The 1,046,448-nt window shown below is 41.0% G+C and overlaps 36 protein-coding genes, 2 long non-coding RNA genes, 1 other non-coding gene and 5 pseudogenes across 111 annotated transcripts; 24 read left to right on the top strand and 20 right to left on the bottom strand.

The window, feature by feature from the left end:
• Positions 1-30,507: 30,507 nt before the first annotated feature.
• Positions 30,508-113,252, bottom strand: LOC109577194 (cytidine monophosphate-N-acetylneuraminic acid hydroxylase). 5 transcript variants are annotated; one of them, XM_019986004.2, is made up of 16 exons: positions 112,980-113,252; positions 76,288-76,496; positions 75,955-76,158; positions 72,009-72,100; positions 64,320-64,429; positions 61,942-62,132; positions 58,221-58,368; positions 57,811-57,892; positions 56,927-57,064; positions 54,054-54,219; positions 46,600-46,740; positions 41,905-42,079; positions 40,104-40,220; positions 35,236-35,351; positions 32,747-32,843; positions 30,508-31,789 (listed from the first exon to the last, which is right to left on the bottom strand). In XM_019986004.2, the coding sequence occupies exons 3-15, from the start codon at positions 76,008-76,010 to the stop codon at positions 32,768-32,770; spliced, it is 1,608 nt and encodes a 535-aa protein (XP_019841563.2). In that variant the 5' UTR covers positions 76,011-76,158; positions 76,288-76,496; positions 112,980-113,252; the 3' UTR covers positions 30,508-31,789; positions 32,747-32,767. The 5 variants fall into 5 exon arrangements, with proteins under 5 accessions (XP_019841563.2, XP_019841557.2, XP_019841560.2 ...); XM_019985998.2 differs by having other exon boundaries at positions 76,398-76,496; XM_019986001.2 differs by having other exon boundaries at positions 54,054-54,189; positions 76,398-76,496; positions 112,980-113,250.
• Positions 113,253-152,211: 38,959 nt separating this feature from the next.
• LOC109576737 (vesicle-associated membrane protein-associated protein B-like) lies at positions 152,212-326,834 on the bottom strand. 4 transcript variants are annotated; one of them, XM_070777605.1, is made up of 3 exons: positions 326,717-326,834; positions 294,631-294,765; positions 152,212-174,157 (listed from the first exon to the last, which is right to left on the bottom strand). In XM_070777605.1, exon 3 carries the CDS (start codon positions 166,565-166,567, stop codon positions 165,923-165,925), a length of 645 nt encoding a protein of 214 aa, XP_070633706.1. In that variant the 5' UTR covers positions 166,568-174,157; positions 294,631-294,765; positions 326,717-326,834; the 3' UTR covers positions 152,212-165,922. The 4 variants fall into 4 exon arrangements, 1 of the variants encoding a protein (XP_070633706.1); XR_011563295.1 differs by lacking the exon at positions 152,212-174,157 and adding an exon at positions 182,988-189,420; XR_011563294.1 differs by lacking the exon at positions 152,212-174,157 and adding an exon at positions 247,146-286,008.
• Positions 211,691-518,654, top strand: CARMIL1 (capping protein regulator and myosin 1 linker 1). Of its 7 annotated transcripts, XM_070777553.1 has the most exons (40): positions 211,781-212,291; positions 215,394-215,503; positions 215,784-215,928; positions 216,359-216,456; positions 342,437-342,487; positions 347,811-347,923; positions 356,522-356,643; positions 364,438-364,535; positions 364,873-364,943; positions 365,173-365,246; positions 381,215-381,290; positions 386,928-387,016; positions 388,368-388,462; positions 399,342-399,428; positions 409,222-409,325; positions 411,729-411,806; positions 411,944-412,020; positions 414,965-415,069; positions 420,722-420,791; positions 426,725-426,806; positions 427,650-427,749; positions 427,852-427,906; positions 433,054-433,226; positions 434,801-434,869; positions 437,741-437,834; positions 444,470-444,568; positions 456,388-456,516; positions 457,401-457,532; positions 465,270-465,445; positions 468,963-469,050; positions 471,856-472,005; positions 490,082-490,148; positions 490,373-490,569; positions 498,828-498,940; positions 504,010-504,445; positions 506,134-506,215; positions 507,832-508,035; positions 509,220-509,360; positions 511,760-511,909; positions 517,613-518,654. In XM_070777553.1, exons 5-40 carry the CDS (start codon positions 342,448-342,450, stop codon positions 517,747-517,749), a joined length of 4,173 nt encoding a protein of 1,390 aa, XP_070633654.1. In that variant the 5' UTR covers positions 211,781-212,291; positions 215,394-215,503; positions 215,784-215,928; positions 216,359-216,456; positions 342,437-342,447; the 3' UTR covers positions 517,750-518,654. The 7 variants fall into 7 exon arrangements, with proteins under 7 accessions (XP_070633655.1, XP_070633654.1, XP_070633653.1 ...); XM_070777552.1 differs by lacking the exon at positions 215,784-215,928; XM_070777554.1 differs by lacking the exons at positions 211,781-212,291; positions 215,394-215,503; positions 215,784-215,928 and adding an exon at positions 211,691-211,711.
• Positions 517,083-764,358, bottom strand: SLC17A1 (solute carrier family 17 member 1). Of its 33 annotated transcripts, none has more exons than XM_070777573.1 (21): positions 764,252-764,358; positions 763,527-763,654; positions 755,658-755,830; positions 748,660-748,893; positions 747,991-748,078; positions 747,571-747,657; positions 743,079-743,197; positions 742,811-742,975; positions 741,448-741,580; positions 741,215-741,362; positions 736,053-736,143; positions 727,133-727,269; positions 567,060-567,112; positions 534,509-565,486; positions 525,972-530,669; positions 523,354-523,702; positions 522,671-522,829; positions 521,347-521,928; positions 519,577-519,688; positions 518,789-519,244; positions 517,083-517,711 (listed from the first exon to the last, which is right to left on the bottom strand). In XM_070777573.1, the coding sequence occupies exons 1-12, from the start codon at positions 764,341-764,343 to the stop codon at positions 727,135-727,137; spliced, it is 1,593 nt and encodes a 530-aa protein (XP_070633674.1). In that variant the 5' UTR covers positions 764,344-764,358; the 3' UTR covers positions 517,083-517,711; positions 518,789-519,244; positions 519,577-519,688; positions 521,347-521,928; positions 522,671-522,829; positions 523,354-523,702; positions 525,972-530,669; positions 534,509-565,486; positions 567,060-567,112; positions 727,133-727,134. The 33 variants fall into 33 exon arrangements, with proteins under 33 accessions (XP_070633674.1, XP_070633678.1, XP_070633666.1 ...); XM_070777577.1 differs by lacking the exon at positions 519,577-519,688 and having other exon boundaries at positions 518,789-518,881; positions 519,121-519,244; XM_070777565.1 differs by having other exon boundaries at positions 518,789-518,881; positions 519,121-521,928.
• On the top strand, positions 543,817-596,059 carry SCGN (secretagogin, EF-hand calcium binding protein). Of its 3 annotated transcripts, XM_019985908.2 has the most exons (11): positions 543,817-543,899; positions 544,751-544,821; positions 554,585-554,677; positions 559,526-559,615; positions 569,747-569,803; positions 570,230-570,307; positions 583,362-583,417; positions 587,993-588,038; positions 588,284-588,343; positions 589,445-589,513; positions 595,494-596,059. In XM_019985908.2, the coding sequence occupies exons 1-11, from the start codon at positions 543,818-543,820 to the stop codon at positions 595,620-595,622; spliced, it is 831 nt and encodes a 276-aa protein (XP_019841467.2). In that variant the 5' UTR covers position 543,817; the 3' UTR covers positions 595,623-596,059. The 3 variants fall into 3 exon arrangements, with proteins under 3 accessions (XP_019841467.2, XP_070633704.1, XP_070633705.1); XM_070777603.1 differs by lacking the exon at positions 589,445-589,513; XM_070777604.1 differs by lacking the exons at positions 569,747-569,803; positions 570,230-570,307.
• LOC109577130 (histone H2A type 1-A) lies at positions 616,485-629,453 on the bottom strand. The gene has a single exon (XM_070777606.1). It carries the CDS (start codon positions 629,345-629,347, stop codon positions 628,805-628,807), a length of 543 nt encoding a protein of 180 aa, XP_070633707.1. The 5' UTR covers positions 629,348-629,453; the 3' UTR covers positions 616,485-628,804.
• Positions 629,570-629,958, top strand: LOC109577132 (histone H2B type 1-A). The gene has a single exon (XM_019985906.2). The coding sequence runs from the start codon at positions 629,570-629,572 to the stop codon at positions 629,951-629,953; it is 384 nt and encodes a 127-aa protein (XP_019841465.2). The 3' UTR covers positions 629,954-629,958.
• Positions 632,656-633,150, bottom strand: LOC109577131 (histone H2B type 1-A). Its single transcript, XM_019985905.2, has one exon. It carries the CDS (start codon positions 633,094-633,096, stop codon positions 632,713-632,715), a length of 384 nt encoding a protein of 127 aa, XP_019841464.1. The 5' UTR covers positions 633,097-633,150; the 3' UTR covers positions 632,656-632,712.
• Positions 633,334-633,940, top strand: LOC109576736 (histone H2A type 1-A-like; annotated as a pseudogene).
• On the top strand, positions 644,607-651,738 carry LOC139178825 (endogenous retrovirus group PABLB member 1 Env polyprotein-like; annotated as a pseudogene).
• Positions 680,635-714,819, top strand: SLC17A4 (solute carrier family 17 member 4). 8 transcript variants are annotated; one of them, XM_070777591.1, is made up of 13 exons: positions 680,702-680,745; positions 684,337-684,523; positions 688,635-688,761; positions 696,551-696,843; positions 697,385-697,618; positions 697,700-697,787; positions 698,470-698,556; positions 700,888-701,006; positions 701,132-701,293; positions 711,379-711,511; positions 711,605-711,752; positions 712,581-712,671; positions 714,006-714,819. In XM_070777591.1, the coding sequence occupies exons 3-13, from the start codon at positions 688,671-688,673 to the stop codon at positions 714,150-714,152; spliced, it is 1,593 nt and encodes a 530-aa protein (XP_070633692.1). In that variant the 5' UTR covers positions 680,702-680,745; positions 684,337-684,523; positions 688,635-688,670; the 3' UTR covers positions 714,153-714,819. The 8 variants fall into 8 exon arrangements, with proteins under 8 accessions (XP_019841459.2, XP_070633690.1, XP_019841461.2 ...); XM_019985900.2 differs by lacking the exon at positions 684,337-684,523 and having other exon boundaries at positions 680,635-680,745; positions 696,638-696,843; XM_070777589.1 differs by lacking the exon at positions 684,337-684,523 and having other exon boundaries at positions 680,635-680,745.
• A 13,669-nt stretch (positions 764,359-778,027) lies between the features above and the next one.
• Positions 778,028-817,455, bottom strand: SLC17A3 (solute carrier family 17 member 3). Of its 2 annotated transcripts, XM_019986191.2 has the most exons (13): positions 796,396-817,455; positions 795,701-795,880; positions 791,209-791,420; positions 790,628-790,861; positions 790,460-790,547; positions 785,140-785,226; positions 781,241-781,359; positions 780,957-781,118; positions 780,549-780,678; positions 780,310-780,457; positions 779,928-780,018; positions 778,537-778,673; positions 778,028-778,419 (listed from the first exon to the last, which is right to left on the bottom strand). In XM_019986191.2, the coding sequence occupies exons 2-12, from the start codon at positions 795,774-795,776 to the stop codon at positions 778,539-778,541; spliced, it is 1,482 nt and encodes a 493-aa protein (XP_019841750.2). In that variant the 5' UTR covers positions 795,777-795,880; positions 796,396-817,455; the 3' UTR covers positions 778,028-778,419; positions 778,537-778,538. The 2 variants fall into 2 exon arrangements, with proteins under 2 accessions (XP_019841750.2, XP_070633703.1); XM_070777602.1 differs by having other exon boundaries at positions 795,701-817,455.
• LOC139178826 (uncharacterized) lies at positions 778,572-782,604 on the top strand. The gene is made up of 2 exons (XR_011563298.1): positions 778,572-778,693; positions 779,060-782,604. It is a non-coding gene; the product is annotated as an uncharacterized lncRNA (long non-coding RNA).
• Positions 817,456-817,595: 140 nt separating the features above from the next.
• On the bottom strand, positions 817,596-836,199 carry SLC17A2 (solute carrier family 17 member 2). Of its 10 annotated transcripts, none has more exons than XM_070777593.1 (12): positions 835,987-836,182; positions 835,725-835,797; positions 827,647-827,861; positions 825,410-825,643; positions 825,239-825,326; positions 823,180-823,266; positions 821,860-821,978; positions 821,577-821,738; positions 820,948-821,080; positions 820,718-820,865; positions 819,284-819,374; positions 817,596-818,071 (listed from the first exon to the last, which is right to left on the bottom strand). In XM_070777593.1, the coding sequence occupies exons 1-12, from the start codon at positions 835,993-835,995 to the stop codon at positions 817,937-817,939; spliced, it is 1,494 nt and encodes a 497-aa protein (XP_070633694.1). In that variant the 5' UTR covers positions 835,996-836,182; the 3' UTR covers positions 817,596-817,936. The 10 variants fall into 10 exon arrangements, with proteins under 10 accessions (XP_070633694.1, XP_070633696.1, XP_070633697.1 ...); XM_070777595.1 differs by adding an exon at positions 829,125-829,235 and having other exon boundaries at positions 835,647-836,172; XM_070777596.1 differs by adding an exon at positions 829,125-829,235 and having other exon boundaries at positions 835,725-836,172.
• Positions 836,200-836,335: 136 nt separating this feature from the next.
• On the top strand, positions 836,336-863,734 carry TRIM38 (tripartite motif containing 38). 2 transcript variants are annotated; one of them, XM_019986124.2, is made up of 9 exons: positions 836,336-836,354; positions 848,474-848,568; positions 848,853-848,888; positions 850,087-850,630; positions 853,674-853,769; positions 855,575-855,805; positions 856,811-856,833; positions 856,929-857,041; positions 862,787-863,734. In XM_019986124.2, exons 4-9 carry the CDS (start codon positions 850,232-850,234, stop codon positions 863,305-863,307), a joined length of 1,383 nt encoding a protein of 460 aa, XP_019841683.2. In that variant the 5' UTR covers positions 836,336-836,354; positions 848,474-848,568; positions 848,853-848,888; positions 850,087-850,231; the 3' UTR covers positions 863,308-863,734. The 2 variants fall into 2 exon arrangements, with proteins under 2 accessions (XP_019841683.2, XP_019841684.2); XM_019986125.2 differs by lacking the exon at positions 836,336-836,354 and having other exon boundaries at positions 848,436-848,568; positions 850,202-850,630.
• Positions 844,820-846,541, bottom strand: LOC109577250 (tumor susceptibility gene 101 protein-like; annotated as a pseudogene).
• Positions 863,735-870,761: 7,027 nt separating the features above from the next.
• Positions 870,762-875,076, top strand: LOC109577441 (uncharacterized). The gene is made up of 3 exons (XR_011563297.1): positions 870,762-871,020; positions 871,095-871,180; positions 874,123-875,076. It is a non-coding gene; the product is annotated as an uncharacterized lncRNA (long non-coding RNA).
• A 6,403-nt stretch (positions 875,077-881,479) lies between these two features.
• H1-1 (H1.1 linker histone, cluster member) lies at positions 881,480-883,148 on the bottom strand. The gene has a single exon (XM_019985441.2). It carries the CDS (start codon positions 883,080-883,082, stop codon positions 882,426-882,428), a length of 657 nt encoding a protein of 218 aa, XP_019841000.1. The 5' UTR covers positions 883,083-883,148; the 3' UTR covers positions 881,480-882,425.
• Positions 883,149-885,992: 2,844 nt separating this feature from the next.
• LOC109576834 (histone H3.1) lies at positions 885,993-886,484 on the top strand. Its single transcript, XM_019985469.2, has one exon. It carries the CDS (start codon positions 886,024-886,026, stop codon positions 886,432-886,434), a length of 411 nt encoding a protein of 136 aa, XP_019841028.2. The 5' UTR covers positions 885,993-886,023; the 3' UTR covers positions 886,435-886,484.
• A 644-nt stretch (positions 886,485-887,128) lies between these two features.
• On the top strand, positions 887,129-887,559 carry LOC109576917 (histone H4). Its single transcript, XM_019985559.2, has one exon. The coding sequence runs from the start codon at positions 887,191-887,193 to the stop codon at positions 887,500-887,502; it is 312 nt and encodes a 103-aa protein (XP_019841118.1). The 5' UTR covers positions 887,129-887,190; the 3' UTR covers positions 887,503-887,559.
• A 2,152-nt stretch (positions 887,560-889,711) lies between these two features.
• H4C2 (H4 clustered histone 2) lies at positions 889,712-891,617 on the bottom strand. Its single transcript, XM_019985557.2, has one exon. The coding sequence runs from the start codon at positions 891,565-891,567 to the stop codon at positions 891,256-891,258; it is 312 nt and encodes a 103-aa protein (XP_019841116.2). The 5' UTR covers positions 891,568-891,617; the 3' UTR covers positions 889,712-891,255.
• Positions 891,618-902,097: 10,480 nt separating this feature from the next.
• Positions 902,098-903,863, bottom strand: LOC109576896 (histone H3.1). Its single transcript, XM_019985538.2, has one exon. It carries the CDS (start codon positions 903,133-903,135, stop codon positions 902,725-902,727), a length of 411 nt encoding a protein of 136 aa, XP_019841097.1. The 5' UTR covers positions 903,136-903,863; the 3' UTR covers positions 902,098-902,724.
• A 131-nt stretch (positions 903,864-903,994) lies between these two features.
• H2AC4 (H2A clustered histone 4) lies at positions 903,995-904,541 on the bottom strand. The gene has a single exon (XM_019985543.2). It carries the CDS (start codon positions 904,468-904,470, stop codon positions 904,078-904,080), a length of 393 nt encoding a protein of 130 aa, XP_019841102.1. The 5' UTR covers positions 904,471-904,541; the 3' UTR covers positions 903,995-904,077.
• A 5,996-nt stretch (positions 904,542-910,537) lies between these two features.
• On the bottom strand, positions 910,538-910,994 carry LOC109576907 (histone H2B type 1-B). Its single transcript, XM_019985548.2, has one exon. The coding sequence runs from the start codon at positions 910,964-910,966 to the stop codon at positions 910,586-910,588; it is 381 nt and encodes a 126-aa protein (XP_019841107.1). The 5' UTR covers positions 910,967-910,994; the 3' UTR covers positions 910,538-910,585.
• A 25-nt stretch (positions 910,995-911,019) lies between these two features.
• H1-2 (H1.2 linker histone, cluster member) lies at positions 911,020-919,469 on the bottom strand. The gene is made up of 2 exons (XM_070778304.1): positions 917,573-919,469; positions 911,020-911,714 (listed from the first exon to the last, which is right to left on the bottom strand). Exon 1 carries the CDS (start codon positions 919,415-919,417, stop codon positions 918,776-918,778), a length of 642 nt encoding a protein of 213 aa, XP_070634405.1. The 5' UTR covers positions 919,418-919,469; the 3' UTR covers positions 911,020-911,714; positions 917,573-918,775.
• Positions 911,322-911,711, top strand: LOC109576902 (histone H2A type 1-D-like; annotated as a pseudogene).
• LOC109576895 (histone H3.1) lies at positions 912,632-913,126 on the top strand. Its single transcript, XM_019985537.2, has one exon. The coding sequence runs from the start codon at positions 912,670-912,672 to the stop codon at positions 913,078-913,080; it is 411 nt and encodes a 136-aa protein (XP_019841096.2). The 5' UTR covers positions 912,632-912,669; the 3' UTR covers positions 913,081-913,126.
• Positions 919,470-931,469: 12,000 nt separating the features above from the next.
• Positions 931,470-940,569, top strand: HFE (homeostatic iron regulator). 2 transcript variants are annotated; one of them, XR_011563451.1, is made up of 6 exons: positions 931,470-931,695; positions 935,011-935,274; positions 935,704-936,003; positions 937,102-937,377; positions 937,510-937,701; positions 938,603-940,569. XR_011563451.1 is itself a non-coding variant. In XM_070778303.1 (6 exons), the coding sequence occupies exons 1-6, from the start codon at positions 931,620-931,622 to the stop codon at positions 938,641-938,643; spliced, it is 1,071 nt and encodes a 356-aa protein (XP_070634404.1). In that variant the 5' UTR covers positions 931,471-931,619; the 3' UTR covers positions 938,644-940,569. The 2 variants fall into 2 exon arrangements, 1 of the variants encoding a protein (XP_070634404.1); XM_070778303.1 differs by having other exon boundaries at positions 931,471-931,695; positions 937,510-937,623.
• A 7,659-nt stretch (positions 940,570-948,228) lies between these two features.
• H4C3 (H4 clustered histone 3) lies at positions 948,229-948,622 on the top strand. Its single transcript, XM_019985560.2, has one exon. The coding sequence runs from the start codon at positions 948,251-948,253 to the stop codon at positions 948,560-948,562; it is 312 nt and encodes a 103-aa protein (XP_019841119.1). The 5' UTR covers positions 948,229-948,250; the 3' UTR covers positions 948,563-948,622.
• A 145-nt stretch (positions 948,623-948,767) lies between these two features.
• H1-6 (H1.6 linker histone, cluster member) lies at positions 948,768-953,340 on the bottom strand. Its single transcript, XM_019985534.2, is given in 2 exon segments — positions 948,768-950,627; positions 950,629-953,340. Coding segments are annotated over 2 exon segments (636 nt in total). The 5' UTR covers positions 951,165-953,340; the 3' UTR covers positions 948,768-950,527.
• Positions 953,341-953,514: 174 nt separating this feature from the next.
• LOC109576906 (histone H2B type 1-C/E/F/G/I) lies at positions 953,515-966,543 on the bottom strand. The gene is made up of 2 exons (XM_019985547.2): positions 966,113-966,543; positions 953,515-954,353 (listed from the first exon to the last, which is right to left on the bottom strand). Exon 1 carries the CDS (start codon positions 966,500-966,502, stop codon positions 966,122-966,124), a length of 381 nt encoding a protein of 126 aa, XP_019841106.1. The 5' UTR covers positions 966,503-966,543; the 3' UTR covers positions 953,515-954,353; positions 966,113-966,121.
• A 221-nt stretch (positions 966,544-966,764) lies between these two features.
• Positions 966,765-979,170, top strand: H2AC6 (H2A clustered histone 6). Of its 5 annotated transcripts, XM_070778301.1 has the most exons (5): positions 966,765-967,340; positions 972,302-972,378; positions 972,465-972,530; positions 972,972-973,047; positions 976,613-976,775. In XM_070778301.1, exon 1 carries the CDS (start codon positions 966,833-966,835, stop codon positions 967,223-967,225), a length of 393 nt encoding a protein of 130 aa, XP_070634402.1. In that variant the 5' UTR covers positions 966,765-966,832; the 3' UTR covers positions 967,226-967,340; positions 972,302-972,378; positions 972,465-972,530; positions 972,972-973,047; positions 976,613-976,775. The 5 variants fall into 5 exon arrangements, with proteins under 5 accessions (XP_070634402.1, XP_070634403.1, XP_019841100.1 ...); XM_070778302.1 differs by lacking the exons at positions 972,302-972,378; positions 972,465-972,530 and having other exon boundaries at positions 972,975-973,047; XM_019985541.2 differs by lacking the exons at positions 972,302-972,378; positions 972,465-972,530.
• A 5,427-nt stretch (positions 979,171-984,597) lies between these two features.
• TRNAL-AAG (transfer RNA leucine (anticodon AAG)) lies at positions 984,598-984,679 on the top strand. Its single transcript has one exon. It is a non-coding gene; the product is annotated as a tRNA-Leu (tRNA).
• A 14,104-nt stretch (positions 984,680-998,783) lies between these two features.
• On the top strand, positions 998,784-999,575 carry H1-4 (H1.4 linker histone, cluster member). Its single transcript, XM_019985532.2, has one exon. The coding sequence runs from the start codon at positions 998,838-998,840 to the stop codon at positions 999,495-999,497; it is 660 nt and encodes a 219-aa protein (XP_019841091.2). The 5' UTR covers positions 998,784-998,837; the 3' UTR covers positions 999,498-999,575.
• Positions 999,576-1,000,515: 940 nt separating this feature from the next.
• On the top strand, positions 1,000,516-1,007,864 carry LOC109576905 (histone H2B type 1-M). 3 transcript variants are annotated; one of them, XM_070778299.1, is made up of 2 exons: positions 1,000,516-1,000,963; positions 1,007,472-1,007,864. In XM_070778299.1, the coding sequence occupies exon 1, from the start codon at positions 1,000,574-1,000,576 to the stop codon at positions 1,000,952-1,000,954; it is 381 nt and encodes a 126-aa protein (XP_070634400.1). In that variant the 5' UTR covers positions 1,000,516-1,000,573; the 3' UTR covers positions 1,000,955-1,000,963; positions 1,007,472-1,007,864. The 3 variants fall into 3 exon arrangements, with proteins under 3 accessions (XP_070634400.1, XP_070634401.1, XP_019841105.1); XM_070778300.1 differs by lacking the exon at positions 1,007,472-1,007,864 and adding an exon at positions 1,007,079-1,007,340; XM_019985546.2 differs by lacking the exon at positions 1,007,472-1,007,864 and adding an exon at positions 1,001,270-1,001,860 and having other exon boundaries at positions 1,000,517-1,000,963.
• Positions 1,007,865-1,015,708: 7,844 nt separating this feature from the next.
• Positions 1,015,709-1,016,419, top strand: LOC109576909 (histone H2B type 1-C/E/F/G/I). Its single transcript, XM_019985551.2, has one exon. The coding sequence runs from the start codon at positions 1,015,811-1,015,813 to the stop codon at positions 1,016,189-1,016,191; it is 381 nt and encodes a 126-aa protein (XP_019841110.1). The 5' UTR covers positions 1,015,709-1,015,810; the 3' UTR covers positions 1,016,192-1,016,419.
• A 4,310-nt stretch (positions 1,016,420-1,020,729) lies between these two features.
• Positions 1,020,730-1,021,138, bottom strand: LOC109576913 (histone H4). The gene has a single exon (XM_019985554.2). It carries the CDS (start codon positions 1,021,099-1,021,101, stop codon positions 1,020,790-1,020,792), a length of 312 nt encoding a protein of 103 aa, XP_019841113.1. The 5' UTR covers positions 1,021,102-1,021,138; the 3' UTR covers positions 1,020,730-1,020,789.
• Positions 1,021,139-1,023,204: 2,066 nt separating this feature from the next.
• On the bottom strand, positions 1,023,205-1,025,342 carry LOC109576897 (histone H3.1). Its single transcript, XM_070778298.1, has one exon. The coding sequence runs from the start codon at positions 1,025,340-1,025,342 to the stop codon at positions 1,024,932-1,024,934; it is 411 nt and encodes a 136-aa protein (XP_070634399.1). The 3' UTR covers positions 1,023,205-1,024,931.
• Positions 1,024,071-1,025,658, top strand: LOC109576893 (histone H1.4-like). Its single transcript, XM_070778297.1, has one exon. It carries the CDS (start codon positions 1,024,071-1,024,073, stop codon positions 1,024,701-1,024,703), a length of 633 nt encoding a protein of 210 aa, XP_070634398.1. The 3' UTR covers positions 1,024,704-1,025,658.
• A 3,136-nt stretch (positions 1,025,659-1,028,794) lies between these two features.
• Positions 1,028,795-1,029,350, bottom strand: LOC109576900 (histone H2A type 1). The gene has a single exon (XM_019985544.2). It carries the CDS (start codon positions 1,029,289-1,029,291, stop codon positions 1,028,899-1,028,901), a length of 393 nt encoding a protein of 130 aa, XP_019841103.1. The 5' UTR covers positions 1,029,292-1,029,350; the 3' UTR covers positions 1,028,795-1,028,898.
• A 216-nt stretch (positions 1,029,351-1,029,566) lies between these two features.
• LOC109576908 (histone H2B type 1-C/E/F/G/I) lies at positions 1,029,567-1,030,060 on the top strand. Its single transcript, XM_019985550.2, has one exon. The coding sequence runs from the start codon at positions 1,029,614-1,029,616 to the stop codon at positions 1,029,992-1,029,994; it is 381 nt and encodes a 126-aa protein (XP_019841109.1). The 5' UTR covers positions 1,029,567-1,029,613; the 3' UTR covers positions 1,029,995-1,030,060.
• Positions 1,030,061-1,034,882: 4,822 nt separating this feature from the next.
• LOC109576911 (histone H2B type 1-C/E/F/G/I) lies at positions 1,034,883-1,036,638 on the bottom strand. Its single transcript, XM_070778296.1, is given in 2 exon segments — positions 1,034,883-1,036,413; positions 1,036,415-1,036,638. Coding segments are annotated over 2 exon segments (378 nt in total). The 5' UTR covers positions 1,036,609-1,036,638; the 3' UTR covers positions 1,034,883-1,036,229.
• Positions 1,036,639-1,036,864: 226 nt separating this feature from the next.
• Positions 1,036,865-1,037,387, top strand: LOC109576901 (histone H2A type 1-B). The gene has a single exon (XM_019985545.2). The coding sequence runs from the start codon at positions 1,036,934-1,036,936 to the stop codon at positions 1,037,324-1,037,326; it is 393 nt and encodes a 130-aa protein (XP_019841104.2). The 5' UTR covers positions 1,036,865-1,036,933; the 3' UTR covers positions 1,037,327-1,037,387.
• Positions 1,037,388-1,037,712: 325 nt separating this feature from the next.
• Positions 1,037,713-1,038,767, top strand: LOC109576735 (histone H3.1-like; annotated as a pseudogene).
• The last annotated feature ends 7,681 nt before the right edge of the window (positions 1,038,768-1,046,448 follow it).

Raw genomic sequence — 1,046,448 nt, 5'->3', positions numbered from 1 at the left:
TGTGTTAGGACTTTTGTTTGTTTGCTGGTTTGTCTTAAGGTGCATGTCCAAACAGCACATCAGCTTCTTGGTGGCAGAGACTGTGTGTTCCTCTCCTAAGCTTGCAGTGTGGTCTGCCTGGGAAACCGGTGGCACCGAGGCATGGCTGGGGCAGCTTGAGCCTGCCTCCCCAAACCTCCACCAGCCCATCCTCAAGCCACACCAAATAAACACACAGTCTAACGAAATGCATTGTATTGGCTATAATAACAGCCTCAATTTGTGACCCCTGGGTCCTGCGCCTGGCAGGGGAAGCGCTGTCTGTGATTGATCACTTACTCTGTTCAAGCTCTTCAGTGTGTGATGTCAGATTGCTCCAGAGAGCAGTTATTGATCAAAGCCTCAGGAATAGTCTTGCTAGAAGGTCAGGGCTGGAAAAAGTGATATTCAAGTTACCAAATTTAGCCCAAGATGCTCCACAAGCCTGCTGAATCAGAAACTCTGCCCTCTGTCCTTTGCGTCCCTCCTGGTGCCACTGAGGCAAAACTGCTGGGGGGATGGAGGGGCTGGGTCACGATTGCTACAAACCAGAGGTGTGCTTTGGTCCCTGGGCCTTGTTTCCTTCATCTTAAAATAGAAATAACCTGCATACCCCATGGGGTTTTCAAGATGAAACGAGATGAAGGTAAGCTAACTCTAGGGGTGGGTAGACTACGGGACTGCTCCTTGTCCAACCAGCATTACGCCTGGTGGTGAAGGGAATACGTTCCAGAGCCACACTGCCTGGGCGCAGACTCTTAGTAGCCTGCTTAGTAGCATCATGGCTTTAACCTCACTGTACCTCAGTTTCTTCATCTGTAAAATGGGGCTAAAAAGAACTGCAGCCTTAGGGTCATGCTGACGATTTAGTGAATTAATATAAGCAAAAAGCTTTAGGTTTAGCTTCGAGGAATTGCTCCATGTCATGACAGGCTGTTGGTCACTAGCCATACAAGTTTCTGAAAGTTAGCAAATTCCCTGGGTCTCCCTTGTCTTACCTGCAAAAGGAGGTGGTCTCGGATACATTCTATCAGGAGTCCTGGGTTTAATTTCCTATTGCTGCTATAACTAATTGTTGTTATTTAGTTCCTAAGTCACGTTCGACTTTTTTGTGACCCCATAGACTGTAGCCCACCAGGCTCCTCTGTCCATGGAATTCTCCAGGCAAGAATATTGGAGTGGGTTGCCATTTCCTTCTCCAGGGGATCTTCCCAACACAGGAATCGAACCCACATATCCTGCAATGGCAAATGGATTCTTTACCACTGAGCCACCTGGGAAGCCTCACTAAAACTACCACATGTTTCTTGGCATAAAACAACACAAATTTGTTTTCTTATAGTTCTCAAGGTTGAAGTCTGAAAGGAGTCCAACAGGACTAAGATTGAGATGTCCACAAGATTGCATATCTTCTTGGGGCTCTAGGAGAGGACAGTTTCTTTGCCTTGTCCAGCTTCTAGAAGATTCCTTGAGTCCATTTCCAGGTTATCTTTCTTAGTGTGAGGGACCACTACCTAAACCTTTCTACCAAGTGTAGTGACTTGGCAATTGTGGGTCATGCTGGGCTTTGCTGATCCAGACAAATCGCCACTGGACCTGAGTCCTCACTGATTTGTCTACATCCTAAGCTTCATTTTCTGAAGCAGGGGAAAGGTAGACACCAAGATGAGGACCAAGCCTGTGGAAGTTTTATTGGCTCTTGCCAACTGGACATAATTCCCTAGAGTGACACACCCAGCACAAGAGAGCCGCTTGTCTGAGAGACCTAGGATGGCTGTTCTAACAGTTCTGTTTGTTGACTCGTACAACTGCTAATTGCAACATAATTTTCTGCTCTTCACGTCACTTACCATAAATCAAATCAGGTAGCTGCCAGCTAGGCAAATTAGAGATGAGGGGAAACTTGGGGAGGCTGTTAGAGTGCTGTGGTCACACTCCCTTCTGTGACTCTCTTTCACCATTTGGCTCCTGCACGTCTGTATCCACAATGAACTTGAATATAGAGAATGTAATACAAAATGAAGCACCGCTCCTACCCCCAACCCTTTCTTTTTGCAATCAAGATCAGATCTTCTTTCCTCCTCATTAGTCCACACATTTCCCAAACTTCTGCTGCATGAGTCAATGCTTTTCCAATGTACATAATTTACAACAGCAGATGAGAGGAACAATGGACCAGAGTGGGTGGGAAGTACAATCAGGTCTAAGATGAGAGGCAGCTGAAAACTTTGCATTTCCTCATCTCTAGTGAACTGAAATACAAATTTTGCCAGTTTACTCTTTACCATCACAGTGAGACTTGGAGGTGGGAGTGAAACTAGAAACGGAAGCCTCACCTCCATCTCTTGTCATCATTCTTTCTGGTCAGATTGGCAATGCTGTAGACCCCTAGCTCTTACCATATGGTTCCCTTCCCTAACTCTTCGAGCTTTATCTGTTCTTTCATCAAGTACACACTCATAAACGCCCCGGAGTAAATGGTCTGTGAGTGTTATTCTCCCAAGCGACATTTGCATTTGTGTGAAGTATAGAATATCAATTTTTACTCTTCTCTGGGCTTTTGGTGCTATTAAATTTTCATAAGTTGCAGAATTTCATGGCAGAATCAGAGTCTGCTAGGAGCAATATGTTAAAAAGAATATGGAGAAAAGCATAATTATGTGATCCTTGCTGCTACCTTTTTCCTTTAACTTATTTTCAATAAATGCAAGCTAAGTGTTATGTTCAGGAGAAAGAGCACCAGCATTTCTAGTTCTACATTAAAACTGTCCTGGGGAGAAGCAGACCTTCAATTACTCAGTGGAGAATGGAAATTGCTAAGCCAAGGCACATTGTGCTCCTTTTAAAGAAAGCCATTAAGGAGAATTTGGTATTATTTTAAAATAAAAGCTTATTAAACACCAGGAGGAAATGACAGCACTGCACCTGATTTACTTCTCTCCTGTCACAAACATACCCAAAAGGGACATATGGTTTTGTTTATTTTTTGGAAACTGGAAAGCAATTGAGAGCCAAGTTCTAGTTATGGCTATCGGGCTGTCTATCTACCTGCACTGACTGAGTACTTACCAAGAAACAGGCGTTGGGTTGCATGCTTTAAGTGGCTATGTTATTATATTTAATTCCCCCTATATTCTTATTAATGAGTAGTTTTACTAATCCCATGTTATAGATAAATGAATGAAAGCTAAAGAGTAGTTACTCCAAATAGCAATTATCCGATACAGTATTTTACAGATATTAATTTCAGATCACTGTCACCATAATCCTGTACCCATTTCACAGATGGTGAAACTGGGGGCAGAGAGAAGTTTAATAATTTGCAGGGCTCACACAGCAGCAGGTGACTGAGATGAGATTTGAATTCAGGTAGCCTGGCTCTGTGCCTAACCACAAGCTATATTAACTCAAATTAAGCAATTAAAAAAAAAACAGTGTAACTATGCACAGTTGCTGCTGCTGCTCAGTCACTTCAGTCGTGTCCAACTCTGTACGACCCCATAGACGGCAGCCCACCAGGCTCCCCCGTCCCTGGGATTCTCCAAGCAAGAACACTGGAGTAGGTTGCCATTTCCTTCTCCAATGCATGGAAGGAAAAGTGAAAATGAAGTCGCTCAGTTGTGTCCGACCCTTAGCGACCCCATGGACTGCAGCCTACCAGGCTCCTCCATCCATGGGATTTTCCAGGCGAGAGTACTAGAGTGGGGTGCCATTGCCTTCTCCAACTATGCACTATGCTCTACATATTTTAAATTTGGCAATACTATTCTGTGTTTGAAAGATGTCCCATGCAGCCTTGGCAAAGGCAATTCCTGAATGATAATGAATTAGAACATCTGACAGCTATTAGAGAATTGTCCTAGACAACCTCACATTCAAAAGCCTCACTTTAGAGACAATGAAACCGAGGCTCAGAGAGGTCTGGGGACACATCCAAGTTTGCACAGCAGGTTGATGGATTTGGGCCAAGTCTTAACGCACCTCACCCCCAGTCTCAGTTCAGTATTCTTGCCACTGCTGCTGAGGTCAGATTTCACAGGAGTTTTTAGAGCTAGGACATTTTTTGAGGCTGGTTTTTGTGGAGGAGAGACAGACAATTGTGAGTTGGATGATGAAAGAGCACGCAGTGCCTGCATTCTATCTGCTCTCTTGCTGGCAGACACAGCCCATCCCTGCCCTCTCCCCACCCACCTTCCTCGCTCTCAAACTACTTCTCTGCATCATTTCCTGTCTCAGTGAACAGCCCGCCTCCCAGCCATTGCCCCATCAGAGGCGTAGGTGATCCTCCTAGTGCCCTAAGCTTCCTGCCCACATTCAAACCAACGGCTGATCCGAGGGAATCCACCTCCTTGTCCCCTCCCAGATCTTCCCTCTAGCTGTGCTCACAGCCACCATCCTGGCCCAGACCATCATCCTGTCACATGAGCTGCCTTGACACCCCCTCATCAGTGTCTTCCTGTTCCACTTTTGCCACCCACCCCAATCCACATGCTCATTAAAGCCAGAGTCAACTTCTGAAAATGCAGGTCTGACCATATACTGCCACCACATAAGCCCCTTTAGTAATGTACTTTCTCTCAGGATAAAATCCACTTTCCTTACTTACTTCCACACTAACTACTCCCACAGCAGTGGAGAAGAAGGGATGCCTAATGAAGATGTTAAACCAACAGAGTTGATGACTGATTTACTGGAAGAGAGAAAGAAAGAAGCCATTCAGGAGATAGCATCCAGGGTCCAAATTGAAGCACTCACCACTTGGGCACACAAGAGAGAAAGTACCCATTCACTGAGTTTAAGCTTCAGAAGGCAGAGACTCAGACATCACCCAAAGAAACAGATACAAGAAAAACTGTGAGGGATGCGGGGTGTGAGCTTGCTAATTGAGCTATGCAGTGTCTGTCCCAAGAGCCCTTGACATTTACAAACACTGTGAGGTCTCGCGGAAGAGACTTGTTTTCTTCTGTGATCAAGGGCCCAGATATTTTAAGTTGGAAAATAATTTATTATGCAGGTGGTGCCTGAGTGACGTCAGTGGAGCTGAGTTGCCTTCACGTGGACAAGAACAAGGTCCATTTTCCCCTCTGACTCCATCAGCCCAAGCAGCCTCGATTTAGGCAGAAGAAAAATGTGAGAGCAATGATCTGTGTGACCTTTGTGGTGGCTTCCTCTGGGGAGACTCAAGATGCAGATACTTCCTCATTATATTTAGTCTTAGAAAATTCAACTCTTCTTTGATCTTAATGTCATTGGATTTGGACCCTTTCCAGCCTTGTCACATGACGGGGTAGGGGGTCCGTGAAAAGTCCATGATTCAAGAGCAGCTTCTCTGCTTTTACTTTAAGAAACCATAGAGTCAGATCTAGAATCCTAGAGCTGGAGCGATCTCAGTAATCGCTGCCCCACTCTTTCAATTCACGGAAGAAACAGAGACTCAAAGGGGATATATGTCTTGTCAGTGGCAAAAAACCACTTGGTTCTTGAGGCTATATTCATACTCAGCTGTTCTGCTTCATGGGTCAGGTCTCTTTCCACATTCACAAGCCATTACAAAGACATCTTGGGATATCTGGGGTTTTCAGCAATGTTTTAAACATTGTATTTTATGTGTGATCAAGGACGATAACAAGGACTATATTTTTAAATTATGCTACAATTTTGGATTTGAAAAGTTTCATACATGTTGTTCCCAAAGGGATATTTATCTAACTGGAGTAATCTGTATTTTTATGTGCCTTTAGGCTGGAGTGGGGAGAGATTAAAGGGAGATAAAGAAAAAAAAGGGTCAGGGAATCTTCTCTCTCTAAAGTTTCTGGGTCCTAAACTTGTGGGAATCTATCTAGCCTGCTTGAGGGAGGTCTGCCAAGGAGTCTGGGGGTCTCTTCCTTACCAGGTTCATCTAATTCAGATTTTCCAATATTGCTTTTGTTTTATGTTTTGTTTTTCTGACTGTGAGGCACATGGGATCTTTGCTCCTCTACCATGGCTCAAACTTGAACCCCCTGCATTGGGAGGTGAAGTCTTATCCACTGGAGACCACCAGGGAAGCCCCTAATTTGGATTTTAAATCTGTATTAGGCACCAGGCACACAAAGATGCATAATACATGGCTTTGCCCTGGAGACTTTAAAATTCAGCCTGGACTGTAGACGGATGACAAAGAACTCTATTACCAAATCCAATGTGACTGGTTTTAGAGCAGCAGCATCAAGTCAGCTGGGGACCGGGATGCCTGAGAACTGGATCTGAAGAGGAAGCGGAAGAGGAAATTCAAGGCAGTTGAATTTCAAGCGATGCCTTGAAAGACGGGCCATATCAAGGGGCGGGGAGAGGACTGAGAATAAAGGCAACACAGGCCAAAGACTCACAGGAGCAAACTCTGTGGGAGGAGATGACAGAGATCTTGTGAATGAAGTGAAAGGAGGAGGGGAGGAGGGAGCGGAGAGCGTGGCCTGAAAAGGCAGGGCTGAGGGGAGATGCCGCAGCCAGGGAAGGACAAGCCTTCTAGTCGTGGGCAAGAAGGTGAATTTGTTCTGGCCTCCGAGGGCCTCCCTCACCAACTGGCGGATCAGCGCTGTTACCCTCAGGAGCCCTCAGTTCTCAGGCTTCCTCCCTCCGCGGGCGGCGGAAGTAGCTCACTTAGACCACAGGGCGTTGCCATGTGAGGGAGTCTGAGGAAGGCGATGCTCCAGACACCAGCAGCCGCCCCCTTGGAGCCTCAGAGAGTGTGGACCACCTCTGGTGGACTCGTCTTGTTCCTGCATGTGATGCTGAGGTTGGGAGCCGGAGAGGCCCAGGAGAAGATGTCTCCAGAAACTACTCACACTACCTAAGCAAAATCTCAACAGAAAGATGCATGCAAATCAGAGAGAAGCATGTTCAAGTACAGAGGAAGAAAAATTGCCAAGGAAATGAAACATGTAGATTATCCAGTCAGGACATACTCAAAAGTGAAATACACTTAAACTACAGAAAGATAAGCATCTACTGAGCGCTTGCTATGTACCAGACACGGTGCTAAATGTTTAGGGGGCATTATCCCCCACACTGGGGGTAAGCCAAAATCTAACCAAAATGTTGCTAGGTGAGAGTAAAATCTGAACCAAGTCCTTGAGTTAGTTGACTGATACTGATGGTTAGTGTCACCGAGTTAAGACAACCAATGCATTCTGGCTTGCCAGAGACTTTTCCAGGTGAAGCACTGAAAACTGTACATTCATCCTCCAGTCCTGAGGAAGCAAGACAGTTGACCATGCTTTGGCAGGTGACAATGGCCCAGAGCTTCTCTCTCCTCTCTTTAGAGGTTCACCTCTACAAAGGACTGGACATCTATCTCACTGGGGCACCTTCTCTCCTAGATAGTGCTGGATGAACATTAGCCAATCCCAACTGTTATATCTTAGAGTTCTTCTTGATTCTTCCATGCTTCCTTCCTGTATCTAACGCCACAGGTTCATTGTGAGATGCTGAAGCAGAACTGTAGACTGCCATCCCTCCTGCAAGGCACCTTCCTGCTGTGTAGGGTGGAAAGCTACAAGTATCCCACATCTAGAGATCCTCACATGACTTAAGAGTCGACAAGGCTGGTGCCCTGATATGAGTCTTGAAGGAGCAAGTGGGCAGAGCAAGCTGTTGGCCTTGTGGAGGGAGTGTAGACCTTTGGGCCAGTGCAGTGGCTTTAATTCTGCTAAAATCAGAAGGGGCAGGGCAGGATGAAACTCAGAAGCTTCCTGATCATGGCAGAGGCATGATGCTTCTAGGAGCCTGCTGCCTACAGCTCCCAGTTCTTGAGAAGTTCAGGCTAGACTGTGTACCTTCAGCCCCCTTAGTGATTTTATGAGCTATTATAACTCTCCTTTAGCATAAATTAGCCAGAAGATCCTGCAATTTTCAAAGGAACACAGACTGATACCGACAGTAAGATGCCATCACCAACAGCTTAATATTTGTTTCCTGGATGCTGCTCTGGAAAGAATTCTGAGGTCTTGGCCAGTCTCAGTAAGCAAGGCTGGGCTGATGGACTGGGGATCCCTGTCATGTTACCAGAGGGGGAACAACTGCCATTTTGTCGCCTGTGGTTAAGACTATTGACAAAACCAGGTCTTTTTTTCTTTTGTTTTACAACCTTACGGTCATTTTAAAGGTATCTTCTGCTAAGGTGTTGATTTTGTGAGTTTAACTCTGGAGATTAGAATTTTTAGATTTCTTTAACCTTAATTTTAGAAGTATAAGCTACAATTGTCTTTGATATCAAGGGTTGAATATTTGTTGACATAAGTTCTTTTTTTTTTGTGAAGTGGTCAGGTTCTGGATATATATATATATTTTTTATAATTTTATTTTATTTTTAAACTTTACATAATTGTATTAGTTTTGCCAAATATCAAAATGAATCCACCACAGGTAATGAACATAAATGCTCTGTTGAAAATCTCTTGCTCATCAAAGATAAAGAAGATGAAAAACCATTTATATTCTAGAGGATATTATGTATTCACCATATAGATCTCTATATATTATACTATGTATATATTACATTGAGGAGAATCAGAATGGCTAAAGAGAAGGAATGAAGATCTTACTCAAATTTAAATCTCTATTTCTTATAACCATTTACAATTTTCTTTATAATTCAGTAGTTTAGAATAAAATTTTCCTTAATCCTGCATAGAGGTTGTATACAGGATTCAAATTGCTTCAGAGAGGAAATTGTTCCCTTGGCCATAATGTGAAAGTGTTTTGTTGCTCAGTCATGTTCAACTCTTTTTGCGACCGCATGGACTGTAGTCCACCAGGCTCCTCTGTCCATGGGATTCTCCAGACAAGAATACTGGAATGGGGCAGCTGTGAGTGCAGCCAGGGGTGGAGGCTTCAGCTGTGGGAAGTGGTGACACAGAACTGATGCCATGACCGCCGAGTTGAGCAGAGTGGTAACACCATCAACAGTGGGGTTCTGCCCTTGGTTTACTGCCGGGTGCTGCTGGCCCCCTTTCTAAAGTACAATGCAAAAGGGACATTGTGTATATGCAGTGCTTGTCTGGCTGTTTTTATTTTTTTAATTTTTTTGCATCTGTTTTTCTTTGCAGTTATTAAATCTGTACGCATGGAATTTAAACCTCTGATATGTATATCCACCAATGGGCATTATTACCGTTTCGTGTAGAGGGTTGGTGGTGTCATGCAACACTCAGAATGCTGTGGTTAGCCTTGTTTTTCCAGAGTTATGTTTTTTTCAGTCATTTCTTCAGGGGAAACTAAATGATTTAGTTGGAGCGAGAAAAAAAAAGAATACTGGAGTGGGTAGCTATTCCCTTCTCCAAGAGATCAAACCCAAGTCTCCCACACTGCAGGCAGATTCTTTGCCATCTGAGCCACCAGGGAAGCCCATATGACTGCTAAAGGAAACTGGATCTTCTCACTTCAACTATAAATGAAGTTATCAGCCTTGCATTATATTCTCTTCTACTATAGACATTGTTCTCCTGTTAGTGAGCACTCTGGCTGACTCTACTTGTGTCTGTTCAGTTCAGTTCAGTTGCTCAGTCATGTCCGACTCTTTGTGACCCCATGGACTGCAGCACATCAGGTTTCCCTGTCCATCACCAAATCCCAGAGCCTGCCCAAACTCATGTTCATCAAGTTGGTGATACCATCCAACCATCTCATCCTGTCATCCCCTTCTCCTCCTACCTTCAGTATTTACCAGCATCAAGGTCTTTCCCAATGAGTCAGTTCTTCACATCAGGTGGCCAAAGTATTAGAGTTTCAGCCTCAGCATCAGTCCTTCCAATGAATATTCAGTGTTGATTTCCTTTAGGATGGACTGGTTTGATCTCTTTGAAGTTCAAGGGACTCTCAAGAGTCTTCTCCATCACCACAGTTCAAAAGCATCAATTCTTTGGCACTCAGCTTTCTTTATGGTCCAACTCTCACATCCATACATGACTACTGGAAAAACCATAGCTTTGACTCGAAGGACCTTTATTGGCAAAGTAATGTCTCTGCTTTTTAATATGCTGTCTAGGTTGGTCATTGGAGAAGGAAATGGCAACCCACTCCAGTATTCTTGCCTAGAGAATCCTGTGAACAGAGGAGCCTGGTGGGCTGCCGTCTGTAGGGTAGCACAGAGTTGGACACGACTGAAGCAACTTACTATGCATGCATGCATTGGAGAAGGAAATGGCAACCCACTCCAGTATTCTTGTCTGGAGAATCCCAGGGATGGAGGAGCCTGGTGGGCTGCTGTCTATGGGATCACATGCATGCATTGGAAAAGGAAATGGTAACCCACTCCAGTATTCTTGTCTGGAGAATCCCAGGGATGGAGGAGCCTGAAGGGCTGTCATCTATGGAGTCACACAGAGTCGGACACGACTGAAGCAACTTAGCAGCAGCAGCAGCAGCAGCAGGTTGGTCATAGCTTTTCTTCCAAGAAGCAAGCATCTTTTAATTTCATGGCTGCAGTCACTATCTGCAGTGATTTTGGAGCCCAAGAAAAGAAAGTCTGTCACTGTTTCCATTCTTTCCCTATCTTGTGTCTGTGGAGAGCAGTAATAAAGCCACTTGGATGTAATCTAATCACAACACATAGCATGATTTCTCTGACAGTTCTTAAGAGTTTGGGGTTCCTCCTTGGTTCTCACTTGTATCCCCTCCACCTGAAAAGGCTTGTCTCTCGTGGGGGAACTGTCCTTCCCAGGGAGATTTGTACTCTGACTCAGAGGACCCAGAGATGAGGCTGGAATAAGGATGTTACAGGCTGTGCAGCTGCTAGCATCACATCACCTGGCCTTTGCCTGTTCTGACCCTGGACTCTGACCCAGGTGAAACACCTGTACAACCAACCTGGGGCACAGAACCAGAAAAAGAATTTTTGGAGTTGAAAAGGCCTGGAGACAAATTTCAGTCTTTTTCTCATTTCCGCAAGAGCAGGTGTCCTCCTTCAGAGTCTCAGTTAGTTGCAAGCAATAGAAATCCACTATAAACACAATATGAGTTTGTTTTGTTTTGGTTTGAAGTGAGGGGAGAAGATTTATAAAAAGATGATACAGCAAATGCTTCGAGCAGGTATCTGAAGAGAGAACCGCCACCAGGAACCTGGACAGCCGTCAGTCAGACACTGCCTGGCCTTCGCTTGCTCTCAGGAGTCATGAACTCTCCCTGGGCTTCTGAGTGCTCAACTACCCTCCTGGGCCCATGGGCAGCGAGTGAGCCAGGAGTCAAACCAGAGGAGTGAATCCCGACTGCACCCTTTCAAGCCGTGTGACCCTGGATAAGCTACTAAACCACTTGAGACTGGAGTGTCTTGACACTGGCTGAGAACAACGACAGCTCCGATCCCACAAGGTTGCGGTGAGGATCAGATGGGCTCAGCTGTGTGAAAACAGTGCCAGCGTCTCATATTTATTAGCTATTAATCTGGTACATCCTCTGTTTTCTTTCTGTGGATTGCTTTTCTCCACTTCACTGGGCCCATGTCCAAGCTCAGTCAGCCCACATGGGGAACTCACCTCTAAGTCCACTCCATCCCTGGCCAGGCCAACAGCCAGACGTCACAGAAGCCTGTCAGTCCCCAGACCAAAGTCTCAGGAGAAAGAATCTCCCTGGCTGGACTGTGATCATGGAAACAGTGGAACTCAGATGTGGAATTGTGTGTGTGTGTGTGCGCACGCGTGCACGCCCAGGGGTGGATGGATGGGGATTGGAGGGGTGTAGTTCTCAAAGAAAGAAAGGGTCTCTTAATGGGCCAGTTAATCCTCCCCAAGAGATGAGCCCAGAAAACCTGCATTTTGTAAGCTTCTGTGATGACTCTGATACACACTGCTAGAGCCCATGTCAGATACGTGGCATCCTTTTACCATATCTGTGTGTTATCCACACCACCCAAGGCTTCTGTGTGCTTTTGCTCTTAAATGGTCATAAGTGTAAAGAGCCAGAAGGGCCTGGGAGTTCTCCCTTCCTCCACGGTGTTCCATAAACAGGAAGTGTCAACTGCTGGTGAGGGAGTCTGAAAGCCCAGCCACCTTGCCTTGGAGTGGCGACACACCCTGAGGCGTAATTCACCCCCAGAGCTCCCCTGGGGGGTCAGGCTGAGAAGGGGACTTGGCCAGAGATGGTCCTTTTCTTGGGTTCTTCCTCTCTCTGTCTGTCATCCCCAGCTTCCTGGCTTCCCTGGGAACATCTCCTTAATAAATCACTTACACATGAATCCGGCTCTCAGGGCCTGTTTCTGGAGCTCAATTTAAAACAATCCCATGGATCAAAAAATGAATCTGAACTCACTTGTGAGCCATTAATGGATGTAACTGGTGTCCATGGGAAATGCATTCTTTCCAGCCTCTGAGGTTTGGTTTTGTTTCTCACTCCTGCATTCTTCAGTGGGTCCCACCCACTGAGAGAGGCTGCTGGGGAGCCCAGTCTCTCTGCCTTCATAAAATTATCTTCTTTCAAAGCAAACAAGGAGGACAGCCACACCACTCCTTAAAAAAAAAGAAAGAAAGAAAAGGAGGTTGGTCTGGTATGTGACCTGATCTTCTTTGCTGGCCCCCTTCCCTCGCCAGCTGGGAGAGCAGTTTTAACTTTCAGAAAAATAGACTCTTCCTGCCAAGTCCAGCTGCCTGTCTGGAAGCTAAACATGGGGAGGCCAGCAACTGGAGGCAGGATAAGAGGTGACATTTCTAGGACAAGCTGCCACCTTAGCTGATTCTCACAAAGTAATACTCCTGATGCCTGTTGTGGGGGTGGCTACTGCTGGTTAGGAGGACAGGCACTGTGAGTGGATTTCAATGAGAAGTGATCTTAGGCTAAGAGATCACACAGGGCTGGCTGTGTCCTTGAAGCCAACCAAGGTACTCCTTTGGGCCAGTCTCAATGCTGGGCAGATGAGACAGTCCCTGGTGTGGCAGAACTGGGCTGTCTCTTCTTACTAACCTCACTTCAAAATATTCTGGCCCCCTCAGCTTGGCACTGAAGACTAAAATCCCTATTGCACAAATTCACCTCTTTGGGTGAAAGCCTGTCTGTGATTGAAATGTAAACCTTTTGAGAGAGAGAACACATTTCCCTGTTGCGTTTACCAGGACTTTTGGGGTTGCAAGTGACAGAAATCTGACTTGAAATGACATAAACATAAAGTAGGGTTTAATTGACTCAGGAATCTATCCTGATTACAGAGCCAATTAAACCAAGCTTTGAAGGGCTTTCCTAGTGGCTCAGGGACAAAGAATCCACTTGCCAATGCAGGGGATGTGGGTTTGATCCCTGGGTCGAGAAGATCCCCTGGAGAAGGAAATGACAACCCACTCTGGTATTCTTGCCTGAGAAAACCCATGGACAGAGGAGCCTGGAAGGTCTCAAAAGAGCCAGACACGATTCAGGGACTAAACAACAACAATCAGGGTAGACTGTAAGCACAGATGAGCCAGATGCCAAAATAATGTCCTTAGAACTCTTTTTTTCTATTTGTCAGCTTTGCTTTCCTCTGTGTTGGCTTCATTCTCAGATGGCCTCAGTAGCTCCCTCCTACTCTCTTAGCAACCCCTGTCACCCCAGCCCAAATTTCAGGACTGCTCCTTATTGTCTTAAAGTGAGTCACGTAATCCCTGAAAACCAATTGCTGTAACTCTGATGGATAAGCCTTAGCCATGTGCCGATGGCTGGGGTAGGGAAGAGGGTTCAGCCCCACTCAGAGTAGGAAAGGGTGGTTCAGTAAACTTCAGTAAACTTGATCTTACCAAGAGAACAAGAAATGGGTAATACAAAGACAAAAGCAACACCATCTACCACACTTACGATCAGTTTTCATACTTCGAGCATAACAGCAAGCAGAGAGCAGCTCCCTCCAGGATGAGACATGGCAGGGGATGTAAAGACAAGTCTAGAGTAAAGGGCACCAAGTTGGAAAACCAGACAGGCATGGGGGGCACACACTAGGGCTCCTGGAGGACACATGGGACAAACAGGGGCTCTGAGATTTTAACGGTACCCTCATAGAGGCTGAGAAAATGTCAAGACCACACGGAAAGTAGCAGTGGAAATGCAGGTAGCTTGACAGGTACATGGGCAGGCGGCCAGCACTGTAGCTCACATTTCAGACCAATAGCCTTCCCCTGAGGAACATGCTCCCCTTTATTTGCTAAAGATGATATGACTGTGGATGAAGTGAACACATGATTGATTGTCTAAACACGGACCTTTTAGAAGGAAGAGGGCACTCTTAATAATTACACCAGGAAGACTGTAATAAATTAAGACTGGCTTGGGAGAACTAGGGCACAGGGTCACCCTAACTGGAGCTACTAACAGTAGAGCTTGGCTTTATTCTAATAGTGATGATGGATATGCATGGATTCATCCACAGCCCCTCAGCCCCCTCATCGTTCTATTATGGGTTGCAGGATTACCGTGGGGGATGTATCCACTGACCTTCATCTTTGTAGCCCTGTTCTCTACCCAACCAGACACAGTACAGTGAAAGGACAAAAGACACAGTTTAAATAATTAAAATTAAAATTAAACCAGCAATTAACTAAGCAAGGCAGTATGTCAGACTGGTTAATGGATTTCACTTTGAGGTTTAGATCTCAGTTATGTGGCTTAGGCAAGATTCTGCAGGGGCTCGATTCCTGATCTGTAAAATGGAGACGAGCACACACTGAGCTTTTCTTTGTTTTTTTTTTTTTTTTTTTTTGTGGTGGCACTAATCTTTATGTGGATTATTTAATTTGGTTATCATTACAAACTTACAAGGCAGGTACTATTGTTATCTCCATTTGGCAGACCAAGGCACTGAAGCTCAGGGAGCTTAAGAACTTACTCCAGGTCACACAATTAATAAATATGTATCTGGTGGTGGTTTTGGTGATTAAATGAGACAAAGCTTATTAAAAACTTAGCATATTGATTGAATGCCAAGAGAAAGCCCTGGATAAATGTTAGCCCTTCATGATGATAATTTAATATTTCAGTGTTATTGTTATCTTACATTTGTAATTTGGAAGGCACTAATCTGGATCATATTTCTAACCAGCCATATCCTAAGAGGACATTATTGTTGATGCGAACCATCTCTGAGAGACCCAAGAATCTGAAACATCCAGGCACTTCGTGCTGCAGCTGGGAAAAGAAAATATTCGCATGTATCCTTAAATCCAGACAGTTATTTAAAAAAATAAAGCAAGTGTCCTCGGTGGACAGAAGGCAGCAGATTGGGGTGGGGAGGGAGAGAGAAGAGTTGTTTAATCATCTGTCCCATACCTCCTAAAAGGAGGCTTGTGTGCTAGGAATACATAATCAGGCATCACGGGCCATTCTGCCCCCAAGAGCTGCTCACTGTCTCCAGAAAATCCATTAGCATTGCAAAGGACCTGTTTAACAGGCACCCAGGGAGAACCTTACGTATTTGTCTCCAATCCTTGCAAAGGTCCTGCGGCCAGGTGAGATCATCTGAGCCACCTCCCTTAACCCCTGAGGCATGCCCAGGCAGAGGGCACAGGAGAAACACTCAGCCACTGAGCGATGCCACCGGCCTGTCATCCATCTACCAGAGAAGCAACACCTGGGGGGTTAGGACCAGGGCTTCATACACGGGAACATTCCTGTTCAAGTTTCTGGATCAAACGGATGGTGTGACCTTAGGCAAGTTAGTTCTCTAGCTCTTTGAGCCTTGGTTTCCAAGTTGGTAAAATAGGGATAATAGAACCTTCCTCATATCTTGAAAGAAACAATGTATTTAAATTGCTATGTTGTACATCTGAACCTAATATAATATTGTAAGTTATTGATCAGAGATCAGATCAGTCGCTCAGTCATGTCCGACTCTTTGCAACCCCATGAATCGCAGCACGCCAGGCCTCCCTGTCCATCACCAACTCCCGGAGTTCACCCAGACTCATGTCCATTGAGTCAGTGATGCCATCCAGCCATCTCATCCTCTGTCGTCCCCTTCTCCTCCTGCCCCCAATCCCTCCCAGCATCAGAGTCTTTTCCAATGAGTCAACTGTTCACATGTTGTACTGCCAAAGTACTGGAGTTTCAGCTTTAGCATCAGCCCTTCCAAAGAAATCCCAGGGCTGATCTCCTTCAGAATGGACTGGTTGGATCTCCTTGCAGTCCAAGGGACTCTCAAGAGTCTTCTCCAACACCACAGTTCAAAAGCATCAATTCTTCGGCGCTCAGCTTTCTTCACAGTCCAACTCTCACATCCATACATGACCACAGGAAAAACCATAGCCTTGACTAGATGAACCTTTGTTGGCAAAGCAATGTCTCTGCTTTTGAATATGCTATCTAGGTTGGTCATAACTTTCCTTCCAAGGAGTAAGCGTCTTTTAATTTCATGGCTGCAGTCACCATCTGTAGTGATTTTGGAGCCCCGAAAAATAAAGTCTGACACTGTTTCCACTGTTTCCCCATCTATTTCCCATGAAGTGATGGGACTGGATGCCATGATCTTCATTTTCTGAATGCTGAACTAACAGTAAGTTATTGATAGTATACCTCAAAGAAAAAGCAATGTATATTGTATGCTTAGCAGAGTGCCTGACATCTAGTAGAGTTTCATAAATGTTAACTATTGTTAATATTAAGTATTCATAGAAAACATTACTGTGTTAGGAAGTGTGAACACAGAAATATAAAGACTGTGACCTCTACAGCTTATGGACACAAACAGGGAGACAAGACTAACCACATAGGGACTTCCTTGGTGGTCCAGTGGTTAAGAATTCACCTTACAATGCAGGGGATGTGGGTTTGATACTTTGTCAGGGAACTGAGATCCCATATGCTGCAGAGCAATGAAGACAGAGCACTGCAACTACTGAAGCCTGCGTGCCCCAGAGCCCCTGTGACAACTACAGAGCCCATGGGCAGCAACGAGAAATCCCACATGATTCAATAAGGCTCCTGCATGCTGCAGCTAAGACCTGAGAAAGCTAAATAAATTTAAAACAAAAAAAACAGACTAGCCACATAAAACGATTGGCCATCCAGTGGGTGCTCAATTGTGTGGTGTGATGGGGGTTCAGAGCAGAGAGAGGTGGGTGCAGAGAGGTGTAGGCTGGACATACCTAATAGGTAAGCGATGAGGATGGTTGGAGTCTTGGCACATGTAGAGAAAGAAAAAGCTCAACGGAAGCTAGAACGGGCCTGGAAGAGAGGCATCCTGAGTAAACAGGCAGGAGGCACCCCAGAAGGAAACAGGATCTGCTGTCCCCTCATCTGACCCACCCAAGCTGAGACCCAGAACCTAGTCTCGATGGTGAGGCTGATCCCTCACAGGAGTCACACGTTCTTCAGATCATGCACTTCTAAGAACCAGCATACTCTGGGATGCCAGCCGAGTATAGGTTTCTCTACAGCAACATTGCATACAACAAACTGCAAATGACATTGCAAATTTCTGATATGAATCGCTCCTTCATTTCCAATTGATGAAATTGATGAAAACTCTTAAGTGTGATGATAAGATTGAACTGTTTGGGCTTTCACTGTTTTCTGGCTTTCCAGTTCCTACCTCCTCTGTGTCTGAAGTTATTCTACTGGGGGCTAGATTCAGCTAATTTTTAAAACTATCTAGTCACTCGTCAAAGAAAATTCTTTGTTTTAGCATTGCATTGTAAGGTCAGAGTATTTTGCAATGATATTCCTAAAGAGTTTTTGCTTTCTCTAATCAACTTTGCAAACTATCAGCCTAGGCTGAATTTTATCTGAGAAGGATTTCTTCCCTTTTTTGCCCAATTTTGCAGCACTTCTTAATCAGAGCACTCTGTCTCCCATTCGTCTCTTTTCTCTCCTAGTCAGTGATGGGAGATGAGAATGAGTTGTGGTATTTTGTCCTCTGGATGAGAAAAGTAAATTCCAGATGGGATTCAAGCTCCAAATGGTCCTCTTTTGGGGCAGGAACCCAAGTGCCATGTTTCCTCGGTGATGATATTGAATAATAAACTCTCTGGCTTCACAAATAGTTTATAAAAAGCATACAGTAATACCCTAATATTAATGATAATTATTATTGGACATGTGTCATTTTCAGAATTCACTGTAAGTTCCACAGAGTTGCAGCTGAGTTCCTGGGCACTTCAGCTGGGTAGGGTCAGGGTAGGTGGGACCCAGTGTTGCAATAAATGCTGTGGTCACCGTGTCCCAAATGTCTAGTCGAACTTTGTACTTAATAATATTTGTCTACCCAGAGCGTAGACAATCCCCTCCAGTATTCTTGCCTGGAGAATACCTTTGGACAGAGGAGCCTGGCAGGCTACAGTCCATAGTGTTGCAAAGAGTCAGACACGACTGAGCATGAATGTATGCACCCAGAGGGCAACAAAATGTTTGCTCCTGGCCCGTGAAGCCATTGATATTTTAATTTTTTTCTCAGGGAAATATTAGCCTGAGGATCTGGAACCATTGCTTCATTTCCTGGCTTTATAAGAATTTTGCTTGACCTATTTTTTCATGAAGGCAAATTAACCCTGGTCCTAGAATTTTTTCATGCAAAAGTGATAAATGAAAGTTTTTAACTGCTGCATAGTTTCCATTCGCCTCAGTCAATTATAGCTACTCAAATGACCAGCTCCGGAAATGCTAATTTGGTCCCCCTTTTTTTTTTAACCCCTGCACAGGGCTCTTAGCTCCCTGACCAGGGATCAAACCCCCTGCAGTGGAAGCACAGAGTCCTAACCACTGGACCTCCAGAGAATTCCCTGTAAATGATGTTTTAATGGATACAAGGGCTTCACAGGTCCAGCTTGTTTAGGTCCATGCCTCTGAAGGGAAAGGTTCCCTTCCTTCTTCTTTTAGCTGGATTATTGGGCAGATCCATCATTCTTTATCAGATTATCAGTAACACAGGAGGCCCTTTCAGCAGGACAGTGTTTCAGTTGTGTGATAGTTGTGATGACACAAAGCAGTACAATCCTCCCATCTTGGTGTTTAATTTTGTAAACAGAAGATTAAAACATCCTCCCAAATACTGAGGCTGAGGAGGACACTAAGAATCTAATACTTACAAGATGAGATTGCAAAGTTAAAAGAATCTACTGTTGGGTGTGCCCATTAAGGAGGAAATGGCTCAGACACAAAGTTCTTTCTTGTGCCGCTTGGCCCAAAGATGGGCAATTTGAAAAGCAGGGCTGGACAGGAATGGGCGGATGACGATATCAAAGGACAAGAAGAAACTCTGTATTAACCAATAAAGCAAAGTCTGAACTCTGCGGTTGGCAAGTTAGGACACTATGCCTTCCTTCTTATAACTTGAGACCACTTTTCCAAAACTAAACATTTGTCCCTTGATGAACAGGGCTTCCCTGGCGGCTCAGTGGTAAAGAATCCACCTGCAAGGCAGGAAACACAGGTTTGATCTCTGGGTTGGGAAGATCCCAGGGAGAAGGAATGGGCAACCCACTCCAGCAGTCTTGCCTGGGAAATCCCATGAACAGAGGAGCCAGGCGGGCTACAGTCCAAGGGGTGGCAAAACAGTCAGACAGACTTAGCAATTAAACAACAACCCTTAATAAACTGTGGGTTTGATTCAACTGTTATCCACACGTTTACCCAGAGCAGAATCTATCTCTAAGAGCAGCGGTCCCCAACCTTTTGGCACCAGGGACTGGTTTCATGGAAAATGATTCTTCCACAGACTAGGGCTGGGGCGGGGTGGGGGTGGGGTTGATGGTTCCGGGGATGATTTAAGCTCATTACACTTATCGTGCACATTATTTCTATTATTATTATATTGTGATATATAATGAAATAATTACATAACTCACCATAACGCAGAATAAGTGGGCGCCCGGAGCTTGTTTTCTTGAAACTAGAGGGTCCCACCTGGAGGCGATGGGGAGCAGTTATAAATACAAATGAAGCTTCCCTCCCTGGCCCACCGCTAACCTTCTGCTGTGCAGCCCCGTTCCTGACAGGACAGGGACCTGTATGGGTCCATGGCCCAGGGGTTGGGGACCATGGTCTAAGAGGACCAGCTAAGTCCCTGCCCTGGACACCGGGGGCCTTGAGGGCTGAGCCGCAGGGCCCCTCGGCTCAGCCAGCAGTCTGCAGGTCCCGCAGCGGTGAAAGCCGACTACACCTCGGATGCCCTTGAGGAATAACTGAGAGAAAATTTCAGACCAGAGGAAACGCACTACCTGGGAACAGGAGACCTGAGCCCCGGTCAGTTTCTGCGGGTGGAAAAGAGTCCCCTCACTGGTGGGTGAAGTATGCCTGGAGAAGCAGGCGGTTTAACCCGTCTCCTCCCTAAACAGAAGCCTGGAATTGTGTTGTTCCGCCCCTCTCCATGTCCAAGGAGCAGTGGCTGCGCGGGCGCAGGAGGGCCAAGAGGAGCTACCCCACAACCGAGGTCAGGGGCGGCGGCTGAGAGGAGCTACTCCATGTTCAAGGTCAGGAGGGGCGGCCATGAGGAGATACCCCTCGTCCAAGGTAAGGAGCAGCGGTTGTGCTTTGCTGGAGCAGCCGTGAAGAGATACCCCACGTCCAAGGTAAGAGAAACCCAAGTAAGATGGTAGGTGTTGCGAGAGGGCATCAGAGGGCAGACACACTGAAACCATAATCACAGAAAACTAGTCAGTCTAATCACACAGGACCACAGCCTTGTCTAACTCAAGGAAACTAAGCCATGCCATGTGGGGCCACCCAAGATGGGCAGGTCATGGTGGAGAGGTCTGACTGAATGTGGTCCACTGGAGAAGGGAATGGCAAACCACTTCAGTGTTCTTGCCTTGAGAACCCCATGAACAGTATGAAAAGGCAAAATGATAGGATACTGAAAGAGGAACTCCCCAGGTTGGTAGGTGCCCAATATGCTACTGGAGATCAGTGGAGAAATAACTCCAGAAAGAATGAAAGGATAGAGCCAAAGCAAAAACAATACCCAGTTGTGGATGTGACTGGTGATAGAAGCAAGGTCTGATGCTGTAAGGAGCAATGTTGCATAGGAACCTGGAATGTTAGGTCCATGAATCAAGGCAAATTGGAAGTGGTCAAACAGGAGGCGGCAAGCGTGAACGTCAACATTCTAGGAATCAGCGAACTAAAATGGACTGGAATGGGTGAATTTAACTCAGATGACGATTATATCTACTACTGTGGGCAGGAATCCCTTAGAAGAAATGGAGTAGCCATCATGGGCAACAAAAGAGTCTGAAATGCAGTACTTGGATGCAATCTCAAAAACAAGAGAATGATCTCTGTACGTTTCCAAGGCAAACCATTCAATATCACAGTAATCCAAGTCTATGCCCCAACCAGTAACGTGGAAGAAGCTGACGTTGAATGGTTCTATGAAGACCTACAAGACCTTTTAGAACTAACACCCAAAAAAGATGTCCTTTTCATTATAGGGGACTGGAATGCAAAAGTAGGAAGTCAGGAAACATCCGGAGTAACAGGCAAATTTGGCCTTGGAATACGGAATGAAGAAGGGCAAAGGCTAACAGAGTTTTGCCAAGAGAACGCACTGGTCATGGCAAACACCCTCTTCCAACAACACAAGAGAAGACTCTATACATGGACATCACCAGATGGTCAACACCAAAATCAGATTGATTATATTCTTTGCAGCCAAAGATGGAGAAGCTCTATACAGTCAGCAAAAACAAGACCAGGAGCTGACTGTGGCTCAGATCATGAACTCCTTATTGCCAAATTCAGACTTAAATTGAAGAAAGTAGGGAAAACCACAAGACCATTCAGGTATGACCCAAATCAAATTCCTTATGGTTATATGTGGAAGTGAGAAATAGATTTAAGGGACTAGATCTGATAGACAGAGTTCCTGATGAACTATGGACGGAGGTTCATGACATTGTACAGGAGACAGGGATCAAGACCATCCCCATGGAAAAGAAATGCAAAAAAGCAAAATGGCTGTCTGGGGAGGCCTTACAAATAGCTGTGAAAAGAACAGAAGCAAAAAGCAAAGGAGAAAAGGAAAGATATAAGCATCTGAATGCAGAGTTCCAAAGAATAGCAAGGAGAGATAAGAAAGCCTTCCTCAGCGATCAATGCAAAGAAAGAGGAAAACGACAGAATGGGAAAGACTAGAGATCTCTTCAAGAAAATTAAAGACACCAAGGGAACATTTCATGCAAAGATGGGCTTGATAAAGGACAGAAATGGTATGGATCTAACACAAGCAGAAGATATTAAGAAGAGGTGGCAAGAATACACAGAAGAACTATACAAAAAAGATCTTCACGACTAAGATAATCACAATGGTGCGATCACTGACCTAGAGCCAGACATCCTGGAATGTGAAGTCAAGTGGGCCTTAGAAAGCATCGCTACAAACAAATCTAGTGGAGGTGATGGAATACCAGTTGAGCTATTTCAAATCCTGAAAGATGATGCTGTGAAAGTGCTGCATTCAATATGCCAGCAAATTTGGAAAACTCAGCAGTGGCCACAGGACTGGAAAAGGTCAGTTTTCATTCCAATCCCAAAGAAAGGTAATGCCAAAGAATGCTCAAACTACCACACAATTACACTCATCTCACATGCTATTAAGTTCAGTTCAGTTCAGTAGCTCAGTTGTGTCCAACTCTTTGCGACTCCATGAATCGCAGCACGCCAGGCCTCCCTGTCCATCACCAACTCCCGGAGTTCACTCAGATTCACGTCCATCGAGTCAGTGATGCCATCCAGCCATCTCATCCTCTGTCGTCCTCTTCTCCTTCTGCCCCCAATCCCTCCCAGCATCAGAGTCTTTTCCAATGAGTCAACCCTTCGCATGAGGTGGCCAAAGTACTGGAGTTTCAGCTTCAGCATCATTCCCTCCAAAGAAATCCCAGGGCTAATCTCCTTCAGAATGGACTGGTTGGATCTCCTTGCAGTCCAAGGGACTCTCAAGAGTCTTCTCCATCACCACAGTTCAAAAGCATCAATTCTTCGGCGCTCAGCTTTCTTCACAGTCCAACTCTCACATCCATACATGACCACTGGAAAAACCATAGCCTTGACTAGACAGACCTTTGTTGGCAAAGTAATGTCTCTGCTTTTGAATATGCTATCTAGGTTGGTCATAACTTTCCTTCCAAGGAGTGAGCGTCTTTTACTTTCATGGCTGTAGTAACCATCTGCAGTGATTTTGGAGCCCCCCAAATAAAGTCTGACACTGTTTCCACTGTTTCCCCATCTATTTGCCATGAAGTGATGGGACCACATGCCATGATCTTAGTTTTCTGAACATTGAGCTTTAAGCCAACTTTTTCACTCTCCTTTTTCACTTTCATCAAGAGGCTTTTTAGTTCTTCTTCACTTTCTGCCATAAGGGTGGTGTCATCTGCATGTCTGAGGTTATTGATATTTCTCCTGGCAATCTTGATTCCAGCTTGTTCTTCTTCCAGCGTTTCTCATGATGTACCCTGAATATAAGTTAAATAAGCAGGGTGACAATATACAGCTTTGACGTACTCCTTTCCCAATTTGGAACCAGTCTGTTGTTCCATGTTCAGTTCTAACTGTTCCTTCCTGACCTGCATACAGGTTTCTCAAGAGGCAGGTCAGGTGGTCTGGTATTCCTATCTGTTTCAGAATTTTCCACAGTTTATTGTGATCCACACAGTCAAAGGCTTTGGCATAGTCAATAAAGCAGAAATAGATGTTTTTCTGGAACTCTCTTGCTTTTTCCATGATCCAGCGGATGTTGGCAATTTGGTCTCTGGTGCCTCTGCCTTTTCTAAAACCAGCTTGAACATCAGGAATTTCACGGTTCACATATTGCTGAAGCCTGGCTTGGAGAATTTTGAGCATTACTTTACTAGCATGTGAGATGAGTGCAATTGTGCGGTAGTTTGAGCATTCTTTGGCATTGCCTTGCTTTGGGATTTGAATGAAAACTGACCTTTTCCAGTCCTGTGGCCACTGCTGAGCTTTCCAAATTTGGTGGCATACTGAATGCAGCACTTTCACAGCATCATCTTTCAGGATTTGAAAGAGCTCAACTGGAATTCCATCACCTCCACTAGCTTTGTTTGTAGTGATGCTTTCTAAGGCCCACTTGACTTCACATTCCAGGATGTCTGGCTCTAGGTCAGTGATCACACCATCGTGAAGTAATGCTCAAAATTCTCCAAGCCAGGCTTCAGCCTGTGTGACTGTGACTGTGTGGATCACAATAAACTGTGGAAAATTCTGAAACAGATAGGAATACCAGACCACCTGATCTGCCTCTTGAGAAACCTGTATGCAGGTCAGGAAGGAACAGTTAGAACTGGACTTGGAACAACAGACTGGTTCCAAATTGGGAAAGGAATACGTCAAAGCTGTATATTGTCACCCTGCTTATTTAACTTATATTCAGGGTACATCATGAGAAACGCTGGAAGAAGAACAAGCTGGAATCAAGATTGCCAGGAGAAATATCAATAACCTCAGACATGCAGATGACACCACCCTTATGGCAGAAAGTGAAGAAGAACTAAAAAGCCTCTTGATGAAAGTGAAAAAGGAGAGTGAAAAAGTTGGCTTAAAGCTCAATGTTCAGAAACTAAGATCATGGCATGTGGTCCCATCACTTCATGGCAAACAGATGGGGAATCAGTGGAAACAGTGTCAGACTTTATTTGGGGGGGCTCCAAAATCACTGCAGATGGTTACTACAGCCATGAAAGTAAAAGACGCTTACTCCTTGGAGGGAAAGTTATGACCAACCTAGATAGCATATTCAAAAGCAGAGACATTACTTTGCCAACAAAGGTCCGTCTAATCAAGGTTTTCCCAGTGGTCATGTATGGATGTGAGAGTTGGACTGTGAAGAAAGCTGAGCGCCGAAGAATTGATGCTTTTGAACTGTGGTGTTGGAGAAGACTGTTGAGAGTCCCTTGGACTGCAAGGAGATCCAACCAGTCCATTCTGAAGGAGATCAGCCCTGGGATTTCTTTGGAGGGAATGATGCTAAAGCTGAAACTCCAATACTTGGGCCCCTTCATGCGAAGAGTTGACTCATTGGAAGGACTCTGATGCTGGGAGGGATTGGGGGCAGGAGGAGAAGGGGACGACAGAGGATGAGATGGCTGGATGGCATCACTGACTCGATGGACGTGAGTCTGAGTGAACTCCGGGAGTTGGTGATGGACAGGGAGGCCTGGTGTGCTGGGATTCACGGGGTCTCAAAGAGTCGGACACAACTGAGCGACTGAACTGAACTGAACTGAACCCCACCTCCCTCACCGCCCAGGGGCCTTCCTGTAAGGATTTGATGCCTCAGGTGTGTTCCCACGATACAGGGCGACGCCATGTTTCGCGCACAACTTTGCCTCCTGCTCCGCCGTTCCCTGACTTCAGTCAGCGCTGGGCTGAAGAGGCCGTACCTTCAGTCCGCCAGCCGGTGGCGTGGAGGCCGGGCGACAGGTGCCCGGTGCCCAGCGGAGGAGCCGGGGACGACGAGGGCGAGCTGCCGAGGGACGGCTGAACCCCCTCTCTTCCCACAAACACCAGAGGAAGAGGATTCTGGCAAGAGTGACAGCTTGAGGTACTCTGAAGCCGCCTCGGAGCCCGCGACGTGCAGGACTCAGGCAGCATCCAGAAACCGGCCGGAGAGAGCGGTCTCGCGCGCCGCGGGGCTTGGACGCGCTCCTCTTCCGCCACCTATCGGTGACTGCGGCTCATTGCAGTTTCCAAAGCTAACCTCGACTCCCCTGTGAAGAGGACCAATGCAGGATGAGGACCAAGCCAGGAAAACTTGAACCATTCAAGGCACATTTTTCTGCCTTCTGATTAACATCGATTTATTGAGTCCGCGGGGGAAAAAATATTCTTAAAATCTATATGGTTTATAGTGAAGTCTGTCAGTCGTGTCCGACTCTTTGTGACCCCGTGGACTGTAGCCCACCAGGCTCCTCCGTCCATGGGATTCTCCAGGCAAGAATATTGGAGTGGGTTACCATTTCCTTCTCCAGGGGATCTTCCCAACCTAGGGATCGAACCCAGGTTTCCCTCATTGCAGACAGACGCTTTAACCTCTGAGCCACCAGGGTAGCCCAATATGGTCTATGCTGCTGCTGCTGCTAAGTCGCTTCAGTCATGTCCAACTCTGTGCGACCCCAGAGACGGCAGCCCACCAGGCTCCCCCGTCCCTGGGATTCTCCAGGCAAGAACACTGGAATGGGTTGCCATTTCCTTCTCCAATGCATGAAAGTGAAAAGTGAAAGTGAAGTCGCTCAGTCGTGTCCGACTCCTAGCGACCCCATGGACTGCAGCCTACCAGGCTCCTCCGCCCATGGGATTTTCCAGGCAAGAGTATTGGAGTGGGGTGCCATTGCCTTCTCCAATATGGTCTATGATACTGGGTAAATTAACTCTGAGTTTCAGCTACCAAAATAATTATATATGGGGGTAAGAGATAGGCAGAGTTTTATCTTCTTTCTTACAATTAGGTTAATGCTTTAGAATGCTGCTGCTGCTGCCGCTGCTGGTGCTGCTGAGTCGCTTCAGTCGTGTCCAACTCTCTGCGACCCCACAGACGGCAGCCCACCAGGCTCCGCCATCCCTGGGATTCCCCAGGCAAGAATGCTGGAGAGGGTTGCCTTCTCCATGCTTTAGGGTTGTCATTTCCTTCTCCAATGCCTGAAAGTGAAGTTGCTCAGTCATGTCCGACTCTTAGCGACCCCGTGGACTGAAGCCTACCAGGCTCCTCCATCCATGGGATTTTCCAGGTAAGAATACTGGAGTGGGGTGCCTTCTCCATGCTTTAGAATACATATGTGTATTAAGTGTTATTTGTTGTTGCTCTTTTTCAGAAAAATGAAGGGATGTTAAAAAGAGAAATAGTATAATAAGACTTGCAAGCAAGAAAGTGTGTAATGTGTGCAGAATTAACGTTAGAGAGCTCCGTGGGGAACAAACTAGTGCAAACATAACATGAGAGATTGTCCATATGTTGTAGGGGTCTGTTCCTTAGCTGGAAGATTGATGAGGTGCTACCAAAAGCCAAACTGTTCATATCCTTCAAGTCAGTAATCCAACTTCAAGAATTCTATCCCAAGAAAAGAATCCAAAAATATGAAAAAAGTAAAATGGATGAGAGTCTTCATAAGATTAGATAATGTTCAGCAAGAGAAGAGTTAGTTCTTGTTCATTCAGAATATGGAGTATTGCAGACATTAAAATTATTTTAACACATAGCAAAATAAAAAATGTATACCCAAGAAAATAGAAATATTGAATAAAACCGGAAAAATATTTAAAATAGTAGAACTGAGTTAGAGGGTGGATTTAGAGTCTACAATACTATGTATACTAATGTTTGTTTTCTTAATTACATAATAAATACAGGAATGCTTTCTTGTTAATACATTTAAACTACACAAAAGTATATTAATCAAGAAATGAAGGATCCTGTTACCTGCCTTCTCCTAGCTTGTCTGCTCCCTGTTAATAGACTGATGTAAAGCTCTCTAAATCTTCGTTAGGGTCACACACACACACACACATTCATGTACACATTACACTATGTAGTGGTTTATTTTTAAGAAATTTTTTTTGGCCATGTGACTTGTGGGATCTTTGATCCCCAACCAGGGGTCAAACCCGTACCCCCTATAGTGAAGCATGGAGTTCTAACCCCTGGACAACCAGGGAATTCCCTGTAGTGCTATTTTAACATAAAACTCATAATATTGTATTCTTTGAAAGTTGATTCTTTTTAAAATCTGTATCATAAGTCTTTCTGAATCAATAATATATCTTTACCTCATTGTTTTTAATCACTCTTAGTATGATTTACTCTGATACATTTAATTATGTCACAATTGATACTTGTTTCTTCTCATTTTTAAAATGTTAAATAATTTTGCAAATGAGCCTTCTTGTAAACTTATCCTGGTACACCTTATTAATGAATTTAAGCTTCTTCTAATTCATTCATTGGCTGCTTGTATATCCTTAGAAAATTTCCTATTCATATTTCTTACAAGTTTTTCTATTTCATTGTTTACATTTTAATAATTTATTTGTTGGGGTTCTTTATGAATTTTAGATTTTTATTGGAATTTAACTGTATTTAGAGATTTGTACAACATAAAATATTTCCATCTGGAGAATAATATACTTTCCCATTTGTTCTAGTTTTCTTTTATATCCCTTGACAAAATATTACTGTTTTCTTTAGATCTTATTCACTTCTTGTTGGAATGTATATTACACAAGGAAGACATTTTCAATGGCTATAGAACTGAAATCATTTTTAGTTACTAGCTCTAGTTGAAATCACAGCAGTTTCTTAAAGCTATAATGATCTGTCAAATAACTCAAAGAAGTATAATTATTAGCCTACAATTTACTTGTAAACAAGGGACATCAATTAACAGGTTTTTTTCATGTCTTAACACACATCCTTTCTTTGGCAAGTTACTTATTACCTGGCAGTAAACAAGGAGGCCAGGTGGGTATCCAGCCTCGGGCATCAAGGAAAATAATTCTAGTTACTTAATGGTCCTTCAAAATCTTTATGTGTTTAAACTGTGACGTCTTCAGGACAGGATGTCTCTGCCACGTCTATATGTATCCTTTCTTCTGCACCTCCACCTGCAGCAGGCCAGGTCTCAGCATTCCCTCACTAGAATGTCTCAGATCCTTAACAGATGTTGAAATTAAGTTGTCGATAGTAAATTTTTTCAAAAGCAAGTTGGAGCATGATAAACTGATCTTAAAATTCTGAAGAGATGTACAAGAATAGGCTTGAATGTGTTTTTTTGGCTTATTGTTTACTTACTGAGAAGGGTGTTTTCAATTATCTTTGAGTTGAATTTATGTATTTCTTCTTTTAGTTATGTCATTCTTTTATACATTTGGAGGCTTTTATTATGTGCATATACAAATTTTTATAGCTTCCTGATTCACTAAAACTTGTAACATGATGAGGTATTCATCCTTGTCTGATGTTAAGAAACCTACGCCATCTTTTTTATGAGAATTTTCATAGTATGTATTTCCTCTGTTTTTTTCTTTCAAGCTTTTAGTATACTTATCTTTTAAGTATATGTCTTGTTAGCAGTGTTTTTTTTTTTTAATCCAGTCTGTCAATCTTTCTTTTAATGACAGCATTTAATTCATTTACATTTAATGCAATTATTGATATAATCTACTGTCTTGATTTTTGCTTTTGATTGCCCCATTTAAGCTATTTTTTCTTTAATTGATTTCTTTCACAGGTAATTTTTTAAATGATTTCATTTTTCCTTTATGACCTTTGTGGTTATGCATTCTTTTATAGTTCCTTAAGTGATTACACTAATTACCCCAGAGATAACAAAATATCTTCTTATCAGGTGCATGTCAGTTATCAATTTATTGGCTCTCAACTTCAAGTCCACTCTTTATTGCCAGCTATGCAAAAAAGAATTATTTCTCCTTTGCTAGGCTTCCCTCGTGGCTCAATGGTAAAGAATCCACCTGCCAATGCAGGATATGCAGGTTCTATCCCTGGGTCGGGAAGATACTCTAGAGAAGGAAATGGCAACCCACTCCAATAATCTTGTCTGGAAATCCCCATGGACAGAGGAACCTGGCAGGCTACAGTCCATTGGGTCACAAAAGTCTGGACGCAACTTGGCAAGGAAACAACAGCTAGTGTGAAGTTAAGCTTTGTCTGTAGAGGGCACTAGAGGAGCACTAGAGAAGGAAGTGGGTTTCAGTTCCTTCGTTTCTTCAGAGTTGGGCTCCTGAAATATGAGATGAGCAACAGCTCCCAGCTGCTAGCTTTTACCCTGGTACCCTCTAAAGTGGCTTTAGGATTGTGTAGTCTGCAAGTCACCTCCCTAAAGATGGCTTTCCCAGCATTCCCTTGAATGGCTCTGAGCTTGTTTCAAGGCATTCAGCTTGTTAGCCTTTCTTGGCAGGAACAGATGCCTATCCATTCAGTTCAGTTCAGTTCAGTCCCTCAGTCATGTCCGACTCTTTGCGACCCCATGAACCACAGCACGCCAGGCCTCCCTGTCCATCACCAACTCCCGGAGTCCACTCAAACCCATGTCCATTGAGTTGGTGATGCCATCCAACCATTTCATCTTCTGTCGTCCCTTTCTCCTCCTGCCCTCTCCATGTCATAAAGAAAACCAGCCCCTAATGCCAAGATTATCTCTGTGGGTTTCTGTTTTCTCCTGAGGTTGATAGCAGTGGAGATGGGGGAAAGTGGTTATACTCTGGGTGTATTTTGAAAGTAAAGGTGATGGGATCTGCTGATGCAGTGGATGTTAGGGCAAAGTATAAAGAATGATTTCATAGTTTGGAAGTCATGGAAATGAGATCTGAGATATGAGAGAGGGAAAGAGGGCAGGTAGGGTAGAAAAATGACAGAAGAGGGTGATGTGGACACAACTAGAAAAGAATCAAAGATGACTAAGAAGAAAAGTGAGGACATGCAGGGTCAATGGACTAAAGGTCTTATAATATCAAAGAATTGCTGGAGTCAGGGTATCAGAAGATGATAGCTAGGAAGACAGCATGAAAATAAAGATAGGCTTGGTGGAAAGAAAACATCCATATTTTAAAATAATCTTTTATTTGCTCATCATACACATTTTATCATATATTCATATACTGATATACATTACATTTATTTTCCAGTAATAATTGAATAATTTACTATATAGCGTACATCACAAAACATAGGTAGAATGTATGAAGTGAATCAGAGACATCAAATATCATATTATTATCTTTGTAAGAAGTAGATAATCATGAGATTTAAGGAGAATCTTAAATCTTAATCCTCAGAATTAAAGAGGTAGTAAACACAATTAGGAAATCAGTTTTGATGTTCAGATCAATGAGAGGTTTTTGTGTGCTGGAAACATCAATATTAAAATAGAAACGTAGTCAACAATCACATATTCCTAGAGATAGTGTGATAATCACAGGAAAATCATCAAAAACTATAGACGTTAACAGAAACAGATAAATTAGTTGTGGGTTTTAACCATTGCAACAGTGTTTTCAAGTGTTCAGAAGAGGACTTCTTAATTTTTTCAAGATATAGGTCTTGACTGTTGATTATTCTATTGACCTTGAAAGATTTTTGTCTATAGGACTCACTTTATCATTAGCTAGTGTTCATGTATTTTATTCAAAGATACCACTATTTGTTAGAATTTATAATATACATTAAGTAATAAATTTTGTCACTGAACCAAAATTATTTCAGTCCCAATGAAATTTTACATCTTGGGTAGCCTCTGCAACCTTGTTTTGGTAAATATATGATTTCAATGAAACTTTTTCAAAAACTGAAAACAGCTCATGAACGCTTCTTACTCAGTTATATTCATGGACTCTATCTGGGGAGTCAATCTATTAAGGAACAAAATGTCTATGTTTACATTCTTTTAAAGTTCCATTTTAACTTTTTATCTTTCTTATTTTCTTCTTATAGCCTTTCATTTATCTATTTCTCTCCTTTCTTCTCTTCTTCCAACCCAACATCTGCTCCCCCACCCTTTCTTTTCCTTGTCTTCTAGGAAACCTTTTCTCCTGTTCTACTTCTTCTATACTTGGATTTACATCTCCTGTTGTCTTTGTTTTCCCTAGAGAATTTGTTCCTATTGCATTCATGGGTTCTTTTACATAAAATTATGGACAGAATAATTAAAATATTAATAATCTGGTTATGTAGTGATCCAAAAACATAAGATATGTGAACATTTCACAAACACAATATTTGATTATCCATTGCTGATGTCAGTAAGGCATAGTCTCTTTGGTATAAGCTTCATGTTCAAGATACAGCATCAATGAATACTTGAATTTTTCATGTAGCTTAGTATCCCTGTGAATTAAAGATATTACTAATGAACAGCAGTATGAAACTCTTATTTTTTAAGTTTTTATTGCACTGAGGTGAATTTTTATTTTTAGTCTTTAGTTCAGGTTATATAGTCTATGATTCTTTAAGGTAAGCGAGACTCTAAAGCTGGGCAGTAAACTGAAATGACTCTCCTCCCAACTTTTTATAGATTCACCCTATGAATGGTTATAGGTCCCATAATTCTCCTGTTTCTTTCATAAGGCTGTTATGGTCAACGTTTATTGTACACTTACCGTGCGTCACTCACTCTTCTAGAAGGACCTGAGGAATATGACATAACCCCATGAGATAGGTGCTATTATTATGTTCACTTCATAGATGAAAATCTGAGACACAGATTCCCCAAAGGTCACAAAGTAGGTGACAGAATGAAGATTTTAATTCAAGTGGTCAGTTTCCAAGTCTCATGTGTTGACCACCATAGGCCTGCTTCCTTGATAAGGCAACTTGGAAATGCACGCATCAACCTCCCGACAGCTGAGATCTTCATCTCTGCTCCCTTTCATTATACAGATGTCCTTTCACCTATCTTTATTCAGATCTGCTCCATCAGCAAGACCTTGGACTTGGCAATCCCTCATTCAGCTGCCTCCTTACCTTGGACACCTCCCACTTTTTCACAACTACAGAACCTCCTCAGCATCCTCATTGAACCTCCTGACTCTTTGTTCTCCAGGGCCATTCATGCCTCATTCCTGCTTTCCCTTCCTTCTTTACCACATCAGGAGGACCTGCCATGGTTCTAATTCATCTTATATTTTACAACCTTTTAACTTTACTCACTCCTTCTGTCTGGATTATTCTATCATCTCTCCCTCCATTTCAGCATATTGAAAATATTCCCCAACCTTCAAATGCCAAAAACAAATGTGATGGGATGGAAATGTATGTGTCTCCCAGATCCACAAGCTGCTTTACCTGGGAGATCTCAGGTCCTCTCTACCCACAGTACATCAGGAAGGACTTCCAGTCAGGCGGTGTTAGGGGGAGTTTTATTTGAAAATGGTTCCAAAACCTGTGAAAGGGATAAAGCAGAAAAATATGTTTTGGAAACGTCCATGCCCATTGTTTTGCCAAGATCTGTCTGGTACCTGGTACTCTGCTCTCCCTGAGACAGCATTTGTTGTACTGTTTCAGATATTCGTGTAGTTTCACATTTCCAGTACGTTGAATGCAGTCCCTTAAAACGTGACAACTGTGTCTTATTTTTATTTGTCTGTGATAGGCCTTGCTTTAAGGAATTAGCATATGTAAAATATAGATTTGTATTCTATACACAAAAGCATTAGGACCCAGTATTGGTGAGGGTGCAGGTAAGCGGGCTGGTACACTATTTCTGGGAAGGTGAGCTGGCTTCCTCAGAACAATCTGGCAGATGCATCAAAAGTCTTCACGCTGCGTGTGTGTTGGATACTAGCAGCTCCACTTCTAGGAATTTATCCTAAGAAACCACTATGAAAGTATGCATGCCACATCAACAAGTTTATTTGCCAAAACGTCATTTCAAATAATGAAAAGTTAGAAACTTACAGGGTGCATCAAAGATTGTTCAGTAAACACGTAGGTACAAAAGTACATATAGTACTGTCCCATTTTTATTTTTTAAAAAAGTGCCTGTGACAAAAGATTATCTAGACGTGTGTGTATTAGTCATTCAGTCGTGTCTGACTGTTTGTGACCCCACGGACCATAGCCCGCCAGGCTCCTCTGTCCATGGAATTTTCCAGGCAAGAATACTGGAGCGGTTTGCCATTTCCTTTTCCAAAAGGAACTAGATACCAAAATACAAATTGCCTCTCTGGATGGTGGGGTCATTTGTTGTTTTAACTGTTTTTTGTTAAGGAGGGTTTTTATTTTTAAACATTAAAAAAAAAATTTCCTGCAGTAGATATGTATTGGTTTTATGACCAGAAAAATATTTAATAAACTCATAAATCCCATTTTGAGAACAACAAAGATAAATTGGGCTGTGACTGCTTTCCAAGATTTATTATGGAATTCTCTTACACTTACACTTCTCTTACATTTATGACCTGTGTTATCAAAACAATATAACAAAATAGTCTTCAGCATCAGTATCCTAGAAACTTCCAAGTGAAAGTGAAAGACTCTCATTCGTGTTCAACTCTTTGCAACCCCATGGACTGTATAGTCCATGGAATTCTCCAGGCCAGAATACTGGAGTGGGTAGCCTTTCCCTTCTCTAGGGGATCTTCCCAACCCAAGATGGCATTATTTTTTTAAAGAGAAGTAACCTTCAAATCTCCACCAAAGTTGCTACATTTCCTTTTTTTCCAGAACAAGAAGTATAAGTGCTGCTGAAAATGAGCAAAACTTGGAATGTTTTTTAGCAGGTAAAATGTTTGAGGTTGATCTATGTGTCCCAACACTAGGGACCCCAAAGATAAATTAATGAGTAACAATGCAAATTATATATGTACTAGGATGACATTAAAGAACAGCAGCAACAATAACCTCCCCTCCCCAACTATGTGGGACGTTTTATTGAGAACAAATGAAATTACTGAAGTGCTGATGCACTCAGAAATAGGCCTGGGATGATACACGTTGTAGTCTGATCAAGTGTTACCTGGGAGAGTGGGTGGAGGGAACAGCAGAAAACAGATACAGTTTTCGGGGAGGTGTGGGCAGGATAGGTTTATTTCTTTTTATTAAAAATCACTTCAAAACATTCAAAAAGAAATAAAAAAGAAAATTCAAGACATGCCTGTGCTTTTGAGCTCAAGGCAGAAACTAGATAGTAGGCTTTGCTTGTTTAAAATTAAATTCCTGAACTTTTCACAAGGTCAGTGGTAATGATAAGAAAGTATTCTCCCTCTTGCTGTTTATTTTTGTAAATATGAAGATAGCAAGTGGGCCTTCCTGACCCTTAGCTCAGCTAGTCCAACGACAGTCTCAAAGACATATACAGTTTTGCAGTGAGAAACTTGCACGGTTTTAAAGTGTAAGCAGGTAGAGATTCAGAGGGCCATTCCCTTAACCAACTAGCTCACCAAAGTCATGCTCAGAGCTGGGCACTGACAAAATTGTGACATGGAAAATGATTGTCTTCAATGATCAAGTCTGCACATAAACAGCCCCTCCTTGTTCCTGTCTCGGCCAGGCACACCCTTTCTCTCTTATAAAGCCCTTCCCTTTCCTGTACCAAGAACCACTTTTAAAAGAGACTGAAACATATTTGCATGAATGTAGAAACAGTGACTCTTTAAAATGTTATTTTCCTAACCAGATTAGCTTTTCAACAGATTAACAAAGAAATAAAGCGCTGATGGTGGAATCGCCCACATCCATCAAAATTTGGGGGCAGAGTCAGCCACTGACTCTGCTTATACACCCACAGCATCCTCTGCAGTGGCCTAGGGCACGGCAGGCATTTTCAGACTTACAGATGATGGTATATGTCAGGATCCCGCTGGAGCCGGGTTTGGAATCCTATATACAGGTCGTCCCAGAGCAGACCATTCTTCACCACGTGTCTGATGACGTCAACCCGGCTCCGAATCTGAAACAGATACGGAACAACTAGCAGGGGCGCCCCAGCCAGCACAGAGCATTGGTATCAACCCCTTGTGTCCCTGAAAGAGGCAGCTGTCTATAAGGCAGGGCTCTGAGAAGTCAAGGAGAAGAGCCTACTGAAGTTGACATCTCAGGCTGAGGTAGGTGGGGAGAGGACATCTGAGTGCAGCAGAAATTGAAGGAAGGAAAACAGGAAGTATATCCGGAGCTGGGGGAGCAGAGTAGGGCGGAGCAGAGTGACAGAGAGCACAGACAGAATCAGATTGCTGATTTGACCATGGCTCAAATCCATGGTCTAGCTGTGTGATCCTGGCCACCATTCTGTGCCTCAGTTTCCTCTTCTATAAAATGGAGATAATAGACCATCCCTCTCAAGGGACCGTGGTGAAGATTCACTGAGTCAATGTACATAAAATGTGTAAAACAAGGCCTGCCACTGAGCAAGAGTACCTTAATTCAGTGGCCAAGGCCCTTACCTTTCAAGAATCCCAACTCCTGACACAGGATCTGTTGACTAGTCAAAAGTGCCCAGGGTTAGGAGACAAGCAGAGATGGTTTTGAGTCTCAGCTCAGCACTTACTAATCATGTGACCTTAACCTTGCTAAGCCTTGGTCTCCTGTGTTACTGTTGTGAGAAAAAAAGAGATATTTATGAAATTAAAAAAAAAAAAAGCATGAAGTAGTGTGATGGGAAGTTACTAAGGTTGGACATGGTTTTAACACTTCATTAGCATACTTTTTCAGTATCCAGCATCACATTTTTTCTTCTGATAAATATGCTAATGCCAGTAGAGGCAACTTTATCATAAATGACAGAATGATCAGAAGACTGGTGTTTGGGTTTATTTCTCTTTCCCACACCATTTGACAAAACAGTGACATCCACTGTGAACTGAGAAGGCAAACACAGGTCAAAGGATCTCTTATTTTGCCAACAGAGACTCCGAAACATGACTGTGCAGCTTGTCAAGTTGAGGACTGCCCAGCTAAGGTGCAGTATCAAAATCGAATTCCTTGCAGTGGAGGAGAGAAGGTCTTTCATGATCTTTCAAACTAGAGACAAGCACGTGGAAGAATCAGGCAGGCTTTGAGAAATGTTTGAACTATAAAATGGAAAGGTCTTGGTGGTTTGATTAGATCTGGGGATGAGGAGAAAGGGAAAAGGTGAAAAGCTTGGCTTCTAGCTGGAGTCACTGGTGGGTTGGGGAGAGGGGGTGGAGGCACTAACATTGCCAATGATCAGACAGAAAACAAGAAAGAGCAGTTTTAAGAGAACAACGACGAGTTGAATTTTGAACAATGAGGTACAAGGATTTGGAAAACCAGGTGATATTATCCAGTAGGCAATTAACTCTAATGAATTCAAAGCTAGACAGTGTTGGTGGGAGCTGGGCAAAGTCTGGGCAGGACATACAGGTTTTTGGAGCCATTAGCAGAGAAGTGGTGGTAGCAAATGTGTTCACTCAGATACAGGCTTGAGAAGATGAGTGGGTTGAGCACAGAACCCTGATGGAAAACAGGAGATGTAAGTGGTGGCTGGAGAAAGAGACCCCCAAAGAATACAGAAGAAGAGAAGTTAGGAGGCCTAGTGTCACTGGTGCTGAGAAAGGACTTCTACTTCAAAATGATGGACAGATCCCATGCATAACCTGCCTTCCACCCACTTCTGGATGCAACTGAAGTTGGTGACAAAGCAACTGCACAGGTATGAGCCGCCACAATGAAGAAAAAGTGAAGTGAATCATTGGCAGGAGATTTCAACTAATGAATGTGAACGTGGAAAGCAGCTAGGTGAGTGGCATTAAAGAACAGGCCAGAGGCTGCAGAATCCAGGAGAGTATGAGAAAGGACATTCGGATTTGGAATGAGAAGAGGTAGGTACTGTGGATAACAGCAGGGGCACAGAGCACAAAATTAGGTACATGAAACAGTGAGCACCCACTTCCCTAGGCTTACACATGGTTCCAGGGCCAAATGCCTTCAGACAGTTCTCTGACGAAATGGAATCAACTTTACAGGAAGAATGAAGGCAGGGAGTGTATTTGTGATGCCTTATCACAAATACAAGGACCTCCACATTTTGATATTTAAGAGCCCCTCAGCCTAATAGCTGGCTCCTCACCTTCATAAACTTAAATGAGTGCTCCCTTATCCACATACAATCTGGGTTATAGTTCATAGCCTACTCCCTTTTAAAAAACCGAATTGGCCTTCCACATTTATAAATCTAGATATTTCACATGAAAATCCAGATATCCAAGTTTTCTGGAAAATGCAGAGGATCAGCTGGAGCTCAGTAGGGGCTCCTCCCTTCCCATGCTTTCCACTTGACCCAGTCCCCACTCAACTCCACCTAGTTAAAGATCTGCCTGGGGTCCATCTGTGAGCATTTAAGCATGTAACCCCCACCTTCAAGTAAAGCCTGCTGGATAATAGGTCTTACCCATATACAGAGAGCCCTGAGTCAGCTTGAAAAGGTCTTTTTTTTTTTTTTTTGGTAAATATAGACTAATCCCTTGATTCTTAAAAGTCACCACAGTGGAAGGAAGGTCAGCCTGCGATAAGCAGCAGTGCATGCAGCTAGAAGCCAAAGGAGCAATGCCTTCAGGCGTCCGTGGAAAGTGACTGCCACCCAGCATGATGTGTTCAGCAAGCTGTTGTGCAAGATCAGACAGGAAAATACTTAAAGGGTAGCTCCTGTGCAAACTTTCTTCAGCAGATACCTAAGCAGAAAATACCACAAAGGAGGAAAGCAAAGAAGTGAAGACATGGGTGGGGTCTAGAAGAGGCTGAGGGAGGTCACAGGGTGACAGATTGGCAGCAGACCTAGAGAGGAGCCCATCCAGCCGAGAGCGGGAGCTCCTGAGAGTGCTAGGAGCCGGGCATCTAGGAAAGATGGAGAGTTGGCATGATAGAAAATACATTCATGTGTTTGAAAGGCAGTGAATGCCTCCCCTCCAAAAAAGGCAATATGAGAAGGCTCCAAGTGGCAAGAGATGGAGCTCTTCCAAGGATAACCTCCTTAAACAAACCTCAACATACAGAAATATCACTAATATCCTGAGATATAAAAGCACTTGAGTCAAAATAGGGACCACCATGTATGCGGCAGGCATGACGATTTGCCCCATGGTGTGGCAAGTCTGCTCATTTGTATTACAGAGAGCTGTTGCTAGCTGTATTCAACAGAAGCAATGTGAAAAGCTGTAAAAACAAGCCTTTTTTTTTTCAATGACGTATTTTAAGTGAACTTGTGATTTTAAAAATTCCAAGGAAAAATCTTCCTGATGGTTAACAGATACCTTAATTTATAAGTTTCGTAAGTTCAGATTTAAGAAGCAATGCAGTGGCTAAATACACAGACTCTGCAGTTAGACCCCTTGCTGCTAAAGCCTTCAGCAGGATTTACAAGCTGTATGACCTTGGGCAGATTATTGAACCTCTTGGCATGGCATTTTTCTCATCTGTAGGGGAGTATAGTAATATCGATTCATATCATGGTTGTTATATTAAATGACTTAATATTTATGAAGCTGTGTTATGTATGAGTTTGGTAAAAAAAAAAAAAGGCAATAAAATATCAGGTTCATTTTGCTTAAAATCGGTGTTTCATGTAGTGTTTTCCTATGTGTGAAAACTCAGTTTTTTAAAACCCCCAAAGCAGGCAGTAGATTATCGGTTTTACCAAAGTTTCAGCATAGGATTCTCTTCAACAGCAAGTACTAAACATAAAAATACAAATCCAATTATTAAAATGTAGTTTAAGAACAGGCCTATTATACAAAGGTACATCTGCTGCTGCTGCTAAGTCACTTCAGTCATGTCCAACTCTGTGCAACCCCATAGACGGCAGCCCACCAGGCTCCCCCGTCCCTGGGATTCTCCAGGCAAGAACACTGGAGTGGGTTGCCATTTCCTTCTCCAATGAATGAAAGTAAAAAGTGAAAGTGAAGGTAACTCTATAATTAAGGCATTACACATTTATATGGCACACGTTTAATATGCTTAAGGGCAGACTATACACCCTCCTAATTTATTTAGTGATTCTTACATGTACATAGAATTTAAAATTACAATCCATGCTCATATATATTATGTCATTTGACTATCATAAAAACATTATAAAGTACGAAGAAGCCCCACAGAAGGGGGAGAAAATAAAAAAAAAAGACTTGAATGGGGATTCAAAGGCTCATAGTCAGTAATCCTAATCAGCAGGGGTAGGGAACCCATACCAGTCTTGACATTGTGTCCAAAGCCCCAGCTTTTAACATCATGCCTGACTTGGGCTAGGGATCTGCTAAAAGTTGGAACTCAAAATATGCGTTGGTTTATGTTGACAGTTTTCTGTAGAAAGCCACCAACAGGGTTTGTTTGCGGAAGGAGACATTGCTGGAGAAAAGGTAAAGGGGCAGACAAAGATCAATGCTTGCAGGTCTGCTAACAGCACAGGCGGGCCAGCTGTTTGGAAGGAAGCAGGTAGAAAAGCCAGTCTTTGCAAATGACTCAAAAAGAAGCAAGTATGGAGTTTAGTTAAAAATATTCTTTCAATACCGGCATATTAGTTGTGACAAATGTAGCATGTTAAAGTAGTATGTTAACATTCTCTGTGGTGTCCCTGCGACTTTACTGTAAATCTAAAGTTACTCCAAATTTTTTTTGGAGTAAATTAAAAAATTTATTTAGGAAGGAAGGAAAGAAGGAAGGAAGGAGCATTTCCACTGGTGTTGCTGCTTACTTCCTCAAATGGATGTTCCCGGCTTGGTCTTTCTTTTGGAAAGGATAAATCTAGAAAGTCAACCAAATAGTCATATCCTCCAGGAAAAGGGCTGAAGTCCTCATCTGTCTCAATCATCTGTGCAAATGACAACATGGTAAAGGGAAGAAGCATATCAATCTGGTTGTCAAGATCCTCAAAAAATTCTAGAATGTGCAAGCAAATGATAGCAATGAAGTGGAGTAAATATAAAAAGAGGCTTGCCTCTCTCTCTCCTGCTCTCCCTATCACTCTATGTGGCTCTCTAACTCTCTCTTCTCTTTCCTGAATTGAATTCTAATCCTACTCTTCTACACTAGCAAAACTGCTTCATGTCACTAACTTCATTCAAATTTACAGAGAAGGTTATCACTGTCTTAGATATATGTATAATTAGTATACTTAGTAATTAGTAAGTATAATTAGTAACGAGCTATCAAATACCACTGTAGTTTGCAGGCTAAAAGATAAATAAAACGTGGACTGTTTCTCACCATCACCTAGCATCCAAACATAAAGAGTGTCACTGAAAATTCCAAATATTTTCTCTTTTTCACGTTAATAACTCAACTGAAAATCTCATTTAGACCAAAGTTTGTCAGGTCTTCAGGTTTCAATTTTCTAAAAAAATATTTGGGAGCTAATAGAGGCATCAATATTTCATTTTGCTAAGTGAGGACTTAAAACAAATTTTTACATCTACTATCCTTTTATTTCATTAAAGGAAGAATGCTTTCATGCCTCAAAAATAGAAAGGACTAATCTTGGAAGCCTGGCATGCTGCAGTCTATGGGGTCGCAAAGAGTTGGACACAATTTGGCAACTGAACAACAATCTTGGAATAATGACAATTCATCCCAAGAAAAGAGAGTTGACATCTTTGTAACCATACTCACGTGCATACTCATACTTGTTTCATTACTGACCAGCAAAAAGTTTGCACAGCCTGGCACTGACCCCTGGGTAGGTTTTTAGGACTTACTGATTTTGAGAATGCTAAGTATTGTGTGCTACCAAGTATTAATGTTCAGGGGTTGAAAGGTAAACCTGAAAATAGTCCTCACCCCGAGGGTAACCAATCTTTGTTGCCAAGGGTATAATGTCGTCCATTTCCTGATGCGTTCCCTAAACTTTGCTCCCCATGCACAAATTCAGGCACTAAACATAAGTGGGATAAAATATACAGATAAGTGCTGCAGGGATTTCCAGCCCATTTCAGACCTCCTCTTTCTCTTTCACCCCCTGCTTTTTAGGACATATTTTGTTTTTGGATACATCCTCAGTTTTCTGGTGACCAGCTTACAGCATGAACCACTTGAGCCTATAAGCTCTGTGTGTACGTGTCACGGCTAATTTAAGTTCCAGGCTGACCCTGTGGTTGGTGCACCTCACTCCTTACCACCGCTGCAGATAAGAATTACCACTTCCTGCTGCTACAAGATGTCACCTCTCTGGTGACCACCTGCCAATTTCACAGTTGAAGTAGCTTTTTCCACCATACAACCAAAACACCGCAAAATATCGACAAAACAAAAGCAACTAACGCATGGTGATGGGAAGAAAAAGAATCCTCCCAAAGAGAAACTGAGCTGGACCTCAGAATGCTTCCTATGAAAACGTTTTCAAACAGGGATTGTTTAAGCACATTGTCCCATCGATTCTCTGTGAGGCAAATGGTAGGACTTAAAAAATGCTTATTGAGAAACAAATTGGAATACGAAGGGGTTTTCATATACTTCCATAATACAGGAAAGCAAAGACAAATGGCACTTCATAAGCATACCCTGACCACCAGGTTATAATCCTTAAATCCAGCCCAAGTGAAGTACTCTTTTATCCAGGATGAGTGACGAAATATTTCATCTCCTACAGCAGCATTCAAGATTTTCAAATATGGTCCAAAGTCCCAGGAATCCTTGTAAATTTTAGTCCCCTCCGGAGGCTCAATGATGCCTTTGCTTAAAGACAAAAAGATGAGAGAAGGAAAGAAGACAGCAATAAATAAGGAAGGAAGGCAAAAGTTAGCACTTCAATTTCAGCAGTCAATCAGAGGAGCAGCTTTTCGATCATTCAGGTGGTACACAGGGGTCCCACAGAAGTGCCTTGGGGGACACCTCCCCAGCCTTAACTAGAATAGCTCTTGTTAATTGTTTAGTGTGATGGCTCTCGAAGTCAATACATTTAAAGATAAAAGTCCTTGTCTTGAAAAAAAAAAGTTGGAAAGCCACTGATGTGGACCCTTTCAGCTCAAATCACTAAATTATGGGAATGTTAAATATAATATGGTCATGTTGATTTTGCAGAAGCCTGCTCACACCTGCCCTGCCCCCCCAGCTCCACTAGAATATAAGTTTGATGAGAGCAGCATCCGCGATTGGCACACAGAAAGTGTTAGTTGTGTCCACCTCTTTGCTACTCCATGGACTATAGCCTGCCAGGCTCCTCTGGCCATGGGATTTCCCAGGTAAGAATACTGGAGTGGATTGCCATTCCCTTCTCCAGGGGATCTTCCTGACCCAGGGATCGAACCCTGGTCTCCTGCTTTGCATGTAGATTCTTTATTGTCTGAGCCACCAAGGAAGCCCAGCCGTAGAAGAGGTCCCACAAACATTTGTTAAACATAGGAATGTCTTTAGCCTGTCCTAGGGATATACCCAGAATTTTGTGTCTCTAATATACGGTCATCTTTCTGTACTAATCAAAGCTGACAGGGCAACTGTACCTGGAAACCCAGTCAGCAATATGGATGACAGTTCTCTGACATTCCTAAAGCTGTCCATCCAGTGTGAGGATGGATCATTGCATGGGACATGGAAACTCGAATCCTGGCAATAGAATAGAATGTGATCGGGATGAGGGAATGGTGATAAGGAAATGGGCACCTGGATGGTAGAGATTAGGCAACTCTGTGGCATTTCTCAAAACAACACTTTTAGTCCATTGTTTGACCACAGCTAGAGATGCACTGGTTTTGGTAATAAATTACTTGTCAAATCCTAAAGTTTCTAACTTTTAAATGAATCTCAAATTTGCTTCCTCAACTCCTCGCCTCATCTCAGTTTATAGCCTCACTAATCTCTTGCTAGCTAGAGCCTCAGCCTCCCAGTTGGCCTTCCTGATTCCAGTTCTTCCCACTGTGGCCTCCTCCCCCAGGAAATGCTCCTTTGCAAAGTGAAATGGGTTTTTTAAAAAAACAATGCAGTAATGTTCCTTCCTCACTTTATAACTTTCTCAAGCTCTCCTTACTCACAGGCAAGTTCCTTGGGCTGTTTTGCAAATTCTTTCTAGCCCTGGCCAGACACGGAATTCCTGTCTCACCCTTTCCTTCCCTTTTCACTTACCGCCCCTACACTGGGGTGGATTTGACTTCATGAGGGAAGGACCTCTTCACAGCCGTTTGTCTGTACCTACTATGATGCCATGTTTACAGAAGGAGCTCAGTAAGTCCTTTCTGAATGAATGGCATACTATTCACTTACTCAAAGAAAATATATTTACTAACACAACATTGTAAATCTACTATATTTCAATAGAAACATTTTTTTAGAAAACAAACAAAAAAACAAACTATCTGTATTCACCAAACTCATGACATTATTTGCACCTCCCTTCTCCAGCACGTGCCAGAATCTCGATCTCTCTCGCTCTCTTAACTACTTTCTGAAACCTCCTCCTGATTTCTAAGGCACAAATGCCTTCCTGGACACATTTACTGTTCTCTCCTGCCCCCTCCTCCCCTCACAAGAAGGCAGAGTTAAGCACTTAGTCTCCCTATATCCCTTACTCTGTGTCTTACAATTGAGAATCCAACAATAATCAACCCTCTTGTTACCCAGGATGCTTTGGTGTAACTTGATGATACAAATGCAGATTCCTGGGCTCTGCCTCCTATCTACCCAATCAGAACCTTAGAGGGTGGAACCCAAGGAGCTGCAGTTATCCAAGTGACTGGAGTTATTCTGATGTGCTTTCAAGTTTGAGAATTATTACCATAGAATACATCTGGGGAACTGGAGAGAGAGGATGGAGAATTCTGCAAATGCCAAAAGCCAGACTCTTGAATGCCCTGCTAAAACCTGAAATAATTGAAAACTTCTCTCACCCCTGATCTAGAGAATACAAACTGCTTTTACCCTTGAGATTCTGGGGAGATTCTAAGGAATTTTAAGCAGGGAAGGGGACAGAGTTTTACATTTAAAAAAAGTATCTTTGGCAGCAAGGCAGAGTAGGGGCTTTCAAATTCCTTGCCTGTGATCCCAGTAAGAATTCTATTTTACATCAGGACTCCCACATACCATGGGCCCCTGTGAGACAAAGTTTCCTGAAATAATACTATCCCTTGTTATGTGTATTTGGGCAATGTACTCAGGTCTATTTGATTTTACTCTATTACATTTTTAAAAAATCCTGGTTGTGGTCAATGCCATTGATTTTTCAACCCACCAGTGGACTGTGACCAGCATAGGATCAGGATGTGCTGAAGAATGGATCAGAGGAGAGGTTCAGGGGCCACTGCAGGAATCTAGGTGAAAAATTGTGAGAGGCTAAAGTCACAACGGAAGAACAAGAGTGATGGATTTGTAAGAGCTTTATGCAGCGGAATTGACTAGATGTGGCAACCAGTTGGGTATGGGAGGTTACAAAAGGTCATAATCAGCTGCCGTCACCACTCGTGCCAACTTTGCAAAGGTAAGGCCCAAGAGAGGGGTGTGTTTTTGGTGTGTCCAGATTTCCAACACATTTAGTCCATTTCTACATAAAGGTGAGGAACTAACAGTTTCATTTGGCTCAAAACAAGTATTTGTAAGGGGCTTCCTAGTGGCACAGTGGTAAAGCATTCCCTGGGTTGGGAAGATCCCCTGGAGAAGGAACTAGCAACCCACTTCAGTATTCTTGCCTGGAAAATTCCATAGACAGAGGAATCTGACGGGCTACAGTCCACGGTGCTGCAAAGAGTTAGATGTGACGGAGCTACTGAGCACACATGCAAGTATTTGAAAAATCTAGGCCTGAGACATCAAGGTTCCTGAATGGCACTCCCAGTGCGCTGTTTCCTGTTCAAATGTACAGTCTATGGAATTGGCAGTTGGGTAGACTGGTTCCAAATAGGAAAAGGAACATGTCAAGGCTGCATATTGTCACCCTGCTTATTTAACTTACATGCAGAGTACATCATGAGAAACGCTGGGCTGGAAGAAGCACAAGCTGGAATCCAGATTGCCGGGAGAAATATCAATAACCTCAGATATGCAGATGACACCACCCTTATGGCAGAAAGTGAAGAAGAACTAAAGAGCCTCTTGATGAAAGTCAAAGTGGAGAGTGAAAATGTTGGCTTAAAGCTCAACATTCAGAAAACTAAGATCATGGCATCTGGTCCCATCACTTCATGGCAAATAGATGGGGAAACAGTGGAAACAGTGTCAGACTTTATTTTGGGGGGCTCCAAAATCACTGCAGATGGTGACTGCAGCCATGAAATTAAAAGACGCTTACTCCTTGGAAGGAAAGTTATGACCAACCTAGATAGCATATTGAAAAGCAGAGACATTACTTTGCCAACAAAGGTCTGTCTAGTCAAGGCTATGGTTTTTCCAGTGGTCATGTATGGATGTGAGAGTTGGACTGTGAAGAAAGCTGAGCGCCGAAGAATTGATGCTTTTGAACTGTGGTGTTGGAGAAGTCTCTTGAGAGTCCCTTGGACAGCAAGGAGATCCAACCAGTCCATTCTAAAGGAGATTAGCCCTGGGATTTCTTTGGAGGGAATGATGCTAAAGCTGAAACTCCAGTACTTTGGCCACCTCATGCGAAGGGTTGACTCATTGGAAAAGACTCTGATTCTGGGAGGGATTGGGGGCAGGAGGAGAAGGGGACGACAGAGGACGAGATGGCTGGATGGCATCACTGACTCGATGGACGTGAGTCTGAGTGAACTCCGGGAGTTGGTGATGGACAGGGAGGCCTGGCGTGCTGCGATTCATTGGGTCGCAAAGAGTCGGACACGACTGAGCGACTGAACTGAACTGAACTGAATTAATGCTCATATGAAAACTAACTCTCAGGCTCATTGTTTTTCACTTTGAGCTGTATCAATTATCTTTCAAAGAAAAAACTTCCTTACTCTTTATCTTCAAGGCAGGTTCTGAGATGAGGAAAACACTTGGGTTAACTATTATATAGGATGAGAAAATTATTTATAGTACTGAGAAAAAAATTCAATCTTTTATCCCTTAGATTTGAAAGATACTTATTTAATAGTTTTTTATTTGAATGGTAAGACTTCTATTTTAAAAAGTGATGTGTGGATATTAATTCATGACAAGTTCAGGATGCTACTCAAAAAAAAAAAAACAACCTTAATATTCCTACGAATTGGGACCTACCAAGAGGCCATAAGTATGTCCTTTATTTTCTTGTAAAATTGAAAAAAAAAAATCCCTGAATCATTTTTATTCTCTATTAAGTATTTAAGCCAAACCTGTCTGTTGGATCCTTTAGCATCCTACCCAGATCAAGAGTGGCTCCAGGTCGCGGTGTCCATGTTAACACATCAGAATTTTTCTTGATAAGATTGTTGAGTTCATCTGGGTCATTTTTGATGTTTGTTTCCTTAATGTACCTGAGAAATAAGGACATTCCCATGTCAGAAAGTTTATTCTCAGTTGAAATTCTGATTAGAACAATGACAGAATTTTTATTTGTTTCTTCTTCTTTCATACTTCCCAATCCTCCTCTACTTAGCTCAAGAAAAATAAAGACTATATTTGGGCTAATGTTCCTAATTAGGAAAGAGCTGTTAGTCAAAGAAGGTTGCACTTATAGCTTGTTTTTAAGTAATAATCACATAGTGATTGGAATTGAAGTTAGATAGAGTGAGATTATTATAAAGAGGTGGGAATAGCACACTTATATTTAATTTTTCCCAGTTTTTTTTAAATTGAGGTATAGTTATTTACTGTGGTGTTGGATAAGACTCTTGAGAGTCCCTTGGACTGCAAGGAGGTCCAATCAGTCCATTCTGAAGGAGATCAGCCCTGGGATTTCTTTGGAAGGAATGATGCTAAAGCTGAAACTCCAGTACTTTGGCCACCTCATGCGAAGAGTTGACTCATTGGAAAAGACTCTGATGCTGGGAGGGATTGGGGGCAGGAGGAGAAGGGGACGACAGAGGATGAGATGGCTGGATGGCATCACTGACTCGATGGACTGAGTCTGAGTGAACTCCGGGAGTTGGTGATGGACAGGGAGGCCTGGCGTGCTGCGATTCACTGGGTCGCAAAGAGTTGGACACGACTGAGCGACTGATCTGATCTGATAGTTGTTTATAATAGTGTGTTAGTTTCAGGTGTATAGAATATTGGCTTGTTTTATTGTATTTAATATTAATTAAATATGGTGGTGGTGGCAATTTAGTCGCTAAGTTGTGTCTGACTCTTGCAACCTCATGGACTGTAGCCTGCCAGTCTCCTCTATCTGTGGGATTCTCCAGGCAAGAATACTGGAGTGGGTTGCCATTTCCTTCTCCAGGGGATCTTCCCATCCCAGGAACTGAACCCAGGTCTCCTGCACTGCAGGCAGATTCTTTACCAGCTAAGCTATAAGGAAAGCCCTTTAATTAAATATATGGATGATTAAATATTAACTGGTATGTAAATGCTAAGCAAATAACACGAACTAACTGTTTTTATCTTTACAACCCACTAATGAGATACCTGCCTTTATTACTCTCATTTTATACGGAAAGAGACTAAGGGTCAGAGGGGCCAGGTGACTTGGCCCAGGTCAGCAGAGTCCATCCAGAGCTCTATCGCCAGAGCGGGGCTTGACCTTCCCAGGAGGCCACAAGGAGGAGCCTCTCCCCAGCTTTAGGAGAAAGTCTGACAAATCTTTCCAACCCCTTCCACCATGTCAGTTTATATTAAAAAAGATAGGCATCTATGAACCACATAGCAGGCCCTCAGTAGACACTAAGTCTGCCAGCACGTTGATCTTAGACTTTCCAGGCTTCAGATGTGTGAGAAATAAATTTCTGTGTTTTATAAACCACCCTCCCCCCAAAAAAAAGTCTTTCCAATTAAAACCATTAAAATCCACTGGTTAGAAAAGAACACACACACATCCGCGGTCATAGCCCCTCCTGAGATCTAGTTTCTCATTGTGTTATTGATCAGAGCTGAGTATCTCCCAAGTTTAATTACAAACCACAGTCTTTCTGGAAAAGTTCTAAGTCATCAATTTCAACGTTATTTGGGAAGGTAATTGTGGTGGTGCTGGAGTCAAAAAAGAGAGATTCAGAGAAACAGGCTTTGTCACTGTACTTCATCAGACATGGGTGACCCAAGCATTTTTGTTAAAGGGAATTTTACTTTCTTGTGCTACAGCTTGGCGACCTAGACTGGATAGATATTTTCAGCCAGATATACAGACATATGTAAGCACTGCAATTTCATAGCTCCAAGGTGACTTACATTATTTATGATCTTGGGATCAGTTTTGCAGACATGAGTAAAGATGTCTGTCCACCCAAAGATGTCTAACTACTTCCTTCCTGCACATGTGAATGTCCTTCCACTGGCACAGCCCTCAGTTTGAAGCAGTGTCACCTCTTTGTGTCATCTTCTTCCTACCTCTCATCTCAAAATGATTCATTACCTGGTTTCCTTGCCTCCTGAGAAACATGACACTATCAGATTACTCTTCCTAAAACACAATGTGTGGTGTTCACAAAATTCTTTAACTTCTTTGTCTCCACCTCTAAAATAATAATAAAATTAATACATACTCAGATGCCACCCTCTGAGGGGTATTTTGAGTACCAAGGGTAACATTTGCCAACCACTAATACCAGAACAATGGCTTGTAATCACTTTAAATGCCAGCATCATGTTAAGTGGTCAAGTGTCCCCAGTGGTAAGAAACCATCATATCCAGTTCTTCAAGTTCTCACAATGCAACTTCCTTGATATTTCTAGAATCTGAATTCTCTTCTCAGTCTCCCATGTTTTTCATCAATCCTTCGAGATTGTTGTATGATTTTCAGACTGGTCTCCAGGATCGACATTCCTATCTCCCTTCCCGCCATACATACAGCCTAACCTCCCTGGTGCACATCTGATCATGTCTCTGCTCATCAGACCCCTTTCCCGGGTTCCTCATTCTTAAGGATCAATCCAAGTCATGTCTGAGTGGCACATAGTGGTGTTCACTGTCTGGTTCTCTCGGTTCCCTCCTCCCCGCTTCCTCAAACACCTGCCTCCGTCCCCTACCCTGAACTGCAGTCACTCATCTCAGCATCTTTCTATCTTTCTTGGTCAGGGTTTACTCATACTTCAAAACTTTGTTTCAATCATCCCATCCATAGTTTCCAACAGTCATTTTCGGACTCCCGCCTCTATCCCACTGCCTTCAGAACATGCATGTACCACAGCATTTATCATTCTACATTATCATTGTTTTTCTCTTCCAACTCTGAAGACAATCATTTCATCCCTGGTTCTCCAGCACCAAGAACATGCTGCTCAATAGATGAATGAATGAATGATCAATAGTATTGATCAAAAGAAATTATTATTTAGCCTTAGACCAGTCTATCTGAAAACATTTGGAAGATGTGAGACAGCTACAGAATATCAACAAGAAGTAATAAAGGGAACACATCAGCAATAGGACATATTAATTGATAAGACACATGTAGATATGTCACCAGACAACATAGAACTTCAAAATGAAAGCAGTCAGGTTTTAGTGATGAGACACATGAAGCCCAGAAAAGTTAAAAAAAAAAAAATTGTCCTAATAAGTGGTAGTAGGGAAGAGCCTAAATTCCATGTACACTATTTCTCCTATTGTACTCTGAAGCCTCAGTTGATGAGAAATTATGGTCAGTACTTACAGGATTTTGCCATAAAAATGAATCTCAAGGACTATTTCTTTACTACCCGACAAATTTACAGATAAATGTACTCTGAGTAGAAATGACACATGCATTCCCTGTCTGCTTATGGGAAGTCCCTGCCCTTTGTACACAAAATGCTCTAGTTACTGATCATAATGGGGATCTTATGGCACTGGAGTTTGCTCATAAAGACACTATCATCGTTAACACCTGAGTAACTGTGTAATGAAATAAATGCTCTATATAACTGACAGAATCTTGTAAAAAAATTAAAATATAACATTTGAACATAATAATAAAGCTATGCTTCAAGATTTACTAAATGAATAAACTTTATATTTTGTTTCTTTTGAAGGGTTGTGACTCATATAAAATGTGCATATATTAAGATATGCGTTGTCTTACAAATATGATCTAAATAAACATATAGCTTTAATTAACATGGCTGAGGTGTTAAGAATAACTGTTTAGGTTTTTTAATTTTTAAGATTACTTAGATCCAATTTTTGGACTGTTTGGGGTGATCAACTCTACGAATTTTAACATATGTGTAGATTTGTGCAACTACCACTGCAGTCAGGATACAGAGCAGTTCTCTCCGCTCTATACTCTGTTCTCTTAAAATTCCCTCGTGTTGGCCCGTCAAACTCTCCCCTCAGCCCAGCCCTTGGCAACCACCAATCTGCTCTCCATCCAGTAGTTTTGCCTTTTCTGGAATGTCATGTAAGTGGAATCACACCATTCGTAATCTTTTGAGGCTGACTTCTTTCTCTTAGCATGATGCCTTTGAGATTCGTCTATGTTGTTGTATATATCAACAGCTATCTATTTTGTATTGCATTTATAGTGTGGATATACTATGGCTTGTTTATCCGTTCACCTGTTGAAGGATATTTGAGTTGATCTGGTAATTATGAATAGAACTACTATTAATATTTGTGTGTAGTTTTTGTGTTCAATAAAAGTTTAGTTTCTCTAGGGTAATTACCCATGAATGGAACTTCTGGATTGTATGATAAATGTGTATTTAAAGAAACAGTCAAACTGATTTTCAGATAGCTGTATCATTTTGAATTCTCAACAGCAGTGTCTGAGAAGTCTTATTGTTCTGTATCTTTGTCATAATTGGATAGTGGTAATCTTTCATTAAATTTTATTAATTTTCATTCTTATTTATTAATTTTAATTTTATTAATTTTAATTATATTAAAATTTTATTAATAACTTTTATTACTTTTAATTCTTATTTCACTGCAGTTTTAATCTGTATTCTCTAATGGCTGATGATATAGGCATATCATTTCTTATGCCTATTTGCATCAATATATCTTCTTTGGTGAAGAATTTATTTAAATATTTTGCCCATTTATTTTTTAGTTCTTTGCTTCCTTACACTGAATTTTGAAAGTTAATTATATATTTTAAACACAAATTGTTAATCAGATATATGACTTGCAAACATTTTCTCACAGTCTGCAGCTTGTCATTTTACTCCCTTAGTAGTGTCTTTCACAGAGTAAACATTTTAGTTTTGATAAAGCCCAATGTATTAAAATTTTCACTGAACTTATTGTGCTTTGGTGTCATATCTAAGAAGCCTTTGCTTAACCCAAGCTCATGCAGATTTTCTCCTATATCTTCCTCTGAAAGTTTCATAGTTTTATATTTACATTTTTATTTATGATCCATTTAGACTTATTTTGGGGGATACAGTGTGGGGTTTACACTGAGGTTCATTTTTTGCACATGAATGTCCAATTGTTCAAATAACATTCATTGAAAAAACTATCCTTTCCCCGTTGAATGGTTTTTGTACCTTTGTCAAAAATCAAATGGCTATATGTAGGTGGGTCTATTTTCAGGTTCTATTTCACTTACCTATGTGTTTATCCCCTCATCAATATCATGCTATCTTGATTTCTGTAGTTTTATAGTGAGTCTTACAATTGGGTAGTGTGGTTCCTCCACAAGTGTCCCTCTAGAGTCATTTTCCTTTTATCTGTATAACTTTCTTTGGCATTTCTCTTAAAGGAGCTCTTCTTGTAATGAATTGTCTTAGTTTTCCTTTCATCTGGGAATGTTTTTATCTTACCTTCATTCTTGAAGGATATTTTCACTGGATATAGAATCTGTGTTGACCGTTCTTTTTTTCCTTGCTGCTGCTGCTGCTAAGTTGCTTCAGTCGTGTCCAACTCTGTGCGACCCCAGAGACGGCAGCCCACCAGGCTCCCCCGTCCCTGGGATTCTCCAGGCAAGAACACTGGAGTGGGTTGCCATTTCCTTCTCCAATGCACGAAAGTGAAAAGTGAAAGTGAAGTTGCTCAGTCGAGTCTGACTCCTAGAGACCCCATGGACTGCAGCCTACCAGGCTCCTCTGTCCACGGGATTTTCCAGGCAAGAGTACTGGAGTGGGGTGCCATTGCCTTCTCCAGTTAGTACTTCAAAAATACTATTTTACTACCTGCTAGTCTTCATAGTTGATGACTAGAAATCCAGTTACTTGAATTCTTCCATGAATACAATGCATTCTTTTTCTCTGCCCGTATTTCTGTTTTTCCACAGATACAGACTGTCTCTCTACCTCTCTAAGCCACCTGGTCCATTCTTAACCTTTCAGGCAGAGATCCCTTTTGTGGGTCCCCTGCAAAACAATTATTTCCTTCTCACATTTTCCATAATAGATTAAAACACTTCAAATGTCTGTTATTTTATCTAATTCCAAGGTCATCCCTAAGGATGCTTAACTTATCTGCCTTCAGACTATAAGGTTTGACATGAAACGCATAACATGAAGCCAAATAAGGAAATCCTCTGGGTCTTTTTTTTTTTTTTTTTTTTTAATTCAAGCTCAGAAATACTTCCTCACTGTCCTGACTTTAATATTCTCCGGTGTCATGTGGTAAATATTTCTATCAATTTTTACTTTTCCCTTGAGTGACCCATAGCTTAGAACATGAAAGTAATAGAATGACACCCTGTTTCACCTTCTCCAGCAGACTCTCTCAGATTGATCTTGGACATACTTTCTCTTTACATCTTTTAACAGATGCTCATCACCGTTCAAGACAGTATGGAGTGCAAAATATCACCACAGTCCAGTTCCTCAGTTCTTGGGTATTTCCATATAGTGTGATGTGTGAGAGCTGTAAATGGCAGCAAAATCTTTGTGTCTGCTCCTTTTCCCATTGTTTAAAGGACAGAACTGATGCTCAGCTAGGAGGCATAATAGTTGCTAAAATATTGAAATGGTTCCATGCCATTTGGCTCAGAGCTGCCTCTCTGACTGTCCTTCTTGCTGTTCCAGTCATCTGACCCTCCCCTGGGATCTCCTGGCCCTTTCTCCTGACACCAAGCAATCAGAACAGATACCAGGTAATGCTGGATCAGGTCTAGAGACTCTGCTCCTCCAAACTTCATGTGACCATTAAAATGAATACCTTCAAACATTCTCAAAGAAAACTCACTGGCCTCCAAAAAATACACTTGAAAAACAAGATCTAGAAGTTATGCTGCTGCAAGAGAAATCCTTTCAGACACTCAAAAATGAGACTATAACTTGATAATGATACAGTCTCTATTCTGAGATATAGTGTGGTGTAGAGAAAAGAGCTCCAGAGCTAAGCATACCAGGATTCATTTCTTAACTCCAGTGTTTCCAACAGAGTGATTTGGGCAAATCTCTTAGCCCCTGAGTTTCAACCAACTTGAATAGGCATAATGATACCTACCTTACAGTGTCATTGAGAAAACTAAATGACTTGATTAAATGCCCCAGTTCAATTTCTAGTGTATACTGAATACATATAACTTGCCTTTATCCTTTCCAGGATCCTTCTGGACAAAAATCTATCTGGATTAACTCTAGCTGCCAAGCATTGCTTTCATTCATGCTCTCCGTTCTCAGGCAGCTTGTTAAATAAACTCCAGATTTCTACCAATTATTCTCTCTCATTCTGTGTTGCATTTACAACTAAATCATTCATCCCAGAATACATTAACTCGTGTGTAAATACGTTATACAAAATGTCCAGCCATACTTGTCTGAGGGGTGGGATTCCACAAAATACCCAGCAAAGGGGCAATAAATTCGGGGTTGTAGGTCCTTCACCAGCCGAGCCTTGTAGTTCAGGAGTTTCTTCCTTTCTGTTTTAATGAACTGGGCTTTCCATTCCTCTGGAATGACAGGGTTTGGATTAGTCTCCTCTGTTCAGAAATCAGAGAAAAACAAAAGCTCTAGTAGAGAAATCTTTCAGGAGATAAAAATTGACAGCTGACACTCAGATGTAGACCAAAACTCTTTGTCATTAGTGGCTTTATTATGCAAATTTCATTTGGTTACTAGGAAAACGTTCCTGAATTAGCCAAGGACACTGAACCCTCTCCTTGTTTATGGCAATTCATGTGGACCTAGCTGAATACACAGGGTGGCACGTATAGTTGTACCTTGCACGTATGTATGTTTTAAGAGCGCTGTAATTCTCATATTGCTTAATGCTCTTCTAACATGGAAATGGCTTTGCTATCTGGGTGGATTATAAATGCAAAGCACGTTTGTTACACCCTGAGGGTGTGCAGTGGTCAAGGGTCTGGATGTTGGAGTCAGTTAAGACTTAGGGTCAAAATGCAGCTCCACTACTTAAATTCTTTACGTTTGTTTTCTCCTCTGTGAAGTGGAATTGTGATGCCTACCTCACAGCTTGTTCATTTGCTCATTCATTCATTTGCTCAATATTTATTGAGCACCTACTATGAGCCCACATGGTTCAAGGCATGGAGAATACAATGATGAACAAGAAAAAGCAGTTCCTTGCTCTCATGGAGCAGTCATTCTAGTGAAAGATGCAAATAATAAATAAGTAAATAAGTTTATTTCAAATAGTGATGATCTAGGAAGGAGGTAAAATAGGATCATGGGATAGAGAGTGGCTGGGGTGAGGAGGTGGGTATTAGACAGGGCAGTTAGTGGAGATGACATTGGAGTCATAGAATACAGACAAACATAGAAGAGGCATTGGCCACTGTGCGGAGGTCAGGGGTAATAGCACTTCAGGCAGTGGAAACAGCACATGCAAAGACCAGGGCATGGATGTGCCTGGTGTATCGAGTCTAAGGAACAAAAAGCAGGCCAATATGGGCTGACATTGGTCAAGCAATGGGGATACAGACAGTAAAGGAAGTTGAGAATTTAGGCAGGGCCCAGAGCATGTGGGATACTGTGTCAGGGAACTGCTCCTCCTCCTACTGCTACGAACATCTGTTGAACACAGACAAGGAGACAGAAAAAAAAAAAAAAATTATCCATAAGCTAGACCTGATCACTATTAACATTTAATTATTAATGTTCTGGTATATTCTGGACCTTCTTAAATATATGTGCACATGCAAACACACACATACACATACTCACATAAGAATGACATTCTGGGACTTCCCTGGTGGCTCAGTGGTAAAGAATCCTGCTAACGCAGGGGACACGGGTTTGATCCCTGGTCCAGGAAGATCCCACATGCTGTGGAGCAACTAAGTCTGTGCACCATAACTACTGAGCCAGCACTCTAGAGCCCAAGAGCTACAACTACTGAGCCAAAGCACCGCAACTACTGAGGTCCCCATGCCTAGAGCCCATGCTCTGCAATAAGACAGGCCACCACAATGAGAAGCCCATGCACCGCAACTAGAGAGTAGCCCCAACTTACCGCAACTAGAGAAAGCCCATGCACAGCAATGAAGACAGTACAGCCAAAAATCAAATAAATAAATCTTTTAAAAAAGGATGGAATTCTGCTTTAGTAGGTATATGTTGCCTCCCCAGTCACATTGTTAACCCACTAAGGACAGCACCTCCCCTCTATGTCTCACGTGGTGACACATTCTGGGAAGCAATGAATACAGACTTAAGAGAAGAAAGGAAGGAACTGTACAAGGCTTTCTTCATATTGCAAGTAGGGCATTTCTGCCACATCATTAAACAGAGATCGCTTACAAAACATATGCATTTATTAAGTGAACATATATTAAGCACTTTCAATGCTAGTATTGAGCAAAAGTGTGAACAAAATGTACCACTTACACACCCTCCCCCATCCCAAACCTAGCACTACACTTAGACCCAGAGCAGAAGTGCTTCTTCCTTGGATTGCACATTTTTTCTAGCTTTGAGATAAAACTGATGTGTAATTTTAAATAAGTTTAAAGTACACACCATGGGGATTTCATTGCATGCATGCATGCCTAATGATTACACAATAAGGTTAGCTTATTACCTCCATCACCTCGTTACCATTTTCCATGTGTTAGAACACATAAGATCTGCTCTTTTAGCAACTTTCAAGTACAGAGCACAATGGTGTTAACTGTAGTCACTATGCTGTACATCACACCCCCAGAACATATTCACCTTATAACTGGAAGTTTATACTCTTTGACCACTATTTACCTATTTTCCCTGCTCCCCAGACCCCCATAACCCCATACTTTAGAGGGGCTTCCTTTGCTCCATCCCTCCCAGTATGAGCATTCCACCAAACCAAGGGCATATGCCTACCTCAAGGTGCCCACACTCTATTCTGAACCTCATACCAAGAGCATTTAAGCCTGGATTACCAATGTCAGACTCTTCCTGTTCTGCTCTATGGTCTACATCAGGAATCCAACTGATCCAAATGATTCTTTTTCTTGACTTATCCTGAGATGCTCCCTAATCCCCTTAGTGTTTCTTTCATGCCCCATTAGCACGCTTTGAGCTGGGAACCTTAGTCTGCAATCTGTGATTTGCAAGTCTGGTTTCCCAGTAAGATTGTAAGCTTCTTGCTGGGAAGAACCATGTTTTAGTTATCTTTGTATTGATTTGCAAAGCATTTAGCAAAATGCCATGCCTGCTCCCTGGCATCACTTCGAAATAAAGTATTACCAGTAAACTTTCCACCACTGAAAGTCATCGGAAAGCCTGATGCTCCTCCAGCAAAATCACTCATCATTAAATCAACCTTCATAGGCAGCCTTCCTCCATTGGGTCTGGTGCAATCCACTGTATTGAGTATCTTATGACCTGTGGAAAAATTATGTGGCATAAATACTCAAGGTGAAATCTTGAACACCATAGTTTGAAATCCTAGGCCAACAAAATCAAACTCCTCCTGACTGATTTGGTTGGTTCTGGATGAGGATAATAACCTTGATTTCCTTCAAGATCATAGACAGACTACTTTCCTTAGCCAACTATCTTCAGATGTTGAGCTCAAATGATGCAGGGAGGAAAAATAACCAAATCAACACAAATCTCTCAACCTTTTGGGAATTCTATTTAATAACTGTTGGGGTAAAGCCATCTCTTCTCACATGAAAAGCAGAAGTGTATGATTACATTGCATTATAATATGTCAATATGAAAGTAAAACACTTAATAAAGGCAGTTTTGAAGATGTTCAGTTCAGTTCAGTTCAGTTGCTCAGTTGTGTCCGACTCTTTGCGACCCCATGAATCGCAGCACACCAGGCCTCCCTGTCCATCACTTATAGGGGTAATATAGAGTATCTCTTCCCTTATGAAAAAAATCCTTGCACCTGTCACCACACAGAGTATGTTACTGCTAATTTTTTCTCTGAGTGACAGATTTTCTGAGATTATCTCAGTGACAGTCCATTTTCCTAAGACAGGGATAGAACATACTATATCTTATGGAAAATGAAGATGGAAGAAGAAGATGAAGATAGGATGGAACTTTGGATAGCTATCATTATCCTTCCTACCAAGAGTATGTTTCATTTTTCATTGCTGATGAAAATAAGAAAATACCTTTGTATTCCACGATAATGCAAGTGTCCATTTCAGGATGAATGCCATCCATCAAGATCATGAATCGGAGATTTTTGTCTACCTGGAATTTAACAATAAAACCAACCACTGTTTATGTCAGTTTGGCTTTTTGTTCAATATTTGAGTAAATGATCATCTCTTCTGGAAAGAAATCCCTTTTATTCAGAATTAGATTTATTATCCAGTAAAGTCATGCCATTGATTTATGGAGAGAAAAGCCACCTTTTATTTTAGCCCAAATAGAGATTTATACAGTAATACATACTTACATAGTACTACATATGGAAAAAGTAAGTCATTGTTTCTTCAGTATTAAAGCAACTACCTCACTTAAAATTTACCCCCAGAAAATATAACTGAAAAGTGTGGAAAAAACACTGATATCTGACCTGCTGCCATATTCCAAATGGCACTACATTGATATTAGTCAACTGGACACCACTCTGATTCAGATTCCAAAATACAGGTCTTTCTGTTTTTCCAACATAAATGGGGATATCTGGTCTTCTCCCAGCAAGCTTCTTCAGTGTGGGGTAACTAGGATCAGAAAGATGGGAAGTTTGAAAGGTGAAAAAACTGGATCATCTAGTATAAGAGACAGCTTGCCCCTCACACCAGCATGTTGACCAAGAAGCAAGGAACGGAAAAACCAGACCCTCCCGAGTCCAAAAAACAGGGTTTTCCCTCAAGGTTGACTGTAACAATGAGGGGAATTTCCTAGCAGATTCCTCTTTATTGGGAAAACATATCATATACCACAGAATATACATCAAACCAGGAGTGCAAATTCCATTTTCCATACTGATGCTGCTTTGAAAAAGGGTAGTTCTAACAGAAGGTACAAAGTGGAAAACTCCTGCTTGAAGAGGTTTCTGGTAGGTGAAGGTCTCCAGAATCTTCATTTTTTCTCACCTCTCAACCAGCAGCTCCCAATAAAAGAAAGGTCTTGGTCAGAAAACGAGGAGAACCTGTGAATTGCCTGTCATTAGGGGTGCTTTTTCAACTGTCAACAGATTGATAGCCACATGGTGGCATGTAGAATGAATGATTTGTCCTTAAGGAGAGTCAGTTACCAGCTAGGCAAGACAGTAAAATTTAGTGTAGAAGAAAATAACATTCACCATTTGGAGTAATTCCAACTCAGTATACAATTAACCATCCGAGCACTTTTGAACATCTTCACAGATTGTCAACTCTCATTTCTGAGTATTCATTATATCAAAGGATTATATGCTACTGTGGGGTGTGGCAAAACATGAATAATAAACAAAAGGCTGTTTAGGTAACTCTTATATATCAATCATGGTCTTAGGCATTTTCACTAGTATTTTATTTATGGTATTTTATTTCTTCTCACCAAAAAAAAGAGAAAAGCTCTATGTTTTTGTTTTTAATAAATGAGAACACATATTCAGAAATATATGGTTAACAAATAGTAAATTGGTATTAAAATTCAGGTTTTATGATCCTAAACTTAGTGCTTCTTCTACTAGAAGGCAATTACAACTTAAATGAATATGCTGTCTGGCTTAAGAATCAGACTTGTGCATAGAGTATAATATCAGGTGAAATAAGACATTTAATAATAAGAAAAGCATAAACAAAATCAGCATATCAGCACTTATTAACTATACTTAATAACTACTCATTAACTAATATTCAAGTTCCAGACCTATATTAAATAAGTAGAATCTGGAGGGGAAAAAACCGGTATGTTTTCTTCTTTAAAAACAAAGGCTTCAAAAAATCAAGGATTCTTTGAATAAGTCTTCAATCTCTGGGTTAACCACTTAAATCTACTTTAAGGGACTTTGGGAGTTAGGATAGGTTATTCTAAAATCAATGTTTATTGCTTTGTGATTTTTAAATTGTTGATAATTCTCACTGGCATCTATAAGTATTATTCATTATGATACTCATGTGTGCTGCTGCTAAGTGATTTCAGTTGTATCCTTCTTTTTGTGACCCTATGGACTGTGCCTGCCAGGCTCTTCTGTCCATGGGATTCTCCAAGCAAGAATACTGGAGTTGGTTGCCATGCCCTCCTCCAGGGGGTTTTCCAGACCCAGAGATCGAAACTGCATCTCTTACATCACCTACATTGGGAGGCAGGTACTGTATCACTAGCACCATCTGGGAAGCCCAATATAATACTCATGTATTTACATAACAAATCACATTTGTTTGACTAAAGACTGTTTTCTACAGCCCAGTACACTGGGCTTTCCCCCTTGCTTCTCCCTTGGTAGCTCAGACCGTAAAAAGTGCAGGGGACCGGGGTTTGATCCCTGGGAAGATCCCCTGGAGTAGGAAATAGCAAACTACTCCAGGATTCTTGCCTGGAAAATTCCATGAACAGAGGAGCCTGCTGGGCTACAGTCCATGGGGTCACAGAGTCTGACACAACTGAGCAACTGACACACAGGACCATGGACATCTTTTAACAGGTACTATAAAGCAAGCACTTAGTTTATGTGATACTGTTTTCTCTATACCACCTGCATAAAATTAGCTCCACATGCTGTTATTACACAATGCGTGAACCCAGAACTTTCATAATTCTGCAGTTGTACATCTTTGGTTCCAGAAGCTTGCATGGATCAAAGGTATCACGCAGTCCATAGCAGATTTTTAATCTTAGCACAATATCCCTGTGGGTGATGTTCAGTTTTTGTGTATTGCAGGTAATTTGTTACTAAAGCAGCTAACTACTTAAGCTTTTAGTTTCCTTAAAGAGGAGAGAGAGAACATATTCATGCCTTAGAGATCTCATATGCTTTCAATATACTTTCAATAGAAAAATCAAGGGGCCGGTCAACCAGCAAACATACTTCCCCTCATCATGGACATTTCTATCAAAGAGTCTCCTTCATGTGAACTTTGTCACCAAAAGTCACAGCAAAGAAAAGTAAGGTGAAATTGCTTCATGTTAGAACAAGTGGGCAGGGCTATATGTTTATATCAGCACCCTAGAAGCTGTGACACAAACTTCTAAATAAGGATGAAGAAGGAGGACCCTGAAATGAAACCAGGGGTTGGAAATCTGACCCCATCTCTTTTGGTAACCGTTCATTTGCAAATGGCTGTGGTTTTATAAATTCAAGCTTCTCTTTTCCCTTCCTGTTGATGATTATAAATTCAAGCTCCTCTTTCTACTTCCTGTTAATGACCTGGGTTAAGGAAGTTTCAGTTCCTATCCTTAGCATCACACAGCTGTGGTTTCAGTAAAGGATGAAGTGGACTCAGAGTTCAAAAGGTGGGAGCTCACTGTTGAAAAGCTATGAATCAAGAGTTGGCAAACCACAGCAACCTGCTGCTATAGTCTATGAATGCCTTTTACCTTTTTAAATGGTTGAGAAGGAAATCAAAAGGACAATCCTATCTGGTGATCCATGAAAACTTTATGATATTCACATGTCATTGTCCATAAATCAGATTTATTAGAAGACAATCAGGCTGACTGAGGACCATTTATGGCTGCTCTTGTACTACCACAGCTGAACTAAGTCACTGTAACACCAACCATATGGCTTGTAAAACTGAGAAGAGTTACACCTGTGTACTGGTCCCTGCCATAAAGGTTGAACTGAAAAAGGGAGTCAACATTGATGATCCTTAAACCTAGACTTTTACCAAGTAGCCTGAGGGTGGGAAGTGAGAGCGTGGAGAGTTATTAACTCCTGTCTTACTCCCACAATGGCCCCTTTTGCATTTGTAATGGTATAAAGCATGAAAATATCTTCCCTCATAGTTCAGTCGGTAAAGAATCTGCCTGCAAGGCAGGAGACCTGGGTTGGATTCCTGGGTCGGGAAGATCCCCTGGAGAAAGAAATGGCAACCCATTCCAGATTCTTGCCTGGAGAATCCCACTAACAGAGGAGCTTGACAGGGTTGCAAGAGTCGGACACGACTTAGCGAGTAAACCACCAAAGCGTGAAAACACTTTAAACATTATGCTACACAAACATACGCATTTATCCAAGTTAGTTCTCTTCTCATCAGCCCCACTGAATCGGCCTCAAATTGATCAGGGATCACAAAAGAACCTGAAAACCAGTGATGCCGTTACTGCAGCATTTCCTTCAGAGTTCAGTGCTCAGACTTCATTACCTCAGGTGGTCTGAGTGCATGTGACTGATGTAAATTAGGTCCGCTTGGCACAGCCTCTCCAGCCAATCAGATGGAGGCTCATGTAGTAACCACCATCCTCGGGCAAAAGCAGGACCCGTTAACCAAGGGTCAAACACCATCCTCTTGTCCCCCAGCTTGAGGTCCATGCAGGCATGAGTAAGGTATGTTATCTGTCAGAAGACAGTGAGAATCAGATTATTGAGTCATCGTCAGTCAGCAACAATGAACTGGGCTGGTTAGTGGACAAGTCACATTGGAGAACTTTGCTCCTGAGCATGTTCAGTGAGGTGGGGACCTTTATATAGAAAACAACTCCTGGTACACGTCACTGCTTTGTTAGGAAAGAAATACTCGTAGTGGATTTCAGGTGTCAAACCGATTCATCCAGCTCTACTCTATCTAAATTAGCTCCTAAATGCTTATTTACAGTCTGCACTGCAGAATATCTTTTGCCATCAGTCCTTCAAAGCACAATTTACAAGGAAAGGCCATTAGAGATGTGATGGTAGATACTTAGGGATTTAAATGCCAGACTGGCTGGAAATAGTCACTGAATGAATGATGAATGATTCTTGGTGGGTTTGAGGCAGGAGACAGGTGGGCCCTGGCTGGGCAGCTGGAGTCTGTCCCCTGTGGACAGATACTCCAAGACAAAGATAATAGGAGGAAGGAGAAGAAACTGTACCCTGTCCAGATAAGAGGTAAAAAGACCACATGTTCTTCATTCTTAAGGTCAAGGAGACCTTCCAACTACATGCGCAGAGAGGCTACTCAGAGGTCAAATAGGGAGGGGACACCACCACGTGGTAAGTGATGTGAACCTTCCCGTAGGCCTCCTCACTAGATCCACCTTGGCCAAGAGATGCAGGTGCACATGTGGGAGGACCCTGAGATGAACCAAACACGACTCAGAACCCAGCAAAGCAAGACGACTGGCTGAAGGAAACCCCAAAGAAATGCCCCATACAAGTGATTTAAACTACCACAAAGGCATGACTCTTTCTCTCTGAGCCCTCTATCTATTCACATGTACACCTTTCCTCCTAATAAATACTTTATCTGTTTCACTATTTTCCATCCCTTTGTTGAAATTTATTTCTACAAAGCAGACAAACCAGGGCCACTGGCCCTCGTGGTCCAGTGGCTAGGATTCGGCATTCTCACTGCTGCAGCCTGACCTCAATCTCTGGTCGGGGAACTGAGATCCTTCTTCGAGCTGCTACAGGTGGAGGCCACACGACGTGGGGCTGGCATAGCCACACAGCCTGGAGAAACAGGCTTGTGAGACTTTTCTCTTCTAACTTACCTGCTGACTCGCTCAGGGAGTCAGGGTCCTCTGAAAATGGCTATAAACAATGACTTAGAAACTGGCACAGACTCGAGGATTCTAAATTAGTGCTTCACTCCCTTCCTCTGATCTGGCACACTCATCGGATAAAGGAAAACACCCAGCAGCAGAGGGGTGGGGTAGAAACTCCAGGGTGAGAGGCCAAAAGCGAGGGTAAGGAGAAGTCAACAAATCAAATTCAGATGATTATGCCTATTCTGGATAGGGTCCCTTTTGCTTCCTCAGAAAAGTAACAGCCCATTTCCACAAGCTTCCCAGATACATCAGAAAAAATCATTTTGGATTGTTTAATTCTCTCAAACTACCAAAGCATTTTCTCTGGAGGAAACTCTTTTAAATGTAGGAAGTGCACAAGGTTTGTAAAGATCTCAGGGCAACATGCAGAGATAAGACAACTGGTCGTTTAATCTGACAGTGATTTGGAATCAAGGGAAATTTCTGAATTTCTTCCATAGTTTTGCATGACTCTCCTTTGGGACCTCTGCTAAAAGTTTTTCTGCCTTTTTTTTTTTTTTTTTCTGGATATATTACCTTGTGCTGCTGCTGCTGCTGCTAAGTCGCTCCAGTTGTGTCCGACTTTGTGCGACCCCATAGACAGCAGCCCACTAGGCTCCTCTGTCCCTGGGATTCTCCAGGCAAGAGTACTGGAGTGGGTTGCCATTTCCTTCTCCAATGCATGAAAGTGAAAAATGAAAGTGAAATTGCTCAGTCGTGCCCAACTCTTAGCAACCCCATGGACTGTAGCCTACCAGGCTCCTCGGTCCATGGGATTTTCCAGGCAAGAGTACTGGAGTGGGTTGCCATTGCCTTCTCTGATATTACCTTGTAATCCCTGCCAAATTCTGGGTGTTTCTAAAAAATTTGCTCAAGAGTTCAGGATAACTATACTATTAGTCCTAAGTAGCCACATCCAAGAATATTCAAGGTAATATAAAATATATATGTGTGTGTGTGTGTGTGTGTATCTTAGTTTTATTTTTAAGATAATTATAATTTAATGTTTCCTTACCTGAACTTCCCCAAAAGCCAAATCTTCAGGAGATCTGGGCTCTGAATCCCAGGGGTTAGGAGGATTCAGTTCTAGAAGCAAAAGTTCATTTTCTTTACTCTCTTCCACAACTAGAACCAAAGGGGAACAAATTTGAATTAATAACAACAACAAAATTATGTTTAAAAAGCATCACTGAAATAGAAATGTATGGCTCAGATACTCAGAGTACAAAAATCAAAGGAAATCAGAAAGAAAAAGCAATGCTAATTTAGGTCAAGCAATACCTACTGAGATGAGGGCTGAAGACTGACACCCATTTATTTCTTTTATTCATACTACACTTAAGGAGCTCATGGAATCTCAGGCATGTCTTAAGCTGAGTGCTGGGCACATGGTGGTTTATTATTTTTATATCTTTTAAATACTGTTTAAGAATTTAATAGAAGCACATTAATTAGCATTTTCCTAATAAGAGTTATCAACTTATTTAATAGCAAAACACAACTGGCTTTCTTAATAAAATCAGAAATACACAAAGGACATTTAATATCACCACTATTATTAAACTGTGCCCTTGAAAATGCAAGCAATACAATAAAGATACATTTTATTATTATTTTCAGGCTATATCATTGCTGGAAAACAGTGTCACGAAATAGAAAGAGTGCTGGATTTGGAAACATTAGGGTGGGGATTGTGACTGAGATGCTTATTATCAACATCCTGGGCTGCAGTTGCCTGATCATAAAATAGAGTTATGACACATACTTCATAGAGTTGTTGTAGACAGTAAACAATATAAGAGATCCAACAGTGTCTAGCACTATGCCTGGCACAAAGAAAGCATTTAATCAATAATAATATTATTATGGCAATTACTTTATCTTTCAAGAATGAAGAGTTAAAGAGAAAGCTCAGTATTGATAAGACTATATACTATTAATAACAAATATCAACTCAAAAGTACAAAGTATTATGGTAGATTCTCAGAAAACTGCATTGATAACCACTCGTAAAGATTTTCCTTCTTTAGAATTGTTCTCTCTTAAGAAAAGCAGGAAAAGAAATATGTGTGCTCAGTTGCTCAGTTGTGTCTAACTCTTTGTGACCCCATGAACTGTAGCCCACCACACTCCTGTGTCAATGGGATTTTCTAGGCAAGAATACTGGAGTGGATTGCTACTTCCTACTCCAGGGGACCTTCCCAACCCAGGAATTGAACCCATGTTTCCTGCATCTCCTGCATTGGGAGGTGGATTCTTTACCACTATTGCAACCTGGGAAACCCTAGTTATTAAGTAACAGTTATTAAACAGCTTTAATATTCTAAGAGAGGGTGGAAAAGGAAGGGCTATCTAACAATGGTGCTGTGCAACTGGTTATTTAAGTATTCTAGTTTATTATCTAGTTTATTAAAGACACAATGAGAAGCTTCCGAGTGGCTATAAATAGAATATCAAAGGGAGGACTTCTAAATTTAATAGCAATGGAAACAATTCCAGTGGAAAATCTGAATATATACAAATGTAAGATGAAAAAGTTCTACCACCAATGAAAACTGGCAAACATGTTTGGAAAATATATTAGCATCATACTTGAGAAACAAGCTTAATTTAAAACAACAGTGATGCTATTTTTTTGATTCAAATGAGAAAAGTCTGAAAAACTAAGAATGCCTCAAGCTGGTAAAGTATGAGGAGAAAGGAAAGCTTATTAACTAGTTAGTGGGAACAAAAACTGGGTCATTCTAAAAAATGGACTGTAATGCAATACATACTAAAGAATGGATGAATGAATAATGGACTCATTTATTCATTTAGGACCTCAAGTAAAGAGGACCAGGTTAACCATATTTTTTAGTTCATGACACATTATACTCAGTCCAGGCAAAGCTACTTACTTACTTATTTATTTACTTATTCCCTTTATCTGTTTCTCATTGTTATTTCTCTCTCCTCTCCTACAGGATTATCATTTAAATGCTCAGGCAAAGTATGCATTATATTTTATGTGTGCATTTTAATTCATATAAATGGTACTGGGTCTCCAGTCTGTTTCTTACTCTTTTTCACTCAATACTCTGTTTTTAAGATTCTTTCATGTTGCCACGTGTACATCTAGTCCACTTCCTCTAACTGTAAGTTAGTATTCTGTGGTTCACCACATTTTACTGATTTACCCTCCTTGACTCCATCACCACAAGATTTCTCCGGTGCATACACAGAAGTGAGACTGATGGATCACGGTGTATGGTCCATAAACCTCCTCTGACTAGTCACTGTTGGATTATTCTCTAGCATAGCTGCACCGGCCACATCTCTGCCACATGCATGAAGATTTTTATATCTTTATATCTCTGACAACATTTGGCAGTTCCTTGGTTTATTTTTACCAATAAAAAAACCCTACAGTAACATCTCATTGCTTTGGTTAGCAGTTTTCTGATAATTAACGAATTTAAGCATATTTTCATATGCTTATTGACCTTTGGGGATTCATTGGTAAAATGCTAGTTGATACCTGTTCTTCATTTTTGTATTGAGCTTCCTATCCTTTCTTGTCAATTTGCTTTACTTAAGAGAATGGCAACCCACTCCAGTATTCTTGCCTGGGAAATCCTCTGGACAGAGGAGCCTGTCGGGTTACAGTCCATGGGGTCACAAAGAATCGGACAGGACTGAGTGACTAACCCCTTTCACTTTCTTCTTATATGCTAGAACATATTCTCCTGTTGGTTGTAAATATTGAAAAATAATCACCCAAACTATTATATGTCTTTGTCTGTGTCCTCCATTTAGCAGAAATCTTTAGTACTGATGAATTCATATTTACCAGGGTTTTGTGTGTGTGTGTAGGCGGGGGGTTGCCTTTTGAGCTGTACTTTTGAAATGCTGTTTGTCAGGAAGTCACCAATCTCTAGGTCACAAAGATATTCTATACTTCTTCCATTACTTTTACGGTCTTACCTTTCTCATTTAGGTTATTAGTCCCTGTGGAGCCCATCTTTACGTTAAGGTGTACAAAATGTTAAATATGGGTAAATACATTAATTGGGTGTATGTGTGAACGGTGCTCAGTCATGTCCGACTCTTTGCAACCCCATGGACTGTAGCCCATTAGGCTCCTCTGTCCATGGAATTCTTCAGGCAATATGCTAGAGTGGGTTGCCATTTCCTTCTCCAGGGGATCTCCCTGATCCAGGAATCAAACCCAGGTCTCCCACATTGCAGGCAGACTCTTTACTGTCTGAGCCACCAGGGAAGCTCCCCCCAAAATAATTACTCATACCCTTTTGCCAGTAATGCAACTATCTTACAAAAATAACTCCAAAAACAGAGAAGTTCTTAAGCATAAAGATCACAGTTTTGGTTTTGAAGGCAAAAAAAAAAGAAAAAATCTGTGAACAGCATAAATGTCAACAGCAGAGAACTGGCTAAATAAAGTTTTAATGTAAGCATACTTAAAAGTATGTATATATAGAATCTGACATATTAACAAGACAAAAACAGGATACAAAAATAATATAGAGAGTAATTATAATTAGTTATAAAAATATGCCTAAAAAGATGACTGAAGATGGAGCTAGACTGAAAATCAACAAAGAAACAGAAGACTTGAACAACACTATAAACCAACCAGACCCAACAGATAACACTCCCCCCAAATACAGAATACACATTCTTCTCAGGTACATGTGAAATATCTCCACAAACCAGTACAAACCATATGTTAGGCCAAAAAACAAATGTCAATAAATTTAAAAGTTTCAAGTCATATAAAGTATGTTCCCTGACCACAATGAAATGAAATTAGATACCAATAAGAGAAGAAAGTTGGAAAATTCAGAAATATGTAGAAACAAACAATATACTCCTAAATACAAATAGTTTAAAGAAGAAAATCACAAGAGAAGTTAGAAAATACTTTGAGACAAATAAAAATGAAACTATAACATGCTGAAACTTATGGAATGCAGCTAAAACAGTATAGTGCATATAATGAAATTTATACCAGTACACATCTGTAATTAAAAAGATCTCAAGTAAAAAACCTAACCTTCCATCTCATGAAATTAGAAAAAGAGGCATAAACTAAACCCAAAACAAACAAAAGAAAGGAAATATTTAAAAGAGCTAAAATAAACAGAATTGATACTATAAGAAAAAATGAAAACAGGAATATGCTCTTTGAAAAGATTAACAAAATTTTCAAACCTTCAGCTAGACTAATAAAAGAGAGAAAGGGCTCAAATTACTAAAATCAAGAATGAAAAAGGGGATGTTACTATCAACTTTACAGAATAAAAAAGAATACAAGGAAATATTATGATTATTATACATCAACAAATTGATAACCCAGATGAAATGAGAAATTCTTAGGAAGAAACAAATTAACAAAACTGATGAGAAGAAATAGAATACCTGAGAAGACCCATAACAAATAACAGATTTAATTAGTAAACAAAAACCTTCACAAACATTAGTCTAAGCCTAGATAGCTTCACTGGTGAATCTGACCTAATGACTAAAGAAGAACCAACACCAATACTTCACAAGCTCTTCCAATAAATAGAAGAGGAGGGAACACTTCCCAACTTACTTTATGAGGGCAATTTTATTACCCTGATCCCAGGACCAGACAAAGACATCTCAAAATAGGAAAACTACAGACCAATGTTCCTGACAAATTTTGTTGTTGTTGTTTAGCTGCTCAGCCGTGTCTGACTCTTTGTGACCCCACGGACTGCAGCCCGCCGGGCTCCTCTTTCCTGCCTAGGAAAGAATACGGGAATAGGTTGCCATTTCCTACTCCAGGTGGTCTTCCTCACCCAGGGATCAAACACGTGTCTCCTGCATCGGCAGGCAGATTATTTACCATTGAGTCATCTGGGTGGGAGTCCTTACAAACATAGACATAAAAATCCTTAACCAAATATTAGCAAATACAGTTTAGCAATATAAAAAAGAATTGTAGCCATGGCTAAGTGGGGTTTATGCCAGCTTGGTTCAATACAGAAAAAAACCACAGAGGCATAAAATAGATTATTGATTGCCAGGGGCTGAAGGAAGAGGGGAATGGGAGTGACTGCTAATAGTTATAAGGTTTCTTTTGGGGATGATGAGAATGTTCTGGAATTAGAGAGTGGTGGTAATGGCTCAATATATGAAAATACTAAAAACCATTGAGCTGCATACTCTAAAAGGGTGAATTTTATAGTACATGAATTATATCTCTATTAAAAGAAGGAGGAGAAGGCTGGGGAGAGAGAGGAAGGGGAACTTGGTGACAACTGGAAGAAAAGATACCTAAACAGAGGTTGTCTTGAGGTGATGGGAGTTTAGGTGAGCATCTTCTTCCTTCTACTTTCCTGACTTCTACCTTTTTAATGATGATCATATCCCGTGAAAGAGAAGGACGGCTTGGTCTCATGTGAACTGAGATTATTCAGTTTTATGATTATTATAAATAACAATTTTTTGTGGTAGGGAATCACTACAGCATTGGTAGCACTGGATGAAAAGTGGACTCAGTTAAAATTTTCCACTCTCTCTGCATTTCCTCACTGGGGCAAAAGCTGAAAACTTCAGTGCATCTTGTTACCACCTGCCCTCCACTGGCCTGCTGTCACCTCTGGCCAGAAACCCTCTACATCAGTTTCCACCTTCGATCTACCTTCCATTTGATCAACTTTCTGCTGAGTGGGAAATCCCTTCCTCTTGCTCCAAAGGTCCAAGTCACAGGGGAGATATGTGGATTATTTAAGACGTACATAAAAAAAAAAAGTCTTTTTTTTTTAATTGGAGTATAATTGCTTTACAATGTCATTCTAGTTTCTGCTGTACAATGAAGTAAATCAGCTAGAGGGATATATATATACACATATACATATCTGTTGCTATATATATACATCTCCCCTCCCTCTTGGACCTCCTTCCCACCCCACCTCCAATCCACCTTTCTAGGTCATCGCAGAGCACCAAGCTGAGCTCCCTGTGCTAAAGAGTAGCTTCCCACTAGCTGTCTATTCCAAAAGACTTAGAGGTGTTGTAAAAGCCCTTAAGCAGCTATAAATTTCTGGGTTATATACTCATTAAGTTGATAGTCTATTGTCCTCTAACTTACACAGTTTAATAGTTTCAACCTTTGCTTCTAACCTGTTTTCTGCCAAATGAATTTAAGAGTATTTGTATAGTGCCTGTTACTAGCTTCTGTTAACAAGCAGTCTGCAGGTTTCCTAAGCTAGCTCAACAGACATGGAATGGAGCTTACTGGCAAAAGAAGCTAGAGGTCCAGACATCCTTTCGAGGGATGGGGAAGGATGCACTTGCCATCAAAGGAATTAGCAACTTACCCCAGAATAACCTGCTGTCACATCTCTTTGGGGTTGATTGGGAAAGGACATGCACCTCAGTGACACCTCTGCTCTGGGAACTGGGAGAATGCCTTGGCAGGCCACACCCTTCTTTAAAAAATGATTAGGAGTTGGTCTCACCAAGACATCTGGACAACAGTGGCCCTAGTATCCTATCCCATGTACAATAATTTGAGCCTGAAAAAGATGTTGAGCTGGTGTAAACACAGTTTCCAGTCTGGAGGTCCAGGCAGGAAGCCCTCCATTTAGCTCCCTTCACAGATAACCAGTGTTAAGACTGCCCTCATCCACACTGCTTATGCATATACATTTCTCATAATTGTGTCTTACTATATGTAACATTTATAATCTGCTTTTTTGCTTTATCTATCAAAAATCTCTAATTATTTAATTCCTTCAATAGTATCACTTTTAAGACACAGTGGAATTATTTTTAATGTTTTGATTGTTTTAAATCTTTCTCTTTAGACAGTATTGCTATGAATGAACATTTTCATACCTATATCTTTTGACATATCAAGGATTATCAAGACCTTAGGAAACAGCCTTGGATGTGGAATTGCCAGGTCAAAGGGATGCATATTTTTCAGTGTGTTAGGAAACCCAGTGGAGAGTTTTAAGCAGGGGAATGACATGAATTAATTTTGATTTTTAAAATATCAGCCTTGTATACCTGAAGGGCTTCCCTGGTGGCTCAGACAGTAAAGAATCCACCTGCAGTGAAGAAGACCTGGGTTTGATCTCTGAGCTGGGAAGATCCCCTGGAGGAGGGCATGCAAACCACTCCAGTATTCTCGTATAAAGAATTCCATGGACAGAGAAGCCTGGCAGGCTACAGTCCATGGCATCACAAAGAGTTGGACACGTTTGAGCAACTAAGCACAACACAGCACAGCATACCTGAAACTAACACAACATTGTAAATCAACTCTACTCCAATATAAGATAAACATTAAATTAGAAATATATACCAATCTGGGTGCTATAAGCAGAATGAACTGCAGGAAGCAAGCACAGAAGCAGGGAGTCCAGTCATGCAGACAAAAGATGACTCTTTCTTATCCATCTTTGATTCTCTTAATACCCAGGACAACGGTTTACACCTGGCATGATCTCATCAAATGCTTACTGAACAAATGAATGAATGAACGAAGGGACCTTCTGAAGAAATTCTGTTTAGAATTTTCAGTGTTAGCTATTTTTAAAAGACTTAATGTCCACAGGTTAAAATCAGAATGTAACCAAAGCTTCAAGTGAAATTGGAAACAAGTTGACAAGAAGGTCCCCAATAACAGTGACAGCAGAAAACATTGATCAATATGGAAGGTATTTACCTAGTTCATCTTGGCAGAAGCTGCCTGGAGGGTTGATATACTTCATGGTGCTCACATCCAACTTCCAGTTGTGTTTTGTGCATCTAACAGACCTGGATGAAAAATTGTCCTTAGGTTTATGAAATGGTGTAAATAAAAATTAACCTTATTGGGCTTACATGCATTATAAACAACTACAGTTGGTTGAACACAAAATTCATGAGAGGAAAACTATTAATAGCTAAAGCTCAAATATCCAAGGAAATATAGACTGATCATCAGTAGGTAATTTTAAAAGTGAAGATAACGGCTTCCCTGGTGGCTCAGTGTTAAAGAATCCGTCTGCCAATGCAGGAGACACAAGTTCGATCCCAGATCTGGGAAGATTCCACATGCTGAGGAGCAGCTAAGCCTGTGTACCGCAACTGTTGAACCTGTGCTCTAGAGCCCAGGAGCCGCAAATACTGAGCCCATGTGCAGCAACTACTGAAGTCCAAACGCTCGAGAGCCTGTGTTCCACGACAAGAGAAGCCATCACAATGAGAAGCCTGCGCAACAAGAGAGTAGCCCTACTCCCCGCAACGAGAGAAAGCTGCTCAGCAACCGAGACCCAGCATTAAAAAATGATAACGAATCAATTATTTTAAAAATTGTTTAAAAAACAGTGAAGATAAATGGCACATCACAATATAATACATGTTAGAGATCAACAGAGCCATCAGAATAAAGTCACCTTTAGGGATAGCTCTCACAAAAAAGCTAAGTTGGTTTAAAGCCAACTGAGGCCAATATGAGGATAGAATGTAGTGATAAAGACAAATCTATGATTTATGATCACTCTACAAACCTTGGTCCCTATTATAGTGTACCGAACCTAAGTTCAACTCGAATTAGTTTAAGATTTCAGAGCATGGTTGCCAAAATACAGGATGCCCAGTTAAATATGAATTTCAGATAAATAACAATTTAAAAATATGTCTCACACAATATTTGACATACACTGGAAATTCCTCATTTATCTGCAATGTAATTGAGTGTTCTGCATTTTTATTTGCTAATTCTGGCAACCCTGTTTCAGAATGACAGCTAGATTGCAGCAAAGTAGGAGGCTTAGTGATTTCTTTTCCATTTCTTATCAAACTGTGAAGGGGTTATGGTGATAGAAAATGAGGTATAAACGTTCCATTTCCTCTCTACCTTGGTGGTGTTTTTGTAGCAGTTAAAGATTTAAAAAGAAAAAACCCACAAATGTCTCAAATCAGAAACATCAGATTTCTTAAACTAACAGTGTCTATTTTAACTTCTATATCGGTAAATTACACGAATTTTCCCAAGCTTCATTATATCAAGAATTTTTCATGCCCTTTTCTAGTAACAAGGCAAAAAAATGTATTCCACGCTTCAATTTAAGGAGGATTATTCTGTAACATCTACTCTTTCATCAGTGAGTAGCCAACAACCTTTCAAAATTTGAGGACATTCCAAATCCAACTATTCAGCATGCAGGTCAATAAATGGGAAGCATGGCAGGGTCTTAATTGTCATGGGCAGCAGGCAGACAGCAGGAAGGTGACAGCTCCAGGCACTAAGAGGTTGTGAAAAGCTATTAAATTTGAAAAATGAGAACCACAACTTATGAGAGTTGCTGATCTTGGTTATGTGTGAAGAAGAAAAATGGCTGAGGTAGGGAGGGTAGAGGAGGTAGCTCATTACTCTTAAGTGTCTCCTTGTAGAGAGATTCCTCAGGCAGATTGCTGCACAGAGCACCCGGGGAGAAGCAATCAAATTTGGAGCAATGGATGCGGGACTACAGGGTGTGAGTTACTCTGAGGATGGAGTTGACAGTGCCAGCTCCAGGTTAGCCTGACAACAGTAGGGTGAAACGAGGATCAACCACCCTAAAGGCTTTGCATGGAGGAGAGAAAGGCCAGTCTGGGGCAAAGTGATCACTCTGTTAGGATAATCAAGCCAGATTCAAGAACAAGCTGAATTCCTATAAATAATCTCATTCCTAAGCTATACCAGAAGCTCAAGACAGAGTAATAATCGTAAAGGTAATTGACGTGTATTGAGTGCCTATCATATGACAGATATTGTTTTAAGTGTTTTTTGTGTTGGAAATCACTTAATCCTCTGAGCAGCCAGACAGAACAGGTAACACTCATTTTCACTCTATAAAGGAGAAGACCAAGGTCCAGAAAGGCTAAAAAACTTGTCCATGTTCACGGGGCTGATAAGTGGTAAGGCCAGGTTTCTGAAGAGGGCAGATTGTGATGAAAGATCAAGCTGCTAATTACAAAGCTACACTCCCTCCAATGGCTGGCTACGTGAGCTCCATGGTGAAAGCCCATTGAGGACAGAGGAAAAGCAAAGTCCCCAACCGCAACAGTCAGAAGACCTCAAGGTCCCAGAGTGCCCACAGAAGCTCACTAGTGACAGAAAAAGCCATGGCTGAGGTTTCCCTGGGTTAAATCCACTGAGAAGATGGAAGGGACTCAAAGCAGGGCTGTCAGCAAATAACCATGAGGGTCTCCGAGAGTAGAGTTGCTGCTCAAAGTATATCCCATACAATACTTGGAACCTATCTATGCTGAAAATATATTCATTGTTTACCTGAAATGTAGATTTCTGTTTGCCTTCTGTTTGCCTAATCTAGCAATCCCATCAGAGGAGCCAAACAGGAGACAGGTGTCAACACTGTTTCTGTCCTGAAACTAAGAATGTAGTGAAGCAAATCTGTATGCAGGTGTAAGAATATTCTAGACTTGGGTAATGGTCATCTTTACAATTCTAGCAGGGAGCTCTTAGACAACTACCCAGCTCCTCTGAATCCACCTGCATGAAACCGCCCACAGATGACCTGAGAAATCAAATCAACAACAGTAGAAGACAAGTCTGATGTGAGAGTGGCTAAAAAGCACCCAGGTCAAGTAAGGCTGAAAAGAAGCTTGGAAAAGTGGGGTCAGCCACTCATTCATTGCCAGTGTTGAGCATCAAGCTGACAGAGCATCCCCTCTCCACTACCTTCCCTGTCTCTGCCAGAGTGTGCTGCTATCTCTTCGGCTGTCACTGAAAACAAGACAAAGCAAAACAAAAATCCACAGCAATCCTGCCCTGGTATTGTCCCAGAACTGGGGAGGGAGGTCATCTACATGTAGTCTTAATCAACGGATAGGGGAGGAGGGGTAGCAGCACCAGTTTTCCAAGAAATGATCAGAAGCGCCTCTGTTCAGAGCAGGTACAGTTGGGGCTCTGCCATGTGGGGTTTTTAATTACTGCAAGGTGGTCAGGGAAAGTCTATCTGCTCCCCAGCAGAGTTTGGACTAGGGCCTGCTCCACTCATACTTCTGGGAGAGCAGGAAAGGAAACTCCAAAGAGGCTTGAGTCTTGGAACATAAAAGCTATCACGCACACCCAACCCTTCACGCACATACACAGACCCACGTACCTTAGAAATGTCACTGTTTATCAAGCTAGGAATCCATTTGCAATTAGAGTTCTTGAGAGAGAATGGGAAATTAAGTCAAGGTCAGAATGTCTTGAGATCAGAGAAATACCCTAAATGTGCACAAGCAAGTTACAAATTTGCTAGAAGAAATAATTTGTTAGTTGTTTCACTTGATTTCCACACTTCTGGCCAAATCTAATTATAAGAAGGGTCAGTGGGGGAGGGGGATGATTTGGGAGAATGGCATTAAAACATGTATAATATCATATAAGAAATGAATCACCAGTCCAGGTTCGATGCAGGATACAGGAAGCTTGGGGATGGTGCACTGGGATGGACCCAGAGGGATGGTCTGGGGAGGGAGGTGGGAGGGGGCTTCAGGATGGGGAACACGTGTACCCCTGTGGCCATTTTGATGTATGGCAAAACCAATACAATATTGTAAAGTAAAAAAATAAAATAAAATAAATAAATAAAAAAGAAGGGTCACCAGAGAAAAAGCAGAATGACTCACGGTACCTTCCATCTAAATCCTCGATATCTTTTATGAACAGGCCTCCTTGGTGCTTGCACATATTCTTGCATGCTCGCAGGAGGCTCTTACTCTTATACAAGATGTAATCTTTGCCAGTGCTCTTATTTCGAACAAAATTGATTCCTTCCTTGAGATTGGCGACTTCAGCAGGGGAGAGACACAAGAGGAGCTCAGCTGTTTGTTCGATGCTGTGAAAAGGCAAACATTTTGAGAGGAAACAGAGACATTGTTAGGTTTTAAGAGAGAACAATTTGGCAATGGCAGTCAAAACCTCTTTTTTTTCTTAAGATACTATGTAAGGCCAGCCTTCCAAGTACCTGGGCTGAGCGGCAGCTGATGGTGAACTTTCTTCCCTCCTTTAAATGCCCATCCTACTTGTCGAGGGTTGACCCCACCTTCCCAGCAAAGTAATGCCTCCCTCACTTGCCTGCCCATAGTCTGTCGTTGCCTCTCCCTGGGTATTTCAGAAGAATGGCAGCTGTCACTTCAGCTTCTGTGGCTCATTCACTCCCCCCAAGGCAGAAGTCTGCGTGGAGAAAGAGGATGTACACTCAGCTCAGTATTTCCGTTGGTGATGTCTCCTCCTGAAATAAGTTTCTTTCAGAAGCCCTCTATGTTTAGCTTCAATAACTGCTCCTCACCTTCAAGCTTTCACATCAGGACCTCCTCTCTTTGCCCACCGAGAGTCACTCTTTAGGTTCAAAAGTAACTCAATCACTGCTCCTTGGTTCACCCTTCCAAGCCCCCCACCCACCCCCAGGTCAAATCTAACGTTTCTTTCTTTTTTTACTTTCTAGAAAACATGAAATTTATTCTTTCTTTTAGGGCATAGCCATCATCTTGTATAGATACAAAATTAAAGATGTGATGAGAACTCTTAGGACTTACTCAACAACTTTCATATATAATATACAGTAGTGTTAGTTATGGGGCTTCCCAGGTGGCGCTAGTGGTAAAGAACCCACCTGCCAATGCAGGAGACATAAGAGACACAGGTTCTATTCCTGGGTCGGGAAGATCCCCCGAGGAGGGCATGGCAACCTACCCCAGTATTCTTGCCTGGAGAATCCCCGTGGATGGAAGAGCCTGACGGGCTATAGTCCATAGGGTCACAAAGAGTCAGACATGACTGAAGTGACTTAGCATGCACACACACAGTATTAGTTATGTTTATCCGATTGTACATTACATTCCCAGAACTTATCTTACAGTTGGAAGTTTGTACCTTCTGCTAACTTTCGTTCAGTTCCCCTTCCCTCCACACCCTGCCTCTGATAACCACCAATCTGATCTCTTTTTCTATGAGTTTATCTTTAAAGTATAATTGACCTCCAACAGTTATGTTAGTTCCTGGTACACAATATACTGATTGATATTTCCATACGTTTTAAATGATCACTATGATAAGCCTAGCACTGTAAGTCTAGCACTTCTTAATGTGTATTTACTGTAGAACATTATATCCTGGTACCTGTGTACCATCCTACTTACTTGTACATAGATGCTTTTAAAATCACTCTCTCTACTTTTCTCTCCCCACCACTTAGCAGACTGCCTATCTTTAACAGCTAGCTGAAGACTGAACCAACTGCACCTAATCTGAGTCATTTATAAAAAGCTCCAGCAGAAAATGAAGCATTTAATCTTTCATATTTATTCAGGGAAACTACAAATGTTACATTTCTCAAACTCCAGTCTTTAAACAAACTCTCTTTATGATGCAACTCTGAATCATAGTGGAATATAATTTTTGTGAAGAGGGACTTCAAAATAACTTAGCATATCCATGGTATGAAATCTGGATGCATGTTTAATTCTATATTCCACCCCAAACCAAAAGTGGTCAAAATTCTTTTCATATCTTAAATTAAAATTGATTTGATTTTCATGTACATTTTTGGCACTTTCATTTCTGGAAGCAAAATCTGCAGATTTCTTAAAGAGGAAATTAAATAATATTATAAAAATACCATAACAAGAAATAACAGAGAAGTTACTTCTAATTTTCAGCTAATAAGGCAGAATTCTAACTGAGAATTACCCGTTTCTTCAAAATGGATTCTCATTGTCACTTCTGTCCCAAATTCCTGGTAATTCTGTTCATAGTAGACTTGAAATGTTTCCAAATATATGTTTTAAATGTATTTGATAGAAAGGAATCCATGATAAGCCCCATGAAGCTCTTTTATCTTTATTCTTCTGAGTGCAAATATCCGACACAAGTCAAAGCAAATCCTGAGGCAATTTCTGGAATAATCAATCCACACATGTAAAAAGAAACTCTTTCTAAATATTTTGTTTTACTTGATTGAATGAACCAATTAGCCAAAGTTCTCTGCTAGATTCTAAGGGTTTCATCAACTGTGTAAGACAAGTTGAACTAACTACACCTTTATTAATTCCTTGAGAATATCTACTGGAATCTAAAGCAAAATTTTAACATGTGCACTCCTACATACATGGTTTTATATTTCTTCCTTTTTTTTTTTTTAAAGACTCTACCTCCCTTTGGTTCCTTTTTAAAAAATATTTATTTATTTTGTATTTGGCTGCATCTGGTCTAAGTTGCAGCAGGCAGGATCTTCATTGCATCATGCAGGACCCTTTGCTGTGGTGCACTGACACTCTAGTTGCAGTGAGCAGGCTCAGTAGTTGCAGCGAGCAAGCTAAGTAGTTGTGGCACTCAGGCTTAGTTGCTCTGCAGCATGGGGGACCTTAGTTCCCTGAGCAGGGATCAAACCTGTGCTCCCTGCATTGCAAGGCAGATTCTTAACCACTGGACCACCAGGGAAGTTCCCTTTTATGTATTTTTTTTAATGGTTGCTGCTGCTGCTGCTGCTGCTAAGTCGCTTCAGTCGTGTCCGACTCTGTGCGACCCCATAGACGGCAGCCCACCAGGGTCGCACGTCCCTGGGATTCTCCAGGCAAGAATACTGGAGTGGGTTGCCATTTCCTTCTCCAATGCATGAAAGTGAAAAGTGAAAGTGAAGTCACTCAGTCGTGTCTGACTCTTAGCAACCCCATGCACTGCAGCCCACCAGGCTCCTCCATCCATGGGATTTTCCAGGCAAGAGTGCTGGAATGGGGTGCCATTGCCTTCTCCTTTAATGGTTAGTTTTCCCCAAAAGTTGATTTTTAAAGCTATTATTAATGAGTTGGATTCCATTAAAGTCAGGAAAGTAAAATTATAGTAAATTCTGCTTTGGGTATAAATAAAATATTTAAATTAAGAAGATGATGGGCATTGTAGTACACCTACTTTTCAACATTTCAATATTTTTTTCAAACACTTCAACGTGTGTGAAAAATAATCACTAAACACACATAAAAACATTTATATAGGGACACACATTTTTTTCCTTTTGCTTCAAACTTGGTGGTGTGGCATCCTGCTTTTAAAATTTTGATATTTTCTTTCTCATGAAATTTTAGCTTTGGTGTTGACTTCTTAAATATTATTTTAATGATATTCATCTTGATTATATTCATCTATAAAGCCAAGAATCTTCCAGAAGGTTAAGCTCTGAGAAAAAGAGCTAGAGGAAGAAAAGGCAACTCATTCAGAACTGTCAATCTATAAATGACTTTGTTACCATAATTTTTAAATTAGATTCATATTTTTTATAATTTTATTTATTTATTTTTGGCTGTGCTGAGTTTTCATTGCTGCGTGGGATTCTTCTGTAGTTGTGGCAAGCACAGGCTGCTCTCTTGTAGCGGAAGGGCTTCTCATTGTGGGGGCTTCTCTTTTCGGACCACGGACTCTAGAGAGAGAGCTTCAGTAGCTGCAGTATCAGGGCACAGTAGCTGCAGCTCCTAGGCTCCAGAGAACAGGCTCAATAGTTGAGAAAAACCAGCTTAGCTGCTCCATGGCATGTGGAATCTTCCTGGATGGGGGATCAAACCCATGTCTCCTGTACTGGCAGGCAGATTCTCCACTGCTGAGTCACCAGGAAAGCCCTGAGCTTTGTTTTCTGTGGGAAGATGTTCAATATTCTGTTCACAGGGATGTAAACTGCATGAATGCTGAGCTATAAAATGTCTGTCACATGGTAGTAAATACCTCATGAATGAAGGAATACACTCCCAAGAAGGCACTATGTCCTCCATTTGGACAAAGAGTGTGAGATGCTTCCAAAAGTCACAGATTAAAGAAAAGATCAAATTACTGCTCACATAAGTTTTAAAAAGTAACTTGGAGTAATTCCCTGGTGGTCCAGTAGTTAGAATTCAGCATTCTCACTGCCAGGGTCCCAGGTTTGATCCCTAGTCAGGGAACTAAGATCCCACATGCTGCATGGCATGATCTAAAAAAAAGGAAGTCTCATACTCAAAATGCTTTGGGAACCAAGGACCTAGCAGAAGAATGTCAGACTGCAAGCTTCATACAGAAATCTTTTACCATTGCATTTTCTGCTAGGTACTTCATAAATATTTGTTGAACCAATAACATGAAATAGTCAAGATTGCAAATGGCCTTCAAGCTGTTCCAGAAGTCAAAATGAGAAATTGAGAGACAGTAAATTCTCATGAGGCTGTATGAGTAGACAAAATCAGACCAAATAGGAAGAAATATTAGAGAAAAATTATTCCAGTTATTTTAGAATAATGGATTCTAATCTAAGCTGTTCAATAAAGAGTCATCAGCTTACACCGTTCCCTTAAGACCCCGCATTGCATGTTTCATTACAAAAGGCCATAGAAACAGTGGGTGTTAACCAGAAAGCACACTGAAAATAAGATAAAATTTACGATCTTGCCTTTATTCAAAACCACTCAGGGTCCACAACTAGATATGCTGTGCAGTTTGGGTTCCCCACTCCATAGGGAAGACATATCAGGGTTGGGAGAGGTCCTGAGAAATGAGATCATAGTTATGAACTAGATGGAAGGGAATCAGCAATTCTGACACTTCTATACACATACACTAGAATTGCACCATTAAATACATGGATAACAATGGTGAGAGCCAGCTTTCTCATGGTTGGAGTGGGACTTACAGATAAGCAAGGGGAGGAAGCTAGAATAACCCATGTGGTAATGGAATACTTAGAGATAAACATATAGCCTTGGATGTGAACATTAAAAAAGAAAAGCTAAAAAGCATCCATCTCAAAAAACATTAAAGAACAATAAAATAATGGAAAGAAAGTACGAGAATTATAAAACAGAAGCTCTACAGAGACAGGATCAACAAAGGCAAAAGATAATGGAACCACCAAGAAAGTGAAGGGACAACACACAAACCAGGAGAAGATGTTTGCAAATTATGTATGTAATAAGGATCAGATATCACGAGTTTATTTTTTAAAAACTCTTAAAAGTCAATAACAAAACAAAGGAATTAGGAATGGTAAAGGAGTCCATATACCCAACTGATGCAGAGTTCCAGAGAATAGCAAGGAGAGATAAGAAAGCCTTCTTAAGTGAACAATGCCAAGTAACAGAGGAAAACAATAGAATGGGACAGACTATCCAATTAAAATAAATTAATTAACTTTAAAAAAAGAATGGGACAGACTAGCGATCTCTTCAAGAAAACTGGAGATATCAAGGGAACATTTCATGCAAAGATAGACACAATAAAGGACAGACATGGTAAGGACCTAATAGAAGCAGAGGAGATTAAGGAAAGGTGGCAAGAATACACAGAACTATACAAAAAAAGGTCTTAATGACCCAGATAACCATGACAGTATGGTCACTCACCTAGAGCCAGACTTCCTGGAATGTGAAGTCAAGTGGGTCTTAGAAAGCATTACTACCAACAAAGCTAATGGAGGTGATAGAATTCCAGCTAACCTATTTAAAATCCTAAAAGATGATGCTGTTAAAGTGCTGCACTCAATATGTCAGCAAATTTGGAAAACTCAGCAGTGGTCACAGGACTGGAAACAATCAGTTTTCATTTCAATCCCAAAGAAAGGCAATGCCCAAGGATGTTCAAGTGAAAGTGAAAGTCACTCAGTCAGGAATATACAGTCCACGTAATTCTCCAGGCCAGAATACTAGAGTGGGTAGCCTTTGGGATCAAACCCAGGTCTCCTGCATTGGAGGCAGATTCTTTACCAGCTGAGCCACAAGGGAAGCCCAAGAATGTTCAAACTACTATACAGTTGTGCTCATTTCACATGCTACCAAGGTAATGCTTAAAATCCTTCAAGCTAGGCTTCACCAGTACGTGAACTAAGAACTTCCAGATGAACAAGCTAGGTTTTGAAGAGGCAGAGGAACCAGAGATCAGATTGCCAACATTCGTTGAAGCATAGAGAAAGCAAGGGAATTCCAGAAAAACATCTCCTTCCGCTTCATTGACTATGCTAAAGCCTTTGACTATGTGGATCACAACAAACTGGAAAATTCTCAAAGAGATGGGAATACCAGACCACCTTACTGTCTCCTGAAAAACCTGTATGCAGGTCAAGATGCAACAGTTAGAACTAGACATGGAACAGCTGACTGGTTCAAAATGGGGAAAGCAGTATGACAAGGCTGTATATTGTCAACATGATTTTTTAACTTATATGCAGAGTACATCATGCAAAATGCTGGGCTGGATGAATCACAAGTTGGAATCAAGTTTGCCAGGAGAAATATGAACTAACATCATATACGCAGATGATGGCAGAAAGCATAGGGACTCTAATGACAGAAAGCAAAGAGGAACTAAAGAGCCTCTTGATAAAGGTGAAAAAGGAGAGTGAAAAGGCTGGCTTAAAACTCAATATTAAAAAACTAAGACCATGGCATCCAGTCCCATCATTTCATGGCAAATAGATGGAGAAAAATTGGAAGCAGTGACAGATTTTATTTTCTTGGGTTTCAAAATCGCTGTGGATGGTGATTGTCGCCATGAAATTAAAAAACACTTGCTCCTTGGAAGGAAAACTATGACAAAGCTAGACAGCATATTAAAAAGCAGACATATCACTTTGCAAACAAAGGTCCATATAGTCAAAGCTATGATTTTTCCAGTAGTCATGTATGGATGTGAGAACTCAACCATAAAGAAGGCTGAGTCTCAAAGAATTGGTGTCCTGAAATTGTGGAGATGGAGAAGACGCTTGAGAGTCTCTTGGACTGCAAGGGGATCAAACCAGTCAATCCTAAAGGAAATCAACCCTAAATATTCATTGGAAAGACTGATTCTGAAGCTGAAGTTCCAATGCTTTGGCCACCTGATACAAAGAGACAACTCACTAGAAAAGATCCTGATGCTGGGAAAGACTGAAGGCAAAAGGAGAAGATGGTGGCAGAGGATGATATAGTTAAATAGCATCACTGACTCAATGGATCTGAATTTGAACAAACCCCAGGAGATAGTAGAAGGATGGGGAAGCCTGGCAAGCTGCAGTCCATAGTGTTGCAAAGAGTCAGACATGACTTAGCAACTCAGCAACAACAAAGGATTTGAACAGACATTTCTGCAAAGAAGATATATGAATGGTCAGTAGCATTCATGAACAGAAGCTCCACACCATTAGTCAAGTCGCGCTTAGTCACTCAGTCCTGTCTGACTTGGCGACACCATGGATTGTAGCCTACTAGGCTCCTCTATCCATGGGAATTCTCCAAGCAAGAATACTGCAGTGGGTTGCCATGCCCTACTCCAGGGGATCTTCCCAACTCAGAGATTCAACCCAGGTCTCCTGCATTGCAGGCAAATTCTTTACTTGCTGAGCCAATAGGGAAGGCCATTAGTCAAGAGGCACATGCAAATCAAAACTATGATGACTTAACATTTCACATCCATTAGGATGCCTATTATAAATATAGGCAGTAATAGGTCTTCCCTGGTAGCTCAGACGGTAAAGCGTCTGCCTGCAGTGTGGGAGACCCGGGTTAGATCCCTGGGTTGGGAAGATCCCCTGGAGAAGGAAATGGCAACCCACTCCAGTACTCTTGCCTGGAAAATTCTGTGGACTGAGGAGCCTGGTAGGCTATAATCCATGGGGTCGCAAAGAGTTGGACACAACTGAGCAACTTCACTTCACTTCACTTCAGGCAGTGATAAGTGTTGGTGAAGATACAGAAAAACAGGAGGCAACATCTTTTGCTGGGTGAAACTTCTGAAAACAGTTTTGCAGATTGTCAACATGTTAAACATGTAGTGTCTGTAGGATCCAACAGTTCAACTTCCATAGGTCTCTACCCCAAAGAATTGAAAACAAGTCCACATAAAAACTTGTACATGAAAGTTCAGTTCAGAAATAACTGAATAATGAATAATAAAGTTAAATAATAATAACTGAATAATAAAGTTCAGTTCAGAAAGTTCAGAAATAACCAAAATATGAAACAACTCAAATTCCATCAACTGATTAGTGAATAAATAAAATATGCATGTCTACACAATGGAATACAGTTGACCCTTGAACAATGTGAGGGTTAGAGGTGCTGACACTCTGAGCAGTTCAAAGTCTGCACATAACTACAGACCACCTTCCATACCCACAGGTCCACAGTCAAAGATTCACCCAACCATGGAGCATTAGTACTGTTTGTACTATTTTAAAAATCTGCCTATAAATAGACTAGAGCAGTTCAAACCTATGTTGTTCAAGGATCAACTGTACCACTAGGTAATAAAAAAGGAGTGAAGGAGTGATACTTGCTACACCAGAAATAAACCTTAAAAAATCTTGCTAAGTGAAAAAAGCCAGATACAAAAACCACATATCATATAATTCCATTTACATTAAATGTCCAGAATGTGCATATCTGTAGAGATATGATGTAGTCTGATGGTTAGCAAGGATGGGTACATATGTGAATGGGAAATGGGAAGAGGCTGATAACTGGGCATTCTTTTGGGGGAGTGATGGAGAGTCAAAAATTAGATTGTGGAAAATAGCTGCACAACCCAACCAGTATACTGAAGATCACTGACAGTATAATTATATCAGGCCAATTTCATGGTACTGAAGTGAAGTGCTAGTTGCCCAGTAATGTCTGACTCTTTGCAACCCCATGGATTATAGCCCAGCAGGCTCCTCTGTCCATGGAATTCTCTAGTCAAGAATACTGAGGGTATTTCCCTCAGTGGAAATGGCTAGAGGGTAGCCATTTCCCTCTCCAGGGTATCTTCCAGAGCCAGGGATTGAACCTGGGTCTCCTGCATTGCAGGCAGATTCTTTACTGTCTGAGCCACCAGGGAAGGCCCATGTACCTAAATCATGTATCAATAAAGCTATTGATATAGCTTTAGACATGAGTGTGCACATGTCTACTGTGCATAGACAGTTTCATAAAATTTTATTCCATACATACATTTGCATTCAGTTCAGTTCAGTTGCTCAGTCATATCCGACTCTTTGCGACCCCAGGAATCACAGCACGCCAGGCCTCCCTGTCCATCACCAACTCCCGGAGTTCACTCAAACTCACGTCCATTGAGTCGGTGATGCCATCCAGCCATCTCATCTCTGTTGTCCCCTTTTCCTCCTGCCCCCAATCCTTCCCAGCATCAGAGTCTTTTCCAATGAGTCAACTCTTCACATGAGGTGGCCAAAGTACTAGAGTTTCAGCTTTAGCATCATTCCTTCCAAAGAAATCCCAGGGCTGATCTCCTTTATAATGGACTGGTTTGATCTCCTTGGAGTCCAAGGGACTCTCAAGAGTCTTCTCCAACACCACAGTTCAAAAGCATCAATTCTTCGGCGCTCAGCTGTCTTCACAGTCCAACTCTCACATCCATACATGACCACTGGAGAAACCATAGCCTTGACTAGATGGACCTTTGTTGGCAAAGTAATGTCTCTGCTTTTCAATATGCTATCTAGGTTGGTCATAACTTTTCTTCCAAGGAGTAAGCATCTTTTAATTTCATGGCTGCAGTCACCATCTGCAGTGATTTTGGAGCCCCCCAAAATAAAGTCTGACACTGTTTCCCCATCTATTCCAATGAAGTGATGGAACCAGACGCCATGATCTTCATTTTCTGAATGCTGAGCTTTAAGCCAACTTTTTCACTCTTCTCTTTCACTGCATAGCTACCACTAAAATCAAGACATCTGACTCTTCCATCAAGACCAAGGAACTTGCTGAATATAACTCCCAAGGACTGGCCTTTACAGTCATACCCCACTATCGCCTCTGCTCTGGCAATCTCTGATTTGTCCTCTACCCTTATAATGTGATCATTTCACAAATGATATATAAATGGAACCCTACAGCATTAAATTGACTTTTAAACTCTCCAACTCCCTCCCATAAAAAATTACAGCTCAGCCTTGAATGCTGTCCAGCTAGTTCTCTCTCACCTCCTGTTTACAGCCGGACATACTTTCTGCGGTGCTAGTTTCTACACACCTCACAGCTTATTAGTTTTCATCCGACATTTCTGACCATTCTTATATTTCCATTGTAGACTCATCTTTCCTTTGTGTACCTGGTCATGAAACATTGTAGCTCCTAAAAGCTCAGTCCTTTTCTGTTTTAAATTTATTGTTGGCTGTGCTGGGCCTTCACTGCAGCGAGCGGGGGCTGCTCTCTAGTTGCGGTGTGTGGGCTTCTCACTGCGGTGACTTCTCCTGTTGCAGAGCGCAAGCTCTAGGCTCAGGGGCTTCAGTAGTCATGGCACTCAGGCTTAGTAGCTCCAAGGCATGTGGAGTCTTCCTGGACCAGGAATCAAACCACTGGACTTTATCCACTGGACCACCAGTGAAATCCAAGGCTCAGTTCTGCACCTTCCTCATTTAACATTTTCCCCCTAAGGGATCATCCACACCCATGACTCCAGAACACAATGACTCTCATATGAGCAGACCTGATCCAGGAAGCCATATCTGTAGAACTAACTGCCTTTTACACATATACATTAGGATGTCCTAAAGACACCTGAAACTGAGTGTGTCCAAAATCCAATTCAACACATCTCATTCATCCCCAAACCTTCAAAGGTCCACCATGACACCCCCATTACCTTTGATGCCACCCTTTCTCTCACTATCCCATGTTCAATTCAAGTCTCTCACTTTCACCTCTTAAGTCTATCTCACAGCCATCCCATTCTAACCCTGATCCAGCTACCATCGTCTCCCTCTGGACTACTGTCAGGGCCCCTTAAAGGGTCACCCTACATTCACTCTCTGTTCTTTCCACTATGGTCAGAATGACATATTTAAAATGAAAATTTCAAAAGAGCCTCATCCTGCAAGTCCTTCTCCCACCTCTTGAAAATGCATCATATCCTCCCATTGCTCCTAGGAGAAAGAACAAAATTCCTAAAACGGCCTCAGAGGTGATGCACAGGGACCCCAATCACTTCCTCCAGCTCCGTTTGAATTACGTTTTTTCTTCTAATATCGTTTCTTCAAGGTACTGGCCGATACCTAGACTATACTTCCTGAGGCCTTCTTCACGGATTTAACTCTCCTTACCCTTTTGATCGCAGTTCAGTCATCTGCACTGGGAAGTCTTCCCCAAAGAAGGTCAAATCCTACTGTTATACACAAAGCACTATAATGTATCTTTCTTTCATGTGACTTATCAAACTTATAATTTCATGTTTAATTATGAGATTAACTAATATCTGTATGCCCCCAAGATAGGTGACAGTCACCGGAAGGAAGGAACCCAGCCTGTGTGAGTTTGCCTTGCACCCCTAGAGTCTACCACACATGAGGATTCCAATGAATATTATTTGTCAAAAGAATAAATGAATATTCCAATTACTGGCTCACAGTGATTCCTAGAAAACCTTATTTTTTTTAATAACCTGGAACTTACACATGCCATTATGCCTAGAATATCTTTAGAATAGGTTCATATTTTCTTAGGAACTAGCATGTACCCAAATATAACATTGGCATTCTAAAAGTTAACTATCCTACAGACAGTATGCCCATTGTGACTAGGTGGCAATAAAGTTTATGTGGATTACAGTTGATATTTCCCTATAAAATCAAGTTGTAAAAGGCAATTAAGTTCTTCTCCAGCTCACGAAATCCTAACCATGCCCTGAATATTCAGCTTTCTATTCTTAGGAGCTAGAAAACAGAGTGTCCTTTTGAGCCATGATATCAGGGTACATTTTATTCCAGAGCACCCTACAACTCCAAATCTTGAGTCCTCCATACTCTTTCACCTCTGAATCCTTAGTATTTCTTTTGGTGCTAAAGCTTTCTGAGGACCGGACAAAGCAGTCCAGTAAGATAGCTAGGTAAGATACTAGTAGAAGGAAAATTTCAAAGACAAGATCGATTGGCAGCCAGAGGGAAAAATAAGGGCAATCTACAGAAAAGGAGATGTCACCAGAGACGGGGTTGGGTGAAGTGGACAGGGCTTGGAGAGAGGGCACCCTGGCAGATAACCATCCAGGGCAAGCAGGGTGTGGGCAAGGCAAGCTCGATACCTAAATAACTGGGCAATCTGTGAATTAGATGTTCCTGGGATGGCACAGACTATATCCACAAAAATGGTCTTAACATCATGAACTCCACCCCACCCTCACCCCCAACCACAAGCTCTCAGTTCTTGTACCTTTTCATCAGACAAAGGCAAACTATCAAAATTACCAATCCTAAATTCAGTAGGAAAACAATTTTAAATTGTACCTTTGTTCCAGTCCAGGTAGAAAGGGGCCAAACAGCTCCTCAGAGAAAGAAGAAACAGTGAGATTGAAATCTTCTTCTGAATGATGTTTAGAATTTCTAGAGTGGCTGCAGTTTGGAAATCTCAATTTGCTTAGGAACAGACTTGATTTGATTTCATCGGAGCCAGAAAACCTTTTCAAAAGCAATTATGAGAGCACAGCTGGCCAGTCAAACTTCTGGAAGTATGAGCACTCAGCAGATGTGAAATTCACCTGTCATGTTAATATATCTGCCATTATCTCTGTTACTATTTTGGTCCCACCCATACAGCTTAGTTTCGGTAAACTCCTCATTCCTTGCCAACACCAGGATGTGAAATGTGGAGTACGTGTCAATAGAGGGTGAGGGCGGGCGGGTATGCTTTATAGACCTATTAGTGGGGTGAAGAAGGAAACACATTGAAGAATTAATATCCCTACCCAAACTTCCTTAACTCTTTTGAAAGTGCGTCAGCCCATCTCATACGCACAATGTTTTCGTTTTAATATTTATTCGGCTGCACCACACCCTCCTAGCAGCATGCAGGATCTTCACTTGTGGCATGTGAATTCTTAGTTGCAACATGTGCGATCTAGTTTCCTCACCAGGGATTGAACCTGGGCCCCCTGCATTGGGAATGTGGAGTTTTAGCCACTGGACCACCAGGGAAGTCCCCATGATGTATTTTTAATGCAATAAGAATAACTGCTTCATTAGAAATGGAAAGGTTCTGTGTAGAATGTTTCCCATTAGGATGCAGACAGCAGAAGGTTGGTACAGAGTGCAGAGGGTGTAGAGTGTAGAGTGAAGTCCCTATACTCCTCTGTATAGAGTGCTTACAATGATGTATAATGATATCATCCCTTCTCCTAGCAGCCAAGAGTGTCATGAGCAGGAGCCTGCTTTTGTAGATAACCCTGTGATTTCAGGGGCTTCCCTGGTGGCTCAGACAACAAAGAATCCACCTACAATGTGAGAGACCTGGGTTTGATCCCTGTTTGGGAAGATCCCCTGGAGAAGCGAATGGCTACCCACTTCAGTATTCTTGCCTGGAGAATTCCATGGACAGAGGAGCCTGGCAGGCTACAGTCCATGAGATCTCAGAGTTGGAGACTACTGAATGATTTTCATTTTCTCTTTTTGTGGTTTCAGAGGGCTTCCCAGGGGGCGCTAGTGGTAAAGAGCCCACCTGCCAATGCAGGAGACATAGAGATGTGGGTTTGATCCCTGGGTCAGGAAGATCCCCTGGAGAAGGGAATGGCAACCCACTCCAGTATTCTTGTTTGGAGAATCTCATGGACAGAGAAGCCTGGCAAGCTATAGTTCATAGGGTCGCAAAGTCAGACACAACTAAAGCCACTTAACATAACAACCCTTCCCTTAGAGCCCCAACCAGTGTCAATTCGGGGTCCAATCCTGGATCTCCTGAGAAATTTGTGGTTCTCTTCTTGGTTCATTGCCCTTTATTTGACAAATATCCTGTCCTTTGGCTGATCACTATTCCATCTCTAGTCAACAGGCTTTATGTGGTTCTTTGAGTGAGTGAGTGGTTCTTTAAACAAGTACAAAAAAGTGAAGGACACTCTGACATTTTGTCTGCCCATCAAGTTTTTTGTTGTTGTTTGAAAGTTTTAATTTTATATTGTAGTATAGCTGGTTACAAATGTTGTGATAATTTCAGGTGGAAAGCAAAGTGACTCAGCCATACAGATGCACGTATTCATTCTCCTCCATCTTCTCTCCCATCCGGGCTGCCACGTAACATTAAGCAGAGTTCCCTGTCCTATACAGTAGGACCCTGTTGGTTATCCATTTTAAACATGGCAGAGTATACATGTCAATCCCAACTCCCCATCTCTTCCTCCCATGCTTCCCTGCCCTCCCTCTTCGCCTGGCAGCCGTTAATTCATTCTCTAAGTCTGTGAGTCTGTTTCTGTTTTGTAAATAAGTTCATTTGTATCATTTAAGTTCTACATGTAAGGCATGTCATACAATATTTCTCCTTCTCTTTGTGACTTACTTCACTCAGCATGACAATCTCTAGGTTCATCCATGTCACTGTAGGCATGCATGCTAAGTCTCTTCAGTCACATCTGACTCTCTGTGACCCTATGGACTTCACCCTGCCAGGCTTCTCTCCGTGGGATTCTCCAGGCAAGAATACTGGAGTGGGTTGCCATGCTCTCCTCCAGGGGATCTTCCCAACCCAGAGATCAAACCTGCATTTCTTATGTCTCCTGCTTTGGCAGAGGGTTCTTTATCACTAGGGCCATCTAGGAAGCCCACATGTTGCTGCAAATGGCATTATTTAATCCTTCTTAATGACTAATATTCCATTGTGTGTATATATATATGTGAAAGTGAAAAGTGAAAGTGAAAGTGGCTCAGTCGTGTCCGACTCCATGGACTATACAGTCATGGAATTCTCTGGGACAGAATACTGGAGTGGGTAGCCTTTCCCTTCTCCAGGAGATCTTCCCAACCCAGGGAATCGAACCCAGGTCTCCCGCATTGCAGATGGATTCTTTACCAGTTGAGCCACTAGGGAAGCCCAGGAATACTGGAGTAGGTAGCCTATCCCACTGCATATATACCTCTTCTTTATCCATTCCTCTGTCAATGCTTCTCATCTTGTTTTAAAAACTCATATCATGTCCTTCTCCTTCACAAAAATCACCTATGCCACTTCTCACAGATTTATACTTTCTTCTGAATTCCTAAGGAATTCTGTACCTCACAATTTGCACTTTTGAAAAAAGTAATACAAGTTCTCTAAATATTTCCTCTGTGTTGGTCTTGTCTATTAGATTGTAAGCTAATGGAGCACAGAGAATGTGACTTAGGACTTGTATTCAAAACAGTGCTTACAATAATGTATAAGCAAACTCAGTAGCAAATTCCCTGTAAAGTAGCAAGAGGCTAGTTTTAACCACACCTCTTCTAGTTGGAGAAATGTCTCTTAATAGGATAAAAGAAGAAAGGGCTTCTATATAAGCCAATTCTTTTAGTTAACACCTCATCCTGAAAGTAGTATTTTCTTTCCCAAATCTAGAAGGTCTCTCAAATTCTTTCTTCTCTTGTTCTAGAAGACATCACATGATATTTTTTTGAACTGAGATATAACTTATAGTAAGATGCACTAATCTTGAATGTACATAGCTATATACCCATGTAACAACCTCCACATCAAGGTATAGAACATTTCTAGTACTCCAGCAAACTCTACTCAATTCTAGTACTCTAGTACTCCAGTCAATACCCATTCAAACAGTAACCACTCTTCTAACCTCTACCACCATAGGTTAGTTGTGCCTACTATTACCTTTTATACAAATGGAATCAATAGTCATATATCTGACCTTTTCTCCCACCATTATGACTATAAGTTTTATCCAGATTGTTATACACACAAGTGGAGCGTTCCTTTTCCTTGCTGTATAGTATTCCATTGTGTAAATACACTACATTTTATTTATCCTACTATTGTTAGATATTTGGATTGCTTCTTGTCTTGGCTATTTGGGTAAATATGCTATAAACATTCTTGTGCATACCTTTGGTGTACATAAGCACTCATCTCTGGAGTGTAATTTCTGGATCAAATGGTACATATACATTAAATTTTGGTAGACACTATCAACCAAAATTTCCCAATGAAGCTGTAGCAATTTACACTCCCCGTAGCAAATGCAAAAGAATTCCTGTTGCACTGTCACAACTTTTTGCATCAGACATTTTTGCAGTGTTTTTTAGTGTGTGATTAGACAATTGGACATTGCCGGTTGCACATTAAGCAAGTATGAACCCTTGTGATCGGTTTATAAGCCCTAACCTAACCATATGGACAACTCAAGTCAGCTGGCACCCAGAGGTATAATCTAAGGAATAGATACATCACATAGACAAAAGAGGACAGATGGTAATGAGTCTGTTATGTACTCCTGGCCAATAGTGATTCAGATATCTGAGAGAGGAGCAATAGCTAGTTCATGTTATAACAGCACCCTCTAGGGTTCATGTTTTATTGCTGGAGGTTGTATGGTTGTATATTAATTACATGCTTAATAAATTCTATATAAGCCTCACTTACGGAAAGGAAGTGGGAAACCACCAGAAAAAACTGAAACATGACATGCACAGTTGCTGAGGGAAACCACACCAACTGCCAAGAGGAAGTCAGACTCCTGCTTAGAAATAAGAGAAATCAAGAACGGTGGGGGAAAGTCAGCAATTTGCTCAACAAATTGAGCAATTAGAGCAAAGACATCTCTCCCCAAGATGGATTTTGTAGAAGAAACAAGAAAGGACTTAGACCTTTTTCATTAGTATGTTGAGGCACAAAATTGTCAGTTTAATAGCAGTGTCAGCTTAAAAAATATTCACAACCTCAAAGTTGAGAGTTAGACTTTCTTCAGTGAGAATTTTTAGGATTCCAAGTGCAGGAGGCAGCATATCAAGTAAACCCTAAGAGAACTGCTCTGAGGAAGTGATGGGGGAATCAGATTATACAGAAGCTTTGAAACAAAGGTGTGGTAGTCTGAACATCGAAAGATATTGTTTTTTTTTAATTTATTTTTAAATATAAATTTATTTATTTTAATTGGAGGTTAATTACTTTACAATATTGTATTGGTTTTGCCATACATCAACATGAATCCACCACAGGTATACACGTGTTTCCCATCCTGAACCCCACTCCCATCTCCCTCCCATACCATCCCTCTGGGTCATCCCAGTGCACCAGCCCCAAGCATCCTGTATCCTGTATCAAACCTGGACTGGCAACTCGTTTCATATATGATATTATACAGGTTTCAATGCCATTCTCCCAAATCATCCCACCCTCACCCTCTCCCACAGAGTCCAAAAAACTGTTCTATACGTCAGTGTCTCTTTTGCTGTCTCGCATACAGGGTTATCGTTATCATCTTTCTAAATTCCATATATACACGTTAGTATACTGTATTGGTGTTTTTCTTTCTGGCTTACTTCATTCACTTTCACTGCTGGGCATACACACCGAGGAAACCAGAATTGAAAGAGATACGTGTACCCCAGTGTTCATCACAACACTGTTTATAATAGCCAGGACATGGAAGCAACCTAGATGTCCATCAGCAGATGAATGGATAAGAAAACTGTGGTACATATACACAATGGAGTATTACTCAGCCATTAAAAAAAATACATTTGAATCAGTTCTAATGAGGTGGATGAAAATTGGAGCCTATTATACAGAGTGAAAGATATTGTTAACTAAAGGAAAACCAAATATCTCAAGTTGAGGAATTTAGCACTTTTCTATGTATGGGAAGGTGCAAGAGTCTGGGCTTACTGAAATCATTCCTCTGATACGTACCTCACCCATCTGGAGCCAGTATCCTGTGTTTTCATATCCTGAGTTTCCTCAGGGCTCACTGTAGAGTATGGTTGCAGTCTGATGGCTGCTAGATGGCAGATATTCTTTCCTTCCTGAGTTTCCACAGGGCTCACCAGCTCACCATCAGTGGTGGCTGCTATGGCTAATGACTGTAACATCCTATGTTTACTGACATGGCAGGAAATATTCCATATATCATCAGGAACCTGAATTCAATCCACTGAATATTCTTAAGGAGAGAACAGATTTGTTGTATTGTATTGTATTGTATTATTCAGTCACTAAGTCATGACTGAGTGACTGAATGACTGAACAACAACAAAAATTCAGTCAGTAAGTCATATCTGACTCTCTGCAACCCCACGGATTGCAGCACAAAAGGCTCCTCTGTCCTCCACTATCTCCTGGAGTTTGCTCAAATTCTGAGCCATTGAGTTAGTTATGCTATCTAACCATCACATTCTCTGTCACGGACTGCAGCACAACAGGCTCCTCTGTCCTCCACTATCTCCTGGAGTTTGCTCAAATTCCAATCCATTGAGTCAGTTATGCTATCTAACCATCACATCCTCTGTCACCACCTTCCTCTTTTGCCTTCAACCTTTGCCAGCATCAATGTCTTTTCCAGTGAGCCAGCTCTTCCCATCAGGTGACCAAAGTACTGGAGCTTCAGTTTCAGCATCGGACCTTTCAGTGAATATTCAGGGTTGATCTCCTTTAGGATTGACTGGTTTGAGCTCCTTGCAGTCCAAAGAAGTCTCAAGAGTCTTCTCTAGCACCACAATTCAAAGGCATCACTTTTTCAGTGCTCAGCCTTCGTTTTGGTCCAACCCTCACATCCATACACCACTACTGGAAAAACCATAGCTTTGACTATATGGACCTTTGTCAGTAAAGTGGTGTCTCTGTTTTTAAATACACTGTCTAGGTTTGTCATAGCTTTCCTTCCAAGGAGCAAGCGTCTTTGAATTTCATAGCTGCAGTCACCATCCACCGTGATTTTGAAGCCTAAGAAAATAAAGTCTGTCACTGCTTCCACTTTTCCCCCATCTATTTGCCATGAGGTGATGGGACTGGATGCCATGATCTTAGTTTTTTAATATTGAGTTTTAAGTCCTCTTTTTCACTCTCCTCTTTCACCCTCATTAAGAGGCTCTTTAGTTCCTCTTCGCTTTCTGCCATTCAGTTCAGTTCAGTTCAGTTGCTCAGTCGTGTCCAACTCTTTGTGACCCCATGAACTGCAGCACGCCAGGCCTCACTGTCCATCACCAACTCCTGGAGTCTAAACTCACGTCCATTGAGTCGGTGATGCCATCCAATCATCTCATTCTCTGTCGTCCCCTTCTCCTCCCGCCTTCAATCTTTCCCAGCATCAGGGTCTCTTCCAATGAGTCAGTTCTTCGCATCAGGTGGCCAAAGTATTGGAGCTTCAGCTTCAGCATCAGTCCTCCCAATGAATATTCAGGACTGATTTCCTTTAGGACGGACTAGTTGGATCTCCTTGCAGTCCAAGGGACACTCAAGAGTCTTTTCCAACACCACAGTTCAAAAGCATCAATCTGCATATCTGATGTGATAGTTCTCCTGGCAATCTGGATCCCAGCTTGTGATTCATCCAGTCCTGCATTTCACATGATATACTCTGCATAGAAGTTAAATAATCAGAGTGATAATATACAGCTTTCTCACATTCCTTTCCCAATTTTAAGCCAATCAGCTGTTCCATGTCCTGTTCTAACTGTTGCTTCTTGACCCACATACAGGTTTCTCAAGAGACAGGTAAGGTGGTCTTGTACTCCCATCTTTTTAAGAATTTTCCAGTTTGTTGTGATCCACACAGTCAAAGGCTTTAGCATTGTCAATGAAGCAGAAGTAGAGGTTTTCTGGGAACTCCCTTGCTCTTTCTACAATCCAACAAATGTTGGAAATTTGATCTTTGGCTCCTCTGCCTTTTCTAAATCCAGCTTGTATATTTGGAAGTTCTCAGTTCACGTACTGTGGAAGCCTAGCTTGAAGGATTTTGAGCATTACCTTGGTAGCATGTGAAATGAGTACAATTGTATGGTAGTTTGAACATTCTTTGGCATTGCCTTTCTTTGGAATTGAAATGAAAACTGATCTTTTCCAGTCCTGTGGCCACTGCTGGGTTTTCCAAATTTGCTGACACAGTGAGTGCAACATTTTAACAGGATCATCTTTTAGGATTTTAAATAGCTCAGCTGGAATTCCATCACCTCCACTAGCTTTGTTGGTAGTAATGCTGTAATGCTTCCTAAGGGCCACTTGACTTCACACTTCCAGGATGTCTGGTTCTAGATAAGTGACCACACCATAGTGGTTATCAAGTTCATTGAGACCTTTTTTGTATAGTTCTTCAGTATATTCTTGCCACTTCTTCTTAATTTCTGGTTCTGTTAACGTCCTTACTGGTTCTGTCCTTTACCGTGCCCATCCCTGCAAGAAATGTTCCCTTGATAGCTCCAGTTTTCGTGAAGAGATCTCGTCTTTCCCATTCTATTGTTTTCCCCTATTTCTTTGCACTGTTCACTTATGAAGGATTTCTTACCTCTCCTTGCTATTCTCTGGAACTCTGCATTCAGTTGGATATAGTCTTTCCCTTTCTTTCTTGCTTTTCACTTCTCTCCTTTCCTCAGCTATTTGTAAAGCCTCCTCAGACAACCACCTTGCCTTCTTGCATTTCCTTTCCTTTGGGATGCTTTTGGTCACTGCCTCCTGTATAATATTACAAACCTTTGTCCAGAGTTTTTCAGGCACTCTGTGTGGCAGATCTAATCCCTTGAATCTATTCTTCACGTCCACTGTATAATCATAAGGGGTTTGATTTAGGTTTGGCCCAGGTGGTAACAGGTTTGGCAGCACTTTTTTCACTTATGTATTGACAAAGAAACAAAGGAAACTGGATACAAAAGAAGGAAATTCTTTGGCTGTGTTATTTTGGAGAATGCTCAGATTCCTTAAAAGAAAAGTAATTCTATTTTTTTTTTCTCAATGAAAAAATAATACGCTTATTGGAGAAAATTCAGAAATTACAGATAAACAAAAAGAAAATTAAAGCCACCGATAATTTCACCACCCAGAGTTAAATAACATTGACATTCTGATATATATTCTTTTCTCTTTCTATGTGTTGATATACATCTATATATGTATATAAGTATATGAATATATGTGTATATATATGTATTTATACATACAATAAGAAAGATCATATCACTTACACTATTTGTAACCTGATTTTTCTCTATCCTGAACATTGTGCTATATCATTAAATGATTTTCCCCAATTAAAAAAAGGAAGAAGTTCTTAAACTAGCACAAACAGATGAAAGTGGGTGGTAATAAGAGAGACAGGAATGACCCCCCATTCAGGAGGACATGACCACCCGTTGGTCCTTGAGCTGGATGGGCAACAGGAAGTTCATCGCCCCTTCCCCTCCTTAAATACATGTTTGCCCACCGTTCCTGAAGTGGGAGCTGTTCAAGTCTGTAGCCTCAAGAGAGTAGGGTGTTGAGACCATCTGGACTGAATACATGACTGAACCCAGTCATATTGGTTCGATGAAAACCCCCTGTAACAGAACACTCTATTCCCCCAAAGAAGCCCTCCAGCGTTCTGTAGTGGAAGATTCGTAATCTCCCGGCACTCACTCACACAATACCCTTTGTCTCTATACATACTTTAAATTTCTGGTGGGCAGGTTTGGAGACCTACTCATCAGGTATGGAATTGGGAATTAGACATTTTATTTAATCTCCAAGGACAGGGTGACATTCAGGAAGATGAGTAAATGAAACAGGAGGTATGAAAAAGGGGGGCAATAAGAGAACAAAAAGTTCAAAAATAAATAAAACCATGAGTGTTCAGACAAAACAAAATAAGGAGTGGCTTTAAGTAGCTGCATAATATGTCAAAAACCAAATCTAAAATCTGTGACAGAGGAAATCAATTTAAGGAATCTAAAATAACAATAGAGAAAAGAGTGAAAGAGAAAGAGAAAGTGAGAGAAAAAAAATAGGAAAAAATATCAGGAAGAAAAACCAGTGATAACTAATTTCTGTATAACAGAAAGTCCAGAAGGAGAAAAGACAATAAATGAAGAAGAAATAATCAAGGAAAGAATGGAACTTCTCTGAACTGAAGAAAAAGTTGATTTCATATTTAAAGAATCTAACGATTTCAGGAATACTGAAAAAAAGGCATCCTATAGATAATCCGATGAAATTTACAAATGATAAAAAAAAATACTTAAATCCCACAAGCTTCCACACCATGCCCCTACCCTACCCTACTCCCTCCACCAAAAGTCACCCCCAAATTGAGAACCAGACAGGGAAAAGAAACCTGCTGACATCCGTCCTCTAATTTGTAAACTGATGCCAGGGAACCACCTGGAAGCATATTTACACAATTTTGAGGGAGAATTCTACAGCCTATCTGTAATCCAAGCAAGGTGATAAAACAAAGATTTTTCAGACTTACAAGGACTTAGAATATTCACTTTTCAACTATGCCTTCAAAAAATCAGTTCCACAGTACCCTAGTTCTCACAGCCTCAAACTCTTTGGTGAAAATCTCCTTTAACAGAACACTCCATTCCCTAAAGAGACCTCCAGCCTTCGCTAGTGGAAGATTCGTTATCTCCCGGAGCTCACCCACTGCTGCTGCTGCTGCTCACCCACACAACACCGTTTGTCTCTACACCTCTAGTCACTGTCCTAATAAAAAAAAACCTCCCTGGGATGTCCCTGGTGGTTCAGTAGCTAAGACTCCGTGCTCCCAGTGCAGGAAGCCCAGGTTCTATCCCTGGCCCGGGAACAAAATCACACGTGCCAAAACAGAGAGTTTGCATGCTGCAACTACAGACCCCGTGTGCCACAGATAAGACCCAGTGCAGCCAAATAAATAAATGAATGTTCAAAACAAAACAAAAAACCTCCCTGAGATGATAACATCTTTCACCAACTATCCTCTCTTTCTTTTTCCCCATCTGCGAAGTTTCTTGCTACCCTTCTTTCTCCTCTCAGTTTGCTAACTTTATTCCTCCCCTACGGCATCTGGCTTTTCCCACCAATCCACTAGGACAAAGGCCATCAGTAGCTTCCACACTGTGAAGGGTACTGAGCAGTTGTCAGTCCTTATTTCATTATTACCTTGACCTCATTATTACACCCAGTACTGCTGCCTACCTCCTTCTTGAAACTACTATTCTCTAGAAATCTGAGAATGAAATACATTCTCTCCTGGGTCTCCATTACGCTCTGCTTTTGTTTTGTTCTAGCTCTCTTTGGTTTGGTTTGTTTTTCTCCTTCTTTTCTACCTGACCTTAAACGCTCCTGTTTTCCAGGCTCCCTTACCTTACTGACCTCATTACAGAGACTGTCTGTCTCACTCATTTGTTTCCAGACAGCAAAACCTCAAGTAGAAGGAGGGATTTGCTGTGAGGATCCAGCAAATCTCAAAGAACCCTTCTTCTCATGTCAGGATAGGGGAAAACACATGTCCCACTTCTTGTGTTTCCATGGCACACAAGAGAAAGGAAAAAGACTAATCTGAACAACCAGACACTGGCATTTGCAAGATCAAGTTCATGAGTGGGCAAGACCACCGAGGAATGGGCCAGTGACGAGGGGAGGCCTGGGGTCCTTTTCTAGCCTACTGGCTGGACTCAGAATCCCCTCCGCAAGACCAGTAATATCTCCACAGACACACTGGGATGTGCGAGTCCTTTAGCAGAAACCCAGGATAAAGACTAAGGACCCTGCATAAGCCTCTGTCCTCAGACATGTTCTGCAATCTGGCTTTTATCAAAAAAGTCTATACTGGGATTTATAGAGTACTTGTACTGAGTAATAAAATCATTCTTTCTCCCCATTTGCAAGGAGGTCTTTATGTGTATGCTCCATTTACTAGAACCTAAAGGACTCTCTCCCCGAATAGTATCAGTGAAACTTGAATTCATTCTAAGACTGTGAGCATTCTAGATTATGAGGTCCAAAAGTCAAGCAGTATCTTCTTTTTATTTCCAATATATGGAAAGAAGAACCTAGGCCAGGGGCACCCTGTAAATTTTAATAATACTGGTTCAACAAACAGATCCTCAGCATATTCCCTTCTTAGAAGTATTAACTAGTTCTGCACCCAAATCCATATGTCTTTTTCATCCTGCTTCCATTTTCCCTTCCTACAGAACACTAAAGCGCCACTTTCATTTCCTTTTCTCATTCCTAGGAGAAAGTCACATAAATATCAAACATTTTGAAATTTCAGGAAAACAAATAAATAGGGGATAACATTTGCTCATCAATGTTCATGTCATCCCTGCCAATACAGAAGAATCATTCTAATGTAATTGCTTCACTTGAATTAGTTTAATGTCTCAATTTGTACAAGATGTAAAAGAAAATGGATGGAGGAACATTAGAGGTCAGCTATTTGTTGTTCCGTTCATAGTCTGAGCAAACAGTTATACCCCAGTGGTGAAAACAGGACTCCAGAGGAGCAAGCGTTGTTGCTTTTCCTAAAGGTTCCTGTGCAATCCTGCTGTTGGATTGTTCTTCTTTTCTGGACCAAGGAGAAAACCAAGATGGAGGGAGTTCATTTTTTTAGCTATTCCTGATTTGTGTGTTATAGGTTGCTCTTGATCTCCCCTTGATTAATTTCAGCTGAGGCCTTCCCATCAGCTGTAAACCCAAAGTATTAGCCTCACAACTGCCAGACAACTCTGCCATTCCACAGCTCTTGGTCATTTAAACAATTCTATTTCAGAAGCCTACTCTCAACTTGATCCCAATCCTTTAAAGGCGTTTAGTCTGTACCCTTAAAGGAAAACATCTGTGGTCTTCCTACCACAAAGGACTCACAGTTCAGCTAAACACGCACAGAGAAACTTTGGGTGGTGAATCTTAGACTGAGTGCTAGAGATAGAAAATCAAGGAAAGGGAATTCCCTGGCAGTCCAGTGGTTAAGACTCCTCGCTTTCACTGCTGAGGGCACAGTTCAATCCCTGGTCAGGAAACTAAGATCCCACTAAATGCAGCCAAAAAAAGAAACAAACAAACAAAGAAGGTACATTCCCTGATTTTCAGGAGTTCACAGCCTAGTGAAAGAGACAGACATCTAATCGGAAAATGTCAGCAAAATTTGACAAGTGACCAACTCCTCCACCTTGGCTCCAGAATTGCTCCTGCAATCCATAATCCCAGGAACCTTTGGCTTTGTCCTTTTCTCTCCTAACGCTTCCACTCTCCCCTCTACCTGCTACTCCATTTTAGCATTTATGTATATTTATGTATATACAGGGCTTCTCTGATGGCTCAAGTGGTAAGGAATCCACATGCAATGCAGGAGACTGGGGTTTGATCCCTGGGTCAGGAAGATCCCCTGGAGGAGGAAATGGCAACCCACCCCAGTGCTCTTGTCTGAAAAATCCCATGGACAGAGGAGCCTGGTGGGCTATGGTCCATAGGGCTGCAAAGAGTCAGACACAACTGAGCACAAGCACATACATACATGTGTATAAGCAAGCCTCTCCTAGTTTGAAAAGTATTCATTCTTAACTCACCAAGTATCTCCCAGCAATGATTCTCTTCACTTTCACAGCCAAAACAGTGGAAAATAGTACTCACTCACTGTTTCTGATCCTCCTTTCTCTTTACTTTCCATTGACCCCTCGAGCTACCCCATATGAATTTTACCCCCTTCACTCCGTCTTAAGGCAGCAATATCTTCCACATCATGAAATCCAAACAATGCTTTTCAGTCATCCCTTTACTGGATAGCTCAGCTCCAACTGACAATGTTCTCCTGTTTGAAACACGCTGCTCTCCTTTTAGTCTTCACAGAATCACTCTTGCCTTTTTGTCCCCCCTCCTCCCTTGATTTCTAAGAAACATCAAGGCCTGTCACCTCCAAATGAACAGAGGTCCAAGCCCATATCGTTCTCATCCAACTGCAGCAGGAACATCCTAACTAAGCTTTCTGTCACTTCTCTTGCCAACCTGCCTTCAACTTACTTGCTACATTACAACCAAAAGACCTTTGTAAATGTCAGATTTAATTCTGTCTCGTTTCTGTCTTAAACTCTGAATGATTTCCAACTTCCTTGAGGATAAAGTCCAAAATACTTAGTATGACTAATAACTTGCATCCTGGTCAGACTTGTGCCTGCCTCTCCAGTCTTTTCTCCTACCACTCTCTTCCCTCTCTCCACTCTGGCCAGTTTAACCTTACTGTTCTTCTAAAGTTCAGTGGACATTTTCCCTTTCAACTGTTCCTTCTGCTTGAATGTCCTCCTTCATCATCTTTGCCTAACTCCAATTCAGGTTTCACTTTAAATGTTACTTCATCTAGAAATTTCTGATACCCACAGATTCAGTTAAAACCCCATATTATATCCTACAGTGGGACTTCCCTGGTGTTCTAGGGATTAAGAATCCACCTGCCTGCAGAGGACATGGGTTTCATCCCTGGTTGGGGAGGATCCCACATGACTTAGGGCAACCAAGCCAGTGCACTACATCAACTGAGCCCACATGCTGCAACCACTGAAGCCTAGAGGCGTGCTCTGCAACAAGAGAAGCCACCGCAATGAGAAGCCCATGAATGGCAACTGGAGAGTAGCCCCTGCTCCCCACAATTGGAGAACGTCTGCACACAGCAAGGAAGACTCAGTGTAGCACTCCCCAAATTAAATAAATAAATATTTTAAAAAATATATCCTATAGCATGCAGAACTTTGCATTTCTCCTTAATATCCAGCATACCTATTATTATTTATTCAAAAATCTGTCTTCATCCCTTGACATTAAGCTAAGTAAAAGCAGGGGTCATGCTTGTCAGCCCATTGCTATATCCCTAACACCTAGAATGGTGCATATTTTTGAATGCTGTAAAAATAACAAAGAGGGACACTAAGCCTGTCCTCAGAGGGAAAAGACGGCCAGTTCAGTTGCTCAGTCGTGATTCTTTCCGACCCCACGGACTGCAGCACACCAGGTTTCCTTGTCCATCACCAACTCCCAGGGCTTGCTCATACTCATGTCCATTGAGTCAGTGATACGATCCAACCATTTCATCCTCTGTTGTCCCCTTCTCCTCCTGCCTTCAATCTTTCCCAGCATCAGGGTCTTTTTTAATGAGTCAGTTCTTCGCATCAGGTGGCCAAACTATTGGAGCTTCAGCTTCAACATCAGTCCTTTCAATGAATATTCAGGACTGCTTTCCTTTAGGATTGACAGGTTTGATCTCCTTGCAGTCCAAGGGAGTATCAAGAGTCTTCTCTAACACCACAGTTTAAACCATCAATTCTTCAGCACTCAGCTTTCTTTATGATCCAACTCTCACATCCATACATGACTACTGGAAAAACCATAGCTTTGACTAGACAGAGCTTTGTCAGCAAAGTAATGTCTCTGCTTTTTAATATGCTGTTTAGGTTTGTCCTCAGAGGGAAATGAGGGCCAGGATACTTCTAAATCTATATTACTATAATTTCTAGGGGAAATTCAGTCAAAACCAGAAGAAGGGTTTATAGAAAGAGCTGGATGCTTGTGAAGGGTGAGAATATTTGTGGAAAACAGCTAAGGAGAGCAAATGGTTTTAAGAAAACCATTGTTATTCTGACGTTTTATAATATAAAATACATCTCCAGTGTGGCAATACCCAATAACTCTGGCCAGTAGTATGGGTATATTTGTTATATTAGATAAACTCAGGGCACATATTTTGAGCTAAACAGATGTATGACAGGACAGACATAAACAAGAGTTTCCAGGATGAAAAACAAAAAAGAATTCCTGGGATGAGACATTTGGTGTTAGTTCATTCCACAAATCTACCAAGCCTGGACCTATTAATAGAATCAAGGCATTATATAAAAATTTGATCTAGAGAAAAAGAGATCTACAAAAGTTAAAAAACACAGATGCTCAGAGCTGAAAGAGACCTTACAGTATCCAGTTCAACCCTCCTGCTCTTCTCCCTCCCATATTGGATGGGGTTAAGTCACTTTCCTACAGTTTGGTGCACAGTTAGTGGCAAATATGGTAATGGAAATCCAGTTTCTATATCCATGAAACTGAGTTCTTTCTGATTCTTGACTCAAAAACCTCTAATATTATGGAATTTATAAGCCTTCTCCAAACTATGTCCTGAAAAAGGTTTTCTGGAAACCCTTGCCTTCCTCTAACCTGATCCTGGTTCACCAAGTAGCATCCCCTGCATAGAGAGACCTGTTAGGTCACCTCACCACCCATACTGCTGAAAGACTCAAGAGATGGTAAGAGGAGTGACTGAAGAACTCTGAGGAACTCCTCAACATCACGTCATAAAGGAGAACTCAAGGAGTGTTTGTTCTATGACATTGTTCTCATCTTTCTTTTCTGAGTTCTGGGACAATCAGTTTCCTTGCTGTCACAGAATATTTGGAGAACATCTCGTGTTTTAAAAACGTATTCTTTATGATCCAGCAACTCAGTTCATAGGTATACATCCAAAAAGCAGGGACTCATACAGATATTTGCATACTAATGTTCTTAGCAGCATTATTCACAACAGCCACAAGGTGGAAACTGCCCGAGTTCATCCACAGATGAGCTAAGTAGAAGGTGGTATATATACAATGCAATATTATTCAGTCATTAGAAAGAAATGAAACTCTGATACATGCTACCACATGGGTGCAACTTGAAAACATTATGCTAAGTGAAATAAGCCAGACACAAAAGGACACATATTGTACAATTTCAATTAGATGAAACACTGTAAAACAGAGGTACCAAAGACTGGAGGGTAGGAAGTTATTGTTTAATGGGTACATAGCTTCTGTTTGAGTTGATAAAAAAGATATTGCTTACTGAATACATAGCTTCTGTTTGGGTTGATGAAAATGTTCCCGAATAGTAGTGATTGTTACACAACCCTGAAAATGTACTTAAGGCCACTGAGTGTACACTCAAAAACAGATAAGATTGTGAATTTTATGTTTTACATGTATTTTGCCACAATAAAAAAATTATTCAATGAAGCTCTCAGTTCCAGTCAAGATGAAATCAAAACATGTTCAAGCAACCAAAGGAAGGTACACAAAGAGAAACCAAGGAGCAAAAATCAGAGGAAACAAACAAAACAAAAACTAGAATGCAATATAGAAGCCCTAACAAGTTAATAATTACTTTTGGGACTTCCTGGCAGTCCACAGGTTGGGACTCCGTGCTTATACTGCAGGGTGCACAGGTTCAAGGGGCAAGGTTCTATCCCTGCTTGGGGAACTAAGATCCCACAAGCCATGTGGGTGGCACAGCCAAACAAACAAGCAAAAAACAAACAAGAAACAAAAACAAACAGAAAACAATTACCTTAAATATAAGTAGTTCAAATACAGTAATTACAAGACAGAAATTGGCAAAGGGAATGAAGAGCCATGAATCGACAATATGCTGTCTGTAAGAAATTCATTTCAGATACAATACAGGAGAGGTTTCCCTGGTGGCTTGTGGTACGAGAATCTGCTTGCCAAAGCAGGAGATACAGGTTCAATCCCTCACCTGGAAAGATCTCCTGGAGAAGGAAATGGTAACCCACTCCAGTATTACTGCTTGGGAAATGCCACGGACGGAGGAGCCTAGCAGGCCATATTCCATGGGGTCGCAAGAGCCAGACACAACTTAGGGACTAAACAACTACAATACAGGAAGTAGAAAATAAAAGGACAAGAAAAGATACACTACCACCCGTTAAACAAAAAGAGCAAGACTTGATTATGTTAATGTTGATGTAACCAGTAATCATAAATTTTGAGCCACACCTCAAATATTCAACCTGTGGATTAAAAAGTTAAAACTTAAGGCTAAATGGATTCCTATTCCTATTTTCCAAACAAGCCAACATCAATAAAGCACATTACCTTATTCAGTTTCCCTCTTAATAAAGCACCAGGCGTGCCCTCTTCCGGCGATGCATCAAGATTGAAACATACCCGGAGGAGGACACACGTTCTCTTCCTCTGTTGTGACACCTGGCTTCTGTGCAGTTGAATGCTGCCATATTGAGCCCTACTACCTACACGCATGCTGTGCTGGTAGCTGCAGGCTCACCAAAATTGACTGGATCATCATCACTGTGTGTGCTGGGGAATGGAGCTGGACAGTACCTTAAAGGAGAGTGATGACACAGACCTGCCCTGCTGTCGATGGAGAGAAGAGCAAGTTGAAGGAAATCATCTTTTTTTTCAAGTTGCAGAACTGTAGCCCTAAGAAGCAGAAGTTTGCATTTAGTTCTTTGAGTTCTTCTTCTCCTTCAAGTTCAAGACCAGAGTTTCTTGAACTGACCCCCTGATCTGATGCACAGGGCCAGGGGCATCTAGCACATGAAGATAAGAGCACTGTTTCTCAGGTCTGAGAACTTAGGCTCCTCCCCCTTGATGCTGTGAAGACTGTAGCTCTGGGTTTTATCTCTATTCCTTCTGAGGCCTGTTTCATTTCTAGTTTCCAAACCGCCTAGAACTGTATGTCTTATGTAAACATGGAGAAGCAGGATTTTCCGTTTGGAAAGGGTAGATGTTGTATACTGTAACTATAATTTCCAGGATCAGAAATTCAAGTCAAGTTATAAGGGGAAAAAAAAACAAACACCAAAAACCTGATGCATACATTCTTTCAGAACTAAATTGAATGAAGAATATGTGACACTGACCACTACTTAAAGAATACCATTTGCAAGAAATGTGGCTATCCTGTTCAAACAGTTGGGTCTTGCATCAGATTTGACCTCATTTGTAGCCACTTAGCTTCCTGGTGACCACCCTAAGTATTGAGAAAGCACCAAGAGGAACATACTAACTTTATGTAGAGTTAGATTTAGGTCAGTAAAGGTCATAATAAATATAAGCGAAATCATTTTTCTTAAGATATTTACTTCCAGGGCAGCTACAATAAATGAAAGATATATGATTTAAAAGCTACTATAACTAGACTCTAGGGAGATAAATGTGTGATCCCCTCATCGTTTCAGCAGGTCCAATCTTATATTACATTTTTGGGGGGTGTATGTGGCCGAGTCTTTGCTGCCCCATGGACTTAGCCCGCCAGGCTCCTCTGTCCATGGGACTTCCTAGGCAAGAGTCCTGGAGCGGATTGCTATGCTCTCCTCCAACAGATCTTCCCAACCCAGGGATCAAACCTGTGTCTTGTCTCTTACGTCTCCAGCATTGGCAGATAGGTTCTTCACCACTAGCATCACCTGGGAAGCCCATATTACATTTTTCTGTGTGTGGGGGAAATATCTGACCAAGTATCTTCCAGTTTGGAAACTGAAAGAACGCGTTCCCAGGAATTAGGGAAAGTGGTACGTTTGTATTTCCGAAGATGTCAGCACCTTCCCACGTGGCTGTTCTCACAAGGTGATTGACATTCCTCTCACGGAGATTTGTGTTCCCTCCACTGGCATATGGGTGGGAGCTTGGGACTGCTCCAAACAATGGAGCATATGACATATTGGTGCTTCGTGGCTTCTGAAGCTGGATCTAAAATCATACAGCTTCTACCTGGCCCACTCTTTGGAGCCTGTCCTTGGAAGCCAGTCACCATGTTAGGAAGAAGCCTGGGCCACATGAAGGAATGACATGCAGGCGTCTGGCCACTCCAGCTGAGGACTCAGGCTCCATCCACCCCGGACATGTGAGGGAGTAAGCTTTCCAAGGGCTCCATCCCTTCATCCCACCCCTGCTCAAGTCTTCCATCTGAGGCTCCAGAGAGCACGTTGCAGAAACAAGCTGCCCCTGCCGCTATGCATTAATTGAGAATGCCTGACCACAGAGCCTGACCTATAGGCTCTGTGAGCATAATAAATGACTGTTTTCATTACTGGGGGAAAAAGTACTCAAGTGATGCTTAAATTAAGTTTCTGTTAGTATAAAAGGAAAACCTTACAGATCTTGTCAGGCTAGGAGGCTACAGACACACAGCAGTAGCCCCACAGAGTCCAATTAGAGAAAATTTACACAGAAGAAATAAAGCACATGGAATCCCCCAACTCTCACTGTGGGGACTACCAGGGCCAGGTAGAAATGGTCTGCACCCACCACGGCAAACATGTAGCCAAGAAGGGCCAGCCTCTGAGAGAAGTCTGGATTCACAAAAGAAAGGACTTGACCTCACACCAAAGATATATCCACGTGACACATTTAGGTTGTTGCAAATATAGGTTAACCTATGGAGTACTTGGGTTCTTTCGACAATGGGAAATGAATGACAGGATTTCTAGGTCCAAGAAGCAGAAGAGGGAGAATGCATGCTGAGGGCCTGGGTCCACACCGAAGGTCAAAGTCTGCACGTGGAAGGCCCTGGAACAGTCTTGAAGTGCTTCTGTACACCCAGAATGCTGCACCAGCCAAAAGCCGTGCTGCCCCTTTGCAGATGGCTCTGGTCAGCTCAGCCTGGCAGAAGGAGATGGGTACCCAGGCCATCCAGATTTGTCTCCCAACAGATTTAAAGAGAAGAAAGGGAAAATCTCCCCTAACCTTCTCCTCTGCCCTCCTCCCATCAATTAAAACAAGATTGAGTTATTTCTCACTCTTCAGTTTGACAGAATTTTAAAGATGAATATTATTCACTGTTGATGAGCACCTTGGGAAAGGTGTATGCACATAATAGTCACAGGGGTATAAACTGGTAGCTTTGGGGGGAAATTTGACAGTATCTAGCAAATTTTAAATGTGAGTATCCTTTGATTCAGCAATTCTGCTTCAAGTATGATTTTTTTTTAAAGAAGTGCTTTAGCATTTGTACAAAAAAAAAAGTCTGTTGAAAACAAAGTATTAAAATAACCAATAGAGGAATGAGCAAATAAATTAGGGCACATCCTTCTGTGAATACGGCAATTAGACATAAAGTACATTTATGGGTGGGGCTTCCCAGGTGGCCCTAGTGATAAAGAACTCACCCGCCAATGCAGGAGATGTAAGAGATGCAGGTTTGATCCCTGGGTCAGGAAGATCCCCTACAGGGGAGCATGGTAACCCACTCCACTATTCTTGCCTGGAGAATCTTAGGGACAGAGGAGCCTGATAGGCTACAGTTCTGCTGCTGCTGCTAAGTCGCTTCAGCTGTGTCCAACTCCATGTGACGCCATAGACGGCAGCCCACCAGGCTCCCCCTTCCCTGGGATTCTCCAGGCAAGAACACTGGAGTGGGTTGCCATTTCCTTCTCCAATGCACGAAAAGGAAAAGTGAAAGTGAAGTCACTCAGTCATGTCCAACTCTTCGCGACCTCATGGACTGCAGCCTACCAGGATCCTCCATCCATGGGATTTTCCAGGCAAGAGTACTGGAGTGGGGTGCCATTGCCTTTTCCAAGGCTACAGTTCATAGGGTAGCAAAGAGTCAGACACAACTGAAGCAACTTAGAGCCTGTACACATGCCGACTTATGGGTACCAACATAAATAGGGCTGTACAACACATTGTTCATTTACTTCTTTTGATTTGGAGTGTGCAAAAACAAATCCTACTTATAATTCAGTTCAGTTCAGTTCAGTAGCTCAGTCGTGTCTGACTCTTTGCACCCCATGGACTACAATATGCCAGGCCTCCCTGTTCATCACAAACTCTTGGAGCTTACTCAAACTCATGTCCATTGAGTCAGTGATGCCATCCAACCATCTCATCCTCTGTCGTCCCCTTCTTCTCCCACCTTCAATCTTTCCCAGCATTAGGGTCTTTTCCAATGAGTCAGTTCTTCACATCAGGTGGCCAAAGTATTGGAGCTTCAGCTTCAGCATCAGTCCTTCCAATGAATATTCAGGACTGATTTCCTTTAGGATGGACTGGTTGGATCTCCTTGCAGTCCAAGGGACTCTCAAGAGTCTTTTCTAACACCACAGTTCAAAAGCATCAATTCTTCGGCACTCAGCTTTCTTTATATATATATATTCCAACTCTTATAATTACTTTGCTTTAAAATTAGTATCCACTTTATTAATGCTACAAAATTGCTACACTATTGCTGGGAGTGAAATATGCTTGCTCACCACCAGATTAAGCCTGGAACATATTGATTACAATTGAATTTCCAGAAACTCTTTCAATCTAGTACATTATAGTTACTCAAGAACTGTTTAATCAGTGAATGAAACAGTCAGGCCAGCAGCACCAAGGTTCCTCCCAGATCCAGTTACTTCTTGGATTCTACCTAGAGAAAAAACTGTTCTTATAAAGCGGTCATGATAATACCGCTGCTGCTGCTGCTGCTAAGTCGCTTCAGTCATGTCTGACTGTGCGATCCCATAGATGGCAACCCAGCAGGCTCCCCCATCCCTGGGATTCTCCAGGCAAGAACATTGGAGTGGGTTGCCATTTCCCTCTCCAATGGATAAAAGTGAAAAGTGAAAATGAAGTCCCTCAGTCGTGTCCGACTCTTAGCGACCCCATGGACTGCAGCCCACCAGGCTCTTCCATCCAGGGGATTTTCCAGGCAAGAATGCTACCATGCTGATAAACAAAATGTGCAAAATTGAGTCCTAAGTTATAATTTGCTGTACAAATTCCAGGAGCTATTTTGTGGTTGGTCTTCACTGGATAAAAATTACTTCTCTGTCAAGTTCAGAGTCACTCTGGGAAGTTGCAGAGAGCCTTATTTCAATTGTTTATGTAAGAAGAGAGAAGGGGAATGAAGGAGTAGGAGGAAGGATCAAACAATAAAAACACTGGACAGTTGAGGATGAAGAGGAAGCTGATGACAAATGCAAAGTCTGAATGCTAGTTACGTAAAAAAAAAAAAAGAAAAGAATAATGGTAATAGTCAGGAAAGGCTTTATATATGTATAAAGTATTAACCAAACACTGCATTTAATCCTCATAACCAGGAAACTCTTGAAGTTGAGAGAGGCTCCCAGAGATCTTCTATGCCAGTTCTCTCACCTGACTGGTTGATTTAGTTGCTAAGGCGTGTCCAACTCTTGTGACTCCATGGACTCTAGCCTGCCAGGCTCCTGTGTCCATGGGATTTCCCAGCAAGAATACTGAAGTGAGTTGTTATTTCCTTCTCCAGTCTCACCTGATTATTATTCCTTACTTATGCTTGAAGGGAAACAATTGCAGGCTTTTCAAAACTATTGGAGCAGAAAGAGCCTCCAAACTTGGTTACAAGCTTCTTAGAGATGCCATAACTAAGCATGACAAACTGGGTAGCTTAGGATAACAGAAATGTAAGCTTTCACAGGTCTAGAAGCCAGAAGTCTTAAATCAAGGTATCAATAGGTTGGTTCCTTCTGAAGGCTGTAAGAAGAATCTGTTCCTGCCTCTTAGCTTCAGTGCTGGCAATCCTTGGCAGCTCCTGGCTCATAGATTGTCACTTCAGTCTCTGCCTCCATCTTTAAATTACCTTCTTCTGTTTCTCCTCTTCTCGTCTGTGTGCTTTTCTGTTCTTATAAAGACATCTGCCATTGGATTCAGAGTCAGGTCTACCCAGATACCCAGATAACCCAGGATAATCTCACCTTAAAATTCGTCACTTAATTGTATCAACAAAAACCCTTTTCCCAAATAAAGTCACATTCAGAGGTTCTGACTAGACATATCTTTGGATGGTGGGGCAACCAACCAACCAACTCAACACAGCATGTTTGTGTGATTTTACTTTTGGAAGAAGGCTTCTAGAAGGGAAATATATTCTAAAGGGAAGTAAAAGATAAAGCTTTTTTAAAAATTCACTTTTCCTAGGCAGTTCCTAGTAAATGGTTTGTAGTGTTCTCTTCAAAATGTTCTAATGTTCTCTTTCAAAACTGGTCCAAGCTAAAAAGTTACTAAAACAGTTACCACATACTAAAAGCCTTTCACCCTCCCAACTTTTCTTTATGAAAATCAGTTAAAGAAAACAAAATTTCTCAATTGTAGTGTCCTGAGAAATATAATTACTTGAGAGGGAAGAATGCATAAACAAGTAGCCTAAGAGAGTTTGATGTGCTACCCACTAAATTTAGATTCTCTTTCCAGTGAGGTGGTGGGTTAAATACTGAAAGGACCCTCGTGCTGAAAACAACTAAAAACAGATAAAAACCTTAGAAGAGTCAATGAGCTGTCACAGAAGAAGTAAGCGCTTCTCAAACCAAGGACTGAGCAATATCGAGGGAGCACTATCTCCAGGCATTTACCAGACAAGAGGGGAAGGGGAAACGAAGATTCAGCTTTGAAGTCATAGCCTCAAAAAGGCTCCAGAGACACAGCCCAGAGCCTGCCCAACCTGAGGGATCTAATACATCTTCCCCCCAAAAGTTGGTATCCCAGTGGGTTAAACCATCAATTTAGAAAGGAGAGAGAAAAAAAAAAAAAAGAACTCAACTTTCATCAATATTTTCAGCCTAAATTCACACTACCTGGGAGAACTGGAGAAGAATTTAATTTTCAGTGATCCTAGACTAGAAGTTCTCATAAACTTGGAAGAAGCAGATGAAGACCCTCTAGAGAGGACTCCACTTCTAATGCAACTGAAGACGATTCCTTCAGGTAAAATTCCAAAGCATCGAACAGCCCATAGTACAAAAGAACTCAACTTTCAAAGCACGATAAGCCAACGCAACACCATAAAAAGGTCCATAGTAGTATTATTAATTCAATTCTATGAACTGAAACATGTCTCTCCCCATATGTCACCTACGCCTAAAAGAGGTTTCAGGCAAATTCTAACCAAGAGAACACTGACAGAGCCACACTGACAATAGAAAAAGAATAAGCAATAAACATTGCCAGAGATATAAACGGTTCAGTTCATCAGAAACCATCTGAGCCTCCAGGGAAGCCCCTTCTGAAATCTTAGTAAGTTAAATTTGCATGCACTCCTAACAGCCTCAAGAATACTGACAAATTCTAAGGAGTAAAAAGCAAGTTCAAAACCAAAATAGACGTGTAAATACTTCCTCAGTAACTGAGAGCATAAGCAGATAAATGTATTTTAGCAATTGTCGCGAGTGCGCAGGCGCAGCCGGCGGCGCGCTGAAGGCTCTGACGCGCCGGCAGCGAGCGAGCGAGCGAGACCTTCTCACCTGCGGCACCTGACGAAGAGTGTGCGGGAGGCGGGCGGGGGGCCTGAGCGGAGGCGCCCCCGGAGACGCAGGCACAGCAGGAGTCTGGCTGCACTCGGAAGGGCGGGAGGGAGAGGCACCAGAGTTGAGGGAAGAGAAAATAGGCTCCACCAGAGAGAGGTGCCTGGCTGGGAACCGCGTGGGGACAAGGGGTACCTCCTGGGCGCGGCCCAGGCCTCAGGACTGGTACTCGGGAACGGTTCCTGCTGTCCAGTTATCTCGGGAAAGGCTCCTCCCCGCCGCGTCACTGACTACTGACGGCTCGAGGACATCTGGGAACCCGCCCCGCACCCCCCCGCCAGGCGGAAGGTCCCCGGGGCCTCCCGCGCGCACGGGGCGCTCCCTGCCCCCACTCTCTCTCCACCTGGGGCTTCTTTTCCCTGAGGAGAAGCAGGAACTTAGCTCCGATCATGGCTGGTCTTCAGAAAGAATTTTTTTTTTTTTTCAATTTTCTTTCTTTCTTTCTTTCTTTTTTTTTAAATTTTTTTTTAAATTTTATTCTAATGATGGTACCTGTGCAGCTTCCAGACTTGCTAGAGCCATGGTCAGAAAACTGGTAGCCTCCAAAGGTACATGTTCGGGTATGTCAGGGGGGAAAGTTAGTAAGGATGAGGAGGGTTTGAATAGTGCAATTTAGAAACCTGACCTAATGAATGTATATACCTACATATGGCCAGTGAGCACATGGAAAAGTGCCCAGCACCATTCGTTATCAGAGAAATGTGAATTAAAACCCCAAACGAGTAGGAGATGAAAGTATCAAGAATGATTCATGTAATTCCACTTCTGGTCAAGATGGAATAGTAGGGACCGGGTTTACCCTCTTGTTTGAAACAATCAAAAAATAGAAAATAATTAATATATATATATGTACACATATATACAGATGTATATCCTCTATAGCATACCTAACATGTGATATTTTAGATATTATATATAATATTGTATGCAATGTCTCTATTCATATATAATGCTATATCATGTATAACATATACAAAATTCTACATATTATTTATGATATATAATACATACTTTTATATATTGACTCTATATGGTATGTATAACATGTATCATTTATAACACACCACTCAACAACTAAAGAATACACATTATTTTCCTGCACATTTGTAACAGTTACCTAGATGATTATACAAAGGTTGAATCTCAGCTAATTTCAAAGGGATAATGTTACACAGAAAAATAATATTGCATATGTTATAATGCAACCTAGCTCAGAATCAAAACCAAAACATTTACTTTTGGAAATTAAGAAACAAATATGTGTGGGCTATATTGAAGTGAAAAGTGAAAGTGTTAGTTGCTCAGTCGTGTCCGAGTCTTTGCCACCCCATGTCTTGTAGCCTGCCAGGCTCCTCCGTCCACAGAATTCTCCAGGCAAAAATGCTAGAGTGGGTTGCCATTTCCTTCTCCAGAGGATTTTCCTGACCCAGGAATGGAACCCAGGTTTTCTGCATTGCGGACAGATTCTTTACCATCTGAGCCACAGGGAAGCCCCCGTAGTGCTACGCTGGTCAAAAGTAAATCACAATAGATGAGAAAATATTTAGAAGTAGGTTTGAATGAAAATGTACACAACAAACATGCAGGATTCATTGAAGCAACATTTAAAGGTAAATGTTAACAGTGGAAAAGAAGAAAGTCTGAAATATAATGAGCTAAATACGAATTCCAGAAAGTTAGAAAAAGAACTGCAAAATAAACAGGAAAAAAAAGAGAAAATAAAGAGCAAAATTTAATACAATAGAAAATTAACTTACAATTGAGATAACCTATTTAAAACAATCTATTCAGAAATTAATTCTTTGAAAAGATCAAAACAAAATTCAAAAATATCTAGTAATATTATTGATCAAGAAAAAAAAGAAGACATAAGTCACCATTACAGGTAAGAAAGAGGATATACTATAGATACTGCAGACATTAAAAAGATAGCATAATATACAAATCTTTGGGGCTCCCCTGATGACTCAATATTAAAGAATCTGCTGCCAATGCAGGGGACATGGGTTCAATCCCTGGTCCAGGAAGAGCCCACATGCCACGGAGCAACTAAGCCCATGTGCCATAACTATTGAGCCTGCACTCCAGAGGCCAGGAACCACAACTGTTGAGTCCACATACTTCAGTTACTGAAGCCTGCCGGCCCTAGAGCTTGTGCTCTGCAACAAGGGAAGCCACCTCAATGAGTAGACTGCGCACCACTACTAGAGAGTAGCTCCCACTTGCCACAAGGAAAGAAAAGCCTGCACAGCAACAAAGACCCAGCACAGCAAAAAATAAATAAAACTATTAAAATCTTTGTACCAATAAATATAAATGTATAGATTCAATGGATAAAGTCCTAGAATGATATTACATCTAGTATATTCCATCAAAAGTTAATTATGAACACTAAAATAGCAAGGATACGAAGACTTAGTTATTAAGGTATCAGTTCTCCCAACTGATCTGTTGGTGCAATAGATTCAATGCATTTCCAATGATGATCTCACTAAGGTTTTGTGTAGGAATTGACAAGTTTATTCTAAGATGTATATGGAAATACCAACAACCTAAATAGCCAAAGCAATCTTGAAAAAGAAGAATAAAGTTGGAGGACTTACACCATTTGACTTCAAAGCTTTTAATAAAGCTCCAGAGTCAAGACTGGTGCTAGTAAAGGATTGAAAGATTAGGTTGATGGAACACAATGGAAGCCATTTGTTATTTTTCAACAAATGGTACTGAAGGAGCTGAGTGCTCATGCATGCTCAATCACTTCAGTCATGTCCAACTCTTTGTGACCCCAGTGGACAAAAGCCCTCTATGCTCCTCTGTCTATGGGGTTCTTCAGGCAAGAATACTGGAGTGGGTTGCCATGCCCTCCTCCAGGGGATCTTCCTGACCTAGGGATTGAACTCATGTCTCTTAACGTCTCATGCAATGGGTTCTTTACCACTAGCACCAACTGGGAAGCCCAGAGTGCTCATATGAGGGAAAGAATTAACCTTTATCCATACCTCACATCATACACAAAAATTAATTTGAGATGAAACATAGTCCTTATAAACTATGAAAGCACAGAAAATAACTTTAGGACTTGGAAGTACACAAAGATTTTTTAGAAATGGCACAGAAAGCATACCATATGAACAAGAAATTAACAAAGTAGACTTTATCAAAAAATTTTTAAACTTCTGCTTAGCGAGATATAGCAAACTCTAGCTGTGAGAGAATATTTGCAAAACACATATCTGATGAAAAACTCATGTCCATGATATACAACTCAAGAATTCCTACAACTCAAGAATAAAAAGATAAGGAACCCATTAAAAAAAAAACAGGCAAAAGATTTGAATGGACATTTCATCAGAAAAGATAAATCAAGGGCCAATGAGCACATGAAACAGTGCCCGACATCACAAGTCTTCAGAGACAGGCAAATCAAAACCAAAAATGAGTAAGAAACAAAAGCATCAAGAATGTCTCATATATTTCCACTTCTGGAAGATGAAGTAATAGGACCCAGATTTACCCTCTTGTTTGAAATAATCAAAAGTAAAGGATAAAATATATGAAAGAACAATCAGATAACAAAGAATGGTGATCTCCAAGAAAGAGTAAACAGACAACGTAAGTCAAATGACTTCTCCAGCATATTGTTCAGAGAATTTCCTGGTCACAGAGAAGGAAAGGGATACCTTTTCAAAAGTCTCCCAGTGTTTGGGAAATAGCTGTGGGTCTGGAGAGTTTGGGGCAGCATCCCAAACCTTAGCACTTAGAAAGTTTCCAAAAATGTCTGTGGAATTGAACTGCTAACTCTCAGTAATACATTTCAACAGGTCAGAGTCAACTGTGTACCAAGCACTTGGAGCCATTAATGTCCCCTGACTCCCCTCCCCCCACCACCTCACCCCATAGACAAAGTGTAACTTAGGAAAAGTTTAAGTGGGAACCTCTCTGTAGTCTTCAAATGCTCACCACCATTTCCAACACTGCCTACCCCAGCCCCAACAATGCTTCCCAACCCCCATCCCCACCAGCTTCAATGTGCTCCTCCTAGCCTGCCATCCCCAAGCCCGGAGGTTTTTTCTTACCGCTGTGTGTGTCAGTCGCTCAGTCGTGTCTCACTCTGTGCGACCCCATGGGCTGTAGCCCACCAGGCTCCTCTGTCCAGTGGGATTTTCCAGGCAAGAATACTGGAGTGGGTTGCCATTCCCTTCTCCAGGGGATCTTCCCAACCAAAGGATCAAACCTGAGTCTCCCATATTGCAGGCAGATTCTTTACCGTCTGAATCATCAGGGAAGCCCAATATGTGATAAGCTATGAATAAAATGCTTTTACCCCTGGAGCTCTCTCCAACATCTTTCCTCTCTTGTATAATGTATTTTGTCTGGTAATTGAAATTTCCTGAAGACACATCTTAACCCAAGAAGAGCTGCAGTGGTAGAAATTTCTACTGTTCACGGATACAAGAGGGGAAGAGTTTGGAGCAAGCAAATCCTGACCATGCTCCTTAAATCTCACCTTCTTTTTCCTCTATGCCCACCCCTGAGAAGACTCTTAAATTGAATATTCAGAGCATCTCAGAGAGTATTTCACCAAGGTAAAATGCCCAGTGTGTTTGGGGAAGGAATGATAGGAAGCAGGTAAGAATATAGAGATTTCATTCAGCAAATATTAATTGGTTCCTACATACTGGGTACTGTTCTAGGTTTTGGGGATAAAGCAATGAACAAATGCTTTTGTTCCCTTTACATTAGTGGCCCTCAAAATTTCCCCACCATAGAAATAATTTACCCTGGAACTTTGAGTTTATGCTCTCAACAAGATCCCCAGATTATTTTGATTATCAGCTAGTTTGAGGAAACACTATTGAAGCAGCAAGTTGAGATGGTCCTTATTAATTAAAAGAAAGCAACCTGTACTATCGCCTGCTGTTGACTTTTAGAAAACAGTTTTGTTAACTATCTAGGTGCTACTCTTACTTCACATGTTATACATGCATCCAGGACCTGTCTGAGGCAAATGTGAAGTGGATGATGTTGGCCTTTAGTGTCCTCCCAATTTCCCCCCAAACACCCAGAAGTCTCCTGATATGCCCATGACTTGTGTAATCAGGTGCCACCTGCAAATTCCCAGTATTTATTAATCCCCTCATGACCTGACCCTCAATTATATTTGAGACTATAACATATATTGAGGACTTTTGATAAACCAATGTGTTCTTACTGATTTACAATTATTTTACCATGTAATCATAAGAACTACTGTATACAGTAGGTGTGATTATCTGTTTTGTAGATGAAGAACATGAGACTCAGGGATAGCATCTGTTTCCACTTTATTCACTGAAGGACCTTCATCTCTTTTTTTTATTTTTAAAATTTATTAATTTTTAATTGAAGGATAATTGCTTTACAGTACTGTGTTGGTTGCTGCCAAACAGCAACATAAATCAGCCATAGGTGTACCTATGTCCTGGACCTTCACCGCTTTAAGCCTCAGTTTCCACATCTGTGGGCTTCTCTGATAGCTCAGTTGGTAAAGAAGCCACCTGCAATATAGGAGACCCCAGTTCGATTCCTGAGTCAGGAAGATCCACTGGAGAAGAAAAGGCTACCCACTCCAGTATTCTTGGGCTTCCCTTGTAGCTCAGCTGGTAAAGAATCTGCCTGCAATACGGGAGACCTGGGTTTAATCCCTGAGTTGCGAAGATCCCCTGGAGAAGGGAAAGGCTACCTACTCCAGTATTCTGGCCTGGAGAATTCTGTACAGTCCACGGGATTGCAAAGAGTTGGACACGACTGAGCGACTTTCACTTTCCCACATCTGTAGCAGTGAAATACTCTACCATGCTTGCTTCACATAGGTTGTGGAGTTACTGAGCTTATGGATACAAAGCTCCTACTATTGCATTTGCCACAGAGCAGCCTTTTAATATATGATCATCAGTAGCAGTCCCATAGCTATCTACATACCCTGCTTTGTTTTTCTTCAAAATTTGTATCAGTATTTGACATTATATGTTTGTATATCATTATCTCTCTATCCCACTAGATCATAAACTCCTTAATAGAAGGAATTTTGCTTTGTTCACCTCTCTTCACAGGACTTATAATAACACATGGCTCCTAGGAAGCACCACAAATATTTATTGAAAGAATGGTTGTTATGGCCATAATTACCTCTGTCACACCTCACTGCACACACAGTAGCTGCCCTTTAAATGCTTGCTATGGGGTTTGCGGCAAACAGAAACAAAAGCATTTACCATCATACTATACTGCCTCTCACCACGGGTAAATTGAATGAATAAATGACCTCCTGACTGAGATAACATATTTGAAGACACAGATCACAAAAACAAAGGGAGGCTCTTATATAAATTTGTCACAAATTATATTGTGTCCTTTCTACCCTGGCTTCTATGAACAAAAGTTAAATGCCACAGACATGCAAGAAAGAGTAAGTAACATAAGCACATCCCCCCCCCCCACTTAATTTGTTATATGGTGTCCCCAATCCCTGTTAGATCTGGCCATTTGGATAAGTAAATTATAGAGCCTCCGAGTGGGTGGGGAGTCTCTGGCTCTAGTCCTTGGTTTGGTTTCCCTTGGCTCTACACTCATTTTCCAAAGTCAATTTATGCCTCATTAATATGATCTATTTGATTTTGTATATGGCTCAGAACTATATCATCACAAGGCTTCAAAAAATGCATCAGAATTTTACATGTCAAAACATATGATACTCTTTCATTTCAGTAACTATTATAAAAATGCTTTTGCTACTTTAAGGAACTAGGTATTTGTGATCATCTGAGCTAAGTTAATAGACACAAAAAGAATTTTTTTTTCTTAAATTTTATATAATATACAAGTACACACATATTTATTGTTAGAAGAAAAGACTATAAGAGTATTTAAGAAGAAATCAAATCTCCTCTGCTCCATCCTTGTCATTCTATCCCTAGAGGCAGCCACCAATGACCATTTGGTAGTTATCTTTCTAAACATTGTGAAAAACAGACTTGCGTTGATCTACTGTCTTCCTTTGTGAGATATGGCACTAAAAAGCCACTTAAAAATGATAACCATTCTTTTTAAAAATGTTCTACTATTGAGAATATCAAATACACACAACAGTAGACAAAATAATATGACCTCTCATGTACCCATTACCTAGCACAACAACCATCAACCCACAGCCAACCTATGGTCCCAGCCAAACTCCCGTTCATTTCTCTCTATCCAGGATTTTTAAAAATAAATCCCTTATATCCATGTATTTATATATTAATCTCTAAAAGCAATGACCCTTTTTAAACAAAACTGTATGCTGATATTACATCTGAAATATTCCTCAATAGTATTAAATAGTCAGTGTTCAAATTTCCAATTGTCTCGTAACTGTCATAAATGGAGTTTTTTTTAGCATTAAAAAATTTCGGGATCTAAACAAGCTTCCTGTATTATGATTGGCTGATATATATCTTTTTTTTTTGGCTGGTATATCTTTTTAAGTCTCTTTTCATTAGTAGACTCCCTTCAATTTCCTTTGCCCTAAAAATTTGTTTGTAGAAGAAACTATGTTTTTTGATCCTCAGAGTTTTATACTATCTGACTCTTGCAGATTGCATCCCCATGGAATAATTTAACATGTCCTTCTGCCTTCTTATGTATTTCCCTTAGTTGACTCTAGAGGCTTGATTAGGTTCAAGTTCAGTGTTTCTCTTGAGTGTTGCATAAGGCAAAGCTTTGTTTCTTCTATTAGGACTCTCATGATGTCAGACTGGTTTTTTTTTTTATTATTTATTGAAGGAATTTAATATACTAATGTGCACTATGAATCATCCAGAAAGAAAGGATACTGTGTTCCACATTCCCCAAACTTATTTAAGATGAAAATAATTTTTGGCATCACAGCTAATAGAGACAGAATTTAACACAACAACTTTGAGAAATGTTGCCCTGTATTAACTGATGAAAGCTTTTTCCCTCCGGAGAAGTCAGACTCTGTCTTTTTGTAATGTCTCCAACCTTTGATGTTCAGTTTGGAGAAGGAAAAGGCAACCTACTCCAGTATTCTTGCCTGGGAAATCCCATGGACAGAGGAGCCTGGAAGGTTACAGTCCATGGGGTCACAAGAGTTGGACACAACTTAGCGACTAAACCACCACCACTGTGATTCATTATTTTATTAGAATGTGCAAGATGGAGACCTGCCATTCCTTTTTAAAAATAAGTTAACTATAATCCTTTTGTAAGATGTTTCCCTTTATTGACTAGTTACCTAACTGTATAGTCTGTAAATGAAAGAGAGGATAAATGCTTGATTCTTTCCCCAATCCTCCAATTTCTTTTTAGTACCATTTGAATTCATTGAGTTAGCATATTTGATGAATTTAAATCCACAGCGTTAATCTTAATGCTCAAATCAGTTCATTTTGGCCAGTGGGGCTCTCTTCAGATTGACTTCTGTGAGTCATTTTGAGATGATCCCAATGGTATTTGACAGCTCCTTACTTCTTGTATGATAAGATATTCCACATTTATCTGGTAGATTTCCTGCTCCAGATTTCAAATCAGCTATTTCTCCTAAAAGCTTTGGCTTCTTTTGTTGGAAATAAGTGTCTGGAAACCACAATTCAGGTTCTAGAGCTATGACCACTTTTAAAAGATGTCAGTTTGCTCACATATTTTGGATGTTACAAAGAACTTTCTGCAAGCTGTATATAGTCCTAAAAACACTTGCTTGTTTAAGAATGAATTATCTGATATAAAGAAAAAAGAAGTTTTTAATTAAATAAAAAAGGAAGAAAAATGAATTATCTGAATCTCCTGCTTCTTTTTTTAAGCTATAGATCTTTTATTTTTAACTTTTTATTTTATATTGGAATATAGCTGATTTACAATGTTGTGATAGTTTCAGGTGCACAGCACAGTGAATCAGTTATATATATACATGTATCTATTCCTTTTCAAATTCTTTTCCTATTTAGGTTGTTACATAATATTGAACAGCCTTCCTTGTGCTATACAGTAGATCCTTGTTGGTTATCCACTTTGTTTATTTTTGAAATAATTTTATTTGTTTATTTAACTTTTACTATGCTGGGTCTTTTGCTCCTTGGGCTTTTCTATAGTTGCAGGCAGCGGGGCCTACTCTCTAGTTGTGGTGCAGGGGCTCCTCATTGCGATGGCTTTTCTTGCTGTGGAGCATGGGCTCTAGAGCACAGGCTCAATAGTTGAGGCACACAGGTTTAGTTGCTCCACGGCACGTGGGATTTTTCCGAATCAGGGATCAAACCCATGTCTACTGCATTTGCAGGCAGGTTCTTTACCAGTGGGTCACCAGGGAAGCCCTATCCGTTTTAAATATAGCAGTGTGTACATGTTCATCACAAACTCCCTAACTATCCCTTCCCCCATTGCTGCTTATAATTGCTCAATGTATCTGTGTCCTTTCTGAAGCTAAGAGTTTTAGAACCATAACTGGTCCCAGACCCAGTTTGTAGCATCCTAGTCACTCAGAATATATACTTTGGATGAGAAAAATCTGGCTTTAAGTGCTGAAAGAAACTACCAAAAATGAGTTTCAGAAATCTGAGGAGAAATAGGTGCATTATTAGATAACTCAGTAGTCTCTGAGGTCATGATTTTAATAGGTTTAACAGGTTTTAATAGGTTTAATTTTCTTGGATGTTTGAGTTCATATCAGTTCAGTCACTCAGTTGTGTCCGACTCTGCAACCCCATGGACTGCAGCACACAAGGCTTCCCTGTCCATCACCAACTCCCAGATCTTACTCAAATTCATGTCCATCAAGTCAGTGATGCCATCCATCTCATCCTCTGTCATCCCCTTCTCCTCCTGCCTTCAGTCTTTCCCAACATCAGGGTCTTTTCCAGTGAGTCAGTTCTTTGCATCAGGTGGCCAAAGTATTGGAGCTTCAGCTTCAGCATCAGTCCTTCCAATGAATATTCAAGACTGATTTCCTTTGAGATTGACTGGTTGGATCTCCCTGCAGTCCAAGGGACTCTCAAGAGTCTTCTCCAACACCACAGCTCAAAAGCATCAGCTCTCAGCTTTGTTTATAGTCCAACTTTCACATCCATACATGACTACTGGAAAAACCATAGCTTTGACTAGACAGAACTTTGTCAGTAATGTCTCTGCTTTTTTTAAAATTAATTTATTTTTTATTGAAGGATAATTGCTTTACAGAATTTTGCTGTTTTCTGTCAAACCTCAACATGAATCAGCCATAGGTATACATATATCCCCTCCCTTTTGAAACTCCTTCCCATCTCCCTCTACATCCCACCCCTCTAGGTTAATACTGTTTGTTTCCTGAGCCATACAGCAAATTCCATTGGCTATCTATTTTACATATGGTAATGTGAGTTTCTATGTTACTCTTTCCATACATCTCACCCTCTCCTTCCCTCTCCCCATGTCCATAAGTCTATTCTCTATATCTGTTTCTCCATTGTTGCCCTGTAAATAAATTCTTCATTACCATTTTTCTAAATTCCATATATATGCATTAGAATACGGTACTTAACTTTCTCTTTCAGACTCACTTCACTCTGTATAATAGGTTCTAGGTTCATCAACCTCAGGAGAACTGACTCAAATGCATTCCTTTCTATGACTGTTACTCAGCCAAAAAAATATCTCTGCTTTTTAATACACTGTCTAGGTTTGTCATAGTATGTTTGTTTAAAAAGCAACCACTTCACAGGCCTAGACTCTATTTTTAAAGGAGCACTTCTGCGAAAAGATACAAGTCTTAATTTCCTACTTCAGATCATCTTCACCTGAACATTTCAACCTAAAATAATTGTCTAATAGGGATAAACAAGGGTGAGGCAGGTCTGAGGGCTTGGCAGGGGTAGGACAGGGATGGAATGACTGGCTGGTTGAGAGATATGAAGCCTTTGGTTGGTGGGTGGGGAAACACATGCAACGGATGTGCCTGTTAAGTTGCAGATAGGCCCTGGGCAGTTTGGAGGGGTAGGATCTGAAGTACAGGCCACAGTAAAAAGCTCAGTTGAGAGGCTGAGTTGAGAGGTTCAGTTGAGAGGTGGATCTGGCTGTTGCTGGGACAGGGAAGGGATGTAAAAAAATTAGCCTTTCTTCCTCTGTTTCCCCTCCTTCCTCTTATAACTTTCTGCTGAATTTTGCTCCCTCAAGCCCCATCTTTCTCTGTTTCTTACGATAGCTTCTTTCTCCAAGAATATTTAAGCAACCATCATTTGGAATAAAAGGATGAGAATTTTTGCTTGCTAATGGGAAAACCCAACACTGGCTACCTCCACCAAATGAGCTATTGTGAAGAGATGGATAGCTCTGCAAATCAATAAGAAGCTAAGAGAACTTGCCTTGGAAACTGGCAGGACCCTAGGTAGCTCTGGGAGCCAAAAAGAACTAAAGGATCTGTTTCCTGGCAGGAATGCTCTTCCGGGATGTCTGGGATAAACCAGTTGTCAGAATCTCAAAAGAGAGTTTGCTTTGCCAAGGTCATGAGAGAAAGTGAGAGAGAGCCCACTGGAATTACTCTCCCATCAAGGCTACACATGATAGGGGAGAAGTGCTTGAAACTGGCTGTCCTGTTAGGAAGAGGGAATGAATGCTAGTCAGTCAAAAAAAAAAAAGATGACTTTTTAAACTCAAAGATATTGACTTATTATCATTTCTTTGAAAAATGAATATGAAAAGTGTTAATATTATATCTACACTATCATGCTGCACCTTTTTTTGTTAGTTTCTTTTTTTTTTAATTGGAGGATAATTGAGTTACAAGGTTGTGTTGATATCTGCCATGCAACAACTCGGATCAGTCATAACTATTACTTTTAACCTATGTGCTAAGAATTATGTCATTCATAGTCAATGTTTCTGTTTTTTACAGCAAAGCTGTAAGTTTGGCAAGATGTTCTGCCTGTAACTGATACTCAGAGAGGTTAAATGTGACATTACAGCTAGTAACTGGCAGAGATGAGATTTGGATCCAAATCTACTGACCAAACAAATCACTGTTCCATGCTGTTTGACACTCCCACTGACCCATGCCTCCACCTGACCTGCCTCTTGAGATATCTGTATGCAGGTCAGGAAGCAACAGTCAGAACTAGACATGGAACAACGGACTGATTCCAAATCGGGAAAGGAGTATGTCAAGTCTGTATATTGTCACCCTGCTTATTTAACTTCTATGAAGAGTACATCATGAGAAATTCTGGGCTGGATGAAGCACAAGCTGGAATCAAGATTGCCAGGAGAAATATCAATAATGTCAGATAGCAGGTGACACCACCCTTATAGCAGAAACTGAAGAAGAACTAAAAAGCCTCTTGATGAAAGTGAAAGAGGAGAGTGAAAAAGTTGGCTTAAAACTCAACATTCAGAAAACTAAGACCATGCATGGCATCTGGTCCCATCACTTCATGGGAAATAGATGGGGAAACAGTGGAAACAGTGACAGACTTTATTATTTTGGGCTCCAAAATCACTGCACGTGATGACTGCAGCCATGATTGCTCCTTGGAAGCAAAAACGCTTGCTCCTTAGAAGAAAAGCTATGACCAACCTAGACAGCATATTAAAAAGCAGAGACATTACTTTGCTAACAAAGGTCCATCTAGTCAAAGCTACAGTTTTTCCAGTAGTCATTATGGATGTGAAAGTTGGACTATAAAGAAAGCTGAGCACTGAAGAATTGATGCTGTTGAACTATGGTGTTGGAGAAGACTCTTGAGAGTCCCTTGGACAGCAAGGAGATCCAACCAGTCCATCCTAAAGAAAATCTGTCCTGAATATTCATTGGAAGGACTGAGGCTGAAGCTGAAACTCCAATACTTTGGCCACCTGATGCGAAGAACTGACTCATTTGAAAAGACCCTGATGTTGGGAAGGATAGAAGGCGGGAGGAGAAAATGATGAGATGGTTGGATGGCATCACCAACTCAATGGACATGAGCTTGAGTAAACTCCGGGAGTTGGTGATGGACAGGGAGGCCTGGCATGCTGCAGTCCGTGAGGTCTCAAAGAGTTGGACATGACTGAGTGACTGAACTGACTAACTGCAACATTAATTTGGACATGTTTGTTTCTCATTCATTGTTATTACTGCAGATTCTTAGTTATTCAAATTTTGTGGCCTCTTTCTTGAATTTTTAAAGGCAATGCTTTCTCTTTATTTAAAATAAATCTTTTAAAATTAAAAGCTAATGTCCTGGTTTGCTTTCATTTCCTCCCATGAGTCAGTGACCTTAAGAATAAAAGGTTCCATACCCCTGGACTAAGGCCAGGGAAATAAAATTCCATTATTAGTACCAGTCAACTCTGATAAAGTGCCCTTTCCTCACCCTCACATCCTTTCACAACTTTTTTCTGCTCCCACAGACATAATTAGTCATCAAGGCCTAATTGTTTTTTTAACTTCTTACAGAAAATTCACAATATACAAAAGTAGAAAGAATGATACCATCAACTCCCTTGACCCAACTTATATAATTTACTCATACACCCTCACACATGCACATTTGTAGGCAATTATTTAAAAAAAATTTTTTTAATTGAAGGATAATTGCTTTACAGAATTTTGTGGTTTTCTGTCATACATCAACAAGAATAAACCTTAAGTACACCCTGTCCCCTCCCTTTTGAACCTCCTTCCCATCCCCCTCCCCATCCCAACCTTCATCCTGTCACAGAGTCCCTGTTTGAGTTCCCTGAGTCATACAGCAAATTCCCATTGGCTATCTATTTTATATATGGTATTGTAAATTTCCATGTCACTCTCTCCATACATCTTACCTTCTCCCTCCTTCCCTCCCCCATGTCCATAGGTTTGTCCTCTATGTCTGTTTCTCCATTCCTGCCCTGAAAATAAATTTATCGGTACCATCTTTCTAGATTCCATATATATGCATTAGTGTATGATATTTATCTTTCTCTTTCTGACTTACTTCACTCTGTATAATAGGGTCTAGGTTTGTCCACCTCATTAGAACTGACTCAGATATGTTCCTTTTTATGGCTGAATAGTATTCCATTGCATATATGTACCACAACTTCTTTATCCATTCATCTGTTGGTGGACATCTAGGTTGCTTCCATGTTCTAGATATTGTAAAGAGTGCTGCAATGAACATTGTGGTACATGTGTTTTTTCCATTTTGGTTTCCTCACTGTATATGCCTGAAGTGAAGTGAAGTGAAGTTGCTCAGTCATGTCCGACCCTTTGCGACCCCATGGACTGTAGCCTATCAGGCTCCTCTGTCCATGGGATTTTCCTAGGAGTGGCATTACTGGGTCATATGGTGGTTTTATTCCTAGATTTTTAAGGAATCTCCATACTGTCTTCTATAGCAGTTGTACCAATTTGCAATCCCACCAACAGTGTAAAAAGGTTCCCTTTTCTCCACACCCTTTTCAGGATTTATTGTTGGTAGACTTTTTGATGAAGGCCATTCTGACTAGTATAAGGTAGTATCTCATTGCAGTTTTGATTTGCATTTCTCTAATAATGAGTGGTGTTGAGTATCTTTTCATGTGCTTGTCAGCCATCTATATGTCTTCTTTGGCAAAATGTCTGTTTAGGTCTTTTTCCCATTTTTTTGATTGGGTTGTTTGTTTTTCTTGTATTGAGCTGTAGTAGCTGCTTGTATATTTTGGAAATTAATTCTTTGTCAGTTGTTTCCTTTGCTATTATTTTCTCCCATCCTGAGGATTGTCTTTTCACTTGTTTGTAGTTTCCTTTGCTGTGCAAAAGCTTTTAAGTTTAATTAGGTCCCACTTGTTTATTTTTGTTTTTATTCCCATTACTCTAGGAGGTGGGTCATAGAAGATCTTGCTTTGATTTATGCCATCAAGTTTTCTGCCTATGTTTTCCTCTAAGTTTTATAGTTTCTGGTCTACATTTAGGTCTTTAATCCATTTTGAGTTCATCTTTGTGTGTGGTGTTATGAAGTGTTTTAATTTCATTCTTTTGCACATAGCTGTCCAGTTTTGCCAGCACCACTTATCAAAGAGACTATCTTAGCCCCATTGTATATTCTTGTATAGATAATTCTTTCTTCCCCAGCTGGATGATTCTGAAGCTAACTCCAGACATCATGATTTTATCTTTGAGGATCTCAGTATGTATCTCTGAAACATGAGGATTCTAATCAACATAATTATAACATCATGACCAAATCTAATGCATTTGTTTAAAATTCCTTAATATCAAGTATCCAGTCGGTAGTCAAATTCCCCCAGTTGTCTCATATATATTCTGGGTCAAATCAGGATCCAAACCAGGCCAAATTTTTAAGGAGACATCAATCACTGTACAACCTTTTACAATCTCAATTTTGTTTGAACACAGCTTTTTCATTTCAGTTTTCTTTTAGAAATCAGATTCTGATTGGTAGTCTAAGCTTGCCTGACATTGAAGTTGCCCTTGGAGACAAGTTGCATGAGTCAGGCTCTCTCAGCCTACATCTCCAGGTTAAGTAAGTATATCTCTCAATTTAGTTAAGAGAAAAAAGCCAGACTTTTCTTTATATTTTTCCCCTTTTTCATGCTTTTATCATTTCTCCTGATGGAGTAAAGAAAGCAGGAATTGTTCTCTAAAATGTAGCGTTTACTGGGACTTCGCTGGCAGTCCAATGGTAAAGACACCACACTGACAATGCAGGGTCACAGGTTTGATTCTTGATTGGAGAACTGGGATCCCACATCCTGTATGGTCCAGTGAAAAGACTTTTTAAAAATTTAAAAATAAAACGTAGAATTTACTTATGGGAACCCTGTCTATAATAACTTCACTTTACACCTAATCCAAATGTTCATCAGAAGGGGCTTGGTTAGGTTGGGATCAAACCTGGATCTCCTGCATTGCAGGCAGATTCTTTACTGTCTGAGCCACCTGGGAAGCCCATACATATTGTGAATATTTTCTATTCATAATGTATGAAATATGAACATTAGAAATATAATGCATATATTGTATATAAGATAATATATAAGTATAGTTCCTTCTTTCTGTAATCTTTCTTCAATATCAGGAATAATTTAGATTTTTCTCTACCATAGATACACTATTTTTTCAACTAGGAGAATACGTGAAGATACAACTCAGTAGTCTTCCTTTAATCACAGCAACAGTATGGCACTATGATTCTGTGCCAAATACTGAGGTAAGTTTTAGACACATTATCTCATTTAATCTCTGGAATAATTATTTGATATAAATATTGTTATCTACATTTTGCAAGTAAAGATAGTAAAACTTTAATTGGCAAAGTTACTTGCTCAAGTCAGAGTTGGGGTCCTTATCTCATGCTTTTCCATTCTAAGGTCTATAACCTCACCCTCTGGAGCACACTGATCTTACCTTAATAAGTGTAATAAATATAAAGACGATGGCAATTCTCCAAAATGCAAGGCCATCATCTTCTCATGCTTCTCTTATACTTTTCTTTTTATCTATTTATTTGGCTATGCTGATCTTTGTTGCTGCGCATGGGCTCTCTCTAGTTGCAGGAAGTGGGAATACCCTCTAGATGAGGTGTGTGGGCTTCTCGTTGTGGTGGCTTCTTTTGTTGCCGAGCATGGGCTTTAGGATGCTATAGCAGGTGGCTCAGTAGTTATGGCACACGGGCTTTGTTGCCCCGAGGCATGTGGGATCTTCCCAGACTAGGGATCAAACCTGGGTCCCCGGCATTGGCAGGCAGATTCTTAACCACTGGACCACACCATGAAATCCCACAGCATGAAGTCCCTCATGCTTCTTTTAAATAAGCGTAATAGATCTTCCAATTGTGTCAGAAGATCTCAAGACCACGCCTAGATTTGATCATTTGTTAGGAGGACTACAGGACTCAGCATATATTTGAACTTCTGGCCATGATTTATTACAGTGAAAGAAGGCAAAGCAAAATCAGCAAAAGAAACGGGTACTTGAGGCGATGTCCAAGGGGACCAGGCACAAGCTTTCAGTCCTCTCTCAAGGCAGTCCCTTAGGATGCATCTACCCCCAACAGCAAGCTGTGATGACACAGATGAACTGTTCCCAAACAGGAAAGCTTATTAGAGAGTCAGCACCCAGGGTTTTTATTGGAGGCCACATAGGTACCCCCTGTTTGGTATGTAGCCAGATTCCAGACTCCCAGAAGAAAATCAAGTGTTTGATGTAAACCTGTTAGTACAAATGGTTTGGGCTCAGTGAGCCCATCTTACCAGTTAACCATGGGAACCCTTCCCAAATTTAAATTCCCAATTGCTAGCCAAGGGCCAGCCTCGTAAGTCAGCTTGTCAAAAGATGCTGTTCAGACTTGTTAATTCTATTTTGCACAGCCATGAAACAATTAGGAGTCAAATGCACAATAAGAATAAAGTTATATCAGCAACCTCCAGTCTACTTTTATGATGAAAATGGAGAAGCCAATCAATACCTCTTTTCAGGAAATCACATTTTCCCTCCAGAAACCTGAGGATACAGTGCAGAACCCTAGGGTCACAAGCCAGACAGCCCTTTGACATCCACTTTCTGTGGACAAAGGCATGGAAGTTCTTGTCCCTTTCTTCACTTTCCACATTTTTCTTCATCTTCCAAGAAACTTTAGAAAGAATTTTTCCTATGACTATAGCTGTACCCATTCAATTGCTCAACGTAAGGAAGGTCTTTGAAAAGCGGTTTGTTTTTGAGCTTCTCGGTCACTATTATAACCTCTTTGACAGCCACTTACAAATCAGGTGACATGTACAAAGAATGCAGGCTGGAAAAGAACTTAGCCAAGTACCTGTTCACTCAGAAGGTACTGTCCCTCCCAGGTTAGTTTGCCATACACTCTAGGGAAACTCTAACTTTACTTTTAGGGCAACTTTTGCCCTATTTTTTTTACATGAATTATTACACTTTATACATCCAGGCACCCAAGATATTATGTATGGTGTCAATTAAGGATATGCTATCTTATGTACGTCATGTGTTCAGAGTTCAGCACTTTGAGGATTGTCCAAACACTAGACCAATTTGTCCTGTCCAAATGGAGTTCTTTCCTTGTTTACAATTCAGTCTCCACCAAAAATGATGGAAATGGAGGGTTGGGAGACTGCTGTGCTTACAAAATCTGAGTTGAAAACTTTTAAATTCAGCTCAGTTCTGGTATCATTTATGCATGTCTTACTTAGATACATGGAAGGCTATATTTCCTTCTTCGCCCTCAAACCAATTTGTTATAGGCATAACAAGTCAGATATTTGCCTCTTTGGGTTTGGAAATCATTGAAGTTACACATCTGCTAGTATATCCCTTCCGAGTGCTATAACTCTGGATAACATAATATTTGCGTAAAAATAAACAATACGTTTGGGGGCTTTATGTGCTTTTATGGATTCCCCCAAAAGGAAATTTTAGCAAATATGTTAGACAATGTTCTTTCTCTCTGTTTTAAAGTGTGTATAATATATCTGTACTTGCATTGAATCAAAGATATTCAACTACACTCAATAGGTGTGTAATTTCTACCTATGAGTAACTGGGAACTAGCATATCAAAAATCTTCCATAAAAACTTTGTCTACTGTTTTCTTGATTCATTCTGTGATCATGTAGTGCTTATGACATCTCTTTAACTAATAGTTTATCTCCTCCTTTTTTATTTAACACATCAGACCTTTGTCTGTTCTCCATCAAAGTTCCCCTAAAGGGACTTCCCTGGCGGTCCAGTGGTTAAGACTTTGAAGGCGGTGCGGGTTTGATCCCTGGTCACACAATTAAGATCCCACATGCCTTGTGGCCAAAAAATCAAAACATAAAACTGAAGCAATATTGTAACAAATTCAATAAAGACTTTAAAAAATAGTCCACAACAACAACAATAAGCTCCCTATAAGCAATGACTATATTTTTATTAATCTCTGTATTGAGCCAGATATGGGAAAGATAGCTGGTATTTATTAACCTTTTATTGACCGGGTGAATGGGTAAATAAATGAATAGCTTGTAAACGCCTGAAGAATATGAGCTACCTATTCCTGTATCTTCCACATAGTGTTTACTAGATAAATATTTGTGATCCTGAAGGGGAATCTGAGTACTGTTGCAAAACCAGACAAGTGGATGTGCCTTGCTGCTTCTCCAGAACTGAAAATTCGCAAGTAATACTCATTTCTTAGAGATACATGCCAAAAGATTTATGAATGAAAAGACTTTGGTGTTTATGACTTGCTTCAAAATAATCAGGGAAAATGGGGCACAACACACAACTAAAACAAGATTAACCAAGAATTGATATAAAGTTGAAGTTTAGCATATGTTTGAAGGTTTTCATAATAAAGTTTCATAGTGAACTTTGCCTGAACTTTGCCTGAGATACAGCTAACATGTTTATGTATCCAGTTTGTTAATTTTTTTCTGGGAAAAAAAGATTCTATTTACTGATTACCTAGGTAGCAAATCTTTGTCAAGCTTTCTGGCAACTTTTTAACATCTTTATTTGGATAATTCCCCACCATTTGAATCCTTGACTTCCCAGCATATAAACCAGAACTCACTTTTCCAGCCTCCTTTGTGGCTGGGATACACACACACGCACACACATGCACACACACACACAGGACTTAGAGGCTGTCAATCAGAAATTCCCAGAAAAATCACCAGTTCAGAAGAGTGACATGAATAAGGAGATTTCAGAAAGAATTGTTTCTGACAAGAGTGGTGTGGAGGCATTCAGCCTACAGAGGCAGAACTGACCAGGAGCCTAGCAGTTGCATCTTCTGTCCAGAACTGTGTCCAGTCTCTGAAGTGTTCAGCATTATAATCTGGGCATTGTTCCTGGTTCCTTAACCTCCATGTCTGACTCTCTGGCCCTCCTAGACACTAATATGTTTTAACAAATTTCTGTACTGTTTGCACTAACTAAAGTAAGTTTGCAACTAAATTCTCCAACTGAAATATCTACCTTATATTAAGTATTTGATATCTGGTATCTCATTGAAGCTGGAAGCAACCTATTGAGATTTGAAAAGAGGGTAGGGGAATATTATGAAAAACCTTGTTGAAATGTATCAGATATACAAAGGGAGTCCTTAAATTTCACTTAGAAAAGGAAGAGGGGTAGCTATAAGGTCGGTGGAGGATAGTTTGAATTTTCCCAGGACTTTTTCAACCTACATAGAGGAAGCAAAAAAGAATGGCAGCTGTGGCCAAGCACAATTATTCTAGAATACCTCTGCAAAGTATAAACAACCTACCTTTGGCTACCAATGGGCATGGCTAGCTCAGGTCCCTATCTCTCCCTAATGAGAAGTTTCTGTGTGAGCAGGCCCAGCCCACCTACATAAAAATCAAGAGTCACACTCCCCTTTCCCATGGTAGAAATACATCTACAGACCACTGTGGAAAGTCATACCAACCACCTACACTCATCAACCTTAAATGTAGATGAGCTTTCATTTTAAACATAAATGAGCCCCTGTGGGAGGCAGAATAATGGCGCCCAAACATATCTATATTCTAATCCCCCTGGGGATCTATGAATAAATTTGCTTTTATGGCAAAGGGAGGGCCTTCCCTGGTGGCTCAGTGATAATCTGCTTGCCAATGTAGGGGACACTGGTTCAAAATCTGGATCAGGAAGATCCCCTGGATAAGGAAATGGCAACCCACTCCTGTATTCTTGCGTGGGAAATCCCATGGACAGAGGAGCCTGATGAGCTACAGTCCATGGGGTCACAAAAGAGTTGGACACGACTTGGCGACTGAACAACAATAAATGGCAAAAGGGAACTAAAGTTGCAGATGAAATTAAGGTCCACTGACCTTAAGATAGGGCAATTATTCTAGATTGTCCAGGTGGGTTCCGTGGAATCACAAGGATCCATAAATATTGGAAGAGAGAAGCAGAAGAGGAGTCCAGAGTGATGGGATGTGAGGTGAACTTTACAAGCTGTTGCTGGCTTTGCTGAAAGAGGAAAGGGCCATGAGCCAAGAAATGTGGGGCAATCTCTGAAGCTAGAAAAAGCAAAGGAACAGATTCTCTTCCAGAGCCTTAAGAAAGGGACACAGTCTTGCTAACAGCTGGATTTTATTCCAGGGAGCCTCATGTTGTACTTCTAACCTATAAAACTGTAAGATAGTAAATCTGTGTTGTTTTAAGATACTAAATTTGTGTTAACTTGTTACACCAACCAAAGAAATGTAATATAGCGCCCCCGAGGATGAAAACCACGAGTGTGGGAGACTGAGCATGATCAATAAACAAATGCCAACTTGAAGAATTCTGATCTGAGAGATAGACATGTAAGAAGTGCCCCTGGATGGATGGATGTTAGCTTGGATACTGCTGCTGCTGCTAAGTCGCATCAGTCGTGTCCGACTCTGTGACCCCATAGACAGCAGCCCACCAGTCTCCTCCGTCCCTGGGACTCTCCAGGCAAGAACACTGGAGTGGATTGCCATTTCCTTCTCCAATGCATGAAAATGAAAAGTGAAAGTGAAGTCGCTTAGTCATGTCTGACTCTTAGCGACCCCATGGACTGTAGCCTACCAGGCTCCTCCATTCATGGGATTCTCCAGGCAAGAGTGCTAGAGTGGGTTGCCATTGCCATGCTAACAAACACAAAAGCCAGCTAAGAAAAGACCTGGCATGGACACTTAACAGGTTATGAGATCTTAGATTACCAGCCTCTCTAAATAAAGTGAGGGCAACAGAGGATGAGATGGCTGGATGGCATCACTGATTCAATGGACGTGAACTTGGGCAAACTCTAGGAGATGGTGAGGGACAGGGAAGCCTGGCATACTGCAGTCCACAGGGTTGCGAAACATTGGAAACAACTTGGCGACTGAACAACAACAACAACAACAACAGTATCTGCTCTGATTAATGCAGTGCTGATAGGATTAAATGAAGTCGTGTAAATGTCTATACAGAAAGAGTTAAACAAGTTATTTTTAAATTATTATTGCTAGCTGTGACTACACTAATGGGGGGGGGGGACCACCTAAGCCATAATAGACCTTCTGCCCATAATATCCAAGTGACATTATCACAGTGGATACTGGACATTCAATAAATATTATCGAGGCTATACGGTCCAATGTTTAAGAGCACTGGCAATAGGCTAAGACAGACCTGAATTCTGCCTCTGTGTGCCATTAGGTGATTACTCACCTCCTTATCTGTAAAATGTGAATAATGGAGTTATAAGAATGAAGATGAGATAATGTCAATAAAGCTTTTGGCACAAGGCCTAGGATCCACTGGGGACTCAGCTTAATGGTAGCACTCATTATTAATAATGAGCTCTTATTACTACATCTACCACTTTCTTTTTCATCTACCACTTTTGAACACTTAAATAATTTTTACCCGTATTATTTCGTTTGATTATCAAAGTCTCCCTTGGGAAGAAGCATAGCAAGTTTATATCCATTTTACACATACAAAAAATAATGCACAGAAAAGAAACCTACTTCTCTGGAGGGAATGAATACAAGGATTGGTTTCACCTGAAAAGATTCAAAGGGAACTGCAATAGCTAAAATAATCCAGGAATGAATTTCCTATTTTTCACACCAATAATTCTAGAAGATTAGGAGGAAATGAATAATAAACATAATAAAAAATCTTTTATAATATCATTCATACCTCTAGCATGCTACAGGAGGATTTTGGTGAATTTTTTGAAGCCAGACTTAAGAAGTGGAACTAATCTATTTAGGCCTTGAGAAGTCAAATGAGGCAAAAATTGTCTGCCAAAACTCTTGTATTTGGTGAGAGTTTAGACAACAAACCATGATGGAAACTATAAAAGGAGTTGCAGCCATTACAAAACCAACCTTTGAATGTGGTCTTCATTATCCACGGGAAAAGCAAAGGAGGGAAATAAGATGGTTTGATTAGTGTTTTGCCCCCATAGCCAGGTCAGACTACTGATTTACACATCAGGACTGCTACAGACCTCCAGCAGAGGTTCCTCTAGCTTTGCCCTGCCCAGGTAGAGTTCACCATCTTTCGGGCCCTAAAGATGGCTTAAAACTCAACAGTCAAAAAATGAAGATCATGGCATCCGGTCCCATCACTTCATAGCAAATAGATGGGGGGGAAAATGAAAACAGTGACAGACTTTATTTTCTTGGGCTCCAAAATCAATGCAGACAATGACTGCAGCCATGATATTAAAAGACGCTTGCTCCTTGGAAGAAAATTATGACAAACCCAAACAGCATATTAAAAAGCAGAGACATCACTTTGCCAACAAACGTCTGTATAGTCAAAGCTATGGTTTTTCCAATAATCATGTGTGGACGTGAGAGTTGGATACTATAAAGAAGTCTGAGTGCCAAAGAATTGATGCTTTCGAACTGTAGTGCTGGTGTAGACTCTTGAGAGTCCCTTGAACAGCAAGGAAATCAAACCAGTCCATCCTAAAGGAAATCAATCCTGAATATTCATTGGAAGGACTGATTCTGAAATTGAAGTTCCAATACTTTGGCCACCTGATGCGAAGAATTGACTCATTGGAAAAGACCCTGATGCCGGGAAAGATTGAAGGCAGGAGGAGAAGGGGATGACAGAGGATAAGATGGTTGGATGGCATCATTGATTCAATGGACATGAGTTTGAGCAAACTCTGGGACATAGTGAAGGACAGGGAGGCCTGGCATGCTGCAGTCCATGGGGTCGCAGAGTTGGACATGACTGAGCAACTATACAACAACAACTTGCAATAAGAAATTTGGAATGTGGTTCAGTGGCTCCTCCCATGACCTCATAGGAAAGTTTCAGTGAGTTTCTTGCTTTTCATCAACTAAAAATAATACAAATGAAACAACAAGAAAAGTTTTGCAAGAAAAGAATGAGCTGTGTTGGGAAGAGGTTACTTTTTCTAAGTTTTTTACCACTGAGATGGAAAATGGACACAGCCTATGTCAGCCAGCTCCTGGATGTGATACTGATGATGTTTTCCTTCTTTCTTTTCCTCTTTCTTCCCCGCTCTTTCCCTTTCTCCATTTCTTGTCTTCCTACCTTTCTTTTTTCTTTTTTTCCTTGTCTTCCTTCCTCCCTTTCTCTCAGTTCCCTGACCAGGGATTGAACCCAGGCCATGGCAGTGAAAGCGCTGAGTCCTAATCACTGTACTGCCAGGGAATTCCCCTCCTTCCCTTTCTCAGTGAGGAAACTCAGCACTCTCTCAACCATTAGAACTCAGGTCAAGCCCAGTCATCTTACCTGGGAAGTTTTTTTAGCACCTGGTGACTTAGCACACACTCATACATACATCTCTATTAGGTGTCTCAGTGGTAAAGAATCTGCCTTCAGTGCAAAAGGTGCTGGTTCAATCCCTGGATAGGGAATCCTCTGGAGCATGAACTGGCAACCCATTCCAGTATTCTTGCCTGGGAAATCCCATGAACAGAGGAACCTGGTGGGCTATGGTCCATGAGGTCACAAAGAGCTGGACACAACTGAGCACCCATGCACACATGCATGAAAGCAGTAATTGGTAAGGTAATACTGTGCTGAATAAGAAATGGTAATGACCTAAAATATGAGTCAATTGGTCCAGCTGAGGAAATAAACAAGATGCTTTCTGGAGATCATGTAAGGTTCTTTCCATAGTATAATAATGGTGACTCAGACAGGAGTAGGAAAAATGTAAATCTTGATTTTGAAGATATCAAACATATGCAGTGTAATAAGGAATTTTTCTGAAGTGACTTTCTGGTGAAGATGTTATCTATTGACATTAAAGGAAATCCTGACTTACGTCCAAGATTCTTTTTTTTTTTTTAATTGAAGGATAATTACTTTACAGAATTTTGTTGTTTTCTGTCAAACCTCAGCATGAATCAGCCATAGGTACACACATATCCTCTCCCTCTTGAACTTCCCTCCTATCTCCCTCCCCATCCCACCCTTCTAGGTGGACACAGAGCCCCTGTCTGAGTTTCCTGAGCCACACATCAAATTCCCATTGGCTATCTATTTTACATATGGTAATATAAGTTTCTATGTTACTCTTTCCATACATCTCACCTTCTCCTCCCTTCTCCCCATGTCCATAAGTCTATTCTCTATGTCTGTTTCTCCATTGCTGCCCTGTAAATAAATTCTTCAGTACCATTTTTCTAGATTCTATGTGCATTTGAATATAATATTTATCTTTCTCTTTCTGACTTACTTCACTCTGTATAATAGATTCTAGGTTCATCCACCTCATCAGACCTGACTCAAATGCATTCCTTTTTATGGCTGAGTAATATTCCATTGAGTATATGTACCACAACTTCTTTATCCGTTCATCTGTCGATGGACATCTAGGTTGCTTCCATGTTCTAGCTATTGTAAAGAGTGCTGCAGTGAAAAATGGAATACACATGTCTTTTTCAATTTTGGTTTCCTTAGGGTATATGCCTAAGAATGGGATTGCTGAATCATATGGTAGTTTTATTCCTAGATTTTTAAGAAATCTCCATACTGTCTTCTATAGTGTTGTACCAATTTATATTCCCACCAATAGTGCAAGAGCATTACCTTTTCTCCACACCCTCTCCAGCATTTATTGTTTGTAGACTTTTTGATGGTGGCCATTCTGGCCGGTGTGAGGTGATATCTCACTGTGGTTTTGATTTGCCTTTGATTTGCTCACATAATGAGCAATGTTGAGCATCTTTTCATGTGTTTGTTAGCCATCTGTATGTCTTCTTTGGAGAAATGTCTGTTTAGGTCTTTTTCCCACTTTTTGATTGGGTTTATTTTTTTGGCATTGAATTGTATGAGCTGCTTGTATATTTTGGAAATTAATCCTTTGTCAGTTGTTTCATTTGCTATTATTGTCTCCCATTCTGAGGGTTGTCTTTTCGCCTTGCTTATAGTTTCCTTTGCTGTGCAAATGCTTTGAAGTTTAATCAGGTCCCACTTGTTTACTTTTGTTTTTATTTCCATTACTCTAGGAGGTGGGTCATAGAGGATCTTACTTTGATTAATGTCATCGAGTGTTCTGCCTATGTCTTCCTCTAAGAGTTTTATGGTTTCTGATCTTACATTTACGTCTTTAATCCATTTTGAGTTTATCTTTGTGTATGGTGTTAGGAAGTGTTCTAATTTCATTCTTTTACATGTAGCTGTCCAGTTTTCCCAGCACCATTTATTGAAGAGGCTGTCTTTGCCCTATTGTATATTCTTGCTTCCTTTGTCAAAAATAAGGTATTCATAGGTGCATGGGTTTATTTCTGGGCTTTCTATCTTGTTCCATTGATGCATATTTTTGTTTTTGTGCCAGTACCATACTGTCTTGATGACTGTAGCTTTGTAGTATAATCTGAAGTCAGGAAGGTTGATTCCTCCCTCTGCATTGTTCTTTCTCAAGGCTGCTTTGGCTATTCGGGGTCTTTTGTGTTTCCATATGAATTCTGAAATTTTTTGTTCTAGTTCTGTGAAAAGTGCCATTGGTAATTTGATAGGGATCACATTGAATCTGTAGATTGCATTTGGTAGTATAGTCATTTTCACAATATTGATTCTTCCTACCCAGGAACATGGAATATCTCTCCATCCGTTTATGTTATCTTTGATTTATTTCATCAGTGTCTTATAATTTTCTGTGTATAGTTCTTTTGTCTCCGTAGGTAAGTTTATTCCTGATACTTAATTCTTTTTGTTGCAATGGTGAATGGGATTGATTCCTTAATTTCTCTTTCTGATTTTTCATTGTTAGTATATAGAAATGCAAGTGATTTCTGTGTATTGATTTTGTATCCTGCAACTTTGCTAAATTTACTAATTAGCTCTAGTAATTTTCTGATACTATCTTTAGGATTTTCTATGTACAGTATCATATCATCTGCCTACAGTGAGAGCTTTACTTCTTTTCTGATCTGGATTCCTTTTATTTCTTTTTCTTCTCTGATTGCTGTATCCAGAACTATGTTGAGTAATAGTGGTGAAAGTGGACACCTTTGTCTTGTTCCTGATCTCAGGGGGAATGCTTTCAGTTTTTCACCATTGAGAATAATGTTTGCTGTAGAGTTATCATATATGGCCTTTACTATGTTGAGGTAGTTTCCAATGCCCATTTTTTGAAGAGTTTTAATCATAAATGGGTGCTGAATTTTGTCAAAATCTTTTTCTGCATCTATTGAGATGATCATATGGTTTTTATCTTTCAATTTGTTAATATGGTGTATCATATTGTTTGATTTGGGTATATTGAAGAATCCTTGCATTCCTGAAATAAACCCAACTTGATCATTGTGTATGAGCTTTCTGGTGGGTCTTTTTTTGTATCCATTCAGGCAGTCTGTGTCTTTTGGTTGGAGCATTTAATCCATTTACATTTAAAGTAATTATTGATATATGTGTTCCTATTGCCATTTCCTTAATTGTTTGGGACTGATTTTGTAGATCTTTTTTCTTCTCTTGTATTTCTTGACTATATACGTCCATTTAACATTTGTTTTAAAGCTGGTTTGGTGGTACTGAATTCTCTTAACTTTTGCTTGTCTGAAAAGCTTTTTATTTCTCTATTCAATTTTGAATGAGGTCCTTGCCAGGTACAGTCATCTTGATTGTAGATTTTTCCCTTTGAATACTTTAATATATCCTGCCATTCTCTTCTGGCCCACAGAGTTTCTCCTGAAAGATCAGCTGTTAAGCATATGGGGTTTCCCTTGTATGTTACTTGTTCCTTCTCCCTTGCTGCTTTTAATATTCTTTCTTTGTGTTTAGTCTTTGTTAGTTTTATTAGTATGTGTCTTGATGTGTTTCTCCTTGGGTTTATCCTGTATGGGACTCTTTGTGTCTCTTGGACTTGGTTGAATATTTCCTTTTCCATGTTGGGGAAATTTTCAACTATAATCTCTTCAAAGATTATATCATACACTTTCTTTTTCTCTTCTTCTTCTGGGACCCCTATAATCTGATTGTTGGTGCATTTGATATTGTCCCAGGGGTCTCTGAGACTATCCTCAGTTCTTTTCATTCTTTTTACTTTATTCTGCTCTTCAGAAGTTATTTCCACCATTTTATCTTCCACCTCAATGATTCATTCTTCTGCTTCAGATATTCTGCTGTTGATTCCTTCTAGAGATACCAAGGGAACATTTCATGCAAAGATGGGCTTAATAAAGGACAGAAATGGTATGGACCTGACAGAAGCAGAAGATATTAAGAAGAGGTGGCAAGAATACCCAGATGAACTGTACAAAAAAAAGCTTCATGACCCAGATACTCAAGATAGTGTGATCACTCACCTAGAGCCAGACATTCTGGAATGTGAAGTCAAGTGGGCCTTACAAAGTATCACTACAAACAAAGCTAATGGAGGTGATAGAATTCCAGTTGAGCTATTCCAAATCCTGAAAGATGATGCTGTGAAAGTGCTGTACTCAATATGCCAGCAAATTTGGAAAACTCAGCAGTGGCCACAGGACTGGAAAAGGTCAGTTTTCATCCCAATCCCAAAGAAAGGCAATGCCAAAGAATGCTCAAACTACTGCACAAGTGCACTCATCTCACACACTAGTAAAGTAATGCTCAAAATTCTCCAGCCAGGCTTCAGCAATACATGAACCATGAACTTCCAGATGTTCAAGCTGGTTTTAGAAAAGGCAGAGGAACCAGAGATCAAATTGCCAACATCTGCTGGATCATGGAAAAAACAAGAGAGTTCCAGAAAAACATCTATTCCTGTTTTATTGATTATGCCAAAGCCTTTGACTGTGTGGATCACAATCAACTGGAAAATTCTGAAAGAGATGGGAATACCAGACCACCTGACCTGCCTCTTGAGAAATCTGTATGCAGGTCAGGAAGCAACAGTTAGAACTGGACATGGAACAACAGACTGGTTCCAAATAGGAAAAGGAGTACGCCAAAGCTGTATATTTTCACCCTGCTTATTTAACCTATATGCAGAGTACATCATGAGAAACGCTGGGCTGGAAGAAGCACAAGCTGGAATCATATTGCTGGGAGAAATATCAATAACCTCAGACATGCAGATGACAGCACCCTTGTGGCAGAAAGTGAAGAGGAACTAAAAAGCCTCTTGATGAAAGTGAAAGAGGAGAGTGAAGAAGTGGCTTAAAACTCAACATTCAGAAAACTAAGATCATGGCATGTGGTCCCATCACTTCATGGCAAATAGAAGGGGAAACAGTGGAAACAGTGTCAGACTTTATTTTGGGGGGCTCCAAAATCACTGCAGATGGCTATTGTAGCCATGAAATTAAAAGACGCTTACTGCTTGGAAGGAAAGTTATGACCAACCTAGATAGCATATTAAAAAGCAGAGACATTACTTTGCCAACAAAGGTCCATCTAGTCAAGGCTGTGGTTTTCCCAGTAGTCATGTATGGATGTGAAAGTTGGACTGTGAAGAAAGTTGAGCACCAAAGAATTGATGCTTTTGAACTGTGGTGTTGGAGAAGACTCTTGAGAGTCCCTTGGACTGCAAGGAGATCCAACAAGTCCATTCTAAAGGAGATCAGTCCTGGGTGTTCATTGGAAGGAATGATGCTAAAGCTGAAACTCCAATACTTTGACCACCTCATGCAAAGAATTGACCCATTGGAAGAGGAAATGACTCAGGAGGAGAAGGGGACGACAGAGGATGAGATGGCTGGATGGCGTCACTGACTCGATGGACATGGTTTGAGTGAACTCCGGGAGTTGGTGATGGACAGGGAGGCCTGGCATGCTGCAATTCATGGGGTCACAGAGTCAGATATGACTGAGCAACTGAACTGAACTGAGAGTATTTTTAATTTCAGTAATTGTGTTGTTTGTCTCTACATGTTTACTCTTTAATTCTTCTAGGTCTTTGTTCATTGATTCTTGCATTTTCTCCATTTTGTCTTCAAGGGTTTTGATCATCTTTACTGTCATTATTCTGAATACTTTTTCAGGTAGTTTGCCTATTTCCTCTTCATTTATTTGCACTTCTAAGCTAAGACACTGAAAAATGAACTCCCCAGGTCAGTAGGTGCCCAATATGCTACTGGAGATCAGTGGAGAAATAACTCCAGAAAGAATGAAGGGATGGAGCCAAAGCAAAAACAATACCTAGTTGTGGATGTGACTGGTGACAGAAGCAAGGTCCGATGCTGTAAAGAGCATTATTGCATAGGAACCTGGAATGTTAGGTCCATGAACCAAGGCAAATTGGAAGTGGTCAAACAAGAGATGGCAAGAGTGAACGTCGATATTCTAGGAATCAGCGAACTGAAATGGACTGGAATGGGTGAATATAACTCAGATGACCATTATATCTACTACTGCAGGCAGGAATCCCTCAGAAGAAATGGAGTAGCCATCATGGTCAACAAAAAAGTCTGAAATGCAGTACTTGGATGCAATCTCTAAAATGACAGAATGATCTCTGTTCGCTTCCAAGGCAAACCGTTCAATATCATGGTAATCCAAGCCTATGCCCCAACCAGTAATGCTGAAGAAGCTGAAGTTGAACGGTTCTATTAAGACCTACAAGACCTTTTAAAACTAACACCCAAAAAAGATGTCCTTTTCATTATAGGGGACTGGAATGCAAAAGTAGGAAGTCAGGAAACACCTGGAATAACAGGCAAATTTGGCCTTGGAGTATGAAATGAAGCAGGGCAAAGGCTAATAGAGTTTTGCCAAGAGAACGCACTGGTCATAGCAAACACCTTCTTCCAACAAAACAAGAGAAGACTCTACACATGGACATCACCATATGGTCAACACCGAAATCAGATTGATTATATTCTTTGCAGCCAAAGATGGAGAAGCTCTATACAGTCAGCAAAAACAAGACCAGGAGCTGACTGTGGCTCAGATCATGAACTCCTTATTGCCAAATTCAGACTTAAATTGAAGAAAGTAGGGAAAACCACAAGACCATTCAGGTATGACCTAAATCAAATCCCTTATGATTATACAGTGGAAGTGAGAAATAGACTTAAGGGACTAGATCTGATAGACAGAGTTCCTGATGAACTATGGACGGAGGTTCATGACATTGTACAGGAGACAGGGATTAAGAGCATCCCCATGGAAAAGAAATGCAAAAAAGTAAAATGGCTGTCTGAGGAGGCCTTACAAATAGCTGTGAAAAAAAGGAAAGTGAAAAGCAAAGGAGAAAAGGAAAGATATAAGCATCTGAATGCAGAGTTCCAAAGAATAGCAAGGAGAGATAAGAAAGCCTTCCTCAGCGATCATGCAAAGAAATAGAGGAAAACAACAGAATGGGAAAGACTAGAGATCTCTTCAAGAAAATTAGAAATACCAAGGGAACATTTCATGCAAAGATGGGCTTGATAAAGGACAGAAATGGTATGGACCTAAAGAAGAAGCAGAAGATATAAGAAGAGGTGGTAAGAATACACAGAAGAACTGTAGAAAATAGATCTTCACAACCCAGATACTCACGATGGTGTGATCACTCACCTAGAGCAGACATCCTGGAATGTGAAGTCAAGTGGGCCTTAGAAAGCATTACTACAAACAAAGCTAGTGGAGGTGATGGAATTCCAGTTGAGCTATTCCAAATCCTGAAAGATGATGCTGTGAAAGTGCTGTACTCAATATGCCAGCAAATTTGGAAAACTCAGCAGTGGCCACAGGACTGGAAAAGGTCAGTTTTCATTCCAATCCCAAAGAAAGGCAATGCCAAAGAATGCTCAAACTACTGCACAATTGCACTCAGTAAAGTAATGCTCAAAATTCTCCAAGCCAGGCTTCAGCAATATGTGAACTGTGAACTTTCAGATGTTCAAGCTGGTTTTAGAAAAGGCAGAGGAACCAGAGATCAAATTGCCAACATCCGCTGGGTCATCAAAAAAGCAAGAGAGTTCCAGAAAAACATCTATTTCTGCTTTATTGACTATGCCAAAGCCTTCGACTGTGTGGATCATAATAAACTGTGGAAAATTCTGAAAGAGATGGGAATACCAGACCACCTGATCTGCCTATTGAGAAATTTGTATGCAGGTCAGGAAGCAATAGTTAGAACTGGACATGGAACAATGGACTGGTTCCAAATAGGAAAAAGAGTACATCAAGGCTGTATGTTGTCACCCTGCTTATTTAACTTCTATGCAGAGTACATCATGAGAAATGCTGGACTGGAAGAAACATGAGCTGGAATCAAGATTGCCAGGAGAAATATCAATAACCTCATATATGCAGATGACACCACCCTTATGGCAGAAAGTGAAGAAGAACTAAAAAGCCTCTTGATGAAGGTTAAAGTGGAGAGTGAAAAAGTTGGCTTAAAACTCAACATTCAGAAAACGAAGATCATGGCATCCGGTCCCATCACTTCATGGGAAATAAATGGGGAAACAGTGGAAATAGTGTCTGACTTTATTTTTCTGGGCTCCAAAATCACTGCAGATGATGACTGCAGCCATGAAATTAAAAGACGCTTACTGCTTGGAAGGAAAGTTATGACCAACCTAGATAGCATATTCAAAAGCAGAGACATTACTTTGGCAACAAAGGTCCGTTTAGTCAAGGCTATGGTTTTTCCTGTGGTCATGTATGGATGTGAGAGTTGGACTGTGAAGAAGGCTGAGCACCGAAGAATTGATGCTTTTGAACTGTGGTGTTGGAGAAGACTCTTGAGAATCCCTTGGACTGCAAGGAGATCCAACCAGTCCATGCTGAAGGAGATCAGCCCTGGGATTTCTTTGGAAGGAATGATGCTAAAGCTGAAACTCCAGTACTTTGGCCACCTCATGCGAAGAGTTGACTCATTGGAAAAGACTCTGATGCTGGGAGGGATTGGGGGCAAGAGGAGAAGAGGATGACAGAGGATGAGATGGCTGGATGGCATCACTGACTCGATGGACATGAGTCTGAGTGAACTCCGGGAGTTGGTGATGGACAGGGAGGCCTGGCGTGCTGCAATTCATGGGGTCACAAAGAGTCGGACACGACTGAGCGACTGACCTGATCTGATCTGATCTGAGGTCTCTAAGTGCTTCCTTGAACAAAATAGCCATAGCACAATAGTTTTTATCTGCTCCTGAAAGGTTATATTAGGGTGCTTGTGTCCTTTTGAATTAAGCTTTGAATTTAGCACAGGAAGCTCAGCTCAGCTACTCTATGATGACCCAGAGGGGTGGATGGGAGGTGGGGGGGATGAAGGTCCAAGGGGGAGGGGATACATGTACACCTAGAGCCGATTCACTTCATTGTACAGCAGAAACTGTTACCGAGTCCAGGCTGTCTCAGCTCACTTCAGGACAGGCCAACGAATCCGAGAGAGAAGGGGTTGAGATAAGGAACAGATTTTAACTGGGGAGCTGGCTGACGAGAAGATACCAGGCTAGTGCCTCAAAATAACCATCTTGTCAGGGCCTGGTTGCCAGGTTCTTTCATACATCAGAGATGAGGGCCAAGATTCTTTTATAAGTGTACCTTAGTGTGCTCAGATCACCAGCAACAACAATCTTTGAGCCTCAAGTCGAGCTGCAGGATAGCTAGTTCAGCCAGCGCCAAAAAGGTGGGACCACAGCACTGATTCAGAAAATGAGGCAGAAAAAATTTCATGGCAGGCTTGCAGATTGGCTGTCTAACCAGTCCTTGCCTTTCTGTTGTCCCCAGCAAGACCTACAACAGCCTTTCAGACTTCCACAGCAGGAATCAGAATTTCCCTACAAATCTAAGTTTAAAGCTCTGCCTTCTATGTTGATGTTTGGCAGAAACCAACACAATTCTGTAATGCTATTACCCTTCAATTAAAAAATAAATTAATTAAAAGAAACAAATAGAATTAAAAAAAAAAAAAAGAACTATGCCTTTTACACAGAACTTTATTCTCTGAAATCAGTCCATGCTACCCCAGCATTCTAAGTTTACCCCACTGGAATTTCCCGTAGGAAGTTTTGAAGCGTCACCCAACTTCTAACTAACAAGATTTGGTCCATTGCTTATGGGTTTCTATATACTGTTAGATCATAATAACATATCATTATTAGATATGTTATTAGATCAGTCATTAGATCATTGGCTATAATCTTTAGATCACTGTCATGTCATGACATGTCGACCATATCATTAGATCAGTGACAGCCAGAAACTCAACTTCAGACTCAGCGACATTTAAAAAGTTTCAGACTGGAGAAGTTTTCAGTGAAACATATCTAGCTGAGTTAAATAGTGTAAGTAACACACAGACTGTCATGCTCAGACTATCACTAAGGATGCTGACACATCACACTTTAACCGTCACACGTTTTCAGCCTCTATTATCCGTCAGAGATCAGGCATTTTCCTGAATGGTATCCAGTGAATATCTCTTGCTCCAAACCCAATTTTCATCTTGGCTTTGGAATGCTGCTTAAGTAAGATTGCAAAGTGATAAAACTGAATGTTTGATGCCAAAAAGTTCAAAGGGAGGCATTGTTACACCCTGCTTTTATTGTCATTCCAAACCAAACTGTAATTTTTAATCTTAAAAGACAATTCAAAAAATCTATTATGTATGTTGTTGTTGTTGTGTTAATTGCTCAGTCGTGTTCAACTCTTTGTGACCCCATGGACTGTAGCCCACCAGGCTCCTCTGTCCATGGGATTCTCTAGGCAAGAACACTGGAGTGGGTAGCCATTCCCTTCTCCATGGGATCTTTCTGACCCAGAGATCGAACCTGGGTCTCCTGAATTGCAGGCAGATTATTCACCATCTGAGACACTGGGAGGCCTCAAATAGGAAAATCAGCATTAAAATAGAAATTATGCTGCTTCAAATAGTAATGTACTGCATTTCACCTTATTCTGAGCATCACATCGTATGACATTATTTTTTGAGGGTAAAAATGAGCATGTCAAATGCCTCTAAATAAGACAAAACTTTCTGTTTTATTTCAAAATTTTCTCAAATTTAAATTCATTGTATCAGACTAATGTACCTTCCCAGTCCTTCAGTACAAATATTTTGTCATTTCTGCGATAGTTCACCTTTAACCCATGAATATTTGGGAATTCAGTTTTAAGTTTCCAAACATTTAGATTATATCATCTTTTTATTGTTATTTTCTGATGCTATTATTGCAATATGACCAGATAATATGGTTTATATAACAAAATTATCAAAATTAAGACTTCTTGGTTGTAAGTTCTCTTTTGCCTACTTCTAATTTGAGAGGCCTTTTTCTTTCTTTCTCTTGTTCTTTAAAATCCCGTTCTCTTTTCATTCCCATTTTAGTACATTTTCTGGCTAAATTCACTTAGGTCTTAAAGAAGCATATCTAGTTCTGAGTTCAAAGCTTTTCTGATTCTGAGGATCCTCTGAGTTCCTCTGAGGATGCATTTTTCTTTCGACTCCTCAAAGAACAAGAAGCTCTTCTTTTACTTTCTTCCTCAAGGAATCGTGTGTGTGTACTATGCTCAGTCATGTCCAACTCTTTGCAGCCCGATGGACTGTAGGTTCCTCTGTCCATGGCATTTCCCAGGCAAGAATCCTGGAGTGGATTGCCATTTCCTTCTCCAGGGGATCTTCCCAACCCAGGGATTGAACCCTGTCTCCTGCATTGACAGGCAGTTTCTTTACCACCGCTCCACCTGGGAAGCCCCAAGGAAGTGTATGCTTTCTCAATATCTTCTCCTAAGTCTGTGCTGAAGAAAACCCAGCATGTGTGTAGCTCTGTACTCACAGGCCACTGGGTGTCAGTCCTGAGCCATATGTAGGGGTGTGGTTGGGGCCCAGGGAACCAGAGAGTGAGGGATAAATAACGTTTAAGAAAAGAACATAAGTTATAAGATCAATAATTTTTGACCAAAGTAGGTGAGAGAAACCATAGGAAGAGTCAGAAGAAAATACAGTTGTCATCATCACGAGTTTGAAAAAATTGCTCAAGGTGCTTGAATTAAGCTGGTACCAAAGAATCCTACCTTCCCCCTTTGTTATTACCAAGGTAAGCACGGTCCACGGAGAAGGCAATGGCACCCCACTCCAGTACTCTTGCCTGGGAAATCCAATGGACGGAGGAGCCTGGTAGGCTGCAGTCTATGGGGTCACTAAGAGTCGGGCACGACTGAGCAACTTCACTTTCACTTTTCACTTTCATGCATTGGAGAAGGAAATGGCAACCCTCTCCAGTGTTCTTGCCTGGAGAATCCCAGGGAAGGGGGAACCTGATGGGCTGCCGTCTACGGGATCGCACAGAGTCGGACACGACTGAAGCGACTTAGCAACAGCAGCAGCAGCAAGCATGGTCCAAAGTGAGCTGAGAGCCCACCAAGGGTGACTCTCCATGCCAAGGGGGCTCCTGCACTGGCTCATCACTTGTTTGCCAGGATTTCAAAACAAAGCCCCAGAACTGAGCTCTCATCAGTCAGCCCCCCAGTCTGTCCTGCTCTATAAGCTCTTAACCGTGGATCAGCGCTGCACTCCCACTGCTGTGCTTCCAGAACTTACTGACAGCACTGCTGGAGAGAAGTACAGCCATGGGAATTAGCGTTTTCACAGATGTATAATTTTTAATCTCATCAGTCAGTTCAGTTCAGTTGCTCAGTCATGTCTGACTCTTCACATCCCATGGACTGCAGCACCCCAGGCTTCCCTCTCCATCACCAACTCACAGAGCTTGCTCAAACTCATGTCCATCAAGGCAGTGATGCCATCCAACCACCTCATCCTCTGTCGTCCCCTTCTCCTCCTGCCTTCAGTCTTTCCCAGCATCAGGGTCTTTTCCAAGGAGTCCGCTCTTCGTATCAGGTAGCCAAAGTATTGGAGCTTCAGTTTCAGCATCAGTCCTTCCAGTGAATATTCAGGGTTTATTTCCTTTAGGATTGACTGGTTTGATCTCCTTGAAGTCCAAGGGACTCTCAAGAGTCTTCTCCAACACCACAGTTCAAAAGCATCAATTCTTCAGTGCTTAGCTTTCTTTATGGTCCATCTCTCACATTCATACATGACTACTGGAAAAACCATATCTTTGACTAGAACCTTTGTTGGCAAAGTAATGTCTCTGCTTTTTAATATGCTGTCTAGATTTGTCATAGCTTTTCTTCCAAGGAGAAAGTGTCTTTTAGTTTCATGGCAGAATTCTCAGTTCAGCTTGTCAGTCCCTTTCCCTAAGAATCTCTCTTTCCCTCTCTCTCCTTTTCTCTCTTTCTGTCTCCCTCTCCATCTCCCTCAGGTCAGTATCCCAAACCTTCTTCAGCTCTCTGTCTCTCCTAGAATATCTCAGTCCCTCAGAAACTACTGAGTCCACAAATCTTCATTTCCTCTCTCTCCCATCCCACCCTGCATAAATACGCTGCAACCTGTACAGGCTCATCTTCATTCTCACCTATTCTCACCTCCTGCCCCAGGAATGATAAAAAAGAAGGCAGCTGCCCTCCTATCTCCTCCAAGTGTCTCTCAGCACTTCACTCCATGTCTCCATCTCCGCATCCCTATAAACCCTCAATCCCCAGATTATTAGTGTAATGGGATAGAGAATAGTTGGATTCTCTTAGGAAATGGCCTGAAAGTTCCTGTTGAGAATTTGTTAGCAAAATCAGTGGATAAGCCCATAGCGGTTGCAGCTGAGACTTACAGGGGATTGACTGTGGGAGCATTGCTCTGCTCTAGATGAGGAAAGTCATTCCTTGCTCTAAAGGAAAAGGAGCAAGTTGGGGAGGGTACAGGAGGAGTCAACTGGATGGCAGAAGGCACAGATTTGCAGTTAAGCCCTCTCTGGGAGCACCTCCAATTTTCCTGTAAGTTTTTTAACTTATAACTTTTTGATTATATAGATTACTAGTAATGGGAAATGTGTTATCTCTTTTGAAACTAGGGAAAGGGCTAAGATTTCCAGTGAGGTGACATGGGATAGACCTGAGACTACATGTATGGATGCACAGGTGGACAGAAGCATGAAGGAGCAAGCTCTCAGGTCACTGAAATCAGGGCAGGAGGCCCTGGACCGTGGCTTTGGACCAGGTTTATCTAAATCTCTCAGAGGCTGGAAGGTCCCAGCTGATGTTAACTTGTTCAAGTTTCTCCCATTCAAAACAAAAGCCTCACTAGAACACTTTCTAACACCATACACAAAAATAAATTCAAAATGGATTAAAGATCTAAATGTAAGACCAGAAACTATAAAACTCCTAGAGGAGAACATAGGCAAAACACTCTCTGACATACATCACAGCAGGATCCTCTATGACCCACCTCCCAGAATATTGGAAATAAAAGCAAAAATAAACAAATGGGACCTAATTAACCTTAAAAGCTTCTGCACAACAAAGGAAACTATTAGCAAGGTGAAAAGACAGCCTTCAGAATGGGAGAAAATAATAGCAAATGAAGCAACTGACAAACAACTAATCTCAAAAATATACAAGCAACTCCTACAGCTCAACTCCAGAAAAATAAATGACCCAATCAAAAAATGGGCCAAAGAACTAAATAGACATTTCTCCATAGAAGACATACAGATGGCTAACAAACACATGAAAAGATGCTCAACATCACTCATTATCAGAGAAATGCAAATCAAAACCACTATGAGGTACCATTTCACACCAGTCAGAATGGCTGTGATCCAAAAGTCTACAAATAATAAATGCTAGAGAGGGTGTGGAGAAAAGGGAGCCCTCTTACACTGTTGGTGGGAATGCAAACTAGTACAGCCACTATGGAGAACAGTATAGAGATTCCTTAAAAAACTGGCAATAGAACTGCCTTATGATCCAGCAATCCCACTGCTGGGCATACACACTGAGGAAACCCGAAGGGAAAGAGACACATGTACCCCAATGTTCATCACAGCACTGTTTATAATAGCCAGGACATGGAAGCAACCTAGATGTCCATCAGCAGATGAATGGATAAGAAAGCTGTGGTACATATACACAATGGAGTATTACTCAGCCATTAAAAAGAATACATTTGAATCAGTTCTAATGAGGTGGATGAAACTGGAGCCTATTATACAGAGTGAAGTAAGCCAGAAGGGAAAACACCAATACAGTATACTAACGCATATATATGGAATTTAGAAAGATGGTAACAATAACTCGGTGTACGAGACAGCAAAAGAGACACTGATGTATAGAACAGTCTTATGGACTCTGTGGGAGAGGGAGAGGGTGGGAAGATTTGGGAGAATGACATTGAAACATGTAGAATATTATGCAGGAGGCGAGCTGCCGGTCCAGGTTCAATGCACAATGCTGGATGCTTGGGGCTGGTGCACTGGGACGGCCCAGAGGGATGGTGTGGGGAGGGGGGAGAGGGGAGGGTTCAGAATGGGGAGCACATGTATACCTGTGGCGGATTCATTTTGATATTTGGCAAAACTAATACAATTATGTAAAGTTTAAAAATAAAATAAAATTAAAAAAACAAAACAAAACAAAACAAAAGCCTCTTCTCCCTGAGCCCTTTGTAGCTCCTTTCCTCGTTCTCCTTCTCTCCTTATCCAGTCTTTTGGAGATATGGTCTATGTTTGTGATGGCAGCTTCACCATCTTCTGTTAACTTCTCAATCCTGTGCTCTCTGGAAATGTTCTAACCAAGGTTGTAGATGACGTCCTCGTGGAGAACATTCTCAGTGCTTAGCTTACAGGACGTCTCTTCCACAGGAGGAACCACTGATAACTTTCTTGGTATCGTCTTTCATTTTCTGACCTTTCCTCTGGCCTTCTCCATGGGCTGCTCTTCTTTATAGCTTAAATGTTGGCCTTGGCATCTGAGGGGCTGCAGTTCAACCAGCACCCAGAAGGATTCTTATGTTGCTCATTAGTTGATGGGAAAGGAGTGCGTTGAATTGAATTTGACTACACTTGAGTCATAAAGTGGATTGTGTGAAAAAGAAAGGAAAAGTTTGTGGAACCCAATAAGCATTAGGAAAGGGGATCGAGAATATTATTTTCTAATATTTATTTTTATTATTTATTTATTTGGTTGCACCATCTTAATTGCAGCACATGGAATCTTCATGGTGGCGTGTTGAGTATTGAGTTTAGTTGCGGTACGTGGGATCTAGTTCCCTGACCAGGGATCGAACCCAGGCCCCCTGCATTGGGAGTGCAGATTCTTAGCCCCTGGACCACCAGGGAAATCCCCTGTTGAGGATATTCTTGAGAATACTATTCTAAAACTGCAAGGACACAAAGTAGGTATGGAACCCAAATTACAATACATAGAGAGAAGGTGATTTTGTGAGACAGCAAATGCAAGTGTTCAGAGACAGGAGAAATAATGTTATAAAAATGAAACTGTATTTGGATAATTTAATAGAAGGTAAAGTAGCTGCTTGACAAGAAAGAAAACTGGAAGCACTGTGCTATATAAATTCTATTTGGAATGTGTTATGCAGCCATTTATCATAACCCATCAGGATCATTGAAATACAAATGGTGTCCTTTTTATTAGCTCTGGTAGGCTTCAGCTTCAAAAAACATTCAGATTGTGTTTGCACTACATCCTAACAGGAAAATCAATCAGTTCACTTAGATGAACATTAGCAGTGAAACACAGTAGAGCTACCAGGTGTAAAATGTACCTGGTTTGTTAGACCAGATTTTCCTTCCCTGTAGATACATGACTCTTTTTTGGGGAAAGGTCTGTCCTTATTCAGCTTTCATTCATTTGACTACAGTAGCATTTCACTGCCTCTGGCAAAGGTCATGAGGAAGGAGGCTTGGCATACGCAAAGGCGGGATCAAGCCTCAGGAGTCTCCCTGGAAATTCTCGAGCAATCTACCCCCAAAACCAGAGTCTGCCTACTTTCTGCTTTGTGCTTTCACCTACACGTCTGACTTTACGGGGGGCTGTCCCCCACTACCTCTCTGAAAAAAGAGTTAGCTTACAGCTCCAGTTAATAATTCCTGGGTGTGACAGTGTTTAACCTACAAACTCCTTTGGAAATCCTCTAGCCTGCCTGAATAGGTTTTTCCGGCCACATGTGATTGTTCAGAGCCTCCCAACTGTGAGAGGCAGGAGATGTTCTAAACTGTGTAAACACAGATTCTTTTGAATAGTTAAAAGATTGATTAGAAATTGTATTGGTGAAGGGATTTTCACTTGTTGGGCCAATGTTTGCTGCTAAGTTTCCATATCCCTTACCTGCTGTGTCCCTGGCAGTGTATTGATTAATATAATTGGTGTAAGTAGTAGCTTTAATGTTTGTAACCTGGGACCCTTGAGTTAATTCTTTTTCTTGTTATAGCCCACCACACCTTTGCCCTGTAGGAATGCAACTTTATCTAATGCTTTTGGAGGGTGGCTCCTGACCAATCACCTTTAGAGAAAAATAAGTTTTCTGAAGAAAAGGTCTTAAAATGTTAACAGGCCTCCGGGCCAGAAGATGATGCAAATCACCTAACTTTTGCATATGCTAAGTTTGCAGGAAGAAAGCCTGGCTTGCTGCCTGACTCTACCCCTTCCCCCATTATCCTCTATGCATAACTTAAGGTATAAAAACTACTTTGGAAAACAAAGTGCGGGCCTTGTTTACCGAAACTTGGTCTCACCATGTCATTCTTTCTCTTACCTTCTGGCTGAATTATTCAGCCTCTTTTCTCCACTGAATTTCCTCACTGAGCTATCCTTATTTCAGCCTCTTTTCTCCACTGAATTTCCTCACTGAGCTATCCTTATTTCAGCCTCTTTTCTTCACTGAATTTTACTGAGCTATCCTCATTCTATTACTCTTTATATCCTTAATTAACATTTAATTAAGCAATTGTCGCCTGATCTTCGCCTACGCCGTCTCTCCTTAGAATACCCTGGATCAGCCGGGGCTGGTCCCCGGCAATTTAGGGTAAAAAAAGTTCCATCTTGCAATATGTTCAAGAAAATGAATCCAAGAAACTGCCAGAAGAACTAAATGACAACGTTTTCATACCTGTTCTAAAGCCCCATGCTCTCCAGGATGGTAGCCATAGCCAGTGTGTCTGTTTAAATGTAAATTAATGAAACTTTAATAAAATAAAAAAAATTCAGTTCTCCAGTTGCACCAGCCACCCTTAAAGTGTTCAGTTGTCACATGTGACTGCTTTATTGAAGTGTACAGATATAGAGCATTTTATTATTGCAGAAAATTCTACCGGGCAGTATTGCCCTAGACACACAAACACACACCATAGTTATCAATCAAGAAAGCAGAGCCAAGAGACCCTGGACCCAGGAGAAGCACCACCACCCTGGTACTCTAGGTGGTAAAGCCAATGATACCAGGAGCAGCAGAGCACCAACGACTCTGGAGATACAAGCAGCGATGAGGAGGGCACACTTCTGACAGGTGGTGGACCGTGGGAAGTGTAGACTCTCGATTATAAGGAGGCTGCGCAGATAAGAGGAAGACAGAACTTGTGCTGTAGCACCACCTACTGGAAAATAAAGGCCTCTAATGGCACCCCACTCCAGTACTCTTGCCTGGAAAAATCCCACGGATGGAGGAGCCTGGAAGGCTGCAGTCCATGGGATCGCTGAGAGTCAGACACGGCTGAGCGACTTCACTTTCACTTTTCACTTTCATCCATTGGAGAAGGAAACGGCAACCCACTCCAATGTTCTTGCCTTGAAAATCCCAGGGACGGGGGAGCCTGGTGGGCTGCCATCTATGGGGTTGCACAGAGTCGACACGACTGAAGCGACTTAGCAGCAGCAGCAATGTTAAAAAAAAAAAAAAAAATCTTCACCACTACTGGTGAAGAACCTGCCTGCCAATGCAAGAAACATTTAGAAAGATGGTAATGATGACCCTATAGGCGAGACAGCAAAAGAGACACAGATGTAAAGAACAGACTTTTGGACTCTCTGGGAGGTGAGGGTGGGATGATTTGAGAGAATAGCATTGAAACATGTTTATTATCATATGTGAAATAGATCACCAGTCCAGGTTCGATGCATGAGACAGGGCACTCAGGGCTGGTGCACTGGGAGGACCCTGAGGGATGGGATGGGGAGGGAGGTGGGTAGGGAGTTCAGGATGGGGAACACATGTACAACTATGGCTGATTCATGTGAATGTATGGCAAAAAGAACTACAATATTGTAAAGTAATTAGCCTCCAATTAAAATAAATAAATTAATTAAAACAAAAACAACAACAACAACAAAAAAAACAAGTCAATTCACTGTGGTCTAGCAGGAAAAACACATCATTTTCTCTTCCTGTTAAGAAAGAAAGGGAAAAGTTCTCTAAAATGAGTGTCATTTCATACAGACAGGCACAAACAGTAGCCCGTCACATGTACATCACATCCCTTTGGCATCACTAGGCTTTATGTCTGTCAATTTTCAATTACAAGGAAAAAACGCAATAAATCTTTTTATACAAACCACAAAATGTGTAGAAGTGAGGGGAATAAAGCTGTTGAAATTTCAACAACAACAACATAAAATGTAAGAGATGCAGGTTTGAACCCTGGGTCAAGATGATCCCCCTGGAGGAGGAAATGGCAACGAACTCTAGTATTCTTGCCTGGAGAATCCCATGGACAGAGGAGCCTGGAGGGCTATGGTCCATAGGGTCGCAAAGAGTGGGACACGACTGAAGCGTGCTTTTACTGCTGAGGCCTGGGTTGGAGAAGTAAGATTCCACAAACTGTGCAGTGTGGCCAAAAAACAAAACAAAACAAAACAAAGGTATTCACTACTTCAAATGTGCTGGCAGAGAAACAACTCATCAAGCATCATGAAGAACCACAGTAAGAGTATATAACAAAAAAGAAAATGATGATCTTCCAGAAACCAAACTTAAGGTCACAGAATGTTGTGATCTATCTGGGAATTCAAAATAGCTGTCATGAAGAAACTCAACAAACTACAAGAAAACTCAGGAAGGCAGTTCTGTGAGTGCAGGAATGAAATTAATGAACAGAAGAACTACTTTACCAAAGTGATTGAAACTAAAACAGAACCAACAGAAATTCTGGAGTTGAAGAACTCAACAAGATGAAAAATGCATTAGAAAGTTTTGGAAACAGAGCAGATGATATGGAAGAGAGAACTGGAAAGCTCAAAGATAGAAATCTAAAAATGATACAGGTAGAAGGGGAAAGAGAACTGAGATCTTAAAAAGTAAGGAAATTCTACGGGAATGATCCAACTCTTTTAGGGCAGTATTAGGATAATAGGTACTCAGAGATGAGCGGGAAAAGGGTGCAGAGAATTTATTTAAAGAAATAATCACTGAGGACCTCCCAAACCTAGAGAAGGAACAGGATATGTAAGTTCATGAAGCTAAAAGAACTAGTTACCTCAATGCAAAAAAGACCTTCTCCAAGACAAATTATATCAAAACTGTCAAAAGTCAATGACCAAGAATGAATGTTAAAGGCAGCTGGGGAAAAGGGTGATAACCCACAAAGGAACCCCAATTAGGCTGTATGCAGATTTCTTAGCAGAAACTCTATAAGCCAGGAGAGGATGAAGTGGCCTTCTCAAAATACAGAAAGATCCTGGAAACCAACAGAAATCCAGGAACCCAACCCAGGACAGAACAATTACCTTGACTGCATATAGTGGAGAATAAGTATTTATTGCTAGAATGTGCTGCATGGAATTTGTGATACATACAGTCATGCTTGAGTTAAGAGTTTAGGAAATTGTACCTAGTTCTCCTCCCATGATATATGTTTGGTTACTGTCAGTGAATGGCAGTAACATAAAATTTATGAAATCCTGAATTAAGGAGCGCCCACCCCCTTCCTGGCCAGTGAGAATCATGACCTGCTTAGCGGACAGTAGTTGGAATTCTAGTGCCCAGAATGCACACAGACTAGTCAAACAGCATAAACCCACTTAAGCACCTACTTAAATCAGAATCATCTGGGGAGGTTGTTAGACACACAAATATTTAGGACCCATTCCACAGCCACTGACTCTGGGGTTAAGGATCTGCTTGTCAGCAACTTCCCCAGATGGCTGAGAGACAAACAACCCATGGGCAGGGCTTATATTTCATAACAAGTAAACAAGAGCATCCCCTCTAAAAAAGATCCTAGATTCCTGACCGTTCTAAAAGGGATGAGCAGGAGCCTCTACCCTGGATCCTGCCCTTAAGGCTCCAAGAGCCCCAGAGCTGATCTCTAAAGATCTGGGTCTTAAGCTAGACCCTGGATTTTCCCAAATAGGTGGAAAAAAACATGCTTCCACCAGGACCTTGGGATGACCACATGGAGGCCCCAAGAGCTCCAGTCTTCAGATTTTAACTCTACCCCCACAAAGGAACTCCATGGCTAGAATGCTGGGGAGATGGCCCGGCCCTCCCCACCATCCTGCATGATGGGAATGCCCTCTGAGACCCTAAATACCCCTCCAGACATATTACTGAAAATGCTCAGGGACGGAAGGACCTGCCTCAAATGCTGGGGAACAAGGCTTGCTATGGAGTTCTTTTTTGTTGTTGTTGTTGTTTTAACTTATTTATTTGACTGTACCAGGTCTTAGCTGTGGTGCTCAGGAGTTTAGTTGCTGCATGTGGGGTCTAGTTCCCTGACCAGGGAGCAAATCTGGGCCCCCTCCACTGGGGGGCTCTGAATCTTAGCCACTGGACCACCAGGGAATCCCTGGAGCTCATTCTTTAAGATGGATATGACAGGAGCATCTAATTGACTGCCTTTTCTATATCCTTGAGGGAGCCACTGGCCTGTACCCCTCAGACATCTGAAACCTCAAAAGTGTGTTGAATGTTTTTATAGTAAAGGAAATAGTTAAACCTCTTAGTTAAAAATAAACAGATAATAAACCAATGTCAGTTTCTTAGTTTTGACAAATACTCTATATGTAGGGTCAGACCACCCAAGATGGCTGTCCTTTTGCTCTCTGTACATCCCCTGCCCAACCAGCACCTGCTTCACCGACACTCCATTCACTTGACTGACCTTTCTACACACTTGCCCTTGTCCCAGCTAATGGCTATTCTAGCTTTAGATCAGAGCTCTTCACTATGCTTATCAAAGGGGTGGTGAGGGGCGTGCCCCTCTGCTGGTTTCTCTGGTAACTGATGAGCCAAGATGACGTCAGTTCCCCCCATAACTGGTAACCTCCCCCCATCACCCCACTCCAAGACTACTACCACGTCCTGTCCAGCCATCTGCTACACACAATGGGGTATTGCTCCAGGACTTTGCTTTGGACGTGTAAGCTCCTCCATCCACTAAACCAGTGATGTCTCTGATTTTCACTCTGGGCTCTGTCTTTGGTCTTGAAGTTGGGCAAGTACAGGGCTTGTAGGCCTGGGGTAGGGGGGGTGGGGGTGCGTGGCAGCCCAACACCATGGTAATGTAAGATGTCAACAGTGAGGGGAAATGGGTGAGAAGTATAGGAGAACTCTCTCCCTTTGCAGTTTTAAATTATTCTAAAATAAAAGTTTGTTTAAAATAGATGGAAACCACCTGCTAGAGCCTGCAGGGCTCCATTTGGGCCTGTCTTAGATCCCAGCCCTTCTGCAGGGTCTGGCCTCTCTGACAGAGGCTCCGCTGACATGAACTGAAGATTCTCTCATTCCATCATCCCTTAGGATGGTGTCTCAGCCCTGCTCTCCTAGTGGGCTGGGTGGGACTTCTTATAAAAACCTCTACTAAAACCTTGCTACCAGCCCATCCAAGCCACATCCAGCAGTTTCTTCCAACCCTGCACCCCCAGCCCGATCTCCTGAGAAACCACTGTATTATTTCCATCTAGCTGAGATCATAAGGTTGAAATGGTATGGAATTAATTTGCCTGTATCTACGATTTGGCTTGAAATGTATTTCCTCTATTGATATTCCTTGCATATGTACATCCTATAAAAATTACATAAGACACTGTGAGTGGGAATGGAAAAGAAAGAAAATTTGGAGGGGTCACCAGCTTTACTTGAAATACTTTTAAAGGGCACATTTTAACTTGTAGGGGTTGGCCAGGGATGAGAGTGGATTTTTAAAAATCATGTTCCAGCATGCTTATTTTAGGTGGTAACTCTTCAGAGGGACAATTTTTAAAAAATTTACAGTGAGCCTTGGGCCCTTTTGAAACTCCCAGTTAAAAGAATATGAAGGAAGTAGGGGGAAATGTTCTCTTTGTGAGGTACTCTGAATGGAATACATTGTGTGAGGCAAAAAGAAAACTTCATTTGGGTAAGATTCTAATTGTATTCTTCCATATCACCCCAGAGAAGTTGACAACCTGTATTTTACTCCTCAAAAAAAGAAAAGGCTTAACTCATTCCTGTGCGGAACTCAGGAGTGTCTAAAAGCACAGTGGAATGAAATGTTTCCTTTTTATTTTCTCTTTTGAAAACATTAACCCACTGTTTATTCCGAAAGTGTGATGTGGCCTGCAGGATCCCGGAACACTGACTGACCGTTTATTTATCAGATATATTAAGCATGCAAAGCTAGGAACTGTTCTCGCCTGGAGCTTTGCAAGGTGTGGCCCTTGCAATGTTCCATCTAGAAGCATGGTATGTATTAACATACCCTCAGAATGAGGCAGCTGAGGGTAATTTTTCTTTCCAACCCACCACCAGACATTTGGTCATGTCTGGAGGCAATTTTGACAGTCGAAGCTGCAGGTGGGGGTGGGGACGGGGAATGAAGCTGCTGGCATCTAGTGTGTAGAGGTCAGGGATGCTGCTAAACCGCCTACCACGCATGAAACAGCCCCAGTGGCAAAGTATCCCATCCATAGTGGCAGTAGTGCCAAGGTAGAGGTGGTGCAGTGGTAAAGAGCCCACCTGACAATGCCCAGAGACACAGGAGACGCGGGTTTGATCCCTGGGTCAGGAAGATACCCCTGGAGGAAATGGCAACCCCCTCCAGTATTCTTACTGGGAAATTCTATGGACAGAGAAGCCTGGAGGGCTATAGTCCATGGGGTCAAAAATAGTCAGACACAAATGAGCACTCACATGCACAGAGCAATGCAAAAGTTTCTTCAAGGTTGAACAAATATTATAATTACATTATAATGGTATTAGTCTAGAGCTCTGAGTCAGATACTAGTCAGGTGCTCCAGAGGAGCAAAGAAGGAAAGATCACGTCCACTTAGAGTAATCAGAGAAGGTTTCAAGCCTTCAAGTGGATTTTCTGTGGTTCAGTTCAGTCGCTCAGTCATGTCCGATTCTTTGCGACCCCATGAACTGCAGCACGCCAGGCCTCCCTGTCCATCACCAACTCCTGGAGTCCACCCAAACTCATGTCCATTGAGTCAGTGATGCCATCCAACCATCTCATCCTCTGTTGTCCCCTTCTCCTCCTGCCCTCAATCTTTCCCAGCATCAGAGTCTTTTCAAATGAGTTAGCTCTTCGCATCAGGTGGCCAAAGTACTGGAGTTTCAGCTGCAACATCAGTCCTTCCAATGAACACCCAGGACTGATCTTCTTTAGGATGGACTGGTTGGATCTTCTTGCAGTCCAAGGGACTCTCAGGAGTCTTCTCCAACACCACAATTCAAAAGCATCAATTCTTCTGCGCTCAGCTTTCTTTATAGTCCAACTCTCACATCCATACATGACCAATGGAAAAACCATAGCCTTGACTAGATGGACCTTTGTTGACAAAGTAACATCTCTGCTTTTTAATATGCTGTTTAGGTTGGTCATAACTTTCATTCCACGAAGTAAGTGTCTTTTAATTTCAAGGCTGCAGTCAACATCTGCAGTGATTTTGAAGCCCCAAAAAATAAAGTCTGACACTGTTTCCACTGTTTCCCCATCTATTTTCCATGAAGTAATGGGACCAGATGCCATGATCTTAGTTTTCTGAATGTTGAGTTTTAAGCCAACTTTTTCACTCTCCTCTTTCACTTTCATCAAGAGGCTTTTTAGTTCCTCTTCACTTTCTGCCATAAGGGTAGTGTCATCTGCATATCAGAGGTTATTGATATTTCTCCCAGCAATCTTGATTCCAGCTTGTGCTTCTTCCAGCCCAGCGTTTCTCATGATGTACTCTGCATAGAAGTTAAATAAGCAGGGTGACAATATACAGCCTTGACATACTCCTTTTCCTATTTGGAACCAGTCTTTTGTTCCATGTCCAGTTCTAACTGTTGCTTCCTGACCTGCATATAGGTTTCTCAAGAGGCAGGTCAGGTGGTCTGGTATTCCCATCTCTTTCAGAATTTTCCACAGTTGATTGTGATCCACACAGCCAAAGGCTTTGGCATAGTCAATAAAGCAGAAATAGATGTTTTTCTGGAACTCTCTTGCTTTTTGATGATCAAGCAGATGTTGGCAATTTGGTCTCTGGTTCCTCTGCCTTTTCTAAAACCAGCTTGAACATCTGGAAGTTCACAGTTCATGTATTGCTGAAGCCCGGCTTGGAGAATTTTAAGCATTACTTTACTAGTGTGTGAAATGAGTGCAATTGTGTGGTAGTTTGAGCATTCTTTGGCATTGCCTTTCTTTGGGATTGGAATGAAAACTGACCTTTTCCAGTCCTGTGGCCACTGCTGAGTTTTCCAAATTTGCTGGCATATTGAGTACAGCACTTTCACAGCATCATCTTTTAGGGTTTGAAATAGCTCAACTGGAATTCCATCACCTCCACTAGCTTTGTTTGTAGTGATGCTTCCTAAGGCCCACTTGACGTGGTTCAGGGTACCTTATTTCTCCTAAGTTTTTGGGCCATCTAGAGTCCCTAAATCTTGTATTTCTGTATTTCAGGCAATAAGTACCTGGTGAAAAATCCCTGCTTGGCCAAATAATTTGATTCTCTGTGCTGGAAAGTGACAGGATTCATTCAGAAGCCCCAAGCTTCCTCCTGGCTTCGATTAAGTGACAATTCTTTCTCTGACTTTCTACTTGATGACTCCAAATCCCGTAAAACATGATTCTCTGTCTTCTGTAGTTAATGTGCTCCTGTATCTGTCTCTCCCAACATGGAAATACAGCATTTTGCTTATAATTTCAAGGGATCTGAGGTCCCCAGAAACCCATCTCTGAACCTCTCTAAGGGTGCATGGGACCCAGAATAAAATATTTTGCTTCAAAGTTTATGGAGCAACAAAATCTACTGTGTCTATGAGAGCCCTTGGAACCTAAGCCAGATGTTATTTCCAAAATAACAAACAAGCTCTTTCTCACATGCCACACTCATCTGTCTCTTGTTTTTCTATCATTGAATTATGTTTGATTTCGCTACTGCTGCTTCACTGAAATCACTTTAGCTCATCTCATGACTTGCCAAAATCCAACTCCCATAGGAGATGTTCTAACCCACAAGGATGGCTTTCTCTCAATCCTAGAGAATATTTTTGGTGGGTTCCCTTAAAGGGAACTGCTAGTGAGTGTGTCTGTGAAGTCCTAGAGGAGGGGATCTTTGCTTGAAGGAGCTTAAGAAAGACCACCAGCAAAGTCTGCTGTCAGTACACAAAATCTTGCTTCAGGGAGCACAAAAAATAGTCTGACTCTGCCCAGAAGAGGCGTGCCAAGAACTGCATTGCTACTGTGAACAGTGCCTGAAGACCCAGTCAATGGGTCAGCTGCAGTGCACACATGCTCAGTTGTGTCCGACTCTTTGCGACCCCATGGACTCCATGGACATGAGTCTGCACAAACTCCAGGAGATAGTGAAGGACCAGGAGGCCTGGCAAAGCACTGGACAGGACTGAGTGACTGAACAATAGCAAAGGTAGGCAGGCGTGGCTATTGGACCTTGAAATATGGCTAGTCCAGGGGACTCTTTACCCCCTCTCAGTGTCTATGCTGGGAGCTTTGTACTTTCTTCCTCTTTAATAAATCCTATTTGCTTGCTACCATGAGTGTCTGCATGTTTGTGGATTCTGTTCTTCCACTCTGTGGACAAGAACTCCGATTACCATCTCAACAGCAGCCCTGAAATATGCACTGAGCTGGAATGCCGCCTTCCAAAGGACCTGTGTGTTGTTCTGCTGCTGATGGATGGGGAAGGCTGGTGCCCTCCAGTCTGCCAGAAAACGCAGAGCCCCACGCATCCTCAGCTGGGTGGGGAGAGCCTGACAACGTGTTGGGCATCAGAAAATAATTTGTCAAAGAGAAAATGCTTCCCTGTCTCTGAAATATGGTTAGTCCAAACCAAGATGTGCTGTTAGTTTAAAATATCTCCAGATTGTGAATATATAGTATAAACATGAAATATAAATATTTCATTAATAACTTTATATTGATTACATGTTGAAATGATGATATGTGGCATATATTGGGTGAAATGAAATAGATTATTGTAGTTAATTTCACCTATTTCTTTTGACTTTTTAAATGTGGGCTTCTTTAAAACCTCCTTGAGATTGCATTTGAGAGGCTCTTTAGAGTTTACATCAGGATTTCTTTCTTTCTTTCTTTTTAACTTGGGGGCTTTATTTTATTTTTTCTTTTAAAGATGCTACATAGTCAAACAGAATTGGATTGGTCTTTTATGGCATAAAATTAATTCACAGTCAAGCTCTCCATCACTACTTGACGGCTCATCCAAAGTTCCTCTCGAACCCCCTCCCGCACCACCCCCCATGCTCCGGCCCCACCTAGTTGGCTCCCTCTCCCCGGCCCCTCTGCTGCCTGCCTCTCTCGCCCTGATTCCAAGTCAGGGCTGCCTGGGAAGGTCAGGACTGCACTGGGGCATGGGTGCTGAAGTGTGGGTGGTGGTGAGGAGCAGAGAAAGACAGACAGCACAGGGACATGCTACTCTTTCCACTAGACAGTGACCTCAAGCTGATTGCCGCTACTAAGAGTCCTCTCCCCATGGTGCCTATTACCTATCTACGCAGACGATATTTCCTGGTAGTTGTTCTCCAACGTTCCCACGAGCACACCTCTGTGTGTGTGTGTGAGTGTGTGTGTGTGTGCGCTCACAGAGCCCGGAACCTTCGGCAGCAACGCCAGCTTCACTCCACAGTGTTAAGTAGCATGGGTGGGGTTTAGGCCACAGAATTAATTATAATCTTGTGACAGAAGACATGAGATGAAACACATTATGTAAGTTAAATATGCATTAAACATCTCTGAATTCCATCTCTGAATTCAATCTCACTACATGAACCAATAGTTATCTAGCTTGGTCCCTTGAAGAGAACAGCATTCAATGACTTTGACTTCCAGAACGTCGAGTCAATCAGCCACACACACTCCCCACTGCTGATGAGTGCAGCCGATGCTGCCACAGCACCATTCTTGGTGCCTTCAGGCCCTGTTCATCAGTCCCCAGGAACTGATGGCCGGGATGGGCATGGAGAGGCTGCCTGCAGTGAGTGAGTGAGTGGCGCGGGGAAGGACATCGACAGGGTGGGCTCCAGCTTCCCAGAGGCCAGCACCAACAGACAGGGAAGAGTGTTATGTTTGCAGAGAGGAAATCCAGCAACGTGGACCAAGGCTGCTGCTAAGTTGCTTCAGTCGTGTCCGACTCTGTGGGACCCCTTAGACAGCAGCCCACCAGGCTCCCCCGTCCCTGGGATTCTCCAGGAAAGAACACTGGAGTGGGTTGCCATTTCCTTCTCCAATGCATGAAAGTGAAAAGTGAAAGTGAAGTCGCTCAGTCCTGTCTGACTCTCAGCGACCCCATGGACTGCAGCCTACCAGGCTCCTCCTTCCATGGGATTTTCCAGGCAACTGACGCTTAAAATGACATTTACAAGATGCCATTACCATTTAATCATGGTTTCCCTTGTCATTAATAAGGTTCACTCTTTGCCCCAATCATTTACTATGCGTTTTAAACTTTCTAAAAGATTGTTATATTATGTTCTATTTGTGTGTGTGTGTGTGTGCATGTGTGCACGCGGGTGCACACAAGTGGGGAGGGGTAATTTAAAGGCAAGACCTGTGAGATGTCATCATACATTAATTCCTCTTTACACATGGTTATGATAAATTTAAATCCCACACTATGGCGGACCCATCAATCCAATCCCCGTCTCGCATGCTGCCTCTACAAGACGGTCTTCCCTATGATCACGCCAACGATGAAGAAGAGGACGCCGAGCGCCAGCAGCCCGGTGCTCAGGCCCTCCTCCTTCCTAGCCGTGGCTGACGCGGGAGCGGGGACTGTGGCTCTGCACTGTCTTCCTCATCCGAAGTCCGTCTTCCTCCTTGAACTGCTTGTCCTCCTCCCACAGCCTCTGGACTTCGCTCTGCAGCCTCTTACAGTCTTCGATCACCTTCTTAACTTCAGTGTCATCCAAGGAGGAACTCAGAGCTTTAGACACCTTTGGTGTTTCTGTCTTTGATGCAGTTGTGGGTATAATTTTATTTATTTCTACATCATATGGTTTATCATTTTCTGCTGGCAATTCAAACACACATCTAAGTTTTGAATCCATAAGGTCTTCCGGTTTTGCCTCCTTCCATACTGCTTCCATATCAGAAGTGTCAATTGGAGCAAACATAGACTGAACCATAAACTTGTGTTTACTTTTCTCATTGGGATCATAATCGAAAGGCTGTAACATCACAGATACGTTAATCGAGGCCCCTGCATCAATGATCCCGCTGTTGGGCCTCACGCAGTACCTACGTGGTGCCGTGGTCTTCACTTTAAAACACACATTTCGATCTGTCGGGTTGCCAAGCTTCAGGTTGGTGGTGACAGCATCGGTGAAGGGACCTCGGAATTTGAGCTCGTGCTGCGGCTCGAGGCTCAGGACCTGCCCCACCTTCGCCATGTTCCTCAGCGGCTGGGCAGCTCGGGCGGGGAGACTTGAGAGGGCACCTGGGGCGGGACGCGTGAATGCTGCGCCCCCTTTAAATTTGGAAAGGCGGGGCCTGCCGGGGCACGGGCAGGGGTCGCCTATGTGTTGCGCGCCGGGTTGGTCGGGGGGACAGCCTCCGTGGTACAGGCGCAGGGACGGAGGGCAAGGGTGAGGCCCAGGATTTCTTTTTTTAAATTAATTTTTATCTGCGTATAGTTGCTTTACGATGTTGTATTAGCTTCTACTGTACAGTTAAGTGAATCATTATATGTATTCATACATCCCCTCTTTTTTAGATTTCCTTCCTATTTAGGTCACCACAGAGCACTGAGTTGAGTCCCTTTGCTATACTGAAATGTGGCTTTTAAGAAATTTCATATTATGCTTGTGTATCAGATTTAGGCCTGTATTATATTTCTATCAGACCATGCTGCTCTAGAACCTCATGTATTTCCTGAAGGCCAGTTTTAATCTCTGTGGAGATTCCTTTTCTGTCAGACTAAATGACCTGCTGAAGGACTGGTACATGACCCTGAAGGACCAGCTCAGATCCCTGGAACCCCTTAGACTGGGCTAGACTCTAAGGTCTGGAATATAATTTTAATTGTTTAGTACATGGTCTCTTAATGGGTGCTGTAGATTGAATATTTGTGTCCTCCTCAAAATTCTTACCATTGAAACTTAATACCTAACGTGATGGTGTTAGGAGTTGGGGCCTTTGGGAGGTGCTTAGATCATGAGGATGGAGCCCTCGTGACTGGGATTAATATGCTTATAAAAGAGACCCCCACAGACCTCTCTCAACCCCTCAACAATGTGCATGCATACGTGCTCAGTTGTGTCCTACTCTTTGTGACCTCATGGACCTTAGCACACCAGGCTCCTCAGTTCATGGGATTATCCTGGCAAGAATACTGGAGTCAGTGGGTTGCCATTTCCTCCTCCAGGGGATCTTCCTAGCCCAGGAATTGAACCCGAGTCTCCTGCATCTCCTGCATTGGCATGTGGATTCTTTACCACTGAGCCACCTGGGAAGCCCCCTCTACTATATAAAGACACAGCAAAAAGATAGTCATCTGTGAGGAAGTGGGCACTTACCAGACACCAAATCTGTCAGTGCCTTGATCCTGGACCTCGCAGTGTCTAAAACTGTAAGAAATATGAGAAATACATTTCTGATGTCTATAAGCCATGGTAAAGAATCCTTTTGCAATGCAGTAGACACGAGTTTGATCCCTGGGTCGGGAAGATCCCCTGGTGAAGGAAATGGCAATCCACTCCTGTATTCTCATCTGGGAAATCCCATGGATAGAGGAGCCTGGTGGGCTACAAGAGTCCCAAAGAGTCAGACGCGACTTTGCAACTAAACCACACAAGCCACCTAGATTGTGGTATTTTTGTTATAGCAGCCCAAATGGACTAAGATAATGGGAATTACCAGCACTCATGCCATGACTATAAATTCCAGTGGGATCATTGCAGTAGCAATCGTCAGTTCAGTTCAATTCAGTCGCTCAGTCATGTCCGACTCTTTTCGACCCCACGGATTGCAGCATGCCAGGCTTCCCTGTCCATCACCAACTCCTGGAGCTTGCTCAAACTCATGTCCATCACATTGGTGATGCCATCCAACCATCTCATCCTCTGTCATCCCCTTCTTCTCCCACCTTCAATCTTTCCCAGCATCAGGGTCTTTTGCAATGAGTCGGTTCTTCACATCAGGTGGCCAAAGTATTGGAGTTTCAGCTTCAGCATCAGTCCTTCCAATGAATATTCAGGACTGATTTCCTTTAGGATGGACTGGTTGGATCTTCTTATAGTCCAATGGTTCAAATGCATCAATTTTTCAGCACTCAGCTTTCTTCATAGTCCAACTCTCACATCCATACATGACTACTGGAAAAACCAGAGCTTTGACTAGATGGACCTTTGTTGGCAAAGTAATGTCTCTGCCTTTTTAATATGCTGTCTAGGTTGGTCATAACTTTTCTTCCAAGGAGCAAGCATCTTTTAATATTATGGCTACAATCACCATCTGCAGTGATTTTGGAACCCCAAAAAATAAAGTCTGTCACTGTTCCTACTGTTTCCCCATCTATTTGCCATGAAGTGATGGAACCAGATGCCATGATCTTAGTTTTCTGAATGTTGAGTTTTAAGCCAACTTTTTCACTCTTCTCTTTCACTTTCATCTAGAGGCTCTTTTGTTCTTTGCTTTCTGCCGTAAGGGTGGTGTCATCTGTATATCTGAGGTTATTGATATTTCTCCCAGAAATCTTGATTCCAGCTTGTGCTTCTTCCAGCCCAGCATTTCTCATGATGTACTCTGCATAGAAGTTAGATAAGCAGGGTGACAATATACAGCCTTGACATACTCCTTTTCCTATTTGGAACCAATCTGTTGTTCCATGTCCAGTTCTAACTGTTGCTTCTTGCCCTGCATACAAATTTCTCAAGAGGCAGGTCAGGTGGTCTGATATTCCCATCTCTTGAAGAATTTTTCACAGTTTGTGGTGATCCACACAGTCAAAGGCTTTGGCGTAGTCAATAAAGCAAAAGTAGATGTTTTTTCTGGAACTCTCTTGCTTTTTTGATGATCCAGAGGATGTTGGCAATTGATCTCTGGTTCCTCTGCCTTTTCTAAATAAAATCCACTTTTTTATTATCCATGGTGATCCCCAGCAATTCACTCTCAGTGGTGGAAATACACAGGCTGAGACTCTGGGATTCTCAGCAAAGAATGAGACTGGTTCCTTGGGAATGCCTGACTTTTCCCTACTGATTTTCATGCAAAGAAAACCCGTCCATATAATGAGAAGAAGCCAAAATATTTTGTAGGAAGATACTCTGAGGCTATGTAAACATCAGTTTTCTTACCTGTTGTTTCACCATTCATTGACATTTCTTGGCTCAGTTCATTATTACTTCTGTGGTTGCCAAATGGTGATTTTTCAATTCCAACATTCCATTTACTAGTCGGAATTCTACTGTAAGGAAAACTTTCTCTCCTTACTTATTTATAGTAGTGTGGACTCTTGGGTTACAACTTGTTACTATCATTTATTTTGAAGGTCAAATTGTCCCAGATTTCACTGGTAAAAGCCCCATTTAAATAGCTCTAGTGTCTCTTTCGATGTACCCCATCATTCTCTGAGCATTTCTTTACTTTTTGGCACAAGATGTCCCAGAGTCTTGTTGTACAGCTGCCCCAGCTGTGGAGTCAGCCACTTACCTGTGAAGCCCTGGTTCATTTTAGTGAAGAGTGGTATTTGAATACCAAGGTCTAGGCACTAGCGTGCTCAAAGGTCTCAGGGTATTGCTGCAGCTTCTAGGACCTCTCAGTGACAAAGCTAAGGAATATATGTGTGCATTCATAGAATACACACTGACATCTTTATTTCTAGGTATAGCCAAATGTATTTTGAAAACCATACATTCACACTAACTATAAGTCCTATCCAATAGCACAGGTTCATTCTAGTTTTCTCCCTTTTTCATATTTATAACTCCCTTCTCCCACAGTGAGAAACTTGGCTCCCATTATACTATATTTTGAGTTGGCCAAAAAGTTCATTTGGGTTTTCTGTAAAATGTTATGGAAAAACTGAAACGAACTTTTTGGCCAACCCAATATTTACTTATTCCCCTAGTACCCCTGCTACACTACTAATCTCCCATTGGTGCTATGACCACAATTCCCCAGACTCATATGGAAAGTGAAAGTGGAAGTCGCTCAGTCATGTCCAACTCTTTGCCACTGTATAGTCCATGGAATTCTCCAGGCCAGAATACTGGAGTGGGTAGCCTTTCCCTTCTCCAGGAATCTTCCCAACCCAGGGATCAAACCCAGGTCTCCCGCATTGCAGGCAGATTCTTTACCAGCTGAGCCACAACCTCCTAAACCCATGAGGGCTCTACCGGCCTGTGTGAGGCCACTGCCACATCCCCATGTCGGTGCTCTCCTCACCCCTCATTGGCTCTGAGACCCCGCACTGGGCTGCTAGTGAGATCACCACACCCAGACACAGAGGCCTTGCTCCTACTAGCCTGCTGCCCATCCCCATGCTAAGGCCTGCCTCACTCTCCCATCCAGGTGACTTGAGACTAAATTATTCATGAAGGCAGGCAAGTAGGCGGGCCTGAATTAATTAAAATATCTGAAACAATTTGGAGCATAAGCTAGCCTGTTATATAGCTGTTTAGGACAGCCTACAACATTCTTTACAATCTCATCTGGTCTATTTAGAGTAGACTCAGGTGAAGATGTTGTAAGAGTGTGGCCTTAATGTACAAGTATATACTTTTAATTTGCAAGAGACAGCCCTCCTTGAGGGCTGCTTGAGGCCTGTCTCTTGAAGCAGAATATTTACTGTCATATTGATTTATGGCCTTGTGAAAAGGAACCTTCTCTGTTTATTAAAGTCAACATGATGTTTGATATCAGAGGTAAATTTCTTTTCAATGAAATCTCAAATGACCTGAGTTCAAATCAGAGTAAAGATTGATGAATCTTGCCAAGATGGCCCATGATATTGTAGAGGAGCAGCTAGGTAGAAAATATCCTTTCTCTGGCATGAATTACAAGATGAGGCAACACCACATCTAATAGAAAAACACTGTAAAAGAGTCTCAAAGCACTACTGACACATGGAAAGTGTTAGTCAAATGGAAAGATATGAGAACGAAGAATTAGAAATCTAAGTGGCAATGCATGAAACTATTTCAAGATAATGTATATAGTGGCAATGCGTCCCCAGCGTATGTGTGGACTGAGCAAGAAATATAAATAACACGTGCATATGTATATCCTCCACAATGAATCAGTTCAGTTCAGTTGCTCAGTCGTGTACAACTCTTTGTACCCCATGAATCACAGCATGCCAGCCCTTCCTGTCCATCACCAACTCCCAGAGTTCACTCAAACTCATGCCATCAAGTCAGTGATGCCATCTAGCCATCTCATCCTCTGTCATCCCCTTCTCCTCCTGCCCCCAGTCCTTCCCAGCATCAGGGTCTTTTCCAATGAGTCAACTCTTCACATGAGGTGGCCAAAGTATTGGAGTTTCAGCTTTAGCATCAGTCCGTCCAATGAACACCCAGGACTGATCTTTAGGATTGACTGATTGGATCTCCTTGAAGTCCACTTCAGTTCAGTCGCTCAATTGTGTCCGACTCTTTGCGACCCCATGGACTGCAGCACGCCAGACCTCACTGTCCATCATCAACTCCTGGAGTTTACTTAAACTCATGTCCACTGAGTTGGTGATGCCATCCAACCATCTCATCCTCTGTTGTCCCCTTCTTCTCCCACCTTCAATCTTTCCTAGCATCAGGGTCTTTTCAAATGAGTCAGCTCTTCTCATCAGGTGGCCAAAGTATTGGAGTTTCAGCTTCAACATGAGTCTTTCCAATGAATACTCAGGACTGATTTCCTTTAGGATGGACTGGTTGGATCTCCTTGCAGTCCAAGGGACTCTCAAGAGTCTTCTCCAGCACCACAGTTCAAAAGCATCAATTCTTTGGCCCTCAGCTTTCTTCACAGTCCAACTCTCACATCCATACATGAACACTGGAAAAACCATAGCCTTGACTATACAGACGTTTGTTGGCAAAGTAATATCTCTGCTTTTAATATGCTATGTAGGTTGGTCATAACTTTCCTTCCAAGGAGTAAGCGTCTTTTAATTTCATGGCTGCAATCACCATCTGCAGTGATTTTGGAGCCCAAAAAAATAAAGTCAGCCACTGTTTCCACTGTTTCCCCATCTATTTCCCATGAAGTGATGGGACCAGATGCCATGATCTTAGTTTTCTGAATGTTGAGCTTTAAGCCAACTTTTTCACTCTCCTCTTGCACTTTCATCAAGAGGCTTTTTAGTTCCTCTTCACTTTCTGCCATAAGGGTGGTGTCATCTGCATATCTGAGGTTATTGACATTTCTCCCAACAATCTTGATTCTAGCTTGTGCTTCTTCCAGCCCAGCGTTTCTCATGATGTACTCTGCATAGAAGTTAAATAAGCAGGGTGACAATATACAGCCTTGACGTACTCCTTTTCCTATTTTCAACCAGTCTTTTGTTCCATGTCCAGTTCTAACTGTTGCTTCCTGACCTGCATATAGGTTTCTCAAGAGGCAGGTCAGGTGGTCTGGTATTCCCATCTCTTTCAGAATTTTCCACAGTTTATTGTGATCCACACAGTCAAAGGCTTTGGCATAGTCAATAAAGCAGAAATAGAACTCTCTTGCTTTTCTGGAACTCTCTTGCTTTTTCCATGATCCAGCGGATGTTGGCAATTTGGTCTCTGGTTCCTCTGCCTTTTCTAAAACCAGCTTGAACATCTGGAAGTTCACGGTTCACGTATTGCTGAAGCCTGGCTTGGAGAATTTTGAGCATTACTTTTCTAGCGTATGAGATGAGTGCAATTGTGCGGTAGTTTGAGCGTTCTTTGGCATTGCCTTTCTTTGGGATTGGAATGAAAACTGACCTTTTCCAGTCCTGTGGCCACTGCTGAGTTTTCCAAATTTGCTGGCATATTGAGTGCAGCACTTTCACAGCATCATCTTTTAGGATTTGAAATAGCTCCACTGGAATTCCATCATCTCCACTAGCTTTGTTCATAGTGATGCTTTCTAAGGCCCACTTGACTTCACATTCCAGGATGTCTGGTTCTAGGTGAGTGATCACACCATCATGATTATCTGGGTCATGAAGCTCTTTCTTGTACAGTTCTCCTGTGTATTCTTGCCACCTCTTCTTAATATCTTCTGCTTCTGTTAGGTCCATACCATTTCTGTCATTTATCGAGCTCATCTTTGCATGAAATGATCCCTTTGTATCTCTAATTTTCTTGAAGAGGTCTCTAGTCTTTCCCATTCTGTTGTTTTCTTCTATTTCTTTGCATTGATCGCTGAGGAAGGCTTTCTTACCTCTTCTTGCTATTCTTTGGAACTCTGCATTCAGATGCTTATATCTTTCCTTTTCTCCTTTGCTTTTCGCTTCTCTTCTTTTCATGGCTATTTGTAAGGACTTCTCAGACAGCCATTTTACTTTTTTGCATTTCTTTCCCATGGGGATGGTCTTGATCCCTGTCTCCTGTACAATGTCACGAACTTCCGTCCATAGTTCATCAGGCACTCTATCAGATCTAGTCCCTTGAATCTATTTCTCACTTCCACTGTATAATCATAAGGGATTTGATTTAGGTCATACCTGAATGGTCTCGTGGTTTTCCCTACTTTCTTCAATATAAGTCTGAATTTGGCAATAAGGAGTTCATGATCTGAGCCACAGTCAGCTCCTGGTCTTGTTTTTGCTGTTTGTATAGAGCGTCTCCATCTTTGGCTGCAAAGAATATAATCAACCTGATTTCAGTGTTGACCATCTGGTGATGTCCATGTGTAGAGTCTTCTCTTGTGTTGTTGGAAGAGGGTGTTTGCTATGACCAGTGCGTTCTCTTGGCAAAACTCTATTAGTCTTTGCCCTGCTTCATTCCGTATTCCAAGGCCAAATTTGCCTGTTATTCCAGGTGCTTCCTGACTTCCTACTTTTGCATTCCAGTCCCCTGTAATGAAAATGACATATTTTTGGGGTGTTAGTTCTAAAAGGTCTTATAGGTCTTCATAGAACCATTCAACTTCAGCTTCTTCAGTGTTACTGGTGGGGAATAGGCTTGGATTACCGTGATATTGAATGGTTTGCCTTGGACACGAACAGAGATCATTCTGTCATTTTTGAGATTGCATCCAAGTACTGCATTTCAGACTCTTTTGTTGACCATGATGGCTACTCCATTTTGTTGACCATGATGTGTTACTACCACAATGCATAGAAAGAATGTTTTGAACATTTCTTACTTAAACTAAGAGATATTACATTAAAAACAATAGTTTTGAATTTCTTGTTGAAGTATAGTTGATTTAGAATGTTGTGTTAGTTTCAGTTGTACAGCAAAGGGATTTAGTTATATATATATATATATATATATATATATATAATTTTCAAATTCTTTTCCTTATAGGTTATTACACGGTGTTGAATATAGTTCCCTGTGCTTTATAGTAGTAGGTCCTTGTTGTTTATCTATGTTATACATAGTAGTTATGTACTGTTAATCCCAAACTCTTAATTTATTCCCCTCTCCCCCTTTGGTTACCATAAGTTTGTTTTCTATATCTGTGAGTTTATTTTGTAAATAAATTCATTTGTATCTTTTTTTCGATTCCACATATAAGTGATATCATATATTTGCCTTTCTCTGTCTGACTTCACTTAGTATTGTAATCTGTAAGTCCTTCCATGTTGCTGCAGATGGTATGATCTCATTCTCTTATGGCTGAGTAATATTCCATCGTGTACCCATGTCACATATTTATCCATTCACTTTTTGATGAACATTGAGGTTGTGTCCATATCTTGGTTATTATCAGTAGTGCTGCAATGATCACCGGGGTGCATGGATCTTTTCGAATTAGAGTTTTCCTCTTTTCCCAATGAATGTCCAGGAGTAGGATTGTTGAATCATGTGATGATCATCTATTTTTAGTTTTTAAAGGAACCTCCATACTATTCTCCATAGTAGCTATACCAATTTACATTCCCACCAACAGTGTAGGAGGGTTCTTATGGGTTTTCCCCCTAGCTATCCAAGTGACATATATTCACTATAGAAAATATAATAAAGCACAAAGAAAATAGTAGCAATTACCTGTGTAACTACCACTCAGCTTTGTGGTTTAGTTGCTAAATCGTGTCTGACTCTTGTGACCCCATGGACTATAGTCTGCCAGACTCCTCTGTCCATGAGATTTTTCAGGCAAGAATACTGGAGTGGGTTGCCATTTCCTTATCCAGGGGATCTTCCAGACCCAGGAATCGAACCTGAGTCTTCCGCATTGCAGGTGAATTCCTGCCTTGCAGGTGGAGTCTTTACCAACTGAGCTACTAGGGAAGCCCTACTACTCAGCTTTATCTTTTTATTAATATTTTGGTATATTTCCTTTAGATCATATTGTTTGTTTTTAAAATGGGATGATACTATACACACTTGGAGTTTTTCACAATGATATATGTCACAAACATTTTCCCATAACATTGATACTTCATGACATAATTTTTTTTCTTTTTAATTTATTTTTTATTGAAGGATAATTGCTTTACAGAATTTTGTTGTTTTCTGTCAAACCTCAACATGAATCAGCCATAGGTATACGTATATCCCCTCCCTTTTGAACCTCCCTCCCATCTCACTCCCCATCCCACCCCTCTGGCTTATGTAATATTTTGTTGTACAGAAGCGCCATAATTTATTTGACCACTTTCTGTTTTTGGGTATTATAGTGGTTTTCAATTTTGGCTCTTAGATATTATGTTGTAATTAACATTTGTATCTAAGTATTTTCTCACATCTATGATTATATCTTGGGGCTAAACTTTTAGAAGTGGAAATTGAGTTGTTGGAGAAAAGTGTTATACAAAATTATGTTGCTATCATAATTTAAATTACATATAAATCAATAGGATATGAAGAAAAGAATAATATACTTTCATGAAATATGTGAGAGTTTCTTACAAATATAATTAACATATTTTTTTAGCATTTTGGTTGGACTGTGTACTTAATTATCCCTGGGGGAAATTAAAGAACAAACTGTCCCTCAACAGTCTCAGAAAAGCAGAATTTGCTAGTTCAATCCTAGTTCCAAAGTCTTCCCTTAGGCTTTTTGTGGTAATAAAGGAATTGCTGCCTCATATCACACCGGCAGAGCAAAGAGTAAAATATTTATTTTGAAATATCTTCTTTCTATCTGGCAGGGATTTGGAATTTTAAAATCTTCTCTCAAATATTTCAGAACTACAAAATACAATAAGCTTTGAATTAAGAATTAATTAACTTTTCTTTCCCCTACTGTTTGTTCAATTTTTAAGGGAAAAAAAAAAATGCTGCACAGAATACAATTAACTCTTAGCCTTGAATCATTTTAATGTGTGCTGCTGCCTAAAAGTTGGGGACCAGATGACTTCTTGAGATCTTTTCCAGCTCAGTATATAAATCCAACTTTTATATTCAATGAGCTTTAACTTGGAGAACTTATCACCCCCTGCTCAGCCAACCCCTCTCCTCTTTACCACACATTTTCTTGGTGCTCTAATTTTCCTTTTATGCTCACAGAGGGTGTCTGCCAACTGCCATCATTGTAATTATAGCAATGTTTTTACATGAGCATTAATCTAACAATGAAGGCAACATGAGCAGAATGCCAAGTTCAGTAATGCTTATACAGTCATGAGCATGGAACATTCTTAGAACATTAACAAAGATGTTGAAGTATTGATTTAAGATCTGATGTAATACGATTATACTTGAGAGTACAAGTACAGTGCTCAAAAGCATAATCCTTGAAGTGCAAAGGAAAGCCAGTGCTCTTTTTTATACAAGTCCTTCAATAGGAAAGATGAAAGAAAACCCATCACAATGTTATATATTATTTATCCTCTTTGGTCCACTAAACTATAGTTTTGCAACTTAACACAGTTTTTGTCTTTAGTATGAATATCTTGCTCTAACATACTCTGTAAATGATTTATGCTCATTCTTTTGGTTAAGCTTTTAGTTGCTGCTAGCTGAGGTGTGTGTGTCTGTGTGAGAATCTGTGTTGAGTATTGTGGTGGTCACCTGTTGGCTGACCCCCAATATCCATGCCCCACTGAACCTTTTGCAACAGTCCCCACGTCCACTGGAGATCCATCATTACCTTCAAATATCTTTCTTCAGGGCTGGAACAAATGACAGGTACTGGCCCAAAGAGGACATTCTCTTGTACTGACTACATTGATTAGATCAGAGATGGTCTTAGCCTTGGTCTTGGCCTATAGCCAATCTCAGAACTATTACTGGTATTTCTGAAACACATTTCTTTCTTTCTTTGTAGTGTAGAATGTAAAGTTATGATTTTATTGTTACTTTGCCAACATATAACATGCTAGCCTCAGAATCAATCCAACACACCAAGAAGGGAAAACTGAGAAAAATTAGAGAACTGTAACTCTGATTGGGCCACACCTTAAGGAATATGTTACCATTGTTGTGTGATCCAGTTTGAATTTCTATTACTTGCAACTAAAAATACCCTAACTGATGCAGAATCTCTAAGTGGTTATGGCCTTGGGGAGCATGGAGGAAGCCAAATGGTTCTGTCCTTCTTCTAGAACCCACTAGTTAAAGAAAAGATTAAGAGGAAGTATGGAGAGATAAGAAGTCAACCCACCATGATGGTTAGTTTATGTGACAACTTGATTGGGCTAAGGAATTTCCAGATGGCTGGTAAAGCATTATTACTGGACATGTCTGTGAGGGTATTTCTGGAAGAGGTTAGCATTTGAGTTGGTAGACTGAGTAAAGAAGATCATTCTCACCAGTGCAGATGGGCCTTATCCAATTTGTTGGGGGCCTGAGTAGAGCAAAGCGTGGAGGAAGGATGAATTTGCTGTCTTTGCTTGAGCTTGGACATCCCTTTTGTCCTGCCCTCAGACACTGGCAGTCCTGGCTCCTGGACCTTCAGACTTGGACCAGGACTTGTTCCATTAACCCCTATCCCCTAATTCTTGAACCCTTGGGATTCAGACTGATACTAGTACCATCAGCTCCCTTGGTTTTCAGATCTCTGAACTCAGACTGAATCACACCACTGGCTGGTTCTCCAGCTTGCAGATGGCTGACCAGGGATCTTCTTTGCCCCCATAATTATATAAGCCAATTCCTATGATAAGTCTCTCTCTCTCTCTCTCTCTCTCTTTCTCTTTCTCTCTCCACACACTCACACAAAGGCTAGGTCTGCTGTGGCTCATCCCCTGTCCTTAGACATGTTCCTACATGGCTTTTGATTAAAAGCCTGGCAGTCTTTGTCTCCTTAGCCCTGAAACAGAGCAATTCATTCTGCTCTGCTCTTTGGAAATTCTGAGCTCATCTGTTTAGCCTCCTTCTCTTGAAAGCTGCAAGTGTAGAAGATATATTGAGGGGGAGACCAGCTCTATAGTTAAGATGGGCTCCCTCCCTCCAGCAGGAGTTTGCCTCCTAGATATGTGGAACGTAGGTGACTTCATTCTGCTGGTCCAAACCCAGCCTCCCTGCTTCCTTCACACAACCCCAGACTCAACGGATGTCTCTTGGGGAAACCAGCCACATTGCTGCTCCTCAAATTTTCAACCTGTCATGCCAGCTGTGCACAAAACTTCACTGGTTTCTCTTTCCTCCAGCAGAGACCCACTGTACAGGCTAAACCCAATCATCTGGTCTGGTATCTAAAAAGGCATGCTTTTGTCATTTTTTCAGGTTTTCTGATGCTGCACGGAAACATTGTGTGGCCGTGACCTATTTCATTCTACTCGAAAGTGGAAGACGGCTCGTGGATAACATCTTAATGTATTTAGGGTGGGAGCTCAAGAAGTGGTCCTTGAGTTTCTGTCCTAGTAGCTACTTGACCTTGGCAAATTCACTTAACATCTCTTAGGGATGATAATGATTACTTCTTTGGATTCTCACATGGATCAAGAGAAATAATATTTATATAAAGCACTTTTCAGGAAAAAACGTGCTTTAAATAAAAGGCAGTCTTTTTAAAATTCATTTATGCATTCATTCAAAGACATTTATTGAATACTTAATACTTGCCAGACATTCTGCTAGGAGCAGGTGGGGGAAGTGAATGAGTTAGACTTGGTCTCACATAGAAACATGGTCTCACAAGAAGCTCACAATTCTAGTGGGGAAAGTGATGATGCAATAATTCAGTAACAGAACTGTATCACACAGTTATAGACATAAGTATAAGATAAAATGACCTGGAGAAAGGAATAATTTATTATACTCTGCTAAGGTAGAGACTTCCTAATGAAAGACTTGCCAGAGAATGTGAAGTTTTAACTGAATTCTTATGTTCACTAATAGTTTACAGACAGAAAAAGAATATATCTCACTTGGCTCTTGTGTTGTTGCCTCTTAAAGTCATTACTGAAAAGCAGTTAGAAGATTATATAATAATTGATTTAAACTAATTTTAAGCAATGATTTTTATTTATTTTTTAAATATAAATTTATTTATTTTAATTGGAGGTTAATTACTTTACAATATTGTATTGGTTTTGATTTTTAAAATGTCAAGTCTATCCGTCCATACAGAAATTGAGTACAGTGCAAATGCTAAGATTTTTTTAAAACAGTGGAAAGGACTGTGGAAATGAGACTTATCATTTTATGTTAGTTCCAGAACATACTGGTAATATTTATTGCAGTTGCATTGAGAGGCTTTGCGTATTAAAGAATATTTTGTTATCCAAAATCGCTTGAAATAAATGATTCCCAGAAAGACATCTATTCAAAAAAAATTTTTAAAGCTATATCATGAAACCGTCAGTGAAACATAATAGTCTACCTCACAGCAAATTTGAAAAATATGTGAAATTCCCTCGCTGAAATGTCTAATGCTATTTAAGAACTCTTTGCCCTTAAGCAATGCTTCATATTGCATAAGAATATACCTTGTATTCCTATGTAGAAAAATGACAGTCATTACCAGAATCAACAAACAGCAAATGCCATTAATTTCCCTGAGATTGTGTTTTACAAGAAAACGTTTAAATGTGTGTGGTTCTTATGTTGAAGTCTTCTAAACATTTTTAAGGTAAATAATAAATATTAATATTTTGTTCACCGAGGCATTAGGTAAGCAAAATATTATAATTACTAAAATCTAATATATCATAATTGTTAAAAATAAAAAACATCATATTTCTGATCTGATATAAAACATCCATGACATTAGGGTTGTATGTTCACATAGAATGCTGTGGTTGAAATTAATTTCACACAGTTTATAAAACTCAACTAATATCGGTTTCTCTGATTTTTGCCAGAATCAACAAGTCATAAATGTGTATCATTGTGAAAGAAAAGAGGTGAAAAATTCCTTTGCAGATGCTTAACTTGAAACATTTATGGATTTAGCTGACTTTTATACTCACTATTTTACTCTATGCATATTTCTAATATCTTTAGTTCTGTATCAGTAGTTTCTTTTTTTGATTAAATTCACGATGTATAACTTCTGATTTTTTAAAAAACGTTTATATGGAAGTACATTATCTGCATAGGAAGATCTTCATGGTATATTAAGGGGAATTATTGGGCTCTGAGCTTATTTTGTGAAATATGTTATGTGAGTGTGGAAAAGAAGTCTAGGGCAGATAGTAGGTGCATAGAATAATCACCTGGGAAACTTTCAAAAACATCCGATGACCAGACCCCACTTCAGTCTGATTAATTCAGAATCTCTGGGTGGGGATCCCAGAGCATCTACTTCAAAACTCCCCGGGTGATCCTAATATACAGCCAAGAAGTTGAGAGGTACTGATTTAGACACACACACACACACTTGAAGTGGAGCTACCCCATGTGGCTTTGGGAAATTGTTTATTCTTCTTTTGCTTATCTGTGTTGTCTGCAATAAATATGTACATTTTCTACAATAAACATGTAATTGGGTAAATGTAACTTTTGAAAAGCAATAAAAATTGGATGGAATGATGGATAAAGGAAGGATGAGAGGAAGTGGGTGGAGAAAGAGAAAAAGGACGGAAGGAAGAAGGGAGAGAGCGGGGAAAGCTTTTAAACTGAACTTAACCCTGCATCGACACAACAAGGACTCAGGGCAGCAGGGAGGAGAAAGACTTGGTGTCCTTCTGCTGTCGTCACAAGTGGCTAAAAACGCTTCAGGAGCATAAGAGTGAGTGGAAGAAGGAGCTGTCATCTGCTGAGTATCATGTGTCAGTGCTTTGTTTTTTATGCCATTTAATCTCAGTACCTACCCTGCAGGGTTGATACATCGTCCTTCTTTCACAGATGGGAACGTTGGCTCTCAGAGAGGTGACATATTGCACTGAGTCTAGTATTTGAATACTGGGCGAGCCCAAGCCACTTTCCTGCTCAAGCCCAGCTTCTGTGATGAGGAAGAGAAGATGGTTGAACACAAGGTAATATTTTTTTAAGTGTCTGAGAGCAATGACTCTTGTTTCTTTACTTCTGCGGAGAATTGATAGCTGTTCAAAGCTTTTTAGGTGTCACTTCTGCCAAGTCCCACCTCCCATTGCTTACTCTTGGATGACCACAAATGCTTCACTGGGTGGAGCTTAACAAATGGCTTTGTTAGACAAATTGTCCTGACCTTCCACTGAAGAACAGTTGCTGCCACTTCATAATTATGCCCCAACAATACATTAAAAAACCCACCAGCTTTCTCTGTAAACGTGGCTGGGCCATGTGTCGCTGTGTGCACAATAATTTGGCTTCCAGCCAGCATGATTTGACAGCTGCCAGCAGTAGATGATAAACAACAAAAAGAAAAAGAGGATCTAAGTGGTGAAAGCTACAGAAGCCAGAGAGTCAGGCAAGAGAGATATAATTTAGATATGACAGCTCTAATAAGTAAATTACTCATGTAAAATAGTATGCCTATCAAGTTTTTAAAATGAATGAACCCATGGAACTCAACTCTCATTTTCACATGCTTTCTAATGCCAGTGCTACACACATCTACATCTCACTATTATGTATTTTTGATTAAAAGAAAATGTTCATGTTTAAAATGAGAGCATTCTAATTTCCTCCTGTGTTCTTCATTGCCTCAAGTTTCCATCAGAGAAAATCAAATACAATTAAAATTCACCATATTTATTGGCTTACTTTATTCACTGGTTGGTAACCCCAAGTAACTTAAGAACATAGTAAAAGTAAAAGTGGAAGTCGCTCAGTCATGTCCGACTCTTTGTGACCCCATGGACTGTAGCCTGCCAGGCTCCTCTGTCCATGGAATTCTCCAGGCAAGAATACTAGAGTGAGTTGCCATTCACTTCTCCAGGGGATCTTCCCCGACCCAGGGATCAAACATAGGAGTAGCCCAAATAACATCAAACAATCCCAAATGCTCAAGATAGTGTCTGGTATTTTGGGTGTAAGCATCTTCATTGTAGACATCTTTGCTGCAAGGATTTTTGCTGCATAACACTGGCCATGAGGCAGTTTTATCGCAAAAGTTAAAATAAAAAATAGAAGGGCATTAAAAAGGACATAATGAAACATGAAAAATGAATAACAAAATTTAAAAGACTTTACTCAAATATAAGACATTTGAATACATTTAATATGTGTGTTGATTCATGGCAATACCATACAAATAACTGATTTTATTTTGTGGGTTATTCCTAAGCATTTGTCTTCCAAGTCTTTTATCCAGAGTAATTATCATATATATATATATATATATATATATATATATATATATATTCTATATATATATCAAATATATATATATTATATATATAAAATATATATATATGGCTGGTTGAATTTTCTCTCATTCTGAACTGTCCATTTTCATTTTGACTAAAATTTCTTTCTTCTTTAAGAGAGGTGTAAGTTTCCAAACACTTGGATGCATATCTAACTGAGATTTGTATTGCGTAGTGAAAGTAGCTACATTATTGTTTGTTCTTCGTATATTGTCCCATGTCCATTGAGAGGAGTTCCAAAGTTTTATGAGAAATGTGGTTTTGCACTTTTGAGGTTCTCAGCTTCTTTCTCCCCCAAAATAGTGTTTCAAAATGAACAAATTTTGGAGGGCAAACCATTAACATCTGCCTGTTCAATAAAGCTGTCAGTTACATCACTAATTGAAGAGGTGCTAATGCATTTCAACTAGCTGAAACCAAACTGTCAAACCAAACTGTTAATCACTTATTTAATCTTTTATGGCAAAATTTCCCTCTGGCAAATTAGTTACATGGCTGAAATGTTTGCAGCAAAAATGCTTGGGGCAAAGATGTCTACGGCAAAAATGCTTATGGGGAAGGTAACTAGAGCCACTTGATACGGTGTCCTCAATCAATTGACCTTCCCTCTGAGCACACTTGACACATGTCTTCCAAGTGGTTTTTCTTGAACAGGATGGAATGAAAGTATGTGTCACTCAGTCATGTCTGACTCTTTGCAACCACATGGACTATAATCCACCAGGCTCCTCTCTGTTCATGGGATTTCCCAGGCAACAATACTGGAGGGGGTAGCCATTCCCTTCTCCAGAGGATCTTCCTGACCCAGGGATCAAACCCAGGTCTCCTGAACTGCAGGCAGATTCTTTACCATCTAAGCCACAAGGGAAGCCCATGGAATGAACAAGAGAATATTATTAATAACTCTGGAGTCAAGTGTTCTGAGTTTGAATGCTTTTGTTGTTCAGTCGCTCAGTCTTGTCTGACTCTTTGTGATCACCATTGATTGCAACAGACCAGGCTTCCCTATCCTTCACTATCCCCCAGAATTTGCTCAAACTCATGTCCATTGAATTGGTGATGCCATCCAACCATCTCATCCTCTCTCGTCCCCTTCTCCTCCTGCCTTCAATCTTTCCTAGCATCAAGGTCTTTTCCAATGAGTTGGCTCTTCCCATTGGGTGGCCAAACTACTGGAGCTTCAGCTTCAGTCAGTCCTTCCAATGAATATTCAGAGTTGATTTCCTTTAGGATTAACTGGTTTGATCTCCTTGCTGTCCAAGGGACTCTAGATAGTCTTATACAGCACCACAGTTCAAAAACATCAATTCTGCAGCACTCAGCCTTCTTTATGGTCCAGCTCTCATATCTGCAGATGACTACTGGAAAAACCATAGCTTTGACTATACTGAACTCTGTCATCAAAGTAATGTCTCTGCTTTTTAAAACGGTGCCTAGCTTTTCTTCTGAGGAGCAAGCATCTTTTAATTTCGTCGCTGCAATCACCATCTGCAGTGATTTTGAAGCCCAAGAAAATAAAGTCTGTCACTGTTTACATTGTTTCCCCATCTATCTGCTGTGAAGTGATGGGACCGGATGCCATGATCTTTGTTTTTTGAATGCTGAGTTTTAAGTCGGCTTTTTCACTCTCCTCTTTCACCTCCATCAAGCGGCTCTTTAGTTCCTCTTTATTTTCTGTCAATAGTGTGATGTCATTTGCATATCTGAGGTTATTGATATTTCTCCTGGCAGCTGATTGATTCCAGCCAGTGATTCATCCAGCCCAGCATTTGGCATGATATACTCTGCATGTAACTTAAATAAGCAGGTGACAATATACAGCCTTGATGTACTCCTTTCCCAATTTTGAACCAGTCCATTGTTCCATGTCCAGTTCCAACTGTTGCTTCTTGACCTGTATACAGGTTTCTCAGGAGGCAGGTCAGGTGGTCTGGTATTCCCATCTCTTGAAGAATTTTCCACAGTTTGTTGTAATCCATACAATCAAAGGCTTTGGTGTAGTCAATGGAGCAGATGTTTTGCTGCAATTCCTTTGCTTTTTCTATTATCCGGCAGAAGTTGGCAATTTGATCTCTGGCTCCTCTGCCTTTTCTAAACTCAGCTTGTACATCTGGAAGTTCTTGGTTCATGTACTGTTGAAGCCTAGCTTGAAGGATTTTGAGCATTACCTTGCTAGCATGTGAAATGAGTGCAATTGTGCAGTAGTTTGAGCATTCTTTGGCGTTGTCCTGCTTTGGGATTAGAATGAAAACTGACCTTTTCCAGTCCTGTGGCCACTGCTGAGTTTTCTAAATTTGCTGGCATATTGAATGCAGCACTTTAACAGCATCCTCTTTTAGGATTTTAAATAGCTCAGCTGGAATTCCATCACCTCACCTAGCTTTGTTCATAGTAGTGCTTTTTAAGGCCCACTTGACTTCATACTCCAAGATGTCTGGCTCTAGGTGAGTGATCACACGGTTGTGGTTATCTGGGTCATTAAGACCTTGTGTGTATAGCTCTTCTGGAGGACATGGTTTAATATCCTCCAGAATGCTAGCATTACTATTTATTGACTATGTGAGCTTGATAAAGTTGTTTAGTTGCTCTGAGACTTAGTGTCTATATTTTCAAAGCTGGGATAAAATGTTCCCCATGTTCCTCTTAGGAAAGTTTCAAGAGTGAGTACATATCAAGTACCTGACCTAGTACTTAAAGATACAGGGTAGGCACTTTTAGCTCATACCCACATTTGATTATCATTAACATTGCCTCCAACCCACTCCAGCCTGTAGAATATTATTATCATCATGTTTATTCCCTCTGAATATTATACCATGTCTTCCAGGAACATACATGCTCACTGGAAGTGGGGACAAGCCCAGTCTTTTATAAAGATCCCATAAGCATGAACTCCAACGATGGACAGTAACCAATGTGCTTGACTAACCAATCTTTCAACCAGGTGTGATTTGGGTGTGTGACTAGGACTGGTTTATCAGTATCAGTTGGCTATTGATACACTGTGTTCAGAAAACCTGGTGACAGCTATTACCTTTTTTAGTGCTAGCCAGGTATTTTCCAATATTCATTAGAAGCATAGAATTTTAAACTGTTGAAATCAATACACACTATGAAGCAACATTTGAAAATATATATTCTGCTAAGACAGAGCATTACTTAAGAAAGGCTGTTGATCTTTTATTTGTAAACACACAAGCCCAGGCTGTGCTTCAGGAAAGTGTCATATGGCCCATCTGTAGATAAGACCACATCAGTTTTAAAAATGCATTTTTTTCCAATAAAACTTTATTTACAAAAACAAACAACAAGCTGGATTTGGTTCATGAGCCATACTTGACTGATCTCTTCAACCTTCCACCAGTCTTAGATTATCTCTTTGTTTACAAAATATTTCTCCAAAAGGATTCGATATTATTGTTTTTTCTACTAACTAAATCTTAATTATGTTCAAGTTTACCCTCCCTTCGTTTGCACCCAGAGCACCATGATGAGAATTTGGGATCTTTCTAAAGCTCCAAACCACAGAAAATTTCTTCGCTTACTAGCATAGATGCTTGTCAGGTCCATTGTGCAGAATTCTGCAGCGTTAAAAAAATGTCTGATGCTTTCTTGGATGGGATCCAAGACAAACATGCCTTAGAGTCTGTTGCCCCCCGAGTCTCACAGCCTTCCAGATGCAACATGTTATTTTGCAGTCTTGGAGATAATTCTTGAAATATCTGTCATCTGAAAATATTCCCTGATCTATCATATAAAGCAGTGTGTGCCTTGAGGAGATCATTCCTCATTCATCTCAGCAGCCTTTGTGGATCAGAGTATATGGTACTGAGAATTCAGTAGGTGCTAAGTAACTGTGGGTTGATATCGAACTAATTAGAGCAAGTATGTTTCAGGGCAGGAAAAATTAATGGACTGAAGAAATACTTTACTTTTCACATTTTGATTTTTAGAAGTGATTCTCATCGCCTTACTGTAGCTGAGAGTCAGTCCTGAGCACTAGTTGATCTCTTTCATGGCTGGGATAATTCCTACCAGTTAGAAAGCTTGTTAACTATGTGTGGAGCTGTGGATAGAGTTGTACATATTTCAAGTCAAATTTCTCCTAAATATTTTTGCCTGTGAATATTTCTCCCCCAATTCCTTCTTAAGTTTCAAACACTTCAAACTATTAATACCAACAAAGTTTAAATCAAGCTGTAAAACCATGGACTATAAACCAGCATTTGGAAAAGACAGGCTTTTCCATTTAGACATCAAAATAATGGAATTATTGAATAACATTCCGAATGGGAGTCATCACCTGTTGTAAATTAGATCACTTTAAGAAGTTTGCCAAACATTCCATTTAGTGGACTGGTCAAGAGGTAAATTAGATACGTTGCTAATTACTATGTTATCCTATGGCTGGAAAAAAGAAAAGCCACGAGTGAGAGAACCGTTACTGCCTGTTGAATTAAAGGGAAAATCTAAAAAGCTGGGATATTCAATGCCAGTAGAGTTTCAGTAAAACTGGCATTCTCGGGCACCGCTGACAGCAATAAAAATGATACATTTCTGGAAAGCAATTTGGGAAGCCACAAAAAGAGTTCCTAGCTTCTGATCCAAACTTCTGGGATTTTATCCTGAGAAACTTATTCAAACATGAAGAAAAGTGATCTGCATGAACATGTCCACTGCAGTGTGATTCGTACTGAAAGGAAATGAGAAATGACAATAACGCAATGTTGAAGGAAGTCACAGGGTATCTCCGCTGTGGAATGATAACTTTTAGAACAATTATGGAGCCCAAAGCAATATCCAAAAAATGCTTGGAGAATGTTGAATTAGAAAAAAAAAATTGTAGGGACTTCCCCGGCAATCCAGTGGCTAAGACTTAGCACCTTCACTGCATGGGCACAGGTTCGATCCTTTATTGGGGGAATTAAGATCTCACATGCGGCAAGGTGCAGCCAAAAGAGAAAAGAAAATTGTAAAATATGAAGTCTCATTGTGGTATAGCAACAGCTATGTAACAAGAGAATATGTGTAACAAGGGCACATATTCCAAAAGGAGTAGCCATAGATACACCTAAAGTAGTGACAGTTGCTTTGTTCGTAATATAGCACTATGAGAATGTAGACAATTATAAGTATTTTCTATTTCTTGAATATTGTCTATTGTGGTTGCAGTTAATAAATTAAAAATATGAGATCTTCAGAGAAGGAAATTATCGTTTCCTATTTCTTCTTCCAGTAAGTAACAAACTTAGGTGTCAGTAAGATCTTCCTTAAATTCAACCCATATTTCTCATGCTGTCACTTCAGTGTATATATATATATATATATATACACACACACACATATATATATATTTATATATATATATTTGAATTAAGACTTCCATCCTCTGTATTTGTTATCTTAGTCAAGGGCACTGTAGTTCCATGGTTAAATTGTTTCAGTTATTTCTATTTCCTTGAGGTTACATATATATGTATTTGGAACAGCAAGTTTAAACTATAAATGTGTGTGTGTATACTCAGTCCCTCAGTCATGTCCAACTCTTTGTGACCCAATGGACCCTGCCAGGCTCCTCCGACCATGGAATTTTCCAGGCAAGAATACTGGAGAGGATTGCCATTTCCTTCTCCAGGGGATCTTCCTAACCCAGGGCTCAAATCCACATCTGTTGCTTGGCCGGTGGGTTCTTTACCACTACACCATCTGGGAAGTCCACATATATGTATGTTTAATCTAATGAAAGACTTTCATTTTAAAATCTTATTCAACCATCAGCTGGTTTTGCTGCAGTTGAATGGCTGTTCACTGTAATTCTAAAATTCCATGGTTGTTCTCTACTCTCTTTCAGGGCTTATTATTCTAAAGAGGAAAGTACGAAATAGTTCCCTTCAAGAGTAAACCAGGGGCATGATCTTTCTTGTACTGGAGTGCCCTTTTTAGTTCCAAGAAAAAGAAACTGATGTTACTTCAGCTTTCTTCAGGTGAATTTAAAAAATTCAAACTTTTATGGTTGTACACAGGAATGTCACCAAGCTTCCTCTTGCCTTTTGAGTTGTGAAAACTTGAGCTATATTTGAGCAAAACTTGAATATCTAAGACTTATCCTTTGGGGACCTGTCCCAATAGTGCCATTTGCTATGTTGTCCATGGTGGTCTCTTCTGCTCTGCAGAATAATGTATCTGACAATGCTCAAGATGTGTTCTTCAGTTGTCACATGTGCACTTACATTGTATAATTAAGAACCCAGGACCAGGTATTAGTTCTTTCACTTACTAAATAGACGTACTGCTGTTCAGTTCCTCAGTCATGTCCAAATCTTTGTGACCCCATGGACTATAGCCCGCCAGGCTTCTCTGTCTGCAGATTTTCCAAGGCAAGAATACTGGAGTGGGTTGCCATTTCCTTGTCCAGAGGATCTTTCTGACCCAGGGATCGAACCCATGTCTCTTGCTTGGGGGGCAGGTTCTTTACCACTGAGCTACCTGGAAAGCCAAATAGATGTATATACCTTTCATCAAACAAAACAAAAAGCTCTCATTTCCCCTCTCTTGTTAGTCAAAATGAATAGATTACCTAAGGAAAACAAAGATTACCTAAGGAGGGTGAATTTTTTTAAGTGTGATAATAGGTTTTGGTGCTTTTAAAAAAAGTTTATGATGAAGTGTTCTATGTAAACTGTATTATATAAATCCTATGTATATATTAGTATGTGTATCCAAGACATGAATAATAAGATGATGGTTATACAATCATCAGGGGCATATGCTGGTTCAGCCTCACTGTGAAACAGCCACAGGTCTTAAACATCTTTTTTTTTTTTTTCCTATTTCCTCCTATTTTTCGGTCTTAAACATCTTAACAATTGCTGGCTATGAGTCTGTGGGGTCATAGGAATTGTATGGTCGGTTGTTTCTTTGGTTTTTGTTTTTGACTCTGGTGAATCTTTGTTGCTGTATGCGGGCTTTGTCTACTTGCAGTGAACAAAGGCTACTCTTCATTGCGGTACATGGGCTTCTCATTGCGGTGGCTGCTCTTGTTGCAGAGTACGGGCTCTAGGGCTCGTGGGCTTCAGTAGTTGGAGTGCAGGGGCTCAGTAGCTGCAGCTCCTTAGCTCTAGTGTGGATTCAGTAGTTGTGGTGCACAGGCTCAATTGCTCCACAGCATGTGGGATCTTTCTGGTGCAGGGATCAAACCTGTGTCCCCTGCATTGGCAGGTAGACTCTCAACCACTGGGCCACCAGGGAGGCCCTGAAGGGTCTTTATCTCATTTCTTTCTTGAATGGTATTTATAAAGTTATAAGAACACTTAGCCTAGAGAATCTCAACTACCAGCCAGTGAATAGATATTAAGTATATTAACATCTTGATCCCCTTAGCTCTCAGGGCAGCCAGTAAGGGCCTGGGGTTGTGCTGGAGGCCCCAGAAAGACCCCCTTTCTGTTGAGAGCTGGCTTATCTGTTCATGCCAGAGTGCTGGACAAACACAATCATTTTCTGTGTGTGCATATCAGGAAAAGGGTCAGGAAGCCTGTGATAAGCTCCATCTCATTGGAGGTCATTTGTGCATTTAAGTGATATACTTCTGTGACTTGGCTTGACTCTGTATTAGTTCCCTTTCTAGCTGTCCCGACTTTGTTGGTCCAAATTATTTATTCTTTTTCACACAAACAATTCTTTTCCTAAATGTAGGGTGTCTAAGGACTGGAGCGTTCGTTAAGAAGCGGCAAGATTCCTGGAAATGTCTGAATCTGCCTGGAGGCATCATAAAACGACCTTAGATCTATGACCTAGAGCTAGACAAGACAAGAAGGAAAAGTAGAATCCACACCAATTTCATTTAGGAAACACGGAAATTTTTCAGGAGAAAATTAAGCTAATCAAATAATAAAACAACCTCAATGGACTTGCCCAACTGAACCAGGCTTGACACTGTATAAAGCGTCCCTTGGTCTCAGTGGACTTGGGATGTGAGCGGATCCCAGATAGACAACAAAATACAGACACTAACTTACGTAACCTTCACAATGTCCAGCATGTAATCAAAGCTTCTCAGGCAAAGAAGCAAGAGAATGTGACCCAAAAAGCAGTAATCAAAAGAAAAGTGTGTGTGTGTGTGCACGTGTGTGTGTGTGTGTACGTGTGTGTGTGTGTGTGACAAGTGCATCTAAGCAAAACAGAAACAACAAAAAAAGCAAGCAAATGATGAATCTCATATTTAGCATCAAGATATCCTTTAAAGGGAAAGGCAGCAAGATGGGATAAGAAAGGAACATGAAGGTAGATATAGTTACTGGTTGTATTCTGGCCCTGGGTTGGATTATGTTCATCATTTTATTAAATAAACGATGCTGTGAATGGATCAATGATGATGGTATATATTCAACCAGAAGTTATGATTAACCTAATTCTATGCGCTTGAAGCCCAGTGAGGGAAGTAAAACAGTAGGAAAAGAAAATGACACAGGATGTATGAAGGGTCTAGGGCAGGAAATGATATAACTTTCTAGAAAATAAAAAAGGCCAATCTGATTGATACATTGAAAATCAACAAGATATATCTCTCAAAGTACATTCTCATTGACCAGTCCTACAGAAGGATGTGTTTAAACAAGAATTCAGTTCAGTTAAACAAGAATGCTCATTTATGAAATCATGATGTGAAACACAACAGTCATAAGATCTAGAATGTTTAGCCCATTTGTAGCAGGGGTGGGAAGGGGGCAGAAAGAACACATTAGCAGCACTCACTGACTGTCAGTTCCCATCCTCTCTATAACTATAAAGTCTGTAGAAGGCAGTGGATATTAGTATTTGCTTTTCATATCAAGAAATCACATAGAACAAGAATGATATTGTGAAAGAACCCTTAAATGAGAGTCCTAGCTCTGCTGAGTGATACTAAGCAAATTGTTCTCACTCAGTTATTGTTATCTGTAATAACTGCAGTTGGAATATTGGCACTTTCCAAATGGAGTTCCACAAAAGACTAGCATTCCTTGAGACATTAACAGGAGCTTAATGTGAAAGACTTCTGTAGTCAAGTACACTTGGGAAGTGCTGGATTCTATATTCCCTCTTTTAGAAAGCTGTCAGGCACAGTAGCATATTAATTACTCTGAGAAGTTCTACAGTGAGGGAACCAATGAAACTTCATTTATTTGCATCGTTTCTGAAACTTATTTGCCTATGAAACATTCTTTTATCACCATCTTTCCAAACAGGACTTAAAAACTAGTCAGGACTGCTCAAGTTCTTTTCAGTGCTAAAACTAGATTCTTTCTGAAATCTATACAGTATAAATGGTAGAGCTGGATTTAAACATGAGTGAGACTTAAGTGATAAGCTCGGTTAAAGCCATGAAAGGAGAAGTGCATATACAAACACAGGAGTGGCACAGTTGATGGGGTGAACAGTTACGATAGTACCATGGCTTATGTGGAGGAGCCTCCATATTCCTTCTGAGTTTGGTTATTTGCAGAGTTAAAATACAGAACTTGAGAACTTTTATTGACCAAAATTCTCCTGGAATCTCCCAGGATTCGTTTCACAAATTTTGAGTGTCTACTATGTGTCAGGCATTGTTCTAGACGCCAGCATGATAGATGGCACTAGTGTGTGTCAGAATCACTTGTGCCCAGAGAAAACCATAATTCAAAAAGACACATAATCCCCAGTGTCCACTGCAGCACTATTAGAATAGCCAGGACATGGAAGCAACCTAAATGTCCCTTGACAGATGAATGGATAAAGATGTGGTACATGTTTACAAAGAAATATTATTCGACCATAAAGAGGAACAAAATCGGGTCATTTGCAGAGACATGGATAGACCTAGAGACTGTCATACAGAGTAAAGTAAGTCAGAAAGAGAAAAACAAATATCATATATTAACGCATATATGTGGACTCTAGAAAAATGGTATGCTGCTGCTAAGTCGCTTCAGTCGTGTCTGACTCTCTGCGACCCCATAGACAGCAGCCCACTAGGCTCCTCTGTCCGTGGCAAGAATACTGGAGTGGGTTGCCATTTCCTTCTCCAATGTATGAAAGTGAAAAGTGAAAGTGAAGTCGCTCAGTCGTGCCCAACTCTTAGCGACCCCATGGACTGCAGCTTACCAGGCTCCTCCATCCATGGGACCTTCTAGGCAAGAGTACTGGGGTAGGTTGCCATTGCCCTCTCTGAGAAAAATGGTATAGATGATCTTATTTGCAAAGCAGATATAGAGACACAGACCTAGAGAACAAATGTCTGGATACCAAGAGGAACTGGGGGAATGGAAGGAATTGGAAGATTGGGATTGGAATATATACACTGTTGATACACTGTTGATACTATATAAAATAAATAACTAAAGAGAGCCTACTCTATAGCACAGGAAAATACCCGATGCTCTGTGGTGACCAAAATGGGAAGGAAATTCAAGAAAGAGGGATATTTGTACATGTACAGCTGATTCACTTTGCTCTACAGTAGAAACTAACACAACATTGTAAAGCAACTATACTCCAATAAAAATTAATTAAAAAAGAAAAAGAATCATTTGTGCCCATAGCGCAATTAGAGGAAGAGCAATTCAGCTAGTCACCAGCAGATGGCAGTAGTAGTCAGCTGTTTAAGCAGTATATCGGCTTTAGGAATAACCACCTTCTTAATAATAATTAACCACCTTCTTAACCCAGCCTGTAAATCAGAACTTCTCTGTGGTGTTGATGTGTGACCTTGGGACAGTCATTTAACCTCTCTGGGGTGAAGTTTCCTTGTATGAATAAGAGAGTGAGTAAAAAATGTTTTGAGGATTGGATGAGAAGATTTGAATTGCTCAACAAGAAGGAAGTGTGAGGGGAAAAAGACTGACTGAAACTGCCCACCCTGGCCAGGCATCACAGTAACCCTATGCGTGAGTTATTTTACAACAGGAGGCCCTGGTAAGGAACACGGAACTAACAAGCCACCACCAACAGGAAGAATTCAGGAGAGGACAAAAGGAAATGCCATGTGTCCTATCACCTCCTAGAATCCTTCTGTCAGGAAATCATCTTGGCTGAGCAATGCATGTGCCACCAGGAAGGACCCTGAGTCAGAATGATTAATCAGAGACAACCCAGAAACTATTAATAATCACATCATCATAAAATCCGAGACCGTAAGCCTCTTGCCAGAGCAGTCCTCCTGGGTTCCCTTACCCTCCTTGCTCTCCACCTGGGCGTCCGTTCCCAGTAAAGCCTCTTGCTTTGTCAGCACATGTGTCTCCTAGGATGAATTATTTCCGAATGTCAGACAAGAGCCCACTTTCAGGCCCTGAGAAGTGTCCCCCACTTCCTGCAACAGTTCAGTCGCTCAGTTGTGTCTGACTCTTTGTGACCCCATGGACTGCAGCACACCAGGCTTCCCTGCCCATCACCAACTCCTGGAGTTTACTCACACTCATGTCCATTGAGTCAGTGATGCCATCCAACCACCTCATCCTCTGTTGTCCCCTTCTCCTCATGCCTTCGATCTTTCCCAGCATCAGGGTCTTTTCAAATGAGTCAGTTCTTTGCATCAGGTGGCCAAAGTTTTGGAGTTTCAGCTTCAGCATCAGTCCTTCCAATGATATTCAGGACTGATTTCCTTTAGGATGGACTGGTTGGATCTCCTTACAGTCCAAGGGACTCTCAAGAGTCTTCTCCAACACCACAGTTCAAAAGCATCAATTCTTTGGCACTCAGCCTTCTTTATAGTCCAACTCTCACATCCATACATGACTATTGGAAAAACCATAGCCTTGACTAGATGGACCTTTGTTGGCAAAGTAATGTCTCTGCTTTTTAATACACTGTCTAGGTTGGTTGCTTTTCTTCCAAGGAGCAAGTGTCTTTTAATTTCATGGCTGTAGTCACCATCTGCAGTGATTTTGGAGCCCAAGAAAATAAAATCTCTCACTGTTTCCATCGCTTCCCCATCTATTTGCCATGATGGAACTGGATTCCATGATCTTATTTTTTCTGAATGTTGAGTTTTAACTTCCTTCAACAGAAGGACTCATAAAAGTATTTATTCAGTATGGTCTATACTGTTTTCGTACCACTTGACAAAATGATGATTTATAAAATCAGATGGTTTAAAGAGATATTTCTCCATAGAGCAATAATAATATTAACAACAGAAATTTTAACAATGGAGAAAAAGGAGATTAAAAATAACTAAAGATGTAATGGGGGGGGGGGGGCGGGCGGTGCAATACACACTTAAAGTAATCATTTGAAAGAAAGCCAGAACGTGGGCAGTTACTCTAAAAGTCATCTGTGAGAAAAGCTGCACTGGTTTTCGTTGCTGCGTGAGGGCTTTCTCTACTTGCCCTGCACAGGCTTCTTTTGTTGCAGAGAATAGGCTCTAGGGCGCTCAGACTTGAGTAGCTGCATCTCACAGGCTCAGTAGTTGTGGCACAGGGGCCCAGTTGGCCCGAGCCATGTGAAATCTTCCCCGGGCCAGGGATCAAACCGGTGTCCCCTGCACTGGCAGGCAGATTCTTCTCTGCTCGACCACCAGGGAAGTCTGGGCAGATTTTTTAATTGCTGCTTTTCTCATAGAGAACTTTTAGAGTATCTTGGTTGTCTGATAACTCCCTAGTTGTAAGAACTCAAGGTTGTGTGAGGCTGCGTGTGTGCTCAGTCGTGCCCGACACTATGGCCCCACAACTGTAGCCCACCAGGTTCCTCTGGCTATGGGATTTTCCAGGCAAGAACTCTGGAGCGGGTTGCCATTTCCTCCTCCAGAACTCAAAAGAACTGTGAATTACTTGTAGATTTCCTATTTATCTGAGGAGGCAGGAGGTTGTTGGCTTGCTAAGGGAGCTCCTACCTAGATAGCCAAGGGAACCCCAGGGCTATTAGAAAGTGAAAGGTTTGACTTAAGCTTATTGTTTCCCGGACAAAGGAGACAATTGTTTGAAGACCTCTGGACCTCTGGAATGACTCAGTTAAAAGGAGCTGGAATTCAGAATTTAAAAGCCTCAGAGTCAGTTTATTGCACTTCTAGAAAAGATGTGGGTGAGAAAAACTGGGGAATGAAGTCGGGTTTGAAGAGTGTGTAGGAGGGGCTCCTTTTATATGCTTTTGAGAACTGCTTAAACAGCAAATGTTCCCCCAAACAGGAACAGCTATTTCTAGAGATAATCCAGATATACAAAGGGAGGTGTTTATTGAATGAATTCATCCATATGGAAATGATTTAAGATGCTACGGGCAGAGATGATTTCCTTACAATCTCAAGAGTTCAATTAAAGAGGCAAACTGTATTTCTCCTTGCAACCCAAAATGTCCCATACTTTTTCTCACAGCAAGATTATTTGGGGAGGGAAATCACAGCCTGAACTGATGAGCCACTGAGCAACAATAGTCTCATTTTTATGAAAATTCACATGATGAAGCTGAACAAGGGGAAAATAGAATATAAACAATGCTGATGAAATATGTCAAGGACTTAGCATCATTAAGGGGCGGTTATTAGTACTGGTATTATTCTTTTTTGAAAGCAGACTTTATTATTATCTTTTAATAATAGTGTTAGATTCACAGCAAAATTGTATGGAAGGCATGGAGATTTCCCACATATTCCCTGCCCCCACATATGCACAACCCTTCCCATTATCAATGTCCAGTGCCGGAATGGTAATTTGTTACAATTTATGAACCACCACAGACATATCATTGTCACCCAAGGTAACAGGGTTTACCTTAGAGTTCACTTTTGGTGTTGTGCATTCTAAGGATTTGGACAAAGACATGATTAAATGTATCTACCATTATAATGTCAAATGGCCTAAAAATCCTTTGAACTCTTATGCATCTCTTGTTGTTGTTGAGTTGCTAAGTCTAACTCTTTGCAACCCATGGACTGTAGACCACCAGGCTCCTCTGTCCATGGGCTTTTCTGAGCAAGGATACTGGAGTGGGTTGCCATTTCCTTCTCCAGGGCATCTTCCCAACCTCCCTCCTCTCAAACCCCTGGCCACCGTTGAGTTTTACTGTCTCCACAGGGTTGCCTTTTCCAGAATGTCATATGGTTGAAACTATAGAATATGTAGCCTTTTCTGATTGGCGTCTTTCATTTGGTAATATGCATTTAAGATTGCTCCGTGTTTTTTATGGCTTGTTAACTTATTTCTTTTTAGTGCTGAATTCCATCATCCAGATGTGGTAGTTTATTTATCCATTCACATACTGAAGGACATCTTGGTGGCTAGATTTTTTTTTTTTTGCTGTGCCACACAGCATTTGGAATATTTCCTGACCATTGAACCTGTGCCCAGAGTACAGAGTCTTAACCATTGGACCACCGGGGAAGTCCATTAGATTTTTTAATTAAAATAATTTGGAAGAAAAAGTCACAAACAATCTTTTCTTTTAACTTATTTCTTACTTCCAGTTCAAAGATCCCTTCTTGAAACACTTCTTAATATCAAGTTATCTCCGGAAGATATAAGAAAAATAAAGGCCAAGCCTGAGTACAGAGATATTTATTGAAAAGAAAGAGTATGAAAAATACTGAAATTCACTGATAAAAACAGTTTGGTATCCTTACTTGACTTTTGATGGACCAGTATGCCGGGAAAGATATCAATCAGATATGCAGATGACCCAAATGTCAGAAAGCAAAGAGGAACTAAAGAGCCTCTTGATGAAAGTGAAAGAGGAGGGTGAAGAAGCTGGCTTAAAACTCAGCATTAAAAAAATGAAGATCATGGCATCCTGTCCCATCACTGCATGGCAAATAGATTGGAAAAAATGGAAACAGTGACAGACTTAATTTTCTTGGGCTCCAAAACCACTGTGGGTGGTGATTGCAACTATGAAATTCAAAGACACTTGCTCCTTGAAAGAAAAGCCATAGCAAACCTAGACCGTATATTAAAAAGCAGGGGCATCACTTTGCTGACAGAAGTCGTATAGTTAAGGCTATGGTTTTTCCAGTAGTCATGTACCGGTGTGAGAGTTGAACCTTAAAGAAGGCTGACCACCAAAGAACTGATGCTTTTGAACTGTGGTGTTGGAGAAGACTCTTGAGAGTCCCTTGAACTGCAAGAAGATCAAACTAGTAAATCCTAAAGGAAATCAACCCTGAACTATTCTTTGAAAGGACTGATGCTGAAGGTCCAATAGTTTGGCCACCTGATGTGAAGAGCTGTCTCATTGGAAAAGACCCTGATTCTGAGAAAGATTGAGGGCAGGAGGAGAAGGAGGTGACAGAGGGTTGAGATGGTTGGATGGCATGATCGACTCAATAGACACGATTTGAGCAAAGTCCAGGAGATAGTGAAGGACAGGGAAGCCTGGCGTGCTGCAGTCCATGGGGTCCCAAAGAGTTGGACAGGACTGAGCAACGAAACAACAACAATATGCTAAAAATACACCCCCCCCACACACACCCCTAAGTTCAGTAAAGCAAGGCAAGATAAAACAAAACAAAAACAAGTGGAGCCCATCAGTCTGCATCCACAACATAATTTGTTAAAATTTTCTCCTAATTATTTTTCTCCAAGTTTAATTCCAGCTTTATTGTGGTAGCAGAATTCTAAAATTACCCCAAATGACCCCTCCCCTTGTACATTCTCTGCCCTAGATTGTGGAAGGGACCTGAGATATGACAGGACATCACTGCCATTATTGGGGTATGTTATACAGCACAATTGGCTGATGGACACTGTGTTTGGTGGGCTTTGATCTAATCGGGTGAGCTCTTAAAGGAACAGGCATCTGGGGACAAAGGAGATTTGCAACATGAGAGGGATTCAATACCAGTGATTTTAGCTTGGCCAGCATTGAAATGGAGATGCAGTAGGGGGCACCTGCCAAGGAATGTGAACAGCTTCTAGGAGCTGAGAATGGGCCCTGGCTGATGCAACTTCTCTAGAAATGAAGACATGGGTCCTACAGCTGCCAGAAACTAATTTCTGCCAGCATCCTGACTGTGCTTGGAAGCAAACCTTTCCAAGAACCTCCAGAAATGAAAATTCCTAGTAGTATATTTTAAAATTTGGAGAGCTTTTTATCTTCTCTGATTTCCAGAATAGAATCTCCATGGACTCTTCAATTTTCATAGATGCAGTGATTTTAAAAAAATATCTCTGATGATGTAATTAATAGATATTTTAAGAGCTTCCCTGTTATCTCAGATGGTAAAGAAACCACCTGCAATACAAGAGACCCAGGTTCAATCTCTGGGTCGGGAAGATCTCCTGGAGAAGGGAATGGCTACCCACTCCAGTATTATTGCCTGGAGAATTCCATGGACAGAGGAATCTGGTGGGTTACCGTCCATGGAGTCACAAAGAGTTACACACAACTGAGCAACTAACACTTAAAATTTTTCACTAACAATGTATGAGAATTTAATTACTCTGTATCTTCACCAACACTGTCAACCTTTTTTATTTTATCTATTCTAGTGGGTGCAGTGATATCTCAGTAGGTTTGAGTTAGCATTTCTGTGATGACTAATGTGTTTAGCTCTATTTCATATTCTCATTGGCCATCTGTGTATGTCTTTGGGAAAATGTCTGTTCAAATGTTTTGCCCGCTTTATTGAGTTGTGTAAGTATTGTTTGCAAATTTCATATATCATCTTTTGCCAGATATATACATGTGAAAAAATGCTCTTCCTTCTCATTTTTTAACAGTCATTCAAAGGGCAGTAGTTTTTAATTTTGATAAAGTTCTCTTTATCAATTTTTTTATGCTTGTGCTTTACATATAGTATAGAAGAATTTTTTGCCTGCTTGAAAGCCATGAAGATTTTTTTTTTGTCTTGTGCTCTAGGAGTTTGTATAGTTTTTAAGTTTTATATTTAATTTTTAATCCATTTAGAAATTAATTTTTGTTATGGCATGAAGTAAAGGTCAATCATCATTGTTTTCCACATGGATCGCCAGTCATTTCAGAGTTGTGTTGCATGTGTGAGTGTTCAGTTAAGTCTGACTCTTTGCGACCTCATGGATTACAACCTGCCAGGCTCCTCTGTCTGTGGAATTTTCCAGGCAAAAATACTGGAGTGGGTTGCCCTTTCCTACTCCAGGTTATTTCAGAACCATTCATCAAAGAAACTGCTCTTTTGCCATTGAATTACCTTCGCAATTTATTTTTTTAAAAAGTCAATAGATCAAGAATTTTGTGACTATTTCTGTACTTTCTACCCTGTTCCACTGATCTGCAAGTCTATTCCTATGCCAGTATCATACATCTTAATTATAATAGCTTTCAATTAAATCTTGAATTTAGGTAGTGTAAGTTCTATAACTTTGTTCTTCAAAATTGCTTTGGTCATCTCAGTTTCATCGAATTTCCATAGGAATTTTAGAATCATCTTGTTCTTTATACAGAAAATACTGGTATAATTATTGTTGAGGTTGCATTACCATCTCCATTTCAATTTCAGGAGAAGTAACACCTTAATCACATAGTATCTTCTAATCCATGGTTATTGATGTATTCTCTAATTATTTAGATCTTCTTTACTTTCAGGAATGTTTTGTAGTTTTCATTGCACATGTCTTGTACACATTTTATTAAATTTATATTTAAGCATCTAATGTTTTTATGCTATCATAAATGATAATTTTAAAATTTCAATTCCTAATTTTTCATTGCTGGCATAGGGTAATACAATTGATTATATATTGACCTTGTGTCCTGCAATCTTGCTAAATTCACTTATTTCTAGTAGCTTTTTTTGTAGTTTCCTTAGGATTTTCTATAAATACAACCATGTTGTCTGCAAAGCTTTTTATTCCTTTCTGATCACCATGACTTTCATTCATTTTGATTGCCTTATTGGAATAACTAAGACCTCTGGAAAAATATTAAATCAAATATGAGAGTAGATCATATTTGTCTTGTTCCTGATTTTAGGGGGAAAGCATTTAGTCTTTTACCATAAAATCATTAGGTATAGGTTTTTTTTTTAATAGATGCCTATTATCAAATCCATACCATACAATTGTGCTCATTTCACAGGCTACTAAGTTTATGCTCAAAATCCTTCAAGCTAGATTTCAGCAGCATGTGAAGCGAGAACTTCCAGATGTACAAGCTGGGTTTACAAAAGGCAGAGGAACCAGACATGAAATTGCTAATATTCACTAGATCATAGATAAAGCAAGGGAATTGCAGAAAAACATCTACTTCTGCTTAATTGACTGTGCTAAAGCCTTTGACTGTGTGGATCACAACAAACTGTGGAAGATCCTGAAAGAGATGGGAAAGCCAGACCACCTGACCCGCCTCCCGAGAAACCTGTATGCAGGTGTTCCACGTGTTTCAACTAAATTATCTAATTTATTGGCATTAAGTTGTTCTTGGGGCTTCCTTGGTGGTTCAGATGGTAAAGAATCCACCTGCAATGAGGAAGCCTCAAGCTTGATCCCTAGTTTGGGAAGATCTCCTGGAGAAGGAAATGGCCACCCGCCCCAGTATTCTTGTCTGGGAAATCTCACGGATAGAAGAGCCTGGTGGACTCTTTGCCTGGTGTGGCAAAGAGCTGTTCTTAGTATCTCCTTATTATTCTTTTAATGTTTGTAGAGAGGCCTCATCTTTAATTCCTCATATTGCTAACTTGTATCTTTTTGTCTTGGTTAGTCCATCTGGAATTGTATCAGATTTATTGATTGGATTTTCAGTGCAGCTCCCTCCTCTTGGAGATGTACCTTACAAGAGACAGACAGCTTTGTCTCTCCAAACTCCGCATCTCTTTGATCCAATGGACTGAGTTTAGGGTCCCCCTCTTTGCACCCATCATCTAATTGTTTCCAGGCAGAAATCTGAGGGCAATCATAGTACTTATTTGCTTTCCCTTCTTTCAAGGATCACAGTTCAATGTCTGAAAAATAGTAGTTCCATATACTTTGTACTATTTTCTAGTTTTTGAAGGAAGGAAATATCTACTCTTTGTTATTCCATCAAGACCACAACCAGAAGTTCCATCATTCTGGATTCTTAAGTTTTCTTTTGCTGGCAGACTCTTTTATGTTCCTTGTTAAAGATTTTTGTTTTTTGCTTTTGGCAGCACTTCAAGGCATGTGGAACTTCCCCAAGAAGGGATTGAACCTGTGCCCCTGCTGTGGAAGCACAGAGTCTTAGCCAGTAGACCACCAGAGAAGCCCTGTTAAGGTTTGTTTGCATCTCTGGCTTTCATGATAGAGGCTTTCCTCAAATATCAGTGTTCCTTGGATTCTATATTAACAGTAAGGCTTAATAAAGCTGATCTGAAACTCTACATGAATGGGTGGTTCTTATCTATTGATGGGGCTCCATTTGGGGCAATGAGTGTGACCTGGTCTTTTCACTGGCAAATCCATATGGATCAGAATCCTACAGTTTTTTCTTTTAAGGATAGTCAGTGATCTAGGAGAGAAATCTGATGCCTGGGATTATAAACCCTGCTGTTAAAGACTTCTAAGAATCAAGCAGAGAAAGAATTTGTGGGGTTTTATATAAACAACAGAATGGGAAAGAATAGGGATCTCTTCAAGAAAATCAGAGATACCAAAGGAACATTTCATGCAAAGATGAGCTCGATAAAGGACAGAAATGGTATGGACCTAACAGAAGCAGAAGATATTAAGAAGAGATGGCAAGAATACACAGAAGAACTGTACAAAAAAGATCTTCATGACCCAGATAATCACGATGGTGTGACCACTGACCTAGAGCCAGACATCCTGGAATGTGAAGTCAAGTGGGCCTTAGAAAGCATCACTACGAACAAACCTAGTGGAGGTGATGGAATTCCAGTTGAGCTATTCTAAATCCTGAAAGATGATGCTGTGAAAGTGCTGCACTCAATATGCCAGCAAATTTGGAAAACTCAGCAGTGGCCACTGGAAAAGGACCGGAAAAGGTCAGTTTTCACTCCAATCCCAAAGAAAGGCAATGCCAAAGAATGCTCTAACTACTGCACAATTGCACTCATCTCACACGCTAGTAAAGTAATGCTCAAAATTCTCCAATCCAGGCTTCAGCAATATGTGAACCGTGAACTTCCTGATGTTCAAGCTGGTTTTAGAAAAGGCAAAGGAACCAGAGATCAAATTGCCAACATCCTCTGGATCATAGAAAAAGCAAGAGAGTTCCAGAAAGACATCTAGTTCTGCTTTATTGACTGTGCCAAAGCCTTTGACTGTGTGGATCACAATCAACTGTGGAAAATTCTGAAAGAGATGGGAATACCAGACCACCTGATCTTCCTCTTGAGAAATTTGTATGCAGGTCAGGAAGCAACAGTTAGAACTGGACATGGAACAACAGACTGGTTCCAAATAGAAAAAGGAGTTCGTCAAGGGTGTATATTGTCACCCTGTTTATTTAACTTCTATGCAGAGTACATCATGAGAAACGCTGGACTGGAAGAAACACAAGCTGAAATCAAGATTGCCGGGAGAAATATCAATAACCTCAGATATGCAGATGACACCACCCTTATGGCAGAAAGTGAAGAGGAACTCAAAAGCCTCTTGATGAAAGTGAAAGTGGAGAGTGAAAAAGTTGGCTTAAAGCTCAACATTCAGAAAACAAAGATCATGGCATCCGGTCCCACCACTTCATGGGAAATAGATGGGGAAACAGTGGAAACAGTGTCAGACTTTATTTTTCTGGGCTCCAAAATCACTGCAGATGGTGACTGCAGCCATGAAATTAAAAGATGCTTCCTCCTTGGAAGGAAAGTTATGACCAACCTAGATAGCATATTCAAAAGCAGAGACATTACTTTGCCAGCAAAGGTTCATCTAGTCAAGGCTATGGTTTTTCCTGTGGTCATGTATGGATGTGAGAGTTGGACTGTGAAGAAGGCTGAGCGCCGAAGAATTGATGCTTTTGAACTGTGGTGTTGGAGAAGACTCTTGAGAGTCCCTTGGACTGCAAGGACATCCAATCAGTCCATTCTGAAGGAGATCAGCCCTGGGATTTCTTTGGAAGGAATGATGCTGAAGCTGAAACTCCAGTACTTTGGCCTGCTCATGCAAAGAGTTGACTCATTGGAAAAGACTCTGATGCTGGGAGGGATTGGGGGCAGGAGGAGAAGGGGACGACAGAGGATGAGATGGCTGGATGGCATCACTGACTCGATGGACGAGAGTCTGAGTGAACTCCGGGAGTTGGTGATGAACAGGGAGGCCTGGTGTGCTGTGATTCATGGGGTCGCAAAGAGTCGGACACGACTGAGCGTCTGATCTGATCTGATATAGGAGGTAGATTTTTCTCTAAATCCCTCTTTTCTCTTATGACTTCCCATGTTTATCTTCTGCTATTTAAGCACAGGTCCTTTTGGTTCAATCTCTCCTAAATCTCCAATCTTAGGCAGTGAGTAGTTGACTGACTGTGTGAGAGGAGGAAAACCATAGGTGTCTAACTCTTCCTTTTCAAGTCTTTACCAAGCCTCCTGTTTTTCGTCATTCTCTCATTCTGCACTGTTTTTTTTTTTTTTTCTTTTTTCTTTTTTCTTTCTGTTGTACTGGTTCTTCATTGCTGTACCTGGGCTTCCTCCAGTTGTGGCAAGCAGGGGCTACTCTTCGTTGCAGTACAGGGGCTTATTGCAGTGGCTTCTCTTGTGGAACGCAGCATCTAGGTGCATGGGCTTCAGCTCGAGGCCTCTAGAGCTCCGGCTCAGTAGTTGTGGTGCGTAGACTTAGTTGCTCTGTGGCTTGTGAAATCTTCCCAGACCAGGGATCGAACCTGTGTTCCCTGCATTGGCAGGCAGATTTCTATCCACTGTACCACCAGGGAAGTCTCATTTCTACACTTCTGCATTCGGAGGTCATTTGTATCTCTAGTTCCTGAAATTTTCTTGGGTTTTGCTGTAGAAATTAGCTTACTTTTTATTTGCTGTGTTCCCTCTGGCTTAGAATCTGTGTTCTCTGGTCTGTTAAGTCAGTTACCACTGACTTTCTCTGTTTCCAAAATGTAAAAATTTCTACTTTTCGACTGTTTTCCCCTATCTTCTTTGTTCTTGTGGCTTTATGCATTTTTAATATAAGTTAAACTATTTTTAGAGCAGTTTTGGATTTACAGAAAAATTGAATAGAAAGTACAAAGAATTTCCATAGAACCCCTCACTCTCCAGTTTCCCTTCTTATAACATCTTATTTTGGTATACTTGCTACAATTGATAAGCTAGCATGGATACAATATTATTAATTAAAATCCATTGTTTACTTTAGGGACTCTATTTTTTTCCTTCTACTCTTACTGGAAAGAAGCAGTGTTATATAAATGAAAGTATAAAATCCTCAATGCTTAACAGAAAATCCCCTATACAGCCTTTTGGCTACTCCTCTGATTTTATTCTCCTTAGTTTAGTATCCCTAGTTCTGGAGTTATCTGTATTAGTTTTCCTCTCCTTTTCCATCTCCTAATCACTCGTCAACCCATTGCAATTTATCTTATTCTCCCATTATCCTACTAAAATTGATCTCTCCAAAAGCAAAGCAAACCAGTGTTTCCCTTATTGCTAAATTCAAGTACATGCTACCTTATCACATATGACTTTTTAGCAAAACATGACACTGTTAAACCATTTCTCCCTCTTGAAACACTATTTTTCATGTCATCCCAGGTTAATACCTTATCTTTCTGGTACTACTTCTCTACTGGTTGGTCGTTCACTGACTCTGTAGTAGCCATTTCCCAAGGTCTCTCCAATGATCCCTACTTCTCAGTATTTACATCTTCCTCATTGACCTGGGATGCTTCCTTGATCCATGTGAAAGTAGAATACAGCAAAAATGCTGGTATTTCATTTCCAAGATTAAAGTTATAAAAGGCACTGCATTTTCTGTCTCTCCCTCTGGCCCTCCTTCCCCATAATTCATTCTGGGAGTCAGTTATTCTCCATGAGGACACTCAAGCAGCCCTGTGTTTCCTGAGGAACTGAGACTTCAGCCAACAACCAGTAAGGAACTGACACCTGCCTGCATCTTGGGAAGCCCCAGTCAAGCCTTCAATTGACCACAGACCCACCTGACAGCCTGACACCAACCTCATGAAAGACAGAGCCAGAACTACCCACCATAGCTGCTTCCAGAGTCCTGACCCACAGTATCTTCAACACACTAAATGTTTGTTGTTTTAAGTTGCCAAGTTTGGGGGGATTTGTTACCCTGCAATAGATAACAGCTGCAGTCTCCTTTGCAGCTCTTCTTTACCAGATGCCTGTAATTCTTGAGTTCCTTTCCTTTTCACATTCCATACTTGCTTTCTTAGATGTCACTCATTTCCTGAGAAGAAAATTCTCTGTAATAATCATGTACCCCCCTGGTGGGTCAGATGGTAAAGAAACTGCCAGCTAATGCAGGAGACTGGGGTTCAATCCCTGGGTCAGGAAGATCCCCTGGAGGATGAAATGGCAACCCACTCCAGTATTCTTGCCTGGAGAATCCCATGGACAGAGGAGCCTGGCGGGCTGCAGTCCATGAGGTTGCAAAGAATCAGACACAACTAAACACACATGGACACTGCCCACCCCTCCGTCCCCCCTCCCCCCCGTCATCTAATCAGAGAGGCTAGATTTTCCTACTGCTGCCGCTGCTAAGTCACTTCAGTCGTGTCCGACTCTGTGTGACCCCATAGACGGCAGCCCACCAGGCTCCCCCGTCCCTGGGATTCTCCAGGCAAGAACACTGGAGTGGGTTGCCATTTCCTTCTCCAATGCATGAAAGTGAAATGTGAAAGGGAAGTCGCTCAGCTGTGTCTGCCTCTTAGTGACCCCATGGACTGCAGCCTACCAGGCTCCTCAGTCCATGGGATTTTCCAGGCAAGAGTACTGGAGTGGGGTGCCATTGCCTTCTCCATATCACAACAGCCTCCTAACTTCTGTCTCTACGTCTAACACTCTTGCTTCCCTTCCAGTCTTTTCAGTTGTTCCCAGCTAGATAATCTTTTTAAACAAGAAGATCTGGTTGTGACACTGCCTTACTCAAAATCTCTCAAGAAAAAAAAAAAAAAAATCTCTCAAGAATCCCCCCTTGCTCCTCAGATCAATTCAGGCTTCTTCAGTGGTTCATGAGGTCCTAGGTGGTACAGTCCTTTTCTCTGATCTTCTATTCCTACTCCATCTCTATTCATCAAAACCCTCTGAATTTATTTCAGTGTCTCCATGTTTTTATCTTATCTTCTGGCCTGTACACATGCTGTTCCTACAACTTGGAACATTTTCACTCCCTTCCTTTCCTCTGCCCACCCCCTGCACCCTCTCATTCCCATAATTCTGTTTTTTCTCACCTCAGCACTGACAGCAGGTGCCTGTCTCTCTCTCCCTCCCTCTCCTCCCACGCCTTACCCTGACAGTTTCTCGAGGTTCCAGGAAGCATCTGTTTAATTCACCATTATGCTGCTATTTAGTTGCTTTAGTCATGTCCGTCTCCATGTGACCCTATGGACTGTAGCCTGCCAGGCTCCTCTGTCCATGGAATTCTCCAGGCAAGAGTACTGGAGTGGGTTGCCATGCCCTCCTCCATGGGATCTTCCCAACCCAGGGATTAAACACAGGCCTCAGGCATTGTAGCAGATTTTTCTTTCTTTCTTTCTTTCTTTTTTTTTTTTTTTTACCATCAGAGCCACCAGGGAAGCCCAAGAATACTGGAGTGGGTAGCCTATCCCAGGAATCAAACTGGGGTGTCCTGCATTTCAGGCAGATTCTTCACCACCTGAGCTACCAGGGAAGCCCATTCACCATTATATCCTCTGGCAAATAGTAAGTGCTCCATTCACATTGGGGCTTCCTTGCTGGCTCAGCGGATAAAGAATCTGTCCACTGTGGTCACAAAGAGTTAGACTGAGCACGCTGAGCACATTTGTTGAGTGACATTATAAAGGCAACTCTCCTCCTAGTGCTGTCTCCCCACCACCTCTATGAATTTCTATAGCACTTATTGAACATGTCATTTGGCATCTACCTAGTGTATTTTGTATTTATGTTATTATTTTTTATTTTCAATTAGATTCAACTAGCTCACCACTTACTGCATGGCACTGGACTAGTTGCAGGGCAATCAAAGACCACCTTAATCTTCCTCCTGGAGGTGGAGCTCCTTGTGGGTGGGTGGGGCCCAACCTTGGCCATCTTCACACTTTACATGGAACACAGACCAAGGGGCTGGTGAAGTGTCAGTCGTAAACTGAACTTTGACCTGGAGATCTCAACTCTAGGTTCACCCTTTGGCTATTAATAGCTATGCAACTGAGAGCAAGTCACCCCACAAATCTGAATGTATGTCCTCATTGTCATAAAGATATAGTAATTACACTTTCTAACCCAAGGGGTCCCTGGGAGCTCAAATAAGAGCCAAGTTCTTATTTCCTCACTTGTCAGAGGTTGTCAACTGGTAGATATACCAGTGATTCCATAGTAGATTTTGTATTTGTGTTGGGGTGGGATGTGAGAAGCATGCTGTAATTGTCTGTAACAATTATAAAATGCATTCTGATTTCATTATCATTAAAATGAAAAAATTGCTTCTTTGAAACACAGCACTGTGGTGTCTGTTGAAGTGCTCTGTTCAAGTGTTCTGAGTTATGGAAAGCCATTGTGCTATGAACCCTGTTGATAGCATGCTCAGATATTTTTCTGCATTAATGACTGAGTTAACTGTCTTCCTTCTCTCTCGGTCATATCTGCAAGGATTGCTTTGATTATGATGATAATTAAAAATTTCAGCACACACGTAAAAGTTAGAGCAGTGAATTCCCAGGTACCCTATTATCCAGCTACAACAAAAATCAATACAAGTCCCTACTCAGTCCCCCACCCCACTTCACAAACAGTCCCCTCTCCCATGGATTACTTTTTAAGCAAATGTATTATATCACTTGTAAATATGTTAAAGGAATATATAGTCCAATAGAAATTTATCTCTCATTGTCATCTACTCAAAAATAAACTAATTTTTCCTTGAGGTGTTTGCAAGTGTAGTATTTCATTGTGTAGTTTCCCTGAAAGTCTAATTAACCCAGTTGAGAAACATACCTCATTAAGAAGACCCCAAAAAAATCATAGTTGCTAAGGTGGGAAGTTAGTCTGCAAGTGACTGCTTGGTTGGTGTAGTGATGTCTTTGGTTCCCACATAACTGAATCTCTTCCAGTTTTAGAACCAGTTCTCAAGGCAGTAAGGAAGATCAGAAATTGATTTGGGTAAATAGTGGAGTTTTTGTTGTTGTTGTTAGCTTGCTGATTTCTTATTTTTTTGTTTTGTCTCCATGAGTTTATTCTTTATATGATATTGTTTTAATGATAGTATGTTAGACTATCATAGACATGAATAGTGTATTTTCTCACCACAGTACACTGAAAAATATACTATAGATATGAATACTTTGGAACTAAAAGTATGTATAGTTTTCCAAAATAATTTTGTTCCTAAATTTATTGCAACTGTGTTTAACAATTTAAAAGTTCAGGTGCAGTAGAGATTCTCTGAAAAGTTGGTTTTTCAGAAAAGCTTTCTTTCTGACTAATACATTTCAGTTCATCAGTGCTGGTTATAACACTTAAACACAGCCGCATATACAGATAAAGTTGTAGGTAATTATGTTTATAATAGCAATTAGTTTCAGGTAGTTTAACCCCTCTCTTGATCAAGACCACAGTGGCAGGGGTAAATTTATAAGTATAGAAGGTGGAGGCCAGGAGTGTGAAGAAAGTCTGCAGCATTGAAGGGGTGGGCAGATTTCAGTCAATAAGTACACATTTCAGATTTCAAAATGCATTCTCTAAGTAGACTCCCTGGTTGTCCTTTGCTAGAGGCATTTACTACTTGGTGGATTTTATAAACAGTGCTCCATGGAGTTCTTTGCTTGCTATTCTGAAACATACTTGAGTTTTGCTCCGAAGAAGTAAATGATTTTCATTTCAACAGTCAGTCATTTTTGAGTACTGAGATAGCATTTCATTTGAATCCATGCCTTCAACGTAGGAGGTGTAGGAGTCAATCGGGATCTTATTCCAGTGAAAAAACCTGATTCTTTATTGAAACTTCAGCTTCCTTTAAAAGGTTCCAAGGAGCACTGAATTACAGGAATTCCATATAGCCTGTCCTTTATTCTCCCCACCACCCCAGGCCAAAGAGGGAAAAAGTTTTGTCTTTATTTTTACAGATACCACATGGTATGGAACCTTCAGGGCTATTTCTGAAACTTCTTGGTAAGTGCCAGAAAAATCCTTCTAAACACACACGGTTGAATGGAAGATGATTTTGAGATGTTAATTTCCATTTATTGCATAAAAAGATATTAATTGCATAAAGGACAGGTCTAGCTTAACTCGCCAACATTTTAGAAACAGTAGGGAGTCAGGTCCAAAGCTCTAAAACCAGTCAACAAATGTTTATTTCACACATGTCTGCTGAGAAGGTTCAAAAGTCTGAAACTCCCACCCTTAAATCTCCTACAGTCCAGTTGGGCAGACAAACTCAAACTCAGGGAACAATGCAGGAGTAAAGTAGTAAAGCTAGACAAATACACAAGTAATGAAACAAGGCACTGTGTGTTTGGGCTTAGAAAATAATGTCTCAGCCAATAACATATTCTAGTGGTTTTGAATAGAGGGGTCACAGTGGTCTGAAAAACCCTGGAAAAGCTTCACAAAGAAGGTACACATTGGGCTGGAATTGAAAACATAGATAAGGTCTCCTGCATTGCAGGCATATTCTTTACCGTCTGAGCCACCAGGGAAACACTAGATAAGAATCAGATAACCTAAAAAGGAAGGGAAAAGCAAACAGCAATTATTAATAGTTTTGGAGAGTCAGGTTGTAAGAGTGAGGAGCTGGAGAGGTTAGAAGGGTAAGAAGGGGTCAGACGGGTGGATCTCTTAATTGGTAACGCGGCCAGAGACGCTTAAGATGATTTTTGGGGATCCAAGGTCGACAGCAGTGTTTAAAACTAGACTATCACTGCGTGGGATTCCCTTTCCTTTCCTCCCTCCCTCCTTCCGTCATTTAGAAACAGAACCCGATGACAGGCATACACTCCCAGGTGACCAGGCACTAAGGCAGCAATCCAGTCGCTGCAAGGCTTCTTGCCCTGAAGTTGTCTCTCCGGGGGTGGAGCCCAGGGAAAGTCGGCCAGATCGATCAGACCAATCAGCAGGCTCATTCTGGCTTTTGTGAATTACTCTCAGCTGCCCGAAAGTGCCCTGGCTTTTTAAAAGGAGGTTCCAGCGCGAGTGAAAGGCTGTTTTGTTTTTTTTTTTTTTTCGCGTGCGCTCTCCCACTTCGAATGTCTGAGATGGGAAACGGCGGCGGCGGCGGCGCGCCCGCTGAGCACACAAAAAAGTGTTATCTCACCATATGGTTCGTGTTTACAGGTTTCGTCTAGCTCCTGCTCCCCAGAAATGGAAAATTAATAACGTCGAGGAAACGCCAGCCCGTCACAGGGAGGGTTGAAAAAGGAAAGGGCGCAGAGGGGTCCCAGAAAGACCGGGTTTCCGCGCAGACCAGCCTGCGGAACGTGCGCGGGATCTGCAGCCTCCCATCCCCTGGTGTCCTTGGCTCGCCGGGAGGTGGGGACAGGGAATCGGGCTGCCCAGGCCCACCCGGCCGTCCTCCCCAGCGGCCAGCAGATGGCTCCCAGGCTCCCTCGCCCCCTCTCCAGAAGCAGGGCTTCGGCGGTTCGGGAGGGAGGCCACGAGGAGCTCCCAGTGCACGCCGCCGCAGCCTCGCGCTGCCGGGCTCTGCGGCCAGCGCCGGGGAACGCGCCCCCGGGCTTGGGAGGCCGGCCTGGGACGCGTGCGGAGGCCGGGTCTCGCGAGGTGAGGAGGAAACGCTGGAGGAGGAGAAGGAGGAGGAGGCAAAGGAGGGAGGAGGAGCCGTGCCGGAGCTGCCCCCGCCCCGCTGGAGCCCGGCTGGAGCGTGAGGACACCCTGGCCCCCCGCCCCGCGCCGCACTCTCCGCCTCTCCGCACGCCTTCCGCTTTCACCTAGGGCCGTAGGTGCGGCGCCGGGAGCGGGCGGGAACTGCCAGTGGCCGGAGCCGGGAGCCGCGAGCCGGAGCCAGCCCCGCAGCCGCCCGCGCAACCCGCTCCCAACCCTGCCGGGTCTCCGTTCCGCCGCCGGGAACTGCAAGGAGGCGTCATGTAGCAGCAGCCGCAAACCCACCTCGGATTTGCAACTCTTTTTTTTTTTTTTTTTTGGTGGGGCGGGGGACGCGGCCAAATTCTATCTCCGTCCCCACCTTTCACACCTTCTCCCGTTTGCGAGCTGCGTCTGCCTCTAGGAAATTGAGGGAGTCGGGGGAGGGTGGGGGCCGTAAATCAGAGTTGGACCTGCAACATTCCCCGCACCTAGAGGGCCATGGCCGAGGAGAGCTCCGAGGTGCCCGGGGAGTTGATAGGTAAGAGTCGCGCGGTGGTTGATTTTCTTTCTGCCTCTGCGGCCCCCTCGCCTCCACCTCCCATCCGACCCCTCTCCTCCCGCACGTCCCCGCGCCCCTGGGGTCTGAGGGGTGTAGGGCAGGGTCGCTGGGGGGCGCCGGGAAGTTTGCTCTCTTCTGACCGCTAGAAAAGCTGAGTCCCAAAAGGGCCGGCTTGCGGAGGAATCGGGAGCCCCGGGAGCGCTCGCCGCGGCTATGCTGGCGGCCCCCAGCGCCTCCTCCCGCGGTGACCTGGGGTCCAGGTTGGCGGAAGAAGGGGGCGGGCTGCCTGGGTATGCGGGGTACTGCAAGCGAGGAGAATCCTCTACAGCGGCGGGTCCCGTGTTCCCAACTCGGGAAGTCCCGGAAAGCCCAGGACACGAAAGGCTGGCGAGCGCACAGTAGGTCGCCTCCGGCACGTGCCAGGAGCTCCACATCCCACCCCCTGGTCCCCAGAAAACTCTCGGCCAGAGGTGCCCTTGTGACGTAGGGGTTGGGGGAGGGGGCACTGGCCGGGTGTAATGACTGAGCCTGGCAAGGCGTAGTTTCGCATCGCCAAGTGGGAGCGAAAGGGTTACAGGACTGACGCAAACTTGCGCCAGGAAACTGAGGGTTAATGATAAAAGCCTTACTTCAGTAATGATTAACCTGCCAATTCTCCCCATCCCGGATCTCTTAGGGAACCTGTATGTGATACCCTGTGCAAGGTGACCCATTGTTTGAGTCCCTTGAGGGTTTTGGGGTGAGGGTGTGTGTGTGAGTATTTTGTCCTGCGGTTTAACTTAATTATGTAGAGGGTTAACATGGAAGAGCTTAAAATGAGGTTTGGGGGAACGAGTGTTCTGAAAACCAAGGGTAAAGCTTGTGTGTGCCTGCGTGTGTGTTTGTGTGTGTGTAGCAGGTTGTATTGTAACAAGGTATGTGTTGTTGTGTGCGTGTGTGTTTTGAGCCCCAGTGACCTGTTTCCTTACTGTATCATCCTTGGCACACTACACAGCCTAAACTCAGAAAGATGATAGTTAATGGGTGCTGACAAGAGTTTTAACCGCCCATGCATCTGCGTTTGAGGAATCTGCCCCTCTCTTTCACCTCTTAGAGGTATTTCTTTGGAGGAGTTTGTGTGTGTTCTTCCATTAGCGACTGTTAACTCAAGCAGGTGAAACTTGATGTAAAGAAGCTGTTGCTAGGCTATATGGAACATGGAAGCTTCTGGTTTTGTTGAATTAAAAAAAAGCTGAAATCTTGACTATATTTAGGATATAAAGGCCTCTTCCCCTCCCCTTTCTCAATCCTGTAAAGTCCACTGGGAATGAGCAGTCCATCCAGTTCTGGGAGCAGGAGATCTTACCAAAACCCTACCCAGAAGAGGAAACACATGCCCAGAACCTCTGAAGATGCCTCCAGAGGTCCCGGGAAAGAGAATTTAGGGGAGGGTTTGCATCACTGGCCAGGGGATAAGGATAACTGAAGCAGGTGGCAGATACTTTTTTTAAAAATTGGGTATCTTTGAGCCTGGTCTTGAACAGTTTAGGTAATTAAACTTTGTTATTGCTGTTTAGTTGCTCACTCATGTCTGACTCTTTGCGGCCCCATGGACTGTAGCCTTCCAGGCTCCTCTGTCCATGGAATCCTCTAGGCAAGAATACTGCAGTCGGTTGCCATTTCCTTCTCCAGAGGATCTTCTCGACCCAGATATTGAGCTCCAGTCTCGTACATTACAGGTGGATTCTTTACCTCTGAGTCACCAGGGAAGCTGCAGTTAAACTTTAGGTTTAGGTAATTAGACACAAGATAAAGGGTGATGAAGGATAGGATAGTTTTCTATTGATGGTCCTCAAAATGAATTCTTTGTATATTTTAAAAGTTGAAATTCATCCCTATCTAGAGATGGAGTCTTTGTGTTTATCGAGCTCTGCCCATCTTACATGTCTCTCAAACAAGGGACACAGGTTTTTGTGATAGGCCCAGTATTCTTTTGGGCTTTTAAGTGGTCTAATTAACCTGGGTGAGGGGAAATTCCTGTGTCTGCTTTAGTCTCTTATTTCAATGCTCACAGGGGTTCTCTTCTCATCAATTCAAAATGGCAACCTTGTGAAAAACTCAATATATTTCCTTAAGCTAATTCCCCAAAACATTAAAAAAAAATGTGTATCTTTCTGATTATTAAAGTAATACCGGCTTTTTATTTAAAAGATTCAGAGAAGAATGAGAATATATGTCACTCATGTTACCACTCCAAGATAGCTATTTTTGACCTATGACTATATAACTTTTCCTGTCTTTTTCTTTGCATATATTTTAAGTCAATTTCACATGCTCATTTCCCACAGTTCTTTTGTAGGGGAGAGACGAGTAGCCTGCAGCCTGTAGCCTGCAGCCTGTACCCGTTTTGAGGGTTGATAAGATAGGAGCTGCCTAGGGAACTCCCCAGGCAGTGAGGTCCTCCACTTGTTCCCTCCCCCTTCCTACATTCCACCTCATTGCTGTTCCCTGGACAAACTGTACTTTCTCATCTTCTCATGCTCTTCTCTCTGCTAACAATGTCCCGTCCTCCCCTCCTTCACTCTTCTTATCTGAGTGGCTCTTAAACTCATTGTGGTGGGTTTCTAATAACGATATTTTGACCATCCCTTAATAAATACATGAATACACTTGTTAAGTTGCATGCATATTTCATTGAGTGTGTGTAATCTAGAACATAACACTGAAACGCAGTGCAAGTAGAAGTAAAAATGTTGTTTTCTTCCTGCACCCCAGTGGGTTGTATTGGACACTGCTTTGGAAACCGGTGGTCTGTTTCCTACTTCTTCAAGATCCAGGTCGGGGGTCCCCTACTCTCTGAAACCTTTGTGTGTCATCTTGTCCACGATCTCATGGTAGTGGTTGCACATTCGTCAAGTGACATTGATCCCTGCCCTCCACTAGATTGTAAGCACCTGTGCAAGGCAGGGGTCATCTCTAGTCCAGCACTTAGCAGAGTAGTTGGCGCACTAGGTATGTTTGTTGAATGTATGAATAAATGAAAATCATTATAATAGACAGCTCAGATGATGGGGTTACAAAGAAATTTGCTGTGCTTTGCAGAATCTAACCAGGAGGAGAAAAGGGAAAGTGTGTGCTGAGAAGTTAAGCTGGAAAAACGTGAAAGGCCTTTCGTGGCATGCTGGAAGGTTTGGATTCATCCAAAAATGACTGTGAGTCATAGTCACACAGCACGAGGGGCAAGATTAGATCTGTGGCTTTGGAAGGGCCACTTTGGTTCTGGGGGCTGATCGGTTAGAGGTGTCGGGCTAGTCTCGGTGAGAGATGCTGAGGCCCTGAATACAGAGTGAAGAGCAGTGCTTAGGAACTGTTTCGGAGGTGGCCCTGGGAGAGTAGGTGACTGGCTCCCTGAGAGAACGGTGTGCGTGCTCAGTCGTGATATTCCCGACCTAGGAACTGAACCCATGTCGCTTGTGTCTCCTGCATTGGCAGGCGGATTCTTTACCACTGCACCTGGGAAGCCCCTGAGAGAACGGAATTGGAGATAAAGAAGATTTCTAGCTTCATGAAGGGCCGGAAGAGGAGCAGGAAAAATCAAATCAAACTGACTTTGATTTGGGACCTGTTCACTTTGGGGGTACTCATGGGAGGTCCTGCTGCCATTCAGCTTTTCAAGCAGGGGGCTGCAGATAACCAGGCAAAAGAGTCAATGAATTCTTGTGCTTACGGTCTACTCACAATATAGTGCTCTATGCTACTACCTGGCATTGCTCTTCTTTATCTCCCTGGTGTGTGAGTATCCTCTTTGCCCAGCAAGGTTATGTCATGCCTTGCTTGCATGGACTGGTATTGTATCATATGCTTTTATATTTGCCTCAGCATCTGAGCACACAGTCCAAGGCATAAAGTAAGCGTTCATTAAATACTTGGTGATTGATTAGTACCAAGCTTGTTAAAATAAGCAAAAAAGAAAAAAAAAAAACCAAAAATGCTCCTTCAAATGCTCTATCCTCGCCAATGCTTTTCTCTTATTAAAAGAATCTAATGAAGCTATTCCTTTCTTTCAGAAAGCATAAAGGATGTTCTTGGCAGAAAGATAAAGATTGCATTGAAGAAGAAAGTAAAGCTGGAAGTGAAGGGAGACAAAGTTGAAAACAGAGTGCTGGTAAGTATTAACTTTTTTAAAGTCTGGAAGTGAAAATGTTTTTCCCTCTATTGTTTTGATTGCCTAATTTTCATGCAGTGCTTGTTCTGTATTTTATATTTTCTTCAAACGTTCTGATGCCCATTTTCTCCTAGGTGAGCTGCAATATTTGCCCACTGAAAGTTAAATTTTAGGGACTGAAGTTTTAAAATGTATTGTCTTTCTTAAAGTTGTAAGTCACCCTCCTCTCGGTCGTCTCCTAGAGACCATTTTCAGGTTGTTTGTTGAAAGTTGGATGTTAAAGGGAGCTTGCTTTTTACTTTTGCTGTGGCTGAGTATCTGATCCTGTTTGTGAGGACTTTGAAGGAGTTTTAAAAAAATTCATCTCATGTCAGTTTAATTATTAAATTTTCTCAAATGTTATATCCATATCCATCCAATATCCAGATCCATTGGTTTGGGGAGCACAGTGCCAGCTTGATCTTTGCCCTGTCTTCAGTGCTTTCTTTGAGTCCTTGAGGGCTCTGGTAAACGGTAGTTGAGCAGATTTGCAACTGCTAAGGCCCATGGCACTTTCATTGCATGAAATGTAGCTAAGATTAACCCTTAGCCAATATGTGAGTACCACCAGTCTGGTGTCTTAGGTATTTAGTATGTCTGCTGGTGTTGATGGAACTTGAGGGGCTCCTTCCAACTTGGGAGAGGAGTTGCTTGGGGGCTTGAGGGATCAGCCTGTTGAACACAGGATTGTTAGGGAGTTGTCAGCACCTGAGTCGTACCTTTAGGGAGGTGAAAAGTCTTCTGTGTAGTTTTAATGGTTTCTGTGTTGAAATTGTGGCAAACCTTAAGCTTAGGTAAATACACCTGGCTTGTGTTTTTGTTAGAATAGTCTGTTTACTCTTATTTATCTTTTTATCATTAGAAATTGTCAAACATATGCAAAAGTAGAGAATAGTATATTAAACTTTGTATCCTTTTCATCCAGCTTCAACAGTTTTTAGTATTTCAAGAATATTGTTTTATCTCCTGCCAATTTTCCCCCCTTCCCCCTTCTGGAGTATTTTAAAACCTCAAGCATGTGTCATTAAAAGAATATTTTTAATATTCTGTTTCTTCATTTGAAGTTGCCACAGAATTTGAAATATCTTTCTCATGGCAGCTGTCTTAAGAATCTCTTTAAAACATCTGACTGCCTTCTCCTATGGATGGAAGGATTATGCTATTTATTGATGGATGACTTCTCTCTGTGTACAAGTCAGGATGGCAGAGAAATTTAAGTGGAAAAACTTGATGGAGTGACTTTTGCCCTGCAACGAAACGTGTTTACCCAGACTGTATAATTATGGTTATCAATAGCAGAAGTGATTGGTATCATCATTCTGCTTCAGTTTTGATAAAGGGTAAATTTCCTTAAGGTGTGTTTTACTTAATATTGTGTAGCCGGAGGGTACAGGTATGTTTCGGCAGTGGTAGGGTGGAGAGAAGAAATTTTGTTCCTGCCACTTGTTTTACATGTTTACTGCACAAGATGGGTTCACCTTTTTACTATTCAAATATCAGGTCGTGTTTCCTGCAACAGTCTAACCTGGTATGTAGTGCTAGTTGGTATGGACACTATTCATCAGCATAAGAAACCCATGTCATGAGTAAAATTTGCAAAGACAAGTTTAAACATCAAATAAAATAATGTTAGCACCCTTAAAAATTAGTTATGATTGGTACTTACTGTTAAGATTTTTTTTGGGGGGGGGGAGTTCATCTTTAGCTGGAGTTGATTAAGGTTGTAATCAAATTACAAATGTATTTGAATTTAAACATTTATCTCCCCAAATCTGGAATCTAAGCAGTTTCTAGTAGCTTAGGGTAAACTTGTTTTAGCTATTCCTTACTTGCAGGGGCAAGAATTGTTAATTGAAATATTCAAGGTTTGACAAGCTTCAGGTGTGAGCAAGATGGTCTACAAATTCACCTTAAGTTGTTGATTTTCTGAATTTAGAGAAATTCAATTACTTAAAACATTGGGGGAATCCCCTTATAATTTGTATTTCTGACTTTCTTTTGGCTGTCAGTCCCATAAAATAGGGCATATTTGAATTGGCTTGACTCAGCATTTCTTGATTTTTATTTCTCGTTTCTTTCCCTAGTGCCCTTCCTTCCTGTAAAGCTGAGAGTGACTTGGTTCCTTGTTTTTACATTTAGAGACTCTATGCTATTTCCAGCTTCCATTTTTCATAGAGAGTTTATTTTCATCTTCTCATGGTCATGATAACGAACATTTGTATAACATGTTCTGTTGAACACTTAATTATGCATTGCTTTATTTGCTCCTGCAGTAGCCCTCTGAGGTGGGCCCTCCTTACATGTGCATTTGCAGAAACTGAGATCTGGAAAAGCTAAAGAACTTGTTTCAGGTCATCCTGCTAATGAATGACAGAGTCGGGAGTTGAACCCAGGCCTGTCTTACCATTTCACCATTATACTAAAAAACTCAAACAAAACAATCCTTCAGCTTGTTGTTCGGTGGTTGCGAACTTTCACAAAGACTTGGACTTTAGAAGGATTAGAGCTCCCTGTATGGATTTGGTTGGTTGATACATTATTCATTGCTTGGTTCCACACTTGCTGAGCATGAGCCAGACACATGGTATGTCCAAGATGGACGTCGACTCTGACTTCATGGGATTCAGAGCCCAGGGTCTAGTTGGGGAGGTAGACATCTCGACAGGCAATGCTTTGAGATGTGCTGTGAGCAGGATGACTGAAAGCACACGGGAGGAACCCCTGACCCAGAGGGTCAGGGAAGACTTGCAGAAGGGAGGCAAATGTAAGCTACCACCCAATGGATGAACAAGAGTTACTAAGGGAACAGAGTAGAGACATGTTCTAGACAAAGAAAGCAGAATATGCTTGGAAGCCAGAGAGAGCTTGGCGTGTTAGAGACATATTAAGTACAGTGGGAGCAAGGGGTATGGGGTGGAAAATGGCCCAGCCTAAAGCGAATTCTTTTTCTTGCAGTCGGGATCAGGTGAAAATTGGGATTGTTTAAACAGGTCTCTTCCTACCACCTGTTCCTAATGACCACCACGTAAACTTTATCCTCTCCTCCCTCGGGAGGCCGTAGGGCCCAGCGGTTAAGGCCTTGGGCCTTGAATCCTGCCTGGTTCACACCATAGCCCAGCCACTTTATAACACTGTTCAGCCTTGCTTCCTTTCTCTGATGAAACAGGCCTTATAAAAGTATCTATTTGTAAACAGTTTCTTTTTTTTTCTATTTTTTAATTTAAATATTACTTTTTTCTTTAAAAACAAAGTTGTGTTAGGTGAGAAGTTGCTGTGTAGCACAGGGAGCCCAGTCTGTGCTCTGTAAATGGTTTCTTTGTGGATTAACTGGGATGGGTTTTAACACTGCCTAACCCACTCCAGTACTCTTGCCTGGAAAATCGCATGGACGGAGGAGCCTGGTGGGCTGCAGCCCCTGGGGTCGCTAAGAGTCGGACATGACTGAGCGACTTCCCTTCCACTTTTCACTTTCATGCATTGGAGAAGGAAATGGCAACCCACTCCAGTGTTCTTGCCTGGAGAATCCCAGGGACGGGGGAGCCTGGTGGGCTGCCGTCTATGGCGTCGCACAGAGTCGGACACGACTGAAGCGACTTAGCAGCAGCAGAACATGATCAACAAATGAGAAAGCAGAAGGAACCAAAGGATTCTGCATTCTGTTTTCCCAGTGGCACAGATGATTTCAATGCCCAGTTGTTTGTGTTACCTTGAAAGCAAGATGGAAGGCAACTGATGAAACCTGAAATTCTTAAGGTGTGTGCTGGTCCAATGAAATCAGAAATGGTAGGATATTCAGGGGAGGGTGTTTTATGGCCAAACAAGTTTGGCAATCAAACATTAAACAAAGATCAACCAGTGTCTTTACTGCACGACTTTGACTCAGAGACTTTGGTACACTCATGTGCATAGTGGATTTCTCAGAATGAGATGGAATATACTGTCGTTCTCAAACTTACATGGCCAGAAACCCTACTGACCATAGTTTGGGAAACTGGGATGGAACAGTTAAAGTGAACATGGAACAGGCTAGAACAGGCTCTCCGTCATTTGGAATGTCCTCCTAGGGGACATTCTTCGGCCTGGACTTTAATAAAGGGCTGGGCAGGTCTGCTGCAGGCCACACTGGCACTGTGCCATCTGTTTCTGTGATACTTTCCTGTCTTGTCTTTAGAGGGTGTTATTAGGAAGTGATTCTGTGTTAGATGGCCAGCCTTTTCCTCCCATCTGCTAATTGAATCTCCACCCAATTTTTCTAGTACCTGGACTTTTAAAAGTGGAATTTCATTCTTATACATTAAATGTTGCAGTTTTAGGTAACTGTAGACTTGCATGCATAGGAAGTAATGGGCTTCCTTGGTGGCTCAGAGGTTAAAGCATCTGCCTACAATGCGGGAGACCCAGGTTTGATCCCTGGGTCGGGAAGATCCCTTGGAGAAGGAAACGGCAACCCACTCCAGTACTCTTGCCTGGAGAATCCCATGGAGGGAGGAGCCTGGTAGGCTACAGTCCATGGGGTCACAAAGAGTCGGACACAACTGAGCGAATGGAGAGAGATCCTCTGTATCCATTATCCAGTCTCCTCTGTCTTGCAAAATTCTGGGACATGACCACGGGTTGTTGACAGTGATACTGGAAAATTTGGAACATTTCCATCACCTTAGAGATGCCTCGTGTTGCCTTTCAGGTCCACAACCTCAGACTCGCCACTGCTCTGCCTGCTGGTAGCCAGAATCTGTCTTCTATGTCCGTAATTTTGTCAGTTCAAAAGTGTCCCATAAGTATAATCACACAATATATGTGCCGTTTGGGGACTGGCTCTTTTTGCTTCTACTTAATTGCCTGGACATTGAGCCAAGTTGTGTGTGTCCATTGCACCTTTTCCGCTCTTGTTTCTGAGGAGTAGTCTGTGGTATGGACATACCACGGCTTGTTTACCCACTGTTCACTCCCTGACAGAGTTGTAGGCTATTTCCAGTTTGGGGCTGTTAGGAATAAAACTGATATAAACATTTGTTTGCAGAGTTTGGTGTGAAAGTAAGTCTCCGTTTCTCCCTTTGAAATGCCAGAGAGCATAATTGTGGGTTTGTATAGGAATTGCCTATCTCATTTTAGAAGAAGCTGTCGTTTTTCATTTTCCAGCATGGTTATATCATTGTGTAGTCCTATCGGCAACGGATGTATGATCTAGAGATTTGGTATTGTCTGGGGAAGCAAGGTGTCTCACACCCTTTTCCCACCCTCTTTCTGCTGTTGCTCGCCTAGGGGACAGCAATGTGCACCTCTCTCTAGAACCATGCCTTTGAAGTGTGTGGAAGGCCCATTCCTGGTCTCTGCTTTGTTTTTCCTGTTTCACTTTGGGATTTGGGTTTGATCATCTTTGCCAATCCCTTATTTTACCACCTCCCTCTTACATGGGGACAGAAGCAGGACTTCCTTTCTTAGTAGACTGAGCAGGTTGAGGAAACGACATGAAACTAACCGTGTTATTCACCTGTTCCTTGAAAACACTTCATTGGCTGTTCACTTATTTAGTCTTGAAAAGTTAACCTGGAAGCTCTTTAATGTATTTTCTCTTGTTGGGCTATTTATTTATAACTTTGGAACCTCTTAGGCTTGATTGGAATAACTGTAAGTTGACTTTTAAAGTGAGGAAAAGTAAAAGGACATTATTTGGGATGTCGTTAAAATGTCTTGATGACTGTGCTGTCTTTCATTAAAATATGAGCTCCACTCACACCTGCTTATTTTTAAAAATGCATGAAAAAGAGAATAAAGCTCACCTAAGAGTTTTGTAAGCATCCAGCCCATCTAAGCATGAATTAATGAAAACTTCAGTCTCTGATACAGAAAGCATTGCTCTTCTACATGAGGCCATACTCACTTTGCATGACTAGTCTGTTTAATATTTCCCTAATTCCCCCATCTCCTAACACCTGATTCAGCAGCATGACCCAGGGTGTAGTCACTTCTCAAATACTCACACTGGAATTTTTGTTTTGTAGCCACGTTCAGGTGATACTAACCTTTCCAGACTTAAAAACAAAAAACAAAAAACAGTTGTACCATTTAAAAGCACATATTTTATCATGGGCCAGTAAAATAATGCTATTTTAGGAGTTTACGTTTTGCAAGTTTATTATTTAAAATCCAAATAAATCCAAATAAACTAACAAAATCCAAATAAATCCAAAATAAACTCATTCAGTGATTTCCATGAGGGTGTTTTTTCTTTTCTTTTTTTAATTTTTCATGAGGCTGTTTTGATGAACATATGTCAGAAATAGAGGGGAGATTAAATTATGTTTTGGCTGCTTAGTATAGAGTGTCCCTATTTACCTGTTAAGTAGTACAAATATCACAGTTTTTATAATAGCTAACTTTTGCAATCTCAGGATGCTTTCCAAATAGATAGAGATGGGGGTGCTTTATCCTGACAATTTGGAAAGTTTTAATCAGTCATATCTATTTGCAACCCCATGGACTGTAGCCTGCCAGGCTCCTTTGTCTGGAATTCTGCAGGCAGGAATACTGGAGTGGGTTGCCATGCCCTCCTGTAGGGTATCTTCCCGACCCATGGATCAAACTTGAGTCTCTTATGTCTGCTGCATTGGCAGATGGGTTCTTTACCTAAGTGCCACATTTATCCTGAGTGCTGCACAAAAATGGAATATCCTAACAGCAAACTTTACCTCATGGTTGATTGCTAATAAGTTAAATGTGGTATAGTATCAAGTCACGTGTTTGTGTTTTCCTCCTACCAGCTGTAAGAATGAAATTCATGTCAGATGTTTGTAGATTGCAGTGGCTCCTGAAGAAATACTGTTGGAAAATCATTGTTCTAGGCCCCCAAGTTTACTTCCCTCTGCAGGAAGCTCTTGTACCAGTTGTTGGGTAATTTGAACAGTTCTCTTTGTGAAACTCTTAGGAGTCTCAGCTTTTAAGGATCACTTACAATTCAGTGCACAGGTAGTTTTCAAAGCACCTGGGTGAAGTTACATGCCTTTAGAAAATGGAGCTTTAGAAGATGGCAATAGCATTGCAATGATCGTCAGGAGTGGGTATCAGAGAATGCACATGGTTGCCAAGGGTCCTGGTAAAACTTCTGGGAAACTCAAAATCAGAGAATGTGTATTTGAGTGCTTTGGAATTTATCCCTAGTCAGAGCTGGGGCTCCCATTGATCTCTGGTCAGGGGGTTGGAGGCAGGCTCTGGCTCTGGGCATGTGTTTCCAGGAGGTAGTTCTGGCCAACTTGAACTTGTTACCTGAGCTGCGTTTACTTTCTACTTTTCTCATCTGCGTCTGCCCCAGTTTCTTTTGTAGTTGAGTTAGATGAGTCAAATGACCGTGGGCAAGAAGCTGTTGAACATACATCAGCCTGGTGTAACTTTTCATTGTTTCTTAAAAAGATACTGTCTTGCAGCCTCTGGGATTTAGGCACCCTGGGAAAGGGCGTTTAGGTCCACCCTGCGGGAGGGGAGAGGGAAGGGAGGAGAGGCAGTATTGGAGTCTTGTGAAGGGGGGCACTGTGGACAAGGAGGAGCCCAGAAATCTAACCAGCATATGCAGTGAATTGGGAGAACTCCTTTTTTCTTGGTTGTGAAACAGAAAATAAAATGGGCTTTAGTGAAAGGTTACTGTAGCAACTTTGTTTCATTTCATCAGAAGCACTGTTAATATCTGTTGTTAAATTGAAAATGCAACTAAAATCTGAAGGATAGAACTTTTCTTTCTCCTCATCCTCCCCTTTGATAAAAAGCTTGCTGTGTTTTAACAGAATACAAGGATTTGGATTGGGATACATGGGGCCTATTGTTGTCTGAATCTTTGTTCCTGTGCCCCAGTACACACACACAGACTCTCTCTCTCACTCAAAATCACTTTCCTCAACTCTTTGAGAAAAGAGGGGTAAAATAAAAAGGAAAGAAGGATGGAGTGTGTGTGTGTCAGAGAATAAAACCGTGTTACTTTCACCCACTGTTCCTTTCCCTCACCTTGGTTTTGGGAGAGCATTTTTCTTTTCTGAAAACATTATCTTTCGATGCACATTGGGCAGCAGCTCTCTTAGACTCCTTAGACATGCTAAGTGCACAGCAAGTGCTGTTAGAGGTAGAAGCAGGGACATACAAATGCCTAGAACTGTACTGAATGATTAAAGGCAGGAGGAGAAGGGGACGACAGAGGATGAGATAGTTGGATGGCATCACCGACTCAGTGGACGTGAGTTTGAGTAAACTCTGGGAGTTGGTGATGGACAGGGAAGCCTGGTGTACTGCAGTCCATGGGGTCGCAAAGAGTCAGACATGACTGAGCAACTGAACTATACTGAGAGAATCTCCAGTCTGTGGCAAGGGTCTGAGATGACTGTGCCAAGTTCCCACTAAGGAGGCAGATGTGTGTCGATTCCTACTGATCCTGGGCTTTAGGGGCACAGGAGACAATCTGGTGTGGACAGACTGGCTTAAGCTGACCTTGGGGTGTTTGTTCAGATCTGGCCCCAGAGGATCTTGGGGCTAGAGGGCTCCTGGTAGCCATCTAACCAAGCACCCTGGCCTATGAGAAGTTGCCTCTGGAGCATCCCTGATAGCTGGGTATCCACCTTTTGCTTCATTATCTTGTGATGGGAAAAGCAAGAGACTCAGAAGGCCCTTTCTGAATTTGGGCTGGAATCTGCTTCTCAATAACTTCTCTGAATTCATTCTAGTGTGGTTGACTGGAACATCACAGGACAGTTTTGTTCCCTCCTACATGAGTGTGGGTCAGGACTTTGAAGACATACCATGTTTTTCCTTGGTCTTTTAGTCCTCAGGTGAAATATTCTCACTTCCTGCAAATCTTAATCCTTGGAGAATGTTGCTTTCAGATGTTTCACTGTTCAGATCGCCTTGGTCTAGCCTCATCCTACTTTATCAGTGAGCCTTTTAAACTTTTTAAAATTTGTGGATCACAGATGTTGGGCATACACTGTTAACCTGAATTAAACAACCTTTCTCAGAGCCTTCAGTGGCCTTTTGTGGATTGTGCCTCTTGAAGGGGGCCATGTGGTGTGTGGCATCAAGAATCTGTTCTTCAGACCCTGTAGGAAGCACTGATCTGGGTGCAGCTGGCCAAGGCAAGAATACCAGTGGCACGTTGCTTTGGCCAAATGAAAGTTTTCTCGTTGTTTTTAAAATGTTGAAAGTATCTATGCTATTTGCTTTACTAACAAGTTGTAAAATAGGAAAGGAAAATTGAAGCGTCACTAGTCCTATCAATTTACATGTAATCATTGGAAAAAAATCAGTATTTTCCATACTTTTATATGCTAACATACATAAACTATATGATCTATTTTAAAAATGGAATCATAAATCCTATTTTGTAATGCACTTTAAAATTTTACTTTTTGTGGTCAAAACTTTCCATGACAATAATACATATTTCTGTTTTAAATTTCTGCCTGGCACTCCATTAGCCCATAGTTAGCTAACACTAATTATGAGCTAGTTAGGTTGCTTCCAGTATTTTGCCTTATAAATGTGTATATCCTCACATTTATTTTTCTTGGATAAATTCCTGGCAGTGGAATTGCTGGCTGACAGACTTTTTAAAGGATGTGTTTATTTTTCACCTGATTGTTATTCAGGAAGTCTCAATAGAGAATAATTCCCCCACCTCATTAGTTTTATTGTCTTTAGAAAGGTTTGCTTAGCAGAGTGGCTGGTTCTCCTTTTTTTAGGTCCTTGTATTTCTTGGGCAAGGGCTTCTGAGGCAGACTTTTCCTTGCAGTTTAGGGCCCTTTTAGGTCTGCCTGATGCTTTCTCTCCTGCTGCAATATGTTTGCGGGCACGGAGTCCCTGGGCTCTGGTGTTTGATGGTGGTGGCACATGGGGTTCTGGAGTCCCAGGTCTTGGTGGACCCTGACTTGTCAGACTTGTCGGACCCTGCCGAGTCAGCCACAACTTTTTCTTGGCTGAACCCAGGCTCAGTGTGAAACTGTTGTACAATTTAGATCCTTGATCTTTGCCCTGGTTTCAAGACTTTCTTGAGTCCTCAAGTGCTCTGATTAATGGTAGTTGAGCAGGTTTGCAACTAATAAGGCTCACTTTCATTGAATGTAATACAGCCAAGAAGAACCCTAAGCCAATATTCAGGTAAGCCAATAAGTATGGTGTCTTAGAAGGTATTTTAGTATCATAAGGAAAGTGGACGTGGCTTTTTCTCTGGGACAGTTCTGAAGGCAGTTGACTTTTCCTCTGTAGCTAACAGTTCATTCAGTTCATTCACTTAGTTGTGTCTGACTCTCTGCATCCCCGGGGACTGCAGCACGCCAGGCCTCCGTGTCCATCGCCAACTCCCGGAGTTTACTCAGACTTATGTCCATTGAGTCGGTGATGCCACTCAGCCATCTCATCCTCTGTTGTCCTCTGTCATCCTCTGTCTCCTCCTGCCTTCAATCTTTCCCAGCATCAGGGTCTTTTCAAGAGTCAGATGTTCGCATCAGGTGGCCAGAGTATTGGGGTTTCAGCTTCAGCATCAGTCCTTCCAACGAATATCGAATATTCTGTAGCTAACATCCATCTCTTAAGTGGCAATGATCCTCCCCCCACCCAGCCCCGGCACCTGTAGAGTAGCTCTTGCTTCTCTTCTACTTCCTCACGCTCTCTGTATCTCCCCACCCCTGAGGGGGCATGTCCAGGTCACCAGGACCTGTGGGCTCTCCCTCACTGAGCAGCTCCTCCTGGAGCCCCATCTTCCCAGATGAGTCCCTCCAGTGTTCAGCATTCAGCCTGCGTTTCTTTCGTTTCAGTGCTGCCCTTGGGTGCCGCGTTGCCTATGGTTGTCTTTCCTTCCAAGACGGGCAGGTGGGAAGAGGGTCCTCAGGGACCTCCTTATTTGCTTCTCAGAAAACAAGCACATAGGACCCCTTCCATTTTCAGAGTTACATGCTTGGTCCCAGTGTGAAACAGACAAGGGAAAAACAAAACAAAATCAGAGTTCTGAAAGTTAATAAGAGTTAATAATAATGTTAGTAAAGTTTTGCAAAGTCTCTTTTAAGACCACTTCTCTGCAGTTTGATCCCTGACTTCTGGTCCTAAGGGGCCCAGCAACACTCCTGTGGAATCTGAGCTACAGTATGGCTAGTGACGTCCCGGCTGGTTGGTTAGGTGTTGCTGCTGCTGCTAAGTTGCTTCAGTCGTGTCTGACTCTGTGCGACCCCATAGATAGCAGCCCACCAGGCTCCCCCATCTCTGGGATTCTCCAGGCAAGAACACTGGAGTGGGTTGCCATTTCCTTCTCCAATGTGTGAAAGTGAAAAGTGAAAGTGAAGTCGCTCAATCGTGTCCGACTCTTAGCGACCCCATGGACTGCAGCCCACCAGGCTCCTCCATCAATGGTTAGGTGCTACCCGGGGGCATTTTCTGTTTGCTGAATTCATCTGTCTGAAATCAGTTCTTACTAGCAACCAAAAGATGATTGGACCATTCCCCATAGGCATGAGAATGGAATGAAGACCTGGAGAGAAGCATTTTTGGTTCTTGGACAAATCAATTTGGTACTCAGAAAATCTCAGCTCTTTTTCTTTGAAGTTGCCACTGGCCAGTTGCTGCTCTTTGCCTGTGTCCTTGGAGTAGCAAAAATGTTGCAGTCTGGGGAAACTTTTTGTTCAACTTAGTTCCCTGAATCACAGGTACTGCTTGTGCTGATGGAAATCAAAACCAGCCTGCAGAGAAAGGCTGTAGTTCATTTGGCACTTGGCTTCTTTGTGTGGCTGTTTCCATTTAAATCTCCTGGGCATCCCGCTCCTTATCAGAACTTTTATCCCCTCAAAATTCATCTTTGCTGAATAAACTGTGAAGTTCTGGGAGCTGTTGCCTTTTCAACGGTTTGCCTCTCTAGAAAAAACTCTTGAAGTTCAAATAGCCCTTAATCCTCCATCATTTTATACTCCTCCAAGTGGTCTTTGTGAGGAACATGGTGTGTTATCTTGGTTCATTATTTAATATTTCTCTTTCTTCACAAGTACTGGATGCAAGAAGTTGGTCCAGTCCTTTCCTGTCCTGTGTTGCTAGTTAACAAAGCACTTGGAGCAAAGGGGAGGCTATTAGCACTTTGTCACTTGGAGTTTAAGGGTCCTCCCACTTGTGAGAGTTAAGTCTCTGCATCTGTCTTTATACTGACAGTGTGCGGGTTGTTGGTGGACTGAACAAGTGTTGTCAGCGACGCTGTGTGTTCAGGAAGCCTTCCTGCCGTGTCCCTTTTGGCTGGCTCTTGTTCTCCGGGAATAGCCGGTTTCTCTATCCACCAGAGAAGGGCTCCTTATCTTCATATTCTGGAGAGCTTGTGGAGTAGTTAGCCTGAAATTCAGGGATGGCTTTTTCTTTTTAAATATCTTCGTAGACATTTTATACTTCCCACTCTGTTAGCAACTTCCTCAGTGTTAGGGGATTAATCTGCCTGGGTTAGAATCCTAAAACTACTGTCTCTACTGTCTAATGATGGGTAAGTCATTTAACTGAAGTCTGTGCTTCACTTTCCCATCTATAGAATGGGTGTAATAATAGAACCTACCTTGAGACTTGTTTTGCAACTTAAATGAAACATTCCATATATAATATTTCAAATAGTGACTGGCATAGAGCAAGTCCTCAAGAAGGCTTAGCTCTGATTGCTGTTGAGAAGGCTGCTACAGTACACCATGCTAAATGTTCTGATCTGAGAACCTGGTTCTATATCCACAGTCATAGATGACTTGGGTATATTTTATATAAATTTCCCCAACAAAGTACTTCTACTTTGCCTCTTTTCCTGGCTTTGTGCAAGATACCTGTTTTGATGTTTCTTCTGCTCAGAGCCCTTTAAACCCATATTGGCTGTCTCCACAAATGGCTTTAGGATTTTTTTCACTCTGCTGCTCTTAAAGAGGGTACATGGATTTTGAAAGAAAAACTTTCAGAAAGGATTTAGGTGTGTGCATTGTTGAGATATATGTCTCTGAAGACAGGACTGTACATTTTCTGTGGATACCATTTTGGCCTCCTTTTCCCTGTGGATCTGAATGTGTCCAGAAGTATACTCAAATCTTTCTTTCACTTCCAAGTTAGATCTCAAAAAAGCCCAAAGGTCAGTTGTTGCCCCCGCCTCTCCCTAGCCCCGTTCATCCCTGTGGGGCTGCTGTGGGCCTTGCCACCTGTTCTTGGTGCCTCACTCAGATTCCTTCCTCTTGGGTTTTGGTTCTGATGGCTTTTGTTGGATGTGAGGGGCTTTATTGGGGTTCATGGGCTTCTGTAGTTCTGCTTTTCCACACTTGAGGACGCCTGGGCGTGCTTGAGACTCAGTCCTCCAGGCCATGCTGGATTCTCAACTTTCTGAATAACCTTTAGATCAGTGTTTCTCAGGCTCAGCACTGTTCCTGACATTTGGGACCCGATAATTCTTTGTTGTGGGGGCTCCCTTTGTGTTACAGGGTTTTTACCAGCATTCTTTGTTTATTCACTGGATGCCAGCAGCTCCCTTCCCTTCTCCCGGTTATGACAGTTCAAGTGTCTCCAGATATTCTCAGGTATTCTCTGGGTGGCAGAAATGCCCTCAGCTGAGAACCACTGGTTTAGATCAGCCGGTCTCCACGTGACAGAGGGCAAATGCATACATTATCATACTTAGCTTAGAAAGTTATATTGAGGTCTGAAAATTCACAGTTCTATAGTACAGCTCTAAAAATCCATACGCGAGTGGATTTAAAAATACTTTAAAAATAAGTATTTATTTAAAACACTTATTTTTAGGTATTTATTTTTGAAGTATTTAGATCCCTATATCTGTATACAACAGAAAGAACAGATGGCACCAAACAGAGCTTTGTCTTCTTTTAAGATACCTAATCTTAAAACCGTTGGTTTGGCCACTGGTTCTCAGTATGTGGTCCTGAGAATGGCAGCTTTAGCACCACCTGGGAGCTTTTTAGAAATGCAGATTCATGGGTGTCCCATCTAGAGCCACTGAATCAGACTCTGGGAGCGGGCCCAGCAGTCTGCTGTAACAAGGGTTTCAGGTGATTCAGAGGCACACTGAAATCTGAGCAACACTGAGATGTTACTGAGATGTCTCAAGTAAGCTCCAACTAAGATACCTGTAGACTATGCCCTACTGAGAAATAAGTCATACTCCACCATATTAAGAACTTTGAAATCACATTAGGAGAATGTCTTTTACTAGGCAGGTCATGCTAGATCTCTGTTGGTCATATTGGTGCCCTCTGAGAGCTCGTCATGTCCACAGCTGCCTTTCCAGGGTTTCTTTTCCTCAGCATCCCTGAACCAGGGGTGGCTGTGACTGCCAAGGCAATCCTCTGTAGGTCGAACAACTGTCTATATCTCTCAGCTCCGCCCAAGAGGACTGATCTGTAATGGACAGAGATTCTTCCCCTTGGGAGTCTGAGGCGTGGAGAGAAGCAAAAACAGAAGGAGCAGAAGGCATGAGGCAGAGAAGAAAGCCCTGTAGAAGTAGAAGCCGTGGAGTGTGAAGAGGTTGTCAATACACCAGCTGTGGCAAGAATAGGAGCAGGAAGAGGCTGACAGAGCTCTGGACAGCTGCTTTCGGAGGGCGATTCCAAAAGCTGAGTAGAGGGAATCAAACTATTGATTGTATCTTGGAAGAGTATTTCTTAGTTTTCTATGAGATCCAACTGGGCAGCTACAGTTGGGGTTTCCAGTCTTTCTGGCCTCTCTATGTATCCTCATGGTAGATCATCATTTGCTGAGGCAGTTTCAATTTATGTCTCTTCTTTGCCACCTGGACGAGCCCAGCAAATCCATACTTGGATTAGAAGACCGGCTTCATGGCCTGCTGCTTCCCTGAAGCAGAGATTCAGCCTGGCTATGCCTCAGGAGCACCCAGGTGGCCCCCACCTGTTTTAAAACACTCTCTGTTTGGGATCCCAGTAGGCAGTTGAGGTTAACCTTACAGGAAAGAATGAGTGATGGAAGCTGTCTGGTTCAGCATGTTATCTTGACTTGCCCCAAAGAAACCTGCCTGGAGAATATTTCAGGAAACCTCAGGCCTGGTTTTTACTTCCTTAGGGTGGAGCAAAGATGCCAACTCTCTATAGTCATTCCAAGGATCTATTGCGTTGACTCCAGCAATGTTTCCTCTTAGCATTTCCTGTGAAGGTATCTCGGTACCATCTCTTTTGAGGGATATGCTAAGAGTTAGACCCTTAAAAAACACACACAATGGAAATACAGGCAGTAGAAGGCTGAAATGAACCTTGTGAATAGTTTTCTAAAAATCCAGTGGGTCTACAGAAATTTTTCCAGTTTGAACTATTGGCATCGCCCCTGTATAGTTTTAATGTCTCCCTCATCTCCACAGTCGTCTCTTCCTCCCTCTCTTTCCCATTAAAACCGGGGAAAGAATACAAGTACCTTCATGTAGCACATCAATTGGATTCTTTCACACAAATCCCTCTGAAAGGGAGTGAGTGGAGAGACAGAATATTTTACATTGTTGTCGGAAGGTTGGCTGAGTTCCCTTAGGGTAATAGATTCTGGGAATGTAGGCCAGTGCTTGTTTTCAAGTCCGGCTTAAAACATTTGGGGCCTGACCAAGAACACAATCAGGATTCTCTTATTCTCAAATTAGTATCCTTGAGGAGATTGTCAACTGCTCCAGAGCCTAGGGCTCTTTCCATATTGTACTTGAGTATCAAGCTCCTCTACCTCTAGTAGTGATCTGTTCATGGTGGACAGAAGAGTCGCTTAGTAAAGGACCCAGGCCTGGAGCATAGCTCTCAAGCCCCACCTGGTTTTCTCAGGGACTCGGTTTGTGTTAAGGGCTTCCCTGGTGGCTCAGATGGTAAAGAATCTGCCTGCAATCCAAGAGACCTGGGTTCGATCCCTAGGTCAGGAAGATCCCCTGGAGAAGGGAATGTCAACCCACTCCAGTTGTCTTGCCTGGAGAATCCCATGGACAGAGGAGCCTGGTGGGCTGCAGTTGCAAAGAATTGGACATGACTGAGCGACTATCTCACCCACCCACACCCACACCCACACAGGACCCAGGCCTGGAGCACAAATTTCAAGTCCAGACTAGTTTTCTCAGGGACCTGGTAAGTTTCTTTAATCAGTAGCCTTATCTGATGTAGTGCATCTTTAATTTGGCTTTGTGTGGGATGCAGGGATTAATAACAGTGATCCAGCAATGTGGTGGGGTGGGGCAATGGTCAGCTGCAGACACTGGGACTGGACTCTGCTTCTATCAGAATGATTAGTGCAGTCAGGAAAGTCATGGAGTGCTGCCTGCCTCAGTCACTTGAGCTCTACTTGCCATTATGCCCAGTTCCTAATCTGGGAGGTTATGCGATGCTTCAAAAGAAAGGTGGTTCCAAAAGAAAGGTGGTCCTGTCTCCCTGCTCTGCTGCTGTCTTAGGAATGTGAACCTTTGTGCAAATGAGTCATTCTTTTGTTTCTGTTCCTGCACATCATGTCAGAGAGAGTGATTTATTTCCTGTTTGTGAAGGCTTGGTTTCATCAATTACATGGGAGAGAAATTGGATGTACTTTCAACTTTTTGCTGGTTACTGGCTCCTCCTTTGCCTGGAAGGATAGTCTTTCTTTCCACTGTGAGAGTTGTTGATGCCGGAAAGGATTTCTTTTCTTAGGCTTTCAGAGATGACACTTCATTGCTTTTGTGTAATGAAATTATAGTGTGCGATTTTGTTATTTTTAAACAAGTAAAACTGTCATCTGAAAGTTCACCTACAGTTGTTGGAAAAGCCAAGAAAGCATCTCATTTCCTACTGGTTCTACTAACAACCGTTCTTAGCCTATAAACCTTGTGTAGCTCCAAGCCTGTTTCCTAAATTGGAGAACAAATCCTGCTCCCAAGATACGAATAAGATATGAATAGTGAAGTGCTGCTGCCTAAGTACTTTGACCCTGTGTTCCCCAAACCTAAACAGATTTCTTTTCTCTCTATTCTCAGAACCATTAGCATTCTTACTTAATGTACACTGTGTATTTCATGAAGCACCAAATAACATGTCCTAGGGCACCAGTGTTCCAAGGAACTCAGCAAGGCTGACAACTTATTTCAATGTTTTATCTTTTACACAAAGGACCTATATATTAGAATTTGCATATCCGTTTGGACTGTTGTCGTGTCTGCTTCTGATTCTTTACAAATTAGCCAGTTGGGGAAAAAAATTGTCAAGACACATTCATCCATCCTACTTTTTAGGAAGATTTTAAAATGTTTCATTTACCAAATTATTGGTTGCCATCTGTGGGTAAAGGAGCTATGTTTGGAAGGAAGAAGACAGTGCCTTGGGGATTGAGTTAAAGAAGAAACACATGTTTCAGGAATCTTCTCAGTTGGGTTTGATTTGAGGAAGAGAAGTCAGGTCAGATATTAACCGCTTATTATAAATGTTTAGGGTAATTTCAGAATACTCCACTTTAAAACAAATTTTGAGAAATGGGGCAGGGAAAGCTCCCTTACATTAATCTCACTGTGTGCAGTTTTTATTATGAGGGTGTCCTTCTCTGTAGCGCAGAGGGGCCGTCGCAGAGAAGAGGGCATAGGTTTATTGTTAGTCCAGAACTAGGGGCAATGGATAAAAACGACTAGGGCCTGAGGATAGTCTTGAAACTCAAAAAATCTCCCTAACAGTCAGAGCTGTTTGCTGACTTGTGTGGCCAGTGGAGGATTGAGTTTCTTGGAACTGGACTAGTTCAAGTGCTGATTGCTTGACCTCATAACTGGGATCTCCTAAAGGACATTCAAGTAGACAAATGTGTCCTTTGATCTAAGATTCCAGGATTCAGAGTTTTCACTCCTCACTTATCATTTATGTTAAGTAGAGCTTATTAAAGATTGTAATTTTACTGTGAAAAACTGAAAACTTCTATTAGTGAGGCCAGGACAAAGCAGTTGCCAGGAACCCTTGAGTTGCACCCTGCCAGGAGAGATTGGCATCATGTTTTCGGATTGAATACCCTGTATTACTTTGAGGTTAAAATCCCGTTGGGAAGTCTGGTTCTTTGGCCTGAGGCGCGTTTGAGGCTTTGAGTTCCATTAGAGGTGGGAGAAGCTTTGTTGAACATGTTTAGCAGGGTTAGATTCTGGCACTTCTGTATCTTCTGAGCAGAATTCTCCCCCTGCTGTTATTGTGGCAAGAAAACAGGGACACTAGGTATCTGTCTAGTTGGGGAAGGGTGTGGGGCACTAACAGAGCCAGTCTCATGGTGTGGGGACTTGGGAGACCTGAGGGTTCATGCTCATGCTTTAGAACCATCCTTAAGGTCCCTGGTGGCTCAGTGGTAAGGAATCGGCCTGCCAGTGCAGGAGACATGGGTTTGATCCCTGGGCCGGGAAGATCCCACGTGCTGAGGAGCAACTAAGCTTGTGTGCCACAACTACTGAGCCAGAGCTCTAGAGCCTGGGGACCTCAACTACTGAAGCTCTCGTGTCCTAGGGCCTGTGCTCTGCAACGGAGAAGCCACTGTGGTGAGAAGCCTGCACGCCCCAAGTAGAGAAAAGCCCGCGCTGCGACGGAGCCCGGCACAGCCAGTCAATAAAAAATAAGTAAATAAACATTTTTTTAAAAAGTAAACATCCTTAGCTCTGCTGTTTCAGTTAATATGTGGGGACAGAAAAGCCTTCTTCCGGGAGTATTGTGAGAGTAAGTGGAAAGTAGAGCTTTTAGTATTTTAGGAGAAGAGGGCCCAGTTCATTTAGTTAATAATGCATGAAGAGTTTTCTCCTTTCAGAGCCCTCATTTCTTTGCTTTTCAAAAGGTAAAATGATTCACCAGTCACCCCCCGCACCATGCTCCTCCAACTCCCCACGGTGAGCTCTGGCACTTTGCTCTAAGCGTTATCATTGCACATCAGCCGACATTGACTTTGCTGAGTAGTTAAAACAAGTGGCAGGTTGACGAGGCAGTTAGTGGTTCCATCATATGACGTGCTTTCTCAGTGCTGGTGCCCTCAGTCTCAACTTTGGACTCTTAAGTTTTATCTAGCGAGTTGTATGCAGTGGGGGCTGTTAATAATTTTGTATTTTAAAGTGTTCTTTTTTTTTTTTTTGTGGGTAGTACCAGCTGCTGAACAGGGAGCACACAAAACAAAGCCACACAACATTTTTCTCATGAGAACTTGGAGACCATCGTCCTCCTCTGTGACTATGTAGCCTCGTGTAGGTTACTGGCCCCTGGGATGGGAAAGGGATGCTCGTGTCTGTCTCTACCACTGGTGACATGTCTGTTGAGTCACTATATGCCTCAATCATTAAAAAATTAAAAAAAAAAAAGGTTAAAAATACATCACATGAAACTTATCACTTTAACCATTTTCAGTGTAAAATTCAGTGGCATGAACCATATTCACAATCTAACCATCACCACTATCCATTTTCTGAAATTTTTCATCATCCCAAACAGAAACTCTAGTGAACAATAATGCCTCATTTCTTTTTTCTCTGCACCTGGAAACCATCATTCTACTTCCTGTGTCTATGAATTTGCCCATTTAGGTACCTCCTATAAGTAGAATTGTACAGTATTTTTCCTTTAGTGTCTGACTTATTTCATGGAGCATAATGTTTTCAAGGGTCAAGCACATTGTAGCATGTACTGGAGCATCATTTTTTTCTATGGCTGAGTACTGGTGGGCTGCAGTCCATGGGGTCACTGAGTTAGACATGACTGAGTAACTTCACTTTCACTTTTCACTTTCATGCATTGGAGAAGGAAATGGCAACCCACTCCAGTGTTCTTGGCTGGAGAATCCCAGGGACGGCGGAGCCTAGTAGGCTGCCGTCTATGGGGTCGCACAGAGTCGGACACGACTGACACGAGTTAGCAGCAGCAGTATTTCATTGTATGGATGTTCCACATTTTATTTATCCATTCATCTGTCACTGGTCACTTGGGTTGTTTCCACCTTTTGGCCGTTGTGAATAATGTTGTGAACATTAATGTACTAGCCCCTGCTTTTGGTTCTTTGAGTATATATCTAGGAGTAAAATTGCTGCATAGTATGATAATTCTATGTTTGACTTTGAGGAACCAGCAAATTCTCTTCTATAGTGTCCTAGTGATTTTAAAAGTGGGCAATAGTACCTGTGTTTGTAAGAAGTATTCTCAAATATTAGTCATTTGAAACTTTAAATTAGAAAATTGAACAGAGTGTATTTGTTAACACGTCATGTATTTCTGTCATGGAGTGTCCTAATTGAATTTCATTTGTTTGGGTACCTGTGTTTTGCATTTCAGTAGATATCGCTTGACCTGAGCTGCATTTTTCTATTGATGGCCACTGTTTTGGCGCTTGATATTGCAATAATTGTTGCTATGTTGATTAGATGTGCAACATCCTCTAAAATATTTTGAAAAAGAGATAAGTTTGTAAGAAACACATGGGAGTTATTTTTGAGTTTTATTTTGCCAAAGTTAAGATTTGATATTAAAGTTCTCTTGGTTGCAGAATGGGAAGTATTCCTGGTATTAACATAAATGTGAAAGAAGGTGATAAAACAGAAATGGGAGTAATAGGTATTGGGGAACAGCTTCCATTGGGAGCTGAAATAGTGTGGGAAAGAATATTATTTAGGGTTAGTCTAGGTCGTATTAGTTCTTATTTTGTTTAGATTGCTTTTTCTTTGGCCACTCTGTAGGCATGTAAACTGGGAGTTTAAAGACTTTTTTAGAGATGGGGATGGGTGAAGGATTTTTTGTGTGTGTGTGTGGTTATTGGTTTTATTTTTAATAGGCAACCAGAATTTTCACCTCTTGGGTCAGAATGTTATCCACGTATTTATAGCAAGCTTGTGTTGTCATGGTAGGTGACTGGATGTTGTTTTTCAGACACTGATAAGACCTTCAGTGAAGTAGCTCTGCAGTTATGCTCAGGCTAAAAAAAAAAGGCTGTGTAGATTAAAAACTCCATATTGAACATATATTTTTATCAAAAGTAGCAGTTAAAAAAATAGCAGTGGCACAAAACACTGCTTTCATGACTTTAGTTTCCTTGAGCCTTTATTTCTGGTCTCTTGGTGATTAACTGCCTTCTGTAGCTGAGCCAAACTATAATTTTATAGGAATTAAGCTTAACATCAGCAGTTTGAGGTCGTAGTCCACTGCAGAGCATGACATAGCTTTGAGCAGCATGGTTTTCAATGATCCTTTCTCAGTGTGGCTGAGAAAGCTGTTATTAGGCTGATTTTAGGTGGGGTGCTAGGGGTGGGGGGCAGACTGTTGTACTGTTGGCCAACCTTTTCTTTTTAGAACAGTAGAAGAGTAAAAAACCCTTCAGTTTGTAATCAAGGGTATTGGAATCTAGGTTATTTTGTTAGTGAAGATGGAAGATTATTTAATAAAAGCAAAGCCCATTTTCTCTTTTGGGTTTTAACCTCAGGCTGACCTGAGGTAGAAGTGTCTGCCTGAGGAGAAAGCCCACCCAGGCCTCATCATGGAGTCAATTATTTAATTCACTAAATAGTCATGGAACCTCTGCCATGCATCCGGCTTTATGGCAAAAGCCAGGGATTAAGTGTAAGGGAGATAGATGCTCCCCTGCCTCTTGCAGTATAGGCCACTTCCCAGGGTTCCCCCTAGACCTTTGTTATTTTTTAGCTGCTTTGTTAAAAATATAATCCATATACAATGAGATACACCCATTTGAAGTATGTGACTCAGTGTTGGTGGCTCAGCCATGTCTGACTCTTTGTGATCCCAAGACTGTAACTCGCCAGGTTCCTCTGTCCATGGAATTTTTCAGGCAAGAATACTGGAGTGGGTAGCCATTTCCTTCTCTAGGGAACCTTCCTGACCCAGGAATCGAACCCAGGTCTCCTGCATTGCAAACAGATTCTTTACTGTCTGAGCCACTAGGAAAGCACATGTAACTCAGTGGTTATTAGTGTATTCACAGAACTGAGCATCTATCACCACCATCAATCTAAAATTGACCTACAGTTTGAGACTCTAAAAGTCTGTTACCTGCAAAAGAAACCCAATTCCTTTTAGCTCTCACCCCAATCCTCTCATCGCCCTCAGCCCCTGGCAACCACTAATCTACTTTCTGTCTCCATAGGTTAGCCTCTTCAGGATATTTCACATAAAAGGATACACATGACATTTCATGTGTGGTTTACTTCCTTTAACAATGTTTTCAAGGTTCATCCCAGCTGTAGCTTGTCAGCACTTCATTTTTATGGCTGAATACTAGCCCATTGTCTGGATATACCACATTTTGATTAACCACTCATCCATTATGGACATTTGGGTTGTTTATGCTTTTTACGTATATGCTGCTATAAACATGTGTGTACAAGATTTTGCATGAACACAAGTGTTCAGTTCTCTTAGATCCCCTAAATCTCCTTCCCATTCCACATATCTGTTACATCGCAGAGGGGTCAGATAATTGTGGGAGCCAGGGAAAGCTTCCCCTGAGGATACGATGTTCCAAGCTGAGACCTGAAAGTATGATTAAAAATGGTTTTCAAACTGTAGGTCGTGCCCCATGAGTAGATTGTGAAATCGGTTTAGTGAATCATGGCTAGAGCTTTTAAGAGCTAAACTAAATAGAGTAGAAGATATCAGAGAGCATCCCTTGTGGGAAGGGTAAATATTGTGTAAAAGTAATTTTTGTCAGCTACGTGTGAGTGTATAGTGAATTGTAATGTAAAATGTACTCTGCTGTCTAGGTTGTAGAGAAGTGTGGAAGAGTAGGGATTATTGAAAAGGGAATAAGGTTATTCATCTGGAAGTCTAAATATGATCTTACTTGAAGGTGGAAAGATACAGAGCTAGAAAAGAGGATAACCTAAAAATCTGAAGATCCTTTGAAAGCTTTAAGTTCTGTGATCTCTATGCTTTTTTAAAAAATTTATTTAAAAGAATTTTTTGGCTATGTCGCGTGACATGTCAGATCTTAGTTCCCCAATCAGGGATCGAACCCAAGTCCCCTGCATTGGAAGCAAGGAGTCTTAACCACTTGGGAAGTCTCTGTGCTTTTAGCATTATTCATTTATTCAAAAATATTGAAACATCTACTGTATATTGGGACTGTACTAGTTTCTAGGGATATATCGTAAGTGAGGTTTGTATGGTCCCTCTTCTTTTGGATTTTCGAATCTGGCAGGGAGACATAGAAGTAAAGAAGCAATCACAAGGACTCCTGGTAAAGCATGGTGGATTGAGCACATGAATATCTTGAGTCCTTCCAAAACACTTCTAAAATGAGAAAGCAAAGGAATAAGAGAGAGAGGCCCTAAGAAGGTGGGAGACTAGGAGCAGAGACCAGAGCGGATAAGAGCCGTCAGCAGGTTTTAGGAAGGAGCGGGAGGGGTCCCTGACTTGATCAAGCAGAGGCATTGGACTTGAAGGTCTCAAAGAGGGCCACCAATGAGAAATGAGCCAGTTGGCCCCACAGAGCTCAGACCCAGGATTTGGAAGCTCTCAGTTTGGCAGCAGTGGCTAGAGGATGTGGAACTGAAAAGAAGGATGTTAGGTGAAGGTCCCCACCTCCACGCATCAGATTCAGGTGACAGCCCCTCCTCCTATCCTGAAGGAGATGCCAAGGTTATACAGTGAAGCTGTAGATCTTTAGCCGTCAGCCCCCCGCCACCTGAGATGAGACACCTCCCTCAGAAACCAAGGACACTTGGGCAGCGTTTCTCCAGTGGGGCTGTGGTGGGGTGCAAGGGGGCCAGAAGAGGCTAAACCCATACGGATTTGTCAGAATCTCAGAGAGGCAGGGGATGTGTAGTATGCAAAATCACTCCGAGGTGATTCTGAAGGCCTTGCCTTCCCACCCACCCTTGTTTCCCAGTCACTGGTTTTCTTCCAGGAGGCTTTAGGCGCCCATCAAACTCCCGGTGCATTGTATATCCCTTGGTCAGCATGACTGATTTGAACATCCATGGTATATACACCGTGTGCCTAACCACGTGCTGTGTCCTGTGGAAGCCAATAACAGCAACAACAGCAAAATGATCCCATGCCCATAGGACTTAAAATCTAGTTATTAATGATTAAATACGTTGTAAGTTACACACTTAAAAAATTGGAAGACGTTTTGTCAAGGTGAAGGGCGAAAACCTTTTTCTGACCCATCCTCTCTACACCTTGTCCCACGCCCTTTCATTTTGGATGAGCCCGAATAAATTTCAAGGCACCAAGGATGCCCTTTCCAGCAGCCTCACCAAGGACTGGGCCTCTGGTTTGTAATAAACCTGCTGAAATTTTATTCGACTGCTCAACTACTTTACTATGAGAGTATATATCCCAAAGACAAGAAACCATCAGTCGCTAAGATCCCAAAGATGATTTCCAAATTTTAGGCATTCTTTCTCTTATTCCACCAATTTTATTTTTCCTCCTGGGAAAATAGCCAGGATGATTGCAAAACATATGCTTTTAAAAAGACAAAATTTCGTGAATATAAAAACATAAATTGAGGACCACACCCATAATACATGTGGAATTTTAATTCCAAACATTTTTTTTTCCTCTAATGTGTGATAAGTCTTTTTATTTGAGGATACATTCTTGCTTGGAAAATTAATATTCTGATGCGGAAATTTTTCAGAGTTTACTTTCATGAGAGGGGGATGGTCATTCAGTCTTCTTATTGGGATATTCAAATAACTTATCTTTTCCCTAAGAAATTACTGAAGATAGTTGTTTGAAGTGTTGCCAGGTGGTAAGGGGATTTGCATTATTTAAGGAAACAGCTGGCAGAATTCTGTTATGTCCCACCTCTGTTCGTGCCTGTGCCTGAAATTTCCTTTGCATGACTCCGTTAAAAAAAAAAAAAAAAAAGTCAAAGGAGGGGAATGAGTGGGGAGGAGAAGAAATCCTTGTTTCCGGTTCTGAGTTGCCAAGAGCTTTCATTTAATTGCTGCTGTTTCCTTCAGTGAAGCACAGTCTGTGAGGATGGCAAAGAAACCCTCCTCTCAAATTGGACCTGTGAGAACCCTGCAAAAGACTGTGTGTGAGCTGGGCTTGCCTCCTGCATTTTCAGCTGCAAAATAATTTTTCTTTTTCTCCTAATGAATGGAGTTATTTCCCTAAGTGTGGGAATGGTTAATAGGAGAGGAAACACACTGTCCTTAAATTTACGAAAGGAGTGACCTGAATATTTGCCCAGAGGGAGAGAGAGGGGTCCTTCTCTCCTCCCACCCTTCTGTGCAGCCTGTAGCCCACCTGGGGGATGGCCTTCCTGCCGGGACAGGAAATTGCCTGGCCCCCTGCCCCGCTTGCCCACAGGCCCAGTTCGGGTGGCCTAGCTTGTTTCCCTGGGACTTTTCTCTCCTTGGTCAAGTTGCTTCTTTGATCATTTTGTGTTTTTAGTATCAGTGTGCTCTTGAGTCTCCAAGGCTGCAGAGAGAGATAGTGGATAGAAGGAAGCTGGGGTGAGGGTGCTTGGCTGAGACCCATCTGGATGGATGATGTTTAGAATCGAAAAGGCAGGGTGAGCGGTGTAGCTTGGGGATGAGGGGCTGGGTTCCTGGACCAGGAAACGAGTTAGCAGTTGAGCAGAGAGTTGAGGACAAAGACTTGCTTGTGTGCACCAACAGTGCTCACATTTCTAAGGTTTTTAGGTCGTTACCCAGGGAAAACAGCTCTTTTTGTTTGTTTGTTTTTTAAGGTTATTTGGGAGAAACCAGAAGTAGTATATTTTAAAGATGTTTTGAACTTTCAAATAAATATGTTTTAGGGCTCACTTATCTGCAGGTTGGCCAAGTCCTTCTGATTTCTTGCCTCTCAATGATTTCTTTCACTCCTTGGAATGAGCATGAGAAACCAAAGGATGTAAAGCGCAGGATGAATTTTGCTAAAGCGAGTCCCAGGGAAACAAGAAGTGGAAAAGATAGTACATTGAGTCCAATGAGATTTTTAAATTGTGTGTTCAGTTATTCTGTGTTTTCTTCTTAGTTGATCTTTTTCTAATGATAGTGGTTCACACACTTGAACATTGGGAGAAATATTGTAGGTAAAAGAAATAAAGAATCCTTGAGGAGTCACACTACTATATAGAAGGAAACAAGGCCCTATTGTATAGCACAGGGAACTATATTCAATGTCTTATAATAACCTATAATGGAAAAGAATCTGAAAAAGAACATATCTATTACAATCAATTTGCTGTACACCTGAAGCTAACACAGCCTTATAAATCAACTATACTTCAATTTAAAGAAAAAGAATCATAGAGAAAGTCTGAATTGTTTGGCAGGTCTTTTTCTGCCCAATTTTAAAGCTAGCTTATTTTTCTTTAATGTGTATGTATGTGTGTGTGTGTGTGTGTATATATATCATAATTATAGTCAAACTAATTTTTGCTATTCCTCTCTGTTAGTAGCTCTGTATATCCATGCTGATATATGTTTTCTTAATGGAATCTTCATTTTCCTTACAGATATTTATCAGCAGTTGAGCATATACTTGGCTTTATTGTAAGACCTGGCTATGACAGAGATGGCTATAGTGTGTACAAATGCCCCATCATAACTTAGTTTTCTGATGCTTAGATTTGACTACATATTTAAGATTTTGCTTATGAGCCGATTTGCTTTAGAGTCAGAGAAATAGCAACAAAGTCTTAGAGGGGACTGAAAAGAATCACTGAGTCATAGGATGTTATAGAAGGGTTGGTGCTTCAGAGACTGTGTGTTCCGCTGCACACACATTTTGTTGAATAGAGAAAAAAGAAAAACGATAGAAGCTCCCATGTATTAAAGGCTTCCTATATGCCTGTATTATATAAAGTAAGCAGTTGAAACTGCTCCGTAAATGCATGAGGTGGATTCTCTTATCTTCTCCATTGTTCAGATGAGGAAACTGAAGCCTGGGAGTAGCCGGCCGGCCTCCCTCCCTTGTTTGCAGAAGTCAGGGAGGAATGTGGACGAGGCCATATATCTCAGATTATAAGGACAGTGCTCATTTCCCCTGCCTGAAGGAACATTTTCCAGTCTACCCTATCTAATTCTAGGAATCCTGTGTTGTGGTGAGGTTTTCTCCCGCACGTCAATTCTAGCCTTGGCTCTGATCCTTCTCGTGCTCATTGCTCACTGTTTGAGAATGATAGGTACTCTACAGTTACAAACGTTCCACTTGCAGAAATCGTAGCTGTTGCCCCTGCCACTGTCAACCTAAGGCCTCCCCACGTACTGGCTCTGGGCTGGAGGGTGCCACACTAGGGCCCTGGCTCTCCACAGCTTTCCTGATAAGTACCACTTCCTTCCTTCCTTTCTCTCCAACTTTTTTTTCGTGTGTGTGTGTGGGTGTGTTTCCTTCAAGGCATGTGATTTGGTGGCACTAGTGGTAAAGCACCTGCCTGCCAATGCAGGAGATATGAGATATGGATTTAATTCCTGGGTCACGAAGATCCCCTGGAGAAGGGCATGACAACCCACTCCAGTAGTCTTGCCTGGAGAATCCCATGGACAGAGGAGCCTGGCAGGCTACAGTCCATGGGGTTGCAAAGAGTCAGACATGACTGAAGCAGCTTAGTATGCATGCAGGAAATCTTATTCTCTGACAAAATGTATGCTTTGTGTCACACCTTTGTCATACATAGGAAGGTACCTCTCTCCAAAAAAATTTCTAGGATCTGATGCATCAGTTTTCTAAGCTTAGTTTTTCTTTCTCTGTGCTCACTCAGAATTAGATACAATAAACTTAAATAGAAGCAGAGTCTACCTAGTCCCTTGCTACTCAAACTGTGGTCCATGGACCAGTGTCTTTCGCATCACCTGGGAGCTTGTTGGAACTAGAGAATGCTGGCCCCTCTCAGACCTACAAAACTGGTGCCTGCAGTCTAAGTGATTATGTGCACATAATGTTTAAGAAATACTGTGAAATTTAAGACATACTGTTCTACATTTGTTCCTTTTTTGAAAAAGAAAAAAGGCTAAATGTTAAGCCTTGGTCATAGCTGAAAGTCTTCAGTCTCATTATTAGTAGTGAAGCCAGTGCTGATGAGGTTTGTGGGTGACATTAAATTGCAGAATGTTTCTTGATACAAGCTGAGAAATGCTTGTTACAACTCAAAAGGTAGAACTGAAAGGAGCCTCAATTAATTAGTGAAATGATTACCCTAAACCAGGTTAAAAATCCTACAGGGAACCCTGGCTGCCAGGCAGAGCATTGTGTGGAGTCAAGAGTGAGCCCTGACACACACAAATCAGGCTGTTTGTGTTTGTCAGGAAACACCGTCCTTGTGGTTCTCCAGCTTGGTGGACAGCTGGAGAACTGCTGTCTCCCCAGGGCCTGAGAGGGTCTCAGTTTTTATTTGTCTTAATGATTCTGGAAAAGATGGCTATGCCATCGTATGCCAAAGGGCCAATTATTAAATCCTCATCGTGGCACAACTATTGAATTGCTGCTTGAAGTCAGTGCACCTGGAGATGTGGTCCGGTTGTCCTAGGGTGGTTTTTCTAGAAGCAAGATTTATCAGTAGGCCCTTAGTTTTTAATCAGGAAGTTGAGCAGAGGGGAGAGGCTTGAGGACTGTTTCTGTAATTTGCAAAGTAAAAACTGTCACTGAGGACGCTGATCATTTTATTTCTTTTTTAAGGTATATTTTGGGGATTGTTTCTTTCACAGTTGAGTTAGGAAGGTTTTTTTTTTTTTTTTTAATTCTATTTGCTCCATTTTATTAGAGAATGAGAACCATAACTCATAATATTGTTTTCATATTCTTCATCCTGGAAGACTAAATTTTGTTCACTCTGTACCAAAAGCTTCTCTTATAGAGCTTCTAAATCTTATCCGTCTTTTCCTCCTTGTCTTCTCATTCTTGTTTTAGTTAAAAAAATGTTTAAGATCTGCATTTTAAGTCATCTCATTCTTTCTGGAAGTAGTGAGGAAGTAAATATTAACTTATATAAAGAAAGAGAAAGGAAGGGAGAGAGAGGGAAAGAGAGGGAAAGAGAGAGAAGCCAGGAAGCATATTCGTTTTGTTTCTGTTATTAGCTCCCTCTTGCTCAAACATCTTTTATACGCAGGACTGGGTGTGGTATGTATCAGACCGGGCAGTCTTTAATTTGTTCTGTCTGAACCGAGGAGCTGAGGAGGTGTGGCGCAGGAGGAAAGGTCTGCCTGGGAGATTGCTATGGCAGCTGTGTGCACAGTGGGTTGGAAGGAGCGCAGCAGGGCACCAGTTTGACAGCTGTCTGGGTGGCCCAAGACTGGAGCATCCGCAGTAGAACTGGAAAGGAGGGGATGGGGAGAGGTGAAAGACCTTCTGGGGACAGAACCAGCTGATCTGGGCTCCTGAATAGATGCAGAGAGTAAGGAAAAGGGAAGACTGGATGACCTTGATTATCAGGCCTTGATGTGACCTTGAGAAAAATCCTCTTCAGATTTGGTGTTCTTTTCTCTTCTTTGGGGAGCCTGATAAACTAAGCTCCAGGCTAGCACAATTTGCTTTTTTTTTTAAATAATCCTTTCTGAACTGTTTTTCACAAATCCTATTGCAAGAGGTGAGAAGCGTTTGTGGAAGGCACCTCACCTTTTCTTGTCCCCTTTCTTCCACCCCATGCCTCAAGTCCTCCAGCTCAAGGGGGCGGGTGGCCTGAATTGCCTAAGCAAGACATTCTTTGGGGTCCCCATTGTCTAAAACAACCCCTTGGCCTACAGTTCCCTGTTGAGGATAAAACCTGAGGCAGTGTTTAGGAGGCTGCCACCCAGGAGGAGTGATGTTACCTGGGAGAGGTGTTCCTGCTGCCCCAGTAGCATGTGGGATGTCAATTAAGTGGGCAGCGTCCTGAAGTGCCTGGATGTCAACCTGGTCTTAATGACCTAGATAGAAAACCCAGTGCTGCCTCCTGAAGGCTATTGCTCACCCAAGTTTATGAGGTGCCCAGTAGGGAAAGTAGGAGTACTTTTTCTTTTGACCTGAAGTGGGATCTGGATACATCCCATACTTAGTAAAGCCTTACTCAAGTGAACAGCAAAATTTGAAAATTGTGTTTATCTGAGGCTGGACTTGTTGACATCCATTATTAGCTCTTTATTCACAAATTAGGCCACTTAATGTAGACACAGGAAGGTAAGTCACATGGGAAGGAGTTGCTGTATTGAAAACAGCTAAGAACTTCTTTTTAAGGGTCCTGCGCTAGCGCTGCAGAAGCCTGAGGTTTCGTGTTAAGTAAACTAATTAGATTAATTGTGAATCATTCCAATTTATTCATCAGAGGAATCCTCTGCTTCGCAGCCTGTGCTGGGCATCGCTCAGCCCACTTCTTGTTCTGATTTCTGTGGATGTTTATGAGTAATGAAATGACTTTTTATACTTCACACTTGAAAACATTAGTGTAATAATTCAGGTAAGGTTTTATTTAGTGGCATGCTTACTTCAAAACTGTGCCATCTGACACTGAAAGTTCTGCTAATTTCAAAGAATTAGATTTCCTTAAAAGGCAGGGAGTATATAAATCTGATAGCAGCTAATTAAGGGAGAATGGTGACCCTTTCAGGAGAGGAGATGCATACAAAGCTTATCCTGTGTTTATCAGACTAACTTTCCTAGTCCTGCTGGAATATGCATGCCAACTTCATCTGTATTCATTTTTCTGGGACCCATAATTTATTATATTTCCTAAGGAGGGGCTTACCTCCTAAAAAGTAGGAATCTTAAGAAAAAATTTTTTTTAAACTTAAGTTCAGTTCAGTTGCTCAGTTGTGTCCGACTCTTTGCGACCCCATGAATCGCAGCACGCCAGGCCTCCCTGTCCATAACCAACTCCTGGAGTTCACTCAAACCATGTCCATCGAGTCAGTGATGCCATCCAGCCATCTCATCCTCTGTTGTCCCCTTCTCCTCCTGCCCCCAATCCCTCCCAGCATCAGAGTCTTTTCCAATGAGTCAACTCTTCGCATGAGGTGGCCAAAGTACTGGAGTTTCAGCTTTAGCATCATTCCCTCCAAAGAAATCCCAGGGCTGATCTCCTTCAGAATGGACTGGTTGGATCTCCTTGCAGTCCAAGGGACTCTCAAGAGTCTTCTCCAACACCACAGTTCAAAATATAGTTAATTTACAATATTGTTAGTTTCATGGGTAAAGCAAATTGATTCAGTTACACACATGTATGTGTGTATATGTGTATATATATTCTTTTCCAGATTCTTTTCTATTATAGGTTATTACAAAGTACTGAATATAGTTCCCTTGCTAAACAGCGGGTTCTCATTGTTTGTTTTATATATATAGTAGTGTGTCTATGTTACTCCCAAACTTCTAATTTATCTAATAAACTAGATAAAATGTTTTGTGGAATAACATTGCTGCAGATTTGGGAAATATTCTTTACATGTACTCACCTCTTAAAAAGAAAACAATTATGACTCCCTGAGTGGGTTAGTTAATTCCTGCCTGCCTGGCGTATCTATCAACAAAGCCACCTGCACATGTTATATTCAGACACTAGTCAAAGAAGATTAATCATTGAGGTCTAATCAATGAAAACAGGCAATTTTGTCTGTTTTGCCAGTCCCAAAATGTACCCGGCATATAGTGGTATTTCTACTATGTTTGTGGCATTGCTACTAAAGAGAAAAAGCACTTCGATTTGGTGAAATGGGAGCATTCTCCCTCTTGCTGACTCTCTGGTTAGAGGCAGGTTTTAGAGGAGGGCTGGGCACCACTGGATGGTTTCTATGGGGTTTACAGGAAGCAATACCTCCTTTGTTGCATCTACATTGGCAAAGCCATTGCCCTAAACTTGCAGGGGAGGGTGACTACCTTAAAAAAATTAAAAAAAAAAAATTTTTTTTCCCACCACATGGTGTGTGGGGTCTTAGTTTCCCTACCAAGGATCAAACACGTGCCCCCTGCCTTGAAATTGCAGAGTCTTAGTCACTGGACTGCCAGACAAGTCCCAAGGGTGGGTGGGCTTTTTGCTTTGTTTTAGGATTGTGATTCCTCTGGTCTGTTTGCTCGTGTGACTGAATAATGACACGGTGGACACGTCAGAGGATCAGGAGGATAAAACTGTCACTGAAATGTCATGATTTATCTTTGTCCCAACTAAACAGAAAATGATATTAATAGCTAACAGACATCAAGTGCTGACCATCTGCTGGGAGCTGTTTCTAAGCTTTTTGTGTATCATAACCTGTTTTATCCCCCCAACAAATGGCATGCTTTGACTAGGTCTTGTGCAGAAATAAAAAGGAAGCAAAGCCTTGCAGTCAACAGTCTCTCCCTGTGGGCTGGTCAGACATTTAAGATAATATTTCTCCCCCCACCTGCACCCCCTCAAGGTTGTTATATTCTTGGCGAAGCTGTGGAGATGCAGCAGAAGTGCTCTCTCAGCTTCTCTGGAGTGCAGGTGGGAGGGGTATGATCGGCCTCCTTCTTAGACTGTCAGGAATGGGAGGAACCTTAACTAGACTTTCCTGTGCTATGTAGGTCTGTCTCCCCCACCCCCTGACAGGTATACTCCCCGTTCTACACACACTAGTTACCTGGCCTCTCCTTGTCTTTTACAGAAATGTCCAGAATGGCAACGGTTAGAATTACCCACTGAGGGGAGGATTTACAGCACCTGGTTGCATATAATAGAGTCACTGGTCAAAAGAAGTGGTCATTGACAGTGTTTCTCTCTTTATCTAGCACCCACCTACTGGGTTACAGGAGTTTAGGAGGCTCTGTGGCAAAGCAAGAAAAAAGACATTTGTACTCGATTTGTTACCAGACCTACAGAGGGTCAGGTGATCTAGGAGCTCTGGAGGTGAGATCAGAGCTCTGGTAGAGGCCGTACCGAATGTTTGAGAAGCTTGAGGAGGGTGTGATTCAGCTTCAGCGAAACCAAGAAGGTTCTGGGGAACATGACACTTGAATGAATGAATAAATTAATGGTAAACTCGTCACCCTGTTACTGTAAACCTCAGGAATGTTCCAGCCTGGGCACTTTATGTAAATAGGAGAGGTTAAAGTGATTTTCCAGATAAAAAAAAACCTTCCAAAAATGAAGATAATGGAATCAACAGAACACAACATACATGTAATGTTACATTTAGATAATATTCAGGAAAAGAAATTTAAGTCTTTAATACTGTTTTAAGCCTTTCATTTCTTTCAGTTAGTTGTAAAGAAATCAGTGTTTTGATGCAAAGGAATAAATAGGATAATTGTTAAAGTGCTCTGGATTAAACACACACATACACACATACTGTTCAGGTGACATAAATGTGTGTGCAGGTCGGTGAATGCTGCATATAATTTTCAGCGTTCTCTCCTGCTACGGGATTTGCATATTGTTGTCTGTTGAAGTACTCACACTTGATTTCTGGGTCAGAATGTATCCCAGAGCAGCTAGGACACTTAGGAGGAGAAAGCAGGAAGCAGAGGAAAAGTGGTTTTCAGGTTTGGCCGGTAAAGTTGTTAGATGTGTCTTGGCCTGGGGAAGCTTGAGCAGCAGCGGGGCTTTCCCCGAGCTGGCTTCAGCATTCACTGGCAATGCCAACCTCAGGTTACTGCTGTGCCGATGACCATTTCTCCTCCAAGAAAATAACTGCAATTGACTCTTGAACGACACAGGCTTGAGCAGCATGGATCTACTTATGTATGTGTGCTCAGTCGCTCAGTCATATCTGACTTTGTGACCCCATGGACTGTAGCCTGCCTGGCTCCTCTGTCCATGGGGATTCTTCAGGCAAGAATACTGAAGTGGTTTGCCGTTTCCTACTCCAGGGAATCTTCCCGACCCAGGAACTGAATCCACATCTCTTGCATCTCCTGAGTCTCTTGCATTGGCAGGAGGATTCTTTACTACTGTGCCACCTGGGATCCATTTATATGGCTATAGCATGTACTCTTTCTGGTAGTAAATACCACAGTACCACACATCTGGGGCTGTTGAGCCCAAGGAGGTGGAGGAGCGGCACCTGTGTATAAGGAGGCCGACTCTATGTTAGATGTAGATTTTCCACTTCACGCAACACCCACGTTGTTCAAGGACCACTGTTTTCCAACACAGAGGTGTTGGCATTGGTTAGTAGCCCTGCTGCCTAGTCTCACGTGGGAAGGGAGTTCCCTGGTGAGGTGGGTTGACCCCTTGACCGTGGACACCCCCAAGGTGGAGCTGTTGTAACCCGCAGCACTCAGCACACTGTGCGGCCCATGGACCTCAGTGAACACTTGAGGAGTGAGTGTCCCCATCACTTCTAGTTGTGGAATCCTTTCCATGTAAGTTATCAGCTGAGAAAAGAGAGAAAGTTGTCTTATTCTCCCTAAAAGCTGCATAGGAAAATGCCGGAAGTACGGTGAAGCCGCACTCAGCCTTATTTAACTTCTTCCTCAGCCCACCTCGGCATTCCCTCTGAGTTGCTTGGCCACCAGAATCTGCTGTTTTTCACGATCTAGTAACCTTTATTAACACAGTCTCTCCATTATAATGATTTGAAAAACGCTACCTCTATACTGTAGTGGGAAATTCCTTGATCTAACTGGATTTGGACAGGCGTTACCTGAGTGGTAGTCTTAGGCTGACACCCTCTAAGGAGCAGACTTGCAGTGAAGTTCTGATAACTTACTGCTGTCGCATGAACCCAATTTTGACGTCTCTCTGCCATCCTTATCAATATTCAGGTAGTTCCTCTCTCTAAGAGCAAAGCTAGGATCTTGTCTTTTAACAGATCACCGTTCCACCCAGTTCAGTGCCCCATCTCTTTGGCTGGCTTGCTCCATTCAGCTCCACAGGCATCATGATGACTCATGGTCCATGCTCCCGAGGAAGGAGACTTTGGGGGGAGAGAGAGGCGTGATGGTGGGATTCATTTTTTCCCCACCAGGAGCACTTTTTTCCCCCTCTCCCTTTGGTGTTTTGCAAATATTCCAAGTAATTCCAACTTTGGAAGTTTTCTCTCACTGTAACCTGTGGCCAGGTAGCTCTTGAATTCTAACAGATAGAGAAATAACAATCTGTAGATGGATAGGTTTAGAAGGAATATCTACTTTGTGGATCTGGATCAACATTTGGAAAATGTTGGTAGAAAAAAATATATTCTCAGTGAGACAGAGAAGGAATGGATAAAGAATGTAAATTGAACAGTATTCCTGAAGCTTGGTTGGTTGTCTTAGTTGAAGGTGACCTTGAGGAATTTGTCAGTGGTCGCAAAGATTTTTGAAAATCATGGAAGTAGATCCTGGTTATTTTTTCCAGTTTTTGTGACAGCTCATTTTATGGATAGTCAGCAGAGTATACACCCTTGGCGATAGGGACTGTTGTATTCATCTTCACATTCCTGCTGCTGTGCAAAGGACAGGTGGCTCATTTGCTTGCTTGTTTCATTCCCCAACCCGGTCAGCTATTGTTTTCACATATAAAGGATCAAGTTACAAGAGGTTAAAAGATTGGCTCAGGACCTAGCGAACTTGGTTTTTCTAGCTCAGAATAGAATGATAGAAGGGTAGTGATCAGTTGTAGGAATTAATCATCATGGTGGAAGGAAAAAAGGCACAGAGAAAAGAGAAAAGCCATGAGTATCTGCCTGGCATCCCAAGTCAGCAGTTCGGGAGTGCCTGGTAAGATAATCCTCTAACTAGTCATGGATCGTGAAAGTTTACCTCATTTAACATCCCACCAAAGAGCTGGCCTGTAGGAATGCCTTCTGCTGTCCACAGCTGCTGCAGAGGGTTGCAGACCCCAGACTGGGGAGTGTGGAGGAGAGTTGGACCGCCTGTGGAGGGACACCCTCCTGTTATCACTTACAGAGCTGGATACACCCTGACCAGCAGTGTAGCAGCCTTAATGCAAGGTGCTAATTATGCTGAAGAGTGTCACACCTCACGATTCAATACATGTTGGGGGCCCCCTGTTGATAGAGGGACTGACAGCAAAGCTGTCTTAGTAAACCCACTGGTCAGAAGAAAACGAGAGGTAAGTTTCTGGTGTTGGGAAGTTGCTGCTCATTTTTGCAGGATACTTAAGCTTGGCATGGCTGTCTAAGAGTGTTAAGTGTCGTGGTTTCTCATACCGTATAGGGCTGAATGTGTCTCGCTCTTCAGGTATTTAACAAACATGTGAGTGTTTACTGTAAGCCAAGGATTTTGCAGGTGTTGGGAATACGGCAGCAAGCAAAACAAGTCTCTGAGCCCTGTATTCTAGTGGGGAGATGGACAGTGAATGCTTAGGTAGATAAGCACGTGACAAAACATCCAGTAGTAATAAGAACAAGGAGGTTAGGGGACCGATGAGGTGAGAGTGTGCTGTTTCAGGGATGGTGATTGTTGGGAACTTGAGGACATTCAGTAGAGAACTCCGTGGTGGGAGTGGAGGCATTCCAGCTGGGGATGTGAAGGAGGCCCCGAGGTGGACCTGTGCTTGGCCTGATCAAGGAAACGGCAGGGAAGCCCCGTCGTCTGTAGCATTTTTAAGTGTATAGTATAGCGCTGTTAGGTCTATGCCCACTGCTGTGCAACAGATCCTGAGATCTTTCTCATCCTGCAAAACTGAAGCTTTGTACCCACTTCATTTTCCCTGTCCCCTCTGTCCCTGGCAGTCACCATTCTACTTTCTAAGAGTTTGACTGTTTAAGATTCCTCACATAAATGGACTCAGTAAGCCTGGAGCCTGGCTTATTTCCTTCAGCATAAGGTCCTTAAGGTTCATCCATGTTGTTGCATATGACAGGATTACCTTCAATTTTAAGGCTGAATCATATCCCGCGATATGGATATACCCCATTTTCTTTGTCCTTTCATCCACTAATGGTTGTTTGATTGCTTCTGCCTGTTGTGTATTGTTCCTGTCTTTTGAACCCTGCATGTGTCTGGCCCCGTGTTCGGTGCTGGGATGGGAAAGTAATATGGCCCAGATTGGACCCTCAGGGATGTCACAGTGCAGTCAAGGGGAAGGGAAAGTGTGAAAGTTGCTCAGTCGCGTCCGACTCTTTGCGACCCCGTGGACTATACAGTCCATGGAAGTCTCCAGGCCAGAATACTGGAGTGGGTAGCCTTTCCCTTCTCCAGGGGATCTCTCCAACCCAGGGATCGAACCCAGGTCTCTTGCATTGCAGGCAGATTCTTTAGCAGCTGAGCCACAAGGGAAGCCCAAGGAGAAGGGAGAAGTCAAGTAAATGAACTGTTTTCATGGAGTCCAGGAAGAGCAGTGGTGAGAAGCCTAGAGTGTGGCATGTGACCCACATTTGTGACACCACACTAAGTGCTGAGGAAGAGCTAGAATTAGTCAGATGAGGAGGAGATGGCCAGTAGAGGGTTTGCCGAGCAAGGAAACGATCTGAGGGGAACAAGTGTTGTTACAGAATCACGAGAGGAGGATCTGGGGAGTGGTGAGAGATGTAGCTGGAAACAGCAGCTGGGAAATCAGGTCAGAAAGGGCTCACGGGCCACACTGAGGAATGCAGAGTTTTCCCCAAAGGCCCCTGGGAGCTGTCAGAGGGCTTTAAGCTGAAATGTGATAAGTTTCTTTTTAGGGGGAGTATATCAGTGGCATTGTGATGCAGAATACTGCTATGAATGCCCATAATGTATTATTTGACTTCTTCCTCAACAAATCTTTGCTGCATGAGCAAACATGGAGTAGGCCTTCTATCAGGGATCAGAGACGAGCAGACACTATTTGAGGGGTGAGGGGTCCAGGTTCCTTTGAGTTTTGTGATCATTTGCCTGATTTATTACTGAGTATCTATGGAGACCAATTCCCTGAACTGTGCCCTGAGATGAGGTTTCCATCATCCATGTGGTGGAGAATTAGTTGAAACTTGAATATTTCCCATTATGTGAGGCAGGAATATATATTCTTTGAAAGGGTGTTGACATATTGTCATATACTATGAGCTGTTTAATCTGTAAGTATTTGTAAAAGTGTCATCTGCTGTGAAGGCTGATATTTAGTGATCTTAAAAAAAAAAAGTACTGGAAAAGACAGTCTACTTCCAGATTTTAGGGTTCTGCCATGGGTCTCTTTTCATGGAAATGATTTGTGTTCAGCTGTATTCCCCCCTGCTCAACCCCCCACCTCACGGCTCTCGTATGGTATTGTTTTGACTTGTTGGGAAGATAATTAACTTGTCTTAAAGAGACTGAATCAAATAATCTGGAAAGTAGTTTGATTATCTCAGAAATTTGAAGTCATCGCCTTCTCTTGTTGTAAGGTTTGTTACTTATTCATTTATCAATCTATCCAATAGAAATTTATTTGGTATGTATTATATGCATACCAAGTACTGTGCTGAGTATACAGCAGATATGACAGCTGTGGCTTGACTAGCTGTCTAGGCAGTGAGGCAGGCAAACATATATATATATATGTGTGTGTGTGATATATATGCACATGCTATTTGTGGCAAAGCTAAAATCTGTCAAAAAGGTATAGTGATAGGGAATTTGGAGTGGAGTGAGGGGTTATGTAAGGTAGCTAGACAAGACATTTTTGAGGTGGTAACATTTAAGGTAATCCCTGTGTGAAAAGAGAAAACAATCAAGAGAAGAGTGAGGGGAGGGGCTTCTAGGCTGAGTCAGCAGAATGTGCAAAGGCCCTGGGGTGGCTCAGACAGTAAAGAATCTGCCTTCAGAGCAGGAAACCCAGGTTTGACTCCTGATTCTGGAAGATCTCTTGGAGAAGGACATGGCAATCCACTCCAGTATTCTTCCCTGGAGAATTCCATGGACAGAGGAGCCTGGTGGGCTACAGTCCATGGGGTCATGAAGAGTCAGACACGACTGAGTGACGAACACTTTCACTTTCAAACAAACACTGAAGCTAGAGAAGCCACATTGGACCACATATACTGTGGTAACTAAGGAGTTTGGATTTGATTTTCAACTAACACAATCTGATATGTTTTAAATAGTTGCCGAGCCTTTGTAAGTAGACAATAGATGAGAGGGAGGCAGGATGGTGGGCCAACCAGTAATTCAGGTGTTCCTGGGTAGGGAGAGGAGAGATAATGACTGGTGTGGGGTGATGGTTCTCAGAGGTGTTCTCAGGATCAGCAGCAGAATCACCTGGGAACTTAGTAATGCAGAGTCTCAGCCATATCGCACACCTGCTGGATCAGAAACTCTGGTGGGGGACCTAGCAGTCTGTGTTTTAACAAGCCCTCCAGATGGTCTGATGCACAGGAAAGTGAGAACCGTGGGTCTCAGGATGGCTGGGAGGAGGTGGCCAGAGGTAGACAGATTCAGGGATGTGTTTGGAGTAGAGAAGCGAAAGGACTTGCATACGAGAGCTGAGGGGGAGAAAAGAAGAATCAGTGAGTGTGAGAAACTGGATAGATGGGGACCTTACTTACAGTGATAAGGGAGACTAGTAGGGGTGGGAAAGGGCGTAATTTCAGAACACTATGAGTTTGCCAGGCCTTTGAAATGTTCAAGTGAAGACGTTGAGCTTTGGTGGCAGTGTGAGTATACAGCCCAGGGAAAGGTTTTATTTCAAGAAAGACATTTGGAATTTGCCCGTGTACCAGGAAGTGTCTGAAGTCGTTGGAACAGGCATGATCCTGTGTAGGAAGAAAGGAAGAGAAAAGTGGTGAAAGCCCAAGCCAGGAGGTAACGTAACATTCAGAGGAGCATGGAGCCAGCAAAGGAACAGGAAGAACAGCCAGTGATAAGAGAGGAGAACCAGGAGAATGGGGATTATTTCAAGCAGGACAGAGCGGTCAACTGTGCTTAAAGCTTCTGAGAATTAACTATAGATGAAGCTGAGATTTGTAGCACAGAAATCATGAACCAGAGGTTCTATTTGAGTCTTCAGTGAAACTGTAATGAAAATTGAAGGATCAACTTGATTTGCATCCGGGGCTTTAAATGAGAAGAAACCAGAGACACACAGCTCCAATTTTCTATTTACTAGTTTTCTAAACAGTTGAGTTTTCATTGAGTTCTCTGGCTCCCCTCCGGCTGCTCCTTGCTGTGTACAAACCAACTCTGAATGAGCATTTTGTAGTTCTGAAAAGGAGTAGCATATGGGCTTCAACAGCCGGTCATATTTTCTTTTATTACTATATTTAAAGCAAACATCCAAGATTTTCGAAAAAAATTCCTGGCAACTAGTATAACAGGCGGCAATAAAAATTATCACTGGTTGTTGATGTGGGCTACTGTGTGCTTTATATTGTGTCTTTGCATCTAAATTCTTGGAAATGATGGTTCTTGAGTTAATCTGTCACTGAGCAAATTTATACTGATGAGTAAGAAGAGGAAATTGAGACTTATAAATTGTGTATCTCTTCCAGCTTCTGTTTGGTACGGTCAATATTTCAGAATTTTGTACTTTTGACATTTAGGGTCATAAACTATAAAATGTTAGAGATGAAGGGGGAGGGGATTAGCAGAGGTAACTTTTTATATACAGACTGGATAAATAAGGTCCTCTGTATAGCACAGAGAATTATATTCAATATCCTATGATAAACCATAATGGAAAAATATTTTTAAAATGTATATATACATATAACTGAATCACTTTGCTGAATAGCAGGACTTAATACAACATTGTAAATAAACTATACTTCAATAAAAAAAAAGAGTTGGAAAAAAAAGCAACGTTGGGGCTGAGGTTGGGAGACTGTGGGCCTGGGGAGAGAAAAGAACATTTGGGCACCATTTATGTTGGAACCGTTGACTATTATTTCTTCTAATCCCCACTGTGAGGTAGGTGAGATTTCCCCATTTGTCGATGAAGAAATGAATGAATAAAGAAAATTTCTGTTTAAATCCAAGCTTAAAATGGATTTTCTATGCCAAGCTCATGAGGGCAGAGTAGGTGTGAGAACAGTGTGAGGCGACAGGGCTCACAGAGTGTTTGTCAAGATAAACCAGAGGTGTCCAAAACAGATAAAGGACTAAGGAGATGCTTTAAAGGAGACTGAGCCACGGCAAGGCATTTACATTGAGTTTCACTGGCAGGCACCGCACAGAACAGAAAGGATTCTTTAGATGCTCAGTGTCAGGCTTGGTCCTTAAAGATGGATCTGGGAGGTTTCTAGATAGTCCTATGAATCTTATGTTAAAGCAGCTACAGACTAGGAGCTTCTCTGAAAGTGAAAGTGAAGTGAAGTCGCTCAGTCGTGTCCGACTCTTTGCGACTCCGTGGACTGTAGCCCACCAGGCTCCTCTGTCCATGGGATTCTCCAGGCAAGAGTACTGGAGTGGGTTTCCATTTCCTTCTCCAGGGGATCTTCCCGACCCAGGGATTGAACCCAGGTCTCCCGCATTGCGGGCAGATGCTTTAACCTCTGAGCCACCAGGGAAGCCCCTGTCATAAAAATCTTCCTTTTTGTTTGATGGCATTTCTGTCATTCTTGTGCGCATGCTTATTTACCTTTTCTTCCCTCTAGAGCTGGAAGGACTTGTTCCTTTTCTGCGGAAGTTCCATGTCTCTGAGTTCAGCTGTCATAGCCTCCTCACCCTTTGTCTCTCAAGTTCCCTGTATGAACTTGGGGTCATTATCTCTTTCTCTCCCAGACTTCTTTTGTTTTCTCTGGGTCTTTGGAACAGTTCCTCAGGGATTCCATTTGCCTTCACCTCTCCCCTGGCTCCTGGTGGAAACCAGTTGGGATAATTGAGCTGAAATGTAGGGAAAACTGTCCCGGAATGGTGAGCTGCACACAACTCCTGTTGATTAACATGGATGTGTTAAACCAGCTGTTCTGGAGCCTGGGGCCTTGGGTGTTGGGCCCAACAACTGGTGCCAGTCTTAGGCAGGTCATCTGTATTTCCAGTCACAAAAGATCTTTCTGTCACGTTGGAGAAGACTGAAATTTATAAGAATCAGTGGGCCATTGAAAATGACAATGGGTAGCTTAGCCTGAAAGCAGATGTCACCAGCTAGTGGCCTGAAGCCTGTTCTGATGTGCTTTGAGTACCCAGGGTTTAAAAAAAATGAAATTGGTCACCAGTATTTACAGATTGGGAGGTTTTGGTCACACATGTCGATTCCATCTGCTCTTGAGAACTTAGACCTTGGAATCAGGCCCACGTCTGTGCCTGACATGGATCAGAAGAGCTGGGGACTGAGTGCTTCCAGCTGAGACCTGTCTCTCCAGTTTGCCTCAGTCCCCAAGGCGCCCTCAAGTCCAGTGTTGGCAGCCATTTGTCGTTGTCCTCAAGGTTGTTTTTCTACTCAGCCTTTTTTGCTCTTTTACAAGGCTTCCATGTACATCTGAGTTCCCTGACTCTTATCCTAAGTGATCAGGACGTGATGTGTTTGAAAGTCTGTTATCCTTACAAAAGCTCAGGATGAGGGGTGCTCTTATCTAAGAGGCATTGATGGTGTTCAGATCAAGATACAAGTAAGAGGAAGCAGGTGTTTAAATGGAGCACATAAGGGATCCTTTGGAGAAGTTGAACAAGAGATCTGATCAACTCTTTAGTCATATCTTAAGTACAATCCCTTCTTGTTTCAGACAGGACTTTTCAAAGATATTGATGATATCTTAGCTGTTCTTGTTGCCTGTGTGTGTTTTGAAAGATAGTGTTGAGAAAAACAATGAGAAGAGAAGGGATATTTTTACCCCAAAGTTGTTCAGACTGTTCAGTGTGTGAGAAGGTATTTGGAAAGTTTCAATTTCGAGTCTGGGCATTAGTTCATTAACATTAATTAATTAATCTTTACAATGAAGCAGCCATTCTTTGACATGAGTTGTATTAATGGTGAATTTGTGAGGAGCTTGTGGTCCCTTCAGCATTGCGGATTTGTGGTTAAAATAACCCATTTGTGCGCACCAAGACATACAGTTTTAGGTCAGGAAATCGAAGGTCAGATGTAGAGAGGGAAGTCGGAGAAGAGACTTTCATTCAGTAGGTAGTTCAGCTGACACCAACGGAGTATCTGTGATGTGTTAGACCATGTGCTGCTGCCAGGGGTGGGAAGAAAAGCAAGAGAGAAGGAACATGCAGACTTGAACAGATAATCTCAGTCTCACGTGGTGAGAGGTGTGCCCCCAGGGCTGTGGATGACAGACTGGCCCTTGGCTTCGCTCAGAACTAGAAGGGTGCTCCCCGGGAAGCTGATGCCCGAGTTGAGCCTTGAAGGCTAAGAGTTAGCCCAGTAGCAACAAATGGGGAAAGAATTTAATGAACAATGTGTAGTTTGGGATTAGGTCATGGAGGGCTTTCCAGAAGCTTTTGAGGGGCCTTCAAAGAAGGGGACATGTCAGATTTACATTCGACCAAAGTGTGGTCATGTGAGTATAGTATGGCAGGACTGGAGGGAGACCTGAGTAGTTGTAAACAAGTCAGAAAATCCTTCGTGGTTTTAGAATACGGGTCAGGTTGGGACCTGGAATGGCCTAGGCATGGTCTACCTGCTACCTTAGGTGAGGCACTTCTCAGCAGTGCTGGCTCTTGGCCATTTTGAAGGACTGGCTTGGATGCTCCTTTATAGACTTAGCAAAATCGAGGCTGATTGATCAGCCTTTTCATTTTGCTGAGCTCTTAAGTTACAGTTTGTATTTCAAGGTTTTCTTTTCTTTTTTTTCCCCTTTGATTGGGGAGAGAGAAGAGAACTTGTTGTAATACAATTTTGCTAAAAGTTTTGTGGACTTTTGTGAATCGTGCTTATCAAGATAAAATTGTACAAGAAGTTTGTTTGATGGGAACATTGTTTCTGCGGGGAATCAGTCTTCAACAAGAAGAAGCCAGCTTCCTGGGAGGAGGCAGGCTGTGTATTCCTCTGCCCATGAGGACCCTGAGGAATGAAACGTTGCTGCTACTCAGGCTCTGAGACCATTTCATCCCAGGCCTCCTCCAGCCCCTTGCTGGCAGAACCATTCTTTTTCTGTTTATTTTCATTAAAAACTGCAGAATTCACATGTTCTCTGCTTGTGCAAGGACCTCATTAGTGGACGGGGGGTGGGGATAACCCTCCACAACATACTCCGGGGCAGGAATCCTTGGCCCTGGGGCACCGTCACTATCCCAGATGCCTCACAGGTGCGGCTGACCTGTCAGAGGCTCCAAAGATTTGGCGGGTACTGAGTCCCATTAAATTATGGCTCAGGCTGTCATTGCCAGCTCTCCAGAAAAACTCGAGCAGCCTCTGAACTCCCAGCCCCACGGCCTCACTCTGGTCCTTTGTCTGCACAGTTGCCCCCATGGTTTTCTGAAATGCAGATCCAAGTGGATCGTTTCCCCCTTAAAATCCTTCAACCCCTTTCCAAGGGTACTCCATGGAGGCCAGAAGCCGACAGCGTTGATCGTCTGTCTGACCCCATGGTCTTCACTCATTGCGGTCTGTCTCTCTGCCCGGCAGGACCCACCAGCCTGGCCCCCAGGTAGTCAGAGTTGAGTCTTCTTTGTGGTTAGATTTCTAGAAAGCTGCCTGGCTGGACCCTTCCTCAAGAAGCGCCTTCACTACTTTAATTTTTAATGTTTGTCTTTTACTTTTAGCAAAAGTTGATATGAGAAACTGAATGTGAAGCACGTGTCCATGTGTTTGGTTAGAGGAAGTTAGTCCATTTGGTAGGTCCATTTTCCTGTTCTGTGCTTCATTAAGGTCTCATGAATATTTCTGATGCATGGGTTCTAGGGTAAATTGCTTTTAGCATTTAGTGCCAGGAAAAACACTTTCTCATTTAAAAAACTTACCGGCTTCCTTTTAAAGTCAATTAATTAAAAATAATGCTGTTTGCCTTTCACCTTTGTTGCTAGGAGTTTCAGCACTAAAGTTTCAGTCATAATCATAAAAGCCTAGGTAGTTGTTGAACTGACAATCTACTGTTTTTGTCTGCATAGCCCAGCAGCCCTTTCTCAGTTTCTCCATTTGTTTTTCACGTATTTGTTTGCAAATATTTGTTGCATGGTTGTCGTATGCTTCTGTGCCTACTGCTCCCTGTGCCCCAGTCCCTTGACCACAGTGATTAGTCCAGAAAGTGGACATAAGACCCAAGCAAGAGTCCTAACTGGGGTCTTTGGAAATACTGCCCTGGAGAGGGGGAGAGAGAGAGACAGACTGTATGGTACCCCTTCAGCTGCCTGTCTTGATCCTGCTACATGGAGGAAGCCCTTCTGAATAGTGGAGGATCATGTTCCCACTCAGGAAAGCAGAGCTTTGTAGAAAAACCCCACTTCCTGCTGGGTTGTTATGTAGTCACTCAGTCGTGTCTGACTTTTTTGCAACTCTATGAACTGTAGTCTCTGCCAGTCTCCTCTGTCCATGGGGTTTCCCAGGCAAGAATACTGGAGTGGATTGCTATTTTCTTCTCCAGGGGATCTTCCCAACCCAGGGATCGAACCCACGTCTCCTGCGCCTCTACATTGACAGGCATATTCTTTACCACTGCACCACCTGGGAAAGCTCTCCCTGCTGGTTGCTACAGTCTTCTCTTGGAATGCCTAAGTTCCAAAGTGTTAAGTGAATAGAACTTCATTTGGTCCAACAAGTTTAAAGAAAGAGGATTCTGGATGGCAGAACTTGCTAGGGCCTTTTATACTGGATGTGCTTTGTGTCTCTTCCAGAGGGGGAATAGTACACAGTAATTGCCAAACTTATTTGACTGTGGGTTTAAAATAAAGAACACCAACACCTGTAGGTATCCCATCTTTACAAACGAGGCAAACGGAGTCCCACATAGGTTAGGAGACTTCCTGAGGTCGTGCAAGTCAGGGCTGGTCTGGAAGGTAAACTCAGCTTTCCTGTCTTTCATATTCATTTCACCATCATGTGTGGGCTGATGCTATTTTTATCCTATGAAGTATAAGGAGGCTTGTCTCTGTGAACCATATGACATGGTCTCAATGTGTGTTTGTGTGTTTTTTTAAATTGCAGCTTGCCTTGCAACTTGTGGTTCTGGTTCTTCTATTATTACTCAGGACTGCTTTGTGGGTGGGCATTAATCCTCGGAAATTTCGGAAAGCATGCCATTCTATTGATTTGATTTCATTATAAGGAATGTGTAATAACTCCAGGTTCATGGCTTTCGGTGATAAGGATGTGTTAAATTATGAAAATGATATGCAGTCTCAGGATGGACCATGTTCTGGACAGTGTCATTAGGCAATTTCCATTTTGATATAATGTCTGTTAAAAAGACGTATTTTCTGAGAGGACGGTTGTGCTCTTACTTTTGATCTTTGTGATTTTTTCAGAAACTGTTGGACTTGTTGTAAACACTTGTTGAAAATAATAAAAGAGGGAAATAGGATGAAGCATTTTTACTGATTCTGATACGTCTCCAGCTGAGAAATGGTGGGCAGAGACTCAATGAGATGGAGACGAATGGCTCATTTCTAGCCTGGTTACAGAGAACCGAGCAGCGAGTGGCCACGTGGGCTGTTATAGTCGGAGCCCTGTGGGCTGACAGAGTCAGGGCTGAAGCTGTGCTCTGTGGATTCATGTGAAATGCTCTTTCCCTCACCTTGTGGTGACATCTGTATTTTTGTTCATGATTGCTAGGTTTCCACATCACCCGCAGGTAATTAGAATTTTCCCTGGTAGCTCAGCTGGTAAAGAATCTGCCTGCAATGCAGGAGACCCCTGTTTGATTCCTGGGTTGGGAAGATCCCCTGGAGAAGGGATAGGCTACTCACTCCAATATTCTTGGGCTTCCCTGATGGCTCAGATGGTACAGAGTCCTCCTGCAATATGGGAGACCTGGGTTCGATCCCTGGGTTGGGCAGATCCCTTGCAGGAGGGCATGGCAACCCACTCCAGTATTCCTGCCTGGAGAATCACCGTGGACAGAGGAGCCTGGTGGGCTACAGTTCATGGGGTCACAGAGTCGGACAGACTGAGCCACTAAGCACAGCACAGCACACATGAAAGATCTGCTCATCTTGTACATGAAGACTCTGCATGTCTAAATTATTCATTCCTGGCGGATTTCCATGTTGTCGTGTTGCTATGATCACTGGTCTCTTGACCATTCCTGCCACCTCTGTTAGCTCCTCATCACTTCTTCTGAATTGCTTCTCGCTTCCTGGTTCGCCCCGCCTTCCACACATCCTCTGTGTTCCCAGGAGAAAAAACCCTTCACTTAGCCCCCTCCTGTCCATAGCTTTCAGGTACTGTTTTCTGGCCTTCACCTCCCTTTCTAGCCAAGTCTCCTGCCCCTGTTGTGTGCATCCTTCGTCCCAGCTTTAGGAACTACTTGCTCGATGGACGGGAAGAGGTTTCTTGCTTTCACGCCCCTAGGTTGAACCACTGTATGCCCGGAACACTTCCCTCTCCGCATTTCCTCCACTTGATCGTTCAGGACTGAGCTCCTGTGTTTTCTAGGAAGCCTTTCCAGACATAGCTTCTCCTTCCCACTGGTCTGCGAGCAAATATAACATGGTGATAAGCAGTGTGGACTGTAGTCCCAGGTGGTCTGGGTTCAGACCCCTGCTCTACCAGCTCCACGTTGCGTGGCATTGGACAAGTCACTTAACCTCTCTGTGCCTCAGCTCTGTCATCTGTGAAGTGGAATTGATGATAGTACAATATTTATCTCCTAAGACTGTTGTTAGGATAGATGAGTTACTGTATGTAAATCACTCATGAAAGAGCCTATACTTAAGTTCTAATGATTATTATTTATATTTTCCATCTAGTATTAGCTTTTATTAAGAGTTAAAAAAAAAAAAGCAGTCAACAGAGCATGTATTTAAGTGTTTGTCAAGTTATGTCCAGCTATGTTCCAGAAAAGGATTTATTTCTATTATTATACTATTTATTTCTATTACTATTTCTATTATTATAAAGGATTTATATTCTATTACTGTTTTAGGTGCACCCTTTGGGGAACAATGTATAGGTATAAACTTTAATATTTGTATCTTCCTCAGATTCAGGAGTCATTCAGAATTGCATTTTAAAATTCTGTTCTTTCACTAACAGATCTGAAATCTTGGCCCAGCTGCCCTCTAAAAGACAGGGTCTAGATAATAATAAATATCATGTTTAAATAAACTGTATGCCTGCTCTAATAAGTGAAGTGCTTCTTTGTAGAGGCAGTCATTGTGTTGGATTATGGTGTTATAAAATTTAAAGAGGCAAATGCTTATCATGATTTGTGCCTTTAAAAAAATGTAGAGATATTCAAATACGTCTCTCTACTTCCTTGTTATGCATTTCTATTTCTGAGTTAATGAATGACTTGCTATGAGTCAACCATATATCTGTACAGAATTCAAATATTGATGATTCAGTGTCCAGTATTTGCTCCAATATATTTGCACTCGATCTCATTTCTCCAGAGATATCTAAAGCCCAAATAACATTTATGAGCTAAGGGTCTTTATTTTTTACATTTCTATTTCTTCATTTGTAATATAGTAATTGGGCACATCCCTTCTGACCATGATCTCACCTCTATTTTAAGGAAGCTGGAAAGAAACTGAGATCTGGACCAGCTCTAAAAAACTGAATGACAAGTCAGTTGTCTAATCACACAATAGTATAAATAGCCAATATCCTCTAAAAGATTCCATGCTCACAATAGCATCATTGACATTTGAACTGCGTGGAGTTGTTCTCTGAAAGGTGCTGTAGAGAAAACACAAGTGTGAGGGGTGATCGTGGTGGAGATGGGTCAGAGGCTCTTCAAGTGAGCTGAATGAGGCCAGCCGCGAATGAGGACCATCCAGTGAATGATTCCTTTGTTCCATGATGAAATAAAATACTAGAAAATGTTCTTGTAACAAAGAGTGTTGTTTGCCAAGAGTGGACATGATGTAGTGAAGAGCTTTTGAAAGCTTTCATTTGGTGACTAATATTTTGACTCAGTAAAAAAAAAAAAAAATAAAATATATATATATATATATAAACCATTTTTAATCACAAGGTCTTCATGTGTAAAGAAGGTAATTATAATTATAAATACTCAGTAATGTTCAATGTGGTAGGAGGGAACTCCACTGGCTGTGACTGCACTGCTGTGTTCTGTCCCCAGGACTTTTGTCCCCTGGGAGACTCGATCTTGAATATGTTACTTGTCGAATCACAGTCTTTTATTCTTTATGCATAGGATGATGATAGGGGCCAGTATAGTCCCTTGATCTTCCTAGTAGTTCTGCCTTTACATATTCGCTTTACTGAAAAAAGGTGGCCCTTTTTTCTGTTTCTTGACTGCTTTTCTTAGAGTCTATACTTTTGGGAATAGGTTTGCCTATTATAAATCATTGCACTTACTTTATAAGACCAGAGAATTTTATTCTGAGGAAATCTTTGTATTTAGCACTTTTCCAATAAATGGGCCATTGATTGGATTTTAATAACCATTTTAATGAATGAGTTGTTCTGTTGTGAAAGAATTTCACACTTAAATCTTATTTATTCTTGGGTTGTGCTATATTTGTCTTTTGCAAATTACTTAAAATGAAAGGAATTAGCACATACGTTTTCTACGAAAGTGGTAGTTGGTCAATCATGTCTGATTTCTTGTGACTCCATGGACTGTAGCCTGCCAGGCTCTTCTATCCATGGGATTCTCCACACAAGAATACTGGAGTGTGTTGCGATCTTCCCAACCCAAGGGATTGAACCCAGGTTTCCCACATTGCAAGCAGATTCTTCATTAAAGGGTGACTTCATTGTTTCAGAATTTGTGTCTCTACCAGCTTTCCTCCTCCCATAGAGGGTTCCTAATGGGTGCAGTAGTTTTAGTGGAATTTGTATATTTCAGGAATGAAAAACTACAGAATTCCTTTCTGTGATTTTTTTTCCTACCCAAGTTCCTGTTTGTTCCCCCACCAATATAAAAATAAAACCACCACAACAAACTGGGGGTGGGTGAAAATGAAGAGGTTGCTCCTGTGATAAACAGGGGAGTCCTGCCACCTCCACTTTGCACACACCCAGGATCTCTTAAGCTTGGCCTAGGAGGGGAAACTGTTTTCCCATCCTTAGCTGTTTGAACCCTTTTGGGAAATCATGTGAGTCTGACTGCTGGCTGCTCTCAATGCCTGGATGGCTTCTCACTAGCATATGAAGGTGGAGTTCGGTTTTCCCCACATCCACCTCCCTCTACTTCCATCTCCATCTCCCTCTGCTTCCCTTCACTGGGATTTATGAAATCTTTCCTGCCAGGAGGTTATTCTCTTAATGTAATGTCGGGGCAGGAGACCCTCTCTCTTTTGTGCAACCTGCCTGCTGCTTTCCTGGGCTTACTTTGATTCCTATCATGGAGTCTCCCTAGCTTTCATTATTCCTCTTGGTGTGGTGGATATTCAGGTAGTAGAGATCTTTCAGATGTCCTTCCTTAAACAGACCGGCAAGTCCTAGCAGCGTGGCCATAGGCAGATTGGTGAACTTTGGGACCATGGTGTCCAGTGCTGGTAAAGCCACCAAACGGAAGTTTCTGTTCTCTGCAGAGTCTGGTCTGTCTCCGGCTGGCAAGTGGGTGGCCAGATGCAGGGATGTGGTGTAGATGGAGAGCAGTAATTCAGGGCATGGAAAGGCTTTGGTGCTTGAGTCCAGCCTGCTCTGTGCCACCTTGTACATGTTACTCAGCCTTGTTAAACCTCAATAACCGCTGCCATTGGGGTTTTTATAAGGATTAATGAGGTATGGCATAAATACTCTTAGCACAGTCATTCACTGGCACGTGATCAGTAAATGGTGAAAGTCATGGTGATGTTATTAAGAAAGAATTGGCCGTAGAAGCTCCTTTCCCACTTTCCAAGTTTCCAATGTCATGTCCATTTAGCCTGTGTGGTTGTCAGACTTAAGGAAACTCTCAACTTCATTTTTTGTTTAATTCCTTATTACTTTCCCTTCCATATAAATTAATTACTTATATTTTAAAATTTATTATCTAGTCTTGCCATAGTCAGAGACCATTTAGAATAGTATTTAGAATAGTATTAAATTGGAAATTTGATTGAGTCTCTGAATCTCTTCTCAACTAACCCAGTTGGGTAGACCTGCTTTGGGAGGGTCCTTTGGTTTTAAAGCTACTTAGTAAAGAAGCAGAGGGCTTTTCCTTTCTTCTAAAGTATGTTTCCATTAAAATCTTCAGTGTTCAATGTATAGCTTAATGTCTTTTGAAAGGATAGCTATTTTTGAACCTGTGTTTACGTTACAACCTTTTGAGTGTAGGATATTCATTATCTGACAGACCCTCCACTTGTAGGACTTTGCAAACAATCAGGAACAATCTATTAGAATTTATTGCTTTTGGCTGGAGGCCAAGAATATGGGCTCGTTTGTTTATGGTATGATACTTAAAAAGGCCAAAGACCAGGGGTTTAATTCCCAGATAGGCCAATTAGTGTGGCTTTGTTCCACAACTTCAGATTGAACCTCAGACCCCAGACATCTGTCTTTAAAATGCCTGCTGTTGACCACAAGGCACCTTGGTCACATTGGTGAAAGATTGGATGGAATCGCAGAAGACCATGAACCAACCACTCATTAGGAGGAGAGATCCAGACACCCCCTGTGTACAAGATGGTGAGTCAGTAGACTCAGCCTCAGAAATGAATGCTGGAGAACTCTGCCAGGAGAGCTATTGTTTTAAGAAATGTTTAATAAGAATTGCTAAGTGATCGATCAGAGTCCGGACATCAGGAAAGTTAGAAAACTGATATTTTAATTCTTACTGTGTATTTGTAAATGATTCTTTCATAGAAGATAAGGGGAAAGTATCAGAAGGAAGAAGTGTGGCAATATGGCAGTTTCCCAGTGAACTTAGATCTTAAAAGGAAGTACATAAAAGATAGAGGCCTGACTCTGACAGTCAAGGGGAACCACAGTGATGATAGCTCATGTTTGCATACGACTGCCAGGCACAGTTCTGGGTGCTCTTGTTTGACCACACTAGAACTTTATGAGGTAGGTGCTAGTATTAGTTGCCATTTTACAGATGAGCAGATTGAGGCACTGAGCTAAATACCTAAGTATATCTGTAGGTCACACAGCTAGTTAGGTAGCTGGGATATGAATCGAGGTGGTCTGATTCTAGGGGAACCTGAGACTTGCAGAAGATGTTCTGGATGATAGAAAAGTTGTCAAACAAATAGAATCAGCAGAAAATAAAAGCTGTATCTGAACAGAGCTGATGGAGGGTGTGTGTCAAAGTGAAAGTGTTAGTTGCTCAGTCATGTCCCTCTCTTTGAGACTCCATGGATGGTAGCCCTCCAGGCTCTTCTCTCCATAGGATTCTCCAGGCAAGAATACTGGAGTGGGTAGCCATTCCCTTCTGCAGGAGAATGTGTGTACTAATGCAGCAAAACCCTTCAACTCCTATTATGTCTTTTTTTGTTTTTTGTCTTTTATATACATATTAAAAAACCCAGAATGTTAACAGCATGTTCCAAAAGTAATAACATCTAGTTTTTCTAAAGGAATTTTAAGCCTCCCAGCCTAACAGTTCCTTTGCATTTGGGATAGAGGTTGTTCATCCATGCCTGTGATCTTTAGGGAATGTGGAGAACAGAAATAGTGCCGGACAGGTGTATGTGTGTGTGTGTGTGGTGGGGGCGCAGGTGTGGAAAAGGGTGCCAAGCTTCACTTCAAAGGAGCTGGCATCTTGCAATATTTAGAGCTCACTGAGTTTTCAGACTTGCTCTGAGTGAGCTCGTAGTAGAAAAATTAGAGTCTGAGAAAGAATTTTAAATGGGAGAAAGTTGGATTGTCTGGAGTCCAAGTGGTTTTCCTCATTGGCTCGTGAGTAACCTGCACTTGGAAGAATTCAGGTGTAAGATGGATGAGACTTCGGCCCGGGGATTGTCTCAGACGTGGTGTAACATCAAGGGGTGATGAGACCGTTAAGGTTTCCTCTGACCTGTTCGTAAGAGCACAACTTTAAAACGAGGCCAGAGACTCATGTGTATCTTTGGTTTTCCCTTTGTGAAGAGGTCATTTAATCTCATTTCTACCTGAGGAAACCTGGGTTGAGAGAAGATGAGACCTGGGAAGTCTCAGGTCAGGTCAGCTTTTGGTGACGGGCAGGCTCGACACTGGGCTCTTAACCTGACTACAGCTGTCATGTATACTGTGCCATCCAGAGAGTCGCTGGGGGCAGGGCAGTTTTGGGGGTTGGGCTCACCTGGGTTCAAAGCCCACTCTGACACTTACAGTCATCCCTCAGTATCCACAGGGGATTGTTTCTGGACCCCTTACCTCCCTGCCAATACCGAAACCCAATGTGCTAACTTTCCTTATGTAAAATGGCATAGTATTTGTATATAACCTATGCACATCCTCCCATTACTTTAAATCATCTCTAGATTACTTCTAATACCTAATACAATGTGAATGCTGTATAAATAGTTGCTGTAGTGCAGGAAACTCAAGTTTTGCTTTTTGGGACTTTCTGGATTTTTTTCCCCAAGTTTTTTCAATCTGTGTTTGGTTGAACCTGTGGATGTGGAATCTTCGGATCCAGATGACCAACGGCTCTGTAACCTTCATTACTTCTTTGACTGCTCGACCAAAGAAATGGAATTGTTGTGCAGATCAGGTGAAAAGAACGTACTTGGCATCTAGTAAGTACTAAGGATATGTCTTTGTTCTTTGTAGTTAGGCTTGAAATCTATTTATTATTACTGATAAGTTTTCTAAGATCTCTCGAGTCATGCCTGTGAAGGTTCATTTTTGCCTTAATTTTTCTTTGGATAATGTGAAATGTGATAAGGGCATTTTGTATAGTTTCTCCATAAGTAAAAACTTTATATCTTCTAGGGCCCTTTGGGTGAACAAAGCCTCGAGCAGTTTTTACCCGCTCTACAAGTATGTCATTTATTCTTTTTAAAAAAGATGCCTTCTAACTTACCTCGTTCTCCAGCATGGCTCGCTGGTTACTGTGGCAACCATTCTCTAATAATCTTGTCAGGAAATATGATGTAACTATCTGTCTAATCTAATTTTGCAGACGTAAAACAAGCACACAGCTTCCTTCTAAGAATCCTTCTAGCGTTCAGGGCCCAAGCGCTGTTCCTCCTTGTTCTGATGTTTTATAAGCTTGTACGCACTTGTAGAAGAACGCGCATCTTTGGGTGTTTCCTTGATTTAGAATGTTTATAGCATCCAGTGGCCCTTGTGTCACTGTAAAGGCTTATGTGTTTTCATGCTCATTCTCCTATTCTTGAGGAAATTTTGGGTATTTTTTAAAAAATGCAAGATTGTGGTTTCTAGAGGATTTGTATTTATTTTGGGACCTAAAAGGATCTAAGGTAATTGCTGGGATCAAGTCAGTATTTTCATGTATTATCAAGAGGCTAATTTTACAAAACATTTTTCTCCTGGTCCATGTGTGAGGAGTAAGTCTGTATCTTCTCTGCATCACTTCCTCCTACCTTCCTCAGCGCCCCCTAACACACTCAACAGGGGTCAAGTAGGACCTCCAGCTGTCCGTTCCTCGTGAGACCCCTTCACATGGCCGGCCGGCCTTCCATCACTTTGCCTTCCCCCATCAGGACCACTCTCATTACACTTCCTGCTCCTGTTTGTTTTCAGTCACCCTAGGAAGCCTGGACTCCCAAGGCATCCCCTCGTTCCTTTGTCTTGTCCTCATTTGACTCTTCTACTTCAGCTTTTAAAATCCTGCCTCTCCCTCTGGAGTCCCCTCCCTGTGCGCCCTGTGCCCTCGGGGTCATCAGTAGAGCTCCCCAACCTCCTGACTTGTCTGTGACCTTCCCCTCCTCTCTCTGGCTTTTCTGGAAACCTGGGTCTCCCCTGACAATACTGCTTCTCCCTCTCAGGTGGCTGCAGGTTCTTTAACCTTTCCTTGAACCATGCAAGGGAGGTCGGGAGTATCCTCTACACGGTTTCTGTACCATATTCCCTCCTTCCAAAGAGTCTCAGGTCGCTGTGTGGCCCACTGTCCCTCCTTGTCAGTCACCTGCTCCTCCCCCCAGTCACTCGCCTCACTCCCTGGAGATTTCTCTTGCGGGTTCTCTATCCCTTTCTCCAAAGTGACTCCTGCTATTCCACCATTTGTGTCGGTAATCCTCCCAACCCCCTTGTCGCTCCTCTCCTCCTATGAGTGTATCTCCCTCCTTCCTCAGTGGCTCCGTCGCATGGTCATGCCCTTGGTCCCATTGTCCTTGATAACTCCAGTGCCTCCATAGCTCTCTCTGGGCATCCTGCTCGGACCACCACTCCCATCCTTCTGGCTCATTCTGTGAGGTTCCTCCAACCTCGACAGCCCTTGAACCACCAGGAGCTTCAGTTCATTGGCATCTGCCACCTCTTCGTGGTTCCACCTGACTTCTCCCCTTTCCCAGACTGATCATCCAGTGTCATCACTGCTTGCGTCCTCGCCACTCTCGTTCCTCTCACACTGTCATTCTCGCTCGACTAAACCACAATTCCAGGAGAATGCATCTCTCTCTCTGCACCTATTCTGCACCCGTGCAGCCAAATGTGCCAGGACACAACTGCACCACCATATTGATCGTCTCACTCTCAGTTGTGATCACAAACACCCTTGATGTCACCTGACCGTCACGTCATGTTGCCACTGTCTGTTCATTCCCTTGCTGTCTCAGACAACTACTGCACACTTTATACTTGCTGTTCAAATGTCCATTGTCTCCGTACTCTTTGCCACTACCTTTTTCACACATACAAAAATGAAAATGATCGAAGAGAACTTCCACATGTTCCCCACACCACACCTCCCACCTGCCCATCCGTGTCTGCACCCGAGCCCACAGCTCCTGGGTGGTGGGGGGCGACATCCTATTTCCATCTCCAAATACCTTCTCAAGGGCATTGCTCCATAAAATTTCCCCTCTTCCTCCTGTGTCATCAGTTTTCTTCTCTCTACTGGGTTCCCACAGGCATACAAGTTATTATTTTTCCCATTAAATAAAAACATCCTCTTGACTCCGATTTCCCCTCCGGCTACTCACCAATTTCTTTCTTTCCTCTTTCAACATTTGGAGTGAGTCATCTGTATTCATCACATCTAATACCGATGCCCCCACCCCCACCCCCCATTCTGTCTGGAGCCCATACTGGGGTTTTTACCCCTTACTCAGACTCCACTGACTCTGCTCTGTCAGCTCATCAGTGACATTTCATTGCTGCAGCAGTGGTCCCAGGCTCCTCTTGTTTCACCTCCAGCAGCATTTGACGTGCTTGATTTTTCTTCCCCTTGAATACATTCTCCACTTGACTGCCTGGACACACCCCTCCTGGTTTTCCTTGTTCCTCTCTGGCTGCTCTTTCTCAGCCTCCCTTGCTGGTTGTTCATCTCCCCAAACTCTAAATGGAGTGCCTCTGGGCACTTGTATCTCTTCTCTATTTAGCTTATGCTTTCAAGCTTGTCTATACAATGAAAGTTGTTATGTTTTCATTGGTAGCCCATATCTCGCCTGTGGACCCTGGGGCCCCTTTATCTGACCACCCTGAGTAGTGGTCAGCACTACTCAGATGTGTCCAATAGGCGTTTCAAGCACAACCTGTGCCCGCAACCCCTTAAGGGTGCTGATGTGTCTGTTTCACAGTGTGATCATTTCTAGGGGAGCCCCTTCTGGGAAATTGGATCTGGGGGATTGCACAAGGATGTGTGGACAAAATTAGGGCTTCAAGAGGCAAAGGGAGGGAGAAAAGGCAGGTTGGGGGGAAATGTGGCTTGATAATTGCTTGTATCTTGTCAAAGTTAATATTGCTAAGAAGCGTTAATGTTTTTGGAGGGAGGGTCAGAGAAGGGTGCAGGATGTGGAGATGGGTTTTGAAAAAGGTAAATCAGTGATGAAACCTCAGGCTGATAATGCCTTTTCTGAATGGACCTTGAGGCTATATCCTGTCAGTTTATTTTTTGATGATAAATTCAGGAATACTGGAATAAGAATCAACTACTTGAAGTGTACAGCTGTTTTGCTAACAACTTCTAGTCTACCTGACTCGATGGACGTGGGTCTGAGTGAACTCTGGGAGTTGGTGATGGATAGGGAGGCCTGGCGTGCTGCGATTCATGGGGTCGCAAAGAGTCGGACACGACTGAGCAACTGATCTGATCTGATCTAGTCTACCGGGGCTGTGGTATGCTAAGTCGCGTCCAACTCTGTTGGAAGTCCAGGCGAGCCAGTCGACTGTAGCCCGCCAGGCTCCTCTGTCCATTGGATTCCGAGGCGAGAATACTGGAGTGGGTTGCCATTTCCTACTCCAGGGGGTCTTCCAGACCCAGGGATCTAGTCCATCGGGGCGCATTATAAATACATTCAAATGCCATTTCTCCATGGAGTTTGGTGGGTTAAATTTTTCTGGATAACTTGATTATCTGGGTCACTGAGAGTTAGCTAGTTTTCGGTCTTACTGGTTGCTGGTTGTTTAGTGATTTACCTGTTCAGCTCTGTTTTTAGCTGTTTAATGAACTTTGGAAAAAAGTTCTTTTGTTTTTGAAATGTTTTAATGAAAATGGTGTGGCTGTTACTTAATCATTTTGGGAAACATATTCAGCTAGATGTTCAGTTAGAGAAATGGGTTCATTTAAAACCTCCTTCATGAAAAAAATCAACTGCTTGAATTTAAAACAACAATAAAAACAGCCTTGCTGTCCAAAAAGGAAATCCTTGTTCTCTGCTATCTCCAGTCTGCTCCCCACCCCCACCAGCCTGCCCCACCAGACTTTCCATCTCAGTGAACAACATTCCATTTTTCCCTTAGGACAGAACTTTTGGAGTCATTCTTGAATTATCTTTCTCTCACACCCTCTCACAAATCCAATAGACTATACCTTCAAAATATATTCAGAATCCATTTCTAATCTCCTGACTGCTGGCATGCTGGGCTAGGCTGCCATAATTTTTCACGTGGATTAATGGAGTGTCCTAACCTGCCTCTCTGTTTCCTGCCTGATCCCCTTCAATCAGTTCTTAAACTTGCTCAGATTGTGTCATTCCTCTTTCTATCGCATTCAGAGGGAAAGCCAGTTATTCTTGTGACTTCTAAGCTACTATGTGATCCAGGCCGCTCTTACTCTCTGACTTCATCTCTTACTTTCCTCCATTTACTTTTTTCACTTCCTTCATCCTGGCTGTTTCTTGAATCAGTCTGGGCCTGCTTTCCACCTCAGAGCTTTTGCATTTGATGGAATTCCTTTCCTTTCTGGTCCTGTGTCCATGTGGCAAGGCTCCTGCACATCCCTCAGGTCTTTCCTCAAATGTCACTTATCCAAGAGGCCTGTCCTGCTTTCCTGGCCACCCCTCTTAGCTTTCAACACCCCTGAAACACTGTGTCTCCTTTCTCCACTTCATTGTTTCTTAGCGTTTAGCATCATCTAGCAGAATCTGTATTTACCTCATTCCTTGTCTTTTCTCCCTTCTGCTAGAACAGAAGCTGCACAGGACAGAGGTCTTTGTTCTGCTCACTGCTTATTCCCAAGACTAAGCCTGTAGGTTGCTTTGTGGTAGAACCTCATAATATGTGTTAAACAAGAAGGAATCTTTCTTGCCCTGGGCATTCTTGTGGCTTAAAGTTAAATTGTAAATCTGTTTGCCACAAAGCACTAATAAAATTAATGATTTTATTTGTCTTCTATTAAGTATATTTACTATATGTGTCACATTGATTTAAGACCATAATGATAGGAATGGCAGACAGAATGCAAATTAGAGAAGAGTTTCTACAGCTTTTCATGCTGGTTCATTTCAGTGCGTCCCATTCATGGAACAGCTGTATCTATACATTGAAAATGCATCAGCTTGTTTACATCTAGGTATCCTGCCTTATTACAGAAGCAAAAAAAGGCTCAGAGGGGCTGGTTGGAAATGTGATGACGTAAGGATGTTATAACCTAATATGTTGTTTCAAATGCTGGGTGATGGGAAAGTCTGTGCTTTATTTATGTTAATAACCTCATTTGCAAGAGACTCCAGTCACTACCTGTTGTACAGTTTGCATTATTCCATGCCAGAACTTTTACATTTATTACTTAAGTTCTGCCTCTCTCGTTTGAGTAATAATGTTTCCAGTCCTCCAGTTGTGAGTTAATTTGTATTCTAAGACCAAAAAGCTATTGAGTATTTGGCAACTTTCTCAGTTCAAGTCAAACTAATGATAATTACCTAAATTCAGCCATTTGTTATCTTAGTAAAAGTCATTGATTCTCTGCCCCACTGGTTACTGCACATATACTATAAAACAAAGGACAGAACCTGTTCTGGTACATTTTGGCTTCTCTTAGTCTGTCAGAGTGAAGATTCAAGGCAATTCTTGTTTCTGCTTACTTGCAAGCTTAAAACATTCCATTTTAGAAATTAATGTAATATAAAATTAATACTTTGGGTGGGGTAACATACGAGTTTTTAAAAAATTTATTTGGAAATTAGGTTTATGAAAGAGTAACCAAAGTAGTGTAGAGAGTTCCCATGTACCTTTACCCTGCTTTCCCTAAAGTTAACAGCTTACTTGGCTTAGAGAGTAAAGAATCTGCCTGAATGCAGGAGACTGGGGTTCGATCTGGGTTGGAAAGACCCCCTGGAGAAGGGAACGAAGGGAACGGCTCCTCACTCCAGTATTCTTGTCTGGAGAATTCCCTGGACAGAGGAGCCTGGCGGGCTACAGTCCATGTGGGCCACCAAGAGTCATGACTTAGCAGCTAACACTTTTGACTGTAAACTCATCAAAACCAAGAAATTAAATGATGGTGTAATACTATTAACTACTGACTCCATTTGGATTGTGACCAGTTTTTCCACTAATGCCCTTTAATTCCAGGATTGAATCCAGGATACTATGTTTCATGTAGTCATTTTTCTTCTCGTCTCCTGTAATCAATAGCATCTCTTTCAAAGCGTACGTGGATGGAAAAAGTAAGTCAAGTTAAAGCTGTAGGGAAGTTGTGAGAATTCCAGGTTTAAGGGACTAGGTAAAACTTTGGAGATATTCTGATCCAGGGGCTATAAAGAGGTGGTCCTGTGAGCTGAATTGGGCTCATAAAATACTGGAATATGATTTGACTTAGTTGCCAACATTTAATGATTAGGAAGGCTTTCCTTGTAGCTCAGTTGGTAAAAAATCCGCCTACAATGCAGGAGGGCCGGGTTTGGTTCCTGGGTTGGGAAGATCCGCTGGAGAAGGGAATGGCTACCCACTCCAGTATTCTTGCCTGGAGAATTCTATGGATAGGTTTTCCAGAAAAATCTGTGTTTTCTTTTTGTTAGAGATCAGTGGCCCCTGCCACCCCAGGTCTATTCACTGACTAGGATGATGGCGTGGTCCTGAGAGGTGGCCGTCCCTTCTCTATGAGCAAGTAATTCCAGTCACTTCAGATTGTGCCCTTCCTGATACTGCTCTGGGCTAAACCTGCCCTTTACATGCCCCAGAAGACAAGTGTTGCACTTAATCCACCCTGTCTTGCCTTCTTAGACCAAAGAAGAGCCAGACTCCTTTTTGGTCTGAGAGCTTGCAAGGCATGGTTTTGGCTCCTCCAGAGGAGGACAAAGATGATGGCAGAAAGACGGTGCATTATAAATACCCAGTGAGGTCTAGTCCCACTCTTAGTCTACGTGGATCTTTACTTGTCTCCCACAAATACCACAGTTTGCAAACAAGTCCCCTGAGACGACATCTGATTTGCTCCCACTTCCTGTTTAGCTGTATGTGGTTACCTATTATGAGTCGCTACCAGGTAAAAGATGATGAACCTGAAAATCCAGCTTTGTGGCTTCTCTTGAGAAGCCAGGTGACCAGGCAACGCTGGGGTTGCATTTCTCACCTGGTCTGGACTCAGGGCTGTGCCCTCAGCCAGGAACAGGCTCTTCTGGCCCCCACATGTCCACTGAGGGACCCCATGGCATTTGTAGTGTTGGTCGTAGGTTATTTATTGGGTCAGAAGCCAGAGAAGCCCCAGTAGTTTCCTTTTGTGTTGCCTGACATTAGTTATTTTCTTGACAAGGATGACTTCAGTAACTCCTCCAAGTTGTTGAGCACAAGGGAATTTGGCACAGGGGCTTGTGATGGGTTCAGAGCCTAGCTGACACTCCAATTCTGATTCTGTCTCTTGTGCTCCGACCCCTCTTCCTGGACGTGCTCTCAGCTCCTAAGGTTTAATGATGCCTATCAGTGTAGAGTATTCTGTTCAGGAGCATTTTTGTTAAAGTAGCTGGAAGTACTATATTTAAAGAACTCAGTTGGGACTTCCCTGGTGGTCCAGTGATTAAGAATCCACCTTGCAATGCAAGGGAGACAGGTTTGATCCCTGGCTCAGGGAACTTAAACCCCACATGCCGCGGAGCAACTAAGCCCTGGCGCCACAACTGGTTCATGTGCCACAACCAGTCCGTGTGCTGCAACGAAAGATCCTGCATGCCACAAATAAGACATAACGAAGCCAAATAATTGAATAAATGGCAATTGCATAAAGTGATAATTGAAAAAGGAAAACTAAGTGGAAACTATGGTTGTGAAATTTCAAGCGGTATCTGGTTGGTATCCCTGTAATCTCACGAGGAGCATACGCATGCGTGTATGCTCAGTCACTTCTGTTGAGTCCGACTCTTTGTGACCTCATGGACTGTAGCCTACCAGGTTCTTCTGTCCATGCGATTCTCCAGGCAAGAATACTGGAGGGGGTTGCCATGCCCTCCCCCAGGGAATCTTCCTGACCTGCTGCTGCTGCTAAGTCGCTTCAGTCGTGTCTGACTCTGTGCGACCCCATAGACAGCAGCCCACCAGGCTCCGCTGTCCCTGGGATTCTCCAAGCAAGAATACTGGAGTGGGTTGCCATTTCCTTCTCCAAAGCATGAAAGTGAAAAGTGAAAGTGAAGTCGCTCAGTTGTGCCCGACTCTTAGAGACCCCATGGACTGCAGCCTATCAGGCTCCTCCGTCCATGGGATTTTCCATGCAAGAGTACTGGAGTGGGGTGCCATTGCCTTCTTCGCTTCCCGACCTGGGGATTGCTCAAATCTCCCTTCCTCTCCTGCATTGCAGGCAGATTCTTTGCCCATTGAGCCACCTGGGAAGCCCCCCTAGAAGCATAGACTTTATTTTTCATTTTTTGTTAATTTTCATTAGGAATTGCATAAAATTTTTATTTTATTGAAATATAGTTGGTTTACAGCATTGTGTTAGTTTCTGCTGTACAGTGATTCAGTGATATATATATATATATACATTCTTTTTCATATTCTTTTATATTATAGTTTGTCACAGGATGTTGAATATAGGTCCCTGTGCTGTACAGAGGGCCTTGTTTTTTATCCAGCCTATATATAATAGTTGGCATCTGCTGATCCTAAACTCCCAGTTCTTTCCCCTCCATCCCACCTCCCTCCTAGCACATACATATAGAAACAAGGAGAACATTCTCTTTTCTGATCATTATAGAAACATGGGGCCAATTATTAAAGGAGTTTTTTACCTGTGTGTAACTCTAAGGATGTATATATGTGTGGCTCAGTATGATAGCTGTGTTTATATGGGGTTCCGGATGGGCTGCAGTCCATGGGATCACAGAGTCAGGCATGGCTTAGCGACTAAACAACGGAGCACTTGAAATGTGCTAGTCTGAGTTGAATTGCGCTTTGAGTATAAGATACACACTGAATTTTGGATATACTCTGAAAGACAGAACATAAAATGTCTCAAATAACTTTTTATATTGTCTACATGTTTAAATGATACTGTTTTGGATAGGTTAAGTAAAATAAGTTGTTAATTTCATCTTTTTTTTTTTTTTTTAACTTAAAAAAAGTAGCCGAAAGAAAATGTAAGCTTAAGGACACAACTCCCATTATGTTTGTGTTAGATGTAGTGACTCTAGATTTTGCTGTATTGGATGGCGAAGAAGGCTGAGCAGCCTAGTTTCTAGGTCTTGGTAAAGTCAAGTTCAAAGAATAAGTGTGGACAGAATGGAATAGTAAATTGTTTTCATAACTCTTGGCTTTAATAAAATGTGTACTTCACTGCTCACTTCAGTGTACTTGCTGCATTTAGTTGGATACCAAGTTGCGCTCTTGCTTGGTTAGTTGTACTGGTGTTGTGATATTGTTGGAAGTCAGAAAGATGCTTTTTGGAATTCCAAGCTCCTCTGCTATGTCCTTGAATCAATTATTTAACCTCCTGAGCCTCAAAGCCCTGCCCTGTAAAATAGGGACAATGGTGATCCACCCTAGTGTGTGGAAATTAGGGAAAGTAACACATGCAAAATAGTATTTTTCGCATGTATAATATTGAGGATATAATATTAGTATAGTAAATGATATTTATCTTTGTTTTAATTCATTATTCTTGTTTGTATGAAAAATGTCTCATTTTATCACTTCTGTGTGCTAGGAGTAAGTGTTAGTTGCTCAGTCATGTCTGACTCTTTGCGACCCCATGGACTATAGTGCACTAAGCTCCTCTGTCCATGGAATTCTCCAGGCAAGAATACTGGAGTGGGTTGCCATTGGCTTCTCTAGGGGATCTTCCTGACCCAGGGATCAAACTCAGGTCTCCCACATTGTAGACAGATTCTTTACTGTCTGAGCCAAGGCTGCCCACAAATCAGAAAAAGGCACCTTTGTTGATTCACCAGAAAACATTTCTACTTGGGTTTTCTTCTATTCACTCCTCTGTGACAAAGGTTTTTTATTGTAAGTTGATCAGTCTTTTCAGTTGTTGATGTTCAATATTTATGAAAATCCAGCAGTGGACTATATGACAGATACTGTTTTAGAAAGTATTGGACACCTTAAACTTTTACAGAAGCTGGAGACATGTGGGTACAATAGAAAGGAATGTATATATTATTACATAAAAGATCCCAGATAATTGGATAAGTGAGAATGGACAGAGTGATATAACCAAAACCATACCTTGGAGACACGCATAGCTGTTCTTCATCCGGTCCTCTCCCTTTGTGGTTGTCAGGTACACACAGGACTACTTTGTGGTTTTGTTTTTGTTTTAGGTAAGGCTAAGTTTTCCAATGCTTCAAATTCTAATTATATGCCTTATGGAGCTTATTTGACTTAGTGGAAAATGAATGTTAATAACCCTGGGAGCATCTGTAGGCATTAACTGCTAGAGAAACTCTGAATGGAAGAACAGAGTACCAGGAAGAATGAGTAGCTTTTCAATTCTTTTCTCCCTGGTTGGGTGGAGAAGAAAATGGCAACCCACTCCAGTACTCTTGCCTGGAGAGTCCCCTGGAGGGAGGAGCCTGGTGGGCTGCAGTCCATGGGGTCGCAAAGAGTCGGACACGACTGAGCGACTTTCACTTCACTTCTCCCTTGTTCATTAAGGAATCAGGACCCAGGAGCTAGAAGTTTGGGACTCAGAAGGCCAGTTGGTGGCCTGCTTGCAGATAAAAATGCATAGACTTTTTTTTTTTTTTAAAGCTTATCCAGTTTTCCTCAAAATCAATGAAAGTGCATTCCCAGGTGGCACTAGTGGTAAAGAAAGAAAGAAAGTGAAAGTAAAGTCGTGTCCAACTCTTTGCGACCCCATGGGGTGTAGCCTACCAGGCTCCTCCGTCCATGGGATTTTCCAGGCAATAGTACTGGAGTGGGTTGCCATTTCCTTCTCCAGGGGATCTTCCCGACCCAGGGATTGAACCTGCGTTTCCTGAATTGTAGACAGATGCTTTACTGTCTGAGCCACCAGGGAAGTCTGCCTGCTAATCCAGGAGACAGAGGCTCTATCCCTGGGTCAGGAAGATCCCCTGGAGGAGGGCACGGCAACCCTCTCCAGTATTCTTGCCTAGAGAATCCCCATAGATAGAGAAGCCTGGTGGGCTATAGTCCATAGGGTTGGAAAGAGTCTATTAAGCACGCATGCTTTTTCCCTGAAATCGGTGAAAGATACTGCATTAATCAATCATACTTTGGCTCACATCCACGTCTCTTGTGCTATAAAGGCTTGAATCTCTCACTTCTTTCCACAGATTGGCTTTGCTTGGCAGTAACTTTTAAAAAGATAAAGCAAAGTCCTTCTTGCCAGAGTAACTCTCTTATTAGCTGTGCAGTGGCTTGTTTCATGCAGATTACTCAGCTAGTACATTCAGAAATGCTTCATAACCAACAACTCGTTTATAACGTATAAGTGTTGTTATTAACTGGACTATGACTGCTGGCCAGGAAATTTACTTGAAATCACCCACAGATTCCAGCCACCCACCACCTCTTGGTAGGTATGGAGGGTGCTTTCCAAGTGGTCCTCTTGTTATCCCACCTGGATCTCAGGCAGTATCTCACGGCCACCAGGAGCCTGGCTTTATCCACCAACTCTAGGTTCTGGTTGCCCTGCTCAGGATATCAGAGTCACTCTGTAACAGGAATCCTCTGATTCCTGATAGGCAGCCTCTCTTTCCTCAATTCTTAGTATATTAATATATCATCTTATAGCTATACAGTAGCAATGGAAATGAGCAGTTGATTGCCAGAGTCTAGGGACAGGGCTGTCGGTAAGAGGATGTCACCTCTGGGACCCCTAAGCTGCTTGGCTTTCCACCGAGGACTTCAGAATCAGTGCACATGTCCTAGATGCTTCTGACGTCATGACCCCATGAATGAGCCCGGGAAGGGACTTTTGGTGGCTTGAGCACCCTCCCCCCGACCTTTTGTCTGCTCTCTCTGGGACAAGATGCCAGGCATCTGCCTTCAATACCTTTGTTTTCTGTCCAGTCTGCAAGTAAAGAAGTGCTTCAAAACCTTTCAGATTAATAGTTCCTGCTATCATCTTGGTTTTCCTCCTTGGCTTTCTGGGTAGTGCTGGATGCTGCTTCTGCTGAATCTTTTTTTTTTTTTTTTAATTTAAAAAATTATGATAAAAACCACATAAAAATTATTATTCTCTCTGGAGATGCACAGTTCAGTGGTATTAAGCATAGGCACATGGTTGTATAGCACGTCTCCAGAGCTTTTTCATCTTGTCCACTGAGTATCCTTCACTGTGAGGTAGGATGAGATGTGTCTTTGCTGGTTCATTTACTGTTTGCCCTGCTGCTTGTCCCCCATCTACAAAATAGAGAATACTGTTTGAACATCTCTTTATCATAGAAATTGTGTCAATTTCCCCCTACTCTTGCTTACTCTTGGCATATCAGTGGAATATATTAATAATGTGCTTGAAGTAATCTAATATTTACCAGAATTTCTTTGTATTTCTAAGTGAGCATATGTTTGATGTTTTATTTCATGGGATAGCAATTAACACTTTTTATATCATTCAACAAATAAATGACTATGCAGTGATTAAAAAATGCTCCTATTAAGGCTTATATTAGATTGGCCAACGGTTCGTTTGGCATTTTCCACCATCTTTGTAAAACGAGAATAAACTTTTTGGCCAACCCAGGTTTTTGGGAGAGGCTCCTCTGGCCGGACTTCCTTCCCAGTGAGACTGCTGGGCCAGCCATTCAGTGAATTTGCTCAAGTTGTTGTACCGTCTTTACTTGCTAGCTGGGAATCTAGGTAGAGATGGGATTTGAAAAGCCAGAAGTGAAGTGAAGTGAAAGTTGCTCATTCGTGCCTGACTTTTTGCCCATGGACTGTCCATGGAATTCTCCAGGCCAGAATGCTGAAGTGGGTAGCCTTTCCTTCAAAAGCCAGAGATTTGGTTTAAAGATGGGGAATACGGAGGGCAGGAAGTGTTCTCAGTTGATAGGATATGCTGCTGCTAAGTCGCTTCAGTCGTGTCCAACTCTGTGTGACCCCATAGACGGCAGCCCACCAGGCTCTGCTGTCCCTGGGATTCTCCAGGCAAGAACACTGGAGTGGGTTGCCATTTCCTGCTCCATTGCCTGAAAGTGAAAAGTCAAAGTTGCTCAGTCGCGTCCGACTTGTAGTGACCCCATGGACTGCAGCCTACCAGGCTCCTCCATCCATGGTATTTTCTAGGTAAGAGTACTGGAGTGGCTTGCCATTGCCTTCTCCTGATAGGATATAAACCTCACCAAATACCTCGGCTAAAAAAAAAATATTCTCCGAGTTGAGCACAAGGTCCCAGCATGGAAAGATGTACAGGGTTATTTTTCCTGGCACTTTCCATCTCCAGCATCCCAGATGGTAGCTCCCCTAGTTCGTAACGTCCCCTGGCAGCCTTGCCCTTGTCTTGCTGGGCCTGAATCACAGATGTTGGGTGATATTGAGTTTTGAGTTAATTGGCCTTATTGCTACTATACTCTTGTGTGGTGTTTTGAATTCATGAATTAGTCATTAAGTTGTGTTTAGCAGAAGGACATCCTGGGAATCTGTGATCTGTCCAGCTGACCTTCTTTTAGAAGGATGCTGTATATGCAGACTATAGCAAATGATGGTGGGAAAAACAGAATTCTCTTAGGGGACCCTTTAACTGCCTTTTTTTCCAACTCTTGGCTTTGCAGGAGAATTTATGCCTTACTGGAGAGTTTTAGTGGGATTATCTATCAGGGTGGGATGGAGGCTGTGTTCTGAGGCTTAGAAGCTTTTGTATTATTTTTGTGTAATACAGCCACCTGAAGGGGTTGAGGGAAGTCAATTATTAGATAAATTTTCCCCAGGATGAGTCACCTCTGAAATAAATGAAATTGGATAATTGGGATTTCCTGCTTGGGGCGGTCGTTGTCAGGTTCTGTTTCTTTTTTTCACAGTTGAGGAAGCACTTGAAATTTCAAGGTCACAGATGTGTGTCACAAAACAAGAATCTGAAAGCACGTAGATATTTATGGTTTATTATTCTAATTACTTAATCTTTAATAATCTTTGAGAAGCTGTGATTTATGGTCTGTCCTGGGTAGGGGTAAGTTTCCCAGCTCAGGGTAAACACCCGGTAATTATGTGGTTAATGAAATAAGTTCTAACTACTTTCTAAAGCTGAAGTCCCTTTTTAACAAGTAGCAGGTAAGTGAAATGAAGGCACAAGAATTTCAACTTTTACTCCCTAGGGATGGACTGATGTGGTTTGGTGGGCTCATTGTCTTTTGGTACATTATGAATGCTTCAGATTTCTAGGTGTGATCATCTCAGAGTTTGAAATCACACACTGTATGATTTATGCCAGGGCAGGATGAATCTTTTTAGTTAAGTTTAGCTGGGTAAGTGTTGGAGAAGATTCTTGAGAGTCCCTTGGACTGCAAGGAGATCCAACCAGTCCATTCTAAAGGAGATCAGTCCTGGGTGTTCTTTGGAAGGAATGATGCTAAAGCTGAAACTCCAGTACTTTGGCCACCTCATGCAAAGAGTTGACTCATTGGAGAAGACTCTGATTCTGGGAGGGATTGGGGGCAGGAGGAGAAGGGGATGACAGAGGATGAGATGGCTGGATGGCATCACTGACTCGATGGACATGAATTTGAGTGAACTCCGGGAGTTGGTGATGGACAGGGAGGCCTGGCGTGCTGCAGTTCATGGGGTCGCAAAGAGTCGGACATGACTGAGCGACTGAACCGAAGCTTTTAATTTTTCATCTTGGACCAACTTGTCTTGTTCACTGGTTTTCTCATACAAGGGTACCAACAGTGCCTGACATCACTTACACCTTTTTATTAACAAAAATAAGTGTTGGTTTAAAAGAAAACTTTTCTAATTCAGTGCATGGGCCAACCATTTCTGAACTAAATCATAAACACGACTTTTGCTGTGTCTTGGCTATTGTCTTAAAAACATCAGCAGACAGTGTCATACTGGTTGTGAGTTTTCTTCCATGAAATAAAAGATGAATTTCACTTCTGGGTGAGGCATTATAGTTGCCTTGTACTTTCATTTCTGGTTAGATTAGACAGAAACAAAGAGGGAATATGAAGATAGGAGAGGTATTAGTTTAATGTGACATGTAGAAAAATATTTTTCTGTTTTTTGTGGGTACATGCCAGAAATAGAAATAAAAGTAAGGAAATTTATCAAATAGTATGTTACCTGTTGAACATTACATTATCTGTAAAGCATATCAAAGGCTGTATAAAGTTGGGGCATACAGAGCCAATTTATATGCCTCAGGGATAACTGGGTCATTCAGAGGCATCATTATAAGGAAGTGATGTACTCTGTGGTGGGTATGAGTAGTCTCTAGCTGCTTATATGAGAAGCCATAAATTGTTTAAGGCTGGTCCCCTAGCAAACAGTGACAATGTGTACCACGCGTTTCTGAGAAATAATGCCAGGAAATGTATGGCAAAACAATGAAGCTTAGTATATAAGCAGTTTAAGAAATATGACACAAGGAAGGTCCAATGATCTGAACAGCAATCATGTGTTAGTCACATGCAATTCATGTATGCTGGCATTGTGCTTAGAAATCTCTTAGGATGGCAGTTTTATGATATGGTCATTGTGACCAAGAATACTGATTGCTTTACCCAGTTCAGGAAGCTCACTGTGGATGTATAATCATGCAAAGTTTGGTTTGTTCTCTGCTGGGTGTGCATTTATCTTTGAGATCATGGCTTGTCGTTTTCTGCCACAGTGGGCATTGGGCATCATGGTCACAGGCTTCTTGGGCTCCACAGAGGGAAGGCTCCCTCCCACTGGGCAGAAGCCTGTGAATGCTGTCGAGGCCAAGACTGTCCCACACTGACCAGAAAGGGAAGCCGGAAGGACCTGGACTCACGATATTTTGCTGACATCGTTCAGACCTGCTGCTGGAAGCTTTAATGAGCTGGTGTTTCAGAACCACGTGGCAGGGCAGGCCGCTTTCTCGTACACAGACTTCTTGGATTGCTGGCTTCCCTTAGCTCACTGAAGCTCTTGTCCAGCCAGGAGGACCTTGTGGCAGGTTTGCCCCTGGGCCCAGGAAGACAGAAGCATCGGCCATTAGGCTGGCCCAGTGCTCAGAGATAAACATGAAGGTGCTCAACTGAGCGAGACCTTGGGGCGGACACACAGCCCCTTGGTTACCTCCAGCATTTTGGGCATGTGGGTTTGTGTTTGGAATTGGTGAGGAGGTGCTCTATTGATCCAGCAGGCTTACAGCTCCAGTGGCATACTAATTTTTTCCCCCCTGATGCCAGGATTTCCTTCCCTTGACTGTGAGTAGAGAAGGTAAAGGGGGAATCATTTTCTGTGAGTGCCCTGATGTGCACAGAGTGGGAACAGAAGCCCACCTGGAGGCTCTTGCTCATTTCTGAAGCCCTGAGCCTGGCTCTTCCCTTAGGGGTATTTGGGCCAATTGTTACCGCATTTCCCACTGCGTAAATGGAAGATTTGGGCAAGTCTGGTTGAATGGTTTAGTCTTCTACAAAAACAAAAGCACTTTTTTTTTTTCTTTAAGTGAAAAAAGTTTAACTTGTTTTTGAACCCAGCTTTATTGACCTAAATGAGCTCAGGCAGCTCTAAGGCTACAAGGGAGCACTTTGGCTGCAGTGAGGCAGGGCCTGTCACTTTGGAGGTGCATCAGTGTACAATTGAGGGCCCCCAGATAAGCCATCGGTCAGCCTCCCCGAGGGGTGGGGGAGCAGAGTGTCACAGTGCATTCCTGGGTCATTGTCCTCCCATTTACATTATTTTGAAAACTGCACAGCATTTAAAATTCTGCTGAAAGAACATTTGATTAGGGATAGAGTACATAGGCTTTCCCTCCTTCCATAGTGCTAAAAGGAATTTAGGAAAATCACTGTTTCCTGTGTTTAAGAATAGGGGAGGGAAAGAAGGAGGGAAAGAGACCACTTTTCTCCCTTTGAAATCAGGAAAGCAATATCTTACAGAGAGATGTGAGAGTATAAAAGATACCTGAGCTCCTTGTAAGAAAACTTTCATTGACCATTAGAGGTTTCAGTTATTCAGCAGGCAGATTTAGAAGTTTTCTATTGACTTTCTTCTCTCTCATTTGGTTAGTCTGTGGGGGTCCTGAGTTCTGGAAAGAGCTCATTGGGATCTCTGCTAAATTACCAGGAGAGATTTTTTTTTTTTAACCAAAATACTTAATTTTTTTCCCATCTTATTTTCTGGGTCAAGAAGAAGAGACAGTGAGACGGTCAAGGCAAAAGTTGCTCAAATAATTGTAGCCAAGGGGAGAGGGGTGTTTGTGGGATGCTGCAAGGAGGAGAGGACTGCAGAGAAAAGCAGGGTGGAGGACCAGATGGACATCTGTCTGTTGACAACTTAGTTCATCTGAAGTGTTACGATTAGACCTGGCCTCTTCATATTGAGAAGTGGATGTGCCTGACAGCCGTATTCCTGCAACGGGAAGATTATTCACTGCAATGGGATGTCTAAAAAATTGCTCAGTTCTACACAGCAGCCTTGAAGACCAGGAATTCTTGGGAAGCCAGGGTCTCTTGGTTAAACTGAGGTTTTATCTGAAACCCATTTGGTTTTCAGACATGTTGGGAATGTTCTTAAAATGCCCAAGTGTGCCTTGGAGTGGAATGCTCAGTGAGTTCACTTTATTATCCTTTGGTGATTGAGACATTTTTCCAATATGTGAGGAGTTCATGATAAATTCTGCCTTTCCAAACCTTTACCTAGAAATGTGTATAGTTGAGCTAATTTCCAAGTACGTATTCCTCAAGAGCTCTGTGTATTTTTTAAGGAACCATAATGTTTGTTCCACATTCATTTTTCTGACAAATTTCATTCTTTTAAAAATTACTGTGATTAATTCCTTTAATTTTCCAGTTGGTTTATAATTCTCCAAGTTGAGTATGGGTTATTTCTATAAATGGACATGTGTAATTGTAAAGCAGTGTCTCTGGCCCTGAGGGACCTGTGAATTAAATGAAGCTCATTTTTGATGATTTCTGCCTCCTTTTCTCTTTCTCCTTCTGTCCCTCCCTAGGATTCAGGGTTTTCACCTTTGTCTTGCCCTCATCCAAGCCTAATCTCTGACATTTGAAATTCACTTCAGCTGAAGTCACCTTCACGAAATGACAAGTTTAACTCATTCTCTCACACAGAAATAATCACAGTTAAAGCCTTTTCTTTATTTTTGGTAGGAAAGGCCCAATATGTTGCTAATGGAATTTCAGGTGCTAGAGTTTTGAGTACAGATTTTTTTAGTCATGACCTTATTCCTTATAATGATACCATATTGTAAACTGCTGTTTTAGTTGCCACTCAGGAGGAGACAGATTTCTAAGAAACTTTCAGAAACTTCTAGAAAGCTCTAGAAAGGAGCACTTTTGTTTTCTCAACTGAGACTTAAAAACAGGAATTGCTACTTCTATGCCTAGAGTTGTCATCCTGGAAATTGTTCCTGCATTGAATCTAATTTAGCAAACGTTTATTGATAGCCAATTGTATGCAGTTATAACTACTACCCTAGCTGTAGAAAAACCACCCGTTTGTCTTCTAAAGTACATATTGAGTAAAGAAACTGGGTAGTGAGTAGCTGACTGATAATGAATGATTTTTATAATTCTGGATCTCGGAAATATCTCTCAGGATGCCAGCAGGTATAATAAAATGGTCTTGTGAACAAGTAAATTTCCCTCCCCCAACTAGAGCTCTCACAGGGGAAAATGTGTATATAGTATTTCCCAAATTTACTTCATTATGAAATTTTATAATTATTATCATCAGTAGTAGCAGTAGTATAGCATTAATAGTCCCTGGAGGGACAGTTTGGAAAATGCTAATCTAGTCCATGAAAATATATTTTTGTCTTTTTAGAGAGCTCTTTTATTTCACTCTTTTTTTTCTTTTTGGTTTGGCTGTGCCTCATGGCTTGTGGGATCTTAGTTCCCAACCGACCAGGAATTGAACCCAAGCCCCCTGCAGTGAAGCATGGAGTCTTAACCACTGGACTGCCAGGGAATTCAGAGAGCTCATTTATATTAGTGTGTATGTATTTATTATTCAGAAACAGAAAAACTGTTCTTTGAAAAGTGATAAATGGATTCCTGTCCGTAAGTTTTTTTATGTAAAGGGTGCCTGTATTTCACTTGGGTACTGGTGAGGTTTTAGAGGGCTGGGGTCCAGAGATGATGGTGGTGATAACCTTCATGGGATGAACCCTCACACAGGGTGCTTACTTAAGGATGGTGTTGGGTATTTCTTTTGGAATCTAAAGCAAGAAGTAGGAACTTGCAGTTCCTGTTTATAGATGACAGATAACTTGCCCAATATGCCGCTTAGAGAGTTTTTATAACATGCTAGCCACTTTTTTTTTTTTAAGGTGATGAGATTTTTTTATTTTTATTTTTTTTTTTTTAATTTTTTTTTTTAAACCACTTATTTAAATTCCATGGATGGAGGAGCCTGGTGGACTACAGTCCATGGGGTCGCAAAGAGTCGGACACGACTGAGCGACTTCACTCACTCACTCACTCAGCCACTTTTTTTTTTTTAAGGTGATGAGATTTTTTTTTTAAAAACCACTTATTTGAGATAATTGTAGGTTCATATGCAGTGGTAAGAAATGAGACCCTGTATTCCTTTCATCCATTTCCTCTAGTGATAACATGTTGCATAACAGTGTTATAGTTTCACAATGAAGAAATTAACATTGATACAATCAGCAATCTTATTTAGATTTCCAAGCGTTTACATACACCTGTGTGTGTGTGTTTCGTTCTGTGCAGTTTTATCATGTGTGACAATTCACGTGACCGTCACAGTCAAGATACTGAACTTCCTTCTAAGGATGCCTCGATGTCCCCTTTATGATCACAGCCAGCTTTCTCCCGGCCTCCCACCCTCAATGCCTGACATGGCTGCATGACTGGTGGACCACAGAGGGCACCCGTGTGTGCCTGACCCTTAGTCCTGGCTCCTCTCACTCCACCCTTGACTTTTCTCTAGGGATTCACATTCTGTTCTTTCACATACACAGTTCTCCTTTTCTTTCCTTAGTATCCAAAATTAGAGTTCTTAGGCTTTTTTCTTTAAAAAAAAAAAAAAAAATTGTAATTTTTAAGAAAGAAAATTGAATCACACTATTATTTTGCAAGTGTGGAGACCGGTTATTTTTTCCCCCTCCAGCTCTGTTTTGAGCTTGCCTCCATTTTTGAAGATTTTTTTTGCTCACCTCCCACTAGCTTGACACCAGAGCACACACAAGGAGGATGGTGGTGACTTTAGGGGATAAAGGTAGAGATTCCTGCACGCCATTCCTTGAATTCATATAAAGGCATCTTTACTTCAGCATCTCTGAGTGCTGTACTAGCTTTGGTTGCTGTGGTGCTAAGCATACTCCCAGAGCCCTAGGGATTTAACTCGCTGCAGACTAGAAGCTGTCAGTACACCTAGGGATGCAGGGAAGCACAGCACATACATTTCTGTGAATCACAATCATGTCAGAGGCTATGTACATTTAAGAGAAAACTCCAAAACTGGAAACAGTGAAGTCTTTTGAAATCTCTATGTGGGATACAGTTAAAAAAACAAACAAACAAACCAAAACACAGAATTATGGAACAGTTAGCCAAATGTAGATTTTTGCTTATTGAACCCACCAAGCATACTCCTCATTCGGGTCTTTGAACTAGCTGTTCCCTCTGTGCCTGGAAAGCTTTTTTTTTCCAGAATTCCACCTGGCTTGGCTCCTTCCCTCCGCCTTCTTTAGGTCTCTGAGCAATGTTACCTCTTCCCTGTAGTGAATTACACCAACCCCACCCCATTCTCCTTACTTTTTCTCCATCCCACTTTGATCACCATCTAACATGTCCAATGTCTTATTTATGTGACTGTATTCTTTTCCCCCTGGTAGACCGTGAGCCTCCTGAAGGCAGGAATTTTTGCCTATTTTGTGCATTGCTGTATCCCTAGCATCTTATAGAATAGTGCCTGCACATATGAGATAATGGATATTCTTCAGATGCATGTTTTCAAGAGTAAAGGTTTGTTTAAGTTGTAGGACACAAAGGAATAATCGTATCTGTGTAGGTCAGCTCCTGATAAAGATGCTCATTTAAAAATGTTGAGTCAGTTTAGTACAAGTGTATACTTTGCTTGCCTACGTAGAACAAGTTTCTAGCAGTGACTTTTCTGTTGGAAAATGATTGACTTTGGGGGAGCTCTTGCAGATGTAAAGGAAATTAACCAGCCGATCTAGGTAATTGAACCTTGCAAACTACCCTGGAAGTGTTTATCCTTCTGCCGAACTGAAGCATGAGTTCAGTGTTTGCATAACCACCTGTGTAATTACTCACATTAGCATTCCAGCATGTATTCGGTGAGCTACACTCTTCAATTTTGCAATGAAAGTATTTGCACATGTTGGCTGCTACTGTGCAAAGTGGGTTTTTGTACATTCTGGAAGCCTGTGTCACTGTTTTGATCTGGGGGGTGTGGTCTAGTGGTGTAGAGCATTTGCTTTCTGGGTGAAAAGAGAATCCATGATGGAAGCAAACTTTTGGTTTCAGTTTTTCTTTGGGGGCTGTTTCTGTTAGTTCTAGGAATGGAAAAAAGTAAATATTGCTCTAAAACTGAACTGAAGTCGCTCAGTCGTGTCCAACTCTTCTCAACCTCATGGATTGTTGCCTGCCAGGCTCCTCCGTCCATGGGATTTTCCAGGCAAGAGTACTGTACTGAGTTGCCATTTCCTTCTCCAGGGAATCTTCCTGACCCAGGGATTGAACCCAGGTCTCCCACATTGTAGGCAGATGCTTTACCATCAGAACCACCAGGGAAGTAAATATTGCTCTAAGGATACTTTATATAAATATATTGTGGTTGAAAAAATACAATGTTGTTTGTATAGCAACATTGTAGGGTAGGGTTGGAAGCTTCTGGGCCAGATGAATGTCTGGTGGTTTGGGGAGCAGTTTGGAGGGAGGCGCTGGCTGGGGAGCAAAAAGGGGATGTAATGTGGCTGGAAAAGGCCTCCTTGGGGAGACGTACCGTCTCCCGCCAGTTCCCATAGGACTGGGAGCTCTGTGGTGTGGCTGTATGGGTGCTTCCTGTTACCTCACCCTGTATGAGTTGAGAATGTTAGGAGGAAGCAGAAACACTAATTCGGAAAGTTACATGGACCCCAATGTTCACGGCAGCATTACTGACAATTGCCAAGATACGGAAGCAACCTAAATGCCCATCGATAGATGAATGGATAAAGAATATAGAGTATGTCTACACAATGCAGTATTACTCAGCCCTAAAAACGAATGAAATAATGCCATTTGCAGCAATATAGATGGACCTAGAGATGATCATACTAAGTGAAGTACGTCAGATAAAGACAAATACTGTATGCTTTCGCTTACATGCAAAATCTAAAAAAGAAATCAGTTAAAGCAGACTCATGGGTACAAACTAGTGGTTACCAGAGGGGAGAGGGCTGGCAGGAGGGGCACGATGGGGGAGGAGGTACAAACTACTCGGGATAAATAAGTTACATGTATGTAATGTCCATCTCAGAGAATATAATCAGTATTTAATAATTATATGTGGAGTATAATCTATAAAAACGTTGAATTAGTGTCTTGTGCACCTGAAACTAACATGATATTGTAAGACAACGATACTTCAGTTTAAAAAATGTCAGAAGAGAAAGGTTGGAGAGGGAAGAGTTAAGGGAGAACGTTAAGGCAGCAAGAAAGTAATTCATTTTTTTCAGACAGGTGCCCACGTGTGAACACTTGGCTCTCAAACAACTCACACTTTGCTTCATTATCCACAGACACCCCCAAACCACCTTTCACGTACTGGATTCTGACTTTTTTTTTCTGATTCTGACTTTTCTGTATCAGCCAAACATTAAAGAAAATTCTGAGTACAGCTGTGAGGGAAATTCAGGCAGTTCAATCATTCAGTGTGCTGGAAGCACAGAGTCCTGATGTTCATGCGAGCTGACTGGAACACCTTTCCTTTGTTAGTAAAGTTATTGCTAACTTTAAATAACTAATAGGGGTCAGATGCCACTTAATTAATTTCTGAGCCTAGTCAGCTAGCTGTCCTTTCCCCAAGGGAAATAAGCTCAGCTGAGTTACTTAAATCACACTTTTCCCATTTCTTGAAGTCATTTCCATTACCCTGCCCTAGAAAAAGTAGGCGGCTGCAGAGAGGAGGTTGAGACAGAATTATAAGACCATTTGCGTTAAATGAGCTCAGTGCACCACTCTTCGAGATCCTTGAGCAGACAGCTAACATCTCCTAATAAGCACCAGCTGCATACAGATCCAGGTTTTCCAATGAAACCAAAGTGGGCTGTTTGCAGAGATGAAACAGACAAGACTTGACAATCTCACAGAACACTCAACGCAAAATGACGTGGTAGAACCAGGAACATGAGAACAGTCTGATAATCTGTGAATCTTCCCACTGAAGTGTGTGAATTCTATAGTTTTAAGTCCTCTGCCCACTCTTCAGAAATGGTCAAAATATCTAGACCTGGAATTAAGGAGACTTTTGCAATGTCTACAACCTTATTTCACATGTGTATATCACTGTCTTTTGTCCCAGGCTCCCATTTCTTGACCCAAATTTTTAATCAGCCACAATGTTACATGGGATGGTACAGCTACTGGATTATAGTAAGGAATTATAATAAAGCATTCTTTTAGGAGGGTTTTAGTTTTTTGCCATCTTAACAAGAAAAATTTCATATGGTCCTATTTGCTAGTTATTTTGGCTGAATTTTAAAAATCCTTACAAGGATTATACATTCTTTCTATTTTTGCTACAGTGGAGGAATTCAAGTAGTGTAGTTTATCTGAATTTTTAGGAGCCCCTTCTTGGGCTCCAATGCCTAAGTCTGGTGTTCATACAGGGCCTTTGGGAAAGGCTAGATTTAAATATTGGGTGGGTATGTCTTGACCCTGTTCTGGGGAACTCTTCTTGAAAGTCTCAGATGGAGGAACTCACAACAACAAGTTTTACCCAAAAGCTGGGCCCCAGGCTTAGATGCCAATAGAGCAGGGCTTAGTGCCTTGGGTTTTAGTTTCAGTCTCATTCCATGGATCATTCTCGCCATTTACTTAACATTGAGTGTCATGCTGTATTTTGAATTTGCCCCCCCCCCCACCCCCAGCCCAAGTTATTTCAGAAATTACCACAGCTGCTTCTCGGTTATTCGAATGCTTAACACTCCTATTTCCACAGGAGTTGTTAACCCCACAGCTGTCCGGGGGCAGCTTCACCCCCACCATCACCCCATCCCATCTGCCACCTCTCACTGTTTCCTCACTTGCTACACTTCGAGGTGGCAAATTCCCAAATGAGCCACTGACTTCCCGCCTTTACAGGGGGCTGGGCCTTAGGTTCATAGTAACTTCTTTCACTGGAAGGACTTTCTTTGGCTGGGACCCCCACCCTGGGGCACTGCTGCCTCTCAAGGACGTGCTTTGTACGGTGGGTGTTGATTCTTCCACTCGGCTTGGAAACTTTTGCAAGGAAACCAAAAGGTGCCTTTAGCTTAAGCAGCTGTGGCTCCCCCTCCCACTCACCCCCTCGTTTTTCAAACTCAGAATCTTATTAGAACATGGGAAGGTCGCAAAGTTTCATCCGTCTCTGAAGGATGTGGCTCACCTTGGATGCCCGTCTTCCCAACACTGTTTCCAGTCTCGGTCTTTTTCCAGATGGGTAGCATCCACAGGGAGCTGTTTTATCCTGGCCACCTCTTCAAAGCTTAGCAGACTCTCTCTCCAGTGCTCCCTCAGCAAGCTGTTACAGTAAGCAGAAAAACAAGCCCATTAAATTAAGAATTGAATGCTCAGTGTCTCTTTCCTTGCCAACCTCGTTAGAAAACAGCGATAAAGTATGGATGCATATAATTACATGATGCATATAATTAAACACTTGAAATCCGTTCAAGAGGGGACCTTTATAATGCTTTTCTAACTGTGGAATTTTCATGTCAGAGTGGGGAGCTAGATGTCTCTGTTGTACTTAATCCCTCATCTCACTGCGGGTAGGAGGGAGGAGGTAAAGGAGAGGACAGTGTTCATTTTGACCACAGCTCCAAGGTCCCATCAGAGTCATTTTGTTACCCGTGGAGTACACTGGAACAGACCTACTCCCCCGTAATTGTGTTTATTTTTGACTGTGTGTAGTTTGATGATTAGCAGTCATCAAAGATAAAGATGTGCATGACTTGGCTATTCTAAAGAAGCATGGAAGATGATTGTTAACTGTGTGATGTGCTTGCTCACAGGAATGAAAAATAGGGATATTCGGTATTTTGTGCTATCCCCATGGAGTCATGTGGGCACTCAATTTTTGAGGGATGAAAGAGCACTAGGAGATTCATCTGTCTCACAGGTCTCCCACCCTGTGGGCTCTTCTCAGGTAGGAAGTGAAAAGACTAAAGGACTAGCTGAGGGTTGAACTAGACTTTTGGTCCACAAAGCAGGTTTCATTGAGTACCTTCTAGGTGAGAGTTGTTCGGTTCCTCAGTCCTGTCTGACACTTGGCGACCCCATGGATTGCCGCACACCAGGCCGTCTTTTGCTATCTCCTGGAGTTTACTCAAACTCATGTTCACTGAGTCGGTGATGCCATCCAACCATCTCATTCTCTGTCATCCCCTTCTCCTCCTGCCTTCCTTCAATCTTTCCCAGCATCAGGGTCTTTTCCAGTGAGTTGGCTCTTCGCATCAGGTGGTCCGAATATTGGAGCTTCAGCTTCAGCATCAGTCCTTCCAAGGAATATTCAGGGTTGATTTATTGGGGCAGGCATCACTAATTGACTAGTTTGATGTCCTTGCTGTCCAAGAGACTCTCAAGAGTCCTCTCCAGCACCGTAGTTCGAAGGCATCAATTCTTCAGTGTTCAGTCTTTTTTATTGTCCAGCACCATAGTTCGAAGGCATCAATTCTTCAGTGTTCAGTCTTTTTTATTGTCTAGCTGTACATGACTACTAGAAAAACCGTAACTTTGATTATATGGACCTTTGTCGGCAAAGTAACATTTTTGCTTTTTAATATGCTGTCTAGGTGTGTCATAACTTTTCTTCCAAGGAGCAAGTGTCTTCTAATTTCATGGTTGCAGTCACCATCCACAGTGATTTTGTAGCTCAGGATAAGAAAGTCTGTCACTGTTTCCCATTTATTTACCATCAAGTGATGGGACTGGATGTCATGATCTTAATTTTCTGAATGTTGAGTTTTAAGCCAGCCTTTTCACTCTCCTCTTTCATTTTTATCAAGAGATCTTTAATTCCTCTTCACTTTCTGCCATTAAGGTGGTATCATCTGCATATCTGAGGTTATTGATATTTCTCCCAGCAATCTTGATTCCAGCTTGTGCTTCATCCAGCCCGGCATTTTGCATGATGTACCCTGCATATAAGTTAAATGACCAGGGTGACAGTATACAGCCTTGATGTACTCTTTTCCTGATTTGGAACCAGTCTTTGTTCCATGTCCAGTTCTGACTGTTGCTTTTTGACCTGCATACAGATTTCTCAGGAGGCAGGTCAGGTGGTCTAATATTCCCATCTCTTTAAGAATTTTCCACAGTTTGTTGTGATCCATACAGTCAAAGGTTTTAGTGTAGTCAGTGGAGCAGAAACAGATGTTTTTCTGTGATTCCTTTGCTTTTTCTATGATACAGTGGATTTTGGCAATTTGATCTCTGGTTTCTCTGCCTTGGTTCACATACTGTTGAAGCCTTGCTTGAAGGATTAACTTGCTAGCATGTGAATTGAGCGCAATTGTGCAATAGTTCGAACATTCTTTAGCATTGCTCTTCTTTGGGATTGTAATGAAAACTGACCTTTTCCAGCCCTGTGGCCACTACTGAGTTCTCTAAATTTGCTGGCATATTGAGTGCAGCACTTTCATAGCATCATCTTTTAGGATTTGAAAAAGCTCAACTGGAATTCCACCACTTCCACTAGCTTTGTTCATAGTAATGCTTCCTAAGGCCCACTTGACGTCACATTCCAGGATGTCTGGCTCTAGGTGAGTGATCACACTATCGTGGTTATGTGGGTCATAAAGATCTTTTTTGTATAGTTCTTCTGTGTACTGTGTATTCCTGTCACCTCGTCTTAGTATCTTCTGCTTCTGTTAGGTCCATACCATTTCTGTCCTTTATTGTGCCTGTATTTACATGAAATATTCCCTTGGTATCTCTAATTTTCTTGAAGAGATCTCTAGTTTTTCCTATTCTATTCTTTTTCCTCTATTTCTTTACATTGATCACTGAGGAAGGCTTTCTTATCTCTCCTTGTTATTCTTTGGAACTCTGCATTCAGATGGGTATAGTTTTCCTTTTCTCCTGTATCTTTCACTTCTCTTCTTTACTCAGCTATTTGTAAGGCTGCCTCAGACAACCGTTTTGCCTTTTTGTATTTCTTTTTCTTGGAGATGGTGTTGATCACTACCTCCTGAACAATGTTATGAACCTCTGTCCATAGTTCTTTAGGCACTCTTTCTATCAAATCTAATCCCTTGAATCTGTTTGTCACTTCCACTGTATAATCCTAAGGGATTTGATTTAGGTCATACCTAAATGATCTAGTGGTTTTCCCTACTTTGTTCAATTTAAGTCTGAATTTTGCAATAAGGAGTTCATGATCTGAGCCACAGTTAGCTTCTGGTCTTATTTTTGCTGACTGCATAGGGCTTCTCCATCTTCGGCTACAAAGAATATACAATCAATCTGATTTCAGTATTGACTATCTGGTGATGTCCATGTGTAGAGTTGTCTCCTGTGTTGTTGGAAGAGGGTGTTTGATATGACTGGTACATTGTCTTGGCAAAACTCTGTTAGCCTTTGCTTGCTTCATTTTGTATTCCAGGGCCGAACTTGCCTGTTACTCCAGGTATCTTTTGCCTTCCTACTTTTGCATTGCAGTTTCCTATGATGAAAAGGACATTCTTTTTTTTTTTTTTTTGGTGTTAGTTCCAGAAGGCCTTGTAGGTCTTCATAGAGCCGTTCAGCTTCTTTGGCATTAGTGGTTGGGGCATAGACTTGGATTACTGTGATTTTGAATGGCTTGCCTTGGAAACGAACAGAGATCATTTTTTCGTTTTTGAGATTGCATCCACGTACTGCATTTTGGACTCTTGTTGACTGTGAAGGCTACTCGAATTCTTCTAAGGGGTTCTTGCCCCGAGTAGTAGGTATAATCGTCATCTGAATTACATTTGCCCTTTCCTGTCCTTGTAGTTCACTGATTCTTAAAATGTTGATGTTCACCCTTGCCATCTCCTGTTTGACCACTTTCAACTTACCTTGATTCATGGACTTCACATTCTAGGTTCCTACGCAATATTGTTCTTTACAGCATTGGATTTTACTTTTACCATCAGACACACCCACAACTGGGCATTGTTTTTGCTTTAACTCAGATTCTTCGTTCCTTCTGGAGCTGTTTCTCTACTCTTCTCCAGTAGTATATTGGAACCCTGCTGACCTGGGGGCTTCATATTTCATTGTCATGTCTTTTTGCCTTTTCATACTGTTCATGGGATTCTTAGGGCTTCCCCCATGGCTCAGGGGGTACAGAATCTGCTAGCAATGCAGGAAACACAGGAGACCCGGGTTCAATTCCTGGGTTGGGAAGATCCCCTGGAGAAGGATATGGTAACCCACTCCAGTATTCTTGCCTTGAGAATCCCACGGACGAAGGAGCCTGTCAGGCTATAGTCCAAAGCATTGCAAAGGGTCAGACATGACTGAGCGACTACACACACATGGGGTTCTCAAGGTGAAAATGCTGAAGTGGTTGGCCATTCCCTTCTTCAGGGAACCATGAGTTGACAGAACTCTCCACCACGACCCATCCATCTTGGGTGGCCCTACGTGGCGTGGCTCATAGTTTCAGGGAGTTAGACAAGGCTGTGACCCATGTGATCAGTTTGGTTAGTTTTCTGTGACCGTGGTTTTCATTCTGTCTGCCCTCTGATAGATGAGGATAAGAGGCTTGTGCAAGCCTCCTGATAGGAGGGACTGATTGTGGAGAAAACTGGATCTTGTTTGGTCTTGGACCAAACTATGGTAGGGGTAATGGTTGTAATGGTGACCTCTTTCAAAAGAATTTATGCCAGCATGTCGTGCCTCACAGGACTGTTCTAGTCAGTGCTCCTGACTCCACGGCAGCCACTGTCGACCCATGCCTCCACCAGAGACTCCCAAACACTCACAAGTTAAGTCTGGCACAGTCTGTTGTGGGGTCACTGCTCCTTTCTCCTGGGTCCTGGTGTGCACAAGGTTTTGCTGTCCCCTCCAAGACTCTGTTTCCTCCAGTCCTGTGAAAGTTCTGTAATCAAATCCCGCTGACCTTCAAAGTCAGATTCCCTGGGGATACTCAGTCCCTTTGCCAGATCCCCAGGTTGGGAAGTATGTTGTCGGGCCTAAAACTTTGCAGCAGTGCAAGAACTTCTTTGGTATAATTATTCTCCGGTTTGTGAGTCACCCCTCTGCCCCCACCACCAGTGGCTCTATAGTGGGGCTAATGGGGACCTCCACTGGATGAGAGTTAGAGAATTATTTAAGGACCTTGGAATCAGACCCCTGTCAGAATCCTGGCTCAGCTTATGTGGCCTCCAGCAAATTTAACTCTCTTGTCTTAGCTGCCTCATTTGTAGAACTGGAAAATCATGATAATGCCTACTCATAGGATTGTTTTGAGAGTTGAATACAGTGATGCCTACAGAGCACTTAGCACAAGGCCTGACACACTTGAGTGCTGTTTATTGTTAGTGTCACTACTGACTGAGGTGTGGAAAAAACATGTCATGTGAGTCCAGTGGAGGCATGAGACATATGTATGGTTTTAGGAAAGGGAGAAGGGAGTGCTAACCTGCTGTGATGTTGGAGAGACTTTATGGAGGAGTTGGGGTTGGGGCCGCCATGTTGCACAACTCCGTGAGTACCCTTCGTACCATCATCTTTATGAATGGATCCCTCTCTGTGTGGTACAGCTTTGCTGGTTGGGATTATGAATGAGACCATGAAGGATGGGTGGCATTTGAATGGATAAAAGAGGGATGAGGGTGGACTTGGTAGAAATAAACAAGGTTCTTTCAGAGGAAGGTGAGGCCTGCAGCTGGTAAGAGAGCTATTGGCATTGAGGATGAGTAGGCAGGAGGTGAGATCTGACTTCGCTTCTTTGCAGTTACAGAAAGCTGGGTGGAGGGAACCTTCTGGTGTGACGGGTAGCGATCAGGGTGAAAACACCAGGACCCAGGAGAAAGGAGCAGTGACCCGACAACAGACTGTGCCAGATTTAACCTGTGTGTGTTTGGGAGTCTCTGGTGGAGGCGTGGGTTGACAGTGGCCGCCATGGATCCTGGTATGCACAAGGTTTTGTTGTCCCCTCCAAGAGTCTGTTTCCTCCAGTCTTGTGAAAGTTCTGTAATCAAATCCTGCTGACCTTCAAAGTCAGATTCCCTGGGGATACTCAGTCCCTTTGCCAGATCCCCAGGTTGGGAAGTCTGTTGTTGGGCCTAAAACTTTGCAGATAGCAAATATTTCAGGCTTGCAGGTCAATTCTCTGTGGCAGTCCTCAACTCTGCCTTTGTAGGATGAAAGCAGCTAATGAACAACAGATAAATAGATGGATATAGCTTTTTGCTATAAAACTCTATTTACAAAAATAGATAGTAGGCAAAATTTGACTCTCTAAAGCAGTCTGTGAACCCTGCTCTAAAGAAAAGGGATATTGTTGGATGGGGAAGGTAAGTGGAAAATTGAAAATAGGTAAATCACAACACTTCCAGATAATAGATTCCACCAAAACCTTGAAAAAAATTTTCTCCTAGTGTTTGGATTAAATCTCATGTATAATAATCTTTGTAAATAAACCTGAAACTTCTTTGTAGTTTTGTTTCTTTTTCCGTGAATCTGGGTTCTAAGGTTCAGAACAAGCCTCTCTTTATTAAGCAACCATTTATTGAGTGTTTTCTTTGTACCAGGCTCTGGTACATTGGAAATTCTGGTCATTGGAAATACTGGTCACTGGAAATTCACAAATACTTCAGGCACAAACCTTTCCTTCAGGGAGCCACAGTCTAGACAGGGCATCATTATTGCCAAATGTGGGCCCATGCCTTAAACCACATCAAATATGTGGCTCAAGGCACCAAGGAACCTGCATCCTTGTAGAGACTTTTAGGGGGGCACTTCTCTCTCTATTGTCTATCCATGTAGGACTTTCATATTTTTGTTTCTTTTTGTGTATTGTTAAGAGAAAGCCTGTTCAAAGAATTTACAAGTGGTGAAAATGTTTATTTTAGTACCTTCATTGCCAGAACTCTTGGTCTTGATGATTCAAGAGGTTATGTGTTTTCCTGCCCTTTGTAGTTTTAACTTAGTCACTTTAAATCATTTTTCAAATTTCTGTCAGTTCTCCCCCTCAAACTATAGACTGACCCAGCCAGATTGCAGGGAGTGATATGCTAATAGTACCGAAATACACAGGTTTAGATAATTGTGTCTAGTCACCTTTCCAGAGTGTTCTTTGGACCTGAGCCATTCTGGCCCTTGCAGACTGGGTGGAGTTGTTGGGCAGTTCCTGAAGGAGGAGGCTTTTAAGTCTCAATGGGTGTGGAATGTGAGTTCTCTGACCGCATTGGAGTGGGCCCGTTGAGCACTGTGGGCTGCTGCCCTGGGACAAGTGTCTGTGATTCTGATAGAGGAGGACCGAGGGAGCCAGGTCAAAGTTTACATGTGATGGAAGAGAGGAGCAAGAGAAGGTTGTTCCCTAAGGGCAGGGATGGTAGGAGGAGCTGAGGCATTTGAGGTTTGTTTCTTTGACCAGCAAAATGCAAGAGGGATGGAGAGAGGAGGAGGAATGGGACTTCAAGAGGAGAGAGATCTGGGCTCAGGTGACTTAGGGCAAGGCTTAGGAAGGAAGAAGGCTTTCATCTCTTTCTGCTTTACATAATTATGAAAGTATCCCCAAGAACTTCTTTAGTAGAGTTTGAGGCAAGAGGAAGCACTTGGGGTTGAGAGAACCCCTATTTTTAAGAATAGAAATAAAAAGATACATTTTTACAAATACAGTTGGCATAGCATGTTGTTGATGAAAACATGATGAAGGAGTGAACATAAAATATCTATAAATGGCAATCATTTATATGCTATGCTAAGTCACTTCAGTCGTGTCCGACTCTGTGCGACCCCATAGACGGCAGCCCACCAGGCTCCGTTGTCTCTGGGGTTCTCCAGGCAAGAATACTGGAGTGGGTTGCCATTTCCTTCTCCAGTGCATGAAAAGAGAAAAGTGAAACTGAATTTGCTTGGTCGTGTCCGACTCTTAGCGACCCCATGGACTGCAGCCTACCAGGCTCCTCCATCCATGGGATTTTCCAGGCAAGAGTACTGGAGTGGGGTGACATTGCCTTCTCCAAATCATTTATATATTTCTCTATAAAAAATACAGTCGAAAGGCCTCCTCCCCTGCTTTTTTTTTTTGATTAAATAGTGGCTTGCTTTGAAGTAGAAATTCTACTTTGTCCCTTTGGGGTCATGAAGGGTTAGCTGGTGGGAATACAATGGACTAAGATTGTGACATTTGAGGGTACCAAGGACTGTCTGTGTAAGGTGTTAAACATACACACACACACACACACACACAGAAGAGAAGCAGCATGCCTATCTGAATTGCTTTAGAAATGAAAACCAAAAGTTTCCACAAACATATAACAATCCATAGAGAAGAATGTGGTCTGCTTGTGGTGACATGGAGTCACCCTGTAGCAGGTGGGATGAATTCTAGGTTTGAATCTATTGTCCTTAGTATTTTGGTGTTTTCCCTCAACAAGATAATCACTTACTTTTTTGTGTGTCCCAATTACCTTAGAATTAAAAGTCCTGAGATAATATAAAAATTATGACTTACATATCTAAAAACTTATTATAGAAAACTTCTTGAGCAAATTATTATGGGAAGTTTTAAATAGCTGCTGAGAAATCTGTATGCAGGTCAAGAAGCAACAGTTAGAACTGGACATGGAACAGACTGGTTCCAATATGTCAAGGCTGTATATTGTCACCGTGCTTATTTAACTTACATGCAGAGTACATCATGAGAAATGCTGGGCTGGATGAAGCACAAGCTGGAATCACGATTGCCGAGAGAAATATCAACAACCTCAGATATGCAGATGACACCACCCTTATGACAGAAAGCAAGGAATAACTAAAGAGCCTCTTGATGAAAGTGAAAGAGGAGAGTGAAAAGGCTGGCTTAAAACTCAATATTTAAAAAATGAAGATCCTGGCATCTGATTCCATCACTTCATGGCAAATAGATGGGGAAACAATGGAAATAGTGACAGACTTTTTTCTTGAGCTCCAAAATCACTGCAGATGGTGACTGAAGCCATGAAATTAAAAGACGCTCCTTGGAAGAAAAGTTATGACTAACCTAGACAGCATATTAAAAAGCAGAGACATTACTTTGCCAATAAAGGTTTGTCTAGTCAAAGCTATGGTTTTTCCAGTAGTCATGTACGGATGTGAGAGTTGGACTATAAAGAAAGCTGAGTGCTGAAGAATTGATGCTTTTGAACTGTGGTGTTGGAGAAGACTCTTGAGAGTCCTTGGACTGCAAGGAGATCCAACCAGTCCATCCTAAAGAAGATCAGTCCTGAATATTCATTGGAAGGACTCATGTTGAAGCTGAAACTCCAATACTTTGGCCACCTGATGAAAAGAGCTGACTCATTTGAAAAAACCCTGATGCTGGGAAAGATTGAAGGTGGGAGAAGGGGACAACAGAGGATGAGATGGTTGGATGGCATCACTGACTCAGTGAACATGAGTTTAAGTAAACTCCAGGAGTTGATGATGGACAGTGAGGCCTGGCGTGCTGCAGTCCATGGGGTCGCAAAGAGTTGGGCACAACTGAGCAACTGAACTGAACTGGACTGCAAGGAGATCCAACCAGTCAATCCTAAAGGAAATCAACCCTAAAGGAAATCAACCCTGAATATTCATTGGAAGAACTGATGCTGAAGCTCCAATACTTTGGCCACCTGATGCGAAGAACTGACTTCTTGGAAAAGACCCTGATGCTGGGAAAGATTGAAGGTGAGAGAATGGGATGACAGAGGATGAGATGGTTGGATGGCATCACTGATGCAATTGACATGAGTTTGAGTAAGCTCTGGTAGTTGGTGATGGACAGGGAAGCCTGGCGTGCTGCAGTCCATGGGGTCACAAAGAGTTTGACACCACTGAGCAACTGAGCTGAACTGAAATATCTGCTAAAATAGAGCAGCATAATGAACCTCCCATCTATTTTCTCTTTTTAAGATACAGAATTTCAGAAGGTTTGGTTTTCAAGAAGTAACGGCCATTTTTCCCACTACTGTGTCTGGGGACAGAGCCTGAAATGAGCAGACATGGTGGGACCTTCCCCAATGCAGCTCAGATGTAGCAAAAACAAGCTTTCTTGTCTTCTATCTGTTTTTGCTAGTGTTGACACTCAGGTCTTCCTGTGGCACTTAGCACCTGTGCCAAAGGTGACTCCTCAATTAAGACACTAACCCCAAACTTCTGGCCTGGAGAAGGCAATGGCACCCCACTCCAGTACTCTTGCCTGGAGAATCCCATGGATGGAGGAGCCTGGTGGGCTGCCATCTATGGGGTCGTACAGAGTTGGACACGACTGAAGCGACTTAGCAGCAGCAACCCCAAACTTCTGGCCAGCGACCCAGTGCAAGCTAAAGTTAGACTAAATTCTTCAGTGCCAGCCCAGCGCACACCTGGTACTTGGGTTTCTACTAGCTTACTCTTCTACAGGAGGGTGGTTTTGCAGTGGTGTGTTCGTGGGTTGATGGTCAAGGCTGCACCAAGCCAGCCTCCATTCTCTGTGTACTGAGTGGAAGCCATGTACCTGCATGATACTGCAAAGACTGGCATATTTTTCCTTAGCACTGGATGGAAATCATTGCTGTTTTTAGATTTGCTTTCAGAATGTTACCTCTGGAGCAGGGAATCCACAGATGTGTAGTTAGGGTTGCCTTGAGAAATGAAGTGAAAGTCTTGAACATGATGAATATACATTCTGTAATCATTGCTAATTACGGGGAGTATTTTCTTGTGTAATCCATTTATGGTTATTTTCGCTTCCTCCTGGCAAGTCTGAAATTGTCATCCTCAAGAGCATGGCTGCCTGTGATTTTTATGAATAGGAGTAGTACTGTTTGGTTTTGCCCATCCATTCATCCACTCAAGCGTTCAGTACACATTTATTGATACCAGCTGTGTTTTGAATATTTTGGTAGATGCTGGGGACACAGTGAATACTAGGATCACCTTCCCTTAAAGAGTTCGTAGATGAGAGGCAGGCAGTTAGATGCCAAAATAGTGAGTAACAGTGAGGTAAGTGCAGTGATAGAGATATGTGCAGCCTTTTAGGAGAACACAGTCAGCTAAGGCATGAGGTGGACAGAAGGGAGGAGAGGACACCAGGGGCAATCTGACTCTTGTTAAGGCCAAGAGCTGTGAGATAATGGGCCAGGGATGTAACACGGCTGCTCTGTGGCAGGGTCGGGTCTGTCAGTTCGGCTTGCTGATGAGGTGTGGGGCAGTCTTTGAAGGGGATTCAAGCAGTGGAGCAGCAGAGATATCTTTGTATTTATGTGCAGTGTGGTTTTCAGGAGCCAAGGGCTGGAAACTCCAGGAATGCTGAGGTGCCTGAACTATTCATTTGTGCATTTCATTAAGTAAACCTAGGAGAGTGAAAAAGCTGGCTTAAAACTCAACACTCAAAAAATGGCATCTGGTTCCATCACTTCATGGCAAATAGATGGGGAAACAATGAAAACAGTGACAGACTTTCTTTTCTTGAGCTCCAAAATCACTGCAGATGGTGACTGCAGCCATGAAATTAAAAGACGCTTGCTCCTTGGAAGAAAAGCTGTGACCAACCTAGACAGTATATTAAAAATGGAGACTTTGCTGACAAAGGTCCATATAGTCAAAGCTATGGTTTTTCCTGTGGTCATGTATGGATGTGAGAGTTGGACCATAAAGAAAGCTGAGCACCGAAGAATTGATGCTTTTGAACTGTGGTGTTGGAGAAGACTCTTGAGAGTCCCTTGGACTGCAAGGAGATCCAACCAGCCAATCCTAAAGGAAATCAACCCTGAGTATTCATTGGAAGGACTCATGTTGAAGCTGAAACTCCAATACTTTGGCCACCCGATGCAAAGAACTGACTCATTTGAAAAGACCCTGATGCTTGGAAAGATTGAAGGCAGGAAGAGAAGGGGATGACAGAGGATAAGATGGTTGGATGGCATCACCAAACCAGTGGACATGAGTTTGAGCAAACTCTGGGAGATGGTGAAGGACAGGGAAGCCTGGCGTGCTGCAGTTCATGGGATTGCGAAGAGTCTGACAGGACTAAGCGACCTAAGAACAAGAAAAAAGCCTTTATTGAGTACTTACTGTGTGCCCTGCTCTCTTCTAGGCACTTGCAATATTCACTTACATAGAAGAACAAAAGAGAGAAATAGTAGTAAGATTTTGGGAAATTACATTTATTTTGGGATATTTTATCTTGGATTTGGGCCTCTTCTATGGTGGAAACTAGTGAAGATTTAATAAATCAGCTCTTGAGATTTCAAAAATTGGTTATTCCAGTCTGTAGATTATTCTAGGCTGGAGACTCATTTTTCTGCTCATTAGCACCTCTGCCAGAGGCTGGGTAGAAGGGCAGGAAGAATAACTTCAGTCTCACCTGGCACTTGTTAGCAGATTTGATAGAGAAAGTGAGATTTATATTTCATATAAAAATTGGATTGCAAGTTGTCTATACGCTTGTTCTAGTCTGTGGTTCTTACTCTCTATGAAGCCCGGCTAACTCTATGTCTGGATGTATCTGGTGGGTGTGTATCTCACACACTGGGTGTGAGATTAACCCTGGGAAATTTGGTGTGAGCAAAATAGCCTAGGAATTAATACACTTTATTGTTTTAGTGATCACAGTAATCATTTGCAATATGAAGTAAGTTACCCTGGTCTGATATAAGGATACAGAATTTATTTTGTTATTCCTCTGATCTTTATTTTTATTTTGCTAGTTTAGGAGTAGGAATTAAAAAACAAACAAATGACAGCTCCCTGAGGCCTTGGAAAGTAATAGTATATATATCTCCTAGGGTTTAGGCGAGATTTGTATGAATTAATAGAAGCAATGAGTAAGGTCTTGCACATGGTAAATATTGTATAAATATTGGCCATTATTATTGCTCTACTTGTGAAAAACCAATCATGAAATTAATAAGCAACAGGTGAGAACGATGACAATACTAGGTGATACAACATCTAGATAATACAACGCGACATACAGGGTTAGATAATGTATCAGCCTTACTCCACTAGCAAGGGCAGAATAGACATTTAAAAAGGCTTAGGTTCAAGGAAAGTTGAGAGTGTTCATACTTGTCATTTGAAAAATTCTTGTTATAAACTAAGGAAGAGGCAAATATACAGCATTTGAGCTGTGACTTTTCTTTAAGAGTCCCTGAAATAGTAACGGTGAAGAGTGCGCACAAAAGCATGAATGTCTGTGACTAAATAGATAGCTCAGTTTATTGAGCACTGTGCTCATGAGCCCGATTTCAAGACAAATGAAACATTAATGTAAATTGTTCTGAATTTTCTAAGAGGTCTATACGTCCTTAAGTAGAGGATGTACAAACTCTTAAATAGCAGTATATATTCTGCAATCCAGCAGCTTTCCAAGCTACGATTTTTATGACTATCTTTTGCATTTGAAGATGCAGAATTTGAAATTTCTACTTTTGTTCAATTCAGCAAGCTATTCTCAAGATGCAACTGGCGAAGATACTGAGCACAATGAGAGGGAGAGATGGAACCTAAAGTGACTTGTTTCTTGGTTGCAGTGACTTCTAAGCAAAGTGAACCAGCTATAGATCTTCCCTGATAGCTCAGTCAGTAAAGAATCTGTCTGCAATGCAGGAGACCCAGGATTGATACCTGGGTCAGGAAGATCCCCTGGAGAAGGGTGTGGCTACCCACTCTAGTATTCTTGCCTGGAGAATTCTGTAGACAGAGGAGCCTGGTGGGCTACAGTCCATGGGGTCGTAAAGAGTCGGACATGACTAAGTGACTAACACTATGCTTATATAGCTCTGAATGGTGATGACTTTATAATTACGGTTAGAATACCTTCAGTACAAGAATGAGGCCTTGGGGAAGAGGAACATAAATGTGTAGTCATTGTACGAACTGGAGGATAATCACCAGTTGTGACTGTGGGCCCCTTTTCCAGCGGGCAATGATTTCTTGGCCTCTGCCTATGAGTTGGCTAGTGGATTCTGTCATTTTGGTTATCTTTTGGAAGAATGAAAAGGAAACGGGAGAAGCATGTTCATAAAAAAAAACAAAACAAAAACCCCCTGAGGGGGTTGGGCAAGTGGGAACAAATGTCCCCAGGCCTCCAGACCTTTTGAATCATGCTGGTGATTTTAGCATCACACCTGTCACGTGTCTACTGGTATTTGGAAACAGTCTTGATGTCCACGAGCTCATAAATGTCACATTTGGTAGTGGTCTCGAGAGCTCCAGAGTTAAGGCTAGAGAGTATTGAAAGGCCAGTGTTCCTTATGGTGATGGCTGCCCTAGTTGAAAGAGCTGAAGTTCTGTGATAGGAAGGAAGTTTCCTGTTTATATTAATACTGCAGGTTTCCAAGGTATTTAGAATGGCGTTGTGTTTTCTTCTTTAGATGTGAATTTCTCCACTTATTAATGGCCAGTTTTACCTCCCATGCAGGAACAGCTAGCTGAGGGGGAATTCAGCTTCCATTGTTATGGCTGGGGATTTCCTCTTGCCACGGTTGGGGAAACCCACACGCCTATGTTTGCAGTTTCAGCATTCACCAGGCATTTCCAAGTGCCTGGAATGGTACCGTGCACTTTGCTTCTCTCACCCTTGGATACCCTCCCTACTGAAAATGCGCTGATCTTAATTCAGAAGACAAGAGGAGGATTTGTATTCTTTATGCGGAGTCTGTGGTGGACTAAATGTGTTCCCCCTAATTCACTTCTTGAAGCCCTGATCCCCATGTGATGGTGTTTGTAGGTAGAGCCTTTGAGAAGTAAAGACGGTACAAGCCTCGTGATGAAATCAGAGTCCTTAGAAGAGGCCAAAAAGCTGGCTTTCTCTCTCTCTCTGCCATGGATGGATACAGCAAGAAGGCATCCATCAGCAAACCAGGAGAAGGGCTCTTATGAAAGGAAATTGGCCAAGGCCTTTAGCTTCAACCCTCAACCTCTGAAAATGTAAGGAATAAGCATTGTTGCTTAAGGTGCTCAGTCTAGGGTATTTGTCCTATCAGTCCAAGAAGACTAAGATGGAGTCTTTAGGCAACTCTAAAGGAATCTGTCCTTAGCCTTTCATTAAATGTTAAAAAAAAAAAATGGTACTGTTCATTCTATATGATACCATCCATTCTGTATGGTAACTATGGTGGCGCTACTGGTAAAGAACCTACCTGCCAGTGCAGGAGATGTAAGCGACTCGGGTTCTATCCCTGGGTCACCCTGGGTTGGGAAGATTTCCTGGAGGAGGAAATGGTACCCACTCCAGTATTCTTGCCTGGAAAATCCCATGGATAGAGGATCCTGGCGGGCTATAGTCCATGGGGTTGCAGAGTCAGCCATTCTATATATTTGTTTAGAACCTCAAGTTATCGTTATGTCAAGTTTAAAAAAATGTTGACAGTTTTAGTCAGACTGGAAGTAATTGATCACTTTAAAGTTGAAAGTGGGATCATTGCTGGAGTTGAACACCAGTGTTTTTCATTCTAGACACTCGGAAACGTGAATGCTGGTACTTGAGTCAGCATGTGAAAAAAAAGGCAGTGAGTTCAGTGTCTGCCCAGTGATCAGAGCCAATTAAACAGGGAAAGGCAAGCTAATGCTGGTATGGGCAGCGGCAGCAGAGTTTTCATCTGCCTTGTTCTCTAGATGTAGGACTCCTGATAATTACCAGTGGTATGCATCATCAGCAGAATGCAGCTCAGGAATTAAGAATCAGCAAGCCGGCATCTGAGTTTTCTGCATGGGAGAATTTCCTCTGTGAGACTAGCCAGTGGTGATGTGTTTTATGCGAGGAAGCTATCCACTCAGCTGTTAAACTGATGATTGACTTGTGATTTGTAAGATTTTTCTGGTGGCCATTGCCTATAATAGTTGTTATGTCCCAGATATGCTGTGAACTTTTTCCTAAAAATAGCCCTTGTGATAGGTTCCCTACCCTTTCACATTTGCTGTTGGGGGTTCTCATTTTTCAGTGCTGTAATGATTGACATTTCTAATAAATGTTAGTAGATTTGTCCCTAAGTTTCTCTGAAAGCTCTGTAATATGCCTATTATTAATATTATCTGGCAATTTTTCAAAAGGGACTTTTTCTAGACTCTTCACATTTCTTAAACAACCTAGATGACTCCTTAAAGAGTCATCATTTTTGGCTTTTATGATTTGTATGTTTTCAAACATGTGAAAGAGCTTTTAGGATTGGTTGCACAATTTGATTTGAAATTAAAAAAAAAATCCGATGATGTATTTCATGAGAGATATTTAACTAATTTAATGGTAGCTTTTTGTACTCTGCAAGGAACCTTGTATTTCAGTGATACTCATTAGTTACTCACTATTTTTCACAAATATTTCATTAATAATTTGCTAATGTTTTCATACTGGGGATAGGTGGCTGGTAGTATTACTGGCTGGTGATATTTCCTGTAGGGCATTGCACTTTAAGGGTAATTTTTCTGGAGAATTTTGATAATTACACTACTATACTTGAATATGGAACCCAGCTCTGGACATTAGAGGATAAAGGGCCACAAAAAAAATTAAAAAAAATAAAATAAAAAAATAAAGGATAAAGGGCCACTGTGCTGTTGATTCCAAGATAATATGATACTGTAATACTGTGTGTGCTCAGTCACGTCCAACTCTTTGCAACCCCATGCTCCTCTGTCCATGGGAGAATATTCATGCCTCTGTCCAGGCAAGAATATTGGAACAGGTTGCCATTTCCTTCTTCAGTGTATCTTCCTGACCCAGGGATCAAGCCCATGTCTCCTGTGTTGGCAGGTGGATTCTTTACTGCTGAGCCACCTGGGAAGCCCTATCCCAGGATATTGGAGGGATGTCCATCAGATAGGCAGTAGCTGGCAGGAGCCCTAATCATCTTCTGTAGTTGGGCCTCAGGATTTCATCTCTCTTCCTTCTCACACAGCTGCTTGTATGGTATTGAGCCCTTATTCAGGATGATGGGTTGAATGAAGTTGGTCTGGAATTTCACTTTCTCCTTCAGAGGTGTTCAGGAATCATTAGAGCTTGACTATTCAACACAGTAGCCACTAGCTACATGTGGCTATTTAAATTTAATAAATTAGGATAGAATTACAATTGTATTTAAATTAAAAATTCTTCTGTTGCACTAGCCGCATTGCAAAGGCTCTATAAGGAATCTGTGATGAGTGGGCTACCATAATGAACAGCACTCCAAGTTCTTTGGACACTGACACCTATGGAGATGCAATGGTGTGCCCCAGGTTCATAGCTAGTTAGTGCAGAATCAGGAGTTTCCACAGGTTTAGCAATTAAAAAAATGTATATATCACGTGATCCCTCAGTTTTGGGGCATCATCAGTTCAGTTTAGTTGCTCAATCGTGTCCGACACTTTGCGACCCCATGAATTGCAGCATGCCAGGCCTCCCTGTCCATCACCAACTCCCAGAGTTCACTCAGACTCACGTCCATCGAGTCGGTGATGCCACCCAGCCATCTCATCCTCTGTCATCCCCTTCTCTTCCTGCTCCCAATCCTGCCCAGCATCAGAGTCTTTTCCAGTGAGTCAACTCTTTGCATGAGGTGGCCAAAGTACTGGAGTTTCAGCTTTAGCATCATTCCTTCCAGAGAACACTCAGGACTGATCTCCTTTAGAATGGACTGGTTGATCTCCTTGCAGTCCAAGGACTCTCAAGAGTCTTCTCCAACACCACAGTTCAAAAGCATCAATTCTTTTGCGCTCAGCTTTCTTCACAGTCCAACTCTCACATCCATACATGACACTGGAAAAACCATAGCCTTGACTAGACAGACCTGTGTTGGCAAAGTAATGTCTCTGCTTTTGAATATGCTGTCTAGGTTGGGGCATCATAAGTTGAACTAAAACATTTGGCCCTGGGGACTATCACATCCTTCTTTGAAAGTCTGTAAGGGAGACTCAATAGCAGAGTTAGAAATTAGTTTTTACCTCATAATTCTAGCTTCATAAGTGTTTATGATTCATCTTAGGTTGGGGGTGTGTGTATGTGTATGTGCATGCCTGTGTGTGTGCATGCCCATCTGTGTACAGTGGTAGTTTGCCACATATGCCATATATTGCTAACTCTGGTCTGTATGATGCTCATCACTTAGGTAGACATGGGGGTCTAGAATCACAGGATATTGGACTTGGACAGCAACTTTGAAGGTATTTAGTTAAACCTTGCTTGTGAGTTTCTGAAGTAGGAGTGATCCTTGGAATAGCTTCCTCCTAGAATTATTCTAAACCTTACGATCAAAATGGTCAGTCAGTTCAGTCACTCAGTCATGTCGGACTCTTTGCAACCCCATGGACTATAGCATGCCAGCAGCCAAAGATGGAGAAGCTCTATACAATCAGCAAAAACAAGACTGGGAGCTGACTGTAGCTCAAATCATGAACTTCTTATTGCAAAGTTCAGACTTAAATTGAAGAAAGTAGGGGAAACCATTAGACCATTCAAATGTGACCTAAATCAAATCCCTTATGATTATACAGTGAAAGGGAGAAATAGATTCAAGGGATTAGATCTGATAGACAGAATGCCTGAAGAACTGTGGACAGATGTTCGTGACATTGGATAGGAGGCAGTGATCGAGACCATCCCCAAGAAAAAGAAATGCAAAAAGGCAGAATGGTTGTCTGAGGAGGCCTTACACATAGCTGAGAAAAGAAGACATTGGATAGGAGGCAGTGATCGAGACCATCCCCAAGAAAAAGAAATGCAAAAAGGCAGAATGGTTGTCTGAGGAGGCCTTACACATAGCTGAGAAAAGAAGACAAGTGAAAGGCAAAGGAGAAAAGGAAAAATATACCTTTGAATCAAAATGGTAGAACACAGTAAATGATCATGGCCATTATTGTTGTGCTGTCTTCGTTGGTACTGATTAATAACACTTTTTTGAAGGAGGGTCCGAGTGACCAATCTCCCATGTTAATTTCTCTTTTTTCACACGTTGCTTCCCCTTCTTTCACCATTTTATTATGAGGTTTTCTAAACACGCGGAAAAGTTGAGACTGTTAACGTGAAGACCCATATGCCACCACCTAGTCTCTGCCCTCTGTTTTACTCTGTCACACAGGCTGTCCATCCCACTGTCATGACCCAGTATTAATGAGCTTGTATTCATAGAGCATGAAGCTTGGTAGTTACTTTGTCTGTGAATTGGAGTCCTTCCCAACATAGTTTTGTCCCTGTCTTCCCCACTGGGTTGAGGAAATAAGGGGTTGAGTGGTAATGATGCTTAGGGTGTTGACATGGTACTCAGCACAAAGTACTACAATTAACTCATTTAGTCTTTATAATGATGCTAGTGGACACGTGCTGTCATTAATCTCCATTTTATAGAAGGAGACACTGAGGCATAGAAAGATGAAATGATATGTCCCAAGTCATATAGCTAGTAAGGAAAAAAATGAAAAATTGGGCAATCACTCTGGTTAGGCTAGGTTTAAAAAATTTTTTTTAATCTATAGAATTAATGGGAAAAAATTGAGATACCATTTTATGATCACGAAAAATAACCTCTTCACTTGTCTTAAGCTGCTAGTTTGTGGCAGCTGCTGTGCCAGGAGCTGGGGTCATGCAGGTGATGACATCAGGTCTCCTCCCTGCCCAGCCTAATGGACAAAAAGCCACCGTGAGTTGTTGGTGGATCAGTGTTTTAATATAAACAATTTTCCTGGAATAGTTAGAAATGAAGGATTTCAGTAACAGAAAGTTACATTATGTATCTAGTTTTACTTCACAGAAACCTTTGCACAAATAAACAGTTGCTTTTTGGGGGTGTTTGTGACAGGATAAACAATTCCAGTGAATGAACAGTACCTTTTTGGAAATGTCTTGCCATTTACAGACTTATTTTCTTCTGCCATAGCAGAGGAAAATAATTTGGGAAAAATGCATTCAAGGATTATTTACTTTAACCATAAAACATATTCAGAATAATGGTATGGTAAAAATGAGGGCTTTCCTGGTGGCTTAGTGGTAAAGAATCTGCCTGCCGGTGCAGGAGTCACAGATTTGATCCCTGTCCAGGAATATCCCCTGGAGAAGGAAATGGCAACCCAATCCAGTATTCTTGCCTGGAAAGTTCCATGGATAGAGGAGCCTGGTGGACTGCAATCCATGGGGATGCAAAGTGTTGGATACAATCTAGTGACTGAACAACAACGGGTACCAAATTACACTTCCCAAGGCATCTTATCACTTTAAAAACTATTGCTACTTCAATATTTTTTCCCTTTTATCTTTTTCAACGTTTTTTATTTCAATGTACCAGCACACCACAAGAAATGCAAGTTACAACCTCAACAGGGGCCTGGAGCCTTGCCCAGGTGGCTCACATCAGTGTGAGTGTGTGGACACGTCTCTGTGCCCTGCTGTCCCCAAGCCCATTGCCTTAAGAACATGGACTGTTGTGGCGGGGACGGATGGGTGACGAGCTCATTAGGAAGGGTGTACAGGGTGGGGAAACAAGGTGCCACCATGACACCAGAATCAACGTTGGTTGAATGGCAGAGTAAGGAATTCTTATACATCAAGAACAAAAGCATCCTCTCTGATAAATGTTTAGCATTATTGAAAATTTAGAAACTCCCTGCTCTAGGCTCATTGGCTTCTTTGGGTAAGGTAAGGCTTCTTTAAATTAAAAAAAAAAAAAAAAAATTTCTAGGTTAAAATAAACATTTTCAGTTGACCCTCCTTGGGGCCACTCCTTGATTAATATCTCTGTGAATAAGATGATTAATCGAAGAATGCCTCTTATAGCAGAAAATGAGATAATATTAGGGACTTTGTAGTTTTGTTTTCATTTTTCCTATTAAAGCATTTAAAATGTATTTTTATTTATATATAAGTAATAATTTGAGAACCTCCTCAGTGATCACTCATATATTGTGATTTAGTTTTCTGAACCAGTGATCTACCTAAGGACTGCAAGTCATCCTTATTAGCATTCCTGTAAATGTGCTGTTATAAATGATAATTTTATATAGAGAATAGAGGAAATCAGATTGCATTTGTCCTCCTGTTGAGGTGAGTGCAGGGGGAAGATAGTTTCCAGCGGAGTAATGAAGCCTACGGTTCTTGCTGTGGTGTTGACTTTTCTCCTGCCTGGCTACCTTGACCGTGGCAGTCCTTGTGACTTCCATATGTCACAGATTCTAAATACAATTCTGTGCCTCGTCTTCCTCCCAGAGTCTTTCCCCCACTGTAGTTATTTCTTCATTGATGCGTAATACTCAAGCTCTTCTTTATTCAAGACTCATCCCCTTCAGGGCTTGCAGATTTATTTTGATGGCACTTCCTGGAGGGCTTGCTGCCATTTCTTTCCAGGGAAAATTAAAATTGTCCTGCCCCCACCCTTTTTAAAAACACTGTCTATTTCATAAGAGCCACAGAATTATAAAAAACTGAATAGGATTATTAACATTGTTTTGAAAAGTCCTCACTTGGTCACAGAACTACAGAACTGAAAAAAAGAGGTCTCCTGGGTCATTCACCTTCTTGCTTCCTGAAGCCCTGGGAGTAAAAGCATCCCAGGAAAATCAGTATATGTCACATCTTAGTCTTCTTCAGGTGGCTTCCGTAACTCCTAGTTTGAGTCTGTTTTTTGTTTCGATAGGAAGTTACAGGAAGCTCTTCCCTGACCTGAAACTCTGGAATGATATGGTCACAGGGTCCCTTCTCTCAGAAGTAGTCCCGGTTATTTTCTGCAGAGTTGAAGAAATGGGCGCAGCAAAGCTGAGTGGCTTACCTAGCATGGGATAGCTCGTTAATGACTGCTGGTTTGTTAATGGTTGCCGTTTCTGTGCCTTTGCTCCGTGGAGCCACTTACTTTAAGGTCTCCTGTCCTTGGCTGATTAACAATTTTCATGTAAATGCTAGCTGATGAAAGAGGCTGATGAGAGATACTTGAATCGATTGTCATTTAGCAAACACTTTTGGGAGGGTGAGTTACCAAGATAAAGATGATTACTAGATTATTAAAGTCTATCCTCTAAGAGCAAACAGTCCATCAAAGTGTTTTCAGGCCTGTCCTTTGTGGCTCAGACGGTGAAGAATCTGTCTGTAATGCAGGGGACCTGAATTTGGTCTCTGGATCAGGAAGATCCCCCGGAGAAGGGAATAGCAGCCCACTCCAGCATTCTTGCCTGGAGAATTCCATGGAAAGAAGAGCCTGGTGTGCTACAGTCCATGGGGTTGCAAAGAGTCCGACACAACTGCACAACTTTCACTTTCCCATCTTAAAGTTCTTTCTAGCCCAGTGATTCTAGATTATTCCCCCCCTCCCCCAAATTTTGCTATTTTTACGTCTCCACAGAAATAAGTGCCTGGTGGTTAAACTACCATAGAAGGTGGGATACCAAGTTGTGGTGTATAGAGTCTAAGCAGGGGAATGCAGCCTGATTGATCCAGTTCATGTCAAGAGAGCATCATCAGATAGGTGGTTGGAGTAGAAATCTGGATGGTTTGGGGAAATGGCAGCAAATAGACCTGGAGGAGGGGGCAAGCACTCAACAGTAATGGGGCCATTCTGAGTATGGGCTAGGGTAGAGGGTAAGTCTAAAAGTCAGAGACTGAGTGGGGAGACTTGCAGTTAAAGGCACCAACCAAAGAAAGGGCCCTTTTCATGTGAATGTTCCTCCTCCAGAGGAACCACTTTTGGGCACTGGTTTTCCATCAAGTGCGCAGCTTGGTGTTGACTGGGTTTCTCAGACAAGTGCTGTTTATCTGGGTAAAGACTGGTTTGTCATGTGGCTGATCTCTAGTGTATTGGGGATGGGCTGTCATCTCTTTTCCACCTAATGTATTCTTAGACCTTCCATCTCCTATGGTTTTCCTGGAGCATCCATGAAGTTTGAAATCTTATTTTAGGCAGTTCAAATTACTCAGATATCCTTGCTTTAAGCATATGCACAAGTTTGAAGTAAATTCAGGTTTATTTTCTTTTATTCACATAGCTTTGTGGGGCACTATGGGGGGAGAGATGTGTCTATTCCTGGATTATCATTTAATATTAATGCCATCTTTCTGTGCAAATCTGAATGTTGTAAGAGTATTGGGAGGAAAAGGATTCATTTCCTAAGCAATCTGAAGAGGGGCCACATCTCTGAAGATTGGGTTACTGCAAAAGACGCATGGCTGGAGGAAGAACTGTTTACGAATTAATGACCAAGACAGTTACAATGTTTTTCTGATGTGGATGGAGCTTTGCATCACTCATAGTGAGACCCAGTGATATTCGTGACTAGGTTCTGTTCCTCCAAGAGCTTCAATGGGGGTAGTTCATTTGTTTGTGCTCAAAATTCACAGCCACACATGCCTCTTTAATGGCTCAGTGGTAAAGGGATGCACAAATATGCAGAAAATAGATATTGAACAATGACCTGTTGCATATAGCACAGGGAACTCTACTCAGTATTCTGTAATTACCTGCATGGGAAAAGAATCGGAAAAAGAATGAACTCATATATACATGCATAACTGAATCACTTTGTACATTTGAAACTACCACTAACTAGCATTATAAATCACCTATATTCCAATAAGGGCTTCCCTCGTGGATCAGATGGTAAAGCGTCTGCCTGCAGTGTGGGAGACCCGGGTTCGATCCCTGGGTTGGGAACATCCCCTGGAGAAGGAAATGGCAACCCACTCCAGTACTCTTGCCTGGAAAATTCCTTGGACTAAGGAGCCTGGTAGGCTACAGTCCACGGGGTAGCAAAGAGTTGGACACGACTGAGCGACTTCACTTCACTTCATACTCTAATAAAGTTTAAAACAAATGAAAAAAAGAACACACAAGTGGAGAAATCGGCACATGTATTAAAACAATGTGTATTCCCCTCCTCTCACAGAGATCTCCCTATGTAGGAGTGTCAGTCCTGTCCTTCCCTTGAGTTAATCGTTTTCTTAATGTGAAATGCTTAGGATGATAGACCAGTGCATCTTTTAATTACTGACTAGCTTGTTATTGTGGAGAAGGCAGCGGCACCCCATTTTCCAGTACTCCTGCCTGGAAAATCCCATGGACGGAGGAGCCTGGTGGACTGCAGTCCATGGGGTCGCTAAGAGTCAGACACGACGGAACGACTTCACTTTCACTTTTCACTTTCATGCATTGGAGGAGGAAATGGCAACCCACTCCAGTGTTTTTGCCTGGAGAATCCCATGGACAGAGAAGCCTGGTGGGCTGCCGTCTATGGGGTCGCACAGAGTCGGACACGACTGAAGTGACTTAGCAGCAGCAGCAGCTTGTTATTGAGTGGAAATAGGCTGGCTTTTGAAAGCTTGATGTTAGTGAGGCTCATTTATGTGATGGTCACATGCAGAGGACACAGGCATGCTGTCTTCAGGTTAGGAGCGGGGAGACTTGGATCAGACAGCTGCCTTTGTTCTGCCAGACCCTGTGCTAAGTGAAGTGTGACGTGGACAAGCTCTTTGAGGTGCATAGAAATTGTTGCCCGACATGAGAAGACTGAGGAATAAATCAGGTGACCCGTGGGCCAGGCGCCATAACTTGGTTTAAGGTGGCGATGACAAGCACTGATAGTGAGAGGCTCACCCCACAGTGGGGACTGCTGGGAACACAGGTGTAGAAACTGATGGATGAGGGTTCAGTTCTAACTCCTTTCAGTGTTGTTGCTGCTGCTGCTAAGTCGCTTAGGTCGTGTCCGACTCTGTGCGACCCCAGAGACGGCAGCCTACCAGGCTCCCCTGTCCCTGGGATTCTCCAGGCAAGAACACTGGAGTGGGTTGCCATTTCCTTCTCCAATGCATGAAAGTGAAAAGACTGCAGCCCACCAGGCTCCTGTGTCTATGGGATTTTCCAGGCAAGAGTACTGGAGTGGAGTGCCATCGCCTTCTCCGTCAGTGTTGTTAGGGCAAGTTAAATTAAACCTAAGTTTCCGTATCCATAACACAAGGATTATGGTACCTGCTGTACAGGGTTAAATGCAGTATGTTAAGGGCCACAGACTTCACAGATATCACCCTTCCTTCCTTCTTCATCCCAGGTAGTTCTTAAGATGAAGAGCAGTTGTGACCTACAGTGTTGGGGGAAGTCATATCTTTAGATATGGATGTGCAAGATGCTATCTAAGTGGTCCAGAATGGAAGGCCAGTGTTTATGGCTAGAAATACCCTGGGTTCTCTGCTTGGACAGGTAAAATATGGATGACAGTGGTTGCCCAGCTCCTGGGGCTGCTGTTCCAAGTATATCTGCTCAGGAAAGATACTGGGCTTCCCATCTTTACCCTGTGTGCTAATGTGGGTGTAAACTGGCCCATGAACCAAAGAAGACCATCAACAGCCAAGGCCCCTTTGACCCAGGGATGCTGATAGGAGTCCTGAATAGAATGCCACCTTTTACTGAGGACTAGTGTGTGTTTTGGGGACTGGATGTGAGTTGACTTTCTGAAAACAGTTGCTAATTAGCAAGTTTTGTAAAAAAAAAAAAAAAAAAGTCAGAGATTGGGAAACCAGATATCAAACCAGCCCTTGAACACTCAGAAAATAGACTGGCTTCTAATGAGTAGAAAACACAAGTTCTTTTAACTTATTAAATTTGAAAAGAACACTAATGAATGTAGAGGGATGGTTTGGATGGAGCCTGCTCTGTGTAGGTCCTTCATGTAATTGTTAGAGATTTCATAAACCAGATTATGCCTGAGGTGGGGGAAATTCTATATCCAATTCAGATGACTCATTGGTCTGTTACAGAGGTTAAAAAATGGTTTAGTGTGGCCTTTCAGAGACGTATTATTACTGTGATGCTTTTTTTTGTGTGTGTAAGCATTTTCAGTTTTATTGTTATAAGTTGCTGAAAACTATTTCCTTTGTATTTTTGAAAGTTTAATTTTGACACTGATATTTTTTACTAGAAGAGAAATTTCTTCCTAGTATCATTTCTTAAAGTGGAGAGTTATTTTAAAGCTAGGTATTAATATTATTATTACAGTAATACTTCATGGTTTATAGCCCTTCAGATATGCTATGCTTTCACAGGCACGTTATCCTTCCTGCTTGAACCTCACAACCCCTAGAAGTCAGTATTGTTTTGCCTTTTTTCAGCTGTGAGAAAAGATGACTTCTGAGTTAAGCCATATAGTTGAATCTAAGAAAAGTCTTCTCACTCGTGTTTAATAATCTGCTGGTTTTCTACATTGCCTTTTTTTTTTGTTGTTAGAAGCACACTAAATCTAATCTTTTTTAAAATTTATTTTTAATGAGAGGAGAAATTGCTTTACAATATTGTGCTGGTTTCTGCCATACATCAACATGAATCAGCCATAGGTTTACATATGTCCCCTCTCTCCCATCTCACACCCTCTAGGTTGTCAGCAGTGGGTTTGTTGGGTCACGTAGCAAATTCCCACTGGCTAGCTATTTTACATAGGGTAATGTCTATGTTGCAGTGTTATTCGGAGAGGTATTATTTCTGGGTGAACCATGACTACTCTTATTATCATTAGACAGCTAATATTGAATTGTTGTAGTTGGCCAGGCTCTGTGCTTAAAAGCTCTTACATATATCCTTGCATCTAATCTTCACAATACTCATATATAGGAAGTGGATACTGTGTTGTAACCATTTACAGTTGAGGATGTGAGGTGTAGGGATATTAGATCATTTGCCCCAAACACGGCTTGGAAACAGTGGAGCTAGCTCAGATGTGTCTGTCTTGAGAAGCACTGTGGCATCGTCTAGAATTAGGTCTGTAGGAATTGTCCGACATGTACAATTAATTCATGGGGTATATTTCTACAGCTTCCATTTCTGTCCTTCTGTCCTCTTTGTCTTTAGTTCTTTGCCTTAAAATCTATGTGTAAATCGTGCTAATTTAGCACCGTCTGTCATGACCCCACTGTGACTTGGTTCTTCCTGTGTCCCTTCTGATTGCTTTAGATTAACACACATCTGCCTGGAAGCTTTGTCTTTCTGCATGTCTTTGGAAGAATTAGAATCAGTCTTCCTGCCATGAAAGTGTCTCAGGCAATTAAAAAAAATTTTTTTTTTTTTTCATATAATGATGGAGTGTTGACTAATTCTCCTTTCTTGTAAAATGCTTTGCATAGATTTTGTCCCTGCACCCAGCTGTACTTAATGGTATTGACCAAAATCGTTTTCAGAATTAAGATGAGGAATTTTTTTGGATTCACATCTTGAAGCTCCTTTCAAAACTTATAATTTGGGGGAAAAAATCTCTTATGAAGGAAACATGTTTTTCTTTTGCTAAGCCAAGTGATGCTGCACAGCTGGGAACCTTCTGGGTAGGGAACCCTTAGCAGAACAGAAGTCGCCTTCCTTCACTTATAGCATTTAAAATCATCCACCATCTCCATTCACATCTTCATTGTCATCTGGCAACATATCTGAAGTCCCTGCCTATGTAGCGTTTTGCATATCACTAAAGTGGGGGTGAGGGAATTTTTGAAAGTCTCTGCTCACTGAAAGGAAACATCAGTTTGGATTAGACCAGACTGCATTTTAAAAGACCAGGGTAGCTCAGCTGTTCTGAGGAGGCCCCTCTAGATTCCAAGAGGCATAAATTCCAAGATTTATGATATAAGTTCTAATTTTATGCATTTTCTAGATATTGAATAGTATTTTTGGCTTCATTTAGAATGTACTTAGTATATTTATGCTTATTTCATAGGAACTAACACATACTTGAACAATCTTGAATTATTTTAATGTTCTGTGTTTGTTTTATCTTTGCTTTTATAATATTGTTATGTCTCAGTTCAGATTTAAGAATGCTGATCAAGGCTGTATGTGTGTGTGGGTGTGCTCAGTTGCTCAGTCATGTATGACTCTTTTGCAACCCCATGGACTGTAGCCCGCCAGGCTCCTCTGTCCATGGGATTTTCCAGGCAAGAATACTGGAGTAGGTTGCCATTTCTTCCTTCAGGGGATCTTCCCAATTCAAGGGTCAAACCTGGGTCTCCTGCATTGCAGGCAGATTCTTTACCATCTGAGCCACTAGAGAAGTCCATAAAATATAAATAAATAAATAAATAAATAAAAAAAAATATATATATATATAATTGTTATATATATTTTATGGTCTTTGCAGGTATCTTAGTGGTAAACAATCTGCCTACCAATACAGGAGACACAGGTTCCATCCCTGGGTTGGGAAGATCCCTGGAGGAGGAAATGGCAACCAGTGTTCTTGCCTGGAAAATCCCATGGACAGAGGAGCCTTGTGGGCTACAGTCTGTGGGGTGGAAAAGAGTCAGACATGACTCAGCAACTGAGTATGCACACATACATTTGTGTTATATAATATATAACAATGATTATCCTCAAATCTGTAGTGTCTAGAAACACATTGGAGTTGAAAAGTAAGGATAATTGACTTCTTTTAACTGTTTATGGGAGACATAATGCCATAGTAGTTATATGTAACATAGAAACACAGGCTTGCTTGCTTGTAAAAGGAATACACTTTTGTTCTTTGGCAAGTATCAAAGTATCCTAGTATAATTTGGCAAGTATACTAGGATTTAGTATCCTCATTCTCAAAATGAAGGAACTGACAACTTCCGACGTCAGCTGTAAATGGATTGAATTGCCCTGTTAATCTCTTGGGTCATGCAATTTAGTATATAACTGGGGTTAGCCCGAGTGTTTCCAAAGCAAGATTACTGGAAGCTCATTCTCCAGCTGTTGGGTTCGGAGATTATTCAAGAATGTTGCCCTGTCATTTGGATCTGGTTTGCTGAGGAATAAGCCAGCATCGTTATATGAGGCCATTTTGCTGATCGAGCCCCAGCCTAACAACTGCATCCTCTTCACCGTTCGGTTGGGGAGCCAGCGTCTTGCTTCAGGTGCCTTGCTGGACTTCTGGAAAGTCTGAGTCACAGGCTCCTAAGGACAGACACAGCAACCCTGTTTGTCTAGACAGCATTTTCTAGACCCAGATCTCAGCTCACTTGAATTTGGCAATCAAGGATTTACATGTAGTCTTTTTTTTTCTTTCTCATTTTCAAGTGATTTCTCTTTTTATGTCTTCCTAAGTTCTGCTCTTTTCCAACAAAACTATAGATTGACGCTGTACAATGTTGTTGTTTAGTCACTTAGTTGTGTCTGACTCTGTGACCCGGTAGACTGTAGCCTGCCAGGCTCCTCTGTCCATGGGATTTTCCAGGCGAGAATACTGGGGTGGGTTGCCATTTCCTTCTCCAGAGGCTCTATCTGACCCAAAGATTGAACCTGTGTCTCCTGCATTGGCTGGAAGATTTTTAACCACTGAGCAACTAGGGAAGCCCTACAGTGTACAGTGGGCTGCCTTTAATCTTCCTCTGCCTTGATTTTCTCAACTGGAAAATGGTGATACTAACTTCAGCTCCTTCATCTGTTTTGGGAAGAAAAATGAGATAACTGATGCCATAAAGTTCTTTTTAATTTAGAGCAGGAGGGAAACTCAATTATAATAAGAATCTTGTATCTTTATTTTTATGGGGCATTTACAATGTTAGCATTGAATACAAATCAGGGAGGGAAATCTCATTTTGAATGTCGTTGATAGAATGATGGCCAAGAAGGTATTAGAGGTGCATGCAAAAGCTAAGAAAATGTGTTTAAAAATGATGAACACCAAGCCATCTAATATTTCTTTTCAAGAAGGAGAATTAGATGGTGACTGTAGGGTGTAATAAAAAAAAATAATGTATATTTTGGGATTTTCCAAATCTATTCTGTATATATCCTTTTAATTTGATTTCAAGAGTAAAAGTGTTATGTAATGTTCAGGAATGTTTCCCTGTGTGGGGAGCTCTGTATGGTTCAGTATGGTAGCTACTAACAACAAGCGGCAACATTTTAACTAAAATTAATTAGAATTAAATTAAAATTTTAGCTACTCAGTCACACTAGTCACATTTGAAGTGCTTAGTAACCACACATGGCTAGTGGCTACAGTATTGAAGAGTCCAGATGTAGAGCATTTCCAGAAGATTCTGTGGGATAGGACTGCTCTAGAGAAACTGAAAAAAGGGAAGGTAAATTCCCTTCTTCCTCTTCCCCACAGCTGCATTTTATAATCTCTGGCCTTATATTATTATATTGTAAAAGCACAGTTGAAATTTTATGAAGGGACACAAAAATCCTGGAACCAGTTCTTTGCTCTCTATTTGCTTTTCTTCCATAATTATTTTCTTACGTAAGTAACAAATTACCTAGACCAATCCAGTAGTCCTCAAATCATGTGCCACATTCACTTGTTTTATAATTATTTCACAGGCATAAACCAAACTGTTGCCTCTAACAAAATAACTAATATATTCCAAATCCACTCTGTCCACAAATCCATCCGGGCTCTACCATCAACATATATCCAGGATCGGGCCCTTTTTGTCCACTCCACTGATCACTCTGGCCCCAGCCATCATCACCTGTCTTGTAAATTATTGCTGATGCAGCCTGAATGGGTTCTTGCTTCCCCTCCTGCCCTTTCACCCACTTTCAAGCCTGTTCTCAACAGAGAGATCATTTTAAATATCAGGTCACCTTACTCTTGTACGCAAAATTCCTGGCAGCTTCTCCTTTTATTCCAAGTAAAAGCGAAAATGTGGACAGTGGACTTTAGGGCCTCATGGGTCTCACGGCCCCCTCTGACATCACCAGTGCGTACTCCCCTGAAGCTACAGTAAGCTCTTCTTTCTTCTCCAATTATCAAAAGTTTATTCTTGTCTTGGGCTTGCCTGGCGGCTCAGTGGTAAAGAATTTGCCTGTCAGTGCCAGGAGACGAGGGTCCAATCCCTGGGTTGGGAAGATCCCCTGGAGAAGGAAATGGCAACCCACTCCAGTATTCTTGCCCGGAGAATCCCATGGACGGAGGAGCCTGGTGGGCCCCAGTCCATGGGGTCGCAAAAGAGTCTGGCATGACTTAGCAACTAAGCAAAAATTCTTACCTCAGGAGTATGCTGTTGGCTTTTGCCATTTCCTCTGTCTGGCCCACTTGTTCAAGATGTCCACCTAACTCATTTCTTCACTTCTTTTAGTCCTTTTTCAACATGATTTCGTAATGAGGTCTCACCAAACTATTTAAAAATGTCACCAACACCACCCCTTCTCCAGTCCCCATACAACCCTCATTCTTCACTTCCCCTACTAGGCTTTTCTCCACAACACTTATCACCATCTGACATACCTCAGTGTGTGTGTGTGTGTGCGTGCGTGCGTGCGTGCTTTTCTCCACAACACTTATCACCATCTGACATACCTCAGTGTGTGTGTGTGTGTGTGCTTTTCTCCACAACACTTATCACCATCTGACATACCTCAGTGTGTGTGTGTGTGTGTGTGTGTGTGGTCTGTCTCCTCCCAGTAGAATATACACTGTTTGAAGGCAATGCTTTATGTCTTTTTCATCTTTAGTGTCTGCAAGGTAGACCCTCAATGATAATCTAATGAATGAAAGAAAGACTTAAGTGAATGACAGTTATGATAAATCATGGGCTTTCCAGGTGGTGCTAGTGGTACAGAACCTGCTTGCCAATGCAGGAGACATAAGAGACCAGGGTTCGATCCCTTGGGTGGGAAGATCCCTAGAGGAGAGCATGATAACCCACTCCAGCATTCTTGCCTGGAGAATCCCATGGACAGAGGAGGCTGGCAGGCTGCACTCCATGGCGTCACACAGAGTTGGACACGACTGAAGCGACTTAGCATGCACATGATAAGTAATACCAAAAAGAACAGGATAGATGCATCGAAAAGAGTACTTTTTGGGAACCCAAGTGTGCTAGTTTAATGAGATTCATTTTAGCAAGAGACACAGAAACACAAAGACACACCATCCAGCATCATCTTTCCTCTACCCTGTTCCCCTCTGAGAGGGCTCTGGGATGAGGCTGCGCTCTCTGAGGGCTCTGCCAGGAGCCTATGGACTTCTCCTTCCCACTCTTGAGGGGCCACATAGGGGAGAGTTTGGACCAGGGCTGCAGGAGTTGTATGGGGACAACTTTAAAAAAAAAAAAGGACTTGGGGCTCCAGCTGGGCTGATCCTTCAGCAGAGTAACCAGTCCTTCAAGATGACCATGACACTCGAAGGCAGGAAAAAGGGTCCCTCTTGGTTGTGGAGCTGGACTCCACGGGTGTGTGCGCTGAGCGAAGGGGAACAGAGCAGGGAAGGGGCCAACCATAGTTTGCTGCCTTAGGAGGGAAGTGATGAGCTATAGAAACAGAAATCTAGAAACATGGAGGCAGAGAGTTCCCTTCCTGCACTGGGAAGCTGGTGATGCCAGACTGGGGCACCGGCCTGTTTTCTGGCATAGCTGGGGAGAGGGGAAAGTTTGGCAATGGTCGGGAGCAAAAACAAACAAAAAAATTAAAGGGATCACTTACAGTTTGCTGGTTCCCACTGAGGCTGGGAGGAGGAGACACAAACAAGCAGAGAGTCACTTGCTCACTTCTAGTTAAAGGGCGGAGCAGTAGCAGTGTTCAGGGGAGGCCAGCTTTTCACTTCCTCCCATCGTGCAAAGACTGGGTTTAGCTTCAAGAGCTCTGCCCCCAGCTTTCGCTTCATCTTGCAACTTTGAGCCGTTTGGCACAATGCTTGGGTGGGGTTCTTTGAACAGATGAGTGATATTCCTGTGTTCCCAGAGCAAAAACGTTTCTCCGTATAGCAAATTTCATTTATCTGAAGCTTCAAGAAGGAAAAACATGCTCTATTTTTTAAAATAGGTTTCCTCTTTTTGCCATGTCCTTTCATTATGCACTGGTTTTTTAAAGGATAAATTTTCTTCTGTTTAAATGGTCTATTAATTGTCACTAAAATAACATGTGATTTTTTCCCCCTATATTTTGTGTGAAGTCTGCCTGTCAGTACCCCAACCCACCCTTTGTAAATTGTTTTGTTGATTTAACTGTTTGCTCTGTTGGCACAATCAAGGGCAAAATCAAGATCTAGAAAGCCTTAGGACACCTGAAATCATTTATTGGAATGGATTTTGCTTTCCCTGCCTCCATTGCTAGAAATGGTATTGCCAGCCTGTGGGAGTTGCAGAAGACTAGAGTCTTTCTGGAGTGAATTTATGAGTAAAGAAGTTCTTTGAACACAGTAGGCAAAAGCAGGGATGTCAGCATTTGGCATTTCTAGAACTTTCCTCTGTTTAGGTTATCTTTTTCTTTTTCTATTTCTCTTTCTTTTGGCAGCTGAGTTGGGGATCAGCTAGTATTAATGTATCTGTTTGAACTGGGTTGAGGTGAGCTGCAAACAACAAATTTTCAGGTACTTCCCATATAGGATATGACTATTAAATAGGAAGGATGTGTCAATTATGTGGTAGGCATCAGGAATAATGAGGCAAAACTGAATTTTTACAATTGGATTCACAATTATAGCAACTTTTTTTTTAACCTTCTGAGATCTTGCATTTTCATAGCTGGAAAGGAGGTAAGGAAGAGGAGTAAACCTTGACAAAGACAGATATGGTCCCTGCTCCCAAGTACCTTACAGTCTGGTGGGGATGGTAGATATTAAATATATAACTCCACTAGTAATTAAAATTGTGATAGCTATTACTGAGGAAAGGAGCAAATACTGTGAGAATATATGATCGGGAGGCCTGCTGTAGTCTGGACTTTGTTAGGGAAGTTCTTTAGGTGGGGCTCTGAAGGATGAGTAGATGTGATCAGGGGAAGGTAAAGCAAAGAGGCAGAAGGAAGAACGGTTGGAGCAGACGGTGGGACCAGCAGAAGGCCAGTATGGCTATAACTGGAGGGGATGGGGTCGGGAAGGAGAGGGAGTGAAACGAGGCTGCAGGTAGAGGCAAGGACCAGCGTAGTCATGCGGAGCCACTAAAGAGCTTGAGTAGAGAAGTGATAGGATAAATGATTGGATGTTTAGAAGATCGCATCAAGATCCTTTATGGGCAGTTGATTTGATGAGGCAAGATGGCTCTGTGGGGAGGCTGCTCAAAGTGTTACAGGAGCAAGATGATGTTGGCCTGGGGTAGAGTCATTGTATTGGAACTGGAGAGAAGTGAGTGGATTTAAGAGATGTTTCAATTGCATTGAACTTGGTGAATGACTGAGATTCCATTGATGATGCCTGGATTTCTGGCTTGAGAAGCTGTATGGATTGCCATGGCTCATTACTGAGCTCAAACGCTTAGTGAGGAACAGATTCTGAAAGAAAGATCACATGCTGAGTTTAAGGGTTGAAGTAGAGTTAGAGCTGATGATTTAAGACAGGTTTGGGCTGCACAGGAACTTGGGAGTCCTCTGGGATTCACTGAAGTCATGGGAGAAAATGGAAGGTAGCAGGGAGTGGGGAATGGACATGACCAGGGAGGTGGGTGGAGAAATCAGTGGAAAAAAGAATTCAAGCACAAGGGGCTATATCAGCGTTAAGGTGGTATCTAGTTCGGCTGTGAAATCTAAGTCAGCTCTGCCCATTACTAAGGAGAAATCTCATTAGGAAATGCTGAAAACTATATGTGGGGCTTAGCAACAAAGAGGTGGTTGGGACCTCAGGGGAGCTGTGGGGACAGAAGCCAGTTTTGAACAATAGGTTGCATTCGAGGCAGAAGAATGAATCAGGTACAGATCCTTTTTTGAGAAGTTAGGAGCAGGGAGGGGGTTAGATGGAGCTACAAGAGGGGTGTAGAATCCAGGATACAGATCTAGATCTTGGGAATCCTGTATCTGGACGTTTAGATATGGAACAGAAGACATAGTTACATAAACCTCTGCAAATGTGGGTGGGGTATAATCCAGAGTCAAGGCAAGGGGATAGGCATTTACCTCCAGCAGTTCAGAAGAAGGGGACAGATGGAGCCTCAGGAGCAGGCAGGTGGGGAGGGTTAGAGTGGGATGGTCAGCGGTACCATTCTGATGAAGTCTGTGTACTCAGTGGCGCAGGAAGGAAGCAGAATCAGTTTGTAGGCTAGCTCTGTTCTCCAGCTGTGCCTGGAAGCCACCATGGCAAGCCTGGGATAGGCAGATGGGTGGGTTCATCCAGGGTTGAGGTTTTTCCTCTGTGGGAGTAATGAAAGGACAGGGAACACACAGACTGAAGGTATTAACAGTAGAGGAATGATTTCAGTGGGGTTTTAATGGGATGAAGATGGCTGGGAGGATGTAGGATGGTCAGTGACCAGCAGTGTTGGGGTAGTGGGCACAGCTGAGTGGAGGAAGACGCATGTACTTTGCTAAGTGTGCGGCGTGTGTATGAATCACCTGGGGATCTTATTAAACTGCAGATCCTGATGCAGTAGGTCTGGATTCCCAGATTATGCATTTCTAACAAGCTCCTAAGTGCTGCTAGCCCCTCTGGTCCTTAGATCACACTGAAGGAGAAATGAGAAGGTGGTGGTCCAAGAATGGGATGCCTGAGCTGGGAATCATAGAGCGGACAGATAGCACAGCCCAGGGAATGACTAAGTGGACCACCAGAAGGTCAAAGAATGAGACGGGCCGGCTGGTCATCAAGTCTCTCAGGATGCGTGACAGTGATGCTAGCACTTACTGTTGGCAACACTGTTCTAGGCACCTCAGGTATAGTCTGTTGTTTAATCCTCACAACGGTCTGCCATGAGGTATTGATACCCATGATGATCCCTTATTTTACAGATAAGGAAAGTGAGACCCAGAGAAACCTTTCCCCAAATCACCCTCACTTGTGAGTGGAGGAGTCAGGATTCACACTGTGGCCATAAAATTCTAGAACATCTTCAGAGTCCAGTGCCCTTATGTGAATGGATGCATTGCTTATCTCTGATGATGGAAGCTGGAGGGGGGATGGTATATAGACATTTTTAGCCAGATGTTAGCATCATCAGTGAATAAAGTTAAGAGAGTGCTAGGGTTTTGGTAAACTATCCCTTTTAATCCTCATCTAGAGCCATACCCATTTTACAGGTAAGAAAAATAAGACTCAGGTTATGTAGTTAAGTGGGAGAGATGGCAAGTGAATTCAAATTGGTCCAAAGCCTCTTCTTCCTCTGTATCAGGTTTCACTCTTATCACCACCCAGACATGGAAGTTCTTTTCTAATTCTCAGATAGGCTATAGTTACCATGGGAATAATTTCTTCCTGCATTGAAAGCTGCATCCTGGAGATGATGTGTGGTAAACAGGTGACTGAGTGGGAGCCAGGGCATCTGGGCTTGGCTCTGTCTCTGACTAGCAGGTGTGCGCATGTGTCTATAGGTCTCAGTTTTTTTTAATCCCTATGGATCCCTTTCAGAGCTGTATTCAATAAGTATGATGTCAGTTAGAATGACTCCTTTCATACTAATGTTTACTATAGACTTAGCACTTGATAACTTGATAGGTAATCCCCGATTCTTACACAAGGTTAAATATTGTCTCTGAATTAGAAATAAGGATACTGCAGCCTGGAGACTTACAGGAACCTGCCAACTTCCTCTCTGCTCACAAAATGCTGAAGCTGGGGTTTCTCTGAGGTTTTTGAATCCAAAGCTCATGTTCTTGCTATCCAAGCTTGCTTCCTCAACCTCTTCTGTATCCTCTTGCTTATGGGTGTAGATGGTGCCATTAGCCAGCTTTATCAAACTTTCAATACCTGGACCCAGAGAAGAAATGCATTTTATGTTGATTTTGAGAAGCAACCCCCCTGCATGCACGTCAGCATGCGCGTGCACACACACACACACACATGCACACATACACATATACACACACATGTGTACCGTGTGCACACTGATACCTCTGAAACAGAAGTTTCATGAAGCAATGCTTATGGTTTGTATTAGCAATGCTCTTAATTTTCTTTTCACTTCCAGTTCAGTTTAATCTATTTTATTAATATGCTTGTTAAACTCTACCGAATTGATTTAACTACCTACCAATGGGCTGTAGCCCTCAGTTTGAAAATTATGTGCACATCCGGATTTCTCAATATAATTACTCCAGATCTTTACCCCCTGCCTCTCCCTGTTTCTTCTTATGGAATGTAATGAAAAATATCTCTCGACCTGATAATTTCTGTAACAGTGTTAAATCTAAATCAATGCTTGCCCTCACCCATCTGCCATCCATACATCTGTAGAGTGAAAAACTATTTCATATATTTGTCCTGAGAGCAGGAATGAAAATGTATGCTTTTTTTCTTGCTGAAAATACTAATTAACAAAAAGTGAAAAATGAGGAAGTGACATTTGTCCCTCCTGGACTTGAGAAGATGGGGATAGAAGAACCTCTCTTGTGGGCTGATAAATTGAAAGGGTGTAGGGTGGGGAGGGACCGCAGTATTAGAATTCTGGTAAATGATGAGTGAAACTTACTTCATGTTCATCTGTGCCATATAGCTGTCTAACTACTATTACCGTTGGACTTGTCCAAGGCTGTGTGTTTATTGGACTCCTTTATGTACCAGGTCTTGTTCTGAGTACCTCACCTGTTATCTCAGCAGTTGTATTGTCTCCATGTTTTTACAGGTGGGGAGACCAAGGCATGGAGAGGTTAAGTGACCTGCCCAAGGTCACACAGCTAGTAGGGATTGGTCTCGGGGGGATTCATATCCAGGGAGGCTGCCCCTGGAGCTCATGGTCTTTATCATTAAGCTGTAACTGTCACATCTTTCAGGTAATTCTTTGTTAGGCACCATGCCCAGAACAGGGTTCTCACTTCTGGGTTTTGAATCCTGAGAAGAATCACACAGGGAAGAAAAATGGTTGGTATCCATTCACTCCACAAGGGCTGCCAGAAGGGACTTACCACTTGAGGGAAGAAGTTCTTGCTTCTCAAATTGGTAGAGTTGATTTAGTTTCTTTCTCTCTTGAGCTCTGGTTTTTAATTTAAAAGAAAACCAACAACTTTCAAAAAAAAAATGAGAGCTACCCATTTCCTTTAAATAAATTTATTTGTGCTTAAAATTTCACTGTCAGAGAAAAAAACAAAAATGGGAACCCTGATAAATGCAGACAGTTGTTTGACTCTTCCTGGTCTGTTTTCTCATCTTTAAAATAAAGGAATTGCATACGCCCATCCCTAGATCCCTCTTAACTGTGATCTTTCGCTAGAATTGGGTGCTAGTGACTCATGACATTTTCAGGAAGAGACCAGCTGGCCCCATGTTAGGGAAACAGGAGAAGGTTTGTTAACGTGACCTTTGCATTCATGTTGTATGTTTTCTATATGTTTTACATGACTGTGATTCTACTGTTGGTGAATTCATTTAAACCATAAACATAACAATGGTGACTAGCAGAGGTTCCTTCCCAAGCGTGCCTCGTGCAGACCACGGAGACCTCAGTGCTGAGAGGTCTGGGCAGAAACTCTGTGCCAGGTGAGTACCTTAACGTGACCTTCCTGGACCTGGCACTAGGAGTTAGATTCATCTTCACTCTTAGCCTAAGAAGTGGTCCCATTCCAGGGATTATGATCACGCCATTATTCTGCCTTTAAAAGCATGTCATTATCAAAGAATCAGTACGACCCATTCCAGAGTTTTGTATCAGACAGTGCTTTGAAAAGAAGATCTGAAATGTCAATGACATCAAGAAGACTTGAAGTTGTTTGAAAGTAGCCGTGTGTTCATCCGTGGGAAAAAATTAGAGATGCTTGTTTTCTTTCACGCTTTGATGAAGCCTTACAACTTGCAATAAAGGGACTGTGGGAAGAATGAAGCAATTGTTTCTGACAAGCTGTATGTAAACATTGCATTTCTGCATAATGACATAAATAACCAGGTGAAAAGAAATGGATTTGCACAGGTGTTAGAGTACAAAGGTTTCCCCTGAAACTAGACATCTGAAGACAAAAACCCACCTCCAGTGGCTCTCTCCTACCCGCCAATTGAGGGAACATCTGTCCTTCCTGGAAGGAGAGACCCATGGAGGAGTTAATTCCTCTCAGCAAGTATTTACTGGTGACTTACATTCCTGGCAGTCCACGCAGAGCAAAGAGAAGCAGGGTCTGAGAACTGGGCAGACCCACAGTGGGTCTGAGCCATAACCCAGCGTGTAGGAAGGTAACTCAGACATCTGTTCCAACCCCCTTATTTTAAGCTTGGGTGACTTGAGATCCACACAGATAGTTAACTTGTTCAGACTCAGGTCATTTGTCTAGCTTGAGATCAGACCCAGCCTAAATCTAGGAACTCTGTTCTTAGTATAATTGACATGAGTAATATTATTATAATATTGTAATATAAATAATAAGAAACACCTGCTTTCCATACGCTGGCCCCTTCTGTATGCTGTCAGTACTTTACATACGTTTACTTAGTGACACGCAGTGACTCATTTAACCCTCATGGCTCCCTGAGGTATACATCATTGCTTCTATTTTACAGAAGAGGAAACTGAGGCAATGAGAAAGGGAAGTAGTTTGCCCCAAGTCACGCAGATAGTAAATGGTGACGTTTGGATCAAAACCCAGGCAACCTGATCCCAGAGTTTCCCCTCTAAACCACTAGGCAAGGGGTCAGCAAACCTATACTTTCTGTAAAGGACCAACCGGATAGTAAATATTTTCGGCTTTGTGAGCCATAAGCATCTCTGTTGCATCTGCTCAGCTCTGTCTTCGTAGTGTGAAAGCAGCTGGAGACCACCAGTTAAATGAATGGGTGTGGCCTTGTCCCAATAAAACTTTATTTATAAAAACAGGCGGGGCTGGATCTGTAGTTTTCAGATCCTACACTGGACTATGCCACCTCCTAGGGCACACTTATAAATGGCATTAGGAGAGATACAGATGTCTGAGGAGTGTGGTGATCTGGTTTTACAAGGCATTTGGGGCCAGAAATTGCACTAAAACAGTATGGTTTTTGTATTCCTTTTGGGTCTAGTGTCCTGCTTTGGCCAGAGAGAGTGATGGTCATCAAAGCCGTGTGCAGTGGGTTGTTAGGAGGCTGAGAGTCAGAAGAGGCTTTTTATTCTCCCTCAGCTTTCTGGTGACCTTGCACAAGTCCCTTAGCACCTGTCACTCAGAACTCTCCTCAATGGTGATAGCATTCCTTGCCACCTGTCCCTCTCCTTCTCTGAAGTGTATGTCTTGGATTAATGAAGTCTTGTCCGAGATGTACTTGGAGCTGTGAGTTTGGGAGAGAGGAAACGTAGTAAGTGACAGTCATCGTTTAGCTTGCTTGCACATGAGCATTTTGGGGATATGGGACCATCGATCTTACGTTTGGCAGGAAGAGCCCAGTTTTAAATGAAAGGCACTTTTGGTAATGTGCGGGAGAGAATGTGGACGGAGGGGCCATAAATTTATGTGTTGCCTATGCAGTGGTAGACTTTAGGTAATGGCATTCTTTAGAGGGTGAAACATACTTATTTCTGTTTTTAGCAAGTGTGCAATGAGAGGATTCCATGGCCTACCTCATTATGTATCATCTCCGTAAGGAAATTTAGGCTTCTCTGCTAAACTGTGCGTCTTAACATGAGGGAGGATTTTTATAAATGTTTCCAAGTGAAATTTTGAAGTTAAAAGTTGAACCAAGAAGCCTCAAAGGGAACCAAGCTGCTGCTTGCATTTCAATGAAGGGGAGAGGAAATTCATTATAGAGGTTGAAAATGTGGTTTGCATGCTAAGACTCTGGTGGAAGAATGGGCCTCCCGGACCGGGTGGGAGGGAAATTCTAGTTTGCCCTTTGTGGTTAAGGTTTCTTGACTAAGTACACATAGACCTTCTAATGCTCCCCCTGCCTTTTTTTTTCATTTTTTTTAAAGCTTTGTAAGAACATTTTTCTTCAAGTTTAAAGATACATATTGAACTGAAAATTTCAGCTTGTCTCAGAATCTTTGTTTTTTTTCCCCAATTGTTTGTTTTGTTCTCTTGACAAAACTATTTAAAAATTCAGTAGATGTTAATCTTTGGGAATCTAAACTTAAGATGCTCTCACACCAATTAAATTGATATATTCAGTGGAGATGTTCTTGGTACTGGGCTAGGTCTCTATTAATACGGTTGTATCTTACTGTAAACAATAGCATCAATCCTGCAGAGCAACATTCTTCTGGTTCTACAGGTGAGCAGACTGAGAAGCTAACTCTGTGAGAGTGAATCAGCTAGAAAGTGGCAAAGCCATAACTGGATTCTGTCTTCCTAATTCCAAAACCCCAGCAAGTAGGGCGACCAAACGTCCTAGTTTCTGGGATGCAGGATTCTCAGAGCTAAAACTGGAAATGGAGATTGTGGTCACCCTGCCCAGAAGAGGCTTGCTATCCCAAGTGTCAAGGGAGTGCTCACTCATGACCGGGAAGCACGTCCTCATATACCACAGGGGGGTTTTCCTCTGTGATGTCTCCCCTTACCTGCTGGAAGCCACGTGTGTGCACCGTAAGACCTCTAGGGCCACAACTCCTAGGGCATCTTGGCCCCAAAGAGGAAACCTAGGAGCCTGAGTTCGTTGGGATTTCCAGCTTGCTGCTGCTGCTGCTGCTGCTAAGTCGCTTCAGTCGTCCGACTCTGTGTGACCCCATAGATGGTAGCCCACCAGGCTCCCCTGTCCCTGGGACTCTCCAGGCAAGAATACTGGAGTGGGTTGCCATTTCCTTCTCCATTTCCAGCTTGAATGTAGCCCTATTTATCAGTCCAGTTTGGGTTGATAGAGCAAAAGGCACAATTCTTAGAGTGGTAGCATCCATAGTTTTGCACATGTGCTTCAAAATATTGCTATGCTCTTGTGCTCACAAGTGAGCCTATTGTTTGAAAGGCTGGGTAAGCCCTGGAGAATTTTACCCCTTCTATTCCATCTCCTTCCAGGCTTTCTAAGGACAATTCGTTTGCCTTTGGGGATCAGATCTGACCACCAGAAATGGGGGCCAGCTAGCACAAAGCTTCTCCTCTCAAAGCCTGAACGTTTCTTTTCAAGCAAATGATTTTGACCTGTGTCCAGCTGCCAAAGGGCACTGTGTACTTAGGCTGCCTTTAAAATATTTCTAAAGAAAGGTTGGCATGCAGGGCCACAGATTGTGAGCGCTGTTGTTGCCAGAGTGAAAGCAGAAGTGATCATTAGAACATTATGCATCTACATATGGTCAAGAGATTGCTCTTTACGCAAAAGGTGAATCTGTGTGAACACACGTTTTTTTTTTTTTTTCCTGTTTTAAAAAATATACTGAGCCAGGGCCCTGTCAGTGGCCCCTGGAAACCCCCCTGGTGACTTTCCAGGAAAAGACAGATCAAAAGCAGGCAGGGAGGTCACTTGATGCTTCAGCTGACTTGTGGGAGATGTTATTCTCCAAAATGTGATGCTTGTAAATGGATGAAAAGGCCAGCCTGTGCCACCGTGCTGGGATCACTGCCGTGTGTCAGTTACATGGGTGCCTGTTTTGAGATTATTTTTTAAGACTTAGTCATTAGATTCACACAGGGGACCTTGTAATCACTTAATTACCGGTGTGCTTGCTGTATAATGTCAAAAGATGCCTTGTCATTTTTATTTCATGTTTTGTTCAAGTTTCTCTGTGACTGTCCCAAATGAAATACCCTTCAAGAACAAAGTATTTCTTCTGTGATGGGAGCCTGTTTCTGGGAGAAATAAGATACAAGCTCTGGTTGATGAGCAGAGAGAAAGGGCCAGGAAATGAGGGCAGAGCAAAGGGGATGGGAACAAGAGGAGGGGGAAGAGAATGAGAAGCTGGGGTTGGGTGTGGTGGGCATAGCGGTGGCCACAGAAGAGAGGAGAAGTTGAAGGGAGGGCTGGGCAACAGTCCAGGAGATGCACAGATAAGCTGAGAGAGACACATGTAGAATCAGGTAGACAGATCCAAATAGAGACACACACAGATTAACCCACGATCAGAGAGAGGCCCTGGTCTACTGGTCTGGACAGACAGTTAAGAGTGGTCCTTGTTCGTATGTTATGCAATCATCCATCATCTTATTGATGACACTTTTACCTGTTTGCATCTTTCTGGCTTTAAAGATCTATAACTCATCTGTGTTTGTATATGTGCAGACTATTGAGGAAGCCGGCTCTTAGGTGAGATTTGAGAGCCTGTATAAGTAATTAGCATAATCTCTGGGGCCAGACCATCTGTTTGAATCCAAGCCTTGCCACCTACTTGCTTGGTGACTCGGGCAAGTAACATAATCTCTGTATCTCAGTTTCTTCTTAAAATGGAGTTAATAATAGTGTTTACTGCATTGGTTGCTGTGAGGGTTAAAGGAGATGATGTATGGAAACCCGTGGGACCATGGTACCCCACAAGTATCGGCTGGTATTACTACTGTACTTGTAAAATGATCCTGGATGTTGTGGCACCAATTTTCCTCTGATGGCCTGTTCACAGAGGTTAGTATGCTCTTCTGGCTACTGAAGAGGCTTCATGTTCCCATCTGGGGCTTTTGGCACTGACCCTTATTGCCATCTGAGGAGAGAGTGAAAAGGTAGTCATATGCTGTGAATAAAGAGTTTCAGCCTCTAGTCCAGCTCTGGTATGGACTACCTATGAGACAATTTCTTTGGATCTTCTCTCAGATTATGGTCTTTCACTAGGTGATTGATATTGAGTCCTTTCTGGTGTGTGAGTTTTATGATTTGGCTATTATTTTACTTCTATGCAAAAGTTTTGTGGACTTAAGATTCTTGAAAAGATCAGAGATTGATTATACAAGAACCACTGGAATGAAGAAGTGTGTGTGCTGCAGTATACTGTCGACCCTTGAGCAACATGAGTTGAGCTACACATTATATGCAGATATTTTTTAGTAATAAATACTGCAGTACTTACTAGACAGTCCGTGGTTGGTTGAATCCTCAGATGCAGCCAAACTATAGATGCGAAGGGCCCACTCCACTATAAGCTATATGCAGACTAACCCCTGAGTTGGTCAAGGGTTAACCATAGATAGATAAAAGGAAAGGATGAAAAGTCTGACTTCCTGTAGACATGCTGGTCATCATGACTGTTGACATTATTTCCATTTTTAAACCTTTTCTGCTAGAGGGGGAGCAGAGTTTGAAAAGGTGCTACATCAAGATGTGCTGTGGAATGGAATATTATTCAGTTATAAAAAGAATGAAATATTGCTATGTTATAGCCACACGGATGGACCTTCAGTTCAGTTTAGTTGTTCAGTCGTGTCTGACTCTTTGCGACCCTGTGGACTGTAGCACGCCAGGCCTCACTGTTCATCACCAACTCCTGGAGTTTACTCAAACTCATGTCCATTGAGTCGGTGATGTCATCCAACCATCTCATCCTCTGTCGTCCCCTTCTCCTTCCGCCTTCAATCTTTCCCAGCGTCAAGGTCTTGTCAAATGAGTCAGTGCTTTGCTTCAGGTGGCCAAAGTATTAGAATTTCGGCTTCAGCATCAGTCCTTCCAATGAATATTCAGGACTGATTTTCTTTAGGATGGACTGGCTGGATCCCCTTGCTGTCCAAGGGACTCTGAACAGTCTTCTTCAACACCACAGTTCAAAAGCATCAATTCTTTGGTGCTCAGCTTTGTTTATAGTCCAACTCTCACATCCATACATGACTACTGGAAAAACCATATCTTTGACTAGACAGACATTTGTTGGCAAAGTAATCTCTCTGTTTTTTAATATGCTGTCTAGGTTGGTCATACTTTTCTTCCAAGAAGCAAGTGTCTTTTAATTTCATGGCTGCAGTCACGATCTGCAGTGATTTTGGAGCCCCTCCAAAATAAAGTCTGTCACTGTTTCCTTTGTTTCCCCGTCTATTTGCCATGAAGTGATGGGAACTGATGCCATGATCTTCGTTTTCTGAATGTTGAGCTTTAAGCCACCTTTTTCACTCTCCTCTTTCACTTTCATCAAGAGGCTCTTTAGTTCTTCGCTTTCTGCCATAAGTGTGGTATTATCTGTATATCTGAGGCTATTGATATTTCTCTCGGCAATCTTGATTCCAGTTGGTGCTTCATCCAGTCCAGCATTTCTCATTATGTACTCTGCATATAAATTAAGTAAGCAGGGTAACAGTATACAGCCATCAGTACTCCTTTCCCAATTTGGAACCAGTCTGTTGTTCCACGTCCAGTTCTAACTGTTGCTTCTTGACCTGCATACAGATTTCTTAGGAGGCAGGTTAGGTGGTCTGGTATTCCCATCTCCTGAAGAATTTTCTACAATTTCTTGTGATCCACACAGTCAAAGGCTTTGGCATATTATGCTTAGTGAAATAAGACAGAAAAATGATACCACTTAGATATGGAATCTAAAAAATTATATAAATGACAGTATATGCAAAACAGAAACAAATTCACAGATGCAGAATGCAAATTTGTGGTTACCAATGGGGAGAGGGGAGAAGGGAGGGACAAACTAGGGGTATGGGATTAGCATATACAAACTACAGTATGTAAAATAAATAAGCAACAAGGATATGCTGTGGAGTACAGGGAGTTATACTCACTATTCTGTGATGGTCTATAATGGAGTAGAATCTGCAAAAATTCTGAGTCACTGTGCTATGTACCTGAAACTAACACAATCTTGTAAATCAACTGAATTTCAATGAAAAAAGATGAAGCGTGGGGTAGGGTCTTAGTTCACAGAAGGTAAATTTTCATCCTTTAAAGCTGAGTCCTGATTTTGCAATTTAGCACAGGTAACCTGTTTGTTCGTCCTAAGCGAGTGACTACACTGACTATGCCTGTCTCTGGCGCCTTTTATCTCCCTTTCTATTACTGTCCCAGCTTCTTCCAACTGTCAGATGTTCACCACGGAACCCTGTGTGTCTCAGTCAACAAAACTGCCTCTTGCCCTTTCCCTAAGGCAGCCAAACTCTTCTTCCTGCTTCCCCCCTGGGTAGTGATGCCAGTGTGGATGACTGAAAAAATGTAGCTCTCCAGGTCATTCTTGGATTTGAAAAGAGAATTCCTTTAAACTTGGAACTTTGAGGAAGATAGTGTTTGAGCTGGGAGCTTTGAGAGTCTCCTCCCAGTCACAGGCCGCCCGCTGGGCTGTACCTTTCTACCTCAAATCTAAGTAAATTGCCAGGGTCTAGAGTACCCAAAGGCATGATTGGGTTGGAATGTGTAAAGGTAGCCTAGTGGTGAAGAACATAGGTGAGCTGACTGACAAAGTTAGGTAGGAATCCTATTTTTGCCCTTGGATACATCAGAGTCTCAGTTTGTTTGCCTGAAAAATGGGGGAAATAGTGACAAAGAATATAGTCATCGAGAGGATTAAATGTATTAACGTATCCAAGGATGTTTGCTCATTTATGGCACATAGGGAATGCTTGTATATAGTTGCAATGACTCAGGGCTATCTTCCTGAGCACGTGACCTGTACAGTTGCACAAGGCATCCTTCTCAGGGGGGCCCTGTGCTGGGGTTAGTGCTTTCTGTCACTGTCTTAAAATTCTTCATAATTTTGAACAAGGGCCCTGAAGTTACCTATCCAGTCCTGCTACTCCTGGGCTACCTTTGACCTCTGCTCACTCATCTGGTCCCACTTGTTACACACCTCTCCCCTTTCTATTGCTTGTTGTTTTCTCGGGCCTTAGTTAAAAGAAAGGATCTTTTCTTTGGGAAGAGAACTGTGGTTCACAGCCTCTGGAATATTCAGATACAGATATCTTTTGTTGCCTCCACTTTTAGAAGTCACTGATTAAAGGTCTTTTAGAGCACATCCCCTCTAAAGTCAAATGGCAAAAATTACCCCAGGTAGACAAGAACCCTGTGAAGACGTGTGATTGAAGACATTTGGGTGGAAAGTCTTGCAGTGTGCCCTGTCCCTCCCCCTCTGCCTTCCCCATGCTCATTATCAGACTCTCTCAGCCACTGTCGGGCTATGTCCCTTTGTCATCTTTCTCACAGAGGGTCTTGACTTGAGTTACTCCCCATAATGGTGACCTATGATTATTCAAAGCAGTTTTCTAGAAAATATACCATTTCTGTTTGGAGTTGGGAGACTAGAGAGAGGCACAGAGCAGCCCACAGGCATACCCATGGATTCACCTTCTGTGTGTGGATGAACAGGATAAGCCTTGGTTTGAATCTAGATAAATCCTATAACAACTTGGTCCTCAGGTTCCCTGACTTATGGTTTTTAAATGTGGTTGCTCAGTTGCATCTGACCTTTTGCAACCCCATGAACTGTAGCCCACCAGGCTCTACTGTCCATGAAATTCTTCAGGCAAGAATACTGGAGTGGATTGCCATTCCCTTTTCCAGAGTATTTTCCCAACCAAGGGATCAAACCCAGGTCTCCCACAGTGCAGGAAGATTCTTTACCATCTGAGCCAATAGGAAGCCAGTTTTGTCCAAATCTAGCATTCTTAGACTAGCACACGTGTGTTAGTCACTAAATATCAACTTCGGGACAGGGGAGTTCTTTGGAAAATCAAAGACAGGTCTCCCATCAGAACTTGAGAAGTGTTGGGATCCGCTTGCTTTCTTTCTTGCAAAGACACCCCCAGGCCTGCCTGGACCTCTGAGTTGCAGAGCAGCACATTTGGACACTAAAAGTGGTGGGTGGCCAGGGAGCTCTGCTCCAGGTGTGAACTAGGAGTTCAGACTATTCCCAGCCTTAGTATTCTCTAGGGCCCCTGCTGGGCAAGAGGGGCCTATAGGTATACGGGACCCCATTGGCTATCTGTATGTTCTTAGCTGAGAATTGGAATGGAAACTTCCATAAATGTGCTCTCTAGGACTGAGACAGGCATAGCAGAAAAGGAGTCAGGGTTGACTTCTTGGGACAATAGCCTGTTTTGCTGCCTGTGTGTCATGTAAATGTTATCAGCTAGTGGACAGAGAACAGAAAGCAAGTGGGCAACCTCGGGTGGCAGTTGTATTTTGGAAAGCATGAATGAGTACTTGGCTTTTTCATTAAGTTTGCTGTTGAGATAGTGGGGCTCCTCCTATGCATGACATCTATATTTTAGTATCTCTGAGCCCTGTCTTGCTTCCTCAACTGGAGTAATCTGTGGCTCTTTTGGGCTGCTGATTGATTGCTTGTCTTGAGATTTGGCAACTGATCTGTTCAATACAGCCCTTCATTCAGTGATTCTTAGGGTAAAGTTAATACTCCTACAAGGTCAATAATCTGTTCCAGCTCACTTAGTCTTTCATGAAGCCTCAGGAGCCCCGTATCTAATGGTCTGTGGGTCACACCAAAGCCCACCAGCCCACTTTCTGGTATTGATACTGATGCTGCCACTTCTGTCTTACAGGTGCTCACGTCATGCCGTGCCTTCCTTGTCACAGCACGAATCCCCACCAAGGTGAGTGTCGATGAGTTTCCTCCTTCCAACACACGTACACAGCCCAACACATCACACACTGGCTTCTCAGTTGCATAGACTTACGATTTAGGCCAGTATGTCCAGAGTTCTCTTTGCACAACCTTATTTTCCTTCCTTCTCCCCAGAAAGCGTCTGTAGATCTCCTTTGTCCCCCTGTGTAGAGCATCCAAGAAAAGCAGCAAAGCATTTCATGCTCTGTATCCTCGGGGCTGGTGAATCTCAATGATTTTCCTCTCAACTGGGGCAGGGTTTATACTTTCTTCAAGTCTGGTTCTTATTTCCTTGGGTCTAATAATGGCGCAATTTTCTAAGGCTTTGACAGGTGGGGAATAACCATCCTAACTCATAAAGAGTATATGACCGGAAATGTAGCCATCCAGTCCTCCTCCATGGTGGAGGACTCTGATGTGGCCTCTAAAAAATAAGTAAAAATATAGTTTTCAAGGTGTTGCCTCTAGAAAATAACATGATACCACTGGTTCTTTAAAAAAGACTAACATCTTCCATAAGATGTCCTTCATTATAGGGTGCAAATTAGGATTTGAACTGATAACTGGTGAATTAGGCACCACAATCGCTTCTTTTATTTCCTTTATGGTCACAGAAGGGTTTTGGCCTGTTTTATAGGATATGAACTGAATGGTAACAAGAAATTGGGATTTTTTTTTCCCCTAAAAAGATAATGATAGCTACATTTATTGAATATTGTTTTAGTAAATAAGATGATCTCCCTAAAAATAAGTTATGAAAGCCATGTGGTAGGTCTCATTATTCTTCTTACAGATGAGGAAACTGAGGCACAGGGAGGGACGGTGGCTTGCCTGAGGTCAGGCTTACACCAGTTAGTGACAGATACATGGTTCTCATCAAAGCATGGGAGCAGGGGCTTTACATCCCTAAAAGTACCTTGTTATCACCAGAATTTAGTTAGTTATCTATCAAGTATATTTTAAGTACATTATCTCACTCAATTCTCACAGTAGCCTTGTACTATTAGAAAAGTACTTGTAGCTATTAGAAAAGAGCTCAAAAACTACAGAGCTGGCTTATCTGAGTATTTGCAAGTAATGAGTTGGAAGAGATTTAGACTCACTAGCCTCCTCTTTTCCAGAGAAGGCAATGCCACCCCACTCCAGTACTCTTGCCTGGAAAATCCCATAGATGGAGGAGCCTGGAAGGCTGAAGTCCATGGGGTCGCTGAGGGTCGGACACGACTGAGCGACTTCACTTTCACTTTTCACTTTCATGCATGGAGAAGGAAATGGCAACCCCCTCCAGTGTTCTTGCCTGGAGAATCCCAGGGACAGGAGAGCTTGGTGGGCTCCCGTCTATGGGGTCGCACAGAGTCGGACACAACTGAAGCAACTTAGTAGTAGTAGTAGCCTCCTCTTTTCACCTTTCTACTGAGCTGAACTTGCCTCACTTGCCAACAAACCCAGGAAGATGGGGAAGGGTTGGAAGATGCTTTCAGCCTCATTGAACTATGATATTTGGGTTGCATCATGTTTCTAGTCCTTTCTTCTTAAAATTCAATATTTAGCCACTGTCTTGTGAATACTTTCTTATGTGCTGGCCACGGTGCTGTCATGAAGTGGACCTTGTAGGACTGACTAATGATTTGCATGATTTTCGCTGAATTTTGAGAAGGTGCCAACCCAGAGTTTGCTAATCAAAGGCTGTGGCTACCTGATGTCTTTTTTCTTTCTAATCATGCAAATGTTAAATTTTACACAGTTTCTCTAAGGAATGAGACTTTATATTATCCCACCCCTTTTGATAATACAGAGTGAGACTTTATGTTTATCATGTGTTATAAATGAAATCAGTTATTCTGTAAATGATTTTGGACTAAATTACCTGTATGCTAAAGTACCTGAAGGCAGGCTATAAGGAAGTGAGTTAACCATTATTGTACTGGTGAAAAATTAATTAAGGAAGGAAAATAGTCAAGCAGTCTATTGACTGGAAGGCTCCTGAATGATATGTTTACCCTAATTAAAAATGTTATCACCTCTTGAAGAGTCACGTGTCTCCCTTCTGTTGCCCCCTCCTTGCTCTGCTCTTGAGCAAATGGCCACTTTCATTCCATGATATATATAACATTCACACCGGCCTGGCTAGGGCAGTTTGGACATTGGTTCTGATTTCTGATATTGTCAGCATCACAAAGAAAGAAAGGCAGACCTTCTCTCAGAATGACCCGCGGGCAGGCTGCCCTGGAGAGAAGGCTGGTTTTCATGTGTCACAGCATACCTTGGTTAAGAAGCAGAGCCAGTGTCAATGACATTCATTTTTCTGGGGAAATAATTATATTCAGAACAGTAGTGTACAACCGCCTCTGGTTTTCGCACAGGCTTCTTCTCTTTTCTTCGGGGCTGATTAATTAAACATTTTCTTTTCTCTTTTTATAGTAAAATGTACCTCATACGCAGTCAAATGTACAAAATAGAAATGTGCAACTCTGTGATTAATCACCGAGCAGAGACCTCTGCAGCCACATGCAGATGAAGAAATAGAACTTTGCCATTCCCCCCAGAAGGCCCCAACTCTGCTTAGGGGGATGGGGAGTGGGTTATTGTTAGGGGAGGGTCCGCAGGAAAGCTGGGTTGGAAGATGACCCCATGTCAACCAGGCAGTGGAAGGGGTCTCCCACTGGTCAGAGGTTTACTAGTTGACAAGAGCACAGTGCATCTGGGGAGCTGGGTTGTGGGCCCAGGACTGAGGAGGAGGCTGTGGAGGAAGGGAAACTGGCCAGAAAGATGGGCAGTCATGACACAGGTCACTGCGTCCAGAATAGTGGGAGTTCCCGGAGGAGCGAGGGAGCTGTTGATAGCCTGGGCCCATTCCTTCCTCATACCTAACCGATTCCTAGTGTCTGTGGTTCTCTCAAAGATGCCCCAGGTCTCCTGCAGCACGCCTGTGTCTCCGCTTCCTCACTAGTCCCCCTGCCTGTTTCTGCTCAGTGGTGTTCTTTAAGCTATCTTCAGGGTGGCCTGGAGTCAGGGGAGGGTCAGTGACAGGGGTTGAGAGCACAGGTCTATTAAAAAGAGCCGTGGGTGAGATTAGAGAGAATGCCTTGGACCTGGTTATAACATCAGTCAGTGTGTCTCAGGGACTCCCTTCCTCACCATTCATTGATTGTTAAAATCAATAACCCTTGATTGTTATGATCAATAACAGACTCAGCCTGTCCTCCCTTCCTCATCCCCAAAACTGCAGAGTCTGCTTCCCATTTCAGTCTTGCCCTCATTCTCTGAATCCTTCTGTGCCTTTGCAGATTCTTTTTCTTCTGCCTGGATTTCCTTTTTCCGTTTTTCTTTGTTGGACACACTTGAAGTCATTCTTCAGGGCCTAGCTGGAATGTCTCAGTGCTTTCCTGGCTCCCTGGCACTTGGCTTATTCCAGGGACAGCCCTGAGGGGCAGGAGAAGCATCTTAACTGACCTCCAGCTGACCTCTCCCAGCCAGACTGACCACAGCTGCCCATGCCAGCCCCGGTGATGCTGACTGCTGCCAGCTGCATCTTTGTAGCTGCTAGGTTGTAAGAGAGTGCAGGTCCTCCCAGACACCTGTCCCCACCAGTTGAATGAGATGCCCACTAAGAGTCAGTGGTTTGTTTCCAAACCTATTCACAGCAGTTACAATTACAGTTTTAAATTAAAGAAATATATATTTCACATTATCAATGAAATAGGCTGTAAGAAGAGAGAGCATCTATGAAGTATTGAATGCTGATCAAGTAATTCACTTAAAATATTACTGTCATGTTAAGGACCAGGCATCTGTTAAAAGCCAGGGGCATGGGGAATATAACAACATAGAGAACTTATACCCTCATACTGCTTTCCCAGTGTCTTCAAGTTCTCAGTCCATTTTAAAGCTTACATTCAAAGTTGGGTGCTCTGCAGTTATGAGTGTGGCCCACAAAGGAAATGCCTTTGAAGGGCCAACCCAAGGGGCTTAACTCAAAGAAGAAACTTTGGCACTATGTCCAAGGCTGGCAAATAAAAATATGTTTATAAGATTTAATTTGAAATAAACGGGAAGGTAGAGATACACTTTATTTAGAAACGAATTCCTGCTTTAAATGAGTTTTCAAACCTCACCAAGTATTGATCTTGATAACAATAGGGAAGAAGACATCCACTCTAATTGAATGTTTAAGAGGTGCCTCCAAGACTGCATTTAACTCTGGGAGGACGAGATAAATGTGTCATTTCTCTTGCCCATCTTGGCACATAGTAGGCCTTCTGTAACTATCTGTTGGCTCAATGATGTGAATGATGAAGCAATGAATTTATCTTTCTACTTCCAGCCCTCATCTTCATACTTCAAAGCATTTAACTGGAGATTCACGGGTCCTCTGTTCTAAAATTGATCCTACCAAATGTATAAAGGTACAGCATAGCACCAGCAGGCAGAGCTATGGGTCCTATGGGTTTGGCTCTAGATGGGTTCTTTCCCCATTACTTTTCTGGTTTTAAACCTAGAGAGTGAAATAAACTTATCCAGCTCAGTTCTGCCCATTGTTTTTAGTCCTCGGTTCTGTGACTGTTTGCTGTACTCAGATGAAACACTGAAAAACTGGGAGAAAGATTAGTGGCCGTTTTCCAGGAAAAACAGGCAGAGAGTGAGAGACTGGAGATATTTTGAAGAAAAAGAAATGCTGATTATAGGAGAAGCGAGGAAGGAGCATGTGCTATTAAAATAGAAAGGAAATAAATCATAATTTATGCATATACAGGGACAGAAGACTTTTATTTATTAATAACTGTGTTTCATTGGAGCACAGATTAAAATTCCTAAATACTGTGTTTTCCTAAATCCATTTAAAATAGGCACTTTAATGAAAGACAGTGGAAAGAATGATGACTCCAATAAGTGGTCAGAATGTAACCCAAAGGGGTAAGGGTTTAGAAAGAAGGGAAAACCAAAAGACACAGGATGAAAACCAGTGTCTTTATCCTGATCTGATTTGCTGAAGCAACGTCTGAAATAAGAGAAAAAAGTCTATTTAGATGGCTCCCTTCATACAGTCATTCCTCAGTAAATAAATAGTGGAGTAGAAGTACAGAAACTTTCCATGGGGTTGGTCCTTGGATGGAATTTTAAAAAGTCAGACTTGGCATTTCCTTTTGGCCCTTTAGGAAAGTTACTAATGCTTTTTTTGAAATATGATAGGTCAAAGGTCATGTCATATTGAATGAATGGAGATATTAAATCAGCCTACCTTCAGAAGATGTCCAATATTTTGTTTGCACTTGGACTATTTCTAATTGTAGCATTTTTCCTTTGAATTATAGGTTTTAACACCCTTATTACAGGTCTGTCTTTCCTCCCCCTCCCTCAATTGCAGCTCGAGGTAACCTTCAGCTACTTGGAGATTCACGGTGTCATCTGCAGCAAGCCGGCTCAGGTGGGTATGAACAACCTGTTTGTCATTATTCCAAGGTCAGAACCTTTCTTGAGTTTCTGAAACCAGATAATACCTTCTGTTTGGTTCACTAATGAAAGTTTCTTGAGATAATGTGGAAAAACAAGATAAGGGAAAATGGAGTTTTGAATGAGGGACTGAACAGGGGCTGGGTGGGCCGGGGTCAGGAGTTCGTGATAAAGGAAGCAGTTTGTTCTCCTTAGTATGGAAAGACCTAATGAGCTCTTATGTTACCTGGCAATGTAGATGTGAGAGTACTGTTCCTTAGAAATGTACAAGTTTTAGCACTAAAATTTCATAGCTATTCTACAATACTATGTAAGATCTTTCTGGGAATAGAGTGATTAAGAGAATTTTTTGATATTAATAAAATATAGATTTTAAAGGACAACTTTATTGAACTGTAACATGCAGTCAACTAAAGTGTGCAGCTTGATAAGCTGTGACATGTGGAGCCATGAAACAATGACCACAATCAAGATCCTGAACATATTCATCACTCCCATGCATCACTCTCACGCATCTTAGTAAACATTTCCTCTTGCCCCTCCTCATCTGTAATCACCTATAGGCATCTGCTCTCAGCCACTAATTTCTGAAATTTTATCTGAGTAGAATCATAGTGTGTGTGCTTCCTTTTAGCCAGTGTATTTATTTGGAGAATGATTGATTTTGTTACATATCTCAATAGTTCGTTCCTTTTTATTGCTGAGTAGTGTTCCATTGTATGACTGTATCACAGTTTATCATCCCTTGATGGACATTTGGGTTGTTTTAGCTTTTGGCTGACAAGCAAAGGTGCAGTGGGCATTTATTTACAAATCATTGATTGGACATTGGCTTTTAGTTCATGTGGGTAAATATCTAGGAGTGGAATGGCTGAATTGTATGGTAGGTGTCTGTTATCTGCAGGCTACTGTCCATGGGGTCACAAAGAGTCGAACACGACTGAGCGATTTCACTTCACTTCAAACTGTTTTCCAAAGTGGTTGTACCATTTTACATCACCACCAGCACTGTGTAAGAGTTCCAGTTCCTTCATATCCTCCATAATACTGGTATGATCAGTGCTTTAAATTTTAGCCCATTTTAATAAATTTGTAGTTTTTAAAATTTGTATTTTCCTAGTGACTAAAGATATTGAACGTCTTATCTGTTTATTTGCTGTCATGTATCTTTGTTCAAGTGTTGGTTCAAATCTTTTGCCATTTTAAAAATTAAGTTCTTGTTCTTTTACTGGTTCTTTGTATATTTTGGATACAAATCCTTTATCAGACATATGATTTGTACATATTTTCTCTTGGTGTGTGGCTGGTTTTTTCATTTTCTTTACAGTGCTTTCCAAAGAGTGGAATTTAAAAATTTTGATGAAGTTCAGTTTGTCTGTTTTCTTTCATGGATCATGCTGACATCATATTGAATAAATTCTTGATTAACTTAAGGTCACAGATGCTCCATATCTTCTCAGGTGTTTTATAGCTCTAAGTTATACATTTAGGTCTATGATCCATTTTGAAATATTAATAATTTCTGTATATAAAGCAATATGTGGATCAATTTTTTAATATATATATTTCTACTTGTTCCAGTAATGTCTGTTTGAAACTGTCATTTCCCCACTGAACTTTGACTTTTGTTGAAGATCAACTGTACACGTAAATGTTGGTCTTTTTCTGGTCTCCTTGGTCCCTTTCATCCTGTCCGTCTGGTCTATTTGTATGATCGTGCGTTGTCCTTATGTTGATCTTGCATTGTCTTGATTACTGTGGCTGTTATAGCAAGAATCGAAATCAGATAGTGTTAGTCCTCCAATTTTGTTCTTTTTCAAAGTTGTTTTAGTGATTCTATGTTCTTTGCATTCCGTATGAATTTTAGACTCAGCTCAGTTTCTCTACAAAAAGGCCTGCTGAGATTTTGATTGGGATTATATTGTATCTATAAATCAGTTTGGAGAGAACTGATGTCTTAATAAAATGGAATCTCTGATCCAAGAAAATTATTTCCCAAAGGTGTTAGGTCTTTTAAAATTTATCTTGGTAGTATTTTGTTGTAGCTTTCAGTATACAAGTCTTATATATCTTTGTCAAATTTACTGATATAAAGTTGTTCATAGTATCCACTTGTTAGCATTTAATTATCTGTAGATTGTCTTTCGTGATGTTGATGATTTGGTTCTTCTCTCTTTTCTTTTCCATATCAATCTGGTTAGAGGTTTATCAACTCTTTTGATCTTCTCAAGGAACTTGCTTTTTGGTTGTATTCACTTTTCTCTATTGACTTCATTGATTGTTTTATATTCCATTGATTCTTACTCTGATGTTTTTATTTCCTTCTATTTAATTAAAAAAAAAAAAAAACACTAAAGAAAATGTGTATGTGTGTGTGTGTAGTTTGTTGATAACGTTCCTAAAAGAAATTGTCGAAATTGTCACTTTATGTTGATTGAGATTGCATACAAATCCTTGGAACATTTCCATAGTTCATCTTAAAGCAATGTTTTATCCTATCTGTTTATCATTCTCCAGGAACTGGAGTTTGGAAGGAAAATTATAGCTCCATATGTTTGCCCAAATGGGCAAACATATGCAGGAGTGATCACTCATGAATGATGACATAACCAGGGCCTTCCTGATGGTCTTAATTCAGGAATGTTTATGTTTATGATTTTGGGGTTGTGATGGGAACAGAAGGGTGGTATTGAAATGTCAATGCCAAGGTTATATTCAGAATATGATTAGACTGTGCTATTTAATTATGAGAAAGGATGTTAATACAGCAAGACCAATTTTTGCATGTGGCTGCTGAAACTGATCTTACCACACTTACGGTGCTGTGCCTTCAATATGTCCAGCATTCAGAGGAATGAGGGTTAAGGCAATCTGCCTCAGTCCCATGGAGCTGTTCTGTCACTGTAAGTACCACAACAGCAGCTCTACAATGTCACTTCAGTCTGACTGTATGCATGGTGTGGACCTTGAAAATAAAATCACTATATGGTGAAACAGTGGGACTGTTTTCACAAAGGAGCCAGCAATCCAGACACTGGCAATATGAGTCATTTAGTGGGATTCAAAATTTGATGTTTTAAAATTGCCTGTGGTGCTTTTTAAAAATACCGATGCCTCAGCTGTTGGGTGTAAGACAGGCTACAAGGGTGTGTTGTACAGCACAGGGAATATAGCCCATATTTTCCAGTAACTATAAGTGGAGTGTAACCTTTAAAATTTGTCTAAAAAATGAAAAAGATGTACCTCCAGCAGCCCTACTCCCTCCTCTGCCACATACACACACTCTCACACATACTCACTCACGACAGTTAGGATTCCATATGTCTGAGGTGGGCATTGGTTCTGTTGTGTCCCACAGGTTGACAATGAATAACCCGTGTTACCTCAGGACCGTTGCTGTTGCTGGATTTTTTTTTTTTCTGATGTGAAATCATAAGAATGATGGCATCTGCCTGACTACCCTTGAACAGAACATTTTTTTTTTAGTGTTTTCTGGGATTTATTAACTTTTCTGTCGCTGCAATTTTATCATTTAATTATAGTAAATTTTGATAAGATTCAAGGAGACATATGCATTTCATGGTATATTAGTGAGAGTGAGTGAACTTGGTGCTGAGTTTGTGAAATGTGACTTTTACTATTCTTTTCTTCCTTCTTGTGAAAATGTAGGAGAGCGTCATCTTATTTTAGAAGTCCCCACTCCAGTACTCTTGCCTGGAGAATCCCAGGGATGGAGGAGCCTGGTAGGCTGCAGTCCATGGAGTCGCTAAGAGTTGGACACAACTGAGCGACTTCACTTTCACTTTCATGCATTGGAGAAGGAAATGGCAACCCACTCCAGTGTTCTTGCCTGGAGAATCCCGGGAAGGGGGAGCCTGGTGGGCTGCCGTCTATGGGGTTGCACAGATTTGGACACGACTGAAGCGACTTATCCTTATCCTTGCCATAACACTTTCTGGGGTTCAAGTTTTCTTGCTGTCATGGTCGATAAATAGAGATCAGTGGTTGTATAGTTTCATAGTTCTAGCATTTTTGGACCATTTTTTATACAACTGAAATAGCTGCTAAATTTTTTTCCTTTTTTTTCATTATAAGGTTGTTTGCTGTGTCATAGAATGATTTTGATAAACCACCTATGGCTATTTCCGTTGCAAGAAAAACGCTTCACAGATCTGTTGGCTGGGCTTTAGTAAGAACATTTTTCTTAAAGATTACTCAGGTGGTTCTAAGCAAGAGGCGGAGTGGGGTTAGAAACTTGAGTCTTAAATATTAATAGGATACTAGTGTTTATAGTGCTGACTATTATTTTAAATGTTCATTGGACTCAGGGAATATATTCTGCTAGGTGTCTAAGCAGTAATTGTTTCAAACATTCTGTTTTAGCCTCAACTGAAGTAGGAGGGTGAGGGATATTTGAGAGGGAGTTCTTTTTTCTGATGAAATGATTTACTGTGTTGGTCTCACCTCTATCACTTTGTTGTCATCTTTACATTATGCAAACGTGGTGACATATTATGCAAGGCTGGATGACTTTTATGTGAGGTTGAATTCAAAGGCCTCAATTCTTCCCACCTGTCACCTTTTTTCCTTCCCTGTCATTCTATTCAATCTTGTACAATTAAGGATGATTAGGTGTTAAGATTAAGTGGAATTAGAATAAGCTAGTTACTAATTATCCACACCCAAACTGTGAACTGAATAGATGCACTAGATGTGATGAAAGAAGTAGTACATTATAGTGAAAAATATAATTACCTGTTGTGGGAAGGTTAGGGGTGGGGTGTGGAACATAGACAAGGAGGTTGCATCACAAAGTATCTGGCTTTTTAAAACATACGTATGCCCAGATAGGTGTGTATGAAACATCAGCAGCTTTAGCCTTACTCAAGACATATCACTGAAGTGTCATGTAAGTAACTACCTCCATGTACAAGAATGCTTGCTGCCTTTTTTGGGATAAATATCTCTTGGACCAACTTCTACAAGACCAATGAAGTCTTTGTCTAGAGAATTTCAAATGCAGTGCTGTAGTGAAAATTGGGATTAAAAAAGTGCTTTCTATTCAGGGAGCCAACTAACCGTTACAAAGTTGGTATGGATTAAATACTTGTTAACAGATTCCTCTAAGGGTACTTATGAAAAAGTAACATTTAAGGACTTAAATTACTTAAGTCTTTTTTATTTCATTTTGACAAATAAATTGGATTGCTTTTTCTTTTAATATAAGCACTTTGAAATACAGATTATTTTTTAAAATTCAGCTGATTTTTTTGTTTTTGTTCAGTTGCTAAGTTGTATCCAAATCTTTGCAACCCCGTGGACTGTAGCCCGCCAGGCTCCTCTGTCCATGGGGTTTTCCAGGTCAGAAATACTGGAGTGGATTGTCATTTCCTTTTCCAGGGGATCTTCCTGGACCGGATCATTCTTTACCACTCAGCCGCCAGGAAGCTAATTTTAGGACAACCTAAATTCCATGGGCAGAGGAGCCTGGTGGGCTACAGTCCATGGGGTTGTAGAGTTGGATAGGACCGAGCTGCACATACAACCACACACACACAGTGAATCTAAAAGCTTCTTTTAAATCCAGTTGTTTAGTTGCATATTAAGGGTAGAGTTTCCCCATCATATTTTTGTACAAATTAAGTAGCAACAGGGAGTAGATATACAAGGATATTTTGATGCAGTGATCATCAAAGGGATTGCATTTTATATTAATATTTTTGAGATCCAAAATAATGGTATCTTTTTTCCTTTCAAAAGAAGTGACTTGAACAACTTTTTATTTGGAATGTGTTTCTAGTCAGTCTAATGTCTCTCTTGTGACCTACCCTTTCTATCAGGTTGTTTTATTCTTATTTGTAAGCCTAGCTATATGAACTCAGTTTAGCATTTTGGTATAAGTTTTGGACATCTCCAGCAGATAATTATAGAAATGAGTCTTCACCTAGCATGAATTTTATTAACCTGTTCCCTCTGTATAATCCTTTCCAAATATCCTTTCTCAGAAAAGTTGAAGCTTTTATAACACTTGATTTTTCTTTTGTTATCAGGGAAAAGATTTTACCCTTTTACTTAAATATCTCATGATGTCTTGTTTTTAAAGCATGTTTTCGAAAAATGGAACTACCAGCTTGTCCTCTGGTATTCACCGAAGGAGGTATTCTTACTTACACTAGATGGTAGGGATATAACAGACTTTGTAATTTGTAAGTCAAGGTAAAATCTTGGTAAAAGGAGAAGTCACCCACAAATGTGGATATTCACTCTCCATCATTGAGGGGATCTGTTTGAATCTGCAGTTTGGCCCTTAGAGACACTTGCTTCAGTTTCTGGATATTTCTGACAACAACTCTACCCAGACAGTTTGTTGAGTCTTAAAATTAAGAGCATTATTTTAAGAAATTGCTTCTTAAAATCTGGTATTCGATTAGTATATATCAGCATTAACACAGAAGTATCCTGTTATGCAAAGTTTCAATTTCTGTAGTTTCAGTTATCCATGGTTGACCATGGTTGGAAAAATGGAAAAATCTGGAAATAATTCATAAATCTTACATTTCATGCTGTTCTGAGTAGTCTTACATACATGCTGTTCAAGCATGTATGAAATCTTGCACTGCTCTGCCTCATCCCATCCAGGACTTGAATCATCTCTTCATTCAGTGTTTGTCACACATTAGTCACATGGTTGCCAGCTAGGTTATCAGACCAGCTGTCACAGTATTTCAGTGCTTGTGTTCAAGTAACCCTTATTTTATAATGGCCCTGAAGCATAAGCGTCATAATATTGGCAATTTGGATGTGCCAAAGAGAAGCCAGAGTGCTCCCTTTAAATGAAAAGGTGAAAGTTCTTGACTTAATAAGGAAAGAAAAAAATTATATGCTGAGGATGCTTAGATCCGTGGTAAGGACGGATCTTTTATCTGTGAAATTGTGAGGCAAGAAAAAGAAATTTGTGCTATTTTGCTGTTGTATCTCAAATTGCCAAAGTTATAGCCACAGAGTGTGATGACTGCTTAATGAAGATGGAAAAGGTTTTAAAGGAAACCATTGACAAAAAAAAGAGAATCTAATGAATGAGAGAAAATATTTGCAAATGATATGACTGATAAGAGGTAAATATTGAACATATATAAACAGCTCGTACAGCTCAACATCAAAAAAACAATCTCATTAAAAATTGGGCAGAAGTGAATAGGCATTTTTTCCAAAGAGGAAATGCAGATGGGCAAAAGGCACATAAAAAGATGCAAAACATTGCTATCATCAGAGGGATGCAAATCAACACTACAACGAGATACCACCTCACACTTGTCAAAAGGATTGTCATCAGAAAGAATACAAATAACAAATACTGGCGAGGAGGTGGAGAAAAGAGACCCCTCAGACATGATCAGTGGGAATGTGAATTGGTGCAATATGGTGGTTCCTCAAAAAGTAGATCTACCATAGGATCCAGGAATTTCACTTCTAGGTATATATCCTAAAAAACCGAAACAATAATTAGGAAAGATCCATGCACCCCAGTGCTCATAGCAGCATTATTTACAATTGCCAAGGAATAGAAGCAACCTAAGTTTCTACCAACAGGTTGAAAGGATAGCAGAGATGTGATGTGTACACACACGTGCACAAGCACGCATAGTACACTACTACTCAGTCATAAAAAAGAAGGGAATCTTGCCATCCGCAGCAACGTGGACGGACTTGGAGGGATCATACTAAGTAAAATAAGAAAGACAAACACTGTGTGGTATCACTTAGGTGTAGAATCTCAAAATTACAGCAAACTAGTAAATATAACAAAAAAGCAGACTCAGATCTGGAGGAGAAACTAATGGTTACTAGTGGGAAGGAGAGGGAAGGAGGAGGCATGGTATATGGGGAGAGGACTAAAAGGGACAAATATTAGGTAGATATATTGTGCAGCGCAAGAGAATATAGCCAATATTTTATTATAACTGTAAATGGAGTATAAACATTAAAAGTTGTGAATCACTATCTTATATACCCATAACATATAATATTGTACTTCAACTATGCTTCAATTAAAAAAAAAAGATGGAAAAGGCATTAAATTTGTACTTCAACTATGCTTCAATTAAAAAAAGATGGAAAAGGCATTAAATTTGTACTTCAGCTATGCTTCAATTAAAAAAAAAAGATGGAAAAGGCATTAAATTTGTACAATAAGATGTTTTGAGAGAGACCACATTCACATAACTTTTGTTATAGTCTATGCGATTCATGGGGTCGCAAAGAGTCGGACACGACTGAGTGACTGAATTGAACTGAACTGATGGTTATAATTGTTTTATTATTAGTTATTGTCAATCTCTTAGTGCACCTGATTTATAAATTAAACTCTATTATGGGCATGTATATATAGGAAAAAATATAGCATATATATATAGGCTTCAGTACTGCCTGCTTTCAGGCTTCCACTGGGGGCCTTGGAACGTTTCCCCAAGAATAAGGGGGGTGGCTACTGTATATAGTTTACACTATTTAAAGTAAATAAATTTAAGGGACTGGCCTCCTCCTTAAGCAGTGTCCCACCTGCTCGTTGCAGATGGTTGTGGAAACTGAGAAGTGCAGCATCTCCATGAAGATGGCGTCGCCCGAGGACGTGAGCGAGGTGCTGGCGCACATCGGCACCAACCTGCGCAAGATCTTCCCTGGCCTCTCCCCAGTGTGAGTTCTCCCGCGACCTGGCCCTCCCTCAGAGTGCAAACAACCTTCCTCTTGCCCTTCATCGGGTTCCTCTCTCCTGCTTCCTTCGGTCTTTTCAACGTTACACATCAAAACCCTGGCTCAATCCTGTTTCGTGCCTGAGATTTTCTATGTGACTGTTCTTTAAAGATCTGCAGTGAGGAAGGAGTTTGGTATTCCTTTAACTTCTCCTGCTAAGACTAAAATACAAACTTAAAAAAATTTTTTTTTTTTATTTATTGGAGTATAATTGCTTTACAGTGTTGTCAGTTGCTGTACCACCAGGTGAGTCAGCCACATGTATACATATGTCTCTTCCTCTTGGGTCTCCCTCTAGGTCATCACAGAGCACACAGTCTGAGATTTACCCTAGTATGAATTTTACACACAGCTATTAGCAGAATGTCTGGGGCTGAACGCTCTATAGGAAGGCATCAAGTATCACATTAATGAAGAACTTTATTTTCTTCATTTTCCCTATTTTTTTTTCTGTTCAATGAGAGGAAACTTACAAACAAAACTGAACGTCAAACATAGCCTCTTTTATTTTCCCCTCACTTTTCTGAAATACATGTTAAGGCTAGAAGTAAATTTCGCCTGGACATGTCCTCATATTATTTTCTCAAGCATTTTAAACCAGGATTATGTGCTTGGGTAACAGAGTTTGTACTTAGGGAGTTCATGGGTTGTTGGAAAAGGGGAGTTAGATTGACTGAAGGGAAAAGGCAGCTTTCCTACCCAACATCAACTCTGAGTGTCTTGTATCAACTCTGAGTATCTTGTGACTTTAATGTTCTGCTTGTACTTGTGAAGTTCCTTAATTGTATGCCACACAGTTGGCCTGGAAAATGTATAATTCTATTGGTGTTGGTTGTTGTGACTAGAGAGATTTGAAGAAGGGGGTAAAATCTTTTCATCTATGTTCCCAGTAGTCAACGCTGTCAGGAAGGGAAATAGATCCTTTACATGAATAATATAGAACAGCAAAAGAAAATAGGTCCCCGCAAAAGAAAATGACCCATTCATAGTAAGTTGGAGAATATGAAACTATACTTGGAATGCTCAAGCCTTGTGTGAGTTATTTGTCCATCAAATGTATCACCTGAGCTCATTGTGGGAACTTTGGGTCCTCAACCCCACCTACTTCCTTGCTCGGGTAGAGGCTGATCATTGAAGGAGAGTCTGAACAGGTATCAGGAGCTGGCCGAATCAGGACAAACACAGCCAGGGCCTCAGTTCACATAATCCGTTCTTGAATAATCTAAAGGTTGGCTATGTATAAATGAAATGATACCTGCCAGGAACTGAATTTCTAGTTTTACTTAAATCTAATTTTGAAAATAGCATCCATGATCAAAGTCAAATATATAGGGCTTCCATGGTAACTCAGTGATAAAGAATCTGCCTGCCAATGAGGGAGATGTGGGTTTGATCCCCGATCTGGAAGGACCCCATATGCTGCAGAGCAACTAAGCCCATGCACCGCAACAATTGAGCCTGTGCTCTAGAGCCTGGGAACTGTAACCACTGAGCCTGCATGTCATAACTCTCCGTGCCCTAGAGTCTGTGCTCTCCAACCAGAGAGTCCACCTCAGCGGGAACGCTGCACCACAACTTAAGAGTAGTTCCCACTTGCTGCAGCTAGAGAAAGGCCAGCACATCAGCCAAGACCCAGTGCAGCCAAAATAAATACATAAATTAAAAGCCAAACATATAAAAATAGTATATAAATATCTGTAAAATACGACCAATCCCCTTGAGTACAGTCAGAATGCAGGTAGGGAAAAAATGAAGAAGTTTAATTAAAATTAAGGTTTTGCATCAGAATCTCTGCTGTATATATATATGTTTCCCTCTTCCCCTTTCCCTCCCTTACATCTCTCTTCTACTTCATTAAATAAGCAAAGTTTAATCTTCACATAAAATAAAATTTAAATAACATCGAATCACTGTTAGCATTGTTTTGTCAACATTCCATCTTTGCTGTGTGATGGTCACTATCGTTGGAGGCTTCATCTCGAAGGCAATGATATTGGGAGGAAACTAGGGGAAATGTTTGTACCAAGTGTTGTTTAATCCTTTTCACAGAGATGCTTGTAATGGCGTTTCCCTTCAGGAAGTTGTTTTGTGTTATGGCCTGCAGGACCCCTGGCTGTTCTCTAAAACCAAGTTAGGTTTTGTTTTTTTTTTTAACATTAAATTAAGTCATTAGGATGAGTTAGAACTAATTTAGAAGATGTTTGCTTGAGAACATAGATGAGTGAAAAACATAAGGAAAGTGAACCATCCTTAGATTTCAGAGAAAGGAAAAGCTCATTTAATTTGGGATGTCAAAAAAATAATGTTTGATTTGTGTCTGTTTTGATTTGTTTGGGCTTCTCTGGGGGCTCAGACAGTAAAGAATCTGCCTATAATGCAGGAGACTCGGGTTTCATCCCTGGATCCAGAAGATAACTCTGAAGAAGGGAATGGCTACCCACTCCAGAATTCTTGCCTGGAGAATTCCTTGGACAGAGGAATCCTGGCGGGCTACAGTCCATGGGGTCACAAAGAGTCAGATGCGATGAGCAACTAACACTTTCACACTTTTTCCTCTTTGTTTTGAGAGGTTGACTGTTGTTGTTGGTGGGCCCCAGGGAGAGTTCTGTGAGAGAAATGGTAGAGGCTGGAGGCAGATGCGAGGGCAGGTGCAGCTGCAACTTTGGCTTGCCTTAGAAGGACTGCAACTAGCCTCTTGCAGTTAGAATTGAGAGACTGCAGATACCACTGTGAGACAAAGATAAAGCTGCTTGTTGCTGCTGCTGCATTGCTTCAGTTGTGTCCAACTCTGTGTGACCCCATAGACGGCAGCCCACCAGGCTCCCCCGTCCCTGGGATTCTCCAGGCAAGAACACTGGAGTGGGTTGCCATTTCCTTCTCCAATGCATGAAAGTGAAAAGTCAAAGTGAGGCTGCTCAGTCATGTCCAACTCTTAGCGACCCCATGGACTGCAGCCTACCAGGCTCCTCCGTCCATGGGATTTTCCAGGCAAGAGTACGCTGCCTGGAGAGGCCCAAATAAAAGCCTCTGGGATTGGCTGTAGGGAGCTAGTGAGGGCTTTTCAACTTGAGAATAAAATGACAGCTAATTTTAAGGGCGAGTCAGTCTTGTAGCACTGCTTTATGAGCCTGGGGGAAGAGAGCCCCAAAATGGAACTGAAAGGTGTAAGATTGTCTGAATATTTTGGGGGGGCAAGACTCCAGGCAGATTAATGTACTTTTCCATGCCTCAGTGTCCTCCTCTGTAAAATGGGAATAATGATACTCATGCAGTTTTGTGAGGATTAAATTAACTTCTGTTGACTGCTTAACAAATGCTCCAAAACCCTTAGCTGAATAGCCTGCTATTGTCTTTACCAGGATGAAAGCCTCCATGTGGGGAAGGAAATGGGTGATGTTTGTAGGGAGATTCTTTGATGTTTATGAATTTTTAAATTATTTTATGTTTGTGTGTAAGTTGATTGCATTTCTTTAATTTGATTTTTTGTTGTTAAATGTGGCCAATAACACCCTTTCTTAGGTAAGACAACACTAACCTCCTAACATGATTTTCTTCTCAGGCTTTCAGCATGTTGGATTATTCTTTCATATACGTGACAGTGTGAAAATTGGCTGGGTATTAGTGTCAGTAAGTTAGGACAGTGCGTCTTTACTACCATGATAGAAATGATATTGCAAATCCCTCTTCAAGTCAAAAGCTGGTAAAGTTCAAAAAGGAAAATGAAAGTGAAAGTCACTCAGCTGTCCGACTTTTTGTGACCCCATGGACCATACAGTCCATGAAATTTTCCAGGCAAGAATACTGGAGTGGGTAGCCTTTCCCTTCTCCAGGGGATCTTCCCAACCTGGGGATCAAACCCAGGTCTCCCATATTGCAGGAGGATTCTTTACCAGCTGAGCCACATGGGAAGCCCAAGAATACTGGAGTGGGTAGCCTGTCCCTTCTGCAGTGGATCTTTCTGACCCAGGAATCGAACCTGGGTCTCCTGCACTGCAGGCAGATTCTTTACCAACTGAGCTATCAGGGACGCCCTAAGTTTGAAAAGATGAGGTTATTATGAAGAGAAGAGTGGCAAAATGGGAGTTAATGGGTCAACAATGGAAAGGTGCTTTACAGACTCTGGCAGTTTCTATACTTTTCTAAAGAAATAGGTACCCCTTTGTGGTGTCGTTTGTATCAATAAAACATGTCCTCTTCTGGAGACAGCTGCATGTTGTATAGGGTGAGCGCTGGAAGTAAATTTTTGATAAACCAATTAATTGGATAAAAATAATTTTCAGATTTTTTTCCATGTCAACAATGTAAGTGTGAGCTTTGTATAGAGAGCAGCCATGCCTGTCACTGAGTTCACTGTTTTTGCCACATGAACTATTTTCTGACTCTTGTGTAAATTAAATGCACATAATCCCTGGTGGCTCACATGGTAAAGAATTCACCTGCAATACAGGAGACCTGGGTTCGATCCCTGGGTCGGGAAGATCTCCCGGAGAAGGGAATGGCTACCCACTCCAGTATTCTTGCCTGAGAATTCCATTGGACAGAGGAGCCTGGTGGGCTGTAGTCCATGGGGTAACAAAGAGTCGAACACAACTGAGCGACTAAGAACACACAATGTAAATGTAGTTGGTTCAACTGCGTAGTGCCACCTATTAGTAAGTGGTAGGATGTATTCCGTGGACAGAGGAGCCTGATGGGCTGCTGTCCGTGGGGTCACACAGGGTCGGATATGACTGAAGCGACTTTGCATGCATGCATTGGAGAAGGAAATGGCAACCCACTCCAGTATTCTTGCCTGGAGAATCCCAGGGACAGAGGAGCCTGGTGGGCTGCCATCTATGGGGTCGCACAGAGTCGGACACAACTGAAGCAACTTAGCAGCAGCAGCAGGATGTATTAATACATGTCCGTTTGCTAGGATTTTGGTTGACATGTTATGACATTTATTCTGATAGCAATTTCATGTCTGCCTTTCTGTCTTACATGCATGCCATGTGTGTGTGTGTGTGTGTGAGCAGGTGCCTTGTGGTGCATACACAGAAGGCTCTTTGCTGTTACTTTGCTGCAGGCATAACTCATGTGGGATAGATTTTTCCTTTTCTCATTTTCTGTGTCTCGTGTTCGATACGAAAGAAACAGTTGCTGCCTTCTGGATGTTTAGTTCTTATGAGTTTATCTCTTGTGTAAATAAATACACTCGTTTCATGAAACTCTTTTAGTCCCTGATACCTTTTTTTTTTTTTTTTTTTCACTTCTGAAAAAAAGAAAAATGAGAACTGTTACAGAAGAAGAGCTACTTGGAAAAGCTCAGACAGATACTTTGGAAGGGTGGTTTTGAAGGTGAGGGAAAATGCCAGGTGTAGCCTCCTCAGGCAGGAAGCCTTTCACACGGATGTCTATACCAGCTGCTTCCCTCACCCTCCAGGTGATTTCTTCTGCCCCCAAGGGTGACTCTCTGGTGCTGTTTTGGGAATAAAATTAGACTCTGATTTCTGAAACAGATTCATTTATTTGCCACTATAATCTTAGGCTGCCATCTTCCTATTTCTAATCCTTCCAGCTTCCTGCCTTTTTTCAGTTTTTGACTAGCCGAATTTCATCCTGTGTGTCATTGAAACAACATGCTTTATAGTTCAGCCGAAATAAAGCAATATTTTAGAAAAGAAATGTGATCTCAGATAAAGCCAGACATAAATCTAGTTTAGTGTGTCCATGGTTTACTTAATTCATCTGTGTAAATGCTTCTGCTTCCAACTGCTCCACTCTATCTTTGCATAAAAGCTGGCTTTGCTTTCTTGTGGCCAGAAAATACCAGAATGATGGTACTGAACCAGGGTGAACCATTCCAAATTGCCAGATTCTGTCATATCACTTTCATTAGGAACATCTTCTTAAACCCACAGTTGCCCCCAAATTGAGAACTTTCAGAATGGTGGGGGTTAATTACAGGTGTGTTCAGGTGAAATGGTGAAAAATTATGCTGCATTAAGGGGATATCATAATTTACACAAGAATTTGAAGGAGTTAGTAGCATTTGACTTTAGTTGGTTATATCTGCACATGCTTCAATCACAAAGATTATAAAGAAGTAGGAGTATTTTTCAATGCTAGCAGAATGCTTGTACTTCAATGTTTGAGTAGGTATTTGAGGTTTTCTCTAGGAGTAGAACAGGCCAACGAGGCAACTTGTCAGACTCCAGCACATTTTATCTGGAATATTCATTCAATCAGAAAATGGAAGTGACTGGGAACATTTTTCTCTACAAGGTGACTGGAATTCATAAGGGTGAGAGTTATACACATAGCCATGCTTTTAACTCATTAAAGATTAAAATAATGTTCAACTAGCTTAAAAAAAAGATTAAAATAATGTTTGATATGACTTAGTATGTTTATGTCACCACTTTGCATCCAGGGCCTGTCATGGTCCTGGGTGATTCCGAACTGCCAACAGCCTTCCTCACAGCCTGTGACCTCTTCCCTCCTCCCCACTTTACCCCTGATGGACACACCCTCGACCTGTCCTCTCCTGGCACGGCTTCTCCTGGGGGTGAAATCATCATTTTGTCATCTCTCTTGAACTACATATAGTCTCTAGTCTTTCACTTTCTCTTCCTTGGTACCCATACTTGGACTTTTGGGGGGCCTCCTGGCCGTGGATCCCTTGACTTTTGCCCTCTTTCCACTTCTTTCTACCTTCCCTTCCTTTCCTGTCCACCAAGCCCCACGGTGTCCATTACTTCAGCAGGGCCCTGTCAATATCCTCCACTCCTTCTGTCCCCACTGTGTTCCTGGCTCGCCTGCCTGGAAAGCCTGCCTTGTTGCAGCAAGCAGACTGCCTTACCTCCACCCACATTTGGGCAGCCGGGAGGTGCAGGAGAAGATCCCACAGCTGTTCAGCTTGCTGCCACCAGCAGTTCGGGACCTTCACTATCCCTGGGCTCTTAGTCTCAGGAGGTTCTTTTTCATGTCTCAAGTTATTTACTCTCTTTCTTTCCAAAGTTTGCCCCGGCTTCTCCCTGACCCCTGCACATGTTTGTTTCCAGTGCTGTCTGTTCATCTGACACTCCTTGTGTAGTCTCTATGAGGCTCCTCTCCTCGTTGCCTGGAGAATGAAACCCCCACCCCTTCATTTGACCTCTGAGGTATCCCCTGTGACCCGGTCCCCACTTAGCTCCCAGACTTCTCTGTCCCCTCCTCACTGTTGCACATAATTCGCTAACAGATTTGAACTGCGTTCAGTCTCTGGTAAGCACACGCTCCCTGGGATTGTAGTCCAGAGGAAGAGAGAGCAAGCAGAACAGCTCTTCCAGGGGGCAATGCTCAGGTTCCCGATGGATGTTTGTACTATTGAAGGATAAAAGAGGAGACTTGCACTTGAGTTCCTTGAAAATTAGTAATTTATATTTAATATATACATAATCTCATAAATTATTATTTTTTAGATAATTTATTAAGTGGGACACACCAGTTTTTAACTACTCTAATAAAATTAATGTTATGAAAGAACTAAATGACATGGAGACTATTTGCATTGTTAGATACCTTTAATTGATTATTGTCTATAGTTCTCCAGCTCCCTAGTCTCAAAAAAAGATGGAATTATATTTACCAAAATGAAAATGATACCCATTCTTTGTTTAAAAAAAAAAAAAGGTGTATCACAAAATAAACTTTTGAGTGCAATTCAGAAAACTTGATATTTGAAATGTGGTGTTGTCGTCATTGTTGCCCTTACAGAAGAATCATGAAAAAAGTCTTCATGGAGCCATCTGAGCGACTGGCCAGCCTCCAAGCTCTGTGGGACAGCCAGACTGTGACTGAGCAGGGCCCCTGTGGTGAGCGTGCCTTTTAAAACCAAAACATACATGCTTGGATGGGTGCCCTTTTGCCAGGAAGCTAAGTCTATTCCTAGTGTGCTACCGTAAAGGTACAATTACTTTTAAGGTGTAATTAGCACCGCACCGACTTTAGACTGGTGGACAAACGTCCTATATTTAAGCTGTATTGCATCCTGCTATGTACTTACTATAAAACACGGGGGAGACTCTCTGCTGTTTTCCCCAAACGGAAAGAATAATCAGCATTGTTAACGTCAGCCATATTTAAGCTTTTAAATTTTACCTTAAAAATCATTTGGTCGAAAACCTGTCACACTTCTGTTGTCTGATTCAGGTGGATTTTCTCAGATGTATGCCTGTGTTTGCGACTGGCTTGGATTTTCATACAGGGAAGAAGTACAATGGGTAAGTGTATCTGTATGCATGCATGCACACAAACTGTCTCTCACACACCTGGAGAATATTCCAGGATTTGGCTTATTTCTCCTCCCCTCCATTCATTGCTTGCTTAAAAATCTTCCTTCTTCAGATTACATAAAAATCTGCCTGTGTCATTGTCTGATTCTCTCTGTGTCTCTCTTGCATCTCTGATCATTTGCGGGGACTATTTACATAACTAAATTGTTTCAAATAGGATGTGGATACAATTTATCTGACACAAGACACCAGGGAATTGAATTTACAGGACTTCAGTCATCTTGACCACAGGTAAGCTACTTATTTTTTCTTTCCTTTTTTCTCTCCTGATTTTGCTTTCAGAGCTGACCTTGTCTGTCAGTACTTACCTATGTTCATTATCTCCAGAGAATCCTTTCCTGAGGGGAATCAGGAGAACCTAAGAATCTCTGAATTTTGCTTTTTCCTGTTTCCTATGTGTTATTCACTATAAAGAGTTTGGAATGGGGGGGTGCATGAGTGTACCTCAACTTATAAACTGTGGAAACAATTTAATTCTTGGGTTCTCATGCCAGCCCACAAGTCTATGTAATCTACCCTGTATATAAATTCTAGTACTATTTTGCCTAATTACCATTTAGAACATTTTTCTATGAGGGAACTTTGTGCTGAAATCCTAACAAATGACTTTTAGTTGACAATTTCTTTCTGTAATCAGGATGGCTAGGGTTTATATGTATATATTGGTGGAAATCAATTTTCCAGTATCTACCTTAATCATAAGGTAGATGATCATCCCCTCCCCAGACCTTATCTGGTCACTTATCCCAACCTATCTCAATCTTCTCAACCCTAGAGATGGTGCTGCCTATTTGTGTGTGTGTGTGTGTGTTAGTCGCTCAGTTGTGTTTGACTCTTACGACCGCATGGACTGTAGCCCAGCAGGCCCCTCTGTCTATGGGATTCTCTAGGCAAGAATACTTGAGTGGGTTGCCATGGGCAGATACGATAGCCCCATTGCAAGGAATCCCAGCTAAAGAAATCTTTTCTCTCTGTTTGGAATGGAGAGAGAAATCTGAGACTCCATCTGTATTTTTCATGCCAGTGGTCCCCAACCTTTTTGGCACCAGGGGCCAGTTTTGTGGAAGACACCAGTTTACCTCCTTCTATATGGCCCAGTTCCTAACAGGCCACAGACCACTCCATGGCCCAGGAATTGGAGACCCCTGTTTTATGCCATTTGGACAATTGGAATTATAAAGAGGCTGATTGCCTCTTCTTACTGCTAGCATCTCACCCCCCAAATACCAATGCCACTTACCTGGCAGGAAATCCAGAGTTGTAGCAGGGTCCCTAAAGAGTTGTAACCAACTGAGTTGAGCAAAGAAGAAGTATATAGGGCAGATATGACTTGTCTCTGCACACCTTGGGCCTGTGGAGGACAGTGAAGCAGGCTCAGTCGTGTCTGTAGATACAGCTGAAATGCCTGAAGCCCCCAGTTCTCAAGCTTGGATATGACTGTTTTTTTTTTGTGAAATCGGCAGTTTTCTCCTGCTTAGAGCCATTCTCCCTCCTTTTATATTTGCAGGAATGTCATACTCCCCATTTAGGCAAGGTGTTTTCTGTGTAGCTTATGAAAACGTGAACTGAGAAACAAAAAGGGAAGATATTTTACTTTGTGTTTTTTCAATAAAAACAGAATAGAGCATATAGAATAACATTAAAATAGGTAGGCCTACAGTATCCAATCTCTAGTCCCAGGATCTCTTTATATTCTTAAAAGTAGTTGCGCTTTTGTTTATGTGAGTTTTATCTTTTGGTACTTCTCATATTGGAAATTGAAACTAAAATAAAAAGGTTAAGTCCTTTGAAAATAACATGTTGGCATATAATAAGTTTATGTTAAACCTATTTTTATTAAAAAATGGGTTATAAAAGTAACTTTTCTGCTAACATAGATACCATTTTTATAAACAATAACTATATTCCATAACAAAAATCAGTCAGCAAGAAAGGTGGCATCAGTTTACCTTTTTGGCAGATGATTTTGATTTCTGATTTAATAGAAGGCAGCTGGATTCTCATATCTGCTGCTGCATTCAGTCCATTAGGAAATGTGTTTTGACTGAAGAATTAGGAAGAAAGTCCAACCATATGCAGATGTGCAGTAAGGATGGAGTATTTTTAATCACCGTTTCACATGATTACTTGATGTTCTCTTTTGATACTTTACCACAACTCAGCAAGTGTTGGAATCTGAAGCCATTATCAGTGAACTTCACTCTTTTAGAAACTGTTGGTTTACTGAGTTATGCATCGCATGCAGATATTTCACCATTGTTCAATAGTGGGGAGAAACAAAGGCATTTTAAAACTATCACCACTGATCTTAATCAAAAAATCTTTAAGAATGGCAAGGCTTGTCATGCTCATAGTGGCAGATAAAAGTTTCCCAACATTCAAATTCTTGCTTTAGATATAATTTTACTATTGGAAGAAAGTGCTACCAGGTGATTTCCTTGCCGTGACTGGCTAACTTCTTACATTTTAGAGAAAATATCCGCCAACTCCTAAGTCTGAATAACCATACTTTGTCATTTTTTTCCATGGTGTTCCATGAGAAAATAGAGCTAGTTTTGCCAGTAACACTAACACTGAATGTAAAGAAATACTTTACATTGAGACAGTTATCACTTCGGTATATAGAGGAAGCAGGTTGTGTCGACTTCTGTGTTGTTGCACAGAGTATTTAAAAGGCATGTACTCAGGGGCTGAGATTTAATAAAAAGAGTACTTTTTACTTTTTCATCAAGGACGTTTTTGTAAATATTTATTTATTTGGCTGCACCAGGTCTTAATTATGGCATGTGGGATCTTTAGTTGTGGCATGCGGGATCTGGTTCCCTGACCAGGGATCGAACCTGAGCCCCTGCGTTGGGAGTGTGGAGTCTTAGCCACTGGATCACAAGGAAAGTCCCTCGTCAAGGACATTCTTAAATGACATTAACCTTCATTTGTGTGGCAGTGAAGAATATAGAGACAACTAGCACAGCTTGGTGCTACTGCCTTGGTTTGTGCTGAGGCACCAGCAGCTTTCGCCACCGTTGCTTTGGCACCATCCATGCAGTGTCAACATGTTGGAATGGACACATTTGTTTTAGTATTAGTATGAAGGTTTCTTTGAACTTGTGAACCTCTGAGTGAGTCATGAGGTTCCTGGGGTCCATGGACCATATTTGGAGAACATCCAGTCTGTAGGAATAAAAACATGTAGGGCAGCCTGAGGTGTTACTTCAGCTTTCATTTATTATATCCTTCATGATTTTTACACTGTTAATAGATTATACGTAGCATCAGTGCTAAACTTTCCAGTTAATCCCCTGTGCTTAATTTGGTGATTAAACTACATCTAACTGCTGTGCAGTGTGTGCTTGGTCATGTCTGACTCTCTGTGACCCCAATGACTGTAGCCTGCCAGGTTCCTCTGTCCATGGAATTTTCCAGGCAAGAATACTGGAGTGGCTTGCCATTTCTTTCTCCAGAAACTGTATGTGGAGAAGCTACCAAATACAGTTACTTGAAATAGGTAGAGTACTATCCACATCAAGAATCTTTGTCAAAACTTAGAATTTTCCTATGAGTAGATTTTTCCTAATTCCTTAGCTGGAGAATTTTTATTTCACCACTAAATACTGCATTAATGGGATGAATCTATAGAACTTCCCAGGTGGTACAGTGGTAAAGAATCTTCCTGCCAGTTCAGGAGGCGCAAGAGATGTGGGTTCCATCCCTTGGTTGGGAAGATCCCCTGCAGAAGGAAAGGGCAAACCACTCCAGTATTCTTGCCTGGAAAATTCCTTGGACAGAGGAGCCTGGTGGGCTATAGTCCGTGGGGCTGCAAGAAGTCAGACATGACTGAGCGCAAGTCATCATCTACTTTTCTTACTTGCTTAAGGGCTTGAAGAACTTTTTTTTGTTCCTGAGACTCTGAATTAGAAACTGGAAACATTTTCTAGAGAGGGCCAGATAGTAAAGGTTTTAGGCTTTTTGAGGCAAACAGTCACTATTGCAATTATGCATCACAGCTGATGTAGCTTGAAACAATTCTAGACACTGTAACTGAATGAGTGTGACTGTGTTTCAATAAAACTTTCTTTGCAAAAATACATGTTGTGGACTGTAGCTTGCTGACTCCTGCTGTAGATCAGTGGCTTCTGATGTGGGATGTATATAACCAACGGATATGCAAGATGAGCTGCAAAAAACATTATTGTTGACTCCTTTTAAAGTTTATTGTCTTAGTTTTATAACATACATAATCACAATTATATATTTAGTATATAATAACTGAATCTTAAAAATTCAGAGTTCTCAAAGCTTTTTAACCACAGCGAGCTTGTTTAATAAAAATGGAGACCACTGCTCAAGTCGTGTCTGACTCTGTGCGACCCCAGAGACGGCAGCCCACCAGGCTCCCCTGTCCCTGGGATTCTCCAAGCAAGAATGCTGGAGTGGGTTGCCATTTCCTTCTCCAATGCATGAAAGTGAAAAGTGAAAGTGAAGTCACTCAGTTGTGCCCGACTCTTAGTGACCTCATGGATTGCAGCCCACCAGCCTCTTCCATCCATGGGGTTTTCCAGGCAAGAGTACTGGAGTGGGGTGCCATTGCCTTCTCCCCCAGTCCTGTTAGATGGCCTGTATTAACAGTATTTTTCTAACCAAGTTGCAACCAGTTATGTTGGATGAACATTTCTCTATATTAGAATGAGCATGCTTACTCATGAAGGAACAGTCTGTACTTAAAGGGCACAGTAGTTTGGAAGAATTCATAATGGCAGAATTTGAGTGTGATATGGGTCATTTGAGAGGTTTTACAACAAGCCATGTTGGTACTTTTCTCATTTGGGTATGAGTTAGGGAGAAGAGTGGAGGAATTAGAGGTGCAAGAGGAAAGATGACATGGGTTGCATGTTCTGGAGTTTTTTAGAAAATACAGGCAGTAGTTACCAAATGTATCAATGAATTTTCCACTGTGGCCGTCAGCTCCCATGTATCTCTATTTGATCATAATTCAGATACAAATAAGCAGTTTTGTTTACAGTTTACATTTATTTAAGTGAGATTCTGCATGCTTTTATATGTAGCTGTCCCTGAACCTGATCATTTCAGCTGACTTCCTTCTGGAAAGCCATAGACCTTTCATATAATCAGTCTGAATGTTCTCCTGATTGTCTATCACTCAGAGTTTTATTTTCTCATCCCATTCTTTCTCCCCATTGCATTTGGTCATCAGAGGTAGAAACATCCATTCTTAAGGGTCCTTGAAATCATTAGTGCTCCCACAACAGAAGTTTCATGAGGGCTGGGCTCTCTCTGTCTTGTTCACACTATATGACTCGATGCTCTGAAGTCAAACCAGTGGCTCAGGGAGGATTTTCAAGGGAAACTGAACTGCTCTTGGGGAGTAGATCTGAATCCTGGGAGGCTGAAGGGATTAATTTTTTAAAAGTCCATCGGATTACTCAAATACCTTCTTTCCCATACTCAAGTTGATCATTATTCCTGTCATGGCACTCTTCAGCCAGCTTTGCTCTATGTTACCTACTCCAATCCAGGGCTGAATCCTGTCTGGATTCCTATAAAATTCTGTGTGTTTCTTTCAGTTCACCCACCCAGATCATTGTCTTTTTGCACTCAGGAGTTCGTAGCTTCCTTTTTCTAGGACCAGCTCAGATCCAAAGTGGAAGGTCTGGTTGTTGTGTGTGGTACTGATGTTAATGCTGCAGATCTTGTAACAGGGAAACCAAACGTGGTATTGGCAGCTTTATCATCTGGAACACAGGATGGAGGAAACAGTAATCCCTATGTGACCCCATCACAACTCCTAGGAGATGGATTTGGAAGAAGGTGTGGGTCTAGGGACGGGGCGGTGCCCTTGTCATTATTCTCATCACAGAGACCTTATTAACTGTGAGAACTGTACACACTTATTAACTGTGGCTCAGATGGTAAAGAATCTGCCTGCAATGTGAGATACCTGGGTTCGATCTCTGGGTTGGGAAGATCCCCTGAAGAAGGGAATGGCTACCCTTCCCTGTAGCCCTTACAGTTCATAGGGTCACAAAGAGTCAGACGTGACTGAAGTGACTGAGCACACACACACGCACTAATATATTAGCACAGTAGTGCATGTATATAATTTATAGATAAACACAGATTTGGGGGAGATGTGTTTTTCTTACAGAAAAACCCAAACAAAGTTTTTGGTCAGTCGTGTCGCAAAGACTCAGACACAACCGAGTGATGGTTAGTCGTGGAAGCCTTTACAGGAAAAAGTCATGAAGTCACTTTTGGCAATTTCCATCCAAGCATTGCCCAGGAGAAAAGGGCACTAAGCCAACAGAGTTTCAGTATATTGACTCCTTTGTGGATAAACCTATTCCTATTTTAAGATGAATTCATCAGCTATTTAAGTCTAATACCATTAAAATTTGGATTTATCTAAAAAAAAAAAAAAAAAAAAAGTAGGACCAGAGACCCTATTGTTGCTGAATAAGCATTCAAGTGTGAGGATGACAGCGATCATGCCGAATCCAGCCAGTTAGTCTCTGGAGAAGAATAGGAATTAGAAAGTGCTTGGAAAATGTCCATTCAGTTATTATTCATAGCTTCCAAATTTTTTTTTAAGCACATTCTTAAAATTTGTTCTAGGTTAGGTTATCAATGGGCCAAAAAGACGCATAGATTGAAGAAGGCTTTGTTATACATTTCTCATGGGTGCTCTCAACAGTCTGTGAGCTGACATGTTAAAAATGTAATTACACTGTAATTTGGAGCGGCAGGGAATGATGAGGGTAGAGGTAGTGGTGCTGAAGAGAAGAGAATATATAGCTTTAACCACATCGATTTTTCTTGTTCCCTGAAGATTTTGCAGAGGAGCTAATCTTATCCATCCTCTAAAGACTCAGCGACATGCATCATTGAGCCTAAACTTGGCTCATGAGAGCCCAGCCAGCAGTTCATCCCTTTCAGATTCATGTTTTTGTGTTGTCATATTTGATACTCATCAAGGTGACATTCACGCGCCTGAGACTTTCACGGAAGAGTTTGGATTAATGTTTGGCAAGGTTGTCCTGAAGCACTGGTTTAATTCTTTCCTAATCTAAGCTCCTTGTCTTTATTCTTGCTCTCACTTAAAAAAGGAAGAAATGCTGTTTGGAGTGTGGAATCAGGTGTGAAGAGCCTTAGCTTCTGTTTCCATTCTTGAGTGAATGAGTGAGTGAAATCGCTCAGTCGTGTCCGACTCTTTGCGACCCCGTGGACTGTAGCCCCCCAGGCTCCTCCATCCATGGGATTCTCCAGGCAAGAATACTGGAGTGGGTTGCCATTTCCTTATCCATTTCTATAAATAATTCTATAAAACAGTGGACTCCAGCCTGGGTCAGATGGACTGTGTGGTGAACACAGTTGATATATAGAAGAGCGTGGAGACAGTAGTAGAACATATTTTATGCTTATTTTGTTCTTCTCTATTTTGTGTGTGTGCATGTATTTTTTTTTTTAATGAGCCCCCTAATTGGCTCGGAGAAGGCAATGGCACCCCACTCCAGTACTCTTGCCTGGAAAATCCCATGGACAGAGGAGCCTGGTAGGCTGCAGTCCATGGGGTCGTGAAGAGTTGGACACGACTGAATGACTTCCCTTTCACTTTTCACTTTCATGCATTGGAGAAGGAAATGGCAACCCACTCCAGTGTTCTTGCCTGGAGAATCCCAGGGATGGGGGAGCTTGGTGGGCTGCCATCTCTGGAGTCGCACAGAATCGGACACGACTGAAGTGACTTAGCAGCAGCACCTAGTTGGCTCAGTGGATAAAGAACCTGCTTGCAATGCAGGAGACACAGGAGATGTGGGTTCAATCTCTGGGATGGAAAGATCCCCGGGAGGAGGAAATGGCAACCCACTCCAGTATTCTTGCCTGGAGAATCCCATGGATAGAAGACTATGACAGGTTACAGTTCATAGGGTCACAAAGAGTCAGACGTGACTAAAGTGACTGAGTGCACACACACACACTAATATATTAATACAGTAGTGCATGTATATAATTTATAGATAAACACACAGATCTGGGGGAGATGTGTGCTCAAAATACTGAGTTGGCCAAAAAGTTTATTTTGGTTTTTCTTGCAGAAAAACCCAAACAAAGTTTTTGGTGAGCCTGATACTTTCCAGTTAGGAGTGAATGGTCAAAAAATTTAGAGGCTACTGGTTTAGGCCTCTGGCATTGTCCTCATCTGTAAAGTGTCTCACATTGGCATGTCCTTCACAGAGTCAGTGAGTGGTCCAATTTATCATTTAATAATCTATAGGACATACTTCTATATAAATTAGAGTATCAGGCAGGATTGGTGTTCCATGACATCTACAATTTTTTAAAACTCTCTAACTCCTAGTTTCCAACTAGATATAAAGGAAAAGAGTCTAACTTATCCCCAGAAAGACTATCAAATGAATATATCGGGAAAATATGTCTGTAGTTCTGAGTTTTACCAGCCTTTCTGGAAGAGAGCATATTTCACTGTGTGCACACAGCAAGCAGGAGAGTGGCCAGACTCTGCATTCTTGCATGAAATACCTCCTGCAAGCTTGTAAACATTTGTAAGATTTTTTGGGGGGAGCTCTTCCATTCTGCGGTGTGTGGATACACTACAGATGATCACGATGTTGTTCATTGGATTTTTACTCTCTATCTTTGTGCTTTTCTGACATCTATTTTGGGGCTTGCTGGACATCTTTCAAATTTGTTTGTTGATGCTCTCCTGGACTTTTCACACTATTTAAAAGTCACAGTGTTTTTATAGTTTCAACGAGGAGAGGCAGGCAGTGGGGAAGAAAGACTAAGGAGGGAAATCTGGCCCCAAAATAACAACTGGAAAAATTAAATTCTTACTAAGTCATATAGATCAGAAAGATTAGAAATTCTAATTCAATAGATTATCCGGAATCAAGAATTGCAGAGAAATTTAGCAAGTGATTGAGACTCTGAATTGCTTGCCAGCTTCTTTGTTTTTGCATTTTAACTTCTTTTAGTAGCCCTCAAATATGAGTTTATTTTTGATGTCCAGAGGAGCAAGAACACAGTCTTTTTGAGACATCACCTCAGAATATGTCTTAGGATCGGCTTTCAAATTAGGAGCTAAGTGGTTGTCCAAATGTGATGAAAGGGGTTTGGAATTTTTGGTCTGGAAACCCCTGGATATAACCACCCTGGATTCCCCTGTAGAGTAGATTGAAGACTTTTGACAGTATGGAAAGTAAGTGACTTATTAGTGAGATGATAGCACAGTGGTTAAGATAATCAGGTCATAGGTCACACCGCCTGAAATCCTGTCTCTTTCCAGACTAAACTTTGTGACCAGCTCTCTAACCTCTCTGCGCCTTGGGAGAGGAGGGTGGGTCTCCATCTGTGGAATGGATGACAATGCCTCCCTCCTGGGGTTATTAATGAATGTACCGCTGCTGCTGCTAAGTTGCTTCAGTCGTGTCAGACTCTGTGTGACCCCATAGACGGCAGCCCACCAGGCTTCCCCATCCCAGGGATTCTCCAGGCAAGAACACTGGAGTGGGTTGCCATTTCCTTCTCCAATGCATGAAAATGAAAAGTGAAAGTGAAGTCGCTCAGTGGTTCCCGACTCTTAGCGACCCCATGGACTTCAGCCTACCGGGCTCCTCTGTCCATGGATTCTCCAGGCAAGAGTACTGGAGTGGGGTGCCATTGCCTTCTCCATAATGTATGTACATACTAGTACATAAAAATGTTTAAATGAATGTTTGCTATTTTTATTTCCTTAAAGACTTGCCCTGTTTTTAAATAAGCAACTCTATAAAGTGACTAGTTTTCTTAACTGAAAGGAAAAGTTTAAGACTTATAAAACCTTTTATTACAGAAAATCTTTGATGTTCAGAGATTGTTTTATGGTCTTTTCTGTGTTGCTTCTGTTTTGTTAGTTGTATGCTGGTATTTTCTTCTAGAAAGATATAAGTGAAAAACTTGGTTCTTTTGAGTTTTAAGGGAAAGTTTGGATAATTTGAGGTGTCAACTGCAATGAGAAGTAAGAACCCCAACTTTTATTACCAACCCCAGCTAGTAGCTAGGTTGACAACACTACCACACCAACTCTGTATGTAGTACATTTACATCAGGAAAAAGTTAAGGTGTAGGAGCTGTCTTGTCTCAATTCAGCAGAGTATTAAGAAACAGTTCAGCCCCATGACCCCAAAGGATATTCACACTGGATCTTCCTTTTCAGTATTTGCAGTCTTAAAATGTTTTTGCTCCCACTTTAAGGGTCACATGAGATCATACATGAAAACACTGTTGCCAGGTTGCCAGTACTCATCAGAGGCTTCCCTCAACTGCTGTAACTCTTCAAGGCTAACTTCAGATCAAAAGCCACATGGTAATGAAGAATCCATTAGGAGGTCAAAGCAAAACATCAGTTCAGTTCAGTCACTCAGTCGTATCTGACTCTTTGTGACCCCATGAATCACAGCACACCAGGCCTCCCTGTCCATCAACAACTCCTGGAGTTCACTCAAACTCATGTCCATCAAGTCGGTGATGCCATCCAGCCATCTCATCCTCTGTCGTCCCCTTCTCCTCCTGCTCCCAGTCCCTCCCAGCATCAGAGTCTTTTCCAATGAGTCAACTCTTCGCATGAGGTGGCCAAAGTACTGGAGTTTCAGCTTTAGCATCACATAGTGGGATGCAAAATAGAAGGCGCAAACTGATGGTAAAAAGCTGTTAACAGCATCCCCCCATGAGAAAATCAGTCAAGACGACCAGCCCAAGCGTGTGGAATACTTTCTACGTTATGTAATATAATCAGTACATTATAAAATATAATCATTATGTAGTAATAAACACTACTTAATGAAAACATAGGAAAGGATTGGTCCTGAGCAACACAGACGCTGTCAGGGAAACCCAGGGAGTTCTTTGCAGTGCATTTGCATTTCCGGCCTCATTTACGAGGAGACCCGAGGCGTGTTGAAGGTGTTTCTGGAGAATGTAATTCGGGACGCGGTCACCTACACAGAGCACGCCAAGCGCAAGACGGTCACTGCCATGGACGTGGTCTACGCGCTAAAGCGGCAGGGACGCACCCTCTACGGCTTCGGAGGTTGAGCTGCTGCCCCTGTGCTGTGTGTGACGACAATCTCTGCAGTGCAGTGATATCAGTACAACATGTCAATGCAAATTGAGTCTTTATCCAAGATTTGCTTCTGTGCCCACTTGTAACTGTGCTCTAAGAAGGCCATCCTGGAAAATGAACTCTCGGAAATGAAATTAGTTACATTACATCTTGTGTATTTTCTGTTTAAGTGGGGCCTAATCAGAGGGTGAGGGAGACAGGCACAGGGAGAGTGGGCTGGCAGCTGTCACACGATTACCTGGTCTAACCTGGTGTCACACGGCGACACTGGTGGACATCTCCATCTGTGTTGTTTCCAGTGTTTGACAATTATGAATATAGCTGTTATGAACCATAATACATACATTTTTATATAAACGAAAGTCTTTATTTCTCTTGGGTGAATACCCAGGATTGAGATTGCTGAATCATGGTATGTCTTATTTTTGTCATTCAGTCACTAAGTCACGTGCGACTCTTTGTGACCCCATGGACAGGTGGTTCTGTGGTAAAGAATCCGTGTGCCCATGCAGGAGATGTGGGTTCATTCCCTGCGTCTGGAAGATCCCCTGGGGAAGGAAATGGCAACCCACTCCAGTATTCTTAATGAGAAATCCCATGGATACAGGAGCCTGTTGGGCTACAGTCTGTGGGGTCGCAAAAGAGTTGGACATGACTTAGTGACTAAACAACAATGGTAAAAGTGTAAATAAAACTTCATAATAAGACGTCGTCAAACTGTTGTCCACCTTGAGCGTGCCATTTGCTTTCCCAACAGCAGTGTATAAAGTTTCATTTGCTCTGCACCCTGGTTAACACTTAACATTGTCACTTTTTTTTTAAAAAAAGCAATTCAGTAGGTTTCCGGTGGCATCTTATTTTGGCTTTAAATTGCATTTCTCTAATGGCTAATAATTTTTAGCATCTTTCATGTGCTTATTTTTGGAGAAGGCAATGGCACCCCACTCCAGTACTCTTGCCTGGAGAATCCCATGGACACAGGAGCCTGGTGGGCTACAGCCCGTGGGGTCGCTAAGAGTCGGACACGACTGAACGACTTCACTTTCACTTTTCACTTTCATACATTGGAGAAGGAAATGGCAGCCCACTCCAGTGTTCTTGCCTGGAGAATCCCAGGGATGGCGGAGCCTGGTGGGCTGCCATCTATGGGGTTACACAGTCAGACAAGACTGAAGCGACTTAGCAGCAGCAGCATGTGCTTATTAACCCTCAGTGTATTTTGCTTGATGAAGTATCTGTTTCGATCTTTCTGCTCCTTTAAAACACTTGAGTTGTTTCTGTTTATGGACTTCTAAGAGTTCTTTATACATTTTGAGCAACAAGTCCTTTGTCAGAAATGAGATTTGCAAATATTTTCTTCCAGAATATGGTCATCTTACCTTTCTTTTAATAGCATCTATTACAGAGTAAAAGTTTTTGATTTTGATAAAGTCCAGTTGATTTATTTTTTTCTTTTATGGATCGTGATTTTGGTGTCAGATCTAAAACCTCTTTGATTAGGCCATTCTTTGCTTTGATGACCATCTCTTCTGGGATGGTAATGTGTTTCTCATCTAGAAGGCTCACTTCCTGTAAGGATCTTTCCTGACTGAAGTCTTTTCATAATTGTGTCTCTTATTTGCACCGTAGGGCTGCATATTCGCTCTATAGCAGAGGGGTTATTTCACTCTATTATAGTTGCTTTTATTTTTTGCTAAGCTGTGCTAGGTGGTGAGTATCACAAGGGGAGGGACCATTTTGCCATGTTCATTGTTGCCTCAGTCCAGTGATTCATGCACAGTGGGTGGCACTCATCGAACAAATGAATGGAGTTGCTGGGCATTTTCGGGTTCCTGTGCCTTTGTACGTTGTTGTTATTGTTTAGGCACTCAGTCCTGTTCTACTCTTGCGACCCCATGGACTGTAGCCCCCCAGGCTTCTTTGTCCATGGGATTTTCCAGGCAGGAATACTGGAGTGGGTTGCCATTTCCTTCTCCCGGGCATCTTCCTGACCCAGGGATCGAATCTGTGTCTCCTGCATTGGCAGGCAGATTCTTTATTGCTGAGCCACCTGGGAAGCCCAACTTTGCACATCCTGTTTCCTAATTACTCACAATGCTCTATTTCCCTTTCCCTGACTGGTTGGCTCCTCCCTATCTCTCAAACCTTGCAGACCCTTCCCCATTTGCTCCAGGCTGAAGTATTCATGTCCTCCAATGGTCTTAGGGCACTTGGAACACGCTCGCTTTTTCTGTGGTGCTGCAGATAGCCGAGGTCTTTCCACCACTGGAAGACAAAGAGTTGCTCGTATTCGTCACTTAACCCTCAGAGCCTAATATCCCTACCCAGGACTCAGCAGTACTCAATAAATGTTTATTGAATGAATTATGATGTATATTTGTCTTTTTCTAATTTATTTTTGACATTAAAAAGCCTAGGCATTAACATAATTTAGAGAAACGTTGTGGGCAGACCACGCCAACACGCATGAGTCCCATCATTTTTGTAGACAGTTTTTGCTATAACAAAGTTTTATACCATCCATAGGACATAGTTTTATAATTCCTTTAGGTTATGAATATGGATCATTATAGACAAATTTGAAAATATAGTACAAGATTTGTGTTCAAAAAAATTCATATCATCTTTAATGCTACCACCCAGGCAAGGTGTCTGCATAACATTTTGCTGTACTTTTCTTCTGGGGGGAAAAAATGTGTCTATATTTGTGAGCATTTATGTCTATTATTTTATATGTCATTTTTACCAGTTACGCTCATTGACTCTGATCACACAAATATGCACCTGGAATGCTGTGTATTTTTAAAATTGAATCTTGGACTCCAAGCATTTCTGGTATCATTAAGAATTGGATTTGACTTTGAGTGTAACAGAATATTTTCAAGGTTTTTACATGTCATATGTAGGATGATGCTGCCTACCCACTGCTTAACGTGAAACCTGATCCTGTTAATGATGTGCCCTTTAACTCCTGAAAATGAATTCATTATGACAAAAGCCAGCTGTACTTCAAATCTCATCAGGTGACATAACACACAATAAAGAGGTTTTGAAGCCTAGTCTCTACTTGACATTAAGTCCACAAAAGGAGATGCAGTGAGAATGATTTGCTATCATTCCTGAGTGATGAAGTAAGGGAGAGGACTCTCAGATAACATGGGCTTTGAGGGCCCTGTATTATAAGGTGGAATTCACTCTGAGAGAAGCTACAACTGTCATTAGACATCAGGGAGAAATGCCGAGACTTGTTCTGAGCGATTGGTTGGTGGAGAGAGACGAGAGAGTGGAGACCCTAAAACCACTATGGCAAGGGTAGTTGTTCTTGTTTTTTAATTTGAAACTTGTTTATTTTAATGTAAAACTTAGCAAGTTTAATAAAGTGGCTTTTTGCTGGAAAAGATGGCATAATTCTTTGGCTTTTTTTTTTTTTTTTACCACCTGTGGATGCTCATTTCACCTTTTAAAGCAAATCTGATGAAACTACACACACGGGCTTTAGAAGCTGGGTTTTGACTGTAGTGGTGTCCAAAGGGACCTACATTTTCACTGTAGGTCTCTTAGCATCTGTTTCTTCATCTGTAAAATGCAAACAATAAAACCTTCTAAGGTTGTTTTGAGATTTAAATGAGTTAGTCTATGTAAAATGCCTATCATGGGGCCTGGTACCTTGAAGTTTGAAAAAATAGTGATTTTTCAGCTGTCTTTCCACCTTCTGCCTTTCATTTCTGTTTCAGTAAAAATTTGTGCATTTGCTACTAGTGATGCCCTGAGGATAAAATTGGTATTGCTTCCCTGTAGCCAAAAATCTAAAGAAGACAGGGACGTGGCTTTCAAAGAACTTACAACCTGGGGTGATAAGGAATAGATGTTTAAACATCAAACTATACTATAAGGCAGAATAAAATAAATGCTAAACAGAGGTGTAAATAATGTGCTGGTGGTGGTGACCTAGGGAACTTATAGAGGAGAGGATTATGATATAGGCATTGAAGGATACATGGATTTTCATAGCTGAACACAGCAGGAAAAGATAATTCTGATTGTGAAACTGCATGATATGTTTGAGTAGTGAATTGTCTGCTTTTTGGCTTGAGCATGAGTGAGGGGCATGTTGTGTAGAGGTCAGGCTGGAATGATAGCGTGGTGGCTGATCTCTGACGCGAATAGCTTCACTCCATGGCTGAAGAACTTGTATGAAGCGTAAGACAAAAAAGCAAAAACCCAAGCGACAGAAAAACACTTGGGCTATCTCATGTGTATAATCAGTACTAAGAACTGCAAGAAAGATACCAAATGGTTGTAGGATGCTTGCTAATAAGCATTGGGGATCCCATCTGATGTGACTTATTTTAAGACTGGTACTGTCCTTGCTTGCCATATAAACTCCTCTAGCCAGAGAGCATATGATATACTTGATGAAGGATTTATGAAGGAGCAATGTAAAGAAATAAGAGTTGTTAGTATGGAATTGGGAGAAGGAATGGCAACCCACTCCAGTACTCTTGACTGGAAAATCTCATGGACGGAGGAGCCTGGTGGGCTGCAGTCCATGGGGTCGCTAAGTGTTGGACATGACTGAGCGACTTCACTTTCACTTTTCACTTTCATGCATTGGAGAAGGAAATGGCAACCCACTCCTGCGTTTTTGCTTGGAGAATCTCAGGGACAGGGGAGCCTGGTGGGCTGCTGTCTATGGGGTCGCACAGAGTCAGATGCGACTGAAGCAACTTAGCAGCAGCAGTATGGAATTAGACATAAGCTATCTCTTAGAGCAAGGAGGGTCTCTAAGCAAACACTGCTACCAACCTCTTTTCCTTTGGAAATAGAAATGAGAGTCCATAGAGGTAATTTATCTTCAACTTTAAGGAATTCTGTTTATATCATTCTGAAGGTCTGTCCTAAAGTATGTAATTATTGTTTAGGGGTTGCAATAGGTTTAGCTGAATGTTGTGCTTGTAAATAATAGAAATTAACAAGTGGACTTTGATGTTATGGATTAAAAATCAGACATCAATATGGCTATTGTAAGAGATGTTCATATATTTTGTTATTTCCACTTCAGGGACTTAATACCTATAATTGCTGCTCTGGAATACAATCAGTGGTTCACTAAGCTGTCCTCTAAGGATCTAAAACTGGTAAGTAATTGAAGATGTTGCTTAGCTTTGCTGAATTTCAAAAACCTGAAAATTATAAAAAACAAAAAACAGACACATATTTGTTTTTCAACGATATTGGTGAGCTGAATACATGTTATTTCTAGGGAAATATGTTCCTATAAATGATCTGCAGAACATTTTACAAAGTTTGTAATGGGAGATGCTTCAGAAAAGTACTTCCTCATGTTTTCAGCTGCTTCAGGCAATTTTAGATGATGAACAGAAAGGCACATTTAGTGGAGCCGTCTGTATACCCTCATTCCACTGGCAAAAACTATTAAAGTTACATTTGCACAGCTGCAAATAACAGATTTTATGTTCCTATCTTGCATTCCATCTCCACAAAGCTTCCCTTTCTGAGAATTTAGGAAAACATTACCAAGGTAGAGTTGGTCTGGAGCTTTGATAGCTAACATTAATTTTCTAGATGAGGTTTTGGGCAGATTTACATGTAAGCAAAATGAAATCAAAGTGAAATCTGTTAGTTTTTATAAGACATGGGGGAGCCAAAGTTTTGGTCTGTTTTATTAGTAGAAATAAGATGCTCTGTTGGGCTGTTTTGTTTTTTTTTTTTTTTTGTCCCCACAATTTCAAAGCAGCCATTTGGACAGAAGCTTATCCATGAGTTAGGTTTCTGCTGCTTCATTTGAGCATGGGAGATAATTTAGATGTTTTAATGGAGACTCTTAACATTAAGTCTCCAACTTTCAGAGGTGATAGAAACTAGGGGGTTAAGCTTTTCTGAGTGATGGGCATCTAGGTTGCTTCCATGTTCTGGCTGTTGTAAATAGTGCTGCAGTGAACATTCAGGTACATGTATCTTTTTGAATTATGGTTTTTTCAGGGTGGCATATGCCCAGTAGTGGGATTGCTGGGTCAGATGGCATATCTCCATAGTGTTCTGCATAGTGACTGTATCAATTTACATTCCCACCAACAGTGCAAGAGGGCTCCCCTTTCTCCACGTCCTCTCTAGCATTTGTTGTTTGTAGATTTTTTGATAATGGCCATTGTGACTGGGGTGAGGTGATAGTTCACTGTAGTTTTGAAGGAATGGAGATGCAGACGTAAAGGTTTTGTAGATATAGTGGGGGTGGGTGGAAAGAGGATGGGATGAGTTGAGAAAGTAGCTTTGACATATATTACCATGTGTAAAATAGATAGCTAGTGTGAAGTTGCCATATAACACAGGGAGCTCAACCTGGGGCTCTGTGATGACCTAGAGGGGTAAGTTGGGGGGGGTGGTGGTGGGAGGGAGTCTCAGGAGAGAGGGGAGATATTTATGGTTATAACTGATTCGCATTGTTGTATGGCAGAAACCAACACAACATTGTAAAGCAATTATCTTCCAATTGAAAAATTTGAAAAAAATTTAAAAAATTTCCAAGTGAAGAGATAAGATTTGGATTGAGACCTGGATCTGTTGAAAGTGGAAGGTTGAGATTTCCTGGTGGCCAGTCTGCTGAACTTGCCTGGGGTGTGAGTGGCTTAAGGCGTTATAGGTATAAACTTGGGTGGAACTCATTTGGGGATTATTAAGAGCCAATGTGGTTGACAGTAAGAATGTGGGCTTAGAAACAAATCTGGGTTTCAGATTTGGACTCTTATTACAGGGCTATGTGACCTTGGATACATTATTTGATCTTCCAGGGCCTCTGTTTGCTATATCCCTGTTACTGGGAGCTAATTGGAACTCATGTCTTATTTATCTCCATTCAGTGGTTTATCAAAGTACGTGGCTCATAGTAGCTACTCAGTAAAAGCTGGTTTAATCAATAGATGTCAAATGACTTTTGTTGAATGAATGAATGGACACAGCAATGTAACTCATTTGCAGGTTATTGAGATGAGTCAATTTTATTTATATATATAAAATATATAAAATTATAAATTTTATAAATATATATATATATAAATTATTATTACATATATAAATTATATATATATAGTGGCGGTGCTCAGTTGTGTCTGATTCTGTGACTCCACGGACTATAGCCAGCCAGGCTTCTCTGTCCATGGGATTTTCCAGGCAAGAGTCCTGGAGTGGGTTGCCATTTCCTCCTTCAGGGAAACTTCCTGGGATTGAACCTGTATTTCTTGCTTCTGCATTGGCAGGCAGATTCTTTACCTCTTTGCCACCTGGGAAGCCCAAATAATTTATATGGAAGTTCTAACACAATGTCTAACGTACTACAGGCATTTCACAACTGTCAGCTGTCATTGCCATCCTCACAGTCAGATTAGCAAAGAGGCTGAGAAGTGAACAAATGGGGGAGCATGAATTATGGAAACTGTATCAGCTAAACAGGCGGGTGTCAGATCAGTGATGATGGAAGTACGGATGGTGACCCCCAGGGAGTGAGTGAGCAGACAGCCGTGATGGGAGACCTGGAAACAGAAGCCTCTCATTTGCTGTTTGCAGGGATGGGGACCGTTTGCAGGGCTGAGCCAACAGAGATTGCAGGTGTGCGAGGGGAGCCATTCGAGGAACGAGAAGTAGATTAGCCCGGGGATTGTGGGATCAGAGAGAACAATGCTTTGCTACCAAGTTAGTTTTCCTGGCTCATTCAGACGTTCACCTAAGCCCGTGATTTTCAAAATGGGGCACAAGAGAGCTCTGAGGAAGTTGTGGACATCCCTCTTTAGGAAGTTATCTGAAATCACTGGTATCAGGCCATTCGAGCTGCTGTTCTATCGTTACTCCTCCCAGGCAGCATCTCTTTTTTAAACGCCTTAGGTGTTTAGGAAAGAAAACACGCACGTAATTATTTCAGTCTTGGCCAGACAAAGCATGTACGTGCTTGTGTGCTTTTTTGGATGCCCTGGGATGGTGGGAAGTGGAAGACAGGATTTGAGGATTACTGCCTTCTCTGCTTTTCTACTAACAGACTTAAACACAAAAATGAAAATGTGTATATTTTTAATGCTTAGCATTTAAAAATGAGAAATACTCTTGGGGATATCTCTCTGCAAGTTTTCAAAGAGATTAGCGGTTTTTCCATGTTTGTTACCCAAAGGTACAAAGGAATGATACTTTGCCTTTGATGGCTATTGCAGTATGTAATCTGGGAACATTTCCTAATACTTGGTTTATCTGAGGCACAGGAATGCATTGCACCTTCTTCAGCTTTTTTAAAACACAAAGTGTAAAAAGAAGGGACGTCTCAAGTTATATGAATTCTCTGGGTTATTAAAACTGCTTCTCGCACAACAGAAGTCTCCTGTGCTTACTGTCCCACAGGAAAAATGTGACTTACATGCTTTATGCTGATCTTATGAAGTCTGTTAGCAGTCACTATTCCAAATTTAAGTAGAAGGATAGAGGGTTTTTTGTTTTTGTTTTTTGTTTTTGAAGATATGCCAAATACACAATTAGGGCCAAGGTTCTGGACTCATAAAATCTCAGTAGAATGGGGATTTTGCTCAACTTTCTTTTTTATCATTTAGGTAAGTCAGTGAGCATCATTAGGTCTTTTAAAATCTTTTAAAAATTATGTGCTTGGACCAGATACGGGATGTGGTTCCTCTCAGTTTCAAACTTCCGTATTTGTTGTATTTTGGACTAGTTCATTTGTAATTTTATAGTAATTTCTCCAGTTTTCATGCTATACATTTGATTTTAAAATAAATATAAGCTCTTAGAGAGTTATCATATTGTTAAAAAAAAAAACTTTTCCTTAAATCTGTAAACAAAGTGCTGAACATGCAATAAGACATTTAGGGAAGACTACTGTAATGGTAACATTTTCTTGGTGTCCAAGTTTGTGTGTGTATCTCTTTAAAATATCCATGGATATTCTTTGTATATAACAAATATATGCAAATAACACTTTTCATGTAGTTGGCATTTAATAAAAGGTAGCAAAATTAATGTAATCATGAACGACTTATCACACGTCTTCCCTACTGGCATGTTGAAGAAAAGTTGGACACACTTTTCCTACATTTTCTTTAATAAATTTTAATTACAGTAATAATTTCCAATGAGTAGATGAAAGCCTTGCTTCACAACTCAGCTTTGGTAAATTACTTTTCTAGGTGCTCTGAGGTAGCCCTGGAAAGGTGATGATACTATGGATTATTTCTGGAAATTAGAATAATCTTCACAAAAACATGTCTGAGTAATCACCTTTTATCATAACACAGAATAAGATCATTTCCTCTAGTTGTATATTGTAAGGCGAAGAATGGTACTAATAAGGGGTCAGCATTTTGAAAATCACCACCGTCAGCACAATATAAATTGCAGGCATTGGGTCACTTGGAATTAATTTTCCTCTCCCCTCATCAATCTGTGGGTCACATTAGAAACCCAGGAATAGTATGAAGGCAGCATTATAAACCCAGAGGAATCAAGCAGGACACGAGAATTATAAAAGCTTTAAATTCTGTGCCTCTTGGTGGTTTTCCAAGTCATTTTTCTAAAGGCTACTTGACTGGAGAATTTGTGCTACATTTTATGCTTTTCCAATAATGGTTAAGCCAGTTGGATATTCATGATCTGATAAAGAACTATAATATTTTATGTACTATTTCAAGAAAAGAAACTGCTCTATTGTATGCTATACCACACAAAATGATTTCTCTCTCTCTTTTAATAACATAAAAGATTTAAAGAGACCTTAAGTTATGATGACATTTAAAAATCACTTTTCAATGTCTGAATAATTTTAAGGTCAGGAGCTACCTTAAGTTTAGTTTTGGAATAAGGCAGGATATAAATAAATATAAAGCATTAATAGGTAAAAATTTAAAAGAAAAAATTATGCACGGTTCTACCAGGGCACAACTCTTGATTTCTCATAGTCCCCTCAAGACTTTTTGGCTGCATATATTAGCCATTTCAATTGCTGTAATCTTTATTAAACACTTCATTTTAATTATGTATTTTCATTTAACATTATATCCTAAGCATTTAAAATATTTTGAAAGACGTGAGTTTATGACTACATAATTTTTTAAAACATGAGCTTTATTAACACGAGATGATTAATTATTAAAGTCTTTCTTATTCCTTACCTTAGTTTAGAGATTACTTACTAGTAGCAACATTGTAACACCTAACATTTATCAAGTGGTTATTCAGCCTCTCTTTTAAAGTACATTAGGTCTTTAAATGTTATCTATAAAAAGAATAATAATTAACAGCTTTTAATGAAATGCACATAGAGGGCTTAGCTCAGGGCCTGGCACATGACAAGAACTCAGTAAGTAGAGTTTCATCATCAGCCTTATCACCATCATCACTACCACTCAGTCTTTGGTTTTTATTTTGGGTATCACTTTCTTGGGGATTTCTTTTGGTTTTCCCAGGATTGCATGAAATCTATGTGCTTATAGCACTGCCAACATGCCTATTTTCCTGTCATAATTGTGTATTTCCTTCTTGTCTGATTGCCTTCTGGGTGGTATCTTTGTGAAGTCAGGGACTTTTTCCTTTATGTTGTTTTGTTCCCTGAATCTTCATCAGCAGGATGTGTAGGAGTAGTTGTCAACTCATAGGTTGTTGATTGGATGAATGATTTATTGAAAACTTTGTAGCTGCAAGGATTTATGATGGTGAAGTGAGGTCGTATTCTGACTTACGATATGGTCAAAGAATATTTTCTGTTACAGTCCACTGATGTCTGTGAACAGATCTTGAGGGTGGTGAGCAGGTCCAATCGACTGGAAGAATTGGTGTTGGAAAATGCTGGACTTAGAATGTGAGTATTTTCCTGAATGTATGAATGTGTTGCTGTAAAACATTTTGCCCTTTCTTCTATAATTAATACATGGTTTTGAGAAAAAAGTTAATGATATCACCTGTATAGTGTTTTCTCGTCTTAAAAAAAAGTCCCTGTGATCCCCATCATTATTACAAAGTTCAAGGATTTTATCTTCTTTTGTGGTGTGTCACATGGTATCTTTGAGGGTATATAAGGATAATGCTTAAGAGCATGGACCCTTGGGTCAGATGCCTCATGTCTTTGGGCAAGTTGGTTCAGTTCTCTGTACCTCAGTCTCTTCATTTTTAAGTTGGTGATAGTAGTGCTTACTTTGTAGAACTATGGTTGTAAGGATAAATGAATTAATACAAGGAAAGTGTTTAGAAAAGTTTCAAAATCTTTCATATTAGAGATGCTATGTGTTAACTTTTACTAGTACCATTACTCATAAATCGTAGGAATAGTAATGGCACATTTCATAGGATGTTACTGTTTGGCTTTGATCTGTTTCAGCCATTTCTCTCCCCTTTCAAATTCACACTTAAATAATCTTCATCTAGTGTGGTTCAGTAACAATACCCAAGCCTTACTAGGGGCATGGGACTTTGAACCCGCTGGAGTAAAGACGTCACTGCTACTAAGTGAGGAGGCTTGGCAGTTTCATAGTCATAGCACGTAACACATTATTTTAAGTTAAACACACCTAAAATAGTGCTTTTGACTATGAGGTGATTGGATGGCATCACTGACTTGTTGGACATGAGTCTGAGCAAACTGGGAGTTGGTGATGGACAATTGACATGCTGCAGTCCATGGAGTCGTAAAGAGTCGGACATGACTGAACAACTGAACTGAAAATATAGTGCTAGCAAATATAGCCTTCAAATTCAACAACAATTAGGGCAGTCACTTCTGCCTTCCTGTGTATTGCATGAAATTAAAACTGATATAGGGAATAGCCTATTGTGATTTTTGTGAAAAACAATTCAATTCAGGATTTAAGTCACAGAAGGGCCAAAAGTACTATTAATAGCATTCTTTAATGTATCTTTAAAGGAGCAATTATACATTTTTCTTTGGAATGAGGTTCGGACTGATCAAGATGAACCATATTCTGGCTATGACTTTATGGATTCTCTAATGAGGAAATGTACTCGTGAACATAGATTGATTCTTAACAAATATGATATATAGATTAATTGTAAAGATTGGTTCTTAACAAATATGATATATAGGTTAATACTGTAAAGGCTCCTCCTTTTTTTAAATTTCACTGTAGCTATTCTAGCATTAAATTTTCTAATTGAGTCGTTTTACACATTGTGTCTTAATGTTTGTTTACTTGCAGAGATTTTGCACAAAAACTGGCCAGTGCTCTAGCACATAATCCCACTTCGGGGCTGCACACGATTAACCTTGCTGGCAACCCACTGGAGGATCGAGGTACTGTAGCATTTACATGACTGTTGATGCCAGAACTGTAAGAGGATTAGGGAGTTTTCATTTAGCCATGCCTGTGAATAGTGTGTCTTAGTTGTAATTATATTATAAATGCTCTTGTTGGCTTAAATTTTTTCCAGCCTCTGGTGAAAATACTCACGCTCCTGTATGATCTTACAGAAAAATCCAAATGAGCTTTTTGGCTGACCCAATATGATTGTATCAGCTGATGAATAGTTTTTGGAATTGATCCAAGTGGAAAGGAGGATATTATTTTTTAAACGATTGTATTGACTTTTTCTTGCTGGGTAGCAAATTACCACAAACATGGCAATTTAAGATTACATAGATTTATTATCACACAGTGTCTTTGGGTCAGTCTGGGTACAGGTTGACTGGGTTCTCTGCTCAGTATCATGAGACTGAAGTCAAGTCAGCTGGGGTTTATTTGATCTGGGGTCTTCTCAGGCTCACTGGTTGTTGGCAGAATTAAATTCCTGAGGCTGTAGGACTAGGTCATCATTTTATTGCTCCTTGGCAGTCAGGGAGCACTTCCCGTGCCTGAAGACTGTGCTCACGTCCCCACCACGTGGTCCCCTCCTCTCCCAACTTTACTGTCTGCCTTGCATTCCAGGCCAGCAGAAGCACAGCTCTCTGATGCTTCACTTTCTTGTAGACAGGTCACCTGTTTGAGTCAGACTCCTCCAAGACAGTCTCCTTCTTGATTAATTCAGAGTGGACTGATTAGTAACCTAATCACAATGTGATATCCTACCATATTCCTTTTTTTCCCAGTTACTTATTTTGTAATGGGGTATAACCAATTAACAATGTTGTGATAATTTCAGGTGAACAGCAAAGGGACTTAGCCATACATATACATGTATCCATTCTCTCCCAAACTCCCATCCCATCCAGCCTGCCACATAACATTAAGCAGAATTCCCTGTGCTATATAGTCAGTCCTTGTTGCTTATCCATTTTAATTTTTAATTTTTTTAGTTTTAAAAATTTAATTGAAGGCTAATTACTTAACAATATTGTAGTGGTTTGTTATACATTATCCATTTTAAATACAGCAGTGTGTACATGTCCATCCCAAACTCCCTAATTGTCCCTTCCTTCTATCCTTCCCAGCAACCATAAATTCTTTCTCTATGTCTTAGTCTCTTTCGGTTTTGTAAGTTCACTTGTATCATTTCTTTTTAGATTTGTGATAACCCATCATGTTCTTTGGTCTACCCCACACACTTAAATTATGTAGGATGTATTTGCCAGGGATAGGAATCTTGAGGACCAGCTTACAGTTCTGCCTATCACAGATGTCTTTTAATTTTTAATGAGATTTGAGTGTGAGAATAGAGAGGAGTTGAAGGACTAGATTTCATGAGGAGGCAAAAGAAGGTTTTATTAGAAGATGTTTGCATGAGTAGAGGGAAGAGTGAGTAGCTTTAGAAAGTGAAGCCTGAGAGTTTGAATTCTCAGTAGGAGAACACTGATGGATGAGATTTAAGAAGGAGTAGCTTTATCTCTAGAGGGGATACTTTGTTTTCATTGTGTATTTATTACAGATGTTTTCCAGCATTGTTGACTAAGGGCCTTTCATCTCGGGATGTTATATATTTGATGAGGGTTAATTATTAAACTGAGCTGAAGATCCTGGTATAGATACTCAGTTCTGTATTTTTGTTCCTGTTACTGACATTGTTCTTCATTGAAAGATACCCATGTGGCATCCAAGGAAACATTTGAAGAGGAACTTCCTAGCACCTGAAATAGTGAATCTAAAGGAAGGTTGAGACTAAATTGGAAAACTAGATCACATGAAAGACACTCTCATAGGTGTAAAAGGCAAAGCTGAAAATACTGGAAACGTAACTCTGGAACAGGAGTTTCTCTGGGGTTTTAGTATTTTCTTTAGGAAAAACAAGTGTTCTCTCTACTAGTCAAATGCTACCAAGAGGTGACTAAAACCATGTAGATCACCTTTTATAGACAGTAGGGCTGTTTTGCTTTTGTTTTTAGGATGGAAGGAACTCAATCATGTTTGTCTCCTGACTGGACAGAATCAATGATTATTAAGTGCTGGTCGCTAGGAATGTGAAATCCAGAGTGTAGTAAGGGACACTCCTTGGTCATCAGGGAAATGCAAACTCAAACCATACTGAGATATCACCTCACAACCAGTAGTTGAGCTATCATCAAAATAAGTGTTGGAAAAGATGTGGAAAATGGGAACTTATGCATTACTGGTGTGAGTGTACAATGGGGCAGTCTCTTCGGGTGCTGTTTAGCCAAAAGTCAAACACAAATTTACTCTATGACCCAGCAATTTCACTCTTAGGTGGTCCCCAAGAGAGACGAAATGAATGTCCACTCAAACACTAGTGAATGAGTGTTAATAGAAGTTCATGGTTGCCCCAAAGTGGAAACCTAAATGCTTATCCCTGGTGGGGGGATAAACAGAATGTGGTGTATCTGTACCGTGGAACCCTGCTCCACAGCACAGGAGAACGAGGTGCTGGTCCTGCTGTGACATGGGTGAACCCCAAAAATATATTTAGGGAAAGAAGAGAGACCCCAAAGATCTTTCAAATTATTTGGGCTTGGGAGGCTGAAAGTGAAGTCACTCCATCGTGTCTGACTCTTTGCAACCCCATGTATTGTAGCGTACCCGGCTTCTCCGTCCATGGGATTTTCCAGGCAAGAGTACTGGAGTGGGGTGCCATTCCTTTCTCCAGGGGATCTTACCCAGGGATGGAACCCGGGTCTCCCGCTTTGTAGGCAGATGCTTTTAGGGGAAGAATGAGTCTGGGGCTCTTTATCTTCCTGTGGTGTGCCTCGTATGCCCTGAGGCGCAGCCCTCCTGGACAGCCTTATCTGTTGACTCCTCATCTTGAGTTTGAACTCCTGAGATAGCAGTTCCTTCCTTCTGTTGCACTGGAATTAGATATGGATGTCTCTGTACCAGCCTTACTTCTCATTCCTCCTCCTTGTCCATCATTCTCTTGTAATCTCCTAAGACACACCACACCTAGCCCAAGACCTTATATGCAATCAATAAATATTTTCTTTAAATTGAATTTCACTTCATAATAGAATTCCTTTTTTTGTCACTTTTAAATTGGAGTTGAAAACCATGGTGAAGTTTATCAAGATTCTTTTGTGCAGAGTCAGAACCGGTGTGGAGAGATGACGTGTCCCCGCCTTTTCCTCCACTTCCCTACCTGTGTGACCTGATCCTTGTACATCTTTCTCCTACCTGCATTCCCAGGTGTGAGAACCAAGAATCATTCCAAGCATGTTTTCCAGAGCTTCACACATAGATGCGGACTCTCCAGGGTGTTTTCTGCTCACTTACACTCAAGCCTTGACACTCCTGAAAATATTTTCTCAAACTAAGGCTTTCTGTGTTTCTGCCCCTTCTAGATTCCTTCGTTGCTATGTTTGGCCAGAGCTCTTGGACAACTGCCAGCACCTGTATTCCCCACCTTTTTTCCATTCTTTGGACTGAGCCTCCTGAACACAAATTCTTTACAGGCTTTTTTTTTTCTTCCATCCAGGCTAAATACCTAAAGATGATTGGTAGCTTTTCTGCTCCTGGATGGGGAGTCCACAAGAAATCCAACTGAATGTAAAATATTTATAGAGACTTCAAAATAGGGGAAAATGGTCATGACTTTTGTTTCTGAGCTTTTCACTGAAAAACAATAAAAAAGCATGGGGGGAGGAGTGTGCAGTTGAATTGTTTAGTCTGTAAAAGAGGCCAAGCCTGGGAAGATTATTTACAAGGAAACGCAAAGAAACACAAGGCGGTTTGGCAGCCTAGAATGCTGAGGAATTTAAGTACCAAGTAGAATTTGATTTTTGCACCTGAACCATCCTCTCAGGGCCTTATTTGGAAACTCTCAGAGCGGAAGCTTGGCTCCTTGCATTGTGATATGAATGTTGATGCAGCAAAGCCCTGATATTTACAGCTCAGCCTCCCCGTCAGGCTTGTGCTCAGAGGACAAGCAGCCTTCTGTTGTTAAGGGGCTGCTGGTGGAGGAGGTTGAAATATGATTTAGTAGGAGGGGGGTCGTGTGTACTGGCAGTGCTTCCAATGCTGGATGCCCTGCTCGTCGTGCTCTGCAGGAGCCCCACAGGGCAGCGAATGGACCACACGCATTCATGAGCTCTTCTTATCCCAGTTGCAGGGCCAGCCAGTTCCCCAGCTTCCTCTTGGCCTCCTAGTCCTGTGTGTTTTCAGACTGTAGGTCAAGACCTGGTAAGCATTTTAATAAAAAGAAGAAATGGAACACAATAGAAAATATCAGAGTGCATTGTTCAGGAAAACTGGGGTTTTAGTTTTTGCTTATATGTCTATGTGCTTATTTTGGTATGAGCTTCCTGTACCACAATGTCAAATCTCTTTCTGTATGTGGGTCATGGTAGAAAAGGCTTGAAACTCCCTATGCTTACTGCACTTTATTAACTAGCTCTGTGTTGAGTCCTCTGGACTGACCTGGTGTCTGAACCAGGGTGTTCCGGTCATCGCCTCCTGACTAATGCTTTGGATCTGATGACTTTTTGGATTAAAGTGGAGTGTTTTGGGAAACAGAGCTCTTCTCTCTCCACTCGTTTCACACACTTTCCTTCTCTAAATGTCACAAGCTCTGTGTTCCAGTCTCCCTGGTTACCGTTCCCCGTTCCCCTCGATTTTATGATCTTAGCCTCGTCAGGAATGTCTGTCCTGATTTCCTCCCCTCACTTTATTCTAAATTGGATTATTTTGTTTAAAGATGATTTAGAATCCTGTCTTGAAATGTTTTGCTTTTGGAAATGTTGACCTGATGCACCCAAGTTGTTTTTTTGCTGACCATCTCGTGGTGGCTCTGATTTGATCTGAATAAGACAAGACAAATGGATTCTAGAAATGCTGCTTACATTTGAGGGCAGGGTAGATCCTTCATATTTCAGTGTGTATCAGTGGGTTTTAGAGTCAGAATATGTGGGTTCAAATCTGAGCTTCTCCACTTTTCATCTGAGTTTCCTTGGACAAATTACCTAACTTCTCTATGCCTCAGATTTCTCTAAAATAATAATAGCACCTCCCACAAAAGGGTGTTTTAAAGATTAAATGAGAATACACATAAAAGCCGTAGGAATAGCAGTGCACCGTGTCACATACTGTGCACTCAATACGTGTTAACTTTTACTGCCACATTTGACTCAAAGAGTAGCCTTGTGAAGTTAAATAGTGCAAATGTTGCTCTCCTTTTATGGATCAGGAAGCTGTGTTTACATAATTTGGAAAAGCTTACAGAGTTCTACCTAGTACTGATTGTTCAGACTGATTGTTCATGAGTGATCAGTCAGTCAGTCTCTTCTACTGTCTTTTGGATTTTCTGATTTGGCTGTCTCCATTTCCTATGGAAGTAAAAGGAAATATTTGTGTATGAGATTTGGAAAACATTGGCTTATTCCACAGCATGTCGATATATTTTCTTAAGCACTTTGATATTTAAAGATGCCAGGTTTCTATGTGACAGCTATACAACAGAAAGTACTTTTCTTTAGAGTCATGATTTAGCCATATTTAACTGATATCTTTGTGTTTACAAAGTGTAAAACAATATTTTTAAAACTGCATAGATTTAGATTTTAGGGCATTCAAAAGTTAAGTGTATTGACTGTTTTTTCCCACTAGTCTTTTATTCCTGTATTCCTAGTTCTTCAATCTCTTCCTCTCAACTTTATCTTTGAAATGGAAATACTCCATCATGTTTTATTTATCTTAAAAAATATTTTATTATTTGTTTTGTTTATTTTTGGCTGTGCTAGGTCTTCATTGCTGCATGCAGGCTTTCTCTAGTTGTTGAGCAGGGGCTACCTGTGTTGCGGTGTGCAAGCTTTGCACTGTGGTGGCTTCTTTTGCTTTGGAGCACGGGTTCTAGGTATGTGGGCTCAGTTGTGGCACACGGGTTTAGTTCCTCCGTGATAATTGGGATCTTCCTGGACCAGGAATGGAACCTGTGCCCCCTATATTGGCAGGAGGATTCTCAACCACTGAACCCCCAGGGAAGTCTCTTATATTTTTTTTATTTAGTTAGTTTTCTTAGTGTTTCTGAACTCTCCAGGGAAGCCATTGAAATTAGTAGAAATCTAAAGATTTTAACTTTCACCTGTGTTCTGACATCTACAGTGTTCCAATCTATATGCTTTCTAACAGCCAAGAAAGAGTCATTTGTTTCCCTGATCATGTTGCTAGAACTCCATGGGCAGAATTTTGTAAAATTACCAATATTATGCTTTCAGTCAACAAGGAGAAGGGGACAACAGAGGATGAGATGGTTGGGTGGCATCACTGACTCAATGGACATGAGTTTGAGTAAACTCCGGGAGTTGGTGATGGATAAGGAGGCCTGGTGTGCTGCAGTCCATGAGGTTGCAAAGAGTCAGACACAACTGAGCAACTGAACTGAACTGAATCAACAAGGACCAACTTTAAACCATTTTTTCCTTACCATGTGAATCACACAAATTCTAGGATATTAAAATTTTAGAGTTTTATATGTAATTGGGTGGCACTAGTGGTAAAGAACCACCTGCCAATGCAGGAGACCTAAGAGACACAGGTTTGATCCCTAGGTCAGGAAGATAGATCCCCTGCAGGAGGGCATGGCAACCCACCCTGGTATTCTTGCCTGGAGAATCCCCATGGACAGAGGAGCCTGGTGGGCTACAGTCTCCAGGGTTGCAAAGAGTCAGACATGACTGAAGCGACTCAGTATGCATGCATGCATGTTACTGTCATAGAGTTTTAAGTACATGCCTGATTAATGGGGTAAAACAGCAATGTCAAATTTAATTTCCTGTCTTTGTGAGTTAATAACTTCTGATTCCAAATTAAAATTCTAAACATTTTATAGTTACTTTTTATTAGTCATAAATATTTTGAAGCAGAGAGAGCTATAATGGTTTCCATTTTGAAAGGAGAAATAAAAATTAGACCTTTTTTTCCTTCTAAATTTGGCACAAACTAAAACAAAAATAAATTACAGGAAGGGTTATTCATCCAGTAAAGTCTCCAGATGAAAGCTGTTGGTGATAAATTTTGTTTTAATTCATAGCTCTGAAGGCTGTGTGGCTTTATTTGGGGGGCAGGATTGAATAGTTTTTGCCAGAAGTTAAAAAGTCTCTTCTGTCCTTTCTTAGTGGGGGAAATGTTTTCTCGATGATCAGCTTCTTCCATGGCGCTATTTAGTAACTAACTTCAGGAAATACAAGGCAGGTGAATTTTTTTGTTTTTCCTAAGATTTTGGCTGCCAACCACTCTCAATTTATTCTTGTTGCTAAGACCCCATTTCTGAAGTCTGCCAAAGTGGAGGACTTTTTATTAAAAATGAATTCAGTTCTTTTATTTTTGAAAAACTGAACAGTAACTGACCTCATTTATGCCTTTCATTCCATTAGCACTTAGCAAGGGTATTTCTTAAAAGAGGAAATAGAATGTATTTATGATTTGTGGATGCCTAGGAAGCTGAAACAAAACATTTTGTCGAGAAAGAACTTAGTAAAACTTAGTCTAGAATTAGAGAAAAAAATACTTTAACCAGACAGTCTTGTGTTTGAGCCTTTAGTCCTCTTTTACCTTTAATCCTGCTTTTTTCATTTAAAATAAATGATCAAACATGACTTTACTTACCTTTATTCTAACTTAGGAGCCTCACCTTTTATTGCTTTCATTACTTAGGGTGTGATAGTTCTATTTCTAGAGAAAAGTAGTACTGTTATTATTTATTCCTTTTTAAAGGAAAGTTTCTGATTAAGGATTGAATAGAATGGTGGATGTCCTTGCATTTGGTTGTAGGCATTTGCAGTTTTATGTGTTGAGTAGAGTTCCATGTACTACAGAGTAGGTTCTTATTAACTTTTTTTTAATAAATGGGTGATTCTTATAAATTGGAGTATAATTGTTCTGCAATGTTGTGGTTGTCTCTGCCGTGTATCAGCGTGAATCAGTCAAAATTATATACATTTCCCCTGTCTTTTAAGTTTCCCTCCATCACCACTCCACCCCTCTAGATTGTCACAGGATGCCAGGCTGGGCTCCCTGAGTTAAACAGCAGCTTCCTGCTAGTTATCACTTTTACCCATGATGGTGTCCTTTCTTAATTTCTCCTATAGTTATCTGTTCTATACAGGGTTGGTCAAAAAGTTTGTTCAGGGCTTTCTGTAAGATGTTATGGAAAAACCCAAAGGGCCTTTTTGGTCAACCCAATATATGGTAGCGGGTATGTGTCAATCCCAATCTCTCAATTTATCTTCCCCTTCCCCCTTGCTAAATATACAGAAATTTTAAATTTTAATGAAGTCCAACTAATCGATGATACCTTTCACGGACTGTGTCTTTAGTGTAGTATCTAACAAGTCATTGCCACCCAGTCATTTAGATTTCCTCCTCTGTTATCTTCTGTACCTAAGTTTTCTGAAGTAACTTGTATTCAGTGAAGTATAATGTATATTCATAAAGGTCTGTAAATTCCAAGTTTAGGTCTTAGTGAATTTTTCCGAAGGGAATGCTGTCACGCAGCCACCATGAAGGTCAAGAAGTAGGACGTTATGAAAATGCACGGACTTGTCTGTGTATTCTGCCTTCTGTTACGATAGATTAGCTTTATTTATTCTGGAACCTCACCACTATAGAATTATACAATGCATACTCTTATATTTGGCTTCTTTTGCTTTTGGTTGTGGAGAGGTTTTTAATAGTAGATTTATTATTTTCTTAGATAGGGGATGTTATTTCTTAAGTAAGTTTTGCTAAGTTGTATTTTTCAGAAGGATTTCTTCTGCAGTGATACATTTTTTGATCTGTAGTTTTTTTTTCTCTTACACCCTTCTGTTCCATTTGTAGTGTTTGTAGGATCTCTTCTGGTGTTCTGTTTTCATTTCTGATTTTAATACTTTGATCCTTCTCTTTCTCTCTCTCTTAAAGTCTTGCTGGGATCTATTAATTTTATTTTTTAAGAACATACTTTGTTAAATTTATTTTATGACTGCTTTGTATTCAATTGAGGTCTTCCCTTTGTTATTTCTTTCCTTCTGTTTATGGAGATGAAATGGGGATTAATTTATTGTTGCTTTTTAGACATTGTGAGGTGGATACTTAAATTATTAGTTTACAGCTCTTCTTTATTCACTTGTGTATTTAGAACTATAGACTTCACTCTAAGCATGGCTTGAATTGTATACCCCAATTTTTTTTTAATTTTATTTTACTTAACTTTACAATATTGTATTGGTTTTGCCATATATAAAAATGAATCTGCCACAGGTATACATGTGTTCCCCATCCTGAACCCTCCTCCCTCCTCATACCATCCCTCTAGGTCGTCCCAATGCACCAGCCCCAAGCATCCAGTATCGTGAATCGAACCTGGACTGGCGACTCGTTTCGTATATGATATTATACAAATTTCAATACCATTCTCCCAAATCATCCCACCCTCTTCCTCTCCCACAGAGTCCAAAAGACTGTTCTATACATCAGTGTCTCTTTTGCTGTCTCGTATACAGGGTTATTGTTACCCTCTTTCTAAATTCCATATATATGCGTTAGTATACTGTATTGGTGTTTTTCTTTCTGGCTTACTTCACTCTGTATAATAGGCTCCAGTTATTGAATCGTATACCCAATTTTTGATGTCTTAATTTAAAATATTTAAATCAATTCATTTTACAAGAATGTATTGACTAAATATCAGACCTCTCCCCTCTTTGTAGTTAACACTATGGTTTAGAATATTTAAATCTCTAGACATACTTTTAATTAAAAAACCTTTTTAACAGTACTTAATCCAGTGATTGTCAGACTTGTTTGGGAAATGCTGTGGGAGACAGGCAGGGTCTCCCAGTACCTGCCATCCTTGGGGAAACACCCATCTAAAGGCTTAATCAAGCTGAATGATGTTTAGTTTATTTCTAGAGTAGTACTTATTACTTGATAAAATTTATATTTAATTTGGGGTTATGTGATAGGCAGCAGCTAGCACGGTAGTTCCTTACTGTGGGTAAGGAGAGAACTGGGGTCTGAGAACCAGTCTATGGGACCTTACAGTTAATACTGTTTTAGGATGTTTCTCAAAACATGCCCCTGGGGAGGTCATAACTCAGGTGAAGCAGGGGGTTGGTTGAAGGCCCTGTAGGACATACATTGATTGTTTATCTGTTACTTACTTCCTCCCAGAAGAGAGTCTACACTCATTGTAATCCTTAGGTGAGTGAGGGAGTTTTCACAATCTCACACCCTGATCATTAAATTTAGAAACCACTTGATTTTTAATACTGTAAATTCCTTGGGAGTTATTTTATGTTTCCAAACCTACCTTCAAGAAGGTAGGTTAAAACATGCTCTGATGCTTTGTCTAAGGTTGTTAGCTGTAAGCAAATTCAATACTGGAATTCACCTGCTTAAAGTAAAGCTGTTATCTGAATAATGCCACATTGTTTTTCTTGACAATAATTAAATAGTACACATCCGCCCACCCAGAAGAGTGATCAACTCATTAAGACAGAGGCTAAAAAGAAAAGGAGGGGAAATGACATCACTCTTTCCAAGACTATTTGCATTTGAAATAGCACTCTGAAGAGAGGATAACACTTAGTCCAAAGAAAAGCATCTCTACTGGTAAAGTTTTGATAATTATTATGCCTTTCTCTTACCCTAGCTAGGAGAGAAAGTAAAGGAGGCATGATAGTAGATGACTAGAAAACAACTAACGTTAGGAAAAACAGGCACTTAAATTGGAGTCAAACTTAATTTTCAGGCATTGTAAAACAAATGCAATCCTGACAACTTAAAAATTCTAATGATCCCTTTCTTTCCTTCCTTTCACAGGTGTGTCTTCTTTAAGCATTCAATTTGCCAAACTCCCAAAGGGATTAAAGCATTTAAATTTGTCTAAAACCTCATTGTCACCTAAAGGTACAGTATATCTTACTTATTTAACTTTATTTACTTAACTTTGTATCGATAATGTATTTACTGCCCCATGCTTCCTTATACATGGTTAGAATTATTACTCAGTTATGTATCTGCCTTTAGTAATGTAGTTGATCCTTGAACAATGGGTTTGAACTGCCGGGTCCACTTACATGTGGTTATTTTTCAATAGTAAATGCTACAGTACTGCATGATCCACAGTTAGTTCAATCTGCAGAAGTGGAGGAACTGTGGAGACAGACAGCTGGCAATTAGTTATGCGCAGTTTAATCCTCGTGTTGTTCAGGGGTCAACTGTATGTGTATTGTAATGCTCTGGCAGTTTTAAAGTAAAGAAGTTATCTGATTGAAATTCTGGTGTTCTAAAGTGAAATGCTTTCATACTGGAGAATAATCTGAATGTCCACATGCAGTCTTCAACTTTTTCAGCTTTGAGTTGCGGTCCTGCCTCCTGTTCCTAAAGGCAGCTGTTTGTGTTGTGTTGTTGTTGTTTTGTTTTTGATTTAGCAATTTTTTTTTTTAATAAAATATAGTTGACTTACAACACTCTGTTAGTTCCAAGAGCATAAGATAGTGGTTTGATATTTCTGTATATTCAGTTCAGTTCAGTTGCTCAGTTGTGTCCAACTTTTTGCAACCCCATGGACTTCAGCACACCAGGCTTCCCTGTCCATCACCAGCTTCCAGAGCTTGCTCAAACTCATGTCCATTGAGTCCGTGATACCTTCCAACTATCTCATCCTCTGTCATCCCCTTCTCCTCCTCCTTCCATCTTTCCCAGCATCAGGGTCTTTTTTAGTGAGGCAGTTCTTTGCATCAGGTGGCCAAAGTATTGGAGCTTCAGCATCAGTCCTTCCAGTGAATATTCAGGACTGATTTCCTTTAGGATGGACTGGTTTGATCTCCTTGAAGTCCCAGGGACTCTCAAGAGTCTTCTCCAACCCCACGGTTCAAAAGCATCAATTCTTCGATGCTAATGACTATTGGAAAAACCATAGCTTTGACTAGATGGACCTTTGTTGGCAAAGTAATGTCTCTGTTTTTTAATATGCTGTCTACATTGGTCATAGCTTTTCTTCCAAGGAGCAAGCGTTTTTTAATTTCAGTGGCTGCAGTCACCATCTGCAGTGATTTTGGAGCCCAAGAAAATAAATTTTGTCACTGTTTCCATTGTTTCCCCATCTATTTGCCATGAAGTGATGGGACTGGATGCCATGATAATCGTTTTTTGAATGTTGAGTTTTAAGCCAACTTTTTCACTCTCTTCTTTCACTTTAATCAAGAGGTTTTTTAGTTCCTTTTTGCTTTCTGCCATAAGGGTGGTGTCATCTGCGTATCTGAGGTTATTAATATTTCTGCCAGCAATCTTGATTCCAGCTTATGCTTCATCCAGCCTGGCCTTTCACATGATGTACTCTGCATATAAGTTAAATAAGCAGGGTGAGAATATACAGCCTTGATATACTCCTTTCTCGATTTGGAACCAGTCTGTTGTTCCATGTCTGGTTCTAACTGTTGCTTCTTGACCTGCATACAGATTTCTCAGGAGGCACCTAAGGTGGTCTGGTGTTCCCATCTCTTGAAGAATTTTCCACAGTTGGTTGTGATCTACACAGTCAAAGGCTTTGGCGTAATCAATAAAGCAGAAGTTTTTCTGGAATTCTCTTGCTTTTTCTATGATCCAGCGAATGTTGGCAATTTGATCTCTGGTTCCTCTGCCTTTGCTAAATCCACCTTGAATATCTGGAAGCACATGGTTCATGTTCTGTTGAAGCCTGGCTTGGAGAATTTTGAGCATTACTTTACTAGCGTGTGAGATGAGTACAATTGTGTGGTAGTTTGAGCATTCTTTGGCACTGCGTTTCTTTGGGATTGGAATGAAAACTGACCTTTTCCAGTCCTGTGGCCATTGCTGAGTTTTCCAAATTTGCTGGCATACTGAGTGCAGCACTTTCATAGCATCATCTTTTAGGATTTGAAATAGCTCAACTGGAATTCCATCACCTCCACTAGCTTTGTTCATAGTGATGCTTCCTAAGGCCCACTTAATTTTGCTTTCCAGGATATCTGGCTCTGGGTGAGTGGTCACACCATCGTTATTATCTGGGTCACGAAGATCTTTTTTGTATAGTTCTTCTGTGTGTTCTTGCCACCTCTTCTTAACATCCTCTGCTTCTGTTAGGTCTATACTGTTTCTGTCCTTTATTGAGCCCATCTTTGCATGAAATGTTCCCTTGGTATCTCTAGTTTTTCTTGAAGAGATCTCTAGTCTTTCCCCTCCTATTGTTTTCCTCTATTTCTTTGCATTGATTCTGTATCTTACCAAAGGATTACTACTGGTTGTGTTTTTTTGGTTCATCCTTGGAAAGACTTCTTTGCTATCACACTCCCCCTGCCCCCACATACACATAATCCTGTCAGATGGACTGTCTGGTGTACAGAAAATGGTTGGGCCTAACTGCAGTTACATTCATCACTCTTGCTGTACCCGCTCTATTTCCTGTCTTGGAAGTTGCCTTTCTTTCCCCAGGTTCTTTCCTGACTCCACTCACCATCTTCCCATTTTCTTCTGTTCTGTTCTTATTTTGCTATATTGTCCCCTTTATAACACTACTACTAATAATTGAAATCTTCCTGCATACATCATGCCTTTGTACTTGAAAAGTTTTTCTTTCATCTTGTATTGGAAAAATCTCCATTCTTCCTTCTGTGTTTCTCTGTATGTCTCCTTTACTACTCACACAAAACATGTCACTTCTGATATTTCTGGTCACCAGATATGTGGACGTTTCCCCCCCACACCAGGCAGTTCTCTGCAACACCAGCTGGGTATCCTATAATTCAGCTCAGTATCTACCTGGAGATGACGTCAAATCCCACAAGTTAAGGGCTCTGTCCCACAAGACTGTTATGCCCCCAACACCCTCCTCTCCCTCCATGCCCTTTACATGCCTATTGACAAGCCCAGGTTATCAGAGGTTCTGAAGTCTCTCTAATTTGCTAGAGTGGTTCACAGAACTCAGGGAAGTGCTTATTACACTTACTAGTTTATTTTTTTTAATTATTTTTTTAAAATATAAATTTATTTATTTTAATTGGAGGTTAATTACTTTACAATATTGTATTGGTTTTGCCATACATCAACATGAATCCGCCACAGCTGTACATGTGTTCCCCATCCTGAACCCCCCTCCCTCCTCTCTCCCCGCATTTACTAGTTTATTAAGGGTAAAGGATCCAGATGATGAACAGCCAGAAGAAGAGATCCACAGGGTGAGGACTGGGAGGGTGCCAAGCACAGGAGCTTCTGTTCCTGGAGATTTGGGGCGTGTCACCCTCCATGTGCCGATGTGTTCATCAACCTAGAAGCTCTCCAGAACCCATGGTATGTTCATGGAGGCCTTATCACATAGGCATGATCAATTATTAACTGCATTTCCAGGCCCTCTCCCCTTTGTGCAGAAGTGTTGGTGGGTGGGAGTGGGGATGGAATTCCAAGCTGCTCATTGTGGCTTGGTCATTCTGATGACCAGTCCCCATCCAGGAGCCCACCCAGAGTTGCTGCATTAGAACAAAAGATGCTCCTACTGCTCTTATCACTTACGAATTTATAGGAGTTTTGGGAACCCTGAGTCAGGGTCAAAGACAAATATCAGAACAAGGGATGTTTCTAGTGTTTTTATCGCCCAGGAAATTACAGGGGTTTGAGGAGCTCTGTGCCAGGAACCAGCAAGGGGGGCAGAGACCAATACATATTTTCTCTTATGTCACACATCTCCAAATATTTTTAGAGAGCTTCAGTATATTTTACAAAACCCTCATCTATGATCATCTCTTCTGACATGTCTTCCCTATTCCTGAGGCTTCAACAGAATCACTTACTTTTTCCTTTGTGTCACTTCTAGGTCATATCTAACATCATTGTATGAATTTTGTGTTTTCCCTATGAGAAGGGGGCTGTCTTTGCCACACGTGTGTGTTTCTTGTCTCCATCTCTCCAACACCTGATATAGTGGTGCTACCCAGTGTGGGTGTAAAATGAAACTTTCTTGAGTAATTTGCCACTCCTTAACATATGGCTGTCTTTTGAGGACAATATGTGTAGTGATTGCCAGTTCTCCAGCAGATTGTCTAGGCTTGAGTCCTAACATTTTTACTTAACTACAAATACATTAATACATCTCAGTCCCTTGATTCCTTAGCAACCTCATTTATAATATGGAAATTTGAGTCTCTACTTTGTCAGAGGTGGTGGGATTAAATGGGTTAAAATGTATAGTGTCATTTTTGGCACAGAGTGCCATGTTGTCCCTGCCACCATCATCTTCCTCCTTCCCTCCCTTCTCTTTCCTTCCTCCCTTCCATCATATAGTGTTTTTCCATCATGTATTTTTATATGTTCCTATTTTGCCCAGGACAACCTCAGTGTCCCCACCCACAAATCTGGTGAATTAGTGCTCCTCCTGGAAGACTCAGCTTCTGTCTCCTTTTCTCTTTGAAGTCCTTCTCAGACAACCTCCTCTCACCACCCCCTGCAGAACTGGATGCCCCTTTCTCTGCATTCCATAGCACTTTGTAAATCCCTCAACTTCAGTGCATGTTTCACTGTATTTTGGTTGTGTCCTAGCCTGCAAGGTTCTAGCTGGCAAGGGTCTTGTGTCCTTCATTGCTGTGTCCCTGGCACCTGGCACTGCATGTTCTCACTGCTGTGTCATGGGTGAGTGGGTAAAGCAAAGTGGTCCGGGAATGGTTTACTATCCATCCGTTCCTACTTTATTCCAACCGTGCAGTCATGGTGAGTGAGTTGAAATTTGGGTTCGTTCCATTCATGCCATGATTGTGTCCACATGTTTAAGATGAAGGGACAAAAGTAACTTTCCGAAGGGAAACAATTCACCAGGAGCCAGTGTTTTCTGTCCTGATGCCTAAAGCCATCTATAGATCTGAAAGCTAAGATGTAGTCCCTTTCTGTTATCAGTGTTCTACATCAGCAAATCAGTTTTATAAAAACCCTTTTCCTGATGATTATCAGTGCATTACATATTATGGTACAGACTTCGAAGATTCTGAAAAGTATGACTAAGAAAGCAAAAACTACTTGCAATACGAGTACCAAGTCAATACAAGATTGTCACTGTTGACACTTTGGTACTTGTTCTTCTGCACTGTTTGGTGTCGGTAAGTAGTTTTTTTTAAATATAAATATCTACAAAAACACACACATGTATATATGTGATTATACTATTTTATGATATGTGATTACTGTTTCGTAAACTTCTTCCCCTATCCCCCATAGTAAATTGTGATCTTTTGTGTCAGTAAACACTTGGTCACTTTCAATGCTATGTGATAGCCCAGTGTATGCAAAATGTCCCCTCACTTATGCACATAATCTAATATTGTACATGTAGACCGTTTTAAATTCAATAGTGCAAAACACCCTAATATGACATCTATATCTAATCACCAGTCATGAGTTAATTTCTTCTTTAGGATAAAATTCTTGTAAGTAGAATTGTGAGGTCAGAGTTTGTATAATTTTTAAAAAGCTGTTTCTGACATGTATTGTCAAGTTTGTCCTCCAAATATTTTGTACAATCCTCTTTATACTCTCACCATCAGTGGATATTATTCTTTCTTTTTTATTGTTTGTCAAGCATATGAACACACATGTTCTGATATTTTAATTTTAGTTTCTTCAGTTAGTGCTTAGTTGGCTTTTCCCCCTTGTTCCTTAGTCACTTATATTTCTTTTGGAGGAAGTTGCTAGGTCCCCTCCTTTGTTACTCTTCTATTTAAAGGGTAAATTTTTTTCTTGTAAAATCATGTATCACGTGCTTCATAAGTCTAACTCTTTCTTAAGGTAGAGGTTTTTTTTTTTAAACTTGATATTTAATATATTTGTTCATTATTATTAATAGAAGACAGATAGAGGGACGTAACAATCTTTGATCCTTCTGAAGGCAAGCTTGGGTCCTGAGGTACCTGAGAGATGCCCTCTCCCTCCCAGTGATGGGAGTGGGCAGGTTCTTCAGCTTCCCCTGAATCAAGACAGCCCCACATGCCCTCCACCCTTTACAAATGAAGATCCACACCTTTATCTCTTTTCTGCAATAAAATATGTTTGAGAATTAATATTGTTTTATAACATGTGACCCAAAGAATTTTAAGTCATCCTTCCTAGGATGTATATCTTGAAATGCTGCCTTTTAAAAAATTGATTTCTTAAAGGTTTTCAGTATTCTTGCAGACTGTCACAAAGGATCTGAAAGGTCTGTGGATTTAAAATAACTCAGATTAAATTGCACTTTTAAACTTTTGCTGAATTTGACTAACATATTTTATTTCTGTGAAAACATTTATATTCATGACTCCATAATTCAAGGCAGATTTTTTTTTTTAAATCTCCCCATGACATCCACACTGTGTCCAAATATCCTTTCTCTTCCTCAGATGTGAGCTAAGTGATAGTTTTCTGGATTTCTAGTAAATGTCCTGCTGGTTGCCAGATTATGTCAGTGCAGGGCCATCTGGTACCACCTTTTTCCAGCTGTAAACACTCCAATAATAAATATGAAGAATGGTCAAAATCACTAGATAGCCAGAATTGAGAATAGCATGAAAATTTGTGTGTAGTTTGGGTTGGAAGAGCCCTGATTCTTTCCATCCTATATTTTTGTAATTCCCTGCCATTACTGTGCTTATTATCCCAGGCCTCACGTGGAATGGGCTCAAGAGGTAGGGGAGGAAAGCCTTCATTCTGTCTCAGTAGCTTGAAGCTGAGCTGATAACACAATTCTCTCCCAATTCTAATCAGACATTGGCCAACTGCCAAGCACCCATATTTGTCAAGGAGTGTTTTGCTGTCAAGACTAATTTCACCTTCTAATTTCAGAATTTATTTATTGAGTTTTTTTATACCTCACTAAGGTCATAATTTTAAAAATTATTTTCTTGATGAAAGTCTGATGTTTTCCAAATGTTTTGGACTCAATTATGCCATTACAAAATACATTGGTACTACCAGTAGCAGACAAATTTAAGGAAGTTGGTCATTTGAACAATCATAAAGTTACCTCCAGAAATCAACCTTTTCTAGAGGCTATCGCAAGTTCCTTTTGTTTAACAGTATCAAATCTGCACCACCTTCACTGCCAAGCCCTTGGCTCTTACTTCTTTGATAGTATTCAGTTCACTTCAGTCACTCAGTCATGTCTGACTCTCTGCAACCACGTGGACTGCAGCACACCAGGCCTCCCTATCCATTACCAACTCCCAGAGCTTGCTCAAACTCATGTCCATCGAGTTGGTGATGCCATCCAACCATCTCATCCTCTGTCATCCCCTTCTCCTCCTGCCTTCAGTCTTTCCCAGCATCAGGGTCTTTTCCAATGAGTCAGTTCTTCGCATCAGGTGGCCAAAGTATTGGAGCTTCAGCTTCAGCATCAGTCCTTCCAATTAATATTCAGGACTGATTTCCTTTAGGATGGACTAGTTTGATCTCCTTGCAGTCCCAGGGACTCTCAAAAGTCTTCTCCAACACCATAGTTCAAAAGCATCAATTCTTCAGTACTCAACTTTTTTAGGGTCCAACTCTCACATCCATACCAGAAAAAACATAGCTTTGACTAGACAGACCTTTTTTGGCAAAGTAATCTCTGCTTTTTAATATGTTCTCTAGATTGGTCATAGTTTTTTTCCCAAGGAACAAGCATCTTTTAATTTCATGGCTGCAGTTACCATCTGCAGTGATTTTGGAGCCCAAGAAAATAAAGTCTGTCACTGTTTCCCCATCTATTTGCCATGAAGTCATGGGACCGGATGCCATGATAATTGTTTTTTGAATGTTGAGTTTTAAGCCAGCTGTTTCAGTCTCCTCTTTCACTTTCATCAAGAGGCTCTTTGGTTCCTCTTTGCTTCCTGCTGTAAGGGCCGTAAGGGTGGTGTCATCTGCATATCTGAGGTTATTGCTGTTTCTCCCAGCAGTCTTGATTCCAGCTTGTGCTTCATCCAGCCTGACATTTCACATGATGTACTCTGCATATAAGTTAAATAAGCAGGGTGACAATACGCAGCTTTGATAATACTGACCTCACTAAATTGTGATTATTCAACTGTCTCTGTTTCCTACTGTATGGCCTTTGAGAGGGTGAATTATTCTCTGAGTCTCAAAAGCCTATGCCTGCTATACAGTAGCCTTTAAATAAAGATTTGTTGCATTGAATAAATCCTTGCATAGCTCTGGCTTTTCATCATGGAATTTATTTAGCTTCTTTCCTGATGGTCTTTGAATTTTCTGAGGGCAAAGAATGAGTCTTATTTACACATACCTCCCAATCTCCAGCATTTTATAAACATGTTATGAGCACTTAATAAATGCTGAGTTGATGGCCCAAGAAATTCTTGCATGTATTTAAGTAAACTATTTTCCCCTCTGTGTTTTGAAGTCTTCTCTATACAAACCCAGATGCACACTTACCATCAAGAAATGGCTCAGTAGCCTTTATCAGATGCACACTGGAGTTGGTTCTTTGTACCTCTCCAAAGCTGAAGGATAAGATAATAACCTCTTCATCAGTGCCACACATTCTAAACTTGGAGCAGAGAACTGCTCTCACGTGGGGCTGTACTTGTAATGCTCAGCTTTTTTCTTTTTTTTTCTTGAAGTGCCTCTTGGGGTTCTGCACTCATGAGCAATTTTGGCCTGACCCTTGCCCCTTATCTGATGAAGAAATTATCCATGTCTGGACAAAAACCCCATCCCCTATTTTAGGTGGCTAAGACAGCCTGGGATTTTCAAGAAGAATTTTAATGAAAAAGAAAAACAAAATGATTTATAATAGTATACCCAATTTAGAAATAGTTTTATTTCCAAAATGCACGATTTGGAACAATGGACTTTGAGTAGAAACAGAAAAAGCATTGCAGTATCCCACATGCCTGTTATCTAAAGAATAATCATCAGTGATAATTGTGTGTCTTGACCTCTTTAAATCTCAGGGAGGGAACAGTCCTTTCTGGGCTCACATTTTAAAGTGTCCTGATGAAAATCTACCTACCACAAGGTGCTAAAAGGCCTATTTCAGTTCCTATTACCCAGAGATAGTAGACCATACCTCTCTCTTTGCAGAGCAATCTTGCCTCCTCATATATTCATCCATTTATGTTAGAGTTGACTTGAATCATTTATGTTATTTTATATAAATAGTGTGTAGAGTGATAATTATCAGTTTTTCCTTTTGATTGCTTGTTCCATTGTGTACAGAGCATTTTCTCTTTGTAAAGTCTGTTTCAATCTAAATTTTGCCTTGAATATAATGCATTAGGCAGAGCAGTACATTCCTAGATTAACTTCCACATACTTTCAGTAGTCTAAAGTATCTGACTCTGAATCTGCATCCTTTTAATACTGTACATTAAGGCAAGAATCACCTGGCAGGATTGAGAAAGGGATAAAAATGATCAGTTAGATTGTTTGCATCATTCTAAGACTTCAAAGTAAAATCTTCTCCCTCCACACCATTAGAAGTGGAACAGGATGAAGCTGATTCCATTTCATTCTCCTCCTCATCAGTGAGTTGGTTGTCTGTGACTGACTAACCTGTTCTTCTTGAGAAGATGTCAGAAGACCATCCTCAAGCTGCCTTTTGGGAATGGTGCTTCTGGTTAATCTCAGTCCTGCCTGTTGATGGGGCTGTTGGACCCTTTAAAGAAAATCACAGAACTCATTTTTGTTCCTGGAATGGAAACTAAGCTTCATCTTGTTATTGTTGCAGGGGTGAATAGCCTTTCTCAGTCACTGAGTGCCAACCCTTTGACCGCCACCACCCTCGTCCATCTGGACCTCTCAGGGAACATCCTTCGCGGAGATGACCTCTCGGTGGGTTTTCTTTCCCTTCCTGCCATCTTCCATGAAACTGTACTTAATAAGCCTGGAATAATTTCTCAACAGGGCTTTGTAATGTATTTTCCCACATCTCCTTTTATCATGACATCTTAAAATCATTTAGTTATGAGCTTATAAGTGTTTTAGAGAAATATTCAGAGCTTGCCTTCATTAAATGTAATCTATCTCGTACATTTTTTTTCCTTCTCTCACTTAAGGTTGTTGAAGTTTAAATTCTTTCTGCAAATACTTAGTCTGAAGAAATTTTTTCTACATTTCAAAGCATTGTTGCACCTGTTAAAATTGTCTGATAAGAAAGATTAGAGGTGAAAAGTGAATTAACTTATCATTGAATAATATTATTAGGAAGACCAGTGGCTTTTAAAAACATAGTTTGTGAAGGAAAAGGATGTTGGGATGAACTTCAGTCCAATGTTCCATGAATACAGTAAAGAAGGGGAGGGTTAGGGGTCAAACTGGGGCTACTTTTGAAAGTTTGAGTGTGAAGGGAAAAGTTTCCCTTCAGTGGTAACAAGGTTTTTCATGCCTCTGACTCAGTAATATCAGCGTTTGGCAGATCTTGTTGATAGAGTGAATTGGGAATCATCTCATTGTCAGATGGGGTGAATGGTCCCCTTCCCTTTGGTCACCAGGATAGAATTTAGAATAAATGCTCCTTTATCAAGGGGGCCTATAGTACCTGGACCTCTTCAAAGGACCTTCATTTGCATCTCATTGCTTTATGGGAGTGAAAAATGCTGTGACCTGTATTCCCATTTCTCTTCTGTTTTACTTTCCTTGTAAGACAGGGAATGTTGCCACAGTCCTTTTTGTAGTTATTTGCTCTCCCTTACACTTGAACTCATTTACATAGTCCTTGCTTCCTGGTGTGCCATGACTTTTTCAGTGTGTTGTCCAACCTGAGTTGTGCCTTTCCCTGGCGATTCATAAATCTGCTCCCTCCAAACATGAAACCAGGGGTCTGCTGGGAAACCGCCAAAACGTTACAGTGGCACACTAACAGAATCGCGAGAAAAAGTGGAGCCTGAAGATGAAACAAGAAGGGACATCCATAGGCACCTAAGACAGCCAAGGAGCTGGCCGGGAGTCCTGTCACAGCGGGGCTTCTGGGGAAGGGCAAGTGGAATGATAAGGCCTGAGTGGCAGTGGGCTTCTAGCCCCTACGTGCTGAAGTTCTGAGAGCCATTCAGCTGGTGCTTCAAGGGATAACCCAGCCTAGCAGGGCCTACTGGAGGTGTTGGCCCAGTAGGGTCTTGTCACCACTTGAGGGTGATTAGAGCTCCCCCAGCTGGTGACCAGGAGTAAAATCGCAGTGCCAGGCAAAGAGAATCAGATCTTCGTTAAGTGAGAAAAAAAAAAAAAAAAAGATTTTTCTGAATCAGAATTTTCATAATACAGTACATTCTCTGTGTCTGAGTATTCTAAAATACTTTTAGTCCAGCCTGTTGCTCTTCTGAATTCCTTAGTAGAGAGGAATTTTCTCAACCATCTACAGCTATGTTGCTACATTCAGGAATCTTTGCCAAGGACTAGGACGTCTCAGTGTAAGCTTGTTTGTTTTTTCAAGTCTTTCAAGGCATCCACTGAAGCGAAGCAGAGGTTAGCTATTTGCCTGGTGGCAGGAGCTTGGATTTGGTTTGCTGTTGGTGGCTGTTGGCAGTTACTACTCACATAGGCAATTAGAGAATAACAGAGTTATTAATTTTATTGTTCTGATAGCCTTGTACAGGGATGAGGGGATCATTTATGCATTGTGACTCCCTAGAAACTGAAGTGTCTTAGCTATAAATGACATTTTAACCCCCCTCCCCCCCCCAAAAAAAACAACTAATCGTGTTGTCAGGCACTTTCTTGTTAGATTTTGGAGGTAACTAAGGATATAAAAATTTTTTTGTTGACCCAAAAAGAGAATATATATTCTGAAACTACCAGCCTTTGTTTCAAATTCAAAGTAGTGGTTCCTTGAACGCTTTCAAAAGTCGTTAGTATTTTGATAGGGTGGCTGCAATTCAGGTGGTATTTCATTCTCAACAGTTAAAATCAATTAGCACGGTCCCAAAATAATATAACAAAAATAGAGCTAATCAGAAAAACTAAGTCATATGTAGCAAAAAGGGGGTTTGGTAGCCAAGATTCCATTTGGCCTTTTTTAAAAAAACATGTATAATTTAAAATATTCTTTGGATTTTTGCTCTCAGGGAAGGTAACAGAATGACAAAAAATTCTGCTGATCCTCTTGGGAAGAGTGAAGCATGATCCTGGGTGGTTTTGGGGCAACTTTATTTAAAATATTAACTTGCATTGTGTGTGGGCATGTGCCTGTGGGCATGTGTTTTCTGGATCCTAATATATTTGGTTTTTATTTTTTATTTCAAGTCCATGTACAGTTTTTTGGCCCAGCCAAATGCCATTGCTCATCTGGATTTATCCAATACTGAATGTTCCCTGGACATGGTAATATTTTTTTTATATTGCTCAAGGGGTCTCAGAACAGCTATTTATAAGATGGGAAACAATGGGCTTTCTCCCTAATAAGATATTCTCTTAGTCTTAGAAATATTTGAAAATAAGAGTGATTGTTTCTTTCCCAGGTCTGTGGAGCTCTTCTGCGTGGCTGCCTTCAGTATTTAGCTGTGCTCAATCTCTCCAGAACTGTGTTTTCTCACCGGTATGAAGTCATTCCTGCTATTATCATCATCTTTTAGGAGTGTCTTTCTCTCAGAGAACATTGTAGTAAGATGAAAACAGTAATAAAGGGTGCATGTTGTATGTGAAAGAGGAGATGGTCCTAAACCATTATTGATGAATAATAGACCTTGCAAGCTCAAATTTTTGTTATGTCTTTTCTCCCTGCATGACAAGGTTCTTATCAAGAACTCCAGCCTGCCTATCTGAACTCTGTAATAAGGTGCCATTTCTCGTATGTGGACAGGCATTCTCTCTAAATATGGTAAAAATCCTTTTAGAAACGTCTGAAGGTGTTTCTCAATAATGCACTTTGAAGTAAGTCTCAACTGTGTCTGGGAGGCAAAGACAATAGTCAGCCTAGAGCTCTAGTATTCTGATTTGTGGAAGTGGCCGGCCAGCCTCAGCGCCTCACTTCTACCTTCATGTAGAATTCTACAATTCATGTAGAATTGTTTGCAAAACCAGGCAGTAGATTAGAAGTAACAGATATTCACACACAGCAGAAGCAGCAGCTTAGAATGGGAGAATGCAGAAGAATGATGAAAAGTACATGGGCTATTTTAGATTTGGTATTCTACTATCATTTAATGCATTAATACAATTCAGCACTCAGCATTTGTTACCACAAGTCATAAACAATATCAAAGTCATGATATGCTCTTTAATAGCATGGAAGACTGCCTAATATCATCTCCTCTTTTATTGGCTCACCTTTTTAAAGCTTTATATATTCCAAGGGATAATAGTCACTTTGTTGGAAAAAATCAGAATTAAACATGCTTTCTTCTACAATTATGCCTCATAAATAAGTTATTCTACATTTTAAAGTACTCCTGGTCCCTTACTTTAACAGTGATGTAAATCTTTAGGATAGCAAAAATATGCCACAAATACCTCAACCAGATATGATCAGAAAGTGTAAAGTGTAGGAGATAAAACAATGGGAGAAGTTGGGAGTTTTCTTAGGTACTGTATTTCAAAGACCTTAGAGGGTATTAAGTTGACTGCCCCATCAACCCATGAATTTGAAGAGAGCTCATGAAACCATGCTTTAGTGGAGCTATGATAGACTGAGGAATTGGGTTAGAAATGATATTATAGTACTATAAGGATCTTCATCTAATCAGCTCTTTTATGATGATTGGTTGTCAGTAGAGCTATTAAGCTTGTAGAGCGAAACTGCTAACAAATTGCCTTGTCTTCCAAATGAGAGGATGTGATTACACTGTTTAATACCCACTCCCTTACCTAGATGTAATCATAGGAAGCCCCTAGTAAATTATGTCAAAATTGCTGCATTTGCACTGAGTTGTAGATTGTTAGCCAGTCTGTTCATACTGTGATTCACGGATAATTTCAGAAGTGTAACAGTCAGGATAGGTCAGGTTGTTCCAGTAACAAATGATTACCCCCAACCCACCACCCTCTCTATAGCTTTCCACAACCGTGATCTTGCAACATGTCCGTTATGGGCCGGCCACATCAACTTCACGCTGGGAGGCAGAGCAGCCTCTTTCTAGAACATTGACAGTCACATAGCAGAGGAGAAAGAAGGATGGTAACACACACAGTGGCTGGTAAACCAACTCTCTGGAAATTGCACACATCACTTCTGCTCACATCCCATTCACCAGAGTAGCTAAGCCTGCCATTTGTGGGGTGACTGATCATCATCCTTCAGAAACGGGCAGTATTTGGAAACATTAGAACATCGACACCAATACGATGTAACAGAAAGAAAACTATGTTCAAATAAAAAATTAACATTTGCTCATCAGAAAATGAACCTGAGTGTTCAAGCTTATATCCTTCTGATATCTGAAACCAGAGTTGTTTGAAACATCTGGAATGTATTCTACCAGAATTCTCTTTCTTCTTGAATTTATTTTCATCCTCTCAAATAGAGATTCTTGCTGCTTAGAATAGAAAAATAGCTATTTTCTTCTCAAATAGCCCGAAATTGTCCTGTTTTAAAACCTTTCTCAAATATTGACAGGCTTCCTAGACCTCTGCATAAAATGTTGTTGAATAAGACACGGTTGAGCTGGACTTCTAGGATGGCTTCCTCCCTGAGATAGTATGATTCCCTCACAGAATATGCATAGCTATCGTTAAATGAGTGTTGACAGGGCATCAGGCTAAGTGCTTTACTTAGTGAATCCTTTCAACAATTCTATCGGATGGAACAAAATAAGCTAAGCATTGATATTCCAATTTGACTCTGAGATTTCATTTTTCTTAAACCCTCATATTGTGGTGTTGACTCTGTCTTCTTGTTGAGTTGTATGATTTGATCTACTTCCCACTGGAATAGCAAGCAAGGGGATATATTTGGAGGTTATAACCCTTTCCTTTTGCAGTTTTGTCTTTTTTCTAATATTTGTCCTGAAATAATTAGATTTGTGGTATGGCTATAAGAGCCGAGTAGGATATTCGTCATGCAGGCTTCTTGCCAATCAGACTTGACCTCCAGTCTCAATCTTGGCGCATCTGAGACCTCTACATCTGAAAATATCGCCAAACACAGGTAGCGATCCTTAACAATCTGATGTCATCCAGTGGGAAGGCTCTTTAAGTTGGTGAGAAATATATGTCTTCTTTGACTTATTTCCTAAAAACTCAAATATGGAGTTTCCTCGAGATCTAGAAATAGAACTCAATGAGTTCCTTGGCTTTGAAGAATAGAAATAAAATGTTTTAAAATTTAATGACATTTCTTAACCTCTCTTACATCACTTTAAAAAGTAGACTGAATTTACTTTCAGACTTTTTTTTTCTTTTTACTTTTAAATTTCTACTGAGGATACAACTGATTCATGGATTATTTCACAGTGTCTGAATTACCAATGAATAATTTTGCCAATAGGGAAGTGGGGTGTGGAGATGGAAGGTTAAGTGTATGACTGTCATGATTTGTTTTTCAGGAAAGGAAAAGAAGTACCGCCGTCTTTCAAGCAGTTTTTTAGTAGTTCTCTGGCTCTGATGCAAATCAACCTTTCAGGCACAAAACTGTCTCCTGAGCCCTTAAAGTGAGTGGTTAATTCATTTTCTCCAGAGCTTTTAAAGTTCAATTTGTTATTATGAATGTGTTTGAGGGAAGGGAAAAAAGACATACAATCCCAAGACAGTCAAGGCAGATGAAAATGCCTTTTACTTTGGGTCACAAAGGAAATCAAATTCTTTTCGAGTACATTGTGTGCTATTGATATTATTGTATCTTCTAGGGGAAAAAAACTTTCTTTGGTTTGTGACCTTGGCATTAGTCACTGATCTATAAAAGTGCTTCTGGATACCATTGCCTTTATACTGACCTCTGTTCAGTCCATTTTAGGTAGACTCTTGTGTGAATTATAAATATTTCTACTAACAATAATAATCAAACTATATGTACTTGTGTGTGCAACAGAACCAATTTTTAGGTGTTTTGCTTTCTGGTTACCTGGGTATCTATCTGTTTGGGTATTTTTACTTGGCAGGCAACTTATGTTATGGATGAATAGCCCCAGTGGACAAGTAGCAGTGAAGTTGAACTTGTTAGAATAATTTCTTATCCCTGAATTTCTGTTCATCATTGCCAGAAATAATGAAAAGGGCTGTAGAATCTAATTTCTCATTGAACGTATTTTCAATTTTAGTTATGAATACCTATATTATCAGTTATGTTCAAATGTGCACACAGATTTCTCCTTTCCCCACCTAACATGTAAATCAGCATTCAGTTTTCCCCTGTAATTTGTGTGAAATGTTAAAATCAATGTCTGCTATTCATTTTACTGAACATTTTTTTCAAATTAATTTGTAAATTCCCTTTTTAAGAGCTGTGAAATTCTTGATAACAGTATTCTGCAAAGTGCTGTGTGACTAAAACAACAGAGGCCTTGAGAAAGAGTTGATCTATAGCTAAGTGCTAAAAAAGACAACCCAGAGGGATGGTATGGGGAGGGAGGAGGGAGGAGGGTCTAGGATGGGGAACACATGTATACCTGTGGCGGGTTCATTTTGATGTTTGGCAAAACTAATACAATTATATAAAGTTTAAAAATAAAATAAAATTAAAAAAAATAAAAAAATAAAAAAGAAATTCTGATGTTATAGCAGGCCTTTTAAAAAAGTTTTAAACTTTTTGTTTTGTGTTAGGGGTATAGCCAATTAACAATGTTGTGGTAGTCATTTCAGGTGGACAGCAAAGGGACTCAGCCATACATATACATTTTTCTACTCTCCTGCAAACTCCTCTCCCATCCAGGCTGCCACATTACATTGAGCAGAGTTCCATGTGCTATACAATAGATCCTTGCTGGTTATCCATTTTATTTTATTTTTTTTAATTGGTTATCCATTTTAAATATAGCAGTGTGTACATGTCCATCCCAAACTCCCTAACTATCCTTTCCCACTACCCTTCTCCCTGGCCTTTAAAAAAAAAAAAAAACAAACAAACAGAAAAAATGGAATCTGTATATTAGAGATCTCTAAATATAACGGCTGCAAATAGTAAAAAGCCATGATTAGGCTATTTGTGTGGATATGAATAAAGCTATGAGAATCAATATTCTGAAGGGGAATCCCTTATAACTTAAACACACTTACTCATTTGATTGATATTTATCGAGCATTTACAATGGACTGTGTTCTGGGGGGCACTGAGTAGAAAGCAAAACCAGATTTGATATTATTGTATCGTATCAGCATGAAGTTAGCATATTCAAAGTGGTTTTAGTGACAGGTGCATGGTATACTAATTCTTCCAATGTTTTTGGTCCTGTAGAATATAGAGTAGTTCTTCATTGATCAGGGCAATTGATTTTATAGAATAATCCTCACCACAAGAACATGAATTTACTTGTACTTTATTATAGATATAGGCTTATAAACATTTGTATTTAAAAGTTGTTTTGTCAGTGTTAAATATTGTGACCTCTTATTAGTTATGTGAATGTTTAATAATAAATCAGTCCAGGCAGACCTCAGATATACTGCAGGATTGGTTCCAGTTTCCTGCAATAAAGTGAATATCACATAGTGAGTCACATGAATTTTTGAGTTTCCTGGTGCATATAAAAGTTATGTTCATACTATACTGTGGTTTATTAAGTGTGCAGTAGCATTATGTCCAAAAAATGTCCATATCATAAATAAGAAACACTTTATTGCTAAAAAAGGCTAGCTATCATCTGAGCCATCAGTGAGTTGTAATCTTTTTGCTGGTGGAAGGATTGAAATATTGTGAGATGGGACACAGAGGCGAGAAGCAAGCAAATGCTGTTTTAAAAAATGGCACCAGTAGATTGGCTTGACACAGGATTGCAGCAAACCTCCAATTTGTTAAAAAAAAAAAAAAAAAAAAATGCAGTGTCTGTGAATTGCATTAGGATGAGGTATGCCTACAGTCTCTTCAGGTCTGTATTTTACCCTGTAAAATTTTTAACATGAAGAAAAGGCTGATGGCTCAAGATTCTATAAACAAAATTTCATATGTGCATTTAATGTGAAACTATAATTTGAAAAGAGGTGCTTGGGATTACCTGTGAGAGGATGAGGATGGAAGGGAACTTGCAAAACACTGCCCTAAGCTGGACGCAGAACTGGGTGCGTCTCCACAAACTGTCACCTGCTGTGTTGACAGCAGCCATGGGAAGGTGTCATTATCCCTATTTTACAGCTGAGGAAATTGAAGCTCAGAGAAGCCAAGTTTTGTCAAACTCACTGTCACAGATTGGGTTTTTTGGGAAGCAAAGTTAGAGATGAAAATTCACCTGTAGGATTTTATTAGGAAATGATTTTGGAATCCCACCTGTGAGGTGCAGGGTGGGCGGGAAGGAGGTGGGATGGGACAGAGGGGAGGTTGAACTGGGACTGCCACAGTGAAGCCCTCAGCCCGCCTGATGGGAGCTTTGTTGTTGGAATGACCCTGAGCTGGGTGAGGGGGCTAGGCCTTTATACCCCTGTGTTGATCAGTCCTTGGATATAGGCTGCTCTTGGAAGCAGATGTGACCTTGAGTGAGATACTTTTCTGCAGCTGAGGCAGCTCCCATAGAGGACCGATGGTCGAGGGGGCTCTGGGGAGGAACACTGCAGAGTCCACTACTCCAAGGAAGAACACAGCTGTGAAAAAAAGCAGTTACTCTCTTTGAGCAACCACTGGCTCAGGCCTGTTCCTAAACCACATTGCATCCCTCTGTACCGGGTGGGTGTAGGGGGTGGTGGTGGGAGACCCTCATTTCTTACAGGATGGGGAATTCGTAGCCATAAGAAGGGTAAAAAGGCCCCTTCTCTTGAGAGTGACACTTTAAAGTTTGGACATATCCATATTTTATAGAACTTCTCCACTTAACAGATCTTCCCCACTATGACAGATCTGTCAAAAGCGATACAAAGAGAGTAATTGCTTTTTTCACAGTTGTGTATTTTCTTGGAGGTTGTTTTTCATCCACATTAAAGTATTTTAAGGGGTTTTAAAGAAGAGGATGACACTGTTCCTTTAGTGTTTCCTAAAATCTCTGGAACAGAGTGGTTCTCGTGTGTCCCAAGCCTGCTCCCTGCTTGAGCATCGCTTAGGGAGGCACGCGGCCCCATTTACGGCTTATACTTCTTCTTTCACACCCTCTCCCCTTCTTCCCTGTACCACCCTCCCTCCCTGCCACGTGGTCCCCCTTCTGCCAACCCCATAGCCCTGGCCAAGTATTCTTAATAGAACCATTAAAATGGAGGGATGTGCTACTCCAAAATTATAACTAGTACCACATATCCAGAGCTATGGAGATGAAATACAAATTCTTCTCTTAACCAGTTTTGCACTAATAACTGAAGACCAAGAGGATCAAACCACAGAGGCAGTTTACACTGGGTTAAAAGAAACAACACGCCTTGTGATAAGAGTTTTCCCCAGTGTCTGCTATGCTTTGCTGTAGTTGCTCTCTTTTGCTTCATTTTACTAGGGACAGTTTCTGTGGGTTATTTATTTTCACTTGTCTCCTGAGTCATTACCTTTTAATCAGTGGCCTTCCATAGTTAAGTATGTTAAAGGACACCATTTATTTTCTTGGCCTTAACCTACATGTCAGAAATAGGAAGAATGTTCCCTCCATCTCAACATTATAGTAATACAGTGTTAAAATACGTGGCTAAACTTAAAACTTAGAAATGTAGGAACCTCTTTGGTATTGTCCTCACTCTCCCATTTGCTGATGAGAACCCGAGACACAGAAAGGAAAAGTAATGTCCTTCAGGCCACCTTAGTGATAGCGTCGAGACCCGAGGACTGGCCTTTTGGTTTCTAGTGTCTCGATACTGCCCCCAAGAACGGGAGAGAAGTTCCTTCTGAGGAAAAGAGAAACACTTGAAGAAGTGATTGAACAGAGAGGCATGCCCACAGATGAGATGTGCCCAGCCCTTTGTCGTAGGACAGTGTTTGGGAAGGGCCAGTGAACTGGACTGAAGGAATAAAGAGACACACACTCCCTTCAGCCTTCTTACCCACAGGGGTGGTTTTCATAGCTGGAAGTAGCCAAGTTCTTGTGCTCTGTCCACCTCGGGAACTTTCTGTCTCAGAGGATGAGGCCAGAGAATCACTAAAGGGGGAAAGTCTCAGATACTCTCGCATGAAAACATCTCCTACCTTCTCACCTCCTCCTCCCCTGGGGCGTTTTTGAGTCACTGGAACACTGATAGCGGCTAGTCATCACCCCCAGGTGGCAGCTGCCTTGGTTCTGCCCTCTAGTCACCCCCAGGTGGCAAATGCTCTCTAGCATTTACGACTGTCTGCCTTGCATTATGGTCATTCACACACACATTTGTTTCCTTTGCTTGAGAGTGGGACCCTTCTCATACGCATCTTTATGCTCCTCACCAGGCTTATTTGAGGGTCTCTCCTGCTTTTGCTGTAATTAATGGAAGTGGGTGCATGTGTGAAATTTTTCTGTCAAGCCTATTCAGTGGTGTTGGATTTTATTGAACTGACTTGTGAAAGTGGAGTCAATTCATCCTCTTATGAGATGCACAGGATATGTCCAGTCTCCTCCATAAGCAAATAAGAAACGTCTTTGCAGAGTGGCAATGGGGTTTATCCTGTGACCAGCTAGTAGAATAGACAGACAGGATCCTGTTCTCAAACTCAAGGCTTGTACCTTATCTCCCATGTCTTTACACCCTTACCCATCCCATATCTGTATGTCCTTTCATCAACTCATCCAGTATGACCTCACATCCTGGAATACTGTAGAGCCTGCCTTCCCCATTAACATAACACTTAGGGAAACCAAGCTTCACTTTGCTATTCTAATAACAATTGCCTACGAATATTCTAAACATAATTAAAGGTGTTCTCAAGCAGATGCAGGGGGGAATTTATCTGTGATGAACACAATTTAATTTCAGTGTGCAATTAGGAGCACTGTTGGTTTATTTGCATAGGCATGAATAGCAACCCTGTCGGGTTTTGCATTTAGCAGGGTTGACCTGCTCCGTGTCAGACGGAAGAATGTGACTGTGTCATTTTTATCAGGGCTTTCGGTCGGTGGACATGCAGTTGGCATTTTGAAAAGTGAGATGGTGCTTGGCGCTTGACTCATTATGATTCAGAAAAGTCCTTCGTTCTCTAGGCTTTGTTCAGTGTGCTTACAAATTTTTAGGGCAATGTGTGGAATTTTTATCTAATGTGTGTGTGTGTTTCCTCCTCCCAGAGCGCTGTTATTGGGCCTGGCTTCTAATCATAACTTGAAGGGAGTTTCTCTTGATCTCAGCAACTGTGAGGTAAGAGCACCTTTAGACTATGTACTGGAATAGATAATAGTCTGTAAATTGCTTTGTCTTTTTCTTGGAAAAAGTGTAATTCTGTGACTCCAGAGGGTATACATGCAACAGGAAAATACACTTTATAGAAGTTTCTGATGTTCTGTGTTTTGTGAGTTTTATCTAAAAATAGTTGTGGAACACTATTCAGAAAGCACTCAAATGTGCTTTTAATGACCTTTTCCCCCTCCCTGTCTTCTTGCCAGTTGTTTAAGTATTTTGTGATGACACTTTGAGTTAATAAGCATTAAACTAGCTTTACCATCAAGAGAAGTAGACCGTGAAGCATTCCTCACAGAGGCCAGATGGATACAGCCTAACTTGGACTTGGAGAATGTGAAAGGGAAGGTCTTTGGTCATTAATTTTGCTTTTTAGTATCTTGATTTTAAAACAAGAAAATTAAGATGCTTATCAAAATTATAACAACTCCAAACACTTTTTCTATCCAACTACACACAGAGGAGAATTGAGGCTAAAAGCTTCTTACATTTCTAGAGTGTACCTGAACTTTTGCACTGTCTTGAAACTTGTAGTTTGTGTGGAAATTAGCAAGAAAATACCTCAGGACAGACTGTCCAGCCTCTTCAGAGCTATGCTTTACCTACCATGTCGAACCTGGTGTCTTTTCTCAGGGCTAGAGATGGAAGGCTCTTCATTCCTCTTCTTGGGTTTTTATGCTCACTCTTCTCTCTTCGCGGTACATTCCTGCCATGTCCCTCTTCTTCCCCAAGGCTCCTCTTTCTTTGAGGATCTAGTTCAGGTCCAGCCTCCTCTGTACCTGCATCAGACGCGTACTATTCGATCCTAGTTTGGCCATAACTAGCTATGCAGTCCTGGGTGAATTAGTTGATAGCACTACCTCTCAATTTCTGTGTCTGAAATGAAGACAATATTTGTGCCTCTCCTGGTAGGTTGTTAGGAGGTTTAAAGAGCTCTTTGAAATATGCTGCTTAGAACGTCTAGTACCTATGAAGGTTGCTCACTGTTGTTGCTTATCTGTCTGTAAATTTCTTCCCTGACTGCTTCAGCACTCTGGGGTCTTATTTTCCCTAATTGTCTAGTACTTAATGATGGTGACGCGCATTTGGACACTGAACAACATAGTACCTTGTACAGTTATGAAGCTAGCTCCTGTATGCCTTCCCAGCTAGGCGGTGACTTTCTAGACGGCAGTATTTGTAGCTTACTTTGCTTTCTGTTTCCCTTAGCTGCTAACAAAATGCTGAGCACCAAGGCAACTCCACACTGAAGATTAATACTTTTCCTCTCTGAAAATTCTAGAAACTGACAGGTCTGAAATCAGCCATATAAATTGTTAGTGCAGGATTTTTTTTTTTTTTTTTAACAATTTTGAGCTGGGGTGAATGCCAACTGTGTGTGATTTACTAGTCTTTTTGTCTGTTGGGGTGAAAAGAAGAAAAAAATCTTAAAAACCTAACTTGGTATTGTGAAATTTTCATGTGTAAGTCTGTGTGCTCTTTTGTTTTAAAGACAGACCATAAAACAGAAACCATCTCTGGTAGTATGAATTAATTATTTCCCAGCACTTTATTAAGGCATGCCAATAATAAAATTTTTTATGAAGGAAGGAATGAGAGCAATGGGGATGGAAAGGGTTATTCTATCAAATAAAAAACAACTTATATAATGTTGCTCGCTCTGTTACGTTAAAATACAGAATTGGCAATGACCCATATGCTTTACTATCCTGATTAAAGTTCATGATTGCTACCAATACAACATCATTTATTTAATTCTGTGATTAAAACTGAAAAGGACATAAGTGATCATCTGATTCCCGTGCTTATAGATGAGGAAACTGAGGTCTAAAGAAGCTGAAATAATCCAACTAATGGTAGAGTCCTAATGAAAGTATGCTTTCCTGATTATTGTTAATACTAGTAATGATTAGAATATTATGTGATTAGGCATTTTCTTCTCAAATAAGTTGATAGGTACCATACGGATGAAGAACACTGTGTTAGATTGTTACACAGCTTGTTGTTTAAACTCCTTTGTGATCCTATTGGAAATAACTTTGAAAGACAGCTGTTTTTGGTGAACCATATAAAACTGACATTTTTGTAAGTCAAAAATGGCAAACTCTTGGCAGTTTCATATGGATCCACCAAATGGCTAGTAACCTTTTTTCCTTTGTATTTTTTTCTTATTAAGGCAAGAATCAGATACTGATGGTAGAATTGGCTATTATTTTGATGATAATTCTACCTTCATTTTGGCCATTCATTTGTGAATTATGTGATAAAATTGTTGTAGCCATGTGTTCCGGGAAACAAACTCACTCAGAAGGACAGTGCAGATAGTGGAGTGCACTTTATTATACCGGTGAGCCCAAGGCAGAGTCTCCTCTTAGCCAAGGACCCCAACCAGTTTTTGTGAAAACCTTATATACTCTAAGTGTACATGCCCAAACCCACCTCCCCAAATTCCCTGAAACTAGTCTGAACAAAGGAAAAGAAAGATACAATCAAAGTTAACCCATGATTCGTATGCCTTAAGCCTAGGTAGTTAACAGTGGACAATTATCAATAGGCCTGTGGTCATACCCTAATAAGCATCATAGAATTTATGATTCTCTTTGGTTACATAGATAATTAGGGTATTCTTTTAGGTGACAGAGAATCTAGGTACGAGCCCTGGGGCTCTTCCATTCGGGGGGGTCTAGTTTTCCAGTTGGTATGTCATTTCCATAGATACTGGGCATAGCTCAAAGTCCACAGTCTGACCCAAGATGGAGTCCTGCTTTCAAGATGGAGCCTCTTCTGTCTGTTTCCTTCTTCAAAATGATGCTACTGACATGAGGACCCATTAATGCTACCTTAGTGTCATGTTCTTCCACTGTCTTACAGCTTGAATCACAGTACTGGTGACCATGTTTGTCAAGTCACATGTTACGTTGCTTCTTACAGTAGTTAATGAAACACAAAATTACAGTTGACATTTAAACAACACGGGTTTGAACTGCCTGGGTTCACTTATACATGACTTTTTTCCACTGAATACTTATTATAGTACTATATAATGGTTGGTTGAATCTGCACATGGGGAAGGAAACTTGGATATTGAGGGTCATCTGTAAAGTTTGTACTTGATTTTTTGATTGTGTGGAGGGTTGGTTCCCTTAAGTCCCCTCATCCCCCAAGTTGTTCAAGGGTCAATTGTATATATCTCTCTTGAAAGTGAAAGTCACTCCATCATATCTGATTCTACGACCCCATGGACTATATAGTCCATGGAATTCTCCAGGCCAGAATACTGGAGTGGGTAGCTGTTCCCTTCTTCCCAACCCGGGGATTGAACCCACGTCTCCTGCACTGCAGGTGGATTATTTATCCGTTGAACTACCAGGGAAGCCCCTATATATTTCTCTTAGGTTATATCTCTGAAATGGTAATTTATATATCACTAGGTTCTGAATTACCCTTTGGTATCGCACCCTGCCAGCAAGGATATATTGAACTGATCATGTCAAACCACATTTTGTCCTTGGAGAATCCTGCAGTATTCACAGTTTTATGTGAGGAAATTTCCCAGGATTGAAGTTATTTTTTCATTAAAAATAAAACCCCTGGAGAAGAAAAGTGACAAATAACAGAGGGATGGTATTTTACATTTAAATCTGTAATATTCACCACCTCTTTTTAAATGGCTAGTGTTCTTGAGGAAGGAATATGAATTATTAAAAGTTCTCTAGATTTTAATTTACCTTGCTTCTGTCCCCATTATGAATGTTTTTGTATTAGAACTATTCACTTAGAACTATGAGTAACAGCTGAAATATTCCTCCTTCCTTGAGACCACACTTCTCTCTTGAAAGAAATGTGATTTTATTTTTAACATTTTAAAAAGTATTGAGTGATTCAGTTACATTTACTCCTCTTTGATCTTGCATTCTTTTAAACAGTGCTAGTGTGTGGGATCCAAATGAGGGTAATTTAAAAACCAGTTTTACATGCATACATGCAGACACAGCCTCTAATTATGCAAATTCATTTAAAAGGATTTTCATTTACAGTAATGGAAAAGCTTTTACTGTTTTGGGAAAGCTTGAAGCTTTGGGGGAATTTTAGGCATCTAATAACCTGTGAATTCAATCGAATGTTCTTGGCAACTGAAGATCAGTTATTTTCTTATTTAAGTTTTGGATTTTTGTTTTGGGAGTCTATTTTAGTTGCAGTGTTTTTTTCTCACTCTGCTTTTTTATGTTGTGTGTTGATAGAGACTTCTGCTTCTCTGTTCTTATTCTGCTTACTGCTGATAACATTTTTTTTTGTTTTTTTCTCCTTGGGCTTCCTTAGCTTGGCCACTGTGTAAGTACTTTATGAATCAATAAATTAGGCCATGTTGACCTTTTAGTACCGAAAAATGTTAGTATTATGGGTTTATGCTACAAATATCAGTTAGGAGTATTTGTAAAATAAACAGATTTGAGTACTGAAATCTCATCTTCATCCTATTTTCTGTTTTCACAAATGGAATATTTTTTCTATACATTATAATAAGTAGAGATTTTCTAGAAGTTTGACTTTTCAACAGAGAAATCATTAGCAGCAAATAAGGAAATTGTAAAGACTTATGCTTATCTTCTCAAAAGCATAATATTTTCATGTTGTGAAAAGCAGATTATGTTCCTTTGAAGTGTTTGCCTAAATTATTTCTTGCTTTAATATTGATATGGTCTACATATAATGCTCAGTGCGACTTGAAGCAGTGTTGCTTAAATCTATTTGTGAAGAACCTGGTGGTTGTTGTTTTTTAATTTCTACTCTATCATAAGCCAATACTTTGGCAAAAAATATAATAAAAGTAGCCAGAGTTCCACCCGCTGGGTTCACAGCCCTTCAGCTGTGGAGTTGGCTGGTCTTGGTTTCCTTGGAGGAAACCAGTCTCCAGGGAGGTCGGGCTCTATGTGACACTCCCCTTCAGAGCTCACATTGGACATCTCACAGTGATCTGCGGTCACCTGAAAAAATAGAAAAGACTGAATGTAAACACCCCCGCTAAAAAAAACTGAATAAAGTGATCCCAAAGATCTGTGCAAAATTCTGCTTAACATATAAGCAGCCAGGAAAATTGGCAGGTTTTGGTCCAGGGTTCCACAGACATATTGCCTGTAAAATAGTGAAATAAGGATTCCTTAAATTTTTACATCAAAATGTGAACAAGTAGAAAGTGTTATCAATTTGGTATAGAATCTTAAAATAAATTTCATTTTCTTAAGTGAATAGAGAAACTACCATATCCTTTGGCCCATAGTAGGTTCCCAATAAATGGTAGTTTCTCTTATTAGATCATAAGTTTCCTAAACAGAGGGCCACAGCTTGGAAAACTACACCCTGCACAATGTTTTAACGTGTAGTAAGAACTCAGATAGTTGCTAAATGGGAAACAAAAAGATATTCTGACCTTGGTAAAATGTGCTTTTGGTTTTTGGGAAAAAGATGAAAATGACTTTTTAGGTTTTTATTGTCTCCTTCAGTTGTTTTGCTATTATATGATGGAGAGTTATACCTGAAAGCTGTAGTAATCAGATATAACAGTAGTGATTTCTCACGTATAAAGGTATTCATTAGATTTCCAAAAGTCAGAAATGAAGAAAATTCTTGTGGGTTGACAGAGATTGTTTTGCTTTTGGTGATGCAGGGTGATCTCTGTCTTCTGTTTCTTTCTGTAATGATTTTCAGACTTATGTGGAATGGGACATAATGACTAGTGGTTGGCTCTTTGCATTGATGATTTTTTTTTTTAAGTTGATAAGTTTTCTCTTTTTTCTTTGGTGCTAAGTTCAAGGCTATCTCTCCTATTTTTAATTTTTTGGTTTCACCCCTCCAGTAGGTGACCACTTTCCCCTGTTTGGTTTGTGTTTCTCTAGCTGAGATCTGGAGGTGCGCAGGTACTAGAGGGCTGCATTGCTGAAATCCACAACATCAGCAGCCTCGACATCTCCGATAATGGTAAGTCAGAAATTAGAGAAGAAAACACATAGAAATATTATTTGAAGGAAGTTAGTAAAGGGAAAATAGTCTAATCCAATCTAGATGACACCTTAATAAAACTGATATTTCACTCCTTGATTAGAGGACTCTCTTTTCTTTTTCCACGATTTTTATAAGTATTTTTTTTTCATGATAACTATAGCCATTTATGTTTTAAGAGAGTATATTTATGGAATAATTTCATGTCAAAGTCTTAAGTTTGTTTCATGGCCAAAAAGTGAAAAGTCTATGCAGTAAAACAATTTAGTTAAAAAAAAAGATCAGCAATATATTGATAACAATCTGAGTACAACCTTTTGTGTTGGACTTGGTAGTAATAAATTGAGGCCTTATTTATTTATACAAAAACCTGTTTCATTAGCTTTATTTCTACTGGTTATAGTAACATGGGAGTATGAACCTGCATAGGCAAGCATGCTGTATGAATTTGCATAGACAACTTTAACTGCAATCACCTCCCAGTGAACAGTATGTCAGAATCTTCTCTCACAAAGATGTGGAGAGAGATGAAACTTTCTACTGTCATGTATCACCATTCCTTACTGACTTTATTTAGCCCCTGGTTGTGTAAGAGATTTAGATATGTCTTTGTGGAGAATGAATTTATCCCCGTGAAATAATAGGACATAAAAAGAAGGCAAAAAGTTCCTGGGGTGGGGGGGAGGAGATTAGAATCCTAGGGATTTCAGGACAGTACAGAAAGTCATCCAACTGCCCTGAGCCTTTGTTTAATTGTGTTCTCTCTGAGAATTTATTTATCCACATGTGTGTTGATTTTCCATTTACTCTGATTCTTTTCAGGTTTAGAATCTGACCTATCTACCTTAATAGTGTGGCTCAGTAAAAACAGATCAATACAACACCTGGCGTTAGGCAAAAATTTTAATAATATGAAATCCAAGTAAGAGTTTTTTGCATTTTTTATATGACAATGATGAAAATAACCAGCCTCCTGAAAGCTTTTGATTTGATTCCACTGTCCACATCTTTAAAATCTCTTTAGAAATCTGACACCTGTGTTGGACAACTTAGTACAGATGATTCAAGATGAAGAATCAGTGAGTATTATTTTCAACACTTTTGCCTAAAACCTTTCTTTCTGTTGCTGTTCTTACTAATTTTGTCCAGTGGGTTAGTGCTGATATGCTTTCAGATAATTTTATCTCTGCATACATTTTCTATTATTTTTTAAATGCAGTAAATATTCATGTTTTAGCACAGTTATAGAGTATACTTAAATTTACTTACTTTCACTTTATTCAACTAATCACTAATTAAAGGAAGATTGAAATGTACATTTACTCCTAAGCCCATCTTTCAATAAGCTGTATTACTTACTAGCTTCAGCTAATACACTAATCTACAGGTATGAATTTTTACTCTCTAGTTGACTTTATGACTTAATCTCATGCTGAGAAACATCATATTGCTAATTTGAATTTCATCCAGTAATTATGCAGAATTATAAGAGACTAAGAAAGTTGTTCCCCGATTTAAATTGTGTCTAGAGCTCTAATAATCCTTATATTTTTATCCCCTTTAATTGTTCCTGGCTAAGACTTTGTTCATGGTGAAGAAATTTAATTTCAAATAGTATCCTATTTTGCTATCCTTAGACATGCATAAGAAAAGATATTTTCTGGACCAAGTGAGAAGCACTCTACCATTAATTCCTTTCATTGAAACCGAGTGTATCACACCTTGTATTTTACTGATGCTCTTTAACATTTTGTCCATTTCCTGTCTTAGTCCTCAGACACCAAAGAGCTTATATGGTTCCTCAAATCCAAATCAATTTGTATAATGAAGATTCATATTATTTGTGTTGGGTGATAGTTGCTTTTGTAGGTCATAGGAGTAATTTCCTATGTTAATCATGTGAGATGTGTCACATTTTTTTAAAGTATGATTTTCCCTTTTGAATTTGTATAGGGTAATAGCAAATTCTGCTAAAACTGTAAGCTAAGTTTTCAGAGAAAGCCATGGGGTCAGGAGAGATGGAGGCGGGTGCTTTTCCTTGCCTGCCTTTGCCCACATCTCTTTGTGGGGCTCTGATCTGAAGGGCAGGAGAAAATTCTGCTGTCCTGACTCTTCACTGTGTGGATGTAATTTCCAACCTGTGGGCTAGAAATGAAACTCATTGTTATTTAATGAATTCAAGCACTGCTGTTTGTCCTCATTTGCCAATAAGCCCTATGTTTGGTTACTGTTATACTGGGTTATTAAAGTTAGAGGCATAATTAGAATGTAATTTATACTTTTCAGAATTTATGCAGTTTGTTTTACATATTAATTTGACTTTCCACCACCTTGCTGTATTTGAGATTTTGATTTCCCAAAGTTGGCCCAGTTTTGAAAGATTGGAGAAGCCAGTATTGCAGAATCTACAGAACTGTGTTTAATAATCATTCCCAAATATTTGTTTCTTAGCACATATTTTAGGAAAATTTATGTTAATTTCATGTTTTGCTTATTACACAAGGGTCTTTAAATTCTGTTCCTATAATTTTCAAAGTCTTGTACTCAAAGATAATCTTGATATTTAAAGCACACCTAAAAACATATTTGCAGATGGTAAAATTTGATATATAAATGTAAATTCTGTCAAGTTATAAATTTGAGAAATGTGCTGCTAGTAACATACAGTGAAAAGCCTTTTATGTTCATGTCATAGAAAAGTAGGTGGCTTTTTCAAAAAGCAATTACCTTTTTTTTTTTCTCCTACTTCAGAATCAGTAATGTTCACAACAATTTGAAATGATTAGGAGTTAAATCTTGTGACTATAAAAATTCCATCCATAACTGGCACCACTGGGCTGGTTTTTTTTAAAGGTCTTTACATATAAAAAGGAAACTCTTTGCTTTTTACATTATGACCTTGTGTCTGTAGAGCTTGTTCTTAAACAGCGCATGGAATACTTTATTCGCCCAGTATTGCACATTATGTTCACTTGGAAAATCCAGACATACAGGTTCCAGTGTCGCCTTCAACTCTAGACAGTGGTTGTCAGGCTGCAGCAACCACAGTCAAGGGACAGTAACATGGAGGGGCCAAGATGACAGAGACTTTTGTTTTGAAGTATTACGTACAAATCTATACTATGACCAATAGAACAGTATGTGTTTGTCCTGGGAGTGCCTATCGCAAAGAGACAGATTGCCAGATTAAGCATGTTCAGCTCTGAACAGGAACAGTAAGATTTCAAGTAATCATGTTACCTGGAAGTGCAGTAAATCAAGAAGGGATGACCTTATAAATATGCATGCAATTCTGGCTGTTCTATTCACATTAATGACTCTGCCTATTATTTTTAAGTGTTAACTGGGGTGTATTAGAGTTTGAATATAGTACTGGAAGTGGTGCTCACCAGCTTGGAGACTTGGCAGCTTTCCAGTATTAGGAAGAAGCTATAATATATCATTTTTGCAGGAGTTGAATAGAGCTCATTGAAATGATGGGATTACAGCTTTTTATTAAAACACCATTGCTTACATTTTCATTTAAAACATGAAGTTTCCCGAGTCTGAAGCATCTTTTGTTAAGTTTCTTCCATCTACTTGAATGTAGAATCTTAAGAAAATTGAAGCCACCTCCCTAAGCCTACCTGAGTCTAAGATTATTCAGGCTTTGGGGTGGAAGTTTCAATTGCCTTAGCACTTATTATGTCATTTAACTTGAAAAAAATTGATTCTAACTAATATTAATAGCGTTTGATTTTAATATAGATATATTACATTTAGAAAATATGGTCAAATTTTGATAATAAGGATAATCACAAATTTTGATAATAAGTACAGTCACTCAGGAAAAGTGTAATCAAATGCATAATGCCAGTTTGTAAATGTATGAGTCTTTAAACTGTTGACACTGTCTTCCTGCCTCCTGGGCCTTTTGGTAGATGTGCTTTGAACATATGCTCTATTAGAAGTCAGGGGCTTCCCAAGTGGCACAGTGGTGAAGAATCTACTTGCCAGTTCGGGAGATGCAAGAGACCTGGGTTTGATCCCTGGGTTGGGAAGATTCCCCTGAAGGAGGGAACAGCAACCTACTCCGGTATTCTTGCCTGGAACATTCCATGGACAGAGGAGCCTGCCGGACTATAGTCCATGGGGTTGTGAGAGTCAGACATGACTGACCATACATGCATGGGAATCAGTGTTTATTGGTTGAATGGACGTGAATACACCCCAGGATTTGTGGTGGGGGATCCCACAGACCACCCAGGCACATCTTGATAACCCAAGTCCTGTGGGCCACCATGGAACCTGGTCGTAGATAATCCTAAAAGCTGCTTCCCAGTAATGTCAGAACTGCTTATGGAGTTAGGATATTGAATTGTTGAGTATAGTGGAGCCAACCTAGACTACCTCAAGCAACCCAGAAGACATCCAGATCCCCAGGGAAGTCTTAGTTCTGACTTTTAGAGCAACACTGGTTTTAAGTCCAGAAATTCTCACCATCTCATTAATTCAATTATGGCTGAAGAAGGGGATTTAGAATTTAAATGCCCACAGTTCTAGGAAGGTGACATAAATAAGTAAGTGTGAGCAGGGTGTAAGTAGGGAGCACCTTTCTTTTTTCTTTTTTGGTCATGTTCTATGCAGACCAAACAAAACCTGCCTCTAGGCTGAGTGGCTTTTGTGCTCAGTAGCTAAGTCGTGTTTGACTCTTTGCAACCCTGTGGACTGTAGTCCACCAGGCTCCTCTGTCCTTGGGATTTCCCAGGCAAGAATACTGGAACAAGTTGCCATTTCCTTCTCCAAGTTGCCATCTTCCTGACGCAGGGATCGAACCTGCATCTCCTGCATTGCAGGCAGATTCTTTACCATTAAGCCACCTGGGAAGCCCCAAGTGGCTTTTAGTCTCTGGCTTAAATGGACAGTGAGTGGTCACTATACAGCTTATGGTAATGAAAAAGTCACATACATTTGACTTTTTAAAAAAAATTGTAGGTATGCTTTTTGATTGGATCTTATAAGAAAAAGCTAACAGGGAAGATCAAAAAGATGCAGGAAAAGCCAACAGAGGCTTTGTGTTTGTGAGGAGTTAAAAACACAGAATCGGCAAACAGACTGGTTCCTGTTCAGCTACTTTCTGTATGACCTTGGTTGAGTCACTTAACCTTTCTATTTCTTCTTTGAGAATAGGGGTAATAATACGTAATATAATATTGGGCTTCCCATGTGGTGCTAGTGGTAAAGAATCTGCTTGCCAATGCAGGAGATGTAAGAGATCTGGGTTCGATCCCTGGGTCAAGAAGATCCCCTGGAGGAGGGCATGGCAACCCACTCCAGTATTCTTGCCTGGAGAATCCCATGGACAGAAGAGCCTGTCAGTCTACAGTCCATAGAGTCACAAAGAAAGAGTTGGGCACGACTGAAGTGATTTAGCATGCATAATAATACCTAAGTATTGGATTATTGGGTTGATTAAATGAGTAAACACATGTAAAAAGCTTAAACAGTCATTAATCATAGTAAACATTCGATGAATGTCAGCTATTATTGATCCTGGCTGGATTTTATTTTACATTTACTACTACTGGTAATTTAGTACCAGTATTCCTCTATTGGGCTTCCCAGGTGACACTAGTGGTAAAGGATCTGCCTGCTAGTGCAGGAGACATAAGAGATGCAGGTTCGATCCCCGGTTTGGGTAGATCTCTTGGAGGAGGGCATGGCAACTCACTCCGGTATTCTTGCCTGGAGAGTGCCGTGGACTGAAGAGCCTGGTGGGCTACGGTCCACATGACTGGAAAGAGTCAGACACGACTGAAGTGATTTAGCATGCATGCATCATTCCTCTACTAGTATTTTAAGACGCCATTTTACCTTGCCTAGAAATGGATCAAAAAGGATAGTGTTGCCATACTGAAGCACAGACATTTTTGTGCAGTATTTTTATTTCTTCCCATCCTCCACTTCAAAAGAGCTGGCATCTGCCACTCTGGGTATCTTTCCACAGCTTCCCTTAGAGGAGAGGTGGGTGATATTCAGCATTGACACAAGCTCTTCATGTTTGACTCCCAAGGTCCAGAACCCTTGGATCCCATTCACTAGTGCCTTTTAGCCAGAAGTTTCCAAAGTTTCCACCTTGTGCTTGTGCAGTAGGTCCCACCCCTGATGGTTTCCCATGAAGCAGGTCCCCTGAGCAGTGGCAGCCCTGATGTGACCGTGTGAGTGCTATCTGGTGTTGCCTCCACAGCCTCTGCAGTCCTTGTCCCTGGCCGACTCGAAACTCAAGACTGGGGTCACCATCATCATCAATGCCCTGGGTAGCAACACCTCCTTGACCAAAGTGGACATCAGTGGGAATGGCATGGGGGACATGGGGGCGAAGATGCTGGCCAAAGCACTGCAGATCAACACCAAGCTCAGGTATGCAGGCCGGGCACTCGGCCCCGGTGGGTGGATGCTGGTTCTCAGGAAGGCCTGGAGGGGAGTCTGACCCACAGGCACTGGGGACCTGCTGTGTCCATGTGAGCCTGAGTTTCCAAGGAGACCAGCTGGGGAGCGGAGACGACAGCTTCAAGTCTTTTGTCAAAATATAGAGGAGAGTGTTCCCAAATTTAGACACAGTCATTCCTTCACACTGCTCTTTTCAAGATTTCCATTGTGAGGTGAACCCGACTGAGAACCATTGCAGTTTCCTGTTTCACAGCAGCGTTGACAGCTGACAGATGTGAGGGGAAAGGAGGGGCTTGGGGACAATGCCAAACATGCAGAGCTGGGAAGACGGGCGGAATTACATGAGGGGCTTCCCAGTATTGGTTGTGAGCCCAGTGTCTTATCTTCCCTTCCCACTCCTGCCGACATAAAGACCTAAAACCCAAGGGATCCAGGCAGTCCACTGGGTCAAAAAGGCAGGTTCATCCTGGAAGCCAACTCATCTGTTCATTGGTTTTCATCTGTAGTACTTCCCAAGCCTGGCTTTTCTTAAGGATAAGCCATGCAGTAGCCACTTCTCTTAGGGACCAGTAATGTGGTAACCGTATTACCATCCATCATTTGGAGATTCGGTTGCTACCTAGCCCAGTGGTCTGGTGAAAGAAGAGTTAATAATTCATACTGTTCCTCACGGGCTCTTTCTTGCTATTTCCCTGGCTCTCTGGTATAAGTCAGAGCCTGTACCTTCTGTCTAAATTGAAGGCAAAAGCCCCAAACTGCAGCAGTTTCTTTGAAGGCCAGTGTGTAGGTGAGGAAGGTCATTGAGGTTAGGAAGAGAAAGCAATTAAAGGCTGTGAGTCTGGGAGCATTCAGACAAATAAAAAGCCATCTCATGTGTCAGGTGAATTGACAAAGCCTAAAATACTTCTGAAGTATTCACATTCTGAAAGGAGAGTAATACTTTTCTTCCAAAATAGATTTTGTGTTTAAAAAGTAAACAACCTCCTTAGAGTACCCGAGGTTCTGCCAGCAGAGTGAACTTGGTTGCTGGGACTGTTGGTCACACCACATCAAGGCAGTGATGAAACATCAGAAAATACCAGATGGTCTTTCTACCTGTTTACAATAGAAAAAAAATCTCAGTATCTGAAATTCTCTATGCTGGACATGAGACTGTGTAGCCTCTTACATAAATAGCTTCAGCCTCAGACTTCAGTACTAGGATGGTATTTGGAGAATATGTTGGGAGAATATCAGGAAGTCAGGATTTAGGGTTTTCTGGCTGGTGTTAGGCATTAGGTGATATAATGGTAAGTTAATGTGTGTGCTCTTGCTTTTAAGTTTTTTTTTTTTTTTTTTTGCCATCCTCCTTGAGCAGAGAATGGCTTTGGAATCTAATACTGGGGGAAATGCTCATCCTTGCTTTGTTTGAAACAACGCTGAATGTTATTCCTTGTGCTAAACTACCTAGACAGTGTTGCCTATGAGAGATGTATCTGTAGTGGGAGAATCATTTCCTCCATTCCTAACTATCTGATCATCTTTGTGATTTGGTTTCCAAACAGGACTGTTATATGGGACAAGAACAACATTACCGCACAAGGCTTTCAAGATATAGCTGTTGCTATGGAAAAGTAAGTTTTACGTAGGACTTCCTTCTAGAAAAATAGAAAAGAACCAGTGGTGTTTGTGTTATCAACGGGGTAATACAAGTGATGATAGATTAACTCAGACCCGGACTGTCCGAGTCTCAGTCTACTGCTCACCAGCCGTGACACCTGGGAATACAGAGACTTTGTTCTGGTGTGAGTTTCTTCATCCATAAAATGAGGGCATAGATGCTCATTCTGCCAAAGTCGCAGATATCATGGTGGAGGCCCACTCAGTGCTCGCCTTGCTTCTTTCTCCTTGTGGTTTTAAACCTATTTCCACAGGGTCTTGCTTTCTTGCCCAGATGACAACTCTGAATCCAGTGGTGAGAAAAAAGCTGGGCTCCAGAAAGTAAAGTCAAAGTGAAAGTCACTCAGTTGTGTCTGACTCTTTGTGACCCCATGGACTCTACAGTCTGTGGAATTCTCCAGAATACTGGAGTGGGTAGCCGTTCCCTTCTCCAGGGGATCTTCCCAACCCAGGGATTGAACCCAGGTCTCCTGCATTGCAGGCAGATTCTTTACCAGCTGAGCCAGCAGGAAAATAAAAGCGAACTTGAAGAAGTGGCAAGGGCAGGGCTCGCTCGTCTCATTTCTCTTAAAGGCTTTCTTTATTACCTTTGTAACTAAAGTCTGCAATTATTATTTATTGTCAAATTTACTATCCCAGTGGAAAGAAGAATACAAATGTGGCCGGAAAAAAAAAATGCTAGGGAAAAAAAAAGCTCTTTCTGAGCTTTTCAGCCTTCATATTATATTCTAATGGCAGAAATGATCAAAGCAGATGTATAGCATTAAAAACGAGAGGTTGCCAATTGAAGGATGAAAATTAGGGGCCAGGGATATAGGAGCTGGTGCCCTGGGGAGGGGAAGAGGATGCATTTCCCAGGTTTCCCTCCATGCATGGCCCCTTATGTGGAGCTCTCATGACCAGTATGATGACCTGGATAAAACCGTAGGCCTGGAATTAGGAGTTCTCCGTTCAGGCCCTCGTTCTATCATCAACAAGCCTATGATCTTGAACAAAGCATTTCACCTCACTGATTGATTTTTTATATATATATAAAGTGAGAATTCAGAGTAAATTGTCTTTAAGTACCTTCCAATTCTAAATCCTGTGGTTTTCCTTTAGCCAGAAGGTCAAAGTTGCTGCCACCTCTGCTATCACTAAACAGGGATAAGGCAGCTTATACCATCAGTCACCATGGCCACCCTTCCTGGGAGCCTTCTGTGACTGCACAACCTCCTATAATTACACCTATTGCACCACAAAACCTTTGAAAGGAAACAGTTATTTACCAGTTATTGCATTTGGGTACTCACAGCACAGCTGCCACCCTGATGATTTTGCAGACTGCCAGCCAAGACAGGTCTGTGAGAAGCCAAGAGTAGGGCTCCCTGGATTACAGTCTCATATATTCTGAGGTCCAAGATGCCAATGGTGTGAAACCACATTTGGTTTAAGTAAACCATGCTGGTCTGAAGCATGATGCAAAGTGGATGAGGGAAAAGAAAATCATCAAGTGTGCCAAAAAAAAAAAAAAGACGTATTGTCCCTTAGTTTCAGTTTTCTGGCTCCTCTTAAGTCAAACAAAAGCAATTTTGCTCAAGCAAAGTTGAGGTAAAAATGAAAGTTACAGAAATAACAGCCTTGTCTTTGCTGGTTATTTTACTTTAAAGTCACCCTGTAAGTTGGACTGGATGAAGAACAGTTTTTTTTTTTTTTCCCCATTAGGTAACCATCCAGATGACCGCTATTATTAAGATGACTGTTTATTTTCTTTATTATTTATTCATTATTCATACCTGTTTTAGGAGTTAGTTGTTAATTTATTTTTCCAGTAGAAGCCATCTAACCAACCATAAGAATCACACCTCAAGTGCTGCTGCTTGTTTAGAGACCTAAAATAAGCCAGCTGTGTGAAGCCTATGCCTTAGCTGCTAACATGTGGCCTACCAGGTCAATCTTCTGAGTGTCTTGTTGTAGAAACACATACATTTGGGGTGGGAAAGAGAAGGTGCCCCCAGGGCTTGAGTTTGTGGAAGGGGAGCAGGTGTGGACATTCATCCTGACCCATAGCACTTTGTAGCAAGGTCAGGAGCAGAGGCCAGAGTACAGCTTTAAGTGTTCTCATGCAAAAATGACTCACCCTTGCATTCCTGTGTCAACTGGTCAGCAGCCCTGAGGTAATAAATAGACCCAGAGTTGCTTTACCTGGTGTCAAGAGCCTGGGCTTCTCGGGGTGGGGTGCAGACTGCCAGGCCCTCAGAGGTCAGGGTGTTGAGCCAGGCAGGAAGGTTTTCTAGACAGTCACTGGTCTTGGACTCGCTTATTTAAAGGAGCCCAGAGCCTGAACAGACTGTTATTGTGGACGCTCATGTCCTTGGCTTGGCAAGCAAATGTTTTGGTTCTATTTTGGGGTTTTTCTCTACTGTTCGGGGCCTGTCATCCATCATCAGGGGTCATCAAGGTACCTTCAGATCTGTTGGTAATTGAAATCCAAGTGAGTGAGTTGATCTGGACATTTCCCCGTAGCCTTTCTCTCAGTCCATCTCTGTAGTTTCAGTTTGAAAGTCCTGTCCTTGCTGTAATTGAAAGCCAAAAGCCAAACAACAAAACCAGTTTCCTTCAGATTCTGTCAGTTTTGCAGACAGCGTGACGAGGTCACCTGTGGTGTTGCACACGTGGATAGGAAAGAAGGCGGACCCTATAATCATGGGGCCTAAGATGTTCCAGTAGTTTAGAATTTTCTAAGACACTTTGGCAATTCTATTTTCAGATTTTTCAAAAAAGAGTGTGGAATTAAAGTAATAGGAAGTTATTTTTAATAAACAACATTTTCTCCTTTTTTCTAGGAACTACACATTGAGATTTATGCCAATTCCTATGTACGATGCTTCTCAGGCCTTAAAAACAAACCCTGAAAAGACAGAAGAGGCTCTCCAGAAGGTACTGAAGGATCAATAGCTTAATTATAATAAATTCACATTTGAATGGAATTATGTGAATAATAATTTTGAATGTATGAACAGTACTTTGTATTTTACAAAGCTATTTTCATATTTGTATTCTTGTGATTATGACTGGCATAATGCATGACTGGGGGAGGAATAAGATAAGAAAGATTAAAACTTGTGAACATTAGGTGGAGTGAAAGAACATTCTTATAACATCAGCATGCCAGAGCTCAGGCATGGATAACTTCCTCTTTATCCTTTAGAGAATGTGTAGAAATCCATGTCAGCTAGCACATCCTTCATCCTCAACAGCCTGAACCTTCCCTTCCTTCTTCATCGAGAAACAGGGTATTGTTGAGATCTCTGTCATCTTTTTCTATAAATGTGTCGGAATCCACACCCATTCCCGCTTCCTTTCTGGTGACCCCAGAGGAGGGTGGGTGCTTTCCCTTAGAAGCCCAGCCATCCATGGTGCCTTTGACCCCAGCATCTCTGCCCTTTGCTGGTAACTTGCCCTGTCAGTCATTCGTTCACTCTTTCATGTCTTCATCCTTCTCTTTCTATGGTTATGGCTACCTTTGTATCTACTTAGGATATGCTCAAATATTTCCCATCTGACTCCACATTTATCATGCTATTATTTGGGGAATCTCCTAAATCTTTCTTCCCTCTTTGGGCTTTCCTCTGGTGGTGCCACCCTCTGTCCAGTCTCCTAAGTTTGACTTCTTTTTCCCTATATCATCTGCAGCCAATCTATCACCAAGTTTACTAACTGTGTAGCATAAATCTCTTCATTTACTCTCCTTCCCTCTATTCCTATAACAGATGCTTTTGTTCCAACCTCATCCTCTCTCACCAGGATGGTTACATCCCTTTGTCTGTTTTCCATGCCACAGTCAAAAATAGCCATCTTTCTTCTTGGTGAATTTGATCAGACTAAAACCTTCAATCCAGTCCTCCCCAGAGGCTTTTAGGATAAAGCCTAATCTCCTAAGCTTGGCAAGAATTTCTACCCAGGATCTGTCTCCTATTCACTGTCAATTTCATCTCTTAACCACCCCATGGTCTTTGTTTTTCTCTACTTCAGGGAACTTGATAGAAATGCAGATTCTTGGGCCTCAGAAACTGAGGCAGGACTTAGCCATCTGGGTTTTTCTGAGCTTTCCTGATGCTTTCTAACATTTGAGAATCACTGCTTGAGTCTAGATGATACTCGTGCTTACCCCACTACTGTACATGTCTGTTGAGACTGAAATCCAGGGTCAACCTATCCAGGAAGACTTCTCAGAGTCCCTTTCCCCCAGTAGGTAGGTGGTTCTTCCACTGGCCTTGTGACATTGTTTTAAGTTACCTGCCTCCATTTTTTTTTCCCTCCCAGTGACTGAGCTCTTTGAAGGCAGAGCCCGCATTTTTCATCTTGTTTTATTCTCAGAAGCTAGTGCAGTACCTGGTATGCACGCTTAGATGTTCTTTAGACGTTCAGTGAATTAAGGGAGTAAGGTTGGGAGTTGAGGAAGAGGAAAGTGTGGGGTTGCAAAAGAAACCATCTAAGATTTGTGTTCAAAAGTTCCAAGTCAGACTCTTCCCAGCTATGTAAGTTCTGTAAGTACTTAGTGTTTCTGAACTTTGGTTTCTTCATCTATATAAAAAATAAAGCTACACAATAACAGTGTTTAGCTGACACTTAGAATATAGTTCATGCTGGGGGCCTGACACTATATTAAATGATTTACATAAATTAATACTTGTCAACTTTAAAGTAAATCCATGAGTTTTGTTCTATTATATCCTCATTTTATGGATAAGAAAACTGAAAGCGTGTCTAATTTGCCTAAGGTCTCCATAAGGATCAAATGAGGTGGTGTACATGAAAAGCAATTTGTCGACCATAAAGCAAAATACAAATGTTACATATCTTTATGCTTTCCTAAAGGAAATATAACAGAAGACATATTCTATAGAGATGAGGTTTCTGATTTCAGATTAGACATGCAGAGTTTGCAAGTCATCATTCCCATTCTCTCAAGAAAAAAGCTTAACAGAAAATGAGTGACTTTTCTTAGGTCTGCCAGAGAATTGAGGTGACATGCAAACTGTCACCCTGGAAATGGTAATACAGAAAATCAAAGCCAGGATCAGCTTACCAGGAGCAGAAGCTAGTGGAGCCAGTAACTCAGAGGAATGCTTAAACAGCAATTGATGAATTGTTGCAGGCTTAGTGTGGACTAATTTGAGAGCTAAAAACTCGTAGAGGCTCAGTCTTAGGTAGGCTCTGACCCTTGCCTGGGTTTAATTATAAGAACCCTAACATGTTATCACAGTGAAGACTGGAGGATAATTCACTCATGTTTCTGGCAGGGGGATGGGAAAAGGGAACTGTTTTGAAATACAGTCAGAACATGCTATCCTCTGTAACAAAAGCCACCCTCAAGAGAAACTATTCTATGAGAGTCTTACCTGACCTAGTGAAAGGCAGACCACTGTATCCCCTTCCAGCTTTTTGTTTCACATAGGGAGGGGGGAAAAAAGAGGGCCAAGAAACACTTATAAAGGTTACAGTCCAGGGACTCAGACCTATTTTTTTTTTTTTTTTTTCCTCAAAAAAAAAAAAAAAAAGCCTAAATTTAGTTTTAAGGTTATAGAATGTTTCCCCTCCCTATTACATTATATCACACATCAACTATAATAACAGTGAATTACAACTGAGCAAAGCTGTAAGACACTATTTAAGGAGGCATTTCTAGGGAAACCCCAAAATAGCAGGAGAGACATAAACAGGTTGATAGAAGAACTTAAAGCCCCTGACATACACAGTTACAGCAGACATTCAACACAACCCAGTTTCTAGCTGCTGCTGCTGCTAAGTCACTTCAGTTGTGTCCGACTCTGTGCGACCCCAGAGATGGCAGCCTACCAGGCTCCCCTGTCCCTGGAATTCTCCAGGCAAGAACACTGGAGTGGGTTGCCATTTCCTTCTCCAATGCATGAAAGTGAAAAGTGAAAGTGAAGTCGCTCAGTCGTGTCCGACCCTCAGCTATCCCATGGATTGCAGCCTACCAGGCTCCTCTGTCCATGGGATTTTCCAGGCAGGAGTACTGGAATGGGGTGCCATTGCCTTCTCCGAGTTTCTAGCTGGATGAACATAAAAACTTCACATTAAAAGATTGATGACCTCAGTGCCTATTACTAGATACATTATATCTGGCTTTCAACAAAAAATGACAAGGCATGCTAAAAGACAAGAAGAACCACAGTGTGAGCAGCCAAAGCAAATATCAGAACCAGACTCAGATATGACACAGAGTTTGGAATTATCAGACAGGTCATTAAAACAATTATAATCAAATATGTTATGGGCTTTAATGGAAAAAGTAAAAAAAAAAAAAAAAACATGCAAGAACAGATAGGTATTAAAAGCAGAGAAAGAGGAACTAAGAAAAAAAATCAAAAGAAAGTGCTAGAAGACAGAAATGCTGTAACTAACAAAAAAATGCCTTTTATTAGCTCATCAGTGGGCTGGAGACAGTGGAGGAAAGAATCATTGAGTTTGAGGATATGTCAGTAGAAACTTCCCTGAAAAAACTTTGCCACTCAAACATATTTTTTTCTAAAATATTTCTTCCAGACTGAAATGCAAAGAGGAAAAATAGAATAGGAGGGAAAAAGAACAGAATATTCTAGAACTGTGGGAAAAATTACAAAACATTGAATAGCCTTGTAATGGGAATATCAGAAGGAGAAAAAAGAGAAAGGAACAGAAGAAGTAATAACTGAGAAGTTTTTGAAATTAATGACAGAAACCAAACCACAGATCCAGGGAACTCAGAGAACACCAAGCAAAATAAATACCTCCCTACCCCCCCACCTCACCATCCCCCGCCCCGCCAAAAAAAATCAACATGTAAGCACATCGTATTCAAACTGCTGAAAATCAAGGAGAAAATGTTGAAGGAGGACAGGGGAAAATACATCTTGCATATTGGGAAATAAGGACAAGAATTATATCAGACTTTGAGTCAGAAATCATGCAAACAAGAAAATAGAGTGAAATACTAAAGTATTTGGAAGGAAAAAAAAAAACAGACTGGAATTCTGCATCTAGCAAAATTTTTCTTCAAAAATAAGAAATAAAGACTTTCTAAGTGGTGTTAAAGGGATGAAAGGGAGAAATTGGCAAGACTGTCATTAATGTACCTGTACTACTTGTGAAATGGACAGCCTGGGGTTAATCTGAGTATAACTTACAATTGGCCCACCTTATCTACATCTATGGGCTCAACCAACCATGGACCATGTAGTGCTGTAGTATTTACTATTGAAAAATATCTGTTTACAAGCACACCTGTGCAGTTCAAACCTGTGTTGTTCAAGTAGCAATTCCAGTGTTATTTGAAAGAAGAGTTGAATTAATTGTAAATGTACTTTGCAGATACTAGGGCAACCACTAAAATATAATTCTTTAAGAAAGGAGAAAAAAATGGATCATATATAATGCTTAAAATCAGAGAAGACAGAAAAGGAGAGGATAAAAAAAGAAAGAACAGAGTATGCAAATAGTTAATTAAAAAATTTGTGTTTTTTAAATGAAAATTGTTGCCTTTAAAGCTCATATTTATTGTTTTCTTTTCCTATAGTACTTACTATGCTTTTATATATTCCATTTTTCATTGTCACAGAACCCTGTCCTCTTGCCCTTTAATTTTACTCTATTGAAGAACAATATTGTGATTCTGTATTCAATCTTTATTATTTTAAAATATAAGATTCCTTTATTAAAACACATGGTTTTTTGCCTATGTGCTGCTGCTGTTTTCAGCAGTGAGACTGAAGGTGTCTAACAGACTCGAGACTGTCTCCCAGGTCACTGCTGCCCAGGGGTACTGGCAATGTGATAATGACACTCTTGGCTCTCCCCTTTCCATTTGACTTGAGTCAAGCCCCGTCCTGTCCTGGTTTTCTGCCTTGGCACCTAAAGGTGCACAGAAGGAAAATTCACCCTGTTAATTCAAGATGCAAATGCTTTTCAGTGGTGATGTGTACATGACTGTTTTTAAAGACTCTTAGCGTTGTCTTTCTTCTCTCCCTGTACTAGCTGTTAGAAATGAGCTTTGAATACTAATTTTTTTCTAAAATCCTCCGTCCAAGCTCAGTCTGTGAAGCCCGGTTGGTGCCCCTGGGGCAGTCCTGGAAGTGCCTGGGGCTGCCTTGGGTGCACTGCCTGTATGTGAGCGGAGCCTCCTGAGTAAACAAGCTGATCTCAGAACTGGCCCATGGCCAGGGCTTAGTGAGGCCAAATGTAGAACAAGTAACAAAGCAAAAGCACCCCAAACTAGGGGGCAATGTGTGTCTGCCAGTTTCAGGCAAGAATCTTTTTTTAGCAAAGACATTCTACCTGATGGTAATGTCACCTTGGAAAGAGATGACTTCTTGGGAAGCAGCAAGAGAAAATTAACGTAATATAATGTCATGGTATTAATGTGTCACTTTAATGATGCTCCATTTCAGGGATCTTTCTGTTTTATAATTTCTTCATTTATGTTTAGTATAATAGTACATTTTGCTCTGCTTTGTAGTTTCCAGGGATGATAGTAATTATAGTCTGTTTTAATTGTTCCTAATTGGTATTAAGTAGTAGTCATTTTAGCATATGCAAAACTAAAATGAAAATGTAATAATGCTGAAAGCCTCATAGTTATTAGACGTTCTTAGGGAACTATAGTGACAAATTAGAAGCCAAATGGTTAAGTTGCATTAATAAGACAAATAAAAGCAACAACTTAAAAAAATAGATGGCATACTTAGTTATCTCAGATCATTCTTTAAAAAAACACCTTAATAGGTATTCATTATCCCCAATAGTTTATACTACATTTTTTTTGCCCAATGTGTATATTGTTCTTCTTAAATACTTTATTCCAATCTAGTTATCATTTGTATTTTTGAGTTTTTCATAAAACATTGTCTATGTATAAAAATATAGATTGTCAAGTAACTTTAAGACTTCATTTTCTGTAGGAATCCATTTTCTAATTTTTGATACTTTTACTAAAATCATTCCTATTTTTAAAAATACGTGTAAGCCTGGTAGATTAAGGAAATTAGTATATAGCTTTGAGATGGACCAGCCTGTATCCTTCCAATTTTGTACCTGTTTTTTCCTTTAAAGAATTTTCTGAATGCTGGTGAATTCTACCCCTGGAATAAGGCCAAGAGGTTCAGAAAAGACCATTCATATTCTGTAGGGGTACTTATTTAGCTTCTGAACTGTTTATTGGTTAAAAATTTATGACAGAGAAAGATTACAATCATGTGCAGGAAAGTAATGAAAAGGCAGTAAATGGGGTGTCTAACCCTGCAGGCAATTAAACATTTGCTCTTCTTTGTCAACTACTGAGTCACATAAAAATCACCCCTGTTACCTGCAAGTAAAATTTCTAACTAAGAACACCTATAATGCATCTGATAGTCCATTTCCCCATCTCGTACATGCTGTGGGGCCAGGGCACTGGCAGGATGTGAAAATTAGTTGCTTGGGTCTTCACTTCAGCTGCTGGCTGTTTCACTGATGACTTTACTCTCTGCTGAGTTGACATGTGTTCTTGAGAGAGACCTGTGCTTAATTTCCAGATAGAAAACTATCTGCTCCGGAATCACGAGACTAGAAAATACCTTCAAGAGCAGGCCTATCGCCTCCAGCAGGGCATTGTCACCAGCACCACGCAGCAGGTAAGAGGGACCAGTCTTCTCCCAGTGCCAGTGTTCTTCCTGCTTACGCTGAACTGACCCTTGTAAGAGCCAGAGACCAAGGATTTTTATCATTTCCCATGGGACAGTAAGAACCCATTTCTGAAAATGACAACAAATGTAAGTAGAGTTTGGGGGAAGATGTAGAGGGAGGAAAATGTAGGTTAATTCTTATACTAAATATACAGTTTCCATTGTTGACGATTTTGTGCATTTTAAGACTGTCAGTAAGGTGATGGTCAGTTGCTAAGTTATGGACATAATGACTCTGACCCATGGACTGCAGCATGCCAGGCTCCTCTGTCCTCCACTATCTTCCAGAGTTTGCTCAAATTCACGTCCGCTGAGTTGGTGATGCTATCTAACCATCTCATCCTCTGCCGCCTCCTCCTTCTTTTGCCTTTAATCTTTAATCAAGGTATTTTCCAGTGAGTCAACTTTTTGCATCAGGTGGCCGAAGTATTGAAGCTTAACTTCAGCTATAGTCCTTCCAGTGAATATTCAGGGTTCATTTCCTTTAGGATTGACTGGTTTGATCTCCTTTGCAGGAAGATGTGATTTAGATTTATATATAACTATTAGGAACCCTAGATTATAGATGATAAAATCTGAGGGTAATCAGATTTAATACTTTGGAGACCTTCTGTTCCATTTCTTCTACTCCATTTCACTTCTCTGAGTAGGAAACAAATTCCGAAATTCTTCTGAATAATTAAGAATTTGTTGAATGTTAATTAACATGTAAGTGCTGAAGAGAAACTATTCTTTTCTTTTATTTCACTCCTTTTCTCTCTACTCAACTTCAAAAAAGTGTGAAATATTTTCCTCCAAAAACATAACCAAACCCAAAGATCATAAAATATTCGAGGAAAATCTATAGGATGTCAAAGAAAGAAGATACACCAAAGAACTGAGCTCAGATGGTTCAAAGTAGAGCAGAGAACTTAACAAAAGTTTTTTTTTAATTTAATAACTTCAGTGGGATTTGAGAGAATATTATATACATAAAATAGGAATTAGCTGCTGTGAAAAGGAGTAATCAGAGGACAGGAAACAATGCTTAGCAATTGAAAATATGGAAACTGTAATATAGAATTAAATTAACTGATAGTGCACAAATTAAGCTACTTGTTTGGTAGAAAACAGGGAAAATCTGTATAACATGCAGTATGACAGATGAAAAATATGAGAGAAAAGTAAGTCCAAATAGTGAATAGATTAAAAATGACCAATAGCCTTCTAACAGGAACTCCAGAGGTTAAAAAGAAACATCATAGAAAAAGTTAAAAGAGTAAAAATAATAGAAAAGCATTTCATATGAATGTTGGAGTTGATATAACCTATTGAAATAGATCTAGAGGGATGAGTAAAGAACCATACTTGGTGAGAACACTTAGAATAAAGGGAAACAAAAACAAAAACACACCATCTTAAAGAGTTACAGAGAGAATACACAGGTCATCTTACAAGGGAACTATCCTAGAAACAAATGAGGTTCAGCCATTTTATCAAACAGAGTGAGGGCAGAGTAAAATTATATTTGGACAGTAATTAGAAATTTTACCCCCAATATTCCATATGAAAAACTGATTTTTTGAGGAAATTCTCTAGCAAAACAGAAGAAAGTATCAGTTCAGTTCAATCGCTTAGTCATGTCCATCTCCTTGCGACCCCATGGACTGCAGCACACCAGGTCTCCCTGTCCATCACCAACTCCCAGAGCTTACTCAAACTCATGTCCATCAAGTTGATGATGCCATTCAACTTTCTCATCTTCTGTCATCCCCTTCTTCTCCCACCTTCAATGTTTCCCAGCATCAGGGTCTTTCCCAATGAGTCAGTTCTTCGCTTCAGGTGGCCAAAGTATTGGCATTTCAGCATCAGTCCTTCCAATGAATATTCAGGACTGATTTCCTTTAGGATGGACTGGTTTGATCTCCTGGCAATCCAAGGGACTCTCAAGAGTCTTCTCCAACACCATAATTCAAAACCATCAATTCTTCAGTGCTCAGCTTTCTTTATAGTCCAACTTTCACATCTATACACGACTACTGGAAAAACCATAGCTTTGACTAGATGGACCTTTGTTGGCAAAGTAATGTCTCTGCTTTTTAATATGCTCTCTAGGTTGGTCATAGCTTTTCTTCCAAGGAGCAAGCGTCTTTTAATTTTATGGCTGCAGTCACCATCTACAGTGATTTTGGAGCTCAAGAAAAGAAAGTCTGTCATTGTTTCCATTGTTTCCCCATCTATTTGCCATGAAGTGATGGGACCAGATGCCATGATAATCGTTTTTTGAATGTTGAGTTTTAAGCCAGCTGTTTCACTCTCCTCTTTCATCAAGAGGCTCATCATTTTCTGCCATAAGGATGGTGTCATCTGTGTATCTGAGGTTATTGATATTTCTCCCGGCAATCTTGATTCCAGCTTGTGCTTCATTGAGCCCAGCATTTTGCATGATGTAGTCTGCATATAAGTTAAATAAGCAAGGTGATAATATACAGCCTTGACATACTCCTTTCCCAATTTGAAACCAGTCCATTGTTCCATGTCCAGTTCTAGCTGTTGCTTCTTGACCTGCATACAGATTTCTCAGGAGGCAGGTCAGGTGGTCTGGTATTCCCGTCTCTTGAAGAATTTTCCCCAGTTGTTGTGATCTATACAGTCAAAGGCTTTGGCGTAATCGATAAAGCAGAAGTAGATGTTTTTTCTGGAATTCTCTTGCTTTTTCTATGATCCAATGCATGTTGGCAATTTGATTTCTGGTTCCCCTGCCTTTTCTAAATCCAGCTTGAACATCTGGAAGTTCACGGTGCATGTACTGTTGAAGCCTGGCTTGGAGAATTTTGAGCATTACTTTGCAAGTGTGTGAGATGAGTGCCATTGTGTAGTAGTTTGAGCATTCTTTGGCATTGTCCTTCTTTGGGATTGGAATGAAAACTGATCTTTTCCAGTCCTGTGGCCACTGCTGAGTTTTCCAAATTTGCTGGCATATTGAATGCAGCACTTTCACAGCGTTGTCTTTTAGGATTGAAATAGCTCAACTGGAATTCCATCACCTCCACTAACTTTGTTCGTAGTAATGCTTCCTAAGGCCCACTTGTCTTTGCATTCCAAGATGTTTAGCTCTAGTTAAGTGATGATAACCACCATCATGGTTATCTGGGTCATTAAGATCTTTTTGGAAAAGAAAGTATACAATATGAGATATAAATAAGAAACTGTGCCAAAAATGAAATCATCGAAGTTATAAAAGCTGAAAGAAAGCTTAAAAAAATTGCCACTTTGGGGCAATCTGCTTTGAGCTGCAGAATTAAAAGATATACTATTACATGTATTCCTCTATGAATTCCATAATCATAATTCTGTACTGTGTATTTTAGTGGATTTAAAATTTTAGTATCAACTTAGACAAGAAGGGAACACCTAATTATTATTATACTAAAAAATATGTAAATGCTGGAAATCTTAATGTAAAAATAATGAAACTAAGGTGTTGAAGAGGGAGAAAGATGAGTATAAGTATACTAAAGTTTTTGTTTTACTTTTTATTTATAAGTATACTAAAGTTTTAGTTTTAGGATAATCCTCTCTAATTCATCAAAAGTCAAAAATACAGATGTAAATCTGCTGTTTGAAATGGAGGTCACCAAAATAATTTAAAAGCAGAGGGTTTTAAAAATTGTTTATTTCAAAAATGTTCATTTCAGTAGATTGAGAGGAACCAACTGGTAGGAAAAGTTTTATTACTTGAAACTACTTTTTATTGCTTATTCTATTTTCTTACCTGTACAAATATCATTTTAATTTTCGCAGTGTCTTTGGTTTTGGCATCAGGGTAATGCTAGTCTCAGAGAATGACTTTGGAATTCTCCTCAACTCTCGGGAATACTTTAAGAAGGATAAGTGTCTGTCTATTCTCAGTGTTTGGTAGAATTCACATGTGAAGCCGTCTGCTCCTGGACTTTGGTTTGTTGGGAGATTTTGTTTTTTTTAACTGCTCATTTAATTTAATTACTGGTAATTGGTCTGTTCATATTTTTTGTTTCTTACTGATTCAGTCTTGGGAGAGTGTGTGTTTCTAAAAATTTATTTCTTCTAGGTTGTCCATTTTATTTGTGTATATTTGTTTGTTGTTTAGTTAAGTCACGTCTGACTCTTTGCAACCCCCATGGGTTATAGTCCACCAGGCTCTTCTGTTCATGGAATTTCCCAGACAAGAATACTGAAGTGGGTTGCCACTTCCTTCTCCAGGGAATCTTCCTGACCCGAGGTTCAAACCTGTGTCTCCTGCATTGGCAGCTGGATTCTTTACACTGATTCACTTGGGAAGCCTGTATTTGTTGTAATCTCTCATGACCCTTTGTATTTCTGTGATGTTACTTGTAACTTCTCTTTATTTCTGATTTATTTATTTGAGCCCTCTTTCTTTTTTTCTTGATTAGTCTGGCTAAAGATTTATCAGTTTTGTTGATATTTTCAAGACAGACCACCAAGATATCTTTTCAACAAAGTTATTTTCAAAGAACTGGTCTTAGTTTCATTAATCTTTTCTACTTTTTTTTTTTTTTTTTTTTTGGTCTCTATTCCATTCATTTCTGTTCTGACGTTTAGATTTCTTTCCTTATATCGTGTTGGCCAACACTAACTTTGGTTTTGTTATTTCTCCTTTTTCTACTTTTTTTATGTGTAAAGTTAGGTAATTTACTTGACATTGTTCTTGTTTCCCAGGTTAGGCTTGCATGGCTATAAACTTCCTTTTAGAACTGTTTTTGCTATGTCCCACGGATCTGGGGTCATTGTGTTCCCATTTTCGTTTGTTTGCAGTTGTTTTTCATTTCCTCTTTGACTTCTTCAGCCTTCCATTTGTTGTTTAGTTGCATATTGTTTAGCCTCCACATGTTTGTGGTTTTTTGTAGTTTTTTTTTTTTTTTTTTCCTTGTAGTTGTTTTCTAGTCTCCTTACTGTTGTGGTCAGAGAAGATGCTTGATATGATTTCAGCCTTCTTAAATATATTGAGAATTCTTTTGTGGCCCAGCCTGTGATCTATCCTGGAGAATGTTCCATGTACTCTTGAAAAGAATATGTGTTCTACTGCTTTGGATAGAGAGCCATTTTAATTTTTTGTTATTCCTTTTTCTTGAAAGAGAATGAAAGAAAGGTGTCCATAATAAATTTGTCATGTATGATCTTTCAGGTAGGTAAAATTATATGGATGACTTTGTATACATAGAGATTCATGAGTGTTCACCAAAATGTACATAATGGTTATCTCAGGTTTAGATAATGGTTATCTCAGATTAGGTTGAGTTCTATTGTCTTCACAGTTTTGTTTGAATGCTTTATAGTAAGCATGTATTATTTATATAAAAAAGTATAGCAATATCTGTTAAGAAAATCATTAATTATGAATATTAGTGAAGTAACAGGGAGTTTGGGGAAGGGAAATATTATTTTTGACCTTACCAATGCCTTAGACATCTAAATTTTTTCCTATAAGGGACTAATATTAGCTTTTAGTACTTTATGGTTTACCATTATTTCCTGGTTTTAGTGTTTAACATTAAAAGCAGTGAGAAAGCTAAAATCTTACACTGTTGCCTTTGGTTCCTTTATGAGCTACCATAACATTCAATATCCTTTTAACTTTTTCCCTCATTCACAGGGGTTTTGTTGCTCATCCAAAAAAATTACTGCCGCAACCTTTAATGCTAATTTTTAAAAGTAAGTTTCATCTTCTCAGTCGAGAGGAAATTATACACAGGAGGCATATACAGATGTTTAATTCTGTAGGGGTGACATCGCTCTGAATTATTCAAGGCATTATGTAGTAGGTATATTGCCACCTTTTCACTTTGGGGATTTCTTAGGACATGATGATTAGCAGTTTTCAGACTTTAATTGTTTCAGTCGCCTTAGGAGAGATTTATCTCCTCCTTATTGAAACTTCTTATTGAAGTTTCCAGAAATAGGAACACAGAAAGAATAGGCCCTCTGTGACTACTCCTGCTAACCACATAGGCAGTCATCATTCCCGGGTGACACTGAAGGGATTAAAATGTGTTTTAATGAAACACTGAAGTCTCATAAAAGTTCATATATTTGTTTTTGTCTCTAGTCTTTGTTTGGGAAAGACCTTCACAAGACTCAACACTGTACCTATGCTTTTGATCTCTTATTTTCATCTTATAAATGCTCTTAATCAAGAGCCAGCAAACGTCTATAAAACAACCAAATAGTAATTAGCCTTTACAGTGCATATGGTCTCTGTTGCAACTGCTCAGCTGTGCTGTGATAGAGTGAAAGCAGCCATGGACAGTATCTGCACACATGAGTGTGGCTGAGCCAATAAAACTTTATTTATAAAAACAGGCTCAGAATTGCCTATAGTTTGCCAGCCTCTGCTATGTCTTCTCATTCTTTTTTTTTTTTTTTTAAGACAATTTTATTGCCTAGAGCTATTTACTCAGCACATTCTCTTTCCTTCCTTTCATGTGCAGGTTTTTATACTTGCTTTCCTGGCTTCTTGCTACCCATTCACTTTACAACCTTCTGGAATGTGCCATCTGTCCCTATCTGTCTGCTGAGATGAGACTCAATGGACCTGGTCACCAAGTCAGAGGCCTTTCTCCCTCTTATCTTTTGATGAAAGGAGGCTGTATGTGTAGTGGTCTGACTTGGGGTCTCAAGTCAGATGACCTGGTTTTAAGTACAGATTCTGCTATTCCTTCTTGGTTGGAACTGATGTTAGTCGCTAACTAACCTCTTTAAGGCTTGATTTCATCTGTAAAAATGGGAAAGATGACCCAAAGAAGGTGCTCAGATGATTAAATGGGATAATGTGTGCAAAGTACTTGGTTCCTCACCAGTAAACATCGTTTGTTGCTAATTTTTTATTATCACAATTGCCATCATTATTATAGACCATCTTATCTTTCTTGAGATACACTTCTTAGTTCACTGGGTAGTATGCTGTTCTGAATATCGTTCTGTTGTTCTCTGTCCTCCTTTCTACACAACTCTTTCTCCTTTCATCTTCCAAATGCAATCCTTTTTCAAAGTTTTGTACTTAGTGCTATCTAATCTACATCTACCATTTTAACTCTCTCGTGTGGATGACTCCTGATCTGTCTCCTCAGTCCCTGTTTTCTGTAAACAGAAATTCCTGTTTTTCAGCTGTTTGTTTAGCATCCCCATCCAGATGGCCCTCTGACAGCAAGGTGAAAGACCAAACTCATCCTTTGGAACAGCTGATTTCACCATTTCTCTCAGAGACATTGTCATTCACTGAGACTAGAACTCCTGGAGTCCTCTTGGGTGCCTCATTCGCTTTGTTCATTCAGAGTCACTATTCACTGCCCATTTATCTTCAAAGTGTCTTTTACAGCTTTTCTTTTCTTTCTATTTCTACTGCCTGACCTTTTGCTAAGGCTTTTTATTAACTCCTTCCTGTGTCTTTTACAAGCATGGCAAGAACCAGTTAATCCATCTTCCATGTCTGCTTGTGCTTTTTTTTTTGTTTGCTGTTGTTGTTTTTTTGGTGTCTTTGTGCATTTTATAGCCCATTTTCTTTGTATCAGGGAAGCTAATACAAAGCTAGACATTGTGAGTGTTAAGGGATTTTTAGATACTCACAGTTGTGGGAGGAGCTGGGGGGATAGATGCTCTATGGTTTGCATGCAGTGGTTGAACTCGGTAGCCTGAGCCTGAGTCTTACACTATCTTGTCTTAGCTTAACATTCCAGTCTGATGTCCCATAATAAAATGCCTCTGTTTCTAATTGGGAAATAGGAATCCCAAGTGTCTGAGTGTGCCATTGCTTATGTTCATTCTTTTACTTAAAATGCCCTTTTCTTTTCTCAGTTTGTAGAACTGTTTCAGGACCCAGTCTAAAAGCTACCTTCAGCCCCAATTAGTTGTAATCTCTCCCTTGACTGAAATCCTTTAGTACTTCTCATCACCCATTTATTCATTGAATAAACACTTATAAGGATTTGTGATGTGGCAGGCACTATTAGAGGAGATGGAGCTTTGATAGTGAACAAAATGTGTCTTGTGGATATTACATATGCAAACTTTATATCTTGTTATGGTTAATTGTGAATATTTCTTTCCACTCCCAGGTTTTTATGTTGTTTGGTGGCAAAGGGTGTATCTTATTTAGGACTGTGTCTCATTCATGCTAGGTGTTGAGTTTATTTCTCTTGAATCAAATAAAGAAATAGACATGGAGGAAGATAAAATTTTCCACTGAATAAGCTACTTGCTTCCCTGGTAGCCCAGACGGTAAAGAGTCTGCCTACAATGCAGGATACCTGGGTTTGATCCCTGGGTCAGGAAGATCCCTGGAGGAGGAAGTGACAACCCACTCCAGTATTCTTGCCTGGAAAACCACACGGATGGAGGAGCCTGGCAGGCAAAACCCCATGGTGTCACAAAGAGTCAGACACAACTGAGAGACTAACACACACACAGTAAGCTATTTGCTGGAACTGAGGACAGTTGTGACAAAGTGCAAGCAACCAAAGATGGCATTTTATGGCTAATGGTTCTAAGTTCTGCACTTGGGTTCTATAGCTCACTATATTTGGAAAAGCCTAAGTGGTGAAATGGCAACCCACTCCAGTATTCTTGCCTGGAGAATCCCATGGACGGAGGAGCCTGGTAGGTTACAGTCCACAGGGTCGCAAAAAGTCGGACATGACTGAGCGACTTCACTTTCACTTTCAAGTGGTCACCATCAAGTAAGATACACTGTATGATTTAGTTGCCAAAGAAGCCAATTTTGATTTCCACCACATTAATGAAAGTATAATTTGTACAGTAAGAAAGATGATAGCCCTGTTACTGTGTTACAGTCTATTTTATTTACCCTCATGTTGTGTGAGGGTTTTAGATAGAAAATTCAGAGGTGTGCATGGGGGAAGATGTGATCACACAGTGGTGTCACTTTGGAATGGTCAAAGAAACTGGGACTGTTAAGCCTGAAGAAAAAAGATTAGAGATGAAAAAGAGAGCTGTGTTCAAACATGAGCAAGATTGTCACATGGAAGAGAGCTTATAACTGTTCAGAGTGTTCTCAAGGGGGAAGATATGTGACCTGTAGAAGGACATGGGAAGACAGATGAAGACTTAAAGAAGACCTAGTCCAAGAATGATTGAGTACATTTCCTTGGAAGGAAGTGAGCTTCTTAAATTATGGCAGTTAGCAACTTTCCTGGGTTGCTTTAGAAAAATGGAACACTTTACTAGGATAAAGTAGAGTTTAAAATGAAGAGCTCGAGTGCCGTCATCTACCTTGAAGTCTTTGATGGGATAGCCCAAGAGATGACAGTATTTCAGACTGCAGTCTCCTTTGTTTTTCTACATTTGTGTACCGTTGGGACTTGAATATGAACTGAGAATCTGAATCCTTTGTTTCCTGTTTTCAAAATTTTCATTTATACTCTGTGTAATTTTTCTGTGTCATCTTAAATAGTTTAACTTTTCTGGGCCTTGGTTCTTTAGTTGTAAAGTCTCTGAATGTGATCTGTTGGGCTTTGCCAAACTTTAGCAAGTATATGTTCAGAAGAATCTTGGAAACTTTCGAGATTTTATGTCTTATTTGAGTCAAAGAATGAAATGTTTGTTTGTTCTGGACGTGACTTTGAAAGTTCCACTTAAAGATCATTTTGCTGAATTCATTTAAACCTTCTCTCCTTAGTGAGTACTTAATGGCACACGTGTCAGGAATCTCTTTGGTCTCTCATGATTATTAAAGATGATTAGTTTTATCATAGTGCCACATCGACATACCTCTCAAATTAGTCTTTTGTGGCCTCAGATCTGTATCAGTTCCCTTCTTTGTGTATCAGAACCCAAAATGTGGTTCATTTTGTCTCTCGAAATTAGATATTCCTTCTTAGTGAGATATGAATTATTGATAACCCTTTTTGCTTCAGGAAGCACAGATCAATTCAGTAGTTGGAAGAGTTGGAATTTATATCAATTAAGAAGATTTTTGAAAGCATACATTTAATTCTCTACAGGGCAAAGTAAATGCATAAAGTTAAAATGTGAACCCTGCCTACAAGCTTAGATTTTGGCCAGGGAAGATAATTATTCCATGACATACATTATTCATGTCACTTCTTTTTCCTGTAGGAGTTCCAGATAGTTTACTTATGTAGCCTTAATACATTTTACAGTCATAGGAGCTGTTCTTCATACATTAGCATTAGTATTACTGACCCTTTGTCAAGAAAGTAGGTGCTTTGAGTGGTGGTATTTTACAGGAGTGTCTTCATTATACACTAGAAAAGAAGATGGGGTAGATGTTATGAACCTGGTTTTGTAAAGGAGAACTGGTGATACTCTAGGAAGTAGACATGAGCTCTGTCCTCAGACCATCAGCCTGCTGAGCAGTGTTGTAAATTTTCTATTACTGTGGAATTTGTTGGGGATGGAGGGTTGATTTTGCCTTCCTATAGTTGTTATTTCAAATAATTCAAAATAAATAGAAAAGTGTGAAGTTAAATAAAAAAGAATATTATTGGAGTGTCACCTCTGCCACATCTGCCCTTCTTGGTATGATAGGGTCTCTGGTGGATAGATATAACTTAAAATTTTTTTTTACTTATTTATTTTTGGCTGGCTGGATCTTCATTGCTGCATGGGCTTTTCTCTGGTTGTGGTGGCTACTCTCTAATTGCAGGGCATGGGCTTCTCACTGCAGTGGCTTCTCTCTTTGCGGAGCATAGACTCGAGGGACATGAGCTTCAGTGCTTCAGTAGCTGCAGCTCCCGGGCTCTAGAGCACAGGCTCAATAGTTGTAGCAGGCTTAGTTGCTCTGCGGCATATGAGATTTTCCCGGATCACGGATCGAACCCCTGTCTCCTGCATTGGCGGGTGGATTCTTTACCACTGAGCCACCAGGGAAGCCCCCCCGCCCCTGCCTTTTTTTTTTTTTTTGAAAAATAGACAACCTGCAGCTTTGATCAAAATACTGGAGAAACTTTTAAAACCACACCGTAGTTGTCTTTTTCTTCAGATGTCTTAGCTTTGTTCATGTTTGTCTCTATGCATACAAATATCATAGAGTATAATCTTACCCTTCTGTACTAGTTTTTGTCCACAGTATTTAGCTGCCACTTCCCTTTGGGTTTTATGGTTAAATCCATGAAACAACTGAAAGTGATTCAGATGTAATTAACCTGGGAGAAGGACCTTATAGTGATAGAAACTAGATGTTATTAACTTTATTATTGCCTATGTTAATATAATCAAACTTCAGCTTATGCTTTTATGGTGGAAAATCATATGATATAATTGAAATAATTAAAAAAATTAAATTTCCAGGGATGTTTCCATAATACTGGGACCAACTGGCTTTGGGCATCATTTTGTCATCATCTCAACTGTCTCAGAATTGTACATCTCCTTTTTCTGTTTTTTCAATGCTGAACACCATGTTTGACTTGTAGAGGGTACTCAATAAAAATTAATAAAGGAGAGTTACTATCAAGCAAAAAAGTCACTGAGTAGCTATGAGATTCTGAATCATCAAGAAATATTCAGTTGTGTTTTACATGCTGCATTTCCTAAGGCAGGAAAGGGGACCACAATGCCATACACATTTATCCGGAGTTAATGTTGCCAGAGGTTTCTTGTAGAAACAGACAAATTAATAATTGCTATAAGCTGCCTTCTCAAAGCTTCCAGTTAGGAGACGTTTTCATCCTTGTTCATTCTGTGTTTCCTTCTGTCTGAATATTGGCTGTGCTGACTGGGGTGCTTGCTGTCATTTTTATGGTGTGGAGCAGATGATTGACAGAATGTGTGTCAAAGTACAAGATCATCTCAACTCCTTACGAAGCTGTGAGGGAGATGCTGTCCAGGAAGATTTAAAATCAGCAGAAAGACTCATGCAGGATGCCAAGAACTCTAAAACGGTGAGTTTAACTTCTGGCTATGTGAGAGTCTTCTGTAATGAAAAAGACTTTTAAACTTCAGTTTTAGAAGCTACTTCTAACTTGTTTTACCTTTCTACTCAGTTTCAAGGTTACTAACAAGTGGCAAAGTGAGCTGAGTTAATCTTCGCCTCCTTTCTGTACCCCCATGCTAGTTACTAATAATCAAAATACATTCGTCCCTCGGAATCTGCAGGGTATTGCTGCCAGGACCTCTTGCAGATACCAAAATCTGTGGCTGCTCAAGTCCTTTATATGTAAAATGGCATAGCCCAGATGGGCCTCTGTATCCAGGGGTTCCACAGCCTCTGATACAGATGGCCGGCTGTATAGAATTTACAGCAGGGGGTGCTGTGACTCACAAACGGTGTAATCAAGTCCTGCGTAACCTCAGAAAGGTGGCAGGAGTTTCAATGAGTAACAGCTCCTTGGCGGTATACTGCCAAGCTGATAGCATGACACTCCCTTCTGTCACTTGTAGAAGGAAGCTTCTTTCAACTTAGAATTTTTTCCCCAACTGTGACTTCATAGAGAAAGGACTAACTGGGAATCAGAAAGCCTGGGATCTGGTCCAGGCTCTTCTATTTGAACCACACAATCATTGAATTTTATGAGTAGGAAGAAAACTATGGATTAGTCAGATGCTCTCACACCCCAGATGAAGACATTAAGGCACAAACAGGTAGGGTACTATTCCTTTGCTCTCAAAGCTGGACCTGTTCCGATCTGTGTAAAGGGTCTTACATCAAGACTATCTTAGATTATCCCTAATATTTCTTCACCCTTTTTACTAACTCTGCAATGACTTTGGTGCTTATTTAAATCATTATTTAATTATGGAGATGTTACTTTTATTTTTCTTACAGCTGTTACCAAATTTATACCATGTTGGTAGTGTATCTTGGGCGGGAGCCAGTGGTTTGTTATCCAGTCCAATTCAGGAGACCCTGGAATCAATGGCCGGAGAAGTTACAAGAGTTGTTGATGAACAACTCAAGGTTTGTGGTTTCTGTTATTTTGGAAAGTGACATTTTTGTGCCTTAAGTGTGCATGATAGCATTTTGTACCGTGCTACTCTATATTTTATAGATGTATGTGTAGTGAAGTTGAATACTGTGTCTTTTCCACCTTCATTTATAATTTTTGGAATAACTTTTTTGCATAATAAGATCAAGTAAAACCTATCACATTCAATTTTGTTTTTGATGGTAAATCTCTAACTGTATTTCACATATGACACGTTGCCACTGATGGGAGAATGATTGATTTCTGCTTAGAAAGATAAGTCTGATTCATGAAAAAAATATCTTCTGTTGTTACGTTTGATTTAGAGACTGGGAGAGATGACAGGTGCTATGCTTATAGCACCAAATTGCTGCTTGTATGGAAAGGTTACCACTAGGTAACTAGATAATAGTCTTTGCAAAGAGCTGCTTGAAAGATTAGGAAAGGGATTTAGAATGAATAACAAGGCACCGGAAGTAGCAGAGACTTGTCTAGAGGCTCAGAGACTGAAAAAACAGCCTCTGAAATTTAAGTGGAGAGAGTAATGTAAGGCCAGTGTCTTAAGGGAACTTCAAGAAACACCTAGAGCGGCAACATTTCATTTTCAAAAAGTTTCATCATTTCCAGCCTGCCTGTTCAAGGATGCCATATAAAGACCTTGTCTAAATTTCTGTGTTTATTTGGTCCATTTTCTTCTGAGAACACAATTTCTATAACTCGGATTTGATATGCAACTTAATCATAACTTTGCAACATGCTAATTACTCTATTATAAATTAAATTAGCACAGAATGTTGTGGATTACTTAGGCATTTAAGTCACTGTCTTTCTGTGCGCATAATGCAGAGAGACTCTTGAGTGTTATTTTTATTTTCTTTGATGGTGGTTATTGTGAATATATTCTGAGCAAAGACAAAGGGGTAGAAAAACAACTGGTTGGATGGTACAGAGTTCTAGCAGGTCTGCTGCTGCTAAGTCACTTCAGTCGTGTCCGACTCTGTGCGACCCCATAGACGGCAGCCCACCAGGCTCCCCCGTCCCTGGGATTCTCCAGGCAAGAACACTGGAGTGGGTTGCCATTTCCTTCTCCAATGCATGAAAGTGAAAAGTGAAAGTGAAGTTGCTCAGTCGTGACTGACCCTCAGCGACCCCATGGACTGCAGCCCATCAGGCTCCTCCATCCATGGGATTTTCTGGAGTAGCCTGGTGGGCTGCAGTCCATGGGGTCGCTGACGGTCAGACACAACTGAGCGACTTCACTTTCACTTTTCACTTTCATGCATTGGAGAAGGAAATGGCAAGGTCAGTTGTTACCTAATAGCACTCGTTTTATCCTCCATGAAGGATCAGATATGTTAAAAGGATACTTTCTTACACATTTAAAATAAAGTCATCTCTGTTGCTCAGTTAATTCTGACTGTAAAAAATGAAACTACTCATTGTGAAATATTTAAAGAATAAAAATCACTTGAAATCCCAGAGATAGCATTATTCTTAATATTTTGGTGACTTTCCAAACATTCTGTGTCTGTACAATTTTACATATATGGGATCATACTACACATACTTTATTTATATTTGGCACAATATCAGGAAGACACTTCTAGATTGGTGAGTACTCATCATTTTAGTGGCTGTATGGTGTCTCATTGCAGAGACGTATCAGTTCCCTGGGAAAGCGGCAAACCTCCTCTGTGTCTTTCCCTTCACGCAGAACCCCTCACATTTGACACCTCTGGTCACCAGATGTGTGGGTGTTTTCCCCAATCCAGCCGGGTGTCCTACTGTTTAACTCCATTCAGACACTATCTACCTAGAGATCCCACTGGTTAAGGGCCCAGACCCTCAAGACTGCCCCCGCCCCACTTCAGATGCCAACTGGGAGTCCAGGTTGTCACTGAACTCCTGACCAATCGGTGATAAATCCGAGGTCCTTGTAACCTCACCTCTAGGTCCATTAACTTGCTAGAGTGGCTTCCAGAACTCAGGGAAACACTTATTTATGTTTACTAGTTTATTAAAGGATATGATAGAAGATATAGATGAACAGCCAGATGGAAGAAATGCTCAGGGTAAGGTGTATAGGAAGGGACTTAGGGTTTTCGTGCTGTCTTGGGGCGCACCACTCTCCCAGCACCTCCACGTGTTCACCAACACAGAAGCTCTGAACCCATACTCTTAGGGAAGTTTCATCATGCAGACATGGTCTGTCATTAACTCCATTTTTAGCCCTGGTGGGACTGAAAATTCCAAGCTTCTAATCATAACTTGGTCTTTCCAGTAACCAGTCCTCATCCAGGAGCTACCCAGAGTTACCCCAATAGAACAAAAGACATCCCACCACCCAGGGAATTCCAGTGGTGTCAGGAGCCAGGATCAGAGTGCAAATATTCGAACAAAATATTGTTAGTGTTCTTATCACTAGTGTGATAGTTTTTATCTCCTAGTGTTCTTATCACTTAGGAAATTACTAGAGTTTCAGGAGCTCTGTGCCAGGAACTGGGGGTAGAGACTAATATATATTTTCTATTATCTCGCGGCCAGCGTAATTTATTTTCTAATTTCTGATTAATCCTATTAGAATAGATTCATACCGTTGATCCATTCCTAGGTCAAATGGTACACACATTTTATACATCTGTGTGTATTCACAAACTGTTCTCCACTAGTGCACCCAACTGCTTGTTTTGTCACATGTCACCACTACTAAGTGTGTTAACCTTTTAATATTTGTTAGGGTAATGGGGTAAAAAATATCATTTTGTCCTTTGGATTTCTTTAATAACCAGTAATACATCAAATAATTTTATTATCCATTTGTATTTCTTCTTTTGTAAATTACATATTTGTATCTATTGCCTAATTTTTTCCTTTAAAGTACTGGTAAGAACTCCTTACATGCTAAGAATGGGCTGGCGTTTAAATCAGCACGAATCACGGCAACTGGAAGTTTCCCATCAAGTGGCTTCTAAGGGGCACTGGTTTCAGTTAGTCTAAGCCATGAGTTATCCCTTGAAACCTGGGCCCGTTTCCTTCCCAGTGCACTGAATGGTTGGAATTGACTTGCCAGTCATTCTTGGGAGGGAGTAGAAGGCAGAGGTCTAAACTAAAAGGCATTTGAATTTTTAAAAGCCTGAAATAATAACATTTTTTAGACTCAAAATATTTTTCTGTAAATAGACATTCCCCACATTTTTTGAGGCTGACCTTTCTGACCCCTTGTCATTGTCACCAGTGCTCTCCGCTCGTCACAGCTTCCTTATTTGCATGTGGCATTGCCTGCTTTTCTCATTCTCAACTATCCCTGAGGTCCGGGCTCCCAAATGCCCTGCTTTTTCTATTCCCCACTCCCTTGTTTTCTTTACTTTCAGTCGTTTTGAGGTGCAAGTTCCCTTCCCTTCAGGGACTTCTGGCATGAATGGAAGCAAATCCTCATCACAGCATCTTAATTAAATGTTACTCATTAATTTCCTCTTCACTGAGTTCACATTCAATTTTTGATACTTTCAGCAGACTGTAGGCAGTGATTTTCTTTTTTTTTTCCTTTCAGTTTACCTGACAAGTGAGCATCATGTTACAAATAAATAATCCCCATTTGTCTATTGATAAAGCTTTCTAGCACCTTGATTTTCTTAAAACTATGTAGGGAAAAATGCATTTTTACTATAATCAATATTCAGTTTCTTAAACAACTATATTCTTATTTATTTCACTAGTAGTACAATATTTTACTTGGTTAAAAAAAGAATCCTTCCTTGTTTCTGAAATTGAGTAAAATGTTATACTAGCAAAAGCAAAAGTGAATGGATTATTTTGTAAAAGTATGTTTTTACTATAGTGAATTAAAAAAAAAAAGGGACTAGCAGGCCTGGATTTGTGGCCTGGGTTTGCTACTAGCTGTTTGCTCTAAGCTCGTTGGCACCGAGCTTCCTTGTGCAAGACTGTTTTGGTGTCAACATAATTAGGGAGATTTTATCCTTAATATTCGCTCATCCTGTGTCTTCTCCAAGGCTTCCCAACCCAGGGATCCAAGCTGGGTCTCCCACATTGCAGCAGATTCTTTACCATCTGAGCCAGCAGGGAAGCCCTGTATTGTGGCCAGTGGTACACATTCTGAATTCTGAATGAGAATAATTTCAAATAGCTCTTTGAGCCATCTTTCAGAAAAAAAATAGTAGTTCAGAAAAGCCAAAGAAACGACCGGAAGAGCCAACTTTCTTAGCAAACTTCCTGGAGGAGAAAAAAGGCAGGAAGTGGGGAGAAAGTCCTCCTTTGAAAAGAGGTGGTATTTTCTCTGAACTGATCTCTTTTAGGTATTTTTAAATGACAGCTCTCCTCCTGCCCCCCACCCCTTGTTTTTGATCCTAACATTTATTCCCAGAGTAATCTTAGGTGAATAAATAGGATCTGAATGTTTTAACATAAGGAAACTTATTTTTCCCTTCTGGACTTAACTTTTAGAATGCTTGTTTTGGCCTTGAAAATTCTTCATTTCCCCCAGGGTTTCAACTGTGAAATACTTCCCTGGTAAATATCAGGTTTACTGAGGAAATGAGGCCTGAGGGGCGTAGGTTGCATTTTGGCAAGTACTAACTCAGTTTGCTGGGAGAGTTCTCTGAGTTTTCTTCTTTTCCTACATTTTATATTTTCCAATGCAAAAGAAACAGATTCTAGAGCACTTCAGTGTGGAAGTTGTATTTGCTTGTAACGAATGACAGCTAGTCCTTTGCTCACTGCAAGAATATTGAGTGTAACTGCCATGTAAAGGATATTAACCCAGTTTATTTTACAGATACTCTAGAGGATTTCTAAATACCATTAATTGTTTTCGCAGTTAAGAAATATAGACCCTTGGGAAGATACTGGCAAAGTAAAATCTTATGGTTGCATTTCAAATACAGGGTGTGCTCATTCAAGTTGTCTGAAGGGAGTCCACATTGACTAACAAAATAGAGAATATGTAAGAAAAGTTAAGAAATGTGGAGAAAGTGAGAAAATTTAACATAAGCCTGCATTAGATTTCCACGAGGAAAGAAAAGGTAAAGCCATGGATATTGAAGAATACAGTTTGGTGTGCAGAGGGCCACAGGACTTGAAAGGAGATGCTGTTTAAGCACCTAAGCTGGGGGTTGGACACAAAGAAGTGGTCAGTGGCTGCATTACAAATTTATCCTGTGATCCTCCCCTCTCGCCTCTTTTTAAAGCTTTCTGTTTATTTATTTGGCTGTGTTGGGTCTTAACTGCAGCACATGAGATGTTTGGGTCAGGCAGGATCTTGCACTGCGGTGCACAGACTCTCTAGTTGTGGCACTTGGGCTCACTTGCTGCACCTGTGGGCTCCAGAGCCTGTGGACTGTAGTAGTTGCAGCTCGTGGCTCTCTAGTTGTGGCACCTGGGCTTAGTTGCTCTGTGGCATGTGGTATCTTAGTTCCCTGACCAGGGACTGAACCCAGGTCTCCTGCAGTACAAGGCAGATTCTTAATCACTGCACTACTAGGGAAGTCCCTCTTTCTCCCCTTTCTACTAGCTTGTCACCAGAAAGTCCACCATGCCTGCCTTTAGGTACCATTGACTCAAGGGAGCAGGGGATGAAAATTGTAGGTAACGGAGAGAGAAGAAGGGACACTCCTGTGGGTAGTGGGCAGGGCATTGGGAAAGGGTGGTTGGAGGAGGAAACAAGAGTAGAAGACAAAAGGCTTGAGTCCCCACATCACTTGTTCCTTGAGCAAGTCTCCTCCGAACCCTGATTTTCTTATCTATAAAATGAGTTTGCTAAAATCTGCCCCCCCACAGGATTATTATATGGATCAAAGGAAATCGTGGATGAAATTACTTTGTAGAGCATAAAGTGCTATATTATATTGTTGGCCAATGTGGGACTAGAGGTGGTGGTAGGGAACTAACTGCAAAGTATCTGTCGAACTGGACGCCCAGGACAAGATGAAATTCCTCTCTGTAGGGTCGATTATGTGACGGTTGATTTGTAGGGCAGAAAGAGACCTTAGAAAATAATTTTGTAGGTGAGAAAGCAGAGATCAACAAAGATTATTCACTTAATGCTACTCCCTCAATATTCCATAGAAATTTCATGTTAAGATCTGCATTGGAAGCCAGGCTTCTTCTCTGGAGTTCATTCCAACCAAATAGCATCATCATGCGGGGGGACCTTTCAGAGAGTCATGGTTGTGTTAATGAACATGATAGAAGGCAAACAGCACATTGATACGAGTGGTTGTTCTTATCAGGAGTGCAGGATTCCATCTGGAACAGAATGTATTAATTTTAATGCCAACGATGAAAATGATTTGTCTTAAACTGACTCATTTGGCATCACTTATAGCTGTCTTGGAATAATGTACTAAGTCAGTAATTAGTCAGAGTTCTAACAGGGACAGAGCACTGTCAGCATACAAGTGGCTTTTGGAAATTTCTCAAGTGACTGCCTCCCACCTCTCCTCTCCTGCTTTTCACAAGATCTCTATAAACATCCTGGTGCTCTCCTGCTCGTCGTATGGTGTCATGAGAGATTTTACTGTTGGGATTATGCTCTGCATGTGAATGTATGAGCAGAGAGACTGGGATTTCCATAATGATGCTCCATTAGTCCCATTCATACTGGAATAGTAATGGGATCAAGCTTAACTTTCAAAATCAAGATCTCATCATGAAGATTAGCATCTCTGAAAACAGATTAATAGCATTATCTGTGATACACTGACCCTCTGTTGTATGCTAGACATGATACTGATCCCTTTACATATGTAATATCATTTAATCTTCAAAACTCCTATGAGACAAGAACTTTTTTCTTTGCCATTTTATAGTTGAGTAAAGTAAAACTGAGAAATCAGTAGCTTAGTCCAGTGTCACTCAGCTAGGATTCAAATTTAGGACTGACGCTAACTCACATGCCCTTTCCATACTTAACAGCCATTTTATCCATCTCAAGCAAATCGTTTCATTTCCCTTAGCTCACATTCTTCAGCTATAAAATGGTGATCACATGAATAGCTTCTCTGCCCATCTTCACAGATGTTGGAAGGATAAAATGTGCAGAAACATTTTAAAAACTCTGAAGTGGTATTTAAGTAGGTTTTTAAGTGTAATAATTACTAATGTTTATAAAGTGTTCATGAATATTTTTATTATTATTCATTTTTTGATGTTATAGCAATTATAATTTTACCTAACACTGAAGCTTTTCTTTTAAAAGAGGAAAACTAGCAGTATTTAGAGTGGTTTGCTACTACTGCTCTTTTGATAGAGATATTAAATGATTCACCCTGATTTGAGGTTTCTGATTTGTGAAATTGCACAGGAGTTCAAACTTGATATATTTTCCGGGGACATCTGTAACTTTGTTAGCTAATACCCAGGAGGTCAGTCTGGTGTGGCGTAAATTGGTGTGTACGTGTCTTTCTATATCTTAATTGTGAATGCCTCTGCTTTAAGTAAAGCCAGCACACTATCACACTTCAGATGCCAGCACGAAGCCTGGGCAGATCTGCCAAGTGTCTGATTTAAAGTGATTGCCTGAGATCAGTGATCACCCAGCAGTCACAAGTCATCCCGGGACAGCTCTGAATCCCCAGTCTCACCCTGGGACTCTGTTGTGTCCCTGCCGTCCGAGAGCTCGGAGTCATATATAGCCACCTTTCAGTTTTACGGCGGGCGCCTCCGGGTCTGTGTCCTCATCTCTCTCTCTCTCTCCGCTTTATGCTGCATTGCAGGCGTTGCTTGAGTCCATGGTTGATGCTGCCGAGAATCTCTGCCCCAATGTGATGAGAAAAGCCCACATTCGACAAGACTTGATTCATGCCAGCACTGAAAAGATTTCCATCCCACGTACCTTTGTTAAAAATGTCCTGTTGGAGCAGTCTGGAATTGATATCCTTAACAAAATTAGGTAGGTTTGTAATGTTCATAAACCGAGGCGCTGCAGTGTTTGTGAATGCCATTGAGGCAGCTGTGAAGGGTGTCATTGTTGGCTTTATTCATACAGAATGTATGTAGGCGTGTCTAAGAGGCAGTGACTGTATATAGAGATAGCCGTGCATAAATGTGAGGTTTAATACATTTCCAAAATTAGGTGACTGCAGCTATGCTTGCCTTACTGAGGAATAGAAAGTTGTCTACCCTTTTTTAAGAGTTTTATTTTTTTAAGAGAGGGGTGCATGTTTGTAAGCCTTTTTTTTTTTTTTTTCCTACTCCTGAAGCTTATCTTTCACCTTGATAAATCTAACTTTTGAAGACAGAGATTGGTTTGCTTTCTACCACCATAATATTATGAATCATAATATTATGAACTATGCACAGCCCATAAATAGGCAAAGAGGCCCACCGTGACGTCACCATGTTTTCTTTTGGTGGGTCTGTGATACTGTGCATGTGCTAATGGTGCTCTGGAGTGTTTACATAGATTCCTGCTTGATAAAATTTGATATCAATGGATAAAATTGATAAAAGGTATAAATATTTAGAAGGTGTTGGTTGCTAGCAAACTTTCCTGGATTTTTACATAAGAACTCTGAGATGACCACCAGTATTACATTATACAGCTCAGGTAATTCTCATTATATTTTCTAGTTGGAAAATCAGAATGTGAATACATTCGGAAGCATTTAAAATTTCCCATTTTAATCACGTCCAAATCTTGATAAGAATAATTAGATATAGCAAAAATAACAGCTTCTACCTGGAGAATTGAGAGTGGTGGTGATATGTAATATAGCTCAATGACAGCTGGCAAGAAAAATGAGAGTTAAAACCAAAATATTCAAAAAAAAAATATATCATCACAAAGTAGATGTCGAAGGCTGATAACCTTAAAGCTAGACTGTAGAACTTGGAGGGTTTTGGAATTCTGCAGTAACTAGACAGTCTCAGGGCTAAGATGCAGCTGTGGGGGGTGTGTGTGTGTGTGTGTCTTTTAAACAAAGACCCTAATGCCTATTCAACTGAATTGTAAGACAGTTGGAACGACTTGAGAAATTAAGGCTTTCAGAGGGTTTATAGACTCCATTGATTAGTGATTTTATGAACTCTAGCCCAAGTATGCTTACATATTTCTGTAACCTCTGGTTTCAGAGTTTTTATTGAAGCGCTTTAAATATTGAAAATAAAAAGCTGTTGACCACCATTTTTTCATAATAGTGGATTGAACTACCAATAGATCATATTCAGCATTTCCTGGATTACCAGATTCTGTCAAATATGCTCATTTTCCTTGAAAAATGGGCAAATTCTAAAAGTTGAATAGCAGTACAGAACTCCTCACTTCAATAAATCAGATATATGCCCACCAACTCTTACTTGGCTTTTTATAATGCTTTATGCTGAGTACTGATAAGATGAAAATATGCACATGCAGACTAAGTTCATCATTTCCTCTTAAACATTTTACAAACTGGAAATTCAGTCAAGAAAGTAGAGCATCCAATAGCAAAACAATAGAACAGTCCTGAAGCATTAAAAAATAATTGCTTTTTAAAAAAGTTTTATTTTAGGGGGTGGTGGGAGGGAGGGTCAGGAGGGAGGAGATATATGCATGATTATGGCTGATTCACATTGTTGTACAGCTTAAACCACATTGTAAAACAGTTATCCTCCAATTACAATTAAATTAAAATTTTTTATTTTATATTGGAGTATATTTGATTAGGGGGCTTCCTGGTAGTTCAGTTGGCAAAGAATCCACCTGCAATGCAGGAGACCCTGGTTCAATTTCTGGGTTGGGAAGATCCGCTGGAGAAGGGATAGGCTACCCACTCCAGCATTCTTGGGCTTCCCTTGTGGCTCAGCTGGTAAAGAATCCGCCTGCAATGTGAGAGACCTGGGTTCTATCCCTGGGTTGGGAAGATCCCCTGGAGAAGGGAATGGCTACCCACTCTAGTATTCTGGCTTGGAGAACTCCATGGACTATATAGTCCGTGGGGTCACAAAGAGTCAGACACAATAGCTGTGTTACTTTCAGGTGTACAGCAAAGTGATTCAGTTATACATACACATGTATCTATTGTTTTCATTTTAAGAATTGTTTTTTGATGTTATAATTTGAAATAAATTATCCCTCCCAAAGTCTGAGAGGCAGAGGGTAGGAAAGAGAGAGAAACTACTGACTCTCTAGTCTTGGAAGGAAACAAAATTCCCAAATATGCCTAAAAGCATCAGAGGAAGTGCTTGTTAACATTGAATTCCCAGGCCTTCTGGAGGTTTGGGGTGGGACCGAGTTATCTGTATTTTTAATAAGTGACCCGGGTGAATCTTATCAGTGGACACCTCTGGAGAATAATAGGGTATTAGATAAACCAAATAGCTAGGGAGACCTTGGTTCAGAGACAGGAATGAAAGAAACATTCTTTTATCTTTAGCCCCGGACAGTTTTTACTGTTAGCATCAAAACGTTGGTGCTTCCGCTCTGCTCTGCCATCAGAAATGTTTCTGAAGAGACATGCAATGCAAATGATCACCTTTCAATTAGGAAGGTTTTCCCCTGTTACACAAATATACTTTCAATTTCAGTTTTAAGATTAAATCATCTTATTTTGATAACTCTTTTCCTTGATGAAAAATTTTTAGTATTATTGACTTCAAAAGTAGAGTGAAATTATGTGACAATGTTGAAACGTGGGTATGTATCTCTCCAGCACATTTACTTTCAATGTATTTGTGCTTTTATGCATATTGGTACATGTGTGCCCAGTTATTTAGACTGAAGACACAGGTGGAAGTTGAATTCTTGGGAATACCAAATAACTAAAATGCCAGCCCTCGGATGGAAACCTCAGTGGCTGAGTTATTTATTAGTAAAAACTACAAGCTGCTACTTCCTGTCTGGGCTTCCTTTTAAGGTTAGGCAAGAGGCACTAAAACTAAATTTTTGATAACTTCTGTTCATAAAAGGCAAGGGAACAGTGAATTTGTAACTATTCAAAGTACAGGGGCAAGTCAGAGCATTTCAATAAGGTACAATTTGATTGGTTAAAAAATTGTTTAAAGGCGAGGGATATACATATAAAAGAAATAACCAAAGCTTCACAACCAGACTATATTTTCTTAATTTACTCCAGCCCAAGTTTGTTTTCATTTATGTCAATGGATGAATTGTTCTCGCTACATGGTACATATGGTTTCCATTAAGTTTGTCTTTATCCAGATGTTTTTCATTCCTACCATTAAATCTCGAATTTTGAAACTGCAGAGGCAGGTTGACATTGGTAAAGAAAGTCTATTACCTGTGTGTTTATGGCAGTGTTTAAGGCTGATTTTTGGAAATCCTTAGCCCTGTTCGCACATTCTTATATGCTATTTTCAAAGATAAAAACAGAATCACACTTGACCTTATCAACATAGCATCAAGGGTGGTGACTTTTTCCCTCTTGCACAAATTAAAATGCCACTCTGTGCTTTTGATTTTCACATAGTGAGGTGAAGTTGACAGTGGCCTCCTTCCTGTCTGATCGAATCGTGGATGAAATTCTGGATGCACTTTCACACTGCCATCACAAATTGGTGAGTGCTGTGGTCATTTGTACGGGACAGCCTGGTTCATTCTGTGGTGATGCAGGGCAGCCTCCAGCGTGGGAATATGGTTGATTTTCTACATTTTATTCCTTTGTAGCTTTATGGGTTAAAATCCTAGTTTTCCTTCTTCTTCTTCATTGTTTCCAGCTGTTCTAGAGCATGTTAGAATTTCTCCAGAGGGAATGGCAGGGCAAAGCAGAAGTGATAATATCCAGAATTGTTGTTCATGTATAATAAACACAGGTCAAAAATTTGATGGGAGATGATGTTGGGACTGAAGTCTAAAACTGAGAGCTTCATTTTAAAGATTATAGTTGACCCTTGAACAACACTGGGAGCTAGGGGCAGAGACCCTCCTTGTAGTCAAAAATCCATGTATAACTTATAGTTGACTCTCCACATCTGAGGAGTCCACCAACCCGGATTGTATAGTATTACACTATTTCTTACTGAAAAAAATTCTCACGTAAGTAGGCCCGCATGTGTCAAACCCATGTTGTTCAGGGATTACCTATGTATTTATCTGTGCTTGTTGTTTTCTGATATGATTATTTGATAACAGAATATTCTTAAAAACATGGCAGAAATGAATTGTCCAAAGAGTGAAAGAATTAAATGGACATATTCTAGTGAATGATAACCATCGAGTGTCTAGGCCTTTGGATATAACCAAGGTGAAAAAATAAAATTTTCTTCATTTACAGACTGGTTCCACATCAAGGTAGAAACTCAGTAGAAGTATTTCCGGTATCAGTGCATATGAAAAATGTATCAGAAACTTCATGCTTCTCAAACTCTGAGGCACAGATGAAGGTTTTATAACTGGCTATGTTTTGTGTCTCAAAAATACTAGCGTTATGATGCAGTAGAAATCTCCCAAATAAGTTATGACAGTGTTTTCTCCAGAGAAAAATTTCAAGTTAATTGTGTAGGCTGAAGATACTCAGTTTTATGGCAATGAATTGTTGAGTGAGTGATGGTGGAGAACACTGGAAATAACAGGAGCAGCAACAGCTTCTGAGGAGGAGGCAGACAAAAGGAGTATTTTGAAAAATTCATTTGAGAAGAATATACGACTCTTCTCTAAGATCTAAAAGATAAGATAGACATCTCTAGCTATTCAAAGTATTGCCTATGGACTGGAGCTGGCCTGCTAATGAAGGGTTACTAGTCCATAACAAGGTAAGTTCAGAAACTAAGAGGAAGTGTGAAGAAACTTCTAGAGCAATTTGATGTGACAATAATATACAAACACATATTATTTAAAATTTTTTATTATCAAATGTTTTTTTTATCAATTTTTTTCAATATATTGGCTTATGGCAAATTGGAAGTTTAAAACTGATTCATCACCCAGAGATTTTAAGAAGCTCTAGTTTGTAGTTCATGACATGATAAAGAGCTATAACCTTGTCAAGAGATCACAATTCAAACTTTTTTTTAATAAGCAGAAACAAAATCAATAAAGCATCCTTTACAGAAATAGCTTGTTGATAACCATAGCTCTAGGGATGGCCTCAAAATGCATACTTCAAGACGTAAATACTAGATGTATCAGCGTGGCTGCACATGAGAACTACACTGAAAATTTGAACTTTTTTCACTGTTTTTGCTTTTGTCCTTTGAAGAAGTTGGTAACTCAGAGTATTGACATTTTCTTTTCATAAGCAAAAAAGAATTGTGTGAATGCACTTTTGTTTTGAATTTCTTACTGTTGATTTGGATAGTAAGACCACAGCTTAACTGCTAAGTGAAAGAAATAGTATCTTCAAGATGAAACACTACTTTCAAAGACAGTCCAATAACACTGTTTTCTCCAACTTTAAGTTTAGAAATGTTCCCAAAGGTTCCATGGAATTGTCAGCTGGTTCTCATCTTTGCAGAGCTCCTGGTGATGAATCAGCTCAGCACCAGAGCTTATTAATTTCAGCCCAGTTTGTTTCATCTCTGACCACTTTTTTAGGTTTATCTAAAGCATAGCGTTGGTAATTAATGTCACATAAAATATAATAATTATTACATGAAAACAAAGAAAGCTAGTAATAATTAAAAGTTTGTTAGCAGTTTCTTTCCTTTTGGTCCTTTTATAATAAGAGAGGTTGGAATCATTTTATTTCTCCTCATTATGTACTTTTGAGCACGAAACATAGAAATTCTTTCCAAGGAAATATGGAATAAAAATGAAAAGAACACTTCCTACTTTCTTTTATCCTAAGTGGTCTCATTTTCCCAGTGTAAGTTATTTTTCTGGTTTAAATTTTTCTTATATTTCCACCAGTAATGTTGATGGCAACAATATTGTGCTTCACTTTTTAATTTACTTTATGCTTATCATAAGAGCAAATTGACTAGAACTGAATCTTCTGTATGCTAGTAACATTATATAAATAAAGGTAGCTTCTCTGTACAGAAGGCTGGAGGGCCTCCTGATGGATATAATTTTATGATTGTATTGAAGATTGAAAGTTGAAAAAAATCACACCAGTCTCCTGCAAACTGTTCGTAGTATATCTTTTGGAAAACAAAAATATGTGCCTACTTGGTGCATATCTACATGAACATGGCAAAGATATATGAATTACCTTTCAAGTAAAGTCTCAAAAGATGTTTGGAAGGAGGTTTTGTCATTTCTTGTTTAAAATACTCCACCTTCCAAAGAAAGAGGATAAGAGGTAACTTAACTCCAGCATGAATTTATCGAGTTGCCATTAACCAGGTGTAGACATTATTCTTCACAGTGCCCTCTTATGGAAGGTATCTGCTGGAATTCAGTTGGTTGTCTTGACTCTCTAGGCTGACCATTTCAGCAGACGTGGCAAGACCCTTCTTCAGCAAGATTCCTTGGAGATGGAGCTTGCTGAGGAGAAGCCGGTTAAACGCTCCATCATCACAGTGGAGGAGCTCACGGAGATAGAGCGTTTGGAAGATCTAGATACCTGTATGGTAAGACACAGCCTTTGACCACACCATTATCTGCTTCACTGGATTTGCTACTGTCTTTAAAAAAAAAAAAAAAAATCTCACCTTTACAAACCAGACCAAATAAAACTTCCCTGCAAAGACAATTCTTTCAAGAACTTGTTGCTGTACAGGGTCTGCTCTACTAATGAAGCTGATAAAGCTTAAGCCTTCAGCTTCCCACGAAGGGCCTCTCACTTTATTTGTAATTTTGTAAAACTTTTCTTAAAGCGTACCCCTACCCACCCAACCACCCCCCACCTCCTCCCAAAAAAGAAAAATGGTAAAAATTGCAGTGCACATAAAAATTGGATATCTGTCGCTGTAGCCATGGTGGGACAAAATTCCTAAATTAGGAGAAATCATTTATTTACCTTTTAAGAGTCATTTGTGACAGGAAAATATCTTTAAATAAATAAGCCTTCAACAAAAATGTGGGGAAGGTGATTATCTCTTTGTTGGTCTTATAGGTTTTCATTTTTTTTTAATGTCCTACTTCTTCCTGTTTTTTCTTTACATAATTTTGGGGTACACTCTTAGATCTGCATTTCCTGTTTAGTTCCTATTCTCTGTCATTGACTTGATATATTTTAGAAGCTGGAATATGATGCGTTTGCTCAGTGTATCCATCTGGCTATAAAGCTAGAGTATTCAGTTTTATGATATCTCATTTTTCTGGGGACAGTTTGATGTCACTTCTTATGTTATTATTGTAAACTTTGTGTTGTTAGTATATTTCTCATTTTACCATTCAAATAGTTGTATACACCTCTGTATTCAGTATGTTTTCATTCTCCATATTTAGTGTTTTTATGTTTTACTAATATACTCATTTTTAGTAATTTCTTATAATCCAAGAGGGTGTTGGTGAGACTGGGTTTGGTCTACTTATGTGCCCAAATGTTTCTACATCAGCTTCTGATTTTAGTAATTTTTCAATATAGCCATCGTAAAGGAATCATGAGTGCATGCTAAGTTGCTTCAGTCATGTCTGACTCTTTGTGGCCCCATGGACTGCAGCCCACCAGACTCCTCTCCTCTGTCCATGGGACCTTCCAGACAATAATTCTAGAGTGGGTTGCTATTTCCTTCTCTAGGGGATCTTCCCGACCCAGAGATTGAACCTGGCTCTTCTGCATTGGCAGGCAAATTCTTTACCACTGAGCCACCTGGGCTTCCATATAAACTATTGTGGTCATCTTTTAAAATCTGTGAATAAAATAGTTAAATGCCTTCCAGATAAAACCTTACGATATACAAGGAGACTGGCAAAAAAAAGCCTAAAATATATCTTAGATTTCAAGTAACATTCTAGTGTAACTAAAGATGATAAATAATTTTCCATTTAACTGTATAAATATATAAATATATTTCGTCTATGTGGAGGGAATTGCACCAAGTTTTTTAAAAATTGCTTGTCTAGTATAAAACATTAATAAGTATTTTAAATTTTGTTTACATTTTGAGGCAAGAGACACTATGTTATCATAGGGTAATTATTCTAGAAAGCTCTTTGCTATTGTTTAGTCACTAAGTCATGTCTGACTCTTTTGGGACACCATAGACTGCAGCCTGCCAGGCTTCTCTGTCCATGGGATTTCCCAGCTTAGGCTAACCCTAAAAGAAAAGGAGTTTAATAGGAAAAATATTTGAATTAAAAATTAACTCTACATATCATGTTTCCAGCCAAAATTATCTGGTTCTGTGTGAGTTGGAAAGGGATATAGGGAACATGAGTTAGTAAAATGTGTGTTGTTGAGTTTAGAAGTTATGTGGTTTTGGATGATGAAGTATTGGTTAAGAAAGATTGGCTTAGCTCCTGTAAGGATGGTTTTAAATTGTATAAGTTTGGTTTTTGTTTGATGATTAATTTGCTTTTGTTACTTGAAAGGAAAAGAAGTTGTTCTCCTTAAGTGAAGTGGGTGGGGTGAGGGTGGGGGAATAGGATCATTTTTTAAAATTTAATTTTATTGAGATATAGTTTTTAAAATTTAATTTTATTGAGATACAATTGATTTAACATTGTATTAGCTTTAGGGATATAATCTAATGATTCAATATATGTATATATTGTGGGATCATTATCACAGGTTTAGTTGACATCATCTCCACATATAGTTATAATTTTTTTCCTTGTGATGAGAACTTTTACAATCTATTCTGTTAGCAACTTTCAAATATGCAATTCAGTATTGTTAACCATAGTCACTATGCTCTCTCTACTTTGTATCACCAGGACTTATAACTGGAAGTTTGTTTGTACTTAAAAAAAAAAACACCCCAGATGCATGACCACCATGAGGACCATAGGGCAAGGCATACCCAGTCCTGAGTTGCTTTCATTTTCTAGGAACGGTCTGGTTGCCATGACACAGAAAGAGGCAGGAGTAGATAGAGATCTCTTTGTCCTTCACTCTAAGGATGATCCAAGTTAGAAGGGCGGTATTTTCTTGATTCAGGTGGCTGGGAGGCAAGCAGGTAGGGCCATTCCTGCCATAAGCGCCTGTTGAATCCTAGGACCAGAAACAGGGCCTGTGGTGTGGAGTATCTTGTTGAGACAAGGCAGAGCTCTCGATAAAGAAAACAAATACTTGGGCAGAATTTTTAAGCCATAAAAATAGCATTTTTTTCCAGTTCTAAAAATTATGTCTTTAATCATTGTTTTAACAAGGCTAATGAATTGGTAAGTAGCCAAAAACCAGAGCTAAGTTTGGTGTTGTTTAATGAAAAAGAACATTTTTGTGTAGAAAGTGCAAGTCAATGGATTTTGTGCTGTAAAGATTTCCTTTCTACTCTCAGCCTAACCTTTGGGTCTAAGCCACCCAAAGATACTCCCGTTTTCACAGTGGCAATTAACCCCAGGTGCAAGGATCGGTATTCTAAAGAAAATCAACTTGCTAAGCTCTGGAATTCTTACCCTGAACCTGTGAGTGGTACAAACTCACAGCTGATTGGAAAAGAGTAGAGCATTAGATTTACCTTTTTAAATTGTATGTACTTCCACCTTTCATAATCAAAGAAACAAATCATTTTTGTTTATCATTGACATCTACCACCAAATATTTCAAGTTGTGATCCTTGTGTAGTGCCACTGGGGGAAAAAAAATATGAAGTATGTACTGTAAAGGCAGAGACCTTGAATTGGTGATGCTTTTCTAAATGAGCCTGTACATTTTCTTTGGCAGCATTTAGATAGATCTTAAGTGATCCAGGAAGTTGGGACACAAGAAAAACTGTTGGATAGAAAATTCTCAGAAGCATCTAAGTGCAAGCCTACAACCTTTCCACCATGGAATTATACGTTCCTGGCAGGTAGAAATTGTGCCACACATGGAGCTAGAGCACTGCTGAATGTGACTGCTCTGGGAGATGCTGTAACTTTATTACCTACAATGTTTGTTTGTAGCCCACAGCCCTGAGATATTCCCCCCAGGACATTCCAAAGTAACTGCCTCATCACCAGCCTTCTGCTTATAGTTAAGAGACTGTTAACGGATCCTGGCATTTTCTGTTTGTGATGTTCATGATATCTACTACATCTATTTTTGAACATTTCTTTAACAGACATAGTGGAGATTCTGGGCATCTCTCACTCTTTTTTTTTTCCCCCCTCTTCCTGGGTATCTTTATGTTGTCTTCCATTTCTCCCTGGTCCAAAAGTCAATTCATTTCAGTGTGTAAGTCTCTTTAAAGAATCAATAGTTATCATCACACTAGGGAAGGTTCAGAGCTGTAAATTAAACGTTGGAATGCATATTATAGTTTAAGGATTGTCTTCATGGAGATGGAAGCAATGATTGATCTCTTAGAAGGAATTTCTTCACTTAGTCAACACCTATTAAACTTACACTTTGAGGGTTGAAATAGAGATTGAATGACTTGATGAGGCCTGTTGTCTGTGGGGAGGATGACTGAGAGCTTCTAATCAATCTTAACTTCATAAAATCGAAGAAAAAGGCTGTTTAAACAAAATGGCAGAAAGAAGAATCATTTCTTAAAACTCAGTCTCTAAATAATTCATTTTTTTCCTTTTAACTAGAAAGAAATGAAGAGATAATTTAGTTTACCTGGTGGGGAGGAGGGACGGGTAGAACAAGAACTATAGAATAACTTGAAGAATTTTTCAACCTGTGTCCATTCTCATAGTCCCAGAGATTCTGATAACCCTTTAACTCCAGAATCACATGACTTGAAAAATCTTCCTATTTATTTATTTTGCACTCACCTAGCACCTGTGACATGCTAGGCACTGAACTCCTTATTAATAGTAGCCAGCTTAATTCTCACGACAGCCTGTGAATGATAGGTGGTGTTAATATCTTCTGTTTAACAGATGAGGAGGCTTAGGCATGAAAACATTAACTTGGTCGAGGTGATCTAAGGTCACCCTGGAGCAGGCCATGTGGGATTGCACGTTCAACCAATCTGTTGTAATCTATATATTGATTTCATATCTATATTTCTCACAATCAGAATTAAATTCCAAGCTAGATTTAAATAGACTGCATTGTTTTATACAATATATCTGCTTACTGATTCTATACTAAATTAATATGTGAACAGAAACAGTGAAAAATGTGTGTCATTTCACCATAAATGTAAGCTTATAGTTTTTAAACATTACTGGAAACAACTGTGTCAAAAATCTGACTCTCAGTTGTTATCCAGTTGTGAGAAATGAATCTGTGCACTTTTGGCTTACCTTGAACATTCTGTGCCTCGCCATGTGTAATTTTGTTGGTGACAGTGATTAATTAGTTTTCCTATATGCGCCTTATCATTTCAGCACACACGCCTTGTGTGTTAAGCTGAAATGTGTATTTACTTAGCATCTTTATTGTCCGTAGACCATCTGTTCTTTCCCTGCCATCAGGTCCTCTTAGGAAATCACTACTTCCCATCGTATTTTTCAACTGTGTTGTCATTGGCCTTTGGGGGTATTAAGGGATACAGTTCTCCTTCTACTGATTGGCAATCTCTACATGTTTAATTTGTTGCTATATATAGTTTCCTACCTTAAAAAATTGCAGAAGTTTTAGGTTTCAGATGATGTGCCAAGTGGTGAAGAGCCAGTGTCTTCTCCTTAGGCAGAAGTAGCTCACTAATTGTATGTGCTTCTTTCAATTATTTTAATGAGTGTCATACGCATTTTAAATCAAAATATATTCATACAGAGGAACAGGTAGTCTGCTTACTGCTCTTTCCTAGGAAAACAATTTTAAAAGGCTTGAATTGTTACAGAATACATCTTGTGAATCCTTGCTCCAATGACAAAATGGCAGTTATTTTCCCTTAACATTCAGCCTCAAATATCCATATATAATTTTAAGCTTTTTAGCATAGATTAATATTCAATGAATATCCATTTGTCTTGGTCAACATGCCATTTTGTTTTTAAGCAAATCACCTCATTTTCATGTACCTGCAGTTGTTAATTGAACTAATCCATTAGCAGTGTTGCCAAGCACAGACTATTAAGTCAATATCTCATTTAAAATTAGTTGCTCTGATGTTGTGCACAGACGGTCGTTCAAGTCCTAATTGTTTCCTTTTATAATTTTACTTTATTCTGTCCTTTTCATAGTGATACCACTTTGGGGAAATGGAGGCTTAGCTTTTTAACTACTAGAAGGCAATGTATGAAAACCTCTTAATTTCCAGACTTTAAACTTCAGCACTGTGATACCATTTGTGGTAGTGGTGGTGGTGGTTTAGTGGCTAAGTTGTGTCCGACTGTTGTGACCGCATGAACTGTAGACCACCAGGCTCCTCTGCCATGGGGTTCTCCAGGCAAGAATACTGGAGTGGGTTGCCATTTCCTTCTCCAGGGGATCTTCCCGACCCAGGAATTGAACCTGGGTCTCCTGCATTGCAGGCAGATTCTTTCCCAACTGAGCTATCTGTATAATCCAGCTAAAATATATGTTTCTTAAAGTTTCTAGTAGTTTCTGGGGGGACAACCCTTTGAGGAAATGCCAGAAGCACATTCTAGATCTCATTCCTTCAGGCCTGAGGTCTAGAAGGGCCTGCACAGAGATACAGGTGTGGTGCCTCGGAGGGTCTCTGTAGACTTGGCCCCTTTGTTTCCTATTGTTTTGGGTCTTACAGCATTGCTTTTACTGTGGTGCTTCCGCATCATGTCAGTGACTTTCATGAAGGGCAGCTTTAATAAATACCCCTGTAAAACTCATTACCTCATGTGCTCTTTATACCATCTGTACCACTGTTGCGGGCACTGTTCAGTTTCATCCTGATACCTTGTTGCACATCTATGCAGAAGAAATTGCAGGTCTTTGTCAAGAGGAGTGAAAACCCGGAGCCATTAGTTTGCTGTGTTGGATAGACGCAGTGAATTTTGCTATGACTTGTGCCTGCCTTTTGCTCTGTAAGTTGAGAGACTCAGAGCCCAGGGTTTGTTGACCTATTTAAAAGGGTTCTGAGCCTAAAGAAGTATAGGTTGTTGTATTCAACCTTAATTCTGGCTTCATTTTCTCCTTTCTTTATCCTAGTTTACTCATTAAAAACATGGAGCCTCCCTGGTGTGGTCCAGTCACTAAGAATCTGCGCTTCCATTGCAAGGGGGCACATGTTCAATCTCTGGTCGGGGAACTAAGATCCCATATGCTGCTACAGCCAAGAAATAAAAGCAAAGCAACTACAAAAAAAAAAAAAAAAAAACCCAACAACTTGCTGTTCTGCATGAGCCTCAGCTCCCTTTTGGATTGAGGTGAAGTGAAGTCACTCAGTCGTGTCTGACTCTTGGCGACCCCATGGACTGTAGCCTACCAGGCTCCTCCATCCATGGGATTTTCCAGGCAAAAGTACTGGAGTGGGGTGCCATTTCCTTCTCCAGGATTGAGGTGGCTTTCCATTAACACAGTGAAATGTGAGATATGGTAGGAAAGGGCTCTGATAGGAATGTGCAGGTTGCTATGGAAGCACAGAAAAGGGGTGCCCTGCCCAGCTTGGGGGAGGGGTGTTGTCAAGGAAGGTTTCCAGGAGGAATTTCTAAGCATCATGCTTGGCACATAATAGGCCCTTAGTAACTGGTGATATAATAAGAGATGGTATTTGAAGAAGTTGGCTGGGAGGAAAATAAGTAAGTAAATTTAGCAGAGAGAACACGCACAGAGTCTCGGAGTGAGGAGACAGCATCACGATCTGAGAAACTATTGTGGGATTATGGTATGATGGGAATAAAGGGTGGCAGAGAGGAGAGCTGAGGCGGCTGGAAGCCATATTGTAAAGAGCCTTACGGAGCTCGCTAAGGGTTTACTTGTTTATATATTATGTATTTATTTTTAAGGCAATACCGAAGATGAGACGTGTGGGAGAAAGGGCAGATTTTGGCGGGAAAGGCATTAGTGAGTTGTGTTTTGATCGTGTTGAGGATGAAGCGTCTGCAAGGCCCTGCTGAGACGTCCACTAGGGAGTCCTAGAGGCGTCTCTGGGCCTCAGTAGCCAGGGCTGAGTTGGTAGGTGAGCCACGCAGAGCCTTGGCACGGAGGCACTCACCAGACACTGTCCCTCAGCTGATTGCTGCCCCTTCAGCTCTGTAGGCACTTTTCTTTTCCTACATTCATGACATTTACCTCAATTTACCGTGAGCTACAGACGTGTATATTCATCTGGCTATTGGTCATCTCAGTTGTATGTCCACTGTCTGTCTAAAACAGAACAGAACCTCTGAGGTTCTGTTAATGAGAATGTTATAGGTTGTGTCAGTGATCCAAGCTCTCTGAAAACTGTATAGGAAAACAAGGAGAAAACCATGTACCTACTGTGTCATGCGCTGTGCTTTGTCTCGGCAGCCACATCTGGTTAACTGTTTTAACCCATTTTTCAGATGAGAATCTCAGAGCTTAGAGACGTTATTATACTTGCCCCATATTATCCTGCTGGTTTAAGGGTAGTCAGAGAGGAGGGCTCAACTCCAAATGACCCAGTTTCTAAGCCCTCACCCTCTCTGCTGCATCCCTGGTCTTCGGGACAGACCAGGTCACTAGAAGGAAAGGTCCAGGGAGGGTTGTGTTGGGGAAGCGCCTTTTCATGGAAGGTTTGCACCGAGAGAGAGTTAGGTGTTTGGTGTCTCTGACTGCAGGCTAGTCTGTCCTTTCAGGGTTTTACTCTTCCTCTTAGTGAACTTGGAGGGATTCTAGTGTATGGTAGCAAATCCACACCTCTTCAAACACTAGGGCAAGCAGTGACTAGAGTTGTAGGTGTCTGAACTGATGGGAACAAGCAGCACAAAGAAAAGAGGGCTTCTGCCTCTGGAAGCGGCATACAGAGAACACAAATCAGAGAACTGATGATCACCATCAGTTCAGTCCTGCCTACTCAGACCATGCTGCTGGCCTTAACTTTCAAGTGGACAGGTTTCCGTCTTGACTAGGAAAATTGGAGGGTTAGCCAAATACCTCCTGAAAATCAAGGCTTGCTAAGGAGGGAATGAGTGGGATGGAATGTTTTGGGCTGAAATCTGGGAATGACAGAAGTGACTTAAAATCTAAGGTGGGTAAGGAAGGAAAAGGAGCACAGAACTCAGCCTCAGACTTTGGATTATCTAAGTAGAAGTTGGCTAGACTCGAGAGCCTCAGTGACTTAATCTCTTAATTAATTCTAGTGATAGTTTAGAAACACTAATTGGGGTTGGCATGAGTTAATCTTCATTCTTTAGCTCATGTGTGGAAATTCAGAGAGGAAAGTGAAAAGTGAATGTCACTCAGTCCTGTCCAACTCTTGTGGCCCCGTGAATAGTCCATGGAATTCTCCAGGCCAGAATACCGGAGTGGGGTAGCCTTTCCCTTCTGCAGGGGATCTCCCGACCCAGGGATCAAACCCAGGTCTCTCGCATTGCAGGTGGATTCTTTACCAGCTGAGCCACAGGGCAAGCCCAAGAACACTGGAGTGGATAGCCATTTTCTTCTCCAGCGGATCTTCCTGACCCAGAAATCGAACCTGGGTCTCCTGCATTGCAGGCAAATTCTTTACCAACTGAGCTATCGGGGGAGCCCTATCCAAGTACTCAGTCTCCCTAAATGTACCTCAGGGGAAACCACTGTCGCTGCTGGAATTTGATATGAAGGATTTCTCATCTCAGGACTGAGGGGAAACCTTTATCACAAGCCTATTCTTTAGTGAAATCAAAATATAAAGTATGTGGTTTAAATATATATATGCCTGTGTGTGTGCTGAAGAAAATCATTCTGCACTTCATATTGAAAATCACACTTGGAAATGAGACCAAAAATTTAACTTCCATGCTCCACATAAGACTGCATTTCAAAATAATGAATCTGCAATTTAGAGAGTGTTACTTCGAGAATCCATTCAGAAGGGATGGTAATCAAAGTAGTTAAACTGAGCATGTTCCAAGTCAGAACAGATTTTTCAGAGTTTGAGTGGTAATAAGTCTTCTTTACCTGAAGTTCTATTTAAATCAAAGGGTTAAGAGTTTCCTTCCTTCTATCCATCCATCCATCCATGCGATCCAGTGAGAACCAGACCTCCTGATTACTGATTGATGACTACAGCCCTCCAGTCAGAATCTTCTCAGGGTTTGAGATCCTCCTCTAAAATCACCATCCATTCTTTTTACCTGATGCTACTGGAGTTTACCTGACGCTACTGGAGTTTACCTGACTCAGGTTTTTTAAAGCAGTAAGGCAAATTATTGTAGGATTTAACCTGGTTTGTGGTGGTTAGACTTAGTGTTAAGTATTTTTGTCGTCTACCTGGAGCTGATGTTCTGGGTACAGAGCAAATGCATTACATTAAGCATTTTAAGCTTATTTTGATTATTCGTCATGATGTCACTGAGCTGGTATCCATTCTGAAGGAGAGCATTTTTCTCCTGTATTCCTCATTCTTGCCTTCCATTATGATGTGGATTTTCCAAAAATCTAAACTTAAAATACCTCTTTTAAGTATAATACTCAGAGGGGTTTTCCTCCATAGTTTATTCTTTTACAATAAAGACCATTTGAAAGTATTATTCAGCTTTTTATGACTATTGGAATAACATTATGGTTAATGGGTGCAATTAAGTACCTAAGGTATTTTCCCACTTTCTCTCTTATAATGCTATAAGGGGCACGTACCAGATGCTTGTGTTAATAAGCACTGTGCTTCTGTGCCCATCAGTGCTAACACTTGGTCTCCAGGTAAGAGATTTGCTTCAAATTGGTATCAGGTGGTTTCATTCTTTGGCCTACTGTTAAGAAAAATGTATCAAATTATATCCATTTTCTAAAGAAAACATTCAAGTGTGAAATTTCACTTCCCCATCAGTTGTAAGATTAGTTAAATGAATAAGAAGTGAGGTTGTTTCCTATTTCCAGGAGAAAACATGACAAAAGATAAAGATTTAATTTTCTTACATTGAAAAAAAAAATTGTGCAGATCTAGAAAATAAGGAAATGAAACACATTCATTTAAAAATAGTACTTGACGGTCATCTTCACAGCAGTTTCTCATCAGTACAGCTCCCTGAATTGTTTTTAACATCATGAGGCCATTTTAACTTTTATATGAAATGAAATTCGGGATATAAAAGTTAATGAGTGTGATGTGAATAGCTGGATTTAATACCACGTTCAGTAGGAAATGTGGCGCCTCAGTAAATCTCTACACATCCTTCCTCCTTTTGTCCATTGATTTATTGCAGTTCTCTCAGAGTTATGGCTTCTGTATACTGACTCTTCCTAGATATTAAAGATTGTTGCTCTCCAGCAGTCATCATAGGAAGGATTAGGTATCTCATTTTCTCAGTAAGATTTTATACCGCCTCAAACTTTAACAAGTAGACATGCATAAAAATTGCTTTTTAAACCAGAGACGTGATGATACTGTTTGGTTAGATGTTTGAGGGTATATATTAATAATGACTGAGTTTGGGTTTCCCTGAACATTGACGCATCTGACAATCTGGTAGGACATATTTAATTTTTATAATCTAGTTCATTAAACAGGGATTACCCTTATCCATTTTTAAAGTGCACAGGAAAGCACAAGATGACACTAGGCTATCTTGAATCAAAAAGCAAGCAGTGGCTCAAACCCAAATCATTGCAAAGGATACAAAATCCAGATCAAAATGGCTTCTGCTGGGATACTCCCTGCAACAAAAATAATGACAGTAATAGTTTAGGATACTTTGAATTAAAGTTTATGTAATACTAAGAAAAGAAGAGAGGATGGTACAGAGGATTTAGAAAAGGGAAATTTGATGCTTACAGAGGAATGGCACCTAAAATGTAGGGATAATGTTAAAAGTAGAAAGTGACAATTTTATAGCTCTGTTTGTATTCCTTCGTTCAGGCCAGGATTGTCAGTGGGGTTTACAAATGGGCTCATCTGCATAAATTGAAAGTATCACCTTGTAGAATTAATATTAACTATCAAGAGACAAAGTACCTTTACAAAATACCAAGGTACAAGGTACCTTGACACTGGAAGAGTCAGGAGGTTCCCGCCCTACTGAAGTGATCAAATTTAGTGTCACTAACAGCGGAACAACTTGACCTGGGTACCACCTGTTGTCATTCAGTCATTCATAGGATCATTCATCTGGCATTTGTGTTTAAAAAAAAAAAAGAAATTTCATCTACCTGAATCTAATTGTGGGGAACAAGCAAATATTGAATGTGGGAGAGTCTGTGAAACAATTGGCCTAAATTCTTCCAGAAAGTCAGTGTCATGAAATTGGTTTGCATTTGCTTGTTTAACAGGCATTTAGATTGTTCCCAGCTTTTGCTGTTATAAGTGTAGTGCTTAGGAGTGCTCCCTCTCCCCTCAGTTTTTCTCCTTGGGAATAGAAGAATGAAAAAATGTTACTGTTACTAACATTCATAATCTCTGCCAGTTATTGAAGTGGGGGGGGGGGGCATTGACTGGCACTTACATGCCAGGCTATGTGCTAAACACTTTATATTCATTATCTTATTTAATCTTCACAACTGTTTATTTCACAAACTAGAAAACTAGGTCTGGGTTTGCCAAAACCTTGGCCAAAGTTCCCCTTTGGTGATTAAAGTTCCATGATGCGAGTTCAGTTCTCGGATGATAGCATCTTGAGCATGAGATGCGCTCTTGGGAAGGGTGACCTCTCTGTACTCACTAGTCTTCCCCTTGCCCTGATGGGGAGACACTGAAGTCAGTACAGGTAAATGAGTTCCAAAAGCTATGCAGAAGGAGTGGAAAACTGATGGTTTTTATTCCTTTGAAAAGCTGACATGTCTGTTGCTATGGTTTCCCTCTTCATAGACACATTTTTTTTGCTTGCCTGTCATTTTAGAAGTTGAACCAATGGAAAGGTTCCTCACCTTCACTTATAATGATCTTTAGGGGGATAATGGGGACAGAGCACTTGTCATGTTGAATTAACCTTTCACACAGAGGAAGTCTAAAATTACCTATGGGGCTTAACCATCAGCTATAACTCTTGTACTATGTATCCAGTGTCACGCCTGTTAGGAAGCTTTTGAGGGGATGTATAGTTAAGACACGGAGAAGGTGATGGCACCCCACTCCAATACTCCTGCCTGGAAAATCCCATGGACAGAGGAGCCTGGTGGGCTGCAGTCCATGGGGTCACGAAGAGTCGGACATGACTGAGAGACTTCACTTTCACTTTTCACTTTCATGCATTGGAGAAGGCAATGACAACCCACTCCAGTGTTCTTGCCTAGAGAATCCCAGGGACGGGGGAGCCTGGTGGGCTGCCATCTATGGGGTTGCACAGAGTTGGACATGACTGAAGTGACTTAGCAGCAGTAGCAGCAGCAGCAGCATAGTCAAGACAGGGGCAAGAGTCTTTATTTTGGGCAACTCAGGAATATTTGAAAATACATTTTTACCTTTTCTCCTTTCATTCAGCAAGGATGTTTTCAATCTAATTCAAGTTATCATAAAATGAGGTATATTTGAAGAATGCTGCCTAAAAAAATAGGAAATCAGAAGTCTGAGGATTGAGACTTTTTTGGGATCTTGCTGATGGAAGCCTTTCTGATAATACTGATGATGATAATAATGGTGGTGATGGTTATGGGGAGCTTTTTGTGTACCACCCAACTGTTTGCATTTGCAAGTTCAGGAGTCCTGTATTTTCATCCAGCTGCATGTTGAAAACAACTGACAAACACAGAAGTGAGCCCTAGGTTGATGGACTAGGTGTTTTCAGGAAATTTGGAAAAGATTCCTCCCATCTTCATACGTGGTTTTCATAAAGCCTGACATGCTGCAACAGGACTTTTTGGGTTTTGTTACTTTTTTAAAAATTCTTTTATAAAATTTCAGAATGCTAAGATGCCCTAATGACTATTAGTAATGATGACCAATGAGGTTTTAAAATTATTTGAGAGAGTTAATGTGAAAAGTAAAGTGACCTAAATTCACACTAAGGTATAAGGTACTGTCAATGTTAATGACACTTTAGGTAGTTGGCATCAGATTCTTGTCTAAAATGCTTTGGTGACTGAGGGGGAGAAAGAACTCAAAGTTGCTGCCTCACAGTGGGCAGGATATAATGATGTAAGGACACCCCCAAGAAGGGAGGTTTTCACGTACCTGTGGGCACACTGTCCTCACCTTGTTGCTGGGACCAGCCCTGTGGCTTAAGAACCAAACCCTGCATGGCATTTGCTAATGTTCATCCAGCATTCTGTCCACCACATGCCTTTGGAGATACAATGTCTCCATTTCCCAAATGGGATTAATACCTTACAGGGTTGGTAGATGGCATTTTGCACGCACTTAGCAAGAGGTAATATCTCTAAGATTTTCTGCAGTTTTCAAGCTGTAATTATGTTATGAAGAGCTTATGAGCAGCTATGCTTATGAAAAGCTAGCCTCACGCTAATGATAGTTTGGCTTCATTCTTGCCTCATTCCTTTGCTATGAAGGCTTTTTATGTAGCTTTTCTGTTTGTGTATGGTGTCTCTCCCTCCCCCTTGTAATGCTGCTGCTTTATCTCTCTTCCATTCATTTTTTTTTTCCTTTCTTTTTGCTGCATGGAGACTCTCTGCTGTACAAGTGTAAGTATTTTTTGGTGGCTCTGCAGATTCTGGCTGTATTAGTTTACATTCTTGTGCTCCATTTGCTTCCGTGCTGCCTGGCTGATCTCCCAGCAGACTGTAGTGTCGTCATCCATCTGTGGATCCGGAATAAAACAGGCAGCAATTTAGAGACAAGATTGGATTTTACAAGATGGTTCAGCTTCGCAAAACAGGCAGTGAATTTAAAAATATTCTCAGGGATGTGCCTGAAAGCAAGCAGAGTGTTGATGAAGAGGGTATGAACATTGAAAAGGAGAAAAGTGCTTATTCCATTCATGTTTTTAAAAAATAAACCATAAGTACTTAGACTTCTAGGGTTTAAATTTCTAATTCTTGTCATATTACTTGTTTTCCAGATTAGTAGAAAATTGGCATCATAATACCTTCTTGTAACAGAAAAATTTTACTGATCTACTTTACAACTTAAAAAATTTTTCTTTTTAACCTCAAGGTAAAGAGAAGTAATTCAGGATTCTTGAGCTTGGAGTAAGAGTTTTTTTTTAAATTATTCTTTGCACAAACTTGGTAAAATAAACACAGAAACTACTCCATCTTATTTTTGTGGTGATAGAGACAATTTAACTCTCATTAAAAAAAATTGGTATGTCTAAGAATTATGTGTTAAATATGAGTTTAACAGGAAAAATATGTGATGGTGTTTATAAGGTTCTAACAGTAATCCTTAACTTATAGTAAAAGTGGGTATTGAATTCCATGGAGAATAGGTATAAATCCATTATAAAAATTGAATCAAATGAGTAAGATTTCCAAGCAGTATAGGTATTGTGCTGCTTTTTTTAGATGCTTTGAGAATAGAGCCATTCATTTCATTCACTGCCTGCCACCATGGGGATTTATTGATATTTACGATGTCAGAATAAGTCTATGTTTAGAGTCTTCCTTCTAAATTACATCAAAAGGGTTTAACACATTGTTCCTTGTTAAACACAAGTTTAACAAACTTGTTCATATTTCCCGCAGATGTAAACATTGAAAATTGCTTATTACTCTTAAAATTCACTTTTAAAGACAAAGTAATTGTCTGGGCCTGAAGTAATAGTTGGCAGTGTTAATCCTAAATTAATTTGTGGAGGATCCATTAGGCGTGTATGTACCTCTTCTGCTTCCACTGTTGATCCCCTTTATTTGTTGGGCACTTTGTGATTTTTCTGATCAGAAAATACTTAGGCACTGATAAATGTCCAGGAACGGTAAATGAGGACTAAGAAATAGTTTGAGAAAAGTAGCCCTTTTATTTTGGTCCAAAAACTGAAGAGAGTAAATGTAAATCTGGATGGTAAAACCAGATTTTTTTTTTTCCCAGGATTCAATTCATCTAACCAATAGGTGTGAGGAGGAGGAGGCAAGGGTACATAGAAACCATGTTTCTGGAGAAACATACAATATGTGTTCCTAAATGTACACTTAGGTGGATAATTATAGCTCATTCTTATATTCCTCTTGTTTTAGTTTATATGTAATAGAACCTTAGGAATAAGCCAGTAAGATTCAGCAAGTCCATATTGTCCATTAAACTGTTAAGGAAGAAACAATTACAAAGAAAATAAAGAAAAATATGTAGAAATAAAATTCCTTTTTTTGCTTGTTATACTTAAACCCATATTTATTCTTTTTCATGAAAGAAAGAGATGGTAAGAGTTCATCCATCAGAAGAAACGTATAAAATCAGGTTGTATTCTTAACATCAGTTGTAGAAAATAGCCTGATTGTAAGCCCTGCACATTAGAGCAAAAGGCCATCAGCCTTGTCCAAACATGGCAGAAAGTTAGAACTCACAAATGTGTCAAATATAAAGAGTTTTATGCAAAATGCAATGGAAGTTATATTCTCTTGTAAAGAGCATATGAAATAAAGCAATGCAAATGCATTAGAATGCATGCTTCTGATATTCAAATTTCATAGACTAGGTTTTGAGGCATTGCAAAGCTAGACCAAGAAAGGCAAACTGGTTCCTTTGATTAATGTCAACCATCAGAAATCCTGATGATGATTTTGTATGTTTCTCAATATGTCTATAAAATTAGATTGGGTTGAATGACCATTTATAGATAGGCATCAGTTTGTAAATGAGTTTCTATCTTTGCTATCTAATGTATATGTATTCTTATATGTAATTCCATATTTCTTTTATATATTTAAAAATTATGATATATTTGAAATGTTATTGTTATGTTTTGCATGTATTCGGTATTCATTATAAAAGCTAAATGGGGAAACTGATCCAGATTATTTTTGCCCACAAATTCTCTTATAAATATAATCAAGAGTCAGAGAAAAATATTGGAAGACGTCTCCATGCTATGCATTTTTAAAGTACTTTCCTATTTATCTGTGACTATGTAAGTGAATTGGCTGGAAACTATATCCCAATCTACTTCTTGATCCTTCTGCCTATCAAGGTTGTGCACAAAGTGGATAGAATACTAAAGAAGTTTACATGACTAAATACAGCATGTATTTTGGTAGTTTGTGTCTCCTTCAAAATTATTTTTAGAGATTTCACTTAAGAATAGACTAGTGAGGCTTCCTTCAGCCCACTGCAAGGCCAGTTTTGGGGAGAACTACCTTGAAACTGGATTCCATTCCAGTTGCAGTAGATTGATTGTGTTTCTATTGAACCTGTAAAGTCTATGTTTTATAAAAAGATATTCTTCTGATTGTCTGCCTTTAAAAAAGAAAAAAAAAAAAACCCTTGAAAGAACCAAATCTGCTAGTTTCATTGTATATTTCAGGAAGACCAGTCTAGATTTAAATTCTATTGCTCATCATTTTTTAATCTCCCTTTTCTCTCAGTAATATGTAATAGCAAAAGTTTTATTATTAAAACTGGCATAGAATCATCAAAACTATAAAGCTCTTTGCTTTAAAGATCAACAAGAAAATTTATTCTTTGAACTGAAGAAAGGTTATCAACCTTGTGGATTTTTTTTTTTTGAAAAAGCTTTAGATGACAGCCGACTAAGTGAAATGAAAGTCTACAAACTAAGTTCTTTGAGTTATGTTATCTTTCAGTTTTCACCAATACTAGTTTCTAGGATCAAACATTTAACATTCCTAAAAGCCATCTACTTGTATACTGATAACAAGTGGTGAGGTAGGAGGGATGCTGGGCTGACTTTTATAGCTGGCCTGGCCCTGGCCCTGCTCCTGTTCACTTGAATGGTGGTCTTTATCATCTCTGTGACTCAGTTTCTTCATTAGAATTTGTTTGTGGAGGTGATGACAAAGGTCCCTTCCAGCTTTGACAGGAGTGATTCTGTTGAGGAAGATGCTGATGTCTTCCTTGGATTTGACTTTACACAATCAACAGTTGACACCAATGCTAGAAAACAGGCTCTTAATAAATTTCAGCCATGGTTTGGATTTTAGTCTCTCTTTTTTAAAGAACAAGCAGGATCAAAGATGAGAAGTGGCAGCAGATACAGACATGGCAACTTTCGTTGGTCTTTATGGTCTTTACCCATAATACAAAGATCAAAATTTTGGGGGTAGAAATGTGAAACAAAGCAGTTAAATAACTTAAATCATTAAAATGACAGAGTCCGATGTTGCTCACATTGCTATTGCTGTGATAATGAACAGTGAATGATCATGCTTTCAATTTTTAGCAACTGGTTTTTACAGTCTTTCCTTCTTATTCATTGTATCCGTTTTAACATCCTCATGTGAAGCTGGGAGTTATATTTACACTGTTCATTGTTCTTTTTAGCCATAAAAATAGCATTTAACTGATTAGGCCTGGGGGAAAGAAGAAGTGGGCTGTATATTATTTGAGAAAATGACAAACATTTAGAAATGTCTCAGCTTAGTCTTTGTAGTCAGGTTGTTAGAGGTCACCAGCCATCCTCTAAAAAGTAAAATACTGAGCTTAAAACGATTGGTCCCTAATATTCCTACCCCGCCCTATACCTGCCAGATGTTTCTAAAGTTTGGAGGTCAAGTTTTCTGGGAAAAGTGTCTAAGTACTTTCTTTATTTTATTGGTAGATGACTCCTAAATCCAAAAGGAAGACTATCCACAGCCGAATGCTGCGGCCTGTTTCCAGGGCTTTTGGTGAGTATTCCATTTTGTCAGTCATTTTCTTGTAACTATGAAACACCCTCAGCAAGGACCCTGGACCACTTCGAGGATACTTTGCAGGGATGCTCTAAGTGAAGAGGGTTAAGTGATTTGTGAATGGGTGTTTGCTATTCCCTGATAGACTTAAAATTACTTTTAGCAAATTTTTATCCATCTGCATGCAGTAATCTTCAGCCTGAGGCTTTGCTTTCTTTTAGAAATGGAATTTGATTTAGATAAAGCCCTAGAAGAAGTGCCCATTCATATCGAAGACCCGCCTTTTCCATCCATCCGACAAGAGAAGCGGAGCTCAGGGTTTATCTCTGACTTGCCCTCCGAGGAAGGAAGGAAGCTGGAGCACTTTACCAAGTTAAGACCAAAACGGGCTAAGAAGCAGCAGTCCACGCACCCAGCGGTAGGTGGGCTGGTGGCCCCTCACTGTCCTCTTCCAGGGAAAACTGCAGAGTCTTATAAAAGTGCCTTGTATATGTGAAAGCTTGTAGGTAAGGACATTAGAACCTCTACGTATGTGTGAGATTCACGCAAAATACCTCACTTGGTGCTCAACATTTTCAGAAAAGAGAATGCTAGAAAGTTTTCAACCCTTTCGAACAAAGTTGCCCCCTTGAAATCTTTATGAAAGTATCAATCATGTGGGTATAATAAACAGGCTACTCTAAGGAGTTGTATAGTGTATGGGTATGAAAAGATGGAAAATAAGTACTGAAGAATTCATTTGTGATTAAAAATTGCTTGTGTTTGATTTTGGAGGGCCCCATATACTCCTCCACCTCTGTGTTCTGGCCTCCTCTGGCCCCCTGGCTTTTGATAACCCACAAGCTGGGAGGACCATGTGAGTGGCATGCCTCTCAATACCCTGCTCTTTACTCAGGGGACAATGGAACTGTTTGTGCTAATGAGGCTTAATGCAATTGACCCCATGTCTCTCTCTGGTTAGTCTCTTCTCTCCTTTGCAGACAGACTCCTTGGAAAAATTGGTCTATGCCTGTGGTGCTTCTTCCTCACCTTGCCATCACTCTGCAACCCACCAAAGTCTGCACTCTGTACCTGTCCACCCTCAAACTGCCCTGCTAAAGGTCACTCTTGACCTAATCCTGTGGGCCCTTGGCAGCTGTCAGCATGCTTGACATTGCAGCAGTTACTTAACCCGGAAAGCTCCATCCTTCGGGGCCTCTGAGCATCACTCTTTTCTATTCACCTCTCCAGTGATGCCTTTGCTGCTTCCCTCTGCCTAGCCTGTGAGCATATTATTTGTCTGGGTGATGCCATCTGAACCCATGGCTTTGGTCTCCTTGTTGTTGACTCCTGCCCCCTCTGCTGAACTCTAGCTTCAGATATTCACCTGCCTCCTGAACTTGAATGTCCCAGAACAACTCACGTTCAACAAACTCAAAACTAGGAGCCTTTCTCTATGAACCTGCCCTGCTCCACAAGGAGCATCACTGGTGAACAAGCTAGAAACCTGGATATGATCCTGACCACCATCTCCCTGCCGTCAGCCCCACCTGCTCCTCCTCTTCCTCCTTGTCATCCCTGTAGCCCTCGCTCTCATCCTGTGTTTCAGACCTCTAGTGATACAGCCTTTTGGTCATGGCTTCCTCTCTTCCCATTCCCTCATCCCCCCACCCTTAGCTCCTGGATGGATAACTACTCATCCTGCAGACCTCCAATGAGGCACAACTTCTCCCTCCCTGTCTCCACCTCTGTACTCGCACACAGGTGGGGGTGCACGACTCTGCAGAAAGCTGTTCTCATATGCTGGCTGTGCACAGTGCACAGCCTGAGCAACTGTCCATGGAGGCCCCGCTCCCCCAGTGCCTGACGCTTTTACTCTGTTACAGCCCTCGCTGTACAGTGTTTGCACACTGTAAGCATAGCCTTCTCCTTGTGTGTAAGTTCCATGTGGGAAGTGTGTGGTTTATCTTCTGTAGTTGTGTGTTGAGCACTTAGCATGAGTTTAGAACACAGCAGGCATTCAGTACTCATTGGATGACAGGTGGGTGACTGGAGTCGTAAATGGAGAAAAGTCACAACCAGTTATCTGAGTGGTCAGGCATTTGCTCATATCAGATCCAGGGTGCTCGTATTTGGTTGCTCTCTCATTTGATTCTGAATAGCTTGACATGGTTTCAGAAAAACAAATTTTAGTGAATTGTTTTCTTTTCCAACTTACTTCTTAGTGCACTATTACATATTCTTTGAGGAATAAACTACTCTCTCTCTCTTTTTAAACAAGGGAAAAGCCTTTTCAGATAGGGAAAAGACACACCACACACGCCACATTCTACTTGGTTATGGAATAAGTGGTTCCTCTGGCTCTTTCCTTGTGGAGAGTCATTAGCAGTACAACATATATGTGACACAAGGGCTAACTTTCCCCTTAAGTCGGTGACTCTGGGAAAGAGAATGTTTTTTTCTTTTAGTCATTTGAGAAATGAGAAAGAGGGAAGGGAAGAGAGCGGTGGCAGAGTTTTGGTGGAGGAATGTACTCAGGTCTATTCTAGAGAGATCTTGACCTTGTCCACAGGAAAGCTAGGATTCATAGGGTCAGCACACCCCAGGGTGCTCCATCCTAGGGACGCATGTTGTCCTCAGATAACAGATTACGGTCCTGGGTCTGAACAGATCTCGCTTCTTGCCAGAGGCTTAGCGAGTGTACAGTTTGCTCTCCCTTGGATGCACAGAGTGTGATTTTCAAAGCGCTTTCACATTGAACTCTGCGAAGCTGACACACAGGCCCCAGCACCTGCATCTTCCAGTGGAGGGTGAGAAGGTTGCAGCATTTAGCAGCAGCAGTCATTTAATATTGGTGTTGTTTTGGTTTTGTTTGGACAGACTAGGTAGCCCCAGCCCACCCTAAGTCAATCTTAGCTTTTCTAGAGCTTGTCCTTGATGCCTAATGCCCCAGTGGGCTTTTCTGGGTATCAGAATTCTCAAAGCCCAAGTACGGAGGCTGTTCTTAATTTGAACATTTCTAATTCTGAATGTGTGGGTTTTTCCCTCCTACACTGATTAATTCTTCAGCTCTCTGGACACAACTGGCTGTCTACAGGTCAGTTCAATTTTGACTCCTCAAGTCAAGGGCTCGGGGGTACCCTCACTTCAGATACCAGTCCCAGGTCGTCTCCTGTACTTCTGACCAACTGTAACTTCATGGGGGGTTTCCATGCTCCCTTCCTTTGCTTAGATAATTTGCTAGAACGGCTCACAGAACTCAAGAGGAGATTTTGCTTACTATTACTGGTTTATTATAAAGGATACTGTCAACTGAAATGAAAACCCACAGCGTGAGACCTGTGAGTTTCAGTTCTCTTTGGAGTCTTACTGAGGACTATAGCCTGGGGATAGCCTCTCAGAAAACTGCTCATAGAGGTGGCGGATGTCAGCAGCAGTAGAAGGTTGCTGCTGTTCATGAGGTGCAGATATCTTAATGATTTCAGTACTTTTCTAAGTACGGGAAGATGCATGAAATTAGGTTGAGAAAATTTTCTCGAAAATATTGGTCTGAAGTCCTATTCTGCCAATTTTTCTGAATCACAGAGTCTCATTCCTGATTTGCACCCTGAACTCCTTTCAGGGTGTGTTGAAGGGCAGTGACTGCAGTGGCTAATGGCTTAATTCCTATAGAACCACAGGGCCAGAAACAATCTTAGTTGGCAGTTGTTGCCCATATTGACTAATGGGATGTAAATCAGAGATTCCCACGATCCTTCTTGGGTATGATTAATTTGTTATAGCAGTTAACATACACATTACATACTGAATTACCCATTTATTATAAAAGGACGTAACTCAAGAACAGCAAGCTTAAGGAGAGATGTCAAGGAGGGGCTCAGCGCTTCCACACCCTCTCCAGCATGTCACATTCCCTGCATCTCCATATATTCATTCACCCGGCAGCTCTCCCAACCTTGTCCGTTGGGGGATTTAAGGGAGACTTCATTATTCAGTCATAATTGATTAAATCACTGGTCATTGGCAATGATTAAACTTCCAGACCTTCTCAGCTCCCTAAAGTTCAGGGGCTGGGACTGAAAGTTCAACCCTCTAATCATGTGGTTGGGTCTCCTGGATATCAACCCCCATCTTTAGGTGGTTCCAAAGTCACTTCATTAATGTAATCAAAGCACCTTTATGGCTCTCATCAGGAAATTCCAAGGGTGTAAGAGGTCTGGCTAGAGATAGGGATGAAGATGAAGTATGTATTTGTTGTTATAGATCACTACATCACAACTATCTTCATAAAGTTAGTTGAGGACCTTTCTCCTTTTTCTCCTCTCCCGTTTCTGGAGCAGAGTTTGCATGTCATATAGATTTTCTGTTCCTCTCCTGGAAAGCCACCTGGGCTTTATGTGTTACGAGTGCACGTAATGCTCATTGGTGGATTTTTTTTTTTAAACTAGGGATTTGATTTCTTTTGTTACAGATCTGTTAACAAAAAAATTAATCAACAGTCAATCTAACAAAGAAGTGGAAAATTTTATTTGCAGCAACCTGAGGATTATAACCTGGGAGACAGACAGTCTTTCAGGACTGTTCTGCTGTTAGAGGTCAGAACACAGTTACATAAGTTTTTGAGACAAAGGGTTATATGTCAGATGATGTACTGACAGTTCACACAATCCAGGCCTGCATGTGCAAAGAGAAGTGGGCCATCCTGATCCCTTATAAGATTATCTCCTAAGTAGGTCTGATTAAGGTAGATTCATAATACACTCTGGAGGGGAGAGAGAAGGTCCAAATGGGCAGAGAAAAATTTTATGTTTAAATTTTTCTTGCCTTACCAAAATATATGAATTTTATTTCATCAGATCTATTCAGATTACCTAATTCTCCTTGATACCATTTTGGTAATTTCTATTTTTCTAGGATATTGTCCACTTAGTTGTTTCTAGAATTCTTATGAGTCTTTAATCTCTTTTGTATCAATAGCTCTGTCCCAATTTATTTCATTTCTAATATATTTTAATGCTTCTATCCTAATTTTGCAAGGTCTCATTTACTAAAAGTGAAAGTGATAGTCACTCAGTCATGTCCAACGCTTTGTGACCCATGGAATTCTCCAGGCAAGAATATTGGAATGGATTGCCATTCGCTTCTTCAGGGATCTTCCCAACCCAGGGCTTGAACCCTGGTCTCCTGCATAGCAGGCAGATTCCCTACCATCTAGGAGTCTTTTTCAAGGAATTAGCTTTACTATTCCTCTCAAGTTCATTAATTTTTGTTTTTGTTTTTTTTAATTTATTTTACTTCCTTTTGGATTCCCCTTTTCCTGGCTTGATTACTTGGCTCTTTTCATGTTTCTTACTGTCTAATACATGTGTATAAGATTTCATGATTATTCAACTCACTAATTAGCACTCTTTGGGTTTTTTGTTCAGAGTCACTAATGTACCTAATTGTTCTTGCTTCCTGCCCATCTCTCTCCATCCGGCCTGTGGAGACATTAGGAGAGATCTGACAGCTGCCTTGTCAAAATCCAGGCGCATCTCCTCCGGTGTTGCCCTGGTGCATTCATCTTAATAATCCAGGCAAAGGGAGAACAGAGGGTGGTCTGAATTGTCTTTAGTCTTCATAATCACCGGCTTATCTTCTAAGCATTCACAAGTTATCCTTTTAGCATTTACTTATATATACACAGGCGATGAGAAATCTGCCCTCTTTCTTTCTCAGACACCAACAACAACCACTTGTGATTTTATTTGCAAAATCCTTCCTCTAAGCACAGATGCAGTGGGTTCCAACCAGCGCAGGGATAAAGTTTTCTGCACTCCCTTCCCACCAGCTCTGCTCCCCTTTTTAGTCTGAAATTTATAATCCTTGACAGAAAAGACCAAAATCAAATGGAATTTTGAGAACTTCTGATGTCTATATGTCCTTCCCTTTCATTCTGCTGGCAATTGAGCTAAGGCCGCAGGTGTGTTTGGCCTTGAACCCCTCTGAGGAGCCGCCTATCATTTCAGTCTTCAGTGTTTCTGCTGCTCTTCTTGCAGGCTGCTGACACCTCTTACTTTTAACAGGTGCATTTACAGCTGCATCTTGCTCAAGGTCTCCCAGTGATACTGAACTTCTCAATCTCTCTGCTCCTAGTCTCTTTATTTCTAAAATGATAGAGTTGGACCTGGGGTCTCTAAGGTTCTGTAAAAACTGGCTGGTCCTGCAAGATGGGAAAGCAGACTGCTTGTTGAGCTCAGCCTGCCTCCATCTCCGAAACCTGTTGATTGTTCATGTCCCCAGAGACCTTCTGTGCTAGCTGTGAATTGTTTCAAAGCAGGAAAAAAGAAAAGGGCTGAAAGGAGAAATTATACTTGTAAAAAAACTGCTTTTCCCCCTCAAAATGGGGAGAGGAATTTGAGAGGCAGCCTCTGAGGGGAAGTGAGGGTGTTGTGGAAGGATGCCCTAGGTTACGAGCATGTATTCTGGGGTTGTACCCTTGTCATCCATCACTCGGGTGACCTAAACAGGAGCCCCTCACACTCTGAGCCATGGTTTGATCTGGGACTAACCACAAGGCAGGATAAGACTATGTTTCCTTTTCAGTTCAAAGGGTAGGTATAAAGACAACAGTAAATGATCAAGCACTGTGCAAACTTAGGGAGCGATTATCACTGTAGAAATTCCAGTCTTCTTTTACAAAAGGAGAAGTTACATCCAAGCTAGCTCTGTGCTACTTTGTCTTTTGTAATCAAAACAGAAGTTATTCAATGAGCTGCTTTCCCTCCATAACTGCATTATTGAACTTGGCTGTTTCTCTGCTCTCCTGCAATGCACAGGAAAGCCTGGCTCCACTATAAAGTACCATTCAGACGAAAGGTATAATTGTTTTCACATTTCACAGGGTTCTTGGTCTGTTACCTGTTATCTGCTCACTTTTCAGCATTTTACAATCGTGAACTCAAACACACAGCTCGTTTCCATAATGGACCTTGCCAGTGAACGGAACGGATGGTTGTTTAAAGCTAATCATGGGTCTTTTTTTTTTTTAAAACAATGCCTGTGCAGACAAGAGCCAGCTTCCCTAGAGGCAGCTTGAGACTTGCAAATCAAGATCACAGAAAGGAGTTTTCCCACCACTCTGTGGCAAGATATCCAGACCAGATATCGCAACCACATGGGAATGTGTCCTGTGCCCAAGAGAATGGGCAAGATACATGCTCTTTCTCAATGGCCCACAACCTATCTGTGTGAAATATTAATACACTTTCGCAGACACAAAACCAAGCATGTTATTGAATTCACTGAGTTGTCCATTCAAAGACAAATGCTAGAGTGCTGAATGACTTTATAGCTCCTCACGAGCTTCTTTCCTGAGACTCAAGCTTTAGGCACCTGCCCCTGGATTTCCACAGCACCTCAAACAACACTGCCTGAGATTACATGCATCATCTTCTTCCTCAAATCAGATCTCTGAACTATGTTCCCTAGAATCATGCTGTCATCTACCCAGCCTGGAAACTTCAGCCTCATCTTAGGCAATGTCTTTTTCTTTCTTTCTCAATTCCCTACTACTTAGTCCCACACCTCCCTCCAAATTAGACTAAACAATCACAGAAGTCTTTCACTGTGTTCTTGAATAGAATTTATTCTATTCTCCAATATATCGCCTTTTCCAATATAGCCTTTATGTTGCCCCAGAATTATCTGACCAAAACAGGTTGGGTCATGACACTTCTTCAGGGCTCCCTCTCACCTGCAAAATAAATTCCACGCTCTTTAATATAGGATTCAAGGGTGTTCACTGTCAGACCTTGTATTATTAGTTGGAAAGTATTCATTTATGAATGAGAGATCTGAGAGATGCTGAACTGGAAATGACTTAAGCCATGAGAAATACTTATTTTCTCACTCAACAAGAAATCCAAAAGTCTCGGGGTCTGGGATGGGTTTATTCAGCACAGCATAAGCATAGCTTCCACTGTTCTGCTCTGTCATCCTCAGCATGGTGGCTTTTATCCTCAGGCTCAATTCCTCTTGAACTCCAGGTGATTGCCATGGCTCAGACGTCACATCCTCTCTCATAACCATGTAGAAAAAAATACATCCCTTCTTCTGCAGGAAAACCTGCCCATGAACCCCCTTATATCTCACTGGCCAGAAGTATATCACACCAGTCACAGGCAAGGAGATAGAAGTACTGTTTAAGTATTCACGTCTTGAAATCAGAGTTCTTTCAGCAAGAAAGAGGAAGCAAGTGTGAGTGTGTGTGGGTGGGTGTGTTTGGAGTGGCCGCTTTCAGTATCTGCTAGGGTTTATACTCAGCAGTTTACTCTGTCTATAAGCCTCAGGCCCCTGGTCACTGGAATTATTACTGTTCTCAAAACAGCGTGTCATTTTTTCATGCATTCTCCTGCCTTACCAATGTGCCTGCAACGCCTTCCTGTGCTTCAAGAACACACGACTCTTCACAGCCTGTTAGGTTCCAAGCTGCTTCCAAGACAGCACTACTCAGCCTCAGTCCTTTAGCAGGTTTTGTGTTTATAGTGCATTTCTCACTTTGGTTTCTTTCTACCTTCATTTCTACATTTGACTTCTATTCCGGTAGACTGTAGGGCCCTATCTCCATCAGTTGTGTCCTTGCCATGGCCTTTGTGTGTCTTAAATCTAGTGATACATATTGAATGTAAATTAATATCACACCTGTTTGGTTTGCAGGGCTGTGCTACCAGCATAGTCTCCCAAGATGGTGAGCAGAACGGTCTTATGGGGAGAGTGGATGAAGGTGTAGATGAATTTTTCACCAAGAAGGTGACCAAAATGGATTCCAAGTGAGTTCAGAGTCATTTCACTAATCACACCATTTAATTCACATTTAAATTACTAACAGTGATAATTTTAAACTTAGTATGTACTAAGGCTCTTATTTCATAAGTATATAAGATAGACATTTGACAGAGGGTTTACTTTTCTGGTGGTTTGCAAGACCACCATCAACTGGGAACTTGTTAGAAACGTGAATTCTCAAACCTGTAGCCCAGACCTACTGAATGAGAAACTAGAGGTGGGGGCTGACAACCTGTGTTTTAATAAGCCCTCCAGGGTATACTGAGACACACTCATGTTGAAGAACCACTGTAATATCTAAATCAGACCACAAAATGTATCTCCCCAAGGGTTTGTTTTTTTTTTTTTCCTTTTAGGGCTTTATTACATTCATCTGGATGTATCTCAGACAATGAGATACGTTTGGCAGGCTGAAATTACTAACAGTGGACCCTTGAACAATGCAGGTTTGAATGGCTTGGGTCCACTTATTTGTGGATTTGTTTCAATAGTAGATACTTCGATACTACACAGGCCCTGGCTGGTTGCATCTGTGGATGTGGACAAACTCGGATACTGAGGACTGACTGTGAATTAACTCCCTCATTATTCAGAGGTCAACTGTATTTTTAAATTCCCCGTGTTTATAATTTGATATGTCTGGGAGCACACATCATTCATTGCTAAGTAGCACAGCTTTACCAGAGTCAGAACGACAACAGAATTAGTAAAGAGGCTTCAGATTTAGCCTCTGAAAAGTTCTGTCTGAATTTTCTTATTACCAAGACAAACTTTCCTTAGAAGTCAACTCAGTGGTACTTTTATTAACAGCTTAACTTGAAACACTCAAGCCTTTAAGCATGACTTGTACCAAGTTATTTAATCTCCAACTAAATGCAGATCCACTCCCAAGTACTGAATAAGGATTTGTGTTGGTGAAATGTTCTTCACCTGAGATATCAAATCCAGGAACTAATTTAAACCATCCTGATAAGTGGAGGGTGGGCAGGCCGGGCACAGGGAAGGAAAACTGGTCCATTCTATAGATTGATGTGCCTTATCTTGCCTTTGCAGGATGGCGAGGTGGGAGCAAGTTAAATTTTTATATCCATAACAGTATAACTTACTGAATGTTATAAGCTTTAGGACCCAATTATTTATCTCCTTTGACACTGGCCTTGAAGCTTGCCATACTGGGGAAAATTCTATTCTCTCCTTCAAGATCCAATGTAAATATCATTTATTCTTTGAAGCTTTTCCCTGCCTCATTTCCTCTCCTCCCCAATTAACAACCCTTTGTCTATTGCTGACTTGATACTTTTTTCTTTTCATCTTCCGCATACATCTGTTAGAGCAACATAATCCCCTGAGGGTTTTTTTGTTTTTCTTTTTTACATTGTGGGGAATGGATGAACATAGTCTTAATGCAAAAGGTTCAGGAAGTACCAACATAAACTGAGCCAAATGGGGAAATCCCTCTTAATGATCTGTTTTCAAATCTTTTCTTCCTATAGAATACTGTCCTTCACCAACAAACGCCTGGGTCTGATTTCTCATTATAACTTCGTGTCTGACAAAGCCCATAATGTATAATCTGCCCTCAGTCACTCTTGGTTGAATGAATCAAGACAATCTTGGCCTGTATCTGTATAAACAGATAATACTGTAGGCTCTCCTCGTCCCAAACTTTTGATGTTGAATTAGTGGAGTGGTCTGTGCACATTCAACTCGGATCGTATGTGTCGTCACTGCCAGGGGGATCTCCTCTGCCCTTAAAGTCGCCGCCTCCTCTAATAAGCCCAGTGAAAGTTGGGCAAACTGTATAAGGTGTAAACCCCACTTTCTACAAAGATACTGCTTTAGGAGGATTCACTTCATGTTCTAGTACACAAATAGAACTAGGTGCATCAAATTTCATCAAATAATGATGGAATTTATTAGAAGTTGTGATTTGTTTCATTTCTTTTTGTTACATAAAAACAGATCATTGTCAGTTTGCTATGTAGAGGTCCAGGCATAGGTCAAACCATCAAGTAGTATGAAGGAAGTTTGAAAATTGAAGTTCAACATGCTCCTTGTAGTTTAAAATGTCAGAGGTGTTTTAAGGTGTTTTATAAAAAAGAAAGAAAAAAAAACCTTGTTTCTTTCCCTACTCCCCAGAGGCAATTAATTCCTATTCTTTTAGCTGTTTGTTTCCATATTTCATAATAACTTTTTTGTTGTTGCTATTTATTTTTCAAATAGTGACCATAACTAGTGGCTTCTTACTATAGAGGATGATAATGTAGCTCCTACAGTACAGTCTGACCCTACTGTCCACCAAACGCTTGCAGGCAAACACACATACACTTCTATTTTTTCATCTTTTTCTTACCCCTCCCTGCCTCAACTCTGAGATTTTCTCAGTTTTATCTTCCAACCTTGAGTTTTCCATTTCCGCTATCACATTTTTCATCTTAGTTAACTGTGTCATCCTCTCCAGTACTCTTGCCTGGAAAATCCCATGGATGGAGGAGCCTGGTGGGCTGCAGTCCATGGGGTCTCAAAGAGTCGGACACGACTGCGCAACTTCACTTTCACTTTTCACTTTCATGCATTGGAGAAGGAAATGGCAACCCACTCCACTGTTCTTGCCTGGAGAATCCCAGGGACGGGGGAGCCTGGTGGGCTGCCGTCTATGGGGTCGCACAGTCAGACACGACTGAAGCGACTTAGCAGCAACTGTGTCATAATTGTTGGCTACATTAGTATTTCATGTTTACTTCATTATAAGCATGTAAATGTTCAGAGCTGAGTTATACAATATGCAGTGATTATATTGCCTTTCCAACTTTTTATTTTCCCTGGAGTTAATAATTGTCCCCTTTTGAATTTGCTTAGTTTTCCGTATACCTGTCACTGACATGCCTTCTAAATCTCTGTAAAGGTATGAATGTTCTCTCAATCTCCTCACATCTTCTCAGTTTCATCTTCCTGGGCACATACTTCACTACTGTCTGACCACTCCAGCCTGGCCTTTAGGTCTGGTCCCCTGCTGTCCTCCTGGGGTCCCCACTTTGCCATCTGTTGGGGGTTTCTCCTCACTCATTCCTGTGTCTTTCCCGTTTCCTTTGGCTGGGTCATCCTCTTCCTTACTTCACTCTTGTTCTGGGGCAGCAGCATCTCTGGTTACTTGCTGAAGAAGGAAGTACAGGAGGTGAGTTTCTGAAACTCATATGTCTTGCATTTTGGTTAATACTGTGACAGCTACAGAACTTTAGATTGGAATCCATCTTTCTTTAGAATTTTGAAAACCTGGTCCCCTTATCCTCTCACTTCTAATGTTGCTCTAAGAATCCAGTGTCATCTTGAGCCCTCATCCTTTGTTGCTTGTTTTTCTGCTTCTCAGAAAGTATCTGGGATCTTCTCTCTGTTCTTAGTATGTTGACATCTTATGGTGATATGTTCTATGTGGGTTTTTTTATCTTTTGTTAAAACCCATTTGTTAGGCACTCATGAGCCATTTCAATTTGGAAATTTGTGTCCCTTGATTCTGGAATTTTTCTTGAATTATTTTTCATAATTTCTTTGCTTCCTTTTTCTCTATATTCTTTTACTTAAACTTCTATTATTCAAATTGTATTTCTTCTCTTTATCCGCTAGTATTTAAAAAAGAAAAACTGTTTCTCTTGTATTTCTTCATCTTTTTCTTACCCCTCCTCCCCTCAACTTTCTGGGAGATTTTCTCAGTCTTATCTTCCAACCTTGAGTTTCCCATTTCCACTATCAAATTTTTCGATTATTCTTGTTTCATGGATTATATTAACACATATACCTCTTGTATACATGGGGGATACCTAGGAACACTAACTCCCTGAAATGGCCCATACCATCTTCAGCTAAAGACGGAAGAGAGACTGTTAGGGGATGTTATTGTGAACCAGGTAAACAAAGGGTAAGGTTGTTATGCAGGTGTGAGTCCTGGTCCTTCTCTGTTGATAAATTTCTAGGGATCCAGTTATCCTGCTTCTCCTAGTATGGAGAGGAATACCCCCTTACAACATGGTGATTTTCTGTATAAATGTATATTTCTCTTACAGAAGAGAAATTTCCCCTGTGTCTGCTGTTCCTTAAAAGTAACCAGCCTAAAATAATGCTATGCCACAAGCATATTATGGGATGGCACGTTCTGTGTCCCTTCACCTGAAATCCATTTGCTTCTGGGCCTTCCCAACTAATACTTCAGGGGTCAGCTTTCCCAGATTTATGAAGTCAGTTTCTACTCCTAACTGTTTTGGCTTCCAAACTATTGTTTTTGCTTTTTCTCCTCTCTGGTGCTTAGGCCTTTTTTCTTTTTTAAAAAAATTCTCCTGCTGGCATTTTCCTGGGGACTCAGAGGAGATACATGGGTGTCCTTCCAGCTCTTAGTGAAAAGCTCTCATGATACTTGCCATTCAGCCCAAATCATTTACTTTCTCCCCATCCATTTCCCAGGTTTCAGGATGTTCAGAATATTCTGACAAACTTCTCCCAAAGATCATCAGCTGCTTTTTCATGTCATTCCCTCTTTCCGTGGTATTATATTTCTTTTGGTTTTGAATAGTGCTTTTTATTTTTATAATTTATTTTTACATTTAAGCAAGGATCTGGATCATGGATCCCACTTAGGGTGGAATTTCAAATGTTATCTAATGATTGTGGAGGGATTACACGTGCTTAAGGGAAAATCTGGGCCTTTCCAGTGCCCTCCAAATTAAATAAGGCAGTCACCCATCTATGCCATGAGTGGATCTACCTTTTCTAAAAGTTCTTACTAGTGGAGAGGCACTTGACTAGAGCATTTAAACAGAAAAAACTCACCTCTGCTCTCAGTCCTCCCAATGATACCTTCAGATTCTCATTCTTAATTTTTATGTGCCTCAGGTTCCTCACCTGTGGATATGATGATAGTCAACCTTCCAATTTCCAAGTCAACTTTTTAAAATGTTTCAAAATTGTTGCTATATAAGCAGCCATCTCCTTATTTCTGTTTTGAGTGACTGTTGCTGAAGCTTTAATTACAGTACACCCAACAGGATTTTCTTTTGAATTATAGGCGATGGTCAGCGAGGGGCTCAGAGTCCCACGAGCTTAGTGAAGGAGGAGATGAGAAGAAAAAACGTGACTTTCGGAAAACTGGCTTTCTCAATTTAATCAAACCCCGGAACAAACCTGAGCGGTCTTCAACAGTCTTGACAGCAGAAGAACTCTCCTCCCCCAAGGCGGGAGTCAGAAGTCCAGCTGTGGACGCCCCCAGGAAGGACACAAAGCCAGCCGAGCACAATGGCAGTGCTGATCGGGTGGAGGAGATCAAAACACCCGACTCCTTAGAAGAAAGTCAAGGGGAAGACGTGGGGAAGGTGGACCGGAGTGACAGCAAAGGCAGCCCACAGGGAGGGCGAAGGTACGGGGTCCAGATGATGGGCAGTGGGCTGCTGGCGGAGATGAAAGCCAAGCAGGAGATGAAAGCCAAGGCTGCTTGCTCACTGAAGGTAAGGGAGAGGGTCTCTTTTGACTTGGTTGCCTTTGTCATTTTTGTCTTCACGCCGTTTTTATGGGCAAGACAGGTACAGGAAAACAGCCTGAACTAAATAAAAATCCCCAAACAAATGGCTCTTTCCTAAAGGACACAGAGCACAGACAGGACCTGGCCATGTTTTTCCACCAGCACTAGGGTCACGCGCTCCTGAAGAGCCTCAGCCTTGGAAGGTCAGGCAGTGGCTGCAGGTCCATGTCTCACCTGCTCAGGTGCTCCTGTGCCTCTCACAGAAACACGTGACAGCTGTGCCAAGGACGTGCTCCACTCTGGGGAAAGACTGTTGAATCCAAATGGAGACCCAAGGGTCACTGGAGATAGGACAACTGACGGAGGCAAATAAAATGATTGAAACCAGATTCTAGTTCTAACCAGGGAGATCTGTTTTTCAGTTATTTTCAGAGTTTATGTCCTTTTCCAAACCTGAAAGTTCCTTGCTAAATTCAAGGTTTAAAAGGCAAAGTATTGTTAGAATTAATTGAATATTTGACTATGGAGATATGTTGTGTTGCTATGAAGACACATTTTATCATTAAAAACTGCTGAGTACCCCCAACGCGATGGACATGAGTTTGAGTAGGTTCCTAGAATTGGTGATGGACAGGGAAGCCTGGCGTGCTGTAGTCCATGGGGTCGCAAAGAGTTGGACACAACTGAGTGACTGAACTGAACTGAGTACCCCCAAATCTGCATTACTTATTTCTGAACCTCTTTTAAAGGTATAAGTTGTGTATTTATTTTTCGTCCCTTTTTTAACCTCTATATTTTTCCTGCCCTCAGGAAAAACTCAGGTTTTGGTGTCTGTGCACTATCTTGAGCTCTTTTATGTTTATAAAATTGGGTTCTCCAACTTTATTTAAAGTATCAGAATAAAACAGTTCATCTTGATGAACTCTTGATTTTCAGAAAGTAAGTGGTTATACCAGGACACAGAGGGCTTGTTTTATATTACTTCTAAAGATACTGATTGTTTCATTAAATCCTGCATCCCACATGATTTTACAGCTGTTCATCATAGTTCTTCCACCAGCACCACCACTGTTCTCTAGCAATTTTCTATTTACAAATTCCTCCTAACTCACTCATTAGCTCTCAGAAGAGAGTTGGGATAAAACTATATTCTGTTAACTCAACAAAGGGAGGCACGATGCGGCCTTCACTGGCCAGAATTCTGAGTAAATACTGTGACCACATCTTTGATGAGTCAGATGCCCAAGGAAATGTTTACATTTTAGTCTGTTTTATAGACTTTATAACAAGGAATGTGCTGTTTTGACTAATGAGCTGTTTATTTTATACTGTTTCCATCGATGAATATAGCTGTCTTTTGGTAGAAAGATGAGAAGTGCTGGAGGGTTTTTTCCCTTGTGCTTTGGATTTGATAAATAGATGGGCTCCAAGTGACAAAATTCTTAGGATTTAAGTTGCCCAAAACATACACCAATGATCCTAAAGCGCCATCTAGCGTTTCCTGTAGTTTTGTCTCAGCAGCAGAGCCTCAGGGAGACGAAGTCAGGCACAGTCAGTGTCACGGCAGGAGAGTTAAGGAGCCATTATTTGTTGCTACTTATGATGTGCTTTGTTCTTTCTCTTGACACTTTACATAACTATGCACTTTTGCGATGGGGTGCTTGAATTTTTTAGAAACTTGGGAACGATGCTGTCTCCCAGGATTCTTCCAGCCTGACCTTGAGCAGCACAGAACGGTTGGATGGAGGTGGGGCTGGTAAGTCAGGCCACTGCCATCACCCACTTAGGACAAACTATTACCTTCTGGTCCCAGGAGTCGCATGTGATTGACAGAAGGGAAATAAAGATGGAGAGCAAGAATGGACCTTGACTTGCCCTAGAAGACCACAGCCCTTCACCTGGCCCAGCTCCACTTAGGGGCTCATTCCCACCACGATAACTTAGCACCTGGACAAGGCACCTTTCCTGATTCCACAAAGGGAAAGAGATTTCCTTGAGAAGAACTCCTAAACGGGGGGCATTTGGGGAGGGGAAAAAGAGAGGGGACATGGCTGATGAAATCAATTATAATTGGAGTGTAATTGACTTAGAACACCGAGTTAGCTCCAGGTACACACCATGGAGATTTGATATTTCTATTACAAAGTGATCATCATGCAAGTCTAGTTACCATTTGTCACCATATGAAGTTATTACAGTATTAGTGACTGTATTCCTTCCCCAGGCTGTACACTTCATCCCTGTGGTACACTTGTCTCCAGAAGTTTGTGCCTCTTAATCTCCCTCACCCCTCTACCCCTCTGGTAACCACCTGCTTGTTTCCTGTATCCATGAGTCTGTTTTGCTGATGTTTTTAAAAATAAGCCACATATAGTATATAGCAGGGAGCCCTTTTAATTGACATGAGGGAATGCTCTTTTCTCTCAGCTTGAATATCCATGAATATTCAACATCCTTTGTCCCTTTGACTTTTTAGGTGTAGTAAGAGAGTAAGAGACCTTAGATGGAAACTGGAGAGTAACTTGTTAATTACCTCATTTTACTGTTTGACATTCTTGTGTTGAACTTTAATAAGGAAAGAGACTATAACTCATGTTCAGCCAGTTTATATTTCCTTGTTATCTGGATAAATTAAGGCAGCAGGAGATGATGCTCCTGGAGTGGTTCTCACTAAACGTGAGGTTTGGGACACAGTCCTCCTCTCCTAGAGCCTGCAGCCCAACTCCAGAGTGTCATCCAGAACAGAGGTGCCTACGGTTGGTTATACTGTACCTTGTGCCAGATCTAAGGAAGATCTGAGTGCTTCAAATGCGTTGAGACCTGCTCTCGCCCCTGTATGCCCCTATGGGCATGTACCCTGTTAAACATGAGGCTTGTCATCTGTGGAATAGTCAGAAGTGATCAGAAGAGTGCCATCGAGTTCACTGTTTTTCTACCAAGAATTGTAGTTTTCCACCAGCATGTTTTGATTCTGAAAACATGCCAGAATAGCGTGTTTCTGTTCTAAAATATCTTTGGTGACAGATACAGAGAACAAACTAAGGGTTACCAGTGGGGAGGGGCTGGGAGGGAGGGGCAAGACTGGGGAAGGGGATTAAGAGATACAGCCTGCCAGGTACAAAATAAGATACAGGCTATAATGTACAGCACAGGGAATATAGCCAGTATTTTATAACTACATTATAAGGAATATAGTCTATAAAAATATTGAATCACTATGTTGGACACATGAAACAAATATTGTAAGGCAACTATACTTCTATTAAAATAGCTGAGAAATTATAAACAGCTATAGAAGTCTCTAAAGGATTGGTTTCTTTCACCTTTGACTTTTACAGTAAAGTGTGCTTTTTGTGCCCGTTTTCATTTTAGTGCCTAAAGTGCATCCAGAGAACCGCTTCGGTTTGGGAACCCCAGAAAAGAATGCCAAAGCCGACCTCAAGGCGGAGGCGGTCTCCAAGCCCCGGAGCTTTTCCAACAGGCCCACCAGCCCGAAGCCCCTCCTGCAGGCCCCCAAACCCAACCTGGCGGCACGGCCCACCATTCCGCAGAAACCAAGAACTGCCTCGCGGCCTGGTAAGGACTGGTTTTTGCCGATTGGGAAGTAACACCATGACCAGGTGGCTTCCCAAGCTGGAGGGCCTGGACCTCCACACATGGTTTCCAGGGTGTCTGGTGAACATGACTGGGGAGGGGGAGGTGTCTGCAGGAGAGGGCCATGAGAATCCTGCTAAAGTGACCGCGGCTGAAGGGCTCCTTCATTCAGCACCCAGGTCACCCACTCAGGGACCGTCCTTGCACTCAGGGCTGTGGGTCGAAGGCAGGATGGTGAAAGCACCCCTGTGTGGTGCTCGCCCCCTGGCGGTGCTCGCTGTAGCTTTCTGCAGGCTGAGTCCAGGTGCTCAGACCCTCGAGAAAGCCACAGGTTAAGGATGAGAGCCATAATTAGGGAAAGCGTAAGTTGCTTTTTATCCGTTTTCATCTGTTTTTATCCGATATCCTGTGAAATATTTGGGGTTTAGAACAGGGCTGGGCAAACTGTGGGCACACCAACAGAGGCACACAGCCCCCACTGTCCGTGTGTACACACACACCCACACCGAGAATTAACCTTGCCGGTGACAGAGCAGAGAAAGGGAGTGCAATTCAGTTTTTCCTTTCAATTAGACTGAAACAGGACAGCCTTCAGAAATAACAGACGAGCTGTTTTGCCATCTTTTTATCTTAGCAGGTCATTTAATCTCTCCAGTTGTACAGTGTTCACAACAGTCCTTTCTGGTCTTCAAAGTCCATGATTTTAAGTTATTCTAACTGATCTCAGTAAGTATATGTAGGTACATGCACCCCTACTACTGAAAGTACAAATCTATATTATATACATGTGGTGACCACTGTACTGGATTTGAGAGCAGGTAAAGTCAGTGGGTTATAACCATCACTTATTTTAAGAAAACCAAATGGCCTTTGAGGCAGAAGGAGTATTTAGTCTTACACCTACAGTCTGATTTTCAAATATCAGCTCACTGAAATTCTGAAACGGAAATTTGGTCTGCAAGGTATATTCATATCTGTAGATTTTTAACTCTTTGTAAGTTTTAATTTTTCTTTCTATTGTTTGTTACTTCACTGGGCTATGAAACTAATTTTTGGCCAGAAAAACTATGATGTTTTAAAAAAGATTATTAGTCATTTGTATTTAAAGACTAACCCAGCTTACGCTTTAGGAATCCAGTTTGATGGGTGTCTTTGTGTCTCCACAGAGGACGTCCCAGACTCTCCATCCAGTCCGGGTTCTCCTAAAGTCGCTCTTCTTCCTCCCGTCTTGAAAAAAGTTCCTTCAGACAAAGAGAGAGATGGCCAGGGCAGCCCGCAGCCCAGTCCCAGGACCTTTTCCCGGGAAGGTAAGATATTTTTTTCTCTGCATTAGCTCTCCCCAAGGAGAGTCATTTCTAGAGAAAGGAATTCATCTTGGTTAGAGTCTGTCAGTCAGCATTCCTTGGATTACATTTTGGAACCAGAGCAGACTTGATTCAACATTGTTGGTGACACTGGGTGTTAAAGACTGTATACAAAGAGTAAAAGTGTAACTGAGTCACTCAGCCCAAAGGTCTTGGTAATAGTAATCTCTAGATACTCCTGAACTGACCCCTCGTGTATTAGGAGTGCCAACAACATTGTTTTGTGACTAACTGGTGCTACCTGTAGGTTTATAGGTTCCACTATTTCTCAGAAGAACTCCTCCTGGTGGTCAGTTGCTGTCACTATGGTTCAGGAGTGGCTCACACAGGCTTGGGAAACCTGGTGGATGGTTAGCTTGTGTGGTCGTGAAGTCAGATGATCCTCATTCTCAGAAGTGTCACCTGCATGGATGTTCTCAGAGCACTGTCACACCAGTTTGTGTCTTTTCTGTTTCCTTACTTTGCTGGGGTGGGAGCAGAGCAAGATAATCCCAGGGCTTGAATGCTTTCTCCCAGAATCAGATCAAATATTGCTGTCTGTGGAGGCGAGGTGTGTTTGGGCTGACTTTCGCACCCCACCGTGTCTCTCTCCACTTCTCCCATTCTGTTCAACGTGCAGTTACGTCTGTCTATCATAAAGTGTAATTGCCAACTCTAAGCCCCACCTATTAAGAAATTATCTGGAGCCATCATCGCCCATGTCCAGATAGCTCTCAGCGTGGTTTGGGGTTGCTTGGTTTTATTTTAGATTGTTTGATGCTTTAGAATTCTTTGATTGCTCTGATTGTGACATCTTCCTACCTTGGCTCATTTTCTTTTGGGTTGAAATTAATGGAAAGTGTTTCTGAGTACTGTCTTTCTTGATTGAGAGTCTCATAAAAAATAGCACAACCTGCTTTCTTATCTCCATTCTGCAGATTTATTTGATGTATACAAACTTCACTCACCTACTGGCTGTAAATTAAAGAAGGTGGGGATTTTTGACCAAAGCTGATAAACCAGTCTGTCAAACAGAGAAACTAAAGCCATTGAATGATGGCTGACAGAGTCATTTCACACTGGGTGATCAATAAATACAGGATTCAGTATTATAGCCACAGCCTTTGAAAGCCTTGGTCTAGAAAGAGGAATCGGTGGTGTCAGGTCAGAGTGACTGCCTGCTCAAACCGCACAGTCCCTTCCCCATCCTACCCTCATTTGTTCCTTTCCGCAACTGCTGTCTTTGTGTCTTTACTTATAAGGAAGCTTTGAAAAATGTCTGAAAGAATTTTGTTGGTGAGAAATGGGAAGGCATGGAGGAGTAGTGAGGGTAAGTAGGAATGTTTGTCTTGTCAAAAGCAATTGGAAATATGGATGGATTGAAAAGAAAAGGGCTGAAGGCTGAACAAGAAATAGATGTCTAAGACGAGGCCCAGAGAGTAACCCACCAGTCTCCTGAGTTAAAGAGTGTGTCCATGGAGCCTCTAGCATTAACCAAGAGGGTGAAATACTGGATGCTACAGGCAGGTCCTTGGCTGCTTTGGGAAAATTAGGTGTTCTTTCTATAGGAACTTAGGAATGAATGTGTTGCTTCTCAAACATATCAGGGCTTCACAGGTAGATACTTGATCCCTTCCCCACTCTCCCAATAGCAAATACTATGGATGGTTCACACCCCCCATCTTCCCAGCTGAAGACTGGAGAGCTATGGAAATCACTGCTTTCCCGTTTGGGATCCAGGATAATCTCTGAGATCATTCTGATGGTGTTGCTTGAAACTGAAATTGGACTCACAAATATACATGAGGTCTCAGAACAGTTGGTAAATTCAGAGGTGGTAATGTTTTGATTTCAGTTTATTTTTCAGCTTGTCCACTAAGCTGGCCCAGGAATGAGAGCCACTTGTGAGCCCTCTTTTCCTGTTGTTCCCATTCCTACTTTCTTGTACATTATTCATGCCGGTTACTTCATTTCCTTGTTCTGTGCCTCCCTCTGGACTAGCGTGCCCAACTCATTTCTGAATCAGGTAAACGGCTGTGCTTCTTCTGGATTATTCCATAGTGAATGTGAATTTCATTAATCCATCTTGGAATTGAAATAGTAACGCGGGGGCCTTTTTGTTAGTTATATTTTGGGGGCAGACTCGGAGCTCACCTCATTTTGCACGACATTTCCATAATGTTGGCTGTTGAATTCTATTGATAATGGTGTGTCTGTTCAGGACCAACATTGGAGGTACCTTGAATCTTAAGTGGGGTGGGTAAGCTGATATTTAAGTTTTAATATTAATATTTTTTAATATTAATGTCAACACGTTGATGTATTTGCTACTATAAAGGGTAAAATGGATCCCTTTTCCTCAGTAGTGCAAAGAGGAGATTATTACAAAAGGCATTCAGATCATGACAGTGGCAAGCCTTCCGGTAGAGGGAAAAGACCTTCAAAACTGTACTCCACCATTGCAGAAGAGGAAGTGAATGCAATTGGGCGCAGGAAGTCACAGCCAACACATGGTTAGAGTCTTCACTTATCATCGCTCACTGTCCCAGAGCTTATGAACTGGCACTAACAAAAACAAACTTGAATTGAGTAACTTCTGTCCTGGGACTGGGTCAGGGATTGTTTATACAGTTGGTCTTTTTTTTCTCTAAATGGCAGCAGGATGGTCCTTCCATTGGGGGGCAAAAAGTATTGACTTAAAAAACTAAAAACAAATTCTTATGAGGAGGACCAAGTTACTTTGGATTATGGTGACTTGTCCTTTCAAATTTTTGTGATCATGGAGGTTGATTTTTCTATTTGGGGTCATGTCTCCTAGTCTCTTCCTTTCTCTCTTTACTCTTCTAGCAAAGGATACAGGTGATCTTTCAGTGGACACTTTGTAACCCTATAGGAAGAAAGGAAACACACCAATTTACTTTTCAACCTCTTATATCATTTTACAACAGTTACCCAATAACTGTCTTCCATTCGACACTATACATCCTGTAAAGTTCTGTTCAGGTGAGGACAGTCCCAGGAAATGGTTTTTAAATCAGCTTTTATCTCCGGTGGGAAATTTTAGAATAAGTACTGCTGACTCAGAGAGGAAATGGTTTTTCTATGACAAAGTATTCATCATCTTCCTGGTTAATAGGTTTTTATAAATATGACTTAAAGTCTTTTAAAGGAAGTTTTAGTATCATAGAAGAAATATTAAATATTTTGATATCTGAAGCTTCTTTAAGGGATTTCTTCCCTTGGAATAGGCTTTTTTCCCCCCCTCCCTGTAATACTTTATCCCTGGAGCCACCTACCTTCATATATTACCATCTGATAAAGTGCCTGGAGTTTAGCCATAATCCCACACCCTTTACTGCCTCTTCAGAAAGCATCCCAGAAGGCAGGTCAGTGGAAGTGAACTTAAAATAGGGATAATTTCCGTTTACTGAAAAAGGCTAAACCATTCTCAAACCTTTGATCTACCTTATAGCTTAGTAGCCCAGTGAGTTATGACTTCTCAGTAGGAACTGTTGTCTTTGAGGACTTTCTCTGACACAGTTAAAATCAAGAACAATGGAGCAAGCATCTACCAGTCTCCCACCAGCAACAGCATTGGAGTCAGCCTTCTTGACCAGATACTGTGAGATAAGCCATGTCCTCTGACTTGCCTGGTGGCCCAGCACACACTAGCCAGGTGACAGGGTGGCCTTAAGGACATGGCCCACTGCATAAAGAAGGCAACATTCTGTTTGGGCTGGGTAGCACCTGCCCTAGAGGAAAACAACTGACTTATTTCTTGATTTTTAAAGGGTTTCCTGTGGTAGGTGTGTTCATAGTCACACAGTTACATAGCTTCTCTGTGCAAGAGATTTTTTAATGTTTTCAAGAAAATCTGTTATCTTCAAATCATATAAATTACAATAAGACATTTTCTGAAGAAAGAGAATTTATATTAAATTAGAAGCTCTATATTGTCTCTTTTGATAAGGACACCCAAGGTTACCTAGATGTTGCTAGATTTTGGAAATTTACATTTGAACTCTTGCATCAGTTGACTTATAATCATTTGTTGTTAACAAAGCACCCTTCACGCAATGTAACGTTCATTTTTCAAGAGACCACCAATAGCACTTTATATATACAACACATGGATGGAGAGCCCACCTGCCAGTACCACACTGATCATAGTGAGGTTTTGAGTTAGAGTAAAAATAAGATGAAGCCAGAGAAAAGCCAAATCCTAGAAAGGCAAGAAATTCTCTCTCTCTGAATTTTTTTTTTTTTTTTGATGACCTCTTTGGTTTAAAACTCTCATTGTGATGGGCTACGTCAAATTTTGATGGAATTCAATAGGACCATCTTGATTTGCTTTCCTGCCTAGATTTCTTGAGCTATGAACAGGAACCAAAAGCATAATTTTTAAAGGACCTTCAGTTAAAATAATCTGACGTACAATATTTTAATCTTGTTTTGTTAGTGCCGATTCCCAGCACTTGTCTTCAGCCCTGAGAATTGCATAGCAGTCTGCTTTCTGAATAGTTTGGTTAACAAATGCAATTAGCAGAGCAATTCTATTAAACCACAGTGTGTAGTTTTCTTTCAGTATTTTAAGAGCAGCTTTGTTTATGCTAAAACAGCTTTCTCACCTTCCTAAATCATTTCTCTCTGAAACAAACAGAAGCTATTGTTCTCAAAGCATGCTGCCTATTTTTATCATGATTATTATGTTTTAATTATGTGGCTATTTTAATATTGGTTTGACAGGTAAAATGCTTGCTTTCTTTTCCTGGAAGTATGTGTAATTGCATCTTTTGAATTTCATATCATTCTCTACGTTTAATATAAGCTGTGATGTCTTCATTAGAGTACGTCCTATTTTCTTCAAGAAAAGAGTTGGTTTTGACATTGTATGCATTGTAATGTATCCTATTTGGACAGGCCATCCTATTCTGAGATCCCTATAGTGTATCACTTGCTTCTTCCATAATTCAGCCTATAGCCAACAAATATTTGGTTGTGGCTAATAATCTGCAACCCAGTGCTATGTTCCCCATTTTTCACCAGATCTGGGTTCTACTACCTCTATGTGAATTCTTCAAAAGAAATTTAACAGTTCATTGACACTTTCGGTGCCTGTCAGAAAATATTCCAAAAAAAAAAGGCCAACTACAGATGATTATTTTAAGGTCATCATGTTTTTCTCCCGAGAAATATGAATGTCAGTGGAGCTTAAAATAGAGAAAAGCTCACATTTTTATATCTCTAATTCTGAATTTATATGCACATTTCAGATGCTCTAAAATTAGCATATATATGTATTTGCATATATATATGCAAACTCAGATCATCTTCAAGAATGACAGACTTCACATTTGAGCCTATCAGTTATCACCACTGAAGAGAGGATATGAATATACATAGAATGTTTCTGTTGAATAAATTGCCTTTTTACTTAGGTATCTTTTATAATTTTAATGGTACCTGGAATGGTAATACATGTGTATAGACACATATAGAGAAGCTCTTGAACTTTGATGTATGACTTGTTGCATTAAAGAAGTGTAGTAAAACAGTCTTTAAAACAGTTATCAAGTCAAGCAGTAAATCAGGCTGCCTAAGAGAAAGTTTCTCTAAATTAGTAAAAAGTCTGAATTCAGAAATACTGAACCTACTTAAATATAATTGTAATTTTGTAATTACTGTCCTAATTATATGCAATCAAATAATGCTGCCTAAAGGCTGGAAAACAAATGACAAAGAACACACCTCCTACTAAGGTTGTTTGCACTAGCAATCTGGACTACTACCAAGTGCTTTGGCTTTGTGCAAACAGTTCCTTGGTCTCACCATGCCTCAGTTTTCCTGTCCAAGAATGGTGCCTTACTTATGATACAAAGAAAATGTCAGCCTGGTACTAGACTCATTATTACATTCACAACTGGTAGAGTTAAATCAATGAAAGTGAATTTTTTAGAATGAATTTTTAAATAATGTCACCACCATAGTGAACTGCATTGGCAGTCCTCCAGAAACAGCATATCATTATTCCTCTCCGTGACTGTGTCAGGCAAATTAGAAGTTTTGCTTTCATGACTGGTACCAGGTTGGCTCTATGTCACCAACTCAGAAATCAGCCTGTTAACTTGTGCACACCCCCGCCCTCCCCCGCTGGCCTGGAGGACTTAGAAGCTAGTGTCACTTGGATGGAGACTGAAGGACAGTCTTACTTTTTGCAGGAAGATTCCTGTGTTGGATTGGTACTCAATTTCGGTTAGTCCTGGTCCAGGGTTCTTGGTTTTTATCTGTGACAGAAACGCATTTGATTGCAGGAATTTCTCCATTTTTAGAGGGTATTCTTGATGTCATATCATGTGACATCAATTAGACCTGGGATTCTGAGGATGTTATAAATATTGGATGAAATTTTTTAATCTAAGAAAGCAAGCTAATACGTTTGCTCTGAAGATAAACGAGCAATATATCAGCATACTTCTTCCTTTGAATTTGTAGTGTTGGAAACCTGAGTAATACTTATTTTAGTTTTAAAATGAATAAGATTTTCTAGCTGATTTCACTAGTAATCATCTGTTTTGAGGTTAGGTTATTGCAAAGTATTTCAAGATCAAAATATAGTAAATTTTCTCTGCTAACCCCTGTTCATAGTACACACACACAGAAGTTCAGAACTTAAGTATTGAGTATTACTATCAAATTACTTTGTGAAAAAGGGAAAATTATTTATAGAAAATTACTTACCTTTTCTCCCCAAACCTGGCTTGTTAACTTTCAAAGGACCAAACACATTTTTTTTTTTTGTTAACCCAAATCAAGCTAAAATAAAACATCAATATAATATTCTTTGTTTTTCCCCCTCCATCTGAGAATTTGCTCAAAACTGTTGGGTAAAAAGTCAAGTTTTTTAAAAATTACTTTTTATCATGAAATTTTATCCTTTTAAGAATTTTGAGTAAATTCAATGTAATTAACTAAAATTTAAATTTTTATTGTGTAGAGATCAGAATCTGGCTCTGACAGCAGGATTGGCAAGAGAAATACTTTATTATGTTTGCATTTTGCCTATTAGGTTTCATGAGCTTTCACTTCCTAAAACAACATTCCTTAGCAGATGAAACATTTAAATAGCCAGTTCCTGGCAAGATGAGTTTTTTTTAATATAATGCTAACATTAAAATGATTCAAAGCATCAAATGAATCCTCTTGGTTTTCCAGGACTGGATATTTAAACTTCTGAGTAGTGAGGTAGCTGCACTTTTTCAAGCCACACAAAGTGCATGGGGTTTGGTATTTTTAGCTTTTAAGTGATATCTCTACAATAGACCTGGTGAGTAATATTTAATAACTCTTAACAGCCACGCTGGAGTATGGCATCTGGACCTTTTCCAAGGTACAGTAGCAGAGAAGCTATGACCTAGTTGAAAAGAACATGATTTTGGAGAAAGATTTAATTTAAATCCTGATTGCAAGTTTTATAGAACCTACCTAGTAGTTGTGGACAGTAACAGTGATAAAACAGAGCGCCTGGCAGGACACAGCACGAAGGCTCAGTCTGGTGATTGTTCTCCCATCACTGCTTTGTAGATCCCCCATGTTCATATGTGATTAGAACAGGCAACAAACATGCAGTTGTTTTTTTTTTTTAAACCTGAAAGCTGTTCCTAAAGGTTTGAATAGAGGCAGCATTAATTCATTTCCACAAGACTTTATTCCATTTCCTAGAGAGTGAAACTGAGGTTTTCTGAGACACAGAAAGGCCTGACAGAGATCACTGGGGCGCCTCCTCATATCCTGTCCTTGAAGCAGGGACTGCCACCCCTAAATCGTGTGCAGAAGGCAACGGATGGAATATCTGTCCAGCAGCGCCACCTGTTTCCTGTGCCGCATGAATGGGCAGCTATGACCGAGGAGGTCCCCTGGGACAGAGTGGCTTCCGGGTCCTCCCACCCCCACCCTCCCCTGCTGGGGTCCTCACCCTCAGATGGTCAACCGCATCTATGAGAGGCTCACCCTCTCATAGACTGGGGTTTTCATGTTTTTCTGTGTTGTTTTGTTGGTTTGTTTTTTATTTCTGTTTAGAGGCTTGAAATGTACTTGGAAAATTGTTTCTGAGAAAGTTCATCTCAAACCCTTCCACACTCTTCAGGGCCCCTGCCTATCTCACCCCACCAGCATCTCCTTGTTCATCAACTGTAACGACTTTCTTCCCTTCCTTTCAGTGTCCAGGAGAAGCTGGAGCCAGCAGGCCCAGGAGTGTCAAGAGCAAAAGCAATGGGCCTCCAGTAAAGATGGCCAGCCAGGCAGCAAATCCAGCGACTCTGGGGAAGAAGCAGAAAGAGAGTATATTTTTGTGTAATGGTCACCCACGCAGAAGTCTTCCTGTGAGGGGTGCTTTTGTTAGCCATCAGAGAGGAACCAAGGGCAACATCTCTTTCTTCTTCTAAGCATTTGTCTCTTGGTGCTTTTTTCTTTCTCCTTTTTTCCTCGAGAACCAAAACAAATCCATTTCTCGGGAATCAAAGCACAGGTTTGATCTTTCCCAACCCTTGGCATTTGATTTCTATGCATTCCTTCATCTGCCTTCAACAAATGCCAGCATTATCCCATGGGCCCTACTTGAATTTCTCTGAGGCAGCTACAGGTTGCCCCGTCAGATGAGTGTGGGGAGGTAAACGAGGTAACTGGACACATACTCATGAGTAACACCATCCAGCTGACTGTGGGGTACTGCTGCATGTACCTGTGTCAAACCTGCACTTGACTCATAGAGCAATTTATTCTTGATGTATGCGATTGCACACTGTAATTAACAGAGCACACTAATAATTTGTATAAATTATATATATCAGATCTTGGGTATGGTTTTTACATTCTCCCATGGGGAACTTCTTCTTTCCCGACGTGGAATTGTACATTTAAATTTGGTACAGTGACCTTTGTGATACCACCAAGTGAGTTAAGAACCGAGTGAAAGGCCCATGGCTGATTCTACCATGCTCCCAGATTAATGTATATAGTTGATTGGAATGAGGTTTTATGAATATTCATGTTTTTTGAAGGCCTTTAATTTCTGTTCTGCATATTAGCTTTTAATGTGTGATTAAGAGAGAATACTTTGACACCTGTAAAAAATCAAAATACTACTTTTTAAGACATTTCACAAATATTCACTTACATTACAGGCTGAGGTATTTTATTCATATGTATATTTATACCAATAAAATGATTTTACAAGTGGAATTTTGACTTTCTCCAGTGATTTTTTTTAGTGAGGATTGGCTTGTGGTGATGAGCTTTGTTTTCTAAAACTCCAGAATAATCACAGTTCCCAGATAATCAAAAACCTATTACATTCTAAATAAATGCAACTTGCTGATTTCATGGCCTGCTCTTACCTTTGGGGAAAAGATGAAATTCATCAAAATGTTTTCAGAGTCCACAAGAACCCAGTCATCAGGCCAGATAATGGAGTTGGGGCTGGGGTCTCTCTGAAAAATCCCAAGACACTGTGAGATGAGCAGGACGACTGCTGGGAGGGGTCTGGGAATCTTCACCGAATGAGAAGTTACAGATCATGGTTTTCCTATTGGTGCCATGTGCAGACCCTTAACTAAGAATGAGGCTATTGGTAATTCACACTCCATCTCAGGTATACCTAACAGGGGCTCAAAACCCAGGAATCACTTTAAGGATGCATTCTTTGTATAGTTAGACTGGGCAGGCTGACCTTTCGTTTTCCCTTAGTTTAGCGTTGGATGGTCTGGGTCCACTTTGCACCTGCTGTTTGGCCAATGATTGGTGAGGCAGGCGTCAGGTGTTGTAAAGAAGTCAATGCAATTAAAAAACGGCCACTGAAAATTCAGGAAGAGGGAAACAGACACCTGGTTAATTAGAAGGGGAGATCCACCCTGTGGCAGGAAAGGTGTCGCACATTTGACCCTGCCCCGTGCTGGCTCATTTCCCTGGGTGCTCCAGCTGCTGCTGTTCACAATCCACTTTCTCTCACACTGTGTGCAAAACAGTGTTCCTAGGGAAAATTCTGCAAGCTTGAAGGGAAAATAATGATTCATTTTATCTTTGCAAAATAAAATGTATGGAAAAATTACAACAAAACCGCAAGAGGCAGGACAGTCCTGATTTTGCAGTGTTACACCCGTCTTCGATCCCAAATGTGTGGACTTACCTGGTGGTCCAGTGGTTGAGGTTCCATGCTCCCAAGGCAGAGGGCCCGGGTTCAATCTCTGGTCAAGGAACTAGATCCCACAAGCTGCAAGTATGATCTCATAACGCTGCAACTAAGACCCAGCACAGCCCATTAAAAAAAAAAATCCTGAGTGGACAAATCCTAAATTGAGATGGCCATGAAAAGATTTAGCATGTTTTGCTCTGGATTAAAAGCACTACCCAAGTGTGACCCTGCAGTAGGAACCACGTGGTGTTCATTTTCAGCCGGTCCCTCTTTTTCTGCAGAGCAAGAATGTTAACCAACGCCTTCTCTGGCTTGTTGAAGGAACCCAGTGGGAGGTCTTGGTGGAAAGCTGTAGATTGAGTCTGACCCTCATTTCCACTGTATAAGGTGCTAAGAAAATGGAGGTTTCAGACCCTCAAGGTTATTACTACTATGTTTGGGGTTCTGCTCTTCCTAAGCTACACAGTCCACTAGAAACCTGTATTCCCAGTACTCACGTCTTTAACCCAGAACCCAACCCCTTGGTCAAACTGCTGAAGACCAGAGTAGGAGACAAAGGAGGGAAGACAAAGGAAAGCGAAAGGATGAAGGGTGTGATTTTTTTCCCTTAGATTTTGATTCTTCTTTCTCTCTCCTGAGTTTTGACTGGACAAAACAAAACTATAAAATCCATGCTATGGTCTCTTCAATAAGTGGTGCTGGGAAAACTGGACAGCTATATGTAAAAGAATGAAATTAAAACACTTCCCTATAATATACACAAAAATAAACTCAAAATGGGATTAAAGAACTAGGTGCAAGCCCGAAGAGAAAAACAGCAGAACACTGACATCAATCACAGCAAGATCTTTTTTGAGTAATGAAAACAAAACCAAACAAAAGGGACCTAATTAAACTTAAAAGCTTCTGCACAGCAAAGGAAACTGTAAACTGAACAAAAAGATAACCCACAGAATGCAAGAAAATATTTGCAAACAAAACAACCAACAAGGGATTAATCTCTAAAATATACAAACAGCTCATTCAGCTCAATGTCAAAAAAGCAAATAACCCAATCAAAAAATGGGTGAAAGATCTAGACATTTCTCCAAAGACATACAGATGGCCAACAAACACATGAAAAGATGCTCCCAACAACACTAATTATTAAAGAAATGCAAATCAGAACTACAATGAGATATCACCTCACACCAGTCAGAATGGCCATCATCAAAAAATAAATGCTGCAGAGGATGTGAAGAGAAGGGAACCTTCCTAAACTGTTGATGGCAAAGTGAAATGGTACAACCACTATGGAGAAGAGTATGGAGGTTCCTTAAAAAACTAAAAATAGAGCTACCATATGATCCTGCAATCCCACCCCCGGGCATGTATCTGGAGAAAAACAGGGTCTGAAGGGATACTTGTACCTCAATGTTCATTGTAGCACTGTTTACAATAGCCAGGGCGTGCAAACCATGTAAATGTCCACTGACATAAGGGTGAAGAAAATGTGGCACAAATATGCAGTGGAATATTATTTGGCTATTAAAAAGGATGAAATAATGCCATTTGCAGCAACATGGACGGACCTAGAGATTGTCGTACTGAGTAGTTAGAGCGATGCATAAAACCACTGCCTGTGGTTCCTGACCTGGCCTGCCGGACCACACCGCCCATCCCCCCGCAGCCCTCACAGCTGGTGCTAAGTGCTGTAGAGGCCGTATAACAGACCTCAGGGTTAGCAGTGGTGCCCCTCTCTAGTAGGGGGCCCGGATTACTTACCTTAGTCCTCTTAGGTAAGTGGACTCTTAGGTGGCCCTCTTAGGTGGGGCCAGGGAGGAGAAGACAGGTGAAACCTGTTAAGTCCTTTTCGAATCCTCTTTGCCACAAGGTGGCAAACCCGAACCATGGGGACTTAGCTGCCAGTCTCAGGGCCACAGGAGTGGATACTGTGACGAGGACAAAAATGTTATTGTCCTGACCAGTAGCTGGCCACGGTCCTTCGGTAGTCAACTGCTGAACTTGGATGGTGTTGACCAGTTGCCTCTGGGTTACCATGGTGTCAGCACTGTGACCAGCGCTCCTGGGAGGTGTCCACAAGATGAGGGAGTGGGTTTCCCATCTCAGCTGTTGAAGCAGCTCATTCACAGCCCAGCAGTGATGGGGTTGGGAGGCAGGGGGAGATGCTGGTGTGCGTCGTTCTCATCAGCCCACTCCCGAACTTCATGGCCGACAAAGTGGATTCCCTGGTCACTCCTGATGTCCATGGGGGTCCTGTATGTTGTGCATCCAGCACTTCTAGCCCCCAACAGTGGTTTTATGCCTTGCTCAACCACCTGGGTGGGCGTTTTATAATGTCTTCACCTGTTGTGACAGAGACATCAATGGTATATTGGTCAGGGTAGCTTACGCATCTGAAGCCAGGTCCTGGAGCAACAGCCCAACTGTGTGGGGCAGCTGGTGAGCAGAACAGGACAGCAATCTTTGCTATGGAGGAGTGGGGTGGGTGGGCAGGCTGCCATTTATAGGGGGAATTGACATCAGACTGGCTCATCAGTAACCAGGGAAACCAGCAGCGGGGGTATGTCCTTCACAGCCCCTCAGAAAATTTTGTTTCTTGAGATAAGGACATTTATGATTTACTCTCCTAGCAGCTTTCAAATATGCAATACAGTACTATTGACCTCAGTCCCATGCTGTGCATTATATTCCCAGGAGTCTTAGGGGGTCTCTGTATTAATCATGTCTTTTTATTTTTCTAAGACTCCTAGTTGGAGGGGTGATGCGTGTGGGGAGAAGGTCTGCTTCTATAGCTTCCTATGAGAGCAAACTGATGGTCCCTTAGCAAACACTTGAGTGGATGGATGGGCCGGGCCTACAGACCCTAATGTCCAGGTGGAAAGTTAGGCCTTTGGGGTATCTCCCCAGCACCCGGGTCTTTTCCCATCCTCCTCCATATCCCTGGTCCTCCTGCTGGGCTAGTGGGTGGGAAAGGGGTTCAGTGTGCCTGGGTTTGTGGGTTCTGTGGACCTCAGAGGCCCAAGGAGAACAGCAGAGGGTTGGAAACGAGCACCCCTAGTGCCCCTGGGTCTGATGGCTGTCTTACCATCCAGGAGGGACCCGAGAGGCCTCGGGGATTGAATCTGTCCAAGAAGGAAAGCAATCAACTCAGTCCTGTTGCAGAAGAACTGCCCACTCTGGGAGGATCACCCTGCAGACAGCTTGTCCAGAACAAGTTTTGTCAGCCACTCTAACCCTTGAATAGCTTAAAAAAAAAAACAAAAACCCTCTGTGTCACTGAGTTCAGTTGAAAAAGGGAGGAGGAGATAAAAACAAATAGTTCAGGGAGCCTGAACATGTTAATGAGGTTGATTCTTCCTGGAAAGGGCAAGAGGAAGAAACTTCCACTCCACTAAATCCAACTTTATTTAATTGAAAACTGGCCTGAAGTTAGCTTTCCAATCAATCCTGAAACGCAAACACAGCAAGACCCCGAGGTGAACAAGGGGAGGTGGGCAGATCCCAGACTCCTGGCACCAGCAGTGAAGCACAAGGAGCCATAGTGACCATGACCGACACAAGGAAAGCAGCAAGAACCCATGTGCACCACGTGAGCGTTTCGCAAATTCACACCGGCATCCTGCTTTTGAAATTCCAAGTGTTCAGGCTGTGGACACAGGGATAGGTGACCACTAGCAGGTAAGTGGCCCCCTTGAGGGTAGGCAAGGCAGCGGCCAGTGTTACTACATACAGCAAGGATCATCGTGGACTAAGAAGAATGAAACGTACCTTACTGTCACACTCCCATTCCCGGGGAGGCCCAGCTTGGATGAGGAACCACGCAAGACACCCAGAGACTGGAGGGATGGCACATCCCTGATGACAGCATCAGACATTGCATTTCCACAACCCAGCCTGTCTCACTGATTCCATGGAATCTGGCTTCAGAGCATATTCTCTCCTCTGTTTCCTGACTTCTGAGAACATCTCTAGTACTTGACCAGCTTCTTGCCACCAGTGATGGCTTCTCATTTGGTTTTTTGTTCAATATTTTGCTGAGCACTTATCATGCAAGGAGATGGTCTGGGTGCTTATCTGGTAAAACAGCTCCCATCCTTTGGCTCGTGGAGCTAACAATCTAAAAGAAAAGACAGAAAATAAGCAAGGAAGTTAATGAATGACATCATGTCTCATATAAGTGCTCTGTATGGCAGAGGAATAGGCAGTGATGGGAAGAGAGATTTTTTTCTTCTTACCCTACTGTTTTTCTATTAATTTACGCTCCCCCATTGTGATGGGTGATAGGAGGCACCACCCAGATCTCCTTTTGAAGTAACAGATTTATTACTTCAGCTGCTTGGGGGGGCTTGTCTCAACTGAAGACAGCTGACTTGCCCAAGGTCACACCCCTTCCCTGGTGACTCATCTGGTGGCTGATCAGTGCAGGAGCATGAAGGCCCAGCCTTTCCAGCTCAGAACAGCTGTGAAAAGTGACCCCACCTTCAGACCCCTCCACAGGGTGGGCTGAGGTCTTCACTGAGACAGTATCACTGCTCCATGTCTCCCTCTGCCCCATCCTGGTGCCCTCTTCCCTCCTTTGATCCCAAGAACACTTCCCAGTAACCCTCCTACACACCAGTCTCCATCCTGAGGTCAGCTTTCTGGTGAACCCAATCAGTGACAACTTTGAACGAGATGAATTTAAAGTACTTCATGTAGTTATGTTGAGCTTATTTAACAGAATATATTATAGTTCACATCAAATATTCATGGGGTAGACCACAGAGAGCCTCTAATACCTCCGGGACTGTAAGCCCGGGTTCCCTCCCCTGCAAACACTACCATTCTGTCTCCTTTCCAGGAGGGCCGAGAGACTGGAGGACCTGCTCTTCTCACTCAGCCTCTTGGCATTTCCTGGCCTGAGGGAGGATTCTCTTGGCCCCTGCAGTCCCTGTAGGAGAGCAGCCCCATCTTCCAATAGCAGAGACTGCAGAACTTGGTTCTCTCTCAGCTTCTCTCCGGTGCCACTGCCATCTCTCTTTTCCGCCTTGAAGAACTGGGCTGTGAACTCTTTATTAACCATTAACAAATAAATACATACAGGGCATCTGCTGTGTGCCAAACACTAGGCTATGAAGCTCCTCTCCTTGGAAACCACACCTGGTCCTCCTTTTCCAGAGCCGCCCAATGCAGAGGTGCCCCCAGAGAGCTTATGCCTCTTGGGAACCTTTCAAAGTTGTTGGCATTGATTGAGGGGCATTAATCCCTTTATCATGAGTTTGCTGTTTCATTTATATCCATTTCATCTCCCCCCGCCCCTCTTATCCACAATAACTTCCTCTTCCCACGGGCTTCCCGACCTCTCAGTTTTCTTACTACCCTCTATGCTGCTGCTAAGTCGCGTCAGTCGTGTCCAACTCTGTGGGACCGCATAGACAGCAGACTACCAGGCTCCGCAGTCCCTGGGATTCTCCAGGCAAGAACACTGGAGCGGGTTGCCATTTCCTTCTCCAATGCATGAAAGTGAAAAGTGAAAGTGAAGTCGCTCAGTCGTGCCCGACTCTTAGCGACCCCACGGACTGCAGCCTACCAGGTTCCTCTGTCCATGGGATTTTCCAGGCAAGAGTACTGGAGTGGGGTGACATTGCCTTCTCCGACTACCCTCTATGCTATATGCCAATATGATGGTCTTAGTACTCGAAAGTTTCTGGCCAAAAAAAAAAAGTTTACAAATACAGAATAATTCACAATTTGTAGGTGAAGAAACTGAGAAAGAGAATAGTTAGGGACCTTCTGAAATTCCCTCAGAGATGGAGAAAATGATACTAAGAAATGTGAACATTAACTGAGTTTGGCAATACGCCAGGCATTTTACGTGCCTTGTTTTGTTTGTTTAGTTGCTCAGAGTTGTGTCGGACTCTTTTGTGACCCTTTGGACTGTAGCCCACCAGGATCCTCTGTCCATGGGACTTTCCAGGCAAGGATACTGGAGTGGGTTGCCATTTCCTTCTCCAGGGGATCTTCTTGACCCAGGGGATCAAACCCAGGTCTCCAGCATTGGTGGGTGGAGCAACTCTGTGAAGCACCCAGCATGATCATCCCTATTTAAAAATAAAGAATTTAAGATTTAAAGGAGTTGAGTAACCTACTGAAGGTCACACAGTTTGTGATCCATTCTAATGCTAAAATCACTTCTAAGCACCAAGCTATCTACCAAGAGGAAGAGCCCATCTGATTTCCAGTCTGGAGTTCTAGAAGGCAGGGGATGAAGTACTGGAAGTACTGGGAAACTGCATGGCTGCATAAGTCCCAAGGTTTGCCCCATTACACTGATGTGAGTAGGGCATCCTATCTGTTGCCTCCCGCTGTGCCCCCTGCTCCTCCACAAAAAAAAAAATCCTTCTTGCCTGGAATTAACTGAGTGAGAGAGCCCAGGATCCTCCAGCATTCCCTCTGTGGTGAGATCATCCTGTGGAGAGGTGGAGGGAGCAAGGCCCCACTCCAGAAACGGGGTTATTTTACTACAATCAGGAGCCCCAGGAGCCCAGAGCAGTCAGTCTGGTAAAAGCACTTACACAGCTTTAATGCCAGTCACCTGTAGAGAAGGAGCATTAATTAGCTTAACACTCCCTCCCCAGGAAAGTCAAGGAAGCGGCTTGCCCATTTGATGCATGTGGGCAGCAATCAGAGGAGCCAGCCTTTGATTTCTTCCCCACCTCCACCCTGCAAGGCTTAGCCTCACCCCTCTTTGTGATTAGGTCCAGACAGCTGCAGGCGGGGGAGGGGACATCAAAGCTGTTCAACCTAGGTTGTTTCATAAAGTGGTTTTTATGAAGACCTGGAGAAAAGGTTGCAAATGTATATAGTTTCTTTAAAAAAAAAACCAAAACACGGTGCAGGTAGTCTCTCCCCCTGACTTTTCAGGCCCACAGCCCAGGACGAGCAAGCAGGGAAGCCAGCAGGGCAGAAGGGCAGCATCACGTGGGCACAGGGACCACTGCTGGCTAGTCTGTGGGGCTGGAAGAAGAGACTTGGCTTTTCTTCCACATGTGGAAGGTGTCCAGAGTAAACTGGGCATTGAGATGCTCTGCGTGCCCAACAGCTCTGCCACCTGCTCTCAGCACAGTCCAGTCCTGGGCTCTGGGAGCCGGGAGTGCAGCATGGCCAGTCCTTGCGTGATGGAGCCACTGTATTGGCTCTTCTTGCTGATGAGGTGGCCGTCATGGATGAGGTGGTGCACAGCCCTGAAAACAGAGGGTGTAAAGAAAGGAGGGGCCATAGGGATCAGGGACACACGGAGAGTTTGGGGGCAGAGATATGATGGAAACTACACTTGTCCTACAAGTGGAAGAAGAGATGGGAATGAAAGCAACATGGGTGGTTCCCCCAACCCCCAGCCATCCCACCTAAGTGCTACTGGATCTAAATTCACAGATGAGTTTCCTCACCTGGAAATTAGGGGTACTGATTACCCACCCATTAGGGTAATTGCAAAAATTGAATAAGAATTTTTAAAAAGTGAAGCAATGTACAGAAAGGACCTTTGGATGTGTCAATATGTAAAAATGCTCCTTTTTTTTTTTTTTTAAATCTCCACCAGATGCCCACACTCCACTCCTGAGCCTCAATTCATTCCATCCCAACACTGGCTTAAGGATGACATAGGATGGAGCAGGGCACAGCTACTTTAGTAAAGTACTGGGGTGGCCAAAAAGTTTGTGAACCCAAACGAACTTTTTGGCCAACCCTAGGGAATATCTAATGGTTTGTTTTTAGGTAACATCAGGTGGTATGACATGTGAAAACAACTCAGTCAAAACAAAACCAAACCCCATGACTGCTACAACAGAGACCTAATTCCTTATGCTGTAAAATCAGAAGCTCTAACCAGGAAAGGGTTTGGGTCACTATCATGGGAATCCAGGCATTTTAGAATGGGAACTGCTTATTTTTCCTATAGGAAAAATACAGCTTAGTGTGGACCCAGCATACTCCAGCATTTAGGAAATTTTCCTCGTCCATAATGATACTGAAGTCTGAAGTGAGACAATGCAAACTCTCTCTACCTCAATTCACAGATAACAAAGCTGAGCTGCTCTGCTAGAAAAATCAGTCTTCCCAGCCCATAAATGCCCAAAGGGCAACTCTAGACCTTCTTCCCTAAATTACTGAATCAGGAGTGAACATCTGACCCACAGAAAACCCAACAGGTTCTCTCAACAACAGTTCGGGAAAATGAAAAAAAATTAGTTCAGGAGTTGGCAAACTATTGCCTGTTAGCCCAATCTGGCAACACCCACTAGTTGATATGTTAACTGTGACTGTCTGTGGTTGTTGACAGTGATCCACGGATCCACAAAGTCTAAACTATTTACAGTCTGTCCTTTACAAAGTTTTCTACTTCCTGAAAGAGAAGGTCAGACAGACTTGGATGCTGTGACCACCATTTGGGGGTGGGAGGGTCATATGCATTCAAAACAGAGGCAGCTGTGCTCAGAGGCTTGTAGGGAGACAGGAAAAGAGAGAGACTATGCAAGAGAGCAGATAAGGGTTAAGCATCTCAGAGGAGAAAGGGCAGATAGGGCCTGACAACCTTCCAATATCCATGAGACACATGGGTCCTGCTTGAGACACATGCTCCCTCCCTTTGATAGACTTACATATCCTAAAATAAACCTTTTTTACCTAAACTAGCTTGACTGTGGTTGTTCCTTTCAACAAAATGAGTCCTAAGTCAGCTTAGGGGCTGGCATGTGACTACAGTAAGTATGGACCAGTTAGCTCTCTGAAACCATTGCTGACTCCCTTGAGAATCAGTGGGACACATTTACAGTTGCTTGGAAACAGAAAGTGCATTCCCAAAGTCCAGGTTTATGAAGCGGTAAACAGTCCCATGGAGGCCAGGAATACATCAGTGAAGGTCTTCATCATTGTGGACTAGCAGAGCATACAGGCCACCTGGTCCTGATGATTATTAAACAATATCTATTAGCTACAAAGCCCCTGACAACAGAAAATTGATTCATTGCACAGTACAGTCTATGGTAGGGTCAGCAGAAGGACTGGAGGAACTATACAGGCCCAAGATGGCATCAGTTATGCTAATAATCATATGTCATGTAATAGAAACAACCATATTACTTTGAAGAAGTAATAAAATCACAAAATTATGTAGAGTCAATAAATGGGAAGGTGATCCAATAGCTCGTGAAAGTGTTAGTTGCTCAGTCATGTCTGACTTTCCAACCCCACCGACTGTAGCCCATCAGGCTCCTCTGTCCATGGGATGTTCCAGGCAAGAATACTGGAGTGTGCAGCCATTCTCTTCTCCAGGGGATCTTCCTAACCCACGGATTGAACCTGGGTCTCCTGCATTGCAGGCAGAGTCTTTACCATCTGAGCCAAAACCTTCCTTTCTCACCAAACCAGAAGACAAAAGAGAAAAATCTAATAATTCCAATTCTTAATAGCATAAAAAAATCTGTGTCAAAAATGACTGTGAGGAAAGTAAAAAAAATAAAAGTGGCAAACAAAATTGTTTGCCACTTATATCACAGACATTGGCTACATCATTATTTATTTAACTGAATAGTGTTACTGGCTTTCTCATCCTAAAGAAGAAATCATTGTTGACTTTTTAAATTAATTGCTATAGTTTTCAGGTATGATTTTAAATCTGAAAAGAAGCTGCAAATGGCTGGCAGAAGTCAGGTTGTAAAATAGAGATTTTGTTATTATTGGGAAAAGATCATTACCAGAACTTCAGACTAAGATAAGGAACTGAGCTGATGTGGGAAGCCCACCCTCTTATATTAACCACACCGAACACCCAAAACCCAGGAACCAGAAAGGGGTCTACCTTGCTGTGTACGTGTATAAGAAAAGCACTTCCTTGTTGGACTGGCAGGTTATCCAGTATGTAAGACAGCCTCCATAAATAAGGGGCTTGCATGGGACTCCTATCAAGATGAGCTCATAGGCAAAAATTATAAAGCAACAAGGAAACTCACCACTAGTGACTATAAGCAATCTGAAGGGGACTTAAGGATATCAAAAATGTGCACATATTAAAAAAAGAATCCACAGGACAAAAATAGAAATTTAAAGAACAGGCATTTTTTTCAAAGTCAGCAAAATCATTGTAGGGCTTCCCTGGTGGTCAAGTGGTTAAGAATCTGTCTGCCAATGTAGGGTACATGGGTTTGATCCTTGCTCTGGGAAGATCCCACATGCCAGGGAGCAGCTAAGTGCCTATGCCACAACCACTGAGCAAGCACTTTATGAGTCGCACCTACTGAGCCCACGGGCCACAACTCCTGAAGCCTGTACACCCTAAAGTCCACGTTCCACAATAAGAGAAGCCACCGCAATGAGAAGCCTGTGCACTGCAATGAAGAGCAGCCTCTGCTTGCTGCAACTAGAGAAAACCCACACGCAGCAGCAAACCCAGTGCAGCCAATAAATAAATAAAATCTTTAAAAACAAACAAAAAAGACTGGTGTAGAGGATAAAGGCGGCTGCAAATTTTTACAATGCCTCCCTTTGAAAGACATAGTCTGGGCCAACCTTGCACCCTGTTTTGACAGATAGCATATGGCAACAGTGATGTTACATAACTCCTGAAGCTGGACCTTTAGGGATTTGTAGCTGCTGTATTTTTCTCTTAGGATGATCCATTTTGGAACCCAGGTACCATGCTAGGAGAAGCCCAAGTGAGCCATGTAGAGAACTGAGGCATCTCTGTAAACAGCCCCAGCTGAGCTCCTGGCTGAAGGCAATACCAACTACCAACCACATGAGGAAGGCCATTCTTTGGACTTTTTTGGTCCAATCAGGGTGATCTCACCAAGACTGGCAACAAGCCTCTTTTGATAAATCTAAGGCCAAATAGCAGAATTATAGTAAATGACTGATGCTGTAAGTTTTGAAGTGGTACATTACCTAACAACAGAGAACTAAAAATACCACCATGGAGAAGTCACAGATCAGATGAAAAAATGAGCTTTACCTCCACTGCTAAGTGTCTTTGGGTGAGCTCCAAGGTGGATACCAGGCAAACTTTGGCCGGACGGAAGTTGAAAAGAATGTTACTCTGGAAGGGAGCCCTAGATGGAACACAGAGCATGACATACGCAATGCTGAGTAGGGAAATACCTGGCAATAAGCAACAGAGTTGAAAATGAGTTCTAAGTTATCCCATTAAAAAAAAAAAGTTTCCATCTTTCTAAATTCCATATATATGCAGAGAGCGGGGGGCGGGGGATGATTTGGGAGAATGGCACTGAAACATGTATAATATCATATAAGAAACGAATCGCCAGTCCAGGTTCGATGGAGGATACAGGATGCTTGGGGCTGGTGCACTGGGATGACCCAGAGGGATGGTACGGGGAGGGAGGTGGGAGAGGGGTTCAGGATGGGGAACATGTGTACACCCGTGGTGGATTCATGTTGATGTATGGCAAAACCAATACAATATTGTAAAGTAATTAGCCTCCAATTAAAATAAAAAATAAATAATAAAAAAGTTTCAATGACTGCTGTTTTGTATCAGAAAGGTTTATCATTTTAAGTAATTAACTTGGATTTTGTGCTTTAGTATTTGAAACTTCACTTATATTACATGTAGGCAAAAAATAATCAATGACTAAATATGCTACTAAGTTAAAAGAATGAATACTTTTGCAGAGAATTCACCAATGTGTAAATCACATACACTATTATCTGCTTCTCTTGCTTACTCCTCCTTAAGACCCAAACTCCTGGGCCACAAACCTCAAGTCGTCTGTTTTCAATTGTTACTGATTATCTGCTGCCAGCCACTGTCCTGGACTGCCCTGCTAATCTTGCTCAGTACTAGGCATTCATTGGGCAGGCAACAAATATTTAAAGAATTGAGCAAAATTGTCTTCTTGAACAAAGGTGAGTTCCTAGGGCCTTGAGGGCTCTCAATAGAACAAATATTCCTTATGTACAAGCTAGGAGCTTCCTTGTAACTCAGTCAGTAAAGAATCTGCCTGCAGTGCAGGAAACCCTTGTTCGGGAAGATCCCCTAGAGAAGGAAATGGCAAACCATTCCAGTATTCCTACCTGGAAAATCCCATGGACAGAGGAACCTGGCAGGCAACAGTCCATGGCATTGCAAGAGTTGGACATGACTTAGCAATTAAACCACCTGCACAGGAATAAATTGGCCATTTTTAAAAGCTCTGTGAACCCAGATCACTCATGAAAAAGAATTAAATCACCCCCAGTTAGAGATCATGGGTTATAACCAACTACAAGTTCTGTAAAAACTATTAATAATAATATGGCAGAACTTTCACTAAGAGGTGAGCAACAGAGCAAGTATTTACTTCCCTTAGAAGCTTGGCTATCGGGTCCATGAGCCCTTAGTCAGGCACCAATGTCTGGCCCTAAGTTCAGAGCACGGAAGTCCATCCATGGCTGCAGCAGCACCTGATTCTGGTCTCAATGGTGCTGTAATGATAGAGTCACGGAAAGATCTTGTCCAGTCAGACAACTGGAGAAATGAGCCCAAGCCCCTGGCAGAGTCCTGAGCACCAGAAACTCAGGAGAGTGGCCTGGGGACCACTTGGTCCCATTTTGTGTGTGTGTGTATTTAACCTAGATTTGTATATATCTGTTATATATATAACCTAGATTTGTGTATATAACCTCAATTCATATAGATTGTATGTATATAGCCTAGATTTGTGCATATTTAATCTAGAAAAAGAAAAAGAGTAAGGAGCTAAGAGACAGCTGTCCTTAAATATCTGGAAATATGCCATGTAGGACAGGTTTCTACTGTCCTTGGTATATTGGGTGTGGCTTGATGGGAGTGGCTCAGGGCTCTGTGTGGAGGGAGCAGGGGGCTGACTTGACTCAGGTCAATTTCCCAGAGTCAGGGCTCTCCAGATGTGGAGTGAGTGGTTGCCTCAGGTGGTGGGAGTTTGTTCCTTGGAATTTTGATTAGAGGCTGGTCAAAGCACCTACTGGGGACAACTAGAGGGAGATTCCTAAGGTGGGCATGTGAAGGAGGAATGCTCGCTCTCATCTCTGCACATGTCCACAGAGCAGAAGTGATTTCCACTCCAGAAAAAATATATTTCTATGCCCTAGAAGGAGAGACATGAAATAAATAATTCCAATTTCTCTCCAGAAGCACATGTATTTCCTCTCACCTGCCCAATGAAGAATTTAGTGACTTCACCAATTGTTGAATTTAGGGAAGAGGCTGTATTAGTCTACTCAGGCTGCCATAACAAAGTATCACAGATTGGGTGATTTAAACAACACATTTTCTCACATTTCTGGAGGCTACAAGTCTAAGTCAACCATCAGGGTTTGTTTCTGGTGAGGGCTCTCTTCCTGGCTTGTAGATATGGCTACCTTCTCACTGTGCCCCGACAACTTGCCTTCCCTCTCTCCTCTTTGTATACTAATCTCTCTTCCTCTTCTTAAGGACACTGATCCTATGGGATTAGGGCCCCACCCTTATTATCTCATTTAACCTTAATTACCTCCTGAAAGGTTGTATCTCTGACTATGTAACATTAGGGGCTAAAACTTCAACATATGACATTTTGGGTGGGGGGGTGGGGGGTGTGGGAAGGTGGTTCACAATTCTGTCCATGACAGGGGCTGAGCATACTAATGCTTCAGCTCTGCCTACCCAAAGAGGGATACACTCTGTACACTTTCCTACTGCATGATAAGCTCAGTAGGGCAGATTCTACTTATGATGGGGAAGCCTGTGACTGTCCAGTTCTTCCTGCAGCAGGTAAGTACCTTTCATTTGGAAACTGGAAAATATTAGGAAGTCTGTTGTGCTCACATCTTAGCCACATCCTCCATTCTAGCTTTTATCAATAATAAGGCTGGCATTTTTATCTTCACTTGCCTAACTGCATCTTACTTTTCAATTGGGAGGGGGAAAGGGGGAGTATTACTTAATGAATCCCTAAAACCAACAAGGCAGGAAGCTAGAAACAGGACTTTCCTCTAAAAGCACACTGTATTTTATATCTAAGTTTTAGTTCCTCCTGTCTATCTGGAGAGAAGCCCCTCGGAGCTAGGGTTTTAGACACTAAATACATTTATGCTTGAAATAAAGATTTTTTTCATTGATCACACTGCCATTTCTTTTAGAGCTATCATAGAAATATTTTGTATCCAGCTTTGCTTTGTATCAAGGATATTATCAGTCCAAGTGATGTCAGTAAAGCAACTGAAATCTCTCCAGGTAAATATTGATGTATCTCTGAGCTTCCTAAAAAGGCAAGCTTCTCAGCAGTGCTTATCATCTCATGAAGTACAATCTGTTCAACTTAGAGGCAGATACCCCATAAAAAAACAAATGAATCCCTGTTTTGTTTATTTGAGGGGCTTATTAAATCTGACTCTCCCATGGAGTTTTGGGTAGGTTTCCAGGAAAATATTAAACTTTCCCTGACAATAGACTTGTTTTCTTGATATTTTCCCCCCAAATGCATTCATTCATGGGAAGATACCAGCTTAAATTAAGTACATTAGTTTAGAAGGCTAGTCTTCCTGTGTATGGACAAAATTCTTCCTTTCCTTAGAAGAGCTCCTTCAGCCCTTCCTTTCCTTAGAAGAACTTCTTGGGCCCTGCTGTGTACTTAGTGCTGGTTCTGGACATGGACAATACACACTCACCCTCAATCCTGTGCTCTAAAGCCACTTTGTTGTTGTTTTAGTCAATAAGTCATGTCCAACTCTTTTGTGACCCCTGGACTTAGACCGTCTGGCTTCTCTGTCCACAGGATTTCCCAGGCAAGAATACCAGAGTGGGTTGCTGTGCCCTCATCCAGGGGATCTTCCTGACCCAGGGATCAAACCCACGTCTCTTATGTCTCCTGCACTGGCAGGCAGGTTCCTTACCACTAGTGATACTCGGGAAGCCTCTAAAGCCATTTACCTTTCTCTAAATGGATATCCCCATTTTCCCTGAGCATAAGCCTTGGCAGGCACGTTGATGTGCACCCAGAAGCATCACAGGTTGGAGAGGACTTTATGTCCAAGAGGCCCCAGCTGGAATGAGAAAGACACTTGAAGAAAACAAACCAACCGAGTGAGGCCCTGTGATCTTCATCCTTTACCCAAGGAATTGAAAACCAGAGTCATGTGTTAACTGTAATTATAAAAGAGATCCTTCAGGATGTAGAATCTTTATTGCATAGTCCTTGGTTGGTCTCTTAACTTGCCCAAGTGCCAACATGTGCCCAGTGTTGGGCCTGGGAAACTGGAGGCAGATGACATATGTCAGTTATTTTCCCTCTCCCTAACCTTCTGTGGACATAAAGAAAAGGACACAAGTCAGCAATCCTGGGCAATCTTAGGCATCCCATCTCTCTGGGTCTCATTTTTCTCAATCCGTGTTTTCCAAATTTTCTGGATGATTAGACTCTGCTGAGTAGTTTTGAAAATACAGATTCCAGGCTCTTGTTCTAGGGATTTTAATCTATCAAGTCTGGATACAGGTCAGGAATCTTTATATTTAATGAGCACTCCTAAGCCAACACTATGCTTAGGCAAAGTCTAGAAAACACTGAATTAGATGCTATTAAAATCACTTTCCCCATCTACCAGTGGAAGTCTTAGGTGGATCATTTGAAGTCATTATGAGAGTTGCTTTCAGTCCAGCCCTTCCCATCGTTAGCCATTCAGAGGACCTAACTGTGTGGAGCACACTGACGTCACTTTTTCCTAGTGGGGGCTCTGTTAATAGCAGCAATCAAGATACCATTATTAAAAGCCCAGATTACCTGGTAACTACTTATTCCTTCTGGCATCTTAATCCACCAGCTGGTTTTATTCAAGTCTTCAAAGCTTTGCAGGAATGTTTTATCCTGTAATAATAGCTCTGAAATTCAAGGATAACAAAGATGAGAGACTGTTATGCATACATCATTATTCATGCTTTTATAAGTATGTGTGACAAACACGCTTTAAAATTTTCTCTTCTCCTTTACTTTTGTTTTAGTTTCAGGCTTCTACTCTGTACTGTCAAAAAAAAAATACCACTGGGTAGAAGAATTTTATAAAATTGAAAAAAAAAAAAAAAGAAAAAGGAGGGAAGAAAGAAGGAAAGAAGCAGCTACATCAAAGCTTTTCACCACTGTAAGCACTGAGATTTAAAAAACAAAGTTTCACACTTTTTAATTTAGCATTTATTTGGAGAAAAATGGAATTCTTGTAAAGAATCTTGGCATTAAGAACTTCTTAATGATTCCTGTTTTTAATAATGTAGATAATATATGCTGAGTGACCCACACTTTCAGACAAATGGTGAGTTTGTCTCACCATATGGTATGTCTCACCATACCAACAGACTTCAAAAAAAGTGTTATTAAAAGATGTACTCTAGGAAGAATAAAATTAATCCTAGATAGAAGTTGTGAAATACAAGAAGTATTAAACAAGCAAAAACAACGACAAGCATATAAGAAAATCTACACAAATTTTGGCTAGGAAAAAAAAAATTCTGTGGATTAAAAATACACTTAAAATATGTAATAAGAATGGCATGTAAGTTGGAATGGGATGAAGAATTCTAAAATGTTCTAAAGCTTTTGTGTTTGGGAGGGCTGTAATTTATTAATTTTTATCTTAATAAGTATGCATGTTGTTATATTAATATCTATGATAAAAAAGAACTAAGACAGAAAAGGAATGTATAACTTCCACATGAATAAATGGGTAAAAGTGAATGAAGTGGGAAAAAAAATTATCAACTTAAAAGTAGAGAAGAATGAAAGATAAGCATACAGAAGTCAGGAAAAATAAAATAAATCCAAATATGTCAATAATTATAACAAATGAAAATAGCTGAATATTCTATAGATACATCAAGAACACACAAGGTGATGAAACTAAATGGAAGGAGAGAGCTACTTCAAGCAAATACTAGCAACAAAATGCTGATGTGCCTGTATTAGTATTAGATAAAATAGATTTTAAAAAAGCAAAAAAAAAAAAAAAAGAGAGAGAGAGAAAAGTCATTACATAGTAAAAGATCAATTCACCAAGAAGTAATAATAATTATAAATCAATATTCACATAGGGACATTCTCAAAATACATAAAACAAAATAAAACAAAAAAGGAAATAACTATAGAAAGAACAAATTCATCATCAGAATTTTAACATCCATCTTCATAATTTTTAAATGAAGGAGGCAAAAAAATCAGTAAATATAAGTGAATCTGAACAGCATAATTATCATATTTAATTTAACGAACATACATAGAACACCTCACCCAAAATTGAAAAATTTACTTTTTTAAAAGTATACCTGGATAATTTATGAAAATTACTTTACAAAGGACCATAAAGCAAACCTCAGCAAATAGTAAAAGATGGACATTATAGACCCCATTATCCATCTACAAGGCAATTAGATTAAAAATCTGTACTGAAAAGATAAAACCACATGTATCTAGAATTTAGGAAACATTTTAATGCATGTGTCAAAGGATATGATAGTGGATATCAGAAAAAAGGTATTATTAGACAGAAACCTAAAGCAGTACTTAGAGGGACATTTACAGCTTTGACATGATTAAATTAAAAAGAAAGCTGCAAATTAATAAGTATCCATATAATCAAATTAGGGGAAAATGCTTATTAAAACAGCAATGTCTTGTGAATGAAATTTACAAGCCATTTGGGAAATATAGTCTACTCTGTGTGATCACCTGGACTTAGCTACAGCTATCACTGATTCAGTAGGTACTAAGCATCAGACATGATACTGAATGATATAAAACCTCCATAGTATTTAGGAATATAAACTAGAGGGGGAAGAACTGAGAAACAAAAAATATTAAAGAGCTGCACTATGTTTTTGTACTATTTAATTTGTAATATGATACTCTGAATAAGCAGAAAATACTGTAGTCTCAGTTTATTTTAACAGATTTGGAGATTTTGAAGAGCTGGCTTTATTTTACAAAGTCTCCTATAATTTAGTGACATACAACACATTAAGAAAATGCAGTATTATATGGTGCAATACAGAAATATTTAGTCACTGTTAGCAATGGCAATACAGATACGGACAGAATGAAAGGACAAAATAGGTGATTAAGTAGTTAATCCCAATAGGGGATTGTAAGAAAAATAATGGAGACTCATGTAAGTTAATGATTACTTGAGAAAGCAGGCTTGCTTAGCAACCAATCCAGGCAACAGTAGCACAGGACATGCCCCAAAATAAAACAATGGCGTCATGAGTCCCACATCCTGCCCAGTGAGCTCAGTAAGTTAATGATCCCTAAATGTTCTCTGAACACATAAAAAACAATCACTTGTGGACCAGCTTGACCACCCAGCGGCAAGAAGACGCCCCTGCTCAACCTGGAGGAGGAGCTGATGGAAAGAAAAACAAAGGTCTTTCTCCTCCTCCCAACTTTTCCTTTGATTATAAAACTGTGGTCCACTAAGTTCTCAGAGCACTGTTTCTCTCCCACTTGTTAGTCTCATAAGCGTCCTAGTCTAATAAATCACTTCTTATCTACTCTTTTGCCCTTGCTGAACTCTTCTCTGCACTGAGACATAAAGGACTATGGTATGAGAGCTCTTCAGAGCACCCCCCCTGAAATGATACTAATTAATTTCAACAACACCCTTAAAATGATGTCATTCAAGAAAGCTTAATGACATGGAGAGGCATTCATAATAGTGAAACAAGCAAATTACAGAGCAATGTAATCCGATTTTTGTACACATTAAAAAAAAGATTGGAAGGATATACACTAATATCTTATTCTTAGATATCTCTGGGTGGTGAAATTATGGGGGAATTTTTATTTTATCTTTATAATTAGACTCTGTATTATTCCTGTAATTAAAAAGAAACCATAAAAGGTATATATCTTTAAAAAGCAGTAACTCTTATTTCCGGCATTTTCTTGCTGTCAGATTTCTTCTAGTTGACTTTTTTGTCCTTTGGAGCTGGTGTAGCATCAAACCAAGGCAATCTCTTTGAATTCTAAGGTCTACTATACAGTCTGTGAGATGTCTCCCATATTTGAATGTTTAATAACTATTGGAAGACAATATCAAAGAAGGCATTGTTCATATTTCCCACTAGAAAGTTCATTTTGAGTTTGTAGAAAGATTCAGATATTCTAACTCAAAGTTTAATGCATGCATCAGGGTTAAATAATTGTTGGAAATTAGAAACCACTGATGTTTCTTGTACAACTAACCATCAATTAGCTATGCTAATGAGAAAAGCAGGAAATGATTGCAGGAGAAAATGAAATCAGCAGGGGTAAAAAAGAAAAACAACTCACTGCAGTCCTTTGTTTTAGCCATCAGTTGTTAAAACTTACCAAAGTGACACAGGCATTTTTTTTTTTTTTTTCAAGAGACAGAGTATTAATAAAAATAAAAAAAATTACTAATTCCTTAGAAGTCTTTCCCTTTTCCAGATTGTCCTTCAGAGAAGCCATACCCAAATAATAAAATGACCAAAATATAAGCAGCAGGAAACTTAAAGACAAAAGGCTAGTTAGCAATTCTAATCTCTAGGGGAGTTTTTATAAAGTATCAATGCAGAGTCCTTGATGCAGACCATTTAAATCAGAATCTCTGTGTAAAGGGCTAAATTAATCTATAAGTTGCATAATTTATATCTAGAGTTAATTCTAGCTGTTTTGTATTGGTACCCTGAGTTCTCTGGTTGGACAGTCAGGGACTCAGGTAAATCACCTTTGGTTGGTTCACCTCCATTCCCATCACTCCAGTCCCAGGCAGAACATTTTCAGTGAGAAACTCTTAAAAGCGACTTCTGCTGATCCAGGATCTTTAAATACCTTCCTAATGACTCTCTTCCCTGTCAAAGATTTGGAATTTTCCCAGAAGGAAACCTTTACTTGAGGGAATGCAAAGTATCACTGCCATGACTGCTATCTGGATACAAAGAAAATGAAAATAAGTCACTGAATGGAAATTACAACTCCCCAGAGAGCTCCACATGCCAGGCTCCTGGAAATTGGTCTGAGTTCCCTTTGTTCTTCAGTTCCAAGAACAGCAGACCTTGTAGTTACACTTCTTTCTCTAGATATCACTTTTACAACTTTCAAAAACTGTGTTTGAATTACATGCTTCTGTAGAAAGTGTTAAAGTAGAATTACAAATAACAAAATTAAAATCTTCTTCAATCTAGAGATAAACATTTACATCATTAGTGTACATTCTTCCATTTTTTTTTTCTGTGTGTAGAAACGTACTTATTTTAAAGGTTTGGGTCATGAAATATGTGCATTTTTGTAACTTTTTAATCTTAAACCTATGTTCTAAGCATTTTTTTGTGTGTCGAGCTTCAAGTTTTCTGTGTATGCAACAAAGCCTATCGTTGTGATTCACCATCATTTATTTAACCATCCACTATATCAGACCTTGATTATCACATCTGACATTTGCCTTGTTTTCCCTTTTTTTCCTATTTACCAGAAACCAAGATCAGTCACAAACCTGGTGAGTCCATGCTTGTATTTCCTGACTGATGTTTGACACTATATCCAGTAGTTTCCCAGGACCACACGTGATATGAAGATATATGACACTAACTCCCTTAATCTATCCTCCTGCCTTGCTCTCCAATTTTTGTATCTAACACTTTCCCCAAGAGTGATGAAATTGTTTTTCCTCCTTTAACCTAAACCACACTCCTCAAAAATCCTGAAGTTTACATCACCGTCTTCCACATGTGTGTGCAGGGAAGAGTCATCATTTTAGTATCTAACCCACGCTGAATGTGTACTCTGTTTTTCATGCTAAGAGATGCATATGTATTTTTTCACTTAAACTTTATGACAGTAATACAAAACAAGTCCTACTATTATCTCTATTCTGCAGGTTGAAAAGTGAGGCTTCTTTCGAGTAATTTGACTAACATCACAGCTAGTAAGAGGCAAAACTGGCCCTAAACTCAGACCTGTTTGCTTCTAAATAATTTATCATTATTATTAACATCCATATTTATTCAAATTTTCTTATTTTTTGCCTAATGCCTTTTCTATTCCAGGATCCTACCCAGGATACAATGCTACATTTAATTATCATGCCTTCTTAGACTTCTCTTGGCTGTAACAGTTTCTCAGACATGCCTTATTTTTTCTGAGCCATTAAGGAAAAAAAAAAAAAATATATATATATATATATCACCTTGTACTCTATAAGACCATAGCAATTACAATTTATTGTGTATTGTTAGGGCTTCCCTCATAGCTTGGTTGGTTGGTTGGTAAAGAATCCACATGCAATGCAGGAGACCCTGGTTCAATTCCTGGGTTGGGAAGATGTGCAGGAGAAGGGATAGGCTACCCACTCCAGTATTCCTGGGCTTCCCTGGTGGCATAGCTGCTAAAGAATCCACCTGTAATGTGGAAGACCTGGGTTTGATCCTTGGGTTGGGAAGATCCTCTAGAGAAGGGAAAGGCTACCCACTCCAGTATTCTGGCCTGGAGAATTCCATGGACTATAAGTGTCTCTATAAGTGTCTTCTAGTTGAGCTATTTCAAATCCTAAAAGATGATGCTGTGAAAGTGCTGCACTCAATATGCCAGCAAATTTGGAAAACTCAGCATTGGCCACAGGAATGGAAAAGATCAGTTTTCATTCCAATTCTAAAGAAAGGCAATGTCAAGGAATGTTCAAACTACCATACAATTGCACTCATGCTCAAAATTCTCCAAGCCAGGCTGCAGTGGTATGTGAACCGTGAACTTCCAGATGTTCAAGCTGGATTTAAAAAAGGCAGAAGAACCAGAGATCAAATTGCCAACATTTGCTGGATCATCAAAAAAGCAAGAGAGTTCCAGAAAAACATCTACTTCTGCTTTACTGACTACCCCAAAGTCTTTGACTGTGTGGATCACAACAAACTGGAAAAATCTTAAAGAGATGGGAATACCAGACCACATGACTTGCGTCTTGAGAAATCTGTATGCAGGTCAAGAAGCAACAGTTAGAACTGGACATGGAACAACAGACTGGATCCAAACTGGGAAAGGAGTATGTCAAGGCTATATATTGTCAACCTGTTTATTTAACTTATATGCAGAGTACATCATGTGAAATGCCAGGCTGGGTGAAGCACAAGCTGGAATCAAGATTGCCAGGTGGAATATCAATAACCTCAGATATGCAGATAACATCACCCTTATGGCAGAAAGCGAAGAACTAAAGAACCTCTTGATAAAAGTGAAAGAGGAGAGTGAAAAGTTGGCTTAAAATTCAAAATTCAAAAAACTAAGATCGTGGCATCTGGTCCCATCACTTCATGGCAAATAGATGGGGAAACTATGGAAACAGTGAGAGACTTTATTTTGGGCTTCCAAATCACTGCAGATGGTGACTGTAGCCATGAAATTAAAAGATGCTTGTTCCTTGGAAGAAAAGCTATGACCAACCTAGGCAGCATATTAAAAAGCAGGGACATTACTTTGCTGATAAAGGTCTGTTTGGTCAAAGCTGTTTTTTCCAATGGTCATGTATGGATGTGAGAGTTGGACTATAAGGAAAGCTGAGCACCAAAGAATTGACGCTTTTGAACTGTAGTGCTAGAGAAGACTCTTGAGAGTCCCTTGGACTGCAAGGAGATCAAACCAGTCAATCCTAAAGGAAATCAGTCCTGAATACTCACTTGAAGGACTGATGCTGAAGCTGAAACTCCAATACTTTGGCCACCTGATGCAAAGAACTGACTCCTTGGAAAAGACCCTGATGCTGGGAAAAATTAAAGGCAGGAGGAGAAGGGGACAACAGAGGATGAGATGGTTGGATGGCATCACTGACTCGATGGCAAGCTCTGAGCAAGCTCGGGGAGTTGGAATGATGGACAGGGAAGCCTGGCATGCTGCAGTCCAAGGGCTCACAAAGAGTTGGACATGACTGAGCAGCTGAACTGACTGAACTGAGTAAGTGTCTTCAGTTCTCACAGAAACCTTCTGAAGCTATTAAATCCTCATTTTATAGATGAGAAAACCGAAGCTTAGAGAGATGAAATCCTTTGGTGCAGGTCACAAAGCTAATAAGAGTTGGAGCTGGGGTCCTAACCTGGAACTGTCTGATCAGGAGTGTCATATTCTTTAAAAAAAAAAATATACTAGTTTAGGTGGCTTATGCACACATGCTTTTAAAAAATAAAACTGAATGTTAATATCAGAGTTAGAATGCCATAAAGATCTATATTTATTCTAACTTTATTACACAGGCTCAGTCTAAAGATTTCTCAACAAAAAGTTCTAAGCCTATGGCCCAAAGCCAGCAGTGTCACTCAGTTTACTATTTCACAAAGCATCCAGTCAAGTTTTGAACAATTCTGATCATTAGAGCTCTGTGCTCCTTGAAATGGCTTTTGTCCTTTGGTCTCAGTGTGGCCCTGGGGAGCCAGACACAATCATCTAAACTTCTACCCCAGAACTCTGCAGTTGGCCACCATGTCTCCCCCTAGAAAATCTTTTCCTGGAAGAGCACTGCATAGTATGAACTTCACTCAACATCCTAATATCCTTATTTAGACCACAGTTCCTTGCAGAATCTTTATTTAGATCCAAGTCTTTATAGTGCATTTTATCTCTGCAATGTGCATGTCCTATACAATCAGACCTCAGTAATTGCCTTTCGACAGTCTCCTTGCTTACTGGTAATCTATCACCACCATCACTATCACCCCTCTCTCCACCTCACCCCCACACTGCATTTCTAAATCATCAGGTCCAAACACCAACTCTTTAAATGGGGGGCTCTCTCTAGAAAACCCCTTGAGACACACGTTTGGAAGGTAGTGAAACTTAAGGGGGATGCTTTCTCTGAGTGTGACACACAAGTTAAAGGGAGTGAACCATGGACAGCCAGAAACAGCTTTCTCCCTGACTTCCCCATAGCGCTACAGCAGACAAGAGCTCCCCGGGCGGATTTGCCCAGGACAGACAGCACGTGGGGCGGGGCAACGCACTAGGAACAGGGCGGGTTCTAAGCAGCTGGTTTCCCTGAGCGGTGTCTGCGGTGGGGGCTTGGGGACTGCACAGTGTCGCCAAGGCGCCAGCAGCCACCCTGCCAGCTACCCTCATGCCCGCCCCTCAGACAGGTGCTCAAAGCAAATCAGAGAGCGAAAGAAACAAGCGAGGGTGTCAGACGATACAGTAAAGGAGTCTTGATCGAAGTTCTCTAGGGGTCCCTTTCCAGCCGGTGCCCGCGCTTCGTTGTCAGTACCATGGACAGCGCCCGTGAACCTACTCAGGGGAGCTTGGACGCCGCTGGCTTCTGGCAGGTCTGGCAGCGCTTTGACGTGGAGGGTGAGTAAAACAAGCCAACTGTTTAGTCTTGATGAAAGGACCTAGAGTTCCTCCTTCCCCGTACATCTTCCCTGCAGGAAAAGTTGTCTTCCAGCGCGGTTAATGCAATATACCTAACAGACATTTGGTATACTGCAGTTGTACATCTAGATTATCTTGTGAAAGTTCAGGGTGGGAGGAGAGACTTGAATCCCACCACTCTTTCCCAGTCTCTCTGTGTGTGTGGTGATATAGATATCATTGTATATATTAGAGGCTTGGGGACTGACACCCGGGTATCTGAAGTCAGTTCTGGCTTGTTTTTACTCCAATCTGCTCATTTTCACGCAGTGACTATCTGGGTAACCTCTTGTCTCTTAGAGGGTGAATTTTTAAAAAATCTAATTTCAAAAAGACACTACCCCCACTCCACCAAAAATCTATTCGAAAAGAACTTAACATTTGCTTTGCCGTCATTAATAAACATGAAAATATTTAAAGCATGTGTTTTAACCCTGAAAACTAACATTCAACACTTACATCTCTTAAACTTTTTGAAAACTGCAAAAACCTTGGGTTAGAGTTTATTCTAAAACTCATGTTTATTTGTGGATTAAAATTCATGAATAGCTCTCCTTTCCCAAATATTTATATGAGCCCCAGCACAAAGCATTTACTCTTGACTGTGTTATTTGCTATTCAAATCCATGTCTTCTAGAGTAGATGTTGCCACTTAAAGTTGTAAAAAATAAATCCATGGGGATTTTATAAATTTGAGATTGAAAACAAATTTAGATATTAAATGTTAATTACTAAATGCCACGTTATTATATGTAAGTGACTATTATTTATGTACATCTTTTTGCATTTAGAAAAAGGTTACATAGAAGAGAAGGAGCTTGATGCTTTCTTTTACCACATGTTGACAAAACTGGGTGTTGATGTAAGTATATTTGTGCCACTAAGCATTAATTTGTCTCTCAGTGAGTTACAAAAAGCATCCAAGTCGTATGTTGATTTGTACAATACGTATTAATCCCATCTGACCTCTTTTCTTCCTTGCATGCAATTTTTCTCCCTCTCCTAGCAACATAGAGGGATTTAGGTAGGTTTTATAAGAGGTTCAACTGCAGCATTAGATGTGCTGGCCACTGACTTTTACTGTGACATCTGTCATCCACTATTTCAACTGTAAATTAAAACAAGTCTGTTTTGAATGTCTCCTTGGTTATATCTCTGCTAATGGGTTTAAATCTAGAGATAAGGTAACTCACTTTGTTCAAAAAGGTGGAAAAGATGTTGAGAGTGTTAAGGTGCTGAGTGTTTAAGTGCATTGGATATTACTTGGACAGCAAACCACAAATAAATCATTTAGAATAATTTTTTCCATTATTCATTGTTAGAAAAGTTTACAAACTTATGAAATGGTAAACCAGAAAATAATAAACATACTCAGAGCCCAAATATAAATGTGAACCAATCTATCCAGCATCTGTATCCTTCCCTGGTGGTAAATCTGGCCTTGAGAGAGGCAGATTAACTTTTGATGAGCCCTCTACCAAAGCAGAGGAGAAACACACAAAAAGACGTGCCAGCATGGGGTTGGGGGAACCTGATAAAGATTCCATCAGGGGATGCATGGTAATGGGAGTAGCTCTGGAAACAGTAGCATTTAAAATGAATTGTGGTAATAGCTTATCTTCAGATATAATTGTTTACATGGAAGAGTACTGGAGTGCACGACACTTTCATGTCGGAGCCCAGTGAGGGGAATAAGCAGCTTGGAGATGGCGTTTCTGAGTTGGAGGGAGGGCAGTCAGCTCAAGATAAACAAGGCTGCCATCTGCCTCCAACAGACACACAGAGCTCTTATGCTGTCTCATTTTCAGTCCTTCATCTCAGGTTCTCTCATTTTTCTGTCCATTTCTGTTTCTTATTTTGTGTTTCATAGCTATCATCTTCCATCATCTCTTGCCTTTCTGTGATTTCTGTCTCTCATCTCTCTCACTTCTCTGGTCTTTATTTCTCACATGTCTCTCCATTGGTCTCTGTCTCTTTATTTATCCTTCTATCTTCAGTCGTTTCTCAAGCTCTCATGGTGCCTTTCTCGCCCTCTTTTTTCTTCTCTCTTTACTGTCATGTCACTTTGTCCTTCTTTTATCAATATAATTTTCTCTTTTCTCTTTCCTTCCCTTAATTTCTCTGCCTCTCTCATTTCTGCTTTGCTCCCACTTTCTGCTAGCTCAGATGGTAAAGAATCTGCCTGCAAGGCAGGACACCCAGTTTCAATCCCTGGTCTGGGAAGATCCCCTGGAGAAGGCAATGGCAACCCACTCCACTATTCTTGCCTGGAAAATCCCATAGGCAGAGGAGCCTGGCAGGCTGCGGTCCATGGTTGGAAGAGTTGGACACAACTGAGCGACTATACATACTACTATAAATGCAAAGGTTCGTGGCATTCCAGAACCCAAGAGTCTGATACCATTTTGTCAAACATGACAGGAGTATTTGAGGAAAACAAAAAGATGAAGGCAAAACCATTCAAAGTCTTAGAATAAACTGGATGGTGAAAAAAAAAAAAAGAAACCCAGAGACTTGGAGAAAACAAGTCACACCTTGTGTGTGTGTGTGTGTGTGTGTGTGTAGCAGAGTTTTATCAAAGTAAACAAAGGGACAGAGAAAGCTTCTGACATAGACATCAGAAGGGGTAATGCTCCCCAGCCAGCTAGTCTTATCAAGGCCTTATATACTTTTTTCAGACCCACTCACACAACACACATCTTAAATTAACAAGATTGGAATTAACAATAGAAAGATCTTATCAGACCCACTCCCATAATATACCTTTTAACATGACAGGATTAGTCAGAAGGTTCTTGTTAAGGAAAAACAAGTCCTCGAGCAAGATCCATTGTTATACTGACTAAGACAAAGAAATGTAGAGAAGAACTTTTGTCCTTTTCTCCTTCTTGAGAATTCCAGACCCCTATCTCCACTTTAAGAGCCCCAGACCCCTTTCTCCTCCTCGGGGACCCCTGGCTTCTTATCAATCTGCCTAGGAATTGACTCTCTCATTCCCCCTTTTTCTTTTAGGAGAAATATGTTGCCACGGGAAAGGGGTATTTCTGTTCCATAACTTCTTCCTGCGGTTGAGGGGTGTGGTCCCTAAAATGTTGAGGCAACATTTTCTCCTAATCCTCATATTGAGGGTCTTTGATCGAGGGGCCCCAAGTAATAGTTGGAGGAGGTTATGGCACTCACAGGAGCTTGGACAACCATTTGTAACTTAAAAGCTTTCAGATGGTTAAAAACAAACTCAGTTTTACAGTTACAGATGTAAGGCAAAATAGCCGTTAAACCAAGTTAAAACCTAAACAAAATAAAAAGTCACGTTTTGTCCATAGTTAAGGTACAATATGTCATACCAGTCCATCTTAGAATTGTTAGATGTCATCACAGAGTTGAAGAAAGTCCTTTCCTCGAAGCGGAGAAACCCACCATGGGAAGTCTTCAATTGAGGAGGGGAGTGCTCCGCAGACCCAGCAATTATGCTGATTGTGGAATGCTTCAAAGGAATGAGCCCAGGACAGGAAGGCATTGTCTTAAGGGTTAAACGGCAGACTCAGGACTTTTGGAGTCAGCAGAAGCAAGCCCACATAGACTCTCAGGCCCATCTCGTTTCCTGGCTCAAACAGCAGCTTGTTTGACTCAAAGGCTGGGTCAGGAGTTAACCTCCCAATAATGTCTGTTGAAAAGCTAAAAGCTGAGTCACATAGTTAATTTTAAGCTTCAGGATCTATGACAATATATGTGCACAAAAACAGTCTGTCATAGAGACAGTCCCTTCTTCTTAGGGGCAGTTCAAGCCCTCATTAAAGCCATGGCTAAAACTTTAAGCCAACTGTCTTGTGTTTCCTGACTTAGCTTACACGGATGTCTTTTAATAATGTCATTAGCTTTTTCAAACTTTTTCTCAAGATTGGAGTCTCCAGGAACAGTGTGATATTCTACTTCTAGAGCTTTTGACACCCCTTGAGTTACAGCAGCTTTAAAGGCAGAGCCATTGTCACTCTGAACTTTAGAGTTTAAGATCCCACTTATATCATGAGAAGTCAGTACAGTAAGGTTTTGCCCATTCATTAACCTTGGGCTTTAGTGAATACTGCTTTTGATGTGAGAATAGGTGAGGGTCATTGAGCTTGATAATGACAGGAACAGCATTCTGTGCTCGACCCATGGTTTTTCCATCAGACCACACTCTAGGATTAACATTTTGTTCAATTAATGGGAGAGAAAGAGCAGGCTCCATATTCATGAAAACAGAGGCCTGGACCTTGCTCAGTATATCCCTCCCCAGAAGGAGTGAGGGAGACTCGAGTATAAACAGAAACCCGTGAGAAAACAGCACAGTCCCAGTTGCCGCTTAAAGGATGACTGACATAATAATGTTTGGCTTATCCAGACAGCCCCATTTCGGTAGTGGATCAGGAGGAAAGTGGGCTAGGGGCTTCAGTGAGCACAGAAAAAGCTGCCCCAGTGTCCAAAAGAAATAGACTGATGGGCCCTCCGCAGTTGTTAATACCTGGGGCCTACACCTTGGAGGGCAATCCCTTCTCCAGTATGGTCCTTTGCAGACCAGGAGCTGGGGGTGGATTAGATGCCTGAGGGCAATCCCGCTTGAGATGTCCCTCCTTTCCACAGTAATAACAGTTCAGTTCAGTTGCTCAGTAGTGTCCGACTCTTTGTGACCCTATGAATCGCAGCACGCCAGGCCTCCCTGTCCATCACCATCTCCCAGAGTTCACTCAAACTCATGTTTATCGAGTCGGTGATGCCAGCCAGCCATCTCATCCTCTGTCGTCCCCTTCTCCTCCTGCCCCCAATCCTTCCCAGCATCAGGGTCTTTTCCAATGAGTCAACTCTTCTCATGAGGTGGTCAAAGTATTGGAGTTTCAGCTTCAGCATCAGTCCTTCCAAAGAACACCCAGGACTGACCTCCTTTAGGATGGACTGGTTGGACCTCCTTGCAGTCCAAGGGACTCTCGAGAGTCTTCTCCAACACCACAGTTCAAAAGCATCAATTCTTCAGCCCTCAGCTTTCTTCACAGTCCAACTCTCACATCCACACATGATCACTGGAAAAACCATAGCCTTGACTAGACGGATCTTTGTTGGCAAAGTAATGTCTCTGCTTTTTAATATGCTATCTAGGCTGGTCATAACTTTCCTTCCAAGGAGTGTCTTTTAATTTCATGGCTGCAATCACCATCTGCAGCCCCATGCAATCCCCATCTATTTCCCATGAAGTGATAGGACCAGTTGCCAGGATCTTAGTTTTCTGAATGTTGAGCTTTAAGCCAACTTTTTCACTCTCCTCTGTCACTTTCATCAAGAGGCTTTTGAGTTCCTCTTCACTTTCTGCCATAAGGGTGGTGTCATCTGCATATCTGAGGTTATTGATATTTCTCCTGGCAATCTTGATTCCAGCTTGTGCTTCTTCCAGTCCAGCATTTCTCATGATGTACTCTGCATAGAAGTTAAATAAGCAGGGTGACAATATACAGCCTTGACGTACTCCTTTTCCTATTTGGAACCAGTCTGTTGTTCCATGTCCAGTTCTAACTGTTGCTTCCTAACCTGCATACAGATTTCTCAAGAGGCAGGTCAGGTGGTCTGGTATTCCCATCTCTTTCAGAATTTTCCACAGCTTATTGTGATCCACACAGTAAAAGGCTTTGGCATAGTCAATAAAGCAGAAATAGATGTTTTTCTGGAACTCTCTTGCTTTTTTGATGACCCAGTGGATGTTGGCAATTTGATCTCTGGGTCCTCTGCCTTTTCTAAAACCAGCTTGAACATCTGGAAGTTCACGGTTCATGTATTGCTGAAGCCTGGCTTGGAGAATTTTGAGCATTATTTTACTAGCATGTGAGATGAGTGCAATTGTGCGGTAGTTTGAGCATTCTTTGGCATTGCCCTTCTTTGGGATTGGAATGAAAACTGACCTTTTCCAGTCCTGTGGCCACTGCTGAGTTTTCCAAATTTGCTGGCATATTGAGTGCAGCACTTTCACAGCATCATCTTTCAGGATTTGAAAGAGCTCCACTGGAATTCCATCACCTCCACTAGCTTTGTTCGTAGTGATGCTTTCTAAGGCCCACTTTACTTCACATTCCAGGATGTCTGGCTCTAGGTGAGTGATCACACCATCATGATTATCTTGGTTGTGAAGATCTTTTTTGTACAGTTCTTCTATGTATTCCTGCCACCTTTTCTTAATATCTACTGCTTCTGTTAGGTCCATACCACTTCTGTCCTTTTTCGAGCCCATCTTTGCATGAACTGTTCCCTTGGTATCTCTAATTTTCTTGAGATCTCTAGTCTTTCCCATTCTATTATTTTCCTCTATTTCTTTGCATTGGTTGCTGACGAAGGCTTTCTTATGTCTTCTTGCTATTCTTTGGAACTCTGCATTCAGATGCTTATATCTTTCTTTTTCTCCTTTGCTTTTTACTTCTCTTCTTTTCACAGGTATTTGTAAGGCCTCCTCAGACAGCCATTTTTCTTTTTTGCATTTCTTTTCCATGGGGATGGTCTTGATCCCTGTCTCCTGTACAAGGTCAAGAACATCCGTCCATAGTTCATCAGGAACTCTATCTATCAGATCTAGGCCCTTAAATCTATTTCTCACTTCCACTTATAATCATAAGGGATTTGATTTAGGTCATACCTGAATGGTCTAGTGGTTTTCCCTACCTTCTTCAATTTAAATCTGAATTTGGCAATAAGGAGTTCATGATCTGAGCCACAGTCAGCTCCTAGTCTTGTTTTTGTTGACTGTATAGAGCTTCTCCATTTTTGGCTGCAAAGAATATAATCAATCTGATTTTGGTGTTGACCATCTGATGATGTCCATGTGTAAAGTCTTCTCTTGTGTTGTTGGAAGAGGGTGTTTGCTATGACCAGTGCATTTTCTTGGCAAAACTCTATTAGTCTTTGCCCTGCTTCATTCTGTATTCCAAGCCCAAATTTGCCTGTTATTCCAGGTGTTTCTTGACTTCCTACTTTTGCATTCCAGTCCCCTATAATGAAAAGAACATCTTTTTGGGGTGTTAGTTCTAAAAGGTCTTGTAGGTCTTCATAGAACCGTTCAACTTCAGATTCTTCAGTGTTACTGGTTGGGGCATAGACTTGGATTACTGTAATATTGAATGGTTTGCCTTGTAAACGAACAGAGATCATTCTGTCATTTTTGAGATTGCATTCAAGTACTGCATTTCGGACTTTTGTTGACCATGATGGCTACTCCATTTCTTCTAAGGGATTCCTGCCCATAGTAGTAGATATAATGGTCATCTGAGTCAAATTCACCCATTCCAGTCTATTTTAGTTTGCCGATTCCTAGAATGTTGACATTCACTCTTGCCATCTGTTTGACCACTTCCAATTTGCCTTGATTCATGGACCTGACATTCCAGGTTCCTATGCAATATTGCTCTTTATAGCATTGGACCTTGGTTCTATCACCAGTCACATCCACAACTGGGTATTGTTTTTGCTTTGGCTCCATCCCTTCATTCTTTCTGGAGTTATTTCTCCACTGATCTCCAGTAGCATACTGGGTACCTACTGACCTGGGGAGTTTCTCTTTCAGTATCCTATCATTTTGCCTTTTCATACCGTTCATGGGGTTCTCAAGGCAAGAATACTGAAGTGGTTTGCCATTCCCTTCTTCCGTGGGCCACATTTCCCACGCAATTATGAAATGGCCAAAGAGACCAGGAAAAGCTGACCAAGAAAGGAAAGTTCAGTCCACACGCTTCGCCCATTTTCGGTCGCTCCCCTCGCAGGACCTTGGGTGTCTCTTGGCATTGGCAGGTCGGTATAAACCCCCAACAAGGCTCCCCTTTTTGGGGCTGCCTTTAGTCATTACAAGACACTGCAAAACCACAGAGCAGGGCTCATCACTTGATTCACACAGTGTCATTCATTCACACAAGCACACAGAAGAGTTAGTCAAGTAAAGCAGAAAACGTGTATACTGAGAAAGCAGAGAGGCTAGAGCTCTGAGTGTTCTTACCTTGTCCTGAAGATCCAGGATGAGCCCCCAAGATGATAGCTTACAGTGAACAATGTCAGATTTGTGATCACCAAAGAAGGTTTAGCTTTGGGACCAGGCTTGATCACTCAAGAGCTTTTGTATAGCAGAGTTTTATTAAAGAAAACGGACAGAGAAAGCTTCTGACATAGATATCAGAAGGGGTTGGAGAGTGTCCCCCATCACACCTTTTCAGAAAGCTTCTTGCTTTAGTGATTTAAAGAAGAGGAAAGTTGCTCTCTTTTCTGAATACTGAAACTAAATACTTTCAGTACTGAAACTTAAAGTGTCTTATTTTCAGTCATGGGGTGAGAGGTGGAACTACTCAAACACTAGGGTCTGCTCTAGGCTGGGGACATGGCTGTCCTCTTCTCGGGCTTTGGCTGACTTTAGAAGCAGTGTTCCCATTAGTGAGGGAGAAGATGGGTGCCATCTCCCATAGCTTGGCTGTTCTTACCTCACCCCTGCCTCCTATCTGGTTTGGGGCCTCACCTTCTCACACATGCACAGGCATGGTCCTCAGAGCAAAGGAAACAAATGACTTGCCAGTGTCTCGGGCAACTGTGTGCTGTGCAGGCATTCCTGAAGCCAGAGGCGGAGGGGTTGGAGGTTGCAGAGTCCTTAGGCTAGTGGAAATAAAATTCTGATGTACCTAAGAATTATATTTATTTGTTAGATGTCTGCATCTCCTCTCACCTTCAGGGACAGTACATATCAGGGAGTGGGTTGTGATATAATCAGGCCAGTCCTGCTGAGCTGTGGCTGTAGCCCCAGGCACCTCTCCTCAGCTCCTGGTGAAGGAGAGGGCTTTTGGAGCCAAGGGATAAGCTGTTTAAACTGTTAGTCAGAAATTTCAGAGGCATGCCCTCAGGGAATATGGCTACAGGGACCTTCACTGGGCATTCCATGCTACTGGAACAACCACAATTCAGGAAACCATTCCTAATTCTGGACTCTCTTTTCCTGCTGAGAAATGAGTAGGTCCTAAGTACGTCCTTAACAAGAAGGCATGTTCCTCTCAGCTGAGGGACAATCACCATTTGTGACACCTACTTCTAATCAGTGATGCCCCAGTGAGTCCAGAACCACCAGCAGGGAGGCCTCCATGACCAGGCAGCCACTCACTCTGGTGTTTAGACATGGCGGGCAGTTCATCAGAGGCCTGACTAGGGCTACTTTCCTCCCTTGATTAGTGAGAGTCACACAGACCTTGGGAGAAGGAATTTTAAGATTTCGAACAGCAAGCTGCCTGCTAGTCAATCTTGGAGAAGCAGCAGCTTGTAATGACCTGCTCCTCACAGCCTCTGAGGGGACTGACTTCATGGAAACATCAGCCAGTCTTGCTGCTGGCTGTTACTCAGTATACCCACCACACTGGCCCCTCCAACTTTTTTTCTTTTCAAATGCTCAGAACTGCCTCTGAACTAGGTCTACATCTAGCCAGTCTGTTGCAGAGCATCACTTTTGGGGGCTGTGTGCACATTCTTCATGTACAGATTGCCACACACGCTGAGACTCAATGCTCCAGAGATGCTAAGTACCCTCTTGGGACTTAGAGTCTCAGAGAAGGTGGGCGGGGTGGGTGCTGATTGGACATAACAACAGAGGGAACCCTAGACTCTCTTGCTTTAGGTTCAAGGGACAGTCATGGACTTTGGAGTTAGAGGTCTGAGAGGACAAGTCAAGTTCTGTGCCTTCAAACTAAAGGTAGAAGACCAAGCTGAAATTCAAAGTGAAGACCCACCTTCTTAAATGATTTCTCTGTATGATGCACATACACACCCATACAACAGACCAACCACACAATCAATGGTGCCAAGACTAAAGAGGCTAATTTCTCTGTACTTAGAGGAGTGTCAGATGAGGAAACCTGGTTGGCAGGAATACCATGACAGTATTAGGGAGAGTCAGTTTAGTCTAACTGATCTAGTCTGGAGTCTAGGCATCTGGCACTGTTTGGGAGTGCCTGTGACTCTCAGACTCTGCATTAAATACATCCTCCACTGTTGATTATATATGTCATCTTTCTTTGTAATAACCCTACGGTCCACTGATGAAGAAGAATTTAATGTGTGGAAAAAGCTGTACAAGGAAGGGATATGTCACATCTTTGGTAGTTCAATGATTACTTCTTTGGTTTCCTCTTTAATTATTTTCCCCTTCTAATTATTATTATTATTTTTGGAGAGTCCAAGATTAAGAGAATGAACTATGGTAAACCAAAAGCCCAAAAGAGCTGGACTTTTCACTTAAAAATAGAACAAAACATTCTTGGGAAGAAAGTTTGTATGTTCACTACAATACAATCTCTTGTCACAAAAAATATAGAAAAATGTTCAAATTCATACTGTCAACACTCTAAGTTTCTCTTCATTCATATATTAGGAGCTCACTAGCTGTGCTACCTAGTTTGGATTCTGATTAATGGTTATTTAAGAAATCTCCATCACCTCTCTCTTGTCTGCAATTGGTGAGATCTTTTTCAATGACTAGGGAACTTGGTTAGACTAATGTAATTATCAGGCTGTATACTCCGAATATTTGATATCCTAACTAACATTCTTGGAATCCCAGTGGCTTTAATGTGGTTCTCTCTGGCCCACTGTAGGATGCAGTCAAAGAAGAAAATGTACAGAAGATGAAACAACAATTTATGGCTCCCCACGATGTCTCTAAAGACGGCTGCATACAGATGAAAGAGGTATCTTTTATGACTGTACCTTTATTGACAATACCTTCTTGGGCTGCAATTTTCTCTGCAGAATACAGAAAGTTTTACATTTGACTGGGAAATTAGAACCCTCTGCAAGGCAGTTGAATTAGATAACACTTTTGAAGTACTCGCTTTTCCTTTTTCATCAATCTTAGTGACAAGGATATCATTTTATTTAGGTCAATCAATCTTTATACTTATTTTATAATTGGGTAATTGATATGCTGGAGGCTTTTCAGTTACACAGTGTCCTGTTCAAATTCAACCTAGACATAAGGAAAAACTTACTGACAATAAATGAGTTCAAATTTCAGCATCAGTTCCCAGGGCGGACTGGAAAGATCTACCTCTGAACATCATGAAAACAAAACAGACAGCTGGTGTCTTGACTTCAACTCAAACCACACTTACTACGTACTTAACTAAAGCAAGGAAATGCATTAAGCATGCGGTACCTCACACAGCCTGTCTTTGAGCCTGATTATTTTCTCTTCCAGTTACAAAAAGATTCACAGTTTAGAATTTCCACACATATTATGTTACTCTAGAGTAACGTATTGTATATTATTGTATTGTACATTGTATATTATATTTTGTAACAGTAGCTACAAAAATGGTCATCAAACATTATCCCTATTTTACTGATGAGGAAACTGAGTTATCCAGCATCATATGGCCAAGAAGTGGCACTGGTCTAAGTTACAGGTATGAATCTATACAGGTTTATTCTATAGAGTTACGAGTTACGAATCCATACATAAAAATAAGCTACTATGAAACTAACATATTTATTTCATAGTCAAAATTGCCTGCTAGACATATTATCTGAAGTCTGAAAGGCTAGTCTCTTGATGCTGTCATACTTGGTCAATATTATTGATGAAAATAGTAATTTTTCTTCAGAAAGTTATGATAATAAAGCAAGATAATGTCTTCTTATAAAAAAATAGACATGTTCACCAGAAGGCTGCCTTCTCAGAAAATGAATACACTAAACTGGATATTTATGAGTGTAGTTGTTTCCAAAATTTTCACTAAAAGGCAAAAAATTATATAACCAATAATTCCATTGCAATTGATGTAAAAGCAGCAATGTATTCATTAATGGAAATGTAATTGCAAGTTTCAGGTAAAAATACTGAAGTATTTATAATGACATGTTCACTGTTGCATCCTTCTGCTCACAGGACAGAGCACAGTGCATAGGGGTGCTTAGTAAATATTTGTTATGTGTGCGTGCCTGCTCAGTTGCTCAGACATGTCCTCTTGACCCCATGAACTGCAGCCTTTCAGGTTCCTCTGTTCATGAACTTTTCCAGGCCAAGAATACTGGAGCAGGTTGCTACTTCTTACTCCAGGAGATCTTTCCAACCCAGGGATCGAACTCTCGTCTTTTGCATCTTTTGCATTAGCAGGTGGATTCTTTACCACTGCACCACTTGGGAAGCCCCAAATGTTTGTTAATAATAAATGAAACACGGCAAACAGTGAAAAACTCTGCCATTATATTTCTTACCAATTTCTAAAGCAACTGGGAACCTGACAACAACTGTGACACCCATGCTAAACATTCTATTATGGAGTCCTGCTGATGGCATAATTGATGTTATTTGTAGAGAAGCTGATAGTATAGGACTGTTTTGGTCCCAAAGCCCCTTCAAAACTCCTGAGTCTGTGAGTATTAAGAGTAGTAGCAAGGTCTCTCCTACTGTCTCCGGCTTTATCATTGACTGTTAGGGTTACTTCAGTTACAGGTAGTTGTGACATACAAATCAGCCCATCTGCACACATTTTGGGCTTTCCTGGTGGCTCAGATGGTAAAGAATATGCCCGCAATGCAGGAGACCCGGGTTTGATCCCTGGGTTGGGAAGATCCCCTGGAGAAGGGAATGGCTACCCACTCCAGTATTCTTGCCTGGAGAATTCAATGGACAGAGGGAAAGAGCAGGGAAAAAGAGATGACGTTGCATATGTAGAAGTGTTTATATTATTGCATCAGGAGAAAAAGGAGTCAGAGGGCCACCATCTTCCGGCATGGAGATCTGTGAGAAAACCCAGTGGGGTACCTAGACAAAAGAGCCTAAACAAGATCCAGGAGATAAACTGAGGATCCATCAGAGTTTCTAGAGAGGATTTATCAAGCTTATAAGCACTATATAAAGATTCTGAGGCTCCTGGGAAGATAAATATGATCTTCATCAGGCAAAGTGCCCCAGAGATTAAAAAATTATAGAAATTAGAAGGTGTATCTGAAATGAATCCTTAATTAGTAGATGTTGTTTTTAAACTATTCAACAACAGCAAACAATGACAGAAGATAGAGATATGAAACAGAATGCAGCTTTTTTGGTAGCAGCGTTGAAAGCAAGTAACCTAAAGGAGGGCTTCCCAAGTGGCTCAGTGGTAAAGAATTCCCCTGACAAAGCAGGAGACCCAAGTTCAATCCCTGGGTCAGGAAGATTCTCTGGAGAAGGAAATGGCAACCCACTGCAGTATTCTTGCCCACCAGGTTCCTCTCTCCGTGCAATTTTCCAGGCAGGAATACTGGAGCAGGTTGCCACTTCTTACACCAGGAGAATTCCATGACAGAGGAGACTGGTGGGCTACAGTCCATGGGGTCACAAAGAGTCAGATACGAATGAGCATGCACGCACATATTTTAGATATTTTAGCACAAAATAAAATGAGAAAGCAGTCACAAGTAAGAGCCAAAGTGAGACTAGAGGATGATCTCTGTACTTGACTTGCCCAGGGCTCCTCTGTGCCATTCCAGATAAATTGAAGACAGAGTGGGTTCTAATTAGGGCCAGTGAATTACATTTTAATTTGGTTTCTCAGCCTGTGCCACTCCATATGAAAAAACACTTAGTCCTAAAGAGTGGTTGACCTAAAGGTCAGTTCCAGTTGACCCTGTGTGGGTGGGGAGGAAGAGCACAAAGAAAAATGGTGAAATATGAAACCTTGGGCCAGAGACTTCATCTCTGAGAGCCTCAAGTTCATCATCTAAATCCACAGTGCAGTTACCATTGACTAAGTTTTTAGTAAGTACCAGGGACTCTGCTTAACAGTTCATAAATAGTGCCTCATCTTACTTTTAGTCTTCACATAAACGCCAGGATATAAATATTATATCCTATGAGATAGTTGGATGGCATCACCGATTCAATGGACATGAGTTTGAGCAAACTCTGGGAGATAGTGAAGGACAGGGAAGCCTGGTGTGCTGCAGTCCATGGGGTCACAAAGAGTTGGACACGACTGAGCAATACAACAATAACATAAATATTATTATCCTCATTTTACACATGAGGAAATTGGGGCACAGAGGCATCAATTAAATTGTCCAAGATCAAATAATAGGTGATGATAGAGAAAGAATTTGGATCCACATGAAAGCCTATCACATCCTGCACTGTGCTGCCTCCCATTAGTAAACAGGGATCTTTCTATTTGCTTGAAGGACTGGCATGATGATTTAATGAGATGATAATGAAAAGCACATCACCAGTGCCCCTGCCAGGTAGCAGGTACTCAATATATGACAGCTGTTGTTCACATGATACACCCTTCAGCTGACTTACATCCAACTAGAGAATATGAGTGGGAGTGTGAAATAATTATTCGTACAACCTACCCAAAGTATTTGCTCTGGAGTCACTCTGTGGCATTATACAAAATGCCAAGAGAACAATGACAATGATTATAGAAGGAATGCCTGTGGTTTATGAAGGAGAACGGAGAAGACAATACAGACTCAAATACCCTCAAATACTGCAACCCCATGGACTGAAGTCCACAAAACTCCTCTGTCCATGGGATTCTCCAAGCAAGAATACTGGAGTGGGTTGCCATTTCCTTCTCCAAGGGATCTTCCCGATCCAGGGATCGAACCTGGGTCTCCTACACTGGCAGGGAGATTCTTTGCTGTCTGAGCCATGAGGGAAGCCCACAGAACAATTCATAGGACATATAAAAATTATTTGGGGTACTTCCCTGGAAGTCTAGTGACTAGGACTTCACATCTCTAATGCAGAGGGCCTAGATTTTACATGCTGCTACTAAGAGTTTGCACGTCACAATGAAGAGAGATCTCGAGTGCCACAACTAGGACCCAGCACAGCCAAATAAAGAATATATATATTAAAAACGACAACGACGACAACCCTGGTGGTCCAGAGGTTAAAAATCTGTCTGCCAATTCAGGGGACACAGGAAGATCCCACATGCAATGGGGCAACTGAGCCTGTGTACCTACACTACTGAAGCCCCCGTGTCTACAGCCCATGATCTACAAGAGAAGCCACGGCAATAAGCCTGCACATTGCAACCAGGAGTAGTTCCTCAGCTCGCTGCAAACAGAGAAAGCCTGCACAGCTATGAAAACCCAGCAACCAAAAATAAAGAAAAATGCCAGTTTACTTAGCACAGTGCCTGGCTCACAGTAAATGCTCAATAAATATTAGTGATTGTTAATTCTAAAAAAGTTATTTGGTATTTTTCTTTTCTAATACATGTAGTTGTTAATGCTGGAGCTTCTTAGATAAAGTGTGGAACGTTTTAAACACTAACACATTTATTATTAAATGATGATTTTGGATTGTAAGCTCGTAGAAAATAGATACACATAGCGTTTCATATCTAGTAAGAGTGCCCAATACTTCTTGAAAGAATCTGTGACTGTGCCCCCAAAATGACAATTGAGGGCACAGAACTGCAACATGAGCTCACCACCCTGAGAGTTCTAAGTTGTTCTGCTCTCTAATATGTGGCTCTGTGCCTTTTACCCAGGGAGCACTGGTCAGTGTCACCAACTGCTATTTCTCCCCTTTTCTTTAGCTTGCCGGCATGTTCTTATCTGAGGATGAAAACTTTCTTCTGCTCTTTCGCCAGGAAACCCCCTTGGACAGCAGTGTGGAGTTTATGCGGGTGAGCATTTGGTTGTATCTCTATGGAGGCCAGGATCCCAGGCACCTGCCATGGCTGCCACCTCCCCTGCCCACTCCCCCAGGGAGAGCTGCCCATGGGACAAAACCACGCAAAGAAGCCCTTGGTGTTGAGCCTGGACTGTGGCCCCCAGTCTCAATGTGCTCCCTCAGTGGGTTGACCTAGGCTGCTCCTGAGCTAACAGACTCCTTAGCCTGTGCTAGAGGAAGGCAGGTATCTGAGGAATGTAATGGGAGGGGAGGGTGAGGGACGTGGAGCCCAGAGAATACCAGCCTGCCCAGAGCCCTGTGAGCTCCAGCAAACTGCTGCCTTCTGAGAATGCAGGCTAGAGATCAAGATTCCATGGGCAACTTCATTGTTGTTTAGTCACTAAGTCATGTCCCCATAGGCTGCAGCCCGCCAGGTTCCATGGGATTTCCAAGGCAAGAGTACTGGAGTGAGTTGCCATTTCCTTTTCCAGGGGATCTTCCGAGACCAGGGATTAAACCTGGGTCTCCTGCATTGGCAGACAGGTTCTTTACCACTGAGCCCACCAGGGAAGCCCCTATGGGCAACCACTTAGTTTTAAATGTTGGTGACTAATTCTAGATTTGAAGGCATAGTATGGTCAAAATATAACTTATTAGAGGGCCGATCCAGCCAGCAGCTGTCTCTCTGCAATCACTGTGCCTGAGTGAAAATCAAAGGCAGAATCAGTGGCTCCTCTTTCAGCCTCTAGGTTGTTGTGGTCCAGGCGCGGGTTGGAAAAGAATTTCCAGACATGAGACAGAATGAGAGGAAAATAAAGATTATTAGAGTGGGAGACACTGTTAGAACAGCAGGCCAGCTCAAGGGAGAACTGACGTTGAACAGGGGTCCTTAGTCCACTTTTATAACCAGGGTACAAGGAGTGGGATAGGGGTTTGGCAGGTCATTTGTTGATGGGATGAGGCATGTGTACTGGGTGGGGGAAGAGGAGGGCAAATACCTTCTCCCTATGGGGTAGGAGGGGAGACAGGTTATACTGTTCCATTATAGTTACAACATGGGGGAGGGAAAGATGCTAAGGGTCTGGTTTTTCCGTTCCTGCATTCCAAGACCCTCCTTGGTTTTATCTGCTCTTTCATCCTTGGGTCATCACGTTCCTCTCTATATTTTTAGGGCCAATTCTTTGGCCCCTTTTGATACCCTGCTCATGTCTAACTATCTACCTATTTCCCTTCTCAGGCATTTGGGAATCCAGTCTCAAAGAAAAAGGGGCGACGACCACTCTGACTTCAGGCTGTACAGGGGCATTGTGGGGCTCTGGGTTCCCTTTGCCTGCTCTCTATCAGGCTGCATTTACGGAGGGAGATGAGAGTGAATGGAATAAGGTGACTTGTTTCAGCACTGTCTAGGTGTTGGTCAGGGAATATTCTTGTCATGCTACTACTTGGAGATTTGTTGTATTCTAGAAGAAACAAACTTAACAAGAAAATTAAAGGTACGTGGCCCAAAGATTAATAGAAGTAGAAAAGCTACTCAGGGGCTAGCCAGAAGAACCAGGCCCAGATCTTTGTTCGTGACGTTAATGTTTCTCTAGGTACGAGAAGGTGCAAGGATTTGGGCTCATAAAATCTTTACCTGAAAACATCTAACTATCTGAAGGCCGGTTCTTGTGGGTTTTTTCCAGAGCACAGAGTGCCTTATTTCTGATCTCCACCCTGAACTCCTTTCAGAGGATGTTGAAGGTCAGCAGGTTGCAGTGGTCACGAAGTAATCCTTGTACAGGCAGCTGGCAAGTGACAACTTCCAGTCAGCAGGGTCCCTTCATAACCACATATTTGACCATGCTTTGTGGGCATTTCATGGCCATTGTGTCCTGCGGTCCTGGGAAGGCTCTTTCCCAAGTCTAACAAAGATTCCATTAACAGGCCACTCAGTGTGCTGTTACTAGACCAGGCCTTGTGAGCAGCAAAAGTCTCTGGACCATACCTGTCTTACTAGCCTCTTGGTCCAGGAAAATATTCCCTCTTGTTGCCTCTTCCTGAATCTAGAGTTACTTTGTTACAATCATTGATCTCATATGGAACTACATATCAGCATTTTATCACAGGCTCAGTCACACATTTGGTAACATAAAAAACAATCTTCTGAAACAAGTAACATAGAAAATAATATAGCTAGCAGTTATTAATAAGGTCACAAGCAAGAATTTAAGAACTTTCATTAGGTATAGCTCAGTATACCCCAGGTCATCTGACTTCACTTGTTATGTGACTTATCTATCAGTCAGTTTAGTCGCTCAGTCGTGTCCAGCTCTTTGTGACCCCATGAATCGCAGCATGCCAGGCCTCCCTGTCCATCACCAACTCCCGGAGTTTGCTCAAACTCATGTCCATCGAGCTGGTGATGCCATCCAGCCACCTCACCCTCTGTCGTCTCCTTCTCCTCCTGTCCCCAATCCCTGCCAGCATCAGAGTCTTTTCCAATGAGTCAACTCTTCGCATGAGGTGGCCAAAGTATTGGGAGTTTCAGCTTTAGCATATAGCCTGATGTTAATCTCCTGGTTGTACATCATGGAACGCCTGATCTTTATCTGAAGACTGATTACTGAGATATGCTTTAGAAACAAACTTAGAGCGTCTTTTCTAATAACTTAATTAATTAAACTTTTTAGCAATATAACATAACAGCAAGGAACTATCTCAGAACTGAGTCTTAGTAAACACTAGACCTTAATTTGGAGAAGGCAATGGCACCCCACTCCAGTACTCTTGCCTGGAAAATCCCATGGATGGAGGAACCTGGAAGGCTGCAGTCCATGGGGTCGCTTAGGGTTGGACACGACTGAGCGACTTCACTTTCACTTTTCACTTTCATGCACTGGAGAAGGAAATGGCAACCCACTCCAGTGTTCTTGCCTAGAGAATCCCAGGGATGGGGGAGCCTGGTGGGCTGCCGTCTATGGGGTCGCACAGAGTTGGACATGACTGAAGTGACTTAGCAGCAGTTCAGTTCAGTTCAGTCACTCAGTCGTGTCTGACTCTTTGTGACCCCATGAATCGCAGCATGCCAGGCCTCCCTGTCCATCACCAACTCCCAGAGTTCACCCAGACTCACGTCCATCAAGTCAGTGATGCCATCCAGCCATCTCATCCTCTGTCGTCCCCTTCTCCTCCTGCACCCAATCCCTCCCAGCATCAGAGTCTTTTCCAATAAGTCAACTCTTCGCATGAGGTGGCTAAAGTACTAGAGTTTCAGTTTTAGCATCATTCCTTCCAAAGAAATCCCAGGGCTGATCTCCTTCAGAATGGACTGGTTGGATCTCCTTGTAGTCCAAGGGACTCTCAAGAGTCTTCTCCAACACCACGGTTCAAAAGCATCAATTCTCCAGCGCTCAGCCTTCTTTACAGTCCAACTCTCACATCCATACATGACCACTGGAAAAACCATAGCTTTGACTAGACAGAGCTTTGTTGGCAAAGTAATGTCTCTGCTTTTGAATATGCTATCTAGGTTGGTCATAACTTTCCTTCCAAGGAGTAAGTGTCTTTTAATTTCATGGCTGCAGTCACCATCTGCAGTGATTTTGGAGCCCCCAAAAATGAAGTCTGACACTAGCAGACCTTAATTAACAAAACTAGAAACTTAGTTTAACAATTAACAAAACTTAATATTCAGCGAAACATGATATTTTCATTATGAAGGCGTTAACCCTGTAGCCAGGGAAGGCTTTAACCCATCAAATAAAAATGAGGTTTGTCAGGGTGCCAGGAAAAGCCAAGCAGCTCTCTTGGATTTCTTATAGCCCTGACTCTCTGATTTTCAGCTATTTTTCACCCATTTCTAATTCCCTGATTTAGGAGTAGACTGTGGCCATGTTTAAGGACATCAGGATAGCAAAAGTCTAACAGTGAGGGCTTATTTTTGTAGAAGTAGAATGAGCTTTGTCTACATGTACCATAACCTTAAATAATGTTTATTTACTTTACCAAAGTAACAAAAGATTTTAAAAACAAATATAAATCACTTAAACACAAAGAAATTCATAATCTGTTATTGAAAGCTTCATTCTAAGAAAACTTTGTTCTCTTAACAGAGAGTAGACTAAATTCCAGTCTGTTACCAGTTTACCAGATAACAGTTAATCTTAGAAAAGTCTTTTCCATAAATCTTGAAGAACTAGCAGGATTTTTCTAAAGGCATGAGAGTGAAACCATAGAAGGCATGTTTAAAATCTAATTAAATTGCAACTGGCAAAGTAGCCTGGTCATTGCTGTGACTTGTAACACCTTAACATGATAACTAGAATTATAACTGACAACATTTTACCAGGACATATCAGATTTTCATGAATTTCACATAATTTCTAGGATATCTATATAAGTAACATCAACCATACAATATAACCTGAGAAGATTCATCACTCCTCCAACAATACATCCCATGTAATTTAACGTGTCAAATGAACTAAGTAATTTAATAGCTCTTTTGGATGTCTCAGGGGCCCTCTGAGGCATCCCAAAGTTAGCTAGAAGTCAAGTTATTTAGGAAATTTTGTTGATAAATATCAAAAGGGTTTATAACACTCAATCAGATAAGATCATATAGATCACTGTGAAACAATATATTCACTTATCCAAAGTAACAAAGAAAATTTCAAAGGTAAACAGAACAGAGCACTTCAGAGGTAAAGAAACTTAAAATCCATTATCAAAGGCAGTTCAACATCTCAAGAAAACTTGTATTTATGCACAAAACTCTTCCCTTTGGGGTCCACTTTTCATAAAACCTTCTTATCATGTTCTGTACCCATTACTTTGTTCTCCCATCCTGAAACAGCCACCTGTAAGTCAGACCTACTTCCCTTTCTCTTCAGAAAATGTAATTTCATTTCTCATACCTTCTTGACTGAAAACACACATCCTACTTTCCTTAAGCAACCAAGAACTGACCTTATATATATTAGCATTCTATAGATTGGTGAACATAAATACCAGTGATAATTTCTAAAAAAAAAAAAAAAAATTCTAGAGAACATCTCAGGATGGCATCAAACATTATTCATTAATAGTCCAAAATCTCTTTGGTTTCTGTGTAAGAGGAAGTTAGTGTTCAATAATGAATGTTTCAGAATCTTATTTTATTTGGAAATGACCTAGCTATTCAACAAACTTTTGTCACGTAGTTCAGCACAACTCTAGAAATTCAAGTTACCCCAATCTGGCAAGACTATTTTAGACATTTCTAAAGTATACTTATTCTTAATAGTTTAACTAAAAGCTCTTGTCTCATTTAGATTTTTCTTTTTTAAAAGTTTCACTCGAGTTACTTTCCTTGCTGACAAACTTGTAACAGATATAACAATATTTAACTTATAATAAACCTAGGCACAGTGAAAATATTATGCTTAATGTTAATGACTCTTAGACATGTCTATATTAGATTAGCAAACATTTATACTAAATATTTAATATTGAATATTTCCCAGTTCATGTGAATCTGAAATTCATTTAGGTTAATTTCTCGTGTTTAGAATTGTCTGGTTTGTAAGTGCTTACTTTTCTTTAAGCCAATTAACTTAGAACTCACAACTTCAGCAATATTAAAAAAAAAAAAAAAAAAAAAAAAAACCCAAAAGACACACACTGAGACATACATAAATCCAGACAGACAGAGATCTCAGTTTTCCACTTGAGATTTAAAATGTCTCTGTGACACTCACCCCCTCCCCCACCTTTTTTTTTTTGAAGTTCTAATTTGCCCAAGGCTGAGGTCTCAGGTAAAGTGGGCTGGGAGCAACCAGGTGACTCCCCTTTTGGCAATTCCCTGAAATGTAGAAGGCACTCTTGGGATAGCTCAGAGACAACACCTAGGCTCCTGTAAATCAGTCTGGACCGAAAACGGAAAGAAGTGAACGTCACAGGGAAGAAGGCTGAGGAATCTGCCTTACAATCCTAGCAGGAAGACGGTGGCCAGGGATGATGGTCTCTGTTTGGCTTCAACCACTATGTGCCTGACATGGTGCACGGAAGTTGTCTTGCTGGGGGCGGATGCCCTTGTGGCCTGATCCGTTCCGTGTCCCCCTTATTCTCACAAGGGAGTCTTCACGTGGCAGGCACCGTAACAGCTTTTAAGTGCCTGACCTGTGCCCACACAATATTGGTTGGCCTAGTCCTTAGTTGGAAAGAAGACAAAGAAGAGACCCTCACCCATTCTGGTGCCAGCTACTGGGGCACAGTGAGCAGTGGGGCCTTTGGAACACACCACAGGGTAAGCCTGGCCAGAGTTCCTCAGTTGCTTCCACAACACTTGACTGTTTGCAGAGGGTCCCTATAAGAAAGGAGAAGTGAGGAGGTGGGGGAGGAGACTCCAAGGTCCCCGTATGGGCCACCAAAAATGTTGTGGTCTGGGTATGGGTTGGAAAAGAATTTCCAGACATGAGACAGAATGAGAGGAAAATAAAGATTATTAGAGGGGGAGACACTGTTAGAACAGTAGGCCAGCTCAAGGGAGAACTGACGTTGAACAGGGGTCCTTAGTCCACTTTTATACCTAGGGTACAAGGAGTGGGATAGGGGTCTTGCGGGTCATTTGCTGATGGGATGAGGCATGTATACTGGGTGGGGGAAGAGGAGGGCAAATACCTTCTCCCTATGGGGTAGGAGGGGAGACAGGTTATACTGTTCCATTATAGTTACAACATGGGGGAGGGAAAGATGCTAAGGGTCTGGTTTTTCTGTTCCTGCATTCCAAGACCCTCCTTGGTTTTATCTGCTCTTTCGTCCCTGGGTCACCACATAGGTGTTACTGTCCGTGGGTGAAAAATAGGCCAGGGAGGACAGAGCAGGGCATCTTAAAGGCCAGAGCGGTAGATTTAGGACAGCTACTACACCCAGGGCCCTATTCCTGAAAGACCTTCCAAGTCCCCATTTAGGAGATAATAACTTAGCACACTTCTACACTACTTTATCTTCTTGTCAAATGGAAGTTATGAAAAACTGAACAAGCATTTGCATAAACAATTCACAGAAAAAAATCTGAGTAGACAATAGATATATAGTGGGAACCAAAGAAATGCAAATTAGAAACAACTAAGTTTTACTAAGGTGGTAAAAATTTTAGAGGGATTAACGAAAAGATGAAGCACTGGCAAGGAAGCACTGAAACTGTTGCTTATGCTCTGCTGGTAGGCATGCACAGTGGGATAATCTTATGGAAAGCAGTTTTGCAAAAATGTAATCAGGATCCACTAAAATTTCATCATCCAGAGTTAATTCTAAAAATCTACCTTTTGACTTAATAGTCCTACTTCTCCAAGCATCTATATAGGAATATAATCAGAGATGTAGACAAGTTTTCAACGCTATGATGTACATTAAATATTCCAGTGTTAGTATAGTTATAACTGAAAATAACATAAATGTCTAACAAGGAAGGAAAAATGGTAAATTATGATACTCGCTCATTCCACAAATACTTATGAGCACCTGCATTATGCTGGAAACTGTTCTAGGCCTGGAGATTCAAGAAAGAAAAACCCCACTGTGGAATTTTACGGATCACCGAAGATCAAGTTTTCAAAGAATATTTAATGAGAAGAAGGAAATGCATTACAGTGTTATGAAACAAAATTATATAAACAATATGATCTTAATTTTGCTTAAAAATTTATTTACCCTTAACATCAGTGTAACTAAGATAATGGGTAAATACATGCAAGATAAATATTGGTTGTTTTTAAGGGATAAGATTTAGGATGATCTTTAATTCTTTGTATTTTTGCATTTTCCATCTTAGAATCACAATTATTTATAAATTATTTAAATGACATTTTGAAAATAATTTCAGTTGTACTTAAAAATGCTCACAGAAAATTTTAAATGAAAAATAATAGACCACTGAAGTATATAGCCTCTATGATCCCCCTTCATTATGTCACATATATAACAAAAATACAATGAAAAGGAAAGACATAAAAATGATAAGTTGTCCTCTCTGGGGTAGAAATTTCTGAAGATTAGAGTTTTCTTCTCTTTGTATTTCATTAATTTTGTACAATGAATATGATTTCATTTTACAATAAGTAAAAAAGTATTAAAATGTTAGGCCTGTATAGGCTTGAATAATCTTGAGAAATGGGAAAAGGAAATAGCATTATGGAAACTTTTTTTGTTTAACTTTTTCCATTTTTCCTCCCTCCCTTCTAGTTTGTCAATTTCTTCTGCAAAGATCTTTCTCTTCCTCTATCCAACTTAAAAAAAAAAATATGTTGGAAACCTGAATTCTTTTTCTAAAATTAAATTTGTTATAACCTACTACTATCACACATATTTTAAGAAATTCTACCTTAATATATTTATATTCCCCTTGACCTATAGGACCTTAAGACACTTTAGTGTTAGCATGTATCAATCAACTCACTAGCCGTTATCATCCAGAATACTAGTTCTAGCTTGTTTTCTTTAATCCCATAAATTTTAAGCTAACAAGATTTTATGTTGCCATTTACCCAAGTGTTTCCCATTGTCTTTGTACACCATTCCTTTTTTACCTTAAATTTTCCTTCTTTGAGTTCTTCCTACCTGGAGTATATCCTTTACTGAGAATCTGATGGTAATAAACCCTGCTTTAGTTTGCCTGGAAACCTCTTTATTTTGCTTTCATTCTTTCAAGATGGCATGTGTAGCAGTCACATAAAGATCTTTGGTTCTCCAGTAGTTTAGTTGTAGTAAAGTTACAAGATAATTTCGATGGAAAATATTTGGTGAACAGCATAAAAAAAGCATGTAAACTTTTTATTATTTGAAATTCTCATTCTTAGTTCTGATATATTCATACCATTAAAATTAGGATATAAATCACATTTAACCAGTTGATTTTCTAAGACTGGCTAGATTCAGGCAGAAATATTGGTGACGGGGACTGAAAGGAGCAAAGTTTCTGAACACTTCCCAGGGAACATCAGCATCAGTAGTTCCTACTATCCTTGTAGGATATTTAGCTCGGACTCTGGCTCTGGTCTAGAACTAAGGTCCCTGCAGTTGGTGACTCAGGTAACCCATTCCACGTCAATGGAAAAATCTGTCACTTAAAAAAACAAAATGAAACACCTTAGTGCTACTTTTTCATTTTGTATAGGAGTTAGGGAACTTGCCAACTTGTGAGGCTTTAATATGCAATAATCAGAGGTGGTCAAAATTACACCATTTACTAAAGAAAGCAGTTCAACGCTTCCTTAAAAATATTGAGCTCTTCTGTCTTCCAGTTTAAGTAATTGTATCTTCAGCTGGATGAATGCTGTTATTGAACTAATGAAAGGGTTGGCTTGTTACTGGGAATTTTCAGAGATGTTTTATTCCCTTTGCCCAGAGCCAAGACCACACAGGCAAGATTCCTTAGGGATGTTTTCTGCCATGCAGTTTTTTAGGGGAAGTTCACCTTTTCATTATGGTTATTGCTGTTTGGGGTTTTAGTCTTATTTAGGTGTTTCAGTTTGACTTCCCACCTTGGGTGGTCCCAGGGATCTGTCTGCCAATGCAGGAGATACTGGTTTGATCCCTGGGTCGGGAAAATCCCCTGAAGGAGGAAATAACAACCCACTCCAGTATTCTTGCTGGGATAATCCCATGGACAGAGGAGCCTGCAGGGCTATACAAACACACACTACCTTGTGTGAAGTATCCTGATAAAGCTACAGGCTAACTCATCAGAGATCAGGAGATGTACCCAAGACAGACTTTAGTTTCTGTCATCTCAGTTTCTTGCCAGCTGAGCTACATATTTAAAGAGTTGTTTGTAGAGGGCTCTGCATCTTTAGGAATTTAGTACAAAGAAGATTTCTTACTCTGCCATATTTTCTCCCACTGAAGGCCATTCCTTCATATCTTTCCACTTCAAACTTTCCAAGAGCTCCCTTTCAGTGAGAGTACTGTGGTCCTCCCTAAGTGGCTGTAAGCGAATGCAGGGAGTCATTTCTAGTGAGTTCTGCCCCAAAAGAGCTGTCACCAAAGAAAGCCTAAACTTCTCCACATAGTTTTATTTGCACCCAGTTAAGTACTGTTATCAGATGCTGAACCTTAGTAGACATCAGCATAACTTGAACCCAAATTATCTGAGGATAAATGGATTATTGGCTTTTATGTATTTCAGATTTGGCGCAAATACGATGCTGACAGCAGTGGCTTTATATCAGCTGCTGAACTTTGTGTAAGTGTTGCTGGGAGCTGTCTCTGGGCGAACGGCAGGTTAGCTCATCCCTGGGAATTTGATATGTGTGTATCATGAGCTTGATTTCTGTGTTTCCAAGAAACATGGAAAAGAATTTGCTAATTTTAAAAAACTGATTCGTGTTTAGAAGGTTTAGAAACTGTAGGTGACACTGATTGCTCTCTCTAGGAAAGACATAATTGAGGATTTATGACATCTTTTTATGCTTCGAGCTGTTCTCTGGGTTCCGTTTAAACAGTGCTCCTTTCAAACTGTGACAGCCCTGCATTTTGAACTTCTTGCTTGATAAAAAGCATTACATTTCCTCTCTAAAACAAGCAAATGACAATTCTAAAAAGGAGCCTCTTGAGATTTTTAGGTTTATTTGTCACTAGATAAAATGCAGCTCCTCTCTTGATCTCACAGAACTTCCTCCGAGACCTCTTCCTCCACCACAAAAAGGCCATTTCAGAGGCTAAGCTGGAAGAATATACTGGCACCATGGTGAGTAACTGAGCAATGCGATCTCTATGAAGACAGCTTCCCCACCGTCTCCCCAGGGCCCAGAAACAGCATTTGGAACAAAATTAAGGTCTCTGTGAGTGTTTGCAGACTAGACAAATGCATGAAGAGACCTTCATGGCACCCCACTCTAGTACTCTTGCCTGGAAAATCCCATGGATGGAGGAGCCTGGTAGGCTGCAGTCCATGGGGTCGCTAAGAGTCAGACACAACTGAGCAACTTCACTTTCACTTTTCACTTTCACGCATTGGAGGAGGAAATGGCAACCCACTCCAGTGTTCTTGCCTGGAGAATCCCAGGGACGGTGGGGTCTGGTGGGCTGCCGTTTATGGGGTTGCACAGAGTCAAACACGACTGAAGCGACTTAGCAGTAGCAGCAGTCTCTCTCTTGAGATGAGACTGCATGCATTCGAAAGAGAGCTGCTCACCTATCCTTGGGGAGACCAGTTAATATCAGGTTACTAAGAACCAGTCAGTAATCTCAAGTTATTGAGGTTAATCCAAGTCACACAGAAACAAGGAAATGTGGACCTAGACAACCAGGACCAAACACACGGGAGCCACCCCCCCACCCCCCGTCCCTCTGTCCCCCACCCCACCCCCGGCCCCTGCCCCCCATGGATTATTCTACTCATTTAGTACATTCGTTTAGGGCAATGGAGAGTCAGAAAGCTGGGAAATACATATTCCACCTTTGCCAACTATAGGTATGACCTTGAGAAATGGTCTATTGTTTACTTCAGCTGAAAAATGGGGATTAATAATACCTAATTGCTACGAGGGCAAGTGAGTGGATGCATATGAAGTGCTTTGCAGAGCATCCAGGAAATAACCAACATTCAATACATGTTAGCTCTGCCTGTAGCGGTTGTTGTAGTCCTTGTTGTCATTACTTCCTTTTGCCACTTATGCAATCATATCCTAAATGACCTGAGATTATTTTAGCATCAAAGCTCCCTGGAAAATGGTGAAGTAGGAGAAGTTACCTTTGGTGAATTCATTCTCACATTCTCATTCAGTTCCTAGCTTCAAGCTTTTCTCCCAGAGCTACTCTATAATAATCTGTATTGAATCTAATCTGGCTTCTCTACCTTTTGTCTCCCCTAAATCCCTTCCCATCCCCAAATGTGTGCTTCATTCCAATCAACCTTTGCAGGTTTCTTAATTAATAAGCAAGAAAACTACTGATAAAGGTATAATTGCTTGTGCAATTGCTATACTTACTATAGTAAGAGTTCTTAAACAGACTCATCTTACTGAATCTTCTGGTGAACCATCAGGGCTAATATCACGGAGAAGAGTAATGGATCCCTGCTAAAATGTGTACTACAAGGTTGACCTATTTAGGCCTTTAGTCGATGCTTCCAAATACTGTATTATTTCTAACAACTCTTCTATAGCCTTGGCATTGTTCCTGCTATTCTGTATATCTGATGGTTGAGGCTTAGAAAGGGTAAGTGACTAAGCTACCACCAAGTTAATTTCCTAAACTCCTAAAAATCTGATTAACTGGGAAATGATAAGTTGTCTAGCCTAAGGCACCAGTTAAACTGGAAGTTGGGCTCGCCTGGCTTTCAGCCCTGGATCTTCTGGCTCTCACTCTGTATCCCGACAACTATGAATGCTGTCTTCCGCCAAGGGCACAGGCTCTGGGAAGGAAGAATGTGGTCTTGACCATGACAACTTAGAAGTGGCCTGGATGGGAGCTAAGCCGATGCTCAGGACAGACTCACACCCCAGGCCAGGAAATAATTTGGCTTCCTACTATGTTGACCTGTTTAAATAGCATGCATAATGCTGTTTGAAATCCTTTGACAGGCTTAGCGTTAAAGAGTGAGCGGGAAATCCCTGAGAAGCAGGAAGCAATTTCCCACCTACCCGTGTATCTCTGGTTTCCTTTTGTCCTAGGTTTCTGTGAAACTCTCTAATAGCATGAATACTCTGAAAGACGAAATTAGACTGAAACTGCTTGCGAGAGAGAATAACAAGGAGATTACTCTTCCAGTTGGGCATTTTTTCAACATTGATTTAACATTATGTTAGCTCTGGCCGTTGTTACCTTGCTTTTATTAACTTATAAAGCAGACCTTAGGCAGTGAAATGCTTGCACTAAGAATCCCCAGCAGATTTCTAGCATTTCTTTGAATACCCTAACTCCGAGGGGCTTCCTCCCACCTCCAACTAGAATACTAAGCCACTATTTTCTGACTTTTAAACATAGCTCAGCTATTTTTTCCTTACTTTTCTCCACCTGGTTCTTGCTCATCCTTCAAAATTTAGTTAGACATTTTGCCCTCTTCCATCATCTTCTTCTATAGTGGCTCCAAGTGCTTCTCCTCTGTGCTCCTATAGTATCTTGTGTATTTCAATGTCTTAACATCGTAGTCATCTGTTTAATTCACTTTGCAAATATCCATTGAATACCTGCTATGCCTGTGGCACTATTCTAGTCAGCAAGGATTCAGCAGTGAGCAAAACAGAGACACTAATAATAAACATAATAAATAATAAATTACATTGCATGATAGAAGGTAATGAGTGTCAATGGAACAAATTAAACAGTAGACCAGATAGTGCCAGCAGGGCAGCTAGGATGGGAGATTGGGGAGAAGGTATGATTTTCAACTGGGTGGTCAGGGGTGGCCTTTCAAGATGATGCAGCTTGAGAAATGACCAAAGGTGCAGCAAGCAGGGCCCCTGGGTCAGAGGTGTGCCTAGGATTTCCAGGAACAGGAGACCAGTGTGGCTGGAGCAGAGTAAGAAAAGATGACACACAGGCCAGACCAAGTCAAGCTTTGGGGGCCATTTTGAGAACTTGGTGGTTTAGTTGGAGGGAGACGGAGGGTTTGAAGCAGAGGATGCCATGAGCTGGCTTTTGTGTTGAAACACACCTGAAACAGGCAAGGAGGGAATCAGGGGGACCTGTTAAGAGGCCACCCCTTCATCCAGGCGAAAGGATGGCAGCTTGGACCAGGGCTGGGAAGCAGAAGAGATGAGAACTAGATCTGTTTGAAGATGGAATCAGTAGGATTTCCTGATCAGACAGCTAAGAGTCAAGGGTGACACTGACACTGTTTACGGATCTTGCACTCCACTAGCCTGTGATTCATCTGGGGCAAGGTGGCATCTTATTTGTATGTTCTTAGCCCTCACGTGGAATCTGGCACACAGTGGACTCCCTAATGAATTCTGTTATTACCTAATAGACAGCTAGGAATAAACCGTGACAGTGTTAGCAAACTTTGCCCTTGGGATCCTCCTGCTTCTCTTATGTGTGTTCCTCATGACCCTCCAGCCCCAGCGTGATTCCTGCTCCCTCTTGGGGTGTCTTCCATACTACATACTGCACATAGCAGCATTTTGCGCAGATCTGACGATCCTCCAGCGGTGTTTTGTGTTCTGAAATTCTCCTTGTTCTCTTTCCTTTTTTAAAACCTGTGGCGGATTCATGTTGATGTATGGCAAAACCAATACAATATTGTAAAGTAATTAGCCTCCAATTAAAATAAATAAATTGAAATTAAAAAAAAAAAAAAAAAAAAACCCAGATCCTCCAGGGCAGAACCAGAAAGGGTGCCTGGGAGTGCTGGGCTCCATCCTTAGGTCTCTCACTGGGATCCTTCATCACAGAGTCATCCAGAGAGTGGGGATAAGCCACACTGAGCCCAGTGTATGGAGACAGACAGGGAGATGGGAGCCCCACGCTGATGACGGCAAGTAGGATCTATAGGAGTAACGGCTAGAGCTACAGGCAGCTGAGGAGACTGAGCAGAGCAAATCCAGAAAAGACAATCGGAGCAGGACAAGCCTAGGATTTGTCCTCATGGACTTGGAAGTCACGTCACTGTGTTTTTTCTTGAGTCTGAAGTGGTTTTTCAGGTCTGAGGGGTAGGGTCTCACAGTGACGGAGAACACCCGCTCCCTCACCAAAACCCCCGCTCTCTTAATGCTTTTCTCTCCAGTTAGAATGTGATCTGGTAAACTAGTTCACACAAAGATGTGAGTTCACTCCTTCAACAACTATTTAGGGACAACCTACCAACAAAGATATGGTCTCTGACCTTACAGAGTTTTCCAACTGGGAGAAAATTTGATTAAAAAAACAAAGGGACAAGGAGCAAAAATTCACTCTGGTCCCTCCCTTCCATCCCCGCTGTGCATGTCACTGCCATACTGTATCTACCCGTAAGTAGCAGCTGAGTCCAATTTTCCCTTTAGTCCTTAAATACGTCGACATCACCTTAAAATGCAATTAAACTATTTTTAAGAAGTTTTCCTGATTAAAAAAATAATAAAAACAAGATGCATTACAATGAAGCAGCAAGTCTAGAACTTTAGGAAAGCAGGACGAGAAAAGTTAGGTGGTCAAAAGGGAAAGGCCAGGGGAGGGATAAATTAGGAATTGGGGATTAAGAGATACACACCACTATATATAAAACAGATGAACAACAAGGACCTACTGTACAGCACATGAAACTATTTAATATCTTGTAACAACCTATAATGGGAAAGAATCTGAAAAAGAATATATATACACATATATAGGCATAACTGAATCACTTAGCTGTATACCTGAAACATTGTAAATCGACTATTCTTCAATTTTTTTTAAAAAAAGAAAAGGTAGGTGAACAGAATTAAAGTTAAACTTTTAAAAGATGCTTCCTTAACATGCAGTACTTTATTTTCATTGAAACACTGCCAGTGTTGTTCTGGTACTAAATATCTTAATCTTAATAATTGAGACTTCCTTTTGTGCTAGGCTCTGTGCAAAGCACTTTTCAAACATCTCACTTGATTCTTACACAAACTTTATGAAATAAGTATTTAAATAAATAATCTATTTTACAAATGAAAAAACTGAGGATTACAGGTCAGAGATGATAAGGATGGAGTGGAAATTCCCAGACCCCAATCTATCTTTAAACTGTATTCAGACTGAAACACTTATGACTGAAAGTCTAAGTGCTGAATTATAAAATTGAAAATTTTCAAAAGAAGGAGGGTTAAGCTCTATGAGAAATCAAGAAGAGGTACAAATCCCTATGAATAAAATGAAGAGCAAGGTGAGGAAAAGGCCATGTTAGGAGATTAGGATTCTCTTAATATTTTGATAGATAATACAGGAGCTCTGACAGCCAAAACAGAATTTATTACCCAGAAAAGTTGATTTTTCTCCTCATGAAGTACCTAAACAATCCTGCAAACTGACATCTTATTAAACACCAAAGAGGAAACAAAGCAATGAAGGACAAAGGGAAACAAGAATGGGTTCTACAAAATTGTTCTGGAGAAGAGAGGAACATTGATTGATTAAACTGGGGAAGGGAGAAAGGGAAGAAGAGTGAACTGTGGCTGCATAAAGCCCCAGGCGTCAGTCACCTCAGTCAAACACCCCATCGTAAGAGGTAGGAGCAGCGGAGCCTGTTGGGCTGCCATCTATGGGGTCGCACAGAGTCGGATACGACTGAAGCGACTTAGCAGCAGCAGCAGCAGGCAGGGAGGAGACATGTAGACTGTTTACAAAGCCGATATTTGGCTGAAAAGAGATTCTGCTCATCGGCATCAGCCCTGCAACCCTAGTTGCCCAAAGCTCTTTTCTTCACAGTCTTACGGTTTACATTTAAGAAACCTCAGGCTGGCAGCCCTTACAACGGAATGCCCTGACCTGAGGAAAATCAATGAAATGAAGACATAAACAGCAATGTACACTTTTGATGACTTTGAGCTTAGATCCAGAAGCTGAGAGTCCTGAGAAGCAGCTGAGGGGAATCCGTACGGTCTTAACCAACTTTTGAGTATCTAGGTTGAGAGATGTCCATGGACCAAGACTGTCCTGTTATTCACGTTATGTGTCTGTTTCATAGTTTAAACCCCTTGCTGCTTCTGCTCAAGCATGCTACAGTTAAGCATTCATTTTTATTCCAAACTATCCCATGAGGATAGGACCATGATCAATCAAACTCCAGATGACCCCTCATTGGTCCTTTATGCACTGGTGAGACAGATAAGTGTCCAAGAATCTAGTGAGAGTTTCCACCCAAGGGTCTGAGTTTACCCTGAAAATCAGACCAGTTTAATGAGATTCAGGCTCATCTATTTCATTTTTCTTTCTTAAATTGCAGAGGCAATTTATACTTTTCCAATGAACAGATATGGGAACTGGGCTACAGTTTTGTTTTTTTAAAAAGGTCTTTTACATTTCCCTAAAGACTTTTGGGTACACTAACTTTTAGAAACTCAACACTTAAAAAGACTCCGAGAATCTGAGCTTTAACTAAGTGATACACCAAGTGTGAAATCACTTTACTGCTGCTTTAATGGCTTTTTACTGAGCAATGGACACAGTCAGAGCAACACTGCATTAAAGAAGTGGTTCCAAGGTTTAGCATTAAATGCTTTATTTAGATGTAACCTACTAAATGAATTCAAATTGACCCAAGTAAGGATTGGTGTATTTGAAAACTGTTTGAAACCTGAACAATGAACAAGTCAAGGCAGAACATCCAATCAGAAGAGAAGAGCTAAGGTCTGCAACTTTGTCTCACCTAAACTCCTAATTAGTGTTCTGTACAAGGAGGGAAACTATTAACAAATTTCAATTATGACACCTAATTAAGAGGGGCTGCTAGCACCTGGCAGGGGGGAGGATTAGCTGCCTGAATAGAATATTATTAGGTAATATTGAGCTTTTAAAAATGTAAGCTTATACATGTGGGACATACTAAACTCATATACCTAATTAGAGCATGGAATGTGAACTTTTGCAAAAACAATGAAATCTGAGAATGTGTCACACAAAGAGAATATCCCCATCCTCTACCCTGTCCAAGCTCTCATTCTTCGTCCTTCATGCCTGGATTATAGCATCTAACTTCCAGTTGCTTCCTTCCCTAGGTCTCTGATCCAAGCCAACCTAAGACACAACTGGGCTTTTTTTTTTTTTTTTGAATTTTTATTGGAATATAGTTGATTTCCCTGTTGGTTTAGACAGTAAAGAATCTGTCTGCAATGCAGAAGACTGGGGTTTTATCCTTGAGTTGTGAAGATCCCCTGTAGAAGGGAATGGCTACCCCTTCTAGTATTCTTAGCTGGAGAATTACATGCACAGAGGAGCCTAGTAGGATATAGTCCATGGGACTGCAAAGAGTTGAACACAACTGAGTGACTAACACTTTCACTTTTCACAATGCTTTGTTAGTTTCAGATGCACAGTAAAGTGAATGAGTTATACACTTTTTTAGATTCTTTTCCCATATAGGCCATTAGAATACTGAGCAGAGATCCCTGTGCTACACAGTAGGTCCTTATTCGTTATCTATTTTACATACAGTTCAGTTCAGTTGCTCAGCTGTGTCCGAGTCTTTGCGACCCCATGGACAGCAGCACACCAGGCCTCCCTGTCCATCACCAACTCCCAGAGTTTACTCAAACTTATGTCAATTGGGTCAGTGATGCCATCCAACCATCTCATTCTCTGTCGTTCCCCTTCTTCTGCCTTCAATATTCCCCAGCATCAGGATCTTTTCAAATGAGTCAGCTCTTCACATCAGGCGGCCAAAGTATTGGAGTTTCAGCTTCAACATCAGTCCTTCCAATGAACACCCAGGACTGATCTTCTTTAGGATGGACTGGTTGGATCTTCTTGCACTCCAAGGGACTCTCAGGAGTCTTCTCCAACACCACAGTTCAAAAGCATCAATTCTTCGGCGCTCAGCTTTCTTTATAGTCCAACTCTCACATCCATATATGACTACTGGAAAAACCATAGCCTTGACTAGTCGGACCTTTGTTGGCAAAGTAACGTCTCTGCTTTTGAATATGCTGTCTAGGCTGGTCATAACTTTCCTGCCAAGGAGTAAGCGTCTTTTAATTTCATGGCTGCAGTCACCATCTGCAGTGATTTTGGAGCCCCAAAAAATAAAGTCTGACACTGTTCCCACTGTTTCTCCATCTATTTGCCATGAAGTGATGAGACTGGATGCCATGATCTTAGTTTTCTGAATGTTGAGCTTTAAGCCAACTTTTTCACTCTCCTCTTTAACTTTCATTAAGAGGTTCTTTAGTTCTTCTTCACTTTCTGCCATAAGGGTGGTGTCATCTGCATATCTGAGGTTATTGATACTTCTCCTGGCAATCTTGATTTCAGCTTGTGCTTCATCCAGTCTAGCATTTCTCAAGATGTATCCTGCATATAAGTTAAATAAGCAGGGTGACAATATATAGCCCTGATGTACTCCTTTTCCTATTTGGAACCAGTCTGTGGTTCCATGTCCAGTTCTAACTGTTGCTTCCTGACCTGTATGCAAATTTCTCAAGAGGCAGGTAAGTTGGTCTTGATGATGTATACCTGATGATGTATTGCCATCTCTTTCAGAATTTTCCACAGTTTGTGGTGATCCACACAGTCAAAGACTTTGGCATAGTCAATAAAGCAGAAATAGATGTTTTTCTGGAATTCTCTTGCTTTTTTGATGATCCAGCGGATGTTGGCAATTTGATCTCTGGGTCCTCTGCCTTTTCTAAAACCAGCTTGAACATCTGGAAGTTCACAGTTCACGTATTGCTGAAGCCTGGCTTGGAGAATTTTGACATGGAGGAGATGTCAGAATTACTAGCGTGTGAGATGAGTGCAATTGTGCAGTAGTTTGAGCATTCTTTGGCATTGCCTTTTTTGGGGATTGGAATGAAAACTGACCTTTTCCAGTCCTGTGGCCACTGCTGAGTTTTCCAAATTTGCTAGCATATTGAGCGCAACACTTTCACAGCATCACCTTTTAGGATTTGAAATAGCTCAACTGGAATTCCATCACCTCCACTAGCTTTGTTCACAGTGATGCCTCCTAAGGCCCACTTGACTTCACTTTCCAGGATGTCTGGTTCTGGGTGAGTGATCACACCATCATGATCATCTGGATCATGAAAATCCCTTTTGTACAGTTCCTCTGTGTATTCTTGCCACCTCTTCTTAATATCTTCTGCTTCTGTTAGGTCCATACCATTTTTGTCCTTTATCGAGCCCATCTTTGCATGAAATGCTCCCTTGGTATCTCCAATTTTCTTGAAGAGATCTCTAGTCTTTCCAATTCTATTGTTTTCCTCTATTTCTTTGCACTGATCACTAAGGTAGGCTTTCTTATCTCTCTTTGCTATTCTTTGGAGCTCTCAACTTATATACAGTCGTGTGTCTATTTCACACTCCAATCCAAATTTATCCCTCCCCTGCCAGGCTCTCTTGAAATCTCTTCTCCTCCATGTCCACCATTATGCTACTGGTGACCTTACCCAGTCTCATGGTTTTAAAAAGCAGCTAATGGTGACCTCCTCCAGTTTATAGCTCTAACTGAGAGTACTTCTCTGAGCTGCTTGCACGTACTTGAATGTATGTCTCCAGTTGGATGCCCAATATGCCTCTCAAACCTAGCATATCCAGGATTGACCTTCTGACCTTCCCCCACAGACCTGCTTCATTGGGGATCTTCCTCAGCCCAGTGAATCTCCACCTTTCAAGCTGCCCCTCCTTCGGGACTTATCTGAAGTCCCATATCCTTTCTCAGTATCTTCAGTATTCTAACACATTGTTCTGTTTCTTTGTCTCAGTGTCAAGGAGATAATGCTGAATCTTATTTCAGATATTCATTTTTGCTGCTCCAATTACATTGTAAGCTCCTAAAAGCCTGTACCACCTTAGTGATTTTTGAGAGTCTCTCATAGTGCCTTGCATGTTGTTAGACACATGGTAACTATTTAACATCTGTTGCTGTTCTTTAGTCACTCAGTCATATCCGACTCTCTTGCGACCCCATGGACTATTGCCTGCTAGGCTCCTCTGTCCATGGGATTCCCCAGGCAAGAATACTGGAGTGGGCTGCCATTTCCTTCTCCAGGGGATCTTCCTGACCCAGGGATAGAACCTGTGTCTACTGCATTGATGGTGGATTCTTTAGTGCTGAACCACTAGGGAAGCCCAATTATTCAACATACAATTCTTGACTTAGTAACCTGGGAAGGGGCTCTAAATCCTTTTTGAGAGTGTATATGACAACAATATTCAGACTTTTTAAAAATGAGAATCTGTTTTTAAGTAAACAAAGAAACAAAAACACCTGTTAAGGAGTGATTTCCAAAAATATTGCTTAAAAAGCAAGTTGCAAATAATACATAGAATGTGGTCCTATTTGTCCAAAAAAAAAAAAATTGAGAGGTATATTAAAATGTTTAAAAATTTTCTGGAAGGATACAGTCTATGAATGGTAATTATCTCTACAATAAGGACAGGAAGGACTTTTACTTTGTACTCTTTGCTCTGAACTATCTACATATTTTTGACCTTGCACTCTATCTCAAATTATCAATTAACAATTGTTAAAAAAAATTCATAGACTGTAGTCATACCTTGGATCTCTTGTTTCTGGTAAGAAGTTATGATTAACCCAGTAATGGCTTTAAATGAATTTGTATTTTACAATCACTATGGCATCTGCTGGGGCTTCCCAGGTGGCTCAGTGGTAAAGAATCCACCTGCCAAGCAGGAGACATGAGTTTGATCCTTGGGTTGGAAGATCCCCTGGAGAAGAAAATGGCAACCTACTTCAGTATTCTTGGCTGGGAAATCCCATGGACAGAGGAGCCTGGGTGGGTTACAGTACATGGAGTCACAAAGACTCAGACACGACTTAATGACTAAACCCCCACCAGATGGCATCTATATGGATCTTAAAAATTAAGATAAAGCTATTATTCAATCTTAGGAGAATGCTGGGTATAACTACAGACTCTGAGGGGTCTTTTGCCTAAGATGGGGACCTGCTGGCCTACAGAATTTTAAGGAGTGTGTCAGTAAGTCATTGTGTTCCATTTCTAGAGACTTTATAGAACCTTTCGTGTACTTAGTACTGAAAAACATTGGGATGAAAATGGAATCTTTTTTTTTTTTTTTTTTACTGTTTGGCCTTGTTGGGGCTTACTTGCAGTATGAGGGATCTAGTTGCAGCATGTGAACTCTTAGTTGTGGCATGTGGGATCTAGTTCCCTGATCAGGGATTGAACCTGGGCCCCTTGCATTGGGAACATGGGAGTCCTAGCCACTGGACCACCAGGGAAGTCCCCAGAATGGAATCCTGTCCCCATTGCCACCCCCATGAACCACCAAAGCCCTCCATGAGCGACTTGTACCATGAGCAAATGTCCACAAAGGTCAGAGGGAAACTCACATAAACAGAATTTTTTTTTTTTTTTTTTTTGCTTTCTCACAGAAAGAAGGGCAATCAGAAAAAGTAAATACCACATCTCTGGCATAATCTATGGCACCAGATGTTTTTCTTTCATAACCAAAAATAAAGCATGTACTACATTAACCATGAGAAGTCCAGAGCCTGTAAAGCTAAGAGCCTGGTTTATGGAAAGAGTTCTTGTGACAGATAAGCTTGGATTCAAATCTTACTACTTTCTTAGACAAATTAATCTTGCTCAATTCCAGTTCCCTGCCTGTATGGCGTCCATCTATTTCTTCTAAGAATGTGGTGACGATTAAATGAAATAAAATATGAAGTGTTGGCTGCTCTACAAAAGTTCACTATTAGAGTTTTAAAAATTAAGAAACCATTATGTCCCCTGCCTGCCACAGAAATTGCCAAACATTCAAAATTCATCAAATGTACTTCCATGAGTTAGTACAAACCTATTTACAAACAACTTTCTCAGTTACTGAGATCATGAATTACTAGGAGCTTACTCTCCCCTCCGTCTTATAAATTGGTCATTTTCTGAGATCTTTTTGTAATTGAATTTGGGGAGGAAGAAAATCCTGATAAATTCATATAACCAGATTAGCAACTATTCTATCTTTTCAAGATGGCTTCTGTGTTTTAATAAATTTTGTAATGCACATTTGTGATGCCAAGGTTTGGGGAGAATGGGATTTCAAATTCACTTCAAATAGTAAAAATAAATTTGATTTCGAGAGTGAGGAAAGATGAAGGAAGGACTCATATGCTTTTAATGTAAAAATCTGTTAGATTTATCCTCAGATTATCTCACTGCTTCTTCCCTGTACAGCCTCCTCATAAGGATATATTTAGAAATATCCTACACCACCAAAATGTTGCTAAGTCACAAAATCTACTCCTAGTACAACTTAGATATGTAAAAAAATGTGTCTCCTCTACCTTGCCTAAACCAATCTGGTCTTCCCCATTTTAATTTTTAATCCTATCTTGTTTAAAACTTAGTCTGACCTAATAAATTTAAACAGCCTCTTTGAGTAAGGAAGAGCTCGGCATCTTAAGACTTCTCAGCCAGACCCTTCTCTAAAAATGACATCAAGGTGGGTAAGGAGAGAAAAGTGGCCCTGAGAACCTCATGGTGAAGGGGAGGAGTCCAGGTCCCTGGATACAGTGCTCTGGTTTCCAGGGTGATGCCTCCTGACCACACAGTTGCTGCTACCTTGCAGATGCTCATGATTGAAGCCATCCTTTAATTCCTGCTGAATGCAGACCACTAATTCTCTGCCACACCCTCCTTCCAGCTTGCTGACTCAGCGACCCACCCCCATCCTCTGACCCACACCATCTCATACTCAGCTGCCTCCATGGAAGGCCTACTAGTCCTTGACTCAGCATCCAAATCCTTGGGATCTCAGAGTGTCCAGAGAAAGCGAAGCCACAGCAACTCTCCACACTCAGTGTTGTCCTTCTGTAGCCGGTGCCCTTCTCCCTCCAGAACCCCTTTCCAGTAGAGTGAGCTCACACATCTGTCTACTTCACTCTCATCTCTGCCTCACTGTCTCTCTTCCTTCCTACAGTCCTCTGAGGCTTATAGAGGGAGACTTTCTCCTGTATCATATCCTCCTCAGCTACTTTTGCCTTCATGGAAAAAATATTTCTTCTATCCTCTGTAGGAAGAGACCCTATGAGTCAGCTTCAGCCAATTTAAATATATAATCAGAAGAACAAACTAGCAAAGCACTTTAATGACTTTCAAAATGAATTCCCATTACACGTATTTCTTACAGTCCTTTCCCCTTCTGCATTCCAGATGAAGATCTTTGACAAAAATAAAGATGGCCGGTTGGATCTTAATGACTTGGCAAGGTAAGTAGCATGGAAGTGGTGTCAAAGATTCAGAAACACATTCCTAGGAGTTTAATGACAGCACACTCTCCCTTCTGAAAGGTGAGACTTGATCTCCCAGGACCAGTGAATATCTTATGTTCCATGGCAAAGATAATTAAGGTTGCAGATAGAATTAATGTTGCTAAGTAACAGACCTTAAAATAGACTATTCTGAAACATCTGGGTGGATGCAATATGATAACAGGGGTCCTTTAAACATGGAAGGAGGTGGCAGAAGATCAGAATCACAGAGAAATTTGTTATATTGCTGTCTTTGAAGTAGAGGAAGGGGCTATAAGCCAAAGAATGCAGGCAGCTTCTAGAAGCTGAAAAACGCTAGAAAACAGATTCTCCCCTAAAACCTCCATAAGGAATACAACCCTGTCAACACCATGAAACACCAGTGAAGTCCATTTCAGATTTTTGAGTTCCAGTACTATAAGATATTAATTTGTGTTGTTTTAAGCTACTAAGTTTATGGTAATTTGTTACAGCAGCAGTAAGGAACAAAATCAATGACAAAAAAGTCCTAAAATATTTATTCATGGGAATCTTCTTTCTCTATCCCTAATTCTGAAATGAAGCCCTATTACTCTATATACAAGCTTCTTTCCAAAGGAAAAAACGTCTAAAAACTCTAAAATATGATGTCAACAAATAGATGAGAACAGTATTCCTTGCTGAGTCCCAGGATGTTCTACTCTCTATTTGGCTTAATTTAATTCTCTCTACCCTGGACACCCAGAGAAGCAAAATTTTCCAAATTGTTATATTTTTTCTACCTTTCGCTATATATAAACTCATGATTATAAATACAACATAAATGCAAGGTTTTAGTCTTTTGAAACTGACTCAATTCCACTGAAGTACAATTGAAATTATGCAGAAAAGAGAAATAGGTAACTTTTATTGAATATAACTTACATACTATATAATTCACCCTTTAAAAAAGTGTACAATTCAGTGTATTTTAGTATATTCATAAGGTTGCTCAACCATCACCACTACCTAATTCCAGAACATTTTCACTAAGGCAGAAAGATACTGCATAACATTAAGAATTGTTATCTCCTCCCCTCTCCCGCCAGTACCTGGCAACCACTAATCTACTTTTTGTTCCTATATATTTGTTTATTCTGGGCATTTAATATAAATGGAATCATACAATACGTGGTCTTTAGTGTCTGGCTATTTCACTTGGCATAATGTTTTCAAGGATCATCCATGCTGTAGCATGTATCGATATTCCTTTTTATACCTGAATAGTATTTCACTGTATGTATATACTGTTTTGTTTATATGTTCATTGGTTGATGACCATGCAGGTTATTTCTTCTACTACTTAGCTATTATGAATAATGAGGCTATGGACACCTTTGTACATGTTTCTGTGTGACCATAAGTATTTGATTCTCTTGGTTATATAGCTGGGAGTGGAATTCGGGATTCATATAGTAGTTCTGTGCTTACTTTTCTGAAAAACTGCTAAACAGCTTTCCAAAGTGGACACACCATTTTACATTCCCACCAATACTGTACGAAGGTTTGGTTCTAATTTCTCCATATTCTAACCAGCATTGATTGTTGGCATCATCCTAGTGGGTGTGTTCCTCACTGTAATTTTGATTTGTATTTCCCTGATGACTAATGATTTTGTACATATTTTCATGGATATCTGTACATCTTCTTTGGAGAAATGTCCATTCAGATCCTTTGCCTACTTTAAAATTGGGTTAATTTTCCTTTTATTGGAAATTAAAATACGTAGCAATGTGTGGCAATTCTTTGTAGCATATGTAGCAATTCTTTACATATGCTGGATACTATCAGATATTAGCAAAATTTCTCCCCCCATTGTATATGTTCCCTTTTTACTTTCTTGATTGTATCCTTGGAAGAACAAAAGTTTTTGATTTTGATGAGGCCTACTTCATGGGAAATAGATGGGGAAACAGTGGAAACAGCATCAGACTTTATTTTTTGGGGCTCCAAAATCACTGCAGATGGTGACTGCAGCCATGAAATTAAAAGACGCTTACTCCTTGGAAGGAAAGTTATGACCAATCTAGATAGCATATTCAAAAGCAGAGACATTACTTTGCCAACAAAGGTTCGTCTAGTCAAGGCTATGGTATTTCCTGTGGTCATGTATGGATGTGAGAGTTGGACTGTGAGGAAGGCTGAGCGCAGAAGAACTGATGCTTTTGAACTGTGGTGTTGGAGAAGACTCTTGAGAGTCCCTTGGACTGCAAGGAGATCCAACCAGTCCATTCTGAAGGAGATCAGCCCTGGGATTTCTTTGGAAGGAATGATGCTAAAGCTGAAACTCCAGTACTTTGGCCACCTCATGTGAAGAGTTGACTCATTGGAAAAGACTCTGATGCTAGGAGGGATTGGGGGCAGGAGGAGAAGGGGACGACAGAGGATGAGATGGCTGAATAGCATCACTGACTCAATGGACGTGAGTCTGGGTGAACTCAGGAGTTGGTGATGGACAGGGAGGCCTGGCGTGCTGCAATTCATGGGGTCGCAGAGAGTCAGACATGGCTGAGTGACTGAACTGAACTGAATTTATCTAACTGATGCTTTTGAACTGTCGTGTTGGAGAAGACTCTTGAGAGTCCCTTGGACTGCAAGGAGATCCAACTAGTTTATCCTAAAGGAGATCAGTCTTGAGTGTTCATTGGAAGGACTGATTTTGAAGCTGAAACTCCAATACTTTGGCCGCCTGATGCGAAGAGCTAACTCATTTGAAAAGACCCTGATGCTGGGAAAGATTGAGGGCAGGAGGAGAAGGGGACGACAGAGGATGAGATGGTCGGGTGGCATCACTGACTCAATTGACATGGGTTTGGGTGGACTGCAGGAGTTGGTGATGGACAGGGAGGCCTGGCGTGCTGCAGTTCATGGGTTCGCAAAGAGTCGGACACGACTGAGTGACTGAACTGAACTGAATTTATCTAATTTTGCTTAATTTTACAGAATTTTGTTTTGGTTGCTTCCGTTCTAGGTGTCATATATAGGAACCACTGCAAAAATCTAAGCTTCTGAAGATTTATCCTTATGTTTTTTCCTAAGAGTTTTATTATTTAAGTTTTTTACTTTTAGGTCTTTGATACCTTTTGGGTTAATTTTTATATATGGTATGAGGTAGGAGCCTATGTGGATATCCATTTGCCACAACACCATTTCTTTAAAAACTATTCTTTCTCCATTCAATGACTTTGGCAAAAATCAATTGACCATAAATGTATGGGTGTATTTCTAGACTGTCTTTCTATTCCATTGATCCACGTATCTATCCCTATGATAGTGCTACATCTTATGTTGTACACTCCACCTTATCTCGCTTACTGTTGCTTTGAGTAAGTCTTTAAATCAGGAATGATTTTCAAAGGTTTGTTCAAGATAGTTATGGGTATTCTAAATCCCTTGCACTTCCACATGAATTATAAAATCAGATTATCAATTTCTTCAAAAAAGGCACCTGGGGTTTTTATAGTAATTGTGTTGGATATACAGATAAATTTGAGGCATATTGCCATCCTAACAATATTAAGTCTAATTCCTAATCATGGATGTCCTTCAATATTTCAGCTCAGTTGCTCAGTCATGTCTGACTCTTTGCGACTCCACGGACTGCAGCATGCCAGGCCTCCCTGTCCCTCACCAACTCCCAGAGTTTACTCAAACTTATGTCCATTGAGTCTGTGATGCCATCCAACCATCTCATCCTCTGTCGTCCCTTCCTCCTCCTGCCTTCAGTCTTTCCCAGCATTGGGTGGTCAAAGTATTGGAGTTTTAGCTTCAACATCAGTCCTTCCAATGAACACCCAGGACTGATTTCCTTTAGGATGAACTGGTTGGATCTCCTTGCAGTCCAAGGGATTCTCAAGAGTCTTCTCCAACACCACAGTTCAAAAGCATCAATTCTTTGGTGCCCAGCTTTCTTTATAGTCTAACTCACATCCATACATGACTACTGGAAAAACCATAGCTTCGACTAGATAGACCTTTCCTGGAAAAGTAATGTCTTCACTTTTTAATATGCTGTCTAGGTTGGTCATAACTTTTCTTCTTCCAACGAGCAAGCGTCTTTTAATTTCATGGCTGCAATAATATTTAGGTCGTTTTTGAAAACTATAGATCAATGTTGGAAAAAATCACTAAGTCTAAGGGTCTCTTATACTTTTTCCTAAGAATTTTATTCTTTTTGATACTATTATAAGTGGAATGGTATTCTTGCTTTCTTTTTTGGTTGGCCATTACTAATATATAGAAAAACTGAATTTTGCATATGACCTTGTACCTGCAATCTTGCTGGAGTTTTTAAATGTCTACGGTGACTACTAAATCCTGTGAAAGTCTTTCCCTTCTTTAATTTTTGTACTGTATAAATTCCTGTTTTCCAAGCACATATCCTATTCTGCAGAATATAACTTGGAAATTGCCTGTCCTTTCCTCACACTTGAATTATACATTTTACTTCTAATTGAGAGCTGAAAGATCATCACATGGATTACATTTTTTGTTTTTGGGTTTTTTCCTGTTTAGGATTCTGGCTCTTCAGGAAAACTTCCTTCTCCAATTTAAAATGGATGTAAGTAGTGACACTTCTCCGGATGGGTTTGTATCATTTATGTTTCTCCACAGATTTCAGAGGAAGGGAAGATGGGCATGTAATTCTCTTACCTTCAGTTTAGAGACTGACAAAGCTCAGTGCTGGAATTAAAAGAGACTAAGGATTGTTGACTCAAAGTTTATAAAAGTTGCCTAAGACCCTGGAGGAATGGTACCACAGAAGTTTCACATTACTGACTGACATACTACTTTCTCCATACATAGGCCTGTTCCTCTGAAGAAAGAAAAAGGGACTTTGAGAAAATCTTTGCTCACTATGATGTTGTAAGTGTGCCTTTTTGATATACTATGCTGGCCATCTTTAGGTAGGAAGCTTGTTTAGTTCCTATGTGGTGTCATCCTACTCGCAGACCCTAACCTTGTGTAATGAACAGCAATCACACATGTGTGTTGCTACGTCAAGGCACCCTTAGCTTCTCTATAGTAAAACTTTGAGAACTAAGTAAAAACAGACATAAGAGTATTAATGGAGAAGAGAATAAAGTAGTTTTTTCTTTTTTTCTGTGCCTTATATCCAAACTAAAAGAAAGTTTCTCCTTCTTGGTCTCTATATTAGTATGCTCAGATACAAAAGCAAATAGTTATACAAAAAAACCACACCCAATCTAAAGAAATAGGGGGAAAGTGAATTCATGTTTGTAAAGCTCTTAGAGGAGTTCCTGGCATATAGCAATTACTGTACTAGTGTCTGGTAAAACACACTAAGGAAATGGATTTTTTTTTTTAATGATATGTTAAAGGTTCAGGATTAAAAAACCTTGAAGAAAATGGATAACCTGTCATAACTGAAACTTCAGAGAAGAAAGTAAAATACTGAAATATTTTAATATGTATTGTACTTTTATAGGCATTCTTATAAAATGGGTAAAAAATATTTTATACATGAACCATATAATAATTCTAATATGCTCACTCAATCTAGTGCCTCTTGAATTTAAAATGTGTTTTGATAATAATTAAATCATTGCTATATCATAAAGCAAAATCTTAAAATGGTAATATGTCCTTCAAAGGGTCAATGAACGTGTAATTAGCACTAGTCTGAACTGAGTCCTGGTATTTGGGAAGTAAATAAAGTTGGTATAGTCTTTAATGCTATTTGTCACAGTAAGGAACTAAAGACTACTGCTTCCATCAAAACTATTCCAAACCATTTCACTGATTACATGAGGGGAGTTACTTAGACTGAATTCTTTTGATTTATGTGGAGCATGCATGTCCTACACAGAGAACATGTTAGAACAGGCCATTTCCAAACTTGTTTGCAGTCACAAAAGAATACTGATTTGGTCTACTTGTGTAATTTATTCTTTAAGCTTTTTAACTTAAAATTATATTTGGCTGATTGGATCTTTCATCTTTCAGAGTAAAACTGGAGCCCTAGAAGGCCCAGAAGTGGATGGGTTTGTCAAAGACATGATGGAGCTTGTCCAGGTGACTTCATGAGACTGTGTAGACAGATCATTCTCATCAGGAATTGGGCCTGCTGTTTTGATTCCATTGTTTATTTGGGGGGAATCAGTAGGGCCAAAGAGAAATGATGCAGAAAATCTAGGGATGCAGCCTATTTAACAAACTTTGATCATCTGTGTATGTGTGCTAAGTCTCTTCAGTCATGTCTGACTCTTTACAACCCTATGGACTGTAGCCTGCTGTCCATGGGATTCTCCTGGCAAGAATACTGGAGTGGGTTGCCATGCTCTTCTCTAGGGGATGTTCCTGATCCAGGGATTAAACCTGTGTCTCTTATGTCTCCTGCACTGGCAGGCAGATTCTTTACCACTAGCACCACCTGGGAAGCCCTTAAGCTTTGTGAGACCCAACAAATCTCTCCTCTCTTGAGATCATTTGTAGTTCCAATTAAGTGAAGCCCCCATAGGAGCTTCTTGTTAGCATCATTTGAGAGTCATCCATTTTACCAAAGGAGCACCTTGCTGTTTTATTTTTTGATTACAGAAAGTCTTCCTCCTATGGACTTGGTTACTAGAGTAACTAAAACATTTAATTTCCTATAATAAATTCCATACTTGGGATTTTCTCCCCCCGCCCCCCACCTTTTTTTTTTTTTTTAAACACCAGGGGACTGCTCCTGTTTGACCATTTCCAATTTCCCTTGATTCATGGACCTAACATTCCAGGTTCCTATGCCATATTGTTCTTTATAGCATGGGACTTTACTTCCATCATCAGTCACATCCACAACTGAGCATTGCTTTCTCTTTGGCTCCACCTCTTCATTCTTTCTGGAGTTATTTCTCCACTCTTCTCCAGCAGCATATTGGGCACCTACCTACCTGTGGAGTTCATTTTTCAGTGTCCTATCTTTTTGCCCTTTCATACTGTTCATGGGGTTCTCAAGGCAAGAATACTGAAGTGGTTTGCCATTCCCTTCTTCAGTGGACCACGTTTTGTCAGAACTCTCCACCATGACCCGTCCGTCTTGGGTGGCCCTACACAGCATGGCTCCTAGTTTCATTGAGTTAGACAAGGCTGTGGTTCATGTAATCAGTTGATTAGTTTTCTGTGATTGTGGTTTTCATTCTGTCTGCCCTCTGTTGGATAAGGAAAGGCTTATGGAAGCTTCCTGATGGGAGAGACTAACTATGGGGGAAACTGGGTCTTGTTCTGAAGGGCAGGGCCATGCTTAGTCAATCATTAATTCACTTTTCTGTTGATGGGCAGGGTTGTGTTGCCTCCTGTTGTTTGACCTGAGACCCAACTATGGTGGAGGTCATGAAGATAATGGCAACCTCCTTCAAAAGGTCCCATGCACGCATCGCTGCACTCAGTGCCCCCAACCCTGCAGCAGGCTGCTCTAACACCTAGCCTAAGATGGCTATTTTATTTAGGCAGGCATTGCAGTGGTTGGGATTTATGTACTTTAGATCATATCTACATCTCAGAGCTGTTCCATGTAGGGTAAACAATGTTTGAAAAAGTAATCTCCTCTGAGATCCTGATGAACTGTATTGACTAGCTGCATGATCCAGGAAAAATCCAGATATTTTCAATTCTTACGTCGGTGTTTTTCTATGGGACTGTGTAGCCACTGAATTTAGTAGTTTCATATCCTTCAGTTCAGTTACCCAGTTGTGTCTGACTCTTTGTGACCTTAGGCATAATATCCTTAGGGATTGCTTTTGAGGTTTGTATAGGACACAAGGATCATTTCTTGATTGGCCTAGATGGCAATAAATTAGAGTAGCAACAATTATTAACTGTTTTTGGAGTCTCAGACCTTCTTAAACATCTGATTAGAATTGTGGGGTTTTGCAGTGGAAAAATGCCCAGATACTGATTTCAGCATAAATCTCCAGATAGTTTACATATTGTAGTTAAGCAGGTATGGATGAGACCTTTTTTCTTTATTTCTGAGGTCTAATGAGGATAACTCCTAACTCTTATTAATCCCACTCAACTGGCCCCTTGCCCCTTCTTTGTGCCCTTCACATGTTGCTCCTGTCGGAGATTTCACCAGTGTTCGCACAGTCAGAACAGTTGCTGGGTGTTGGTGTGGTGTTGCCTTTTATATGCTGATTGCTAAGGGAAAAATCCCATTTCACTCATTATCTATGTAACACCAGAATGATTTCTGTCATAGAAAGTGAGCAGTTTTTTATGGGACATTAAAGCTGCACAGCAGAAGGCCTTGTCTAACTGGAGTTTTAATTTGCTTTTGCTAGAATAAATGGGATTGGGAACCTGTTTTCCAGAGCTGTGTGGCCTTCTCTCTAGTGGAGCCACTGCCCCTAATTGCCTGTCGAGCCCAGAGGCTTCAGATCCTTACAGACTCTTTCAATTGTCTTTCAGCCATCTCTGGGTTTGGCAATGGCTTCCAAAGTTTAATGTGAGACCATGGAAGTAAAACCTAAACCAGCAACAGAGCAGAGAAGATAATTCTCTAGAGAAAATTGAAGGAAAAAATTTGAGACCATCTAAAAACCTGAGGTGGAAGCAGAAGTCTGTCTCACTTTTTAATGGACTCATATTGCCCCTATGGGAAATCAGAGTCTCCCCATCATTTCTGTCCTTGCCACTCTATTTCTGTGAGGCTATTGGAACTTCTCCATGTTAGTACCAGACAACTTGAGATAGCTGGTTTCTAAGGACTGGGTCAGATTGTGGTCTGTAATACAAAAGCAGTTTATAGGAGCTGATCTCTTGAGCTACAAAGTATGTACACAGTAATTAGTTACTAATGTTCTCCCCTGAAGCCAGATGATTGAAGGAGCCTTTCTTTATTGGACCTTTCTAGTCTTCCATGTTGCTTAAAAAAATATTCACCACACAATTTGAAAGATGTAGTCAAATATGACCATTGGGTCATTGAGACCCTGACACTGAGACCATTGAGATCTGATATTTCTCAGCTTCATTAGCTAGAGCCATCTCCTGTGGATTTTCTTTATTTTCATTTTATAAGAAAGGGCCACAAGGCAATTAAGCCAATATCTGTTTTAAGCCAATAACTTATTTTAAAAGCAATTTTCAAAACATGCCATGGAGTCAGCAGGGGGCTGGCTCAACTTCTAAACATAAATTCTGGACAGAATCCCTAATGTTTACAATAATCCTGAAATGGCAACCCATTCCCGTATTCTTGCCTGGAAAATCCCATGGACAGAGGAGCCTGGCAGGCTACAGTTCATGGGGTCACAAAGAGTTGGACATGACTTGAGCACACTTATTTTATAGCTTTTTAATTCTTGTACAGTCATGTATGACACATAGGTTGAATTTGTGTTAAAAAGATTATTTACCAGATCACCCTTTTCTTTAACTTCTGGAAAACGGTTCCCAAGCCTGTTCTCCATCAATGTGTTGAGACAGCAAGTCCCTGAGGGAGCAGACACCATAATTTATGCACAAGATTTTTTAAAAGACTATAGGCAATGGCACCCCACTCCAGTACTCTTGCCTGGAAAATCCCATGGGCTGAGGAGCCTGGTAGGTTGCAGTCCATGGGGTCGCTAAGAGTCAGACACAACTGAGCGACTTCACTTTCTCTTTTCACCTTCATGCACTGGAGAAGGAAATGGCAACCCACTCCAGTGTTCTTGCCTGGAGAATCCCAGGGACGGGGGAGCCTGGTGGGCTGCTGTCTATGGGGTCGCACAGAGTCGGACACGACTGAAGTGACTTAGCAGCAGCAGCATAGCTCACTTAGCACAGCAAGACAATCAACACCAACAAAACAATCTACATCCTAAACTAGAAAGTGGGAAGGCAAGACACTGAAGATTCTAAGCACCCACCAAGAAGTAGACATGTGAACAATAATGTTAGAAGCCAAATAAAAGGGACGCCAGAGATGACCAAGGTATCTACCTGGAGACGATGAGAGGTCCTGCCCCTAGGTCTCAACAGTTTATTCTCTTCCCTGCTAGATACACCATCTGCTTTTCTGTTGTTCACAAGAAGATGGCTGGCAAGAGGGGACACATAGAGACCTTAGAAGGGGAAACTGCATGCACTTATATTGGCAACTTGTTATTAAAATAGAGGCCCTCAGTGGTTTCAAATGATTTGTCTTCTGTGATTCAAGCATTTCTGAGCAGTGTCATTCAGTTCTCCTGACTCCTAGTAAGTTATCAAACATTAAAAACACAACTCAAAAGGTCCAAAGAAATTTCCTTTGCATACACCCACATTCATACCCACAAGTGCCTCCCCAACACATACTTCCACACATTCAAAAATATTCCAACTCATTTAGAGGAATAATTCTTTTTCAGGCAACACGTTAAGGAGGGAAAAAGCACTTAGAATAGCCTGGTTATTTAGCAAATTAATTTTTGCTAATATGTAAATGACTACCACCTGAGTCTTTTCAAAAGAGTGCTAAAAGGATCCTGAGACAGGGTGTCACTTGCTGCAGAAAGGGTTGTAGCCAAAGTGGTTTGAGGATACTGAAGACCAAACACCCTTGCCTTGTAATTGTGCAGCAAATGAGCCTTTAATATGGAGTGACACAGGGTAGCTTGCTGTTTTCAGAACTTCTAGGCCACATTCCCTGGGGCCACTTCTACACCTGCTTGGCACTGACACCCAGGGAGCTATACCCAACAAAGAGAACCTACAGACAATGGGTTATGCCTTAGCCTCTTCATCCAATCACTCAAGAGATTATTGGCAGAGAAGTGAAGTCCATCAAGTTTAGCTTCTGGCCCCCAATTTTCCCCTCCTGATTCTCCCAGAATCCTGCCCCACTCTGGTGTTTTTTCTTCTTGCTCTCTGCCATCTGGCTCCCAGTTCTTGCTGTTATTTCCCCTTCTCTCTGTTAAAACCTTCTATCAGGGTGGATTTGGTGTCAGTCATTTACCCTGTGGGACAGTGCAGATTGGCTTGTCTTAACATGGCTGTCTAGTTGTAGAATGAAAGGTTTTGTTTCCTATTGCAGGTTTCCTAGAGCTTAACCTAGGGGTGAGGTTAGGTGATGGGAAATGTTTCTGCGAGTTCCTGAAATCAAACCCTGCTTTACTCATAACTAGTCCACTAATTGAAGGGTTTGAATATCAAAGGGTTTGGAAATCTGATTAGTTGGTTTTTCCATTCTCTTCAGACGCTGACTTTTAAATTTAGATTCATCACCATTCATATGGCTTTCATTAGGCCAGCCATTCCCCATGAGAACAGTGAGAACTGGTGAAATGAGTACTTAATTGGAGACAAAATACTTGGGATCAAAAATGTTCCTGCAACTTCTGGCATGGCAAGATGTCTCAGTTCTTTCTGAGCTTCTGTGTTCTAATCTGTAAACAAGGAGTAATCATTTACCTCCCAAAGTTATTGTGAGGGTTAAATAATCTGGGAAGAATCATTGAGTTCCATCCACTGTTGTTCACTTTTGCAGGCCTTTGAGTTTAGAACATTTTCCTAGCTGACCTGCATCACAATTCCTTCTTAACCCCTGAAATATTCCTTGGAATAAATCCGATGGGGTCTATCTGGCTCAACAACATAATTCTTTAGATTTTAATTCATTGTTACCCTTTTAAAAACTAGAGGGAGATTTCAGTATCTCTGCAGGGAGTTAATAAACGCGCCTTCTCTCATCATTGTAGTGAGACAGAATTTTGGTGACAATACTCTGCTCTAAGGCAAAATATCTTTATTGTGGTTGTGAAAAAGGCAGGTTTTCCGTACAAACCGCAGAGAAGTGATGAGGGAACAGACATTCTCTGACCTGAAGAAACAGGATGAGAATTGAACCTGGTGGCAGAAAACTAGTCCTTGGCAGTATTTGGTGGGATGAAGAGATGGAATCCTTCCTGGAGGCCTGTCTTCAGGGAGGCGCTCCCAGAAGGCTGGGTGTCCCCTAAGTTTAGTAGACATAGAGTGGGGTCAGGGTGGCATGAAAGGGTGGGACCGCCACTGACTTGCTTACTGACATGTTATTTTTTGTTGTCCTCAGCCCAGCATCAGAGGGGTGGACCTTGATAAGTTTCGGGAGATTCTTTTGCGCCACTGCGATGTGAACAAGGATGGAAAAATTCAGAAGTCTGAGCTGGCTTTGTGTCTTGGGCTGAAAATCAACCCCTAATCCCCAGATCACTTCACCTTTTGCTCTTAGCATGTTTCTGAGCTCCTGCTGGTAAAATTCTATCTGTTCTTTGCTATTGGGGACAGTAGGCAAACTTTCTAACAAATGATGTGGTGTTCTTAGGCAAGGAGAGGGACTGGAGGAGGGTCTTCGTTTGAATGGCATGGTGTTTCCCTGCCTTTACTGGAAGCCCCCCACGCAGGGTTTGTGTTATTTTCCCCTTGACCCTGGCCTTTCCTGTCCCCCTAAGGACTCAGCTGACCTCCAGGGTCTGCCTGGCTTGTCCTCTGCCTGTCTGAGGAGGTGGGGGCAGCTGAGTCCCTCCGTTTGTCCTCTTCCTGTGGGCTTTCTACTCAACAGTGTGAGGCACCTGTGGCAGTCTCGTGACTTCTACAAATAGATTCTGAAGTGGAAATAAATCTGCAGCTGGAAACAAAGGTGCAGAAATAACTTATTGTGTTGTGACCATTGCAAGGTTCTACCTGATGGCTGGCTGGAGGAACAGTTCTCTAACTTGGGGTGGGGGAGGGGAGAAGATCCTGATGGGAGCCACACCACCAGTCCTTCCATTGTTCTCAGGCGCCCAAATGAGTTCCAGTCAACAGTAGGATTTGCCTATAATCACCCCCATCTCACTGCGTGGGGAAAGACCTGAACACTCGTCCTGGGCTAGGTTTCGCTCTTAAATGCTTTGTGAACTCACATGGCCAGGCAGCTGGGAACACAAGAAATTTGGAGAAAATCTTTTCCAGGTAACCCAAGCATCTGTTACCCACTCCAACCATCCTCTTTCCAACAGTTTCCTCTAGCAAATCTGGAATGCCTGAGGACTTCTCCTGTGCCTGTAACTATCGAGGATCTCTCTGGAGGCTGTTGGCTCCCCCATGGACCAAACCCTCTGCCCTTCACTCCTGGAACTCTGACTCAGTCCCCCTGAGAGGGAGCCATTCTGTCTTGTGGCAGAGGCAGAGAGTGATTCCTTGATTGTCCTGACACTTTATTTTCCATAACACCCCTAACTTATAACAGACTTTGCAGGAGTTTCAGCTTTAATGAAGTGTTATAGGTAATTCAGAAAAATTACAGAATAGCATGCTGATCATAACCCAAGAAATTCTACCACTCAAGAGATTCCCCTCACTGGTACACATTGGTCCCAACCTGGTTCCCTTTCTCTTAGGTGTCTCTTATCTCCAACATACAGATAATTAGTATCAGTAATTATTACTCATCAAGTTCTTTCTATGTGCCAAGAACTTCTGGGTGCGTTCTCTACCTTAAATAATTCAGTCCTCACCAAACCCTGTGAGGTAGATACAATTATGACACCCACCTCAGAGATGAAAAAACTGAGGCAAATAGAAGCTAAACAACGTGTCTGTGCTTGTACATCTCAGAGGTGGGGATTCAGGGAGTGAGTAATGGCCAATTTTTAAATGATGCGACAGAAGAGGGCTTTATCTCCAAAATACACAAACAGCTCAAACAACTCAACAACAGAAAACCCCAACACCCAATCAAAAAATGGACAGAGGACCTTGACAGACATTTCTCCAAAGAAGACAAACAGATGGCCAGTAGGCACATGAAAAGATGCTCAATGTCACTAATTATTAGAGACATGAAAATTAAAACTACAATGAGGTACTGCCTCACACCAATCCAGAATGGCCATAATTAAAACCGACAAACAAATGTGGGAGAGGGTGCAGAGAAAAGGGAACCCTCCTACACTGCTGGTGGGAACGTAAGTTGGTACAGCCACTATGGAAAATAGTATAGAGGTTTCTTAGAAAACTAAAAATAGAATTGCCATATGATCCAGCTCCCACACCTGGGAATATGTTCGGACAAAACTATAATTCAAAAAGATACATGCACCCTAATGTTCACAGCAGCACTATTCACAACAGCCAAGACATGGAAACAACCTCAATGCCCATTGACAAGGAATGGATAAAGATGTGTTGTGTGTATACATATACACACATGCATGTGTGGTCAGTTTTCATGTACCTTTCAGGAAACCTTGGCCCCTCCCCAGAGGTTTGGTCTCACTGCGGGGTCCACTACATCCCCCAGCAGGACATTTCTCCAAGTCTGGATCACTCAGTGTGGATTAATTCTTCATGGGAGCGTAAACAGCGTTCAAGAAACAGCACAGGGCAAGCCAAGCAGACAGACTTCTCATTGTCCAAATGTTGAGTAACTGTGTACCTGACATCCTTCAAAGAACAAACATTTCAAGGGTTGAGATGATCTCAATCCACAAAATGGGAAAAAAAAATTGGACCTGAAGCTGACCATTATTCATTTAATTAATAACTTTCTCTTTTATCTGCATGAAGACCACCTTTGAGGTTCACTGCTGTAACTGTGGCTGTATAAATTCTTAGCTTAGAGTCCTCAGTGACTCTCTAGAGATGACTGAGGTGGAAGTGAATGGGGAAGAGAAGCTTCTTCTTTTAAGGGTAACTTGCTAAGATTCATTGAGTGCATTGAGATTCTATCAGAAGCTCCCAGACTTCCTGCCCAATCATAACCTTAGATTCAAAAACCGTAGGTTTCTTTCCCAGCATTCAAAGAAAGGACTGGTAGAGATCTTAAAGTTCAATAAAGGGGTGTTTGCACCACTTAAGGAGTGAGTTCACTCAAAGACATTTTCAGTAAGTTTGAGTCACATGTTCTATAGGACATTGTGCTGGTGTGTTCATTAATGGGGCTTCCCAGGTGGCGCTAGTGGTAAAGAACCCACCTGCCAATGCAAGAGATGTAAGAGAATTGGTTCGATCCCTGGGTTGGGAAGATCCCCTGGAAGAGGGCATGGCAACCCGCTCCAGTATTCTTGTTTGGAGAATCCCAAGGACAGAGGAGTGTGGCAGGCTACAGTCCACAGAGTCTTAAAGAGTCAGACAGGACTGAACTGACTTAGCACACATACCTGTTCATTAGTAGATCGTTATCTCAGTCCACTCTGGCTACTGTAACAAAAATACTATTGAGCGGGTGGCTTAAACAACATTTCTTTTTCACAGTTCCTCCAACAATGAAAGGAGCAATGAAGCTCTCTGTAGTCTCTTTTATAAGGGAACTAATCACATTTATGAGGACTCTGCCCTGTGACCTAATCACCTCCCCAAAGCCTAATCTCCAAATGTAAAAACATTGGGGATTAAGTTTGGGAAAGGTATGATGGAACCCCTGAGAACTGAGCTCCATGCCAAATATGCTTGTTTATTCACTCCAAATCAGAAAGGAAGAAGTTAAAATTGTCTCTGTTTGGTAATGATATGATCTTATATACAGAAAATCCTAAAGATTTCACCAAAAAACTGTTAGAATAAATGAATTCAATAAGGGTGCAGTATACAAAATTAAAATGCAGAAGAATGCTGTAGCATATAGTATTTCTATATACGAACAACAAAATATATGAAAAACAAAAAAAGCAATTCCATTTACAATAGCATCAAAAATAACAAAATACTAAGGAATAAATTTAACCAAGGAAATAAAAGATCCGTACGCTGAAAACTAACACTCTGATGAAAGAAATTGAAAAAGTCACAAATAAATGGAAAGATATACCATGTTTATCATTTGGAAGAACACTGTTAAAATGCCCATACTACCCAGAGCCATCTATAAATTCAATGCAATCCATACCAAAATTCCAACAGCATTTTCCATATAAATAGAGAAAACAATCTTAAAATTTGTACAGACCCATAAAAGATCTCAAACAGCTAAAGCACTCCTAAGAAAGAAGACCAAACCTGAAGATATCACACTTCCAGATTTCAAACTGTTACTACAAAGCTACAGAAATAAGAATGTTAGGTATGGCATACACAACAGATATATAGACCAATGGAATAGAACGGAGTGGCCAGAAAGAAACCCTCACATACATGGTCAACTAATATTTGACAAGGGAGCCAAGAATACTCAAGAGAAAGAATAGTCTCTTCAATAAATGGTGTTGGGGAAACTGGATAAGCACATGTAGAAGAATGAAGCCAGATCTCTATCTTATGCCACTCACAAAAATTAACTTCATATGGATTAAAGATTCAAATGTAAAAGCTGAAACAATAAAACTCCTCGAAAAAAATAAGAGCGGAAGCTCCTTGACATTTGTCTTGGCAACAATTTTTTTTTTGGTGGTGGGGGGTGGGATATGACACCAAAGGCACAAGCAAGAGAAGCAAAAATCAGTAAGTGGAACCACTGATTTAAATCAAACTAAAAAGCTTCTACACGGCAAAATAAATAAATCTTCCATCCATGGGATTTTCCAGGCAAGAGTACTGGAGTGGGTTGCCATTTCCTTCTCCAATTTACTACATAATGTCACCTAAAATAAAAGGTTGAGTGATAGATTTCAACTTCTATAAAATTTCAGTAAAACTGGTGTGGGTAACTAGCTTTATGTTGTCCTAACATTGCAGTATCTGATCAAAATAAGCCAATCATCTAACAAGGGGTTAATATCCAAAATATATAAGAAATTCCTACAACTCAGTAGCAAAAACAGTGTGGTTAAAAAATAAAGAGGATATGCATAGATATTCTTTTCAAAGAAGACATACAAATGATCAACAGGTATGTTAAAAGGTGCAAACATTATTTTAATTTAAAAGTAATTAAACATTACTAATCATCAGGGAAATGCAAATCGACACTACAATAAGATATCACCTCACGCCTATTAGAATGCCCCTTATCAAAAAAACAAAGGTAAGTGTTTGTAAGGATGTGGAGAAAAGGGAACTCTTGTGCAGTGTTGGTAGAAATGTAAATTGGTTTACTACTCTGGAAAACAGTATAGTGGTTCCTCAAAAAAATAAAAATTATATACATTATATATAGATATATAGATTTTATAATCTTTTGGCTATCTATTACATTCTATTTTGCTTATATTGTCTACATGATATTAAAGTGAAAAAGAATTCAATTATATTTACTATATAAAGGTGAAGGTACGGTCAAGTCGCTCAGTCGTGTCTGACTTTTTGTGACCCCCCATGGACTGTAGCCTACTAGGCTCTTCCATCCATGGGATTTTCCAGGCAAGAGTACTGGAGTGGGGTGCCATTTCCTTCTCCAACTTACTACATAATGTCACCTAAAATAAAAGGTTGAGTGATAGATTTCAATTTCTATAAAATTTCAGTAAAACTGGTGTGGGTAACTAGCTATACTTTGTCCTAACATTACAGTATCTGATCAATTAAGCCAAAAATCCTATAAAATCCAGCAGTTTGAATGAACTTAATAGTTGCACAAATAACAGACTTTCTTACTGAACTCATTTAAGAGTTGCTATTTAAAAACAAACAAACAAACAGCTTCAGAGGCCCTAGTTCCAGTACACAGGCTTTTAAAAAGTTGTTTTTTGACTGCTTGACTGCCTCTTGATTGTGTGTAAGTTCTGAAGGCTTGTAAGATTTAGAAATAGCAATAGTCAGCGTATTTCTGCTTTATTCAGATAAACATATATGAGTCTCAGACTTTTAGGATAATTAAGTTTCTAACTGTCAAATCAATCAACATGACAGATAACATCTGTTTTTATTCCATCATGGATCCTCTCTCTTTTTTCCCTCCAGGGTTAGAAGAACTAATAACTGCAACTGTGAATGTTCCCTCTCCACGTATCTAGGAAGTCTCAGCGCCTCTGGGTGGGCTCCTTTCCCTGAGGGTGGGCTCTGCTCTCCATTGCCCACTCCCTTCTCTGCTGAGGTGCCTACAGCTGGCTATTCCCTCTTCTTTACCTCTGTCTGGTCTCTAGTCTCTTCCTCCTACCTCATATCTCTTTCCCTTCACTAGCTAAAATCTATCCTTTCTTTAAAAATCTGCTCGTGTCAATTTTCCCAAATTGTCCACCAATTTCTCTCAATTTCTATCATTATTTAACCAATACTCCATAATTTGACTCTAATTCTTCTGCAGTTGTTTTAGACATCAGGTTTTGTAATTTCCAATGAAGTGATAAGCTCCTTTCAAGTTCAGAAAACCTTGTTTTAGATATCTTCCGAAAGCTGGCCATACCCTACCATAGCACACACACACATACATCTTAGTACAATGCCAAGTAACGAAATAGAAATTCACAGTTTAAGGCAAGACAAGGAAAATTCAGACATAAAATTTTTCTCTGCCCTTCTGGGCCTTCTCCTTCCTTTTCATGTGTATTATGAATCCACAGTATGTGTTAATCAGACTCCCCAGGGGCAGAAACACACGCTCAAGCATAAAGATCAAGTTTTCTCCTTCTGATGCCAGTCATGTAACTCCTTAGAAGACAACATTCTTTCTCTATCATATAGGGGGTCATGATGACTCACCACTCGCCCTGTAGGTGCAGCCAATGTAATATTTCCCTTAAAAATTGCGATTAGTGCATAACAGACTGGTCAGATAGCCAGGCAATACACTGCACCACACCTAAGGTAAGTTCTTAGCATAAATACTTATGAGTTTATTAATGCTACTGGCTACGTTACCTGCATTCTGCTTATTTTACAAGACTGTTTCTTACATTACTAAACACATGGCTGAGCCTCAGATAAAATGAATGATTTGGTGATGTGAAATGATCAAATATCCAGCTCTATAAGATCAATGGCTGTAATATTATAACTCTAGATATGGGAAGAAGCAACAAAAAGGAAACATTTCCTGGACCAGAACAGGCTAGAAAGACAGGTGGTCCAGAGACTTTTGGCTACTTTAACTCGTGTGCTGTTACTGGACTCGTGTGCTGTCCAGTAACAGCACATGAGTGACCTATCAAGGAAATCCTCGCCTAATTTGGGAATGAGCATTCTTAGCCCCATGGGACAAAGTTACCACAAAATGCCTCCCAAATTTTGTCTGAAATTAAGACAGAAAGGCTGGAGGAGATTGTAAAATAATGTTACCCATTATCTAGTTCTGTAAGAATCAAGTCATCAGCCATGCGGTCACTGACATAATACACCTTGAAAGGACTTCAGGGCAAAGATCAGGATGAGATACTTTGTGCTCTGGGAAGACTGACAGAACTGGCCCTGAGGTAGGTATTTTCAGACTTGTGACCCCAGTTTCTTGCATCTTCCCATACTTAGAAAAGCACTAATACTGTTCATTAACTAAGGTATCTGTTTCTCAAAAATAGTAAAATCTTCTAAGATTAGTTCTTGACTGCATGTACCCTTTGCTAAAATCACATATGTACTGGCCTCCCCCTTCATCTCTTCAGAAGAGTTCTCAGAGCTCTCAGAGAGACTGTCTCCTGGGTTTGGCTTGAATAAAATTTTCCATTTTTTTCTTAGATTGACTACTGATTGTTTGTTTTGGTTGACACCAGGACTGATCAGAAACTTAAAGTATCACTGTGTAATGCGAAGAGCCTGTATGTAGAGCCAGACTACATGTAGCCTGGCATTTAGTTCTAATTCTGTCTGTTGCCAGGAAAAGATCCCCTAGTCTCTCTACACATCAATTTACTTGTCTGTACAACAGTCATGCTGACTTTCTATGAAAATGATGCTGTATGTTCAGGCTTTGAGCACATCCCTTCCCAGGCCACCATTCCAAATACATAGCAGTGTCCCAGCAAGCAATAATAATAAAAAAAAAAAGACTTCTAAAAATAATGCTCACAAGCACAGCAATCTTCCTGTAAGATAACACAGAGCCTGAGGTCTTGCCAAGCTCCTGATTCTAAGGCAAGAGGGTTAACATCAGGCATTAAAAGGGATTGAAGGTAAGAGTTGGTCTCACCGCTTGATACCAACAGCTGGTATTAAATACACAATACAATATTATTAACTATAGTCACCCTATTGTATACTCATCTCCAGGACTTTTTATATAACTGGAAGTTTGTACCTGATGACCAGCTTTGCCTAAAGTATAATCACTGAGACAATATCTATGCAAGAAATAATTTTTGACTGATCACAGTTGGAAGTAATTAGTGAATAGAAATAGAGCAGATAATTCACACAGAAAGTCACATAGAGACTTACTGAGATAACAAATATGTAAAAGAAGAAAGATAGTAGCTATATTGAGTCCACAACACGTCTAACAGCAATTCCAGACAAAAAGAATAGAAGGAATGATGGATGAATAAAACCTGAAGAGATAATGGGTGAGTTTTCAGACATGAAAACAGACTTGAGTCCTCAGGATAGGAATACACAATCAACGCTAAATCTAGTAAATAAAAATAAACTCACATCAGACACCTTCTAGCAAAACTGTCAAATATAAAGATTAAAATGAAAAACCTCAAAAGCTGAGAAAATGAGAAGAATATTTACTAAGTTATTATTGTAAGCAGATTTTTTTTTTTTTTAAATCAGCAAGTCTGGATGCCAAAGACAAGGGAGCATTTCCAAGTAAGCTTATTACCTAATCATTTCAGAAAATGCCTTTGTGGTTAAAAAGTTTTTCCATTGTTTATTCTTCATACTTTCCTGACAGTAGAAACAAAGTTAACTATTTTTTTTCTCCAATAAGTCTTTTACAACTTTAAAAACTGTACAAAGATATTTCAGATCATGGAGGGCATAAACAGGAAATGACTAAAGGTAGGCTGGAATGAATTAGGAAATATTTCCAAAGCAGAGATCGATGATTCAACCATTTAGAAGGAACACTCGGTCATCTAGAGACATTTTTTCTTTTTTTTCTTTTTTTTTTTAGAGACATTTTTTAGACAAAAGAGAAGGATCTGTTGTGACTCTAGTCCATTATGTCACGTTGCTAGGAAATACTCCCAGCTCTCTGTGGAGATTGACAGTGGTGATGTAAGAAAGCTGGGCAGTGTTGAAGCACACTGCATGGCATTCCTCTGATTTTTCCCCACCCGGTACTGTGTCTTGTCACAAAACTATCCATTATTATCCTCTTTAAATAGTATTAGCATTTGTCTAATTGGCCTTCCTGGAATCTAATTATTTTTAAACATTTTCTCAACTTATCTTACATAGAAATTGAAGATGATATTGCAACAGAACTGAGGTGGTCATTTTCATAGGGAAGTCATTTTCAGAGAATTATAGCTTGTATTCTGCATTCTTTAATAACTGTGATCATTAATTTGTTAGACCATGAAATGATAAACTCCATTTATTTTGCACTCCAGATTACAGTAGAGGGAATGTCTTTTTCTTTCCATACCCACTGGCTTCCCTAGTGGCTCAGCTGGTAAAGAATCTGCTCGCAATGCAGGAGACCCAGGTTCGATTCCTGGGTTGGGAATATCTCCTGGAGAAGAGAATGGCAACCCATTCCAGTATCCTTGCCTGGAGAATTCCATGGACAAAGGAGCCAGGCTGGCTACAGTCCATGGGATCGCAGAGAGTCAGATATGACGGTGCGACTTTCACTTTTCACTCACTGTAAAAGGAGGGGCAACAGCAGTGGCTTGTCTGCCATCCTGTGTTCACCTATTACCAAGAAAACCTCATGTGATGAAAATATGATCCTTTATGCTTAATTTTATTGGGTTGGCCAAAATATTTGTTTGAATTTTTCCATAACATCTAAAAAGAAAAAAAAAACTGAAAAAACTTTTTGGCTAACTCAGTACTTTATTACTTGGACAACAGGATTAATGTCTTTGGCACAATGTGCTTTCCCAGATTATAAGATCCTCTCCCTGACACCAGCCACTTTGCTGCCATGGTATCCACATGAGTGACAACAAAATTGGATAGTCTTTGTTCTTTCATACCTCCTGGAGGTTTCCTTGCATGTGACATCTCTTTTATTTAGCAAATATTTACGCATTTAATTAATACAACATACTAGCATTCTTCTAGGCAATCAGTATATAGCAGGATCAAAGACACAAAGTCCTGCTCCCTGGTCTTACATCCTGGTGTGCAGATAGCTTCTCTCTCACTCCCACCCACTGACAAGAATTTTATTTTGCCCACTAGATTCCCAAGTCTTTTAGGCAGAAACAGGATAGAGACAGACCTGCAGAAGTCGAGACTTTCAACTGGTTTACGTTGGAAAGGGCTGGAGTTGTTGGGAGAAGGACGGATCCAAAGAGGAGAGTAGGGAATAAATGAGCAGCTGTGTGAGCTGGACTTGAGGCAGAGCTTGGGGGTTTACAAAAGAGGGAAGAGAGACTGGCGGCTATGTGTGAGAGTTATGAAGGGAGGAAGACAGGCCACTGGATTTTAATAATGGAATCTCCCTTTGATGTTTACTGAGATAGTTCAATAATAATTTAGGTTTTCTTTTTCTAGTTATCAGATTGGTGTTTCCCTAAATAAATCATGCATGGCGTGGGCCACAAGGCTGCTTAATTTTAATTCAGTGACATCTGGTAGTACCCAGAAAGCCCATCTGATGTGTATGGGTTCTTCTCCTCTGAAGGGCTGGGAGCTGCTGTCTGAAACACAGCAGCATGGTAGAGAGGCATTGAACCTGAGGTCTGAAATCCTGAAGGAGTTTCAGCTTAGGTTATTTTATTTTGAACAAAGTCACATAACTTTTCTAGGATTTTGCTTCTTCTACAATGAAAGACCAAACTAACAGATACCTCAGGTTCCTTCTAACTGTAACACATACTTGATAACAAACCATGTTGCAAAATTGATAACTTAATGAATTGCGTTTTAATGAGCATAATAGCACCATAATCCCTTCCTGTTATTTGAGAATGGTGCTGTCTCTCAAAGGAGTGGGTGGTGGTGCTGTGCTGAGTCATGTCTGCCTCTTTGTGACATGATGGATTGTAGCCAGCTAGGCTCCTCTGTCCATGGCATTTTCCAGGCAAGAATACTGGAGTGGGTTGCCATTTCCTACCCACCAGTGATCTTCCTGACAGGTATCTAAGGTGTGTTTCTTGCATTTTCTGCATTGCCAGGTGGATTCTTTTCTGAAACCCAGGCCAGTGGAAATGATTTTTGGGGACACGGGTGCATCTTGAAGTTTCTAACAAGCAGCATGAATGACTGCCTTCTCTAGTTTCCTGTCTGTGTTTCTGTGTTTCAGCTCTTTAGAAAAGAAAGTCTCAGAAATGAAAAGGGAACAGGAAAGAAGGAACAACATTCCAATTTCTACTTCCATCCTGTGGCTGAGAAAACAGAAAAGTGGTCAACGCTCAACTAGTCACATGGGAAAGAATTCCATTGAGAACCCTCCTGGCTGGATTATAAACCCCTAGCTGAATTTCCACTACTCCTAATCGGTATTTTGGATCAACTCCCAAGTTAGTTTTCCCTGTCACCAGGACCACTAGGTTTGAGTCCAGGTAGAAAACTTGGGAGAATAGAGACTGTGTCAATTAACATTTCCTTTGAAATAACCACCAAATCTCAGTAGGATAACAATAAGATCAGCTGATCTTGCTTGGCTAGGCTGGCTCAGATATCTCGGGGTTGGCTGGCTGGTAGAGGCTGGCCTTAGCTTGGGCAACTCAGCTCAGCTCTGTGAGTCTCATTCTTAGGAGGCTAGTTTGGCCATACTATCCTCATGGTAACTGCAGAAATATGAGTGGGCAGGCACTGTTCAAGCTTCCTATTGAGTGGTATTTGGTAACATTTCACTGACCAAAGCAAAGCTCAGAATCAAAGAGTAGGACCAAGAGGAAGAGAGAACTACAAAATTACCTGGCAAGGGCATAGATTTAAGGGGAGAAGAACTGAAGCCATTTTTGTGACCTATCTACCATAACCCCTGAGTAAGGAAGACCTGGTTCAAAGTTTTTACGCAGCATTTGCCCCACGGGCTCCCTTTCACATCACCAGGCCCCATTTATTTACAATGTGCTCCTGTTACTCTCTCCTCTTTAAACTGGCCCACTGCTAGCTGCAGTAGATTTGAATGGTTCTGGCTTTTTACCATAGCCTGAGTTTAAAAGAGAATTTAGCCTGCTATGTTGAAAAGTGAAGGAAAAAAAAAAATCAAGTACATTAAAAAATCTAATATTATTAATACCACCAATTCCCCCATATTTCTTTAGTAAGAATACCGATTATGCTTCCCCACTGAATGAAAAGCAGATATTGGTTTCTTATTTTCCTTCCCAATATCCTTGTGAATATGTAGGTTAAGTTGTTTTACACAACTATTTATATTAATATAGTCCTTAAGTCTAAAGAGACTGTGTCTTGGCCAGGAGCCCACAGCAAGTTATTAGCTGGGAAGAAGGCTGGTAGACATGTGATTCTGGATCAGACCCCAGTCTCCTACTCTCTCCTCTTCCCTCTGGTCTAATTTCCCTGCGACTGTTTTGCCAAACCTGACTCATTTCACATTAGGGTAAGTGAATATGAGTTGAACTATTACTCAAAATTAATCAGATGGGTACATTTTTAAGGGAGACAATCTCATGACATGTTTCTAATGTTGCAATATTCTAAAGGAAAGGTAAGGTGAAGTTGTTCAGTCGTGTCCGACTCTGCGACCCCACGGACTGTAGCCTACCAGACGCTTATATCCATGGGATTTTCCAGGCAAGAGTCCTGGAGTGGGTTGCCATTTCCTTCTCCAGAGGATCTTCCCGACCCAGGGATCGAACCCAGGTCTCCCGCATTGTAAGCAGACACTTTACCATCTGAGCCACCAGGGAAGTGAGCTGGGTAAATATTCTCATTTAATCTAACAGTTCTAAAAAGCTTGAGGAACCTAGGGTATGTCAGGAGAAATCCTTACCAGTTTTGACTCCTGCCAAGACAGAATTAGAAAACAATTTTCTAGTTCCCTCACTTGCCTAAAAAAAAAAATTCAAGAGGAAATAAAAAAGTACTTAACAAAATAAAAGCAAACATGTTTTGATATCTGTGTGTCTCTCCTCCATCCCTTGCTTATGGTTTTTTGTAGAATGATAAAATACCATTATTAAAGAAAACAATAGCTTACAAGTTAACAAAGCAGTCAACATCATGGAAACATCTACTATCATGGAAGAGTAAGCAAATGCTTTCATTTTGTATTTTAATTACAGCTATTATCATTTAAAATCACTTGCTAGCAACTATTGCCTGGAAGGATGATCAAAGTTTAAAGTTGTTTTTACGAGCTAAATGGCTGCATAGGGCCTGTGTGTATGTTATACAGAAGGACAAGTGCAGGGCATCGGGACCAAACAAATGCGTCCAATGTGAAGAAAGTGCTAGGATACTTGAGATCCGAAAGGACGTGCGTAAAGAAATAGAAAACAAAACAAAAAAACAAACCTACACAGATGAGGACAAAAGTAACTGAACTTGGTATCAAGAAAGCTGGCTAAAATCTCAGCTATGTTCCATGTGTATTCATGCATATCTATGGATACTCACGCCCAACCTCTTTGAGCCTCAACCTCCTCACCTGTTAAATGGAAATAATAAATAGTAATAAGACTATGTACCTCACATGATTTTTGAAAACACTGTGTGACTGACTGAACTACTGTACATGAAAACATTTTATAAACTGATGCTTTGCAAAAACGTTAGGTAGGTGAGACAGTAACAGGGAGGAGGAAAGGGGGAGGTTTGTTTCATCACCATCTTAAGTAAGAGAGTTTAAAACAATCTTTCATGCACTATTTACAAGAGCCAAACATGGAAGCTACCCAAGTGGCCATCAACAGACAACTGGCTTAAGAAGATGTGGTAGATACAAGATTAACATACAGAAATCAGTTGCATTTCTTTACACTAACAACTAATTAAATAAAAATTAAAAAAAAAGAAATATCAGAAAGGGCATATAAACAAACAATCCCTTTTAAAATTGCACCAAAAATACTTACAAATATACCTGATCAAGGAGGTGAAAGACAAATACTGAGAACTATAAAACATTAAGGAAATTAAAGTTGATTCAAAGAAATTGAAAGATAGCCCATGCTCTTGGATTCTAAGAATATTGTTAAAATGGTCATTACTATCCAAAGTAATCTACAGATTTAGTGTGGTCCCTACTAAATTACCAAGGCATTTTTCACAGAAATAGGACACATACTAAAATTTATATGAAACAATAAAAGACCCAGAATTGCTAAAGCAATCCTGAGGAAAAAAGAACAAAGCACAACCCTCCCAAATGTCAGACAATGAGTCTACAGTAATCAAGAGAATGGCACTGGCACAAAAACAGACATACAGGCCAATGGAATAAAATAAAGCATCCAGGAATAAACCCACAGACCAATGGACAAATTAATCCTTGAAAAAGGAGGCAAGAATATACAATGGGGAAGACGGTCTCTTCAGAAAGCGGTGGTGGGAAAGTTGAACAGCTGTATGTAAATCAGTGAAGTTAGAACACACCCTAACATCACACACAAAAATAAACTCAAAATGGCTTAAAGATCTAAATATTAAACAAGACACCATAAAAGTCCTAGAAGAAAACCAAAGCAAAACATTCTGACATGAATTATACCAACATTTTCTTAGGTCAGTCTTTCAAGGCAATAGAAATAAAAGCAAAAATTAACAAATGGGATCTAATCAAACTTCAAGCTTTTGCATAGCAATGGAAACAACAAAATGAAAAGAAAACTTAGAACTTAATTTTCAAAACAGCTCATACAACAAGAAAACCCAACAATCCAATCCAAAATTGGACAGAAGACCTAACCCAACGTTTCTCCAAAGACGACATACAGATGGCCAATAAACACACGAACAGGTGGTCAACATTAGAGAAATGCAAATTAAAACTACGAGGTTACCACCTTACACCAGTCAGAATGGCCATAGTTAAAAAGTCTATAAATAACAAATGCTGGACAGGGTGTGGAGAAAAAGGAACCCTCCTATACTGTTGATGGGAATGTAAATTGGTACAGCCACTATGGAAAATAGTATAGAAGTTCCTCAAAAAACTGAAGGAGTTGCTATATGATCCAGCAATCCTACTTCTGGGCATATACTCACACAAAACTATATTTCAAAAAGATATACACACTCTGATGTTCATACTAGCACTTTTCCAGTGGCCAAGACATGGAAACAATCTAAATGTCAATTGACAGATGAATGGATAAAAAAATATGTGGTACACACACACTGGAATATTACTCAGTCACAAAAATGAACGAAATAATGCCATTTGCAACAACACAGATGGACTTAGAGATTATTATACTAAGCGCAGCAAATCAGAACGAGAAAGACAAACACCATATGTTATCTCTTTTATATGTGAAATCTAAAGAATAACACCAATGAATCTGTATACAGAAACAGATTCACAGACATATAAAATAAACTTATGGTTACCAAAGGGAAAAGGGACAAATTAGTAACAGATGTAAACTACTATACATAAAATAGATAAGTTACAAGGTTATACTGTATATAGCACAGGGTATTATACTCAATATAACACCTATAATGGAATGTGATCTGCAAAAAAAAAAAAAATCACTAAGCTGTATACCTGAAATTAACACACTGTAAAATGACTATATTAAAAAAAAAAACAAACACCAAAGTCTGTCATTCCTTCGTCGCATCCCTGCTCCACAAATCGCTTATGCAGAATCCCTTTTAGTTATGCAATATACACTTGTGGGTCCATACATCACACATTCATGCTGTAAGTCATGATTATGTAACTGTGTAGTTGTTGGGCCTCAGGGTGGGTCATCCCCAAATCTGTCTCAGTGGCATACTGATTACTTTGAATTAAAGTTACTTCAGAAAAAGGCAATGCAAGAGGAACACTTGACCCTCCTGTCTTCCTGAAAGGAGGAAATGCATCTTTCACATGGAAGGTGCCCACCCTGCAATCTGAAGGTAGGACATCCTTATCTCTAGAATTCAGGGTGAAGAGCCCCTATAAACAAACCTTGTTACTACTTTAATTTACAAACTTTGCTTACATTCCTTATAATTTACAACCCAAACCTAGTTTCTTTGTCCTGTTGATTCCATTTATTGTTTCTTTGTCTAAAAAATTAAGAAGCTGCTTGCTTTGGCCACTTTTTAGCTCCTATTTCCATGAGAACTTCCTGTGCATGAATGAAAATGTGTTTTTCTCCTGTTAACCTAACTTGTGTCAGTTTATTGCCGGTCCAGACACAAGAACTCAAGAGGGGTTGAGGAGGGCTCTTTCCCCCTCCCCAACACAGTCACAGCACTCATCCTGCCTGCATTTAATTCTCTTTTCTTTTAAACCTGATCCCTTATTCCTAAATTTGAAACAGTTTGAAACAAATCTTCCCAGGTTCCCCACTAAGCCTGCATCTAATAACAGTCCAAGGAATCTAGGGCTAACCTGGCCTGACTCTTGGTTGGAAGCAGCTGAAACAGCTGACCAATTTGCTTAAGTTGGAACTGATTTCCGAACAGAGAACAGACTGGAAGGTTATTTTTCTATTTTACAAATTAGAATATTTGGGCTCAGAGAGGATAATTAAATTGCCTGATGTCTCTAAGCTAGTAAGTAAAAGAGCAGGATATGAATTCATTTACAAAACACAGACCACATTTACCTATTAGAATGTATTAGAATTTTCGTTGCTGTTGCAAGCATGGGGTTTCCTGTCCTTCTGGCCTTGACCCAAGGCTCAAGTGAGCTTTGTCACACAGATTCAGCCCTTCTTTCTTCTCATCCAGAAGATAATTATGGTGATCATTTGGGGAGCAGTCTCTGCAAGCCAGATTGGGACTAGGATAGAGCACATGAGGTACTACTCTTGGGAGAAAAATATTAGGGAACTGTAAAAATAGAAAAAATTCTGTAGTAAAAAAATACTATTTTTAATACAATGTGTTTTTTTTTTTTTAAAGTCATAATACACAAAACCCCACGAAGAAAAAAAATACTAAAATGTTAAAGGCAAAACCAGTAACACTGACTTTTGCCTCAGGCAAAATGCGGCTTGTTATGCCTATGGTGCCAGATGACTGTTTTGAAGTTTTAATTCAGGGGAAGCATCCCTGCTACTTATCAACAGGTAAACAACTCTGGGCTTTCCAGGTGGCGCTAGTGGTAAAGTACCTGCTGCCAATGCAGGAGACGTAAGAGATGCGGGTTTGATCCCTGGGTTGGTAAGATCCCCTGAAGGAGGGCATGGCAAGCTGCTCCAGCGTACTTGCCTGGAGAATCCCAAGGACAGTGGGGCCTGGTGGGTTACAGTCCATGGGATCCTAGTTTGGACACAACTGAAGCGACTGAGTACACATGCACAACTAGCTCGCTATCCCCCATAGCCTCAGGGGAGGTTGACTGTCTTAGCTGGTAAGTCTAGGGTGGAGGTGGGGGGTTCACTTCCAAAAGCCTAAGAATTCAATAAAGTCTGTGGAAATGTAGAAAGGAGAAGAGGATTGAGGGGGAAAAAGAATCTTGGAGAAGCAGGAGGCAAGCTGATCTTCCCACTTCCAACAACAAGTTTTCCCTTTGCTGGAATAAGGTAAAAAGGCCTTTGGCTCCTAGGGCAGCTGAACTGGACCCAGCTTCAGCAAGAGCTTGGAGGGGAGACTGTCACATGTCACGTCGAGGCTCTCTGTGTCTCAAGTATGGCAGAGAAGGGTCTTGTAAGCAGCAGGCCTTGGCAGCCCTGCAGACCACATAGAGTGGACAAAGGGATAAAGACCAAATGACAAACACCTTCCACATGTGTGCGCACATGCACACGTGCCCTGGAGTCAGGCTGCAACGATGGGAAAGGACAGGGATCCTTTCCCAAGCAGGGATCCTTTCCCAAGAATGCCAGAGAAATTTTAACTAGCCAGGAAGAAAGGGGTCTCAGAGTAAGACCAAAACCAGACTCATCCTAGCTTCCCGAAAATGGTGGGCACTATTCTGTATTTACAGAACTATAAACCATAAATGAAGATCTGAACCCTGCAGTAGGACTCTAGAGACACCAGTAATTCTCTCATTCCTCTTTCTCCCCTCCATGGCTCAGCCAGAACCTTTCTATCATGCCAAGGTGGCCTTTGGCAGCTCCAGATCCACATCTTCACAACTAACTGCAGGGCCAACCGTTCTAGTTGCTTCAACAGAAATGTCCAGGGAATATTCTGGTTGGTCTGGCTTGGATCACATACTATCCCTGAGTCAGTCACAGTGGCCAGAGGGGCAGGGCACGTCAACTGGTCAGGTCTAGGATCAGGAGTGAACAAACTACAAACCTGGGCCAAATCTAGCCCCACGTGGGCCCCATCAGGTCATGCTCATTCACTTAGATTGTTTACTGTTTTCATGCTGTGCCAGTAGTTATGGCAGAGAGAGAAGGTCTTGCAAAGCCAAAAATATGTTCCATCTGGCATGTGTATATAATATTTATGTAAGTTACAGGTGTACAGTATTATAATTCTACATCTTATACACTACAAAATTATCATAAGTCTAGTTACCATCCATCATCATACAGTTGACCCCTTTGCTCATTTCCGCGCACTCTGATTTCTGTATCTATGAGTTTTGTTTTTTTTAATCCTTTTAAGATTCCACATATGGGTGAAATCAAATGGTATTTGTCTTTGACATTCATTTAGCATAATGCTCTCAAGATCCATTCAAGTTGTCACAAATGGCAGGATTTCATTCTTTTTCATGGTTGAATAGTATTCCATTATGTATATGTACCCCACCTTTTTAAGCAATTCATCCATTGATGGTCACTTAGATTGTTTCCATATCTTGGCTACTGTAAATAATGTTGCAGTGAAAATTGGGGTGCAGCTATCTTTTTGAATTAGTGTTTTGAAGTTTCTTTGATGTTGCTGGGTTTCCCTTGTGGCTCAGTTGGTAAAGAATCCATCTGCAATGCAGCAGACCGGGGTTCAATCCCTGGGTTGGAAAGATCCCTTGGAGAAGGGAAAGGCTACCCACTCCTGTATTGTGACATGGAGAATTCCATGGACTGTATAGTCTATGGGGTTGCAAAGAGTTGGACATGACTGAGTGACTTTCACTTTCATACATATACTTTAAATACCCAGAGGTGAAATTGCTGGATTATGTGGTAATTCTATTCTTAATTTTTTGAAGACTCTTCAGATTGTTTTCTGTAAGTCCTACTGATACAGATAAAATAGAGTTATACAGGTAGTTGTAGAAGTCCCAGTAGGAGATTACAATAAGAAAGGGAAACCTAGGGAACTTTGGGAGACCATTGTACATTAATGATCACTCAGGAAAGCTATCTGAACAGTTGTGGAACAAAGCAGGCCTGCTTAACTATAAAGCATGAGATACCTCCCAGGTCATTAAATGAAAAAAAAGGAAATGATACCATCCTTCTGGTGATTTGAATAAGTGCTATGACAGTCCTAGTTTGAACTCATAGGGTCTCCTGCCCTATATGAAGGATGAGCTAGTGATGTAACCCAGACCTCTACTTGAAAAATGAGGAAGGTGAGGCAAAAATGAGGCAAAGAAGGTCTTTGCCTCCTCCCCCACTTTCCTTTGATTATAAAAATTGTAGCCTACTTAATCCTTGGGGCAGAGCCCCCTGGCATGCCTACTTGCACCCTTCACAAGGGTCCTATATTAATAAGTCTATTTCTTGCCTGTCACTTTGCCTCTTGCTGAATTCCTTCTGGGCTGACACACGTGAACCTGGGAGCCTTAGTAAGTCCAGGCACCAGGTTTGAGTGATTCTAATTAAAAGACCCTACATTCAAGCCTCAATCTATATTTAGGCTGGGTTTGAGTCCTGGAATCTGGGTTCAAGTCCCAATCAGAAGTGCATGGTTTCCCTAACAATAGTGTACGAAAGTTCCCTTTTCTCCACGTTCTCTCTCCAATATTTGATATTTCTTGTCCTTTTAATAGATAGAAGGCCTTCTAACAAGTGTGCGAAGATATCTAACTGTGGTTTTGATGTGCATTTCCCTCATAATTAGTGGTGTTGAACATCTTTTCATGTTCTTTACAGAAGTTTGCTGATCCCTTGACTAGGTGGTCCGCTGCTGCTGGTACAGTTTGACCTTTCTTAACGACCCTGAATGTTTCACAGTAGAGTGTCTGCTTATCAGAAAAAGGAAGGGGACTGTCTAGCTGTAAAACACAGCATTTGCGTTTTGTCAGGACTAAAGACACACATTATGTAACTACCTGAAACGTAATATATACTCAATTTACGTATTTTTCTCCACCACCCTCTTCCCTCCCACACATAACCTTAGTCTTTTTTCTTACGACTATTCAGTCAGCTCTCCGCTTTAACTGGGATGGTGGGGGAGTTGGGGGTGGTCTCCGGTTTCCCCACGTAAAGCGCTTGGAAGCTGCGGCCCCATTCAAACAAGCAAAAACCTAGACAAAACTCCACAACTCCAACCATAACAGAGGAGAGAACACAGAGCAAACCACGGCCCCCATGATTAGAGAGACAGGCAAAAATAAAGTGTTACCTCTGGGCACCTTGCACGGGGCAGGAAGCCGAACTGTAATTGACAATTACTGGAGGCTCCATGCAGACAAATCTGAGAGTTAAAACTCCACAGGGACCCAGTAATACTGTGAGCTTTACCTCCAGGAGCCCAACTCGATTCCCTCAGAAAACATGGGAGAAAAGTCCTCTCTCTCCTGCTTCCAGCATAGGGAAAGGGAAAGGGGGCCATTTTGAAATATCCCAGAGTACTTTGCTCTTCTTAAAAGCCTGTCCGCAGGGGAAACTAGTTAACCAGAACCTCACCTGCTGGGTATCAGAGCCTAAGTGACTTGGGGGAAGGGAAATACACAACTCCTGAGGAAAAACCCGAGAAACTCTCGTGAAGTTCACAGTCCAGAAGCCTAGGCTCACCAGCGGACGAGACCCGATCACCTGACTAGAGAATGCTTCCCCCACACCACACCGCCGCCACATCACTACAGGCTTATGGTGCAACAGGGGTTCCCCGCACCCCCCCCCCCCCACGCCTAGTAGCCCTCTCCTCGCCACCCCCAGGCCGCACAGCACGAGGTGGGCGGCGGGAGAGCAAAACTTCATCAGCTCCCCGTCACTCGCCCTACCACCTGAACTAGCCCTGCGTCATCTCCCTTCCATCTCCATCGCTTGCGTTGCTTGCGCCTGAACCACACCCCCACCCCGCCACTGAAAAGTTATCTTCCTTAAAAAAAATTGGCAAGGTATGCCAAACATCAGAAGTCAATTTGAAGAGAAGAGCAAACATCAGATCATCAGAACCAGACATGGCAGGGATGTTGGAATTATCAGACTCAGAATTTAAAACTATGGTTCATATGCTAGCGGATAAAGCAGTCGGCATGCAAAAACAGATGGGCAATATAAACAGAGAGAGGGAAATCCTAAGAAAGAACCAAAAAGAAATGCTAGAGATCAAAAAACACTGTAACAAAAATAAAGAATGCCTTTAATGGGTTATTAGTAGATGAGACATGGCTGAGGAATCTCCAAGCTTGAGGATATCCCAATAGAAACGTCACAAGCCAAGAGCAAAGAGAAGGAAGACTTAAAAACAAAACAAAACCAAAAACAGAATACCCAAGGACTGTGGGACAATCACAAGAGGTGTAACATGCTGGATCATGGAAAAAGCAAGAGAGTTCCAGAAAAGCATCTATTTCTGCTTTATTGACTATGCCAAAGCCTTTGTGTGGATCACAATAAACTGTGGAAAATTCTGAAAGAGATGGGAATACCAGACCACCTGACCTGCCTCTTGAGAAATCTGTATGCAGGTCAGGAAGCAACAGTTAGAACTGGACATGGAACAACAGACTGGTTCCAAATAGGAAAAGGAGTTCGTCAAGGCTGTATATTGTTACCCTGTTTATTTAACTTATATGCAGAGTACATCATGAGAAACGCTGGACTGGAATAAACACAAGCTGGAATCAAGATTGCCGGGAGAAATATCAATAACCTCAGATATGCAGAAGACACCACCCTTAAGGCAGAAAGTGAAGAGGAACTCAAAAGCCTCTTGATGAAAGTGACAGAGGAGAGTGAAAAAGTTGGCTTAAAGCTCAACATTCAGAAAACGAAGATCATGGCATCCAGTCCCATCACTTCATGGGAAATAGATGGGGAAACAGTGGAAACAGTGTCAGATTTTATTTTTCTGGGCTCCAAAATCACTACAGACGGTGACTGCAGCCATGAAATTAAGACGCTTACTCCTTGGAAGGAAAGTTTTGACCAACCTAGATAGCATATTCAAAAGCAGAGACATCACTTTGCCAACAAAGGTCCGTCTAGTCAAGGCTATGGTTTTTCCTGTGGTCATGTATGGATTTGAGAGTTGGACTGTGAAGAAGGCTGAACGCCGAAGAATTGATGCTTTTGAACTGTGGTGTTGGAGAAGACTGTTGAGAGTCCCTTGGACTGCAAGGAGATCCAACCAGTCCATTCTGAAGGAGATCGGCCCTGGGATTTCTTTGGAAGGAATGATGCTAAAGCTGAAACTCCAGTACTTTGGCCGCCTCATGCGAAGAGTTGACTCATTGGAAAAGACTTTGATGCTGGGAGGGATTGGGGGCAAGAGGAGAAGGGGACGACAGAGGATGAGATGGCTGGATGGCATCACTGACTCGATGGACGTGAGTCTGGGTGAACTCTGGGAGTTGGTGATGGACAGGGAGGCCTGGCGTGCTGTGATTCATGGGGTCGCAAAGAGTCGGACACAACTGAGCGACTGAACTGAACTCAACTGAACTGAACTGATTTAATCTTTTATACCATGAATTTTGTTGGGGAGAACAAGGCAGGTATTGTATTGGGTTGGCCAAAAGCTCCTTCAAATTTTTATTTATTTTTTTATGGAATAACCCAAAATTTTTGGCTAACTCAATAAATGGGGGCCAAAAATAATCCACATGATATGAAGCAAGAGAACAATTTTTGGACAAATATGGAACCCCTACAAATAGTTTACAGTATACTTCTCTTCCTCACTGGCAACTGTTTCCAGTCAATTAAAGACTAAAGAAAGGTATCTGAGGAGAAATGGGAAGAGAAAAATGTAAAGAAAATGACCACAATAAAAGAAAGCACTGAGATTCCCTTTTCTCCAGGCTAGGGTCTCTGAAGTCTGGTGGGGCCTATTTAGTCAAAGCAGAGTTAGTTTCCAAAAGTATGTGCCCAGTGTAGGCCTCCTGTGACTTCGGACTCTAGTCCTACAGGACTCCCGCCACTCTCAAAGTCAAGGAGGGAAACATCGCTCAGAGTCAGTCCTCAGGACCAGTGGGAAGTGACAGAATTTGTCTTCATGGTTCACAGGGCACTTATTTCCATCTTTATTTTATTATCCCTTTGAGGGGTCTTTGTTTCAGAAATCCATTCTTCTCTCACATTTTCTCCTTGTTCCCAGGTCTTAGGGAAGAATCTGGTGTCACTCATTTGTGATGTTAGTGTAAACCAGGGGTGCAGAACAGTCAGGTGGCATCAGGAGTCAGGATGTATTAGGTTTATCCTGGCTAGGTATGCAAGTGGAGCTTGTGTGCGCAGTCCTGTCTGACTCTTTGTGACCCCTTGGACTGTACCTCACCAGAAGCCTCTGTCCATGGAATTTTCTAGGCGAATACTGGAGTGGGTTGCCATGCCCCTCCTCCAGGGGATCTTCCCGACCCAGGGACTGCACCTGCACCTCTTACTGTCTCCTGCATCGGCAGGCAGGTTTTTTACCACTAGCACCACCTGAGTATCCTGGCTACCTGCGAAGTGGGGGATAATGAAAGAATAAGCTCATAAATTGTTAGGGCATTTTAGCAAAATAATTTATTTAGAGACAATCTCATTTCTTGTTGCTAGTATGAGAGGCTTTGTCCCTAAAGGCATTTCAGACTTCTGTCATCAGTTGAAAGAATAAATTTGGAGAATCTGGCCTTTCCAAATTCCCCAAATTGGCAGTGATCTTCTCCACCTCAGGACAAGACCAGTCTTGCCTGTGAGACTTGAGACCTGCCCTCATATCCTTCCATTGTTGTCCTCTGTTGCACAGTGTCAGCTTAAATAATGAGGCAGCCTGACTTCATTCTATCAAAAAATAATGATTATTTTCTCCTAGACAGTAAAACAAAATTTTATTTCTCTAGTTATGTAAATGCAGATGGTAAAATTGAGTGAGAATGTTGTTGTATATTTAATGGGGGAGGGAGAGGATGGCTGGCAATCCTTGCTTGACACACACTTTTTTGTCTTATTTATAAAAATCTGTGTCATTCTGAGTCAGCACTGATTACCATAGCCACAATTATAGTAATCTGCCGACAAGCGCTAATATTGCTAATGATATTGCTTTGCAGCATAATTATCTGAAAACCACTCTCAGCTGTTGCATCAGGATTACAGCATTTGGATAACTCCAAATTAAGCCAGGGGTGGAAAAGGCAGCACTTGTTCAGTCAAAAAGAGCTGGTGAAGAGGACAGCCTGCAATTAGTTCAAACAGGCTGTCACCAGGGGGCTGGCAGGCCTGGTTCACATGCCCTAGGATAGGTGATGACCTTTAACAGATGTAGATTCTCAATATAAAACCCTCCTTGAGTCTCAAGCAGATAAGTGAAGAAAGCTTTGTGCTTGACTGCCTCATCTTTTCATCTATCCTTGGATAAGTACCCTGTGTTGAAAACTCTTCAGGAACTAAACCAGCAGCCCCACCTGCAGAACTTGTGCTTGGGTATTCCCAAGGTCAAATCAACCAAAATCACTCCCATTTTCTCTAGTCCCTTGAACCATTTTTTGATATTTTCATTTACACTTTTTTTTTTTTTTTTGGAGAAAAACACGACCCCCCCCCCACCCCAAACTAGATTAAATTCATTAACTGTGAGAATATAAAGCTCAACTCCCTGCCCCAAGTCTTCTTTTCAAAACAGGCTGCCCACGAGTTTCTTGAGTTCTGTCAGTGTTCACCACAATCAGCTACACTTGATAAGCTTGAGCCTGGGAGAGGCAGACCTTCAGGTAGACATATGCAGACCAAACATATGCAGGTAGATGGACCGAGAGGGTGGGCTCAGGAGAAGAGAGAAGCCAAGAGGAGGAGGGAGCAGAAGGACTATGCACTTACACCTCTGTCCTCAGCCCTGGAATCTCTGCTGCTGGAGGAAAAGCCCTTGTACATGCTAAGTCACTTCCGTTGTGTCTGACTCTTTGTGATCCTGTGGACTATACAGCCTGTCAGGCTTCTCTGTCCATGGGATTCTCCAGGCAAGGATACTGAAGTGGGTTGCCATGCCCTCCTCCAGGGTATTTTCCTGACCCAGGGGTCGAACCTGCATCTCAGGCAGATTCTTTACCGTTGAGCCACTGTGAGGATTTCCTTTCTTCAACCTTTCCTCATGTCAATCTATCTCCCCCTTCCTAGGCATCCAGTTCATTCATCTGTGGCCTCCTCCTTTAAGTAAGTTTTGAGATGAGCAGAGCAGGTGAATCACAAAATAGAAACTAAATTAACTTTCACATTCTAGGGCCTAGGAAGCCATCAGTTACATTTTAGTCACTTACTCTTGTCCAATGCAAAAAAGTAGGCAGCTCCTTGGATCAGTCCCCTGGCTGCCTTTTAGTGATTTTCTATTTTTGCATCTTAAACAATGGGCTTGAAGTGTTGAACACAGAATCCTCACATCATAGATGTTCAATAAATGTGAATTCACCTGCCTCTTGCTGGCAGCTTAGGGCCATATAACAGTAATTCTGTGATAAATTTTAAGCTTGGCCTTCTTTGTGAGGCAGGACTCAGCAAAGGAGAGAATTACAGGTGATGCTTGTAAAGCACTGAATGGCTGAAGTCCACATAAACCTCACAAGGGATTCTTCCTTTAATACCATAGATGGGGAAAGAGGTTTGAGTATCAAGACATTTTTTTCCAGATCACTCAGGCAGAAAGGGGCGGAGCCAGGACTCAAACTCAGGATACTGACTTAGGGCTTCATTCCCTATGCTCCATGAGCCATAAATGTCTCCAGCTATTGCCAAATGTCCCTTGGGTGGCAAAATCACCCCTAGTTGAGAACCTCTGCACTAGATGAAGAAGAGAAATAACGTATCTGAACCATTTGCTATGTGCCAGATGCTTTATTGGACTTCCCTAGTGCCTCAGATGGTAAAGCGTCTGCCTACAATGTGGGAAACCTGGGTTCGATCCCATGGGTCAGGAAGATCCCCTGGAGAAGGAAATGGCAATCCATTCCAGTACTCTTGCTTGGAAAATCCTATGGATTGAGAAGCCTGGTAGGCTACAGTCCACAGGGTCACAAAGAGTTGGACACGACTGAGTGGCTTCACTTCACTTCAGATGCTTTATTGATGTGATACACAATTTAACCTTCACAGAAACCCTGTGAGATAGGTATTATTATACAGTGTGCAAAGGAAGAGACTGAGGGGCAGAGAGATTAAGACCACTCATCTTAGAAGTAGCAGAGCCGGGCTGTGAAGCAGGTCTGTCTGATTCCCAGGCTCACAGGAACCAGAAATAATAAAACAAGATCTGTAAAGACATTTATGAGTGTTTTACAGTTGTTCTCTTAATCACCATTCTTATTTTATATCTTTCCTAGATCACAAAAGGTTGAAGTCTGAATGCATATTTTAAGCAAGATGCCTGTTTTTCTCCCTTTGACTGTTAAGTACAGCTATACATTTTCTCCAGTGTCATTTCAGAAAGGCACTAAAAATTGGGTATATTTGCACGTGGCATGCCTACTGGCTCCCTCTGGTGTCAGCTAAGAGTCTGTCTGCTTATAAAGGAACTCATGTGTGACCACATTTCAAGTTAATGAGGAATATGTTTGTCAAGAGACAATTTAAAAATTCCAAGTGGCTCTTATTGATTACATCATAAAATTGTTTTCTTCAGATTTCACAAATATTCTATTAAGGGTCGAACATAACCTAAGTTTTATAATGTTAGAGAAGAGTGAATGTGAATTTATTGTTTAAATTATTTTTTAAGGGACCCAAAGAGACATTTCACAAGATAAGACTAACTGGCAAGAAAAAATGTTGTGTGTGTGTGTGTGTGTGTGTGTGTGTGTGTATGGCTTCCCAGGTGGCACTAGTGGAAAAGAACCTGCCTACCAACACAGGAGACGTTAAGAGACACAGGTTCAATCCCTGGGTTGGGAAGATCCCCTGGAGGAGGGCATGGCAACCCACTTCAGTATTCTTGCCTGGAGAATCCCATGGACAGTGAAGCTTTGGGGGGCTACAGTCCATGGGGAGAAGGAAATGGCAACCCACTCCAGGGTTCTTGCCTGGAGAATCCCAGGGACGGGGAGCCTGGTGGGCTGCCGTCTATGGGGTTGCACAGAGTCGGACATGACTGAAGCGACTTAGCAGCAGCAGCAGCAGTCCATGGGTTGCAAAGAGCCGGACGTAACTGAAGCGACTTAGCATGCATGTATGTATACACACACACACACACATATGAATGAAAATGTTCAGTCTCCCAATGATAAAAAGAAATCTAAATTAAAACAATAATATGGTAGCACTTTACACTAACACTTAAGCAAATCTTTAAGCAACACCAAATTCTTTGAGATCAAAATAAAACAGATATACTTTCATGCTTTGCTATGGTTTTTTTGGATGTAACCATTTGGAAGAGTACTTTAACAATATGCAGACAAAGCTGTAAAATCATGTACACTCTTTGATCCAATCCTGTATCTAGAAGTAGTTTAAGGCAACACTCTTTGATCCAATCCTATATCTAGAAGTAGTTTAAGGCAACTATTTCAGAAGGAGGCAACAGCTATTTGCTTGTAGGTGTACATTTCAGCATTGATTGAAATAATGAAATATTATTTCAAGACCATAATCTTGAATGATTTATAGAAACTAAATAAAGAAGGGCAGGAAGGACATTTGGGGGTTTGGGGGCTACAACAAAAGACAAAAAACAAAAAGTGAATTAAATTCATGGAACTGCAAGTGTATTGATATGAGAACACAATGGGAGACCATGATAAGAAAAGAGCCCAGTGAGGTAGGCAGGAGCTAGATCCTATAGCTAAGCTAACAGCAGTTGAGAGATGTTGAGGGAGGTCATCAAGAAGATGTGACCACACCAGCTGACCCTTGAACTGGACCCAGGCAACTGGAGGCTCCTCAATCCTCCCCTGTCCTTGAAATGAACATTCTACCCACTGTCCCTGAACTAGGAGCTCCTTCAAGGATGCAGCCTTGAGAGAGTAATGTGTTACTAAGACTACCTGGACTATATTCCTGGCTAACCCTGTTAAGACTGCTATATAAACAAGATTCTGGTGGACAGGTGCAGGGATTGGCTTGTCTTGTAGCTGCACAAGACAAGCCTCGCACATAAGCTCCCTTGCTTATTAAAACTGCCACTCATTAATCTGGAGTGGTCCACTTCTTTTTTCAGTCTCTTCTTGCCCTCTGGCGAGGAAGGTCCTTTTGATGCTGAACCTGGACACTCTCCCCCATGAGAACACAGGTTTTTGCCTCTCCAATTCCAGAGACCATACTGGGCACTGATGTCTTACAAAGTCAAACTCAGCAAGCCTCTATCTGTGAATTATACTTCCTGTTAGAGTAATCAAACCAGTACTGAGGGGAAATACCAACTGAGAACCAGTAAGTCTACCGTCCACATGTACAATGGTCACTGTCAAACAACACAAATTGCCTGAGGGATGGGTGGTAAGGAAATAGGAGAAACTATCCAAGAACTGTACCAGTATCAGATCATTCTGATTATAACTATCAGTAAGAGGAGAAAACCCCCAGTCACCACTTTTATTTATCATCATTCCCAACTATTAGACAATTGCTTTAGCCAAGAAAGTTAACTATTGAAAATTATAGGAGTGACATTATATGATTTTCTTGCCTACTTGAAAACCTTAAGGAAAAAAAAGCTAGAAAATGTAAGTGACAGAATTCAATAAGAAAGCTAAATACAAAATTACAGTATAAAACAGTAAGTTTCTATCTATAAAAAAAGTTATAAAACATTATAAAAATACTTCTTTAATATGCCCCTACAATAAAATAAAAAAGAAGGGCACTGGGATATAAACCCCATTAAATATGTGTAAAATCTATAAGAGATTTGAAAAAATCAAGGGACATGTCACCTTAAACATATATTCACATTGTTTACAGATATTCTATATAACCTTTTAATTTCCTGTACTCAAATAGGACTTCATTATAATGGGAAAAAGTATTAAGAAGTGCATTTGAAAAAAGAGAACCCATAGGTTGATGCTGAAAAGTACAAAAGGCAACTTTTACCATTTGACAAAAAGTACTTACATAATGGTAGTCTTTAAAACCAGGAGGTAAAAAACAAAAACAAAAACAAACCCACCAAACATGAAATAATGCCTCACCTTACCATTAAAAAAAGAAAAAAAAAAAAAAACCAAATTATATCAGGCGAATAACTTGAATAGCAATGAGTCACTTTCACTTGCTCAAATGATAGCTAAGAACCACTTTTGGCCAGAGGACAGGGTTTTTAAAAGACAAGTATAAACAAATACTGTTCAGCATCAGGGAAACTGAAAATAAATAATCCTCCTAATACATTAATGTGTTAATTCCAACACATTGTTTTCAAATTCTCCTCTGACTACTACTGATGGACAGTGAGTGGACATATAATTCAAACTGGGCCAGATCCATTCCTTTGGAAACTTAAACTTTAATTAAATCAGTCTCTAGCAAAAGAACCTGAGACTGAAATTGACAAAATAGAGCAACAGCAGGAACCCCCATTCAAATGCTCTTGAGCAAGGCCCTAGGTGATAGCCTTCTGCTTTCTGAGTGGTTGATATAAGTAGGAGTACTATCCAATCAGAGTTGATCTGAGATACCTTATTTGTGGCTTCCCTGGTGGTTCTCACAGTAAAGAATCCACCTCCAATGTGGAGACCTGGGATCTATGCGTTGGGAAGATACCCTGGAGAAAGGAATGGCTACCCACTCAAGAATTCTTGTCTGGAGAATTCCACGGAAAGAGGAGGCTAGCAGGTGACAATCCATGGGGTCGCAAACAGTCGGACATAAGTGAGCAACTCAGCACAGCACAGCACATCTTATTTGCATTCATTTGCCTCTTGCTTTTATTCCAATCAGAAACTGAGTTTATTCAATGCCTTATTTGAATACACAGTATAGAAATAAGCTCTGTGGCTTTGCAACCTGCTATTTTTCTTTTCTCAAGGTAGCTGATGGCTGTGTCTCCTATTTCCCAGTCTTTCCCAAAGTTTGCTGTCATGGCCAAGAAAGGCTCCAAGTAGCCACCATTAAGATGAAAAGAAAGGCAAGAAGCACCAGAGATGTCACAGACAGTGCTATTACACTTAAGGTCCACAAGGTAGGTCTTAAAGCAGGTTCACCCCAACACTGGGATCTTTATGTGAATACTGAACTTGTTTTTGACTTTTGAGCACATTGCTGGTGAATCCATCTGCCCAGCTCATTACAATAGACTGACTATCCGCTACAGGGAATTCCAGAGAGCTACTGCCCGTTGATGCCTGGGGAATCTGCCAATTACACTGTGTGCAAGGCACTACGTCTTGTCACCAGATAAAACACCTATAAGAGAGCTTTTACAAGGACACATCTGAAAACCAGAGGTTCTTTTCAGAGCTACTCATGCTTTCTGCTTAAGAGTTGAGTCTACTAAAATTTCTTCATTTATGGGTTTGGGACTCTTCCCTAATTTAATTTAAAAAAAGGTGTTTATTTCTTTTTTCAATAAGCTTTCTAACTTGGAATAATTTTAGATTTAACATAAAAGTTATAAAGATAGTTCCCATATACCTCTGTTTCCTCTATTGTGAACATTTATGCATTTGTCACAAGCTAGAGCTAACACTGGCACTTTACTGTGAGTTAAACTCTAAATTTTGTTTGGATTTCACTCAGTTCAGCCGCTCAGTCATGTCCGACTCTTTGCTACCCCATGAACTGCAGCACGCCAGGCCTCCCTGTCCATCACCAACTCCTGGAGTTCACTCAAACTCATGTCCATTGAATCGGTGATGCCATCCAGCCATCTCATCCTCTGTCGTCCCCTTTTCCTCCTGCCCCCAATCCCTCCCAGCATCAGTCTTTTCCAATGAGTCAACTCTTCACTTGAGGTGGCCAAAGTGCTGGAGTTTCAGCTTTAGCATCATTCCTTCCAAAGAACACCCAGGGCTGATCTCCTTTAGAATGGACTGGTTGGATCTCTTTGCAGTCCAAGGGACTCTCAAGAGTCTTCTCCAATACCACAGTTCAAAAGCATCAATTCTTCAGCGTTCAGCCTTGTTCACAGTCCAACTCTCAAATCCATACATGACCACAGGAAAAACCACAGCCTTGACTAGATGGACCTTTGTTGGTAATGTCTCTGCTTTTCAACATGCTGTCTAGGTTGGTCATAACTTTTCTTCCAAGGAGTAAGCGTCTTTTAATTTCATGGCTGCAGTCACCATCTGCAGTGATTTTGGAGCCCAAAAAGATAAAGTCTGACACTGTTTCTCCATCTATTTCCCATGAAGTGATGGGACTGGATGCCATGATCTTCGTTTTCTGAATGTTGAGCTTTAAGCCAACTTTTTCACTCTCCACTTTCACTTTCATCAAGAGGCTTTTGAGTTCCTTTTCACTTTCTGCCATAAGGGTGGTGTCATCTGCATATCTGAGGTTATTGATATTTCTCCCGGCAATCTTGATTCCAGCTTGTGTTTCTTCCAGTCCAGCGTTTTTCTGTCCCAGGATCCAATACAAAATAGAGTTGACTCTTGTGCAATTCGAGTTTGAATTTGTACGCAGATACTTTTCAATAGTAAACATTACAGTGCTATGCAATCTATCGTTGCATCTGTAGATGTGAAGGAACCTTGAATAGGGATGGATGCTGACTATAAATTATGTGCTGATTAATCCCCAGGTTGTTTTATATGGCATTTACTTATAATGTCTCCTTAACTGCTCTGGGCTGACAGTTTCTCAGAATTTCCTTGTGTTTAATGACCCTGGTAATTTTGAAGACTCATATTCTAAAGAATGTTCCTCAATTTGGATTTGTCTGATGCTTTTCTCATGTTTAGGCTGAGATTATGGGTTGTTGGAAGACTAGATGAGTGAATTGCCCTTCTCAACACATCGTATTAAGAGCACACACAAACAACGTGGTTTATCACTTATGTTAACACTCATCATCTGAGGCAGTGTTCCAGGTTTCTGTAAAGTCACTGCATTCTTCCTGGCTTTTGCATGCTCCACTTTAAGTCTGGGGAGTTAAGTTCCAGCTGCTTGATGGAGGACCATCTATTTTATTTGGAATTCTTCTGTTTTGGAAAATTTTCACATATCCCTCATTTAAGCCAATCACATCAGCATTCTTGGATTTTAATATTTCATTTTAAAGTTTTTAATACCATGTTCTAAACATAATCTAGTTTTGTTCAATGTATCTATGAATTTCCTTTTTCCTTTTCAGTTTTCAAAAATTCCCCTTCCTTTTGTGCCCTCCTCAATCGCATGTCTTATCTACGTACATTAATTCAAGACCTGATAGGCTTTTTCATAACTTGATTGTCCTTCATCAACATATGGAAGTTTACTTTCATCTTTTCTTACCCTAACTCTATACTTTTCTTTGTACCTGTCTTACGTGTAGCTAAGTGTCTAAATTGACTTACAAAAAAATAACCAGTGAATTTCTCCTTGGAATAGGGCAAACTGCTGAATCTTCTGTAAGTCTGACAATCGTTCGTTTGCTTTCCAATTTTTCTTGGTGTTTATAATACAGATCAAGTGAAGGCACTGTTTTGCAGAGGCTAAATCTCTTGAAAAATCTGACCAAAACTCTGTAATAATTTCAATGACACATCATGTGATACATTTCTACTTCTAGAGATACTAGTATCCCTCTCTCCCCCACATAATGCCATTAAGGTTTTTGATGGACATTACATTTTAAGACATTTTCTCGGCATGTGTTAAGTCAGAGATTGTCAAATACTCACCAAAATGAGCCATAAAAAGGTATTAGAAAGAAGCTTTGCTCCTCTTACCTGATAAGCATCTTGAGGGCCCACAAGGAAACAGCTTCAAGGAACCTCAGGTATTAGAATGAACATTCAAATACTTTCATAGTACAAAATTTGTGGTTATTGGAGATTTTCGGCAGCCTATTGCTGGAAAATTGCAATTTACAGGCCCAGTCTAGATCACAGCCCTCACTGATATATTTGAATGGCTCTGAAAAGAGCCTTTGGTTGCTGTCCTTTCACCAGATATTAGAATTGCTCACTAGCATTCTGCACTATGACTACTTGCTCTGTACTTTGTGATGGTGGCTCCCGGTCTTTTTGGGTAGCAGCACAGGCTGGATTTTGGGCAGGGCGCAACCCTGAATAGTCACACCGCCCAGCAGCTTGTTGAGCTCCTCATTATGGATGGCCAGCTGCAAGTGGCAAGGAATGATGCGGGTCTTCTTGTCATGTGATGCATTATCTGCTGATTCTAAGATCTCAGCCATTAAGTACTCCAACACCGCTGTCAAGTATACTGGCTCACCTGCCCCAACGCACTCGGCACAGTTGCCCTTGTGGGGCAGTCGGTAGATCCTGCCCACGGGAAAGTGCAAACCTGCTCTGGAAGAGCGACTTTTCGTCTTAGCATGCGCCTTGCCATCTTGCTTCTTGTGACCCAACATAACTTTGCAAAAAGCTGGTGATAACGAATACAAAAACAGACCAAACTTACTGGACCTATTTATAGCCTGACGGTAGGTTGTGCTTTGCTTTCTGATTGGCTGATGGCCATCTAGCCAATCAGCAAAGCTCAAGCGAATTGCCTCATTTACATACATGACACTCCCAGGTATCCAATCAGATGTTGGCCTCTTGACACGTCACTTCAGTACATGCCTATAAATACCACTCTTTCCACCCACAAAACGTCTTTGATCATTCGGCATGTGGAGTTGCTCTTTCTACTGCGAGCTGTTCATACTATAAAAGGCTGTTTAAACAGTGAAGAGCTGCTAACGCTAAGAAAAACTGATAACACTGAAGAGCTGCTGACACTAGCCATGCCGGAGTTGTATTCAAAAGGTGCTACTATCTCCAAAAAAGGGTTCAAAAAAGCTGTTATTAAAACTCAGAAGAAAGAAGGGAAAAAGCGCAGGAGATGCAGAAAAGAGAGCTATTCAATATACATCTACAAAGTCTTAAAACAAGTTCACCCGGATACCGGCATCTCATCAAAAGCTATGAGCATTATGAATTCCTTTGTCACTGACATCTTTGAGCGTATTGCTGGTGAGGCGTCGCGCCTGGCACATTATAACAAGCGTTCAACCATCACATCCAGAGAGATCCAGACAGCTGTGCGCCTGCTGCTGCCTGGGGAATTGGCTAAGCACGCCGTGTCCGAAGGTACCAAGGCTGTTACCAAATACACCAGCTCCAAGTAAGCTTGTGAAAATAACCACTTTTCAACAACCCAAAGGCTCTTTTCAGAGCCACCTAATACACTTGAAAAAGCTGGGCTCACTTTACAGTAGCTAGCTAGTAAAGATCTGTGGAATACCCCGGTTCAATTCCTGGGTCCGGAATGTTCCTCTGGTGAAAGCGAAGGCTACCCACTCCCGAATTCTTGGCATTCCCTGGGGGTTCAGATGACAAAAGACTTCGCTTGCAGTGGGGAAGGCTTGAGTTCCATCCCCTGGAGAAGGGAATGGATATCTAATTAAGTATTGCCTGGAGAATTCCGTGGACAGAGGAGCCTGGTGGGCTACAGTCCTGGAGTTGCAAAGAGTTGGGACTGAGAGATTTCAGTGAGTACTAGGATTGATAGTTAAGTACTCTTCGGTTAAACACAGGTGTTACTGTGTTACCAGTGTCCTCAAAAGGCCCCAATAAATTCAGAAAAACTTGATGGTATACAACATAAGTTTCTCGGAATAATAGGAAGACTATTGGGTTTTCGTTTCTATGAATGACTTAAAAAAAAACAAAAAAAACTTTCTATGAAGGGCCCAAAGCTGTGCAGAGATCTAGAAAGGGAGTGTGATAAAAGGAACAATATTAACACATTAAGGGTAGCTTTCTTCCACTGTTGGTGCCTAAGGAAGTTGGGATCCTCTGGGCCAGCCTAACTCTAAAGGTAAGCATGTAGGCTTTTTTTGCTCTAATGCCACACCCTTATATGCTGTTTCCCTGCCCATTACCCCTGGAATGTGGGAATACTGCCATCACCTATATTGTAATCCAACAACCTGGCTACCCAAAATTGACTAGGAAACTGCATGATTCTGGCAGGACGACATTGCTAACTCTTCAGGGCAAGTCACGGACGGTGACTGTGAATTTTGTTGTTTACTTTGTTTTCCAAAAAAGTTTTTAAAATTTGTTTCCCTTTTCTTCAGTCTTCAAACATTCACTGATTGTGTGTGTGCATGTGTATGTAAGAAAGAGAGGAGGTCCTTACTCTCATTGTTTCCATTGTAGTTTAGTGAGGCAGACATAAGCACACAAAGTCATTTCAGTTGACTATGAATGAGCGAGATAATTCAGTGCCTAAGGAAGGCTTTGTATTCTCTTTAATTTACTCTATAATACTTCTATCCAGATAGTGTGATGTAAATTTTGTGAGTTAAGGTTAAGCTAAACCTTAAGATTTGTTTGGTAATATGTGAAGTGTAATAGGCTGAACTATGTCCTGCAAGAAGATATGTCCAAGTCTTAACCTGATGCCTAAATGTGAGGTTTATTTGGAAATAGGGTATAGTTAAGAACTTTGAGATCATCCTGGTAAAATTTAGGGTATCCTTGTGAGAAAAGGGAGAGGGGCATCAGAGCTGCAAAGTAGAGGACCATATGAAAACTGAGGCAGGCAGAGGTTGGAGTGGTGCAGCTGCAAGCCAAGGAACACCAAAGATTGTCAGCTGCCACCAGAGGCCAGGTAAGAGACATATAAATAGAACAGACTCTTCTTTGGTGCCTCCACAAAGAACCAGCCCTACTGACACTGATACTGGGCTTCTTGGCCTTCAAAACAATGAAAATATATTTGTTTTATGTCAACCAGTTTTTGGTAATTGTAGCTGCCCTAGGAAGCTAATAAGTGGACTTTCCTAATGAGAAATTCATTCTGAAGAGATTAGTTATCATTTGACCCACTACAAATTCTTCAAAATTACACTAGAGGACTAATAGCAGAAGTAATGAGAGAAATTCAGTGGGAAGAAAAAAAAACTGATGATCAAGATGGTGTCAAGAGCAGATAAACTTGCATGAATTGAGTGGGATACCCCAGTAACTGCAGTATTCTGTGGCTGCAGAACTGGCTTTCCCCATGAAGGAATCTTAAAATCATTAGTCTAACAGCTAATGAAGATTCAGTTATCTGATCCCAACTGTATTGTTAGCAGAATTCTGCCATCTGATTTCTATGTCATCTGTCTTAGCTTTTATTGTATTTCCTGTGAAAGTCTAGTTGATCCTATATGAAAGTGACAATGAAAGTCGCTCAGTCATGTCCTCCTCTTTGCGACCCCATGGACTTACAGTTCTTGGAATTCTCTAGGCCAGAATACTGGAGTGGGTATCCTTTCCCTTCTCCAGGTGATCTTCCTGATCCTATATACATCCTGTTAAATTTCTAAATACAAACAATAAAATGTTAATTTTAATATTTTCCAGATGACATCACCAGACCAAGAAACTCAGGAACTTGAAATTTCAGCAGCTGTAGGGCATCTGACCTAATCCAGAATTTTCACACAATGCAGAAAATGCAAAGCAGCAAAATAGCCTTAATGCTCCCATATCAGACGTGGCTACTATCTTAATCTTTCCAGTTTTCAGGTCCCTTTCACTAACACCCGATTTAAAACAAACTTGAAATAGACATACGAGAGAAGGTCAAGCCATGTTCCTCATGGCACTCAACCATAAAACCTCCATGAAAACACATTTCGAGAGCTCCTTTCTTTGAATGTCTTGAGATCAGAGACTTCACTACTAGTCACATGTGACTAGCAAGTTACCTGCTTAACCATATTACAGATGGGGAGTGAAATTAAACAGATGTTAATCATTTTTCACTCTAGTGATAAGAGCCTGCCCGCATATATTAACCAGCCAAACAAAAAGCCTACAGCCCTTTAGAAACTTAAGTGGCTCTTAAAAGAGCCTTTGGGTTTACAAAGGTCGTCTGATGGCCGAAACTTTACTTTGAGCTGGTGTACTTGGTGACAGCCTTGGTGCCCTCAGACACCGCGTGCTTGGCCAGCTCCCCAGGCAGCAGCAGGCGTACAGCCGTTTGGATTTCCCTGGACGTGATAGTGGAGCGCTTGTTATAATGAGCCAGGCGCGACGCCTCGCCTGCGACGCGCTCGAAAATGTCACTGACAAACGAATTCATGATGCTCATGGCCTTTGAAGAGATGCCCGTATCTGGATGAACTTGCTTCAGCACCTTGTAGATGTAAATTGAATAGCTCTCTTTCCGACATCTCTTCCGCTTTTTCCCTTCCTTTTTCTGGGTTTTAGTTACAGCTTTCTTGAAGCCTTTTTTAGAAATGGTAGTGCCCTTTGTAGTCAGCTCTGGCATGGTAGACGCACAACTCCTAGATGGCAAAAGACTGGCACTGACTCAACGCAACGGTGGTATTTATAGGTACGGCGCTCAGATGCCCTGTTGGGCAGCTCACATCTGATTGGATAATGGGTGTGTGTATGTAAATGAAGTGATTCCAGTAACGTACTCTGACGTGATACAAGAGTATCAGCCAATCAGATAGCGAATCGCAACCTACCTGAGACTATAAACAACCCCCCGCACCTGCCCTAACGGTAACATTTTCCGTTATAACCGGTCTGCATCTTTAGTTATGTCTGGTCGTGGAAGGCAGGGTGGTAAAGTATGTGCTAAGGCCAAAACCCGGACTTCCAGAGCGGGCCTGCAGTTCCTGTGGGCCGAGTTCACCGCCTGCTCCGAAAAGGCAACTATGCAGAACGCGTTGGGGCTGGTGCACCTGTGTACCTGGCAGCGGTGCTGGAGTACCTGATGGCCAAGATCCTGGAGCTGGTGGGCAATGTGGCCAGAGACAACAAGAAGACATGCATCATCCTGCGTCACCTGCAGTTAGCTATCCGTAATGAAGAGGAGCTCAACAAGCTGCTGGGCGGTGTGCCCATCGCACAGGGCGGTGTCCTGCCCAACATTCAGGCTGTGCTGCTGCCCAAGAAGACTGAGAGTCACCACCACAAGGTCCAGTGCAAGTAACACCTCCCAAGTTGTAAAGCTAAGCAAACGACCTGAACGTCTGAAGAGAGTTGGAAAAGTACCAAACTGAAACCAAGGGCTCTTTTCAGAGCCACTTACAATTTCTGAGAAAGAGCTTAGGTTTATAAAAAAAAAATCAAGTAACTGATCGACTAGCAATACAGAACTGGCCCACAAAGCTCGTGATCTTGAGTAAATATTTTTATATTTTGGGAATAGACAGAGGAGGCTCCTGGTGGGCGGGGAGTGGGGGAGGTGGTGGGGGGAGGTGGTGGGGGAGTTAGGGGAGTGGGCGGGTTAGAGATTCCATTCTCCTTGGGGAAAAGAGCAAGTTTTAGCTTAACCCTTTATGTTTGGAGAGAATGTCAGCCAAGCAACTAGCAAACCAACATGGATCACGGCAGCTTTTTCTCTCAAATGCCTTTTAGTAAGGGATTTCCAAGAGTTCTAGGATGATTCTATATCCTGAAAGCTGTGGACATGTCAAGCCAAAAAACGAGACGTAACTATTTGACAGGTAATTTTACGTGAAAAACAGTATAAATAGGTTGATTTCTTAAAGTATGGGATAAGATTTTTTATTTTGACATACCATTTTGATGGTAAAATACTAATATCGATATTACACTTGGTAAGTAATATGATTAAAACAGCTTTCTACCACCAATTATTCAGAAACAGTAGGCACTGAATTCAACAGATTTAACCACTGAAAGTGAAGCAAAATATTTTGTTGATCTGTAGCACTGCATATGAGTAAACACCCACAGAGACAACTGACAAACAGGAAAGCAGCCAAATTCAAAATTCTTGTATGAAAATGAAAGCATCTGTCAACTTAAGAAATATTTGAAACCTAAAAGTTGAGAGTTATGTTTTATTTGGTGGGACTTTTTAGGACTTCATGCCCTGGAGACAGCATCTCAAGTAACCCTGAGAGAACTGCTCCAGGAGGAGGGGAGGAGCCAGGTTATATGGGGAGGAGCCAGGTTATATAAAGTTTTGCAACAAAGGGCATGTAATCTGAACATTAAAAATTATTAAAGGAAACCAGATATCTCAAGTTAAGGAAGTTAGCCCTTTTCTATACATGGGAAGTTGCAATGGTCTGGGCTCAATGAAATCATTCCTTTGATATATACCTCAGCTTTCTGGGGCCAGTATCCCATTTTCCCCCCATATCCTAAGCTTCCTCAGGGCTCACTGTAGGGTGTGGCTGCAGTATGATGGCTGTTAGATGGCAGGTATTCTTTCCTTCCTGAGTCCTCCTGCTGCTGCTGCTGAGTTACTTCAGTCGTGTCCGACTCTGTGTGACCCCATAGATGGCAGCCCACCAGGCTCCCCCGTCCCTGGGATTCTCCAGGCAAGAACACTGGAGTGGGTTGCCATTTCCTTCTCCAATGCATGAAAGTGAAAAGTGAAAGTGAAGTCGCTCAGTGGTGTCCGACCCTCAGCGACCCCATGGACTGCAGCCTTCCAGGCTCCTCCATCCATGGGATTTTCCAGGCAAGAGTACTGGAGTGGGGTGCCATTGCCTTCTCCTGAGTCCTCCTAGGGCTCATCAACCATCTGTGGTGACTGCAACTGCTGATGACTGTGATATCCTTTGTTCTCTGAAATGGCAGGAAAAATTTCATCTCTCATATAAAAAATTTTCAGGGAGGGAGGGTCAAGAGAGAGGGGATACATGTATACTTACAGCTGATTCACATTTTGTACAGCATAACTAACACAACATTGTAAAGTAGTTATCCTCCAATTAAAAAATTAAGAAATGATTTTTAAAAATTTCCAAACACAACACAAAACAAACATCTACATGTTTATAACTTGAAAATTCCTTAAACAACTGCAAAGTTAAAAAGGTTTTGAACATTATTTTTGTCTATAAAAGTAGACCCAAACCTATACATAGAATTACAGTGTTTAAAAATTCTAATATAGTTTTTAAAAACCTATGTTAACATATTAAAAAATTCTGATGAAATGTAAGAGTTTATGAAAAATTATAAATTGCTTAAATTAAACCTAGAAAGCAGTGAGGACTAAGATAAATGGGGAAAACAAGTCATCAATGAGCCACCATCCTCAAAGATGAGGCTTCCAAGAGTGTGTTCTTCTACATTTAAGGAAAAGATAAATCTATGGCTAATAAAATGGTTCTAAATTGTGAAAAAAAAGTTTCATTTTATATTTTTGAAGAAATATGATAAAATTTAATGAAGAAAGCATGCTACTAAATGCAGTGCAATATAAATTTTAAATAATCCATAAACCTCCATTAAATATGAATAACTAACTTTGGCAACACATTAACAAGCTTACCAAACAAGAATGTAAGTCTGTTTTCAACACTGAATAAAACCAAACAAAGGGAAAATAAAGTCTTATGTTAAACTCAGGAGGCACTTAACATTTGCTAGTATGTTTAACTGAATAGTTTTTGTTTCTTAGTGGAAAACTAGTGATTACTGTTAGCAGACTTTTTCTTATCACTATATTTTAATATTATTCTGGACTATGTTAGACAAATCATTAAAGAGATATTAAGAGAATTCTGCTGTAGCAAAAGAAGGAAAATAAAATTAGGTGTCATCTTTCAGAGAAGGAGCTGTGGTCAAGTTTCAAAAAAATACCATTTCATAGGTCATTTATATTCAGTGTAATGTTACCTATAACTACTTCAAAATGCTGGTGTTAATCTCAGTTTGTGCAAACTGCTTTTTAATGAGTAAAATGAAATCAGGCTTCTTTGGTACGTGATAGCTGTTTTTCATTTATAATTTCAGAAAGCCACAGCAAATACTTAGGAAAAGAATTCATACTCCACCAGAATTGGACAGTGGAAAAATTGGAGAGAATGGGGGGTGAAAGATAAAAGAATCAGGTGAAACAAGGAAAAATGAGGCTTGATGCTAAAGCCTGAAGTGGAAATAAGTACCTCTACTTAAGTGGGTACATGAGGAGCTGAGGGGTTAAGTGAGCAATCATGCTCTAAACAGTCTACCACACAAAACAGGGGAAACTGCCTACTGCTGTGAGTACTGTCATATAACAGCTAAGCTGGGACAACAGCACTGATAGAATTCAAACACACAAAGGTACATCCAATGCAGTAGAAAGTGCAAGTGAAAATCAGTCAAGTCCTGACTCTTCGTGACCCCATGGACTGTGTCCATGGAATTCTCCAGGCCAGAAGACTGGAGTGGGTAGCCTTTCCCTTCTCCAGGGGATCTTCCCAACCCAGGGATCGAACCCAGGTCTCCCCCATTACAGGCAGATTCTTTACCAGCTAAGCCATGAGGGAAGCAATGCAGCAGAGTGGGTTTCTTCTTTAAATTACAATTCACATTAAAAAATACACTTATGTGAGCAAAATTACTCTCAGAAATACACATGCACGCTAATAACTTTAAAAGGTTTTCAGAAATAATATGCCATTGCTGGAAGTGTTACAGGGAAGAGCCAATTGGCACTCCAGTTGGATCTGCTTCTTTCACTTTGTTTAACCTTTGATGAATTTTTGCTTCCCATTGCTTTTGTTCACTAAAAGGATACTGTTTATATGTAACGGCCTGCCTCAGGGAACCCTGTCCCTGGGCCTGAATTTTAAACCAAAGTGCCTTGTTCAGGACCCTGTACACCTGTGGATGTTTACAGGAAGGAAGAACATCACATTTGCTGTGCCAAACTGAAAGCTGTCACTTGAATTTGCTAGACAAGTGTGCTTGCAAATGAAACACATAACTCAAATAGATTAAAGAAAAGAGGGGAGACATTAAACATATTCTAATGAGGAACCCTGAGAACAGAAAGAAAAGCTACTGAGATTGAGCCCTTAGAGAGATTGGAATCTGAGATATAGAGACACAACAAAAACCCTGTCCAGCATGTCAGTGAATTGTTTTTGAACATTAATCTTGGCCCTTCATCACAGCAATCTTTAGTGAAATGAAATGGCCCTGTGTTTTTAATCATGGTGTCTCACTGAGATAAATACAGAATATGGGAGGCAAAGGATGAAATTTAGCAAAGAAATGGAATTTTTCTTTCTTCTAATGGTATTGATGTAGAAGATTAGATGGGCTCCAGGTTAGCCATCTACAATTGGCCTCCTGTTTCCATTTCATGTGGCATGAAGATGTGGGCTTCAGGCTGGATGCCTACAACCGTTAGCATTTCCTGAGACAAGAGATAGGTGGGCTCCAGTTAAGGTATTTACAATCAGCCTCCTGTGTGCCCTCTGAAATGGAAGTAACAACAGAAACAGGGTAAACAGCCAGTGTTCGTGTCTTGTAAACACCTTAAGGTAATAGTCATGGTAAGGACAAAGAGGGGAAAACTCTGTTTGAGTAAAGGATTAAGGGATCCTTGTCCCCCCCTCTTTTGGGACAAGGGAGACATTACACACGCACAGAAAGGCTCCTTGTGGGTCACAAGTCAAGGGATAATGCCAGGCCATAATAAGTCTTGCTCCTCCCAGAAACCTTCACTTTGAGATCCATCTTGGCTGAGGAGTGAGTGAACCCTAGAGGAGTGTCCCAGAGTAGGTCAGGTGTGAAAAAAGAAACCAGATAATTGGCTAAAGGCAGACAAAGACCTGGAAGAACTGCCCTATATAAATGACTTAACCGCCTCTTTACTGTGCTCCTCCTCACTAGGGAGGATGTCCACACTCTTTCTCTCCAGGGGTGCATCTCTGCCTTGCTTCTGTCCTAACTAAACAAATGATTTCTCTATGTGCTCTCCCACTTGTTGTTGTGCTATGTCCGTAATAATAAACTTTGTACCTGCATTTACAGTTTCTGCCTCTGGGATAAATGTATTTTTCACTGGGAGCAAAGATCTAGAGGAAAATAGCTTCTAGCCTTTAGCCCTTGCTGGTCTGGTGGCTAGGATTCCTGGTTCTTACCCAGGATACCCAGGTTCAATTCCTGGGCAGAGAATTAAGATCTTGTTTCATGCCACCATTCACTGCTGCCTTGCTGAGATCAAAAGAGGCAATTTAAAGACAAATTTAACACCAAACAAGGGGTGTGGCTGGCCCTTTGAGAGTATTTGTGGATCATTAGTACATTCTGATGGAGAAGGAAATGGCAGCCCACTCCAGTACTCTTGCCTGGTAAATCCCATGGACAGAGGAGCCTGGTAGGCTGCAGTCCATGGGGTCGCTAAGGGTCAGACATGACTGAGTGACTTCACTTTCACACATTGGAGAAGGAAATGGCAACCCACTCCAGTGTTCTTGTTGGAGAAGGCAATGGCAACCCACTCCAGTACTCTTGCCTGGAAAATCCCATGGATGGAGGAGCCTGGTAGGCTGCAGTCCATGGGGTCTAGAAGAGTCGGACACGACTGAGCGACTTCACTTTCACTTTCCAGTGTTCTTGCCTGGAGAATCCCAGGGACGGGGGAGCCTGGTGGGCTGCCGTCTATGGGGTCGCACAGAGTCGGACATGACTGAAGTGACTTAGCAGCAGCAGCAGAACATTCTGATGAGATCATCCTTTGGGGATGGTGATCCATTTTGTGGAGGAATGTTTCCAGTCCTTACCTCTACTGCCAGAATCCGTATAAAGGCAGTGAACTAGGTCAGTCTGTCACTCATGGTTCCTTTTCTTACCTCATGAGTCATTTGAAATCTTGCGATTTATCAGACCTGGATTACATTTAACTAAGTTTGGCTTCAAGCTCTTTCTACCTAGTAGGAATAAAAATGATACTGTCTTGTCTTTTCCATCTTGAATTTCACTTTCCTATATGGTCCAACTAAACCCATCAGAACCAATAATATATGACCATTATATATATATATATGTATACATTATATATATAATTATATATATATTATACATACTAATGGCAAATAGCATGCTGCTGGAAATAAGAGCTAGCCTGCTGCATTCACTGAAATAAAACAATGGTATTAGATCACTGACAGTTTACCCCTTTAAAAAATCTGGCTGCAAAATTTGGGATTCCGCAAATGAATTGTCTCTCACCTTGTTACCACAGAGAAATGTTAAGTCTTACATAAGTTGTTTCATTCCTAACACCTTTCTTCTCATTCTCCTTTATCCCAACCATTCAGACTCTGTTTGGATTCTAGTTGGTACCTGTGTTCTTTCCGAGTAATCCAGGGTCTCAGAAACTCTCAAGGACCCCAGTAGGGTGTAAATCCAGTAACAAGTGTTCTTATAAGAGACAGAAGAAAAGGGACATAGAAGAGAATATTTCATGAAAGATAAAGGTAGAAATCGAAGAGATACAGCCACAAAACAAGGAACACAACAGACTCCTGGAAGCCACCAGAAACTAGAAGGGAAGCAGGGGACAAACTTTCCCTCAGAGCATCCAGAAAGAACCAATTCTGCCAGCACTTGGACTGGCACTTGGCAGATTTTGGACTTTGTTCTGCCAATATTATATGGGAACAAATTTCTGTTGTTTTAAATTATCCAGTTTGTGAAAATTTGTTAACAGCTACAAATGTGTAGAGAACTTCCAAAATTCAACAGTTAAAAATATCAAACAATCTAATTAGAAAATGGACAAAAATCATAAAGGACATTTCACTGAAAAAGATACACAGATAGCAAATAAGCACATGAAAAGTTTTTCAATATCATATGTCACTAAGTGTTAGTTGCTCAGCTGTGTCTGACTTTGCCACCCCATGAACTGCAGCCCACCAGGCTCCTCTGTCCATGGAATTCTCCAGGCAAGAATACTGAAGTGGGTTGCCAAGCCCTCCCCCAGGGGATCTTCCTGACCCAGGGATAGAACCCAGGTCTCCCATCCTGCAGGCAGGTTTTTTACCGTCTGAACCACCAGGGAAGGGAATTGTAAATTAAAACTACAATGAGATGTCACTATTATCTCACATCTTTTAGAATGACCAAAATCCAAAACACTGACAACACCAAACTCTAGGTGGGAGATGGAGCAACAGGAAAACACATTTATTGGTGTTTGTAATGAAAAATGGTATGGCCACTTTGGAAGACACAATTTCCTTTTTTTTCCTTTTAATTTTAACTGAAGGATAATTGCTTTACAATGTTGTGTTGGTTTCTGCCATACAACAATGTGAATCGGCCATTAAGTATACATAGGTCCCCTCCCGCTTGGACCTCCTTTCCACCTCCGACCCCATTCCACCCTCTATGTTGTCACAGAGCACCTGGTTGAGTTCCCTGTGTCATACAGCAACTTCCCACTAGCTATCTATTTTACATATGGTAAGGTGCAGGTTTTAATCCTACTCTCTCAATTCGAACCACCCTCTCTTTCTCTCTCTGTGTTCACAAGTCTGTTCTTTATGTCTACAGAAGACACAGCTTCTTACAAGAGTAAACACTGGCTATTTGATCCAGCAATTGTACTCCTAGGTATTTATCCAAATGAATTTATATATACATTCATTCACATACACAAAATACTTATAGCAGCTTTACTCACAATTTCCAAAAATTGGAAAGTAAGATGTTATTCAATTAGGTGAATGGATAAATATACTATGTTATACCCATACAATGGAGTATTACTCAGTGATAAGAAGAAATGAACTATCAAGCTATGAAAAAGCATGGAGGAACCTTAAAGGCACACTTCTAAGTGAAAGAAGTCAGTCTAGAAGACAACATACTATATTGGTCCAACTAATGACATCCTGGAAAAGGTAAAACTATAGAGACAGTAAAAAGGTCAATGGTTGTCACGGTTTGATAGTGGGAGGGGGCAGGGATGAATAGGTGGAGCACACAGGACTTTTAGGGCAGGGAAACCACTCTGTATGATGCTATAAGGTAGATACACAACATTATGCATTTGTCAAAATCCATGGAACTGTACAACACAGAGTGAACCCTGATAAAAGCTGTGGACTGTAGTTAATAACATATCAGTAGTTGTTCAGTAATTGTAACAAATGTACCACACTAATGTAGAGGGAGAATAGGTTCATGTGAAGTCTCTGTACTTGCTGCCCAATTTTTCTGCTTTTAATCTAAAACTGCTTTAAAAAATAGTCTACTTTAAAAAGCCAATCCCAAAAGATCACCCACCATAAATTCAATTTTTGTAACATTCTTGAAATGGCATAAGAAACAGAATATATTAGTGGCCCAAGAGTTGAGGAGGGGGGTGGCAGAGAAGTGTCTGTGGGTATAAAAAGGCAACAAAAGGAATCCTTGTAGCAATGGAAATAGTCAATATCTTGATTATATCGATGTCAATATCCTGGTTGTGATATTGTACTCAGTTTTGCAAGATGTTACTGAAAGGTTGTTGCTGAGCTGTGAAAGACACTGCGATTCTTGGCTTCCAAAGGAGAAGAATTAAATCTAGGGCCAGTGACGAGGCTTGATTGCTCAGAACTTTTGTGTAATAAAGTTTTATTAAAGTATAAAAGAGATAGAGAAATCTTCTGACATAGACATCAGAAAGGGGCAGAAAAAGTATCTCCTTGCTAGTCTTTAGCTGGATGTTTTATAGCTACTCAGTTCAGTTCAGTTCAGTCGCTCAGTTGTGTCTGACTCTTTGGGACCCCATGAATTGCAGCATGCCAGGCCTCCCTATCCATCATCAACTCCCAGAGTTCACTCAAACTCATGTCCATCAAGTCGATGATGCCATCCAGCCATCTCATCCTCTGTTGTCCCCTTCTCCTCCTGTCCCCAATCCCTCCCAGCATGAGTCTTTTCCAACGAGTCAACTCTTTGCATGAGGTGGCCAAAGTACTGGAGTTTCAGCTTTAGCATCAGTCCTTCCAAAGAACACCCAGCACTGATCTCCTTTAGAATGGACTGGGTGGATCTCCTTGCAGTCCAAGGGACTCTCAAGAGTCTTCTCCAACACCACAGTTCAAAAGCATCAATTCTTCGGTGCTCAGCTTTCTTCACAGTCCAACTCTCACATCCATACATGACCACTGGAAAAACCATAGCCTTGACTAGACGGACCTTTGTTGGCAAAGTAATGTCTCTGCTTTTCAATATGCTATCTAGGTTGGTCATAACTTTCCTTCCAAGGAGTAAGCGTCTTTTAATTTCATGGCTGCAATCACCATCTGCAGTGATTTTGGAGCCCCAAAAAATAAAGTCTGACACTGTTTCCACTGTTTCCCCATCTATTTCCCATGAAGTGATGGGACCAGATGCCATGATCTTTGTTTTCTGAATGTTGAGCTTTAAGCCAACTTTTTCACTCTCCACTTTGACTTTCATCAAGAGGCTCTTTAGTTTTTCTTCACTTTCTGCCATAAAGGTGGTGTCATCTGCATATCTGAGGTTATTGATATTTCTCCCGGCAATCCTGATTCCAGCTTGTGCTTCTTCCAGCCTAGTGTTTCTCATGATGTACTCTGCAAAGAAGTTAAATAAGCAGGGTGACAATATACAGCCTTGACATACTCCTTTTCCTATTTGGAACTAGTCTGTTGTTCCATGTCCAGTTCTAACTGTTGCTTCTCGACCTGCATATAGGTTTCTCAAGAGGCAGGTCAGGTGGTCTGGTATTGCCATCTCTTTCAGAATTTTGGGTGAACTTAACTCAGATGACCATTATATCTACTGCTGCAGGCAGGAATCCCTTAGAAGAAATGGAGTAGCCATCATGGTCAACAAAAGAGTCCGAAATGCAGTACTTGGATGCAATCTCAAAAACGAAAGAATGATCTCTGTTTGTTTCCAAGGCAAACCATTTAATATCACAGTAATCCAAGCCCATGCCCCAACCAGTAATGCTGAAGAAGCTGAAGTTGAACGGTTCTATGAAGACCTCCAAGACTTTTTAGAACTAACACCCAAAAAAGACGTCCTTTTCATTATAGGGGACTGGAATGCAAAAGTAGGAAGTCAAGAAACACCTGGGGTAACAGGCAAATTTGGGCTTGGAATATGGAATGAAGCAGGGCAAAGGCTAATAGAGTTTTACCAAGAGAACGCACTGGTCATAGCAAACACCCTTTTCCAACAACACAAGAGAAGACTCTACACATGGACATCACCAGATGGTCAACACTGAAATATAACTACTAGAAGTCTGCTAATTGGAGAAAGGAAATGTCTCAAAACTCAGAGACTGGCACTGGGCCCCTCACCCACAACATGCATTTTGAGATAACACTGGCACTGAGTTGTCCTGGGCCATAAAATGATTGACATGAATCTTGAAGAAAGTCAGGTTTCTAAGCAAATATATTCTCATTAACATAGCTTAAGAGAATATTTGCACAAGTAAAACATACTGGTTTGTCAATTCAGTTCTGAGTCTTAGACAGAACCACCTCGAAGACAAGAGTCTAGGGTAAATACATAGTTCATTAATATAGCTTAAGACAAACATTTCCATAAGAAAAATGCATTGGTTAGCTCAAGGTTTGAGAGAAGTTAAGTTCAGGTGGAAGCAGGTATGTTACGGCAGTGCAGAATTTTAAAAGAAATCTCTTTTTAAATTTGTATAGAGAAGGGAAAAAATCTTAACATTTGTTTGTTTCCTCCTGCTGCTTAAGAGAGAGAGAAAAAATGTCTGACACTTGCAGTCTACTTCCTCTGTTTGGAGACCCCTGGCCTTCCTGCCTGTTACCCTCTCAAAAGCTTCAGTGTAAAGTCTGTCTACACCCCCATCTAGAGCAGGGAGGGATGCCTACAGTAGAAAGAGGGCACTAGTTACTTTTTTTCCCTCTCTTACAGATGGGAGCTAACAATTCCAGCGTCACTCCTTTGAACTGTACCCTGAAAAACTGGGGTAGATTTGATCCCCAGAGCTTAAAGACATGCCTGATCTTCCTATGTGATACTGCATGGCCACAGTATCCACTAGAGGATGGCAAACAGTAGCTAGACTGGTTCTGTAGAAAACCAGGGAAATGAGTAAAAGTAGCATATATGTTGCCCTTTTTCTCTCTGCGAGACATGCCAGACTTATGTCCTAAGGGTATAGATTTGGATATGAAACCTTCAGCTCCCTCCTGTCCTCCTACTTTGTCCCCATACCCAGGACTCCAAACTGATCAAACTGAAAGTCAGGAAACCACCCCCCTTCCCGCCCCCCTCCAGGAAGGGTTGCCTTGGTCTTGGTAAAAACCCAAACTGAAATTCAAACTGCCCAGGTAGAGGTCCAAACAACCCCTGTCTCAGTACAACCTCAGACTACCGTGATTTCAATGGAAGTTCAGAAAATCGAAGTAAGAGAAGCTCAGACAGCAAAAACTAAGGATGAAATACAGGATGAGATGGAGGACAGGAGACAAAGAGATAAAGAAAAGCAGGTTTCTCCCATCTATCCCTGGGATCATATGTGCAGAGCAGCCTGAGAGGTTGAGGAAAAGCCTCTTCATGAAGCACCCAACAGGAGAAATAATCAATCTGTGAGAGTTAATAAGCCCTTTTCTTACCAAGAAATACAAAGAATCAAGGAGGATCTGGGAGATTATTCAGAGGACCCAGAAAAATATATTAGAGCTTTTAAGGGTGTTACTCTGCTTTATGACCTTACTTGGAAGGATGTGATGTATATCCTGGGACAATTGCTAACTTCCAACTCAAAAACTCAAGTTTTGGGGAAAGTGGTTGCCTATGGAGATGAATGGCTTGGTAATGAATCAGTAGGGAAGAGGGAAGACGAGATAGCTGCCCTCCACACTGGGAATCAGGTGGTCCCAACTATAGACCTAGATTGGGACTATAACACAGCTAAAGGAAGATGGGATCAGGGTCACTTTGTCAGATGTGTTCTTGAAGGACTCAGGCAAGCGCATGCTAAGACTTTAAACTATGCCAAATTGGCAAACATAAAACAGGAAGAGAAGGAAGCTTCTGGTAAATTCCTAGATAAACTGAGGGAAGCCCTTCACAGATTCACTGAGATTGATCCTGAAAGTGAAGAGGGAAGAGTGATGTTAAAAGATAGATTTCTCAGTCGGCTCCAGATATCCACCATAAGCTATTAAAACAGGTGTATGGACCAAATCAGTCTTTAGATAATCTGTTGCAACTGGCTCAGACAGTCTTATGGTAGGGAATATAAGGAAAAGAAAGAAAGGCAGAGAAAGACAAAGGAACATGGGAAGCCCTTGTAATGGCTGTTAGAACCATTCTTAAACAGCCTGAGAGAAATGCCCAGAGGGACCCAGGTGTAAAGGGATGGGTTTGCTATTACTGTGGAAAGGAGAGGCACCTCAAGCAAGATTGCCCTCAGGCATCTAAGCCGCTCCTGGCTCCATGTCTGGTCTGCAAGGGACCACACTGGAGGAAAGACTGCCCCCAGAGGCGTAGGTTTCAGGGGTCAGAATTTCAAGACAATCAGGACTGAAGGTGCCTGGGGGTCCCCACACAAGCTCCTGGCCTAATTACACCTGAGGAACCCCGGGTATTTATAACTGTGGGGGGCCAATCCGTTGATTTCCTTTTGGACGCTGGGGCAAACTACTCTGTGCATATTGAAGCCCCTGGCCCACTTTCTCCCTGATCCGCTTCTGTAAAGGGGCTAGACTACATAAACGTTTTTATTTCAGTTGTCCTCTAAGCCACAACTGGGACTCTGAGCTATTTTCACAAGAATTTCTGATCGTGCTGGAGTATATTGAGCAGGGTCCATACCTCTGTTTTCATGAATATGGAGTTCTCCCTTTCTCTCCCATGAATTGAACACAATGTAAATCCTAGAGTGTGGGCTGATGGAAAACCTGTGGGTTGAGCACAAAATGCTATTCCTGTAGCTGTCAAGCTCATAGACCCACATTTATTTCCACATAAAAAGCAGTATCCACTGAAACCTGAGGTTAAGGAAGGGTTAAAACCCATCGTTGGGAATTTAAAGGAGCAGGGACTGTTAAATCCCCGTAACAGTCCATGAAACACTCCTATTTTGGGTATAAAGAAATCAAATGATAAATGGAGACTAGTTGAAGATTTACAAATAATAAATGAGGCTGTAGTTCCTTTATACCCATGGTGCCTAATCCTTACACTCTGTTGTCTGAAATTCCTGAATGAGCCAAATATTTCTCAGTAATTGATTTAAAAGATGCCTTCTATTCAATGCCTTTGGCAGAGGAAAGTCAATTTCTATTTGCCTTTGAAGACCCTACTCAGCCAGCTTCTCAGTTAACCTGGACAGTTTTGCCCTAGGGATTTCATGACAGCTCCCACATGTTTGGGCAAAGTTTGTCAGGGGATCTACAAAACTTTAATAGCTCCGAGGCAGTGGTGTTACAATATGGAGATGATATTCTGCTCTGTGCTGAGACAGAGGAAGCTTGCTCACAAGCCTCAGAAGATTTCTTAAACTTTCTGGCATGCTGCAGTTATAGGGCATCAAGGGAAAAGGCTCAGCTCTGTCAACAATCTGTTAAATATCTGGGCCTAATCATATCAGAAGGGACTAGGGCCGTAGGTCCTGAGAATTACACCTATACTAAATTATCCCCTACCTATGACTTTAAGACAATTGAGAGGATTTTTAGGAATCACAGGCTACTGCTGCATTTGGATTCCGGGTTATGGGGAACTTGCCCAGCCTTTATATAAATTTATAAATGAAACTCAGCAGGCCCAAACTGACAAGCTGGTTTGGTCCCCAGAGACTCAAATGGCTTTTAAGGCTCTTCAGACTGCTCTCCTGCAAGCTCCTTCTTTGAGCTTGCCCACAAGGTCAGAATTTAATTTGTTTGTCGCTGAAAGAAAAGGTATGGCCGTGGGAGTTTTGACACAACCCCAAAAGCCTCACCAGAAGCCTATAGGAGTGTATTCCTAAACTCTAAGGTTAATACTTGGATGACAGACAGTCGGCTTCTTAAATATCAGTCATTGTCGTTAGAAGGACCAATAATTTAGCTTAAAGTTTGTGGAAACGTAAATCCTGCCACTTTCCTTCCTGAGAAGGAAAATGAAACACCTGATCACGATTGTTCCCAATTTCTAACTTTAAACTATGCAGCTTGGGAAGATCTGATGGATACCCCATTAGACAATCCTGACATGGAAATATTTACAGACGGCAGTTCGTTAGTTCAGGACAGGAAGCATAAAGCAGGTTACCCCGTGGTGACGGCTGAACAGGTTTTAGAAGCAAAATCTCTCCCCCGGGAATGAGTGCTTAGCTAGTGGAGCTTGTGGCTCTTACCTGAGCCCTAGAGTTAAGCAAAGGGCAGTGAGTAAATATCTACACTGATTGTAAGTATGCTTATTTGACTTTACATGCTCAAGCTGCAATATGGAAAGAAAGACAGTTTAAAATGGCAACAGGAGAACCTATTAAGCATTTCAGAGAGACTGAGAGATTTTTAACTGCTTTTAACTGCTATATATTGTCCTAAAGAAGTAGCTGGCTGGCTGTCAAGCCAGAAAAGGGGCACTTTATGAAACCCCATTCACTGCAGATGGCTTTGATCTGGAGAGGACCTGTGGAACAGGAAAAAACACAATATACTGAGGAAGAATTAGAAAGATACGAAAAAAGAGGAGCAAAGGTTACTAATAAAGGATGGTTACAGTCTGAGGATGGACGATTAATAATTCCTGAAAATGCTCAATGGAAAATTCTTAAGGGTTTGCACCAGAGCTTTCATTTAGGTGTTGAGAATACTTATCAGATGGCTTGTCATTTGTTTGAAGGTAAAAATGTAACAAAAACGTTAAAGAAAATTATCAAAAGATGTGAGGTTTGTCAGAAAAGTAACCCAAAGACTGAAAAGCTAGCAAAATCTGGGTTCCAACGAAGTAGAAAATATCCTGGAGAGGACTGCAAAATTGTTTTACTCATATGCCAAAAGCAAGTGGATATTCTTGCTTAAAAGTTTGGGTGGATACTTTTACTGAATGGATTCAGACTTTTCCCTGTCATAGTGAACAGGCTAAGGAGGTTACAAGAATTTTAATCCATGTAATTATTCCCAGGTTTGGGCTTCCATGGAGCCTTCAGAGTGACGATGGCTCCGCCTTTAAAGCTGCTATAACTCAAGGCGTGTCAAAAGCTCTAGGAATAGAATATTACTTACACTGTTCCTGGAGACCCCTAAACTCAGGAAAGTTGGAAAAAAAGATAATGACTGCGCAAATTAACTCAAGAGATGCAGGACAACTGGATTAAAATTCTACCCATAGCTTTAATGAGGGCTAGAACTGTCCCCCAAAATGAGGGACTGTCCCCCTTTGAATGTATTTATGGAAGGCCTTTCTTACACACAGACATTGTTTTAGACCCTGAAGCCTTGGAATTAACTAATTATGTAACTAAGCTCTCAGTTTTTCAACAGGCATTAGCAGAACTCCAGGAGGTGACTCCTGACCCAGCCTCTGAGTCAAGCAAGCCTCTATTTGAGCCAAGAACCAAGGCCCTGATAAAAACATTGGGATCTGGGGGCCAATCCCTTGAGCCCCTCTGGGAAGGCCCTTACCAGGTTATTCTTTCTTCTCCCACAGCTGTCAAAGTGCCAGGAATTGATTCGTGGGTACATTACACTTGAGTTAAGAGATGGCACCCTGACCAGAACTAAGTGATGTCATTTTATGTCTTTACTTTCTATGCTCTGACTTTGTACTTTTCAGATGGGCCTGAGAATCTATGTGAGCCTGCTTCTGCTGACTCCAAAAATCCTGAGTCTGCCATTTGATCCTCAAGACAATGCCTTCCTGTCCTGGGCTCACTCCTATGCTGCATTCCACAATCAGTCTAACTGCTGGGTCTGTGGAGCACTCCCCTCTTCATCAGTGGAAGGTTTCCCATAGTGGGCATTTCCACTTCAAGGAAATGACTTTCTCCAAGTCTGCAAATACCTTCAACAACAACAATCATATGTGATGCCTCTTCTTTATCTGATGACATCTAACAATCCTAAAATGGACTGGTGCAACACTTTATACTTTAACTATGGACATAATGTGACTTTTAATTTTGATTATACACTGTCTTGGTTTAATGATTATTTTGCTACACATAAGAAGGTAAATGGGTCTAGATTTGGTGGCTTTTTACCTGATGTTTATCAAATATGGGATGAGGTTATAAGGCTAACTCCTGAAAAGGGACATCTAATATCTAGTACCCCAATATGCTAGGAACAAATAGAGCTGTCCCCAGAAGTTAGCCAACAACTTAATTATAATGTTTGGAAACAATTGGGTTTTTTGCCTAAGGAAACATGCAATGTAATCATTCTCGTGTTTTCCAACCCCAGTTCAGGTCTTCCCTTTGCCTGGCCAGGCACTGATTGGGACTGGATATCTCAGTCACACTGCCTTGCTCCAAACGGGACCTACTGGATATGTGTCTCTTACCTATGGGCATGGCTTCCCCCTGGCTGGATAGAGAGATGTACCCTAGTTCTAGCTTTTACTCATGGTTTCATATTTTCAGAGTTTCCAGAGAAGCCTGCTAATTTACCACACCTTAGAACTTGCTGGGCAAGGTCTGTATTTCACTGGTATGGTTATTTGGCTGCAGTATTAGTTCCCTCTCTGGGAACTACAGATGTTATGCTACAAGTGGATGCTCTGACTAACTTTACTCAACAGGCTTTACAAGATTCTCAAAAAGCTATTTCAGCTCTTAATGCTGAACAAATACAAATTAAAAAGATGGTTTTACAAAACAGATTGGCCTTAGTTATTCAGACAGCTGCACAAGGAGGAACTTGTGCCATTATTCATACCCAGTGCTGTACATATATACCTGATATGAGCACTAATGTTACTCACTTTACTAAACACATGAACAAGATGACTCAGGCTATGGATACTCCTGAAGCCTCAATTGCCTCACTTTGGGAGACGTTAACTAGTTCCCTATAGTGGAAAACTATCCCAATTGCAATAATTCTGATTGTTCTGTTTTTGCTGTTTGCTCCCTGCATCTGTAATTGTGTAGCTGGATTTGTTTCTAGTCGCATGAAGGCTTTTAAGTTACAAATGGTTGCTCAAACTCCTGCGACTGCAGCAGCTTCCTCCAACTACTACTTGGGGCCCCTGGATCAGAGACTCTCATTATGAGGGTTAGGAAAACCAATTTAGGGATGACACCCCTTATCAGCTCAGAAGCAGTTATAGAACCAGAATGATGTCTCTTTCCCTAGGTAACCTAATTCTCCTAAAAGAAAACGGGGGAATGAGAGTGTAACAGGCAGGAAGGGCAGGGGTCTCCAGAGGAAATATGCTGCAAGTGTCATTTTTTATGAGATAAAAATGAACATTTTTATCTCTCTCTTAAGCGGCAGGAGGAAACCAACAAGTGTTAAGATTTTCTCCCCTTCTCTATACAAATTTAAAAAGAGGTTTCTTTTAAAATTCTGTGTTGCCGTAACAACACGTGGTTCCACCTGAACTTAACTGTTCTCAAACCTTGAGCTAAGGTTTTTCCATTTTTTTTAATGGAAATATTTGTCTTAATACGTATTTACCCTAGGCTGTCTTCAAGGTGGTTCTGTCTAAGACTCAGAACTGACTTGACAAACCAGTATGTTTTACTCATGCAAATGTTCTCTTAAGCTATGTTAATGAGAATGTATTTGCTTGGAAACCTGCCCTTCTTCAAGATTCATGTCAGTCATTTTATGGCCCACTCACTTTGTGCCAATGTTATCTCAAAATGCATGTTGTGGTGAGGGGCCTAGTGCCAGTCTCTGAGTTTTGAGGCATTTCCTTTCTCCAATTAGCAGACTGCTAGAAGCTATATCCCATGGACAGAGGAGCCTGGTGGGTTGCAGCCCATGGGGTCGCTAAGCGTCAGACAAGACTGAGTGACTTCACTTTCACTTTTCACTTTCATGCATTGGAGAAGGAAATGGCAACCCACTCCAGTGTTCTGGCCAGTGATCATAGAGTTGGACACAACTGAAGCGACTTAGCAGCAGCAGCAGCAGCAGAAGCTATATAACATCTGGCTAAAGACTAGCAGGGGGGCACTCTTTCTGCCCCCTTCTGATATCTATGTCAGAAGCTTTCTCTATCTCTTACAGTTTAGTAAAACTTTTTTTTTTTTTTTGTCTTCACTATTTTATTTTATTTTATTTTTTTTTTAGTTATCAACATTTATTTTTTTTTTTTAATTTTTAAAATTAAAAAAATTTCAGGTATACACGTGCGCCCCATCCTGAACCCTCCTCCCTCCCCCCTCCCCATACCATCCCCCTGGGCCATCCCAGCGCACCAGCCCCAAGCATCCAGCATCGTGCACTGAACCTGGACTGGCATCTCGTTTCATACATGACATTTCACATGTTTCAATGCCATTCTCCCAAATCTTCCCACCCTCTCCCTCTCCCACAGAGTCCATAAGACTGTTCTATACATCAGTGTCTCTTTTGCTGTCTCGTATACAGGGTTATCGTTACCATCTTTCTGAATTCCATATATATGCGTTAGTATACTGTATTTATGTTTTTCCTTCTGGCTTACTTCACTCTGTATAATAGGCTCCAGTTTCATCCACCTCATTAGAACTGATTCAAATGTATTCTTTTTAATGGCTGAGTAATACTCCATTGTGTATATGTACCACAGCTTTCTTATCCATTCATCTGCTGATGGACATCTAGGTTGCTTCCATGTCCTGGCTATTATAAACAGTGCTGCGATGAACATTGGGGTACAAGTGTCTCTTTCCCTTCTGGTTTCCTCAGTGTGTATGCCAAGCAGTGGGATTGCTGACAAGCCTTGTCATTGGCCCTGGATTGAATTCCTGTTCTCCAGTGGCCAAAAATCCCGGCGTCTTTCTCGGCTCAGCAACAACCCTTCATCCTGGGGGCTTGTCTGGGATTCTTCAGGAGAAGGTAAGGACACTTGGAGCACTAGTTCTTTCTTCTCCTAGAAAACATGTTTTCTGCTGTACTTTACTAACTCTATGGTATGCTTGTGTGAATGAATGACACACCTTGAGCAAAGCAAATTAGGATCCCTGATCTGCTGTTTCGAGGTGCCTCATAATGACTGAAGGCAGCCCCCAAAAGGGGAGCCCTCTCAGGGGTTTATACCGACCTGCCAATGCCATGAGACATCAAGCATCCCTGTGAAGGGAGCAGCCAGAAATGGGCAAAACATGTGGACTGAGCTCTCCTTTCTCAGTCAAAGTTTCCAGTCTCTTTGACCATTTCATAACTCCCTGGGAATTAGAACTACTAACCTAATCTGTAGGATCACAGACTTTTAAGGGACTTGTGATCTATACTGTTACTGTGTACTGTCACTTAGGTCCAAACTTGGATTTTGGTAGTCAAGAAGTGCCTAGCCTAGCTAGAAGTTGAAAGTTCCGAAGCTAGATGGAATTCTAGCTCCAAGAGCATATCTCAGGTTAAAGGTTACTCAGATAGGAAGTACAGCATGCTTCTTCCTTTGGAAAGCTAGCTCTTAGTGGACCAGAAGAGGCTCTCCAGTGGCTTTTCTCCCAATTTCTTAGATATTCTTTCTGTGGAATCTGTGGGAATGAACTGGAAGGACTCGCCCTAATAACTTGAGGACAAAAATCATTTTTTCCTCACTGGCCAGCCCTTCACCATTTCTTTTGCTATCACTTATACTGGTGTGGTGATGCTCAGAAGGAACATAATGGTTTTTATGTTTATACCAGTCTTATTGTGGTCAGGAATATACTCAGGGTCCTGCACAGGTACTCCTGGAGATGAACGTTTCCCCTAACGGTCTTAGCTTGAAAGGCATTCCAGAAGGTTACTCTGATTGCACCCCAGGTGGCATCAGAGGCAAGCAAGGTTTTAATGGTGAGACACTGGACATTAACCCGGGATGCCATCAGGTCTACCCCTGGTGCACCTCCACCCGACCTTGGTGGTAGAACCCGGAGGGATGAGTACAGCACCTGTGTTGGTAAGGGACAGACTAAGTCTGACTAGGGAAGCAAAGTGAAAGGTTGTTGCTGAGTGATGAAAGACGCCAGGATTCTTGGCTTCCGGAGGAGAGGAATTCAATCCAGGGTCAGTGACAAGGCTTGATCGCTCAGAGCTTTTGTGTAATAAAGTTTTATTAAAGTATAAAAGAGATAGAGAAAGCTTTTGACATAGACATCAGAAAGAGGCAGAAAGAGTGCCCCCCTGCTAGTCTTTAACCAGATATTATATAGCTTCTAGCAGTCTGCTAATTGGAGAAAGGAAATGTCTCAAAACTCAGAGACTGGCACTAGGCCCCTCACCCACAACATGCATTTTGAGATAACATTGGCACAAAGTTTGAGTTGTCTCCGGTCATAAAATGATTGACGTGAATCTTGAAGAAAGGCAGGTTTCTAAGCAAATATATTCTCATTAACATAGCTGAAGAGAATATTTGCACAAGTAAAACATACTGGTTTGTCAAGTCAGTTCTGAGTCTTAGACAGAACCACCTTGAAGAGTCTAGGGTAAATAGATAGTTCATTAACATAGCTTAAGACAAATATTTCCATAAGAAAAATGCATTGGTTAGCTCAAGGTTTGAGAAAAGTTAAGTTCAGATGGAACCAGGTGTCGTTATGGCAGCACAGAATTTTAAAGGAAACCTCTTTTTAAATTCATATAGAGAAGGGGAAAAAATCTAACACTTATTTGTTTCCTCTTGCCACTTCAGAGAGAGAGAAAAAATGTCTGACGCTTGTAGTCTATTTCCTCTGTTTAGAGACCCCTGGCCTTCCTGCCTGTTACCCTCTCATTACCACTGGGTGAAACTGAGTGAAGGGTACATGGTATCTCTCTGTATTATTTCTTACAACTGCATATGAATCTATAATGATCTCAAAATAAATAAAAAAAGTTTAATTTAAGAAATCTGTAGAATGTAGTTAAAGCTAGCTTAGAAGGAAATTTAGCACTAAATGTTAATATCAGAGAAGGTAAAAGTTCTTAAATCATTAACCTAAGTTTCCATGTTAAGCTGTGGGAAAAAAGGGCAAAATAAGTTCAATTAAGCATAAAGAAAGAATAAAAAGAGAACTCAATGAGATTAAAACAGAAAAATCAGTGAGACAAAAAAGTCTTTTAAAAAGATCAACACAACTGAATAAGCTGTATCAAGACTGACAGAGAGCGGAAGACATCAATTACCAATCTCAAAAATCAAACAGAGGATAAAATAACAAACTATTAAAATGATAATAAGGGAGTACTATAAGCAACACAAACTAGCAGAGTTCATCCAAGATAAATAAGCGAATTTGAATATTCTTATATCTTAAAGAAATTGAAATAGCAACTAAAACATCCAGATCCAGATGGTTTCATTGAAGATTTCTACCAGATATTTAAACAAGATATAATACTGTTTTTACACAATCTCTTCCAGAAAATAAAAGAAGATAAAACATTTCCCAATTCATGAGTCCAAAATTACTCTGATACTAAAATCAGACAAAAACAGTAGAAGAAAAAACCAAACTACAGACCCATATTTCTTATGAACACTGACACAGTATTAGGAAATCAAGTCCAGCAATGTATAGAGGTCAAAGAATCCAAGACTGGCTTGAAATAAATCAATGCAACTCACCATATTAAAAGTATAAAGAAGAAAACATGATTACATTGATGAATGCAGAAAAAAATTTGACAAAATGTATCATCCTTATCTTATTAAACAATCTCAACAGACTAGGAGTAGAAGAGAACTTTTTGTGTCTTATGAAATACACCTACAGATATCCTACAGGTAACATTATACTAATGAAGAGAGACTTAATGCTTCCCCACAAGGTTAGAAACAAGGCAAAGGAGGAGGAGCTAAGATGGCAGAGGAGCAGGACGGGGAGACCACTTTCTCCCCCACAAATTCATCAAAAGAACATTTAAACGCCGAGTAAATTCCACAAAACAACTTCTGAATGCCGGCAGAGGACATCAGGCACCCAGAAAAGCAACCCAAGTCTTCGAAAGGAGGTAGGAAAAATATAAAAGACAAAAAAAGAGACAAAAGAGGGAGGGACGGAGTTCTGTCCCGGGAAGGGAGTCTTAAAAAGAGAGAAGTTTCCAAACACCAGGAAACCTTCTCACTGCCTAATCTGTGCCGAGCCTTGGAAGCACAGAGGGCAACATAACAGGGAGAAAAAATAAACAATTAAAACCTGCAGATTGCGAGCCCTACGGTAACTCCCGCAGCGGAGAAGCAGTGCAGACGCTTGCACACGCCACTAGCAAGAGGGGGCTGGCCAGGGAGGCGCGGCGTGGGCTGCATTGCTTAGAGTAAGGATCTGGCCTGAATACCCCGAGCGCTATCTGAGCGAAAAAATTTGGGCTAGCAAACCAAACTGTGGGATATCTACCACACAAAAAGGCAGCCCTAACCTAAGACACGGCCAGGCCCGCGCATGGAACAAAGGACTGAACAGAGATAGCCGGCTGCAGACCATCCCCCTCCGGTGACAGGCAGCCAGAGCTGGAAGTGGGCAATCGCAGCCCCAGAGAGACATTATCTATAAAACTGTAAGCAGGCTTTTTTGCTAACTAAAACTTCTTGGGGGTCTGGAAGGTCAACATCCGCCTGAGAAGGTGCACCGGTTGTACACCTAGATAAATGAGCAGCAGGGAGGCGATAAGTCGCAGCAATCGTGCTCACCAAACACCTCATCACCTGAGCTGCTCGGACCTGGGAAGGGCACAAAACGCAGGCCCAACCGAGTCTGCGCCTCTGAGGACTATCCGAGTGCCTGAACCTGAGCGGCTTGGACCCGGGAGATGCAAGCAGCCCAGGGCCGGCCACGGATGGTTCCCCGCGGAGCAACCTAGAGCCTAAGCAGTGTGGGCAGGGAGGCTACATGCGCCGTGAACAGGGGCAGGCCCAGTGTGGTTGAGACACTGCGAGCACACGCCAGTGTTATTTGTTTGCAGCGTCCCTCCCTCCCCACAGCGCGACTGAACAAGTGAGCCTAAAAAAAAAAAAAAAAAGTGTCCACCACCGTCCCCTTTGTGTCAGGGTGGAAACCAGACACTGAAGAGATCAGCAAACAGAAGAAGCTGTAACAGAGGGAACCGCCTTGGAAGCTACAGGCAATAGATTAAACCCTGTGGTTAATACCGACTACATAGGAAGGGGCCTAGTCGGACCAAGGAACTAGCCAAAAATGAACTGACCCCACAATACTCACAACAAAACCAGAGAAAGTCCTAGATATATTTTTACTATTTTTATGATCATTCTTTTTTTTTAATTAAAAAATTTTTTAAGTCCTCTATTATTCCTTTAATTTTCACTTCCACTTTTACAACTATTACTTTGCAAAAAAAAAAAAAGACCCTTTTTTTTATAAGCAAACTTCATATATATATTTTTTATAATTTTTGTGACTTTTTTTTTTTTTTTCTTCTTTTCTTTAACATTGTATTTTTGAAATTCCAATCTCTACTCTAGATTTTCAATTTTAGCTTTTTGGTATTCATTATCAATTTTGTACCTATATATATTTTTTTTTAATAATTTTTGTGACTTTTTTTTCTTTTTTCTCTCTTTCTTTCTCTTCTTCTTTTATATAACATTGTATATCTGAAATTCCAAACTCTACTCTAGATTTTTAATTTATGCTTTTTGGTATTTGTTATCAATTTTGTATCTATATTTTCTTTATAAGTTTTGCGACTTTGTTTTTGTTTGTTTGTTTTTTTCTCTCTCTTTTTCTTCTTTTTTTTAACATTATATTTTTGAAATTCCAAACTCTACTCTAGATGTTTAACTTTTGCTTTTTGGTATTTGTTATCAATTTTGTACCTATATTTTCTTTATAATTTTTGCAACTTTGTTTTTTTTTTTTTTCTCTTTCTTTTCCTTCTTCTTTTCTTTAACATTGTATTTTTGAAATTCCAAACTCTACTCTAGATTTTTAATTTTTGCTTTTATGTATTTGTTACCAATTTTGTACCTTTAAGAACCCAATCTTCAGTACCCATTTTTCACTAGGGAGCGAGATTACTGGCTTGATTACTTGTCTCTCCCTTTGGACTCTCCTTTTTCTCCACCGGGTCGCCTGTGTCTCCTCCCTAACCCCTCTCTACTCTACCCGACTCTGTGAATTTCTGTGTGTTCCAGACAGTGGAGAACACTTAGGGAACTGATTACTGGCTGGATCTGTCTCCCTCCTTTTCATTTCCCCCTTTTATCCTCCTGGCCACCTCTGTCTCCCTCCTCCTTCTTCTCTTCTCTGTATAACTCCATGAACATCTCTGAGCAGTCCAGTTGTGGAGTGCACATAAGGAAGTGATTACTGGCTAGCCCACTCTCTCCTCTATTGATTCCACCTCATCTCATTCGGGTCACCTCTAACTCCCTCCTCCCTCTTCTCTTCTCTTCTCCATGTAACGCTGTGAACCTCTCTGGGTGACCCTCACGGTGGAGAAACTTTTCATCTTTAACATAGGTGTTTTATCAATGGTGCTGTATAGAAGGAGAAGTTTTGAAACTACTGTAAAAATAAGACTGATAACTGGAAGCAGGAGGCTTAAGTCCAAACACTGACTCCAGGGAACTCCTGACTCCAGGGATCATTAATTGACAGGAGCTCATCAAACGCCTCCATACCTACACTGAAACCAAGCACCACACAAGAGCCAACAAGTTCCAGGGCAAGACATACCAAGCAAATTCTCCAGCAACACAGGAACACAGCCCTGAGCTCCAAGATACAGGCTGCCTAAAGTCACCCCAAAACCATAGACATCTCATAACTCATTACTGGACACTTCATTGCACTCCAGAGAGAAGAAATCCAGCTCCACCCACCAGAACACCGACACAAGCTTCCCTAACCAAGAAACCTTGACAAGCCACCTGTACAAACCCACACACAGTGAGGAAATGCCACAATAAAGAGAACTCCACAAACTGCCAGAATACAGAAAGGACACCCCAAACTCAGCAATTTAAACAAGATGAAGAGACGGAGGAATACCCAGCAGATAAAGGAACAGGATAAATGCCCACCAAACCAAACAAAAGAGGAAGAGATAGGGAATCTACCTGATAAAGAATTCCAAATAACGATAGTGAAATTGATCCAAAATCTTGAAATCAAAATGGAATCACAGATTAATAGCCTGGAGACAAGGATTGAGAAGATGCAAGAAAGGTTTAACAAGGACCTAGAAGAAATAAAAAAGAGTCAATATATAATGAATAATGCAATAAATGAAATCAAAAACACTCTGGAGGCAACAAATAGAAGAATAACAGAGGCAGAAGACAGGATTAGTGAATTAGAAGATAGAATGGTAGAAATAAATGAATCAGAGAGGAAAAAAGAGAAACGAATTAAAAGAAATGAGGACAATCTCAGAGACCTTCAGGACAATATTAAACGCTACAACATTCGAATCATAGGGGTCCCAGAAGAAGAAGACAAAAAGAAAGACCATGAGAAAATACTTGAGGAGATAATAGTTGAAAACTTCCCTAAAATGGGGAAGGAAATAATCACTCAAGTCCAAGAAACCCAGAGAGTCCCAAACAGGATAAACCCAAGGAGAAACACCCCAAGACACATATTAATCAAATTAACAAAGATCAAACACAAAGAACAAATTTTAAAAGCAGCAAGGGAATTCCCATAAGGATAATAGCTGATCTTTCAATAGAAACTCTTCAAGCCAGGAGGGAATGGCAAGACATACTTAAAGTGATGAAAGAAAATAACCTACAGCCCAGATTACTGTACCCAGCAAGGATCTCATTCAAATATGAAGGAGAAATCAAAGGTTTACAGACAAGCAAAAGCTGAGAGAATTCAGCTCCACCAAATCAGCTCTCCAACAAATACTAAAGGATATTCTCTAGACAGGAAACACAAAAACGGTGTATAAATTCGAACCCAGAACAATAAAGTAAATGGCAACAGGATCATACTTATCAATAATTACCTTAAACGTAAATGGGTTGAATGCCCCAACCAAAGACAAAGACTGGCTGAATGGATACAAAAACAAGACCCCTACATATGCTGTCTACAAGAGACCCACCTCAAAACAGGGGACACATACAGACTGAAAGTGAAGGGCTGGAAAAAGATTTTCCATGCAAATAGGGACCAAAAGAAAGCAGGAGTAGCAATACTCATATCAGATAAAATAGACTTTAAAACAAAGGCTGTGAAAAGAGACAAAGACGGTCACTATATAATGATCAAAGGATCAATCCAAGAAGAAGATATAACAATTATAAATATATATGCACCCAAGACGGGAGCACCACAATATGTAAGACAAATACTAACAAGTATGAAAGGAGAAATTAACAATAACACAATAATAGTGGGAGACTTTAATAGCCCACTCACACCTATGGATAGATCAACTAAACAGAAAATTAACAAGGAAACACAAACTTTAAACGATACAATAGACCAGTTAGACCTAATTGATATTTATAGGACATTTCATCCCAAAACAATGAATTTCACCTTTTTCTCAAGCACACACGGAACCTTCTCCAGGATAGATCACATCCTGGACCATAAATCTAGCCTTGGTAAATTCAAAAAAAAGAAATCATTCCAAGCATCTTTTCTGACCACAATGCAGTAAGATTAGATCTCTGTTCATTTATGTAGCATTCCAAAATAACAAAATTAAAGAATATAAATTAGTACTCACTTCCAGCTGGTGTCCTAGAAGGTCAGTAAACAAGAAACATTCCTTTGACAAAAGACCTTCAAGTGGCTCTGAATAAAGAAAGCCTCTGGCTCTTAGTGAAACAGCCCAACAGCCTTACAGTCCTCGAGGCGTACTGCTGCTGCTGCTGCTAAGTCACTTCAGTCGTGTCCGACTCTGTGCGACCCCATAGACGGCAGCCTACCAGGCTCCCCCCGTCCGTACTAGAGGCACCTAATTCTACAACTTCCAGTGTTGTGCGGAAGACTTGACCTCACTATCACAGCTGGACTTGAAGCAAACTTGCTTTAAGTGAAAGTGAAAGTCGCTCAGTGGTGTCCGACTTTTTGTGACCCCATGGGCTGTAGCCTGCCAGGCTCCTCTGTCCATGGAATTCTCCAGGTCTGAATGCGGGGTGTGTATCCATTCCCTTCTCTAGGGGATCTTCCCAACACAAGGATCGAACCCAGGTCTCCCGCGACTGAAGCGAAGTAACACACACATATTCAAATAAAGTTTTCAAACAACCAGATCTGACTGGAGGAATGATTATAGCAGAATATAGGTAAAAGTCCCTGGAGGAGGGCATGGCAACCCACTCCAGTATTCTTGCCCAGAGAATCCTCATAGACAGAGGAGCCTGGCAGGCTACAGTCCACGGGGTCGCGGAGTCAGACACGACTGAGCGACTAAGCACAAAGCAGCACAAACATAAGTAGGACTGCCAATTTGACTCTCTGATTATCCAATGCCTGCCAGACATCAACCAATCAGAACACTAATCTTACCCTATCCCACTAGTCAAGTAGCTAAAATAGCCTGCGAATACTTCCCTCAATCATTTGTTAAGAACTGTTGTTTTTCTGCTGTTTCTATTTTGAAGGTAGGTAGCACAGCAGGTAGGCAAAGGTCTGTTGTGTCTTCCTGACTGGAAAGGAGACTCTGATACAAGGGCTGCCAAACAACATGGCAGCTACAAGTCAGGCATCCTCCGGCCTGACTTTTGCACAACCATTGCCCTGGGTGGGCCTTCAGTCCCTTTTTTAAGAAAGACAGGACTTCTGACTAAACAACACAGCCAATATAACTTCTCTCCTGGACTTTAGTGATTGCTCCAAAAGTGGGGAAGTGGCCTGAGCTGAGCCAATGTTTTCTGAGATTTTCAGCAGCTTGCACATACTTCTATTTTCATGAAACTTTGAGCCATATATTTTTTTTTTGTTTTTGTTTTTTTCTTCTTTTCTTTAACATTGTATTTTTGAAATTCTAAACTCTACTCTAGATTTTTAATTTTCGCTTTTTGGTATATGTTATCAATTTTGTACCTATAGTTTTTTTTTATATAATTTCTGTTACTTTCTTTTTTCTTCTTCTTCTCTGTTTCTTTCTCTTCTTCTTTTATATAACATTGTATATCTGAAATTCCAAACTTTACTCTAGATTTTTAATTTATGCTTTTTGGTATTTGATATCAATTTTGTACCTGTATTTTCTTTATAATTTTTGTGACATTGTTCGTATTTGTTTGTTTTCTCTCTTTATTTTTCTTCTTCTTCTTTTTTTTTTTTTTAACATTGTATTTTTGAAACTCCAAACTCTACTCTAGATTTTTAATTTTTGCTTTCTGGTATTAGTTATCAATTTTGTACTTGTACTTTATAATTTTCGGGACCTTGTTTGTTTTTGTTTGTTCGTTTTTTCTCTCTTTCTTTTCCTTCTTCTTTTCTTTAACATCGTATTTTTGAAATTCCAAACTCTACTCTAGATTTTTAATTTTCGCTTTCTGGTATTAGTCATCAATTTTGTACCTGTACTTTCTCTATAATTTTCGCGACCTTGTTTGTTTTTGTTTGTTCGTTCTTTCTCTCTTTCTTTTCCTTCTTCTTTTCTTTAACATCGTATTTTTGAAATTCCAAACTCTACTCTAGATTTTTAATTTTTGCTTTTATGTATTTGTTACCAATTTTGTACCTATAAGGACCCAATCTTCAGGACCCATTTTTCACTAGGGAGTGAGATTACTGGCTTGACTGCTCTCTCTCCCTTTGGACCCTCCTTTTTCTCCACCAGGTCGCCTGTGTCTCCTCCCTAACCCCTCTCTACTCTACCCAACTCTGTGAATTTCTGTGTGTTCCAGACGGTGGAGAACACTTAGGGAACTGATTACTGGCTGGATCTGTCTCCCTCCTTTTCATTCCCCCCTTTTATCCTTCTGGCCACCTCTGTTACCTTCCTCCTTCTTCCCTTCTCTGTATAACCCCGTGAACATCTCTGAGTGGCCGAGTTGTGGAGTGCACATAAGGAAGTGACTACTGGCTAGCCCACTCTCTCCACTATTGATTCACCTCATCTCATTTGGGTCACCTCTAACTCCCTCCTCCCTCTTCTCTTCTCCATGTAACCCTGTGAACCTCTCTGAGTGACCCTCACTGTAGAGAAACTTATCATCTTTAATGTAGATGTTTTATCAATGGTGCTGTATAGAAGGAGAAGTTTTGAAACTACTGTAAAAATAAGACCGATAATCAGAAGCAGGAGACATAAGTCCAAACCCTGACTCCAGGGAACTCCTGACTCCAAGGAACATTCATTGACAGGAGCTCATCAAATGCCCCCATACCGACACTGAAACCAAGCACCACACAAGGGCCAATAAGTTCCAGGGCAAGACATACCAAGCAAATTCTCCAGCAACAAAGGAACACAGCCCTGAGCTTCAAGATACAGGCTGCCCAAAGTCACCCCAAAACTATAGACATCTCATAACTCATTACTGGACATTTCATTGCACTCCAGAGAGAAGAAATACAGCTCCACCCACCAGAACACCGACACAAGCTTCCCTAAGCAGGAAACCTTGACAAGCCACCTGTACAAACCCACACACAGTGAGGAAACGCCACAATAAAGAGAACTCCACAAACTGCCAGAATACAGAAAGGACACCCCAAACTCAGCAATTTAAACAAGATGAAGAAACAGAGGAATACTCAGCAGATAAAGGAACAGGATAAATGCCCACCAAACCAAACAAAAGAGGAAGAGATAGGGAATCTACCTGATAAAGAATTCCGAATAATGATAGTGAAATTGATCCAAAATCTTGAAACTAAAATGGAATCACAGATAAATAGCCTGGAGACAAGGATTGAGAAGATGCAAGAAAGGTTTAACAAGGACCTAGAAGAAATAAAAAAGAGTCAATATATAATGAATAATGCAATAAGTGAAATTAAAAACACTCTGGAGGCAACAAATAGTAGAATAACAGAGGCAGAAGACAGGATTAGTGAATTAGAAGATAGAATGGTAGAAATAAATGAATCAGAGAGGATAAAAGAAAAACGAATTAAAAGAAATGAGGACAATCTCAGAGACCTCCAGGACAATATTAAACGCTACAACATTCGAATCATAGGGGTTCCAGAAGAAGAAGACAAAAAGAAAGACCATGAGAAAATACTTGAGGAGATAATAGTGGAAAACTTCCCTAAAATGGGGAAGGAAATAATCACCCAAGTCCAAGAAACCCAGAGAGTACCAAACAGGATAAACCCAAGGAGAAACACCCCAAGACACATATTAATCAAATTAACAAAGATCAAACACAAAGAACAAATTTTAAAAGCAGCAAGGGAAAAACAACAAATAACACACAAGGGAATTCCCATAAGGATAACAGCTGATCTTTCAATAGAAACTCTTCAAGCCAGGAGGGAATGGCAAGACATACTTAAAATGATGAAAGAAAATAACCTACAGCCCAGATTATTGTACCCAGCAAGGATCTCATTCAAGTATGAAGGAGAAATCAAAAGCTTTTCAGACAAGCAAAAGCTGAGAGAATTCTGCACCACCAAACCAGCTCTCCAACAAATACTAAAGGATATTCTCTAGACAGGAAACACAAAAACGGTGTATAAACTCGAATCCAAAACAATAAAGTAAATGGCAACGGGAACATACTTATCAGTAACTACCTTAAATGTAAATGGGTTGAATGCCCCAACCAAAAGACAAAGACTGGCTGAATGGATACAAAAACAAGACCCCTACATATGTTGTCTACAAGAGACCCACCTCAAAACAGGGGACACATACAGACTGAAAGTGAAGGGCTGGAAAAAGATTTTCCATGCAAATAGGGACCAAAAGAAAGCAGGAGTAGCAATACTCATATCAGATAAAATAGACTTTAAAACAAAGGCTGTGAAAAGAGACAAAGAAGGTCACTACATAATGATCAAAGGATCAATCCAAGAAGAAGATATAACAATTATAAATATATATGCACCCAACACGGGAGCACCACAGTACGTAAGACAAATGCTAACAAGTATGAAAGGAGAAATTAACAATAACACAATAATAGTGGGAGACTTTAATACCCCACTTACACCTATGGATAGATCAACTAAACACAAAATTAACAAGGAAACACAAACTTTAAACGATACAATAGACCAGTTAGACCTAATTGATATCTATAGGTCATTTCATCCCAAAACAATGAATTTCACCTTTTTCTCAAGCGCACATGGAACCTTCTCCAGGATAGATCACATCCTGGGCCATAAAGCTAGCCTTGGTAAATTCAAAAAAATAGAAATCATTCCAAGCATTTTTTCTGACCACAATGCAGTAAGATTAGATCTCAATTACAGGAGAAAAACTATTAAAAATTCCAACATATGGAGGCTGAACAACACGCTGCTGAATAACCAACAAATCACAGAAGAAATCAAAAAAGAAATCAAAATTTGCATAGAAACGAATGAAAATGAAAACACAACAACCCAAAACCTGTGGGACACGGTAAAAGCAGTCTTAAGGGGAAAGTTCATAGCAATACAGGCACACCTCAAGAAACAAGAAAAAAGTCAAATAAATAACCTAACTCTACACCTAAAGCAACTAGAAAAGGAAGAAATGAAGAACCCCAGGGTTAGTAGAAGGAAAGAAATCTTAAAAATTAGAGCAGAAATAAATGCAAAAGAAACAAAAGAGACCATAGCAAAAATCAACAAAACCAAAAGCTGGTTCTTTGAAAGGATAAATAAAATTGACAAACCATTAGCCAGACTCATCAAGAAACAAAGGGAGAAAAATCAAATCAACAAAATTAGAAACGAAAATGGAGAGATCACAACAGACAACACAGAAATACAAAGGATCATAAGAGACTACTATCAACAATTATATGCCAATAAAATGGACAACGTGGAAGAAATGGACAAATTCTTAGAAAAGTACAACTTTCCAAAACTGGACCAGGAAGAAATAGAAAATCTTAACAGACCCATCACAAGCATGGAAATTGAAACTGTAATCAAAAATCTTCCAGCAAACAAAAGCCCCGGTCCAGACGGCTTCACAGCTGAATTCTACCAAAAATTTAGAGAAGAGCTAACACCTATCCTGCTCAAACTCTTCCAGAAAATTGCAGAGGAAGGTAAACTTCCAAACTCATTCTATGAGGCCACCATCACCCTAATACCAAAACCTGACAAAGATGCCACAAAAAAAGAAAACTACAGGCCAATATCACTGATGAACATAGATGCAAAAATCCTTAACAAAATTCTAGCAATCAGAATCCAACAACACATTAAAAAGATCATACACCATGATCAAGTGGGCTTTATCCCAGGGATGCAAGGATTCTTCAATATCCGCAAATCAATCAATGTAATACACCACATTAACAAATTGAAAAATAAAAACCATATGATTATCTCAATAGATGCAGAGAAAGCCTTTGACAAAATTCAACATCCATTTATGATAAAAACTCTCCAGAAAGCAGGAATAGAAGGAACATACCTCAACATAATAAAAGCTATATATGACAAACCCACAGCAAACATTATCCTCAATGGTGAAAAATTGAAAGCATTTCCTCTAAAGTCAGGAACAAGACAAGGGTGCCCACTTTCACCATTACTATTCAACATAGTTTTGGAAGTTTTGGCCACAGCAATCAGAGCAGAAAAAGCAATAAAAGGAATCCAAATTGGAAAAGAAGAAGTAAAACTCTCACTATTTGCAGATGACATGATCCTCTACATAGAAAACCCTAAAGAGTCCACCAGAAAATTACTAGAAATAATCAGTGACTACAGTAAAGTTGCAGGATATAAAATCAACACACAGAAATCCCTTGCATTCCTATACACTAATAATGAGAAAACAGAAAGAGAAATTAAGGAAACAATTCCATTCACCATTGCAACGGAAAGAATAAAATACTTAGGAATATATCTACCTAAAGAAACTAAAGACCTATATATAGAAAACTATAAAACACTGGTGAAAGAAATCAAAGAGGACACTAATAGATGGAGAAATATACCATGTTCATGGATTGGAAGAATCAATATAGTGAAAATGAGTATACTACCCAAAGCAATTTATAGATTCAACGCAATCCCTATCAAGCTACCAACAGTATTCTTCACAGAGCTAGAACAAATAATTTCACAATTTGTATGGAAATACAAAAAACCTCGAATAGCCAAAGCGATCTTGAGAAAGAAGAATGGAACTGGAGGAATCAACCTACCTGACTTCAGGCTCTACTACAAAGCCACAGTTGTCAAGACAGTATGGTACTGGCGCAAAGACAGAAATATTGATCAATGGAATAAAATAGAAAGCCCAGAGATAAATCCACGCACATATGGACACCTTATCTTCGACAAAGGAGGCAAGAATATACAATGGATTAAAGACAATCTCTTTAACAAGTGGTGCTGGGAAATCTGGTCAACCACTTGTAAAAGAATGAAACTGGACCACTTTCTAACACCATACACAAAAATAAACTCAAAATGGATTAAAGATCTAAACGTAAGACCAGAAACTATAAAACTCCTAGAGGAGAACATAGGCAAAACACTCTCCGACATACATCACAGCAGGATCCTCTATGACCCACCTCCCAGAATATTGGAAATAAAAGCAAAAATAAACAAATGGGACCTAATTAACCTTAAAAGCTTCTGCACATCAAAGGAAACTATTAGCAAGGTGAAAAGACAGCCTTCAGAATGGGAGAAAATAATAGCAAATGAAGCAACCGACAAACAACTAATCTCAAAAATATACAAGCAACTCCTACAGCTCAACTCCAGAAAAATAAACGACCCAATCAAAAAATGGGCCAAAGAACTAAATAGACATTTCTCCAAAAAAGACATACAGATGGCTAACAAACACATGAAAAGATGCTCAACATCACTCATTATCAGAGAAATGCAAATCAAAACCACTATGAGGTACCATTTCACACCAGTCAGAATGGCTGCGATCCAAAAGTCTACAAATAATAAATGCTGGAGAGGGTGTGGAGAAAAGGGAACCCTCTTACACTGTTGGTGGGAATGCAAACTAGTACAGCCACTATGGAGAACAGTGTGGAGATTCCTTAAAAAACTGGAAATAGAACTGCCTTATGATCCAGCAACCCCACTGCTGGGCATACACACTGAGAAAACCAGAAGGGAAAGAGACACGTGTACCCCAATGTTCATCGCAGCACTGTTTATAATAGCCAAGACATGGAAGCAACCTAGATGTCCATCAGCAGATGAATGGATAAGAAAGCTGTGGTACATATACACAATGGAGTATTACTCAGCCATTAAAAAGAATACATTTGAATCAGTTCTAATGAGGTGGATGAAACTGGAGCCTATTATACAGAGTGAAGTAAGCCAGAAGGAAAAACATAAATACAGTATACTAACGCATATATATGGAATTTAGAAAGATGGTAACAATAACCCTGTGTACGAGACAGCAAAAGAGACACTGATGTATAGAACGGTCTTATGGACTCTGTGGGAGAGGGAGAGGGTGGGAAGATTTGGGAGAATGGCAATGAAACATGTAAAGTATCATGTGGGAAACGAGTTGCCAGTCCAGGTTCGATGCATGATGCTGGATGCTTGGGGCTGGTGCACTGGGATGGCCCAGAGGGATGGTATGGGGAGGGAGGAGGGAGGAGGGTTCGGGATGGGGAACACATGTATACCTGTGGTGGATTCATTTTGATATTTGGCAAAACTAATACAATTATGTAAAGTTTAAAAATAAAATAAAATTGGAGAGAAAAAAAAAAAAAAAAACAAGACCCCTACATATGCTGTCTACAAGAGACCCACCTCAAAACAGGGGACACATACAGACTGAAAGTGAAGGGCTGGAAAAAGATTTTCCATGCAAATAGGGACCAAAAGAAAGCAGGAGTAGCAATACTCATATCAGATAAAATAGACTTTAAAACAAAGGCTGTGAAAAGAGACAAAGACGGTCACTATATAATGATCAAAGGATCAATCCAAGAAGAAGATATAACAATTATAAATATATATGCACCCAAGACGGGAGCACCACAATATGTAAGACAAATACTAACAAGTATGAAAGGAGAAATTAACAATAACACAATAATAGTGGGAGACTTTAATACCCCACTCACACCTATGGATAGATCAACTAAACAGAAAATTAACAAGGAAACACAAACTTTAAACGATACAATAGACCAGTTAGACCTAATTGATATTTATAGGACATTTCATCCCAAAACAATGCATTTCACCTTTTTCTCAAGCACACACGGAACCTTCTCCAGGATAGATCACATCCTGGACCATAAATCTAGCCTTGGTAAATTCAAAAAAAAGAAATCATTCCAAGCATCTTTTCTGACCACAATGCAGTAAGATTAGATCTCTGTTCATTTATGTAGCATTCCAAAATAACAAAATTAAAGAATATAAATTAGTACTCACTTCCAGCTGGTGTCCTAGAAGGTCAGTAAACAAGAAACATTCCTTTGACAAAAGACCTTCAAGTGGCTCTGAATAAAGAAAGCCTCTGGCTCTTAGTGAAACAGCCCAACAGCCTTACAGTCCTCGAGGCGTACTGCTGCTGCTGCTGCTAAGTCACTTCAGTCGTGTCCGACTCTGTGCGACCCCATAGACGGCAGCCTACCAGGCTCCCCCCGTCCGTACTAGAGGCACCTAATTCTACAACTTCCAGTGTTGCGCGGAAGACTTGACCTCACTATCACAGCTGGACTTGAAGCAAACTTGCTTTAAGTGAAAGTGAAAGTCGCTCAGTGGTGTCCGACTTTTTGTGACCCCATGGGCTGTAGCCTGCCAGGCTCCTCTGTCCATGGAATTCTCCAGGTCTGAATGCGGGGTGTGTATCCATTCCCTTCTCTAGGGGATCTTCCCAACACAAGGATCAAACCCAGGTCTCCCGCGACTGAAGCGAAGTAACACACACATATTCAAATAAAGTTTTCAAACAACCAGATCTGACTGGAGGAATGATTATAGCAGAATATAGGTAAAAGTCCCTGGAGGAGGGCATGGCAACCCACTCCAGTATTCTTGCCCAGAGAATCCTCATAGACAGAGGAGCCTGGCAGGCTACAGTCCACGGGGTCGCGGAGTCAGACACGACTGAGCGACTAAGCACAAAGCAGCACAAACATAAGTAGGACTGCCAATTTGACTCTCTGATTATCCAATGCCTGCCAGACATCAACCAATCAGAACACTAATCTTACCCTATCCCACTAGTCAAGTAGCTAAAATAGCCTGCGAATACTTCCCTCAATCATTTGTTAAGAACTGTTGTTTTTCTGCTGTTTCTATTTTGAAGGTAGGTAGCACAGCAGGTAGGCAAAGGTCTGTTGTGTCTTCCTGACTGGAAAGGAGACTCTGATACAAGGGCTGCCAAACAACATGGCAGCTACAAGTCAGGCATCCTCCGGCCTGACTTTTGCACAACCATTGCCCTGGGTGGGCCTTCAGTCCCTGGGGTCTCAGAAGAGGCGGACAGGACTTCTGACTAAACAACACAGCCAATATAACTTCTCTCCTGGACTTTAGTGATTGCTCCAAAAGTGGGGAAGTGGCCTGAGCTGAGCCAATGTTTTCTGAGATTTTCAGCAGCTTGCACATACTTCTTTTTATGAGGGTGTGAGTGAGACTAGGGTGGCTGAGGAAGTGTCTTCTGCCTTTTGGAAAAGATTGAGAAGAACAGTGGAGTGAAGGGGAGCGATAAAAATGAGTTTGGAAATTTGGGGTGAGGAACAGAGAGATCCATTTATATCCAGTCTCAGCAGGTGTGCTTGTTTCAAAGGCTCTTATCTTCTGAAGCGTCCTAGTATACTTAAGGACCAGCCTTCACTTTTGTCTTTTTAAAATGCTATTTCAGTTTGACTTCTGTCACTGCAAGAGACTGTGTTTGACAAATCCAAGCCAAAACTAACTCAGCATAATGAAAATACCACATTTACTAGCATATTGAACAAATAAGTTCATTCTGCCCTTATCTCTGCCCTTCCTTTTCCTGCAGCAACAATACTGATGTCTTTGCTCTTAATTGAAAGAGAAGTGAAAATCGGAGTGGGAGGGAGAGTAGCCAGATGGCCCTGAACCTACTCAAGAGATTTAAAGTGAATCATTGAGGGTGAAAGGAGTCAAGTAGAGTCTGAATGGATGCCTGGCACTCTTAGAATAGTGGGTATTACAAAAAGAAAGAAAGGAAACTCCTCTTGCTTTTGTCTCCAAGCTAAGATTAGAATTCCATAGTGGATGAACAAAGAGAAGGAAAATTCAAGGGGAACTATTTTATTTTCTAATAGGTGGAGAGTAAGGGTACAGACCCTATAGCCAGGGTCAATGGCAGGAATCTTGACTGCATTCCAAGTAACAAGTCACTTAACCTCTCTGTGAAATAATAGTGATGGTACTTTGTAGATTTGTTGTGAGTGTTAAAGTACATATATATCAAGTGCTTTGAACGTTGACTAATGCATAGCAAGTATTATATAAGTGCTCTCAAAAGGAGCACTGGAAAGGGAGAAAATGGGAGCCTAGGAATTCTATAGTAAAGAGCATGCTCTATCTGTAGGTAACAGGCTGACAGAACTATCTTAACGAAAACCTCAGAAAATCAGTGAAAAACAAGATACTTCAGTTAAGTGGCAAGATAGGGAACTAATACAAAAGTCAATAACATTAATTATAAATTATAACCCGGTGGTGCTAGTGGCCAAGAATCTGCCTGCTAATGTAGGAGAAGTAAGAGATCTCTGGGTAGGGGAGATCTCCATGAGGAGGGCATGGCAACCCATTCCAGTATTCTTGCCTGGAGAATCCCATAGACAGAGGAGCCTGGCGGGCTACAGTCTACAGGGTCACAAAAAGTTAGGCACAACTGAACCAACACATAGCACACAGCACACATAAGTGTCTAGAAGATACAAAAAAGGAGAAGACCGAATTTTCAAAAGATACAAAACATGTGAAATGTCTACGGTAAACTTAATAAGAAAACTAAGTATTCCTAAAAGAACCAAAAGTAGAGTTAAATAAGCATGAAGGCATCCTATACTTGTGGACAGGATGATATGACATCCTAAAGATGTCAAATTCAGTATAATCCTATTTATTCAACAAACTGAAAGTTCACAGGGGAGAAAAAGGCAAATTACCCCTAAATACATGAGAAGATATTCATTTATAATCAAAATAAAGGACAAATTAAAATTATTGGGTTAGCCAAAATGTTCGTTTGGATTTTTTCCATAACAGCTTACAGAAAAACCTGAACGAACTTTTTGGCCAATCCAATACACTGAGATGTATCAATTCTCGCCTATCAGATGTTAAAAAATCCTACAGCCTTCCCAGCTGACAATACTAAGGAGAAATGGGCACACCTGTACATTGCTGGTGGGAATGTAAAATGATACAGTTATTTATGCTGAGAAATTTCAGTTAGATCTAATCAAGTAACATATGCCTTAACCTTGGACCCAGGATTTTCACTTCTAAGAATCTACCTTGAAAATATGATTCTCTATATATGAATTAACAAAAATGTACAAAGCTGTTCAGGCAGCATTATTTGCAATATTTTATAAAGTGGAAATAATGTAAATGTACACCTACAGGGGAAAGGTTGAATAATTTCCAAGACACACTCACACCAGAGCACCTGGAAATGAATGAGAATCATCTTCAGGTCCTGGTAGGGAAAGAGCTCCATGACATACTGTAAGGTGAAGAAAGAAATGTAGAAAAATTGCACATTGACTGTTACTTTGGGGTAAAAGGAGGGAAATTTTGAACCATGTTCATGATTCACAGGTTCAAGAAATAAAATTACATCAAGAGGAAAATAAGTTCTGAAAACAGACTGATATGCATGAAGCCAGGAATGGAACCCACGTCTCCTACATTAAAGGCAGACTCCTTACTCGCTGAGCCAATGGGGAAGATTATGAATGAAGTTCACAATACCATATTGGTAACATGAACACATAACGGTTCAGTCTGAACACAGTTCTCTGATGATACATTCTTAATGGGATGTCTTCTATTTCTGTCAGAAATTAAAAAAAAATAATAAATAAAAAAAATTTAAATCCCCAGTTTTGTAAACTAATAGAAAAATGAAGCAACTTCTATGAGGTTCTGTGAGCCAGCATTACTCTGAAACCAAAACTAGACAAACATGTTAAGTCGCTTCAGTCGTGTCTGACTCTGTGTGACCCCATAGACGGCAGCCCACCAGGCTCTGCCGTCCCTGGGATTCTCCAGGCAAGAACACTGGAGTGGGTTGCCATTTCCTTCTCCAATGCATGAAAGTGAGAAGTGAAACTGAAGTCGCTCAGTCGTGCCAACTCTTAGCGACCCCATGGGCTGCAGCCCACCAGGCTCCTCCATCCATGGGATTTTCCAGGCAAGAGTGCTGCAGTGGGGTGCCATTGCCTTCTCCATGACAAACATAGCACAGGTAAACTCAAAGCTAATATCAGTTGCTCAAGTAGACACAAAAGTCCTAAAGAGAATAATGTAAAATCCATGCAAGTAGTTTATTAAGGAAAAATAACATCATGAAGCTAGGTGGTTGAACCTTGGAGTGCCAGTATACTTAAGGATTTAAAATGTCTTTGACCTACTGATTAAACAGGGGCTACAGTTGACTCATTAGAAAAGACCCTGATGGTGGGAGGGATTGGGGGCAGGAGGAGAAGGGGACGACAGAGGATGAGATGGCTGGATGGCATCACCGACTCAATGGACGTGAGTCTGAGTGAACTCTGGGAGTTGGTGATGGACAGGGAGGCCTGGCATGCTGCGATCCATGGGGTCGCAAAGAGTTGGGCACGACTGAGTGACTAAACTGAACTGAACAGAACATCTGGTGGTTCAATGGTAAAGAATCTGCCTGCCAATGCAAGAGATGTGGGTTCAATCCCTGGGTTGGGAAGATCCCCTGGAAAAGGAAATGGCAACCCACTCCAGTATTCTTGCCTGGGAGATTCCATGGACAGAGAAGCCTGATGGGCTACAGTCTATGTGATTGTAAAGAGTCAGACATGACTTAGCTACTAAAAACAAAACAAAACAAAACATTCACATGCAAATGATAACTGCTTTTAGCCCCCAGGAATTGGTGGCAAATCAGACAATGTTTCAAGGAATTTATGGATATGGAGATGAACAAATGAATAATTTTAGAAAAATCATATACACTTAAAAAATTATTACTACAGCAGATAATGTGTATAAAAAGTGTATGAGAGCTACTGGGTTGAGAGTCTGGTTCAACTGGGAGAGGAAGGTAAAGAAAAGTTTTCTAAGGAGAAGGTTATTTAAGCCAGACCTTGATGAGGGAATCACTAAATGCCATACAGAGGAAAGGGCAAGACCCATTGAAGGAGACAGGAAAGCATCATCAAAGGCATTGCAGTGTGGCCAGAATGGTTTCTTTGAGTAATAAAGAATCTGATATGACTAGAGATCATAGACATGCAGTGGGAAGATTTGACTGGATGGCAGCTTGGGGATGGTTGACACAAATTTTTGTGCATGCTTGTGCTAAGTCGCTTCAGTTGTGTCTGACTCTGCGACCCTGTGAACTGTAGGAGAAAAGAACCTCTAATCAAAAGTGTAGATGTTCAAAGCTTCTGAGTATGAGAGTGAAATAGTCAGATTTGTGAATTATTGAGAGACTGCTTGTATCAATAAGATGGATTATAGTGGAAAGATTGGGAACTATGAGGAAACAAAGCTAATGTGTTTGCTTGAGCCAGATACTAGGGGTTCTCTTAAGCATTCAACTTTGTCCCTAATCCCTACAAGTTATCACTCATAGAGCCAGTGTTGTGATAGATTAAGTTCCAATGTGAGCAAACTTGCTTGCAAGGGTCAACCATTAAATTTTGGAAAATTTTGCAAACTGGTTGTTAAATAAGAAACACCATTATTAAAAATTAAATTTTATAAAACTACAATTAAATAAATTTAGAACAGGTAAAAATACACATCAATTTCTAATTATTTGCCAATGTTTACTATTAACTATGTTCTTGAGGCTATTTTCATCAATTCTACGTGAATGATAGAAATGCTATTTAATGACTTGCTATTGTGCTTTTCTTCTCAATTCTGATTTCACAGACATGCTGGTAGCTGGAAATCAGCCTGGTGGAATTTTTTACACCATGGAAATCAACAAATGCTATAAGGCAGGACTTTACCTATTGCTTTCTTGATTACCTAGATTTAAGAATGTCCTAGAGAACATGTGAATTAAAAGTGTGATATATCTGTAGCTATTGCACTGTAAAGAGCCCCAAATATTAAGGAAATATTTTCCCAGTGTTCAGAATCTATTATCTGATTCAGCAAAATAATCACTCATATCACTGACATCTGAGCAACATTCTGACATAGTTTTTTCTTGGCAGAAAAAAAAAATCAACATTTATGTTAGGACTGTATTCATTAGTCAATAGTATGAGTGACTTCTGTGATGAAATGGATAGTAATCAAGCAGTTCTTTGTAGTCTGATTTTATGATACTATTGTTGGTAATGAAATTATAAAAATGGATATTTTGTATGAAATAGCAATTCTTTCAAAATGATAGGTCTAATCTGAAACTCAAAGAGACATTTTAGCTTAAAATTTATTTCTAAAACTGTATAAAAATAGCTAACAGAATTTCATACATTAACCCTTGAGCAGTGTCAAGAGTTTTATTAACACATATGTGTATGTGTATATGTGCTTAGTCACTAAGTTGTATCCAACTCTTTTGCAACCCCATGGACTGTAGTTGGCCAGGCTCCTCTCTCCATGGGATTTTCCAGGTATGAATACTGGAGTGGGTTGCCATGCCTTCTTCCAGGGACATTTACCAACACATCACTGTCTATAACCCATACTCCATACATTTGAGATAGGTTCCTAAATGAAATAAATGTATAGAGGACAATGAAAGGCAAAGGAATACTTCATTCACTTGTTCTGTAGCCTCAAATCCTAGCTGAGGTGTGAGGCCAGATAATGGGAAAGACCGTTTTCCGTGCACTAAAGAAAATAGGAAGTCAAACATGCTCATTTTCCTCATTTTAAAATTGGAGGCTTGTTCTCAGCCTCCTGATCCTTCTACCTCAGATTTGTAGAGTAACAATCATCAAATAATAAAAGAAGATGATCTGGCCTCTTTTCAGAAAATCTGGGAAAGTTCTAAAAGCCAAAACACTTGGGCACTATTGAGGTATTGGTATTTCTCTTGAGCTACTATTCTATTTGAAAAATTGCCTTTCATATTCCATCCAATTAACAAATCCTTGGAGGCTTTCTAGAAACAGTGTCATTCTATGAGATGCTTCAGAAGTATTAAAGGACATGCTTGGAGATAACTTCTTTAAGTCAAGACATGGGTAGCCATTCTCTTCTCCAGGGGATCTTCTCCACAGGGATCAAACCCAGGTCTCCTGCATTGCAGGCTGATTCTTTACTGTCTGAGCCACCAGGGAAGCCTGGATAATAAAGAGAATTAACTCTTGTCTACCTGGTGGGCTTGAATGTTTACCACATCTGCAAATAATAAATTCAACAAAAAGTACATCATGTCCTATCCAGTGAACTGTGTGATTCAGAGCCATGAGCATATAAACCAGAAAAACATAGTTAATTACAGCTATTATTTTGGAAAGTTAGTTGCTCTGAAAATACTTTGGTTTCTGATGATCTTTAATTAGCTTATCTGCAGCTGGAGTCCTTGATGACTGCCTCAAAGGGTTCCTCCCCCAAATCCAAGGATGATTCAATACTGGGACATCCATAAAGGTGATTCACCAAATTAGTAAGTTAATACTGATAAAGCATTATGTTCATAACAAAGGTTACCAAAAATGCACTTGAAAATACTACAGTTACTCTTCAGTTAAAAACTTTTAGTAAGCTGAAGCTAACGGGATAAATTCTAAAAACTGTTGAATGAATACATCCCCAAAGAAAGCCCAGCATGTCCAGTAGTGAAATAATAGTTTTACTGTCATTTGAGTCAGGAACTTGCCCCTAAAAGTTCTTATCACCAACACTATCTTATCGTGGAATATTAGACAAAGACAGTAAGCACATAATTTAACCATGGTCAACTCTAAGCCAATTTCAGACTTTTGGATGACTTCATTGAAGGTCTAGTGTGGCTGCCAGCTTCTAAGATGGCACTCCATCACCTCTGCCTCCTAGTACTGGCACCCTTGTGCAGCCCTGCCCCCACATTATACAAGGGTTAGTCTATGGGATGCAGAAAACACAAAACAGCAGAAGTTAGAGTGTGTCACTTTGGAGATTAGGTTGTAATAGATAAAGGAGTTTCTTTTAGTCACAAAGTAGAAAAAAGAGAATCAATGGAGCTACTTATTGATTCCTAGCAATAGATTGCCAATAAAAAGACACACTTTCTTTTACAAATTCACAGTACCCTAAAAAGAATCTTTGATTTGAATGGGGCCTCCCAAAGCTATTCACCAAAAATATCACCAATGGAGAAACACCTCTATGCCTCTAACCCCTTGAAGCACTTCCCCACCTCCCCTCCTCCGCTGGTAACCACTGGTTTGTTCTCTGCCTCATCTGTGAGTCTGTTTCTTTTTTGCATGAAAAGACATTGCTAAGCATTAGGGAAACACAAATCAAAACGACAATGAGATATCACCTCATACCTGTCAGAATGGCTGTCATCAAAAAGACCACACAAATATCAAGTGTTGGCAAGAATGAGGAGAAAAGGGAACCTTAGTACATGGTTGGAAGGAATGTAAACTTGTACAACCACAATGGAAAACAGCATGTGGATTATTTTGAATTAAAGTGACCTGAGAAATCACCAGTGGAAAAAAATAATTTAAAAACCTACTCTCATCTCCTGCTTTCCCCCTAAAAGTGGAAAATAAATCTTCCATGTGAAGTCACCCTGTACCAGGAGGGTAGAATATATCACCAGACTTAGAGAATTCAAGACTAAGAAAGCTATATAAACAAATTTTGTTACTTCTTCATTAGTCAGCTGCCCCAAGTACAAGCCTCTCTGTTTTGTTACATCTTCACAAATAATTGTTTCTCTGTTTAAAAATTATATACTATAAACAACCTGTTCTGATCACTTTGGGGTCCCATTGCTATGAGAATCCACTGAGAATTAGATTTTTTTTTCCTCCTGTTAATCTTGTGTCAATTTAATCATTAGACGAGTTGAAAGAACTCAAGAGGGATAGAGGGAAATTTCCTCCTACCTGACAGAGCTAACAACAAATCCCCCATCCCAAAAAAGTATTTTAAATTCAAAATTTGCTAAAAAGGCATAATTAACACTTATTTTACATTTAAAAATTGCTTACTAAAATAAGACAAATAGGATTCCTAACATATGTGCCTAGTATATCTCAACCTAAAGCCCAATATCATGTTTGATGGTGAAATATCAGTACCATTCCCCAGAGAGTCAGGAACGTGACAAAGAATCTTTGTATCACCATCATTATTATTGATGACATTTGTGACATATTTAGGAATATTCGTCAAGGAATTTTCCAAAGAGTTGATTTATTGCATTGTGTTTAGAGGAACATCTAAAGAGAGAAATGAAAACAGATACATTACTGTACTGTATATTACTGTGAAAAAAAAAAAAAAAGCTCCATTTTAACTACGAGGCTATAAAGTAAAACAATGTAATCCATACATCTACACCATCAAAAGCTACAGAGATTTGGGACAAACAACAAAAATACACAGTGATATTGTGAAGAAAAGTCTAAAGCTTTCTAAGAGGATTAACATGATTAGAAATAGCTAAGAATATAATAGCTAAGAGTAAACTTAGGCGAATCAATTGTCCCTTGAATTAAGCACACGTGCCTTCCATGTGTGTGTGCGTGTGTGTGTGTGTGTCTGTCTGTCTATCTGTCTGTCTGTCTGTCTGTGTATGGCAGCTGCAGACTTCTTTTTCCCAAAAAGAGGCAAAGAGATTCTAGGAAATGTAAACAGAAAACTGAACCTCAAATTACCCCAAAATACATTTCATTTCTATATATGTAAAAAATATAACAATATGATGAAACCAATGAAAACAACATGCTCAAAATTGCTTAGATTTGACCTGTTTCATATATTATTAATAAATATTAGAAAGCAACTCTGGGAGAACATTAATCATTAGCACACAAGGATAATCTATGATCCCAATGATTCAATATAAAAAGATAAATCTATGGTTGTACCACTAGATCTAATTAGGAGAGAAAACCCACACAGTTACCTGAAATAGGAAACTTTAGTATAAAGAATGAATTCAGGGAACTGGAGTAAGGACTCAGGGACTGGCTAATAGGAAGCAAAAATAACCAAAGAGTGGAGGACCAGCAGAGATAAGGCTTCCCTGGTGGCTCAGTGGTAAGGAATCCGCCTGCTAATACAGGAGACGTGGGTTTGATCCCTGGGTTGGAAAGATCCCCTCGAGAAGGAAATGCCAACCCATTCCAGTATTCTTGCCTGGGAAATTCCATGGACAGAGGAGTCTTGTGGGCTAATGTTCAAGAGGTCGCAAAAGAGTTGGACATGACTTAGCAACTAAACAACTAAGATCATGGCATCTGGTCCCATCATTTCATGGCAAACAGACTGGGAAACAATGGAAACAGTGACAGACTTTATTTTTGGGGGCTCCCAAATCACTGCAGATGGTGACTGTAGCCATGAAATTAAAAGATGCTTGCTCCTTGGAAAAAAAAGCTATGAACAACCTAGACAGTTTATTAAAAAGCAGAGACATTACTTTGCAACAAAGGTCCATCTAGTCAAGGCTATGGTTTTTCCAGTAGTCATGTATGGATGTGAGAGTTGGAGTGTGAAGAAAGCTGAGCACCGAAGAATTGATGCTTTTGAACTATGGTGTTGGAGAAGACTCTTGAGAGTCCCTTGGACTGCAAGGAGATCCAACCAGTCCATCCTGAAGGAGATCAGTCCTGGGTGTTCATTGGAAGGACTGATGCTGAAGCTGAAACTCCAATACTTTGGCCACCTGATGCAAAGAACTGACTCATGAAAAGACCCTGATGCTGGGAAAGATTGAAGGCAGGAGGAGAAGGGGACAACAGAGGATGAGATGGTTGGATGGCATCACTGAATTGATGGACATGAATCTGAGTAAGCTCTGGGAGTTGATGATGGACAGGGAAGCCTGGCATGCTGCAGTCCATGAGGTCGCAAAGAGTTGGACATGACTGAGCGACTGAACTGAACTGATGGAGTATAATCTATAAAATATTGAATTACTATGTTGTACATTTGAAACTAATATAGTATTGTAAATCAAATATAGTTCAGTTTAAAGAGAGAGAGAGAATCAGAGATGAGCAGACGGACAAGCATGCCTGAGTCTTATGAAATGTTTTGTTACAAAAGGGAGCAGATTCTTGATGCATGACAGAAAACCAAGAAATTCTGTAAAACAATTATTCTTCAATTGAAAAATTAAATTTAAAAAAAGGGAGAAGAATCACATGGTGTCTATTTTCACAGAAAACTCAGTGGCTTTGTGCAAATAGATATAATCCGAAAACCACAAAAATCATTAAAGTTAACCAAAATATATTAAGTTTCTACTCTGGAGAGCCTAGTTGTATTAAACAAGAGGGTGACAGAGGGAGGGCTTAAAAGGGACAAGACATAGCCCTTCTCATAAAGAATATAATAACCCTGAGCCACCCCATAAGGCACCAGTGCTTAAACAAGGAGCATGGGCTGTCAGGCTCCTATATAAGGAGGAGCATCCATTCCAAATGGAAGATCAGGGATGATGGTGGTGGCCTCGTCTGGGCCTGAAGCATGAGCAGGATTTAATGAGCTCGATCTACTTGTCAGTGAGACAATGAAAGTAAAGTTAAAATTAAACCATTATGCCAATAAACTCCCCTGTGGTAACACAGGGGCTAAAGGTTTAGGGTAATCATTTATCTCCTAGAGACTAGGAAATTTGGGAATGTTTAGAGAAATCGATTTGAATGGAATGAGGATCCTGTAGTCCACCTCCCTCCGGTGAGCTTTCCATCTTTTGTTCTTTAATATTCTGCTTTTGAGATGATGAGAATGGGTTTTCCCATAGAGAGCTGCTTGGTTTGCTGTTTTGGGGGTGGGGAAGAGACTTTTCCTGAGATAATTCTGAAAAGTGAGAAAGAAACCAGGGTCCCAGAACTCTAGGGAGTAAAACTCTGGGAATAAAATTATCCAAAAGGATGGCTACAGAGACCTGGAGGCAAATCAATAATTTAAAATTATACTTTTTAGAGTTAATATCACCCATTTATTGGAATTAGACTAGATAGCCTGTAGTTTAAGATTCCTAAACTGGGCTTGTTTTTATGGGATGCATTAATTTAAAAAAAATCAGTCATATCTATAGTGAGACAATAAATGTAAATTCTGGCAGAGGGAGATTTTCATAGGGGCTAACAGATCAAATAACCAAAACAGATTTGACCTTTCCAATTAATTTATGCATGGGGGAAAAGTAAAACAAAATGAAATCCCACAATGCTTTGGGAAGTAGGTAATGAGTGAAGAGTTTGGGGCAGAGAACTTTAATTTGGGGCCTATGAATAAGAGCCATGAACTGTTCTTATATATAGGAAATGCTCAGTGCGGAGACCAGACAAAGATAACATTTGTGCTATTAATAGCTCTGCCTGGTACCTTAAGGAAAAGTCTCATTCTACAGTGAACTAATCAATGGCAGATGACCAGGATATATTTAATGCAAAGGTAATAGACACAGAAACAGTCTTGGCCAGAGAAAGTGATAGGAAATTGATACAGGAATGAATGGCCCAATTTTTTTGCTGGTTCTTCCTCATTTCCTGGTCTCCAAGTAAATAGATAAGGCAAATTTATATTTCTACTTGAGCCCTCTGTCCTGAACTACCGACTCATAGACACAATGCCTATTTGGCAGTCTTCCCTTCTGGATCAAACAGTCAACTCAAACCCAACATGTCCAAAATGAAACTCCTGTTTTTCTTCTGGAGACTTGCTCTCCTCTTGCTTATCTCCCCACTGCCACTGAGTGCACAGCACCATTCACTCACTCACTCAAGCCATAATTCTAGAAGTCTCCAAAAAAGTCTCCCCTTTTCCTGATCCCCCTATCTACCTCATGAGCAGTTCTTCTTGACTCTAGCTACAAAACAGATCCCCACGACAGCCCAGCCCGGATACCATTAACTCTTGAATAGGTAGCTATGACAGCCTCTTCTCAAGTCTCTTGGTTCCCAGTCTTGACCCTTGTAGACCATGCCCCCCTACAGCAGCCAAGGCAAATCCAGTCCCCTTACCTACTCACAGGACCCCACATGGTGTGTCCTCGACCACCACTTTGATCTCATCTCCCACCGTTGACCTTCTCACTCACTCTGCCCTGGTCATGTTGGAAAACTTGCTTTGTTTCTTTGCCTGGCATGCCCTTGCTCAGAGCTGCCTCTTTCTCACCATTCCCATTTCAGCTTGGATATAACTTCCTCACACAACCAGGTAAAGTAGTTAGATTTGGCCAAGTGACGCTGGTTACTAAGTTGTTGTCAGTGCTACTGTCATTATCTTCATAGCAAATGTCATTCTTACTTCTTTCTTTTCATTTTGTGCCTCTCCTGGAGACTTTGCTGGAGTTAACAAGGCAGTGGAAATTGGGACAAAGCAGATACAGGGTAAGGGATGCAGGTGTGGACAATATGCTGACATCATTGCTGGTTACCAGAAAAACTAGTAAGCACTTCTGTAACAATAAGTATGGAAAGGGGAAGTTTAATGCAAACTAAGTCCTTCAGTCATAAATGCAAGAGAAAGAGCTAAGGTAGCAAAATATTCGATTTATTGGTTCAACAAATATTTACGGGATCAATGAACTAGTGGTCAGTGAACTTTCAGGTGCTGGTACACTAGAAGAGTCCTGCGAGGTATTATCATTATTTAATCACTAAGCCATGTCTGATTCTTCTGTGACCTCATGGGCTGTAGCCAGCCAGGCTCCTCTGTCCATGGGATCTCCCAGGCAGGAGTACTGGAGCGGGTTACCATTTCTTCCTCCAGGGGATCTTCCTGACCCAGGGGTCAAACCTGAGTCTTCTGCATTGGCAGGCGGATTCTTTACCACTGAGTCACCTGAGAAGCTCCCTGATAGGTATAACCTTTAGGAAAAAACGTTACTCTGAATGCTATGTCTTCGAACTAATTGCCCTAAGGGGTAGACAGGCATGATAAATTACTGTTATATCGGGATATTCAGTCCCTTCTTGTGACAGGTTTCTTGTCAGTTCCCACTCTATTTTGCCAATGAGCAATGATTTGAATTCCAATTCAACTTTCAGTTTGTTTCTGATTTCAATATGGACTGGAGGGCTCTTTGGTCTATAATCTCTGTGTTTTAAAATGATGTAATGAGTTGCCAGTCCAGGTTCGATGCACGATACTGGATGCTTGGGGCTGGTGCACTGGGACGACCCAGAGAGAGGGTATGGGGAGGGAGGAGGGAGGAGGGTTCAGGATGGGGAACACAGGTATACCTGTGGCAGATTCATTTCGATATTTGGCAAAACTAATACAATATTGTAAAGTTTAAAAATAAAATAAAATTTTAAAAAAAGAAAAAAATGATGTAATGAGGCAACTGTTGTATTAATTAATCGCTACCCACTATAGTTGTGATGTGCACAACACAGACATTATGCAATGTTTCTATTTACACTTAAAAACAATATCATCAAAGAATCAGATATATCCATGCTCTTATGTTAATTAAAGTAGTACTCCATAGAGAGAAATTAGAAATTTTATTTTACAAGCAACTCCTGCCCTGCCCTCACTTCCCTTTACCTCTGCTCAACTCCATAACTTTTCTGATCATTTTCAGAGAGTGAAAAAGCCATTGGTTATTTTCAGCCTCCAAATAATCTCATGTGATAATTCATGGCTCCAGTCTGATGAAAAGCATGCAACTCCCAAATTTTATCTAGAAGCAGAACTTCTCCTCATCTCCAGCTTGGGTCTGGTTGGGGAGGGTGGTGGTGGAAGATTTGGTTTAGCTTCTCATTCCCTTTCTCTGTCAACTCCTCTTGCCCCTCCTGGTAACTGAGGCTGCTGATCCATTTCAGGCTGGTAGTTAGGGTGGTCAGTAAAAGGCAGGAAGTATGGTTGTTCCCTGGACTCTTAAGATCTGGCATTGTGGCTCTCTAGGCTTGGGTGGATGTTCAGCATTACTCTTCTGGAGAGTTCCCTGCTGGGGACACCCATCAGTCTCTCCCTTGCCCTCTGCTCAGCCCTTACTGTTCCTCCCTCAGCCGTTGGGCATCTGGCACTCCATCTCACCTTTTGGGGAGTCATGTGGTCCCTCAAGACAGTTCTCTTGGCAGGATTTTAAAAGGCTATAACCTGGACCTCTCTAGTCATTCATATCTGGCTCAGAAGGAACCTGCATGTGTCTGTCCAGGCATCCTTGCACCTGCTGCTGTGGGAAGTCTTACAACCCTCCGATGTGCTGTGGGCCCTTCCTCTGCCCTGCAGCCTCAGGCCATGAGTTGGCGCCCCACGGCCTTAGAGTCTGAGGTCTGTGTTACTCATCAGTTTCCTCCTCTCTCTCAGGCACACATAGTGGGGCACACACACACAACCTCCAGGGGACAGAAGTCAAGCTCTGGACGACCCCGTTGCAGGCAGCCAATATTGTTTGCCTTGGAGTAAGGGGCGGCATCCACCTGCTCTCTTTCATGAAGTCAGGGTGAATAAGTGACGCGCATACCAGCAACTTCCTCTAAAGAAGCTTTCTCAGGTTTGTCTCAGTTTGTGCCCTTGAAGTGAGTGCAGCAGCCTCCTCCTTCTCAAGTCTCTCCCATCACTTTAGAATAAAGGCAACACTTATTGTTTTCCTCTCAGAATAGGATATGTTCAGTCAAATTGGAATCAGGACTATGTGAATAGCCATTGACACACATTATCATGCACGAACATGGGTGCACATGGTTTGTGAAGGTGTCAGAATGAAAGATTCTGACACTTCAAACACTGCGACCTCAGTTTTTGTGAGAGTTTTTTGTTATTGCGGTTTTAAATGTATTTTTAACCATAGTAATAACTCACAAATACATTACTGTTGTAATACATTTAAACACCATGCTATGTGCTAAGACGCTTCAGTCGTGTCCAACTCTTTGCCATGGACTGTAGCCCACCAGGCTCCTCTGTCCATGGGATTCTCCAGGAAGAATACTGGAGTGGGTTGCCATTATAGATAGATTTAAATTTCCATGTGGCCATTCCTCCCAAGGCAATGGTCCTCTTCATTCCCTTATATATATTCATAGATGACCCATGTTACCAGATTCATGCATCTTAACTTTAAAACCAGGACTCAGGACAATGTAGATGAGAGCTGTCACTGTCTCAGTGTTGTAAGTTTCTTTTCATCATTTTCTATTCATTTGCAAATACATAAGTTACATAATGGGATATTATGTATACATATGTTATACTTATGTAAATTTTACTATACTATACAGCAATCAAAAGGAATCCATTGAATCTACATTAAAAAGCATATAAAAAACTAAAAGATGGAAAAGTTGTAGAATCTTATACTTAATATTTTACAAACATACTTTTTTTTCACCTAATACGTCTTTTAAATTTTTATATGCTTTTAAAGGGCTTCCCTGGTGGCTCAGACAGTAAAGAATCTGCCTGCAATGCAGGAGACCTGGGTTCAATCTCTGGGTTGGGAAGATCCACTGCAGAAGGGAATGATAACCCACTCCAGTATTCTTGCCTGGGGAATTCCATGGACAGAGGAGGCTGATGGGCCACAGTCCATGGGGTCACAAAGACAGATCTAGTGAATTCCTTTGACTGCTATATAGTATTCTAAAGTTTACATATACTTCACTTAATTTAACTATTAATGATCATTGATTATTGTCTCTGATTTTTTACTTTTACAAATATTGCTACAAGGGGTGTCTTGGGACATACTCTGTGTGGCTGTGCAGACACCATGAAGCAGCGGTATCAGATGGAAGGGATGAAATTTGACCACTATAAACAATAGCTTATTTATTCACACTTTTGCCTAAACTTGGTGATAAAAGTCTTCTAAATATTTATGAAAGTTGATGGGTAATAAATAGAATGATATTGTTCTTTGACATCCATGTCCTTCCTTTATAATAAGGCAGAGTGCATTTACCCCATTTGTTGTTCATCTGTATTTGTCTACTGTTCTGATAGTTACCTGTTCTTCACCTATTTTCCTGTATTTTGTCTTTTTTATATTATCTTGAAAATGTTTAAAAAAAAAAACCACCACTCCTCTATCTGATATCATACTGAAATGGATTTCTTCCCTTTTGTCAATGACCTTTAATGGCAGCTATTATTATAAATAAAGCTTGTGTTTTGTATCTGACAGTGTCCTTCTGATATGTCCAGGTATAAATTTCATCTCATTGGCTTGAGACTCATTGTGATTCTTGAATCTGAGAAATATCATGTTTCATCTGTTCTGAATGAGTCTGATTCATTATTTCTTAAAGTATTGCCTCTCTCCAATTCTCTTTTTCTCCTCTTAGAATTCTTATTCAATGTATACTGGACCTTTTCACTCCATTTTCCAGGTCTGTTAACTTTGCTATCATACCTCATCATCTTACTCAGCCTTATTTGATATAATTTACTTAGCTCTACCTTCTATTTCTCTAATTCTTTCATTAGCTATGTCTAGTCAGCTAGTTTCCAATCACAGTGTCTAAATTTGTCTTTTGTATTTCAAGCAGTATCCTTCTTAAATCTGCCTATTCTTTTGTTATCTTCTTATATTTTATTTCTTCAGTTATTTTCAGTTCAGTTCAGTTGCTCAGTCATGTCTGACTCTTTGTGACCCCATGGACTGCAGCACACTAAGTTTCCCTGTCCATCACCAACTACTGGAGCTTGCTCAAACTCATGTCCATCGAGTTTGTGATGCCATCCAACCATCTCATCCTCTGTCATCCCTGTCTCCTCCTGCCTTCAATCTTTCCCAGCATCAGGGTCTTTTTCAATGAGTCAGTTCTTTGCATCAGGTGGCCAAAGTACTGTAGTTATTTAAAGGATGCTTATAGAATGTGTTTATCAGTGCAGGCTATTTTTTTGGAAGTTCTCAGCAGTTTAATCATGCTATGTGCTGAGTCTGAGGATTTGCCTTGGATGATCACTTCTATGAGTGTTTATAATTTTGGATCTTGAATTCATATTAAGTAGAGCTTCATCTTCAGTAATTCTGTGTGATCTGTGTTGAGCAAATCAGCCTAGGCCCAATTCTTCTTACTTCAGTTTTTCAGCTGAGCAAGAGTTCTCAGTTAGGACAATGTGAATTCCAAACTCCAACTTCCCAAAACATAGTTATGAATTTTTGTAACTTTCAGGAGAGGCTGAGGACAATGCACATTAGAGCTGTCACTGTCTCACTTGCTGCAAAGGGTAGAGCCTCTAACTCAGTTTTGAATTCCCTTGAGGTTTCTGGCTCTATGTCAAGATCTCTATTAATGTTGCCTTCCTGGCATGAGTCTGAGGTTTCATCCTCCATTCCCTACAAGGACCTGACAAGCCCCTGACAAAAACTGATGCTTTGTCCCCAGGCCCAAGGTTTCTGAAGAGTAAGCTCATTCCTCTAATTTTTCATTACATCCATGGAGATATCTCATACTATCTTTGAATATATGTATTTAAAAGATGCTTTCTCAGGACTTCCCTGTTGATCCAATGGTAAAGAATCTGCCAGCCAACACAGGGGACATGGGTTCGATCCCTGGCCTAGGAAGATCTCATGTGCCACAGGGCAACTAAGCCTGTACACCACCACTACTGAGACCATGTGCCCTAGAGCCAATGCTGTACCACAAGAGAAGCCACTGCAATGAGAAGCCCGAGCACTGAGAAAGCCCATGCACAGCAGTGAAGACCCAGCACAGCCAAGAATCAATAAATAAATAGTAAAAAAGATGTTTGCCAGATTCTATCTTGTATCAGTTCAGTTCAGTTCCGTTGCTCAGTTGTGTCTGACTCTTTGCGACACTATGAATCGCAGCATGCCAGGCCTTCCTGTCCATCAACAACTACCAGAGTCTACCCAAACTCATGTCCATAGAGTCGGTGATGCCATCCAGCCATCTCATCCTCTGTTGTCCCCTTCTCCTCCTGCCCCCAATCCCTCCCAGCATCAGGGTCTTTTCCAATGAGTCAACTCTTCGCATGAGGTAGCCAAAGTATTGGAGTTTCAGCTTTAGCATCAGTCCTTCCAATGAACACCCAGGACTAATCTCCTTTAGGATGGACTGGTTGGATCTCCTTGCAGTCCAAGGGACTCTCAAGAGTCTTCTCCAACACCACAGTTCAAAAGCATCAATTTTTCAGCGCTCAGCTTTCTTCACAGTCCAACTCTCACATCCAAACATGACCACTGGAAAAACCATAACCTTGACTAGATGGACCTTTGTTGGCAAAGTAATGTCTCTACTTTTTAATATGCTATCTTGTATATCTAGATCTTATTTAGTAGATCTAGTTTTCAGGTTATTTAATCTATTGGAATCTTCCAGGTGAAATTTCAAAGAAGATTGTCAGGTTTTAACATCAAGTTGCTACTGGTAGCAGCTGAAAGATATGGAAACATAGAACTGGAAAGAAGATTATAATCCATTAAGGCAAGCCAGACCAGATCCCTCATTTGAGAAAAGCAGAGAAGTGCCATTCCCAAGACTACACATTTGGGTAGTGATAGAATCTGGACAACAAATCATGTCTCTTGAACACTAATTTAGCACTTTTTCCACTAAACATTTCCTCCTAATTCTTAAAAGAATTTGGGCCATGCTATAGGACACCTCTTTTTATATTTACTTTTATTTCAGTAGGTAAACACCAGTGTCTGGGAGAAGAGAATCAAAATGTTTAATACAGTAGAAGCCGGAACCATAGTGGGAGGTCCTGTCAATAATGATACTGTAAACATGGCTCAAGTACAAACCTCCAGGAAAGGTAAAATCGTGTACTGGGGTGTGGATAAAACTGGGATCTATGTCACTGTTTGATGATGTACAGCCTCTTCTTGAGCCTACACATTGCCAAGAATTCTATATAGCTGTAAAGCACTTTTACTGAGAATTACTTCATTTCTTGCAAGAAACCTTGAAGGTATATGGGACAGGTAGATATCAAGACACTAGATCATCAAGACATTAGGTAGAGATAAAGAAAAAAATTTAGAGCAGGTGTCAAATAGAAAATATGGAAACCAATCTAGGTTTTTCTGATACCAAGTCCAGAGACCATCCCATTTGATCTTGCCACTCATACTAGATTTAGATCTACCTCAAAGAGAACAGGCTTTTTCTTTACACCATATCATAGAAGTCACACATCCTCCTCCCTCTCAGTTAAGTTACAACTTAGTGCTTTTCAAGAGTATATCAAATAATACATTGGTGCTTCCCTGGTGGCTCAGATGGTAAAGAGTCTGCCTGCAATGCGAGACCTGGGTTCAATCCCTGGGTTGGGAAGATTCCCTGGAGAAGGCAATGGCTACCCACTCCAGTATTCTTGCCTGGGAAATCCCACAAACAGAGAAGTCTGGTGGGCTACAGTCCATGGGGTCACAAAGGGTGAGATGACTGAGCAACTAATACTTTTTCAAGAATACATCATAAGGGAAACTGTTGAACACCTTATTTTACTCTAAACTCTAAATGACTTATAACTATTTTATTCACTAATTCTCTTAAGCATATAGGCTTTTCATAAGATAAAGTTTTTTAAAAGTAAAACATTAACCAAGATGGAATGCTTTGTGAGACTCAACATTTTAGCCAGTATATCTGCTGGCAAGTCTACATGCCTTAAGGAAAAGGGGATTCGCCTAATCTTATCCATCAAAGAAGAAATCAGGAAACATGCATGCTATTTAATACTAGTCACTCTACAATTAACTACCATCTGACATTTAATGAATACTCTTTCATTGCCTCAGCTTCCTTATCTGTAAAGTGGAAGCATGTGTATCTCTAAGATCCCATCCATTTCTAAACAATAGGAGCCTATTGGATTCTATGCCATTGGCCAAATTTTCTTATCCCAACTCTCTCTCTCTCTAAAAATCAGTTAACTTACAAACAGAGAACTTATAAACAGTTTCCATGGCACAATATAGCATATTGGGTAAGAGTACAGATTAAGGTGCTAGACTGCCTATGTTTGCAATCCTGATTTTGCAATTTATGAGCCGTGTGACCTTAGGCAAGTTATTTAAATTTTCTGTGTCTCAGTTTCCTTATTTGTAAAAATGAGATGATAACAACAGTATTTATCTCATAGGATTTCCATGAGGATTAAATTACTTATAATATGTGAACCATTTAGAACAATGCCTGGCCTGTAGTTAAGCACTGTATAAACTTCACTATCATAATCATCTCTCATACAGTTTTTCTTCCTCAGTCTACTTTTCAGCAGTCATTGGAACTCTGGGCTAATTTGTCTAAAAGTGGAACTTAATGTGATCTTTCTAGTTTCTTCCATAGTCTTTTAGGGCATCCACCCCACCATGCTGCTTTATCCCCTGCTGACCACTTCTTGGCCCCAGCCTGTTATCACATCCGACTTAGTTATTTTGTATTTCTCATAAATGCTTATGAATAAGCCTTGCTGGCTGCTTCTTCAGTTGGCGTCCAACATCAATTTTTCTCTTGTCTCTCTCTCATCTAGCCCATTCTCACTGGGCACTGCTGGGTCCTCTGTATCTCACTCTCAGGACCCTGTTGGGGCTTTCACCCAGGGCCAGGACCCCCAGAGATTACTGACATCTTTACTGGGCATGATTGTGCTTCTAAGATACTCAGAGAATCAAATCCAGGCTTTCCATGGCATGTGGGGAAATGCCCTCTCCCCCATTCTATGTCATATCTGGTCACATGGCCACAGAAGAGACTTACTTATGCTCCTATATCTCTAGAGATACTAGGTGAAAAGAGATGGACCTTCAGGTTCTGCCAGAGGTCAGGCTCTATTAAGGGTTCATATGGCAGGGTAGGGACAGACATCACCTTGACCTTCCTATCCCTTCTCTACCAAAGGCCCATGAGCTTCTGCCTGGGTTCAGTTAGATAAATGGAAGCCACTTTAGGTAATTCAAGAAAAAAAAAGACGTTTAATATAGAAGATGGAAACAGTCCATAGACTTTGGGAGGCTGGGGAAGAAGAAGTCAAGATAGCGACTTCCAGGAAATCCTGAAGTGTAGGATGGATGGGACACAGCTAGCGATCCTGTGTAGCACACAGTGGGTGGTGTTCAGGAGAGTACCACAGGCCCAGGCAAAAACCCCGTCTACCATCACTGATCCTCCTACTCCTCCCTGCAGTGGCCTCCTCAGCACAGTGTTCAGTTCTCACTGTGTTCAGCCTTCCAAACTTTGTCCTAATGCTCTTGTAATTGGAACCCTGCTTGCATGTAGGTTGAGGATTATAGTTTCCAGGTATTTAACTATTACTGTGAAAAAGTTAGAAGGGCAGGCCTGGCAGTGATAATTAATAAACAACGCTGGACACTGCTTCCTTGCTCCCTATCAAAATCCAGCACGGAGTTAAATATACCCTGGCCTATGTTAGGAATGGCCCTGAAAGATGAGTCTGCAATAACGTTCCTTTCTGATAGTCACAGAGATCAATAAAATAAGCACAACACCTTGAGAAAATATTTTTACTTAGGTTAAAACTTGGGAATTATTCCTATCACACACTACAAATTCTAAGGCTCCTTGCTAGATTTAGTATAATTTGGATGAATTAGGGGGATGCCAAGAGGAGACAAAACTCTCATCCTTGGAGCATGGTCCCACGTTACAAGCAGAAAGGGGACGGCACTGTGAAGCCCCAGGTCAAGCTCTCCAGCTTAGATACTCTCCAGCATCTCAAGGCTGGTGGACCACAGGCCAGGTGAGGTCACCACAGACAAGGTGAGGTCTGCAGTACTGGGATATGGTGGGGAAGGCTGCTCTGTGCCCACATCTTGATGTCTCCCCCTCCACAGCTCACCAGTCTTTCTAAAGGTCTGTAGCTTAGGATCTTGGGCCAGTGCAACAGAGCAGGGGAAAACATACACAATTGCAGAACTTAACTTGGAAATTGGTGGTGGGGGGCGGGGGGGATTTTCCTCAAATTATGCAATGTCATTGTAGAATTAAAGTGCAAGAATAGCTAGTTTTCCCTGAATTGGTGAAAAAATGCCAAGGGGCCATCTTCCCACCACCTGCCTCTTGACCATATGCGTACATAATACTATCAGCACATGGCAACAGGCCTCCAACCAGTCAAGGTGGCCCAGTGCAAGGGTTATATCACACAGGAGCAAAATCACACGATTGACTTTTATAGTCCGAGACTGGAGGTATGGGTGGGAACCACAAGGGACCTATATAAATACTGAGTTGGCCAAAAGGTTTGTTCATTTTTTCCAAAACATCTTTGGTCAACCTAGTACTTTAGCACACACACATAGAAAAGGAAACAAATACATAAAAGAGAGATCACTGCATAATGAAGGCATGTCTATCAAGTACTGAGCACTTTATATGAATTAATTCACTGAAACCTCACAAGAATCCTTCAAGCTGCCAGCATCATCTCCATTTTTCAGGAGCAAGAACTCAAGTACAGAGGGATTAAATCCTCATTTAAGGACTCATTTAAGTCATCCCGGCACAAACAGGTATTATCTGGATTTAAACTACAGTGGTCTGATTATTAACCGTTATATTACATTTGTGTGCTTGCTTAGGGAAATTGAAGAGTATTTTCATTTCACATTTCTCCAAGTTCTCAAGAATACTTTTAAAAAAAAAGCTTAGCATGTATGAAGTAAATCAACAGGAAAATATGAAAGAAGATGAGAAAGGTAACTAAAGAGAAAAAAATGTCACTTCAGAACTAGAACAGAATTAGTAGTAGCAAGGAAAGAAATTATCACTGTAAAAAACCAAATCAGCAATGTAGAACTGAGGCTTAGTCGCTCAGTTGAGTCTAACTCTTTGTGACCCCTTGAACTGCAGCCTGCCAGGCTCCTCTATCCATGGAATTCTCTAGTCAAGAATACTGGAGTGGGTAGCCATTCCCTTCTCCAGGGGGTCTTACTGACCCACGGATCGAACCCAAGTCTCCTGGATTGCAAGCAGGTTCTTTACCATCTGAGCTACCAGGGAAGCCCCAGTAAGGAAATGATTCAAAAGATAATAGATGTGGGGCTTCCCTGGTGGCTCAGTCGTAAAGAATCCTCTTGCCAGTGCAGGAGTCGTGGATTTGATCCCTGATCTGGGAGGATCCCACAAGCAGTGGAGCAACTAAGCCTGTACACCACAATTATTGAGCCTGTGCTCTAGAGCCTGGGGTGCGGCTCTAGAACAAGGGAAGCCACTGCAATGAGAAGCCCACACACCACAACTACAGAGTAGCCCCCACTTGCTACAACTAGAGAAAAACCCTCAAAGACCCATCACAGCCAAAAATAAACAAATAATGATAAAAAAGATAATGGGTGTGAAGAAAGCAACAAAGATTCTTCAGAAGTAAACAAAAGTAAGTTAAACATCCAGTTTACTGAGTTTATAACTTCAAGGAAAGTATATAGAAAACCAAAGAAGACAACTTAAATGTATAAAAAATGTAAGCTCAAATTATGAAAGGAATTGAAATGGAAAATATATATAAGGACTGATTTCTTGATAAAGAAGATTCTATTCAACAGCAATAAGACAATTCACTACTCGGATTGATTAGAGAGATTAAATACAGCAATCATGGGAGAAAGGGGGAGAGAAGCATTTAAAAGGTATAAGGTGCTAATTACGGGGGAATAAAGTACATGATCTTCCCTGAAAATATAATTTGTAAGTTTGAATTAAGAAATATTGTGCATCTCAAAAAAAACAAAAACAAAACTGTGTTAAAAGGTGAGAAAGTTGTTCAGAAGTTATTCCTTTTAAACAAAAAAATTGTCCCCTAGTAGATTCACTAGAAAATTCTATGAGAATTTTAAGGAGCTGAAAATACTGATATTTTCCATGCAGAAGAAATGTAAATAATTTATGGAGATGAAGGTAAAATAAAGCTCTTCACTCCTTAAGTGTGGACTGTGCGTGTGACTTTTTCCAGAGCACAGCATGGAAAGGGATAAGAAAAAAAGAGTTAACTTCACGATTAAAAAACCTAGCAAACACTACCTCAAGCAGGTAATCAAGGTTAATATCATCAGTGAGAGATCACATAGATAGCATGTATTTTTGATATGATGTCATGAAAATAGCAGTCTACCTCTATGGTCATCCTTTCAAAAAGCACGTTACTTCAGTCTAATCATGAGAAAAGCATTCGACAAGTCCCAGTTGAAGGACAATCTACAAAATATCTGACTGATATTCTTCAAAATTGTCAAAATCATCAAAAATAAGGAAAGTCAGAGAAACTGTCACAGCCAAAAGGATCCCACATGTGGTGATTAATTGGATTATGGGACCCTGAATGGGATTCTGGGACAGAAAAAAAAATCTATTAGGTGAAAACTAAGAACTCTGAATGAAGAATAGGCTTTAGCTAATAATACTAATTAATGTAGGTTCATTAATTGTGACAACTGTGCCATACCAATTTAAGATGTTAATAATAGGGGAAATGGTGTGAGGTCTGCTGCTGTGCTGCTGCGTCACTTCAGTCGTGTCTGACTCTGTGTGACCCCAGAGATGGCAGCCCACTGGGCTCCCTTGTCCCTGGGATTCTCCAGGCAAGAACACTGGAGTGGGTTGCCATTTCCTTCTCTAATGAGGTCTAGAGGAGCTCAATAACTCTGTCTGAAACTGTTCTGTAATAAAAAAAAATATTAAGAAAATAGAAAATGACTATGTATTTAAAATACTTCAGATCACAGATTGAGATGGAAAGCTTAAAACTTCCTTTCTTTACAAAGCTAGCATGGCAAAAAATCACATACACACGCATTCACAAACGACAAATTAAGCTCAGTTATATATGCTAATGTAAAACTCCAGCTAAAATAGTCACAAAATAAATCATGTGTTTTCATTAAAACAGCCTATTAAGAAGAGGTCATTCTAAGAATATATGGCCACTTGAATACTAATAGCTATAATGAATTTATATTGCTGTTGCTGTTTTTGTTTAGTAGCTAAGTCATGCCCGACTCTTGTGACCCCATGGATTGTAGCTCACCAGGCACTTCTATCCATGGAATTTCCCAGGCAAGAATACTGGAGTGGGTTGCCATTTTTTTCTTCAATAAGGAACTTATATAAACTTTAAAATCTCATCACAGCACCTTGAGTCTCTATTGTTAACCTTAATTTACAGGTGAAATAATTGAAGCCACAAGAGTTCAGAGACTTGCCCAAGAACACACAGCTGTAAAGAAAGCAGATCCAGGAGTCTGGCTCTATGATTAAAATACAGTTGATCAAACATTACATTCTCATAAAAATAAAAATAGGATAGCTTAATACAATAAAAGCATAATTCCCACCACCACCTAGCAACATACCTAATAAGTAAAGTAAGAAGTATTCCTAATAGTAGATTCAGGTACTGCATGACTGCCCATTTTCACCATTCCTATTTACTGGTGTTTAGAAACTGCCAGTGAATAAAATTATGCAAGAGAATAAAATGGCAAAAACAATCATCTATTTTTTCCCATTTTTTTGTACATAACCTCTGTATGTGTTTGATTTTCTTGTCTAAATCTAAGTGGGAAAGGGTGAAAATGACAGGGGAAAATGACTCAGTTAAGAAACTACAGAAAAGTATTTTAAAAAAGCTTGTGACTTAACTAAAGATTAATTATAAAATTCTACCTTAGCACAAAGAAAAGAGCTTGAATACATGGGGAGCCATCTCTGCTGTGGGCTAAGAGAAGGCAATACTATAAATACAGCAATCCCTCTTAATCTGCCATATCAATATGATATTGATCAAAATTCTAGTATAAATTTTGTGGATGGGGGAGGGGAGAGTTTCAACTAAATGCTGCCAGAGTTAAACCAAAGGTGGGGATCTGTCAATTCCTGGAACCTAACAAGAGTATTGCTACACAACTGGGGACAGTGCTGGCCACCCCAACTGTTTGCTCCCTTGCAGGAGCCAGGAAATGGGGCATCCACCTGCCCCAAGGACAGTGATCACACATCATGCCTCTGGGATTTCTCTCCAGGGATAGTGAATCAATTCTATCAGCTGTTGTCAAACTAATGTATCTGGACTCAACCCCAGGGATAACCTCAGAGTTCTCATGGATCACCGGCAAATTATGTGCAAGCCTGGATTATAGTACCAAGATAATGTTTAAATACATCTATGGTCTAACTAACCTTCCTTTCAAATCTCATTTCTTCTCAGCCCCCGGACATATTAATCTACCATGTTCCTGGTTACATTTGGTACTGAAAGCCATCACAGCTGTCCAAGTGGGGCACTTGGGAATCATTTCCAACAAATTCTCTCTTACTATCCATATCCAATCAATCACAACTTTCAGCTAATTCTTTCCCTAAGTCTACTTCTTTCTATTTCTGCTCTCATCAGCACATGCCAGGACACTGACTGGGAAACTCTTTCTTTTGTTTGCTCTGGCCAATTCCATATATTCTTCAAGTCTCTGCTTAAATAATGGTTCTGATGGAGTTATCCACTCCCCACCCCCGTACTCCAAGGGGTACAGGTGTTTGCTGAACACCGACAGAGTCACTTCTGCTCTCTCTGCATTTCTGCTTCACAGATGGACTGCAATCTTCTTCCACATCCAGACTTAGGAAGGGTGGGACAAAGCACCCTTTTGTAAGACTTTCTGTACCTCTTGTCTCAGGCTTTTGTTCAGTTCGACATGGGCTAGCCCTTATCCTGCATCTGTGTAATCTTTCGATTTCCACCCAACAAATGAACATGAGCATTGCCTTGCCAGTTATGGTGAACAACACAGCTCTGCCCAGTTCACCCAATGCCTCCACAGAGAGGCCACCCGTTGACTCCCAGGACAACTGGAATGAAACTCTGAACGAATCTAAGGCAGTGGTAAGTTTAATGAAACTATGGATCCTTTCTTTGACTCAAATGTTTTGACCTAAAGAGTTATGTGCTAAGATATACTATGTTCAAAGAACCGTATTATACAAAAGCATAATATGCATCTGAGATTTTATACTAGTGTCTATAAGTGTACCTAAGGATTATAGTTAGAATGAAAGGAACAGATCTTTAGCATTTAGTGGAAGTAAATTCTTCCCCTACAATGATGAAAATCACCAAAAAGTAAGTTCTACAGATTTATGTCTATTTTCTCTTTCTTCACATGTTTTTTTATTACCTTGCCTGTAATGCCTTCTTCTTTGTAAGTTTTCTTTCTTTACAGGTTCTCACTTAATTGTGTAGCTGGGGAAAGTGAGTAAGGGAAACAGTATATTGGGCATAGGTTTTACTGATAAAATTGGTAGATTGAGGAATTGGAGAGAGGTAAAAGGAAAGAGAACTGCCAATCATTTTCTTGTATCTTAAGTCCTCATGATAAAAACTGTTGAGTCTCCAGTCAAACAGTGAGTTTCTCTTTGTCATCTAGGCTGCTGTGTATGACTGGAGTCCTGAAATTCAGGGGGTCATCCTCAGCTCACTCAACTACGGCTCATTCTTGGCTCCAATTCCCAGTAGCTATATGGCTGAAGTATTTGGAACCAGGTATTTGTCTGGTACCTGCATGTTTATTACCTCAGTCCTGGCCCTCTTCACTCCACTAGCAGCTGATACTGGAGTGACTGTGCTCATTGTCCTACGGGTCATCCAAGGCATAGTTCAGGTACCAGGACCTTTTCTAAGTACACATAGAATTAGGTTCTAAAATGACCTCAGATAGCCAAGAATTAACTTTTTGTTTCAGGTTGTGTTATTAACAAGTCAGTATTCAATCTGGGCTAGATGGGCTCCACCACAAGAAAGGAGTCAACTCATCACCATTGCTGTAGCAGGTAATTGATACCGTAATTATCACCTTGTATACTCTGTCTCTTGTGGCTAAGCTGGTAAAGAATCTGCCTGCAATGTGGGAGACCTGGGTTCGATCCCTGGGTTGGGAAGATCCCCTGAAGAAGGGAAAGGCTACACACTCTGGTATTCTGGCCTAGAGAATTCCATGGACTGTATAGTCCATGGGGTTGCAAAGAGTCAGACACCTACACAGCATTGGGTGGACTGGACAGAGTTGGACATGACTTTTTAGCAACTTTCACTATGCTCTGTCCAAGTGTACTCTGCCACAGCCTATCAAAAGAAGCCAAACCTTACACCCTAAGTACTCTGTCTCCCTGCTTTACAGGAAGCTAACCTAAACTATCATATCTTTCTTGATCATAACCAAATGCTTCCTGGGCACCAAACATTCTTGCAAGTGCTTTTAATTTCATTTTAGTCTCAAAGCAATTTTGCAACTCAGTAACATATAATTATTTTCCATTTCACACATAAGGGAATAAGAGACACAAACAGACTGATGACTTTTCCAGAATCACACAGCTACTGAGTGAAGGAGCAGAATCTAACTTAGGTAGCCTGGGTTATAGCTTAGCTTTGTATTGACATTGGTCTATAGGAAGCACATAGAGTCTCGAGTCTGACCTTCTCACCCAGAACATCCTCACATCTTCTATTTAGGGTCAGTGCTGGGCTGCTTCATCATCTTCCTTGTCGGCGGTTACCTCTGCCAGACTATAGGATGGCCTTGTGTCTTCTATATCTTTGGTGAGTTTGTGCTTTTCAAATCTCAGAATTTTGTTTTATGACTGAGACTGCTGGACATTTCTGTGATGTAGGTCATCTATGGTTAACCAAATCCTAGTAGATAATGTTCAGAGCTAATCATGTGGTGAATCTTGCAAGTGACATTTAAGTTTTAATATCCTGAGTGTAGAGCTAGAATAACCTGATGAGTTTAAAGGCATCATAATGTTCCTTCCTGCTTCTAAATTGAACCCACAAAGGACCTCAGAGGGATTTCTTTCATAAAATGCTGCATATGTAATCTTAGTGAGATTATATTTTTAGTTATGCTGTTTATTTAATGCTTCCTCAGTTGTTCAGTGGTAAAGAATCTGCCTGCCAATGCAGGAGACATGGGTTCAATCCTTGGATCAGGAAGATCCCCTGGAGAAGAAAATGGCAACCCATTCCAGTATTCCTGCTTGGGAAATTCCATGGACAGAGGAGCCCGGTGGGCTACAGTCCATGGAGTTGCAAAAGAGTCGAACACGACTTAGCAACTAAACAACAAAAATGTATTCAATACATTCTTTTAAATTTCTATTATTACAACCAGAAAATTATGGGAATTTGACCTTCGTGCATCCTCAGGTGTGTCAGACTCTTTATGACCCCATGGACTGTAGCCTGCCAGGCTCCTCTATCCATGGGATTTCCCAGGCAAGAATACAAGAGTGGGTTGTCATTTCCTTCTCTAGGGGATCTGCCCGACAGGGGTTAAACTCCGTGTCTCCTGCATTGGCAGGCAGATTCTTTATCTCTGCCACCTGGGAAACCCAATATGATGTCATCTTAGGTAAAATACTGATTGGAGTAGAGAGTCAATCAGTAGAGGCTGCAGGACAGAGCAGATCATGTGAGGCTCAGGAATGAACAATCATATAGAGATGTTGGGAAAGTTTCTGAAGATCACAGTGTTCCAGAGGTGACATTCTACCATACAAGTTTGCCTTTACCCAGCTCTGTGTGAAATCTTCCCAAAAGCTTTCAGCTAATCTTTGTGTTTGTTTGATTTTTGAAACATTCTCCGGAATCCCATCTGCAAACTGCCTGATTCCAGTGGAACTTACTGGTCTCATTGGTGTTTTCATTAGAGTATAATAGTCTTAGATCCAGGATTCTTATAACATCAGGTCAGTAATTCTGCTGAGAATAAAAGTGTATGAAGATTGTTTACTATACTATAGCATATCAGCCTTCAAAGACTCTGTCATGGAAACTTTCAGAAGGGCAGGTTACAAAATTTTCAGGGAATGAGAGAGGCTTACTGTGCTACTGGTTTTGGGAAAAGGTAAATAATATACACAAAATAAGAACTCACTAAATATTACTGAATCAATGTTAACATCCTCCATCCTCAACGTGCAACAGTGCTAATTTTCATCTCTCTCACTCCCCTCCCCTCTTGCTTTTAAGTTCCTTGATGACATTATCATGTCTTTATACTCATATTCTCAACATGTAGCAAAATGCCTGGTATATGGTGGCTGTTCTATATTTGGGAAGGACTGTATAAACAACAAGCTAACAAGTGAAGAGAAGAAGATTCTAAAAAGGGAATGAATGTTTCCACTCAATACTAATAAAGTTGAGTTGTCCAACACTGTAATAATGTATATATTAAACAATTTCTTTGCTGAGGATTAATTTCATTCTATATCCAGAAATTACCTGGGCAATCAGCTGCATATACTGTATATACTGCTGCTAACCATTAGGTGTTAGAGAGAAACAAGAAAAGATTTAATAAAACATAAACTTCGTGAAGCGTGACTAGCAGGGGGGATGCCGACTGGTAACTTCAACAGTGAGGGCATTTTCAAGCACATGGGTCGAACACACTAATAACTTTTAGCAGCAATGTACAGCCTTACTACTGGTGCATTTCAAAACCTCCCCAAACTCAGGGATTTTAAACAACCAGCACTTAGTCTCTTAGTTTTGTGGGACAGCTCGGCAGGTCTGCTCTCTGTGTCTCTCATCTGCGTTAGAGAGTGGACGAGCTGGAGCATGTTCTTCCCATGCCAATGGCTAAGGCACAAGAGGACAAGTGAAAAAATGCAGTGCTTCTTAAAGCCTAGCCTCTGAATTGCCCCATGCCACTGGTAAAAGCAAGTTACATGGCCAAGACAAAAGTCAAGTGGTAAGGAAGTACCCTCAATCTATGATAAGCCTATGTAAGGGATACGTGCAGGAAGGAGGGGAGTATGGGGCCATTGTGCTAACCACAGGAATCATCTCAAGGCAGAATCAAACTGATAGAAGTCCAATTCTGTGCTAAGTAGAACCTTTTTTTTTTTTTTCCTTTTAAAGGTGGAATTGGCTGTGTCTGTTCTTTTCTCTGGTTTGCTGTCATTTATGATGACCCTGTGAGTCATCCATTTATTAGCACTAAAGAGAAGGAATATATCGTCTGTTCACTGGCTCAAGAGGTACACTGGGGAACTCCTCTGCCATTTCCCCATGTCTGTCTGGATGTCTCAGTGGTGAAGACTTCAGTAGAGCAGAGCTTTGATCTTCAGATACATATCTGATATTGACATGTACTTTCTTCCAGGGTTCTCCACCAGGCTGGTCTCTTCCCACTAAAGCTATGATCAAATCACTACCACTTTGGAGCATTCTCATCTTTTACTTCAGTGATTACTGGCATTTTTTTGTCCTGACGTCATTCTTACCAACATTCATCACCTCTGTACTTCAAGCTAATATCAGAGATGTAAGTATGGAGAAAACTCATTCTGTTCTTCTGTTGCTTTATATATAATCCCTTCTTCTCTCTCCTACAGTCACAAGTTTAGGCCAAGGGTCTTCATGGAGGAAATGATACCTGATTCACTTGAATTCTGATTCAACTCAATGTGTCCTACTGCTTATTGGGCGCAGAATGGTATGGCTCTAGGTCAACTTGGCATTCATAGAACAGCATATTTTTTAAGGGACCTATGCAGAAATTTTTATGTTCAATCCAATCAACATTTGCAAACAAGACATTCTGCTGGCAGCATAAGTGATAAAACAATAAAAATTTGCCTCTGAGAAGACTGTGACAGAGAAGCATAAACAATGTTATGACATTAAAAGGACATAAAGTTCCAAATAGGACTTGTACCAAAAACTTGTGGAAAATGTTTTTTTAGAAAAACATTTTATTCCAGTGTAACATATATAAAGAAAAGTGTGAAAACTGCACATGTGTACAGCTGTCTATACAATATGTACACATTTTCTTTTTCTGTACACATTTTCACAAAGTGAACAGATGCTCTGAATGGCTGAAAAGAGCCTATCAATTCTGCCATCTGAGTGTCTTGAAAGTGGTAAAGGGTGTATCATCTTCTAGCTTGTTAGTGATACTTCACTAGGTCACTGAATTAGTGTTTCATTCTTATCCTTTGTACAAAAAGTGGGGCTCATCTGGTGAAACCATGCTAAATGGTCAACAAAGAACTGACCTTTCCCAAGGTCAGAGTCTAGAGAGCATACATGCAAACAGTCTGGAGGTACTGAGATCAGAAAGCCTAAGGACAGAGTAGCTATGGGTCTTCCCAAAGGAGGAAGTGGGGGCCAGCAGCAGGTAATTGATACCAGAATGCTAGGCAAAGGAATCAGGAGACAGGAGGTCTAGACTAGCAGGATGCCAGTGCTGAGAGCTAGACACCCTGAGGCCGACTGTTGGAAGTGACTGGTCCCTGGTGTGAAGTGGGGTAGGCTCTTTAATCTCAGAAGCCAAGGCTGAGGAACAGGGTAATGAGGGAATGATTAGAAGGGCAAGTTGAGACAGACAGTAGGGTTTCCCCAGCTTGAGAAATCAAGAGGTCTTGAGTCCCATTGGTCCCAGGGTATTTTTCTCTTAACCTTGATGATCCTGGTTTGCTATTGTTTTTGTCACTAGAACTCTTTGCCCACTCTTTGTTGTGCCTGACTCTTTGCCACCTCATGGACTATAGTTGGGAAGGCTCCTCTGTCCATGGAATTTCCCAGGCCAGAATACTGGAGTGGGTTGCCATTTCCTTCTCCAGGCTTTGGTTTACTCATTTGTAAAATAAACATCTTGGACCATTTGACAGTGAGATCCTTTTCATTGTCTAGATTATGTACAACAAAGGATTTTGCATTTTCTTTAATAACATTTTGATTTAGGAATTGAAATTATAACATTTACAAAAATATATAAAAAGATATGGTGAAAAATCTTACTCTCATTCCTGTCCCCAAACTGCCCTGTTTTCTCAGCCTTCGATTGAGATATGTCCCAATTTTGATGAGAATTTTTATCATGAATGGCTATTAAACTGTCAAATGCTTTTATTCTGCATCTATTGATTATGTGATTTTTACCATTCCTTTTGTTAACATGATGTCTCACATTGATTTATTTGTGAATACTGACCCATCCTTGTATTCCTGGAATAAATCTTACTTGATCATTGGGTATGATTCTTTTTATATATCATCAAATTTGGTATGTTAATATTTTGTTTAGGGTATTTTCTTCTATATTAATCAGGATACTGGCCTGTAATTTTCTTTTATTGTAGGGTCTTTATCTGGTTTTGGTATAGGGTAATGGTGACCTCATAGGATGAATTTGGGAGTGTTCCCCCCCACTTCCATTTTTTTTTGAATAGTTTGAAAAAGGTAGGCATGAGCTCTTCTTCATATGTTTGATAGAACGCCCCTGTGAAGCCATTTTGTCCTGGACTTTTGTTACTTGGAATTTATTATTTTAATTACAAATTCAATTTCATCATTGGTCTGTTCAGATTGTCTATTCCTGGTTCAGTCATGTATGTTTCTAGAAATGTATCTATTTCTTCTAGATTTTCCACATTGTTGGCATATAACTGTTCATTGTATTCATTTTTTTTTTGTATTTATGGTATTGAGTGTTATTTTTCCTCTTTGATTTCTTATTTTATTTGGGTCCTCTCTCTTTTCTTCTTGGTAATCTTGGCTCTTTATCCTTTGGAAAAACCAACTTTTGGTTTCACAGGTCTTTTCTATAGCTATTTATTTCTGATCTATATTTTATTTCCTTTTTTTATTTTTATAATTTCCTTCCTTCTGCTGACTCTGGACACTTTTTGTTGTTTCAAATACCAGATTTTGAGATTTTTCTTGAGAAAGGCCTGTATTGCCATAAACTTTGCTCTTAGAACTATTTTTTTTCCCTTGAAGGATAAATGCTTTACATAATTTTATTGTTTTCTGTCAAATCTCAACATGAATCAGCCATAGGTATACATATATCCCCTCCCTTTTGAACCTCCCTCCCATCTCCCTCCCCATCCCATCCCTCTAGGTTGATACAGAGCCCGGGTTTGAGTTTCCTGAGCCATACAGCAAATTTCCGTTGGCTATGTATTTTACATAAGGTAATGTAAGTTTCCATGTTACTCTTTCCATACATCTCACCCTCTCCTCCCTTCTCCCCATGTCCATAAGTCTATCCTCTGTTTCTCCATTGCTGCCCTGTAAGGAAATTCTTCAGTACCATTTTTCTAGATTCTGTATATGTGCATTAGAATACGATATTTATCTTTCTCTTTCTGACTTACTTCACTCTGTGTAATAGGTTCTAGGTTCATTCACCTCATTAGAACTGACTCAAAGGTGTTCCTTTTTATGGCTGAGTAATATTCCATTCAGAGAAGGCAATGGCACCCCACTCCAGTACTCTTGCCTGGAAAATCCCATGGACTGAGGAGCCTGGTAGGCTGCAGTCCATGAGGTTGCTAAGAGTCAAACACGACTGAGCGACTTCACTTTCACTTTTCACTTTCATGCATTGGAGAAGGAAATGGCAACCCACTCCAGTGTTCTTGCCTGGAGAATCCCAGGGACAGGGCAGCCTGGTGGGCTGCTGTCTATGGGGTCGCACAGAGTCGGACACGACTGAAGCGACTTAGCAGCAGCAGCAATATTCCATTGTGTATATGTACTACAACTTCTTTATCCATTCATCTGTTGATGGGCATCTAGGCTGCTTCCATGTTATAGCTATTGTAAGTAGTGCTGCAATGAACAATGGGATACATGTGTCTTTTTCAATTTTGGTTTCCTGAGGGTATATTCCTAGGAGTGGGATTGCTGGGTCATATGGTGGTTTTATTCCTAGTTTTTTAAGGAATCTCCATACCGTCTTCCATAGTGGCTGTATCAATTTACATTCCCACCAACAGTGCAAGAGCATTCCCTTTTCTCCACACCCTCTCCAGCATTTATTGTTTGCAGACTTTTTGATGATGGCCATTTTGACTGGTGTGAGGTGATCTCATTGTAGTTTTGATTTGCATTTCTCTAATAATGAGTGATGTTAAGCATCTTTCCATGGGTTTGTTAGCCATCTGTTTGTCTTCTTTGGAGAAATGTCTGTTTAGGTGTTTCCCCCACTTTTTGACTGGGTTGTTTGTTTTTCTGGCATTGAGTTATATGAGCTGCTTGTATATTTTGGAAATTAATCCTTTGTCAGTTGTTTCATTTGCTATTGTTTTCTCCCATTCTGAGGGTTGTCTTTTCACCTTGCTTATAGTTTCCTTTGCTGTGCAAAAGCTTTTACGTTTAATCAGGTCCCACTTGTTTACTTTTGTTTTTATTTCCATTACTCTAGGAGGTGGGTCATAGAGGATCTTGCTTTGATTTATGCCATCAAGTCTTCTGCCTATGTTTTCCTCTAGTAGTTTTCTAGTTTCTGGTTTACATTTAGGTCTTTAATCCATTTTGAGTTTACCTTTGTGTATGGTGTTAGGACGTGTTCTAATTTCATTCTTTTACATATAGCGGTCTAGTTTTCCCAGCACCATTTATTAAAGAGGCTGTCTTTGCCCCATTGTATGTTCTTGACTCCTTTGTCAAAAATAAGGTACCCATAGGTGCATGGGTTTATTTCTGGGCTTTCTATCTTGTTCCATTGGTCTATATTTCTGTTTTTGTGCCAGTACCCTACTGTCTTGATGACTGTAGCTTTGTAGTATAATCTGAACTCAGGAAAGTTGATTTCCTCCAGCTCCATTCTTCTTTCTCAAGACTTCTTTGGCTATTAGGGGTCTTTTGTGTTTCCATATGAATTGTGAAATTTTTTGTTCTAGTTCTGTGAAAAATGTCATTGGCAATTTGATAGGGATCGCACTAAATCTGTAGATTGTGTTTGGTAGTATAGTCATTTTCACAATGTTGATTCTTCCTATCCAGGAACATGGAATATCTCTCCATCAGTTTATGTCATCTTTGATTTCTTTCATTAGTGTCTTATAATTTTCTGTGTACAGTTCTTTTTTCTCCTTAGGTAAGTTTATTCCTAGATATCTTTTTGTTGCAATGGTGAATAGGATTTTTTCCTTAATTTCTCTAATTTTCATTGTTAGTATATAAAAATGCAAATGATTTCTGTGCATTGATTTTGTATCCTGCAACTTTGCTAAATTCACTGATTAGCTCTAGTATTTTCTGATACTATCTTTAGGGTTTTCTATGTCATCTGCAAACAGTGAGAGATTTACTTCTTCTTTTCCAATCTGGATTCCTTTTCTTTTTCTTCTCTGATTGCTGTAGCTAGGACTTCCAGAACTATGTTGAAAAATAGTGGTGAAAGTGGACACCCTTGTCTTGTTTCTGATTTTAGGGAGAATGCTTTCAGTTTTCCACCATTGAGAATAATGTTTGCTATAGGCTTATCATATATAGGGCTTCTCTCCTAGCTCAGTTGGTAAAGAATCTGCCTGCAATGCAGGAGACATGGATTTGATTCTTGGATCAGAAAGATCCCCTGGAGAAGGAAATAGCAACCCACTCCAGTATTCTTGCCTGGAGAATTCCATGGACAGAGGAACCTGGTGGGCTACAGTCCATGGGGTCGCAAGAGTTGGACACGACTGAGTGACTTTCACTACTGCTACAATACTATCATAAATGGCCTTTACTATGTTGAGGCAGGTTCCTTCTATGCCCATTTTTTGAAGAGTTTTAATCATAAATGGGTGCTGAGTTTTTTCAAAGGCTTTTTCTGCATCTATTTTCATATGGTTTTTAATCCTTCAATTTGTTAATGTGGTGTATCGCATTGATTGATTTGCATATTTTGAATAATCCTTGCATCCCTGGAATAAACCCATGGATTTGATTATGGTGTATGAGCTTTTTTATGTGTTGCTGAATTCTGTTTGCCAAAATTTTGTTGAGGATTTTTATATCTATGTTCATCACTGACATTGGCCTGTAGTTTTCTTTTTTTGTGTTGTCTTTGTCTGGTTTTGATATCAGGGTGATGGTGGCCTTGTAGAATGAGTTGGAAGTGTTCCTTCCTTTGAAATTTTTTGAAACAGTTTTAGAAGGGTAGACATTAACTCTTTTCTAAATGTTTGATAGAATTCTGTGAAGCCATCTGGTCCTGGGATTTTCTTTTTTGGGAGATTTTTGACCACAGCTTCAATTTCAGTGCTTGTAGTTGGGTTGTTGATAATTTCTATTACTTCCTGATTCAGTCTTGGAAGATTGAACTTTTCTAAGAATCTGTCCATCTGTCCATTTCTTCCAGGTTATCCATTTTATTGCCATATAGTTGTTCATAATAGTTTCTTATAATCCTTTGTAATTCTGCATTGTCTGTTGTAACCTTTCCTTTTTCATTTCTAATTTTGATGTGATTCTTTTTTTCTTGGTGAGTCTGGCCAAAGGTTTGTCAATTTTATCTTCTCAAAGAACATTTTAGTTTTATTAATCTTTAGCATTGTTTCTTTCATTTCTTTTTATTTCTGCTTGGATCTTTATGATTTCATTCCTTCTATTAATTTGGGTTTTTTTTTGTTCTTTTTCCAGTTGTTTTAGGTGTAAAGTTAGGTTGTCTATTAGATGTTTTTCTTGTTTCTTGAGGTAGGATTGTATTGCTATAAACTTCCCTCTTAGAACTGCTTTGGCTGCATCCCATAGGTTTTGAGTTGTGTTTTCATTGTTTTCTTAGAATTGCTTTTGCTGCATCTCATAGATTTTGGAGTATTGTGGTTCCATTTTCATTTGCCTCAAGGTATTGTCCAATTACCTCTTTGATTTTTTCATTGACATATTTTTTTAAAAAGTAGAATGTTCTTTAGTCTCCACGTTTGTTTTTCCTATTTTTTCTTCTTATAATTGATTTCTAGTTTCATACAATTGTGGTTGGGAAAAACGCTTGATATAATTTTCTATCCTGTTAAATTTGTTGAAACTTGTCTTGTAGCCTGACATGTGATCCATTCTGGAGAACTTTTCAAGTGCAACTTTTCAATGTGTATTCTGCTGTTTCTGGATGAAATGTCCTGTAAACCCAGCTGGTCTATTGTGTCATTTATGACCACTGTTTCCTTACTGATTTTCTGTCTGAATTATCTGTCCATTAATGTAACTGATGTGTTAATACTGTTATTGTATTGTGGTCAATTTCTCCCTTTATGTCTGTTAATATTTGCTTTATATATTTAGGTGCTCCTATTGCATATATGTTAGAAAGTGTTGTATCTTCTTGTATTGATCCCTTTATCATTATATAATCCCCTTTGTTTTTTTGTTCCAGATTTTATTTTAAAGTCTATTTTGTCTAATACGAGTGCTGCTACCACCATTTTATTGTGCTGTTTTCATGAAATATCTTTTCTCATCCCCTCACTTTCAATCTGTATATGTCTTTTAACTCTGAAATGAGTCTCTACAGGCAGCATACAGATGGGTCTTGATTTTTAACCCAATTACCTGCCCTGTATCTTTTGTTTGGAGCATTTAGCCCATTGACATTTAAAGTGATTATTGGTAGGTATATACTTATTGCCATTTTATTACTTGTTTCCTGGTTGTTTCTGTAGTTCTTTTCTACTCCTTTATTTTTAGTTTATTGCCTTGTGGTTTGATGTTTTAGTAGTATCCTGTGTTCCTTTCTCTCTCTCTCACATGCTTTTTTTTTTTTTTTTCTTCTGTATCTACTGTAGGTTTCTGATTTGTGGTTACTATAAGGCTCATGTATGTTTACCTGTATCTACTTGTTTTAAACTGGTAGTCATTTAGTTCAAATGCATTCTAAAAGATCTACAATTTTACTCCCTTCCTCCATGCTTTGTATTTTTAAAATTTCATATTTTACATCTTTATGCTTATCCCTTCACTTTTTTAATAGTTGATTTTACATTTTTTTTTTTTTTTTGTCTTTTAATATTCATGCTAGACTATTTAAGTGGTTGGTCTACAGCCTTTACTATTTTCTTTTACCAGTGGGACTTATGCTTTCCTATAGATTTTTACTTCTTGTTGTAGCCTTTTCTTTTCACTTAGAGAGGACATTTTAGCATTTCTTTTTGGGTAGGTTTAGTATTGATTAACTCTCTTAGTTTTTGCTTGTCTAAGAAGTTTTCTCTCCTTCAATTCTAAATGATAATCTTGCAGGGTAGAGTATCCTGGTTGCAGGTTTTCCCCTTTCAGCACTTTAAATACATCATGCCACTTCCTTTTGAGACCAAAAGGAAGTTTCTGCAAAGTTTCTGCAGGAAATCAGCCAATAGTCTTACAAGGGTTCCCTTGTATATAACTGCTTTTCTCTTGCTGCCTTTAGAATTATCTTTTCATCTTTAATTTTTGTCACTTTGATTATAATATGTCTTGGTGTAGCTCTGTTTAGGTTCATCTTGTTTGGAATCCTTTGTGCTTCTTATACCTGGATATATTTCTTTCTTCAGGTTTGGAAAGGTTTCTGCCACAATTTTATCAAATATACACATTTTTGGCCTCTCTCTTTGTTCTTCTTCTTCTGGGACTCTTGTAGAACAAATCATGAGATCTCTTAAACTCTTTCTTTTTGCAGCTCTGATTACTGATTTCCATTATTCTATTTTCCAGATCACATATGCATTCATCTATATCATCTAGTCTGTTAATTCTTTTCAGTATGTTTTTAATTTCAATTATTGTATTCTTTAGTTCTGGCTGGCTCTTTTTTAAAAATATTTTTTATCTCATTAAAATTTTCACTATGTTTATTTTTCTAATTCAGATTAGCATTCTTATTACTAATTATTTGAACTCTGATACATTATTTGTTTCATTAGTTGTTTTTTTCAAGGATTTTCATATTCTTTCCTTTGAATTAAATTCCTCTGTCTTTTCATTTTGCTTAATCTTCTCTGTATCTATGAAATTAAGCAAAACAGTTACCTATCTCAAACTTGAAGGGATGTCCTTATGTAGAAGTATCCCTGTGCAGTCTTGTGCCCAGTGTCTTTGGTGGGAAAGCTAGGTTCAATGTTGAACATGAGTCACTCTTCCCCATGGTTTGCTGGTAGCTATCACGAGAGTAGGAGGTAGAACTAGAGGTAGAAGAGTTATAGCAAGAGCCAGTTGTGAGCCAGGGCTTCTCCTCAGTTTGACAGCCAACACCACACTATTTGTGTGGGGGTGGGTGGATGGGTCCCAAGTTTCTGGGTCAAAAGCCTTGAGGGTTGGTCTGATCTGGTTACATTCCTTTTGTGTGTGCTCTCCCCACTCCCAGCACTGGCACCCTCACTCAGGGAGGAACAGTGTTGGAGCAAGAGGAGCTGGAGTGGGTGCTTGGCATAAGTTGGGGTGTGGGCTGTGGTAGTCCCAGCACCAATCAGGGTCCTGGACAACTCCTGATCTGCTGCCTTCATAGGCACCAGCAATGTTCAGACGTTATGCTTAGTCTGAGCTGCCTCTTTCCCTCACAACTGCATACTCTTTTCAGGCATGGCAGCCCTCTCCTCAGTGTGGAGCTGCACTGGGAGCAAGAGGGGCTGCAGCAGGTGCTCTGCTCAGGTTGATGTGTATGTTATGCAGTGGTGGGAAACCAGCCAGAGTCCTTGTCAGTTTCAATCTGCTTCTGCCTTTTTTCGGGAGTAAGCAAGTGTGTGCATTCTCTTCCTAAGTGGAGTCTAGGTTTCTCTTTTTCTTTTTATAGTCCGGCTATCAATCCCACTATTTTTCAAAATATCAGCTAAGGGGAATTGTCCTATTGGTGTCAGACCCCAGGGTGTAGCACTCAGTATGTGGTTCTCACCACTCACTCTCCAGGGAGCATCTCTGAACCTGTGTAATTCTCCCTCTTCTGTGTACCCTCCTAAGGATGCAAATCCTGATCCGATCACTTCTCTTCATTTCTACCCAATTCCGTGTGGATCTTTCTTACAGTGTTGGTTGGATAACAGTCTTTCTGCCAGTCTCCAGTTTGTTTTTAGTGAGAATTTTTCCACATGTAGATGTATTTTTGATGTGTTCACGGGGAGGTAAGCTTTGCATCCTCTTACTCTACCTTCTTGATCTCCCTCCTCTATAAACTTTTATATTTATTAACAAATTGCCTTCCATGGGGCATTAATATTTGGAAGTGCCTGATTCCTCTTGGCATCACCACAGATCATGTCAAAAAACTGTTGCACTCTTGCCAATTTGACAAAATTTATCTCACAGTAGTTTTACTATTATGAGGTTGGTTACCTTTTAATACGTTTAGGAATCACTTTTTTTTTTTTTTTTATGTGACTTGTCTTTCATACCGTTTGACTATTTTTCTACTTAGCTTTTGTTCTTTTTAATATCTATTTCCACAAGATCCTTATATATGACATTAGTCCATTTTTTTCAAACTGAACTTAATGTATATTTTTCCTCAGACACTAAAATTATATTGGATCATTCCAGTAACTTAAGTTTTTATTAAAGGTGCTATGTATATACAGGAAAAGCTATAGATGTAGACAATCCACCCAGGGATCAATCTATGTCATGGTGGCTGTAGTGAGGCATGCACTTCACCTCAGTTTTGGTTCTCAGAGTGGGATACTGTCAGCCCTGCCATTTGCTTCTGCCTGTATCTGTGTTGTCCCTGGAGGTCTACTGGCAGATTTTCTCCTCTCCAGAAAAATCCTCAGACTCAATACCATCAGGAAACTCTTCACTGCTATAGGTAAGAACTGAGGTGGATAAAGGGGGTGGATGTGGGAAGCTTCCACATCCGCTCAGGGAAGCTTCCTATTCACTCTTTGTTCTTTTGCCCCAGGGGTTCTCTTCCCAGCTGTGCTCTTCACATCTGTTTACTGGGTTAGATCCAGCTTCAGCACCACCATAGCCTTCTTGACAATATCTTCTGCCATCAAAAGCTTCGCCCAATCAGGAGCCCTTGTCAACTTCGTGGATATTGCTCCTCGGTAGGGACCCCTTTGCCTGATCCTCACAGAAGTTCAGTTCAAATCCAGTAATCTGCTCTGACACACACGAGTAAAATGTGACATGTACTATGGGTCATAGGAAATTTCAGCACCAATCCTCATCCAAATAACTCCTGGAAGGGACCCAAAGCTCGTCAACCACTATTAAATTAGTTTTTCCAGATGAAAACAGGAGTCAGTGGCTGTACTCATAGTTCAACTGTGGGAGACTCATGCCAATCTCTTTCTGTTGGGAAATGCAGCAGTTACACAGGACTGGGTCACTGAAAGGACTCATAAACTTCAGAGGGTATGCTTATGTAAGCCTTTAATATAGGTAGAGGATAGCAGGAGAAACATTTACGTCTGATATAGGAAATATCAGAGATGACTGAGACTTCCAAATGTAGCTCCCAGGGACCATCCACGGACAGTTCACAGTCAACAGGACACACTTCATCTTCAGATAATGAACCATCAAATTACATGGGAGATACCTTGGTCTTAGGGGAGCCAATGTCTCATCCAATGAGAGATCTTTTATACCTAAAAACAAGGCTTCTTAGCAGAAGCCAAGAGAACATATAAAGTAGGTGCCAACCATCAATTTGTGCATTTGGTATAAAGAATGTTGACAAGTTAGTACACTTTATACCCCCCTGGAAATCCCAGATCCTGGCACTGGATTATATGCATCACTAGTCAGTACATTTCACTCAGGTTTGACTAAGGACCAACACAGCCCCAGGAATCCCCAGATAAACACAGAGTTGCAACAGATCAGCTGATATGAACTCTATGCTTACACAGGAATATTGCTTTCTCCAGGTACAGTGCCTTACTCAGGGCACTATCACAGATCTTTTCTTACCTGGCAGGAGCCATTTCTCCCACGGTCAATGGATTTTTGATGAGTCAGGTAAGGTAAAATGTTCTGATGATGATGATAGTCACAAGAGTCACCTAGAAAGGTCACCCAGCCTCTCATTCTCATCCTAGGCTTATCTCATGCAGAGAAATCACCACATGTTCAGGGTATGAAGTGAAGGAGAATGCTCCACTGTATGAGTTTATGCTTTATGAGTTGTTAGAAGATGAGTTTCTCATGCTAATCATCAAATTTTCTAGGAATAATCACAGCATTTCTTTGTAAAGTATAGAATAGCCAACATTCTGATTTGCCTGGGGCTGAGGGCTTTCCTGGGATGTGAAGCTGTTAATGCTAAAACCTTGAAAGTTCCAGGCAATACGGAAAGAGTTGGTCATCCTGTGTAGGAACCCAACAAATATTTATAGAAAAAATGAGCAAGATGCTGAGTAGATGACAGAGTGAAATAGCAATCTGCACCTTACACATATGTTCACCAGTGGTTAGTATACCAATTCCTCTGCCCAGTATTGCTTACATAGTGTTTTTACACTCATACAACCTTCTGTCCTGGGAAGTGAATTTAAAGTTGTCAGAATAAACAAATTCATCTGATGACAACTTCATATGACTCAGACTTGGTACAGACTTTATGTGAGAAATATGTATATGACATTCACATGACAATCATTCTTTAAGTTTTTTGTGGTTTCTACCAAAAGCCAGGAAAATGGATAGAGAATAACCAAAGAAAGGGCTTTTTTTTGACATGAAGTCCTTTCTTTGTTTGAAGCTTCAGTTCTCTTCCAGCCCCTAAGAAACCATCAGAAAATGGCTGTTTGAAACAGAAATTCTCAAATTGCCCTTCTTTCCCTTGTTACTCACTTATTCATTCAACAAGTATGCAATGAATATTGGAATGGGCCATGCAATGTTTAAAAGAATAAAACAAAAGTCCCTGCCCTTGTAAGGTCGATATGGTAGGGGAAAAAAACAACAGAAAACTAATAAGCTAAACAAAAACATGATATACTGAATGATGGTAAGTGCTAAGAGAAAAAGTAAGGCAGGAGAGGAGAGCAGGGCATACAAGAGGGGGTGCAGTTACAGTTTAAATGGGGCGGCTGAAAAAGTAAGAATGGGAAGAATGGGAAGTAAGCAAGAATGGGAAGCAAGCACATGGGTGAAACAAATGGCTACTTGAGGGGAGTAACATTCCAGCAGAGGGAAAGGCCTGGGCACCAGAAATTCTAGGAACAACCAGGAATATATAATTTAGGGCAGAGTTGGGGGTGGGGTCAGTGGAATATGGTGCCAGAGCCTTTCTGCAGTAGGATGGACAAGAACAAGGAGACTGTTGATAACTTGTGGTTTCCTGCCTCCAGGATCCAGAGCTTGGTTGGAGAAATGTCTTCTTACTTTCAGCTGCTGTGGGCATATTAGGCCTGATTTTCTACCTCATTTTCGGCCAAGCAGAAGTGCAGGACTGGGCTAAATGCAGACATGCACCCGCTTCTGAGCGAACCGAGTGAGGCCTCAGATGCCAGCGCTTAGTTGTTCACTGTTTGCCCTCATGGACATTCCCCTTTCATACCTGCTTGACTAATTAGCCTTTCACCTTGAACTGGCTTTACTTTCTGTATCTTCTCTGATATACTATGTCATACTGAAAATGCTACCTGGAGATTTTACAAGGGATGGTGAGGGGAAGGTTAGTTATTTAACTCTAAGCTCCTGAGAGCATAGGTGTGTCTGAATTTCTATGTGTTCTCCACTCTTTTCACTGTTATCGCAACATATTTGGTAGAGACGAAATACATATTTCTTAAAATGGCACAGAGTTCCTAAAACCCTTGTTAATTTCTTGAGTGATAGGGAAGAGAGGAGAATCTTTTATTATAATATTTGGTCTTAGTCCTTGGTTCCAGACAGAAGAGCTTCTAAGATTCTCGCTAACTCTGGAGTGACCAAGGTGTCTTTGTGGTATACAGATGAGATGACTGGGGGCTGGGGGCTCTAGATAGCTTCAGGATGGGGGTTGGTTGCCAAAAGACCAAGACTTGATTAGAAGGTTGGAACTTTCAGCTGTGCCATCCCACATCTGGGGAGGGGAGAGGGGCTCGAGATTTAGTTATTCATCAAAGGCCAGTGAATTAATCAATTATGCCTACACAATAAAAATCTCTGTAAAAACCCTAACAGTGGGGTTCTGAGGATTTCTGGGATGGTAAACACACAGAGGTTCTGGGAGTGGTGCACCCAGAGAGGGCATGCAAGCCCTGCATCCCTTCCCACAGAGCTTGCCCTATGCATCTTTTCTGTTTGACTATTCCTCAGATGCATCCTTTAGTATATAAACCACTAACAGTAGGTAAACAATTTTCCTGAGTTCTGGGAGTCAGTCTAGCAAATTATCAAATTTGAGGAGGGGCCATGGGGACCCTGAGTTCTGAAAATAAACAGAAGTCTGGGTACCTTGGGCACCCACTATTTTGATTGGTGTCTGAGCAGCCGTTATCAAAATTGAATTAGGTAGGAGCTTGGTGTCCACAGAGAACTGGAGAACTGCTTGGTGTGGAAACCCCACATTTGCTGTGACAGTGTTGTAAACAGAGAAACAATTTTTCTTTAGTTATCCAGATATAAGCTAGAGAGGCTAGAGGACAATTTCTTACCAAAGCAAAAGAGGACGCCAGAACCATGGGGAGTGAAGACTGAGAATCACAATAGGACTTGTATCCAAACATCCAGAAGATGAATCCTGAGCACTACTATCAAAAGAAATCCCCAAACAATGGAAGCCACAGTATATACATCCAAAGTCCTGGACCAGGAAGACAGAGCAGGGGATTAAGTTAGGAGGGATACAGGGACATTCTGAGGCTTGGCCTGGATAGAATGCCCAGGTGAAAAGTGTCAAAGCAGAATGGACATTAAAGACTGAATCCATTTTAGGATACTCCCAGGTGGTGCAGTGGTAAAGAATCTGCCTACCAATGCAGGAGATGCAAGAGATGCAGGTTCGATCCCAGGATTAAGAGGATCCCCTAGAGTAGGAAATGGCAAGCTACTCCAGTATTCTGGCCTAGAAAATCCCATGGACAGAGGAGCCTAGTGAACTACAGGCCATTGGGCCACAAAAAATCAGACTCGACTGAGCATGCACCCACACACTCACTCTCTCTCTCTCTCTCTCACACACACACACACACACATACATGACTGTCACTTTGCTGTGCACCTATAAATATCATAACATTGTTAATCAGGTATACTCCAATACAAAACAAAAAGTTTTTTAAAAATGACTGAATCATTTTAAGAAACATACCTGCAATGAATGAGGTGGGGTAGTAGACTTCAACTATTTCAGACAACTTGCTTTCTATGGAGGCTAGCTTTGGAATCAGAAACTCCTCTTAATACTCCAGTGCTGGGGTGCTCTCCAGGGTCAGCTCTTTCCCTCTTTCTGGCCATCATGACCTCTGCCTCACATGGTGCTTGCAGCACCATGCAGATCCCTTGAATCTTGGCGAACAAACATTGTCCAGTTTCTCCCCTATTCCTTCAAACACCTGTTCACGCCGCCACTCCTGTCTCTGATGTCCTTGCTCTGCTCCTATGCTGGAATTCTACCTGCCTTCGGAGGGCCTCATTTAATATTCACCTGTTAACATGTCTTCCAAAAATGAGTACAATTCCTGTGCTGGTTTGACTCCATCCCAAATATCTGGACAGTGTATGTGGTATATCTGCTTTCATTAATCCCTCATGTGGGCAACATGAACACTAAATAAATATTCATCAACACATAACATGGAGCAATGGCAGAGATCAAAACCAGATATAGCTTCAACTGCTCAGGAGGGTGGATGACTTTGAATCAAAATACCACTCAAATGAATGTGCGATGTCTGTGGAATGAAATCATGAGAGGTATACCAGGCTATGAGAGTGAATGATAAAGGCATATGCATGCATCTGAAGATGAGGAAGGGCCCCCATAACAAAGTTTCAATTTTTTGCTAGGATCTGAAGAACAATAGTTAATTGATACAGAAGGTGGATGGAGAGAAATATGGTATAAAATAAGAAAAGACTGGTGGCAGGAGGGAGCTGGGAAGGCCCACCAAGTGGTTTTATTCTACGTTGCCTCCTATTTGGAAGGGGAAAGAGAAAGGTCTAAAGTGCTTTTGTCGGACAAGAGGACCAAAAAGTAGTGACACACCCTGCAGGTAGCCAGGCAAAGTGATCACCTCCCACAGAGTGATGCCAGTGTAACACAGTATTCCACAGCTGCTTCATTTATGACAGTTCCCTCTGCCTAGTATGACTGTAAATTTTTACGGTTTAGGAACCATGACATACACTATTTTGTAATATCTTTAACACAGAAGATATTAGCATCTTGTACACAGTAAGTGCTAATAAACTTGTGCGTGCATGTGTGTGTGTGTGTGTGTATAAAATACTTGTTGAATCCCTATATGAGTCAACAATGAAATGGCTTTGGGGTGATATGAGACATAAGTTAGGAAAGAAATGAAGGGGAAAAAAGGATCCTATTTTGATCCAATTTTTCTTTAACTCCCTTTGTTTTACAAAACAGAATCACTTATACCCGTGGACTCTTCCTTATCTCATCTGATATTAAGATATTGAGAGACTAGGTCTGCTCCATTCCATAGCTACCACACAGTCAACTCCAGGCTCTCATCGGTGATGGTGAAGATGTTTGCCATCAGGGCACAGAGTTTCTTGTTTATTTATGAGCCAACCGTGTCTGCCTTTATTCACCTCTTTTCCTTCTCTAGGCCCTTTTATTTCTTTCTAATCTGTCACTTTTAGTTGCTTCTGAAAACAAGTGATTTCTCCCTGGGCCTGACTTATATTGGGTTGGCAAAAGGGTTTGTTCATTCAATACGTTATTCAATAAAGTTCTTGGTGAAAATGAAAAAAAAAAAAGTGTCTTTTATTTTTACTTAACACTGGACAAACTTTTTGGCCAGCCTAATAGTTTTGTCCCTTACTTTAAGGCTGTCCTTAAGTACAGAAATTTTCTTCAATTTTCCAGTAGACCATACATCTAGGACATGGAGGAGTAAGAGCTGCAAATTGTGGAAAAGCTCTTTCACAAAGTCTTAGAATAAAATCTTATCTTCTTGTGCTTGTTTTTGGTTTATTTCACTATCTTTTATACAGCAATTAATGCAGAGTAGAAGACAAATAAATCTGAGTTTAAATTTTAGATGTGTTATAAACAATACATGGACAAAAGAGATGGCCACAGCGTGTGCATGGTGGCAGGAGGTGGGGGTGGGGACTGGCTTCCTTGGAATCTCCATGTCATCTTCCTCCTTGGGTTGGTGACTGGAAGTTGATGACCCTCAGTTCCAACTCAGGTGCTGGTCCCTCTCCCCTACAATAAGGAGTTTAGTCTTAGGCTCTCTAAATACTCTGTTTTACACTAAGTTGTGTATAGAAAGCAAAAAGCACACACAATGTCACTGCTAAGTTCTGATATCCAGTGGATATAAGAAAGTTTTATATAACAGTTTGAAGGAATAGTCCCGCTTAGTATATTTTTTCAAGTTTTTTGCTTTGTCCGAATTACAGGTTATCCTAGGTATTTGTTACACTCTCTCCTCTTGACTTAAAAATGGTGCAGTTTTGTCCTCCTTCCTTGTCCCTACTCTCACAAGTTTCCATGTCAATATCTTGCTAGGTCCAGGCATGTGGTATGAAGTCACTCACCATCTGCTCTAGACCTATGCTGTAACTTGAAAACAAAGACACTGCACACTCTTGGGGTCTGGGATGCAGGTAGTCTAATATTGCTTCCCTCCCTAATAAGAACACATTTTATCCATAGCATTCACAAGGCACACTTTTTGTTTTTGACCAAATTCCCATTCTCTGTAACTAATATTATTACAAAGAAAATGACAATGAAACTTCTTTGACCCTCCACCAACCACACACACTGGTCCCACTCAGAAGCATCCCAGTCCTTTCAAAGAGCAAGCTACCAAAACCTGTGGCAACTGCAACAGTGCTGTCCGGAAAACTGGACGGAAACTCAGTTTCATCTGGCTAGCAGGTGTCCAGATTAATTCATCTGCTGTAATGTTTTCCAAAACCCAAAAAAGGAAAGTGGCCAAGGTGCTTGCTTTGGGTATCAATCAGGGAGCCTCTCTGGGCAACATGAGGAAGGCACACTTGAAACATGGCCATTCATACAAGTAGACATTTTCTGGGTTTCCCAGTAGAAACAGTTACTCTGCCTAATAATGCTCAGTAAGTACCCCACATGTGTTTCTACATGTTAGCTGAATATAAATATTTCCTTAAGGTAGGCAATCTTGATGCATTTTTCCCACAGCAGGGAAAATGCTATGTAACACAGGTATTTCACCTATGACTGAGAAAAAAGTTTGTATCCCTCACCAAAATGTCACTCCTTTAAGTGCCCATAGTCCATTGGAAGAAATAAAGGTTTCTCTTGTTTTCTCTTTTCTGGGATGGCCTATATTTGGCCAAATGTATGGTGGCTAATTCTCTAAAGAGGGTGTATAACAATGTTATATTGAAGACTAGCTATAGATGGCCATGTACAATAGCTATACAATTCCAAGTGAGGTGTTAGGGTACCTTACGGATATTATTCAGGATATGCTTTTTAAAAAATCCATATGGTTCTAAGACCATTTAGGATTAGATAAAAGTAAAAACCTTGTGAGCATGGAGTTGGAGAAAGGCTGAGAAAAAATTTTAAAACGTATGTTTTCCCCCTAAGATCAAGAACAAGACAAAAGCATCCACTCTTGCCACTTCTATTCAATACCCTATTAGAACCTATTAGGTTCTAGACAGGGCATGTAGGCAAGAAAATGAAATAAAAGGCAGGGTCTTCCTTTAGAAGGCAGTGGTAAAGAATCGGCCTGCCAGTGAAGGAGACACAGGTTTTATCCCTGATCAGGGAAGATCCCACATGTCATGGAGCAACTACGCCTGTGTGATACAACGCTGTTCTAGAGTCTGGGAGCCGCAACTGCTGAAGCCTGAGCACCCTAGAGCCCATGCTGTACCACAAGAGAGCCACTATGAGAAGCCCGTACGACACAGCCAGAGAGTAGCCCCCACTAACCACAACTACAGAAAAGCTCATGTAGCAACAAAGACCCAGCACAGCTAAAAATAAATAAATAAAATCATTAAAAAAAGAAATAAAAGGCATCTAAGTTATAAGAGAAGAAATCAGACTATATTCACAGATGGTGTAATCCTCTATATAGAAATTGTAAGGAATCACTAAACTGTTTGAACTAATAAATGAGTTCAGCAAAGTTTTGGGGTACAAGATCAATACACATAAAACAGTCATGTTTCTACAGGCTTGCAACAAACAATCCAAAATTAAAACTAATTTCATTTACAGTAGCATAAAAAGAATACATTTAGGAATAAATTTAGCAAAAGAAATGTAAGATTTATACTCAAAAAGTAAAAAATTTTGTTGAAAGAAATGAGAGAAGATTTAAATGAATAAAAAAATTGATGTTTATGGATTGGAAAACTTCAATACTGGTAAAATGGAAAAACTCCTCAAACTGATCCACAGATTTAATGCAATTTCTATCAGAATTCCAGCACTGTCTCTGTGGAAACTGACAAAGTGATTCCAAAATGGATACAGAATTGCAAGGGATCCAGAATAGCCAAAACAATCTTTAAAAAGAAGAATAAAGTTGGAGGACTCACACTTCAAAACTCTCCACAAAGCAAAAGTAATCAAGACAAGAGTTGTACTAGCATAAGGATAGACACATAGACCAGTGGAATAGAATTCAGAGTCTAGAAATAAACCAATGTGTCCATGATCAACTAATTTTTGACAAGGATGCCAAGACCATTCAGTGGGGAAAGAATAGTCTTTTAACAAATTGTCTTGGGACAACTGGATAGCTACATTCTAAAGAATGAATTTGTATCCCTAGGTTCACATCATTTACAAAAATTAAAATAGATCAAAATAGATCACAGATCTAAATGGAAGAGCTAAAACAATACAATTCTTAGAAGGGAACATAGAGATAAATCTTCACCACCTCAGAGTTGGCAATGGCTTCTTAGATATATAACATCAAAGGCATAAGCAGCAAAAGAAAAAATAAAGTGGACTTCCTATATATTGAAAACTTCTGTGTGGCCAAGGGACACTGTCAAGAAAGCAAAAAAACAGCCTCAGAATGGGAGAAACTATTTGCAAATCACAGATCTGATAAAGATCTAGTATCTAGAATATATAAACTCAACAATAAAAGACAATTCAGTTGAAAAATGAGCAGGACTTGAATAAATATTTTTTCAAAGAAGATATAAAAATGACTGATAATGCAATGAAAAGATGCTCACCATCATTAATCACTGTTTAGTTGTCAGTGAAGTCCAACTCTTTTGCAACTCCGTGAACTATAGCCTGCCCGACCCCTCTGTCCATGGGATTTCCCAGGCAAGAATACTGGAGTGGGTTGCCACTTCCTTCTCCAGGGGATCTTCCCAACCCAGGGATCAAACCTGGGTCTCCTGGATTGGCAGGCAGATTCTTTACCAGTGAGCCACCTGGGAAGCCCCATTAATCATTAGGAAAATGCAAACCAAATCCACTTCAAACCCAGTAAGATGAATATAGTAAAACAAAAAGAAAATAGGAAACAACAAATGCAAGGATGCAGAAAATTGGAACCTTCAGACATTGCTGGTGGAAGAGGTAAACAGTATCTCCACGATGGAAAACAGTAAGGTGGCAAAGACAAGTATGACAACACACCATGAATGAAATTCTGAGAGCTCTGTGTAACATACTTCTGATTCATTTAGTTGCTACTGCCAAAATCTAGGTCCCATCCTATGATTCTTCTCTCTCTTGCAGTCCATAATCTCCCTGCCATGTCTGCTTAGCTCTGCCTCCGGAGTCTGCATCTAACTGCTTCTCACCATTGCTTCTGCCTCCATCCTAGTCCACCATCCACCACCATCCTCCATCCACCAGCATCTTTGGCAATGAACTTCTGAAACAGCCTCAATCTGGTCTCCGTGCCTCCACTCGTTTCCCTAGAGACCTTTTCCTAGAAGGCAGCCAGAGGATCTCTATAAAGCATTAATCAGGCAAGTCATTCCCCTCCTCAAAAGCATTTAATTGATTCAATTATAAACAGAATTAAATTCAAACCAAGTCCTTCACATGATCTGCAGGCACTACAGGATCTAGCTTTTAACTAATTTCAAATCTCATTTCCTATCACTCACTAGATTCCAGCCCCATCACATCCTTGTTCTCCCTGTTAGGCAGACTCAGTTCACTCCCACCTCTGGGTTGTTTCCTTGCTTATTTTTGATACTTGAAGCACTCTTTTCCCTGATTGTCATGAGGCTCTTCTCATTACTGAACACAAATGTCACCTCCTAGACCTCTAGCTAAAGCAACTTTCCTGGACACTGCCATGCTACCCTCTTTCATGTTTTATATGGTCTATTAATTAGGACCTGGAATTGTCTTAACTTTCAGAATACATATATCATTCATCTTCTCTCCCCATTCCACCCCCAAAACACACACCTCACCACACACAACACAATGTAAAGCTCTTTTAGAATTAGAACTCCTGATGATGTAGCTGACTTCTCAATACTTATAAAAATGCTGTAAAAATTTGTTATCTGGTTGAATATTAGAAAGCAGGGGCTTTTAATCTCAGATCTGTGAACTTTATAGAAAAAGTTACATCTTTATATCCCCAACCTCTGGTTGAAATTCAACATTTCTATCTATTATGAATGTAACAAACCACAGTAATAGCAGTATTGATGACTGATACCATATGAAATCATATATTTTCTTATGATATTACAGTAATTAATATCTCAATATCTCAATATATCTCAAAATACATTGTTTTGCTCAACACTATTTTGAAATTATAGTAGCTCTATTAGGCCTGTAGTTCTCATTATTTAATGAATTAATAAAGGAGCATATATATGATCATAAACATGCTTTTAAATATCTTTGATGACTTTCAACATAACCATTCTCCTTTGGAGTTCTCTGCATTATATTCTGAATTGAGGCCCATCACAAAAAAGTTAAGGAGCCTTGCTCTAAAGGACTTCACAGGCAGAATGTATGTCCCTTTACACAACTATTATATCTGGAACCCACTGAAATACACTCAAAGATGCAAAATCAAAAAATTGTAAAGACTGGAGAACTACATCATACTCCAAATAACAAAGACTATTTGCTAAATTCAAAACAATGAGGGAGATTTGCTAAATTCAAAACAATGAGAACCAAATGAAAAAGTGACATCGGAAATCAACTCACAGATGTATACCAGACTGAAAAGGTAGGTGCATTCCTCTGGAAGTAAGAGAGGGTAACACCCAGGGCCTGGGGCTGCTATATCCTTCCACCAGGAGGAAGTGCATCTAGGAACCAGATAGACCCTTGGAATTGTGGCATCCCATGCCCTTTAGCAGTGGCTTCTGGGTTGGAAGAGAAACACGTGGCTGTGACTCAGCTCTTTCTTCTTTTCCCTCGGTTTCGTAAATGAAGATGGGAAGTGGAGATTGACCAACTTTGCAACAGTGTGTCAGTTTGACCAAGAAATACTGCCGATTCCAGAGATACAACCCCCATACACTGCCTAAAGCCGACAGCCCTTAAGACGTAGGTGAGGGAAGAAACAACAGTAGCATGTCAAAACAGAAGGCAAGGCTGAGGAAAATGTCTCCAGAACTATCACATTACCAGGGCTTGCGTTCCCTGAGCTGTCTTAGGGTCTTGCCTAGGGTCTGAAAAGCAGATTTCAACTCCTGGCTCTCCAGCAGCAGCCTGATGGGAAGATGGAAACAGCGACCAGGTAAACAGGAATATTGAAGAAATTCTATCCACAACATTTGTTGTTTGAGGAATTACAATCTCTGGGAGAATAGATCCTCTCCAGGGAAAAGTAATTAGAAAAGTCGAGTATGTTAGATATTTTGGAAGGGGAAAGAAGGCAGAAAAAGAATATGGCAAGGTAAGGGGAAATGACCACATTTTCAAAGAAGATTTAATTAGAGTATAAACACAACCCAAACTTACAATATTTCATAAAACTTCCAAATTAGTAGAGGCAGGCAAGGGAGCAGGAAGAAAAGGAGGACAGAGAGAATATAAAATGACAGAAAATGAAGTCTATTTCTAATTGGAATGGCAGTTGGAACTCAGCTAACATAGGAGACAACATTCGGAATGGGTGAAATCACTGAACCCAACTATATATCCTTTTACGAAACACATATAAATGAAATGACTCAGAAAGGTGGAATTTAAAGGCTATGAAAAAGTGTTCCCGGGAATCTAAAACAAGCACAAATGCACAAAATTTGAGGTTGCAATATCAATATCAGAAAGTCAGTTAAGAGTAAATATCATAAAATGGAAAAGGCTTTATAAAATTGAAATTAACTTGTCAAAGTATTTTGGAAATTGTAATATAATCTCAGCATATTCAATAATGACTGCTTGGACATAAACAGAAATAAGTAGAAATAACCATAATGGAAAACTCTTATAACGTTTAGTATTTAATACGTCAAATATATGCAAACAAGTAAGATTTATAGGGTCTGAGCAGTGTGATTGTTTTCATAGCTGTGCCCACTCTGTACCTTGGAAACAGAAGAGGAACTTTTGCTAATGCCTATGAAATATATCCTAGTGCTGTATATGCTTATTCGTAACAATGACCTCAGTAATTTCTATATTAAAATATTTGTATGAGATCCCATATTTTTCAACTGCTAGTTATATTCCATTCACCTACAAAATGTATTAACAAAGATGCCACTGATAGACATGTTTAATTCCAGATCCAAATTTTTGCCATTTCTAATCAGCAATCTTGAGCATAAATGCATCTTGGTGAATTTTTGTGAGTGCACCATTTATGGAAATTTCTTGGTGCTAGCAAGCTGAGTCAAGTTAATATTGGATTAATAATGATCAAATTTTCCTCCAACCATCATTTGGATCATTTCAATAATTTTGCTAACTAAATACCTTTCAATAAATTTGCTAACTAGTTATTGCCATTCAACATGAAAAAATATTTCTGTATTAATAAGTTAGTCAGGAAACTTACTACATGCACTTATTTTTTCTGTAGCTTTCTAGCCGCCCCAGTTACATTTTCTAGGTAAACAATTGTATCATCAACTCATAATGGTAATTTTACCCTTTTCCAATGTGGATTCCTTTTCTTTCAGTTTCTCTCAACTTCTCTCTTAAGTGAAAACCTTGTACATCAACCAAGATGTGGGAGTAGAAAAACCTTACCTCCTCTTACAAGCACATCAAAATCACTACTTGCCGAATAATCATCTATGAGAAAGACTGAAACCTATCAGAAAAAGATCTACAACTAAAGGCAGAAAGAAGAACCAAAATGAGATACGTAGGAGGGGCAGACTCACTATATAATCAAGTCCCATCACCGCAGGTGGGCTAACCACAAATTGGAAAATAATTATAGTCAGAGGTTTCCCTAAGGAGTGTTTCTGAGCCCCACATTGGGCTCCCCAGCCTAGGGGTCCTGCACCAGAAGACAAGCCTCTCTTCATCTGTGATGTATACATGTGCATTCTGGCCAGAGCCCCTTTACCAGTCTCTGTCATGATAGTTTCTTCAGGGAGAAAAAGAGGAGACCTTGGGGAAGACCTGGGATGACTTTGAATGAGTAAAGCAGTTAGGCTGTGCCTTGCAGAAGCTCACATCTCCAAGGAGAGCTCTACCACAAGTGCCCACAGGGGCACACCTGTTTCCTGTGTGCCATGCTTTCTGGGTTCCCTGTGGACAGGGCCTCAGCCACCACTTCAACATGAGTCTCAGATAGTATATAAATATGTCCAGGTAATTCAAGTGGTTTAATTCTGCATGTGCATTCCATTCTCTCTCCAACATTGTGAAACCTTACTATTGGATTATACCATCAGCTGATACACTATTACATCTAATTCTAAAACAACAAACATATAAAATTTCCCTGCTGTACCATGCCATTTCTCTGCTTTCCTTTAGAGGGCTGTCTATTCTGCTGTCTCCATTTCCTTAGCCACAGCAATCAGATGAGAAAAAGAAATAAAAGGTATTCAAATTGGAAGGGAAGAGGTAAAACTGTCATGATTTGCAGATGGCATAATACCCTCTATAGAGAACCCTGAAGTCTCAGCCCAACACTCTTTTAATCATGACCTTGGACATGAAAAGCAGACTATCACCAGGATCCCAGCAGTTTTCCATGTAGTATATCCTCATCACAACCTCTCCCCCTAAAAGTAATGACTGTCCTGACACTGGTATAACATCTTCTGTGCATGTCTTTATAGATTTATCATCCACAGATGTTTTATAGATTTATCACCCACACGTTAATAGACTTTAGTTTTGCCAATTTTAAAAAAATTGTATGTCTTTTAAGTCTCTGAATCTAGAGATTCCCCCTCCATCACTCTTCTTTTTTTTTTATGATTCATTTGTTTAAGACACTTACAAAGCTGTTTGGATTTGCTGATGATATCCTTAGGATTTAGTTCAACATATTCTCTGTTCTCTGTATTTTTTACAAAACAGTAGCTGTATCCAGAGGTTTGACCACATTCACTTTGATCTTTTTAGCAAGACCTCGGTGCTGGTGTGTTCTTGTACCAGGAAGTACAAAACATCTCTCTCTCTCTTTGTGATAATAGCCTAATGCTCAACCCTAGATCTCTTAATTCACTGGGGTTTGTAAAATGGGGATATTCTACATCTATCAATTCTCATTGATGTATTAGCTAAACTGATTCTACAAAGGGACATTTCTCCTACTGTTTACTTACCACTGATGGAGTTTAGAGGAAAAAAGGCACAATATCAGATTCTCCTTTGAACTTTAATGGACCCTTTGTCTCCATCATTTATTTGAAAAACCATTCTAATTGGGATCATCTTTAAAGTACCTCTTGCCAAACCCATTAATAAATTCTCAGAATCTTACATAATTTGACCCCTTGATAGCATTTGCCATGGATACTCATTCCCACCTTTTTCACTTTTCTTCTGAGATACCACATTCTCCAACCATCCTTCCTACTTTATCAAAGGCCCTTCTCAGTTCCCCTTTCAAGAAACCACCTCTCTTCCTCACTTTTAAATGTTAGAGAGGCCCATACTCCCAAATTTCTATCTCTAGCCGCAACATCTCTCAAGAATTCTAGAGCAGTACAGCCGCTGGGCTGCATGCCATTTCATCAAGGTGTCGAATAGTTTCAGACTTTGCTTGGCCCCCTCTAATCCCCTGAACCTGCACCCCTTATTTTTTCCCATCTCAGTCAGCAACACCACAGTTTGCTTAGAGGCCATTTAGCTTCTTTCTATCCTGCATCCAGAGTTTCAAAATCTGCCCTTAATTGAATCACTTCTTACCTTCAGAGATAGGTGTTTTGTCTTTCTTTAGCCCATTCTTGAACTTCTGCTTTAGCAAATATAAGGTAGAAGATTAGGCTTATCATGTTATTGGCTATCATCAGGAGGAAGATTTTAAGCCAGGGAGATTCTGCATCCTGAGGAATTAAAGTGCAAACAATTATAAACTATTGTGTTTTGTAACATTTAAAATGTAGTATTAAAATTAATATAGGCTTGATGCAGGTCACTTAAACATGGCAAAACATTTTAATAAGGAACAAAAAGTTAAATTTCACTCTACAAAGATAATCACCATTTGACTTATGGTTTGTGTCTATGTACATATAACTTTTCATGTATAAAATTGCATGAATATAGTGCTAAAAGCCAAGAATGCATATGGTTTTATATTCCGAAATATCCCATAAACATGTTTGTATATTAGGAAATATTTGACTGTATCATATCTGTTACTGACTTGTAATCCAGAGTTTAGATTTATAAAATTTATAAGAGCACCTCTTATTTGTTTAAAGTTGTTTTTCACTTTTTGTTGCTATAGGCTTGAATAAGTTGGTGATTAATTACAAACACAGCAATGCTTTTGAATAAGATTTATCAAATACCCTTTCCTTATTTATGAAAATGGTTGATACATTTTCTATTTCAGCCTATTAATATGATCAGTTTCATTAATACATTTTATTAATAAATAGAGCCACTTTACTTTCTTAGAAAAGGGCCTACTTAATTATGATGTTGTACATATTTTAATATATTGATGAATTCTATACACAGGTAATTTATTTTTGGCATCCATACTCAAAGATGATATTAAATTTCAGTTATATTTCAGATTTTGATCAGCTGAGGTTAAATTTTATAAAGTTAAATGTAAAATGCATTGTGATTGCATTTTGGTCTCTGGTGTCATGCTTTTGAAGGATGGATGTCCTGTCTGAAGTTTAAATAATTATTAACTCCTATTTTACTTTAGTATCTTTATTATATCCTTTCTTCATTTACATTTGTTATCGTCCATAATTAACATAAGGGTAAATATGAGAACAGAATGTAATTATTTTTTTTTTCAAGTGGGCTCACCACTGTGTTTTTAAAGAAATCAATCCATTCCTTCTAGTTTGAGATGAAACTTTATTATAAAGAATGTGTTTTTTTTCAGAACTTGACCAAATCATCACTAGTTTCATTTAAAATATAATTTAAGAGAAGTTGAAAAGTTTCTTGCCAAACTAGACATTAAATATATTTAATTATAATGATTTCTAGAATTAAAACATGCAGAATTTGACAGCTAATAGGTAAAGAGAGTGAAGGAAAAAAAAAACCAAGATGTGTTTAGAAATTTAATGATAAAAAAAGTTTTGATAACTTTAAGTTAATAGAATTTACTGTCATTTGGAATTGAAGTACAACCTAGAAATTTAATGTGCATCTCCCTTCTAATATTTTCACTGATGTTGCTCAATAAGTGTGCAGTCTTATTCATATGGACTTTGTACAATTTTCAAAATACTCATAGGTGTTTTGCAATATTAGTTGACACTGTGCTTTTTCCACATTACGCTATCTAACTTTGATTTCACCCTCCACCCCATGCCAGGAAGATAATCACAATCTCTGTCCATAGTGTTGCATTTTTCCTCTGCATTTACATTGTGTATATCAATAATTTAGTTGTCTTGACAGGTGTGTTTGCTAGCATTTTCAGAATGCTAAACAATAGGATGGCTAGCAATACACTTTTATTTTTCCCGATTTAAAAGTATATGAGAATAAAACTTCTAATAGCTGTTATTCATTAAACACAAACATCTAATATCCCATGAATGATCTGATGTGGTAATTACCTTAACTCCGTGAAGTTTCTATGTCATCCTAGGCATTTACAGCTAGAGACACTGAGATTAAGGAGTGTTTCCAGGTCACATATCTTGTAAGTAGCTAAGACTTGAACAAGATAGTTTTGTTGGAGAAATTGAAACTGCTAAGAAACTGTTAGGCCTTCCCTTGTGGCTCAGCTGGTAAAGAATCTGCCTGCAGTGCGGGAGATCTGGGTTCAGTCCCTGGGTTGGGAAGATCCCCTGGAGAAGGGAAAGGCTACCCACTCCAGCAATGTGGTCTGGAGAATTCCAGGGACTGTATAGTCCATGGGGGTCGCAAAGAGTTGGACATAACTGAGTGACTTTCACTTCACTGTTAAGTAGCTGATTCTCAATGTTTCTAGTATTTTTGCTTAAGCTTTTTTTCCTGATATCATCATCTTTGGTTAATGTTTACTTCATCTTTTTTTTGCTGTTCTTACAAGTTTCAATGTTTCTATGTCTATTTTAGGTATGTGTGTTATATATTTTTTATTTATATAATATTTATGTATTTTATATAAATAATTTCTCTATGAGGTATGCAACTGTGGATTTCAGTTTATCCTACTTGTCATTATTGATTTTCTTAAAGGTATGAATTGCTGTATTTCTGTAAAACTAGAAAACAATCACTTTTTCTTCAAATTTAACTTCTGTCCTATTCTCTTTTCTGGAACTCCAGTTAAATGTATGTTGGGCCTTCTCCCTGAGTCCACACATATTCTATACCTTCTATATTTTTTTATGTGATTCACTCTGGATAGATCCTCCAGATAGGTCAAGATAAAGTAGGTTATACTACAGATACTAATACCCGCTCCCTAACCCCTCAGAAATCCTAGTGGCTTTTAATGGCAGAGATTTGGTTTTTATTTAAACCAAAGGTTTATAGCTTCCCCAGTGGCTCAGTGATAAAGAATGCCAATGCAGGAGATGCTGGTTCGATCCATGGGTCAGGGAGATCCCCTGGAGAAGGATGGCAACCCACTCCAACCTGGGAAATCCCATGGACAGAGGAGCCTGGAGTCACAAAGAGTTGGACACAACTTAACGACTCAACAACAACAACAAGGTTCATAGCAAGTTGACTAGAGATCATACTCCATGTCTCTTCATTCCTGGCTCCTGGTTGATGGATTTGCAGTTGCTTTTCTGACTGTTGCTAGTTGCTGTGTCAAAACAAGAAAGTGGTCTGTTGATTCTTAATGCTTGTCTTCAGAATGAACACATATCACTTTCTCTCATGTGTCACTGGTCAAAATAAGTTATATAAAATATATATAACTTCAAGGAAGTGGGAAATGCCCAAGAGGAGAACCAGAAAAATTATTGTATCTGCAATAATTACTTCCCAGCCTGCCCTCTGCTCCACAAATGGATTCACTTACCTTCCTCTATGCTAAACACACTAATTAAGAGGGACCACTCCACAGGCCCTCCAGCCCTCCCTTCATTTGCTTCAGAGCCTCACTGAAGAACATTCAAACATTCACCAGGACGTGGCTCTCAAACTGTCTGCCTAGCAGTGTGTTATCAGCATTGGTGTGTGTGTGTTCATTCGCTCAGTTGTGTCTGACTCTTTTGCGATCCCATCAATTATAGCCTGCCAGGCTCCTCTGTCCATGGGATTTTCCAGGCAAGAGTACTGGAGTGGGTTGCCATTTCCTACTCCAGGGTATCTTCCTGACCCAGGGATTATACCCACAACTCTCACATCTCCTGCAATGGCAGGCAGATTCTTTACCACTGAGCCACCTGGGGGTTGTGTCAGCATGACTAAGGACCTGTGGTTTCTGTTTGTTTCCCAATCCTCCTTTTCTGAAAGGAAATATTTATTGCAGCTATTGGATCACTATGCTACCATTATATACAGCATGATAGAACATATATAGCCCCTGGTATAGAGGGTTCTCTCCCAATGAAGGGGTGGACCCATTCTGCACTTTGAACAAGATGGGACTTTGGCTGTCTGTTGACTTCTTACAGAAGGAGTAAAATTGCTGTGCATGTAAGTTTTTATACATTTTCAGGCCTTTAAGTTGTCTTAAGAGAATTGGTCCAAATTCCTTACCTTTCCCATGAATTGAAGCAGAAGCCTCACGAATTCTCTTATTAGATGTATTTAATCTAAATTTTTAATTTTTATATTTTTAATTGCCAGAAGTTAGATTTAGCTCTTTGTTAAACCTTATGCTTCTTATATGTTCAATCCTTTTAGTTCTTTAAATATATACATATATGTCCAATATCTGATCTGATTTTGTGGTTTTTATTCTTTTCTCACATGACATTTCATTTCTGCAAGCATTTTGTAATTTTTGATTGATTCTGAAATCATATTCACCAAAACTTTATGCTTAAGAAATTCTGGAGGATGAATTTTAGGGTTAGTTTCTTCAGAAAAAAAATTGTTTACTGTTTCTAGACATCTGTGGACTACTTGAAATTAATTTCTTGGCTTATGGCATTAGGACCCAACAGAGTTTGAATTAGGGTCTCAAATCCTTGTGAATGGTTTATTGTTTCAAATGTTCACAGGAGTCTTTATTCAGATTTCCCTCTCCCTTTGTAGCTGAAGCTGAGACAAACAAGTTTCCTTACTGGGCAGAGACAACTTCAGTCAGTTCTGGAGTCATGTTTCTTGCCACCTTTTGGGAAAGTCAGCTCAGAAGGTCCAAATGAGTTCATTGAAAGGCTGAACTGGCTGAATGGGCTACATGCTCAGGAAGAGAAAACACACCCTGGTCTTTAAGAGTTCTTTTTTATTGAGGCCAGCTCTCTGACCATGGAGTCTCCATGGTTATAGTGATGTTTTCAGCCTTTCTGATACCATAAATCCTAACACATGATGGTGGGGGGCTGCCAAAATTGTGGGATAAGGAGCATTTGGAGGATTTTCCTGTAAACTGCTATTTCTCAGCTTGTAGATACATGGTAGTAGTGGTATCAGTTTATAGTCCCTAGTGATTACAGTTTTATGTCAGCATTTTCACTTTGGCTCTTCTTTGTGAGTGGTTTTGGGGGTATTACTGCTTGTGCTCTGTTTGTCTATAATAACTGAAGCTATAGATCACCCAGCATGGGCAATTTCCCCAAGGCAGCCAGTGGCTTTGCTGGTCATTTACCTCTCTGGAATCAAGCCCTTCCTTCATTTTCAGTCTCTGAAATTTTCCCTTACATTTTTTTTTCAAGGTCAAAGTGAAAGTGACCTCAGTCGTGTCCGACTCTGTTACCCCATGGACTATACAATCCATGGAATTCTCTAGGCCAGAATACTGGAATGGGTAGCCTTTCCCTTCTCCAGGGGATCTTCCCAACACAGTGATCGAACCCAGGTCTCCCGCATTGCAGGCGGATTCTTTACCAGCGGAGTGACAAGGGAAGCCCTTTTCAAGGTCAGGCATGCCTTTAACATGATTGTTAAAATTTGATAAGGCACTTAAATTTCTTTGAATATATATTATTAGGTTCTGGAACCACAGAATTCATCAAATTATGTTGGCAAAGACTGTACAGCCATTTGAATCCAGGGGGGCGGAGAAAGTATATTCAGGTGTTACAACAGTCATCGTATCAGTACAATAAATCATGGTCAAAGATAAACCAATCTAGCAAATAGTAAAGTGAAAGTCACTCAGTAGTGTCCAACTCTTTGCGACCCTATGGACTATACAGTCCATGGAATTCTCTAGGCCAGAATACTGGAGTGGGTAGCCTATCCCTTCTCCAGCAGATCTTCCCAACCCAGGAATCAAACCAGGGTCTCCTTCATTGCAGGTGGATTCTTTACCAACTGAGCTAACAAATAATAAACTTATTATTAATAGTTACTGGGTAAATAATCTGTGGCTTAAGAAGAAAAGTCAGAGTAAATGTGATGGTTGAGAAATGGTTTCCAAGCAAGGCAAAGACTAATAGCGTTTTGCCAAGAAAATGCACTGGTCATAACAAACACCCTCTTCCAACAACACAAGAGAAGACTCTATACATGGACATCAACCAGATGGTTAATACCGAAATCAGATTGATTATATTCTTTGCAGCCAAAGATGCAGAAGCTCTATACAGTCAGCAAAAACAAGACCAGGAGCTGACTGTGGCTCAGATCATAAACTCCTTATTGCCAAATTCAGACTTAAATTGAAGAAAGTAGGGAAAACCACTAGACCATTCAGGTATGACCTACATCAAATCCCTTATGATTATACAGTAGAAGTGAGAAATAGATTTAAGGGCCTAGATCTGATAGAGTGCCTGATGAACTATGGAATGAGGTTCGTGACATTGTACAGGAGACAGGGATCAAGACAATCCCCATGGAAAAGAAATGCAAAAAAGCAAAATGGCTGTCTGGGGAGGCCTTACAAATAGCTGTGAAAAGAAGAGAAGCAAAAAGCAAAGGAGAAAAGGAAAGATATAAGCATCTGAATGCAGAGTTCCAAAGAATAGCAAGAAGAGATAAGAAAGCCTTCCTCAGGGATCAATGCAAAGAAATAGAGGAAAACAGCAGAATGGGAAAGACTAGAGATCTTTTCAAGAAAATTAGAGATACCAAGGGAACATTTCATGCAAAGATGGGCTCGAAAAAGGACAGAAATGGTATGGACCTAACAGAAGCAGAAGATATTAAGAAGAGATGGCAAGAATACACAGAAGAACTGTACAAAAAAGATCTTCACGACCCAGATAATCACGATGGTGTGACACTCACCTAGAGCCAGACATCCTGGAATGTGAAGTCAAGTGGGCCTTAGAAAGCAGTACTATGATCAAAGCTAGTGGAGGTGATGGAATTCCAGTTGAGCTATTTCAAATCCTGAAAGATGATGCTGTGAAAGTGCTGCACTCAATATGCCAGCAAATTTGGAAAACTCAGCAGTGGCCACAGGACTGGAAAAGGGCAGTTTTCATTCCAATCCCAAAGAAAGGCAATGCCAAAGAATGCTCAAACTACCACACAATTGCACTCATCTCACACACTAGTAAAGTAATGCTCAAAATTCTCCAAGCCAGGCTTCAGCAATATGTGAACTGTGACCTTCCTGATGTTCAAGCTGGTTTTAGAAAAGGCAGGGGAACCAGAGATCAAATTGCCAACATCTGCTGGATCATGGAAAAAGCAAGAGAGTTCCAGAAAGACATCTATTTCTGCTTTACTGACTATGCCAAAGCCTTTGACTGTGTGGATCACAATAAACTGGAAAATTCTGAAAGAGATGGGAATACCAGACCACCTGATCTTCCTCTTGAGAAATTTGTATGCAGGTCAGGAAGCAACAGTTAGAACTGGACATGGAACAACAGACTGGTTCCAAATAGGAAAAGGAGTACGTCAAGGCTGTATATTGTCACCCTGCTTATTTAACTTATATGTAGAGTACATCATGAGAAACGCTGGACTGGAAGAAACACAAGCTGAAATCAAGATTGCCAGGAGAAATATCAATAACCTCAGATATGCAGATGACACCATCCTTAAGGCAGAAAGTGAAGAGGAACTAAAAAGCCTCTTGATGAAAGTGAAAGTGGAGAGTGAAAAAGTTGGCTTAAAGCGCAACATTCAGAAAACGAAGATCATGGCATCCGATCCCATCTATGGGAAATAGATGGAGAAACAGTGTCAGACTTTATTTTTGGGGGCTCCAAAATCACTGCAGATGATGACTGCAGCCATGAAATTAAAAGACACTTACTCCTTGGAAGGAAAGTTATGACCAACCTAGATAGCATATTGAAGAGCAGAGACATTACTTTGCCAACAAAGGTCCGTCTAGTCAAGGCTATGGTTTTTCCTGTGGTCATGTATGGATGTGAGAGTTGGACTGTGAAGAAGGCTGAGCGCTGAAGAATTGAAGCTTTTGAACTGTGGTGTTGGAGAAGACTCTTGAGAGTCCCTTGGACTGCAAGGAGATCCAACCAGTCCATTCTGAAGGAGATCAGCCCTGGGATTTCTTTGGAGGGAATGATGCTGAAGCTGAAACTCCAGTACTTTGGCCACCTCATGCGGAGAGTTGACTCATTGGAAAAGACTCTGATGCTGGGAGGGATTGGGGGCAGGAGGAGAAGGGGACGACAGAGGATGAGATGGCTGGATGGCATCACTGACTCAATGGACGTGAGTCTGGGTGGATTCCGGGAGTTGGTGATGGACAGGGAGGCCTGGCGTGCTGCGATTCATGGGGTCGCAAAGAGTTGGACATGACTGAGCGACTGAACTGAATCACCAGAGTGACTACAGTGATTTTGCCCTCAGGCAACCAGCTCTGGGAAATGAGTTTCTTTACATGATACTATCAATTTATACAATGTTCATTCAGAATTGCCCATTTATTTATCATCTCTGTTGCCTCATTTCTTTTTCATATCTCTAATCTACCATTTGGGATAATTTTATTTTTCCCTAAAAAAAACTACCTTTAGCTTTTTTTCCTCAGTGCTAGCCTACTTTTGATGAATTCTCTGTTGTTTTTTTTTTTTGAAAATGGATGCATTTAAACTCCATTTTTTATGGCAGATTTTTTTTTTTTTTTTTGATGGACTGTAGAATTCTGGACTAGTAGTTATCTTCCTTCAACACCAGAAAAGGCATTTTAAGTATTTTTAAAAGGAGAATTTCAGGTAACTTTGTTCTTGGAAACAGAAGCCAGCCTTCATAGAATTGTTTTGTTTGGTCATTTAAACTTGTCTTTGTTCCTGATTTTTCATTCCTTTCCTGATAAAACCATGTCTTATTACTTGTATTACCACTGACCAAGTCAACTAACTATTTTGATCAAGGCACACATTAATTGTTAAAAAGCACAGAAGTCCACCTCTGTTTCAATAACCAACAGTTAAAGTTACCAGCATAATTAGTTGACATATTACAAGAAAGAAATTGTATCATCTGTGAATTTGGAGGCAATGCCTGATTTGACCAAGTTTAATATGACACAGAATCTCATACCTCACCTCTAGATGATGTCTCCTCTGCAATTTTTTATACGCATTACCTTCTTTTTCTGTACAGTTAATATTTGAAAAGTAACTACCCATGTCTTGATGTTCCTTACCTCACTAAGGATGATTCCAGTCACAGTGGAAGCAATGAGTCCTCCTGTTAGTCCAATTACATTTGTAATTCCTCTAAGAAATCCATAATATCTATACAAAAATGAATGACAATACATAAATGTAAAGTAATACAAACGCTACAGGAAAAAACCATAATGTATTGAGAGTTTAAGAGAGAGAACTGTTGACTTCCTAAATTTCCCATTCCCACTATTCAAATTCCATTAAAATGTCTGAAAAAGTATATGGATATATAAGTAACTTTCTGGTTGCACTACAGAGTCAGAAAGCTTGTAAACAGTAAAGAATATTAATATATTGAGAAAATGAAAGCATACTAAGAGTGAAAGCCAGCTAGTTGTGAAATCTATGAGAAATTCCAAAAGTGATGTGTGTTGGTAATAGGAACTGGTTTGGGATTAAGACAAAATTGAAGGGTTCTGTTCACCTGGCCTCTTCTCACCATCCCAGAACTACTGGTCCCAGTGACTGTTCCCAGGCAAGGAGCAATGATTACTCAGGCAAGGAAACCAGAAACTTGTTTATAAGCAACTGTGATTGGCCAATCCTGAGTGCCAAAACCAACCTCAGCAGAAAATGAGCACTGCAGAAAGCAGGGGGAGCCACAGGGAGTAACACACAAAGTAGGGGTCAAATCTATCAGTCATCAAGAACAAGGAAGTGCCTTTTGGAGAACAGAATCTGTCTGAACAAGAAACTAGTTCACTCCAGGACAGGGAGTCTGTGACTTTCCTGCCCAACACATTTCACCACCAAAGATTGTATGCTTTCAATTCTTCCCCTTTGTGAGAGTGAGGGCTTTTTGTCTTTTACTTCCTTGGGTCTATTCCAATCTTTCTCTACCTTTACATGTTGAGTATTGGGGTGGGGGGTGGGTGGGGAGTGTATAATTTATTTATGGGTTCCTGATCAAAGAAGTGTCACATTTGGGCCTAGAGTCCCTGGGGTATGCTTTTGCTCTGGTCCCTCTTCCTCCAGTCCAAGAATTTCACGTGAAATGCACCCCTGGCCATCCCTCTTAAGGTTGGAACTACAATAGTATTTGATTGTCTTTGAACCCCTGGCTTTTGTTTTTGATTAATGAAACATTCTTGGCAAGTGGACTTAGAGTCCCTGGATTGTGGAGGTGTATGTAGTCACAGGGTGGAAATTTGAGTAGTCTCTTTTTGAGGGGAGCTGGAGAGTGTCTTTTAATATGTGAGGAAGAACATTTATGGTTATGAGCAGCCACAGGTACAGATAGGGCAGAAACGACCAATTGTCTCCAGTATTCATTGCTTCCTTTTTTATTTTAGCAATAGAATCCCTGGGTTTAGGGCCACTTCTGCCTTTGGGAGCCTCTGTCACTTTTGCCTTCAAAAAAGGCAAAATTTATAATATTTAAATATTTATAATATTTATTATAATTTATAATACATATAATATTGTTTACAATATTCTGTTGCTTTATTATGGGCTAAAACTACAACGAACCCTTTTTCATTTCTTATATTGATAATTTTTTCTTGATCTTATTTTATTAATTTTAAAAGAAGCAACTTTGATATTGTTGGCTTTACGTATCATTTTGGGGGTTTTTTTGGTCCTCATCTTCATAATTTCTTTCCTTCTACTTTCTTTGGGTTTAATTTGCTATTTTTTTTCCTTACCTACTTGAGACACAAACATAGTTACTGATTTTAAGACTTAATTGTCTGTCAATATATAAGTTTAAAGCTATACATTTCTCTCTGGGTATGATTTTTAAATGCACCCCACATGCTTATCAATGATATGTCACATATCTTTGTAATTTAAAGTATTTTCTAATTTCAAATGTGATTTCTCCTTTGACCTAAACATTAATTTCAAAGAATGGGAGTTATCTACCGTTTGCTTTTGATAGCAACCCTAATTTCACTGTGATTAAAGAATGTATTCTGAGTGATTACAGTCATTTAATCTTAATTCAGTTTGCTTTATGATTCAGCAGTTCCCAGTGTCAAGAGTCCTGAGTGCCATGACAGTTCTTCTGAAAATCATTACACGTCCACAATATGGAGTGGTTCACCAACCTGAGATTGACAAGGTGAGAGCTTTTTATGCTCCATTCCTCATACCATCCAAACCTCAAATGGTAGGTATTTGATATGGGCAATGAAAACAGTCTTGAGATTGTTTTAATGCTGGACAATTCACTGGACAGAAATTAGCTCTAAAATTGCTCAGTCATGTCCAACTCTTTGTGACCCCATGGATAGCCTGCCAGGCTCCTCTGTCCTTGGGGATTCTCTGGGCAAGACTACTGGAGTGGGTTGCCATACCCTCCTCCAGGGGATCTTCCCAACCCAGGGATCAAACCCAGGTCTCCCTCATTGCAGGCAAATTCTTTACCAGCTGAGCTATCAGGAAAGCCCTGAGATTGTTTTAATGCTGGATGATGCCCTGGACAGGAGTTAGCTCTAAAATTGCTTCTTCTTCAGCTGTAACATCACATGGTAAAAGCATTTTGAAGTATAAATAGCTGTTGAAACAGACTTTCAATTTAATTGATTTTACATTTGGTTTAATAATGGTTCAGTAGAACCAGAACAAGATTCAGATGTCTAAATGAGAGAGTCATTTCCTAGGCAGGTTGATAAGGAGTCTAGGGGTCCCCAAAGAGAGAGGGGTCTGGAATTCTCAAGGAGGAAGAAAGGACAAACCTTTTTTCTTTCTCCACATTCCTTAGGATTATATACCAATGATGTATCCTGCCTAAGGACAGTCTTTGGATTCAACCTTCTGTTATCTTAAAATGTTAATTATGGGAGTAGACCTGGTCTTTACAAGGATGTATCTTGCCTGAGGACAGTGTTATCTTAAAATGTAAATTATGGGAGTAGGTCTGATGAGGTCTTTACAACCTCCAGACATTCTTTGGATTCATTAGAGAGTATATAACTTCATTGTCAACACTAGCAAGCGGGTACTCTTTCTGCCCCCTTCTGATGCCTATGTCAGAAGCTTTCTCTATCTCCTTTATACTTTAATAAAACTTTACTACACAAAAGCTCTGAGCGATCAAGCCTCGTCTCTGGCCCCGGATTGAATTCTTCTCCTCCGGGGGCCAAGAATCCCGGTGTATTCGCGTGATTCAACAACAACCTTTCATAAACTATACTTTAGTCTCACATGGAGGGAAATTCGCCTGCAATGTGGGAGACCTGGGTTTGATCCCTGGGTTGGGAAGATCCCCAAAGGACAAAGGATGTTATGGCAACCCACTCCAGTGCATGACCCATCCATCAGTCAAAAATAATTAAAAGCAATTAAAAAACATTTTGGAGCCTCCCTTTAAGAATGTCAAGGGGATGACAGTGCCTTCTTAATGCATCACATAGCATCTTTAGAATCCTCTGTGCTTTTCTACTCTTGCTACCCACCAAAGAGATGGTCACTACATTTCCAGGTCCACTCTATCTTACTCTATTTCCCCAACAATATTCTCATGGAACCACATCTGTGTCTCTTCTTCCTTACAGACCTTCTTTCTTGCCATCTGGGTTCTACTCAAACAAATGTAATAATTTGCCCATTTCTCAGTTCTAGCAAAGATCAAATTCCCCTAAAAGGACAATTTAGTAATTTATCCTCTAAGGGAACTCTTTTTAATAGGCAAGGGAGGTATATGACTAGGAACATTAGGAATAAGTTTCATTTAACTCATTAATTAAAAAGTTTAAGAATTGTTTGTGACACAACGTATTATGTCAATATGTTTGTGACATAATGTATTAATACATATGCCCTAAATATTAATGATGATCTAGCTTAAGAGGCTAATAATATTTCCAAATTGTATATTAGTCTATCTTCTGTGACCTTACAAAATCACCTGGCTAACATGGAATTTGGACCCACTGGAATGATGCAACGCAGGTCAAGTTCTGTGATATCCAAGCCATTGCTGGCCAAGATATTTCCCATCCTACTGACCAGGTACTAGTGAATAACATTAGGGAGGCATTGACTACATCTAGGCAGCTCTGGAGGCAGGTAATTCTAGGTACTAATCCTCCTTCTATTTATTACTAATCATGTAACTTTACATACATTCATTTTCCTGGTCTTTGGTTTCTTTTCTCATACTTTGTGGACAATATTATCTTACAGTGGGGCATGTCACATAAAAAATAATAAATGGTTGTTCTTGCTGATTAGTCACCAAGTCATGTCCAACTCTTTTGCGACCCCATGGACTTGCAGCCCGCCCGGCTCCTCTGTCCATGGGATTTCCTAGCTAAGAATATTGGAGTGGATTGCCATTTCTTACTCCAGAGGATCTTCCTGACTTGGAGATTGAACACCCATCTCCTGCATTGGCAGGCAGAGTCTTTACTACTGAGCCAACAGGGAAGGCCCCAAAATGGTAGCTATTTATAATTTTCTTAATCTAATTGTAGATACATTTTTATTTTACCTGTTTCTCAGAGTGCATATAGCCCAACTGGCATTGTGTATTCTGTATCAAATAATCCTTTTATGTCTTTATATAATTTCAAGTAGTCAGAAAACTTTCAGGCATTTTCAAGGAGGGTCTCAAAAATAAATAAATGCATACATGTCTTTGTTACTTTGGCCTTCACCTAGTATAGATCTGATGGACAAGATTCTTTACAGAATTGTGACAAATTAGAATATTCTTGGTTGATTTTTTCCTCTCTATCCCAGGCCGCAGATTTATAAAACTTCAGAGAATTCTGTTCATATTGGATCTATGTTCTCCAGAAAGTGCCAGCCCTGGACAGTGTCCCCTGGAGTTGTGCAAACAACAGAACTGCTTCCATTAGTCACACTTATTGTATCTAAAAAGGGTATATAGCACAGTAAAAAGAGGAAAAGTTTTTTGCCAACTGGATCTGGATTAAAATCCTAGGTAACATCCAAGCCAGTGGTGAGATCTTAGGCTGATAATCAAGTATCTGAACGTCAGTGTCCTTAGTTGCAAAATAAATATTACTAACTGTTGGTTGAGGAGTGATAATATATACTTTTTAAGTCTGACCTATATTGATGCTTCTTCAGAACGTCTGGCCTGTTGACCATCAATTCCAAAATAGTTGAAATCTTAAAACATCTTTATGAACTTAGATACAAGAAAGAGATTTTAAAAACCTACCTGGGAGCGATATCCAAGACATTTATGATTATTCCGCCCATAGCAAAGCTTCCTGTTGAATTAGCAAGTATCAGGAAAATTATAGTGGCATAGTAGCTGGAACTCAGGTAAAGCAGGCAGAGGCTGAAGAGGGAAGGCAGGAGAAGTCCTGCGGAATGATTCAGACAACAGTCAGGTGCATGCCAAAGATGGGGGATACCCCAAAATACTTGAACGTTTTGGCTATTTCTTACCTAGCGAGGTGAAGAGTTTCCGGATGGTGACTAGACTGAAAGTATTCCTTGTCTGGAAGATGTCTGCCATATAACCTGCTAGGACAGCAAAAATCCAGGCAAACAAATGGGGGAGGGAAGACAGCAGCCCATTCTGAGGAGGAAATGTTATTGTGAGTGAATATGAGAAATGGAATAATCCCTATACTGAAATTCAGTATTGAAAATTTGTATTGTCACACAGGAAACAATCAACATGCAACCCCAGAATTATTTCACACTACCCAAGAGAAAGAGAAAAATAGTTTTGAGGTCAGAAACAGACATCACAATCTGCTTAGTTTTCTATTGTATTATCATGGGACCTGAAAGTTCTAGATGGTAGAGAGGAAAACTAAGTTGGGAATGGGAAATGCTGTCCCTGAGGAAAATAACAAATAATAATGATAATGGAAGACATGTATACGGTGCTTATTCTGGACCAGCTGCTGTTAATCTTTGCAACAAATCCATGGTCTAATGGAAGATTACACTAAATCATATGGAGCTTAAAAGACCTTTGTCATGCTAGTCCCTAGGCTGGGTAGTTGGAAATTCATTATAGAATGTCTCAAAGTGGCAAGCCCAGACTCCATTTCTAAAGGAGTCTTTCCTGGTTATTATGGCATCAAGCAACAGAAGGTTTCAAGCATTTGTACTTTTTCAAGTCAGAAAAGCAATGAGAATGCCAGTCCTTTCAGAGCAAGACATGAGTCATGGGTTCACAGGACTCTTTGCCTCTCCCCTGTGGAGAGGATTGGTATGAGCTGTGATGGGTGGTAGACTCTGGCCAATTGACTTTCAGGGGAGGATCCCCATCCCTGCAGGGAACAATGGTATTGAGCTTTAAGGAATACACAGAGGTTGTTATTATAGGGAATGGGAGATAGGGAATCTGTGAGAACCTGGGTGATGTGTATTTTTGTGGGAGTGCTAAAAAGGATATCTACACCTTTTGTTCTGGGCAATGTTAACATAATAATTGTAAATGATGAAGTCTCTAGGTAAAGAACATCAGCTAAATAGTATGAGTGTTAAGTCGCTTCAGTCATGTCCGACTTTGAGACCCTATGGACTATAGCCTGCCAGGCTCCTCTGTCCATGGGATTCTCCAGGCAAGAATACTGGAGTGGGTTGCCACACCCTCCTCCAGAGGATCTTCCTGACCGAGGGATTGAACCCATGTCTCTCTGTCTCCTGCATTAGCAGGCAGGTTCTTTACCACTAGCACCACCTCGGAAGCCCAAATAATATAGGGATGGGCAAGAGCTAGGACTAGAGTCATGGGAGAAAAAGACATGGGTACAAAGTCCTTCATAAAGTGAAGAGGAAAAGGTGTACTTACCTCTTCTACATCGACATGAAGCTTGTAGTCAATATATATTGGTATATAAATACTCAGAAAGGTATTTGACCAGAAAAAAGCAAAATTACAGAGGGAAATGACCCAGAGTGGAGTAGACTTCAGCATAGCTTTGATGGGCACTTTGATGAGTGTACTTGAGCTGACCTGGAAGGGAACCCATTAATCATTAGCACATTAGGTCAAGCTGGAACACATTTCATTTGGCACAGAATCTGGGAGATACCAAAGTGGAGCATGCGGGTTCTACCTGCTGGGTGAGAGCGGATGTGATGTATTCCTTCTCTCTGTTGCTTATAAATGGGTGGTCCTTTGGGTCCTCATAAAACAGAATGAACCAGAGAACACTTAAGGCACAGCCACAAGCACCTATCAGAGCAGGACAAATTAGAATTGAAATTGCTCTATCTGTAGTGAGTTTCTTTTCCAAATTGGCATTTTTCATTACTGGTCTGAGAACCTGGACCTCCTCTTTCTTTTTGGAACCTTGCAACAAGGCTTACATTTTTCATAATTTTCTTTGTATCCACACCTGCCTCTCCAAACAGAGTGAATTTTACAGAAATGGTAGCAAACCCTCTGGCCTGTCCCGATTTCTTAGCCTCTTTTATTCTCCATGTAGGATAGCTGGGCCTCCTTGCTCTTAGGGCATCATCTCTACAGATTCTTAATGTGTTCTATTGTGAGAGGAGGGTGTAACTGGGCTCATATGGGCTTGACAATCATCTGGTTTTGAGAAGTAGGCCTTAGCCCATACTCCTAAGATGCAGCCTAGGCCTTCAGGATTGTCCGAGTCTCATAAGAGTCTGCCAAATTATTTGTTGCTTTTGACTTTTTTATACTAAGGATCTGATCATAAATAATCCTCTGTTAGGATAGGGAATGTATATTGCTTAGTAGTCAGGCTTCCAGAAATGCATTTATTCATTTGACAAATATACTGGTTAAATGCCATTATGTACCATGTACCATTCTAGGTCATGGGAATGCAGCAGTGAATAAAGCAGACACGTGCCCTGCCTTTACAGAGTTTATTTTCTGATGGATGAGAGAGACAGTGAATAGTAATTAAGCAAAAGGTAATAAATGTCAGTGACCAGAGCTAGGGAATAGAGTTGTGGGGAGAGGAGCAAAGGAGCACTATGTTCAGGGAAAGTGAGGACATTGATGTGGGCACAGATACTCCAGGCTGAGGGAGAAATAAGTACCAAGGCCCAGAGTTATGAAGCCAGTGTCACTGGACAGGGAGCAAGGTGAGGATGGTAATGGATGAGGATGAGAGGTAATGAGATCAGACCATGTGAAAAGCTGGAGCCATTGTAGGATCTCAGACTTCTGCAACACACTTTAAGACAACATTAAAAGAATAGTTTGACAGTATACCATTTCCACCTCATTCTGTGACCTGAGTGCCCAAACCCAAGGCAAAATGTAAATAGACATGAACACCTAATAAATACACAGGAAATACAATATATTTCTCTAAATTACTGTAGTCAATCCTTAGAAAATTCATTTGATGCTATTAGCTTTCTTTAAAAATGGGAAAATGGATGCTCAGAAAGGTCTACTTACTTGCTCAGGGGCACATGGTTAGTAAGTGGTAACTGACACTTAAGCATGGATTATATTGTCTAGAGAGGGAAAATAGCTTAGAGGAGGAGACTGGATAAAAGCTTTGAAGAAAGACAACAGTTAGTGGCAAGTAGAAGAGGAGAATCTCTGCAAGTCTCTGCAAAAGAGATTGAGAGGAAATGGCCAGAAGGATGAAGTCCAATGCAGGGAGAGCAGGACCACAGCAACTGAGATGAGAAGAAAATGCCTGATCACCGAGGTTCAGTGCGTGGAGTCAAAGGTACAGGCACCAGGGAAAGAATGGTATTGTTGGGTTGATTGATGGTACTTGTTCAGGTCAAATGTGGACTGAAGAACTTCAGCTTGATTTATGGGCATCGAGGCTTGGACAGTTCTAACATTTGGGAGGCATATAAGGAGTTTGGAAGTCATCATCAAATGTTAAACAAACTATAGACAACAGTGCTTCTTTGATCTGGCAGAGAATTGAGGCCACAGGGCAAACCACTGCCCTCCTATCTCTAGATAGACAGACAGACAGATGCAGAGAATTACAAGTTCCCAGAACAGAAGCCCAGAAACAGAAAACTCCAATGGAACCAGTCAGTAGTAAGGTTGGAAAACCTAGCATTTGATGATTTACTGTAGGTTCAGTGTGGACAAGTTTGAGAGATGAAAGGTCTGGGTGGGAGGGGCCCAGGCTTAAGCAGACCCCTCACACTTGTGTGAGTTTTATTTCCAGAAGACCTGCCAGATTCTCACAGTGAATATAAGAATACAATCTCTTAATCCTTCTAGGAGAGGATGAGGAAAGTAGTCATTTTTAATTACATCTAGAGCATTCTATTCTTCACAAAAACTACTCAAGGGGAAATTATTTTACCAGAGCCTCACCAACTTAAGGAAAGGGAAACACCCAACTCCAGACCCTTCTTCCTGTCTCACTTAAGGAGGGGGAAAAAAACAAAACTGAGAAGAACTGGTGAAGCTCAGGGGCACAGGCTCACCAAAACCCTGAGACCAAATCATAGACCACAGAACACTGTCTCCCCACATACACACCTTACCACCATATCAGAAGAATCCTTGCATGTTAGTGGGAATCTAGCTAGAATTGCATGTCCCAAACCTTATTTAAGAAGTCTGTAGAGAAACTAAAAAAACTACAGGAAAGACAAAAACAAAGATACCAGAGGAAATTGTAGCCTCTAAAACAGAGCACACAGTAAGCCAGATTAACCTGTAGCCAGTAAAACATAAAACCTCATACTAAAGTCCTATTTATTTTAGTTCATTTTAGTGAATTTTGCTGAGCTTTCAACAAGAAAACCATGAAGCATAGAAGAAAACAAAAAAACAGTTTGAAGAGACAGAGCAAGCATCAAAACTAGATTCAGATATTAGCAGAGGTATGGAATTATGAGATCAAAAATTTAACACATGATTAAAAAGCCTGTGAAAAAGACAACATATAAGAATAAGTAGTGATGTAAGTAGAGAGACGAATTCTAACAATCAAAAGAAAATGCTTTAAATTAAAAACACTGTAACAGAAATGAAGAATGCCTTTAATGGGCTCATTAATAGATAGACATGGTTGAAGGAAAAAAAATCACTGAACTTCAAGAAATGTCCATATGGATTTCCAAACCTGAAATGCAAATAGAATAAAAGCACTAAAAAGAAATGAATATCCAACAATTGTGTACAACTACAATGGTGTAATATATGTGTAGTGGGAATATCAGGAAGAGAATAAGAGCAAGGAACAGAAAAAAATATTTGATGACTAATGGCAGTGATGAAGAGCAGTGAAACTGAGAGGATGGAAGACATAGTTTCACATTATGGGTTGGCCATTTGCTCCCTGTGAGTATCGGAGGCTCCCTGTAGATCCACTCTCCACCCTGCTTTGGCCACAGATGGCTGACTTGAATGAACATCAACAGGCCCCCATGTCCTCTGCTTTCCAGATAGATTTGGGCAGAAGAAAGTCTAAGCAGAAGATTAGAAGGAGAAACTTGAATGAGATTAGGGTGTCTCTTTCCCTAGTTATCACTTTCCGCAGCATTGCCTCAGTCTATATATACTCCCTTTTATGAAAAGTCACAGGTCCTGTCAATGTAGATATCTCTACAGGACTCTCTCCTAGTGGATTCCCCTCAACTACTCCCTTGCTTGCCCCTTTGGACCTGGGGATGGTATTAGCTTCTTTTTTGCTAGCACCAGATCACTTCTCTAATCCTGTGATTCTGCCACATCTTTATACCATTTTAAATAATTGCTTCATAAATAGATCCCTCTGCATTAAGCCTCTATATTGTTATTTGTCTATCAAACGAACATAAAAGCACTCATCCACAGTCCCTTACTGACAAATTTAAAATCAAGATTTGAAAGTGATTTTCTAACTTATCTGGAAACCCCAGTCCTTTGTAGTTTTTCATTTATTCCAATTTGTTGAGAATTTCATGTGTAACTCTAGAAACGAATATGTTTGATTATGAGATGATAGGGCTTCCCTGGTAGCTCAGCTGGTAAAGAATCCACCTGCAATGCAGGAGACCCCAGTTCGAATCCTGGGTCCGGAAGATCCCCTGGAGAAGGGATAGGTTATCCACTCCAGTATTCTTGGGCTTCTCTGGTGTTTCAGCTGGTAAAGAATCTGCCTGCAGTGTGGAAGACCTGGGCTTGATCCCTGGGTTGGGAAGATCCCCTGGTGAAGGGAATAGCTACACTCCAGTATTCTGGCCTGGAGACTGTATAGTCCATGCAGTCTCAAAGATTCGGACATGACTGAGCAACTTTCACTTTCACATAAGATGATGTACCAAATCATGCTTGGGATGTTAAGTATACATAGTATACTCATATTATGTTTGACCTGTTCTGATCATCCCTTTCCCCATGAGTTTATGTAAGGGATATGTTTCTGTAGCATCGATGTTATAGAGTTGTGAAATTATGTACAATAATGCATGTATAGTTCTGAGCATGATGTCTCACTTGCAATAAGAAATTAATGAATGTTGACTGCTCTTTTTCCTTCAATGTGATTTATTATTTTTAATATTGTTAACCTCATATAAATTATTAAATTTTGCATTTACATTTAGGTTTTATAGACCTTTAAATAATGACTTGGATTTTTATAGAAAGAGACTCACCAAAAATATAAAAGACCATGGGCCATCCCAGGGAGTCACAGATGAATCCAGTGATAAGCAGGACAATACAGGGTCCTAGTAGGAGTCCTAATCAGAAGGCACAAAGAACATCCCTAATTAATGCAGGCATCTGGAAACGGAGATAATGTAGCTTCATGGTGGCAGTGAACAACTTCTAGTGAAATATTCATATAATATCAAACACAAGAAAATAATGAAATATTTGCTTTCTTCTCTTTTTGCTGTTGTTAGAGATAAGGAAACCTTTTCTCTGTCCTAGACAGTTTCCACATATTTAAAGTGTGGATGGTTTCCAAAGCCCTTGACAGTTCGAAACACACATATTTCTTATGTTCTAGGGCAGAACATGCTACAATGAGATGACAATAGGACTAGGCATTCTAGGCCCTAAGTTATTACCTGACAAACTCAGAGCAGTAAGTCGGCCTAGTTCCAAGGGAGGAGCCCACTTGATCCATATTACTTGCTGAGTTGTTAATGTTATCCCCTGAAAGAATGATTAGAACATTTGATCTCTGACATGTTCTGTGAATTTAAACTCTAGTTTTTGCATTATCCTTTTATTTTTTTAATTGGAGGAAAATCGCTTTACAATGTTGTATTGGTTTCTGCTGTAGAAGAATGTGAATCAGCCATAATTATATGTATATCCCCTCCCTCTTGAGCCTGCATCTCCCCTACTCATTCTACCCCTTTAGGTCATCACAGAACACCAGGCTGGGCTCCTTGTGTTATACAGCAACTTTACACCAGCTATCTATTTTTCATTTAGATTCATTTTCATTTCATTCATGTAGTGCTACTTTCTCCATTCATCCCACTCTTGCCTTCTCCCACTGGGTCCACAAGGCCATTCTCTACATCTGTGTCTCCATCTCTTCCCTGCAAATAAGTTTCTCAATGCCATTTTCTAGATTCCATATATATGTGTTAATATATGATATTTGTTTTTCTCTTTCTGACTTCACTTTGTATAACAGATTCTAGGTTCATCCACCTCACTAGAACTGAATCAAATTCATTCTTTTTTATGGCTGAGTAATATTCTATTTTGCATTATCTTTATACCTGGAACAGTCCCTTGATTACTCGGCATATAATGACCAAAATTTCTCCAAATTCAGCTGCCAGTGGGAGGAGCAGGGTAAATAGAGAGCTGAGAAGTAATGCAAAACCAATCATTTTCTTTAAAGAGTATATTCCAGATAAATATCCTGCAGGAATTTGGCTGATGAGTACACCATAGAAGATGGAACTTAACATGATCCCCTGGATTTCAGTGCTCCAGTTATACACAGGGTTCTGAAAGAAAAAAGGAGACGGGTCTAGCCACTCTGCAAATGATTTTCTCTAATGTTCAGGAATGTGGGAAAACTGGTCGTTCTGTCTTCCAGCTTACCTCATGTAAAATATCTGCCCTCTGCCTAATCTCCTCTGTTACATGACTTACTTATTCCTAATAACATCACTTTCTGTGTGTAATTACGTTTTATCATTGGCATCCTGAACTATAAGGAAGTTCTTGCTATAAAGGGCATCATCTATTCTTGCCCTACCTGCACAGCATAGACATTTAAAACTTGTTTTTGTTTTTTTTTTAAATATAGATGCAATTGGCATATTAGTTTCAGGTGTACAACATGATTGGATGTTTGCACGTATTGAGAAATGATCACCAAAGTCTAGTTAACATCCATGACAACGTATGGTTCTAGTTCTAGTTGTGATGAAAACTTTTAAGACCTATTCTCTTAGCAACTTTCAACTATACAAGATAGTGCTTTTAACTGTAGTCACCATGCCATATGCTATACCCTCAGAACTTATTTTACAGCTGGATGTTTGCACTTTTTAACTCCTTTTACCCATTTTGCCCAGCCTCCCCAGCCCCGTGCTACTAGCAACCACCAACCTATTCTCTGTGTCCAGGAGCTCGGTTTTGTTTAGATTTCACATATAATTGAAATTATACAGTAGTTGTCTCTGATTTATTTCACTTAGCACAAGGCCCTCAAGATCCATTCATGTTGCAGCAAATGGCAAGATTTCATACTTTTTATGTCCAAGTAATATTCTATTAAATATCAGTACCACATTTACATTATCTATTCATTCATTAATGAATACTTAGGATATTGTAAATAATGCTGCAATGAACATGGGATGTAGATATTTTTTCAAGTTAGTGTTTTCTTTTTCTTTGGATAAATACCCAGAAGTAGAATTGCTGTATCATATGGTTATTTTTTTGAAGAACCTTCATACATACTGTTTTCCATGGCAACTGTAGTAATTTACATTACACCACCAGTGCACTAGTGTTCTCGTCTTTCTACATCTTAGCCAATACAATATTTCTTATCTTTTTGATAATATCCATTCTGACAGGTGTGAGGTGATACGGGTTTGAATTACATTTCCATGATAATATTGAGCTCATTCTCTTGTGCCTGTTGACAAACTGGACATTTTTCTCAGAAAAATGTCTATTTATATCCTCTGCTCATTTTTGATTGGATTTTTTTTTTTTTTTTTTGCCATAGAGTTAGATGAGTTCTTCATATATCTTGGATATTCATCCCTGACCAGATACATGGTTTGCAAATACTGTCTCCCATTCAGCAGGTTGCCCTTTAATTTTGTTGATGGGTCCCTTTGCCGAGCAGAAGCTTTTCGTTTGATGTAGTCTCACTTGTTTACTTCTGCTTTTGTTGCCATTGACTTTGATGTCAAATCCAAAAAATCAATGAGTTTTTCACTTATATTTTCTTTTAGTTTCATGGTTCTAGGTTTTATGTTCCAATTTGGATTCATTTTGAGTTAATTTTTGTGTCTAAGATAGGGATCTAGTTTTTCCAACACCATTCATTGAAGAGATTGTCCATTCATCATTGTAAATTCTTGGCTCCTCTGTCATAGATTAATTGCCCACCTTATGAATGGGTTTATTTCTGGGCTACCTACTCTGCTTCATTGATCAACGTGTCTGTGTTTATAATTTTCCTTGATTATTTTTGGGATATAGTTCGAAATCAGAGGGCTTGACGCCTCTAACTTTGTTTTTCTTTCTTATTATTGCTTTGGCTATTTTGGGTCCATACAAATTGCACTGTGTGTTCTACTTCTGTAAAAAATGTAATTGGAATTTTGATAAAGATTACATCTAATCTGTAGACTTTTTGACCATATGAATTCTTCCAATCTATGAGCACAAAATATTTATCCACTTACTTGTATCTTCTTCGGTTTCTTTCATCAGCATCATATAGTTTTTAGTGCATAGGTATTTCACCTTCTTGATTAAATGCATTCCTGCTATTTTATTCTTTTTGATGCAATTGTTTTAATTTTATCTCTACCAGTTTTTTATTTGTGCATAGAAACACAAAAGATTTTTGTATATTGATTTTGTATCTCACAAGTTTACCAAATTCATTTATTAGCCCGAACAGTTTCCTTAGTGAAGTCTTTAGAATTTTCTATTATAATGTCATGTCATCTGCAAATAGTGACAATGTTTCTTCTTCCTTTACAGTTTGGATGCCCCTCCTTTTCTACCTTGCCTAATTGCTCCAGTGAAAGCTTCTAATACTATGCTGAATAAAAGTGGTGGGAGTGGGCATCACTGTTTTTTTCCTGACATTGGAAGAAAAGCTTTCAGATTTTCACCATTAGGTATGATGTTATCTGTGGCCTTGTTACATTGCTGGTCTGTACTATGCTGAAGTATGTTCCCTTTATACTCACTTGCTGAGAATTTTTATCACAAATAGATACTACTTTTGTCAAGCCCTGCTGGCCACCAGAGCCAGGTGATCAAGGCTGCAGCTGCTAAAAAGGAAAAGGAAAAAAAAAATGGAGCACCAGAACAAGATTGCCAGGTGAATGTAAATGCTGCCCCTTTGGGAGATATCGGCTCTCTGGAGTACAGCAAAGAGAGAACACGAGGATGGCATTCACTGGCTTCTGTCCCCAAAGGGAAAGAACCCCAGAAGACCCTGGATGTGTATTAAACTAGATGCTTGTGCCTCAAGTCAACAGTTTATGGTAAGCAAATAAACCTCCTTCATAGAATGTCTTGGTGCTTTTCAAACACCTGTTTCCGTGCTGTGTCAAGGGGTAGGTGAGTCCATGGGCAAGCCATTTAAGAACCATTTCTCAGTTCCCTTTACCCTTGTGGGACTTGTGTTTGTGAGCCCTGTTGGCTTTCAGAGCTAGACCTTTGGGTGGCTTATCTCTCAGGCGCAGGGATGATGCCCAATGCGGGGTTCAGACTCTTCACTCCTGAGGGGGATGTCTTGCTGGGTCACCTTGCCAGGGGTTTGCAGTGAGATTGTGTCTCAGCATTTCCTCTTGGTTATGGGCATTTTCTTGTTCTCCTGATGTGTAGGAGTATTCATCTTTTGATTTTTTTCCCAGAGGAAAACCTTCCATAGGTATCTGTATATTTGGTGTGTCTGTAAGAGGAGGTGAGTCCAGAACATTTCTACAGGTTCACCTTCAACATCTCTAATACTTATTTCTTAAATAATACATGCAAACTCCTCTGTAGAATACCATGTAGTACTACATTTACTGCAGTTATTAATTTCCACTTGCCCCTTCTCATCCTTTTTCTCTATTCAGTTAACCTTGTTCACAAAACAACATATCCCCCTAACAACACACACACTGATCCCAGAGAGCAAAGTAGCAATAGAGAGAATATCAAATCATGAAGAGAAGTTCTCATGCTGAACTATGGGAATAATTGAATGGGATAATAAAGGAAAAAAGGCCATTCCTCTTCTTTCACTTGGCTCTGATGCGGCATGTTTTGTTGTCTGTCTCGGGAGTGGATTCCTTTGCTGGTTTTGGCTAGGGGGTCTTGCATAGTTTTGTTGCTTTATTAAATCTGACATAAGAAATTTTTAATATTGAACTTACAGTTTGGACTATGAGGAGGTTGCAGTATTTTTGGACTCACTGCACAGGAAGAAATTTTAATTTTAGTATGTGAGGACAAGATGAAAACTTCTTTGGAAATGTCTAAGATAGTCCCTTTCTCTAAACTGTCTATGCACTTGCATAATTAGTTTATTTTAGATAAAGAATGAATGTTCTAAATGGAACTCTTGGTTGACTATGAAATAAGCAACTAGATAGGAGCCTGCCTGTTTGTTCTCTTTTCACTGTTATCTTGCGCCCTTCATCCTGTCTCCCTTTCTCAAATCCCTGTCATCCTATAGCTGTAGATAGTGATGTCTTGTCTGATAGAAAGGACTTCCATGAGAGATTTGGTAGAAACATCACTCTGAGTATATTGAAAACTAATAGTGAGGGGCCTCTATATAGTAGCCAAGTGGTCATGGAAGCTCCAGATCTTTTTCATTGGTGGGAGGTTACTCAGAGGATGGAACAAGATGCTCTGCCATATTTTTCTAAATGACAGGTATTTTCCCAAGGAAATCAGTATTCACCTTTCCCCATATCAGGTGATTCAGCACACATTTGCTCGACTCTCCCTGTGCAGATTATTCAGAATATTGGGTTGTTTTTTTCATGGCATAAAGCCATCACTCTTTATAGTGGAGTGTAGAAAAAGAAGAAAAGTGGGCACCATAGTTGAATGCAAACCACTCGCCTCAGATGAAATTCCCCACACCAGAAGAATAAAGCCTGAGTATTTCCATATTCAATCCATTAACTAGTTATCATTAAAGTACTCTGTATATAAATAAAGTAACCTATATAAATCTTAGGAATAAATATATATACATCTGTATGAGTCATATAAATGAAAAAATAGATAATATCCCAGTAGGTAAAATGCACTAAGGGTATCAATAGATAACTTATAAGAGAAAAAAATGGTAATGACCAATAAATATAGATCACAGAAATATAAAATGTATACATTCATTAATAAATTTTAAAGTTATCACAGAATTTCTATCAGATTGGTAAATTTTAAACAAAATAAAATAATTATATATATATTTTTTGGCTGTTTTGGCAAAGGGAAGACAGAGGATATTTCTCATTTATGTGTAACACTTTCTCATCTTCCTTCCTTTTCTTTTCTATACTCAGTGTCCCGGATTGCGCTCTCTTTGGTTTCTGTTCTCTCTTGTTTTCCTTGTTATTTGATTTCTTTTCTAAAATGTTCTGTCTAGTATTATCGTACCAGTTTTCTGAGTTCTGTCAATTTCTTTTCTTTTTTTTCCCGTTCATCCGCTATCTGAGCAGAGACTTCTATCACCGGGACATCTCGGCTTTGAGTACCTAAATGTGCTACACTATAATGTCCTTTCCTAGTTATAGTTACTTTGCTAGTTTTTAGGTTCATTTGTAATTTCAGTTTACAATTTAGGTCTGCTTTGGGAAAATAATCTGGTGAGTTTTCATATTTGAGAATAATTATCTATTCGATTTCTTCATCTAGTACCTTTGTAGAGGAGAAAACTGAATTCCTTTTCTATGACTCTTATTTGAAGAAGGTCAATTCTCCTGGATTACAGCAGCAGATTCCTGGCGGGGAGGAGAAGGGGAGGGGTATGGTGAATGTGCCAAAGAAAAGTTTCAAGCTTCACAGTTTGAGCTGCCCCTTCTTTTACTACAGTGAAGGAAATAAAATACAGCTTTTGTGAGTAGCCATTTCTCTAGAAAATGGGGTTCTTGATATTTAAACCAAGGCAATGGAATACCAAGAATTAAAAAATTTTGAATAAAATTGATTTTTTGACAAATTTTTTGAAGTACAGTTGACACAATAAACTGTGTATTTAATCTTTGTCATAAAGTATACAACTTCTTAAATTCTTAAATGCGTAACTTCATAGGATATAGAATTTTAGTTTGGCAGGTTTTTTTTTTCTTTCAGTACTTTAGAGATTTCACTTCTTTCTTTATGTTTGAGTGGTGTCCGATAAGAAATCTTCTGTAATTTTTATCCTTGTTCTTCTGTAGTCTTTTTCCTCCAGATTTATTTGAGATATTCTTTTTGTCTTGGTTTTCTGCAATTTAAATATGTATGTCTGGGTGGTAATTCTTGTTGTTCTTGATTAATTTTCTTTTTAGTATTTATCCTGTTTAGTGTTCTGAATTTATGGTTTGGTGTGTGCCATTAACTTCAAAAAGTTCTCAGCCATTAATTTTTCAAATATTTCTTCTTTCCATTTTTCCTACTCTTTCTGATATTCTAATCAAGCACGTGTTACACCTTTTGGTATTGTCCACAGTTCTGGGATGTTCTGCTTAGTTTTTTATTTTTTAATCTATTTCATTTTAGCTTGGGAAGTTTGTGTATTCAAGTTCACTGATTCTTTCCTCACCTGTGTTGATACTACATATGAGCCCATCAAGGCATTCTTTATACCTGTTATAATTGCCATGATTTCTACTATTTCTTTTTTATTCTAATAATATCCACCTCTCTATTGACATTACCTCTCTGGTGTTGTATTCTTTTCCCATTAGACCCCTGACATATTGATTACAGTTATTTTAAATTCCCTGTAGGAATTCCTACATATGTGTCAAATCTGAGACCTGGTTCTGATGCTTATGTTAAAAAAAAATCAGGGTACAGTACATTACATATAGAGCATTACTCTTAATGTAAATAGGGGTGAAAATAAGGAAATATTTTATTTGCTTGTGTATTAAAAAAGGGACATAAAAAATTATAGTGAAAAAATAGTTTTTCCTATTTCCATTTCTTTTGTACTACATTTTCTGATAGTTATCAACCCATTACCTTCTGTAGGTGAAATTAACAAAACATGTAAATATACTGTAAGTTAAAAACATAAATAAGAAAGAAAATGTGTTGATTTCTATTTCTTATTTAAGATGTTTTCCTTTTTTCTCTTGTCCAAACTTCTCTTGCCCTTTACAAATACTGAGACATACTTTAGTCATGGGACATCTTCATTTAGGTTACTGCTGATGAGGTAGATCAAGACTTGAGTTTCTTTTTTGAATAATTACTATCACATCAATTATGATAACATTCAATCTCTACACAAATTAGTTAGCAAGATAGGATTTTAAACTTATGACTGTGTGTAATATTTTTGATATACCTTTATGTTATCCTGGAGCTCCTTTGTGGAGGTGTTGGACAAACCATGTGGCTCCGTGCTGTTCACCATGGCTATCATTGTGAGGCTCAGACACACACGCTGTGACATTATTATAACATTACAGAGGAGCAGGAAGACAGCGATTCCATAACGAACGGAACAAAAATATGGAACTGGAATGTACGAGAGAAAATATCCATCGTTAACACAGCTGAGGAAAAAAACATATTTTAACATTAGGGGCCCAAATTTCCTAGTGGCCCTTCCTAATAAGTGGCCCTTCCTAATGTTTATTTTAAAGGGACCATTTTTAAAAACACCCTGAGTTACTCTTGGAAATAAGTCCCCTGAATAACCAACAAGACCTTCCCTCAAGCAAACTACTTTATTCTCAAAACTTACATGACTAGTCTGATTGAGAAACTCATATGTGCACATTGCAGAAGAAAGTTGCATTTAAAAAAAAGTACTGTGTAACGTAATTGGCTTCCAATTAAAATAAATAAATTTTTAAAAAAGTAATGTATTTGAGCTAGCTTCAAGCTACAGTAATCAATGCAGTGTTAGTGTGAGACCAAACAAATTCATCTATAGGAGAAAATAGGGAGTCCAGAAAGAGAGGAATATATATGATCATATGTTTTTGAATAAATGCACTAATGCAATTCAATGGAAGATACTAGTCTTTTCAACAAATGGCCTTTCTCAAGAGAAATAAAAATACATATCTACAAAAAGCTTGTACTGAATTGTTTATGGCAGCTTTATTTAAAATAGCTGGATCTTTGGAATGGATGAACATACTGTAGTATATTAATACAATGGATATTACTCAGAAATACAAAGGAAGGAAACACTGATACACTCAACAATCTGGATGAATCTCAACAAACATTTGCTCAGCTAAAGAAGCTAGACACCAAAGAGTGAATACCATTTTTATGCATGCTATTTCTATGAATTTTAAAAATAGGCAAAATTAATTTATGTGGCTAGATATTAAATAACAATTCCCTCTTGGTAAGGAGGGCAAAGGGGCATCATGGGACTTTAAACTAATGTAATGTTCTATGAGTCTTGTTTGTAAGTTTATACATTTCTCAAAGCACATCTAAATATACACTTAAGATCCATATTTTATTTTATATAATTATACTTCAATAAATATTAAAGTATTCAATAGTGGTGTTGGGAAAACTGGACAATCACATGTGAAAGAATGAAACTGGACCACTCTCTTATACCATATACAAAAATTAAGTAAAAATGGATTAAAATTTGAACTCAAGACATGAAACCATAAAATATCTAGAACATACAGATGGTAAATTCCCTGACATAGGTCTTGGCAATGATCTTTTAATAAGACACCAAAAGCAAAAGCAGAGAAAGCAAAAATGAACAAAGGGCACTGTATCAAACTAAAAGTCTTCTGGACAGCAAAGGAAATTATAAACAAAATGAAAGGGCAACCTACTGAATGGGAGAAGACATTTGCAAATCATTTATCTGAAAGGGGTTAGACTGCAAAATATAAAAAGAACTCAATTTTGTTTTTATTCTGTATTGAGATGTAGCCAATTAACAAACAGTGTGACAGTTTCAGGGGGACGGCAAAAGGACTCAGCCATACAAATATATGTATCAACTCTCCCTCAAACTCTCTTCCCATCCAGGCTGCCACATAACATTGAGCAGAGTGAAAAGAACTCACACAATTTAAAAGGAAAAATTTTTAAAAAGCAAAAACAAAAAAATCTGATTAAGAAATGGGCAGAACTGAAGAGACATTTTTCCAAAGAAGACATGCATGTAGTTAAGAGGTACATGGAAAGATGTTCAGCATTACTCATCATTAGGAAAATGCAAATCAAAACTATAATGGGATAGCATCTTATACCTTTGAAAATGACTTTTATCAAAAAAGGTAAGAAATGAGTGTTGGCAAGGATGTGGACATTTTTGGACTTCCCAGGTTGTCCAGTGGTTAAGACTCAGTGCCTGCACCACAGGGGTTGTGGGTTCCATTTCTCCTGTGTGAAACTAACATCCCACATGCCCTGCGGTGCAGATAAAAATTTAAAAAGACACACACACAAAAAAAGGATGTGTAGTAGGCAGAATAATGCCCCGGCCACATACATCAAAAAAAATTGTGTAGAGAAACTGTGATCACATATCAGATTGGCATAGATCCAAAAGCACATTTGTTGGCAAGCCTGAAAGAAAAGAGGATGGAACCTCCGTTATTACAACCCAGCAGAGGTTTTAAATTGTCTGTGGTTAGCATTGGAGAAGGAAATGGCAGCCCACTCCAGTGTTCTTGCCTGGAGAATCCCAGGGACGGAGGAGCCTGGTGGGCTGCCGTCTATGGGGTCGCACAGAGTCGGACACAACTGAAGTGACTTAGCATACCATAGCATAGTATAAAGAAATAATTTTTTGGCCACACCATGCAGCAGGGGGTTAGTTTCCCCATCAGGGATTGAACCTGCACCCCAGGCAGTGGAAGCTCGGAGTCTTAGCCACTGGTCAGTCAGGGAGATGTTATATTCATGTAGCTAGCCAAAAGTTAATCTTGTTTCTAAAAATTCATCTCCTAATTTGGAGAGGTTTTTTATGTACGGAATGTGCAAATTATGATTTTATCTCTTTTCCTATCCTTCTGTCTTTAACTTCATGGTATCATTGCATCAGAACCACGAGTATATTACTGATTGTATCAAGCAGTTCTGGTTTTATGCCATTGTTCCTGATTTACACAGAGTAATTCTAATGTTTTTACATTTTGGATAATGTTTGTTGGAGGTTCTTTGTAGATATGCTTTATGAAGTGTATTTATTTCTATTGCTGTGTTAAACAATTTTCACAAACTTAATGACTTAAAATGGCACCCTTTTAATAAAAGATTCACAATTCTGCAGATCATAAGTTTTAGCATGATGTGGTTGGATTTTTCACTCCTGGTCTCAAAGGTTAAAATCAAGTGATCAGGCAAGATGAGTTCTCAGGTGGAGGTTCTCTGGAAGGAACTATTGGAAGAGTTCAGTTTTCTGTGGTTGTTGTACTTCTGTTGCTATTTCCCTGCTGACTGTCAGCTAAGAGTTACTCTCAGTTTTAAGATGTTGTGCATTATGCTGCTTGTCACACGGCCCCCTGTATCCCCAAAACCAGCGAGGAAGAATCTCTTCTGTTAAATGCTTCTCGTGCTTTGAATCTCTAGCTGCTCTCTGACTTCTAGATCCAGATTTAAAAAGCTCCTGTGATTAGATCAGTCCTACCTAGATTTAAGATCAGCTGATTATGGACCATGCTTAGATCTGCAACGTCCCTTCAAAGCAGCACCTTCCTTGGCATTTGCTTAAATAACTGAAGGGATGTGTATGGGGCCAGAATCTTGTGGGCAGTCTTAGAACAATTCACTCTCTAGTCCCAGAAGATCCATGTTCATGCCATATACAAAACATACTCACCCCATCCCAAAGTTCCTTAAGGTCTCATCTCATTACACTATCAATTCAAGTCCAAATCCTCATCAAAATGTCAGCTCAAATTTACAAAATTTAAAACAAATACGGAGAAAGCTTCTAAAAGTAACCCACTATGGGAACAGTATCTCTCAGCGAACTTGTGAAATTAGAGAGACAAGTTACACACTCGCAATGTTTCTACTTATAATGGTGGGACAGGCATAGGATAATTGATATGGACATTCCAGTTTCAAAAGGGGGAGAAATGGAGTGTTAAAAGAAGTCACTGATCAATAAGAGTTTTGAAGTTCAGTTAGACAAATGTTGAACTTTTATTGAGGCCTGGGGATAATCCTTATGGCCCTTGGCTCTGCCCTCTGAGCTCTCTGCTTAATCCTCTGCCCTTTGGTTCCACCCAAGAGTGCAAAGGGGCCGTCTTAGAGTACTGTCCATCACATAGTCATAGTTACCTAATAGTGTTCATCAGGAATGAATGTTAATCTCATAAAGATTTTTTTTGTATCTAATGAGATCATCATATAGTTTTCTTCTTTAATTTGTATTGAATGACAATTATTTACTTTGTAATAGAAAACTATTCTTTCATTTCTAGGATTGGACTTAGTTTTTGCAATTTTTAAAATTAAAAAAAAATTTGTTTTGCTAATGTTTTATTAGGATTTTTGTACCTTTTAAAAATAGTGTTAATTTTGCTTTACATATTTGAGTCTATTTAGTTACATAAGTTTTTTTTTTCAATGATCCCACTGAATTGAATTTTGTATCATTGTACATTTTTGAAGAATTGTTTGAAACAGTAGAAGATTTTAAATTAGATAAATTAGATAACTTTATATAAATTATCTAAATAAATTATAATATAGTCATACCAAATTCATATGCAACTTTAAAAAATGATGAGGAAGCTCTTTATGTACAACTGTAGGATTCCATTTAGATATATTATAAAGTGAAAAAAGTAACATTAGTACCTGGAAAGTTAGTTTCTTGACAGATCTCCCTTTGTAAACAGATAAGAATATTAGATAAAAATTTATTTAAAGTTAACAGTTCATTGAAAGTGTGAATGATCTGGCAGGAAAGATGAGATACTCAGGCCAAAGATTTTGTGAAGACAGAGTCCTCAAGGCATAGACTGATCATTGAAGGAAGATTTTTTCCCTGAAGACATTTGATCTCAGGTTGCTTTTTGCCTCCCAGAGAATGGGGCAACAGGAATCAGACACCAATGCCCTGGCAATGGAAGAGTCTAGTAAGTGACCCTTTCCTTAAATGTTTAGATGCCAAAGACTTGCTGAGTCAGTGAGGGGAAAATCCATTGCCTCCTAACCTTTTCCAGGAGGCAAAAATTTTTGCCCTGTTTGAACCTTGAGATTGAGCAAAAGGAAGAAAAAAATGTCTTAGAAATTTAATCATTACCCAGCCCTTCCTTTGCCTTTAAACTCACTGGCCTTGGGTCATCTGCAAAACATTTCAAACCACACACGTATACATGCACACTGAGATGACTTGCGTCAAAGCTTTCTAAGCAACCTCATCCTTTTTAAAATTCTCAAAAGCAAAAGGGGAATAAGTAGACCTGAAAATCTGAAGGAAACAGTGGGAAAATTCCTAGATGAGGGAAAAAAAAGCCTCTAGAGGGCAAAGAGGAAGCTATCTTCACCATGTGTGGGATAGGGCTTGTCACAGTCAATTAAGGGTACCCTTCTGAGTTTTGTTCTTTTCTCTACATTGCTCCAGAAACAATATGAATTATTTCTAAATAAGTCTTGAAAAAAAGGAATCATAGGAGTTTAGAAAGGAATATAAAAAAAAGGTATAGGTGTGTTTAACAGTCACTTTGCTGTATAGCAGAAATTAGCATAACATTGTAAATCAACTATAAGTCAATAAAAACAAAGAACAAAAAATCTGAAACTCAAAAAAAGAAATCACACACAAAAAGAGAAATCACAAGGAGTGTTCTAAAGTGGTTGGGACTGAGTAACAGTAAGATACTACTTGTCAAGCTCTGGAAAGAGCAAATTTTACACCTCAGAACATATTTATTAAAAAGAGAGAACTCAAAGACTTGGAAAATGAACAATGGATGAACCCAAAGATCCTAAAAAGAAGTAAATGTTAAACATAAAGGCAGAAATCAATTTTATATACATATATATATGTTTATATCTTTTATATGTTCACATATAATTAAAATTCCATGGATAGAGGAGCCTGGTGGGCTACAGTCCACAGGGTCACAAAGAGTTGGATACATCTGAGCACACAGACACTAGACTAGATAATTTGAATACAAAGGGACAATATGAAAATACCAAAATAATTATCAAAATTGACACAAGAAGAAATATAAAATAGGCCACTAATATTTATATAAATTGAAAAAGTATGCAATTTGTAGCCCACCCTCTCTTCTAGGATTTTTGTCCCCCTTAGTGTAGATATAATGCTAATCTGATAGCAGTAATTCCATATTGTTTTTCCCCTGCCCTACTTGAGATAAACAATCTAAAAAATATCCTGTAAATATTCAGCTGTTGATGTTGAAGGGTGCAGTGACTCAAGAACATTTATCCTGCCTCACTTCCATCCATGTATCTGTCTCTCTGTCTCCTTGAGGTAGAACCAAAATAGTCCCCCCTCTTTCTGACATTCTCTACCAAGTGATAAACTGACAGGTGTATAAGAATCAAAATAACAGTATGAATAATCTTGGTATGTGGGTTATTTTATTTAGGGTTTTTCTAATGGAAAATCATGGCAGGGATATTTTCCACCCCCCCCCCCCACCTCCTTTCCTGAACATTTCTAAGATGCTTTACATTTTAGCGCATGTGTTTATGGACAAAATCTTCTCACATGGAATCAATAGTGTCCTGTTTAAGAAGAAGGAAGCCTATGTCATAGAGAATAATTTCTACCTTTCCCTGGAGAGACCTGGTTATCCACTTGCATAATGGTGTTATGGGTGTTTTTCTTCTTGCTGAAGAGTTTGTTTTCTATCCCCTGCAAGTGCAAAACACACTGACATCAGCATTACAGAGGGAAGAACTGGTTAAAATCCACCTAGCACCTCTCTCTGCTTTAAAACATTAATCCAAGGGAAACTTGCTTTGTCATACCAGTACCCATTGTTTTGACATTTCACTTTTATGATATTTTTGTTGATTACAAAATACGCAGAAAACCTGAAAACTCTAAAAAGCAAACAAGACATCCTGCCAATCCATAATTCTATATCTAGCGAAGATATCCCTCCAAAGTGAAAGAGAAAGACTGTCAAACAAAACTTGAGAGAATTCATTGCCAGGAAATCTACCCTGTAGGGAATGTGAAAGAAAGGAAGCTTTTCAGACAGAAGCAGATTACTGAAGGTAGCTCATCAGTAAAGAACCTGCTTACAATGCAGGAGATGAGGCAAAAGCCTCAGGTTCCATTCCTAGGTCAGGAAGATCCCCCAGACAAGGAAATGGCAACCCACTCCAGTATTCTTGCCTGGGAAATACCAAGGACAGCCCATGGGGTCACAAAAGAATCAGACGTGATTTAGCAACTAAACAACAAACTTGGATGTACAAAAAGAAAGGAAGGATGTCAGAAAAGGAATTAAAGGTAACATACAATTCTTTGTTTTTCTTATATCTTCGTCAAGCTAAAAGATTAGGGAGGAGGGTTCAGGATGGGGAACACAAGTATACCTGTGGCGGATTCATTTCGATATTTGGCAAAACCAATACAATATTGTCAAGTTTAAAAATTAAAAAAAATTAAAAAAAAATGCTTTTACAAGGAGAGGCAAATCATTCTCCTCACTACCCTGGACAAAATGACCCCTGCTGCCAGGTCTGCATTTGTCGGTGGGAAGCTCGACAAAGTGGGTGAATCAAAGAGTTTTGTCTATATCAGCATGTATGACATCAGATGCTCAAAAAATACTTAAAATTTCTAAGGCTGGGTTTGTAAAGTATATATAAATGAGCAGTCTGTCAACCACCATTATTACCCACTGGGACATCTGGGGCTGCCGTTTATTTCTGTATACATATACACACACACATACCACCACCGCCTCAAGCACACATACTCTCCATGCCACTCACACATACACAAGGACTAAACACCACACAATACACACTTCTCTTTCCTTTATTGACATAACTGTCCACCTCAAACTCATCCCTAGGAATGTTTTTTTCTTTCCCTTGTGAAAAATCTATAAAAATATATAGTTTGTCCAACTCCCCCATCCAAATTTCCTCAGATTGCTAAATAGCTTTGATAAAATCTCTAATAGAAACCGTCCTTATTAATCCTTCTGGAGAATTAATTCTAAACTTCACTTTATGAATAATATATAAGCATATAGTTACTAACCTGATTTAGGACAGAAAAGTGATTCCTTTTTGTCCTGTGAAGACTTGCCTGTCAAATTTAAAAAATATTGAATTTCTGGATTTGCTAATTTCAGCCACTTAAATCCTTCACCATATCCTTTGATCTCCCTAGGTCAAAGTTAAAAATTTAATTTTTAACTTCACTTACATTTTTGCCTTGAATCTTCAGGGGAGGGGAGGGAGTCTTAAAATCATCCAAGGGACTAGAAACCTCCTAGAAATCTGCCAGTCATTTCCTGACTTTAATAGACAAACCCCCCCCAGCCCCACCCCGCCCTGCCCTGCCACCCCCCAGGCTCATTCTCTATTAGGAGGCAGAACCTGCCTGTCCCATAAGAGTTTCCAGGATTTTTCTATTGAGGGTGGCTCCATGTCTACAGTGCTATTTTGACAGGCATGCTATGGTGTTCTAAATGCTTTGTAAATGTCCTACTGGCTTTCTGCCCCATCTTCCTTCCCTCCCTTCTTTCCATCCTTCCTTCTTCCCTCCTTTCCCTTCTGCCTCTCCTCTTGTTTCCTCTCCCCATCCCCCCTCATCTCTTCCAAAGGTCACATCTGTTTGGTATTCAAGCTACTCAGAAAGAGGGGCATTTTACTGAGGTGTGTTCTCTGAGGACTGTGACTTCCCTCATGGCTTCCCCTGCAACGACTGTAAGTTCTCCTTGTTAAGCCTCCTGTCTATAGCAGTACTTGGGAGCATTTTACCTTGGAACTCTTTGAAGACAAGCTACTGGATAGGGACATCTAAGCCCTGAAATCAAAAATTTTGCACTATAATTTCTTACATACTGAAGCATTTTAAAGTTTTTTATGCTTTCAAAGTGCTTAACATATGTTTGGCACATAGAAGATGCTCTATAACATGATCAAGTTATTTTCTCTCTAAAAAAAAAAAAAGAAAAGAAATGTTGAAACAGAAGTAGAGTCACAGATACAGAAAACAAACTTATGGGTCCCAGAGGGTAAGTGGGGGAGAGATAGATTGGAAAATTGGGATTGACATATACACACTACTTACTATATATAAAATATATAACTAATAAGGACCTATTGTGTAGCACAGGGAACTCAATACTCTGTGATGGCCTATATGGGAAAAGAATTTTAAAAGAGAGTGGCTATATATACAACTTGTAATTTATACATATATATATATATATGATTCACTTTGCTGTACACCTGAAACTCATACAACATTGTAAATCAACTATACTCCAATAAAAATATTTTACAATATGTTGAAAACTTTAACTCATTTGCCCAAGAGTCTTTGATACCTTGTTATATTCACCTGGATTTTTTCTTTTTCTGAAGTCCAGGTTATGCTGATTTTTATCTGGCTCTTTCAGGATGTTTTTACTATTTGTCCTATCTGACACAAAGGCTGTCAATTTCTGACATTTTCTGGGAAAGGGGCCCATTTATTGACTGAAAGTCCTAGGTCAACAGTTGTTTAATGTCCATGTTTTAAGCAAACAACCTTCCCATCTGGTGTCAATATCCCCAGTTCTAGGTACTGATTACCCAGGAGGGAACCATCATTCTGTTTGCTGACCCAAAAGCTTTATACTGCTTTGTTATACCCTTCGAAATTGCTTCTGGATTCTACATCTGGATTCTGTGTTTTCCTTATTAAGTTTTTAAGTTTAACATTTTATTATGGAAAGTTTCAAACACATAGGAAAAAAAGTAGATCAATCTAATATAACCACAGACCCATTAACCAGTTTTCATAATTTTCAATATTTGGCCATTTGAGTTTCCATATACCATACCCAACAGTGGTTTTCTGTATTATATCATGTCATTTCTCCAACAAAAAGTACAGAATGGCCATATAATTCATTAGGACTTGGGAAAACATGCCATCATCACATCTAACAGATAAGCAATAACTCCTTAATATCATCTAATATCATGAAAATTTTCCTAATTGCTTCAAAGTTATTCATTTATACTCTATTTATTTAAATGAGGACCCAAACAAGATCCACATATGACACTTAATTGTTGTGGCTCTCAGGTCTAATTTCATAACAGTCTTCCACCCACCCACATTTTCTATTTGCTGTTATTTAAAACACTACAACAAGAGTCGTTTGCAGAATTATTCTAATAATTGATGTGACTAATTGTTTTCTATGTCATTTGATATATTTCTTTATCCCCTTACATCCTGAAAACTCTGGGTACGTAGAATTGGTTAGATTCAGGAAAAGAGTACTTCGTAGGGGTGTCTGATGGCTTTCACCACAGCAGGTTGTCTCACTTTTAGTAAAACTGATCAGTGTGTTCAGATATTCTCAGCTTGACTTATCCACTAACAAAGTACTTATCAACCTTTCACCTGTGGTTTTTGGTGGTTGTTAATGTTACCTAGAACTGTTATTTCATTATAAATTGCAAAATGATGACTCTAGAATACTATTGTGCCTTCATTTATGAGCTGCAATTTTCTACAAAATAGGAAGGAAATTCACCTAGTCAAATATTTGGTTACCCTGAAATACAGATTTAATAGGAAAGTCAGGATAAGTACTTAAAACTTTTCAGAGTAATAATTCAATGCCGTAGTAAAAATGACCAAGTAAAATGACCTCATGGAATCAGTCCTTACTCTATTTTGATGCTCAAATTATCTCTTCTTTGGCCAGCAGGAGTCCCTTCAAGCTGGCTCCTATGTCATTATGACATGACCCTAGTGATCTTGGATAGTTTGTTTTCTAGCACACAGTATTTTCTAGGGTCCTCATATATTTTCTGTTCCCAGACCTGGACTTGCTAAAGGACTGCTGGTTCCTTTCAGAAAGAAACAATATTAAGAGACCACATACTGGGCATTGGGGTGCATCTAGCTATTTCAGTGGAAGAACTCAGAAAAAGTATTTTTTAGGAAAAAAAAATTCTAATATTTCCAAATCAAACTGAATATTATAGCAATTTTTTTAAAAGTTGAATTTTATACTCTTGCATTTTCCCTTTATGTTGAACACCTTGGTTCTTAATTACTTTTCTTGCTTTATTGTAATATAATCATATTAATATAAAAATAACACTAACATTATTACTCGAATAAATTTTTTGCCTCTTTTAGAAGCAGACCTTGAGATCAAGATTCCTGTAAAAGTGATTTAATAGGTAGTATTTTCAGAAAAACAATAAAGACAGTAGGGAAGTAAGGAGAAAAAGAAAGGCGAGCAAACAAGGGTGTGGTAACAACCTAAATCTGGAGGAAGGTAATTTGGGGTTAATTCTGCAAGGGAGCAATGGGCATAGCCTAGGCCATACCTCAGAGTTTTTCTAACCAAAGCTAAAGAAGTTGGAGTATTTATATGCCAGCATCTATCTATCACTGGCCAAGGGCTGCCTCCAGGAGGTCCTGAGTCCCCAGGCACTTCTTTCAGTGAGTACAGGTCAAGTAGTGCGGGGAGCTGCCCATGAGAACGGGGTCCTGTGTCTGAAGGACACAGCTCTGGGAGCTCCCTCAGTCCTTGAGGGTTTGCTTGCAAACATAGCTCTCTGTCCCGCCACCCCAGAGATTAGGCAATTATTTACTGCAGACACCTGGAGTTCTGGACAAACTTCTCACTCACAGGGAAATGTTATCTGGTGTAAGAAATAATAACAGGGTGCCATTCCCATGCTCTCAAGATTTCTTGTGACTTTTTGTAAGATGTACAGGTCAACCAAGAAAAAATGTTAACTGTCTTGTCTTTCTCACGCTCTCCTGTATAAATATAAGATGCTGAATAAAGTCGTGGTCAGACCGCTTCCCTTTGTGGAGATGTGTCTGATCCTCTCGACCCCGTCTTTGTTGTAGTATTCTTTTGCTGTAGTTTTCTTTCTCAGCCGCGCCGTGCATTTTCTCGGGACCTGATCGACTTTGCCGGCTGGCACCAGCAAGTAGGTTCCAGCAGCCCAAGGACAGCCCTCAAACCAAGTGATGGGTGTGCTGGCTATTGCCAATGAAAGCACAAGGGGCATTGGTATTCACGCCCCAAAATGTAAAAGACCCCAGAAGATACGGGCAGAACACTGACAGCTTGCTGTTCTTCACACTATCCAGTTCCATTCTCTATTGAATTAAGTTCATAGCACTGATTCTTTAGGAAGAAAAAATTAATGAAACATTACCTGCCCGCAGCTGCAATCGTCCCAAAGACTTAACTGATATTCACCATCTTCCCTCATCCACCTCTTACAGGTCTCCTCTCTTGGCCAATCCTTTTGTTGCTTTGGGTTGCTTGCAGAGTATGGTAACCTAATAATTCATCTCTGGAGGTTTGATGTCACAACTCTACTGTAGTTGCTGTAATTACCTATTCATAGTTAAAAAGGGCACGAGATTTCCCAAGCTCTGGACATACTTGTCCCTGTCCCTATTATGCAGTAGTAACCAACCATCTCATAATGATCAGGGTTAATTACTCTGGCCAGTCTGGTGACTCCTTTCTTTTGCTCTCGGGTCTACCAGCAAGAGGATCCCAACATGACAAGTCAGCACTCATAGTTTTAGGGATTTTGGAACCCTTACTGAGCCCACTCCTGGAAGTATTCCTCTTTTCTGGGAACTAGGACTTCTATACATGCTGAAAATAAAGTTCTATTAACGATATGCCATCTGGCAAAACATATGCAATTAAGACTACCATTGAATTAAGTGGACTTCTCAGGTGGCACTAGTGGTAAAGAATCCGCCTGCCAGTGCAGGAGATGCAGGTCTGATCCCTGGGCCAGGAAGATCCCCTGGAGAAGGAAATGACAACCCACTCCAGTATTTTTGCCTGGGAAATCCCATGGACAGAAGAGTCTGTCAGGCTACAGTCCATAGGGTCCCAAACAGTTGGATACGACTGAAGCGATTTAGCACCCACTGTCATTGGATTAAGTCTATGGTAATTCTTCATCTTCTGTTATAATCCATTTTTGCTGGGGCCACAAAATGGTGAGTTGAATGGGAACATGATAGAGGCCATCATCCCAGTATCCTGTAAATCTTTTAAAATGGCATTACTCTCTGCTATTCCACCTGCCATGCAGTATTGCTTTTGAATTGCTAATTTGCCAGTAGTGGACAATTTCAGGTGTTCCATTTAGGCTTATATAACATCAAGTCTTGAGTCATAGTATTGTATCCCCATATTGTCAAAGTCTCCCTTATCCAGCCTTACATTTTGCCCCAAAACCCTGGTCCCATATTTCAGGCACACTCTCCAGATCCCTGATACTTTGTTGGTGAATAGTCCCTTCCCTCCCTTAGTGGGACCAGAACTATTCCAGTTAAGACACACTAGGATCTAACCTCAGAGAAGGCAGTGGCAACCCACTTCAGTACTCTTGTCTGGAAAATCCCATGGATGGAGGAGCCTGGTAGGCTGCAGTCCATGGGGTCCTGAAGAGTTGGACACGACTGAGCAACTTCACTTTCACTTTTTACTTTCATGCATTGGAGAAGGAAATGGCAACCCACTCCAGTGTTCTTGCCTGGAGAATCCCAGGGATGGGGGAGCCTGGTGGGCTGCCGACTATGGGGTCGCACAGAGTCGGACACGACTGAAGCGACTTAGCAGCAGCAGCAGGATCTAACCTAGTTATTTGTCTCATGTTAGGTTTATTATTTGTTAGGTATTAAAGGAAAAGAGAATAGAACTTGAACAGTCTTCAGAGAGGCTGCTATCTGCCAATAGCAGAGCAAATAAGTTTCAGGTTTATCTAAAATGTGATATTAGCATAAAAGACATTTGGTGCCTTTAAATAGTCTTGTGTTTTTGCTAATCTAACAATCAAATCTTGAATCTAGTCTTTAGAGTATATCTTCCCTCCATTGGAGACTGTAATATCTATGTGCCAGCATGGAGGTTTTCTGACTTTCATATCATGTTCTTAGTCGCTCAGTCATGTCCAACTCTTTGCGACCTCATGGACTATAGCCCGCCAGGCTCCTCTGTCCATGGGGATTCTCCAGGCAGTGATACTAGAGTGGTTGCCAAGGTCTCCTCCAGGGGATCTTCCGTATCATGCTCTGATATAATTCTCCCATTTGAGTCCCTCAGTGGTTCTGACCAACACACAGCCAACCTCGAAGTTGTTATAATTGCTATTTCTCCATATCTCTCAAGACTAGAAGTATTGACTAAGCCAGTGCATGCCCTTTCACCTGTATCTCACTTCCCATCCCAATGTTCTGCTACTGTTACAGAAGGCCAAGACGACTACTGCTACCTTTACTAATATCAAATGTGTCCTTGTGTCATCCGACTTGAGTGATTCAACTCCAGAAGTCTATCCCGAGACTGTCTCCTAGGTTCCCTTGTAGAAACAGTTGTCTTGGATCAAATCCTCTAGAACCAGATCTTGAAATAATTCCTATGAAAATGATCTATTAGCACACATTCTCAAGAAAAACCGTCAGAGAAGATCTAGAAGGGATATCAAGTAAGTTTCAGATCAATTCTTAGGGAGTTTGAGAGACAGTGTAGATTTTGTCTCAGAGTAGGAGCAAGGAAGCTGTGGCAATGAATTATTGGCCTCTTGTTCCTGGAGGACATAAATTCTCAGGCATGTTCCTGTTGGTAGGCAAAACAGGCTCCTAGGCAGCTCTCTAGGAAGGCAAATAGGTGCCAGGTACTGGAAATGAAAGCTCACCTTAAATTAGTATGCATTCTGGTTAAGGCACATGGAGGATGTGTATTGCAGTTACTGCATGTAGTTGAAGATTTCTTTTTGATGGGAAAGAACCTCTACATTAATTTTTTAGCACACATATAGCTAAGGTAGGGATTATCTCAGGATGAACCTAAGCTGTTTCTATTAATAATAGTCAGATCAAAATATGTTTGGTTTATGGAGAAATCCAATGGAGTAATTCTCACCAGGAATGTCTTCATAAGTGACTAAAGATCCTCTGGGAATGAGGAAAATCAGAAAAAAAAAAAAAAAAGAAAAGAAAAAGAATGATGGAGCCAGGCACAGAATCTCAATAATGCCGATTCAGTAACAATGGCATAGTAAATAGGGGCAATTATTTAGAGAGTAAAAGTGAGTGTGGTTCAGCCCTTCAGACTTCATGAGGAGAGAGGGGTCTGCAGTTAAAAACTAAAGGAGCAGTTTTACCAGAATCTCTTTAAGACAGATAGTTCTGCTTGAAACTCATGCAATGAAGTGGGAAGGGACACTTGGAAGATATTGGTTTCTGGGCTGCACCCCACAGGCCTGCAAGCCCTGTACTTGCCCATCCTCGAAACTGAAGAATAAGCCTAGAGTCATTGACAGAAACATCAGTGGTGTAACGGATAGAGAATCCTACATGTTTGAAGCCAGGTTCTGGAGTGACAGACCCCATGTGGGGAGGAAGGCAGGCAGGACGTGGCAGCAGTCTTAATTGGGTTGGGGTGGTGGGGCCAGGAGGCTACCATTTATAGGGGAATTGATATCAGGTTGGCTCATCAGTTACCAGGGAAACCAGCAACGAGGGCACATCCCTCACAGCCCCTCAGGTTAACAACCATCATGAGGGCCGATGTTTTGCTTTAATAAACTAGCAGGTGGAGCCATTCTGGCCTAAGGGGCAGGGGGAAAAGCATGCTCACGTGAGGGACTGAGTCAAGTTGGCTCATTGGTTACCAGGGAAACCAGCAGAGGGGCATGCCTCTCATGGCCCCTTTGATAAGTAATTATAATGGAAATGCTCTGATCTAAAGTTAGAACAATCATTAACTGGGGCTGCAGCAAGTTTGAAGGATGGTCGGTAGTGTGGGTAGGGAGGAGCTGAAGCAGGCATGGGATGAGCAGATGTACAGACAGCAGGAGAACAGCCACCTTGAGCGGCCTGACAAAACACCCCTCCCCTATACGTCCTGCACGATCCTTACAATCTTGCTCCCCCACTACTGACCTTCCACATTACCCTGGGGTTAGGCATGCAGAGGTGAACTGCAACTAAATACCACAAATGCAAAATAGATGATAGCAGCTAAAGAGTGTTAGGAGTCTAAGAGGTGGGCAAACTTTAGTCAGGCCCTTATTGGGTCAATTTTTCATGGAAGGTCCAAAGGAGGACCACATTGGCATCTCCCTGTAGACCCAGCAATCTAACTCATTTCATAGGGAGACCACTATTGTCACCCAGTCTGTGAACAGATTTCCTCTGCTCAGACTAGGGATGAGACATAAGTTAACAGGCGCAGTACAGGGGAGAGCATGACCATTAAGCAAAATACAAGCAGTACCTGCATTCTGAGGTAATAGCACCCCTGCCTGGGGTTTCTGTCCTGGCCTGAGGACCTCACTACCCATCCACCTGCAGACCCCATAGCTGAGGGCTGAATACTGGCGAGATCATATAAGACCTCAGGGTTAGTAGAATGGCATCCTTCTCCAGTAGGGGGCCTAGATTAGTTACCTTAGTCCTTTTAGGTGGGGCCCAGGAGGAGGAGACAGGTGAAACCTGTAAGTCCCTTTCTAATTTTCTTCCCCATAAGGCTGCAAATCCAAACCATGGGGACTTACCTGCCAGTCTCAGGGCCATGTTGTTACAATGTGCTTCACTGGGGAAGATCCAATGATGAGGGCAAAAGTGCATTATTGTCCTGACCAACAGTTGGCAACAGTCCTTCAGTGGTCAACTAGTGAACTCGATGGCACTGACTAGTTGCCTCTGAGTTAAGATGGTGTCAGCACTGGGACCACTGCTCCTGGGATGTGTTCACTGCTGAAGGAGTGGGTTTCCTGTCTCAAATGTTGAAGCAACTCATTTGCAGCCCCAGCAGCAATGGAGTTGTGAGGCAGGGGAAGATGCCACTGTGTGTCATTCTCACCGACCCATTCCTGAACTTCATGGCTGCAAAAGTGGATTCCCTCATCACTACTGATGTCCATGGGGGGTCCTGAATCCCACACACAGCTGTTCTAGACCCCAAACAGTGGCTTATTCACCAGCTATCTCTTTGGAATCTAATGAGCCATGATCATGGGCCTGCTACTTTTAAACTAGAAAGAGGCTCTGTGGTTAACAGGATATTGTCAACATAATGGAAAGAGAAAGATGCTTCTCATAGTAGACAGCTGCCACAAGGCCCCATATACTAGTGAACAGCCTGCATGTTCAGAGTCACCCCTGCAACTTTCTGTTCCTTGTCCTTATTTCCTAACATCTCGCACTCACAAGAGTTTCCTCCACCTTCTGGCTGACTCACCATTCTGCACCCTGCAAGCCTTGTACTTGCCCAGCCTTGAGACCAAAGAAATAACCTGGAGACAGTGATGAAGACAGCAGGGGCTTATTGGACAGGAGACCGTATATGTCTGAAGCCAGGTCCTAGAGCAGCACCTCCACAGCATACGGCAACCAAGGAGCAAAACACGGAAGGGCTGGGCCTGGGGGAGGTTACCATTTATAGGGGGAATGACATCAAGGAGGTTGGCTCATCAGTTACCAGGGAAACCAACAGCCAGGGCACTTCCCTCCCAGCCCCTCAGGTTAACGATCATGAGCACAGCTGTTTCCCTTTAATAAACTAGCAGGTGGAGCCGTTCTGGCCTAAGGAGCAGGTGGAAAGCACATTCCTGTGAATAGAGTGTAGGTGAAGCATGTGTAGGTCAAGCAGGCGATGTACAGAGAGTAAGAGATAAGCCACCTTGAGAGGCCTGACCATACACTAGTGCTTTAACTCAGTTCACCAGATATTCATTAAAAATGCTTATTCTGGAGACTCAAAGGAGCATGGCACAGCCTTGGAATGTCGGGGCCTTCAGCATGTCAGTTACATCTATTTAGTGCTCTCAGTGACAAGTTTGTGTTGTTCAGTCACTTGCTCAGTCACTAAGTCGTGTCTGACTCTTTTTGACACCATGGACTACAGCACACCAGGCTTCCCTGTCCACTATCTCCCAGAATTTGTTCAGATTTATGTTCATTGAGTCAGTGATGCCATCTAACCCTCTCATGTTCTGCACCCTCTTCTCTTTTTGCCTTCAATCTTTCCTGGTGTCAGGGTCTTTTCCAGTGAGTTGGCTCTTCACATCAGGTGGCCAAAGCATTGGAGCTTCAGCTTCAGCAAGAACCTGTCATTTGTGGGGGCCCTTTCCAAGCTTCTACTGGAGGGAGGCAGGGCACTAGAAATATGTTCATATAGTCTTAAGTGTTTGAATGTTTTGACCAGTTTTTAATCACAGTTGTTTAAGACCACTATCTGTCTCCATTCTGTTGGCCACCATGAGTGCTGGGTGATGAAGTGATGGATGCAACTGTTTAATAATGATAATGCAAAGCTTAAGTGAGAATATGTTTAATCTGGGCTAGAAATTAGGATATGTTTGTGTGGTTTAGGTCAATAATGGGTAGAGTTGAATTAGCTAACCTTGTATAAGAACAGCTTCCTGCTGCTAAGTCACTTCAGTCGTGTCCAACTCTGTGCAACCCCATAGACGGCAGCCCACCAGGCTCCCCCGTCCCTGGTATCCTCCAGGCAAGAATACTGGAGTGGGTTGCCATTTCCTTCTCCAATGCATGCAAGTGAAAAGTGAAAGTGAAGTCGCTCAGTCGTGTCCAACTCCTAGCAACCACATGGACTGCAGCCTACCAGTCTCCTCTGTCCATGGAATTTGCCAGGCAAGAGTACTGGAGTGGATTGCCATTGCCTTCTCCACAGCCTCCTGGGATAATTATTATATCATCCATAATGCCTACTCATGTGTGTAATGGAATTTAAATACAATGAAAAGGAGTGAATCAAATGAACATGGGGTTTCCCAGGTGGAGCTAGTGGTAAAGAACCTACTTGCCAATGCAGGAGACCTAAGAGACACAGGTTCAATCCCTGGGTCAGGAAGATCCCCTGGAGAAGGGCGGGGCAACCCACTCCAGTGTTCTTGCCTGGAGAATCCCAGGGACGGGGGAGCCTGGTGGGCTGCCGTTTATGGGGTCGCACAGAGTTGCAGACGACTGAAGTGATGCAGCAGCAGCAGCAGCAGCAGATGTCTGAGATACTGTTTTTATTTCTTTTGGATACATAGAACTGGGGCTGCTGGATCATGCAATAATTCTGTTTTTAATTTTTTGAGGAATCACCATACTGTTTTCTTTAGTGGCTGCACCACTACCTTCCCATCAACATTGTACAGGGGTCCCTTTTCTCCACATCCTCACCAACACTTGTTATCTATTATTTTCTTGATAATGGACATTCTAATATGTATGAGATGATATCTCATTGTAGTTTTGAATTGCATTTCACTGATGATTAATGATGTTGAGCACTTTTCATGTAACTGTTGGCCACTTTCATGCCTTCTTTTGGAAAATGTCTATTCAGTTCTTCTACCCATTTTTAAGTTGGGTTTTTTTCATTATTGAGTTGTATGAGTTCTTTATATTTTGGATATAACCCATTATCAAACATATGATGGGCTTCCTTGGTGGTTCAACAGTAAAGAATCTACCTGCTATTCAGGAGCTGAAGGAGATACAGGTTTAATCCCTGGGTCGGGAAGATCCTCTGGAGGAAGACACAGCAACCCACTCCAAGTATTCTTGCCGGGAGAATCCCATGGACAGAGAAATCCCATGGTGGGCTACAGTCCATGGGTTCACAGAGAGTTGCACATGACTGAAGTGACTTAGCATGCATGGAAACATATCATTTGCAAATATTCTCTTCTATTAAGTAGGTTGTTTTTTCATTTGTTGATGGACTTTTTCCTGGAATCCCATTCTTAAAGATTGTTTCAGATTTTACATTTTCTTTCTATATATTTTCTTTCTATATGCCTTCAAATAAGGCAGACTCCTATATTTGAATCCTTATTGTGTTTTCAAAGACCTTGCTCCGTCTCTTCACCCTGTCCTTCCATAACTTCACTCCCATTCCAGCGTTTCTTCCCCAAAGCTTCCCTGGGCCAGGTTCCTTTCCCCACTAGGTCACTCTTCCTTTCCCTCTGTTCTCCTCTGGCTATATTCCCATCCCTTCCTCTTCCCAACTAAACTTTCTGAAAATAATTATCTTGTTTCCTCTACTCTCTCATTCCTCTTCACCCACCATCAAACTGCAAAATGACCTGCATACCCATGTCTCTGCTGAATATGTCATGAAAAAGCCACCAGTGAACTACTAATCACAAGGTGATTGTGTTCCTTTCCTGACCTCACTGAACTGAATTGCAGTATACTTGTTGTTGATCTGCCATCTCTCTTTAAGGCCGTGAGTTCCCATGATAGTCGTATCCTCCTATTGTTCCTCACAGGTACAAGTCTGACTGTTTAATCTCTGTTGTGTGTGGGCATTTCTTATTCTTTCCACTCCTTGAATGTTGGCATTCTGTCTTTGGCTTGGTATTTTTTCATTCATAGGCTCTTCCTGAGCACTACACATTTAGGTCTTTAGTACTGAGCGTACATACTTTTATATCTTTGTCTCTATCCCAGTCTTTTTTGCAAGTTTCAGATATACAGTCAGGCTTTTTGTTGGACTTGCTGTTATGCATTGAATTGTCTCCCCCAAAGATGTTGAAATCCCCCAGAACCAAATGTCACCTTATTTGGAAGTAAGGTCTTTGCAGATAACCAAGTTAAGATGAAGTCATTCAGGTGGGCACTAATTAAATACGACTTGTATCTTTATAAATTAGGGGATTTATTTTTTGGCTGCATCTGTGACTTGTGGGTTCTTAGTTCCCTGACCATAGATCAAGCCCTGGCAAGAGCAGTGGAAGTGCTGAATCCTAACCACTGGACCACCAGAGAATTCCCCAAACAGGGAAATTCTGACACCGAGACAGAAATGTAGAGAGGGGAGATGAGATGAAGACACACAGAGAAAACTGTCTACATGCCAAAGCATGCCTGGAGCTACCGGAAGAGAGGCATGAGACAGATTCTCTCTCACAAATCTCAGAAGGAACCAACTCTGCTGACATTTTGCTTTTGGATTTCTAGAATTTTGAGACAATAAATTACTACTGTTTAAGCCACAAGCCTGAGGTATTTTGTTATGGCAGTCCAGAAAAGTTATACACACACATGCTTGTTTATCCCACTTCTACTACTAATTCATGTCTCAAAGTCATCATTGTCTTCCCCCTGAAAAGGACTCTTCCTGAATTCTCTGGCTTAGATATTCAGACCACTCTCTATCCCATATCTAAGGTTAGAGGCTCAGGACTCCTATCTCCTCTCTTCTCCTGCATCCATCTAACCCAATGCCATGATCTTTCAATTCTACCTCCTGAACATTATTCATGTCTTTCTTCTTTCCATGCTAGCTCTTCTAGCGCTAGGTCAGTCCTCACTGCTGCTGTGTGGACCACTAACTAGTTTCCCTGATTCTGGAATTGAGCCAGCATGGTCTATCTAGAAAAAAAATCTGCCCATGTCACTATCAATGCTAGGATACTCTTCAAGCTTTTTAACATGGCAAACAAGACCTCCATGCTCTGTCACACTCACCTCTCTACCTTAATCTTCTGTCCTTCACTAACTGACCATGTAGGCAAGTGACTCCCTTTAGAATCCATCTTTTTTCTTGCTTTCATGCTTTTGCATAAGTTGTTTTCCAACATGGGAAATTTTACCATAACCCTCCTCATTTAACATATAGATCAGGAATTACCTGCAGAAGATCTCCCCTTTGTTCTTCAGTTTAGGATTAGAACCCCTCATCTGTCTCCTCCAATGACCTGTATGTTCCCCTGCTATTGTACCTAAGATAATGCACTGCCATGTATATTATGTCTATCTTCAACATTTGAATAGGGACTGTGTCTAATTTACCCGAGTGTTCCAAGGGTTTAGATTCTAGACTATGGAAAATCTCAGTAATTGCTCTTGCTTATTCAAATGTGACCTTCTTTATCCTTGCCCTAAGTTTTCACGCAGAACTAGTGTCCATAACATCAATTCTATACAAAATAACTTAATGGCTATAATCTATTCTACTTGGTAAAGATCATCACGGGGAGCAACCTAAAATGTAGTTCTGGTCCCTCTGAACATGCTATGACCTACTGACACCACAAGTTATAATTTAAAGAAATACTGATCTATGTCATGTTTTGAGCTTTATATATGACTTTACTGAAATCATTGGATCCTAGAAGGAGAAACATTGCAGTGGGTAATTTGAGGACACTATTAAATGAGACATAGGGCTGAGACAGTGGGAAGAAAACCATAAGATATTCCAGGGCTTGCAACATAAAGGCCAAAAAAGGTTTGAAAGGACAGGGGGAGAGAGATGTTACAAGAAAGTATGGAGAGGGTTGTTCGCTAGGAGCTGTGAACTGCAGAGGATGGACCAGCCACCTGCAGTCTCCATAGGGAGGAACAGTAGAGATAAATACTCCTATCCTCACTCTCCTGCCTCTCCTGAAAATCCAGCAGAAGGCAGGAGAGAAAGTGTGGGGTGCAAACCACACAGGTCAGCCTCCTGGGGCCTGAGCAGGATAGAGGGGAGTGGAGCACACAAAGGAAGGAACACACGGACTATATTGAGCCCAACAGATATAAATCAGTATTCGTTTTTGCAAATGGGAGGAACCATTGCATTAGTGAGGTTATTGCCCTGCATTAAGAGTTTCAAAACATTGTTTCCTGCTTAGAGATCCAAAATCTATGAATCTAGTATACTGGGTCCCGTACAGCAGCTCCTTTGAATCCATTGTTAATTCTGTAAAGATGACAACTTTTTTCTTGGCTATCATTTTATTTGGATTTTCATTCATCTGATATTTTCCTCAAAAATAAGTCTGAGTAAAATAAAGAAATGATCTCGGATTTGAAAAGAGCTACAGCAAGGAAAATTTTTTCTGTTTGTCCACCACTGAAGCCTTCTCATTTATGAAATAAAGTACCTAATGACTTTCCATCCAAAGTGGGGTAACTAAGAAAGAAAAATGACATAGAGTTAAAAATGTAATATTCCAACATAAAATAAAAATTTAAAAGTTTAAATAGTGCCTCTGTGGTTTTAACCATAGATGAAATCATTACTCTTTACCTTCATAAATGAGTAAGTTTTCTTTCTTTAGCCCAGTCTTGGACATCTGCTTTTCCAAAGATAAGATAGAAGATCAGTCCTAATGTGTTAATGACAAATGACAAGGAAAAGACATTCCTCCACCCAAATTCAGGGTCCTGAGGAAACAAAGGTTCAAGTAAGTATTACTCCTTTTATTCCCTTTTCCTATGAAACTCACATTAATAGTTTAGAAGACAATGTTCACTAGTAGATCTTCATATAGAAATTCATTTCCTAAACACAGCTTAATAATTTGATGGAAAGAATTTCAGAATGGATTCAGAATGTTCTTTATAAAACCACTATAATATTGTAAAGTAATTACTCTCCGATTTAAATTAATTAATTTAAAAAATGGACTTAGGGATTTTTACATTTAACCTCCAGAATTGCATTTGTCATTATTTATCAAAGTGCCAAACACTTTCTCTTTTGTGCGAATCATGACTCTCTCTCTATATATTTACATATATATACACTAATAAAATTTCTTCTTCTCCAGTGCAAGAAGAATCTCGCAAGAAGACGACTGTGGGTTTTGAAGCTAGATAGGTCTAAGAAGAATTCTGATTCTATATCCTCTCAGTGGAAAGACATCCTATCAGATTTTAATCATCAGGAAATGAGGATATTAATACTTTATTTTCATAATTAGTATGAGAATCAATAAATTAGATTCAGTTCAGTTCAGTTGCTCATTCATGTCCGACTCTTTGCGACCCCATGAATTGCAGCACACCAGGCCTCCCTGTCCATCACCAACTCCCGGAGTTCACTCAAACTCATGTCCATCGAGTCAGTGATGCCATCCAGCCAAATCATCCTCTGTCATCCCCTTCTCCTCCTGCCCCCAATCCCTCCCAGCATCAGAATCTTTTCCAATGAGTCAACTCTTCGCATGAGGTGGCCAAAGTACTGGAGTTTCAGCTTTAGCATCATTTCTTCCAAAGAACACCCTTATTGTATATGAAATACCTATAATACTCCCTGCATGTACCAGACACTTAAACATATTTGCTTTCATTATCTCTTTGCTTTTGTATGGTTATGCAAATGAAAATTTCAAAGTGTTGCAGAAGACATGACAAGTTGCATATATGCATGGATTCATCATCTTCTCACAGGATATGTAAGTCACTGTGTGATTTCAAAGACTGGAAATTACCCGTGGATCACCAGGGAGTGCTTTGGTTTCAGAATGAGGTCACGAAAGAAACTGTTCTGTATTTTCCTTTGCTACGTTGATCTTCATGACAAAGTTACTCATGATGTAATTTTATTCTTCAAAATGTGAAAACGTTTCTTATGCTATTATCATTATGAGTGGATTTGGCAGAGCATTTTAAGAGACCCTGACAAGAAAACCTTACCTGACTGAGAAGAAATCCACTGACAGTGGGAGCCAGGACAGCAGATATCTGTGCAAACGCCCTTGAAGCTCCCATGAGAAAACTCGAATGCCTGCGGGTGACAGGAATGTTTCAGGCTAGATCCACATTTGTTTGGCAGCATGCTTCAGCCCCAGAATATATCATATGTTAATAGCAATTATGTCAAAAAGACTTGCTCTGTGTATGTTCCATGATAGGCACTGAGGCAAATCAATAATGCCCTTCCCTCCACATACCTGAAAATGGCCACAGTCATCATTGCCCATGATTTATAAGTTTGCAAAGTTTGAAGCTTCCAGAAGTCTGCAGGCTAAATTTTTTTCAGAAAGTATGAAAATGAGAATGGAGATTACAGTCCTACCTTGGAGCAATATCTAAGGCATTGATATAGACCCCTGGCTGACATAACAGGCCTAGTCCACAGGACAGCGTCAGAAGGCTCACTGCTATGACATAGTTGGAGGCAACGTATGGCAGAACCAAAAGGAATGTTGAGGAGGGGAGATTTCCTAAGGAATGAGGAACAGACAAATTAAACAAAAAACATTTTTGGATGTTGTATGCCTTGTAAATTATCAGATATTTTGGCCCTGTTCTTACCTAGAACTGTGGCAATTTTCCTCACTGTAACAAGCCTAAAATTCTTGGTCAGAAGGAAATCTGCCAGGTAACTTCCCAGGAGGCAAATGACCCAGGCAATAATGAAAGGAAGGGCAGACAGGAAACCACTCTGAAGGGAAAACATTGAGTTAAACCATCATAATAAAGGCCGTGAGACCACACCTTATACTGATAAATCACTAATAATCATACTGACAACTCTGAAATCATACTTTCCTAAGAAAATCAGTGGTCCCTTCCATCATACCTTCAGACAAGCTACTCACATGACTGTTAAATTATTTCTTGGTAATTAAAGGTAAATTTTTCTAGATGAATGATTTGTGAAGACAGAGTAATTTGAGAGTCATGCAAACAGGAAGAATGGTTGGAGGGAAATATACTCACATTTCTAATATCAATGTTGAACACAGAGCTAATGTAAGTTGGTGCATATATAATTATTATATTAATTAACCACTGATGGCTGAAACAGCAAACACACATGGACCAGATGGGTAGAGATCTGACCATAGCTTTGATGGGAAGAGGCTGCTTAGTAGAGCTGACCTGAAAACAAATTTGCTGATCAGAATAGTAAGATCTGAGACATGCTCACACGTTTGTAGTCACTCTGATAAATTCAGATGCTGATACAAGATCTCTGGAGAAGGTTGGAGTTTTATGTGTACCTGTTGGGCCAAGGAGGATATGATATATTCTTTCTCTGTAATGTTTATCCATGGATGAGTGACAGGGTCATCATAAATCAAAACACACCAGAGAAGAAAGCAGATACAGCCAAAACCTCCTGCAAGCAGAGATTAAATTGGTAAACTCGTGTGTGAATTTCTTTTCAACTGGGGCATTTTCTGGCATGGGCCCTGGGAAAAGCTCTTGCTCATAATATCTTCTTTCCACTTTTTTTTCAAAAAATTTACATGGATATCACAGCTTTTTTAATAGATCTAGAACCTATTATTTTACATTTCTTGATTATTTGTGTGCATGAAAATCACAGACCCTAGAAATGGCATTAAACTTGGTATCTCAACTTTTTAAATATTAGCTAAGGAAAACTTTAGTGAAAGTAGAAGCCGTAACAGATTTTATTTTCTTGGGCTCTGAGATCACTGCAGATGGTGACTACAGTCATGAAACTGGAAGATGCTTGCTTCTTGGAAGGAAAGCTATGACAAACCTAGACAGCATATTATAAAGCAGAGACATCACTTTGCTGACAAAGGTCCATATAGTCCAAAGCTACAAGCTTTTCCAGTAGTCAGGTACAGATGTGAGAGTTGGATCATAAAGAAGGCTGTATACCAAAGAATCGATGCTTTCAAATTATGGTGCTGGAGAAGACTCCTGAGGGTCTCTCAGACTGCAAGGAGATTAAACCAGTCAATCCTAAAACAAACCAACCTTCAATATTCATTGAAAGGACTGATGCTAAAACTGAAGTTGTAATACTTTGACCACTTGATGTGCACAGCTGACTCACTGGAAAAGACCCTGATGCTGGGGAAGATTGAAAGCAAAAGTAGAAGAGATTGGCAGAGTATGAGATGATCAGATAGCATCACTGACTCAATGGACACGAACTTGAGCAAACTCCATGAGATAGTGGAGGACAGAGAAACCTGGTGTGCTGCAGTCCATGGGGTCACAAAGAGTCAGACATGACTTAGCAATTGACTTAACAGCAAAGGAAAACTATTTATTTACTCACAACACTTCTGATACTATCTGTGTTGGTTTTTCACACTAAGAAAGTCTCTATACATCTGTGTCTCTTTTGCTGTCTCGCATACAGGGTTGTCGTTACCATCGTTCTAAATCCCATATATATGCGTTAGTATACAGTATTGGTGTTTTTCTTTCTGGCTTACTTCACTCTGTATAATAGGCTCCAGTTTCATCCACCTCATTAGAACTAATTCAAATGTATTCTTTTTAATGGCTGAGTAATGTATGGCAAAACCAATATAATATTGTAAAGTAAAAAAAAGAAAATATATAACAGCAAAAAAAAAAAAAAGAAAAAAAAAGAAAACTCAACATTCAAAAAACTAAAAAAAAAAAAAAAAGAAAGTCTCTAATTCTCTTTATACACCAAGCTAGTGTCTTACAATTTAGCCCAATTCTGACAGTATCTGGCATTAGCACAGACCCTACAGAGTAAGGACTCAGTACGTGGACTGCCCCCTACTTCAGATACTAATTGTGACTAATGAGTCCCCAAATTAACTTTACTACAAATTCTGAGGTTCCTGCAACTCTCTCTCAGTTTGATAATTTGGTGAAATAGCTCACAAAACTCAGGGAAATATTCATTTTTATTTACTGGTTTAATATAAAGGGACTTTCTTGGTGGCTCAGACAGTAAAGCATCTGCCTACAATGCGGGAGACCTGGGTTCAATCTCTGGGTTGGGAAGATCTCCTGGAGAAGGCAGTGGCAACCCACTCCAGTATTCTTGCCTGGAAAATCCCATGAATGGAGGAATCTGGTAGGCTACAGTCCATGGGGTCACAAAGAGTAGGACATGACTAAGCGACTTCACTTCACTTTCACTTTATTATAAAGGACATGATAAAGGTTCATGATAAATGAACAGCTGGATGGCATGAATAGGGTGAGATCTGGAAGGGTCCTGATTGTAGAAGCTTCTGACCCTGTGGAGTTGAGTGTGTGCTACCCTCCCAGCATGTGGGTGTGTTCATCAACCTGGAAGCTCTCAGAACCCTATAGCTTAGGGATTTTAAGGAGGCTAAATCATGTAGGCATACAGTGCTGTGCTTAGTCGCTCAGTTGTGTCTGACTCTTTGCTATTTCATGGACTGTGGCCCACGAGGTTCCTCTGTCCATGAGGATTCTCCAGGCCAGAATACTGGAGTGGGTTGCCATGCCCTTCTCCAGGGGATCTTCCCAACCCAGGGATCAAACCCAGGTCTCCTGCATTGCAGGTGGATTCTTTACCATCTGAGCCATAACTGATTATTAATACAATCTGAAGCACCCTCTCCTCCCAGGAAGATGGAGGGTGAGGCCAAAAGTTCCAAGTTTCTAATCATGGCTTGGTCCTTCTGGTGGCCTCCATGCTGAAGCTATCCAGGAGGCCACCAAAAGTCACCTCATTAGACGAAAGATGCTCCTCTAACTCTCTATAGTTCATTCTGGATGGTTTCTACTGTTACTTTTAAGTTCATTAATCATTTCTTCTGTTGTATCATCTGTCATTAATTCAATCCTTATAATGTAGTTTTATCTCTAGAAGTTTGATTTAGGGTCTTTTAAAAATATATTTTGCTTGTCTTAACTCCTGAGCAAATAGAGTTATGTTATAATATAGTTATAATAACTATTCTTGTGTGCTAATTCTAACATTTGTGTCAGTTCTGGATTGGTTTTGATTGATTGATTATTCTCCTTGTTATGGATTATATTTTCCTGCTGTTGTCCATGCCTGGTAACCTATGGTTGGAGCCATTATGGAGACATTATGAACTATACTTTGTTGGATGCTAAATATTTTTGTATTTCTATAAATATTTTTGAGCTTTGTTTTGGGATACAGTTATCTTACATGGAAACACTGATCCTTTTAGGTCTATCATCATCATTTGTTAGAGAGATCCACAATAGTGTGTTCCCTGAAGCTAATTATTTCTCACTACTGAGGAAAGATATTTATGAATATCCTGCCCAATGAGCCAAGAATTAAACATTTTTTCAGTCTGCTTTGTGGAAACAGGTACTATCCATGATGCTCTATAAGTACTGGAATACTATTTAATCTTTTCCAATGATTTCCATCCTCCCCAGGCCTCAGATATTGTCCTCACACATATACCTAGATCAGTGCTCTGCAGAGTATCAAGGAGGACTCTGTAGATAACCAGGGTTTTCTCTGTGTGCAGGTATCTCCTATTAGGTACTCTTTCCTATTGGCTATACCCACCTTACTCTTTCAGGGCTCTTAGCTCCATCTCAACTCTGATTCTTCTGTCTCTCACAAGTCACTGCTTTTCACGTTTGTCCCCTACTTTCTGCTAGGGCAGCAGATTTTAATCATTCTGCATTAATAATGCATCATGATGGACTTCATTGGTGGTTCAGTGGTTGGGAACCCACCTGCCAATGCAGGGGACTCAGGTTTGATCTCTTTTGGGGGAAGATTCCATGTGCCACGGGGCACCTAAGCTTGTGTGCCACAACTACTGAAGCCTGTGCACCCTAAAACCTGCGCTTTGCAACGAGAAGCCCCTGCAGTGAGAAGTTCATGCACTGCAAATGCATAGAGAGTAGTCCCCGCTCACCATGACCAGAGCAAGCCCACATGCAGCAATGAAGATCCAGCACAGCCAAAATTAATTAATTAAATGTTAAAAAAAATGCATCATAGGCAGGAGGACTGCCAAATTCTTTGATGGTGTAGGTTCATTTTTCCCAACTATTATATTAAGACATTTTGTTTTACTAGGATCTTTCTGTCTTGACTCATTTCTTCCAGAAAAGTACACACAGTTAGATATCAGAAGAGTCACCCTAGATATGAAAACCTGGGAGTGGGGAGATAGTAGCTTACCAAATATATAGAAGACAAAAGGCCACCCGAGGGTTTGACTGATGATGCCACCCAGCAGGATGGCGATGCAGGTACCCAGCAGAATTCCTGCAAAGAGAGAATAAGGCTGTGGGGGCTGGACTGCCACCCACTAGGTGCCTACAGAAGGACAGGTGACATAATAGAGAGCATTATCACCATAAAGAGATGAGCATGGTAGAATATATATATGAACTTCAAATTTTGATTGAGTTCATAGGTTCTCCTAAAGACCCATTTTTCTGGCAGTTCCCTAGTATCACTGTAGATGATAACCATGCTTCCTTTTATGCTATTTTAATGTTTAATTACACAATTCATATAACATATATGCTTATTGTAAAAGTAAATTACCACAAAGAACCAAATGCTTCTCCAATCCATTTCTACTCTTTTCTCTAATGTTAACCAGGAGCTACAATTTATTACATGATATATAATTGCATACTTTTCTTCTCTGTACACATACATAATATATATTGATATGCATATGTTGCTTTGTAAATGCATTTATAGAATATGTAGACAGCAAGTTAGATACATTTTCCTATTAATATGCTAACAACACTTTGTTATTTCCATGGCTTTACAGAGTATTCACATATATAGTGGGCACATTTCCCTTTTACAACTTTTTCAAAACTAGACTATTAGGTTTTTTAAATTTCCCAGATGAACATTAACATCAAGTGGTCAAATTTTATATATATATATATATATATATGTGAGTTATAATTAACTTTAAATAAGTAGGACATAGGTACAATAATGTACCTATTGTCCCGTGACATTTATTTTTTAGTTGCAACCGGTCTTGTCACTCTAGATTCTACAGCCATTGTAATTGCTGAACATAAACTTAACTATCACTTCTGAACATAAACATAATTTATTTCTAAACAGTAAATTATCAGAAGTAGACTTGCTAAATCAAAGATTATACACTTTTTATTTTGACAGATACTGCTGAAGTATCCGGCTAAAAGGCCATACCAAATTAAGTTGCCAAAAATACTTTTTCCTCATCTCTTGACAACATTGGACATTCTCAAAATTCTAATATAGTTTTCCAATGTGAATATAAAACAGTATACCTTTTTTCTTTTTATAGTGAAGTTGAATTATTTTTCCTATGTCATTTTTTATTTCTTCTGTGAAAAGTCTGTTCATAACCTTTTAATTTCTTTCACCTAACTTTGCCTCAATTTATAGAATCTTTATGTGTTATAAATAACCCTCTGTCATGCTGGCTGCAATTCTATTCTCCCACTTTTAACTTTGTTTATGGTGTGTTTTGTAATCCAGCTGTTGTAAGTTTTCATGGAGTTCAGATCTATGAGGTTCCTCTGTAATGACTTCTAGACACTCATTTGCTTAAAAGGGCTTTCCTGATCCTACAGTTAAAAAAAAAGATCACTTCTGTTTTTCTTCTCATTTGGCCATGCAGTTTATTGAAGCGTCTTATCTGTGTTAATTCCTTAAGCTGCTGCTGCTGCTGCTAAGTTGCGTCAGTTGTGTCTGACTTTGTGCAGGCTCCCCCGTCCCTGGGATTCTCCAGGCAAGAATACCCAAGCGGGTTGCCATTTCCTTCTCCAATGCATGAAAGGGAAAAGTGAAAGTGAAGTCGCTCAGTCATGTCAGACTCTTAGCTACCCCATGGACTACAGCCTACCAGGCTCCTCCATCCATGGGATTTTCCAGGCAAGAGTACTGGAGTGGGTAGCCAGTGCCTTCTCCAATCTCCTTAAGCACCAATATCCAAATTTACAACTGAGGAAATAGAAACATGGAAAAGTTAATTAACCAGCCCAAGGTCATATAATTAATAAGAAGGAAATGCAGCATTTGAAATGAGACTGCCTGACTTCAAGGACACAAATCAATGAAGATGGAAATCAGTACCTTTTTCCACCACTGCATCCATCAAAGCTGCATTCTTTTCTCTAAACTCTCTGCGTTTATGCCAGTTATAATGGGGGACATGTCACTGCATCAATCCAAGACCTGGGCCCCTCTTGTTCTTTCCACCTGTTTGCATTCTATCTTAAATGTATTAACTCACCCCATTTTCCTTCTTACGTCTCACTCTGTGTTTTAAATTGGCTTGACAAACTGCAATTATAACACCTGTTTTTGTCTGTGAGCCTAACTGTTCCATGACTCCTGGCTTGGTTGTGTACCTGGGACTACCACTGTATTGAGGCAATTTCCCCATGATAGATATGCTTTATTTATGTTTCTAAGACTTATCCATGCTGTTGCATTCAACTATTCATTTTCATTGCTGTATGATATATGATCCTTAGATTAAAGGTGTATGTGTCTGTGTTTCTATTACCTATGAGACCTGCCTCAAATATGAGCTACCAAATCTGTTTAGTCTGCTTACTCTTCTTCATTAATTTATTGAGCTTCTCAAGTGGTTATAAAGCTTCCTACCTATAGGTATACCTTTGTGGGCCCATTAGAAGAAAATAAAACACAGTATATTTTGTCCTAGAGGCTAGCAGTAGCTAGGCTCTTCTTCTAAGGACTTCCCCAGTGGCTCAGTTGGTAAAGAATCTGTCTGCAATGCAGGAGATCCAGGTTCGATCCCTGGGTAGGGAAGATCGCCTGGAGAAGGAAATGGCAACCCACTCCAGTATTGTTGCCTGGAGAATTCCATGGACAGAGGAGCCAGGCAGGCTACAGTCTGTGGGATCCCAAAGAATGGGACACAACTGAGTGATTAACTTTCACTTTCACTTTCTGCTAAGGACAGGTACTTTTCTGAAAGTCCTCCTCCAATCTCAAGAGCTGAGTGATGCTGTCCTTAGTGCAGCCTACTAGGGAGCCCTAGCATGAGTGGAAATGGTAGTTTCTCTGAGAATCACTGAAGTAGGCAGGTAGGTTCAGTTCACTCCACCTGTTGATGGGTTCCTCCAATGACTTTTAGTCTGGGCCTCCCAGACAACCATAAGTTCTGTGTTCCCAGAACCAGGTTCTGGAGGCCATCTACCTGGGGCTGCTGATTCCCCAAAACCAAAGACAAGGGAGACTCTAGAACTTGCAGTCTTGTACGTTCCCAAGATTCCTCTAGACAGTCAGCTGACCTATCCCAGGTGCTCTGTCCCCATTTAACAGAAAATGAGAAGAAAAGGAGTTGCCACTTTTATAAGGTCACTGCCTTCATTCCAGTCTTTTAAATTTTCTTTCATGCTTTCCAACTCCTGAATTTCTTGTACTATATTCTGGAACAGTCTCTCTATATTTGTCCAGTTCACTGATGAGATGGCCTTATCCTCATATAGGTATTCAGATCTCTCATTTCAATTAAAAAATACTAGCAGTAATATTTTTAATTAGCAACTATTCTTTTTAAGTGAATGTCATGTACACATATCCCCCTGGGTCTCTCTGATATTATTCATTAATTATTTAAAATCTTCTCTTTTTCATTTGGATTAATTGCAGTTTTTGAGTTTGGTTTTTCTCTTTTACTCTCTTGATTTTCTCCAAATTTTTGAGGATTTAGGAAGACCATTCCTTATTTATATTTGAGGACATCCCTTAGTTAGCTGTGATAACCAAAGTGAATCTCCTTAGTCTAAACTGGAGCCTCCACTCTCCTACCAGTGGATGTGAGCTCTGATGACAAAGATTAAACCTCTGGAGTTGTGAAGGGCTCTCAAAAGGCATAAGGTCAGGGGTGTGTGTATGTGTGTGTACATGGCTTGTTGTCTGGACTTGAAGAGTCCTTGGCTCTCTAACTCAGCACTCATACTTTGGCCATCTACAATGTGTTAGAGATGTCTATCATCAAAGGTTGTATATTGTTACCCTGCTTATTTAACTTATATGCAGAGTACATCATGCAAAAGGCCAGGCTGGATGAAACACAAGCTGAAATCAAGATTGCTGGGAGAGATATCAATAACCTCAGATATGCAGATGACACCACCCTTATGGCAGAAAGTGAAGAAGAACTAAAGAGCCTCTTGATGAAAGTGAAAGAGGAGAGTGAAAAAGCTGGCTTTAAACTCAACATTCAAAAAACTAAGATCATGGAATCTGGTTCCATCATTTCATGGCAAATAGATGGGGAAACAGTGGAAACAGTGACAGACTTTCTTTTCTTGCACTCTAAAATCACTGCAGATGGTGACTGCAGCTATGAAATTAAAAGATGCTTGCTCCTTGAAAGAAAAGTTATGACTAACCTAGATGTCATATTAAAGAGCAGAGACATTTCTTTGCTGACAAAGGTCTGTATAGTCAAAGCTATGGTTTTTCCAGTAGTCATGTATGAATGTGAGAGTTGGACTATAAAGAAAGCTGAGCACCAAAGAATTGATGCTTTTGAACTCTGGTGTTGGAGGACTCTTGAGAGTCCCTTGGACTGAAAGGAGATCCAACCAGTCAATCCTAAAGGAAATTAGTCCTGAATATTCATTGGAAGGACTGATGCTGAAGCTGAAACTCCAATACTTTGGCCATCTGTTGCGAAGAACTGACTCCTTAGAAAAGACCTGATGCTGGGAAAGACTGAAGGCAGGAGGAGAAGGGGACAACAGAGGATAAGATTGGTTGGATGGCATCACTGACTCAATGGACATGAGTTTGAGCAAGCTCTGGGAATTGGTGACGGACAGGGAAGCCTGGCATGCTGTAGTCCATAGGGTCTCAAAGAGTCAGACACAACTGAGTGACTGAACTGAACTGAATGTGTTAGCCATACTGTTTCCATTTTCCATTACTCCTTAGTGTAACTGAAATTTCTTCCTCTGGAGATTTCATTCCAGGCACACTGTCCAGGCAGATCATTATCAGAAAGTTGTTCTCAGGACAACTGAGAGCAATTCCAAAGAAGATTAAGTTGGATCCATACCTTACACTCAACACTAGTATAAATCCCAGTATGTCAGAAATTTAAATATTAAAAAAAATGAAACCATGCATAATCAATAAAAACCATGGTTGGATGCTTTTGCAACATTTTCAACTATGAGTCAAAGTCCAAAAACCATAAAATAAAAGAATGATCAATTTGACTACATCAAAATGCATTTTTGAAAAATGGCAAAAATCCTTATAAGCAAAATCAAATCACAAATGACAGCCTGGGGGAAAATAACTGGAAGTCATGTCAGAGACAAAGGACCCATCCCCCTAATTTATAAATACTTGATCAACATTAAGCAGAAGACAAAGAATCTTGTAATTAAAAAAAAAAGTGGTCAAAAAACAAAAAAGCCAAACTGTCAAAGAACTCAGTGAAAGAATGTTGGATTGTAGTGGACTCGTTTCAGTTATATGTATTTACCTGATACGGAAACGCCACAGAGTCGACTTCGTTCATGTGGAGGACTCCATCTTTCCCAGATTGCAAACTGACCCCCGTATCCTAACCCCTGAAATAAAAATAGAGTTGATGCTATGTGGTCCCACAGAGATATTCATATTCAGTCATATTTATAAAATATCTGGGTACCAGGCTCATGCCCTGAAGTATTCGAGTTGCAATGAGGAAAACTAGTCCAAAGTCAGCTGCCAGAGGGGTGAAAAGAACAAGAAGTGAGGATCCAAGCAGAGCAGCACCAACCACTCGCTTTGTTCCTACTCTTCCAGCCAGGTATCCACTGGGAGCCAGTGTCAGAATCATGCCATAGTTGATAGCACTAAAGATGATGCCTTGGATTTGAGGGTTCCAATCATACACAGGGGCCTTAAAGAAAAAGACAATGCTTTGGTAAGCCATGCATAGGAAAGCCGTTTCATAACTTAAGAAGCTTCTTTAGATTTTTCACTTACTTACAAATCACAGTTTCCTCAATTAAAACTTTTTAACATATAAATTCTAGAAAAATATAGGGAGGGAAGTGGGAGGGGGTTCAGGAGGGGAACACATGTACACCCATGGCTGATTCATGTCAATGTATGGCAAAACCCACTACAATATTGTAAAGTAATTAGCTTCTAATTGAAATAAATAAATTAAAAAAAATTCTAGAAAAATAAACATTGAAATGAACAGCAAAAACAAAAACATAACTTGAATCTTTCATTGCTTACCCTTGCAGGAAGACTCTTTGGGGAATTATTTGGATCACCAAAGGAATTAACAGGCAACCCCTCAGTGGAGTCATTAAATGAGGGCTGATGGTTTGTGCTGTTGACCATGGCTATCATGGTGATATTAATGATAATATTTTGTGCCATTGTTATGAAGTTGCAGAGATGTACGATGAAGGCTATTCCATAGCGAGTGGAACAAATGCTAGGAGCTAGAAATATTAAGACAGTGTATTAGCACTTTCCTTATCGAACCTTTATTTACTTTTCACAAGTTAAAATACAGAAAAGTATCTCCTGATGATTCAAATGCACTTCTATTGGCTTTGGGAAAGAAAGATTACAAAAGGAGGAAACCACTGAGTTGAATCAAGGGATGTTTTATACCACAGTTTTATAGACCCTGACTTGTTCTGGGGAGTTCTGTTCTTCTTGCAATTTTGTCTTTCCAATTCTTAGGTTATTGTAGTCTATGGCTGATGAAATTACTCATAGTTAAATATATAAAGATATGATATGTATTAAAAGTAAATATATACATAAAAATAAAATATGTATATATTTAAATTATATAATTTATAAGTACTAAATTATATACATATATACATAGATAATGTAAATTTTAAAATATTGAACAAGTTATTCACTGGTGTAGATTTATTATTCTTCTCATATGTCTTAGTGAGGGCAAACTTTCACTTAAATTTTGAAATTAAACCTATAAGTTTTCTCATTAGAAAAAACTTGACACCCACAAACTATGAAAAAATATAGTAAAAAAACAGAAAAAGAAATGAGCACAAAATTAAAATAATCTGTTTTTGTACTTTCAGGAAAGATGGCTATTGCCAGGAAGAAACTATTGCAACAATCCAGAAGAGAAGTGAAGAAGTGTGGACTAGGCTGGCAACTGTAGAAGAACTAAGATATGATAAGATCCCAGACAGATCCCAGTAGGTAAGTAACTGAATCTTGGTTTCAAGTTTACAGATTAGGGGAGGAGCATTGGTGGGATTCTTATTCTAAACAGCAGAAAGAATGGAGTTGGCTGTTCACTGAGGAAGAGATCTGTGGAAAAAGAAGATTTGAGGCAGTGGAGTGATAAAGAACTTATTATTGGACAGTTAAGACAAGGATGCCTTTTAAGCACTCAGAAGATGCTGAGAATGTTCTTGGACATAAAACTCTAGAGTTTAGGAGAGATGTAGAGGTTGAGGCATAACACTGGGATTTAATAATCTACAGATAATACTTGAAACCATGATATTTAGAAAATGAGAATAAATAGAGAAGATAACCAAGGACTGACTAGGGTTCTCCAACATTTGGAGGTTGGATAAATTGGGAGAAATTGGCAATAGAAACTGAAAAAGAAGGGTAGGTGGGCTAGGAGAAAACCAGGAAGAATGTGGTGACCTCAAAGCCAAGGCGTAAGGGGCTACAGCTAGGAGGGAGTCAGAAAGTATGTCAGGTGTTTCTGGTAAGTTATATAACATGATGACTGAGAATTAACTCATTTAACCCTCACAACAATCCTAGGAGGCAGCTACTGCTATTGTTTTACAGGTGCAGAGAGGTCAGCTAACAGAATAGCTCAGGTGTCTATGCTCTTATCCACTGTGCTGCCCCTATTCTGTCCCAGATGATTCCATGAGAATACCTTTGTCACAACCCCAGTGCCCTATGGGGTTTGTAGGTGTAGGAGACGAGGATAATACTATGCATCATCAAGAAGTCCTCAAAACTTCAAGAAAAGAAGTGCCTTGAGGTTTACAAAAGAGCCTTTCCCCCAATGCTATACTCTCTTAAGTGGAGTACTAATCTTTGCATTGAATGGAGGGAAGGAGGAAGAATTTGGAAGAAACTGGAAAATACACTGTAATTAGAATGAGGAGTTCAAAAATAATATCTTTGTAAAGTTTTCCTTTTTCAGGAATGGACGATGATTTCCAGTGTCAATCAGATCAGCTAATAATTTATCAGTTCTTGTGGCCTCTGTTTTCTCCAATGTACTTTGTCATCATGGAGGCCAAAGGCTATTAAAAGGGATTATCAGCAAACCAGGTGACTAATGCTTCATAAATGGGTGGAGTGAAGACCCACCTCATGTGATTGCTGAAAGATCCACTAGGGAGTATATTTAAAAGGCTTAGTCTGCTGCTTGCTGCATATTAAGTTACAGGCAGCACAGTGGATAAGAGCATAGACACCTGAGCTATTCTGTTAGCTGACCTCTCTGCACCTGTAAAACAATAGCAGTAGCTGCCTCACAGGATTGTTGTGAGGGTTAAATGAGTTAATTCTCAGTCATCATGTTATATAACCTACCAGAAACATCTGACATACCTTCTGACTCTCTCCTAAGTGTAAGTGTTCCCTACAGCCTGCTATAGGCTTCCCTGGTGGCTCAGATGGTAAAGCGTCTGTCTACAATGCAGGAGACCTGGGTTCAATCCCTGGGTCAGGAAGATTCCCTGGAGAAGGAAATGGCAACCCATTCCAGTACTCTTGCCTAGAAAATCCTATGCAGGCTACTCCGTCCATGGGGTCGTAAAGAGTCGGACACAACTGAGCCACTTCACTTCACTTCACAGGCTACTATATGTGTCCTAAATCTCTTTGTCTTTTTGACTGCCCTGAGCAATTTTCAGAATCTTAGTTCCCTGGTCAAGGATCAAACCCAGGTCCCCTACCGTAGAAGTTCAGAGTCTTAACCTTTGGACTGCCAGGGAATTCCCACTGTATGTGTCCTTAAAAATGGTTTCCTGTGTCTAGTGAAAATATATGAAAAATAATGTTGGTGCAACATCTCATGTGTTAAATTTTTACAAGTCAGTATATAATACAAAAATACTACATTTGGTCAAATTTACTTAAGGTACATCATTTTTGCTCCACTAAGAATCAACTGATCAACTAATCAACAAATCAAACTTAATAAATCCCAAACTAAATTCCTATGTTCCCCTCCCAATCCTGCTCCACCCAAATTGCTTTCCAACTCAGCTGACAGAAGTACCATCCTTCCAAATACTTTACAATTTATCCTTGATTTTTCTTCCATAGCCTACACTCATCTACCTAGAACAGAGTGTTGTCTTTACATTAAAAATGTATGTAGAATTCTACAGCATTTGCAGTGCTCTAGTTATACCATAAATTTGGTCACACCCTTTTCTGCTCAAAATTCTCTATTGTAGCCTCATTTTGTTCAGATTAAAAACTAAGGTCTCTATAATGGCCAATGGAAATGAAATATTTGTAACCATTGCTTCAAATTTGTATTTTTCTTAGGAAAAAGGCCTGAGGAAGTACTAATTCCAACTGTAGACAAGTGTCATGTTAAAGGATATCATGAGATGTATATATACATGTATTGGAAAGGAAAATGGCAACCCCCTCCAGGATTCTTGCCTGGGAAATCCCATGGACAGAGGAGCCTGGGGGGCTACAGTCCATGGTGTCACAAAAGAGTCAGACGTGACTTACAGTGACTAAACAACAACAACATACATGTGTGTGTGTGTGTACACACGCACAGACATACACACACATGCATACAGATATGTTATATATAATATATACAATGTTATATCTATGTAACTACATCTATCAGTTAATCTATGTATATGATGTGCTAAGTCGCTTCAGTTGTGTCTGACTCTTTGCGACCCCATGGACCATAGCCCACCAGGCTTCTCTGTCCACGGGATTCTCCAGGCAAGAATACTGGAGTGGTTTGCTATGCTCTTGTCCAGGGAATTTTCCCAACCCAGGGACTGAACCCACAGCTCCTGCAGCTTCTGCATTGCAGGAGGATTCTTAACTGCTGAGTTACTGGGATAGGTAAGAAAAAAAGAAAAAAAAAAAGTAGCTACACAACTTAAATATACAACCCCAAGACGAATTTTCAGGTAAAAAATACTTTCTCTATTGGATATATAGGAAAAATAATATGTATCCTTTAAGAATAATGATTATAAGGCAAACAGAAACATGTGTGGTCCAAAATGCACAACATAATATATACATCACAGAATTATGTAAAATATACATATAAAGAGAGACAATAAAAAAATCACAGTGGTTGAATTAAGCTTATTAATTTTTTCATTTCTTGATTTTTTTGAGGTTTCTGTAATTTTTTAAATTTTCCTAATTAAGCAATGTAATTATGCTTATAATATTACATGCAGTGACAAGCAGAGTACACAATACTGCAATGTACAATGTGTAGACAAATTGGTAGCAATTATCAAGAATATAAATGCATATGGATTAAGATTAGAAGGTAATCATCAAAAGTAAAATACATTTTTAGAATAGTGGTATTTGTTTCTTTCATTTTGCAAAGGTACAATAGTAGTATTGAATACTTGATTTCAAAAAAAGAATTATACAAGTTAAAAGATACAAATTCATTTCTTTGCATTACAACGTTGTAAAAATCCACCATAAAATCCTAAAACCACCTAGTCGAGACCGAGTTTACCTTTCCTAGGACTGAGCTTCTCATCCCCTTGTATATCTTCAGAGTTCTTCCCTGCTGTGGGACTCAATTCTGTCATAGTGGCAACTGTGTTCTTCTCTTCTGATGTCTGTTTTTCACCTCTTAGGGTGATGGAGTGTGATCCAGTATATCAGGCATGAGAAAAGAGACTCCTTTACAACACTTAAAAAGTGGGCAACAAAAAAAATTAAATAAAAATAAAAAGTGGGCAACAGGCAAACAAAAGCTGGTGGGAGTCACTTGGAGTCAAGTAGTCCACCTGACCAGGAGCCACTCTCCTATCTAGCTACCCCTTTGGCAAGGTAGAGCAGGCCAAAGTAACCTAACTCTAATTCACATCTGGCTGAATCTTGTCCAACATTTATTTACATTGTTTAACCTGTGATCAGAAGCAGCTTTGTTTCAGGAAGAATCTCAAGCTCTAGAATCAGAGGACCTCTGATACTTCTTAACTTGGCAATAGCAGACAAATTAATAGACTGTTCCTTTATCTGCCTGTTCCTTTATCTGTCAAACTACTGTGATGAATTTCATTAAATATTACTGACTACCAAAAAAACAAGTTGGGCCATTCCATCTGGGTTGGGTAGAAAAGGATCATCACCTACACTTGGCTCAATACAATGGGTATACCTAAGGTTTGGAACTGTTTATTATTTAAGATCTGGAGTACTCACCATGTGCCGATTTCAGAGTGGTAGATTTGGAGCTTGGCGTTCCTTAGTTCATATCCAGGCTTGTGATTTACCTAATGCACCAAGTGTTACCAGGAGCAAATTTGTGTATTTCAGTTTCCCATCTGTTGTTAATAACAATGACAACAACAACAATGCAGCTGCAGCACCTTCATCAAGGATTTATACAGATTCAATGGACTGCACATGGTTGCTATATGGTTTATTGGCATCATTGCTGGAGTTTATTTCACTCAGCATAATTATTTTGAGTTTCATCTATGCTGCCCATATTAATACCTTATTCCTTTTTATTGCTGAGCAATACTTCATGGCACGGTTATATCACAATTTGTTTACCCAGTCATCTTTTGATGAAAAATTGCATTATTTGCAGTTTGTGGCCATTAAAAACAAAGCTGCCATGAACATTCAAGCACAGGTCTTTGTTTAGACACGTGCATTCATTTCTCTTAAATACCTGTAAGTAGAATGGCTGGGTTATATAAAGATATGTTTAACTTTTTAAGAAAATGATAGATTGCTTTTCAAAGTGGTTGCACCATTTTACATCCTCACTAACAGTGTATAAGAGAGTTCCAGATCCTCTACATACTAAACAGTTTGTTGTGGTCAGTCTTTTTAATTTTAGACATTCTGAAAGATGTGTAGTAATATCTCATCATGGTTTAATTTTTATTTCTCTAATGAGGTGGAGCATCTTTCTATGTGTTCATTTGCTATCCATATATCTTTTTTAGAGAGGTATCTCTTCAAATCTTGACATGAGGCATTCTAATTCCCTGGTGTGGCCAGGACTTTTTAAAAATAGACCTTTTACACCTGAAACTAACAACATTGTAAACCAACTATACTTCAATTTTACAAAATGGGCCTTATACACATAGGTTAACTGCCCTGATTTTAAGCGCAAATATTGTTTGGGAAATACTTGACTAAATAATAAATATGTGGCCAGACACATTGTCTTGTACAACCTGGCAATGATAACAAGCATATGTTTTTTTTGTTAACAACTTTTCTCCATGTGTGATATTTATTCTTACTTCCATGTTCTGCTGTGATGTCAGTGTAACTCTGTGGTTATGAGACTTTACCATCCCCCTACTGTAGGACTATTTGGACTGGAACATTCTGAATGTCAGATTACTTCCAGTTTTCTACTATCTCTATTCCAGACAACAAGGCATGCCTTGTCTTGGAAACCAGAGTGTCCAGTCCCAGCAGATGTGACCATATACATGAAGATAATTCTCAGGAGATTTTATAAGCATTCACTCACACAGCTAAACAGGTGGCTAAGCATAGAGAGCAAATAGAGATCCACATAAGGGAAAGCTCTGAGAGCATTTGGCTATCAAGGGAGTATCTGAATTTCAGGAAAGCTTAGTGACCTCAAGAAAGTTTGCTGGCTAGATGCCCTGGCAGTGAAGTTGCCAGGATAATTTCACTCCCATTAGCCTCCAAGGCCTAGGGGTATCCAAAAGAAAGTACATATATATCATATGTGTTTTCTATTTATATATGTGTTTACATCCACATGTACACTCACACATATTTTTTAACAGCTACCTTATTTTCCACTATTGGTCAAGAAAACCCTGCTGGTTGCCTGAATCAGAGATAATATGGCATCGTGAGATGTTTCTGGTTTGAAGTCATGTTCACAGGGAATCATTCTGAGGCTTACCTTCCTGCAGAGCCCCCTGGGTTTAAAGGCTGGGGTGTTCTAGCAATAGCACCCTGTCTACACATCTGAGAGGCCACAAGGACCACCAAAAACTTGTAACTTCTACATCCCTGCCTTGAGGATTCTCCCTGATCACCTCCTGCCAACTATCCTCAACCCACCTACCATTTCCTGGTGGCCCTGGTGACCATTCCATTGCCTCTTCTATCCCCAACCATTTTTGTTTGGTTAAATTTCACACCATCTCACTGGTTCTGACTCAGCATTCCTCTAGATGCTGTCTTAGACCAGAGTCACCCCCAGCTCTGTCTTGTGTCAAAGTCCTGGGCCCTAATTGATCTGGATAGGAAACTAAGGCAATGAACTTGGTTACAAAAGGCTAGAGTCCTTTAGAAGGACACTGGGAATAGCCCTGTTGCTGCTGTGAATCTGCCCAGGAGAAAAATCCTGCACAACCTTAATGGGGGTGGGAGGGAATGAATCTTCATGTAAGAGATGGTGATGTGGTTGCCAATGCTTTCTTATCTGGAGTGTTCTTTCACAACCACTCTATAGCCCTTCCTGTGTGTCCCACCAGCTGTTGCGACAACAGAAATTATGATAACCACACTTATTAACTACTAACCCAGGCAGTTCACATCAACACCAGATGGAGATATTATTGACCCTCTTCATCCAGCTCATCCCATTGGTAAATGAAAGCGCTGATGTTTGTTCACAAGCCCCCAAATTGAATTCCCAAATCTCAGCCTTTAAACATTTCACTGGAGCACCTGTTTCTTGGAAAGGTCTTCCACAGTTGGCATTTTCTCAAAGTTTTGGGTTATCAGGAACAAAACTTCAGCCTCCTGCTTCTACCTCTCTTCTATCCATGTATTAATGAGATGGGGCTTTTATATCTTCACTTGCTTTTTTTTTTTATCAATATGAGAAAACCTGAGACATGGGGGTATACAAAAATTGTCAAAAATATACAACTGTTACACAGAAAGGACCCTTCGAGGTCTTTCACAGCAACACCAAGATAAGTGACTTACCGATTTAGTGTCTGAGGAAGGACTTCGATTTAGAACCTGCTCTCCCTTCAAGCTCTCACCCTCTACAACTTTGCCCGCAAGCAGCTGCAGATGCTTTGCCACTCTGGGGCTTGACTCAGTAATCATTAATGAGATTCATCAAACTAGAAGCTAAATGAGAAGGCATCTTGCCAAGTGGCCGTTGGGGAAATGTGCCTTGAATATTCAGAATCTGAACCTCCTCTGCACTTTCACCTGCTTATCCACCAACGTGAGATTCTTGACCTTTCTCCTTGGGTTCAGTTCAGTTCAGTTAAGTCGCTCAGTCGTGTCCGAGTCTTTGTGACCCCATGGACAAAAGTATGCCAGGCCTCCCTGTCCATCATCAACTCCTGGAGTTTACTCAAACTCATGCTCATTGAGTTGGTGATGCCATCCAGCCATCTCATTCTCTGTCATCCCCTTCTCCTGCCTTCAATCTTTCCCAGCATCAGGGTCTTTTCAAATGAGTCAGCTCTTCACATCAGGTGGCCAAACTACTGGAGTTTCAGCTTCAACATCAGTCCTTCCAATGAATATTCAAGACTGATTTTCTTTGAATGGACTGGTTGGTTCTCCTGGCAGTCCAAGGGACTCTCAAGAGTCTTCTCTAACACCACAGTTCAAAAGCATCATTTCTTTGGCGCTCAGCTTGCTTTATCATCCAACTCTCACATCCATACATGACTACTGGAAAAACTATAGCCTTGACTAGACAGACGTTTGTTGGCAAAGTAATGTCTCTGTTCTTTAATATGCTCTCTAGGTTGGTCATAACTTTTCTTCCAAGGAGTAAGTGTCTTTTAATTTCATGGCTTGCAGTCACCATCTGCGGTGATTTTGGAGCCCCCCAAAAGAAAGTCTGCCACGGTTTCCACTGTTTTTCCATCTATTTGCCATGAAGTGATGGGACCAGATGCCATGATCTTTGTTTTCTGAATGTAGAGCTTTAAGCCAACTTTTTCACTCTCATCTTTCCCTTTCATCAAGAGGCTGTTTAGTTCTTCTTCACTTTCTGCCATAAGGGTGGTGTCATCTGCATATCTGAGGTTATTGATATTTCTCCCGGCAATCTTGATTCCAGCTTGTGCTTCATCCAGTCCAGTGTTTCTCATGATGTACTCTGCATATAAGTTAAATAAGCAGGGTGACAATATACAGCCTTGACATACTCCTTTTCCTATTTGGAACTAATCTGTTGTTCCATGTTGAGTTCTAACTATTGCTTCCTGACCTGCATACAGATTTCTTAGGAGGCAGGTCAGGTGGTCTGGTATTCCCATCTCTTTCAGAATTTTCCACAGTTTATTGTGATCCACACAAAGGCTTTGGCATAGTCAATAACGGAGAAATAGATGTTTTTCTGGAACTCTCTTGCTTTTTCCATGATCCAGCGGATGTTGGCAATTCGACCTCTGGTTCCTCTGCCTTTTCTAAAACCAGCTTGAACATCTGGAAGTTCATGGTTCACATATTGTTGAAGCCTGGCTTGGAGAATTTTGAACATTACTTTACTAGCGTGTGAAATGAGTACAATCGTGCAGTAGTTTGAGCATTCTTTGGCATTACCTTTCTTTGAGATTGGAATGATAACTAACCTTTTCCAGTCCTGTGGCCACTGCCGAGTTTTCCAAATTTGCTGGCATATTGAGTGCAGCACTTTCACAGCATCATCTTTTAGGACTTGAAATAGCTCAACTGGACTTCCATCACCTCCACTAGCTTTGTTCATAGTGATGCTTCCTAAGGCCCATTTGACTTCGCATTCCAGGATATCTGGCTCTAGGTGAGTGATCACACCATTGTGATTATCTGGGTCGTGAAGATCTTTTTTGTACAGTTCTTCTGTGTATTCTTGCCACCTCTTCTTAATATCTTCTGCTTCTGTTAGGTCCATACCATTTCTGTCCTTTATTGAGCCCATCTTTGCATGAAATGTTCCCTTGGTATCTCTAATTTTCTTGAAGAGATCTCTAGTCTTTCCCATTCTATTATTTTCCTCTATTTCTTTGCACTGATCCCTGAGCAGGGCTTTCTTATCTCTCCTTGCTATTCTTTGGAACTCTGCATTCAAATGGGTATATCTTTCCCTTTCTCCTTTGCCTTTCACCTCTCTTCTTTTCACAGCTACTTTTAAGGCTTCCTCAGACAGCCATTTTGCTTTTTTTTTCATTTCTTTTTCTTGGGGATGGTCTTGCTCCCTGTCTCCTGTACAATGTCACAAACCTCCGTCCATAGTTCATCAGGCACTCTATCAGATCTAGTCCCTTGAATCTATTTGTCATTTCCACTGTATAATTGTTAGGAATTTGATTTAGGTCATACCTGACTAGTCTAGTGGTTTTCCCTACTTTCTTCACTATAAGTCTGAATTTGGCAATAAGGAGTTCATGATCTGAGCCACAGTTAGCTCCTGGTCTTCTTTTTGCTGACTGTATAGAGCTTCTCCACCTTTGGCTGCAAAGAATATAATCAATCTGATTTCGGTGTTGACCATCTGATGATGTCCATGTGTAGAGTCTTCTCTTGTGTTGTTGGAAGAGTGTGTTTGCTATGACCAGGGCCTTCTCTTGGCAAAACTCTATTAGCCTTTGCCCTGCTTCATTTTGTACTCCAAGGCCAAATTTGCCATTACTCCAGGTGTTTCTTGACTTCCTACTTTTGCATTCCAGTCCCCTATAATGAAAGGGACATCTTTTTTGGGGTATTAGTTCTAGAAGGTCTTGTAGGTCTTCACAGAACCATTCAACTTCAGCTTCTTCAGCATTATCGGTCAGGGCATAGACTTGGATTACCGTGATATTGAATGGTTTGCCTTGGAAATGAACAGAGATCATTCTGTTGTTTTTGAGATTGCATCCAAGTACTGCATACTCCTTGGGTATATCTCTTCAAAACCTCTGATGCCTTCTCTAGTTCAGACATCAGTGTGTGGTTTTTGCTTTGCTTTGTTGTATCTTCAATGATTTTAGTTTTATTTTGAAAAGACTTAAAAAAGAAAGACAATGTTATAATTAAATAGTTTAGTGTTTTTCCCTTCCTTGTTGTATTTGTGTTTTTTCCCTTTGAAATTTTGTTAATTTTTACCCTTTGAAATACTGAACTATAACATTACAGATTGAACTTCACTCTGTAGCTTTCCCTGGGTCCTTTCTCCTTTACACACACAAACACACACCCGTAGGAACAATAGCAAAAACATCTCACATAAATTTAGTGACATTTCTCCATGCTGCTACCGCTAAGTCGCTTCAGTTGTGTCCGACTCTGCGACCCCACAGACGGCAGCCCACCAGGCTCCCCTGTCCCTGGGATTCTCCAGGCAAGAACACTGGAGTGGGTTGCCATTTCCTTCTCCAATGCATGAAAGTGAAAAGTGAAGGTGAAGTCGCTCAGTCGTGTCCAACTCTAGCCACCCCATGGACTGCAGCCTACCAGGCTCCTCCACCCATGGGATTTTCTAGACAAAAGTACTGGAGTGGAGTGCCATTGCCTTCTCCGGACATTTCTCCATACTTTTCTATTTTTGCTACCTATAAGTGCATTCACAAAGTATAAATTAATGCTTTGTATTATTTCTAAATTTGTGTACATGCTATTATATGCTATGAGCCATGCTATAAGTCACTTTGGGGAATAAACAACATGCATGTGGAACTGGGCTTCCCTAGTGGCTCAGCTGGTAAAGAATCCGCCTGCAATGTGGGAGACCTGTGTTAGAACCCTGGGTTGGGAATATTGCCTGGAGAAGGGAAAAGCTACCCACGCCAGTATTCTGGCCTGAGAATTCCATGGACTGTATAGCCCATGGGGTTGCAAAGAGTCGGACATGACTGAGCAACTTTCACTTTCATGTGGAACACCTATATGGGCATAGTGAAAGCCAACCTCTCTCAATTTCTTTAGGTCTATTTGTTTTATCTACATCCCTACACAGTTGAAAACATTCTCACTACTTTCCCAGTGTTCATGCGGTTCTGCTTGTCTTCATCTCACAGATGAACCAATGCCTTCAGATTCCCAGCTTTATGTAGATGGTTCATTTCCAGCTCCTTGCATGCTCTGTGCTTGCAGCCCAGACATCTTTTCCTATGTGACATAGACTCAATCTCCAGCCATGGAATATTAACCCTAGTTCTACTCCTATGAGTTCTTCTGGCTTAAGTTCCCACTTCTCACTTTGATTTTAAGTTTCTTCTTAGTTCTTAGTTTATGGCCACTGAGGAGATCTCTTTTTTATTTTGAATTTGACCATTTATACCTATTCGGACTATATAGTGGGAGAGCAAACCATCTCCCAGCATTGTGGTGGAGAAGTGAGATCCTGTCAAAGTCTATCACTAAGATCAAGGATTCTGAAGGACGTGCCTGGGTCTTGGGGAGTCCAAGCTACTACTTCCAATCAATTATTGTATGTCCCCCTCACAATTCTTTCAGGTAAATTTTATTATATTCATTATGAGATAATAAGAGGAAAGAAAAACAGATTTGTTCCATCTGCACTTTGGGAATTTAAGCATGGAAATCTAAGTCCATCATGTTGAAGGAAGGGATATAAATTTCACCTTCCTGTATAAAAGATTTTTCCCTGAGTCATTTTTTGAAGGACTCTGGACCATGAGATAAATGATCAACAACTTTAGAATTCAAATATGTCTAACCCTGAATTATTATCCAAGTCAGAAAATGTGACTTGGTTTTACAATTTAATTTTTAACTTCATCTTCAAATACTCATGAGTTCTTTGTCCTGAATTTGACTTGGTAGACTTCTACCAAGTACATTGATGTACATTGTCTCTGGGGGAAAAAAAATCCAACTTAGCTTCATTTCTATAAGCAATTTTTAAACACTTGAATATAGATTGAAATATTTCTTTGGCTTATACTGTGATATCCACCTATTAAAAATTTTATATGTTTTTATTTTGAAAATGGTTAGTTTTTAAATAGCTTTCTTTTAGTCACTTAGAATTATTAGAGAGGATAGAGCACACATTTCTCCTTTGGTAACTTTTAAAATTATCCTCTGAGCTGTGTTCATAGGACTGTCAACAGCTGTCATTGATAATTAGACACATGACAACTCAGCAAGATGTTGGCTTTCATTCAGGGTAAAGTTTCTGGGCAACTGCTCCAGTGTACAATCCTACTGCGATCATAGAAAGCCTATTGTTTCTAGTCTGGAAAGCCAGGATGGGTCCTAGCAGAGGAAGCAGCTCTCTTGTGCACGCTCTGCCCCAAACCTCACAATGCCCAGTAGTGATTCAGGAGATTCTAGGGCAGCTGTCAAGCAATCACATCTGATGAATCTGAATCCTGAAATGAAAGTCTTGACTAAATGATAATGTCATTCTCTGGACCTGGAACTTGACGCTTTTTCATATACATTCTAAACCATGAACCCAGTGATGTCTCATGTCTGCTCAGAAACTTAAGCTCCTATCATAGTACTGGCAAATCCTTTTTTCTCCAAGTCAAACTCCTGTTTGGCCTCATCACCTCTATAACAAATACAGTCAATCTGGTCATTGAACTCATATTGGAAAACCATCTTTATTATTCTGACTTCTATCAGCTGAATAGAATGGTATATCTTTTGTTATCTACACAACACATTCAATTATGTGCTAGATTTTGTGTGTGTATGTGTGTGTGTGCTCAGTTGTGTGCAACTCTACAACCCCATGGACTGTAGCCCACCAGGTTGCTCTGTCCATGGGATTTTCCTGGCAAGAATACTGGAGCGGGTTGCCATTTCCTCCTCCAGAGGATCTTCCTGAACCAGGGATTGAACCTGCATCTCTTACATCTCCTGCATTACAGGCAGATTCCTTACCACTGAACCACCCTGGAAGCTCATGTGCTAGATTGCCATACTGCAAATGCTCCTTCTTTTGTCCTTAGATATGGCTTTCTTTTAGTCTACTTTCTGGTTTCGATGTCCCTTACTTCTGCAACTACAGTAACAGAACTGCCTAACTAAAACCGCAAAATCTTACGCTATTGAAGATAGCAGTAACAGGAAAGAAAAGAGAACATTTGTGACAAATACAATTTTTAGAAGACATGGACAAAAAGTAGGAGTGCTAATGTGTTGAGGTGTTATGTATTTCCATACAAGACAGTAAACAAAATTAATTTGCTATTTGTAATGTAGAAAAAATCATAACTATCAAGCAACTTGGCATTGCATCTTCTCACTAGTACAGGCTCTATAAATTATATCATGTTGCATTTATGTCCAGACCCATTGTAAGTAAAGTACTTACTACCTGGGACTAGGAACAAGTGTATTTTTTGTTTGATTCTCGCTTATTTGGAGATCACGGAAAGAAACAGGGATAGATAAATCATGCAACAAAACCAAACCACTCACCACACTTGGCGTATAATAGAAAATCAATAAATGAAAGTCATCATTTGCCAACATCATTATTACTATTATTATCGACACCTTTGAAATGTAATGGTATTTATGACTGAAAGAGATTAAAAATCTACCTTATTCAAATGACCCAAATATAATAAAATGAAAAAGTTGTGGTTAGCAATCAATGTCAAGAAAATATCTCAGATTACTATATTCAAGTCAACAGAATGAAAAGGTAAAGAATTCCCTGCAAACTTGGAGTAGAACAAAATACAAATAAAATTTAAATTAAATTGAAATTAAATAGTATATATAAAATCTAGGAAAACATTCCACTCAAAGGTGAACTTTCCTATTAATATCAGGTACATAAGAGAGGTGCTTTATCACATTTTTAACACTGTACTGGAAATTCTAGCCAACATAATAACACAAGAAAGAAATATGAAATGATTGGAAAAGAAGTAAAACTATAATTATCAATAGATGATATGATTTTCTATATAGAAAAATAAAAATATATACATGAATTATTATCACTAATGAGAGAGTTTAGCCAGTTTGACAGATATAAAAGTGACATTCAAAATTGGATTGCATTTTTAATTACCAATCCTAAATAAAAATGCAGCCAAAAATGGAGAAGCTCTATACAGTCAGTAAAAACAAGATCTGGTGCTGACTGTGGCTCAGATAATCAGCTCCTTATTGCAAAATTCAGTCTTAAATTGAAGAAAGTAGGGAAAACACTGGACCATTCAGGTATGACCTAAATCAAATCCCTTATGATTATACAGTGGAGGTGATGAATAGATTCAAGGGATTAGATACAGTAGACAAAGTGCCTAAAGAACTATGGACAGAGGTTTGTAACACTGTACAGAAGGCAGTGACCAAAACCATCCCAAAGAAAAAGAAATGCAAGAAGGCAAAGTAGTTGTCTGAGGAGGCTTTACAAATAGCTGAGGAAAGAAGAGAAGCAAAAGGCAAGGGAGAAAGGGAAAGATATACCCAACTGAATGCAAAGTTCTAGAGACTAGCAAGGAAAGATGAGAATGCCTTCTTTAATGAACAATGCAAACAAGACAGGAAAACAATAGGATGGGAAAGACTATAGATCTCTTCAAAAAAAAAAAAAAAAATGGAGATATCAAGGGAACGTTTCATGCAAGGATGGGCATAATAAAGGACAGAATCTGAGGTTGTTGATATTTCTCCCAGCAATCTTGATTCTAGCTTGTGATTCATCCAGCCTGACATTTCACATGATGTACTCTGCATATAAGTTAAATAAGCAAGGTGACCATATACAGCATTGATGTACTCCTTTCCCAATTTGGAACCAGTCTGTTGTTCCATGTCCAGTTCTAACTGTTGCTTCTTATTCTGCATACAGGTTTCTCAGGAGCCAGGTAAGGTGATCTGGTGTTCCCATCCACATTGTTGTGATCCACACAGTCAAAGGCTTTAGCATAGTCAATGAAGCAGAAATAGATGTTTTTTTGGAATTCCCTTGTTTTTTCTCTGATCCAGCATATGTTTGTAATTTGACTTCTGGTTCCTCTGCCTTTTCTAAAACCAGCTTGTACATCTGGAAGTTCTTGGTACATGTACTGCTGAAGACTAGCTTGAAGGATTTTGAGCATAATCTTGCTGGCATGTGCAATGAGTGCAATTGCATGGTAATGTGAACATTCTTTGGCATTGCCTTTCTTTAGGACTGGAATGAAAACTGAACTTTTCCAGTCCTGTGACCACTGCTGCATTTTCCAAATTTGCTGGCATAATAAGTGCAACACTTTTTTTTTTTTTTTTTTTTGAGTGCAACACTTTAACACCATCATCTTTTAAGATTTGAAACAGCTTAGGTAGAATTCCATCACCTCCACTAGCTTTGTTCATAGTAATGCTTCCTAAGGCCCACTTGACTTCACACTCCAGGATGTCTGGCTATAGGTGAGTGACCACCCCATTGTGGCTAACTGGTCACTAAGAGCTTTTTTGTATAGTTCTTCTGTGTGTTCTTGCCACCTCTTCTTAATATCTTCTGCTTCTGTTAGGTCCTTGCCGTTTTTGTCCTTTATTGTGCCTATCTCTGTATGAAATGTTCCCTTGGTATCTCTAATTTTCCTAAAGAGACCTCTAGCCTTTCCCATTCTATTGTTTTTCTCTATTTCTTTGCATTGGTCACTTAACAGGCTTTCTTATCTCTCCTTGCTAGTCTCTGGAACTCTGCATTCAGTTGGATATATCTTTCCCTTTCTCCTTTGCCTTTCACCTCTCTTCTTTTCACAGCTATTTGTAAGGGCTCTTCAGACAACCACTTTGCCTTTCTGTATTTCTTATTCTTGCAGATGGTTTTGGTCACCACCTCCCATACAATGTTACGAACCTTCGCCCATAGTTCTTCAGGCACTCTGTCTACCAGATCTAGTCCCTTGAATCTATTCATCATCTCTACTGTTCAATCATAAGGGATTTGACTTAGGTCATATCTGAATGGCCTAATGGTTTTTTCTACTTTCTTCAACTCAGGCCTGAATTTTGAAGTAAGGAGCTGATGATCTGAGCCACAGTCAGCTCCTGGTCTTGTTTTTGCTGACTGTATAGAGCTTCTCCATCTTTGGCTGCAAAGAATATAATCAATCTGATTTTGGTATTGACCATCTAGTGGTGTCCATGTGTAGAGTTGTCTCTTGTGTTGTTGGAAGAGGGTGTTTGCTATGACCAGTGCGTTCTCTTGGCAAAACTCTGTTAGCCTATGCCCTGCTTCATTTTGTACTCCAAACTTGCCTGTTATTCCAGGTATCTGTTGACTTCCTACTTTTGCATTCCTATGATGAAAAGGACATCTTTTTTTGGTGATAGTTCTATGAGGTCTTTTAGGTCTTCGTAGAATCATTCAACTTCAGCTTCTTCAGCATTAGAGGTTAGGGCATCAACTTGGATTACTGTGATATTGAATGGTTTGCCTTGGAAACGAACCAAGATCATTCTGTCATTTTTGAGATTGTAACCAAGTATTGCATTTCAGGCTTTTTTTATTGACTATGAGAACTACTCTGTTCCTTCTAAGGGATTCTTGCCCAAAGTAGTAGATATAACGGTCATATGAACTAAATTCTCCCATTCCCATCCATTTTAGTTCACAGATTCCTAAAATGTCAATGTTAACTCTTGCCATCTCCTGCTTGACCACAATAAATTTACCTTGATTCATCAATGTAATATTCCAGGGTCATATGCTATTCTTTACAGCATCAGACTTTACTTTTACCACCAGATGCAACCATACTGGGCATTGTTTCCACTTTGGCTCAGCCTCAGCCTCTTAAATATACTAGTATACATTAAAAAAAGTTGAATATTATTTCAAATAAACTTGGAAAACAGGAAATTTGCCCAAGATTCATCATCCTCACATCTTCCCACCCCCCAAATTTCAATATGATTTATTTTCCTTGTTTTTTTTTTTTTACCCCTACTTGCTTTTCCATTGTGTTGGGAATCACAGTGTAGGTAAAATTTAAGGCAAGTACTTTAAGATATTTCTTTTTCTCTTATATTACAAAACTTTGAGAGCACCAGGGAATCCTGAAATATTCATTCAGTTATGTAGCATTCAAAATATTATCATATATCCATTTTGTGTCAGGCTATTTGTTAAAAGCTGAAAAGGAAAAGATGGTTACCACCCTCTAGGAGATTACATTCAACTAGCACAAATAAAGGTGTAGAACTTTACAATAAATGTGAGCTATTTCAAATCTTAAAAGATGATGGTGTTAAAGTGTTGCACTCATTATGCCAGCAAATTTGGAAAATGCAGCAGTGGTCACAGGACTGGAAAAGTTCAGTTTTCATTCCAGTCCTAAAGAAAGGCAATGCCAAAGAATGTTCATATTACCATGCAATTGCACTCATTGCACATGCCAGCAAGATTATGCTCAAAATCCTTCAAGCTAGTCTTCAGCAGTACATGTACCAAGAACTTCCAGATGTACAAGCTGGATTTAGAAAAGGCAGAGGAACCAGAAGTCAAATTACCAACATATGACTGACTCAGCTTGGGATTATTTTATAAGGCTTCCTAGGGAAAGGAGTGTTTGTATAAAAGTTTCCAGGTGGGAAAGCATGTACAATGGAGGAAATATATGGAAGACTATGCTGGTTTGGGAGTTGGGAATATATATTATGACTAGTGGAGAGTCCTAGGGTTTGATGACTGCAAAGAATTAAGGTTTGCAGGTGCTTCTGGATAAGTGGGATGATTACAATCAAGGAAAATACAAGTCTATGGAAAGGAAGAGTTTGTAAAAAGCCAATAACACATGGGGAAGGGGAAAAGAGAGGTTGTAACACCTGAGGGGAGAAATGGCAATGCTGAAGTCCAAGTATAAAATAGGGAGCAGGCTGGCAGATGCTATGAAATCCTTTTATGGAGCAAAAGGGCAGTGACCTTGGAATTGCTGAGCCAGCAGTAGTGACATATTCAATGCCAAATTATGTGCTGGAAAACAAATTAAACAGAAGTGGAGAAAAGCCCAGACCACATAAGAGTTTTCAGTAGCAAAGCATATAAGAGAACCTACTCAATTTATAAGGAAACCAGGGGTCCCTTTCAGGCACACTGGAGAACCAGGAGACCTGAACTTGATGGATCCAGGTACAGAGCCTGATCACCACACAGCTTAGTCAGGCAACCACCCACCAAAAGCCACCCCTTCCAAATGCTGCTGCAGTGCTTAGTTAGGGCTCTTGATAACCTCGTCAGTGGGGAAAATTGATTTTAGGACAGAAACAGGCCAACCTGCAAGATAAGTAGGCATTAACCTCAGGCTTCCTCCCACACACACTACTCATGCACACTTGGAGAGCACATAAATTCTGATTACTTTGTGCTCCCAGTGTGTTCTGAAAGCTTTTCATTAATTAGCCTCACTAGCCTTCATTTAAAGTCAAATGCCAAACCTTTTATCTTGTAAGTAGAGCCATTTTAGCTAAAGCAAGATTTGTTTGGATTAAATTTTCTCCCAACCCTTAGCTATTTCTCTACAAGTTCTCTTAAAACACTGGTTGCACACTAAGAAGATTCTCAGCATCCTGCATAGCATCATAAACCAAAAGCCATTCACTTCTACAATGGTGTCAACTTATATCCTTTCTCAAAATCCTTGCTATCTTCAGTTTCTGAAAAGAACCATTTCATGTCTTCCAAATTTTCTTGATTGTTAAGATCCAACAAGACTGCCAGGATTCTAAATCCTGTTATGAACATCTTTTTTTTTTTTGCCCCTGTTGCCTCAACATAGAATTAGGGTCAAAAATACTACCTACTTGTTGGGTTGTTGTAAGAATTAGCTGGCACATAATAAGCACTCCACAAATATTGGCTATTATGTTACTGTTTTTATTATTTTTTTTTATTCATGCTGCTTATTTTGTCTTATTTTTCTTTATCTAGTAATTCTTACCAACTTTCAGTGCTCAGTTCAACTCAATGGTGACTTTCTCAGTGAGGTTTTCCTGGGCTTTCCTGGTGGCTCAGTGATAAAGAATCCACCTGTCAAAGCAGGAGACACTCATGTGTGGAGCAACTAAGCCCATGCACCACAACTATTGAGCCTATGCTCTAGAGCCCTGGAACCACAACTACTGAAGTCTGAAGGCCCTGGATCCTGTGCTCCACAACAAAAGAAGCCACAGCAATGAGAAACCTGCACACCACAGCTAGAGAGTAACTCCTGCTCCCTGCAACTAGAGAAAAGCCTGTGCAGCAGTGAAGACCCAGCACAGCCAAATAAATAGAATCAGTGAGGTCTTCCTTAGCCACCCTGTCCTTCTTCCAATCATTCAAATTCTTCTACATTACATTCCCTTAGTTCTCATCCTAATTGTAGTATGTGATTGACTTAGAATCTACTTTCTCCCTTTCCTTCCCCTCTGTAGGACTTTAACCAAATGTCAACTTTTCAATGAGTCCTTCTTCCCTGTTTAATTTTTCTCCTTAGCATTGATTGCTTCCACACAATATGTAGTTTACTTATTGTTTTCCTCTATATCACATGGACAGGAACTGTATCTGTCCCTGCCACTACTTTAGCTCAAGAAGGCTGCATGGCCTAAAATATTAAACATCTTATAAGATAAAATATTTTCTTTTATTTACAAAGCAAGTCATTTCTATTTTTGATGAGAAGTTTTAGATGTCAAGTTTAAAATATTCAGCAGAGTACCTGAAGTTTTTAAAATTTTTTATGTGATACACAATCAAAACAGTTTGAAAACCACTTCTCTATACAAATTGTCTATTTTTAAGCAGTATCCAAAAAAAAAAAAAAAAAAGGCGGGGGGCTTCCCTGGTCACTCAGATGGTAAAGAGTCCACCTGCAATTCAGGATACCTGGGCTGATCCCTGAGTTGGGAAGTTCCCCTGGAGGAGGGCATGGCAACCCACTCCAGTATTCTTGGCTGGAGAATCCCATGGACAGAGGAGCCTGATGGGCTACAGTCCATGGGGTCACAAAGAGCTGGACATGACTGAGCGACTAAGCACATACCAGATAAAATAAAATGAGGAATGACTTCAATTAGAATAAATATTTCATGACATGATTTGATTTTAATAAAAAAGTAACCATCTAAGTTTTTTTGTTGGAGGATTTTATCAAATACATCTTGAAACTTGGCACTCCAGGAAAATAGTCCAGCTTCATTTGAAAGAACTAGTTATCTAACCTGCCTTGCTTCAGTTCTGAACTCAGAACATTCCAACTCTGACCAATCTTCTCCTATAATAAGAGCTACACACAGCAGACAAGAAAAGGCAGGAGAACCAAAAGCCAGATGAATATTAATCATTAACAGGTAATCCCCAAACCAATATTTGGAAACTCTTTGTTTATACTCTAAGTATCGCTCCACAAAAAAAGGTGTGGATACTATTTTTTTTTTTAATAGAAAGAGGGATAGTGTGAACATAGGCATATTTTCCGGAGAAGGTGATGGCACCCCACTCCAGTACTCTTGCCTGGAAAGTCCCATGGACGGAAGAGCCTGGTAGGCTGCAGTCCATGGGGTCGCGAAGAGTCAGACATGACTGAGCGACTTCACTTTCACTTTTCACTTTCATGCATTGGAGCAGGAAATGGCAATCCCAGGGACGGTGGAGCCTGGTGGGCTGCCGACTATGGGGTCGCACAGAGTCGGACACGACTGAAGCGATTTAGCAGCAGCAGCAGCAGCAGGCATGTTTTCAGGAAATTTTAGGAAATAAATTGGAACTTAGGGAACTTGATGAAGCTCCCTAAGGAAATGTGTTTATGTGCTTTTGGCACTGAGAATTCCATGGAGAAAACAAAGTAAAAGATCCAAGGATAAAAGTCAGCAGAAATTAGAAGACAGATATAAGGTTCTAGCATATTGATAAATAGATGAAGGATTTTCAATAAACAGAGAAGAATCACTAATTAAAACAAAATTGAAGGAAACTCTAAGACCACTAGATGAAAAGCAAATCATTGATATTGTTCAAGGCAACATCAATTGGAAGTGATTAACATCTTGGAACATCTTGGTCAAAGTATGGAATTTAGGTTAAAGATAGAATCTTATACCACTGAGTCTAAATATACCTCTCTTACAAAAGTTAGCTGGCTGATCAGACTTCATTATTATATTAGATACAAGAAAAGACTTGAAGGAAGGCAATACTGGCTAAGTTAATATTTTAATGTATTGAGGTTCCATAATGATAGTATTCCTATGAAAAAAGAAATTATTCACTATTATGGGACTCAGGAATATTCAAGTACTGTTTTAAAATATCTCCACTGAAATATATTCAGAAGAAGTGGATGCAGGGAGTGAGTTCATGAAAAAAAAAATGTTAGTGCCTAGGGCTAGGCTAACGTAAGTAAGAGGTGCCCATGGTACAAAATTAAGGAGATACTCTCATATGCCAATTCTGTTCTTGCACAAAATGAGCCTGAGAAACAGGCTCCTGGCACCTGGCTTGCCTCACCCTAGTGACCCTTGAATTAAGTTCAGATAACAGTGACAATTATGATATTCAATAGAAGGCAATTCTCATATGCAAAGTACTTAATGCGACACTAGTACATTAACTGCAACAAGTTACAGCAAAATTTCAGAGAACGGCAATGAAGCCAAGGCGCTGTACTTAGGTGAGATGTTCAGATAATCTCAGTGTACCAGTGAGTAGCACTGAGACATTATTCACCTTTTACTCCATAGGTTATTAACTTGAGAAATAAAGCATTAAGATAACAATAAATCTGGAGGCACAACACAGCAAAATGTAACCTTCCCACACAAGAGGACTTAAAGTCTTCCTCTCTGCCTTAAATTGTTTCATTTCAATAAAAATAGTCAAAACAAAATTTATAAGTAAAACAAAGGGAAACAGGAAGCAAGAATGACAAAAGATAAGGCTAACATATTAAAAAATAAGAGACAAACTCTCTTTGAAATAAATAAATCACTAAGTGGTCTAATGAAGAAGCAGAAAGAAAGCACACAGGCATCATGTCAGAGGTACAAAAGAAGCTCAAACCTCAGCTATAGAAAAACATGAATATATTATAAAAAGATAATTGATAACACACTGGAATATTTTGCAAATAAAATTATGTATAAAATGGATGATCTTCTAACATATCTTAAGTTGTCAAAACAGATGGAAGAAAATATAGAGCCCTTTAACAGGCCCATAACACGAAGGAAATAAAGGCTCTTATCAAAGAACTCTTCTCAAAGTAGCTTTGGTGGTGGTTTAGTCACTGTTATGCCTGACTCTTGTAACCCCATGGACTGTAGCCTGCCAGGCTCCTCTATCCATGGGATTTAAGCCTATATAATTATAAACCAATGCTTTCAAGCCTTCAGATAATAATAACAATAATAAAATTTCCATTCTAGTTAATTTTTTCAGAGTATTGGGGAATAAGGAAAGTTCTCCTTTCTTGTTTTGAAATCAGCATAAACCCCATATCCAGACATAACACTCATGCATCCAGAGTCAATGTCATATACCAGTAAAGCAGTAGAAGTCCTGAAGAAACCATCAGTGAATCAAATTCTGTGGTCTTATCAAAAGAATACTCGAGAAACAGTTTGCTCAACATTAAGAACTGTATTAAGGTACAATATTTAATAATCAAAGAGAAGCAGATCATCTCATTCAATAGATATCAATATGATTTTTGAGAAAAGCAAATTAATTTACATTAAATGTTAGAAATGAATATTAGAAAAGAATCATTAATGTTAGAAACAACTCTTTGGGATGGGGGAGATGGATTAGTGATGCTTCCTATCAACCACAATGCATCTATTCTGAAGACCTTAGGAAATATGGAGGGTAACTGTTTCAGACCATCAAATGGAAAAAGATAACTGAAGTGTCTCTGACACACATATGTTATTTTTCAGCAATAATCAAAGCAAGTGCTCAGAAAGCCTAGAAATGCTGAGCAATTGTTCTTACCTTTACCTCCGAAGACAACCGATGCTTTCAGGGATAGGGTTTCTTGGGAAGCCTGAGCTCGCTCATTTTGCTGTTCAAGAACTTAGACTTTAATCCAGAATCTGACAACAGAGACTGCCCTGCTGCCTCCTGCTCTGATGCTGGTGGATTGGGCAAAGAAGGAGGAAGCAGAGGATCAGGGAGAATGGGAAAGTAGAGACCAGGGCTCCTTCCCAGGTGTCTGTTTGTCAGACCTAAGCTGAAGAGAGAAGAGAAACTTTGAAGTGGGTGAAACATGGAGTTTAAGTAAATGTTTTATTTTTTATACACATAAAAATGTACAAATCATAAATGTACACTTTTCACAAAGTAAAAACACCCAGGTGACTAGCACCCAAGTAATGGATTATTACCAGTACCTCAGGAGCCTCTGTTACCAGTACTTCCCTCTCTTACCCAAGGGGAATCCTTACCTTGATTTTTAATAATTAGTTTTGTCTGTTTTTAAAAACAAAACTCTATTTAAACTTTGTTTTAGATTCTTATTACTCCCTACTGAGTACTCCTCCCTTTTTACTGACTTATTATCATATATTGGGTTATAGCTGATTAACAAGGTTGTGATAGTCTCAGGTGAACAGCAAAGGGACTCAGCCATACATATATGTGTATTCATTCCCCCCCAAACTCTATTTAAACTCCCAAAAGAAGGTAACTTTTGTCTTGTTTCACTTAAAATGTGTTTATGAGATGTGTCCATGGTGTTGCATATTGTGGTCTATTTATTCTCATTGCTGTAAGAATAGACCATAATTTTTAAATCATCTTTCTCTTGACAATTAAGTTGTTTGCTGTTGGGCTATTATAAATAGTGCTCCTATGAACATTGTTGTACATCTTTTTCCAAATATCTGTGTACATTTCTAAGTGAAATGTCTAAATCATTGGAATGTCTAAATTTAGCTTTAGGAGATATCACCAAGAAACTTTCCCCGATTTCTTTTATACTCACAGTCATAGGGTGTGAGAGTTCCAGTTGCTTCACATCTTGCCAGTGTTTGCTGTTTTCCATTTTCTTTTATTTTTCCCTTTCTGTTAAGCATGTAGTGGTATCTTACTGTGGTTTTGATGTTCATTTCTCAAAAGTCTAAGGAAGTTGAGGGCCAATTTATACATATAGACCACTTGAATTTTTCTTTTATGAAGTCCTGTTCAAAACATTTGCCTATTGGGTAGTCTAGATTTTTTCTCTTTTTTTCCTGTGTTCAATTTTCCCATCCATTTTACTACTCCTCTCTTTTATTCTTCTTTTGGTTTACTACAAACTCTCCTTCCTCTCTAAACTGTAAATACCCAGAAGACAGTCAGAATGTTCTCATCTCAGCATCACCCTCAGAGCCTGGCAATCAGATTCCTTTAAAGCACTAGCTCAAAAACATCCATTGATTTGTATTAGGAGATTCTCATTGTCTTCTAAATTAGCCCAAGGTTCTAGTTCCTGTGGTTCTACTTGGCTTCTAAACATGCTAAGAATTTCTCCTCTATGATGGCCATAGCAAAACCGACATCAGCTCTTTGTGTAGAGACAGCCTAGAGGGTGTGTTTTAAATACTAGGAGTCAGAATTAATTCCTCTTGGGGTCGATGATGACTATCTGAGACTCTTGAGAAAATAAGGAAACTCTAAAAAAGGTCAAATGATCTTTTTTAATCTTGAAAAGAATTTCTCTGGTGTGTGATATTGTTCTATGATTTCTTACATCTTATGTCTTTAGGTTTCTTCTCTTCCATTTAAACCTTCATTTCATTTGAAAATGTCTTTGTTGCCTTCCTCCAATTTTCACTCTATGGTCCAAACTATCTCATTATGTTCTCTAAAAGTTAACCACATTGCCTCCCTTCACATTCATTCTTTTTACATTATAGGTTTTCCAATTCTATCTGCTCTCTCCTATGATCTTTAGCTAATCTAATTTAATCTCCTTGTCATTTCCTGGTTGTTAATCTCCTGGAAATAGTTAGATAAGTAAATATCTATTTTGCATGATGGAAATAATCCTAGTGTAAATAATTTTAAAATGACCTATTTAATTTTAGCATGTGAATTTTAATATAATGTAACCACATAAATAAGCATCCATATTTCTCAATGTATAAAAACAATAAAAATGTTAATTCTGTGGATTACAGCCTTAAAATTATATTCTGTGCTGAGCTATATAACATACGACTATGGATATAGTCGGAAAAGGCAATGGCACCCCACTCCAGTACTCTTGCCTGGAAAACCCCATGGACGGAGGAGCCTCGTGGGCTGTAGTCCATGGGGTTGCTAAGAGTCAGACATGACTGAGCGACTTCACTTTCACTTTTCACTTTCATGCATTGGAGCAGGAAATGGCAACCCACTCCAGTGTTCTTGCCTGGAGAATCCCAGGGACGGTGGAGCCTGGTGGGCTGCCGTCTATGGGGTCGCACAGAGTCGGACACGACTGAAGCAACTTAGCAGTAGCAGCAGCATGGATATAGTAGATATTTTCTGCACCTATAATAACCCCCATGAAGGTACTCATCAGTGATTATTTTCTCACAGATTTTTATTTTTCTAGTTCTTTCCAAAAAGGAAAATTCAAAGGCAACAAGATTGATGTTTCAGGTTTTCCCAGCAGTTGTAAACCCTGGGTGTGTGTTACAAATACTGGGAAGTAAAAACTAGTGATATCTGGGCTCTACCCCAGACCAATTCATTCAGAATCTCTGGAGTAGATCCCATTCACCTGGATGTTTTAGAGACTCCCCAGGGAAATTGAACATGCAACCAAAATTGAGAACTGCTAAGTCTGTGGCCAAGAATAACAATAAGTAAAAAAATGTTGAAAAGTTAATGCAAAGTACTACATTTAAGTTTGCAACTATATCCTCAGAGACGGGTGAGAGTCCTTTCTTTGGCCCAGTGCTGGATTTCTGCTTGTCCAAATGTGAGGTAAAAAACCAGGCCAAACATGTTGACAGCAGCAGCTAGGAAAAATACATTCCTCCAACCAGACACAGAATCCTGGAGGCAAAAAAAAAACAAAAAACAAAAAACAAAAAACACCACCAAAAATCAGAATTATCAGCCTCAGAGTTGTTTCTCCATCAGTTCTAGAAAGCCTCCATTTTGTATATTGCAACACTGATCATAAGAATCTAGGGAATGATATGCAATAACCACTTAACACCTTGAATTCTCAAAGGAAGTTTGGTGAAACTGTTGGAAACAAGAGGATGCTAAAAAGCACACTGGGTTCTGACTTGAAATAATTTTTCTTCAAGCCCCCCCAAATCAACCTATACTAATATTTTTCTAGAAATCTGGATCTAGAGTCTTGAAAATATTGTATTACTCATTTAAATTATGTCTAAAATAACAGCTTGGAGATCATCACTCTTCTGTTTTTGGCTGTTGACATCAACTGCAATAACCCCCTGAATGGACACCTCAATATGATGTGAGTCATATTTGGTCTGACTGTATGAGTCTCCTCTTGAAACCCTTGTAAGTCATAGTTTATTTCTGACATTATAGTCACAGTGGATTCCTAGCAATTTGGTAAAAAAGTAACCTGAAAATAGGTCACCTAGAGATGTATTAAAATGATTTTTTTGTTTTTGTTTTTGGTAAGTTGACTCATGCCTATCCTGCCATCCCAGCCTGGTTCTGCCTTTCCATCTTCCCTACCAGCCCACACTTGGTACTGAGCAAGCCTCATGGGCCATCCTCCCTGCTTTGTCTCACAGCCATTTGTTTAACCCATGATTTAAACTCTCTTTAAGTTGGTCTTGGGACCCTTTGTGTTTCCGTTTCATAATTTTTTTAGAAATTGGGATTAACATGAACAGACTTTTCGTAACTTTCCCCTTTTGCTCCTGTGACTTCATCTATTATCCTTGACATGTATCATTCATTCTAGTCATAAGAGCTGTTTCATTCTTTTTTTCCTCTAGGAAGTCACATGTGTTATTTTCTCTGCCCGAACTGCTCATTTTTATCAATCTAACAGCTATTCATTTTTTTTAGAAATTCAGCTTATACGTCTCTTTCCCTGGGAAATCTGACTTACCAGTGTCTGACTTAGAGTCCCCTACAAACAGAACAATTGTGCTGATATTGATGTTGATTTTCCCCATCAGATCACATAGTCCTTGAGAACAGGGGCCCAGTTGTGAATCCCCAGTGCCTAAAACGATACCTGCCACTTGCAGATGTTCAATAAACTGGCCCAACCTGACTGATAAGGAATCCGGTGGCAGTGGAAGAGATGATTCCTGCAATGAGCCCAAATCCCCTTGAGATTCCCATGAGGAAACTTGCATATCTGTGGAGAGATGATTTTATAGATGATTTTATATAGAAAGCTGCCTACATCTTTTCAGTAACTCAACACTAATGCCGTTCAGCTCTAATAGCAAAGTCATTTAGACTACTGCAAATTTTTTGTTCACTTCAACACAGCTCAGGCAATATCAGTTTGCAAATCCTGAAGTCACTTATCTATCAACTCAACATCTGACTCTTTGGGACCCCATGGACTGTAGCCCACCCGGCTCCTCTGTCCATGGGATTTCCCAGGCAAGAATACTACAGTGGGTTGCCATTTCCTACTCCAGGGGATCTTCCCAACCCAGCGATTGAACCCGAGTCTCCTGTGTCTCCTGCATTGGCATGCGAATTCTTCACCACTGCACCATCTGGGAAGCCACAGCAGCAGCTCAACAGCTAGGAAGCAGTTCTGTCTCCTGGAAGCCCAGGTTCCCACCCCAGTATCTTAGTATAGCAGGCAGTTAGAGCAGGGGACAAGACAACAGACTCTGGAGAGATGGCTTGGGTCCAAATCCTGACTGCCTTTGCATGACCTCAGGCATGTCACTTAACTTTCTTGTGCCTCTATCATCTATCTCTTATAAAGTGAAGATACCAATAAGGCATGTAATTGTGCAGATCAGATGTGTTGATGTATGAGAGTGAAAGTGAAAGTCACTCAGTCGTGTCAGAGTCTTCGTAACCCCATGGACTACACAGTCCATGGAATTCTCCAGGCCAGAATACTGGAGTGGGTAGCCTTTCCCTTCTCCAGGGTATCTTCGCAACCCAGGGATCGAACACAAGTCTCCCACATTTTGGATGGATTCTTTACCAGCTGAGCCACAAGGGAAATCCAAGAATACTAGAGTGAGTAGCCTATCCCTTCTCCAGCAGATCTTCCCTCAATCCAGGAATTGAACAGGGGTCTCCTGCACTGCAGGCAGATTCTTTACCAACTGAGCTATCAGGGGGGGTTGATGTGTAAGAAGTCCTTTAAATAGGGTTTGGCTCATGGCAAGCATATATATATATATATATATATATATATGGTAGCTAATATCATCAGCACTATGGAAGCTTTTCCAAAACACATATGCATGGGTCCTTTCCTAGAACACACAGTCCAGTCTCAAGTAGGGAATCTAGGGAAGTTTTTCACCTAAATGTTATCAGCCAAGATTGGGCACCATTGCTCTAAAAATGCCTTAAGTCATGGCCACATACTGACATATCTGGCTATTTGTTAGTACTCTGCCATCAATTTGTGCATGTCAAAAACAAGAAGGGGTTACAAAAAGACTGAGTCTAAACCTCCAGAAAGGCCTGGGGAAGGGGACAAACAGGTAATGATCTTACCGGGGGGCAACATCTAAGGTGTTGATGATGAATCCAGAGTCACACAGGTTACTGGTCCCAGGAATAAGTATCAGCAAAATAATGGTTGTTGTGTAACTGGAAGCCACAAAAGGGAGGGCCACAGCACATAGTGATGGAAGGAGGAGCCCTGGGCAATGGGGACACACTGTCAGGAACCTCTGACCATGTGTGGAAAAGGGATTTGTTAAGTGAGTTTTGCCTAGACTTACCTAAGGATGAAAAGAGTTTTCGGACAGTGATTAATCTAAGAAGATTCCTGGACAGGAGGAAATCTGCCAACTGACCTCCAAGAATTGTACAACTCGCAGCAGCAATAAAAGGCAGGGAGGACAGAACCCCACTCTGAAGGAGGGAAATGTATAGAGTGAGTAGTTATAAGGGTACATATGGCACCAGATTTTATTAGTGACACAGACCAACCATTAGCCCACCCTCCTGATACTCTGAGTTGTTTTAAAGAAATTGGCATCATTTTCTATAAGAAGAACACTGTCTCAGGTAAGACGGCCAGCACTTGCATTATACTGGTCTCCAGAGAGAGCACAATTCATTTCTAAAGGAAATTGAAGCATCAGCTAGCATGGCAACGTTTCATAGTGGTTAAAAACACAGATACTGCAGTAGCTCAATCACTGAGTAATTGTGTAATCCAGGGAAGTCTTCTCCCTCTACGTGTCCTCATTTATACACCTATGCAATGGGAATCATTACAAAACCTCTCAATCATTGTGAGGGTTAAAAGAGTGATTATATGCAAAGCCAAAATGTAGTAGGTGGCAGAGAACTATTTCTCCTCTTAGCATTAATATGTTCATAAAAGTACAGGAAGCATACTCACGTCTCTGATGTTGACATGGAGCACAGAACTGATATACGTTGGTAGGTATGTTATGATTATGGTGCATAACCAGAAATGGCTGAAAAACCCCATGAAAATGGCCCAAAGTGGTAGGCATCTCACCATAGACTTTATGGGGACAGATCGTCTAGGAGAACTGGACTGAAAGGAAACATCTTATCAACATGGGTATTAGGACAGGTCAGAGGGTGCCTCTCCTGAGAGCCCCACACCCTACCCTGGAGGTAGGTGTGTGGTCCACAAGTGAAGGGTTGCACGGTACCTGTTGAGCCAGTGAAGACACGATGTGTTCCTTTTCCCTGATGCTTATGCATGGGTGATGCAAGGGGTCATCGTAAATCACTGTGAACCACAGGAGACAGCAGACACAGCCAATGCTACCTGGGAAGCCAGGACCCAGTTAGTTTTCAGGTAGATTTGTGAGCTGGGGGAAGAGAGTTTCCTCTGAAGCAGCATATCTCCCCCCAAAACACACTTGTTAATTCATGGTTATTTCACCATAAGGACCTAAATTTTACCATTTTCCATTTCAACCTATCTACAAATCTCCTTTTGACTAAATGTAGAATGTCATTTCACAATGTCAGAGCCCTCTGGAGAAAGCAGGAGCATGACATACCTTTGCATAGCTGATTAATTACTCTTCAGACTCCAATGGATGCATAAAATTGGTGTGGCAAGGAAAAATTTCCAACACATTTGCAAAAGATAGTGTTATCATATTCAAATGATATATCCATTATGGATTTTCAGAAAAATATTTCTTAACAGTACCTGACTAACATGTGTGGACCAAAATTGACTTGGGAGTAGCATCATTAATGACAAAGTCATACTAGCTAGAACCATATTGAATGATACCAATTAGTTAAAACAAAAAGATAGAAACTTGTCTCATTTCTGAGATTTGTCACTTGAAAAGATTCTATTTTAAAGACTCTGTGGATTAATGTTCTTTAAATTCCCTCTAATTACTGGATTTATCCATTATTTTATTTGTAAAGCTATAGGTTAGGCATTGTGATAGTACCAAAGTGATGAAAAAATTATGGAATAGATTTCTTGCCTCAATCATCTCACAGACTAGTGGAGAGGAAAAAGGGGACATAAATAATTACATGCCAACACAGCCTAGAAAAGAAATTATCAGTAACCATCACAGAGGACAGAAAGGCTTAATCTGATGGGATAAGACTTGGAAATCCCCATATGGAAGGGGACATTTAATTCGAACTTTGCAAGAGAATAGGTAGAGAATATTCTCTATTCTGGTAGAGAATAGGTTAAGGGTACCTTGGCAGAAATAATTATAGGAAAATATGAAGACAAATTGAAAATGTGCTTTACCAGCTTTGACATCTTAACCACATGTGGCAATTAAATGTGGCATTTCAGATGTGGTGGCAGAGATTCTAAGAAGCCTGAGGTGAGTGTGTAAGGTTGCACTCTTGATTTCTCAGAAGTCAGCACCATAAAGATGCATTTTCTCTCAAATGGGATGAATATGGGTCATGGGTGATGTAAGCATGAGAACAAATGCCTGGGAAGTGGAAATGTTAGGATTTAAGAGAAAGTGACTCACCAAAAATGTAGAAGATAAAAGGCCAGCCCAAGGCCTGGGAGATTAGTCCCCCCACACAGAGAATGATGAAGGACCCAAATGCTGCCCCTGAAGAGAAGAGGAATTAAAAAAAAAAAAAAAATGAGGAAAATAGCAATGGTTGAATGACTTCCCTAGATGTTATCCCAACACTGATGTGGCAAATTTAGAATTACTGGGTAATGAGAGACTTTATTCCAGCTCACAGATCTCCCCCAGTAAAGTCATGGAAAATAATTAGAATTAATAAATTATAGTGATATGCCACCTGACGCTTCAATGGCTCCTTTAACACCAACATGACCAAATCCAAATCCCATTTGTCATAGAAACTCTCTGTAAACATAGCCCACAATATTTCTTTATAATTAGAGTTACATTCTGGCAGGGGCAATGTGAGATTGGCAACAGAAAAGGAAAGTCTTACAAAAACTAATAAGATGAAGTCCTTAACCTTAAGGAGATTTCAGCCCAGTGAATATGAACAAAATTCACTATTAAAGTATAATACACTGTAGACCTTTGAGACTGAACATATTTTTCAGAGACTCACAATAAGAAATGTATTTTGCATGGCAACACAGCATATACACAAATACAAACACACACACTTCAAACAGAAGTTTCATGAATCAATACCAAGCCTTATCGTGTGAAATTCACTTCAAAATTTTCTACTTTATTCTATTCATTTTTATTTTAAAACACTTGTTTTGACCTACTACATTGATTTTATAACCCCTTCAATGGGTCCCAATATGAAATTTTGGGGAAAAATGTGAAATATAAATATGATAGTAAAACTATAATTTTCTATGAAAGTATATGGAGAAATGAGACAGGAGAAAATTAAAATTGATGATAAAATCAACAAATTGTTTACACACCCTAAGGTGTAGGGTGGATGGAATTTTTGTAGAAAAAGAGAGACTTTAAGTGCACTTAGCATGTAGTGTGACCTGAGCCTTGCTTACAGAGGAATATTAAGTGGGAAGGCAGGAGGAGACCATACGGTAAAGCATCTTTCAGTTCAGTTCAGTCGCTCAGTCGTGTTCGACTCTTTGCGACTCCATGAACCACAGCACTTTATATCCGTGTTATAACATTTTTATCTGTAAGATGGAGGAATACATTGAAGACTCCCAGGCAAATTAGCAAAAATGCCCCACCTATGATTTAAGGAGATAACTTGGCTTGATGGAAAGGGAGGTTTGAAGGAAGCAAAGAGGAGAAAGACCAACTGGGAATATTCACAGTTAGAAGAGATGATAACTACACTGGAAGGAGCCAGAATACAGGAGGGTTGTTTTTGTAGTAAAAATCTGCAGGATGCAGCCACTCATTGGACCAGGGCTGAGAGGCTTTATGAGCCTCAGTTCTGTTCTTCAAGTATAAGGCAAAGAGCAAGGATGAAGTTAGTCCTTAGTATGATTATACACTCAGAAGGGCACTGCAGTGTGGTGACCCAGAGTGTGCACTCTGGGACCAAACTGCCAGGGCTTAAACCTCACTTCTACCACCTGCTGGCTATTTGCCTCTGGGCAATTTAGTTTATCTTTGCATACTTTAATTCCCTCCTGTGTAAAATGAGAGTTTAAAATAGTCATCACAGGGTTGTTGTGACTATTAGCTTAGAAGAGTAAAGAGCTCAGAAAACTGCACTCTTTAAACTTTACTTTCAAGCCTGATTTCTCTCTTTACCACTGATAGTCTTAATTCTCATTTTATATCTTTGCTAACATGGTGTTTATACAGTTTACTTGATTTTTTCCACTTACGCAAACTCTTAAAGTTCTAAACTTTTCCCTACAATGCTTTTCTGACTGCCCTCACAATGCTCACAATGGTCTTTTCTGTCTGAAGTCTTAGTGACTTTACAGCACAGGTATATTTATCTTATTTGTTGTGTGACTGTCTTACATTGTTGAATTTTTTTATAAAGCACTTTTCTCCCTGTCCCCCGAACCAACCTAGGCATAGAAAGAAAGATGTGGTAGGGTGAAGCAGATTAGAAAGTTGTGATCCATACATTCATCCTTACCTGATCCCGCAATGCTGGTGAGCTTGCTTCGTTCAAGTGGGGGAGCCCATTTTGCCCAAATTGTAAATTGACCTGTCCATGCCATACCCTGAAATGACAATTAGTAAGACTCGATCTGCAGTAGAATTTAGGAACCTGCATCCCACACAGAATGAGAAAGTAACTGGTTACCTGAGCCATGCCCTGGACTGTCCGAATCACAATAACCAGAATCACTCCAAAGTCAGCAGTCAGTGGTGTAAAGAGGGTGAGAAGGGAGGAGATCAGCAAACCAGCACCAAGCATCTGTTTTGCTCCAAATATCCCTGCTAAATAGCCGCTTGGGATCAGAGTTAGTATTATCCCGTAGTTGATGGAGCTAAAGATGATACCCTGAGTTTCTGGACTCCATTCATATACAGAGACCTGGGGTCGGGCAGGATGGGGGGAGGGAGGAAGGAAAATTCTTTACTAAGAATTTATTTTATAAAAAAATCTAATTTATAGCCAGAGCTGCTTGTGCTCAGTTGTGTCTGACTCTTTGTAACTCCATGGACTGTAGCCTGCCAGTCTCCTTTGTCCATGGGATTTCTCGGGCAAGAGTACTGGAGCAGGTGCCATTTTCTACTCCAGGGGATCTTCCTGACCCAGGGATCAAATATATGTCTCCTGTGCCTTCTGCATTGGCAGGCAGATTCTTTACCACTATGCCACCTGGATTCTGGCCCTCCTATATAATATTAATTTTGGTTTTTCTCCATTTTTTACTAAACTTAAATATTCCAACTTTTCCAAACAACCCATTATATTCCTAAGTTGATTCTCTTAGATGGAGACAAAATAGAGTAAATGAAGAGGAAAAGTGATAAAGAAATGATTATATAGGTAGTTGATAGGAAGATGTAAATGAAATATAGTGAAAGATCTCCTTTTAACTATTTTGATTCTAGTAAATAATTTGGGTGACATGCTGATTCTCATTTCAAAAAAATTCAAAATACATCTTTACTGAATGCTTATCAAAATCAGCCCCTAAAATAAAATTTAAGAATCATGGTCTATCCTAGCAGAACTGACTTCCTAAAACACATATTACACATTAATAAGACCACATTTCTCTTCTGATATAACCCAATAAATAATTTTTGGTAGCCACTAGATACATGGCACCATGGTATAAATTGAAGAGCCCCAAAACATAAAATACAAAATATAAAATAACTATAAATAAAGCAAGATACATGATTCATGTCCGAATTCAAGCGTGAGGATCAACAGCAGTAAAATAGGGACTTTGAGAAGAGGGAAGAACAATTTGGGAAGGTCCCAGGAAGGAAGAAGTACTTGAACCATTCTTTGTAGAATGACTATGATTTGTATAAAGAGAAATAGGAAAACTCATCGTCACTGAAGAAATACAGCAAAAGTGGACTTGTAGCATTTGGAATGATACACAATGATTAGAAACTAACCGGGACTCTGACTTGCTCAAAGCAAAGACTGTTCCTGAGCCACTGACAGCAGATATGAGTGTGCTGAGAAGCGGGCCAGGTTCTGGAGAAGTGCAGCATTTCAAGAGAGGAGTTGGCAACTTGAAGGTATCCTGGATTCTTATGCACAGGAGTGTGAATGTGTAGAACGAATAATGGAAGAAAGATTCGAGGCAGAGAGGTCATTATAAATAAACTGGCTCCAAGGTAACAAAATCATAAAATTAGAGGATGATTTTACTGTACATTTAGAAATGTACAGTAAATGATAGTTTAAAGGGAAACATTTAAATGGGGTATAATGATTATTCTCATAGAAATATAAGAGTAACAGGTGATATTTTATTTAACTCACTGGCTAATGAGGAATTGGTAGGATGATACAACTGGTCCAAAGGAGAATTCAAGGAACCACATACTTATAAGCAGGAAGTAATGCTGAAATAGATGTTAAATATATGGCAAAACTGACTTATTCGACTGAAGGGGAAGTGGAGGAGAGTATCAATTGATTTTCCACAACACAAAATTCATTTTCAGAGCTATGGGCAAGAATCATTTTATTACTGTTAATATATAGAACTTAGAGTTGTAAAATGGCTCAAGGATAATAAAAGGTACAGAGAACTGCTAAAAATCAGGCAGAAAGATGTACTGAGACAGTGCATAGTTTTTCATTGAAGATATCCAGTAATCTGTTCCTTTCTAGAAGCATCCACAACTTTTTCCAATAGTCACACCCCCAACCTTGTAATCATAATAATCTCAGTGAAAGACTAATCACAGAGGTAAGCAATATCTCAGAGAAAAATAATTCCAGATGTTTTTAGTTTGTTATTGATAATTCATATTCTGTACACCACAGAATCAAGATCCAAGTCCTCTTTTCAAACTGGGTTTTCCCTCTCAACAAAGAGCCTTGTTCTCTATTATACTTACTTCTGCTGTATTAAATTCCTTGATGGATCTGTTGGAGTGATTGAAGGTGAATGCAAGAGGTCTTTCTGTGGAGGTATTGAATAAACCAGGCTGCTGAGTTCTATTCACCATGGCAATGATTGCAATGCTCAGACTCACACGCTGGGTTATCATGGTGAAGTTTGAGAAGTGCATGATGAGAGCCAGTCCATAGCGTAACGAACAGAATTCAGGACCTAGAGAATAACACAAATATCTGCAGTGAGTGCCTTTTTCCACTTTTCCCACTGCTAAATCTGAGAAAACTTCAGATGATATTATGCAGTCTCACCATTTTTTCTCACTCAAATAACCATGGCTATAACCCTCCTTTGGCATGATCTTTAGTTTATTTCAAGGTAATAAATCAGAGGTCTTACAGTCAAGAAGATCCTTTTTCAGAGGATTCTTACAATCAAGTAAGGCCTTTTTCAGAGGTGTGGGTAGCACATGAAGATATAGGACAAACTAAATGAAGGTATTTATGTCACAGTGTTTCAAAATAAAGTGAATGGGGAAGATAAGGAAGAGTCAGTCACAGAACCTGAGTCTCCCAGCCTCAAGTCTGGGGTCTCATCCATTTCGCATATTCATTTACCATAAAGTTTGAAAGTTTATACATAGAGAGATGCTTTGAATTAAGCAAATCATATACCCAAGGGTTCTCTTTTAAAATACCTGAGAGATAGTGCATAAATGAGCACATCCACTAACTCCTCAGTGTAATTTTCACTTGGAAATATTTTTGATGTATGTCACTAAACTCTTCCTTCACATATACTCAGCTTTAAAAAAGCTAATATGGGGAACCATTTTTACTGTTTGTAGGTGATATGCTACCAGACAAGTTGTCCTATTAGAAGAGCAACACAGTTTTAACGTCTCCACATAGTGGAACAATGGGCCAATATTGAAAGGGTTTCCATGTGAATGAAAGACTAAAATTTTTCTCTGCATACTTGGGCAACTGGGACTAAAGAGAAATAGAAAGAGAACTTGTGAAGAAACACATAAAATGTACTGGAAGAAAGCATTTTTAATGGCCAAATAGGCTCATGGATAGGATGGGTTGCCTGCAAAAGAATTATTTCCCTATTAATGGAAGTTTCCACACTCAGAGGAAATAACTCCTGGGCAAGTATGTTATAGCAGGAATTCATACATGGGTGAGTGGGTTTGTTTAAAATGACCTTTCCAGGATTCATTTCATTCCTTATGTCCAAGGATTTATTGATCATTTGACCTAATTTCTCATAGATAACTCAGTGCTCCCTAAGGAAAAAGCAGTAAGTAACAGGATGAGAGGCTGGAGCTGGTCCAATATTACACTGAGACAGTCTTCACAGTGAGGAGGCTTGATGGAAAAAGGAGGAGAAAGGAGAGCAAGGTTGTATAAAGAGCACTGGAAATAAGCTTCTACTCTTCCATAAGTAGGCTGAGAATGAGAGATGTGGCTTTACTTTTCCTGGTGGAAGGCTTCTCATCCATTTGGCTCCTCTGGGAAATGGTACCACACTTTGTGGTGGAGATTCCCTCTGCCCTGAATCTCTTTTACCACGACAGGCTTTTATCTATGGGGAAGAACAACAATCCAAAACAAGACACACAAACAATTTTTTCATGTTAATGCTGTCTTTTCCCAGCATCAATGAAAATTGTGATCCAACACAGCTGTATGATTTACATTTTGCAGTACACTTCCTTATTGTCATGCTTACAGAGGACTTGATTTTTATAAGAAAATCTGACTGTGAGTTCCAGCTAAATGATTTAGAACTAGTCATTTAAATTATCTAACTAGCCATTTCCTGTCCAATAAAAATAAGTCTGATTTCTGAGTGGTGCTGCAAGAATTGAATGAGAAAATTGCAAACCACAGAGAACCATGCAAAGGTAAGAAGTATTATGGCTTGAGGCAGGTCAGAAGACATGAAAGCAAATTTAAACTAAGAGCTGGAGGAGGAAACTTCCAACTGACCATGTTTCTGTTCTTTCTGTAAAAACAGAACAACATTCACTCAATGGTGTCTTCTTTGAACATGAAGAATGACATTGTGTAACAGATATACATTACTGTAATATGTAACACCTTAAAATGCTTATTCTTGTCTTTGGTAACATAGTTGGGACACTTTGCTGGGCTGAAAAGTTCTTCAAATCACCTGTAAAATCATATTGAATGAGGGCTTTCTACTACAATTACAAATAAATTCAGCTATTTGAGAGTCAAAGAGAATTCATGACTTCAAATTGGACACATTTAATTTGATATTTATACACTGATCTTCAGGGATCAAGGATTCATACATTTATTTCTTTTCCATACAATCCTTATTCTAGGAACTTTATCAGTTTTGCAGCCTTTCCTAAACTGAAGCATCCATGACCTCACAAACACATGTATCATACTTACATTGCATCATTCAAAACTTTGCATTCTTTGTGAACATTCATAATCTATGCCCATAGGATGAAAAATGATAATAAAAGAGACAGATGAATAATTTTGTCCAAAAACATTATTTGTAGTATTAGTTATTACAGCATAATATTGGAGACAAATTAACCTAACTGTAAGAGTTTAACGAATCAACTTTAATAGATTCTTGCCCTGGACTTTACTTAAAAATATCTTTGAACATATTGCATAACATTAAGGAAATGCCTGTACTCTAGTGTACAAAGCAGGCAGTATGCCTATGTTGATACATGCGCACCCAAAGAGAGAGAAACAGATTTACACACGTGACAGCAATGGCCTTTTCAGGGTTACAGAACACACCATGGTCACGTTATGATTTTCCATATTTACCAAGTGGTTTTTCAAACAGTTCAGTTCAGTTCAGTTGTGTCTGACTCTTTGCGACCCCATGGACTTCAGTACACCAGGCCTCCCTGTCCATCACCAACTCCTGGAGCTTGCTCAAACTCATGTCCATTGAGTTGGTGAGGCCATTCAACCATCTCATCCTCTGTTGTCCCCTTCTCCTCCTGCCTTCAATCTTTCCCAGCATTAGGGTCTTTTCCAAGGAGTCAGTTCTTTGAATCAGGTGGCCAAAGTATTGGAGTTTCAGCCTCAGCATCAGTCCTTCCAATGAATATTCAGGACTGATTTTTTTAGAATGAACTTGTTGGATCTCCTTGCAGTCCAAGGGACTCTCAAGAGTCTTCTCCAACATAACAGTTCAAAAGCAGCAATTCTTCAGCACTTAGCTTTCTCTATAGTGCAACTCTCACATCCATACATGACTACTAGAAAAACCATAGCTCTGACTAGCTGGACATTTGTTGGCCAAGTAATGTCTCTGCTTTTTGATATGCTGTCTAGGTTGGTCATAGCCTTTCTTTCAAGGAGCAAGCATCTTTTAATTTCATGGCTGCAGTCACCATCTGCAGTGATTTTGAGCCACAAAAAATAAAGTCTGTCACTGTTTTCACTGTTTCCCCATCTATTTGCCATGAAGTGATGAGATGAAGTGATGCCATGATCTTATTTTTTTGAATGTTGAGTTTAAAGCCAGCTTTTTCACTCTCCTCTTTCACTTTCATCAAGAGGCTCTTTAATTCCTCTTTGTTTTCTGCCATAAGGGTGGTGTCATCTGCATATCTGAGGTTACTGATATTTCTTCTGGCAATCTTAATTCCAGCTTGCGCTTCACCCAGCCCGGCATTTCGCACGATGTACTCTGCATAAAAGTTAAATAAACAGGGTGACAGTATACAGCCTTGACGTACTCCTTTCCCAATTCGGAACCAGTCCATTGCTCCATATCTGGTTCTAACTGTTGCTTCCTGACCTGCATACAGATTTCTCAGGAGGCAGGTAAAGTGGTGTGGTATTCCCATCTCTTTAAGAATGTTCCAGTTTATTGTGATCCACATAGTCAAGGACTTTGGTGTAGTCAATAAAGCAGAAGTAGATGTTTTAATGGAACTCTCTTGCTTTTTCAATGATCCAATGGATGTTGGCAATTTGATCTCTGGTTCCTCTGCCTTTTCTAAAACCAGCTTGAACATCTGGAAGTTCACAGTTCACGTATTGTTGAAGCCTGGCTTGGAGAATTTTGAGCATTACTTTACTAGCATGTGAGATAAGTACAATTGTGCGGTAGTTTGAGGATTCTTTGGCATTGCCTTTCTCTGGGATTGGAATGAAAACTGACCTTTTCCAGTCCTGTGGTCACTGCTGAGTTTTCCAAATTTGCTGGCATATTGAGTGCAGCACTTTCACAACATCATCTTTTAGGACTTGAAAGAGCTCAACTGGGCTTCCATCACCTCCACTAGCTTTGTTTGTAGTGATGCTTCCTAAGGCTACTTGACTTCACATTCCAGGATGTCTGGCTCTAGGTGAGTGATCACACAATAATGGTTATCTGGATCATGAAGATCTTTTTTGTATAGTTCTTCTGTGTATTCTTGTCACCTCTTCTTAATATCTTCTGCTCTGTTAGGCCTGTACTGTTTCTGTCCTTTATTGTGCCCATCTTTGCATGAAATATTCCCTTGGTATCTCTAATTTTCTTGTAGAATCTCTAGCCTTTCCAATTCTATTGTTTTCCTCTATTTCTTTGAATTGATCACTGAGGAAGGCTTTCTTATCTCTCCTTGCTCTTCTTTGGAACTCTACATTCAGATGGGTATATTTTTCCTTTTCTTCTTTGCCTTTTGCTTCTCTCCTTTTCACAGCTATTTGTAAGGCCTCCTCAGACAACCATTTTGCCTTTTTGAATTTCTTTTTCTTGGAGATGGTCTTGATCATTGCCTCCTGTACAATGTCACGAACTTCTGTCCATAGTTTTTCAGGCACTCTATCACATTTAATTCCTTGAATCTATTTGTCTTTTCCACTGTATAATTATAAGGGATTTGATTATAAACAATTAGTAGTTACTTATTTTACCCTCTGAAAAAGCTAAGGTGTCTTTGAAAGAACAATGATGAGGCTTCATACAGCATAGTCAAGATAGTTTTCTGCTTGCTAAATGTCTCTAAAGTTCTGAGAACAGGATCACTCCATTTAAGTTTTAAAATTTTCTTTTTCTATTATAAGAGACAAAATAGATGGCCAGTTGCTAACAAGAGAACATCGGCACCAGGAAATATGTTGGCTTTTGCTCTGTTTTGGAAGGCTTTCCAATCCAGTTCTACTAACATCTGGATGACATCAAGAATTCAGTTAAGGACTCAACACTCAGATCCCAACTGAAGAAACTGGAGTGGCCACCTGATTGACCTGGAGTTTGGACTATTTTCTATTTGATCTCTCTTGTTATGTAAGAGTCCAAGACTTGGCTGAAGGCAACTTTTTAACTGTATGTGCAGCTACAAATATTATACTCAAAGTTTTCTCATCAACCACTCCAACCAGTCTTACAAACATAGAACTCTAGAGCTGAAAGAGATTCAAATAGTCTCTAACCCAAATGTTTATTTATTTTTAATAAGAAGACTGATGTATAGAAAGTTTGAAAAATTGCTTCAAGTCACAGAGTTTACTGAGCCAGTACCAGGTTTCCTGATGCCCAGACTGCTGCTTTTTTATGCCTGCTAATACAACTTCTCTTTATGTTCACATTTTAAGCACAAGTTTAAAACGCAATAGGGTAGTTTCATTGTAAGGTATTCTAGACAGAAATTTATATAATTTTAAGTTGTTTTTAAAATTGAAATATAGTTGATTTACAACATTATAATAGTTTCATGTGTATAACATAGGGATTCAGTACTTTTGCAGATTATCCTCCATTCTAGGTTATTACAAGATAATGGCTGTAATTCCCTGTGCTCTACAGTATATCCTTCTTGCTTGTCTATGATTTTAAATTAAGTTTTAATCATTTATTCCAGAAGGAAATTTGCTGATGGAAATACTTTCAGGTTGAGCTTCGAATATTTAAAGAAATAAAGAAGACTCCTCTTTCTTGTTTTTTTGGTTAGTAAAATTACAACACAAACCTATGACTTCAGTTGTCCTTCCCTTCCATCTGCTGCCCTCCCTACCTTAGCTTTCATGGTTTCAAATGCTATTCTAAATTTTGCCTCAACAGTTAACTTCTGTTGTTAATTTCCCTGCTTCCTAGTATGAGACAAATACAGAAATCAGGCAGACATCCCAAACCATTCTAAACGAGGATCCTTCTGTGACATAGTAATGGAACCTATTTTTCTAAAATAACCACAGAAGCATATAAAAGTATGGAATCTGTGAACTGGCATAACCGATATCACTGAAAGACAGTGGAATGATTTTTTAGCCTAATCATAAACATTGTCAAGGGTGTTTCTACTTACAAGTGACATTTCTAAGAAATAGTGACTCCTACTATTAAAAGTTGCAAATAGACATAGAAAAATTGAATTAAGTTAAAGGAAAATTCTATACTTTAAAAATAACTTCATAACACAAAACAGAGTTGTATCTGGTATAAAATTAATAATATAGACAGATGATTTAGGCATCAGCAAAAGATAAGATTTTTTTCTTCTTTTATTAGTAGTCTAGAACTCACTATTTTGTTATCATTTTGTTTCTATTGCCATTAGATTTCCCTTAACATTGAACCTGTCTTGCATCATCTCTATTAGCCGAGTCCCCTAGTTTACTCAGAGTAAATGTTACATGTAGTTGAAAGAGCAGTAACCTGCAGTTCAAAGGGTATCCAAGGACCAAGTTTTTCTCTGTCATTTAGTCTTGAGTAAACCAGAGCAGATTTTATAAGATCCCAGAATTTTCACTGTTTCATAGGAAAAATGGGGATAATGTCACTTCATTGAACTGTTGAGAATGAAAACAGAAGAATGAGACATGCCTTCTCAATGTAAAATATTATACACTGCAAAATGTTATTAACAACAGGAATAATAGCAGTCACAAGACTGGCACTTGTGCCCTCTCAGATTAATAAATACAGGTTTATAGTAAATGAAATATCCTTTTACAAAAATGTTTTTGATTGAGTGCTAAATTGGTCTTAAATGCTTCCTTTGAGAACTGGGTTCTTCTGGACTAGAATCTAGAAGGTGGAGGAGGAAGGGATATACCTTGCTACAAACATCAGAGAACATGCAAACAAGCAATTTCTCCCATATTAGTAAAACTGAGACCTCTTTTTATCACTTGTTTACCTTTCTGAAAGGTTGGCAGTTTGGGAATAAAACTATCTATTTCAGTAGATCCTTTACATCATGCTGTTAATTCATATGTGTGTAATCATGAATAAAAAAAGTGTACCAAGCACTAATAGTGGGTAATCTTAGAAGGCAGGGTTATATCAAAATTAAGGTGCAACTGGGGCCCTGCCCACAGGGAACTCAGCTCCTCTTGTAAAATATGACACAGGAGTGCCTGAGCACCTTTCCTCCAAGCAATGACCACAGGCTATGCCTGTATGAGTCCATCTATGCCATGGAATTGGGAATTTTCCTGGGCAGGTTGGGAGAGGGCACTTCTGTGGGTCTTTGCCCCTCACTTCCCATCATAGGTACCAACTGATAGGTACCAACCACAATCTCTCTGGACACCTTTCCTCAGTTGCACAATGAGGGCCACAAACCAGGTGATCTCCACAAGTATACAAGTTTTTTTGCCTCAACCTTATTCACAACTTTGTTCATATTCTCCTGTTTCTGAGAGACAATTTCAACTATATACAGAAATCTGAAAAGGCTAATGAATCACGGTTGCTGCTGCCTCTAAGTCACTTCAGTCATGTCCGACTCTATGCGACCCCATAGACGGCAGCCCACCAGGCTCTCCCATCCCTGGGATTCTCCAGGCAAGAATACTGGAGTGGGTTGCCATTTCCTTCTCCAGTGCATGAAAGTGAAAAGTGAAAATGAAGTTGCTAAGTTGTTTCGACTCCTAGCAACCCCATGGACTGCCGCCTACCAGGCTTCTCCGTCCATGGGATTTTCCAGGCAAGAGTACTAGAGTGGGTTGCCATTGTCTTCTCCATGAGTCATAGTCCCCAACCCCATACCTTGTTAGTTCTGATCCAGTATTTTATTCTGCAGCCAAAGCCTGTCTGACTCATCAAGGTGTTGCAGGAAATACTCACGAATCCTTGGAGAAGTGACCATTGTCCACAGAGTCCATTGGCACTGGTGGCCTCTCAAGTCTTGCTCTAGGGTCTTGATTGAATCAATTGCATTTTTTTAGAAAGTCTCTTCTTCGTTTTGAAACCAGGAACCATTCCCAGAGGGAGATCCTTATGCTGCTGACAATGTTTTTCCTCTGACTTCCCCTCAAACTGTTCCCTCCCTTTAACAGATCTCTGATTAGTAATTATCTTCCAACCCAAAAAGAAGAAATGCACTTACCTTCACCATTAAACCAGTATTGTAAGCCCTAGACTATAAGGCTACCTTTAAGAAAGAAGGCATTTTCATCCCTTCTTCCTTTTCAAATAATTCCACAGTTTCACAAGGATAAATAATGTGTCACATGGCAGGCAGACTGAATCAGGTTTAGCCGTACATTGTCAGAGCAGAGAGCCTGAGGTTGGCTTTGCCGCTTAATTTTTAACTTCATTTTCAAGTTCTCACTGATAAAATGAATATCTCAAAAGATGACACCATGTTTTTCTGCTTTGAACTCTTCAGACAGCCGACAAAGTCAACAACCCTTTTTTCCTGAAAGGAAGGCAGCATGGCATGGAAGAAAGAGCACGGCTCCTGGAACTGGAGAGGTGAGGTTAACCCCTTCTTCACTTCCTAGTGTTTTCTGTGGCCTTGGACAAGTCATTTAACTTTTCTGTATTGGTTTCTGCTTTAGTAAAATCTTCCCTGGTGGTTCAGTGGCAAAGAATCTGCTTGCCAATGCATGAGACTTGGGTTTGATCCCTGGGTTGGGAAAATCCCCTGGAGAAGGAAATGGCAACCCACTCCAGTAGTCTTGCCTGGGAAATCCTATGGACAGAGGAGCCTGGCAGGCTACAATCCAAGGGGTCACCAAGAGTCAGACATGACTTAGTGACTAAACAACAACAATCTCAGTAAAGCAAGGGTTATAATGTTCAATTCATGGGGTTACTGGGCAAATAAAATTAACAACATATGCTAACCAGTAGTAGGTCCTCACATGGCAACTCACTCCAGTATTTTTGCCTGGAGAATCCCCATGGACGGACAAGCCTGGAGGGCTACAGTCCATAGAGTCGCACAGAGTGGACATGAATGAAGTGACTTAGCATGCAGGCGTGCACACAGTAGGCCCTCAATAAATGAGCTATTCTCCATTAAAGGGTTCTCTTAAATCACCTAGGGGCTTCCCAGGTGGCTCAGTGGAAAATAATCCAACTACCAATTCAGGAGACACGGGTTCGATCCCTCAGTTGGGCAGATCCCCTGGAGAAGGAAATGGCAACCCACTCCAGTATTATTGCCTGAAGAACTCTAAACAGAGGAGACTGGCAGGCTACAATCCACAGAGTTGCAAAGAGTCAAACACAACTGAGCACACATGCACACAAATCAGCTAGGTTTTCCTTAAGTATTTGGTGTCCACAGCTTAATAAATGTGAACTTTGGCTACTCTGACATCTCTCTACAAAGTTACCTGCATCCATCCTTCCTGCTTCTTATCTGTCCTCTTTCTAATCCAGTCTCTGCTTGACTCCTGGTACTTGTACTTGGGTTTTTATTTATTTATTGGCCACAAGGCATGTGAGATCTTATTTCCCCAACCAGGGGCCAAACCTGTGCCCCTTACATTGGAAGCATGGAGTCTTAACAACTGGACCACCAGGCAAGTCCCTGCACTTGTGTTTTATTTGAGATTCTTAAATTTTGGACTGTAGTTGCTACTGGGTATTTCCAGTTAGACTCTCAGCCCTTATAAAATGTGGTGAAGTCTTGCCGTTTCTGCCTTTATTAGCTTCAGACTGCCTTATTGAGTTTACTTGTGCCAGTTAATTTCTCCATACTCCCCCAAGGAGCCAACTGGAGCTAGCACCTTAGCTTAGCTACTTGGTTCTTCTGTATCGGTGTTCTATTGTTGCTGTAATCAATTACCACAAACTTAGTGACTTATTTGGAGAAGGCAATGGCACCCCACTCCAGTACTCTTGCCTGGAAAATCCCACGGACGGAGGAGCTTGGAAGGCTGCAGTCTATGGGGTTGCTGAGGGTTGGACACGACTGAGCGACTTCACTTTCACTTTTCACTTTCATGCATTTGGAGAAGGAAATGGCAACCCACTCCAGTGTTCTTGCCTGGAGAATCCCAGGGACGGGGAGCCTGGTGGGCTGCCGTCTATGGGGTCGCACAGAGTCAGACACGACTGAAGCGACTTAGCATTAGCATTAGTGACTTGTTAATTACACAACACAGATTTATTCTTACAGTTCTAGAGGTCAGAAGTGCAAAGTGGGTTTCACTGGGCCAAAACTCAAGATGTCATCAGGGCCACATTCTCCTTGGAGGCTTTAGGGGAGAATTTTTTTTTTTTTTTAACTTTTTTGTCTTTTCATGTCACCTGGCTTCCTTGGCTCATGGCTGCTTCCTCCATCCTTAAAGGCAGCAGCATAACATCTTCAAATCTTTCTACCTCTGACCTCCTACCTCCCTCTTTATAAGGAAACTTGTATTGATAATTATATTGGGCTCACTTGAAAAATACCAGATTATCTTCAGGTCTCAAAATCCTTAATCACACATGCAGAGTCCCCTTTACCACACAAGTTAACATATTCACAGTTTCCAGGGATTAGGATAAGAAAATCTTCAGATGCCATTACTCAGCCTACCACAGTCTACTTTTCAAAAGTGGGTAAGTAGCATGAAGAAGTAAAACAACAGTACCTTCTTTCCTGCAATTGAAAAGCGTGACCTGGTAGCAGCCCTTGTGGAAAAAGTATCTGAGACTGGATCCACCAAAAAAGGACTAAATATGGTAAGGAAAGAGTGTTCAACATTGTTCAATGCCACAGTAAGATTCAAAATAGATTTTTCAAGTTACATATTTTGTTTAAATTTAATCCTATAGTTGGATTTTGCAAGCTCCCTGGAGGAATCTTGTGTATTTTGAGAACTCGTGTATCCACAGCTCTTGGCACAATATCTGGCCTATAGTATATGTTTAATAAACATTAATTCACTGAACAGATGAATTCTTGAGTCACATTTGCCATTAAAAATCAAGACTTCTGTAACTGGTTCAAACTCCTTAGTCCCCATCTTGGTTTTTACATAACAAAGTGTAAATCAGCTCAGTGAGCACCATAAAAAGTATCTACAACTTATTTATAAATATCAAGAGTAGTGTAGTGGAAAATATCAGAATCTTAAAAAGTTAAGTCTCTTTGGCCTGGCATTACCGACTTACCGACTGTTTCTAGTCAGAGAAATTCAATTCCACACTGTTTTTTGAGAATTTATATGTTCCAGACAGGATGCTAGCTTCCAAGAATATCATTTTGTTTAAGACCTGACCCATGACTCCACAGAGTTTGGCATCCAGAATCAGACTACACACAAAGACAGACAACAAGGATGAAAAGTAATAAAAACCAATACACGCGTGCACAAAGGGCTTCCCTGGTGACTTAGGGAATGCAGGAGACACAGGTTTGATCCCTGACCAGAGAAGATCCTACAGGCAGTGGAACAAATAAGCCTGAGCACCACTACTGAGCCTGTGCTCTAGGGCTGGGAAACCACAACCACCGAAGCCCATATGCTGAAACAATGGAGCCCTCTTGTTCTAGAGCCCACGCACCACAACAAGGGAGCCCACCACAGTAAGCCTGCACACCACAACCAGAGAGTAGCCCCCACTCTCTACAACCAGAGAAAAACCTAAGTAGCACCGAAGACCCAGCACAGCCCAAAATAAAAATAAATAAATAAAATTATTTTAAAAAAAGTGTGCACAAAGCACTAGGAGACAACAAATAAGGACCTCTGTCAACACAAGAGTGTCAGAGGAAGGCCTCCTAGAGGAGGCAGTCTGGTCCTCATGAGTGGTGTGAAAGAGCCAGTAATAATATAGAGGAAGGAACTTCCAGGAAGAACAAGGTCATAGAGACGCGGTGTGGTGAATTAGAATTGTTCAACATCACTGGGGATTAAAGTACACTGGCATGAAGGAAATTTGGTCAACTAACTGGAAACATGACAAACATTAAAAAAAAATCAATTGCTTTCGACCCCGTGGACTGCAGCCTACCAGGCTCCTCCATCCATGGGATTTTCCAGGCAAGAGTACTGGAGTGGGTTGCCATTGCCTTCTCTGTAGCAGCAGCAGCAGCAGAAATAACTAGCCAAGAATAGAAATTGAAAGAGACTTTTAATATTCCCTAGTAACAAAAACTCTAAATTTTTAAGGAATTATTTGAACAAGGACAGTATGATTCAAAGGAAGAAAACAATAAAATTGTACTAAAAGACATAAAACAAGATCTGGCTAAATGGCACTATATACTATATGATTGGGTGAAAGTGAAAGTGAAGTCACTCAGTCGTGTCCGACTCTTTGTGACCCCACGGACTGTAGCCTACCAGGCTTCTCCATCCATGGGATTTTCCAGGCAAGAGTACTGAAGTGGATTGCCATCTCCTTCTCCAGGGGATCTTCCCTACCCAGGGATCGAACCCGGGTCTCCCACATTGTAGGCAGATTCTTTTACCATCTGAGCCAGGGATGATTGGGTGGGAGAACTTAATATCATAAATATATTAATCCTCTGTGAATTAATAGACAGATTTCAGTAAAAATCCAACTAGAAGAAAAAAGGAGAAGGCAATGGCACCCCACTCCAGTACTCTTGCCTGGAAAATCCCATGGACGGAGGAGCCTGGTGGGCTGCAGTCCATGGGGTTGCTAAGAGTCAGACATGACTGAGCGACTTCACTTTCACTTTTCACTTTCATGCACTGGAGAAGGAAATGGCAACCCACTCTAGCATTCTTGCCTGGAGAATCCCGGGGATGGGGGAGCCTGGTGGGCTGCCCTCTATGGGGTTGCACAGAGTCGGACACAACTGAAGTGACTTAGCAGCAGCAGCAGAAGAAAAGATGGAAGGACAAACTGGAAATAGCCTAAATGCATATCAGTGGGACTAACAGAATACACTGTGATGCAGCCTTATCATAGAAAATTAAGCAACAGCTTAAAAGAATGAGTTGCATCTGTATCATTTGACCTGGAAGCTTTTGAACAATGTCATGCAATTTTAAATGAGTAAAGCAAATGTAGAACACATAGAAAGAGATTCACTTTTTCTAAATTTTTTATTTATCCAATTTCTAATTTATTTACTCAAGAAAACTCTCTGAGTATTTTTGTATGAGATTCTATGAGCCAGACCAGACTGTTAACTTTGGTTATCTGGTTTGGGTAACTAGTGAGATGCTAAAAGAAACCTGTAACACTAAACAAAAAGATGACTACAAAAAAAAGCAACAGTTATAGTCAATGCATATAGAATTGTGTGTGTGTGTGTATGTGTGTGTGAATATACATATGCACACATTTGTCTGTATGTATGTACATGTACACACATATATGTGTTCAATATGTATGGTTTTCTTTGTCTTTCTGTTCTGTGTTCTGAACAAATCTCTCAAAATTTTCTTCCACTGTCCTAAAATAGCACTTCTTAAATTTAACATGCATATGAATTACACAGGGAACTTATTAAACTGTTAAATACCTCAGTGAGTCTGGGGTGGGCCTGACGTTTAGCATTTATATCAGGCTTCCAGATGATACCAGTTCCCATGCTGGCCCTTTGCTACTTTGTCAGTCACTCAGTTATGTCTGATTGTTTGTGAGCTCATGGATTTTTTTCCCACCAGGCTCCTTTCTGTAGAAAGAAATGCTTTTATACTCTTCCACTGTATTTCATCTATAATTTGTTGCAAGAATAATAGTCAAAAATTTATTTAGCAATAAAGTTTCTTTTTTCAATGCCCATAGTTTTCCTAGAATTTCTAAATTTTAAAAATAGTCAACCTTTCTTATTTAATTTCTATTTATTTCAGTTTCATAATTTCCTGGTGATCTTAATTAAAAGTTAATCTTTCATTTATTTCCTTAAGCAGTCCAAACATAGTTATCGTTGTCTGACTTTGAAATTATTTTCTCTTAAAGTAAATTCATGTTCCATTTGTTGAGTCTGACTCTCTCTTTTAGGTCTATAATCTTAAATTTTGAAATTTTGGTGTGCAAACCAAAAGACAATGTTTTTATTTATGTCTCCTTCTCAGTCTCTCTCTTCCCTCCTGTGTCTCCCTCAGGGCTAAGCTTAAGCTGTCTAGAATCTTTTGTGTTGCCTTCATCTGCATTTTAAGGTTCATGTTCCAGAACCACTCCAGGTCTTGCCCTAGCATTCCAAGTTTCCTGCCCTGTGACAGTATTCTGATTATCTCAAATCTGGTCTCTGATCCTGTGGGCAGCTTGACTGAGGTCCCAGTCATCAGCCTTAGTCTGTGTTTGCCGCTTGCCCCCTCAGGACTCTATCTTTCTAAGGCCCATAGCCCTGAATGTCATCAGTCAAAGATTGATCTGCAGCCTATTTCATCATGTGTTGGATTCTAAGATGACCTCGGTGATCCCTGTCTCCTCGTGTTCCTGCCTGTGTTCGTGCTCTTGAGTGTGAGTGTGAGTGACCTGGGATTTGCTTCCAACCAACAGAATATGGCACAGGTGATGGGATGTCATTTCCATGAGTGTAGTATGTTATATGCTATATTGTCCTTCATCTTGTAACGTTTGCTCTCTTTCTCTTTTGTTGGCTTAGTGGAAGCAGGTGGTTATATTAGGAAACCCCTACAAAGGCAGAAACTAAGAGACTATTGGAGCTGAGGCAGCCTCCACAAAGAAATTTAAACCTTCAATTCTTCATCTACAAGGAACTGGATTTTTGCCAACAATTCAAGGGAGCTTGGAAGTATATATCTCCCTCATTACACTTCTGATGAGATTTTAGGTTCCTCCAACACCTAAACTGTAGCCAGGTGAGACCCTGAAGCAGAGAACCCAGCTAAGCCATGCCTGAACTCACCTACAGACACTGGATAAGAATAAATATGCATTGTTTCAAGCCACTAAGTTGCTAGCAATTCGTTTTGCAGCAATAACTAACTAATATCCATGAGCCATAGAGTCTAATATCAGCTCCAGACATCCAGCAGTGAGCCCGTCTCTGGTCCCATGTCCTTATGAAACCACTCTTTATCTCTGTCCTTTATCTCTCGTACTGTTTTAGGCACCTCCGTGACCCTGAAAGGTGTTAGAATGTAGATGGGTTTTCCTAGGGGTGGAGACTTACAGGAAGGGAAGCTGAGATTGAGTTTGACTGTGGCTAAGAGTTAGTGAAGGGTTTTAGTTCATCTCTGGAAGGAATCAGGTTCTGTCTGCAGTTAAGAGGTCCTTGGGATCTGGAGTTAGGCTGTCTGGACCCCTTCAAGGGGAGGGGATTGGGTGAAAAAGAGGAAGAACCTAGCTCAGAAAAAACAAACAAACAGGTTCATTCTTCACCTTCCCCTAGTACTCTGGATCTATGCAGGTATTGAATTTTTCCAGCTATATAATCACTGCATAAGGGAAATGTGCACAGGAGAGGGGAGGAAGCAGATATGAGTTCTGCTAGATGCCTGGATTTCTTTGAAACCAACCCTCCTCATGAAGCCCATGCTCTCAGTCCTGGAACTTCACTGTATTTACATAATAAGGAATATTTTTAATGACCCTGATCTTTCTACAAGAGTCATTCTGTAATCCTGAACTCCCTTCTCTTGGTGAACTTTCACTTCTTCAGAACATAGCTCAGAGGTTATCACCTCTGCAGAAGTATTCAAGTTCTGCCAGGAGTTTTTGCTTCTTTGTTTTTCTTCCTCAGCCTCAATACTTTTTCTTACCTTGTATAACATTTAGAACATAATTAATTTTAAAAAATATTTTAACTTTCTGGAAATTTTTAAAGGAAATAAATTTTTTTTTAGTTGATATTATTCCTAGGATCCAGGCTAGTGTCTGCCATAAAAAAGAAAATGAAAGTGAAGTCGCTCAGTCGTGTCTGACTCTTTTCGATCCCATGGACTGTAGCCTACCACACTCCTCCATCCATGGGATTTTCCAGGCAAGAGTACTAAAAAAGCTGTTCAATAAATGCTCATTATGTTAATCAGATCAGATCAGATCAGATTAGTCGCTCAGTCGTGTCTGACTCTTTGCGACCCCATGAATCGCAGCCCGCCAGGCCTCCCTGTCCATCAGCAACTCCCGGAGTTCACCCAGACTCACGTCCATCCAGTCAGTGATGCCATCCAGCCATCTCATCCTCTGTCGTCCTCTTCTCCTCCTGCCCCTAATCCCTTCCAGCATCAGAGTCTTTTCCAATGAGTCAACTCTTCGCATGAGGTGGCCAAAGTACTGGAGGTTCAGCTTTAGCATCATTCCTTCCAAAGAAATCCCAGGGCTGATCTCCTTCAGAATGGACTGGTTGGATCTCCTTGCAGTCCAAGGGACTCTCAAGAGTCTTCTCCAACACCATAGTTCAAAAGCATCAATTCTTCTGCGCTCAGCCTTCTTCACAGTCCAACTCTCACATCCATACATGACCACAGGAAAAACCATAGCCTTGACTAGACAAACCTTTGTTGGCAAAGTAATGTAAATAAATGCTTACATTTTAAATGACAAGATTTAACTGTCATTGTTAGTATGAATCATTTAAAATCATTTATAAGAGCCAGATTAAATTTACATTTTTTTAAATGTAATGTCAAAGAAGTAGTTATGCTTTCATAAAGGCAAAGCCATGGGGACATAAATGTGAGAGTGCCATCTACTGGTGAACATATAAACAGGTAAGGCACTAAGAAGACTGGTGAAATATTAATGGGTGTGTGTGCTAAGTCACTTCAGTTGTGTCCGACTCTTTGTAATACCATGGACCGTAGCCCACCAGGCTCCTCTGTCCATGGGATTCTCCAGGCAAGAATACTGGAGTCGGTTGGCATGTCCTTTTCCAGGAGATCTTCCTGACCCAGGAATTGAACCAATGTCTACTTTAAATAATGTCTTACTTATGTAGCTTATATAAAATGTGAAAGAAAAATAGAAGCAAAATTGACAGATGTTGTGTGATATTTTCCTGGAAACTATTCTTATCCTATTAATACATGCAAAATGTAATGATATTTTTTTTAATGCAACAAATTTTATTTAGCATAGTCAGTCCCAACATTCAGCACAACAAGAGTTTACAGAGGATAGAAAGTGCATTAATAAAAGCCAGTCTTTACCAAAAGAAAACAGAAAATATATTATTGATTCAAAATATTTTACACTTGAATGATAAGCTGCAATAACTTATTTTGGGCACCTACTGATATAAGAGAAAGGAAAAGAAGAAAAGAATACTTTAGAAGAGTTCAGTCTCCATCTGGTATCAGAGAAGTCAGTAGAAGTCACTGAGACCGGCAGTCCTTCTTGCTTTCTGCATTAGTGCCCTCAGCTGGCGGAGAAGGCAATGGCACCCCACTCCAGTACTCTTGCCTGGAAAATCCATGGACAGAGGAGCCTGGTAGGCTGCAGTCCATGGGGTCGCTAAGAGTCGGGCAAGACTTAGCGACTTCACTTTCACTTTTCACTTTCATGCACTGGAGAAGGAAATGGCAACCCACTCCAGGGTTCTTGCCTGGAGAATCCCAGGGACAGGAGAGCCTGGTGGGCTGCCGTCTATGGGGTCGCACAGAGTCGGACACGACTGAAGTGTCTTAGCAGCAGCAGCAGCAGCAGCCCTCAGCTGGAACTGTTTACGGGACAGAAGACGTACATGCTTTAGGAAGACATCTAAGTCTATTACTCCCTGCCTCAAGGCTTCTCCCAGGTAAAAAATAGTGTCTTCAATAGCATTTTCCTCTGCATACAGATTTAGGATCTGTTTGTATAGTGGGGCTGTGGGAATGATAACTTCATCAATATCATTGTTTTCAGACTGATTTTCCATTTTCTCCAGAGCAGAACTGAGTTCTTCATCCTTCTTTCTCAAAAGTTCTATGTTTTTATCAACCTCAGCTACTTCTTCATCTAAACGGTTAACCATCTGTTCGGGTTTCTGGTGACCTTTTTTCAGGTCTTCCTCTGTTCGTTTCAAGGCATTGAGTTCCGCCTGGGCACAACCGATTTCCTCCTTCATCCGCCATCTCAGTTTGTCGCTGACCGCTGAGATGAGAGAGGCTCGGATAGTGTCCTCGCTGATTGTGCCATCCCTACTGGGACCAACAGTGGTCACCAGGAGGCTGGGAAGGGTACTGGGAACTTGTTGTGGCAGGATACTGACCACCAGGTGGGTAAGGACAGCCTGTGTAACCACTGGGATTGGGAGGGTACCCGGATGGGTATGCAGAAATCCCACTTGGCATGCCTGGCATGTAGGAAGTATTTGGTGGCCCTGTTGCCTGGTATGGTGGATAGGATGCTGAAACAGTAGGATGAGAGAAGACCGGAGGTTCATCTCCAAACACCACAATCATGACTTGAATAAGCCCCAACAAGTCTGACTGTGGGTGCTTCCATTCATGTAGATAAGGAAGACATATCTTCCCATTAGTATCCACATGCTTTGCTGTTTTAATAGTCATTGAGCTAGTAGGCTTAACGAAACGTATAGGGGGATTATATGGATATGTGTCCAGCAGCCACAGGCAGATTGGAATATTGTATGTATTACCTCTATAAGGCACAGGAATTGTTCCAGTAAGGTTCATTAGTTACCTGGAACTGCCATCATTAAAAACATATGAATCCAATACAGGTTTGAGATCTTTGTATAAACTAATAACGTTAACAGTTTCACGTACAGTTATGTCTCTGTATTTGTACTTGGACACCATTTTCTTGAGCTGGCTCTCCGACCCCGCCATGGCAGCCGCCTCGCAACTCCGGTCCCTGTAGGCAGAGGGTCAGCCGCTCCGGGGCTGCCCGAGGCTGCCCCACACAACCGCACACGGAGGAGCCAGCCCCGCACCCCGCCTCCCCCCATAATGATATTTTTAAATGTAAAAGAAAACAGTAATAACAATAAATATATGAAATGACAAATTATCAAAAGTTTTTTCCACCTCTATCCTTCCCCCCAGATTAGAAATAAAACTAGGATGCCAACTATTTCAGTTTATATTCACTATTGGGAGGCCCTAGCCAGTATAGTAAGGGAAGAAGAATAAAGGTTAATATTAAATGTTAATTGTTTAAATACTCCAATTAAAAGGCAAAGATTATTAGAATGGATTAAAAAAATGCCAGAACTGAACATATGTTAGCTAGAAGAAAAACACCTGAAATACAAAAACACAAATAAGTCTTAAATAAATGTATAGAAAAATAGGTACTATGCAAGCAGTAAGGGCATCGCCGGTGGCTCAGATGGTAAAGAATCTGCCTGCAATGCAGAGACCAGGGTTCAATCCTTGGGTCGGAAAGATTCCCTGGAGAAGGGAATGGCTGCCCACTCCAGTATTCTTGCCTGGAGAATTCCATGGACAGAGGAGCCTGATGGGCTACAGTCCACAGGTTCTCAAAGAGTAGGACACGACTGACGACTGAATGATTAACACTTCACACTTATGCAAACAGTAAGCATAAAAAGATTGGAGTGTCTATATTAATAAAAAATAGAGTTTAAGACAGAGAGCATTTCCAGAGATAAAGAGTACCATTCTGTATTGATAAAAGGGTCCTTTTTTCATCAAGAAAACATAATCATAAATATGTATGAGCTTACTGACAAGCCTTCAAAATACATGATGCAAAAATGGAAAGAAATAAAGGGAAAAAATAAGCAATTCTTTATTCCCAGTTGGAGATTTTAATATCTTTCTTTCATTAGTGATATAAAAACTAGATAAAATATCTAAAAAGTCACAGAAGACTGAAAAACCCTATCTATCACCTTGAACAAATTGGTATTTAAAGAACATTATACTGAATTATACTGAACATCTGCATTCACATTCTTTTCAAGTACATATGGTTATAGTCATAATGATAGACATATTCTGGGTCACTATACAAGTCAATAAAGTTAGAGGAATTTAAATCAGATAGCATATGTTGTCTTGGGGATTCTCTGGCAGTCCAGCAGTTAGGATTCTAGTGCTTTCACTGCCAGGGCCTGGGTTCCAACCCTGGTCAGGGAACCAAGATCACATAAGCCCCCAATTTGTGGAAATTAAGCAACATACTTCTAAATTAATCTACCATGTAAAAATCATAATAAAAATTATAATATATTTGAACTATAGAATAATGAAAATAAGGCATATATAACTTTGTGAGAGGCAACTAAACAGTGCCTAGAAGGAAATTTATAGCTTAAACTGTTTACATTAGAAAATAAAGATAGTCTAAAATCAAAGCCCAGATCCTGCAAAGGTGATATGTCTAAAAGAAGACACCTCCACTACCACCAATAAAACTGAGATCCCAAAGGGTGATAAAGATGAACTAGAGGTAAACCCATCTCACCTCCTGGAAACTGAAAGAGCTCTGAGAACTCTGGTGCTGAGGAGGGTGCAAAGAAAAGAAAAAGAGAGAGAGAAATAGACCCTGGTAAGTTGTCACCAGAAGCCAATTTTTATACATATTTGGGTTGAAATTTCACATCACTTGGGTTATCAAAACAAAATTATTAGGTTGTTCCTTCTTTTTATTGCTGTAAAAGAAAAATATTTTTCCTACCATCTCCCCTCCCTTTCGGTACAAGCTGAGTGCCAAAGATACGGGCCATTTCACCAGTTTCCTCCCTGGATTTTACAGGGCCCCGCCTTCTGAAGTAGTTTCACTTTTGTTTGTAGTTAACTTCCTCACCCAGACCTCGGAACCAGCAGCTACGGAGGGAACTAGCCGCCAATATGTGACTGTCTGCTGTGTGGAGAAGGGACTGGAAAAGGTCAGACCCATGTTTTCTCATGTTTTCTCCACGGAGGGATAGGAGACGTGTGTTGGAGGAGGGGATGGGGGAGACTGGGTGCGTGAGAGGCTGCGCGCGCGCGGGCGTGTGTGTGTGTGTGTGTGTGTGTGTGTGTGTGTGTGTGTGTGTGTGTGTTGGTTGATGGGCGGCGGTAAGGGAGAGTCAGGGGGATGTTGTTTCCTGATAACAGTTGCTGGATCTCTGAAAATAGCCAGGTCTTTGCTTCATGGCTTTCACACCCGGTCTGCTTACTTTTTCGACAGACTCCATGTTGAATCTCTGAAGATACAGAATGTGAGGTGAGTGAAGGTCCAGGACAGGCACCCTGGGGCCTCAGAGGAGGGGAGGTCCTTCTCCCCTGGGAACACAGCACCAGTGGCAGAGAGGAGCCTAGTGTATCGCTTGGGGAAGATAACCTGCCAAAGAACAGAAATCTCCAGAAGAAATTCTCTTTGGATCCAAGAGACTGGTCCTGGTTATTAGAGGGACATAGCCTATCCAGTAATTTTAGTTGAATCCTTGCTTTTGATTCTGGCCCTGTCAGTTCAAAGGAAAGGCCACTCTCAACTTCTTCATCCTCTGCTGCCCTCCCTGACAAACTCCCAGGAATGGGGAAGCAGGGAACTGGGCCAGGTTCCCAAAGCAGTCTAAGCTGTGCGTGAGAGGGTCGACTCCTTTGTCTATTGGTTGTCAGGTCCCTAGGGGTTAAGCGTTCACGGTTGCGAGGCCCTGCCTTCCTATCTGCTTCTCACCTTCCCCTATCCTGGATTCTGCAAACTCCCTGTGTTCCAGTCACTCTGAACTCCTGAGAGACAAGTCCTGCCTGGAGAAGAGACAGTCAACCTCCCTAGCTGTCAAGGAGTTCTACTCCCCTTCTTTTCCCAGCTCTCTTTCCAATTCTCTTTTACTCAGGTCTGGGAGGGGGAAAAAGAACTTGATTTCTTTACTTGTTCTTCTGGTTGTCTTTTTTACTTTCATTATCATCCAGTTAGGTTTCCACTAGGGACTTTATTATGGTGTCTTTTGTTCTTTGTGGGGTAGGAGTGAGGGTTTAATTAGAGTCAAATTTGATCATCTCAATCAAATCCTTAATAGACCACCCCTTTACCTAAGTGTTACTACCAGTTACAAAGAAACAATTCTGGTACTAATTATTCTTGATGTTCATTAGAGGGGGAAAGACTTAAACAGTCCCTCACTGAGTTCTCTCTCTTGCTACAGCTTTGGTTGAGGAAGTCAGCCTGGTTTCTCTCCCTCTCTCAGTGAAAACTTTTCACAATGATGGAATGTTCTCTGGGCTTTCATATGGGCTTTCATATAGCTACCAATCACCTGCAGCTATTAAGCAATTTAAATATGGCTAAGAGGTGCGAGAAACAGAATTTTAAATTCTATTTAATTGTAATTACAGTGGCCACATGTAATAGTCACGATCATATTCCACAACACAGCTACATTCAATGCGTCTAAATTCCAACCTATTTCTTCTCTCTCTAGAGAAGACTCCATGACCTGTTGAAACTAGTGGCAACCAGTGTATTGCACAGAGACTCAGGAGAGGTAAAGTTCCATCACTGTGGGAAAATTCTGATTACTTCATCTCTGGGTCTAGATTCAGTATTGGAGCTTTACAGGAAAAGCCATGGCCTCAAAGAAGATGAGGGAGGAAGCCACCTGCTCCATCTGCCTGCACCTGATGACTAACGCAGTGAGCATCAGCTGTGGACACAGCTACTGCCACGTGTGCATAGTGAGCTTCTTTGAGAACCTCAACCGGATGACACCAGGGCTGAAGACATTCTCCTGTCCCCAGTGTCGAGCACCATTTACCATGGCGAGCCTCCGACCCAACAAGCAGCTGGGAAATCTCATCGAAGTCATCAAGGAGATGGACCAGGAAATGTCATGTGAGGAACATGGAGAGAAGCTCCACCTGTTCTGTGAAGACGAGGGCCAGCTCATCTGCTGGCTTTGTGATCGTGGAGCACAGCACAAAGGGCATGCCACAGCTCTGGTGGAAGAAGCATGCCAAGGCTACAAGGTGAGTGGTGGCCCACAGGGCTTCGGCGAGTACTTGGCCTCATATTGCCCCCTGAGACCTGAGATTATTTGGCCTGAAACCCAAGATTAGGATCTTGAAATCCTATATCCTGTCATTCATCTGAAAAGTAGAATGATGGGTCCTCACTAAATCAAGTCCCAAAGGTCACTTTTGTCCCTATCCTTTCTAGCTCTGATGAACTCCTCCCTGCTTTAGAATGCCATGTGCTTCAGTGCACACCTGCATGTTTTATTGCTTCATACCGTGTGTGTAATTTGAGAAACAACAATGACAACAATGTGCAAGACCACGGGAAAGAGTCTGAAAACACAGGGGTCAAAGACACACCACCTTTTAGATGTCTTACAGTCTAATAGGAAAGACAAATCAGCAAAAAGGCTGCCTGGAGTCCCCTGATTTGGATGATGGGGCAGAGCACTAAGGGGTACGGAGTAGTAACTAAGGAATCTTCCCAAGAATCACTGTTGAAGAATACATAAAAATTAACCAAATATATTAATAGAAGTATGGAGAAGGGAGAGGACATTCCAGACAGAGGGGACCACATGTGCAAAGGCACAGCCATGGGAGCATACCTGACTTGCTGTGACTAGGCCAGGGGTATGCAGGGGAGGCAAGTGATGTTATGGGAATGAAAATCAGGTTTGCATCCTAGCCCAGAGTAGTCCTGGCCATGGGGGGATTTTCATCTACAGAGTGAAGGATCAGGCTAACAATCAAAAGAACATTCTGGTACTGATACAATGAAAGGAATACTAAGCAGTAAAATTCAGATTATTCCTGTGAGAAGTGGGAAGAGATCAGTTCTAAGCCAGATTCAGGAAAGAGTGTGAGTGGAAGAATTTGGAAGTGACTGGTCATCAAGGATAAAGCAGAGAGTGAGGTTTCTAGTAACTCGTGAGTTTCTCACTCAAAGCATATACTCACTCAAAATACAGTACTAATGTGTAAAACAGAAAGCTAGCAAGAAGGTGCTGTATAGCACAGGAAGCTCAGCTCTGTGCTCTATGATGACAACCTAGACAGGTGGAATGAGGGGTGGCGGGGCAGGGGGAGGCGGCAGTGGGAGGGATGCTCAAGAAGGAGGGGATATATATATACACAAATCGCTGATTCATGATTTTGTACAGCAGAAACTGACAACATTGTAAAGCAATTATATTCCAATAAAAAGACAAAGCCATTTTTTAAAAAATCATGTAAAGGAAGACTGACCTTTGCAATCATGGAACCTAGTGGGCATAGCCTTGCTGCCTATTCCTTCTCTGTCCTGCCTAGATTTGAGAAAATTGTTGTCCCCAGTGTGAGCTCTTTGTCCCCCCCTTCCCTGAATTGGAGGTGATCTTCTATTAAGGCTCTGAGTCCTCCATCAGTGTATGCCAATACTGACCACCACTTAGCACATGGCTGCTGCTGCTGCTAAGTCACTTCAGTCATGTCTGACTATGTGCGACCCCATGGACTGCAGCCCACCAGGCTCTGCCGTCCCTGGGATTCTCCAGGCAAGAACACTGGAGTGGGTTGCCATTTCCTTCTCCAATGCATGAAAGTGAAAACTGAAAGTGAAGTTGCTCAGTTGTGTCCAACTCTTGGCGACCCCATGGACTGCAGCCTACCAGGCTCCTCCGTCCATAGGATTTGCCAGGCAAAAGTACTGGAGTGGGTTGCCATTGCCTTCTCCGCAGCACATGGCAGCTCTTCCTTAAACTCCATGGAGCAGTTAATTGCTATAATGGGGATATTCCCATTGGAATTATTTCCCCACCAAGTAGTAAAAGAAGCACCATGGGGTGATGATTCTAAGCCTAGAGAGTTAGACTGCTTAGTTTGAAATCTTAGTTCAGCTACTTATTAGATGGGTGGCTTTGAGCAAGTTATTTAATGTCTTCATGCCCTGGTTTCCCTAACTGTGAATGGGGATAAGAGTAGTTCCCTTCCTCCCCAATATACACGCTCAGGAGTTTGTTATAAGGCTTAAGGACATAATACATGTAAAGCTTAGAATAGCATTTGGCACATAGCAACTGCAATACTGACTTGCTAACAAGTTCTGCAGAGCCCTTTCTTGACAGCATGCAAGAATTAATGAGTATACTTACTGGGTTTAGGACAGGAGCCGATTCTTTTAGTATTGATCACAGCTAGCAATTTGATTTAGCTTAAACTTTCTTTCCATGAAAATGTGAGACACTGTTTTGAAAAATAACCTAAAAGCTTGATATGGATACTAAGTCACTTGAAAATGGTTTCATGATACCATTTTTCAAAAGGCCTCAGACCCGCCCTCCTCCATTAACTGTTTCTAATAACTTTGGCTGGCAGCCTAATCTTTCCTTCTTGACTCACCATAATACATACAAAGTTCCCTGTATGCCAAACACTCTGGCACTGGTTCTGTTTGTGTCAGTACATTATTAAATAAAATATTTTTAGGTGATTTTTATCTTGTTTTATGTGCAGCATTTCCCTGGCAAGACTGTTAGTGGTGGTGGTATAACTCAGACTCTGGGTCAGCAGATGAACTGTGATCACGGTCCAACCACCCACCAGTTACAGCACTTTGGGCAAGTTATTTATCCCCATTCTAAGCCTGTTTCTGCAGCACAGAAATGATGTTAAAAATCCTACTAACTGCTCAGGGTTGCCAGGGGAATCAAATATGTTACTGTATATACAACCCTTGGGCTTCCCTGATGGCTCAGTGGTAAAGAATCCACCTGCCAATGCAGGAGATGCAGTTCGATCTTTGGGAAATGGTAACCAACTCCAGTAATATCACCTGGGAAATCCCTTGGATTTCCAGAGGAGCCTGGCAGCCTACAGTCCACGGGGTCGCAAAAAGTGGGACACGACTTAGCGACTGAACAACAACAGCAAAACACAGTCCTTAGCATGCTTCCTGGCAAAGTGTGAGGACTCAATGCATATTCAGTTTTATTCTAATAGTCTTGGAGGGCTGGGCTGCCCCTTAGGTGGCTAATGAATTGCTGAATAGACTTAATTCATTCAATTTTTCCTTCAGGAAAAGCTCCAGCAAGCTGTGACAAAACTGAGGCAACTGGAAGAGGAATGTATGAACCTGAAGGTGTTCACGGCAGAGCAAATAACCAAGTGGAATGTAAGAGATTGGGCTTATTCATCTCAGGCTATTTTCCATCCTAGAGCTTAGATATAGGGGGTGATTGGGCAGAGCATAGTGAAAGCTTACTGTCACTAAACCAGACCAAACAGACAAAATCCAAACAAGAGACTACTGTTTTTATGCCCCTCGTTGTCTAAAATCTATGAGAATTTATCTCCAACCCCTTCAACCTTTCAGTAGTAGTTGGCTAGGATTCTGAAACCTCAGTCAGGAGAAGCAGAACTGGTATGCCCGTTTACCTAGAGTCATTCGTCACTGAGTTTCGGTTCTTAATATCTCCAAGTACCTTCCTGATTTGAAGGCCTTATTAACCTTATTGCTGTGGCATACGTACTGCAGTACAGGGCACATGTACTGCAGTACAGGTTGTGGCTCTCAGCCTTACAAGTTCAGAAATCAACCTTTGTGACCGCTAAGAAAACACAATCACTCCAGGTTGAGATTCATATTACTGAAGCTCATGAAGCTGATGAAGGAAATCTACTTGGATTGTAAGATCCAAGTGCTCCAAGAACCTATACACTTATTACTACAGACTCTCAGGTCTATAAGACTATTTTCATGGCTGACCAGCCTCCCCCTGATCAGAGATGCATTTCTTTACAGAATATTTATGTAATTCATCAACTTGCAGACAAATCCCACAGGCCAGTGAGACATTTTGCCTCTTTCAGAGGTCTCTTCCAAACTTCCAACCTCTCTGCTCCAATCTTTTAGGTATGGTTGTTAAACTTAAGCTCTCAGAGGACACTCTTACCTCTCTCCTTTCTGGGATCTTAGACAGTGGGGAGGATCTTGATTACAACTAATATATACATGGAAACCCCATCAATGACCCTTCAACCACAACATCACAGCCATCGAAACACTGTATGAATTGAGAAATCATCCATGGAGATTGCAATTCTCTCACTAAATGAAAGCTGAGTCTGACAAGCTGTATCATGTGGTTTCTGTCGCTCTTACACATAAGGTTGAGTACATGGACCTGGGTTGCTGGATGACTATTTCATAGTTAACTATGACAAAAGTCTGCTACCCAGACCTCCCGCTGCTGAGAATAATGGACTCTCCTGTCAGCTTGGGTGCCTTAAAGTCCGGCCTTGGTGATGTTCACTATAAGCTTTTGTTTCAAGAAATCCTTTCAGACTCAGAGCTACCTTCTTACATCTCAAATAAAAACTCATTTTTATCCTTTTAACTGATAAAATTTTTGACCTTGGTTCTAGTCCCATGATTAAATTAGTTATCACTCCTGCCCATCTCTTTTGAATGTTGGTTGAATAAGGAAATAGGTGACTCTAGAGAATTGTGATAACCTCTCCCACATCTGAATATCTGCCTTCCAGGCATGACTCTACAATGGGACAGTTTTCCAGCTTGAATGAGTCATGGGAGAATAATCTTATGGTAGCTGAGCAAACTTACTTTTGTGTGTGTATGTGTTAAAATATACATAACAAAATGTACTGTTTAACTATTTGTATGTGTACAGTTCCATTCCTTCTTCCTCCCAACTCCTGGTAACCACTATTCTACTTTCTGTCTCTATGAACTTGACAATTTTAGGTACCTCATATAACTGGAATAATAAAATATTTGCTCTTTTTTTTCTGGTTTACTTCACTTAGCATAATGTCTTTAAGATTCATCCATATTGTAGCATGTATCAGAATGCCATTCCTTTTTAAGACTGAATAGTATTCCACTGTATCTATATATTGCATATCAGTTCATCCATCAATGGGCATTTGGTTTGTTTCCACTTTTCCTGACTGAAGGAGAAGATAGAGTTTCAGAAACAAAAAATCCAGTCTGACTTTAAGACTCTCCAGAGGTTCCTTCATGAGGAAGAGAAGTCTTATCTATGGAAACTGGAGAAAGAAAAAGAGCAAACTCTGAGGAGACTGAGGGACAATGAGGCCAATCTTGAACAGAAGAACCATGAACTCCAGAGCCACATCCTGGAACTAGAGAATAAATGTCAGGGCTCAGCCCAGAAATTGCTTCAGGTAAGACCATGCACTTGGAGAAAGGAGGGAAGGTATTTGTTCTTGATCTTTCAGCAGGAGAATGGTGAGGAACCATGGGAAGCTTGGTGAGGCTTGCCTGTTTCACTAAAAAATGGCACATTAGTGTAGGGAATTTAAGTTTAATGTTCCTTTTAGATACACATCAATGTTTGCAAGGTGCCCGCTCCCCCCCCCCCCCCCCCCCCCCCCCAGTCTATAGAGTGGCTTTAGGTGAATTAGGAATAATATGGCTATGGTGGATTCCTTGGCTAAATGGAACCATGGGACAACTTTGGCTACCATTTGTTTCTGTACCATGTTTACAAAACTCTGACTGTGAAAGTGTCTTCTGAAATACCCTTTCAGATGACTGATGGGTGACAAAGTGGGGCAGTCAAAATGAGTGATAACTTTTTCCTTGATTTGCTTGTAGAGCCCTCCAGAGCTCTTTTGGATCCAGCCCATTACAATAAACTAAACTATGACTATAGCTGTTTTTTCCTGTTCCTACTAACACAACTAGGGGTCACACTGTAAGGATGAGAATATAGTTTGATGCCCCATCACCATGTGATACCTGCTGCTACCACCATAGTAGCCCAGTCTCAGGGCTTAAGCCTGGGTTCACCACTTTGGACCTTTGCAATAAATGTCTCTAATATGGGCTCACTCTGAAGGAAATGAGGTCACTGAAAGCAAGTCTTTCCAGAGGGAGCATGGGACAAAGGTCCTGGTCTTCTTCCACATCACAGAGAGACGTGATTGCAGACACTGCCACTCCCCACAGAGCTCAACAAGAAAGGTAACAGATAAACATCCTGATATGCTGACTATCCTATGGGGCCAGGATGGAAATCATCGTCTCTAGGTATTCATCAATATCTAAGGCCAGGATTAGTCTTTTTACTTCTTTGGAAGGAGTATTTAGAGAGAACAGCCTCACATGCCAAGTCCCATGAAATATTGATGTTCCCACACTTATCTTTTGTCTTTGTTTCTTCATAGGATGTGAAAGATACTTTGAGCAGGTGAGTCCTATATGACTTCAGGAGGGAAAGAGGTATGGGTATACAGAGCTAAATGGAATTTACACTGAAGAAGTCTTGGTTTCTGCTTATTCTAGGAGTTGGGCTGTGAAGCTAGAACAACCAGAGGCCCTCTCTTTGGACCTTCATACTGTGTGCAATGTTTCTGAGCTTTACTTTGATGTAAAGAAAATGTTAAGGAGACATCAAGGTATGTGAGGAAGCCCTAAATGCTACAGATAGAGGGGACCTTAAGTGGTAACGAAGTTCATCACCTGTCCCCAGGCAGGCTCACAGCCAGAGAGGTTATTCAGGTATCTTTAGTGTAGCTGTCACTCTCCCTTGTTAGTTTTCCCCAGTGTTTAGACAGGGACATGGGATACTGATTATCGGTGCAGACCCAGTTGGGTCCTTTGCTTAGGGTCTCACAAGGCTGCAGCTAAGGTGTTGGCCTGGCTGTGTTCTTATCTGGAAGCTAGACTGGGAAAGAATCCTCTTATAAGCTCACTCAGGTTGTTGGCAGAATTTATTTCTTTTGGGTTTGGCACTTAGGGCCCTGGCTTGTTGCTGACTGCTGGCTGGAGGCTGCCTTGGATTCTAGAAGCCACCCTTCAGCTGCTTGCACTTGAGCCTCCCACCTCGGCCAATTATTTCTTCAAAGTAAGCTAGAGAGAGACAGAGAGAGTCCCTAGAGCAAGTCTGCCAGAAAGAGAGAGGCTTATAGAGTGAAATATAGTCACATCTCATCATTATTGCCATAGTCTACTGGTCGGAAGCAATTCACAGGTCCTGCCCACAATCAAAGGGAAGGAATTCCATAAGAGTATGAATACTAATGAGGGTAATGAAACTATGAGCCATGTCATCTAGGGCCACCCAAGATGGACGGGTCATGGTGGAGAGTTCTGACAAAACGTGGTCCACTGGAGAAGAGAATGGCAAACCACTTTAGTATTCTTGCCTTGAGAACCTCATGGACAGTATGAAAAGGCAAAAAGGTAGAACACTGAAAGATGAACTCCCCAGGTTGGTAGGTGCCCAATATGCTACTGGAGATCAGTGGAGAAAAAACTCCAGAAAGAATGAAGAGATGGAGTCAAAGCAAAAACAACACCCAGCTGTGGATGTGACTGGTGATGGAAGTAAAGTCCGATGCTGTAAAGATCAATATGGCATAGGAACCTGGAATGTTAGGTCCATGAATCAAGGCAAATTGGAAGTGGTCAAACAGGAGATGGCAAGAGTGAACATTGACATTTTAGGAATCAGCAAACTAAAATGGACTGGAATGGGTGAATTTAACTCAGATGACCCTTATATATACTACTGTGGGCAAGACTCCCTTAGAAGAAATGGAGTAGCCATCATAGTTAATGACAGAGTCTGAAATGCAGTACTTGGATGCCATCTCAAAAACGACAGAATGATCTCTGTTTGTTTCCAAGGCAAACCATTCCATATCACAGTAATACAAATCTATGCCCCTACCAGTAATGCTGAAGAAACTGAAGTTGAATGGTTTTATGAAGATCTACAAGACCTTCTAGAACTAAAATCCAAAAAAGATGTCCTTTTCATTATGGGGGGTTGGAATGCAGGAGTAGGAAGTCAAGAAATACCTGGAGTAACAGGCAAATTTTGCCTTGGAGTACAGAATGAAGCAGGGCAAAGGCTAATAGAGTTCTGCCAAGAGAATGGACTGGTCATAGCAAACACCCTCTTCCAACAATACAAGAGAAGACTCTACACATGGATGAATATAGTAATCAGATTGATTATATTCTTTGTAGCCAAAGATGGAGAAGCTCTATACAGTCAGCAAAAATAAGACCGGGAGCTGGCTGTGGCTCAGATCATGAACTCCTTATTGCCAAATTCAGACTTAAATTGAAGAAAGAAGGGAAAACCACTAGATAATTCAGCTATGACCTAAATCAAATCCCTAACGATTATACAGTGGAAGTGACAAATAGATTCAAGGGACTAGATCTGATAGACAGAGTGCCTGAAGAACTATGGATGGAGTTTCATGACATGGTACAGGAGGCAGTGATCAAGACCATCACCAAGAAAAAAGAAAGGCAAAAAGGCAAAATGGTTGTCTCAGGAGGCCTTACAAATAGCTGTGAAAAGAAGAGAAGCGAAAGGCAAAGGAGAATAGGAAAAATATACCCATCTGAATGCAGAGTTCCAAAGAATAGCAAGGAGATATAAGAAAGCCTTCCTCAGTGATCAATGCAAGCAAATAGGGGAAAACAACAGACTAGAGACTATTCAAGAAAACTAGAACTACCAAGGGAACATTTCATGCAAAGATGGGCACAATAAAGGACAGACATGGTATGGACCTAACAGAAGCAGAAGATATTAAGAAGAGGTGGCAAGAATACAGAGAAGAACTATATAAAAAAGATCTTCATGACCCAGATAATCAAGATGGTGTGATCACTCACCTAGAGCCAGACATCCTAGAATGCAAAGTCAAGTGGGCCTTAGGAAGCATCACTATGAACAAAGCTAGTGGAGGTGATGGAATTCCAGTGGACCTATTTCAAATCCTAAAAGATGATACTGTGAAAGTGCTGCATTCAGTATGCCAGCAAATTTGGAAAACTCAGCAGTGGCCACAGGACCAGAAAAGGTCAGTTTTCATTCCAAGTCCAAAGAAAGGCAATGCCAAAGAATGTTCAAACTATTGCACAACTGCACTCATCTCACACATTAGCAAAATAATGCTCAAAATTCTCCAAGCCAGGCTTCAACAATACATGAACTGTGAACTTCCATATATTCAAGCTGGATTTAGCAAAGGCAGAGGAACAAGAGATCAAATTGCCAACATCTACTGGATCATCAAAAAAGCAAGAGAGTTCTAGAAAAACTACTTCTACTTCTATCTACTTCTGCTTTATTGACTATGCCAAAGACTTTGTGTGGGTCACAACAAACTGTGGAAAATTAGAGATGGGAATACTAGACCATGTTACCTGCCTCCTGGGAAATCTGTATGCAGGTCAAGAAGAACAGTTAGAACTGGACATGGAACAACAGACTGGTTCCAAATTGGGAAAGGGGTACTTCAAGGCTCTATATTGTCACCCTGTTTATTTAACTTATATGCAGAGTACATCATGAGAAATGCTGGACTGGAAGAAACACAAGCTGGAATCAAGATTGCTGGGAGAAATATCAATAACCTCAGATATGCAGATAACACAATCCTTATGGCAGAAAGCGAAGAACTAAGGAGCCTCTTGATGAAAGTGAAAGATGAGAGTGAAAAAGTTGGCTTAAAACTCAACATTCAGAAAACTAAGATCATGGCATCTGGTCCCATCACTTCATGGCAAATAGATGGGGAAACAGTGGAAATAGTGACAGACTTTATTTTTGGGGCTCCAAAATCACCGCAGATGGTGACTGCAGCCATGAAATTGAAAGACACTTGCTCCTTGGAAGAAAAGTTATGACCAACCTAGACAGCATATTAAAAAGCAGAGACATTACTTTGCCAACAAAGGTCCATCTAGTCAAAGCTAGGTTTTTTCCAGTAGTCATTTATGGATGTGAGAGTTCGACAATAAAGAAAGCTGAGCACCGAAGAATTGATCCTTTTAAACTGTGGTGTTGGAGAATATTCTTGAGAGTCCCTTGGACTGCAGGGAGATCCAACCAGTCTATCCTAAAGGAAATTAGTCCTGAATATTCATTGGAAGGACTGATGCTGAAGCTGAAACTCCAATACTTTGGCCACCTGATGCAAAGAACTGACTCCTTGGAAAAGACCCTGATGCTGGGAAAAATTGAAGGCAGGAGGAGAAGGAGATGACAGAGGATGAGATAGTTGGATAGCATCACCGACTCAATGAACATGAGTTTGAGTAAACTCCAGGAGTTGGTAATGGACAAGGAGGCCTGGCATGCTGCAGTCCATGGGGTCGAAAAGAGTTGGACATGACTGAGCAACTGAACTGAACTGAAAAGATGAACACTAAGAGGCAGAATCATGGAAGGCTACCTTTGTGTCTGAGTGACATCATGACAAAACCTGAACTGAACTGAAATGGGACAATTTAAATGTATTTATCCTGCTTAGTTTGAATTTCTGTTTTACTGCAGATATATTGATGCATTAGATTACAGGACACTGCCTTAGACTCTGAAAAGTGAAAGTGAAAGTGAAGGTGACTCAGTCCTGTTCAACTCTGGAGACCCTGTAGACTATACAGTCCATGGAATTCTTCAGGCCAGAATACTGGAGTGGGTAGCCTTTCCCTTCTCCAGAGGATCTTCCCAACCTGGGGATCAAATCAAGGTCTCCTGCATTGCAGGAGGATTCTTTACCAGCTGAGCCACAGGAAAGCCCAAGAATACTGGAGTGGGTAGCCTATCCCTTCTCCAGGGGATCTTCCCAACCCAGGAACTGAACCGGAGTCTCCTGCAGTGCAGGCGGATTCTTTACCAACTGAGCTATGAGGGAAGCCCACCTTAGACCCTACCAGGGGTCTAATTAGAGCATTTGTATTTCTTGCCTTTTTAACATCAAAAATATTCTGAACTTCAAAACCCATTTGGTCCCAGGGGTTTCCGATAAGGATAATGAACCCATATTCAGTTCCCCCTCAATTTATCAATGACAAATAACAGTAACAACCACTACCAAGGTCTGTGACTGATTTCCAAAGAGCTCAGTCGTCAACCATCTTTCAGGTGATATTACTAACCTGTAAAAATTTGATTTTCTCAGCTTGGTTTTTCCTGGATCATCCCAGGAATATTAATTGAAGCCCCAAACTTTGTGAGTCTGGCTCATAATAAAGACTCACTGAACAGAGTTAATAAAGGGATATTTACAAAGATGAGGATTTTAGTGCTAACAAGAAACAGTGAAGCAACCCAAGGCTAGGAATAGGTAGGAAGTCATCACCTTCCCAGGGTTTCAGTAGCAGATGGAGGGAGCTGTAGCTAAAGGAGAGTGTGACCAAACACAGACCCTCCAAATCACAGCCAGTGGGGCAGGACTTGGGGTACTAAATACTTGTAATTCTGCTTCTTTTTGCCCTACGGTCTCCTCTAGTCCTTCCCATTGGCTTAACCAAACAGTAGTCAGAGGGAAGGGAGCCTTGTTGAGGTGTCCAGAGGGGTTACCCTTCCTGGACATGGAGCAGGCTGGAGAAAGGTAGAGAGTGATCTGGAGGAGCAAAGGGAGAACATCCAGCACAGGGTGTATTTCCTAATACTTGATTTCCCTTATTACAACAATCCAACTGATCAGTGTTTAACCCAGTAACACAGTAGTTTCTTAACTCTCTTGCTGGAACACCCCACTACCACTTTTCATTTTTAAAATTACACTGCTGGTCAGTATCACAACTTAGTTTATCGTACCTTTTTCTGTCTTACTTGACTCTGTATAATCCCTATAGGATATTATCTGAAACAAGAAAGAAGAGCTGAGGTGTATGTTCTGAAGTCTGGGTAAAATTCTGGGATTTCCAATAACAAGCTATGACATCAGTTGTATCATTTTCCTTCTCTGATCGTCAGTATAAATGGTAATTAAGTAGAGATGAGGAAGGGCTCATTTATGCTTCAATATTCCATGATTCCTAGAAGTCCTCCAAGAGAGAGGAAGGACTTTGGAGAGGACAGTTAGTCATGTTAACTATGGTTAGTCCTGCCCCTTGGCTTCTCTGAGTGACTAAGATGGTGATGATGTTGAAGATGATGATGATATCATTATTATTACTACCACTTATTGGGCACTTATCTTGGTGACAGATATGATGATTTCCGCTTTATATTTAACAAAACTGAGGCTTAGAGAATGAACTGCCTAAGCTCGTGACAGCTAGTAAGAAACAATGCTTGGATCTAAACATAGACTGATATTATTTAAAATAAACTGTGCTCTCAGCTACAAAAATCATGTCCTTATCCTTATTTTTGTTTGCAGTCAGCGTGACTCTGGATCCAGAAACAGCTCATTATGAACTAATTCTGTCTGAGGATCGGAGACAAGTGATTCGTGGATGCCCTCAGGAAAACCTTGATAATTCTTCTAGGAGATTTAGTGCCTTGCCCTGTATCCTGGGCTATGAAGGCTTCACTTCAGGGAAACATTACTTTGAAGTAGATGTGGGAGAAGGAACTGGGTGGGATTTAGGAGTCTGTATGGAAAATGTTCAGAGGGACACTGTCATGCCGCAGACACCTCAGTCTGGATTCTGGGCCATCAGACGGTGCAAAGAAGGCTATGTAGCACTTACCTCTCCCCTAACTTCCATTCATCTGACAGAGAAGCCCCTGGTTGTAGGGATTTTTCTGGACTTTGAGGCTGGAGTTGTGTCCTTTTACAATATGACCACTGGCTCTCACATCTTCACCTTCCCAAAGGCCTCCTTCTCTGACACTCTCCGGCCCTATTTCCAGGTCTATCTGTATTCTCCTTTGTTCCTGCCTCCCCCAGATGTGTAAGGGACAGACCAAAGTCTCCTCCTTGGTTTAACTATTATACAGAGTATAATCTCATGAGGACAGAAATGTGGTCTGCTATTTCCTTGTACCTAGAACAGTGCTGGGCTTTTAGTGCATAGTTAATAAATTTGCATTGAATAAATGGCTATAATGACTATAAAAATATCCCAAAGGGTCACACTGAACTGGGGGAAAGCAAGATAATAGCAGTGATTTTGCTTTGTCCTCTCCATCCCTCTTCAATGGGTTCAGAGCTTTGATTTCTAGAGTCGAGTGCTTTTTTTCAGAGAAAATTCTATATCCTTAAACACTTATATTGCTAAACTAGAAAAAATGATGATAAAATAAACATTCAAGTAAATAAATTTAATTCACGAAATAAATATTTGGAAACTATAAGGATAATAAAGATAAAATTAGAAGTTGATTTTGATGTTGGCAAGTTACAGAAAGAAAAATAAGTCCTACTAGTTCTTTCAGGTTAAGAATGATACTATATTAGATAAATCATTGGCTGCTCTAATAAAAAGAATACATAAAAAAATAGAAACATGAAAGAGCACATACTAGAATAACAATTTTGAGAGCAATTTGAAGAATTATGTGCAAATAAAATTGAAAATCTTAATTAAATGCCTTTTTCAAAAGAAACAAATGACCTAACTGACTCAAGAAGGGGAAAGAAAAGCTAAACATACTAATACATAAAAATGTAATTCAGAAAGTTACAGAATTCCTATTAATATTTAGGGAAAAAAGCAAAACAAAGAGCAGATAGTTTTATGGTTGCATTTTTTCTAAAGACAGCAACTCACTGTGTCCCTGAAGGTTCAGTTAAATTCTAGAGAATAGAAAACCCAAATGGACAGTGACTGAAACAGGTTCTCTCTCTCATGAAGAAGCAGTCCAGATGTGGAAGTACAGGAAATCTAGTCTAGGGCTGGTATGGCAACTCCATGAAATTGCCAAGCTTTCCAGCAACGCTCGCACTATCCCTAGGATCCAAGGCAGTTTCTAAAGCTCCAGCCATCACACCTGCATTCCAAGCTTTAAGATGGAAAGAGAGACACAGAACTAGAGCAAAGGACATGCATTCAAGAGCTATCTTTTACTACCTACCCTACAACCTTCTGCTTTAATGCAATTAGCCAGAACTTGTCCAAAGCCACCTTCCTCCTTGTGCACCTTGATGAGGCAGTAATGAACTTGGGCAGCTTAGCTCCACCGTGTTAGAATTCTGAGCAAGATTCATCAGAGAGCTACAGGGAATGTGCCTCCCACACCCACCCAACCCAATGTCTCATGTCAGTCTGGAAAACCCTCTCATAGCAGGCAGAATCTGTGGGCAGCATCTGGTACATATTTAGCCAAGAAACAAAAGAAGAGATGTCCTCTGGTGCCCCTTCCTCATACCTTTTTGATACCCCATGCCCTGTGATTGTATGAGGTGTTAGGTACGTGAAGTGTATGTGGTGCTGCAGCAGAAGACCAGAGACACAGGAAAGAGCAGGAGTTACAGGCTAGCAACTGAGAGAAGCAGAGAAACATAAATAGTCAGATGATACAGTGTCTGTTCTCAGGTAAAGTTCAAATTCCTCACACTGGCCGAGAGGGCAAATTCTGGCCCACAGACCTTGCCTTCCTGGATCAATAGTCTGCTCTTCCACTTCTCACCTTTCATTTACAGTAGCCTTATCTTTGGTCCTAGATAATGCCAACGTCATTCTGGCCCAAGAGCCTTTGAGCATACGTTCTAGGATCAGAGTAGTCTTTTCCGCATCTGCCTTTTCTGAAGCTAGGTGAGCTCATTTCAATCACCAGCTTGGCAGATAGGAAGTATTAGGGAATTAACATCCCAGGAGGAAAACTTCAGCTGAAGAGGGAATGGTGTGGGTGGATAAAGCTTCACCAAATGAGCTTCAGACAAACAATTCTGAGACTCCATGGACATCCAAGAAATGGAAGCAAGTGCTCAAAGTGGGAAACAGGTCAATAATGCACTTGAGACTGCCTTTTCCACCTTTTGTGATACAGCCTCCCTATTCCAGCACCCTGCATCCTAGTTACCACCTTCTCCTATCTCCAGGTCTCAGGTCAATGTTTCAGTGACATGGGACTTCCCTGTGGTCCAGTGGCTAAGACTCCATGCTTACCATTCAGGGAACCCAGAATCGATCCCTGGTTAGGGAACCAGATCCCATATGCGACAATGAAGAATGCTGCAACTAAAGATTCCACATGCCACAATGAAGATCCCATGTGCCACAATTAAGACCTGGCGCAGCCAAATAAATAAATATTAAAAAAAATAATTTTTCAGAGACAGCAACCACTGCTACCTCCCCCTGTCTTTTCCTTTTTCAATATATAAATATGTAAATAGCTTTAGATATTAAATGATTAAATTAACATTTTATGGAATACTGTAAAATACAGTAATAATACTCTTAGTTCTAAGGAATGCACACTCCAAATCACCTTCCCCATATGTATGTTTGATCTTACATATTTTTTCTCAGTTTTTCCCCATGGCATTAAACATTATATTACGATGTGGGCTGGGGAATCAGATTAGAGAATCTTTCTGAGGAGATGGGAATGGAGACTGCCAAGTGAAAACATCCCTGGAGCCTAGACCACTTCATTAATCCTCATTTCTGTTTCCTAATGTAGGAAAGGGAAGGATATAAAAATGGAAAAAATGGAGGGGAGAGGGGGAAGAGAACAAGGATCTGGATGTATATAGGATTTGGTACGGAGAAGGCAATGGCACCCCACTCCAGTACTCTTGCCTGGAAAATCCCATGGATGGAGGAGCCTGGTGGGCCGCAGTCCATGGGGTCACTAAAAGTTGGACAAGACTCAGCAACTTCACTTTCACTTTTCACTTTTCTGCATTGGAGAAGGAAATGCCAACCCACTCCAGTGTTCTTGCCTGGAGGATCCCAGGGACGGGGGAGTCCGGTGGGCTGCCGTCTGTGGGGCGCACAGAGTTGGACACGACTGAAGTGACTTAGCAGTAGCAGCAGCAGCAGCAGCAAGATTTGGTACACAGCATGGGTTGCTTCTCTTGAAGGACAGGCAGAATTGACACTGTCCTAGAAGACTAATTCATGGCCATTCACTAAGCACGTGCCAATTTTTGATGAGTATCAAACCACCCGAAAACTTAGTTGCTTAAAACTACTACCATTTGTTCACTTAAAATTCTGTAGCTCAGCCAGTGGTTCTTGTAGTCAGGGTTAAATTCTGCTGGGTCTTCTCAGGTGTTTCCATCAACTGGAAAGTCGACTGGCATTGGGTGATATGGGATAGCCTCACCTGCAAGTCTGGCAGTTGGCAGGCTATTGACTCAGGCGCTTTAACCTCCAACAATGAGCTCAGTATCTTTCATAACATGGGAGTTTCAGGGTTGTGAGAGAATCAAGATGTGTACAAGCTGCACTATGCCAGGCTATTTTCAACCATCTGCTTGGGTTACATCTGTTAAATCACTTGGTCAAACCCAGATTCAAGAGACAGAGAAAAAATTAAACCAGTTCTTCATGGAAGGAGAAACTACAAAGTCACATTGCAAAGAGCAATGGGATAAGATAAATTTAGGAAATTTTTGCAATTTATCCTAAGAAACTTGATGCATAAAGTCTCAAAATCTAAATTAAGGAGGGACAGAGATACAGAGACATTCTGAGGCCCTAGCCCTCAACAGACCCAGTGCCGGTTTCTTTCTAGAAACAAGATTTCTTAGAGCTCTCAGTGCTGTCAGTAAATACACTTTCTTCATCCACATAAACAGCCTCAGTGCCTGGGATTCTGTGAGAACTGATCCTCACATCCTTCTCTCTCAACCTTGCCCACTCACACTACCAGCCTGAAGTGGAATTTCTGCACTAGTTTTTTGGGACTCTGAGGGAGGGAAAAAGTACTTTTGCAGCAGCTGGGACTGAAAAGGCAGGAAGTTCGACACCTAGGCACTTCACCCCAAATCGTCCCTTCTTCACCAGGAATAAGGAAGATAAAGTGATTGTTGTTCAAGAAGGTGCTTGATTAGCATATTAATGAGCTTGTGGACCATAGACTATGCTAATCTCCTCTCCTTGAGTTTATCCTGATTTCCCCATTTTTTCCAAGGGAAAATGATCCAATCTGTGATATTCCAAGAACTAGGTGATGGCACCCCATTCCAGTACTCTTGCCTGGAAAATCCCACGGACGGAGGAGGCTGGTAGGCTGCAGTCCAAAGGGTTTCGAAGAGTCGGACACAACTGAGCGACTTCCCTTTCACTTTTCACTTTCATGCATTGGAGAACGAAATGGCAGCCCACTCTAGTGTTCTTGCCTGGAGAGTCCCAGGGACAGGGGAGCCTGGTGGGCTGCCGTCTATGGGGTGGAACAGAGTCGGACATGACTGAAGTGACTTAGCAACAAAGGTGCTGCCTTGACACTGTAGTCCACAGACAGGGCCTCCAATCTTCAAAGCTCCCTCTCCTTCCCATGACTTTTATCTTAGCCATCTGTCCCTTTTCTCCAAGACCTAAATTCTCTGAGGATGGGACTGGATTTTTTCTTTTTTTTCCAATCTTGATCAGATCAGATCAGATCAGTCGCTCAGTCGTGTCCAACTCTTTGTGACCCCATGAATCGCAGCATGCCAGGCCTCCCTGTCCATCAACAACTCCCGGAGTTCACCCAGACTCACGTCCATCGAGTCATAAATGCCATCCAGCCATCTCATCCTCTGTCGTCCTCTTCTCCTCTTGCCCCCAATCCCTCCCAGCATCAGAGTCTTTTCCAATGAGTCAACTCTTCGCATGAGGTGGCCAAAGTACTGGAGGTTCAGCTTTAGCATCATTCCTTCCAAAGAAATCCCAGGGCTGATCTCCTTCAGAATGGACTGGTTGGATCTCCTTGCAGTCCAATGGACTCTCAAGAGTCTTCTCCAACACCACAGTTCAAAAGCATCAATTCTTCAGCACTCAGCCTTCTTCACAGTCCAACTCTCACATCCATACATGACCACAGGAAAAACCATAGCCTTGACTAGACAAACCTTTGCTGGCAAAGTAATGTCTCTGCTTTTGAATATGCTATCTAGGTTGGTCATAACTTTCCTTCCAAGGAGTAAGCGTCTTTTAATTTCATGGCTGCAGTCACCATCTGCAGTGATTTTGGAGCCCCCAAAAAATAAAGTCTGACACTGTTTCCACTGTTTCCCCATCTATTTTCCATGAAGTGATGGGACCGGATGCCATGATCTTCGTTTTCTGAATGTTGAGCTTTAAGCCAACTTTTTCACTCTCCACTTTCACTTTCATCAAGAGGCTTTTGAGTTCCTCTTCACTTTCTGCCATAAGGGTGGTGTCATCTGCATATCTGAGGTTATTGATATTTCTCCCGGCAATCTTGATTCCAGCTTGTGTTTCTTCCAGTCTAGCATTTCTCATGATGTACTCTGCATAGAAGTTAAATAAACAGGGTGACAATATACAGCCTTGATGAACTCCTTTTCCTATTTGGAACCAGTCTGTTGTTCCATGTCCAGTTCTAACAGTTGCTTCCTGACCTGCATATAAATTTCTCAAGAGGCAGGTCAGGTGGTCTGGCATTCCCATCTCTTTCAGAATTTTCCACAGTTTATTGTGATCCACACAGTCAAAGGCTTTGGCATAGTCAATAAAGAAGAAATAGATGTTTTTCTGGAACTCTCTTGCTTTTTCCACGATCCAGCAGATGTTGGCAATTTGATCTCTGGTTCCCCTGCCTTTTCTAAAACCAGCTTGAACATCAGGAAGGTCACGGTTCACATATTGCTGAAGCCTGGCTTGGAGAATTTTGAGCATTACTTTACTAGCATGTGAGATGAGTGCAATTGTGTGGTAGTTAGAGCATTCTTTGGCATTGCCTTTCTTTGGGATTGGAATGAAAACTGACCTTTTCCAGTTCTGTGGCCACTGCTGAGTTTTCCAAATTTGCTGGCATATTGAGTGCAGCACTTTCACAGCATCATCTTTCAGGATTTGAAAGAGCTCAACTGGAATTCCATCGCCTCCATTAGCTTTGTTCATAGTGATGCTTTCTAAGGCCCACTTGACTTCACATTCCAGGATGTCTGGCTCTAGGTCAGTGATCACACCATCGTGATTATCTGGGTCGTGAAGATCTTTTTTGTACAGTTCTGTGTATTCTTGCCATCTCTTCTTACCACTCCTGAATTCCTGCCTTAGTTTGCTGGACATCCTGGATCCATTAAAGATATTAGGTAAAGTTTAAAAATAAAATGATCCACTTTCCTAGGGTCCAGTCCAATTTCTGATTTTAATGAACAAGTGACACTACCTCTCTGGGTCTCCACCTCCTCAAGTGTAATAGTGGGCAATAATCCCAGGTTGTAGTGGGAAATGCTCAGGCACAAAGCACTAGCTATACAAAATAAACAGGCGTTTTTGTTTTTTATATAATGATTGCAAAGCCCTTTCATACTTTTAAGACTTGCCGAAAAGAATTCTTGGGCCACCATCACTTAATCTTTGTGGCATCCTGGGTAATTCAATTATTTCTCTGGGCCTTCTGCTACTTCAAAAATATTAACTCAAGTGATCGACAAAGAAGAACATTCACTACTGTGTGGGGCTCTGCCCACTGTGTGGGGCTCAGCCCACGTATGTGGTTCTCAACCGTTGAAGCAAATTCCTAGAGATACTTTAAATAACTTAGGGAAGCTTGGTCTGCCCCAAGTTAAAAAGGGATGTAGATATAACGGAGGGGATCTCAGGCAGAGGTCTGACATTCTGAGGTTCTGCAGGTAACACAGAAGGGTCTTCTCCCCTGGAGGTGTCGTCAGGCATCACTTCTTTGGCCTTACGCAGGCCCACCACACCCCCAGATGAGCCACAGATGACTTTACCACTTTCCCCAAATCCACGGAGCACTCTCATTTCTCTCCAGATGAGGGTCCTGGGAGGGAGGAGGGGTTCAAGGTCCTCCCCCAGCTAAAGCAGGGCGTGCGGCAGGACCCGTGGGGGTTGCCCTTATGCTGCGGCCGCCCTTTCACATTTTCTGGTGGCCGGCCGCTGCATGGGGTCCAGGACTCCGCGAATTTCGCGAACGGGTGGGGGCTGTTCTATGAGGATGAGGAGAGGAGGGGGGTTTAAGTTACATATCCTTTCCCTGCCACTGTCCGTGACGTATTTCAGGAAAGTTCTGAAAGAACTAGATCACGAGTTTATTTCTTAAAAAGATGTTTTCCATGTTTTGTTTGTTGGTAAGGACGACTCGTCTTTCCTCATTTGTGATTCTTAAACCCGAAATTCGGTTGTTCACGAGACGCATGCACAGAGACCAGCAAGTAAGGAGCCGCTGTGAAGGCAAACCCGTCGCAGTAGCGACGCGACTCCGCCACAAACCTAAGGAGAGGAAATCTCGCGATGCGGGATTCCAGCGTCTCCAGCGTAAGCAACGCAGCTCAGAGCCAGGGCCCGCACGCCGTGTGGGGTCCCGCGACCTTTGCTCACCGCAGAAGCCCCGCCCACAAAGCTGGTCCCGCCCTGGCCGCCGCGAGTACCGTTACCGCCCCCGCTGCCCCGGCTACTAACTTTACAAGCCCTACGTGTACCCCACGCGTAACTTGTTTCTCGGCTTCTCTGATTGGCCAGCATTCCTTGCTCAGATCCAGCATCCTTTCACCTGAGAGTTCACTCCGCGTCCCTAGTCAAAGTGAGGGTCTGAGGCTGGAATCGCAGCAAGCATCTTGGGGGTCTTTGCTGATTCTTTTTTCATTTCTCTCTCAGGGCGAGAACTCTGGAAATGGAGCTGATCCAGGTGGGCTCGTCAGGTGACGAAGATGGAAACCCCAGGTCTGCCAGCAAGAAAAGAGGTAGGATGAGTAAACACAGTCCTAGGGCGGGTGGCAGGAGGGCGAGGGTGAGGCTGGTGTGGAGTCCATGAACCTGCAGTTAGTTCCTTCTAGCCGCGCTTTGTAGTTACTGTTTTGTTTTGTTTTCCTGTGAAAGACTTCAAATAGAAAAGTACAAAAAATAAGTAGTGGAAATCTGCGTATCCAACCCCCGGATTTTTAAAAGCTAACATTTGACTTACTGCTGCAGATTGTTTTTAGAGAAATAAAAAGGTGACGCGCCGAGGGAAGAACACCACCTCTCTCTCTTAGGGGTATCCATGCTTCTGGAGATAGGTTCTATTCTCCCAGTAACTGCTTTTGTTAAAAATATCAAAAAGTATTTTCCCTAAGATTAGATGGATATGACATAATTTCCATGAAGTTTTAAGGTCAAGCAAAGCAATATCCAGCACTCCCTGGTGTCCTTGGGTGTTCCCTTGTGACTCAGCTGGTAAAGAATCTGCCTACAATTCGGGAGACCTGGGTTCGATCCCTGGGTTGTGAAGATCCTCTCGAGAAGGGAAAGGCTGCCCACTCCAGTATTCTGGCCTGGAGAACTCCATGGAAGTCCATGGGTCGCAAAGAGTCACAAGATTGAGTGACTTTCACTTTCACTAAAGCAATATTAAATGCTGTCTTGCAGCACTGACCTTTTATATCTAAACTTCTGTCCCTTGCCTTTTTCCCCACGTGGTATTGATTTTGTTTATCTATGTAGATACAGGCAGTGTAGCCCATCCCATTGAAAGAATAAATCATAATGTGCTCCAGTGTCCCTCTGTTGAAGAACATTTAGAAAAACATTTAGGTTGTATACTTCCACAGTGTGGAGAACTGGCAGACTCTGCTACTGTGATCTCATGCTGTTTCTAAGATGTTTCCCAAACACCTTTCAACATGTGTGTAAGATCTTTCCTTGTTGCTGTATGTCTAATTTATCTGAAGGTGAAGTCGCTCAGTCATGTCCAACTCTTTGCAACCCTATAGACTATAGCCTACCAGGCTCCTCTGTCCATGGGATTTTCCAGGCAATGGTACTAGAGTGGATTGCCCTTTCCTTCTCCAGGGGATCTTCCCAACCCAGGGCTCGAACCCAGGTCTCCCACATTGTAGACAGATGCTTTACCGTCTGAGCCACCAGGGAAGTCCTAATTTATCTAAATCCTATCTAATCCTAGTGCTCCTCCCTCAGGTGTGTGCATCTCTCCTTCCCCTCCCTCCCATCCAGTTTACCTTTTCACCCTCCCAGTGGTAAACCTTCAGATTCCAACAGTTACTCTTAATAAGTGCTGCCAGATACTCTGATGTGGCATAGTGAGAGATAGGACATAACAATATGATGTCACCTAGGATTCAAGTAGCATAGTCCTTAACCTCACGGTTTCCCTGGTGACTCAGATGGTAAAGAATCTGCCTGCAATGCAGGAGACCTGGGTTTAATCCCTGGGTCAGGAAGATCCTCTGGAGAAGGGAATGGCAACCCACTCCACTCCAGTGTTCTTGCCTGGAGAATCCCATGGATAGAGGAGCCTGGTGGGCAACAGTCCGTGGGGTTGCAAAGAATCAGATACAATAAGCGACTAACACTAGAGAGAGCTAACTCCAGCTGCTGAGCAGGAACCCTAATATAGACCAGGTGGTTCGAGTTGGTGATCCCATTTGTATGAAGGCCCAGGGTATGTGCTGGGGTGGGGAGGGAGAGAAGGGAGAATCTAGAAAGGGCCTGTTCTCCAGCTCTTCCCATTTACTTGTTTCAGTAAGTATAGTCTTACCATTAAGTATTGATGTTTTTAGTTTTGTCTAACCAGTATTTTCTTTTGAAATTAAAGTGTTCACTAAAGTTTAACATATGTTTATATCCCCATATGAATGAGTTTATCTGATAGCTTTTTCTTGATAGATAAGCTGATAAATGATAAGCTGATAAATGAGGACAATGTGAAACAACCAGAATAATGGAACTTGGAAAGTTGAAGGGTAGCTTTTGTTAAGGAGGGCAGCTTTTAAAACCATAGGCTAAAATAAAATTTAGAGGTTGTTTTTAATTTTAATTGATCATGCTACTGTTTATCCCCTTTTTTCATATATAATAATGAGTTGATTATACAGTTCTTAATGTTGTATTGTGCTTAATTATCCTTAAAATAATTGTCACCTCCATTCCAGCCAATAATATAATAAAAAATCAACTTTATTGAAGGATAACTTATACACAATAAAATGTACCTGTATTAATTATATGTCAATGAGTTTTATAGACCAGTATATGTAGTTACCACCTTAATCAAGACACAGAACATTTCCATCAGCTTAGATAGTTCCCCTGTGCCTCTTTGTAGGCAATTCCCTGGGCTATATATCAACTTGGAGAAAATTAACATCTTGACAATTTTAAGCCTTGATTAGGGTGGTGGTAAATGCAAATGTACTTTTGTCAAAACTCATTAAGCTGTACATTTAAATTATGTGTAGTTTACTGTATAAAAGGGATTTCAATGAAATCAAAAATAAAGATCAAAAATAAAAATTACCTCAGCTACTACCTTTTATTATTGACGTGATTCATAATCATGAAAATCATTTGGCTTGTACATCTTTTTATCAGTAGGCTCTGTGTTTGAGGTGCTGTACTGGTTCATTAGTTTCTTAATATCTCAAAACCAATCAATTGATGCTGGCCTCTGTGATGTGGCAGGATTGGGAGATGGGTCACAGCCAGATGATGAAAATCAGTAAAGCACCTGTGTCAGAGATTTTTAAACTTTTGTTAAGTACGGTCCCTTTCCTCTTCTTCCTGGATTCAAAGTTAGACTCCTGCTAGCCCCTTCTTGTCAAATGACTGAATATTAGTTTGTAGAAGGTAGGCAAAAGTGGTGTGTATCCCTTCAGAACTGCCAGTCACAGTTCTCCATCTTTTTTAGAGTCTGTGGGTCAGAGACTATCCCCAGGGCATCCTTGGAGCCATGACCTGAAGAGAGACAAGCCACAGACTGGAAGGAGCTACATTTGCATCACCACTGGAGAACAATCACCCCCAAAGGATTTGGAGAGAAGTCTTCTCTAGTACCCACTTTTAAGTCCCAGTTGTATCTTCTTTTATTCTCCCAGCACTCAGTGTAGTTGAGGGAAAATTCTAGATTTCCCATAATATCTTGGTCATGAAAGTGAAATGAAAGTTACTCTGTCATGTCTGACTCTTTGTGACCCCATGGAGTGTAGCCAGCCAGGCTCCTTTGTCCATTGGAATTCTCCAGGCAAGAATACTGGAGTAGGTAGCCATTCCCTTCTCCGGGGGATCTTCCTGACCCAGGGATAAAACCTGGGTCTCCTGCATTGCAGGCAGATTCTTTACTGCTTGAGCCACCAGGGAAAAGGTCTTTATATATATGCAAGGCAAAGCAGATCAGGACCAGGAGAGCAGGCTGAGAGCTGTAAGACTCCACAGGTAAGGGAGACCTTGTAGAAGTGCAGAGCAGTAGAAGGTGCAGAGGTGAGCATTGCCATCAGGATGGGTCTTTGGGGCATGCCAGCATCTACCAGAGACCGGAAGGACTATTTAGAGAAACTGATAAAAAAAACTTTAGGTTACTTACTGCTGTTGCAAAGGGTTGGGCTTAGAATGATGGGTAAATCAGGCATTAACATCTTCATTTTACTAATGAAGAAATTAAGTTTAATAGAGAATAGGAGTGTTTGTTTTTGTTCCTGTTACAGTACTTAGTTCATAGTAGATATACAGCAAATATTTGTTGAGGGAATTCCCTAGTGATCCAGTGGTTAGGACTCGATGCTTTCACTACCTTGGGCCTGGGTGAGATCCCTGGTTGGGGAACTAAGATCAAGCCAATAAATAAATAAGTAAATAAATAGATAAATATTTGTTGAATGAGTGAATGATTCTCTAGTCTAAGACCTTTAATGGTTATGCCTTCTACCAAGAATTGAGAACTTTCCTAGTTGGTAGTATATAGAGGGGTAGGGGACTGGGAAGGAGGACAGACACCTTGCAGTTGGGTACAGAATGTATGTGCTCTCTGGCCCTACCACTCCCCATTGCCTTAGGACTCATTCCATTTACACATTAATGTCATCAGTCTCTCATGGGCTTTCAGTTTAGTTCAGTTGCTCAGTTGTGTCCGACTCTTTGCGACCCCATGAATCGCAGCATGCCAGGCCTCCCTGTCCATCAACAACTCCCGGAGTTCACCCAGACTCACGTCCATCGAGTCAGTGATGCCATCCAGCCATCTCATCCTCTGTCATCCCCTTCTCCTCCTGCCCCCAATCCCTCCCAGCATCAGAGTCTTTTCCAATGAGTCAACTCTTCGCATGAGGTGGCCAAAGTACTGGAGGTTCAGCTTTAGCATCATTCCTTCCAAAGAAATCCCAGGGCTGATCTCCTTCAGAATGGACTGGTTGGATCTCCTTGCAGTCCAAGGGACTCTCAAGAGTCTTCTCCAACACCACAGTTGAAAAGCACCAATTCTTCTGCGCTCAGCCTTCTTCACAGTCCAACTCTCACATCCATACATGACCACTGGAAAAACCATGGCCTTGACTAGACGGGCCTTTGTTGGCAAAGTAATGTCTCTGCTTTTGAATATGCTGTCTAGGTTGGTCATAACTTTCCTTCCAAGGAGTAAGCGTCTTTTAATTTCATGGCTGCAGTCACCATCTGCAGTGATTTTGGAGCCCCCAAAAATAAAGTCTGACACTGTTCATCTGCATATCTGAGGTTATTTTGGGCTTAGTTGTGTGGAATCTCTTCCTATACTCCTGGAGTTGTCCCCACCCCTATCAGTTTGCCCTCTCCCATCTCCTTCCCATTGCCTTCTCCGCCTCTCCCTCCCATCCTGCCGTATCTATCCACGTATGTCTTCTGTATTTTTTTTTTTTAATGTTATAAGCATAAATCCTTAGGCAGTTGTGCATAATATGATGAACCTGGAGCCCTAATCAAAGAATGGAGTTGTGACAGATACACCTTCTACAAGTCTATGTTACACATAATAAGATATATAAATATTGTAAGGGCCCCTGTGGCTCAGATCGTAAAGAATCTGCCTGAAGTACAGGAGACTCAGGTTCGATCCCTGGGTCAAGAAGATCTCCCAGAGAAGGGAATGACAACCCTCTCCAGTATTGTTGCCTGGAGAATTCCAATGGACAGAGAATCCTGGTGGGCTACAGTTCATGGGATTGCAAAGAGTTGGACATGATTAAGTGACCAACAGATCACATTAAATATTATTGTGCTGCTTCTGCTGCTAAGTCGATTCAGTTGTGTCCGACTCTGTGCGATCCCATAGACGGCAGCCCACCAGGCTCCCCCGTCCCTGGGATTCTCCAGGCAAGAACACTGGAATGGGTTGCCATTTCCTTCTCCAATGCAGAAAAGTGAAAGTGAAGTCTCTCAGTCATGTCCGACTCTTAGCGACCCCATGGACTGCAGCCTACCAGGCTCCTCCGTCCATGGGATTTTCCAGGCAAGAGTACTGGAGTGGGGTGCCATTGCCTTCTCTGAAATATTATTGTACCCCGTGGTTATTAGGCAAACGCAATAAGCAGTGCTTAAAAATTATAGTTAATGTAACCCTTATAAACATGTCAAATTTTATAGTTAGAAGTGTTTACTAGCTGCTATTAGCTACCTGGGCATCTTGTATGAGTTATTTTATTGTATTTTCTTATCTGCTGCAGGAGGGGTTGGAAGGCATTGTCTTTAAGGAGCTTTAAAGGTCCATATCCAAGGCTCTATGACTGTATGATTACCATTTGGACAGGTAAAAGCTAAAGCAAGGGAAGCAGGGAGTGATACAGTTGCAGGGTGAAAGTTGCGTGATGCTAACTGGGCAGAGTTCTCCCAGAAACATCTGGGACCACTTAGACCCATTTCTATGGAAATCTTGAGACCAGATAATTGGATGAAGCCTTACATCCCCATCCTATTCCCTTCTGTCACTGTCCAAATTGTCACCTGCTGGTTATGATCCTCCCCACAGTCTGCTTGTTATCCTCTCCACTGGGACCCCAGGATCAAAGGATGACACCCCTCATACATCACAGTACATACACAGTGCTGTGGGTCCGTGAAGTGTGGGAAAGAAATTCTGTCTGCATCCCTTCATGCAGGGCGCAGGCCTTCTCCGATGAAGGTTGCTTTTTGAGGAGGTCTCTCCTGGAATTTCTGCTGGGTTTGGGAGCCAATCGCCTCCCCATGCTCTGCCTTGGCAAACAGAGATTTCTCCTTCCTCGTCATTTCTGTTTTGCCACAGTATCAGACCTTGCTTTTACCCAGGACTTTTGCCCTTTTTATAGAGAAAACCAAAGCCATGGATAGGAACTCCACCAACATGCAGTCAGATCTATGTATTGTTATGTCTTGCTGAAATATGGGAGGTAAGATAATGAAGTTTTGGCCTTAACTGGGTTTTGTTTTAGTAGCTGGAAGACAGAGAAACATAAGATTAGTAAGCTTTCTACTAGCCATCACATTTGTAATTCATGCAATAATCCAAACTATATGTTCAGTTCAGTTGCTCAGTCGTGTCCACCTCTGCGACCCCATGGACTGCAGCGCCAGGCCTCCCTGTCCATCATCAACTCCTGGAGTTTACTCACACTCATGTCCATTGAGTCGGGGATGCCATCCAACCGTCTCATCCTGTCTTCCCTTTCTCCTCCTGCCTTCAATCTTTCCCAGCATCAGGAGCTTTTCAAATGAGTCAGCTCTTTGCATCAAGTGGCCAAAGTATTGGAGTTTCAGCTTCAACATCAGTCCTTCCAATGAATATTCAGGACTGATTTCCTTTAGGATGGACTGGTCGTATCTCCTTGCATTAAGGAACTCTCAGGAGTCTTCTCCAATACCACAGTTCAAAAGCATCAATTCTTCGGCGCTCAGCTTTCTTTATAGTCCAACTCTTACATCCATACATGACTACTGGAAAAACCATAGCCTTGACTAGACGGATCTTTGTAGGCAAAGTGATATCTCTGCTTTTTAATATGCTAAGTTACAAACCTTCAAATCAGTTGAAACTTAAATGTGTCCTATCTGATAACAAGTGTAAGAACACATTTAAAAGTTTTTAAAATTAGGATTTGATAGAAAATTCTAAATAAATTTGATACAAAAGTAAATATAGTCCTTTTCCTAGTAAAAAAAAAAAAACTTTTAATGGGTAACCCTGTTTCTAGTCACTTAGAAGTAGGGAACATGATGGTTATTAAAGGCCTCCAATTTCCACCTTCTCTGTTGTTAGCCTGCCATCAGCCAGAGGCCTCCCTCTGCTGGACAACTCTGAGAACACACAAGATTCTTATTCCATAATTTCTTCTCTCCTTGTTCTAAGTGAATACATCCCTTTGGGGGTCCTCTTGAAGGTGCTCTTGAAGTCCTGCACCCTGACATTTTAATATCACCCTTGTTTCACTTGAATTCTGGAAGTATCGGCTTGTTGTCTTTAGGAAGGCCCCCTTTAGCTGAAAATCTCTTTCTGAGTTCTACCTTTTAAAAATCTTCCTTATGGAAGGAACAGGTTTGAGGTGCTCTGGCTACATTTGAGAAAGCTTCTGGTTTATTGGTGAAGATGTATTGACAGAATGAGAGATGATTGTGGGCTCATAAAAGGGGGCTTCTAAGATGGAGAGAAACTGACTGGAAACTCAGGATGGAGACAGAAAGAATCAGCATGTACTGAATACCTGCCGAGGAGTTTTAATCTAACCTGTACCATGTAAAGGTGAACTCCTGCAGCAGTGATAGTCTCTCCCCTGAGCTAGGTTCCCTCTTTTAAAACTGAGAGTTTAGCAGCAGTTTTAAATACTGAACTCCACAGCTGGGAGAATGGAACTGCCTTCACAATTGCAGGCACATTCTGTGCTTGCCAAGAGGGAAGCCTCTTGGCTTGTGCACAAAAAGCTTAATTTACAATAAATAAGCAAAGGGAAGCACAAAGAGGTGGAATAATGATTCATTTTTATGGACGATAAAATGTCAGGACCAGGTCTCTATCCTTTACCGTTCTTTATATTCTTCACCTCATTCACCCTTCTTGGTGACCTCACCAAGTGTCATGACTTTATATGCCATCCATATACCAATGATTCCAAAATGTATGGCTCCAATTTAATTCAACTCCATCCTCCCCTAAACTACTCTGTCAAAGCTACTACTGACATCCATACCACTAAACCAAGGAACTATTCTCAGGCATCTAATCAATTTAGTCTATCAGCAACATTTAAACCCAGTTAATCCACTTGGCAAATCTCTTAGACTGCAAATTTCACAACAAAACTTCTGATTTACCCTCCCAGCTTCATCATAGCACACTTGCTTCTTTCTTATAGATGATCATTTTAGGAAAACTCATCTCATTCTTCTAGTTTATTCTTTCAGCCACATTGAGTTTGAGAGTTCAACATCTTAAGAAAGCATTGAACAAATTAAAAGAGAAAAACCACATGATAATATCAAGTACATGAAGAAAGAAAGTCTCAGTTCAGTTCAGTCGCTCAGTCGTGTCCGACTCTTTTCAACCCCATGAATCGCAGCATGCCAGGCCTCCCTGTCCATCAACAACTCCCGGAGTTCACCCAGACTCACGTCCATCGAGTCATAAATGCCATCCAGCCATCTCATCCTCTGTCATCCCCTTCTCTTCCTGCCCCTAATCCCTCCCAGCATCAGAGTCTTTTCCAATGAGTCAACTCTTCGCATGAGGTGGCCAAAGTACTGGAGGTTCAGCTTTAGCATCATTCCTTCCAAAGAAATCCCAGGGCTGATCTCCTTCAGAATGGACTGGTTGGATCTCCTTGCAGTCCAAGGGACTCTCAAGAGTCTTCTCCAACACCACAGTTGAAAAGCACCAATTCTTCTGTGCTCAGCCTTCTTCACAGTCCAACTCTCACATCCATACATGACCACAGGAAAAACCATGGCCTTGACTAGACGGACCTTTGTTGGCAAAGTAATGTCTCTGCTTTTGAATATGCTATCTAGGTTGGTCATAACTTTCCTTCCAAAGAGTAAGCGTCTTTTAATTTCATGGCTGCAGTCACAATCTGCAGTGATTTTGGAGCCCCCAAAAATAAAGTCTGACACTGTTTCCACTGTTTCCCCATCTATTTCTCATGAAGTGATGGGACCAGATGCCATGATCTTTGTTTTCTGAATGTTGAGCTTTAAGCCAACTTTTTCACTCTCCACTTTCACTTTCATCAAGAGGCTTTTGAGTTCCTCTTCACTTTCTGCCATAAGGGTGGTGTCATCTGCATATCTGAGGTTATTGATATTTCTCCTGGCAATCTTGATCCCAGCTTGTGCTTCTTCCAGTCCAGCGTTTCTCATGATGTACTCTGCATAGAAGTTAAATAAGCAGGGTGACAATACACAGCCTTGATGTACTCCTTTTCATATTTGGAACCAGTCTGTTGTTCCATGTCCAGTTCTAACTGTTGCTTCCTGACCTGCATACAAATTTCTCAAGAGGCAGATCATGTGGTCTGGCATTCCCATCTCTTTCAGAATTTTCCACAGTTTATTGTGATCCACACAGTCAAAGGCTTTGGCATAGTCAATAAAGCAGAAATAGATGTTTTTCTGGAATTCTCTTGCTTTTTCCACGATCCAGCAGATGTTGGCAATTTGATCTCTGGTTCCTCTGCCTTTTCTAAAACCAGCTTGAACATCAGGAAGGTCACGGTTCACATATTGCTGAAGCCTGGCTTGGAGAATTTTGAGCATTACTTTACTAGCATGTGAGATGAGTGCAATTGTGCGGTAGTTTGAGCATTCTTTGGCATTGCCTTTCTTTGGGATTGGAATGAAAACTGCCCTTTTCCAGTCCTGTGGCCACTGCTGAGTTTTCCAAATTTGCTGGCATATTGAGTGCAGCACTTTCACAGCATCATCTTTCAGGATTTGAAAGAGCTCAACTGGAATTCCATCACCTCCACTAGAAGAAAGTATAGCTGCCATTTAATTTAAAAAAGTAGAAAACAATTGAAGGGAACCATTTAAATATAATGGAGATACAAAAAATTAATAACATGTTAAAGGACAAAACTTAATACCATGTTAATTAAAACCGAGAACTAAAAAGGGCTGACTGCTAAAAATATTATTCAAATTTACTATGGAAATTCTTAGCAAATGCAGTACAAAAAAAATGGTTGGTATTCACATTAAAAAAATTTGCACCGTTTTATGTAAAGTTTTACAACTAATTGAGTTTCGTTAAGTTTGAGTGAGTAAACCGAGCTCAACATATGGTATTGTGTTTTTTCACCTTGGATGTGAAAAAAAGTAGTAATTAAACTGAATTCCAAAATTAAAACTTCGAAAGCTTTCAGAGCCAATTTTATAAAAGTGTCCCCAAATATCAATATTTAACGTGGTGTAGCACACCAGAGTTGAAAACCCTGCACGTGGAGAAATACTCTCTAGTTAGGCACAGAATGGAAATTTCAATTATTATCCAATCTGGGCAGTTCTGATTCCAGGAACAGAGAAACCCGGTAAGAGCTTTTGGGCTTTAGCTCCCAAATTCCAGGGCAGCCAAGTTCTCGTGACCCTGGCGGGAAACTAGCTGACAACCTGCAAATGGCCCCGGGATAAGTCGGCTGAGCCTGGCCTCGATGGCGCAGCCTGAGGCTTGCAAGGCCTACCTGGTGAACTCGAAGACACCAATCTGAGCGCCGGGTTAGCCGGCGGATCACTGTCGTTCCCAAGGTCACCTTAAAAGCATTTCAGAGCCACCCAATTTTGGGGAAAGCCAACTTAGCCATAGCAGTATGGCCCAAGAACCTATGTCCCAGCTTTGATCTCAGATAACCAGAGAAATCTTTAATAGACAAATGAGCACATGGTACACGGACCCAGCCCTCAATCGTGCAGCTGAGGACTATTATGGGGTAGGCCCCCAAAGTTTCCCCGCTTGTTTCTGACATACAACTACAAATGTAAGCTTCAGGTTAAAATGGGACTAGGGAAATAGTCTAAGGCCAAAACCACAAGCTTCTAACCCCACAGCGTGAGTTTGACTTAGCCTCAAAAAGATTCTAATGTAGAACTAAGAGTGGCTTGCACATACTGTATTTGCATGAGGGCAAAAAAAGAAAAACAAAGTTGTGTGGTAATAAAGCTCTTTCTCTGAAATAAGTTGGTGGCTCTTAAAAGAGCCGTTGGTTTATTGGAAGCAGCTTCCAACCGGAACTCTTACTTCTTCTTGGGTGCTGCCTTCTTGGGTTTGGCAGCGGTCTTTGGCTTGGTTACCTTCACTTTGGCCCCTTTTGGTTTCACAGCCTTGGCTTTGGCAGGGCTCTTGGCTACTTTCTTAGGCTTCACAGCCTTAGGCTTCTTAGGACTCTTAGAGGACTTCTTTGTCAACACAGACTTTCTAGCTTTTTTTGGAGTCTTGACACTTTTCTTAGCAGCAGCCGCCCCAGAGGCCTTCTTGGGCTTCTTAGAAGCGCTTGTTACCTTGGTTTTCGTTGCCACCTTTGTGGCGGTGGGCTTGGCATCCACGGAGGCTACTTTCTTGTTGAGCTTGAAAGAACCCGAGGCGCCGGTGCCCTTGGTCTGCACCAGGGTGCCTTTGCCCACTAGGCTCTTAAGACCCAGCTTGATGCGGCTGTTATTCTTTTCCACATCGTAGCCAGCGGCCGCCAGCGCCTTCTTCAGCGCGGCCAGGGACACACCGCTGCGCTCCTTGGAGGAGGAAACAGCTTGCACAATCAGCTCCGAAACTGAAGGGCCCGCGGGTTTTTTCTTGGCGGCTGCTGCAGCCTTAGCAGGCTTCTTCGCCTTCTTGCCAGCTGAAGGTTTCTCAGGGGAAGTGGAAGCAGCTGGAGCTGGGAGCGCGACTTCGGACATGGCGGAAATAAGGAAAAACTTAGTAAACCGCTAGACCCAACGAGGCAGTAAGACGCGGGTTGCTCCAGCGCGCGATATTTATAGGGCGGGGCCGCGCTGTGATTGGTGAGCGCTGGCGCCCGCCCCCCGCCCCCTGCCCTCCCAACTGGGTCTCGCAAGGCAGCGGCAGGCCGCTGGGGCCTATGGTCCTGCTTTCCTACCGCTTGCACCGAGGCACCCAGACAGCATCCTTTTCCACCCCTCACCCTGACGACGGTCGCCCAGTGGAGACGGAAATAATCCACTCCGCAGGGAAGGGTCCGGGCCATTACCATCAGAGGGTGCGACTTTTAAAAAAAAGCAGGTTTTTTTGTTTTTGTTTTCCTTTTGGGGGTGGGAGGAAGACCTTTAAATAAGGCAATTGCGTAAGAATCTAAGGAGTTTCACCTGAAACCTCGCCTCTAGGAAGCACTGGCAAGGGATATCAGTTTCTAATCTGCAATCAATTCAAAAGGTTACATCTTGAATGACTGAAAGGGAGAGCGGAAAGCGAGAGTATGTAGGCCTGGTCTGCAGGTTTGGGAAAAGTTCTCATTAATGCCACTTTCTTTCCTGGCAACGCTGAGTATGTGTGGTAAAGACCTGAGACGCGGATGCCCTTGGTCTGAACCAGGGTGCGTTTATTTGGGACAAAAGAGAATTGTAGAAAACAAAAGAATTGGTTAACACTGCAATTGACACTCAAGCTGCACCTGTGGAAAGCTTAGCCCGCAATTTCTGTAATTGCGACTTATTTCCACAGCCCAGTGCACGTAACACATTTTGGATCGCCTTTTATCCTCATAACATATACCAAGCTGCAAACCTAGCACACGAAAGACATCAAGTAAGCTCTGGGTGGACTAAACTGTGCCCGGACAGGCATTGCACCCAGGGAGGATGTGGGAGCAGGGGGCAAAGTTGCTTTAGTATGAAAATGAGAGAACACAGCCCCGAGATAATATTTTAGGGCACTCTCCCTTTAACTTGTCGTGGCTGTAAAAGCAGCAACAATGCTAAAATGACTTCACAATGTGAATCAAACTACTGAGAGAATAAAACTCCCCTTTCACAATTCTGTCCTGGGCAATCTCCTAGCAGTAGGGAGAGTGAAGCAATGACAAGTCATTCCCGCGCGAGTGCCTGCGGTTTTCAAACAAGTCCGCACTGGTTTTAAAGACCCGAATTTCCCCCTGCTGCTGCTGCTGCTAAGTCGCTTCAGTAGTGTCCAACTCTGTGCGACCTCAGAGACGGCAGCTCACCAGGCTCCCCCGTCCCTGGGATTCTCCAGGCCAGAACACTGGAGTGGGTTGCCATTTCCTTCTCCAAAGCATGAAAGTGAAAAGTGAAAGTGAAGTAGCTCAGTCGTGTCTGACCCTCAGCGACCCCATGGACTGCAGCCTACCAGGCTCCTCCGTCCATGGGATTTGCCAGGCAAGAGTACTGGAGTGGGTTGCCATTGCCCCCCAGTAACTCTCAAAAAAACCCCTAAGAGCTCGTTTCCGCCTTGTGGCCAATAATAAAAGGGTTCCAGACACAGGGAATGGCAACCTACTCCAGTATTCTTGCCTGGAGAATCCCAGGCACAGAGGACCCTGGCGGGCTACAGTCCGTGGAGTCGCAGAGTCCGACACCACTGAGCGCTCATTGGCTCGTCCAGACACGAGAGTCGCCCATCTTTACCCTTTCTTAACTGTCGTTTTCTTGAGTCTGTATTTACAAAACCCATTACGTAATTTCTAATAATTTGGAAGAGATAAGAACAATTGGAGCTAGGCGTCTTAGTTTAAAGGACAATTATAACACAGGTATACAATCTTCCTCCAAGAGGAAGGTTTCATAAATAAGCATTTCTGGAAAGACATAAACAAGCTTTTCCTATAGTAATAAATGTGGCATCTAATCAAAAGTTTTTAAAAGGGAACTACTGCACGTAATAATTTCTTGTTTAAAGAATGATTTGTGCCGCCTGTGTCTAATGGGTTTAACAAGTTTCAAATGAAAGGGAACTGCTCCATGCAAATGAGGGATGCTAGATATGCATTCTTACTGGCTACCAAGTAAAATGGACTCTACCAATCAAAAGGTAGAATCTGGATTACCGCTTTCGTATAAGGGTTCACATTTGGCTTTTAAAAAAATAAAATCAGCCACTGGCTGTAGTAAATTGTCTTCGTTTTGGTCCATAATCTATTCACTGAGTTTAGTCCATCGCCTGCTTCCCATGGGGAAATTCCTCTGATCCCTTGTGGTTTCTCCCGCCGTTGTCTACCCGGCATTGCACCAGGCTAAGTGTATTCTAGACTTTAGAAAATACTAGTTTCAGAAAGCTCCAAATGTAAAGTCAGAGCATAAGAAAAAAGTGCCTTATTACAGAAAATACTTCTGGAAACGCTAGTGTGAATTTTTTTTTTATATACTGTTTTTGTGGTTACATCTTGTAGGTTTCAAAGAAGTTCCTCGGTCAGTTTAAGCTTTACAGAGGGATCTCTCTTTTTTGTAAAATGGCTTTAGAAATTTCTAACCCGATATCGGGTTACCGACCAGGGAATGTAGATCCCTCAATTCCCACACCACTCAGGGGACTAAGAAAACCTACATTACTATAATATCAATGAAGTGAATGTCTATTTTTCCGAAAAGGTAACGCCCAAAGCATTGCATTTACAGAAAATCGTGTGTGGGAAAGAACAAAAGTTAAAAAAAATAAGTTGAAAAGAGCCGAGGATAGAAGGAGGCGGCCAATGAAACTGCACGCTTTTTGGAAAGTTTAAAGCTAGACAAATCAGAACCTGTAACGTAATATTCAAACTTTTCTCCCGCCCAATCACTACCCCTTGGGTACTATAAATACAAGCAAAACTGCTGGGCGACTTATTTGAGCTAGTATAAGGCACATCTGCTTCGAAGTTACTTGTTTGTTATGGCCCGTACAAAGCAAACTGCCCGTAAATCCACTGGCGGCAAAGCGCCACGCAAGCAGCTAGCCACCAAGGCGGCTCGCAAGAGTGCACCGGCCACCGGCGGCGTAAAAAAGCCTCACCGCTACCGTCCTGGCACGGTGGCCCTGCGCGAGATCCGCCGCTACCAAAAGTCCACAGAGCTTCTTATCCGTAAACTGCCATTTCAACGCCTTGTGCGTGAGATTGCCCAGGATTTCAAGACCGACTTGCGCTTTCAGAGTTCGGCGGTGATGGCACTGCAGGAGGCATGTGAAGCCTATCTGGTGGGTCTTTTCGAGGACACCAATTTGTGCGCTATTCACGCCAAGCGCGTTACCATAATGCCCAAGGACATCCAGCTAGCCCGTCGGATCCGCGGGGAGAGAGCATAAGTTCCAGTCTGAGATTTCAAGCAAAGGCTCTTTTCAGAGCCACCCACGTTTTCAAGTAAAACGGCTGTAATACGAACCAACTGAAGTAGTTGAATATACTGCTTTTGGATGGAAGAATATGCATCAGTAACACTCAGGCACTTTCACTTTTCATGGGTGCTCTTTTTTTTTTTTTCAATATTCCCTGCATATGCGAACAAACTGGCCCTTTGTGTTTAGTACTGTTATTCCATATCTTAATGAAGAACCAGGGTTTCGGAGGCATGAAGAGTGATTGACATTTGCAGAACGTTTTTATAACAGGGCCTTTTGAACGTCAGGATAGTATAACCATTTTTACATTTCTATCTCTGATCTTGACACGATTACGAAAATTTATTGATAATAAGTTTTCACCCTTTAAAGTATTTGTTATACTTAGGATATTTGGAATATGTCTGCTGTAAGCCTGCTTCCTCTAAGTACTTTAGTTAAAACAGTGCAGCCCCTGCAAGCCAAGCAACGAAAGACTATTGGTCAAACTGAGCTCAGCCCGCTTAGCCAACCCGATCCGCCTCTCCCTTCCGGCCCTTCAGTTCCTTTGGCTCCTGTTCCCGGGGCTTGGAGGAGGAATTAAGGGCGGGGATTGATGGCGTCACACTTCCGGCTTGCGCGATTTCCGAGCCCTCAGTGCGGGGAGGGGCGGAGGGAGTAGGTATATAAGAATCGGTTCTCCGCTTACTCGTCAGTTGCTGTTGGTTTACTTTTTGTGAAACCATGTCTGGACGCGGCAAAGGCGGCAAAGGTCTGGGGAAAGGCGGCGCTAAGCGCCACCGTAAGGTTCTGCGCGACAACATCCAGGGCATCACTAAACCTGCTATCCGCCGCCTGGCTCGTCGTGGTGGTGTGAAGCGCATCTCTGGGCTCATCTATGAAGAGACCCGCGGGGTCCTGAAAGTGTTTCTGGAGAACGTGATCCGGGACGCGGTCACCTACACTGAGCATGCCAAGCGGAAGACGGTCACCGCTATGGACGTGGTCTACGCTCTCAAGCGCCAGGGCCGTACTCTCTACGGCTTTGGCGGTTAAGCTTTCCAGTTTGCTCTCAGGAGCTTGATTTCAACCAAAGGCCCTTTTCAGGGCCACCCAACTACTCTAAAAAAAGCTGTAACTATTAGCCGAGAAATAGCCAGGTGCTATAGTTGAACACTAGCTCTGAACCAGAAAACACTGCGGGGTTTGGCAATCTGTATATACATACGGAATCATTTGCTCTCTTGCACTGGACAGGTAGCGGCGAAGATTTAATTATAAGTGGAAAAAAACTACGAAAAACTTTAGGTCGCCACGCTCCACCCATGAGTTGTCAGCCCGTCAGAACTGATCTGTGCTTTACCCGAGGCGACCTAAATAGGGGGTGGGAAATCGGGCGAGAAAAGGCAAAGCCCGGGTTTAGTAAATTTGTGTTTTTTACGGGTTATGAAACAGACGGAGACATCTGAGTCGGTCATGTCCTGAGAACAGTACTGAAATTACCGCCACTGATGGGGTGATTTGTCTCGATTAAAAAAATCTGAAATGGTGTGCAAAAAAAGCCGGCTTCAGACCGCCGGGAAACCCAGGCATTTAGTTCAGAAGAAGTTATGAAGAAAACGCCCTTCCCTCTGTGTCAACACAGCGCTCAGCAGTAAGCCATACATGTTTGCCTTCCATCACAGAGAAATGGAAATTAGGGTGATAGAAATATTCTAAAATTAAATAGACTGTAGTGATGGTTGTACAACTAAGTAAATATACTAAAATTTATTGTTTGTACACTAAAAAAAGTGGATGAAATTTTATGATATGTAGATTATATCTCAAAAAATCTTATTTTATATATATATATATATATAATCTCCAGGCAGGGTAGCAGGAGATGAAGATTATAGGGTAGGCCTGTTGGTCTGTGAAGATGTTCTCTTGCTACAGTATGGCCTCCTTGGTCTATGCTTGGCCTGTAGTTGTAGTCACAGAAAGTTTTTAAGCAAGAAAATCTCGTACAATTATATGTTCCAGTAGCATATCAACTGAAGGGACGTGAATTCACTTGGGGTTGGCTAGTAATGGCACCCCACTCCAGTACTCTTGCCTGGAAAATCCCATGGATGGAGGAGCCAGTAGGCTGCAGTCCATGGGGTCGCTAAGAGTCAGACATGATTGAGCGACTTCACTTTCACTTTTCACTTTCATGCATTGGAGAAAGAAATGGCAACCCACTCCAGTGTTCTTGCCTGGAGAATCCCAAGGACGGGGGAGCCTGGTGAGCTTCCATCTATGGGGTCGCACAGAGTCGGACACGACTGAAGCGACTTAGCAGCAGCAGCAGTAGGGAAACAGTATTCCCATCTAAAAGGTATTCAACAAATGCCTCTATCACTGGGTTCTTTTTTGTATCATTTTTTTAGAGGGCTGGCTGATTTCAGCCTCAGTATGTTAGTTCTAATATTTCCCCTAGTTTTTTTCAGCCTGTTTCCCACCTGATAACTGTCCTTCCAGACTTGGAGGGGAATGATATAATTACCTAGCCTGCCTTAATTTAAACTGACAATGGGGAGGGTTCAAAGCTGCAATTTGGATGACGAGAGGAGCTAAAATGGGCCTGGTTGGGAGAGTAATGTAATCCTGGTGCCCTTCAGGACATATGTGTTGATTTTGTGTAATGTGCCAGATATTGTTTAAGCATTGGGGTACACCAGTAAGCAAATTAGAATTTCCTGTCCTCCATTCAGATATGTAATAAAATATGTGGATACAGATTTCCTACACTGAAGGGAAGGGTGGCTGCTCCATAGACCACCTTCTTTTATGGTTGGCCTATCTTTTTTTAGTTCATAAGACTTATAGATTGTATTACACTCATTTTAGTCATACCCACTACCTGGGTACAAAGGTATGAACCTTTCTCAGACCTAACATTCCTGAAGTCCTGGTTCAGAACAAAGATAATGCTGCCTGATACACCACTCCTGCATCATTCCTAAGAGCCAGAGAAAACCTGTCATGCTGATTGATTCAGGCAGTGACAAGTCAAAGAATTATAGCTAGGGAATCAATCATAGCAGCACTATGGTGGGCCTGAGGTTGGGAGAGGGCCTGTGTCCTTGTGTAGAACATTCATGCCTGCATTCATTGAACTCTGCCACGTGAAGACAGTAGGAAGACAGCAGCCTATGAAGTAGGAAATGGGTCCTCATCACACACCCGATCTGCCTAACACCTTGATGCTGGACTTCAGTCTCCAGAACTCTGAGAAATATTTGTTGTTAAAGCACACGGTCCACGGTATTTTTATTGTATCAGCCTGAACTAAGACACCATTTTATGGATATAGATATTTTATCTGGTTCGTTTTGATGACAATTTATATTGGTTCCTCTCATTTACAAACAACGTGCTGCTATAAAACATATTTAAGTTCTTAGTGCTCTCATCCAGTCTGATCATTTATATGTTGATGAGTCCCCAGTTTTTTTCTCTAGTCCAGAAGTCTCACCTGAAATTAAGAATCTCACTTTCTCAACTGCCTAGTCAGTATCTCCTCTAGGGTCAAGAGACAGGTGTTAGCAGAATGACGAGGCAGCAGTGTTTCCTAGAGCAGTCATCAATACACGTCTCAAACAAAAAATCAAGGAGGCTGATTATTCAGTCAGTCGGCTGGTTTATCAATTTGAAGACACACGTCAAAAAAACTTCTGTGACCATATTGTCATCTTTGAAAGTTTCATTTTAAAGTATAATTTACAGCAGAGTACAGAGAGAGACCAACTGGAATGAAGCTGAAAGTGCAAGAGAGCCACTTAAGAGGGAGGGAGGAGGAAGCGTCTGCCTACAATCTCAAAGGCCCTGCTAGAGGCCTAAGTGTTCAGAACAGAATCGCTTAATATAGTAAATGGAAATTTACAAACTGTTTAGCCAGAGGCCTCCAGCCTGAGGATGAAAATCAGCAATGCCAAGACACTTCAAAAACCAAGACCACTGGGTTTACGAGGGGTCACGGCACTCAGCATGATGGATGGCCCAAACTCTATAAGTACGGAGGTTTGGGGTGCGACCCGGAGGAGGACAAGGAGGTGGTGGGGCTGCAGAGATGAGAGCGCAGCTCCTGGCGTCGCTTACTGCAAACACTAACACCCAGGTTCTTTCCGGCGATGTATTTAATTCATCTGGCTTGTCAGCGACCAGCAGCACCCCAGCAGTTTCTGGCAATTTGCACAAATACTTATTAAATACTTTGGGTTTCCCAGGTGGCGCAGTGCTAAAGAAGCTGCCTGCCAATGCGTGAGACGCAAGAGACGCGGGTTTGATCAGAGTCGAGAAGATCCCCTGGAGTAGGAAATGGCAACCCACTCCAGTATTCTTGCCTGGAAAATTCGAAGGACAGAGGAGCCTGGCAAGCTGAGTCGGCCTCGACTGAGCACACACACATGTACAGTTTTGCCTCTTCGACAAAAACTTTGGCCTGTAGTTGATAGTCCTTTTACAGACGATTTGGGGGTAGGCAGGATCCTTCCCACTAGAGCGGTTGACGCTGGGGCTTGAAGTTCTCAAACAGGGCACCGGGACTTCCGCCGCATACTAAGCCAAACAATTTTACTGCCCTATTGACCGAAGGCACCGCTACTCTTCGCATATGAAGAAAGATTAGATAAAGTGTAACGGTAGAGAGACCGCACAGAAAAACTACTTTAGCATTAAAAGAGAATACATTTCTAATCCAAGTACAAATTGAGCACAGCCCTTTCTGAGAGAAAGTGGGCGGCCCTGAAAAGGGCCTTTAAAATAAACGTACTGGATGAAGCTTTAGCCGCCGAAACCATAGAGGGTGCGGCCCTGGCGTTTGAGCGCGTAAACCACGTCCATGGCGGTTACAGTCTTGCGTTTGGCGTGCTCCGTGTAGGTGACCGCGTCTCGGATCACATTTTCCAGAAACACCTTCAGCACCCCACGGGTCTCCTCGTAGATGAGCCCGGAGATGCGCTTCACACCACCACGACGAGCCAGGCGACGGATGGCGGGCTTGGTGATACCCTGGATATTGTCGCGCAGAACCTTGCGGTGGCGCTTAGCGCCTCCTTTCCCAAGGCCTTTGCCGCCTTTGCCACGTCCAGACATGCTACCTGAAGTGTTGCAAGCGTGTGCGGTACAGCAGTGGTATCACCGCTTGGTCAAGAGTAATTATAAGCTGTAGTCGGACCTCATTGAGAACTGAACGCGCGGGCGGGAAAAGACGCTCTGAAACCACTCCCTTGGCTCCGCCCCTTTCTGGATCCAGTGTCTGTGAAAGGGAGAGAACCTAGTATAATGCATCTGTTAAATGTTACTCTGGATTGTTTTGCTCCCTTTGGTCTTTGAATCTGAGTCTGTTTATATTTTCGACTGAGAATTTTAGTAAGGACTTATTTTTTTTTTTTGCAAATACTATACTTTCTCATTCAAGAGAAGGTGACTGTTAGTTGTGAATGGTAGCAGAATATGACTCTCACCCTTCATATGCTATTTTTGAGCTGTTTTTTTTTTTTTTTTTTTTTAATACCAGACATAGAGTAGAATTTACTTTTATTTGTGAGAATTTACTCTTTTGTGAGGGACACTTACATTTATAAAGGGAATTTTAATGAATGTCTTTCTCTCTGTACCAGGAAGATAGGGTAACTGGATCACCAGAGAATCTCATCAATGAGAAGACCCTGGACTTAATTCTGTGTAATAACCTTACTCTTGTTTGCTTTCCTGGTAACCTCTCATAACTAGCTCCTCCTACTTGTTGTGTCTTTAGTGGGAGACATTAAAAGTGGGGTCTTGGACAAACTTGCAGTTTTACTCAGTTTTTCTAGGTATCTCTTATGCATGTGTGAAGTGTACATGTTATTAAACTGTTTTTCTCATGTTAACCTACTTTTTCAGCTAAGAATTTAGAAGGGTAGAAGGAAAGTTATTTTTCCTCTCCTATAAGTATGTTGATTATTTTGAGCTGTAGCAGAAAAACAGCAAATGCATAGAGGATTTCTCTGAACTCCCATTAGGTACCTAAAGACAGACAAAAAGAACTCAATAAATCCCTCCCCAAAGAGTTTCACTAACTAGGGAAGAGTGACACTTTACCACACCCACACAAACCTTGTCACAAACTATTGTCCATGAAAACGGTCAATCTGAGAAAGAAAATAGGACTTTATTAGAGCCAACCCAAGGAATATCACCTGGGAGACAGTCTTTCAGAAAGCTCTGAGGACTGTTCTGCTTGTTAGAGTTCAAAACATAGTATATTCTTAAGACAAAGAGTTATATCTTAAAGTTACTATTGACAGACTACATAGTCCAGACCCACATGTATAAGAGGCATTGCAGTTCCTTACAGGATTGAGAAAGGAGTGTTATCTTCTAAGAAGGTACCTTGCTGGCACCAGGAGAAAATTGCTCTTTTCAGTCAAGCAGCTCTTTAGATTTGGTCAATGTACTGCTATAATGTGCACAATGTACACTAAAGAGGGGTAGTGGCCCCAATGAGCAGAGAGAGAATTTTATGTCTAGAAACTTTATTATCCTGCTTTAAACATAATCTAATTTTATCACTATTGTTTCTCCCCATCTATTCTCTTAAGGTCCATTCATCTTTCCTAAAAATCATTTACTCACCCCTATTAGGCTTACGCACCACCTCTCACTCATTTTCCCTATAAAGATGGTATTTAAGTTGGAATTTTAAGCTACCTTCAGGAGTTACTCATTTTTCCCCAGATAACTCCCACGTATACATAAGGGCTACATGTTACTTCTGTTTGTTTTTCTCTTGTTAATCTTTTATTTCAGGGGTTTAAGAACTCAGAAGGGTAGAGGGAAAATTATTTAACTTTCCCTATAGGTTATGAGCTGTGTGACCATATAACTTTACATTTGTTTTCTACATCTGTAAAACTGGGTAATGATAGTAATGATGGAACTCTAATAAGGATTTAATTTAGCCATTGTAAACAAAGCGTTAGAACAGAGATAGGCTGAGAGAAGTTGTGTATAAATGTGATTGTTTTCAACTGGTATTATTTCTTAAAGAACCTGTCTAGACTTGGCCACCTGATGCGAAGAACTGACTCATTGGAAAAGACCCTGATTCTGGGAAAGATTGAAGGCAGGAGAGAAGGGGATAACAGAGGGTTAGATGGCTGGATGGCATCACTGATGCGATGGTGGAGATGAGTTTGAGTAGGCTCTGGGAATTGGTGATGGACAGGGAAGCCTGGCATGCTGCAGTCCATGGGGTCACAAAGAGTCAGACACAACTGAGCTGCTGAACTGAACTGAGACTTGAAATATTACTCTGAAGTCTCATTTTTCCTTCCAACACAGTATCAGCCACAACCATATGTATATATTAGTGAGGACTTTAAAAAAAAAAAAAAAAAAAAAAAGCACAAAAGCTCCAGGAGTTGGTTATGGACAGGGAAGCCGGGCCTGCTGCAGTCCATGGGGTTGCAAAGAGTCGGACACGACCGAGTGACTGAACTGAACTAACTGATGGCATCTAACAAAGTACAAGACATCAACTCATTCTGTTTTGGCATATGTGACATGCTAAACATGATGGTCCAAATATGTTCCTTTGTGCCCTCTACTAAGGTACATGGACAGTCTCAGGCTTCTAGCTTTCCTGCAACCAAGCCTGGGGTGCCTTTTCAAATCTCCATACCAGCTTCCCACTGTTGTGTTAAATCCTTGAAAATACTCATTGAGCAGTGACTCACATCTACTAGGACAACTGAAAAGGCTACCACTAAATTTGAAGTCTGAAAAATTCACCCTGACTTACTCTTCCTCTTCTTTGATAGTCTTTATAACAAACCCAAATTTTAGACTCCAACAGCATTAGCTATAAACTTCAGCTTGTGGTGTAACATCACTCTGTGCACCTGGGAAAGAAAAACTCTTTTTGATTGAAGACCTTGCAACAGTCATTCAAAAGATACAATCTATACATTAAACATCCTCATTTGTCCCCAGGCCCACCTAAGTCACTCCCCTAATATAACAGATGTTTTAGTTCAGTCGCTCAATCGTGTCTGACTCTTTGCAACCCCATGAATCAGCACGCCAGGCCTCCCTGTCCATCAACAACTCCCACAGTTCACTCAAACTCATGTCCATAGAGTCCATCCAGCCATCTCATCCTCTGTTGTCCCCTTCTCCTCCTGCCCTCAATCCCTCCCAGCATCAGGATCTTTTCCAATGAGTCAACTCTTCGCATGAGGTGGCCAAAGTATTGGAGTTTCAGCTTTAGCATCAGTCCTTCCAATGAACACCCAGGACTGATCTCTTTAGGATGGACTGGTTGGATCTCCTTGCAGTCCAAGGGACTCTCAAGAGTTTTCTCCAACACCACAGTTCAAAAGCATCAATTCTTCGGCGCCCAGCTTTCTTCAGAGTCCAACTCTCACATCCATACATGATCACTGGAAAAACCATAGGCTTAGCTAGATGGAGCTTTGTTGGCAAAGTAATATCTCTGCTTTTCAATATGCTGTCTAGGTTGGTCATAACTTTCCTTCCATGCAATGATATCAAAATGCCGGCCAAGTGTTCAGTAAATTTTCTTCCACAAATTTGATTTTTCTGTTTAATTTTTAAATGTCTGCTGAATTTTAACTTTTAAAATAAGCAGAATCTGTGCAAGTAATTCCAAATGAAAAAGTAGTAAAGCTAGCATTTGAACTCAGGTAAACTAGCATTGAAATGCTGCTGACTTGCAGAGTATACCCTAAAAAGATTAACAAGGTTATGAATTCTAAAATGGCACTAACCTTTTTTTCCTAGATACTGCAGTTGTTTTCTTGAGGGGCTCAAGTAAATTAAAGACTTAAAGCTAAATCCACGTTCCTTGGCTGGGGAGGAGAAAGAACAGCCATTGTCCACACTCTATCTGATACTAAGACAGTAACGGACACGTTTAAAATCCTTGGGTCAAGTGGTTAAAATCCGGAACAACTACAGCAAGTAGTTCCGGATTTTGCCATAGAGACAAAAGAGACAAAAGCAATTGGATAGGAAAAAGTGCAATTATGTGGAGTGCTTACAAGTAGGTTTGTTATAGCAGAGTTACAGTAGATATTTGGCTCATGGGAAGAGGAAGCAACATGCACTTGGAGTATCAGAAAAGACGTTATTTTACACTGATGCGGGACTTCCCTGGTGGCTCAGATGGTAAAGAATCTGCCTGCAGTACAGGAGGCCCAGGTTCAATCCCTAGGTCGGGAAGACTTACCCTTAAAGGAAATGGCAACCCACTCCAGTATTCTTGCCTAGAAAATTGTGTGGACTGAAGAGCCTGGTGGGCTACAGTTCATGGGGTCGCAAATAGTCGGACAAGACTGAGCAATTAACAGATAGGCAGACAAGGCCCATCGGAGTCACCTCCAAAGGCTGAGCACCTGACTCAGGGTTTGCCTGTCTTCTATACACACAAGCTATGGGGCAGGGCAGAACTTCCATGAAACTGAGGTGTTTCTTAAGGGGTGCCAATCAAGGATGAGAATGTGTAAGGTGTCTTGTGTTCTCAGTCAGGTCTGCAGTTTAAACTATCTTCTTTTGGTGCCATCTCTGGTGGTTGATTGATACAATAAACAAGCCAGGTTACAAAAGCATTAAAATGCTAAACAGAGCGTTACATGGAAGATTTGCTGAATTTTCCTTCTCATTCCCTCCTGTTGATCCTCAAGCTGCTTTAGCCGACTTAGGGATCATCTGCCTTAACTGCTCAACAGGGAACCCTAAGGGAACAGGGGTGATGACTGCTCTGGCTACTTCCTGTTGGAACAGGGGTGTAGACTCTCCTCAAGGTTCCCCGATGGAATCCTCTATTGTTGTATAGTGGTAAGTCCTCATCATCATTTGGAGCTTTATGGTTTCTAAGCAAGAAGAAATAAAATGGGTTATTGCATTGAGAATACAAGGACCTAGCAAGAGGGCTAGAAGAAGCATCAGAACTGGGACCCATTAAGGGGTGTATCTAAGTCCAGAGTGAACTGAAGGTTGAGGACAGCAAGTTGGATAACCAACTTCCTTTCCCTACCTGAGCCTTTAGGTCATCAATCAACTTAATGTTTCTTTTGAGGACCCACAGGCTTTCTTCCTTAGCTGAGATATTTACATAAAAGCCACAGGACTCGCTGAGCGTGGGGCACAATCCCTCTTGTGCTGTAATCATATCTAGTCGCCCGCAGTTTTGTAGTACTACCTGACCTAAGGAATCTAGGCTTTTTTGTTCTTCTATCGCTGCCACTGTAGACTTCCAAGATTCTTGTATTAGAATGGTTAGCTTGAGTACTAATCTTTCTAGCAGGGGTATTCCTGCAAACTTGAAAAATCCTCAAAATACAGGGTCCAACACCAGGTCTTTCCAGGATGGGGGTATCATGGGCATACCCTTCCCAGTCATTCTGTTTCACTCTGAGGCTTGGAGGTGATAATGCTTGCTCTAGAAAGGATCCTAGGTTCACAGTGTTTCCAGAGACTGCCATTTCTTGTGAATTTTAGAACTATAAACTTGGGATGGCAAATACCTTTCCATTGGCAGGGAAGGATTCCCCACAACCAGTTTCCGCCAAGAAAATTAAACCCGGTTCCTAGTACCAAGACACCGGTAGTAGGCCCTTGGATCCAGGCCATAGTATAGGTAATTTGTATAAACAGGTCTCGGGATTTTATGAATGGGTCCCAACTGTCATATGCACTATGGCCCTTTGGTCTGTTGCTGGAGAAAAATTCATCTGCACAGAGTGGATTATATTTGGTCTCAGAGCTATTATGGGTATGGGATGGGCTTTGACACGCTAGGTTTTGAAATATCAATTGAATCAGTGAAGGGGGCCCTCGACTAAGGTCCTGTTGGTAATAGTAAGGATCCTGTGTCTTGGCCAATAGCAATACATTCTCCTGATCCTGGTACAGAACTGTTAACAGGTATGAAAGTCTCATTGTACCATTTAGTTGCATTTTTGGCTAAGCCTCCCTATATAAAATTATGTCCCCTACAGTCAGGTGTATAATATATCTCATAATCTTCATCACCAAAGGGTTCCCATTGTAAATCTGTTTGGTCAAAGGATAAGGTGTTATTGTTATTGGGTTCAGAAAACCTACTTCTTCAACTTCTTCCAAGTATTTGTTTTGAAAACATAGAGGTAAGTTCCCCTTTAGTACAGCCCCGTGGGTGGAATGCTCTCCTAGTCTCTCCTTGTTTCCAATGAGGGCGAGGCCCACCTCCTACCCCGGTCCTCTTGTTACACAAAATGGAGGGGAAATCCGCTTAGGGAAGGAGACGGATTAATGATATCTTCCACGGAGCCTGGGTAGGCCAGGAGTGCAACTGTCGGCTCTTCATATTTTATGCCCTCTAGTAAACAAGCCCTGGAGAAGGCAATGGCACCCCACTCCAATACTCTTGCCTGGAAAATCCCATGGACAGAGGGGCCTGGCGGGCTGCAGTCCATTGGGTCGCTAGGAGTCGGACACAACTGAGCGACTTCACTTTATTTTTTCACTTTCATGCATTGGAGAAGGAAATGGCAACCCACTCCAGTGTTCTTGCCTGGAGAATCCCAGGGACAAGAGAGCCTGGTGGGCTGCCGTCCATGGGATCGCAGAGAGTCGGACACGACTGAAGCGACTTAGCAGCAGCAGCAGTAAACAAGCCTGATATTAGGTGCAATTTGCTAAGACCACCATCTGCGTCACCACTGGGACCCAAGGGTGAAAGAGTTTTCCATCACTCAGGTGAGTTGCAAAAATTTGTATTAGGATATACCACATATTTAGGATCTATATGCAGTTGATGGTGATGAAGCAGCTAACCAAAGAGAGGAAGAAAACTGCCAGTAAAAGCCTTTTATCCCAATGCCAATTGACTGGAGCCATTGCCGTTAACCCTATGGTGAAAACGAAAGCTAAGAGTGCACAGCCAGAGAGGAGCAGAGGGTGACAGTGCCGGAGCATCACAGTGAAAGAACTAATACAGGGGACAGGAACAGCATAATTATCTTTTCCAGTGACTGACTCTTCCAATCCTTGGTGGATTAGCAGGACTCAAGAGCACAGTGCTTGTCCTTTCTCCTCCTGAGGGTGACCCGAAGTGGGTTGTTTTGTCGGGGGGTCACCTCCTAACATGGTCGGTCTTTGTTTGGTAGATGCTCTGCCTTCACCCTGGAGTGATGGAGCAGCCTGTCTAAATGGACCTGGATTCCTAGACGAGCCTCTTGAGGAATCGGGTACTGTTGCAGTTTTACAGGCTGGGTTCCTGGTTTCAGATCAATCAGGATGGGGGCATGATGTCTTACCAGACCTGGAGGATTCTTTTTGGCCCAGACCAGGGGTACTCAGTCTCTAATTCAGGAGGAATGGTCCGCTCTTTTGGAAGGGAAGAGTATAGGCACCATTCCTCTTCCTTCTTTTCAGCGAGAGCCATAATCAAGGAGTAGGGTCACTCTGGTAACTCTAGCTAGGCTGACCTGTGGCAGAAATGGAAACTTGGGCTCCCATTTTTGCAAAGACATCCCCTCCCATCAAAGGAACGGAGCAGTCTGGCAGGTAGAGGAATTCATGGACCACCTCATGGCCCCCTGATCAGCATCTCCGAGGACCACAGAAGGGCCTACAGGTCTGAGTGCCTGTAGCCCGGATGATAGTGACTTCTCTTCCCGAGAAGGGGGCTATCTGCTGAGTGACCACCGAATGCTCAGCACCTGTGTCTACCATAAAGTCCACTGGATGGCCCCCTTCTTGAACTCTGACCATGGACTCTCAGGGGCCCAGTTGAAGAGAGCCTGGTCCTCTCTAATGGGATTCTGCTCCTGCTAGGCTGATCAGATTAGTGCTGGGTGGCTCAGTGGGGCTGCCGCTTTGGTTCTCTTTTTAGGGCAGTCAGGACATTCATTCTTCCAGTGTTCTTTTTCTTTACAATAGGCCCATTGATCACAGCTTCGAGGGCTTCTCTTCTTCAGATCTGGGCCCCTTGCCCTATGAGGTGGTCCTGTTGGGGGTGCAAGCTTTGACAGAGCAGCTGCCAGGAATGCAGCTTTCCATTCCATCCTCTTTTCTGCTTCAGGACGGGCTGCTTGGTCGCGGTTAACAAAGACTTTATTGGCGATCTCCAGCAATTTTGTGGCGTTTTTGTCCATGAACCCTTCAAAGCTTTGTAATTTTCTCCGGATGTCTGATTGGGCCTGTCCCATGAAAGTGGTATTTACCATCTGTTGGTTTTCTGGGGCCTCAGGGTTGAAAGGAGTGAAGACCCAGAAGGCCTCACATAGTCTCTCATAGAAGTCTGCCGAGCTTTCATCTGGCTTTTGTATTACCTCTGTGGCTTTAGCCATGTTGGTGGGCTTTTTAGCCCCGCTTTTACTTCCTGTAGGATGGCCAGTTGCTACCTCTCTAGATTATTTCTTCCTCCTTCAGTGTCCCAGCGGAGCTTGTCTTCTGGGAAGGTTTCTTCGTCCACTTGGCCCCATGGGACATTGGCCCGGAACCATCTTCTAGCCTCTGTTAAGATATGTCGGCACTCCTCCGTATTGAACAAGGTGAGGAGCAGTTGCCGGCAGTCTGCCCAAGTGGGTCGGTGGGTCTGAAAAGTGGACTCTAGGAGATCGATCAGCACTTGAGGCTTTTCAGAGTACGAGGGGGTGAAAAACTTCCAGTTGAGAAGATCGGTCAGGCAAAAAGGCTGGTAGTAGAAGGCAGGTCCCCACTCTTTGAGGGTTCCATCAGCAGCAAGGCGCTGGGGTCCCCCAGTCTCTCCTAAGTGCATTTGTAGCACTGGGGTAGCTGGTCACTGAGCTGATCGGAGGTGCCTACTCATCAGTTCCGGAGTGCCTGGTCACTGGGACATGATAACCTCAGGATCATCAGAAGAAGGTGAAACAGACAGTGGTGGGATATCTGGCAAATGTGGACCTTCGGCCACTTGAAGGGGAGCCGTTGGCACATAGGGTGGTGGCACTATTGGTGATGAGTCCTCAGCCTCTCCTTAGAAAATAGGTGGCTCTTTCTTCTGGCATGGGGCCTTTCTTCTGGTTGGGCTGCTAGGACCTTACACTTTCCCTTACTTGTGGCACAGAACCAAACCCACGGAGGCCTCAACTGAGCAATTTTCAACCAAACATTGGTCAATATATGGGAACTGGTCTGGCTGGCCAGGGTCTCCAGTTATGACTCTAAACACTGCTCGGTCAGTGGACACATCTAAGGTGCCCTCTGAGGGCCATCTGACCCCAAAGGAGGGCCACTCTAGGGTGCACAAAGTGCGCAGTTTTCCAGAACTCAATATTACACCACAATCTCCAGAGAATCCTTCCTTACTATTTTTAACCATACACTCTAGTTTGAATTAGAACTACCCATTATGTGAGTTCCCATCCTGGAATGGTGTCCCACAACAAACAAAAATGCTTTCACCAAGCTGGTGGCTCCCTTTATGGGGACACTGGGTGCGTCTTAGCTATAGCAGGTCACTATATAAACCCCTGTTTATCCTCCTTCTCTTGTCAGTATAATAAACTCCTCAGAGGCCCGCACTAAGGGACAACGTCCCATAGGACCTGACGCTACCCTGAGCCGTGTGAGGTCACCAAGAAACCGCAGGTTAGAACCCACTCAGCCTCCGTAGCTATTGCCGTGGAGAACAGTCACTCACACAGATAGACATACAGTGCTAGCACAGGAGACACCTGATATGGAGACTTCCCTATCCTGGGCAGGACTTCATGCTGCGGGAGGCGATCAGTCTCCCCTTCCGCCTTCAAGGTGGGCCTGAACTCAGTCCTGGGTCCCCGGGGACACTCACCCCATCAGACGTCTGGCCCTGGTCCCGGCAAAATTTTCTGAATCCTCCCCAGGAGTCTGCTCGAACACGGCAGCGGCCTGCTACTACCGGCCTGACGAGGGTCAGGGTGCAGTGACATTACTGGTGGCGCGCCATCCTTCCCGTCGCGGGGGCCCGAGAGAGCCGAACTTCCGTCAGTTCTCGACAACGGTGGCACAAGGGGCCAGCGCGGCTGTCGGTTTCCCGGCCAATGCACCAAAATGCTACAGCAGTGTTACAGCCGATTTTTGGCTCACAGGAAGACAGGCAACACGCTCTCGGAGAATCAGAAAGTGGAAAGTCGCTCAGTCGTGTCCGACTTTTTGCGGCCCCACGGACTATACAGTCCATGGAATTCTCTAAGCCAGAATACTGGAGTGAGTAGCCTTTCCCTTCTCTAGAGTATCTTCCTGGCCCAGGGATCGAACCCAGGTCTCCTGCATTGCAGGTGGATTCATTACCAGCTGAGCCACAAGGGAAGCCCAAGAAAAGTGAAAGTCACCCAGTCGTGTCCAATTATTTGCAGCCCCATGGACTGCGTAGGACCAGGGCCAGAATTCCCCAGGCCAGAATATTGGAATAGGTCGTTGTTCCCTTTTCCAGGAGAATCTTTCCAACCCAGGTCTACCCGCATTGCAGGTGGATTCTTTACCAGCTGAACCACCAGGGAAGCCCAAGAATACTGGAGTGGGTAGCCTACACCTGCTCCAGGGACCTTCTGGACCCAGGAATCGAACCGGGGTCACCTGCATTGCAGGCGGATTCTTTACCAACTGAGCTACCAGGGAAACCCCAGAGGATCAGAAAAGACTGTTTATTTCACAGTAGTGAGCGCCTAGCGGAATCATATCCAAATGCAGAGCACCCAACTCAGGACTCAAGGTTTGCCCGTCTTCTATACAGGCTGTGGCAGGGGCGGGGGGTGGGGGGCGTGGGGAGTGGGGGGTTGGGCGCAGAGCTTTCATACAAATGAGGTGTTTCTTAAGGAGAGCTAGGCAAGGAAGAGAACGCGTCATGTGTCATGTTCTCAGTCAGGTCTGCAGCTTAAACTATCTTCTTTCAACGCCATCTCGGGCAGTTGGTTAACGCACAAACAAGCCGGTTTACAGAAGCCAAGGTGCTAAACCGAGCATTACATGGGGGATTTGCTAATCCCTTTTCAGATTCATAAACAAAATTACATAAAACTAGACCTGGAGTGCTAACTGGAAGGCGATTACGGTTAGATCCTCATCTCACACACAACTCCAGGGTTTACTTGGCTGCGGAAATAGGGAGAGGACGATGGAATGGAGTTCTGCTCTGCTCCAACTTTATTGGGAATAGGAGTAATCCTAATCCTTTGTGGTACAACCCTTATTTGATGTTGTGGGTGGCTCTGAAAAGAGCCTTTGGGTTTATAGTTCGCACTCAAATGGAAAACAAGTTTACGCCCTCTCCCCGCGGATCCGGCGGGCAAGCTGGATGTCCTTGGGCATGATGGTGACGCGCTTGGCGTGGATGGCACACAGGTTGGTGTCCTCGAAGAGCCCCACCAGGTAGGCCTCGCACGCCTCCTGCAGCGCCATCACCGCAGAGCTCTGGAAGCGCAGGTCGGTCTTGAAGTCCTGTGCGATCTCGCGCACCAGCCGCTGGAACGGTAGCTTGCGGATCAGCAGCTCCGTAGACTTCTGGTAGCGGCGGATCTCGCGCAGGGCCACGGTGCCAGGCCGGTAGCGGTGAGGCTTCTTCACACCGCCGGTGGCCGGCGCACTCTTACGGGCTGCTTTGGTGGCCAGCTGCTTGCGCGGGGCCTTGCCGCCAGTGGATTTCCGAGCAGTCTGCTTAGTCCGAGCCATGACAAACGACGAACAAATGGCTCCAGTTTCTCCAAACGCCAGCAAGAGGCAGGCAGCCGCCCTCTTTTTATACAGCCAGGCGAACACCTATTGGACCCGAGAACATTCAAAAATACCCGCGCCTTGCCCTGATTGGTCCATTTCTCTGCCTGGCTGCCCGGAAGAATCAAGAGCTGCTTTCCGGTTGGTGAATGAACCTGCCCTTTTTCTATACCAACTCCAATGGCCTGACTTCATTTTATTTACCCTTTCACTTCTAAAATATACAGGAAAGTAATTACAAAGCAACACGGACACTGCCGATGGATTATATATGTATATATATATATACAAAGTACAATCACCAGATTATTTTGGAAGTGCTTAGAAAGAGTAGGTGGGCTACAACTAAAATGACACTCAGGATTTTCTCGGGTGTAACACGATCATTGTGGACAACCAAGATGTTTTTGACGTGTCAATGATCTGTAACTTACTCTCAGTTGTTTCAGCATAACATTTTTTTATAAAGTGGAATCTAGATGCAGAGTGTTTGGGTGTTCCATTGCATTAATAAAAAATGTTTTAAGAGTTCAGCACCTTTCACTAGTGAACTCTCACTTTCCAGTGGGGAAAACATGTCATACGTACCGCTGGAATTAAGGAAATACTGTTTGACTAGAATCGGACTCAACTCAGTTTAACCGGCCAATTTAAACTCGTGATTTTTCTGTTAAAAATTCCTCGTAAACATTTTGAGTGGAGTTAAGTTTTCCTCGAATAGTGAGGAACCCACTTCCTACTTGTGATTTTCGGCCTGATGTCACAACCTTCATATAGACACAATTAAAAAGCATAACAGCTCTGTAAATGGAGAAAGTGGGTGGCTCTGAAAAGAGCCTTTGTATATATCGACTTTTCCTGGGTAACTGAAAGTAAAAGTGCCGTGGGAACGTGAACACTTTACTTGCCCTTGGCCTTGTGGTGGCTCTCAGTCTTCTTGGGCAGCAGTACAGCCTGGATGTTGGGCAGCACACCACCCTGAGCGATGGTCACACGGCCCAGCAGCTTGTTGAGCTCTTCGTCGTTGCGGATGGCCAGCTGCAAGTGGCGCGGGATGATGCGGGTCTTCTTGTTGTCCCGGGCTGCGTTTCCCGCCAGCTCCAAGATCTCGGCTGTCAGGTACTCCAACACCGCTGCCAGATACACCGGTGCGCCGGCCCCGACACGCTCGGAGTAGTTGCCCTTCCGGAGCAGGCGGTGCACGCGGCCCACGGGAAACTGAAGCCCAGCACGCGAAGATCGAGTTTTGGCTTTAGCGCGAGCCTTGCCACCCTGTTTACCACGGCCTGACATACCTGCTAGATCACGAAGCAAAATATTTCACAAGGAAAACCAAACAGAAAATAAGTAAAACCAAAGCGAAAGAAGTATTTATACTAACTGAAGGTAGGCTTGTGTTATCCTCCCATTGGCTAACATTAAGTAACCAATGGGAGATCAGAACCTGCATCCTTAATTTGCATACAAGATTTCTGTCTAGTGACAAAAACTTCCTGAAAAAAGAACTAATAAGTCTATAATAAGTAGACGTTAGTTGTACACTCTTCCCATTGGTTACTATGTTGAACCTATGGGAAATCGCAACCTGTATCCTTCATTTGCATACAAGGCTTTCTCATCTAGTCTGATGGAATTTTAATACTAGTAATAATGGAGTTATTTGGTTTTCTCAAACCGACTGTTCTTAAAATAAACAGGAGGGGCTATTTTCATTGTTCTGAATTTTTAGCTATTGGAATTGTGCCTCATGATTTTTAGAAAGGAATAAATGCAGAATAATTCGTAAAGATAATATTTAAGAGGCAAGTATTAGTATGCTCAGTGTTTATCTCTTCCAACTCAGGGAAAATGAAGAGGAAATAATGGTTTTTTTATCTTGGCCCAAGACTTACACTATCTGAAAAGTAAAAAGTTCCATTTCATTCAACTTACCTATGAGGTCTGCCAGGATCACCTGGGAGGCATGTAGAGACCTGTCCTCATTTTAGAGAACGCGAAACAGAGACGCAGTTTGTTTGCCTTGGCTAAATAACACTGAGTTGAATGGGACCAAGGATTCCAAACTCCTGGCTGGAAAACGGTCATCATTCCCCAGTGCCACTCCCAACCTTTCCACCGTCCGTTTTTTCTCACTTGGCTCCCACACGCAAGACACTAATTACTTCAGAAAACTCCATCATTGTGCATATCGTACTGGACTTTTTGCTGTTAGAGTACTAAAAACTGCAGCACATAAGTCTCTGGACTCCTAAGAAACGAGAGAACAAACCACCCCCATAGCATATAAATACTCAAAATGAGATTATAATATATACTGTAATACACTATACTAATATTAGTACAGAGTCTGGTCTTAAGCTCTCATGTCGAGAAACCTAAAATTGAGAAGTTGCCAAGTGAAGTTTGCCATTTTTTTCTTATAATGATCCATGAAATAGAAATAGATGGGACTCAGATGGATGTGGACTATCATTTCAGGAATTTTTGAGGGCTCGAGCCCATAAGTCTACTAACTCCTAAGCAAGATGGTACAAGGAACAGGAACCTGGTTAGGAAAAAATCGCTCCTAAACCATTTCTGTCATAGAACTATGTTTTGATCCAGGCAACCAAGAAGAGTTTCTTTTTTACCTTCTCTCAAGTCTTCTGACTCCAATGACTTTTTCTCAGCAATATTCATTTCCGTTTTATTATTATCTTCACCATGGACAACAGCAATACACATCTGTAACACTGGCCCAGTGTCTGAAATGTTTCAAAACCCATAAGGGAGTAGTAAAAAGATAGATGCTACCTCAAAGACTTCGTACTATTTTGAAAAGGACAGGGGAGAGGAGGCAGGGGGTTGTATACCTGAAGTTTAAGTAGTAGAGCATAGTCGGCATCTAAAATGGAAGGTTTCAAACAATAAATATTATAAGAGCCCAGGGAGAAGAAAAATCACTGTGAATCAGAAGGATGAAGAGAACTTAAGACAAATGTACATTCAGCATTTATTCACATATATTTGCTGAGCAGTGTTAAGTGCCTGTGTTCTAGATGATGACATCGTGTGCCCTTGTGGTCTTGGGGAGGAAAAAAGTTTCCTCTACCCTTCTAGGTTCTTCAAGTTGATCTAAGAATTAAACTGATATGAGACTGATTTACCAGGAAAAGTCAAATTTAGTTTCATTTGCGGGTTGGATGAAATAAAAATTAGACCCAAGGACAAGTTACACAGTTGAGGCTTGTTATGCCATCTCAGATTAGGGGTTAGGGGCTTGGGACTTCAAAGGGGAGTCCACAGGCAATTCACCGTAAAATGAAAAAAGACAAATGTTTTGTAAACAAATGTTTGCTGGGCCAAATAGAAAAAGTGAGACTCAGAAAAGAATTTAATTAACAATCGGCCATGTCTACAGTCCTAGTTCAAATTACACTGTAGTTACCTAGGGTGATAACTACTTTCCTCAAACAGGTCTGCTTACAGCTATAGACAGCATGCTTAGTGATTATGATAACAAAAGCCACAAAAGCAAAGGTTAAAGTCACAGTTCCAACATGGTGGAAGACTTTGCCTCTTCCCTGTCACACTTTAATGAGTAAAGTCCGTAGTTCATCAGAATTAACTGGGGAGATGTATGAATTTTACTTTTGGCTTCTCATCATTCCTCTGCTACAGTTGTGAAGGCTAGCCTGAAGTCCAGTCATATAACTTTTTTTTTTTTTTGCTTGGTGAAGATCAGCCATGTATTTATTAGTACAGATGTCAGAAGGGCCTACCCTTGAGATTAGGAGGCCCAGGTTTTGGTTTGGGCTTGCATTTAAGAGTATCAGTTCAGTTCAGTTGCTCACTTGTGTCCGACTCTTTGTGACCCAATGGACAAAAGCACGCCAGGCCTCCCTGTCCATCACTAACTCCCAGAGTTTACACAGATTCATGTCCATTGAGTCGGTGATGCCATCCAACCATCTCATCCTCTCTCATCCCCTTCTCCTCCTGCCTTCAATATTTCCCAGCATCAGGGTCTTTTCAAATGAGTCAGCTCTTTGCAAAAGGTGGCCAATGTATTAGAGTTTCAGCTTCAACATCAGTCCTTCCAGTGAACACCCAGGACCAATCTCCTTTAGGATGGACTGATTGGATCTCCTTGCAGTCCAAAGGACTCTCAAGAATCTTCTCCAACACCACAGTTCAAAAGCATCAATTCTTCTGTGCTCAGCTTTCTTTATAGTCAACTCTCACATTCATACATGACTACTGGAAAAACCATAGCCTTGACTAGATGGACCTTTGTTGGCAAAGTAATGTTTCTGCTTTTGAATATGCTGTCTAGGTTGGTTGTAACTTTCCTTCCAAGGACTAAGCATCTTTTAATTTCATGGCTGCAGTCACCATCTGCAGTGATTTTGGAGCCCCCCAAAATCAAGTCAGCCACTGTTTCCACTGTTTCCCCATCTATTTGCCATGAAGTGATGGGAATGGATGCCATGATCTTAGTTTTCTGAATCTTGAATTTTAAACCTACTTTTTCACTCTCCTCTTTCACATTCATCAAGATGCTCTTTAGTTTTTCTTCACTTTCTGCCATAAGGGTAGTGTCATCTGCATATCTGAGGTTATTGATATTTCTCCTGGCAATCTTGATTCCAGCTTGTGCTTCATCCAGCCCAGTGTTTCTCATGATGTACTCTTCATATAAGTTAAATAAGCAGGGTGACAATATACAGCCTTGACGTACTCCTTTTCCTAATGGGAACCAATCTGTTGTTCCATGTCCAGTTCTAACTGTTGCTTGCTGACATGCATACAGGTTTCTCAAGAGGCAGGTCAGGTGGTCTGGTATTCCCATCCCTCTTAGAATTTTCCACAGTTTATTGTGATCCACACAGTCAAAGACTTTGGCATAGTCAATAAAGCAGAAGTAGATGTTTTTCTGGAACTCTTGCTTTTTTCGATGATCAAGCAGATGTTGGCAATTTGATCTCTGGTTCTCTGCCTTTTCTGAATCCAGCTTGAATATCTGGAAATTCACAGTTCATGTATTGCTGAAGCCTAGCTTGGAGAATGTTGAGCATTACTTTGCTAGTGTGTGAGATGAGTGCAATTGTGCAGTAGTTTGAGCATTCTTTGGCACTGCCTTTCTTTGGGATTGGAATGAAAACTGACGTTTTCCAGTCCTGTGGCCACTGCTGAGTTTTCCAAATTCGCTGGCATATTGAGTGCAGCACTTTCACAGCGTCATCTTTCAGGATTTGAAATAGCTCATCTGAAATTCCATCACTTCCACTAGCATTGTTCATAGTGATGCTTCCTAAGGCCCACTTGACTTCACATTCCAGGATGTCTGGCTCTAGGTAAATGATCACACCATCATGATTATCTGGGTCGTGAAGCTCTTTTTTGTTCTTCTGTGTATTCTTGCCACCTCTTCTTCATATCTTCTACTTCTGTTAGGTCCATAGCATTTCTGTCCTTTATTGAGCCCATCTTTGCATGAAATATTTCCTTAGTATCTCTAATTATCTTGAAGAGCTCTCTAGTTTTCCCATTCTATTATTTTCCTCTATTTCTTTGCACTGATCACTGAGGAAGGCTTTCTTATCTTATCTTGCTATTCTTTGGAACTCTGCATTCAAATGGGTATATCTTTCCTTTTCTCCTTTGCTTTTTGGCTCTCTTCTTTTCACAGCTATTTGTAAGGCCTCCTCAGACTGCCATTTTCCTTTTTTGCATTTGTTTTTCTTGGGGATGGTCTTGCTCCCTGTCTCCTGTACACTGTCATGAACCTCCATCCATAGTTCATCAGGCACTCTATCAGATCTAGTCCCTTAAATCTATTTCTCACTTCCACTGCATAATCATAAAGGATTTGATTTAGGTCATACCTGAATGGTCTAGTGGTTTTCCCTACTTTCTTCAATTTAAGTCTGAATTTGGCAATAAGGAGTTCATGATCTGAGCCACGGTCAGCTCCTGGTCTTGTTTTGCTGACTGTATACAGTTCTGTAAAATATCAACTATTAGGAAGAAAGGAGGGGGCAAGGAGAAGGAAGATAGAAGCAAGCAAGCAGGCAAATAACAAGAACTTCTACCCCAGGAGATAATTTTGAAGAGGCTGAGATTATATTGCCACCAAGATCTCATCCCTCCAGAGAGCAATTCTTAAACTGCAGCTTGAGTTCAATCTTTTTTTCTTTTTCCCCCAGAGATGAGGGGAGGGGGTTACAATCTAAAAACCAAGAATTTAACTTCTAAGACAAGCTTCTGTTTCACAACTATGTTTTGTGTATGCTGAGACAGGGAAGTCTTCTCATACAGCAGTCACCTAATTTGTGTGGGATCTGGGAAAAGTTCATTTAACTTCAAAGTTTAAAAGTGGTCTTTTTGAGAAATTCTACTTCGAGTTTTTATTTCCTTATCCAAACACACTGATGTATGTCACCTAAAGATGGTGCTTATAAACCAAAGGAAAAGACTTTCCCCCACCTTTTTAATATGCAGTCAACCGCTGACTTTTCATGGCTCTTCCCCTCATCCAGCCCCGCTGACTCCTTTCCCACAACCAAGGCCCTTCCTATCAGGATTATTTTTGGAGTAGTATGTTCTTTAAAAAATTTTCCCAAGAAAAATTAGCACACCTTCCTCTTCACCTGGGGCCTTCCTAGTCTGCAAATGAGGAGACACCAGATGGGGAGGGCAGGAAATTCAAACCATTTTCCCCTCCTCGAATTGGGAGTGCCACAATTTCAACCCCTTCTAGTGTCATCCCAGGAAGGTAAATGACCCAGGAAACTGGAACCCAGATGTCAGGAATGCAAGAAAAATGGAAACGGCTTTACATTGGCTTTTTCCATCACAATAATTATAACGAGAAATTAGAAAATCTCATTTCAACCATGTGCAGAGTTTGAGTTAACACCTTATAAAAGTGTCCGCGGTTTATTAAAGGAACGACAGGTGATTTTGCTTAAGTTTCCCCAAGAACAGGGAGAAAACTCCACTGACTTGCCTTCCCTGCAACCTACCCTGAAAAGGCAACCTGCATAACGATGCCCTGAGGATAGGGACTCTGAAATCCCCCAACCACTTCCTTACCCGGGAGGAAAATTCTAATCACCATCAAAAATTTTTTAAGAGGACCCGTGGAGAAGAGTGAGCATTCCCAAGCATCTGGATGCTTAGTCCATGGCAAACAGGAAGATGTGTCTTTTGGGGGATGTCTCTTTAATGCCAAGAGACCTTTCAAGTAGTTAGAGGTTCTGGCTCAAAAATTGCTCCAACTATTAACCCCACTAGAGTAGATGCTTAAATCTAATCAATAGGACAGAATTGCATTTATCCCGTGAGAAAACAGCCGTTACAGTCCTTCTTCGATAAAGTGGGTGGCTCTGAAAAGAGCCTTTGAATTAAATGCCTATGCAGGCACTCATTTGGAGCTGGTGTATTTAGTTACGGCCTTGGTACCCTCAGAAACAGCATGCTTGGCCAGCTCCCCGGGCAGCAGCAGGCGCACGGCCGTCTGGATCTCCCGGGATGTAATGGTCGAGCGCTTGTTGTAATGCGCCAGGCGTGACGCCTCGCTGGCGATGCGCTCGAAAATGTCGTTCACGAAGGAGTTCATGATACCCATGGCCTTAGATGAGATACCAGTATCTGGATGGACCTGCTTCAGAACCTTGTACACATAAATAGAGTAGCTCTCTTTACGACTGCGCTTGCGTTTTTTGCCATCTTTCTTCTGTGCCTTAGTGATGGCTTTCTTAGAGCCTTTTTTAGGAGCCGGAGCAGATTTAGACGGCTCAGGCATTGTTTTGCCGTAGAAATGTTAGGGGGTAGTATCCACAAGAAAGATAAGTAGTGTGAGTTTAAAAACCATTTATTTATAGTGCTTCAATGTAAATGAGGAATCGAGAATTCTCACTTTTGATTGGGTAAGATCAGTACAGTTTCACTAAGGTCTGAAGGGAGTGGTTTATGCAAATAAGGGACACACATTTTCTCTTTTTATTGGATAGAAAAGCATCGTACTTTTGACCAATAGGAGACCTAACTGGCGCATCCCTGCGCTGTCTATTAAAAAGTTTTCTTTTTTTCCCCCTTGGTCATCCAGCGTTTTTTTTTTTCTGCTCACAAGTTTTGCTGTTGAATTGTACAAGGTAACTATGTCTGGACGTGGTAAACAAGGAGGCAGAACTCGAGCTAAAGCCAAAACTCGGTCTTCCCGCGCTGGTTTACAATTTCCAGTAGGGCGAGTGCACCGCCTGCTCCGCAAGGGCAACTATACAGCGGGTTGAGCCGGCGCTCCGGTGTTCTTGGCGGCGGTGCTGGAGTACCTGACGGCAGAGATCCTGGAGCTGGCGGGCAACGCGGCCCGGGACAACAAGAAGACCCGCATCATCCCGCGTCACCTGCAGTTGGTTATCCGCAATGACGAGGAGCTGAACAAGCTGCTGGGCAAAGTCACCATAGCCCAGGGCGGCGTCCTGCCCAACATCCAGGGGGTGCTGCTGCCCAAGAAGACCGAGAGTCACCACAAGGCGAAGGGGAAGTAAAGCCTAGACAAAAAAAGAAACTTTTTAATAAACTGCCTAAAGGCTGTTTTCAGAGCCATCCACATTTTCATTAAAAAAAGCTGGTAGCCGGCTTATGCTGCGTAGGTGGTTAATTATAAAGAGACAAGTGATATTAAAATAAAGACTCTAGAAATGTTATCACAAGCATTATTTTAGTGCATAGCTGGCGAAACCTTTGTAATCCACAAGGGCCTTTATAAAGAGAAAGGGAAACTAGTAACAGTACTTAGTCTTGAGTGTAACAAAAGGCAAAGAAATTACTCTTGCCAAGATTAGTTTTCTCTTGCCTTTGCTTTACAAGTTTTAAAACAATTTTTTTTTTCCGATGAAAGTTTATCAGGTCCCAGTGTATATATGTCATCAATTCCACCTTTGCATGCATGTGATTTTTTAAATCATCCACCCAGGGACCCTGGCATGTAGTTTTACAGAAGATAAACTCCGAATTAGGGGAGATCTGATGACCAAAGTTAGAAAGTGGTAGTCCTGGTAGTTCGAGATTTACTTAAAGCTAACCCAACTGTGGGGGAGAAAGAACAATTGTACTCAATTTAGGATTGGCGCAGAAATACCACCTTGAGAACGTGTCAAGAATTAAGAATATCAGGTCCCACTTGTATACTGAATCAAAAGTTAACGTGGTGCCTAAATGGCTCGTTATGTACGTTGAAGTTGGCAATAAGATGAAACAATTTAGAAAAATTCCTTCGGATCGCCTATATTTAAAAAAAAAAAAGGCATAGAAAATAGGGGTAGAAGTAATTCATCCAATCAGATTCTTTCGTAAATAACCGGTCTCCCGGTCACTTTTTAGCCAATGGTTTTATCGCGCGGTACTTTTGAAAAATTCCGAGACCAATCAGAATGCTTCCAACTATATTTAAAGGCAACTACCTACGCTTGTAGCAGACCTTTGGTTTCTGTTCACTCACTTGTGATGGCTCGTACTAAGCAGACTGCTCGGAAGTCCACCGGTGGCAAGGCGCCGCGCAAGCAGCTGGCCACTAAGGCGGCCCGCAAGAGCGCGCCGGCCACCGGCGGCGTGAAGAAGCCGCACCGCTACCGCCCCGGCACGGTAGCTCTGCGCGAGATCCGCCGCTACCAGAAGTCCACGGAGCTGCTGATCCGCAAGCTGCCGTTCCAGCGGCTGGTGCGCGAGATTGCGCAGGACTTCAAGACCGACTTGCGTTTCCAGAGCTCTGCGGTGATGGCGCTGCAGGAGGCGTGCGAGGCCTACCTGGTGGGGCTCTTTGAGGACACCAACCTGTGTGCCATCCACGCCAAGCGCGTCACCATCATGCCCAAGGACATCCAGCTTGCCCGCCGCATCCGCGGGGAGAGAGCATAAAGTTGTTTTCTCTGTACTTAAAAAAGGCTCTTTTTAGAGCCACCCACATTTTCACCGAAAGTAACTGTAACACTGTCAGTGAGGCATTAGAAACTACGAAAAGGTAGAAAGCACAGGTTGAGTTGAAGTTTACTGTTCATAAAAGCTATTGAATTACCTAGAGAACTGTCACTGATAACTAAGGCCTAAGGTCTCATTTAAATATTCACGTCTAGAGGTATAATGTATCCAATGGAATAAACCGATTCCTGAGGCCTACAGGTGATAAAACGTGGTGACTATAACTACAAAGTTAGCAAGTAAATGAGAAAACATTTTTTAAGAAACCGTATCTGGCACAAAACTCAGGAAAATGCCACATTTATTAACTTGAATACAAAACTATAATGCTTTGTTTGCCTATATTTTTGACTATACTCTGGTTCCATCTTTAAAGGGAAATGTTCAGAAATGTTTTGTAGAGTATATTAAGTCAACAGTGGGAAGAGAATTCAGTATTCACTTAAGATGACTGATCACAATTTGTTTTATCCTCTTGATAACTTAGAGAAGAATTTCAGCTTTAGAGCACTACAAGTAATGTCAAGTAACGCTTTAAGGCTTGTTTTATAATTTGAAAATCCTCTGTCAAATTTTCATATGTGAGTTTTAAAATTTGGAAGAATTCTTCAAAGACTAGCTTCTACGTTATACATTTCGCATCTCAATTCTCCACTATGTACTCACTCTCATTACTGGGCACACAGATAAATGACATTTAGTACAATTTCTTACCAATAATTTAGGTGAGTTTGTCAGTGGCTCAGATGGTAAAGAATCTACCTATAATCCAGGAGACCCAGGTTCTATCCTTGGGTCAGAAGAGCCCCTGGAGACGGGCATGGCAACCCACTCCAGTATTCTTTCCTGGAGAATCTCCAAGGATAGAGGAACCTGGGGAGCTAAAGTCCATGGGGTTGCAAACAGTCAGACACGACTGAATAACTAACAATTTCACTTTTCACTTTTTGTCAGTGGTAAGTAGTATTCCCTGAAGACATTCTTAGATCAGACTGGCTAGCAACAAGTGAACTATATATGAACAGATCTACACATCACTTTATATATTGCATTAATCCCCCCAAAAATTTAGATTCAGTACATGTTTTCAAGTCCTACATATTCTCATCAATATCCCAAAATAATCAGACAAAGGTTAATTGTAACAGAAAAGAACATTGAGTGGAAATAAAGGTTTTAACCAGCCTTAATTAAAACATGCCAACATTTAAAAGAATTTCTTTTAAATGAGAGCATGTGAACAGACTATACTCCCAGGGGCCCCTTCCAGGGCCTTGGAAGTACAGAGTCTGACACTTGAGTTTCATATCTTCAGGGTAAATCTGCCTTTCAGCACTGGCTATGCTTTTCCAAATTACATATGGCCTTCCTTGTCCTCCTACTACTCGGTTCTACCGTACCTCAGCAGAGTACCCTGTTGAGAATCACTGGTCTTGGATGACTCAGTAATCTGGGATAGAGCACTGCTTTGCATGATGCTTTGGATGATGGTACCATTTTCAAAAAGATATACCAGGAGAAGAAACTTCATTGAGAGGACATAAAGTCAACTCTGAGTAATGGGAACACTTTCAGTCCAGGTAAATTCTCTGGGACAACTTTACAGGTGTTACTGATCCACTCTGTACTGAATATCACCACCTTTAGAGAGGTCCCTATGCAAGGAAGAAAATAAAACCATGGATTCCTTAGAAGAGTCAGTCTAATAACTAACACTGATAGTTTTCCATGGATCAAGTACTGCAGGATCTAATTGACCTAAATTATTGTATATAACACTTGCTACAACACTGAAAGGCAAGTTCTCTCACTGTCTCTATTTAATAGAGGAGGAAGTTATCGTTGCCGGGAAGCCAAACCCAAACTAAATATTTTTGATCAATAAAATAGATTATACAGAAATGGATGATCAGACCTAGTTTCCTCCTCAACAGAAACTCTCTTGGAGATTGGGCTGCCTCAGGATGAACAGGGAGGGCCTGCAGTGGCCTGGCTGTTGCTAAAATCTGTTACCAGATTCCTGTGGTCAGAAGCCTGGTATGAGGTGCGGTGGGCAGGATGACCAGAAGAAACATCAGCTCCTAGAGATAACCAAGTGTACTTTATGATCTTTAGTCTTAGACTTCAGGACCAGGTCATCATAATTATTTCCTTGGAAACGTCTAAATTCTACTCCAGGGTAAATATTTTCTTGAGTCTTCCTTTCAGTATTTACTATAGAGCTGCTGCTGCTAAATCGCTTCAGTCATGTCTGACTCTGTGCGACCCCATAGACGTTAGCCCAGCAGGCTCCACCGCCTCTAGGATTCTCCAGGCAAGAACACTGGAGTGGGTTGCCATTTCCTTCTCCAATGCATGAAAGTGAAAAGTGAAAGTGAAGTCGCTCAGCCCTGTCCGACTCTTAGTGACCCCATGGACCGCAGTCTACCATGCTCCTCCATCCATGGGATTTTCCATGCAAGAGTACTGGAGTGGGGTGCCATTGCCTTCTCTGACTATGGAGCTATATTGTTCAAAACAGTAACCACTAGTCATTTGTGTCTATTAAGCACATGAAACTGTGGCTAGTCTAAATTGAGATGAGCTGAAGTGTAAAATACATGCCATATTTCAAAGAGTTAGTATGAAAAATAGAATTTAAAAATCTCGTAATATTTTTACCTTAGATTAGTTGCTGAAATAATATTTTTATTTTAGTGGGTTAAATATTATTGAAATGATTTTACTTGTTATACTTTTTTAAAATGTGGCTACTAGAAAAAATTTTAAGACATATGTGGCTCTTTACCATATTTCAGAGGAACAGCACTCTTCATGGAGGGTTATTATACTGGTTTACTGATCAGAAAGTAAATAGTTATGTCCTTAATGTGACCAGGCCTCAGTAATAATGGCACCTATCTTAAAGAACTGTGACAAGAAGGTGTTTGAAAACAAATGAAGAGTGCTCAGCAACAGTGCTTGGCACCTTGTAAATTAGTGCTCAAGACATGCCAGATATTGACACTTCCCTGGCAGTCTTGTGGTTGAGACTCTGTACTCTCTACTGGGTGGCATGGGTTTGATTCCTGGTTAGGGAAATAAGATTCCACTTGCCTTATGACACGTCCAAAGGAGAAAAAAAAAAAAAAGCTACCTTAAAACACTATTGCTGTTACCTCTGTGCCCTAAATCCCTGTTCCCTTCTGAAATTCTTTAATGATGTAATCATATCTAGTTCTGGGCCTGTTTCTCTTTGGCATGGATTTGAAACACAAAGTTACCTTTTATATCTCCCTCAAGCATAGAAAATATGATACCTAGAGCATTGCCTAGGGGAAGTAATAAGATATTTACTTTTTCAGCATGAAAGCACTATGTACAGAAAAAAATAGAATAATGCTTTGCAAGGAGACTTTAATTTCTGTTACATTTCTATCATACATGAAGATTTCATGAATTTTCATTATCTATCACTCAGCAGTTTATGCAGTATTCATTGCCATTTCTGGCTAATCAGCCATTTTGGCCAATTAAAGTATATTAATGCTGTTCTCAGTATTTTATAATAATAAGTGAATATTGAAAATATTAATAATGTTAAAGTTTAGGTTTTATAAACCAAATTGTGACAACGGACTTTTTGTTAAACTAGCTAATTTTTAGTTTCAAATGAATGGGTTATTAGACCCCAGTCAACTATGTAAACTTCCCTCACAGAGAGGGAAGGGAACATAATTTAAGAACTTGGATAAAACTGAGGAAACTGTTGAACATTATCTAAAGACTAAAGTAAAATGAGAGATTTTTACAGTGACTTAAGCTCTCTGTGAATGAACTTTCCCTCTAGCCTTACTAGAGAATAGTTACATTTGTTTTTGATGAACATGTTTTATTTGAAAGTAAAGAACATCTTTAATTTATGCAAATACAGTTGCAGGAAACGTTCAGTGTTAGGATCAACTCTATAAACCCAATAAATTTACACCACAAAAGGGCATTCACAAGAGGTTTAAAGAAAAATAAGAGAATCAACTTTTGCTTAAGTTGGTTCGTCCCCTGCCTCTTAGAGTGGATGTGAAAATGAAATTATTTGACAGAAAATGCGAACATAAAAGAACATGGTGCTGTTACTATAAGCCCTAACTGTGATTTGATTTGGAGTGTCTTTATTAGGTCTTCTGCTATTGCAACTTGACCCAACCTGAGATAAGTGGAAAGGTCCCCTGTGGCAGGAATTCAGGCAGCTCAAAGAACCAGGAACTCAGGTGTCATTAATACAGACATTGCAACCTTTTCTATACATCTCTCATCTCTGCTTTTCTTTGCACTTTGGTTACCATTCTATGCTTTTTATCCACTAGACCTTTTTGCTTTCCTCCTACACAGTGACTAAGACTAGGAATGAACTCCGTGGCCCCTACCAATAATGCAGGAATTAACGTTAACTCACAGATTCGTCCTTGCGGTTGAAAAACTGAGCTGCAGGTCTGCAGAAGCCCCTGCCCCGGTAAACGGTCTTGAGAAATTCTCTACCCAGGAGACATGACATGAAAATGAAAGAATCCACATACAACGCTGTTAATGGAAAAAAAAAATAAAGCCCTTTATTAAAAACGCCACCCCATCCCATATACACACGTTTCAAAACTTTACCAGTATACACTTTTTTTTTTTTTTTTTTTTACTTAGCGTAGAAACATTTGGATTTCACAAAAAGGCGTTTAAAGCATCTACGATTTTCAGATGTTGAGGTTCCCGAAAAGAAGGATCCTTGACTGGCCGGCCAGGACAAAATGGCCGACTAAAAGTGGTTTTTGATGCTGTCAAATCATCACACATTTGCTTATAAAGTCAGAAAGTGCAAGGAACAGAAAGATCCCTGGTCCAGCTTTGCTTCTGGTGGAAGAATCACTGCCACCGCTGTAGCATTTTTCAAATGTTCCTTTGCTGCCAGAGTAAACAGGAATTAAGAATGTGAGGCAACGGCGTCAGTACCCACCCTCTTCCCTGGGTTGAATACCAACGCCCCCACGACAGCAAATTTGACTTTTGAAAACGTAGAAAACGTCCGAAATACGACACATTTCTCTATCAAGCAAATAGGGCTAACCCAACAGAAAGAAAACATTAAGAGACCACAGAGGGAAGACAGTCACCATCCAATTAAAAACAGGGTGAAAAATCACAGGCTGGAGGAATGAGCCAACCGGCGAGCAAGGCGGGACTTTTGAATGAGTTTTTAGCCCAATCGGAATATCCCGTAAGACTGAGAAACTGGCTGGGTTTAGTGCTGGTTGTTTTTGCTCTTCACAGGAGTGGGGCGGGGCCGGCGGAAATCCCAAGTACGCAAGCCAGCGGAAAGCGCTTGCAACTGCTGACCAGGAGGCTGACAGAAGACACCGCAGGGCAAGGGGCAACCCACAGGAATGGGTTCAAACTCTGCAAACTCACAGCAACCGCTCTCCCCTGCTCTCACTGCTGTTCCTTGGGTAGTGCCAGCCATCTGCAATAACTCCCGCGTAAGCCTACGCTTGAATAAGAATCTAAAGATAAGGATACACAACACGAAAAGGAGTATACAGCTCTTTTTTTGAGATCAGTGGTGGCTCTGAAAAGAGCCTTTTGGGGTTTTAGAAGCAGACGATTTAACAACCTACTTCTTCTTGGGTGCAGCCTTCTTGGGCTTGGCGACCTTGGGCTTAGCGGCCTTCGGCTTAACCGCCTTCGCTGCGCTTTTGGCGGCCTTCTTGGGCTTGGCAGCCTTAGCTTTCTTGGGGCTCTTCGCCACTTTCTTGGTCACAGCAGCTGCGGCCGGTTTCTTCGCTTTCTTCGGGGTCTTCTTAGCAGTTTTCTTTGGAGTGGCCGCGCCCGTGGCTTTCTTGGTCTTCTTAGCCGCCCCGGCAGCCTTCTTGGGCTTGGCCGCACCCGCCTTCTTCGCCTTGGGCTTGGCCTCCCCGGTGGCTGCCTTCTTGTTGAGCTTGAAGGAACCAGAAGCCCCAGTGCCCTTAGTCTGCACCAGGGTGCCTTTGCTCACCAAGCTCTTGAGACCCAGCTTGATGCGGCTGTTGTTCTTCTCCACATCGTAGCCAGCGGCCGCCAGTGCCTTCTTGAGCGCAGCTAAAGACACGCCGCTGCGTTCCTTGGAGGCGGCGACAGCCTTGGTGATGAGCTCGGACACCGGGGGCCCGGAGGCCTTCCGGCGCGCCCCAGCCGGCTTTTTGGCAGCCTTCTTCTTGACTGGGGTCTTCTCCGCAGGAGGTGCGGCAGCGGGAGCAGCAGGAGCAGTCTCCGACATGGTGAAGATCTAGAACTCGGGTACAAGTGGCAAAGCGCCGATGAAGCTGCGCTTGGGCCGGGCCGCCGTATATATAGAGCGCAGGCGCGCGCTGATTGGTGCTCCGGTCGCCCGCCTGGCTGGCAGGCTCTGAGCCGCCGCGATGCGCCCAAGTTGTGTTTGTTCTACTTCACAAAAGGGGGAAAATATTAAAATACCCTACACCAAATCACCCGAATTTGGTCAGGAAAGGATCTGAGAAGCCTCAGGCTTCGTGCTCTCCATTTATTTTGTTCACAATCACAAACACTACGCGTCCAGACGTCCCGAACTCCCCCAACTCCTAGGGAAGTCCTGGGCAGTCGGAGACCACTTTCTGTTTTTCTTCTAAATTACCTGTTCGCTCCTTTGCCCCTGAAAGTTCTTTTTCTCAGGGATGGTTGGGCACATGCTTCTCTTCTTTTGGGACCAAAAACGAAATGGTTTCCACCTAAATTTTCACCATAATTCTGTTTCTTCGCAAGGGAAGTAACACAGGTCCTCTGTGAATTCTGCGTACAGACCCACAGGAACTGCGGACTGGGACCAGGATTCTGGGACCAGTCCAAAGCTGTTAGAGCGGGATGGGAGGGGGTTCGTAAGCCTTGGGGGGTCCTGAGTGATGGGGGGTTAGAGACTTAAATCTTTGATTTGAAGACATTGAAACTTTATCAAATCCCTCTTTTCATAGATGGGGGCGGGGCACTCTTTTCACTTCTCCAAAGGCGAGAAATTGGGCTGTTTTTTAAAAGCTCTCAGGTTCCCCTCTGGGTTGTGCAAGGCGGGGGGTCTGGCCCTCAAGAATAGGGATAATGAGGGAAGAAAGAAGACCCTCTTAAGCCTACAAATAACCCTCAATAGACTTAACAGTGAGGGACATTTAGATGATCGGTTTTCAAAGAAAGCAAGCATTTATTTTTGTATGCTGTAATAAAGAAATGAATTGCAGCACACGAAAATTCTAGATTACTTCCAGTAACAATATCTAAACATATATCATGGCACAGGACACTTTCTAACTGGGAACTCAAATATATAGATGGAAATAAAGCAACTGACAAGACACACTTTTGACTTTTAAGATAAACTAGAGATTTTAAATAGAAATCGTGAAATGACAAAATTTTAAACAGACATAAAGTAATTAGAAAAAATAAATTATTATACCACTTTTTGCTGATAAGCTCACCTTTTATCCCCTCTAAAACTGACTGTATGTATTCTATTCTGAAGTTCACTATACTACTACATCTAGATGGAAGTATGTACTAAAGACATCAGTCTTAGATGTGGTAATCAAAAAATGTGATAAATTAAGTTCAATGATGAATGAAACATGAGACATCTTCTTTTAGACTAAGGATAGCCCCATGATTTCACTGAATAACATTCTTTCAACATTTGGAAACTATGTCTACTACTGGTCATGTCCTCTGGGAATTAGCAACCTAATAAGATTAGTGATGGGTGAATTAGCAGCCATAGAAAATCACTTTAGACCTGCCATCCATCAGTGTGACTTGGGCATAGGAATTGTAAGAAATCATTGAAAGTGTATGAACAACTAAAGCACCTTCATCATACAAATATATTTTGGCAAAAAAATAAAACAAGAACATGCAATTTGTTCTGATTCTATGTTCAGTGAACCGCCTGTTCATCTGAAACTCAGCTAAGGGCGCATAACGAGCAGGAAAAGAGCTATGTAGAGTCTTGATTACTATGCCACTGAACTTCTCTTCAGTAGAAATTGGTGTCCCTTTTTGCAAATCGGGCTTCCCTGGTAGCTCAGCTGGTAAGGAATCCACCTGCAATGCCAGAAACCTGAGTTTGATCCCTGGGCTGAGAAATTCCCCTGGAGAAGGGAATGTCTACCCACTCCAGTATTCTGGCCTAGAGAATTCCATGGACTGTATAGTCCATGGGATTGCAAAGAGTTGGACAGGACTGAGCCACTTTCATTTCGTTTTTGGAAATCAGCAACCTGTAAATTTGATTATTGTGATTCAGTTTTATGATATGACTACTCAGGTTTAATCAATCAAATCACATCTCTGTATGCAAATCTAAAGTCCAGAACCAGACACCAGCCACTCAAATTCTTGCTCCTAAACTTCTGGCCACATAGTGCAGGTCAGAGGCAGAAAAACACATAGACTTTCTCTAGATCCCTGTAACTAGTACTGAGAAAAGTAAAAAACAAAGATATTTCTTCATGTCTTCTCAAGCTGCATTAGAGAATTCTCCACAAGTCCACTTCTGGTTCATGTAATGCTCTAAGGCCATGTTATACAATAAAATAAAATGTGGATATGTAAGTCACACACATAATTTTAAACCTTCTAACAGTCACAATGAAAAAAGTAAGAAGAAACAGGTAGATCTAACTTTTATAATGTATATTATTTAACTCAGTATATCCAAACTACTATCACTTCAATATGTAATTGATACTTCAAAAAACATGAGACCATTTCTATTCTTTTTTTATAGGGTAAATCTTCAAACTCTGGTGTGTATTTTACATTTGTAAATTTGCAGATTAGCTTCATTACAAGTGCTCAATGACCACATATGACTGACAACTTTCATATGGAACAGCATGGCTTTAGAAAAGGTAACATTGACTTAATATTTACTTTTTGATTAGGCTCAGAGTCTATAAAATTAGACCTTTCCTTATAGAAGATTGATACACTAATAAGGGTTTTGTATAGTAGAGATGCAAGTGAATTCTTTCTAGTAGAAAAGATAACCCCAAAAGTTATGATTGTATTGCCTAATAGGACGTTAACCAATTTTGTATCTGATCTTTCAGCTTTCCAGCATTCTTTCTTGCCCTGAACATATTTCATTCTCCTGTATCCTGCTTTGACCTACCTTTGTCATTCTGCTAGTTCTGTCATTAATACTTAAATCATTCTTTGACCCATGTACAAACTCACTATGCACAGTCTTTGTATGAGAGTCATGTTTTGAAAATTATACTTTGACACTTGGTTAGTTTGTCCTACAGGCTCTGAATCAGAATCTTTAGAAACTATTCTAAAAGATGGGAAGATACAAAATTTTTTGACCATTTGCTTTAAAGTGACCTTAGAGCCTATAGATGTTCCAGGAAGTCTCAGGCTTTGCAATAAGATTGAACAAGCCCGTGATCAAAAAAAGTCATACTAAAATTAGCTCAAGGGAAAATTCAGATTAAGGGTGTGGTCATTCCACTCAAAATTGATGGTTTCAAAATAGCCAGCCACAAATTGAGGACAGAGTTAAATATCTGCCTTGCAATAAATTGTGTATACTTGTATTTACACACATCCTGACTATTATGAGTTGGCTAATTTCGTTTCATCTTCTTCAGATATGGAAAGCTGACGGACAAAGTAAAAGATGCAAAGCAGATTGTCAAGTGCAAATGGAGCTGGAGAGAGAGGCTCAAACAGCAAGATGCATTCAAAGGAGAGTGAAAGGAGTGGTTGGGACAGGTGTATGGGTCAGGGACTGACAATCGATTTTTCTTTCACTTCCTCCTTCTACTTTGCCAGAATAGAGTTCTGTCTGCTTGTTGTAAGCCCCAACTGGGAGTGATTAAACCTGCTTTTTCCTGACTCACCAAGGAAACTTTGGGCTGAGACTAAAGATTCTGTATCTTATTCCCTGGCACACTGTCAAAATACACTCCACAGAGAACCATAATAGTAAAGCACATAGTGGAAGCTCAATAAATACATGGAGAGTATTATAAAAGGAGCATTACATTGGAAAATATATTTACCTACCATTTTGGAAATGCTGTTAGAATCACATAAAGTGACACAAGAAACCTAGGGCATTAATAGGCACCTTATTCTTCAAGCTTGTTTTCAAATAACTTTTATAATGATTTCAAAAAGTCAGAACTACACTCAAAATGATTTATCAATAGCAGAAAGATGTATCTGTTTAGGCCGCTAATGAAAGCAATTATAAAGCACAAGATGAAAATACATATGGGGAAGTAGCCTTAATCAGAATAAACATAGGGCCTTATACAATGACTATTTTGGAGGACACAAGGACATACAAATTTTGGTAGGTTTCTTAGGACATACTTTTGCTTTTTATTTCCCATCTCATCACTATGCCATGTACGAGCTTTTCTCATATACTAAGCACTTGTTAAGGAAAGGACACCAGAAGAGATAATAAAGGCAGAGATCAGCCAAGCAAAGTGTCTGTCTTAAGGAATTATATGTGGTGAGACTGACACAGACAAGCATATTATCATACAGTGTGATAAGTCTGATAAAAGACACAAACCACTGTGAGAAAAAAGAATAAAACCAAAGAGTGTTCTTGAGCCAGTTATAACTTTGCCTTCAAGTACTTACCAATCCAATTGGGAAATTAAGACATCAGAGAACAGGTTAGAACAGTGGTTCTCAAACATTTAGATTTCAAGACCCCTTCCCATTCCTAAAAATTAGTAACCCACCTCCAATGTTTTGTTAATGTCAGTTATATATGTAGATATTTACTGCTTAAAAATTAAAACTGAGTATTAAATTTAATAATTCACATTTATATGATGTTTACTACCAATAAAATTAATTATATGTATGAAAAATTATATATAATTAACAAACATCATATAATCTTTTCATTTATATAATATTATGAGGGGAGACCCTGGTGGCTCAGATGGTAAAGAGTCTACTTGCAATGCAGGAGACCTGGGTTTGATCCCTGGGTCAGGAAGATCCCCTGGAGAAGGGAATGTTAACCCACTCCAGTATTTTTGCCTGGAGAATTCCATGGACAGAGAAGCCTGGCAGGCTACTTATTGTCCAGGGAGTCGCAAAGAGTCAGACCCAACTGAGTGACTTTCACTCACTCACTCACATAATACTATACATACTATATAGAGATTTATATACAAAATACATAATAGTATAAATACATAGTACTAAATACATAACAGAGAGTTGGACTACAAAGAAGGCTGAGAGCCAAAGGATCGATGGTGAACTGTGGTGTTGGAGAAGACTTTCAAGAGTCCCTTGGACTGCAAGGAGATCAAACCAGTCAATCCTAAAGAAAATTAACTGAATATTCATTGGAAGGACCGATGCTGAAGCTGAAGTTCCAATACTTTGACCACCTGATGCAAAGAGCCAACTCATTGGAAAAGACTCTGATGCTGGGAAAGATTGAAGGCAGGAGGAGAAGGGAGTGACAAAGAATAAGATGGTTGGGTGGCATTACTGACTTGATGGGTATGAGTTTGAGCAAACTCCAGGAAATAGTGAAGGACAGGGAAGTATGTTGTAGTCCATGGCATTGCAAAGAGTGGGACACGACTTAATGACCAAACGACAACAAAAATATACATTTACAACACAATGTTACATATAATATATATAATAGAGCACTGCACATTATAAATTTCATATACAAATCCATATACAGTATATATAAATGATATGTATTTAGTGGGTTTCCCATTTGAGCCACCAGGGAAGCCCACTAAATATATACTACTGTGTATTTCATATATAAATCTCTATATAGTACATATAATTCATATATACTATATATGGGTTTGTATATGAAATTTATAATATGTAATGCTATATGTATATAACATTGTATTATAAATGTGTATATTATGTGTCATAATATGTATTGCTATATGTATGCTGCTGCTAAGTCGCATCAGTCGTGTCCGACTCTGTGCGACCCCATAGACAGCAGCCCACCAGGCTCCCCCGTCCCTGGGATTCTCCAGGCAAGAACACTGGAGTGGGTTGCCATTTCCTTCTCCAGCTATATGTATAGTATGTTGTAAATATAAATGTGTTATAAATGTATATGTAATATGTGTAGTAGGTCAACTCATAAAAAGTTCCTCATTCTCTACCTCATTCAAAATCCTGGCAGCCCCAGGCTAACCTGAGACTTGTAAGGCTGCCTGAAGGTGGAGAACACAGTCAAACTGTTAACGAAAGAGAGCAGAGGGAAAGACAGCAGCTTTGGGGTCCACACACTTCTTTTCAATACTAGTTCCCCCATTCACGAACTCGGGGATCCTGCCAAGTCCTCAGGTTTTCCCCACTTTCATTTCGTCCTCTGTAACACCCCCCACTACCCCCTTGTCCCAGGAATGTAGTGAGGGTTAAATTAGATAACGCACATACACTTCCTGGGACTGGGCTGAGCACATAGTAGCCTCTTATTTGATTTTGATTTCCATTACATTCTTATCCCATGGGAGCCTCCTGTTTTGAGGTGACCTTAAGATAGTTGATAATGCACCTTAATTTGGACGAGTGGATAAGAGTAGACCAAGTCCAACAAGTTGGTTCTGTCTTTCCAGTTATGTAAACTTCCCCGGGTAGCTTCTGAAGGTCACTGGACCTAGGAACTAGCCCAAAGAATACCTCAAGAAGAAACTGTAATGAAAAGAGAAGCTAGCTTGCCCATCAGAGAAGGAAGATATGTGTTGGGGAGTGACAGGGAAGAACATAAAGCAGGATCAACACAGCCACTCAGAATCTACCCCACTGAGTTGCTGTTCTTGGAGCTCATTCCTTGCCCAGAACTCAAGACACACAGTCTCTCCTCCCTGCATTTCCCATCTTAAGTGTGTGCATACTTTCAAGGTCAAGCAGGCAGGCAGAGCTGTCAGGGAGAACTGCATGTTGTCAGTACTGAAGAGGGACCAAGGTATCAACACCCTTCAGTTTTTACAACTGAACTCACCTAAACGTTCTTAAGTTAAGACTTCTGGATGGAACCAGATTCTTACAGAATTACATTATCAAAGAATTTGTTGGGCTTCCCTGGTGGCTCAGATAGTAAAAAACCTGCCTGGGATACAGAAGATCCGGGTTTGATTCCTATGTCAGGAAGATTCCCTGGAGAAGGGAATGGCTACCCACTCCAGTATTCTTGCCTGGAGAATCCCATGGACAGAGAGGAGCCTGGTGGGCTACTGTCCATGGGGTCACAACAAGTCAGACATGACTGAGAGAAGGTTTCAGTTAATACATAGATTTCTTATACTTCTCATGGTTAATGTAGTAGCACTTTTATATTTTCCTTTTAATTTTATAAAATATTTCAGGAAAAATACAAAGGTAGCATAATATATTTATCAAAAGCACTAGCTCAATACTGGAATGCCAGAGTTCAAATTCAATATTGCCATTAGATAAGTTTATTAACTCCTCTATGCCTCAGTTTTCTCAGTTTTCATCTATAAAGTGGCAATAATAGTACTTGTTTTATAGGTTGCTATGAGAATTGATGAGTTAATGTTTATATAGTTCTAAGAAGAGTGCTGCCTTGTGAGTACCAAAATTTTTATACACATATATTTTAAAAAATTATTTTAAAAGTTATACATACATTCTTATAAACCCAGCATAGCACCATTCTTCACTGTTTGTTCAAAGGTGTCAATAATACTAATAAAGATAACAGTTAACCGAACACTTTCTATGCATCAGGCATTATATGCACTATTTTCATTCTGTCTTCACCACCATCCTACTGCTAAGTCGCTTCAGTCGTGGCAGACTCTGTGCGACCCCATGGACTGCAGCCTACCAGGCTCCTCCGTCCATGGGATTTTCCAGGCAAGAGTACTGGAGTGGGTTGCCACTGCCTTCTCCTAAATGAGTACCATTACAATTGTTATTGCTTTACCAATAAGGAAACAGAAATTGAGAATTCAGATTTCTCCTAGGACAGCCCTGCAGACTGATTATAACTCACGTACCCTGAACACACACACACACGCACTCACACACACAAATATCAATTGAACTAAAGTCAAAGACTTTTGCTTTTCTATTACAAAGTGCATAAAATTAAAATACACCCACAACTTTTACTTACTTACTAGTCTGTTTAATGAGTTTTAGTTAGAAAACATTTTCACCCCTGCAACTAATTCTGCATGAATATCATACCTTTTGGGTAGAATCAAGTGTTTACAATACATCATGCTGTCTGTTCTGATGGACACTAGGTGGCAATCCAAACCAACCAAAGTTTAATTTGGTGCCTGGTATGTTATACTTTGGAGAAGGCAATGGCACCCCACTCCAGTACTCTTGCCTGGAAAATCCCATGGCCGGAGGAGCCTGGTGGGCTGCAGTCCATGGGGTTGCTAAGAGTCGGACACGACTGAGCGACTTCACTTTCACTTTTCACTTTCATGCATTGGAGGAGGAAATGGCAACCCACTCCAGTGTTCTTGTCTAGAGAATCCCAGGGACTTCGGGGCCTGGTGGGCTGCCGTCTATGGGGTCGCACAGAGTCGGACATAACTGAAGTGACTTAGCAGTAGCAGCAGCATGTTATACTTTCCCCAGTCCCTTAGGTAATTATTAACTTCTCCTGATAAATTTGGGCTTTCCAGATGACAGTAGTAAAGAATTCGCCTGTCAGGAGACCAAGGTTCAGTCCCTAGGTAAGAAAGAACCCTTGGAGATGGAAATGACAACCCACTCCAGTATTCTTGCCTGGAAAATTCTCTGTCCATAGAAGGTGGGCTAGTCCACGGGGGTCACAAAAAATCAGACAAGACTGAGCAAGAGAAGTCAATCAGTCAGTGATAACACCTTTCTGTCTCAGTGAACAGAAATTTTTATTCCTCTTTTTCTTTACAAATGATCATCCTGATACCACTGGTTAGTCCCAAGACCTCAGCAGGTCTACAGGCAGGCAAGAATAAGGAAGGAATCAATAATCCCATTTGGATTTGGGGAAATAAGAAAATAAATAAGACGGGCTCTACCCTTAGAGTGGAATTTGGAAGCTGGAGACCCCCCAAAAAAAAAAGAATATGTCAGATGTGGTAAGAGAGTGAACATGAAAAGGAGGAAACATCAATTTTACTTGATGCTGGAAGTTAACCCTAGACCCTTATAAAAGCAATTTTTAAAATGCTAAATTACTTTTCTTTATATTTTTGAAGTAAAAATGACCAATGAGGAGGATGACAGGGAAAAAAACAACAACAACAAATACTATTGTGCAAAGATAGTAACACTGGAACTCTCCCGGTTAAGGGTTATCAATTATGATAATGATGGTGATAATAATAATTGCAGTAACAAATTTATTACACTATGTACTAATAAGGATAAAATGATGTAGAGGGCTTGTGACTTAGCAATGTGCTTAAGAACAACCCAGCACCTTCAGTGTAACACACATGCCCCAAACAAAGCCTCAAGAAGTGGACTGCCCTAAAGTGTAAGTTGTATAAAAGTCCAATTAAACCTTTAATAAGTGAGTTTGCTCCGGCCTCAGCCCTTCTTTGCCCAAAGCATTTACTATGGGATGTCATTGACTCCAATAGACACTAGATGATGCTCCAAATTCACACTGCCCTTGATGGACAGCTGGTGCTCCTGGCTGCCTGGCTAAGTCATCAATCATTAATTTTGGGTTGACATATTACTCAGAAAATTTCAAACTCATTCTTATAGTCTCTTGATGGACAGAAATGATTATTACCTACAAATGACGTGACAGTATTGAGAGGCTGTGAGAGTGGACTAAGTGCCCAGAGTAGTCAAGCACTAGGTTGGCCAATAGGCCCTTTGGAGTCAATACTCTATAAAGAGGAAAACATTATCAAACGTACTAGAAACAAGTGCTTGATTCATTCACTTTTTTAACAATTAATAAGGAGGAAACGCACACATAACTACCCCCATTGTACATACAGTTTAGAATAAAGGGGAAAATATAGGAGAAGAGAATGGATAGAAATGTTTTACATCTGTTAGTATACTGTAGAGACAAATGGAGGAAATGGCCAATTTTATCCTATCATGGGAGTAGAAACCTTGGGGAGAAGCCACTTTAATTGTGTCTTAAATGTGAGCAGCAAACTAGGCATAAGAACCCCAGGGACTTCCAGTCTGTCCAGTGGTTAAGACTCCACACTTGCAATGCAAGGGGCATGAGTTGCATCCCAGGTCGGGGACCTAAGATTCCACATGCTGTGTAGCATGGCCTAAGAAAAGTACCCAGAATCCAGAGACCTAAAGAGACTGCATATGTTTTATCTTCTAAAACTATTATTAATTGTGGAATAACCATTAACCACAATATAGACAATCTGCAAGAGGATACTGATCTGTCACCTGGTAGGGAGCAGCATCCTCAGGTAAAAAAAAAAAAGGTCATTGATGATATTAATATTATATTTGGACAGGCAATAATAAAAATATAATTTAGCCCTGATTATTTGCCAGGAACTTTGTTGAGGGCTTCATTTATCAACTTGGGGGTTTCTTAAACTTAATTCTAAGTATCATTTTGTGGAGTAGCTATTATCACCACCTCTTTACAAAACAAGAAAATTGAGACAGAGAGTTCAAGTGGCTTGCAATATAACTTTGCCTTACAGATTGTATGTGCCCCTATGGCACACACATATACTCATCAGAAATAAGATATAATAGGGTAGTTTACAAAAACTGTACTAAAGTGAGCAAGAGTAGACTTTGTTGTTTTTCTCATCGGTAATGAAAACAATATATATGGACAGTTTTCACTGGTAGATATTAAATATAGAGGACATTTTCTCCCTTAAAGTTTCTAAGGCTCTTGGAAGAGCTGAAAGATAACAATTGACAAAAATAGTCGTTGCATTGGCCTCAAACTCTTTGCAAATGAGACACTTCATTATGCTATGTCATTCGTTCTGATGGCACTCTAAACCAAAATAGTTTGTTCCTAATCTGTCAGATCTGTTATTATTACCCTCTAGGAGTGTCATTATCTATTAAAAGCTGTAAAATTTCATTCATGTAGAGTATCATTTGGTGATCAGAGTTTATTATCCCCATTTCACAGATGAGCAGATGGAGGTTCTGAGAAGCCAGAAAAAGGCCATAGTAAAGATACATTTTTCCTTTTCTGTAGTTCTTTGGAGCTCTCCTCAATTTACTAGATGGTATGTTGCCTGACTCATGAATCATTCAATAAAGTCAATTCAATATTTAAAATTTACTGTGCTGAATTTTGTTTTTTAACAGTAGATTAGAGACTGGTTGAGGGGGGGGTGCGGGTGGTGGAATTTGGAGATGATGACTAAAAGGTACTACTGAAAGGTTTCTTTGTGGAGGGGATGAAAAATGTCCTAAATTGATTGTGATATGGTTGCTCACCTTTATGAATATACTAAAGCCTTAGAATTTTAAACTTTAAATGGATGAATTGTATGTAAGTGAATTTTATGTCCGTAAAGCTGTCACCTAGGGAAAAAAAAAATTGTACAGTCAACTCCCATGTACACATCATCAATGTTCAACATTTTCTCCACCCTATTTCATATCCCCATACTTTCCAAAATTTCTAAGTTTGAATTTTTTCTTGGATGGCAAAAATTTGCATACGTGCTTTTAAAGGTATCACTGTATTTACCAGGTATTTAAAGGTTTTAGGAAAATCCTTTTTCCTAAATATTTTTTAATATTCTTTTGAAAAGTCTAAGACAGTAGTTCTCAAACTTTGTTGTGTTGGGGTGGGGGAGGGGGTTGTTTAAAATCCCAGTGCCCTGGTGGCATCGCACAGTAATTAAATGGGTGTCCAGGGGCTATAGGAGAACATCTACAGGTTTTACGATTCTCCAGAGGATTCCAATGAGCAGTTCATGAAATGTAACTATAAAAGCTATGAAAGATACGGCAATAGATAGGCTCTAATCTATTAAGTTTATGATTTAACTAAATTCTGATGAAAGAATAAAATGAAGTTTTTATGCAAAAAATATTCGTAAGTTGAATATCAAGATTGGCAAGTTGAACTTAAAAATTTTGAAAATGTGCACCTGAATATTCAAGTTATTCAATATTTAAATGGTAAATATTTAGATCATAAAATCATTAAATATATTCTCAATCAGCATCCTCTCGGGATTTAAAAAACCAAAGAGACAGTTGTGTGACCGAGTGTTTCCCAAGCAGGTACTCTGGGTTTCAGGAGAGAGAGTTCTAGCGCAGGAGACCCATTTCTTTTCAGCAGCAGCCCCGGAAAAGGATCCCACTGGCCAGGAAGTTTCATCTGGGATCCCCAGAGCCTCGGCAATGGCTCCAGGGTGACTTCTTGGATCATCCCCGTTTCCCCGCCCTACCCAAGCGGCTGAAAAGCGCCGGGACGCGCGGTCCGAGCCGGGAAAATGGGCCCGCGAGCCCGGCCGGCGCTTCTCCTCTTGATCCTCCTGCGGACGGCGGCCACGCAGGGGCGACCGCCGCGTGAGTCCGGGGGCTGCGGGCGCTAGAGGGGCGCGGCGGGGGAGGCAAAATCGAAACTAGCTTTTCTTAGCGCTTGGGAGTTCGCTAAGCTCCGAACGACTGCTCAGCCCTGTGCGCGGTGCCCTTCCCCAGCTTTTCCCGGGGGGCATGCGGGCCACAGAAGGTGCAGATGGGGTTAGGGGACCTCCCGTCCCAAGACCTTGACCTCCCACTCCCCGCCCACTCTCTGTCCTTGCTGCCACGGCTTGGCGCTCGGAACCACCTACTCCTTCTCCCAGCTTGGACGCTTTTAGAATAGAAATCTCTCATTGAGGTCGAGCTAGGATTAGGGGTCCTTGGCCTCCGATCTCGGTTTTCTTGTTTCTGCTGTTAACCGAAGCGACTTAGCAGGCACGCACTTCGATTGTGTCCTTTCACCGCCGATCCCGCCCCAAACAGGAAGTTCTTCTCACCGAGGACGACCTTGGCCGGAGCGCCCCCTCCGGTGTTTCCACACCCGGGGGCTCTAAGGGCTGGGAGTAAACACACAGTGAAGGCCGCCGGGTTTCCATTTCCGAACCTCTGGCACAGACTGAGGATAGGAGGTTCTTGAGAGTTCGGCCAGAGGCCTTACTCTTGGGGACTGTTCTTTTGCCTGGAAAAATAACCTGCCTGATATTTTTGAACTTTTGAACTGATTCTCACTGTTCTTTTCAGCCTGGGGTTGTTAATTTGCAATGTTAATAGTATTGTATATAAAGGAGGCCAAAGAGATGATAGTTAGCATGTAAGACATTTAAATTTTAAATCACCTTCCTATCTGTGATCCGGTTTGACTCTACTCAGCCTTTGGGCGGTAGGAACTATTCATATCTTGATTTTATTAGTGGTTAACAACTTCAGGTTAAATCCTTTCCCCAGGTTACAAAGAATTTAGATAGTCTGGTTTTCTGACAGGAAGTACCTACTACTGGTTGTAATCTTGGCTGACAGTGTTTGACCTCACCGTTGTCTGGCACAGCTCTGGATGCTTTATACATTGACCCAACCACACTTGGAGGGTAGGTCGTATATGTATCCATACTTTATAGATGATGAGAACAAAATAAGACTTGCTCACCAGTAACTTTGTCAGTGTTACCCAGGGCTCTTCATAGTTGCAATTCTTAAAAGTTACTCTGCAGTAGAGGTTAAATCATAAAGTCTGATGAAGGAAAGTCTTCACTGACTACAAGTATATCAAGAGCAGGGAGCCAAGTCGAGTCGATGCTTTGCCTTCGAGTAGATAGGGATGACAATACACAAAGGGATAGAGAGCATCAGGGTAACCTGTGAAGCGAGGAGGTCAGGGTAGGCCACTGTCCCCAGCTGGGTTTGAGCAGAGACTTGAAGTAAGTAAGGGTGATGTTCATTGGGAGCAGCGCTTCCCAGACAGGCTAGGGGGACCTGGCAAGGATTTGCAACGTCAGCACTCATTGACATTTTTTGTTGTGGGGACTGTCATGTGTACTGTAGGACATTTAGCAGGGTCACTGTCCTTTACGTACTGGATGTTAGTACACTCCCTGGTCGTGACAACCAAAAACGTCCCCAGGTATTGCCAGATGTCCCCAAGAAAATAAATATCCTGATTGAAGAAAGAGCAAGGGCTCCGGAGGCCCAGAACAGGTGATGGGTTCAGCAAAGGAGCCATGGGTGAGTCCCCTAGGGCCTCACAGGTTGCAGTGTGGACTCCAAACCAGGAGTGATGTGATCAAGAATAACTGTTGAAAAGATTGCTCTGGCTGCTCTATGGAAAGCAGAATGAAGGGAGCAGTGATTAAAAAAAAAAAAAAAAAAAACAGGGTGAAGCAGACAGGCAAGAGATGATGGACTGGGCTGGGTGGGAGCAGAGGTGGTGGTGAGAAATAACTCTATTCTGGATTTATTTTAAAGGAAGTTGCTGAGGGATCTATGAAGGTTCATATGATAGAGAAAAGTCAAGGTGGCTCTATTATTATTTTATCTTTATTTTATCAGCCTCAGCACCAGGGGGATCGGTGGTGTCATTTCCAAGGTGGTGAAGGTAGAAGAAAGAGCAGTTTGGGGGCAACCAAGAGCCTGATTTTAGACTTGTTCAAGTTTGAAATTCCAATGAGTCATCCAACTGGTGGTATCATATAGGAAGAGTTGGAGAGTAAGAATCTAGAGTTCAGGGTCAGCGATCAAAATCTAGAAGTTGGCATTTAGTCATCCAACAAGTATGTATTAAGCTTCGACTACATGCCAGACACTGTTCTAGGCATCGAGGATACACACTGAACTCCCCCATCTAGAATTAAGGGAATGCATAAGAAAACTCACACCTGCCCAAGGCCTGTCCCTTTGGGCTTTCTGGATGTTTTTTTTCACATTTGCATTTGATTTGGAACTATTTTGATGCTGAAAGATACCCTGAGCTATTTATCAGCACATTTGCCAGCATTTAACAGCAAACATTTATAGGCAGACCTCAGAGATATTGTGGGTTCAGTTTCAGACAACCACAATAAAGGGAACGTCATAAGATAACAACTCAGACAAAGTTTTTGGTTTCCCAGTACATGCCCAAGTTGTGTTTACTACACTGTATGCTGTTAAGTGTACAACTGTATTGTCTTAAAAAACATATGTACTTTAATTTTTAAAAAAGTATTGCTAAAAAGTGTTAGCCATAATCTGAACCTTCAGAGAGTCAAAATCTTTTTATAATAGTAACACCAAAGATCACTGATCACAGATCACCATAACAAATAGAACAATAATGAAAATGTGGGAAATCTTGTGAGAATTACCAAAATGTGACACAGAGATATAAAAGTGAGCAAAGGCTGTTGGAAAAGTGGTACCAATAGACCTGCTTGATGTGGGGTTGCCAAAAACCAATTTGTAAAAAAACACATTAGCTTCAAAGGGCAAAAAAAAAAAAAAAAAAAAAGAGGTCTGTCTGTACACAAGAAAGGGTTTAGAGATGGAAGCAATGATAAAAGCTGGACAATAATTCCTCTGGACTTGGATCTAATTGGGTCTGAGCACCAACTCCTGAGCTCAACTGCCCTAGCTAGACACGTCTTGGGATTTTCTAAAATCTGTTGTCCCCAAGGGGAGGCTGCTGGAATTGTGAGTTCTGGGTCAGGGGCTGGGGGCTGAAAGGGGGTCCAGCCCACATGGCACAAGGAGGGTCTTGGGGAAAAAGGGTCATGGGGAGGGAGGGCACCACCCACTTTCACAGGGTGGGACCAGACACAGCTGGTTCGAGTAGATTCAGACTGTGTGTGGACTCCCAGTCTCCTATGTGTCCTGTTGCCCTCTCCCCAGGGTCACACTCCCTGCGCTTCCTCTTCATGGGCGCCTCCAAACCAGACCTCGGGCTGCCCCTGTTTGAGGCTTTGGGCTACGTGGATGACCAGCTGTTCGTGTCCTATGATCATGAGAGTCGCCGTGCAGAGCGGCGCGCCCCATGGCTCTGGGGCAGGGCCACCAGCCAGCTGTGGCTGCAGCTGAGTCAGAATCTGAAAGGCTGGGACCACATGTTCATCGTGGACTTCTGGACGATCATGGACAACCACAACCAAAGCAAGGGTGCGTGAAGAGCGGGCCTCACCTTCCCAAGGTGGGCGGGGTGTGTCCCTGCTTCACAGATGCATCTTGAGGGAGGTTTGAGATCCTGGCTATTTGAGGTCCTGGGGGGCAGAGAAGAGGGCAAGTGTTTGCTTCCTGAGGTTGTTCAGTCCTTGTAATGGTTCCTGTAATCCCTGTAAGGGCTTCCTTGGTGGTCCAGATGGTAAAGAATCCACCTGCAATGTGGAAGACCTGGGTTCGATTCCTGGGCTGGGAAGATCTCCTGGAGAAGGAAATGGCAACCCACTCCAGTATTCTTGCCTGGAGAATCCCATGGACACAGGAGCCTGGCAGGCTACAGTCCGTAGGGTCGTCGCGAAGAGTCAGACACGACTGAGCGACTAACACACACACAATGGCAGAAACAGGGACCTGCTCCTTTGGTTTCAGTAACGAAGCTGGGGGCGTTGCCAGAGTCCCACACCCTGCAGGTGATCCTGGGCTGTGAGTTGCAAGAGGACAACAGCACCAGAGGGTTCTGGAAGTACGGGTACGATGGGCAGGACCATCTTGAATTCCGGCCTGAGACACTGGATTGGAGAGCAGCAGAGCCCAGGGCCCAAGTCACCAAGCTGGAGTGGGAAGTGAACAAGATTCGGGCCAAGCAGAACAGGGCCTACCTGGATCGGGATTGCCCCGAGCAGCTGCTGCATTTGCTGGAGCTGGGGAGAGGGCCTCTGGAGCAGCAAGGTACGGCGGGAGCACTCTCTGGCCCTCTCGTGAAGGAGTGGAGGCGGGGTACAGGGTACAGGATCCTCACCTGGGGTTTCAGAGATGGCCAATATTGTGTGACTTCCTGGGAAGGAACTGAGGTCTGAGTTTTCCACCTCGAGGTCTCTAGCTCTGAGGTTTCCCCCTTACAGTTGAGATGTGAGTCATGATTTTAATTTTTTTCCATGCACATAGCTAAAGAAGTAACTGTGATTTTTCTCTCAATTTAACCAAGAACCCTATGCCCATTTGTAACCTTTAGTGATTCAGAGATGCCAATTTTCATATGAATGAATACCAAGGCAAGAAATTACCTAATGAGGCAACTGGTCAGAGTAGCACAATCTTAAGGGGTCAAAGCTACTTTCACAGAACATACTAGTAGTCATGAAGGCTGACTATCTGACAAGACCCCTTCCTACAAGAATATTTATCAGGTTGAACCAGGTGAAATTACCGAGAGTACGTATTCAATCAGTTTTGATCCTCATAAGGGGCAATTTCAGGCTTCCCAAATGGCACTGGTGGTAAAGAATCCACTTGCCAATGCAGGAGATATAAGAGATATGGGTTCAGTCCCTGGGTTGGGAAGATCCCCTGAAGGAGGGCATGGCAACCCACTCCAGTATTCTTGCCTGGAGAATCCCATGGACAGAGGAGCCTGGTGGGCTACAGTCCATAGGGTCCCAAAGAGTCAGACAAGACTGAAGTGACTTAACATGCACACACAAGGGGCAGTTTCATTTGATTCAACTTAAAGTATTAACAAAGAACATAGCACATGGGCAACAGGTATGCATATTTCCATGTGGGACTGGAGAACAGGCTGCTATGACTGACTGACCCACATCAGAACTGAATCATGTAACGTATTTTAGGACACAAAATGGTGGTGTGTCTTTCCTACAGCTTGCTCTGTCTGCACAGGGTGACTCCTTCCTCCAATCTGTAGGGAAAGGGAAGTGAAAGTGGTAAAGAAAGGGAAGCGAAAGTGGTAAAGAAAGGAAGTGAATGTTCTGGTCTTCCTGGCATGGGTAGGAAGAGTCCCTCTCCAGATCCTCCCTTCTTCCTGTCCAGTGCCTCCTTTGGTGAAAGTGACTCATCACGTGACCTCTTCACTGACTACTCTTCGGTGTCGGGCTCTGAACTTCTACCCCCAGAACATCACCATTAGGTGGCTGAAGGACAAGCAGTTCCTGGATGCCAAGGAGATTAAGCCAGAGGATGTGTTGCCCAATGGGGACGGGACCTACCAGGCCTGGGTGGCCTTGGCCATGCTCCCTGGGGAAGAGCAGAGATACAGCTGCCAAGTGGAGCACCCAGGCCTGGATCAGCCCCTCACTGCCACCTGGGGTATGGATGAGAGGCAGGGGCTGAGAAAACCTGGTGTGGGCGGGCTGGGGTTGGTCAACAGGGCAGTCAGGGGAGGGTCTGCTCTGGGCTGGGGGCAGCGTCATGGGCTTTCATTTGCTTTTGCTGTTTTAGAGCCCTCACTGTCTGGCACCCTGGTCACTGGAATCCTCAGTGGGATTGCTGTTTGCGTCATCATCTTCCTTATTGGAATTTTGTTCAGAATCTTAAAGAGACGGCAGTCTTCGAGTGAGTAGGAAGAAGGAGGAAGCCTCTTAGCACCATGGCGCCCAGGACACTCTCATCTTCCTGCAGAAAGTGTGGCAGGTGGAGGCAAAGAGGATTTGGCATCCATGAGAAGCCCTCTCTTCTTTTTTCTTTGGGAACCCTGGCACCTCCCTGGGAGCAGGAATTTCTTGCTGATTTCCAATCTGATTTCTCTCAGAATGAAAGCTCCTCAGAATGAAAGCTCCTATTTCAACAGACATCTGTTGAGTGCCTATTATTTGGCAAAGGGCTGTTTAAGGTAGTGCAGGTTCTCTGAGGTTAAGTCACCATTGCTATTCTCAGAACTCAAGTCTAGTAGGAAATGAAATCCCTGAAACAGGTAAATGCAGTTAAAGACCCCTGACGGTCCTATGAAGCAAATGTTCTTGGTGGGGTCAAGGGAAGGGAGGACCACATTCATCTGCGGATCAACCATAGCTTCTGGATCTTGAAGAAGTAGAATTTCTTTAGGTAATGTTGAGGATGAGGGGAGCTCTGTGCAAATGAAGCAACCGAGCACATGGGAGAGAGTGACAGATGCTGGGGAGTGAGAAATTATCATCAATTTGACCCTTGACTTTACATACTTATCAGTCTGCATTTCTACTTCCTGAACATCTGTGGTGCAGGGAAAAAAGGGGTAGACAGAAGCCAGCTCCTGCAGAACCTTGTGGGCCTTTGGGTTCTTATGGGGGTGTGGGTGGAAAGGGTCAATGCAGGAACTTAAATCAGCAAAGGAGGATCCAATCTCCATGGTATGGAGAGTGAGTTGTTAGGAAGTGAGATGGGAGGCAAGGAGACCAGTTAGGCAAGGAGACTCAGCATTTGCAGATGAGAGATTATGGTGCCTGAAATCCAGGGGTTCCTTGGAAAGAGGATGGTCAGAGTTGACATGAGTGGATGAGGGGTCAGGGGAGGATCCAAAGTCTGTGACGCCTGTTTCCTGGACATGTCTTTGCAGGAGGAGCCGCTGTCAACTATGCCTTAGCCGAATGTGAATGAAGGGCAGCCTGCAGACCCTTATGGGGCGGAGACAGAACTCAAGACTCAGGGAGCACGTGGCCTTGTGGCATTCTTCATGCTCAGGACAATTGGAGCTAAGAAATGGGAACTGTCTCAGGAACTATCTGCTCTTAACCTTCCTTGTTCACTCTTGAAAAGTTCACCATCTAGGTTTCTGAGTTCCTGCTTGTTAAACGGCCCCAGCTGTGACTTCTGCCCCAGAAGCTTTCCTGAATCCCAGGCTACATTTAGAACCTACATTGATTTCCTGCATCACCTCAGACTTCGTACACCTACATCATCTCATCTCCTAACTGTGGAACGAGGTTCCTTAAATCTGGGGGTGGGGGTAGTGGGGGAGGGTTGCTCGTGATTCCTTTAAACCTCTGAGGATAGCTTGAACCTTCTCCTTAGGTCATACACTCTAATGCCTCTATCAGAATTTGGCACACACATCCAGGCAATTCCTAGACCCATTCAAGTTTCCTTTTAACCCTTCCTCTGTTATTGAGAACTCACCTGTCACCAAGCCCTGTGGTCTCTTCCATCAGAAGGAGATCTGGACTATCGTACAGCTGTGAAGGCTGTGCACTGCACAACCCGAGGAGACACCTTTTCTAGAAGAGGCATCCTTTCCTGGATGTTTGTGCCTATTAGGATAGTCTTCTCTAAAATGGGTGGGAAGTGTCTTGGGGAAGGATATCTTTTTTTAATTCGAGCAAAGGTGCCATGTGGGATTCCTTAGATTAATGACACCTGCACTTTTGCAATACCTCTTCTGTATGCCAGACTTGAAGTAGCACAGGATTTGATCCCTGCTCACACCATCTCCTTGTTCTGATAATGAAAATGATAATTAAGATGATGATGATAAGGATAAGATGGCTGACATTTTAAAAGCTCTTACGTGGTGCCAGACTTAGTTCTCTGAGTGCCCATTTACATGTATTATCTCATATAGGTCTTACAATAGGTCTTTGACATCAGTACTATTTTCCCCCCTCTTTTTTTTAAAGATGAAGAAAGTGAAATTTAATATAGAGTATCTCACAGCTTGCCAGGGACAGAGATAGGTGTCAAACTCAGTCAGGCTGGCTCTTTGATCCAGCTCCTTGCTCCTGCATTCAGATGATCAGATACTTGGACTAAGTGGGGAAAGAAGGAGGTGGCTGTGGAGATGGCTCTTCTCTTATCTCATTGTCTGTATACTCAGTGACTTTGATTCAAGTGAAGGGAAAAACATCAAAAACCAATCTCGGCCATGTTTCCTTTCAAAGTTCCTGAGGGAAGAACCCTGGAATGTGACTGCTAACTTCTCCATTGCCACACTGGCCAGCTCTGTCTGGCAGCACTCACGGGATTGAGACTGGGAGGGTTGGTTAGTTACTGTGTTGGACCTCACAGTCCTGCTCCAATCAGGGCCACTAGGGTGTAGGCATTTCCCTCCGTAAACTGGAGCAACTCCTCTCATATTAAAGCTGGGAAAATAGAAATATATACATATATACACATATATATATGTGTGTATATATACACACACACCAAATAACTCATGTTTATTTCATGCTGCTATGTACAACTGGTGGCATAACTATGTTCAAGGCTCTGTCTTGGAGGTCGGAGGGCAGGTGCCTCAGACCAAATACAGCACAGAAGTTTGGTAAGTACTAAATTTGGGCACAAATATCTCAACTATTTTAAACTTTTCTTTTTTTCTGGTTATGAAAGTTAAGTGGATAAAAGTACACAGAATTTGTGCTTACTACAGAAAAGTTTAAAATGAGTTGAATTGAAACTTTCCTTCCATTAGCCAAAGCTAACTCTATTAACAGTTTGTGTATTTCTTCTCAGTATTATTGCCGTATTAAAATACATAAAATTAACAAATGTGTAGATTTTAATAAATACATAATTAACTGTACATGATTTTCCTGATGCATTTGTCCATCTTATGTATGTACTTAATCAACTTCATCATTAAATTATTTTGGGGACATTTATACTGCTTCTAAGGGGTCATGGATCTTCCCTCATAGCTCAGTGGGTAAAGAATCTGCCTGCAAGGCAGGAGACCTGGGTTTGATTCCTGGGTTGGGAAGATCCCCTGGAGAAGGAAATGGCTACCTACTCCAGTATTCTTGCCTGGAGAATCCCATGGACAGAGAAGCCTGGCAGGCTCAAGTCCATGGGGTCAAAAGAGTCTGACATGACTTAGCAACTAAACCACCACCATCACCGTACTGCTTCTAATTTTTTTAATGTTTTATTTTCATTAAATTATAGTAGCTGAATTAATTGTTTTTCTTTACCCTAGGGACATTATCACCTAAAGTGTAACACATTGGTCATTTTGCCTCCAAACCACGGTGGAAGCACAAATTCTTTCTCCTTAAATATCCTCCCATATTCAAAGCAGACTGCCAAAAATCTTCCTTGCTCATACTCTTTCCTACCTTACTAAGGATATACTAAAATTAATTAGGCAACAGTTTATTTTATGTTCTTTTTGTTTCACATAGGACAAAATTTCAAGAAACATTCTACTCTTCACAGTAACACATTTATTAACTGTAGCCTGTTAATTTTTAAAAAATAACCACAATTATAAAATTTCCATTTTCTTTCAGTGTTTCTTAGCTTAATTTTTCTGGCCTTGTTCATCAGTTCTTAAGATCAGCTACATTTGAAGTCAGATCAGTTCAGTTCAGTTCAGTTCAGTTGCTCAATCGTGTCCGACTCATTGCGACCCCATGGATTGCAGCACACCAGGTTTTCTTGTCCATCACCAACTCTGCAAGCTTGCTCAAACTCATGTCCACTGAGTTGGTGATGCCATACAACCATCTCATCCTCTGTCATCCCCTTCTCCTCCTGCCTTCAATCTTTCCCAACATCAGGGTCTTTTCCAATGAGTCAGTTCTTCACATCAGGTGACCAAAGTATTGGAGTTTCAGCTTCAGCATCAGCACTTCCAATGAATATTCAGAATTGATTTCCTTTAGGATTGACTGGTTGGATCTACTTGCAGTCCAAGGGACTCTCAAGAGTCTTCTCCAACACCACAGTTCAAAAACATCAATTCTTCAGCACTCAGCTTTCTTTATGGTCCAACTCACATCCATACATGACTACTGGAAAACCATATGTTTGACTAGATGGGCTTTGGTCAGCAAACTAATGTCTCTGCTTTTTATTTTGCTATCTTGGTTGGTTATAGCTTTTCTTTCAGGCAGCAAGCATCTTTTATTTCATAACTGCAGTCACTATCTGCAGTGATTTTGGAATCCAAGAGAAGAAAGTGTTACTGTTTCCATTGTTTCCTCATCTATTTGCCATGAAGTGATGGGACTGGATGCCATGATCTTAGTTTTTTTAATGTTGAGTTTTAAGCCAGCTTTTCACTCTTCTCTTTCACTTTCCTCAAGAGGCTCTTTAGTTCTTCTTCGCTTTCTGCCAGAAGGGTGGTATCATCTGCATATCTGAGGTTATTGATATGTCTCCTGGCAATGGCAATCTTGATTGCAGCTTGTGCTTCATCCAACCCAGCATTTTGCATGATGTACTCTGCATATGTACTCTGCATATGCAAAATGCTGGGCTGGATGAAGCACAAGCTGCAATCAAGATTGCCATTGCCAGGAGACATATCAATAACCTCAGATATGCAGATGATACCACCCTTCTGGCAGAAAGCGAAGAAGAACTAAAGAGCCTCTTGATGAAAGTGAATATAAGTTATAAGCAGGGTGACAATATACAGCCTTGACATACTCCTTTCCCAATTTGGAACCAGTCTGCTGTTCCATGTCTGGTTCTAACTGTTGCTTCTTGACCTGCATACAGGTTTCTCAAGAGGCAGGTATGGTGGTCTAGTATCCCATCTCTTTAAAAAATTTCCAGTTTGTTGTGATTTACATAGTCAAAGGCGTTAGCATAGTCAATGGTGCAGAAGTGGATATTTTTCTGGAATTCTCTTGCTTTTTCTATGATCCAGCAGACATTGGCAATTTGACCTCTGGTTCCTGTGCCTTTCTAAATCAGATACCAACGTTTAAATTACCTATTTTATTTTACATCTGGCAAAAACCAGTTACAAATTTGGTAGTAAGGAGAAGGGCGTCATCTGGTGGCCAACGCCAAAAATGTCACAGTGGTTTTATGACTATAGCGAGTGGGAGTGGGGAGGGGGAGAGGGGTAGGGCAAAGTCCTCAGGGGAAAGGAGGAAAGGAAAACACACAGGATCACCTTTGGAGAAAAGCCCCTGAAATTGTGAGAGGGCAAAGATGAAACTATTCACCAGGTATTTGAATTGCTGCAATCACAGGGCACTGTTGAGCTGCCTTAACTGGGAAAAGAACAGAAGGAAAACAAACAAATCTGGTGAGGCCACCTGCCAGCAGTTGGTTAAGGCCTGCTGGGAGGTACAGGCAAAACTTGGTCTTGTGTTATAATAATATAGCCTCAGTGTGCTGTGTACTTGATTCAGTCTTCATGTACACACACACACACTTAAAAACAAAAGCCTTTCTCTCAAATGCTGCAAGGTTCTTATAAGCTACACCCTCTAATCATGACTAGAATTTTAAAATGCATGACTTTAAGCACTGAAGATATTTACAGATATCTCTAATTTTAATTTCTATGGACTTTGGGTCATCATTTTTTTCTTCCCCATTTTTGAATAAGTGATTAATATGTAGATTTTAATACAGTATTAAATTATCTCATTAACTGTTTTACTAAAAATCCTTGGTTGCCCTGACATCATGCATGCATTTATTACTTGGCCTAGAATGCATACTGGTATCTCACATATTCGGTTTCTGAATAATTTTCTAAGGTGTTTACTCATATATATGAGGGATACATATAGTCTGACTTAAGCAGATGCTTCTATAGCTTCTATTTCTTGGCTGGATGAAATTGTGTTCTCAGTAAAGTCTTCTTTAGCATGAATATTTCTTGAAAGTAATTTTTTTTAAGCTAATATTGAGTACTTACTAGATGCCAGGCCTTGTTCTAAATGTTAATTTAATTCCTCTGAAGAATCCTGTGACATGTACGCTCTTGTTATTCTGTTACCCTTATTTTGTTGTGTGGAAACCAAGGCACAGAGAGGTTAGTTAACTTGCTGAAGGTTACACAGCTGGAAAATGATCATGCTGATTTTTTTGTTTCCAGCTAGCCTGGCTCAGAGTCAAATTTCTAACCAATACACAATATCTCTCTCTGAGTCAAGAAAACACGTGGTTGATGTTGATGCCATTGCATGATTTTATGATACTCCTTTAAGTAACCATTCTGATGCCTAGTGACCATACCTTGGATATTCCCCGAGTGAGGAGAGGACCAGTTTTAACATTTCAGAATGTTTTGTTTCACACAGGCCAAAATTTCAAGAAACATTCTACTCTTCACATTAACACATTATTAACTGTGGCCTGTTAATTTTTTAAATAACCAGTTATAAAATCTCAAATTTCTATAATTTTTCATAAATATTTGGGACCTTTATTTTCTTTTCACACACAAAATTCTAACTATCAATTCACATTTCTGTTTATTCTCTTTATCATTCAGGGAGTATCACAGTTTGGGTAGCCTTAAGCACATGTGAATCATTTCTTCACCAGGTTTGGGTAGAAAGTATTGTTATTTTTTTAAAAAAAAATCAAATTCTGGCTTTTGACCCAAAGATTCTAAAATAGAATTTTGCTGTTTTCAGTGCATTTGGTGAGGTGCTGAACATAATACCAATACTTGTATAAACTTCAATGAAAGTCTTGTCAGTTAACCTTACTCTGCAAGTCCATGAACTAGCCCAGATTTTATTCTGTAAACAGAGAGACCACATGGCATTTTCCTAAAACAGCAAGAAACTTGGATAATGCCAATGGAACTTCATTCAGTGTGTAAGAAAGCATTTATTTTAAACATAGGTGTAATAAAGATCTTTCCTTTGTGTACTTTTGGGTTCACAGTTTTCACCACTAAACAAATGCAAAATCCTTTCTTTGTGCTTTGTGTGTGTGAGTAAGAAAGTATTCCATGGAATTTAAAAAATCAAATTTAAGTACAAATGTGTTTATTAAAATTTTGAAACAATTGTTTAAGAAAGGATAATATTAGAAACTTGCTTGTCCAAATAGCATTTTCTTCAGTAGGTCAAAATGTGTTAAGAATATTTAGAGGAGAAAACCCACACAGGACAGCAGGCCTAAAAAGTGCAAGTGCCAACAACATTTAGAAAAGAGTTTGAACTAAAGAGAAAATGCAGGGCAGTTAGGATTTGGTGCTTTGACTGCCATCACCCAGGTTCAATCCCTGGATGGGAAACTGAGATCCTGCAAGCATGTGGTGCAGCCAAAATGGAAAAAATAAAATTAAATAAAGAGGGAAAAGTAAGAACATTTTCTTAAAAGGTTAAGGAGAGGAAATGAGGAAAATAGGGACAGACACAGTAGATGTATATTATGGAACCAAAAACACAGCAATGGGAATGACAGGAAAAATGAATAATTAGAAAATAGGTCATACCAAAGTAAAGATTAGTTGACTGAAAAAGAGAAATACATTGAAGACTTAGATGGGAAGGAGATAAATCAGCCAGCGGCGAGAGAAGCCCCAGACCAGGAGTGGTGTTCCCAAATGCCTTCAGCTGTCAAGTTATAAATCTCTGGCAGGCTGGCGAAATGAGGTGAGATTGTACTTATGCATTTCCTCAACTATAACATTGCTCAAACTATCGCTACCCAGGGATTCCTTTTCACTAAAGTGCAATTATACCCCCAAAAGTGTTGATATATGCTGGTAATTTTCAACCCTGGCCAAGTATCAGAATTGTCTGTTAAATTTATATATTCCATGGAATGATATGAGAAGTGAAAGTGAAAAAAAGTCGCTCAGTTGTGTCCGACTCTTTGCGACCCCATGGACTGTAGCCTACCAGGCTCTTCCGTCCATTGGATTTTCGAGGCAAGAATTGAACCCAGGTAGGCAGATGCTTTACCATCTGAGCCACCAAGGAAGTCCATTATCATTATGGAATGATATGCATAAATATAAATATATATATTCCTGAACTCTAGTATTTTGACTGAGTTTGTGATGGGTGGTTCTGGGCATTTTATATTTTTAGAAGATGTTTGGTTAACATCACTGTTTTATTTGTTGAAATATTTAATGTATCCACTTAGCCACAACTTGCTTGCAAGGTTTTAATTTGTAGGGTCTTGGTCACATAAATGGGGTTCTGTGATGCTAGGTTCACTTGGAGGATGAGTTCCAGGTGACCCATTCTCTTCCAAGCCACAGGACCAAGTAACACCTGGCTCCTAGAGGAGGATACATTTTTAACATAAATCTATATGTGTATACCCTTTAAATATTTCTATTATCACAGTCATGACTTTTTGAGTCAATGTCATTGAGAAAAGTTTAGAAAAGAAGAAATTGGGAAAAGCGAATAAGAAAAAAGGAACTATATTGTACCTTCATGAATTAAAAAGCACATGCAGATTTCATGTTTACATATGAACTCTGACTTCATACTTTTCCTCTGTAATGTTTGACATTTCTTCCTAGCTAAGTCTCCTTTATAAGGTGCAGGTTCATAGTGGGAGAGGGTGTTGAAAGGCAAGAGTCTAAAAACTCTCAATTTGGGGCAGAAAAATGTAACCCCACCTAATTATTTTAGAAGTGATATAAACTCTGTGCCATGCAGAGCTTTCCTGCCCTCTCCTGGGTCTTTCCTCTCCATTACTGGGTCTCTTTTAGCTTTTTGCCTTAGTCTGATGTTATAGTGTAAGGCCATATTTTCATTCTAAGTCTCACCAATAGACATTTATCTATTAACCAGGATTGGGGTCGGGGTGGGAGGGATAAGTCTTTTTCTTTTTCAATTTAACTAGAGTGACTCTTACTGTGGAAATTTTCAAAAGCTGCAACTGGAAACTAAAGAGAAACCTTTTGATTGAGAAGTCCTTTTCAAACCATATTCAGATCCAATTCTGTTCTATGTTGCTTAAAAAGAAACAACAACAACAACAAAAAAACAGGGACTAGCCTGTCCATAACCCTCTGTAATCTAATCAAAAGCCTCCCAGGTGAGGGCCCTGTAGGCTTAGAAATGACCTTAATCAAGTATTAGCCCCATCCTACGATTAATCCCCAACTCTACAAAACATCCGGAGAAGGCAATGGCACCCCACTCCAGTGCTCTTGCATGGAAAATCCCATGGATGGAGGAGCCTGGTAGGCTGCAGTCCATGGGGTCTCGAAGAGTCCGACACGACTGAACGACTTCACTTTCACTTTTCACTTTCATGCATTGGAGAAGGAAATGGCAACCCACTCCAGTGTTCTTGCCTGGAGAATCCCAAGGACGATGGAGCCTGGTGGGCTGCCATCTATGGGGTCTCACATAGTTGGACACGACTAAACGACTGTAGCAGCAGCAACAGCTACAGAACATGTTTTCTTGTCTCTAAAACTGAAGAAGGTTGAGAAAGGATTAATGGAAAAGAGAAAGGAACTTTTAAGAATTGAAGCCCAATCAGACAGGTGCAGAAGGCCAGGAAGAGGGTCCAGGGGCAACTGATTACTGAAGCCTATCTTTAAGTTCCTTCTCTCCCATGTATTTGCCGAAAAAGAAGTCACGCAATACATGTTTGAATGGAGAAATTTGCAATTGTTTTTCTATTTTTTTACTCTTTCCATACACAGCAGTTTTAGTACCAGAGCCTCTTCATGGCCAGGCTTATAGTTCGTCTCATTAAAATGCGGCCTTTAAAATTGAAACATTAAAAGAATTGAAAGGGAAAGTCCCATCACCTATAATTCTATGTTCCTTTACATATTATTTTCACATTCCCCAAGGAACCATTATCTAATTTATTAGTTTTGCTTGCTCATGCTCAGTCGTGTCCGACTCTGCGACCTCATGGACTGTAGCCCGCCAGGCTCCTATGTCCATGGGATTTCCCAGGCAAGAATGCTGGAGTGCGTTGCCATTTGCTCCTCCAGGGGATCTTCTCCATTTAGGGATGGAACCCGCGTCTCCCGCATTGGCAGACTGATTCTTTACCACTGAGCCACCTGGGAAGCCTTAATTTGTTAGTTACCGAGCTATGATTGAAGGCAGAAGGGGAGGACGAGATGGTTGGATAGGATCACCGACTCAATGGACATGAATTCCAGAAAGTTCAGGGAGATGGTGAAGGTCGCAAAGAGTCGGACACGACTGAGTGACTGAACAACAACAACAAAAAGTTATGCAAAGGAAATTTGAAGTGGAGCTCTTTGCTCCATGTCCTTGAGCTGATAAGAAAACACTCCACTTGCGAATAGGCACAGGAAAAAAGTGCAAGACAAAAGAGAAACTAATGCTTTCGTTTCATTGAAGGCCACCTCCCCTGCCAGGAGCTCACTGAAGACCGAGGTTTCCTGACCAATGAAAACACTGAAATGTTAATACCCCCCCCTTCTTGCCCCACCCCCTGATGACCTAATTTGGAAAAGCCACCTGATCGTGTTGTTTTCAATCAGGTCCGCTTGAATGCTATTTAAGGGCACTGTCAAAGCCTTTGAGTTATTGCGACAGCAACCATGTCTGGTCGTGGGAAGGGTGGCAAAGGCCTCGGCAAGGGGGGTGCTAAGCGCCATCGCAAAGTCTTGCGGGACAACATTCAGGGTATTACTAAGCCAGCTATCCGGCGTCTGGCTCGTCGTGGAGGCGTCAAACGTATCTCTGGTCTTATCTACGAAGAGACTCGTGGGGTGCTGAAAGTGTTTCTGGAAAATGTGATCCGGGACGCGGTCACCTATACGGAGCACGCTAAGCGCAAGACTGTTACCGCCATGGATGTGGTCTACGCGCTCAAACGTCAGGGCCGTACCCTTTACGGTTTTGGTGGTTGAGCAAAGCATCTAGTTTGAAACCTTTGGAAAAACTAAAGGCCCTTTTCAGGGCCGCCTAAATGTTCGCTAAAGAGCTGTTGGACGTTACTGAAATGTGAGTAAGGAGGTATTTTGTGTGAAAGAGAGCTGCTTTAATGCAGTTTACTTCTGAGGGGTTGGGAAGTGTGACTTTTTCATAATGGAAATAGGATTTTAGGCGCGGTAAAACAACCACCTTTGAAGATACTTGAAGCCTTTAAGTTTTGTGCATTCCGATGTCCAGCCTTCAAACTGGTTGGCGGGCGGTTTTAATGGAACAAAGCTTCGCATTACCGCCCACACAATACATAGCTATGTAAATGAGGGCTCTTTGCGAACAAGCTTTCATTGGCCGATTATCACCGTGATGAAAAAAACCCCCTGCGTTACAAAGCTGGTTTCCTGTTAGCCAAGGCATAGAGCTTCCATAACGGTACCCGGAACAATCCAATTTATACCCGGCTCTTATGGGCGCTGGAACAAAGGCACAGAGTGGTCTAACCGGTTCCGCACAGGTTCGAGTAGTGCTTGGCAGCCGGCCCACTGCTGGGTGGGATGAAGCCAGCCTCCTTTTCCTCTGCCGTGAGTCTCCGGTACAGAAAATGGGCTCAACTGCCTTTTTCGGCAAGTGAAGAATTTTCCTTCACTATCCCAGCTCCGTAAAACTGGCCACTTTACCCAAAGTTCCGAGCTGTGGCTGAGTCTATACAAATCGAAACTATTGTGTGTAGTTATTTTCCATACAGGAAATAATTTTTCTTCAGAGGTCCGATTATACAAATGAATTCAGACAGTATATGTCCTAGTGAATCATCTGTAGAACATGGCTGTGTGTGAAACTGCTTAAATTACATAGTTTTGCATTGACTTCGTTCTAAGTCGCCCCAAATACCAAGGCCCCAAACAAGATAAACAGTATAAATGTATTATTTACGAGGATCTTTAAATAAGGCTAAATTACAAATTAGGTAAAAACAAACTAAATTGTTGAAAGTGAAAAAGATGCTTTTCCTAATACAAGCAGGTTTGGAATTTAAAGGTTACATTGAGCCTCCAACATCTCCATGCATCGTTTAACATTTTTCAGCCTGTGTAGGGCAATATGAACAAGACTCACTCTCTTCACTGACAACCACAATTATATTGACTATATTACAAAATCAAATTTTAATATATGTGCTTAACATACAGAAAATAATCTAACTGCTTTCATGGTAAAGAAGACAAAAATGTCAATATTCTTGCAAATTGTAAAACGAAAACGTTTGATTTACACAAAATCACAGTGGAAAGATGTTTAATACGTTAAAAAAAAAAAAAGAAAAACACAAAACTTCCCACTAACCCAAATCCAGACCTTTGTTTCCGTATATTAACCCCTTTCCGTATATTAACCCCTGTTAAGTCCATGGATATGGAGTTCAGAACCCTTATACAGAATGATACATAAAAGTACATACTGGAGTAGAATTAGGGGAAGAAAAAAACAAAACGTGGTAAAACATAGTTGAGGCATGGGGCAGATCTCCACTCAGAGACTAGGCCTAAACTTTAAACGTAGTAGCTTTTGAAGAGGAATTCTCTAGTGGTGCAGATGGTAAAGAATATGCCTGCTAATGCAAGATTCCTGGGTTTGATCCCTGCATCGGGAAGATCCTCTTAGAGAATGGCTGCCCCCTCCAGTATTCTAAGAGCATTTGAGAACTTAAGGAATGTGCCCTGATTTTGTTAGGATGGACAATTCTCTGGAATTGGACAGTACCCATGCTAAAGTATCTGTACTGTATGTTCAATAAGATACATTTCACCACATTACAGGTTCATTTATCAAATACTTAGAACCAGTAGTCTTCCAGACACTTATGGAAACGATGTTACACCCTCCTAAAATCACTTAGGTGGCTCTGAAAAGAGCCTTTGGATTCTATGAAATCTGGTGAAGAAATGTTACTTCTTGGTTGTTGCTTTCCTAGTATTAGTTTTCTGCAGGGTCAGCTTAGGATTCCCAGTTTTGGGCTTTCCTGCCCTGGCCTTCACTGGACTCTTCCCGTTGTTTGTCTTTGCTTCTTTTAGCTTTCCGCCCGTTCCTAGCAGCTTTCTGAGCCACCGTGGCCCTCGGCTTCTTAGCTCTTTTGTTGGCTTTACCATTCTTCGGAGACTTTGAATCTCTGGATAAGGCCAGCTTCCTATTCTTCGCAGCAGCAGGTTTTTTGACTTTTCCCTTACAAAGCTCAGGAACAGCCTTCTTGCTGAGCTTGAAAGAGCCGGACGCACCGATACCCCTAGTCTGTACCAGGATTCCCTTGCTCACCAGGCCTTTGAGACCCAGCTTAATGTGACTGTTGTTTTTCTCCACATCGTAACCTGCGGCTGATAGTGCTTTTTTCAGCGCAGTCAAGGACATGCCAGCTCTCTCCTGGGAGACCGAAAGTGCCTCAGTAATCAACTTGGACACTGATGCGCTTGCTGTCTTCCGATTTACACCCGTCAAGCCAACTGGCTTCTTTACCCGCCTCCTCGCTTGAGGTTTGTCCATGGAAGCCGGAACCTGGACGGCTGGAGCGGCAGGCGCCGTCTCGGACATAACAGCAAAGAAAAACAGAACATATCATTCTGCCAGTACTCGCTAAAGTGTCGCTGGTTGTAGGGGAGGAGACCCTCAGGGCCTTATATAGGGCAGGGCGCGCTGTGATTGGTTCATCGCTCAGGCACCGCCCCCGCCCCTTGGGGGAGGAGCATTTGTGTTTGTTTCACTTCCAAAAATTGAATAGCTCAAAAATCTCTTGCACGGAATTGCCCAGGTTCTACTGCTGAATAATCCATAGAGATACAGATTTCAGATGCCTTTTCAGTTTTTAATGAAAAATGACTCTGTATGCCAAAGCTATTCAATAAAGCTCTCAATTGTCACCACAATTTAAAGAGAAGAACAAAACTTCCTCTTTTCCTTATAACTATAAAAGTAATTTTAAACGAAAGACTTATCTCATGTTTCCTGAGTGGTTTTCCATATGGTTGGCTTCCAGTCGGTGGAAAAAATAAGTTATTCACACCTTTATTCTAGTTGAAAATTATTTATGTGCATGAGGGAAGTAACACAGATATCTTAGAAGTCTCACTGCAGACTTGAAAGATGCTTTTAGAATTGTTGAAAAAACTTCAGGGTACCACCTTATTTGGGCAAACACAATCTAGTAAACCATGATCTACAGGCATGTGGATTGTTTGTGACTAAAATAACTTCTCAGTCTCTACAGCTTGATAGCAGACCCTCAAGCATGAAGTAAATAATATGGATCTCACGCATGATGGCGTCCTAAACTGAGTTTTGTTTCTGGTTTCATTAGTTGAAACCTTACCCCTATGTCCACCCCCATCTCCTTGACACTTCACTGTAAAAAAAACAAAAAACCCTCAAGGAAACAGATACAATCCCTCCCCTTAATATAAAATGTGAGGCAGGAACCCTGATATGAAGAGCTCCTTGGAAACCACAGACCCAGATCTCTAAAAGGACTGGCCTGGCATGTGTGTCTACAGAGCTGTGGAGAAAGAATGACTACGATAATGTAATACTTCTTCTTCTGAAATACTTCAGAAGAAATCAGATGGTGAGACTTGCAAACTTCTAATTGCAAAGTAAAATAGAAAAATCTCTTTCACTCTCTTTGCTTCACATCCATGCACCCACATGTGCACATACACACAAACATCTGAAACAAAAACTCTGAAAACAATGCTACCTTAAGGGTTCTCTGATATATTTTAATCGTTTATTTTATTTTATTTTTTAAAAATGCTAGTTGTAAATCATGAGATTGATTTCACAGCCTACTAATACATTCTGACCCTTTGAAAATTTTTTCTCCTTAGATTACAGCTTACTGAGGACTCTCTTTTAACGTGTATTTGGTTTCCCTGAACTTTGGTGATCCCTTAGAGGTTGTGCCATTAATTGTCAGTGATTTAGGGTTGGGTTATGGAATGGACAGAATATATCATTGCTGTAAAAATAACAAAGAATGGAATTTTAAAAAAATTCTTAGATTCCATAATTTAATATCCATAGAAAAAAGATTCATATTTTGCATTATAAATCTAAAATATACCATAAAAACAAGCTCACACATATATACAGTATATATGTGAGAATCGTTGTCCCAAATATTTTTCCCTCAAATAGTAGAAAATGTAGGAATTTATTTTATATATGAGGAACCTGAGTCACAGAAAAGTCACATAACTTGCCTAAAGTCTTAGAGCTAGTGAGCAGGAAAGCTGGGACTTTATTTCAAGAAGTCTATCTTCAAAAGGCTCTGCTTCTCCCATCTCACTCTTAGTCTTCTCAGGCTACTCAAACAAAATAGACTGGTGGCATAAACAATAGAAATTTATTTCTTCACAGCTCTGGAGGCTAGGAAAGGCCAGGGTGCCAGCATGGTCAGGTTCCGGTGACACCTCTTTTCCTATCCTATAGACGGCTGCCTTCTTACTGTGTCCTTATACAGTCTTTCTTTAGTGCATGCGCACCAGAAGAGTGATGGCTCCCTCTTTCTCTTCTTGTGAGACCTGGAATCCTATTGGATTAGGGACCCATCGTTATGACCTCTTTAACCTAAATTACCTCCTAAAAGCTCTGTCTCCAAATATAGTTAACAAAAGGGGTTAGGGTCTTAGTAAATTAATTTGGAGAGGAGCAGTGCATAAGTCAATCCATAGCCACACTTTTCTCATGTACTGGTTAGGAGGCTTATATGAAACAATGTAGGTAAAAGCAGTTTTAGTTACACAGGGCCAAACATGGTTCATTATTCCAGCATTGTCCTGGACAGAGGAGGCACCTGATAAATAGTTGTTTCTTGATCTTAACCTAAGATCCTACCTACTTATTCTTTACACGGTGATTTCCCATGGAATGATTGCAGGCACGTCCATTATTTTACAGCAGTTTATTTTTTATTGGGTCATGGCTAATAAAAGCATGGGAAAAAATACTACCTCTATTCATAATAAAGGAAATTACAGTTCAATTTTTTTTTAATCTATCTGGTTAACAATGCTTTAAAAGTGTTCTCAGTAAAAATGACAGCTATGAAAACAAGAATTTTTAAATTATACTGGGATTATAAACTGGCACAGTCCTTCTGAAAGGCAATTTGACAATGTATATATTAAGAACATTAAAAAATGATTTTACCTTGGGATTTAGTATTCTACTTCCAGAAGTCTATTCTAAGGAAATAAATATTTAAACAGAGATTTACATACAAAGAAGTGTGGCCTATATGATTTATAATGCATAAAAATGGAACACAATCTAAATAGCCAGTAACAGAGGACTACTTGCATAAGTAATAATATACCCATTAAAAAATGTGTTTCTAGGCATATTACCTAGAAAACTCGATATATGTACATACATAGCATGATACTTAAATTTGGTTTTTAAATGACATATATTTTTATAGGTGAATCTCATATATGTTCATATTTATATATTCATAGGTCTTATATACATATAGAAAAGAGATACTAAGATTTAATTTTCTGTTATGTATTTTTCTTCTTGCAAATTTCTCAAATAGCCATTTAAAATTTTTATACTCAAAATAAATGCCTTAGCCAGGTTCTCACTGATTTTTCTATGATTGTTGAAAATATCTTTTATCTGCTTCTGGTATCAGTCATTTTCATTGACTTATTTTTGAGATATAATAAAGTCCAGCGGTGACCAGTAGTGGGAAAATACTTTTCTAAAGCCCATTTGCTCCTCCTGTAAAAAGAAAGATCGATTGATTAATTCACTTCTATAATTCATCAAATATCTGATACTGACTCAGAACAACAATAATCACAATGGCTAATGTTCTTTGGGTGTCTGTTCTGTGCTGGGCAGTGCTCTAACCACTTTATAGGTACCAATGGATTTATTCTTGCACAAGCTTCTGAGGTACCTATAATGGTACTCCGTGGTTTATAGTTGAGGAAATTAAGGCTTGGAGAGATTGAGTTTCCCAGGTGGGACAGCTGTTGGATGGTGTGCCATCCTCTACAGTAAACCCAAACCCTCCAATGCTTAAGTCTGTGTGCACTTGTAAATAAAAGATGAGCATGATCTAGTTAGTGTCCAGTAAGTCAGGTTTGAGTTCAGTCTTGAAGGGCGGGTACTCATTTATCAGGTGAGGAAAGAGTGTTAGGGCTTTTCACAAAGGAGACATAGTGACAAAGGCCAGGCGATGCGGATTTTCGAGGGTGAGGTGCTTTGTGGTGAGCCTTGTGGAACCGCTTATGAGGAATGAGGAAGGCGCTTGCATGACAACAGGTTGATGAGTTCCAGCTTGTTATTCCCACATTAAGTAGTTTTAACAGTTCCCAGAAGCCTCCCTTCTCTCAGATGCTCGTCCCTCTGGGCTGCTGGCAGATGAAGTCATTCCCCACTTTTCAATAAGCCAAATCAAGCATCTAATGGAAATATACCCAAATGCTTAGTCTCTTTCTTGGGTTGTTACAAAGTGCATTTTCCAACTCCTCTTTGGGTGCTAGAAGAAGAGACAAGTACTCGAGACACTTCAAAAGTAGATTGTATAGGACTTTGATTTCTCGTCTTTTTCTCATTCCTGGGTCTTCCTCCAAGAGCTGGGTAAGCACTTTGCAACTAACATTTTATTGTTTGAGAATAAACTGAGTTAACAGAGGAAAGCACTTAGACTAGTAGCTGGCTCATACTAAGTGCTACACTAGTATTAGCTACTCTTATTATATTGAACATTTTAATGAGTGCTAATGTACAAATTATATCTACTGATCCTCTTGATTCCCCTGTTTTACATTTTCCCTTTCAATAGCACTAATTCCTTTCTCATATTCTATATAATTACTTATTGTAACTATTGCTTGTTGCCTATCTTCCCTAGCTGAGATGTAAGCTCCAAGAGGACAGTGACTGTCTTTTTCCAAGAGATCATCACTGAAGATGGCTCCTTAGCCTCTAAATGAACAAGAACCAGAGGATGGTCCATAGAGCCAAAGGAGAAAGGGAAGGAACCCTTCCTTAGACCATCCTGTCTACATTCAACTCTGTCTACAGTGCTACTCTGTCTACATTCCTTCTGTGGTAGAAATATCAAAGAGGGAGTTCTAGCATATGTGGGAGGCTAAAAACCAAGAAAAACAAAGCACGTGCAAATCTGACTGCAGTATAGAACATGAGAGAAAGAGACCACCGACAGAGGGCAGGGGGAAGAGCCCATCAAATTGTGTTTCATGTCAGTAAATGTAAGTATGTCATTAGACATTTGACCAAACCCATAAAACCTACAACATCAAGAATGAATCCTAAGGTCAACTACAGACTGTGGGTGATCATGCTGTTGTGTCAATATAAGCTCATCCTTGGTTGGTTAAAATGTATATATATACCATTCTGATGAGTGATGTTGATAATGGGCAAGGCTACGTGTGTGTGTGTGTGTGTGTGGTGGGGGAGGTAGGGGATATTTTAGAAATCTCTGTACCTCCTTCTCAATTTTGTTGTAAACCAAAACTATCTAAAAATATCTCATAAAAATATGAATGCAGGAAAAAAAAATCCAATCCACTCACACTATTTATGTCTAGAATTGATGGAGTCAGGCTCAGTCTCGAATGTTTAGAGTCAAAGATACTGAGCACTTTCCAGAACCTCCAAAAAACTTTCACCCTGATGCTCGCTGGTATCCTTGACTCACCTTGGAGGCTAGCAGGCATTCTTCCTTTCAAGATCTCAGAACTTGCATCATCTCTGTAGAATTCTTAAATATGTAATTGTATTTATTTCTTTCAATTTTAAAAAATATATGTATTTCTGTGCACTAAAGCCAAAATGCATGTGTTTAAAAATCTAGTGAGTAACATTTATCATCTGAACTGTTCATGCAAATCCAGCAATAAAAAGGGCACATTTAAATCTTTGATGTTTTTATATCTTGTCCTACAACTGAGATAAGATCTATTATATTAGGGGAAAAAGTGAAAAGAAAATAAAGAAAAACAAAGAAGAAGAGGAGTAGAGGAGAGAAAAAAGAAAATGAGAATAAGGTTTTATCTTTATTGCTTTTGAAGCCAATTCTTTTACTGTTCGAGAACTTGGGCTGAAAGTGATAAGATCAAGGTTTTACCCCAGTATCTCCTCCTCTATCTATGTCAGTTTCCTCACAGAATGAGACAAGCCTCAGCATTTTTGTTCCTTCATCTCTCTGAGCCTGCAGCTGGGACATCTAACACCATGAATACCCATAGATAGACAAAACTAGCTCTTTCTATTAATTACAATACAAATTGCTTATTAGATGATAAGGTTATGTGAGTCTTTAAATAAGCAAATCAAAGCCTCATTTTCCTCTCTCAGAACTGAGGTGGGACAATAAGAAAGTTGCTGATTCTCCAAATTTACTTTCTTTTTCCTAATTTACAATAGGCTGCAGTCCATGGGGTCGCTGAGGGTCAGACACGACTGAGCGACTTCACTTTCACTTTTCACTTTCATGCATTGGAGAAGGAAATGGCAACCCACTCCAGTGTTCTTGCCTGGAGAATCCCAGGGACGGGGGAGCCTGGTGGGCTGCCGTCTATGGGGTCACACAGAGTCGGACACGACTGAAGTGACTTAGCATAGCATAGCATAGTACCTGAGGATACATCAAGCTGATTTTCAGAGTCCAAAAAGATTAATCAGAGTCTAGGCAACTGTGTATTTGACCCAATTTATTTTTATGCTTAGTCATCCAGGATTGCACAAGGTGAAAGTTTGGAAAAGCTAACTCATTTTAAATGCTTTTGAATTTAGGTCTGTTGGACTGCAAAGTACTGAATCTATACATCTTTACAAATCTGGAAGTTTCAAGACAAATGACAGCTATCATTCTTTATGTCCTTAGGTATATGCTTAGGGACCTAATCAAATATAAATGGAGAAAGAAAATGCATGTTCGTTCAACTTGTTGGGCCAATGTAAATTCAGTGGAATCCACTGGCAATCTTTTCATATTGTTTTTGAAATTCCTATCAAGGTCTTCAGTCATAAGCTGCCTTAGTTCCCTTTAGGATGTAAAGAAGGATATAAGTGAAACTTGTCAAACATCACACAAAAAGTGAGTACCTACTATGGGCCAGGCACTCTTCAAAGTGTGTTCTATGCATTAAAGGTGTTTGGTTTTTTTTCATTAAAGGTCTTTGATCATCACAAACATCTAGAAGGTACGTGCTATCACTATCATCCTCAAGATAGAGAAGAAGCACAGAGAGATTAATGGCTTGCATCAGTCTTACAGCTAATAGTTGGCAAGCTGGGAGTTAAATTTGGAGGTTCTGTCTCCAGGGGCTACACTTTAGTCATCAGGGAGCAATACTGTGCTGTCACTTTACTGGCATCATATCATTTCTAGGACAAATATTTTAACTTGTCATTTCATTTAATCCTCACCCGATCTTCATAAGTAGGTAATTATTATCACCCCACAGGCTCAGAATAGTAGGTCTGTCAAACAGTAATTCAAAGTTGTTCTATTAATTATTAGCACACTGTTTACTTGTGTATAAGGTATGTCAAACAATAGATTATTTCATCCAAAAAGGTCAAAAAAGATGTCTATATAATAGAAAGAAGGAACAAAATGCCTGCAGACTGTCCATGAACAGGATATCATGTTTGTACATTATTTTCAGTAGGAAAGAGTTCACTGTGGACAATCTGTTCTTACATAGATCAAAGAGGATTTAAAAATAATGATGATTCTCTATAAATTCTCAAGATTGGCTATGAAGCATAATGTGACAGGCTGCCTCTGTGTAATATATTCCACCAACTCTCAATCAGTATTTTCATTTTAGATAGGCTATATCTTCACCATTTCCAGCATCAAAGTCTATCAACTTCCCCACTTTGATCAAGACTCTTATTGTCAGTTGTAGTGGGTTTTAGTCTCCTCTTTGGAACATTTTGTCATCTGCACATTAAACAGAGGAGGAGAACAAAAAGTTCATGAGGGCAATCACATATATAATAAGAAATATTTGAAAACTCTTTAATCTTCAAGTACTTAATTGATAGGTCTTAAATAGAAGAAATAGAAATAGAGGAAAACAATAGAATGGGAAAGACTAGAGATCTCTTCGAACAAAGCTAGTGGAGGTGATGGAATTCCAGTTGAGCTATTTCAAATTCTAAAAGACGATGCTGTGAAAGTGCTGCATTCAATATGCCAGCAAATTTGGAAAACTAGCAGGGGCCACAGGACTGGGAAAGGTTAGTTTTCATTCCAATCCCAAAGAAAGGCAATGCCAAAGAATGCTCAAACTACTGCACAATTGCACTCATCTCACACGCTAGCAAAGTAATGCTCAAATGTCTCCAAGCCAGGCTTCAACAGTATGTGAACCATGAACTTCCAGATATTCAAGTTGGATTTAGAAAAGGCAGAGGAACCAGAGATCAAATTGCCAACATTGCTGGATCATCAAAAAAGCAAGAGAGTTCCAGAAAAACATCTACATCTGCTTTATTGACTGCCAAAGCCTTTGACTGTGTGGATCACAATAAACTGTGGAAAATTCTTCAAGAGATGGGATACCAGACCACCTGACCTGCCTCTTGAGAAATCTGTATGCAGTTCAAGAAGCAACAGTTAGAACTGGACATGGAACAACAGACTTGTTCCAAGTAGGAAAAGGCGTACGTCATGGCTGTATATTGTCACCTTGCTTATTTAACTTCTATGCAGAGTACATCATGAGAAACGCTGGGCTGGAAGAAGCACAAGCTGGAATCAAGATTGCCAGGAGAAATATCAATAACGTCAGATATGCAGATGATACTACCCTTATGGCAGGAAGTGAAGAAGAACTAAAGAGCCTCTTGATGAAAGTGAAAGAGAGTGAAAAAGTAGGCTTAAAACTCAACATTCAGAAAATGAAGATCATGGCATCCATTCCCATCACTTCATGGCAAATAGATGGGGAAACAATGGAAACAGTGACAGACTTTATTTTTTGGGCTCCAAAATCACCACAGATGGTGACTGCAGCCATGAAATTGAAAGACATTTGCTCTTTGGAAGAAAAGTTATGACCAACCTAGCTGCTAACTGCTGCTGCTAAGTCACTTCAGTCGTGTCTGACTCAGTGTGACCCCATAGACGGCAGCCACCAGGCTCCTCCATCCCTGGGATTCTCCAGGCAAGAACACTGGAGTGGGTTGCCATTTCCTTCTCCAATGCATGAAAGGGAAAAGTGAAAGTGAAGTCGCTCAGTCGTGTCCGACTCTTAGCGACCCCATGGACTTCAGCCTACCAGGCTCCTCCATCCATGGGATTTTCCAGGCAAAGTACTGGAGTGGGGTGTGACCAACCTAGACAGCTTATTAAAAGCAGAGACATTACTTTGCCAACAAAGGTCCATCTAGTCAAAGCTATGGTTTTTCCAGTAGTCATGTATGGATGTAAGAGTTGGACTATAAAGAAAGCTGAGCACCGAAGTATTGATGCTTTTGAATTGTGGTGTTGGAGAAGACTCTTGAGAGTCCCTTGGACTCCAAGGAGATCCAACCAGTCCATCCTAAAGGGAAGCAGTCTTGAATATTCATTGGAAGGACTGATGCTGAAGCTGAAACTCCAGTACTTTGGCCACCTGATGCAAAGAACTGACTCATTTGAAAAGACCCTGATGCTGGGAAAGATTGAAGGCAGAAGGAGAAGGGGATGACAGAGGATGAGATGGTTGGGTGGCATCACTGACTCAATGGACGAGTTTGAGTAAGCTCCTGGAGTTGGTGATGGACAGGGAGGCCTGGTGTGCTGCAGTCTATGGGGCCACAGAGAATTGGACATGACTGAGCGACTGAACTGAACTAAACTGAACTGAAAATAGAAGAACAGTTCTCAAAGATCATTTTCATGGAATTAAGTTAAATAAGTGTCATTTTTTCTAATTGCAGTTTTAACTACTTAAGCCATACTCAGAAATAGATTATGGAGTACACAGTCTTTTGTTCAAGAACGTTTAGTCAAGGTACAGAGGACTACGTTCTAAGGATTTAAAATTATTTTCAAATACTTGTGAGTCCTCATTCTCTCAGTAATGATCCCGTGTACTGAAGCTGGCCAGGCTCCTCTGTCCATGGAATTTTCCAGGCAGGAATACTGGAGTGAGTTACCATTTCCTCCTTCAGGAGATCTTCCCAACCCATGACTCAAACCCATGTCTCATGTGACTCCCGCCTTGGCAGGCACTGCAGCACCTGGGAAAGCCAAACACAGAGAGTCTTCTAATACTTGGGAAGAACAAATCTGAAATCTAATCATTGAAAAAACAGATAATGGAGAAAAGGTCAAAGAGTAACACAAAAGGAAGAAGAAGGAAAAAGCGATCTATTCTAGATCTCATCTGGATTTGTAGAATCTTAAGAGGAAAACTTCCTACCTCCAAAATTCTGAAAATCTTTTAGTAAGCCTCCAGATTCACTTTCCAATGAGAGTGTATATCCAAGTGGTAAAATTCTAAATGTGTTTACTATGTGAAAAAAATAATCCATTTGTCCTGAAGCTTAAAAACACTCATAGTTTAAAATACTGGAAATGGCCTTTTCTAGCATTATTAAGGGCTTCCGTGTGGCTCAGGTGGTAAAAGGAATCTGCCTGCAACTCAGGATACCTGGGTTGGGAATATCCCCTGGAGGAGGGCATGGCAACCCACTCCAGTATTCTTGCCTGGAGAATCGCCATGAACAGAGGAGACTGGTGGACTATAGTCCATGGGGTTGCAAAGAGTCAGACATGACTAAGCAAAGCATAGCATTGTTAAAAGTTGACATTTTTAAAAAATGTCTCTTTTAATACAACTTTTAATTTTATATTAGATAGAGGTGTGTCTGTTGAAGTCTTCGTGTAGACTGCATTTATTTTATATATGACAAATGTAGCTAACATTAGTTTCAGGAAACATCTGATAATTGAAACATGTCAAGTGAAGAAAAAACAAGTCACATGGAATTTTCAGTACAATTTCAAATGATAAGAGTTTGAGACTACTCAGATGTAGATCATATTATCATTATTATTTTGGTTAGAAGTAAAATTTTGGTATAGTAAAAAATAAAATTTTTATAGTAAAAATTAAATCTTTTGGGTAATTATACTTTAAATTATTTGTATTATCTCCTTAGCAGTTAGTGGGTCATATAGATTGATATGTTCTAATATTTTATCTATGATCTCATTTTTTATTATTTAAAGGATTACAGATATTCCCAGGTTGTAAAAAAAAAAATCCATATATTTTGAAACAATAACATGAAATTGGCTTGTTAATGTTCACTGTCCCACCTTTATGGTTTTTCAAGTTATACTAATTGGAGATAAGGCAAGATTCAATCACTTGTTACGTCTTTGAGCTAATCAACATTTTTGTAAAATCTGAACTAGTTTGTGCTTGCTGTTGGAGTTATTTTTGGCTACATGACTATAAAGTCTGTGGGTGGTTTTACCAACAATTATGAGAGATTTGGATAGTCAATTTTTATTGAGGGGATGGTTGATAAATATAATTATAAATTCAAAGTTTTTAACAGCAGCTTTAAGGTGCATTTACTTTATTAGCATAAATAAGACAGCACATATTAAATTGAATTTACTACATTAATGCGTGCTTCCCCGGTGGTTCAGATGGTAAAAATCTGCCTGCAATGCAGGAGACCCAGGTTTGATTCCTGGATAAGGATGATACCCTGGAGAGGGGAATGGCAACCCATTCCAGTATTTTTGCCTGGGGAATTCCATGGACAGAGGAGCCACGGGGTCGCAAGAAGTCAGACACAACTGAGTGACTTACACACACATGTCACCTGAATGAACAATAACAACTTCCCATTAAATGAATAGACCAAACATAGCCATTGTCTGTGTATAGATTTGTGTTTCTCTGTAGCTATAGTACTTGGTTAGAGTCAGAGCTGTTTGTATTAACAACAGCCCTTTTAGGAAGCAGGCAATTGTATTCCCTCACAGGCATAAAGAAACTGGGAGGCCATTCAAAACCTTCCTTGTTCTCTGGGCTCACATGTATCCTTTACTTACACCCTTTACAAATTTAAAGTGCCAAAAACAAGCATACCTATTCCCATTCTCCGAAGGCATCTATATGCTCTCTAACCTATTAATCTATGATCATTCTCAACTGTGTAAAAATAAAAGGCTTGCACAGTTCTAATTGTTTTTAGTGATGTGTATTTTGTACTCTCCAATTTAGAAATTGCTCAGCTATCCAAAGATTAGGCATTCATTTACTCAATTTAATACCACCTAAATTTTGTAGTATCTATAAACTTTGAATTCACGATTTAAGTTGACACACTGATTCAATATGATTTGTAATCTTATAAAAAATAATTCCATTTTAAAAGTGACATTACCTATCCACTTTATCACTATCTTGTGATAATTTAGTTCAATGCATGGTTAACATAATGTAGAATTTTAAATAAATAGATGTTAACTCATCTAATCACTAAACCGAGTTGAAGTAACTTAGCAAATTTAAATTAGCTCTTTTTTTTTGAAAGAAAATAATCCCTAAACTTGTGTTAACTAGAATATTATGGTAACATTACTTTTACATTATGACAATAATAAATAAAAAGACATAGATCCATTTTGTAAAGCAAAATTTTAAGCCAGTAAATTTATCCAAAAAGTTATATTAGAAATATTTGACTTTTTCCTATAGAATTACATGCCATGTATTAAAATATTTAAGTTGTTTGAAGATAGTGGAGTAGTTCTGTTTCTTATCTCATAACTTGTTAACAATCACCACTAATTAAATCCAGTTAAACTTTGTATTTTTTTGCCTGAGTAACCACTTAAGATGTAGCCACATTTAAAGAATCAGGAGAATTTGATTTTCCTCTTATTTTAAATTGATGTGTTTAGCCTTTATATAAGCTATTTAAAATTTGAGTTTACATTATAATTTTTAAAATTTCCTGCTGAAGTAGATAATTTCTTTAAAATTATTTGTATTCATAAAGCTTTAAGATTCTCAATCACCCGTACAATTTTTAGAGGAGCTAATTGTGAAATGTAACAAAAATTAAAGATATTTAATTTAAAAACAGCACAGAGATTTAAGTATGTTAATCGGTTAAACAAACAAATGTGATTATGATTAGAAATGCCTTGGGGAACACCATCGCTCAGAATATGAGTAAAGTCTCTCATATCCTTCAAAGGTTGGTAGGAAATTCTAGTTGCCAGGACCACATCCCTCACAATGAACTCTTTAAGGATTGTAAACTATTAAATGTTTGTTTTAAAACAGGTATTGGAAGTGCTCTCTCTCTTTTTTAACGTAATTCAATAGCTCTATTTATAATAGCATATTTCTTCTCTCTCCTCTCTAACTTTACTTAAAGAAGAGACAATTTATTATTATTATTATTTTTGAATTACTGAATCATAAACTTTTGAGGCTTCAGGATACCAAGACAGGCCAATTCCATGAAGAAGATTCTATTTCCTTGTTTTTTTTTTCCTTCAGTTTTCTGTTGGGTCTACAACTTTATTAAGGTAAAAAGTTTTAGGTGGCCATTTTATATTTACATTATTTTTGAAGCAGGAATATTGCTTTTGCAGATAAAAACAATTATTTGGACTCGTATTGAGTAATCACAGAAACAGTTTTGAAAGAAACTCTGATTTTTAGTTAAAAGAACACACAGTATATAGACACAAAACACCAAATACAGTGGATCCCATCAAAGGCTAGAAAGATAAACACCAGCTTCCTGATCCTGTGTTCTCAATTGCCAGAGATTATATAAGAATCCTCAAACAACCCCCAAAAGATTAAGAAATGAACCAAATTCGACCTTGTGCTTTGCCACCAATTAGGTGACTCAGGGGTGAAGAATCCACCTATAATGCAAGAGACTTGGCAGAAGCCTCAGGTTCAATATCTGGGTCCGGAAGATTCCTTGGAGAAGCAAATGGCAACCCACTCCAGTATTTTTGCCTGGAAATCCCATGGAGAAAGGACCCTGGCAGTCTAGAGCTCATGAGGTCACGAAGAGTTGGACACAACTTGGCGACTCAACAGTAACAAAATCTCTTACTGTGCATGGGCGATCAGTTGCTCAGGCTCAGTCCTTCAGTCAATTTTCCAGGCAAGAATACTGGAGTGGGTGGCCATTTCCTACTCCAAGAAGATCTACAAGATCCAGGGGATCTTCTTGATCCAGGGATGGTTGCATCTCCTCCAGAGGCAGGTGGAGTGAATTCTTTACCACTGCACCAATCACTTAATGATCTAATCATAAAACCACTAATGTGTATCCAATCTAAACACCAAATCAAGAAGCAAACTGGGCAAAAATAAATTTCAGCATGCAGCCAAGGGAAGAGAAACAGGAAACTCAAAAGTGCCCAGGGCTAGACGAGGTATATATTCAGGTCACATTTCTATTGATTCCTAAGGTAGGACTCAGGTAAACAATGTCTCGGTGGACTTTTCAGAAATAAACTGTCAAGTGTTAATGATTAGCCAGCCTGCTCTTGTACTGAAGAGAAATCAAGCAAGAATTACTTCATCCAACAAAGACAAACCAGAACTTATATGTGAGGAAAACAGGAAGAGAACGAAATAAAAATCTTGTAGGCAGCCTGGGTTTTTTGAACCTATGTTTGAACCTAATTTTCAAACCCATGTTTGAACCTATTTTGGGTAAACAGATTAGGCAGTGAGGAGAGGTTGGTCTGATTTGGATCCTCAAGCATGGGGCAGGCTAACTAGAGGTATAGAAAAAAAATCCTATGACAGCTGTTAAGGGACTTGGAAACATAGTTTGAGGAGCTGGTGTGAAAAGCATATGCCATTGACCTATATTTACACTTCTACGTTATTTAGGCCGGGGCTGCACATCATTTTTTAGCATACCTTCCAGGTTAGGCAGCCAGTGATTGTGGAGCTGTTCCAACGGAGGCCTGACTAGCAAGCGTCAGACAGGCCTCTGTATTTTTCTTAGGTGTCAGAGAAAACTGAACACTGAAGAACACAGGGTTTTTGTTTCCTTTGTAGCAGATTTTATGCCTTTAGTCTACTCACCTTTTTTAGAGAATGGAAACGTTACTCCGAGGTGCGCTCTTCCCCTCCCTCAACCCGTCCCGCCCAGCGACTGCCTGGTTTGGGAATTTTGTGTGCTTCACACTGTATGCTGAATACAATTGCAGCCCTTTTCCTCAGCCCGCCTAGTTTCCCTGCTTTCCATTACTAGTCCTCAGTTCAGCTGTAATGGAGACTTGTCGAATTGCAAGCCTCTTAAACTGATATTACAATACACCAGCCCCCTTTTCAGTTTTTTATAATTTCTCATTCAGATTAACGTACTCGTTCCGTCAGTCCTTAGGCCCATTAATGAAAGTCTATCGTACATAGATTACAGCTCTCTCTGTGCACACGTGGGTGGCTCTTAAAAGAGCCTTTGGGGTTAGGTGTAAAGACGCTTACTTGGCAAGTTTACTTGGAGCTGGTGTACTTGGTGACAGCCTTGGTACCCTCGGACACGGCGTGTTTGGCCAACTCCCCGGGCAACAGCAGGCGCACAGCCGTCTGGATCTCCCTGGAGGTGATGGTCGAGCGCTTGTTGTAATGCGCCAGGCGCGATGCCTCGCCCGCAATACGCTCGAAGATGTCGTTGACGAAGGAGTTCATGATGCCCATGGCCTTGGACGAGATGCCAGTGTCCGGGTGGACCTGCTTCAGCACCTTGTACACATACACAGAATAGCTCTCCTTGCGGCTGCGCTTGCGCTTCTTCCCATCTTTCTTCTGGGCCTTGGTCACTGCCTTCTTGGAGCCCTTTTTCGGGGCAGGAGCAGACTTGGCTGGCTCAGGCATTTTAAAACCTGAAAACAAGAAAGATAAATGGAAAATAGGAAGCGGATTTCTGCTACTTATAGGGCCTTTATGCTAATGAGGGATGCAGAGCGTGTCTTAGTTAATTGGAAGATAAACAGCAAGGTTGTCATCTATGGGCAGAACTATGCAAATAAGGTATGGAAATTCAGCTTTTCTATTGGCTATTTCGCTGAGTCTCGTTAATAACCAATCAAACAACCGGATTTACTCCCCAGGAAATGCCTATAAAAGCAGCAGTGTTCTACCTACTTCTAGACTTGGTGTACTTTGAGAGACTGTGTTGTTTTTTGCCCTTTTTTTATACTTGCTATGTCCGGACGTGGCAAACAAGGAGGTAAGGCGCGAGCAAAGGCCAAGTCTCGTTCTTCGCGGGCGGGGCTCCAGTTCCCGGTGGGTAGAGTCCATCGTCTACTACGTAAGGGCAATTACGCCGAGCGTGTAGGCGCTGGGGCCCCGGTGTATCTGGCGGCGGTGTTGGAGTACCTGACGGCCGAGATCTTGGAGCTGGCGGGCAACGCGGCGCGCGACAACAAGAAGACCCGTATCATCCCGCGCCATTTACAGCTGGCCATCCGCAACGACGAGGAGCTCAACAAGCTGCTGGGTCGTGTGACCATCGCTCAGGGTGGTGTGCTGCCTAACATCCAGGCGGTGCTGCTGCCAAAGAAAACCGAGAGTCACCATAAGGCCAAGGGCAAGTAATTGGACTGAGACCTGAGTTTCCGGAAGTGCTTTCAAACCCAAAGGCTCTTTTCAGAGCCCCCACTATTTCAAAAGAAGAGCTGGTATCACTGTATTTGTAAAAAAAGCAAAAAAGGTAAGTAAAATTTTTACGAAAGCTAAAGCATTACAAGAAAATTACCTTTTATTTTTACAAAAGGTTCAAAGTATAAAGTAAGTTGATTAAGGCCTGATTCACAAAGTAGTTACGCATTTCTGATAGTGAGGTGATATATGGCTTTGGAAGGTAAGGCCTAAAGGTTTAATTGGTCTCGGTAAACTTGTTTTGACATTACTTGGATGATGAGAGCAAATGTGCCGAGCAAGATGGGCAGAGCTGCTCAGACGCCTCGCTCTGCAATGAACCCTTCATGTCCTTAAGTAAGGAAATCAGGGTCTCCGGTTAACTTTCAAACTACCGTTTGAAACAAAAGCACGTGTTTAGAAAGGGGCTTCTGAAAAGCTGCCTGGAGTTAACATGTGGTAGCTTAGAACAGACAATCTAGACTTGAATTGTGTCTTCTCCCCCATTTACAAATTGATATTTGGGGCTAATTTCTAACCTAGTAGTTTTGTATGTAAGGTGGATTGTGTGCTATTCTTAAGTCGTGTCTGACTTGCGACCCCATGGCCTGCAGCGTGCCAGGCACCTCTGTCCAAGGAATTCTCCAGGCAAGAATGCTAGAGTGGGTGGCCATTGCCTTCTCCAGGAACCCTAGATTAGTGCCTGAATGAGAAGGTTCAAGTTTCTAGGTTCCCAACGCAGCCCTTAAAGGGTTAGAGCAGGACTGTAGTCTTCCCCAAAATAGTTGACTACTGTTGCTGCTGCTGCTGCTGCTGCTGCTGATGATGATGATGATGAGTCGCTTCAGTCGTGTCCGACTCTGTGCGACCCCATAGACGGCAGCCCACCAGGCTCCCCAGTCCCTGGGATTCTCCAGGCAAGAACACTGGAGTGGGTTGCCATTTCCTTCTCCAATGCATGAAAGTGAAAAGTGAAAGTGAAGTCGCTCAGTCGTGTCCGACTCTTTGCGACCCCATGGACAGTAACCTGCACCAGGCTTCTCCGTCCATAGGATTTTCTAGGGAAGAGTACTGGAGGGGGTTGCCATTTCCTTCTCCAAGAAATCTTACCGACCCAGGAATCGAACCCAGGTCTCCCACATTGATAGACGCTTTACCGTCTGAGCTACCAGGGGACCTAGCACTGTACAAAAATCCCTAGGATCCTCTTTTCCAGGATTGAGTCTCATAAAGTATTTTGGATGACTCAATTTGTACTTAAAGGAGTAGACAAGGAGGCTGAGTACGCCAAAATGTGGGACCTAGGCAGCCTAGGGAGACGCACCCACACTCAAACACTCCTGAGGCTTCACTGAAGCGTTTTGCATGGAAATCAGTTGGTTTGGAGCATTCAAATCCAGATGTGTGGGGACAGATCATCTAAACAGTAGCTGGTTCCCCTGGACACACCTTCCTCTTAACTTTGACACAGACATCCTGCAGTCTTGGAGCTTCCATCCCGCTCTTCCCCTCCTCCTGAGCTACCCACCCCACCCCCACCCCCCAGCCCCACCCCCAGCCTGGCCTTGAAACCACTAACCAAAGACCTGGCTAGTGTATGGGTGTTTGGTGAAGGCAAAGTGGCAGAAAAAGAAATGAGCATCTTGATGACCACGCATTAAAACCTCCCAGGTTTTTAATGATAGCCAGACTGAAAATCCGTTTGGGGAAAGTCCAACCTCAGGTAGGGGTACCCTAAGAGGACTGTGTTCTTTCTGCCCAACAATACCTTTATGTTGGAGAACTTGGATTCTTAGGTTGGAATTGCTTTATATAAACTTTGGGATACTTTTCGTTAACTTGCCAGCTTGCCAGCTCCAACACTTAACTAGGTGTGTGACCTCAACTTCCTGCGTCCATTTTTTCCTGTATGCCTTTTCTTGTGATGAAAAGATGGGCTCAGCAGTATGAGTTCTGACATTAGAATGCAGGGGGCTCAAGAGTAATAACCAAAACTTACTAAGCACTTATGTGTGTCACTGTTGGTCCAGCATATTAGTTTAACCCAACAATCCTAGAGATAAGTACTATTTATTCCTATCCCAATTTTAAAGAGAAAGGGAACGGAAGAGTACATAAACAACTTGTCTAAGCCCCAAAGTCAGGAAGCCAGTACTTCTAATCACTGGCTATTTTATAACCAATGGCTCTCTAGGAGATTATCAGAATTATGAAAAGAGTAAAACTCAATAATACATAAAGGATTTAACTTTGCCCACATACCAAGTGTTACTAATTTCATCCTAATTTCTTGAGAATTTTAAGACAAAGAGGAGAGGTGATCGTCCTGGAATATACATTCTGGAAGGGAGGTTAATCTTCAGAATGTGTGACCCACACTTGTTATTTTTCACACAGCACTTTTATTTTTTCCTACATTTTTTCAAATTTATTTTTAATTGGAGGATGATTGCTTTACAAAGCCACACATTTCTGTGTTATCCAATACACATTTAGTATGTGACAAGTGAAACAAGGGCACAAGTGGAAAGATGGTTTGGTAAAAAACCATAGGACTTGATAAGGTAATTTATTGTGGTAAATGAAGAAAGGAATTAGAGAAGACTTAAATTCTCCCCTCTGGATTCCAATAACAAAATTTTGTATTGGACTATTTAAGAGTGAATGATACAGTGTATTAATTTTCTGTATTTCATCAAAACCTCCTTTTGGTCAAGGATCCCATCTTGTTAAATTGTTGATAGCATAGACCCTGGCATACAATAAACACTTGATAATGACACTGAGAAAATGTTGAGCTGGGTCAGAGGCTGAGCCATTAGGAAGCACCTAATAAAGGGCTAGAATACTAGAGGGTCAGTTTATTACCAGAGGTGACATTAATTACACACAGACTAACAGGCTGGTAATAACATCTTCTCTTACCAGTAGAAAACTCATTCTGAAAAATTCAGTTTGCATTGGCCACTTATTTTGAGAGCTTCAAAGAAACAGAGAAGGTGTCATTTGACAAGCTGTTACCTAAGAGACACTGTTAAGAGGCCATTCCCCAACCAGAGAACATTCCTCACTGTTCAGGCCTAGCTTCTCCTCTCCAACATAGTTTTGTGCCTCCAACTTTGAAATGTCACTGTTTATATCCAAAAGCCCTAGTTACCACTTGGGGAAATTCTCTAGTGGGCAATAAACTCTCAGTAGCTTTCTTTGGTTTCCAGCCCTTGAGTAGGTTTCCATCTACCATGCCTCAAGGGTCCTGGAGAGGACCATTTAAATTGGGGCAAGTTGATGAGAATGGTAAACCTATGCCTTGCAATTACTGAAGACATCTAGGCACTAGGGACAAAAGTTTATCTCAGAGATTTATTGAGACGTGAGATTGAGACAGAATCATCATTCAGTTATATAGGATATTCTGAACTCTACAGATCAGTTTAATACAACACAATCAGTTACAAAATCTTGTTTAAAATTTCCAAATAATCTGTACAGCAATATCCTCCCTTTACTCCATCTGTCAGCCATTCACTTTCTATTTTTTAAATGTATCATGTGAGCTCTTTTTTTACAAGTGTGGTACATCTTATAATCACTTGTAAAAAATAATTGTATGTATTTTAAAATTAGAAGCAGGTTATCTTTTAAGGGTTTGTTATTTGTTGAACTCAATTATAAATATTCCTGTTAAGCATAATGCATGTGGGTTATTAGAAGACATTAGAAATTTAATTGAGGGTTTCCCATACATACTAAAATTAAGAATCAGGGCTCATATATGTAGCTCCAGAATTCTTCCCTCTCTTTCTTACTTCAGCACCTTGATCTTGTAGCAAACTAACATTAGCATCATCAGGAGATCTACCAAAAGGCAGATATAGTCTATATTTAAACCCAGAAAACTGTATCATTAATAAGTAGACAAATTTATGAAAAAACTTAATAAGCATTATCAGTATAGCACCAATAGAAATTGGTAAGTCACATTACCCATACCTTTAATACATATCTTAATTTATTCACCATACTCCTTTCCATGTCCTGAAGAGTCATCCATGACCACCTCTAGCCTCAGTCTACCTACCTGACTTCATTACATCTCTCTGTCCAGCTACACTGGTCTCTCTTCCACCTGCCAGGCTCCTTGGTACTTCAAGACACTTGTACTGTTGATCTCATTCTCTGCAATGCCCATCCTCTGATTTTTTTGGTGAGCTCGTTCTCTTCTCCAGACAGACCTATCTGAAATTGATCTAGCCAGATGGATTAATGATCTAATGTAAAATAGAAATGCTAAATGAAATTTTAGGGAAGATTTTTTATAACCTCAGTTTGTACATGTGTGTTTTGAGGGGGAGGTGTCATTATTAAGCCATCCAGGAAACACAAATGCCATATAGGAAGGTACACAGACAACATAAGATAAAAATAAAGATGCAATATACCATAAAGAGAGTACAAAACAAGCAGTACATCGAAATAAAGGATTTGCAAAACATCATACACAAAAGGTTAATGACTTTAATTTACAAGGAACAGCTGCAAACTGCTAAGAAAAGCGCAAACAATAATAGAAAAGAAATATTAAACAGGATATTGTATGCTGCTGCTGCTGCTAAGTCGCTTCACTCGTGTCCGACTCTTGTGCGACCCCATAGACGACAGCCCACCAGGCTTCCCCCTCCCTGGGATTCTCCAGGGAAGAACACTGGAGTGGGTTGCCATTTCCGTCTCCAATGCATGAAAGTGAAAAGTGAAAGTGAAGTCGCTCAGTTGTGTCCAACTCTAGCGACCTCATGGACTGCAGCCTACCAGGCTCCTCCGTCCATGGGATCTTCCAGGCAAAAGTACTGGAGTGGGGTGCCATTGCCTTCTCCGAGGATACTGTATACATTTTATCAAATTCAAATAGAGAATGCATATGAGAAAAAACAAACCAATATATATAGAAGTGTTCACTTTCCTAGAAGTTAGGTTATGCATATCAGAGCAACAAAGGAATAGCATTTCTCACCTATGGATGTTGTTGTTATTCTTTAGTTGTTAAGCTGTGTCCGACTCTTTGTGACTCCGTGGACTATACCCTGCCAAGCTCCTCGGTCCATGGGATTTCCCAGGCAAGAATACTGGAGTGGGTTGCTATTTCTTTCCCCAGAGGATCTTTTTGACTCAGGGATTGAACATGGGTCTCCTACATTTGCAGGTGGATTCTTCACTGCTGAACCATGAGGGAAGCCCTTCACCTATGGATAGACAAGCCCGAAAACTAGTAAGACTTAGGATGATAAGGGTGAGAAAGGATTGCCACAGTTGTATAATCTCTTGAGAAAATTTCCTGGCAATATATATTAAAATTTATTAAGATACACTCAACCCTTCGCAAAGCAAAGCAGTATTAGATAGATAAGTAAATAAATAAGAAAAAAAAAAGAAAGAAACTAGAGAAGAGAGGGTGTCTCCCATCTAGAAATAAAAGCCCCATTATGTGAGGTTATATAAGGAGAGATCATTACCTTCTGTAAACATCTGTGTGTCAAGTGTTAAAAGAAGCATGTGTAGAGTAACCTCAAATATAAAAAGTAAAATAAACAAAGTAACCTCTGTTTATTTCTCACTCCAAGTTACTTTCTTTGAATCATCCTGTTGAGAGCCTTTAAAATACAGTCTAAGATTGTCTTTATAACATCCCATGTTGTTTGCCTTTCCCCAGTAGACTGTTCCATGAAGGGGAGCATGGCATGTAGACATCCCAACTTCTCAGAGAGGGCCTGGGACTCAACTCTCTGGTGAGTGAACCAGGGAATGGATGCTGCACCCCAGAAAGCACACTCAGAGCCCAGAAAGGACATGGTTATTTCTGTTTCTATATAAAAATATCTGCCCAGTAACCATTGTTACATAAGGGCGACACCACCCTTATGGCAGAAAGTGAAGATAAACTAAAGAGCCTCTTGATGAAAGTAAGAGTGAAAAAGTTGGCTTAAAACATTCATAAAACTAAGATCACGGCATCTGGTCCCATCACTTCATGGCAAGTAGATGAGGAAACAATGGAAAGAGTGACAGACTTTATTTTTCAGGAGCTCCAAAATCACTGCAGATAGTGACTGCAGCCATGAAATTAAAAGACACTTGCTCCTTGGAAGAAAAGTTATGACCAACCTAGACAGCATATTAAAAAGCAGAGACATTACTTTTCCAAAAGAGGTCCATCTAGTCAAACATAAGGTTTTTCCAGTAGTCATATATGGATGTCAGAGTTGGAGTATAAAGACAGCTGTGAAGAAGAGAAGTCGCTCAGCCGTGTCCGATTCTTTGCAACCCCATGGACTGTAGCCGACCAGGCTCCTCCGTCCATGGGATTTTCCAGGCATGAATACTGGAGTGAGTTGCCATTTCCTTCTCCAGGGGATCTTCCTGACCCAGGGATCGAACCCGGGTCTCCCGCATTGTAGGCAGACGCTTTACCGTCCAAGCTTCCAGGGAAGCCAGCTGAGGGCCCAAGAATTGATGCTTTTGAACTGTGGTGTTGGAGAAGACTCTTGAGAGTCCCTTGGACTGCAATGAGATCCAACCAGTCCACCCTAAAGGAAATTAGTCCTGAATATTCATTGGAAGGACTGATGCAGAAGCTGAAACTCCAATACTTTGGCCACCTGATGCATAGAACTGACTCATTTGAAAAGACCCTGATGCTGGGAAAGATTGAAGGTGGGACAAGAAGGGGACAACAGAGGATGAGATTGTTGGGTGGCATCACTGACTCAATGGACGAGAGTTTGAGTAAACTCCGGGAGTTGGTGATAGAAAGGGAGGCCTGGTGTGCTGCAGTCCATGAGGTCGCAGACATGACTGAGTCAGACATGACTGAGCAACTGAACTGAAATGAACCATTGTTAATACATTTCCCACTGCCCTACACAGCTACTAGGGCTGCAGTGAAACTTGGAAACACCGTATGCTGCATTTGTTTTCCATACTCTACCTTCTTCCAGAGGTTTCTGCACTAACCTCATCAGACAATGTCTTCTGATAACTCTTAGTGGCCCTGTGCTTAGTTGCTCCGTTGTGTCCGACTCTTTGTGACACCATGGACTGTAGCCTGCCAGGCTTCCCTGTCCATGTGGATTCTCCAGGCAAGAACACTGGAGTGGGTTGCCATGCCCTCCTCCAGGGGATCTTCCCAACCCAGGGATCCAACCCAAGTCTCCCCCATTGCAGTCAGATGCTTTATGGTCTGAGCCATTGGTTTGTTTTCTCTGCTGGCCAATATGATTTATAGAAGAATCTTCTTTAATGCCCTATTGGGTCTATGGTTACTAAATGTTTGTTTAGAATAATGGAAAGAAAAGGAGCACTCAGCTGGCGTATGTGCCCAAGTCAATGCTGTTTCATTCCTTACAATGCCTGCTCAGCACATAGGGGCACCTCAGAGCCTTTTACATTCTAATACTGGGATTATCCAGTTAACACGATTTTCTATGGAGAGAGTTTGTTGAAAAATTCTATCATACATCTCCATATCCTAGCCCATCATCCCAAATAATAGATACTCAGGAAATACTCTGAGTGAATACTCCGGATTAATGTGTTGGCAACAGAACTTCTATCTGCACAGAAACAGATCATTAATATGCAAGGATTTGTGAGTTTATTCCTAGGTGATGAAACTTTTTAACCACCAACGGTTTTAAATTCCATTTGCTACATTTGGAGGGAGATACATGACTGATTCTTGAGCTACTCTGTCCAATATAGGCCACAGGCCACATGTGACATTTTAAATTTAAATAAAATGAAATTTTAAAAAAATTCAGGTCCTCAATTGCACTAAGCATATTTCAAGTTGCTGGTGGTTTCTGCTTTGAACAGCAAAGATATAGAACATGTCTGTCAGTGCAAAAAGTTCTGTTTGTAACACCAGGCTAGGGACTTCTTGTCCCTCTGGGCTGATATGCTCAAGTGCACTTAACCAGTTTCCTCCTAGTAGCATCTAGGGATATGGTTGCCAGATAAAATATAGGATGCTCAGTTAAATTTGAATATCAGTTAATTAACAAATAATTGTTTTACTATAAGTATGCCCCCACATATTGTATGGGACACGCTATGCTGGATTCCCTGGTGGCTCAGTGGTAAAGAATCCACTTGCCAATGCAGGAGGTGCGGGTTCGATCCCTGGATCAGGAATATCTCCTGGAGAAGGAAATGGCAACCCACTGAAGTAGTCTTGCTTGGAAAATCCCATGGACAGAATCATCTAGGGGCTTATAGTTCTTGGGGTCACAAAGAGTTAGACACCACTTACAGACTAAACAACAACAACCACACATATTATAGTACAACAAAAATTGTTGTTTATCTTCAATTCAGATTTAACTGGGCATATTGTATTTTTATTAGCCAATCTAGACAGCATATTAAAAAGCAGAGACATCACTTTGCTAACAAAGGTCCCTCTAGTCAAAGCTGTGGTTTTTCCAGTAGTCATGTATGGATGTGAGAGTTGGACTATAAAGAAAGCTGAGCACCAAACAACTGATGCTTTTGAACTGTGGTGTTGGAGAAGACTCTTGAGAGTTCCCTGGACTGCAAGGAGATCCAACCAGTCCATCCTAAAGGAGATCAACCCTGGGTGGAAGGACTGATGTTAAAGCTGAAACTCCAATACTTTGGCCATATGATGTGAAGAGCTGACTCATTTGAAAAGACCGTGATGCTGGGAAAGATTGAGGGCAGGAGGAAAAGGGGAAGACAGAGGATGAGATGGTTGGATGGCATCACCAACTCAATGGACATGAGTTTGGGTAGATTCCTGGAGTTGGTGATAGACAAGGAGGCCTGGCGCACTGCTGCAGCTCATGCGGCTGCAGAGTCGGACACGACTGAGTGACTGAACTGAACTCAACTGAACTGATTAGCCAAATCTGGCAACTCTATCTGAAGAGCAAAATTAGAGCATCTTCCCAGGGATGCTGTGTCCTCTTACCACAGGGAGTGTGTATGTGAGGAAATGAGGTGGCACTAGTTGTAAAGAACCCGCCTGCCAATGCATGAGACATAAGAGACGTGGGTTTGATCCCTGGTTTCGGAAGATCCCCTGGTGGAAGGCTTGACGACCAACTCCAGTATTCTTTCCTGGAGAATCCCATGGACAGAGGAGACTGGGGGGCTACAGTCCATAGGGTCACAAAAAGTCGGATAAGACAGAAGTGACTTAGCATGCACAATACTCAGAAAGAATAGAACCAGTTATGAGGAAACAGGTTGGTACATTTTTCTGCATATGTTGAGGAAGGTTAAGAAAGAAGTTCCCAAATACATTTACTTTGGTTTCTTCTCTTCCCTTAGGTTTCAAAAGCTTCTTGTTACAAAGAGATGCCTCGATCCAGAGTGTCTGTCAAACTCATCAATGCTCAGAAATAAATGGATTGGTGTCAGTGTTCTGATATCACTGATTGATCCTGCACGTGCAAAATTTTTTCTATTAAAAACTTACTCTGGGTTTCTTTCATTGTGTGTACTGTGTGTCTTGGGGATAAGGAGAGTGAAAGGGGAGGGATGGGAACTATTATTGTGGAGAAGCTATCTTTGGTACAAAATGTATCTAATTTCTTGAATAAGTAATACATTTTAAAAATTATCTATTTATTTGGCTTTGCCAGCTTTTAGTTGCAGAACACAGGTTTAGTTGCAGCATGTGGGATCTGGGCTCTTTAAAGTGGCTCAGATGATAAAGAATCTGTCTGCAATGCAGGAGACCAGGGTTTGATCCCTGGGTCAGGAAGATGCTCTGGAGAAAGAAATGGTAACGCACTCTAGTATTCTTGCCTGGAACATCCCATGGATGGAGGAACCTGACAGGCTACAGTCTGTGGGGTAGCAAAGAATGGAACACAACTTAGTGACTTCACTTTCTTTCTTTCATGTGGGATCTTGCTCCCTGACCAGGGATTAAACCCAGGGCCCCTGCAATGTGAGCCCACAGTCTTAGCCAATGGATCACCAGGATACATTGAGAGGGTCCAAAGGAATTGAAATAACCAGGCATATGTTGAGAATCCACTCCTTTACTGGATTGCCCCACTGCCCCCTAAGTAACATTATTCTCCTTATATATTTGCCTGTTGTTAATTCATGCCGATATGAGTCAAGCGAGAATGTATTTTTTCTTTCCCCTTATCTCCAACTTTCGTTCTTAAAACATAGCTGACTGATACAGTTGCTCTTTTCTCTAACAGTATATCTTGGAAAACTTTCCAAATGTGAACACAGAGGGTACTGTGCATTGTCTAATGTTTTTGTACTTTGGGGATGCCTCACCGTTTATGTAACCTGTCCTCTGTTGGTAGGCACACAAAACAATACTGAAATAACAAACCCTGCTTTCCAGCAAAATGGAAATTGTTCTAATATTCTGCTGGGATGGTGGAAAACGATCAGAAATTCAAGGACTTAAGGTTCTTATCTTTAAAAACTGTGGCCTTAGTCAAGTTCATTTTGAACCCCAGCTTCTTCATCTGTAAAATGGAGGTAATATGTGCCTTAAGTAACTATGAGAATGAAAAAATTGTTTGGAACTCTAAAGAACAGCACAAATAACATTATTTAATTTTTCAACACCACTTATTTTGTGAGAGCTGTATATAAAATATTGGAATAGGAACAGGCTCCCCAAATTCCAGCCTGGCATGAAGAAATGAAATATGATACCAAGAGGGAAGAAGAGTTTCATTAACTACCTGGTTCAATGGCCATTTCCTTACACAGGAGTTAGAAGGCACATCTTCTCAATCTGCCTTCTCCTTTGCCCCTTCTGCTCTTTCCTCTGCAGTCAAGGTCTGGTTTTAACCATATCTCTGCTACTCTAAAGTCTGTGCATTTGGGGCTGGAGGCTTGGATGGTCCATGCTGTATTGCTAGCTGTAGTCTGACATTGCCTAGCATATTCTAGTCACTCAAGAAATAGCTGATGAATTCATAAGGCTGGATTAATAGAAGGCCACACCCAGCTTCATCTTTTAAAAATCCCTATACAATAAGCCTGTACAAAGTGATATGTCTGTGCATACATATATAACCACATGTATGTACACATAACACAGACCTGCAGTGAGATATTCTGAAAAGAAATGGGAGTTTGGAAGAAAAAATATCTTGGTCTGTATTCCAGCTCCGTCGTTTCTCAAGTTTCTGACTGGGGGTGTGTCATCTGCCATCCCTGAAAAACCAGGCTTTTCATCTGTACAATGGGATAATAGCACCTCCCAGGGTTTTGAAAAGCCAATCAAACAGAGAGCACATGAGAAATCACTTTGTTCCTTGTAAAACCTCATATAAACATGTGAAAACTTATGTAAAGATAGAAGTACGTATAGAAATAATCTACCACCTTCACCTGTTGATCTATTCACAGGGTGGGAAGTCAGAGAGGATGTCAGGATTTCCAAGTCTGCATATGCTGGCTTCCACCTGCAGAGATTAAAGTGACTGCGGTTGTGATAAACCAGAGTGCTACTTGCTTCTGGCAGCCACTGCCCCATGGTCCCATGGTCGGAGGAAGCTTCCAGAGGAGTGGACCTGGCAGACATGGTTTCGAAATGGTAATACATGCACCTTCTCACCTCCCACCAGGTCTATTTCAGATACAGAAGCAGCCCCAGTGGATTGGGTGGGCATTTCAAACTCAGCTGAGCCACCTTTGCAAGAGTAGAGACTCCTAAAACAGGGATGCTTCAAACTGCCTGCTCCATTTTTTGGCTCAATTTAACTCCCTGGATATGGAGAATCACATCTTATGGGTACCTAAGCAACTTTGGCAGAGAAAAGAACATGTGGAAATCCATTAAGGAAAAGGGGCCCTAGACACACTGCCTCTGTGAAAGGAAAAAATAAATGAAGTTCAGTTCAGTTGCTCAGTCGTGTCCAACTCTTTGTGACCCCATGAACCACAGCACACCAGGCCTCCCTGTCCATCACCAACTCCTGCAGTCCACCCAAACCCATGTCCATTGAGTCGGTGAAGCCATCCAACCATCTCATCCTCTGTGGTCCCCTTTTCCACCTGCCCTCAATCTTTCCCAGCATCAGGGTCTTTTCAAATGAGTCAGCTCTTCGCATCAGGTGGCCAAAATACTGGAGTTTCAGCTTCAACATCAGTCCTACCAATGAACACCCAGGAGTGATCTCCTTTAGGATGGACTGGTTGGATCTCCTTGCAGTCCAAGGGACTCTCAAGAGTCTTCTCCAACAGCACAGTTCAAAAACATCAGTGCTTCAACACTCAGCTTTCTTTATGGTCCAACTCTTACATCCATACATGACCACTGGAAAAACCATAGCCTTGACTACATGGACCTTTGTTGACAAAGTAATGTCTCTGCTTTTGAATATGCTGTCTAGGTTGGTCATAACTTTCCTTCCAAGGAGTAAGTGTCTTTTAATTTCATGGCTGCAATCACCATCTGCAGTGATTTTGGAGCCCAGAAAAATAAAGTCAGCCACTGTTTGCACTGTTTCCGCATCTATTTGCCATGAAGTGATGGGACCAGATGCCATGATCTTAGTTTTCTGAATGTTGAACTTTAAGCCAACTTTTTGACTCTCCTCTTTCACCTTCATCAAGAGGCTCTTTAGTTCTTCTTCACTTTCTGCCATAAGGGTGGTGTCATCTGCATATCTGAGGTTGGGAAGAGCACAAAAGGAAACTTCAAGTTTCCCTTAATTCAGTCCTTCAGGCTGTGAATTTAGAGATTGGGGCCCTTGGTCTCTGTGCAGCCACAAAACATATCAGTGGTTTGTAGACATCCACTCACTGCCCTCAACATCTTCAACTCTCAGGCTTCCAGTGGAAAATCTACATGTCATTTTGAACTTTCCTTGCTTTCTATTCTGTGTTCAGTGTAACCTCAGTAACCTGGAATTGGCCATAGTGGGAGTATTTATATGCCAATAATTAGCAAATACTACAAATAAATATTTAAGGAGTTTTCCTGGAGCACCAGTTGTTAAACATTTACCAGCACGTCACTGCCTTAAACATCCTTCATTTCTACCCCGTAAATGTACTTTCATACTTCTCATCCCTCTCTTTGTCTATGTCTCTGTCTCATCCACACACATTGGCTCACACTGTTGTTCTGTTTTCCTACCTAAAAGGGTTCTGTTTGTTGTTGTTGTTGTTCAGTCATTAGGTCATGTCCAATCTGCCAGACTCCTCTGTCCATGGAGTTTTCCAGGCAAGAACACTGGAGTGGGTTGCCATTTCCTTCTCCAGGTGATCTTCCCAACCCTGGGATCGAACCCACATCTCCTGCATTGGCAGGTGAATTCTTTACCACTGAGCCACCTGGGAAGCCCCCAGAGTTCTGTGTCACATCCCAAATGAGCCCCATGTCCCCAGGCTGATTTAATTCCCGCAGTCATATGATCCACAGCTACCATGGATATTCCTGCATTGCTTCCCATCTGTTGACTTTGTATATCGACTTTCCAAGTTTTATGAGAAAGCCTGGAAAACTTTTTGCCCCCAGCCTAACTCACCTCACCCCTCACTTCCTTCAGGCTTTTGCTCAAATGTCACCTTCTCAGTGGGACCCTCCTTAAATTTCCTCCTACTCCCAGACCGGAGAGATGCCTGCTGGGAGGGCAACCATCTTCTGGCAGATGGTGATGCTGGGAGGGTGGACTGTCAGTACAGCCTGGCTAGGAATACCATGAGCAAAGGCAGGGCTGTTTAACCAGTGACCCCAGGGGCTGCCTCTGGTTGCTTGGCAATGAATTGGGAACAATGGTTGCTTCTCTCCCCGTGGGAGAATCAGCCAATGTTCCCAGGTGCTAGGAGGCTGGCGTTCCCAGCTGACACCCACACAGAAAATGTTTCTTCTCCTCATGCAAGTCTGTTCTCACGCTCCCTCTATGAACAGGAACAGCACAGACACTGGGGCCCCTTCTGGAGCACAGCCGCTCTGTGCATCAGGCTGTTCCCTTCCCTGACACGTGAGTCAGAGCTGCAGAAACAGGCACCATGCATCGGCTGACTTCTGCCCATGAGTTCCAGCAGACACAAGCCACACTGTGCCTGCCGACCAGAAGTAGGAAGACCTGTTAGGAGGAGTTAATGACCTCTAAGGGTGGTGGTCAGTGGAAAGGAGTGTATCTGCACAGCTTACATTAACAGCTAAGGTTGCACTTTTTAATCACTATTCTAACCCACTTGAGTTTCATCTTCCCAAACGCTCTCCATGAAAACTACAAACCATCAGCTTTTTCTGAAAATTTTCACTTAACCCTTTGTATTTCCCCCCATCCTTTCTTTTGTCTGATCTTTTCCCTGTCTCTTTCCTCTCTATCTAGCATTAACTACCTTCTAAGAAGCACTTTTTTAAAGTACCTTGTTTTCACACTAAGTGGTCTGTGCTGAAATATGTAGAGACTCTCCCACCGCCACTCTCCACGAATGCCCCAGTGGGACCCAGTCACGAAAGAAATACAAGCTCAGCTGGGGTTTCCAGTGGTGGCATCTGTGTTTTGTTGTTGGAGAGCGGTCCTCTGGCTCCATCAGTAGGAACCATCCTGCTTAGATGGCACCTGTGACACAGAAGCTATGCCTCAGGATCAGACAAATATTCATTGTTATCCAAATTTACTGCTAGCTGTCTAAACTAGAGTTGGATTGGTTGGAATGTGGTTTCTACCTCATTTCATTAGATTATAATGCTCACTCTATAAATAAAATAAGGCACTAACTTTATTTAATCACAGATTACCTAACTTGCTGAGTACATACATGTTTCTGGTAAAATGGATGGATGGGGGAGGTGTGCCAATGAGAATAAGACACACAGAGCTGAATCAGCTTCATGGTGTTACTGGGAAGGCAAATGAGAGAATATAGGTAAAGATCTCAGAAGAGTGCCCAACACAAAGACATCTCTAAAAGAGGTAGTTGTTGTTTGCTGCTGTTGTCATAACAATAATTATCTAATTACACAATGAAACCAGTGCTCTAGTAGCCCAAAGAGCTAAAAACTGTCTTTTGAAGGCTCTGATTTCATTTGGTTACTTATTACTCCAATTTTATATTGTTCTTTGGTCTTTAACTAAAAAACTGCCCTTGTCTCACCAACATTTAGTGTCTCCCATTGGTCACATTTACTGGAAGCCTAAAGAGCAATGGAGCCTGGGAAATGTAGTTTCTAGTGACAGACAGCAGCTTCAGAGGTTAAACAGGAGAATGAAAGAGACAAGAAGAAATTCAAACAAATATTTCTGCAAATCTGATGCCTGTACATTAAACTTCGTATCTGCACTCAACCATAGGCACACTTCCATCTTTAAGTGCAGAAAGGATCAGAAATATAAAATTTTTTATTTAAAATTTTATTTTAAACATTTTAGGTGAGTTATGATATTCTGAGAAAGAAAGAAGTGGTGGATACAATTTTAAGAAAGCAAGAAGGCATTTGATTTTAAACAATTTTCTCTTTTTTATTTGTACTTAACACAAATGAAATGACTGCAACTTTGAAGACTGGTTGTTTTGAGTTCAGGAACAGTGTGAGATAAGAATAAAAACATTGATTTGGCTATCCATCAAGTCTCTGCTTTTCAACACTGTGCAACCTTGAGCAAATTATTGTCCCTTTTCAGCTTCCTTGTCTGGAAAACAGAACCAATGATGATCACCCAACTCAGAGGACAGAAGTGAAGGTTAAGTGGGAACAATGGGCTTGGTACGTATGTTGGTGCCATGCGTGCTGTCACTCAGTTGTGCCTGACTCTTTGCGACCCCATGGACTATAACCTGCCAGACTTCTTTGTCCACGGAATTTTCCAGGCAAGAATACTGGAGTGAGTTTCTATTTCCTACTCCAGGGGATCTTCCTGGTACATAACAGACACTAAAAATGATGCCTTCTCTTCCCTTTATTTCCCCTTTTATGTCTTTGGTTTATCCCTCCCTGTGATAGGGGCAGAGTAAATGGACAAAGTAGGTGATTAAATAGTTGATCCCACTATTGGACTATAAATAGAGGAAATATAGGAGACCCCTGCAAGTTAATGATTACTCAGCAAAGCAGGCTTTCTTAACCACAAAACCAAGCAGGCTTGCTTAGGAACAAAATCAGGCAACAGAAGCATAGGGATATGTCCCAAACAATAAAACAATGGTGGAATGAGACCCACATCCTGCCCAGTGAGATCAATAAGTTAATGATCCCTAGGACATACCCCCTGAACACATTAAAAAATTATAATAATAATTTTTAGACAAGTTTGACCATGTATGGACAAAGGAAAAAAAAAAAACTCCCCTGCTCAACCTGGAGCGGAAGCTGATGATGGAAACGTGACGTCTACTCAAGAAAGACAAAGAAGTTCTTCTCCCTCCCTCCCCATCCCACGTTTCCTTTGATTATAAAACTGTAGCCCAGGAAGTCTTTGGGGCACAGGACCTCCTTACCCACCCGCTTGGGCCACCAGCCTCACAAGTAAATCAATTCTTATCTATCACTTTGCCTCTCACTGAATTCTTTTCTGCACCAATACAGAAAGGACTGTGGTACTGGAGCTCTTTGGAGCCCCTGAAAAGATACCCATCTGTTTCATCTGGATTATCTGTTACCTATTGTTGCATCCAGACTTAGCAGCTTCAGGATGTGAGCTCAGGTAATCTGGGTTCTCTGGATCTCTCACATCTCTCATTTAGGATGTGGCCAGGCCCACAGTCATCTCAAAGCTCAGTGTGGTATTGATCCACTTGCAACACCCATGCACATGGGTGTTGGCTGGACTCAGTTCCTCAAGGGCTCTTAGAAGTCCTCAAGTTCTTTGTTGGTTGTTTCTTGTCATGTGGCAGCTCATTACTTGGCAACTGACTTTCCTCTGAGGAAATGTGCAAGTGAGAGAGTGCAAGTGGGAGCCCAAGATAGAAGCCACAACCCTTTGGAAACTAATCTCAAAAATGACACATCATAGCTTTTGACATATTCTATTTGTCAGAAACAAGTCACCAGATCAGCACACACTCAAGAACAGGAAGATAACCCAGGAGTATGAACCCTCCAAAACAGGGATCACTGGGGTTCTGTCAGAGGATCTGGGTATCACACCTGATTAAAAGAAAGTGAAACTGTCTTCTTGATCCAGAGTGTTTAAAAGTGGAAGTGTACCTGTGATTGAGTGCAGATGCAGTGTCTCTTGCTCAGACATCAGATTTGCAGAAATACTGGTTTGAATTTCTGATTGTTTTCCATCATTTGCCTGTTTTCCCTCCAAGTCGGCTGTATGTCAGGGGAAACTACAATGCCCAGGCTCCCTTGCTCACCTGGAAGTGGTAGTGTGGCCGAGCGGTCTAAGGCGCTGGATTAAGGCTCCAGTCTCTTCGGGGATGTGGGTTTGAATCCCACTGCTGCCAGTATTTTTAGGACTTCCCTGTAGCTCAAATGATAAAGAACCTGACTGCGATGCAAAAGACCAGGCTTCCATCCCTGAGTTGGAAAGTTGCTCTGGCGAAGGGAATGGCAATCCACTCCACTATTTTTGCCTGGAGACTCCCACAGACAGAGAAGCCTGGTGGGCCACAGTCTGTGGAATTGCAAAGAGTCGGACACGACTGAGCGACTAACACACACAAGCACAATGAAGGCCATATGTGAAGAGCCCACAGCTGACATTATTGGTTTCCCTGGTGGCTCAGATGGTAAAGCGTCTGCTTGCAATGCAGAAGACCCTGGTCCAGTCCCTGGGTCGGAAAAATCCCTTGGAGAAGGAAGTGGCAATCCACTCCAGTACCTGTGTCTGCAAAATCCCATGGACAGAGAAGCCTGGTAGGTTACAGTCCATGTGGTCACAAAGACTCGGACACGAGTGAGTGACTTCACTTTCTTTCTTGCTCACTGGTTTCCAATAGACTTGACCAATGGGAAGGACTGATAGAACATGTTGGTGAGACCAAGATATTTCTCCCCTTCTTGCTTTGCTTCCTGGGAAAACCCTGGAATTTCTCCTTCCTGAGATCCAGCCTCCTGATCCTGTATGGCTGCTAGAGTGTATAGCTCTCCACTAGAGAGCTGATCTCTTGGTGGTCTCAGCTCCTATCTCACCAGCCTGTGTCATTTCAGCTTCACTGGGGAGTCCATCCCAACTCTGGCCCTTGGAAAAGTGGCAACTTCTTGCTGCTGCTTATTTTTGGTTACTCCTCAAGGCAGTGGCAACCCACTCCGGTACTCTTGCCTGGAAAATCCCATGAACGGAGAGGCCTGGTGGGCTGCAGTCCATGGGGTCGCTAGGAGTCGGACATGACTGAGCGACTTCACTTTCACTTTTCACTTTCGCGCATTGGAGAAGGAAATGGAAACCCACTCCAGTGTTCTTGCCTGGAGAATCCCAGGGACGGAGAGCCTGGTGGGCTGCCGTCTATGGGGTCGCACAGAGTCGGATACGACTGAAGCGACTTAGCAGATTAGCAGCATCTTTCTTCTGGTTTCTTAACTCTTTCATGATCTGTTTATCTAATTACTGCTATTAGATTCCTCCTATGTGAACCCCTAGAACAGTTTTTTAACTGGACTGTACTAATAGAGTGACAGACAGTGGGGCTGAACCCAACTGATAAACATTGGTCTTTCCTGAGCAACTCGTATACGGAGCTGTGTTTTCAGCATTTTCTAAAATGTTTGCGGTACCCAGTATCTGCCCTGGGATATCTATCTGGGAAAGATAGAAGGCAGGAGGAGAAGGGGACAACAGAGGACAAGATGGTTGGATGGCATCACCAACTCAATAGACATGAGTTTGAGCAAACTCCAGGAGATGGTGGACAAAGAAGCCTGATATGCTGTAGTCCATGTGGTTGCAAAGAGTTGAACACGACTGAGTAACTGGACAAGAACAAAAATATCTGTCCTAGCGCTCACACTGCTGGCTCTATGGAGGGTGTTTTTTTTCAGGATGCAGCTTCACCACTGTAGGCTCAAGATTCATATTTTACAAAGGGAGAACCTTTATGACATCTGTGCTCTCTTAAACCCCTGAATATTAAGGGCTCCAGAATTTCTCCATAGGGAAATTTTAAGAACCACATTTTGGTTGGGAAGTGTGTGAAAGTAAAAGTGAAATCGCTCAGTCGTGGTCGACTCTTTGCGACCCCGTGGACTGTTGCCCACCAGGCTCCTCTGTCCATGGGATTCTCCAGGCAAGTATACTGGAGTGGGTTGCCATTTCCTTCTCCAGGGGATCTTGCCAGCCCAGGGATCAAACCCAGGTCTCCCGCATTGCAGGCAGATACTTTAACCTCTGAGCCACCAGGGAAGTATATGGAAACACTTTATGTGAGACCAGTATTGGGTGAAAGGAGTAGAAAAGAAAAAAAATCTAAAAGCCTGAATTGTCCACATCACAGAAGCGGTGGGTCATTGATGGAAACTAAAGGGGAAGCTGATGGCTTGTGGTGAATGGTGTTGGATTCATTATCTCCGAAGAAGATTTAGCTTCGGGACCAGGGACCAGGCTTGATCACTCAAGAGCTTTTGTATAGCAGAGTTTTATTAAAGTATAAAACAGGACAGAGAAAGCTTCTGACATAGACATCAGAAGGGGGACAGAGAGTGCCCCCTCACTAGTCTTAGCAAGGGAGTTACATACTTTTTAAATTGTTTAATAAACAAACAAAAAAAAATCTCAAGGTTGTAAAGATCTTACACTCCCACAATTTACATTTTAAGATGACAAGATTAGAACTAATAGCAAGATTGGGCTTCCCAGGTGGCTCAGATGGTAAAGTGACTGCCTGCAATGCCAGAGACCTGGGTTCGATCCCTGGGTCAGGAAAATCACCTGGAGAAGGAAATGGCAACCCACTTCAGTACTCTTGCCTGGACAATTCCATGGATGGAGGAGCCTGGTAGGCTACAGCCCATAGTGTCTCACCACTGAGCGACTTCACTTTCACTTTCATCAGACCCACTCCCATAATATACATTTTAACAGGATTAGTCAGAAGGTTCTCAAAGAGAAACATGTCCTCAAACAGGATACATTGTTGTTATATAATCCTTCAGATCAGTTCAGTCGCTCAGTTGTGTCTGACTCTTTGCCCCATGAATCCCAGCACGCCAGGCCTCCCTGTTCATCACCAACTCCCAGAGTTCACTCAAACTCAACGTCCATCAAGTCGGTGATGCCATCCAGCCATCTCATCCTCTGTCGTCCCCTTCTCCTCCTGCCCCCAATCCCTCCCAGCATCAGAGTCTTTTCCAATGAGTCAACTCTTCACATGAGGTGGCCAAAGTACTAGAGTTTCAGCTTTAGCATCATTCCTTCCAAAGAACACCCAGGGCTGATCTCCTTCAGAATGGGCTGGTTGGATCTCCTTGCAGTCCAAGGGACTCTCAAGAGTCTTCTCCAACACCACAGTTCAAAAGCATCAATTCTTCGGCGCTCAGCCTTCTTCACAGTCCAACTCTCACATCCATACATGACCACAGGAAAAACCATAGCCTTGACTAGACAAACCTTTGTTGGCAAAGTAATGTCTCTGCTTTTTAATATGCTGTCTAGGTTGGTCATAACTTTCCTTCCAAGGAGTAAGCGTCTTTTAATTTCATGGCTGCAGTCACCATCTGTAGTGATTTTGGAGCCCAGAAAAATCAAGTCTGACACTGTTTCCACTGTTTCCCCATCTATTTCCCATGAAGTGATGGGACCAGATGCATGATCTTAGTTTTCTGAATGTTGAGCTTTAAGCCAACTTTTTCACTCTCCACTTTCACTTTCATCAAGAGGCTTTTTAGTTCCTCTTCACTTTCTGCCATAAGGGTGGTGTCATCTGCATATAATCCTTAGTACAGAGTTTAAACTGAGTTGTTTTGTTGGGTAATCATCAGCTCCTGGATTAAAGGAAAAAAAAGTTTGTCCTTTTCTCCTCCTTGAGAACTCCAGACCCCTTGCTCCTCCTCGAGAGCCCCAGACCCCTTGCTCCTCCTTGGGGACCCCAGACTTCTTATCAACCTGCCTAGGAATTGACTCTCTCAAAGCTACTGTGGATTATGCTATGACTTCATAAACTATGCTGTCCTACAAATTGTTCCCTGTTTCCTACTGCATCCCCCTTTCTTTCTACCCCAACCCAAACCTCAAGAATACTCGGTTTGCAACTTTAAGAAATTTACTAAATTCTATTTCTCATGTTTCTTTCTACACCACCCCAAACCTAAAGCACTAAAGAATAGTGCTTAGAAATAAAACTTTAAAATATGAAAATAAAATTTCACTGTATGTGGTATAAAACCAATTTATAAAGGATGATGGAATTAGTCAATGGAATTATCTCACCAAGAGAAGAAACAGCAAGGTGTCTCTTAGTTTAAGAGACAGCATTGTCTCTTAGTTTAAGTTCCTGGGCAAGTTGCTTAATGTCTTTGGATGCAATTTTGTCTTTTGGAAAATGGTGATAATAATAACACATAAGGTTATCATAAGAATTAAGTGACTAAGCATTTGTAAAGTGCTTAGAACAGTGCCTACCACATTGTATTTTCTCTATGGTAAACTTTATAAGTATGTTGTAATATTCTAAACTGTAACTGACTATATTGATATTGTAACTGTCATAAATTATACTGGAATATCTTGATTACTGTAAGTCTGGAAAATTCACATAAAAGCAAGTATGAGAAAAAGAAGATTGGTGATTCCCTAGAAAAAGAAGAGTTTGTAGAATGGTAACTTGTTCAGTGTTTCTTTTCCACAAAACACTGTACACAAGGGTCCTCAGGGTGGTGGAACTGACTGATTGGGAGACTACTGCCGGATGAAAATACAGTCCATGGGGTCACAAAGAGTCGGACATGACTGAACGACTAAGGACAGCACACAGCACAGACCAGAAAGTAAACACACCTCTGACAAACTAATTGACGTCATGGCTTACAAACTCAATTCAGGGGAGCTTAGGTTGGTTAATAGATAAAAGGTAATACATAGGGTTGTTTACTATGTCTCAGTGTTATAAACACTTCAAAAACACTTTATCAAATCTTAAGGTACTCCTACTGATTAATTGTTGTGTCAGTTAGATTCTGCTAGATTAGATAACAAACAAACCCCAAAACATGGTGGATAACAACAGCAAAGGTTATTTTAGGTTCACATTGTATATATATATATTTTTTATAGATCAGCTGTGGCTCTGCTCCACATTTTATTCATGGAGGGACCCAGACTTAAAGAAAATGACATAAAGAGATCTCACTGCTTGTAAAGATTCTGCTGGTATGTGGATCCACCTCACTTCTACTCACATTTTATCAACCAAAGCAACTCCCATGGTGATGACTGATATTGAGGCGATATATTCCTCACAGGGGGAGGCCTATTATAAATCCATATCAGTGGGCAAGGATGTATAATCCTCCCCAAAAGGGCAGCAAAATATTGGGAGTAAAAGTGAAATCTACTGTACTACCCTCATCCAGATTTTAAATATGAGAAACAGAATTTAGTAAATGTCTTAAAGTTGCAAACCGAGTAAGTGCTAGAATTGGGGTCTGAAATGAAGTTGTTTGTCTCCAGGACAGTGATAGCCAGAGAGTCCAACATGGCCCTGGAAATTCTCATCTGATATGCAGCCACTTGTGCATACAACTAAACTAAATAGGACTGACCTATGGAAGTAAGAGAATATTGTGATTTCTGAAGTTTTGTCATAAAAGATAGTATGACTTCAATTTTGCCCTCTCTTGGATCACTCATTCTTGTGGAAGCCAGCTGTGATGGACTGAGCCCTCAAGCAGCTCAGTAAACAGGTACATGTGCCCAGGAACTGAGGCCTTTTGCCAACAGACAATACTGACTTGCTAGCCATGTAAGCCATGTGAGAACTGGCTTTCCTATTCTCAATCAAGTTTTCAGGTGATCTTCCAAAATAAATATGACTCCAGTCTAATCAGAGATCTCATATCAAAACCAACCGGTTAAGTCACCCCCAAATTTCTGACCCATGGAAACTGTGTGAGATAATACATGCTTGTTATTATTTTAAACTATTAAATTCTGGGATAGCATATCGTGTAGCAATAGAGAACTATACAAGAATGTGTCTAATTGTCATGCCAAACTGCAGCTAGTTATGAATTAACAATCCTCTGTAAATGGATAAACCTTACATTTACAAGCCAGCAAGTGCATGAAGTTAGGGAGAATGGGGAGGGAATGTAAAAGGATGGTGAGGAAATAATAGGAAGAGGTACAGATAAAGACAGAAAAGTAAAGAACAGAGAAAACATACACCGGCCTAAATGCAATCTGTTCTTGTTCATTGAACCATCTCTTTTGAAAACATCAGCAGCATCTTTGAATAAATAGATAGTGAAGGGATTAATTAGGAAAGTGACTTTGAGTCCAATATTAAGGTTAATGGAAAGGTAGTTACTATCAATGAAGTCATTCTTTCTCACAGGGTCCTGTTTCTAGACAGGAAGAGCTTGCCAGGATTAAGATATCTGTGTTTTGATTCAAGAGTATATATGTAAACACTTATGTTTGATATTCTTAAGCTCTTCTGGACCAAGAAAGGATACAAATCCTCCATCCCATCCCCAAATCCAAACTACTCTACACTTGGAACTTCTGCAGGGACATTTTCCCTCCAGGTACCATAGAATTCCCTTTCTGGCAGTCCAGGGGTGAGTCACTAACCTGTCTCAGGCTTTCATTTTAAAACAATGATGGGTTCCTGGAGTTTCCATATGCTTTAACATCCAAATTAAGTTTAGAAGCATTTATTAGATTGACTCCATATTTTTTGTTTTGGTTTTTATTGATTTACTCAGCCTTAGGCCAGTGTAGAACAATTTAACTCTGAGTTTAAAGTGTAAAATGTGTGTGGGTTTGTGTATAATGCAATATATATATAAGAATTGAAATGTATACATATTCTACAAGATAGAGATTAAGACCACCTTTTAAACTACACCTTCAATCTGCTGACTGAGACCTATTATTTATGAAATCAACTTCTTTCGTTGTGATCATCTTTACTGAACTTAAATAAAGAAAAGAGGAGAGGGAATAGATGAGAAGAATAAACAGCAGAGCAAATTTCATTTAAAAGGAATATCTATTACTTCCTCAAAAGCTCAGTTAGGGCAAGCATGAGTACACTAAGTGTGACTATATAATGAAAAATGTGTTTTTTAATGTAGGTTATAGTCAAAAAGAGTTCTTAAAAAAATAAGTAACTGGCCAGCTAATAACTTTTGAAAGTAAACTGAAACCATTATTGTTTAGGTTACAAAGCACTGAAAACTTAGTGACCTCAAATAACAACCATTTTATTATACCCATAGATTCTTCAAATCAAGATTTCATATTGAGCAGAGTGAAGTTGGCTTCTCTCTATGCCATGATATTTGGGACTTCAGCTGAGAAGACTTGACCACGGGAAGCTGGAAACAGCTGGAGATTCAGAAGAACACTACTCCTTAAACTAGGATGGTTCAAAGATTACAGAGACTAACCAGCGTATCCAAATGTCATCTCCACAGATAGATTGGCTTTCTCACTACATGGGGCCCACAGAATCACTGAAATTCAGAGATGGATAGTTCAGAGATCAAAGCCTGAGGGTTCCAGCAAATAAGGCAGACAATGCACTGCTTTTTAAGACCTGGCCATGAAAGTCCCACAGCTTCCCTTCCTCCACACTCTATTGGAGTAAGCTGCCACAAGGTCATTCAGATTCAAGGGGACCAGAATTAAATTTGATAGAGGAGTGAATGTGGGTCAGGAGAAATTGTTGTGACCATTTTTGAGAAATTAAACCTGCTATATTGTATAACCACAAGAATGTCCATGAGTGGTAGACTAGATAAATAAATACATTGGTGCACAGGTAAAAATGGAATATTCAAAGGCAGTGCATATCAGCAAACTAGAACTCTCTGCATCAGTATAACACAGAGGGATGATCTTACTCAGGGATAAAAGCAAAATACTCCAGATATGACTTTGCATATGTACATTTCAAAATCAGGACAAGCTAAACCATATTGTTTATGAATACATATATAAGTGAAAAATCTATAAATAAAAAAACAAGTATATAATTTCAGTGAAAGTCCAGATAAAGAGCAGAAAGAGGAGAGATAACACCTAGATGTCTAGAAACTCAGCATCCATTTTTTTTTTTTTTAAATAAGCATGTTGTTTGCTAACAGTAAAGTCAGATAGAAACTTTGAAAAACTGTTAAAAGTTTGGACACAAGAATAAAAGCCATCTATGTTTCCACCCCTTGGCAAATCTGTGCCACATTCAGGTGTATTTCTCCCTTCTATGAAAAGAGTTATAACATGGTGAGATACAGAAATCTTTTCTTAGGAAACTTTTTATTTTGAACTAATTTTAGATTTACAAGAAAGTTGCAAGAATAGTTTTTTTTTTTTTAAGTTTCCTTATATCCCTCAACTGGCTTCCCCTGATGTTAATGTCTTACATAACCATTGTACAGTTTTGGAGAATAGGAAATGGACATTGGTGCAATATTGCTAACTAAACTTTAGACTATATTCAATTTCACAGATTTTTCCACCAAGTTCTTGTTCTATTCTAGGGTCTTATTCAGGATCTCACATTGAATTTACTTAATGTTTGTCCTTAGTCTCTTCCTGTCTATAATTCCTTAGTCTGTCCTTTCCTTTTATGCACTTCACATTTTTGGAGTATTGATGATCATTATTTTGTTTTTCTAGTTTTTGTTTTGTTTTGTTTACTGTCTGAATTGGGTGTTCATTGTTGCAGGTGGGCTTCTCATTGTTGGTGGCTTCTCTTGTTGAGCATGGGCTCTAGGTGCTTGGCTCAGTAGTTGTGGTGCACAAGCTTAGTTGCCCAGTGGCCTGTGGGTTTTTCCAGGATCAGGGATTGAACCCAAATCCCCTGCACTGGCAGGTAAATTCAGCCTCTTGAACACCAAGGAAGCCCTGATTAATTATCTCTTAAAACATTCCTTGGTTCGAATTTGTCTACTTTTCTCATCCTGCATTTTGCCAGGAAATATCACAAAAACGATGAAGTATCCTTCTCAATGCAAGGAGTTCATGATGTTGATGTGTCTACTACTTGTGAGATTTACCTTACTCAATTAAGGTGGCATACAGGTTTCTCAACTATAAATGTATTTCCTTTCTCTTGCACTAGAGAGACATATTGGGGAAGATACTTTGAGACTACAAATCCTGATTTCTCCTTCAAATTTAATTCAACTTTAGCTTCCACCTCTTGATTTTAACTTAACTGAAACAAGGAAAAGTTGTCTGTTTTCCTTATGTATGTATGTTATCTATGGATATATATTTTAATCTGTGAGTTAAAATCCAATATTATCCATTTGTATTTTATTGTTCAAATCATACCAGCTTTAGACTGGCTTGCCACGTTTTTCAACAAATTTTCATTTTATTTTAAGCAACTTCCTATTTTCTGGCACCACAAAATATTCCTAGTCCACCCTATACTTTTCATACTCCAGTCTTGGAGCCAATCCCTTTTCAAGGGGCCCCTGGGTTCTTTAATTGAAGAATGATGCTTAAAAACCAAAGATTGCGTGCCAAGTGTGCTAATTCCTACTAGGCTGTAACTGCTTTTAGGTCCTCTCCACTGACAGAGCAAGGAAGTATATGTGTATGTTAACCCATGCACATACACTTTCTTCTAGGTTTCTGTATCTATAAAACTGTAGATGTATTTTAAAATATAACTTTATATTAATACTCCTGATCTTAATCTAGGACAAATGTCATTTTATCCAAATGTGTCTTTTTCCACTAGTGAGAACACTGGGTCTCACTTTGTACATAGTATTTACTTCTTTATTCAATTCTAGTAGACACATAGTAGTTTCAGAATCATTAATCCCTATCTCTGCACTCTTTGCAACTCTTTGCAACCCCATGAATCGCAGCATGCCAGGCCTCCCTGTCCATCACCAACTCCCAGAGTTCACTCAGACTCACGTCCATCAAGTCAGTGATGCCATCCAGCCATCTCATCCTCTGTCGTCCCCTTCTCCTCTTGCCCCCAATCCCTCCCAGCATCAGTCTTTTCCAATGAGTCAACTCTTCGCCTCAGGTGGCCAAAGTACTGGAGTTTCAGCTTTAGCATCATTCCTTCCAAAGAAATCCCAGGGCTGATCTCCTTCAGAATGGACTGGTTGGATCTCCTTGCAGTCCAAGGGACTCTCAAGAGTCTTCTCCAACACCACAGTTCAAAAGCATCAATTCTTCTGCGCTCAGCCTTCTTCACAGTCCAACTCTCACATCCATACATGACCACAGGAAAAACCATAGCCTTGACTAGACGAGTCAGACATGACTGAGTAACTGATCTGATCTGATCTGATCTCTGCGCTAAAACTATTGCATTACAACCTTTATGTCTACCTACTTTTGTCTTATCCTTGTATTATCCAATCAAGATTCTGTTTTCTATAGTTAAGTTAATTTTAATCCTTCCAAATCTGTTTAGTGTTATTAATTTAATACATTTTGGTTCATTTGTTAGTGCTTGTATTCCATTCTGAGTTCCCCCATTCCTATTACTTTTAATAATGTGATTGTTTTGCTGGTATATGAAATATTACTATAGTTGTAAGAGTCAGAGTTGTACAAAAAGACATACTCAGAAAACTGTCACTGCCTCTTCATCACTATGACTCTGCTCCCATTCCTCCCTTTTCCCCATTCCCTTCTAATCCCCACTCCCAGAGATAACAATTCTCTTTCATTTTTGGTTTATCCTTCCTGTATATCTTTTGCACAAATGAACAAAAAATGTATTTTCTTATGTCTTCATCATTCCCTTACAGAGGGAATCATACTATGGATACTCTTGCATTTGACTTTTCACTTAATCATCTGTCCTGGAATTCATCCCTTAGTAGCTCATGGAGATTGTCCTTATTCATTTTTGTAGGTGCATATTACCCAACTGTGCATATGTGTCCTAATTTATTCACTTTTTTATGTGAATATTAACGTTCATTCCAATATTTTACAGTTCCAAACAATGCTGCAAACTTGGGTATGCCCTCTCCCCCTTTTTTATTTGTTGAATTAAATAAAAAGAATAACAATTTATAAAATAATATATAGCCCATTTTAAGAAAAGTTTTCCAGAAAAGCTCTGTACCAAAAGCCAAGATAGTGTGACTCTTAAGAGTCCACAAAGGGGAGTCTTCTTCATCAGACAGTGATTTACAGGTGGTCTTCACAGCATTATCTTGGTTGTGCTCATACAACAACACTCCTATGAGGAAGCTGGAAAAGGGAAAATTTGTTTATCCAAAAAAAGCACCTCTTCCCCAAACCCTGTCTTCAATAATACAATCATGGTAACCTACTGATGTAGGAAAGTCCAGAATCAAGTGTTTGATTAGAGCCCAGAATTTTGGAGTAAATGAACCAAGTATAAGCCTCCCTTTCCTTTCAGCTTTTCTACAAATCACAAAGTTCCTCTTAGCACACTGTCTTGTTCAAAATGGAAATGTGTAGAGTGCTCCCATTTTCTATGACTCGGGGTTTCTTAGAGACTTTAAAAAGCCAATAATAGGAAGTTACTTTTTTTAGTTCGTCAGAGATTAATACACGAGAATATTTAATGGCTATAAAGTTTCAAGAAATTGCTTCAGGAAGACTTCTCCAAATCCAACCATGTAACTTGTACTGTAGGAAATACATTTTACATGGGGGCACCCAGAACACAGTCTAAAAGCTTCCTTGGCAGTCCAGTGGCTGACTGTGTTCTTCCCCTGCAGGGGTGATGGTTTGATACTTGGTCAGGAAGATAAAAACCTGCATGCCTTGAAGTGCAGGAAAAAAAAAAAAAAAAAAGCTGTGTAGACAACTGAAACTGCATGCCCTGGGCTCTGATATTTTGTATTCTATTCTAGTTCATTAAAAGGGAAACATTTTGACCTTGTGCTACAAACTTGATAACTTGATTTCACAACCTTTAATGATTATTCAGACCTGTGGCCTGAAAAACACGTGTGTTGAGAGCAAATGCTTTGAAGTCAGATAGCTGTAAGCTGGAATCCTGGATGCACTTCTTAACAGGAGTCTTCTCAGGAGAATTCAGGATTATCTGGGCCAAGACTCTGGAATCTATATTTAAAACACATTTACAACACACACACACACAGTCATACCAACACCCTATGTAATTCTGATTTAACTGATAGATCAATTGGAAAATGGAACATTTTGGTGTTACTTTTATTTCAAATAAACGTTTGATGTGATAGTGGCAGATCCTTGATGTCTTCCTTAATTCTGTCAAATAGTTTTATGTTTTTTAGAAAACAAACTGCACCACAGGACATGAGCACAGGTGACTTAAAAGATCACAGAATATGAAGGATTTAAGTGCCTCAAAGTCTGATATAGTTAGGGATACATATAATAAAGTGAAGCATTGGAGAGAATTTTAATTTTAGTCTGTTTTGCTGATTTCAACTATTTAGGGGAGTGGTTTTGTTTGTCATTGAAAATGAGTATAACCCCACTGTTCTGAGTTAAAATGTCCATAGAATCAGTTTCTGTAGTAACCATCAATTGATCTATTTTAGAATCTTATTCATTCCATTTTATTTCAATATATAAGAAATCATAAATTTATTTTTCACTAGCATGCACAAATTACATTGAAAATTTTTATATGGTAAGTCATTCAAAATATTGATAATTTATATGACTTTTATATCAGATTCAGCATTAAAAAATTAAACTAGACTGTTTTGAGATATTTCATTAATGTATCAATTATCTGTATCCTCTTATTACAGTGGTAGAATCTGTTGTGTGTGGAGGAAATTGGGGGCAATAGAACTAAAAATTAATTTGATGTCTAATGCTATGTTGCAACCAGCCACACCCACAGAATTGTATCATATCACCTTATAACACTGGACAAAATTTCACGTCTTTCAAGTACATGACCCGCAGATTTTGAAGACAATTCCATACAGACCAGTTTCCAGGAATAATTCCTTTAGTTGAGTTTTTCATTGCCAACATGTACTGCTTTAGCGATTGCCAATGTGTACTACCTAAACAAAACCACTTTTTTGAAGACCTTGCAAGAATGTCTCCAGGGGACAAAGACTTAACTTGGATGATTCCTCAAAGCTCTGTGTCTGAGCTGGAAATCTGAACTTGTTATTCAATTCTGCGTGCATGGTAAGTCGCTTCAGTCATGTCCAACTCTCTGCAACCCTATGGACTGTAGCCTGCCAGGCTTATTTGTCCATGGGATTCTCCAGGCAAGGATACTAGAATGGGTTGCATGCCCTCCTCCAAGACCATTCAATCCTACATGTAACTTCTTTTCTTTTTCATGGAGTGCTGGGAAGCAGAAAGGCCTTAATCTTCATGACTGAAGCCATTTTTGCTGTGTGGACTAGTCACTCATCAGCTACACAGTGATAACAGGTCTGAGTTTCTCTGGTAATGGGAACAGATATGTTACAATCTATACTTTCCATTTAGTTCCCCTTATGATCAATGCCTGAATTTCAATCCTAAGAGTATATTACTATTTGATTCTGAAGCACATGCCAAAAGAATCCAGCAGGACTGCAGACATATCGTCCAAGTGCACTGCCACTTCCAGTGACTTTATGGACAACATCTGTGTGTTATTTGAAAATTAATCCTTTTCCATCTGTGTACCCTGACTATGTTTTGGATTCCCTTTCCTTCACAAATATCCTGAATTCAAGGTATCTAAAGTCCTGGAGCAGTTGTCCGGAGGAAGAGAAGCAACAGCCCCGCCCCCAACCCTTGGGAGCAGAAAGGAAGAGAATTATCCTAAGGAATTATTTAAAAATCCAGACGCGGCAGACACAAATAAAACCATGGCTGCATAGGTTGATGTCCCAGGGGTCCAAAATTTAACGTCACTTGTGCAATAATTTGTTTAGCATTAAACTAAACCAGTTTGATGAACTCAAATGCCCTCGGCTCAATAGGCAGGACTCTCCGAGGAGCCTGTGTTACTTCCCTCACTTAAGCGCAGATTTATAATAAAAATCTTAATGCCAGTGACATGGTTTTTGGACACATAAGAACCTAAGCACTTGGAGAATCATATTTGAGAGGTCAGAAAACTCCACAGTTAAAGATCAGTGTATAATTTACTAAGAAAATAGAAAGTTTTGTTTCTCTGAGTCGAAATTTGACGAGCACGGCGGGAAATATTGCAGGTTTTTGGCATAAGGTTTTGTGCTTTCCTCATAATTTGAGACCTGCGTAAAGCCTGAGGCTTCGGGGATCACTTTCTGAGAAAAATCGGGCAATTTGATGCAGAGAATTTTGATATTTTTGGCATTTTTTGAGGTGTAACAAACACAACTCGGGATCCGAGAGGACACTCTGCGGCTGCCAGCGAGGCGGGCTGGACAGCGCACCAATCACGGCGCAGCTCCGCCCTATATAAACGGGCGGGCGCAGCGGCGCGGCCCGAGTCCCGGCCAGTACCTCTGCTTCCGGCTCGAATTGCTCTACCTACGCCCGCCTTCAACATGTCCGAGACTGCGCCCGCCGCGCCCGCTGCACCGGCCCCCGCCGAGAAGACGCCTGTGAAAAAGAAGGCCCGTAAGGCCGCAGGTGCTGCGAAGCGCAAGGCGTCTGGTCCCCCGGTGTCCGAGCTCATCACCAAGGCTGTCGCTGCCTCCAAGGAGCGCAGCGGCGTGTCTTTAGCTGCGCTCAAGAAGGCACTTGCGGCTGCCGGCTATGATGTGGAGAAGAATAACAGCCGCATCAAGCTGGGTCTCAAGAGCTTGGTGAGCAAGGGCACCCTAGTGCAGACGAAGGGCACTGGGGCTTCCGGCTCTTTCAAGCTCAACAAGAAGGCGGCCACTGGGGAAGCCAAGCCCAAAGCCAAGAAGGCGGGTGCGGCCAAGCCCAAGAAGCCCGCAGGAGCAGCTAAGAAGCCGAAGAAGGCTACTGGGGCGGCAACCCCCAAGAAAAGCGCCAAGAAGACCCCAAAGAAGGCGAAGAAGCCTGCTGCGGCTGCAGGAGCCAAAAAAGCAAAGAGTCCGAAAAAAGCGAAAGCAGCCAAGCCGAAGAAGGCGCCCAAGAGTCCAGCGAAGGCCAAAGCGGTGAAACCCAAGGCGGCTAAACCAAAGACCGCCAAACCCAAGGCAGCCAAGCCAAAGAAGGCGGCGGCCAAGAAGAAATAGGAAGTTCCTTTGGCCTCCGGCTTCGAAGCTCGACACAACCCAAAGGCTCTTTTCAGAGCCACCCAAAGATCTCGGGAAAAGAGCTGTTGCACACTTAGGGGGGCGTGGTCGGGCGGAAGAGGCAGCAAGTGGAGGGCGGGCCCCGCTGTGGTGGGAGGTGGGTCTTAACAGTTTCCGTAAAACATGAGGGTAGTACCAGCGAACCGTGGAGTTAAACGGGTAAATCGGCTTGCGCCTAACTTGGTTTACCCTGTGCAAGGCTCACAGAACAGTGCGCTGGTTTGACGTAAACTCCCAACTGCCTCAAATGGCACGATAAAGTCCAGTATAAGTTTGAGAGAAGTAATTCTGCAGATAGACGCTACGTTCTGTAGGGTTTTGTAAACCCCAAATGTGAAATTTAGATGGGTTAGTCATTGAATGGGTTACTTGCATTTTCTTCCACGAGGATATATTGGGACATCAGTATCTTAACCACCATGGATTTTCTAATAATCAGGGCTAATGGTAGGAGACGAAGATAAGGAATGGTGAACTTTATAACAGGGTGACCCAGCCCACAAGCTGGAGTGTCGGCTACAATTATAGTTAGCTGTCCATTGGTTACCTGCCCCGAGGCGCAGGATAATGCTCTTATCGAGCTTGCTCACCAGCCCCAAGAGGACATTAAGACGGCCACTATGTACGGGGCCCGAGCCCATTCTCAGCGTTACACAAGGGAACAGAGAAGTTGCCTTTAGTTACAAACCCAAAACTGGCATGTTCTCAACTACTTGGATCTGGTAGCTGTGAATTACACAATGCAGTTTCCTGAACAGGGTATTTATACTAGCTATGGGTAGCCTAGAGTAGTCCCTGTGATTGGGTCAAAGCAAAGTAACAAAGCAGCCAATGAAAAGGTAGACCTGTTAGAATAATTTACATTCGTGTTTATGACGCCACAATAAAATTAATCCAATCCTGAGCGAAGTCTTACGAACCTCATTTGAATACCGCGTCTATAAATAAATGTGGCCTCACTGGAAGCAACTATTTTCTCAGCTGTCAGTGTAACTGTTGCAGTTTTTATCGGTAAGATGCCTGAACCCACCAAGTCAGCTCCAGCCCCAAAGAAAGGCTCGAAGAAGGCGGTGACCAAGGCGCAGAAGAAAGATGGCAAGAAGCGCAAGCGCAGCCGCAAGGAGAGCTACTCCGTGTACGTGTACAAGGTGCTGAAGCAGGTCCACCCGGACACCGGCATCTCGTCCAAGGCCATGGGCATCATGAATTCATTTGTCAACGACATCTTCGAGCGCATCGCGGGGGAGGCGTCGCGTCTGGCGCATTACAACAAGCGCTCGACCATCACATCTAGGGAGATCCAGACGGCCGTGCGCCTGCTGTTGCCCGGGGAGTTGGCCAAACACGCCGTGTCCGAGGGCACCAAGGCTGTCACCAAGTACACCAGCTCCAAGTAAACTTGCCAAGTAAGCGTCCTTACACCTAACCCCAAAGGCTCTTTTAAGAGCCACGCATGTTTTCAGCAAATGAGTTGTAATCCTTTCATTACAAAGGCTATATTCCGATTTCTACCAAATTTAAATTTTCACTAGCATTCTTTAAGGTTGTATTGCATCTGCGTAAGAATTACTATGGGCAAGCTAGACAATACGTTCCATTCATTGCATGCCCACTACAAGCAAGTAGTTACATAGAACCATGATACTACGAAACCATTTATCAATTTGCCCTGAAAATGCCGTTTAAGGTACAGCTTTCTTTTCCGTACGTAGGTCTTCAAGTTGATCCTGACGGTGATCCGGAATTTGGCGATGAACCCTTACCCAGAATGTAAAAGAGCATGCTCTAATCAACTTCATTCTACTCAGAGCTTTTCCACCCATTTTTATTTTCCTTTTTTTTTTTTCATTTTTTAAACCACATATACATGTATTTCGGGGAGAGGGACAATGCTGAAGACAATGAATTTTCGCAAAAATGTTACAAAGGTTTTTTCTGGTTTCCTTGCTTTGTAATTGGTGCAGTTTCTGTGGTGAGGAGGAGCCTAGGCTCTATCCTGAAGGCACCGAGGAAAAGAAAAAGGAAGCCTTCAAATCCTGTCAGCTGCTATAATTTCTTTCCCAGAAAGTCCTATTTAATTTGTAGTCCTCTGGGGGCAGCATTCAGCTTTAAAGTATTCTGGGTCTCAGATGTCCGGTTATCATTCTCCCCATCGGTAAAGGAGTCTGTCTACTTGGCTCAGGCCCCCTTTTGAGCACTCCTTCTGCTTTCCCGGATGTCCCCAAGCATCAAGGGCGGAGAGGAAGTAGAAAGGAAAGGAAAACCCTTCCTGGTAGAATGTGTACTAGGTAGGATAGAAATAAGCGGTTTCCCTTCTGGGAAATAACATTTTGCCAAGAAGATAAATCGGAAGAGGCTGGGACGCGGAGGCCGGTGGGAGGGGGGGGCGGGGAGGGAGGGGGGGCGGGACTAGGAGGGAGTGGTCAGGAGGAAAGGAATCAGTAGAGGTAACCAAGAAAATTGCCAGGTAGATGAGCCTGGGCTGAGGATGAAGCAATGAAGAGCCAGTATAAAAGTAAGGAACACTCAGTCCGAGGGGCTTGGCCCATGTGAAACCCCAAGCACCTCTGCTGATTTTTACCCAAACCTGAGCTTTGTTTTTTAGGGTGTTATGTGAAGCCTAGCCATGGTGGGGAGGCATGATAAGAACTTTCCCAGTGAAGCTGAGACACCAGACCAAAAAGAACTAGAAATAAATACACACATTCATTCACAGTAGATAATGGAGGGCAAAGAATCTGTCCTGAAACTTGGTGCTGAGCAAGTAAACTCCACTGCTGAGAATTTGGAATACAAGCCAGGCTTCACACTTTTTTGTTTCAGCGTGAACAGAATAAAATAGGGATTCAAAACACCTAGGCTGATAATTTAATTTAGAAATATCCCAAACTGTTTTGGTGCCCCTTGGGCACCCGGTAAAAGCAAATACAAATCCTCTCTGAAACGGTAAGCTTCATTTTAGGCCTTAATAAATCCCACAAATATATAGCCAAGAAAATGAAAGAGCAGCTTCACAACCAAAATTAGCAAAAGACACCATGACAAAGAACAGACAATGGAAACCAAAGCACACATTAACAGATACAGACTTCAAGTGACTAATATATTTCCAAACGAAACCTGAAATATGTGAAGGATTAAGAGCATACAAAAAATGATCACATAGTTTTGAAGCAAATAAATATTTCTAGAACTTCTATTTGTTTTCTATACAGAGAGAATAAAATTAAAAGCTTACTGGATGAGCTTAATAGTAAATTGGACCCAGTTAAAGACTTTTCATGAATAGCAAACCAGATCTCAAAGAATTATCCAAAATGCAGAAAGAGGGATGTAAAAATGAGTTTAAGAGATCTGGAATTGGTAATAAAATTGTCTGGCATGCATCTAACTATAGTGGCAGGACAAACAGAAAATGATGCAGATGGGAGATTTAAATGATCAGGGCCCATAATTGTTTAGAATTGATGGATTACTCATAAAATGTAGTGAAATGATATAACAAAAAAGGGTTACTGTGTGACACAGAACTAAACTCTATACATTCTTACAAATTTAATGCTGATTTTCTGGGTGGACATATGGCATCAGATCAAAAAGCACTGTTTGAAATTCTAATGGTGGGGTGGAAGGGAGTGATTGATTATTCACAAGCATTTTGTGTCTTGCTAGTTACTAACTTCTGTTAATGTTAATATCTGATGGATTATCTTGACTTTCATATAATACTATCATTAGCACAAAAAAAATGTTTGATATCCTTTCCAATAACAATTTGTCTTTTATAAAATTACTGTTAGCTAAAATCACAAACTATCCCATATTAGACATGCTAGCTGATGTCACCATTTCTTCCTCCTTTTCATGGAACTAGCTTTGGTAGTTTGTGATTTCTAATATTACATATGTGTGTGAGTAGTCTTTATTGTATTGATATAATTTCCTTTTAATTCTATTATGAGTTATTAGGAGTGATTTATGGATTTTTGGCATCTGATGAAATAATGTGCTTTTTCTCCTTAAGCCTGTTGCAACAAAGTACACATAGATATTCTAATGTTAATCCATATTTCTAGTTCTAGGCCAAATCTTATTTGGTCATTTCTTTTCTTTTTTTTCTTTTGGCTGTGCTGGGTTTTTCTTGCTGCTCAAAGGCTTTCTCTAGTTGTCGCAAGCGGAGACCATTCTTCATTGTGGCAGGTTGGCTTCTCATCTCAGTGGCTTCTGTTGTTGCAGAGTATAGGGTCTAGGCTCACGGGCTTCAGTAGTTGCGGCACATGGGCTTAGTTGCATCTCGGCATGTGGGATCTTCCTGGACCAAGGATGCAGCCCGCCTTTCCCACAGTGGCAAGCAGACTCTTAACCACTGGACCACCAGGGAAGTCCCTTATTGGTCATGCTGTATCTTTATCTTAAATGATGCCTGGACAAATTTTAATATTTTACATGGATATTTAAAATCCTCTACTATTCATACATAAAATCATTCTATGATTTTTCTCTTTTGGGTTTGCCTTCATCAGATTTCGTCCTTAAAGTTATGGTAGCTTCATAAACTTCATTGTGGGAGTTCTCTTTTATTACTTACTGCTGTATAATAAATTATCTCCAAACTGAGCAGCCTAAGTCAATGAATATTTATTATCTCATTCAATTTCTGAGATCAGGACTCCAGAAATGACTTTGTTGTTGTTCAGTCACTCAGTTGTGTCCGACTTTTTGCAACCCCATGGACTGCAACATGCCAGGCTTTCCTGTCCTTCACTTAAATGACTTAGTTGGGTAGTTATGACTCAGGGTCTCTGGGGAGTGTGAAGTCAAGAAGTAAGCAAACACTGCAGTCAACTGAAAGCTTAACTGTAGCTGGAGGATTCCCCAGACAAATGTCTGCTGGCTAGAACTCAGTTACTCCAGAGGATGGAAGAGACTGCTTCAAAGCACAGTAGCTATTATCCCATAGAAAGAGAAATCAGAGACAGAGAGAATGGCAGGAATGCCTCTGTGACCTAATTTTGACACACTGACACTTCTGCTACTTTCTATTCATTAGAAGCAAGTCACTTAAATCTGGCATTTATTCAGAAGGGGAATTAGGATCCATCTTTTGAGGTAAGGATATTAAAAGAATTTGTGTATTTTAAAACCACCACATGATTCTTTTTATGCTATAAATCTTGAATGTAAAAAGTATCTGTGCTTTAAAGATTACATAAAAATAAGCTCTAAAATCACCCAAACTTAATACCTTTCCACTTGGTAGATTTTTAGGAATTCCAGCAACATAGACTATAATAGACCACTTTCTACAAAGTCAATAAAACTCCCACATGATGTTCTGATAGTTCCTTTTTCTGAGGTTTTAAAGGACAAAATAGTAGCCTTTTATGTTAAATAAAACATTATCTCAGATAGTAGTCGATACCTTAAAAAAATATTGAATGAATTGAATTAATTCAGCTGAGAAATCCCCAACTACTACCAGTAAAGCAAATCTCTGATGCATGATTGTTTTGGAATGCATGATAGGTTTGATCTTTTTGAAACAAAAGAAATTAAAGAAAATAAATATAATACAAAATTATAATCCCAGGAAATACTTTGGCATTTGAAAAGAGAAGAAATAACACTTAAGAAAAAAATTAATGAAATTTAAAATTGATAAGAACTTTAAGAAGTTAAAAATTTATTTAAAATATAGGAGTGAAGACTGATGACTGATTGAAAGAAAATACAATGTTTAAAAAAATGTAAGGTAACAAATTAAGGGTTACCAGAAGCTTGGTAAAAGAAGAAACTAAAGAAGAATTAAGTTATGAAGGTTTATAAGGAGATTTTGATGTATGTCAAAATACCCTGGTAAATTGTACAAGTTATTTATTTATACATCAATTTATTTAAGAGATAGTCATTGAATGTCTCTAGGCTAGTCACTAGAGAAGGCGATGGCACCCCACTTCAGTACTCTTGCCTAGAAAATCCCATGGATGGAGGAGCCTGGTAGGCCGCAGTCCATGGGGTCGCTAGGAGTCAGACATGACTGAGCGACTTCGCTTTCACTTTTCACTTTCATGCATTGGAGAAGGAAATGGCAACCCACTCTAGTGTTCTTGCCTGGAGAATCCCAGGGACGGGGGAGCCTGGTGGGCTGCCGTCTATGGGGTTGCACAGAGTCGGACACGACTGAAGCGACTTAGCAGCAGCAGCAGCAGCAGCAGCAGGCTAGTCACTGACATGGGTACCGGAGATACAAAGACAAATAAGGTTGTCCTTGACTTAAAGGAGTTCTCAGTTTTGTAAGACTGTCAAGAACGCTTACAGTTAACTGCTTTCATATCCCTTTATCTTTCACCAAAGCCTGAACAAGTGTTTATCACTCTTTGGAAATTTGCAGGCGAATAGACTTAGATTCACATGAGAACTACCAAACTCATTAAATTAAGGTAAAAAAAAAAAACTATCCCAATTTTTTAGTGATAAGTAATATTAATACCACGGTAATATAGTGGCAAAGCTAAGGGATGGTCCATCTGACACCAACTGCAGGGTTCAGAGTTCTCACCAAAACTACCCTCAGACGATGTAATTTATTAGAAGGACTCACAGAACTCACTGAAAGTTATTATACACAAGATTAGGGTTCATTATAGCAAAAGGACACAAAGCAAAATCAGCAAAGGAAGAGACACATGGATCAGAGTCTAAGGGCGTTCCAAACTGAGAGCTTCCAGTAGTACTCCTCCAGCGGAGTCACCAACTGTTAACAATACCTTCCTGCAATGATGTGTGAAACACAATATGTATTGCTAACTAGGGAAACTCAATCAAGCCTTGGTGTCCAGACTGGATCTTTACCCACTCCCTCTGGATCTAGTATAGATACAGCATGACCCAAAGAACCCAACAAAAATGATTCTATTAGACTACCCAGTGTAGCTCAAGGCCTCATGGTACACAAAGATATTCTTATCTTTTATCCAGCACAGACATAAGAAGCAATACATTCCAAAAGCCAACAGATCACGTTTTAGCAAAGGGAAAAGGCCATATCTCTTCAAATAAGGCTAATTCTGCACACAGTCACAAGAAAAACTATATTTTTACAATTTTGAATTGATAACTCAGTTGGTAAAGACCACCTGCCATGCAGGAGACCCCAGTTCAATTCCTGGGTCAGGAAGATCCCCTGGAGAAGGGATAGGCTACCCACTCCTAAAAACTTGGGCTTCCTTTGTGGCTCAGTTGGTAAAGAATCCACCCACAATTCGGGAGACCTGGGTTCGATCCCTAAGTTGGGAAGAAGCCAAAGGCTACCAACTGCAGTATTCTGGCCTAGAGAATGGGGTCTCAAAGAGTTGGACACAACTGAGCAACTTTCACTTCACTTCATCTATCACTGACTATAACTCGAGTTCTACAACTATTTGCTTCTTATGTCTGTTCTGTCATATACTTTTGCATGTTTAAATCAACTATGAATCCAGAAATTGTCTCATGGAAGACTATTTTTTGTACTTTATTCAGATGAGCAACTTCAGCAGTCTTCCCCTTGACTTATACCAACTGCTCTCCAAACACTTCCAGCAAGAATAATAGAGTGGGTTGCCATTTCCTGCTCCAGAGGATCTTCCCAACCCAGGGATCGAACACGTATCTCCTGCTTCTCCTGCACTGACAGGCAGATTCTTTACTGCAGAGCCACCCGGGAAGCCCTATGTTTTGAGTCATTATCTATTAATGCTAATAATGACTATTATCTATTAATGCTAATAAAGTGTAGGTAACATTGGAGTAGAGATTCCTCATAGCACATTATAGAAGCATATGTAAACAGAACCCTCTTTTTTGTATAGCAAATATTAATGCTGACGGTAAAATGGCACCTAACATATAAACCATTTTTGTTTCTTCAATCAGGGGTGAGATAAGAGTACAGAGAAGAAATGAATGCAAACAGTTAACAGAAAATGAAAATCTGGCCATAGAAGTTATGAAGTATGATGTCTGATCTGCCTGAAGTAATTGATTATTGTGTATATCCCATTAAAATCCCACCCATCCTGATTTATTGCACATTGATTTACCTGCAAAGGAGAAGGAGATCATTACCTAGGTGGAAGAGCCTAAACAAGGTGTTTTAGCTTTGTCATTTTATTTAAATCATGAAGATAGAATTTATTTCTATCATAGGCCTAATTACTGGAAATTTATTATTTACCATCTACTCACTTAGGTGGGGGAAGTCTAAAGGAGAGAATGGCAAAACATCTGTGAGATTCCACATTTAATAAAATCTGTGGATAACTGGAATTCACCTTTTGTTAATTCAAATCCTTCTCCTTAGATAACCCTTTTCTATACAAACAATTTTTTCATTTTTCTACCATTAAGTTTTGAGTGGGTAAGGCGTAAGAACTGTTTTGGCTTTGGTAACAATCTCGAAGGTAAACAACTTAGTTTATCTAAGCTGACAAATGGTAAGTCACCTTCAACACCTCAATTAACGGGAAGACATTACTTTGAAGCACTCTGAGTTAAGTGTGCGCTACTTGAAGGGCTTTGAAAAGCAGATTGCTAGGCCCCACCTCAGTTTCACTAGATTGACTAGATCTGGAGTAGGGGCCAATAATTTGCATTTCTAAATTATCAAAGTGATGCTAATGCATCCGGGGATCACACTTGGGAGAAAAAAAAAAAAAAGTGAAACCCCCCTTCAGTTGTGTCGGACTCTTTGCAACCCAACGGCAGCCATCCCGTTTCTCCTGGGATCCCAACCCAGGGATCTAACCCGGGTCTACCTGCATTGCAGGTGAATTCTTTACCACTGCGCCACCTGGGATGATACTACCAGTCACACAAAACTGGAAAATCGCCTTGAGTTTCAACTGAGTGTCAAGTCCTAAAAATTAGCACCTCCTTCTGGTGTGGCCATACAAAATAGCATGGGCCTTCCATGCCCCACCTCTGTCTGTCCCGCCTCCCATAGCCACGGCCCGGCGCACAGTCTCCCTCACTGGGTCTTCCCAACCCACTTGATGCTCCGCTGTTTTTCCTGGAGCCCCACGTTACCTGTACATCACCTTCGGCTCCCCTACGAAGTCGCCAGTAAGTTGTAGGCTTCCGGCCACCACTCTGGTTTCTCATGACCAACCCCTACTGCTGCGCAAGTGCAGCCTACCCCCAGCCTCTCTTGGATCTGCCAGTGGAAATGAGAGACCCTAACAGTTTAAGGGGGCATTCACTTATTGATGGGCTTTCTAGTGGCTCAGACGGTAATGCGTCTGTCTGCAATGCAGGAGACCCGGGTTCGACCCCTGGGTTGGGAAGAATTCCTGGAGAAGGAAATGGCAGCCCACTCCAATATTCTTGCCTGGAAAATACCATGGACCGCGGAGCCGGGTAGGCTACCATCCATGGGGTCGCAGAGAGTCAAACAGGACTGAGCGACTTCACTGTCACTTATTGAAGCGGAGAACGGAGTTGTTTGAAGACCGAGAAACAAGACATCACCCTCTGTTAATTTTTTTTTTCCTCCTCTCAAAACCTGTTCTGAAAAGGCACTTTCCGTCATAACTAGTCCCCAAGACACTTTCCTTGCACCACCCGTTTATTCGCTCTCATATTTGTAGGACACTTTGAGGATTAAGTGGGTGTATGTGTATGTATGTGTGGATTATTATTATTTCCTACTTGAATATGTGTTTTAAGTTTCATCTTCAGATGCATGAAGGGCCTACATCCATTAAGCTAGAGTAGACACGGAGCGTACAGCCCACAGTATTTTTGGACGCTCACGAATGTATTTTAATTTCATCTAAAATCAGAATTAAAAATGAAGTTTTAGGTCGACGAAAATGTTCTAATATACCATATAACTAGAACGATGAAACCGTTCTACTAAATGTTCTAATACTTTATGTAATTTTAATAATGTTACTGTTTTTGTTGGTTTTATGGAGGAGAGGGCCCAGGAAGGTAAAAGAGAGTGGGGCCCGGGCCCGCAAAACAGTGCAACCTTGGGTGCAGGTAACACACAACCATCTCCAATTACTTCTATTTACTTTTTTTTTTTATTGCTTTTTTTTTTTTTTTGGTGTACACATTTCCTAGTGCTTTCCAGATGTTAACACCTTTAATCTTCCTAACACACCTGTGAACTATTATTATCGCTATTTTAGCCATATGTATTGATTGCCAGCAGAAATATCAATAACCTCAGAAATGCAGATGACACCACACTTATGGCACAAAGCTAAGAAGAACTAAAGAGCCTCTTGATGAAAGTGAAAGAGGAGAGTGAAAAAGTTGGCTTAAAGCTCAACATTCAGAAAACTAAGATCATGGCATCTGGTCCCATCACTTCATGGCATATAGATGGGGAAATAGTGGAAACAGTGACAGACTTTATTTGGGCGGGCTCCAAAATCACTGCAGATGGTGACTGCAGTCATGAAATTAAAAGACACTTGCTCCTTGGAAGAAAAGCTATGACCAACCTAGACAGCATATTAAAAAGCGGAGACATTACTTTGCCAACAAAGGTCCATCTGTCTAGTCAAAGCTTTGGTTTTTCCAGGAGTTGTGTATGGATGTGAGAGTTGGACTATAAAGAAAGCTGAGGGCCTAAGAATTGATCTTTTGAACTGTGGTGTTGGAGAAGACACTTGAGAGTCCCTTGGACTGCAAGGAGATCCAGCCAGTCCATCCTAAAGGAGATCAGTCCTGAATATTCATTGGAAGGACTGATACTGAAGCTGAAACTCCAATAATTCAGCCACCTGATGTGTTTTATGTCCAGTTGTAATTGTTGCTTCTTGACTTGCATACAGATTTCTCAGGAAGCAGGTAAGGTGGTCTGGCATTCCCATCTCTTTAAGAATTTTCTACAGTTTGATATGATCCACACAGTCAAAGGCTTTGGCATAGTTAATAAAGCAGAAGTAGATGTTTTTCTGGAACTCTCTTGGTTTTTTGATGATCCAGAGGATGTTAGTAATTTGATCTCTGGTTTCTCTTTCTTTTCTAAATCCAGCTTGAACATCTGGAAGTTCATGGTTCACATATTATTGAAGCCTGGCTTGGAGAATTTTGAGCATTATTTTACTAGTGTGTGAGATGAGTGCAATTCTGTTGTTGTTTGAACATAGTTTGGCATTGCCTTTCTTTGGGATTAGAATTACTGACCTTTTCCATTCCTGTGGCCACTGCTGAATTTTCCAAATTTGCTGGCATATTGAGTGCAGCACTTTCATAGCATCATCTTTTAGGATTTGAAATAGCTCAACTGGAGTTCCATCACCTTCACTAGCTTTGATCATAGTGATGCTTTCTAAGGCCCACTTGACTTCGCATTCCAGGATGTCTGGCTCTAGGTGAATAATCACACCATCGTGGTTATCTGGGTCATGAAGATCTTTTTTTGCACAGTTCTGTGTATTCTTGCCACCTCTTCTGAATATCTTCTGCTTCTGTTAGGTCTATACCATTTCTGTCCTTTATTGTGCCCATCTTTACATGAAATGATCCCTTGGTATCTCTAATTTTCTTGAAGAGATCTCTAGTCTTTCCCATTCTATTGTTTTCCTCTATTTCTTTGCATTGATCACTGAGGAAGGAAGTCTAATGTATAGCTGTCTCTTAGTTTGAGTGAATCTTCTTTTTTATTTCAGGATTTCATAGTTTTATATATACAGATCTAGAATATTTTTTCTTGGATTTAGAATCATTAGAATGTATTCTACTGTTGTAAATAATGTCTGAATTTTCTATTTCAAATCCAGAAAAGCCATGAATTTTTATGTGGTACTCATATATTCAGTAACCCTCTTATGCTCAGAAAGATCTAATTGTTTATAGATTCTTGTTAATTTTCACAATGACATATTATTTTCAAACAATAAGGATAATGTCTTTTCTTGTTGAATACTTATCCTTCTTGTCTCTCGTACTTATGATATTAGCCAGGCCCTCAGTGTTACGTTGCATAAGAGTAGTACCAAAAAGCTTTTGTCTTTTTATAGTTTTGGAATCCTTCTAAAATTACACTATTAAATGTTGTGCTCACTGTACCTACTTCTTATAAAGCGAGTCGCTACTCCTTATCCTTCTAGTTTGTTAAAAATGTTGATAATGAAGGTGTGTGATATTCTAATAAATACTTTCCTAGTATCTATGCAAATGATAACAGCTTTTCTCTTAATTTCTTACAGTGGCAGATTTCGAATGTTAAAATTTTTTCCATTCTTATAATAAACCAAACATAATATACTATTGTTTTTTAAATAATGTTATCTCTTGGTTTCCATTTGCTTGCATTCTAAATAGAGCTTTAAAAAAAAAAGAAAAGGAATTTCATAAGTAAAATGAGACTATAACTTTTTCTCATCTCTTTCTCTCTTTCATTCTGTGTTCTTCCTGTCCAATTTAGGTAAGGGTAAACAATTTGCCAAAAAAAAAAAACAAAAACAAGATAGCTATTTTTCTATTGAAACATTTGCAAAATAGGGATTATCAATTACTTAAATTTCACTAGCCTGTAAAACCCAGCCAAGTGTGGTATCATTTAGACTGAAGAGTACAAGAAATTTGTTTTTTAACTGCCTGTCCTATTTCCATAATCATAACTTGTTTATTCAGCCCATTACTTAAGTTTTTCTTGAAAATTGTTTTCTGTTAAGCTTAATATCTCTCTTTTGGTAGCAACTGTCCTTTTTTCTATTTGTATAATTTTTTCACATACACAATATTTTTTTCCTCATTAATTTTTATAGATGTTTATTGTTATAAGACTTTTCGGAAATGGCAACCCATTCAGTGTTCTTGCTTGGAGAATCCCAGGGACAGGGGAGCCTGGTAGGCTGCCGTCTTATGGGGTCCCACAGAGTCGGACATGACTGAAGAAGAGACTTAGCAGCAGCAGCAGCAGCATAAGACTTTTCAAAGAACAAGGTTGTTGTTTATGAATTATCTCTATTTAAAATAAATTTTTTTAATTTTAAGGTTGACATACTTAAAATAATATGTCAACTTGAAAATCCATGAGAACCTATAAACACACAAGGAAATCAAATAAGAACTCAGTAGGGTTGGTAAATATGTACACCACATAAAAATACATGGCCTTTCTATACATTAACAATGGCCTATCTGGAATTGAAACAGAGCATCATTCACAACAGTACAACACACTAAGAATTCTAAGACCAATTCTTTCGACATAATTTTGATTTACTTTCTTGTTCTTTTTCTAGCTTTTCATTGTTGTTGTTGAACACCTATTTTGTAAATCTTTAGTGAATTTTGTTCCTTAAAGTATGCTTTTAATATTCTTGTTCTTTTTCTAGCTTTTCATTGTTGTTGTTGAACACCTATTTTGTATATCTTTAGTGAATTTTGTTCCTTAAAGTATGCTTTTAATATTATGTATGTCCCTTTTAGTACACCTTTAGATACATCCAACGATTTTCATGTGTATTATTTCCATTTATATTTATCTCATAATATTGCATAGTTTCTGGGATAATATTCTAATTCATTGTATTTAGAAGTGTGCTTTTAGTTTCCAATCATACATCAAGTTTGTTTTATTTTTATTATCCTAAAAAAAATCTTTTCTATTGCTCTTCAATTAGATTATGATAAAAGAGTGTCATATATATGAAACTGATTCTTTTGTATCCATTGTGACATTTTCTGAAGCCAGTGTTGAATTTTTGAGATTATTAAATGTGTTCTTTAAAAGTTGGACATTCTCTATGTGTGAAATACGGGAATCACACAAAGATAGATCAAGTTTGTTGACTGTGTTGTCCAAATTTTCTATAAGCATACACATTTTTTTTTGTTTGCTAGCTATGAGAATTTATAAGCTTAATATAATGAAAAGTTGACAAACAGCTCTAAATTTGAAATTCTCCTGCTAATTCTGTCAGCTCTTACCTTAATCATGGGCATATGAGGTCCCGAATGTTTCATCTTATCAGTAGATTTTAATTCTATCTTTATGGATTATAGCTCTTTTGATTTCTAGAATTCCTATGTTTTTTTAATTTTAAAAATTAGGTTAATTTTTATTGTCCCTTGTTCCTTGATTGCATTATCAGATTTTGATTTCTTTAAACTTTCAGGAAATTGTTATGTTATAGTATCTGATAATTTCAGTATCTGCAAATCATTGTCTGAGGGAAAGAGGGAATCTAAGGCTGTTGTTTCTTTGGAAGCCCGAACTCTACAGTGTCTCTTTTCCTCTTTGATTTGATACTATTTGTTATAATCTTATATTTGGACATCCCAAGTTCCTGGTAGAATGTTCCTAACATGATAGATGCTAAATAAATAATTGCTGATTAAATAAATCACAATCAACCTGTTCACATTGTATCTAGGAAAGTGGGTGGTGAAGAGGCTTCCCGCCTGAAGGTGGTTGTGTTTGCCTTAATAAGGCACTAGGAGGCGCTACGAACCTAGGTCACAAATTTAAAACTTTAGGGGTTGTCTGCGGGAAATAGACGGGGAAAGAGTGGAAACAGTGTCAGACTTTATTTTGAGGGGCTCCAAAATCACTGCTGATGATGACTGCAGCCATGAAATTAAAAGACGCTTACTCCTTGGAAGGAAAGTGATGACCAACCTAGATAGCATATTCAAAAGCAGAGACATTACTTTGCCAACAAAGGCTCGTCTAGTCAAGGCTATGGTTTTTCCTGTGGTCATGTATGAATGTGAGAGTTGGACTTGTGAAGAAGGCTGAGCGCCGAAGAATTGATGCTTTTGAACTGTGGTGTTGGAGAAGACTCTTGAGAGTCCCTTGGACTGCAGGGAGATCCAACCAGTCCATTCTGAAGATCAGCCCTGGGATTTCTTTGGAGGGAATGATGCTGAAGCTGAAACTCCAGTCACCTCATGCGAAGAGCTGACTCATTGGAAAAGACTCTGATGCTGGGAGGGATTGGGGGGCAGGAGGAGAAGGGGACGACAGAGGATGAGATGGCTGGATGGCATCACTGACTCGATGGACATGAGTCTGAGTGAACTCCGGGGGTTGGTGATGGACAGGGAGGCCTGGCGTGCTGCGATTCACCGGGTCACAAAGAGTCAGACACGACTGAACGACTGAACTGACTAACTGCGGAGAAGGCAATGGCACACCACTCCAGTACTATTGCCTAGAGAATCCCATGGACGGAGGAGCCTGGTGGTGCCGTCCATGAGGTCGCTAAGAGTCGGACACGACTGAGCAACTTCACTTTCACTTTTCACTTTCATGCATTGGAGAAGGAAATGGCAACCCACTCCAGTGTTCTTGCCTGGAGAATCCCAGGGACGGGGGAGCGTGGTGGGCTGCTATCTATGGGATCGCACAGAGTCGGACACGACTGAAGCGACTTAGCAGCAGCAGCAGCAGCAGCGGAAGGTTAAGGAGCCTGGGGAATGTTAGGCAAAAAGGCAAATTCAGGGAACACACCTCTCTGCAGAAAAGATAGATGGTATTGGAAGAATTAGCTAAAAACTGGTTTCAGTCGAAGATGATGATGCTGGTAATAAAAACTTTAAAATACAGGCGTTAAACAATGGGTTCTTCCATTTCTGTGTGTGTGTGTGTGTGTGTGTGTGTGTGTGTTTAATCTTTTCACTGGTTGGACTGAAGAACTATTTCTGACCTTCCTTTGTGCCTAAACTAGATGTAATTTGATCCTTTCCAGTTCGAAAGATTGTAGCTATATGGGCTACGAAATTCCTTATCTCCCTTCAAGTGATGTACTTTTTCCCCTTACCCTTAATTTTCACGCTCTATTTCTGCATCTTGTGTACAATAGGAAACATGGTATTCAGAATTGTCTGGATGACCACAGTTCATTTCCTCTCCCTTGTCTAAAATCTAGATTCAGATGTAATGCTACTGCTTTCAAGGAGGTATAAACAGGCCTTGCAAATAGGAGACAGAACTGTGCCTCGAGCTTTGCTTCTTTGGTAATTTTAAAGCACTGGCGAGAGTGACTTCAAGTGTTTAAAACAAAGTAGTCTGAATTGTTATAAACGAAACAGAATTTATTATTAAAAGGTTAACTAGATTAAAAAATTGGCCTGATTGGGGGAAAACTGTCACAGGTATGAGAAAGTAGATCTGGAATCACTTATTTGCATGCAAGTGAACCAATCAGCAATTGTAAAAGTAGGCCTTCATTTGCATAAGTTTGCCTACAAATTCGGTGGCGCAGGCGCCATTTTAGTTTCTCTCAGAAGACACTGCAATCATAATGCCGGAACCAGCCAAGTCCGCACCGGCCCCTAAGAAGGGCTCCAAAAAGGCGGTGACCAAGGCTCAGAAGAAGGATGGCAAGAAGCGCAAGCGCAGCCGCAAGGAGAGCTACTCCGTGTACGTGTACAAGGTGCTGAAGCAGGTCCACCCGGACACCGGTATCTCGTCCAAAGCCATGGGAATCATGAATTCGTTCGTGAATGATATTTTCGAGCGCATCGCTGGCGAGGCATCGCGGTTGGCGCATTACAACAAGCGCTCGACCATCACATCCAGGGAGATCCAGACCGCCGTTCGCCTGCTGTTGCCCGGGGAGCTGGCCAAGCACGCCGTGTCTGAGGGCACCAAGGCTGTCACCAAGTACACCAGCTCCAAGTAGATATATTTATAGTAACTATAAAACCCAAAGGCTCTTTTCAGAGCCACCGCATGTTTTCACCATCAGAGCTGCGTACTGGTGTGAATACGAGGAGTTCAGTCAGTGTTTAGGTTAACATGTATTCATCAAAGCACTACTTTCTACCAACGGTTCCGCTTACAAAGGTCCCCAGCAGCCTAACTGAACGTCGGCTGAAATAATCTGCTAACCCCAATTCTTGGAGCTCCAGGTTATCTTAATAAAATTTGTACAGGGTGCTCCGTTGGCTACTATGGGCACTTTATGAATCTCTGATCTTGGTTATATCTAAACCGTCACCCTGCCGAATTCTAGAGGCAACATTTACGTTTGAAAATCCCGCTCTATAAAACCGGAACTTCGTAAGTATGACGTTGCGGGTCTCCACCCGGGTTCTTTTGTGTGGCTCCAGGGCTTCTCTCCTAGCTCAGTCGGTAAAGAATGTGCCTGCAATGCAGAAGCCATGGTGTTCGATTCCTGGGTCGGGAACATCCCCTGGAGAAGGCAACGGCAACCCACTCCAATATTCTTACCTGGAGAATCCCGTGGACAAAGGAACCTGGCGGGCTACAGTCTATGGGGTCGCAAGAGTCGAGCACGACTGAGTGACTTTTACTACTACTACTACTAATTCCTTTTACTCCCTCTCGCCTACCCCTGGCCCTTTGCCTAGGGCTTTCGAGCTCTGGCTAAGCATAGATTCTTTACATGTTTGGTGGCTGCAACTCTCCAGTAAGGGAACAGTAGTTATTTATTTTTTGTTTGTTTGTTTGTTTTATCTTCATCCTGGATTTTAGAGAGGCTCTCGTCATTAGATTTTTTTTTTTTTTTTTTAAGAATACAATCATCCCAGTCTTCTGACTCGTTTTACAAACTAGACTAGCAAAGTTCACGGAATTCTGTGTTCAGCCGACTCAGTCTTCACTCGTGCGGCCACATACTGTGAAACCTGTCTCAACAATCTCCAGTCCGTCAGGTTACTGCGATCTTCCGAGCCCATCCCCCTATCCTGCTTCCAGTCCTCCCCGCGCTCAGTTCAGAAAACGCAGCCATCTTGGTGACAAAGAAGAGGGGTCCTCAGGGCCGGCTCAGAACGCAAACAAGGAAAACTGTGGATGTAAAGATGCTTTTTAACGTTGTGAGCCGAACACCGAGGTTTGAAAGCCTACGGTTTATGCTCAAGAGAATAAATCCCGAAAGATAAAAGGCAGGGCTCTTCCTCATATTTCCGGAAACTGCAAATTAGAGGCGTCCTTTTGGAAGTTAGGAATGAAGGGTTGGGTTAAGGGCACCTCACCCACTCATGGAAATGCCAAATCCACCCAAGAACTGCTATTATTGTCCTTTAGAAACAATCCTAGGCGGCCTCCCTGGCCGGTCTATCAGAGCTCCCTTTTATTGTCTCAAAAAGTTAAAAAAATAAGCACAAGGATAAAAACCAGTTTATTTTCAGGTTGCCAAATTACAATTGCTCTTGCACTGATTCTGATAAACTTGCTTTGAGTTTGAGGTGATACTGAAACTCTTCTGTCCATAGTGAATTTGGTTTCTATTCCAGAGTCACCGTGGGGGGCTTTATGTTTCGTGTGTGTGTGTGTGTGTGTGTGTGTGTGTGTGTGTGTGTGTGTTTAATTTTACCGGCTCACAGCCTTTGGATGATCCCCCATCTCACAGAAATCAAAAAATCTATGCTATGGCCACAAGCCCTGCAGAGTCTGGCCCTCATCTCTCTCCAGCCCAAACCCAAAGGATTTCTTTTTTCTCTATTTTGTTTTGTGTTTCTTCATTGTTTTTTGGTTTTGTTCCCACCACCCTCCTTCCCTTACATCCTTTAAACTGTGGGCCTCTTTCTCCAGCCTCCAGGCCTCTGCAATTATTCTTTGCCTGAAATGTTCCTGATTCCACATCCATCCCCAGCATATACACAGTTTATTGACCAGCAACTCCAATTTCAGCCTAATGACTAGATTCTTGGGGAAGCTGGACTCCACTGTTTAAGGCTCTCAGAGCCACAAACAACTGGCCATATACCCACCTTCACCTCCCCACCTCAAATTAATCAATACTGAGGGACTTGGGTGGAATCAGAACCCCATTCCTGAGCCTAAGAGAGGGACTCTGCTTTCCCTGGAGCACAAGGCAGGGAGAAAATGGAGACCTTAAAAAAACCGAGGTTGTATTAGTAAGGAAAGAGGGCAAATGAACTTTGAGATGGCACATGCACTGCCTGATGTAAGAACCTTCTGGACAGAAGGTACATCCACCAAGTTCATTGTATGTTCAAGTCCCAAGAGCTGAATTATGTACTGAATCTATAAAGAACTTGAGTATACATCAGAATCACCCAGATGGCTTGTTAAAGGATAGATTGCTGTCCCCATTCCCAAAGTTTCTATTTCATTAGCCCTGGGAGATGTGAGAACTTACCTTACAAAAAAAAAATGCCCAGCAAATTAAGATGCTCTTTATGTAGTAGGTTTTGAGAACATCTAATATATGGTGAAGAAAAAGCGAACACAGGAGTTTCTGGGTGATAAAAAAGAGTTTATGGCCTGGAAAAAACTCTACTTAGGACTGAGCCCCATGTGTGGCCATTATCTTGTTACCTTCTATCTTGGGCCATCATATTTGATTGATGTAGGCATCTGCCCACCTGGATTAATCAGATTTGCTTTCCTAAAACTGAAAAAAAAGGGACTGAAGAAAAAGGCCTAAGTGTTTAGTAATTCCTTAAATATAGTCAGCAAATTTAACTTTCTAGAAAGTTTTTTTTTTAATTATCTGGAATTCTTTGTTTTTTTATGTTTACATCAATTTGTACAAAAGAACTTCCATTTGTACACTTTCAATTTCTTAAGAACATATGTAAACTATATTTGTTGAACATATACATAAACATATTCCTAGGTTGTTTCACTCAATCCTCACAAAAATATGAATTTACTCCTACATTACAGATAAGGGAACAGTGGTTAGCAGTTTGCTAAAGACCACAACTATAGAAAATGATTATTCAAGACTTCAAATGTATGTCATCATGGTTCAAATGCCACTTTCTTTTTCTCCGTGTCTCTTTGATGACATGAGAAATAAGAATACCAATAACGCAAATAACAACAGCCAAAACATACATCATTTACGATGTGACAGGCAGTGGCCAAAATATGAAGTACTATTTAATGTCATTCACCCCTGAAACTATAAGATAGGAATTAAAGTTATCTCCATTTTACAGATAAGGAAACAGAGTCATACACAGGTTTAAATGACTTATCCAAGGAAAGAGAAAAAGAATAGCATCCCTGTGCACAAGGTTTCCTTCTTTTTATCACTGAGGAATGGTATTGAGACTGTTTCTTTAAAATCTAATAAACTATTTATTCAATGGCATAGATTCAGTTCAGTTCAGCTCAGTCGCTCAGTCGTGTCCGACTCTTTGCAACCCCATGAACCACAGCACGCCAGGCCTCCCTGTCCATCACCAACTCCCGGAGTCCACCCAAACCCATGTCCATCCTGTCGGTGATGCCATCCAACCATCTCATCCTCTGTCGTCCCCCTCTCCTCCTGCCCTCAATCTTTCCCAGCATCAGGGTCTTTTCAAATGAGTCAGCTCTTCGCATCAGGTGGCCAAAGGATTCGAGTTTCAGCTTCAACATCAGTCCTTCCAATGAACACCCATGACTGATCTCCTTCAGGATGGACTGGTTGGATCTCCTTGCAGTCCAAGGGACTAGATTATTAAATATTTAAACTCTAAATATTTAGAGCCAACATAATAACAACTTTGTAAACGTGTGCAGTGTGCTTAGCTGCTCAGTGGTGACTGTAGCCCACCAAGGGCCTCGGTCCATGGGGATTCTCCAGGTAACAATACTGGAGTGGGAACATAAACCTGTATTTTTTGTATGAAGCACTTCTATCAACCTTAATGAAAGGTTCAAGTAAGAGATCCTTTGGGATGGGAGGACAGTTCAGAGAAGCAGAGACAAGTCAGTCTGTCTCCATTCCACTTTAAAACTCAAGAAAGAACCCTAACTACACTCTCTATAATGAATAAATATACACAGTCGATTTACAATCTTAATTACCAAGTAGTTTTTTCTAGAATTTAACAGCCTTCAAAATAGTTTATGGGCACACACTCCCCTTTATTGTTATGTCCGAGAAGGCATACTGTTTTAATATCTTCAGTTCAAAAATTCCTATCTAGACTTTTCCATTTTTCTAGCATGAGACTTTTGTTTCTAGACGCCTTTCAGCTTTTTCACTAACGGCTGTGCAAAATGTCTACCACACTGAGCTGGCCTCTTAACCACTACCCGCTAAATATACATTTCAAAGTATATTAAATAAAAGTTCAGCTTGAGGTTGTATACCAGCTCTAGTGGTCTGCAACTAATCTGAAACGCGGGGTGGAGGGGGAACGTACGTCAATGTAAGGCTATGGACTAGAAGCAGTAGTAGCCTAAACACCTCCATACTACATCATAAAGCGCAAAACTCTTTAAGTGAATGGGTAAGTGGCCCTGAAAAGGGCCTTTGGTTTTATTAGACTATGCCAAATGGCTGCCTGGAACTTAACCGCCGAAGCCGTAGAGAGTGCGTCCCTGGCGCTTCAGCGCGTAGACCACGTCCATGGCGGTGACAGTTTTGCGCTTGGCGTGCTCGGTGTAGGTGACCGCGTCCCGGATCACGTTCTCCAGGAACACCTTCAGCACCCCGCGGGTCTCCTCGTAGATGAGCCCAGAAATCCGTTTAACACCACCACGGCGGGCCAGGCGACGAATGGCGGGCTTAGTGATGCCCTGGATATTATCTCGCAGAACTTTACGATGGCGCTTAGCACCACCTTTTCCGAGCCCCTTTCCGCCTTTACCGCGTCCAGACATTATGAACCGCAGATTGAACAGCGAACAGGATTAAGGGCGCCTTTAGAGAGCATTTATAGTAACGGAACGGACCTGTTTGAAAACGCAAGAGCAGGGGCGGTAACCACATTCAGTTCCCGCCCTTCGCTTATTTGTCGCTTGGTCACAGCTGTAGCAGCTAGGCAAGGCGCCTGCAGCGGCTGGATCATGGAAATGGAATATAAAATTTTTTCCTATTTATGGATATCTGTGTTTGTGCGTGCATACAAAACGGGCAGCCATTAAGTGAGGCAACAGTTCATACACTTTCCCAAAGAAGCCTGAGACTTGTTCTTCAGACTTCCTATAGTATGAAATAATCAGATAGCCCATGCTATTGTCCTTTGCTGCTGCTGCTGGTAAGTCGCTTCAGTCGTGTCCGACTCTGTGCGACCCCAGAGATGGCAGCCCACCATGAAGTTCTTTACGGATTTAAACAAATCCATTGAGTGCTACACTGGAGATTTATAAATATGTATATCCAAAAGTGAATTAAAAAAACTTATTGGGCTGTAAGCCCAAAATTTGTGGTATGATTATAAAGTAATTTACAAACAAGTTGTATCTGGCATTATATATGTAACCACATTCTGTTTCTGCAAGCCGGTGGCATTACTCCAGTCAAACTCGAGACAGCCTGCTCCACGTACTGGTTTGTGACCTTGAGCAGTCTGTACGTTTTTTTTTTTTTCCTTTTAAATGTATAAGAAAGTGTAAATTATAGAGCACTGAAATTTAAAAGAGACAATACAACTTTTTTAAAACATCTGCAAAGAAGCAATTACTCAGCATTATTTATTATGACATATTACAGTATCCTGTCTTCTCTCAACTCCTGCATTCAAAATTCATGCCTCTAAAGTGAAAGTCTAAGTAATTAGTTTACTAAAACCTTCCTTTAAGGATTCCACAAAATAACACATAAAAATTTGGAAGTTTTTTTTTTTAATGTTAGTTGCTCTGTCCTGTCTGACTCTTTGCGACTCCATAGACTATAGACCGCCAGGTTCCTCTGTCCATGGAATTCTGCAGGCAAGAATACCAGAGTGGGTAGCCATTCCCTCCTCCAGATCTTCCCCACCCAAGGATCAAGCCCCAGTCTCTTACATTGCAGGCAGTTCCTTTACTGTGTGAGCCACCAAGGAAGCCCACATAAAGATTTAATGAATGGTTAATTCCTTTGAGTTCCAGATGACTTAGATAGATTTTTTTTTTTTTTTGCTTTTTCTCCATGATCTGTGAGGAGGACCAAGTTTATCAAAGCTCTATGGTCTGTGAGGACAACCAAGATTATCAAAGCTGCTCCATGAGTGTACAATGCACAGAAACAAATTCTAGAATAGAGTTCTTAACCTGGGACATATAGATGAATCCATCTATATGATCATTGTATAGAAGAAAAACTCCAACTTTATTTTTATTATACTACAACCAAACTTTAGCATTTCCTCCTATTCTGAATGCAGGCAACAAACAGTGTGGGTGACAGGACCTGAGCTATATTCATATCAAGTCGCAGATGCAGCTGTCAATCTCCATCTCTCATATTGTTTAAATATATTACACCTTCTAAACTTGGTTGTATGGGTAATCTTGTTATGTAATGAATTAATAAAGAAGAACACACGAATACCTTACCAATTTGGATTTTTCAATAAATTTGATAATGATACTTTAATATAACTGTTTTCCTTTGTAATCCTATATAAATTAAGCACTAAAAAGCACTATTCTGGTAAGGGGCTCATAAGCTTTATCAAAAACACAAAGAAGTCCATGGCTGCTTCAAAATAAACATAATATGTTAAAGACATAGTTTGAGGAGTGAAGAAGAAAATCAAAGCTCTTTTTACTTTTTACCATCAATCTATTTCCTAGTGAACAGAAAGTATAAGCTACAATGTGTTTCCTATAAACTTATATCCCTGATTAAATAAGAAACATAGTAGTGAATATAAATGCTTTTAAATTTCCCTCTCTTAAGGGAATTATGTATGTGTGTGAGTGTTGTACATGTGTATATTCCTTAATTCTGTTACTTACTTTCTCAAAGTTATCTTCCACAAGCATGACAGAAGTCAGAACTCAAGAGCTTGTGAACATTTTAATAAGTGATCCTTCTTAGTAAAATCAAGGTAAATGAAATAATTTTTAAAACCCATAAAGCAGTCTTTACATGGATTTTCTCTGCCATCAGCTAGTGCAACACAAGCACAATTATCATGACAAGTTGATCATTGGTTATTGCTTTTGCCATTTTCCTAGACAAATTTTGAATGCCTAAAGTCCCCAAATTAACTAACCCTCTAAATAGTCACAAGAAGCTATGATAAAACTTTTTCAAACTAAATAATGACTTTTCTTATCAGATATTGCTACTATTCCAAGGAGCCTTTACTACAGCTTTTTGTAGAGAAGTGAAAGACTCTGTGTTATTTCTCCTCATATGAAACAGATTTTCTGGGCAAATCTCAATAAGAATCAAGCCAATGTTGAAGGCATGAAAAACCAAGAATCTATAGAATGTCACTTGAGAGCGTGTTATTGAAGACATAAAGAGAATATTCGTATTTTAAAAGAAAATCAAAAAGTTGTCCCTCTGACCTCTGAATCTGCACGAATGTTAGAGGCTTTTGAAAAAGGCTTTGAACAAAGTGGTAAAAACTGGAGGAAGTAACCACAAAAGTCTCAAACCTTGAGGTGTCCTGGTTCATTGTAGAATATACTTGGTGTGATGCCTCCACAGGAAATTTTTTATATTTTGCTTTCTTGAATTGTAAAAAACACAATTCCGGGACAGAGCTGAGACTAGGTCGCTGTCAAGATGAAGACAGCTGGGAACCAATCAGCGAGCAGTAGCGCTGTGTGTATAAATATAGAGACGCTCGGAGGCCTGGCTATTCAACCCTGAGATATTATTTTTTTACTGTTAGGAAACCAAATTGACAATCATGTCTGAAACTGTACCTGCCGCGCCTCCTGCTCCTTCTCCTGCGGAGAAGACACTGGTGAAGAAAAAGGCGCGCAAGTCCACCAGTGCCCCGAAGCGCAAGGCCTCTGGGCCCTCGGTGTCCGACCTCATCACCAAGGCTGTCGCCGCTTCCAAGGAACGCAGCGGCGTGTCTCTGGCTGCGCTCAAGAAAGCACTGGCGGCCGCCGGCTACGATGTGGAGAAGAACAACAGCCGCATCAAGCTGGGTCTCAAGAGCTTGGTGAGCAAGGGCACCCTGGTGCAGACCAAGGGCACCGGGGCTTCCGGCTCTTTCAAACTCAACAAGAAGGCGGCCACCGGGGAGGCCAAGCCCAAGGCGAAGAAGGCGGGCGCGGCCAAGCCCAAGAAGGCTGCCGGGGCGGCTAAGAAGCCCAAGAAATCCACGGGTGCGGCCACCCCGAAGAAAACCGCTAAGACGACCTTGAAGAAGGTGAAGCCTGCTACTGGGGCGAAGAAAGTGGCCAAAAGCCCGAAAAAGGTGAAGACAGCTAAGCCCAAGGCGGCCAAGAGTCCAGTCAAGGCTAAAGTTAATAAGCCCAAGGTAGCCAAGCCTAAAGCGGTCCAGCCTAAAAAGGCGACCCCCAAAAAGTAGGACAATAAATAATAAGGATTAGTTTCCTAAAGGCTCTTTTCAGAGCCACCCAACTCATCTTATTAAAGAGCTTGTAGTAATACCTCTTCCGGTAAGTTTCTCTTCCCTCGAAATGGAGATACCAGTACACAACTCTTTAACAGAAAAAGTGGTGGCTCTGAGAAGAGCCTTTGGGTTGAAAATTGGTACTGATGGCGGCGGGGGGGGGGGGGGGGGGGGGGGGGGCATCTAGGCCCTCTCCCCGCGGATGCGGCGGGCAAGCTGGATGTCCTTGGGCATGATGGTGACGCGCTTGGCGTGGATGGCACACAGGTTGGTGTCCTCGAAGAGTCCCACCAGGTAGGCCTCGCACGCCTCCTGCAGCGCCATCACCGCCGAGCTCTGGAAGCGCAGGTCGGTCTTGAAGTCCTGCGCGATCTCGCGCACCAGCCGCTGGAACGGCAGCTTGCGGATCAGCAGCTCCGTGGACTTCTGGTAGCGGCGGATCTCGCGCAGAGCTACCGTGCCGGGGCGGTAGCGGTGCGGCTTCTTCACGCCGCCGGTGGCCGGCGCGCTCTTGCGGGCCGCCTTGGTGGCCAGCTGCTTGCGTGGCGCCTTGCCGCCGGTGGACTTGCGAGCGGTCTGCTTAGTGCGAGCCATTACAGATTTCCCAAAAGCAGCTAACTGATGGAAAAACGAAGCCCTGCCCCTTTCTTCCAGTATATATAAAGAGAGTCCCGTTCTGATTGGACAAGTCAATTGTTCCTTATGGCTGGCGGTGAAGGCATTGGTACACAAGTTCACCCCCGATGACGTAAGCCTTCGTTTGAATCGCTGTTTTCAACCCTTTCTCGCCTCCTTCTCCTTATGCCATTTCTTTACAATGTTCTGTGGCTTTTCTACGCAGAATTTAACACAAATTATCACAATGCTTAATGTTGTTCGTGGAATAAAAAAATTTAAATTTGGCACCTGAGACTGGCTTTCGTTTGATCACTTTCTGAAAAGGCGTATGTTACACGTGATTGGTCAAGTTATTTTTATATACTCATTCAAATTTAGTAAGGCTAATTTTGCATTAATTTCTACTATCTTTTAATTTTTAACAAAATACTTTCCTTTTATTTTCTTTTATATATTTACAGTTAAGATATGTATTGGTAGATTATATTATCTATAAATTCCACTTCAGTATAAGTATAGGAAAAAAAGTACTTACAGTATTTGTTATAGGAAGAGTGTTGTATGTGATAGGATTGAGAACCATTACTTTAGGGGTTCAGAGATCAGATGAAAGCAGAAGTTGGAAAGATGCCTGGAATTTTATTGTAACCGCCAAACCAGGCCCCCGAACCCACCCTTTTCTAACTTCCCCGTAAGACCTAAATGGCTTTCCCTTGGCAGTCACTGGATGGGCTCTTACAGTTCACTCCAAGCCATCATGTACCAGTGTCAATTTTTTGCTTGGAGTGAGAGCTGTGGCCATAGTAGAAAGGAATCCCTAGAATTACAGTACAATGTATATTAATGATATATAAAAGTTTCAGATTTTACATCCATGTAGGTTGTGATCTGATTATATCTCTAAGATATGGGGAAAAGGAAAACTAAAGACACCTGGAAAGACGTAACACCTTTTAGAAACTAGTAAGGAGTCAACTTGGAAACGAAGAGAGATCTTTCTGTCGTTTTTGAGACTGCATCCAAGTACTGCATTTCGGACGCTTTTGTTGACTATGATGGCTACTCCATTTCTTCTAAGGGATTCCTGCCCACAGTAGTAGATATAATGGTCATCTGAGTTAAATTCACCCATTCCAGTCCATTTTATTTTGCTGATTCCTAGAATGTCGACGTTCACTCTTGCCATCTCCTGTTTGACCACTTCCAATTTGCCTTGATTCATGGACCTAACTTTCCAGGTTCCTATGCAATATTGCTCTTTACAGCATCGGACCTTGTTTCTATCACCAGTCACATCCACAACTGGGTATTGTTTTTGCTTTGGCTCCATCCCTTCATTCTTTCTGGAGTTATTTCTCCACTGATCTCCAGTAGCATATTGGGCACCTACCGACCTGGGGAGTTCCTCTTTCAGTATGCCAGCATCCGCTGGATCATGGAAAAAGCAAGAGAGTTCCAGAAAAACATCTATTTCTGCTTTATTGACTATGCCAAAGCCTTTGACTGTGTGGATCACAATAAACTGTGGAAAATTCTGAAAGAGATGGGAATACCAGACCACCTGACCTGCCTCTTGAGAAACCTATATGCAGATCAGGAAGCAACAGTTAGGACTGGGCATGGAACAACAGACTGGTTCCAAATAGGAAAAGAAGTACATCAAGGCTGTATATTGTCACTCTGCTTATTTAACTTATATGCAGAGTAGTACATCATGAGAAACGCTGGGATGGAAGAAGCACAGCTGTAATCAAGATTCCCAGGAGAAATATCAATAACCACAGATATGCAGATGGCACCACCCTTATGGCAGAAAGTGAAAAGCCTCTTGATGAATGTGAAAGAAGAGAGTGGAAAAAGTTGGCTTAAAGCTCAACATTCAGAAAACGAAGATCATGGCATCTGGTCCCATCACTTCATGGGAAATAGATGGGGAAACAGTGGAAACAGTGTCAGACTTTATTTGGGGGGGCTTCAAAATCACTGCAGATGATGACTGCAGCCATGAAATTAAGACGCTTACACCTTGGAAGGAAAGTTATGACCAACCTAGATAGCATATTCAAAAGCAGAGACCTTACTTTGCCAACAAAGGTCCGTTTAGTTAAGGCTATGGTTTTTCCTGTGGTCATGTATGGATGTGAGAGTTGGACTGTGAAGAAAGCAGAGCACCAAAGAATTGATGTTTTTGAACTGTGGTGCTGGAGAAGACTCTTGAGAGTCCCTTGGACTGCAAGGAGATCCACCCAGTCCATTCTAAAGGAGATCAGTCCTTGGTGTTCATTGGAAGGACTGATGCTAAAGCTGAAACTCCAATACTCTGGCCACCTCATGCGAAGAGTTGACTCATTGGAGAAGACTCTGATGGTGGGAGGGATTGGAGGCAGGAGGGGAAGGGGATGACAGAGGATGAGATGGCTGGATGGCATCACTGACTCCATGGACATGAGTTTGAGCAAACTCCGGGAGTTGGTGATGGACAGGAAGGCCTGGCGTGCTGCGATTCATGGGGTCACAAACAGGCAGACACGACTGAGCAACTAAACTGAACTGAAGGTGTCAACTACTGTAATTGCCATGAATCCATACTGGGTTAACAGTGAAACGTTCTGTGGGTAACTACATCCCAGTCTGGATGGTCTGGTTACCTCTACCTCAAATGAAAGCCCAGGTCTCAATCTCTGAACTCTACCTAGAAGATGCGAAACCCAACTATATTAGTTAAATATTCTATCAAAGAAGAGGACTTTGTCTTCACAGGAGACAAGCTGCTTTCTGAAACATACAGCAACCCCAAACCACAGACAGATTGGGGCCTGTTCAGGGTTCAGTTCTCATTAGAGATTCTTAATTCTTTGTACAGAATTTTCGACGATGCACAAAAAACCATTAACCCTGGAATAATTTCACACTTCCTATTGTATTAACCCAAATGTAACTTTGCTCCTTGAACTCAAGGTGACCCTGTATTAAGCCGTACCTAAATAAATTTTAAATCCAGGCTATCCAATACTGTATGCTTATTCACAATTAACTAGGGCCCAGCTTAGTAGAGACTGGCTATTAAAAGCCAAAGTGTGAATTGCATATCAATTTATCCCACTATAATGCAAAACAATTCCTTTCAACAAGGAGTAGTACTAAAGGAGTGACTTTAACAACCTGTAGGTCACTAACTATATCTCCATGTCAACTTTCATTATCTACTCATTATCTTATTGCAACCCTTTTCTCAAGATTTACAACCCTGAGGACCTGTTGAATTGATCAAGTTACTTGTTACATACGGCTTCTGTAGATCACATACTTAAGAGGAATTTTTTTAAGATTTTAAACTGGGTGATTAGTTTCGTGTTTCAAAGTGTAAATACTGACACCAATATTTCAGCACTTCCAAGATGGACAAATTGCACTGAAAATCATTCGGCTTAAAAAATAATGTAAGCCCTTTTAATGAACACGTGGGTGGCTCTGAAAAGAGCCTTTGGCTAAGACTGAATGCTCAAGGAACAAGAACTTGGAATATTCCAGTTTACTTGCCCTTGGCCTTATGGTGGCTCTCGGTCTTCTTAGGGAGCAGCACGGCCTGGATGTTGGGCAGGACGCCGCCCTGAGCGATGGTGACTTTGCCCAGCAGCTTGTTGAGCTCCTCGTCGTTGCGGATGGCCAGCTGCAAGTGACGCGGGATGATGCGGGTCTTCTTGTTGTCCCGGGCCGCGTTGCCCGCCAGCTCCAGGATCTCGGCCGTCAAGTACTCCAGCACGGCCGCCAGATACACCGGTGCCCCCGCCCCGACCCGCTCGGCATAGTTCCCTTTGCGAAGCAGACGATGCACTCGGCCCACGGGAAACTGAAGTCCAGCCCGCGAAGAGCGGGTCTTGGCCTTAGCTCGAGCCTTGCCACCTTGTTTTCCCCGTCCAGACATCTTAATAGTCTCACCAACACAACGAACAAAAGAAAAGAAAAAGGAACACAAATTATCTTAGCAAATCAGAGGCAATTATACTTGTAAGCCGAATTGTAAGTTACGCAGTTCGATTGGCTAAAGTGTCTTCAAGGTAGCAACCAATTAAAAACGAAAACTGATGGCACATAATTTGCATACCGCCATAATAACTAGCAAAACTTATCCAATCAGAATGCAAGATTTTACATACCATATTTGCATACTACTTCTACAAATATCACGACCACTGTAACAGCAGCACAATTTTTATTCTGATTGGAAGTTGCTCCGTTTGTTAGCTATGCCTGAACCAGCTAAGTCCGCTCCTGCTCCTAAAAAGGGCTCTAAAAAGGCGGTGACTAAGGCCCAGAAGAAGGATGGCAAGAAGCGCAAGCGTAGCCGCAAGGAGAGCTACTCCGTGTACGTGTACAAGGTGCTGAAGCAAGTCCATCCGGATACCGGCATCTCTTCCAAGGCCATGGGCATCATGAACTCCTTCGTCAACGACATCTTTGAGCGCATCGCGGGCGAGGCGTCTCGCCTGGCACATTACAACAAGCGCTCCACTATTACATCCAGGGAGATCCAGACCGCAGTGCGTCTGCTGCTGCCCGGGGAGCTGGCCAAGCATGCGGTGTCTGAGGGCACCAAGGCTGTCACCAAGTACACCAGCTCCAAGTGATCCCGACAAAGGGGCGTTTTTCATATTTGATTCCAAAGGCTCTTTTAAGAGCCACCCACTTTTTCAGTAGAAGCGTTGTAACAACTACCGGTTGCCAAAATTAGGTTTTCTTGCCATTACTTTCTCCAAAAGCAGCTTGGTGCTCTGTGGTGCTAACACTCCCGATACACAGACCATTAGGTTGAAAACACAATCATGTTCTTTTAATTTAGTTTAGTAGTAACATGGCCTTTTTTTGTTTTGTTTTGTTTCGCTGCTCACTAACTGAACGTTAGCCAAGTGTGGACATGCAAGTATCATCTGAACTTCTGAACTGGTGTAGTAGTGTGCTTTACAAACTGAATTCATGAAAAGAGCAACTTTAGTTTTACAATGCTGCTTTTTTTTTTTTTTTAATCAGTGCAAGGTGGGCTTGCCAGGTCCGTAGTGGACAAGGTGGTCGGAGCGTACTGGACGCAGGGCCGAGTGGTTCCAAACACCAGACCAACCAAGCTGCATGCAGTGGGGGAGACATCCCCGCTGCGGGCAGAGCCTGTGACAGGCCGACCAGGGTAAGCGGAGAGGCACTGCTGTCTGCTGCAATCTCCCGGGGGCTAGTGTACGCATCCATTTTACAGGTGAGGAGATGCGATTTGGTGGGGAGCGGCACCTACTCACAGCCCAGGAACCGACAGGCTTCCCAGTCCCAGAGTGTCCAGGTGCTGAAAGGCCTTGCTGAGCAGTAGAGAGCTAAAGCTCCCACCCTCACCTCACCCAGCAGCCCCAACTCAAACCCCAAATTTCCAGCCAGTATAGCACTTGGGAGGCAGTTCTGGGACCTTTCCAGTCAAGGAAGCAGAGCATGGCGGGGGAAGGCCAGGCCTGCCCAGGATCTGGAGGCTTGGATGCAGAACCCACCCACCAGCTTCTTCCGCAGCAGGCGCCCTGTGTTCAGGGTGTGGTCCTGGCTGTGACACCAGGAGCAGGCTGACCATGTGGCATGTGCCATATAGGGAATGTAATGCAATGCTTCTTGTATTAGTGTTGTGGTAAGAAGAAAATGTACATGTATTCAATTTATTTGCTTAAAGCAATATAACTTTTCAAAATATTAATGGGAACAAGGCAATTAATGAACATAGTGGTTGAAAAGTGAGTATCACCATTTCCAGAATAGGGCCATTTAGTTGTAAAGAGAATTTGTCCAAGGTTTCTCTAATGAAAAGTTAGACCATTGCCAAACTACCATATTGGGATTCATAACACTGGCAGTTCAGGAAAGAAATGCCCAGAAGGTATTTTGGTGCATCCTCTCCCTTAAACTATGTTACTTTCTCCCAAGATGGATTTCATATGATTGTTTTCATCTCGGTCAGCAAAAAAAAAATTAATGGAAAAACAATTCATACGTCATTTCAGTTACCAACACTCTCCTGTCATGTGAACACATATATAACAGTCATTATAACTTAGCCTTTCTCATAATTACAAACCTGGGAGTGTGTGTGCTTAGTCACTTCAGTCGTGTCTAACTCTTTACGACTACTGGACTTTAGCCCACCAGGCTCTTCTGTGCATGTGATTCTCCAGGCAAGAGTACTGGAGTGGGTTACATGCCCTCCTCTAGGGGTTCTTCCAAGACCAGAGACCCAAGCCTCCTCTCCCACGTCTCCTGCCTTGCAGGTGGATTTTTTACTACTGAGCCACCAGAGAATCCCCATTTACAAATCTGCTTAAGGTTATAAACCGCTATAAATGACATCCCATATTGAACAAATGCTAGGAGTATATTTTAAAATACTTTAGGATTTCAACCCTGGTAGGAAAAAAGTCATAATAGCCTATAACATTGTGTAAATTACTTTCTCATGAATGGCAGGCTTCCCACTCAAAGTACACTTAAGTTTACAACACAACATACACAAAAATGTATGCAAACATTCAAATAACACAATATACATAAAGAAGAAAAGCAACAACATATATATATATAATATATAATATATAAAAATAATAAATATAAATATATAATACATATTTATTACATATGCATATATATATTGAAAGAATGAAAACTAAACCATATAGCTGTACTTAAGACTTCATATTATTGTAAATAGACAATTTTTGCTTTCTGTAGTCCCAGGGGTAAATACCTAAACCAGGTCTACTATATGAGCTTTAGTGGAGTATACGAACTCCCAGAAATTACATACAATAATGTGTCCATATGTTCCTCCTCCCGCCAAAAGCAAAATATATAACATTCTGTCAAATTTTAAAAATACTGTCATTTACTGTGCTAGATACAATGATGCCTCCGCAATTTTGTCTACCTTTTAATCTCTGTAGTCTATGAATATGTTGGGACACATAACAAATGGGAATTAAGATTGCAGATGCTATTTAGGTTACTTATCATTTGACTTTAAATAGGGCTATCCTAGGGAGTACCCTGGTGGTCCAGTGGTTAGGGGTCCATGCTTCCACTGCAGGGGGCAGGGGTTTGATGCCTAGTTGGTAAACTAAGATCCCACATGCTGGGTGGTGAGGCCAAATAAATAAATAGAAGGTTATCCTAGAGAACCCAAGTGAACCTAATATAATACAAGGGCCCTTATCAATGGAAGAGGGAATCAGAATGCATATCCAGAGAGAAGGCAGCATGAAAATGATTTGGCCAGATATTGCTTACTTTCAAATCTAGGAAAGGTGCCATGAGCAAAGGAACAAAGAACACTCCAGGTGTCACAAAAGGCATGGAAACAGATTCACTCTTACTCCGACAGCTTGATTTTACCTCAATGAGATTCATTTCTGAATGTTGATCTAAAGAACCATAAAATTATAAATGTATTGTTTTAAGCCACTATAATTGTGATAATTTATCGGACCCCAACCAAAAATTAATGCACCTACACGTGTTTAAGAATTATTGATTAATGTATTTATTCAATGATGTTCTTTAAGATTATAACTACATATCTGAAATTTAGAAGGGTAAATATGAAAATGACTATAGATACTAGTAAATGCTTCCTAAATGCTGCAGACTCACATAATTTTGACATTGCTTTAACAGCAACAGTTTACATTTCCTTTTTTAGCTAGGGTGTCTAGGTTTTAATAGCAGAAATGTTAATTCGGTCTCCTGGGCCCAACGCACAGTGAGGCCAAACTGAAACTTTGGCGTTGGGAATAGAGAAAGGCTTTTTCTAAAGCCTTGCAATGAGAGGTGGTTCAGGCCCTAAAAAGCCTCAAGCTCCTGGGTTTTTAAAAGCGAGCTGAGGGAAGTGGTTTCCCAGGGTATTTGATTAGATTATACAAAATTCTCTCACTGACTTATAAAGAGTAACAGAGTGGTGTTACAAGTGTTAAACTGATCAGATCTTCGTTTCCAGGCTTCCCTAGTGGTTCAGAGGGTAAAGCGTTGCCTGCAATGCAGGAGACCCGGGTTTGACCACTGGTTCAGGAAGATCCCCTGGAGAAGGAAATGGCAACCCACTCCAGTATTCTTGCCTAAAGAATCCCATGGATGGAGGAGCCTGTTAGGCTACAGTCCACAGGGGTCGCAAAGAGTCAGATGTGTCTGAGCCTCTTCACTTCACTTTAGGCTCCAGGAGGCATGGAGCTAGGTGGTCATGGTCATGAAGTAGTTAACATCTTCCATTCAGTGGAAGGGTTTTCACTTCTGCAAAAGAAGTCAGAAAGATTGCATCAAATGTTGATACCTCAGTGAAAGTCGCTCAGTCCTGCCCAAGTCTTTGTGACCCTATGGAATATACATGTCAATGGACCATACAGTCCGTGAAACTCTCCAGGCCAGAATACTGAAGTGAGTAGCCTATTCCACTCCAGCAGATCTTCCTGATCGAGAAATGCAGGGTCTCCTGCATTCCGGGCAGATTCTTTACCAACTGAACTATCAGGGAAGATACCTCAGAGAGGATCTAAAACAAAGGTTATGGGGGAAGGCCCCATCAGTCCAGCTCAGTTGCTCAGTTGTGTTCGACTCTTCGTGACACCATGAACTGCAGGACACCAGGCTTCCTGTCCATCACCAAATCCCTGGGCTTGCTTAAACTCATGTCCATTGAGTCCATGATGTCAGCAAACCATCTCATTCTCTGTCATCCCCTTATACTCCTGCCTTCAATCTTATCCAGCATCAGGGTCTTTTCCAATGAGTCAGTGCTTCACATCAGGTGGCCAAAGTATTGAACCTTCAGCTTCAGCATCAATCCTTTCAATGAATGAATATTCAGGACTGATTTTCCTTAGGATTGATTGGTTTGATCTTGCAGTCCAAGGGAATCCCAAGAGTATCCTCCAACACCACAGTTCAAAAGCATCAATTCTTCAGTGCTCAGCTTTCTTTATACTCTAACTCTCACATCCATACATGACTACTAGAAAAACCATAGCTTTGACCAGATGGACCTTTGTTGGCAAAGTAACGTCTCTGCTTTTTAATATGCTGTCTAGGTTGGTCATAGCTTTTCTTTCAAGGAGTAAGCATCTTTTAAATTCATGGCTGCAGTCACCATCTGCAGTGATTTTGGAAAGAAAAGAAAAGAAAGCCTATCGCTGTTTCCATTGTTTCGCCATCTATTTTCCATGATGTGATGGGACCAGATGCCTTGTACTCCTTTCCCAGTTTGGAATCAGTCTGTTGTTCCATGTCCAGACTAACTGTTAATTCTTTACCTACACACAGATTTCTCAAGAGGCAGGTAAGGTGGTCTGGTATTCCTATCTCATGAAGAATTTTCCACAGAAGGCCCCATAGGGTCCTACTGAACAAAAGAATGTCTAATTTCTTGGAGAACTTTACTCACTCATTATAGTATTATTATTACTTCTGAGTATAATACTACTTCAAAAACTTGTCTTTCTTATATGTAAGAAGTAACCTCATAATGTCCATAAATAACTTCATGAGTTGTATATCTATCTAACATGTTTGTGTTTATTACAATTATTGCATTTTTTTCACACAAAAGTGTTGTCAATGGAGTTGGTTACAATAATTTTTTTTGGGGGGGGGGGAGGGGGGTAGTGCTGTGGGGAGCTGCTCCACAGGGCTGGCAGGATCTTAGTTTCCCTCCCAGGGATTGAACAGGCCAAGGCAGTGAAAAAGCCGAGTCCTAACCTTTGGACAACTCAGGGAACTCCCATAATATTCATTTTTACAGTAAGAAACTGAGGCTGTGAGAACCAAAGATTATTTACCTCACAAAATTCAAATTCCAGCCAATGTTCTTCTGAGGCAATGTTCTTTCAAAGATGTCCAAATAGAATTGAAAAACATTTCACATCTACAGATCTCTCAACACATCAAGAAGTCTTTTTACAAGAATAACCTCCTCTCCCAGCATTAGGCTACATCTGTCGGTGAATTTGTTCATTTTTTATGAAATCTCGCGACATCCAGATTAAGGAAAATGCAATGAGTATCAAAGTGCCTAATACTTTTAAACTAAGTGAAATAAGGAAAATCAAGGGAAGATTGGCACCACTTCAACGTCCAGTCAGGAAACTAGAAAACTATTGGTTGTTTTTACAAAGGTAATCAAGGGGTCCTGCCATACGCAGGCGCCGAGGAGGGGGAAGGGGGTGAGGGAGGGGATGTCAGGGAAAAGCATCTTTAACCCTGGAGCGAAGGCCTGATAAGAGTTTAGGATCTTAACTCTGTGGGTCAGGCTGATGTGGGAACATAGACTCTGGCCTGAAAAAAGAGGTTGCGGGAAGCTGGAAACTACAATTAGTCGGCCGCCCTTGCTTACCATATAAAAAGAACAAAAAACTGGCCGATTTAGTACAGAACGGAAGTTTGGGTAAATGTTAGACTTAAGAGCCTTCTTCTCAAAATAGAAGCTTCTCATCTCATTATCTCAAGCACCAAACATAACTGCACTTTATATGCCCAGCCAAATTAGAGCAGAAAGAGTATACAACTCCTTAAGTGAAAATGTAAGTGGCTCTGAAAAGAGCCTTTGGTTTAACAGCGGCTGCTGCTGCTGCTGCTAAGTCGCTTCAGTCGTGTCCGACTCTGCGATCCCATAGACGGCAGCCCACGAGGCTTCCCCGTCCCTACGATTCTCCAGGCCACAACACTGGAGCGGGTTGCCATTTCCTTCTCCAATGCATGAAAGTGAAAAGTGAAAGTGAAGTCGCTCAGCCCTGTCCGACTCTTAGCGACCCCATGGACTAGTGGGGTGCCACTGCATTCTCCGTCAACTGTGGCAAAGCGTATTTACTTGGAGCTGGTATACTTGGTAACAGCCTTAGTGCCCTCGGACACGGCGTGCTTGGCCAGCTCCCCAGGTAGCAGCAAGCGCACGGCGGTCTGGATCTCTCTGGATGTGATAGTCGAACGCTTGTTGTAATGCGCCAGGCGCGATGCCTCGCCTGCGATGCGCTCGAAAATGTCGTTGACGAGAGTTCATGATTCCCATGGCCTTGGACGAAATACCCGTGTCCGGATGGACTTGCTTCAGCACTTTGTACACGTACACGGAGTAGCTCTCCTTGCGGCTGCGCTTGCGCTTCTAGCCGTCCTTCTTCTGGGCCTTGGTCACAGTTTTTTTAGACCCCTTTTTAGGGGCAGGAGCAGACTTAGCCGGTTCAGGCATGTCTATAATAACAACACCAAAAGCACAGAAAGGTCTTGAAATGCCTGCTGGTAAATAGAATCTCGTCTTTTATAGGCGGTCTATGCAAATAAGGTGGTTACGAATATTCATACCTGATTTGACAAGGCATTCGTGACGAGATTATGTAACTTACCTCCACCAGATCTCTTTTCTTATTGGTTAGACACAAAACAGAAGGTTTTAACCAATCCTATCTCGCATGCTGCAATTCCACCCAGCACTATAACTGCCATCTTGTTGGAGCTTATAGATCACTTTTTTTCTGCTTTTCCTGTGGCGGTTCTGATTTTGCTCAACGCTTGTCATGTCTGGGCGAGGGAAGCAAGGAGGAAAAGCCCGAGCAAAAGCGAAGACCCGCTCTTCGCGGGCCGGACTTCAGTTCCCCGTGGGCCGAGTTCACCGCCTGCTTCGCAAGGGTAACTACTCCGAGCGGGTCGGTGCCGGGGCCCCGGTGTACCTGGCGGCGGTGCTGGAGTACCTGACCGCCGAGATTCTAGAGCTGGCAGGCAATGCGGCCCGGGACAACAAGAAGACCCGTATTATCCCGCGTCACCTACAGCTGGCCATCCGCAACGACGAGGAGCTCAACAAGCTGCTGGGTCGTGTGACCATCGCTCAGGGTGGTGTGCTGCCCAACATCCAGGCAGTGCTACTGCCCAAGAAGACCGAGAGCCACCACAAGGCCAAGGGCAAGTGAAACGTTTAGCAGTATTACATTCCCAGTTCTGAAAATCAAAGGCTCTTTTCAGAGCCACTCACTTTTTCTGTAAAGTGCTGGACTACTTAGTAACTACAGGAGGCGTGTTCCAATGAAAACGAATGGATTATCTTAGTTAAGTTTTATTTGCTAATATTATAGTGTTAAGTATTGTGTTTAAAAAGGGAAGAGTATCTCCCATATTTGCTAAAAAGGTGCTAAATTGCTAGCCATTGGTCACTTAACGCGCCATAAAGTCTTAGAAAAATTCTTGTTAGTAGCTTTCTAACCTAGCCTATAACAAAAGGTATAATTTGTAAATTCAAAAAATCCATGTTTAGAGAATTCCATATCAAAACATAAACTTGGGCTTGTAGGCTATGAATGACGTACATGTAGGTAAATAACAAGACCGTAATGCCTCATTGAGAGGTTTTGCGTGTATTGTTCACGATATATGTCTTTACATATAAATGCATAGTCAAATGAATTTCCTGTCAAAAAGTATAACAAGAGAACAAAGGAGGAATAGCTGGCCAGTGACATGTCAGGGCGGGATTTTTAACTTTTGCGGATAACGAGATTAGAATTGTTTAGTCCGTTGGTTATTTCTGTTCATAAAATGCAATGAATGAACTACATTAATATCAGTACTAAATGAAACTTCACTGTTGTATTACTGTATGGACTCATGTTATACTGGACTATAGACTCAGGATAAAAGTTCGATTATACTTTTAATTTTTAAAGGAAATCCGGTCATATTTCTCCGAAAGGCAAAGTGAGAACCAATTACATCACAGCGCGGGACCTAGGAATCAAACTGATTTGCTCCTATAAATAAGGTCAGAAGCAGCACTAGCAGCATAATACTCTCCTGCCAGTTTTCTGTTAGCCTCATGGCTCGCACTAAGCAGACCGCTCGCAAGTCCACCGGCGGCAAGACGCCACGCAAGCAGCTGGCCACCAAGGCGGCCCGCAAGAGCGCGCCGGCCACCGGCGGCGTGAAGAAGCCTCACCGCTACCGCCCCGGCACGGTGGCCCTGCGCGAGATCCGCCGCTACCAGAAGTCCACGGAGCTGCTGATCCGCAAGCTGCCGTTCCAGCGGCTGGTGCGCGAGATCGCGCAGGACTTCAAGACCGACCTGCGCTTCCAGAGCTCGGCGGTGATGGCGCTGCAGGAGGCGTGCGAGGCCTACCTGGTGGGACTCTTGAGGACACCAACCTATGTGCCATCCACGCCAAGCGCGTCACCATCATGCCCAAGGACATCCAGCTTGCCCGCCGCATCCGCGGAGAGAGGGCTTAATCCCAAGCCTGCTGCTTTCTCTGTACTGAAAAAGGCTCTTTTCAGAGCCACCTACTTTGTCGATAAGAACTATTGTAATGCTTTCCCTTATTTTACCTCCCTAGGCAGTACGTCAAGGCTGTATATTGTCACCCTGCTTATTTAACTTACATGCAGAGTACATCATGAGAAACGCTGGGCTGGAAGAAGCACAAGCGGGAATCAAGAATGCCGGGAGAAATATCAATAACCTCAGATATGCAGATGACACCTTATGGCAGAAATTGAAGAGAAACTAAAAAGCCTCTTGATGAAAGTGAAAGGAGAGTGAAAAAGTTGGCTTAAAATTCAACATTCAGAAAACGCAGATCATGGCATCCGGTCCCATCACTTCATGGGAAATAGATGGGGAAACAGTGGAAACAGTGTCAGACTTTATTTTTGGGGGCTCCAAAATCACTGCAGATGGTGACTGCAGCCATGAAATTAAAAGACGCTTACTCCTTGGAAGGAAAGTTATGACCAACCTAGACAGCATATTCAAAAGCAGAGACATTACTTTGCCAACAAAGGTCCGCCTAGTCAAGGCTATGGTTTTTCCTGTGGTCATGTATGGTTGTGAGAGTTGGACTGTGAAGAAAGCTGAGCGCCGAAGAATTGATGCCTTTGAACTGTGGTGTTGGAGAAGACTCTTGAGAGTCCCTTGGACTGCAAGGAGATCCAACCAGTCCATTCTGAAGGGGATCAGCCCTGGGATTTCTTTGGAGGGAATGATGCTAAAGCTGAAACTCCAGTACTTTGGCCACCTCATGCGAAGAGTTGATTGATTGGAAAAGACTCTGATGCTGGGATGGATTGGGAGCAGAAGGGAAAGGGGACGACAGAGGATGAGATGGCTGGATGGCATCACTGACTCGATGGACGTGAGTCTGAGTGAACTCCGGGAGTTGGTGATGGACAGTGAGGCCTAGCGTGCTGCGATTCATGGGGTCGCAAAGAGTCGGACATGACTGAGCGACTGAACTGAACTGAACTGACTGAGGCAGTTAATTGGAGAAGGCAATGGCACCCCACTACAGTACTCTTGTCTGGAAAATCCCATGGATGGAGGAGCCTGGTGGGCTGCAGTCCATGGGGTCGCTAAGAGTCGGACAGGGAAGGGCTAAGAGTCGGACAGGAAGGACTGAGCGACTTCACTTTCACTTTTCACTTTATGCATTGGAGAAGGAAAAGCAACCCACTCCAGTACTCTTGCCTGGTGAATCTCAGGGACAGGGGAGCCCGTCTATGGGGTTGCACAGAGTCGGACACCACTGAAGCGACTTAGCAGCAGCAGCAACAGGCAGTTAATAAGCAATAATGGCAAGAAAAAACCCTCTCTACTCCTCTTTTTCTGCCTAAGGCAGGATATAAATTCTATCCTGGAGACGGCTGTAGACATGTCAGAGTAGAGAGGCTCCACAGAAATTTGCTAACAACCCTGGGTTAGTTTGCTCCCATATATTTACCTTCTCACAGTTTGCTGCCCTTAGAAGCCTAAAACTGCTTTTCTTTGCATTGTCATTTCTCTACAGATCAATTCTTTGATGAAGACACTATGTAAACTGAAGTTCTAACCCACGTCTTTAAATTAGTTTTTCCTGGGTCTCTTCCCCAAGGAGAAGTGCAAAAAGCCAAAATGACTGTCTGAGGAAGCCTTACAAATAGCTGTGAAAAGAAGAGAAGCAAAAAGCAAAGGAGAAAAGGAAAGATATAAGCATCTGAATGCACAGTTTCAAAGAATAGCAAGAAGAGATAAGAAAGCCTTCCTCAACAATCAATGAAAAGAAATAGAGGAAAACAGAATGTGAAAGATTAGAGATCTCTTCAAGAAAAGTAGAGATACCAAGGAACATTTCATGCAAAAATGGGCACAGAAATGGTATGGACCTAACAATAGCAGAAGATATTAAGAGGAGGTGGCAAGAATACGCAGAACTATACAAAAGAAGATCTTCATGACCCAGATAAACACGATGGAGTGATCACTTAACGTACAGCCAGATATCCTGGAATGCGAAGTCAAGTGGGCCTTAGGAAGCATCACTGTAAACAAAAGTACCAGAGGTGATAGAATTCTGGTTGAGCTATTTCAAATCCTAAAAGAGGATTCTGTGAAAGAGCTACACTCAATTCGCCAGCAAATTTGGAAAACTCAGCATTGGCCACAGGACTGGAAGAGGTCAGTTTTCATTCTAATTCCAAAGAAAATCAATGCCAAAGAATGTTCACACTACCGCACAATTGCATTCACCTCACACGCTAGCAAAGGAATGGTCAAAATTCTCCAAGCCAGGCTTCAACAGTACAGGAACTGTGAACTTCCAGATGTTCAAGCTGGATTTAGAAAAGGCAGAGGAACCAGAGATCAAGTTGCCAACATGCATTGGATCATAAAAAAGCAAGAGACTTCCAGAAAAACATCTACTGCTTTACTGACTATGCCAAAGCCTTTGACTGTATGGACCACAACGAACTGAGGAAAATTCTGAGAGTTCTGAATACCAGACCAACTGACCTGCCTCTTGAGAAATCTGTATGCATTTCAGGAAGTAACAGTTAGAACTGGACATGGAACAATGAACTGGTTAAAGATAGTGAAAGGCTGTATAATGTCAAGACTGTATATTATCATGCTGCTTATTTAACTTATATGCAGAGTACATCATGTGAAATGCTGGACTGCATGAAGCATAAGCTGGAATCAAGATTGCAGGGAGAAATATCAATAACCTCAGACATGCAAATGACTCCAACCTAAAGGCAGAAAGTGAAGAAGAACTAAAGAGCCTCTTGATGAAAGTGAAAAAGGAGCGTGAAAAAGTTGGCTTAGAACTCAACATTCAGAAAATGCAGATCTTGGCATCTGGTCCCATCAGTTCAGTTCAGTTCAGTCACTTAGTTGTGTCCGACTCTTTGCGACCCCATGAATCGCAGCACGCTAGGCCTCCCTGTCCATCACCAACTCCCAGAGTTCACTCAGACTCACGTCCATCGAGTCAGTGATGCCATCCAGCCATCTCATCCTCTGTCGTCCCCTTCTCCTCCTGCCCCCAATCCCTCCCAGCATCAGAGTCTTTTCCAATGAGTCAACTCTTCGCATCAGGTGGCCAAAGTACTGGAGTTTCAGCTTCAGCATCATTCCCTCCAAAGAAATCCCAGGGCTGATCCCCTTCAGAATGGACTGGTTGGATCTCCTTGCAGTCCAAGGGACTCTCAAGAGTCTTCTCCAACACCACAGTTCAAAAGCATCAATTCTTGGGCGCTCAGCCATCTTCACAGTCCAACTCTCACATCCATACATGACCACAGGAAAAACCATAGCCTTGACTAGGCGGACCTTTGTTGGCAAAGTAATGTCTCTGATTTTGAATATGCTGTCTAGGTTGGTCATAACTTTCCTTCCAAAGAGTAAGCGTCTTTTAATTTCATGGCTGCAGTCACCATCTGCAGTGATTTTGGAGCCCCCCCAAATAAAGTCTGACACTGTTTCCACTGTTTCCCCATCTATTTCCCATGAAGTGATGGGACTGGATGCCATGATCTTTGTTTTCTGAATGTTGAGCTTTAAGCCAACTTTTTCACTCTCCACTTTCACTTTCATCAAGAGGCTTTTGAGTTCCTCTTCACTTTCTGCCATAAGAATGGTGTCATCTGCATATCTGAGGTTATTGAAATTTTCCTGGCAATCTTGATTCCAGCTTGTGCTTCTTCCAGTCCAGCATTTCTCATGATTTATTCTGCATATAAGTTAAATAAACAGGGTGACAATATACAGCCTTGACATACTCCTTTTCCTAACTGGAACCAGTCAGTTGTTCCATGTCCAGTTCTAACTGTTGCTTCCTGACCTGCATACAAATTTCTCAAGAGAGAGATCAGGTGGTCTGGTATTCTCATCTCTTGAAGAATTTTCCACAGTTTATTGTGATCCACACAGTCAAAGGCTTTGGCATAGTCAATAAAGCAGAAATAGATGCTTTTCTGGAATTCTCTTGCTTTTTCCATGATCCAGCAGATGTTGGCAATTTGATCTCTGGTTCCTCTGCCTTTTCTAAAACCAGCTTGTACATCTGGAAGTTCACAGTTCAAATATTGGTGAAGCCTGGCTTGGAGAATTTTGAGCATTACTTTACTAGTGTGTGAGATGAGTGCAATTGTGCGGCTGTTTGAGCAGTTTTTTGGCATTGCCTTGCTTTGGGATTGGAATGAAAACTGACATTTTCCAGTCCTGTGGCCACTGCTGAGTTTTCCAAATTTGCTGGACTATTGAGTGCAGCACTTTCACAGCATCATCTTTCAGGATTTGAAAGAGCTCAACTGGAATTCCATCACCTCCACTAGCTTTGTTCGTAGTGATGCTTCCTAAGGCTGACTTGATTTCACATTCCAGGATGTCTGGCTCTAGGTCAGTGATCACACCATGGTGATTATCTGGGTCGTGAAGATCTTTTTTGTACAGTTCTTCTGTGTATTCTTGCCATCTTTTCTTAATATCTTCTGCTTCTGTTAGGTCCATACCATTTCTGTCCTTTATTGAGCCCATCTTTGCATGAAATGTTTCCTTGGTATCTCTAATTTTCTTGAAGAGATCTCTAGTTTTTCCCATTCTATTGTTTTCCTCTATTTCTTTGCATTGATTGCTGAAGAAAGCTTTCTTATCTCTTCTTGCTATTCTTTGGAACTCTGCATTCAGATGCTTATATCTTTCCTTTTCTCCTTTGCTTTTTGCTTCTCTTCTTTTCACAGCTATTTGTAAGGCCTCCCCAGACAGCCATTTTGCTTTTTTGAATTTCTTTTCCATGGGGATGGTCTTGATCCCTGTCTCCTGTACAATGTCACGAACCTCCATCCATAGTTCATCAGGCACTCTGTCTATCAGATCTAGGCCCTTAAATCTATTTCTCACTTCCACTGTATAATCATAAGGGATTTGATTTAGGTCATACCTGAATGGTCTAGTGGTTTTCCCTACCTTCTTCAATTTAAGTCTGAATTTGGCAATAAGGAGTTCATGATCTGAGCCACAGTAAGCTCCTGGTCTTGTTTTTGCTAACTATATAGAGCTTCTCCATCTTTGGCTGCAAAGAATATAATCAATCTGATTTCAGTGTTGTCCATCTGCTGATGTCCATGTATAGAGTCTTCTCTTGTGTTGTTGGAAGAGGGTGTTTTTTCTGACCAGTGCATTTTCTTGGCAAAACTCTATTAGTCTTTGCCCTGCTTCATTCCATATTCCAAGGCCAAATTTGCCTGTTACTTCAGGTCTTTCTTGACTTCCTACTTTTGCATTCCAGTCCCCTATAATGAAAAGGACATCTTTTTGGGGTGTTAGTTCTAAAAGGTCTTGTAGGTCTTCATAGAACTGTTCAACTTCAGCTTCTTCAGCATTACTGGTTGGGGCATAGACTTGGATTACTGTGATATTGAATGGTTTGCCTTGGAAACGAACAGAGATCATTCTGTCGTTTTTGAGATTGCATCCAAGTACTGCATTTCGGACTCTTGTTGACCATGATGGCTACTCCATTTCTTCTGAGGGATTCCTGCCCACAGTAGTAGATATAATGGTCATCTGAGTTAAATTCACCCATTCCAGTCCATTTTAGTTCGCTGATTCCTAGAATGTCTACATTCACTCTTGCCATCTCCTGTTTGACCCCTTCCAGTTTGCCTTGATTCATGGACCTGACATTCCAGATTCCTATGCAATATTGCTCTTTACAGCATCGGACCTTGCTTCTATCACCAGTCACATCCACAGCTGGGTATTCTTTTTGCTTTGACTCCATCCCTTCATTCTTTCTGGAGTTATTTCTCCACTGATCTCCAGTAGCATATTGGGCACCTACTGACCTGGGGAGTTCCTCTTTCAGTATCCTATCATTTTACCTTTTCATACTGTTCATGGGGTTCTCAAGGCAAGAATACTGAAGTGGTTTGCCATTCCCTTCTCCAGTGGACCACATTCTGTCAGATCTCTCTACCATGACCCGAACGTCTTGGGTTGCCCCACGGGTATGGCTTAGTTTCATTGAGTTAGACAAGACAGGTGCAGGAGGGCCTAGAGGAGCTATCCCCCGTTGAAGGTCAGGAAGGGCGGCAGTGAGGAGATATCCCTCGTCCAAGGTAAGGAGCAGCGGTTGCGCTTTGCTGGAGCAGCCGTGAAGAGATACCCCACGCCCAAGGTAAGAGAAACCCAAGTAAGATGATAGCTGTTGCAAGAGGGCATCAGAGGGCAGACACACTGAAACCATACTCACAGAAAACTAGTCAATCCAATCACACTAGGACCACAGCCTTGTCTAACTCAATGTCTAACCCCTTCTCCTGCCTCCAATCCCTCCCAGCATCAGAGTCTTTTCCAATGAATCAACTCTTCGCATGAGGTGGCCAAAGTACTGGAGTTTTAGCTTCAGCATCATTCCCTCCAAAGAAATCCCAGGGCTGATCCCCTTCAGAATGGACTGGTTGGATCTCCTTGCAGTCCAAGGGACTCTCAAGAGTCTTCTCCAACACCATAGTTCAAAAGCATCAATTCTTCGGTGCTCAGCTTTCTTCACAGTCCAACTCTCACATCCATACATGACCACAGGAAAAACCATAGCCTTGACTAGACAGACCTTTGTTGGCAAAGTAATGTCTCCGCTTTTAAATATGCTGTCTAGGTTGGTCATAACTTTTCTTTCAAGGAGTAAGTGTCTTAATTTCATGGCTGCAGTCACCATCTGGTCTCATCACTTCGTGGCAAATAGATTGGGAAACAATGGAAACAGTGACAGACTTTATTTTGGCGGGGTCCAAAATCACTGTAGGTGGTGACTCCAGCCATGAAATTAAAAGACGCTTGCTACTTGGAAGAAAAATGATGACCAACCTAGATAACATATTAAAAAGCAGAGACATTACTTTGGCAATAAAGGTCAGTCTAGTCAAGGCTATGGTTTTTCCAGTAGTCATGTATGGATGTAAGAGTTGGAGTATAAAGAAAGCTGAGTGCTGAAGAATTGATGCCTTTGAAATGTGGTGTTGGAGAAGACTCTTGGGAGTACCTTGGACTGCAACGAGATCCAACCAGTCCATCCTAAAGTAAATCAGTCCTGAATATTCATTGGAAGGAGTGATGCTAAAGCTGAAACTCCAATACTTTGGCCACCTAATGCATAGAACTGACTTATTTGAAAAGACCCTGATGCTGGGAATGATTGAAGGTGGGAGGAGAAGGGGACGACAGAGAATGAGATGGTTGGATGTCATCACCGACTCAATGGACATGAGTCTTGGTAAACTCCGGGCGTTGTTGATTGCCAAGGAGGACTGCTGTGCTACAGTCCATGGGGTTGTAAAGAGCTGGACATGACTGAACGACTGAACTCAAGTGAACTGGGTCTCTTCCTCTGCATGTATGAATATATGTTTAATAGTCCTATTTATTTTTCCTTTGCTAATCCAAAATCAAGAGGTATAGAGGAAATATTTACAACCTCCATTACCACTACTACCACCACCACCATCACAATCAGGGAAGAAGGGAAGAAGGTTGAATTCAAGTTAAAAGAGCAATTTAGATCAAAAAGTTTTATTGAATTATATTATAACCTTTACCTTTTCTACTAGATAAAGATAATATTTCTCTGTAATGGACAAAAATATCCCACCTCCTTTTCCTTTTGCCTTCAGTCTTTCCCAGCATCAGTGTTTTTTCCAATGAATCACCTCTTCTCATCAAGTGGCCAATGTATTGTAGGTTCAGCGTAATACGTAATTAAACAGAAATATCTTCCTTTAGAAAAAC

Source organism: Bos indicus, chromosome 23 (genome assembly GCF_029378745.1).
Source record: "Bos indicus isolate NIAB-ARS_2022 breed Sahiwal x Tharparkar chromosome 23, NIAB-ARS_B.indTharparkar_mat_pri_1.0, whole genome shotgun sequence".
Classification (NCBI taxonomy): Eukaryota; Metazoa; Chordata; class Mammalia; order Artiodactyla; family Bovidae; genus Bos; species Bos indicus.
This window is presented reverse-complemented; position numbering and strand designations above follow the sequence as displayed.

Bases quoted from the DNA above. Each gene is read 5' to 3' on its own strand.
- LOC109577194 (XM_019985998.2), bottom strand. The intron at 57,893-58,220 runs GTCAGATATCAG...GTTAAATTCCAG, and splicing joins CATTTGGAATATGGCAGCAG to GTAGACAAAAATCTCCGATT. The intron at 40,221-41,904 runs GTATGCTTATGA...TCATTTGCACAG, and splicing joins ATTATAACCTGGTGGTCAGG to ATGATTGAGACAGATGAGGA.
- LOC109576737 (XM_070777605.1), bottom strand. From the start codon at position 166,567: ATGGCGAAGGTGGGGCAGGTCCTGAGCCTCGAGCCGCAGCACGAGCTC.
- CARMIL1 (XM_019985894.2), top strand. From the start codon at position 212,252: ATGGCCGAGGAGAGCTCCGAGGTGCCCGGGGAGTTGATAG. The intron at 409,326-411,728 runs GTGGGTTTTCTT...TTTTATTTCAAG, and splicing joins TTCGCGGAGATGACCTCTCG to TCCATGTACAGTTTTTTGGC. The intron at 412,021-414,964 runs GTATGAAGTCAT...TTTGTTTTTCAG, and splicing joins AGAACTGTGTTTTCTCACCG to GAAAGGAAAAGAAGTACCGC.
- SCGN (XM_019985908.2), top strand. From the start codon at position 543,818: ATGGACAGCGCCCGTGAACCTACTCAGGGGAGCTTGGACGCCGCTGGC. The intron at 544,822-554,584 runs GTAAGTATATTT...GGCCCACTGTAG, and splicing joins TGACAAAACTGGGTGTTGAT to GATGCAGTCAAAGAAGAAAA. The intron at 583,418-587,992 runs GTAAGTAGCATG...TTTCCTGTTTAG, and splicing joins GATCTTAATGACTTGGCAAG to GATTCTGGCTCTTCAGGAAA.
- LOC109577130 (XM_070777606.1), bottom strand. From the start codon at position 629,347: ATGTATGTAAATGAGGCAATTCGCTTGAGCTTTGCTGATTGGCTAGAT.
- LOC109577132 (XM_019985906.2), top strand. From the start codon at position 629,570: ATGCCGGAGTTGTATTCAAAAGGTGCTACTATCTCCAAAAAAGGGTTC.
- LOC109577131 (XM_019985905.2), bottom strand. From the start codon at position 633,096: ATGCCAGAGCTGACTACAAAGGGCACTACCATTTCTAAAAAAGGCTTC.
- SLC17A4 (XM_070777589.1), top strand. From the start codon at position 688,671: ATGTTTAATACAGTAGAAGCCGGAACCATAGTGGGAGGTCCTGTCAAT. The intron at 701,007-701,131 runs GTACACTGGGGA...ACTTTCTTCCAG, and splicing joins TCTGTTCACTGGCTCAAGAG to GGTTCTCCACCAGGCTGGTC. The intron at 712,672-714,005 runs GTAAGGTAAAAT...TCCTGCCTCCAG, and splicing joins ATGGATTTTTGATGAGTCAG to GATCCAGAGCTTGGTTGGAG.
- SLC17A1 (XM_070777555.1), bottom strand. From the start codon at position 764,343: ATGCTTCAGTATGTAAGAAATTATAGTGCAAAATTTTTGATTTCAGGG. The intron at 763,655-764,251 runs GTAAAATGCTCC...ACTTTGACCTAG, and splicing joins TGTCTTCAAAGAGTTCCAAG to GGAGATCAAAGGATATGGTG. The intron at 736,144-741,214 runs GTAGGTTTTTAA...ATTTTTGTATAG, and splicing joins GTCTTGGATATCGCTCCCAG to ATATTATGGATTTCTTAGAG.
- SLC17A3 (XM_070777602.1), bottom strand. From the start codon at position 795,776: ATGACAGAATTGAGTCCCACAGCAGGGAAGAACTCTGAAGATATACAA. The intron at 790,862-791,208 runs GTAAGCAATGAA...TTTTTCTTTAAG, and splicing joins CAAAGAGTCTTCCTGCAAGG to GCCCCTGTGTATGATTGGAA. The intron at 780,679-780,956 runs GTGAGTATATTT...TTTTCCCTTCAG, and splicing joins TCAACATTGATATTAGAAAT to AGTGGTTTCCTGTCTGCCCT.
- SLC17A2 (XM_070777593.1), bottom strand. The intron at 821,979-823,179 runs GTGAGTCACTTT...CTGGCTTCCCAG, and splicing joins TTTTATCTTCTACATTTTTG to GTAGCATTGGCTGTGTCTGC. The intron at 819,375-820,717 runs GTAAGATCATTA...ATCTCTCCACAG, and splicing joins ACCTTAGATGTTGCCCCCCG to ATATGCAAGTTTCCTCATGG.
- TRIM38 (XM_019986124.2), top strand. From the start codon at position 850,232: ATGGCCTCAAAGAAGATGAGGGAGGAAGCCACCTGCTCCATCTGCCTG. The intron at 855,806-856,810 runs GTAAGACCATGC...GTTTCTTCATAG, and splicing joins CAGCCCAGAAATTGCTTCAG to GATGTGAAAGATACTTTGAG. The intron at 856,834-856,928 runs GTGAGTCCTATA...TGCTTATTCTAG, and splicing joins GTGAAAGATACTTTGAGCAG to GAGTTGGGCTGTGAAGCTAG.
- H1-1 (XM_019985441.2), bottom strand. From the start codon at position 883,082: ATGTCCGAAGTCGCGCTCCCAGCTCCAGCTGCTTCCACTTCCCCTGAG.
- LOC109576834 (XM_019985469.2), top strand. From the start codon at position 886,024: ATGGCCCGTACAAAGCAAACTGCCCGTAAATCCACTGGCGGCAAAGCG.
- LOC109576917 (XM_019985559.2), top strand. From the start codon at position 887,191: ATGTCTGGACGCGGCAAAGGCGGCAAAGGTCTGGGGAAAGGCGGCGCT.
- H4C2 (XM_019985557.2), bottom strand. From the start codon at position 891,567: ATGTCTGGACGTGGCAAAGGCGGCAAAGGCCTTGGGAAAGGAGGCGCT.
- LOC109576896 (XM_019985538.2), bottom strand. From the start codon at position 903,135: ATGGCTCGGACTAAGCAGACTGCTCGGAAATCCACTGGCGGCAAGGCC.
- H2AC4 (XM_019985543.2), bottom strand. From the start codon at position 904,470: ATGTCAGGCCGTGGTAAACAGGGTGGCAAGGCTCGCGCTAAAGCCAAA.
- LOC109576907 (XM_019985548.2), bottom strand. From the start codon at position 910,966: ATGCCTGAGCCGTCTAAATCTGCTCCGGCTCCTAAAAAAGGCTCTAAG.
- LOC109576895 (XM_019985537.2), top strand. From the start codon at position 912,670: ATGGCTCGTACTAAGCAGACTGCTCGGAAGTCCACCGGTGGCAAGGCG.
- H1-2 (XM_070778304.1), bottom strand. From the start codon at position 919,417: ATGTCGGAGACTGCTCCTGCTGCTCCCGCTGCCGCACCTCCTGCGGAG.
- HFE (XM_070778303.1), top strand. From the start codon at position 931,620: ATGGGCCCGCGAGCCCGGCCGGCGCTTCTCCTCTTGATCCTCCTGCGG. The intron at 935,275-935,703 runs GTGCGTGAAGAG...CTTTGGTTTCAG, and splicing joins CAACCACAACCAAAGCAAGG to TAACGAAGCTGGGGGCGTTG. The intron at 937,378-937,509 runs GTATGGATGAGA...TTGCTGTTTTAG, and splicing joins GCCCCTCACTGCCACCTGGG to AGCCCTCACTGTCTGGCACC.
- H4C3 (XM_019985560.2), top strand. From the start codon at position 948,251: ATGTCTGGTCGTGGGAAGGGTGGCAAAGGCCTCGGCAAGGGGGGTGCT.
- LOC109576906 (XM_019985547.2), bottom strand. From the start codon at position 966,502: ATGCCTGAGCCAGCCAAGTCTGCTCCTGCCCCGAAAAAGGGCTCCAAG.
- H2AC6 (XM_019985542.2), top strand. From the start codon at position 966,833: ATGTCCGGACGTGGCAAACAAGGAGGTAAGGCGCGAGCAAAGGCCAAG.
- H1-4 (XM_019985532.2), top strand. From the start codon at position 998,838: ATGTCCGAGACTGCGCCCGCCGCGCCCGCTGCACCGGCCCCCGCCGAG.
- LOC109576905 (XM_070778299.1), top strand. From the start codon at position 1,000,574: ATGCCTGAACCCACCAAGTCAGCTCCAGCCCCAAAGAAAGGCTCGAAG.
- LOC109576909 (XM_019985551.2), top strand. From the start codon at position 1,015,811: ATGCCGGAACCAGCCAAGTCCGCACCGGCCCCTAAGAAGGGCTCCAAA.
- LOC109576913 (XM_019985554.2), bottom strand. From the start codon at position 1,021,101: ATGTCTGGACGCGGTAAAGGCGGAAAGGGGCTCGGAAAAGGTGGTGCT.
- LOC109576893 (XM_070778297.1), top strand. From the start codon at position 1,024,071: ATGTCTGAAACTGTACCTGCCGCGCCTCCTGCTCCTTCTCCTGCGGAG.
- LOC109576897 (XM_070778298.1), bottom strand. From the start codon at position 1,025,342: ATGGCTCGCACTAAGCAGACCGCTCGCAAGTCCACCGGCGGCAAGGCG.
- LOC109576900 (XM_019985544.2), bottom strand. From the start codon at position 1,029,291: ATGTCTGGACGGGGAAAACAAGGTGGCAAGGCTCGAGCTAAGGCCAAG.
- LOC109576908 (XM_019985550.2), top strand. From the start codon at position 1,029,614: ATGCCTGAACCAGCTAAGTCCGCTCCTGCTCCTAAAAAGGGCTCTAAA.
- LOC109576901 (XM_019985545.2), top strand. From the start codon at position 1,036,934: ATGTCTGGGCGAGGGAAGCAAGGAGGAAAAGCCCGAGCAAAAGCGAAG.